General features: G+C 43.8%; 14 protein-coding genes, 4 long non-coding RNA genes, 1 other non-coding gene and 9 pseudogenes across 60 annotated transcripts; 13 read left to right on the top strand and 15 right to left on the bottom strand.

Moving 5' to 3' along the window:
* The first annotated feature begins 12,009 nt into the window (after positions 1 to 12,009).
* Positions 12,010 to 34,026, top strand: Mkrn1 (makorin ring finger protein 1). 4 transcript variants are annotated; one of them, XM_087206316.1, is made up of 8 exons: positions 12,010 to 12,327; positions 22,085 to 22,213; positions 26,794 to 27,020; positions 27,720 to 27,946; positions 31,545 to 31,759; positions 32,465 to 32,508; positions 33,127 to 33,265; positions 33,605 to 34,026. In XM_087206316.1, the coding sequence occupies exons 1-8, from the start codon at positions 12,164 to 12,166 to the stop codon at positions 33,747 to 33,749; spliced, it is 1,290 nt and encodes a 429-aa protein (XP_087062442.1). In that variant the 5' UTR covers positions 12,010 to 12,163; the 3' UTR covers positions 33,750 to 34,026. The 4 variants fall into 4 exon arrangements, with proteins under 4 accessions (XP_087062442.1, XP_004851340.2, XP_012929987.2 ...); XM_004851283.3 differs by having other exon boundaries at positions 32,465 to 32,575; XM_013074533.3 differs by lacking the exon at positions 12,010 to 12,327 and adding an exon at positions 12,356 to 12,541 and having other exon boundaries at positions 32,465 to 32,575.
* Positions 34,027 to 44,885: 10,859 nt separating this feature from the next.
* Rab19 (RAB19, member RAS oncogene family) lies at positions 44,886 to 52,446 on the bottom strand. Of its 2 annotated transcripts, none has more exons than XM_004851281.3 (4): positions 52,198 to 52,355; positions 50,810 to 51,045; positions 48,363 to 48,546; positions 44,886 to 46,293 (listed from the first exon to the last, which is right to left on the bottom strand). In XM_004851281.3, the coding sequence occupies exons 2-4, from the start codon at positions 51,008 to 51,010 to the stop codon at positions 46,025 to 46,027; spliced, it is 654 nt and encodes a 217-aa protein (XP_004851338.1). In that variant the 5' UTR covers positions 51,011 to 51,045; positions 52,198 to 52,355; the 3' UTR covers positions 44,886 to 46,024. The 2 variants fall into 2 exon arrangements, with proteins under 2 accessions (XP_004851338.1, XP_087062443.1); XM_087206317.1 differs by having other exon boundaries at positions 45,880 to 46,293; positions 52,209 to 52,446.
* Positions 52,447 to 54,956: 2,510 nt separating this feature from the next.
* Positions 54,957 to 128,553, top strand: Slc37a3 (solute carrier family 37 member 3). 3 transcript variants are annotated; one of them, XM_087206315.1, is made up of 16 exons: positions 54,957 to 55,101; positions 67,992 to 68,138; positions 70,812 to 70,920; positions 79,691 to 79,783; positions 81,711 to 81,794; positions 83,562 to 83,707; positions 89,195 to 89,291; positions 91,981 to 92,065; positions 93,140 to 93,315; positions 96,253 to 96,394; positions 97,675 to 97,776; positions 98,307 to 98,354; positions 99,819 to 99,970; positions 103,487 to 103,552; positions 120,367 to 120,460; positions 121,130 to 128,553. In XM_087206315.1, the coding sequence occupies exons 2-16, from the start codon at positions 68,050 to 68,052 to the stop codon at positions 121,276 to 121,278; spliced, it is 1,632 nt and encodes a 543-aa protein (XP_087062441.1). In that variant the 5' UTR covers positions 54,957 to 55,101; positions 67,992 to 68,049; the 3' UTR covers positions 121,279 to 128,553. The 3 variants fall into 3 exon arrangements, with proteins under 3 accessions (XP_087062441.1, XP_021119351.1, XP_004851337.1); XM_021263692.2 differs by lacking the exons at positions 120,367 to 120,460; positions 121,130 to 128,553 and adding an exon at positions 104,793 to 106,150; XM_004851280.4 differs by lacking the exons at positions 120,367 to 120,460; positions 121,130 to 128,553 and adding an exon at positions 104,752 to 106,150.
* On the top strand, positions 72,870 to 73,878 carry LOC110350519 (SRA stem-loop-interacting RNA-binding protein, mitochondrial pseudogene; annotated as a pseudogene). The gene has a single exon (XR_015449212.1). The product of XR_015449212.1 is annotated as an SRA stem-loop-interacting RNA-binding protein, mitochondrial pseudogene (transcript).
* On the top strand, positions 74,029 to 79,650 carry LOC147829412 (protein KIBRA pseudogene; annotated as a pseudogene).
* Positions 128,554 to 148,926: 20,373 nt separating the features above from the next.
* On the bottom strand, positions 148,927 to 153,847 carry LOC110350478 (uncharacterized). The gene is made up of 4 exons (XR_002397069.2): positions 153,294 to 153,847; positions 152,691 to 152,794; positions 150,752 to 150,888; positions 148,927 to 149,444 (listed from the first exon to the last, which is right to left on the bottom strand). It is a non-coding gene; the product is annotated as an uncharacterized LOC110350478 (long non-coding RNA).
* Positions 153,848 to 172,669: 18,822 nt separating this feature from the next.
* Positions 172,670 to 173,192, bottom strand: LOC101699715 (large ribosomal subunit protein mL42 pseudogene; annotated as a pseudogene).
* A 14,974-nt stretch (positions 173,193 to 188,166) lies between these two features.
* On the top strand, positions 188,167 to 262,578 carry Kdm7a (lysine demethylase 7A). Its single transcript, XM_004851279.3, has 20 exons — positions 188,167 to 188,503; positions 217,857 to 217,942; positions 223,415 to 223,532; positions 227,283 to 227,443; positions 229,970 to 230,111; positions 230,406 to 230,592; positions 231,832 to 231,994; positions 234,481 to 234,568; positions 235,793 to 235,899; positions 243,319 to 243,410; positions 246,192 to 246,281; positions 250,388 to 250,597; positions 252,110 to 252,234; positions 252,397 to 252,551; positions 254,247 to 254,344; positions 254,897 to 255,045; positions 255,174 to 255,382; positions 256,853 to 256,938; positions 259,074 to 259,347; positions 260,185 to 262,578. The coding sequence occupies exons 1-20, from the start codon at positions 188,310 to 188,312 to the stop codon at positions 260,277 to 260,279; spliced, it is 2,829 nt and encodes a 942-aa protein (XP_004851336.2). The 5' UTR covers positions 188,167 to 188,309; the 3' UTR covers positions 260,280 to 262,578.
* LOC101698992 (large ribosomal subunit protein eL37-like) lies at positions 218,348 to 218,737 on the bottom strand. Its single transcript, XM_087206314.1, has one exon. The coding sequence runs from the start codon at positions 218,703 to 218,705 to the stop codon at positions 218,412 to 218,414; it is 294 nt and encodes a 97-aa protein (XP_087062440.1). The 5' UTR covers positions 218,706 to 218,737; the 3' UTR covers positions 218,348 to 218,411.
* A 7,729-nt stretch (positions 262,579 to 270,307) lies between the features above and the next one.
* LOC101698626 (mitochondrial dynamics protein MID51 pseudogene) lies at positions 270,308 to 271,345 on the bottom strand (annotated as a pseudogene).
* A 213-nt stretch (positions 271,346 to 271,558) lies between these two features.
* Positions 271,559 to 273,895, bottom strand: LOC147829411 (uncharacterized; annotated as a pseudogene).
* Positions 273,896 to 283,247: 9,352 nt separating this feature from the next.
* LOC147829410 (U2 spliceosomal RNA) lies at positions 283,248 to 283,400 on the bottom strand (annotated as a pseudogene).
* Positions 283,401 to 287,229: 3,829 nt separating this feature from the next.
* Positions 287,230 to 319,874, top strand: Parp12 (poly(ADP-ribose) polymerase family member 12). Its single transcript, XM_004851277.3, has 12 exons — positions 287,230 to 287,638; positions 290,669 to 290,804; positions 291,348 to 291,648; positions 293,434 to 293,535; positions 300,222 to 300,345; positions 304,163 to 304,355; positions 308,129 to 308,270; positions 310,973 to 311,069; positions 315,751 to 315,826; positions 316,685 to 316,815; positions 317,627 to 317,778; positions 318,844 to 319,874. Exons 1-12 carry the CDS (start codon positions 287,298 to 287,300, stop codon positions 319,200 to 319,202), a joined length of 2,154 nt encoding a protein of 717 aa, XP_004851334.1. The 5' UTR covers positions 287,230 to 287,297; the 3' UTR covers positions 319,203 to 319,874.
* A 2,309-nt stretch (positions 319,875 to 322,183) lies between these two features.
* Positions 322,184 to 534,342, bottom strand: Tbxas1 (thromboxane A synthase 1). Of its 5 annotated transcripts, XM_087205913.1 has the most exons (15): positions 532,795 to 534,342; positions 526,145 to 526,240; positions 520,922 to 521,001; positions 462,789 to 462,882; positions 460,142 to 460,194; positions 417,750 to 417,846; positions 400,369 to 400,488; positions 381,310 to 381,398; positions 379,346 to 379,494; positions 377,544 to 377,674; positions 372,554 to 372,868; positions 331,523 to 331,614; positions 326,021 to 326,158; positions 324,605 to 324,767; positions 322,184 to 322,414 (listed from the first exon to the last, which is right to left on the bottom strand). In XM_087205913.1, exons 6-15 carry the CDS (start codon positions 417,825 to 417,827, stop codon positions 322,340 to 322,342), a joined length of 1,350 nt encoding a protein of 449 aa, XP_087062039.1. In that variant the 5' UTR covers positions 417,828 to 417,846; positions 460,142 to 460,194; positions 462,789 to 462,882; positions 520,922 to 521,001; positions 526,145 to 526,240; positions 532,795 to 534,342; the 3' UTR covers positions 322,184 to 322,339. The 5 variants fall into 5 exon arrangements, with proteins under 5 accessions (XP_087062039.1, XP_087062040.1, XP_087062041.1 ...); XM_087205914.1 differs by lacking the exon at positions 526,145 to 526,240; XM_087205915.1 differs by lacking the exons at positions 520,922 to 521,001; positions 526,145 to 526,240; positions 532,795 to 534,342 and adding exons at positions 330,412 to 330,495; positions 490,974 to 491,252 and having other exon boundaries at positions 400,369 to 400,485.
* Positions 338,724 to 372,604, top strand: LOC110350518 (uncharacterized). The gene is made up of 3 exons (XR_002397124.2): positions 338,724 to 339,028; positions 361,547 to 361,632; positions 372,428 to 372,604. It is a non-coding gene; the product is annotated as an uncharacterized LOC110350518 (long non-coding RNA).
* LOC101696632 (ras-related protein Rab-40B pseudogene) lies at positions 349,083 to 349,959 on the top strand (annotated as a pseudogene).
* Positions 422,537 to 443,921, bottom strand: LOC147829409 (regulator of chromosome condensation pseudogene; annotated as a pseudogene).
* LOC147829408 (uncharacterized) lies at positions 501,115 to 505,636 on the top strand. Its single transcript, XR_015449211.1, has 3 exons — positions 501,115 to 501,373; positions 502,590 to 503,564; positions 504,150 to 505,636. It is a non-coding gene; the product is annotated as an uncharacterized LOC147829408 (long non-coding RNA).
* Hipk2 (homeodomain interacting protein kinase 2) lies at positions 532,179 to 724,810 on the top strand. Of its 5 annotated transcripts, none has more exons than XM_013074489.3 (15): positions 532,179 to 532,563; positions 595,083 to 596,166; positions 666,472 to 666,595; positions 666,892 to 667,011; positions 668,768 to 668,854; positions 670,646 to 670,830; positions 675,448 to 675,610; positions 679,555 to 679,681; positions 680,585 to 680,706; positions 688,193 to 688,332; positions 690,956 to 691,135; positions 694,472 to 694,753; positions 707,075 to 707,307; positions 712,915 to 713,075; positions 713,664 to 724,810. In XM_013074489.3, the coding sequence occupies exons 1-15, from the start codon at positions 532,554 to 532,556 to the stop codon at positions 714,126 to 714,128; spliced, it is 3,483 nt and encodes a 1,160-aa protein (XP_012929943.1). In that variant the 5' UTR covers positions 532,179 to 532,553; the 3' UTR covers positions 714,129 to 724,810. The 5 variants fall into 5 exon arrangements, with proteins under 5 accessions (XP_012929943.1, XP_004851328.1, XP_004851327.1 ...); XM_004851271.4 differs by having other exon boundaries at positions 679,474 to 679,681; XM_004851270.4 differs by having other exon boundaries at positions 679,474 to 679,681; positions 688,190 to 688,332.
* On the bottom strand, positions 721,109 to 743,565 carry Clec2l (C-type lectin domain family 2 member L). The gene is made up of 5 exons (XM_004851356.4): positions 743,270 to 743,565; positions 739,472 to 739,546; positions 736,747 to 736,913; positions 735,668 to 735,768; positions 721,109 to 734,347 (listed from the first exon to the last, which is right to left on the bottom strand). Exons 1-5 carry the CDS (start codon positions 743,490 to 743,492, stop codon positions 734,236 to 734,238), a joined length of 678 nt encoding a protein of 225 aa, XP_004851413.1. The 5' UTR covers positions 743,493 to 743,565; the 3' UTR covers positions 721,109 to 734,235.
* A 20,554-nt stretch (positions 743,566 to 764,119) lies between these two features.
* Positions 764,120 to 785,584, top strand: Klrg2 (killer cell lectin like receptor G2). 2 transcript variants are annotated; one of them, XM_087205926.1, is made up of 7 exons: positions 764,120 to 764,362; positions 766,243 to 766,482; positions 769,026 to 769,267; positions 769,638 to 769,781; positions 774,458 to 774,503; positions 779,160 to 779,214; positions 781,294 to 785,584. In XM_087205926.1, exons 3-6 carry the CDS (start codon positions 769,174 to 769,176, stop codon positions 779,179 to 779,181), a joined length of 306 nt encoding a protein of 101 aa, XP_087062052.1. In that variant the 5' UTR covers positions 764,120 to 764,362; positions 766,243 to 766,482; positions 769,026 to 769,173; the 3' UTR covers positions 779,182 to 779,214; positions 781,294 to 785,584. The 2 variants fall into 2 exon arrangements, with proteins under 2 accessions (XP_087062052.1, XP_087062053.1); XM_087205927.1 differs by lacking the exon at positions 779,160 to 779,214.
* Positions 785,440 to 853,034, bottom strand: Luc7l2 (LUC7 like 2, pre-mRNA splicing factor). Of its 17 annotated transcripts, none has more exons than XM_087205921.1 (13): positions 852,519 to 852,950; positions 849,490 to 849,573; positions 837,998 to 838,068; positions 836,947 to 837,024; positions 836,362 to 836,456; positions 813,905 to 814,003; positions 809,566 to 809,676; positions 805,356 to 805,499; positions 799,586 to 799,762; positions 798,185 to 798,276; positions 795,348 to 795,377; positions 790,342 to 790,533; positions 785,440 to 786,441 (listed from the first exon to the last, which is right to left on the bottom strand). In XM_087205921.1, the coding sequence occupies exons 6-13, from the start codon at positions 813,998 to 814,000 to the stop codon at positions 786,264 to 786,266; spliced, it is 1,020 nt and encodes a 339-aa protein (XP_087062047.1). In that variant the 5' UTR covers positions 814,001 to 814,003; positions 836,362 to 836,456; positions 836,947 to 837,024; positions 837,998 to 838,068; positions 849,490 to 849,573; positions 852,519 to 852,950; the 3' UTR covers positions 785,440 to 786,263. The 17 variants fall into 17 exon arrangements, with proteins under 17 accessions (XP_087062047.1, XP_087062045.1, XP_021119340.1 ...); XM_087205919.1 differs by lacking the exon at positions 836,947 to 837,024 and adding an exon at positions 849,315 to 849,382 and having other exon boundaries at positions 852,519 to 852,942; XM_021263681.2 differs by lacking the exon at positions 836,947 to 837,024 and having other exon boundaries at positions 852,519 to 852,990.
* Positions 853,035 to 853,097: 63 nt separating this feature from the next.
* LOC147829407 (uncharacterized) lies at positions 853,098 to 866,055 on the top strand. Of its 2 annotated transcripts, none has more exons than XR_015449119.1 (3): positions 853,098 to 855,936; positions 864,856 to 864,938; positions 865,166 to 866,055. It is a non-coding gene; the product is annotated as an uncharacterized LOC147829407 (long non-coding RNA). The 2 variants fall into 2 exon arrangements; XR_015449118.1 differs by having other exon boundaries at positions 853,098 to 864,938; positions 865,166 to 865,404; positions 865,498 to 866,055.
* A 127-nt stretch (positions 866,056 to 866,182) lies between these two features.
* On the bottom strand, positions 866,183 to 869,446 carry Fmc1 (formation of mitochondrial complex V assembly factor 1). Of its 2 annotated transcripts, none has more exons than XM_013074494.3 (2): positions 869,102 to 869,446; positions 866,183 to 866,541 (listed from the first exon to the last, which is right to left on the bottom strand). In XM_013074494.3, exons 1-2 carry the CDS (start codon positions 869,255 to 869,257, stop codon positions 866,338 to 866,340), a joined length of 360 nt encoding a protein of 119 aa, XP_012929948.1. In that variant the 5' UTR covers positions 869,258 to 869,446; the 3' UTR covers positions 866,183 to 866,337. The 2 variants fall into 2 exon arrangements, with proteins under 2 accessions (XP_012929948.1, XP_012929949.1); XM_013074495.3 differs by having other exon boundaries at positions 869,120 to 869,405.
* A 392-nt stretch (positions 869,447 to 869,838) lies between these two features.
* Positions 869,839 to 869,911, bottom strand: Trnar-ccu (transfer RNA arginine (anticodon CCU)). Its single transcript has one exon. It is a non-coding gene; the product is annotated as a tRNA-Arg (tRNA).
* A 10,376-nt stretch (positions 869,912 to 880,287) lies between these two features.
* On the bottom strand, positions 880,288 to 1,002,843 carry Ubn2 (ubinuclein 2). Of its 7 annotated transcripts, none has more exons than XM_087206310.1 (18): positions 1,001,983 to 1,002,825; positions 995,802 to 995,894; positions 975,190 to 975,291; positions 963,517 to 963,654; positions 962,887 to 962,990; positions 955,296 to 955,785; positions 948,728 to 948,798; positions 944,740 to 944,869; positions 942,398 to 942,516; positions 941,678 to 941,791; positions 940,940 to 941,083; positions 939,934 to 939,984; positions 929,233 to 929,275; positions 926,437 to 926,487; positions 923,519 to 925,069; positions 916,050 to 916,146; positions 915,466 to 915,555; positions 900,134 to 910,421 (listed from the first exon to the last, which is right to left on the bottom strand). In XM_087206310.1, exons 1-18 carry the CDS (start codon positions 1,002,442 to 1,002,444, stop codon positions 910,372 to 910,374), a joined length of 3,900 nt encoding a protein of 1,299 aa, XP_087062436.1. In that variant the 5' UTR covers positions 1,002,445 to 1,002,825; the 3' UTR covers positions 900,134 to 910,371. The 7 variants fall into 7 exon arrangements, with proteins under 7 accessions (XP_087062437.1, XP_087062436.1, XP_087062433.1 ...); XM_087206307.1 differs by having other exon boundaries at positions 916,050 to 916,281; positions 1,001,983 to 1,002,823; XM_087206312.1 differs by lacking the exon at positions 1,001,983 to 1,002,825 and adding an exon at positions 1,001,399 to 1,001,869 and having other exon boundaries at positions 916,050 to 916,281.
* A 6,427-nt stretch (positions 1,002,844 to 1,009,270) lies between these two features.
* On the top strand, positions 1,009,271 to 1,019,112 carry LOC147829406 (SOSS complex subunit C pseudogene; annotated as a pseudogene).
* Positions 1,019,113 to 1,042,037: 22,925 nt separating this feature from the next.
* Positions 1,042,038 to 1,096,860, bottom strand: Ift56 (intraflagellar transport 56). Of its 2 annotated transcripts, XM_087206305.1 has the most exons (18): positions 1,096,682 to 1,096,860; positions 1,096,012 to 1,096,149; positions 1,093,060 to 1,093,152; positions 1,091,144 to 1,091,258; positions 1,089,250 to 1,089,299; positions 1,082,938 to 1,083,083; positions 1,081,960 to 1,082,131; positions 1,067,132 to 1,067,206; positions 1,062,006 to 1,062,108; positions 1,059,843 to 1,059,898; positions 1,059,147 to 1,059,200; positions 1,056,848 to 1,056,911; positions 1,054,819 to 1,054,907; positions 1,054,515 to 1,054,598; positions 1,053,365 to 1,053,434; positions 1,051,906 to 1,052,012; positions 1,046,015 to 1,046,148; positions 1,042,038 to 1,044,048 (listed from the first exon to the last, which is right to left on the bottom strand). In XM_087206305.1, the coding sequence occupies exons 1-18, from the start codon at positions 1,096,682 to 1,096,684 to the stop codon at positions 1,043,937 to 1,043,939; spliced, it is 1,665 nt and encodes a 554-aa protein (XP_087062431.1). In that variant the 5' UTR covers positions 1,096,685 to 1,096,860; the 3' UTR covers positions 1,042,038 to 1,043,936. The 2 variants fall into 2 exon arrangements, with proteins under 2 accessions (XP_087062431.1, XP_087062432.1); XM_087206306.1 differs by lacking the exons at positions 1,081,960 to 1,082,131; positions 1,082,938 to 1,083,083 and having other exon boundaries at positions 1,096,682 to 1,096,858.
* Positions 1,096,861 to 1,097,069: the final 209 nt, after the last annotated feature.

Below are 1,097,069 nucleotides of genomic sequence, written 5' to 3'. Positions count from 1 at the left end.
CGGGACCTGGCATCAAATAGGCACTTAGTGTTTGATGAATGGATAAATAACTCCCACTGCACTGAGCAGAAGAGTGTCTACCCCGACCATGGTTCGTAGAAATCCTGTGTGCTCTGCAGCCGGTCCGGCACCCGATCACACAGGTGGCCTCGCTCGCCTGTGACAGCTGTTACCTGCATCTGGAGACCCAGTCTGGCACACACCAGGTCAGAGCTCTCCCACTGACTACACCCAGGCCTCATCCCGGACGCTGTCGTTGGCAGCAGGCAGTGGGATGAAGTCAGCCAAAGGTGCAAGAGGGCCCAAGGGCCATAGCTCTGGAGTGGTTGTCTCAAACTGGAAGTCCTTCTGCCTCAGCCTACTGGGTGCTGGAGTACAGGCGAGCGCCGCTGCTCAGGGCTAAAACGAACCATGTGAAAGTGAATAACTCAGTACCTCCACCATGTGCAATCACACTCCCCCCCATTCAGTTCCAAAACCTTTTCCTTACCCCAAAAGGGACTCTGCACTCACAGCCCAGCAGACTGAACTGAGCGGCGTTGGCGAGCGGACAGGAGGAACCGCGGCGGGCAGAGGTGGGAAGGGCAAAGGCGGTGAGGGGGTACCATACTCGCACCCACCCTGCTCTGGGCGGGATGCCATGCCAGCTCTCTGGCTGCAATTAGCAGAGGCCCCATGCCAGCTTCCCCAACACCAGGCCAAAGAGCAAGCAGTCTCCATGGGGTCCAGTCCTGGATTCGGCGCCCACGCTCCTATTCCCACACCCACCAGCCTCACCTAAGAGCACACGCAGCTAAGTGCGCAACCCCGCCTCCCGCACGGGTCATCTGCGCCCTCTGCCACGCCATGGCAGGTATGAAAAGGCTGAGGTATAGGGGTCTAGTGGCCCCAAGCCAGGGGTGCCGCAGAGAGCAGCTCCTGGGGGACCCTCTTTCCTCTCCCTGCCTGAGGTGACAGGATGGCCACTCCCCTCGAGTCCTGTCTGAACAGCGCGGGGTCCACTGCCCGGATGTGCCCCCCGAAGCTGGTCAAGGCCCTACTTTGTGGAGAGGCCAGGCTGCCCACAGCCTCCTTACTTCAAGGGCACCCACAGCAGGTGATGGGCCTGAGGAAAGTTCAAGATGGACTCTGCCAAGTTGGCCTGTAATCCTAGCAGCCAAGAGGCTGAGGCCGGAGGACTGCCCTAGATTCAAGGCCAGCCTGAGCTATATAATAAGACCATGTCTCAAAAAAAAAAAAAAGAAAAAAAGGAAAGAAAGAAAGAAAGAGAAATATAATAGGCAGTCAAACAGGGCTCAGCCCTTGAGAGAGTCAGGAGAAAAGGTGAAAACACATTACAACTGCAGCCAGAGACACTTCAGTTGGAGACCAAGCCTCAAAATATCCACGAAAGGACCAGGCCATAAATACTCCCCCAAGGGATGAGGTGGGTGATAACACCTGGTCTGGTAAAGTCTAGACAGGCATCCGTCACCTGGGAAGGTGACTGAGACTCCAGATCCATCACCTTTCTGAGAAGTTCTTTGTTCTTTCCATATACTTTTGCCACCTGACTTGCTTCCCCATTGGATCACTATTACCTGAGCAACTGCACTTGTAACCTTATTGGTTGATCACAGCTTTAACCCACGTTGTACCCATGTGGGTTTTGCTCTATAAAACTTCCTGTAAATTAAAAAAAAAAAAATGAAAAGAAACCCAAAACTTCCTGTTAAATCAGGTCCCCTTCTGTCTCTTTCAGGAGCTATATCTTTCCTCCTTAATAAATATTTTCTTACTCTTAACCTCTGTTGTTCTTAGAATTCATTTTTCCATTTTGGAGAGCATGAACTTGGTGTATCAGACCTCTAACAGATTGGGAGATATAATGTTTGCATATTTCATCAATTGCTGCCCTTCCCGGCATGCCCTAGGGCAGCCTCAGCTCTGCCCTTCCTTGGAGTCCTGTGGTGACCCCACAGTGAGACAGTGGCTGGAGACTCCTAGCATCACCCTAGGGGGTGGAACTGTCAAAGCTGCCAGTTGGATCTCCCCAAATGTTCAGAAACCTGCCTTACTTATGCCTATCTGGGTAATCTCAGCCTTGAAAGTAAATTTAGGGCTAAGAAACCTTGTGATAGTGAAACTTCCTGTGTTTACCAAGCTTAGCAGGGATCTGTCCCAGAGTTTTATAAGGGAGACATACAGGTACAAGCCAGCCGTGGGGGCACACACCTGTCATCCTAGCACTGGAGAGGCAGAGGCAAGAGGATCATCCTGAGTTCAAGGACAGCTTGGGCTACACAGTGAGTTCAAGGCTAGCCCAAATTGTGTAACAAGACTGCGTTTCATTAAAAAAAAAAAAAAAATTACGAGAGTTTAAAGGGCACCCAGAACAGGTAAGGCACAGCAGAGGAGGCCACTTTGGCACTGGAGACAGAGCTGCTCCACGAGCAGGCAGCCCAAGGCATTAGCTTCCAAAGAAGCCCTCTGTGCCCTCCATCCCTCGGTCTCCCTCCTCTCCGGCCCTGTGTGGGAAGGGCCCAGCTGCCCTATGTCCCAAGTCTGCCCTGGGATCCAGTCCTGGACTGGGCTTTGGAGCCACTTTCCCATGTGGGTCCAAGAGTCAACTGAGGCTCCTGTGTCACAGATGGGGAACAGGGATCAGGAGAATGGGTGCTCTGTCCAGACTGCAGGGTCACTTGGGCAGAGCTGGGAGGGATGCAGCATGCCTGGCATCCCCAACCTCACCGGCCTCTGGTGCAGGGCCCACTGCAGGAGGCTGGATCCATATTGTGGGGCCAAGACCTCGGCAGTTGGCCTGAGACAACAGCTGGCTGGGGTGGGCATAGAACATGGGAGGGATGGCTTTTTCTTCCCATGTGTGCATGTGCGTGCGTGTGTGTGTCTGTGTCTGTGTGTGTGTGTGTGTGTGTGTGTGTGTGTGCACGGATTGTGGATCAGTGTCCATTTCAGGAGCAAGGCTCAGGACAGGCTCCCCCGTACCCCATATGCCACTTGGATGAGGGCTATCTTGAGAGAAAGGTGACAGGTTGGATGGACCTGGTTCCACCCTCTCCTTATCCCACTTGGCAGGTGGCAGCCCCAGAACGGGATGGGGTCAGCATTTCTGGGACCAGAGCGAGAGGCACTCTTATCGCCACAGACAGGGTTGGGACAGGATGAGTCTGCACAACTACGCTCATCAAAAGAACCTGTGTTTTCTGTTTGTCTCCCTCATCTCCCAGCCCCTTCCTCCCAATGAATCATGCCATTAAGCCCAAATCCCCTTTCTTTGGCTAAAATGGTGTGTGTGTGGGTCAAATCTAGCCTTTTTTTTTTTTCTGGTGGGACAGGCTTTTGTTATATAACCCAGGCTAGCCTCAAACTACTAGTGATCCTCTTGCCTCAGCCTCCCAAGTGCTAGGATTACAGGTGTGTGCCCTGTTGTGCCCAGATCGAGAAGTCCCCAAAGACCACCAAGGAGCCAATTCCGATGCAAACACATGAGGGTTGTTTATTCAAGCTCGAGCAGGGACTCTCAACCATCACCAGTGCAGCAGGGCAGGATTGAGAGCCCCCAACTCCAAATCAGCAGGGGTTTTTATACGGGTTACAGCAAGGTTTGGGGAGTTCCAGTTTGGAAATTACATGATTGGCTGGTACATAGCAATTTTTGAATGTTTAAACCTGATTGGCTGTGCCTCGCGGGCCAAACTGCAAACGGTTGCTCAAGCTATCGAAAAGAACATCTGAGACATTGGGGTATTGGGGTAACTACTGATTAGCTGTTGCTAGGGGACTGCTGAACATTATCACAGCTGGGTGGTCAAAGTACATCTTGTAGTTTTTCTCGGAACTGGAGTTTATGTCCAGGCCACTTTATTTTAAGATGGAGCCTAATTTTAAAATGGAGTTGCTTAGGTCTCACATTCCCCCCTTCTCATGAGCCTATAGAGGCCCAATCATGGGTCTCGGGGGGTTGATTATATTGGATCCCCTGGAAAGGGCCTATACTGGGACCTAAGTACCATCACCTGCACAGTACTGACATGTTCCCTAATGAATGAGATCAACCTGTTAAGTATGCAAGGTCCAAAAGTTAAGAGAAACAATAAAACAAGCAGGGGACCTAACAGTGTAGAGATCAGGGTAGTTAACCAAGGGGAAGAGTTAAACAAGGACTCGAACCATCCCTGGGCTTGCTCGCGTTCTCATTTGCGCTTGGCAAGGCCCTCTCTAACCTTTGTCATGGACTCTTGGACTATTCCCAAGTGGTCTATGTAGAAACAGCATTCTTCACCTAAGGCAGCACAGAGTCCTCCTTGTTGCAAGAAAATTAAATCTAAGCCTCTTTGGGGGCCTGGTTGCCCTGGTCGGGATAGGGGGGGCTAATACCGAGTTAGGGCCGATAGCTCTGAGAGGACCCTCAGTGACCAGGTTAGCCATTAACTTAATAGTGAAAAGTAACCCCTGATCATATCCAGTTTTATATAATTGTAACCCCCAACTACGGCCTGCCTCCCAGTTTGCGAACCTTTTGCCTGGGTCCGTAAAAGTGATACGGATGGGGTTACATAGAAATTGGGCACAGCGGCCGTAGAGAGGGTTGTGCACCAACCTCTGTTGGGGAATCTTGTTGACCGAAATGAAATTGGTTGTAATGGGGGGGTTCCAAGTTATGGCCCCGGCCGATTGACAACCCCAATTTTTGCAAAAGAACTGTTCAGCACCCCCACAAGTTTTGATTTGACTTCTAGACTCCTGGACAGACGTAGAAGGGGTTATCTCGCAATATTGCCCTGTGAATTACATGGCTGCAACCTGGTTCTTGCAAACCGACCGGGGGGAGTGTACATCCCCTTCCTGTCTCCCCACATTCTGGCCTTCCCCGTGATTCCAGGCTCCAGTCCCCAATATCCCAACTGCCGGCAGCCAGCCAACAAAGATCAAACTCTAGGGTAGGCTACCAGGTGTTTTTAGGTGCCATTCTGGAGGTTTCTGTTGATAATTTCCCCAGTGGAGGTGCTGATGATGAGCCAAGTCAAGTTTAGGGGTTTATGTGGTGAAGTGTGACTTATGGACCCGGGAGAGAGTATGAAGAGAATCAGGAATGTTGGTGCTGAAGTTTTAGCTTTAGGGGGTTGTTTTTGTCCTTGGACACCCGCCATGTTGAGATGAAGTCCTCTTGAACCGAGAAGGGCTCTGCTGGTCTAACGTGAGTGTAGTGTACCCAGGTAGCCACTCTGTCGACCTTAAGGGCGGTGGGCATAGTCAGGACCACCACATAGGGTCCCTTCCAACGAGGTTCGAGGTTTCCTTGGCGATGTCTCCGGACATAGACCCAATCTCCTGGATGGTAATGGTGAGGCTCAGGAGGCGGTCCAGACTCATACAAGGCTTTTAGCTTGGGCCAGATGTCCTTGTGGATCAGTTGAATACCTCTTAAAGAAAACAATAGCTCTTAATCATCAAATTCAGCAAGTACTTTAGACTAGAGGTTAGGGATAATGGGAGGGGGCACCCCAAACATAATTTCAAAGGGAGTCAGTCCCATCTTATAGGGTAAATTGCGTACCCTATAGAGGGCAAAGGGAAGGAGAGCCACCCAGTCACCGCCAGTCTCTAAGGCTAATTTAGTTAAGGTCTCTTTTAGGGTCCTGTTCATTCTCTCTACTTGTCCTGAACTCTGGGGTCTGTATGCACAATGTAATTTCCAGTCTGCCCCCAGTACCTGCGCTAAGCTTCAACTCACCTTGGAAACGAAGGCGGGTCCATTGTCTGATCCTAGCATTACTGGGAAACCATACCTCCATACCTTGGCAAGATGTCTTCTAGCAGCTTTTTGGCCACAATCTGTGCTGTCTCATGTTTGGTAGGAAAAGCTTCTGTCCATCCTGAAAAAGTATCTACAAAGACTAGCAGGTATCTGTAACCATATCTTCCAGGTCTTACCTCAGTAAAGTCTAGTTCCCAGTATACGCCAGGTCGGTCTCCTCTCAATCTGCTGCCAGGATTAGCCTTATTTGAGGTAGCACTGGTCAGTCGGCAGGCCTTGCAAGTAGCAACAATGTGTTCTATTTTGGTAGCATCTCGAATCTTGATTTCAGCATGTCTTAGGAGGTCCTGGATCTTGTGGACACCCATGTGGGTGGATCGGTGCATTTTGGAGAGAACTTGTTCTCCCAAGGCCTCAGGTAAAATGATTTTACAGTCAGATGATTTCCACCATCCTTTGAGGCATTGTTTTATCCATTTTAAGTCTGCCTCAGTGTACTGAGGTTTTTCCGGCAAAGCAGCGCCCCCTAATTTAGTGAGCAGGTCTCGGCCCAATAAGGGGTAAGGGCAATCAGGAATAACTAGGAACGAGTGGGATACCTGGCCCACGCCGAGGTCCACTGTTCTTTGGGTAGTCCATGAATATTTGTGCATGCCTGTAGCTCCTTGGACCCAAGAGGTGTCGCTCGAGAGGTGCCCTCTCGGTTCGAGGAGGACTGAATGCTGAGCTCCTGGATCTACTAAGAATTGTATGGGGGTCCCCTCCACTTTTAGGGTAACCCTGGGTTCGGGGAGGGGGTCCAAACCCCATCTCCCCTAATCACTCAGTTCTTCCATAGCCAGGATGGAGGTCTTACCCCGTTCCTTTATCTTGGGACATTCTTTGGCCCAATGTCCTTCCTCTTTACAGTAAGCACATTGATTTTTCCCCAGCCGGGGGCACTCTCTGCGTTCCTGCTTACCTTCTCTTTCCTTCGCAATCTCTCGGAGGCAACGTTCTCGTTCCTTCGGTTCCCCAGCAATGGAGGCAAGCAGGATGCAGGCCAGGTTACATGTCTGGTGATCATTAGCTCGAGTCTGCTTGTCCTCAGGGCTTTCCCTGGTGTTGTAGACTCTCTCTGCCACTGCCACTAAGTCCTGAATACTCTTTTCTCCTAATCTGTCTACTTTCTGTAACTTTCTCCTAATATCTGGCACTGCTTGGTTGACAAAATGCATTATTACAACTGCCTTTGTCTCAGTTGCTTCTGGGTCCATAGGAGTAAACCTACGGAAGGCTTCCAGAATTCCTTCTAGGAAGGCTGCAGGGCTTTCGTTCGGTCCCTGTTGAACATCCTCTACCTTGGCCAAATTGGTGGGCTTTCGAGCAGCCACTTTGAGACCTCCCAACAGAGCCTGGAGATAGACCCAGAGCCTCTCCTTACCTTCTGCTGTGTTGAAGTCCCAGTCGGGCCAGGACAAAGGAAAAGAAGTGTTGATAGTGTCAACATTAGTGGTGGGTTGACCACTGTCACCAGGAACCAATTTCCTGGCTTCATTTTGGATTCTCTCTCTCTCCTCTGTGGTAAATAGGATCTGGAGGAGCTGTTGACAATCATCCCAGGTGGGCTGGTGAGTGAACAAAACAGTTTCTAATAGGTTAATTAAATCCCTAGGGTTGTCTGAGAATTTGGCGTGTTGAGTACGCCAGTTATAAAGGTCACTGGTGGTAGAGGGCCAGTAGTGATGAGGCTGGTTACCATGCTCATCAGGGGGCCCTATCGCTCTCAGCGGGAGAACAGTAGAGTCTGCCAGCCCTGCCAGCGAGGCAGCACGCCAATGGTGAGTGTTCTGGGTGGGGCCATCCCCACTGCCAGCAACTGGAGCCGGCCCTCCCTCCCCAGCTCGGGACTTCTCCCCCTGCCTGTTGTCGCGGGGGAGTGGTGGGAAAGTGGTAAGGTGGGGGGAAGGAGATCTTCCTCGGTTCCTCCTTGGAGGACCGGGTAAAGCGGCGCGGTCGGCTCAGTTTTGGTTTGCCTTTTTCTGTCACGTTCTCTGGGAGTCTTTTCACCGGCTGCCAGTATTACCTCTGGCTGCTGTTTCTGTGGAGGCAAAAAGGGCTTGACCCATGGTGGGGGGTCACATATTAGATTTTCCCAAGTGACGATGTAAGGCACCTGGTCAGGATGTCCCGTTTGGGAGTGGAAGACTGCCTCTCGGACCTTCCTAGCCGTTCCAAAGTCAAATGTGCCCTCGGGTGGCCAGCCTACTCCGTAAGTTGGCCACTCTGAACTACAGAGAGTGTTTAGTTTTCCTTTTTTAATTTTTAACCTTAGATTACGAGCACACTCCCTAACTTTTTAAAAATGGTCCATCATGAGGGACAGGGGGGTGGTTGCGGTCTGTCCCATCATCTCAGTCCAAGTCAAGTGACAACAATAATACACGGCGACAGACAAGACAGCCAAGCACAGCAGAAAAACAAAAGGCAAGACAAAACAGTCCTCCGCTCGATCGGAGGCAAAACTGAAAGTAGGACGACGGCCTCACGCCGTGCCGCAGGAGCGACCCGCATCGTCCTTCCAGAAATCGCAGATACTCACGGGGCACTCTGTCCCCTCCAGAAGGGTCTGGAACATCTTCCAAGACCCCGGGTCGGTGGCCCGCCAGCGCGTCCGCTTAGACCATTTGCCGACCTACTCAGAAATAATTGGGCCCCCGAATTACAGACAGACAACTCCACAAACACAGAGACACTCACCGGCCGGTATCGACCCTCTGGTTCGGGGGTCCTGGGGGTTTGGGGGATCCCGGACAAGCCCCCAAATGTTGTGCCCAGATCGCGAAGTCCCCAAAGACCACCAAGGAGCCGATTCCGATGCAAACACATGAGGGTTGTTTATTCAAGCCCGAGCAGGGACTCTCAACCATCACCAGTGCAGCGGGTCAGGATTGAGAGCCCCCAACTCCAAATCAGCAGGGGTTTTTATACGGGTTACAGCAAGGTTCGGGGAGTTCCAGTTTGGAAATTACATGATTGGCTGGTACATAGCAATTTTTGAATGTTTAAACCTGATTGGCTGTGCCTCGCGGGCCAAACTGCAAACGGTTGCTCAAGCTATCGAAAAGAACATCTGGGACATTTGGGTATTGGGGTAACTACTGATTAGCTGTTGCTAGGGGACTGCTGAACATTATCACAGCCGGGTGGTCAAAGTACATCTTGTAGTTTTTCTTGGAACTGGAGTTTATGTCCAGGCCACCTTATTTTAAGATGGAGCCTAATTTTAAAATGGAGTTGCTTAGGACTCACAGCCCCACCTCCAGCTTGAAGAAATCTAATTTAAAAAGTTGTATTTGAGTGAGGCATGGTGGTGCATGCTTGTAATCTCAGCACTTGGGAGGCTGACATCACTAGGAGTTTGAGGCCAGTCTGGGCTACACAATGACTTCAAGGCCAATCTGAACTGCATAGCAAGACCTTGTCTCAAAAAAACCCAAAAAGTTAGGTCAGGAAGCACCCATTCCCAGAGCATACATCTGCTAGAAAGACAAGTTCTTGAGGATTCTAGTGTGGTTGTGTTTTAAGCAGACTGTGTGACACCTGGGGGTCCAGAGGGAATTTAAGGCTTTCACGTGAATTCCAGAAGGGGAAGCAGTCTTTCTTCTTCACTTGTAGCCTGTGAGTTGAGTACCTCTATCTCTCCTTCCTTCCTCTGTCTTCTACCCAGGGAATTTTTCCCTTATCAGCTGCTGTTACCTTAGGAGAGGTGGGGTGAGGTAGATTTAAAAGAGGAAGACAGGGCCCGGGATTTAGCTCAGTGGTTCTGCTGCCCTGAGTCGGATCCCCGGTACCAATAAATAAATATTTGAGGTACCACCACTTGGGAGGCTGAGGCAGAAGGATTGCAACTTTGAGGGCAGCCTGTGCCACACAATGAATTCTAGGCTGCCTTGAACTATATGGAGTGATACTCTGTTTCAAAAATAAATAAGGGCCAGGGATTTAGCTCAGTGGTGGCGCTGCCTGCCTTGCAAGTGCAAGGCCCTGAGTTTGATCCCCGGTACCAAATAAATAAATAGCAAGAAGAGTTCATGTGATTATTTTATTCAAAAAAAATTTTAAATGGGTGCCATGGCACATGCCTATAATCCCAGCTACCTGGATGGCTGAGGCAGCAGGATCCTGAGTTCAGGGCCTGCCTAGGCAATTTAGGGAGACTGTCTCAACAAAATAAAATAAAAAATGCTGGGGATGTAGTTCAGTCGTGGAGTGTCACCAGCTAGCTGAGGTCCTTCCTTTTAGTAATGATAGAAATTAAAAGTAAAGCACAAATTTACAAGAAAATGTTTTAGTTAGAAAGAGCTGAGCATGAGTGGTGCATGCCTATAATCCCAGCATTTGGGAGGCTGAGGTAGGAAATTGCCACAAGTTCGAGGCCAGCCTGGGCTACATAGTGAGTTCAAGGCTAGCCTGAACTCCATAGGGAGACCCTGTCTCACCCCCCTCCCCCAAAAGCAAAAAATAAAAAAGTGCAGGGCCAGAGAGTTAGCTCAGTGGTTCTGCCACCTGCCTCGCAAGCATAAGGACCCGAGTTCGATCCCCTGTACCAAAAACAAAATAAAACATAAAAAAGTGCAGGCCCTGGTGAGGTGGAGTCACTTGTGGCCTTGACCTGGTAATAATTATGGGGATGGGGGTTGGGATCTAAGAAAATTGTGAAACTGCCCTAGACAAAAGAATTCAGTCCTGGAGAGTTGATGCCTGTATGTGACACATCTTACTTCTTTTTATATCCTCGCCCCCTCCCCACCCTTCTCCTGCCCTTCATCTGTTAGTCCTCTTCCCATTTGGATTATAGATTTTCTTTTTTTTTGAGACAGGCTCTCGCTATGTAGTTCAGGGTTGGCCTTGAACTCATTGTGTAGCCCAGGCTGGCCTCAAATTCACTGTGATCCTCTTGCCTCAGCCCCCCTGAGTGCTGAGATTACAGGCGTGCACCACTACACCTGGCTGGAAAATCAAAATTTTTAAATTATAATTTTAATAGGAACTGCAGCTTTTGGACTCAAACTCCTTCAAAAATTCCTAAAGTCTTTAAATACTACACAATAAGCCTGGGCTCCTCCTTTTTATCTGTAAATGAACCTTGGCTGCTCCCTTTGACCTGTAAATGGACACCTGGTGAATATGCCATACCTTTTCATATTCACTAGGGGCCTTTCCCAGGTCATTTATGAATGGGTCATCTCCTTTACCCCGTTGAAAGGACTGTGGCCTTTCATCTGTAAATTAAATCCCCTTTCCACAGTTTCACAAGTTTCTTAGATTCCCCAAGTGGGGAAGCGAGGTACGCCACCCCAGGTTTAAGAGAAAGTTTCACTGGTGGGAGAGAATGTTGGCTGGACTCAGAGGGGGAAAGGAAAGCAGTAAGAAAAGGTTAAGTCTTTAAATAAAGTGGAACAGTAAGCAGGGATTGGGCTCACTGGGGAGCGGAACAGTGAGCTGGGCTACATGGCGAGACTCTGTCTCAAAATCCAACCCAAATAAATAGGAACAATGGAGCCGATTGAAGGCACTACATTCAGACGCTGATGCCTGTAATAACTTAGCCTTTTGAGATCTGTGCTGTTCTAGTTGTTCTAAAACGTCTTCTTTCACTAGTTTTTGTTTTCTAAACTTTTTCTCCAAACTATCTGGGTTGCAGAATAATTTGTAAGATGAATGGGGTAATGGGGCACTGGGGATTGAATCTAGGACCTTAGCACTGAGCTACATCCCCAGGCCATATTCTTTTTTCTTTTTTTGGTTTTATTTTGTTTTGGTACCAGGGATCCAACTCGGGACCTTGCCTGCAAGGCAGGCGCGGTGCCACTGAGCTAAATTCCCGGCCTATTATTTTTGTTTTTGATCGCACTATATAGTTCAGCCTGGCTCCCAGAAGTTTTTTGGGTAAAGGCATGGAAGGTTGTGGGGGCTTGACACCACCATTTTGAGCCTGATAACTAACAAGCCCTATCAGGTTATCCTCATTGGAGACTGGAGGAAACTGAGGCTCGGAGTGAGTCGGTGTCCAGCCTATTCTGGTCTCGGCACAGGGGAAAGTAGGGATTCGATTCCAAGTCTTCCAAACCGGGGCGCCGTATCCGGACTTGCTTTACCAACCAGGAGGGCGGGGTAGCGGGGACCGGCCCCTCGTGGGCGGAGACCTAGGCTCCACCAATCAGCGGTGCCGGGGGCAGGACCCGGGCGAGTACGCTGCGGACCGCCCTTCGAGTGGCCGCAGCGCTCACGGACGCGACGCGGAGTGAGCCGGCGCCTCGGTCTCCTTCCCTCCCCTCCCCTCGACGCTGTCTCTCCCGCAGCCGGACCGGAACTATGTGATCCCGGAAGTTCCGGGGCCACTGCTGTGTGGGATAAACAGTAATGGCGGAGGCTGCGGCTCCCGGAACAACAGCCACAACATCAGGAGCGGCAGCGGCCTCCCTCACCTCTCTCCCCACTGTCGCGGCCCCGTCGCCGGGGGCGGGCGGGGGGGGCGGTGGCAGCGACGGCAGCGGCGGCGGCTGGACCAAGCAGGTCACCTGCAGGTAGGACGCTGCGTGGCGGGCTAGAGGAGGGGGCGGCGGCGGCGGTGGCTCGAGGGGGGCGGCGCTGAGGCGACTGCCGGGTGCGAGGCCATTGCCGTCCCGCGGTCGCCGCCCCTTGCTGCGGCCACTGCGTCAATGCCCGCCGCGCTGCGCAGGCCTCCGCGCGCTCCGCCGGCGGGGTGTGGGGCTCTCGGCGCCCGGGTCTCCGAGAGAGGTAGGCGGCGTCGACGCCCGGCCCTGCTGTGGTCCCTGGGCGTCGGCGAGGGCGTGAGGCTGGCCGGGTCAGCGGCCTCCTCGCCGGCTGCCCACCCGTCCTTAGCGCCCCTCGCCGCGGCGCTTTGTACGTTGATCGCGGGCGGTGGCTCCGAGCTTTGTTTCGGATCCCAGAGATTCGGGGCCGGAGTCATCTCTTTGATCCCTGATTTTACGAGCTGCGTAATAGCGCTCTCCTCCCAGTCGCTGCGTGGCTTTTGAGATTCACGCGCCCTACCTCTTGATCGGGGACCCCAAGGAAAGAGGTTCGGTTTTGGGTAAGCTAGAACAGAATGTTAGGAAAATACTGTTAAGTGGTGCGGGTTTGGCAGGTGCACACATGCCACGCATGTAAAAGAATTGCCGAGCTGATCGATAGTGCCTAAGCTTTTATTTTTTATGGGTTGAAAAGAATCCAAGTGAAAGGCCGGTTTTCATCTGGCTATTTGTATGCACATATGTAGAAATATTCCCGATAATACAGAATTCAGTGTTGTAGTATTAACGGGGAGATTTAAGCATTCCCAGTCTTTCGTGTGACGCATTTGTTAACGACTGGGTTGAAGCTTTCTAGGTTCATTTAAGGAGTGAATGATAATTATTTTTCAATAATGGGGTGCACAAAGAATAGAAGCAATTTCAGATAATTTCTAAAAATGGTATCAAGTGCAGTATCCTAAGGAATGTGCATTTGGTTTTTTTGCTGTTGTTCTTAAGTTCTTGGTCATGGAACCAATTATTTGAATCTTATCACAATACTGCTGTTGTTGTTTATGGGCCAGTGATTTTTTTTTTTTTTAAAGACAGGGTCTCACTATGTGGTTATGGCCTTGAACTCAGTAATCCTCCTGCCTCAGCCTCCTGAGTGCTAGGGATTACAGGTGGACACCACCATGCCTGGCTAGTGAATTTTTAAACATGTAAAACCTAATGTAACTTTTCTATTCCTGAACCTTCCAGTCATTTCCCTTGCAGTCCCAATCCACCTCCATAGTCTGTTTTGTTTTGGTTTGGTTTTGTGTTGTGAGACAGGGTCTCTTGAACTCACAACAATCTTCCTGCCTCAGCCTATCAAGTCCTGGGATTACACGCCTGGCCACCTCCATAGTCTGAACATGTTTGTTGAATTTGAGTCTGAAGAGTTCTGTAAGGCCCCTTCATTATACCCACCCTCTGCAACCTAAGTATAGCCACATCTGAGGACCCATCATCAATCTGACCTTTTTTTATTACTAGTACATATTTGCAGTATACCCCACCCTGACATTGCTATACTTACCTCCTTATTAGTTGTTGTACATGTCCGGATCATCCCTCCTTTACATCTCTGTACAGCATTCATTGTCATTTTGAAAACCTCCATTTCCTTTCTCTTACTTTCCTTGTTCCATTCTTAGCTCCTCAAGCAGCACTCAAGTGTAGAAATGGTCACTACTGTACTGCCAGACTTTTTCTTTTTCTTTTTTTTTATTAAGTTTATTGATACATTTTAGATATAAAATACAGTTACATTCATCGTTGGGATCTTGTACCTATACATGATGTATCTTGGTTCTTTTTTTTTTTTTGGTATCAGGGATCGAACTTGAGACCTTGAACTTGCAAGGCAGTCAGTGGAACCACTGAGCTAAATCCCCCGCCCTTGGTTCTTATTTTTGTACTTCCAGACTTTAGTATTCCTCTTTGCCTCGATCCTTGTTAGTGAAATTTCCTAGGTATTTCTTGGACATTTGGGAATTCATTGTCTATGAAGGCTAGGTGTAGGTGTTTTAGAAATTTATGTAGCCCAGTAAACCTCATTTGAGAAAACATGTAAAAGATACAGGCTTAGATGTACTAGTTTTTGGCTTCTTGTAGTAACTTGTAGTAGCTTCCATTTGGGACAGTTATCTAGAAAGAGAGTAACTCTGTAGGCTGGTAACAGTGGCCTGAAGCTGTAGCCCTAGACACTCCGGAGGCTAAGGCAGGAAGATCACATGAGCTTAGGAGTCACGGGCCAGCCTACAAAAGTGTTACTGCTTCTCAAAAGAAATAGCAACAGGACAAAAACTTACAAGTTGGGCCAGAGATTTAAGCTCAGTGCCATCACACTTGCCTGGAAAGCGCAAGGTCCTGAGTTCAATCCCTGGTACCAAAAAGAAAAAAGCCCCCCTAAAATAATGATAAATTTAAAACCTGTTTGCAAATTACAACTTTTCTTTAAACATTAACTGGTTTGTTCCTTTTTTCTTCTCCCCCCCCCCCCCCCGGCCCTTTTCTTTTTTCTTTTGAGATGGTCTCACTAATAATTAAGGCTGGCCTCAAACTGAACAATCTTCCTGCCTCAGCCTCTTGAGTGCTGGGATTATAGGTATGTGCCACCGTGCTCGGTTGAAATTTTGAATTTAAACCGGCTTGTTGAATATTTTTACAGTGGTGGATGAGTGTTCTTTTGTTATAAATAGTACACAGTTCTAAGCATTTTTATTTCTTTTTAAATTTTTATTTCTTTTTGTGGTACTGGGAGTTGAACTCAGGCAGTACTGCGCCATATCTCCAGATATTACCATTGTCATCATTTTAAGACAGGGTCTTACAGTGTAGCTCAAGCCAGCCTTGAACTTGCTGTGTATCCCAGAGTGGTCTCTAACTTTAGATTCTTCGGCCTTGCCTCCTGAGTGCTGGGATTACAGGCTAAGCCACCAAGCCCAGGTCTTTGTCTTTTTAGGCCCACCCTCACACCTTTTATTTTCTGGAACTGGGAATTGAACCCAGAGCTTTTCCACTGAGCTATGTCCCCAGCTTTTTATATTTTGAGATAGGGTTTCAGGTTTAAACTGGGCTGGGCTCAGATTTGGAATCCTTTGCCTCAGCCTTCCAGGAGTGTGCCATCGTTTCTGGCCTTTGTGGGGGGAGCTCTTTTTTTGGTTTTTTCTTTTTTAAGTTGGTCTTGAACTCCTGGACTCAAGCCATTTTGCCTCAGCCTCCTGAGCAGCTGGGACTACAGCCACATTCTACCATGTCTGGTTTTTGTTTTGTTTTATGAAGACCCTTTTTTTTTGGTACCAGAGATCGAACTTGGTACATTGCCCTCGAGGCTGCACCACTGAGCTAAATCCCCGGCCCTGGAGACACAGCCTTGCAGTGTAGTTCAACTTGGTCTTGAACTTGTTATGTAGCCTAGGCTGGCCTTGAATTTAAGATTCTCTCTCCTGCTTCAGCCTCCTGCGTGCTGGGATTACAGGTTTGTTTTTTCTGTACTAGAAATCAAACTCGGGACCTTGTGCTTGCCACAAAGGCGCAATGCTGCTGAGCTACATCCCCAGCCTACAGGTTTGTTTTTTGATGGGTTATGAAGGCAAAATACACTGAGATCACACTGAAAGTTACCTGCCCTGGAAAAGAATTAACTTGCTTGTGACACTTAAGTGACTTCTACATTATGTATTAAGTGTACAGAACTGATAGAATAAAGCATGGGCTTCCCCTGTGAAGGATTTCCAGTCTAGTTTGAGAAGCAGGGTACCTACCTACACTTAGCAAAATTAATGTCACATAAGAACTATCACAGTGGGTGAAGTGATGATTCAGTGCCACATCAGGTAAGATTTCATAATCTTCTAGAAATCCCCAGGGAGGGTGTCAGGCTGCCTCCAAGCACTGTGAGGATGGTGGTTGGTTCTTTTGCATTCTTACAAGGTACTTACTGGGTGGGGTTTGTCACTCTCTCTATGACAGTGACTGCAGGGTTTCCGAGAGGTGCAGCCATAGGGGGGTTCTGGTAAATTGCCTTTACTACTGGACAGTGCTTGGGTCAGTCCTCATAGTGGAAGGGACTTTAGAAAATCACAGCAGGGAAGCTCGCCTGGGTAGTGACATCAAGGTGATTTTGGATCGTAGTTTTGTTTTTGGTTTTGGTGGTAGGATTTTAGAAATGGAAGTACTTATTTTTATGGTTTGTGTTGGGTGAAATCTTGGAAGTGGGTTGCCTTTATTCTGCTGCTTATATATTACATGTAACACTACAATCTTAGGCTTAATCGATTGTGTTGGCATGGAGGTGTTTCCCTGGAGACTGCTCATGATTTGGGTTTAGGCAGATAAAACAAACCAAAAACCTGACTGTACCACCAGGCCCATGTAAGTAATGCCCTGGGTTTGGCAGTGGCACTTGGCCTGTGCTCTAGTGTCTCTCTGGCTCTGTGGTGTCAGGTGATGATGAAGTAGCCGTGGTAGTCCTTTGGTGGTGCTCAGTCTGCTGCATCCCAGGAACAAGCAGCTTGTTTCTCAGACCTTGCACTGAGCCAGATGCAGCCGGTAGCTTCCTGCATGTAGAGTGTATTTACCCCTTTGTCACAGTAGTGCTGGCTGGACTACCTAAAATACTGCAAATGCACGTCCAGTGCCTGCCTTCTGGGCTGCCTCCTTCTTTCCCACTCATTGAAAATCAGAAATCAGAAACCAGAGTATCCAGATAGTGTGATGGGGAAGGCACAGGGTGAGCAGAGATTGAACAGGTTAGTGAGAGTCACCAGCTAGCGGACAGAATAGCTGCCACCTGTAACTGAAGAGGGAGGGGTATTGGTCCATGGTCCACCACTCCAGGCAGGCACATGGTGGGGAAGGGTATGTGGGAGGAAAGCTGCTCTCTGGCAGCTGGGAAGCAGAGCTGGGTTAGAGCTGCAGAGAGGAGGAGTCCCCTAGGTCACACCCCTGTGACCTGCCCAGACATTCCCAAAAGGGTGCTTTACTCTTCTGGGTACTTCAAGCCAGTGAGTTGACAGAAGTAGGAAGTGACAGCTGGAATTTAAGAGTCCTCTAGTTCTGAACTTTTTGTTCTTTTTATTGCTTAGATCTGAGCAATCTCGTTGTTGTGGTAGCAGCAGCGACTATGGCTCTAGAAACTTGTGACTACTTGAGTCTCCAGAGAGTCTCCAGACTTCACTGTAGTCTGTTGGCCAAGACAAGTCACCTAGAAGCTTGTTTGTTTATTGTGGTGCTGGGAATTAAACCTGCCCTTGCACATGCTAGGCAAGCAGTCTATCACTGAGCTCTATTCCCTGGCTTCTAGAATCTAGTTTAATATTTTAATAATTTGATCTGATTGTGACACTTCTGTTTTAGATTCTTCAGTGAATCCTTACTGCTTTAAGGTAACTTGGCTTACAAGACCCCCTGACAGATTTGTTCCTGGCCTCCTAGCTTCTTTACCTGTGTTATGGTTTTTGTGTTTTGTTGTTGTTGTTGTTGTTCTCTCTTTTGGAGACAGGGTCTCACTATGTAGTTCAGCCAGACCGTGAACTCGCTCTGTAGCCCAGGCTGGTCTTGAACTTGAAACGATCCTTCTGAGTGCTGGGATTACAGGCATGTGCCACCATGCCCAGTACTTTGCTCCATGTGCTTTTTGCTTTCCTTGCTAGCCCTCTTCCCTTTCAGTGTGGTGACTATCCTCCCACTGCAGGGCCTTTGCACAAACTGTCCCTCTACCTGTGTAATTGTAGCTTAAAAGTGCCTTAACCATTTAATCTTAGAGCAAGTGCAGTTTTGTTGGGGAAGCAAAAGCTTTGTCTGGTCCCTGCTTCCTGTTACAGGGTGTCAGGCAGAGACTGGTGCTCATTTTGCTGACTGCCAAGTAGGATGATTTGTATGTAAACTGGATTCATTTTTTGGAGGTTGACTCTTTGAATATAGTTTAATCTTTCTTGTTTTGAGATGGAAGCACAGTCATAGAGTGGTGTTGATGCTTTATAATCTCATTACCACCCCCCTACACAAGTGTTTTTATATAAAAATACACAAGCGGGCCGGGGATTTAGCTCAGTGGCACTGCTCCTGCCTCATAAGCCCAAGGTCCTGAGTTTGATCCCCGGTACCGCAAAAACAAACAAACAAACAAACAAACAAACAGAAAAACACAAGAGGGGCCAGGGATTTAGCTTGGTGTTTCCACCACCTGCCTCTCAAGCGCAAGGTCCTGAGTTTGATCCCCAGTACTAAGAAAAAGAAAATTACACAAGAAAAGGTAGAGCACTGTGTTCTCATGTCCTAGGAGTGAGAGTGTCTCAGTCAAGTACCTGTACCATGCTCTTGGCTAAGGTGATCTGAAGCCCTGCCACATGTCGTGGGCCAGCTGGCTGGTCCTACAGGACATTGCCCACAGTGACAGACAATGATATCAGTATGGCGTGGTGTAGGGTAGAGCCCTTTGAAGTTTGTGGTCAGGGAAACGGGAAGTTAGTGGAGGACTTAAACCAGGTACAGTGATTTAAATTTCTGAGAGCAGGCGTGTGGTGGCCACCTGTATAATTCCAGCCCTCAAGAAGCTAAGACTGGAGGCTCACCACTTGTTTGTTACAGCCCAGCCTGGGCTACATTGTTAAAAGCCAGCCTGAACTACATAGGGAGACTGTCTCAACTCCCACTTCTCCCCCCAAAAGTGAGAGCATGGGAAAGAGGATAGAATTCAAGAGCAAACCAGTGCTGCACCTGAGATTTAGGAGCTGTCTTCCCAATAGAGATCTCTAGGTGGCTCTTTTACCAAGCCTTACATCTCTATTAGTGAGTTTCTGACTGTAGGCTCCCCCCAGAGAAGCAGGCAAGGGCTGCCCCTTTGTCTGCTGTATGGAGCTGACACTGCTTCAGATGGATAAATAACCTAGCCAGGCACACACACCTGTCATCCAGGCATGCTGGGAGGTTGAGGCAGGATTGTAGCCCTAACCTTGCCTCAGCAGTTTAGCAATCTGGTGAGATCAACCTTGTCTCAAAATATAAATTTAAAAAGAGCTGGAGATGTAGCTCAGGGCAAAGGCCCTGGATTGAGTCTGGTATTGTAACAAAAGATGACCCATTAGCAATTGTGGCTATGTCTTTTTTTTTCATAAAAAATGTTTATTTTAAAGTAATTTCCAGTAAAGTTTGCATTCAGTAGTTTAACATTAAAACCAAATACTTTTTTAGATACTTTTTTAGTCTTTTTGTCCATTTATGCAGTCAAAAATGATCTATTGGCACAAGTTTGGTAAAACTTGTTCCCCAAGCCTGTCTAGCTTTATTAAAGATACTTTCATAGACAAATTCAGAATGGGGTCATAGGGAGCTCATCTCGCTGCAAAGCTTACAGCAAGTAGTAAGGCACTTGAGCTAAAGTTTAAACCTGAGTTAGAGTAAGTTAAGCTTAATAGCAGTTGAAATTAGGGATAATTTTATTTATTTACTTATTTATGGCAGTACTGGAGGTTGAACCCAGGGCCCTGGCCCTTTTGTTTGCTATGTTGCTAGGTCGCCTAGGTTGGACTCTGAACTTGTGGTTCTCCTACCTCAGTCTCCCAGAGTGTTGGGATTACAGGTGTGTGGCACTATGTCTAGCCCTTTTAAAATTTTATTAAAGTTTGAGACAGGTTCTTGCTAAGTTGCTCAGGCTAGGCTCAAACTTTTGATCCTCTGCTCAGCCTCCCAGAGTACAGGATTACAGATGTGCACCGTCTCACCAACTATTTTTGGTATGAGATAGGGTTTCTCTGTAGTCCAAGCTGCCTTCGACCTCCTAATCCTCCTGCTTCAGCCTGCTGAATGCAAGTTACAGACATGCCTCAATTTTATATCTGTAATTCAACTTTCTCCTTTTTTTGTACCAGGGATTGAACCTCGGGTCCTTGCACTTGTGAGGCAGGCGGTGGAACCATTGAGTTAAATCCCTGGCCCTGTAATTCAACTTTATTTCTTTTTTTTTTTTTTTTTTTTGGTACCGAGGATTGAACTTGAGTCCTTGTGCTTGCGCAGCAGGCAGCGAAACCACTGAGCTAAATCCCCAGGCCCGTGTAATTCAACTTTCTACTATGATGTTTTGAAGTTTTGTTTTTTCTTCTCATGTTATTTACTGCTGTTACTTAGAAGGTTCATATGCAGACAGTCCTTTTACATTTTAGTTTGGGGAAGCCCCCTCCCCACCTTTTTTTTGGTCCTGGGGTTTGATCCCAGGCCTTGGGCACACTAGGCAAGCACTCTCTACTAAGCCCTTTTTAGTTTCTATGTTGGCCAGGGTCTTGCTAAGTCCCCGGATGGGCCTCTGATGGGTTCTCTGGTATTCAGGGTGTGTGCCATCATGCCTGGCTTCTGTTTGTTTGGGTACCCTAGGTACAGGTGAGTCTGTTTCTCTGTCATTTTGTTTGGCAGACACGTGGAATGTGCTTGTCATCGCCTGCTCTCTTCCTATTGTCTCAGGGTTGCTGTGTGCCCTCCTTAGGTCCATCAGTGCTCTCTTTGAGGCCAGGGACAGTTGTACCCAGCAAGCAGTTACTGTTTCCTGCTCTGTACTAGCTTTGTGGAGATGTATGTCATGGGGGTTCTAGTTTGCCAAACTGAATCTTCATACTCTGCTCAGGAGAAAGATCTAAAGGACAAAGAATTAAAAAACTGAACCCTGACATACGTCAGTAATGGGAGAATGGGAAAGGGATTCTGTGTACTTTACCAGATCAAGGTTGCCCACAACAAGCAAGATGCCCCATTTCCCTAATCCGAACAGATCTCTGGGCCCCACACCTCTTTTCTGACCTAGTAGGTTCTAGGCAGGATCTCAGAATCTCTAGCAGATTGCCAGGTATTGCTGCTGCTGCTGAGAGAGCGGTCCAGGTCCACCTAGAAAACTACCTCATGTATTTACATGCCTGGGTTTGGAAACTGCCAGCCACTTCCTATAATCCTTAAGGCAGCTGGCCAGGTAATTTCCTTTTGTCTTTACTTCTGCAGATGGTTTTGTGTTTTCGTGTGTGGCTTTTAAAGCATTAAGATGGTCTAGGGCAGTGGTGGGAAACCTGTGGGCCCCTATGCTTCAGTGGGCACACAGAACTCTCTGTTAGGCACAGAGCCAAGTTGCCCCAGCAGCCAAACATGGGATAGATATTCAGGTTTAATTGCATTGTTGGCACTTCATGATGAATGAGTGGGTTTTGGGTTGTACTTTGGGCACTCAGTCTCAGTCTCTAAAAGGTTCATCATCATTGGTCTAGGGGGCCCATAAAAGGCCCCAGTCTTCCTTCATCCCTTCTGGCTTCCCCCCTTCCTTCCTCCCCTCCTTCCCTCTGGGGTGCTAGACAAAGACTCTGCCACTGAGCGACATCTCCCATCCCTTATAAAAATTTCTTGAAGAAGTAAAACCAAACACTAATCTGGCCCTTTCCAATCTGTTTGGTTTCTTGCTTCTTTATCTTTGATTGTTTTACAGATGGAGCCACTGTTATGGCTAAAGCTAATGGAAAATAAGCCACTTGCTAGGACTGTAAGACGAGGACAGTGGTCAGTCTTGACCTGCGGTGATAGGATGCATGTTTGAGACCTAAGTTGGTGTCTGTGCCCTGGGCAGCCTGCTGCGCTACACACATGGCTCTTTCTGGCTATGTGGTCTAGGGCTACTCACTCAGTTCATTTCCTACACTTGTATGTTTACTAGAAAAACATGTAAGTCTTAAATTCTTTAACTGGCTTTAATCTTTCTAATACAGCTTTATGGTCCTTTATCTCGCAGGTATTTCATGCATGGGGTTTGTAAGGAAGGAGATAATTGTCGCTACTCCCATGACCTCTCCGACAGTCCTTACGGTGTAGTGTGCAAGTATTTCCAGCGAGGGTACTGTGTGTATGGAGATCGCTGCAGGTAAGAATCAGTTCATAGATTCATTTCTGGTGGGCATGGTGGGAGAAAACAGTAAAATACGTAATGTTAGTAGCTTTATACATAATAGATTAAAAACATAAAAACATTTAACACTTTAGGGCTGAAGGTGTAGCTCCATGGTAGAACACTTGCCTGGCATACCCAGGGCCCTGAGCTTTATCCCCAGCAATATAAAAATCATTACTTAATGCTTTGAAAAGTGCTTCTTAGGAATGGCAGTACACGGACAGCACTGTGTCCTGCCAGGGAATGTATTACGTGTTTTGAATTAATGATGTACTTTTTATTAGTACAGGTTTGCAGTACATAGTGATTACATTTATCATGGAGAGTTTGTACATCTACATAACACATCTTAATGCTTCTTTTTCCCCTTCCCCTCCTACCCCTTCTGCTCTCTGCAACTCTTGATCCCCTGCCCATTTGGAAAAGCTTAAAATTTGAGCCCAGTGTGGTGGCTGATGTCTGTAATCCCAGCACTCAGGGAGTTAAGGCAGGATTTCGGGGAGTTTGAGGCCAGCCTGAATAACCCTGTCTCAAAAAACAACCAACGAAGAAAACCAGCTCTAAATTAGCTGAGTGTGGTGGTCATTATCTGTAATCCCCACTTTTGTTGTTGTTCTTTGAGATAGAGTCTTGCTATGTAGTGCAGGCTGGCCTTGCACTCACTATGTAGTTCAGGCTGGCGAACTCAATGGCAATCTTTCTCTGCCTCAAGCTCCCTCCTGAGTGCTGGGATTGCAGGTGTGTGTCACCATGCCTGCCTGTTATATCCCTACATTTAAGGAGGGGTAGGCCTATATCTTGGATTACTGAGGATTACAGCTTGAATTACTACATAATGAGGTCCTGTGTCTTAACCCTACCACCACCAGTCTTGAATTAGTGCCCCAGGAGTGATTTCTTCTGCATACCTTAGGGAAGGTATGTGGCGTTTCCTTTTCAGAGCAAAGTCTGAAATGCATATTTGTCTAAACTGGAATGGTTTCAGTGAACTAGGGAGACAGAATAGGGTCTCAGGAATTTGGAGTGAGTTAGGTTACTTTTTCTTGTTTTTCTGGTACTGGGATCAAACTCAGGGCCTTGGGCTTGCAACGCAGGCACAGTGCCACTGAGCTAAATCCCTGGCCCACTCAGAAGTATCAGACAAGCCAACCAACCCTCTTACTAGTAAGAAAACCAACAAAAACACTTCCGAGTATTGACAGGTTGGGAAGTGAAACAAAAGTTGAGCACCATTTACAGCCTTAGTGAAAATGCCTTTGCTGTCTGTCACAGAGTATTATAGAAGGGTTAATTGCTGAGGGATCTTTACCCTCAATTTGAATTTGTGCCATAATCCTGTTCAGGCGCAATTCATCATTAGTGGTTTCTGTTTAGAAGTTGTGTAGAGTGTTTCCTTGCTTATCTTCCCACATAGTAGAAAGTATGTGCATATCAAGGTGTTTCAGTTATCAGTTGATGTTTACTCCAGGGTTCAGCAGTTCAAAACACCGTGCATTAGCCAGGTATGGTGGTGCACATCTGTGATCCTAGCACTCAGGAGGTTGAGGCAGGGGAATCACCATGAGTTTGAGGGCAGCCTGGACTACATTGTGAGACCCTGTCTCAAAAAAACCAAAAGTATTTGTGGTCTCACATAGGTTCTAGGGGTCTGGAACCTATGAGAAGCTTAGCTGAGTGGTTTTATCTCAGATTCTCAAGATTCTTGGCCAGGGTGACAGGCATGGAAGCTTGATGGATCTGGGGACTCTTTTGCTCGCTCCTCTGGCTGGTGGCAGGAGACCCCAGTTCCTCAACAGTAGGCCTTTCCGTCGGGCAGCTGTGGTGTCTGTCTAGCTTGGCAGCAAGCCAAGAGCTAGCAGCTCAAGAGATGGGGGACATACCTTTTATGACCTCAGCTCGCAGTCACACGCCGTCACTCCACCTGAGTGCTGGGCTAAGTCACTGAGTCCAGCTCACATCAAAGGGACAGGCAGGAGTAGAGCTCTATCTTTGGAAGAGAGGCATGTGGCGAGTTTGGGATGTACTTTAAACCACTACACTAGGTAAAGCTCTGGCAGTGTCCTAGCCAGTGTTAGTGTCATATTAGAAAAACGTGTCAGCTGTTGGGATATGATGGATGGGGTGGTGATGTTAAGTCATCCTATCTAATGTTTGTTTTTGTTTATTTTTGGTACTGGGGACCGAACTCAGGTCCTTGCACTTGCAAGGCAGGCGGCGGCATCCTGTCTAATGTTAAGCCATCCATTGGATGGGGCAAAATATATTTTTCTTTTAGAAATGGACCCCAGGGGGCCTGAGATTTAGCTCAGTGCCACCGTGCCTGCCTTGAAAGTGCAAGGTCCTGAGTTAGATCCCTGGTACCAGAAAAAAAGAGAAATGGACCTCAGGGTATTTGAGTTTAGTGGTTACTTTGCAGTTAGTGTTAGACAGGGAAGGCACGTGTGGTAGTGTACATCTGTAATTCCAGCACCCTGGGAGGCTGAGGCAGGAGGATTACAAGTTTGAGCCCAGCCTGGATAACTTAGTGACTTGTCAAGACTCTGTCTCAAAATTTAAAAAAGGATCTGGAGATGCAACACAGTGAGAAGGCCCTGGGTTCAATCCTCAGTCCTGCAAAGGGTGGGTGGGTGGGGTTGGCAACATCCCATCCTGTAACAAGCAAGTCTTTGTTGTGGGCAGTTTCTGCAGGGTTTCTGGATGGGGCTGATGTGGGAAGCTGGGTTCCTGGGACTGTGTTATTGATGACTCGTAAAGGAAGTGAATATGGTCAGCGGAGAAGCTCAGTGCCCAGCAGAGAGTTGTAGACAGTTGACTGCTGTGAGGCAGGTGAACCTGCAGATGGTCCTTAGTGTCAAATAGGTACTTGTCTGACTGGTCCAGATAGAATGAATGAGAAATTCACTACTGGGAAGTCTGTGGGAGTAAAGGTCAGGGCTCTACAGCCCTGGTAGTTTTGCCAGCCCCACATGACACTGTTTTTCTCTTAGTCACTAAGTATGGAAGGTGGAAGGTGTTCTATTCTGTTCTATTCTATCCTACTCTACCCTACTCTATCTTATTTATTTGACACAGGGTCTCACTATGCAGGTCAGGCTGGCCTTGAACTCCTCACTATATAGCCCAGGCGGGCCTGGAACTCATGGTGATCCTCCTGCACTCAGCCTGCTGAGTGCTGGGATCACAGGCGCATGCTACCATGCCTGGCCTCGAAGCCTCTCTGTAGCCTGACTGTGTAGTCAGGGCTTCTTTGTAGTACAGGATCAAATCCAGGGCATCACACATGCCAGGGCAATGCGCTCCCACTGAGCTACATCTGTGCCCTCCACCTCGTTTTTGAGACAGGGCCTCACTCTCTAATTTGGGCTGGTCTTGACCTCACTACATAGTCCAGGCTGCCCTCAAACTCATCTTGAATGCTGGTATTACAGGTGTGTGCCACTGTGCTGCCTTTCAGTTCTTTTTACACTGAAATCTCCTAAAAGCTCTACAGACAAGGCTGAAGGTAGTACTGGGGATGGAACCCAGGGCCTTGTTCATGCTAAGCAAACATTCTCCCACTGAGCCATGCCCACTCCTAACAGCCAGTCCTTGGTGTTTTTTTTTTTTTTTTGGTACCGGGGATCAAACTCTGGACCTTGGGCTTGTGAGGCGGGCACCAGAACCACTGAGCTAAATCCCTGGCACACCGCCCCCCCCCCCCTTTTGGTACTGGGGATCGAACTCGGGTCCTTGCGCTTGCGCAGCAGGCGGTGAAACCACTGAGCTAAATCCCCGCCCCTGTCTTTTTTATTGTTTGTTTTTGTTTTTAATTGTAAACTAGACATACAATACAGCTGACCATGCTTGGTTCTGCTTCACTGTGCAAGTTGTATACACACCATGGTTTAGATTTATTCCACATGTAATGACTTGTGTCTGAAATCAGCTCTGTCTAAAAGGCTGGAAAAGTTGCGCATTTTGAGTCGGCAAGTGGCTTCTTGAAGGGAATAGTTTCCCTGTTGTCTTTGGCAATAGATTAAATAGTGTACTGATGTGAAAGGAAGGAGAAAGCGAAGAGAGTGAGGTAAGGAATCGGCAAGTGTGTGGATCAGGAAAAGAAGATGCAGACGGTACATTCTGTAGATCCTGTCTGCCGTTTTAGAAGGTGTTCCTTACCTTACTTTGACTCATGGTTCAGTGAGTGAAATTTGAAGTCACAGTGGTCTGCAGCCCATAGACCACATTCAAAGGCTGTTCTTGGAAGTGCAGTGTTACTGGGACAGTCACATGAGTTCATTTAAATGCCTGTGGCTTTTTGTACTACAGATGCAGGCAGAGTTGAATAGTTGTGACATTGACTATGAGCTACAAAGCCTAAAATGTGTACTTGTTTGTTTTTTTGTCCTTATTCTTAGGGGCGTGGTGGTACTGGGGACTGAATCCAGGGAGCACTGAGCTCCATCCCCAGCCCTCTGTTTCCCATGTGGCTCCTGTACACACAGAAATGTTCAAGGACTGTGTCAGGGAGTGTGTGTGATGGATAGTAACCCTTTACTTCCTCATTTTTTTTTCAGATATGAGCACAGCAAGCCATTGAAACAGGAAGAAGCAGCTGCTACAGATCTACCTGCAAAACCATCCCTTGCTGCCACCTCAAGTCTCTCCGTCGCTGGAGCTCTCGTGGAGATTAATATGGGCGATGCCGAGTCCCGAAATGCGCACTTCCCCGCCCTAGGCGCAGGGTCCGAGGACTGGGTGAACGCCATCGAGTTCGTGCCTGGGCAGCCCTACTGCGGCCGCAGTGAGTATCTGCAGAGCACAGTCCCATGAGCTGAGCACTAAAGCCTTCCTCTCCTGGCCCCCGGGTGCAGCCTGCACCTAACACTTGAAATTAGCTCACCTGAGATGAGACAGAGACACTTGTCTCCCACTGAATCCCAGTTGTAACAAATTAAGGATGTTTTTAAAACTGAAGCCTCTCTTTAACTAGTACTTTTGTTTTTGTACTGGGGATCGAACTCAGGACCTTGCACTTGCCAGGCAGGCACGGTGCGACTGAGCTAAATCCCCAGCCCTTTAACTAGTACTTTTTAAGATTAAATTTCAGTTACTCAAGAATTACGGAAGCACCGCCTCCCTCACAAGTGCAAGGTCCTTAGTTCGATCCCCAATAACAAAAAAAAGAATTACAGAAGGATTCTTTTTTTCAAACCCAATCTTGGAAACATCTGCCTTGTAGAAAAGTCATGCCTTTCAAGAGTAAGAAAGTAGGGCTGGGGATTTAGCTCAGTGGTTCTGGTGCCTGCCTCCCAACCACAAGGACCCGAGTTCAATCAATCCCTGGTACCAAAAAAAAAAAATAAAAGAGTAATAAAGTAGTTCTGTCAACTGTTGGGAGTTTAATCGCAGTTCTTCCTTGGTCTTTTCAGTTAGGCTCTAGTTCCCTTATAGTTCATGTATCTCCTCACCTTTGGCCCTCAACCCTCTCACACGTTTGCAGCTACCCCTGCCTGCTCAGAGGCCCCCGTGCAGGGCTCCCTGCCCAAGGCAGAGTCTGAGAAGGAGCCGGCTGCAGTGGAGACCAAGAAGCAGCTCTGCCCCTACGCTGCTGTGGGAGAGTGCCGCTATGGGGAGAACTGCGTGTACCTGCACGGTGACGCCTGCGACATGTGTGGGCTGCAGGTCCTGCACCCGGTGGATACAGCCCAGAGGTCCCAGCATATAAAAGTAAGTCTCTGGCAAGAGTGTGCTACTGGGGGGAATGGGGTTTGTCCTTTCTGTGTGTTGCTTCATTTCAGAGAAACATTTGAATCCTAGCACTCTTGTGCTACATTCTAAGTTGCTCAGGCTGTGCTGGTACTTGGATCTTCAGCCTCAGCCTCTGAATGCTGGGAATGCTGGCATACAACCACCACACCAACCTTTCACTGGCTTGTAGTATACTTGCAGAGTTGTCCATTCGTTACCACTACTGTAGTTTTAGGACATTTGTCATCCCCAGTGGAAACCCACACTCACAAGCAGTCCACTCCAGCCCTTCGCTCCTGGCAGCAAGGGTTCTTTGTGCTGTGGCTGAGGGTGGGCATTTCCTGTCACGGGAGCAGCACAGTGTATGGGCTGTGGGGATGGGCGGCTTTCACTGAGCCATGTCAGTGAGAGGGAGCCCAGGGGTACTGTGCCACTCAGCTCCATCCCTGGCCCTTCTTGTGTATTTTTTTTTCGGGTACCAGGAATTGAACTCAAGACTTTGTGCTTTCCAGGCAGGTGCGGTGCCATTGAGCTACATCCCCAACTGTATATTTTATTTAGGGACAGGGTTTTGTTAAATTGTCTATGCTGCCTCAGACTTGGAATCTTGCCCTGGGCAGCTGGGGTCATGAGTATTTACCACCACGCCCCGTTTTTTATTCCTTTTTATAGTTGGATAATCATTGTAGGCTCTTTTTCTGTTTACATGTTCACATGTTTTTCTGTTCATGGGCTTTTGGATTGTTTCACCTTTGGGCTTTATGAACAGTGATACTGTGGACATTTGTGTAAAAGTATTTGGACATGTCTTTATCTTAGACAAATCTTTAGGAATGGAATTGCTGAGTTAGATGGAACTCAGCTTAGCTTTTTTTTGTTCTACTGAGGATTGAACCCAGGGCCTTGACACTGAGCTACATCTCCAGCCCTTTCTATCTGTTTTTTTTTTTCTTTTCTTTTCTTTTCTTTTTTTTTTTTTTTGGTACCGGGGATCAAACTCGGGTCCTTGTGCTTGCAAGGCAGGCAACGTAACCACTGAGCTAAATCCCAGGCCCCTCTGTTTGTTTTTATTTTGAGATGATCTCACTGAGTCACCAAGTTCCCCTGGCTTGGCTGGAATTTAAGTTCTTCCTGCCTCAGCCTCCCAGAGTCCTGAGACAGCAGGTATATATATGCCTGACATTTTGCGCAGCTGCCAGACTTCGTAGTGGCTGCATCATTTTACATTCCCAACTTTAATGTACTGAGGTTTCAGATTCTTTAATTTTAAGTGCATTGTTTCATAAACTTTTCCATTTATTGGAACAAATTTTGCTTCTAATCATTTCCATTTCTCACAGCAATCTGGTTTGAAATGTGGTATAGAATAGACAATTTGAATACTACCTTCATAACCATACCGGTGATGCTATATTCTTAACTTTTTTGTTTTGGTACTGGGGATCAAACTCAGGACCTTACACTTGCAAGGCAGACGTGGTGCCACTGAGCTAAATCCCTGGCCCTTTGTTGAGGGTAATGCAGTCATGCTTTTCTCTGAAGATTGTAAAAATGATAAAAGTAGGAAAAAGACTAATTGTACAATACATTAAAATAGTAAACAGTTCTGTGGGATTATCCCCCCCACTGCACTAGGACTTGAACCCAGGGCCTTCACACTAAGCTACATCCCACTCCCCCCCTCCTTTTTGTTTTTTTTGGTACTGGGGATCGAACTCAGAACCTTGCGCTTTCGAGGCAGGCACCGGAACCACTGACCTAAATCCCCGGCCCTCCCACTCCCTTTTTTATACTTTTTATTTTGAGACAGGATCTTGCTGCTAAGTTGCTTAATTCCCAAGGCTGGGCTTGCACTTGGGATCCTACTGCCTCAGCCTCCCTCCCAGAGTGCTGGAATTAATTACATGTGTCCCACAATTGGCTTTATTTCCTTTTTCAGTCTCCATGGGTAGCCCAGGCTGGTCTTGAGCTCAGTCCTCCTGCTTCAGCCTTCTGAGTGCTGGAAATATAGGTGTATCTTTGCACCCAGCTTTTTTTTTTTTTTTTTTGTACCAGGGATTGAACTTAGTGCTTGTCAGGCAGGCACTGTGCCACTGAGCCACATCTCCAGCCCTGCACCCAGCTTTATAGGTGGCTTTTCTGTTGCTTTTCTGCATTTTATATTTCCTGTAATCATACTTAATACAGATTTAAAAGTGTATAGTACCTGCACAAACACATGTACGAGGGCCGGGAATTTAGCTCAGTGGTTTTGCCGCCTGCTGCACAAGCTCAGGGACCCGAGTTCGATCCCCGGTACCAACAAAAAACAAAAAAAAACACATGTACGAGAATGTTCATAGCAGCGTTGTTGTTTTTTTTCATAACACCCCCCCCCCTTTCCTGGTGGGAATATTCTAAGTGTATGTCATGTGATGAATGGACAAAAAGTGTGTATCCATCCAGCAGTTATAAAAGGAAACAGTATCTGTTCTACTACCCCTAGTAACCTTGAAAACTTAGTGTGTGAACAAAGCAGGTTAGAGCAGCCCTAATAGAGCTGGCAAATTCTCACATTTGTGGTTACCAAGGACTGGGGATTTTGTGGGAAGGAGCAACTGCTAGTGGGTATGCAGTTTCTTTTTGGGGGTAATGAAAACATTCTAATATTAACTGTGGTAATGGGTACACAATTTTCAATATACTAAAATTATTGCATACTCCAATGGCTAAAGTGTGTGTGTGTGTGTGTGTGTGTGTGTGTGTGTGTGTGTGTGTGTAGGCACACAGCACATGTGAATTACCACAGTTAAAGCTGCTAATTTTGTTAAAAGCATATGAGTGGTTGGGGTAGCTCAGTGGTAGGGCTTTTGTATATCAAGCGTGAGGCTCTGACTTTGATTCATAGCACTGTAAATAAATATATTAATGAAAAAATAAAGTCATGCAAATTATGTGCCCAGCCTGTAACTCATAAGTTTTCTTTACCCTATTTTCTTGGACTTTGTTGTTGTTGTTTTGGTTTGGTTTGGTTTGGTGTGTTTTTTCTTTTTTTGCTGTACTGGGGATTGAAGTCATGACCTTGCACTTGTGAGGTGGGTGCGGCGCCACTGAATCCCTGGCCTTGGTTTGGTTTTTTGAGTCAGAGTTTTGCTATGTAGTTCAGGCTGGCCTTGAACTGGTAGTAATCCTCCTGCCTTAGCCTCCCAAGTGCTGGGATTACAGATGTGTGCCACCATACCCGGCTCCTTTACCCTATTTTCTCACAGATTTTAAATTAGATCCTTCATCCTAATTACATTCTCCATCTGAAAAACGGAAAGTCGACACACTTAGTATGGAAAATTGTCTTTGACTTGGGTGATAGCAGGGTGAAGCTGCAAAATTAGATTAAAGCGGGTGATTTCTCAATCCCTGAGGTTAATCAATCCTCACGCTCTGATTGATGTTACAGTGTTGTGAAGTCCCGTACTGTCAGCAGGGTTGTGTTCCCTTTTTGAGTCAGACTGGGGACAGGCCTTTTCCAGTTGACCCATGAACTGTGGAGTCAGCATCTCCAAGATTCCAATGCCTGACCTTATGCTCTCCCCTCTTCCAGTCTTGCATCGAGGCCCACGAGAAGGACATGGAGCTGTCCTTTGCCGTGCAGCGCAGCAAGGACATGGTGTGTGGCATCTGCATGGAGGTGGTGTACGAGAAAGCCAACCCCAGCGAGCGCCGCTTCGGCATCCTCTCCAACTGCAACCACACCTACTGTCTCAAGTGTATTCGCAAGTGGAGGAGTGCTAAGCAATTTGAGAGCAAGATCATAAAGTGAGACTCCTCTCCAATCTTCGTTTGTGCTTTCTATTTTGGGGAAGAATGTAGTATCTTGTGCCAACTTTCAACCAGATGGACCGCATTTAAATGCATGCATTTTATGTTGACAGTGGGTATTCTTCTAATTGGGATTCCTTCTTTGTATCTCGCTAGCTACTAGGGTAGTCGATCTCTACTTTATTTGAACAAGGAAGCCCTGTGTATCAGTTAGTAGGATTTTCGTGCTTTTTCTGAGGAGATTGTGTTTAACGGATTAGCCAGTTTAGGCTCCATGGAGAAACTAGCTCTGAATGTATGTTTCCTGACATTTGACATTTTCCACTTTCCTATACCATCCATTAAGCTAGCCAATAACCCACCATCCTTTAAGATTGTTCTCATAACTGAACAAAGTACGTAATTTAAACAGAGCAAAGTTACAAGAAATAAATTTATTTCAACGAAAGAAAAAGGAGTCTGTGTGAAATGTCTTCTTTTGTTGATTTTTAAGCTTAAGTTACTATTTTTAAAAAGCTGGCTAGTTGTTGAGTTGAATCTGTGAAGGCGATTGTCCTGCCTCACAGGGCCAGTGTGGGACAGGGTGACCCCATCAGGCAGTGCCTGCGGCCTCGGCCCCTGGGCGCTAAGTCAGGGAGCACACCGGGTTGTGTCCTTGTCCTCTGGTGGGACGAGCACTGCAGCCTGTTCATTGTTTCCCAGGTCCTGCCCCGAATGCCGGATCACATCTAACTTTGTCATTCCAAGTGAGTACTGGGTGGAGGAGAAAGAAGAGAAGCAGAAACTCATTCAGAAATACAAGGAGGCAATGAGGTATGAGCACTGCAGCTTTTCTCAAGCCGAGAGCCCAGCAGCCTGGGTTCACTTTGGAAAGAACAGTGCTGCATTACACACTCCTACCTCCTTCCTACCCTTTCTTTAACTCCCCAGTGCGGTCCCTTGTCGTCCTGATACCACTTACCCGGTTTGCATCTTAACTATAACACAGTCCTTGGGGTGCATGCCAAGGGACTGTGTTATAATCACGTCTGAACGGTGGTCACCGAGGCCCAGGCATGGGCTCTGCCTCACCTTGAGTCTGAGTCCATGTCGTAGTTGTCCGTATTAATTCTTGTGTGTTGGCTTTCTAGAAGGTTTGTTCTCGCTGGATCTGCGATGCTAGAGCTGGTAAACAGTGTAGACTTGAACAGAGTTTGTTTCTAGCATCTTTCACGTTAGCACACATCTTGATGAGCGCATACCTCCGGGGAGGGCTGCGTGCCGGCATCTGCTTCTGTCTCTCCCTGTGTAACAAACGCCAGGTGATAGTCACTTACAGACCTGAAGTCCACTGTGAATAAGGGCTGCGATATTTTCCTTTCCAGCAACAAGGCATGCAGGTATTTTGATGAAGGCCGTGGGAGCTGCCCATTTGGAGGGAACTGTTTTTACAAGCATGCGTACCCTGATGGCCGTAGAGAGGAGCCACAGAGACAGAAAGTGGGAACATCAAGCAGATACCGGGTAACTCTCACTGTTTTCTTAAAGGAGGGGACTGCCACGCTGTCAGATGAGTCGTGCACATGTTGGGGGAGAGGCAGGAAGTTAACGCTCATGTCTGGGAGCGGGACTAGAGAGGCCCTGAGGAAGAAAGAGATTGGAACCTGGGCGGGGTAGCAGATAGCAGAACAGGAGAAATCAGTGTGCCAAGCCCTAGCCTAGCCAGCCTGCAGCAAGCCACCCAGGGGAGGCATTGGTCGGGTGGAACCGGAAATCTGAAGTCTGGACGCTTTGCCTTGTAAGTGACAGAATAGAAGACACTACCCAGCAGTGCCACCCCTATCATGGCCTTGTTTCTTACAGGCCCAACGGAGGAACCACTTCTGGGAGCTCATTGAGGAAAGAGAGAACAGCAGCCCCTTTGACAACGACGAAGAGGAGGTTGTCACCTTTGAGCTGGGCGAGATGTTGCTTATGCTTTTGGCTGCAGGTGGGGACGACGAGCTGACTGACTCTGAGGACGAGTGGGACTTGTTTCATGATGAGCTGGAAGACTTTTATGACTTGGACCTATAGCAGCTTTGCATGGCGTGGGAATGGCCTGCCAAGCCTCAGACAGTAGCTGTCCCCCGTGCCGTGTGGCAGTGGTTGCCCTCCTAGTCAGGCCTCAACTCCAGGTGCTGTCATGACCACTTACTTACCAGGGCCTGCTGTCCACCCCACTTCCCCAAGAGTGTGTCGTTTTCTCTGTTTCAAAAAGTTACAAAAATAAATCTTCAAGTTAGTTTTTTTTGTAACATCTATTTAACTGTCAGACAGTTAGAATAGGTTTGTTGCGTCATGTTTTCAGCCTGGTTGTGTTTATGGACTTTCCACACTCATTTTGAGGCTCCCAGGTTCAAATGAAAAAGCACTGGCCGTGCTTTGGGGTCCAAGAGTAGGGGTGCCAGGTGAAGGGACCTGAGCTGGCAAATAAGTAGCCTTCTGCTCCAGATGTACCAGGGGGTCCTTGGCTGCGGGGAGGCCCCCACATCTGTGTTTGTGTCTGTTCCTCCCTTGTGACCCCCACCCCGTGCATTTGTCCTGTGGTTTTGGTCTCTTGTTTCATTGCACACAGATACTACTGGGCAGCTAGAACCAGGTGTGAGTGTGAGCTTAGCGTGGTAGGAACACTTTGGAAGGACACGTGGATTGGTGGCATCCATCAGTGCCGGGTTGGTGGTGGGCACCCAGGGGCCAAACACCTGGCGTGTGAGCATGAACAGGCGTGCAAGAAGCTTCTGCTCCTGCCTAGATGCAGTGTTCTTAGGGTTAGTGGACAGACTTGGTCTTGTGGCATCAGCCCCATGTGGCCCATAGATCTGAAAGGACAAAGCAGTGTACCTGTAGTTAATATAGCTGTGGTAGCTGGCTGTCTAGTTACCAGTGGGTTAGCCAGGGAGGTTAGTGACGCGGTTATCCCCTCCATCAGCACCCACAGGGGCCTGGCTGCAGTGTTGGGTTTCGTGTTTTATGGTCTCACCTTTCTGGTCCAGGCACTTTGAAACAAGCTTTGTCTTCATTTGAGGGCTTCTGCTGTAGGGGTTGTTTGTTTTTGTGAGTGTTGCCTCACTCCACTCCAGCGCTGTGCAGGTGGGCAGATGAGATGGAACACAACACTACACTACCCCCGAAGGTGTTTATTGTAGTAGTGTAACTGATTGGCAGCAATAAGTCACACTTCCACTAATGGGAGGGTGAGGTGATTCACGAGATAAGCTAAGTTAACTTGTTAGAAGAATTCCTCCATGGGAAGTATATCTTTGCATTTTGTCACTCTGTTTCCTGAAAATAACTTGGGAGATGCTCCTGATTTGTCCATCTACTGCTCTGATTCCTTGGACCCCACCCATTCTTTCACTTTAAAAAACACCCACAAATTAATTGTTGCAGAGGTCTCTGTATTTTACAGCTGCCCTTTTGTAAGAAGCACTTTTCCCAAATAAAACAATTTTAAAAAATTGTCTTGCTGTTTAATGTAATAAGCTGTTTTGAAGCATGCACATGTCAAAGAATAATTGTGTTTCTCTCATTAACTCCTCAATCTGTTCTTTGGTTGGTGGCATTTCTGTGGTTTTCAATTATTTAGAAAAGTGACATCTTTTATAAGGCTTCCAGCCTGCAGAGAAATCGCCAAGAAACTTTGGGGGAGCCTTATCCTGGCATCACCAACTTCAGAATCTGCAAGATGACTCCAGGTCACCTTCATCGGCAAAAGGCACTGCCAGTTTCCTGGTACTGGGTGCTCCCAAGTCAGTCAGGTGTAGGTCAGAACATTTTGAAAAAGTATTTTTCTCATTTTTAAAGACCAGTCTCGACATGTAGTTTAGACTGGCCTTGAACTCACTAGGTAGCCCAGGCTAGCCTCAAACTTATGATGATCCTCCTGCCTCAGCTTCCCAAGTGGTAGGATTATAGGCATGTGCCAACATGGCCAGCCTCAATATCTGAATTTTTTTTTTTTTTCTTTTTGGGTACCGGGGATCAAACTCGGACCTTGTGCTTGTACAGCAGGCAGCAGGGAAACCACTGAGCTAAATCCCCGACCCTGAATTTTTGGCAGTACTAGGGATCAAACTCAGGACCTTGTGCTTGTGAGGCAGGTGAGGCACCACTAAATCCCTGGCCTTTGTTTTCCTTTTTTGAGACGGGGTCTCCCTATGTGGATCAGGCTGGCCTCAGACTCACTGTATAGCCCAGGCTGGCCTTGAACTCGTGGTGGTCCTCCTACCTCAGCCTCTGAAGTGCTGGGATTATAGGTGTGTACTACCATGCCTGGGACCTGAATTTTTAATGTATAAAATAACCATTCTACTACTACCATACATAGAAGACCTTCAGGTGACTTTTAGAGCACTTAAAATGCTGTTTTTTTTTTTTCAGTACTGGGATCCGACTGGACCTTTTGCTTGCGAGGAAGGCGGAGGAACCACTGGGCTAAATCCCCAGCCCTGCTTCTTGTTTTTAATACCCAGTACAAGGACTGTGCTGTTGGAACTGTCCCCGTGTAGGAATCTTGTTAGGCATGTGGTTATTGGGGTCGAGCTGGCAGCTGCAGTGCTCCTGAGTCTAAGCTGAGGCACCAGTTGTGCTGCACTGAAGAGTGGTGGCCTGAGCCTGGGGGAGTGGTGCTGATGTTGGGAGATACTGGGCTGGAGGAGGCTAGGGCTAGAGCAGTTCTTTCCTATCGTGAGAAAAGCAGTGCTAGTGTATTTACTCAGCAGTCCCAGTAACCCACAGTACACCTTGCTGCCAGGCCACAGTCTGCATTGAGAATTCCCTTTTCCCAAATGTCGTTGCCTATTGCATAGAAAGTTGGGGTACAAATCAAGGAGTGAAACCTCATTCTCTCTTTTTTTTTTTTCCTGATACAGGGACTTGAACTCAGGACCTTGCACTTGCCAGGCAGGCGCAGCACCACTGAGCTTAAATCCCCAGTCTGGTCTCATTTTCACAAAACTATAATTTGAACTCCTTTCCTGCCACTGCACCCAGTAAACAGTGTTCACTTGAGTGATTCACAGACTGACTGATTGTTTTTTTGTTACAGCTCGGGCTGAGGGGCTACCTCTGTGGTAGTGTTTGCAGAGTATGCTTGAGATGCTGAGTTTGATTGCCAGCCCTGATAACAAAACTTAAAAAGAGAATTCAGGGCAAGGTGAAGTGGACATGCCAAAGGTTTGTCAAGATGTAATTCTGGACCAATATGATGTCGAGTGCGCCTCAGAGGAGGCTGCTCCCATCTTCTTTGCCACTTGTAAAGCATCCACTAAGCTCGATTTACTTACTGTGTGTGTGTTCGGTTGGTAGCTTTTGTACATTTTTTTCTCTCCATTAATGCAAATTGAATCCTGGGCCATTGGAGGATGATCAATCCTCCGACTCCTAGAAAGGGGACTAAAGGAATTTCAAAGTATGTGGGGGGTGCTGGGAGGTCAGTGCCTCAGAGTGGGCGAAGACTGACACTCCCAGCTAATCACTTTTTATTGGGTTGCACAATAATCGTTGACTCAGAGGATAGTGGTATTATGTCAATGAGGACAGTAAGGAGAGCATTCTTAAAACAGTAAGTGGGATGGGATAGCAGGCTAATGAAGTTGTCCTCCCCCAGGTGAAACCTTTTTTATTATTACTGGGTTCTCGAAGAATGAGGATGTCTTCAGCGGATGTACTCTTGCCCTTGAGCATGACAGTGTCACGGGACTATTGAGGCCTCAACTGTGATGGGAGGCAAAACATTCCGAATGCCATAGCCAGCTTGTGGGCAAGGTAACATTGGGCTTTAGACAGCTATAGTCATACTTTAATTATGAAATGATTTTTTCCCCCAGAATTATGTAGAATGGCTCTTGCCACTGGGCCTCATTCATGTTCTCCCACTGAGCTATATCCTCCCCACCCCATTCTTTTGGCGCCAGGATCTTGCTAAATTGCCCAGGCTGGACTGACTTATGATCTTCATGCCTCAGCATCTTAAGTAGCTGGGATTACAGGTTTGTGCCATTACACCCACTAAACTTTCTTAAACTTGCCAGGTAGGCCAAAGTCTGCAAATCCCACAGGCCAAATACACGTAGTAGAAATCTTACTTAACTTTTGAAATGATTCCTATCCAAAAATGAGCTTCTAGAAGTGCAGGCTATGAAGTGAAGGGGTGTGTCAAAGATACCAGTGCCCGTTTTACCTAGTGTCTAAATAACCAATAAACTAATGACCAATAAAATATGCATGTAACTTGAAAGGCCCAATCCTTGACCTACATTAGATTTTTAAGATAGTAATAGTTGCTGTCCCAATATCTAAGCTAGCAGCTGTTCGGAATCATTGTTATATGTGCCAGGGAAGGGGTTGGGTTTCAGAGGACATGTGGTTGGCTCTCATACACTACTGTTTTTGTAGATCAAAAAGTTGGAAGGGGCTGGGGATTTAGCTCAGTGGTTTCGCAGCCTGCTGCACAAGAGCAAGGACCCGAGTTCAATACCCGGTACCAAAAAAAAAAGTTGGAAGGCTGGGGATTTAGCTCAGTGGTTCTGCCACCTGCCTCACAAGCGCAAGGTCCTGAGTTCGATCCCTGGTACCAAAAAAAAAAAAAATGTTGGCTATGAGTCTAGGTGTGGTGATGCATTGGTGGTGAACACCCATAATATCCACTGCTTGGGAAGTTGAGGCAGGAAGGTCTAGACTACATAGACCTTGTCTCGAAAAAAATTTTTTTAAAATGAGAACCAAGAGTGATTATGTAAAAGTGCAAATTTCCAATGATGAATGTCTTTATATTGTATACGTAAAATGTACCAATAAAATTAAAGAAAAAAATTTAATAGGAGTATCTTAGACTCCAGCCTAGTATCTCTATGTACACACACACACACACACACACACACACACACCCCTCTTTTTCCTTTTTTATGTCAAAGACTTCAGACTTACAAAAAGGTGCTAGGATAGTGTATTAAACACCCATTTGGTTCACTATTAATGTTTTGACACATTTACTCATGTGTATGTGTCTGCCCATCCACTCGAGAATAGTTGTGGATATGATAGTTTACTCCTAAATTCTTCAGACAAGACACTTTCTCCTGTATAACCACAATGTATCAGGGAATTTAACACTGATAATGTATGATCCAGAAATCTAACGTACAGCATGAAGACCATAGGTAGTGCCATTTTTGTGCTAGGGTTACAGGTGTGCACCACCATTCCCAGCTGGCAGTCATTCTTGAGTGTAAATTGAACAGTGTATGGTTAAGAATAAACACAGAGGAGACTGCTGTCAGACTTACTTTGGCAGCCAGCAGTGCCCTGCCTGATAGTGAATGAGGTGAGTCTTGGGAGCGCTTGTAGATGCTCAGTGTTGAGCTGGTCTCATACTGATGTGTTTGAAAATGAGAAATGAGGGCCAGGGATGTAGCTCAGCAGTACAGCGCCTGCCTGGCAAGCTGAAGGACCTGAGTTCGATTCCTGGTACCAAAACAAAAATGATGAATGAAAGTAGACAATATCTTGGGGACTTTGATGACATGAATCCCCAGACTTCTTCTTGCTCCCCTGAAGGATTACTGGTCCTCCATGGAAACACTGCCGTGTGCTGGCCTTGCTATTCTCTTCCCTGTCCTCAGCTCGCCCCTCTCACCCTGGAACTGCAAGAGTCTGTAGTAGGTAAGGAGCATGAAGCTGACTCCCCAGCCCACCGTGGCTCCTGCATGGAAGTGTCAGCACCAGACCTATTCAAGAGGAGCGGAAGCTGGGTGTGGTAGTGCATGCTTGTAATTCTAGCACTCTGGGAGGCTGAGGCAGGAGGATCTCAAATTGAAGCCCAGCCTGGGTATGTTAGCAACTTAGGGAGATGTACTACCAAAAGAAAGTAAAGCTGGAGGTGAACCTGGCACATCTAGGCCTAGCCTCCCATAATTCTCTGCAGTTAGGTAGAAGCATCTTTCCTGAGAGAGCCCTGCAGTGTGGCTTTGGAGGTGTTGAGATGTGTGAGTGTGTCTTTGATCAGGGTGTGTGTGTGTGCGTGTGTGTTCACAGATAATGATCAGGAGTTAACATGACGGAGCCTAAATTTACCAGCCAGGACCCAAGAGGGAGTTACAGTTGTTACAGTGGGTTCCGAGCCAGGCGTAGCTTCAAGACTGAAATAAAAGAGCTGGGGATGTCACTCGGTAGTGCAGCCCTGGGTTCAGTCCCCAGTACAACAGCCAAAAAGAATGGGTTCTGGCACCAGATTGCTTGGGTTTGAATATTAACTGTGCTAATTAACTAGCATATAAAATAAATATCTCTGTGCCTCATATCAGCAGTACTGGACCCTGTGCATGCTGGTTAAATGCTCTTCCACGGAGCTACATTCCCAGCCCTCATATGTTCATTTTAAAAATAGGAATTAGTGGGCTGGGAATTTAGCTCAGTGGTTCTGCCACCTGCCTCACAAGTGCAAGGTCCCGAGTTTGATCCCCAATACCAAAAAAAAAGGAATTAAGAGTATTGACCTCAAAACATCTGACAAAGATTCATTGATGTATGCTGCTGTGCTGAGTGTACAATAATTGCCACCAGTGTTTGTCTCTGTCACTATCACGGTGTTTTTACTAACAGTAGACTTAATAAGTGATAGATTGATATAGGAACTGTTTATGAACAGTGAAATATTAACTAAAGGTCTCCTTATACATAAAAATACCTCTTCCACTGGCAGACAAAAATATTGAGGGTTTTCTTTTTTTTTTGAGACAGGGTCTTACTATGTATTTCAGGCTCGCCTCAAAACCGGTGATCCTTGCAAGTGCAAGGCCTCAAGTTTGAAACCTGGTACCAAAAAAAAAAAAAAAAAACTGGTGATCCTCCTGCCTCAGCCTCCCAGAATGCTGAGATTACAGGCATGCGCCACTACAACTGCCTTGAGATGTTTTATAATCTTTTTATTCTGTCAAGCATCCCTTTTACAACTTAATTTCATATAACTTTGACTGCCAATTACACAGTTGTGGAGATGTGAGAAAAATGCCTGAATTCCCTTCCTACAATCTGCACAGTGCCGTGTCTAAAGCACAGCCTGCTCGCAGGCTTCACAGTGCACTTAGGCAACAGCTGAGCTTCAGGAAGGCTGGGCCCTCCCATAGCAGACAACCTTCGTGTGCCCCAGTCTGCAGGAGCCGCTCCAGCCTGCAAGCCTCCAGTTCCCTCCCAAGTGCACATGTGCGGGTCTGATTGCCGCTGTAATTTCACACACGCAGGCTGTTTATAACAGGTGGTGGCTGCGGGTGACTGGGGAGAGTGGCTCCACTCCAGATGACCTCAGAGCCCATCATCCTGGCAGCCATGGAGTTTCCCAGTGTTGGAGACAAACGCAGAGAAATGAGCAGGTGTGAGGGGCTGGCGTGTATTCTTTTCTCAGGTGGCTTTGTCCTTGCGAGGCCATAATTTCTGGCATACTTAGGAGTCCTGCTCAGATCAGTGAATGATCTGAAGTTTTTCATTCAAGGAAGGCTTTCAGTTTCAGCTGTGGGCCCCTGCCTCAGGCCTATCCTCTCCTGTCCCAATGTGAATCATGCCCCCGAGGCCTGGGTTACCCACCCCCAACCTCAGGGCTGCCAGCAAAGCATGTGGACTTCTGTTTGTTTTTGTTTTCATTTAATTTTAATTTTTATATGTGTTTCATTGTTTTTGCTGTTACCAGTCAGCTATTTTTGGCAGAACTGTAAGTGGGGCATGCTCACTCATGCACACAGTCACACTCCTTGCAGATTCTGTGGTAGTCCTAACAGGGCAGAGGGTCTCCCGCAGATGCTGCTGTCGTGCTCTGCCTCCCATCAGACCTGCCTCGTTCCTGGCCCTGGCACATGAGCCACAAGACCGCAGCCTCTGTGCTTTTGGAGGAGCCCTGAATGCACTGCCAAGCAGCCTTGGATTTGTCCTACCGGGATGACTTGCAGTTGTGGTCCACTTAGATTCTCAGTTGGGATCCTGGGGCCAGGAGGAAGATCCCAGGAAGCAGATGGACTGGAGCCCCAGGCTTTGCAGGGCGACCCAGAATCCTGAGCTCCACATGGAGGTGGAGCACCTGTGCTCACCTTGGGCCGCTGCGTTTGCTTATGGCAAGTAGAACGCTCACTGTTCTGAGTCTGAGATGTCACAGCAGAGTCTCTGGTGCTCAGCGGAGATGTGTGACACTTGACTAGGACAGGAGGAAGACTGTCGTTTACCACCAGAGTTTAAACTCTTTGCTTCCTCGTCACCCTGTGGCAGCCCTCCTGGGAACAGTGATGCAGTGTGGACGGTGTGCACTCGGGGACACACTGATGTGTCCTCTGTCATTGGAGTCGGTCTCCACCCAGGCTGCACAGAGTCCTTTCCAGCTCATGGCCATAGCTTTCTTGCTGGGCAGTGTCTGTCTTCCTCATTTCCGCATTCCATCCCAGTGGTTCATTTCTTCTTCCCTTCCTGTTTCCTTGGATTCCAGTCAGCTGGCTTCGAGGCATGGGATACAGACAGCCAAACACTTGGGCTTTGATCTGTAGTTGTTCCTTCATTTTTAGCCCCCAGAGATTGCCTTTATGCTCTTGTGAGTTTGGCTATGAATTAACCATTTATAAATATTTTACGTACTCAGGTATGGCAGCAAATACCTATAGTCCCAGCTACTTTTTTTTTTTTTTTTTTTTTGGTACCAGGGATTGAACTCAGGTCCTTGTGCTTGCGAGGCAGGCAGTGGAACCACTGAGCTAAATCCCCAGCCCCCAGATACTTTGTTTTACTTATTTATGTATTTTATTTATTTATTTTGAGACAGGGCCTTGCTATGTATTTCAGGTGGGCCTCGAACTCACTATGTAGCCCAGGCTGGCCTAGAACTTGGATGAACCTTCTGCCTCAGCCTCCTGCTGGGATTATAGGCATAAACTACCATGCCTGGCTTTATGTAATCATTCTGAAAATGAAAGAGCTTTGCATTTAGTAGGCATTAAAACATGAAATGCCAGTTTCTCTGGAATTACAGAGGAGTTTCAGTGAGTGTATGTAGAAGAAGTGGTAGAGTTAGGAAAGTGCCATTGTAAAACCCAGGATGAAACAATCCAGGTAGATACTGTGAGTGGATGCCAAAGCCACTATGTGAAATGATATATGTGCTGCCGAAGCGAGCTACTATGTGAAATGAAATGTCAAGGTGTTAGCCCAAAGAGTATGTCACTGCCCTGGATGAAATGGCCTTTAGGTTGGAGAGATTTTCAATCTCCAATTTATTTATTTATTTTTTTCGGTACCAGGGATCAAACTTAGGACCTTGCTCTTTCAAAGCAGGCATGGTGCCACTGAGCTAAATCTCTGGCCATATCCAATTTATTTGTATTTTTCTGGTTTTTTGAGATAGGGTCTTGCTATGTAGCCCAGGCTGGCCTCGAACCCACAGTGATCCTCTGCCTCAGCCTCCCCAGTGCTGGGATTACAAGTGTGCACAGCCACAGCGCAGTCTTAAGTGTGCACAAGGGGTGGAACTGAGCGTGGTGGTGGGGTGACGCCACGTGAGGGGATACAGCAGCAGGGTCAGAGAATCCCCAGGTTCCAGCAGAGCCCAGAACACTTAGCCCTGATCTTCAGCCTTCGCATGTGACTTCTAGCAGATGAAGTGGGCCAGTTCATTTGTGTTTCTATAATGAAATGCTTGCTGGGTAACTTTTAAAAAGAGGGTTTTTTTGTTTTTTTAAAAAAGAAGAGGTTCATTTTGCTCCCAGTTTTGGACGCTTAAGGTCCGAACAGCACAGTTCCAATCCTGGTGACTGCCCCCTGGCTACATCACCATACCAGGAGCCATTCTGAAAGAGTGGGATCAGGGGGTGACATCTGAAGCCAGAGCAAGGGGACAGGCAGCTGTGCTCTTTATAATAGCTCTCAGCAGGGCCTGTAATTCCAGGTGCTTGGGAAGCTGAGACAGGAGAATCATCTTGAGTTTGAGGCCAGCCTGGGCTACATAGTTCAAAGCCCTCAAAACCCTCTTTCCAAAACAGAAAGAAAGAGACAGACAGACAGACTAGCCTGACCTGTGAAGAGGGGAGCCAGGAAAAAGGGCTGGCGAGCCACTGTGGGGGAAGAGGAACATGAGGCCGCAGGGGCTGTGGCTGGAGGACCTCCTCTCCTGCAGACCGAGGGGTTCCACGGCCTCCGAAGCCTCTGCTCCTCAGAGGCAGCTCCACAGTGGACGCTGCAGGCATCAGACACTGCCTCCATCAGGTATTCGTCCCCAGCTCCCTGGGGGCTCTGACAGCAGGGCCCTGGAGTCCTCTAGAGTTCCAGGGCTCTTCCAGCCTCCTTTACTTTTTTTGTTTTTGTTCTGAAAATGGGTTCCTGCACTTCCTGGAGGTGCCAGCTGTTCTCTTTTTTCCTCGGGGGGAGGAGGTGTACTGGAGATTGAACTCAGGGCCTTTGCACTAAGCTACATCCCCAGCCCTTTCAAGATTAATATTTTTGGCCAGGCGTGGTGGTGCAGGCCTGTATTCCCAGCATTCCAGAGGCTGAGTCAGGAAGATAGCCACAAGTTCAAAGTCAGCCTAAACTATACAGCGATACCCTGTCTCCAAAAAAAAAAAAAATTAATACTTTTTATCTTTCAGTAGGGTCTCAGGGGTAGGGATGTAGCTTAGGGACAGAGTGCTTGCCTTCCTTGTACAGGGCCTGGGTTCAATCCCCAGTCCTGCAAAAAAAAGGGGGTCATGGGCCGGGGATTTAGCTCAGTGGTTTCGCAGCCTGCTGCACAAGCGCAAGGACCTGAGTTTGGTCCCCAGTACCAAAAAAAAAGGGGGGGGCTCTTGCTAAATTGCTATAGTGCCCTAGCTGTGCTTGAACGTGTGCCCTCCTGCCTCAGCCTCCCAGAGTCCTAGGATTACAGGCATGTACCACCACACCTGGCCTCAGGCTATTACCGGGACCTGGGGTACTTTGGGCTTCTTCTAGAGATTCTTTTTCTTTTTGGTACTGGGGATCAAACTCGGGACCTTGCGCTTGCGAGGCAGGCGCTGGAACCACTGAACTAAATCCCCCGCCCTTCTAGAGATTCTTTACAGCTTCTTGTTCTAAACAAAGAATTGGACAAGCACAAAAGGTAGCAAGTTTTAATATTTATTAAAGGTAGGAAAAGAAGTGCACTCTGCAGGGAGAGAGTGGGTGCTGAAAGAGACAGCACAGTGGCCATCAGGTTAATGGCCACAACCTTTTGTCTCCATTCCTCAGGCTGACAACAGATCTAGGCTGTCCTACCAAAAACCTGCTTGATCTGATACCAGAATTGAAGATAGTGCTTTCTGATTGGTCCCAGTTACAGGGCTTGGTGTCTTCTGTGCATGCTTCCTGGGTCTCTGTGATTGACAGCCCCCCCCCCCCCCCGCCTCGCCCAGTTTGTCTCCTACCTCCTGGGCACGTCTTCCTGAAGAGATAGTACAATCCTGGTTGGATGGTCCTCTCTGAGCCAGTTTAATTTCCATCAAAACTCACTTCTGATCTAGCAGATAATTCAATGTCTTCGAAAGAAATTGCGAGTATCTCTCCTACCAAACTGGGTGATTAAATCAGCCCACGTAGGATGCAGTGGGATCCACCCCCCTCAGGCAGTTCCTCTGACAAGAGGGTGTCCCTGGGATTTAGGTCAAAAAGTCTTGAAAAAGTGAAGTCCTGAGTGTGAATGTCAGTACCAAACTGCTGACAGCATTATGGGTTTCCCTGGAAGGTTCCCCCCACATCTGCTCATTGTCAAACTGTTCCAGAATGTTCTGAACATCCTCTCCCCTCTATAGTCCTCCTCCCTTCTTCCCTTCACTATCCTCTTCCTCAAGTGCAGAAGCAAAACCCAGTCAAAAGCAATTGGAACTGATGTGGTGGTGCATACCTGTAATCTCAGCACTCATGAGGCTGAGGTGGGAAGCTTGCCATGAGTTCAAGGCCAGCCTAAACTACACAGTGAGACCCTGTCTCAAACAAAAAGAAAAGCACTCGGAGTGTGGGAGAGACAGAAAAGGGAAAGGGGCAGGATAAACCACACCCTCTCCCCTGGGCCTGCAACCCTGGTTCACTAAGGCTTGAGGAAACTGGTGGTCTCCCTTTCCCTTGGCATCTGCGGTGGGAATCCAGGACCTCTGGCTGCCCTCTCAGGCCAGAGCCTTAGGGAGGTGAGGCAGAGCTGCTCCAGGACCCGCAGTGCCACCCCAGGGACGCCACGACTGCTGGTTCCCTACAGGCCTGGCCGATCGCTCAGCAGGTGCAGCCAGGCTTCTTGCCAGGCGCCTGGGCCAGGAGCACTGGGCTGGACTCGGGGGCGAGGCTGTGTGTGGCACCCTCGCCATACAGCTGCAGGCTGTTGCGGGCCATCAGCTCCTTGGCCATCAGCATGAAGGCCTCATCGATGTTCCTGGACTCCTTGGCGGATGTCTCCAGGACGGCGAGGAGCCCATACTTCTCAGCCAGTGTGCAGGCGTCCTCGAACAGCACGTGCCGCTTCTGCCACAGGTCTGATTTGTTTCCTAGGGGCAAGGACAAGGACACAGCCCACTCAGTGACCTAGCCCATCTGGGGTTTGAAATGAATGTGAAAAAGAACATTTTAAGCCAGGTGTGGTGGCACACACCTGTACAGAATCCTACACTCTGGGAGGCTGAGGCAGGAGGATGGCAAGTTTGTGCCCAGCCTGGGTAGTTTGGGGACTTAAGCAAGACCCTGAGAGATTGGCTTGCAGTCTGTAAGATATTTAAGAACTGGGAGGAGTCGGAAGGGAGGTGTGTATGTTACTGGCTGGGACAGAATGGCCAGTGTGTCTCCATCAGTCTTCCCTCTCATCAGATCTGGCTCCTCTGCACTCATTTTTCCCAAATGCTAGGCTATTGGATGCTGTGTGATGGGGCCGTCAGCTGAGGAGAGAGCAGGATTTGCTGGGCTGGAGGTGCATAAGGAAAAGCTTTTTCTATACCTATAATTTACATAAAAGGTGCAGACTCAGTGTACAGTTCAGTGAGCTTTGTTGAATGTATCTGCTAGCGTGCATGCATGATGCCCTGGGTTCAATCCTCAACACTTGAAAAACAATGTCTGGGTGTGGTGGTGTATACTTGTAATCCTAGCACCTGGGAGGCTGAGGCAGAAGGACTGCCTCAAATTGGAGCCCAGCCTAGGCTACATAGTAAGTTCAGTGACAGCCTGAACTACATAGCAAGACACTGTCTAAAAAATAAAAGAAAATAAAAAAGAAAACTAATGTTACCCAAATGAAATCATATAGCATGTACCTTCTGAGACTGGTTTTTTTCACCCAGCCTAATTTCCTTGAGAGTACCCAGGTTGTATCAGCAGTTCATTTTCAGTGTATCAGTGGTAGTTTTTATTGCTGCATAGTTGTAGATGTACAGTTTGTTTAACCATCCACTATTTGAAGAATACTGAGGTAGGTGGTTCTAGCTTGTTTTCTGTGGCAGTGGGGTTTGAACTCAAAGGCTTGCACATGCTAGGGGAGTCCTTTACCCCTGATCTATATCCTCAGAACTTTTTTTTATTTTGAGACAAGTCTCATTACCTTGGCCAGGCTGGCTTTGAACTCAAGATCCTCCTGCTTCAGCCTCCCAAGTATCTGGGATTATAGGTGTGTGCCACCAGACCTGGCTAAAATCCTGAGACAGGGTCTTCCTAATTTCCCCAAGCTATCCCTTTTTTTTTTTGGTACGGGGGATCAGACTTGGGTCCTTCCACTTGCAAGGCGAACCACTGAGCTAAATCCCCGGCTATTTATTTATTTATTTATTTATTTTTGGTACCAGGGATTGAACTCCGGTCCTTGAGCTGTCGAGGCAGGCAGCAGAACCACTGAGCTAAATCCCCAGCCCAGCTATCCTTGAACTATTGAGTCTCCTGTCTCAGCCTCCAGAGTAGCTGAGGTTGTAACTGGGATTACAGGCTGGGCTGCACATGCTTCTGTCAGTTTTGACCCTGGTCTGTGGTTAAGAGTGCTCAGGGTCACAAAGGCTGTGAGTCTTCACTCACTAGCCATCCACACTCAGCTGAGTAGCTGCAGGGGTGTGGGAGGATACCTGCTGTTAAATGCAGACCCTGTGTGGTCTACATAGCACCTGTGCCTGCAGTGACCTGGGGTGTCCTTCACAGAGCCATCCCCACCCATCCCAGTCCCCCCACCATGGGAAACTGGGACGGGGGTGAGAAACCTGCATTTTGTTTTGTTTTTTGAGACAGGGTCTTGCTGTACAGTCAGGCTGGCCTCAAACTCACAGTGTTCCTCCTCCCTCAGCCTCCCGAGTGCTAGGATTACAGGTGTCCACCATTACATCCTGCAGAAATCTGTGTTTTTATACCAGGTGTTTTTTTTTTTTTTTTTTTTTTTTTAGAAATCTGTGTTTTTAACAAGTTGGCATACCCACTCGCTCTCTCCTGGGATTCTCCGGGGAATTTCTGGGCATGGTGCTGTCTGAGGCCCCACCTGTGGCTTGTGTTTTTAAGATTTTTCGATCCATTGCCACAGAACCCTGGCGACAAGCTAGAGTCCCCAGAGGGACCAGAGAGAAGAAGCTAACTGCTAGGATCAGCCTACCGATCAGCATGATGACCAGGTTCGCTGCTCCGTATTTCTCTACCTCATGGATCCAATTCGGGACTGACTCGAAGGTGGACCTCTGTGTGAGGTCATAAGCAATGATGGCTGCGTGTGCACTTCGGTAGTAGCTCTGTGTGATGGTTCGGAATCGCTCCTGGCCCGCTGTGTCCCACACCTGCATCTGCAGAAAGCAGGGGAGAGTCTGCATCAGGCATGGCCAGCAAAACAGGCCTGATCACCTCAGCCACTTAACATTGTTTCCTGGAGCAGCTCGTGGTGCTCTAGGCCTGTAATCCAAGCATCCTTTGGGAGGCTGAGGCAGGAGGATTGCAAGCTCTCAGCCTAGGTAATTTAGCAACTTGGTGAGACCCTGTCTCTTCTTTTTTTTTTTTTTTTTTGAGACAGGGTCTTGCTATGTAGTCCAGGCTATCCTTGAACTTTCTATCTAGTCCAGGCTGTCTTCAAACTTGTGGCAATCCTCCTGCTTCAGCCTCCCAAGTGCTGGGATTACAAATGTGCGCTACCATACCTGCCTGACCATGTCTCAATATTTTAAAAAATACAAAAGGGCTGGCAATGTAGTTCAGCCGAAAGGCTCTGGGTTCAATCTCTAGGGTAAAAGAATTCAGTGTGAGGCAGGGTGGAAATGTGTCCTTTTTCTTGCTCTCTGGGTGCCCTAGATGAGTGTGCTGTCAGATTGAGAGCCGCCACCTCAGCTAAGGGACACGCCCAGGAGAGGAAGCCAGATCCACCCCAGGGGCTCCGCTCTGACTTTTCTCCTAACCATCCCTTGGTCCAGATTTTGGAGTTCATTTACAAGCCTGCCCATAGGTAGCAATTCTGGCAAAGGGGATGACACTGGCTGGATTGTCTGAATAAGGACCACTGAAGTGTCCATTTCTGAAGTGTCCTTGTCACCTTCCACACCCTGCAGTCCTGGGCAGCAGCGCCAACTCACACGCCTCGATAGTGTCAGAGGACACAATTTCTGCGTCCTCTCGCATCCTCAGTGTGAATGTGGCCCTTGAAAGAAAGTTGGCAAACATACACCACACCAGAGCAGAACGAAAGTCAGCACACACTCAGACTCTCTGTGTAGCCCAGGCTGGCCTCAAACTTGTGGTGATTTCCTTTCTTTGGCCTCATGAGTGCAGGGATTATAGGTGTGCACCGTCACACTCGGCGTTACATCCTAGATTTATACAGAGATGCCCATCACTCTCAAAGAAGTATAAATTAAAATGATAGTGAGGCAGGGCCGAGGATTTAGCTCAGTGGTTCCGCCACCTGCCTCGAAAGTGCAAGGACCCGAGTTTGATCCCAGTACCAAAAACAAAACAAAACAAAATGATAGTGAGACAATTATCTTTTATGCATTCAATTTGAAAAATCAGCTTGGGAGGATGAGGGCTACATAGTGAGACCCTGTTTCAAAAACAAACAAAAAGTCAATAAAAAAGATTAAAAAACTGTTGACTCCAAAAAACTAAAAAAAGAAAGAAAAAAATTATTGAAAATCATTGGGATCCTGATGAAATAAGAACAACTGGCCAAGTGTGGTGGTACAGGCCTGGAAACCCCACACTTTGGGAGGCTGAGGAGTATGAAAGTTCAAGCCTGGGTAACTTGTTTTTTGTTTTTTGGGGGTTTTTTTGGTACTGAGGATCGAACTCGGGTCCTTGCACTTGTGAGGCAGGCAGTGGCACCATTGAGCTAAATCCCAGGCCCAGGCCTGGGTAACTTTTGAGACTCTGTCTCCAAATAAAAAATAAAAAAAGTTGGGTGGCCAGGGATTTAGCTCGGTGGTTCCGCCTGCTTGCCTCGAAAGCGAAAGATCCCTGATACCAAAAAAACAAACAAACAAGAAAAAGGACATTTTGGGCCAGGGATTTAGCTCAGTGGTTCTGCCACTTGCCTTGCAAGCACAAGGACCTGAGTTCGATCCTGGTACCAAAAAAAAAAAAATGCTGGGGATGTAGCTCAGTGTGAATGTACTGTGTTCAATCCACAGTACTTAAAAAAGGAAAGAAAGGAAACTAAAATGACATTTTGGAAGCCAAGTGTGGTGGCACACGCTGGTAATCCCAGCACACTGGAGGCTGAGGCAGGAAGGTCACTGAGTTCAAGACCAGCCTGAAATAGTGAAATCCTGTTTCAAAAAAAGAAAAAAAAGCTGGGGAGCTCAGTGCTAAGGCTCAATGTTGGGCAAAAAAGTGAAAGGAAGGAAGAACGAAAAGAAGGAAGGTAGCCCTTTGTCAGTTTCGCATGACAAGTGCTCCTTTCCACTTTGTCACCCTTCTCCAGACCCCGGGGCATCTCCTGTGTGCAGCACATCTGACCTTTAGGGAGACCCTCCTGTTCTCCTTGCACCTGCATTCCTGTATGGGGAGAGGCCTTGTCCCCGATCTGGGGACACAGCGGCAGAGCCAGACCAGCACCCTCACCTTCACTCTCTTGCCGTCGATGTCAAGGGACCGCACGGTGAAGTCCACGCCAATAGTGTTGTGCTGCGTCTCAGTGTAGACCCCGGACCGGAAGTGCTGCACCACGCAGGTCTTCCCCACATTGGAGTCCCCAATGAGGATGACCTTGAACAGGTAGTCCACGTCCTCATCCGCAGCTCTGGCAGAGCTGGGGAACTGCATAGCTTGGTCACCTAAAACAGACCTGCCGTGGGCACCTGTGAGGCACCAGCAGAGGAAGAAAGAGGGCAGTCACGGCTTTCACAGTGCAGCATCCTTGGCAAGGCGTGGCGGCGCATGCTTGTCAGTCCAGTGCTCAGGAGACTGAGGGAGGAAGATCGCCACAGGTCCGAGGCCAGCCTGGGCCACATAATGAGGTCAAGGCCAGCCTGAACTACAGAGTGAGACTCTGTATAAAAAATAAATAAAGTAAAAAAGACTAACTGATGCTTAGATATTGCCAGTTGCAAAGAACCCACACCTCCTGAAAATAATCCATTTTCATGGGACAGCTCCAACTTCTGGGAGTGAAATCTGTCTCTCTGGGCTTCCCATCTGTCCAGCCCAGAGCACCCCTGGCGCCACCACATTCCTCCACATTCCTCTTCCTCATGACAGGCAGCTCATCAGATCTTTGAGGCAGCAGAACATTCCCTTCGGTGAATAGCCCTAGTCGCTTTCACCATGCTTCATATGATACTGATTTGGCCTCTTCGTCAAGGTCATGAGAACAAATCTTATCCCTTTGATAATTAGTTTTGTTTGTTGAGAGGGTCTTGATATGTGGTTCAGGCTGGCCTTGAACTCAGCAATCTTCCTGCCTCAGCCTCCTAAGGGCTGGGATCACAGGCATGCACCACCACACCCGGCTGATAATTAAATTTGATGTGCTGTAATAACTCTCGCCTTATGACACCTTTCTTCATTTCCTCCAGATTTATTTTTCAGTTTTTCTCTAACATCATAGGAAAGACCAAGTCTGTATCATCACATGAATTAAAATGTGCACAAATATTGAATCTGCATGTAAACCCTTGGGCTTTTGAGGGTTGAAGAAGGGTCCCCTACCTCTCCTGTCTGCCTGTGAAATCACAGATGGCTGAATGACCCCGCAGACAAAAGACACAATCAAAGCATTATTTTTTCCTGACATTTTAACTGAAGAAAGCCCTTCTACTTCCGGTGTTTTATTACTGCAACTTGAGCGGAAACCTTACTTCTGTGTCCCTTCTCCCCTCCCCCCAGCAAGCCCCAGGCTTTCCCCAGAGCAGATTCTGACTCAGCCTGCACACCCTTAAGGAGAAATTGAGCCCCTGCCCGCCCTGTGACCCCTACATCCCACGTCCCCCGCCTTCGCCTTCCTGGCTCACCTGTGGCTCACCTGCCTCCCCCCTCACAAGCAGGTAATGTCTGCTTTGGCGCCTGGCTTCCCGTGCAGCCCTCAGCTCCCCTTCTTCCTCCCGCCTCGCTGCGTGGTGGGAACTGTAGTCTGGTCCCAGGTGGCAGGTCGGGTGGCCTGAGAAAGTGAAAGTTGCAGGCCCTCCCAGCCGGGGCCAGGAGCTGAGGCGAATCTTGCGGCGTGAGGCGCTACCCTGCGCACCCAGCCAGCACACAAAAGCAGCCGGTGCACCGACCAGTACCTGCTCGCTGCTCTCCTTTTTTCTCCTTCACAGTACTGGGCCTTGAATTCAGGGCCTTCACACTGCGCTACAGCCCCAGCTCTTCTTCGCTTCATTCAATTTTTTTTTTTTTTTTGGTACCGAGGATCGAACTTGGGACCTTGTCCTTTCGAGGCAGGTGGCAGAACCACTGAGCTAAATCCCTGGCCCTCACTTCATTTAATTTTTAAATTTTGAGACAGGGTCTCGATAAGTTACCAAGTTGCCCAGGGTGGGCTAGAACTTGCGATCCTCCTACCTCAGCTGCCGAGAATGCTAGGATTAAGGGCATTTTCCTTGGTGACCTTTGTTTGACTGGCCTGGGATGGTAGAGGCAGAACATCCACTTAAAGAGGATACTGATCTGGGTGTTAAGTAACTTAATTGTTTAGTTGTTTGGGGATGGAACTCAGCACCTTGCACACTTGTGAAGCACATGAGGTGCCACTGAGCTAAATCCCTGCCCCCCCTTTTTTAGACAGGGTCTCGATATGTAGCCCAGGCTGGCCTCAAACTCGAGGTGATCCTCCTGCTTCAGCTTCCTGAGTTCTAGGATGACAGGCATGTGCCACCACGCTCAGAGTAAAATGTATATCTTACTGAAACAGAAGATAATTTATTCCCTGTCTGGGCCAAGGATTTAGCTCAGTGGTTTCGCCGCCTGTTGGTACCAAAAAAAAAAAAAAAGAAAAGAAAAGAATTTATTCCCTGTCCAACAACATTGTTTCTATGATTTCTTCTGATGACCTCTATTATTATTTATTTTTCTTTTTTTGGTATGGTGCTGGGGATTGAACCCAGGGCCTTTGCATTGAGCTACATCCACCCTCTTTCTTTTTTTTTTTTTGGTACTGAGGATCAAACTCAGGACCTTGCACTTATGAGGCCGGTGGGAGCACTACTGAGCTAAATCCCCAGCCCTCCACCCTTTTTCTGATTCACTAAATTGTCCAGGCTGGGCTTGAATTTGCAGTCCTCCTGCCTCAGCCTCCCAGAGTGCTGGGATTACACATGTGCACTAGCATGCCTGACTTGCCAGTAACCTTCAAAATATGATTTGCCTTCTCCATAATTCCACCTACACTTCCGGGAACCTCTCCTTCAGGTCAGATAGCCCAATGCTGGTAAGTAGAGCAAGAAAACAAAACACACTGCTAATTCTGCTGCTATGAGCTGTGGCTTTCAGAGCCACCATTGCAGGCTGAGCACTGGAAGTGGAATGTAGGTCTAGATCCACCACAAACGTGTGCAGGAAGTAACCCTGCTGGCTGTCAGTTTCTAAGAAGTCTGGTGCAAATGTTTCCTTTCTTCTGGTAATGGCTACAGTTTAAGAAAAGGCAGCTGACTCAGACTCAGCACTCAGAGAGCATCCAGTGGTGGGAATCAAATGAGCTGGATGTGGAGATGCCCGCCTGGCCTGTAATCCCAGCCCAGCACTCAGGAGACTGAGGCAGGAGGATTGCCATGAGTTTGAGGCCAGCCTGGACTCCATAGTGAGTTCAAGGTCAGCTTAGCTGGTTATGGAGGTCAAGATCAGCAACTCTGCCTCTCCCTACTCAACCCAAGTGACCAAGTGACCCTAAGGACAAAAAGCACAGCCTGGGCTTCGGGGACAAGGGCATCTTTGGGTCTGACAATGGTGGCAGAGGTGATAAACTGTACTTGTTATGTAGATGCATGTCCACACACGTATATTTACACACGTTTATACACATGTGTATATATTTCGCTATATATAGATAATTTTCACTATTTTTTTCATTTTCATCATTTTAAGCATACAATTCAATAGCATTAAATATATTGTTGTACACCCTCCACTGCCAGAACTTTTTAATCTTCCAAACTCAAACTCTATACCCATCAAACAGTAACTCTGCCTCCCCCAAGCCGCCTTGCATTCTGTTTTCTTCTTTTTGTTGTCGTCATTTTATTTATTTATTTTACTTATTTATTTTGTGGTACTGGAGTTCGAACCCAGGGGCTTCACCCTGAGCTACATCATCAGCCCTTTTTAAATTTTGAGACAGTGTCTCACCAAGTTGTCCAGACTGGACTCACCAGTCATTGATTTATTTGGGCAGAAGCGCGGGACGCAGAATGGTGACGGATGCTGACTAAAGACCTTGCCTGCTGGGGTGACTGCATGTAATTAACCATAAGCGAACATCTCTAAAGTTTAGGCAAGTAGTGCACTCCGCAAGCAGCTCGTTAGTTTCTATAACCACAAAGAACGGAATAATGATTTTCTGAAAAATATGATCCGTGCACAGTGCTCCCCAAATTGATCTTTTCCGTCCCGCACCCACCGTCTGAGGCGGATGCCCATAGCCGCAGATCGCAGGTGCGGGCGGCCGCCGGAAGCCCCACCCCCTCCCCGGCCCCCGGCCCCCGCCCCGCCCCCGGCCCCCGCCCCCCGCCCCCCTCGCGGGCTGGTGCTGGGTAGCGCCCAGGTGAGTGGGCGCCCAGGGACTACAACTCCCGGCATGCCCCGCGCGGTAATATGAGCGTCCGGAAGTGCTGGCCGCAGCTCGGGGAGTGAGGTGGCGACTGCAGAGACTAGCAGCGGAGCGCGGGACTGTCGAGGGGCTGGTGCACCTACCGCCTGGGACCACTGTAAGCGGCGCTGGGGCAGATCTGATGGGTTTCTGGGGACCCCGAGGGTGATGCGGAGAGGGGCTGTAGGCAGCTGGTGGGTGTGGCTCGTGGGCAGGGCCGGTCGCTCGCTCCCTTCGCCCCCGCCCGGGCCTGGGGCTCCTCAGTGCTGCGGCGTCCTGGGATCCGCGGGGACCGCAGCCGGAGGAAGGCAGGAGGCAGGGAAAGGGCCTCTTGGAGACCCGGCGGTCGGGTCCGCGCCCGCGCTGCGACGGGAGCTTTTGTGCCCTTCGCATGACCCATCTGCTGGGCTTGGAACCTGAAAGGTTTACGTTTAACAAGAAAAGCACTCATCATTTAGACTAGGTGAAGGGGCACATTTCGGGTGGGATGGGGAGGCTTTTTAGAAGGGCTGCAGAGGTCAAGAGGGAGGAGGGTTTTATTTAAGTAACTGGTCTTTGCTACTTGTTAACTCCCAGGATTTCAGCCCAGGAATTTGGTTGTATTACGTGTTCATCATTTTCTCATTACTCTTACTCGCAGAGTGTGGTCTGTTTAGTCTTAATGTTGACAGGCGATAATGGGAATGTGTTCATATTTTGATGTTTCTTGAAATATGAGATCTTAGGCGGTCTCTTATAATTTATGGAAGTGTTTTTATGGAGAACAGTTCCCGGGGTGAGCAAAAGCAGATTCTTAATTGCTTCTTCTTTGTCCACTGCATCTTATTCATCTTTGCACAAACTTTCATAGTTGTAAAATAGATGTTGTTATTGAAGGGAATGGTACGCTGCCTTGGAGCTTGAACTCTTTCCCATTTGTTAAATGTTTCCTGCAGAACAGGCTGTGTATCAAGAATTTTTTTTTTTGGTACCGGGCATCAAACTCAGGACCTTGTGCTTGCGAGGCAGATGCGGTGCCACTGAGCTAAATCCCCAGCCCCAGCTTGAGCTTTAATGCCTTTTGGGGGGTCTCCACCTTGCTTTGTTCTCTGAATTACACCGTTTTTCTGTTAATCATTGTTTCTGATCTCTGCCTAAGAAAACCCGAAAACAATACTTTTTATGAAAGTACTTTCAGCTCTCTATATAGCTGATAGAAGCAAGTGCATTGTTCATTGTACAAGGTTCTGTTACTGTTCATCAGTGATAATTACATATCTCTGCACTCACCAGGAACTTGGTGTTTTGTCTGGCAGAGGGAAAGATTTTTATTTTTTGTTTTTTGTTTGTGCTGGAGGTTGTACCCATGGCCTCAAGCACTCTATCCTTGAGTTACACTCCCTGCCCCAAGAATTTTATTTATTTTGAAAACGTTTTGTTTTTGAAACATGCTAAAAAAAATAAATAGGAAGAATGTGGTTTTAGGAATCCATGAATAATATGAAATAATTTTATTTTTTTTATTTTTTATTTATTTTTTTTTTTGTACCAGGGATTGAACTCGGGTCCTTGCGCTTGTGCAGCAGGCGGTGAAACCACTGAGCTAAATCCCCGGCCCTAATATGAAATAATTTTAAGATAAAATAATTTTTTTTTTTTTTGGTACCGGGGATAAGATAAAATAATTTTATAAGTAAATACTAGGTATTTAATATCTGTGATAATAAGATAATTTAAGAAGAGAAAAAATTTACAAGAAGCTGGGTGTGGTGGTGCATGGCTGTAATCCTAGCACTCCATAGGCTGAGGCATCACAAGTTCAGGGCTATCCTAGATTGCTTAGTCAGACTTGGTCTCAAAAATAAAAAGAAAATTACAAAAAGACTTGAGGGTTTTTTTTGTTTTTGGTACTGGGGATCAAACTCGGGACCTTTTACTTGTGAGGCAGGTGGCAGAACCACTGAGCTAAATCCCCAGCTCAAGACTTGTTTTTAATAAAAAGGATTTATGTGGTAGAGATATATGGCTTCAAATTAGAGAGTGTGGGATAAAAAAAGGTACTTGTATAAATTTTGAGCATTGGGATGATAAATTAACATACACAATACTGTAAAAATGATAAACTGAACACAGTCCTCTTGCCTCAGACTCCAAAGTGCTGGGATTACAGACCTGTGCCACCACACTTGTCTCCATCTATCTCATGCTTTGAATACATATAATCCTTTACTTGCAGGCATAAAAACTGAAGTCTAGGGAGTGAAGTAATTGCCAGTTCGGTGTAGTTGTCATTTGGACACTTATTAATAAAGTGGGGTTTTCCCAATCCTGGATGTATCCCTCTGGGTTCAAGGTGTGATAATTCTAATTACTTTGTTTTACTCAGTTTGGGAAATTTTCTCTTTGATCTTTTCCAGTTGCATAATATATAAGACCGAAAATCAGGCCTGGGTTTGATGGAGCAGTCCATTGCTTAAGAGTGATTACTTTCTGCTGGACATCTGCTTGTAATCTCAGCTCTCTAGGAGGCTGAGGCAGGAGGATTTCAAGTTCAATCCCAGCTTGGGGAATTTAGCAATTTAGTGAGACCCTGTCTCAAACTAAAAAACTAAAAAGAGAACTGGAGATGTAGCTCAGTGGGAAGGCCCTGGGTTTAATCCCCATGGCACACACAGACACACACAGGGGTTACTATTACTTTCTTTCTTTTTTTTTTTTTGGTACCAGGGATTGAACTCGGGTCCTTGTGCTTGCAAGGCAAGTGACGGAACCACTGAGCTAAATCCCTGGCCCCCTATTACTTTCTAATACTGTACCTGTCCCTCATCTGTAAGGTATTGGGAGGACTGAGATATATATATATATAATATAATATAATAACATGTGCCAAGTACCTGGGACATGCCTGGCAATACATTCATTGTTGAGCCATCAGTCAATAACATGATTCATTTAGAAAATTTTCATTGATCATTCTGAGTGCCTTTGAGGTCCTGCGTATAGAAGTGTGCACTTAGAACAGAAAAGCCATTACTTTTCTGGAGCTTATAGATGAACAATAAACTTGTCAACATTTAAACCTGATGATTTGTTGGAAGAAATACTGCAAAGGACCAAAGCAGAGATGAAAGAAGAAAAACTGAGGGGGGCCGTTTTCTATATTTATTTGCCATGGGCATCTCACTGTGATGCGCATGCTGGCCTCAGACTCTGTATTGAAATGATTCTCTCACCTCGCCTCCAAAGGAGCTGGGATACAGGCGTGCACTGCTGCATCTGGCGCTGAGGGGATCCTTTTAGGTAGCGTGGTCAGGGTAGGCCACTCCAAAAGGTGACATTTGAGTGATGAACCAAGAAGAGGAAAGAGCAAGCCATTGCAGAGAACCAGAAAAAAAGTATTTCTGGTAGGAGCAGCAGACATGGAGACCCTGAGCAAGAGAGGGCTTGGTGGGTCTGGGATCTGATGTGGGGAAAAACAGATGTGTTTATAGCACGGGAGACTGCTCATGTGCACAAGGTGCTGATGGGGCAGACCTGCAGCCTCTGATGAGTGAGGAAAAAAGACGAAGGATCCTTGTGTCCTGTATGTATGTGGCTCTGTGTGGGAGATATGCAGAGGTAGGGATTCTGCAGGGATGTGAAAGGAACTGGGAGAATGGGGCTGCTGGAAACAGATGAGGGAGGCTGCACCGTTACTCCCTTGTGTTTTTTGAATCTATATTCACATACTGCTTTTGGAAGTTGAACTAATCACACACGCCCCACCCTCTCCAAGTCAGGCATATCCCCTGAAGTCACTCTGTCCCCAGGGACTCCTTGTACAGTACCAGTCCCAGCTTCAGCACCGAGCTCCCTGGCCCTCCGCCATCCTCCTTCCGTGCAGAGGCAGAGGTGAGACAGGGTTTGAAGGCTGTGCAGGAGTCCGTGTTCTTACCTACCTCTTGGAAGCCTCAAAGGGTTGGAAGCAGAAGCTGACTTTTAAAATATATTTTGGGGGCTGGGGATTTAGCTCAGTGGTTCTGCCACCTGTCTCGAAAGCACAAGAACCTGAGTTCGATCCCCGGTACCAATATATATATATATATATATATATTTTGGGCCAGGTGTGGAGGCTCATGCCTGCAGTTCAGCTACTCAGGAGGCAGAGGCAGGAGGACTGCACATTCTGCAAGTTTGAGACTGGTCTGGGGAGTTTAGTGAGACCCTGTCTCAATTTTAAAAAAGGGCTGGGGATGTAGCTCAGCACTTCCTGGGCTCAGTCTCCAGAACTGAAAAGTGTAAATATGACTGTGTGTGTTTCTGGCCAGTGTGTGAAGAGTGAGTTGCAGGTGGCATAGACATACCTGATAAGCCCCTGCCAGAGGTGGTTGCCAGAGGTGGCAGGAGGTGTGGGTGGTTTATCTTGGGTTGGTGGCAGTGAGGGTGGAGAGAGGGGTGAGCTTTGGAGGTAAAAAGGACTGGACTTAGTAAAGGTTGGATGCTGAAACCACAAGAAAAGAACTAAAGGGTAAGTTCCTGTTACCTTGGCCCAGGAGGAATTTGAGGAGACCGGGGAGGGATGGAATCAGGAGGAGAAGTCCGTGGAGGGTCAGCAGTGGTCAGCTGGGACCCTGCAGGTCCAATTAGGACCAAGAACTGGGTTCCAGGGGAAGGAGGAGAGATGGGAGATGGATGTTGAAGTTGAAAAGAGAAGTGCGGGGTGGCTGTCTCACAGGTTGAGAAAGCCTGGCGTTAGGGAAGTGGAGTAGCCTCCTGTGGCAGTGTTGCATGACCTTTGAGGTTTGTGGGTTTGAATCTGCAGAGCCAACCTGCTTGTGTGATTTTTCTCTGGCAGAACTCAGCATCAGGGGTGCAGGGCAGGAGCGGACCAGGCCGGAGAGAGGAAAGGCCTGCTGAGGAGATGGCACACATCCTGAATCCCAAGGGTGAAGAGAGGTCTAGGGAAGCCTGGGGATGGCAGGAAAACACCAGGCCCCCAGGGCCAGCAGATAGGGTGTTTGAAATGCAGTTTGGGAGCTGATGACCCGGACTGGCCTTTGCCTACAGAGATTTTTGGGGCCAGAGGGAAAGGTTGGAGGTGAGAACTCAGAACTGAATACCCTTGGGAGGGAGATTATCCACCTGGCCACCAGGATGCTCCTGAAGCAGTGGAGGAGGGGACCTGAAATGGGTTCCCCATAGTGCAGGACAGCTGTGGAGGGCAGCACGCAGTAAAGCCTGGGCCCGGGCTTCCCAGGAGCAGGGCCCTCACAAGGAGGAAAAGGATTTGGAGATGGTGTGGGGAGGAGGGCATGGCCTCCGGGTCCCTGAGGCAGGAAGGCTGAGAGAGGAGAGGTTGTTCTCCTTGAGAGGCCTTGGGCCAGCCAGCTGTCTAAAGGGATCTTGCAGGGCTCCTTACCCAGCAGCACACATTTCCGCAGTGTGATGAAGGCTGGGCTCAGCTGAGCTGAGTGGCGGCGGTGCCGTGTGTGTTGTGTGTGTCTCTTCTCCCTGCCATCCCTCTCTTTCCACTTCACAGGTGACTTTCTTCAGAATCCCTGATACAGATACCTTGAAGAGCTTACTAGATTTGGGACAAGATAAACTCTAAATACCTCCGTAGAAATTTTAGGAGTCATATTTAGGAAAAGTTCTGTCCCAAAGCAGCCTTGGCTGCTGGTGTCTTTCTACCTGGGCATGTTGCAGGGTGAATTTATCTTTTTTAATTCAATTAATTAATTAATTAATTATTTTGAGAAATGGTTTTGCTATGTAGTTCAAGTTGGCCTTAAACTCATTATGTAGCCCAGGCTGGCCTTGAACTCGTGACAATCCTCCTGCTTCACCCTCCCAAAGTCTGGGATTATAGGGATGTGCTTCCATGCCCAGCTAATTTAATTTATTTCTGGGCTGGGGATGTAGCTCAGTGGTGGCGTGCCTGCCTGGCAAGCGCAAGGTCCTGAGTTTGATCCCTGGTACCAAAAAAATTTTTTTAATTGATTTCTGAAGTCATTTTTTATCCAGCATTGCTTGAGAGTATTATGTGCCACTTGGAAAGAACTTTTTTTTTTTTTTTTTTTTGATGCCAGGATCAAACTCAGGACCTTGTGCTTTCCAGGCAAGTGGCGCCACCACTGAGCTAAATCCCCAGCCCCTGGAAAGAACCATTTTTAATGTTTGGTCTTCCAGGATTGGAAAAAAGCTTCATTACAAAAGTGGATGGATTAGCAATTGTGACTTACTTGAAAATGTAGAATGGGTCTCAGTGGTTTGGGGGCCTATTGATGACAGGGATCTCATTTTTTGTGTGTGTACCAGGGATGGAACTTGGGACCTTGGGCTTGCGAGGGAGGCGACCGAACCACTGAGCTAAATTCCCCCGCCCTGGATCTCATTTTTAACAAGGCTTTTTTCTTCTTTTAAGATCATGTGAAAGATTGGGGATTTGTTGGTCAAAAGATAGAACATTTCATTTAGGAGCAATAAGTTCAAGACATTTGTTGTACAACAGATGTCTATAGTTAATAACAATGTATTGTACTGTAAAAATTGCTGAATTGGGGGCGGGGATTTAGCTCAGTGGTTTCTCCGCCTGCTGCGCAAGCGCAAGGACCCGAGTTAGATCCCCAGTACCAAAAAAAAAAAAAAATTGCTGAATAGATTTTAAGTGTTTTCATCACAGTGATCCCCATGAGGTACTATGTTAATTAGTTCGTACACAGTGTGTCTATATGTCAGAATACATGACTGTTACACACCCAGTACTGACCAGAAAATATTAAATGACGGGCTACTGTGATTCAGAATCACTGAAAAACATTTGGTTTTATTAATTGTAACAGTGTTGACTATAATTGAAAAATGTTAGATATTTGTTCAGTTTGTGTTTAGAGCACTAAAGAAAATCCTCTTGGGGCCTGGGATTTAGCTCAGTGGTTCCGGCGCTTGCCGTGCAAGCACAAGATCCCGAGTTCGATCCCTGGTACCAAAAAAAAAAAGAAAATCCTCTTTACTGAGTTCGGTCCCCAGTACCAAAAAAAAAAGAAAGAAAGAAAGAAAGAGAATCCTCTTTAGAAAGCAGAATGTGCTGACTAGATTTGGCAAAGTGTTCTGTGCCCCCAGGGTCCCTGGCTCTCAAATGGTTAGACGTCATCTCTGATGTGCAAGCTATGTGTGCAAGGTAATTGTTTGTAATTATTATAATTACTGAGGCCCAAATGTTATAATAACAGTGTTCATTTTAAATGGCATTCTGTTAAGAGCGGGACACTGTTTAAAACTGATTCCCAGCGTGTACTTATTAGGCCTTTTTTTTTTGGTTTTGTGAGACAGGGTCTCGCTATGTAGTTCAGCCTGGGCTTGAACTCACTAGGGAGCCCAGGGTGGCCTCACACTCATGGCAATCCTCAGTCCTTAGGAGCCTGTGCCTCCTAAGTGCTGGAATAACAGGTGTGGGCCACCACCCCCGGCAAGGCCTTTTTTCTCCTCCATCCTTGTAGTTTAGGAAAAGAAGGTAGTTTATTTTATTTTTATTTTTATTTTTTACAGTAGGGTAAATGGAACTCAGGGCCTCGTGCATCCTAAGCCAGTGTGCTCTTTTTTAAAATTTTATTTTGAGATGAGTTCTTGCTAAGTTGCCAAGTTGCTCAGGTTGGCCTTGAATTTTTGATTCTTGGGCCTCAGCATCCGGAGCAGCTGGGATTACAAGCAGGGTTGCCATGACCAGCTACAAAGTGTTTTACTTAAAAAGAAAAAAAAAATGTTTTATTTAGAAACTAAATTCACAGTGTCTGAAATACCTCAGTAGTTAAAGTTATTAATGTAACTGTACAGCCCTGAATGACTCAACTCTTACTGCCAAAGCAGTTTAATCCCAATCTGTTGGAGCATACTTTTTGAATTCTTGTTTTGTGTGATAAATTATTAAATTTTATACCCTATACCCTTCCTGAGGTACTCAGTACACTGTTTTGAGGTGGAATGTGTTCAGAGCTATAATTTCTACACAGTGGTTGAAGTTCTGGGTTGTTCTACTTGGGTTTCCTCTTTAATTTGGGGAATGGAGGTAAATTTAGTAGCAACACTAATAGCTCTTGTTTTTGTAACTTCCTGGAAAGACAACCAGAAAGTTTATTTATATTTTGTGAGTGGAATTTCTAGTCTTACTCTGCTTGTAAATTTAATAACATTTTTTTCAGGAGGAATGATTTTTTTGTTTGTTTTGTTTTGATAGTGGGGCTTGAACTCGGGACCTTGTGCTTACAAGGCAGGCGGCAGAACCACTGAGCTAAATCCCTGGCCTGATTTTTTTTTTTTTTTTTTTTTGAGACAGGGTTTTGTTCTGTTGATTCAGGCTGGCTTTGAACTTTTACGGTGATTCTTCTGTCTCTGCCACCTAAATGCTGGGCTTTCAAGTGTGCACCCCTGAACCCTGGCTAAAAGGAATGATTTTAAAATGAAATTGCTGTATTCTACTGATTTGGGATCAGTTCTAAGCAGATCAGTAGCTAAAATAATTTATCTTTTTTTTTTTTTTTCAATGCTGGGGATTGAACCCAAGCCATCTGCACTGAGCTCCATCCCCAACTCTTCTTGTTTTTTATTTTGTAACAAGGTTGCACTAAGTTGCTAAATTCCCCAAGCTGGGCTCAAACTTGTGATCCTCCCGCCCCAGACCCTTCGAGTGCTGGGGTAACAGGCGTGTGCCATTGTGCCCAGTTTGAAATAATTACCGTAGTACTACTCCACGTATACTGTTGTTAGCCATGAAGCTGCCACACAGGAAAGGGGCTGTTCTGCAGATGCCCGCCTGTAGGACGTCCTGTCCAGGAGACACCCTGTCCCAGGCTCACTGCTCATGGGTGAAGCAGCTGTAATGTGTAGATAATCTTCACCATCTCTGAAAACGATGCCCCAAAGTAAAGGCTTCAGAAACAGCCTCAAAAACAAAAGCAAAGCCTGTCTCTGACCTTCTCTTGTACTTCATTCTTCCCCAAGGCAAGGCATAGATTCTAGAATTTCTCTTCCCCAAAGTGGGTCCTGGAAGCTAGAACCCCGTTTCCTCGAGCAAGCTAGAAACCCTAAAACTAGCACTCCAGTCTGCTCCACCTTTCCGCATTAAGAGCTGAGCATACGTAGTTCTGTGAGCTACCTTGTTGGATTGTATGTTACAAGCCTGTCATTCCACAAAAGGTCCTGCCCCACGTGGAAGCAAAGACTGCTGCAGCCGAGGGCCAAGAGGAGTCAGCAGAGAGACCTGTTTGCTTCTCAGCCTTTTATTATACTGGTGCCTTCTGGACCTGTGGTGGGCAGGGAAAGAATCCCTTTCCTTTTTTTTTTGCTTTGTTTTTGTTTTTTGAGGCAAAGTCTCACTGTGTAATTCATACTGACCTTGAACTCACTGTGTAGCCCAGGCTAGCCTCAAGCTTGTGGTCCTCCTGCCTCAGCCTCCTGAGTGCTGGGATTATAGGCATGTGCCATTCTGCTGGATGGAATGGCCATTCTGCTGGATCTCTCAGCCTTTAAGCTTACCGATGAGTGAAAAGTAGTTTGTCACTGTGAACCTCTGTGTGAAAGCAAAGCCCTGTGAGTCTCTATTTTATCCTACTTTATACTTTATTCCTATTTGTGGTGCTGGGGATCAAACCCAGGGCCTAGTACATACCAGGCAGATGTTCTATGGCTGAGCTATACCTCTAGCTCTGCTCTGAGCTTTCTCTCTCTCTCTCTCTGTCTTTAAATATGATGCTTGGGATTGAACCCAGGTCCTTCATTTTGAGCTACATCCTTAGCCCTTTTAAATTTTTTTTTTTTTGAGACACATCTCACTAAGTCTCTAAGTTCTCCAGGCTGGGCTTGAACTTGGGATCCTCCTGCCTCAGCCTCCCAGAGTGCTGGGATAACAGGTGTACACCACGATGCTTAGTTTCTTTCTCTCTTTTAGGTACCGGCAACTCTTGGGTTTGTCTCCTACCTTGAACTTCTCTAATCTGTTAAATTAGTCATTTTAATTTTCTTTCTTAATAAGCAGATCAGCTATAGGACTTTTCTAATAATAATAATATACATGTTTACTATATAATTTTTAGGAAAATATACAGAAGAAAATTAACATTATCCATAATTTGAATACCTAGAAAGAACTAGTATATTCCCTATTTATTTGTAAAACTTATATTAGTACAGGGTTGAGTCATAGACCACTTGTGGCTTATGTCTAGATGTCCCCCCCAAAGACTCATGTGGTCATAGGGCTTGTTCAGAGGTGGCTGAATGTAGAATGTGTGATGCTAGGATTAAGGGTGTGTGATTACTAAATCAATCCACCAATTGGTTTGGTATCTCCCTAATCCCAGTAGTCCTGGTAAAATAAAGGTGGCAGAAAGGTGCGGTTAAGGTCCCTTGTTGCTTTTGCTACTTTTGGATGCCATGAACTATTTCTCCTCTGTGATTCCCCTCTGCCATGTGCCACTCTGCCAGCCGATTATGGACTGGAACCTCTACAAACTGTGAGCTAAATAAACCTTGCCTCCTTTAACTTTGGATGTCAGGTGTTTTGTTTCAGCAATGAGGGAAAAGTAACTAGACACCACTCTTTTCCTTTGCCTATTGGAGGCCAGTCAATTCTCCATCTGCCTAGAAAGGGGGATGGTGAGAGCTAAAGAAAGAGAAATAGAGACATCATTTTGAAGTACGGGGTGGAGGGTCTGGGAGGTCAGTGCTAGAGTTGGCAAAGACAAGACACCCTGAGCTGGCTGCCATTTATTGGGTACACACAATAATTGGAGGGAGTATGGGGTGATTTGGGGGGGAGGGATTCTTATGTTGATCAGGATCTTAGGTTGATGAGGCTGGTGAGATGGGAAAAGCATTCTTATAACAGTAGGTGGGATGAGATAGCAGGCTAATAAGGAATTTGTCTTTCCCCCAGGTGAAATGTTTCTTTAATAATTTAATTTTTGGGGGCCAGGGATTTAGCTCAGTGGTTCTGGTACCTGCCTCGCAAGTGCAAGGTCCCAAGTTCGATCCCTGGTACCAAAAAAAAAAAATAATAATAATAATAGTTTAATTTTTTATTACTACTTGATTCTCAAAGAACCAGGATGTCTTCAGCTAATGTACTCTTGCCCTTGAGCGTAACAGTGTCACAGGACCATCAAGGCCTCAACTTGTGACTGGAGGCAAAGTGGAGTTATGTTTCCACATACCATAGCCAGCTGGGGGCAAGGTGACATTGGGCCTTAGACAGTCCTAGTCATAATTTAATTATGAAATGATTTTTTTCCCCAAAATTATGTAGAATGGCTCTTGACGCTTGTCATTTTCAGTGTCATTAAAAAGTATTTTTCTAGCCAGGCATGGTGGTGCACACCTGTAATCTCAGCACTTGGGAGGCTGAGGCAGGAGGATCACCACAAGTTTAAGGCCAGCTTGGGCTATGATGCAGTGATTTCAAAGCCATCCTGAGCTACATAGCGAGACCCTGTCTAAAAACAAAAAACAAAAAACAGTATTTTTTGCCAGGCATGGTGGCACATGCCCATAATCCCAGCACTTGGGAGGCAGATTGCCACAAGTTTGAGGCCAACCTGAACTACATAGCGAGCCCCTGTCTCCCCGCCAAAAAAGTATTTTTCCCTGGTGCTGGGGATGAAACCTGGGACCTCACGCATGCTAGTTGAGTGCTATACCACTGAGCAATACTCCAGCCCATGAAAAGCCATTTAATTCATGGCAGATGGTTTAGCTGGTGGGAACATAGCCCTGTTGTATGGCATTGTTGCCTGTTACTGCATATGCTGCTGGAGACTCATCTCTGGAGATGGTTTGTCTGGGAGCTTGCTTTGTGCTCAGTTCTTGGATGGCAGCTGATGCAGCTTAGGACAAACCATGCAGAACTGGTGGAGGTGTGGAAAGAGGTGGCGCAGAGCGGCCCTCATTGTGCTGCTGTTCTTTTACGGCAGATGCAAGGTCCTTTAGTATAAAAAGCTGCGATGCTTTGTGAAGGCGGCCTTTGCTCATGGACTTGAATCACCTCGTGTTTCTTTAGTTCATTCCTGGTGATTGGATTTCTGTGTCAGAGGCATTGATGACCGTGGCTTATGGCCTTCCTGTAGTGTACTGATGGGCACTTTGAGCAACAGCGAGTGCACAGTCAGGATGAACTATACCTTGACCTGCTTTTGCACTATCTGGGCCCCCGATGAACCAGGGCTTCTTGCAGGTGCTCTCTCCCATGGAGCTGTACCCCGTCCCTAGCAGTCTTCTAACTCTGCAGCCAATTTCTTGGCTTAATTTGCATTTTAAATGCAAATTAAAACCCACTAGTGGGTTTGGGGCTTTTATTTATTTATTTGTTTTGTCTTGAGATAAGAGTCTCACTATGTAGTTCAGGTTGGCCTTGTGCTCACTATGTAGCCCAAGCTGACCTCGAACTCTCAGTGATCCTCCTGCCTCAGCCTCCCAAGTGCTGGGATTACAGGTGTGCACATCCAGCTGGAACTTTTGTTAAGTTTAATAATTCATTTCTTCTAAGTTGTCCTTTCATTTCTTTTGGTCACTTTTCTTTCTTTTTTTAATTAAGTTTATTGGTACATTTTAGGTATACAATACAGTTACATTCATCATTGGGATCTTGTACCTTTACATGACGTATCTTGGTTCTTATTTTTTTCCCTAGTTTGCTCACTTTTCTATTAGAATTACTGATTTCAGGCTGGGGATTTAGCTCAGTGGTTCCACTGCCTGCCTCGCAAGCACAAGGACCCGAGTTCCATCCCTGGTACCAAAAAAAAAAAAAGAATTAGTGATTTTCTTCTCAGTTTGTATGAAAATTCTGTTAGTATATAAGTAATCTTTCATCAAGGTTTTCACTTGCCCCAGAATAGCAAATAACTGTAAAACATTAATTATTGGTCCAGTTTTCTGGTGTCATCTAGCTCATGAGAGTTTTCCCTCAAAGCTGGATTATTTGCTGATTGGTCATGATAATTAATTCAGGTTTTGTATAAGCTGTGTTGGATAACTGGGAAATCCACTTTATCTTTGCAGAAAGTGGAAATGATGTGAAGCACACCCTGTGGAGACGAGTAGGAAGGTCCAGGGGGCCATGGCCTGGCCCAGCGTGTTCCAGAGAGGAGCTCTGCTCACCCGCTTCAGCCACCACCATGTCGTCGTGTTCCTGCTCACCTTCTTCAGGTAGCACTTGGCCAAAGCTGCTCACCTTTCCTCGTGTTTGGTCTGCCCTTGCTGGCATAGGCCTCTAATGAAATGCAGTTACTCTTCCTCTTGGTCTGTTTGGTTTTTGGTTTTGGTGCTGGGGATTAAACCTAGGGCTTCTGCCATGCTGAGCACATGCTGTACCACTGAGTCACACTCCCAGCTGCCCTCTGCTAGACTCTTCCCTTAAATATGTAATATAACTTTCTTAACTCAGATTTTTGTTTTTTCGAGGCAGGGTCTCACTATGTAGTTCAGGCTGGCCTTGAACTCACTCTGTAGCCTAGGCTGGCTTTGAACTCACAGGGATCCTTTTGCCCCAGCCTCCCGAGTGCTGGGAGTAGAGCCCAGCTCAAAATTTTAATTGAATTGTATTTATTTAAGTTTTTGCAGTACAGGGGATTGAACATCCCTGCCCTTTTTAAAAATTCTTATATTTCAAAAAAAAAAATTCTTATATTTCAAAGCTGAGCGTGGTGGGGCATGCCTGTAATCCTAGCACTCAGGAGGCTGAAGCGGGGAATCATTTTGAGTTAAGGGCAGCCTGGGCTACATAGTGAGACCTTGCCTCAAAAAAAATCAAAAATAAAAAATATTTTGAGGCAGGGTCTTGATAAATCGCTAAATTGCTCAGGTTGGCTTCAGCTTCCCAGAGTGTGAAGATTGTAGGTTTGTGTCACCATGCATAGCTTCATTTTGGTTTTTCTTTCTTTCTTTTTTCTTTTTTTTTTTTTTTGGTACCGGGAATTGAACTAAGGGCCTCTCGCTTGCCAGGCGGGTGCTGAGCTGCTGAGCTACATCCCCAGCCCTTCAATTTGATTTAATAATTCTCTCAATAACTGTTGTTTTTTTTTTGGTACCAGGGATCGAACTCAGACCCTTTTGCTTGCAGGGCCAGTGGCAGAACCACTGAGCTAAATCCCCAGCTCGATTTAATAATTCTCTTTTGGCAACACTGGGGATTGAATCCTGGGCTCTATATACATGCAAATCCAATTCTTTTTTTTTGGTACTGGGTATCGAACTCGGGTCCTTACGCTTGCACAGCAGGTGCCGGAACCACTGAGCTAAATCCCCGGCCGTAAATCCAATTCTTAACCACTGACTTGCATCTCCAAACCTATTGAACTGTTATTTATTTATTTATTTTATTTTTGCAGTGCTAGGGATGGAACCCAGGGCTTTCGCACTCAGCTGCATCCTCAGTCCTATTTTATTTTGAGATAGGCTCACTGAATTGCCCAGACTGGGCTTGAATTTGGGATCTTCTTGCCTGTCTGTCACAATACTGGGATTATCAGACTGCACCACCAGACGTGGCTGGCTGGCTGGCTGCCTGCCTACCAGCCTGCCTCCCTCCCTCCTTATCTCTCTCCCTTCTTACCTGTTTGTTTGTTTGTGGTACTGGGCATTTAATCCAGGGCCTTAGCCCTGAGTTACATCCTCAGGCCCTTTTGTTTTTGAGATAGGATAAAAAAAAAAAAAAAGAAAGAAAGGGGATGTATTTGGGCTGGAGATTTAGCTCAGTGGGGTTTCGCTGCCTACTGTGCAAGAGCAAGAACCTGAGTTCGATCCCCGGTACCAAAAAAAAAAAAAGAGATAGGTTCAAACTAGGTTGCTAAATTGTTCTGGCTGTGCTGGAATTGATGACCATCCTGCCTCAGCCTCTCAGAGTGCTGGGATTACAGTTGGGCTCCACCACACTTAGCTCCTGTTGAACTTTTTAACAGCTCTAATAAAGTAGTTTTCAAGCCATTTTACCCTCCGGGGGACGTGTGACAATATTTGGAGATAATGTGATTGTTGTGATGGGGGAGGGGTGCTGTTTGAGGCCTGTGTCAAAGACTGGAGCGCTGCTAAACATCCTTCTATGCCCAGGGCCCTCGACCAGGAGCATTTGGGCACAAACTCACCAGTGCGGAGGCAAGAACCCCTGGCTAGTACTGAGTCCTGCATCTGTGGAAGGGGAGCTTGGGATCAAGGGTGTGCATATTCAGGGCGGGCGTGGCCTGTGCCTACGAGCAGTCAGTGTGGTGTGTGCCATTTCGGGAGCCCTGGTAACTCCTGTGGCATGGCTGGTACGGGGCCCGGCTGGTGAAGACCCTCTGCCTCAGTGGTTCTCTCTGTAACAACACATAAACTGGGCCATGTGGTGATGGGGCAGGTTAGATGTAACCCTGTTACTGAACTACTTTGCTGGTCTCTGGGTGGATTTCATTATTAATCTTTATTGAAGGTACCCATGAAAGGTGGCTTTGTTTTTTGTTTTCAGGCTGAAACTAGGAAAATGGTTCTCTAATTTTATGTGTTCCTAGGTTATTTTGGTTGCTTGGTTTGGGGTATCCATTTTGAGGGGCCAGGTATCACACTGTGAGAAAAAGACAAGGATCCCAGGAGGAGGCTCCTGGATGGCCATGCAGCGGGCGGCCACAGTTGCTAAAGACTCTCAGCTCTTGGGCTGGGGATGTAGCTCAGTGGTACTGTCCTGAGTTCGATCCCCAGTACCAAAAAAAGCAACAACAAATAAAGACTCTCAGCTCTTTATGGGACTGGCCTATGACACACAGAGGCTCGAGGTCAGTCACATCTGGGGTTTCATTGCATGCTGTTTTCTCTGCTCCTCACCCAGCGGTACTTCTCTCTGTTTTGTAGCTATTCATTGCTCCATGCTTCAAGAAAAACATTTAGCAATGTCAAGGTCAGCATCTCCAAGCAGTGGACCCCAAGTGCCTGGAACACGTCTGCAGAACTGCCAGTGGAGGTGAGCAGGGCGGGACACCAGGTTGGGAGAAGAGCCCTTCCCACCCGGAACACTTGCTGAAGTCTTCTTTGAATCATTCGCCTGCTTAGGACTCTAGAATGTTCTATTGATTTCAAAGCCTGTGCATTTCGGCTCTAGCCAAACAGCTTACTTGTCACTGTTTTGAAACCGCACAGTTCTGGCTAGGCTGTTTTAATTGAGTTTCACACAAAACTTGTATATTTCTGCCTTTGAGATTTCTGCTTTATTATTATGATTTTTATCATATTGGAGATTGAACCCAGGGCCTTTGCACTGAGCTACATCCCTAGCTCTTTTAAAATTAAATTAATTAATTAATTAATTAGTTGAGACAGGGTCTTACTTTGTAGTTCAGTCTGGTCTTGAACTCACTATGTAGCCCAGACTGTCCTTGAACTCATGGCGATCCTCCTGCCTCAGCCTCCTGAGTGCTGGATTACAGGTGTGGCTACCATGCCCAGCTAAGTTTTTATTTATTTTTATTTTTATTTTTTTTGGTACCGGGGATCAAACTCGGTACCTTGTGCTTGCAAGGCAGGCAGCAGAATCACTGAGCTAAATCCCGGCCCTAAGTTTTTATTTTGAGACAGGGTGTTGCTAAGTCTCTAGATTGCCTAGGCTGAGCTCAAATTTGCAGTCCTCTTGCTTCAGCCTCCCAGAGTTCTGAGATTATAGGCCTGTGACACCATGCCCACTTGTTTGTCTTTTTTCTTATTTTTTTGGTACCGGGGATCGAACTTGGGTCCTTGCACTTGTGAGGCAGGTGGCAGAAGCACTGAGCTAAATCCCCGGCCCAAACTTTTCTTTTTTTTGGTACCCGGGATCGAACTTGAGACCTTGCGCTTTCGAGGCAGGCGCTGGAACCACTGAGCTAAATCCCCGGCCCTTGTTTGTCTTTTAAGAACTCTTCCATCTTTTTTTTTTTGGAATCGGGGATCAAACTCGGGACCTTGTGCTTGATTGGGAGACAGGCACTGGAACCACTGAGCTAAATCCCCGGCCTAAGAACTCTTTCATCTTTTACTGCTTATCTAAATATTGCCTTTATGGATGAAATAACATACCATTTTTTCTATCAAACTTTTTTCCCAGCTTCTGATTTTTCCCTTCTCTAAACTCTTGTACAGTGTGTATTGTATGGTCTAGAATTTCAGTATTTAAATATTTATCTAATCACTTTGTTTGTATCTTGAAGTCAAGAAATATGTGTCCTGGTTCCTTATATTCATTATTGACCACGTAAAGTCTTGATGCAGTTTGGGATAAGGATATTGTCCCTACAGTGCCTTTTCTCAATACACAGATTCATTCCATTCAATCTTTACAACATTTTTTATTTTTGTATCAGGGATCGAACTCAGGACCTCGTGCTTGTGAGGCAGGCACCGGAACCACTGAGCTAAATCCCTGGCCCTTTACCATATTTCTTGAGTTATACTTTTTTATGGAAGTGTAGACATCCTATTATTATTATTGAGATGTTTGGCACCTGGACCCACACCTTGCTGCCTTGGCGGTGGCGAGAAGAAAGGGCAGCACCAGGCCAGGGCCTCAGGACCACATAGACAGTGGTGCTACCCTGACCCACAGGTTGGAGATTACTTCATAGACCACAACACCAGAACCTCGCAGATTGAGGATCCAAGGGTGTAGTGCTGGCAGGAGCCGGAGTACACGCTCAAGCTCAACCTGGTGGTGGCCTAAGAGGCTCTGAGCATCCAGAAGGAGGTCTACAAGATGAACCAATAGTGCCTGGAGTTCGTGCAGCAGGAGTACTAACAGCTACATGCCATGTGGAAGTACAGGCTGGGCTCCCAGGTCAGCTTGGTCTCCTGCTCGTCCTCCAGCTCTAAGTATGACCCTGACGTTCTAAAAGCTGAAATTGAACTGCAAAATCCTGAGTCGATAAGCAAAGAGTGAGTCTAAAGATGGCAGCCTCCGTATCGAGGGGTGCCCTGGCACTGCGTATGAATTTTACTCGGCAGGTTCCTTTTGTCTGGAAAATTCCCTGGACTGCAACAGCCAATGAGCTGAGAAAACACTTTGCTCAATTTGGCCATATATGAAAGTGCATTCTTCCTTTTGATAAAGAGACTGACTTTCATAAAGGTATGTGTTGGATTTACTTTTCTTCAGAAGAAGCACTTCAGAATGCAGTGCAACATGAAAATCATATAATTGATGGAATAAAGGTCCACATTCAAGTTCAAAAACCAAAAATTTTGCAAGGGGATCAAACATCTGATGAAGAGAAAGATTTCTGAGATGATTAAATCCATTAAATAAACGTAAAACAGGAAAAAAAAAAAAAAAAAAGCTGAAGAGGGAGATGGTTCACTTGCAGCATGAGGTCCAGTTGAAAGAATGTGGCTTTCAGACCCTGAAGAAAATCAATAAGAAAATGTCTGATGCCCAGGGTAGCTACAAACTAGATAAAGCTCAGGCTGTCTTGAGAGAAACAGAAGCCATCAAGAAGGCCATCACTTGTGGAGAAAAAGAAAGGGCCAGGGATTTAGCTCAGTGGTTCTGCTGCCTGCCTTGCAAGCGCAAAGTCCTGAGTTTGATCCCCAGTACTAAAAGAAAAGAAAAACAGGATCTTATTAAGAGCCTTCCCTTGCTGAAGGATGGCCTCCACACCAACAGAGGGCCTCACTCTAGCCTGTAGTCCACAGCAGCTCTCCGGAGAGCTCAGGCTTCCCGCTGCCGAAGCAGTACCTGGATGTGAGCTCCCAGACAGATACCTTGGGAACTTTTGGTACCAGCAGCAACAATCGTTGACAGAGAAGATCAGATTGCACCTTCGATGCAGAGAAGCTAAAAGAAGTTTGCCAACCTGAAGATCCAGCTGACTAAGCTGGACAGTGAGGCCTGGCCTGGGGTGCTAGACTCAGGGAGGAACTGCTTGATCCTCATTAAAGAGAAGGAGGTGCAGCTGAAGGAGATGTACTTCATCAGCCCCCAAAAGTGGATACAGGGAGGTAGAGCAGATGGAGATGGCCCAGAAGCGGCTGGAGAAAAACCTTCAGGCAGCTCAGGACACCCAGAGCCAGGTGCTGACAGAGGTTAAAGTTTTTTGTTTTGTTTTTTCGATACCGGGGATCAAACTCTGGACTTTGTGCTCACCGGGCAGGCAATGGTACCACTGAGCTAAATCCCCGGCCCTTGGTTAAAGTTAAACAGTAAGATGGGCCTGGAATGTAGCTCAGTGGCACAGCGCCTGCCTGGTAAGCGTGGGGCCTTAATTCAATTCCTGATACCAAAACAAATTTTTTTAAGTTAAACACAGGAGGCACCGTGGCAGGTAGTACCACCTGTGCACTCCCAGCTAAAAAGCCTCTCCAGGAGTACGTAGTCGCTGTCCTCAGAGAGCAGCCTGGGATCCCTCGCCTCCAGCCAGTATTCTTCCATCTCAGCCAGCTTCACAGACCTCTACTATGACCCCTTCGAGCAGCTGGACTCAGAGCTGGAGAGCTGGGTAGAGCTCCTGTTCCTGGAGGGAGCCATGGGCTTCCAGCCCTCTGGCTGCATCACCACCATCCATGAGGAGGAGGTGGCCAAGACCCAGAAGGTGGAGACTGGCAGCTGCCTGTAGGCCCTGTGCTCCCTGTCTAGTACCCAAAGTCCATGACCTCCCTGTCCCCATGCTCCTCTCTGTCCTCCCATCCCCCCATGTTCCCCTCTCATCACTGACCCCCCTCCTGGCTGGAGATGCCTTCCTGAACCCCCTGGAGTTTGAAGACCCATAGCTGAGTGCCACTCTTTGTGAGCTGAGCCTATGACGGTATCCAGGACAGAGGAACTGGCTGGAGGGACCAGGGACAGAGGGCAAGCCGTTGGACCAAGCTGTGATTATGGTCAGGGATGCGGCCTGAAAGTGGCCTGTGTCTCAGCTGCAGTGTCCGATGAGTCTGTGGCTGGGGACAGTGATGTGCTGAAGCTGGGTGCTCCAGAAGCAGCTGCATTTGACAGTTACAAATCAGAAGTTGTGGGTGCCACTTGGGTTCAAGATACTCTGAAGTATGATGAGAAAAATAAGCAGCTTGCAAAATTAATTATTCAGCTGAGAAACCTTTCTGCTCTTTTACTGCCACAAGACCAGAAAGTGAATGTCCGTGTGGTTGTCCTTCCCTGATCTGAGAGCACACCTGACTGTTTTGGACCCGGGCCCTGGAAGCTCTGACAGCCTCCTATTCAGTGAGGCATTCTGGGTGCCCCTGTCCTGTCCAGCCCTTCACCAGAAGACCTTACAAGTTGATGTCTGCACCACTGACCAGAGCCATGTGGAGGAGTGCCTGGGAGGCGCCCATATCAGCCTGGCTGAGGTCTGTCGGTCTGAGGCAAGGTCGACTCACTGGTACAATCTCCTGAGCCACAAATACTTGAAGAAACAGAGCAGGGAGCCCAAGCCGGTGGAAGCCACGGGGCCCACTCCAGGGCCTGAGAGTACAGATGCTGTGTCTGCCCTGTTGGTACAGACAGTGGTGGAGCTGGAAAAGAGGCAGGAGGGAAGAAGAACTAAACTCCATTTAGTTTTTTTTTTTTGGTACCAGAGATCAAACTCAGGACCTTGCACTTACGAGGCAGGCATCGGAACCACTGAGCTAAATCCCCGGCCCTCCATTCAGTTTTATCTCCATCAATAAAGTGGCCTTTTGAAAAGAAAAAAAAAATACTGGGATGTTTTATTTCTCAAAAATTATTTCTCAAAAATTATTTGGGCTCATTTGAAGTTGACAGAGGCCTGAAGGTTGTATGACTATCCCCCAAGAGTAAATAAGTTAGTAGTTACTGGGCGACTGACTGTCTTGCATGCACACTTTCTTAAGCACTGAAGATGTGAAAAACTCAAAAGCCTAGAATGAAAAAACAGAGCCTGTCCTCATGGAGCTTCCTTCCTGGAAGAGGTGTTTCTGTACCGTTTTCCTAGAATTTAAACTAGATATGGAGAATAAGGGCCAGGTTGTACCCGGAGCCTGAATGACCATTAGCCGACTTGTCAGATGTGTTCATTGAGTCCCAAACCCTAAAGATGAAAGTGGCCCTGGAGAGGTCATGTAGCCTAAGCTTATCACCAGTATTTTGTCACTGTTAGAGATAACCACCCAGCGCCTGCTTCGGTGCTGCTAGGGAGAGGACATGTGTGAGCTGTGTGAAGGAAGCTCACCCCTCTCTGGGCTCCTCTGGCTCCTTCTGCTGTAGCTTCATGGTGCGAGCACTAAGTGTGGCATTCAGGTGCAGCCTGACCAATGCACAGAAAAGCTGGCTTTCAAAGAGAGGGAAAATAGAAGGAAAAAATGGAAACAAAGGTTTTGTACATAGGGAGAGGAGGGGGCTTAAGGGGGGGAATGGGATAAAATAAAGTAAAATTTATTACAAAAAAAAAGAAAAAGAGAAGCTGGCTTTCATTTAGGCCCCGAGTTGCTGGCCCAGTTCCTAAGGTGGCCTTGTTTCTTAGGTACCTGGGGTGGGGTGAGGACCACCCTCAGGGTTGGTGGCTTAGGAGGAAGAGCCACAGGGTCAGTATGTAGCTCACCACTGTGATTTATTACAGCAAAAGGACACAAAGACAAGCAGCAAATGGTGTGAAGCCGCAGGAAACCAGGTCTGAACTTCCACAGGCCTCTCCCAGGATGTCTTTAGTTTATCCAGTGCAAGCTGTGACAACACCCGGGAAGTGTTGGTCCCCGGGAGGCTCATTAGGGATTGTCCTGGGGCTGGTGGGATAGGTCCGTGTGCTTGTCTGTGCCAGGCGTCCAGGGTCTCACACTGTTGGGTAGGAGGATGAGCCGCTGGGACCAGGGAATGGTGGGAACCCTCCTTGGAGCCAGGGGCCCTGGGAGCAGGACTGTGCACGGGGGGCCGGCTCCAGCCGCCATGAGGCTCTTCTGCAGGAACCGTTCACATTGCTGGCCTTTGGGGCCTGACACTGATTTTTCTGCTTAAGACTTCGTTTATTTGCTTGCTCTAATTGCTGTTAAAAGAGGTTTACTGTTCTCTCTTTTCAGGACTTCAGGTTAAGTAGTTTGGGTTGTGTAAAGTCAAGTCCTGAGCTACCCTGAGGAGCTTTGTGTTTCTTTTTCTTTTTCTAAGTACTGAGGATTAAGACCTGGGTCTGCACCGAGCTACCTCCCTTTTCTTTCTTTCTTTTTTTTTCTTTCTGTACCAGGAATCAAACTATGGGCCTCCCACTTGCCAGGCAGGCGCTGTGCCACTGAGCTACATCCCTGGCCCAGCCTCCCTTTTCTTTTGAGACAGGGTCTCACTAAGTCACTCATTTGCCCAGGCTGGTCTCAAACCTTACGGTCTTCCTGCCTCAGCCTCCCAGAGTGCTGCGGTCACAGGTGGGCGCCACCATGGCTGGCTGAGTTTGATGTTTCTTTGCATAACCACCCTTGTGGAGGGCTGGGCTCACTTCATCCTTTTCTTTATACTTTACACCCCAACTCTCCCTTCCTGAGGACTGTCACTGGAAGTGGACTAGTTAGGGAGGTGTGTGCCTCCCGCCCAGCCTGGGCTTAGAATATATATATAACTGTCCCTGGTGAGCTTGCTTTTGAGGCCGATCTCATCCAAAAGTAGAAAGGGCTTTTAGAACCAGAAGTACAAATAAGGCCAATCTAAACTCTTAACAAAGACTTTTTATATGTGTGGTTCAGCATTTCTCAACAAGGACTCATTGTAGCTTTCACATCCATGCCTAACTATTAGGTGTGTTTTGGAGTTTTTGAAACAGTCTTTTTATGTAGCCCAGGCTGGCCTTGAACTCATGGAGATCCTCCTGCCTCGGCTTCCTGAATGCTGGGATTACAGACATGTGCCACACTCGGGGTGTATTGGGTGTTTTAAGTAGACACAGTCTCTATACCTTGAGAATTAATACTGGGGCTCACTGACATGGGCAAACACTGAAAATAGTAAATGAACATCACAAAATATATGTTCACAGGTAATAATAAAGAGGCAATGGTTAGGTCTAATCTTTGAGAACTTGCCTTAAAATTATAATAAAAATTTATCTAGTTTTTCCATGAGAATAGTGCAGGAGAATGTGGATTTACCTCCAGGAGAAGAAGCAGGATTCCAGGGCTCTAGCAGTTGTCTCAAACTTGTGACGGCTACCCTGCCTGCGCAAATGGTGCAGAAACCTGTAGCACCCCCAAGGCCCCAAAGAGTTGCAGGGCCATATGGTGCCGTCCTCACCCCCATGAGCTCTCGGGAAGCTCTCCGGAGTTAGCACCCCACCCCACGCAGATCCCTCTTCTGTGTTCTCTTGGGGTGGGTCAGGACTCACCTAAGTGACCCTCTCTGGACTCGGGTGCTTCCTATGCATGTACTAAAGGTCTCTGGGTGACATGGGGGTGCTTTGTTCAGTAGGAAACCACCAAGAGAACCCTCTACCCCATGCCGGCTGACCGTTCACACCGGGACAATTCATGGCCCGGACCGGGCAGACATGCAGTTAGCAGGTTGAGTGCAGTGTGCTCAGTTGTGTAATTGACTTTCATTGGATGATTCATTGTGTGTACTAGAACTTTTCTTCTTTTGTGCTTTGATTTTTGAGACAGAGTCTCACTATCAAGTCCAGGCTGGCCTTGAACTCACTGTGTACCCCAGGCTGGCCTTGAATTTGCAGGGATCCTTCTGCCTCAGCCTCCTCAGTGCTGGGATTATAGGCATGCGCCACCATACACATAGGGTTGTGTACTAGATATTTTTTTTTTTGGTACCGGGGATCAAACTCGGGACCTTGTGCTTGCGAGGCAGGTGGGTGTACTAGAATTTTTCTAAGCTGCTGGTACAGTCATCCTGACTGGGGCTATGTTATTAAAGTATACTTTCTTCTTTTCCATTATCCTATTTTCTGAATCTTTGTTAGTCCTACTTGATTGTTTTAGTTCTTTGGTTTGGTTTAGTAGACAGTGTATTTCAGCAGAATCCTGGCAGTGAAGCAGAAGAGAGCTGTTTAAAATCTGTCCATTAATGGGCTGGGGATTTAGCTCAGTGGTTTTGCTGCCTGCTGCGCAAGCACAAGGACCCGAGTCCAATCCCTGGTACCAAAAAAAAAAATCTGTCCATTAATGTGTGGGCGTGGTGGCAGATGTCTGTAATGCCAGCATTTGGGAGGCTATGGCAGGAGGATCGCCATGAGTTCAATGCCAGCCTGGGCTACATAGTGAGACCCTGTCTCAAAAAAGCCAAAAAAAAAAAAGGCCAAGGATTTAGCTCAGTGGTTTTGCTGCCTGCCTCGCAAGCTCAAGGTCCCGAGTTCTATCCCCAGTACCAAAAAAAAAAAAAAAAAAAAAACCCCCAAAAGGGCTAGGGATGTAGTAGATCATTGTGAATGCCCTGGGTTCAATCTCCTGTACTAGGGGGAAAAAGTAGTACTATGAAATACGTCTACTTCTGGATTGAGAGAGACATGATTTCTAATTTATGAATCTTTAAAATGTCCTGAATGCAGAGATTATAATCAGAATTTATTTCTTTGAAATGTGTGCTTTTGTACTTACTGCCTAGTTTTCTCATTTAGTTAACCTAGTCATTAGCATTTAAGTGTTTTGATTGATTGTTTTGTTTTGGCCGTGCTGGGAACGGAGTGTTTTGCTTGAGAAAAAATGCCTGTGCTACAGTAAAAGCCAGTCCTTACCAGTGCTGCGTGCTGGGCTTTGGGCTGTGGACTCTGCTGCCCTTGTGCCTTCACTCTTTCCCTGGGAGTGTGAGGTGACCTGCTCTTGTCCTGTTCCTGCAGATCTGGAGCAGCAACTGGTTGTTTCCCAGTACAGAGGAAGCCACACTTTTTCTTGGAACATTGGATACCATTTTTCTCTTCTCCTATGCTGTGGTAAGTTTGAGGATTCTAGAAGTTCACTTTTTTTTTTTTGGTACTGGGGATCAAACTTGGGTCTTTGCGCTTGCGGGGCAGGCGGTAGAACCACTGAGCTAAATCCCTGGCCCTAGAAGTTCATTTTTATTGCTACAAGTTTGCAGCACATAATGATTATATTTATCATGGGGAGCTGGTACCTGCACATAACCTGTCTGGATTCATTTTTACAGCCTTTTCCCCTCTTCCTCCCTCCCTCTTGCCCTCCATTGAGTTTTGCTTTGGTTTGGGTTTTAGTGGTGCCAGGGATGGAACGCAGGCCTCATGCTAGGCAAGTGCTCTACCACTGAGCTGCCCTCCCCATTAGTATTTTGTTTTGTTTTGCTTTGGTTTTTAGGGTTTTTTTGAGACAAGGTCTCACTGTGTAGTCCAGGCTGGCCTTGAACTCACTGTGTAGCTCAGGCGGGCCTCAAACTCATCCTCTTGCCTTAGCCTCCTAAGTGCTGGGATTTCAGGTGTGCATCACCACAGCCAGCTGGTCAGTTCTTTCCGTTCAGGTACATTTCCTTCTGTAACTTCCAGGCAGTTTGCTTCCTGGAGCAGTGGAGAATAACCTGATTCCCTTATCTGAAGGAATGGTGAGATTTTCTCTTTCCCATTAATTACATGTAGCAGTGGGCTGCTTGAGCAGCATCTGTAGAGGACTGAATCTACTTAAATGCCTGTGCCCACTGCTGAGAAAGTGAGGAGGAGGAGGAAGCATCTGATGAGGATGATCTCATCTTATTGTTCTCCATTACTGAGATAGTTTATCAGAAGTCTTTGGTCCTCCCAGCACTCGAGAGGCTGAGGCAAGAGGATTGCTGTGAGCTTGAAGTCAGCTTGGGCTACATAATGAGTTCAAGACCAGCCCGAGCAATGTAGGAAACCTCTGTCTCACAACAAACAAAAATTCTCTGACCAGAAGCACTTGGTCCTATCTGTATTTAGGTTTGAGTGAGGATGTTTATTTATGTATTTGCATGTTTGCTTGTTTGTCTGCCTGCTTGTCTGTCTTTTGTTTTGAGGTAAGGACATGTATTTGTTTGGTAGCTTAATAGGAGAAACCTACCGTGTGTTGCCCTTGAGGTCTGCTGTTTTGTTGGCCCCTGGGCTGCACGCGGTGGGAGATGAACAGAAGCACAGACTTTGAGTGCCTTTCTTCTCTGGTTGGTACTTCTGTCTCTGCGAGCTCCCTGCCTTGTGGTATCCTGAGACCCGAGAGTCACATCACATGGCCTGTGTGTGTGTTCCTGGCAGGTGTCTGTCCCGCTTGTCACAGCTGAAAGCACAGGCTGTGTAGGACACATCTCGACTCAGTGCAGATAGATCCCTTGGGAAGCGTGGGGCTGGTGTTGAAGAATTAATCTCCTCTCCAAGATGAGTATGTTTGGCTGCTTCTTTTTTGGACCAGGGATGGAACTCAGGACCTTGTGCTTGCCAGGCAGGCACAGTGCCACTGAGCTACATCTCTGGCCCTTGGGTACTTATTTCTATCGGAATGGTTCTTACTCATTTTCAGTTAGGGAGCTGATTAAAATCAGAGTTTGCCAGCATCACATGTAGTGACCGGAATCTGCACAGTTTCTGGACCCTGCGGGGCTGATTCAAGGAGGCCCCTGCAATCTCTTTATGTTATTTGCTTTGCAATGCATGTCACCTCTTTGGCCTGAGGTACCATTCATTTATTCATTTGGGGGGTGTTATTGTTTGTTTTGAGACAGGGTCTCATTGTGTAGTTCAGGCTGGCCTAAAACTCACTTTGTAACCAACCCAGGCTGGGCTCGAACTCATGGTGATCCTCCTGCCTCAGCCTCCTAGAGTGCTGGGATTATAGGTGTGCACCACCATGCCTGGCTGCCTGCAGTATGATTTAGAGCTATAAAGTGGAATGATTTCTTTTCAGGGCCTTTTCATCAGTGGAGTCGTTGGGGACCGGCTGAATTTGCGATGGGTGCTGTCTTTTGGCATGTGCTCGTCGGCATTAGTGGTGAGTTGGCAAGATCTTATAATTGTGATTTTAGGGACCAGGTACCCCCAATTTATCTGTGGAGCAGCACAGTGAGACCTGCCCCCTGTGTGCTGACCCTTTGTGACTTTCCCAGAGGGGTCTTTTTACAGTGAGGCTGTGTGGTGCTCACTGCTGCCTCTCACTGGGCCAGCCTGCCTGTTTCCTGGATCTGTCCTCTGCATCAACCCTCTGCTATCAAAGGATGGAGCCTCTTGCTGAGCCCCTGGAGCCCCTGACCCACCCTGCTCCTTCCTTCTTCCGGGCTGTGTTCCTGCTGCTCTTCCTTTTGTGGCCCAGTTTTCACCTCTCCATGCCCTGACTCCACCTCTCCCTCCGGTCATTGTCCCCTGCTGCCACATTCAGCTGCCAACCTGGGAGGGTCCTCTGTTCCCTGACCTGAACTCCCTGTAGTAGCCGCCTGCTGTGGGGCCTGGCCATTTCCAGTTCTGCCATGCTTTCCCTGAGAGTGGGCTGCACAGTGGTGGAGACCACAGAGTCCCTGGGGCAGGCAGCTGAGTCTCTGCCCCTCTGCCGCTTCCTGCCTGCTGATTTCCTATGCCTGGCTTCCTTGTGTGTCCCCCTCCTTCTGGGTGGCAGCATCTGTGTGAGGCTTGTGATAGGGCCTGACACAGTAGGTGCTGTGAGCGGCACCACGCATCCTTATCACCTTTTTTTTTTTTTTTATGGTACCGGGGATTGAACTCAGGACCGTGTTCTTGTGAGATGGGTGTGGCACTGCTGAGCTAAATCCCTGGCCCTTATGCCTTATTGATGGATGAGACCGTAGAGTTTAATTAGATCCTGATTTATTTTTGTTCTCAATATCTACCATTCGAGTCTGGGAAAAAAAATTTTTTTTGAAACTTTAAGGATTGGAGCACTTTGGTTATTTGTAAGCTGCTCACGTATACATATTTACACACTTTTTTTTTTTTCAAGACTTTCCTACACCTGTTTTATATGAAACACAAATAAGTATTTTTAATTTTTTAATTTTTCTCCAGTCCTTGCGCTTGCGCAGCAGGTGGCGAAACCACTGAGCTAAATCCCTGGCCCAATAAGTATTTTTAATGGCAAATGATTCACACACTTTTTAAAAAACCTATATACATACATTGTTGGCTTTTTTTAATATTAAAAAATACAGGTGTGTACATAAACTCTCCATTTGAGTATCAATTTCCTAGTTTCCACAGCCAAGTATGGTGTGTCACAACCCCTCCTGTCCCCTAGCTTGTGTCCTTAGGGCCTTGCTTGCTCCAGATGCCTGAGAACTGGAATCTGACAGAGTTGTGCATACCGCTCAGTAACCCGTGCTAGGCAGTCCCAAAATTGACTGCCCGGAGAAAGGCAGTCCCTGATGGAAACCACTAAAGCATTCAGTAGATGAGAAACTGGACAGGTTCTCCTTCACTGATAGATCCAGAAGCTGCTTCCCAATAGGAGCCTCGCCCGTGACTTCTTAGCTTGTGTCTGGTGCTGTCCTAAGTGGACTCACATCCTATGCCCTTTGGAGGTCACTGTCCCCTCTGCCACATGGGCCTGAGGGAGCAGCATGGGGTGGAAACATAGGGACCTGAGGTTGTTAGCTGTAGTGAAATGTGACAGGGTGGTCGCCTCCTCAGTGCTGCTTCTGAGCCCAGGCAGTGGAAGAAGGGTCACCCACTCTGAGGTGCTAGGTGACAGAATGTACCTGGAAAGTGTCCGTGGGTATGTCTCATGTCCCCTTTCTTTCCTCTCTGAAAGGTGTTCATCTTCGGCACACTCACAGAATGGGTGCACTTCTACAACAAGTGGTTCTACTGCATCCTGTGGATCGTGAACGGCCTGCTGCAGTCCACGGGCTGGCCCTGCGTGGTGGCCGTGATGGGCAACTGGTTTGGCAAAGCTGGGTACGCTGCTGCTGCTTCCTCCTCCCTTGTTTGGTGACAGGGACTTCAGTGTTGACTTGCTCAGTCTTGTTGGAGCCAATGGATGCTGCCCCCATCCTCCTTGTGTCTAGAAAATCTTAAGTAGTCAGGGAAGGAGGGCCACGCAGAGTGGGTTGGGAATGGTGTGGACCTCACCACTGCTCACGCTCAGTAAGACACAGCCCTCGAGGCGGGCCTCCTCAAGATGTGAGTCTGACCTCCTCAAGATGTGAGTCTGACCTAAGGCAGTAGGGACAGATGTCTGCTTGCTTTTCTTTCTGTGGTACTGGGATTGAACCCATGATCTTTGCACTGAGCTATATCCCCATCCATCCCTTTTTTTTTTTTTTTGGTACCTGGGATTGAATTCAGGACCTTGTGCTTGCAAGGTAGGCACCAGAACCACTAAGCTAAATCCCTGGTCCCCCATCCATCCCTTTTAAGTGTTTCTTCGTTTATTTTGACTCAGGGCATCACTAAGTTGCCCAGACTGGGTTTAAATTTTTGATCTTCCCGCCTCAGCCCTCCCAGAGTGCTGGGATTACGGGCCTGTTTCAACATGCCTGGCTTTCTATTTTTTTTTTTTATAAGTGTGTTATCACTTATTTACCTTTGAGTTTTGCCTTTTCTGTCCTTTTTTGATGCTCCAATTTAATTTAACCCCTGGAAGATTGTAGTCCAAAAAATTACAGTGGAGCTCACATGTATCTGGGAAATGCATTTGTTACTAGTCTGTGTTGAAAAGTTAAAAAAATTAAAACACTGCAAATTTGCATTTATTTGTATAATAAAATACATGACTTTAAAATTTCTTTTTAGTTACAATCTAGAAATTATTAAGCAAAGAAATGTAACAGTAATCACCAGAGTTTGTGGTATCTCTCATAGAGAATAAATTATTGAATATCATACCCTTTTTTGTTTGTTTGTTTTTGTTTTTTGAGACAAGAGCTCACTATTTAGTCCGGGCTGGCCTCAAACTCGTAGTGATCCTCCTGCCTCAGCCTTCCAAGTGCTGAGATTACAGGGGTGCACCACCACACCTGGCCAGACCACATTTTGTAACCACACACAACTTAAATGTTATGGTTTAACATGAGTTATCGCTTCTTGGCCTTTTGGCTAAGATCAAGTGTGGTTTAACATGAGTCATATGCAGACATGTAGCTACTCATGACCTTGAGCCTGTGTACCTAATATATGTAACAGTATGTAAGAAAAGAGTTTTTAGGGCCGGGGATTTAGCTCAGTGGTTCCATCACCTGCCTGGAAAGCACATGGTCCCGAGTTCGATCCCCAGTACCAAAAAAAAAAGAAAGAAAGAAAAGAGTTTGTTCTATCTCTCAGTTCAGCCACGACCTGCCACGGGTCAAGCTCACATTAAAGAGAATGAAACTGAGGCCAGAAGTTTCCCCGTGATTTATCTGCAGTCTTAGCAGCTCTGACAAGATTCCCCTGAATGCCACCCTTAGTGGTTAGAGTGGATGTTTCCCCCAGGCCTCACTTAGCTTGGCTTTGGACTGTTGACTTTGAGTGTGTGGTGTGGGCCACGGGACAAAGACAGGCCTGCTGATAGCATAGCCTCCTGGCCTCCTGGGAAGAAGAGCCAGGCAGAATTTGCAGCTTGGAACATAACTTGAGCTAACCAAAGACTTGCTTCCTTGGCATTGTTGGTGTTACTCCCATTTCAGAGACACTGTTCATTTGTTTTCATGAGCCAGGTATGGTGCCGCACGCCATCACTTGGGAGGCTGAAGCAGGATGGCCCTGAGTTCGAGGCCAGCCTGAACTACATAGCGAGACCCTGCCTCAAAAACAAAACAAAAGGAAAAAAATAGGATTTATACCTTTTTTCCTAGATGAATATTTACATGTTACCAGATGTATATTTATCTCCTGTGCGGCTGTGTCATTTTGCGTGTTTGTTCTGCTGTGGGAATTGGGGTGACAGACGCTGTCCACCCACCTGGTGCTCAGTGTGCATCTGCTGCTCCTCAGCTTTGCAGCTCCCCATTTCGTGGTGAGAGGTACCCAACTTGGGCAGGATGAAGCATCACCCGAGAGTGCTCTGGTTAGGTCTCAGTGTGCAGGTGACTAGAAAAGGTGCTGTTCTGTGATATTTGTGTTTTACTTTGGAGTAGATGAGACAGCCTGCTTGTGGGCTAATTTGTTTAATGAAGATTTTTAAGATAATTTTTTCACTTATGACTTAACTTACTAGTTCTAACAAGGGTCATTTTGAGGGAATTGGAGGCTGTTCTAAATCAGCTGACATGGAGTCTTCAGATCAGTGGCTCAATGGTCTGACCACTTCATTATTTTTATGGCCAAGTCTTAAAGCAAAAAGAAGCCAAGAAAGCCATCACAGGGCCCCAGGAAAGGAAGTCAGCTCATTTGTCACAAGCAAATATATCGGTCACAGCTTCCCATGAACTGCAGCAGTGACCTGCAGGTCCACTGATGAGGAGTTGGCACTGCCTCAGTTACTGGAAGCTGCACTCTTCGAGCGTCACATTGCTATTCAGGCCCTGCCCTCTGACTTGGCCTCTGGCCCCCTTGCCAGGCTTAAATGTTTTCACAGTACGGGTCTGATTTAGAACTGGAGATGAGCAGAGACCATGAAGGTTAACTCATTTGTTTTCCAGATTAAAAAAAAAAAGTTGAAGCCCCAGAGAAATGATCAGAAATGAGAGACCTTGCCCCTCCATGGCTGTTGCTTAGGCTGAATTGTGTCACTGCTCTTGGTCACTGGGGATGTGCTTTTAAAAACAAATGTAGATGAGGCAGTCCTCATGCCTGTGTCTTCATGGCATCGGGCCCTTTGCCCGGATTGCGTGGAGTTGCACCAGGCCTTTCAGGAGTGTACCTGTGACAGGAGAGACTGAGTGTCGGTGGCAGAGGTCACACTTTATCGACTTTCTCACTCTGTGGTGACATCTCCCTATTCATGACTTAACATTCTGTCTGCTTCAGTGAGGTTAGAAAAATGTGTAGAGAGCTAAAACATGTTCATCTAACACAGTGTCAGTTGGGGTGAATGAAGTACAGATTTGAACTTCAAAAAAATTAAAAGCTGGGACACACCTATAATGCCAGCATCTGAGAGTCTGAGGCAGAAGTGCCATGAGTTGAAGGGCAGCCTGAACAACATTGTGAAACAGTCTCAAAAAACCCAAAACAAAACAAATGGAATGTTCTTGAATCTTTATTCACACCCACTGCACTGCCGTTGCCTGTGTTCAGGGCCAGTCGTTTCTCTCCAGGGGTACGGGAACAGCTAGTGTTCCTTCCACTGGGCTCTTCCTCTCCCCATGCCTTCTGTTTTCTCTCGTGGCCTTACAGAGGTGCAAAGGAAGCTGCATGTGTGTGGGATTTGGCATGTGGACACCCGCAAAGCCATCGTCACAGCTAAGAAACACCCTTTGGTCATTCCTCCTGCCTGGCACTCACACTCGCCTGCCTTCTGTCACTTTAATTTGAAGTTCTGAGATTTGATAGAAATGGAGTCATGGAGGCTCCCTGAAGTCCCTCAGCAGTGTGCGCTTCTGGTGATGAACGTGTGGGTGGGTTTCAGTTTGGAGCTCAATGAAGTGGAGTAGCTGACAGCGCTTGTCTGAACGTCCTGTGTGGACACGTGTGCCTGTGTCTCTGGGGTAAATACTGTACCCGAAGGTGGAGTGACCAGGCCGTGGGCAGTGTGTTATCTTTCTGAGTGCTCTCATCTGTGTCCCCACTGCAGAGTGTAGATGGAATCACTCCACATCCTTGTTATGTAAGACCGCTGTCCTTACCAAAGGCTCCGAGGAGCTGACTATAGTGAAGCACACCCAGGGATCCCAGCGAGGAGCTGACTATAGTGAAGCACACCCAGGGATCCCAGCGGTGCCTCCAGAATGTAAGGCCAAGGGCCTTACCAAATGCTCCAAGGAGCTGAAGTGGACCACCCCTGGGGATCCCAGCGGTGCCTCCAGAATGTAAGACCAAAGGCCTTACCAAATGCTCCAAGGAGCTGACTGCAGCAAAGAACACCCTGGAAGGAACACAGGGACAAGTTGGAAAGTGAAACAGACCTTAGTCCGGCCAGACAGCACTCCCAAAGCAAAGTAGCTTAGAGAGGCGTAGACCAGAGTCTGAGGCTCTTTTTATAGGGGCTTGCAGGGGAGTTAACAGGCGAAATTTACAAAGGTTTAGTGGTCTTACATTTGTATGTTAATTAGCCTGACATGTACTGATAGTCAGCAGATGCTTTGTAGATTGTTCTATAGATAGTGGTGTCCGGAACAAAGAGTTGGATAATTATGACTGATATGGATCTTATCTAGTGTCCAAACTAAGAAGCATCTTTATCTATTTACTCACATTCAATCACGGTTGGGGCTAGGGGAGTTTTATGATTACAGAGTTATGCAGTCCTATAGTTAGTGCCTGGTCTGATCAATCTTTGATTTTAGCCATTCTGGTGGGCGTGTGGTGACATCTCATTTTGATTTACTTGGCATTTATTTCCCTGATGTCTAATGATACTGAACATGTTTTCATGTGCTTATTTGCATCATGTAATTATTTTTATCATACATTTTCTTGGGAAGTATCTATAGTCTTTTGCCCCATTTTCAAAAATTTTATTGTGTGATGATTGTAGATTTGTGCCCTTTAATGTTCTATTAAGCTGGCCATGGTGGCGCACACCTGTAGTCCCAGCATTAGGAAGGCTGAGGCAAGAGGAATGCTGCAAATTCGAGGCCTACCTGAGCTGCATAGTGAGTTCAAGGCCAGCCTGAACTACATAGCAAGACCCTGTCTCAAAAAAACAAGCATATGTTCTGTTGCATTGTCTGTTTTCTTAATTGAGTTTTGAGAGTTCTTTATATTCTGGATACAAGTCTTTTATCTGATAAGTGATATGCAAATATTCTCCCAGTTTGTGGCTCTTCCCCCTACCCCTTAGGAATCCAATTTGACCTTGCACATGCCAGGCAAGCATTGTGCTGGTACAGCTGAGCTACATCCCCAGCTGAGTTCAAAGTGGCTTGTCTTTTTTTTTTCTTTTTTTGAGACAGATTATCGCTATGTAGACAGGCTGGCCTCAAACTCATGGTGATCCTCCCACCTCAGCCTCCCAAGTGCTGGGATTATAGGTGTGTGCTACCATGCCCAGCTCCCAAATTGAATTTTTTTTTTTTTTTGGTATGGGGATCGAACTCGGGTCCTTGCGCTTGTGAGGCAGGTGGTGGAACCACTGAGGTAAATCCCTGGCCCCCAAATTGAATTTTAACATCACAAATTCTTAAGAGTTACAAGAGAGCTTTATCATTTATCAATGTTTTATCATTTTGGTGTATTTGAAATTTTAAAAAGTAGAATATTTTTTCTCTGTCATGAGAATCTTCACCGTTCTGGCACTTTTTAAAGTTTGACCTGCACACAGAATCCCCTCTGATGTGATCGCTTCTGTCTGCCCACTTGCAGCCGGGGTGTGGTCTTCGGTCTCTGGAGTGCCTGTGCCTCCGTGGGCAACATCTTGGGAGCCTGCCTTGCCTCTTCTGTCCTGCAGTATGGCTACGAGGTGAGTGCTCTTTCTCAGCTTGTGTGTATTTATGTTATGTGCACAGTTTTTTCCAAAGTAATACTGCACTCTTAAAACTACAGAGTTGTGTTTGAGTAGGGGAAGGCTGTATTAAAAGTAGAAGAACTTCTGATAAGTTCAAACACATAAAAAAACTATTCATTACAAAAACACTAACAGGAGTTGAAATATACAGAACTAATTAAGAAAAAGTAGAGTAGCACCTTGGTTCAGGAACTTAGTTTGTTTCATGATTTTGGAAAAGACAGCTACATTTAGTGTTTGTGTAGGAAAGATGGCCACAGTTGTATTTGTTCACCCTATGTCACCATTTGTAGATTGCAAACAAAAACAAAATTCTGCCAGACACTTTTGTTTGTGAACCTAAAGTGTTCGAGAACCGAGGTACTACTGAATGTGCCACTCTCATGAACGGCAGTCTCCCTGATATATTAATAATGCCCACAGATTTATAAGGAAAAGACAACAACACAGAGAGTAAAGGATTTGAGTGTATAGTTCATGGAAAGCAAAAGGAAATGGCTAAAACGAGAAGACAGACACTCACCTTCACACATAACTTCTCCATTCATTTGGGAAAGCCTCTTTCTGTGGTCCTTGGCATTGCAGAATGTAGCATTGGCTAAAAGGGATGAACATCTGTCCCTAGGAATTAGAGGTTAGTAGGTGGAGAAGCATTAATTACAACTACACTGTAAGGAAACCCGCACATATCAGATTGGTAAAATCCAACAGGTTGCTGATCGCCTGTTGTACTCATGAGGTTGCACAGAACCAGCCATCGCTGTTGGAAAATATGTTCTGCCCCTGCATGGGTTAATCAGTGATTGTCCAAGTTCCAGCTACTCTGAGCATGCAGCTCCACTCCAGGAATTAACTGCACAGGTGAATGTACTTGCCACAGGTACAGAGAGATGTGTCTGCAAGCTTGTTTCAGCGTTGCTAGTAATAGCTGAAGACTGAAAACACAGTAACCAGCAGGGAAGAGCTGAACTCAGGTTCACCCATTTGAAAGGTGCTGTGCCTCTAAAGTAAAATTCAGAAGCTCCACCGAGCAAGATCAGTGCACTGGAACAATCTGACGGCAAGCCTGTATGTTGAACAACACTGTTAGCTTGAAAAGGAAGAATGACCGAGTATATGTGTATATTCACTGTAAGTTTCTGAAACGGTCTCTGCCCAGACATGTTGGTGCACATTTATAATCCAGCACTCTGAGGCTGAGGCAGGAGGATCGAAAATTTAAGTCCAGCCTGGGCAACTTAGCAAGATCCTGTCTCAAGATCCTGTAGCTCAGCACAAAGGCCCCTGGGCTTGATTCCAGTATTAGGAAAAACAATCTCTGAATGGTAAAAATTAAATGACAACAATGGGAAAATTGAGAGAATAAAAGGATCAAGAAGGGGTGTTTCTCCTTTGTATCTTTTTGTCAAATTGTGTAAATGTATCACTTAGAAGGCTCAATCATTAAAATGAAGGAAGTTGCACTTTTAAAACTAAAAACACTGGGGCACGGGCATTTAGCTCAGTGGTTTTGCTGCCTGCTGCATAAGTGTAAGGACCTGAGTTTGATCCCCGGTACCAAAAAAAAACAACCCTAAATACATTGGGTGGGGGGGTGGGGATTTAGCACACTGGTGCTGCTCCCTGGCTCACAAGTGCAGGGTCCTGAGTTCGATCATTGGTACCAAAAAAACCCAAAAACTAGATACATTATTACCAGGCTCACCAGGGATTTGGGCCTGTGTAGGAGCCTGTCCTTTATCATAGTCACCTGTATTCTGGGCTTCCTGGCTTCGCACCTGGGTTGTCCTGTTCAGCTCAAATAGGAATTTCACTCCATCCTCTGTGCTCCTGGCAGATTTGGCTCTTGGGAACCCTGCTTTCATTTTATCATTCACTTGTTTAAAAATTCAGACTGTCCATGTCAACTAAACCAGCTGTGCAGCCAGGTAGTTGACTCTTGAATCTTGGTGTCCCCTTTCCAAATCAGTGGGTCCCCTATCAGGTCCCAGCCAGCCCCTTGCCCTCGGTGCTGCAGGAAGCCCTCCCCTCGTTCCAGCCCAAGTTGTGCCTGTAAAGACAGCATTGCTTTGATTTTTGCTCTTCCCTGAAGCATCTTCCCTAGCTGCTTCAGCTTCCTTTTAGCAGTTTCCTCTCCCTGGATTCCTTTGTTTCTCACTGGACAGAGCCTTCTCATTTCTTGGGCTGTGCACTGCCTTATAATGCTGTTTGGGGTACTGGATATATCTCTTGTGTCTTGTGCTGGAGGCCGTGTGATGTAAAGAATGAGATTTGGAAAAAAAAAAAGAATGAGATTTGGGGGGATAACCCTGACTTTACAATCCTCATATCACTACGCAGTTTCCAAGGGCCTCCCTCCGTGATCCCCTGTGAGCCCTGCAGAGCTCTTGGGCAAATGACAGAGAAATCACAGGTGGAGCACTTGGCGGGTGGGTGTGGCCCAGTGCAGAGTGCTTACGAAGTGTCCCTGGCCTTTGGTTCATTCCCAGGGACTGGAACTTGAAACCAAAAACAGGCAGCCAAAAACCACTAGCACTTGGTCCCAATGTCCTCCCCAGTCTCCCTGTCCATCCTGCATGTGCCACTTGTGACTGTACCTGTGCCGGCCACCCTGTGTAAGACCCACCTCTCCCCTCTCCTCCAGTATGCCTTTCTGGTGACAGCATCTGTGCAGTTTGCTGGTGGGATCGTCATCTTCTTCGGACTCCTGGTGTCACCAGAGGAAATTGGTGAGGAGAAGCTGTCTTTTCCTTTCAAAGTGCTTGTCGGTTTGGGGTCTGAGGTCTGGAAACGGAATCTTCTTTTCCTAGGACAGCTGAGCTTCTTGCAGTGAATTACAGGAGCGGTTTTGCATTTTGTGTGCTGTGGATGTGGTAGTCAAACCTGGGGCAGCTGCCCCTGTTTGAGAGTGATGCACACCTTTCACATGTGCAGGAAAACGTTAGCAAATGCCTTTTCTTTCTTTCTTTTTTTTTTTTTGCCATCCTGGAGATCAAACTCAGAGCCTCACTCATGCCAGGCAAGTGCTCTACCACTGAGCTGTGTTTCCAGCTTGCAAATTATTTTTATCATTGTGACACTGGCTAGGAATTAGCATGAATGTGTTTCCAATTTCACTTTTTGTTTGTTTGTTTGAGACAGGGTCTCACTATGTAGTTCAACCTGACCTTAAATTCACTATGTAGCCCAGGCTGGCCTCAAACAGCAATTCTCATGCCTCAGCCTCCTGAGACCTGGGATAACAGGCATGCACCACCATGCCCAGCTCCAGTTTCACTTCTTAAGACTGATTTTTTTTTTTTCCTTCGTAAGAATGATTCAGTTTGGGGCTGGGGATGTAAACCAATGCAGAGCACTTGCCTGGCATGCCTGAGGCCCTGGTTTCAATCCCCAGCATCACATGCCCCCCCACCCCCCACGCACACGAAGATTCAGTTTGATAATTACTTATGGTTAAACACAGAATGGGGCCTGGGGATTTAGTTCAGTGGTTTTGCCGCCTGCTGCGCAAGCACAAGGACCTGAGTTCGATCCCTGGTACCAAAAACAAAACAAAACAAAAAAATGAACACAGAATGGGTACTAGGGAAACCATAGAAGCAGAAAGGTATGCAATTCGTCCATCCCTGAGTAGTAGTATATGGGCAGTGTGATCTTAATCGACCTTAGTTGACCTTGGTTGATACTTCTACAAGATGGAAATAAAAATGGCAAGAACTCCAGAAGTGATAGACAAAGTCCTTTGCGCCACACCAGGCACTCAGTAGGTACTCAGTAAATGGTAGCTCTGGTTTTCATTTTAGGTCTCCCAGGTGTTGAAGGAAAAGAAAACCTTGAAGAAGACTCACGTAGGCCATTAATTAATGCCGAAAATGAAGATGAATATGAGGCTACTTATTCCATCCAGGAGGCCAGTGCCATCACTCAAGTGAAGGCAATAAGCTTTGGCCAGGCTTGCTGCCTGCCCGGAGTCATCCCGGTAAGGACACTCCAGCCTCCCACGGGGACCGTGCTGTGCTGCTTGCTGTGTCTGGGCTTGGGCTGCTCAGGGTCGGTGGTGTCTCCGATGCCTGGATTTCAGGAATATGTACTCAGGAATGTCCGAGGCTCCTCTAGGGCCTAATGCTGGTCAGCCCAGAAAGAGCCAGAGTCTCCCTGGGAAGAGCCAGAGAGCACCTATTTTCAGCTTTGAGGAACCATAAAATGAAGGTACAGACAGTGTGGGACAGATGCACGTGGCCGGGTTGGACCTATGAACCCTGTCTTGCTGACCCTGATGTAGAATGTGACTGTCTCTGGTCTGCCCAAGTATTATAGTATTATGTGTAGCCCAAGAAGGGCCTGCGTCCTGCCTGTTCCAGGTCAGAGAACTCGCCTGCCCTCTCTGTTAGGAGGTCCAGAGCCGAGTGCTGCAGTGTTTCTCGTACCTAGTCCCAGGTCCCCTTGGCCTCTGCAGTTGGGAAGCCTTGCAGGCATCTGCACCAACTCCCTTCCGAGTTTTTCCTGTCTGGTGCTTTGGGCTCTCTAGCACTGGCCTGCAAGTGGGGGCCCTAGGTTAAGTCTCCAGCTTCCCCCTCATTCTCTGGGAGGCCTGGTGTGAGTCACTCAACCTTCTGGTGGGGTAGAACTTACCTTGGGCTTCCTGGGGTCTGGAACATTGGGTTAGTATGTGGTGAATAAGCAGCTGGGTTTGGGTTTGTTTTTTTTCACAGTACTGGGGATTGATTCCAGAGCCTTCACCCTGAGCTGTATCTTCTGCCTTCTTTTGTTTTATTTTGAAACAGGGTCTCACTAAGCCACTGCATTGCCTGGGCAAGGCTCAAACTTGTGATCCTGCTGCCTCAGTCTCCCAGAGTGCTGGGATTAAGGGAGTGTGCCGCCATGCCCTGCTTTTTATTTCATTTTTTAGTGATGTTTGTGAACATAGCCCCCAGGTAGACTCAGAGTGTCCAAGTACTTTCATGCTTACGGTACCAACTCTCTTTTGCCCGTGCTTCCAAGCTATAAAAACAAACACTTCAAATTACTCAATGTAAGTTAAAACCAGGTAATTTTCCACAATTCTTTCCCTCAAAGATAAGGGAAATGCTGGTATCTTTAGGCCTTTTTTTTATGCTAAGGTATTATCTTTTAGCTAGTTATTAAAATACTCCACTGGTGGTAGTTAATTGTTGAGACACAACTGGAATTTGTTGTGAGTGAGCAGGAACTCTTGCAGTTCCTTTGTCCTCACAGCCATTGTTCTCGAGGTAGGCAGGCTGGTGAGGAAGGAAGTTTAGTTAACTTCAGCCTTTGTCCCTGCAACGGGCTGTCCAGATGGGTACTCTGGTGACTGGGATGTGGCTCTCTGGGGGGTGGCTCCTGCCTGGCCAGGGAAGCACTTTTAGCAGGTGACATCTAGGGACTAAGCAGCAGCTCCAGGGCCAGGAGCTTGTGCACGAGACACCCTTTGAAGTCACCAGCTCCGACCCTTCTCCTTTGATGCTAAATGTCAGGATTTCCTGGTAATAACATGTTCCGTATCTGAGGCTCAGTCCAGCGCCATCTTAAAGCAGCTGCAACTGTTTTCCCTCAAAAGAGAGCCATGAGGCTGAGGACGCCCATATTCCTTCCTTTTTGACTTCCGAAGATGCTTTTTTTCGCCATTGGCTGTGTAGTGTGGGGTTTTTGGCAGCCATGGTGTGAGAGTAGTTCCCATGGGAATGCCGTCCTAGACTTCAGGTCCATGGCAGAGCTGTATTGCAGTACTAACTGTGCAGGAAGTAGAAGAGCTGCTTGCAATGGAAGCTGTGACGTTTGCTAGATATATTTGCCTGTGGCTAATGCCAAGCAGTGGCAAGAATACCACTTGCATGCCTTCTGGGTTCCAAACACTGGTTCGTTTCTACCACAGAACTGATGGGAAGAACCCGGGAATGTTCGAGAGTGGCTGTCTGTGGCCTTTATTCTAAAAGCCTTTCTAGGGCCAGAGATTTAGCCCAGTGGTTCTGTCGCCTGCCTCGCAAGCGCAAGGACCCGAGTTTGATCTCCGGTACCAAAAGAAAAGAACATATTTTAAAAAAAAACAAAAAAAACCCTAAAAGCCTTTCTAGAAGCTGCTGGCAGTGAAGAGAAGAAGGAGACTGCGTAAAATTAGGCAAACAATTTGTAAAGATGTTAATTTTAAAACCAGGTACCATGCCAGGCGTGATGGCGCACGACTGTAACCCCAGCACTTGGGAGGTTGAGGCAGGAGGATTGCTATGAGTTCAAGCCAGCCTGGACTGCACAGCAAGACCCTGTCTCAAAACCCCCCAAAACAAAAACAAGTATTGTTGACCTCAAATGCTTATATTTTATGTTGCTTTTTAATATTAAAAGTTGTGGGAAGCTGGAAGAAAAGCTGAAAAGGAACCTAGAAAAAAAAAGATCTCAGAGATAGAATTAGATTAGTTCATCCAAGATTTGGAAAGAGAATTTAAAAAATGGGAACAAGAGAAAAAAGAAATCCAAGACAGACTAAAAACAATGAAGAAGAAAATTAAAAAGGGTTTGAATGCCAATGAAATGTCTACCCTGAAAAATGATGGAATGGATAAGGAATATGAATTACATCTGGATTAAACAAAAGAAAAAGTTGTGGCCTGGTGAGGTGACATATGTCTGTAGTTCCAGCACTCGGAAAGTTGAGACAGGATCAACACAAGTTCACAGCCAGCCTGGACTACACAAAGATTGCAAGGCCAGCCTGAGTGAGAACCTGTCTCAAAAAACAAAGCATTGGGCTGGGGATTCAGCTTAATGGCACCTGCCTCACAAGCACAAGGTCTTGAGTTTGATCCCCGGTACCAAGAAACAAACAAAGCAGAAGAAATATTAAAAGTTGTGGCCATGCCATGCTGGTTGTCCCTTCCTAATAGCTGCATATTTCTTTTAGTACTCCCTGGCCTATGCCTGCCTGAAGCTGGTAAATTACTCCTTCTTCTTTTGGCTGCCCTTCTATCTGAGTAACAACTTTGGCTGGAGGGAGGCTGAAGCTGACAAGCTGTCCATCTGGTACGATGTCGGTGGAATCGTAGGTATGCTGGGGCACATCTTCCTCGGAAAGGAAGGGATTAATCACTAGTCATCTCTTACCAGGTTAGGAAATGTGGCTTCATTGAACTTTTATTACTTACTCTGCTGCAGCCATTTTTCCTAAGTGCTCCTACCAGTAAAAGGCCCTAGAGAGGAAGTGCAGTCAGGCAGGGCTGTGGCTTCTGGGGCTCTGCTTCTTCTTCTTCCGAATTGGGAAGTGCTCCGGAATCTCTTCCCTACACTTGCAGTGATGCCTTGGTTCTAAAGCACATTGTGTGAGACAGCCAGGTTAGAGACTGAATGTGTTCTCTCCGCTACCTCCCTCCTTTCCTACCACTCCCAGCCAAGGAAGCAAAAGTAACACCTTAGTGTATAGACTGTCAGATCCAAGAGGTGGCAACAACAGAAGGGATTGATTGGGTATTTTGCAATTGCTTCATTGTACATGACAGGTTTTCATAGTGACTTAGCACTGTGGCTAGGAGTATGAACACGGAAGTAAGGAACTTGCAGATCTGGAAGAACTGAAGGCCCTTTCGTGGTTATTACTTACATGGCGGTAACGAAACCTTCTTATCCTCTAATCAGTGTTTCCACCAGGGTTGTGTAAGACTGAGCTACCCAGAGCACAGGAACCACAGTCTGTGTCCTTAGGTGAACCTGGCTGCCCTTATTCGTAGATCCAGAACCAGAGGGGAGGTTGGCACCTTTCCACCTGAGCACGCTTCTGTGTCCCTGAAAGGAAGATTGCCTTGGTACCTGAGGTCTGATGAGTGTGTTCCAGATGCCCTGTAGTCCCTGGACCTCAAACTGGCATTCTCCGAATGTGACATGTCACCCAAAGGGTTCACATCCTCTCTTCTTAGCACTCTGACCTGTTAATTATTACTGAACCATAGTGGGTGCATTTAATTTTCCACTATTAATAGCCTGTGAGGGATGATCCTTAACTAATCATGCTTTAAATTGCGCCTGCCTTGCAAGCTCAAGGTCCCAAGTTTGATCCCCAGTACCCAAAAAATAAATTAAAAAGCAGACCAATCAGGAAAGCGTCTATAGCTACTTTTTCTAGGGAAAACAATAAGGGAGAGTGGATAGTTTTAGGGGCTTTTTTCAGCCCAATGTTTGATCCACCCCAGCGATGTAGGTCAGCTCATCTTCCTGTGAGGAGAGGGTGGTGGGCCCTGGAGAGAGCTGGCATCTTTGCGGATGGGCTGCTGGTGGGAGTGCAGGATTGGGGTGGAGGAGCCAGTTTTGACCTGTTGTGCTATCCATGTTCAAGGTGGGACGCTGCAAGGCTTCATCTCGGATGTCCTGCAGAAGAGAGCACCGGTGCTGGCCCTCAGCCTGCTCCTGGCAGTCGGCTCCCTCGTGGGGTACAGCCGTGAGTATCCCCTGCCTGCATTGTATGGGAGCAAGTGTGTGCTTGGAATCGAGGTTGGCTCCAAGCCCAGCCACCTCCACAGGTCTGGGGGCGCCTGAGAATGCGGTTGTCACCCAGCATTGTTTGTGGCGGGAGGAAGCTGGCCAAGCTCCTTCTTGTGGTTTGTTTAAAGGCTTGCTCAGGAGCATATGTGCTTTGTGTGAGAGGTGGCTCCAGAGGGACTGTATTAGAGCCAATAAAACAATAAAAGGGGCAAGGTTTCAAAAGCGAGCTGAGGCTAATTAGCCGGCGTGGGACTCGTCCCTTAAGATGCTGCTGAGACAGGCCGAGCTTCCTTTGGCTTTTAGAAGTCTCGTTAGCTTGAGGCAGACATGACAAATAAAAACTGGCAGAGGCAGTAAGAGTTGCCTCTCTTTGTTGTCCTGGGAGGGATTTGTGAGGTCGCAGAGAACCAGACCTTTGTGTACACTTGGCGGAGCCACATGTCATTACTTCCCTGGTCACCATGCTGCATCTGTGTCTCCTCACAGGGTCTCCCAACAATAAGTCCATCAATGCGCTCCTGATGACGGTGACAGGTACTGTGATGGCCGTGCAACTGTTCTGTCCTGGGAAGTTCAGGGGGGTGAGGGAGATTGTCCCCCTCAGCTTAAGCAGTGCCAAAGCCTTAGTTATCCTGATTTTTGTGGTACTAGGGATTGAACCCAGGGAGAGTTGAGCTATACTCCAAGCCTTTTTGTATTTTATTTTGAGATAGAGTATCATTAATCTCACACTTACGCTTCTCCTGCCTCAGCCACATGGTGAGGACATTCACTGTGGGGAATTGATACAGGTATAAAACACATCTCAACACCCCCCCCCCCCCCCCCGCCCATAAGCTGGAATTTCAGGCATGCACCATCACAGGTCTTTTTCCAGATTGTGTTCTCTGCTCTTTGGTCACTTCCTCAGAACCTCTTGGGACAGAAGCTGTGGGTTGAAATAGAGTCTTTTTGTATAGTCCAGGCTGTCCATATGCTCATGATTGTCCTGCCTCAGCCTCCTGAGAGCCAGGATTGCAGGCCCCAAGCCCATCCCCAACTTCAGTATAACATTTTTGATCACTGCCTCAGCTTTGGTTATGGCTTCGGAAGTTGCCACATTGGAAGCCAGTTCACCAGCTTACAAAAGTTCACGCTAGCTAGTTTTCCCTTCATTGTTAGAATTAGTTAGTATTTCTTCACTTGAACACCAGATGAAATAATTGTATGCAATTAGGGGGCCGTGGTATGGAAAGATCACTAATTTTTTTTTTTTTTTTGGTACCAGGGATCAAACTCTGGTCCTTGAGCCTGCACAACAGGCGACGAAACCACTGAGCTAAATCCCCGGCCCAAGATGGCTAATTTTTTAAACCTCAGATCCTCTTGGGGGTGAGCTGCTCATGTTGTGTGAGGCACCGGTGCTGTGGCAGATTCCCAGGCACCAGGTGGTGGCAGAGAGGAGCCTTGTATTGTGGAAACAGCCCTTTCCTTTCCCCTCTCGTTTTCAGTGCGTTTGGTGACTTTGGGCTGACAAATGCCCATGTGATAGAACCGTGCTGTAATGGAACTTGACGAGCTAGTCAGTTAGTTATTGATGAATGGAAACTTCACCGGAGTGGAAAGCCTCCATGTTTTGCTGTATTTCTTACATCTTGAGGTTCTATAAATATACTAGAGCAGCCAGGCATGATGGTACATGACTGTAATCCTAGCACCCAGGAGGCTAAGCAGGAGGATCACTGCAAGTTCAAGGCCAGCCTGGGCCCAAGGCCAGCCTGAACTACATAGTAAGACCTTGTCTCAAAAAAACAATAAATAAATAAATAAAACTAGAATGACACATAATTCACAAAGGGATTTTAGAAAATGGATGCTATTTTGAAGATATTCTCTGCAGTTTCCTTTTTTCTCCAACATATTCATAAAATATTGAGATGATATTTTGCCATATTCAGTAGATTGCTTGTGGTGTTAGGAATCACATTTAATAACATCCTGCTCTGTTTGTGACTGCAGGATTTTTTATTGGTGGTCCCTCTAACATGATCAGCTCAGCCATTTCTGCGGACCTGGGTCGCCAGGAGCTGATCCAAGGCAGCAGCGAGGCTCTGTCGACCGTCACGGGCATCGTCGATGGGACTGGGAGCATCGGCGCTGCTGTGGGCCAGGTGAGGGCACCAGAGGGTGGGACCCCATCAGATGGAGGTGCACTCGAGCACTGTGGCGTTCCAGTAGCCTTAGGTTTGCCCTTTCCTCCATGGTCCTGCTGATATGGCCCAACATGGAAGGCCCTCTGCCTGATTGAGTTGCTCCTTTTGACTTTGACTTCCAGATTCTTTTTAACTTCTAAGACTGACCCTCCTGTCCAAGCTACTGCCCCCTTTGCCTAGGCTGAGTGTGGCACTCAGAGGGACACATGAGACACACATGCTTCTTATGCCCACCTGCGTGCAAACCCTGCCTGTCCTCCTCTCTCCAGGGTCCCTCTTGTCCCTCTTCCAGACACTGGTTACACACGCTCCTTACCTACATCCCCACTACGCATGCCTATGGATTCTAGCTGCCTCTGACTTGCAGTTTCCCGGATGTCCCGGAATCTCTGACTGCTTCAGAGGGTGGGACACAGAGCTCACTGCAGACTTGCTCGATGGAGCCTGAGATCTGTTTCCCAGCCCTTTCTGGGGATTCTTCTGTGGTCTGACATCAAGGGCCTCTGAGGAGCCCAGATTGCCTACCATGTGCAGCCAGTATGACTCGAACTGCCCATTCTGGCTCACATTCAGGCCTTCTCAGAGGCATCTCTTGTTTAGAACACTCGGGAGATGTGCCTCTCCTGGCTGTAGCAGTCAGGGCCGTGGGGTGCTAACTTTATAAATCTGGGAGCCACCTGCATGGATAAAATAGCCAAACCCTTGGAAGTGGATAAGGCCTTCAGTGGGAAAAAGCAGTGCCCAGGGGCCGGGTATTTAGCTCAATGGTTCCACTGCCTGCCTCGCAAGCACAAGGACCCGAGTTCAATCCCCGGTACCAAAAAAAAAAAGAGTAGTGCCCAGTGGTCAGGAGGCAGGAAGCTACCGAGGTCATGGGTAGTCAAGGGGACTGTTAGGGTCACAGTTCGTGAGGACCTTGGTAGAGAGAGGTCAGAAGTTACCGAAGTTCTTGGGTCAGAAGGACTGAAGTTCTTCATGCTGACATCCAGGAGGTCATGAATGGCTGCTCAGCTTGCTTGGAGGTGATTGGATGTGGTTAGCGAGAAAGTTGGGATGGAAGAGAAGTGAACCATCTTTATTCCTACCCCACCGAGCCCTGCAGGTTGCAGTCATTGCTGTGTCTGTGTGTCCCACATAGAGTAAACTTCGTGAGCATGGTGGTTTGGCTTGTGTGCTGCTGTGGCCCTCGTACCTGTAGCCAAACCTGCCCCACAGTAAACAGTCCAATGTTTATTGAATGATTGCGGAATGAAGGAATGATGCATTGACATGCTTACCATACTTTCTTACATGACTCAAAGGCAAAAATTTTTAAAGTGCTTAGCAGAGTTTGGAGAATTACATACCTATTCACACTCTGGTGTAGAAATATGAATACACTGATGATTACCAGGTCAGAAGTCTTCCTATTTGAAGTGAAGCTGTACTGGGCTTCCTTTTCCCACACACTGTATTTTAGCTATCTTTTCTCACTAATGTTTTCTTCCTTAACTAAATGGGCAAATTGGAATGAGCATTTTGGGGCACTTGCCTTGATTTAGAATATCTCACTGGTCACCAGCATTAGGTCCTGTGCTGTGAACACGGTCAGCATTAGCGACATCCTGTCAGAAAGTGCATCAGGGTCATCGTTGGCTGTTCGCATTCCTCCTCTGCACTGATTTCTGAGCTATTTCCTGTTGCCTGTGGGGTGAAATCACAGACCCCGCTACTTGAGATTAAAACTATCAGCCTTGCCCTCCCCCCCCATACCCCTGAGTAACTTGGGTGCCTCTACCTTTCCTGCCTCCTCAGGAAATTATTCATTGTTCTTTCCTCCCTGTTGCCATTGCAATTGATGCAAACCTCCAACACATATGTGGTCAGTTGATTTTCTTCTCTCGCCTTTTTTTTGGTACTGGGGATCGGACTCGGGTCCTTGCGCTTGCCACAGCAGGCGGTGAAACCACTGAGCTAAATCCCCGGCCCTGGTCAGTTGATTTTCAACAAGGGCGCCATGGCCATTCAATGGGGAAAGAATGTTCTCTTCAACAAAAGATGTAGGGAAAGCTGGGTATTAAATCCAATGGATATCCATAAAAGAATGGAGTTGGACTGACCCTTGCCTTATATGATACAAAAATTAACTCCAAATGGATTAAAGACCTAACTTTATAAAGTAAAAGTATAAAAGTCTTAGAACAATACAGAGATACAAATCTTCATTACAAATACTATATATACAAATAGCCAGTAGGCACTCAAAAAATTCTCAACACCCTTATTCATTAGAAAAATGCAAATTAAGAATACAGTAAGGTAGGACTTCATACCTTCTAGAGTGGTATAATTAAAAACCGTGAGATAATAAGCATTGGTGATAATGTGGAGAAATCAGACCACCACACTGCTCATGAGAATGTAGACTGGTGCTGCTGCTGTGGGAAATTCCTTGGTGGGTCCTCAGAAAAATAAAAAATTAAGCATAGAATGACCATATCATATGATCCAATAATTGCACTCCTAGATAAATACCCAAAAGACTTGAAAACAGGGACTCAAGTATTTGCGCACCAATGTTCATTGCAGTATTACTCATGGTGACTAAAAGTTGGAAACAACTCAACAAACATGATGAATGAATAAATAAGCTATGGTGTGTTCCCTACAGTGGGGTACTCTTCGGTCCTGAACAGGAACGAAATTCTAATACATGCTTACAACATGGTTGAACCTTGAAAATATTATGCTGAGTGAACTAAGCCAGACACAAAAGAACCAAATTACATGATCCCACTTACGTGAAATACCTAGAATAGGCAAATTCATAGAGCTAGAAAGCAGATTAGAGGTTGCCAGGGGCAGGGCAGGGGATGATGAAGAGTCACTGCTTACCAAGTGTAGGTTTTCTATTGGATAATGAAAAAATTTTGGAAATAGTGGCAATGGTTATACAGCATTGTGAATGTACTACCTTTAAAAATGATTAAAATGGCAAGTTTTATGTTAGATATATTTTACTATAATAAAAGAAAATGGGTTAAATGCTACTGGGCTCTTTGCAGTAACTGAAAGTAAAGCAGAAAAGGTGCTGTCAAATGGGGCAGTAGTAGTCCAGGAATCCTGTGAGCCAAAGATGACGGAAAGTGAGCAGACCCCGCAGGCAGCATCTGCTGTGGCGCCTCTGCCTGGGAGACTGGTAAAGCCGGATGGCTTGAGGGTGCTCATCCTCCTCTCTGTGGTGATGTGACCCAGGACACGCCCTCTGAGCCCACACCTTCTGCCACACGGTGTTTGGTTGAGGACTCCAGGTTGCCAGGATGAGCCGGTGCTGCTGCGGGGTCAGCTGGGACAGCTGTGGAAGGGCTTCTCGACCGCAGGGCATGGTCCAGTCCCTGACACCCTTCTTGATTGCTGAAATAGCAGTGCTTTTCAGCCACTTCATTTTATTAGTTTCCAAAGAATTACACTGTGATTTCTTTCTCTCCCTTTTAGTATTTGGTGTCTTTGATCCAGGACAACCTAGGCTGGATATGGGTTTTCTACTTTTTTATTCTCATGGTAAGTGTGCTTTTTAAGTTTTTTTAACTAGTCATATTTCTTAGTAGTTTAATTTAGAGCATTTTCCTCTGTCACTTCTAGAAACCAGCAAAATTACTGACTGCTTTTAAAGACCTTTTTGCAAAGTAATATTCCTAAGCCTAAAAGACAGTCTTTTCTCAGGGAGGGGAAGGGTTCTCAGTTTGCCCTTGACTTGAGTCCAGTGAGTATTGCCATTTATAATTCCAGAAAAATAGGACTTCCTTACAGGTCACCAAGCATTGGTCCCTGTGCTTTTCTCACACGTGGTCTCTGCTAAATATAATTATGGATTGTGAAGGGAATTCTAGTGCGTGCCAAGCCACACAGAGTTAACTGTAGCTGATGCTTCTGTGTGTGGGCTCTGAAATGATGGTGGTCTCGGAGGAGATAGTTGTCATGCTGCGCCCGTTCTCAGCTTCAAGTCTGTACTTCCTGGGAAATGGCCAATACAGAAAAAGGCCTGTGCTTTTAAAATGTTGCCTTCTGGTCAGCTTGGTGGCACATATCTGTATTTCTAGCACTCAGAAAGCTGAGGCAGGAGGATTGTGAAGTCAAGGCCGGCCTAGACTGTGGAGTGGGACCTTATCTTGAAAAACCAAAAAAAGTTCCCTTCTGTTGAATAGGTGTATGACATACTCTGCCACATTATTGTTGGGATAGTACCCACAGCAGGTCTGCCCAGTTCAGTGTGCTGTCCTTAAGTCTAGGCCATCCTGACTGGGGACAGCTCCCCTCTGAGCTGGCACAAGGAACCCTGGGTCAGTCTGACTCCAGGAAGTCCCTAGTGCAGTCTCCTCCTTGCCTGTGGCTTCCGGAGTCCATGCTGTACCCTGCTCTTCCACTCCTGATGCTCCTCCTTTGGGAGGACAGTGCCTTCTGATGATGGGGACTTTTGTAGAAAACAACCTGGTCTACTAGCAGTTACCTGCTTTCCATCCACACGCTGACAGTTTTTGTTCGGCCTGTGTCCATCATATACTTTAGTTTTTTTGAGGGGGGGGTTGGCAACTAATGTGACATTAAGTATTGTGTGGTATTAAGTATAATTTTCAAAAGTCATTTTCTAATCCACTGAAGGATAAAAGTTATCTTTTAATTGCCCAAATCCATTGTTACGTTGCAAACATGAATCCCTGACAGGAATGGTTGTGCACGTTTCTCACTCCTTCTCTTCACAGACGAGCTGTACAATTCTGTTTATCTCCCCACTGATCGCCAGGGAGGTCGCCTCTCTGGTGCAGAGGAGACAAGCTCACGTATTGAGCGAGTGACTGGTGCTCACGAGGAGAAAAGGACAGTGGGAACACACAAGGACTGTCAGGTCTTGGGCCGTCTCCGTGCCAGCTTAACCTCAGCTTGGGAGGCCTCACTGCTGCTGGCCACCCGGGACACCTGCCAGCAGGAAGGCTGTGCTGTTTTTCTACACTACAGAATGACTGTGATAGCTTCTATTGTTGTGTCCTGAATGTACTGAGTGGCGTGAGAAGCCGCCAGCATCCTCACTTGGCTTGCGGTTTGTTCCTGTAACCTTAATTGTCCCAGCCTTGGAGCTTGTTCACCAGCCTCGAGACTTGAGGAGGCAGAGCCATGCGTGGTCTGTACCCAAGATGAATAGAAGGGCCATCGAGTTTGCTTGGGTAATATGTTTGCAGAGCACGGCTCACCTTTGAAGCATTAATCATGATGCAGCCGGGGCTCCAGCTGATCGAGCTATGAGCCTGCCTCTGGTAAAGAACGCCTTACCGCCTAGGTGGGGGAGACCACTACCTGCCTGCTCTCCATCTCCAAGGCAACCGCTCTAGAAGCAGACACATCTTCGTTTACTGGCGACTTGTTCTCCTCTGACTCCTCGCAGATGACTTTGGCTCCTGACGTGTTTGGTCTTTCTCTGTAATGTTCAGTGTCGTCTTGACCATTCCATTGTGTGGCCCTCAACCCCGGATCTGTGGCCTGGGGACTGTGGGGTCCTCTGGGAGGTAATCCTCGGGTCCCTGTTTTGGGAGGATGGATCTCTGTCACAAGCAGGTTCCTGGAGTTGACCTCAGCAGAAGACTAGAATTAGAGAAGGGGAGAGACGTGTTGTCCCAGAGGTGTGAACTGTGTGTGATGGGTCACGTTGGTGGTTCCCAGGGCCCAAGAGGTGTCTCTTCTTTCAAAGGTGTTGAGTAATATGTCTCTAAGGCTGTAGATTTGATATTAATCAGTACGGGCTGGGGATTTAGCTCAGGGGTTCCGCCACCTGCCTCGAAAGCGCAAGGTCCTGAGTTTGATCCCTAGTACCAAAAAGAAAAGATATTAATCAATATGTTAAGATCACTTTATGTATATTTTAAATTATGTAAACAAATTAGAAAATGTGCAATTTTGAGGGATACATTGGGTTAGGGAATATTTTTTTCAATCTCTTACCTTATTCTCTGAAATGTGGTTTGTTGATGAACTTGTTAATGTTATTTAATCATGCAGGTTTCTGGTCACTTTATCCATCATTTATTGACATAAAGGAAAAATATGAAACACAGGAAGAGAAAACAAACTGACTTTTGTAATAAATATCTCTTCTTTTGGTTATTTAAACCTCTGCTATGAGCTTTGCAATTTATTTATTTTATTTTCATTGTGGTGCTGGGGATTGGACCCAAGGCCTGCCATGTGCTAAGCTGGCCCTGTGCTCAGCTCTGGCCCTTGAGATTCTGCTGCCTTTCTGCTTCAGGTGCCGAGTGTCACTGGGGCATAGGCGTTGATCCCACAGCCTTGCCAGGCCACGCAGCTGTCCTCACCCCTGGCCTCAGTTCCCTGGGCTCCACAAGGAGGTCTCCTTGCCCTGGGTGGAAGCCGGTGCTGTTTGGATGAGTTGCCCGCTTGTGCTTTAAGACCAGTCTAGGCCAGTGGTGGTAAATCTACAGTATGTGTGCCCCAGCAGGCTGTTTTTATCACTGATAGCTCTAAAAGGTTCGCTATCACTAGTCTAGGTGAACTCTGCCTTATTATTGACCCTCTTGATACCATATGGCTCAGTTTCCTGTCCCTGTCATCATCAACAAGGTTGAGTCTTTGTACCGTGACACCACCCAGTGTTTCTCACCCAGTGCACCCTTGGTGTGTGGGTTCCCTTGACTTCTCTGTCCTCTCAGCTGTACCTGATGTGAAATTAGAAATTAGCACTGGAGGAAACGAAATATTGCTCTGTGGATGTATTTCCTGTTCTTGTTCTGCCAGTCTATGCAGGAATTAACTTCAGCAAACACCTAAAAGTTAACCTCACCTTTTTATTTTTTCCTTTTAAGAAGAGGACATACTGAAAGCCCATTTGAAAAATGCATCCTCTGCCAAATTAAAATAATTTGGAAAAATATAAAGCACAGTGGGAAGCTTTTATACGTAAAGGATTATTGGATATGAAAAATTGCCTTTCAAGTGCCTCATGTTCTGAAAGTAAAAATAATAATTAAAAGTTCTTTAAATAACAATTAACCAGTAAAGAAAAAGAGTATCTTTGTATGTGTGAGCGTGTGGTTCAGGGCCTCCCACAAGCCAGATGCTTGATCCCTGATCACACTCCCAGCCCCAGAGTGCTGCTGTTTTTTTGTTGTTTGGTTTTTTTTTGTTTTCGTGGTACCAGGGATGGAACGCAGGACCTTGTGCTTGAGAGGCAGGTGTGGCGCCACTGAGCTGAATCCACAGCCCGTGTTGTTTGGTTTTTTGAGACAGTCTTGCTAGTTCAGGCTGGCCTTGAACTCACTGTGTAGTCCAGGCTGGCCTCAGACTTGTAGCAATCCTCCTGCCTCAGCCTCTGGAGTGCTGGAATTACAGGCATACGCTAGAGTGTTTCTTGAGGGTCACTTCCTAAGGTAGCAGAGTCCTGTAGGTGACACTCATGAAAGAGCTGTTTGAAGGCCTAGCCCACCTCTAGGTGTCAGGTGGCTGGAGAATGCAGGGGTTAAAGCCATTTCTTACCTCCACTCACTCTTTTGACTGATGTCCTGTCTCTCTTTTCACAAGCCCCTTTCGACACTGGGCGGTGTCTGCTGCCTTCCTGGCTGCTCCACTGACTTCCTCCTCAGCCAGGTGACTGTGAGTGTGTTCTCCCAGAACGGGCCTGGTTTCTGCTATCCTGTTCTGCATAGTCATCAATAGCACCCCTTCCGCTCTGAGGGGCTCCAGCTTTTTTCTTCTCTGGACTAGAGATTGAACCCAGGGCCTGTACTTGCTAGGCAAGCACTCTCCCACTGAGCTATGCCCCCAACCTTTTTTTTTCCTTTTTATTTTGAGACAGAATCTTTCTAAGTTGCCTATGCTGGGCTTTTGTTTGCCATCCTCCTGCCTCAGGCTTCTGAGTAGCTGGGATTACAGGCATGCGCTATCATGTTTGGCACCTTAGTCTCAACTTCCAGCCTTTTTCCTCAGATGCCAACATCTAAAAGTCATTGAATTTGGAGATTTCCTTTCCCCATTCATTGCCTTTTGGATAGGAAGGTTTTTTGTGTTTTTTTGTTGTTTTTTTTTGAGACAGGGTCTCCCTATGTAGCTCAGGCTGGCCTTGAACTTGCTATGAGGTCCAGGTTGCCCTTGAACTTGTGCCAGTCCTGCCTCCATCTCCCGAGTGCTGGCATTACAGGTGTGTGCCACCGCACCCAGCAGTCATTGCCTATTTTAAACTTTATTTTTTGGTACCAGGGATCAAACTTGGGACCTTTGGGTTTCAAGGCAGGTGGTGGCACCACTGAGCTAAATCTCCAGCCCATTTATTTATTTATTTATTTTGGTATGGGGGATTGAACTCGGGACCTTGTGTTTGTGAGGCAGACTGAGATAAATCCCTGACCCAAACTTTTCTTGTACTTGACACTGGAGACCACCTCATCTTTCCCAAGACTTTTTTCCTTTAGCTTCTATGACATTTTATTTTAATTTTACTTTATTTTATTTATTGAAACAGGGTCTCACTACGTAGTTCAGACGGTCCTTGAACTCACTATGTAGCCCAGACTGGCTTCAAACTCACAGTTATTCTCCTGCCTCCACCTTCTGAGTGTGGGATTACAGGCATATGCCACCGTGCCCAGCCTTCTAAGGCATTTTATTTTTTTTATTTTTTTGTACCGGGGATCGACGGGTCCTTGCGCTTGCGCAGCAGTCGGCAGAACCACTGAGCTAAATCCCTGACCCATAAGACATTTTATTACTATTTTTGGTTTTTTAAGACAGGGTCTTGTGGGCCAGGGATTTAGCTCAGTGGTTTTGCTGCGTGCTACACAAGTGCAAGGACCCGAGTTCGATCCCTGGTACCAAAAAAAAAAGGGTCTTGCTATGTAGTGCAGGCTGGTCTTCGAACTCACTTTGTATCCCATGCTGGCTCCTAACTCACAGTGATCCTTCTGCCTCAGCCTCCCAAGTGCTGGGATTATAGGTGTGCCCACCACACCTGGCTTTCTCTGCTTTCTGTGGCATTTTCATGTATTGATTCTCCTTACCTCCCCTCCCCTTTCCCGGGTTCTCTTTTGTTAACCTTTGCTGGTTTCCTTTTTATAAAGGGTGTCACTGACTTTCCTTATTGAGCTCTTTTACAGTGTACCAATCACTCTGTTAAATCCTCAGTGACTACTGGAGATTTAGCTCAGTGGTTTCGCCCGCCTGCTGCTGTGCAAGCTCAAGGACCCGAGTTTGATCCCCTGTACCAGAAATAAATAAACAAACAAGCAAACAAATAAATAAATAAATCCTCAGTGACTAAGAAGCCACCAGGGAGAGATAGGTCAGGTAGGGACAACTGTCGGGTGTCATGGGACAACTGAGCAGGTGTCATGGAGAGAAGTGGGCCTGACCCATGTAACTCAGCCCCCTCTCACCCATGATCACCCTGCCAGTTGCCTGCATGAATGGCCCTCACGTCTTTAAAGTCATGAATCCTTCTGAAGACCTGAAAGACACTAGCCCTCTCTCCAGATCTCAACACACATGTAACAGTTTCATTATGGGGTGTCCGTGGGCCAAGTGTGCAGCCTGTCCTTCCGATGCACAGTTTGGAATCTGGGCCCCTGTGGCCAGCTCTGTCCTCTCCCGGTCCTGGGCGTCTCTCTTCCTGCAATGCCATTTTTACTCTCTGATCTCTGAATCTTCGTTTTCAAGGCCTGGCCAACACCATCTGGTCTAAGAAACCTTTCCCAGCCCTCCATCATCTCTCCGTGCTTGGGTTGTCACATCAGTGTTCCTTTTCTGGTCCTGCTTGGGTGTCCGGCGGCATCCCCTGAGACTGTTGGTCTCATGTGGGTGGTGCTGGATAGAGTTGGAGGAGGTGGGGAGAGAAGGGGGAGGGAGAGGAGGGGGAGGAGGAGGAAGCGGGCAGCCCAGGTAACACCATCCTCCTGCCACAGCTGCCCGATCATCAGAGCCTGTGACTTTGCCTTTTCCTGGGGTGTCAGCAGCAGGGAGTTGGGGTGCCATTGCAGCTCTGTGCTCAGGCTGCTCTCTGTCCCCTGCTGTTTCTCCTGGCCTGTGTCTTCCTCCTGGCCACCCCCTGCCATGTCCTTGTCTTTATCACCCCGCTGGTGGGTGGTTCCCCTTCCTTCCCAGCCTTCTAGATCGCTTATCTTAGACTACACAGCGGCCAGGCCCCAATCCGTTTTACTGCCTGTGTTCTCCGGTTGTTTCTGGCTAAGTCACTTCCTCAATTAAACAGCAAGTGGCACCAGAGTCGGTGATGTTGTGACCTCATGTCCAAGGACACAGAGGCCGTTGGATCAGGACAGGCAGATTCGCCTTCCCCGCTGTGTCTTTTGTACATTCATGCTCAGGCTCAGGCTCCTCTCTTTCCCTTCGCTCCTATGCAGTACTGGTTTGTCTCAGCACGTGTCTGGAAGTCAGCTATACCAGCTGGCTTATGTAGTTATGAGAAGCTAATATGTTACAGTGTGTTTGAAGTACATGTATATAACATAGTTACACATGTACTTATGAATGATTAAATCTCACATTTGAAGAATTCTCTACCTGGACACCTGGTGGTCTTTGCATCATTAAAAAAATGCCATGCCAAGTATGGTGCACACCTCTGATCCCAGCACTCTGAGAGGCTGAGGCAGGAGGATTGCAAGTTTGAGCCCAGCCTGGGTGACTTAGACCCTGTTTCAAAGTGAAAAATAAAAAACGGGTCTAGGGATATAGTTCCATTTGAAGGCCCTGGGTTCAATCTCCAGTATCACAGAAAAACCCACAAACATCTCGTATGTGTGCACATCTTTTAACATCTCCGTCCCGTTCCCTGTCTGGCCCTACTGGCCTTCCAGGTTGATGGAGAGTGCCGAGACCCGGCAGGTGAGTGCTCTCCCGGGGTCCTGTGACCCAGCAGGTGCTGGAAGCAGAGCTAAGCAGACACTAGGCCTTCCAACCCCAGCGTGGCCATGATGCCATGCAGCACCCCTGTCCTGACTCCAGGGCTCAGCTTCTAGGGTGCACTGGTGCCGGGGGCCCAAAGGGTGGGCAGAGCTGCCAGGGAGAACGCATGTGAAGATTCCCACACCTGAAGCTGGGCTCAGGCCCCAAGCTGCAGGGTCTTAGCCTCACTCTACAGTGGCTTTCTGCTCTACATTTGCCTCTCTTGTTATTTTTGTTTGTTTATTTTATTAAGTATTTTGCTAAGTAATTAGGCTGGCCTTGAATTAATTCACTGTGTAGCCCAGGCTGGCCTTGAACTTGAGGTGATCCTCCTTGCCTCGGCCTCCTAAATGCTGGGATTACAGGTGCACGCCAGCACATCTGGCTTAAGTTTGCCTCTTTAAAAAGCACCTCTTGGGGCCAGGGATTTAGCTCAGTGGCACCTTGCCTGCCTCACAAGTGCAAGGTCATGAGTTAAATCCCTGGTACCAAAAAATAAAAAGCGCCTCTTTCATTCTGTTTCCTGGTCCTGCTGTTGGAGTTTGAGGATTCTGCCTCCCAATAAACCCTCCACTGCAGTTGCTCCCCTTTTCTGTGCCCGAGACAGTCAGGCAAGGTGTGATTGTCTCCTGTTCAAGGTTCCTGGCCGGGGCTCCTGCTCAGTTACCCTCTCCTTCTAATGAGTGTTTCATTCACTTGGAATGAGCATCTTGCTTCCAGTGTTAGTAATTAGCTTTTTACTCTTTGCACTGGCCTCTGGGTAAAGAAAGAACTTTTTTCCTTTAGGCTCTTTCAGAAATTAGACAAAAAGTAGCAAAATCATTTGGAACTCTTTTTAGTCTCCCTTATCCCTGTGGCCCAAAGAAGTTGCTATCTCAGAACGTGAGCGTGAAAGAAGAGCGGATGAAAGGCCCACCCTTCTAGATGGGATGATGGGGATTTAATGGGATAATTGTATTTAGGTAAAACCTTTCATGCAGAACTTCAAAGTCCTCTCCCCTGTTTAATAGTTATTATCATTGAGCCCTAGAGAGTGGCATCAGGCTGCCACAGCCCTCAATTTGTGTGTGTGTACATGTGTGAGCATTTATTTATTCAGCATTTTGTTTTCCTAGGTGCTCACTATAAAAGTTTCAAGAATCTGATGGCCTTGTGGTTGGTTTCTATTAGAAAGCAGTACCTAACTGTAGTGCAGTGCCTTGTCTCTGTTTCACGGAATAAAGATGTAAATGGTGATGTCAAATAAGAAAGAGCAACCTAGCTGGGCATGGTGGTGCACGCCTGTAGTCCCAGCACTCGGGAGGCTGAGGCAGAAGGATCTTTGTGAGTTCAAGTCCAGCCTGTACTCCATAGTGAGACCCTGTCTCAAAAAATCAAAACAGAAACAAAAGAGTGGATGACCCTTTGGAGCGGGAGGGCTGGTGGGAGGGGCTCAGGGGCCCTTCCCCAGTGTCCCAGGGAGATACCGTCTTTCCCCAGCTGCTGCTGCTTGTTGAGTCCCAGGAAAGGGGTGGCTCTGTAAGCAAGCTCTTGTCCCCAGTCCTGCTCAGCCCCCAGATTTGTCATTGAGTAGAATTTTTGAGGAAAGTCTGTGCCAGGATGGAATGCCAGAGCCCTAATTAAGGGCAGCAGAGCCGAAGCCCAATCTGCAATCAGTTAGCAGCTCAGAAGGAGCCTCTGGAGAAGGGTCAGGTGGGAAGGGGCCGGCAGGGGTGACTGTGTGACCAGCACTGTCCCCTCTGCTGCTGGAGAAGAGGGTTTTCCTGCCTCTTCCCAGAAAAGAAACCTCCCTGGCCCTGCAGCCCTTTCCCGTGGCGACTGCCTCTGGCCTCAGCAGGGGGAGACAGAGTCCCACGGAAGCCACCACACTTTTGGCACCCGATGCAATGCGCTGTGATCTTATTTCCTGATTCCTTTAGAGCCGTTGTTTGGAAGCCTCCTACTGTTTCTCCTGCTCCTCTCCCCAGCTCAATTCCCTCCGGCTTCCTTGTCCCTGGGAAGTGGCTCCAGACTGAGCCCTCAAGGCCAGCAGGGATTCTGGTCCTCAAGTCCCAAGTCCCAGGGGAACCCCCTGTCACTAGCTGCTGATCTCCCAGAGTGCTGGGATGACAGGTGTGCACAGCCAGTTCCAGCTTTTTGTTGTTGTTTTGGTGATTTTCACTGTGCTGCTTAGGCTGGCCCTGAGCTTGCTATGTAGCTCATGCTGGTCTTGAACTTGTGATCCTCCTGCCTCAGCCTCCTGAGTGCCAGACGTGTGCTATCGTAGCTGGCTCTGGAATCAGTTCTGCATGGGGAGTTAGAGCGGAAAGGGAGCCTGAGTCTGTTTCCTGCCTGTGTGTGAATTCCCCTGCCCTCTCTACAGCAGGTCACTGGCCCGAGCTTGGGAATCGTGCTGTTGCAACAGCAGAGCACTGGATCCATCGCTGGCAATACTCGTCTTGGGAAAGTTATCCTACTGCATGAAAATCTCTGTAGTTTCTTCCATCATTCCTAATTCTTCCTTCTAAAGCAACATAGATTTGGATTTTCTCTTGATATATTTGAAGGCTACTTCCATTTCTTTTTCAAAGACTTTTCAAGCTTCCAATCTTGAAATTTTATACCTGCTATTCCCCCAGCTGTTGCTTGCTTTCTGATTGAGTCTAACAGTCTCTTTCCTTGTTTTGAAATTATTGGCTACCTTCTCTCTCTCTCTCTTTTTTTTTTTTTTTGGTGTTTTGAGACAGGATCTCACTAGGTAGTCCGTGCTGCAGGATTGCCTTGAACTCACTGTAAACCCTACACTGGGCTCTAACTGGTAGCGATCCTCCTGAATCAGCCTTCTGAGTGCTGAGATTACAGGTGCATGCCACCACACCTGGTCCCTTCTTATCCTTTGAACTTTCCTGTCTTTCTAATTTGATTTCTCTTTGTCCTCTTTTTTTTGGTACCGACAATCGAACTCAGGACCTTGCACTTTTGAGGCAGACACGGTGCCACTGAGCTAAATCCCTGGCCCTCTTTTTCCTCTTAATTAATCCCAGCCCCAAGAAAACTGTAGACAGAATGTCTCTCTTCAGTGTTGACGCACAGCTTTCAACCTTGTCTCCACTGTTTGTAAAACTCCAGAAAGTCAGGGCTGCAGCCTAACCAGGTTGTTGCGGTGCTCGGGCTTGAACCTGGGGCCCATACATGCTAAGCACAAGCACTACCACGGGGCCACTCTCCTAGCCCTTCGGATGATCCTCAGTCCCCTCGTGTACTGCTGGGCAGACGACAGGTAGCACTGCAGTGAATGTCTAACCCAGTGAGCCCTGAACGTTTAGTAAGTGTTTTAGTTGCTCTGTTCCCGTCCTTGCTTTGCAAAGTCTCATTTTTTTTCATGTTTCTCTAAAACCCACAGGTGACTACCAAATTATTATCTCTAGCCCAATTTGTTACTCATTTCCTAGTCTCAGCTGCCTGAGGCTGGGGAAGCAGGTGAGCAGCGCAGGGCTCGGGAGAGGCCTGTGGTCACCAGGGTACTGCAGCATAACATGAGGGCTTTTCTCCTGCCAGCCTCTGGCCTGCCTGCCTATGGCTTCCCTTATCTCCTGTGCTGCAGTGTTTCTGAGTGGCCTTGGGGTCAGCTCATCAAGAATTTTGTTGGCAGCTCTTGGGACCAGCATGTTTGACAAGTGCTCTGCCACTGAACTACCATGTTTTCCAGCCCGGCCTAAGCATTCATCATCCATCCCTCCACCTCCATCTGTCTGACTGTTTGTCTATCTATCTATACTGGAGATTGAACCCAGGGCCTTTGCACTGAACTCCACTCCCAGCCCTCCCCGCCCAAATTGCTAAGCTGCCCAGTTTGGGCTCAAACTTGTAGTCCTTCTGCCTCAGCCTCCCAGAGTGCTGGAATTCCAGGCATGTGCCACCATGTCTGGCTCTAGGGATCCTTTTTGACACAACTTTTCTCTTCAGGTAGACCGCACCTACACGTCTCATTCTTCCCTCCCAGCTTTTCCTCTCAGGCTTTCATTTTGATTGCTAAGCCACCTCTCTCTACCCTTGTCACCTGCCACAGCTGTAGCTAGTGTCCTGCTCCCAGCCTGCACTGCTTGGCTCTGCACCAGGTGCGGCTGGAATCACCTGTGACCTGGTCCTTTTGTGGTGGCATCCTCTGCCCTGACACAGTGACACTCCTGCAGAATGAATGGTGAAGGCCTGCATGAATCCGCATCTGTGGTGAGAGTCTGAGAGACTCACAGTGTGAGAGTAAGCAGGTCTATACTGCTCTCCCAAGGATGTATTTTTGTAATAGTATTGAATCCCTCTCTTTGTCTTAAAAAAAAGCTTTATGGTGATAAAACTCACATATGCCATACAAGTCACCATTTAAAGTGTTCCGAGGAAGCTGTGGTGGGACATGCCTGCAAACCCAGCTACTTGGGAGGCTTGAGGCAGGAGGATTGCAAATGTGAGGCCAGCCTGAGCAATTTGGTGAGACCCTGTCTCAAGAAAACAGCTGGGGGGCCGAGGATATAGCTCAGTGGCACTGTGCCTGCCTTGCAAGTGCAAGGTCCTGAGTTTGAGCCCTGGTTCTGCAACAAAAAAAAAAGAAAGAAAAGGGGATGGGGATGTGGCTCATTGGTGCTTGCCTAGCATGCAGGAAGCCCTGGGTTGAATCTCTAGTACCACACACACACACACACACACACACACACACACACACACACACAGAGGACTGTGGACCATCACCACCATCTCAGAGCATTTTATCACCTGCAGGAGAAGCTCTGTATCCCTAACAGTCACTCTCCCCATGTCTTCAAGCCCCGCTTCTGGGCTTTTTTTTTTTTTACAACAAGGTCTATGTAGCCTAGGTTGGCTTCAAACTCCTGTGATCCCCCTGCCTCAGCCTCCCGAGTGCTAGGATTACAGGTGTGCACCACCACGCTCGGCCAGCCTCTGTCTCTATAGACAGGTAGACAGGCTAAGCAGCCATCCATTACATGGACATTTTATATGAAAGGAATTGTGTGGTTTGCCCTTTTATGACTGGTTCCCTCACTTAGCGTGTTTCTAAGGTTCGTCCACGTGGAAGTGCTCATCAGTTCCTCCTTTATTTCTGTCACGTATAACCATCCCGTCATGTGGCCACATCTTCCCTTGTCCGTTTGTCAGTCCGTGGAGACTGGCTTGTCTTCACTTTACATAATTCATACCTGCTGATCAATGGTTTTGAGTTTTACACACAGCTGGGCAGCCATGTCTACTTCGAGAACATCCTCACTACCTGGGAAGGAGCCCTGCCCCCGCCCTGCCCCCGGTGTCCTGTGGCTGTGACTTCCCATCCTCTGATGCATCACAGAACTGAACAAGGGAATGTGTCTTCCTCTGGGTCTGACTTCTTCTACCTGTGTAATTTGCAAGGCCTTGTTGTGTCTCCTCAGGTTCTGCATTTGTCTGTTTGGTGTCCGGTACTCACAGGGTGAGTGTTAGTTTAGATGTTCTCTGTCCTCTGTGCTCTTCTGCTGTGAGCCTGCAGACTGGCGAGCGACAGCAAAGGGAGTGACCCCCCCACAGCCACTCCTTCCTCACATCACGCAGCTCATCTGGCCAGGGCAGCAGAGCGTCAGTCTGCACTCCCAGGTTGTTAGCAAGTGGTGAAGCAATAGACCCTCACTCTTGGGGACAACATACTGCCTGTGCGTTAGGCGCATAGGGTTGACTCTATCATGGTTTGTGTATCTGTGCGTTTTGGGGGGAGCTGGGTTTTGAGATGGTCTTGTTATATAGTTTAGGCTGGCCTTCCACTCACCATGTAACCCAGGCTGGCTTTGAACTTGCAGGGATCCTCCTGCCTCAACCTCCAGAGATCATAGGAGTGCACCACCATGCCCAGGTTCCTGATAACTTCTTTCTTTTGTTTTATTTTGTTGTTTCTCTCACTATATAGCTCAAGCTGGCCTTGAACTCCCCATGTAACCCTAGGCTGGTCTTGAACTCATGATCCTCTTGTCTCAGCCTCCTGAATGCTGGGATTATAAGCATATTCCACCATGCCTGGCTCCCTTGATAACTTCTTATCTACTTTCTTGTCTCAATGAGTTTGCCCATTCAACATATTTCATATAACTGCAATCATGTAATCTTTATCCTGTGCTGTCTTCTGTCACTCAAAATAATGTCTTTAAAATTCATCCATGTGGTAGCACACATCAGCGTTTCTTTTAACGGGTAAATAATATTCCACTGTATGGACATACCACATTTTATCTACCCATCCATCTGTTGATAGTTACTTGAGTTGTCCCCCTTTTGGCTATGTGAATAATGCTGCATAGAACATTATCAAGCAAATACCAGCTGGTGTTCCCAGTACTTGGGAGGCTAAGGCAAGAGGATTGTAGCAAGATTGAGGCCAACCTGGGTTACCCAGTGAGCTTGAGGCCAGCCTGTATTATATAGCAAGAACTTGTCTCAAAACAAAATTAAAACCTCAAAAACACCCCTCCCATTAAAAAAAAAAAGTGAATTCCTGGTTTGTTTGTTTATTTGGTGCTAGGGATCTACCCCAGGGTCTTTGAGAGTGCTCTACCACTGGGCTCCACCCCCAGCCTGTTTTACTTCACCCAGGGACACACATAGGATTGGAATTGCTGGATCACATGATCATTCTGTCCGTAGCTTTTAAAATATGAATTAGTGGGCTGGGGATTTAGCTCAGTGGTTCTGCTGCCCACCTTGCAAGCACAAGTTCAATCCCCGGTACCCAAAAAATATATGAATTAGTTAACTTTCAAAAATGAGGGCTTATACACAAACTTAGAATTTTTTTTAAGTTTTCTTGAAAAAGAATAAGAAATCTGGCACTTTCAGGGCATCTGGGCGTTAGCTCTCCATGTCCCCATGAGGTCACTGGGGGCATTAGTGTCCTCCACCTGGACCCAGTTCTGAGCCTTCGCTCAAATCCCTGATGTTTTGTTTTGTTTTGTTTTGGGGCAGGGTTTCCCTCTGTAGTCCAGGTTGGCCTCACTTGAAGAGATCTTCCTGCCTTGGCCTCCAGAGTGCTGGGATTACAGATATTGTGTGGTCCTCCAGCCCTCTCCTCCAGTCACCGGCCTGTGTTTGTTCTCACTCCCTGTCCTGACTCCTTCCTGCCACCCCCTCCCGGTGCCGGCTGTTACTCTGCATCTCTGATTTGCCTGCGATCAGCAGACAGGCGCGTGGGGCCTGGTGTCTCCATCACACCGAAGTGTGGGATCCACAGCTGAGGGTTAGGGCAGAACTGACTTAGCACAGCTGTGACTGACTGCAGTAGAATATTAAAAGAAAACAAGAAAAAACTAACACTGGGGAAATGAGTTACAGATCATAGGCAACGAGGAAAAGCTAACCACTTCGTCATTTGAAATATTTCTTCATTTGACTTTTAATCACCCTTGACTGAAGTCTGATGAGAGTCATCTAAAAGTTGGGTTACAGAAAACAGATCCAGTCTCACAGAACAAATTAATGAGATTGAATTAAAATGTGCGGTCAGTAGCTAGAGGCAACAGGATAAATTTGGACCCCTACCTCACACCCTATAAAAAATAACTCCAAATGGGTCATACCCCTAATTAGAAGAGCTAAAACTGCAAAACCCCTAGGAAAAAAAGCCCAGAAACAAATTTTGTGATGTGCAGCGGTTTCTTAGATACCTATCTAAAGCACAACAACCAAAGAAAAAAATAGATAAATTGAATTTTAGCAGGTTTAGCTTTTATGTTTCAAAGGATGCCATGAAAACAGCTCACAGATGGGAAAATACTTGCAAATCATATATTTGAAAGAAGCTGTGTCCAGGAAGTATAAAGAGCTTAGAACCCAACAATAAAAAGACATAACCTGGTGTAAGGCAAAGGAGCTGGGGGCAGTGGCCCACACCTGTAATCCTAGCTACTTGGGAGGCTGAGACAGGAGGATCACAAGTTTGAGACCTTTTTGGTACCGGGAATCAAACTCGGGACCTTGTACTTATGAGGCAGTCAACACCACTAAGCTAAATCCCCGGCCCAAAAGAAAATTGTGTTTGTTTGTTTGTTTGTTTTGTTTTTGTTTTAGGTACCGGGGATCGAACTCAGGTCCTTGCGCTTGCGCAGCAGGTGACGAAACCACTGAGCTAAATCCCCGGCTCAAAAGAAAATTTTTTAAAAAGGGCTGAGGATGAAATTCAACATTCCCTGGGTTCAATTCTAGTAATGCAAAAAGAAAACAGTACCGAGGGACCGGGGATTTAACTCAGTGGTTCTGCCGCCTGCCTCAAAAGTGCAAGGACCCAAGTGCAATCCCCGGTACCCAAAAACAAAACAAAACAAAACAAAGAAAACAATACCGAAAAAAATAAAAAAACTTAAACCTAACAAAAAGAAAAGGCAAAGGTCTGAAGAGACATTTTTCCAAAGAAGATACATACCTGAAATGGTCAATAAGCACATGAAAAAGCTCAACATCATGAGTCATTCAGCAATAGCAGATTAGATACCACAATGCCAAATCACCTCATAGTCACCAGGAGGCTATAATAAAAAGGTGAAGACTAACAAGTGTGGGTGAAGTTGTGATGAAACCAGAATGTTTGCACATTGCTAGTGGTCTTGGTAAGTGGTGTGGCCACTTCGGATGACAGTTTGGTGATTCCTTTCCTCTCTTAGTGATATACACAAAAGAAATGAAAATGTTTGTCTACAAACAAGCTTCTATATGAGTGTTCACTGCAGCATTAGCCACAGTAGCCAAAAGGTGGCCAAATGCCCTTGAGTTGATGACTGGATAACCAAAATGTGGTACAATATATCCGTGCAATGGAATATTATTCAGCTGTGGAAAAGAATGAACTGCTGATATATACTGTAATGCAGTCACTTCTTGTTAATATTTACCAAGGGAAAAAAGCCATCTCTAAAAATGATTGTATGATCCCATTGATATGAGATGTTCAAAATAAAAACTATAGCAATATTAAACAGATTAGTGGTTGTCTGAGGTTAGGGGAGGAGAGAAAAAGGAGGTGCTGCTGATGAGTGCAGGGTTTATAGGTGTTCTGGCATGATGCATTGAGTTTGCCTTACCCCTCCATGCAGAGCAAATGTGGGCAGGGAATAGAATAAGGCAATGAAAGTTTTGATCATTGTTGAAGCTGGTGGATGGGCACATGGTGTTCACTATGTTAAAAATATTTGCCAGGCATGGTTGGGCACACCTGTAATCCCAGCACTTGGGAGGCTGAGACAGGAGGTTTGCCTCAAGTTTGAAGCCACCCTGGACTACATAGTGAGTTCAAGGACAGCCTGACCCTGTCCCTGTACATAGCAAGAGCCTGTCTCCCCCCCCAAAAAATTAAATAAAAATAAATAAATAAATAAATAAATGTTTTTCACCATAAAAGTTTTTTTTTTTTTTTGTGCCAGGGATCAAACTCAGGACCTTGCACTTGCGTGGCAGGCGCCGGAACCACTAAGCTAAATCCCCAGCCCAACCATAAAAATTTAAAAGAGAAGAAAGGTGAGTGTGGTGGTGCACACCTGTAATCCCAGCCCCCTGGGAGGCTGAGGCAGGAGAATTGCAGCAAGTTCAGGCCAGCCTGAACTACATAGTGGGTTCATGCCCAGTTGAACTATATAGCGAGACTCTGTCTCAAAAAAGCAGCCAGGCAGCAAAACCACAGAACCATGTTGTCTCCCAGTCCCGGGAACCAGAAGCTGGAAATGCAGGCAGCTTCTGGCACAACTCTTGGAAGATCTTTCCTTGCCGCTTCCAGCTTCCAGGTCTGCTACCCAGATGTGCCACCTCATCTCTGGTTCTGAGATGGCGCTGTCTTCCCTCTGTGTCTCTGCCTCCGTTTGCCGGTCTGGTAAGAGCTTTGAGTTGGATCAGGCTGGTGCTAATTGAGTCCAACCTTGGTTTAACAGATTGGACAAAAAGACCCCCGATTTCCAAATGAGGTCGCCTGTACAGGCAGTGTGGGTTGGGACAACAGTGTGTCTTTTGGCGGATGTAACAACCAACAGAAGGGCGCAGCGGGATGACAGACCCATGAGATAGGCTCTTAGCAGCATAAACCTGTGGCCAAGTGTCCAGCTGTCTGCAAGGCAGGCTTGGGGGACATAGTGCTTTGAATGCCTGGGCATGACCAGAATGCATTGCTGGGTGGTGATTTTGTCTTTTCCGAAGAGAGACGAGGGTTTTCTGGAACCTGTTCCCCATCGGCAGCCTTGACTACTGGTGACGCAGCTCCACTCTTCCACCCGTCAGCGCCTGTCACTAGGAAGTTCTTGGGCACACTTCCAACAGCATTCACTTCTGTGCTCCAGGAAAAGTAAGTTTCTTACTCTGACATGGCATGCACAAGTAGAGTTTATCTTTCCAGCTGGCTGCTGAAGTTATTTTAGACTCTAGTTAAATCGAACCAGAAATAATTCCTCTGTTGCTACTTCCTCTGACACGTTATTCACTTACTCTAACTCAAGATTACATTGTGTGGGTCTTTGCCCTTCCATCTTATTCTGGCCTTTGACCAAAAGCAATAAAATCTGATTTCTAATGTGGGGCATGGTGGCACACGCCTAGAATCGCAGCACGTAAGGGCTGAGGGGGGAGAATCACCATGAATTTGAGGCTAGCCTGGGCTACATAGTAAGTTCAAGGGCAGCCTGAACTATATACTGAGACCCTGTCTCAAAAAAAATAAAATAAAATAAAGAAAAAAAATCTGATTTCTATATTAATGGCACTCAAAAATATGTGCCTGCCTCAAAAGTGCAAGGTTCCAAGTTCAATCCCCTGTACCAAAAAAAAAAAAAATCTAAAACTATTGGGCCAGGGATTTAGCTTAGTGGCACTGCTGCACCTGCCTCGAAAGCGCAAGGTCCTGAGTTCAATCCCCAGTACAAAAAAAAATTATACACACACACACACACACACACACACACACACACACACAGATGCTACCATTATAGTAAGCCAGATGCCTCCATTGTAATGTATTTCCAGGGCAGCACTAGCAGAGTTGTGTGGCAGAAGTGCAAATCCTTTGTCACCAGCCTGGTGATCCCCAGCCTGCTCATCAGCTCCCACCCTCAAGGGGCAGCTCCAGCACTTGCTTCCTGCTCTGCTGGGGGAGGGTGGGAGGACTCCAGCAGCAGGGGCTCAGCATGTGGGGCTTCCGGGTTGGAAGGTGAAGTTGGGCCGGCCATGGGGAGTTTTGTTTTCTTGCTGTACTGAGGATTGAGCCCAGGGCCTTCGCACTGACCTACATCCCCAGCTCTTTCTCATTTTTTTTTTTTTTGGTACTGGCGATCAAACTCAGGACCTTGTACTTGCAGCGCAAGCAGCGGAACCACTGCAGCTCTTTCTGATTTTATATTTGACACAACACGAAGTTGGCTGGTCTGGGCTTCAATTTGTGATCCTCCTGCCTCAGCCTCCCAGAGCACTGGGATTACAGGTGTCCACTGCTACCCCTTGTACAGAGAAAACTTTGGGTGCTGGTCTGGAGAGCTTGGGTTTGAGCCTCTCTGGGTTCCTGGCCAGAAACTGAAGAGCTCCCTGAGCTCTGGATGAGATAGAGGTCACAGGTCACAACTGGTCCTCTCACAGGGGATAGAACAGCAGGGTCTGGACACAGTGGTGCACTGGATAAGGGTGATACCCCATGTAAAAGGTGCCAGCATGCACGGGGTGCCTGCCAGCTGCCCTGGGACTCTGCCCTAGGTAGGACAGTAATCCCTTTACCTGGTGTGGGCTCTTCCATTGTTCTAATATTTGTTTTTGAGACAGAGTCTCACTAAGTAGCACAAGCTGACCTCAAACTCACAGAGATCCTCCTGCCTCAGCCTCCAGAGTGCTGGGATGACAGGCATCCACCATCTTGGTTCTCAGGCATCTAGGGTTACACTGCGCACTCAGTTTTAAGTACGGCACATCACAGAGCTGCCTCACATTACCCATTCTCCCTCTGAGTAGGGTGCGGTCAGTACACCACAGGCAGTTTCCAGAAAGTTGTTTACCCAGAGTGTGGCAAGCGCTCCTGCTCTTTAAAGCGTGGAAGCAGCAGCAGCAGAGACGCCCCCTGGCCCAGCTAGCACTGCCCGACCCACAGTAGAGAGCCTGAGGGTTTTTAAACTGTCCAAGATTTTCTGAGGTGAGCGCGTGATTTCCCCCCTTAACTGGGTCTGGAGTCCAAGTTGTCCTCTAGTGCCTGTGGCGATGGCTCTTGTCTGGCCCTCAGTGCTGTCTGTCTCTGGGGAGCTGCCGTCCTCCCTGCACTCACTGCTGTCCAAGCCCTGGGAGCCAGACGGAGCTCACACAGTTCCATAATTGCTACCATCTCTTTCAAGGCTGCTTTCTAACCTCTGGATGATTTTCTGTTTTCCATTGGAATTTTTGGCTTCTCCGCATTTCTTTTCAAAACAGCACTTCCCGAAGTGTTCACATCATGGCATTTGGAGCTTGTTTAGCCATCCCCTTTTCCTTCTGTACACATTCCTCTGAGTAGGGCTGGGGATTTAGCTCAGTGGCACCATGCCTGCCTCACAAGCACAAGGTCCTAAGTTCGATCCCTGGTACCACAAAAAACAAAACAAATTCCTCTGAGTAGACCATCTGCTTAGCGAAGGAAAGTCAGGGTGGGAATTTGTAGATCAGAGATTTCCCAGGTACCTTCACTGCAGGCAACATCCAGAGGAGGACTTCATGCTTATTTTATTTTATTATTGTTTGGAAGGGGTGTTGAAAAAGGATCTCACTATGTAGTTCAGGCTAGCCCTGAACTCACTGCAGTCCAAACTGGCCTCCTGGAGACCCTCCTCCCTCAGCCTCCTGAGTGCTGGGATTATAGGTGTGGGCCACCGAGCCCAGCTCTCTGGTTGTTCTAGACCCTGCTCTGGGGGTCTAGAATGCTTCGCACGCAGCAGCTCCAAGAGAGGTTTGGGAAGCTGGCTGAGTGCACTGCACTGCTTGCAGCCTGCAGTGTCCACTCGCTTGGCCCTCTTGTGTGGGCCCCAAGTTCTCTCCAGTGCCCTGGGGGTGGAGCAGGCTGGGGGGAGCGGTGCTGCAGACTCTGAGCTGCGGTCCTCACTGCCAAGTGCCAACCACCCTTCGCCCTGCACCCTGGAGCATGGCTCAGAAATGAGAAGCAGAGCTCTCATCTGCTGCGTGCCAGTTCTCAGGGGAGCAGATGTCCCAGGGGTGACAGCCTAGGGAGCATCTGGAGGGCGCTAGGTGGCACCACACAGGGTGACCCAGACATGGAAGCCTAAGTCTCGCCTGGCTTCTCTTCCATGAGAAACCCAAAGCGTGAGTACAGAGCAAAACAAAGGTGGGCGACAGGAAGCTGGGCGCGAGAGGGTTCTTGATGGGAAGGGGATGGGAGCTGGGGTTAAGGTGAGTTTTGTGCATGTTCCAGCGCCATCAGGTACTACAAATGTGCACTACTCAAAACAAAAACTTAAAAATGCTCTTGGTAACCTCCACAAACAACCACAAACCTGTTTTTTGGGGGGTTTTTTTTTTTTGGTACCGGGGATCGAACTCAGGTCCTTGTGCTTACGCAGCAGGCGGTGAAACCACTGAGCTAAATCCCTGGCCCCACAAACCTGTTTTAATGTGTGTTGGGAAAAACTACAAACACATGAAACCGCAGACATCAACTTGCCCTGGAAAAGTACAGTCATGAGCTGCTGGGAAGTGTGTGCCTAGGCGATCTCGCCATCCTTCGAGCTGCACAGAGCTCCCTCTCGAAGACAGACGTGGCCAGGACATCACCGGGCATAGACTCAGGACCACTGTTGCCCACACAGCCCACTGTTGGCCAGAACATCTTCACAAAGCGTGGCTGGATCGGAGCTGATGGTGTCACGTGTCGCAAGGGTTAGGCAGATGAGGGAGGCTTCGGGGGAGGCCAGGGTGGGCTACACCTGCATCTCATCTCCCCCCACAGCCCCATGCAGACCTCCGAGGCCAGCCCTCACCCCTGTGCCCCTTCTCTTTCCTTTCCTTCTTTTTCCTTCTTCATTACCTCCAGTCTCTTTTCTTTTTGTGTTTTTCCTCTTCTGGGCATTTTTCTCCTCCTCTTCTGCTTTTCTAGAGGTCTCCTGGGTTTTGTTTTAAGTCTTTGGTTTTTTGAGACAGGGTCTCACTGTGTAGTTTAGGCAGACCTTGGACTCACTATGGAGCCTGGCCTGGCCTCGAACTTGCAGCAAACCTCTTGCCTCAGCCTCCTGATGCTGGGATTACAGGTGTGCACCACCAGGCAAGGCTTGTATTTCTTTTTAATGATGAAGGCACTTACATTTAGGAAGAGGCAGAGTTCTGGAGCCGCCTCTAGCTAGTGCAGTGGTTAAGGGTGTGTGTACCAGGCTGTGTCTCCGGAGGAGCAGTCAAGTCCTTTCTGGTGCCTGACCACTGTGTCGTAAAATCGGTTGGCTCACGCTGTTGCCGGGTGCTTTAGGGGGAACCTGGTATGGTGTGTGGATGAATGAGACCTTAGAGGGGTGGGAGACGCTGCCCTCTGAGTCAGATTTGGCAGCCTGCTGGTTTAGCCATTTGCAGCGGCCACAGCGCTGTTGCTCTGTGTAGAGGAAACTGGACCATGGAGCGCCTCAGAATGTAGTGGGATGGTAATAGCTGGGTATGGTGGCACACGCCTGTGATCCCAGAACTTGGGAGGCTGAGGCAGGATGATCACTGTGGGTTCAAGGCCAGCCTGGACACATAGTGAGACCCTGTCTCAAACCAACCAAAAACACAATGTATTTCTATATTTTCATCTATTTGGTTATGAGAAAACTGCAAGCGAGTTTGGAGGGTAAGCCAGCTACACTCAGTAAGAACTGGATTGAGGTTATGTTAAACTGGGCACTTGATCCAGGCTGTGACATTTTAAATGAAATGACCTTTGACGTTGTCTTACCTGAAGAGATGAGACAGATGCTATGAGGAGGCACTGCAAGTTTTGTTTCTTTTTTTTGAGACAAGGTCTTCCTATGTAGTCTCTACTGGCCTTGAACTCACTATATAGCTCAGGCTAGCCTCAGACTCACAGCGATCCTCCTGCCTCAGCCTCCCTAATGCTGGGATTACACACACATGTGCCACCATGTTCAGCTCCACCTCTCCTTTTGTAGATTCATCTGGAGCCACCCTTGGCAGAAATTGTGGTCTCCAGTTGAGTAGCCTTGTGACGCAGATATTAACACTGAAAAGGTCCTTGGGGTCCTGAAAGGTGAAGGGCTTTAATTTGGGGCATCATTGTACTCTGCACCCTCTTTTCCTCAAACACACACACACAATCTTCTGTGTCATTTCTGGGGTTCCCTAGCAGATCCAGGATTCTGGGTTAAAATCCCAGATGTAGCCTGTTTCCTTCTGTGCGAGGTGAGCCCTGAGGCCCAGAAAGAGGGGCACGGAGCACTGGGCTGGGTGACCTGGGCTGGGTGATGGATGAGAGAGACTTTGGGGTTGCCAACAGCCATGGGGACACCAGCAGCGAGTGACCGCATTTAACCCATTCTGGAAGCCCTGAGAACAGGGGGCCAGGCTTTTTGGGAGAGTTATCACTTTTACCTGGGAGAAACCCAATATTTAACCAAATACCATTTGAAGAGAAGTGGAAATAATTGCTCCAAAAACTTCTCGGACCCAGGCTTTATGATGTGTCCAGAGACCCAGGTGAGAAATCCTGCTGCCCCTTGGTGCCTGGACACTGAGCTGCATCTTGGGCTGTTTTTAAGGGCAAGTAAGAAATTCCTTTTGGAGACAGAGCTTACACAGCAATACGAATCTTCTGCATCCCCCAAAGTACTAGGTGAGGGAAGCACAACTCTCCATCTGGCACCACTTTTGGGCTCCCACCCCTAACCATCCTGGCACACACAGTACTCACTGAATATTTACTTGAAGCTGGGCATGGTGACACATGCCTATAGTCCCAGCAGTCTTGAGGCAGGAGGGTCACCACCAAGTTTGTGGCCAGCCTGGGCCACATAGTTCAAGGACAGCCTGAACTACATAGTGAGTCTCTGTCTCAAAAAAAAATTTTTTTTTTACACTTTAGATACATAATGATCACATTCATCATAGGCAGTTTGTACCTGTACAGGATGTATCTTGATTCTTTTTTCCCAGGTCTCCTCCCCGCCTTTCAATGCCTCTTCCCCTCTTAATTTACCAAAGCTTTGTTTCTATTTTTTTCTTCTATTCTCTTTTTTCTTGTCCCTTCTTTCCTTTCCCCCTCTCCCCTCCCTTGTTCATTTTCTCATTTGAACATTTTCTTCCCATTTCCCAATATCTATTATACATTTTGGTCCTCATTTACACTTTCAGTTTCTCACACCAGAGAAACAATATGGTACTTAAACATGTGTGTCTTATTTATTTCACTTAAGTATATGGTCTCAAAGTACGTCCATTTAGCTAGAAATGTCTTGTTTATCCTTGATGGCAGAGTAGTACTCCATTGTATAAAAAACCCACATGGGCCAGGGATTTAGCTCAGTGGTTTTGCCACCTGCTGCGCAGGCACAAGGACCCAAGTTTGATCCCCGGTACCAAAAAACCCCACAAAAAACCCACATCATCTTTATTCATTCATCGGTTGATGGACATTTGAACTGTTTTCAAGTTTTTGCAATTGCAAACTGTTGCATTATAGCACATGCATGGATGAGGATATATCGCTGTGGTATGATGCTTTTAATTCTTTGGGGAAGATACCAAGAAATGGAATATCTGGGTCAAATGGAACCCTGGATTTAGGTTTTTGAGGAATCTCCATGCTGATTTCCACAGTGGTTGCCCCAGCCTACACTCCCACTAACAGTGAAGAAGGGTTTTTTTTTCCGCCACAGCATTTGTTATTGGTTGATTTCTTGACAATAGCTATTCTTTCTGGAGTGAGATGGAATCTCAGCATTGTTTTAATTTGCATCTCTCAAATGACTAGTGATGTTGAACATTTTTTATATATTTATTTGCCATTTCTAATTCTTCATCTGAGAAGTGTCTATTCATTTTAGATGCCCATTTTTGAGTTGGGTCTTTACAATAGGGGACTCTTATTTTTTGAGTTATTTATATATTCTAGATATTAGTCCTTTGTCTGAGGAACAGCTGGCAAAAATTTTTCCTACACTGTAGGTTGTCTCTTCACTCTGTTGGTGGTTTATTTTGCTGTGCAAAAGCTTTTTAGTAAGATGAGATCCCAGTTGTTGATTCTTTGTGATATTTCCTGTGCAACTGGGGTTTTGTTCGTAAAGTCTTTGCTTACACCTATGTCTTCAAGAGTTCTACCTATTCTCTCTTCCAACAGATTTAGTATTTCTATTTTAATATTTAGATCTTTGATCAATTTCATTTTTAGTTTAGTGCATGGTAAGAGATACGGGCCTAGGTTTAATCTTCGGTGTGTGGAAAGCCAGTTTTTCCAGCACCATTTATTAAAGAAGCTATCTTTCTTCCAGTGAAGGTGTTTGGGTCCTTTGTCAAAGATAGTGTGTTTGGGGCTGGGGATTTAGCTCAGAGGTTCTGCTGCCTGCCCCACAAGCACAAGGACTGGAGTTTGATCCCCGGTACCAAAAAACAAAACAAAAACAAACAAAGATAGTGTGTTTGGAGTTGTTTGTGCATCTCTAATCTGTTTTATTGATCCTCAAGATATCCAGACCCTGTCTCACAAAAATAAAAAAACACCCAAATTGATGAATGGGCAAATCCTCTAACAGACACTTCTTAAAAGAAGTGCCCAGTGATTATATGAAAAAATGTTCACACCTTTAGCTATCAGGGAAATGCAAAGCAGAACTACACTGAGATTTCATCTGACCTCAGTAAGAGCAGCTGCCATCACCCCCTAACTATGAGAAGAGATTGAAATCCAGCCACAGCAGAGACGGCGCAGAGCCGTGTGTGCCTGGCACAGGTCACAGAACATCGACAGTGGACCTGTGGCTAAAGGCAGCACTGGCTGTGCAGGTGAGTTGGACACTAGGACGCGGTCAGGGTGTGGGCAGGAGATCAGGTGGGGCTGGAGCCATTTCGCTAAGCCAAATAAGCCAGGCTCAGAAAGACAAGGGCCATGTATTTTTGCTCACATATGTAATCTCGAAAAGAAAAAGATGAAAGTAGTAGGGAGAATATTAGAGAAGAGGAAGAGGTCAGGAGAGGGGGCTTGGAGGGCAAGGGGTGAATAAGATCAAAATGTGCCTCACACACAAAAAATAAGAATATATGATTTGCGTGTGCTGGAAGGTGCCACAGTGAATTTATATGCCCTGATAAAAAATGGAAATAGTAAGAAAACATGCCAACAGTTTGTTACATAAAAACCAAAAACATTCTGCTTTTATTTTTTCCCTCTACTAGTATGTCTGAACAATTCTCTGGTTTTTTTCTTTAAATTTTTGAAGGTTAGACTCTTAAACAGGATGTGTCAATGTCAACAATACTAAAACAGTTTTCCTGGTATACGCTGCATGTCTTAAGTTTTTACTGTGAATTTTTATTAGACATTAGAAGAGTTTCCTGCATTATATCTGACGGCTTTTAAGCTCGTTTTGTTGAGATGAGTACATGAGAAATCCCAATTATCCTAAAGTTAGTAGATCTTTGACTTTTGTATCTATCACTTCTCTTCATCCTCCTCCTCCTCCTTCCTCTGCAAAAAGGAAGGAGAAAAGGAGGAAGAAGTATTTGAGACTGAATCCATGGCCTTCACACTGAGCTGCATCCCTGGCCCCCTGTCCTATTTTTTGAGAGTTTTGCTAAGTCACCAAGTTGCCCAAGCTTGCCTGGAATTTGCGATCCTCCTGCCTCAGCCTGTCAGAGTGCTGGGATTACAGGTGTGTGCCACCCTTCTACCATATCCTTTCTAATTGCTTTAATCTCTTTATCTTTTTCCTATGCATCCACTTTTGAGTCTTTCCTTCATAATATTAATTTGATATTTAGCTCCTTTTAGTTTATTCTCTAATTTATTAGATCAGTAGTCATAGTGTTTTAGTTTTCTTTGTGTGTGTGTTGGTTTTCAATGTGTTAGTTCTGCAGTCTCCCATTTCATCTCATTCTGTTATTTTTATCTTATTTTTAAATTTTTATTTTATTGAATTATATTCATATTGCATTATTCTGAAATGCGGAGTCCCCACAGAGAGTCTCTTATTTAGGTTGTGTTACATTTGGAAGCTTTTTTCAGGTGTCTTGAATGAAGCTGTGTTTTGTCCTTCACTCACCCACTCTCTCTGTGGTGGGTTACAGGGTCACAGGCCCAGGGCCCATGCTGCTGAGCCCATGCTCTGCCACTGAGCTGCATCCTTGACCTGTCTCTTTCGCTGTTTCTCACCATTACGGCAAGCTGCTTGGGCTATTCTAGGCAGGCGGTAGCTAGTTTCCCTTGCCAGCACCCCCACCTTCCCTGGGGGACCAGGGACAGAACCAGGTGTATGAAGATGGAGAAGCGGGTGTCTGAGGCCAGCTGCTACCAAGTTCATTAAGGTACTCCCAGCTTGCAGGAATTTGGAACACACCTCTTTGGGAGCCAATATGCTGCCTACTGAGAGAGGCTAAATAATTTTCCCAAGGTCACATGTTGCTGTCACGACATGTGCGCGCGCACACACACACACACACTCATACACACTCATACATGCATGCACACACAGGCCTTCTCTGGAAAGGGTGGAAGGCCAGCTTTGCTCATCCTGCAGGGCTACCGCTGAAGTCCTCATAGATGGGGTGGGGTGGGTAGATTACGGAGCTTCTTGCAAAAGCAATTTTGCTACAGGGCCTGGGTTTCTACAGCACTGGACTTCTAAATTAGTGTCCCTGGGTGAAATTTTAGAAGGCAACACAGAGAAGTCCTTTTGCAATTCAAATAAAACTGTGATTTTCCAAATGGCAAGCATTGAAGTCACCCGATTATCACCTAAAGGGACTCCTACCATTTCACTGCATTCAAGCTTAAACAAAATAGTTTATAAATGCATTTTAAAAATGACTTTTGAGCCGGGCATGGTGACACATCCTGTAATCCCAGCACTTGGGAGGCTGAGGCAGGAGAATCGCCTTGAACTACACAAGGCAATTGTTGCCTGTCTCAAGAAAACAAAAACAGAACAAAACAAAATAAAAAATGATTTTTGTATTGTGGTGGTGGAAAATGTAGAAAGCTCAAAACATATTTACAAAAATGTCATCACAGAGACAGAACTGTTAGCATTTTGGTGCATTTCTTCCCTGTTGTTTCCAGGCATATGTAGTTTTGTAGGAAATGAGGAACATATTGAACAGGTTTATACCCTGCCAGTCGGTCCCAAGCAGTTTCTGTTACTGTGGAAGCTGGTGGTTCTTGGGGTGTGTTGGAAGCCCCTACAAGCCATGGCAGCCGGGAACCACAGATCCCAAGAAAAGCAAGAGTTTGGCCCAGTCCCATCTCTTTGGTCTGCTGTGCAGATGGGGACACAGGTCTCAGTCAGCCGCATTTGCTGATACAACAGTGTTGTGCACTGTGACACTTGGTGTGGTGCCCTACAGAGCAGGAGGCTGGCCGGGCCAGCACAGGGTACAGGGAGGGGCTGAGGGATACAGCAACCAAAAAGATGACTCTGAAAAGCCAGGAAAGGACCGTCCTCACTTGCCCTCCACCTTGGGATGCCCCTTCCCTGTCCCCACAGCGCCTGCGCTGTGGAGTGGTGGGCCGGTGGATTTGAAGGAGTCCTTATGCCAAAGCAGGAAATGCCTGCTGAGTCCTCCTGAGCCCCTGCTCGGGCCCCTGGACCCTTCCTGACTCTAGCCCCTCCTGCCCTTGCTCCTTCTGCCCACCCAAATGGCCATCTTGCCGTCACAAGGACACCCACTGTGTGCACAACACTCCTGTTCTTGCAGGACCTGGGACTCATCAGCAGCTTCTGTCTGCTCAGGGCTGTCTCTTGGTGAGGGCTCCTCTGGTGTCCTGGGCTGAACTGTGCCCCTCCGCCCAGAGGTTGAAATCCGGGTGACCTGATTAGAGTCTGGATGCTTGCTGGTGATCAAGCTAAGAGGAGCCAGGAGGATGGGCCACAGGCTCTGAGAAATCAACCCCAAAGACACCCTGATCTGAGACTTTGATCTAAAACTGGGAAATGGCATATTTCTGTTGTTGGTTTGTGTGTGTGTGTGTGTGTGTGTGTGTGTGTGTGTGTTGTTATTGTTGTTGAGACGGGGTCTTGCTATGTAGTGCAGGCTGGCCTTGAACTCGTGGCATTCCCCCTGCCTCAGCCTCCGAAGTTTTGGGATTATAGGCATGTACCACCACGCCTGGCTACAAGATGCTTGTTTCAAACCCAGACCAGCCTGGCTCTCTGTCAAGGACACATGGAGCTTCTGGGAGGGAGTTCACCCCAACAGAGGTGCTCCTGGACATTAGAGCCATCGGTGGGGATAGAGCAGCACAGGCCAGCCCTGTGTCCTAGGGCTTCCTCTCCACCTGTCTCCTTCAACACGCTGTCAGTTTAGGAAAACAGACTCCCAGACCATGCTTCCATCTGCCTTCTCAGCCACAAGGTCAGGGCAAGATGCAGTTAGTTTCCTCTGCCTGCTTCCTTGCTTTGTAGCGAAAGGCAGTGATGGCCATTCCAGGAATTCTCCATCTCTAGGTATTACTTTAGCTGAGGAAGAAAGAAAAGAAAGCAAGGAGGGAAAGTGAATACCGAGCACCTTACTGAAGTATCTTAAGCAAGTAGACGTTGGTTCTGAATGTCACATGAAAGTGCACTCAACAGGGGGCAGAGATTCGAGAAGATCACTCTCTGCTTCTCCTTCCCAGCTGCTGGGCTCTGTTTAGTGGACATTCTGGGGAAAGGATGTCTCTCCTCTGAAGTCAGGCTGCCCTGCCGCTGAAGCCAAGCTATAAAGCCTCAAGGGCTGGAGAAAGGTCAGGAAGGACCGGCTGCATGGTCCTCGCTTTTGCTCTGCAGAAGAGATGCTGGAGAAGCCCGAGCATTGGGGCAGGGGGACTGAGGGTTAGAAAAACAGCATCACCAGCTTTTTATATGGCCCAGTGGTACCACGATGCAGTGAGATTATTTTTCTGACTTTCTGTGCTTAACACAGGAAAAGGAGGGGCTTGGAGCATTCAGATGCCTAATTAACAGTGCTTTGCACAGATAAATTATAAACAGGCAGTTAAAGAATCCTTCTGCTACAGCCAAGAAACAAAGTGGCCTTTAAATACTCTGGATGTCAACATGCCCTCGTTTTGAAACTGTCAAGCTATGTATAACCCCAAAGATAATTTTTTTTTCCCTCCAAGGAATAATCAAGCAGAGTTTTTAAAGAATTGGAAAATGAAAAAGTAGCCTTAATCCCCAACCCCCCTTTCCTGGGCCTGTGACAGACATCATTAATCAATGAAGGCAGATTTTCTTTCCCCCATGGAACCTTACAGCATGCACGTGACAGTACTGTAAATGGATCAGGATCGGATGTGAGTGGAGCCCACCGGGGTATCTGGTGTAGTTTCTGGTGTCAGCTCTCAGCACAGCCACTTAAATGATCAGACAAATACCCTTCCCTGTGAAATGCAGATAATAATAGTTCCTGGCTCACAGGATTGTTGTAGGGATGAAGTAACTTACCAGCTCCCACAGAGGTTAGAGTGAGAAAATATTCAAGAAGAAAATATTCAACTGATATTTTTTTAGGTTTTTGAGTAAAGAGTTAAATAATTTTGTTTGCTGTTTAACTCTGCAGGAAGTACTGGGTTAATTTTTAGTAGTAATCTGTGAGTTGAAGATTTATTCAACAAAGATATGTTTAGCAACTATTATGTGCTGACATTGTACAAAATGCTTGGGATTCTGTGGCTGGCTAGCAAGATTAACCAAATACCAGTTTTCTCTATGTGAGACACACACACACACACACACACACCACACACTTGCTAAAAGTTGGCATCTTATAGAATGTAATGATATGCTCATGTTATTACTTTATATTCAGTTATTTTACATAAAATTAGATTTTAAAGAAAAAATAATCAGAAAACAAGTGGTGAATGCGATATAGAAAGTTACTCAAACTCATTAATAAATAGAGAAAAATTAATACAATAATGAGAATGAGGGTATGGAAGATGAGAGAAACAGATCAACTTAGGCATTCAACATGAAGATACAAGGAAGAGACAGAAGAGGCAAGAGGAGAAAATCTGAAGGGAAGTAGTACACAAACATTTCTAGACCTGAAGAGCAGGTATATCCAGATACAAGTCTACTAAAATAGTTGGAAAAATGAATGAAAAAATTCTCCCCAAGTCACATTATCATGACATTCCTGGACCATGGGGGACAAAAGAAGATCAAAAAGTGGGGCAGAGGAAAAAAATACACAAAGAAACAGGAGTAAAATGGATTTTCAATGTGTAATTTTATACCCAGCCCATCTATCCATCAAAGTATAAAGATAGAACAAAGATATTTTTAGAGAATAGTGATTTGAAAAATACATTTTTGGGGGGGAGGGGTTTGAGACAGGGTCTTGCTATGTAGTCCAGGCTTATGGGGATCAGATGGGAAAATCAGGCCTCATTGGCCTCCTCAGTGAGCACTGAGGAGGAAGAGGGCATGCAAGTGTGCTAACACACTGCAGGGAAAAGTAAAACACCTAGGTTAAGTTGTTTACCTGGAGAAGTACCATGGAGGGTGGGAGACAGATGAATCTTGTGGAACTCTAATTACTCGTGCCCGTGTCTGAGTGAATAAAGCCAAGCTGCGCCAAGTCATTTGGGGCTCTATGTTTGAAGGGAGACATGAGGCCCCTGGCCTCCAGATTTTAACCTGGTTCTGTGTCTCTTATTTTTCATCTTCATCACCCCTTGTTCAGGTTTGAGCTCATAGGCTGGTTCCTACCCAGGCTGGCCTTGAACTCACTATGTAGCCCAGGCTGGCCTCAAACTCTTGATGATCCTCCTGCCTCAACCTCTTGAGTATGGGGATTACAGGCAAAAAATACATTGCTGTTAAAGGATAATTTTTACAAAAATAAAATTATGACTCATATTAAATGGATATATGTTAAATACCTTACTTTGCTTATCATTGATGAAAAAACAAGACATTACAGCCATTGGTTTTGTTTTGTTTTGTTTTGAGACAAGGTTTCACTGTACTAGTTCAGACTAGCCTTGAACTCACAATGTAGCCCAGACTGGCCTTGAACTCCTGAGATCCTCCTGTCTCAGCCTCCCAAATTCTGGGATTAAAGGCATGTACCACCACACCTTGCTCCTTACAGCCAATTTAAAGAAGTTAAAGAGACACATTTACATATATGGAATCTAAGAATTTTGTGAATGTGCAGGTAGATATGAAACTGGATTTTTGGGGGGAGGGTTGTGGATTGTTTATCTGCATATCTGTTGATAAAATTATTTTGAATTGCTATCTCTCATCTACAGTTTAGAGTTGTAACATAGCTCTAAGGCAGTGAAAGTACAGAGCCCCCTGAGGTAGCTCAAAGGGGTGTGTTCTACAGAATGCATAGCTTTCACTGAAGCACAAAATTCCAGTTATGCTTCTAATGACTTTTTCCAAGTGTGCTTTCAGTGACTTTTGTTAGGACACACTGGAGAGCATGCTTCACCAAAAGAAGGGAGCAAATGAAGGAAGAGAGGGGCAAGAACAAGAAGGAAGAGGAGGAGGAGGGAGAGGATGAAAAAGGAGAAGAGGAGAGAGTGGAGCATGAATAGTGCCTGACTATAATCCCAGCACTCTGGGAGGCTGATTCAGGAGGATCACAATTTTGAGCCAAGCCCAGGCAACTTAGTGAATTAGCGAGATCCTCTCTCAAAATAAGAAATAAAAAGGCTGGGGATGTATCTCAGTGTGAAGGCCCTTGGTTCAGTCTCCAGTATAGGGGGAAAAATAATGGAAAGGAAGAGGAGGAGGAAGAACAGAGAAACAGAAAGAAAGCGAAAACAATCCAGAGTCTCCCAGGAGGGCACAGGGTCACCAGCACTGGCAAGTGGTGTCTTCTGGACTGGAGCCCAGCTGGCCAGGGAGGAAGGTGGGTCCTGAGGGGTCCGAGAGAGCCAGGGGGCTCATCCCCTGAAGCATGAGGAGAAGAGCAGGCAGAGGCCTTTGGCAGTGCATTAGGGCTGATCGGGCACGGCGGGTACTCAAGAGGCAGCACTGGAGGAAGATGCGCTCCTTGGTGGCCTCGGACCACGGAGGTCACCCAGAATGGGCTCTGAGCAGTCAGGGCTGTCACTCCCCTGAAGAGCAGGAGGAAGCTGAGTTGGGAGGTTAGGGATGGACCGGATATCACATCACAGCACAACGAGGTCTAGGATCTTATGGGCTTTTATTAGGATTGGGGCAACATTGTTTTCCGATGGTCTCGCTATGCAGTTCAGGCTGGCCTTGAACCTACTATGTAGCTGCGGTTGGCCTCAAACTCACAGCATCCTCCTGCCTCAGTCTCAAAGTTCTGGGATTATAGGCATGTGCCACCACGCCTGGCATCATTCTATAAAATGGTCTTTCTTCAGTCTGACCAACATCCCTCTCTTGACTCAGGCACAAGCATGGGCTCCCTTGAGTCCACACTCCGGAAAGGGAAAGCAAGCTGAGGTGTGAGCACCTGGATGCATCCCTGCTCTGCCCTTTCTCCTCAGCTGCTCTGAGCCTTGAGTTGCTCATTGTTTTTAAAATTTTTATTAGTCCATGTCTGCTGCACATAAAGATCACACTCCTCGTGGGCCTTGGTGCATGTGGATAAGACCTTTCTATTCTTTTTCATCCCCGCCCTCTCCCCTCTCTCCCTTGTCCCTTCTCTTTTTGCAAAAGATCTATCCTCCAGTTTCCTATTACCTTTTATTTATCTTTTTAATTCATTTATGTTTTGGATTTCTCATGTAAGAGAAACCATGTGATATGTAAGCTTGGGCATGTGCTTTATTTCACTGAACATTATGATCCCAAGATGCATCCATTTTCCTGCAGATGCCTCAAGTTTATCCTTTTTATGGCACAGTAATACTCCATTGCATGTAAATACCACATTTTCTTTACCTGATCATCTGTTGATGGACATATGGGTCACTTCTGTGACTCAGCACTCAGGAGTTGTACGCCAACCATTCTCACTAAATCCTTCCTACCTGGCTTTCCGGTTGTTGACCTTCCTTGGCTTCTGGAAGCCCCTCCCCCTCCTGCCTGGTATAATCTCAGCCCCTCAGGCATTGTTTGGTCTCTCCCACCCATCCAATAAACCCAGCCACAGGGCACCCCTTCTCTCTGCCAGCCAGTCCAATAAGCATTAGCTGGGAGGAAGCTCCCACCTCAAACCCTTTCTCTAGAATTCTTGGTTTTTTTTCAGAGAGGCAGGGCCTCACTATGTGATTCAGGCTGTCCTTGAAGTTTTTTTTTTTTGGTACCAGGGATGGCCTCAGGACCTTGTGCTTGCGAAGCAGGCCAGGCAGTGGCTCCACTGAGCTAACTCCCCGGCCCATGTCCTCAAACTCTTGGAGATCCTCCTGCCTCAGCCTCCCAAGTGCTGGGATTACAGGTGTGCACCACCACACTAGGCCTTAGCTCAGAGTCTCGTGTCTTCATCACCCACCAAGGGGCCTCGGATCCAGCATCTGGAAGCTGAACCCAGCCCTCAGTCTCCACAGAGCTGGGCTTGGGAACCGCACCGGAGTTGCGTTTGCTGACCCAGATGCAGTCCGCAGCTCACAGCCCTCACAGCTGAGGCAGCGGCCATGGGCAATGGAGCCAGGCCTTCCTGTTGGTTCCACAGGCGGGTGACAAGGCTGTGGCTCCCCAGGAGGAGGAAGGGCTGGGCCATGGCTGGCGGCTGTGGGCCCAATCCAGGGCGAGGGTTGGACCTGGATGGTGCCACTCCCAGGGGGATCCTTGCTCACCTGGCCAGAGCCCTGCCCTTGCTGTCCTGGGTGGAGTCCCAAGCAGGCGGGTCCTTAAGGTGAAGCCTCCCATAGACAGAGTGGAGGCCGGCTCAGGTGCCTTCGACAAACACAGGATCACAGGGAAGGGGCTGGGGGTGGGGTTCCTCCTTCCTTCCTTTTCCTCCCTCCCCCTTTCTTCCCTCTGTCTCTTTTTCCCTTCTTTTTTCTTCCTTTCCTTTATCTTCCTTTCTTCTTTCCATCGCCTTCCCTCTTCCTTTTCATTTCTTTCCTTCCTTCTCCCCCTTCACTTTTTTCTTTTCCTTTCTCTTTCTTCCCTCCCTCTTTCCCTCCCTTCTCCTTCCTTCCTTCCCTCCTTCCTTCCTTCCTCTCTTGCTCTCTTGCTGGGAATTGAACCCAGGGTCTCGAGCGTGCTAGGCAAGTGCTCCACCACCAAGCTGCACCCCAAGCCACCCCAGATTTTTGAGCTGGAGACCAGATAAGGAGATGGCTGAGCCCAGAGAGCAGAGGAGTGGGTCTCAGTGGGGAGGCCGGGAGGCTGTCTGGGAGTCGCCCACGGCCGACCGTAGTCTGCCCTGCAGAGATGGGTACCCCAGGAAGCTCCCCGGGAAGGAAACAGCCCTCAGGCCCCTGCAGTGAGTAGGTCCTTTCCCAGCCCTTGGGCACTGAGCCTCTGCAGGAGCTGAGGTGAAGCTCTGGGCTTGGTGGCTGAGGGCAGGAGATGAGTACCCTGAGGGGTTCCATGCTGGCCCCCGAGACCCTGGCAGACACTGCATAGCCCGAGTGGGACTTGGGGAACTGAGCAAACAGGCCACCAAGAGCAGCGACGTGGAGAGGCTGGTGCATGGATGCCCAGGATGCTTGGCCCCATCAAACCCTGACTTACATCTTCTCTGCCTCGGGTTGTTAGTGTGTCATTCCCAAATAGACAGAGAACACAACCAGACAGTTGGTGAAAAGTCCCTAATATGAGAGAGATCAAAACAAGCAAACGAGGAGAACCAGAGGGAACAGAAATGATCAAAATACATTATATACATTGAAACTGGTATTTTATAAAATTAATAGGCACTAGTAGTAAAAGTAGAAAAAGGAGAATCCAGAGGAAGACAGTCAAAGAAGGCAGCAGAAGAAGCCTTAGTAAAACAAAACAAGCCAAGTGCAGGCCAGCCCTGATGTTGCACACCTGCAGTCCCAGCACTCAGGAGGCTGAAGCAGGAGGATTGCCATAAATTCAAGGCCAACCTGAACTACATAGTGAGACCCTGTCTCAACAAAACAAAACAAATACATAAACAAAAACCCAAGCCAGGCTTGGTCGCTCATATCTAGAATCCCAGAAATCAGGAGTCTGAGGCAGGAGGATCACGAGTTCTAGGCCAGCCTCAGTACATAGTGAGACCCTGTCTTGAAGAAACAAACAAACTGGAAACAAAATAACCAACCCGAACAAACAACCAGTCAAACCTATCCTAAATATGCTCAAAGAGAATGTGGCTTGAACAGTGGGTCCCAGGGCCGGGAATTTAGCTCAGTGCTTCTGCAACCTGCCTCGAAAGTGCAAGGGCCTGAGTTCCATCCCCGGTACCAAAACAGAAAAAAAAAAAATCAGTGGGTTTCCATAGCCAAGGCTTTTTTCTTCTTCTGGTATTGGGGGTTAAATTCAGGGCCTCTGAACTGAGCTGCAACCCCAGCCTTTTTTATTTTAACAGGGGTCTCACTAAGTCCCTAAGTTGCCCAGGCCGGGCTCCAACTTTCAATCCTCCTGCCTCAGCCTGCAAGACTGCTGAGATTACAGGGAGGCGTCCCTATGCCCAGCTGGCTCTTGATTTTTAAGTAAATATTCAAAGAATGAAAAAGAATTCTTGGAAGATTGAGCTGTGAATAGGAGAAATTTAAATAATAATAACTTAATAACCTTAAAATTCAAGAGAATTGCTGGAAGATAAAATTCAGAAAGAAATTCCAGAAAATAGGAGAAAAAGTTCAGAAAAGAGGAGAAAGACAGAAAAATCAGAGGAGCAATTTAGGTGGGCTGACAGGTGAGCAACCAGAGTTCCGTGAAGAGAAAACGGAAAGCAGGAAATTGTGTTTGAAGGGATAACAATAATCCAAGGAAGCATTTTTAAATGGAAGGCCTTGTAGTTTTAGATTGAAAGGGGCTGTCTTACTCACAGATGATGGCAATCCCGAAAATGATGGGAAATTTCCCAAGGACACCGAGTGAGAAAAGGATCCAGAAACTTCCAGGAAGAAAAGGAAGGAGGAAAGAAGGGAGGAGGGAGAGAGAGAAGGAAGGGAGGGAAGAAGGGAGGCCAGGCAGGCCTCAGGCAAAGGAACTGGGTTGGCTTTGGGGCACAGCTGTGTCCTGAAAGGTAGCTGTCCTAACTGGGCCGCCAAACTCTCCAGTGGGTGAGTATGAAGGCCGGAAAAAGCCGACTTCAGACCTGCAAGGTTTCAGAGCTTTACTCCTAAACTGTCTTTCTCTGGAACTACTGAGTGACCGTTCCACAGAAACACAGAATGAATTAAAACCCAGGAACCAGGGAAGGAGAGCAGGGTTTGGAGAGGGAGAACAGAGTCTGCAGGGCCCCTCCAACAGAGAGAAATGCAGTGATACAGAGCCTGCCTGTGTTCACCAGAGAGGGCGGAGCTGGTTCCCAGGAGAGTTTGAGAGGATTCCCTGTGCGTACACTGATGAGCGAACTATCAGAAAATGGGAGCTGGGCATGGTAGTACACATGTGTAATCCCAGCACTTGGGAGGCTGAAGCAGGAGGATCGCTGTTATTTTGAGGCCAGCCTAGGGTACATAGTTGAATTCAAGGCGAGTCTGTAATACATATTGAGTCTCTCTCAAAAACCCAAGAGAGGGGGAACTTTTTTTAATCTACAGGAAAAACAAGAAAAAGTTCATAGCAGGTAGAAAATATAACCACAGCCCTCTACTACACAGCTGAGCTGTGAATAATAGTCAGTGTCTTGCTAAACACTGGTTACCGGGTGACCCGAAATTGCAATGTAAGCAAATCCAGGATTGCAAAGAGGAGGTTTCTTTATTTTCCAAAGAAGGAAGACAACAGATACTAAGTCAAACCAAGAAGAACAGGAGACACTAGGGAAAGCAGAAGCCACCGGGACTCAGGATGGGAGCAGTGGGGAAGGAACAGCTCGTTTTAAGGTTTTCAAAATCAGTTCACCTTTAAACTGATACATGCAGGGCTAGGGATTTAGCTCAGTGGTTCTGCCGCCTGCTGTACAAGTGCAAGGACCAGAGTTTGATCCCCAGTACCAACAACAACAACAACAAAATACTAATGAACTGATACATGCATGTTGTTGGGTAAAAACCAGTAACTGAAAAGGATCATTTTGAAAAGGATGTTTGAAGTTAAACTACTAGTGGCTATTATTTGTAGAGTTGCTTGACTAAGAAACTATGCTAGGCACTTTACTTACAGGATTTAATTTAGTTTCTAAATAGACAAAAAAATAAAAAGGTTGCCCTCCCCTGCCTGGTAGAGCATTTGCCCCTGAAGGACAATGACCGTAGGTGCTGGGAGTCCAGGGCATGGATAATTCCTCATTCTCAAACCTCCTCCTTTTTTCTCCTACTCAAAAAAGTATATCTGAATAAGTGAGTTAGAGGGACATTATTTTTAGAAAAATCTAAAATCTTCTCAAATGTGACTTTGTTGTTGTTGTTGTTGTTACTGGGGTTCGAACTCGGGTCCTTGTGCTTGGGCAGCAGGTGGCGAAACCACTGAGCTAAATCCCCGGCCCCTAATGTGACTTTTTTTAGGCAGGGTCTCACTATGTAGTCCAGGGTGGCTTCAGACTTCTGGTGATTCTCCTGCCCCAGCCTCCTGAGTGCTGGAATTACAAGCATGCACCCACATACTCAAATGTAATTTTCAAAAGTAAAGCATGACAAATCTCAAGACCTCAGCAACCAAGCCCCTGTGGCCTAATAACCTGTAGGGGGAAGGGGGCTTAGAGAAGCATAGAGACCTGTACTGGCCCTACACTGGGTTTGGGTGGCAGATCCTGAGCTCCTGCCTTCAGCAGCCCAAGTGGCTAGAAATCTGCTTCTATAAGCTGCTGCTGTGGCACAAGCTTGGCCATCTTCCTAGCTCCTTATGTGGCCCTGGATATCTCTTTCTATCCCTTTCTAGACCACTCTTTATAAATGCCCCATACAAATTGTTATTGTAAGAGGAAAATCGTTCTATTTTAATTTAGATGTGCTACAGAGTCCACTCCTTTGGGAAACATTTTATTGAACATCTATTATGAGTTAGTCAAGCCAACAACTAGACAGTTGTGGTGTAAATGAAAAAATTTTTAGAAGCCAAATCTTCCTTTTCTTTTTCTTTTTCTTTTTTCCATTTTTAAATTTTATGAAACAATAAAACAAAATTTCACAACAAAATAATAAGACTCTAGAGGACTCTTTGTGTTTTGTGTTTTATGTTTTTTTTCTTTTGGTGCCAGAGATCGAACTCGGGACCTTGTGCCTTCATGGCAGGCAGCGGAACCACTGAGCTAAATCCTTGGCCCTGTTTTTTGTTTTTAAAATAATAAGAGTCTAACAATAGTTAATACACTGTGTATCAAAAGAAACTTCAGTTCAAACTGCAAAAACCAAAAAACAAACAACCCACTATGTATCATTATCTTCAAAGTAGTTACTCAATGTACAGGACATTGACAAAAAAGATTCTTACAAGAAGAAACAGATATTAGTACAAAACTTTCTTTTCCATGGACTAAGAGAAGCTATTAGTATAAATGAAACAAATTAGCATGTATATTACAATATTTTTTAAGCAACAGAATAGGTGATTTGGTGAACCATCTGAACTTCTCTCCAGTTCCTATTCATCTCCCATTTTACTCATTTGCTTATGTGTACACTGAGGTTCTCATACAAAAGAACATGTGATATTTAAGCTTGTTTCTGATTTATTTTACTTAACATTATGATCTCAAGTTATATCCATTTACCTGCAAAACCCTCAAGTTTATCCTTCTTTATGCTGAGTAGTACTTCATTGTGTATAAATACTATACTTATCCATTCATCTGTGTGTGTGTGTGTGTATGTGTGTGTGTGTAACAGCGTCTCACTATGTAGTTCAGGCTGGCCATGAATTCACTATGTGGCCCAGGCTGGCTTCAAACTACAGATATTCTCCTGCCTCAGTCTCTCGAGTGCTAAGATTACAGGCATGCACCACCATGCCAGGCTGTTTGTATCAGCGTTTACTAGAGAAACAGATATAACACAGGATATACAAATATAGATGAATTGACAAGACTGGCTTTCAGTGGCCACCCCCAGAGATGGATGAGGAAGAGGGCAGAGGGTCTGTCTGCACACTGGAAACCGAAGGATCCAGTCCAAGGTCTGGAGCTCACTGCAGTGTCCGTGCAAGTTCAAGTCAGGAGGCTGAAGGATCTGTATCAGAGTCTGAAGAGTCTGCTGGAAGCCAGGAGATGACGTTGAGGTGAAGGCAAAGACTGGAGCTCCTCTGAAGAAACAGAAGCAGCTCCATCCTTCCTCATTTCCCCTTTATGCTTTAACCTGGTGACAAGCTGCCCTAGGGAGGGTCTTCCACATCCTAGGGTGTGGAATTGCTGAGCCAACTTAGTTGAGGTTGTTTTAATCAAGTTGACATAGTCAATCAACCATTGCACCATTCATCTGTTGATGGACATATACACTGTTTCCAAGATGTAGCTATTATAAATTGTGCTGCTGTAAACATGGGTATGCATGGATCCCTGTAATATGGTGACTTCCAGGAAGATACCTAGAAGGGGAACAGCTGGGTCAAATGGAATTTCTATTTTTAGTTGGGTTTTTTTTTTGGTACCGGGGATCAAACTCGGGACTTTTTAGTTTTTTTGAGGAATGAAAAAATGGTTCAACATACACAAATCAATGTAATTCATCAGATAAACAGAAGCAAGAACAAAAATCACGTGACCATCTCAATAGATGCAGAAAAAGCCTGTGACAAAACTTAACATCCGTTCATGACAAAACCCTGAAGAAAGTAGGTATAGAAGGACCTTCTCTCTGACGAAAGCCATTTTTTCCCTCTAAAATTAGGGACAAGACAATGATGTCTACTATCACTACTCCTGTTCAATGTAGTCTGTGAAACATTAGACAGAGCAATCAGGCATGAGAAAGAAATAAAAGGGGTACATATAGGAAAGGATGAAGTCCAAGTATAACTTTTTGCAGATGATATGATCCTCAACATACAAGACCTCACTTTTAAACATCACATCTGAGATGGACCCACACTACTGTGATAGAGTCAAGGCAGGCTGCAGCAGCCATCAGGAGAGACCTTCGTCCTGTACACTGAGCTCCATCTCAGCCCCCCTGGGTCTCCACCTCAAGCTCTTATAACACACCTGGAAAAATAGCTACAGAACTTCTACTAACAACTAGCTGAAGCCTCCTCATGTTGGGGAGAAATAAATTGGCTCTGGATCTATTTCCCTATTGTGAAACATACATCTAATAGTAAATTGTTGGGCATTGATACCCCAACCAGTGTTCACCAAAATACTTGCCTTGTTTGTGTGTATGTGGTGTTGCTTGATCTAATTTAACACAAATTTATGCTGTTCCTCAAAAGAACACACTTGAGGTGCTATCAAAAAATACAATGAATGTTGAAATAGAAAAATTGCCGGGTGTGGTGGTACATTCTGTAAGCCCAGCACTCAGAAGGCTGGGCCAGGAGAATTGTCATGAGTTCAAGGCCAGCAGGGGCTACATGGTGAGCTCAAAGCCAGTCTGAACTACATAGGGAGACCCTGTTTCAAAAAAATAAAATCAAGGGCCAACTGACTTTCTGGGCCCCTTCTGTCTCTCTCAGACAAAAGCTTTCTTTCTCTCAATAAATTTTTCCTACTCTTAAAAAATAAATTAATTAATTAAATAAAATAAAAATGACATTAACTTTTTGACATGTCCAGGTATTAAAGTTTTTTCAAGCAATAAAGAAAGCTTTGGCATAGACGTATTTCATTATGGAGAGCGATCAGGCTCAACTCCAAATACAACAAGGAAACCATGAATTTATAGCCAAAGGGCAAGATGAGAGGGTGAGTGGATAGAAAATTACCAAGAGGAGACATCAAGGATAGGCGATTCATGCTAAAACAAGCCTAAGTTTTTGTTTTGATTTTTTTTGGTACTGGGGATCGAACTCTGGGCCCTTATGCCTGAGATCCAGGCGTCGGCACCACTGAGCTAAATCCCCAGCCCCAAGCCTAAATTTTTGCTAATCAGATATCAGATATTGAGGGTGGAGAGGTAATACAGGTGGCAGGTTCTTTGCTAATACTGAGTGGAGCTGGCCAAATGGGACAGGGGCCAACTTCCAGGCCTAAATGAAAAGAGGGCTCTGAGGACTAGAGTTTGGTCAAGGAGAGCGCCTGTATCTCAGACCAGCCCTCTGATAGTGTGTTCCATGTGGTGAATTTGTCTGATTCTTCTTGGTGTTATTTAACTTTTTCCTCTTTCCTGGTGTTTCCTGCAAATTGGCCTTAAGTCACAGGCTTGCTTGTATGTGAGTTAATCCTGCTTGGCAGGTATAATTCATATTGGTGGGATTGTGTTTCAGATGGCATCATACCAGGAAGTGTGCCAGCATTGCCTGATTGGAGGGCTCAGTTTGATCACTTGGTCAAAGTGGTGACACGAGCTCTCCGTTGTAAAGCGAGATTTCCCTGTGGTAACCTATAAATCATCTGCAAATGGTGCTTTAGACCACTGTGCATATCTTGCTCTTCAGTAACCTTTCATCCAGTGTTTCATCCAAAGTAGATAATCTTTGCTTCCCTATATCATCATGGGTTGCAAAACAGTGACTTCCAATTCTGTCATTCCTTCCATTTTAATTAGCTGGTATTTCTCTCCTTGTCTTGAATATCACTGTAGACATGTGGATTTTTAATATGTTGTATTACTAGGTGTAGTGACTATTCATTTTGATGCTCAAATTTCCCTAAATTTGCCCCCCCATCCCTTCCACTGCTTCCTGCCTTTGAACACACCTTATCTTCCCATACAGTTGGATGTCCTGGGTTCACTTTCTCTGTCTGCCTCAGGTTTGGGACTAGTCATTTCTCCCTAGGGTAGAAAACATGGTAGTCCTTCTTGGTGATCTGTCACAAAGGTGTCACTCTCCTGACCCAATTAAAAGAGCTTCGGGGGCCAGGGATTCAGCTCAGTGGTTCCACCGCCTGACCCACAAGCGCAAGGACCCAAGTTAGATCCCCAGTACCAAAAATAAAATTAAAAAATTTTAAAAATAAAATGAGCTTAGGGCCAGGGATTCAGCCCAGTGGTTCCGCCACCTGCCTCACAGTGCAAGGTCCTGAGTTCTATCCCTGGTACCAAAAACAAACAAACAAATAAATAAGTAAATAAATAAATAAAATAAGCTTTGTAGTCACTAATGTGCATTAAGTGCCATGAGCCAAGCATGGTACCAAGTATTTTCATTTCCTTCACCTCTTAATTCTTACTCAGCCCATCTTACACATGAAGAAATCAGGGTGTGAAGTTAAAGTAAATTACACAGGGCCACTCAGCAAGTGGAGGAGTCAGAACTGGAACCCAGATCACTGTGATACCAAAGACCAAGCTTGGGACCACCATGCTATGTTGCCAGTTTGACTATACACAAAGAAAACTCCTTAAAAAGAACTAAACTTCATAATATCTAAAAGGAGCTTTTTAATTACAAAAGCCATTTTAAGATGATAGGAAAGCTGGCTGTAGTGCCTCATGCCTGTAATCCCAGCACTCTGGGGGGCTGAGGCAGGAGGATCACACGTTTGAGCCCAACCCAGGCAACTTAGAGACCCTGGGTCAAAAAAAGGAAAGAAATTAACAAGGGGTTGGGGATTGTCGCGAGCAGGTACCGCGGGTAAAGAGGACTCAGACTCGGATGGCAGTTCACACACTTACATTATTATAATTCACTTCTTTGCAATTATCACACGATATTAAATAAGACAATATTAAGTCTGCCAATTACCACGTCCCTGTACCTGTACTGCGCAAGTCCTTGTGGGAGCGCGACGTTTCCTCCCGCAGGGTCAGAGGGTCCGATCCGTAGACGAAGGGCGTCGAGTCGGCGCTAGGCTGTCCGTCTCTCCGCTGGCCTCGTCCTCTGGTCTCGTCAGGTCGGCGGCGATGCTCCTTCCAGCGGGATCAGGTGCAGATGTCCTGGTCGGTAGTCAGATCAGCAGACTGACTAGTAGACTGGTCCGTGGGACGGATCGTCCACTTGCTTGAGGTCTTCAGCTCCTTTTATACTATTCTAACTGGGCGTTTGTGGTATTGGTTCAGACTTATCACACTGTCCATTTTGGGCCACGCCCTGTCCAGTTCGGGCTACATCCTTATCAATTCCATACCGCTTAAGGTTCTACTTTTATATCTTATGGTTACTATGGTTACATATCACTCACAGCACTCTTAAAGTCACAGCACTCTTAAAGTCACAGCACACTTTAGGGTTACAGCACGCTTAGGGTTATACAATTCCATCTTATTTCAAATTGTTCTCCACAGGGATGTAGCTCCGGATTCCATCCCCAGTACCATTAAAAAAATGATAGTAACATTTAGAGAAGTCCTGGGATACAACCTGGAGAGTGTTATCAGTTCTAGATTGCCAATAAGAGCAGTTCAGGATGACCTTGGTCAGGCCTGAGATGTGATAAACACAGAAGGCTTATCCGGAAGGAGTGGAGCAGGACTTTGGCTCAGCAACAGCTGAAAGCCCTCGAACTGCTCTCAGCGACAGCGGTGGGTGCCTCTGCTCCCAGCGTGGGGGTTGGGGATGGGGGTGCTCAGCTCCTGAGAGCGTTGGTTAGGGGAAGAGCTGCACTGCTCACATCCCGCGCCCGGCCCCTGGAAGGGAGGCTGTGACTGCCCGGAGACAGGGCTCCCTTTTGACTGCAAGGTGGTGGGCGGTGGCCAGCAGAGGCCCCCCTGGGGCCAAGCTCTGGCGGCCACAGCCGGAAACTGGTCCAGGTTCAAGGGTGAGTGACCATTATCTCTAATGGGAAAGACTTCCTCCTCCCAACAGGAATTTCCAGTTGTGCCTATTAGCCTAGGTGTGACCCGCAATTTAAAAGTAATTACAGTGTGTTTCTCCTAACAGCTAAGGTTGCCCCCAGCAACCAGCTAGTTTTCTGCTTGCCTTCTGAGGAGAGTCTTTTGCCCTTGACCCTTTTTTCTCTTCTCCACTTGGACCTCAGGGCCAGTAGCGCCTCGGACTGCTTAGTAACTGTGCTTAGTAACTGATCGATCACACCTCCTGGGACCCAGGTCTCCCTCTGGGTATGTACCTGTGTGCAGCCTAAGGCATTCTGGGGACATGGGGGACCCATTAAGATAAGAGGAAGAATAAACAGAAGCAGATGTCCCTTGGCTGGGCCAGCCCCCTGGAAAACAGGAAGCTGAGATGCAGCTGTTAAGGGCTGTCTCCTCCGGCCGGCTGCTGGGCTGCTGCGGCAGGAGGCTTGGGGCTTGGGCTCCTGGGAGGCTGGAGCAGGGTTGACTTCCTCCATCCTCCTGCCCAGCATAGGCCCAGGACAGAGGAGCTCTGCCTGTCCCTCCTTTCCCTTTCTACCTATCAGCCATCCTAGGAACACTGTTCTCAAGCAGGTGCATAGCAGCTGCTCTCCTGTGAGCTATCAGGTGAAGATTGCTCATGTACACACACCATACCACACATGCGTACGTGCACACACAAACCATATATGTGCAAACATACACAACATATGCCTTACTCATGGACACACACCACACCCATACGTATACAAATGTGCATGTGGTGTGCACCAACATGTACGTACATACATGTGCCACATCCATATGCACTCCCTGCATACACAAGCTCTCATTTAGACTGTTTTTTTGTTTTTTGGAAACAGGATCTCACTGTGTGGTTCAGGCTGGCCTTGGACTCACTCTGTAGCCGAGTCTGGCCTCAAACTCATGGCGATTCTCCTGCCTCTGCCTCGAAAGTGCTGGGATTACAGGTATAGACTGAGATTTGAAAACTGAAAGGGGCCCCTGTTCCCAGGGAGAGATGGTCCCTTGAACTCTAGATGCACCAAAGAATGTGTTGTCCCCGTCTCCCTAAAAGGCTTCCTGGGGTCCGTTTTGCCCTGCACAGTGAGGGGGATGTCTTCTAGGCACTGGAGTCCTCTGGGCCTAAGGGCCGTCTTCAGTGTCCACCCACCCAGAACCTGTCCTGGAGGCCGAGGGTGTGGGCTGGCTGAGGAGGCTGTAGGACCCCCAGGGGGTCATCCTGCTGTACTGATTTTCTTTCACAGGACAGAATTATCATGGACCCCACATGGACTTCACATCTTTATTTTTACATTTTCTAGTTTTTTTGAAGGTCTGTAAGTAGCTCACGTTGGCCTTGAACTTCCTGTGTAGGCCAGGGTGCATTCAAAGCCCAGCCCTGAGATCTACTAGCTGTGTGACCTGACCCGAATTCCTTTCCTCGTTTGGCACAAGCTTCAATTTCCTCATCTGTACATGGGAAACAGAGAGGATCAAATGAGACCTTGTTCCTCCAGGGAACGGGAAGTGGCCCCACCCCACCTGGCTTCCCTCCCAGCTGCTGCTGGCTCGGGACCCAGGGCTCAGGGGCAGCTCCTGTGTGACAAGGGCCTTCCCCGGGCTATCCTGGCTGGCGTGCCTGGGGCTGGGGACAGCGGCAGAACCATGGAGCCTGGCTTTCTCGCCCTCCTCGTCTACCTCCTGGGCACCCTGGCAGTCAGCTTGGCAGAGCCTGGGAGCCTGGAATTCCCAGACCAAAGTAGGTGGCAGGCTCTGTGCTGTTTGCCTTTGTCCCCTCTGCATGCTGATCCCTCAGGAACCCCCCAAGAATAACTGGGCAGAAGAGCCACAGCCAACTGCCAGGGATCACTTATTAGTTGTGGGACCTTGAAAAGGTTATTTCCCTGGGCCTGAGTTTCTCCATTTGTCCAACAGGATGGTGACGTGATAGTGCCCATCTCATAGCGCTTGGTGTTAGAATTAAATGAATAAGCACGTAGTCCATAATCACAATAAAGATCTATCAAATGCCCATCATAATGACAACCGGCTGGGTCTCCTCAGGTAGAGTAGACATAGGTGTCAAATTCCCGTGAATGTCCTTTTACTGTTTTAGTGACTCCGGCATCACCTCTAGGTGCAGCCCCTAGTACCAGCTCAGGACTTGGTGGAGGTGCTCAGGGTGGCTTGAGTCACACCGCTCAGGAGGAAACAGCTGTCACTGCTTGCAGCCTGTGTCCTTCCCCACAGGACCCCCAGTGATGCACACACTCAACATGTTCTTGGCCTTAGGGGGGCCACTTCCCTCGGCAACCCTGGCTTGCCCTTTTCCTCAGTGTAGCAAGCACCCTGGACAGAATCCCCTCTCCCACCACAAGTGTCCCTTCTGCACCCCTGCAAGGCTTGGATGTCCTTTACACACAAAAGGAGACTTTTGTTTCAATCCATGCAAATGGCAGCGAATGTGGCAAGGGGAACTGGGAAGAGAGGCGATTGGGAGTTGGGGAGAAAAGAGTAAAGATTCTTTTTTTTTTTTGGTACCGGGGATCGAACTCGGGTCCTTGCGCTTGCGCAGCAGGTGGCAAAACCACTGAGCTAAATCCCTAGCCCAAAAAGAGTAAAGATATAGGCAGAGTGCCAGCAAAGAGCTTTCCACAGGGTGTGGAACAACAAAAGCAGGTGCAGTCTCAGAAGGCCACTGTGGAGCCACTGCCTGCCACGTGTCCGCCCAGGACAGCAGCCGGGGGGCAAGAGTAGGCTGAAGCCCCCCAACCTACCCAGAAGTCCTAGGTTTGGGGCTCAGAATGAGTTGACTTCCTGATTTGTGGGCCAGCAGCAGCTCTTTCTGTTCCTCTCTCCATCAGTCAGGGGCAGCTGTGTAACCTTGGGTCAGAACTGACCACTGGGTCCTGACCTGTGTGGAGCAACATTTCCATAGTCACTCACCCACTAATTATTTATTGAGCACCTACTATGTGCCCAGCAGCAGACAGTGGTGAAAAGGTAAATGTATTGGGGAAATAAATTGACAAGGAAAAGTGAGATGCCACAAGCATCATAATAATATAGCTCAGTGGGTGGCAAACCATGGACCTTAGGCCAACTAGAGCCCTTGATCTGTTTTTGAGTGGTTAAAACAAAAATGAGTCAAATGACTGTTGGGCAGCACATAGTGGTGCACACCTGTAATTCCAGCTCTTAGGAGGCTGAGGCAGGAGGATTTTGGTGAGTTAGGCCAGAGTGGGTTACATAGTAAGTTCAAGACCAGCCTGAACTATGTAGTAAGACCCTGTCTCAAAAAAAAATTAAAATAAAAAATAAAAAGCAAGGGCTGGTAAATGGGGACAAAGCAAGCAGTTCTCATGCAGAGGAATATAAGTTGTGTAAGATGTGAGCACTAATCTGATTTCTGTTTAGAGTACCAACCACTTAGTTTTATTTTAATAAAAAGAAAGTAAGCTCACACCCAATCTCAGTTCCCTGGCCCCCATATTCCCCTAAGGCGGTAGGTTGCTCAACACAGGATCTCCCTACTGCAAAGGGTTTTGGTTTCCTTTTGGGTCTGTAATGAATGAAGCTGTTGCTCCACACATTTTCAGGCAGAAGGGACATCTGAGGGACAGTGGTCTCCCACTGCAACCAGGAGCAGTCTCAGCTGTTCCTGGAAGTCAGACTGCATCTACGCGGCCTGAGCTAGCTGGCCACCTTGTCACTTCTGAGATAGTCATGTGCCACAGAAGGGTGTTTGGGTCAGTGATGGACTATGTATATGACAGTGGCCACATAAAATGATATTGCCTAAATGAAAGAGAGATCGTACGAAACAGGGAGGGAGATCTTTTTACAAATGGGAAAGGGACCATGAGATGGAGGGAGGGAGGAGGGAGAGAAGGGGATGTAAAAAAGAATTGAGATGTGTTTATGTACACATATCAACCCCCCACAAGGAATGTGATCATTATGTATTGCAAACATGGATAATTAAAAAACATTTTTAAAAAGATTATATTGTCAGGGCCAGGGATTTAGCTCAGTGGTTCTGGCGCCTGCCTAGCAAGCGCAAGGTCCCGAGTTCCATCCCCGGTAACCTCCCCCCCCAAAAGATTATATTGTCTAAGCCATGCTCAGTGGCATGTATCTATAGTCCAGCTACCCACCCAGGAGGCTGAGGCAGGAGGATCATTTGAGTACAGGAGTTCAAAACCAGCCTGGAAAAAAAGAGGGGGTCACCCATTTTCCGGTCCCCCTTTATGTCTCACTTAGGCAGAAGCTATCTTTTTCTCAATAAATTTTTTTCTTCTCTAAAAAAACCCCAAAAACCAGCTTGGACAACATAGTGACGTCCTGTCTACTAAAAGAAAAAAGAACCCCACAAAATCAAAAGACGTAAATGAAGAACCATAAATATTATATTGTCTAGCGCTGCCATAGCCATGTTGGTTTGTGTAACTATACTCTGATGTTTACACAACAAAACCTCCAAATGATGCAGTTTTTAGAATGTGTTCCTGTCATTAAGTGACATGACTGCATTTAAAATTGCACGGAACCCTCGGTGGAGCCTATTTTAGGTAGGCAGAACTCACTCATCCCCTGGGACAGGAAACAGGCCCTCTGCTTGTGGACCAAGAGGAGAGAAGAGAAGAGACCCTGGGTCTGGAGGTAGCCTGAAGGATGTGGGTAAGGAGGAAGTCACAGTTGGTAGCCCATCCTTACGCCCGAATTCTGCTGTCATTCTGGGTCTAGGTTTTCTGGCTAGGGTTAGTGAAGTCCTTCCTGAGCAGGTAAGAGCAGCTCGACCTGCGTTTCAATGAGAGGATCTAAAAAGCAATGGTGGGGGGGTGTTAACCCAGTCCTTCAGATTTCCTCTTAGTTGCTGTATGTGCCCGTGGCACCAGGACCATAAACCAAGCCTGATCTGGTTGTTTGACCGAAAGACCTTGGATTCAGGACCCCGGAGCTACAGTCCCCATCAGTACTAACCAGCTGTGGCCCTGGGGCTTGGGTGCTAAGTCACCAGTGCCTCACCTATTCAGAACTATGGTTCGGGGCACAAAGGTTGCTGGATAAATGAAACACAAGCGAAAGCAATGTAGAAACAAGGAAGCACTGCGCAACAGCAAGACTGGACGTTTTCCAGAGGGGAAAGCGCCGCAGGACAGCACAGTCAGACCCCCTGCCCCTGACACCAGCTGCCGAGAATCCTCAGCTCTGCCCTCCGCTCCTCCTCTGTGCTAGCAGAGCCTGAGGCCGGACTGCACTGCAAACCGAGGCCTGCAGTCCTCCAGCTTGCGCGGGGCTTTGCGCCTTGATTCACACCTGCCTGGGCTCCTCGAGGGCGCTCCTGGCCAGGCCCGCATGGACGCCTCAGGTGGCAGTTAGGTTCTCACAGGAGCGTCAGTGCCACCGGCCCTGTTTCCTTGGCTCACGGCTGCGGGGCCGACCCACCAGTAGCCCCACCAGGTCACCGCGAGCACCCCTGGGACTGTGGGGCCTTGTTGCCCCGGAGCCCGCCCGGTCCTCGCACCCCACTTAAGGCGCAACCCTCCTCGGGAAGCCAGGGGCCAGGCGTGCTCAGATCCCTTGTGGGCGCCCTTCTGGGCCCCTGCTGTGACCGGAGCATCGCCTTTTGTCACTTTCTCAGGTCCTTTCCCAACTGCCACAGCGTAGGTCACAGAGTGAGGAGGACCTCCCGGCTCTCCCCGAGGAGTACGCCGGAGATGAAACGCGCCGAGGTCTAGGCCACAGCCTCACGCAGCGGAGAACGCGTTTCTAACGCCCGCCCCCATCTCTCTCGTCCCCGACGGGCTGTAGTTGTTCCTGGGCCACTGCGGCTCCGGACGCCCCTTCCCCAGCCAGCCGGGAACGGGGCGGGGCCCGGGGTGGGCGGGGTGTGACGTGGCGGGCTCGCACATGAACGGAGGGGCCTTGGAGTGGGCGGGGCGGGCGCTGCCAATCACCGCACGGCGCACGTGCGGCACGTCTGCGCGTCGGGGGCGCCCGGTGCGGCTCGGTGGGGTGCGGGGCGCACCGAGGTGGGGAGGTGTGGACGCGCGGGGCCGCGGGCTGGGCAGGAACGCTCCGGGGCATGGAGAGAGTGACGGCGCGGGTCCGGGCAGGGGTGCGATCGCGCTGGGGAGACCATGAGGGTGACCCCCAGCTCCTCGGAGACCCCCCCACCCCCAGAGGCATTTGGGAGCGCTCGGGGACGCCCCTGTCTCATGTCTGCCCGCCCTCTCGCATTAAAATTGGGCCACGACGGGTGGAGACGAGCTGTGGATGCGCGGGTCTGTACTGTCAGCTCAGCCAAGGGCAGGGGAGGGGACTCACGCTGGGCCCAGAGCACCGGCTCCGTTCTAGACCCCTCCTTCATGCACTGCTTTCCAGCCTAAAGGAAGAAAAGTGCTTCATATCTGGTTTGGTTTTCACAGAGAACCCCGTCCGAGGTGTGAGGTGTAGACTAAAGGGACGAAAGCCCAGGAGTCAGGCTGCCCATGAGACCCCACCGTCCACAGAAAGGAGGCAAGGGGCCAGGCCGTCCTCTCTCGCTTACGGGTCACTTCGTGCTCGGGTGACACTAGGAAGGCAGCAGAGCCGGCCCTTTCGGGATGGAGAGTTTTCTTTCTTGAGTGGACTGTGGTCCCCAGCAGGTCCCACGTCCCAGCATGGAAGCCAGTTTGAAATGGCTATAGCTGGCTGGGCCTCCCTTGGGCTGTATTGTTTGCGCCCTGGAAGGGATGCTGGAGCAGCTTCCGCAGAGGAGGCCTTTGAAGTGTGGGCAGGATTTTTGGTTCTTCTGACTCCTTTGATGTGGTAGTGACTAGGCCCGGCAGACTAGCTACCGACCACCAGATCAAACACCACCCAAGTTCACCTCTGCCGCGATTGGACCTATTCAAGGGCAGATTGAAAGAATCTCAAATTTTTTCATTTTCTGGTTTGCTTTTTTCATTACTACAGTACATGTTTTTCAAATAAAGTACTCAATTTTCTGTCCCCCAGAAATCACAATGGAAACTTTGGGGTAAAGTGCTCTACTTACATTATTTCATTGAACTTTTTTGTTTTTGTTTTTAAAGAAAGGATCTCACTATGTACTGTATTCCAGGCTGGCTTAGAACTCTCAGTGATCCTCCTGCCTCAGCCTCCCAAGTGGTGGGATCACAGGCATGCACCCATTAAATCTTTACCATAGCTATCAGGTGGGTGTTATCCCACTTTAGGGATGAGAATTTGCAGGCTGAGATCACACCGCTGTCTGAAAGCCTTCCTTCTTGTGCCCCTCCTTTGTGAACCTTAACTGGGTTCATTAAGTGACTTAAACCACACATAACACTTACATTCAGTACCTGGCTTACAGTGAGGTGCAATGGATCCTTAGCTGTTCTTGTCACTCTTACTATAAATAAGAAACTGAAAATGTCTCTCTGTTCCTCTAGCAAATTTTACAGGGATGGTAGACAGCAGCCCTTGATGAAGTCTTATAGAAATGTGTTAAGGTTTTGTTTTTGTCTGGTTAGAGCTACGTCTGGGTGGCTTGGAGGTTGAGTTTCAGACCTATGAAGGAGCTGCTCTGCTCACACTTTACAATGCCTTCCCTCCCACAGGGATTTGTACCTGAACTTTCTCTGTTCCTAGGGCTGGGGGTTTAGCTCAGTGGTGCTGTCACCAGAGAAAGGTCCTGAGTTCGATTCCTGATACCAAAAAAAAAAAATCTCTGTTCCTTCCTTCCTTGCTGGAGAAGGCAGCTGGTGGAAGGCGAGCTGTTCCCTGCTCAGTGGGGTACTGTGATGTCCAGGAGTCTAGGGTGGAATGGAATGTGGGTTCTTGTTTTTATGACATGGATAATGTAACTTGATTTGGTCTTAAAATTTCACAAAGCAAATCAGCATTATCAAATATTAGTAAATAATTGGCATTATTTGCTACTTTTTAAAAAGTAAGCCCAGGTGCAGGTGGCACATGCCTATAATCCCAGCACTCTGGGAGGCTGAGGCAGGAAAATCACAAGTTCAAACCCAGCCTGGGCAACTTCAAGACTCTGTCTCAAAATACAGGATGAAAAAAAAAAAGGGCTGTGGGCAGTGGATGTAGCTCAGTGTAAAGGCTCTGGGTTCAACCCCCAGTAACACACATGCACGCGCACACACGTGTTTTAAAAGTGCTTCCTTTGGCCAGGTGTGCTAGTGCACACCTGTAATCCCAGCACTCAGGAGGCTGAGGCAGGAGGATCACTGGGAGTTCGAGGCCAGCCTGGGCTACAAAGGGAGACCCTGCCTCAAAAAACAAAACAAAACAAAAAAAGGTGCTTCCTTTGGAGTGGAATGTGTCATCCTGAAGCGCTGCTTTGAGACAAATAGGAACAATCTGTGTTCAGGACATTGTGACAGGGCTGAGCTGGCCATGTATGACCTAGGGGACCCAGAAGATGAGTAGGCAAGCTACCCTTCTGGGTGTTAGCAGGGCTGGCCCAGCCGGGCTTTGCTGTAAACAGACTGTGATGGGAGGAGTAGTACAGGAGCAGCGTAGGTAACAGGGTGGCAACAGAGCACTCACTTGGGACCTGTTATGTGCAACACGTCCCTGCTTTCTGTTATCCAAACCAGTGGCATAGCTCACTGTTTTGCCCCTTTATAGGAAGGGAAACAGCCATGAGGAGGTTCAGTTGGCTGGTATCACCCAGCTAGTAACCACCAGGCCACCCAGTCCCCAGGGACACAAGTGCTTTGTCCTTTATGCTGAGATTCAGTTTATGAGTTTTTTGCTTTGTTTTGTTTTGAAACTGTCTCGCTATGTAGCCTGGGCTGGCCTCCAATTCACCACACTCCTCATGTGCCACCACACCTGGCTTTAGTTTATGAGTTCTTCTGGGGAGCCAGAGACTTCCTGGTATGTATGCCTCTGAGGAGACACTTTTGTTTTATGGAGCTGGGGTGGACCTCAGGCATGTAAAGCAAGTCCTTTGCCACCAAAGCACACCCCCAGCCACCAAAGGAGCTTTTGGAAAGGAGCTGGATCATAGAACACAGGGTCACCTGGCCTAGCAGGGACTGGCAAGAAGAAATGGGGACATTTATCGCAAGGGAACAAGAGAGGAATTGTCATTTAGTGGGTATTCAGGGAGAAATGAAGAGAGACGGCTTGGCAGAGTTGCATCCAGAGCAGGCCCGTCACAGCGTCCTAGGAAGTTGGCCACACTGAGACACAGTGGGACTTCAGCACAGTGTGGCCCAGCTTCCAGGAGAGAGAAGGAGCAGGTGTCCTTTGAGGGGGCTGGCAGGATGTTTCAGTTAGCTCACCTTTGGGGCAGTTCTTTTGCTTTGCAAAGGCCCCAGGACAGGCAGGTACCTTCCTGGATCCCTGGCAAGGTAGAGAAACTCAGATCCACCCCACCCCTCATGCAGAGCTGTACAGTTCTGGATTGTGGGTGTTAATCATGCGTTCAGGCTGTGCCGGCTCTGAACCCAGGAGTCTGGAGGTACAGATGGCTTCAGAACCAGGGATTCTGGAGCCACTCCTGTGGGAATTCAGGCACAAATTGGTATTGATTGATAGGTGTGTAGTGTGTGTGTGTGTGTGTGTGTGTGTACAGGGGTGCTGGTGAAAGTTACTTACAAGAGGTACGTGTTGAGTTGGGCATGGTGGTGCACACCTGTAACCCCAGAACTCTGGGAGGCTGAGGCGGGAAGATTACACATTGATGCCACACCTCCCAGCTCCCTCAGGGACATCTCCATCTGCCCTGGAGAAAAGTGTTCTACAGTCTGCCTATATCTATCTGTCTGCCCACCCAGTTTTGTGCTCAGAATTGAACCCACAGCCTTTGCACTGAGCTGCAATTCCTGCCCTTTTAAAAAAATTTTATTTCAACACAGTCTCACTAAGTCACTAAATTGCTCAGGCTAGATCTCAACTTGTTTTGGCTTATGTTGGGTTTTTTGTTTGTTTTTTGTTTTTGGTACTGGGGATCGAACTGGGTCCTTGTCCTTACGAGGCAAGCATCAGAACCACTGAGCTAAATCCCCGGCTAGATCTGAACTTGTGCTCCTCCTGCCTCAGCCTCCTAGAGTGCTGGGATTACAGGCATCAACCACCACCGGTCCCAATGTCATCAACACCCCCTCCAAGTGACTTCTTCTTGCCTCAGTTTGATAAACAAGGGGTGCAGGACAGCCACCCTCCCATCCCAGTCAGATGCCCTGACTGCCACTGTGTTCCTTCTGCTATCAGGGACTGTCTCCCCTTGCCCATGTGTCCCCATCCCTAGGGCTGAGGACCTTGGGGAACCAGGGACTCGAGGATGGAGATTCCCTGCACTCCCTCCCTGGCAGTTCTGGATTTGTGCTCTGAGGGAGCTGCCTCAGGAGGTCTCCAGCTTCACTCTCTGGCTGTTCCTCATCACGGTCAGATTCTGACCTCTGGATTTGGAGGTTTGCTTTGCCTCCCTCAGTGCTGCTCTGGGGATTTTTTTTGTTTCTCTGGGCAGGCTAAAGAGGCTCTTTTCCTAACTTGTTTTGATTTTCCATGATCCTGGTTTAGTTCATGAATGCACAATCTTGGAGGTTATATTCGGGGGGTTGAGGGAAAACTGCAGCTTGAGTGCTGGGAGGTGACTGGGCTTTTGTTCTGGAAAAGGAGCCTAGAATGGAGACTTAGGAAAGTTGAAGGGCGGAGGGCCCATCCTCCAGGTCTGGCCAGTGCCACCAAGTGGCTCTCTTGCCTCAGGAGAGGAACATGGGGGCTTCCCTGGGCCGGGTAGTTGTGGTCACCCTGCGCAGGCCCCAGACAAGCATTGGGCCACACTCTCAGGAATCATCCTTCAGGCTGAGAGAAACTGATTAAAGTTGTTCCTGGTTTGTATGATTTTGGATTCACCTGCAAGAGTCACCGCTTAAACAATATGTGTTAAATTTTTTCTCAAGTACATCATCAAGATCTGTTATGTCAACTTTGCCACCAAGGGGACCCAGGCTCTTTCCAGTTTTCTGTCTGCCCTTTTTAAGCTTTGGAGCTCATCCTCATGGTCTAACTTGATAGCTGGAGCTCCAGCCATCACATCTGACTTCTAAGTAGTCTGACAGAGGAAAAGGTGAGGCCTATACTGGCTTTTATTGATTTGTGATGTTTTGGAGACAAGGTCTAGTTCAGGCTGGCCTTGAACTCCTGGTGATTCTCCTACTTCAGTCTCTCAAATGCTGGGATTACAGGCATGCACCACCATACCTGGCTATACTTGCTTTTTATCCGATTTTTTTTTTTTTTTTTTTGGTCCTGGGGATCGAACTCGGGTCCTTGTGCTTGCACAGCAGGCGGTGAAACCACTGAGCTAAATCCCCGGCCCTATACTTGCTTTTAAGTAGACTTCTTGGAGCTTGGTATAGTGGTGCACACCTGTGATCCCAGTACTCTGGGAGGCTGAGGTGAGAGAATTGCAAGTTCAAGCCCAGGCTAGGCAATTTAGTGATTTAGCAAGACCTTATTTCAGAATTTTAAAGGAGAGGTTGGTGGGGAGCTGGGAATGTAGCTCAGTGTCAAGATCCTGGGTTCAATCTCCAGTACTTGGGGAAAAAAAAGAATTTCCTGGGTGGGTAGCTCAGTGACATAGCATGTGTCATGTGTTTAGCATGCCTAACATGCTGGTTCAGTCCTGCACTGGGAGACAGAGACAGAGACAGAGACAGAGACAGAGACACAGATAGACAGAGAAGAATCATACTTTATTTCTGCTTACATATCATTGGCCAAAACTTAAGTTGAAGGCCAAGTAGAAGAAAGGCTGGAAAATTCAGTCCTTTAGGGGGGTACAGTGCTGCTCAGAATAAATTTGGGATCTGGAGGCTGAGCGAGAAAAGGGGCCTTGAGTTAGGGTGAGCAGGCTGCTCCTCATCTCCATGAGAACAAGCTGGGCTGAAGATCAGTGCCAGGGCAAAGCCTCATGGTGCTGGGTTTCTGGTTGGCAATAGCCAGTGGACAGGGTGTGTGGGGTCAGGTTTCTGTGGGTCCAGAGACAGAGGGACGCATGTCTATCAGTGTGAAAATCCAGAGGGCACTGGAAAAGCAGCTTGATCATTCTGCAATTCCATAATCAATCTGACATACCCCTTTGACTCAGCCACAAGCATGGGCTCCCTCAGCTCCACACTCCGGAAAGGGAAAGCAAGCTGAAGTGTGAGCGCCAGGCCGTGTCCCTGCTCTGCCCTTTCTCCTCAGCTGCTCTAGCCTCAAGTTGCTTGTCTGTGAGGTAACAGATTCTCAAGCTGTAAGCAGGCACAAACCCTTAGCAGCCTTTGGGTAGCATTAGTTTATGTCAGTGCCACCTGTTAATGACAGTGTCCACGTCACCTAGGGAGTGAAGGTAAATTAGAAAGGCCAGATCAGCTGGGTGTGGTGGTGCATGCCTGTAATTCCAGCACCAAGGAAGGCTGAGGCAGGAGGATCAACAGTTTGAGTCCTGCCTTGACAATTTTACAAGACCTTGTCTCAATATAAAAATAAGGCTAAGGACTGCAGCAAGAGGACCCCTGGGTTTGATCCTTAGTACCACCAACAAGGGAAGAAAGGAGGGAGGAAGGGAAGAAGGGAGGCTGGGCTGGTTCATTCTCAAGGCTCAAAATAAAACGGGTGATGTTGGGACCTTAGTGCCCCACCCTGAGCAAGCATCTGGGCAGAGCCCCATCTTCTGATTGCTTGGGTCTGATGTCCTTTCTAATGTGCAGGGGGAGGAACCAAATCCACACTTCCTTGCTTTCTCCCTAAACATGAAGTCTTTCCCTCTTTACTGTAGCTTTCCTCCGGTCAGTTAAGAATGCCGAAGGCTTTCCCGAAGAGGAGTCCTGCCACCAGGCACCTTGCTCTTGCACCTGTCCTTTCTCTTCTCACAGCCAAGCATGGTGACCCAGTGGTGTACACCAGAGGTCTCTCCTTTCTGTCCACCTGCATGTGCTCACTCTGAGCTGGTTGTGCCAGGTCTCTCTACTGGAACTGCTCCATATCCATGCCACAGTCACGGACAACCTCAATAATAAGTTATGGTTAGCCTGGTGTGGTGGTGCAGGTCTGTAATCCCAGTACTCCAGGAGGCTGAGGCAGGAGGATTGCCACGAGTTCCAGGTCAGCCTGAACTACCCAGCAAGACCCTGTTTTGAGGGGAAAAAAAAAAAATCAAGCAGGGCTGGGGATGTAGCTCAGTGCAAAGACCCTGGGTATCAAAAGAAAGAGGAGAGAGGGAGGGAGAGAGAGAGGGAGGAAGGAGAGAGAGAGAGAGAGACAGAGACAGAGACACACACAGAGAGACAGAGAAAGAAAAACATTTTAGCTGGGGATTTAGCTCAGTGGTGCTGTCGCCTGCCTCAAAAGCACAAGGTCCCAAGTTTGATCTTCGGTACCAAAAAAAAAAATTTTTAGTTTTTATGTGACCTGAACATCCCTAGTTCTTTGGTGCTCTAGAGCTCAGGTTCAGTGTGGAAATATAGTAACATGTGTAAGCCATATATTTCTGAGGATTTCCCTTCAGGAGGGCCATGATAGAGGTGTGTCTTTAAACTGTTTTCCCCCAAACTCCTGGTCTTGTCCCCATAGATGAATCACCTGAGGGTTACTATGTTCTCTCTCACCACCCCCCCACCCACCCCACCCCCGAGACAGGGTCTCACTATGTGGCTCAGGCTGGCCTGGAATTCTCAGCAGTCCTCCTGCCTCAGCCTTCCAAGTGCTGGGATTACAGGAGTGCCCCACCATGCCCGGTTTACCAAGCGTTCCCTGATTTCCATCATCCCACATTTAATGCACACCCTTGTTTTTATACCTGGGTTCCATTTGGTGGAAGACAGTGACGTCAAGCACAGGATAATCCTGGGAATTATAGGGTAGAAGAGAAAGCTCAGCAACCTGAACATCTGGCCTTGCTGAGCCTAGTCTCTGACCAGCAGTTCCTCCTTGGGCCACTGTCTCTTAGGGACAGAACTCAGGGCTTGTTTGTGCTAGGCAAGCGCTCTACCACTAAGCCACTCCCCCAGCCCTCTTTGGCTTTTCTATTCTCAGACAGGCTCTCATTAAACTGCCCAGGATGGGCTCAAACTTGCCATCCTCCTGCCTCAGCCTCCTGAGTAGGGGATGACAGATGTGCACCACCACCCCTGGCATTAGCTTCTTTTAGACACAAGGCCCACCCCAAAGTCCTATTTCTGATGTCACCAGGGCCCCACAAAAATAAGCCATATTCTCCGTGCTGGGAGATTTCAGTTCCACTTTGACTCAACTCTTCATCTCAGGCGACGGTTGGCCGGTGAGGCTGCGGGTACGGGCGTGTGCTCCCTGGGGAGTTAGGGCAGAGCCCCAGGACGGCAGCCCTGCGCAGCCCATGCCTCTGCGGGCCCTGGCCACCCCCAGACGTGCAGGGATTCGAAGCCTGTTTTTCTTCCACGGACTTCGCGGTTTCCAAAGAATCCCCGAGGCTTCCCTGGCTGCCAGGTGTGGCTGCCTGCTCGAGGAGCCGGAGGAGAGGGGTTCCGCGCGCCCCTCGCGTCTCTGTGGCTTTTATATGTCGCTTCAGTGACGCCTCTGCCCCTCAGACCACAGCCTCCTGCTGCCGCCTCCTCCCGACAGCTCTGCTTCCCCTCCTGCCTCCCAGCTTGGCCTTTCTGTCTCCTCCCCTCGCCTGGGCTGCGGCCTTCACGCCTTAACTTTTACTGAAAGTAACCGCGGACTAAGTCAAGAGCGGAATCAAAGGCTTCACAGGGAAGGAGAGAAGTCTGCAAGCCGGAAGGGGCCAAGCGATGGAGGGGCAGGGCCGCTGAGACGCCTCCTGCGCATGCGCCAACTCCCCGCGAGGCGTGGGGTCGTTGCGGACGCAAACGTGGACTCATGAAAATTAAATTTGAAAAACAATTTTTAAAAGGTAATGTAAGAGCCGGGGATTTAGCTCAGTGGTTCCGGTGCCTACCTCGCAAGCGCAAGGTCCCTAGTTCGATCCCCGGTACCAAAAAAACCCAAAAAACACAGCAACATACAAAAGGTAATGTAAGAATCACTCCCGAATCATACACTTAAAACTGGGTAGGACGGGCAGGCTGGAGCTCAGTTGTTCAGCTCTTGCCTAGCACGTGCAAGGACCGGGGTTCCATCCCCAAGACTGGGGAAAAAGGAATAAAATGGTAAATTTAATGTTATATCCTTTTACTTTTGAACCACAACTCTTTTTTTTGGTATCGGGGATTGAACTCAGGACCCTGGATTTGAAAGGCAGACACGGTGCCACCAAGCTAAATCCCGGGTGAGGAGAAGAGAGTTCCTGAAGGCATAGGGACATTGGGAAGGGAAGGGGAGGGGAGAGGCGAGGAGAGGAGGAGGTTGAAATTCTTTTTTTTTTTTTTTTTTTTTTCTGGTACGGGGATCAAATTGGGGACCTTGTGCTTGTGAGGTAGGCGCCAGAACCACTGAGCTAAATCCCGGGCCCTGGTTGAAATTCTTTTAGGAACAACTAACAAACTAGTTTTCAACACCATTTAATAAATAGAATTTGGTGGTGCATGCCTGTAATCCCAACACTTGGGAGGCTGAGGCAGGAGAATCTCCTCAAGTTTGAGACCAGCTTGAGCTACATAGTTCAAGGCCACACTGAACTACATAGTGAGATCTTGTCTCAAACATATAACATTTAGGGCCGGGAATTTAGCTCAGTGGTTTCGACGCCTGCCTCGCAAGCGCAAGGACCTGAGTTCAATCCCCAGTACCAACAAAACAAAACAAACAAACAAAAATATAACATTTAGTATTTGATACACACCTCAAAATAATTTCAGACTTAAAGAAAACTGAAAAGAATGCTACCAAGAATCCCGATATTCCTGTACTCAGATTTCCCACATTGGATCCCACGGGTTTCATCGTTCTCTACCTCCATCCATCCATGCAGCTTTCCCCCGACTACAGAGTAAGCTGCAGACTTCTTTCTTTTACTCCTAAATACTTCAATCTGTATTTCCTGAAAGAGGCATTCTCTCACAGTACAATGACCAAACTTAGAAAAATAACACTGATATAGTGCTATTGTACAATTATAAACTTTATTTTAGGGGCCGGGGATTTAGCTCAGTGGTTTCGGTGCTTGCTCTGCAAGCACAAGGACCTAAGTTCGATCCCTGGTACCAGAAAAAAACAAAAACACCTTTATTTTAATTTTTACTAATTGTCACAAAGCAATTATACCTGGTGGCACACATCTGTAATCCCAGCACTCAGGGGGCTGGGGCAGGAGGATCACCTGGAATTTGAGGCCAGCCTGGGCTACATATCAAGACCCTATCTCAAAAAACAAAACAAAACAATCAATTGTAGCAAAAGAAAAACAAGTTTGTTTTTTTTTGAGGGGGCCAGTTTAGAATCTACCCTTCAACCATACACTGGATTATGTTGTTGTTTTTTTCAGTCTCTGGAGTCCAGAACAGTCTTTCCATCTTGTTTTGTCTCTCATGACCCTAACTCAAGCACTGGACTTCCCAGTTCTTCTGTAGACTTTTGCTTTCTGTGGGTTTGTCGGACCTCCCATCGCGATGTTCAGCATCTGCACTCTGGGCAAGGGCAGGAGCATCACAAGGACATGCGTGTCCCTCAGGGCCTCCCTGTCCTGTTACTGTTAAGGTGTCCGCCAGGTTTCTGCATTGCTCTGTTACTGCTTTCTCCAATTAACAAGGCTTGTTGAGATTATGTCAATTTTTGCCTTTTATTTTGTTTTGGATTTTTCCAGAGCTAGGGATTGAACCAAGGGCCTTCACACTGAACTATATCCTCCAGACCTTTTAAACCTTTCTTTTTTGGTACCAGGGATCGAAGTTGGGACCTTGGAACCACTGAGCTAAATTCCCAGCCCATAAACTTTTCTTATTTTCAGACAAGCATAGTGGCATAAGCCTGTAGTCCCAGCCTCAATTCAGGAGGCTGAGGCAGGAGGACTGCTGCAAGTCTGAGGCCAGCCTGAACTACATAGCGAGACCCCGTCTCAACCAAAACACAAACAAAAAATATACCAAAAAATTTTTTGAGACAGTTTCTTTATGTCACTAAATTGTCTAGGCTGGGCTTGAATTTTGCAATCCTCCTGCCTCAGCCTCCCAGTGTGCTGGGATTACAGGGTGTGCCACCACACCCAGCTCAATTTCTGCCTTTTACTGTTGGTGTTTCCTAGGTGGGCTCCCCTATCAGCCTCCTGCCCCTATTCCACACCACATGGCTTTGAGAATCAGTCCCAGCTCTGGCCAAGACTGATCTGGAGACATGCTCCCTCTCAGGATGAGCTGTGACCACTGAAACTCAACAGGGTGGTCCCTTTATCCAGGGCCTTGGCTTCCGTCCCTTCCTTTTTTGTTCCCTGGTGATGACTCCAGGCCCAGCATGTCCCTCTGCCATCTGTCACTCACTAAGTCCCCATACTTCTTAGCACCCCTGCTCCAGCCTGGCATCATCTCCTGCTTGGGGCCCGGCCAGGGGCCCCTGCTCTTCCCACGTGGGCCTCTTCCTTCATAGTCATACTCCATCACGGTGGCAGGAGTTCTTTAGAGTATAGTTCACACACAAAGAGGAGAATGGGTGAAGGGGGCCTGTAGAACCCTCAGTGGCTCCCATGGTCCCTAGATACCCAGCTCCTTCCTGGGGAGGCCCTGCCACTTCTCTGGCTGCCCCATCCTGATCATGTTTATAGCTTCCTGGGGATTGAACCCAGGCCCTTCACACTAAGCTACACCCCCAGCCCTTTTTTATTTTTTATTTTGAGACAGGGTCTTGCTAAATCACCAAATTGCCCGGCCTGGCCTCAGATCCTCCCAGAGTGCTGGGATTATAGGCATGCACCACCACAGCTAGCCATAGCTTCCCATTTTTATTTTATTTTATTTATTTTTATTTTTTAATTTTTTTTTTTTTTGGTACTGGGGATTGAATTTGGGACATTGTGTTTGTGAGGCAGGCAGTGGCACCACTGAGCTAAATCCCTGGCCCTACCTTCCCAGTTTTAGCTAAATGGGAAGCTACTTCTTGGGTTTTCACCTGCAAAAACTGGAGTCCTTTTGCACCCATCCCCCAATGTTGGTACAGTTTTTTTTTTTTTTTTTTTTTTTTTGGTACCGGAGATCAAACTCGGGTCCTTGCGCTTGTGCAGCAGGTGGCGAAACCACTGAGCTAAATCCCTGGCCCATGGTACAGTTTTATTTATTTGTTTTAAAAATTTTTTTTAAATAAGACAATTTATTTGAAGATAGGGAAGGAGGAGGAAAAGAGAGATGACAAACATCTACTCTGGACGAGTAGGGAGAATTTGAAAGTGAATTGCTCAAGATTTCTTGTCTGCAGCTTCTTTTGTTGAGATTCTTGTCCCATGTAGGCTTCTGGAATCTGATTGGCTCCCTGGTTTGTCTTTCAGCCTAATCTTGGATTTCTTTTGTTTCTTTGCTATTTTTGTTGTCATTGTTGTTTTTGAGACAGGGTCTCATTATGTAGTTCAGTTCTTGAATTTCTTCTGGCCGGGACTTCCTTGTTCTTTGGTCTAATTTTTTTTTTTTGGTACTGAGGATCAAACATGGGTCTTTGCGCTTGCACAGTAGGCAGCGAAACCACTGAGCTAAATCCCCGGAGCTCGCCTAAAATTTTTTATTTTTGGGGTACCGGGAATTGAACTTGAGGCCTCAAGCTTGCCAGACAGGTGCTGTGCCACTGAGCTACATCCCTGGCCTGGTACAATTTTTTAATTTATTTATTTATTTTGGTTTTTTGAGACAGGGTCTCACTATGTAGTTCGAGCCCTGAACTCACTGATCCTCCTGCTTCAGCCTCCCAAGTGCTGGGATCACAGGAGTGTGCCCCCACACCTGACTCTTGATACAGTTTTGACGTCATCTCGCCTGCTGTGGAAGATACTCCCTGCACCTCTGGTTTACATGCACTTCCTGGGTGGTCCCTGGGTGTCTTGGACTTGTCCCAAGCCCCAGTGATACCTCATGCTTTGCAATCAGTTAGGTTTATTTTGACACCTTCCCCTTGGGCCATGCTGGGACCTGAGCTAACACATCCAACTCTGGAACCAGCCCTGTAAACCTTGGTGGAACAAGTGGGTGAGCAGGCGGGCCAGTGACAAAGGCAGGTCTCTAAGAGCCTCAGGCTTCTGCTGACCTCAGTTGCCAAGAGTCTGGTGACTCAGAGACTTGGGTTCTGGGCACAGGATGGGCCCAGGGCACCTGGAGCAACACCAAGAACGAGATGAATGCTTCCAAGGCAGGGCATGGGCAGATACCAAGGTGCCTTTGCCCCCGAAGGGCTGGGGCCCAAAGGAACAGGTCACCAACTCAGGTGACTCAGACAGGGCGGGGCCCCGAGGCTCAGGAAGGGGGCTGCCAGGTAATAGAGTGAGCAGCCAGGCCTGTGCCCAGGTGGCCAAGCGCATGGTTGAAATCCCCAGTTGGCTTGGCAGCCAGCAAGGCCTCAGGTTTCCTAGGGAAACCGAGGGCCACGCAAGCTGTAGCGTGACTTGGCACGGTGCCTGGGACACTTTATGAGGGCCAGATGGCTGGACTCATGTGTCCCAGAGCTGTGGGCCGGTTGGCTGAGTGTCTCAGGGCAGGACTCAGCACCCGGGTGGGAGCAGTGTGGAGTTAGGAGAGCTTAGAGCGAAGGCCAGGCGACAGGTCCAGAGCCTGAGTCATTGGTTCTTGAAGTCAAGATAAGAAAGGAATTGAGAAGACACCAGGAGGGTCCAGATGGCTGGAGCCTGGGTCCCTGAGGACCAGAATCTGGTCTGTCTGTCTCTGCTGTGTCCACACTGCCGAACACTACCTGGGTTACCTGGATCAGGGCTCACTGAGTCAGGCTGAACGCCAGGCACTGGGAACTACTTGAAGGACTGGCCTGGAGGTGAGGGGGCTCTTTCAGTCAGCCATGGAACCCTGGGAGAGATCCAGTGTGGGAACTGGAGCCATATAGTTTTTAGTTTATTTGCCAGGATTTATATGTAAGTGAAACAATGATGGTTTAAAAGAAAACTAAGGGGGCCCAGGGATTTAGCTCAGTGGTTTTGCCGCCTGCTGTGCAAGTGCAAGGACCCGAGTTCGATCCCCAGTACCAAAAAAATTAAAAAATAAAATAAACAAACAAATAAATAAATAATACCTAAGGAATAAGCGTTGAAGGCATCTTGATACTAGGCAGGTACCCTTTGCCAGCAGCTGGGTCACCAGCACCTGGGACCTCCTAAGCCAGGTGTGTGTGTGGGACACTGGCCAGCGATGCTCACTACTACATGGACCAGGAGCCAGGAGAGGGCTGCAGGAAGCTGAGTGCCCAGGAGGAGTCTCTGGATCTGACTTTCCTGAGAAAGCAGGAAGTGAGGAAAGCCCAAACTCATCAACAGATACTTTCTGTCTCAGTCTCACTCAGTGAGTTTGCAAAGAAGCTCACCACATGACCACTGGCAATGTGAATTAAACTGTTGCATAACAGGGAAGTGTTTGTCATATGTGGTTGTGGACGGGTGCAAAATGCTTCCTGTGTTGGATTTCCCCCCCACAATGACAGCAAGAGCTAGGATGGTGACACATCTGGTAGTGATGGAGGGGCCACCAGGCAAGTGGGAAACAAGTTAGAAGAGCCAAGCAGACACGGCGCCAGGTTGGAGGCTGGCATGGGAAGGCAGGAGAAGCCACCCAGAGCTTGCCCAGGGCTCCTCTTCCATACTGTCATAAATGACAGCGCCTCAGCGATTTCAAGATGGGGAGTGGTTTCTCGGTCCCCAACCCCATCCCCACCCCCACTGTTACCAGTTTTGAGGTACTGGAGTCTCCTAATGGAGGTAGTTTCTAGGTTCTTTCTGTCCTGAGGGAAGAATTGGTCAAGACAGGTGCAAACAGTAGCCAAGTTTTATGAAAGGTTGGAAAAGACAGGCTCTGCAGAGCGAGTTTGGGGCAAGTAAAAGCAGGAAATGAAGTGCATCCTACATCATGAGGGCAGACCACTATGCATGAGTAAACACAGTGGCACAGACTCAGTGGCAACTGTCCTTTTTGTGTCACCCACTCCTCAGGCTGACAACAGGTCTGGGCCATCCTATTGAAAATCTCTCCGCTGGGCGTGGTGGTACAGGACTGTAATCTCAGCACTTGGGAGGCTGAGGCTAGAGATTCCCCTCCAGTTCTAGGTCAGCCTGGGCTACATCGTGAGTTCAAGGGCAGTCTGAACTACATAGCAAGACACTCAAAAAAAGCAAAAAGAAAGAAAAACTGCTTGAGTTCTCTTGAGAAGTCCAAACAGGGCTTCGGAAACTGTTCTGCACATGTGTCCTGGGATTTTTGTGGTCCCTCATCAGACAGCTTGGGCCACTTGGCCAAAGGTGCCGTGGGGTTCTTCCAGGTGAGTTCCTGGGCTCCTCCTAACCAGGCCCTAGGACTCCAGGCCTTTGGAGCAGGGACTGGATCCCCTGCAGTGTCCTGAGCATGTGACGGTTCCTGTAGATGTCGTGTGTGTGTGCGCGTGCATGTGTGCATGTGCAAAAGCACAGCCACTGTCTTGCAGGAACTGACTCCAGGGGAGCCTTGTCCACCCTCTTGCCGGGTGTCTGCCGCTCACCCCAGGCTCTTCCCTTCCTTTCATCTTCCCAGGAGGAGCGGCCGAGCAGGGCCCCGATGTGGGCTGCAGTGACTACAATAAGGAAAGCCAGCCAGCTGGGAGCCGTGGGGAGTCCTGTGCAGCCGCACTGGCCTTGGATACTGGCCAGGTGCGACTTCCTGCTGCCACTGCGCCCACCTGTGGCCTGTGTTACTCACAGCTAGCCAATCTGGGGCGTGTTGAAGCAGGTTGGAGCAAAGATCTTGGCTCCACCCTGGGAGGCTGTGACTCAGTGGGTCTAGGAGGGGCCAGGGATTTGCATTTCTATCTTGGTCTCAGGTGAGCTGCCCAGGGGCCCCACCCCATGGTGGTTTCCTGGTCTGCAGGGGGTTGAGATTCTTAGAGGCAGCCTTGCTCTGGGCTCCAATGTCACACACTAGAAAGACAGAGAACCCCAGGTCAGGGTGACACCCCTCTGCAGCCCCATTTGTTATGCTCAGTAGAAAGGTCGTTAGATATGGTAATTACAGGCCTAGGTGGTGGCCGGACTGGGAGGGCCCAGATTTCATCCTGAACTTTGTTTGTTTGAGGCAGGGTCTCACTGTGTAGTTCAGGCTGGCCCTAAACTCACTATGTAGCCCAGGCTGGCCTTGAATTTGCAGCAATCCTCCTGCCTCAGCTTCCCAAGTGCCGGGATTACAGGTGTGTGCCACCACACCTGGCCATCTTGAGTTTTGAAGAGGCCAGGCCTCTTCACGTGGAGTGTTTCTCATCTACTACAAAACTCAGTGAGACTGTGGTGACTGACCATTTCTTGTGTAATTGTGCCCTCCATCTTGGGCAATCCCAGCTGCTGGCCCGGGCTCTCTTGTCCCATTTGGGGTGCTCTGAGCTGTCGCAGGACAGCTGGGCTCTTCCCTCTGCTCCCTCAGGCTCTCTGGCTCTCAGTGGAGACTGCTCCTGCCTGGACCTTCCCATCCTGCCAGCCAGTCTGTCTCAGAGTAGGTTTCCTCTGGGAGCTTCAGGATCTGTTTGTCCCTGAGACTAGAAGTCTGAGGAGGAGTGGGCTGAAAGCTGGCATCGAGGGTCTGTTTTCTTCTCCTACCTCTCTACATCAGCATCCTGGGTCCCCACACTGAGGGCCCAGGGCTTGGACCCAGCAGGGGCTCAGCACCTTTCCTCTTGTACCCGACTCACACCCACAGCGCATCTTGTTTTCTACCAGCTAACCTCTCACTGTGACCTTTCGGCAGCCACTTGGGTAGTTGCTATCCTCAAGAAGAGATTGCTTTAAAAAAATATATCTGGGGGCTGGGGATGTAGCTCAGTGGTTCCAACGCCTGCCTAGCAAGCGTGAGGCCCTGAGTTTGATCCCAGGTACCAAAAAGAATTAGCTCAAATGCCCCTGCTAAACCATTCCTGACTTGTCCACTACCAGGCAGAATTGGCCTCTTCTCCTGGGGGAACACTGACCCCTGGGGCCCTCCTCTCTGCACCCTTCCACTGCTCCTGTGACTTTTTGTGCCACTCACTTCTTTTTACTCTACTAGGATTGAAACAAAGGCCTTCTCACTGAGCTACATCCCTGGCCCTTTTTTATTTTTTCTTTTGTTTTGTTTGAGACAGGGTCTGGCTAATGTGTCGACATGCTCATCTAATTTTTAAAGTTTTGAGACAGAGCTTCAGGCTGGGTATGGTGGCACAAGACTGTAATCCTAGCACTCAGGAGGCTGAGGCAGGAGGATCATCACCAGTTCGAGGCCAGCCTGGGCTACATAATGAGTTCAAGGCGAGCCTGAACTACATAGCCAGACCCTGTCTCAAAAAACCAAAAAGAGGAAAAAGAGAGAGAGAGAGTGAAAGAGAGAGCGAGCAGGCTGGGCTGGGACTCCCAGTCCTCCTGTCTTAGCCTCCCAGAGTGCTGGGATCACAGGCGTGCGCTACCACTACCAGCTCCACTTGCTTCTTTTCAAGTCTCTCTGCTGTTCAGCAAGTCCTTAAGGCCAGGGACTGTGTCTGTGACCCTGAGCACTGTTCCTGCCACACTGAGTTACTTCACAAATACTTACTGAACTCGCAAATAAATGGCACACATTTGTCCCAGAGATAATGTTGCACAGAAAAGACAGCAGTTCATTTTCATTTGGACAAAACTTAATTCTCCCCAAATCCTTGAAGGTGATTAAAATGAAACAAAAAACCCCCAGAAATTGGTGTTCGGGGCAGCGCACAAAACAAGGCTGATTAGACAAGTGGGAAAAGATGTTCTCAGAGATGCTGGGTTCATTTTATTGCTGCTCCTCTCCTGGAAATCAGGGCTTCTGTATCTTCTTGGCTCAGCCCTGGACTCTCGGCACAAAGAACATAATGACTTCCTTTGTTTTACTCTGAGGTTGACTTTTCCCAGCTCTTAGGTTTTGTCTAATTCTCATAAATACACAAAAACTGTGAACTGAGAGTCCTTCAAGACCAGGGAGTTCCCTTTGCAACAAGAATCCAAACCTATATCCTAAAGTCAGTGGATAGGCTTATAGTTAATGGCTAGGTAGGCTTTCTTTTTCCATTTATTTCAGAAAACATTCTACCAGCAAGTTACATAATGCTTGTAAACATGAAAGTGATTTCAGTTGTTTAAAGGGCATTTATGTGTATTTTCCATTATTTTTGTATTTTCTTTTTTGAAACTGGATCTCACTTTGTAGTTCAGGCTGGGCTTTGACTCACTATGTAGCTCAGACTGGCATCAAACTAGAGGTGATCCTCCTGCCTCAGCCTTCTGAGTGCTGTTATTACAGGCATGTGCCATTACGCCTGGCTCATTAATTTTAAAATTGGGGAATAAAAGTGCTGTTTCATAATAATGATCATTTAGATGAACAAAGCACTCTGTAGTATTGTATAAAGAAATATTTCTATTTCTATTTCTATTTCTAGCCATATTAAAGAAGCAAGGACCAGGTCTCCTGAGCCACCTAAAATCACTTTATTTTATTTTATTTTATTTTATTTTTTCATGTATGAAAAGACATTTTATTACTTTACTATTACCACAGCATCAGAGTGTATATTCTCCAATGGCAAAGGAGGCACAAGATAACATTTCTCTGATTCTTCCAAGAACCTCAATATCATCTGTCTTTTGGAGAATTCAGTTTCATATGACGTCTGTGATATAGCCCGTGATGGTACCAACGATGCTTGGTTGTGAAGAACATTTTACTAAGTTGTTCTATCCTGGGTCCTTGCTCAAGGCATTCACTTTTTTCTTCTAATCTGGTTTTCAGCACATGATCATGTGTTTCTTCAATATTATGGACAGGGTCTGGTTGAGGGATGGGTCTTGTGTGTTCATATGGAATGTCCACAGAAGGGTGGTAGCATACTATTGTCCTGCCATCAGATGTCAAAGCAAGCTCTACTTTGCAATTATAGTCATCTGGAAGAGAAGAATACGTAGATTTACAACAAACACAAGATAAAGCTCCATTTTGGATTGGAAATAAATGCTTCAAGATAGCTCTCTTTGATACTGCCCATTTTACTGCTGCCGCTGCCATAATATATAGATAAGCTTATCAGGGGGAAACCACCTTTACAATCTGCTTCTAGGCACACCAGTTTTCATTCCTTAACAGCTACTCACGGCTGGACCAACATCTTGGCCACCCTAAAACCATTTTAAAACGAGACAAAATCTGCAGGGCATGATGGTGTGTGCTTATAAATTGCAGGTATTCAGGAAGATGTGGCAGGAGGATCACAATTTTGAGGACAGCCTGGGCAATGTATCGAGACCTTGTTTCAAAATTAAATATAAAAAGAGCTGGCATTGTAGCTCAGTGGTAGAGCACTTGACTAGCATGCAGGAGGCCCTAGGTTCCATCCCCACTACCACATAAACTTAGAAAAGAGAAAATAAAATAAGTGAAAGAACTGTTTTCAGACATTGTACAACAGGCAATGCAGAACACCAATAAGTGAAAAAATGTAAACAAAGGAAGAGGACCACGCAGCTCCCCCAGTTACTACCTGAGAGGGTTTCTACCTACAGTGCAGGGAGGAGGAAAGCACGGGGAGCCCAGTGGTGTCCTCTTGAAGGAGTGGGCTTCAGGGCTTGGGGGCTCAAGGTAGCTAGAATTTGCAGGGCACAGTAATGAAGAAGGGGAGAGCTGAGAGAGAGCTCTGAGCTCTGTGAGGATCTGTAAAGGGCCCCCCCGCCCAAGTCTGGATCTGCATTCTGATCAGTGTTTGCAAAGGAGGAAGCAACTAGAGACCGGGGAGAATCACTTGGAAAGAACAGGAGAAAAAAACACTGGAGCTCACAGAAGAAATCGTTTCTGATTTTTCCAGCCAGGCCACTGAGTAGAGTCAGAGTCCTCAGAAAAGCCTTTTTTCTTTCTTTTTTTTGGCATGGGGATCAAACTTGGGACCTTGTGCTTGCAAGGCAGGCGGCGGAACCGCTGAGCTAAATCCTCGGCCAGAAAAGCTTATATCAGAGCTCCAGACTAAAAACTGTTCTAATCCCACTAAGCAAAGTTTTTGTTTTTTTGGTAAAGGGGATCAAACTCGGGACCTTGCGCTTGTGAAGCAGTTGGCGGCGGAACCACTGAGCTAAATCCCCGGCCCAAGCAAAGCTTAAAAGCAAGTCTGGAACGGGTCAGACTAGTTGTAAGTACAGCACAGTGGCACCTCGGTTCAGAAACACAATTCATTACATGATTCTGGAAAAGATGGCCACAGTGGTATTCATTACCTGATGCAGAGTTCACAAACAAAAATAAAACTTTGCCAAATGCTTCTGTTTGCAAACCAAATTGTTTGCAAACAAAAGTGTTCGTGAACTGAGATACCACTATAATTTAACTGTACCAGAACAAAGTGCAAAAATCATTAAAGAAACACAATCACCCAATATTCAATAATGTAAAAGACACAATGTCTAGCATACAAACCAAAATTACCAGGCAGGCAAAGAAGTAGAAAGTCTGATCCATAAAGAAAAGGAAAATCAGCTGATAGACCCAGAAATAATACAGGTGATAAAATAATAGACAAAGATATTAAAACTGCTATTATAAACATACTCTGTATGTTCAACAAGATAGAGAAAAAAATAAATGTGATAGACATGGGATCTATACAAAATGACCCAAATTAAACTTTCAGAGATGAAAACACAGTGTCTGATCTGCAAAGATTATGTAGGAATAGAACAATTAATTAGAGGTCTCCATTCTTTGTGTGTGTATGTGTATGTGTGTGTGTGTGTGTGTGTGTGTGTGTGTGGTACTGGGGATGGAACTAAGGACTTTTCAATTTCGAGGCAGTTGGCAGCACCACTGAGCTAAATCCCCAGCCCGAGATCTTTATTCTTGAGGGCCAAAGACAATCCAACAGTCAGATAAACCATGACAGCAGGTACAAGAGGAGCAACATCAGCAAAGCAGCCCCCTTGCTCTTCTGCTGAAGGACACAAATAGGGCTTCATGGAGAAGGTAGTGTTTGAGTTTGGCCTTTACAGATTTGCAGCAATAGATGAGAAGACTGGTCCTATTTTATGTATGAATTCACCTGGACAGAGCAGAGAACACACTGAGGGGCTGGGCAGGTCAAATTAAGAAGTTCATGGGGCTGGGGAATTAGCTCAGTGGTTCTGCCGCCTGCCTCGCAAGCTCAAGGACCCGAGTTTGATCCCTGGTACCAAAAAAAAAAAAAGAAGTTCATGTTTGGGAACAGTAGAAGAGTGGGTTGAAAAATAATGTTACCCACCATTTATAGAGCCATTGGAATATGCCAGGTATTGCTCTTACTGCTTTGTAACATTAACTTATCTCTTCCTCAACATTGTTATTATTCGTCCCCATTCAGTAGATAGGGAAACTGAGGCCCAGAGAGGTTAATTTGCCAAAACCTCACACTACTAGAAAGTCGCAGTAGGGCTCTAGAGTCCACATCCTAGCTCACTGGCATTATATTCTGCTCCCAATGGTGATCAAGTAGGTGAGAACCAGATATTTGTTTGTTATTTGTTGTTGCTTCTGGGGGATCTTGAATACCAGGCTAAGGGAGTAGATTTTATTTGGGGAATCCTGGGACCCATTCATGTTATGAGCAAGGCAGAGCAGAGCAGACCAGCCAGGGGCTTTGAGAAGATGCCTTGAGTACCTAAGTTGTACTGGGGATTTGTTATGGTTTGTGTCTAGATGTCTCCTCAAAGCCTCATGTGGTCATAGGTAGAGCTGGATCTAGAGTGTATGATGCTGGGATCAAGGGTGTGTGATTACTAAATTAGTCCACTGATTGGTTTGCCATAGTTCTGGGTGTGAGTGTAGAGCATAGAACATAAAGGAACAGAAAAAAGCCCCTGGTTCCTTGCTGCTTTGGCTGTCTTCTGCCTGCCATGAACTGTTTCTCCTCTCTGATGCCTCTCTGCCATGCTACCCTGCCTTGGAGCCAGCCACTTATGGACTAAAACCTCTACAAACTGTGAGTTGAAATAAACCTTTCCTCCTTTGACTTTGGCTGTTGGGTATTTTCTCTCAGCAACGACCAAAGTAACAATGACAGGATTGAACCCAAGGCCTCAGGCATGCGAGGCAGGTGCTCTACCACTGAGCTCCATCCCCAGCCCTATTTCTTTCTTTCTTTTTTTTTTTCCATATTAGGGATCAAACTCGGGACCTTGTGCTTGTGAGGCAGGCGCCAGAACCACTGAGCTAAATCCCCGGCCCGGTCCAGCCCTATTTCTGGGAAAAGAAAAGAGAGAAAATCTGGAGGAGGAAGGAAACTAAGAGAGTGAGGAAATGTGGCCTCCATCTGCCCCGAGGTTCTGAGGGTCTTGAGGAAGACTTTTCCACCCTTGTCCTGGCCATCGGGGATGTCCCTAAGGACTGCTGTTGGAGACCTGCTCACTGCTCGCTGGGCTTCGGTTGTGCCCCCCTGCCTGAATGAATGGCATTGGCTCTTCAGCACAGCCAGTTGAACACGTGATACTGATTGTCCTCATAAAACAGGGCCATATCCAGCCCTAAGGTATCCCAGGGTAAAATAAAAACATATGTTTGGGGCTGGAAAAAACTACTCATTGTAAAATTTTCCTTGGGACATGGAATTTAAACTTTTGTCACTGATGAGAGTTTGCTCCTAAGTTTCTGGAATGACTCAAATATTTGCTTCATACAATGACAGAGTGTATCTTGCCTGAATCATTGAATTTTGTTATTTTTACAAGTTGTGGGTGGGCAATATGACTCAGTATTTTTCCAAGCGATGTGAAAATTATATTGCCTATTTTGGATCATTTCATGTTGAGATCTAGGACGTTTTTCTTGAATTTGAAATCTTGGAGCTTGGGGAATTTTTGTTTTTGTTTTGTCTTTCAATTATGTCAAATCTTTTCCAGATAAAATTTTAAAGGAAAATTACTTAGCAATAGCTCTAGGTTATGAAGTAGATTTTGAATGGTAATTTATTCCTACACTGTTAAAATAAAAGATATGCAGAAACTCGTGGCATATTTGCCACCCGAATTGTGCAAAAAATTGGAGAATGTGGGATTGGATGCAGACTTTAGAGTCATCTAATTAAAAACTAAAGCTCCCATGTGAATATCCACAGACTAGTTTTCCTGTTTCTGCTTGGGGACATTTCTCTGTCAGCTGAGTTCCCTTTGAAGGCATCAGGTGTTGGAGAACTCTTTCAGTATGGGAGATACCCTCCTGGACTGCACTTCCACACCAAACTAGAATTGCCTTCCTTGGAGCTTACAAACCTGGATTCTGGTCCTGATTCTTATTCTTTTTTTGTTTGTTTGTTTTTGTTTTTCCTGTTTTTTTGAGACAGGGTCTCACTTTGTAATGCAGGCTGGCCTTGAACTCACAATGTATCCCAAACTGGCCTCGAACTCACAGTGATCTTCCTGCCTCAGCTTTCCAAGTGCTAGGATTACAGGTGTGTGCCATCATGCCTGGCTCCTGATTCTTATTCTACATGAATTTCTAGAGAATAGTTTCACAATGGTATGATAGTTTTTGATATACTTACAACTACATTTTCCTTCTTGATAAATGAGAAAATTCTTTTCGAACAGGTTTTGTTATCTTATTTATTTATTTATTTATTTATTTAACTATTAATGCTAGGACAAGAGACTGAAGCATAATGTCCATGAGAAGAATAAGAACCTCTAAGAATAAGGATGATAAGCCACAGGGGCAATTTCTTTTACATAGGAAGAATGGAGAGGAAATGCAAAGTCTTTCCCGTGTATGAGTACTGAGTGCCCACCCATGTGTACAAAGAAAAGCAAGTCCTATGCAGATGTTCTCCCACCCCACTTTTCCCCCACCCCTGGAGTCAGCCCTGGGTAGGAGCCATTGAGGCACAGTGGAAAAACCAAGCAAGGTCTGAAGTAGAGGTACACTGTGAAACTAAGGAAGTTTAGATTTTGGGGTACCCCCTTTGTTGTGGAGTCTTCCAATGCCGTAGAAGGGTTCCTAGCAATGTGTTTATATTGTCTCTATCTCTTTCTCTCTTTTTTTTTTTGAGATAGGGTCTCACTATGTGTAGTTCAGGCTGGCCACAAACTTATGTAGCCCAAGCTGGTCTTGAACTCACAGCAATCCTCCTGCCTCAGCCTCCCAAGTGCTAGGATCATAGGCGTGTGCCACAATGCCCAGCTTACATTATCTCATTTTTAAAAATTGTTCAAAAGTTACTTTAACTATCATTGGGGAAAATTGTGGTTTCTGCCTTCTTGTCCATCACACATACACCCTCCTGGTGAATGATATAGAGTGACCAAAGACATTGATGGCATCTAACCAAGTTGGACTTGCAAGTTGGGATTTCACTTTGTTTGGGTTTTGTGAGAAATATTTCTCTTTTTTTTTTTTAGTACTGGGGATCAAACTTGGGTCCTTGCGCTCGCGAGGCAGGTGGTGGAACCACTGAGCTAAATCCCCAGCCCTTGTGAGAAATATAGGCTGTAGTCAGATCTGTGAATAGTTGTTATGGCTAACTGTCCCAGAGTAGTAATGGGTACCAGGTGATGGTATTCTAGTCAAAAGTTTACCAACTGGATGCCTAGTGTTGTGTTTGTCAATTTCCCTGGTGTAAACAGTCCCACAATGGCAAATTGGAAGCTATCAGTGTGACATCGCTAATATGGTATTGGGAAAGGTGGCACACCATTCTACAGTACAGTAACACCTCGGTTCCCAATGCTTCTGTTTGCAAATGATTTGGTTCCGAAACAAAAGTGTTTGGCAAAAACTTGCCTCCATTTGGGTGACAAACACCATCGTGGCCATCTTCCCCACACATACACCAAACACAGCCATCTTCCTCAAAATCATAAAACAAATTAAGTTTGTAAACCAAGCTACCACTGTATTTACACCATATTTATAATAGATATGATAACCTCAAGAACATAATAATAGTGAAATAATTGCAAAGTGATGAGTTTTGAATATTTATTATCTTTGGTTTTAGTATTATTTATTCAATTATAAGTTTATACAACTTAATTTTTTAAAATTTTAAAATTTTTAATTTTTTGATACTGGGGATCAAACTCAGGACCTTGCGCTTTCAAGGCAGGCGTGGTGCCACTGAGCTAAATCCCCAGTCCTACAACTTAATTTTTAAAATGGTCATGTTTAACAACTGCCTCCCCAAACTCCTGAAAAGCTGACCATTGGCCTCAGGAACTAGAACAAGCCAGCTCCAGACACTGTAGAACAGGAGTACTTATACTGCCTACTTTGTTGAATCACTGTTTTATGCCATGAAAGTGTAAGGCAAGAGTTAGTAATTTGAGGCTGGGCAAGGTGGGGCACACCTGTAATCTCAGCACTCTGGAGGCTGAGGCAGGAAAATTGCTTTGAGTTCAAGGCCATCCTGGGCTACATAGTGAGTTTAAGGCCAACCTGAACTACATAGGGAGACCGCATCCCCCCGCAAAAAAAGAGCAATTAAAAAAAGAGTAATTTGAAAAGAATTATGTGACTAATGGAAGAGAAACAAGGCTTTTAATAATAGAGAACCCGAAGATAATATGTGGAAAAGTCTGTTTTCACCTATGTAAATTTGTACACAGAAGGCTTGATTCTCATCAGTGTCTAGTCCAATGGAAGGTCTTTCCCTTCTCCTCCTCCTCCTCCTCCTTCATTTTGTACTGGCATTGAGCTACATCCCCATCCCTTTCTAAAAAATTTTTAATTAAAAAATTTTTTTTGCAGGTAAGAAAATAGCTTATTAGAAGAAAGCTCCTGAAATCAGGAGAGGGGTTGAAGATGGGTTGCCACAGAGACTCTGGCTAGGGGGTTTTATATAAGAAAATGACCACATCTCAGAGCACTCTGTACCAGGGTGAGGCCAACATATGGGGTTACAAACAGTTGACTAGAGGTGGGGCCTACAGAAATTCAGCCCTGGCCATTGTGTCTCCATCTTGGGGCCTGGTTCTTCTCAGCCCTCAGTCTCAGGCTTTGCCTCTTCTTGACCTCCCCTGGGCCATCCCAAAGCCATCTTGGGCCTACTTTGTCCCTAGCTGCCTGCCCTGGCTACTACAAATTCCCACCTCTGGAGTGGTGTCTCCTACCGATGTTAGGGAAAAATGGGAAATGACCACTCTAGCTTCTTCCTGCTGGACAGGGCTGGTGCAATAGTTGACAGTCAGAGAAGCTCCTCAGAGGGTCTATCTAAAGGCCCTCAATAGATATCAAGTGTCCTTCTTTCCAGTGGAGGAACAGCCTTGAGTCTGCTGATGATCTTGGAGGGCTGAAGATTAAAACATTTTTATTTTGAGACAGGGACTCACCAAGTTGCTAAATTGCCCAGGCTGGGCTTAAACTTGTGATCCTCCTGCCTTAGCCTCCTAAAGTGCTGGGATTACAGGCCTAGATCACCATACCCAGCTCCAATGGAAGATCTTGCCTGTCGAGATTATGCTTCGTAATTTAGGGTAAGTCAGTATATAAAATTACAAATGCCTACATATTAAAACATTTTTGATGGTGCATTAGTCTTCCATTGCTACAACTGCTTCATAATTTAGCAGTTTAAAACAAACCTTTAGTATGTCACACTTCCTTTGGGTCAGGAGCCTGAATGTGGCTCAGCTGGTCCTCTGGCTCAGGGGCACACACGAGGCTGCAGTCAGATGTCTGCAAAGGCTGGGGGTGGCTTGTTGCAGAAGTTGGGGAGGGGATTCTTTTCCAAGGTCACTCAAGTAGTTGTTGGCAGGATTCACTTCCTCACAGGTTGTGGGACTGAGTGCCTCAGTTCTTTGCTGGCTGTTGGCTGGAGTACTTCAGTTCTGTGTTGCAAAGTCCTCACAACATGGTGGCCCACAACACCCAGCCTCTATGAGAGTCAGGAAGTAAAAGAGGAAGGGAGGGAAAGCAAGATGAAAGCCACGTCTTTCTGTAACCTAACCTCAGAAGTGACATCTCACCATTGCTTCCATATTCTCTTAGTGAATAGTCACATAGGTAGAAGTCATTGGGTCCTCTGCACCCTTCAAGGAAAGGGATTGTACAAGAGTGTGACAACAAGGAGGCACATGTCATTAGGGGCCATTCCGGAGACAGCCTCCCACTGACGGGGATGGTGTGTGAGTGTGTGTGTGCACATGTGTTTTCTGGGGACCGAACCCAGGGCCTTTTTACTGAGCAGTAGCCCCACCCATTGCTGTATTTTTTGAAACAAGGTCTTGCTAAATTGCTACATTGCCCAAACTAGGTTTGAACTTGTGATCCTTCTGCCTCAGGCTCCCAAAGGCTGGGATTATAGTTGTGGGCCACCACACCCAGCACTTTTTTTTTTTTAAAGCAAAACATTTATTGGTACATTTTAGATATACACAATGATCACATTTATCATAGGGAATTTGTACCTGTACATATCTTGCTTTTTTTCTCCAATTCCCTGCCCGCTTTCAATACCTCCTACCCTCCTTATTTACAAAAGCTTTGTTTCCATTTTTCCCTTCTATTCTCTTTTTTTCTTGTCTCATCTTTCCTTTTCCTCTACCACTTCCATTGCTCCCCTTCTCGTTTGAACATTTTCTTACCATTTCTCATCTATTAAAGATTTTGGTCCTTATTTTTATTTTTGGTTTTTCACAACAGAGAAACAATGCAGTGTTTAAACATGTGTGTCCACTTTATCTCACTTAGGAGTGTGGTCTCAAGATGCATCCATTTAGCTAAAAATGTCTCAAGTTTATCCTTCCTTATGGCAGAGTAGTATTCCACTGTATAAAAAAACCCCCATCTTCTTTATCCATTCATCAGTGGATGGGCATTTGGACTATTTCCAAGATTTAGCTATTGCAAACTGTGCCACTATAAACATGGCACACCTTGCTTTCAAAAGATTTTTATTGATTCTTTTTTTTTTTTGGTACCGGGGATTGAACTTGGAACCTTGTGCTTTCGAGGCAGGCACCAGAACCACTGAGATAAATCCCCGGCACCCAAAAGTTAATTTATTAAGAGCTAGAAGAGTAGGTTTAAATTTGTGATAGTCCAATTAAAGAAGAGTAAATGAATTACATAAACAGTTTGGGAAAATATTTTAATGAATTTTTAAATTTTATTGATACATTGTAGGTATACCATATAATGACATTCATCATTGGAGATTTCTACCTTTACATAATATATCTTTTTTTTTTTGTACCAGGGATTGAACTCAGGTCCTTGCGCTTGCGAGGCAGGTGGTGGAACCACTGAGCTAAATCCCCAGCCCTATATAATATATCTTGGTTCTTATTTTTTCTCCATTCCGCTGCCCTTTCTTCTCTCCCTCCATCCCTCCCTCTTTACAAAGACTTTGTTTCCATTTTTTCCTTTTCTCATATTTTTTCTTTTCCCTTCTTTCCTTTCCCCTACCCCTCCCACCTTCCCTTTGCCCCTTCCTATTTCACATTGTCAATTATACATTTTGATTCTTATTTACACTTTCAGTTTCTCACACCAGAGAAGCTATTCGGTATTTACACATGTGTGTCCTATTTATTTCACTTAAGAGTATCGCCTCAGTGTGCATCCACTTAGCTATAAATGCCTCTAATTTCTCATTCTTGTGTTTGTTTTTTGAGACAGGGTCTCACTATGTAGTTTAGGCTGGCCTTAAACTATGTAGCCCAGACTGGCCTTGAACTCAAGGCAATCCTTAGTTGTCTTTCTCCTTTACAGAACCTGTTGAAGGTAGAGAACAGATCCTTTCATCTCTATGGTTAGCAAAAATGTTTGTATAAACAATGATGATAAGTGAATAGATAGATGAATAAGGTTTACTTTATTTTTAAATTTAGCTAACCTCTTTGGCTAATAACACATACACACACAAACATAATTTTCCGACTTCACTGTCATTATTAATATGTTGTTTACCCTATCAGGAATAAGCTACAGTAAAGTGCCACGGAATTCAAAATGGGAAATCATTACTAGTACCTGGCATAACTTCTTTCTTTTTAAGACAGGGTCTCCCTATGTAGTTTAGGCTGGTCCTGAGCTATGTAGCCCAGGCTGCCCTTGAACTAGTGATGATCCTTCTGCCTCAGTCTCTCTAGTGATGAGATTACAGGTGTGCATCACCATATCTGCTTCAAGAGGCTATATTTTAAAACACTTTATTATGAATAATTTAAAAAATACAGAAAAGTTGAAAAAAGTACAATAAACATCCATGTACACAACAATACCCAGATTTATCAATTGTTAATATTTGTTTCATTCATCTCTGTCACTCCTGCACCCTCTGTTTTGGGAGGGGTGCAGAACCTTTCAAAATAAGATGCCATGTCTCTGCTTAAAAACCTCAGTATAGCTGGGGATTTAGCTCAGTGTTTCTGCTGACACAAGCACAAGGACCCGAGTTTGATCCCCAGTACCAAAAAAAAAAAAAAAATAAATAAAGACATTCTTCGCGAAACTACCGTTTTAAATTTCTTGTAGCTGGGGCACAATACCCAACACCTGCAACTTAAAGAGGAAAGGTTTATTTTAGCTCACAGCTTGTAGAGAATTTAGTCCATAGTCAGTGGCATGGTAGAGGAGCATTGCAGAGCAGAAACAGCTCATGGCATGGTAGTGGGAAGAAGAGAGAGAGATCAAGGAGGAGGGAGGGGGCCAGGGATTTAGCTCAGTGGTTCCGGCACCTGCCTTGAAAGGAGGAGGGAGGAAGATTCAGCCTTCCAGGCCACATGCCCAATGACCAACCTCTTCCAACCAGGCTTCCAGCCTAATACATTAGTGGACCAATGACATCCCCATGAACCAATCACCTGTCAAAAGCCCCACCCATGTGAGCAGGAGGCTTTGGAGGTACACCTAGATGTAAACTATAGCAACCACAATACAGTACCCCATCAAATAATGCTATTTCCGTAATCTTATCTCATATCCAGGTTAAAAATTCTCAAGTATCCTCCACATTGTCTCTCTTAGAATCTGAAACAAGGGTCAGGAATTGTTTTTGGTTGTGTGTTACTCGGTATGGAACCCAGGGCCTCACACATGCTAGGCAAGCACTACACTGAACCTCTACAGAGCTACATTCCCAGCCCTTGGTTGTCTGGTTTTTTTTTTGGTACTGGGAATCAAACTCAGAGACTTGTGCTTGTCCGAAAGACACTGCACCACTGAACTACACTCCCAGCCCATGCTTGGTTGTCTCTTAAGACTCATCTCTAGGGGTTGGGGATTTAGCTCAGTGGTTCCGCCGCCTGCCTCGCAAGCATAAGGACCTGAGTATGATCCCCGGTACCACCCCCCAAAAAGAACCCTCATCTCTAAGAGTGTTCCTTCCTTTTCCTGTCCCTCTTATTATTATTATTTCTTGGGTACTGGGGAAAGAACTCAGGACCTTGCACTTTTGTAGCAGGTGGCGCGGAACCACTGAGCTAAATCCCCAGCCCCCTTATTATTTTCTTTAATGATAATTTTAAATGTGTTAACATGCGTGGAGCCCTGGGTTCAATCGGCAGCACCAGGGGTAAAAAAAAGACAACTCTTAAAAGAAACTAAGCCAGGGGCCAGGGATTTAGCTCAGTGGTTCCGCTAACTGCCTTGAAAGCGTAAGGTCCCAAGTTCGATCCCCAGTACCAAAAAAATAAAACAATAAATAAAAAGAAACTAAACCGGTTGTCCTTGCAGGAGTGTGTCACATTTTGGACGTCTTATTTCCTTGTGGTAGCATACAACTTGTTGCTTTCTCTCTTGAATTTCCTGTAAACTATATATTTAATGGCTCCTTAGGCTAAACATTTTTGGCAAGACTACTTCATAAAGTCATACTGTGTAGCTATCCCTTCAGGAGGTGTACAATGCCAGCCTACATTTTTGATTCAGTTTCCTTTCTAATATCACTTATCTGTTTTGCCTTCACTTTCACTACTCTTATTCTTATATTTGTACTTGATCGAATACATTCAGTGTGATTCAGCCTTTTTTTTTTTTGCTGTGCTGGGGATTGAACAAGGGCTCTCCCACTGAGCTACACCCCCAGCTCAACAATCTTCTTTTAATAACATCTTAACTTTGAGCTATCAGTGCAGAATTTTCCCCAGCTTTTGAAGTAAAAGTGAAAACAACTAGGCTGTCAACAAAGCTACTGAATTCTGCATTTCTGGACCTGTTTTCTCCACTGGTTTGGGCCTTTGTTCTTTTTTCCAGTCCCTTTTCGGGATCTAGTCTTCCTGGGCAATATTTTCCATTCAGACATTATTCTCTTCCCTATGGCACAGCAAAATGAAAATTTCCCAGTTTTCTCACTACAGTCACTGGCAGGCTTTTCCTGCTCCCTTCACTTAACAAGATGGACAGGTTATTGTGAAGATCAAGTAGTATAAAGTGGTGTACAAAAATAAATTATCATCATTTAAGGCATGACAATGGCTTAAAGTCAAATTCTCAAACTATGCTTGTTTTCCTGAGATTAGCAGGCACAATCATGGAGACAAGTACTGGTAGTAGTAAGAACCCTTTCTTGTCAGAGAAAGGTTTCACGGACAGGTGAAGTTCTATAGAAAAACAACAAACCCAGGTTCCATGTCATATGAAACCTGAGATCTGCTGCAGGTCCTGCCTCCACAGAGGAGCAGGATGGAGACATCTCACAGGCATTTGTTAACCAACCTTGCTATGGAGCTGTGTGTCTTTTTATTTTCTGGTACCGGGGAGCAAACTTGGGACCTTGCACTTGTGAGGCAGGCGGAAGAACCACTGAGCTAAATCCCCAGCCCTGGAGCTGTGTGTCTTTCTGCAAAGTATTTTTTTTCCTCAAATTCTGTCCACCTCTGATTCTGGGATAATACTTTCCTAGTCTTCACCCTAACTTTCTAGCTGCTCCTTACTCCTATTATTATTATTAGAAAAGTCACAAAAATAATTAATCATAATTATGGTTAACAGCTATATATGCTAAGAACTGTACTCAGCAGTTTGTTATCTCACTTAATGCACCCAGCCCTGTGAAGCAGATATTCTTATCATTTTCTTAAAAGGAGAAAACTAAAACCCGAGCATAAGTTTTCAGAGATAACAGGTTGCTGAATCCAAACACATCTGGTTAATTACTATGTATGGAATACGCCACTAAAATTTTAGCATTATCCAGAGTTCTAGACTTCACCCCTTTTTTCTTCAGGTCAAATATTTGTGTTTCTAGTTTCTTTAACCTTTCATTATGTAGTTCAGGCTGGCTTCCAACTTGAGGATCCTCCTGTCTCAGCCTCCTCAGTGCTGGGATTACAGGCGTGTGCCACCATGCCAGGGCTATTGCTCTTTTTATATACCTTGATGTTCAGGCTCTCACTATGTAGTTCAGGCTGGCCTTGAACTCACTATGGATCCCAGGCTGGCCTCAAACTCATGGCAATCCTCCAGTCTCAGCCTCCCTTGTGCTGGGACTGCAGGTGTTTACCACCACACTCAGCTATGAACCTTTAGAACTAGCTGCATTTGGGCCAGGGATTTAGCTCATTGGTTCTGGCGCCTGCTTTGCAAGAGCAAGGTCCTGAGTTTGATCCCTAGTACCAAAAAAACAACAAACAAACACCCCCCCCCCAAAAAAAACTAGCTGCATTTCTAAACAGAAGACTGAAGTAGATGTGGCAGAAGTAACAGAAGGGTTGTTAGTACTTTCACTGAATCCTACTTCATTCCATTTGTGGTCAACTATGATTTCCAGGTTTTTCTTTTCCTGTGATATATATGACAAATTGTGGTGTGGTAGGAAAAGGATTGAATCCAGAATCAAGAAACTAAACTTGCCAGGCATGGTGGAAAATGCTGTAATTTTAGACCCTGGGGGCCTGAGGCTAAGCAGGAGGACTCCAGCCTGGGCAATTCAGAGCCTTATCAAGATTCTGTTTTAAAAAATAAAAAAAAGGATGGGGACATAGCTCAGTGTGAAGGCTCTGGGTTCAATTCTCAGTACCATCAAAAATAAAAAAACCAAATAAAACCTTACAGCTCTCTCTGCGAGTCTTTAGGAAGATTACCTGCCTCCCTAAAGTATAACTAAGAGTCAAGAAAAGACCTGTGATTCGCTGCCTGTCAGTAGTGAGAGAGCCAACCCTCCTGTTCACTTTTCCTAACCAAAACGACTTAGGGAGCTGTAGGATTTCCCTACTGATATAAGTGCCTGCAGACATTCAGTTACAAACTCGATTCACTACTAATCCTTAACATTCCTTACAGTTCTCATAGGATTTCAAGGCAACCTTTCTCTATTTGCTGCCTGTTTTCATTCTTCAGTTTATCATTTTACATTGGCTCTCTGCTTCATCTTTCATTCACAACTATTTGTTGGTGGCCTGTGACACACCGAGTACTGTCCGATCCGCTTGCTGTTGCCTCTCTCTCATCCCGGGGAAAAGCCATTTCGAATTTCCTATCTTTCCAACGTGGCGATAAAATCACTAGAAATTAAGTCACGATCTTTATAAACACGTCGGTGGGTTCTCTTCCATCCCTTTCTCCACCAGCCCCACCAGTCCTCCCCGCGACAGTCATCCGTGGACTCCTCTCAGGGACAAATCCTCCGCCCACAGAGGCTCCATCCACACTGGTTTCCGAGCTGCTCGCCGGGCATCTGAAGTGACGCTTCCCGAACTTGGAGAGGACTCCGCAGGGCAGTGCTCAGCGCGTCACCCACATCGGACCCACGCGGGGCGGGGGCGGCACCTCGCGTGCTCCGTGGGCGGCTGCTGAAGGACTTCCGATTCTCCCCAGGTCGCGAGGCGACGCAGGCGGCCGAAACTTCCTCACTGCCCCGCCTCGGACCATACACGCGACGTCCGCCCCGCTCTCGCTCCGCAAGAACTTCACCGGCCTGCTCAGAGCCGGCTTCTCCGTCCGGAGCCGCGCGTGCCCGCCCGCCACCCATCAGCGGCTCGTTCCGCCCGGCCTCCGCGGAGGAAGAGGGAGCGCGCGTCGCGACAGGGAAGACGTGCGCGAGAAGCACGGCCCCGCGCCCAGCGCCGGAAGCAGCCGGGCCGGGCCTTGCGCGTCGCGCGCGCCGCCCCCATCTCACCGCCGCCGCCGCCGCCGCCGCGGCCTCGCTCACGCGCGCGCACTGAGGCGCCGCCGCCGCCGCCGCCGCCGCCGCCGCCGCTCCGCCTGCTGCTCTGCCTGCTGCTCCGACTGCTGCAGGAGGCGGCGCTGGCTGGCGACTGCGCTCGCTCCAGTCGGCGAGCGGAGCAGCGAGCGAGCGTGTGTGTGTATTTTAAAGATGGCCGGAGCGGCGGCGGCGGTGGCCGCGGGAGCAGCAGCTGGAGCGGCCGCGGCAGCCGTGTCGGTGGCGGCTCCAGGCCGGGCCTCGGCGCCTCCGCCGCCCCCGCCCGTGTACTGTGTGTGCCGGCAGCCGTACGACGTGAACCGCTTCATGATCGAGTGCGATATCTGCAAGGACTGGTTCCACGGCAGGTAAATAAACCTTCAGTCCCGCCGCCGGCCCCCGACCGACCCTCCGTCGCCGCCGCCGCCGCCGCCCCCGGGTCTCCTCAGGCCCGGCCGCCGCGCCGCGCCCCGCGACTCCGCCGCCGAGCCCCGGGCCGGGCAGAGGGGCGCGCGGGGCTCCGGGCTCACCGGGCGCTGGGCAGGCTGCCGAGGGGCGCCAGGGTTCGGCCAGCCCGGACGAAGAGTCGCCACAACAAACAGGAACAAAGGCGGCCGGCGGAGAAGTTGGCAGGGGGAGCCCGGGCGAGGGACGCGGCGGGGACAGCGGGGACAGCGGAGGCCCGCAGCCCCTTCGTCCGGGCCGCCCCGCCGCGTCGCCTAGCCGGGCTCCGGCCCGAGCCTCTCCGGCCGCCGCGCGCCTGCCCGGCTTCCGGGCGGCCGCGCGTCGCCCCCCGCGGTCCCGTCGCGCCCCCTTCCCGTCTTTCTCAAACTTCTAGGCCGGCGGGGCGGCGGGAGGGGCGCGGCAAGAGGGACCACGTCAAGCGGTGGCGGGGCTCGGCGAGTCGGCAGAGCAACAGATGAGGCGCTGCTGGGGACCATCGCTGGCCGGGCCGCGGGGCAGGTGGCCTCGGCACCGGCCACCCCGCAACACACCCCCTGCGGCCGGCGGGCGGCGGAGGGAGGAGTGGGCGAGGGGACAGCACCTCCTGACCTCCGTGTCGCCCTCGCCACGCCGAGCAAACTTTACAGAGTGCAATCGCCCGCGCCCGGGTGCTAGCGACACCGGGACGGCCCGGGGCCGGGCAACTTTGAGGCGGTGGCGGTGGCGGTGGCGGTGGCGGACGTTGTCCTCTGATTCCGCCGTCGCCGTCGCGCCTGGGGTTTGACGTTTGTGAGAACTCGGCCGTCTCAGCAGCCAGGCCGTCGACTCGTGTGTTTTGTAATCAAAGTGTGAGGCTAATAAAGGGCGGTGCCACAGCCTATTGACTCCGGCGTGGGAGGGACTCGCAGGCATTTAAACAAAGAAACTAGTTGGGGTTGGGCTCTCAAAGTCCTTATTTGGGTGTTGTGGCCAAGCCTGCGGTCACCTTTAGGTGAAAAGCGATTCCCGGGCACCGTTGGCTGTTGTGTCTTGGCGAGAGCCGCTCGGGAGTCATAGCTGATATGGTGACTGTGATTGTAGGAAGTGTCCTTTGATTGACAGCAGGACATTTAAATACATCCTCCGCTCCACTCCCCTCCCCAATTTTACAGAAACACTGCGCGACCAGGCCAGATGTCTTAGTCTCCCTCTGCTGGTCCGGGGAGAGAAAACCATTTAAATTACAGGGTTCTTTACTGTGGTGAGTGCCGGTTTAGTACTGCTTCCTTTTCACGTACGGTTGGTTTTACTTAATCAGGTTTCAGGTTAGACGATTCTGAGTACAGAAAAGGCACAACAAACTGTCAAATTAAAAGAAGGGCAGTGTCCTCATTTTGTATAAAGGTAATCTCAGTCTGATAAATGGTTGAGGAATATTGTTGCAACCTTGCCACATGTCATTAAGAATAAATTATCCAAAGTTCTTTTCTAGGGCCTGGGGATTTAGCTCAGTGTTTCCGCTCCCTGCCTCGCAAGCGCAAGGTCCCGAGTTCGATCCCCGGTACCAAAAAAAAAAAAAGATGAACAGTTCTTTTCTAGTAGGCTACTCGGATGTTTTCCTATATTTTGATTATATGTAAAAGTGAAATTTCAAGATACCAAATCTTGGCAATTTTGTTTCTACCTCCTCTATTTCCGTAACATATTCTAAGCAAGCAGAATAGAGATTATCTAAAAATCTAAGTTCTGTGTAGAATAAAAGTCAAAATCCATAGTGGTTATGTGCTCATGTTTTCAAAAGTCTTTTATGAAATGGAAGTTTTGAACTAGTAAGAAATTTGCCCCATTGTCCAACGTTGATATTTGATAGGTTAGAGTTTTTTTGTCTTAATATAGGTGACTCAATACTATTCAAGTATTTTCTGGAGAATTTGGTTATGCAAATTTCTTTCTTTTTTTTTTTTGTATCGGGGATCGAACTCAGGACCTTGCACTTGAGAGGCAGGTAGCAGAACCACTGAGCTAAATCCCTGGCCAGCCAAATTCTTTAAGTACAAATATGTAAACCGAAGTTGAAGAGAAAGAGGACTCACTTGAAAGAGGCATAGAGAGACCAAACAAGTATGTTTTTTCTGCATTGTCACATGAATTGTCCAAAGTTAGGAAACTTAGTGATGTTGCCCTGCCCTACAAAAATAGTATCTTTTTAGTGACTTTAATTTTTAATGAAGTACTGGTAATTTGGGGCCTATATGTTTTTCCTGTCATCAGTGTTGTATTTTCTCCAGTGCTTATTATACCATGAAATGAGTGATTATTTTTAACACAGCAAACTTCCCAATGTGTTAATTACTAAACAAATGTCATTTTTTTCTTTGAGAATTGGCCCCTTAAGGACTAAGGTATATCTTTAATCCCACGGTCAAGTTTCCTTTGGTTTCCAGAAATGGTCCACCTGCAGAGGAGGAGAGGATACAGTGAATTGCCTTTACCTGGATGATTGCTTGATTATTTTATTTCTTTAAGTAGATGAACTTTTTAAATTTGTGAAATCAGTGCATCTTGGTATACATTTTGGTTTACTTTGCCTGCAGTTCAAGTTGTCTGGAAATCTGAAAGGCTGTCCTCATTTCTCTTGTCAGAGAAGAAAGGTTCTTGATGCTTTTCAGTGAGACTGAGGACTGAGTGGAGCAGCTTTCTCTAAGTCTAAGGCTGTTAAACTTGAGCTGCCTCCTTTGGATTCAGGAATTCTCATCCCTCAGTTCGCCTATGCCTTTTTACAAGGGAGAGGAAGAGACCCCAGGCAGGGTACAATGTATAATTGATACTTTCAGGGCTTTGAGCTGAGGAATTAGCAGGGTTTTCCTGGGAAGGTTCTTTCCAACCTGGAGCTGGCATCCTGGGTGGAAGTAGGGCAATGAAGGTCCTTCCTGGTGATGTCCACCGTCTCATCAGGACACAGGACTTTCTGGAGTACTTTGATATCATCCCATGAAAAATCACATCATTCCCTTAATTAAATTGTCTTAGCTGGGGATTTAGCTCAGTGGTTCCACCACCTGCTTCGGAAGCGCAAGGACCCGAGTTCGATCCCTGGCACCAAAAAAAAAAAAGAGAGAGAAAAACCAGTAGATTGGTTAAATTGTGTTATATACATGAAGCAGAATTCTACTACTCAGCAATAAAAAAATTCAGTATTGGTGTAGGGAACAGCGAGGGTGAATGTCACAGATGTAAAGTTGAATTCAAGTCAGACACTAAAGAGTGTACTGTTTGGTTCCATTTATATGAAGTTCAAGGGCAGGAATAATTGGGGGACAGAGGGCAGCAGACTGTTGGGAGTATTGGCTGAGGGAGCTTCTGAGGTGTGGGACGTTTTCTTTATGTTGGTCTTCAGTGCTTGGGTGAATGTATGCACATCTACAGATTTGCTAAGTTGTGTGTGCACTGAGGATTAAAAAATGAAACTTTTAACTTTGAAGTATACTTCAGCACTAAAATAAAAAGTTTAAAAGTATAAAAATTTTGCCAGTTTGGTAGCTGATGTGTAGTATTTATTTAGCTTCTTGTTTCTAACTTGAATAACATTGCCTCTTGTGTTTTGACTTTAACCTAGTTCATAATATACCAGGAGCTGTTCTTGGTGCTAGGAATGTAGCAATGACTAGACAAAAGTCCTTGCTCCGTTAACACACTCTAGCTGGGGAAAAGAGATAAATATCTGTGACAATTGGTGAGCGCTGGGAAGAGAAACTGAGTGGGGAAGAGAGAGAATGAGGTATCAGTAATGCTACTTTCGTATGGTGTGATTATGGAGAGCCTTGAGATGTTTCAGCCCACAGATGTCTATAGAGTGTCAGGACAAGGAAGCAATAGTATAGTGTTCTAAGGTTGGGCCAGGAAGAGCAAGGGTGTGTGCAGGGAAATGGGGCAGGTCAGTGTTGGGTCTTGCAGGCCAGGGCTCATTTTTTGGAATTTACTCTAAGCAGATGCTTTGCTTTGAGGGAGGAGTAAACCCGGTGACATAACCTTTAAAAGGATTGCTCTTTGTCTTGGGGCATATCCTGGGTCCTAGGTTTGATCCCTAGCATTGAAAAAAGAAAGAAAAGGATTGCACTAATTGGTACATGGAGAATAGACTGGAGGGAAGCAGAGGCGAAAGAAAAAGTTTATCTAGAATAATATCACTGGATGGGAATTTTTCAGGTGCACGGGGCCCTGGAAACATACTTGAATGCTTCCTGGATGTTTTATCAGGTGCTAAGTACTCTTTTTTTTTTTTTGTACCGGGGCTCAAACTGGGGACCTTGTGATTGCAAGGCAGGCAGCAGAACCACTGAGCTAAATCCTCAGCCCAATACTCTTCTTTTTTTTTTGGTACTGGGGATTGAACTCCAGTCCTTGCACTTGCGCTGCAGGCTGCGAAACCACTGAGCTAAATCCTGGCCCCGGATACTCTTCTAATCACATTAATTCATCTAATTCTCACAGTTACCCTGGTGGAGAAGTGTTATTATTATTCCCATTGTACAGGTGAGGGCATGAGAGTTTAGTGGCTTCCAGGGCTGGAAAGTAGAAGGCAAGAGAGGATTGAACTTGAGCTAGCTGACTCCTGAGCTTACTAGTATTGGTCCTGCATTTCCTGAGCAGCAGCCAGCTTCAGAAAGAGGATTAGATATGAGCCGTTTGGCTTTTTCCCCCACCTTTCTTTCCTTCTTTCTTTAATTTATTTTTATTGGTCCATGTCCGCAGTACTTAATGATTGCATTCATCATGGGGTGCATGTACACAACACCTTTTAATCCTTTTTACGGCCCCTTCCTTCTTCCCCTCCCCCATCTCTTGGTTCCCTTCCCATTTGCAGATCTATCTCCTATTATCTTTTATTTCACTCTTTAATTTACTTAAACTTTGGTTTCCCATATAAGATGTATCTGTCTTGAGGGAATGCAGTTGGAACAGATTTGACAGGGTTTCAGAGTGCAGTCTGGAAACACTTTACTTCTTGGGTTCTTTATAACAATTATTTCCTTCAATAAATGCACAAAAATGTAACTGCTTTGGAGACAGAATATATATAAAATATTTACTTGAGAGTTTTCTAATTTAACTCTTTTCCCCCTGTAATGAGTGTGTTTTGATTTTTTTCAAATTAGTTAGGGATTGGAATTATTTTTAAAAATTTGTTGCAGATATTTGTCCCTAAGGATGAAGTCGTTTAGTGTTAATAATAAAAACTTAGTGAACATGTATCTCTGCATAAGACAAAATGCCATTTATTGAACTTCTTTTTTTTTTTTGGTACCAGGGATCGAACTCGGGTCCTTGAGCTTGCACAGCAGGTGGTGAAACCACTGAGCTAAATCCCCTGCCCTTTATTGAACTTCTTGACTTTGTTTCCATTTCTTTTTTGAATAGGACAGTTTATTATAGAGGACATACTGTTTTCTCATCACACTTTTTAAAAGCCATAACTTAGGGCAGATTTCTGCTTGCTATCCTCTCATATCCCTGTTCTTGCAAATGAAATTGAGTTTTCTGATCATCCAGGGGAAGGAATGCTTTTATTTTTGGAAATTTGAAGTGGAGGGTTCAGGAATAAGAATATAACAGGTGTAGAGGAGTTTGATTATAAAGCGGGCTTCGGTTGATTCGGGCAATTTAAACTCCAGGATAATTTGCACAGCTTTTGAACAGCTGGCGAGTGCTCATCTAACAGCTGCTAGCTGCCAAGCTTTTGGTTCTTTTTGGAAGTTACATTTTATTACTGTAGTGCTAATTCACATTTCTAGTAATAAAAAATTATCCTCTCCTCTTGATTATAGTGGGAATTAACAGTAACTTTTATGATTTTTATGTGTATTTGTGTGGACCTTGGTTCCTTTTTATTGGAGGATAGTGTCTAGTACTAGGTGGGTTTATTCCTTCAGGTCTTCACAGTGAACAGGGCTGGGGAGCCATCCACATGCACACACGTCTGCATTTGTTTCTGTACCTATCCATCTATATGTTTAAAAACTGTAAGTTTTCATAATGATACCTTTGACTCTAGTCCAACACCACAGGGCTCATTTTGGCCTGTGTGTTCTCTCTACTCATAACTGTTTTTAGAATTTTTTTTTTTTGGTACTGGGGATTGAACTCGGGTCCTTCCGCTTGCACGGCAGGCAGCAGAACCACTGAGCTAAATCCCCGGCCCTACTCATAACTGTTTTTGTCCAGTAGTGAGAAACAGCTCTGATTATCTACAGTATATTTATTTATTTGTTGAATCCTAGTGAATATATAAAATAGACGTAGAATTGCTAACCCATCCTCTTGTGAGAAATAAATTTGGTAGGTAGATCATAGCATTTGTGTGTCATTCTTTTTGTCTTTAGTCTCACAATATTTAGTCAAAATGCTGTCTTCTGTAGTTACTTAGATTAGTTCTCTTTTCTCTCTGCTTTAGTCTGTATGTCATTTATTTGTAATGTAGTTAGATTCATTTGTAACTGTATTGCCTCCTACATCCTGGTTGGTTTTAATTGTTGGTTTATTTTTTAAGTATGGAGAGGTAGAGCATTATTATGGTTCTAAGAAGTTAGAGTTATATGAAAGGTATATTTAGAAATGTCACCCTCCTTCAACTCTTCTACAATTTTCTCATTACCGCCTTTTCTTTCCACCCCTTTCTGATTTACTCCTTAGTAATGAAGCCTTTTAGTGTGAATAATATAAACTTAAATGAAAAAATGGAAACAAAGTCTTTGTAAATAGGGAGGGGTGCAGGGGTTGAAGGGAGGGCAGGGGAATGGGGAAAAATAAGAATCAAGATATATTATGCAAAGGTACAAATCTCCAACGATGAATGTCATTATATTGTATACTTAAAAGGTACCAATAAAATTAATAAAAAAAACTTAATCAATATCTTATTTTTTTGGTACTGGAGATCGAATTTAGAGCCTTGCACTTGTGAGGCAGGCAGTGGCACCACTGAGCTAAATCCCCAGCCTTAATCTGTATCTTTAGTTTCTGGTTTTGTGTGTGTGTGTCTGTGTGTGTTTGTGTGTGTTTACAGTGCTTGAGATGGACCCTAGAGCTTTGGATGTGGTAGGCAGGTGCTCTGTCACTGAGCTACATCCCCAGCACCCCATGTGTTTTGTATTTTTTCCTCATAAATGAGCAGATTTATGTGTATTTTCTTATATCTATTTACATGAAAGGTAGCAGACTATAAGTGCTCTTTTGCACTGTGATTTTCCTACTTGACAGTATATATTGGAAATCACTCCATGTCAGTTCATAGAGAATGTCCTTATTTTTCTTTATGTCTGTATAGTACTTTGTGTGGATGTACCGTGTCTTATTTGATCACTCTCTTATTGTGTATGGGCTTTTAAGTTGTTTACAGTATTTTGCAATTATAAGCAGTTCTGCAGTGAATAACCTTGTGCATATATGTTTTCATATCATTGTAGATGTATCTTTTATTTGTTGGGGTTTTTTTGTTTTTTGTACCAGGGACGGAACTCAGAACCATGCGCTTGCGCGGCAGGCGCCGGAACCACTGAGCTAAATCCCCGGCCAGAGATGTATCTTTTTTAATACCAAGACATTATTTGCCTTTCTTGACTCTCATTGTTTCTGTTTAAAATCATAATTATTCAGTCATATTAATTGTACAAGTTAATGGGTTTCATTGTAACATTTCTGTAAGTGTATATATCATGTTTTGATCATATCCACCCTCCCTACTCCTGCCCTGCACTTCCTTCCCCTTCCCTAAAATCCCTCAGGGCTATGTATATCTTTAGTTAGATGTGGGATTACTTGGTCAAGAAATAAATGCATACATTGTTTAGTGAGGATTACTGTATCTTCTTCCAGAGTGGCTTTGCCAGTTCGTATTCCCATCAAAAGCGGTGTATAGAGTGCCTGTTTTCCTCACACCCTGGGCATCAGGATGTATTGTCATATCTTTAATTGTAGCGAGATGAGGAATGGTATCCATGAATCTGCATTTCTCTAAGTATAAATGCCTTTGAACAGTGTTCAGGTTTTCATGCCTCTTTCTTCAGGAATCATCTGTTTGCATTGATTTCTGATTCTCTGTGGTTTTTGGGTTTTTTGTCTCTCAACTTTTAAGAGCTCTTTACATTTAGGGAGATTAGCTCTTTGTGACATGTTCTAAGTATTTTCCCCCAATTTTTAGTTCCTTTTGTTTCATTTATAGTGATTTCTTTTGCCAATAACAACAACAAAAAGTTAGGTAGTCACATTGAACAGTATGGATTTTGGATTTTGAGTTGCAATTAGCCATTGTTTCTCTGCTCTGAGGTTAAAGAAGATTTTGCCTGTTTTCTTCAGTAGTACTTGTATGATTTTTTTTAAATATTTAGATCCCTAATCAATTTGAATTTTCTTTTTGTACGTGGTATGAAATAGGAATATAATTTTTTTCTAAATGATTGACTATTCACTTGTCCAAGGAGGGTGTGTGTATCTTTACTGGTTGTTTGTTTTTGTCTTTTTTGAGACAAGGTCTTGCTATATAGTTCAGACTGCCCTTGAACTCACTATGTAGCTCAGGATGTCTCGAATTTGCAGTGATCCTCCTCCCTCAGCCTCTCAAGTGCTGGGATTGCAGGCAAGTGCTACTATGCCCAGCCAAGCACAGTATATTGAAGAGTCCCTTTTTGCCTTAGTGATTTGAAATGTCTGTGTATCGTATGCTGAACATTCCATGTATATTTTCTATTCTATTTTGCTTGTTTGTCCATTCATGTGCCAGGACTACACTGTTTTAATTACAAAGGCTTTTATGGTATGTTTTTAAGACTGGTAAGGTCAGTCTTGTCCTCGTAGTTATTTGTATTCTGTTTTTTCTTGTAGATTTATTTTTCTATATGAACTATAGTATCAGCATGTTTAATTTTATTAAAAAGCTTATATTTTTATTGGGATTACCTTACATTTATACAGTTAGAACTGACATTTTAATAAAATCAGGTCATTTTTTCCAAGGTCAAGGATTTCTGCTTACATCTACTTTTATGTTTTTCAGGTATAGTTTACATTTTCTTCCTGTAGATTTTGCTTATTTCTTCTTTTTTTTTTTGGTACCTGGGATCGAACTTGGGACCTTGCGCTTGCGAGGCAGGCGGTGAAACCACTGAGCTAAATCCCCGGCCCACATTTATATTTTATTGCAGGGAAGGAGATGAAATACTTTTAAAATGTTCTATGAAGTGCTTCTCTTCTTTAGAATTTAGAGATGTCATTTTCCTTGAGCACAAAATGGGAATTCCAAACATCTAATATTGTTTCCTATTTGCCACTTAGTAATCATAACAGTTTGCCATCATATGCAGTAAAAATCATGAAATTGCAAACACTGAGAACTAATACCATTCTATATCTTTTGGCATTTTTGTTTTCAATAGAGGGGATAAATTTAAAGCCCAGTGCCTTAAATGTGCTAGGTTAAATGTTCTAGTACTGAGTTATACCTCTAGCCCTCATCCCCCCGTTTTTGTTTGTTTGTTTGTTTTTGGTTATTTGAGACAGGGTCTCCCTATGTAGCCCAGGCTGGCTTTGAATTCTTGGCTATCCTCCTGCCTAAGCCTCCTGAGTCCTGGGATTACAGGCGTGCACCACCACACCCTGCCTCCATCCCTCATTTGATGATTTAATGTCCCATGAGTGGTTGCTGCTATACGGAGAAATAGGAGTATGGTCCAATGTGGTCCTTTTTGATTTATATAACTTCCCATGGATTCCTTCATATTATATAAAAGGAAAATAAAATAGTCCTAGAGATCTGCTTGGAGGTATTCCCAATACCCAGGAACCCTGCAGACTATGAAACAAGGTTGAAAAATAAAAATCTATAGATAGCATTCTACTAAGCCAGTGAGTGGAAAAGTCTAGGGCTCTGGGTCCCTTGAAGCAGAGGCTTTTGGCCAGTTTCCATCAGTGGCTTCAGAAACTTTCTGCCTTGACCCCTTGGGAACTTTCGTCCCCAGAGACTGAGTATGGGTTCATGGACTTTTCCTCTTCTTTCTCTGTGAGCTGCCAGAGTGCTTCACCTGTCGTGTGTGTGTGTGATAATGTACACATTGTCCTTCACCTTCTGTAGGAATCTTCCTGTATGAAATAGTGCTGTCAGATTCATCAGTGCTGGTTTTGTCACTTGTGCTGGTTTTCCTGCTGCTTTGCTCCCTCCTTTCAGTCTTCATTGCACTGCTTTCTTATCTCCTTGATCTTTGATCCCTGAGTACCCCCAGGTGTTTTGTGTTTTTTCTTCTTATCATCTTCGAAGTTGCCTTCTCTGACCACTCTAATATAAAATAAAATTTCCCCTACTGTCTGGCTTTCTTTTTTCTACATGGTGCTTACTACCGTCAGACATACTATCTGTCCATGGGTTTGTTTGGTTTTTAAGCTTTGAAACTGTAGATATTTGATTTGTTGATAATTATCATTGTTGAATTTTCATTGTCCTGCTAGTGCTTTGGACGAATAAATGGCCGAGCTATTTTGGGTTACTTCCACAGTACAAAGTTTATCTTTCCATAAAGGAAAGGAGGTGGTGTCTGTCTGACCCATGAACGATATTATGGTGAGTATCTTGGTCTTTTAGTGTTTCTCTTCCCTGATTTCACCCCTACCCCCATATATTACTTCCTTTTTTTTGGTACAGGGGATCGAACTTGGGACCTTGCACTTGCAAGGCAGGGGCAGAACCACTGAGTAATCCCCAGCCCTAATTTTTTTTTGGTACTGGGGATCGAACTCGGGACCTTATGTTTGCAAGGCAGGCGCCGGAACCACTGAGCTAAATCCCCGGCCCCTACCTTCCCTTTATGACCTAGTTTCTTGCCTAGTCCTAGCCTCTTGGTTTTCCTCATTCTCAGAACCACCTCTCTCTACTCCTTCTGTCTCTGCCCTGTATTTAATGTAATTCAGTGTAGCATTTGTCCTCTTGAGGCAAGCCTCCCTGGACGTTCCTGGTCAACGCCAGGATTTCTTCATGTTTAGATAGTTCCTAAAGTGCTCTTTGCTCTAGGGAACTTCTCTCAAGATAGCTTAGATATTTTAGTTCCTTTTGTCTGAAAGACTGTTGCCCTTTCTCTGTGTGCTCCACATTTCAGCCATGTACATAATGGTCCAGCCTCACAAGAAATTCATGGTAGCTGAGCCTTGGTAGTTCAGCTTAGAGCTGAGACTTCCTCAGTAGTGGGACAGGATTTTCTTTAAAACAGTGGTTTTATGAATGTCTCTGGAACTGACAGCAAGTTGGTGAGAAGGATTGTTTTTCCCTCTGGAGAATTCTGGATGTCAGAGATGGTTCTTTTCCTCCTACACAAATCAATTGTGGGTTTCTGGATCAAATTGAACAATTATGTCTTTAATCTTTGTTTAGGAATTAAGTATTAAATATTGCTTAAGTATTAGGCACTTGCTCCATACCCATTTACCTATAATAAATTCACTTTCTATACTTAATTTGTGTATATTATCATGCAGTGTTTATCCCAGAGAGGATGATGGGTACAGAGGAATAGGGAATAATGTAGTGGGTATTGAGAGGAATGTGTGCGTGTGTCCAAAGAATGAATGGGTTAAGTAGGTGTATGCACATGAACACAGGGCTTGACTAGATTTCACACAAGTGGCAGGCTGCGTGGGAGTCTTACCTGAATCTCTGGTCTTCTCTGTTTGTGTCTCTATCTCTGGAATATTTTTTGCTGAAAGGGCCTGAGATTTGGCAGCAGGGCTTTCTCTGGCTGTAGTTGCTCAGCAGCTCGGGCTTGAAGCAGACTGGAAAGGATGGGCCCTTAATGCCTCTGGGATAGGAGACAAATACCTAACATCCTCTTCCCTTAGGTGGCCCCTTCTGCAGAATCTGCAGAATCTCTCAGAGGTCCTGCTCTCACTAAATTGTCTCACTTTCCCAGCCTCCTTCCAGTGTTTCCAGGGCTCAGCTCCTATAGCAGTGAATGCTTACACTCCCAACAGGTCTCAATACCTGCTGCCAGGGGCCTTCAGCCTAAATCAGTAGGTACATTGATAAGAAAAAAGGTGATAAAGCAAGAGATGTTGGATTTGAAAATAGTGTTGGAAAGGAGACAGATGGGGTTATAGCTCAGAGGTAGGAAGAGCACTCGCTGGAGGCCATGAGTTCAATTCCAGAACCACTGAAAGAAAAGAAAAGTGGGGGGGGGGAGGAAGAAATAGTGTGGATTTTATAGATGTGGGATTTTTGCATGATAGTCTGGGTTGAGTATCAGTACCTATACTGTACAAGGCTGTGATTTCACGTAGGTCTGTATGCATGTGTGCTGTGAGTATGGCTCTCAAAGTAGAATATGAATGCTGCTTCTTACCTCATTGGATAGTTTTCTGGTTCTCCTACCTTGAAAAGATAACCTGCCTTGAAGCTAACGTGGGATGTGATTTTAATTTGAAACTGTTTTACTGTTTTATCTCTCCCTTCCTTTCAAATCCCATGTTTTTAAAAAGACTAGAAATGGCCCTATAGTGAAAAGTCACCAGTATAGGAACATTGCAATGAAGAGTTAACATTTCATAGATGAATTAGCATATAAGAAAACTAGCAACCTTCAGAGAATGATGTAGTCCACTTAAATAAGATTTCCTCTCGGGCCGGGGATTTAGCTCAGTGGTTTTGCCGCCTGCTGCGCAAGGGCAAGGACCCGAGTTCGATCCCCGGTATCAAGCCCCCCCCCCCCAAAAAGTTTTCCTCTCACTGAAAATTCTACTTGTGAAGTAATGTCCTCGGAAAAGTTACTCAGGAGATAAACTTCTTTATATGTCAAGTATTTTTAGAAGGGTTTTTACACATATATTATGCTTTTAATAGAATACTACACTAATTTTGGTGACTAAGTATCATGGACCTTAGTTATTTTCTGTGTCATGTGGGCTGTTGGACTTTTTAAATGTGCGCTGAATAGCTCTGGCCTAGTGGGCATTTATTGATAGTGTTTCATCTCCTTTCTTGAAGCTCTTTGTCCATGCTGCTTTTTAGTCTGCTTTGACTAGCCGTCCCGCTGCTGTTCCTACTTTTCTATACCTTTAACTAGAGCAAAACTTAAGATTTAAGATTTCTACAGGAAATCAGACAGGTCTCTCCCTCTCCCTCTCCCTCTCCCTCTCCCTCTCCCTCTCCCCCTCCCTCTCCCCCTCCCTCTCCCTCTCCCCCTCCCCCTCCCCCTCTCTTTGAGTTGTAGTCCAGGCTGACCTTGAACTTGAACCGATCTTCCTGCCTCAGCCTCCCACCAGGCGTGGCTCAGATGGAACTTCTTAATTTGTACCTTAAATTGCCCACTCTAATTCTGTTAATTGATGAGAAGATGGACCTATCCAGGTAAGGAGTCAAGTTGTGCAGAAGGGGCTTGGCAAATGTAAGTTAAATAGGTCTGCCAGGCAAGGTTGGAAATTTTGAAGAAGGTGCTAGTAGTCCTGGATAGTAGCTTTGAATTCATCCTTGGAGAGAAATTCTGCTTGGTGGGTACAGACAGTCCTGGCTCCTAGGTAATTTTAAACAGGACACAAGTGCACTTAGTGAGGTGCACTCAGCAGCTCAGTGGTATGTTTATGACTCTGGGGGTGAACCCAGCCATGCTTTACCGCTGAGCTGCATCCCCAGCCCTTTTTTTTTTTTTTTGTACCAGGGATCGAACTCAGGTCCTTGCACTTTCGCAGCATGCCGTGAAACCACTGAACTAAATCCCTGGCCTCCCCAGCCCTTCTAAAGAAGTTTTATTTTGAGACAGGCTCTCACTAAGTTGCTAAGTTCCCCAGGCTGGCCTCAAATTTAGGATGCTCCTACCTCAGCCTCTTGAGTAGCTGGGATTACAGTCTTGCATCATCATGCCCAGCAACAAGATGTTTTAAATCACAGTGTACTAAAGAAGTATTCATTTTACTATTTTTCATTTCTTTATATTATAATCCACAGTGTGAGAATTTTTAATTTTTTCTTTTTTCTTTGTGATACCAGGGATCGAACTCAGGACCTTGTGCTAATGAGGCAGGTGTGGCACCACTGAGCTAAATCCCCAGCCCAATTTGTAATGTTTTGATGAATCTTTTTAAAGGTTATGGATAGCTTCTCGGCCTTTTGGCTAAGATCAAGTGTAAAGGTTATGGAACAATTGTAATTTCTACCATTGATTATTAAGATGGCTTTGCATTATTTTTGTTTGTATGGTTATTTTTATTTGTATGGTTATTTTTATGGTTTTACATTACTATGCAAAGCATGGACTGCCTGTATTTTTGCCAGTCATTGATCATCTGATCTATACTGGAAATTATATAGTTTTTTGGGGTTTTTTTGGTACCGGGGATTGAACTTAGGTCCTTTTGCTTGCGCAGCAGGCAGCGAAACCACTGAGCTAAATCCCCAGCCCAAAATGCATATATATATAATTTTTTTTGTTTTTGCTATACTGGAAATTAAAAATTTAAAGTGGACTTTGGTGGGAACATAAGATGACAAGTTATCATTTGAATGGATCCAATATGTAAATATATAAAAAAACTTTTTACATATTCATTCTTTACATAGTGCCCTGACTTGTATGTTTTGTAATAAAATGGTCCAATGCTTGCTGTTGACCTTCTCTGGACAACTCAGTACTCATTTTGCTAATTTGTAATTGTATTGAAATTTTATGACCAGAAAGACATATATGAAATTCCATGTAGGGATATTTGTTATGGACTAGTCAAGATTTCTGTGGTCCAAACCCTACTGTAACTCATCTTTAATCAAGAATTAAGAAGCATGCTTAGGGTATTAACCCCCTGTAGAATGCTATCTTTCCTTTAGATGCAGACCCTGGAACTATTCTGAGATGAGAAAGGTTAATAGAAAGAATCTCCCTTAGTTGACTCTTGTCCTTTGTAACTGACTCATCACTAAGTGTCCTAGATATAAAAGTTTTGTTCTGCCGTATGGTTTAACTGTATGTATATTTAATTTTCTATAGGTGTCATTTGGCCTGAGAAAATATAGCTTTCCTTCCTGTACTTCTGATGGGAAATAAAATTGCAACTGGATTAAAAAGTTTCTGATGACTATTAATTCATCTGTTTCTTTTATAGCCTAGTCTTTTTACACTTGATCTTAGCCAAAAGGCCAAGAAGCGATATATCCTAGTGTTTTTGCTAGATAATATGTTTGAAAAATCAAGTTTCTGTTGGAACATTTGGGGCCCACATGAAAGGAAAACAAAGTAAATGAGCATTTTATACAAATCTGTAATGACCTTTCTGTATAATAAGATTATGCCTATAACCAAGCCTGAGAAGTTAAAATTACTGCATCGCTTTTCATTGACAAAAAGTATGAACATTGCAGAATAAGATCTTGAAAGAAAAGTTAATCAGTTTGTAGCCCCCCATATTCATTTTATCCTTCATTATAGTTGCAAAATATGTATTTAAATAGGCTGTAGGATGATAGACCAAACTAATGCCTCCCCAATGTGCTTTGTTCCTGTTTTGTGTCTACCAGTATATACTTTGTGTGGGTTCACTGTGGAGTCAGTATTAGGTAGATGTGGTGTGAGTAGGAAACTCTGATTTACATATTAGTATTGCTTGTAAGGAGCCTGAAGTCTAATTGAACTAATGGAATAGCAAGTGGCCGTGGATAAGAGACTGTGCCAGCCTCTGTGCTAGGGTTTCAGATCAGTGGTTCCCCAATGCCGTTTTCTTTTGAGCTGGTTGCAAAAGCATCACCTGGGGAACTTGTTAAGAATAAAGGTTATTGGGCCACCTATTAATTATCTTTTCCCTGTAGATTGAAGGTGGGGCTCGAGAATGTGGTTTTTTTTTTCTTAAAAAATGCACAGAGCAAACATCAAAAATAGAAGGCTGTCTTTAATAAATGGTGCTGGAAAAATTGGGCTTCAACTTGCCAAAGATTAAAACTAGACCTATATCTCTCACCATGCACTAAACTAAAATCAAAATGGATTAAGATCTAAGTATTAAAATAGAAACTCTGAACCAGTTGGAACAGAGGTTAGGTAGAACCCTTGAAGACATTGGTGGAGGAAAAGATTTTATGAACAAAACCTCAGTTGCCCGTGAACTAGCACAAACAATCAACAAATGGGATCTCTTCTTATTAAAAAGCTTCTGCACAGCAAGAGAAACCACCAGCAGTGTGAAGAGACAACCCACAGTGTGGGAAAAAATCTTCACCTGCTCTTCCTCAGACAAAGGTCTACTATCTCGAATCTATAAAGAACTTAAAAAGATCAGACCTCCCAAATTGAAAGACCCAATCCAAAAATGGGCATCTGAAATGAACAGACATTTCTCAGACAAAGAAGTAGAAATAGCAAATAAATACATGAAAAAAATGTTCAACATCACTGGTCATTCGAGAGATGCAAATGAAAACAACGCTGAGATTCCACTTCACTCCAGAAAGTATGGCTGCTATCAGGAAATCAACCAATAACAAGTGCTGGCGGGGCTGTGGGGGAAAGAGGAACCCTGCTCCACTGCTGGTGGGAGTGTAGACTGGTGCAAGCACTGTGGAAATCAGTATGGAGATACCTCAAAGAACTAGGACTGGAAGTCCCATTTGACCCCGCTATTCCACTGCTGGGGATCTTCCCCAAAGAATTAAAAGAATCATACCACAGTGATATATGTGCACCCATGTTCATAGCAGCTCAGTTTGTAATAGCTAAAACTTGGAAACAACCCAAATGCCCATCAACTGGAGACTGGATAAAGAAAATGTGTTTTTTTAATAAAATGGAGTACTACTCAGCCGTAAAAAAATGAGAAATTAGAGACATTTATAGCTAAGTGGATGCACATTGAGGCGATACTCTTAAATGAAATAAATAGGACACAGATGTGTAAATACCGAATAGTTTCTCTGGTGTGAGAAACTGAAAGTGTAAATAAGGACTAAATGTATAATAGGTAATGTGAAATAGGAAGAAAAGGGGCAAAGGGGAAGGAAGTGGGAGGGCTAGGGGAAAGGATAGAAGGGAATGGGATTAATATGAGAAAATGGAAAAATAGGAACAAAATCTTTGTAAATAGGGAGGAATGGAGGGGTTGAAGGGAGGGCTGGGCAAGGGTGAAAAATAAGAACCAAGAGAGACTATGTAAAGGTGCAAATTTCCAATGATGAATGTCATATTGTATACCTAAAATGTACCAATGATTAGAATGAATAATCGATAATGTAAAATAGGAAGACAAGGTCCAAAGGGGTAGGGGTAGTGGGAGGGGCAGGGGAAAGGAAAGAAGGGAAAGGAAAAAATGATGAGAAATGGAAAAAATGGAAATAAAGTTTTTGTAAATAGGGAAGGGTGGAGGGCGTGAAGGGAGGGCTAGGAATTGGGAAAAAATAAGAACCAAGATGCATTATATAAAGATACAATTCCCAATGAGAAATGTAATTGTGTTGTATACCTACAATGTACCAATAAAAGAATTTAATACCAAAAAAAAAAAAAAATAGAAGGCTGAAGGCTGGGGTTGAAGCTCAGTGGCACTGCGCCTGCCTGGCAAGCACAAAATCCTGAGTTCGATCCCAGGTACCGTGGGGAGGTGAGAATAGAAGGCTGAATACGAGCAATTCTCCCTCTCTCCATTCTGCATCCATACAACTCTCTTTCCCAAAGCCACGCACTGCTATCAGCTTCCTGCATATACTTGCTGACATATACCTTACATTTACAGACTTGTCTGTGCATGTGTGTGCGTTTGCAGGGGCTTACTGAAAAGTCTTCTGTGCCTGCTTTTGTTGGTTTACAGCATTATCTTGGAGATCTTCCCCTATCCCTTTGTACAGAGCTGCTTCATTGTTTCCAAGGCTGCTACTGCAACTCAGTAGCAGTTTGGAAAGTAGGGGATTCTGTAGCACAGCTAGGAATGAGAGCCACAGAGTGAGTGTAAGAAAATGTAGAAAAAGTTTTCTTGGAATGTTAATTCTTTATTTTATTTTATTTTATTTTATTTTTGGTACCAGGGATTGAACTCCGGTCCTTGTGCTTGTGAGGCAGGCAGTGGAACCACTGAGCTAAATCTCCAGCCCCCTAGAGTGTTAATTCTTTAAGTCTTGCTTCTCATGAGGAACTAGACTCAGCAGACATTTCATGTATTTGTAGATTCAAGCAAATATTTTGCATAGTATTTCTACTTGGCTATAGTTGTTAGGTAGAACCAAGGGAGTAGTGTTATTTCTTTCTTTTTTGAAGAAATACCCTGTGATGGTAGAAACAGCTGGAAATAAGGTTTGTTTTGCTTTCCTTCTTCTCCCTCCCTCCCTCCCTCTGTGTCTGTTTTATCCTTACAGTTCTGTTTCTCTGTTTCTCTCCTGGTACCAAAATCTATATCAGTTAAGGTTCAAGTTTTACCTTTTGTTGATGTTAAGGGAAGTGGGAATGGACAGGGAAGGAGGAAAGTAGGTAGCAAATTACACCAGAAAACGTGCTCAGCAAAATAGCCACTTTTTCTGAGTGTCTCTAATACCTGTGTATAAGAGATACATGTAAACACCCACATCTGTCATGGGCCCTCACATGCATACTGATCTGTATACATATCATACATTACTGGTAACATACTTTTAAAATTCTTCCTTTGACTTAGAAAACATCGCCAAGCAAACTTCTATAAAGTTGGTACTATTTATCCTTTATTATCCTGGCAAGTTTTCTCTACCTCAAAATGATTTACAAAATTCTAATTAAATTCTCATATAATATTCATTTTGGGAGGCATTTATTTGCTATATCGCTAGTTATAAATAAAAGTATAGCCTTTTTTTTTGTACCAGGGAATCAAACTCAGGACCTTGCGATAAAAGTATAGTCTTTATTTTCACAAAATAGCAGATCCACTGGGCACTCTTAGCACTCTGGCTTCACTTAGTCTTTGTAGACTGCCCATGTAGTGGGATAGGTAGCAGCTAGTGGATGGTGAGGGGGGGTGAGAGGTGTTTGAGACGTGGGATGGCCAGTAGGATGACCACAGGACAGTGAAGAGAACTCTTAGCTGTTCGGCTATCTCAGAAATGTTCAGTACCGTTTCCTTTGGAACCTTCTAGTAGAAATCAGTACTTTCATAAAGAGTGGCTTTTGCTCATTCATAATTTGCATTGCCTCTCTGTGCTCATTGTCAGACAGTGACAAACAAAACAACTAGCTAATGGACCGCTGACCAGAGATGTGTGGGCTGATTGATACCTAATAGAACCATAATAATATTATTAAAATATTCTCAAGAAACAAATAGTTTAAGTATCAGTATGTAAATCTTGGAGGGCCAAGGATTTAGCTCAGTGGTTTTGCCACCTGCTGCGCAAGCGCAAGGACCTGAGTTCAATCCCCGGTACCAAAAAAAAAAAAATCTTGGAGATTTACATGAATATATTTCACATATTCACCATGGAAGATTTCATTAGAATCTTGTTTGTCGGTGGTACTTTGGGAATTTAAGGAGTATTTCATACTGTACCATAAAGGACACCTATTGTTCCCTCTCCACCTTTCTTTTCATCTTGTGTCCTTGTTTACTTCCTTTTTGTATTGTATTATCTTATTAACATAGATATTCTTAGCTGGTCAGAAATAGCTTTCAAAGCTCTGGGACAGTTGGAAGCATGAGCCCAGCTGTTGGAAGTAGGAAAATTGTCTCATATTCTGAGATTATTGTCAACCAAAGGAATTTGATTCAGAATATGCACTTAGTTCAGATCCCTGTTAAATATAGTGTACTGTGTAGTATGTCAGTAAACAGCTCTAATGTGTAAAGTATAATCTGCACAAAAGTTGAAACATGACACTTTTAATTTATGAAGACAAGCACTTAATTTTGTGAAAATAGTTTATGTCAGTAAGAAAGTAACAAGTTGGATTTTTCTGAAAAAAATTTTCTGAAATTTTTCTTAAATTATCACATAGATTTTTCATTGATAATATTTTATTATATATATATTTTTTTCTTGTGGTACCGGGGATCAAACCTGGGTCCTTGTGCTTGCAAGGCAGGCGGTGGAACCACTGAGCTAAATCCCCACCCTTGAATGATAATATTTTATATGTACAAGTATACATTTCTGCCTTACCTGGTATCTAGTAATAAAGTGGAACATCTCAGTGTTAAACACCTTACAAAACTATTAATAGTTTACAAGTGAAAATGCCTGTTAGCATACTCGTATGGTTAATAGGAATTATGACTTATTGAGCCAATTAAAAAGCCTTATTTTTACTGGTTAGCAAAGTAAGGCTTTTAGATTTTAAAAAAATTATTGTTCTATAGTTTCCTTCTGTTGTTTTTTTTTTTGGTACTGGGGATCAAACTCGGGTCCTTGCGCTTGCGAGGCAGGTGCCGGAACCACTGAGTTTCCTTCTAAATATTTTATGTATACTGAGTTTTTTAATACCTTGAGGGAAGTACTGTTATTGTTTCCATCCTTACACTCAGATGAGGGAACAAACAAAACAAACAAAAAAATGAAAGAAAGAAAACCCAGACTGTAAAAAATAAGTTACTTAAAGTCACTCAGCTACTGGTAGGTTAGTCAGGGTTCTAAAATAAAGCAGACTCTAGACAGCCTATATTTTTCTCAATTCATGTATCAAAAATTAAAAGTTGCAAGGCTGAGCATTTAGCTCAGTGGTGCTGCCGCAGCCTGCCTTGCAAGCCCAAGGTCCCGAGTTTGATCCTCAGTACCAAAAAAAAAAATTAAAAGTTGAAAAGTTTTTTTTTTTCTATAGCATAACTGTTTGGGTACATGTTGTGTGGTCTGAAGACATATCATTGGAAAAACAAATATTAAACCTATCATAAAGCCTGGTTTCCTATTTAAGATCAAACCTCATAGCTAATGAACTGTTGACCAGGGATATGTGGACTGATTGGTACCTAATAGAACCATAATACTAGTGTTAAAAGCTTCTCTTTATTACTTAATATGTTTATTATGCCATTGCTTACTATATGCCTAGCCCCATGCTTTACATATTTATATGTATTATCCTATTTAATCTTAGGGAACTATTCGAAGAGATTAAAAAATTTGCCCAGGGCTGGGGATTTAGCTCAGTGGTTCTGTCACTTGCCTTGCAAGTACAAGGACTGGAGTTCGATCCCTGGTACCAAAATAAATAAATAAATAAATAAAATAGAATAAAAAATTTTCCCAAAGTCATTACACCTGTAATCCAGCTACTTGGGGTCCTGAGACAGGAGGATCCCAAATTCAAGGCTAGCCTGGACAACTTGGGGAGACCATGTCTCACAAGAAAATAAAAAGGCTGGAAGGGATGGGGTTGTAGCTCAGTGGCAGAGTACCCCTGGGTTTGACCCTCAGTACTATAAAAACAAACAAACACCTAAAAAAATAAGGTGAATTAGAAGTCAAACCAAGTATTTCTAATTTCAAAATCTATGCTTCCCATTGACCCCAGTTGACATTTGTTATCTGTTAGAATGAAGCTACACTGGATGGATAGTCCTTGCCTGACCTGTAGCTGTGTCAATACCTAAGCTAATCCCAGGGTTAAGATATGAACGGAAAAAAATAAAGTATAAGCTCTAAACTATCCTCCATGTTCCTGGAATTAATCTCAGAGCCTTTCCCCTTCCCGTGTGTGTGTGTGTGTGTGTGTGTGTGTGTGTGTGTGTGTGTGTGAGACAGGGTCTCACTCTGCAGCTCTGGCTAGCCTTGAGCTCACTATGTTTGAACTTACTGTGTAGTCCAGGTTGGCCTTGAACTAACAGTGATCCTCCTGTGTCAGCCTCCAGAATGCTGAGATTACAGGCCTGCACTACCACGCCTGGCTCCCCTTCCCCTGTTTTTGATAGTAGTGTGGACTTCAGGTGTTAACAATGACAGTCCTCTTGTCAAATGCCAAACTGACGATCAGGAAATTGGGTGCTTTAGATGGAAAGGTGAACTTTTGATAGGTAAAAATTTGCACCGAAGAAAAATTTAAAATGTATAAATTTCATAACCACACTCTTCTACCATCTAAAGAAAGATGAAAAATCTACTAATTTATATGTTGAAGGATCTTTCCCTTTTACCAACAGTTAGTTGCCTTTCCTGCTTGTACTAACTCCTTAAAAAATTCAAGCAGAATAGACTTTTAAAATATTTTACCACACCATACTGGTATGTTTGCAGGAAGTTAATAATCAACAGAAATTTTGTTGGAATTACAGTATACTTGGTACTGAGCACAGTCCTAGGGAGCTCAATTCCAGAAACTCAGGGTATATAAAGTAGCTCAATATTAGGCCAAAATGAGTGGGAATGTGTATCAGTAAAATGTTGAAGGACTTCCTGAAGGGTGGTTGGGGCAGTTTTACCAATGAGGAATTTGTGCTGGGCTTTGAAGACCAGGAAGGGTGGTAAGAAAGATTGCTTACTGAAGAATGGGGAAAGCATTTGAAGCAAGAGGAATTTTTAATGAAGTCCACTGATCAGAAGAATTTGACCACTCACTCCTCCAGCACTAAGAATAGAGAGTATAAACGGGAGCATTATCCTTGAGCAAAAAAAATGTTTGGCAGATCCTAGGAAATCTGGTTAGTCATTAATTCAATTAATTGTTGTCATTAGGTGTCCAGAAAAAAGCCAGCTAAGCAACAATTTCAAAAGATTAAGACAATAGAAAGTGCTAAAGTTGTCACTGCCCCTCTCACCAAATGGCAGCAAGGGTGTTGTGTAGATGGAAGCCATTCAGCAAAGGTCACATTGTCACCCCATAGGGGACCTTGCTCATACACTCACACAATGGTCTAATAAACGTGGAATGTTTTGCTGTTAGGAAGAAATGAGATGGTTTGTATTTGAAGGAAAGAAATAAATGGAGTGGAAGAGACTAAAGAAAGTTTTGTGCCAAGTTTGAAAGTGATTCTTACACATTTGGTTTCACAGTAGTGGATTTTGTGTGTCCTTCTACATTTGCTCTTTATGTGTCTGTTAAAACTATCATGATCCCAGAGCTCTCTCAGTAGGGGCCAGGAAGAGGTAGCATGAGTAGCTTGATGAAGAGGGAGAAGTTGCCTCTCTGAAAGAAACTGAAGTTTAGTAATTCTTTTAGTGCCCATCCAAGATCTGAACATTAAACTTTTATGGTAAATTTGATTTTTTAAATTATATTTTTTAATTTTTGGTACTGGGGATCGAACTTGGGTCCTTGCACTTGTGCAGCAGGTGGCAAAACCACTGAGCTAAATCCCCGGCCCAAAATTATATTTTTAGATTAATTTCAATGTACTATTTTTTTCAGACTTACTCTGTTTATTAAATTTAATTTTTTATCTGATTTACCAAATTTGCTATGTGTTGAAATTTCAAAATAAATGTAGCTGTGAATGTTCTGGCAGTTGGTGATAACTGGCCAATCCTGAAAACATCACTACCTTTTTAGTAGAACAGATTACAGAGGGTGAGGCCACAGGGCGAAGGGTAGAGCTGGACAGAGGAATTCATGGATCTTTGAGGACTGATGGCCAAGGTTTGTCCAAAGTGTCCTGGACTAATTAAAATGTCTCTTACCTCCTCTTTGTTCCTGAGGCCTGAGGGGAGCTATCCTTATTTATGTGTCTTAGGTATTCACAGGTGACTTTATGTTATGAGCTGCTTTTCGTGTTTCAGGACACATTTAACATGTTTCTCCTCTTTGGTGCCACTATTACTTACTTACTTACTTACTTTTTTTTTTTTTTTTTTTTTGAGACAGGGTCTTGCTATGTAGTCCAGGCTGGCCTCAAACTCCCTATGTAGCCCGGGCTGGCCTTGAACTCACAGCAATCCTCCTGCCTCAGCCTCCCAAGTGCTGGGATTACAGGTGTGCACCACCACGCCCAGCCCCCCATTACTTTCTAAGAGTGAGGAATGTGGGTGGTGGTCAAGGGCAGGACAAAGTCTTACAAGAAAAATCATGAGCTTCCAGAAGCTAGGTTGGTGTCTCTGGCCTTGAATTTCTATTCTGGTGGGAGTATAGTGCCGAGTACTGACTCACTTTCTAAAAGAAAGCAGTCTGGTTTTGAACTGTTTCATTGAATGCAAAGATAGCTCTCACACATCTTCTCATTTATCTGTAGTGATCTTTCTACTTGCCGCATCTTAGCCATGCACTGTTTGCACACTTGAGCTTTTGTCTGTTATAGATGAAACTACCTCAGAAAGGTCCAATTCTGCTTTGAGTATAATCTTAGCTCCTTATAGATCACGTGCTCAAGGCCTTCTCTGACTCAATGCTATGACCACAATGAGACTTTCTCACTGTGTTCTACTGTCTTCATGCCTTTTTAGTCCAGCTTAAATTTCATGGGCCATTATTACATTAACTCTCTGGTAAATATCCTCAACTCTTTTTGACTTTTACCTACAAAAACCCCAAATCTGGGTGGACCCAACCTCCCACCCTGGGCCTATACCACGTGACTGAATGTTGCTGAAATAAATCACAGTACTGTGCAGAAATGGTTTGCAATTTGTTATCACAAGCCTCAGGTGGACTCGGCAAGTGCCTAGCCATGTTACTGAGTTTCTCAGTCTTCCCTTTTCTCTTTAGATCAACTGCTTTATGCTTTCTTTCCTCACACCCCTCAGCCTCTTTCCCTGCTCAGCTGACTCCCTCACAGCAGAGTAAGCTGAGGAAACATGCCTTCAGTCCATAGTGTGAAGTCCACTTCATCTCTTTTTTCTTTTGTGCCTGTGTTTTTTTTGGTGTTGAAACCATACCTTGATTCAGGGCCATGGAGGTTTACTCCCGTGCTTTATTTTAGGAGTTGTGTTGTTTTAGCATATGATGCATCTGAATTCATTTTTGTATCTGCTGTGTTGTAGACGTCCAAATGCATTTCTTTGCAGTGTATTGTCTTGGTACCATTTGTTGAAAAGACTCTTCTTTCCCCACTGAACGATAGAAAATATATGGGCTATACATGTAAGGATTTATTTCTGGACTCTCAGTTCCATTTCATTGATCTCTTTGTCTCTTCTTTATGCCAATACTACACTGTCTTGATTACCATAGCTTTGTTAAGTAAGTTTGAAATCGGGAAATGTGAGTCTTTCATCCAGAGATTCTTAAGCTTTTCTTTGGGTCACAGAAATAAAATAACTAGGGGTGGGAGTGTGACTTAGTGTTGCAGCACTTGCCTAGCATGCCTAAGGCCTTGGGTTCATCCCCAGAACCACAACCTCAATCAGACAAACTTTAAACAGTTAGGATTAGCGTAATCACCATTTTTTTTTTTAACATTTCCAATTGGACAAATACAGTAAATTTCAGTTCTATCCAGAGGCAAATTGTAATTTCCTGATTCAATTACATGCATTCAGTATTCATATAGAAATGTCATGTTATTTATTTATTTATTTTCAGTCCTGGGGATTGAACTCAGGGCTTTGTGCTCTTGAGGAAGGCGCGGTGCCACTGAGTTAAATCCCCAGCCCCATATTACTTTCTTAGTTGGTTTTGACTTTTTAGACTTGCTTGCATTAGGCTGTCTTCAGATTCTGAGGCCTCAGTAGCAAATTTGTTAGAATTCTCAGGGAAGAGCAGGCTTGTTTGGAGTATCCAGAGGTCAGTGAAATTCATGGTGCTTTGATATGTCATTGTAGTTACTGAATTAATATGGTCCAGGAGTTTTGTTTGGTTAATTTTTTACATGGATATAGATAAAATTTTACCTTTAACATGTTTTAATTAGGAAATAACAGTAGAGAAGTGTCTAAGACATAAATGTGCAGTTAACTCAATAATTATAAAATGTAAACCCATGTAATAACAGTCTCCCAGGACCCAAGACCCCTCCATTCTTTCCAGATCACAGCTCCCAAGAGGAAACCACTGCCTTGATGTTGTGACCCATCCCTTCCTTTTCTACACAGTTTTATTAACCCTGAACAGCTTCCCCTACTTTTTTGGGGGGGGTACCGGGGATCGAACTTGGGTCCTTGCCCTTGCGCAGCAGGTGGCAAAAACCACCTAGCTAAATCCCCGGCCCTCAGCCAGTAGTACTGTATAAAAGTTTCTATTGCTTATCATCGTCAATGTTTGGTATCATCGACATTTTAATCTTTTTTTTTTCATTTTAATCTTATATGTTGTGGTTTTATTTTATATTTCTCCCAATTGTGAGGTTGCATACTTCTCATGTTTGTATAGCTGCTTGGATTTCCTGTTATGATGTACCTATTCAAGTCCTTAATCTGTTTTTCTTATGGGGTGCTGGTGCTCCCCGCCTCCCTGAATTCATTATATTCTGAGTGTAATTTCTTTGGTGATTATCTGTATTTTAATGTCTTCTACTCTGGCTTATTTCATTCTTTAGTGAGCAGAAGTTATTTTAATATGGTTGAAGTTACCAGTTTTTTCCCTTATGGTCAGTGTTTTTTGTTTTTGTTTTGTATTTTGATTAAGATAACTGCCAGAAAGTAAAGATTTTTTTTGTATTATGATATAAACCTTTCTACTTTCCTCTTTGGTTTGTGTTTAGATTTATAATCTTTATTGGAATAAATATTTATGTTGTGGGGTAGGGTGTCTAATTTTATTGTTTCCTACACAGATGTAGAAAATGTTTCTCAGAACCTTTTATTGAAAGCCTTTCCTTGCCTTGTGCTCTGTAGTGCCTCCTGTGTTACACATAAGTGTTCGAATGTTCATAAGTCTGTTTGCGGGCCTAGCCATCTATTCTGAATTACCTTGATTCTGGTGGCTTGAAAATAAGTCTTGAGGCCGGGGATTTAGCTCAGTGGTTCCGCTGCCTGCCTTGCAAGAGCAAGGACCCGAGTTCGATCCCTGGTACCAAAAAAAAAAAAAAGAAAATAAGGCTTGATACCTATTTGAGGGTTTCCCCCTCTGGGAATACCTACCTGTCTTCATATTCTTAGCCCTTTACAGTTCCACATCAACTTTAGAATTGGAACCTTGTCAGGTTCCACAGATTTTGATTGGGATTACATTGAATCTATAAATCACTTTGAGAAGAATTTATATTTTTACATTATTGAACTTTACACCCATGATTATGACATAAATCTCCCCTTTATTTAAATATTCTTTAGAGTATCCCAGTAATGTTTTATAATTTTCCAAAGAAGTCTTGCATAGGTTTTGTTAAATTTATTCTAATGTAACTTCAAATTTTTTTTTCTTTTTGAGACAGGGTCTCACCATGTAGTTCAGGCTGGCCTTGAACTCACTAAGTAGCCCAGGCTGGCCTTGAACTTGTGGCAATTGTCCTGCCTCAGCCTCCTGAATGCCAGGATCACAGGCATGCACTACCATGCTAGCAACTTGATTTTTTTGTTGTTGTTTTGGTACCAGGGATAGAACTTGGATCCTTGCGCTTGCCCAGCAGGTGGTGAAACCACTGAGCTAAATCCCTGGGCCACTTGATTTATTTTAATGCAGTTGTACATATTGTTTTATTTCATTTTAAGCTTTATATTGTTGCTATATGGAAATATGATTACTTTTTAATGTACTAAAAGTGTACTGTATATAGCAATCTTTTTATTGCTTTTTACAGTTATCAATAGATACATGTTTTTTGGTTATTTAACCACTGCCTTTGTAAATGACAGCTTTTTTTCTTTTCCCATCCCTATACCTTTTAATTCTTCTTCTTATTTTACTACACCAGCTTGATACTCTGGCATAGTGTTTATCAGAAGTGATGATAACCGATATTTTTGTTGTGGTCTTAATCTGAAAGTGACTGCTTTCATATTTGTGTAGAATTTTTTGGAAGTACCCTTTATTGGATTCTGGAAGTGTCCTCTACTCTTAATTTACTAAAGGGTTTTGTTTGTTTGCTTTTTAATTGAAGTAAATACTGACTTTTATCAAATACTTGCCCTGAATCGTTTCAAATAGCCACATGATTTTTTTTCTTGGAATCTATTATAATGTGGTTCATTTCACTGATTAGAATTTTTAGTGTTACAGGCCACCTTGTGTTCCTGATGGTGAGCCAGCTTGATATTTGCATCTTTGCTGCTAAGTGAGGGTGACTTGGACTCATCCTTTTCAAATATTGGTACCAAAGTTATACTGTCATAAAATAAGTTAGGGAATAAATTCTTTTTTCTACCCTCTGTGGAAAATTTTATATAGTATTTATATTATTTATTCTTCAAATAGTTTATACAGCTTTGCTTCTGAGGTCTTCTGGGCCTGGAGTTTTCCATTCCAGCATAAACACCCTCTTTTATACTTCATTTTGCAGAATCAGTTGTTTCATCTTGTTTGTTTTCATTCCTGATATTGAGAATTGATATTGGATAAGGTTTGCCAAGTTTGTAAGTTTTTTCAAATAATTTTTGGCATTGATGATCTGTTACATGTTTTCTATGTCATACATCTCTAATTTTCCTTGCTTCTGTTGCTAAGGGTTTTTTTTGGTCACTTTTTAAGGCATATGCTTAAACTCAGTAATTTCAGCCCTTTTTTTCCCCCTCCAGTACATTCACTTAAGGATATACATTTCTGTTTGTAGATTCTGCATCCTATAGATGTTATGTAGTATTTTCATTGTTGTTCAGCTTAAAATAATTTTCATTATGACATTTGATTCATATCTTATTCACATTAATTCCATAACAATGACAGTCACATAAGGTTGAGGATTTTTTTACTTTCTTTCTTTCTTTTTTTTGGTACTGGGGATCGAACTCGGGTCTTTCCGCTTTCGAGGCAGGCAGCAAAACCACTGAGCTAGATCCCCAGCCAAGGTTGAGGATTTTATGGGTTATAATTACATTATTTCCTGAGGTCTCCACTACTGCTGAGAGTGACTCACTTAGCATATATTTGGGTATATTCTCCCCCACAGTTATTTAGCAAGTGTGTGGAAAAGAGAATAAAGTTTATCCTTGTACATATTTCTGGGCTGTACAAAATTTGCTGGTGAGTTTCTTGTATATTCTCAGCTCAGTTTCAAGCATTGTATTATAGTTAGACGGTCAACTTCTTTATACTTGATCTCTAACATGGTGTTAAACAGTTGTTTATGTTAGTTATGATATAAAATTATAGCTTGAGAATATGACTTATTCTGCTTTTTATTTTTTATTTTGGTTTTTTGAGACAGGGTCCTGCCATATAGTCCAGCCTGGCCTTGAACGTACTATGTAAGCCCAGGCTGGCCTCGAACTCGTGACAGTCCTTCTGCCTCACCTTCCAAGTGCTGGGATCACAGGTGTGCGCCACCACGCTTGGCTGTCAACTTGTTTACATACTGACATATTTTTCTCTATTTTAGCTGTGTTGGAGTAGAAGAGCACCATGCTGTTGACATTGACCTGTATCACTGTCCCAACTGTGCACTTCTACATGGCTCCTCCTTGAGTAAGTACTGGATGCCTATATAGAAATTGACATTTTGAACTTAACACGATATAATAATACTTTAATAATACTCCAGCTGAGGGCCGGGGATTTAGCTCAGTGATTCTGCTGCCTGCCTCACAAGCACAAGGACCTGAGTTCAATCCCTGGAACCAAAAAAAAAAAAAAAACACAAAAAAACTCCAGTTGTATTAGATCCACCAAAAACTGTAAGGATGATTTCACTGAGGTTATTTAAAATGCAGTTTTTATCTGGATTAGTAAGTAACTTACTAAACAAGTCAAAAGAATAAAGGAAAAATACTAGCATTTTAAATTGCCAGTACAGAGCTCTAAATTTAAGTACATATGTTTAAAGTTTTTATCTTGAGAAGTGTGGTAAAGTAAAATTTTTCTGATTCTGAAAGCTTTTTTTTTTTTTTGTATTTTTTAAAACCAAAGCATTTATTGTAAGTAATCATTGAAATTCTCAAGATGAACTGGATGCTGCAACAGCTGCTCTCTTGGGTTTAGGTGTTGTTCCTTCATGGAATCCATGCCTGAATCTGCGATACACAATTTTTAGGTGCCTCATTCTCCCGGTTTCGGTGGTATTTCTCCTTTTAGCCTTTGCACTCCAGTTACACTTTCTCTTGCGCTTGACAGGGTAGCCACATTTGCCACAGGTCAACTTCTGAAGGTGGTAGGCCTTAGAGCCACAGCGGCGGCACAACGTGTGCGTCTTATTACGACGCTCTCTGAAAGATGACGTTCCCTTCCTCATCTCGCTTGTGCCGCCGAGACCAAAGAGACCGGAAGAGATGAAAACTTAGTTTTATTGATTTTTATCTCTTTACAAATAAAAGATCTTTCAGTAGTATTTTGGGACAGTGTACAGAGTTAAGACTTTGATGTACATATGCATTATATTTTCAGGAGAAAATTAGGGTGTTGATAAGCTATTACTCATATTTTCTAAATTTGGTTGTTATTTTGAATATGGCTTGGAGTCCTGCCTGATCCTCTCTGCTTGAAACTTCTCTGCCGAGGTTTCCAGGAAATCTAAGCTGGATGAATGTGTCAGAATATTTCCTTTAAAAAAAGAGAATATTTCCTTATAAAAGGGTGTCTGTCTTGTTAGTCACACAGTATTAACCTTAGGGTTAACCAGCTGGTAGAATTGTTACACATATAATTGACTAGTTTAATGTTATAAATGTTTTTAAATAATCTTACTCTGAGTAGCACTGAAGTATGTGGTATATAACTTGAAATTATTACTGACCAAGAATAATTCTTGGAGAAAGTAAATAATTCAGTGTTGTTATCTCAAAGGAAGCAGAACTAAGCTTATAATAGTTTTAGTTTAAAATTCAGATATTTAAATGTAAAAATAAATACTTTGAATTAAAATTTAACTTGTATGAAATATTGAGTTACTAAGAAGAAGAAAAATGTATTTTACTATATGTGATGCACTTTACTTTCTATTTCCCCTATATGATTTAATCTTTTAAAAAACTTGTCATACTAACTAAATTGATTACATAGTCCATAATGGATTGCAGTCTGCACTTTGAATGATGATGCTTCTGAGGGAAACTGGCCTTTTTTGTGGCCCTTCTGGTGCTTGTTATCCTTGAAGAGCAGAAGATCAGGCACTGGCTATCTGCTAGGCAAAGGCCGAACTCTGAGCGTGCAGAGGAAAGACGCCCAAGACTTAATAATCTGTTTTGTCCTAATTTAAGGCTCACCTCCCCACCTTCCTCCATCACCCCAATTTGTATAATCCCTTTTGATTCCTTTCTCTCTTTTAATAAGCCTCACTTGCTATCCAAGGTTTCCTGTTCCTTTCAGAGTTCCTCATGACTCACTATAGATACCATTTAGACAGTATAATACCCACTTAGTATGATGAATTTAGACTTTACCCTTTGTGGGGATTTTTGTTTTCCTTTTGGTGGCACTGGGGATTGAACTTGGGGCCTTTTTGAGTTACATCCCCAGCCCTTAGACAGGGTCTTGCTAAATTGCTCAAATGGGTCTCAAATTTGTGATCCTTCTGCTTTAGCTTTCCTCAGTGCTGGGCTGGGCTCCTTGATTGGGAATCACGAACATGATTTGAAGGCAGTTCTCAGAAAACAGCCTGACACTCAAATATATATTCTGTGTGTTCCTCAAGCACTTGCAATCTAACGTGAAATTTACTCTCCTTTCCCTGTGACCCTCACTAAAGTATTCTTTCACTAGTCTCCTTCCCTTAAGAAATTCAAGCTAGGTGTGGTCGTATATGCCTGTAATTCTGGCTCTCTGGAGGCTGAGGCAGGAGGATTGCCATGAGTTCAAGGCCAGTCTGGGCTACATACTGAGTTTAAACCACATAGCAAGACTGTGTCTCAAAAAACCAAGAAAGGCTGGGATTTAGCTCAGTGGTTCTGCCACCTGCCTCGCAAGCGCAAGGCCCCAAGTTCAATCCCTGGTACAGAACAAACCAAGAAAAAAAAATTTGGTCAGCTGTTTCAGTGACTAGTTTTTTATTTTAATCATGTTGGTCCAGTAGAACAGTTGTATCTTTCTGTTACTCTCCTACAAATCAGCACATTTAAAGGAAGTGATAGTTGGCAGCTTATTATATTCCAGGAGTTTTGGTGGGTAAATACTTGCTTGACCTAAGTATGATTTTCCTTATCTCCTTTGATATTTATAACAACCTGACATGTAATATAAGAAGAATTATCTAACCGATTCTTTTATGGAGCTTAGCAGAGCTGGATTTTGGACACATAGCTGCTGAATCCCAAAGCCAGTAGTGAAAGTGAAAATTAAAACAGTGCAGGTTTTTTTTTTTAAATGATGTTGCTTATTGTTAACACAGAGCTTGAGCTAGGTACCTGGTAGAGTGCGAGTTACTACCCCTTTCCTGGATGCAGCTTTGCAGTGTGCAGCAACTACTTAAAAATAGTAATCTTTCTTCTAGCATTTCTAGAAATTTATCCTGAGGAGTTCATTAGGGAATCAGATTAATCTATATTAATATTAATCACAGCATTGTTTGAACACAGTTTCAGGATGAACTAAGTGCTTTAAAAACCCAGTTATAAAATGGTGCATCTACATCTTAAAATTCTAGGCTGCCTTTAAATTGCTTTTGAATATTTAATGAGGATAAAATGCTCATAATAAGAAAGGTAAGCAGGATAAATATTGTGATCCCAGTTGAAAATAAAATGGAGCTATCCTATCTGTGTATAGAAAAAAACCTGGAATGAAATGCCCTTGAATTCTAGGAGTGGTTTTAAGTGAGAAAAAAGTAACATGTAAAGGGTGCTTTAATTGAATTTTCTAAAAAGGTTTCTCTGTGATTCTAAATTTTTCTCATGAGATTTTTTTTTTTCTCATGAGATTTTTTAAAAAATGGGATTTACTATCTTTTGTATTAGAAACATGGCTGCAGTAAGTTACTTGGGAATCATATTTTAGGCAGATCTGAATAAGCCTAATTTCTACTCCTAATGATTATTTAGTATGACACTCCTTATATCCATATGAAGATCCAGTATTAATTGTATTCTTATGATCTTGGCAAACTGAAGGTTTAAAATAACTTGGAAGCCAGGTGTGCTGGTGCATGCATATAATCCCTGCAGTCAGAAGGCTGAGATGGAAGGATTGCTGAAGAGATCAAGGCCAGCCTGAACTACATAGAGAGATTCTGCCTCATTCATAAATAAATAAATAATTATAACTTGAATCACAGACTTGTTTTCCTCCTAATATTTTGTTATAAAAATTTTAAAACATACCGGAAAAGCTGAAGTAATTTTACAGCGACTACCTATAAACTTTCACCATCTAGTTTCTGCTATTAACATTTTTTGTTAACTTGCTTTACCACTTATCTCTCCATGTAACTCTCACAACTTTTTATATCTTACCATATATTTTGATGCATTTGTAAGTTACAGACATCAGTACATTACCCAGAACCATGGGATTTTAGGCTTACGAGTGATTTTCAAGCTTACACAAAAATCTCACATTGATACCACACACAAGAGCTATCTGCAGTAGCACTCAGGTGGAAGTGAGAGTGAGGTCCAGCCTCTTCCCTGGCCTTTTCTGCATCTCAGTCTTTGTCAGGTACCTCACAGTTTGCGCATTGACACTGTCCCCCCAGCTCTACCTGAGGGAATCCAGACCCAGAGGTGTTATGATCAGCCCAAGGCTGCTGAGAAAGTGAATAGATGAACTAGGAGTCAACGCCAGTCTCCTGAGTTTTTTTTTTTTTTTTTACACTTGCGCAGCAGGCAGCGAAACCACTGAGCTAAATCCCTGGCCCAGGTCTCCTGAGTTTGATCATGACTACTCATGATCATAGCCTCCCGGAGCTGTGGGATCAAGGACCCCCACTTTGAATCACCCATAAAGTTTTTTTTGTTGTCTTACGTGTCTCACTTTAATTATGAGTCAGTAAGCTGTTCATCATGTCAATATAAATGTACTGTACTTATTCCGGAAGTAAATCTTCACGTAAAAGAGAAAGGAATTGTGGCGTTAAAGTAGATTTTTGATATGGAATAAAAGACCCTATCTTGAGAGAATAATTTGGATGATTTGGGTAATCATATCATGGCCTAGTATTCTCTTGACAATCATTTTTTAAAAATTTGGAAATGTGGGCCTGGGATTTAGCTCAGTGGTTCCACTGCCCACTTCACAAGCGCAGAGTCCTGAGTTCAATCCCCAGTACCAAAAAAAAAAAATTGGAAATGTTATGGTGTGGGTAAATAAGGATATTATAAGGCTGGGGATTTAGCTGAGTGGTTCTGCCACCTGCCTCACAAGCGCAAGGTCCCAAGTTTGATCCCTGGTACCAAAACAAACAAAAGGATATTATAATATACTTCATTTCTTGATTTGAATTATTTAAGTTTTAAATTATTTTGAAATAAAAAGAATAGATCCTAAAAACACACAGTTAATTGTCTATAATTGCAGTAGCAATTAAGTGAAATTTACTTCAGTGGCCTGGAAATGCATTAAAAACTTGAGTGGTTTTTTTTTTTTTTTTATTTTTTTGGTACTGGGGATCAAACTTGGGACCTTGTGCTTGCAAAGCAGGCACTGGAACCACTGAGCTAAATCCCTGGCCCTTGAGTGTTTTTATTGTACTTACAGTTGTTATTTCTGAACATGTAAACATACTGACCAGGAAGTACATTATGTCAAGAGCTGGGTGAGGTGGCATGCCAGCAGCTCCTGCTGCCCTGCAGGCTGAGCCAAGAGGATCACAAATTCCTGATCAGCCTGGGCAATTTAGTGACACCCTGTCTCAAAACAAAAAAATAAAGAGGGCTCTGGATATAGCTCAGAGATAGAATGGTTGCCTAGTATGTGTAAGGCCTGGGGTTCAATCCTCTGCACAGTTGAATGAATGACATAGTACCATCAGTTACCAAGAATGTTTCCTTTTTTTAACCTTCTAAAAAACAGTGAAAAAGAGGAGGAACTGGCACAGGCATGACTACACAGAAATTGATGATGGTTCCAAACCAGTACAAGCTGGAACCAGGACTTTCGTCAAAGAGTTACGTGCTCGAGTCTTCCCAAGGTATGGAAACTCTTCTGACTGAACAATTTAAGGATGTTGGCTGATAAAATGACATTATCCAAAGCAGTATTTTGAAGATTCAGGGTGCAACTCCTTATTATTCTCAACTGGCTTTTTACTTTTTTCTGTATTGAAATAGAGTAGAAAATATCTGTACATTTCAGGTACAAAGAATAAGCATTATTTCTTAGAATATTTGCTGTATGTATATGCATAATGGTTGCCATGTGAAAATATACTTCTTAGTTGTGGGCTACAATCTGAAAACTTCTGAGATATGCTGATGTGAAGCAGTTGTTCCCAGTGCTTGGCTCCTTCTGATAAGGAGCTGCTGCTGCTTTTTCTTTAATCTCATCCTGTCTTTGGAGCTGCTTTTTTCTCCACATTGTTTTCATTATCTGTCTGTGCCCTTGATCTGCCAGAAGCACCCACAGTGTTTCCTTAGCTATTGATGGCAGCAAGGCTGAGCTTTTTGATTTTTGAAAATAATAGAATATATTTCAGTTGTCTGTGGCTCAAAGAGAGTCAAAAGCATTATAAGGCATTTAATCATGCTAATTTAGATCATTTCCTACTTAGTGCCTGACATCTATTTAAAGTGATAAAGCTTAATGGGCTTTTACACCAGATCATATCCAGGCTTGATAAAGAGGGGAAGTACAATTTAAATTTAAACCACAGTGTCATATGTGGCCTATTATGGAGGTTTTTTTCAGATTTTGAAATGAAAAAAAAACCCTATTCTTTCTTTTTCCTCAATCTAGCTTGTCTGTCCTCCTGCCCCTTAATCCTTAAACAGAAACATATCGATAAACATCTGTATTGGCTCTCTCAAGTCTGCAGAGAAACAGAAAGAAAACTTGTACAGAATAAACATACTGTTTGCATGTGATTTTTGTTGTGTTAAAGCCCTTGTTCTCCTTTATCAATTTTGAAGTCATAGAAGAAGTGTTAGCTTGCTTTCCCTGTTATTGGACGGTGCTTGAGTGGCATGGAGCTTGTAGTCCGGGTCTGTCTGTGGACCTGGGCGGGTTCAGGACCGCCCTCAAATATTGCATACGGTGTAGTGCCCTGTGTGAGCGTGCCCTTCTCAGGGAGAGAAGCCATGGCTTTTACTTTTTTCACATAGATTTGTGAGCCCCCCAAAAAGTAGTATTAAAAACTTTGGTCTAGTAATTCATGCGACTTTTTTGCCTTAGTGAACACAGATGAGAAGAAATTATCACAGATACCTAAACTGTAATTACCATTAATTAAAGGTTTTGGTTTTATTTTGTTTAACTCCATAAGCCTTTGAATCATGTAAAGCCATGGTAGAATAACAATAACTACTAAATTGTGCATGATGATATAATTAACATAGAAGTATATAAAAATGGATAGATTTGCTTCCGTCTCCTATTTTAAGACTTAGTGTCTTTTGAGACCATTTTCTATATAAATATTTAAAACATTTATGTGTGTGGATATATGAATGTATATATGCACATAATTTTTAAAATAAAATGAAATTGGGCCAGGGATTTAGCTCAGTGATGCTGCTGCCTGCCCGTGACCACGAGGTTCTGAGTTTGATCCCCGGTACCGCAAAAAAAAAAAAAAAAAAAGAAATTATGTTAGGCATAGTGTTGTGCAGTTTGCCTTTTTTACTTTAGATATCCTTCCATACACACACACCCCTAACTTCTGAACTATTGTGTAATATGCAATACCATACTTGGTTTAATATCTCCTTATGTATATTTGTTTCTAATTTTTTTCCTCTTTCAAATAATGTAGCTATATTTTAAGGGCTTGCATCTATTTTTTGATTAACAGGGGAAGTGAAGCACTATTAACATTTGAGATTGGGGAAAAAAACATTTGAGATTGGGAGTACAGATGATAAATTTTCTCTTAGATTGAAGTTTAAGGATTAATTAATCTTAAGAGAGCAAGGGAAGGAGGGTAAACTAAAAGGTGGGACAAAACTCAAGTTCAGTAGATGAGTTAGATGAAGAAGACCTAAGCCATCTGTTTATAAGACTGTCTAAGCTGGGTGTGTGGGGGGGGTACCCATCTGTAATTGCAGCACTTCAGGAGGCTGAGGCAGGATCACCCCAAGTATGAGTCTAGCTTGGGCAACTAAGTGACTTAGTGAGACCCTGTCTCAAAATAAAAAAATAGAAAGGGCTGGTAATGTAGCTCAGTGAGAAGGCCCTGGGTTCCATCTCTAGCACTGTCCCCACTGAAAGGACTGTCTGGGAGAAGGCTGTCTCAGTTTTCTAAGACCTGTGTGTCCCTGCCTTTTTGAGACTGGGAAGATCAGAGCCCAGTAATGCAGAGGACCACCTAGTTTGTAGGTGACATCAAATAGCCAAGATCTGATATAAATAGAAACTGCTATGTTTTAACAGTTAAGGCAAGTTGTATACTTAAGTTTGAATGCGCAGAGGCTGCATACTGAATTTCTTTGGATTTATAGTGGAGGACAGTAACAAGGGACAAGTCACACCGAAGTGTAATATCTTTTTTTAAAATTTTTTTGGTACTGGGGATGGAACTCGGGTCCTTGTGCTTGCGTAGCAGGCAGTGAAACCACTGAGCTAAATCCCCGGCCCTGAAGTGTAATATCTATATCAGGGAGGGCAGCCTGAGGCCCAATAATTTTTAGTCAATTAAATATCTACCTAATATTAAAGGCTTACAAATACTAGTTGGAACAGATCACTTAAATCAGTAATCCTCACTGGGGGCATTGGGAACACTTGTCTCAGTGGGCAGGGGCCAAGGGTACTAGTCACCCTCCTGTATGCAAGACAATTCATTGTTCTGTGTTCCATTAGATTTTGAAATGCCTGATAAATATTTGAATAGAACTTTATAGTCAGTAAAATCTGGTCTTTTTTTCACTTATCCTACACTAGTTTTTTTTGTTTTTTTTTGGTACCAGGGATCGAACTCAGGACCTTGTGCTTGCGAGGCAGGCACCAGAACCACTGAGCTAAATCCCCGGCCCCTACACTAGTTTTTGTTGTAATATATACCCTGCCTATCTGCGCTTCTGATTTTCTACACAGCTTGTATTGAGTGGCTTTTGGTTTGTTCGGTTTCTTTTGGTTTTTTTTTTTACTTTTCTTAAATTTAACCCTTCATTTACAACTAATTTTAAACGTCTTGTTATTTTATTATGTCTTCGAGTGTAGTTTACCTGAACATTTACATATGGAAATACATATTTTGCTCTAAACTAGTTTGTTGCTCTTTTTTTATGCTTAGAGCATTTTATATATTTTCTAATCACAATGTATTGAATTAAAGATTATATTATCTATAAATTTTACCTTAGATGGCAAAAAGGGCTTTGCAAAATATATTTGTTATTAAGAGAATTAGATATGCCTGGTATGGTGGCACACACCTGTAATCCCAGCACTTGGGAGGCTGAGGTAGGAGGATTGCTGTGACTTCGAAGCCAGCCTGGGCTACATAGTGAGGTCAGGGCCAGCCTGAACTACAAAGGGAGACCCTACCTCAAAAAACCAAAAAAAAAAAAAAAAAAAAAAAAAAAATGAGAGAGAGAATTAGATATGATAGGTGAAAAGTGATACAGCTAAGCACTATGAATTTTTTTTTTTGGTACCAGGGATTGAACTCGGGACCTTGTGCTATTCCCGGCCCCTAAGCAGTATGAATGTTAACCACTGTCACAGTTACTGTTTTAAAACTGAACTTATCAACAAAAATAACATCTTACTTTTACATTTTTAGTGCCGATGAAATCATTGTGAAGATGCATGGCAGCCAGCTGACACAGAGATACCTGGAGAAACACGGATTTGATGCCCCTATCATGGTCCCTAAATTAGATGACCTAGGACTCAGGCTCCCTCCTCCTGCTTTTTCTGTGTTGGATGTGGAACGTTATGTAGGTACGAACTTGGCTCCTTTAAGTTCTTGGCAAAATGGTAAAAGTAGAAGTGAGAGTGTGCTAAATATTAAAACTGAGTGAAAAAATTTCAGTTTAGTCCCATTACCTGGGTCAGTGAAAGTGAGACTCAGCATCATGCTGTTGAAAGCTGCTTTTCTAGCAGACATCCTGCGTCAGAAAAACCAGTGTTTGCCCATTTCGACTTGTGTGGTCTCATCTTGCTGCTGTTGTTGGTGTCATTGAATCTGACATTATACTCACTTGAGGAAAACCCAGACCGAGGGCTGGCTGCAGAGCCAGGAGGATGTGGGGAGCTGCGCTGCCTCTAGGCACCTGTACGAGCCTGGTGCGGAGTTCCTGGAGCCCACTATAGTGACAAGCCCTTTGCACCACTTTGTGCCTGTTGCCGAGATGGGGGGCTGGAAGAAGAGGAGATTCTGTTCAACCCGTTTTTATATTAATGACTCGGTGACTGCTGGATGACATGTGGACTTAACTTGTAATATTGAGGCCCAGAAAGCAATTAAGAAACAAGGGGAAAGGGTCGGGGATTGAGTTCAGTGGTGTTGCTGCCTGCCTCATAAGGGCAGGTTTCTGAGTTTGAGCCCCGGTTTGAAAAAAAAAGAAACAAAGGGGAAAAGTTTTTTACTGATTGCCAAATTGTTGACATTTTCAGTCATTTCAGTTATTCTCATCATGATATTTATAATGTTGACTATATATAGATACGACTGTTTTGTTTTTGTTTTTGTTTTTGTTTTTTGGTACTGGGGATGGAACTTGGGACCTTGCGCTTGCAAGGCAGGCAGCGGAACCACTGAGGTAAATCCCCAGTCCTCCATTGTTCTCAACAATAGATATTATTTGAAGATTAGATTCCAACTATACATTTTCTCAGAATTGTATGTTTATTACATTGTCTCCTCAGCATGGAATATCAAGAACTTGTCCCTTTATTGAGCTATTATTGGTTGACAGTTTTCACCGATAATTATTTTACTGTGGAAATCCAATTAAATGTCCTGTCTTCACATTCAGCTAAATTTGTGATAAATCAGGGAGTGAGCCTGAGATTTAACCAAAACCTGTTTGCATAGATAAGCATTATAAAATAAATGGGTTGTGTAATATAGGTATAGAATGAAGTGTTCAAAGTGGTTGACAGCTTTTTAATACTGTAAAAGCTTCTCTAGTTAAATACTAGTAACAGAGCTATTATATCCTGAAGATCAGAAATGTATAAGATATTATTACTATTATTAACCTATGTGAAGTTACATGAGAAAATAACCTTTTATTTGTTTTCTATTTCAGATTGGTTAAGTATTGCCATACTTTGAATTCTGCCCAATTTTTGTTTGTTTGTTTTTTTGAGATAGGGTTTTGTTGTGTAGTCAAGGCTGGCCTTGAACTCACTTGTAGCCTAGTCTGGCCTCAGACTCACAGCAATCCTCCTGTCTCAGTCTCCTAAGTGCTGGGATTACAGGTGTGTGCCACCACTGCTGGCAAATTCCACCCTGTCCTGTAGTCCACTGTAAACTGATTATGCTTCCTAGAGTGGCATTGTGATGTTCATCAGCTTATGCTTTTATAGGAAAATTGAATTAATTACAACTTAGAACTTGTGCATTTAGATAGGCACTAATAGGGCGGGGGATTTAGCTCAGTGACACCCTGCCTGCCTTGCAAACACAAGGTCCTGTGTTTGATCCCTGGTACCGGCGTGGGGGGGAAGGCACTAAAGAAAAAGGCACTATTATGAGCTGATTCTTTTGCCTTTGAACCACTAATCCCCTTTCTCCATCCCTTAGTCCCTCCCCTCTTTCTCTTTCTCTTCTTGTGGTACTGAGGATTGAACCCACATCCTTCACCTGCTAGGCATATACTCTACCACTGAGCTACATCCCCAGCTTTTTTCACTGAAAGAGAATATTAAAAGAAAAGGTACTACCAGGAATGTGGTTAGCCTGGCCAACTTGCTGACTCATTCTTCAATGAGTGATTTGTTTTTCAAAATGATAGACTTAGAATCTTAGACATTATAGAAGTTAAAAGGTAAAATTAATCCTCTCATTTTATGCATGAGGAAATTGAAACCCAGAAAATGTCAGAAAATTTTCATCTCCCAATATCTATATATATATATTTTGTCATTGTGGGTTATATGCAAGAAATCATCAATAGAAGCTTTGCAACCATGTATTTTTTTTTTTTTTGGTACTGGGGATCAAACTTGGGACCTTACGCTTGCAAGGCAGGCACCGGAACCGTTGAGCTAAGTCCCCGGCCCAACCATGTACTTTTTTATACTATTCTATAGGTCTGTTTTTCCCTGGAGAACTGTTCCTTGTTTATAAAAGATCTAATTGGACTTAAAAAGTAAAAATACAAAGATTTGTCTTGGCTATATATTTTTATGGTTGATTTAATTATCATACAAGAAAAGACAGTGTTTCAAATATTTTTTGCTTAGCATACCTATTGATGAACTTGTACACCCAGTAATAAGACTAATTTTTCTCTACAGGTGGTGACAAAGTGATAGATGTCATTGATGTGGCAAGGCAGGCAGACAGCAAAATGACACTTCACAATTATGTTAAATACTTCATGAAACCTAACAGACCAAAAGTGTTAAATGTGATCAGCCTTGAATTTTCAGATACAAAGTGAGTAGTTCTGGATATTTTGTTTTAGCATTCTGAACATTAACTCAGTGTAGCTCAATGATGTATTTATTCTAGTAAGAAACATAATTGTTAACTTCTGAGTTGTCCATTGGTATCAGTGTTGTAAATTTTTCTTGGAATATTTGGAAATAAGATGTGTTTTAAATTTTAAGTGTTGTTAACCTTGAGTTCTGATTATTTACTTGGTTTAGGTTGACATGAGAGAAGCAGTTTAAAGAAGTTTTAATTTGCATTATGTGAGTGTGTATACACATGTTTGTTTTCTTTTAAAAGAATGTCTGAATTGGTGGAGGTCCCTGATATAGCCAGGAAACTTTCCTGGGTGGAAAACTATTGGCCAGATGATTCAGTCTTTCCCAAGCCATTTGTTCAAAAATACTGCTTAATGGGTGTTCAAGACAGCTACACAGATTTCCACATTGACTTCGGTGGAACATCAGTCTGGTACCATGTCCTCTGGGTAAGACTAGGGTGTTTCTTTGTACTCTTACTCACAAAAATATGTAGTTATATTTTTCAAGTGGTATTCATTTGCTATAAATGACACTTAGAGAGGGGGAAGTTTTTCTACTTTTTGGTAGGATCTATCACTTTGCCTTTAACAGTTACAACTTTCTAAAATACTAAGTAATAGAAAGGCATGAGTTCTTTCTGTTTTTAAAATGCTTTATTAGTATATATTTGTGACATATAAATACATTGATCATGAGGAATTGGTACATATACATATCACATCTTTATGAGTTATTTATATTTAAATTGCTTTTTTGCCTCCATCTTTTAAATTGGTTTCTGTTAGCCTTATGTCTTTTCTTTCCCCATCCCCCTAGTTGATTATCCATTACTCCCTGAACCAAATACCTAAGAAGGAGCAAAGTAATAGTAGTAATTGCTTCTGGCTTTAAGGATAGGGTAAGATAACTAGCTGGGTAAGTCATAAGTGCCTATAAAAATGGTAATTATTTGTGGTTTATATATGTTCATTTTGCTTTATCCAGAAACATACTGCTTAATATAGTACCCATTAGCCATGTGTGACTAAATTTAAATAATTAAAATTCAGTATAATTTGAAATATTCAGTTCCTCATTTTCATTGGTGACTTTCAAGTGCTTAGCCACACTCGGCTAGTGACTACCATGCTGAGTAGCACAGATAGAGAAATGCCCCCCCCGAAGTCCTGTTGGAGGGTGCGGATCCAGAACCACATCAGATCTACACCAAGTCCTTGACTCTCCTGCTCCTTTCCCCCTGGAAGACAAAAAGACTTGGTTCAGTAAAGGAAGTTTATTAACAGGTTTTTAGTCGTTATGAGATTTAGATCTTTGGAGAAAGAGAGTTGGAGATGACTCTGTGCTGTGACCAGGCCTGTTAACATGTGTTTACTTGGACACCTTAAGAATGAGAGGCCGTCTTGGAGGTGTTTGTGGTTTCCTACCTGGCTCTCTGGCAGTGATTTCTTCAACTTGATTACTGACTCCTTGTCAATTGGGGGTGGAGAAAAGCTTTAGCACCTGTGAAATGCTGATTAAGGGAATTAGCTATCAATTAGGAATGTGAAATAGGTCTTTTTGAACCTAAAAAATCTTGCTAATTATTTGATTTAATTTAGGTCATTGTATTGGGAAATTTTATCAATGTAGGCCATTGAAGGAATGGCTTTTGGTTTTTCAAAGATAGTATGATTACTTCCTTTTAGGGTGAGAAGATTTTTTATTTGATAAAGCCAACAAATGAAAATTTGGCACTCTATGAATCTTGGAGTTCATCTGTGACCCAGAGTGAGGTATTCTTTGGCGATAAAGTGGATAAATGCTACAAATGTGTGGTAAAGCAGGGACATACCTTATTTGTTCCTACAGGTAAGGTTTAACCCCCTCCCCACTACACATAGTTGATTCTCATTCACAAGGAGTCAGCTTGTAATTAGAATCTATGGCTTCAACATGTTTGTAAAGTAGATTTATGGCATTGCTTAAGAGATAATTCTGATCTTGACTTTTTATTTGTTTATCCCATAGAGGGCTTCTCTTAGAGTTAGGACTTCTTTTGGTATTGTTTTTTGTTGTTTGCCATCATTTTAATTTTTTAAAAATAAAATTCACATGCTATAATATTTCTCCTTTTTTTTTTTTTGTGCTGGGGATCAAACTTGGGTCCTTGCGCTTGCGCAGCAGGCAGCGAAACCACTGAGCTAAATCCCCGGCCCTATTTCTCCTTTTAAAGCATACAATTTAGTAGTTTTCAGTCAATAAATAAGATTGTGCAACCATCACAACTATCCAACTAGAACATTTTTGTCATCTTGGGAAGGAACCACATACCCTTTAGTAGTCACTCGCATTGTCCCCTGTCCTGAGCCTCTGGCAGCTCCTAATGTGCTTTCTGTCTCTATAGGCTCGGCTGTTTTAGACACTTGATATATGTGGTCTTTTGTGTCCAGCCTCTTTCACTTAGCATAATGTTTTCTAGGCCCATCCATGCTGTGGGACATACAAGTATTTCATCTTTTTATGGCCCAGCAGTAATCCCCTGTAGGTGTCATGTTTCATCCACTCATCCATCATTTGGTGAACATTTGATTTCTTCCAGCTTTCGGCTGTTCTGAACAGTGCTGCCTTGAATGTTTGTGTACATGTTTCTATGTGCAGGCCTGTTTTCATTTCTCTTAGGTGTATATCTGGTGGTAGAACTGCTTCATTGCATAGTTCAGGTATGCTTAATTTTTTGAGGAACTGTCAGTCTGTTCTGTGAATGTGCCATATACCTGAAATGTAGATAGCACTATGTCAGGTTGAGATGTGAACAATACAGAGTAGATTATCCAGACCAGTGGTTTTGAGAACTGTGTTCTTTTGGTTTGGGCCACCTCAGTGGCTGCACAGTTCGCAGGCTGTTTCCAAGGCTCTGCTTTCTTCCCTTGTCCTTGGTATGTATAATAATAAATGTGTACTTGAATAAATTCCTACAACCACTAGAATTGTCTGGAATAAATTATCAGTGTTTTCATTGAATTAATAAACTCCTTCCTTAAATCCTCTTTCTACTACTCCCTTTTATAACAAATATTTTGTTGTACCATCTTGAATTGAAATTTATAGATAATGTATCTGTAACTTCCTGCATAATTTTTTTTAAAAATTGATTTAATGGACTACAAAGAAGAAGTAAAAAGGTAATTTATAAATGAAATGCTATTTTGATATGTGACTGTGTGCACAGTAGCAGTAGAGGACAGAATGAATTGGTCAGCTGCCTGAATCAGCAAACCAGAATAGATGTGTGAAGTGGCCTCAAGTTCCAGCAGTTGCATTGGTGGGATTAGTGGTTCTCAGACTTCAGTAAACATCAGGATCATCTAGAGAGCTGATTAAACCAGACTGTTGGGCCTTATCCCCCCAGGATTCAGTAGATCTGAGATAGGCCTGAGAATTTGAATTTTAACAAGTTCTAACTGGTGCTGTCGTGTGGTCTGGGGACCACACTTTGAAAAATACTATTGTAGGCAATGTAATTTTCCCCCCAAGATAGTTGATTAAGCTTCTAAGCAAACTAAACTATAATTGTCTTCAGTTTGCAATAGTTATATTTCTGGACGTTGTGCCGAGACCATGTAGAGATACTTTGTTTAGATACATAATGGAGTTCTGGTTTCTAGGTTCAGATAGTTAATGAACAGGATTTGTACCTATGAATGCCCAGCAGATTTATATTTCTGTAATGTCCCTTTGTTAAATCCATCATTTCTTTCATAAGTTAGGCATCCTGTCTTAGAAATGATTCTCACTTTGAAAACATTTCTATGGGAAAACATCATTTTGGTTGCCAGCATTTCTATTTATAGGGCCATGCCTTTCCACAATTAAATGTTGGTCATCTGCCTTTCCCTTCTTACAGAGTTGGGTCTCAGATTGGGTTTCTGATTCTCCTTTCCCTCTTCCCTGGAGGGCACTCAGCTAGTTCAGCATGGCACTAGGGAAGCAGAGTGGGCAGCTAGCTCCCATTCTCTGAGGGAAAATGTACTTTCCTAATTCAAACCAGGTTTGACTTGTCTTAGAGTAGAATCTTTACTATAAGGTTGGATTATGTTTTTAAACTAAACACAAAAATAGTAACTACCAAAAACCTTCACTTTATTCCTCAAACTCAGTACAGACCTTGGCATATTATAGATAATTAATAAATATCTAATTGAAAGACTTAACTGGTTGTAATAGACATTAAGTACTCCAGCACTGGAGAATGAAGCAAACTAATGTTGATCTTTGAATTATCTCACAGGTAGACATCACATCTGATTGGTTTAAATACTGAAAAGTCACTGATTAATATGTTGTAACCATTTCAGGGTGGATTCATGCCGTGCTCACTTCTCAGGACTGTATGGCTTTTGGGGGTAACTTTCTGCACAACCTTAACATTGGCATGCAGCTCAGGTTTGTGTCACCAATATTGAAAGGACCTTTTGCCTCTTTTTTAAACAGATTTTTGTTTGCTTGGTTTAAAAATCACAGCATATTTTATTCGAGATTCCATGGAGATAGGCCTAGAGAAATGATTAGGAATGGGAAATATTAACAAAAGTATTAATGGAAAATTTTGTTGGTACTAGTTTGATACATTTCAAACCTAAAGCAAAGTAAGACTCATTCATTGTGATTTTATCTTTCCAAAGTTCAAAGTTTTATGAAGATGCATATGTTCTCCTTTGGCTACTTTTGCATTGGGGAAAATGTCAGTCAGATTCAATTGCAACTTCTGATCCTGAAACAGAGCAGTCCTTAGGTCAGGACTGGTGTCAAAACACTTGCTTTAATTCTGTTTGGATGAAGGATTAAGCCTTTCCGCTTCTGTAGGAAAATTTGATCTTTATGTGACTGTTCCCCAGGTAGTCTAATGAGGGAGACAGTTATTAGTCAGCCTTGTGTATGGCAAGCATGATTCGTGGCTAATAACTGCATGAGGACCAGGAGAACTAGAAAAACCTAACAGGAAGCCATGTCATTGAGCTTCCCTGATTGTGATGACTCTTGTAACTGCATGCCCAAGGGAAGCTCTGGATGCTCTGCACCCATGGAGTTACTAAAGGAGATAGCGGCTCTTATAGGCCTTAAGGCTTTAAAGTCAGGGTGGGTCCCACATCCAGCAAGTATGGATGTTGCCTATCTTGTACCTGAGCTGTCTTTGGGGGAAAGATGGCTCCTGCTACATGGACTACAGCAAGGAAGACTAACAGTTACTGGCAAACTGTGGTTCCCGTTGTCACACCTTGACTGGTGTCAAATGTGGTCTTGACCTTAAAATACTAAAGAAAACTTGACTGGCTGTTATAGTGTTGTCCACTGATTTTTTAAAGAAAAGTTTTATTTATTATAGTAGAATCCTCATAAAACCCTTTCGCTAAACTTAGTATACAAATTCCAGGGTGTGATTTTTCATGAAGCTCCATGTAATTAATAAATACGTTGTCAAATTTATTAAAGGTAGAACCTGGATAAGGTCATAATTCAGCATTGTCCAGCTGTGGTGTTTTTAAGTAGATGCAACACTTGATTGGTCTTTCTTACATGTTATGTCCTGCTTAGTTTATTTTTAAATTATCTTCATTTAACTTTGAAATGTTAATAGTAAAAATAATTCTTCCAATTGTATTCATTTAGGTGTTACGAGATGGAGAAAAGGCTAAAAACACCAGATCTTTTCAAGTTCCCTTTTTTTGAAGCCATATGTTGGTTTGTAGCCAAAAATTTGCTGGAAACCCTGAAAGGTAATTAATAATTGCACATTCTGTTATACAATGATACATAATGTTTGTAAATTTCCTTAAAGCTGCCTGACAGAAAGACTGCTAGTTGGGTGTGGATGTCACCCGTGTTATGTTTTTAAAATACAGTGTACACGATCTCCCCCTACTGGGAACCTTTTTAGTGATTAGTTTCTAGCCCATAGCCTACTAACCTGCGTTCTTAGAAATCACCTGCACCGGAAGCACATAGGTAATACTCATCTAGAGCTCCAGTGACCTGTACACATTCTTAACTATCCATAGGTACCTCACTCTCCAGAAGGTGACTTCTGTCAAGAGACTCTTACCTCGTATGTGTTCTTAAACATTTGTTTTAAAAGGCCAGGGGACTACTTCTCATGTCCTGAGAGAATCAGGTAATGGCTGTCCCTCACCATTGTGACTGTCAGCTGGCTGGCATAATTCGCCTACTAGCTCTGACGACTGAACATCAGTCAGCTTAGGATCTGTATGTTTTTTGAAACTTCTTTTGTTTAGATATAAAGCTGTTTTTTCAAAGGGGGAGTTTCAGATTTTGATGTTTTTATATTCTGACTTAATCTTTGAGCAGTGGAGATTGTATTTTCACTGCCACAAAGTGCATGAAAAACAGGAAATAAAAATAGACATGATATTCAATTTCCAGGTGCCAGGGAGAATACAGTTTGTTGGGGGTGTTGGATTGTCAGTTTGCAAATGGTACTAATATTATAAACTCCCAGGAGAACAGATATAAACAAATTAAACAGTAAAGTTTATCTAAACATTTTTTTCCATTTAAAACTTATAGAAGAACAGGTAAAGTGAAAAGAAACAACCAAAAATTAACTTTGCAGGATAGCATGTATGGAACCGAAGTGATAAAACTCACCATGCATGCTCCCCGTGCCCCAACAAAAAAAAGCAGACAGTCCCCTCTGAGTGGAAGAACAATGACACCTTGCAGTGCATGTGGTGTAGAGGGAGGTGTGTGCGGGAGGTGGGACCCAGATGAGGAGGGCTAGGTCTGCTGTGCAGGCCTGTCCTGTGCTTCAACAGTGAACCCTTATCCTGATCCCGGCCTCAATCGTGTTTTCAGGTGTTGTGCTTGGCTGCAGGAATGGGCATAGTGCGCCAGAGAATTGCCATTCCCAGCTGTCAAGGTCGCAGTGAAAATTGGGCACTGAGGTTGATCATCTCTTCTCCATGTACAAGCCTAGGAAAGCAGGAACACAGACTGTATATACTTGTAAAAAGTATTAACAAGTGTCTGTGTTTTCTGGAAATACAACCCAACTATTGAACTCTTCAATTAAGAGATTGGCAGTTCTATCTACACTTGGTTCAGAGTTCTTTCTCCCATCTTTTCTGTTAGTCTGTCATAGGATCCCAAGTTCCTGTTTTATGGTTAGTGAGGAGAAAATCCACTAACACATACCCCCTAATGCTGAAGAGGAGCTCATCAATTAACTTTTTAGAATGAATTTAATTTATTTGAAAGACAAAATCTTGTTATTTTTTAAGCCACAGCATATTTTGCATAGTCTTGGAAGTAACTATTTATGAGCTGGTCACGGTCACCATATGCCTGTAGTCCCGTACTTGGGAGGCTGAGGCAGGAGGATCTCTGTGGTTCAAGGCCAGCCTGGACTACATAGTGAATTCAAGACCACCCTAAACTACACAGTGAAATTTTGTCTCAAAAAAAAAAAAAAAAAAAGCAAAGAAAAAGGTATTTACTATTTGTCTTAGACCGTTAAAAGTTCAGAAATACTGGTTTGTTTGTAACCATGGCCATATACATTAAAAAGTTTAAAAACAAAGAAGGATTTCTATAAACGTGTATTTGTAGGTTGCTTTAAAATGTTTTATCAGCCAGATCAGTAGATACTTGGCAGTTGAATGAGGCGGACTGATTTGCTCCACTCTCACCAAGGCAAAAGCTAAATGACCATTACAGCCCTCTCCGTTGTCCTGGGCATTCATCCTGGAAACAGGACTGGTACCCTTGTTTCTCCACGTTACAGTGTCTTCCTTCATGGCTAACCTTTTTACTTTGCATTGTGAGCTATTACCTGCCAAATCTCAGACTGTTAGAAGCTTATATGAGTACTGGGCTAAATGAGGGTACATTTTATGAAGCTTGAGTTGTGTTTCATCTCAGTGATCATAAAATAGTGAACCAGTTTGGATTTATGTAAGTAAATTAGCCAATGGGCAGAACTGAAATGATTTGCTTTTGTTTCAGCTTACCTGAATTCCTTTTTTTTTTTTTTTTTTTTTGAGGCAGGATCTTCCTTTGTAGTTCAGGCTGGCCCTGAACTCACTATGTAGTCCAGGCTGGCCTTTGCAACAATCCTCCTGCCTCAGCCTCCTAAGTGCTGGGATCACAGGCATACGCCAACACACCTGGCAACTTACCTGAATTCTGAGTTGCAGCTGAAATACTTTTCTTTAGTTTCAGATAATCAGTTTATTTTCTTTTTATTTTTTCGGTACCAGAAATCAAACTCAGGACCTTGTGCTTGCCAGGCAGGCATGGTGCCACTGAGCTACATCCCTGGCCCATCAATTTATTTTAAAAACCCCAAAATGACATTTCTATGTGTGTATGCATTTACTTTTACAATACTGAAATAAATGATAGCTGACTATACAGGTCACACATATGCTGCAAACACACACACTCTCGTCCATTTTAAAGAAAGTGGCTGTTACTCAGGTAATCCCTACACAATGGGCACAGTGTGCCATAGTCTTGCCAAGTGTTTCATAACTCCTTGTTACCTACCTCCTTCCCTTCTAGAGATAACCACTTTCTCTCAGCTTTTGTGATATCCTTTTCTTCGGGTTTTATCAGCTGTATTGTGAAGTAAAATAGTTACATTTTCTCCATTTGTATACTTTGTATGATTATTGAAGCTGATACTCTCTTGCGACTTTGTCTTTTACTTGATAGTATTCTGAGGGTCATCCAGGTTTCTGTGGGTAGTTGCAGTTTCCTCTTTATTGCTGTAGTGTTCTGTTGTGTGATACCTTCATTCACATACCTCTTAATACAGAAGTTGCTGGGCACTGGGGCTCGTTTTCAGTTTGGGGCGATTATGGAAGATGCTTCTCAGAAGTCCTTAGCACTGCTACCTAGCACAGGCGTTAGCCCGAGCACAGGCTCGATGGCTAAGTCATCGAGAGAACTCAGTAGCTGATGCCATATTGTTCCCAGTTCCTGTTTCCATGGCTGGGTTTGAGGGCTTACAGTGCTGCACACTCTGCCCAAAACTTGGCGTGTTAGGTTTTAATTCTTCATATCTACTTCTTTGTATTTTTAATGTACATTATCCTGATTATTAATATAATTGAGCATTTTTTCTCATATATGTGTTGGCCTTTTGGATTTCTTCTCTACTTAATTGCCTGTTTGGATCTTTTGCCAGTATTTCAATTTAGTTACTTCTTTTTAAACTAATTTATAGAAATTCTTTATATATTGTAACTCCTGTCCTTTCAGTAAGACATGTTGCAGGATGCCATCGCATCAACTGACTTATCTGTTTACTCTCTTTATGGTGTCTTTTGAAGGGTAACATTTCTTCATTTTAAAATAGTATTTTTTTCAACTTAGAGGTTATTGCTTTTCATACTTTGTTTAAAAGGTTTTTATCCCAGTCTTGCAAATATTGTCTTCTAAAAGCTTTTATAGTTTCATGTTTTACATTTAGGCTTCTAACTTATTTGTAATTGAATTTCTTGTGGAAGTGGGTAGGAAGGGGTACATTTTCAGTTGTTTTCTTATAAATACCCATGGGCTCTAGCACTGTATTTTCCTATTCTTGGTGGCTGCTGCTCCTGACCTGTACCCTGTGTGGATGGACATGGGGCCTGTGGTACTCACTTCCCTGCTCACTCTTCTGTCCGCTGGGCCGATGGTCCATCTGTCCTTTTCGGGTTACAGTCAGACTTGGTATCTGCAAGTTCCTCTGCTTTATTCTTCAAGTGTGCCTTGCCTTTCCTTTCCATATAAGTTATTAAATTACTTTCTTAGAGGCTGACACTGCTCCCCTTCCCCCCAAAAAGGCAAGCAAGCAAGCAAATAAGAACATGGAGATTTAAATTTGAGCATATTGAATCCAGAGATCAAATTTTGATAAAATTTTATGTCATTAAATATGAAGTTTTCAAAAAATGATCACGATAGTGAAAAAAAAAAGACCAAAAAAAAAAAAAAACCATGATCATGAACATCTATTTAGATCTTCTTTGACCTTTTGACATTTCTTTTTTTGGTTTGGTTAAAAAAAAGCCTTGCACATATATCTCTTTCTTTTGGTGCTGAGGATTGAACTTGGGTCCTTGCGCTTGCGGAGCAGGCAGCGAAACCACTGAGCTAAATCCCCACCCTTTGCACATATATCCCTTAATAGATTTATTCCTAGGTACTTCATACATTTTAGTACTATTATAAATAACATATTGTTACTATATATAAAATTACTGTTTTTATATTTCAAAAATGGCCAGATACTGGCAATTTATAAGGATGGACTTAATAACCATGTGATGCTGAAATACAGAAATAATTTTTATACTGATTTTTGCATACAGAAACCTTAAAAACTATTATTTAATGTATCTGAGGACATTTTAGCTCTCTAATATATAATTATATACATTCCCTGTGAATAGTGACAGTCTTGTTCTTTCTCTAATACTTGTATCTTTTAGTTTTTATTGCTTTACTGGGTTGGCTAGGACCTCCAGGCACTGGTAAATAGGAGTAGGGAAGGTCTTATTCCCAGGCACCATTTATCATTATGTTTGCTTGGGGTTTTTGTTGATAACCTTTATCAGGTTTAGGAAGTCCTTGTTTACAAACTAAGTTAGGTGAAAGATCTTTTTTTTCTTTTTGAAAAATAATCAATGGTGATTGAATTTTATCAAAAGCTTCTCATACATGTATTAACATAGTTCTATGATTTTTCTCCTTTAATCTTTTTTTTTGGTACTGGGGATTGAACTCAGGACCTTGTGCTTGCAAGGCAGCCGCTGGAACCCCTGAGCTAAATTCCTGGCCCTCCTTTAATCTTTTAACTTAGTGGTTATATTGATTTTTCTAATGTTAGCCAACCTTGGTCTTGATGTAGTTTTTGCATACTAGTAGGTTAGAATATTGTCAATGTTATAGTCTATATATATTTATAAGTTACTTTGCATATTCTAGATATATTAATATATACTAGGATATGTAAATATATTCTATATAAAATGCAGAAAAATATGTTTGCATATTACATATATGTATTTTTTTCTGTTGGCACATGAATGGAATTGGCCCATATTTTATTTTGTAACTCTGTCCTTGTTAGTTTTTGGTATGAAAGTTATGCTCCTCTCTGGAAAAAAGTTGGGATTGTTCCTTCATTTTTTATTGTTGTTGTTCCTTCATTTTTTGATCTGTAGAGGAATTTGTGTAGGATTGTAATGATGGATAGGACTCACTGATCAGCATAGCTGGATTTGTAGTTCATGGGAAGATTTCTTACTGCTGAGTCAGTATCTTTATTATTATTATTTTTTTTTTTGGTACCGGGGATTATTATTTTTTGTATCAAACTCGGGACCTTGTGCTTGCAAGGCAGGCAGTGGAACCACTGAGCTAAATAAATCCCTGGTGAGTCAGTATCTTTATGAGCATAGGACTATTCAAATTTTCTAATTTTACTGAGTATTTTGATAAATTAATTTCTAGAAATGCTTCTTTTGAAAAAATTTGTTGACAAAATTGTTCCTGTTATTCTTTTTTTGAGACAGGGTTTCCCTATGTAGTTCAGGCTGGCCTTGAACTCACTGTGTAGCTGAGGCTGGTCTTGAACTCATGATGATCTTCCTGCCTCAGATTCTCTAGTGCTGGGATTATAGGCATGTGCCACCATGCCCAGCTTGTTCCTCTTATTCTTAACTAATATCTGTAGCATTAATAAGGATGTCTCATTTCTCATTTTTGGTACTGTATATTTGTGCCTATATTCTCTTTTGAGAAAATTTATTGTCTTTCAAAATAATCAGTTTGAGACTTTATAATCCTATTTTCTGTTTGTTAATTTTTGCTCGTAATTTTTTCTCCATTTCTGTTGTTTTGTTTTATTTTTAAACATTCTAAGTGGGTCCTGAACTCATTAATTTTCAGCATTTTTTTCCCTAAGATCAGCATTTAAGGATATAGATTTTCTCTGTGTAGTGTACTTTATATCTTTTGTTTGTTTGTTTTATTTTTGTTTTTGTTTTTCTGGTACCAGGGATCGAACTCGGGCCCTTGTAAGGCAGGCGCCATATTGTATACCTTTTATGGGGGGGTGGGTACCGGGGATCGAACTCCGGTCCTTGCGCTTGCGCAGCAGGTGGTAAAACCACTGAGCTAAATCCCCGGCCCCGTACAGTATATCTTAATACAGTGTTTTCATTATTGTTTAACCAAAATATTTTCTAATTTCCAGCACTTAAGAAAATTTAAATGATGTTTAATAGTCTGCTTATTAATGTCTGTGTTTTTTAGTTTCAAAACATACAGCCTTTCTCTAGTTATCTTTTTGTTCCGATTTCTGTTACTTATTTCTAGATTATTTGTCTTGCAGATATATAGGTGATTTAGCTCTTTGGACATTTATTGAGACTTGTTTATGGCCCTGGGAAATGGATGATTTTTGTAAATATTCTGTGTATGTTTGAGAGGACTGTGTATTTTGCAGGTGCTGGGTATAATATCCTATTCTTAACCATTAAATCAAGTTTTATATGTTCAAATTAAATATGTCTACTGATTTTTAAGTCTACTTATTTTATTGTTAACTACATGTGTTAAAATCTTCCAGTATGCTTGTGGAGTTGCTTACTCTTTTTGTAGTTTTCTTTAGTTATCGCTTTCTATGTTTTCAGATTATATTATTGAGTATACATTTTAAATGATTGTCTTTCTAGTGAATTGAATTTTTTGTCACTATAAAATGACCCTTTATTAATGACAATCTATTAATGTAGCTATAGCAACTTTCTTTTGAAAGCTTGGTGTCTTTTTTCTGTCTTTTTATTTTAAGCCCTTTTTGTATGTTTTAATGTTTGGTGCATTTTGTACAGTTACATTTAATGTAGTTTCCTTTTCTTTCTTGCCTTTTGAATTATTTCATATTAGAAGTTTTTCTTTTTTATTAACTTCGAAGTTTACATTTGTTATTTGGTGGTTACTTAAAACCTAGAGTTGGGCCAGGGATTTAGCTCAGTGGTTCTGCTGCTTGCCTCACAAGCACAAGGACCTAAATTCAATCCCTGGTACCAAAAAACCAAAAACAAAACAAAACAAAAACCTAGAGTTAATCCCTTCATCTTCAGAACATTTTTAACTTTTTTCCCCACCCAACTTTATTCCCACAGAACTGAGAGAAGATGGTTTCCAGCCTCAGACTTACCTGGTACAGGGGGTGAAAGCATTGCATACTGCTTTAAAATTATGGATGAAAAAAGAAGTAAGTCATTATTGTTCTTTTTTTACACAGCAAGGTCAAGAAAGAGCCCTTTTGCTATGTTGGCAGCATTTGTGAGTGCCAGTAATAGAGAGAATAAGAACTATGCTTTAATATAGCCCACACTTTACTATACAGTACAGATAGATGTACTTGGTTTTGGTTATATTTATGAGAATAAAGAACTTTATTCTTCAATTTGGAAAAGAAAATAATTCAAGTATTTAAAAAATTAACATGTAAGCTGGGTGTGGTGGCACACACCTATAATCCCAGTACTTGGGAGACTGAGAAGGGGACTCTGCAAGTTTGAGGCCGGCCTGGGCTACATAATGAGTTCAAGGCCAGCCTGAACTATACAGCGAGACCATGTTTTGAAAAAAAAAAAAAGAAATGAACATGTAGATAGAGAATAATAATAAACCACATTGAGCTGTTACACAGTTTGGAGCACCATGGTAGTCTGCCTGTGCATAATCTCATTGAACCCTAAAAGAATCTGTGTGAGGTCTGAGTACTATTGGTGCCCCTGTTTAAGTAACTTGCCCGAGAAAATTGGTGGCACTAGGACATGAAACTAGTCTTCGGGATTGCCAGCTGCTGCTCTTTCCCACTCTGCTAGACCTATAGAAACATGAGGGAAAGATGGGGGACGTGGTTCAAGAGTGAGCTTTCTATTTTCAGGAAGTTGCTTGCCCTTAAGCCTCTCCACCTCCAGGAGGTCATCCCAGCCTGAATTACGTAGCAAGATTTAGCTCAGTGGTTCTGCAGCCTGCCTCGAAAGTGCAAGGTCCAGAGTTCGATCCCTGGTACCCGCCCCCCCCCAAAAAGGTCATCCCAGATCTTCATATAGAGTTAGTGTTTTCTTCCCTTACACTTCCAGAACAAATTCCTGTGCTAGTGGACTTAAAACTAATCATATAGAGTTGATATCTGTGTGTTTCCTCCCGTAGGAGTATGAGCAGTGAAAAGAATAGTGACTGTCCATTTTTATTTCAACCCCACGGAGCTTTGTACATAATACTTTAGTAAATGATAATGCATTTCCGTATTTCTTGAATATCCATTTTATTTTGGGGTTTTGGGGGTTTTTTTCGTACCAGGGTTCGAACTTGGGACCTTGTGCTTGCAAGGCAGACGGTGGAACCACTGAGCTAAATCCCCAACCCTTGAATATCCATTTTAAATAAAAATTCTGCTCCTGAGGCAGGGATGTAGCTCAGTAGCACTGTGCCTGCCTGGCAAGCGTAAGGTCCTGAGTTCAATACCTTGTACCGCCGAAAAAAAAAAAAAAAATCTGCTCCTAAGAGATATTGGGAAACAATAATTAATAGCCTAAATTCCAATAATTTTATACTTTCTTATCATTGCTACATATCCACTTATCCACTAGAGCAAGACACAGTAGAAATATTCAGGAGAATGAAAATGTCTTCCTCTGTCAAAGACTTCATTATTTAAATGACAAGGAAAATCCTAAGCAAATTAACAACCATCTGACAAGATGAAAACAAAACAAAGCAGATATTACAAAAACTGTGAACTTTATTTCCTGCTAGAAGCTTTAAGCAAGTGGTTCTCAAATGCATGTTTATCACCATTGCCTGTAGAGGTTTTAAAAAATAAATCCCCTGTATCCTTCTCTAGAGATTCTACTTTAACAGACCTTGGGAAGGTCTGAATCTTATAAACCTCATGGGTGATTTTGATGCATAGTAAATTGGTTAATACTGTTAATGCATTGCATTTGAGGTGCATTTTTGAAACCATGTTTACATTTAACTGTGTTAAATTTGTTGTAAGATGAGAGGAAACTCAGCATAGTGTTAAGAACTTCTGGAATCAGATGTTTGAATTCAAATCTCAGCTTTGTCACTAATTAGCTGTGTGACTCTGGGTACATTACCTAAGCTTTGTGGCTTAGCTCTGTCAGTGGTAACATGGGAATAATTTACAGGTTGAGCATTCCTAATCAGAATATCTGAAATCTGAAGTGCTCTGAAATCCAGAATACTTCTGGTCTCAGGCATTTCAGATAAGAAGGTTCAATCTATGGTATTTATGTCATATTGTTATTGAAGAAGTTAAATGAATTAATGCTCATAAAATACGTAACAGAACAAGCACAGAATTAGCCCCATTAATATTACTGTTGTTATTAACAAAATATGCCAAAATCAAATAGAACCTCTAGTATTTTGGGTGTGTCTGGAAAACCAAAATGTTCTTAGATACAGAAATTTAATACTGGGAAATAGATGCAAAAATAATAACAGCTTGCAGTTCAGTAGATGTATAACTCACCTATTAGTTCCTCATCCCTATTAGTGTTATCTTTTTCCTGATAAGCTTTTGACTATTAAGAGAAAAAAATTTACTAAAATTATTCAAATTAGATTTCCCTTAAGAAACTAGGATTATTTAAGTGCCCATATTTTGTATAAAAAATCTTTACATGTTGTGAATTAAATGTTATCTTTATTTATTAATTAATAGTTGTAGTTGGAACACAGTATGATTTGAAGTGTAGAGTGCAAGGTTCTTACTATAAAGCAAAATTAACTGTACACAAGTGCATTTTTAACTCAGTCTGAGAGGATTTTATATGATAATGAGGATCTCCTTAGAAAGTATTATAATACCAACTCCATGAACTCTGAGACCAGGCTTTCTACCATCTAGCTATGTCTGTAAAAGCTAGAGAACTAAAAAATATGTTCATTAAATAAGTTTTTGCATATTAAAATGTAAATAATTTTGGTTTTCTTATCTTTGTTAATACAGCTTGTATCTGAACATGCCTTTGAAATTCCAGACAATGTTAGACCTGGACATCTTATTAAGGAACTTTCTAAAGTAATTCGAGCAATAGAGGTAAGAGGAGAAACTCATCTAAATGCTATGGTACTGTGTGCCTCAAGAAGCAAATGGATCTCCGATCACTATAGGCAGTGAAAGAGCTGACACACGTACAGCAACAATAAGAGTCTCAGGTTTCCAGGCTTCTCATGACTTAGAGAGAAATTTAGAATATTTTGTTGTAGTAAAGCAACAAAATAGTAAGGAAGCAGGTACCAGGATACTTCAGGTTAGCAGAAAAATAAAAAATACAGGGTAATCAGTTCAATTTTCAGATCTGATTAATTTCAGCTGATCAGAGATGAATACATGTTAAGTAATTAGAACAAGAGGAAAGACTAAGGTGAGTGGATACAGGTAGGTGAAGCTGGGTTAGAACGAAGGGTGATAGTGGGCTGAGCAAGGAGATACACTTGACTGAAAACCCTAGATCAATTGGTAAGGTGAATGCCTTTGATGAAGGCCCAGAAAGTCTGTGACTAGGTGTTTGAATTTATTAATTAAGAATTACTCTAGGTATTTAAGCAAAGGATGTTTTAATTAAAGTAAAGTTGTATGTTGTTTTGAATTCAGTGGAAGAATGGAGGACTGGTAATTTAATATCATATTAGGGCTGTGTTTAAGGAATAGCAAGAGGTACGGACATATCTAAGAAAAATTAGAGTCCCAGCTGTAGTATCCACGGATAGAATAGTACTAGTTTGTGTATTTTTCAGTGTCTTCAGGTACAGTAGAAAAAGTGTATATGTCATTACGTATAAATGGATTTCATATAAAAAACCATATATAGTCTCAAAATACAGATATAGATATAAAAATATAAATAAATCTCAGGTACAGTAACAACCAAAACTAAGTATAAACTCAACAAGAAAAGGGTGAGTCTAGGGCCAGGAATTTAGCTCAGTGGTTTTACTGCCTGCTGTGCAAGCACAAGGACCCGAGTTTGATCCCTGGTACCAAAAAAAAGAAAAAAAGAAAAGGGTGAGTCTATGTGAAAAAAATCCTCTAAATGTTCACTGAGGGAGGTAAAATAATAGTTGAATAAATGGGAATATCATTGTTGGAAGTATTTCAATTCCAATATTATAGATTTAAAGTAGTAAAACACACCTCCGAGAATAACTGGACTGGCTCAGAGAGCACCTAGGGTAGGGCGGATCAGGTGAATGAAGGGCTCCCTATTTGTTATTTACCTGAAAGTAATGTTTAAGTGGGCATCTTATATTTTACCTGGCAGTTCTATGCAGAAGGGTTGTCTTCAAAGAAAAATATAAATTTGGTGGATTACTGAATGTGTCTGAATGGTTGGTTGCCTGTTCTGAAGGTGAATTTGGGGAATAGTGATAAATAGAAAATATGGTGAATGTTTAAATTTTAAAAAGTTTATTACAGTAAAACACACATTGCCAAGAATAGTGAATATGTTTGAAGTGTGAGGGAGTATTTCAAGCATTCTGAAGGGGATTAATGGCAAAGCATCCTTTAATATAATAACTTTTGGGGCTGGGGATATAGCTCAGCAGCACAGCGCTTGCCTGGCAAGCTTGAGATCCTGAGTTTGATCCCCAGTACTGCCAAAAAAAAATTTTTTTTTAAAATTTAAACATTTACAGTATCTTTTGATCATACCTCATTAAACACATATTTATGGCAGTTTCTGTGAAATTTAAAACATTATGGTGTGTCTTCACCCACCCACCTTATTCATTGGATCTGGCACTGTGAGACTTTAGGCTCTTCCCAAAGGTCAAAATGACCAAGAAAAGTAAACGTTTTAAATTGAGTCAGGACATGAAGACAGCCATGGCAGTGCAACTAAAAATATGCAAAACAGAACTTCCAGAACTGTTTCAGAAAATGATAAGAACAAGGGGATAAGTATGTTCGAAGGCAGAAGGAATATTCCAAGGGGAAGGTAGATGGCAATGTGCCTTCTACTGTGATCAGTGTTCTAAAAATTTGAATATTCCCTGTACTTTTTGATCACACCTCATACATAGAAAACAAAAGAGATGGGAAGTTAGGCAATTTTTAACTCAAGGGAAAATTAAAGGAGAAATAAAAACTGGGTGGGGTGGCACACACCTATAATCCTAGCATTCAGGAGGCTGAGGCAGGAAGATCAGTATGAATTTGAGGCGCCCTGGGATACATAATGAGTTCAAGGCCAGCCTAAATTACTTAGAAAAATCCTATCTCAAAACAACAATAAAAAAAACCCAAACAAAAAACAACAACAAAAAAAGCAAAAACAAAAGATGTATACTGGAGGGGCAGAGATTTAGCTCAGTGGTTTTGCTGCCTGCTGTGCAAGCACAAGGACCCTGAGTTTGATCCCGGTACCAAAAAAACCCCCCCAAAACAAAAGATGTATAAAAGTGAAATGTAATAATAATAAGTTACATGGTACTGGGTATCCACAGTTTTTACTGAGTCCAATTTAAATACTGAATGTTGAAGGAAAGGGCAGTATGTGTAGATTAGAAATGTGAGGTTTGCCAGTCATGGTGGCACATGCAAGTAATCCCAGCACTCAAGAGGCTGAGGCAGGAGGATTGCAGAGTTCAAGGCTAGCCTGGGCTACATAGTGAGTTCAAGGATGGCTCAAACTGCATAGTGAGACCCTGTCTTTTTTTTTTTTTTTTTTTGGTACCGGGGATCGAACTCAGGTCCTTGAGCTTGTACAGCAGGCAGCAAAACTATTGAGCTAAATCCCCGGCCCGTGAGACCCTGTCTTAAAAAAAAAACAAAAAAAGAAGAGTGAGGGTTAAAACTTTATCTTATATATAGGAATTTAGTAATATCTAAAGCTGAGAGCAGTTAAAACATGTTATTTAGAAATTTAGAGCACTTGAGTAAACACACTTGTAAGAATTTCAAGTGCTTGCTATATACCTAGAATAATTGAAAGCAGACTCACAGATTGTGTACACCATGTTCACAGCAGCATTATTCCCAGTGGCCAAAAGGAAGGAGCAACCCAAGGGTCCATCTATGGATAAATGGATGAACAAAGTGCGGTACATGCAGTACTTATTAAAAGAATGAAATCCTGATTCATGGGTGAACTTTGTAGATATTTTGCTAAGAGGAAAAGACTGCTCACAAAAGGGCAGATGGTATATAATCCAATTTATATGAGGTCCCTTGAATTGCCAAATTCACGGAGACAGCAGAATAGTGGGCAGGCCATGGTGGTGCACCCCTGTAATTCTATCAGTCAGGAGACCGAAGCCGGAGGATCTCTGAGAGTTTGAGGCCACCCTGGGCTGCATAATGAGTTCAAGGCCAGCCTGAATTATATAGTGAGTGACACCCTGTCTCAACAAACAAACAAACAAACAAAAATAAAAGAGCAAGCAGAACAGTGGTTGTCAAAATGGGAGAACAGGAAGTTAGTGTTCAATGGAAGGGGAAGACAGTGTTACCTCAGGGTAGAGCTTCAGGTGCCAGAGCTGCAGCTGAGATCAAAGCAAAAGAAAAGAAATGGTAGAAGAGTTCATTTAAGCCATTGTGAGGAAAATTTCTTGTTTTTACATCATCAAGGTGGATTTTGAGTCATTAAAATATCTCAGCAAAAGTTTAAAATATTAACTAAATTCGAGCCCCGTTCTTTCTAGAAGGTGACGACAGCATTGCGTTATTGCTCTGGATCTGCTGTCCCTCTGCTGTCATATACCTTTAATATATTTAACACAGGAAAACAGAAGAAGAAACCTCATATGTGTATTAGGTCAATAAATTATGTAGAACTCTTTTTTTTTTTTTTTTTTGGTACCGGGAATCAAACTCCGGTCCTTGCGCTTGCGCAGCAGGCAGCAAAACCACTGAGCTAAATCCGCAGCCCAGGTCAATAAATTATGTGACATCCATACAGTGGAATACTACATAACTCTTAATCTGATACTGAAAATCAAGGAAATATGTTCACAGTGTATTATAGAGGGGAGAGAAGGGAATAAGACTCTCAGGAAAGCTGAGGCTTTGACTAGATCTTTTTCTTTCATATATTAAATGGAATGGTTCTTGTTTTCTAAAATATTTTTATGGCTGATTATTTAGTAAAGTATTATATAATAGTCTCATCAAAAAACATACTCTGAATTTAATTACTACAGGAAGAAAACAGCAAACCAGTTAAATCTCAGGGAATTCCTACTGTGTGTCCAGTTTCACGGTCCTCAATTGAAACAACTTCCTCGTACCATTCCCGACGGAAGATGAGGAAGCTCCGGGATCACAGTGTTCGAACTCCTTCCAACCTGGACATCCTGGAGCTCCACACGAGGGAAGTCCTCAAGAGACTGGAGATGTGCCCGTGGGAAGAGGCAAGTAGTGTTTCCTGATGAGAAGAGAAATTGGGCTGTCCCCTGAGGTTCTTTAAAGGGTAATAATAATAGCCCTAGCCCAGGCTTCATGTTCTTACCTGACCTTTGCTGGAAAATTGCAGGCTTAGCCAGTACTGTGTGTGTGTGTGTGTGTGTGTGTGTGTGTGTGTGTGTGTGTGTGTGTGTGTGTGTGTGTGTGTGTGTGTGTGTGTGTGTGTGTGTGTGTGTGTGTGTGTGTGTGTGTGTGTGTCGGGGGTGATCTCGCCAGGCCTCTTGCATTTGCTGACGTGTTTCCTGAGTGCTCACCAATTACCAGGTGCTCTCGTCCACTCTAGAGAAGACCAGTTGGAGCAGAACTCAAGGCCCTGCTTTGTGAGCTTTCATCGGAGTGGAGTCAGAGGGAGACAGACAGACAAACAGTATCATTTCCGGTGCTGGATGTTCCACAGGGGCCCAGAGCATCAGAGCAATGAGATGAAGTGTCAGAGTGTCAGAGAGCTTCTTGGGTGACATTTGACCTGACACAAGTAACAGGACCAAGATCTGGCTACAGAGCTGTGAGGAAGTACAGGCAGAGGAAGAGTGGACACAGAAATCCCATCCTGGGGCCAGCAGCACCAGCCACCTGTCAGTGGGCTGGGAGACTCAGAATCAATCTGTAGGAGTCCGAGGGTGGATGCAGAGGGGTGCCTGGGCATGGGGTGAAATCAGCACGCAGTGACTTGGTGAAAGAGGGCTGTGAGCTCGAGAGATCTGTGTCAGGCAGAGGATGTGCCAGACTCTAGAGTGAGTAAAGAGATAGCTCTGGATTAAAATTTTAGGTTACACAGAAATCATACCCTTCTTAAATATCTTAAATTTGATAAAATTATAGAAAAAAATGTGTTGTAGGGGCAGGGATTTAGCTCAGTGGTGCCACCACCTGCCTTGCAAGTGCAACATCCTGAGTTCCATCCCCGGTAACCAACCTCCCCCACCAAAAAAAAAGAAAAGAAAAAAAAAGTGTGGTTCTAAACATAATCTCTAGCAATTTGGGGGTGATTTAGCTCATTATGAAAGGTTTTGTTTATTAAGGAAAAGATCATCCTAAAAAGGAGATAATTTTAATACGTTAAAAAACAGCTCCTGTTATCTCTCTGTGTCACGTGGTGGCCTCTATGGCTAGTGACAGCAGTGTGGCTCTGACAGTGCCTTGTGGGAGGCCAAGGTGGAAGGAGGAGGCCAAAATGTGTGGGAACCCTGAAGAAAGAGCACGCAGATACCTAACACAGTGCTGTCCCAGTTTTCAACCTCTGCAAGAGCAATCTTCCCTTGATTCGCCTTGTGCAGGTTTTGTATTCTACTTCGCAGAAGGTATTTTATTGTTGATGACCTTCCTGAGAGTGGGAGTGATCCTTGAGCTTCTGCCTGAGGGATTCTGACTTACGCAAGGCAGGGCCGTGGGTGAGGTAGGGCACGGTCATAGGTATTCCTGAAGGTGGAGAGTAAGTCAGTCTGTTTTCTTTCTTTAAGGACACTTTGAGCTCAAAACTGAATGGAAAATTCAATAAACACCTCCAACCATCTTCCACGGTGCCTGAATGGAGAGCAAAAGATAATGATCTGCGATTACTGCTGACGAATGGAAGAATAATTAAGTATGTAATTTTCAGTGGATTCCCTTGCTCATTTAACGCCCAGTCTATGCTGTTGTAAGCTGTCACCCAGGGAAAGTTCTCAGTTCTTTACTCTTTGACTGAAGGGGTGGGAGCCCATAGCCCTGTACAGTTTCTGACTCGTCTACTTTCTCCATGCTGCAGAGACGAGAGGCAGCCCTTTGCAGATCAGAGTCTTTATACAGCAGACAGCGAGAATGAAGAAGATAAGAGAAGGACAAAAAAAGCAAACGTGAAAACAGAAGCAAGTTCAGGAACAGAGGGGATGGAAAGTGAAGAACCTCAGAAACCACTCAACAGTACGTTTGTTGTAATGGTCATTTCAAAATTCTGTTCTTTTTTTTTTTTGGTTACCGGGGATCAAACTCGGGACCTTGCGCTTGCAAGGCAGGCAACGGAACCACTGAGCTAAATCCCCAGCCCAAAAGTCTGTTCTTTATTAATGTGACAGTCAGTAAAGAAACTTGTTATAGGATTGAAAATCCATATACTGTTGAAAACTCAGAAGTCTGTCTGTGTAATTCCCCCACTAGGGAAATGCTGAATGTGAGTGCCGTGTGAGGTGTAATGGCTAGGCAAGTGTGGGGTCAGTGAGACCCAGGTTTACTCAACTTTTAAAGGGTCTCATGAATCCTCCTACATTTTATGGCCTCTGCTCCCCAAAATAAATTTCAAGTATAATGCAATTTCATGTATATTTTTTGCTACCAGGTACGTGGTTTTCAGAATTAGGAGATATATGATCTGGCCCACTAGAAGCTATTAGGAATCTACCTGCTGTGGCTGCACTTGACTGTTGACAAGAATGTCTCTACTGGGTTGTTGGTTGTCATCAAATGAAATAGTAATATCAGATGGCAGACTAATACCTCCTCCTTGAGAGCTTTCTTCTTTGAATAAAGTCTCAATTTGTGTTTCTTTTTCCTCCTTTTTTTTTTTTTTTTTTTTTTTTTGGTACCAGGGATCAAACTCTGTCCTTGCACTTGTGAGGCAGGTGGCGGAACCACTGAGCTAAATCCCCGGCCCTAAAATCTCAATTTTTAAAACATTTTTCAAGACCTCCATATACCCTTCTATTATAAAAACAGTTAAAATAAATATTTTACTAGTTGGATGAGTAAATGTTGCAGATGACAAATATTACTCAATCCATGTTGAATTCCTCATTTCTTGCTAATTCCAAGCACTGTAAATGTGGTACTAATATTGGTGATTCTGCAGCCAGGGAAGAGGCAGCTCACCAGCAGGACTTGATGAAACAGTTGCTGTGTGGCAGTGCTAGGTGGCAAGGCTCAGTTTATAAGCTTGCTGAACTCATGGTGTCTGAATGCATTTACAAGAGTTACCTTTCTGTTCTCTGTTGAGAAAACTAATACAAAAAGGAAAGTGAAAAGCATCCTCCAGCAAGGGCCTCTCATGTACTAGGCAAGTGCTTTACCACTGAGCTACACTTCCAGCCCTAATTTTAGTTTTGAAGGTTCTTTTCTGGAAGGAAATAAAGTCAGCCCACTCAAGAAACATGTAATTGCTGGGCGTGGTGGCGCACACCTGTAGTCCCAGTACTCAGGAGGCAGAGGCAGGAGGCTCGCCACAAGTTCAAGGCCAGCCTGGGCTACAGAGTGAGTTCAGGGCCAGCCTGAACACAAAGCGAGACCTTGTCTCAAAAAAAAATAAACGTATGATCATTTTTTTTTCTTTTTGGGTACCGGGGATTGAACTTGAGTCCTTGCGCTTTTGAGGCAGGCAGCGGAACCACTGAGCTAAATCCCCAGCTCCACAAAGGTTTTCAGAACATATTTAAGTCTGTAACTTTACCAATTAGAGAGAGAGACCTTGGGGGAAACAAAGGGAGAGAATAAAAACAGTGTGAAAGGAGGGTAGGGCAGAGGAGATTGAGAGCTATCATGAAGCTGGGTAGACCTGAGAGATCGCCTTGTCATCTTGTTCATAAAGTTCTAATGACTTGTTCTTTTCCTCCTTCCCTCCTTCATCAGGGCTTTTTACAAGTGTGAAGTCAGAACTCAGGAATCGATCATCAGAATATTCTGATATTTCTGATTCAGAAGACTCTGGACCTGATTGCACTGCACTGGTATGCTTGCAGCACTATGACGTGTGTGTCACTTGATGGGAAGGTGAATGCCTACAGGCTTTCACCTGGGAGGTTGGCACATGACAGCTCTCTCAGTGTTTGGCTCTGACTGTGCAACACATGGTCTTCCTGCAGTAGTGATCACATATATGCACCACACTTTGCCATTCAGCAGATTAACAAGGAGAGACGCTTCTGCTTATACTGTTGTTCTATTGCTTATATTTATTATAGGTTATGTTTTATTTTACCTTACAGAAAGCCTGTACTGTGTGTTTTTAATTCAGGTAGTATGTTACTGTAGTTACCAAAGATTTTCATATGAAACACAGAATTCCATGATAATTAAGATTCTGACTTTCCCTAGACAGATAGTCTCTTTTGATTAATTTGTATAGACTTGGCCAATTTCTATTTTTTTTTTGGTACCAGGGATCAAACTCTGGACCTTGCACTTGCAAGGCAGGTGGCAGAACCACTGAGCTAAATCCCGGCCCAACTTGGCCAGTTTCTTATATAGCTTTGTTTCCATTGAAATATTTATTATTTCAGAAAATTAATTTTACCACTGAAGAATCTGAAAGTTCAGGTGATGAAAAGAAACAAGAAGTAACATCAAACTTTAAGGAGGAATCTAATGTGATGAAGAACTTCTTTCAAAAGAGCCAGAAGCCATCTAGAAGTGAAATTCCAATTAAAAGGTAGGCTTATTAGTAGTAGCAGTTGTTTCACATTGTAGTATAGATGCTATGAAAACTATTTTAAATATTATTAAATGTATTATCAGCAAGAATAAACTGTTGCCTTTTTGGTTCACTTGCCCCCTTAGGGAGTGTCCTACCTCCACGAGCACAGAGGAGGAAGCTATTCAGGGCATGCTGTCCATGGCAAGGTTGCACTATTCCACATGTTTACAAAGGCAAATGCAAAGCACAGACTGCAGTGGTGCAAGGAACTCTCCCGAGGATCCCAGTAGCTTCCACAGCAGTAACCACGAGGTTAGGCAGTCGTATCGCTATGATAAACCAGTGGAATATGGTAAGAAACATAAATTATCAGTACCTGAAAAGTAACATGACCCCTGACTATTATTAGTCTTGTAATTCTAGTTTAAATTACAGATTATACAAATAAGGACTGTTTATTGCACGTAAGATGCAGGCATCATAACTGAAAATGTAGCTAGGGATGTAGCTCAGTGGCACCGCACCTGCCTGGCAAGTGCAAGGTCCTGCATTTGATCCCCAGTACTCCAAAACAAGGACAAGAACTGAAAATGTAAATTGTGTTCACTGGCACAGTTCCACTACTGCTCTTGCAAGGCAGTATTCTTTTCCTTTTATTAGCAACTTGACCAGGATGAAAGGATGTTCCAGTCTCTTAAATGGTGTTCTAAACCAGAACATTCAACCCTTTTTCCTTTTATGAGAGGAAAAACAAGTTTTGAATTGTTTCTTCTTGTTGAGGTATTCTTCCTCCTCGAAAAGGAAGCGTTAGGAAAAGAGCTGATTCAGTGGCATATCAGTGATGCCACCTAGTGTTTTCTTCTCAGTGCCTTTGGAGAAAAATTGTATTTCCCCAGAAGTCTGAGAATTGGAGAGAACATACTATTGTATTAAAATCAAATGCCCATGTAACATTTGTGTTCAGTCCTGTGTCATTAAGGGTCAGCTATGCACCAGAAGCTTGATACTTATTTCACCTAATTCTTGAAACATTTATGGGCTCGGTAATATCAATCCACCATTTTACAGGTAAAAGAAAGAAGACTTACTGAAATTAATTTAACTTGTCTGCATTTTACACGGCTATTACTCAAAGCTGTTGGGATTTGAACCCAGAATGGTCTGATCCCACAGTCCGTGCTTATTGTATAAGAGGAAACTGAAGTTTGGAAAGATTAAACAGCTTGCCTAAAGTTGCATTAGTAATGAAGCAAATCAAATTTAAATCTGGGTTTGCCTGTCTTTCCAATACTCCCATTTTGTCTTTCTGTAATCTTTTTGTCACTTAAAAAAGAGAAAACTTTTATGGAAATTCAGATAAGCATCTGCCTTACTCAAAGGGTGCAATTTGGGGGGGGGGGTACCAGGGATCGAACTTGGGTCCTTGCACTTGCACAGCAGGTGACGAAACCACTGAGCTAAATCCCCGGCCTGCGTCTGCCTTACTCTATATGGGAAAATGTGCCAAATTTAGAGAGAGTATATGGTGTTTGATTCCACATCGACAACACATGGCCATAGGGTTTGCCTCCCGGTCTCCCAACACCTGGCCCAAAACCTGTCTATAAAGACAGAGAACTGAAAGAAATAGCAAGTGAGCAGGCGATTTCGGAGAGGAAAAGGAGTATAGTGAAAGTAAGGTTCGAGAAGAAACATGGAAAGAGTTAATATATTTTTTAACAAAATGTCAAGATAAAATTGCTTTAAGTTTTAAGCATTAGGCTTATTTTGTTCTTTAATATCAAGTTTGTGCAAAGATAATTGAATTAATATTTCTCTTTAGGATATCATGTCAAGACTCAAGATCAAGACTTGAGGACTTCTTCTTGGATTAAACAAATTGATAGAACTTCCAGATTTAATCCTCAGGTATATTCAGAGATTGAAAACTTTTTAAAACTTTTTAATTATTTTTGTTTTTTTTGAGTCAAGGTCTTACTGTGTAGTTTGTGATCATCTTGCCTGAGCCTCCCAAGTGCTAGAATTACAGGCTTCATAGGTTGAATTATTAAAAGGAGATTAGAATTGTTATTAACTTCATTTTTACTTTCTTTTTAAATTAGAACTGGTTATCACCTTCTAGATTTAGGAAACTAAAAAGTTATAATTAAATGCACATTTGCACAGCTGTGCATTTTCAGGGTTCTGATGACTGCTGCACAGCTCAGGACAGAGTGTGAGCTGGAAAGAGTGACTTCCTCAGAGCAGCCGAAACCCCTAGCTGCGGGCAACTGTAGGTTGTACCTGGTTAGAATGAAAAATATGAGGAAAAAAAATCTCCTTTTTAATCTCTGACACTGGCTCTTGTTCATGCTAGGTACTAAATTTCTTTGAGGATTTGATGGAAGTTGCAGATTCTCTTTTAGGAAAATACTCATCACAAATACTGAGTTTTGTGTATGGTTGTTGCTGTGCCCACCCGTTGCTCTCCATTGACTCCAGATTAAGAACCTCTGCTCTACGAGAAGAAACTAGATGTCTTGGGATCCCAGCATATTCATGCTCATACCACACAAACTCAAAATGACATTTTTAAAAAAGCTAAAGCCTTACCGGCAGCACCAGCCAAGAAAAGTGATGGGACCTTTTGCTGCAAACCTTGGAAGGTGGCAGCCAAAGAATCAGAATTCTCACATGGCAGAGGGGGCCCCAGACTCCTCAACCCAAGCACATGTCAGGAAAGTAAATCAGCAGAAGCGGGAGTCCTTGGCTGCCTCTCTCTTAGAACTTGAACTTAGACTACATCTAAAGAAACACTGAGGGAGAGCAAGAGAACGGGACATGAGGAGCCACTGTAAGAAAGAGGGACTTGGGTGTGAAATTGTCACTTATCAGCATTACAGGATTCAGTATTAAAATAAGCTATATGACTGTTGTTTTTGTAATTATTTTTGAAAATGAGGAAGCAGAGGACACATGATTAGTAGGGTCATATCAGAGAAAATGAATATTTTTTTACCTGTGATCTAGAGAAGTGTTCTGTGGCATATCAAATCAGCATTTGTTTTTTTCATGCTCACGAACATTATTTGTAAGACTGATTTAAACCAGGTCTATGTTTAATACTGGTTTTGAAACTGATTAAGACAAATATATTTATGTCTCTCCTACACACAAATTAAACTAGTTTAATGGAAGATCACATCACAGTGTGCTCTTTTCATGTCTAGTCTCTGTTTTTCTTTTTCTTTTTTGGCAGTACGAGGGATTAAACCCAGGGCTTCATGATGGCAAGTGTTGTATCGCTGAGCTACATCCTCAGTCCCTTTTCCTTTCCATTTTTAATTCTGGTCATGACCCTATCAGTTAATTTCAAGACTCATCAGTCAGCAGGTTTTTTTTTCCCTGAAATTTGACTCAGTATAGTTTTCAGACACTGAAAAAGGAGTTATAGTTCAAGAAAAATCAGGCTTGGAGCAGGGTGTGATGGTGCATGCCTGTAATCCCAGCACTTACGAGGTTAAGGCAGGAAAATTGCCATGAGTTCTAGGCCAGCCTGAACTACACAGTGAGACCCTGTTTCAAAAAACAACAACAATAACAACAAAAGAAAAGAAATCAGGCTTGGGGCTCTGATCTCAGGATTTTCCTAGCAAATAAATACAGTGTAGGTGAACCTTACAGAGGTTGTAAAAAAGCTAGTATGTTACACCGTGGGAGGTGCATGGGAGCTGTGGCGCGCTAAGGAAGCACTGGGCCATCTCTTCCATCTTGGTGCTCTCCATGGAGGTGGAATGGCAGGGAGGGACCTCTGCTCATTTAAATTATTTTCTCTCCCTTTTTGTTCTTAAGTTAATGATGAAACTTCAAGATCTGAGTTCTAGACTCTTAGGTTTATTATGGACTGATAGGACCATCATAGAGGGTGGTCATCTGTAGCTAATCCCTGTTCAGAAAACCAAAATTCAAGTTTATTTCCTTTCTCTCATGACTTTGCTAGTGTAGAGAGAGCTTAAATATGCATTAAACCCTAAAAATTCAGCTTTGTTTCCTTATTTCTTCAGGATGTAAGCAGAAACCAGAAATGCAACAAAAAGGAAGGTTCATCAGAAACGAGTCAAAAGGTGAAAAGTAGAAACTGTATGGACAGCAATGTCGCAGGCCTTCTGAATGGAAAGTACACACAGAATTCCAGCATGGTTGCAGGTGTATGTCAGATAAACAGCGGCAGCCTGAGCCCAGAGATGCCAGCTGGAGAATCCTCCTTTTCAGTGCCCCTTCACCCCACAAAGAGACCTGCATCAAATCTACCACCTATCAGCAACCAGGCAACAAAAGGTAATGGTGACTCACCTGCAGATCAAGTCTGTTTCTTGATGCACGATGGCAGTGCAGTCTCTACATCCTAGTTGCTTGGCATCTTGTGCACACTGGATGGCCTTCTCACAGCAGTGTGCACCAGGGGCGTGTCTTAGTTATTCTTCTCATTGCTGAGAGAAAATACCCTACACCTAAAATTAAAGGGGGAAAGCTCACATTTGTAGAGGTTTCAGTCTATTCTAGTCTGGCTCCAAGACAGAGTGGTGCGGCATCACAGGCATCACAAAGGAGAAACAGTTCATGACAGGCAGAAAGTAGCAAAGCAACAAGGGACTTACCCTTAATCTTAGTGCCCTTGATCCTAGCATTGCACCATGAATCAGTTCCAGCATCATACACTCTAGATCCAGCCACCTCTGAAAAGGCCCCACCTATGACTGCATGAGGCTTTGGGGGGACGTCTAGACACAACCATAATAGGGTGCTAAGGAGGAAGACACCCAAGTAGGCCCCAAGGGTCCAGAATGGCTTCCCGAGGCTCAGGAGGAGGGGGAGCCCAAAACAGGATGGTAAGGAGTGAGCTGGGCTAACGTGAGGGAAGTAACAGAACAGATAGCAGTGCAGGAAGAGCAGAGCATGGAGCCCAGGCTTGGGAGATGAAACCATACTCTTTTGTGTTGGTGAAGCATTGTGTGTGAGGCTGGCTCCACTGCTGGTGTGGGTTTTCCACAGTGGCTATCCAGAAGTGTGGCATGTGTGTGCAGAACACTACAGAGGCTTCCTTCCTAAACCTTTCTGCTGTTGTCTGGAGGGTATGCTTTGCATTATTACTTACTGTGGTATTATGTTTTATAGGCAAACGTCCAAAAAAAGGAATGGCGACAGCCAAACAGCGTCTCGGGAAGATCCTTAAGTTGAACAGAAATGGCCATGCACGGTTCTTTGTGTGACAGAGCTGCTGTGGCAGCCGCGCCTCCCTTTGGAGCAGTCTGGGGGCAGAAGCCTGGAGCTTCTGCTACCCCTGCCTGGAGTAGTTGGCGTGTACACTAAGAACACTGCCCGAAGAGCAGAGTGACCCTGATGCTGCGTCTTCACTGTGCCACACCCACTCAGCAATAACCCTTTGGACCTGGTGGGGAGAGGGAGGAGGAGGGTAGAACCTTAAAAAGAGACCTTGAACTGGAAAGGGTCTCTTGTCAGGGCTTGAATTTCATTTTGTTGTTGATAGTGTCTTGATTTATTTTCAGTAGTAGGGTAAAGAATTATCAATAATTTATTTAACAGATTTTTTTTAAAGTTAACAGCTTTTAAATTCTTTCTTTTTTAAAGCTATTTATTTGGAAGATTTCTGGAGAAATATCTCACTAATTTAGATTTAAGAATGTGAAGGTTTTTAAATTATTTTTGATAGTATGTGTGTTACATGTGGGAAAGAGCCACGGTAACATTAACTAGTCTGGACTCTTAAATTTGATATTCAGGTTAAAGTCTTAAACAGGGATTTGATGCATTAATTATTTTAAATTAAGATGTATATGAAAATCATTTTATTTTATATATTTCATGTGTTTTTTATAAGCTATTAGCTTCGCTTTTGCTAACATCCAAGGTGCATACCGTTATCCAGGTTGATTCTCTTCTAACCCCCTTCCCTCTGCACCCTTCATTTTGTGATGATCCGACAAGACTCTTCTCTTTTCAGGGAAACTCTTGCATAGCCAATGTGTAAGAGCTCCATAAAAGATCCCTCACCCCTCATTTCCTTTGACATTGTGATTTTCTTCTAAATATAAGGAAGTAGGCTTCTTTGTGCATTTTCATTTCTGCTGATATCTGGGTCCCAAAGAGAACAGCTTTAATATCTTCTTCCTACTTGTGGGGAAAGTATTATAAGTTTGGTTAAATGTCATGTTTCTATTTTTTTCAAATACATTGTAGTACAGAGGGCCTTTTTCATGCCATTGGTGTTGGAGGACAGGGCCAGCACCTGCTGCAAGGGTTGTATCTTCTGATGCTTTTGTTCACTAAACCTAATCTGTTGAGAAGTATGATTTGATTTAGGATATTCAAATCTGCATAATAAGCCGTAATACAATAGGATTATACTATATTAAGTTGTATAGAAGCAAGCATGTTGGGGTAGATCTTGGGTGTGTGTGTTTACTTTTTTATTTCTTAACATTTTAAGAAATTATTTCACATAAGGATTTGGAGTAAAAAGGGTGCTTTATGCAGTTACTTCCGCCTACCTTAACTTGGCCAGTGCATAATGAGGTTAAATGTCTGGTTGAACTTAAGGTAATCAGTTCTCTCCTTTATGCACAATTTTTACTAAATGTCAGTTTTTGGTTGCTTATAAGAGTTTCTTTTTTTTTTTTTGCGGTACTGGGAATCGAACTCAGGACCTTGCTCTTGTGAGGCAGGCATGGTGCCACTGAGTTAAATCCCCAGCCTTGCTTATAAGAATTTCTGTTTTCTCTTTTCCCTCTCAGGATATAAAAGTAAATGATTGCTGGGGGTGAGGTGGAACTATTCCCAAGTCTGACAATACAGCATTTTATAAATGCCTACAAAGACAATAGGCAAATAGGATGAAATTTACTTTTATGGAGAAGAAATACGGCCATATAATGGATCTGTCTTTTTTTTTTTTAACTTGGGATTTTCCTTCTGTATTATCACTTAAATTGCTAAGAAAAAAGAATCTATACCATCATCTTTCGTGGTTGTATTCAAATGTATATTTCCAAAGAGGAATATTTCTTACTCTGTTTCCGTTCCGGTATTTCATGGGATAACAGTGAAAGAGCTAATGAAATAGCCTTTTTGGTCCAAAAGTCTGTTTGAGTGTCAGGAAGAAGAACTTTTTTTTTTTTTAAGGAAGAAGAACTTTTATGGAAATCCTCAGTATCTGTGAACAGCCTATTAAATCCTGTCTACATAATGCTGTACCTAGTAGAGAGATGGGCACATTCAGCCACGGGCTGGATATCTGCACCTTGAGATCCAGGTTTGACTGATGCCTTGACCTTCCCACCCAGTACATCACTGTGATGTCTTGGTTTTCTGTAGACCCTGTTCTAGTGTGTCTACAGTGGTCTATAGTGGGTTTAAAAAATAAGAACTTTAATTTCTTTTTCTAGTGACATCATGATCTGGATTTTCTTTCTTTACATTTTTCGCAACTCAAGTATTTTTAATTACTTTTTTCTTTAATTATAAAATTAAAACGATTTTTATGAATTAAAATTGTGGCTGGTATCCATCTTGTGTCCTTAGGCTGATGAAACACTAATTTTGAGTATCCAGTATGTGGGATTTTTAAGTGAAAGGACTGTGGATTCATTTTTGGAAGTTTTAGCTAATTAACTGGCTAAGTTACAAAACTTTCAGCAAGGTAATACAACTGCTATAAGAAAATATATGTATCTTTTTCTGAATTGGGAAAAATGCAACCATTGATCCACCGATTCCTAATCAAACCTCTTTTAAAGTTACCAGCTATGACACCTCTCTTTATCTCATGGAAATGGCTGGACTTTAGGTAACTACTGCCGGTAATGGGCTCAGCTGTAACATACAACCTTTTGTCCTTGCCTCAGTCTCACTTACAAACCGTATACCACAACTTAGGATGACAACAGTGGTAGCATTTACCTAGTCATAAACAAATACAAGTATGTAAAATCGAGAAATAATGATTTAATGTATATGACTTTAATAGTAATTTCCCTATTATTGATTCAAATAGGTAACTCAACCTGGGATCCTTTGTACTGTAATTAACAGCATCACACAATGTTATACTCCTCAGTATTGATGAATGATGTAAACCATAAAGTTGGCAGTTTATAGTAGTTCAGTATCCTAGAAATACATAAAACTAATAAGTACCAGTTCATTTTTGAAGCATAAAAAATTGAACATTCTGACTGAAACCATGTCAGAGAGGAGACAACCCCACCTTTATCAGTAATTACTTAGCTCGTATACTGTTCTATTTTTTAATAATCCTAGTGATTGCCTTTTTAATATACTCTACTGTCTTTATTCATATGAGACAGCAGGGATTTACCAGACATCTACTGTGTACCCAGCACTGTATAGTACTGTAGTTGCAGTTCTGGTCTCTGCCCTCTAGTGAAAGGCTTCTCCAGGAAGTTAGCAGTATTATTTTCACTTCTAAGTAAACTTCAGTAGAAGAGAGCCTGTTTATTAAAAAAAAAGCATAACTTTATTAGTTTCAGCTGAGATATACCACTGTAGAAGTAGAAATTCAAAAGATCTAAGTTCTTTATATTTTAAGAAACATTTCAAAAGCTAGTAACAACGTCAGTGACATGAGGATATGCGTTAGCATGGAAGGAAGCAAAAGACCCAAGTTTTGGTTCAAGTTCTACCATTTATGTGTCAGTTATGTGACCTGTATGCAACTTATGTCACTTATTTTTTCTGAATCTGAGTTTCCTTTTTTTTTTTTTGGTACTGGGGATTGAACTCGGATCCTTTCGCTTTTGAGGCAGGCGGCAGAACCACTGAGCTAAATCCCTGGCCTAGTTTCCTTATTTTTAGGTTTGGATAAAACTGCTTATTTTACTATCCAGTGAAGAACAGCATAGAAAAACATTTCTTAATCTATTAACACTTCATAGTTACACAGAATTTATCATTAAAACATAATGAATGCACCTTTATATACATTTTAAGTGAAAACTGCTATTATTCATAACACTTACTTCATATCAAATATATATGCAGGGCATGCTACCTAAAAAAATCTGAAGGATCTCTAACAAGGTGCTGAATTGAAGTCAGATTCCACACTTGAAGTCAAAGAAGTGAGCTAGTTTATAGTGAGTGCGAATGTTCATCCTCAAATACATGAAGATGATTCAGAGTAACTAAAAGATGCCTTTAGCTTTTTCTCAAAGAGGAATTAGGATGGCGCTGCTCCCAGATTTGGGATACTCTTCAGATCCTAGATACATTCATAGGGTTAGAATGATTTAACAGCCACCCATGGGACTAGGGAAGAAATAAAGTGGTCAGGAAAATGGGACTCCACGGTGACAGCTCCGGGCTGGGTGACAGAAGCTGAGGTAGAACCCACTGGAGCAGTGAGGGAGGGTGACTCAGTTGGATGTCTCCCACAGAGGCTTGTGACAGTGACAAGAACGCTCCCTGTGAATGGCCGACTGTGCGGCTGCTGGAAGTGAATGTTCTAGTGGTGAGTGTAGTTTTCACATGAGGAGACAGGGCCTTTATAATGTAAATCTAAAGATTTTTAAGTTTGCCTTTCACATTAAATATTAACTGAGTCACTCCCTATGTAATGAGAAGCTCTTGCCTAGCAAGTGGAGGCCCTGGGTTTGATGCCCAGCATGGGGCAGGGTGGAGTGGGTGGAGCATCAGTCCTTTCCCAGTGAGCTACTTCTTCACCAAAAGCAGTCTCAAGGCTGAGCATCACAACTTTTAGCCTAGGGAAAGCTGGTGAATAAAGCATAAGACAAATAGGGCAGGAATTTACCTGAGGACACAGTGGACCCGGACCTCTGATACCTTGCTTCCTAAGCCCCAGTTGCATGATGCTGCAGCCTCTGCATGTCTTGTGTCGGACATATCCATGTGCTTCCTTGAAGGTAGGTGCAAAGGGGCAGCATTCCTACACTCACTAAATTGTTGCTGAACATAATGTAATCCTAATACTATATAGCCTTACTGAAAACCCTTCCCCTAGTTTTTCAGTGATGATACCATAAATAAAATACTTGATATGCTTTACATAAATACTTTTTAATAGTTAATATCCTAAAGAAGCAAATGCCCATTTCCAAAGCAATTAGCTTATTGTGATTAACTGGTTTTATTCTCCTGTAGTCATCTCTCCCTCTTCACTGAGGGGGAGAAAATGATAGTCCCTTGAGATACCCTTAGACTCTCCCTCTCACCTTGGTGCCCCTCTAGTGTCTTAAGGTGTTGTCTAAACAAGTGCAGCCTTACAGTTTTTGTTAAAACCTTATCAAAACTATTCAGTGATTCTTCCAACAAGCTTATCTCCTCTGCACTATTCAATAATAAACCCTGGCTACCACGTAGCCCATGACCTCCAAGTAGTTTACCTATGCAATACCCATGACAGTCTGAATTCACTTTGCTTTATTTCAGAAAGCAGTCATACGTAGAACTTAATCACAGAAAACTTGTTTTCTACCAGTTTTATTTTGGTTATTTCCCTTTCAATATCTCAGCTATTTTCCCCAAGATTTTTCACCAAAACAATGATCATAAGTGCTATAATATATAATATTTTGCAGGAATAAAATAACCCAGACATACTCATATTTCTTTGATGGATTTTGGTTTGTAAAAATTACCAGCATTAAATATAAATATATACTAAGGAGTTAATTCCTTGCCTAGAGTCACTTCTTCCCTCTAAGATTCATAAGTAACCTTTTATTTTTACAAAGCATACATACAGTTTCCACATTATAGTCAGGGACCTAAGGTGTAACTTGCTAAGTGAACCCCAAGGTTATTTTATCTTGCAAAAGAAACCTAAACCAAACTAAGGGCCTTACAGTTTATGGTTAGACTGAATCAAAAGCTATAACCTCAGTTTTTCCAAAAACAGCTTCTGACTGCAAAAGCAAGTCATGAAGTTGTTAACGTATGAAATAGCACTGATCAGAAAATGCACGTGCATCTTTGCACGCTGCATTTCCCTCAGAAAAGACTTTTCTACTTTTAATATAAATTAAGCCATAACAGTTTCATGCTGTGGAAAGAGGGTGAAAAGGTTCATGTTAGAGATTATATAATATGAATTTTCACTTTACTGTGAAATGTCTAACTTTACCAGTGCTTCAGCAAGTTTTCTTTTGGGGGATGTTGGAGGGTGGTGATGGATGGGAGGGTTAGTATTGGTTTTAGGGGGTTTTAACTGTGAAATTTGCAAAGGGGACAGTTGTTGGCTATGGTATTTACTAGTTTTGTAGTAATGTTTTGCTAGCCTGACTTTCCTTACTGGTTTTTATGCCCACAGTCCCAGGTGGCTGATTGTTGCCTTCTCATTGGGGGTGTCTGCGGGGTAGTGTCTTGTCTATGTGTAGGTTGCCAGTGTGTGTGCACATGTGTGTCCTTTGAGTACAGAAGCACACATGTCACGGTGGGACGGGGTGTGGCTGGGGAGTGGGATGCAGAAGCTTTAAGAGCATTTTTTTCTAATTCATGACAGTATTTCCCATCTTTAGCCTGCAGGCAGGGAAAATGTACAGTATTTATTTTGTTTCTGTTTTACTCTCAATTTGTAAGTCTTTAAGTAGCTTACATTGATTATTATAGGGGAAGACAAGTGACTTGTTTAAAGTTGTATTTAGTATTCTTTTCAATTTCTGTACTTTAAAATATTGAAATTAAAATTGTATTATTTCTGTTTGGATTTTTTTAGCACAGTGTATTTTTTGCTTATTTTGTTTGAAAATATAAATGTTGAAAGTTGTACAAAATGTGTCTCTGAAAGAAAAAAATCTGAATTCTATATCCAATTCTGACTTTCTGTTCCCTTTTTCTGCTTGTTAAATCTTGGGAAATTATTTGAGAATGTGAAAAGCTGTGTTCAGCTCCTTACCACTTACGCTTGAAAAGTAATGTGTTCTCTTGTTTCTTGAGATGTACTGGTGGGCAGGAGTGATGGGCAGGCTGATTGGTAACGTGGGGCTGTGACATGGAGATCAGTGTGGGCTCTTGTGCAGGAGCACTCTGCTAGTGCTGGTCTGCCGGAGTGAGCACAGCCACTCCCAGGCCTCCGCGCTTGTGTGAGAAGGAAAGGGCAAAGGAGTGGGAGGCCCAGTCAGGAGGATCGTAAGTTCAAGCTCAGCACGAGCAACTTAACAAGACCTTGTCTCAAAAAATAAAGGGCTAGGGGCCAGGGATTTAGCTCACTGGCTCTGGTGCCTTCCTTGCAAGCTCAAGGTCCCGAGTTCGATCCCCGGTACATAAATAAATAAAGGGCTAGTGATGTTGCCCTGGGTTCAGTTCCCAGGTGTGTACAGTTGTGTGTGTGGGAGGGGATGGGAAGAGGAGCTGTCAAGGCAAAGAACCAGTGTAAACACTGACTGAGCAGGTGGGTTGAGTTTTGGACACAAGTCTGAGATCAGGGAGGAGATGTGTGAGGCTGAGCTCTGGTCTGGGGAGTGAGGTGGGGGATTTGGGCCATGATGGAGCACTGGGCAGGCAGCACTCCCCAGGCCCAGGGAAGCCTCTGAGGGAAATGGAAGTGGTCGGAACTCTGGAGGAGACTGTGACCTCATGGAAACCAGGCAGCAGAAGACTCAGACGCCGAAGCTCTTCCCTCCCCAGCATCCACATGAGAGTAGCAATGCCAGACGCCTGCTACTGCTCATGTGGCGGCACCAGGACAGCTGGCACCTACACTTTGTTCCCACCAGCCTGCTTGCATATGGCTGACAGAACTCCACACGCTAGGTGTGGAGATCATGATGAAACGAGGGGCATCAGCACCTACTTGCCTTACACTCAGCCTGATTTTGTGTCCCGCCAGCAGCAGGTTGCTGGTATACACTCCTGTGTTAGGTGAAGAGCCAGATGCTGTGCCGGTCAGGGTCTGGGCCAGCAGCCCCCATTAAGTGTACTTTATTCCATTTGAGTCCTCACTGAGTACAGTGTTTTTATTCTTCCTCCCAGATCCCTCTGTTTCCCCATCCCACAGGTGAAACAGGTGCAGAGAATAAATGACATGTCCAGACTTACCTGCTAATACCAAGTGGAACTGAGATTTTAATCATCTGTCCAATTCCAGTGGCCTGGCAGAATAGATGGTCCTTAGGACTGGCTTTTGTTCCAAACATTTCTTTGTAGGCACCACCCATTTGGATTGAAAATACATTTTCTTACAGAAGTTTTCTGTCCCTCACCTCACTTCTGAGTCTGCACTTCCCTGGGAGCTGGGCACACTGAGAGGAACTGGTCCTCTTGCCTTCTGGTGGAGAGCGCAGGCTGTGAACAGGTGGCAGATGGGCAGCACTGCAGCCCTACATGAACCAATCTGGCCATAGTCCTGAGGGCCAGCATAGCAGACCAGACCCTCCTCTCCTGCCCTCCTGCACTGAAACTGGTGCCTGCCACCATTCTGTGTCCCTCAGCTCTGTAAGTGGGTTAGCCCAAGGAAGGAGAAAGAAAAGCCTGCTGTCCTCTGATGTTGAGGCATCTTCTGGAGCTGGGCCATCCATGTCCTCTCTGGGTTCCCATAATCCCATCCCTTCCTTGTTTAGGCTCTTCCCAACCTCTGCCCCCAACCTCTCTGTATTATTTAGCTTTTCATCTCCAGGACACAATACCCAACACCCACAGTTTAAAGGACGACAAGTGTAACTTGGCTCATGGATTCAGGGAATTTAGTCCATCCATGATCAGTCAGCTCTAAAACAGAAGCATCATGGCAGAAGAGTGTGGCAGAGCGAAGATGATATGTTCATGGCAGCAAGAAAGCAGAGCAGGGGAACAGTGCCAGAGAGGAAGGGATCAGGGACAGATAAGAGTACCCAAGGTCACGCCTTTTTTTTTTTTTTTTTGGTACCGGGGATCGAACTCAGGTCCTTGTGCTTGCGCAGCAGGTGGCAAAACCACTGAGCTGAATCCCTGGCCCCATGCCTCCTTGACTCACCCAGACACACCTAGAAGTGTGCTTTACTACTTCCCTCGGTGCTTCTTAATCCAGTCAAGTTGATTAACAGTTACATATCATTAAACTTTATTTTATTTATTTTTAAGACACAAACACGGTATATTAAAACACTCCTCCCCACCCTCAGGATATATTTACATTGCCATAAATAGTGCAGGTTTTAGCAGCAGGCACCAAGAAGGAACGTGGGCAATACCCACCCCCTCCTCCTGGGATTATCTCTGTGCCCTCTCCCTAGGTAGCACCGATCTTCCCAGGTGCAGGGTGAGACTGGACAGGGGAAGAGGGCTGTGCATGTTCACCTGCCCTTTGGCCTCTATAGGTACCAGGAGAGCTCAGCAAACACCTTTCTCCTACTGCTGCAGCAGACACAGGGGAAGAGTAGCTGGCTGCTGGGCCTGTTCTTGCTGTAAGGCAACATCCTAGAAAGGCAAGTTCTTTCAAAGGATAAAACGTTCACTGAGCCCTAACTGGCAACTGGATTTTCCAGCTGACAGCCTGCTGTTCACCTCCTTCACCCTCTACTGCCAAGCCTGTGTTCCTTCAAGGCCTTGTCCTATTGACAATAAAAAAAGAAAGGGATGAGACCAGCATCCACATGAAGTGCTCCCTTGGAGCCACTGTCCCTCCTTTATCTAACTGGCAGCCACAGATGAGATGCAGACAGCATGCAGGCCCTCCACCGGGCCCTAGGAACCAACTCCTGGTTCCCCTGTGCACTCACTGATGACCACTAGTAAATAAAAACTCCAGATAACTGCATCCTGTCATCCTGTGTAAGTCAGTAACAGTGTCCCCAAGAGAAATATTCTTGGCATTTATGAAGAGTTGGTTGATTGGGGGGGGCCTTGTCAAAGGAACCAGCATCAAAGACCAGCTCTTCCACCAGCCTCACCCCTGGAAACCCTAAATATTGTCTCAGTGCTCACTCTGCAGAGTTGGGCTTGCAAACCAGTAATCACAGCGCTTCTGTGATATTTAACTGAAAGGGAACATCTTGATTAGGTAGTTATACTCCGGGGACAAAAGCCAAACAGAAGGCATGAAACAGGAACAGACAAACACTGAATAGGAAGGGGTAAAAGGGCAGCACAGGTCACACAAAGCAGGAAATCTGGGACAAAATGCAAAAGAAGTGGTCTCAACAGCTCGGGCCAGCACTCTACCTTCTCAATTCATTCTAGAAAAAACCAACTTGGACCAAGGAGGGAGTAGGGAGCACAGTGTTTGGTAACAAAAATAGGGCTGGCTAAGAAAATAGGGGACCAAAGAGATGTCGTTCTAATCAGCATAAAGCAACCAAGACAATGACCAGTAAGAACCAGAAGGCACCTAGGGCTCCTGTGAGGCACCAACTATGTAGCCACGTGTCTCTGATGGAGAATCCGGGGCCTGACCACCCGACAGCTGCTTTGGCCTTCACCTGTCCTTAGGTCTGCAACAGCACCCTCGGCTCAGACAAGGAGCAGTAGAGTGTGTATCCCAATTCGTCAATTTCCTCAGGGGTGAGCTCTGCAAGTAAGTTCACCTTGGGGTTCAGGGCACTGGGCAGGACTCCAGCTTCCAAGTAGCAGATCAGTCCCCTCAGGTCTGGCAGGAAATGATCGGCCAGCACATACGGAGACCAGTCAGCCTCCTCCTGGGCCAAGTGGAGGTTGACATTGGTTAGCTGGCTGGCAGTGAGGTGGCCCAGAGCTGGGGTGGACTTGCATATGGCCTTGAGAATCTTGAGGCACAGATATTGGCAGCCCAAGTCTGCCTGGTCCAAAGCCCACAGGCGTGCTGACTCGGCTGGATGAAGGCTCAGCCACCACAGGTTGTCATACTGGGCTAGCTGGTGTGGCCTGGTCACCAAGACGGTGTCATCAAGGGTCACCGATGGCAGGAAGTCAATGACAAGATGGCTGTCTGGCTCATACTGCGCTTCTAACATCAGGGCTTCTGGGGGCAGTGCTGGTCGGATCACATAGTCCAAGAGGGACCCTATGGCTGGCCAACTGATGGAGCCAGCCACGACCTTCTCAAATGTGTCTGCCACTGTCTTTGGGGAGAGGTAGCCCCCTACTACACAGCGGTCCCAGTAACTGCTGCCACAAGGAAAGTACTCTGGGTTCTCATGATGAACTAGGAAGAAGCCAGGAACATTCACAATAGTATCCTCACCAGGGATGCAAGACCACAGGTTCTACTCCAGCACAAGGGGCACGATGAGTTGGATATCAGCTGTCACCACCTGGAGGTCATCATAGAGGCTGCCTGCCAAGTACATCTCCCAAAGTGGCATGTCAGGCAGCTTGGCCCTGTGAAGCTCTGGAGCTCAGCCCATATGTCCATGGCAGCATTTTTCCAGTTGTTTTTTTTTTTGGTACAAGGGATCGAACTCGGGACCTTGCACTTTTGAGGCAGACGGTGGAACCACTGAGCTAAATCCCCAGCTTGCTTGGCCAGAGGCTGCTCTCCAGCAGGGGTGGCTGCCAGGTTCCGGCAGTAAGTAAGAAGTTTCTCCTGCAGGGACATGCGGAGTCATGACTTCTTCAGGTCTACCTGGCCCTTCCTGGCCAATGGCTTGGGCTGGGGCAGACAGAATGTATCCGTGTCAAAGGCCAAGGAGTCTGTGGGGAGGGTCTGCAGGTATCGACTCAGGCCTGTCTTCATGTCACTGCTCAGCAATTGTGGGGAGCCCATCCAGTTTGATTCTTTCCAGCTCCTTTTCCCTGAATGGCTCAGGCGAGTAGGGGCTCATAGGAGTACTGATTGCCCTATCGTACATCTGAGGCTTCTTAATGCATCGGGGAGATGGGGGTGGGAGAGAGCAGGAGTGTCCACAGAAGGCACCTTTGTCCTCTTTCCTTGCAGTAAGGGTGCAAATGTAAAGGAGAGGACCCTAAACAAGCCCCCTAATTTGCTGTGGAGGAAGACCAGGCCCTTCTCCACCTGCTTCTCCCGGGCCTCAGGACCCTCTAGCCTCTGATTTTTCCGGAACTCAGGGAGGATGAAAGCAAAGTAGAAGTCTCATCAGTGTAGGGAAGCTCTCGGCCCTGGGGCAGCAGAGCCGGGTAGAGATTCAGCACCGCCTCTCGGCTCCACGGGGGCCACGGGGGACAGGCTGGGTCTGGCGTCACACTGGCCACACACGCTACCACTCCTCTGGATTCGCCTCTCGCCCAGTGCCTCTCTTGGGGTCATCCATCAACACGCCCTCTTTACTTCCGGGACATGACCTTGTGCACAGAGCTGAGGGCAGGACTCACCATTACACTTTTGAAACTGCTAATTCTTTTTTTTTTTTTCTCTAAGTTCTTTTATTGGTACATTTTAGGTATACAATTCGTTTACATTTATAATTGGGTGCTTGTACCTGTACATGATGTATCTTGGTTCTTATTTTTTCCCCATTACCTGTGCGCCCTTCACCCCCTCCACCCTTCCCTATTTACACAGACATCATTTCCTTTTTTTTTTTTCTTTTCTCATAGTTTTTCCTTTCCCTCCTTTCCTTTCCCCTTCCCCTCCCTTCACCCCTTCGTCTTTGGACCTTTTTTCCTATTTTGAAGTATCAATTATTCATTTTAATCATTTTAACCCTTGTTTACACTATCAGATTCTCACACTAATGAAACTATTCAGTATTTACACGTGTGTCATATTTATTTCACTTAAGAGTATGCCCTCGATGTGCATCCATTTAGCTATAAATGACTCTAGTTTCTCATTCTTTATGGCTGAGTAGTACTCCATTTTATTAAAAAACCTACATCTTCTTTATCCAGTTTCCAATTGATGGGCACTTGGGCTGTTTCCAAGCTTTAGCTATTACAAACTGTACCGCTATAAATATGGGTGCACATATATTACTGTGGTATGATTCTTTTAATTCTTTGGTGAAGATAGATACCCAGCAGGGGAATAGCTGGGTCAAATGGGACCTCTAGTCCTAGTTCTTTGAATATCTTCATACTGATTTCCAGTGCACCAGTCTGCACTCCCACGAGCAGTGGAGCAGGGTTCCTTTCTCCCCACACCCCTGCCAGCATTTGTTATTGGTTGATTTCTTGATAGCAGCCATTCTTTGTGGGGTGAGGTGGAATCTCAGTGTTGTTTTCATCTGCATCTCTCGAATGACCAGTGATGTTGAACATTTTTTCATATATTTGTTTGCTGCTTTTACTTCTTTGGAAACTGCTAATTCTGACATGTTGTAAATTCATGTTCTTCCTAGGCTAGAGATTGAAAAGGGGAGGGGGGTGGGAGCAGTGGCTCTACAAATAGAAAATCAAATGTGTAAATTCCAAATTTTTTTTTTTTTAAATGGACTTTGCTCACAATTTTGTTTACTTATTTATTTATTTTTGGTACTGGGGATCGAACTCAGGACCTTGCACTTGCGAGGCAGGTGCTGGAACCACTGAGCTAAACCCCCGGCCCCCCAATTTTTTTTTTTTTTGGTACCAGGTATTGAATTCAGGACCTAGTGCTTACGAGGCACACGACAGCACCATTGAACTAAATCCCCAGCCCCAGATTTTTATTTTCTTAAGGCAAGTTTAACCTGGGACAAGAGATTGATGTAACAGTAGGAAACAGTATTTGACTCTGCCCTACTGCTGTTCCTTGTACACTTTATACCACACTACCTTCCTCTTGCCTGTCACATGGAACACACCACGGGACTCTGCTGACCCAGTCACTTAGCAAGACCTCCAGTTTCAGTTTTCCTGCCTAACTGCTGTCTTTGCAAATTTTGCTCTTACCCTTTTGGACCAGCCCAGCCTCTTCTTTGCACACCTCCCACAGCCCCAGGGGACTGACTCGACTTGTTGACAGAGACAGAGACAGCTTGTAGCTGGCCAAGTTCACCATATTCCTGTGGTGTCTGAGCCAGGAGCTGCTCCGACAGTGTGCCTGCAGTTACCCAAGCCACCTAGATTTTTCTGTGCGCAAAACACTGCCTGATTCCCTTCTCTGTCCCTGCTGTACACTGTGGGGGAAGGTGAGGGCATGAGAGACTTGTATTTGTGACTATCCCTTTGATCTTGTGAATGCTTCATTCACACTCCACATTGTACTAGGGCTAACAGCACAGACCAAAGCCAGAGTTAAATGGGTTAAATCTTGGCTCTGCTATTTAACTAACCAGTCTTGAGCAAATTACATAACTTGCTGTGCCTCGCTTTATTTTTTTTTATTTTTGGTACCAGGGATCAAACTCAAGACCTTGTGCTCTTGAGGCAGGCGGCACCACTGAGCTAAATCTCGGCCCACCTCACTTTATTTTTGTAATGTATTCCTGTACCTCACTAGGTTGTGAAGGAGATTAAATAAATGAAAAAGTCCACTCAGCACAGTGCCTGGCACAAGTACACATCAGCTGTTGACCATTAGAAAAATCTGGGCTTCCAAGGCTGTGTACAATGCCACTGGGTTTGACCAGGTGCCACCTTATATGCTTGCCTGAGTTATGGCCACGAGTGACCAAGATGAGGCAAAGCAGTTGCTCAAGGATACAGAATCCTACTGGAGTAGAAAGCTGGAGCCCAAACGTATGCCCTGGGAACGTGCAGAGATCCTAGGACACAGGCTCGGGAACTCAAAACATACTGCAATTTCTAGAATAATGCATGCCAGGTTGTTGGCAGTGGCTGGTTACCTCTGGGGGAAGGGAACACGGCTGGGGAGAGTATTGAGGTTGGAGACTTTTACATACTTTAGTGTTATGGGTTTTTAAAAATTCAAGTAACATCAGTTTTGTACTTGAAAAGACTAATGAGCTCTGTGAGGTGTGGTGTGGCTGCACCAAGACACTGATTCCACAGCACACCTGTGCACAAGCCATGAGAAGTCAGGCCCTCCTGCCCCTGCAAGGCCATGGGGTGGCTCAGTGCTGACAGTGGACACAGAGCACATCCCTGCCATCCTCACCTCAATGCCCTGCTCACTCTTATCTGCTTTTCCATGCTTCAGCTCTCTGTCCTCCCAACCTGAGTTTAGGGCCAGGACTTGGTATTATTAATCTACCAGCACCTCTCAGAGTTTAGTGCAACTGCTACTAAAAATACACAGACTAAGCTCATGAACAGAACAGATGTTCCTCATTATCCTGACCTCCTCCCCAACCTTCCCCAACATGCCTTAGCTTAGTTCACCTTCTGTTGATTGGTGCCACCAACCACAGCCTCATTTAACTGTCACTGTAGCTCTTAGGACCAAGACCAAACTCCTTAATGTGTGTCAGCTGGAGGCAGATTCAGCTGCAAGGGAGAGAACCCGGAACACACCTGGATTAGAAGCCTGGAGATGGGCACTACAGGACTGGAAGATGGCTTCATGAGGCTGTCCAAGACCCAGATCTATTTATGTGGGGTAGAGATGCCTGGCTTATATCCACTACTGAGTCATCCTTGGCAGCCACTTTCTATTGCTTCCCTGGGTCACCAAAAACTTAGGTCAGGTCCTACCTAAACCTCTGCGACACCTCTATGTTCCAAAAGTGGCTGCACCATGCCCACATGGCCTCAGCAGCGTGGTAAGGTAGGTAGGGAAGGTCACACTGTCCTTACTGCTCTTCACTTAGCTTCCCACATGCCACACACAGTGAGGCACACCAAGCGTGACCAAAGGGCATTGAAAGGAATTAGGAGAAAATGTTTAGTGTGTTCATTCAATACGATTATTCCTTGGATTGATCCAAGGGAAAAGAAACCTTTTTCAGGCACACTATTTCCCAGCTTTGCTTCTCTTTTAGGAACCTCTTTCCACTGTCTCTGAGGAGGGATGTCTCTGTTATCTGTGGGAGGGACCTTGGAAGATGCAGGTGGTCCTCTCAAACTCTGTAATTACAAGGAGGTTAATAAAGGACTAACACAGAGCAAGCAGGAGTTGGGGAAAGCAAAAAGGGATGTGTCTTAGTCACTTTTCTTGTAGCTTGGACACAATACCCAATACCTGAAACTTAAAGGAGGTGGTTTATTTTGGCTCACAGTTTGTAGAAGTTTCAGTCTATAGTCAATTGGCTCCAAAGCAGGATGGAATGACAGACAGCAAGCAGAAGCGAAAGGAGATGGGAAAGGAGATTTACCCTCCCAGGCCTCACCCCAGTGACCCTTCTCCCACCGGGCTTCCCCTCCTAATGTCACATTTAGCTATAAACCCACCAGTGGTTCATCACCGATGAACATCACACCCCCATCATCCAACACCTCCCCAAAGCCCCACCTATGATTGCATGAGGCTTTGAGGGGACATCTAGATGTAAAGCATACAGGATCATAAGACTGGCAGCAAAGAGGAAGAGCCTGTAAAGGCCACGGAAGGGAGATTTTCCAGGTTGCAGAGGAACTCTGGCCTCTGGCTCCATGGTACCACCAGCCACCTAAGGAAAGCCAGAGGAGGAAGTGCCTGGCCCTCACTGCTCTCTGAACCCCTGCAGTGCTTTGACCCCCACCATAGAGGTCACCCCGTAGGAGCACAGAACAGGATGGATGAGAACGCAAAGTGGCCCTACAGGAGCAGATGGAAGTTTGCCCGCACAAATCCTCCATTCTTCCAAATCTCCATGCCCACCTCTTGGGAAAACCAGCCCCTTCTGCAGAAAAGGAACACTGCACGTTAGGGTGCAGGCTTCAATAGTGTTCAACAGCCAACAGCAGCCATTCTCCCAAAGTCTGAGCTCTTGGGGTAGAGGGCATGAAGATAGTCCAATCTGTGAGGTACTGGAAAGACAGCTATTCCAAGGCCTGGTGCCTTCTCAGCTCTTCTTGCCAGTGGGAGACCAAGCTGTATCTGTTCTCTACTTGGGTCTTGAACTACTTGGAGTTTGTTCAGGCTGCCATAACAGTCTTACTGGGGCTTCAACAACACAAATTTAGTCTCACGGTTCTGGAGGCCAGAAGTCTGAGATGGAAATGCTGGCCAGGTTGGTTCCCTTGGATGCCCTGAAGGATGGACCTGTTCCAAGCCTCTGACCTTGGCTTGCAAACAGCAGTCATCTTGTCTCTTCATATCACCTTTCCTCTGTACATGTTTATGTCCACATTTCCTCTTCTTGTAAGGACACCTGTCATACTGGATTAGGGCCCAATCTAATCACTTCATTCTACACCTATTTAAAAACCCTATTGGGCCGGGATTTAGCTCAGTGGTTCCGGCACCTGTCTCGAAAGCGCAAGGTCCTGAGTTTGATCCCTGGTCCAAAAAAAAAAAAAGTTGTCTCTCAGTAAAAACCCTATCCCCGGTACCAAAAAAAAAAAAAAATCCTATCATCAAATACAGGCACTAGGTGTTATGACTTTGACATATGAATTTGGGGTCCACAACTCAATCTGTAACACTACCGGATCACATATAGACCTATACATTTCCCTAAAAGAAATGACTCAGTACAATTTATAAATCCATATATATATATATATATATATATATATATATATATATATATATATGTATGTATATTTACTACCACATCATCAGCATAGATTCTTCTGGCCACAATAGTGGTATCTAGTACCTGAAAGAGAGAGTTTCTTACAGAGCCACCAGCCTGCCTACAACCCTTATGCTGCTCACTTTCTCTTAGGCCAGATGAAATTTTGGGGCAGGACCTCTAGCCCACCCATGAGTAGAGCAAATCTCCAGGGATTAATATAAGTTATCCTTAAGGGGTGGGATTATGGGTAACATTTGTTATCTTCATTCCTTCCTCAAATATTTACTGAATATCAGTACTGAATTATATGGGACCTAGGGAGGTCAATAGGAACATGGCAGTGTCAGTGATGGGTATACTAGTATAAATCACTTGGTAAACTGTGGTCTTGTAGTCAAAATCAAGTGAAGTGGCTGGGGAATAGCTCAGTTGTAGAGTTCTTGCCTAACATGTGTAAGGCCCTAGTTTCAATCCCCAGAAACACAAAATCCTTTATGATACTGAAAAGATTTAAGGTGGTACTTTGTAGACCCTTTGGCTACAGGGCTTGTAAGAAACTTAAGGGCATTTTCCCACATCACCCTAACTTGCAGGCCAAAGTAGAGAAGAACTATTTCAAAGAGGATTGTGGGTATGGTTTTGTCTAGTGGAGTGGATTATAATTTGATACACAGAAAGTCTATAAAATGGCAATAGCTTGGAAAAGAAAGGATAGAGATGGTTCCAGAATGAAAAATCTCCTCAGCTTCCAATTTCCCATGGGTAGGAGGCAGGCTGAGAAGTTACTCAACTGCCAAAACAAGCCATTTCTTGTAGGAAAGCATGACTGTAAGGGCAAAGCCAAGAGCTCCTATCGGAAATGGAGAAGCTTGATAAAGGCTTGCACACTGGCCTTGTTCTCTTGATGGCCACCAGCACACTCTCAAGCAGCACAGGCTACACTGCTAACGAGGAGGCAATACAGAGAGATGCTGAAGGAGGTGGGTGTTCCAACTCCAGCTGAGCTCCCAGCTGAATGCAGGCACCAGAGTGACTTCAGCTGTACTAAGTGGAGCAGAAGAACCACCCTGCTGACCTCCATCAATTCACAGACTCATAAAAACCAAGTCACTGTTTTGGGCTACTATGTGTTTGGGTGGTTGTGCAGCAACAGGTAAAACATGTCTCTAACCTCTTTCTTTGTTTTTTTTTTTTTTTGGTACCGGTGATCAAATTCGGGTCCTTGCGCTTGCGCAGCAGGTGGTGAAACCACTGAGCTAAATCCCCTGCCCCTCTAACCTCTTTCATTCAGGATCTTAACGGCACTTGATGTAGTTGTCTCTTCTTAAAATATTTAAATATTGGGCCAGGGATTTAGCTCAGTGGTGCCGCTGCCTGCCTTGAAAGTGCAAGGTCCCAAGTTCAATCCCCAGTACCAAAAAAAAAATTTAAAAAAAATTTATGCTGGGTGTGGTTGTGTATGCCTGTAATCCTAGCATTTGGGAGGCTAAGGCAGGAGGATCAGCATGAGTTCAAGACCAGCCTGAACTACACTGTGAGAAGCTATCTCAAAAAGAAAACAAAACAGGGCTGGGGATTTAGCCCAGTGGTTCCGTTGCCTGCCTCACAAGCGTAAGGACCCGAGTTCGATTCCTGGTACCAAAAACAAAACAAAATATAAATATTTGGCTTTCATGAGTCCATATTCTCTTGGTTTTCCTCTTAGCCTCTTGGCTTCTTCTCAACCTCTGTGTGTGTTTGTGTGTGTGTGTGTGACAGAGATCTTCCTGCTTCAGCCTCTTGAGTGCTGAGACAACAAGCATGTGCAACCATTCCTGGTTTCCTTCTCAGCCTTCTTACCTCTGTCAATCTTCTCCTTTCTATCAGCTGGACAGGTCTTTGGAATCTGTCCTTTCATGGCTTTTTTTTTTTTGGTACCGGGGATTGAACTCGGGTCCTTGTGCTTGCGAGGCAAGCGGTAGAACCCGTCCCTTCATGTTTTCTATTTTCCTTGAGAGTGGTCTCATTCAGCCCTGTGGGTTCAAATACTGCCTACTGTACGTTCACAACTGTAGTAGTGACCTCTTCTATAAATGCCAAACTTACAAATTCAGATGGCTGTTGGGCATTTCCGTTTAAATATTTTATAATCATCCTCTATTCTACCTGAAAACCCTTCGTAATCTGTGTTTCAAAGTGTGCTTATGCCATGCATGGTGGCACAAACCTATAATCCCAGCACTTGGGAGGCTGAGGAAGGAGAATATCTGCAAGTTCGAAGTCAGCCTGGGCTACATACTGAGTTCAAAGACATCCTGTCTCAAAAAAAATAAATAAAATAAAAAATAAAAGAGTGCTTAGGATTCATTTTAATCAGTAAGCCAGGACACACAGACATGTGACTGTCAGGAAAGAAGTTTTAATACAAATCCCTAGAAACAGATGGCACAACATGGCATGCAGGGCCACACAGGGAGGCACGAAGGTAAGTCAGAAGGCAAAGGAAGGAGGGAGAAATGTGGGCAAGAGCCTTTAGGGTGGTTTCTGTGGTAAGGAGCACAAGGTAAGGATGCTTAGGGTAGGCTTGCTGGAATGACTTCTGCAACCTCTAGGATATATGGAGCTCTTCCTAGTGGTCTGGGGTGAAGAGGAAAGGGAATAATGGTCCAGGCTGTGAGAGCCCAAGGAAGGAGATGGTTGCAGTATGGAATCAGGATTGGCTGGTTTGCCTATGCTCAAAAATCTGTTGCTATCTCTAGGAATAAGCCAGCCCTGGAAAGGTTGTCCCTCTAATGTCAGCAAGGACCAAGATATCAGAGCATCAAAGAAAGAAACTAGAAAATGTGGTTACTAAATCTTTCAATCCTTTTCATTTCTGTAATGTCAATAATAACAACCTCTCTTGGCAACCTACTGGCCAGGTCCTCTTCTGTCTCTCTCGGGAGCTGTCTCTCGCTCTGTAAAATTTCCTACTCTTAACCTCTGTTGTTCGTCAGAATTCATTCTTTGATTTTGGGAACACGAACTGGTTGCATCGGACATCTAATAGGTTTGAGAGTTGCATCTATTCCCCCTGTATCAGGAGGAGATAAGGCACCATATCAGCTGGGGACTGGGCAGGGTCTTGCCTCTATTTACTTATGTCCCAGGATAGCCAGCACTTATTACTTCATTACAGCCACAATTTATTTGAACAGGAGATGGCAGAATGTGTACTTGACCTCAGACACCAAACACTCAAGATTCAACATTGTGATGTCAGCTTGCTTTCTTAACCTTTCTGGTGACTCCAAAGCTCAGAACAAGGCAAACCTTTCAAAGATTAGCTTTTCATGGCGGAGGCAAAAGGGTTTGAGGAGGCCTGGAGCTGCTGGTTATCTCAGGTATGTGCTGCTAGGAGCCACCCAGCCCTACCTGCCTCATACCCCCTATTTGATCAGAGTTCATCGAAGCACATTACCTGCTTTGGTTGGTTGACTTTTGCTCCTGAAGACAACAATAATCGGATGACATCCAAGTAACCTCCTTGAGTGGCTAGAAAGAGGGCAGTGGCTCCATCCTGAGAGGTAACAAATTAAGTGTTCAAAAATCATGTGTCATGTTTATTTTAAAATAAATTAAAAATGTAGATTCTATGCCGCCTGCCTCCTTGCAAGCACAAGGTCCCAAGTTCGATTCCTGATACCAAAAAATGTAGATTCTAATATAATTTTCCATTTCCACCCCCGCTTAGGTTTCTATCCTTTTGTCAATAAAGAGCTAAGTAAATGAGGGGAGAAGTGTTCCTTCTTTTTTCTGCTTTAAATGTTTGATATAATTTATCAGTTAAAATGTATATGAGCCTGCTGTTGTCATATAGGTAGGTTTTCAAGCTAGGAATATACTTTCTTTTTCTTTTTCTTTTTTTTTTAATCTTTCTAAATTTTTTAAAAATTTTATTTTATTGGTACATTTTAGGTATACAATATAATGACATTCATCATTGGAAATTTGCACCTTTACATAGTCTCTCTTGGTTCTTATTTTTTCCCCCTTCCCCTGCCCTCCCTTCAACCCCTCCATCCCTCCCTATTGTTTTTTTTTTGGTACCGGGGATCAAACTCGGGACTTTTTGCTTTCAAGGTAGGCGGCGGCACCACTGAGCTAAATCCCTGGCCCTATCCCTCCCAAAGACTTTGTTTCCATTTTTTCATTTTCTCATATTAATTCCATTCCCTTCTTTCCTTTCCCCTACCCCTTCCACTTCCCCTTCCCCTTTGGCCCTTTTCTTCCTATTTCACATTATCTATTATACCTTTAAGTCCTTATTTACACTTTCAGTTTCTCACACCAGAGAAACTATTCACTATTTACACATGTGTGTCCTATTTATTTCACTTAAGAGTATTGCCTCAATGTGCATCCATTTATCTATAAATGTCTCTAATTTCTCATTTTTGATGGCTGAGTAGTACTCCATTCTATAAAAAAACCCATATTTTCTTTCCAGTCTCCAGTTGATGAACAATTGGGCTGCTTCCAAGTTTTAGCTATTACAAACTGTGCTGCTATGAACATGGGTGCATATATATCACTGTGGTACAGTTCTTTCAGCTTTGGGGAGAAGATACCCAGCAGGGGAATAGCTGGGTCAAATGGGACTTCCAGTCCCAGTTCTTTGAGGTATCTCCACACTGGTTTCCACAGTGGTTGCACCAGTCTACACTCCCACCAGCAGGGGAGCAGGGTTCCTCTTTCCCCACAGCCCAGCCAGCATTTGTTATTGGTTGATTTCTTGATAGCAGCCATTCTTTGTGGGGTGAGGTGGAATCTCAGTGTTGTTTTCATTTGCATCTCTCGAATGACCAGTGATGTTGAACATTTTTTCATATATTTATTTGCTATTTCTACTTCTTTGTCTGAGAAATGTCTGTTCGCTTTAGATCACTGAGAAATGTCTGTTCACTTTATTCCTACCTATTTTTGGATTGGGTAGGAATATACTTTCTTTAAAAGGTGCTATTCAAATTTTATATTTCCTCCAGAGTCAGTTTCATGAATTTGTCTTCCAAGGTACTTCATAGAAGTTGTCAAATTTGTTTCAAAAAAGATTTCTGCAATATGCTTTCTATAGCCTTTTAAATTCTGTAAAATCTGTGGTAATGTCTCCTAAGTCTTGATATTTTAATTTTAAAAATGTATAATTGATATTGTGTAATAGGAAGAAAAGGTCTAAAGGAGTAGGGGAAGTGGGAGGGGTAGGGGCAAGGAAAGAAGGGAAAAGAAAAAATATGAGAAAAGGAAAAAAATGGAAACAAAGTCTTTGCAAATAGGGAAGGGTGGAGGGGGTGAAGGGAGGGCAGGGGAAGGGGGAAAAAGTAAGAACCAAGATACATCATGTACAGGTACAAGATCCCAATGATGAATGTTGCTGTATTTTATACCAAAAATGTACCAATAAACTTAATGGAAAAAAATTAAGAGCTAAGTTGTAGATAAAAGAAATTCCAAAAACCAAATGCCCCAGACCTAGTTTGTGTGTTCTTATGAATTAGGAATGATAGTGTCCTTTCACTTAACGCTTCTGTCTTTCACGCTTTCTTACCCATGTCCCTCAGTGCGCAGTGTTCCCAAGTAGTAAAAAGCACAATGGGTTGGGGATGTGGCTCAGTGGTAGAGCATTTGCCTAACATGTACAAGCCCTGCTTTGATCCCCAGCACCTCAAAACAAAACCAAAAACAACCTCTCTTTTATTCCCAGTATTAATATTAATCTTCTATATTTTTTCTTAGTTGGTCTAGGTAAAGATTTGTCAAATGGGCCGGGGATTTAGCTTAGTGACACCCGAGTTTGATCCCCGGTACCAAAAAAAAAGACTTGTCAAGAAAAAATATTTTATATTGTCAAAGAATCAACTTTTGGTTTTATTGATGCTGTGTATTCTTTTTCTACACTTGATCTTAGCCAAGAGGCCGAGAAGCAATGTGTGTATTCTTTTTCTATTCTCTCGTGTTTATTTCTAATCTTTATTAGTTATTTCTTTTTCCTCTTATTTTTCTAGTTTCCAATGTGGAATGTTAGATTATTGATTTGAAATATTTCTTTTTCATGTAGGAATTGACAGCTATAAATTTCCCTCTAAAGGCTGCTTTTACTATCATAAATGTTTTAATTTCCATTCATCTCAAAGTATTTTCTGATTTCCTTTGTGATTTCTCCTTTGATTTGCTATTTAGGAACATGTTGTATAATATCTACATGTTGTGAACTTCCTAAATTCTGTTATTGATTTCATTATGGCTATAGAACATGCTTTACATGATTTACAATTATTACCTTATGCAGTTATATTTTAAATCAGATGGGGGAAGGGGTTACAAAAATACATTAAGACTTTTTTCATATATCTATATAAGTACCTTTACAGATTTTTTTCACTTGTAGTTCTTCATGAGAATTTGTTACTCTTTGGTGTCCTTTATTCTCAACTCAAAAGAATCCCTTTAATATTTATTTAAAAAATTTTTTCCTTTAATATTGCATTTAGTGCTAGCTACTAACCCTCACAGCTTTATCAAGGAATGTCTTAACTTCAATTTTGAAAGATAGTTTTGCTGGACATAGAATTCTTAGTTGGCAGTTTTTTTCTTTTAGCACTTTTAATATGTCATCTCACTACTTTCTAGTATGCATGATTTCTGATGAGAACCAGCTGTTAACTTTCAGATTCTTTATATATGATGAGCTGCTTCTTTTATAGCATTTGAAATTTTCTTTACTTTTATCAGTTCATGATGTGTTGGTGTGGATCTTCTTGAGTTTATCCTATTTGAAGTTCACTGAGCTTCTTGATGTGGAGATTAACATTTTTCATTAAATATTAAACTTAAAAAAATAGATATTCTTTTTTCAGTTTTTCAAGACAGGGTCTTGCTATGTAGTCCAGGCTGGCCTTGAACTGGTGATTCTCCTGTGTTAGCTTCCTGAGTGCTGGGATTACAGGCATGCACCACCACACCCAGCTCATTTGTAAAGTTTTGACAGTAATTTCTTCAACTGTTCTTTCTTCATCTTTCTCTCCTTCTAGGACTTTCTTGATAGATCTGTTGGTACAATTGATGGTGACCCACAGCTCTCTGAAGTGCTGCTCATTTTTCTTCATTTTCTTTTCTTTTTGTTCCACAGGATCAGATAATTTCAATTGATGTATCTTTAAGTTTGCTGATTGTTTCTTTCACCTGCTCAAATTTTCTATTATATCCTAGTGACTTTTTCATTTCAGTTGTACTTTCTGGCTTCAGAATTTCCACCTAGTTCTTTATAATTTCTATTTATTGATATTCTCTGTTTGGTGAAACATCATTGTTGTACTTTTCTTTAATTCAAGAGATAATTTCCTTCAGCTCTTGAATATATCTAAAATAGTTGGCTTTAAATGTCTACAAGTCTAACACCTGGACTTCTTGTGGTGTTTCTATTCATTGCTCTTATTTCCTTTGTATGGGTCATATTTGTTTTTTTTACATTAACACAAATTTTGGCTAAAAATTGGACATTTCAAATAATGTGGCATTCTTAAAGTTAAATTTCCTCCAGCTTTAGCTTCTTGTAGTAGCTGCTGTTTAATGATTTTTCCAAATTTTGTAAAGTGTGTATCTACAGTGTGTGTAATTACTGAAATCTGTACTTAGTTAGCTGAGTAGTGGATGGAGATTTCCATAAATACCTGGCATCAGTATGTCTCCCAGTCTTTGCTAAGGGACTCGGCATACTTCGTATGTTTTCAATAGAAAGTTTTTGAGTACAGAACAACTTTTATTTCTTGCTTACAGAGGACCTCAATGTCAGCTAGTAGTGAGATTAAGGGTCTTTTGGGGGAGTTTCCTGAACATGTACATAAACCTATGCATGCATGTGGCTTTCTTGCTTCCTCAAAATAAGCTGGAACTTTTCAAAGCCTCTATGGACATCTCATTCTTCAGCTTTTTGTTTAGTCTGCTGTTTTCCCCAACTATTATCCACTGCCCCAGCTAATCATGATATGAAAATATCATGATCCTCCAACCCTCCCTCCTCTGCCATGGGAGGCTCCTTTAGGACTAGGTGGTTGCAGAGCGGCTAAATAAAGACAAGCTTTTTCAAGGGGTCTTCCAGGGAAACACGAGATAGGTCAAATAATGACTCTTCCGTGGGGATAAGACTTTGAAAGAGCACCAGCCCTGTCTGTCCCCTGGTACAGGTACAGGGAACGCGAGCTGTTATTTTTCAAGGTTGTCAGGAAACTAGAGGGAGGAGAGAGGAATAGGTAAGTTATAATGCTTATACAGATTGTGGTTCTTAGCAAGATTCAGCTGTTTTTCTTGACTAAATGTTAGATGAGTTGCTGCAAGCCTTTGGTTAATTTACAGAGTTCTGAAAAAGTTGACAATTTTTGCTAGTTTTTTTCCATTGCTTTTATGAAGTAACCAACTTTGAAGTCCTTAACCCACCATTTCCACTGACATCACCTTGCCTTTAAGTTATTTTACTGCAAAGCAATATCAAAACTGCAACTAAAATAAACTGTTTAAATTAAAATATTAAATTGACAATTAAAGTCCAAGAGAAAACTTGACCCTATCCCACTTCCTAACTAAATCAATCCATTTCCTTTTGTCCATATTATCTTGTCTTCTTTACACTTAATTTTTTGTCGGAGGGGAGTTGGGGGTTGAAATTAACACTCTTGTGCTTCACACCCTCTATGCTCCCCAACACCATTTAAACATTTTTTTGTACTATTTCTATAGCAGAATTTTACGTTCATTTAATGTTATACCGTTGTACCCAGTGCACCATCTTTCTGCTGCTCATCTTCCCTTTTTCACTTTCCTCCCACAACTCATTCCCTACAACCAGTGTGTCATGTCCCTCCGGTTTCCTCTGAGAGCCTTCAGAAATACACAGCTGCAGACACCATGACCAGGACTTTTCGACCTTTCTATCTAGCAATCCTTTCTGAACCCATCATGGACATTCTTCTTGTTAAAGATGCGCGCTCATCTGCATAACGGCCAGCCACGTGGTTCTCACGGCTGCGTCCTGTGTCAACACTGTACAGGGCTTCTCTAATGTTCCTTTTGCTTCTGTAAGATTCTAGAAGATCTGAGAAGCAAGACCGCTGAGGGGGGGGCGCGGGTGCTGTCCACACATCACACGCGTTTGAAATCTCAATCGCCATTCTCCGCTTTCCTCAGCAGCGTGCACAACCCTCAAAGCACACAATACACAGTCCTTTGTTCTTAAGACTTTACATATTTATTCAACCTTTTTTTTTTTTTTTTTTTGGTATGTGGGATCGAACTCGGGACTTGCGAGGCAGGGCGTGGAACAACTGAGCTAAATCCCCGGCCCTATTCAGCCTTTATTTAGCAGGTGCAGAGGTACCTACTAGCTTTTTTAAAGGCCCTTCGAGATTTTTGTTTGAGACTGAGGACCCGCAGCCCCTGCGGAAGCTACAGTCGCTATGGGCCCGGCTCAGGGTCGCTGCGTTGCCTCCGAGGTGAGGCGCGCGTCCGTCGCCGTCCACGAAGCCTGGGTTGGCTCAGACTACGGCGAGGGTCCCAGAGGGCACCACGGGCTTCTATTCGGGCCGCTCGAGCCTCCCGCCCCCGGGCGCCCCGCGCCGGCCTCGGCGGCCCCGTAGCGACCTCTCTCCAGCGCTCGTCGGGCGGGCGCGCGGCCCAGCTGGGAGCGCGGGGGCGGGCGCGGGGGCGTGGCGAGACCGCGCCCTCTGTTTTCCCGGCGGGCCCGGCTTTCGCTTTCGTTTCCCGGCGGCGTCTCCGCCCGGCGCGAGCCCGCGAGCAGCCCGGCGTCGAGCTCGAGCCTGAAGTCCGACGGCCATGGCGCAGGCCGCCGCGCCTGCCTCCGTGGTGGGCGAGGTGACCCAGGTTCTGTGCGCGGCGGGCGGCGGCCTGGAGTTGGCGGAGCTGCGGCGCCGCGTGCAGGCGAGCGTGAGCGCCGACGCGCTGGAGCGGGCGCTGCGGGAGCGCGGGCGCTTCGTGGTCGTGGCGCGGGCGGGTGCGGGCGGCGCGGCGGGGTCTGGGTGCGTGGTGCTGGCCGCGTCTTCGCTTCGCCTGTGCCGCGCACATCTGGGACCCAAGCCGGGCTGCGCGGGACTCTGCGCGCAGCTGCACCTCTGCAGGTTCATGATCTACGGCGCCTGCAAGTTCCTGCGGATCGGGTGAGGGGGCAAGGAGTGGGGTGGGAGTGGGCAGGGCACCCCCACTCATTTCAGGCTCCTCTTAAAGTTTTAAGGCGACAACTAGGTGGCCCTGCAGGGCCCACATCCCCTTCATGCTCTTCACCATTTATTGAGCACCTACTTAGTACCTGGCCCCGAGTGAGAGAGTCGTGGTCAAGTGTCATCCTTCTGGCTCCCAAGGACCCAGCGGCTTAGATTGGATACCAGGGTGGCCACCCTGGCGGTGGCAGGATGGGCTGGGGAGGGAAGCCGTGGTGGCCCAGGGCAGTTCCAAGATTCCTGGTCTGCAGTCAGCTTTGAGAACCAGATAGTGAGGGCAGGGCTCTCTGCGGTGGCTGGAAAGAATCTGGAAATCAGGAAACTTCGCTCACCTGCTCAACCTTGCTCATCTGGTGGCCCTTTTCCTGCCTGCAGTGCCCTTCCTGGTGCGCTCCATTAATGCGTCAAGCCGCAAACCAAAGATCAGGTTCTTTTGAGCGCTGTTTCTCTTACTGTTCCTCACACCTCACTGTTGTACGTTCCTCAAAGTTCCCAGCTTGCCCCTCACCCCCCAAGATGGTAAATTCCCACAGCACAGCGCTCCCTGCTGTCTCTGCTCTGCTTGGCTGGCTCCCCAGCCCCTGTGCATAGCAGGCAGAGCAGGTGGCCGGTGAGATGGGTCCAGTAGGTTGCTAAGGTTTCTGCTGAAGAATTTGGATCTCACCTTGAAGGTGATGAGGCCCATCCAATGGCAGGAGACGCAGCCATGAAGTGTGCATTTTGGGAAGAGGTCTTGGCTAGTGCTGTGGACGCTGATTAGCTAGAATGTTTCCCTCTTTTTTTTTTTGTTCCCCCTCACTTCATTTTTCTTTTGTCTTAACACAATAGGTACCATTTCTTGCTCAAGTTGGGTCTAATAGCCTGGGACAGGGGCCTTGATCCGTGCAGTCATTTAGGGATCCAGACTGACTTAAGCTCCGCCCTTCTCAGCGGTGACTCTTGAGGCCATTCTAGATGGAGAGTAGAAGATTGAATGGAAGGTTTTTGGGGTTTTTTGGTACCGGGAATTGAATTCGGGACCTTTTGCTTTCGAGGCAGGCGGTGGCACCACTGAGCTAAATCCCCAGTCCTGAATGGAAGGGTTTTATGGGCCAGGTCTAGAAGTGGTACACATCATTCCACTTACATCCTCTGACTGGAGCCCTCATGACTCAAACCCGGCTGGGAAGTGTGGTCCCTAGGAACCAGCTCCCCAGATAGCTAGGTAGACTGACTTTTCCAAGGGATGTGTTTGTGAGAAATTGGGAGAAGCTGAGTTGGAGATGGTGTGGAGAGGCTTTGGGAGACATGATGACTATCGGGTATTTGCTCCTACTGTGGACCTAAAGAGAGGGAGGGTGTTTTAATTCTCTTCAGGTCTGAAGCTTGGGGCTAAGGCTGGGCACAGGAGGTGCCCGTTGGAGAGATGTTGAGTGGTGAAGGCTGTGGGCCCAGTGGCAGGAGTGGATCAGGTTTGAGGAGGAGCCTGAGGCCTGGAGAGTGAAGGGTGGAGCTCTGGGGGAGTAACAGCTGCTCAGGAGGGAGAAGGCACACAGAGAATGGGGGCTGGATGGGGATCCCTGATGAATTCTTTAATGAACCTGTTTGGTAGAATGAAGATGGTAGCCCCATTCTTTTGATTTCCCTCTTTTGGGAATCTGCATCTGATATTTACTGGCCTAGGTGACTGGAGTTTTTTCTTCATTCTTTGCTTCTCTTTTCCCCAATTTACACAGGGACGTCCTTGACCATTCCTTTCAGTGACAGACCTAGGGGAGAGTAGGTGTGCCCACATGTCCTTGGAGAAGTGTTATCCTGGGCCCTAGACATTACATGGCCCTGGCTCTTCCTTGGGAAGTAAGCATCATGTTTTGGTTGTATAGTCACTCTGGGCTTCCTCATGCTTTTGAGCACTGTCAGGAAGTATTCCTAAAAGGCTGTCACCAAGAATGATTTCACCAGCTGTGTAAGGTTGCTAGGGCTGCCATGACAAGGTATCATTGATCAGGGGACTTAAACATCAGTCATTTATTTTCTCACAATTCTGGAGGCTGGAAGTCTGAGGTATTGGCAGGTTGCTTTCCTCTGAGCCTGTTCTTGGCTTTGCAGAAATCCGTCTTCTCATTGTGTCCTCATATGATCTTTCCTCTCTATGTCTGTCTCCTGATCTCTTCTTCTAAGGACACCAGTCATACTGGATTAGGGCAGACCCTAATGACCTCATTCTAAGTTAATTTCCTCTTTCAAGCCCTAATTCCAAATGCAGCCTCATACTGAGGTTCAGTGAGTTAAGACTCTGATGTAGGAATTTTGGGAGACCACTTTGGCCTGTAGAACTGCGGGGGACTGCAATATTGGTTATGCCCAAAGCACACTGTGAGCAGTGCAGCCTGTAAAGAGTTAACTCCACAGTTGACTTGTTTTGAGAAGCAAGTCTGGCCAAAGCCCATGTGCCGAGGTCAGAGTGACTCTTGTCCAAATTCCGTTCCCAGAGTTAAAACCTTCTTTACCAAAAAGACAAGGTTGATTATTAATCACAACCTATATTTTGTGTGTTCCGTTCCTAATTTAAGAATGCTTTGTCTCTTGCTTTACAGGCCTTGCTTGCATCAGTGATGTGTCCATAGCAACTACATGTCCTCTCATGTAGCCCTTTTATCTCAATCTAACTATGATGTCACCAATAAATATCGACAGCTCTGGGTGTTCAGGGCCTTTGCTTGTTCAGCCTTGCTTGCATGAGCATTGGTCATCCTGGCTCTCCATTTCTCTGTCTCTTTAATTTTATCTTTGAGGGTTTTTTTTTTTTTGGTACGAGGGAATCGAACTTGGGACATTGTGCTTTTGAGGCAGGCGGTGGCACCACCGAGCTAAATCCTGGGTCCTGTCTTTGAGTTTTTCTTTTAACTTTGTGTTGTAGCATTGAGCGGGAGATCAAAACCTGCCTTGCGGGTCCCTGATATATTATAATACCATCTCTCCTTCTTTCAGGAAGAACTGTAGGAACAGTCACAGCTTGATGACTGATCACAACCTGAGTGTGCTGAGGACTCATGGCATTGACCACCTCACCTATAGTGAGCTGTGCCAGCTCTTGTTTCAGAATGATCCCATGCTTTTGCCAGAAGTAAGTGTGGGGAAGGGTGGTGTTTCTCTGCATATAATAGAGAACTGGCTGCAAGGTTGGAAGATGGGGAAATATGGCTGAAGGGAAGCCAAGGACCCCAACTTGAGTAAGAACCATGGAAGGGACGCTTGGATTGAATTTCTGACTCTGGATTTCTAGGCCTGTGATCTTGGGCCAACTCTGCACCTCTCTTCCATCCCCATCAGTTGAGCTGGTACCTCCCTTGAAGGGCTCCCATGAGATTGGGGGAGCCTGTTTGGTCAGCACCTACAGCAGCAAGTGTTACAGAGTTGAGGGGAGGAGACAAGATGAGCTGCAGGCCCACCTTGCGTGGTGGTGATTAGAACCATGGTGTTGGGGATTGTGGGGCTCAGTTGGTCTGTGGAGAAGCTGTCATCTTGAGTGAGGGGTGGCTTCCTGTCCGCCCATGTGGATGATGGAGTCTTACATTGGCCATGAGGCCCCTTCTTACCAGTGACATGCTTGGTGGGAGGTGTATTATAGGGGCCTTCCTGGGCTAATGGCTTACTTTTCTGTCAACAGGTCTGCCTACATTACAACAAAGGAGATGGGGCCTTTGGTGGTTGTTCCTTTCAGAAGCAGTGCATCAAACTCCATATCTGCCAGTACTACTTACAGGGGGAGTGTAAGTTTGGTACCAGCTGTAAGAGATGCCATGATTTCTCTAGCTCTGAGAATCTGGAGAAGTTGGAGAAGTTGGGCATGAGCTCAGACCTGGTAAGCAGGCTGCCTTCCATCTATAGAAATGCACACGACATCAAGAATAAGAGCTCTGCCCCCACCAAAGCACTCCCTCCTCCTGCCAGCCTTCAGGGGACCTCTGGTAAGGCTGGTGGGAAGTGCCCCAGGCAGGCCAGGGTGGTGGTGGGTAGTGGATTTTTCTATATGGCCAATAAATAGAATGTGAGATTTGGAGCGAGTCTGGGCTTTCTTTAGTAAAATACAGTTGATAATCCTTTCTTAGCTGGATGTGTGTGTGTGTGACTATAAGTTTAACTTATAGACATGATTAAATAAGATAGTCTAGGCAATGTGAGTTGGTGTTGATGTGGACTGAATTCTAGAGGGCCCTTGTCTGTTCTGAAGTGGGGGCCTCACCTCCTTACCAGTTGTTCCCCACTTCACCTCCCAGGGAGCTTGCCTTTCAGCAAGGAACCCCACAGTCAGCTCTACAGGCTGCCTTTGCATTGGAGTCTCTTTTTTTTTTGGTATGGGGGATTGAACTTGGGACCTTGTACCTGCGAGGCAGGCGGTGGAACCACTGAGTTAAATCCCCTGCCCCTAGTCTGTTTTGATTTTACAAAGTGAGTGAAAGAGGCATATCTGGGCTTGGACATCTTCCTAAGGTGAATAAATGGCATTATTTTCCTCATTGTAAATTTGTTTTCCTAGTTTCTGCTCTTTAGTTCCTAGACAGTGCCCAGCCCATAGTAACCACTTAATATTTGTTGAATGGGTGTTTTAGAGTATGAGACACACCTGCTTCTTCGGCTTGTAGAATTAGGTCCACTTGTTTAGCTGTATAGATAGCTACAATTTTTTTTTTTTGGTACCAGGGATTGAACTCGGGTCCTTGTGCTTGCGAGGCAGGTTATGGAACAGCTGAGCTAAATCCCTGATAGCTACAATTTTAATAGGCCACTTTCTGAAATATCAGGTGATGGCCAGAATTACTTGTCACTCTAATCATATCTGATTTTTATATTTTAAAATTGTCCTTGCTGATTTTTTTTTTTTTACATTTTCTTTAATTTTTTCTTAATCTTTTTCAACTGCCTGAAGCCCAGTAGAAGACAGATTTTTCTTTAAATAGATGTTTAAAAGTGTCAGTTGGACTAGGATCTTATTAGGAAGGAAGAGGAGAACCCACTGCTGAATGGGGTCGGGTCTCAAGAGCAATCTTGCCTTTGGGAGAGGGAGGTGACCTTCAGGGTGTCTCAGGTTGGTTTTTGGGTTTTGAAGCCCACACCTTGTGGAGCATCTCAGGGGCTTGTGAAAAGAAAATGGAAGTTGGATAAAACAGTGACTTACGGTACTGTAAATAGGGAGAGGTTGCAGCTGAGTCTTGTATGCTTATTTAGGGGTCCATGGGTGGCGATAAATGCAGTAGGGAAAGATTCATTGGAGTGATATAGGAAAGGTAGGCTTTGAAGACACTTACATACCCTTTTTATGTTAAGACCTTATAGGTAACTTGAAATTAATTAAGGAGGTTTCATTTGGAGATGTAAGCTTCTCATGGCTTTCTTAGCTAAGAACTCTAAGAGTTCGTTAATAGATACTGTATTTGTTATACAGACTCAGATCTGGTTTATAAAGAATAGCCTTCCATTTGCCTTCTCCTGTGACTTGGGTAAACAGCCAGAGTTGAGAAAAGACCCCCTTCATGGCATCCTGGGTTTAGTAGGCAGTCGTGTGACCATGGCTTTCTGGCTTCTCCCTAGAAGGAGTGTCTGCCTGTGTATTTAGGGTGCTTTCATTCCTAACAGAGTGGTTCTGTCAGCTTGCCTGGGCACTTTTATGTAGCTCGATGAATGAATTCTCCTTGTACTTTGAGCTACTGCAACCCCTTATCAGAAGCTTTCATTTTTGTGGTGTTTCTTTGTAGAAAGAAGAGACAGTTCAGGCTCTGTGTCCCCAAACACTCCCAGCCAGGAGGAGACTGACCAGATCTGCTTGTACCATATCCGGAAAAGCTGCACCTTTCAAGGTAAGTGGGGGAGGGCCTGTCTCCCCCTTCTTAGGAGAGGTAACTGCTCCTCATTCCTAGAACTCTGCTACAAGGCACCCCTGGGGGGAGGCTGGCACTTTGACCAAAGCAGTTCTGAGGCTGTTTTGTTGGGGAGTTGAGGATGGTAGAATTCTCTGAATTTCTAAAAATTAAAGTATAGTTGAGTTTGGGGGGAACATGATTATTTGGATCTGTACAAATGAGTGTCATGTGTTGCCACTTGATCATCTTGGCATAGAGTCACAGACCTGTGTGAGACAGGGATACTCAGTCTAGTTGGACCCATCCTAAGAATTGCTTCTAAAGAGTGACAGTAACCCTAGGGGAGCCTAGAAACTGGGAGTGACCTCACTTGGGGAGGAGACATTCATGCTAGCTTTTGCAGGTGAAGCTGGGAGTTCCTTTTGTATTTACCCAGTGGTACTTACAGTTCCTATTTATCAGGTAGCAGCTCTCTGTGTGTCTGTATTTTCACTAAATATTTTTTTTTTTTTTTTTACTTGCTAACTTGGCCTTTGACTGAAGATTCCTCCTTAAATTTGGTGACTTCTCTTAAAAAACAACTACCACAGCTTGTTTCATTTTCAGTCTTTAAAAGTTGCCCAAGCAGTTCATGACTGTTTTCATTTTGTGAAAGAGTCAAATAATACAAAGTAAAGCAGGAGGTCCTCCTCAATCCTTCCCTAAAGGTAAACATGTGTTGTGTGGTCGTAATATTTGTTTTACTAGTTTTTAATAAACATGATAACATATCAGTTTGTACTTTTTACTTAACATTGTGTTGTGGAGATATTTTCCATGTGTAAATTCACTTCATTTTTAAAATGGCTGTCGGAGCATGCAAGTACCCTGTGTGACTCTTTCTGTAGATGTCTGGAAATGAAATGCTAGGTCAAAGAATGTGTGTCATAGAAACATATATATTTCTATTTTAAAATCAACATTAAGATATAATTTACACAATAAAATGCACCCCTCAAAATATGTAGTTTCGAGTTTTGATAAGTATATATGCCCAGTGATCAAGATAAGAAATAGTTCCGCACTGCAGAATATACCTTTATGGTTCACACTCACCCTCTCAATTCACCAGCTCCAGAAATCCTTGATCTTTTTACCACTGTAGGTTGTCTTTTCTAGGATTGCATATAAATGAAATCATATAGTATGTGTTACCTTTGTTATTTTTTTTTTAATTTTTGAGATGGGGTCTCTCTGTGTCATTTAGGTTGGCCTTGAACTCAGTATGTAGCCCAGGCTGGCCTCAAACTTGCAGAAATTTTCCTGCTTCAGCCTTCTGAGTGCTGAGACTCCAGGCATGCACCACCACGCCTGGCCTTTGTTATGGTTTCAGGCTAAAATATTCCCAAAGTCTCGTGGTGTGCAGAGGGTAGGGGCTTTTGGAAGGTGTTTGGTTCATGGGGTGCTATACTCATCAGTAGATTAATTCATTGATGAGGTCATATCTTTGCTATCTGAGCTACATCCCCAGCTCTATTTTATTTTTAATTTTTATTTTGAGACAGGGTTTTGCTGTGTTGTCCAGGCTGGGCTTGAACTTGCAGCCTTTCTACCTCACCCTCCCAGAATGCCAGGATTGTAGGTGTGTGCCATCGTGCCTGGGCCTCAGCATTCTCTTGGGATTCAGTTGATCTGGCATAGTAATAGTTTGTTCTTTTTTATCGCTGAGTAGTAATCCATTGCATGAATTGGTTGCAGTTTACCTCTTCATACATTGATGAGCATTTGGGTTGTATCCAGTTTTGGGCTTTTGTAAATAAAGCTTCTATAATATTCATGTGCAAATTATCATGTAGATATGTTTTCAGATCTGTTGGGTAAAGAACTAGAAGTGGAATTTCTAGATCATATGATGTATGCTTGAACTTTATGAAAAACTGTCAGTCTGTCGTCTAGTTCGATCCCAGTACCAAAAGAAAAAGAAATGCCGGAACAATTTAATTTGAAGATTTGGAGGCATTGTACCTTGTCCAGCACAGCATCATGCTTGGGCTGGGGATTTAGCTCAGTGTCGTTTAAAATCAGTGCAATATTCTACATTCCCCCCAGCAATGTATGAGAGTTCCAGTTGCTCTTTATCCTTGTCAGCACTTGGTATGGACGGTCCTTTAAATGTTAACAATTCTAGGCCTGGGGATTTAGCTCAGTGGTTCCACCACCTGCCTCGAAAGCTCAAAGTCCCGAGTTCGATCCCTGGTACCAAAACAACAACAACAACAACAACAATTTTAACCATTCTAGTAAGAGAATAGTAGTGTTGCATTGTGGCTTTAATTTGCATTTCTTTGATGATTAATGATGTTTAACATTTATTTTCATATGCTTATTGGACATTTATCTTCTATGAAATGTCTGTTCAAATCTTTTTTTTTTTTGGTACCAAGATCGAACTCAGAACCTTTTGCTTGTGAGGCAGGTGTGGTGTCTTTGAGCTAAATCCCTGGCCCCAAGCCTCTTTTTTTTTATTTTTTTTTTTAACTTTTTGTGGTACCAGGAATCAAACTCAGGGCCTTGCACTTGCCCTGTCTCAAAAAAAAAAAAAAATGTTAGGTGCACCCTAATGGTCATCTGCTGACTCTGTCCCACTGTCTTTGGTGTTGCTGCTGCTGTGTGAGCTGGCTTCCCTTCTTGTATTGTCCCTGTTGTGTTGGGTGATTCTCCACTGTCTGTCTTTCACATTGTACTTGAGAATCCTTGTATGTCTGTTTGCTAGTTGATTCCAGGAATCTGCCTTTGGTGCCAGGCCCCTGTCCCAGCAATGATAAGGCAGAGGTGGTATGTCCTGCCTGGTGGGGCTGCTGCTAGTATGTAGCCAGGGACTGGGGTGGAGGTTAGTGGCCGTGTCATTTGCTTTTGTTTAAGTAGTCCTTGTCTCTACTCTTGCATATTCAGCTGGGAAGCAAATAGTGAATCCCCGAGAAGTAAGCAGCATCTCTACAGTGTACTGCCCAGGCAGGGAGTCCTGTTCTCATTGTGACAGTTCTGTGTCACCTGACCCTGAGCCTGTGCAGCCCCCCCTTTCCTCCAAATGTGGCATTTTGCATGTGTTTTTCTCTTATATCAATTTAATTCTGTCTGCTCCATAGTTTAGGAATTCTGAAGTAATTCTGATCTTTTGATGGCAGTTTTTGTTGCTTTCCAGTGCTTTTGGGTTTGTTCTTTTTTCTGGTTTGTCATTTCAAGCAAGGTAGGAAAGAAGGGCGGGTGGCTGTGGGTGCTTTGCCTGTCAAACAGGTTTGATTTCTGTGACTCATCTAATACAAGGCTTAAACTTGAGTGCTCTGGTAAGGTGGGGAGCATAAAGCAGTGGAAGGAAGGAGAAAAAGGGGATAGAGGATCAGAGCAGAGGAGGACAGAGGAAAGGTCCTTGTGCACCCCTAGCACCTTCTAGTTGTGAGTGGCATGGCCTTCACACTCAGTTCTGGGCCCGCTTTTTCCCTGGGCCCTTGGGCTCTTCCCAGGAATGCCATGGGAAGATGGTCATGGTGAATGCCCCTTCTTTAAGGGGTGCTTTCTCGCAGGGAGTTTTTCTACAGTCTTCCCAGGATTCACATGTGCCAGGGTTTGTAGATGTAGCATCTTAGCTACTGTGATGCTCTGGGAAGGCCTCTCTGCCCTTACTCCAGATCATTTCTTTTAGTGAACTTCAGAGAGGGAGCATGAGCTCTTGCTTGGTCATGACCTGTGGACCACAGCTGTGAGTTTATTTGTCCTGGCTCTTCATTAGCCTCTGTACACACTCCTTGTCCAGTGTCCTAGAGAGGGCCCTTGGTCCGTGCTGTCCGTGCAGATCAGAAGTCTCCAGTGTAGCTGTGCCCCCCTGCCTTGCTGAACTTAGATTTCCTTGCTTGGTAGCCCTAGCTTGGTCCCTTAGTCCTCTTGTCCTGGTGTTCTTTTCTGCCCTATCTGCCCAGCTCTAGGCCTGGTCTTTGACAGACTTTAGCAACATCCTCAGTTTCCTCCCACTTCCCTGCTATGGTCCCCTTTTACAGAGTCTGGGAAAGAGCCAAAGTGAGGTAGGTATGCCTAGAAGAATGTATATAAGCTTGGTGTGGTGGCACACACCTGTAATTCCAGCACTGAGGGAGGCTGAGGCAGGAGGAATGCAGATTTGAGCCCAGCATGGACAATTAAGTGAGATATGTTTCAAAATACAAAATAAAAAAGGGCTAGGGATGTGTTGGATCCGCTTCTGGTCAGGAAACCAAAGATGTTGCATCTGAGGGATGAGTACTGCTGCTCTGCTGTCTGAGCAGCCCACTGGGATCTTAAACTTGGCCCCAATAAAAGTTTGGACAAAGTTTAATGAAATGCAGATATTTTATTTGTAAAGAGGAAAAGGAACGGGGCGGAAAGGGGGAGACAGATGGCTACCCCGATGAGAAGGAGTCAGGGTAGGAGGCTCCAGAAAGATGGAGGACCTGTGCACCTTTGTTCTGCTGCTTTTATAGGGGCGTCAGAACTTAGGCTTCCGGATACCTCTGCCTATTGTCATTTCTTCTGGTGGTCTGTTTACTTGTCCTCGACCTACTTTTTAAGGCCTTATCTTTGGGGTGGGCGGCTTGTTGGCAAGGGGGTGCCTTATTCGTGGTTAGCTTAGAGTTAGTAAGTGGGCGTGTGTGTATCTGTTGTACCCTGTGATGACCCTAGAGTGAATAATAGAGTGACTCTCGAGTGAATACACACGTGTATCTATGTATATGTTAGTGGAAGGTGTAAAGTCAGCCCCCCACTTTGCTTCCCCTATATTCTATTGGAGGTGGGGGTGACTTATCGTTTGTGCACCTGGCTTTCTCTCTGTCCTGCCTGTCAGCTCTTTTTCTGTTCTCTGGGTGCAAGTCCCAAGGCCATTTGGAGCCTTTCTTTATCTGTTTGTTTCTTTCTTTCTCTACCCCCTGTCCTTGACTTATTTCCCAGGGGAATCTTTCTAGTAAAGTTTGTTTTTAACTCCTTCTAGTCAGGCTTATCTAGAAGACCTAAGGAGGTCCCTGTTCTGTTTTCTCATCTACAGACCCCTGCACCTACAGATGTAGCTCAGTGGTAGAGTGCCCCTGGGTTCAATCTCCAGTACCTTTTCTTTCTTTTTTGGTACTGGGGATCGAACTCGGGACCTTCTGCTTGCAAGGCAGACAACAGAACCACTGAGCTAAATCCCTGGCCCAATCTCCAGTACCTTTAAAAAAAAAATAGTGAATGTGATTTTAGAAAATGATGATATTGACTAAATATCAAATTAGCCAAGCTTCATTGGTATTATCTTGAAGCACGGATTGAAAATGTGCAAAGGACAGTTAATAAGAAACAAGTCTTCCTCATACTTCTTTTCCCTAGCACCGAGACCCTCTTCAACAACAGCAGTGATTATTACCTAGTTCCTGAGTATTTTGTGTAGAACGAGGTTAAACATGCACATGCATATATGTGTATTTGTGTGTACTGTGTCACCACGTATGTCTGTTCACATTAGTTCTGCCACAGGTGCACTAGCATACTTATACCTTTTTCACTTAACTAACTAGATGTTTAATTTTTTGGACTATGTAATATATATTTTTTTGGTTTTTGAGACAGGGTTTTGCTGTCCAGGCTGGCTTCAAACTCACATGATCCCTCCATCTCAGCCTCCTCTGTGCTAGGATTATAGGCATGGGCCACCACACCCTACTGGAACATGAAGTATATTCTTGTGGTTCAGAATTCAAAACATGCAGAAGTTTTTCCTCATAATGTTGTCCTCCACTGGCCAATTCTCTGTAGGAAATAGTAGCTGCGTGTGTGTGTGCGCATGCGTGTGTGTGTGTGTTCAGAGTATCTCTAGTCTTTCTTGTTTCTCCCAAGAAGCATGCTGCACCTTGCTGGGTAGTTGCCTTCCTCCTCGCAACATGTCTCAGTGGTGGCTTCATGGGTAACGCAGTGCACTTTCTGACCCTCCTCTCTCCTTTCCCGTCCTCTCAGCTGTCCTGGGTAGGGATGTAGCAGAGCTCATCGAGGCTATTGTAAGGCAGAAAGAGGGTGTGGGCTGTGTTCCAGGTGGCAGGGCCAGGAGGTGCAAAGGGGGGCCAGGTTTGTGAATGACAAGTGACAGGGCAGAGAGGATGTGGCTGCTGGGAGGGGCACAGGAAGTTGGAGGGAAGGTTTCGGTGAGGGTGGGCAGGCAGTGTGTATGAAGACCTGTGGGGACGGAGGAAGGGGCGAGTCTGTTGGCCGCCAGAGATCCGAGCAGTTGCTGAGGTCTCTGGAGTTCCACTGCCAGTTTGGCTTGGGTTTTTGGGAGTGACAAATTGAGCATTACCTGTAGGGTGACCTCTGCCTATCCCCATGACATCGACTGCCCCCTGCTGGGATGGGAACCATTGACCTTCTGTGACAGTTTCTTTATAATCAAATCAAATGACATTCCTAGACAGTATAATGCCTACACGTACGTATTGTTAAAAATCAGCATAAGGTCCTATGAATAAGGCAGATAAAAAGCAAGGTGTATGTAATCAGATAAGCAGTATTTCAGGATCTAAGTGCTTAGGTGAGACTTCTCATAACCTCAGGTTACCTTGAGGTCAGTAGCTGTACCATACTCACTGACCACTGCAGGCCACGCCAGCTGTGTCTGCCAGCTGTCTTACTACTTTATGTTTCTGTTTTAGATAAATGCCACAGAGTTCATTTCCATTTGCCTTATCGATGGCAGTTCCTGGATGGAGGCAAATGGAAGGATTTGGACAAAATGGAGCTTATTGAAGAGGCCTACAGCAATCCCAAAAGAGACAGGTAGGAAATGTCCTTGTTCCTTGTTCCTGTAGGAAATGCAAACTGCAGAGATTATTTTTGGTGGCCTTGTTTTTTTTTTGGTACCGGGGATCGAACTTGGGTCCTTGCACTTGCGCAGCAGGCAGCGAAACCACTGAGCTAAATCCCCAGCCCTTGGTGGCCTTTTAACACACGTGTCCACACACATACACACATGCATTCTTGGAAACGCATGCGTATGTGCAGCCTATTCTTGAGATGGATGCTCTGGGCTGGAATCAGAAGTTCATGTTCACATTGGCAGTTTGGTGGCTCTGTTGCCCTGCTTTCATGGAGGAGCTGGGAGATGGTACTAAGACCAAGTGTCTTAATTATTTGCTACTTGGATTGATCATATTTTATTTATTCATTTATTATTACAGAAAAGCAAGAGGTGATAATTTTTGAACTTCTAACCTTTTTTGTAAAATCATACAGCTGACCTGTTTATTGTTTAACCTTTAACTTTTATTTTTCCAAGTGTGTCTCAATATTTTCACTTAGTTCAGAGTAAATAGGGAAGTAGCAGGTAACCTTATTTTCGAATACTTACCATATTTTGGGTTAAACTTGATGTAATATGTTTCCATTTAAATATATAAAGTAACTTTGAACTTGGAGTGAATTATACACAAATTGCTATTGGTTAAGTACATGAAACAAATTTATTCCCCTTAGAAGGATTAAATGGCTCACATAGCACCCAAAGTCTGTTTCTGAGATGAAATTTACACAGGCCAGTGTGCACACATGTGAAATGTATAGCTTAGTGAGCTTTGACAAATGCATACAGTCATGTAGCCCACACTTTGATAGCGATACAAGGCATTTTGTCACCCTGGACATGCTTCTTGGGTCCCCTCCCAGTCACCCCACCCCCTGGCCCTCCACAGTTCTGACTTTCCTCCCGAAGATTAGTCTTATAAGCAGGAGCTCACGGTATATGTGCTTGTGCCTGGCCCCCTGCTGTGAGACTCACCCTGTTGTGCTGGCCTACTGTGCACACACGGGGGTTTCTAGGGGTGGATGTCCAGGAGAGCAGCTGGCAGGTGCTCTCTGCCATCCTCAGCTCTGTCAGGTGAGGCCGGGCTGCTCTGCAAGGTGCCCCTTTCCCCCTCACTGGCAGTGTCTAGTGGTGTGCGCCCCTCACATGGGTGCCGTCTCACACTGATAGTTCATGGTTGGGAATGTAAACTGCTCGCTCATTTTCCTTGGGCCTGATGCCCAGTGAGGGTACTCTCCACCTGTCCATTGGCCATTTTCACTTCTGTGAAATGTCAATTTCTATTGTTTGCCCATTTTGAGGAGTGGGGAAAGCTGTGTTTTTGTCTATTTATTTTGAGAATTTCTCTACATTTCTGGATATTAAATGTGAGGTAAAATTAAACTGCCAATTAGCCTACAGTGTCTTTGAGTAAAGAGAGGTAATTTATTCATATTTTTAATGGTTTTGTACTTTTTATATCTCCCATACTCCAAGACCATAAATTCTTTTGATTTTTCTTCTAAGAGTCTTGACATTTTAAGTATATTTACTCTCTCCCTTCATGTGATGAAGTTTGAGCCCAGTTTCGTTCTTATGCAGGTGAATTCCCAGTTTTGCCAAGGACTGCCTTTTAAAAATTTATTTAATTTCTTTTATTGTGGTAAAATGTACATATGAGATTTACCGTCCTAGCCATTTTTAGTGACAGCTCAGTGACATTAAGTACAGTCCTCCTGTCAAGCAGCCATCATTGTAGCAGACACCTCTGCCCAATATTAGCAGTCTATAGTGACAAAAACTTGTTGCCCCTCCATAATTTGGGTGTGTTATATTGGAAGTAGCAGAGCTTGGCTGAGTTCACTCCCAGCCAAGGTCAACTGACTCCAACTAAATTCTTCCCCTTCTGAATTAACTGTTTGTTCCCTTCAGCAAAGATATGCTGTGCCCTCATTCTACAGTCCTGCCTGCTTGATACTTGTTATCAGCAGGTGTCCTGAGGCCTGCCCACTTTCCCTCTCTCCCACGCTTGTAGTGAATAAACACTGGATGTCCCAGGAGTCCTTTGTCTTTACTGTTCAGAGCAGCTTAGATCAGCCCAAGACTCAGTTTCTCTCAAGTCTCTGTGTGTTTCCTCTGTTTCCTACTTTTCTATCTCTTGGACGTTGTACTAGAGACCAGGACCACTGCAGGGGTCTCTGGTAATGTCCCCTTTCCCGTTCCCTAGACGTCATCACTATCCATTTCCAAAAGTTAGTTTTAAACTCATCAATAGGGAGCCAGAAATGGTAAAATGTTAAAGCATCTTAGAGCTTAGCTTCAGATCAAGTGTCAGGTGTCTCTCTTTGAAAGAGGCATCTTTCTCTGCTTGTCCTTAGTGCTCCCTGTGGTGTGCGCTGGGTTGGCAAATACACACGAGCCTGTCCTGGCTACCAGGCATAGTCTGGTCATCTGGGTAGTGCCACATTGTCTTACCTGGTAGAGCTTTGTGGGAAGTTCTGGCATCTTCAAGGCAAAGCTCCATCTTTTTTTTTTTCCTTCAGGTTGTCTTAGTTCTTTTTGACATTATGCTCTTTAGAAACACTTTATGCATATTTGCATATGAGAATGCTACTGTGTAGCCTTTCATGGTTTGATTCTGTTTTTGTCAGCTAAATTTTCTCATGGTGTCTTGCGTTCATGTGTTTTGATTTTCAGCTTATGTTCAGTGAAACTTTGTGGAAATTCTCTTGAGGCTTAAAGGTGAGTTCCTCTAGAACAGATTTGTATTTGGAAACTGCTTTAAAGCTAATTCTCACACAGAGATGAGAATCTGCCAGGTGTGGTGGTGTGTCCCTGTAATTCCAGCACTCACAAGGCTGAGGCAGGAGGATCCCTTTGAGTTTGAGGCCAGCCTGAACTACAAAAGGAGGCCCTGCCTCAAAAAACAAACAAAACCAAAGAAATGAGAATCCACCTAAAGCCTGTGTGTGGCTTGGCTAGTTCATGAATCTCAGGGAGTTTTTGCAGAAGTCTCTGTCTGTCTTTCTGTCTGTTTGTCTCTCTCTTTTGACAGACAGGGTCTCATTATGTAGTCCATGCTGGCCTTGAACTCACAGTGTAGCCCAGGCTGGCCTTAAAGTCACAGTGATTTTCCTGCCTCAGCATCCTGAGTGCTGGGATTACAGGCGTGCACCACTATGCCTATAGGTCTTGTCAGATACTAATCTCCATGGCTTTCTGGCTCCTTTTGGTCTTTGGACCTTAGACACATTTCTTAGCCTTCCCAGGCCTCTGGTTTCCCATCCGTAATGTAAAGGTCTTAAGACTCACCTCTGAGGGTTGTGAAGATATAAACTTACTGAGGGGCTGGCTCACAAAGCAGACACTCAGGATATGTTAATTATAGTAGTTTTGCCTGTAAGGATTTCTCTTGTTGCCAGCTTGGCAGGACATTTTACTATTTTTTTTCCCTTCGTGGTGCTGGGGGTTGAACCCAGGCCTCACTGATGCTAGGCAAGCATTCTGCCATGGAGCTGCACTCCCAGTCTCAATGCATTTTGAAAAAAGAATATTTTAACCAGCTTTTTTTTTTTTTTTTAATATGAGCAGTTCTCACGAAAACTTGTCTTTCTTAATCTGATTTTATTATTTTTTGCATAATAGAACTGATCTTAAAAAGCAATTATCCATTCCTCTGGAAGCATTTCTAAAGAATGGGTGTGACACATTTAATATTTGCACCTGTCATCTGTGTATTCCCTTGGGTGGAAGCTGAGGGGTGCTTCTGAGGGTCTGGCTGTTGCAGTTTTCAGTTTGCCCTGTTTTCTTGTGCAGGATCGTGTGTGCTGGACCTGGTCATGGTCAGGCTGATGCTCTGAACTTTAACTCCATGAAGTTCGGTACTGCCCAGGCTCGCCGCCTCTCCACGGCCTCCTCGGTCACCAAACCCCCCCACTTCATCCTCACAACTGACTGGGTTTGGTACTGGAACGACGAGTTTGATTCTTGGCAGGAATATGGAAAACAAGTGAGTGTGAAGGGAAGAGGGTGAGTGTGTGGTCCAAGAGGGAGCAGCTGTTCCAGACACTAGCACAAGGATTATGAGAGGTGTCCCTGATAGAGCAAGGATCCCCAGATCCCAGATCCACACTAGCTTGGGGGCATCTTGGCAGAATGGGGTGATTTGGAGTTTGTTTGCATGAGCTTCCGTCTTTGAAGATTTGGGTCTCTCTTGGCTCATGAGAACTGAATGACAAAAAATTGGAGTGAGATCAACTTTGTTTTGTTGAGTGGGATAGGAAGATACGTTTCTTCCTTGTTAACAGAACTCCAGAGCTAGTGCCTGGGCATGTTTGGGTAGCTGTGGTGTAAAGTTTTAAGTTTTCAACCTGCCTTTCTTGCCCATTTCTGCAACTTTTTCAAAAGTGGGCAGTGGGCTGGGGATTTAGCTCAGTGGTTCCATTGCCTGCCTCATAAGCTCGAGGTCCCGAGTTTGATCTCCAGTTACCCCCCCCCCCCAAGTGGGCAAGAATAGAATAGAAAGAATAGAAAATTGAATCCTGTCAGGAATTGATTTGGGGTCCCAGTCAGATAGCTGCTGCCATAAGTGGTGAGAATGTGTTCTGGATGGATGAGATTAAAGGGAGTCCCTGGTCACTTGCAGAACTGCAAGATTTGGGGCCCCTCTCTGCAGTGAAAATTGAGCCACAGAGTTTGATTCTCCTCGTACCCTCTGCATTATGGAAAGCTATATTAAAGCTCTGGGTTTCTTGTTCTTAATTGCTCTTGGAATGTCCTTTTCTCTGCCACACTTGGATGTAAGCTCCAGGAGGACAGAGAGCTTTCTCTGTTTGCCACTGCTGTGTCCCCATGCCTAGAGTGATACATATTGGCTCTTCTGGACACAGACTCTGGCCTATTGAGAAGGTAATGCCACCTGAGTCTGCAGGCCAGGAAGAGCTACTCACTCCCAGCAGTGGTCTCACTGCTTTTGGGTCTGGTCCAGAGAGACATAGCTTTCCCAGGTTCAGTCAGCAGCATGAGGGCAGAGGCTGGGCCGTGAAGGAGGAGGAGAGGACTGCTGGCTGATCAAAACTCCCATGAATTTGGCTTGCCTGATGACAAGATGTTAGGAGCAGTGGCCGGCCAGGAGCACACAGCAAAGGCCATTATCATTTATCTTTTGTTTGGTGATCCATGTAGCTTCTTGGGGGAGACAGGTTGGTGAATGGGATGACACAAGGCCCTGGAGCGACCTATGTAAACGTACGTTCCCTGAGTAGCTTGTCACGCTGAACTGTTACAACTTAGGGAGTGGGGACTCTTCCACACTCAAGGTTTTCCCTTTTCTTACTCTTCCTCCTTGACCCAGGGCATAAACCAGCTGAGGACAGTTCCAGAATCCCTGGGAATGAGCTGCTATAGGCGTCACTAATAACGTTGGTGTGCTCGTGTGCGGGGTTGTGGGAGTTTGAAGACTCAGGTGTGGCCTTGGTGGCTTTGGGTTACACATTCTCTTTTGTACCATTAGCTGGACAGCCTTTTGGGACCTTTTGTCTGTTCTTGTCCTCCTTTCCACATGTTTTTGAGCAACCCTGTTTGTTGGATTTCTTCCTTATTTTTTTGCTAATTTCCGGCTCAAGACAGTTTTCTCTTGATTTTTAGAAAAGGTAGGTTCTTGCCCCAGCTCAGGGTGTACCCTAGAATTTTATACCAGAATCAGACACCTACTGGGCCCCTCTCAGGACATGTGGGGAGTAGGGGAGTGGGGGAGTAGGGATTCTTTCTGCATTTCTCTGGTGTCTCCAGGTACTGCACGTGGGTCTTCCTCAGCTTAACTCGCAGATTCTCCTTCCAGACCCCTTGGTGGGAACAAAAACCCTTTTTGCTTTTGCTTTCTGTTCTCTCACCTGCATCTTCCCCTCGCTATGGCAAGCTGTCCTGGGAGGGTTTGACTTTGAGGACTGGAGTATGGTGTGTGTTTCTGACTGTTTGTCTTTTTCTGTTTCTTTTAATGTCTTGCTTCATTTTCTCAGGCCAAAAAGGAGGTTTTCTCTTCCTTCTCCCTTGTTGTCTGGAAGGAATTTTTGTGTCACCTTCCCTTCCTCCCCTAATCAAATCTAATGGTTTAGTTTTTTTTTTTTTTGGTACTGGGGATCGAACTCAGGACCTCAGCCTTGCCAGCATGCGCTGTGCCACTGAGATAAACCCCCAGCCCCTCTTAATGGTTTAGTTTTGGAGAGTCAGAAAGGGAAATTTAGGCACCATTACAAGACCATAAAATAGGAGAGCACTTCAGAAATTGTATACCCATGCCACCCTACCGTTTCATTATGATTGTGTCCATAAAGCCAGGGACTTGTGATCTCAGAGTAGGATGGTAGCAAAGGGAGAATAGGAAAATTTACAGGGACAGAGGGAATTACGAGTCTACTACCTTGCATTTTTAATCGCTGGTGTGTGCCAAATATGGTAATGATGATAGGTAACAATTATTGAGTGTGTTTTTCCAGGCACTGTGCTGAGTGTTCTGCATGCCAGTCCATTTTCTGCTGATGTAACAAAATAATGGAGGAGTAGGGGTCTTTGTAAAGAAAAAAGGTTTATTTAGCTCACAAGAGTCCATAATCAGGTAGCCCCAATCTGTTTGGCCTCTGGTGAGGGCTTTCGGGTGGATCAAGTGTGGTGAAGGGGCCAGGTGCATGGGTGGGCTTACTTTGTAACACCCACCTTTGAGGTAGCCCACACTGCGAGACCAGCTCTGACCCTTTCTGAAGACAGCGCCTCAGTGCCCTCACATCTCCTAGGCCCCACCTCTTTAAGGGTCTACCCCTCTTAACACAGCCACATTGGGGACTGAGCCTCCAGAGTGAATCCTTTTCCTGTTCTGCACTCAGTTACTTTGCAACATATTTCTTCTGTTATCTTTTCTATTTCATTTTCACAACATCCTAGTCTGTTAGATCCTTTAAGGCCAAACCAACTTCTTTATTTTCATCTGTAGGTGGAGGTTTCCAAAGTTGAATCCTGTCTTCCCTTAAAAACTGGGTCAGTTTTGCTTGAAGATATTTCTTTTGGGCCATCCTGTGCTACCACCACTATGTCTGTGGTGACCAGTCTAGTCAGAGCGTGGATCCTTAGTGGATCTCCCACATCCAGACCACAGTGGGGAGCCAGAATTCAGTCAGTCCAACCCCTGATATTAGCTGTCCTGTGGATAACTATAGGGAGGGTGAGGGAAGGGATAACTGAAAACAGAAGGGTTCTCCCTGGGTCCAGAAAAGAAAACCATGTAGAGGAGGACTGAAGTCTGCTGCAACGACAGTGGGAACGAGGGCAGTGGCACAGAGGTGGCTTCCTCAGCTGATGAAGAAAGCAAGTTCGGAGAACTTGCTGTTGATGTCTGGCCATCTTCAGAGTGGCTGTGTCATACATTCTGAGGAACTTCAGCTCCTCCTTTCCCATTGTTCCCATCCTGTCGCCCTGCTCAGTAGGACCCATACTTGTCTCCCACTTACAGGACAGCTTTCAGGAGAGTTGTGTCATTTTGCTTCTGTGTCTCCCCTCCTACTGCTCCCTGGTACCCTTTCCTCCTCCGGGATGGGACTGTGTGGCTATGCCTGGAGCATGGCATGGATACTACCTGTGTCTCCGCATTTTTTTTGTTTGTTTGTTTGTTTTTGGTACCGGGCATTGAACTCAGGTCCTTGCGCTTGTGAAGCAGGGGGTGAAACCACTGAGCTAAATCCCCAGCCCCTGTGTCTCCTCATCTTCACGAAATCTTTGGCTTTCCCCTTGCAGGGCACAGTGCACCCTGTGACCACCATCAACAGCAGCGACGTCGAAAAGGCCTACCTGGCTTTCTGCACCCCGGGTGCTGACGCCCAGGCAGCTATCCTGAAGTTCCAGGCTGGAAAGCACAACTACACATTAGACTTCAAAGGTACCTCCAGCCCACCTTGCAGAGCCTGGTCTGGGGTCACAGCCCTTCCATATTAGCCTGAGGGCCTGGGATGGCACAGGAAAGAAGGAGGGTGTGTCCACCTGGAAGGGACAGGCCTGTCACCAGATGATGCTGTCCCCACAGGACTGAGGAGATATGCACGCACGGAAGATAGGAAAGGGTAGGGCTGAAGCCTGGGGACAAGGGGGTCAGTGAGTGCAGTGCACCTCTCCCGAGGGCCAGGGGAGTCCTTTTGGTTCGAGGGTTAACTTCTCTCGGTGCCTGTTGTGCAGTGTCTGCCTCATCACTGCAGGTGTGGCAGTGTTGCCACTATCTTTTCTGTAGGTGCCATTGCCTTGGAGGTGTCCTGACTGGGGGCTCAAATGATTTGTCCCCATTGCCTTCACTGACAGGAGACTGAATACCCATCGGTCAGTTCCTCCAGTGGCAGAGCTGTGAGGTTTTTTCTGTTTTAGTTCTGCTATGGCTTCTCTTAAGCTGTTTCCATGGATGTATCATACCAGCTCCGTGCATGTCAGTTTTGCCTGCGTTGCCCTTTCAGACTCAGAGCCATGACTGCTGAGCATTGTAGAAGGGCACTTGTAAGAAAGGCCTTCCTCACAAGGCAGTGTTCTGCTCTTGTTGTTTCTGTGAACCTCAGTCCTGTGTGGAGGGTAGCAGTGTCTTTGGTGAACTGCCCTAAAACCGCTTCGCAAGCTTGCTGTCTTGGCCGTTGTTTGAGTGTAGCATGTGGGGTTTTGCACAAAGAGACTCCCTGCCCCTTGCCGTGCACACTGGAGTTTCTTCCACTCTTGGGGGGCGTGGCTTTGCTGGAGGACACCAGCATAGGGACATGACCAACAGACATGAGTGTGCAGAAGGGCACAGCCCTGGAAGATGGTACAAGTCAGGACTACTCTGAAGCCCAGGTCCACACACCTGACTCTACTGACCAGTTAGAGACAGTTTTTTTTTTTTTTGGTACCAGAGATCGAACTTGGGACCTTGTGATTGTGAGGCAGGGGGCGGAACCACTGAGCTAAATCCCAGGCCATGAGATAGTTATTTTAAATATCTGGAAAGTATCAAAACTTAAAAATGCAGATGCAACCACTATCATTCTCAACCTCAGCTCACCCTTGGGGTCGGAACAGACTCTCAGGACAAGGGAAGGGACGAGCACACACAGGCAGTGGGAAAAGGCATGTTCACCGCAGCCTGACCCAGTCCGTGTGAGAGGGCCTTTCTTTTCATTTTGATGGATGCTGATATCCACTAAAGTCTGAGGTGGTTGGTTTTGCCCTCTGCATCTCACCACTATGTAGAAGGAAAGCAACTCAGACCAAACTCTACCACATAACCTTACGGCATGTTTATTAGGAGCAGCAGCCCAAATGATTTGTTCTGTAGGTTTGGGATATTTGGCTCAGTCCTCAGGGACTCTTGTCAGAAGATTTCACTCAAGGCAAAAGCCACCCTCCCAGAGGCGGAATGCTAACACCCTGTTTGCTGGCTCATACAGGCAGAAGCCCCCAGTCTCAGGGCCTATTTTGAGATGTAGTCCAGTGTGTCCTCTGCAGGGGCAAAAGAGGGGAGGCCTCTCTGCTCATAGAGGGCAGAGGACACAGTAGCTAGTCCACATAGCTTGAGTAACTTCCCGGGGCAGCTCATTAAGATTAATGCCAGGTAAGCCAGCTATGGTGCATGCCCATAATCCCAGGATTTGGGAGGCTGAGGCAAGATGATTGCTTCTAGTTTGAGGCCAGCCTGAACTATATAGTGAGTTCAAGGCCAACCTGAACGAGATAGACCCTGCCTAAAAAAAAAAAATTCATCCCAGATGATAAATAAGTCAGTAAAACCCACCTAAGTGTGCTGATGAGCAGCCTCAAGTGGAAGACTCCTGGTGGCGAGCGGACGGAGTCATGGAGCACATGGGGATGTGGATGGATGCAGCTTAAGGGACACACACTCAGGTTATCATACACATCATGCTACAGGGTAGTGCGGTAAATTCCACACATTTATAATTTTTATCATTAAAGTGTTCTTAAAATGAAAATAATTTTTTTCTCCTAAGAGGAAATTAGGACTGTCAGGGTTTCCATAGTGGGTGGGGACATATGGCCTAATTTCTAAGTACTTGTCATTTGTCAACTCAAGGGGCAGGTCCTCCCCCTCCTCAGGATGAGCACATGATTCTTGAGGGTGAGACAGCCAGAATTGTGTTCATTAAAGATGATACGGGTTTTTAAAAGTTGATACATACTGCTGTAGGGTCAGTTTAACTAAAAAAAATTGTAAGAGTAAAATTATTGTATCAATCCTAAATCCCACTAACTCCAGAAGTGGTAATTTGGTCTCAGGCTGGGCTGAGCTTTTTTTATATCCAAGTTGGGAAAAAATTGCTAAGCAAAATAATAGCTTAAACAAGATTAAAAGGAACAATTTAAAAGCATTCATGTATAATTGATATGTCAATTGCTAATCATTCCTCTATTCATTAAACCAAGCTTCCAAAGGATACCTGTTTTCTTTACGAATATTTGAAATGTGTAAAACTGCCTTATTTTTAAGACTGATTATGGGCTTCACACATTTGAGTTAACTTCCAGCCCACTTAATTTTTGTTTATAAAACATTGCTGTGTGCATGTGTGTGTCTAGATATGTCTGTTTCTTCACTGGCTATATTTTTTTCAGCCTTTGTTCAGAAAAACCTGGCCTATGGGACTGTCAGAACGGTTTGCCGCAGACCCAAATATGTGTCTCCCCAGGACGTGCAGACAAAGCAGACCTGGTAGGTGGCATGGAGAGCTTGCTCGGTGTGTGTTAGCAGTGTCCTCTGCAGCAGTGACAGCATGGTGGGCACTTACTAGCCTGTGTCACCAAATGCTCTCGCACGCTGCTCTCATGAAATCTCCTGGCTGGGAGAGCCTTTGAGGCAGAGTGAGAAATAATCCCTCCCACATAATTACAGACTGCCTGTGGGATGTGCAAGCCTGGCCAGATGTAAGCCAACCAGTTGGTGTCTTTTCGAGGAGTGTGATTGAGTTATGGACCTGCCATTTCTTAACTGTTGAAATAATGATGGAATCACACGGTTGAAACCCGTGTCTCAGTCTTGAGTACCGTGGGATACAAAAATATCAAACTCAGTGTTAGAGTCACTGATGGGGCAGCTTCATCCTGGCTAGGTTCCTTTGTCAAGGAATGGCTGCCTGGGGCCTCTAGGGCCCTGACCTGGTGTACGTAGGTGGAGGCGGGGGAGAGTGTTGGGCTCTGCACCTTTGGAGCAAGAGTGTTGTTTTAGGCTTGGGCAGCTTGATGGATTGGAGCAGATTGGGAGGGTCAGCTCTTCAACCACACAGCCCCTCAGCCCCTCGCTGGGAGCAGGTGGTCTGGGTGGTGAGAGGGATGGCAGGGCCCCTAAGAGGTTGGCTTTGTCACAGCTGAAGCTGGGACTGTTGTTAACATGGCTTTTAGCCTCCAGTTGCTTGTTAGCCTGAGAAGTTGGACTCATTTAGGTTTTGTGGGAGACAGTCTTGGGACTTAGATCCAACAAAGTAGCTTCTAAGGAATGTATCTGCCTTTTTCTTTCTATTTTTGGTACCAGGGATCGAACTCAAGACCTTGCGCTTGCGAGGCAGGCGGCAGAACCACTGAGCTAAATCCCCAGCCCTTCCTTTTTAATTAAAATTTATTTTTGACTACAAGCATAACATTTATATGTTTAAAGGTCAAAAATGTGTAATAAAGAATACTCAGTCTGCATCTGTGTTAGCTCCACTCTGTCCCCGTTGTGGTAAGCATTTTCATTAGTTTCTGCTTTCTCATATTTCTCTTTGCCAAAATAAGCTGCGCTCGTGCACACACATGTGCATGTCACACACACACATTTGCCTGTTTTCCTCCTCTTCTTGCACAAAAGGTAATCTGGTATGTATGCTATTCTGTACTTTGTTTAAAATTTTAAACATAGATCCTGATACTTATTCTGTTTCAACTCATTGAAACAGTGAGATCTTAAGTCTGCCTCTGGTTTGGTGATTCTCAATCCTGTGTGTGGAGCATAGTTTTTCTTCTTTTCATAGGTGTTTGTATTGTTTTTAAAGTATAGTGTCACACAGAACCATCTGGTGTAAGTGCTGTTTCAGATTGTGGAGTAGATGGTCAGTTCTGAGTCCTAGATGGTAAATCAAGTTCCTTTTTGTGATCCTGAACCACTGTGCTCTCCCACTGGGCCACCTGAGACACTGGTTTCCCTTGGTCCCACTCACAGTCGTCAGGCTCCTAGATGTTATCATTCTCTAGGTGTGAATTGGAGTGTCAGGGTACTTAGTTGGCTTTTTCCTATGAGTGAGGGTATTTTTTCCCCTAATATGTAAGGGCCATTTTTCTCCTTTTTCCCCTCTGTGGGCTGTTCATCATCTTGTCCGTTTTTCTGTCAACTTTTTGTTGTTTTTCTTAAATATCTGGGACCTTTTTTCTGTTAGGGAGATTAGCCCTTGGTTATGTAAATTGCAAATATTTTCTCTTGGCCTGTTATTCGCCTTTTGACTTTGCTTATAAAGTGTTTTATCACAGAGATATTTACTTTTATTTTCCTTTTTTGATTAAATATGTTAATCTCTTTATTCCTTCTGGAAGTTTTGGTTGATTATAACCGTCCTCTAGCTAGAAGTTATTTTTTATTCTTTCTCTATCCAGAGCCTGCCCAAGGCCAAGTTTGGAAACTTCCCCTATTTTTGAGACTAGATCTCTTGTGTCATCATTCTAATTTAGTTTTCTGGGGGCCACAAGTAGACATCAGATGTCAGAAATAAAAGTGATGGTTTTGGTCAACACAGACTGAGGTATAGGTGACTTCCCCCTCTGTAGGCTGAGTGCTGTATGCTGCCCACGCAGGTCAAGTGCCCATTTCTTCCCTGCCGTGTGATGGCAGCCACTTATCATTAGCTCCAGTGACAAAGGCTGCATAGGCTGCATGGGCCCCAGGGCTGACAGGAACTCTGAGGTGGGCCTCTTTCTGAGAAACACTTCTCTAGTTACACAACAGAATATAATCTCCATATTCAGAAGGTGATACAGAATTGTCATCTAAAATACAATTTGAAACAGCATCTATATACATTAGGTATCTGGTTGGTTCTTTAATTTCTACCTTCCATAAAAATATTTATGTGATTGATGCTTATTTTTTCTTTTGGATTTTTAAAATTCTATTTTCACTCTGATAGCTTGGACATTGTAGTGTGTTACTATTTTTTTTAAAAAAGGGTCAACTAGAAACTACTTGTGTTCTTCACTTAGGTACAAGTAAATCAGTATCTTTGCCCTCCCATTAACTAATGTAGGGCCTTTCTATACTTTTTTTCCATTTACTTTCCTCATGACTTTTAAATTTTAGCCTCAAGAGGCACCATTATTTTATACTATTAATGCTGCATTGAAATTACATTTCTGCCTCATTCTTTGTTCTCTCAAATTTCCTTAGATGAAGGACTATTGGAAGACTGTGGTTTGTCTGAATATATCTTTTTTTCTTGCTCTTAAGAGATATTTTCACTGGGTATAAAATTTTAGCTTATAGTTATTTTGTCCTGGAATATTGAAGGTACCACTCCAGTGTCTTCTGGTTTCTTGTTGCTTTTGAGAAATTGAACTTTGGTCTAACTGGTGCTTCTTTGATGGTAATCATGGTTTTCTCTGGCTGATTTTAAGCACTCCTGTTTGTCTTGGGGCTGTACCTCCTCACTTTGGTGTGTCTAGGGGTGTGTGTGTATCTTGCTTGAGATTCTCTGGGTTTCTCAAACCTGTGCTCAGTGTGTGTCACAGTGGCACTTTCTCCTCCCCATCTGGAGCTTCTCTTAGTTCTGGATCAGATTCCAGCAAACTCTCTGTGCTTCTTCCCCATGTCTCCCATTGCCTCTTACTGTGGGCCATGTTCTGGAGAAAGTCATTTCACGGCTCTCAGCTGCTGCTTCTCTCTTCAAATGGTCTCATCTGCTATTTATCAAGGCCTTGGAGCTTTTGCTGTCAGGGATTCTACTTTTCATTTCTAAAAGTTCTGTTTAGATCTTCCAATCTTTTTATGGTTTCTTTGCATATGTTTTAAAGTTTCCTTTTCTTTAACGCAGGAAGAATAACTGTTGTTTTGTAATGTAATGATTTTGTCAGCCTAAGTCATAGTGGATCTGTTTCTGGCTGCTGCTTGCTGGGAGACCTTGCTGAATTAACTGTACACGGTGCCACTTCCCCAGGAAGATTATCTGTGAGGCCCAGCTTAGGATGAAGGTGTGTGCCCCCGGCCAGCAGAAACAGCAGGGAGAGCTGTTAGGGGGAGCACAGTGCCTTCTGAGATATAAGGGGAATTGTTCGGAAGCAGTTTCACAGTGCTGTTCCTAAACCTCGTGGGGCCTGTGCCTTTTAGAACTGCTTTTATTTTATTCTTATTTTTGGATGGCTTATGTGGTACCTGTGTTGTGTAACACCCTGTAATTTAGTGCATTAATATTTCTGCAGTAAGGCATACTTATCATCACTTTAAGAAGTATGACAGATCTTCTACAGACCTCAGTTCAAATCAGATTTTTACTACCAAATGGGCTTTGGTGTCCATTTTTTTTTTTTTTTTTTTTTTTTATGCCAGGGATTGAACTCGGGACCTTGTGCTTACACGGCAGGTGGCGGAACCACTGAGTTAAATCCCCGGGCCTCCATTTTGTTTTTTAAAACATGTTTTTATAAACTGGATGTGGTGGTGCACACTTTTAAAAAATCTCAGCTACTCAGAAGGCTGAGGCAGGAGGATTGTAAGTTTGAGTCTTGCCTGGGCAACTTAGCAAGACCTTGTCTTTTTTTTTTTTATTTTTTGGTACCGGGGATCGAACTCGGGACCTTGTGCTTGCACGGCAGGTGGCGGAACCACTGAGCTAAATCCCTGGCCCAGCAAGACCTTGTTTTAAAAAGTGAAAAAAGGGCTGGCTGGGATGTAGCTCACTGTATGTCAGTTACACAACTTTTAAAACAAGTCTTTGGAGCTCCTTGAGTTCAAGCCTGTGGCCTGCACATGTTGTTTTCCTTGTGGGCTCTGTCCCTTCTGGGTTAGTTGGGACAAGATGGGAGGGCATCCCCAGGACTGACTGCTGTGTGTTTAACCATGAAGGTAAAGATAAAAGTGTTCTTGCTGGGTCTGGTGGCACACGCCTGTGATCCCAGCACTCAGGAGGCTGAGGCAGGAGGATCGCTGAGAATTAGATGCCAGCCTGGGCTCCATAGTGAGTTCAAGGCCAGCCTGAACTACAGACAAGACCCTGTCAACCATCCCCTAAAAAAGAGTGTTCTTGTGTTGCAGATGCAGTGTTTGTGTGTTTCTTTGCCTTCCTGTACCTTTTAACGTAGCTTAGTGGAAACTGCCTAGGGTAGACTTGCTCACATCCAGGATAAATTGCCTTAGTGGTTCTGTTTCTATTTTGTAGCAGTGTCAAGTTTCAAGGCCCAAAGAGCATCCCAGACTATTGGGACCCCTCCGCCCTGCCGGATCCAGGCTTTAAGGTAAGGGACTCTGGCTGGGGCTGGACAGCAAGGGTCTGTAGGGATGGGTGCGGCAGACAGATGGTGCTGAGTGGTTGTGGCATACCAGGACAGAATTTAAGGCCAGATGACTGCCCAGGAGATGGCTGTGGCTTGAGGGGAGGATGTAGTGTGGAAGGAGGAGGATGAACTATGCAATTTGCTGGGAAGGTCAGAAATGGGCTTAGGAGCCAAGCTTAACCAATAAAAATCAGTTTTACTAAACAAGAAAAAGAAAGCAAACTGGAGGAGGATCTGAGTGTAATGAGGGACATTTAGCAGAAGAGAGCGCTAGACCGGAGAAAGATAGGAGGAGGACAGTTGAGTGGTGTGGGCAGGGCTGGCCATCCGATGGGAGCCAGGCTGAGCACCGGGAGCACGCACACTCAGGTCCTACCCACCCTGCCTGCTGGGGTGCCCTTTACGTGCCATGAGCCTTGTCCTGCTTGTCCAAGCATGTGCAAATCCAGCAGCGTGGCTGTGTGTGCGAGGGGCTGGAGGGGTACCGGTGCCCTTATTGACACTGGCTCTCTTAGGCTGCCCTATACATTATTAAAGGTCCAAGAGCAGAGTGGGGACACCCTGGAGACACCTAGGAGTGCCACGTTGGGCATCACATGCCTGTCCTTCAGGCTGACTTCACAGCGAACAAGTGGGAAATGTCTATAATTTTCGAATATCCCAAGCCAGGAGAGACTGTGTCTCGGGGGAAGGGGAGTGTGGTCGACACTGTCCAGCTTTCTTGCTTCCTGGGAGTTTCCAGCCACCATGGGAAGAGGAAACAATTCATCTGTATTCGTACATGGATGATAACATATTAAAGACACTTTCCCTTTGTAGAAAATTACTCTCAATTCTTCCTCGGAAGAATATCAGAAAGTCTGGAACCTCTTCAACCGTACACTGCCTTACTGTTTTGTTCAGAAGATAGAGCGAGTTCAGAACCTGGCCCTGTGGGAAGTCTACCAGTGGTGCGTTTGGGCTGGCTGTGGGTGGGCTGGCCACTCTGTCCCCTTACCCTGCCAGCTGCTCACCAGCATGCCCTGGGCCTCCAGGAAAGTAGAGGCTGCAGCACTGTTCAGCCAGGATCTGTGTGTCTGCTCTTTCCCTTCCTCCCCTCCACCTCTTCCCCCTCTCCCTTCCTTGTCCTCCTCAGGGCTGTGTGGTGGCATAGACCATTGTAGAGTTGAGGGGACTGAAGCTTCCGGAGCTTAGGTTGTTTCTGTCATGACTGGTAGCCAAGCCAGCCTCTACCCTTGTCCATCTTGCCCCCCTGGACAGGGTGGGACAGGGCAGGACAGACTGCCAATACCGTCAACCAAAGGAGTAAGACCGAGGCCAGGAAGTAGGGGCCTGGCTCAGTGTGTGAGGCCTGTGTGTTCTTGGGCACCAGCACTTCTTCCCTGGGGTGGAGCTCTCCAGCGGGGCTCCCTGCACAGTGACACAGCCGGTCCCAGTAGGGGGGAGTGAGCAGGTCCTCACTGAGCAGCAGCCCTGAGGCTCCCCAGGTCTGGGTTGCTCAGGAGCAGGGAGTGGGCTGGCCATTTCCCAGGGCTGGTCTGTCCAGGAAGTAGAGGGGAGGCAGCCCTTGTGCTCTTCAGCACCCTTTCCCCATTCCTGGCCCTGTGGCTACAGCCTCTGGGCCCTGGCCAGGACAGCCCAGGCCTTCACTTCCCGGCCATGTGATGCTTCTGTTCTTTTAGCAGAATGCGCTTTTGTGGGTCCAGTCATCTGGACTTGGTGGCCAGCACCCTGTCCTCCACATGTGTCCTGCAATTCCAGGCAAAAGGGGCAGATGCAGAAGCGAAATGAGGGAAAGGAGGTGGACGAGCGACAGCTGTTCCATGGCACTGCCACCAGCTTTGTGGATGCCATCTGCCAGCAGAACTTTGACTGGCGCATCTGTGGTCTTCATGGCACCTCCTATGGCAAAGGTAAGGTGACTTGGCCCCAGGCCCTGCCACACTGGCCCTCGGGAGCACCTGTTCTCTGGGGGGCTGCCCTTGGCAAGACCCTGATGTTGCTCCTCTGTGTGTAGCCGGGAGCTCAGCCCAGGCATGGTAGCCCTGGGGATTGAGGCCCAGGGAGGTGGGCCTGAGTTGGAAGAGGAGAGGGGCTTAGACCCAATGAGGTCCCCAGACTGCACCTTCACAGTCTTCTTAAAATAGAGACCTGAGCATCTTAAATGCACTCATGTAGATGTCATTCTAGCTGTTATATGAGTCATCTGTTTTCCTCTCAGTTACTTTAAGCTTTCTTTGGTAATAATTTCAAACACATAGGAGTATTGCAAAAATAATTGTATGTAAATGCATGCATTTTATCTCCTCTTGTCAGCTTACCATTGTACCGTGCTGTCGTGATCATCTCTTCTCTGTATTTTTTTGTGAGGCTTTGCCAGGTGGTGGCATACGTGGTGTCCCTTCATCTTGTAACACTTCCTCTCTAGCCAGTGTGGCCACCACAGGTAGAGACGTCATCACCTGCTGTTCGTATCGCGGTTGATGGTCCATCAGGTGGCTCCTGTCTGATGGTGACAGTTGTGGGGTCAGGAGGGACAAGAGCTGGAGGGGTTTGTGACTGCCAGCACACAGTGGCAGCTTCCAGCTCCGATCCCCTCATGAGGTTTCAGAGTTCTGCACACTGGGCTGCTGGTGCCACAGAATGGCCATGAGCAGACTCCAGTTCACTGTCCACACTGACCCTCTGAGCTTGGCCGAGTGGCTCCATGTCACATCTGAGGAAACAGACTCAGGTTAAGAAGCAGAGGTTCCTGGTGGATTCAGCACTGAGGGACCTCATTTCTGGTGGGGACTCCTCTGCTGCCACACAGAAGGGTATTGGCAATCCTGACTCTCATCTGTGGGGAGGCAGAGTGACAGAGCAGAGGCTGATGATCACCTGTTGCCATGCCCCTGCCAGCAGCAGTGTCCGCCTGGCCTGTCTGGCTGCTGGCTTGTCCTCCCGGTGCCCAGCAAAGCCTGTGTGTGTTGTTTCAGGGAGCTACTTCGCCCGTGATGCCGCATATTCCCACCACTACAGCAAGTCCGACACCCACATCCAGATGATGTTCCTGGCCCGGGTGCTGGTGGGTGACTTTGTCAGGGGTAACCCATCCTTGGTCCGCCCCCCTGCCAAGGACGGGCAGAGCAACACCTTCTACGACAGCTGCGTGAACAGTGTGTCTGACCCAAGCATCTTCGTGGTCTTCGAGAAGCACCAGGCCTACCCTGAGTACCTCATCCAGTACTCCACCTCCCCCAAGCCACCGGCTGGAGCTGTCAGCACTGCTGCCGCTGCCACTGGGAGCTCCATGCTGGTGGCGGCGCTGGGTTCCCTCTTTAGTGGCCGGCACTGAGCACAGCCAGGAACAGGAAGCTGTGTGGGATGATTTTTTTTTTTTAACAAAACTTTTAATGAACTGCTTAATGTTGGCTTCTCAGTGAAGTTACGTTCTTAATCCTTTGCTAGTAACACTTTCTGCTTTTAGGTAACTTTGGGGCTCACTTGTGGACTCGCTGTACTGATTGTTGGTGAGCCCGGCTTGGTTTTTAATGACATGTTAATGCTGTGCTTTTCACTCTGTTAGCTTTGCTGCTTGTCACACCAGCAGTTGCGAGACACTGTTTTATGGATTCTTCATTTTAATGGTTAAGAGTCTCTGTGTCTGCAGTGACTCCCATGCTCAGGGTCTTGTGCCCTTTGTCAGCGTGGCACAATGGCTGCACGGGGAGGCGAGTCCAGCTCTGTGGCTGCTCTGGGCTCTGGCATTGGCTGACTTGTGTCACATTGTCAGAGCAAGTGGCTGCTGTTTGGTGCCATGAAGTCCTTGCCAGTTTTCCCTAGTGCTGGGGGGGGGCCAGCAGTCCTGTAGAGGAAGCAAGGCCACCCTGGCAGGAGACGTGGATGAGTCCCCTGGGAACCCAGCCTCGTGTCCCTGAGCACACTGGACGCTTCTGTGTCCTCATGAGATTGAGTTTCTGTGCTGCAAATGTCACATGCGAGTAGGAAATAAAAATATTTATCCAAAGTGGGGACCACTGCAGCTATTCTTCAGTGTCTGTGGCTTGAGTGCTGCTGGTGACTGGGCACTACTCTGGGTGTCAGAGTTGACTGCTCTTGGACTGCTATACACACAGTGCCATCTGTGGAGTGGCTTGGAAACAACAAGTGTCTGCTGCTCACAGTTGTGGTGCTGGAAGCTGAGGTCGCAGTACCTGCAGACTGAATGTCTGGCGAGCGCACCTCCTCACAGGGGGCCCTATTCACTGCAGCCTCGGGTGGCACAGATCCCGTTCACGAGGCCTTGCCCTCACAACCTGGTCACCTCCTGAGGTCTCGTGTCCCGGTACTGTTGCCTCAGAGGGGAGGATCTAGCCTGAGATGCTGGAGTAGAAACACTCAGACCATAGCAGGAATGGTGTCCCTGGCTTCAGTGGGGGCTTTTTGCGGATTGCAGGTTGGGCCCCTTGCTTGTGGGTCCTTTTTTGTGGGGGGTCGGGGGCTGGACAGAGTCTTGGTATGCAATTCAGACTGGCCTTGAACTCGAGATGATCCTCCTGCCTCAGTCTCCTGAGTGTTGGGATTACTGGTATACACTACCATGGCCGACTTTGTGAATAACCCTTTTAAGGCCTTAGTAGGAGGCTTGGCAGTATTGTCATGTGGTTGTATGTTTTACTCAAGTTTGCAAGTTATATATTTGCTTTCTCTTTTCCTCAGCTCACAGTTTCAGCCCCACTGAGCTGAGTCACCTGTAAACAGTGTGTCACAGGCAGTGTCAGGCATCTCCTTCCTGGGCGCTGGCTGGTTCTGACACAGAGGAGCTGACACCCAGTAAGATGCACCCACTTGGTGCTCTGTGTCCATTGTGTCCTGTGTGTTCGGATCCAAGGCTCTCTAGTCTTCCATCTTCAGAGCAGTTGGAAACCTTGCACAGGGCAGTGTGATTGATCAGGCCAGAGTGGAGCCAGGCTAGATGAGCAAGCAGGGGCAGATACACAGAAGGCGTGGTTTTCAGTGTGCCCCACGCTCCCTCAGTCTGCCTAGCCCTCCAAGTCCATTCATTGATTTTTGGTCATCTTTGGCCTGCTGCTGTGTGTGTGTGTTTGTGTGTGTGTGTGTGTGTGTGAATGTATGGTGGCCACCTGGGCGTGGAAAGGGCAGCCAGGTGGAGATGCTGGGCTGGGGGTGGAGCAGTCACCTGAGGGCTGTGGTGGCTGTGCTCCCGGCAGGGAGTGAGGTGCTGGGCTGGGCCTTTCTTTTTTTTTTTTTTTCTGGTACCGGGTATTGAACTCATGACCTCACGCTTGTGAGGCAGGCACAGTGCCACTGAGCTAAATTCCCAGCCTGTGGGCTGGGCCTTTCTGCAGGCTGAGGTGGTGTGGAGTCTGTAGGCTGGTCAGGGGCTGGGGTCCAGGCAAGGTTCAGATGTACAGTTTCCCTGGAGAGTCTGGTTGGGGAGCACAGACTGTGGCAGTGAGGTTGTGAAGAGGGCTGTGTAATGGTGCCTGGCCCTCAGCGCAGGCAGCTGTGGCTCACAGGGCTGGGACAGCATGGGTACGAGCAGGAGCCCCTCCAGGGGAAATTTGGGGGTGCGTGGGTGCTCTGGGCTGTGGTCTCAGGAAAGACCACATGCGGAAGTCTGCAGCTCTCCTGAATTGTCTAAAGGTGTCACCTGGAGACATCTGGATGCCACATGAAGATGGATCCTGCTAGGGTTGGCAGCAGGGCACTCAGCCCTGTCTACTCTGATATCAAATAGAAGAGGATGGCATCTTTTTGCTAGGTCAGCTTCCCTGTTTTACAACTGAGGAAACTGAGGTGCAAGGAGGTGAAAAGACCAGCAGCTGCCAGGGGGAAGATGTGGGATCCAACTGGCAAATGCTTTGGTGAATATGACCTTCCCACAATATGATCATTACTTTTCCTAACTCACTTGGGTAATTTGATTACTTGATCAAAATTAAGAGACCTCTTTAGAAGAAAGACCACATGAAACTTACTAGAAGGTCATAGTGCCCAGCCTGGGAGGACCAGAGCATAAAGCTTGCAGCCACCTTCTAGGCCATGTCTGGTTAGCACCATTCTCTGAAAGCCCCACGCTGTGCCCTCAGGACAGAGTCACCTGAGGGTCCCCTGCACTGTATAATCCTTCCATCCTGAGGCCAGGGCTTCCTTTTTTATTTTAGTGCCAGGGATCGAACTTGGGACCTTGCATTTTTGAGGCAGGCGGTGGAACCACTGAGCTGAATCCCTGGCCCCAGGGCTTCCTTTTAAGAATCATGTTGATGATCATTTTGTCAAAACTGCATTTTTGCCTATTTATCCAGTCTAAGATTAATAGCAATGTCACTGCAGTGAATGTTTATTAAGCATTTAGGGATCATATCAGTGACCTTTATTCTGCATGCACTCCAGGCACCCTCTCCTCACTCGCATTGCTAGATGAGGGTACCCTGGAAGCAGACTTCTCTTCCCCAGCTGCCGTCTTCGTCATCGAGGTACAAGCTTGATGTAGACACCATTTTTGGGACCTAAAGCAGATGTGGATTCTAGCTGCAGAGGTACCTAAAATAGAGGAAACTAAAATAGTCAAAATCAACCATATCCACAGGAAGGTTTTCTCAGAGCCAGGCCTGAGGCAAGGTTTGTGAAATCTGTGGGTTGAGGAGACCCCGGGGGGACACAGCTCCTTGAGAAGCCAGCAGAGCTGCCTCTCAGGACGGGCATGGGGATGCAGCCACGCATGGTTAATAAGGTTAGCACCATTTGCCCAGGTGAATCATACCAGAGGTGAGTGCATCCGGGCTGAGTTTGTTTATTCACTTTTGCACTCAAAGCCAGGAGGCTCAGGAAAGCCACACAGCCGGAGCACAGAGAGTAAAGTTCTCTGCCACTCTGTCACCCTGCTGTCCCCGGCCTCTCACTGTCCCTCTTGGGGAGAGTGACCCCCGGCCATGCTCTGCTGACACTGTGCTCTGGCCTCCCCTGGCCAACCTCAAAGGTAGAGGCCATAATGGCCTGGGAACTTTGAAGACAAGCCAGAGAATTAAGAGTGCGTGTTAAGTGGCGATGTGGTGGCTGATGTGGAGCACCAGCTGGGGTGCAGGGCCAGGGCCTGGCCAGGCATTTTCAGAGGCCTTTGTGGGTTACGTCAGACTGGTAACAAGTTGTATGTCAAGAAACCAGAGGGCCTGCTTCTAGCCAGGGAGGGCCTGAGGCTTTGACTGGATTTGGTTATAATTAAATGTAAATAGCCACACAGGCTAGAGGCACAGCACACGTCTAGGTGAGTTGAAGCCGAAGGAGAGGGGCGTGGGGATGGTGAAATCGGGGAGGGCTTCCTGGAGGAGCTGGCCTAGGTGGGGAAGGGGATGGATGAAGCTGTGTGAGTGGGACCATTTGGAGGCTGGGGCTATGGAGGGGCAGGGGGTGCGAAAGATGACTTTGGAGCAAGAGGGAAAAACCCTGTGGGAGTGGGAGGTGAGGTGGGGAATGCACAGGCTCAGGCGCCATCTTGAGTTCAGTAGTTCTGGGGTCCAGGTGACTGGGGACTCATGGCTGGTTCTTGAGCTGGGGAGGGCCAGGTGTAAGCAGTGTTGGGGATGTTGGTCTGGATGTTTGGGTCTGACGCCCCCCGAGGAAGTACTTTCCCTGCCCATCCTTCCCCTTTCGGTCTTTCTGCTCCTCATCCCAGCCCATCACACCTGGTGGATGTCTTCCCTTCTGGTTCCTCTCACCCCCAATCCATGCTTCCTCCAGGACCAGCAGCCTGGCCCAGTTCCTCTGTTTGTCACAGGCACTGCCAGTCTCTGAATCTAGAACCATCTCTGTGTCACTGGGTCCCTTTCTGTCCCCACACATCTCCTGTGCAGGTGTGCAGCTGTGCAGGGCTCCTGATGGCAGGAGCGGATCACCCTAGGGGTGTGGGGAGAGATGGCCAGGCCTTGCAGGGAGCAGTTTCTGGGCATGAGCAGGATTGGGTTTGAACCCTGGCTTTACTTGTTGGCTCCCCATCTGTTCCTTGGCAAGTGTTGAATGAATGCATGAGCACCTGCAATGGGCCTGGTGTCAGGCTGTGTGTGGAGGACCCATCAGGGTTGTCTCCTGTGTGTCCCTGGCCTACAGTTCGACTGTGTGACCTCAGGCACATGGACTTTCCCTCTCTGAGCTCCTACCCTCTGAAGATGGGAATAATAGAACCTACCTCTGGGCCTAAGCGTGTGATGTGAGGGGGGTCAGGACCCAGAAATGGAGGTGTGTCTCAGCAGGGCCCAGATGTCTGGGTGAGGGAGGGTCTGTGGCCTCTCCGGGACCTCAGGAATGAAGGTGTGGCACAGCGTATGACAGTGACCACAGAAGAGGGGGAAGGCAAGGCTGTGGCAGCTGGGAGCACCCTCTAAGGAGCTGGAGCCCCCTCCTCTCCAGCAGGAGACCTGAGGGGACCAGGAGGAACTGAGGCGGTGTCCCCAGCTCCTGCAGGACAAGCCACGCACCTCAAACCCTGCAAAGCAGCGTGTGCTTCTGAAGACATGAGGCCGGCCCTGGAGCACAGGGAGCAGTCATCATGGCTCACCGCCCATCAGTACAGACACTCATGACCGTAGGAGGTGGAGGGTGTTACATCATCCGAATTCACAAATGGAGAAACCAAGGCCCCAGGAGGTTAAGGAGCTGGCCCCAGCCCTGGCCTCCATGCAGAGTCTGAGACCCCTCCAGAAACAGGGGTGACCCCTACCCCAAAGCCTCTGCCCTCACCTGAGTCTCGGGGCAGACGTCGAAGCGGAACTTGCTCAGGATGCGGAGCAGTGTCAGTTTGACCTCCAGCAGCCCCAGCCGCACCCCCAGGCAGCTCCGGGGCCCGGCCCCGAAGGGTAGGTAGGTGAAGGGCTGCCGCTGCCGCTGTGCATCAGCTGTGAACCTGGAGGTCCAGATGAAGGTCAGGGTTGGCCTGGAGGCCCTTCCATCCAAGGTTCCCCCATTCTGGCTGAGTCACCCTTTGCCTGAGACCTGTTGGTCCCAGTAGGGAGTAAAACCTGCTGCAGTCACAGAGCCCTGTTTCCTGCAGGGTGGCCCCCAGATCTTTGGGAGCTGGTGTCCCCAGAGCTGTGGTCACACTCTGTCTCCCGTGCTGCACAACCTGAAGGCCACTGCTCAATCTACAGGGTCCCCTGGATGTCAGCGGTGCCCTCTCACCTTAGAACTTCAGTGTCCTCAGAGCCCAAAGTCTGAGCCTTAGTGAAACCCAGGAGGCGGCCCAAACCCCTGGGCTTGAGAAGCACAGCCTAGACCTGACCCTCGGCCACACCGTCCCCATCAGCATCACCCACCGCCTTCCTCCATGGCCACCCCTCCTCGGAGCCCTCCTCCAGTGTCTGTGCCTGTCTCCACCCATGCTGGCAAAGTCCTAGATAGAAGCTTGAACTCGGGCATGCTGGAGCCCCTTCCTTGTCCTTGCAAAATCTATTGCCTGACAGCAGCTCTCACCATGCATGCTCTGTGACAGTGGCACTAGGCGACAACTTCTTAGCACCCCTGGACTTCAGTGTATTGTTGGGAGCCCTGCAGCAACTGCTTCTGGCCCTTGGGTTTTATTTCCAGGAGCTGCTGAGCAGTGGGAAATGTCTTTATCTGAGCCCCAGTGCCCATGGGAACCCAGTGAGTTGGGCTGGGTTCAGGTGCAACCATTAAAGGTGGGGACAAAGCTGCCTGGCCAGATCACAAAGGAGGGGTCAACCCTGACTAGGAGCCAGGGTGGAGACATTCTAGATCACAGAGGCTAGAAATGAATTAGTGGATCAAATCCACACCAGGTCTTCAGGGTCTCAGGAATTTAGGCTTGTGGGGAAATTTTGCTTTTAATGATCAACTAACTCTATTGAAATGCCTATTTGTTGCTTTCCAGTACACACTCAAAATACAGTCCAGCATCCTATGTTCTGGATTGAGTGAATGTCTTCTGACATTGTTTTTTGTGTGCATTGCTGCTGAAAATCTGTAGGTTCAATCCTGGGGTTAAAAAATTGGTACAGTTTCTTCTGTCAGAGCGATGCTCTGGGAACATCCATCTGAGTTGCCCCTGACCTCTGCCTGCTGGGGCTGCTTGTGCCTCCACAGCAAGGTCCGGTCCCATAGCTCACATCCTTTGGGTCCCACTGAATGGGCAGTGCTCACCTTTCAGGGTCAAAGGTCTCAGGACACGGCCAGAGCTCAGGGTCATGGTGCAGGGCGCCCACGGCCACCTCCAGCACAGCGCCGGCGGGGATGCGCTGCCCCAGCACCTCGCAGTCCCGTGCTGCCTCCCGTGTGAACCTGTGGGGACAGACAGTGGCCGGGTGTGGATAGGTGGGGGCTGCAGGGGACCGTGGACCCAAGGTGGGGCATGGAATGAGGCAGGGACAGGAGGGCCAGCTTCTTCCCAGGGCACCCCAGATGGTGACCAAGTGCTCACCCCATGAACCTCTACTGCCCTGCAGCCTCCATCCAGTCTGGGTCTCCTACATGCCTTTGTCCACCGTCTTGTGCCCGGCATCCAGGCACACACGAGCCTCCGAGTGCTGATTTCCACTGGGGTTGGGGCTTCTCCCTGCTGCTCCTTGTCTACCCACCCACCCTCTGCCCACTCTCCCCCAACTTCACTGTCCAGTCCCGCACAGCGCTTCTGTCCCCTCCCTGCCGTGGACAGTGCTCATGCCAGGCCACCAAGAACACCCGAGGGCCTATCCAATGGTCAGTCTTCAGTGTTTGTCTTGCTTGGTCCTTTTGTGCTACCTGTCTTTTTTTTGCTTTGGGCTGTTTTTTATTTAGTTTTTTCCTTTGGAAATAATTTTGAACTTTTAGATAAACTGAAGAGTAAGAATAGGATTACCTGTATATTACTTATTCAACTTTACCTACTGTTAAGGTTTTCTCTTTTGTTCTCTCCCTCTCCCTCTCTCTCTCTCTCTCTCTCTCTCTCTGGTTTGTTCCATTCTTTTGTTTGTTCTCTCTTGCCCTCTCCCTCTCTCCCTCTCTCGTACTCACACAGAGTCTTTTTCCTTGATTTTTTTTTCTGGTACCAGGAAGCAAACTCAGAGGCTCTGCACCTGCTAGGGAAACCCTCTATCTCTGAGTTATAACCCCAGCCCTTTTTATTTTTTGAGACAGGGTCTTGCCGAGTGACCCAGGCTGGTCTTGAACTTTCAATCCTCCTTCCTCAGCCTTCTGAGTAGCTGGGATTACATTTGCTCCCTACCACCCTGGGTGCTTTCCTTGATTGTTAGTGACATTATTTGCTTGGTTTTCCTCCTGTGTCTGAGGCTCCCTCCTTCCCTTCCCTGCCAGGCTCCTCTGCACCTGCCCCCATTCGCGTTCCACAGAGATGTTCCCACACTCCTGGCTTCCACTCCCACCTGATCCTACCCCAGCCCCTGGCTCCTCTTTCCAGCCACAGGTCACCTCTCCCCAGGGACTCTCCAGCAGGACCGGAAGTGCCCCTCGTCCACCCTCTTCTCCACTGTTCTCTGAACCCTGGCTCTTCCCTCTACACTTTTACCTCTGGCTTCCTCAGTGGGCCATCTCGCCAGTTTCCCTACCACCTCTTTGATTTAGATTCTCATTTCCTCTTTTCCAACCCCGTCTCCTCACATGGACCTGAGTGGTCTCTCTGGCACACCTGACTCATTAGGATGAGGCTCAGGAGTCCCACATGCCTAGGGCTATGTGGCTCTAGCAGGGACAAAGGTGGAGTTTGTGGCTGGAGAAGCCTGTCGTTGAGTCACGTGCAGTGGCTGATGTGACAAGAAGCCATACATAGGAGACAAAGTGGAGATCAGAAACCAGGCAGCCTGGGAGTGATTTGGGATCATGGTGAGAGGTAGTTCAGGACCAGTGTATGACTTGGATCTAGACGTCCCCCAAAGCCTCATGTGCTCATAGGTGGGGCTTTTTGGAGCTGGCTGGATCTAGAGCCTGTGGTACTGGGATTAAGGGTGTGTGGTACTAAATTAGTCCACCATGCAGTTAGCATGGTTCCAGGTATGGCTGAGTGGATTAACTGAGGACAGAAGCCCCACCCTGGTGTGGGTGGCACCACTCAAAAGATTTTGAGGCTGTTTAGGGTAAAAGGGAAAGACAGGCTGCTGCTGCTGCTTCTGCTCCACGCTGCTCCCTACCGGCCTTTCCCTGGACTGTGTCTTCTCTGCAGTGCCCCTGTGCCATGTTGCCTGCCTTGGAGCCAGGGGACTATGGACTGACACCTCTACAAATTGTGAGCTAAATAAACCTTTCCCCTTTTGACTTCTGGGTGTCGAGTATTTTGTCCCAGCAATGATGAAAGTGAGACAACCAGTGATGGGGTATTTTTGTTTTCAGCACTGGGGAGTGGTCCCAGGACCTTTGCACTCAGCTACATGTCTAGCCTTTTAAGATTAAATTAAATTAAATTTTATTTTGAGACAGGCTCTTGCTATATTGCCCAGGCTGGGCTTGAACTTGAAATCCTCCTGCCTCGGCCTCCCAGAGTGCTAGGATTATAGGCATGTGTCACCACATCCAGCCAGTGTTTAGATTAAGGCCGGGAGCAGGTTGGCCATGTTGGGGGCCACTCATGCATGATGCTAAGCTACATCAGTGGCTGGTGAGATCACAGCCAGCTGACGACTTCTAAGCTCCTTCCGGTTCCCAAGCCTGGGCCTCCTCTGTGGCCTGTCCGTGATGGCCCATTTGGGCTCCGTTCCTCAAGAACATGGGGGCCAACTCTGTTTCTGTAACTTGAAGGCACCACACAGTTCCCAAATCTTCCCTTGCTGGCTGCGGACCAGAGCTGGCCCTAAGGGCCAGGTGCAGTTCTATAGTTGCCCCACCCAAGTGACTTCAGGCCGTCTCCAGAAAATTTGTGCACAGGAGGCTAAGGCAATAATCCAAGAAATAATTCCATTGTTTGTTCTAGAAAATTAAAGCAAACTAATTTATCTAGGTAAACAGTTCTCTTCTCAGGACAACAGCCAGCTCTCCTGAGGTGAGATAGACGAGTTCAACCTTCATGACCACCATTGCGACCCTGGTCTACCTGATCCTGCCAGTACCTGACCTGTGTGGTGAGACTCTGCCCACTTGCATCACTTCCTTCCAGGACTCTGGGAACTGAATCCACACCTACAGTGTACTTGCCTGGCCCCCTTCTGAGTCCCTGTTCCACACACCCTTCAGACCTAGGGTCAACCTTCTAGAAACAACACTGGGAGACAAAAATGGAGGCCTTTGGATTTTTGATGCTGAGCACAAGGTCCCAAGGGTGCTGTTCATAGTCTGTTAGGAATTTTAAGGTTGAAGTGAACCCGGCTAGGATAAGGGCAGAGGAATGGCCCCAGCTTGTCTGTCACAGGCCCTCATTCCCTCACCCTCCTCCCAGCCACTTCTGGGACTGTGGTGGTCTATGGCTGCTTCTTTCCCAAGTCCACACCCGCTGCCTCAGAAAGGAAACAGCCCACCTCCTCACCCACCTCATCTTAGGAAATACTTCTTTTTTGGGGGGGGGCATGGATGGGGACTTGGGAATTAAATCCAGAGTTTTCACATTAAGCTATAGCCCCTGCCCTTTTTCATTCTGATACAGGATCACACTGAGTACTGAATTACCCAGGCTGGGCTTGACGTTGCAGTCCTCCTGCCCAGCCTCCCAGAGTGCTGGGATTACAGGCATGTGCCACCATGTCCGGCTTGTTTTATTTTTAAAAAGTAGATTACATAGGTTTGCATGTGAACATAGCATTTCCAAAAGAATACTTAGTGCTTGCCTCTACCATCTTCTCCTTCTGGCTATGAAACCAAGACAGTGAGCTGGGGGGCCTTTTCCTTTGGCTCCTTCTGTGTTATTTAGGGTTTGTTTTGGTTTTTTAAATATCGGTGTCTTGTTTTGACAATGTAAATAATTACTATAATATTTTAAATAATTGTATGTTGCCTTTTCAGTTATAGTATTAAGCCTCCCTAACTCTTACAGGAAATACAATTATTCGACTAATGACATACCTCGTTCCTGCTCAGGAGAGAGATTGTGGGGGACCTTGGGCCCCCGTCAGTCTCAGCTCTGCTCTGAGCCTCCCTATAGTGGTCAGGAGCCACAGGAGGCCAGGGTCCCTGTCAGACCTGGCTGCAAACAGCAGCTGACCTGTGGGTCATGGGTGGGGAAGGGTCCAGCGAGGCTGTGCCCTGCACCCCACCTTCTCATCTTGCTGGGGTTAGCATGGACCTGCAGGCAGGGCCCCTGCAGCTGGAAAGTAGGCCTTGTCCTTCCTCACAGCCAGGCCTCCTCTAGGCTGGACCACTTCCCATGCCTGTCCTGCAGAGTCTTTGGTTATTGAAGCAAGATTCGTTGCTTTGGAGGGGTAACAGGTTTTCCTGAGAGAAGAGAAAGAAAAGGGAGGGATGGAGAGAGGAAAGAAAGGAAAGAGAGGGAAGGAAGGAAGAAAAGAGAGGGAAAAAAAAGAGAAAGGAAGAAAGGAAGAAAGCAAGAAAGAAGGAAAGAAAGAAAAAGAGAAAGAAAGAAGAAAGAAAAAGAGAAAAAGAAAGAAAAAGAAAAAGACTTTCCTACATCCCCAAACCCTTTGGCTGGCAGATTTCTGGCCTTGCTTCTGTCCCTTCTGCAGCCTGGTGAGGGAAGCCACAGGCTGATGTGATGAAAAATGCCCTGGAGCCCGCAGTGCTCACCACCCCTCCTCCATGCTGGCCTTGGCCATGAAGCTGGGTGGCTCTTGCTCCTGGCTCAAAGCCCAGGGGCAGCTGTGCAGAGGGCAGTGTGTCCACCCTGCCAGTCCTGCACCCCCCCAAGTCCCCAGCATGCTCCGCATCCCCTGCAGGCTCAGCAGGCCAGACATCCTGGCCTCCCAGGCTGCCTTGGCGGCTCTCTCTGGATTTTCCCGGGTCTGCAAGGAGCCTGGCCCTGTGTGTGACTTTAGGAAGGAAGATGAACCCGCTCCATCCCCATGCTCCAGCTCTTGCTCTGTCCCCAAGTGAGACCAAGGGCACCCTGACCCCAGACAGTGGCTGCACCCCAGCTGCTGACAGCAGGTCCCCGGGAGGAGACTCGGCCGCAGCATGTATGTTGATATGCCTTTCCACACTGGTTTTATTTATTCCTCAGTGTGTCTCCTACGTGGGGCCTCATGAATGAATTCTGTTTTCTTCATTACTGGGGATCGAACCCAGGGTTCATGCATGCTAAGCCCATGCTCTACCACCAAGCAACTAACAACCCAAGCCCTTTTATTTCGTATTTTGAGACAGGGCCTCACTAAGTTGTCCAGGCTGGGCTCTATCTTGTGATCCTCCTGCCTCAGGCTTCCGAGTAGCTTAGCTGGGAATACAGACATGTCCTACCATGTCCAGCTTATGGGATAAATGTATGACTGAGGTGAGGTCCAGGAAGTCATGTGTCCTTAGACTGGTTTTATGTATTTTCCTTCCACTGGAGAATGACTTTTCAGCATAGCCCTTTTTGCCGGGAACTGAGCAGCCAGGCCAAGTCCTGAGCCCAGTCAGAAGCCTCCTCAGGTCCAGACATCTGGGCATTGTGCCTGGTGCCCACCCTCCAGGACCATGTGGATAATGCAGATGGCAGCAGACGTGACCACAAGGCCCCCAAACCGAGATGCTCAAAGCACCCAGGATACGGGTGGGGCGAGGCAGCAGGCATACCTGAAAGCCGGCGGGTACATCCGCAGGGTCTCTGCGATCACCATGTCCAGGTAGGGCAGGCCTTCCTGCAGGCTGCAGTAGTCAGGGGCCACCTAGGGCAGGGTTTGGGACAGAAGATGGAGGTCCTGTTAGCCAGAGTCTCATAGCACTTTCTCAGGAACTTTGGCATCTCCGTCCAACTTTAGCAAACATTTGCTTGGAAACCACAAGAAGACAGATACCACCCAGATTTTGTTGGATCAGCACCCCACGTGTTCTGAAGCGCTTCATGCTATTGAAGATGAGTAGGCACAGCCCTGGACTGGGGGTCTCTGAGTGTCACCGAGGGAAGCTTGTTTCTAAGACCACAGTGCTGGCCATGTTGGTGAGAGCTGAGGATGGGGCTAAGTACTGCACATCCAGTACCTCGCTTCATCCTTTCATGGCTTACATGAGGAAACTGAGGCTCAGCCAGGCCATCACATGGGTAGCAATCCATACCTCATAAAGTTAAAAGTCCAGCTGGGCATGGTGGCACACGCTTGTAATCCCAGCACTCTATAGGCAGAGGCAGGAGGATTGCCATGAATGAGTTCAAGGCCAGCCTGAACTACATAGTGAGATCCTGTCTCAAAAAAAAAAGACAAGCAGTGAAATAGCAAAGAAAACAAGAGAATCTGCAACATCTAAAAAGAATGAGTAGTAAAAGACCAAAGAGCTCTTTTAAATCAGTAAGGAAGCCAGGAATGGTGCTGCCCGCCTGTAATCCCAGCATTTGGGAGGCTGAGGCAGGAGGATTGCTGTTCAAGGCCAGCCTGGGCTACAAAGACAACTTATTAGGCGAATTTTTTTTCTCTGGTACCAGGGATGGAACTCAGGTCCTTTCACTTGCAAGGCAGGTGGCGGCACCACTGAGCTAAATCCCCAGCCTGACAGCTTCTTAGAGAAGCTGTCAAAGGGCATGAACAGGCAAAACACAGGAGAAGTACAAGTTGTCAAGACGAAAAATGCAAAGCAAAATGAGATTCCTTTCTTCACACAGATTGGGGAAGTTTGGCAAACACTGGTTAGATTTTAGGGGTGCAGATGATGCAGACCAGACTTGAAGTGAATTGTAACCAGGAGGTGGGTGTCTTGGGCAGGGTTACCGGAAGCTGACTCTTCACTGGCAGCTTCTACAAGGAAGCTCCTTCCCCAGCTGTTCTGCTTCCTGCAGAGGTGGCAAGAGTCATCTTCCAGTTAGGTGATAGCCATGCTCTTTTCAATTAAGTAACATCAATTGAGCACAAATCCTGTCTGGGGGATGGCATTCTTTTGTCCCCTTTGCTCCCCAGGGGACCCCCTGCATCTGAAGGGGAGCCACTCCCAACCCCAGAGGCACCATATGCTCATTGGGCTGGGGATCTAAGACGGTGGTCTCCAAGTGAGCTCCCTAGGGCAGTGGCAATACTGTCAGCTGGGAGGCTGAGGGAGGATGCAAGTTTGAGCCCAACCTGGACAATTTAGCAAGTTAGACCTTCTTTCAAAATAAAAATCAAAAGGGCCATGTGAAGGCCTAGGGTCCAATTCCCAATATTGGGAAAAGGAATAGGAAAGAAAGGAAAGGAAAGGAAAAGAAAGGAAAGGAAAGGAAAGGAAGAAAAGGAAAAGAAGAAAAGAAAAGGAATGCTGAAGAGGGCCGGAAGAGGACAGTGACAGTGGAATTTGTTTATTTATTTACTTGGGTTTTGGGGGGGATACCAGAGATCAAACTTAGGATCTTGGGCTTTCAAGGCAAGTGGCAGAACCACTGAACTAAATCCCCAGCCCTGCTTACTTGTGTTTTGAAACAAGATCTTGGTAAGATGCTAAGCTGCCCAGGCTGGACTTGAACTCACAATCCTCCTGCCTCAGCCTTCCACAGTGCTGTGATTACTGACATTTGTTGCCACGCCCAGCCAACACATGGTCTTGATGTCCAGGGTAAGTGTTTTCCTAACCTACAGTGGCACAGCCATTCAGTGGGATGCAGCCATTAATGGTTCTGTGGGTGAAGTTGCAGAGATATGTGTGATTTAACCCACATCTGCGCATGTTCACGGATTTAGAAGGCAAAGGGAGCATTTGCACTGTGCAATAAAAATAGCAATGATTGCTTGGTTTTCCCTACACCTTCCCATCTCCACTTCGGGAACTATTCTTCCTAAGGTTCTCAGCTGGCCCCACACTGCCGCCTCCATCTCAGGCTGTCAGGCCACTCAGGCACACACAGCAGGGAGCAGGGCCCTGTGCTTGAGAGTCCTAATAGTGTCCTCTTTGTGTCTCTGAGGAGAGCAGGAAATGGCACTGGGCGTGGATGGCCCCTTCCTGTCCTGCCCTGTGACCATCATGCCCTCCCCGCCACCAGGGGCCTGGACACAGGCACAGAGGTCGGACGGGGCCGAAGACTGCAGCCTCTTGGAGGGGGCACGGCTGCTGTCCCGCCCCAGGCTGGCAGAGCAGGGTGTATGTGGCAAGATCAAGCTGCTCCCCACACCTGAGTGAGTGAGTGTGGCAGCACAGAGAGGTGAAGGTCCCTGGAGGTCGCACCTGCTGTGGCGGAAGGAGGCTGTGGGAAGAGCAGGCACCTAGGTCAACTTTTTGGAGCAAAGGGACCCACATCTGCACTTGGGCCTCACAAGTGACACAGTCAGCCGCATGCACCAAGGTCGGGTGGCCAAGGCACCGGTCTGGGGATTCATATTGGGAGAAAGCAAAGGAGCTTTTCTCCAGTGCATTAACACGAGCTGTCTGTGACCGCCTTCTGCCTTGAGGAGTAATGTGCGGGAAACATCAGTTGGCTTGAGAAAGAGAAGACAAATGAGACGTGAGAAAGACAGACTTCCTGGTGTCTCCTCGAGCTCTGGCTCCTGTTGGCCATGTGTACCTGGCACGGGTACCTTCCAGTGAGTTCTCACTTGGGGCCACTGTTAGTGATATTCTGAATTCTCCAACCACACAAGTCTTTTTCAAAAAAATCTTAATAAGTGCAAGAATGTGAAAGTAGCTGCAAAGTAGCTGGGTGTGGTAGTGCACCCCTGTAACCCCAGCACTCTGGGAGGCTGAGGCAGGAAGATTGTACATTCAAGCCCAGCCTATGCAATTTAGCAATTTAGTGAAACCCTGTCTCAAAAATTTAAAAAGGGCTCAGCACAAAGGCCTTGGGCCCAACTCCAGCTCCTAAAAAAGAGAATATGAAAGAAAAGAGAACAGAAGAAAAAGAAGGACAGATGATGGAAGGAGGAGGCAGCTGCATACATGACAATAGAGAACAGAGAACTTCTCAGAAAGAAAAGAAATTGAATCTGGGAGCCTAATGGGTAAATGACATTGGTTTGCCAACTCACATGGTATGGTTGGTTGTAAGCTGCCAGGATTGGTCAAAGAAAGAAAACTAGTTAAGGTGGGCTAAGGGAATTCTGTGTTACAAAATCAGTCTGCCTTCATTCCTTCCCCATGTTTGGCTCGGCTTCTCTGGACAGGGCCGCTTCCCATCCACACGGACGCCTGGGCCCTGCTCCCCAGGGACGTGATGCTTGGCCTGAGGGACATGGGGCACTGGGCCTCTTTTGAAGCCTGGGTCCCCCAAGCGCCGTCTCACCCAGGCGAGACACAGGGGTCTCTGTGGGCTCTGCAGGGCCTCGGCCGCAGGGCTCCTGAGCGAGGCGCCAGCAGGGGGCAGCAAACGCATGGCAAATGTGGGCTCCTCAGGCCCGCGGACCTTGGAAACCCTGGTGTCCGCGTTCTTCTTGCTGAAGGTGAGAAAGCACGAGACAGGGAGGAAACTTGCAGGCCAGAGTCCCCCCTAAAGAACGTCCTCTAAGTTATTTTCTCACCAGGGAGCCAAGCACGACATCACTGGGCCTGCTGTGTAAAGTGCGAGGGAACCCGCGGGAGTGGAGCGGCTCCTGGGCCGGTCTTGCCTTTCCGGGACTTGAGCAGGTCGTGAGCACTGCCCCAAGGCACTGTGCCAGGGAGGGGACGGGCGCCCCACCTAGCAGGCTGCTAATGAGATGTGGGCGATAGGGAGGACAGAGCAGGGAACCTCATCCGGACATTCGGGAGCTGCAAGCCCGAGGAGAGACCCATGGCCACGCTGGGAGCCAGTGGTGAAAAGCGGGTGGATGCTGGTTCGAGCAAACCAGTGTAAAACAAGTATCCCGTTGGTAGGGATCTTTGAACCCGACGCCATAGTTGATGCTTTTAAGGATTTAGGACCCGTTTTGGTTTTAGGGGCATGGTAGCATTGTGGCCATGTTTTAGAAGAGTTCTCATTTTTGAGAGCAGTATACTGAAATATTTACAGACAACATGTAATGTCTGGGATTAAAAAAAGAAGAAGAAAAAGGAAGTGGAGAAAGGATGGGAAGTAGTGAAGCTGGGGCAGCCATAGGTGATTCTAATTGCAGTGGATGATAAGTATGCAGCACTCAGGATTCACTGAAGTAGCCTTCTAATTTATGTCTCTGAAGATTTTCCACGGTAAAAGAAAAACTCAATAAAAATATAAATAATGACAATGACTAGAGTAGCTTATGCAGGAACTCAGAGGTGTGTGGAAAGAAGACTGGTTCTGTCAGGCTGGCCCAGTGAGACATGACACTGTGACCTGAGCCCCAGTTTGCCAGGCCCAGGGGACCGGAAGGCATCCTTTGGGGTGGGGGACTTCTTGGGCTGCTGTTTGAGAACACTAGGAGGCCACCCAGAAGGGTGTAGTGCACAGAGGGGGCTGCCAGGAACGGGAACTGAAAAGGTAATCAGTGTGCTACATGGTTTTCTTTGGCAACTAGAAACTCTAGCAAAAACTGAGGGAGAGGGGCAGAAATTATTGTGAATGAACAGGGGAAAGGAAGGGAAGCTTAGTGAAGAAAACGCCTGTTCTCACAGGGCATGGTGGTGCATGTCTGTAATCCTAGGACTGTCAGGGAGGCTGAAGCAGGAGGATTGCAAGTTCTAGTTTGGCAACTTAGTGAGACCCTGTCTCAAAAAAATAAACACATAAAGAGCAGAGGATATAGCTTGTGGAGATCAGATGGGAAGAATGAGGCCTAACTGGCCTCCTCGGTGAGCACTGAGGAGGAAGAGGGCATGCAAGTGTGCTAACACACTGCAGGGAAAAGTAAAACACCTAGGTTAAGTTGTTTACCTGGAGAAGTACCATGGAGGGTGGGAGACAGATGAATCCTGTGGAACTAATTGCTCGTGTCCGTGTCTGAGTGACTAAAGCCAAGGCACCCCAGTCATTTGGGGCTCTATGTCAAAGGGACACACGAGCCCCCTGCTCCCCAGCTTTTAACCTGATTCTGTATCTCCAGTATGAGAGAGAGAGAGAGATCGATCCTGATCCTGATCCTGATCCTGATCCTGATCCTGTCTCTGGAAGAAAAGGGACTGGGCTAACTCTGTGTGTTTAAGTAGAAGCAGCGTTTGCAGCCAGCCAGATCCTAGAGCTCCGGGCTGTTTGCTGTCCTGTGTCTACCCCGGCACTGCTCTTGGTCCTGCCAGGGAGGCAGAGGCAGGGTTCAGTCAGGATGGATCAGCCATCATCTGGACCATGGGCCGGGTTGTCAGGACAACTGTTAATAATGGTGGCCGCTCCCCTGAAGGGTAGGGAAAAGGAGACCATGAAGGTATAGCGTCCTGACAGGCAGTGATGGTTCTTTTTGGACACATTCAGCAGCAGGAGCTCCCTTTCTCATGAGATGTTCTGTTCTTTGTCTTAAACCACTCTGCAAAGAGCTGGGTGCGGTGGTGCGTGCCTATAAACCCAGCTTGAAGGGAGGCTGAGGCAGGAGGATCACAAATTCAAGGTCTGCCTGGGCAACTAAGACCCTGTCTCAAAAAATAAAAAGACCTGGGGGTGTAGCTCTGTGCAAAGATCCTGGGTTCAATCTCTAGTGCCAGAAAAAAAATCTAATTCTACAAGGATGTGTTAGGAAGAAAGCAAGTCTAAAGTCCTATCAAATTTATTTCAGTTGGGACTTATTCTATAAAATAATAACTCTGGCAGGCTGGGGATTTAGCTCAGTGGCAATGCACCTGCCTTGCAAGTGCGAGGTCCTGAGTTGGATCCCTGGTACCCAAAAAACAAAAACAACTGTGCTTTTAGAAAGTTGGAAATAAAATATTAGGAAAAGTAAAAATAAAAAAGTGTAATCTTAGCCTTGTGGTTTACATTCTAAACCAGAGTTCCTTAGTTTTCAGAGAGACATTCATTTCTATTTGATCCTCAATGGGCAGGAACTTATACTTTATTTCTGAAGTTCTCAGTCTCCTAGTTTTGTATTATATAGCGTGAGATCTGTAAACCAGTGTTGAAATGCAATAGACAAACCTGATGGTTAGGGAACTCTATGGGAAATCTATTGATAAAGCCTTGTAAGTAGGAAAAATATCACCTTCTCCTATTAATCTTGCTTTTCTATGATTAGAATCTGTGCATCATTTTCACTAAAAGCTAGACGCACGAGTGCACACACAGTACCACACATGGGGCATGTGTGTAGATATGATCTGGAGTACAGATGAGAAAAAGTAAAAATGTCATTGCTTTCATAAACATTTTTCCTAGATAACCAAAGACTTAATAGAAAACTTAACATTTCCCTATTTTGCAAAAGGACTTAGAAATGCGGGTGGCTGCAGTATTGCTCCTCCAAAGCAGTAGCTGCAGCAGCAGCAAGTAGCATTTATAGGGGCTCCCCATCCCTGCCAGCCTTGCAGCAGGGAACTGGAAGTCTCTTCAGCAAGGGGCAGGTGGGGCAGTTCAGCCACATGCAGAAGGAAGATCATGCACTCTCACACTCCAGGGAACCGCAGCCCCTAATATTGAAACTTGGAAAACGCAGTGACCCTGGCTTTGCCCAAACAGGGCAGCAAAGCCCCTGCCCTGGCAGCGCATGACCAAGGCGAGCCCTGAGCTCTCAGGGCGAACCCTGAAGCAGGGTCTGGCCTTCTCACTGGCCCATTCCCCAGCCTGGCACCCCGAGGTCCTCTTGGCTGGGACAGTTTGCTTTTGAGATTCCTTAGCTGTGTTGTGTGAGATCCATGTGGTCCGGGGAGCTATTGCAGGCTTGGCGTGAGGAGCCAATTGAGGGCAGGGGGAGGAATCTTCTATCAACATCTCTGGCTTCCCTCGTAATGCTCAGAAAGTCCTACATGCTAGTTTAAAAATTGGGCAGATTTAGACTTAGAAAAACTTCTGTACTTTAGAAAAACAAGAGTGTACAAAGCATCTATTTATATCTACTTTAAAAGAAAAGAGAACCCACACACAAACAGGGATTATCCCAGGTGCTCCTGGCCATGGAGGGATTAGGCAGGCTATGTAAGGAAGCTCATAAAGCAACCGCCTCCACGCACATGCGAACTCCCAAGGACGTGGGTTGCGCTCCATGGATTGTGCTGGCCCTCTGCGTGGTTCCTGTGTTCAGGCTTCTGTAATCGCAATAGGACTTCACCTTGTGCATCTACTGTACCATTTGGTCCCCCAGCCACACCTCGAAGGAGGTAGGGTAACTTTTGGGGTCTCTTTTATAAGTGAAAATAAGTCTCAGATGTTCAGAGGTCAAATAGCTTGTCCATGGTCTGCAGAGTCCAAGCCTTTTCCGTGATTCCTGCTCCCCAGGCCTCCCTTCCTTCTCTCCAGCCTCTTTCTTTCTTCTTTTCTTTCCGCTTGTCTATGTTATGGAGCAGTAGCAGGTGTCCAGAAACTTACAGCACAAACAAGTGTGGGGCTCAGGAGTTTGCACAAAGAAAGCACCTGCCGTGTGCCAGTAGCCGGACAAAGACACAGAGCTCCGAGGCATCCCTGGGTCTTTTCCTATCACAGCCCGACTTGAAACAGAGATGACTTTGGCCTTCTCCCTTGTGCTTTGCATCAGTGGACTCCCTGTCCTTGTCTGCCTTCCTTCGGTCCACACTGTGTGAGAACCATCCGTGCTGTGCAGAGTTGTGGTTGTTGCAGTGTGTTCAGCTGTGGTGCGCATGTGTGACTGCTACTAGCATGGAGCGATGCAGTCATCTTTTCAAATGGCAACAGTTGCTTCTAGTTTGGGGCCTTTTCTAGGAAAGCTGATAGGAGCATTCTCTCCCTCCCTCCCGCCCTTCCTTCCTTCCTTCCCTTCTTTTCCTACTTGTTCTCTTTTCCTCCCTCCCTCCCTTCTCTGCAGTACTGGGGATTGAACCCAAGGCCCTTGCACTTAGCCACATCCCCAGCCCATTTTTATTTTTGTGACAGGGTCTTGGGAAATTACCCATGCTGGACTCCAAATTGTAATCCTCCTGCCTCAGTCTCCCGGAGTGCTGGGATTATAGGCACGTGGCATCGTGCCCTAGTTTCTCTTACTCTTTTTTTTTCTTTTTTTGCAACAGGTGTTATGATTTAAATGGGTAATGTGTCCCCCATAAGGCTCATGGGCTCAGAAGTGGAGCTTTCAGAAGGCGATTGGATCATGGGGCGCTGTACTCATCAGTGGATTCACCCACTGATGAGTTCAGTAGCTGAGTGGCTGTTAGGAGGGGCCCTGGTGGGAAAAGCTGGGTCCTCCCTTTTCTCTGCTTCCTCGGCACTGTGATATGGGCGGCTTTCCTCTACCCAGGCCCTTCCACCATGCCACTGCTGCCCTAGAGGTGGCCAACTAGACTGAAAACCCTAAAACCCACGAGCCCAAATGAACCTCCCTCTTTTAATTTGTGGGTGTTGGGTATTGTACACTAGTGATGAGAAAATGACTAGGACACAGGGTCTCCATGTGACCCAGGCTGGCTTTGAACTTTCCATCCTCCTGCCTCAGCCTCCCTAGTAGCTAGGATTATAGGCGTGTATCACTGGGTTGGGCTACTGGGAATATTCTCAACTATGGTTTTGGGGACCATAGGCACAGGTTTCTTCTGGGTATGTATCTCGGAGTGGAGTTGCTAGGTCATTAGAGATGTCTATGCTCAGCTTTAGTAGATATTCCAGTTTACAAACTGATTGTCCGTGCTGTCTAGAACTGAGTTGAGTCAATTAGAAAGCAGTGTGTTGACACCTAGTTCTATTTACTCTGCGGGCTCCCTACCCCCTCTAATATTCTGAAATCTAACCATTATCTCTGTTCCAGGAAAAGTTTGAGAGAAAGAAATGGTATTATTTTGAGAGTGGAGTTATTTATTCCTATAGTGTGGGGTAGGAACAAATAAGACACATCTAATAACCTAATTTTAAAAAATTGTCCCAGTTATCAGACGCAAGCTCTTATAAGCAAATATGCATTCAGGCATCAAATAGATTCAAGTCCTTGAATTATCTGCGGCTGTCTGCACTAGCACAGGCCATTCACAGGTGACTGTGTTTGACGCTTAGAGACATGAACCCCTCAGTAAATGACGCTTACATCTCCCACGCAATTTCTCTACACCGGGGCAGGAGTGAACTGCGCTTAATTTGCAGAGAAAATGTTTTTACTCACTGCACAGGCACAGTGCTGAGCAGCGTGTGTGGGGTGGAGGAGAGACAAGATCTGATCCTCGAGCACACAGAACTTATCGTGTGTTTGGGAAATCATCTCAGTGTTCATTCAGAGATTTATTTATATCATGGAGGCCCTGAAGGGTCCCGAGGAGCAGAGGCAATGTGGCAAAGATGGTCGTGTTTTGTGATCTGACGACGATGCGTGGAATGGTTGGAATAGCAAGTTGGGGAATGGGTCAGCAGGCTGCGAAGTTATTGCAGGAGTCCAGGTAAATGTGGTGAGCTCCAGGCAGTGAGCCTCCACGGCGATGCGGGCCCACCTTGAACACTCAGATGTGCTCGGTCTGGACTGAGCTAAGGAATGGGTATTGTTAGCAGAGGTCCCTAAGAGATTCCACATGCAGCCTGGATATTGGAGTGATTGCTGCAAAGGAAGAGGTGGCAGGGGAAGGCACTTGGGATAAGAGGTTCAAGGCATGAAGGGGGAAAAGGCAGTCCCCAGGCTTTACTCCTGGGTGGCTAAAGGAGCGGGAAGGAAGTCATTTCCCCGGGGGACAGTGACTTCTGCCTAGAAGTGGGAAGACCTCAGCCACACAGAGGTGGCCAAGTCCTTGGAGACAGGGCCAAGAAGGACAAGCACCGAGTCCAGGACTGACCCTTCAGTGGTGCCCAGAAAAAGACGGCAGGGCCGTGGGAAAGTAAGGAACCCTGGACAGTGTCTCGGGCATCTCCTGCTTGGGATCAGGGGATGCAGGATGGGGAAAGCCAGTGTGCTGTCAACTGGGGGAGAGGCCAGAGAGAGCATCAGGGGTCAGAGGTGAGCAGGCAGACAGGGTGGCTCTCATCACAGTCGCATGTCTTCAAGGCAGCAGGCAGAGGAAAGGTCTGTGCTGGGCTGGGGTTTTAGCTCAGTGGCACTGCATCTGCCTCACAAGCACAAGGTCCTGAGTTCGATACCCTGTACCAAAAGGAAAAAAGGCTGTGGAACTCCATGTCCCCACTGAGGGTGGGGTCAGGTGATGGTGGAGACCAGGAAAGACCATGACTCAATCCCAGGGAGGATTTCCAAGCAGCTACAACTTAGCCCTGCAAGGCCGAGCCCCTGCCCATCAGGGATTTTCAAAACTGGTGACAAAGCATCTGCAAAGGTCACTGAAGGATGTGAACAGACCCGCATCAGAGGAGATGTGACGCAGGTGACCCTAAGGTGCCTTCTGGCTCTGGATTGGTCTGATGTATCACAGTCACTCCCATCCACCCTGGGGCAGCCTGGTGACCTCAGGGGAGCCTGGTCACTCTACCAGACCGAGCAAATGTCATGGGAAGGTGGGCAGCGGTCAACTCGCTCTGCTAGCCTCTGGCCCGCCCCATGTCCAGCCCTCCTTCCTGCGCATATCTCCTTGATAACACAGCCTAGAGTCACAGTGCAGCTCACTCACTGTTTGGGGAAATGGTAAACAAAGATAAGAGCTTTGAGCACTGGAATTTATTTTTTATCTACTTGCCTAAAAGCCACTGCATGTTAAATTTAGAAGCTGGCTCCAGACCCCTCCCCGCCCTCTGTTTCCTGCCTCCTCTGCCACCCGTTCTAGGACCCAGCCGGGACTCCACTGACTGTGGAATATGAAATGTGTTTGCAAAGCCCTGGAGCCTTTCGTGTCTGCCTGCCTGGATGTTTATAAAAGTGGATCCTCGCAGGGCCCAGGAGGCAGGGGCCATTTCCTCTGGTCCCAGCTCTGTCACTATTGCAGTGGCAGCCAGCGCCGCCCAAATATTTACCCAAATGTCCTAGGCAGGGCCTGGGGTGCTTCTGTCTCACGCTGTCATTGGAGGATAAGCCCACAGGAGGTCACAGCCTTTCCTGGAGACCATCTTAGGTTTATCTCCCTCCTGCATCCCTGGAATCTGTCATCAAATAGCACTTAAATCCCTTTGCAATCAACTCCAAGGACCTGGGGAAATCCTTTTGTTGGCCTGGAATTCTTTTGTTTTGAATATAGCTTGAAGTAAATGAGCCATTGTCTGGGCTCAGGATATTCTGGTTGGAAAGGAATCTCCACTCTGATGCAATTTATTGTAGCAGGATTTTTTTTCCAGCTCAGCTTCGATTCCCTATTGCCGACTCAGTCCTTTCTCACAGCTCAGGAGATCAGTGGGGAGAGTTGGGCTCAAAGTGGAAAAAAGAAATAATAAAAAAGGAAGATCATGTTTGCCCAAGCATGATGTCCAGAGGCCTAAAAGGTGTCTGGTCCCAGACTGCAAAGATTGCCAAGAAGAGAGGTACATTCCTGAGGCCAGCTTAGGAGAAAGAGTTGGACCAGTGCTCCTGCTGGCACTGGTGATCAGTCATGCGACAGTAAAAAGGAAAGAGCAGAGACAGAGGCTCCAGGAGCACAGCCCCGTCAGGCTGTGCATGAGGAGCCACAGCCCAGAGAGGCTAAGTGACTGCCCAAACCACACAGCAAATCAGAGGCAGAAGCAATGCTAGACCAGGCCTCTGGACATGGGACCAGCACTGTGCTTTCTGTTCTGCTGCACTAGAGGGACCAGGAATAAGGAAAAAATATCTAAGGGACACATAGCCAGATAGTGTTTTCAGTGTTCAAATCATGAGAAATTGTGGAGCACGCTTTGCTTTTCGGGTCACTGTGTGAAATTCTAAGAAGACTTCTGGGAGCAGGAGGTGAACTTGAGCCAGGCGGCTTTGCGCTTCTTCCTACTCTGTGTCGTGGGTCAGTCCTTCAGTATGCCCCAGTCATGGGGGCTTTGCTCACAGGCTTGCCAAGTAAAACACAGGATAGCTAGTGAATGTGAATTTTGGATACAGTGTGGGACAGGCCGAGTGTCGGTGTCTCCTCCCTTAGAGCTGGGTGTTGGAGTCTCCCCTCACCCCCGTGGTGATGGTATCAGGGGGCAGGATTACAGGGGACATGAGGGTGGGTCCCAGTCGTGGGCAAGAGACAGTGTGCTTTCTTTCTTGCTCCGTTTGTCTCTTCTCTGGGACAGCACTAGGAAAGGCTAGGTGACACAGTGAGAAGGTGGCCATCAGCCGTGCAGGAAGCAAGCTTTTACCAGGACCTGAGTCTGCCTTGCCCTTCCTGGCCTCCAGAACTGAGAGACATAAGTGCCTATTGATTAAGCACCAGTCTGTGGTTATTTGGTGATAGCAGCCTCAGCTAAGGCAAACCAGAAGTTACTAGAAGTACTTTAAAAAATACTATAAATACATCCCAAAGATTGCATGGCACATTCTTATACTTCCAAAAATACTATTCATTGTTCATATGAAATCTGAATTTAATTGCATATTCTTTGTTCATGTTTGCTAAATCTGGCAGCTGTAGGGGGTGAGGTTCATGCTAAATTATTTTTGTTGTTTTTGGAGCCAGGGGGTCTCTATGTAGCCCAGGCTGGCCTCCAACTTGTGGTAATCCTCCTGCCTCAGCCTCCTGAGTACTGGGGTTGCAGGTGTATATCACAATTTTCATACTAAGGCGAAAGAGATGCAACTGGGCCAGAGCTCTCAGTGGCACAAGTCAAGGAACAGGTCCAGAGCAGAGCGGACAAACTCAGTTATATGGGTTCAGCCCTCCCAGTAGGAGTCTGGACCCACAGCCCAGCAAGGTCAGACAGCCCTCACTTTGCACACACAGAAATTCTCACTTGTTTCTTATAAAAGAATAAATCTATCAATCAGCTAAGCTTTAAAGCTTATCCAACTTCACTTACACGTAAGTTTTCAGGTAAAATATAAATCTAAGGAGTAATTAATCTTTTTTATAATGAACTCGTGGGGATTTTGAGCTGTGTGATCAGCAGGCAGAATCATAAATGAAAGAGCAGAGATGCACAATCCAGAGGGCCCAGCTGGAAGACACAGGCAGTGACTAAGCCTCCTTGGGACTCAGTTTGCTCATCTGTAAAATGGGAAGAAGTCATGCTCACAGGGTCCTGGTTAAGAGTCCTCCTTAAGTGTCCCATGGGGGTTTCTTACGAGGCACTGCTTGTGATTCTCCTTTGCGGTACACACCAATCTGTCTGTTTCTAAAGGGCTGTGTAGAGACCAGACTTTTTTTTTTGGTACTGGGGATCAAACTCGGATCCTTGCACTTGCGCAGCAGGCGGCAAAACCACTGAGCTAAATCCCCGGCCCGAGACCACATTTCTAAAGCAGATGTGGAGGCCACAGTGGGTGCTAGGGGGGCATAGGCTACTCCATGCATCCTCCCCACCCCATGACACCCCCCCCCCCACATAGCCATTGTAGGTGGGAGAGGGGCTGTGGCACAGGGAATAGGAGGAGTCCTCCCTTCCTTTCTTAGCTGGGTAATCCCAGCTAAGGCCTCCCATCTGCAGGGCAGTTGGCTCGTGCTCCTCAAGGCCTGTCACAAAAGTCGCCCGGGCACAACGGTCGCCCATTCCATAGCCAGGCCCTCCTCTGGACAGAACAGTGGGGCTCTTGGGCTTTAACCCAGTCCCCATTGGGTTGCTCTGCCTTGAGTCTCTTATCTCTGCTCTTCGGCTGTTCTAATGTGGGACAAAACGCCAAAGGGGTGGCGATGGTCACCTGAGAGTAATTCACCACCGCCCAGCCCTGGCAAGAAAGGATCCTCTCTGTTGATGGGTCCTGCGCCTGTATGCTTTTACTGACTGATTCTCTGGTGAAATCAACACTTTTTTCTAATAAGAATTTCATCTGTCCTACAAGGATCCACTCAGCAACCTGCTGGGCTCCCTTGCTGCTGCTAAGCTGCCTCCTCTCTACCCTGACAGCCCTGCTGGCTGGTGTCGCCTCATGCCTGCTGCACAGCCAGGGTGGAGACGGGCAGTGCACAGTCGCTAGGGTGGCAGATCCCAGGGGTCACTCTGGGGGCAGAGGGGACTGTGGGTACCATGGGGACCAGGACATCCAGGGTGGGTGGAGGAGTGGAAAGATTTTCCACAGAAGATGAGGCTTCTGCTGAAGCAATTTTCAGAAAAGCATTTGTGTTCTCTCACACAGAAACAATAAAAGCATTTAAACAAGGTTTTGGAACAACACAGAAACGAGTTCCCTCGCCGCCCACCGTTTATTGCTGTTTTATTGGTGCGTGTTTCTCTGCAGTTCCTGCCTCTCTCCAGCCACATCCCAGCCCAGGGACGGTGACAGTGGCACGAGCTAACCATGGCGATTTGTTTTGGCCTCAGATCTTACAGAACCTCGGGTTCTTTTGACTTGGTATCTGCCGACCCTGGTCACTGGCCCAGTGCATATGAGGCCTTGTGGCCCAAGACACCCCCAGTGCACCCCACACAGGTGTCTCAGAGGGACAGGCCGAGGGGGACAGCAGGCTGGGTTCCCTCCAGGTGTCAGGGGTGATGGTGTCCCAGGGAGGCCCTGTGGGGTGGCAGGCCAGCTGGCTGTAGGGAGGTTTGCAGGATCCTAAGTCTAGGCACCAGCAGAGGAGGTCAAGTTAGCAGCCCAGAGCCAGGCAGAGAAGGGAATGATGATGAGGGAGAGGGGGGACGTGAGGTGCGGAGGTGGCAGTGCAGAGATGTTGCCAGAGTGGCCCTGATGGTGTGGGTGCGGCTGAGGCAGGGCCCCTCAGGGTCCAGGATGGGCAGCTTGGCTCAGGATGAGAGTGTCTCAGGGGACACAGAGGTCAGACTCCCTGGGGGCTAGGAGGGCTGTGTGCCACTAGACCGGAAGCAGGTCTGGGGAGCACTGCTGCATGGCTGGGGCAGAGTAAATACCCCGCCTCTATGCTCTTGAGGAGCCACTTTCACGGGGAGACAGGCTGTGGGTGAGCTCCTGCTGGGCCACTAGAGCTTTCCATAGACCTGGATGCTGCGGAGTGCAGGTCAGGAGGGCTTTGGGCCGGGACAACCTCAGAACCTGGCCCTGGGCGAGGGGCGGGAGCAGACCAAGGGGGCCATGGTGCGAAGCAAAGCTGCAGGCCTACGGGAGCACTTGCTGACTACTGTGTCCTTTGGGGCAGGCGAGGGTGGTCCTCTTGTGGCATTTCACAGGATTTGCTTTACAGATGAGCAAACCAACTCTGAGGGTTTGTGCATGAGATCAGCAGGCAAAGACAGCAGAGTCAGGTTTAAAGAGGGGCTCATAAATGAAAACTCAAGTCTGCTGGATGCCAAAGCCCGCGACAATGACAAGAAAGAGGCACAGGAGGAATTGCTTTATCATCAACGGGGCAGGCAAGGCTGCACTTGGCACTCTGATGGCTATATGACTTCGACCTACAGATGGCTAAGGATCCAACCACCATAGATGCTTAAAATCAAAAGGCAGAAGCCGAGTGTGGTGGCCCATGTCTGTAATCTCAGCACTCTGGGAGGCTGAGGCAGGAGGATCATAAGTTCGAGCCCAGTCTGGGGCAATTCAGCAACTTAGTGAGACCTTGTCTCAAAATATAAACAAAGGAATGGCTGGGGATATAGTTCAGTGTGAAGGCCCTGGGCTCAATCCCCTATACTAAAAAAATAAAAATAAAAAATGATTTATAAGGTGGGACAGAACCCTAGGACTAACACATAAATGGACCCTCTTGGGACCACAGAGGTTGGCAATGGGAAGGCCCTGAGAGAACAGGACAGGCAGGACTGTGGGTCTCCAGTGTCCATGGACCCTGGCCTGGAGACAGGAGGGTGCTGTGGGGCTCTGCTCAGCTTGCCTGGGAGCAGCCCTTGCACCAGCCTCACGGGTCCCCCTGGACCCGGCACAGTGCACAACACAGGCTGCTCCGGCCTGCAAGGGTCACGCTCATCCCACGTGGGTGTAGGGCCGGGGCAGCTCCTTGGCGAGGGACAGGGCTGCCTGAGACTCCTGAGCCCTCGCTCAGGGTGTGATTAGTTGTGGAGCCTTTCAGCCTCATCCTCGACCTTCATCCGGGGGCCCCTGGCACTGGGCCCTGGGAGCAGTGACCACACTACTTATTGTCTCTACAACTCAGTCTGGGATGGGGACTCCCAGCCTGATTTACTTCCCCTCCTCTCTGCTTCCCCTCTTCTCTGACCCCAGCTGGCCCTGGTTTCTTCTCAAGGAACAGTCATAACCTGCCTGATAAATTTTTTTTTGTACCGGGGATCGAACTCAAGACCTTGCACTTGTGAGGCAGGTGGCGGCACCACTGAGCTAAATCCCTGCCCCTATAACCTGCCTGATAGAAAACCATTCCTTCAGGGCAGTGCACTGTTCTTTAGGGCCTGGGAGGTCCCCAAGATCCCCAAGGTCTTTTAGGCTGAGGTAAAAGTGCCTGGTCCACCTCCTCTCGTCTCCAGGACTCCCAGATTACTTACTGTCCTGACATATTTTACTAAAAAATAAAACCAGGGCAGTGATCATACCGTTTGAAGGCAAAAATGTCTGGAACTAATTTCAGAAGGCTTTTAACAGCCCTGCAAATTACCTTTCCTTCTGATGAGTGAGCTTAGTGAAAGGATTCTGTTGTAATCAAACTTGTATTTTATAATAAGGTGAATGTTTTAGGCAAAGGGGCCCTGAAAATGGGTTTATGTGAAATCAGGACACAGGGGAAGACCAGACAGGCACAGTGCCAAGAAAGTGGCCTTGGTCCTGAGCTTTCCTGTGAGAGAAATGGCCAGGCATGTGGAGGTATGTGGTAAGATCAACATACTATATACTGTGAATGTGTAAATAAAAACATTTAGTATAGTAAAAGACACATTGCCATGAACCCCCCTCAAAATACTCCCTGTCACTTCAAATACATTTATCTCATTGTCCTTGCCACTTTCTGAAGCAGTCTGGGAAGTCCTCTTTCCTGAGTGTCTTTATGAGGTATGATAAAAAAAAATACAGTGAATGCTGCTCCTGAGCACCATCCAACAGAAAAGCAGGCTTGTAAAAACAAGATGCTGTGTCTTCATCTACCTCATTCACCAGATCTGGCACCATGTGACTTCTGGCTCTTCCCCAGAGTCAAAATGACCATGAAAGGGAAACATTTTGAATTGTCTGTGTTTTAGATGGCTCTATAAAATGGGAGCAAGAATTTGGAAGATTTGCCGCGACCCGGTGGCGGACTGGGGTCCCGCGGTGCTGGGGGACTGCAGCCCTGTGCGTGTAGCCGGTGGGGCCGGCATGGGCTGGGGCGCCCGGCCGGCTCGATGAGTGCCCTGGGCAGCCCGGTGCGGGCCTTTGACTTCCTGCTCAAGTTCCTGCTGTTGGGCGACAGCGGCGTGGGCAAGGGCAAGACCCTGGCAAGCCTGCAAGACGGAGCGGCCGAGCCTCCGTACAGCCACCCGGCAGGGATCGACCACAAGACCACGACCATCCTGCTAGATGGGCGACGGGTGAAGCGGCAGCTACGGGACACATCGGGGCAGGGAAGATTCTGTACCATATTCCGCTCCTACTCCAGGGGCGCACAGGGTGTGATCCTGGTCTACGACATTGCAAACCGCTGGTCCTTTGATGGCATCAACCGATGGATTAAGGAGATTGATGAGCACGCACCTGGTGTGCCCCGGATCCTGGTGGGGAACCGCCTGCACCTGGCATTCAAGCTCAGGTGCCCACTGAGCAGGCCCGTGCCTATGCCGAGCGCCTGGGTGTGACCTTCTTCGAGATCAGCCCACTGTGCAATTTCAACGTCACAGAGTCCTTCACAGAGCTGGCCAGAATCGTGCTGCTGCGGCACGGCATGCACAGGCTCTGGCGGCCCAGCAAGGTCCTGAGCTTGCAGGACCTGTGCTGCCGTGCCGTGGTGTCCTGCACACCCGTGCACCTGGTGGACAAGCTTCCGCTGCCCCTGGCCCTACGGAGCCACCTCAAGTCCTTCTCGATGGCCAATGGCCTGAACACCAGGATGATGCATGGCCGCTCCTACTCCCTCACAGCCAGCACCCGGCACAAGAGGACCAGCCTGCGCAAGGCCAAGACTGCCCGCACGCCGCAGAGCCCGCCAGGAAACTGCGCCGGAAGCAGCTGCAAGGTCTCCTAGGGAGATGGCAGAGAGACGGAGTGCCTTTCCGGAGAAGCCTCGGACCCTGCACCGGGGTGGGCGTGGGGCGGCTCAGGACGCAGCTTTGCCTCTCCGGCCACGCTGCTGGCTGGGCGGAGTGTGGCCAGTGGGCAGCACAGACACCTGCTCGGTGTGACTGACATTTCCACACGGTGTGCGTGCAGCTCTTGTTCTCGACTTGTGTTTTTAAAGGGAAAGTTAGCGCCCTGCTCAGCTCTCGGTAACGTGAAATTCTGAATGCTACTTTTGTTACTGTTTGCAGTGCAACTTTTTCCTTAAAATAACTGTTTTTATGAGACAGACAAGGTATGTAGGGAGTACACATTCAAGGGAGTTTGAGAAGCAATGACGGTGAGATCATCCAGCATTGTTGCTCTTACAGGAGGGGCTGTTTTGTAAACCTTCTTTTTAACGTCAAAGCACCTATTTATAAAATGCTGCAGAGGGACAGAGATGATGTACAACAGATCTGTCCGGTTAGGGTAGGAAATGCATTTGATAACGTTTTTGCTATGTTGTTTACTACATTTTGGGATCAATAAGTGATTTCTATGCATATTTTTCTGTAAACCTACATCTTTTTTGTACAATGTGTTCTACAAGTTATGAAGCTACAGGAAGAAAATGCCAAAGATATCTCTTGTGATACTGAACATAGTCAACGCAGTTCCGACAGGCAAGGAGAAAGCTGTTTCAGTAAAGAATGAAGTAAAAACACTACTATTTTAGGACTGTTTCTCAACAATAAAGCATATACCTGTTCCTCTTGAAAAAAAAAAAGAATTTGGAAGATCTGACAACAATCACAAAATAAAAAATAATAGAGGTGCTGCTCTGTACTGCTTTCCACGTCATACATGACACAGCCTGGCACCTGAGAGAGCATTGTTATTGCCCTGAAGAGCAGGTAAGGCCTGGAAGCTTGGGGAGGACACATATTGTCCCCAGGGTCACACAGCGGGCTTACAGGGTCCAGCTTGGGTTTAAGTAAGGGAGTTGGATCCCCGAGTGCATGCTGAGCCCTCAGCCCACCTCAGCAAGGGGTGAATGTAAGTGAAACTGGCAGAAGGGCTGTGGGGCCTGCAAACGGCTCTTCATGAGTCTTTCTGTGCCCCCGGGGGGCTGCTGGCAGCTCCTGCTGGGGCCAAGAGGGACCAAACCGAAAGTGTCTCCTACGGCAGGGAAGGAGAGTGCTTGATCCATTTCTGTGCAAATGGACCAATGAGCTATGAAAATCTTGGAAGCACCTGAATTGAATGCTATAAGCTAAGGCAACCTGCAGATGGTAACAAGAGCAGAAAAGGTGCTATAAGGAAAGGGTTTCTTTGGAAACTGTCTTTCACAACTGAAACAGAATGCATATGAAGTGGGGAGCCATGGAGAGAATCCAGAGGGTAGAAACCACATGATGGCACAATTCTACAGTGTTGTGTGTGCAGTTTGAAAATCTGGACTGAGGATGGCAACATACACAGAGATCTCTCAGCTGGCGGTCTTTTTCCTGCCAACTTCCTTGTTTGCAGGCCACGCTGCTGGACAGCCCCTGTGTCCTGATGACGAGCACAAGAATTGGAGCAAGAAGACTGGAATTCTGGATTTGCTATGTGACCTGAAGAAAAATACTTCACCTCTCTGAGAATCTGTATTTTCTACTCTAAAAGGGAGTATTTACAATAGATGCCCACCTACTTCCTAGATTAGGGAGAACAAATGGCAACAAATATGTTACTATGTTTCCCTTATGTCACCGATGGTGCCAATCCCAGGGGGAGCGCAGGAAGATTCGCTGCTGAGATCAAGAGCCACGGAAATAGTGAACCTGCCTCTCAGCAGTAAGAGGCTAAAGGTCAAAGGGTAAGAACCCGGATGCATGAGTTTCAGTGTTGATCTAAGTTAGGTGCACGCCTCAGCAATGATGTGATCGGTTCAGGTCAGAAGTGATAACAAAGTTGGAAATTTGAGAAGAATAAGAGGTGGTAAGAAAATAGTATACAAGCAATGTAAGTATGTAGAATGCAACAGAAGTGGGTCCCAGAACAAGTATTCTAGAAAGAGCAGCAGAATGAAACTAAAGTGCAGGCTGGAAGTGGAGGGTGGTGGGGTTAGGTTTCATTAGTTTGGCCACAAATGAGCAAAAACAGACTTGGAGGGTCACGTAACTGATCTGACATGTTTCCTCATTTGTAATGTGGTTTTCAAAAACTTCTCGTCGCTTTCCTGAACTGTGATCTTCTAACCCAGTGTTTTTCAAAGTGGAGGCAGGGATCCTGCAGGGAACTGAGTTTAATGTCGGGGTTCAGACCAGCATTAAAAAAGACAGAAAAGCTGGGGCAGCGGCACACACCAGTAATCCCAGCACTCAGGAGGCTGAGACAGGAGGATAGTTGTGCGTTCAAGATCAGCCTGAACTACTGAACCTCTGCAGCAGTGGTGGGGAACCTATGACACACGTACTGCAGTGGGCATGCAGAGCCCTCTCTACTGGCATGCAAGCCAAATTGCCCAGAAACCAAGCACCAAATATTCAGGTTTAATTGCAGTGTGGGCACTTTGTGATAAATAAGTGAGTTTTGGGTTGCAGTTTGAGCACTTGGACTCTCAAAGTTTCGAGATCACTGCCCTACAGTCTGTTCCCCTTGACTCTATTAGTGCTCCTTGGTGCACTGGTCTCCCTCATAACATAGACATCCAAGGTCCCAGAGGTCAGAGCCTTCTCTGAGTGGCAGCTCCTTTCCTTCTGCCAGCAAAGAGCCAGGCTGGGTTAAGTTGCCCACAAGCCCAGCACCGAGAATAAAGCTCCCCCGCCGCCATTCCACGCTCCTAGGGCAGAGAAGGTGAGCTGTGCGGAGGCCAGAAGCACCCCCCCCCCCACCATGGAAATGAGAAGACACGTAAACAAGGCTCAAAAACAGACTTCCAGGTGCCTACAGGAACCCCAAAGGGAAATGAGATGGAACAATCTGATACTCAACCACCTGGACTCTCTGAAGTGGCAATAAAAGAGGATCTGGGAAAAAAAGAAATCAGAAATAATTACTCAGATAACAGCAAAGATTGTGCTCATAGTGCAAGACATGATTAATAAATCTAGAGAGGACGCAGATAAAAAAATAGAGGAGCTGAGGAACACGATGGAATCCCAACATAGAAAACAAATGGAATCCATAAAACAGATGCAAACAGATTTCCAGGAGATTAAAAACTCCATTGAAAGTTTGCACAGCAGAATGAACCAATGTGAGTATAGAATTTCAGATATAGAAGATAAGATTGCAATTAGTGACCAGGAAAAGAAAAATTGCTTTAAAATTGTAAGGGAACACAAGAAATCAATCCAGCAGCTGCTAGATGATGCAAAGAAGAATAACATAAGACTGATTGGAGTCAATGAAGAAACAGGAGAGAGTGCAGATGGCATAAAAAAAACTGTTCACAGAAGTGATGGCAGAAAACTTCCCAAACGGGGAAAAGATCTTGACATACAGAGAAGTGAGGCATATAGGACTCCAGCTAGCCTTAATAAAAAAAAAAATCTACACATAGGCATATAAGTGTTAAGATTCCAGAAATCCAACAGAAGAAAATTCTACAAGCAGTGAGAGAAAAGAAACAAATCATATACAAAGGAAAGGCCATCAGAATCACAGAAGACTTCTCAGTGCAAACCCTCAAGGCAAGAAGAGCTTGGAGTGATATATTTCAAGCCCCACAGGAAAACAGCCTCCAACCCAGATTGATGTACCCTGCAAAACTATCTTTCAAAATTGATGGAGAAATAAGATACTTTCATGATAAAGAGCACCTCAGGAACTTCATGAATACCAAACCAGCACTCCAAAAAATTTTAGACAGTATCCTAGGAAAAGACAATGAGGATCACAACCCCAGGGAGCCCAGCAGAATGAATCCATTGGGTGTGACAAATTAAACTCAAAGGGGGAGAATCCAACAAAAAGAAAAAGTCATGACAAGGCTTTTAAAACTTTTAACTTCATCTCCCTAATGAGTGTATAATTCAATCTTGTTATTGTATTGATTAGTATTTTTCTGATTCTAGAGTTGCACACCTTTCCTTGTGCTGTACTGGCTATTTATCATCTTCTTATGTCTACTTTTTAATTGGGTTGTCTATTAATGAGCTGTAAGAGTTCTTTATATATTCTGGTCATAGGTTATATGCATTGGAAATATGGTCTGTTTAAGGACTACTTTTCATTTTAATGATGTCATTTAAAGTTCTAAATTTTGATGGAATCTCATTTATCAATTTTTTTCTTTTATACATCATGTTTTTTGTATCCTAGGTAGTTCTTGCCTACCCTAAATTCATAAACAGTTTCCCTCATAATTTCTTCTTAAAGTTTTATACTTTTAGGCTTTCATATTTAGGTTCATAGATCCCTTCAAGTTATTTTTATGTATGGAAATAAAGGGTTGAGGTTAATTTTTTATATACAGATACCAGGTGTTCTGGTGCCATTTGCTGAAAACACTATCTTTTCCTCTGCTCTTGAATTGAATTTATATTCTATAAAATGTTAATGTTAAATAATCTTTCAAAACTCAGTGGACCATATATGTGTGGTTCTATTTCTAGACTCTCTGTTTTATTCCAATGATCTATATGTCTTTCCTTATACCAACACTGCCTTAATTACTGTAGCTTTAGAAGAAGTCTTAAAATTAGGTACTAAACATCTTCCAACATTGTTTTTTTTTCTTCTTTTTACTTTTCTAGGTCCTTTGTACTCCTACATAACTTTTAAATTTCAATATCCAATTCTTCATTTATAGCAAGTATATATAGACCTGAATTTTTATATATACCTTGTGTTTTCTAATCCTGCTGAATTCAACTACAAGTTCTAGGGGCTCCTAGAGATTTCTTAGTATTTTCTCTGTAGATGATCATTTCATCTACATATAAAGATTTTGCTTCTACCTTGCCAATCCTATCCTAATTATGTCATTTTATTGTCAGACTATTTTGGTTGGGCCTAGGTTTCAAAGTTTAATGGACAGATAAAGAGTAAGCATATCTGCCCTTGTTCCCCACCTTAAGGAGAAAGCATTGTATCTTCTCCATTTATATAAGGCATTCTCACTGGAAGTATGGAGTACATGTCTTTAATCTGTTGAGAAGTTTCTGTTCTACTTTTAGTCTCCTGATAGCTTTTACCATGAACAGCTGTGGAATTTAGTCCAATACTTTTTCTCCAACTAGTGACAGGATCATATGGCTTTTTCCTTTCCTCTGTTAAAATGATAACTTTTGGGGTTGGATCTTCCAATGCTGAACCAACACTGCCATCCCTATAACAAGACCACTTTCTACATCCTGCCAGATCTGACTTCTAATAGTTTGTTTTGTTAAACAAATTTCTATCTATGTTCATACTTTTTTCTTCTATTATCTTTATCCAATTTTAGGATTAGCACAATGTTGATTTCCTAAAATGAGGGGAGAAGTGTTCCTTTTTTTGTTCTGCTTTAATTGTTTGATATAATTTATCAGTTAAAATGTGTATGAGCCTGCTGTCGTCATATAGGTAGGCTTTCAAGCTAGGAATATACTTTCTTTAATAGCTGCTATTCAAATTTTATATTTCTTCCAGAGATAGTTTCATTAATTTGTCTTCCAAGGTACTTCTTAGAAGTTGTCAAATTTATTTCAAAACAGATTTTTGAAATGTGCTTTCTATATATATCCTTTTAAATTGGGTTAAATCTGTGGTAATGTCTCCTAGGTCTTGATATTTTAATTTTAAAAATGTATAATTGATATTGTGTAATAGAAAGTAAAGGTCTAAAGGAGCAGGCGAAGTGGGAGAGGTAGGGGAAAGGAAAGAAGGGAAAAAATACGAGAAAAGGAAAAAAATGGAAACAGAATCTTTGCAAATAGGGAAGGGTGGAGGGGGTGAAGGGAGGGCAGGGGAAGGGGAAAAAAAAAAAGAACCAAGAAACTCATGTAATGGTACAAGATCCCAAAGATGTATGTAACTGTGTTTTATACCTAAAATGTACCAATAAACTTAATGGCGGGGGCGGGGGGGGGAAGTTGCCCACCAAAGTTAGTACAGAATTGCTAGGTTTATCAAACAAACTAGCATAAGCAGCCAGTTAAATATGAATTTCAGGTGTACAGTGACTAATTTTTTAGTGCAAGTATATCCCAAATAGTGCACGAGCTATGCTAAAAAACAAGCCACTGTTTATCTGAAATTCAAATGTGACCAGATGCCTATATTTTATCTGGCAACCCTAAGTAAGTAATAAACAAACAGCAAACAGGAGGGAAAGTTTCCGAAGATTAAGGCCTTTAAATGCCTCAAACTACAAAACTTTGTGTTTTAATATGATCATAAATTAGCAGCTGTATGGTATTATGCAAATTTATGTTAAATTATTCACTCTCTGTCATCACACTCCAATAAAAATTGTATATATGACATTTAGGGGAAAAAAGACATATTCTGATAAGAGTTCTTGTCCTGTGCCTTGGAGGAGCTGATCACATTCAGCTCTCCTGAGTGTCACAGCCCCAAACCTAGGGCCGGGCCCCTTGTGAGTGACTCAGGATTCCCCAGAACAGTCCCCAGAGTGTCCAGGGGCTGCTGTCCCCACTTTAGTGCCTTTTGAAAGAAACACAGTCTGGTGTTGAAATGACAGGAGTGTGTGGCCCTGCCATGCAGCTGGACACGGGCAGCTACCTGTGACATACCATGCAGAATAAAGGCCAGGGTCGCCGCACAGCCATGTCTTGAGCTTCGAGGAGGACAGGAAGCCAGATGGCACTGGGGAACCCTTGACAAAGCCAGGCCAGCTGCTGGCAGCAGCTAGAGGAGGGAAAAAGGGAGGGAGTGCAGGTGAGAGAGACTCTTCCTGGCAGCAATGGGATGGGTGATCCTGGTCGCACCCTGTGTGCCTGTCCTACAAATGCAGGCTCTTCCTGCCCCGGAGGTGGGCAGCAGAGGACCCCACAGTCCCCTGCCCTCCTCCTTACCAGAGAGGGGACTGAGTTCTTAAGACGCTTGGAGAAGCAGGCATGGGCCTGGGAGCCGGGAAGCCACACAAACTCACAGTGTGACACTGGGCCATCTCTGAGTGCTGTCTGCCACCGTTTCCTCATCCATGGACCGAGGGCATTAGGCTGGATGATCTCCAAGTTCCTCTCATCTGTAACGTTCATTCATTCCACTAACGTCGGGCGCCTTTGATGCATTGGGACATTACAACAGGGGACCCTCTGCTCATGGTGCTGGGCATTGGGCTTGTATAGGGGTCAACTTGACTATGAGGACGGGAGGGGACACTATGACAGGAAATCTCTGTAGGGACCCACTTTCAACTTCTGGAAATGACTTAAATGCTGAGGGGAAATTTGCTGCTTTCTTGGTCACTGGTTCTCCCAGAGGAGCAATGATGGTCCAGTGCCTGGACTTGGACCATAGGAGGTGTCTAAGATGCAACACCAGTGGGATGGCTTAGACCATGGACCATGTCCCTCTGCAGCTGGTTCCCATGGGAATGAATGAATAAATCAGAAAAACCTGGCTATATCTCCGGAGGCTTTACAATTTCACATAGGAGACAAGATTTGTAGGCATGGGAGATGTTGTCATCCTTTTTTTATTTGTAGACAATAAATTCACAGAAGAGGCTAGGTGCAGTTGAACATGCCTACAATCCTAGCACTCAGGAGGCTGAGGCAGGAGGGTTACCACCAGTTCGAGGCCAAGCCTGGGTTACATAGTGAGTTCAAGGCCAGCCTGAACTACATGGCAAGACTCTGTCTCAAAAAAACCCCAAATAAAACAAAAGTCAGAGAAGGAAAGCCAGTAAGGAAAATAACCAGATACTGTAGAGATGCCAGCAATGGGCAAAATTTGTTTTGCTAATTATGCCCTAGATCACCAGAAATCTCATGAACCTGGGAAAGATACATGCAAGCCTTATTTAGTGAGTGCTAAGTAAGTTTTGTTCTTTTTTTTTTTTTTTTTTTTTGGTACCGGGGATCGAACTTGGGTCCTTACACTTGCGCTTGCGAGGCAGATGGCGGAACCACTGAGCTAATTCCCCAGCTCCCTAGTGGTAAGTAAGTTTTGAGGGACGGGGAGAAAAACTCAACTAGAGTGATAAATGACAAGTTTGACATATGAATTATTCCTGAGGGAAGACACTGTCTGTCTGAAACCCCAGGGATAGGGTGAAGAGAGGAATTCCTGATATGGTGGATTTTACACAGGAAAAAAACTCATGTTACGTGGAAATATCTATAGGATTTTACTTTAAGCACCCAAGGGCACACAAGGAGAATGTAAATTTGTCAAACGTTAGGTTAAAAAGAAACAATGTGCTTCTTGCCTTAAGGGGTTTTTTCTTTCTTTTCCTGTGTATTTTTATGTTGTTTGATCTATTTGTTATTAAAGTAAATTGATTTCTTTGTATTTTTAATGCCAAAGATGGCACATCTTGACTTACTGTCATTTCTTAGTTCCGTTTTGCTGAAGATCCATGTAGAAAGTCATTCATTTGGGTGATGTCCTTAGAGGCTTGGTAAGAGCACCAAGCAACGCTGGTGCCAATAGATCCAGGTTCCGATTCCCCATTTGCCCTACCTCAGCCTAGCCAGCTAATCTCTGAGTGCAGATTTCATTCCCATTTCTAAAATGAGGGAAAATATAGAAGTGGTTATTAGAATTGCCTGGTTCAACTTCAAGTACAGAGCATGTGTCCAATCTATGATTCTTCTCATTATTATCATTGGTACTTTATTTTTTGATAATGCTGGGACCCAACTCATGGTCTTGCCACTCTACTGTTAGAGATGGCTAAGTTAGGTAGAAATAGGCAGGCAGGCAGGGCTGGGCCCTGAGGGAGTCGGTGTAAGAGATGAAAACACATTACAACTGTGGCTGGAGGTGCATCTGTTAGAAGCCAGGCCTCAAGACAAAGACAAAATGACCAGACCTACACACTTCCCCTTGGGATGAGAAAAGTGGTAGCACCTGGTCTAATGAAGTCTAGACATACATCAGTCACCTCGGTAGGTGACCAAGATCTTCAGACTCATCACCTTCCTGAGAAGTTGTTCTTTCCATGTACTCTTGCTAAGTGACTTGCTTCCCCATTGGATCACTATTACCTAGGTGACTATCCTTGTAACCTTATTGGTTGATCATGGCTTTAACCCACATTGTACCCATGTGGTTGTGCTCTATAAAACTTCCCCTGTGAAGTAGGTTCCTCAGCCACCCATTCCTGTCCCCTCCTACCTCTCAGGAGCTATTGTCTCTGAATGAATATTTCGTACTCTTAACCTCTGTTGTTGCTAAGAATTCACTGTTCGATTTTGGGGAACACGAACTCGGCATATCTGACATCTAGCAAGCTGGGAGTTCTATTTCTCCTATATCAATTGGAAGCCTGATATCGCTCCTATATCACTATTAACAAGCTAGACCCTGAGTCCCCTCTACCATTATCGTTATGAATATTACTTAACTTTGAATATTGATCCCCAAGGGTTACCCCTTGATCAAAAAACAAGTTGGAAACAAGATGTTTCCATAGCAGGCCTTAACATAGCCAGCATGGATACCACAAGGCTACCACTGGCCCCAGACCACCCCCCCCCCCACCCAAAATTGTACAAGAGACTCAGTGAATGAAGCCCAGAATCAAAACCTCTGAAAGAAGCCAGGCATGGTGGTGCACATCTGTAATCCCAGCACTGGGGAGGCTGAAGAGGGAGGATAACTGGGGGGTTGGGGCCAGCCTGGACTATACAGCAAAACCCTGTCTCAAAACCAAAACAACAAGAACAAAGATACCTTAACCACCAAAAGGTATGTGTGCTATGGAACTGGAGAGGTTTCCACTGCACACTTCTACTTCAATTTACTCAATCTTCTTGGTTAGCGGAGCCTGCTTCTTTCAACTGAGGTCAGATTTATTTAACACATAAAAATTATGACAAATAATTATGGCACGCCATAAATGTTTACTGTTATGAGGGTGGTGATCTGTGTCATTAGCATCTTTCAGGTCTACAAATCTCTAATCTGTGCCTGGGAATTGTCAGATGAGATTCACACAGGGGAAAGAATAAGAGAGAGGAAAGGACACTGCCCAAACCACACCCACAGGCAGAAACTCCTGTCTTCTGAGCCCAGGGAGGCCTGTGCAGGACATCCTTGGGCTTTGGTTGCCTGTGGAGGATATAGAGAAGGGGCCCCTCACACATTCCCGCAGGTCAGATTGCTGGGCTGGGTGTGACTTCGGGACGCTTTCCTCTACCAGAATGCTGCTGGAGCAGCCACCCCGTGGGTCTTGCCAGGGTTGGATTGTGGCTCTCACAGCATGATCAATGAAGGCCACCACCCCCTGATAACTTCGGAAGGGACCTGGCAAGACAGCAGATAGCAGCTCCGGTCATTCTGCATAGAGCGACAAAGTCAATCCTGTGGGTAGCAGTGCCACCCAAGTTCAGCTGGCATGGGTTCCTCCAGGCACTTTCACTGTGCTCCTTCATCTTGGCTATATTTTAGGGTCCCTAGTGGCTTTGGAAAAGCCCCCACCTCATTTCAGACCAAATCACTTGGCCTGGAGCATGAATAGAAGGAAGCAGAGGACCTGGAGCAGTGACAGCGCCTCTACTGGCCAGAATTGCACTGTGCCTAGTGGGAGGCAGGCCTTTAATTTGATGCTGAATCTCCAAGCAAACCCCGCCTGTACTGCTTCAATCAGAGAATACGGGGACTTAGGGGTCTAGTTTCCTTCCCAGTGGAAAGGTGGGGGTCAGCTCCACAGTCTCAGCATACAGGATGCTCCTCTCTGCCCATCCTTTCCCAGAACTCATCTGCTCTGGGACGGAAGTGGCACTTGGTCAAGAGCAGTGGGCTGGTGATGGACACCAGCAGTGGGGAGCAGCTGCTCTGCAGGGGCAGCACCTGATGGGCAGGGCAAGCTCAGGGTGCAGGCAGTGAGGCTGCAGGCGTCTTGGGTGCAGGTGTGGTGTTCTTTAACGACCAACACAAGGGAAACAACTACTGGGAGGTGCAAGCAGGGAGTTGCTCCATGGGATGGAACCCAGCAGGAAAGCCAGGGGTGGCTGGAGAACTTTCTACTGTTAGAGAAACGTGATCAGTCACCAGTGAAAGTGAAGAAAGCCCCAAGGAGTGTGTGCAGAGGCAGAGAGCAGCCCTGGTGTACAGTGTCTGTGTTTCCAGAATGTTCTTGTCTGTGCGTGCTAAGCTTCCAGTGTCCAGGGGGCATCAGAGGAGAAGCTGCCTGGCTGTGATTCATGTTGCACTGTATCAGCCAGGAAGGAAGAGAATTCATGAAAAAGTCATGGGATGAAGGATAAAAGCTGCAACAAATCCAGGACCTGCCAGGAAGACATCCTTGGAGCAGAAAACCAGGATGGCAGGTGAAAGATGGCACCAGCCAAGGTGACTGGTGAGGGTTGTGCACCTTCATGGCAGGCAGGTGTAGGCGCCGGCATCTCCTCAGTGCCAGGCCGGAGAGTGCAGGACACCCCCACATCCCATCCCACATGTGGGCACTGGAACCCTGCTTTGTCACCCACAGGTTGGACAGAGCAGACAGCACTGAGGGCCAGACTCGGAGCACGGGACTCTGAACGTTCCAGACAGTGCTGAGAGGATCAGACTCAGGTACACTGCAGGGGACTTGGGACCAGCCCAGGTGACGCCCCTTTCTAGTGTGTTCATGTGACTCTAGATTATTTGTCCTCTCCATGCCTCTGTTGTGGCAAGTCTTTTGTGTCAGCCTGGTAAGGCTATGGCATCCAGTTATTTATCCCAACTCTCATCTCCATGTGGCCAGGAGGGCATTCTGCAGACAGACTGAACCCCAACATTCTGGTGACCTTAAGGAGAGAAGATCACCCTCAATGATGTGGGGGACACTGATCCACTTAGCTGAGAGCCTTCAGAGCAAGATCTGAGGTTTCTTGGGAAGAAGTTCTCGTGGAGGCTGCAGCTTCACTTCCTGCCTGACTCTTCCAAACTGCCAGCCTGCCCTACAGATTGCAGACTTGCCAGCCACCACAGTCCCTGAGCCAATGCCTTAAAATAAACCCCCTCTCTCCTTGCAGTTCCATTCCTTTGGAGAGCCCTTGCTCTGCCATAAAGTGGGCTTGGTGACAGCTCCTACTGCGTGGTGCACGGTGAGGAGCGAGTTGACTGTATATAAAGTACTGATCTTAGGGTCTGCCATCATTGCCCGGCATCACTGACAGCAGAGAAGGAGCTCTAGTTCAATTCCTGCCTTTTCCAGACAAGGAAACTGAGGCACAGAGCAAGGCATGACAATAGCTAACACGTGTAGTGTCGGTGCTGCCATAAACATTGAAAGTATCTAAACTCTTCGACAAGCTGATGAACCACATGTTATAGAAAAGTGAAGGAACAGAGTGATCATGTCAGTGACCCACGACACTCTGCTGCTGAATGGCAGCCCGGTGTCCCTGAGTGCTCAGTTGGCGGGGTGGGGGATCTAGCGCCAGGCCTGGGGCTCCCGCCTGCTCTCTGGTGTGTTCCTCGGGCGAGTCTGGGTCTTGTCGAGTGTGATGGGACCTGGTCTCAGCACAGGCTTCTTGGCTCGGGTACCAGCTGAGAGACCCAGAGAGATGCAGGGCCTGCCCCTGGGGGAAGGAGTGGCACCCAACATAGGTACTGGTGGGAGGCCAGGACCCTTAGTGACGCCATTTTCAAGGAAATATATGTTCCTTTTTTTTGGTGCTGGGAATAGAACCCAGCGTCTTCACACCAAGCTACATCTCCATTCCCTTCTTTATTTTGAGGCAGAGTCTTGCTAAGTCCCTAAATTGCTCAGGCTGGGCTCAATCTTGGGATCTTCTTTTCTTGGTTTCCCGGAATGCTGGGGTTACAGGTATGTGCCACCATGCACAGCTGAAAAGTCTGTTTACTGAAAAACCACCCTCCGGATGCCCCTCTTGGTCAGCCATTCAAGCAGTAACACATCGCCTTGAAATCTTTGCCTACAGCTAAGGAGGGGAGGAGCCCAGCTCTTCCTTCCTGTCCTACATGACTAGTTACAGAGTCTCAGAGATGAAGCCTGTTTAGCCTGGGTAACCCAGGGAAAGTTGCTTCTCTTTCCATCTTATGACAAGAGTCCCTTATCATGAGACAAGGTGTCTGTCCTGTGCTCCCTGCACCCCTGGTCCCTGTGTGACCCCAGCAGGGAAGGCCAGAGGGGTTTAATTACAACCCCCCTACAGGGAACATTCAAGGAATGAGGCTTTGAAAAGCAACTAGCGCTACCAAAAGGTAAAAAAAAAAAAAAAAAAAATCAAATTAAGCCAGTGAGTAACAGGCATTGCCTTTTGTGTCCCCGAGACTCAATCTAAATATTTAAATCTTACAGACAGATTCTAAATGCCTAACTTCATAACCCTTACACACAGCAGTTCCCAGGGGAGGCGAGCATCCTTCTGATCTGGAATATTCATGGGCCTGGGCTAGCAGCTTATGGAGTTGATATTTTCACACATGCCAAATTCAGTTATAAAACATCCACTAAAAAAAGTCCAAACCTTAAAACATAATGCTGTCCTCAGTCCTGGGGCAAAACAGGCATTTTGTAACTGTCCTAATACTCTTCTGATTGCCTGAGTTTCCCTCCCCTGAGCCCTGAGATGCCCCAGGCAGAAGCTAGGAATTTCCTGGCTTCTTTTTCTTTGTGGCAGGGTCTTACTCAGTTGCCCAGGCTGGCTTTGAACTTGTGATCCTCCTATCCTCAGCCTCCCAAGTGTTGGTCTTATAGGCTGAATTTGCTGACTTCTCATCAACTTTCAAATACCATGGGTGGCAGCAGGCTGATAGGCGGCAGAGACAGGGCTAGGTAGTGAGTTCCCAATCCTGAGCATTCAAGCTCAGCCACGTTACTTTTCAGATATCTGTCCTGGGCAGGCAGCCGCCAGAGATGCCCCTAAGGCTCCCCTCGGAGCTAAGGGCCCAGGCTCCCTTGTTTCCTTATCCTGACGGGCTGGGCATTAACACATGGGTCTGTGTCATGCCCCACAGGACTCCCATGGGAGCCCGGCTGTCAGATGGTGGGGACCACAGTGCTTCTGTGTTCCAGGCTTGTGCTCAGTCAGCCTCAGGTAGAAGAGTAAATGGATACAGAAATGTAGTACTTATGCATCATGGAGTACTACTCTGCCATAAAGAAGGATAAACATCTGCAGGAAAATGGATGCACCTTAAGACCATAATGCTAAGTGAAATAAATCAGACACATAAGCTTAAATATCACATGGTTTCTTTGATATGAGAAACCCAAAGTATAAATAAAGAGCAACATAGAAAACAAGATAGATCATAGGAAACAGGGAGATAGACCTTTTACAAATGAGGAGGGGACGAAGAGATGGAGGGAGGGGAGGGCAAGGAGGTGTGAAAATAATTCAGAGGTGTGTGGGCAGGTGCCAACTCCCCACATAATCACTATGTATGGCAAACATGGACTAATACAAATAAATGTTAAAAAAGAATGGACTGCATTCATTAACCTGCTCTCAATGCTTGCTTCCCAAAGCCTGCTATGCACCAGGCCCTGTTCTGGGCCTTGGGTTAGACAGGGGCCCCACAGATGGCTCCCTGCTCCTAGGGGCCTGCAGGCTGGCGGGGCTCCACTCTATCACCCCTGCCCGAGTAGTGGTGGGTTGATATTGGGCAGTGTGTCATCACATAGGAAGGCCCTCCTAGCGGTGACATTTTAAGCCTAGTGAGGGGTCGATGCAGGAGGTTTTCTAAGGACCAGGCGTCTTTAAATTCCCACCGATGATACTATTTTGAAGGCCTGTTCCCTTGGGTGAAGTGGCTTTGGTCTATAACATTAAGGGAAGTTAAAACAAAAAAAGCCTGTGTGTGTTTATTCTTCTGTCTCCAAAGCTAATTGCTGGGAATAAAACCCCTTCTTTTGATGCACTGAGAGTCCATGGTGTGTGCAGTAGTTAAATAAATGAGCCATTTCACCACAGAGCTAACTTGGATCACCCACTGCACCTGTGGAGGTAACGTGCCCCCATTTATGTTGAATTCTCAGTTTTCTAGATTACTGCAAACTGACCCTACCAGCTTATTTGCTTAGCAAAATGTGGACCTTCTGGAGGCCCAGCTACCGAATCTAAAATACCCTGATTTGCCACATGAAAGGTGTCTCATCCTTGCTGACTGGTGTGGCCTGCTCCCAGGACAACCCTTCGTGGTCACCCCTCCCTCTGCTCTGCAGGGATCCCGGCGGGGAGGGGAATGTGGAGCTTTAATGGCTAATGTTGCACTGAAGTGCCACACTCGAGCAAGCCAGGCAGCCCAGGAGAGCCACATGCAAGCCCTCATGGCCCTGTGACCTGCCCCCCCCCCCCCTTGCTGGGTGCAGTTGCAGGTTTCTGGGCTCCCAAATGGGCTTTGAGCCAAGAGGGGGAGCAAGGAAGACTTGCGGGGGGGGGGGTTCTCTCTCGATCTGGAGAATCCAGCAAGAACAAGAATAAGGAAAAGAAAGGGCAGAAGGAGGCCAGACAGTCCTGGGAAGACTGAGGGAGGAGGGAGGAAGAGGTGGGGAGTTACCCTGGACCAGACTGGCTGCCATTGAGGAGGCTGCTGGGAGCAGGTCACAACCAGGATGGGGCAGTCTCCCCAGGGTCATTGTGGGCATGGGCTGTGGAGGTCCTCAGGGAGTGTGGAGGATCTTAGGGTTCTGGGTAGTGACAGGGGAAGGGCTTGGCCCTGAGTGGTGCCCAAGTGCCCTTGAGAGGCACAGCCTTCCTTCCTGCAGGTGTCCCCATGAAGACCCTTCTGCTTGTATAGTAGTCATTGGGATTGTTGCTCAGCCACCTGATCCAGTGACTGTCACTCGGCTTCAGGGACTCTTGAGCAGTGTACTGATGGGGCACAGAAGTGCCTGCACCCTGTCTTCCTTCCAGAAGCTGGGGCTTTGGTGGCAGTGGCCACAAATCATAACTTACAAGATAGATTTCTGGGCACACACCCAGGGGGAAGACTTCTCTGTCCTGAAAAGCTTTGTTGGGAGGCTTCATCCCTGGGTCAGAGGCTTCCAGAAGGAAGGGCCATAAGTGGGTAAGTGGATGTATTTCTGAGACCCCTCCGCATGCAGCTCCTGATCCTTAGGTGAAGACAGTGCAGACTGAGAAATGGTATCAGGGCACCTGGCACAGCCTCTTACAGGGGATTGAGGCTACTGGATGCACCAAGGGCTCCTTAGAGGAGCTTAAAGGTCAGATGGCGCCACCGGCCTAAAAGGACCAGCCTGGCAGGTGCATGTTGGATGGGACAAGTCCCCAGTCTGCACAAGCCTCCCAAGGGAGGAGGCAGTGGTTGCTATCTTTACCATCATCGTCATCTGTCTTTTATTTTTTCTTTTTGTGAGGCAGGAGATTGAACCCAGGGCCTAGCACACACTAGATAAGTGCTCTACTACTGAGTTAAATTTCACTTATTTTGAGGCAGCGTTTTGCTCTCTAAGTTGCCCAGGCTGGTCTTGAACTTTTCATCCTTCTGTCTCAGCCTCCCAAGTAGCTGGCATCTTCATCTGTTTTGAAAATAGACTTTAAATCAACCCAGAAGCTTGCTTTAGCTCCTTGCCATGAAGAAAATTATTGAAGGAAGCAAGAAGATTTTAGGATTAATCTAGAAGAATTAATAAATAGACTTCTAAAGGGTGTTAGGATTGGGTGGGTAATTCCCACATCCCTTTATCTCCTACTCAGTGTGAGTGACATCGTAATTATTGGATAATCTTGAGACCTTTCGGACTTATTAGCAAAAAGTAAAGCATTGCAGAACATCAGGACCTTCACTATCATTAGGAATAAATACTTCCTGCTGGGCGTGGTGGCACACACCTGTGATCCCAGTACTTCGGGTGGCGGAGGCTGGAGGACCAAAAGTTTGAGCCCGGCCAGGGCAACTTAGCATTTTTAGAGAGGGTCTGTCTCAAAACAACAAAAAAAAGGCTGGGGTTTTAACTCAGTGCAAAGTCCCTGGGTTCAATCCCTACTATTGCAATCAATCAATCAATCAAGCAATTATCAGTGCTAGTTCCAAGCATCACAGCTAAGACAGAGGCAGTGTTAGTGCTCAGAGCCCGAAGCTGTGAGGAATGCAGACCCTCAGGCCCCACCCAGACCTGCCCTAAGGGCCCTGCAGGAACTCACAGGCGGTTCCTGTGCAGGTAGGAGTCAAGGCCCTCCAGCTGGTGGCTGGGACCACAGCCTGTGACCTGTTCCTACCCTGGTACTGCCTGGTTCCTGATTTTATAGTTGAGGCTGGAAGTTTTTCCTCCTAACTTAGTGCTCTGGGTTCTGCTGTGGTCTTATGGGATCTGTAGGGAAGGGAAGGACTGAGAAGACCCCCAAGCCAGTGTGCTGGACTGATACAGAACTCTGGAGCTCTCTCCTGGGACCCTAGAAGACCTGGGCAAAGAGGAGGAAACCCTCCCAATGGGGAGGGAGCCCCATTTCTGATTTTTTTACTCCATCAAAAGTCAGCAGTGCCCTATTTCCTGTGTGAAGGGTGACCCTGGCTGTGATCCCAACAGGCAGACACTTCTTTCCATAGTGAAGATGAATGTGTGTTGAGCTATTCACACATTTTCAAGCCCCCCCCCCCCATGACAAAGGATGTATATTTATGAAATAGCTGGTTGAGGGTAAATGGGTATATATAATTTTTTTTTGTAGCCATGAAGTATGGGTGTTTTTGCTTTGAGATTCTCTGGCTGCTTGAAGGATCAGATCCCAATCTTGCTCAGTCTAGCAGCATAAGCTAATCAGAAAAATAACCAGCATGAATGTTCTTTTACCCTTAAGAGGAAAAGGAAGAGTTAAGTTGTATTTTAATTAGATATTTATCATGGTGGCAAAGCAGCTTTTCAAGAGAAGTTTTAAGAAGCTGGCCTTCCTTCTAAGGCATAACTGTTCAAATTATCCTAAAAAGAGGCTGTATATCAGTCCAATCCAGTTTGTGATAAATTTACAACTGGGTTCTGCACAGCAGATTTATATCAACAATTAAGCAGAAGGAAAATGGGTCATAAATTTTGGCTGGTACAGTCCGGCACCAAAGAGAAGAAAACAGAATGGTTTGGCCAGATCAGAAGTCAATAATTTCAATATAAAGTGCTAAAGCTATAGGAAAAACAATTTAAGTGGAAGAAGTTGGTTTTTTTCCTTTCCCACCCTTTTTGACATTATAATTGTATGTATATATTTTAAATATAATGAAGTATCCAAACAATAGTCTTTATCAGAAAATCAGTACATGTTTTCTATTTTACAAATGGTATAAATTTTTCCTGCTTCTCCAATATTGAATTTAATGACTGCACTGCCTCTTCAGTGTGACAAAGATGACACGGGGAACAGAGACTTCTCCAGGAGCTCAAGTAACTTCACACAGGAAGTGCAGTGGTCTGAATGTGTCCCGCAGAACTCAGATGTTGGAAATTTAATCCCCCAATTTATATGTCGATGGTATTTGGAGGTGGAGCCCTTAGGAGGTGATTGGATTTAGATGGAGGAGCACTGAACTGAATCTGAGACTGAAGGTTCAGTCTGGATCAGACTGGTTTGGACTTTCTAATGCCTGTAAGAAACCTTTGAGGTCTAGCTGAAGTATCAAGGAAAGGGGAGGAGATTTTTCAGAGCACATTTAAAAGAAATAATTGGAGAAAACGCCAAAGGTTTCATGTTTGGACCTCACTTAGTTCACTCTGCTCAAAATCTCAGTTACTCAGCTGTCCTGAGATGACTAGGGAGACCTTGCCTGAGAAGGATGGGGCCTCCCAGGGAAAGTGGAGCCAAGAGAGGGGAGAGAGCAGCCAGCAACAAGGCAACAGAGCATGAGTTCCTGGTCAAGCTGCTCCCACAGGCAGTCTGACCCTCCAGAGTTGGCAGTTTGGGGAAGTCAGTACCTCCATGAACCAAGCTGGGTTTTTTTGCTACACTGTCTGAAGCTCGGATACAGTGTGCATATCCATCCTTTCTCTTGGAGAAGGATGTAGCCCTCAGCGGATGTCCAGAGGGCACTGCGGTAGGAGGAAGTGGCTCAGGGAGAAGAAGCTCTGGAGGTTGCATCAGCGATCTCATTGACAAACACAAGGACAGGCTAAGGCGCAGCGGACGTTCTCTAGGGTGTCACAGAACAGCTACATCAGGATAGCCATCGGCGTAGGGAGGATCTGGAGCCCTGAAGCTGGCATTAACTGGCACTCAAGAAATATTTGTTGAATAGAAACCAGCAGGAAAATTATAACAAGTCATACTTTACATGCAAATTTTCAGGAATATTTTCAGGAAAATATCAAATGTGTGAACATCTAATCTGCATTTCCATGTCCTGACAGATGGCCCAGATTAACAGAGCTTTGATTATAGTAAAAAAAAAAAAAAAAAAAAGAGAGAGAGAGAGAAAAAAGAAAACCTACAAATACTCACTGAATAGGTATGTGAGTGAGGCTATACAAAGCAACACTATGGTGACTATCAAATTTATGTTTCTAAAAAGACAACTTCTCTGTATTCCTATTAGTCAAAGACCACCAAAATGTTACCCAGGGAAAGAGAATGAGTGGAGCCTGCATGGCTGGGGCAGAGCATTGGATTCTCAGAGGAGGGGTCTGGGCCCTGAGCAGCTACCACCTGCTTCGGAATCATGGGAAATCTTTATTGAAATGCAGGTCCCTGAGCCCCAGCCCAGACTCATGCAATCAGAACCTCTGAAGGCAGAGCCCAGGACTCTGTATTTTAACAATTTTCCTATATGGTTTTATGTGCATTAAAGTTTGAAGCCTTTTCTTGCTGCAATCAGTTTATTTGCCCATGGAGTCCCCTCAGTGCCTTGCAACATGGGACATTGTCCTCTGGGGGAAGAAGCTGCAATCCTAGGCTGGGAGACTGAAGGAAGCCAGGCCTTGGTGAGACAGCATCGCCCTCCTTGAGGTCAGAGCCAGGTCAGTCCCACCAGAGATAAGGGGCTGTGTGCATGGAGTACATTAGCACACCCTGACATGACCACATGTGGAGCCAGGTGGCACCTCCTGGGGTCCTGCAGCTCTCTAAATGATGCTACATTTTGGACTTGATTATTTGCTGCCTCTTATTGCTCTGGAGGGTCTAATCTGGAAGGGAGATATTGTTTAATAGTTATAACTTATTGTTTCTCAGTTGGCTACTAAACACCCTTCGGGTGAAAGTCATGGCTTCTACCTCTTGGATCTTCTACCAGCTTCCACTCACCCAGCCTCCACTGTATCTGTCAGGTGCCAAGCACTTGTTAGATGTTTCAGGGACTTTCCTTTAATCTGCCTTCTGGTTTATTCATGTCTGGGGGCCTTGTGTCCCGCTGCAGCCTTCCTGGGACCCACCTTATGCTTCCTACAAGAAGTCACCCTCCCAAGTCCTTGGTCATTGGGTTTGGGTATGATCAACCCCAGGCTGGGCCCATAGGTGTCCCCAGCCCCCTGACCATGACAATTTGCTCCTGAATGAGCAATTACCTTACATTCCAGTCAAAGTGACCTTTGTGACTCTTGCTGGGAATTTGAGGCCACAGGTCCTCTTTCATTCGGGCAAGGAGCAAGGAAGTATGTGGTCATAGACATTGCTACCAGGCCTCCCAGGGCTTTCAGAGGACAGCATGATTGAGAATGGGCCATGCAGGAGATACAGACAAGGTCTGAGAGTAGAGAAACCCAGATCTGAGCACATCTTTGAGGCCTGAATAAAGATCTGCCTAAAGCCACATTTATTCTTGAGTTGTGCAATAATTTGTACTCACAGAAACAAATTTATGAATTTATTTTATTTTTGTTTCATCTTGGTTTTGCTAAAATCAATTTGAGTTGGGGGTTTTTTTACGTATGATGAAATGAACCCTCATATGCCTTCTGACTCCCCTTTCTCTCTTGTAGTAGTAATGTGCCCCAGTCATCTTGATCCTCCATCCCCTCTCCTCAATTTAAAGCAAATGTTAAATAATGACATATGAAACAGGATAAGATAGGGTATAGGATTATTGGGATTCATGCCTTGCAGAGACTCCATGCCTGAAGCGTATTGATTAATGGATCAATGTCAATCTGAGGGAAGCCCTGTCCTGCTCAACATTTTAATCAGTGACTCAGATGAGATGGGAGATGTGCCTGGCGAGTCTCGGGTGACGCAAAGCTGGAGGACCTGCTAATGTGACAGATGGGGAAATCAAGACTCAAAATTATTTTGACTGACTTGTGGTATAATAAGGATAAATATGAACTCTTGCATCTAGGCTCCGAAGATCAATCGTAGGGCAGGGGGCCAGGGAAACCCAGCTTGGCAATTGTCATAACAACACAGAACTTGGTCTCAAGTGGAGCCAAAAGTTAAGGCAATCAGTGACACAGTTATGCAGCTTTCAAATGTTTAAAAACGTATGGACAATAATGTTGAACTTGCCTCTACTTCCCCAGCAGGATAAAGAAGTGGCATTTTCTGGGAAATTGTTTTCAGCTCATTGTATTAAAGTTTTTTTTTCTAATGAAAAGGAACCCCCTTCCAAAATTGTGCATGCGATAGTAACTATGTCAGGAGGCGATGGAATCTCTGATGGGGGTTTGCCCCATAAAGCACAGGCTCCTTTCCTTTTTCTTTTTCCTCTCGCTCTCTCACTCTCTCAACACTGGGGTTTAAACTCAGGACTTCACCCCAAGCTACATCCCCAGTGCTTTTTAAATTTTGTAACAGGCTTTTGCTAGGTTATTAAACTGCTCAGTCTAGACTTGGACTTGCAATCCTCCTGCCTCAGCCTCCCAGAGTACTGGGATTGCAGGCATGATCCACCATACCCATCTTGAAGCAGAGCTTTAAAAAAAGAAGATGATCTTTTTTTTTTTTTGTACGGGAGATCGAACTCGGGTCCTTGTGCTTGAGCAGCAGGTGGCGAAACCACTGAGCTAAATCCCCGACCCAAAAGAGATGATCTTTAACAATTTATGGGTCAAAACAATTATGATACAATAAACATCCTGAAAAGGCATGCGGTGGGAAAGGAGCTCAGCTCAGTTCCCGTGGAACTCACTGTGAGCCCCCAGAGGGAAGCCCCAGAATTGCACTGGACCCGCGGCCAGTCTTACCTTCCTGCACCGTGGCCACCTCCCCGCTCTGAGTCTTCATGCTTGCTCCAGCTCAGTCTGTCCTTGTGTCACTGTCCCTTCCCTGGGGTCCTCTTTTCTGCCTCTGTCCGCGGGCAGCACCCACAGTCAGAGGCTGGGCAGCCACACCTCTTCCCAACCTCTGCCCACTCACCCGTCCTTCCTGGACGTTGTAAGTCCCTGGCCAGTCTCCTGGGCTGTCCCATGACAGTGACAGTGTGTGCACCATTTGTCTTTCCCCTTTCTGTTTTCCTGAGCACTCCATTTTCTTGGCAGCCCAGAGAGATTGAGCAGCAGGCAACAGTCCTACTTCACTGTAGAAACATCGAGTGTGATTTTGGCAAGGCGTTAAGAAGAAGTTTACCCCTAGCAACACTGAATCCCCCAGACCCCAGAACTCACCTGCCTCTCGTGGAAAAGGTCCACCTCTCTCAGAAGCCTCTCCTGGCAGTCCAGGTTGGTGGCCAGCAGGTAGGTGGCGAAGGAGAGCGTGTTGGTGACGATCTTGTGGCCGGCGATGAGGAACAGGAAGGCCTGGCCCACGATCTCATCCACAGTGAGTGGCTGGGACAAGGGCCGGGGCTGGCGCTGTGCAGAGGGGTCCGAGCTACGTGCGGCAGAGGACAGGGCTTCTCCGACAAGGTCGAAGTGGTCCACACCCACGGAGCTGGCAGAACACCGGGCATCCAGCACCATCTGTAAGAAGTCTCTCGGCCGCTGAGGACAAAAGGGGACAACACACATTTGGGTCCTGGTGTCACAGGGCAAGGCTTCTTGGGGGACAAAGGAAGAAGACGTGTGGGTGTAGCTTGTAAAGACTCCTGCTGGGCACGGCTTGTCACTGGATTATCTGGGGTGGTGAGGACCTGGAAGCCACCCAAATGGCCCTCTGTGTAGCACCAGTTTCACAGCTCTGGGGCAGTGAGGTACAGACTGCAGTGATCAGGAAAAGGAGGCGTCTAAAGGGCTGGGAGTGTGTCTCGGGGGTGAGTGTTTACCTGGTGTGTGTGATGCCCTGGCTCTTTCCAGGGTCTCTCTTAAGTTGTCCAAAGGTGGGGCTCAAACTTGCAATCTTCCTGCTTCAGCCTCCCTCAGTGCTGGGCGCTCATGTATATACCACCATACTCTTCCTTCCTTTCCTCTTCCCCCGCCCAGTACTTAAGATTGAGCTCAGGGCCTTTGCACCAAGGAATATCCCTAACCCTTTTCATTTTTTATTTTGAGACAGGGACTTGCTAAATTGCTAAATCACCTAGATTGGACTTGAACTCATGATTCTCCTGCCTCAGCCTCCCAGGAAGCTGGAATTACAGGCATGTGCCACAATGCCTGGCTGATTTTACTCTTTTTTATGGCAGAGTCATACTCCAATGAGTCATACACACTTCCTTTGTCTGTTCAGGAGGAGGCCATTCTGTCTGGGCTGATCTAGAAGGGTGTGGCATCACTTTGTTAAGTAAGAGTAGCGTGCACAAAGGGATTCCATTTCTGTGAAACCACTGAGTGTGCAACAGGTACAATTATGTGCATCCATCCACGTGAGGAAAATATTAAGCAACATCTACCCTCACCTGTTCCCAGGGAGCCGGAAGAGGAGGGAAACCAGGGGACATTCAGTTTTGACTTTGTACATGTTTGCTCTGTTGGTTGTTTTCCTACCAGCAAAACAAGAAAACACCTTATAGGTTTAAATCAGAGCACATGCTCTCTTGTTCTTGTGCATAATTAGGGGCTGTTGTGGGCAGCCTGCATTCTGTCTCATGTGGCGGTCAACAGGGCCAGGGTGAGGGAGGGCACTCGTTTGGTGAAGCTTGTCTTTGAAGTCCCCAGACTTAACATTCTCCTTCCCACTGAATTTCCTTTTCTCCCAGTAATCTCCAGCCCCATTTAAGTGGCCAGAGCTTTCTAACTATTCCCCCTACCTTTCTTATCAGTAATTGGCATATTCTTTATAGTTTTATGACTACTAATTCTAAGTATAGAGGTGTTTGTATATCGCTTTAGCATTAATAAAGTGTATTCTTGGCACATGCCTTCTTTGAAATGCCCTTTAATGTGATGAACAGCAACCAAAATGTTGCTCTTTTCTGAAGTTTATGGGATTAAAACAGCAAGAGTCTCAGAACCTCCAACATCGAAATATTATAATTTCAAAATACTATTTGCAGCATTTTTCAATTCATTGGCTTCTGAATTTCTATTGCATGAATAATTTATACCACATACATTGGCATCCAACTCCATCTTTTTAGTTTTTTTTTTTTTTCTTTGAGACAGGATCTTGCTGTACAGTCCAGGCTGGCCTTGAACTCAAAGGAATCCTCCTGCTTCAGCCTCCTGAGTATTGGGATTATAGGTGGGTGCCACCACATATGGCAAGTCCATTTTTTTTAGATTGTTCTCATCTCATGTGTGTTGCTTTTTCTGTATCATGAGATAATAAGCATCCCTCAAACAGGAGCCTAACTCTTAGCTCCCATCTATGCCTAGCACTGTGCTGAGCACATATTAGTTATGCAATCAATAACTGCACAAATCCAAATGCAGAGCTGTCGATGCACTTTGAGGAAGGCTATGTCGGGTTTGATGACAATGACATGCTGTTTAGAGTAGCAGGTTGGCTCAGGGGGCCTCTACCACACTGCTACTTCCTGGCTTTGTGGCCTTGGAAGGCATCTGCTGAGCCCCTGGCAGGGCTCAGGGCAGAGGCCGTGGGCACCACTCACCTGGAGGCCAAGGCTTTACTTCCTGCCAGCCTTCCCTAGCTGTAACAGCTGAGAAAAAGGTAAAGGGTCAGGGAGTGTTGGTGACCTTGCCCCACCTGGGCCCTGCTCATCACAGCATCCCCATGGCCTTCCAAGGGCTGCATCTCCAGCATCCTCCTCCTGCTTGGCCACTGTCTGGGTGGCTGCTGTGGTCCCAGTGCTAGCTGTGCTGCTGAGGGGCAGAGCAGGATGGCACAGGGAAGATGGGCATCCGCTGTTCCCTGGCTAGTGGATGCTGGCCCAGGATCTTAGTGCATCCCCAGAACTCTGGGTTAAGCCTTTTTTCTTTCTTTATTTGAGATGAGGGTCTCCCTATATAGTTCAGGCTGGCCTTGAACTCACTGTATAGGCCAGGCTGGCAAGCCTCCTGCCTCAGGCTCCCAAGTGTTGGGATTATAGTGGACTGGTTCATTGAAACCCCTTGGGATATAATACTCTTACTCAATTCATTCCTGAGGGCTGGTTGTAACTCAAGTTGGTTAGCAAAGGCTCAAGCTCCTCTACACAGCTTCAAAGTCTCTCTCCTGTGTACAGGCAGATCTCAGGGTCCTTCGACAGACACTGGCCCAGGATTTCTCAGCCACACACAGGAAAGGATGTTGTCATGTTCCTTCCAGAACTCTTTAAAGGTTAAATCTGTATCTGAGACCATCTGGAAGCACAAGTGGCTGGCATTTGGGTCATGACTAAAGACTTTGTTTGTAAGTTAAAACTAACATTCCGGTCATAACCCAAATTGTTCGTATGTCAGGCTAGTCATAACTCGAAGGTCCACTGTATGTGATACAGTTCTGTTCCCTAAGGCTTTGTTGTAGCTTTGCTGGGTTGTGACAGGGGCAAGGACAAGAGGGAAGGTACAGCCATGCCCACCCTATGTATTTTCTAGGGGCAGAACTGTAGCTGGCATCTTTCCTCCTACCCCAGCTTAGCCAGGCTGCCAAAGGGCCAGAGGAGTCTTAGAGAAATCCATTTCAACCTCCCACTAACAAGGCCAGAGCAAGAGGCTGCTCTCCAGGGCCATGTGCCGGGGAGGGACATTAGTGTAGACGGGGTGCTTTTATTTGAACCACATCACGAAGGCAATCCGAACACTGCCCATGCAGGATGGAAACAGTACTGGTTTATGGTTGTATCCAAGAAAAATATACGCCCTGATAGATGTAAGTGTCTAATCCACCCATCGGCTAGGGCTTAGAAAAATATTTACCTTTTAACATCTGTGCTGTATTTTCCCTGTGCAAACACACATCTGCTTGATGGAATGAATGCAGAGTTCAGATGGCTTGAAAGCAAGTTTTCTTAGTAACTGTATAGCTCTGTCTTCACACGGGCAGCCCTGAATTTGTGGTTGGGAGATTTTTCTCAGATCAACTCATTATTTGAAACAAATAGCTGTAGAGTTTATAAAAGGAAAAGCTCTAGGCAGTCCTGGTAATTGGATCTTTAATAACCTCTCACCTCTTAGTAAGTCACTCAGCGCAACAGTTTTTACATTCTCAGCTTGATTCCACAGCCAGCTAATCTCAGGGTAGGGGTGTGGTGTGTGAGCATGCGCCCTCCAGTGTGTGTGTGTGTGTGTGTGTGTGTGTGTGTGTGTGAGTGTGAGAGAGAGAGAGAGAGAGAGAGAGAGAGAGAGAGGAAGAAAGCTTTCAAAAGGCATCCCTTTATGCAAGATTGAGGTTTCAGAATGGTTCTTTCTGTCCAGGTGTGGTGGCACACACCTGTAATCCCAGAACTCAGGAGGCTGAAGCAGGAGGATCGGCACAAGGGAGGCGAGCCTGGGCTACATAATGAGTTCAAGGCCAGCCTGATATATATAGTGAGACCCTGTCTCAAATGGACGCGGATTCCTTTGCAGGCCAATGTTTTAACCACCGTACCTCATGCCTTCCTCTGAGCCATGCAGTCTTTGAGAAGACCCTAAGCCCTTCCAGCCTTGTCTTCCCTTTCAGCCACTTTCTTTCCTCCAAGGAAAGAGCAGCATGTATGCCTCCACTGGCAGAGTTGCTGCTGGAATGAGCTCCCTCACGCTGAAAGGTCCTACTTCTGCTCTTAGCAAGTTCTTAACAGATACTAGGCTGACCCCTACTATGTGCCAGGCAGAGTACAAGTGCAAGGAGGGAAGAAAACTCTGTCTCAGGTGCAGCGAGCTTCTTGGAGCAGCGCGCCCAGCCCTGCCTTGCAGTGACGTCCTCCCTAATGCAAGGCACATGGGCGTGACTGGCAGTTGTGAAACTCCTCCCTGACTTTTATGCCCCTCACACCCTGAAACTCCGTCTTGGCATTTTTCAGTAGAAATAATATGCTCATAAAAACTGCAAGGGTACTTTACCTAGAAAGTTCTGGGCTGCCCTGTGCTTGGAGTGGTGCTGAGCTGCAGCCGATCTGGGGCCGATTTCACCCTGCGCCTCGGGAGTCCTCCTCTCTACCATCCCTCCCCACTGCCCCTGCCCTCTCTCTTTCTGGTGTGACCCTCCTCTACCTTTCTCTCGATTTCTGCTGGCCCTGGAAAGCTCCAGATTGGGGAGGACAGTGTGCGGGCTTGGGAGGGAAGAGGGAGAAAAGAGGCGCCATGCCAAATTGGGTTCCATTCCATTTCAAGGCTGTGCCCTATTAAAACATGTTACCTCTTCTGCTGCTTGCTGGTCCCGCAAGGCAATCCCATTCCTAATGAGTTTGGTAAAAAAGCCATTCAGTTCCTCTCGGTTCTTATTGGGTAGAATCCGGGCCAGTGGGACCATTATGGATGGAAACGATACTTAAAAGAGAAAAACAAAAGTGCATTGCAAAGAGGGCGACAATAAACCACGGCTATTAGACTCCTGTCACCAGAAGCAAGTGTCACCTGGAGCTGAGTCAACGGGAGGGCCTGGCCTGACCCCTGGGTTCGCTCCTAGAGCTGAGGTCACGGCCTGTGGCATCTCTGCCCCTCCAACCACTACCTGCATATAGTAAGCACTCAGTAAACATCTGCGGTTAACTGAGCCCCTCCCCTAGCTGGGACTCAGTGGGCCATCTCAGGCTTTAGATGTAGGTCACAGTCCCGATTCGAGACACCAGGTCACTGTTTCATCAAGAGTGGACGCACTGCAGGTAGGGTCTCACGGCTTAGCGGGGGCCAGAAGCTCCCTTATTGCCTAACTTTCCAGCCATTTGCATTTTCTTTTATTTTTCTAACATTTTCATATTTTATTGGTACATTTTAGGTATACAATATAATGACATTCATCATTGGAAATTTGTACCTTTACATACTCTCTTGGTTCTTACATTTCCCCCCTTCCCCTGCCCTCCCTTCCACCCCTCCATCCCTCCTTATTTACAAAGACTTTGTTTCCATTTTCTCGTATTAATTCCATGCATTTTCTTTCTCTGGATAGGTGTCCCCAGAGCAGTCACCTGTGCTGTCCCTGAAAGCCACCATGATCTCCCTGCGTGCCTCGTGTAGCCTGGGCCCTGTGTCCTTGGGGGTCTGTGTGTCAGGCTCATTTAATCCCCCAGGAGAGAGGTGCTGGCCAGAGCTCCCCAGAGCGGCCCTGGGGTGGGGTGTGAGGGCTGGAGGAGAGGGTGCTTGACCCCCACAGTGACCTCTCCTCCAATTTCAGTGTGGAGCTGACAGAGGCGACAGGAGACCCCACTGAAAGTGACTCAGAAATGGGGACAAAATTGGTTGAGGAGTGAACAGAACTGAGCAGCTCAGCAGAATGGCTGGAAATCACGGCACTCATCAGTAACAATAATTGCATCACTCTGATGCTTCCATAAAAGCAAGAAGATGCTAGAATTGGCCAGAGGCAAAAACTCCCTTGTAAAATAAAAATAAAATCAATGGTCCAGTCTCCACAGCATCAGGTCACCCAGCCCATGACCTCTAGTTTATTACAGCGTGGCTTCTGGTGGAAAGAATTTTTTGCAGGGGAGAAAAATGCTCCAGAAAGTGAAAGGCTTTGGATTCTAGTCTTAGCTCTGCCTTTCCAAGCTTCAGTTTTCTCATCTGAAAATGGGGACAAGAACATTTTGTTGTTGTTTTGAGACAGGGTCTCTCTCTATAGGTCAGACTGGCCTTGAACTCACAGTTATCCTCCTGCCTCAGCCTCCCAAGTTCTGGGATTACAAGCCTGTACCACCACACCCGGCTAAGAACACTTTTGTTATGGGGTGAAGCCAGGACTAGCTGAAGTGATACATGCACAGCATGGTTTGTCACTTGTGGTTCTCATGGTGACAGAAGCAGAGGGTCCTAGTGTTGGAGATAAGAGACACCAGGCATAGGAAGAAAACCCTGGTGACTGCAGGAAGGCAGAGTCTCTGGAGGCCAACTCTCAGAGATCCCTAAGGTCCTTTCTTGGTGGAGGGAATGGAGCCAGGAAAGCTGTCCCAGTTCAGAGGTGCAGGGTCTGCAGCTAGCAGGGGCAAGTGTTGTACTTACAGATTAGGACCAGAAGGGAACTGGGGATGCTGAAGGCAAAGAAGCGCCTGCAGTGCAGCACGAAGGGGTCCTCAGGAGTTTCCTGTGAGTCCACCTGGGTGCCGAAGGCGACACTGGCCACCACGTCAGTGGTGTACGCACAGTAGCACCTACAGAGATGGGGATGCTTGAGGTTTGAAGGGCACTAGCCTTGGCTACCCACAACGCACCCTTCCTGACAAAGCCAGGCGCCCCTGGCCCCCTGAGGAGCTTCCTGCAGCTCTGCGTGAGGTGGTGAGAGAGAAGCTTCAGGCTGAGCAGCAATGGAAGACTATGGGAAGAGACAGGCACTCGGAGGCTGAGGCAGGAGGACTGCCATGAGTTCGAGGCCAGCTTGGGTTTCATAGTGAGCTCAAGAGCAGCCTGAACTACATAGTTTTGAGACCCTGTCTCAAAGGACAAAATAAAAGTATACGGGAAGGGGTGGAAGCCACAGAACAGAGACTCTTACAGGGCATCAATTCCTCAGCCCTCAGGCTTCTGGTGGCCTTAGGCTGAAAAGCAAATATCAAGAAGCACACTGTACACTGTTCTTCTGTGAGGGAGGGGAAAAAAGAGACACAAAGGCTCTGGGTATTACCCCAAAGCTGCGCATAGGAAGCCCACCTCAGGCCAGAATCTATTGATTCATTGACATCCATCACACTGGCATTGATGAATGAACCAGCTGATTATCTAGTTTTATTAGCTCCTCGTGATTTTACAGTTTTTAAAAAGAGCAACAAACAAAATAAACAAGGCTCTTCACACTCAAATAAATACCAGACAAGCTTTTCGACAGGCATCGTGATCAGATGTATATTATTACAGCAACACACACTGCACTTTAGAAACAAATACAAGGAAAAGTATTGGCAGTAGTGCCAGAACACTTAATCTCTTTGGCTATAGGAAGCCTATCCCATAAGAAGCTGTTTTAGACTACAATTATTCTTTTTGGTTTTCTTACAAAATAGTCAGATGAAGCTCTTTTAAAGAAGGCTAACAACTGGGGTGTTAATATCCTTTTATAATTACAAGGTCTATTTTTGTCCTTAATGCGGGCACACGTTTAGCTCATTTCTACACCAGTGCCACAGCCACCAGTTTATCATTAAGGAACAAATGACATTTGCAGATGACTTTTAAAGTTTGGGCTTCTTTTATTGAAAACACTTCTACAATTGGCCATACGTTTCCTTGCCATGGTAAAAACAAAAACAAGGCTGCTGAATGTGAGTTTTTCTAATGGTTGAAGACTTCAGGATTTGCAGTTATTTACTTGGCTTTTGTAGCCAACAAGGCCGCCTTCTCTTTAGCCAACCCATGCACTCTGCAATCAGAGCGCGGACGAGAAGGCTTGGTCAACAATGTGGTGCTATATAAATGCTGGCAATGATTATGCTATTACTTTATTAGCCATGGTGCTTAAGGGTCAATTTCCGGCTGATCTAACCTCCCCATCCTATTCATTCCTAAGTTGCCATGAGCCATGTTTGGCATAAAATAGCTAAGTGTTTCTAGGAGAAAAGCCAGATAATCAGTCATTCCAACTTGGTGTCCACCCTAGCTGTGGCTTGTATACAGAGGTGCCCCATGATTTTCCTAGATGTGAAAACACAGGACGTTTCCCGGGTCCCTGTCCTTTGGCCCAGGCTTGTCCTGTCCATTATGAGGCTGTGCAGGTGGGAGGTCAAGTCCACCCACAGATAACCGCTGCCTAACTCAGGCTTTCCTCAGCAGGCCACACAGCCCTGGGCTTTGGCCACATCCGTTGTCCATTTTAAGTGAATCTCCCTTCTCATTAGTCAACCCTTCCATGCTTTTATGAGATCCTAGCATTCCTACAGCTTGCTGGGCCCAAGGAAATTGTCCAGCAATTATGTGCTGTTACAAAAAGCAGCTGTTCCAAGCTGCGACTTCACATCTCTAAGGCAGGGCCTTACCTCTGGATGTTGCACGGGTCCCCTGATTCTGCACAGCGTCTTAAATGAGCCAGGAGAAGGTCGCAGGCTTGGTTGATGAGGGGCATCATCTGATAATGGATAACAAAGGAGTAATTAGAGCGCCAAGCAGGGAGGGTGTCTAATTTGGCTGTATTCAGTGATTTCTGTAAAAAAAAAAAAAAAAAAAGGACTTTTTTGAGAGCACCTTTCCCACAGCTAAGACTAAGGAGGAAGTCCTAAAACTGACAGATATTTGTGAAATATAATAGCTGTAAACATCTATTTTACCTTAATATTTTTTGAAGGGTGAGCAAAAACGAAAGGATTTCAAGTAAAAATGGTGAAATAATTATGAAAGTGATTATTAGGTACTAACACAGAACCGAGAATCCACTCAGTCTCATGATGAATGCTTAGCATTAGAATAAATAGACCACACTCCAAATGCCCTGTTTCTGGAGTTAACCCAAGTCCACGTTGTGCCAATTATACTTTGGATCTTCCACAAAAACAGAATCTTCGTATCCAAAGGAACATAAGGTCATCCATTTCAGCTTCTTAATTAACCCAGGAATTATATTTAGAGCATGCCTGATGGATGGTTATTCATTTGTGCTTAAGCTGCCTGAACCTTTGAGTACTGGATAACTCGACCTCAAGAAAGCGCCTATCCTGTGCATGACAATTGTTGGTTTCTTTTTTAACATATTAAGATATTTATATTATGGAAAATTTTGAACATAGAGAGAATGATGTAATGAATATTCATGCAACCATTACTCAGGTCAACAAATTTAGGCCTCGTTTTTGGCTACCTGTCACTTTGCTGCAGTGGGTGACCCCCATGTGACTTTTTATTCTCTTCTGAGTGTGGCCAAGCTGGAAGTGTGGAGGAGAATCATGGTAAACAATGCACAGTCTAGAACAGCCCCTTGGTTCGAGCAATGTATTGTCAGGCATTTTTCTGAGCATCTCTTACAGAAAACATTTTGAAACGTTACCATATGTTTAGATTTACTATTTTGACACCAGAATATTACTTTCCTGAGTAGAGGGGAGGTTTTTGTGCATTCATTTTTGTATCTCCAGAACCTAAAATAGTACCTGGCACATAGTAGTTACTTGTGAAATAAATGAGTGAGTTTTACTGATGACACAATACCTACTTTTTTATTTTAAAACCTTGAGGCATTGGGAAAAATGCTATAAAATATGAATCTTCTTGTCAGAATGTATGTTAATTTTATCAGAAGCAAAATCTGGTCCTTGTGCTGTTACTTGGGTTTTCAGTGTCCTCCAAGGTACATGTGGTAAAGACTGGCTGAGGGGGCACTACTGAGAGGTATGGGGCCTTCGATGGGTGTGGCTTAGTGGAAGGTCTTTAGGTCGTTGAGGTTGTAGCCTTTAAGGGATGTGGACCCAGCTCTCTTTCCCATTCTCTCTTTCAATTTAGCCACAAAAGAAGCAGACTCACTTTGTCACATGCTGCTGCCCTGATGGGCTGCTACAGGCTCCAAACAGTGGGTGCAACCAATCACTGATTGTGAGCCAAAGTAAACCTTTTTTCTTTATAGGTTGACTATTGCAGGCATTGTATGTTATAGTGACAGAAAGCTAACACCCCCTCCAACAATTTCTTGTTTCATTTCTGTCCACTTCCCTGTGACAGTGCCCCAGCAATATCCATCTCTACAAGACAACTGTCTTCCATCCCTGCAGCAGCTTCTCTGACCACATGGTTTACACAACTCTATTCTTACGGCTCCTTTATTTTTTAATCAGTCACTCTTAAAAGGCAGCCGCAAAAATAGAACACAGTACTATTTCAGGTGCAGTGCAGTAAATGGTAAATGAATCATTTCCTGTGAGCTGGACCCTGCAGGGCAGGTTTATGTTGACTTTTTCCAGAAGACACATAACACAGGTGAACATGGTTCAGGTCAGTCAATGAAAACAACAGGGTCTTTTCCCATGAATCATAACCGTGTGCAATTGATTTTTTTTTTTTTTTACCCTTTAGGGTCCATTTACTAGAAAGGCTCCACATTTACATTGCATTTACTTCTGTAAAAACAGCTGCCAGCCCTGTGTTCTGAGCAGAACGATCTCTAACCCGCCCTAGAACCTTCTGGTGATTGGAAAGCTGGGCAGAGGGGAACAGTTTGGGAGGCTGTGGGTGGGATGTGGGGGACCTGTGGCTTTGCTGGACCACTCCCTTCCACATTCCCTGTAAGCCAGCCCTGAGGGCTCTGTGGTGTAAGGAAAGACTTGTGTCCCAGGAGCCCCATTAACCGCTCTGCCTGGGGACATGTGTGGACCGCAGGGCATTGGCTGATTCCTCCTTGTCTGTCTCAAAGGTGGTAAGTGTGCCTTCCAAGTCTTCATTCAGATCATGGCTGTGTGGACAGGGTCAAATGCAGACGGCTAGCTATATTAGGTACCTGCAGGGATTTCATCATCCCTTGGTCAGCCATGCAAGAACCTAAATAAATACTCAGCCAGGCACCATCTGGCGGGGAAGACCTTGTCAGGTGAAGCAGAAATGCAGGGTACCTCTACTCCCTGTCCTGAATCCCACTCAAGAAAGAAATGAGCCAGGCATGGTGGTGCACACCTGTAATCTCTGCCCTTTGGAAGGCTGAGTCAGAGGATAGCAAGTTTGAGCCCAGGCTGGGCAACTCAATGACTTAGACCCTGTCTCAAAGTGAAAAATTAAACAGTAGGGCTGTGATGTAGCTCAGGATAAAGGCCTTGGGTTCAACCCTCAAACCAGAAAGAAAGAAAAAGAAGGGAAGAAAGAAGAGAAAAGAAGAGATGGAAAAGATAAAGGAAAAAGGAAGGAAGAAAAGAAAACAGAAAGGAGCATAACAGTTCTGATTTATTCTTAGTAACTGTGTTGACTTTTCATGACTACTGGATTCTTTTCTAAATTCTTACAAACCATCAATAATGTTCCAATAAAGATGTACATCTACATAGGTCCCTTCAAATGGCCCCTGGGCCATCATTTCCAAAAAATCTCAGGCTTCTTTAATGGTCACCAAACTCAGTCCTCAAAGTCACATTTCAATTTTTTTCTTTTTTCTTTTTTGGTACCGGGGATCAAACTCAGGACCTTGTGCTTTCAAGGCAGGCAGCAGCACCCTTGAGCTAAATCCCTAGCCCTCAAAGTCACATTTCTATGACTGGTGTCATTAGCAAAATTCCTCCAATTATTTAAATAAGCTTAATGGTGCAAGTGAACCCTGTTTTAATAAAACCTCAGATACCCAAATATCTTTCATAAGAATAGTAAGATGTTAAAAGAGCAAAACAACAAAAATACTAAAAGGAAGCTGGGTGTGGTGGCACACATGTGTAATCCCAGCACACTGGAGGCTGAAGCAGGAGGATCTCTGTGAGTTCGAGGCCACCCAGGGTTGCATAGGGAGTTTAAAGGCAGCCTGAGCTACATCTTTAAAAAAAATGAAAATACTGAAGGAAGTCTCTTAGATGTTAAGCTTGAAGCTTCCTAAGGTAACAAAAGGTGCAGTAAGAAATTTGATTTCTGTAAGACTCCCCAGAAACATGTCTTGTGTATTAAGAGATTGACTCGCTCTGAAGCCAAGTGAAGACCTGGACAACACAGAGGGAGTGGACCAGCTTCTGACCACTGGCTCCTCCATGTGCTTCTGACTAGAAAGCTTTGTTACTGCCTGATGTGATCACAATTTTCTCCTCTCCTCTGCCTGCTGTTTGTCGAACTGAATGGATAATGACATTTTTATTTGGGCTAATGTGATATGAGATGGGGCATGAAATATGAAAGATGTTTTAAGAAGCAATGTGGAGAACATATCATAAGACAGCAGAGCATGATCTGTGTGCTGGCTAGTAGCCATTATTTCAGATTTTCTTTCTTGCCTTATAGCAGATCTGGAATATGTACTCTCACATGAGTGGCATACAAACAGAAGCTCTCTGAGATGGGCTTGGATAGTCTTTACACAAACCTGGCCATTCTTTCCTGTTTTTGTACAAACGCACACGCTCTGGTTACTACACAGTGCTGCCAACACTCAGACCTTAATCGTGAGACTTTAATTTGGTTGTTACCTTTCATTTTGTAGGGTGATGAGTGATTTTTTTTTTTTTTATGGTACTGGCGATTCAACACAGGGCCTTCAAATTAAGCTGCATCTCCAGCCCTATTCTAATATTTATTTTAAGACAGGGTCTCACTAAGTTGCTAAGTTGCCCAGGCTGGGCTTGAACTTGTGTCCCCTTGCCTCTGCCTCCCTGGGTGCTGGGATTAGAGGTATGTGCCATCACATCCGCCCTGATGAGTGATTTTTCTTTTATCACAGATTTTTCATAACATTTATTGTTCTTATTACCACATAATCTAGTAATAGTAATAGACATTTCAAAATGATTTCTTGGGGGTTGATAAAGAATGTGTGTTTCTGTCCCTCCCTAAATTCATATGTTGTTGTTCTAACTCCTAGTGTAGCTGTATTTGGAGACAGGGCTTCTCAGGAAGTCATTAAAGTTAAATGAGGTCTTAAGTGTAGGGCCCTGATCTGAGAGGATTAGTGTCCTTATAAGAGGTACCAGAGTGTTCTCTCTGTCTGTCTTTTTTTCTCTCTTGTCCTCTCTCTCTTGTTCTCTCTTCTTTCCCTTCCCACACACAAATAATAGGTCACAGGAGCACACAGCAAGATGGTGGCCACCTATAACACAGGAAAGAGAGGCCTCACTAGAAACTAACCATGCTGGCACCTTATCTCCAACTTTGAGGCTCCAAATCTGGCTGTACCTCCCAATCTGTGGCATTGTGCCATGGCAGTGCGAGTTGACCAAGACTGGGGTTACAGTCCAGCAGCCAAGCCTGGGGAGACGTCTTCATTTTGTTTCTCTTGCCTCTGTCCTTAGCTGTCTCCATTGGAGGCAATGCTACATGGATGGCTGGGCAGTTATTTGGCAACTAACAGTAACTACTGAGGATAAGCACCACCTCAGCCTTGGAAGGAAATTCCCATTTAACTTGGACTTTGTTATATAATTTAAGTACCCAGTTTTAAAAAATGCCTCTATCAATTGTGGTGAGGAATTGAGAGTCCAGGTGTCAGAGAGCAAGTGACTGAATCCCAAAAGGTGGGAGGGCCTTATGAGTAGGCAAAAGAGGCAACACAGGAAGTAATGACCAGAAAGAACTGAGTACCTCCCCTGCTCAAAGGAGAGATCCCCACCCTCATAGATTTCCACATTGGGGTGTCCTTTCCTGAGGGTGAGACTTTGTCCTGTTACAGTCCACTTGCCCCAGGGAGGATACCACCTGAAGCCACTGCGAAGGCTAGGTTTCCCTCCCTTGTAGATCATGCTTGTATGACCTGAGCCATTTGCTTAACTCCTCTGTCTTTTTTCGCTCATCTATAAAATGGGAATAATAACGCCTCCCTGGAAGCATTGTGACAAAGATTAAAAACAAAATATGTAAAGTAAAATATGTAGCTCTAGGCAGCGAGTGGTCCCAACATGACATTTGTCCTCTGCAGGATCTCAGCCCCCTACCTGGTTGGTACACTTGGAGTCCCTCCCTTCTCACCCCTTGTTCCTCACGGACAACTCTCCACTGCACCCAACTGCTCTCGCCTCCTTAGGACACTGGTTTGTCCTTCCTTGTGTCTGTTCCTTCATCTTTATCTCCCTACTCACCTCCCATCCAGGCTTTGCCACTGGTCACCTGGAATAGGGATGCTTCTTGAGAACGAAGATGGTAGTATACGCATCTCGGTAGTATGGTAGTATTAGTACAGTGCCTGACACATAGCTGTACTAAACATTTTTGAGAGACTCTCCTGGCCTCCTGTCTTCTCACTTTCCATTCCACACTGTACTGAGTTACAAGATTGATCTTCTGAGTGATGCTTTGCTGAGACAGTCTGGAGGGCCCCATTGACTGAGGGGCACAGCACAAACTTCTTATCCTTCATAGCTCAGCAATATCTGATTCACCAATACCCACATGTGTCATCTTGGAAGCAGATTGTCCCCAGTCAAGCCTTCAGATGAGACCACAGGCAGGCCTGGCAACCTGACCACTACACCAGAAGACCCAAGCAGAGGCACCAGCTAAACCAGGCAGGACTCCAGGGCCTCAGAAACAATGAGCTGATAGAGCTTTGCTGGTTCAAGCTTCTAGGCTTTGGGGAAATCTTGTTAAATGGCAATAGATTGCTAAAACTGTACACATCTGATGTCACTTTCTTGTGGCAACTATTGTACGTTATCACCCACTGTTAGATTTTTTTAGTATTTGTTATATCAGGAGTGAGCATGGTGCTCCTCATTCAGTTGGGTCTCTAGAAGTGTGAGGATGGATTGGCTGCATGTTCCCTGAGCGCTGACATGGAAGGCACCAAAGACATCAGTAGATAGAGGTGCTCTTTCTGTCTTAGTGACACAGTGCAGTCTACTGAAAACTGACTGAATGAAACACCTAGGATCCCCATTGGTCCTATCTCTTACTTGAGCATGGCATTGGAATCTCTCTGAGCTTGGGCCCTCATCCCAAGCCAGGATCTAATTGCCATAAGTTGTGATGTCCCTCTCCACTGATGTTCTAGGATTCCAAGGTGGCCCCCAAGCATCAGATTGAGACTCTAGCTTGAGACCACGGAAAAAGGACCCAACTTCCGAGCCCTTAAGGAAGAAAGTTCTATCGTCCCTTTGCTGCACTGACTTCAGAGTTGCATGAAGGTCTAAGAGGCAGAACCTTATTATTTTTGTGCTCAAATAATTTTGTGAAAGAATTAGAACTCCAGACTGTATAGCTCCTGGCTTGTTGCTTTCCCAGCAAGACTAGAGCCTGCATTCCCTTTGGCTTTCAATTCATTCACTTCTAGGTTATAATTTCACTCTAGGCAGATTTGATGCTATGACCTTGAGAAAGAAAAAATTCATAACTTTATTAGGACTTATAAGATAAATAAATCTGATGCTGGCAGAAAAAGGAGGAAGGGAAGGAGTAGGAAAGAATTGTGATGTTATGTACATGTAAAAAAAAGAAAGAAGGAAAAAATTCACCAATTTTAGGCCTTTGGAAGTCCCAGAGTTTGGAGGATGGAGTCTCTGAGTGCTAGGGGAAACATTTCCTGTGCAGGGAGGAGGAAGGAGGGGATCTCTCTTGTAGCCTGAGTGAGTCACTTACCCATGGACGGAGAGGGACTCAGAAAGGAGCGACAGTACAGACTGCCACCCTGGTACCAAGCACGACCCCCAGGAGCCTGGTCTCCTTGGGGCTACTGCAGAGAGGAGACTGTGGAGGTACAATTTGCACCTCCCCTTGTCTGCCCTAGAAAGATTTGCCCCATGGGTCTGGGGACAGTCTGCCACCTTGGAAATTAAACAGCTGAAGTGGAATCCTTTTCCTGCAGGAGAGTTCTGAGCAGGTCACTCCCTGACTTTCAAGTATTTAATAGCTCCTGTCTCTCTAGTGGAGTACACACCAAACACTCCTCCAGCACAGAGTGGCTGGCTCTGCGTGCCTCAACCTACTTTTCGTTTCTCTCTCTCATTGATCCCTCATATCACACTGTGTTCCAGCCTGTTCGTTCTCCCCTGTTCCCTGAACACACCCTGTGCTGTTCTGTCCAGACGCCTTTGTTCCTGCAGCTCATCCACCTGCAGCAAACTCCCTCTCAAAAGCCAGCAACATCTTCTGGGCTCAGTGCCAGGATACTCCCTGTCCACTCCCAAAGTGGTTTCTGATCCTCAAAACAAGACATGAGCTCTGCGACCACCTTCTACTATGTGGCCATAGTGCACTAATGTATGTACCTTACTTCTCTTCAATATTATAAGCTCCTTAAAGGCAGCAAGACATAATATTTGTGAAAATATGAACTTAACATTTCTTCCTCTTTGGTGCTGCTACTTGCATCTGGAGTGTCCCTCAAAAGCCCATTTATTAAAGGCTTGGCCCCTACTCCGCGGTGCTATTGGGAGAGGGGGGAACCTTTAAGAGGAGGAGCCTAGAAGGAGGTCTTTAGGTTGTTGGGGGTGTGGCCTTGGAAGGTATTATGAGCCCCTGGCCTCCTCCTCTTTCTATCTCTCCCTTCCTGGCCCTGAAGGGAGTGATTTTGCTTTGCTCTGATTTCCCACAAAGATGTGCTGTTCCCCTCCCCCGCCACCCAAGCAGAAGCCTAAAAGCAATGTGTCCAGTGGATCTCGGGCTGAAACCTCCAAACTGTGAGCCAAAATCAGCCTTTTTCTGTTTATAAGTGGATTATCTCAGTATTTGTGGTAGTGATGGAATGTTGACAGACACAGTAGGCCTGTGGGCAACGTTGGTTTGGAGCTGATGTCAGAGATGGGATTTTCTGAATAAGGATGAGCTAATGAGGGTAGGGGAAGGTATTTAAACATAGTGTTTGTAGGGGAAAAAATGGCAAAACAAGTACCTTAAAGTGCTCCAAAATGGTGACTAACCCACGAACAATTAATTCTAGCTAATGAAACTTCTCACTTCCCTCTTCCACATTGCCAAAAGCCACCCAGACATTAAAAACATCCGAGAGTCATTTTTATGCAAAATTTCCTGCTGATAAGTATCAGCTCTGGCCATCTAGGTGAATAATCAAGTGTCATTTCTAATAAGTCAGTGACTCCTGTCAAGAGTTGTGACCAATTAGAACTCACTCAGATGAGGAGGAGGCTGGTGGTGTTGCCAAGCAACCGCGAAGCTGTGAGGCGCATTTAGATGCTCTTTTAGATTTATTTAACCAGTGGCAAGGCAGAATGACATTATGATTCTGGCAAAGGAAAGCCAAATTATAACACAGGATGGGGTACCCATGATGAAGAGTGTGTTTCCTTTTAAATGCAAGTGAAAAAGGAATGTTTTAACAAGAATTTAAACAGTCCATCATTATACCAATTTTAATTAGGAGATTAGGTGTCACTGAAATACAACTGTGTCCCAGGATAATGGTCTCTTGCTGCTAGATAAATACCTAGACATTCTGGAAAATGGGGAACTGGTCAGGCAGGGACAATGTATTTTTGGACTCTGAAGTATTTATTACCACAGCCACACTTGGTTATAATGACTTTCATTTTTATTGTTCTGAAGGATTAAGAAATAAAAGCAAATATTAAAAATAGACTGCTGGAGGCTGACTGATGCTGCCTAGAGAAAGCTGCTTGCTCTAATATTATTGGAAAACTGTGTTCTGCCTTAGAAGCCCTGGTTTGTGACTGTCTGAAGAGTTTACAGTGAAAATTTAAAGGCCAAACAAAACTGATGATGATTGTAATTCTGCAAGGACTTTTGCACTGAAATGGTTGTAGCTATGCATTTACTCATAAGCTAGCTATAGCAACTTAAATTTTTAAAAACTGTAGTCATTCTTAAGCAATATATCTTCTCTAAGGCATGAAAGGCCTACAGGGAATAATAACCACATCTGCCTCCACCTCTGAGATTCATACATTATTGACTGTGCCTCCCTGACAGGAAACATCTGGATGAAAGTGAAAAATTAGGTGGAGAGCCGGATTCTCAGAGCTGTGCAAGATGCCAGCCTCTCCTGCTTGTCTGATGTAAAAACTGGGTTCCTATGCTTGCCATGTGATTGGCTCCTTGGCTCTTGACTAACACAGACATCTGCAGGCACTCAGGTAGAAAGTTCCGGGTCTCTTCTGTCTACTCAGAGGGTCAACATCAGTCCTTGGTTATTTGGGTAAATATGGAAATGGCCACCATTTCTATTGGGTTTTAATGGATGTTGAGTGTCCTCAAAGGCCCCTTGTAAAGACTTAGTCTTCAGGCTGGGGATTTAGCTCAGTGGTGCCACCACCTGCCTCAAAAGCACAAGGTCCTGAGTTTGATTCCCGGTACCAAAAAAAAAAAAAGACTTAGTCTTCTGGGTGTTGAGCAGTGCTGTGGATCTTGAAAGGGTAGGGCCCAGTGGGAGGACCTTAGGTCATTGGGGCATGCCCTCGAAGGGATTTCTTTCTTCTTCTACTGCTTTCTTTTTTCTTCTTTCCTCCTCCTTCTCCTTCTCTTTTCTCTTCCTCCTCTTCTCCTTCTTCTTCTCTCCCACCCTCATGAACTCTACTATAATGTGCCACTATCTGCCATTCCCACTAGAGGCCAAACCAACAGTGTCATTCAAGCTTGGACTTTGAAACTACAAAATTTTGAGCTACATAAAAACTTTGAGCTACATTTCTCTTTATAAGTTAGCCAATTTAGGTATTTTGTTGCATAACACACAGCAGTAATATTGAGCTGGACCCATGGCCCAGTCAGTGTTGGGCTTGGCCTCAGATTCTGAGCTAGAGGCATCAGAAAATGTGGTGCTCTGTGGAAGTGACCTGCAAAGGCCCAATAGCCTCCTTTCTCTCAATAACCTACTATGAAGTTCACTACCCATTTTTTCACCTGTTTGAAAACTTATTTAATTGAGCCCATAATAAAGTTAAACAGATCTCTTTACAAAAGTTCTTTCTTAAGCCCTTAATACACTTTAGTACATCAATCTCTAGGTCAAACCTCTCTGTTTCTCTTTCTCTCTCTCGATTGAACCCAGGACTTCATGTATGCTAGACAATCATTCTCCTACTGAGCTATCCCCCCAGCTATGGTGAATCTCAAAGAAGATGTTTCACAGTATTTCACCAAATTATTTGACCATAGAGCCTTTCATCCTCAATTATTTCAAGTCCTTTTCCTTGGTAGCTGTCTTTGTCAGCTGTCTTTCCATCACTATAGTAAAATAGTAGCTTAGTAGCTGTCTTCCCATCACTATAGTAAAATACTAGAGATATTCAACTTCTAAAGAGAAAAGGTTTATTCTGTCTCTATTTTTGGAGGTCCCAGTCTATGATTAACTGGCCCTACTGCTTTGGGCATGGAGTCAGGCAACAATCATGGCAGGGGTGTGTATCAAAGTAAGCCACTCATTGCATGTCTGGGAAGTAAAGGAGTGGAAGAAGGGGCTGAGGTCCCACAAACCCTCTCAAGGGACCCCCAGTGACCTAAAGGCCTCCCACTGGGCCTTAGAGACTCCACCACCACCCACTATTGCCTCTGTGGAGACCAATCCTTAAACACATGGTCTTTTGGAAGACATTCAAAATCATAGCAGTAGTGATTCACAGCTCAAAGATCCTCATCATACCGACACACCACAGGTGGTTTTCTGCTCAGTAAATGCCTTGATTCTTGATTATACTGAAGGTTACCTGCCACTTTGTGTTGATTGTCACTATCTTAGGAGATTCTCTGAAAGTTATTCCTGTGGACTTAATGTTTTTCAAATTAGAAGGGTTTTACAAGAATATACAAATACATAGGGGCAGGGATGTAGCTCAGTAGCACTGCACCTGCCTCACAAGTGCAAGGTCCTGAGTTCAATCCCAGGTACCAAAAAAAAAGAAGAATACACAAATACATAGATTTTTGCTGTGTTCTCCGTCCTTCAGATGAGTTACAAAATTTAAAAATAAAATGAGCACTACCCTGGGTCCCAAGAGATCCTGTTATTTTCCCTCTGAGAAGTACTAATTTAACCTCGATTTTGCTTCATGAAAATAAATCTATTTACTTCCTGATCTATATTAAAGTTTTACACAATCCCAAGGTTACTTACTCATAGTCTGGCACACAATCTAGCAAAAGACTGTAAAAATCTAAATAAATCTCCCAGTTGCCCTTTAGAAAAAAAACAAACAAAACCAAACCAGAAAACATTAATCCTCTGGGAAGTGGAAGGGAAGCTCTGGCAGGTTTACCAGACAGAATTTTCCCTAACAACAACAATAAAAAAAGGTTGTTTACCCAGCCATGTTTAGCAGTCCTTTCATTGTAAAGTCACAATAACTTGTCTGTCACCAGACTGTGATTGTAATGGTCTCTTCCTGAACTAGGGTGCAGCAATCCAATTTTCACCTGTTCTCTATCTCTACACATTATCCTTGGCAAGACTGAGCCTGAAACCAATGAAATCCTAAATGAAAATAGGCTGCATGATACCATAATGATGTTAAAGTAACTTCAAGCATTGCTGACTGAGGGAACCTAATAGCCACATAAAAAAAGATGATGCCACTCAGAGCTTTTGGTATGGAAGGCAACTAAAGATGCAGGTAGGGAAGAATGCAGCCGCCCAGCTTCTAAAGGGAGAAGCCTCAGAACTCTGAGGTACAATGAAGTTTTATCCCAAGAATAAACTCTGAAGCTTGATGATGGAAGTCCAAGAGCTACTTACCAATTCAGAAAAGACTAGAGAAAAGACTAGGGAAACGGACTCAGATCCCCCAGTGGAGTGCCTGAGGCTCAGCATCCCGGAGCTGTCTCCTAGCTCCTTGTGATTTTGTGTCTTTTTAACCTGTTTTTTTAAAACCTATTTTATATGTATAACTTAAGACTGCTCTAGCCTCTTAGCATTTATTGATAAAATTATTTCTCTTGTTTATTTTTGATCGTAGTCTTGCCATGTTGTTGGTTAGAATAAGCAGAAATCTTGCTTCATTTCTTCATCCATTTAGCAGCCATTACTGAGTGCCTACTATGTACTTAGTCTGGGTAACTAATGGTAATAGAAAAGAAAAAAATCTTGTCCCCTGGAACCTATATCTAGCAGGGTGAGACATACAATAAACAATAAATAAGTCAACTAAATGAAAGGGTAGTGTTACAGAGAAAAATAAAGCAGAGGCAGGGGTGGGGTGTTGAGGTCCTTTGGGCTCAGGGAAGTAGCAGCTGTGAGATGGTGGCAGCGGGGACCAAGCAGAACATTTACACCCCAGGGGTGTTCCACGCTGGCTTGCAGCAGAATCATGCAGAGCGCTTGTAAAACTTACAGGTTCTCAATCACCCTTAGACATTTTGATACTGTAGGAGTTGGGGGGGCTGGGATTATGGATTTTAACAGGCTCATTCTGACCTAGCCTTAGTCCCACAGCGAGAACTAGTAACCTAGACACGGAAGGGAGCTGCAGGCTAAAGCCCTAGAAAGCATCCAGAAACCAGCCAGTCACTTCTTTTGGTGAGGGAGGCTGTAGGACACTCCTGTCAAGCAGCCTGCCCTCTCTTATGTTTCCCTCTACCATCTCCCACAGACCAGACACCACTTCCAGTCACATTCTGTATCCTGGTGCACCTTGGCTCAGAGTGACCTCCGTGCTCAGAGCCCTGAAACTTGTTCTTCCTATGCAAAGGGAAACTGCCTTTGGAATCTAGGAGGCTCCCTTCTGACCAAGCTTTCCATGACCCTGGTCTTCCTATGGCTCAGATTGAGTGATGACTCCCTTGTTTAGGAAGGTGCGTCCTGCCTGTTTAGAAGTTGTGAGTGCCATCAATGTGGCGGGTGAGAGAAACCTCCAGGTACATGATCTACGGATCACGAAGGACAATTATATTTGCTTAGCATTTCATAAACATTATCTGTGTTGTATACATTTTCATCCTCAAGTTTCTTTTTATTTAAGCAGCATCTAATATTTTTGACAGCTTCTTCCTCCTTGAAACACTTGCCCTTTCTGTATTTTCCTGTTTTCCATTTTGGGCTGCTCTTCCTAAAATTTTCTTTGTAGGTTTTGCCTCCACTTGTTCCTTAAATATGGTTCTCCCAGAATGCTTCTCTTATGCTCTGCACACACTCTGGTGGCCTCACCATGTCCTGTGGATGACCATCTTTCTGTCCTTCCAACAGCCAACTTCTTCCCCATGGATCTACTGAGTTGAGCCCCAGGAAGCTTAAACTCTCCAAATGTAAACTCTCCAGAGGTTGGGGGAAGTTGGCTACTCCTGCCCTCTGGAATAGGATCCTTTCAAATGGAAATCCAGGAACCTGAACTGAACTATTTAGGATAGAAAAATGACTTTCAGTCAAGTTTGAAGTTTACTGGTCGTGTATGTTAAATAATGAAGTAATACCTAAAGAATTCCTGTTTGAAATCTCTTAATACCTCTCTCTCCTCTTTCCTCTCTCCTCTCCCTTTCCCTCGCTCCCTCTCCATGTTATGGCTTATATCTAAATGTACCCCCACAGCCTGGTGCACTCATGGGTGGGGCTTTTGGGAGGTAGGTAGATCATTGGTGTGTGGTACTGGATTATGAGTGTGATACCTGGACTACTCCACTGATTGGTTTAGCATGTTTCTGGGTGTGAACAATGCAAGGCCCACCCTGGGTGTGGGTGGCACCACCCAATAGGCTTGTAGCCTGGGTGAAATAAAAAGGAAAAGAGAGAAAGAAGGCTGCTCCTTCCTACTTCCTGCCACACCTGAACTGTTTCTCCTCTGCTCTGCCACTCTGGCATGCTGCCATTCCGGGAAGCCAGTTGACTACAAACTGTGAGCTAAAATAAACCTTTCCTCCTTAAGCTGGGGATTTAGCTCAGTGGTTTTGCCACCTGCTGTGCAAATGCAAGGACCCAAGTTCAATCCCCGGTACAAAAATAAATAAATAAATAAACCTTTCCTTCTTTAATTTGTGGGTGTCAGATATTTTGTCTCAGCAATGAGAAAGTAATTTAGACACTCTACCTTAGTGCTGTGAACACCCTGCAGAAACTTTATTATTTTTTTTCAACCAATTCATGTACTGAAGGTCTGATTTCCAAAGCAGAAAAAGATCCTTAGGACCCAGGATCAGGAGCACTGGATTTGTTTGGGAAGTGCCATTGAGCTACTTTCTGCAGTCTGGCCTATAAGATGCTAAAGGAATCTAGACCTTAATCAGATTCCTTTTAGCAAAGAACCATAGCTCAAGACTTATACAACTTTTCTCCCTTACTCCCCTACCCCATCTTTTTTTTCTGTATCCTTCATCAGTTTCTTTCTAGTCTATAATGATGCTCTTTGGATGTCTTTAATGCAGTGTGGTCATTGCTTACTCACAAATGAAGAGCTGTGAGGCAGCGAGTTTGAGCGAGCGCTGTCAGCCCTGGGTTTACTTCCCTCCTCTCCCCTCTCCTCTTTCCTCTCTTGATTATCTAAGCATTTTATATTCTATGTAGCTTGTCTGGCTGGTTTAAATAGCGGCTTACAATTTTTTTTAAAGGAGGCCCTTCCTTCCAACAAATTCTTTCACGAACCTCAGTAGAAGAAAGATGAATATAGAGCAGGACCTACTGCCACAGTGGAAGCAGGCTATTTCCCCCCTGGGGTTTCCTCGTGGGGAAACTTCACTTGTGCTGGTTCTCAGCACTGGCTGTATATTAGAGTCACCTGGGGAGCTTTCTCAGCCCCCTCAGACCCAGGCTGCCCCTCAAACCAAGCCAAAATTTTTTTTTTAAATTTAGTACTGGGGATCAAACTTGAGACTTTGCACTTGCAAAGCAGGCAGTGGAACCACTGAGCTAAGTCCCTGGCCCAAACCAAGCCAACTTAATCTGAACTTCTAGGTGGGTGACCCAAGCAGCAAGCTTTTCCAAGCAGTGGTCTCCAGTGGGCGGGTACCTGTGGTCAAGGGCAGCCATCTGCTGTCACACTCACCCTCTTCAGATGAAGCCTGGAGGAAAGGTGCGAGCACGTCCAGGCTGAGGGGCAGCCCTGATGGGATCTCCCATCCTTTTTTGGATGCAGACTACAATTGTCTCACCCAGGACTAGCAAGCCCTCCTGATCTGATGGCAACTCCATTTCTTACACAGCTTAAGGTAAGAAAGAAAGGAGAGCATTTTATTTCTGCTACCTGAAACCTGTTTCCATACCTCAGCTGGTTCCAAACTGAGGCAGAAACAAGAGAACATAGCTTCTGAGCCTTGGGCTTTCCTCTTCTTTCATCCTGAAGAAAAATCCCAGGTACAGTTTTAGGGGGCTTCAGAGCACCATCTGAAAATCCCTTGGAAGTCAGAGAAGAGATGTGAAGAGAATTTTGGAGCTGGAGCACTCTCTTTGTGCTCTGGTTTCTTCCTCTATAAAATGGGGATGACAGGAACAACACTATTTCATAGGGATGTGGTGAGAAATGTGTATTCCTATAAATATGATGCCCTTAGAGTCTGCCAGGCACACTCAGCTGAGTGAGTGTGAGCTAGTGTAACAAACTGAAATGGTCCTCTGAAAGACCCAAAGGCTACTTGTGGAAATGCAAATCAAGGTCATTGTGGGTGTCAGATGTTGTGTCTCAGCAACAGGAAAACTGACTAATAGAGAAAATTGGCATCAAAAGTGGGGGCATTACATGTGACTATACATGACCATGTTATTTAGAAGCTTTTGGAACTAGTTTACAGGAGGTATTTGTAAAAGTTTAGAGAAAGCCAGGTGTGGTAGCCCACACCTGTAATTCTAGCACTCAAGAGTCTGAGACAGGAGGAGACATCAAAGCCAGACTGGGCTACATAATGGGTTCAATGCCATCCTGGAATACATAGCACTATCATCTCAAAAAAAAAAAAAAAAAGGCTGGCAAAGCCCTGCAATGCTATATGCTGAGCTTGGTAAATGGTTCCAGTTAGAGTTCAGAGGAACAGAATGCTGATAGGAATCATAAAATAAAGGCCAGGCTCATGGGGTTTCAGGAGGGAACAAGGACGTTCTTTGGCCGATTGGACTAGAGGTGATGTATGTTACACTTTTGCAAAAAATTTGCCCATGTTTTGCCCATGTCTGCTGGAGACTGAGATTAAGCGTGGTAGATTAACTAATCTTGTGGAGCAAATTCAAAGGCAGTCCAACATTTAGACTGTGCCACAGGAACTGTTGGCTGCGTTTAATTAGATTTATAGTGACAATTGGAGGCAAATGCAGAAAAATTTGAAACACTTAAATTTTGGCCCAGAAAGAACCATGTGTAAAGTTGGGGCCAAAGTAGGTGTGGCTGCTAAAGAGATTAGCACCATTAGAAAGAAACCAAGTACTTTGTTTAAGGATAAGAAGAAAAATACCTTGAGGACCTCTCAGAAGTTAGCAAAACCCTGCCTATTGCAGGCTTAATGGTGCAAGAGTGTAAACCTTTCATTTGAGAAGAGACTCTGTGGAAACACTGCTTAAGAAAGATCTAGGGAATTGGTGCTCCAGGACTCATTTATTGTGGTCAGCCATCCAGGCACTGAGAGGCCACCGCAGCCATGGGCCAAGGTGGTCTCGGTACTGCTCTAGCAGAGAAGAGACCATGGCATCATCCATGTGTTGCTGGTTTTACCAGTATACAAAATACAAGAGTTGTGGGATCAGGGAGGTTTTCATCCAGATTTTGAAAGAAGGTTGGGATGCCAGGCCAGGAGCCCCTGAGAGGGCAATGTGTGAACCTGTGGGAATGAAGCTAAATGTACAGTGGAGACCCCAGGAAGATGGAAGATGCCCGGATCATGGAATTTCTGCTAAGGAAAGCTGTAGGCCATGAGGGGATCCCACCCGAAGAGAGGCCATATGGGCTGTGACCAGGAAAGTCATAGGGTTGGGAATACCCAAGCCCTTTGTAACTCACATTTCACCACTTTGTACCTAGATGCTAGATACAAAGCTACAGGACTTAATGTTTTCTCTACTGGGTTTCAGTCTTGCTTTGGTCTCATTCTTTTCTATCCCACTATTCCTCCCTTTTACAATGGTAATATATACCATGTGCCATTGTACCTTGGGAATTATGTAACTTTTAAAAAATTTTTACAGAGGTTCACAGCTAAGAGTTTGCCTTGAGTCTCAGAGAGACTTTGACTTGGACTTTTGAAAAATGCTGGAATTGTTGAGACTCTGGAGGAGGGATTGTTGCATTTTTGGTTGAACACAAGACGTTAGGTGGAATTATGCTTTGTATTTATTTGGGATTAAATATGATGTAAGGTGGTGTGTTTGCGTATCAAGTTCACAATGGGTGGGATGTGATGGTTAAGCTTGATTGTGTCAACTTGATTGGCACAGTAGCCACCCAGGGGGTTGGTGGGGCATAGGTCCTGGGTATGTTTGGGTAGGTCATGGAGGCATGGCTTTGGGGTTTGGTCGCTTGCCCCTTCCTCTCTGGTATTGCTTCCCTGTTCAGTTTTCTGGGAGCCATGAACTAACATTTTTGCTCCACTATGCCTTTCTGCCATGATATTACTGCTTTGGAGTCAGCCAACCATGAACTGAATCTCCTGAATCCATGAGCTGATTTAAAGCAGACTTCTCCTCTTTTAAGTTGTGGGTGTTGAGGATTTTGTCCAAGCAATAGGAAAGCTCACAAATACACTGTTTTACCACTCCATGTCTCAAAGGCCCAAGTTCTCACTCCTGAGTTATGATGGAATTCAGAACTGTAGGTACTAAAGCCAGATCAGCCTCTGAGAGAGAGGCACCCATTAGGCTCAGGCACAAAACCTAGGCAGTTGGGATCAGGTGTTTGAGAATTTGGCTGACAGGCAGTGCAAACACCCACTTTTAGATGCACAGCTGGGAGGAAGTGGGCTGTTGGGTTAAGAAAGGAGAGAGCCCAAGCCTTAAAGAGCTGGTCATATCTGTGGAGACTTCTTATCTCTCTGACTTGGTCTCAAGGGTTATCCTGGTCATGACTGTCTGCCTCGAGCCCTCCCCAAAACATCCCATCCTACTTCCATGGCCATGACCAGCCTATCTATGTCTGGATTCAGTGTTGACCATTGTTTCAAACTATCCTCCATTTCCTTGCTATGTAAAGTGTGTGTCCCTGCTTAGAAACTACCTCATCTCCTGGGAGGTTGTTTTAAATGTGTGCCCAACCCTTCCCCAGATCTCCTGAGACAGAATCTGCATTTTAACAGGTTCTCCACAGGATCCATTATGGATGGAAGTATAAGAAGCCTGTTCCAGTTTTCTCCTAGGGCCCCGAAGTGCCCTGAGCAGTGTCTAGGGACAGAGCTGGAGTGCCATAAGTGCTATTAATTCACAATTGATTCATGGCAGCTGGGGATGGGTAGGCTGGAGACGTGGCAGGCACTCAGCATGGTATCCCATACTTTTGCATAACAGAGAAGTCCAGGGCCCCAAGAAACAGGGCATTTTGATGTATTGCTGGGCAAGTGATGATGGTGGATTGGCTGTCCATCATGGCTTGGAGACAGAAGCCTGTTCCCAGTGGGAAGAGTCTGTGTTTCCTGTGTCTTACCTCATTCAGCTTTTCAGGACTGAAAACAGAAGTCAGGACACCTCTGACTTCTTCCCATCTTTTGTCACGCAAGCAGAGAATGCTGTTGGCTACTGGCTTGGGCTCCAAACCTGATGCCTGCTGGAAAGAAACAAGCAGAGGGTCAGGACACAGGGAGCCAAAGCCACCTGGGTGGCAATACAAGTTCATGGTAAACACCCTGGTTAAAGTCCACCAAAGAGTGGAACACAGAAGATTTCTCTCGAGAGGACACAGAAGACTATGGATGGCCATGGGTATGACCTAAGATTCACAGCAGAGGCACAGGAGGAGCAGATGGTCATGCTCTGCTGGCCTGGTTCTGCCCTGTCATAGTGTGGTCATCACTATGGAAAGAATTCAGAGGCCCCTGTGTGCTGAACAGACACACCCTGGAGTGAGGGTCCTCTCAGGACAAACAAGGCAGGCTTCCTGGAGGTGGCCTCTCTTGTGGGCTGGAGGTTCCTATCTGAACTTGCATCAAGGGGTTCAGTGGACTGGCTGGGTTGGGCCCAGAGTTGGCAGACTGAAGTATCCAGGTTTTTGAGATATGGGTGATAGGAAAGGGGAGACAAGAAGGGAGAGACTTCTGGTAGCATGTCGCAGAGCATGTTTACCTATGCTTCCAGGAGCTCACCTGCCACTGTTCCTATGCTTTATCATTCATTCATTGTTCTCAATCAACAAACATTTGTTGAATGCCTAATATGTGTGCTGTAGGCTGAACTGTGTCCCCTCCAGAACTTCATATAGTAAAATTATAACCCCAGAACCTCAGAGCGTGATTATATTTAGACAGAGGGGCCTTGAAAAAGGTAACTGAAGGAAATAAAGCCATTTGGGCTGGCCCTAATTCAACATGGCCAGTGTCCCTATAAGAAGAAGATAATTAGGACACAGACATGCACAGGTGGAAGACTGAAGAGACAGAGAGAAGGTGGCCATCTGCAAGCCAAGGAAAGAGGCTACAGGCAATACCAACCCTGCCACCCCTTGCCTCAGACTTCCAGCCTCCAGAATTGTGACAAAGTGGATTTCTGTTGAGTAAGTCCCAAGTCTGTGGTACTCTGTTAGGGCAGCCTTTAGTAACCTCAGGCTAGATCCAGGAAGTTGGTTATAAAGGTCTTGAGTGAAAAGACTTTGCTTTGGCCCTCATGGGGTTAGCAGTTGAGTGGGAAAGGAGAGAGTAAGCTTATAAATTAGATGTCACCATTTCTGAGAAAGTGAACATTATGAAGAGAAAGAGGGTGTGGCGGGCACAGTGGAGGATGCCATGGTCAGAGAGCATCTCGGAGGAGGCGCCTTTGAGGCTGAGCCTGGGAACACACCAAGAAGCCAACACTGTCCTCCTGCCTTTTTCCCAGGCCATTCTACAACTTTCTACAACCAGTTCTCCCTCCAAGTGGTCACGAATGGAGCCCACACTGTGTCAGAGTGGCCCCCAGCCCCAGGGCCACTGGGTGTGTGGCGTCAGGGAGGTTACAGGACCAAGCCTTCCTCAGAACCACGTGTGATGACGGTTACACTATTTCTTTTCACTGTTTTAATTATAGTTGAAACATGAAGCCAGCCATCATAATTCAAAAGCCTTGTAAAAACTCCTATTTAGAGGAAAATTGTAATTTTCTGATAAAATATGAACACTCAAAATAAGCCATAAAATATAACTGCAAAGTATCTAGAGGATTTAATTATATATTAGAACCAAGTTGCTGGGATATTTTTCTGCAGAGGAATACCTCTCTATATTTAGAATGAAATTCTTTAGGAGTGCATGGCCACTAAATTATGGTTTCATGAAATTTTTGGAACATAATCTGTTTGTTTAGGTTCCAGAGTTAAAGGAGGAAATCATACATTATGTGTATTTATAGAGTGGCAGAGCCCCATCCTGTGCCACACTGCAAATACATTTCACTGGAGAAAAGCAGGAGGAAGGTTTATGTGGTTTTAAAGAGATAGAATAAATTAGAGATAAGAATCAAGATTGATTGGATTTGGATCCGTCCTCAACACCTGAGGACTGGATGCTATTTTAATCCTGTACCTGAAGGACAGATCTCATCCTCTTCCCTATGTCATCATGACCCGCAGATATCTCTCCACCCACCTGCCATAACACCCCTCCCCCTTACCCTAGAGGCTCTATTAGAATCTCCCATTTTTTGGTGGCAAAGTTTGAAGGCTTTGGCCATGGTCATGTCTTGTTTCTAAATGTTGTACTATAAGAAGAAGAGGAGCAATTTGGTTATTTCAAAAGAGCTATGAGTTGGTGAAAGAACATTAAATAGTGCAATATATGAAATAATCGTTAGATTTTAGAATATTTAACTGAAAAAGAGAAGCTTTGGAAGATTAGACAGTGGTACTTAGTGGTATTGTGCTCAACAAATATTTATGGAATGCATATTCTAGTATATGAAAGAAGGAGTTTAGATTGCAATTGGATTTAGCAGTAGAAGCTTAGGGGAGACTGAACTTTCTCAAGGAGAACTGTACCACTGGTCAGTGAGCTCCCAGTTACTAGGCTCTGGGCTCCACTTCGGGGATATTGTGTAGCAAGCATGGGCATCTGGAGGGGCTTGGTCTAGACCACCTTTCAGAACTCTTCCAATCCAGAGAATTCATCTCCTGAAGACTACACCAGATATTTGAAAATTTGCTTGTTTACAGTTTTTGAAAATGGTGGCAAAATACACATAAACAAATTTTATCATCTTAACCATTTTTTTTTTTTTGGTACAGGGGATCAAACTCAGGGCTCGAACTCGGGGCTTTGTGCTTGCGTAGCAGGCGGTGAAACCACTGAGCTAAATCCCCGGCCCCTATCTTAACCATTTTTTTCACATACAGTTCAGTAGAAAAAGCACATTCACTTGCTGGGAAGCCATCTCCACCATCCATCCATGGAGCTCTCGTCATCTTGCAAAACTGAAACTCTGTACCCACCAGGCACCATCCCCTCCCCTCTGCCCCAGCCCTGTCTACACATGCTCATCGATAAGGTTTACTACAGACCACTGCCAGAATGGACTGGTACACGTGAGGGGGGACTAGGAGTGCCAGGCAGGGTGGAGAGCTGGGTCTTGGGGAAGGAGGCCCAGGGACATAGAGCTTTCTGGACTCCTGCCTGGCATCCTGGCTGTGTGTTCTGACCCTCAGAGAAGGCGCTTCCGGTCTCTCTGTGGCCACGCCTTTCCGGACCAGGCCAGGCTGTATCAGGAGATCAATGTAGCAAGTGGCCACCAGCACTTAGAGAAGAAGGGAAAGAGAAACAAGGAATACTATAGAACAGAATAGAAAATGTACAGGAGCATTTCACAAAGGAGGGGCCTATATTTTGTTGCTGTTAAACACATTAGGCATACGTGTGTGTGTGTGTGTGTGTGTGTGTGTGTGTGTGTGTGTATTCTGTGTCAACATGGGAAATATATTTCTTATTTTAAGTTAGGGTCAAAAAAAGTCTGAAAAACCGATTGTAACCCAGAGCCCAAACTTGACCGTCATCTTCTCTCTCAACCAAAACCCTATCAGTCACGACTCTGAAATCTCTCTTTGATCAGCCAACTCTCTCCCTCCCCATGGCCACCAGCCTGGCAGCGGTCATCGGTCATCATCATCTCAAGCCCGGACTGGTTCCCCGGCCTTCAGCCTTGTCATACCGTCCACGCTCTGTGCAGTAGTCAGTGGGGTCTTTCTAAAGCACAGAGGTCGATCCCACAGAAATGGAGCATGGAATGAATGGTGGGTGCCAGCAGCTGGGGGGAGTGGAGAGAGAAAGGGGGAGGTTGACCAAGGTGCTGGGTTCCAGTTAGATGAGAACCAAAAGCTCTGGTGTGCTACCGCACAGTAAGGTAGTGACAGCTATGTCTCAAAAAGCTGGAAGAAAATATACTGAATAATTTCACCAAGAAAAATGATACATGAGGAGATAGCTATGTAGCCTTTTTATTGTTGTTGTTGTTTGTTGGTTTTGGTTTTTTGTTTGTTTTGAGACAGGGTCTTGCTTCGTAGTTCACGCTGTCTCTGATCTCACTATGTAGCCCAGGTTGGCCTTGAATTCATCGTGATCCTCCTGCCTCAGCCTCCCGAGTGCTGGGATTACAGGCGTGTGCCACCATGCCTGGCATAGCCTTTTAAACATTACACAGTGGGTACATGTATCAGAATACCACATAGTACCTCATTATTATATAAAATACCTTTTTATGTATTAGTTAAGAAATAAAACGTATCTAGCCCTGTCCAGCAGTTTCTCCTGTGCTCCCTGATGTGGTGTACAAGCCTGGCTCTTGCCAGTCCTCATAGCACAGAGCCTGAGGGGTTCTCTGACTTCCGGTCCTTTATAGTCATAGTCAGAAGACACAAGTGGGGCTTTCTGAAGTCCAGGCTGTCCTTTCTCCTCCAGCTTGGGTGGGGAATGTGGTCCAAGTATGGCTCCCAGAGGCCGTCCCCTGAGTTCAAGTCTTGGCTCTGGCTGACCTTTAGAAGTGATCTTTCTGGGCCTCAGCTTCCCAGTCTACAGCTGGAGATGATAATGCTACCTCCCCCCTAGAAGGGATGCGAACTTCTCACTTATCAAGGACTTACTGAGTGACCCATATGGGGCAGGCACCTGGGGTACTGCTTTGAACCAAACAAAGCCCCCTGTCCTCCCTGATTCAAGTGGAGAAGGCAGACAAAAAACATAAGTAAACTTGGGAGTGTGGTGGGATGGGGGTGTGGTTCACAGTCCGCACTGGGCCCCTGGGTGAGAGGGATGTCAACAAGTTCTTTATGGATCTGAGAGTCAAGTTCCAGGTGCAGGAGCCATTGCAGGAAGATGCTGAGTCTGAGGACCCTTAAAAGAGGGGTGTGGTGGGAGTGGATGTCTGGGAAGCCATGAGGGGCATGTGCGTGGAGGGCCCCCTGGGCCTGCTCGTGCCTTCCACCCTGAGTGACTTGGGAGGCATGGAAGAATTTCAAGTAGAGGAGTGTCCTGAGCTGACTGGTATTTTTGGTGTTGAGAATAGACTATGAAGAGCCATGATGGAGGCAGGAAGAGCCATTGGCAGAGCACAATGACCAGGAGAGGGGACAGAGGCTCAGCCTTGGGTGGTGGGCACAGAGAGGGACAAAAGCAGTTAGCTTTGGCACACCAAGGAAGGTAGAGTCGACAGGGTTTCCTGATGGATTGGGTGTGTGGTGGGAGGGAGAAAGACAGGAGTCAATGGGAACTCCAAGAGTTTTGTACTGAATAGCCAGGATGATGAGCTGGGTTAATACATGTATAGCATTTGGGCCCACTGCTGGGCATGGTGTTTGAGATTGCTTTATGTCATTGCATCAGTACCCTGATGGTGCCCTCTTCTCTCTAGGCTCCAGTCCTTCTCACAAGCTGTATCTCTTTTTACCTGGAACTCTCAGTCCTGCTTGGATCCCCTTGCTCCTTTGTCTGCCAACTCCTATTCACCTTACAGAACACAGCTGAGAAAACACCGCCTGCAGGAGCCCCTGCTGCCTGGGTCTTACTCCAGTGCCCTGTACAAATAACATCTCTCTCCTGTTCTCAAAAGACCTTTAAAAAAGTGATTATTAGGCCTCAGTGCAAGTTCACTGACAGCAAGTAATGCCAACCTAATCACATTTTTTTCTTCTCTCATAGAGGGACAGATCTATAGATTGTTCTGGGGAAGAAGGAGAAATGATGGGTGGGTAAATAATTCTGTTGAGTGGCTTCATGGCTGGTAGAGCAACCAAAGACAAAAGTCTAGCAATCTGGAACCAAATGGAAAACCAGAGCTTTCTCTACTTAGCTCAGTCTAATGAACATTTTATTTGTTATTTTAATAATAAACTACTGCTTTACAGAAATCATAGCTCAGAAGATTCATGGTTACAGGATTACAATTTATGTAACATTTGACTGGACCATCTCATGAGCCAGTCTGAGCTGATACCAAAGGCTGACAAGCTGGACGTGGTGGCCCACACCTGTAATCCAGCACTCGGGAGGCAGAGGCCGGAGGATCACTGAAAGTTTGATGTTAGCCTGAACTATGTAAGGAGACCCTGTCTCAAAAAACCAAGAAAAAAAGAAGAAGAAAAGGAAAAAAAAAAACCTGTCTGACAAAGATTTATAGGTCAAAATTTCTCATGAACATAGATGCAAAAACAATTTAAAAAATATTAGCTAACATAATCCAGTCATATGTTAAAAAGTAATTTATTAAGACCAAGTAGGATTTATTCCAGGAATGCTCTTTGGAAGCAACCAGTGTAACTTGCTGCATTCACGGATTAAAGCAGAAAAACATATAATCTCAACAGATATTTTAAAAAACCTGGTAAAATCCAACACCTATTCATGGTAACAGCTCCTGATGGACTCTGAATATAAGGGAACTTCTTCAACCAGATAAATGACATTTACAAAAAACCTTTAGCTAACATCTTGCTCAATAATGAAACACATTAACACTTCTCAAGGTTGGAAACAAGTCCATTGTCTCACTTCTCTCTGACATTATAGAGAGTGCAGAAGGTAAGAAAAAGATATGGAATATGTAAAAATTGCATGGAAGAAATAAAACTGTATTATAGATGACATGATTGTACAGCATAGAAAATCTAAGCAATATCTACAAATAAACTATTAGAATTAATATTGAGCTTAATTAGACTATTGCGTACAACTTCAGTATACAAAAACCTTCTATATAAAATTAGAAAAATTAAACAACAATTTACAATAAACTATCAAATACTTAGGAACACATTTGACAAAGGATGTACAAGATCTCTATACTGAAGCTATCCTTTGACAAATTAGAAAAGAATTAGATGAATAGACAGAGATTCCATATTCCTGGTTGGAAAATTCAATAGTGTTATGATGTCAATTCTTCAAAAAAGTGGCAAGCTGATTTACAAGTAAATGCACCAAATCAAAGAACCTGGAGTTTATGCTGTCATCTTTTGAGATTGCAAAGCTATAATATTTAAGAAAGTACAATGTTGAAGGAAGGATAAACAAATATGACCAACAACACAAAATAGAATTCAGAAATAAATTCACACACATTGCCTCTTGATTTATGACAAAGGTGCTGTTAAATTCAGTAGGAAATGGGTGGTCTTTTCAACCCATTTTTCAACCTCATACTAGGGCACTTGAATCAATACAGACCCACATCTTCGCATACAAAAGCTAATTGGAAATGGAACATAGTCTAAAGAGGAATAAAACTTATACCATAGGAGAATATCTTTGTAAGCTTGGAGATAGGCAAGATTACTTAAACAGAATAACAAAAGCAATACCAAGAGAGAAGATTTTGGTTAATTGGATTTTATTATCAAAGAATATCACTTAGTAAGTAAGCAAACTAGAGACTAAGGGAAGATATTCACAGTGCATTTATTGGATGAAAGACTTAGAACATTAGAATGACAACCAATCAGAAAAAGGCAAAGACTTAACAAGTACAAAGCAGGACATCCAAATGGCCAATGACCATATGAAGAGATACTCAACAACATCACTCATCAGATAAATCCAAATTAAAACCATGGGAGATGCCACTGCCCAGCCACCAGAACACAATGAATAGCAAGGTGAAATGTTGGGCTAAGAGGTGAAACCACTAGAACTCTTCAGCACTGGATAGAGGGCTAATTGGGAAATCTTTTCAGTTTGTACACAAGCCAGTCATATGCATGGCCCTGTAACCTAGCAAAGAACATGCTCAAAACTGCACTTTCTTAATATGTTCATAGAATCTGAATCCACAATAGTAAAAACCTGGAAACAACCTAAATGTCTATCAACAGAGGAATTACCTGGTATTTCATACTTTAGAATATGACACAGCAATAAAAGAGGTGAACTGTATTCATTTTAATACATGATATGGATGAATCTTATAGACATGTTGAGGCAAACCAACCGGGACAAAAGGACACATAGTGCATGTTTTCATTTACAGGAAATTCAAGAGCAGAAAGATAATCTATGATGCTAAATGTCAAAAGAGTAGCTACTTCCGGATGGTGGGGTGGGAAGAGCAGGAAGGGGCTAAGGGGACCCTCCGGAAGTGCTCTGGCTCTTGACTTGGGTGATGGTCACACGGGTGCCTTTTACATGTACAAAGATGCACTGAGCTTTACACTCAAAATTTATGTGTGGAAGTTATGTCAATTTGTAAAAATATTAAACCAGCATTCTGGAAGGCTGAGGCAGAAGAATTGCAAGTTGGAGCCTAGCCTGGGCAACTTAGCAACTTACTGAGACCCTGTCTGAAAGTTAAAAAAATTTTTTCTAAAAGTCTGGGGATTATAGCTCAGTTTGAAAGCCTGGATTCCATTTCTCCAGCATGATCAAATAATAATAACCATAAATCAATATAGATAAGATTAAATGCTGGATAAGAACCAAGAAGATAAAAATCAACAGATGTAACTATAAGGGTTTGTATTTAGAGTAAATATTAGTTGTTCAGTGCATAGAATGACCTAATGATTTACATTGAAAAGATCCAGGAAGCATACTTGACCACAAGCTTGGGGCTGTGTTAATCTTCTCGACTCAGGTTGACCTCCCTAGCTTCCGGGGCATCTCAAGCAACTCCCCTTGGAGACCAAGTTTCCTTTATCTAACTTGGCTTCCTACCAGGGTGTCACAGGGTGAGCTGGCGTTTCCCTTCACAGGGCAGCCTGTTCGGAGCCCATGGCCCTCGTGTTGCCCTGGAAGAGACCGGAAAGGGTAGGAGACATGAATATGGGAAAGGTCACGGGAAGGGAGAAGGAGAGGTTGGGGCTGGTGTGGCCGGAGAGGAGGGGACAGAAAGCCCAGCCGCAGAGGCCCAACTGGACCAGCCCTGCTCCAAACAGCCATGCCCTGGCTACAAGGATGAGGGCTGTCTAGAAAGATGTGGACAAGGCCCATGAGTGAGTCTGTGGAGACTCCTGTCCGTGGCCATCTTTGGTGACCACTCAGAGATGGCTGCCACTTCCAATAGGAGCTGGCCCAGGCAAAGGGAACCTGTGAGCTCACTGCTGGGCCGGGTCTGCTGTGTGTTCTGTTTGGTGGTTTGCAAGTTCAGCTTGTGTTGTCTGTCTGTTATGGGCTGTGAATGACTATGGGGCCCTACTATGAGCTAGGAGTGAGGCCAGAACTGTGGAGACAAAGAACAGAATCCAGGCCCTCGGGAAGCTTGCAGTTCCCCTTGGGCAGGCGGAGGGGTGGTTTGTAAAGGACACTTGTCACTCTTTCAGCTCACAAAGCGCTTCCCTATCCTGTCAACTCTGGCCATTTTCTCATAATTAGGAAACATTGCCTTGATCAATAGCAGTGGCCTAGTTATAGCCTCGTGTTTCAACTGCTAAGATGCCTATGGGCAAATGAACATGTTTGTCAGTTAAGATTTCTTAAGCTGGGTGTGGTAGCGCATGCCTGTTATCCCAGCACTCCCAGAGGCTGAGGTAGGAGTATTGCAAGTTTGAGCCCAACCTGGGCAATTTAGTGACTTAGCAAGACTATATCTCAAAATAAATAAAATGAAACAAAAGGGGCTGGGGATATAGTTCAGTGTTAAGGCCCTGGATTCACTCCCCAGCACTAGAAAAAAAATCTCTTAAAAAAGAGTCTTAACCTCTTAGACTTAGGTTAGCTAAGTATAAATTTAAAACTGAGAATCCCACAGTCCTGAAGAGCATGTTATTAAAGAAAAGCCACTGCTGGGCATCCTCTGCTTGGTAAAGAAAGCAACCATCTACTGAGGGCTTTTCATGGGCTAAACCTGTGACTCTCAACTGAGACTTGCCATGGCTTCCCAGAGGGCTATGTCTTTGTTTTGAAAGACTCCAGGGGGACATGTGACACTTTGGTGGTTGTGATGTGAGTATTGCCTACTGGTTTGGTGGTGAGTATGTTCAGGAGCCTGCAAAACTATCCACAGAACGTTGTGTGCCATGATCGCAGAGGGGCTGAGCCTGGGGCACTGACATTCTGATTCCCACAACCCCTTGCACGTGAAAGGACGTTCCTCTAAGGCCTCATTTTCCTCACCTGGGCATGTGGAGCCTCTGGCGCTGCCCTTCAATAGAGTCAAATCAGTTAAACCAGAGAAAACTTGCTTGAATCACCCCCAAATCTATACTTGAGGCAACATGCAGTGTACGGCCATTGTTCTCTGGCCAAGTAGGGCTTATATTTTAGTGCTTTGAAATAGTAAAGATGTTCCCTTTACTAAAAATAAACTTTAAAAATATACTACAAGTAAAGTACTGAGGGTTTCCCTTTACTATCACACTGAGTAATATTCATTCATTCATTCACTGTGCCCATAGAACATGATTGTAAAGATTACATAACCTCTGTTCGTCCCCACCCCCTTTTGACTCCAGCCCAAGAGAACAGCTGCTGAGGGAGGTTGTTAAGATGTGTCCAAAGCTCAAGGAAGCCAGTTCCAGGGTCTCAGCAGAGCACCTTGTCAGGCCAGTGTTAGAGAAGGACCAGGGTGTCCCTCATATGGCACCTGCCATACTTGGCTGGGGAGATCATTTTGCTGAGGGACCTAGAGGGAGTTTGTTCCTGGGTTTGAAGCACAAATGGCCCTGTGAGATGTTGGTGGGTCTCCATGTGCCCAGTCAGCACTGACTGCCACATGACTGGGAGCCAGACCTTAGTGATTGCGCAATCACAGGCGGAGCCTGAAGCTCAGAAAGGTTGATGGACTGGCTTAAGGTCACATGGCTTTTAATAAGTGACAAATGTGGAATTTGATTTCATTCCTTTAAATTTAAACCAAGGCCTTTTACCACATTGCTGTGCTATGGCTTAAAAGAGGCACAAATGGAAAGAAAAGAGATGCTATGAAAAAGGAGACGGGGGCCAGAGATTTGGCTCAGTGGTTCGTTCTGCTGCCTGCCTCACAAGCCCGAGGACCTGAGTTCAATCCCTTGTACCAAAAAAAAAAAAAAAGCCTGGGCCAGGAGGGAGTGAGGGTCAGGACTTCTTGGCCCAATGACTTGAATTCCATGGAACGTTCTGGAACATAACCATGGTGAGACCAGACCTTCTGTGGCTTATTTACTATTCTCACCCTCAAATTCTAGATATTAACCCCCAGGTTTACACACTTATTTCTGCCTCTACCACTACAAAAGTTAGGGCAAGGAGACATAAATATAAGAATGAAATTTTCTTTAAAAAATACAAAGATGACTTCTTGCTGAACTGAGTCTAGGAAGCCATAGAAATATAAAATCATTTAAAACAAGATTTGGAAATTTAAAAAAAGTTCTGCAAGGCAGAGAGAGAACATCTGAGCTCGGAGTCAATACCGCTTAGCACTGTTCATTCCTACCTTCCAAGGGTCCTTGAGCACTTAGTTTCTTGAAAGATGGTAAAGTTCAAATCTACCTGTCACACTGAAAACTTGGAGCTAAGTTTGTTAAAGGCAAATGCAAATCCATGCATTGACTCTTCCAGGGCTCACTGTGTCCAGACATGAGGAGGTCAGGTGAAAGCGAAGGCCCACAGGCAGGGGACAGGTGCCCCAGCATGGCTCTCTTGGTGACTGTCACCAAGACTTCCAAGGGGCCCCCCATCCTTGGACAAAAAGCTTCCAGCTCAGGCTAGAGGATTTCCTGTGGATTGGAAAGTGTTCTCCAGGAAACACAGACCCGCCTCAAAAGAGGCCAGGCCAATGAAGTTCCTCCATGTTTTGGAGTTCTCTGTTCTCTGTGGGCTGAGCTTACAGGGAGAACTGCATTGCTTGGACCTGGGCCTAAATGTGGGTTGGCCCTTCTCAAGAAATGCACTGCTAACAAAGGGTTTCTGGGGTTGACTAAAGTGACAGGAACTCCCCTAGTCACACACAACTCTTCTCAGAGTGCACATCTGACTGCACACATTTGAGGGCCTGAATATTTTCATTTCCTTACTGTTTCATTTAGGGGAAAGAAGACCAGGAACTCTAGATACACAGGGTTTCAGCAGCGTTGGTGGAGAACAGCCAGTTACAGGTGCAGGGACCAGCTAAGGGGGGAAAGCTACCAAGACTTCTGTCCTGTGTGGTGCCTGCGGGCAGGTCCCCAAGACCCCTGCACAGGTGCCAGTGATCCACCTGTAGCACTGAATGCAGCTTCTGGGCCAATTGACTCTAACAAGCCAGTGTACTCCTGTGGAAGAGGGTGTTGCTGCAGGCACAGAGGGCACTAAGGTTTCCAGTGACTACTTTGCCCTGGAACTTTAGTCGTCTTTGCCAAGGCCGAGGGGGCTGTGCTTTCACAGTGACTCATTCTTAGGATTTCAGTAGCTGTGTGGTGAGTGGATGAAGCAGCCCTTTGAGAGGCTAAACCTAGGGCAGCCAGGTCCCTGAGATTTCAGGGTTCTGGATAAAACCACTCACCAAATTCATCACATGGTTTTAGATGTGACACTTGAGTCAAGGTTGTGGCTTGACCTATGCCTAGAGAGGTGACCTCTGAGTTCCTCATCAGGACCTGAAGGCTGATAGCCCAGGCCCCCATATACAACTGCCACCCCTTCCACCTCAACTCCATGTCCAAGCATTGGAACTGGGAGCTAGCATGACTGTGGCTAAGCTCCATGGCGCCATTTTGGATCAGAACTCCTAGCTCCAAGGCAGCAGGATTCATGGTTCAATGTGTATATCTCCTCCATATCTCCACTCAAACCACATGAAGCAAAGAGATGGGGCAAGGACCAGCCTACCTCTTATCACTCTTTCCATGGCTTCCCCAACTCCAGACTTTGATGGAAAGCTAAGAATAAGAAGTTCTACCATTGGTTGTGGCCATTTCTGCTGAGTCACATGGACTCTGCTCCAATTTCCACAGATTAAAAAAAGCAAACCCTTAGGACTTTATTGAGTACCTCATAGCAAAGAGGAGACAAAACATCTAAGGAAAAATATCCAGAGACAAGCATGGTGGCACACATCTGTAATCCCCACATTCTGGAAGCCTGAAGCAGGAGAGTCACAAGTTCGAGCCCAGCCTGGCCAGTCTAGCAACTTAGGGAGACCCTGTCTCAAAATAAGAAAGGGCTGGCCATGTAGCTCAGTGTGAAGGTCCTGGTTTCAATCCCTAGTATTGCAGAATAAAAACAATCCCATTGGGACAACTGAATCTCTATAGAATGCTAAGGAACACAGACTTGTGTTCAAGGGTAAACTGTGGCAGTGCAGAGCAATTTCGGCGAGGACCTGAGGTTGTCCATAGAGACACAGAGAGTGCGGGTGGGGAAAAGGACAAGATGGAGCAGAGTCACTATGCAGGCTCCTGTGCCTCAAACAGTGTGAATGGGAAAGTGAGATATAAAAAGTGCCACCCTGGATCTGACCATAGTTTGTTCAGCCCAGTGTTCTGGAGCTGGAGAAAGAATATTTCATTCAGTGATTTTGGAATTCAAATATTTGCTCGGTTTTGACATATGTCGGGGAGTTCCCTGTGCCATCACTCTGCCTCCGGTCATTGTCCCTCATGGGACACACTCAGCTCTCATCGAATCTCGAAGCTAAACCCAGGGCATCCTCCACCAGGTTGTCCAGGGACGCCCATCATTCAAGCCTGGATCTGTGAGCAGAGATGGGCTCTTTCTGTTGGAAAATGAAACTACACATTATTTAAGTTCCTCTTCACTTGACGCATCAAACTAATCTGCCGAGGTATTTCTGTATCACAAGGGACCATTTGCTAGAAGCTTGCATGGCATAAGCATTTAATGTTTACTGAGCGAATGTATAATAAAGCTGCATCGCTGAACATTTAAGTAAACATGGCTTATTAGAGGGAAGGCAGTGAGGTGTCAGGAAGGAGAAATCATGCCTCACTAATCTCCTTGAGTTCTTTAGCAGATAAATAAGCATATGGATAAGAGGGAGCCACAGAACCCAGTTTAATTTGACTTTCAAAAACCTGTGAGAAAATCCCACTCTAATGACTATTTTTAAAAAAAATGAGTCACTAAGGGTTGTTTTATCATGAATATGGAATTGGCTTAAAGACCATAAACAAAGCTAAAGATAAGTGGATACATTCCCAGATGGAAAATTATAAACACTAGGGTTTCCTCAGATCCAATCTATGGAGTCTTTTTCTATGTTTGTGAATGACCCAGATGAATAAGTGGATATTGAATCTCTAGATTCAGGTAATACTTCATTCTTCTGGGCAGAGTTTCAAGTTAATAGTGATGCAATTCGGGTTGAAGACTAAATAGTCATGTGTTTGGGCCATAGGGTATGAAAAAGAAGTAGAAGATATAGTTCCTGGCCTTAAAGAATTAATAATCAAGTTAGAATAGAAACTACATCTTCCTTTACTGTAAGACACAACGGGACCAGTTGCAAAAACAAGGCATAAGAAAGAGTTCAGAGATGCGAAACAGTAGATGGGAAGGAAGGCAGGGAGGACTTCCTGGAAGAGGCGGAGTCTCAGAGACCTTGAAGAACATCTAGGGTTTGGATGGATGCAGGAGAGGTGGAGAGTTTTCTTGCTAAAAGGCTCTACTAGATGTTGTGCTTGTCTTCCCTGCCAAGCACTGCACAGGCGCAGTGCTTGAATGCATGATAGTTTTACAATAGTTCAGTAACGTAGGTGGTATCCCCATTTTCCTAAGGAGGAACAAAGGGCTTAAATAAAGAAGTTGGCTCAAAATGACATTGCTAATAAACGTGAGACTCACTGTTTGGCAGCCTCTCATTCTAGAGGCTGTCAGCACAAGCAAAGATACAGGGGCAGGACTGTCCAGAGGCCAGCTGAGGTGACACCTGGTATTGGGGGTCAGTGAGAGGATGGAGCATGTGGAATGGATCTAAGTTATAGGGGTCCTTACATCTTGTCTGGGAGACTTGAACTTAATGCTGAAGTCTTAATCCTGTGTTGGGTGGAAAAGGAAGGAAATTGGAGCCATGCTCTAGAATTTGGGGTCCTGGACTTAGAGACTTAGCCAAGAAATTGATAGAAGCCAATCATTTTGTTCAGAGGAGAAACTGGCCAAGGCTGAGGGCAACTTTCTTTGCTGCCCTCTGCTGGAACATGTACATTAGTCTTGTTTGTATCTAGCATGGGCATCAGAGTGTGGCCCATTTCTGGGTGATGTCCTGGGGGTCATCTGAACCATATGGAGACACACAGTTGTCACATCCCATCTCACTGTTCAGGGTCTCAGGCAAGCTCAGGAAGCACAGTAGGCTCCCGGGGCACCTTTGCCACCTGCTTGGGTAGCACATGGTGGCCTGCGCCCTTTGACTCACCGCTTCTTTAATCAACACCCCTTGCTGACAGTATGGACAATATACACTTAGTGGGAAGACTCAGTCTCTGAGATCCCAGCAGGACAGTAGGCCTTTGGGGGTGTTTGAACAGGGAAATAATGTCACAATGTTTGGGAAGAGAATCTAAAGGTCACAGGGAAGGAGTTAAATGCCTGCATTTCCTTTGGCCATTCCAAGGGAATGGAGGCATCAGGACAGGCTGTCACTGTCACCTCCTTCTGAGGCCATGTGGTGTCTGAAACTGGGCATGATGCTCTGGGTTGGAAGATGAGCACATTTTGGATGAGTAGTCAATTATTTGATTAAACTGTGACACCTAGAAATGTCACCTGAACCAGCCATTTCTAGCAGTGCAGTAGAAAGAGCACTAGATTTGATCTGAAGGCAATAACATGGCAAATGTTTGACATTCCTTGAGTTAGGTGTGTGACCAAGGTTGGTCACTGAATCTCTCTAAGCCCTAGTTTCTTTGTGAAATGTAGACACTAATGAATGGTATCAGTCTCATAAGTTCTCATGATGAAGAACAAAACCAAAACCAAATAATGAAGACAACAAAACCCTTCAGATGGCTCTACCAGTACAGAATGCAGGGAGACCCCCAGCAGTTTAAGACTCAGCCCCAGATATCTCACATCCAGCAAGTGTTCCCCATGTGTGCCCTGTATAGCCTGAGCTCCCCACTGCAGGAACCTCTCTGTGCTGTGCTGTGCTGGTCTCTGGTGAATGACTTAACAGCCTGCCCGGCTCATTACCCATGAGTTCCTTGCAGGCAAGATGGCGTCTTCTCTGTCTTTACAGTCAGCACCAAGACACTGCCTGGCTGATGGCAGATGTGCAAAAAGTTTGCCAAGTAATTGACAGAAGAATGAGTACATTATCTACTATCCCTATAAGAATGGGAAATGAGGTTTTATTTGACACTTCCCCCCAAAAATGGTTGGCACAGAATTGTCTGAATTCTTACAAGCATCTGTTCAGTAATTCACTTTAGACTTTTTCCAGGAATCTACATAAAAATTGTTGGTCTTCTCTGCTAGAATTCCTATCTCCACATTTTTGGAAAATATGAACAACACTGACCTCTGCCATTTTCTGTCATCTGTCCAATTTTTTGAGATTTTTCATCAAAGATTAAAAAGAAGTATGCTTTTAAAGTACTTTCCAAAAATGATGGAGTATGTAGGTTGGAGAACAGAACTAACAGAGGTTATCTGGGGACAAATTTCCCTACTAATGTAGTTTAGCTTGCTTTTCTGACCTTAATACTTTTGTACTTCTAATACTCTTTCGTATACTTTCATATCAAAAGATATAGGCACAAGGCCCTTGAAATTTTCCTTTCCTTCTTGTATTTACTCATAATTGCTCAGTGTCCTCAGTCACTTGACCTGTGCCCTCTGGATTCTTCTAGTTTTGAGCACAGCTTTAGAAAACTTTCCTGGTTTTAGTATTTCTGTTAGCCTCAACTTCTCTTGAGTTTTGCTTTCTTGAAGCATTTCTTAAATGTAAATGCCATCTTTCTGTAGCAGTTCTGTATACTCTCTTTCTAAAATCCAAGTTCACAGGGGAGCTAGTTTTGAGTAGAACTGACCTAGAATCAATGAAAAGCCCCATCATATCCCTAGTGGTCTGTCATAGAGTCTTTTCATTTTAGAATCCCGCCCCCCCAAGCCATTCATATGCAGAGACGTGGTATTTGTACACAGTGGAGTAGTACTCTGCTAAAGAAAGATAAACAAGTCATTTGCAGAAAAATGAATATTTAAAACCATAATGTTAAGTAAAATAAATCAAACAGCTTAAATATCCATGGTTTCTTTTATATGAGAAACTCAAAGTCTTAAATAATTTAAAGAGCAAAGTAAAGGACGGATAATAGGAATTAGGGAGATAGATCTTTTGCAAAGGGATCTAAAGGTGGAGGGAAGGGAGAGGGAGGGGAAGGGGGAAGTAAAAAGAATTAAGATGTACTACGTACATGTACCAATTCTCCATGATGAATGTAATCACTATATACTGCAAACATGTACCAGTAAAAAACTTTTTAAAACATATGCTGAGAAAACAACATACCATTCTGTTGGTAAAGTTACTGAAGTTCTCAACCAACACCTGCTTGATCATGTCTGGGTCAGAAATAACAATATGCATCCGACGACCAAGATAGTACCTGGAAGGAATAAAAAAATTACTTTAAAATGTGTTGCCTTTATCTACTCATTTCTCTTTTACAAAAAAATAGTTCACAATGGCTTTGAATGAAGGATAGAAGATACATAGGAAGTAAAGATGTAGAGGAGATGAGGAGATACTTGTTCTAATCATAATGGATAGTAGAACTACAGTGATCTGATATTAGAGTTCTTCCACCAACATTCATGGAATGCTGCCTTATACCAGTCCCTGGAGAGTCTAGTTTAGAAAAGACACATCTTGCCTCAAGGAGCTTATATTCTGCTCGGAAAGATAGATCTTGCAAATGTCAATGCAGGAAGAAGAGGTTCATAAGATCCAGCAGTAAGACAAAGGAAAAAGACAGAGGTCAGTGTTGTCTGTATTTGCCAAAAATGGGGAGAGAGGCATTTAGCAGGAGAAGACCAGTAATCTTTGCATTGCTCCTTAAAAAGTCTAAAGAAAATGAATAAACAGATGCTTGTGAGAATTAAGGAAGATTAAACTTGCCAGGGAATGGGCTGAACACCTGGTTTCCACAACTGTAGATGAAGAAGCTCGACAGATATTTATGACATTCAGGAAGAAATGGAAGAAGGGCTCACAGTCAGCTGCCAGTGGTGAGCTCTGACAAGTCAGTGCTTATGGGCAGTATGCAGTTCAGTGTCAAAAATAGATTTTAAAGGACAAAGCAGCTCAGTTTACTCTAGCATTCTTAGTCTGAATTTTTTGTAAGCCAAAGAATGATGTTAATTTTTAAACTCTTCTCCTTCTCACTAATTAGGGGAAAACGAGGAAAAAAATTGTCCAGCACAAATTAGGCACTTAGAAACTCTTCACTTAACTGATCATACTTTCCAAAGATGCCAGGGAGATCTTTGGGCCACAGGATATTAACAGCTGAGGTACAAAGAAGGAAAGGACACCCAGTAGTTTCTTACTGGTTTTAATCAAGAAGATCAAAAGTAACACAATAAGGCCATAAACCAATGCGCGTAGAAAACTTTGGCAAGTGATATGGGATCTTACAAGAATCCAATGCAGGAGACCAGCTTGAAACTGTGCTGGACAGGCTATAAAATATTATTGGATTTTTTTATAAATTGGCTTTTCATTAAATTGTGAGTCTGTCCTAGGCCCATACGACTGGCTAGCTGAGCCTTCGGCTGGCGTATGGAAACAGAATTCTGTATGTCAATGGTCACAATTGAAATCTCAGTGATCGATGACACTGTGATGCCTCTGATAGCAAGATAACACTGCAGCTGAGGATTTTATGACACTTACAGCCATTCTCCCAGAGCAAACATTAGCTAAAGAAAACACAGGTTGCTTGTTAATCACAATCTGTCTTTTGCACGAATGCATCACTCCTCCATTTTTACAAGCCTGGTTCTCTTCAGTGCCTTGGCCCCCTGCTGTTCCCTACATTGTTTTTACACCCTTTGCTATGTTATGTAATCAATAAATACTGACAAGTCCAGAGCTTCATGGTCTTAGTTTATAAGAGCTTAGGCTATTCTGGATCCCCATAAAAACAGTCCTTTCTCTTTATCTGTCTTACTCTTTTATCCTCCACCAGACCCTCAATCTGGTGGTCAGGTAGCCCCTGAAATCCAGTGAAAGCTGTCTGAACCCTCCCAGGAACAAACGAACACCTTACAGTATTTTGTATATAATTTGAGGTTTCTTGAACCCTTGAATCCTATTCTAGAACAGTGTTTCTCAAATTTAAAATGTGCTTAAAAGTTATGTTAGTTTATCCCTGGCCATTTAAGAAATGCAAATTAAAACAACACTGAGATTCCATCTCCAGAAAGAATGGCTATCATCAAGAAATCAACCAGTAACAAACACTAGAGAGAGGCTGTGGGGGAAAAAAGAGCCCTTCTTCACTGTTGGAGTATAAACTAATATGGAAATCAGTATGGAGTTTCCTCAAAAAGCTAAAATTAGAAATTCCATTTGACCTAGCTATCCACCTTCTAGATATCTTCCCAAAAGAGTTAAAGGCATTATATCACAGTAATGTCCCATGTTTATAGCAGCATCTTGGATTTATAGCTAAATCTTGGAAGCAGCCTGTATGTCCATCAACAGATGAATGGATAAAGAAAATGTATTTATACACAATGGAGAATTACTCTGCCACAAAGAAGGATAAATTTGAGTTCTCTGTAGGAAAATGGATGCACTTGAGACCATCATGCTAAGTGAAATAAATCAGACTCACAAGTTTGATATCACATAGTTTCTCTTATATGAGAAACTCAATGTATAAAGTCCAGGATAAAAGATGGAAAAGGGAACTAGAAAAAGGAAAAAATTATTCTTATCCAGCATATATCTAAAAAATGTACCTTGATTTATTATAATTGTCCTATGTGTTTTATAGGGTTTTTTGGCCTGTTCATCTGGCTGCTAATCTGTATGTATGACGGTTAACTTTATAAGGACTTACTTATAAGATCAATAAATGAATCTGATGCTGGTAAAAAAGAGGGATGGAGGGGGGAAGGGGGAAAATAAAGAAATAAGATGTGTCATGTACATGTGCCAATTCCCCACAACTAATGTACTGCAAACATGTACTAATAAAAGTTAAAAATTTTAAGTTATGTTAGTTTAAAGAAAGAACAGATGGAATTTTCCTCAGTCTGGCAAAAGACAAATTTACAGATTAAGAAAGCTAAGTGAACTTTGAATAATATGAACACAAAGAAATCTATACCATCATTATTAACCTTCCGCGAGGTAAACTAGAAAGAGAAGAAGGAAGGAAGGAAAGGAAGAAAGGAAGGAAGGAAGAAAGAAAGAAAGAAAGAGAAAGAAAAGAAAGAAAGAAAGAAAGAAAAAAGAGAAAGAAAAGAATTTTGAAAGCAGCTAGAGACAGATCAAGGACAGCCAATTTCTCATCAGAAACTATGGAGACCAGAAGGAAGTGGAACACTTTTCAGGCGCTGAAAGCAAAGAATTTTCAATCACAAATTGTATATCTGATGAACACATCTTTCAGAAAAGAAGTAGATCAGATGAAGCAAAACTAAGAATTTGTCTCTGGTAGACCCTACCCTTAAAGAAAGACTGAAAGCTCTCTGGCCAGAAGGGAGATGATAACAGAAGAAAGTTTGGGAACTTCAGAAAAAAAGGACCATGGAATAGGTAAAAATAATAGACTATCCTGTTTTCGTGAGTTTCAAAAATTATACTTGATGGATGAAGTAAAAATTACAGCACCATCTGATATCAACACCATCAGGACATTCACAAGAAATACTTTAAAGCTCAGCATGGTAGTGCATGCCTATAATTCTAGCTACTTGGGAGGCTGAGGCAGGACCACCACAATCTGGGTAATTTAGTGATCTATCACTAATTTACTATCTCAAAAGAAAAAAAATGTTTAAAGGATGAGAATGTACTTCAGTGGCAGAGTGCCCCTGCGTCTGATCCCAGTAATCCAAAAATATTTTTTAAAAAATAGTAAAAAAGAAACACTTTAGGCAATTATATTTTTTAAATATGAAGGTAAAGGGAAGTAAGATTTCTACACATCACTTGAATCATACACTGATAAATTATGCACATTTGTGCAACCACTTATACAATTATACAGGATCTAAAAATTTTAGTAAGTCAAAGTAGAATGCTAAACAATGTTCAAGTAACCCACAAGTTAATAAAAGTGAAACATAAGAGGGAACAAAAGAATATAAATATGTTACTGTATTAAATTATAAATAATATAATAATTAGATAACATGAAAACCTGGAGTTGCCACTAAAGCAGTGCCAAAGAGAAATTTATAGCACTGAATGCTACCTAGAAAAGAGGAAATATCTTAAATGAATAAGCTATGTTCCTACCCCCAAGAAACCAGGAAAAGAAGAACCTCAGCCACGCAGGAAGAAGGAAATAAAAATGATAAAAGCAGAAAGCAATGAAACAAAAACAAACCAATTTAAAAATTAATAAAACAAAAAACTGATTCTTTGAGAAAATCAATGAATTTTATAAACATCTAGCAAGACCAACAGGGATGAAGAGAGAAGATACATCCAAATCAAGAACCGAAGAGATTATCACTGTAGATATGCCAGCCATAAAAAGGATGACTACCAATAGCTTTAGACTGATGCTTTTGAAAACTACTAAGCAATGGACCAATTCCTTGAAAACTACAAATTACTGAAACACTACCAAGATGAGTGAAACAACCTAAAAAATCCTATATTCATAAAAATTTGAATTCATATTTTTAAGTTTCTTGAAAAAGACATCTCCAGGCCCAGATGGTTTCAGTGGAGAATTCTACTAATATTTACAGAAGAACTAATGATAATTTTGTACAAACTCTTCTAAAAAGTAAAAGAGGAGGGAACATTTCCTAACTAAATTTATGAGGACAGTACAATACAAGAACCAGATAAGGTGGTACAAAGAAAGAAAACTATAGATCAGTCTCAGACACAAAAACCTTCAACTGATCAAATCTATCAACGTATAAGAAGAATTACACATTGCAACCAAGTGGTATTTATAGTAGGTACACAAAGAAGTTTCAATATTTTAAAATCATCCAACATAATCCACATCTTAACAGCCTGTAAAAAGACAGGATCAGCCGGGGATTTAACTCAGTTGTTCCACTGCCTGCCCTCTGCCCTGCAAGCACAAGGACCTGAGTTTGATCCCCGGTACCAAAAAAAAAAAAAAAAAAGACAGGATCAGATCTGTTGTTCCAGAAAAATCATTTGACAAAATCCAGTATTTCTTCATGATAAAACTTTCAGAAATAGAAGGAAACTTCTTCACCCTGATAAGAGGCATCTACCAAAAGGCTCCAGGTAACATCCTACTTAGTGGTGAAAAGACTGAGTACTTTTCCCTAAGATTAGACAAGGATATCCACTCTCACTACTCTTACACATGGGGCTGGAAGTTCTTGCCAATATAATAGAAGAAAATAAATAGGAAGCATATAGATAGGAAAGGAATAAAACAGTCTATTTTCATATGCTTGTTCATGGAGAAAACAGGAATTTAAAATGGTTAAAGGATTGAAGACATAACAAAAAATCAATAGCATTTCTACACACTAACAATGAATGTGTGGAAACCAAAATTAAAACACAGTGACATTTACCATGTTTATAGAATTTAAGAGATCCTAAATAAATGGAAAAATTTATCATGTTTTTAGATTGGAAAGCACCATAAAAATGTTAATTTTCCTGGGCTGGGGATTTAGCTCAGTGGTTCCGCCTACTTTGCAAGCCCAAGGTCCTGAGTTTGATCCCCATATCAAAAAAAAGATGTTAATTTTCCCAAAACTGGCCTGCAGGTTTAATGCAATTCTAAAGTCTCAGCAGGAATTTTTATAGGTGTAGATGAGCTTATTTTAAAATATACAGTAAGTCCCTGACTATTCCAGGAGAATGTTCGTAAGTAGGATTGGTTTATAATCCAACAAAATGAGTCTTAAACAGTACACCTGTGAAAGTTTGCAACTCAGATGTTCATAAGTTGGGGACTTACTGTATCCAGAAGATAAAGGACTTAGAATAACGAAATTAATTTTGCAAAAAAGAATGAAATAGAAGCAATCAATATACCAGATCTTGAGACTTGGCCATAGTAGTTAAAACAAGAGTGTGTGGTATGAGGGGAGGGAGGAGAGGGAGACTGTACCTTTACATATGCACAAGGGCACCTGGATAACATCTGCATTAGCTCTTGCAGGAACCAACATCAATCTCCTGGTTTTCAAAATGCACTATAGTTATGAAAGAGGCTACCTCTGGGGGAAGCTGGGTAAAGGCTGCACGGAAGCCCTCTGTATGTCTTGTTTGTTTGTTTGTTGTAGCTCCTCTGACTCTATAATTATTTCAAAATAAAACGTTTTAACAAGTCATCCAGGAGCCCAATAAACTATAAAGCACAGCCCTGTTCCCCACAAAGCCTAATCTACCAGGCCTGGATGGGACCCTAGAAAGCTGCATTTGAACAGGCTCTCAGATCCTACTGAATCTAGGACAGTGGTTTGTAGCTTTGGTGGCTGATGGCTGGTCAAAATCAACCATGGAGCATTCAGAAAATAATGCCTGGCCCCAACCAGGTCTCCCAGACCAGAGTCTCACTGGGTGGGACAGTCACCTGTTACTCTAATAAGCTTCCAGAGGATCCTGATGTGATTGACAGGAAACAGATTGGGGAGCCAAGTAAAAAACCTTGATTTTTATCTAGCCAAAGTTCACATCCATTCTCATTTCCCTAAATTCTTAGATGTAAAAGTAAAGTGTTCATACTATTTGGTAAGATATTTGTATTGATCACATTCCTATCAAAATAATTTTGCACATAATCTGGATTTTAAAAACCACAAAATAAAAGTACATTTCAATGAAAGTTGTCCTTCTAAGTAGTCACCTTGGGAGTTTTTCTTGCTTTTTTCTAGTAGTATTGTTAATGCTAAAAACAATTTTGCAACAATTCCTTTGGAATTGCTTCCGAGCTGGTTTATGAACCTCAAGAGAAAACTGGCCTTATTTTATATGTAAATTGTGTAATCTTGTGAATTTATATTTATAAAAATGCTCATCTGTAGTTTGAGGAGCTTCTGGAAAGATCTTAAGTAGAGAAAAATGTATGTGAAGCCCATCTTGAGCACAGACGGACTTCACATGCATAGTGCATGGGATGAAGCCACTATGATTATCTGCCCACCACATCTTGGGGAGCCCCCATCCCCAATTCCATGTAGCTCTGGAGGAGCTGTCAATTATAGAACTCTGTCCATGTGGTCATGGGGACTTACCAGCCAGGCATCCCATCTCCTTGGCAACCATGACTGGTCCAAGGGGTGCACACGTGACCCAGTCAAGGCCAATCAAGATCCTGCATCGGGATTCCCCCATGGAGCCTGGGGTGACAAGCTCTGTCTTTCTTCTGTAGCTACTAAACTGGGAATATATGGATCTAGGGCCATTGGTGGCCATTTTCCTGCTGTATAGAGAGAAGCTGTCTGTAGCAGGAGCTGAGAGAGACCAGAAGAGATTTAAGACAGACAGAGAGAGTGGCTATGAAGTGCACATTCATGCTCAGGACTCTGCTTTCTATGGCTCTTCATTTGATCCCTCAAGCTTAAGTCACCTGGTCTGTTCTAAGGTTACTTTGACTTTGGTTTCTATCATGTGTATCAAAAGTCCTAGCTAGCATAGTGTTTTTCTCTTCTTCTCCTTATGACTACCTGATGTCATTGTGCCTCTCAAAGCTTACATCCCTATAAGGGCCTGATCTTGGTTTTTTTTTTTTCTTTTTGTAACTGGGATTGAACTCAGGACCTTGTGCTTGCGAGGCAGGCGTGGGCTCCACTGAGCTAAATCCCTGGTCCTGATCTTGGTTTTGTACAGTGGACCTTGACTTACGAACTCAATTCATTTCTTAGGGCTGGTTGTAACTCAAGTTGGTCAGTTTCCTTCAAAGTCTCTCTCTTGTATAATTTTAGGCCACACCTTCTTCCAGGTAGATCTCAGTGTCCTTAGAGAGACATCGGCCCAGGATTTCTCAATTAACCCCACACAGGAAAGGATGTTGTCATGTTCCTTTCAGAACTCTTTAAGGGTTAAATCTGTATCAGACCATCTGGAAGCACAAGCAGCTGGCATTCGGGTCTTAACTGGAGACTTTGGTCATAAGTTAAAACTAAAATTCTGGTTGTAACCCAAGTTGTTCGTAGGTCAGGCCAGTTACAACTCGAAGGTCCACTGTACTTTGGTTTGTGTGATAGTTTGAATGTTCCCACCAAGGCTCGTGTTGAAATTCAATCCTCATGTTGAAGTATTCAGAGGTGGGCCCTTTAAGAGGTTACTAGGTCAGAAGAGTTCTTTCTCATTATCAGATTAGGCCATTCATGGATTAATGGATTAACTGTTTATGTTGAGAATGGATCTGTTATAAAAGGGTGTGGTGGTAGGGCCGGGGATTTAGCTCAGTGGTTCCTTGTGAGCACAAGGTCTCAAGTTCGATCCCTGGTACCAAAAAAAAAAAAAAAAAAAAAAGGGTGTGGTCGCGTATGCTTGTAATCCTAGCACTCAGGAGGCTGAGGCAGGAGGATTGGTATGAGTTCAAGGCTAGCCTGGGCTACATAGTGAGTTCAAGGCTAGCCTGAACTACACAGCAAGACTCTTGTCTCAAAAAACAAAACATAACAAAAAAAACTAATTGGCTGTCTCTTGGAAGCAACCATGTGATGTCCTGGACCACCCCAGGACTCTGGAAGAGTGCTCACCAGCAAGTAAGCCTTCTTCAGATGCAACCCTCCACTGGAGGCCTCCCAGCCTCCAGAGCCAGGAGCTGGACAAACATTTCTTCTTTATAAATTACCCTGTGTGCAGTAGTCACTTATAGCAACAGAACAGGAACTAAGGTGGTATGAGTGCATGGCAATGTCTTCCTGCTGTCTGAGACAGCAGGAGAGCCTAGCAGGTGGGATCCGCAGCCATCGTTCCAGCCATAAACTCCGGAAACTCTGGGCTGCAGCTGAAATATGCAAGTGAAAACCACATAATCTCTGCAGTTTGCTATACCTTTAAATCCTATCATTCTTACAAATTCAAATGGAAATTAAATTATGGTTTTGAATATTAAGTCTGTTCTTTGTAGGGTACAAAGCAACTTCCTAAACCAGTGAAACCAGTGAAATATTTTGATGGGTTGCCAATCTTTCTTGGCATCTTTGAGTCAACAACAACTGTTAGCATTTATTGAGTGCCCACTGTATGCATGTCTTATATTATCTCATTTAATTCTCTTCCAAATGGATGAAGTAGTTATTACACCCACTTTTCAGAGTAGGAAACTGAGACTATGTGTTGTTAAGTAACTTGACCCCAGCCTCAGGCAGAGCTGTCCCCGCCACTGCACATGCTGCCGTCTCCTCTTCTCCCAGGCTGCCTGGCCTCTGGGATGGCTTGGTGCAAGTAGGTGTGCAAGAAAAAGCAGAGAGGCTTCCAGCCCTGCAGATTGTGACTCTAAAGGTGGAAATTTAGGGCAGATTCTTGCTTAATGGACCAGAAAGCCCCAGTCCAATTAAGGAGGTCAGGTCTTGCTCCCCTCTAATCCAAAGTTGTACGTAGACTCCTTTAGGAATAAGAAATCTGTAACTGGTTATTCGTTTATACTTATTTATGCACATAATAATTTGTTTACTCAACTCCAAAGCACCTGGCTGACGAGAAAATGTAGGCAAATCAGGGAGGCATTGTGCAGACAAAAATAACACTTGTTTGACTTGTTTAATTACTGGTTTTCTTTTCTTTCTTTTTTTTTCTTTTTTAAAGCTGACCAGTCAGTTCAACCAAAATAGCACAGCTGGTTTCTGGGGACCAAAGGAGGAGAGACTGTTGGTATTAGTCTGGGGGCTGCCTGGCCTTGTTTCAGAAGGCCTGCCTCTGCCAAAGCTGACCCAGCTAGAAAGATTGTTTGTGGGATAGGGCGGGATCACCCACAGGCACAGACACGTACATAAGTGTGTACAAGTTATACTGTTAAATAGAAAAGTGCATTTTAAAATAGTATGTATGGGGCTGGGGATTTAGCTCAGTGGTTTTGCCGCCTGCTGCGCAAGCGCAAGGACCCGAATTTGATCCCTGGTACCAAAAAAAAAAAAAAAAAGTATGTATGGTTTTGTTAGTAGATAACAGGCAATCTTAGTTGTCTCTGTTGTTGTTTTATTTTGTTTTTTTGAGACAAGGTCTTGCTATGTAGTCCAGGCTGACCTTGAACTCACTATGCAGCCCAGGCTCGCCTTGAAGTGGCAGTTATCCTCCTACCTCAGCCTCCCTAGTGCTGGGATTACAGTTATGTGAACTACACCCTGCTGTAGCCAATCTTAGTATTAATTAATGCATCCAAGAAGTGTTTATTGGGCACATGCTTTGTGCCAGGCATCATGCTGTATCCTGCTGACCAGCTCCTAAAAGTATGGAAGAAGATGTATCAGACAGCTAATAGTACCTGTGTCTGCAGTCAGAAATTGTGGGGCTATTTATTTCTCATGTTATTTATTTCCTGAACATTGCGATTTTGGAACAGGAAAAGGGGGAGGGGAATGTGCCACCGGGTTAGCCCCACTGAGGCTGAGGAGGCAGAGTGAGGCTGGCCGTGCCCCATGCCCTGGCTGGAGGAGCTGGCATCTCAGGGACTCGGCTCCAGGCCTTGTCTTGTGACATAACATCTGGGTCACCTTGAGCAAACCCCAGCCTTCTTCTGCCTGTTTCTCTGATAAAAGAGGCTGTCGAGGGTCAAAGGAGAGCTTTGTTAGCAGGGATGTTGTATGCCAATGAGGGCAGTGACGTTGTCTCCCTAAAAAGCCAGTGGCCCTGCAGCAGAGGGGCTGCCCTGCTGGTGCCCAGGCGGAGATGCGGAGGGTCCTGCTGGAGACTCCCCTCCAAGTCAGCAGGAGGATTAGGAGCCTGCGCATGATGGATGAGAGTCTTCTGATTCTTTCACTGCTGAACACAGAACAATTACGAAGTCCTCACCAGGCTCAGGGAGTTTATTTCCCAGCAGGTGGGAGATGCGCCAGGATAACTGCTGACCTGGCCTCGGTCCCACCTTTGGCCGGGACATAGACCCAAAGGTGCCAGGAAGCTGTGTGGGGTAAGGTGGGTTTATGCTACTGGCAATCACAATTGTGTGTCTAAGGCTCATGATTTCAGGTTTGGGGAAGACAGGAGAGGCCCGGTGCTGGGAGTTCCTGGGCTTACAGGCTCCTCCAGGTGCCCTTTCTGGGCAGCTGCCACAGGGCCGTGGAGAAGAAGCCATGGCCCTGTGAGCCCCAGCGCTCTGCCCTTGCTGGGCTTGTGGTGGCATGGTGCCCTTTCTGGTCCCTATCCAGTCTGTAGTAGGGCCTGAGGTGGAGCTGGCGGATTGGCAGGGCAGACTCAAGCTACCAGGGAGATTTCTTTTTCTGTTGTTGTTTTTTTGGTACCGGGGATTGAACTTGGGTCCTTGCGCTTGCGCAGCAGCCACCGAAACCACTGAGCTAAGTCCCCGGCCCCCAGGGAGACTTCTTGAGGAGCCTGTGACAGGCACAGGGCTCAGAGTCTAGAGTTGCTTTCTCTGAATTCTGTCTGTCACTCTGGACAGGGGTGTCCATCAGCTGCCGTGGAAGCCTCAGGGTGCTCACGCCTGGGGACCCTGCACAGACTGATGGAGCAAGGCAGTCTTTCCCAGACCTTTCCCTCTCAGGGGGACTGCAGCCTATGCAGCGCTTTCTCCTGCCTCTTCAAGCGGGCAGAATCCCTGTCCCCCACTTCCTGTCCCTACCCTTGTGTCAGCCACTCAGAGCTTTATGTCTCAGTCGTTCTGCTCTGTCTTTCTGGTCTGCTGCTTGTCTACCTGGGGTCTCCAACTCAGTGTCTCCACTGAGCACTTGGAGACCTGCAAATCCTAGGCCAGCCCTTGATGGAAGCCCTCCATGGCTTGCAAAGATCTGGCCCTTTGGGGTCTTGGCATGTAGCACATGACACCCTTCACAGTGTGGCCCTGCCTTGCTCTGTACCCTTGTTCCTCTCTATTTCCCAGCACCCTAAGAGCCAGTGCTAAAGATCGATCTGCATCTCCCATGCCCCCCTCAAGCTCTCATTTCTGTGCCTTGTATACACCATTTCCCCTTTCTTGCCTGGTTGACTCCTAGTGGTTCCCCAGCACTGTAAGTTTTTCTTGACTGTCTTTCCATTTGATTTCAAGTACTTTAAACACAGGGACTTCGCCTTATTTATCTTCAATGGCTAGGATTGCCTGTAGTGTCACACAGGCACTAGGAGGTTCCTGGTGTTGATGGCGGTGCTGCCTCTCATGTGGACCACAGCAGTAGCTGCTAACCCACTTCTCTGTCTCCAAACCAAGCCCCATCAAGGCCAAATCCACCTTTTCAAGACAGAAACTGACCATGGGCTCCACTTCCCATGAACACTAATGACTCTCCATTATTTGAAATGACAGGCTGCAGCTTCTTGATGTACCCAGGGGCCCTTCTTGGACCAATTTCCAGACTTTCTCAGTTCACAGCATCCTTAGTGACTCAATAATCTTTACACTATCCCTTAGCCAAAGAAGTACTCAATGGTCTCATTTTTCAATAGTTTCCTACAAACAATGAATATTCATGGTCTAACAACTTGGTGAACATTTGAAAAACACGTGCATGCAAATTTGAAGCAATTCTCATAGAGATGGACAGATGTCGCTGTATTTTTCATGAATATGTACGATGTCCCAGGAAGCCCCCTGAATTCACTGTGGCCTGCTCGGGTGCCTCACAGTTTGGAAAACACAGCCTTTCCTTCTTGCTCTTAAAGTTATCTGTGGGGTCTTTAGATTTTCCATCATTCTCCATACCCCATTCTTTTGCACAGATCTTCCCTCTAAAGTGGCAGTCTCCTGCTCTTTAGCGTGGAAAACCCTCTGGGCCATTGGGTCACCTGTCCCATCTTCTGTGGAGCTGTCTTGGATCCTTCACTCTTGGCGGTTTCCAAGGAGCTGGGTGCATTTCACTCTTGATCTGCATCACACTGTTTGTTTATCAGCAGCCTTCTCACTGCTCTGAGTTTTTTGAGGACAGACCCTTGATGTCCCTGTTCCTGCCCCTGGAGGACTTGAAGCCAAACATGAGACCTCACAACTTTTTCCTCTTTTCTCACATGTATCCTACAATCTCAAAGCCATTCTGTCCCTGGCCTCTCTCTAACTCTTGGGACCACTGTGTCTACTGCACTCCCACCTCCCTGGAGAGGTGTCACCTGTCACCTGGGTGTGTACCTTTGTGGCCCACACACAGCATGAGTCCCATGTCTAGCAGGGCGGAGTCACTCACTGGTTGCTGAACACACAAGACCCCCACATCTCCCTGACTCCAGTCCTAAGATTTCATCTGAATCAGCTCCCATGGTAGTGACATGGAGATTATCTGTCACCCAGGCCTCCCTTCAGAGAAGGACTTGCTGTCCAGCTGCTGTCCAGATCCTTTGGTATTGGTTTTGGCTGTAAGGAGCCCCATTACTTTAGGGGACCCCCTTCCTGGGGAAGGCATCCAGGACTGAGCTATGTAGGGGGTGGGAGTTGTCATTACATCCTGTGGGAGGATGATTATCAGCTTCTAAAAGCCAGCCTGCAACACATGGCTCTAACAAGTCAAAAGTTACTAGCAAAAATGATATTGATAAATGTCTTGTTATGACTTAGATCAAAAATGTCCCCCCAGAGTATCATATGTTTGGAAAATGATTGAATCATCTTCAGTGGATTCATCCATTGATGAGCTGCATGTGCTGACAGAAGGTAGGGCCTGGTTGGAGGTGGTCATGGGTGCAGCTTGGAAGGGTGGGTTCTTGTGCTGAGCTCCTCCTTTCTCTCTCTGCTTCCTGGCTGCCATGAGGTGAGCAGCTTTCCTCCGCCAGTCCCTTCTACCATGCTGATTCTGCCTTGGAGTGAGGTAACCGTGGACTAAATCTTCTGAAACATGAGCCAAAATAAACCACTTCTCCTTTAATGCCGGTGTCAGGAACTTTGTCCTAGCAGCAGGAAGTGACTAATGTATATCCTCAGCCTGACAACCATGACTTTGCAACATGTAATGGCAGTGGGCCAACCCATTTCTGTCTCTCTCCAACTGTCAGCTTCCCTCACCCTCCATACCTTAAATTGTTCTTACTGGGTGGGATGCCCTTGGCTGTCCCCTCTTCTTACACTCTTTCCCCTTATTCACCCTTCAAAACCAAGCTCAACTTCCTCCTCCTCCTCTTAGAAGCAGTCTTTGCCTTCATGGACCGTGATCCAACCCAATTCATGGCTGTGGATTACTTGTTCTGCTCAAAGAGTAGCTGACCACTTCTTACCTGGATTTCTTGTGCAACTTGGCTTATGTATGTCTTGTTCTAAATTAGACGTCAACTTTCTTTGGGAAAGGGGGCATGAGTGGTTCTTGTGGAGGGGAGCGGTGGTCTCTGCCACTGCCATCAGCTTGTTGCTATAAATGGAGCAAAGATCACAATAGCTGTTGTGTGGACCATGTCCAGAGCCAGGCAGGAAGGATGCCCCTTGACACAGGGCAACTGTGCCCTCTGTCTTTGTGCCACTGGAAGACACGGGCACAGACCTGGGAGCATGGGCACCGTCATGATGATGGGAGGAGGGAAACCATCCCAGAATAAGCAGAGAATTGATGGTAGAAAGAGCATTGCATTTGGAGTCAGGACTTGGTCGCACTGGGCCAAACCCCTGAGTGTCTGTGCCACTGCCCTACTCCTGGTAGATTTCCCAAGTGTCAGGTAAAAAAACAGCTTTCACTAGCCCCCTTGGGGACTTTCATGCCTACTGCTGGGACTGTGCATGGTTGGTCCCTAGGTTGGTTTCTGAGTGTGACACAGGGCGTTCGTGAGGACTTGGCCCCCCCCCATCACACAAGCTAGCCTGAGAGGGGCCAGAGAGCCATGGTTCTACCAGTGGGGTCCCCAGGAAAGAGGAGGCCCTGCTATGATTCCCTGCCCTGCTATGATTCCCCACCCTGCCCTGACCTCACACCATCTGTGGCACGCTTGCCTAGCCACTGCAGCCACAGCCACAGAAAACATACACAGTGCTCCCTCTGTGAAGGACAGGGGCTGCTGCCATGGCCTGGCCTGCAGATGGTACCAAGGTGTCCCCAGGATGCTGTGCAGAAAAGACCCCAGCCTGGCAGCCAGGAGACACAGGTCCAAGGATGCTGTATGTCTCCCGAGTCCTGGCCACAGGGCAGCTGCTCTCTGTGCTTTCTGGAAGGAGGCAGAAAGATGGGCTCCCCACAGCCCTCGGAGTCTTCATCTGGAAGATGGAGTGGTCCTTCTCATCCTAGTGACTTATGGCTGTATTAACCTACAGTAAAGCTTTCTTCAAAACAGAGCTCTGGCTGCAGGAGAGATTGGGCAGCAAGGGGGAAAACTATCCAAAACAAACCTATAACGATAAACCTCCCTCCTCTATTGAATATACCCGCCCATTTAATTTATTCAGTTAATAAAACTTATTCCCCAGAGGGGGACAGGCAGAGGTAAGCTGCAAACCAATCTGCCTGTGTGAGTAGGGGTATATATATATATCTCATAACAATAAAAAAGGAGTAATTAAGAGATGTATTGAAGTGTGTAGAAATCCTGAAGGACATCAAAGATTCCAATTCAACTTACTGTCCTTGGTGCAAATTTAATTCAATCGGGAATAGATAAATAAAAATAAAGAAAAAACAAATTCAGAACAGATGTTAGGCAAGCAATTTTTTTCACAGTGAGAATCATAAACATGAAGAACAGCCTATAAGGCGAAGTTGTTGATGCAAACCAGCATCAAGCTACTAAATAAATAGTTGGATGGCACCACAGGGACAAAGAGACATTAAAATAGTCATAGAGCTGTCCCTGAATATTTTCGCCTACACATTATGCCCAGGCATATATATTCTAGGGTTTGGGAGGGAAGGGTGTGAGTGTGTGTGTGTGTGTGTGTGTGTGTGTGTACCCAACTGCACAGATTACATGCAAGACATATATTTGTGTGAGAGTAAGTGACATTTGGTCACTTCTCTTCAGATGATGTTTAGATGCAGAAAATGAACAGAGGCCAGGGAGGAACCTCAGGACTGCAGAAAGAACGTGTTGTCCTGAGCTAGATATCAGAAAGCCCAAGGTGTGACACTGAAGAAAGGAATATGTAACAGCCAAAGAATTTCAGATGCAGTTGGGGAGAAACAAGAGACAGCAAGGAAATTCAAACACAGATCATAGAGACTCAGGCATAGGAGCTGATCATTCCAGCCCCTGCCCCTGTTCCATAGCTAGGAAAGTGAGGTGTGAAGAGCGCAGGTACCTAATGATACATAGTTTGCAAGGACACATGTCACTTCCTCAGAGCCACTGCTCACCCGGGAAGGGTGCCCGGGCAGGGGTTCCCAGAGACTCAGAGGAAAGCCCCCCTCCAAGCTGGTGGTGTCAGGAGCTCTGAAATCAGCAATCATCTGGGGATGCCAGCTGGCTGGTCTGAGACCCAGGCCAGAGGAGCCAAGGAATCAGTCAGAACCCCTGCGCCTGAGATGCTCTGCACCCCTTTGGGCCTTGCATCAGCTGTGGGGAGACAAGTGCTCGCATGTATTTTCAAGGGGAGGAAGATGGTGAGGAGCTTCATTCTCATTCCATAGCTAGGAAAAGCTGAGCCAAGCCCAGAAACCAGATCTGGCTTCTAATCCAGTGCACCTTCTGGTGCCCCTAAGAGTTAGGCTATGGGCAGTGGCAGCCCAAGAAGAAGCCAGTTGACAATGTGGGTGAAGAGGACCCAACTGGTGTTGGGAGAGTGTATCCTTCAGCTTGTATCCTTCTGCTTTCCTTTGGATCCCAAGATGGCCTTTCATGGTATAAATCAATTTGTGTTATCTGGACTAACTACTGATGAGGATGATTCTGGACCCTCCTCCCTCAAATCTTGATTTTTTTTTTTTTTGGTACCGGGGATTGAACTCAGGTCCTTGTGCTTGCACGGCAGATGGCGAAACCACTGAGCTAAATCCCTGGCCCCAAATTTTGATTTTTTTTTTTTGGTACCGGGGATCGAACTTGGGACCTTGCACTTTTGAGGCAGGCGCTGAAACCACTGAGCTAAATCCCCAGCCCCAAATTTTGATTTTTAAGAGATACTTTTCCCTATTCCTTTCATTTGTTTCCCAGAAAATAATAGCACTTATCAAAATTAGCAAAATAACAAGGTCTTCCTGTTTGAAGTTTCCTTAGGGACAAATTTGCCATGAAGCACATGTACTGAGAGACAGTTAATTTAGTCACTCAACAAATACTTACTGAGCACCTGATATGTGTCAGCCACTGTTCTAGACATGAGGAATACCAGCATGAACAAGAGACAAAGCTCCTGTCCTCATTGAATATGCGTTCTATCCGGAGAGCAGGACAATGAACAACTAATTGTATAATCTGTTGTCAAAGCAGATGTGCTGATAATGCATGAGTACTTAAGAGTATCTAAGGAACAACAGGAAGAGCCAGTGGAACGGGAGATCATTGGGTTAATAAAGAGGACCCAAACAACCCTGCTCACACTTCTTACTAACCATGTGCCTTCTCATTTTAAGGTTGCTCGTCTTTCTGTATAAATTGAGGGTAAGATGATCAGGCCAGCTGTACTTGAAGTGTTTTGGCAAGGTTGCATGAGATACTACAAACGGAAGGATATGCCCTACACAGAGTGTAAGAAAATGCTTGTGGATTATTAACATTTGATATGTAAATGGCCCTAAGGAATGAAGATATATATCTTTTACAGTCATAAAAGCAAAAGAGATAGCTCATAGAGTTCTCTCCCAGGCCCATAAGGGCCCCCAAAAGGATGTCCACAGCAGGGTTGTTTGCTGAAGACCACTCTTCTTTGGGTCTCTTCTTTGGGGGCACTGGACAGATAAGGAAGATATAGGTGTTAAGCAATAGTTAGAAGCAACAAATCTGATGGGCACGCAGCAACATGATCCTTAGAGCTTGATATGGAGGTTCCCCCTCAAAGCTGCATATGTTCAGGGGTGGGGCTTGTGGAAGGTAGTTGGATTATGGGAAGCTACAGCTGGCTTGGTTTTGGAGGTGGAAGAGGTGGGTCACTGGGGGTGTGACCCAGGAGGGTGGGTCTCCCCTCTGGTTCTTCCCTTGACTCCCTGGTTTCTGGGTGCCATGATGTGAGCAGCTTTTCCTCTGCCAGGCCCCTCTAGCATGCTGTTTCTTCTTTGGAGCTATTGAACCATGGACTGAAACCTCTAAAAAATGTTAGCCCAAATAAACCTGTCCTCCTTGAAACTGCAGGTATTGTGTCTCAACAATGAGAAAAGCGACTAAGACAGTGATGGATCTTGAAAGCACAGAACTAAATGAAAAACTGAAAGCACAGAAAAACTAAGGCATAATGTGCGAGCTATGATATAAGATAAAGATGGCATAAGCTAAAGATAATTCACAACATGATGATATACAGTTTGTGAGAACACAGACAAGATACACACTAACTACCATGGAATTGTTGACTGTTGGGGATGGGAAAGGGAATAAGAGAAAGCAGTAGGGTTCAAAGGGAATGAACAAACAAGCCAAGCCTACAGCAGTACTTGCCAGCCTCCCCTTTATCCCGCAAAATAAAAATATAATAAAATAAAATATAAACTATGAATAAAAGCAAAATAATTGCTGGGTAACTGGCTATAATGTTGATAATTCACACTGGAGAAGTAACTATGCTCATCAATGCTTGTTTCCTTATGTGGATGTCTTTTTTTTTTATTCTGCTCTGTTGATGGGAAAAAGGCAGGAGACGACACAGTGTTCAGGAGAGGCGGGGAGAAGCTGCTGGAATCTGGAGCTATCTCTGTTTCCCTGTTCAGAGAGGGAAGCTGGGGGCCAGGCCTTCACAGGCTTCGTCAGCTCTGTTCCTTGTCCTTGACCAGTAAGACTGTGTGCTGGCCCCCGCTGGACACAGGTAAGCCCACACAGTTCTCCAGCTGTGCCAGTCATCTCCACGGGGCTCCAGGCATCGTCGTCCTGCCCTGTGCCCAGCTGGTAGCTGGTGCCCATGCCCCAGGAAAAAACACGGCCATCCTTGGTCACAGCATACCCCACAGAGGCCCCACAGGCCCCCGAGGAGACACAGGGCAGTCTGGAGATGACGGTAGGTACGCTCCTCTCCTCTGCACCCTTGCCAAGGCCCAGCTGCCCATACTCAGCCCGGCCCAGGCTGTACGCTTTTCCTTCTGAATCCATGCAGACTGTATGGTGCTGGCCACCAGAGAAGCCTACCCAGGACTTGGTGGAATTCTTGAAGGATGTCAAGTTCTGTGGTACGAAGCATGATTCTGTGCCTGGTGTTCCAAGCTGATGGTAGTTGGAGAGGCTGAAGCCATATATGTGGCCCTCGTGGGAGATGCCAAAAGTGAAATAGGCACCACAGAAGGCATCTTGGAGCCTCACATAGCCTCGGCTTCCCCGGGATTTGAGCATCACACACCTGGGGACAAGGAGTCATTCAAGACCCTTCCGGCCACCATGGTTGGCAAATAACTCAGGCACATGCCCCAGCTGGCCCTGCTCCTCACAAGCCAAGGTGTAGAGGTCGCCATCAATTGTCAGTGTTACCAAGTGGTCATGTCCTGAGGCTACCTTCACCACGGGCACATCCAGCTCCACTGGCACGGGCAGCATACTCTTCTTCATGGGCTCCAACAGCCCAATGACACTGTTATTATCCTGAAAGGAGCCCCAAAGGAAGACATGGCCATCCTCAGGGAGGGCTGCTGTGTGGCTGCCTCCTGCTGACACCTGTACCACCTTCTCTTGCAGTTCCACTTTTCCGGGAGCCATCTCTGAGCCTTCCACTGATGTGTCCCTTCCCAGGGCACCTTCATCGCTGCAGCCAAAGGAGTAGATCTGGATACTTTTGCTGAGACACACGGTGTGCATGCCCCCAGCCTCAGCCTGAACCAGCTCCTCCACAATGGGCACCAGGGCTGGCTTCTTCTTCTCCAACACATTCTCACCCGGTCCCAGCTGGCCCACATCTCCCTGGCCCAGCGTCAGCACTACCCCTGCTTCTGTATGGTGAGACCTGTGTGAGACTTTCACTCTTTTGCTTTTGGGGGCAGCATCTTCTGGGGGTGATGTTCTCTTAGCTATGTGCTTGGGTGCCATCTTTGTGTCCTGAAAAGCCCAGCCACACACTACATGTCAGAAATTGCAAACATTTTCCCCTGCCAATACGAAATTCTTATTTAAAAAAACTCAAACTAGGGGCTGGGGATACAGCTCAGTGGCGCCTCACCTGCCTGGCAAGTGGTAAGTTCCCAAGTTCAATTTCCAGTACCAAAAAACCTTCCCAAAACAACAAAAAAAAACCCTCAAACTGAACAATGAATGCATAAAAATAAGTTCCACAAAAATTTTTTTTCCTTTTTGGTACCAGGGAGTGAACCCAGGGTCTTTTACATCCCCAGCCCTTTTTTGATTTTTGAGACAATGTTTCCATAAATTGCACAGGCTGGGCTAGAACCTGCAATCATCCTTCTGCCTCACCTTATTAGAATGCAGGAATGACAGGCATGCACCACCATGTCTAGCAACTTCTGTAAATATGCTCCATAACATTAAAAAATAAAGGAAAGAAGGTGTGGTAGTGATGCCTGTAATCCTGTCACTCTGGGAGGCTGAGGTAGGAGGGTTGCAAGTTCAAACCCAGCCTGGGCAATTTAGCAATTTATAAGACCTTACCTCAAAAATTAAAAAGGGAGGATGGAGTCTAGGGATGTGGCTCAGTGCAAAGGCCCTGAGTTCAATCTCTGAACCACCATAAATAAAGGGCTGGGGATGTAGCTCAGTGCGAAGGCCCTAAGTTCAATCCCCAGTATCATAAAAATAAATAAAATAGGCCTGGGCGTGTGGCATAGAAAACTTATGTGGAATTCTTTAGGAGTGAGTATTAGATCTGTGTGTTTTCTCAAAGCTTTTTTCCATATTTGAGTCCCAAGAGGTATTCTGGAAAACAAAAACTGTCCTGTGGTCAAATAAACACTACCTCTCACTTTCTCTCTTGGAGACTGTCCAAGCACATGAAAGGTGCTGAGACACCTACAATAAAGACACCTGTGTTCTTTGACTAACTCCATTTGACTAAGGGGACTCTCCCCTTTTATTTTTCCTGTAACTATTATTATTGGTGGTGGAGATGGTCCAAAGAACACACTGTGGGAAATACCACATTAGATTGTTGAAGAGTAAGAGGCAGAAGACTCCAGATTCCAAGCACACCCTGCAACGCACATTCCCCCTTCCCTTCCTCATGCAGCTTCCTCATGACCCTTAGGGTGCTTGGTTCCTAAGTCACCTTGCATCCAGTGTCTCACTGGCAGTTCTGCTATGGTCTGAGTATTTGTGTCCTGCCCAATTCATATGTTACCCTTGTAATCCCCAAGGTAGTGATAGTGGGAGGTGGGACCTTCTGAAAATGATTAGTTCAAGAGGGCACAACCCTTTTGAATGGAATTAGTGCCAGGGGAGCTCTTCGCCTATCCCACCACGTGAGATAGTGAGACACAGTGAGAAGGTGCCAGCTATGAAGCAGAAAGCTGGCTCTCCTCAGACACGAATCTATCAGTGGCTTGATGTTGGACTTCTTAGACTCCAGAACCATGAGAGATAAAATTCTGTGGTTCATAAGTTACCCAGTTTAGTGGATGAAGACAAGCTCCAACTGATTGTAGTGAAGGTGAAACTGCTTTTTTCCTTTGCCATGTTTGACTTCCTTGTTCTGGTGGAATCACCACTTTGCCTTCAGAACTCAAGGCAGAACTGTTTCAGAGAGTTGCAAGAATGACCGGATAAATGTGTTCAAGGAGAGGGGGAGGATTTCAGGGGGGATTAATGACAAGGTGTCTTTCATTGTAGTAATTTTTTTTAAATGTAAAGGTTCACTATATATTTTGATCATACCTCCTACAGGCCTGGGACACTTCTCCACACCCCCACCATCTCTCCTCTTCTTAGATAGATACGGACCCAGTTAACCTCTCTCACAGAGCACATGCTTGGTACAGGTACTGTGGGGGTACATAAGAGGGCCCTTTGTGTACAGTCACAAAGCTGGAACAAGTGCCAGCAAAGAGCCAAAAGACTGTGTGAAAGAAACCCAAACTAATGAAGAAGCTACCACCTACAAGGACATGATCTTGACAAATCACCTGCATTGGGAAGCCCAGAGATTGAAGGTCTGGTTCCAGGGAAAGGTGGAAAAATGGAAAGCCCATGGCCAGAAAACAGAAGTCAGACCCACTCCTGGACAGAGAGGAGGAAATTTATGTGAGATGCAAAGGCCACAGAGAGCTGGTGGGAAAGAGGAGACTTGAAGGAGTGAAGGCAGGATGGAAAAGCAGACACATAAATTGCAAAGGGTTTGGCAGAGCGGAGTGAGATAAGAGAAGGAGCTCGGGGCGGGGGGGGACTGCTGGAAATTTATTAAAACAAACTGAATTTATGGTGCAGTGCAAGCATTTGTTGCTAATGGGGCTGTTTTGGTAAAAAATGTGCTCACTGGCTCACAGCCAACAGGAAGTTGGGGGCAGGATCACTAGGGTCATATATTCCAACAAAGTGTGTGGCTCACATTGACCAGTCAGGTTCCAGAGTGTGAGGATGAGGGCAAACTTCATCTGCAGTTCACTCTCAAGATTTGAAAACAAGAAAACAGCCACCTAATCATGGTAAAAAGGGAACCATAAAGCCTTGCTATAAAATGTCTTCTAAATATGAAATGACAGGGTGACTATGTAAAACAGCAGAGTAGTTCTGCAAAAAAATAATTTAAAAAATAGAATTACTATCTGATAGAGCAGGGTCTTGAAGATTTACTTGCATATCCACAGTCATAGCTATGTGATTCACAATAGACAAAAGATAGAAACAACCCAAGTGCCCATCGACAGATGAATGGATAGGCAAAACATGGGTGCACATCCTATGGAATACTATTCAGCCATAAAAAGAGGGAAATTCTGACAATGCTCCAAGATGGATCAACCTTGAGGATATCACATTAAATGAAATAAGACAAATGCTGTTTGATTACACTTCCATGAGGTCTGTAGAACAGTCAAAGAAATGGGAAGTAGCATGGTAGTTGCCAAGGACTGAGGGTGGAGAGGGGAATTGAGAGTTACTATTTAATGGGGACAACGTTTCTGTTTTGCAAGATGAGAACACTTTGGAGATGCGTGGTGCTGATGGTTGCGCAGCATTGTGAATGTACTCAATGCCACTAAACTATGCCAAAAATTGGGTAGGGTGGTAAATTTTGTGTTGTTTTACCTCAATAAAGAAATGTCTTTCAGCCAAATGTCCTTCGTGTCATCCTCACTACCTGGATCAGACTAAGAAGCTGGGACCATCAATCCCACATCCATGGATCATATTGTCCCTCCTGCTGGCCAGCTGTGCACCCATGAAGGTCCATTCCACCGAGTCAAATGAAACCTTTATCCTGTGGTTGTCACTTGTGGTTTCTTGGGCTCTTGTGGCCTGTTAGGGACTCATTGGCAGGTAAAGACTTGGAGGAGAGCAGAATTCAGAGTGCCAAGAGCCCACATCTTAGTGGGCTCTCAGCTGTGGAGGTCAAAGAGTGGAGGCTTCTTGCTCCTGGATGGTCTGAGGATCACAACTCCTAAGACTTAAGCGAAGAGCTAAGACTGCTGGGATCTTTTGGAAGAATCCAGTAGCCAGGTTCATCATCAGGCACCAACTGTGGTCTGGTAGAGAAAGAGAGAGGACTCGAAGAGTTACAGACAGGCTCCAAAGGAAAGTGGAAGATCCATTCAGCAGCTACCTCTTTGCTGGCTAATACGTTCCCTTGGAAACGGTCCTACTGTGGGGGGCAGAAGTGTCAGTTCAGTACCTGGAAGCGCACTTCTGCTGCAGCCTGAATAGCACCCAGAGGTGCTGCAGGGTGTGGTAGCATAAAAGACCACAGTCACCATGTGATAACAGGCTACAAACCAGCCATAAGATCAGGGCAAAGGTTCCTAGGTTCCTTTTTATGAAAGGGCAAAAGTAGAATCATCTGCTAACGGTGCCTCCTTCACAGTTAACGTGGGGACCCTGGAAAACGTGTCAGAGAGTCAAACCTTTATATGCAGGCCAATAAACAGAGAGCCAGACCCAGGTGGAGAGAATCTGTGGGTTGCAAAATCTTGCAGTTTGAGGGTGATGTGGGGGAGACCTAGTTAGGAACATGGACTTGAGATGTGAAGGATAATCAAGGAACTTATTTTAGTAGCTAAGTTTCTATTATCTGCCCCAGGCGTGCAGGCTTCATAAAACTTGGTGGTGTCTTGCTAGGGAATTACTTCGTGTGCAGAGCTGTAGAAATGTTATACATAAGACTGATCAGGAATAATTGGAATGCATAGTAAACAACCCAACCTCTAAAAGATTTAAGAGTCCTTAGGAAGGAAAGAGAATGCATTCCATTAAAAAATGAATTTCGATTATTCAGAATTTAGTAGAATTTAAATGTGTGTGGTGGCATATGTCTTTTTTATTTGAGTGTTTACACTTAATATCTGCAGTTGATTTGGTTTTAGATGTCGAGGTTCCATAGTTTTCATTTTACCCTAGGTCTTAGTTATTTCCCTCACTGCTGGGATAGTACATGACACCTGCAACCTAAGGGAGGAGATGTTTATTTTGGCCCACAGTTTGTACAGGTTTCAGTTCATAGTTGGCTGGCTCTAAGGCAGGGCAACATGGCAGAGGGGCATAATGGAGGAGAGCTGCTCATGGCATGGTGGACAGGAAGCAGAGAGAATCAAGGGAGGAGCTAGAGAGGGAGATTAACCCTTCTGTCATGAACCCAGTGACCCATATATTCTAACCAGGCCCCACCTCCCCACAGCAAGCCAGCTTTAGTGCCACCATAATCCAGTCACCCTCCACCAGCCCCACCTCTGAGTGCATGGAGACTTGGGGGACATCTAGGCAGAAATCATAACATCCTATGTGAACAAAAAGATTTAGAACTGGTTCTTCAGTTAATGAAGGGTTTCAGAGAACTTGAAACTTGTCTCTGCTTATAAAATAGTGATCAAAAAGGAACTTTAAGATAGATGTGATTGGGTGTTTTTGAGTTGCTTTAAAATTATGAAATCAAAGATGGCATGTCATCCTTTTTAGATAGGGATATTGTTTGAATTCTCAATTAATTCAAGCTAAGAGCTAAAAGAATTGAGTAAATGTGTAATTTTTGAGATTGTCTGTGCAAAGGAGTTCTTGACAGAAGATATATGCATAAATCCATGTGTTATCAGAACTTACTTCCAGAAGAGAGAATCCTTGACAGATGTCCCAGTGATTCATGGCTATGTTACATAACTCTATTATGCATTTTGGGTTGAACAACTTGGATTTGTTGCAGGTACAATTCAATTAAATATGGAATTTTTGATTCAAACTTATTAGCTAGAGATAGAGCTTTTATGCAATTTTAATGTGAGACATTCTATTATTTGGGAACACATCTGTGCAGGTTGTCATTTGGGGGATAAAGAAGTAATTGATGCCATATTTGATTGTCACCGGTACTGAATGAACTCCCTCCCACCTTGAACCTGATAGACTGTTGTTCTCAGAGGTGGATTTTAAATCTAAGTATCAAGGGGTGTGAAAGTAAAAATCTGTGGCCAACTCCCCAGCCTTTGAACCTTCCATTCTTCCCTGCTAGCGCTCTGTACCCACCTACAGTATGGGCACTAGACCAGAAGCTGGAACAAGCCACAGCCCTGCACTCTGAGGCTAGCTTCCTTGGCCCAGACCTTGTCCAGCCAGAGTAGACCTTTCTGCCCACCAAGTAATGCTGGTATCTGAGTCTGGGCTTACATAGTGCTCTGGATCTTAGAACTGAATGTCTACACCTGATTTGTCCCCAGGCCTCCGAGGCCCTGCTTGTGTTCCCATTAGACTCCATTTTCTGGGCTCAGAGGCTTCCCAGGTTGCTAAGCCAGCTCCTAGTTGGGCCCTAATGTCCAAGACAGGCCTCCAACAGCTGCTCCAGTAGGATGCCTGACTATTGTCAATAAGGGCTGCTTTCTCCTGACTGTCCACATTGGCCAGTGTTTGCCAGCTTTTACCCTTTAAACATTGTGCTTTACCCAGTACCTGAAATCAGCTCTGTCCACAGCCCAGCCTGTTTTCCACACCTAGCTTGCCCCATGAATGGGGCAGTTTCTAGACCCTTCCTTCTTGTTGCCTTATCCCCAAGGAGTGCATATTCAGCTGGCCATTGCTCTCTGTGATAGGCTATTACCATGAATTCTTTAGACACAAAGGGTGATTGAAAAATATGCTATGTATATAAAATTTTAAAATGTATTATAGTAAAAAACACTGTGACATTAACCCCCCTCAGAATGCTCCCCTTGCTTTGAACATACTTATCCCATTACCTGGCTACATTTTTTTTTCTTTTTTGTGGGGCGGGGGGGGGGGGGTGTCCTTGCGCTTGTGAGGCAGGTGGTGGAACCATTGAGCTAAATCCCCAGCCCTATCTGGCCTCACTTTGAAGAAGTTCTGGAAGTCTTTTTTTTTGGTACCGGGGATCAAACTTGGGTCCTTGCACTTACGCAGCAGGCGGCGAAACCACTGAGCTAAATCCCCAGCCCCTTGGAAGTCTTTTTTTGGAAGTGTCTTAATAAGGATACTTTATAAGACATGCACAAAAATAAAATAAATGTTACGGCCAGTTGCCATATAATGGTAAAGCAGGCTCATAAAAACATGATGCTATGTCCTCATCCATCGTTTTCACCAGATCTGTCACTAAGTGACTCCTGGTTCTTCCCCAAAATAAAAAATGATCATAAAGTGTAAATATTTTGAATAGATTCAGGACATTGACCAGCCACAACTGTGCGATTAAAGACATGCAGGAAAGAAGACTTCCAGAACTGCTGTAGAAAGTGGTATGAATGATGGGATAAGTGTGTTCTTGCATATCCTGCAGCTGTCAACAATGGACTTTTACTGACTTGGTCAGAGGATTCTCAGAACTTTAAACTCTCATTGGGCAAACACAAGGCCTTAAGACAATTTTCAAGAATGGGTGTTGAATTTTATTGAATGCTTTTTCTGCATCTATTGAGATGATCACATGGTTTTTGTCCTTGGCTCTGTTAATATAATGTATTACATTTACTGATTTACAGATGTTGAACCATCCTTGCATCCCTGGCATAAATTCGACTTGGTCAGGGTGTGTGATCTTCTTGATGACCCTCTGTATTCTGTTTGCCAGTATCTTATTGAGGATTTTTGCATCTATGCTCATTAGGTAGATTGGCCTGTAGTATCTTTTTCGGTTGGGTCACTCCTTATTTTGGAATCAAAGTAACCCTTACTTCCAGGAATGAATTTGGAAGTATTGCTTTCTTTTCAGTTTCATTGAAAAGTTTAAAAAGTAGTGGCAATAGTTCTTCTCTAAATGTCTTGGAGAATTCAGCAGTGAAGCCATCAGGACCTGGGCTTTTCTTTGTTGGTAAATGTTTTTATTACATTTTCAATTTCACTGATTGTAATTGGGATGTTTAGAATTTTTGTATCTTCTTCATTCAACTTTGGTAATTCATTTGTATCTAGAAATCTGTCCATTTCTTCTGTGTTTTCCATTTTATTAGAGTACAGGTTCTTGAAGTAGGTATTGATGATCCTCTGGATTTCTCCTTGATCTGTTGTGACTTCACCTTTTTCATTCCTAATTGCATGGATTTGAGCCTTTTCTTTCCTTTTTTTGATAAGGTTGACTAAAGGTTTGTTTGTTTGTTTATTTATTTATTTATTTTTGGTACCAGGGATCGAACTCAGGTCCTCACGCTTGAGGGACAGGCAGCAGAACCACTGAGCTAAATCCCTGGCAAGCTAAGGGTTTATTGATTTTATTTATTCTTTCAAAAAACCAACTCTTCGATTCATTGATTTTTTTTTGTATTGTTCTCTTAGTCTCCATTGCACTTATTTCTGCTCTGATCTTTTTAATTTCCTCTCTTGTATGGTTTGTCTTGCTCTTCTTTTTCTAGGAGCTTAACACTCAGCGTTAGTTTGTTTATTTGAGCTCACTCTGTTTTCCTAGTGTGGTCATTCACTACTATGAATTTCCCTCACAGAACTGCTGTCATTGTGTCCCATAGATTCCTGTATGTTGTACTGGCATTATCATTTAATTGCAAAAACTGTCTGATTTCTTCTTTAATTTCCTCTGTGACCTATTGGTTGTTCAGGAGAGTGTTATTCAGTTTCCATGTGTTTGTGGAGTTCTTGTGGTTTCTTATGCTATTGATCTCCAATTTAATTGCACTATGGTCTGATAATATACATGGGATAACTTCAAATTTCTTTGCATTTATTTAAACATGTTCTATGAACTAGTATGTGGTCTATTTTAGAGAATGATCTGTGTGCAGCCGAAAAGAATGTATATTCTGATTTTGTGGGGTGGAACACTCCCATCCATTTTTTTGTATTAAATTCTTTTATTGGTACATTGTAGGTATACAACACAATTACATTTCTCATTGGGAACTTGTACCTTTACATAATGCATCTTGGTTCTTATTTTTTCCCCATTCCTAGCCCTCCCTTCACGCCCTCCACCCTTCCCTATTTACAAAGACTTTATTTCCATTTTTTCCATTTCTCATCATTTTTCCTTTCCTTTCTTTCCTTTCCCCTGCCCCTCCCACTACCCCTACCCCTTTGGACCTTTTCTTCCTATTTTACATTATCGATTATTCATTCTAATCATTGGTACATTTTAGGTATACAATATAATGACGTTCATCATTGGAAATTTGCACCTTTACGTCGTCTCTCTTGGTTCTTATTTTTCACCCTTGCCCAGCCCTCCCTTCAACACCTCCATTCCTCCCTATTTACAAAGATTTTGTTCCTATTTTTCCATTTTCTCATATTAATCCCATTCCCTTCTATCCTTTCCCCTAGCCCTCCCACTTCCTTCCCCTTTGCCCCTTTTCTTCCTATTTCACATTATCTATTATACATTTAGTCCTTATTTACACTTTCAGTTTCTCACACCAGAGAAACTATTCGGTATTTATTCATGTGTGTCCTATTTATTTCACTTAAGAGTATCGCCTCAATGTGCATCCACTTAGCTATAAATGTCTCTAATTTCTCATTTTTTATGGCTGAGTAGTACTCTATTTTATAAAAAAGCCACATTTTCTTTATCCAGTCTCCAGTTGATGGACATTTGGGCTATTTCCAAGTTTTAGCTATTACAAACTGTGCTGCTCTGAACATGGGCACACATATATCACTGTGGTATAATTATTTTAATTCTTTGGGGAAGATCCCTAGCAGTGGAATAGTGGGGTCAAATGGGACTTCCAGTCCTAGTTCTTTGAGGTATCTCCATACTGATTTCCACAGTGCTTGCACCAGTCTACACTCCCACCAGCAGTGGAACAGGGTTCCTCTTTCCCCACAGCCCCGCCAGCATTTGTTATTGGTTGACTTCATGATAGCAGCCATTCTTTCTGGAGTGAGGTGGAATCTCAGCGTTGTTTTCATTTGCATCTCTCGAATGACCAGTGATGTTGAACATTTTTTTCATGTATTTATTTGCTATTTCTACTTCTTTGTCTGAGAAATGTCTGTTCATTTCAGATGCCCATTTTTGGATTGGGTTTTTCAATTTGGGAGGTCTGATCTTTTTAAGTTCTTTATAGATTCGAGATAGTAGACCTTTGTCTGAGGAAGAGCAGGTGAAGATTTTTTCCCACATTGTGGGTTGTCTCTTCACACTGCTGGTGGTTTCTCTTGCTGTGCAGAAGCCTTTTAATAAGAAGAGATCCCACTTGTTGATTGTTTGTGCTAGTTCACGGGCAACTGAGGTTTTGTTCATAAAATCTTTTCCTACACCGATGTCTTCAAGGGTTCTACCTAACCTCTGTTCCAACTGGTTCAGAGTTTCTATTTTAATATTTAGATCTTTAATCCATTTTGATTTTAGTTTAGTGCATGGTGAGAGATACAGGTCTAGTTTTAATCTTTGGCAAGTTGAAGCCCAATTTTTGCAGCCCCATTTATTAAAGAGGCTATCTTTCCTCTAGTGAGGGTGTTTGGCTCCTTTATCAAAGACGAGATGGCTGAGTGTGTCTGGCTTTGTTTCTGCATCTTCTAATCTGTTCCACTGGTCCTCAAGTCTGTTTCTTTGCCAGTACCATGCTGTTTTATCACAGTAGTTTTCTAATATAGTTGCAGGTTGGGGATTGTGATACCCCCTGCCATGTCTCTGGTGCCTAGAATTGCTTTTGCTATTCTGGGTCTCTTCTGGTTCCAAATGAATTTTTGGATTGTTTTCTCAAGGTCCATGAAGTATGCTGCTGGGATCTCAATTGGAATTGCATTAAATCTATACAGCAGTTTTGGAAGTACGGCCATTTTCACTATATTAATCCTTCCTACCCAAGAGCAGGGGATGCCTGTCCATTTTCTGATATCATCTTCAATGTCTCTTTTCAGAGTGCCATAGTTTTCAGAGAAGAGGTCTTTGATTTCTTTCATTAGGTTGATTCCTAGGTATTTCAGTTTTTTGGATGCTATTGTGAAAGGAATTATTTGCCCTATTTCTCTCTCAGTGAGTCTGTCATTTGTATAGAGGAAAGCTATTGATTTTTGTGTGTTGAGCTTGTAACCAGCTACTTGACTGAATTTGGTTATTAAGTCTAGAAGACTTTTGGTGGAGTTCTTGGGGTCTTCTATATAGAGTATCATGTCATCTGCAAATAATGACAATTTGACTTCTTCATTTCCTATCTTTATTCCTTTTATTTCTTTCTCTTGTCTAATGGCCATGGCTAATGTTTCCAGAACTATATTGAAGAAGAGTGGTGATAGTGGACATCCTTGTCTTGTTCCTGATTTGAGTGTGAAGGATTTCACTTTTTGACCATTTAGTATGATATTGGCTGTTGGTTTTTCATAGATGGCTTCTATCAGTTTGAGGTAGAGACCATCTATTCCAACTTTTTGGAGGGTTTTTATCATAAATGCATGTTGGATTTTGTCAAATGCTTTTTCTGCATCTATGGAGATAATCATATGGTTTTTGTCCTTGGCTCTATTGATATAGTGTATTACATTGACTGATTTTCATATATTGAACCATCCCTGCATCCCTGGGATGAATCCCACTTGATCAGGGTGTATGATCTTCTTGATGATCTTCTGCATTCTGTTTGCCAGTATCTTATTAAGGATTTTTGCATTTATGTTCATTAGTGAGATCCGCCTATAGTTCTCTTTTTCAGTTGGGTCTTTCTCTGCTTTGGGGATCAAGGTGATGCTTGCTTCCAGGAATGAATTTGGGAGTATTGCTTCCCTTTCAATTTCTTTGAAGAGTTTAAACAGTAGTGGCAGCAGTTCCTCTCTACATGTCTTGTAGAATTCAGCAGTGAAGCCATCAGGGCCCGGGCTTTTCTTAGTTGATAAGTTTTTAATGACATTTTCAATTTCATTGGTTGATATTGGGTTGTTCAGAATTTTTAAGTCTTCTTCATTCAACTTTGGTAATTCATATGTATCTAGGAATCTGTCCATTTTTTCTGTGTTGTCCATCTTATTGGCGTATAGGTTCTGGAAGTAGGTATTGATGATGCTCTGGATTTCTGCTGGGTCTGTTGTAATTTCACCCTTTTCATTCCTAATTGCATGGATTTGGGCCTTTTCTTTCCTTTTTCTGACAAGGTTGCCCAAAGGTTTGTCAATTTTGTTGATTCTTTCAAAGAACCAACTCTTGACTTCATTGATTTTTTGTGTCGTTCTCTTAGTCTCCATTGCATTGATTTCTCCTCTGATCTTTATATTTTTTTCCCTTGTATGAGCTTTGGGGCTGTCCTGCTCTTCTTTTTCTTGAAGCTTGAGGTTCAGCATCAGGTTGTTTAATTGGACTCATTCTGTTTTCCTAATATACGTATTCACTGCTATGAATTTCCCTCATAAGACTGCTTTCATTGTGTCCCATAGATTCCGATATGTTGTATTGTCATTGTCTTTTAATTGAAGGAACTGTCTGATTTCTTCTTTAATTTCCTCTATGACCCATTGGTTATTCAGAAGTGTGTTGTTCAATTTCCATGTGTTTATGAAATTTTTTGAGTTTCTTTTGCTATGGATCTCCAATTTCATCGCACTGTGGTCTGATAATATACAGGGGATAACTTCAATTCCTTTGCACTTACTTAAACATGTTCTATGTGTGAGTATGTGGTCTATTTTTGAGAATGACCGATGTGCAGCTGAGAAGAATGTGTATTCTGATTTTGTGGGGTGGAAGACTCTGTAAACATCTGTTAAATTGATTTGTTCAAGTGTTCAATTGAGTTCTAGTATTTCATTACTTATTTTTAGTGTAGTTGATCTATCTATTTGTGACAGTGGGGTGTTGAGGTCCCCCACTACAATTGTATTAGTGCATATATGACTTTTCATGTCCATTAGTATTTGTTTTTTTCAGTCTATGATTTTCCTTTTGAATTAAGTGTGTTTCTTGTATGCAGCATATTGTTGGATTTTGCTTCTTGACCCATTCTGCCAGTCTATTTCTTTTGATTGGTGAATTGAGACTATTGACATTGATGGTTATAACTGAAACGGATTGACTTGTCATTGCCATGACTTTTTCTTTTTGTTGGGTTCTCCCCCTTTACATTTAATTTCTTGTCATGCCAGATAGGGTCATTCTGCTTTGCTTCCTGGGGTTGTGATCCTCAATATCTGTTCCTAGGATATTGTGTAAAATTATTTGGAGTGCTGGTTTGGTATTCATGAAGTTCCTAAGGTGCTCTTTGTCATGAAAGTATCTTATTTCTCCATCCATTTTGAAAGATAGTTTTGCAGGGTACATCAATCTGGGTTGGAGGCTGTTTTCTTTTAGGGCTTGGAATATGTCACTCCAAGCTCTTCTTGCCTTGATGGTTTGTGTTGAGAAGTCTGCTGTGATTCTGATGGGCTTTCCTTTGTATGTGATTTGTTTCTTTTCTCTGACTGCTTGGAGAACTTTGTTCTTCTGTTGTGTTTCTGGAATCTTAACAATTATATGCCTATGTGTAGATTTGTTTTGATCAAGGATATTTGGAGTCCTATATGCCTCACTTATCTGTATGTCAAGCTCTTTTCCCCTGCTTGGGAAGTTTTCTGCCATTATTTCTGTGAAGAGGTTTTTTATGTCATCTCCACTCTCTCCTGTTTCTTCATTGAGCCCAATCAGTCTTATGTTATTCTTCTTTGCATCATCTAGCAGTTGCTGGATTGATTTCTCATGTTCCCTTATAATTTTGAAGCAATTTTTCTTTTCCTGGTCACTAATTACAATCTTATCTTCTAAATCTGAAATTCTGCCCTCACATTGGCTCATTCTGCTGTGTAGACTTTCAATGGAGTTTTTTGTGTCCTGGAAATCTATTTGCATCTGTTTTATGGATTCCATTTGTTTCTTATGTTGAGATTCCATCATGTTCCTGAGCCCCTCTCTAGATTTATTAATCATGTCTTGCACTAGGGGCATAATTTCTCCTGTTATCTGAGAAATTATTTCCGAGTTCATGTTTTGCAGATCCCCTTTTGTTGCCAGTTCAGTAGGTCCAGGTGGTTGAGTATCAGAGTGTTCCATCTCATTTCCCTTTGGGGTTGCTGTAGGTGATCTGGAAGTCTGGTTTTGAGACTTATTTATGTGTTTTCTCATTTCGACTGGGGCGGGGGGCTGTTAGTGCCTGCACGGATTACCTCCTCTGAGCTGGGAGAGGTGGGACAGGGGCCGGGAGCAGCGGTAGGAATGGTGACCCAAAAGCCCTTTCCTGTGGGCTGGGAGCAGCCAGGGGGGATGGTGGCCGGGAAACCCCTTCCTCTGGGCCAGGAGCCATGGGACAATGGCTCAGAAGCCCCTACCTCTGGGCCGGGAGCAGTGGGAGGGATGGTGGCCCGGAAGCCCCTTCCTCTGGGCCAGGAGCAGTGGGACAGAAGGTAGCCCAAAAGCCCTTTCCTCTGGGCTGGGAGCAGTGGGAGGGATGGTGACCGGGAAGCCCCTTCCTCTGGACCAGGAGCAGTGGGACAGCAGCTCAGAAGCCCCTACCTCTGGGCCGGGAGCAGTGGGACTCAGTACCTTGGTCTGGTGGTCTGGTGGTCTGGTGTCCTCTGCGTCTTTGTAGTGTGGAACCAGGTGGCTGCCTGTCTGCAGTGGGGTGATTCGGCATCTTCAGGGTGACTCGGGGCCTCGGTAGGGCATGCACAGATCTGCCTGTCTGCAGCGGGCTGATTCGGCGTGTTCCGTGCCACTCAGGACCTCGGTAGGGTGTGGGCAGACCTGCCTGTCTGCAGTGGGGTGATTCAGTGTCTTCTGCATGACTGGGGACCTCGGTAGGGCATGGGCAGACCTCCCTGTCTGTAGCAGGCTGATTTGGCATGTTCCCTGCAACTCAGGACCTCGGTAGGGTGTAGGCAGACCTGTCTGTCTGCAACGGGGTGATTCAGTGTCTTCCGGGCGACTCGGGACCTAGATAGGGCGTGCACAGACCTGCCTGTCTGCAGCAGGCTGATTCGGTGTGTTCTGGGCGACCTGTAGACATCTATTAAGTCCATTTGTTCAAAAGCTTGGTTCAGTTCTAGTATTTCATTGTTCATTTTTTGTCTAGATGATCTATCTATTTGTGACAGTGGGGTATTGAGGTCCTCTACTACAATTGTATTAGTGCTTATTTGATTTTTCATGTCCCTTAATATTTGTTTTGTATAGTTGGGGGCATTAGTATTTGGTGCACATATATTTATGATTGTTATCTCTTCCTCTTGGGTTGTTCTCTTTACAAGGATGTAGTGACCTTCTTTGTCTCTCTTAATTAGTTTTGGTTTGAAATTTACTTTGTCTGTAAATAAGATAGCAGGCCCTGTTTTTTCCCAGGTTCCTGTAGCATCTTTTTACTTTCAGTCTATGAGTTTCTTTTTGAACTAGGTACATTTCTTGTATACAGCATATTGTTGGATTTTCCTTCTTAATCCATTCTGACAGTCTATTTCTTTTGATTGGTGAGTTGGGGCCATTTCCATTGATGGTTATAACTGATATGTATTGACTGATTATTGTCATGTTATTTTCCTGTTGTTGGCTCTTTTTTATTTTTTCCCCCTCTCCTTTTAATTTCTTACCTTGCCTGATGGATTTGCTCTGTTGGGCCTCATGGAGTTGTGACCTTCCTTGTCTTTTTCTAGGATATTTTTTAGAATTGTTTGGAGTGCTGGTTTGGTATTCATGAAGTTTCTCAGGTGTGTTCTTTGTCATGGGAGTATCTTATTTCCCCATCAATTTTGAAAGATAGTTTTGCAGGATACATCAGTCTAGGTTGGAGGTTGTTTTCTTTTAGGGCTTGAAATATCTCACCCCAGGCTCTCCTTGATTTGAGGGTTTGTGTTGAAAAGTTAAGACAATTTTCAAATGCAGATTGATAGGGTTTAAGTCATTGGCTTGAAGTCATCCAGTTGATGACTTCGGATATCATCTGATTCTATGCTTTTCAAATTCCTAGTCTTGACTCATTAGTGGTTATAAAGTCAATATAGGAAATTGATTGCACTTTTGAAATCAGCTTATACTTGTTTTATTTTTCATGAAGAGAATAGAGTATATCAAAATAAAGAGGGTCTGGTTTTATGAAACATTTCAGAGAGAGAGAGAGAGATTGTGTGTATGTGCGTATGTGCCCCCCCCCAAATACAATAGCAGTTTAATAAATTCCATTCATTTAAAAATGTGTGATTACAGGGCCAGGGATTTAGCTCAGTGTTTCCGCCGCCTGCTTCGCAAGCGCAAGGACCCGAGTTCGATCCCCAGTACCAAAAAAAAAGTGTGATTACAGGCTTAGAGTTAGTGGTTAATCTATTTTGATGGGTGAGAATATTGATATTGAACTCATTGAATGATTACCAATAATAATGACATATAGATCATTGGGTCTCGTGTTAATTTGGTTCCAGCCTCACAGGACTTGAAACTAGTGATTCTCAGCTTCCCTTTCAACACTTTCATGAAAACCAGGGTAAAATTAGGCAAATTGTGCCTATAGTTTGGCCTCATGACCAGAAATGTTAGGATACTTTAGGATTTTTGTGCTTAATTCTCCTATCTCAAAGACACTAGATTCTCTGAAAAGCCATCATTTATTTTTCACTGTCATCAATTCCTCTGAAGACTGAGCCACCCTTTTAGGTTAAACACTTACTGAGTGAGCTTCCTTCTGAGGCTTGCACTCTGTGTCAGCAGGAAAAACTTCAAGTTTTAACTTAGAGTTTCCTGAGCGTAGAGGCCTAATTTCCACCATCCTTCACCATCTGTGATCTACAGAGCTTGGTCCTCCTCAGAAATAAGTATAGTCTCCAGGTATCAGGTGCCCAGTTGGAGTCTGAATCCTTGTATTTTCTTGAACAAACTGGCCATGGTTTCTACTCCACCCAAAACTTGGGCGCATTTTCCACTCCAGTTCTTTTGCTTTGTGTCTTCAAAGTCAAAAAACCACCACATGATACAGGAAAAGTCCCACAGAGCCCTCCAGAGCCCTTCAATGCCCAGAGCTCTCAGTCTATGGCAGTAGCTTGAAATTTCCCCAAGTTGATGACAGAGCCATCTAAATATACTAAGTAAATAATCTCTCTGTTGCTCTTCAACCTCATTGAAAGAGTCTATAAACACAGGGGCCAGGGATTTAGCTCAGTGGCACCGTACCTGCCTTGCAAGTGCAAGGATCTGAGTTCAATCCCTGGTACCACACACACACACACACACACACAAAGAATCAAGAGTCTATAAACACAATGGTTAAAATTGCATAAAAAGTTCTCACACCTCAGTTACTTCTGGACCTCAAACTTTCCTAATGGATTGCGCCACGGAATCTGGGCTCAAAAAAGTGTTGAAACAACCTTGTTATTTTCATTGCTGATGCCACATGCTTTTCCATATGTATCCCAAAGTTCTCAACTTTCTCCCTGCCTGGTGACAAGGTGCCATTGGTTCATATATGCTAACTAATTAAATAAGCAAAAGGTGCTAAACACCCCCGGGTTGGAAGCACATCAGACACCTCCCTTCCTGCAGTGTGAACTTTGAAGCTAAGTGTCAAGTCCTTTAAACCAAAGGCTTATTTGGTTGCTAAATTAACTTTTTCAGTATTAGGACCTGAGGTTCCCCAGGAGACAGGACCACTTCAAGTTCTAATACTTGCAAAAATGTTCTGTGCTGTCTCTACATATAAGAAACAAATAATACTCAAATCAGGATACTCAGTGAGGCATATGGTTATACTTTCCAGTGGAGCAGAGAAATCAGTAGTTCATGTAGGAGTTAATAAAAGGTAAATGTGATGTTTCAAATCAACTGGAGAATGAAGAACTTCCGGATGGAATGCCACCATCTGGAAAATAAAGGCGGACCTGGTATGAGTCAGCCTTCTGACATAACAAAACACCTGACATAACTAATGTGCAAAGAGAAAAGGTTTATTTTGGCTCATGGTTTTAAAGGTTCTAGTCCAGGACCAGGTAGCCCCATTGTTCTTAGGCCACTTGTAGGGGTACCAGTGGCAATGCCAGGGAGGGACTTTGTGGCATTGCCTCCTGTGACCTAACCCCCTCCCTTTGGGCCCCACTTCCTAAAATTTCACCACCCTCAAAAGCACCACCCCGAGGACCAAGCCTTTACCACATGGGCCAACCATAGAAGATCCCTATGTCCATCATTTCCCTCAGATAAATTCTTTTTTTTTTTTTTTGGTACCAGGGATCGAACTTGGTACCTTGCGCCTGCAAGGCAGGCGGCGGAACCACTGAGCTAAATCCCCGGCCCTCAGATAAATTCTTGATACATCAAACAGCTTCACTGCTTTTTGCTGCTGGGGATTGAACCCACGGCCTTGTGCATGCTAGGCAAAATTACCACTAAGCTAGGCACTATTACCACTAAGCTACACCTGCATCTCAAACAGCCTACACTATTAACAAGACATTTTTAAAAAGCTATAAAAATGGACACTTTTTTGATACTATCCTTGATGAAGAAAGCCTTTCTGAATAAAATACAAACTATAAATATGATTAAAATTAAGTTCATTGACAAAAGAAACAACATTTTCTGGTTTAAAAAGTACATAGTAATAGAATAGACAAATAACAGGAAGAAAGTATTTGCAACATATATTAAATATAAGGACTTGCTTTCTTTAGTATGTAAAGAACTTCTACAAATAAATTAGAGCTGGGAGTGGTAGCATGCACATATTATCCCAGCACGTTGGGAGGCTGAGGCAGGAGGATCACACAAGTTTAAGCCCAGCTTGGGTAATTTAGAGACTTAGTGAGACCCTGTCTCAAAAAATAAAGGCCTGGAGATGTAGCTCAGTGCGAAGGCCCTGAGTACAATCCCCAATACTACAAAACAAATAAATAAATAAACAAATACAAATAAATTGGGAAAAGATCAATACCCCAATAGAAAAGTGGCAAAGGATTTCTCAGAAGACAAAATACAGTGGATTTTCAATGTGAAAAAAAAATGCTCAGACTTGTTCACAATCAGAAAAATGCACACTAAATCTACAGCAATAGATGATCAAATATTAAAGACTTGAAATTGTTACCACTTATTTTAATAGTAAACATGTGAAGTACTGGGTGCTCTTGTATGCTTACTTATAAGAATATAAATTGACACAGTCCCTAAAGAGAGTAATTTAGTAATATTTATTAAAATTTTAAAAATATAGATAATCTTTGGCCCAATAATTCCACTTCTCAGAATTTATCCTACAGACATGTGCTTGTAAGAGAACAGGAGTGTGCGCACCATAGTACTCACTGCAGTATCATCTGTAAAAGCAAAAATGTTCAGCTGAGAACTTATTTTAAAAATCAAGATATAACCATGCAATCAAATCCTTGAGAAATAAGATAGCATTTCAGAAGAATAAATGTATTAAAATAGAACATTTTCCCAAACACCATTAGCAAACATGATAAAGAGTGGTATGTGTCATATTTTATCCATTTGAGCATGAAGAAACTGGTGACAAAGGCTGCATCTGTGAAGAAGTGGCCTAGAGTTCAGGGTGGGGACAGGTCTGCTTTGTTTTTTTGGTACCAGGAATCGAACTCAGGACCTTGCACTTTTGAGGCAGGCGGCAGAACCACTGAGCTAAATCCCTGGCCCCAGGTCTGCTTTTTTTCCTGTATACTCATTTGCACTTTATGAACTGTGTGTGTGATGCTCACGTTTATCTACTTACAACTTAATGTTCTCATGGGGATGGACAAGTTTAGTGACAAAGCTGGCCGGACAGGGGAAGCCACTTACCAAAACAGAACAGCATGGGGCATGGCTGCAGGGATCATGAATGTCAAGTTCAACAAGAGAGAGCTAAGTTTAGACTAGACATCAAGGCTAAAGTGACACAGAGGCAAGAAGAATGGATATGAGGTTCAATAAAAGCTTAACTATGGAATAAGCACTTAAAAGACAAGATGGGATAAAGGAAAAGGAGTTTTCACTTACTGAAAGAGACCTTCAGTTGCTGCTAATGAATGTATGCATTTACAAGTTATTAATAATAACAGCGTAAGAAAGGCTTGTTATCTACTGGTTGCAAAGTTGATTGCAAATTGGAGGGGGCATAATCTCTATCCTGCTTCTGTTTAATCACCAATATATGGTGATTATATTGATATTTCTGTAGGGTTTGGGAAGGAATATAAATCCAACTTGGGGCTTATCCTCAGACTAAAAGAGGTACCAGGTAATCATCCAAAACAATAAAGTCTTACTTTCTTCATCTCATGTGGCCAGTGGGATTGCTGCACAATTCAGAAGGCCCCCAGTCAAGCACGTGAATAGAAGTTGTATAGGAACACACACCAGTCTACCTGCCTTGCATTTCAAGTTCAAAGAAGGCAGAGGCAATGATGTGGGTTAATTTACACAGAGCCTGGCAAAGCTGGCTATCTAATTAGATGCTTGGTGAAGACACTTTGTTCTTAATGATGGTGGCGGTGGGGGTAGCAATGGGGAGGGTGGTGACAATAAATGTCAGTGTTGTCCATCCGCTTGACAGAATCCTCCTCTAGCAGTCTCTTGTCCAAAGCAGTGCATGGGAAGGGAAAGGAGCAAGGAGCCAGTTTCCAGTGTGGAGCCCTGAACTCTGAGTCACCAGGCTGACCAGATAATAAGCACAGTCATCAGACTTGCTCTTAGGTCCTTGCTGCTCATGTTTCTCCCAAAGAACAGGGCAGTGCTGTCAGCCAGGGGCCCAGTGCTTCTCTGTACAGCACCAGCAGTGGGGCTTCCCTTGACAAATGAGGAGTCAATCTATTATTTCAAGTTTTCCGAGGATCAAGCTGGGATTCTATTTCCATTCTACTTCCTAATAATAAAAGTAGTCTAAAAATAGTGTAATTTAAACTTTTTCCTGAAAGGGCCTTTGTGGCTCATTACACATAGTTCTCTTGGACATTCCCAATCATTGAAGCCCTTTTGATAAAATTTAAGCAGTACAAAAATATTACATAGCATTAGAAAGGAGCTTAGGTGTAGCCTAGTCCGACTCTGCCATTGTTACCCCATCACCATGTTGCTGAAGATCTGGGGGAGGATCTGTTTAAAAAGCAGTGAGTGTCTTACGGTTTTTCTTGTTTTTCTAAAGGAGAAAATGTTGTTAGCTTTGTATGAAGAAATTATGCTATTGCCTTTCTTTCTTTCCTTTTCACCAGAGATGGAAATAAAGAGTAGAGATGATACTTCCATTTCAATCTCTACAACTTCATATGATATCATACTGTAGGATTTAAATTTCCTTGAAAAGGATAGATTGTGTGAACTTAGTTAAAGTTGGGGGGGAAATTGATTCGATATCCTGTTGTCAAGGAAACCAGTTCACATCCACCTCTGCCCTCCAACTCCTGTTAACACAGTGACCTTTCAACTCTTCATCTGACATCTTAAAATTGTTTTCAAACACCCAGATGTTCTACTCTGGAAGCCTGCATGAGGATGGGAGGGAAGTGATCATACTAGTCAAACTCAGCGAGGACTTGTTCTATATAGCACTCACAGGTAGCAAAAACAGCAAGGAACGTTAACACTGTCTTTCTATCTCTTTTGTCTTATCTAGACTACCGGGATTAGGGCAGTGCCAAACCAATCAGTGTACTGGTTTAGTAATCACACTCCCTTAATCCCAGCATCACACACTCTAGCTTCAGCCATCTATGACCACATGAGGCTGTGGGCCATAACACCAACAGAATATTGGCAGACAAGACACAGCAATGTGCGTCCTCTCCAGTTGGCTTTCTCCCTGAGAGGACCCTGTCCTGATGGGCCCACTCCTCCACAGGGACCAGAAGAGCCGAGCTGCACACCTACCCCCTGCCCGGCAGATGCACCAGGAAGTCCAGGGGTGCCTTCCAGACAAGTAGAGCTGAGACCAGCCAGCTCCAGCCATCCCTTAGACACACCAGAAACAGTAAGTTGTTATTAATGTTGTTGAATGATACAGCAATGACAAACTAATACGGAGAGCGTGTAATACAACATTTCAATTTATTAATTTTTCAGGACCATCTAAAAAACCAGAGTAGGTAGAAACACTTGGCCAAAACTGTGGATCTCCTGAGTAGGGCCATTTTCAGGAAGAGTACCAGCCAATCCTTTTCAAAAATAAGCACGAAGAGAACAGATGTCTCAAATCCTGTAGACCAAAAGACTTGCAAACCAGTGGACACCATTAGGATGTGCATTAGCCACACAACAAAATCTCAATGCACCTAGAAATGTTATCAGTGACCTGGGGGTCTAGAAAAAGCTTCTAAAACTCACTCAGTGGCTAAGAAGCTGTGTAGAAACAGACTAAAATGACTAGGACTCCAGTGTGGGAGGGAGACCCACGTTGGGAAACTATATGATTCAAGCCTGTTAACTCTTAAATAGAAAAATTGATCTGAAGTTGGGTTTAGTCACTGGATTCTGGGATTTTAGAAACAGGAGTATGTGCTGAAGAATAAAAAGAGAAAATACAGGAAAAAATAAGGGGTTGGGGAGAGACTCTATGACTTTACATGGCTGAGAACAGGGGTGACCACAGGGCCCAGTACATCTGGGACAGTCGTGGTTGACACTGTTGTCCTGGGTAATTATTCAGAGCATCCCTTTCCATTCTCAGAGGTTGCTGGATCGGATGATAAATTCTATGGCCATCTTGTTGGCAGCAGACTTTACCCATATAGGCCTAAGTAAGATTTAGATAAGTTCATGGGAAAGACCTGCCATGGACTGTCAGGCAAATAGGGCTGCTTGCTGTGAGGTGTGACAGGCCAATGGATCTCCTCACAGTTCATCCTTAAGCATAACAGTGAAGCCCAGCAAGGTTTTAAGGCCCGGGAAGTGTCTCTCACAGTGACATGGTGCCTATGGGTGACTCCACAGATCTTGTTTAGAAACCTTGTCTGTCTTGCAGGTAACTTGCTGTAAAACCCCCCAAATATAAATGCAAACAACATCCCTGTTCTGTCATTACTTCTACACCTGCTCAACATGCAGAAATCAAGGCATACAGAGGAAAATGAAGTGTCCTTCTTACCCAGATAGAGGTCCATATAGTCTTCTGAGCTCCAGTTGGCCATCCCAAAAACCCTGAAAAAACACAGTACTACAGTAAGAATAAGATTAAGTAGAATTGCATTTATTCACACTTATTAAGAAACAAAAATCTGAAATGCAAGAACACCATTACACAAATAATAAAAAAGAACTGAAGTTATACAGCTTTCAAGCACTGTGAATACTGGATAAACAAATGGCTTTAAAAATATTGCCAAGTAAAACTCTCATGCAGCTCTGCTTTAATGGACTGAAGAGATCATCAGTACTTAGACTACTTGTGTATAATTGCTGCTAAAATATTTGAAAACTGTTTGCTTTCTCAATTACCATATGCCTTCTGAGAATTTGTTCATACTATTATTATTACTTGGCCAAGTTCCTTTTCATGGTCCCTGTATGGGTAAACTTCTACCAAATCTATCCAAATGATCACAAATTCTGAATTCTCATGCTCCAAGTTAAATTTTGACTAAAACCAACATATTGTAAACATGAGAACCCTAGAGCAATTTTATATAGAAGGAAACATGAGGTACATTTTGTAGTGGAGGTACGTGGGGTGAGACAGGGCAGAGGGTTAGAAAATGCTAGACCACTGTGCTGCAGGAATAGAGCTGTGGAAAGGAAATGGGAGGGGTTGCAGGGACCCATGAGGCCATTCACATGGGGGCTGGATGGTTAGATGTGGTGGGACGGAAGTTACTGAACATATGCACGAGTTGGGATGGGCATATGGGTGCAAAATGCTAAATTTGTGTTGTGTGAATTGAGTAAAAGGGCAGATACATAGGGGTGGAGGGTGGTAGAGCTGAGGGTTAGAATAGATGTCCTGAATAGAAATATGCCTCGTTCTCATTAAATCCATTGAACTTCCAAGTCTAAGTCTGCTGTACATCAAGGAAAGCTTATATGAGTATAAAAATAGTCACTGAAATGACTATACTCTAGAAAGAACTTAGCAGAATTTATACCTACAGGGCAAGAAGCTGGAAGGGAACATATGTAGAAATTATCCAGAGGCACAAGCTCATGGTTCTCCTCAGAATGATAATACCAGATTAATTTACTCAACTGAATACAACTGATCCTCCCCACCCCACCCCTGGCAGTAATGTATGAAGTTTATTTCTTTAACTTTCCTATCTGGTTTGTTATTCTATTTTGACACTTTAAAATTTCTTCACACTCACTTCAAGGATCCACAGGAAGTCACAATGAGGTAGTTGTCTGTGGGCTCTGGGTTTCAAAATTGTGAACTGGTCACCCCCGAGAGAGATGGAAGAGGGTGTTTGAAAAGTACTGAAAAGGGGAAAAGAGCAGATAGTGAAGAAGGCCTGTGGACAGAGAGACAGAACAGAAAAGAAACTGCGAAGAGATAGGAACAGGGAAGAAATAGCTGAGGTTATTTCTGTCTAGTGCCAAGGACTGGCCTTCCTGAGGGTAGAGATGGGGGAAGCCCTGAGGAGCTGTTAAGGGGTTTATCGAAGTGAGCCCAAATTTAGTCCTTCCTGCCTTTCTGTGGCTCTTCACATGTGGGATCTGGTGGCTCCTGATGTTGGTCTGCTGGCATTGTCCCCATGGGTTAGCAGCATCTCAGGCTTCTGAGAAAACCCAATGTGAAAATAAAATAAAATGAAATAAAATAAAATAATCTTCAAAGACCTGGGGCTCTATTTACAGATGGCTACTGGCCACTTCCACTTGTACATCGCTCTGGCAAACCAAAGACAACATGGCTAAAATCAAACATGTTTCTCCATCAACCAGATACCTCTCCTAACCTTTTATTTTTGTCACCCCTTGATCATTCTTCCTGTTGCCCAATGTTTGATTCATTTCTCCATGAATTCTCACACTTTATTTGTCACCAGAATTCTTAGTTTTGTCCCAAGTATTCTTTGCTTCTGGCTTCAGGTTAGACTTCAGCACAGTTAGATTCCATGGTCCCTTGCAATCTTCCATTTTGATGCCCCTCTTCTACTAAAAAATGATGTTACAGCAATAAGTATAGGAATAACCCTTCTAGCCTGTGAGTAAGCTGGCCTGTCTCTCTCCATCATCCCATATTCCCCAGGGCTCCCTAACTTCTGGCTTCTCACTGGTCCGGGCTTCTGGTCAACCTGTGTCATTTTTCTTACGTTGCTGCATTCACACATGTTGCTCCCCATTTGGTCTGTGTGCCTTGCCTGCAGCTCCTGAGAGACCCTTCTTCAGGAGCTTCCTTAGGGTGATTTATGCAATAGATTTCTCTCTCTTCTGAAGCAAGACCCCGAAGCAAGACCCCTACAGGCATCTATACTAGCTAATTTAGCACTGGGAATATCCTATCTGGTGTTGCACACCTTTGTTTGATGGTATTTGAGAGTATAAATTACCTCTATTCCTTCTGCATTCTAGGGCCTGGAGCACTTGATGCTCAGCCATGAATGAATGAATGACAGGACTCAGTACATATTGGTGAAGGATAGGGATAACCGTTGTTATCATAGACAAGCTCATTCCAGGAGGGGAGGGCTCGACACATCACACAGTGCATTCACACACAGACTCCTCAGGCCAGCAACCTGGGCAACAGCAATGCTTCTTGGGAAGCCTGCACTGCACCCAGTAAATCAGTGCCTCACCTGGCGGAAGAAGGTCAAGTTCCCAATGAAAGGGGATGGCTTGGGGTATCTGATGCCCAGCTTTTCCAGTGTTGAGAATGCTGATGTAGAGTACCTAGAGAAAGAGGCACATTTTCAAAACCAAGAGATTGAAGTTTGCATTCATGCTTTTGGCCCTATGCCCTGAGTTCTCTGAAAATAAGGACAGAAAAGCCAGTTTCCAGGACCCAGGGGGCGGAGGCCCAGCAATGAATGAACAGAATAGAAGCTGAGAAATTGAACGCATGATGAACTGTAGATGGAGGGATCTGAAAACCTCAGAGGTGGGTGGTGCCTTGGAGTGGGGTGGTCCACTGCCTCCCACCTGAGTCCCACCAACGAACGCACTTCACCCTAATTCGGTTCTTTTGCCTCTAAATCTATCATGAGCAATTGCTCAGTTGGTAAGGCAAAAAAAAAAAAAAAAAACTCACTGTGGCATAAAATAAGCTCCCTGTGCATGTTTATTTCCTTGGTCAAGACTGGACCCCTTGTCATACATCACATTCCATGACCGAAGAGAGAAAAATGAAAAATAGGAACAGAGGCAAACCATAGAGAGGAGACCCTAACATCAACACTTATAACCTCTTTTAGTCTTTGTTTTCCCAATCTGCAACCATCTGGGAAACATATTTTTTTAACCAAAAATCAGGAAGCATGGTCGGACAGATTTCCGTACCACTTTCCAGGTGAAAGCGGCAGTCTGAGGAGTGCAGTATGGCTGTCAAAACATTGGAATTACTAGGCTATTGCAGCAGTTTATGGGAATGGAGGGACAGCACAGTTAAAGTCAGATCCCGCTAAGGAAAACCTGAGCATATGGCTTGGATCCTGAACCAGCCAGCCAATTAGGTCAAAAGTTCAGTTCCAAAAAGTTAATGAATCAAACTGGGTGTTTAGCATCCTGCAGAGATTATCCAAATCACCATTTAGGGTCAAGGAAAAACAACAGACAATAGCACTACATTCTGGCTTCCCAGGAGTGCCAGAATTCAAAACAAAAATAACAAAACAATGCTGTAAGCATCACTCACTTAATAGAAAGATGGGATATTTACTGTATTCTTAGAACTTTCCCTTTCTCATCTGCATTCCAATAAGGAGCACTTAAAATGAGAACATTTCAATAAGTGGTCAGATATCAGAGAAAAGACAACCCAACTTAAATGTATGCTTGCATTACTCTGAGCAATGGGTTTATTTTGAAACTGGCCACAGAGGAGCACCAAACAGGACAGAATGGGAAGGCAGGTGGTCCTCCCAGCTTGTCTAAGATTGCCACCATCTGGGGGCATTATTAGATTTGAATGAATTCCCAAGATATCACATTTAAGTACACGTTCAAGAGTAATCACAAACCATGCTCCAGAGCCACGTGCACATTGCATAGATTAGTCATGCCAACATTCCTCTTCATTAATGTGTATACCAGAGGTTGACAGCACAGTTGGTAAAAGTTATTCTTTCAAGGAGATGATAATATTTTAAATGACTCCCTTATACCGAAGGGGAAAGATCAAAGGGAACTTAGCAGCTCACTTAACACTTCCTCTAACAGTCTCATATCGGGAGTCTACATTCATTTTTTCATTAATTTCTGTGAATTCTTTTCTAAATGTAATCTCTAATGGGTAGAAAGAAATATGAATATCTTGGGCCACGTAATTACATCTTAATTTTGTAATTAGATGTCTTGATTGTCTAATTAAAGGACAAGAAGTCTGTGCCTAATTACACATGCTAATTATTATGCAAGCCCATGCCCTAATTATGTAACTCCACTTATGAGAACATTGCCCGTGTGTGACTGCACAAAATCCAGACATTTGCTAACATATGGCATCACCAGAGAGTGTCCTGAACATGACCACAAGCTTCACTTTGTAACCCTGTACCCAAGTAGAGAAGGTACGTGCCTTCAACTGGGGACTGGCCAGATATTGCCACCAGTCACCAAGGTTCCTGCACCCAAATGGGCAGGGGAGTCATTGCCACCGGATTTATGGGCAAAATTGCAAAGTGGTTCTATTTGCCTCACTCGCACTTCTCTCTCTGCAGCCACATTTCATTCTCTCTGGTCTTCACATATGGATAAATGGGTACATTCAAAAAGATAAGTTGAAGTCCTAACCTCCAGGACCTCAGAATGTGACCTGATTTGGAAACAGGGTTGTTGCCAATGTAATGAGTCAAAATGAAGACATACTGAAGCAGAGTGGCTCCCTAATCCAAATGTCCTAGTAAGAGGGTGGCTGGATGAGGACAGAGACACAAGTGACTCTGAAGGCAGAGACAGGGTGACACAGCTTGGAGGAGAGGCATGTCAGTGATCATCAGCAAGCCCCCCATGGCTTGGAAGAGACAGCAAAGGATTCTCCCCTACAGAGCTCCGAGGGAGCATGGCGGTGCTGATGTCTTGATTTCCTATTTCAGTTCTAGAACTGCGAGATGATAAGTTCCTGGTGTTTTAAGCCGCTCAGTTTGTGATACTTTCCAGGGAAGTCCTAGGAAAGAGTCATTTATACCAAGAATGCCCGGGAAGGAGTTTCAGAGCCAATGGAAAGATTTTTTTAAAAATTTCCTCCTGTTACTTTAAAATTTTGTAAAAGAAATTTCTCTTTTGTGTCAGATTGTGTCATTTGAGTTCTGCACCATCCAAAAAAGTCCAGGTGGCCTGTGATGCTGCTGTGGAAAGCAGGTAATATGCAGTCATCCCACGATCACCATGGGATGTGTAGAACAGCTTTCTTCTGACAGGAATTAATGCAAATGTATCCCACAATTATGATTATGGACATCTGTCATTGTTTATATTAAGGATACTTAAGTTGGAAAATGACAACATCAAGTATGTAGAGTTTCAGATAGTGTTCTTTCATTTTATTTTCACAACCAAAGCAGTCATTAAATGCTACAGGAGAAAAATCCTGCAGCGCTGGTAGTAAGACTTATACTACCCTTTCCTAAAATAAACGGAACCATATGGATCATTTTCAAAATAAGGTTCAAAGTATAAAGGCTGAAAGTTCCCCCGATGTTTCATTTTCCTTAAGCCTAATGCCCTCTCTTGACGGACTCAACAGAAGGAAGTGACCCTATTTTAGCCAAAGAAGCCACTTATGACAAATGGGGGGGGGGGCGGTGTACGTCGCTGAATCATGTACTACTGTTGAATGGACTGAGGTTTGAAGTGAAAGAAGAAACCAGTCAAACACCTTGCCAGCCATTCTGTGAAAGTTGTAGTCACATCAACAGCATTACCAGAAACAGCCTCTTAAACTGTTGTTTTGAAAAATGTGTTAAAAAATAGGAGTGGGGTATGAGGTTTGCTGGCCTTGAAGAAGACACATCTTGAAGTACTTGACAGAAATGTGGGCAGAATGGTCAGATCTATCAGGGAGGAAAACCTACTCTCATTTTACTCTAATTTTGTCTAGTTTCTTCTATCTGTATATTTTTATATGTTTAAATAATAATCTATATTTCTATTTTTATTCCTTCATATTTCTACTCCTTTCCATTTCACCTAACCAAAAACCTCTGTTATTAATCCTTTGTGAATATTATTTCATGGTTGTGTAATAGTCCTCTTGTGTACTTATTATTTATTAAATTATTCCTATTGTTAAATATTTAGGTTTTTTCCACTTTTAGTTACATTAAGTCATGCTGATACAATGGACATTTCTGTGTCCCAGAGTTTTCCTGCACCTTGTGTATGAAGACTTTCCCGATCTGAAATCCACCAATCTCTGGTTTTCAGCATTGCTACACAATGCCAAAAGCTTCCCAGAATGTTTGCTGCCCTCAGTCCCCGGGTCCCATCCCCACTTCACCAAAACTGCCATACATTTTTTCCCAATTGGACACATCAATGTATCTTGATATCTGCATTTCTTTCACTAAGTGAGAGAATATTTTTGCCATTCTTTCTCCATTTCCAAAAATACTTTCCAACTTTGAAATCATTTCCCTCCCTCCTTTCCTTCCTTCCTCCCTTTCCCCACCCGCTTTTTTCTTTTCTTTCTCCCTCGAATTCCCACCATGATTTATCTAGGTGGCAGGCAGAAATGTCCTAACCAACTTGTTAAAGAACTAGTTGGAAGATGCACAGTCGCTGACCAATGACTGAAAGCTGACTCGGCACACTTGTTGGGGCACAGAGAATTTTGAACAGCTCCATTCATTTTGAAAATAACTCAGGGCAACCTTACTGGTTGACTTGACATTCCCTCGCCTTCTCTTTCCTTGCCCCATTCCTCCCCTACCCCCAACAAGAGAAACTGTAAAAGGATAAAAATGGATTAAATCCTGCCTCTAGGCAGATATTTCCAGGAAAAGAATTGTGAAATGCAGTTTAGATGAGAGGCTTTCTTGTTTCCCTTTCTTTTCTTTTTTTTTTCTTCTCTCTCTCTCTTTCAGGCTGGCCTTGAACTCACTCTGTAGCCCAGGGTGGCTTTGAACTTGCAGCAATCCTCCTGCCTCAGCCTCTCTAGTACTGTGATTATAGTTGTATGCCTGGCAATGATAACATTCTCCTGTTGTCGTTGTTTGGTACCGGGATCAACTCAGGATCTTCTGCTTTCGAGACAGGAGCGGTGCCACTGAGCTAAATCCCCAGCTCAGTAATGCTATTCTTGATACATTAGCCACATGAGTGCTGGTTCAAAAGCTTAAATAGCTTTTGAAACTCATTCATAGAGTCCTTTGTGATTGGTTGTTTTAAATGGATAGTGGGGGTTGTATAAAAGATCATTATGGTCAATCCTATCAGAAATTGAAGGAATTTTTTTAAAGTAAACTAACGCTTCCCAACTGTATTAGTTTCTCATTGCTGCTGTAACAACTAACTATGTATTGGTTTAAAACACAGGCTTACTCTCTACAGTTCTAGAGCCCACAATTCCAGGTCAGCCTCACTGGGCCAAAGTGAGGGGTCAGCAGGGCTGCTTCTTCTGGGCCTCGACACAGAGCCATGGCAGTTCAGATTGTCTCTAGTCCTCACACCACCTTCTCCCCCTGTGTCCCTGTGCCCCTTTACGAGGACCCCTGTTCTTATATTTGGGGTACATCCAGGTAGTCCAGAAGACTTGGCAGTTCCCAGGATTCCCAACTTCATCCTGTCTTCAGGATGTCACATTGTGTCACATTGGGCAGTGTTTACCAGTTCCAGTGACCAGGACATGAGCACCTTCTGGTCCATCACTCAGCTACCCCACCAGCTTCTACTGTGTGCACATCCGGATTTTATTTTGGGGTGTGCTAAAAATGAGAAGTGTCCACAACAGGGACCACGAGTCATCTTGGGCTTCCTGTTTGGATAGATCAGGCTGTCAATGATGAGGGAAGTGGGGAGAGGTGGCCTCTGGTTGTCATGAATTCAGCCTCTGTCTCTGTGCCCTGAACTCACCCTCCCAGCCCCATTACCTAAGCAGCCAAGGAGAGAAGCATTCCAGAGAAAAGATTTCTATTTTAAAAATAAGTTGCCTAAGCTGGACATGGTGGCATACACCTATAACCTCAGCGACTCCGGAGGCTGAGGCAGGAGAATCACCATGAGTTCAAGGCCAGCCTTGAACTACGTAGCAAAACCTTGTCTCAAAAAAATAAAAATCATCCCAGTGATAATGACTAGTGTTAACTTTTCCATCTTAGCTCAAGTTTTCAGGGCAAGAAAAGAGTCATTTGTACAATAACTGTATGATTTTTGCCATATCTGTAAATTACTTGTACTATTATTTCACAATTTCCATTAAATAAACTTAAATGCATTTCTTTGAAAAGGAAAATCTATGTTATAACCATAAAGGAAAATGAGTACCACTTCTATAAATGAAAACCAGTGGTAAAAAGAAACACTTTACAAGGAAAGAGATCAGGTCTGTCCATCCCCTTGGATGACCTCACCTGCTGACCACAGGCCATGGGCCACTCACTGCCAGGGAGACCTGGCCCTCAAGGTTGGTCCAAGCAGCCAGTCTAAAGGGAGAACTGTTTATTTTAGTTGTGTGGCTTAGCTGGTAGTTTGACACTATGGCCAGAAAGTGACAAAAGAAACCCTAGTCCTTTCTCAGGGTACCCAGGGTGGATTGGACTGAATGAATCTCATTGTCCTGTCTTAGAGTCTCAGAATTACAGCAAGCTGGTCTACATTTGATATTGAATTTATTTCAATTTGATGGTAGCCTATCCTTAGGGAGGGAAGAAGTGTCAGTCCTACACCATTGAGGGGCTGATGGAGATATTCATCTTATAAATAAAGAGAATTGAGGGGCCCATGAGCATGCTGTGCGCATCTCCCATGTGCCAGTGTGGTCTTGGGTACCATCGGCTGGGTGAGGGGATCATGACAGACATCCGACAGCTAAAAGCAAACAGTTAACTAAACATTTACACGCGAATCCTTGCAGCGAGAAGTGTCACCTATCCGACCACACTCCAGTTCGAATGCCTCATTTCAATTTTTATTACCCTTGTGACTATTGGGCAGTATTATTTGAACCTGGAGAAATGGCAAATGGTCCCTATGCTAATTATCTCCCACCAAAGCTAGTTTGTGGAGAAACAGAACAGAACAGAACAAAACAAAAACAAAAACAAAACAAAAAACACAGGGCCCTCCAAGGAAAACCAAATCCCAGAAAACCATTAAACCAAGAGAGAGAGAGATCAAAGCTGGCACAGTGACCGGAAGCTACATCACAGCCTCACAAAAGTCTGCTGCCTGGGGGCGGGGGGGGGGGCGGTCACCAGGTGACCATGAGTGTTTAGGGGGGCAGCCCGCAGGACATTGCCTCAATCTTAGCCCACAGGGTGTTTACCTTTCTCAGCGTGCTTTCAAATGCTCTGCCTGGCCCAAGGTATCCAGCCCTTTAAGAAAGAACCAGCCCATGTCTCAAAATAAAAAATGCAAGGGAGCCCTGGGTTCAGTTCAATCCCCAGGACTGGAAAAAAGGAAAAGAGAAAAGGAAAGGAGAAGGGAGGGGAGGGGAGAGGAGAGGAGGGGAGGGGGAATAGGAGGAAGGAAGGGAAGGAAGAAAGAAGGAAAGAGAGAGAAAGGGGAAGGAAGAAAGGAAGAAAGAAAGGAAAGAAAGAAAGGAAAGAAAGAGAAAGAAAGAAAGAAAGAAAGAAAGAAAGAAAGAAAGAAAGAAAGAAAGAAAGAAAGAGAAAGAAAGAAGGAAGAAAGAAAAGTAGGAGTTAGTCGACACCCTCTAGGATCCAGGAGGGACAGCGACAGACACAGGGCTTGGAGTTCGTTGGGAAGGGAGGGCCTGGGAGGCCAGGCAGCCTCAGTCTCTTCTACTGCACTCAATACCTCTGGAGGATTCGGGAAGTGTCCCTCCCCCTTGAGAACAGAGTCCTCCTGAGAGTGAAGGAGAAACTGCTAGAGCAAACACTGGCGTCATGGTACAAATACACATGTAGCCTTCATTTCTATTTTAAAAATACAACAAAGCAACTGAATTCTGTCCTAAAACCAGTTCAGTGACTGCCATTTATAAAATACATCTGGGGTGGGTGGTTTTTTTCTTTTTTTAAAAAAGAAAATATTGGTTATTTGGCTGACTTTAACTAGATTGAGCTCCTCCACCTCCCAGCAGACAGACCAAGGGGAGAGATGGATGCAGCAGGGAGACTTCCCCAGAAACCTCTTTTTTAGATTGAGAGGGTGGAAAGAGATAATGGCTTAGTTACGTGCATAAATATATTTAAAATGTAAAATCTGAAAGGCTGTGTCTTGCGTCTGAGGATCTGATGTGTCAGGCACCAGAAGCTCACCTGTGTGTCCTGCAGTTTGGAGCAGCCCCTGCCAGCCCGGAGCTGGAGAACCCAGCTCTGCAGGCAGATTTGGCTTCCCTGAGCTCAGCTCTCCTGGCTCCCAGGGCTGAACTCTGCTCCCGCCCACCAGAACTCAAGCTAGAGAGCCACAGGCAGGTTCTCAGTTCCCAGGATGCTTAAGTCATGAAGCTTCATTTTGCAAAGGTAGAAAAATAACTCTGTCGACACCCCGGATCAGCAGGTTCATTGCCAGGAAAAAATCTAAAGGACTCCAGCTCCTCCAAGCAAAGGTCGGTCCGGGTGAGGCCACAGCACTAGAGTTGGAGTCTGTCTCTCCAGCTGCCAATTAGAAGGCTGGGCCTCGTGGATCCTGGCACTCTTGAGGTAGCGGCTTGTTTAAGGGCTTGATGATGTTGTCCTCGGTGGGGAATCTCAGCACATCAAAAGCTGTTGAGGAGCCAAAAATTCACCTAGAGTCTGAATTAATCACTTTGTCAAGCACAACAAAGGCTCTCCAGCTTTGCTAATAATCCCAGATGAGGTAGCAGCCCTCTGTTAAATAAGGAAACTGTGGCGCCTTTAATTAATGTTTCAAAGAGCTGAGACACTTTTTTTTTTTACGGGTTTTATTTTTATGAAAATGGTGCACAGAGAGCAGGTGTTTTTCCGACTTCTCAGGTGCAGGGTGAGTGGGCCCTGGTTTCACTGGAGTTCAGGGAAGAGGACCTGGGGCCTTAGCTGACCACAAGGTCAGTCTGTTGCTGCCAAACAGGGGAAGTCAGGCCCAGCCTGTGGCCTTAGCATGTACATCTTGGTTTTTGAGACACTGCTGAAGACTTCCTTCTTCCACTAACACTACTTTTTTGAGTGTGGTTTTTTATGTTTATTTTTTAGACGTTCTTGCTCTGTAGTTCAGGCTGGCCTTGAACTCACTATGTAGCCCAGGCTGGCCTCGAGCTTGTGGTGATCCTCCTGCCTCAGCCTCCCAAGTGCTGAGCCACCATACCAGGCCCCCTAACACTCCTGAGTCAGCCCTGCTGGCTGCAGCTCAGAACCCAGATGTCTGATAGCCTGTTCTCCTGTAGGCTCTGTCTCCAGATCATCTCTCCTAAGGGCCTGTCACCAGCAGCAGAAGCTCGCAGCCTCCTTCCAGCCTCTCAAGCCCCTTTTCCTCCACCTCCCAGAGCTCCAGCTGGCCATGTCCTTCCCTGGCATCAGGTCACACTGCAGATCCCCACCAGGATCACAGGAGCCAAGTCAGAAGCCCAGGCAGAATGGGAAGTGGACATGTGCCTCACAGCCACCCCAAAAGGGCTTGACACCCCTCAGTTCCTGTGGAAGCCAACAGGCAGGATGGGACAGAGGGGCTGAACGCCACCGATCTGGGTCAGCGGTGCTTACAGAGCGTGGGTGCCACACAGGGGACAAACAGGACACAGCCCAGCCACCAGGAAGCTTGTTCTGTGGTTCCCCTTGGACTTGGGGAAGCTGTGATAACTGTCTTTCTTGTCTAATGACTCCCCATGGCTTCTAAGCTGCTCGGCATTGAGAAACTTCAATGTCATCTTTGACTCTTTCTTTCCCTGTGTGCAGTCAATCACCAAAGACTGTCGTCCTGCCTTCATGCCTCTCTTGGATGAGTTCTTTGCACTTACTCCTAACTTACACTGCCCTACTCCAAGCCACTGCTATCTCTCCCTTGTCCACTGACTCTTCAGGAGAGTCCTCATCCAGCCTGCAGTCCCTGCTCTGCCCCCCATCAGCCCTCCACATCAGTGGCAGAACTTGCTAATGTGCGATCTCATCAGGTTGCAGCCCTGCTGAGAATTCTTTCAGATCAAGCACTAACCTCCTTTATTTAGCACAGAGGGCCTTTGATGATCTGGCCCTCACTTGGCTTCAGCCTCATTTTAAATTGCCTTTGTCTTCTCTTTAGACTCTGGCAATCATGCTCATTTCTAGGTATCCCAAGATGTTTCATGCTTCTGGGCTTTGGCCTATGCACTTTTCTGAGACCAGGTATCTAGGGCACTACCTTTAAGCAGGCTTGCATACTCAGGGATATGCATTCTTGCACAACCCTGAGACCCAGAGCCTCCTTAAATGTTGCACCCCAGCTCCCCTCACCTGGTCCCAGCCCTCTCTGCCCAGTGACACCTGGTGTCCACCTTCCTTCTCCACCTGGCTAGTCCTGATCCTCTCCAGCTTTCTCTGCAGGGTCACCTCCTCCCAGAGCCCACCCAGACTGTCCCGGACCCATGGACATGTTTCTCCTGAGCTCTCCCCGGGCTTCATAGCGTCCCTGATGGGGGCCATTGGCAGCAAGGAGTGAGAGAACGCAGCGTGTTGTTCATCAGACTGCAATCCTGCCCGAGCTCACTGTTCACTGTACCTGCCCCCGCTTCTGTTCTGTTGGATCAGTTACCCACAGTTCAACCTTTGTTTTTATGAACCCCTCAAAGAGCTTGGGGCATCATGACAGAGGAGCCTTTGCCTCAGATGAACCCCAACTGTTGAACTCGAGCCCAGGGAGGCAGCCAGGGCGTCCTGCAGGATCACAGGGAACCATGGCAAAGTCTTCTTCAGAATGGGAGCCTTCTTGGGCCTCGCATAAAGGAACTCTTTTTTTTTTTTTTTGTCCTCACACCATGTGGGATGTGCTGTCATCATCTCCAATGTTCAGATGAGAAAACTGAGGCTCAGAGAGACCAAGTAACTGACCCAAGCTCACACGCACAGCTAACAAGAAGTAGAGCCGAGAGTGGCACCCAGGCTTCTGGCTCTGGAATCTGTGCTCTTCTCTAGCATCCTCTATGATTGTCTTGTCTGTAGGAGATGGGGTGCAGAAGGCCCCCCTTTTTCCTTTCCATGGAGTCAGGGCCCTGGTAAAAGGCAGGTTCCATTTGACAGAGAAACCTATTATCTATTATCCCCGGGGATCAAATCCATGGGTCAGATTAGTAGTGGAATCAGCAATCTAGAAACAAGGACAGGTTCACTTCAAGTGAAGACATGGTCTATGCAAAGAGCAGAGGGTTTGTTTCTTTGGCCAGCTGAGTTCAGACAGCACTGAGCACCCAAGGTCAGTACAAGGGGTACTAGGGTATGGCAGGTGCATGGAGTGACTCTAAGTTTTTTGTATCCTGCCTAGCAGGCATTTTAACAAATATTTGTCAATTGGATTTGAGGTTATGTCTTCATAAACCCAGCCAACAATGCCATCTTTCCATTGCACTGTGACAGTATCCTGGAAAGGGCCTGGGGAACTCGGTTCTGACTCCCAGTTTGGCACAACAGCTTACAGCGCCTGGGTAACTCAAAGAACAAAAGAATATTGTGCATGTTTCAAAGAATGTTTATAATCCCATTGCATCTTTGTTACAGTAATCCCCAAGTCTTTGTCTAGACCCAATTCTTGGCAAGTTTACCTGATGGCCCTTGACCATCTCTTAGCTACAATGACTCATTATGAGTTCCACTGGAAATTGTATAATTCAAGGTCAAAAGGCAACAGGTTCAGTCTAAGACTGAGGGTCGGTTCCTGTTACTCATCAGTGTGGTTGGTGCTGGCTTTCATCCTCCTGGGTTCTCTGAAGTAGATCCACAGAAACTACCTGACCCTTCTCCCTGGTCAACCAGTCTGGGGTGACCTCTTACCTGCTGCCTGCACCTTGAGATCCCTTCCAGTATCACAGCTCCTTATCCTAGTCCTGGCTGCTCCTACCCATTCTTATCTCATCACCTGTATTAGTTAGCTACCGCTGTATAGCAATTATCCCCAGACCTAAATGCCTTAAAGTATTTATTATCTCAGAATTTCCAAAGATCGAGAAACTGGGAGCAGATTAGTTGGGTGGTTTGAGGTCAAGGTCTCCCAGAAAATGACCATCAGGCTGGAGAATCTGCTTCTATGCTCACTCACATAGCCACTAGGAGGCTTTACTATGCTGGCCTCCTGGCTTCCTCCTCCTGGCATGGCACCTGGCTTCCCCCAAACATACAACCTGAGAGAGACAGAGAGAGAGAGAGAGAGAGAGAGAGAGAGAGAGAGAGAGAGAGCGCCAGCCCTAGATAGAAGCATTAGTCTTTTATAACCGAGTCGTCTCAGGAATGATGTAATGTCACGTGTGCTGTATTTTCCTGATCACACTCACCAGCCCTGGTACCACAGGGGAGAGAACTATGCAAGTGTATGAGTTCCAGGGCAGGGATCATTAGAAGCTGTCTTGAAGGTGGATAACCTGTGCCCCAGAGTCAACAAAGGTAATGGAACCCAAACCCTTCTTACTTGGATATTTTCAAACCAGTTACTAAACCTCGTAACTTCTCTAAGCCATTTAGTTCTAGGAGGAGGTATAAACATGAGATGTGGGTGCTCTGCTCTCCATCCCATAATGGTGCATTTACTGCCTGCTCTCTGCCAGGCCCTGTCCCAAATGCCACTGTACATCATTGAGCCAAGAGTGAGACTGACTTTCCTTTAACTGGAGCAGTAAAATCAGGTGAACTTCAAATGGAGCAGATAAAAATGGACTTAAAAACTTTAGAAAACAGGCTGGGTAATAATAGCTAACATTTACTAAGCTCTTCTTAGAGGCCAGATGTTGTACTGATCAATAAAACAAAATTATATAAACACGTCATACACATCTTACCCTTTCATAGCTACCGACACCCTTGTTACGTACATTATGCAGACAGGGAAACTGAGGCTTAGACTCTGGCCACAGAACGAGGCCTCTGGTCAGTGGGCAGCTGCAGCCCAGGCCCAGGCTGTCTGAAAAAACCCTTTGCCTCCTTCCAGGCCTCTGCCTGGTCTGTCCTGGCTCAGCAAGGCCAATGAGGTGAGGAGACTGGGCCGCTCCTAGTGCTACTCTAAGAAATGACACACACTGGAGGGTGTAGAACCACAAACAGTCATTCTCTCCTGGTCTTTCCTGTGTGACTCTAACTTCCTGTCATTTTCTCCTGGGCATCTGTGTCCACACTCCCTCCTACAAAGATACCAGACACGGGGTCAGGGACCACCCTAAGCCGGTAGGGCCTCCTCTTCACTGGTTACTTGGGCAAAGACCCTATTTCCTAGTAAGGCTACATGCTGAGGTTCCAGTGGGCATAAACTTGGGGAGACCCTGTCCAGCTCAATGCAGAGACTATCAGAAGTGGCAGCAGGCCTAAGAAGAGTGAGCCACATAAGGCAGGGGGCTTCCTGACCACCCTGGGGACACAGAGGGAGTGACATGGAACAAAGCTGATCCTGAGGAAAGAAAAAATTAATTCCTAAACCTTTTTTCCTGGCTCCCTCTGAATGTCATACTTCGTTTTTTTGTTTCATTTGGTTTTTTGCCATGTGCTGTTAGGATACTGACTAATCTATATTTTAGTTGTCTTTGGACACCCTTTTGATAGGAAAAAAAAGGCAGGAGAGGTTTTTTTAATTATTATTATTATTATTTTTTTAGGACAGTTTTGCATTTGATTCAGATTGCAGATCTCCCTCCTCAGGTCCCAGTGGCTTCCTAGAGGAGACGACATGAACATGCATGACAAGGAGGGGCAAGGACATGTGACAAGAGTCTTTATCATTGCAAACCCAAGATAGATTCACAGTGTGCCATGGGCCTAGTGACACGGGGATACCTCCTTTCTTCTGACAGCCTCTAGCCAGTGCCCAGGGGTAGTTTCTGGAAGAACAGGAAATAAACATATTTTTTCCTTAATAACCCAGTAGGGCTCTGGCACCCATGAGAATATTTAAAACAATTCTGGAGCTATTTATGCTTTCAGCCATAGCCATTTCTTGGCATAACAGCTTCCATAAATTTACTGCCCAGAGTAGAACAATGAATTTGTCCTAAACAATACAGCTCACAATCTACAAGGGTGTCCCCTGGTTGTTGTATTTCAGGACAGAGCAAACACACTGTGCTTTCTGCATCCAGGTTTCTTCTGGTCCTCTGGACTTCAGACTTCTGCCTCCCCAAGCTGTGCTTTTCCAGATTGGAGTTGAAATTTTAGGGCCCCCCAAAGCAATTATTTGATCTCCTTAGAATATATTCCAATAATACCATCAGGCAGCCCCTGACCTCCATCACTTACTTAGCTAGAAATTCTGAGGCACATGTCTAGGCTTAGCCCAGGACCAAGCTCAGTCCCAGGCAAGTCCTGGACCCTGCTTTAGCAGCTCTTGATGCCAGTTGGTCACTCCATAGCCAAGAGCCACTGTGACCCCTGTGCCAGTCCTCAGCTGCCAAATTCCCCAACAATGTCTGCTTTTTTTTAGAGATACATTGTTTTCACTTATAATAACAATTCAAATGTCCATTAGCTTTAAATTTTTGTTTGTTTATTCTATTTATTGTTATTTTATTTTGTCTTATCATTCGTGGTCCCTTTCTGCTTTGCCAGCAATCAGAATCCAGACACATGATCTTGGAGCATTAGTAGATTAGATCATTGTTCCCAATTCTTCATGCTCCCCCTATGTGAAAGTCCTACACCAGTGCCCTTTGCTCCACGACCTTGCAGTGCTCCCAGTACATGGGTAGAGTCTTCTTCTCCACACTACTAATGCTAGGCCTGGGCATGTGGCTTGCTTAGCTAATGGACGGTGGGCAGAAGTGACTTCAATGCACTTGCTGGATGAAGTCTCAAAGACATGGCTGTTTCCACTTACATTTCTTGTATTCCTGTCATCTGTCAGAAACAGGGCTTCCTCCAAATTTCCTCTTTGCCCTGGGCCCCATCACAGACACGTGGAGCCGATCTGAATCCCACCTTCATCCTGGCACAGTGCTAGCCCAACTAACCCCAGACCACGGGGAGAGTAAATGTTATTTGCCAATGAATTTGGGGTCGTTTGTTACACAACACTAATGCAGCAATATCTGACTAATACAAGTCCATCCACTTACTTTCTCCAGACTTCCATTTCTGCATCTGTAAAATGGGGCCACTGGATTGTAATCCATGAAGGACAACCTTTTTTCTCCTGCCACACAACTAATGACTGCATCATTATAACCAACACAACAGAGACCAAACATGCCAGAGTCAAATGTTGCAAAGCACTAAAGAAAGAGAAGGATTGGGAAACATTAATTCAGGTTAAAAACTAGGGCCTTGTTGGTTCCCTAGTGGTGGTTACTTGGTTGCTTGGTTGGCTAGTTGGTTGGCTGGCAAGCTTGTTTGTTTTAAGATAGGAAAGAGCTGAACCTACAAAGAAACATTCACAGTGACACAGGTAAGGATGACAAGGGTAAGGGCTTTGACAAGAATGAGCAGAAACCAAAATATCTGGTGTACGAGAGACAGCAGTGAGTAAGGCTCGGCAGGGTTTCTTTACAGATTTGCTACACATCATTTACACTTCAAGTTCTCAAGCTCACGGGCAAGTGTCGCATAAGGAAAGGAAGATCGTATGAAAAAGAACTGTGCTTCTTCTGTCCAAATCAGGCGATAGATGTAAGTTTTGACGTGGAAAAGTTTGCAAAAATTCTGGAAAGCCAATTGTATTGAAAGGTCAATTTATAGAGCGTTTTTCAAGAAATAAATTTCCTTTAATTTTTAAACACCTACAAGCAAGAGACAATGGGACTAAGAGTTACCATCAATGACCACATGTGCGGGTGTGAGGTTGCCTCTTCATGGAGTCCTCAAACTCCCTTTCACAGCATTAGGAAGGATAGCCAGCCCTAAGTCAAGATACGGAGGCGTGGCAAGGCCCAGGGCTGCCTGTCATGCTGACCTTGGAAGCGACACCCACAGTGCCCTTCTCAACTGCCTTCCTTGCCCTGATCACTTGGAAACCTGCTACATACTGGCCTCTGTCCTTACCGCACTACTGATAACCACCTCCAGCATCCTCTAAGACTCCTGTGTTACCAAGACCAATAGGCATTTTCTAAACTTACCTTAGTCATTCAAGGCCAAATGCAACCTAATGGTAGAAGCCCAGCACCATTCTACACAAGGCCACTTGTTTTCAGCGCAGCTCTCCTTACCTTCCACACCAGTGCCTCCCTGGGGGTTGTGCAAGAAATCACAGTGTTTTAAAAATAAGTAAAAACTAAATGCTGGCCAAGATCTACGTAAGATATCTACTGTTAGGTATAAGCCTGCTATAAGCAAATAGTACTAATGGCTAATGTTTACTGTGCCTGGCAGGGCTCCAAGTCTCTCCAGGATTTACCTCATAATCCTTGCCATGTGCCATGAATTAGATACTATGATTATTCCCATTTCACAAATGGGGAAACTGAGACTTAGCCTGGTAGGGTCAGAAGGCCAGGCAGGCTTTGAACTCAGGCAATCTGATTCCAAAGCCCACGCGCTGGACCATTACAGAAGGTGGGAAAAGGCAGCCAAGAGCAAGGTGTTTTGCAGGCATTGTTGAACCGGCAAACTGCTGAAATGCTTGGAGTTAGTGGCTTCTGTTCCTAAATGGGTTCAGCTGTCACCTCTGCATAAGATTATGTTTCAGTCCTTTCTTTTCTAAACAGCACAGAGATGAACTTCAACCCATAGCCCAGCCTAGCTTGAATTATCAAGATGAAATTGCCTAGCAAGATTCAGATCTCAACTCAAGAAACTCTTATACAAAGTGTGATAAAAAATATGAATGTATTTAAAAAGTATTTTAATGTATTACAATAAAAGACACATGACCATGAATCCCCTCAGAATACTTCCCCTTGCTTTGAACATATTTATCTCATTGTTCTTGTCACTTTGAAAACATTTATCTTTCATGGTGATTTTAACTTTGGGGAAGAGCCAGAAGTCATACAGTGCCAGATCCAGTGTAAAAGGCAGATAAGAACACAGTACCTTGACAGAAATTTCTATAAATGTTATGAATCCATTCAGAACATGGAGGCAGCTACAACAGTGCAATTGAAGACACTCACAAAAGAGGACTTCCAGAACTGCCTCAGAAAGTGACAAGGCGATGGGATAAGGCTATGTGAAGAGAGGGGAGTATTTTGAGGGGGACTAATGGCAATGTGTCTTTTACTGCAATGATTTTTTAAAAATTTATAATTTATACATTCATCATATTTTTTTTTTACCACACCTCATATACTGAGCAGGAGTGGAAGCTGCTTGCAGCGGTATGCAGTCAGAACTGAATGGAAATTCTCTATGATGATATTCACAGTGACAAAGAACAACTAAGGAGCACTGGGAGTCCATATACGGTGCCACAGAGTTCTGGGTATTGTCTGTTTCGCTCAGTTTGGTTGTAAATCACTAATTCCTGTTACTTGATAGAATTGGAGTGAATGCCCAGTCACAGGGCGAGGCCCTTAGGCGGAAGCCAAGTGAGACCCAGGTCGGCCCTTGGGGAGCTCACCTTCTGCTTGGGAAGCCGGGTACCAGAGCAGGGAGAGGGAAAGGGACAGGTGCAGGGGGTAAGAGCCAGGGATGGTACAGAGGTTCCTGGAGAGGCCACTACCTGGGTGGAGGGGAAGGGCATTGAGTAGAGGGAACCGGAGGTGGATGGTGTGGCCCACAGAAGGAACTGTGTGCGGGCACTGGAGAGGCAGGAGCCGGCAGAGGAGGGCCGGGGATGCACCCACAGAGGTGTCAGGACCAGGTCAGGAAAGTCCCTGGGCCAGGGTGGGAAGACTTGATTTCCTGGGGTTTTTAACGCAGGTGACTAGTGAGTTTCCTGGTAACCAGGCCGAAGTTTCAGCAGCACAGACAGGAGGCAGGGAGATGGGGGTGGGGGGCAGTTCCGGCCAAGGGTTACTCTTGGAGACCTCAACCACAGCAGGAGGAGAGCAGAGAGGAGGGGACACTCAGGGACCCTTAGGAGAGGAGACCCACCAGGCTGTGGATTAGTTTGGCTACGGGCTAATTGTTTCTGGGCCTTTTGGCTAATATCAAGTGTAGCTGGCTATGGGCTGAGAGAAGGGAAAGGAAGGGGAGGGGAGGGGAGGGGCTGATGCCCTGCAGGACTCCCAGGCCGGCAAAGTGGGAAACTGTTCTAGTGCTGAGAATCAGACTCTATCGGTCCTGTCTCACCAAAGAGGAAACTAGCAAGGATGGATGGCTGGCCCAGGTGACTCAGCAGGAAAAGCCTGTCTGTCCCTGCCCTGCAGAGACCTGGCCACGCTCCCCCTGAAACTTCCCCTACCTCCCTCTGCAGGCCCTGCGGTGGTGGGTGGTGAAGTGGGGTTCCCCATTTTGCCTGCTCTCCGTGCAGAGGGTTAAAGGCCTGCAATGCACAGGCCGCTACCCTGGCTGTTCACTGCTTCCCAGCCTGGGGGCCTCATTGCCTATTGATTTGTGAAGGTGGGAAGGTGGTGCATGAGACATTTTCAACATCTCAGGGAGCCTAAGGTAAATTGTGCATTTATTGACAATAAGAGGGTGTGAGTTAGCTAAAATGTCAGGTCTCTGCTTTGGAGTGGAATTAGAACTTGGTCCACTACTGCTGGTTATCTCATTGATCAGTTCTTCTCATTGGCAGAGCTTCCAATCAGCTTGCCTTTGAATAATTAAGATGGGAAACTCAATCAATCATTGCTCAAATATACACTGTGATGGGGATGACAGAACCCAGGACCCAAGAGGCAAAAATAACACAGAGGCCATTGGAGAAAAGTTGCGATCCCAGTGCTTTGACTGGAGGGGATTGGTGCTCAAGTGAACCCGACCAGAAGTGCCTGTTGTTTGCTGCCTCTCTGCCGGGGTTGGGTGTCTCATCTCCTCTGTACCACTGTGTCAGGAGACCCTATTCAGACTCCAAGAGCTCTGTGCACCCCTGTGTACCGTGTGTCTGCTAAATGACTGTGTCCTGCACTCCATCCCCTCTTGCAGTCTCACTCTCCAGTGTAACAATTACCTTACCTGCCTGAATTCATAGAAATGTTATCCACAGCCCGGCAATGAAGTAGACCAGCACACAGCCTAGGAAACCTTTGGCTTTCAATGAGTGCATGAACTAAGAAGTGATTTATAGACTTTTTCAATAAGCCACGTGTATGCCACTCTGCTAGGTGCCGAACACACAGAGCCCCCAGTGTGCAAGTTCGAGGGAGATCGATCCTCCCTCCCTGTGTGTGCAAGCATGCACGAATGCACTCCCGTGCACAGACACTTTGTAATAGCAACCATTTAGAACCAGTATTACTTTCTCAGTTACTTGTGGCAAAACTATGATTGTTAATGTTTACTGAGCAGTTACTATGGGTCAAGGCACTCACTGGCTTAAGATCCAGGCCCTGCCCTCTGAGGTGTGTGGTCAGATCAGGAAGGCAGGGCCCATGTGCAAAACAAAATAATGGCAGTCAGATGCTGAGAATGTCATGGAGAGAGAAAGGCTGCAGAGGAGGCGGGGCTGGCAGAGGACTGGCCTGGTTGAGAGACCTTCAGGAAGAGTAATATGTGACACGAGGAGGAGCTTTTGAAGGATGTCAGGAGGTAGTGAAACTGACCTCAGGAGGTAGGGAAACTGACAGAGGACCCTGGTTAGGCAGGGACTGCTGCTTTCAAGCAGGAAAAGGAAGCCCCATTGTGTGTGGGGTAGGGAGGGGCAGGCGGGAGGGTTTAGGCACAGCTGCTAGTTTAGGTGTGAGGAGCCGCTCTCCTGGGGCTATTGGTCAGCAGAGCTCTGGAGACTGGGTTTTGGTGGAAGCTGAAATTTGTAGAAGTTAGCTTGTTTTGGGGAGATCGTCTCTGAGACCATTTTTCTAGATTTTTAGAGGAAAAAAAGGGGCAACCTCTGTCTGATGCCTCAGAAGCACACCATTGCAAGAACATCCGGGGGGAAAGAGGATGTCCCACAGTGTGGCCTGGAGCCAGACTCTGCACTGAGGTTAAGACACAGCAAAAGCCAAGAGCTTCCGGAGAACTCCCAGATCGGCGAGACACGCTGTCCCTACCCAGCCACCAGGAAGTTGTGCAACTTCACTTCTGTCTGACAAACCAGGAACAAGGTGGCCCAATTGACAAGTGTGAGCATCTGCCACTGCCCCTTCTCTCCCGAAGTCTCATCCTCAGGGCAGCCACTCCTTACTCCTGAAGTTGGCCACACCTTCACTGATAAAGGGCAGCCAATTAGGTCTGTTCGTAAGGCATCTGGGATGGGAGAAGGGGTCATTCATAGCTTTATTTTGGGGAGAGGCTTCTCCTCCCAAGGAAAGAAGCACCAAGCCTGTGCACAAGCAGCTATGGAAGGAAGGCACAGACATAATAAATCTGATGGTTTGCCTTGTTTGTACAACAAATGAGATTCTTTTCTTTTTTCTTTTTTGTAGTACTGAGAATTGAAACCTGAGCCTTCATATTAAGCTACAACCCCAGCCCTTTTAAAAAAATTTTTGAGACAGGATCTTGATGAATTACCAAGTTGCCCAGGCTGGGCTCAAACTTGTGATCCTCCCACCTCAGCCTCCCCAGTTCTGGCATCACAGGTGTGTGCCACCATGCTCAGCTTTGCCTTATTGTTTTATAACATTTAATTTGGGATTGCAAATAATGTCACCCAGTTTAATCACCTATTTGCCAAAATTTGGGCTTTTTAAAAAAATAATAACTTTATTGATACATTTTAGGTATACATAATGATCACATTCATCATAGGGAATATGTACTTGTACATGATGTATCTTGATTCTGGGCTGTTTTTAAAAATTAATCCATCCTGGGCTGGGAATTTAGCTCAGTGGCACCTCACCTGCCTCAAAAACGCAAGGTCCTGAGTTCGATTCCTGGTACCAAAAAAAAAAATTAATCCATCCTCAGCCAGTCATAGTGGTCCACACCTATAATCCCAGCACTAAGGAGGCTGAGGCAGGAAGATCCCTACGAGGCCAGCCTGGGCTACATAGTGAATTCAAGGCCAGTCTGAACTACATAGCAAAACCGTCTCAAAAAAAACAAACAAACAACAACAACAAAATTAATCTATCCTCAACAAAGCTTTGTCACCTTCAGGGCTTTCAGGAGACCACGTGCAGATACCCAGCAAGCCCTACAGAAAAGTCCCAAGTATGAGTGTCCTGATAGTGGTGGATCCACAGCAGGGCTCAGCCTAACAGGAAGACGCCTTTGAAGGTCATAAAATGCATTTGACTGTATGAGTTCTGATGCGTATGCAAAAATCATCAGTCACGTTACTTTACAGTCACACCTCGTACTCTCATTCTGGAAAATCAATAAAGTGAGGAGAAGGACAGGGAGATTGTGTGTAACTATTTAAAAGAGAGAAAACAACAAAAAAATAATATTCTGTGGAAGTCGTCCTGGAGGAAATACAGACCTAGTTTTCATAAGGAGGCTCGATTTTATGTGCAAGCTCATCACTGAGTTATTAAACCAAAGTACCCATGGCATCCTAGGCAAAAATACAAAAAAATAAAAATCAAAAAGGGAGAAAGAGCACACATCATTCTTCTAGGTGCTCAGAGGCACTGGAAATTATCCACAGCTTTTAAAATGTATTTTTAAACTGTCTATTATTCACACTTTTAACGTTTTGTTCCAGCAAATGTTACAAACTCTGGTGCTGCCGAGATACTGCTCCTTCCTCTCTTCTGCACAGCCCTTCTTCCCTGAGGTCCAGGACCCTTTGGCTTCGAAAAGTCACCTCAGTCTGGCTGATGACCCAAAAAGCCCAAGGGCTGGGCTGGAAATGGGGAGCAGTGAGAGCTGTGCTTGATGCTGCGTTGTGGCGCCTCGATGCCCCATCACAAGATACTTCCTGGCTCCTGGGACAGCCTGACAGCCCCAATAACTGCCACCAAGGATGATTCGGTTACCCAGGGAGGGGAGGAACCGCCATTCGTGGGCCACCTGTGCTGTATCCAACTTGTAGCCAGTGTTGACGAGGATCTGCCCGTGGGTCTCCATCAACAGACTCGGAACCCATGATGTCCTGATCTAGGTTCGGTGGTCACCAGTGACAACGGCCACATCACCCATCAAGTGCTTCTGTGGCTTTCCTGAGAGATCTGAGGATACTCACGACCTCCCAAGGAGTGTCCCTGTACCCGGCCAGACAGCTGTGCGTTCTCTTTTTCTGTGCTGTCTAACTCGGAGCCAGGTGTCTGCACTGGCCTTGCTTTTGCCTGTAACCCATACTCCCCATGTCCTGAAGAAAACAAGACATCAACCCCTGAAAACTCAGTCTAGAAAGGGATCATTTATAATGTTTTTATTCTTCTGGTTCTGTTTGTTTTGCGGTACTGGGGATTGAAACCGGCATGCACTCAGCTATACCCCATCTTTATTTTAAAATTTTGACACAGGGTCTTACTAAGTCACTAAATTGCACAGGCTGGGTTCAAACTTGAGATCCTTCTGCCTCAGTTTCTCATTATCCCTCTGTTTTTCAGCCTCCCTATTTCCATCACATCCAATGACCTCCCCCTTTTATTGTTTTGATTTATTTTGTTGAGATAGAGTCTCACTATGTAGCTCAGGCTGGCCTTGAACTCACTATGGAGCCCACACTGGCCTCGAACTCTCAGCAATTGTCCTGCCTCAGCCTCTGGAGTGGTAGGATTATAGGTGTGTGCCACCACACCTAGCTCACAAGTGTCCTTTTAAGGGAGAGCCCTAGGTGGTCTTGCCCCTCCCACCACAGCCATAGGCAGTGTCACTTTATCAAAGACGTGTGCAGGACACTGGGTTAATAAAGTAAGAAGGTTTCTTTACTTCAGATCTTCTCAGTGCCTTTGATAGGCTGTGAATCTCCAAGAAGGACCTACCTGGGACCTAATTTCCCAGACACTTGTAGGATCAGAATGTGAGAAATGAATGCCAAAGTGGTCATCGGTCTGCAAATACCCACTTTCTGAGTCTGGACACCAGTTCCTGCCACCTCTGGTTGTACCAGGGAACACAGTTGTCCCTTGGAACCTTGAGGGCATTGGCTCCTGGGCCCCCCCAAGGACACCAAAATCCAAGGATGCTCAGGTCCTTTACATAAAAAGTTTGCATATCCCTGTGAATATTGTCCTGTATATTTTAAATCATATCTCAGCTACTTATCCTACCCAACACAGTGGAAATGCTATGTAAGGAGTTGTTCCATGGTATTGTTTAGGAAATAATGACAAGGAAAAAGTCTAAGCACGCTCAATGCAGACACATGGATCACAGCCCCAAACAGAATCACCATGGGACTCGAGGCAAGCAGTGGCAGGAGGACATCCAGCAGATGTCTCACGTCACTCCTTCGGGTGGATTCAGTATAATGCTCAGCACGGGGGAAACTCTAGTTTTGCTTTTTGGAGATTTCTAGGATTTTTTTTCAAATATTTCAGTCCAAGGCTTGTTGATACCTTGGGTATGGAAACCATGCGGGTATGGAGAGCTGACTGTACCCAAATGGCTTCTCGCTCTGATGAGCTTAAGAGTTCTCATCTTGGCTCCAGTGTTCCACCTCAGTGGTTTCTTTAAATATGATCTGGGAGTAGATGTGGCTCTAGAATCGGAATCGACTTCTCCCACATGTAAATCAAGCTCTCTTCTGAGAAAAAAACTTCCAGCTACAGCGGTAGACTTTTCCATAGTCTTAAAAATCCCCAACCACACTGTTATTGTGTGCAGTACTGGGAATTGAACCCAGGAGCACTCTACCACCGAGTTTACCCCAGATCTTTTTATTATTATTTTGCGACAGAATCTTGTTAAATTTCCCAGGCAGTACTCACATTTGTGATCTTCCTGCCTCAGCCTTTCTCAATGCTAGGATTACAGACATGTACCACTGTCCCCAGTTCATATTTTAATTTAAACTAGTCCTAGGTGGAGATTGGATCACAACACTACTTCACTCTGATCCCTACTTTAATGTCAAATTGATTCCTACCTCTGGATCTTGGCACTTAAGCTTTGAGTGCAGGCTGGCATTAAAGCCCTTTCCACTTCCCAAGCACCTTAGTCAGCTTCCCAGGGCAGGGACAAAATACCCACACCTGAAACTTAAAGGAGGAGAGGTTTATATTGGCTGACAGTTTTAATCTGTGGTCCACTGGCACCAAGGCAGAAAGGATATGATGGCATGGCCTGCCACAGAAAGACTGGTCACCTGTAACCAGGGCAGGAGCAGAGGGCAAGGGAAGGAGCCAAGGACAATAACACACTCTTCCATGTCACACCCCCAGGTACCCACATCCTGCCTGTCCCCACCTCCTCACAGCACATGAAGTGATTCAATTCTTAGATGAGCACAGTGCCCCATGATCCAAACAGCTTCCAAACATCTGAGATGGTGGGGGACATTTTAGATCTAGAGCATAACACCGAGACAGCTTCTCAGCCTCTACCACATTCGTACACCTGGCTGTGTAGGCAGCAACACTGCCTTTCTCAACACCCCACCAACCAAGAAGTGCCCCATCCTTCCTGATGCCCCTGACATTCTACTCCTCTGGTAGAACTCTATACAGTCTCAAAACCCCCTTATGCAGAGCATGAAACTCCTTTCTTCTCCACCATTAGAAAGGAGCAATTTACCACCCTTTTGTGTTAAACTGTTCTTCCTTTTGCGGAGTATTCACACTAAAGAAATAGAAAAGAGGCAGAGAGACTAAAAAAAAAAAAATAACCCATAACCCCACCATTGAAAGAAACCCACTATTAATATTTGGGCTGTTTCCTAACACTCTTTCTTCAAGAATAAAGAAAAGTTTATCCTCCCAACAGGAATTCTGCTGCCAGATCTTAGGCATTGCTTGAAAGTGTAAATGTGCTAGTTCTTAAGGTCACCATAAGCAGTAGTCAACTCCTGCCACTTGCTTCTTGGAATAAGAATTTGAAACCATTTTAGACAGAAAAATTAGAGGAGGGGGTGCCTTTTTTTTTTTCCAGTGCTAAGTGTCAAACCTGGGGCCTCATGCATGCTAGGCAAGAGCTCTACCACTGAGCTATATCCCCAGCTAAAAAATGAGTTTTTGAAATGTTTTGTGTGGTGTGTTATCATTAGCCAACATGAGCTAATGCACAATCCCATCTCCAACCTCAGCGGCACAGCCCTGAGGCAACACACAGCACTGGACAACCACACATAAGTTCATTTCAATGACCATCATTGAAAACTGGCATCTAATGCAGTTTGGGGGAAATTATCAAATATACCACATCCAGTTTATAATAGTCACTTTTTAAATGAAAAGAGCTTATTTTTGTCCTTTTTCCAAATTCATGGATCCACTTAATAATTAAGAAGTAGTTATTAAACCCATACCATGGTCTCTGCTTTACAAGGTGAGTGGGGACACAAGATCAGCCCATCTATGACAACTAGAAAGGCAGACGGAAAGCTTTCAGGCAAGGGGTGAATAGGGGCAGGAGGATTAGGATTTTTAAGGAAGTGGAAGGCTAACAGAAGACCAGAGGGAGAAAGCAAGGGAGAGATCAGGGGCTGAAAGGAGCCTTCAGCTCCTTCATTAGGGGCCAACTAATGCCAGAAATTGTGAGCCAACCGGATGAGAGATCTGATAACAGCAGCAGGGAGAGGAGACTTTTAAGTGCCTTTGGGAAACAGGAAATGCTTCCCTGAAGAAAAGCCCTGGGCTCAGCATCGAGGGAAAGGGCAGAGGAAGAGGTTTCTAAGCAAGGAAACTGGCTCCGTGAATCAATGCAATCCCACAGCACTGTGCGAAGTTCCATTTGACCATTGCAATGGACATGAGTGACAGAGAGGATACAGAGCCACTGTGGGAGCTGGGCCACTGCTGGAAGGCCTGGGTCTGGGCCGATGAATGTGGACTTCTTAACCATATTCCATCACCCAAATGCTAGTTGGGCCTCTGAGCCCTGGACTTGGAGTTTCCAGGACTGTAATGAGAGAGGAGATCTGGTCCCTTCCTTAAAGAGACAACAGGCTGAGGGATCAGATGCAAACTTGAAGTCCCGATGACTCTACCTGCACAGTGTTTAGGATCCCCATGCCAACCTCAACTGGCCCCAGGCAGATATAACTCTTGAAGGAAGGGCTTGTGTGTTTGGACTTTCAGAATCCTCCCTACACAATTTCTCCCAGATATAAGGTACAAGGTGGCTATGAGCCTCTCCACCTCCAGGTTCCTTGGCTGGGAAGCCTCTAGCTGGAGCCAAAGCCCATCACCTCTTCCACGCTTAGGAGAAACAGCCCCAGGGAGGCCTGGCCACATTCAAGCTGGGAGCTACTGCTTAGCTGCTCCCTGGAGTCTGGTCTGGAACATGAGTGTGGGGAGCCAAGGACGGCAACATTTGCACTAGATATAGGGAGGGACCCAAGGACACCAAGTCACAGTACCGGCCGTGGCCATGGCCACGCTCTCCTGCAGGCCCTCCCCCTTCTCATGAGCCTCTCCAGACACCGAGCTCCTCCCAGAGGTTCTGGGTCTCCCCCTGCCTGGGCATCTGACCCTGATCTCCTGTTCCCTGACCTTGTGCCAGGGCCTCCTGCCGTGCCAGGCACACATTAACAGGTCAATAAATATCTCTGTGATAACAAATGGCGTTGGCACTCACTTCCTATTCACCACCTGTGCTTCGTGCCTCTCTCTTAATCTCTGTGTCTTTGAACCTGGTTATGAACATGGCCCCAGGAACAGATTACACACGCACAGCTGCCTCGCTGAAGGGGTGCTGTCTCTGAGTCTCTGCTGCAAGCTGATTGTAAACACCCAGTGACTGCAGCTTATCAGTCAGGACTCGGGCCCCTTTCCATAATCGGAACAGTGTTAACGTGTGCAATTCACTCATTCACTCATCAAACATTTATTGAGGCCATTCTGCATGTCAGGCATGGAGCTGGGAGTTTAGAATACAGAAATGAAAAGGATTCAATAAAAATGGAAGCAAAATTATAGGAAAGTGTACAATGCAAACAGTGATGCTGTGATATCCCAGAGGGCTCAGATGGAACATGCTTTGAAAACCATGATCAGAGGCTAAGCTATTGATGAGAAAGTAACATGAAAAAGCATATTAGTAAGAAATTAAAAATAAACCTATAAACCTAAACTACTAAAGATTTCTTCCTTCCTCTCTTCCTTCTTTCCTTCCTTCTTTTCTTCCCTTTGTGCTGGGGATGGAACCCAGGGCCTCATACATGCTAAGCACACATTCTACCACTGAGCTACACTCCAATCTCAATACCTATTTTCCTCTACTTTGGGTTACATAGGTGACAGTTAAAGGCAATGGCTGACATCTATTATGTACCCACTGCATGTCAGGCGCTATGCTTTGGGCTTCACTGAGCATAGAAAGAGGTTGAGATAGATTATTGAGGGGTTGAGGGCAAGGGGCTACCATTCGCTCTTGGTTTTGCATGTGGTTGGTTTCAGTGCCAGATAAGCTACACTGAGATAGAAAAGTTCAAAAGATAATTAAACCAGTTAAAAAAGCAAAACAGCACTGGGACTGAAGCCGGGTTTCAGAGCCAATTTCCAAGAAGTAATTTCATCATCATAGAACATCAAACGTGAATTCCACTTTCAGCTATGCAAATTCCAAAAGAATAATACTGCACATTTGCATAATGCTTGATGCTTTTCAAAGTGCTTTCCCAGTTATTAATCTACAGGAGGCTTTATTACCACTAGAAACATAAATTGAAATTCTATTCCAACTCCATTATTTTTTCCACTTTCCTCTCAAAAACCAGAGCCACCTAAATCCAGGTGCTTTTGATTGAGTGGGAAACTGCTCAGTGCAAGGAACAGGGTGGCTATGCACAAACACACACATTGTGAGGTCTTCGAACTACAGATATCACAGAGCCAGGTTTAAGAAAATCTGCTGTCGAATTAACAAAACCACAGGAAAGCAACTTGTAGTTTAAGTTTGAGATTCTTTCAGGATCTCAAACTTCATGTAAGCTTCACACTACGCTTGCTGGAATCTGTTCCCTTCTATCAGATATTAGGAAATTAGTTCAACCACTTTGTCCTTAAACCCACAGAAATCCCTGTCAATGCCTTCCCATGAATTGGCCCACATTTGCCAAGCGGCTTCCACATCTTTTCTGTTTTTAATGTAATATGAACCAAGAGATTGAATGTGCTGTAAATCCAACGTCGAGAAAAGATCTTAGAAAAATGAGGTGAGAAGATATGACGAGGTATGAGGAAATACTTCTACCCAAACCTAATGCCTTTCCAATTTTCTTCTTTTTCCATCTCTTTCAAACTTAATTATGTGTAGCATTCTCAGTCACTGAATCACCAGCGTTTCCTGACACTTCAATCTCATGCATTTTAGCAAAAGATTAACCTGACTGTTTGCTTTTAATTCTGAAGCTGTGTTAATACTCAACTCCCTCTAGATTAGAAAAGAAAAAAAAAACTCACTCCCACACACCCACCCTGGCACCAGGAAGGTTCCAGGGCTGACATGACTGCCCATGTCACAATCCTTGAGGCTGGCTCCACTTACCATTTCAGCAGGGCCACGAGAACCACAGACAAGGCCACCGTCACTGTGAGACCATTCACTTCCAGTTTGAGAAACCCCAAAACTTCCATGGTTCCTCTGAGACCCTAGAGGTATTGTCCCCCAAACAAAAGAGGGTGGCTGATGTCCCTGCCCTTACTGGAGCCCCGATCTGCAGGTGGAGGGGTAAGAAATAGGCAGCCAAGAGCACATAACCTCAAGTGGGTCCCCAAAATGTGCTCTTTCTCAGAGTGTGTCTTTATAAAGAGGAAGGAAGAGGAGGGGAAAACAAAGGGTTTCAGGGCAAGGCAATGAATCAGCAACTTTATCTTCTTGATGACTGTGCTGTCAATAAACATTTATGTTAACTTCCCTGGAAATAACAGCAGACAGACAGGCCCCATATTGGCTAAGAAACAGAAAGGCTGCAATCATAGACAGCTATGCTAATGAGTAGCTCTCAAAGAAAGAGCCTCCTCCAAAATATACATGTATATACTTTCAAAAATTTATAACTAAGCTATGGATGAGGAGATTCTTAATGTCCCAGTAAAATTTGGGGCTGGACATCAGCCTGCTGGAAAATACTGTCTGCTCTGAGGCCAGCCTCCCCATAAAGTCCCTAATTCCTAGGTATAATGACCCTCATGGCCTGGAGGTGTCCTTGGTGTCTAGCTGTAAGAGCAGCCACAGATGTGGTCTCTGGTTGATGCTGTCATAGTGAGTAGGAGGGTTTCTTCAGTGTCCTTTGTTTGAGCTCTGAGCTCTGACTAAAGCAGACTGGATCATTTTTTCCTTATTATTCAGCGCATTGCACCTTGAGTAACAGGAAGGGTGGATCCGAAAGGGGATCGTTCATACGACATTCATTCACTCATTCAACATGTAAGAAGGCCAGGATCTGTGCTGTGTTTACAAACAGTGTTGGTCCTAGATCCTGGAGAATTTTCTTTGGAGAGAGATGGACAATAAACAGGGAGACAAAGCAGTAATTGCAAGCAGAGAAAAGCACTGTGCTGGTCACGCAGACAGGCTGTGATGTCACTAAGAGGGTGTGGCACTGGAAGGCTGTCTGAAAGGACAGCTCTCAGCTGAGACTTCTCAGGGAGTAGCTCATCCTGTACGGAGCCATTAGCAAAAACCTCGGGAAGAAAAGGAGGCAGAGGTGAAGGCTCTGGCTCAGGAAAGAACTTCACATGTTGTAGCACTGCAAAGGGACTGGTACCTGCCATCCTCGAGCTCGGTGGCTACTCTGTAAGGTAGAGGAGGCAGGGGTAGGCTGATGGAGGCTGGCATTCTTGATCTGTAGTTTTCAAGGCTGATTATTTTCTGGCTAGGTCTTAGTTTTGGGGAAATTCATGGTTGTTGTTTTATGAGCTTTCATGTGTACCAATTCATTTAATCTTCATGAACAAATCTAAGAGGGAAAGCTCGTGGATTAGCACCATTTTACAGAAGAAGAAATTGAGGCAGGGTGGTGTGACACTGAAGTCCATACTCTTCATCAAAAGATTGTATTCAACCAAGAGAGACTACGTAAAGGTGCAAATTTCCAACGATGAATGTCATTATATTGTATACCTAAAATGTACCAATGATTAGAATGAATAATCGATAATGCAAAATAGGAAGAAAAGGTCCAAAGGGGTAGGGGTAGTGGGAGGGGGCAGGGGAAAGGAAAAATGCTGAGAAATGGAAAAATGGAAATAAAGTCTTTGTAAATAGGGAAGGGTGGAGGGGATGAAGGGAGGCTAGGAATGGGGAAAAAATAAGAACCAAGATGCATTATGTAAAGGTACAATTCCCAATGAGAAATGTAATTGTGTTGTATACCTACAATGTACCAATAAAAGAATTTAATAAAGTGAAAAAAAAAGATTGTATTCAAGTCTGGAAGTCATCAACATGAATGCTGCATAGAAATACAGAAGACTAGATGAGCTACATCTCTAAATAAGACAGCAACCTACACAGGAACCAAGTAGCTTCCTTGCTTTCAAACTGCTCTGGCTCTGTCCCCAACTGCAGGACCCTATCTGGACCCAGGTGTCCCCAGCTACAGCCCAGCCCTTGCGGATTTCCCCGCCCCTCTGTCCCACCAGATCAGCACAGTACTTCGGTCTTAATGGAGCTGTGTTCTTTCTCAAAGAACAGGGCTCCGTCTCCACCTCTGCAGGGCTTGATGCTCTCAGCCTTCAGCCCAAGAAACCACTGTGAGGGTGACAGCAAGTGCATCGAGCTCATCACGGCCATGGGTTCAGAGAGGGGGCAGTGACCTTGGCTGTGACTTAATTCAGTGCAAATATCCAACAGGTGCTCAGAAGAAAACGTATTTTAAAGATTCCAAGGTGAAATAAATGTGAGAAAGGCTGCTGTGAACATCAGTTTGCAGTTTATTTCCTGTACAACTTCTCAGAGACCTGAACCTGCTGATATGTGCTGGGGACATCCCAAAGTAGGACATGAGCACAGCATTCCCCAAGTGCCTTTGGCCACAGAGTCCTTTTTCAGGCATGCTTACTGACACACCCTGGAACGTGCTTTGAGAAATGTAGACCAAGGCAAACTATTTACAGAGGAGGAAACAGAAACCCAGAAAGAGAAAGTGACTGGTATGAGATCCATCATGTCTAATGCTGGAAGCCGGGTCTCTGTTACACTTCTTCAGCTCTACATCTAGATGGTCCCCTGCATTGCCCTGTGGGCTTGGCACCACCACCCTGTTAGATAGATGCCTTAAAATGCTGGTGGTCCTGCCAGAGATCCCTGACTTTGAGGGCTGCTCACTTCCCTGGGGCACTGAGTTCATGGGGTCCTTCCTCTCACATCCCTGGAGCCCTTCCTAGCTGTTGGGAGATTTGTAGAATCATAAATGCATTGGAGAGATGACCATGCCCTTTCTGTGCCACCTGCAGAGCAGAGATAATACTCTGAGACCTGTGGGCAGCACCTTAGCCAGGATGAAAGGGAAGGGTCAGAAATGAGCAATTGGAAGAATTTTCACTGGGAGAGTGACATGATTAACAACGTATTACTATTTTGCCATCCATGACACAATGCAGGGACACTGTGGCTGGGGTTTTTCCAGGATGAAGGGCAGACTGTTGCCATGATACCATAGTTAAATGTTTGGCCTTTAACTATGTTCTGGATATTTTTCTTTTAATAATACGTCTACTAAAAATAATCAACTCTACAGAGCTGAATAGTAAATATCCAACATCCCAACTCCCACAGACAGACGGTTAACACAGTAGCGTACATCTCCTCATATCTTTTTCCATGGGTATATAAGCATGTGTAGATTTTTAGTATTTATGGAAGCAAGATCATATCTGGGCCATTCTGCAACTCGCCTCTTTTACTTCCTATGTCATGAGTACCTTGCCATGCCTGTACCTAGGTTCCATGCCTAGATGGTATGCCTGCTACTCCTGATTCCACTCTATGGAATCCTCTTAGCCCATCCTCTACTGATGAGCACTCAACTTGCTTCCATGTTTTCCAACTTTAGAGAGTTCTTAGAAATGAAACAGCTGGGCCCAAAGGTTGGTGTTTCAATGATCCTAGGAGGCACTGCCCTGTAGCCAGGCGATGTGACTTCCCACCCTGAGCTCACTTGGTAGGCACCCCACAGAACTTCTCTCTCTGTCACCACACACCCCAAGCCTATCTTTTTCTCCTCCTACCTCCAGGCAGACATCTCCCCAGAGTTGAGTCAACTGTTTTGACTTAAGGCTTTGTTTCTTTTTAAAGCTTTCACTCCATAAATTCTGTGGTATTTCCTCCATATTCCTGTGTTTAAAAACTGCCTGTGCAGATGTCTAGATGGGACCTTGCTCTCGGTGGAAGATTTCCAGCTGCTCGGCAGTGAGGCTCTGGCTACAAGCGGTGTTGCTAGGCACATTTGCATCGCCACACAGGACCCTGAACAAAGGGACAACAATGCATCCTCAGCACTGCAGGAGGACAAGGACTTTTGACATTTCCACCACAGAACACCCCTGGGAGGAGGTGAGCACAGTTTTCATTCCAGGGATCCAAGTGTCTTCAAACTGGATGTCCCATGATTGTCTGAAATCAGAAATTCAATACATTCCAGAGGCCAGGCTCAAGCCCCAATATTCTGGCTTTAAACTCATGTCTTTTCCACTAAATCTAAAGTTAAATCTTGGTTGAGTGTATTCATAGTTCATGGAGCTAGTCTGCGGTTGTGATGAGGTTTGTTATCACGCTAGCCTCCCTCAGGCAGGGCAGTATGGGGACAGAAGGTCAGTGTGTGCCTGTGGTCTCCCCCACCCCCTTGCAAAAGATTCTAGGGCTCTTGGAGGACTGAAAACCTCAGCTATCCCAGTTTGGTCCAATCTCCTCAATGTTGTCCAGTATCTAAAGGATCCTTGTCCCTATTTTAAAGAATGTAAGATCAGGTTACAAGGACTTACCTTTTCTTTCATCAGTCAACAAACACTGACTAATACAGTAGGCACTGGGTGCTAGGATTAGAATCCAACCTGTAAGACCCAGGTCTTGCCAACAAGGGGCTCATCTTCCAAAATAAGGAAGTAGATTGGGAACAACTAGGTCCCATGGATGTCATAAGCTATGTGAAAAGCAGGACAGGAGGTTGGTAAAAGGGTTGAAACAAAGGATGCTAGAGCTTAGACACAGCACAGCACAGCAAAGTCTTGCTCACAGGCATGGGAAGCTGGGGTGAATGAGGAGGACAGTGAGAGACCCTCCAGTCACTTTGTGCAAGGCATTGTGGTTCAGACTGGGAGTTTACACTCTATTCAAGGCCCAGAGGGAAGCTGCAGCAAGAGATAAGACTGGGCAGCAATGTGATCAGGTTTGCTTTTAGAAATAGCCCTCAGGAAGCAGACTGGATGGTTTATAACTGAGACGATGAGACCAGGCAGGCATCTAGGAAGGAGAAAATGGCTGAATACAGCAGTGGACATGGAAATGAGCAGGGGAGGGCTGGCTTTTAGGGTCACTGGGAAGGCAGAGTCAATAACATTCTGTCATTGATGGAGCCTGGGGGTGAAAAGGGGAAGTCAGGGTTAACCTGAACTTCAGGTTTCATGGATTGAGCCCAATGTGTTGCCCTACAAGGACTCAGGAAAAGGAATGTGGAGGGGAAGGACTGTGGCTTCAGCATTCGCATGCTGAGCGCAAGGCCCCTGTTGGCCATATAGGGAAAGATGGTCAGGATCTACCAGATCTATAGAGGTCAGGAAGAAAAATCTGAAAGAGAGGAGTAGTTTTTGTCTTGAGAACCATTTGCATGTGGATGTATCAAAGCTATGAGATAACACTGGTCACAGAGAACAGTCAGAATGCTGGGAAATGGGCCATGGAAAGAACGCTCAGGAGCTCAGGAGTATGGGGGAGGATCAGAGGGGATCCCAGAGAAAGGTGGGGGAAGACAGCTAGAGAACTGGCAGAGGGGCCCACTTCAGTGCTTAAGGATGGAGCTTTGTGTTTCCAAGTGGCCCAGGTTCAAATCCTGCTGTTCTTCCAGCTTTCTAGCTCAGTTTAAGCTAGCTTAGTTAAGTTGTCTTAGAAAACAACTTAACCTTGCCAAACCTGTTGTTCACATTGCTAAGGGTTGTGGGGAAAATGAGACATCAGGTGCAGGCTGCTTGGCAGAGCTCTGACACGCAGTAGGTGCTTGCTACATGCACTCTGGGAGCATTTTCCCCAAAGCTACCAGAGGACAGGGCATTGAATGTTCCAGAAGGGCCAAGTGAGGGGCTACTGATGCATCTTTGGCTGTAGCGATCCAGTCATGATGGCCACCCCCACACTGGCCTTGGACTGCTCCATGTAGAGAGACTAAACTAGAGAAAAGGAGGCTTAGAAAAGGCTAATCAACCATGGCCCCACCTTTGGGTGCCATGGCTGAGAGGCAGGAGGAGATACAGGCTTGGGCTGCTAGAGGAATAGAATTTCCAGGTGCCGCCATCTGAAGCGAGAGCATCCCCTGCATTTGGAAACTTGAGAGAAACAGCAGCCATGTGCGTGCCTTCCCCTGCCTGTGATAAGGGCAGAGTTCTCTCTTTACTTCAGGGTTGCTATGGAGATGTAGATGGGTGCATAAACAGCTTTAAGGTCTATGTCAGATCTTGATTTTGTATTGGTTGTGAGGCAGAAACCATATTTTATGCATCACTGTACAACCACACTGCCTGTCCCATTGTGATCACTTCCATTCACTTAGCTCTCATTAACATCTTCAGGCTGAGCACTTCCTGATTCATTCTCTCCAGCCCGGTTCCCACTCCTAAGTCCCAGACCAATATCTTCAGCTGCCTACCAGGCTTCCTCTGACAATCATCCCATACTTGACATCCCTGAAACCAGATTCATCATTGCACCCCCCTACCCCCATTAATCTTTTCCCCCCTTCTCCATCTCGTAAATTCTACCTCCTTTCACTCCACCCCAAGCTAGAGACTCGGCCTCATCCTTGACCCTTCCTTCTCTTTCAGTTCCACCCACATTGCAGTCTCCTCACCCTGTTGGTTCCACCTACTATCTGGTTCTGACCACTGCTCCCTTTGCAAAGTCATCGCACTTCATCCCATTGGTTTGGCCAAAGCACTGGTGTCAACTCAATGTTAGATCCTCTTCCAGGTGCTGGATACACTGTTGCAGCAAACAAGCCAGGTGTCTGATCTCATAGCACTTGTGTCTGGAGACACAAGTCTCCACTAATCCACTACCCAGTCTAAATTCCACGTTCTCTTGCTAGATAGCAGTTAGCCTCTTAGGCTGTCATTCATTCCTTCATTCAACAATCATCCACTGAGTTTTTTGTAAGAGCTGGGACGGTGCTGGGTACACTTGAAAACTGTAGACAAGGACTGGCATGGCTGGAGCATGTAAGACAATGCAGGACTGGCTGATGCAAGAGACAGAAGTGGGGTCAGAACATCTAAGAGCCAATGGGCCATGTGAAAAATGTATGACTTCCTTCCAAAGGGAAGAAGGGAGTAGCATGATGCTATTTAGGCTACCTGTATACCATCTGGTTTCATTATTAAAGTCAATATGGAGTTCATCAGATGATAATCTAACATCTGCACATCAACATCACTCATTGCCTCTGTCACACGGCAGGGGATCCAAAGTGACACTATCTTTCAGATCCCGACTGTATGTGTCACCATAAGGCAAGAGACAATGTTAACTGCAACTGCTCTTGATGTCACTAATCAGACATGGCCTATCCCATCTCCTTCACATTTCAGCCTATCAATTTCTATCACCCATGATTTCAGCTTGTCGAATGTTGACACTTTCTAAATTGTTATCGAATCTCTCGTGGCACTCCTCATGGTTGAATGTGGCCTCATGTGGACGATGAGACGTGGTTCTGCATGTGAACCTGCAGAGCCAGCAGATGGTCTGACTGCCTGGAGGCAAATTTGGGAAGTTTCATCAAGCTACTGCCTGGGACAATCATTTTTCACCTCCTCGTCACTGCAGTGGGCTATGCACCCAGGAGACCAACACAGACTGCATGCCCAGAAAGCAGAATTCAGAATCCACAGCACCTGACAGTGAGGACACTAGTGGTATTCTGCAGGTTGTCATCACCTGGACAACCTACCACAGGGTAAACAAGACACCGTGACACAAGTACGGGGCCAAGAATGAGAAATCATAATGCAGAAGATGGGGTGTCCGTCAGAAGTTTTTACAGCAGCTGCCTCCAAAGAAGGGCATCCCTGGGTATCAAGACCCCATCTCCACCCAAGACTGGCCATGCAGGAATAAGGACTGGGTCTGTGGAGAAGAAGAACCAGTGTCACAACATGGAGCTCCCAATCTCAAGGGCTTGATGCCACAGAAATGTATTTCTCACTCACACCACAGTCCGAACACAAGGGTTCAGTGGGTATTATAATTTATATCCCCAGAAAGCCTTATGTGATCACAGGGGGTGTTTGAGGGAGATGATTGGGTTATGGAGGTTTATAGCTGACTTACTGTTAAGAGGTAGAGTCTGGTGGGAAGAGCTCCATTGGGTCACTGTGGACGGCTCACTGTGGGTCTGACTTGGAAGAGCTTATCTCCCTCCCCGGCTCCTTGCCTGACTCTCTGTTTCCTTTTCACTGTGCCATGAGCAGCTCTCCTCTGACTTCCCCTTCTGCCATGCTGTCCTGCCTTGGAGCCAGCCGACTATGGACTAAAACCTCTGCAAACTGTGAGCCAAAATAAACCTATCCTCCTTTAAGTTGCAGTTTTTAGGTATTTTGTCCCAGCAGCACCTTCCACAGGGTGATTCAGGGATTCAGGTTACTTCTATCCTGTGATCTCACCATGTACTAAAATCTCCGGTGCCCCTGCTGGACCATCCACAGTCAGCTTGTATGTGGGAAAAGAGACAAGGATGAGGTGAGAAAGAGTTTTGACACACAGTCCAGGAAGTGGTAGAAATAGCCTATCCCTCTGCCTTGGTTTGGATTCAGACTCGTGGCTACACCTAACTGCAGAGGAGGCTGGGAAATGGAGTCAGCCCAGGAGGAAGAGGAAACATGTTGGGTGAACAGATCCCATTCCAGGTCAGGGTCACAGGTAGGGGTCCATCCTGGACACATTCCCAACAAAACGACCCCTGCCCAGGACACGAGCCACCAGAGCAGGGTGGAAGGTGGCAGCTGAGGCGTCTCCCAAAGCCAAAGCCCCAGAGACAGTTCCAGGGTCAGGGAGGAAGAGGGGCCAGCCTGTCCCACTACTCTAGTTAGAAATGGGGAAGTTATGTGAGCCACCTTCCTTCTCTCTGTTCAACCCTAAACACAGCACCACCTTAAGGATTATCAATTACTGACACCAGCGAGAGAGACAGTGGGAGGCACCTAGGGTCATGGTATCTGACCTGTTAAATACTTGAACCCTGAGTTATGAAGTTCCTTTTTCTTCCTTTGCCCTCAAGTCCCTTTTTTTTCCCCCACTTTGCCCTTCTGCCTGTTTCTGCTGCTGCCGTCCTGTGATCTTTAACGAATGTGGCTATTGACACATACTTCAAGAAGTACGCTTGGCAATTTTTTGCTCATTTTACACAAGAAGTTGGACTATTTTTGGCCCACTCAACGGTTATGCCACCTCAGGCCAGTCTTTCTCCCTGTCTCTCAGGAGGCCTCCACTCTTGTCTTGCTGCCGGGAGCCACCCAGGCCTCTGGAGCCTCTGGAGGTGCCCGTGTGCTGTGCTTATCTCTGCCCACCTGCAGACTCTCTGGAATGTGGTGCCTGCTCGAACCAGGGCTCAGTTCTTCACACCCCAAAGAACAACAGGAAGCAGAATATTTGCTCTCATACCTAGAACACCTGGCCAAGCCCCTGTCCTTATTGGTCCCCACACCCTCCCATCCTGCGATGGTCTGTGTATTGAGGACAGGCCTCATGCCACCTATATCCCTATATCCCTAACAGGCCAGGCTCTTTTCTTTGCATTTTCATGACTCACAATAGATGCCACCTCAAGGAACCCTCTAGGATCTCCCAGAGATGATGGGTTATCAATCTGTGTCCTGCCACAGCACCCCAATTCTACCCATTGAGGTTGCTTCTATTTACACTATAAATATAAACCTTTTGGGAAGAGGATCTATATTTGATTCAGCAGTATATCCTCCATGGCCAGGAAAATAATTGCATATCACTCAGTAGGTATTCATAAAATGTTTGTTGAATGAATGAATGAATGAATGAATGCCAGTATGCCTGTATTTTAGGTAGCTGCCACCAGATGGCAATAATGCTCTTCAGGTTATGAAGGTAGATAGGCTGCTGTCAGGGACATCTGAAATAAACTGAGGTTTGTTCCCATAATCCAAACACCTGGTTAATTTTCTATAAAACATCAGCTTTTTGAAATAACCACAAAGTCATTTCTCAAGTTGGGTTTCCTATGAAAAATATAACTAATGAAATACCATAAGAAAAGGAAGAAATGGAGAAAGCATCATTGGGGCTTTTGTTTATTGAGACAAGGTCTCCCTATGTAGTTCAGGTTGCCCTTGAACTCACTTTGTACCCAGGCTGGACTTGAACTCCAAGCAATCCTCTTACCTCAGCCTCCCAAGTGCTGGGATTACAGGCGTGCACCACCACGCCTAGCAACCTGAATTATTTTTGTTTTGTTTTGGTTTGGTTTTTTTTGTACCGGGGATCAAACTCCGGACCTTGCACCTTGTACTTGCGAGGCAGGCGGCAGAATGACTGAGCTAAATCCTCGGTCTGCAACCTGGATTATTTGAGGTTCTGCGGGAGCTAAGAAGTCTGTCCTTTCTCTCAGTAAGGTAGTGGAAAATGAAGTAACATAAGGTGTGTGTGGGATGGGAGTAAATATGGGCCTGGAATCCCACATAATTGCACGATGGAAAGGTGTTGCCAAGGTAAATTAATAAGAAAACAGTTGGGTGATATTTACCAACAAAGTCAGTTGGGGTGTGTTAACTTACTGCCTTAGCTTTGTTGAATAAGCTGCTGATTAGAATAATACTTTTCAAAAGATGTAGCCTCTCTGTGGAATTGACCAAATTATTCTGTCTGCCTGGTCAGGCTGCCTAGAAACTAGGAAAATTGCCAAGGTGAGGACTGGGAGCCACGTGGGGGCTGCTTTACAGAGCGGAACACACATTCTCTCTCTCTCTCTCTCTGGCGCATCCCCCCCCCCGCCCCCTCTTCCCTCCCTCAATCCCTCTCTCTCTCTCTCTGCACTTCTCTTACAGCCTTGGCACAGCAAGGTGAGGACTCTCCTCAAACCCAAGGCCTAACATCCTCTCTTCCCCGGTACTGGAATTGAACCCAGGACTTTCCCTCTGAGATACATTCCCAGCTCTTTTTTAATTTTTTATTTTGAGACAGGGTCTCATTAAGTTGCTAAATTACCCAGGCTGGACTCAAACTTTCGAGCCTTCTATCCCAGCCACTCAGGGTGCTGGCATTACAGGCATGCATCACAACATCCTGCTCTAGCATGGATATTAAATTCACATTCTTTTACATCAGAATCACCAAATGGTGATCATATTCCTTGTCAGTGTCACATAGACACCTCTCCTTTTCCTGCCAAGTTTGGACACTGTCAGATGAGTTTGGGTTTGAGATGGGGCTTAGGCTCGTGGCTGGCATTAGAGGATCTGGCAGACCATCATGAAGTCAGGACACCATGTGGAGCAGACACAAGGAGAGAGGCTCAGGACAGAGGCCCAGGAGGACAGTGGATGAGATGGGCACCCTGTGCTTGGGGAACTGGTTACCCAGACCCAAGTCAAGAGCACAGGATGCGGAGGTCCTGTAGACTCCAGGTCAGTGCCAACATCATGATCTTTGGAAACATCTGGACCTCGCAGCACCCCTGGCACCAAGATGCCTGGCCTCTGCTTAAGTTCATCCAATTCTGGGGAGCTCCCTTCCTCTTCAAGCAGCCTTGGTTTTGTTGCTCAGCTTCAGGATCTGTGTCACATTTCCCCAGAGCCCTAAATCAGGGCAGCCCTAGAACTGTCATTCCTACCCTGTACTAATACTTCCATGTCCTTCTTTCTTCTGATGGTAACAACTGTCCCCTGCTTCAGGCAAGGCTGACCAGTTACACTCCTGCTTGTCCAGGTCACTGAATGGAGACAAGGACAAGGCTTGAAGTCTGGCTGCTCGTGTCCTGGCCTGTTTCCACCACAGGACTCCACTGTCACATGGAATGTGTCACCTTCCCAACAAAGCCCCTGGGGTGCTGCTTCCAGGCAAGACAGGGCCCATAGCAGGTGGGGGAGCCACATGAACCATCCTACAGAAACACCACTCAAATGGAGCAGACAGACCCAAACCAGGTGTGGCCAAGACCAATGACAGATTTGCTTCTGGAGAGTAGAAAGGGGGTAGGACTGGGAGGCTCCACCGGCCCACATCTCACCCATCCTGGTACTTCAGAGACTGGGCCCCAGTGTCACAACTCTGCCTGACACCTGCTTCTGGCAAAGTATGTACTTTATATGTCTGTCATCACAGGATCAAGTGTTTGTCAGTGTTTAACATGGTTATAAAGAAGATCTAGAAAATTTGTAGCCTCTGAGTTCTAAAATTCCCGAGTTCTACAGCCACAGGTAAGGTGGCTTCAGTGAAGTAATTATAGAAACAGTTTGTGGGATCCAGACCACAGTCCATAAGTCTCTGATGGGTGTTATCACTCCAAAGAGGCAGGATGTAAAATAAACAAATGTTTGGACCAACCTAAGGCACCTGGATGTGCTCCTCCATCTCAAATGCTTTTCAGAGCAGACCAAGAAAGTTCATCAACCCAGGACCAGAGCTGTTTTTTCTTGGCCAGTGTGCAGTCAACCAGTCCTGTGGCAGTGCAGAGTGACTTAAACGTGGCAGAGGTGTCTGCAGGGCAGTTGGTAGCAGTTTCACAGCATGTCCTGAAAGAACATCAGCAAGCCAAGGTCAAAGGTCCCTGGGACCCTGGACAGGACAGGTCCAGGTCCACCCCAGAACACTCTCCTCTGTTCTTCTTCAAACTGAATGTGCGCCTCCCCCAAAGGATTGACCCTGTACCTACGAGTTCCTTGAAGTCATCCCGCTCTGTAGGTGAGACTGTGTTACCACCCACTGTCCATGGGAGCTGACCAGGTGCTATGTTATCAGTGCAGGAACGCAGTGCTCTCTACCCTTTCCCCAAATCCGGGAATAGGAAGGTGGAGAGATGAATATATTTATCCACCTCTGCTTATTCTTCCGTGTCCCTCCGACTCATGTTATACCTGCTACTCAGTTCCCCCTCTTCTCAGTCTCTGCAAAGAGTCTTGTCACTTGAGTCTGGTCCACAAAATACAACATAGGGCAGGAGATGCTTTTGCAAGTGTTCCTGGCCAATGCAAAGGAAGTTTTCTTCTTATGTTCGCCTGAACTTTCTAAATTTCTAAATAAAAGGAATGTATATTACTTTTAGAACAGGAAAAAAGTTCTGGAATCTTTTGGCTTGGCTCAAAGCATCTGATAGGAGGGTATCTGATATGTCCACTGGGGGTGTTTGTTCCTCCACCTGTGCCTGAGTTCACCCCAACATTATGGGTCAGTACTCTCTCCCCGCACTCATGAATATTTGCTCAATAGGAATTCAGCCTTGACCACAAAGTGTGGAACATTTCAACCTAATTTTCTTTGCTTTGACAGAGATTCCACTCAGTCCTTTCTGGAGCACAGGAAGAAGAGAGCTGTTCTAACATTCCTCCACACTGCTGCTTTTCAAGGATGGTAATAAGAAAGACATGGAAGATACTAAATTCCCACCTATGGAAGACTATTCTCTGACATGAATTCCACTTGTGCCAAGGCCAGCATTTGAGGGCCTTGAATTTTGGACCTGGAAACTACTGGTCCCAGATTTATAACCATTGCTGTGTCTCAACCATCTGTTCCCACATACATCTAAAATGTATGAAAAAAACATTTGCTCTAAAAGATACTGGCCAGGAAGTGCAGCGTAGGAATATCCCACCTAGCCAGAGTCATTCATATGGACCAATTTCAGGCTTTGTCCATTTTAAAGGGGGCATTTCTCATTCATAATAGAATCTATTCCATGCCATTGGAAGTATTAGAAAGCAGTCAGGTCTGCTTTAAATGTCCAGTGGTATCTCTCATCAAAAATCCTTGGCAATTTCCATCTGTAGAGTTAACTATTCATGTGGTTCTTGTGAGAGTGAAGAGTCCTTTCAGTAGTTTTCTTCTTGCCCTTCTTTCTTCCTTTTAACAGTCTATTATTGAGTCTTTATACCATGTCTAGACTTTGATTCCAGAAGTTAGTTCCACTGTGTCCCTTTCCAAAAGACTCAGTCATGCCATGGAATCATTTCTAGTACAAAACCATCAAGTACAGATGCAGATAATTGTCCTGAGCAACATCTCAAAGACAGATGAGAAGATTTTGTACATGCTATTTTGACCTTCAATGGGGAGAATTTGGCTTTCAGATGATTGTGAAGCACAGCTCATTATTCTTACCTATGCCACACCTTTGTCCATAAATTTTAGATTCTCAGGAAACGTACACCCATCAAAAATGTAACCCATTATCAAAGTGACAAAGAGGTGTCATGTGTACAGCAAACATACAAATTTGTACTCATCATAAGCAAGAAATAATGTCTCCCCAAGAAAGGACATTTAGAGAAACCTCAACATCTTTCAAGTTGAATCCAAGCCAAAATTAAGCTCTTTCAAATTCTGCCTACTGAATCTGAATTAAATCTGAATTTGATTAATTGAATTACATCTGAGTGACCTCAGTGTCTTTGGAGTTTGCTTTTCAGACTGCTGTGTGTGTAGATAGGATCTGAAAGACCCCAAACTTTCCTTTCAGGACAGAGTAATTTGTCTCTCTCTCTCTCTGTCTCAGGTTTCAGTAACATACAATTTCTGAAATATACGGACCCAGACTAACTGGCGTAGTTTAGTGATATGTGATATTGTTGTTTTCAGTCTCTGTTATGATTTGCTTTTAAATATTTATTTGTGAAATATAAATCTTGTGAAGATTGAAATCTGCTCTAGAGAAGTGATGGCTACTTTTGCTGTTGCTTAATGGAACTGTTGAATCTTCTTGGAAAACAAAAAGATTCTATTCTATAAACAAGTCATTCCAGTGAAGTACAAAATAATTCTAGGGGGGGCCGGGGATTTAGCTCAGTGGTTCCACCGCCTGCCTTGCAAGCACAAGGTCCCAAGTTCAATCCCCGGTACCAAAAAAACAAAACAAAACAAAATAATTCTAGAGGGGCTGGGGATTTAGCTCAATGGTTCTGCCACCTGACACAAGCACAAGGTCCCAAGTTCGATCCCCAGTACCAATAATAATAATAATAATAATAATAATAATAATAATAATAATTCTGGAGCATGCACTGCCACTCTTTGTGAGATTTGAGCTAGAGTTGTATAGATGGATGACAAAATGGGTGCTCTATGAAAAGCCTGTACAGCTAAGTGGCTATAAAAATATGAGCTACTCCAAAAAAGCTTAGAAATTAAAGTCTGGGGTAATTAAAATGACATGCATCCTGCTGAAAAACACACAAAAAATGTCATGAGTACATTTTTTAAAAATTAATTTTATTGGTACATTTTAGGTATACAATATAATGACATTCATCATTGGAAATTTGCACCTTTACATAATCTCTCTTGGTTCTTATTTCTTCCCCATTCCCCTGCCCTCCCTTCAACCCCTCCATCCCTCCCTATTTACAAACACTTTGTTTCCATTTTTTCATTTTCTCATATTAATTCCATTCCCTTCTTTCCTTTCCCCCACCCCTCCCACTTCCCCTTCCCCTTTTCCCCTTTTCTTCCTATTTTTGAAATCTTTTCCATCCATCCATACCTATGGTTAATATAGCACCTGTCACATAATGGATGCCCCGTCTCTGTTTTGTTCTGGCCAACAGAAAGCTCTTCCTTGTGGGCTACTCTACCCTTGTGGGCTTCTGACAGGTCAGAATGATGACTTAGGGTATTAATTTTCATTCAGTATAAAAGACCAGGTCAGGATTTAGAGAGCTTTGGAACATCAGTGTATAACTGTCACAAATGAGCATTGTGATGGTTAATTTTAGGTGTCAACTTGACTGGATTAGGGATTCTGTCTCAGTTACTTTTTCATTGCTGGGACAAAATACCCAATACTCAAAAATTAAAGGAGGAAAGGTTTAATTTACCTCACAGTTTGTAGAGGTCTCCAACCATAGTTGGCTGGCTCCAAAGCATGGTATCATGGGAGAGGAGAAACAGTCCAAAGCAGGGGAGACAGGGAGGCAGCAGCAGTGAGTCTTCCTTTCTCTTTTATCCCATCCAGGCTATAAGCCTATTGGATGGTGCCACACATGCTCAGGGCGGGCTTTGCCATTATCTGTATCCAGAACTCTGTTAAACCAATCAGTGGCTAATCTAGTACCACACACCCTTAATCCCAGTATCATGCACCCATGATCCAGCCACCTCCCAAAAGCCCCATCTATGAATGCATGAGGCTTTGAGGGGATATCTAGATACAAGCCATAGCAGATTCCTAGAGAGCTGGTAAAGAATTGTTTTGGGGGTGTGTCTATGCAATGTTTCCTGAGGAGACTGGCATGTGAGTTAACAGACAGATGGGGAAGATCTGCCCTTGTTATGGGCGGGCACCATCCAATCAGCTGGGGGCCTGTATAGAACAAAAAGGCAGAGGGAAGGTAAATGTGCTTTCTGTCACTTCTGAAGCTAGGATGTCCTTTTTCTCCACCCTTGGGACCTTAGAACTCCAAGCTCTCTGGACTCTAGGACTTGTACTAATTCTTCCATGACCCACCCTGCCCCATTTCTCAAGCTGTTGGTCTTTGCTGAGAGTTATGCCATTGGCTTTTCTGGTTCTGAGGCCTTCAGACTTAGATTAAGCCACCCTATCAGCGTCCTTGGGACTCCAGATTGCAGGTGGCCTGTCGTGGGACATCTTAACCTTCATAATTGCATGAGTCAATTCCCCTAATAAATCCCCTCATCCATCTGTCCATCCATCTTATTGGCTCCATTTCTCAGTAGAGCCCTAACATCTTTACTTCCTCACAGGTGTGAATTGGCATTCTATAGAAGCAGCATGAGCCATGACAGCCATGGGCATGGAGACCCCATGTCTGGGGATCAGATGGGAGAACACACCCCTTCCCAACCCAAATAGATAGGAGTAAACTATTCATACTCACAGAAGCTTTGGTCAGTTCATCCAATCAACAGATATTTTGTTCTTTGTACTGAGGGCTGGTGTGCTGTTCTATCATGGAGCCAACAGCACTTCCCAAAATGATTAGGAGTAGAAATAGATGAAGAAGGGAATCTTCAGCTCTTAAAATAATAATTCACGAGCATTTCTTGTGTGTGGCAGGCACGCTATTGGGATTACAGAGATGGATGAGACACAGAAAGCCCCAAGAATTGGTGGGAGACAGGTGTAAAGCAGATCTTTGCGATGTGGTGAGAAGCACAATGGAGTGGCAGAGCAGTGCATTTCCATTGTGAGTGGAAATACACCTAGATCATAACTTGTCACTCCTCGTCATGAAATTTAACCTTACTCATTAGAGAAGAATAAGCACTGACTGATGTCCGTGGGGAAAAGGGATCTCTGGGGAGAGGGTGCGCCTGCCCTGGAGCTGCCTGGGATGGGCTCCAGAGGACTGATTGCTAAGTGTTTAGGGATCTTGCCAGCTGGTTGCTAAATATGGCCATTGTTAAAAATTAAAATCTATCTTTGCAATTAAATGAATTATACTAAAAATAAATACTAATAATGTATAAGTTCCTAATTCTTTTACTCTACTTTACCATTATCTCTGCCCTTAAAGGGCTTTTAAGATCTGTTGGCTAAGCATAATGGAATTCTGTCTAATGGCGGGTAGTGCCCATCTCTTCCAACTCCTGTTCACCAAACTCATGTTAGTACTTTGAGATTGATGGATGGGAGGATTTATGCCACAGAAGTCAGCAAATGCTCCAGAGCAGGGATGATCCCCCTGACTACAGAAACAATTTGCCATAGACCAGGGCGAATCCTACACAGATTTGTAATAAGAAGCGGAAAGACTGAATTGAGTCAAATAGGGCTTGTAAACATTAAAGAGGATTGAAGCAATCAATGGGAAAAGATTAAAAATTTAGGAGAGTCAGGACTAGGTATGGAGGTGCACACCTATAATCCCAGCCCTCAGGAGGCTAAGGGAGGAGGATCACAAGTTCAAGGACAGGCTGGGCAACTTGGTGGTACTCTTTTTTAAAAAAAAAAAAAAAAAATTTTTTTAGGACAACCAGGATGCCAGTTAGAGTAGCAAAGGAGGTGGGAGAAGATATAAGAAGATACCCTCAGGGAAAAGGAAGAATAATCTGTCTGAGAAGTCTGGAATCATTGAGAAACAATGATTAAAAAAAAAGCAATTACAACAACTATGGTAATAATGTACATTGATCACTGGGCTGGAGAAACAATGGCTAACAAGATAAACATGGTTCAGAATGGAAAGACAGACAAGACACAGGAAACCAGAAAAATAGTTGTAAATGGTGATTAAAACGTGTGACGGAACTAACGATGGTGTTAGAATGACAGTGGGAAGTGAGAATGTCAATGCCTAGGGAAGTGGAGCAGGGCTTTTCTGAAGACATTTAGGGCAAGGCCCAAGAGGTGAGAGGGGTGTGCAGGGGCCACACACATCTCTGGCCGAGTGACAGCCTGCAGAGGCAGGGACAGTGTGGCCACAGGTCAAGGTCTGGGTGGAGGAAGGCAGAGGCTAATACTGGCAGGACCTTGGAGACTAAGGCAAGGATTGGGGATTTTATCCTAAATTGCAATAAGCCATTGGCAGGATGGCTTTTTTTTTTTAATGCAGGATTTGTATTTTAAAAGATCACTGCTGGGCGGGCCACTTTGTGCAGAGTAGATTGGAGAGGACAGGGAGGAATGAGGGGAGGGGACTGCAGTCTCCAGGAGAGATGGGGTTGGTCTGAATGAGGGTGGTGACCATGCAGATGAATGGGACAGGTTAACGACTTGGGATGAATTCTGCAGGACTTGCTTGTGGATTATTCCATAGAGAAAGGGGAATAGAAGCTGATCAGCAAATATCGGGCTAGGAACCTAGAAGGGAAAGGTGCCTGTTGGAGAAGGGGATGTGGTTGGGGTGATAGGGCTTGAAAATGAGTGATGTGGGGTGGGCCAGGTTTCCTGCTATTGGGAACAAGGAGACCTTGTAGATGCTAAGATGCTGCCAAGTAGAGGCAGCATTAAGGAAACTGTTCCAGGGTGTGTGCTCTGGCTGCTGTATGCTGAGTCAAGTTGAGAGGAAGCCCAGTGAATGAGGACCTCAGTTTAATTAAGGGTAGTGAGGATGACAAGGAAGGGACTAAAATCTATTTTGAAGACAAACGTGGTAGCACATCTGAAGGTGAAGAAGACAGAATCAAAGGGGAGCACAGGGAATGAATGGGCCCGATATCTGAGAAAAGAGCAGGGCCAGGGCTGAGGGCAGTTCCAGCAAGATTTCAGCACAATGTTGATGTCGGGCTTCAGGGTGGAAATGTGCAGCAGGCAATTGTACTCACAGGGTCAGAACTAAGATCTGAGGTCCAGCCTGGCTGGGGACCTGACCACATCTGAGGTCATTGAGAGTGATTGTATTTACTTATTTGGACTCGAAATCTTCAAAGAAGAAGGGGAAGTAAAAGAAATTAAGATGTGTTATGTACCCATACCAACTTCCCATGATGAATGGGAAAAGATTATGTAATCATTATGATTGTAATCATTATGTACTAATAAAAATTTAAAAATCGATCTACAAAAAATTAGAATATAGCAACACTCACTTAACAATTAACTGCACTCTCTACTCAAACCACACTCCACATAATCTTTCTTTGAAAATTCAAACATTCAGAAGCTTCCTTCAGGTTTTTGTCAGGCTTCAGGATCACCATCACGAACATGAATTATTGTTTGTGCAAAACAACTTTATCTAAAACAGAGCTGCCAAGGTTTTGGAACAAACACCCTCTTGGAACTTTGATATAATGAAATGTACAGAGACACTGATCTCCTGCGTGGAAGGTTTCTATTTCCACACTTCTCAGAGCCTACACAGATTACGATTTTCCAATATCAGTGCCATTGACTGGCATTTTGTATGCTGCTCGCGCTTCCTTTGCACACCTCAGAAGCCATATGGTAGGCAGCTAAGAGTGTGGCTTGGGGACAAAAGACCTGGCTCTTCTGTTCTCAGCACAGCAGAAACCTTGCCCTGCCCACTCAAGGGCCCCCTCTTTCCTCCCCACTTGCTTCACCCTCCACTACCCTAGCTTCCATTTCTTCCTCCTCTTTCATGCATTCTGCTCTTCTTGCCTCACCCATTTCTCTCTCTCTCCCCTTGGCTTGCTGAATTTTCTTTCTGTTTCTCTGCTTCACCCATCTTCTCCCTTCCAGAGCTCAGAGATTCTTGAATCTCATTGTCCCAGCAATGACTGCCCTCCCTGACTTCTGTTGGTTAAAAAAAAATGGTGTCATCTGAGGATCATGACTACTCAGATTCTTGATAAACTAAGGTTTATTGTGTGTACACAATGGCGACCCCAGGCTAAGCACTTGGAATGCGTAGCATGAATGTTCTCAGGAGAGCTGGAGCAAGCAGCTTTGCATGATTTGGTAAATATTCTTTGGTAATTATTCAAGAGGGTAGAGGAGGAAATCAAATGAATGCTTCCTGTGGCCAGATCAATGGCTGGGCCTATGATGGCATGGTAAGACCAGCACAGCCCCTTTAAGGAGCTTGAACCTCATCTCCTCAACTTTGAGTGGACACTTCAGGGTGACCAGCAGTCCCTGCCACTGCAAGCCTTTGTTTATGAGCCCTGTACTTGACTCTTCTGTCTTCTCTCCTCCCCAAATCCAGGGTTTGCAGGAAGGTAAAGAGTTGGTGAGAGTTGCTTGCCAGGGATAGGGGAGGTTGGCAGAGTAGAGGCAAGAAAGCTTTCCTTTTCCCCGTCTCATAATGAACCACTCTCTTGCAACTGGGTAAGTTAATTTGTTAAGGTGGACAGAATAATGGTCTTTGGAATTCAGCCTTTTACACTTTCGTTTGTTTTATTTTATTGGCAGCAATGGGGATTGAACAACACATGACCCTCACACTGAGCTACATCCCCAGCCACCACCCCCTTTTGGAACAAGGTCTTGCTAAATCACTAAATTACTGAGGCAGGGCTTGAACTTGCAATCCCCCTGCCTCAGCCTCCCAGAATCTGTGCACCACCACACCTGGCTTAATTCAGCTATCCTAATAACCAAACAAGATGGCTCTGTGTGAGGATCAGTGAGGGTGGGGGTTGTCACAGTGGCTAATACTATGGCTAAATCCCTGCCTGACCTCAGAATCCTCATTCTTCAGTATGCTCAGGGGGTTGGTACCAGGATCCCTGGAGATTCCCAAGCCTGCAGATGCTCAAGTTCCTTGTATTAAATAGGGCAGTGTTTGCCTAGAACCCGCGCGCATCCTCTTGTATACCTTAGATCACCTGTAGATTGCTCACGATACCTAATTCAGTGTAAGTGCTGTGCAAACAGTTGGTACATGTATTGTTTAGGGGATGAGACAATGTACATGTTTAGTACAGATGCAATTTTTAAAGAATATTTTGGATCCTTGATTGGTTGAATCTGCAGATGCGAAACCTCTGGATATTGAGGCCGACTGTAATCAATTCAGGTGTAACCACAGGGGAGAAGCTTCCTGATCAGCCATCCTAATTATATTCTTTCAAAGTTGAAAACACAATGATGAACCTGGTGCCATTACTCAATAAGCTGATTTTTTTGTGGCTCCAAATGTTCATTTCATTCCAGGCAGATATGGCTTTTCCTCAAAGCTTCTGTTAAGAATATAAAAACACTGGCGCCTGCCTCGCAAGCGCAAGGACCCGAGTTCGATCCCCAGTACCAAAAACAAAAAGAATATAAAAACAGACCAAGAAGAAAGAATTGCTTTACATGGAAACATGTCTGTATAAACCTTCTTTCTACTCATGTTAAGACTCCCTAATGATATTTTAATGGATTTTTTTCATGTTGAAATTTTTGCATTAAATGTTGAATTTTTTCTTGACATTGGGATTGGGCCAAATCTATACCATGAGAACATATCTTTATGCATTCAATTGGTTTATTTTAAAATCCTGGATTGTGTTGATTTGATGCCAAGTGGTAAGTTTGACAATAGTGGATACAACTTTAGAAAGCTGAATTACACACATTGCCTTAAGACACTGCATACAGCAAGTAAATATGTGAAAAAATGTTCAACATCACTGGTCATTCGAGAGATGCAGATGAAAACAACACTGAGATTCCACCTTACCCCACAAAGAATGGCTGCTATCAAGAAATCAACCAATAACAAATGCTGGCGGGGATGTGGAGAGAAAGGAACCCTTCTCCATTGTTGGTGGGAATGTAGATTGATGCAACCACTGTGGAAATCAGAATGGCGATACCTCAAAGAACTAGGACTACAGGTCCCATTTGACCCAGCTATTCCCCTACTGGGAATCTTCCCCAAAGAATTAAAAGAATCATACCACAGCAATGTATGTGCACCTATGTTTATAGTGGCACAATTTGTAATAGCTAAAGCTTGGAAACAGCCCAAATGCCCATTGACTGGAAATTGGATAAAGAAGATGTGTTTTTTTTTTTATAAAATGGAGTACTACTCAGCCATAAAGAATGACAAGCTAGAGACATTTATAGCTAAACGGATGCATATTGAGGCCATACTCTTAAGTTAAATAAATAGGACACACATGTGTAAATACCGAATAGTTTCTCCAGTGTGAGAAATTGAAAGTGTAAATAAGGATGAAAATGATTAAAATGAATAATTGATAATTTGAAATAAGAAAAGGTCCAAGGATTTGGGGATGGTGGAAGGGAAAGGGGAAAGGGAAGAAGGGAAAGAAAAATATTATGAGAAAAAAAAAAAGGAATCAACCTCTGTATAGATAGGGAAGGGTGGAGGGGGGGAAGGGTGCACAGGTAATGGGAAAAAAAATAAAAACTAAGATGCATCATGTTCTGGTACAAACACCCAATGATAAATGTAAATGTATTTTATACCTAAAATGTACCAATAAATATATATATATATTTTTAAAAGACATTGCATATTCTCTACCCCAGTAGTCACTAGAGACTGTGGTCAAAAATCTTTACTTTTCAATTCATAGACCTTTTTTGAGACAGGGTATTGCTATGTAGTTCAGGATGGCCTTGAACTTGTAGCGATCCTCCTGCTTCAGCCTCCCAAGTGCTGGGCTTACAGGCATTCGCCACCATGCCCAGCTTTGTCATTAACATCTTGGATCAGTGTGGTGCATTTGTTATAACTGATGAACCAATGTTGAAATATTATTTTGACTAAGGTCTACAGTTTACATTAAGCTTCATCTTTGTGTTGTACATCCTATGCGTTTCGACAAATGGGTAATGATGTAGATCCATTACAATACACAGACAACAGTTTCACTGCCTCCACCTACTCATGCCCTCCCCCACCCCCATTGCTGGTGACCATAGGTCTTCGTGATATCCCCATAGTCTTGCCTCTTCTCGATGTCATAATTGGAGCCCTGCAGTGTGTCGCCTGTTCAAATTGGTTCTTTCACTTAGCAGTATGCATTAAAATTTTCTTCCTGTCTGCTTTGACCTGATATCTCATTTATTTTTATCACTAAATGATGTTCCTTTGTATGGATGTACCATCATTTGCTTATCCAGTCATTTTTTAAAATTAAATTCTCCTATGTGCTCTGCATTGTACCAAGTTCTATGAAGGTTACCAAAAGTGTCTGAAACCGATTTACCTTCATGGTTGGCCCAGTTATGAAGACTTACGTTACACAAAATAATATAAAAGTATATTTTAAAGCCTTGAAGTGTATGGTTTGTACCAAACAACTGTGATTTAGAAAAGCAATGTTTGTGGAGGAACATGAGTCCCTTGAAATTAGACACATATTTTTTGGTGTGTATATGTGTCCAGGACTCCAGGGATTTGTCACATTCTCCAAGAGATACGTTACAATCTCCCTCCAAGTATTAAGCCACACCACAGCAGTGGAGAGAGAGGCAGACAACCCTCAGGTGCCTTCCTAGCTGGAGAAGAGCTCCTGTAGGAGGGGAGCTTGGCCTGAGAATGAAAGGTGGTGGCGGGCCCATCAGGCAGACAGAGGAGGCCAGAGGGGCAGGAGAAGTGTGAAAGCAAAAGGGCCAGGAAACGGGGAACAGATTCGAATTGAGAAGGGATGAGAAGTAAGGCCGAGTTGGGAAGGGAGCCCTTCAAATCCATGAGGTATTTAATCTGGGGTCACAAACCCCAAAATGTCTCGTTCATCCCACCTAGAAAATCTCCCGTGCCAGCGGGCAGTGGACATGTGTGCATGCTTATGCACACACACACATACTCGCACACGCATGCATGCATACACACTAGCGCACATACTAGGGCATTAAGTAAGATGATTTTCTTTCAGAAATAGAGCCCCTCAAAAAAGAAAAGAAAAGAAATACAGCCCCTCAGCTCTCTTTGGCTCTTCTTTGAAGAGAAAGCCCCCATAAAAGGGCTTCAGATTAGCAAGTCAATATGAAACCATGAACTCTGATCAAGAAGAAAAGATAGGAGAGAGGGGGGAAAGGAGGGATGATTGCTTTCTACTCCGGTCAGATGGTCTCGGCACTTGGCACTTGCTTTGCCCCTCTGTATCAGGGGGCAGGAAGCTCTGCAAACTATAAAGCACCATGGAAACGTCCCTGTTACTATGCGAGCCCATCTCAGGTCAGATAGCTTCCCTTTTCTCTCTGCTTTTCTAAATCAAATCCATCCTTGAATATCTGGCTCCCAATCTTCACTTTCCTGGGCCATTTCAGCAGTGTGTGATCTAGCCCTCCCCCAAGAGTCAATAGAATTTATAGTAAGAATTTTTCATTTGGTCTCTATCACATACTGCACTTAGTTGTTTTGCTGTGTTTTGTTTCTTTCTGGGTCTCTGTCTTGCTTTTGACCACAAAATCAGGAGACAAAGGTGTTCACAGTTGTATGCCACAGAATAAACAGTAGGTGATCAATAAATACTTTAAAATTGTATGAATGACTATTAGAATTTCTGGCAGGGTGTTTTATACTACTGTTCTACTAGTTTTGTTTTAAGCCATTCACATAGTAAATAACCAGTCAATTGTATATCTAGAAACTGGTGACCTGGCATCTCACCTACTTAGCCATGAGTCAGGCAGGCTGCAGACATATAACCCACACGACCCTCTTCGTGTGAGTTAGATAATGTCCCCTGAATCTCTATCACTCTCCTTTCCCTCATCATTTTGCTTTGCTTCCTACTGATGTTTTCTTATCTGGGCCTCAAATAATGCTAAACAATGCTTACAACTTAAAAAGGGCCTTTTCCAAGAAATCTCTTTTGGAGCAGAGGGTGAAAGGGAGCTCTCCCCTCCTCCCTCATTCATCCTTCACAGCAGAATTGACCTAAAAGCCAAAGACCCGACCACAAGCAAACTCAGGCACCCATGGCTATCAAAATAGAAGAAGCATCTGATTCCTGTCACTGCCCATGTTCCAGGCCACTGAAGGGGCCTGGCTAGCCATTCACCATACTTTGCTTCACAGAATAACCACCCGGAGCTCATCACTCTGTGTGTGTGTGTGTGTGTGTGTGTGTGTGTGCGCGCGCGCGCACGTGGGTGTGCATGTGTGCATATGTGTGTGTTTGTTTTTGTTTGTTTGTTTTTTGGTACCGAGGATCAAACTCAGGACCTCGTGCTTGCCAGGGTGTGTGTGTTCATTGCCAACACTCCATACCCAGTTGCCAGGCCAAATTCTAAAGGAGATTTGACTCTAAAGGCAGGATCTTTAATCTCTGAAACTCACAGGGAGAATATAGACCAGAAAGTGGGTAGTGACATAGGCCAGAAAACAAACCGCCAAGGAGATTAAGGCTGAGGCCAATTGGCTCTTCAGCCTTGAGAGGGTGGAATCCTTTTTAACTTTTATTTTTTTGAGACAAGTTCTCGCTATGTAGTCCAGGCTGACTTTGAACTCCAAGCCGGGCTCAAACTCCCTGCACTCTTCCTGCTTCAGCCTCCCAAGTGCTGGGATTACAGGCATGTACCACCACAGTCAGCTTTAGGGTATTGGATCTTGGAAGAATCTTGTGGATCCAGGGGTCCAGGATTCAGCTTATGGTATTGGTTAAGTCTATTGATTAAGTTTACCCAAGAATCATCTGAGTGTAAGAAGTTGGCCTACTCCAACCAAAGCACACAATAGCTTTGTTTTTCTATTAAAATCAGAATATTAACGTAAAAATTAACTAAGGAGAGAGAGAGAGAGAGAGAGAGAGAGAGAGAGAGAGAGGGAGAATGAGAGAGAGAGAGGGAGAGAAGAGATACTTCTAGGGTCCAAATATTTAGGTGCAGGCACTTCTGATGTGCATGAAACTGATAATTAAATTTCTAATGAGGAGATACTAAGCTAAGTGCAGAATAAGCAGGGCACAGCACACCTTCTTTAGGGTATGGTATAGCCTCATACACACACAGGCCTTGCTCTACTTTGAAAAGTATCTTCCCAGAGAATCAAATATTACAGTGTAGATTCTTCCTCCCCACTTCTTTTTTAAATTTCATTTTATGAAGGTATCCACCCATTTACATATGTCATTAAAAATACTTTCTTTTGGTATTTTAAAATCACACTTAAGTTTTAAAACCCCAAAGTAAGTATGTAATCATTATTAGAAATGGAAACAAACTTCACCCCCAAGATGTGTAAAGAAAAAAATTAGTAATCTTCCATTTCTGCCAATATCTCCATCCCCAGCCTTTGCAGCAGTAGATACTATGAGGAGCCTGGGGTATTTCATCTTCCTGTGCCTTTCACCAGGATTATGCAAAGATAGACAGGCAGCTACAGAGTTTTGCATTTTTTAATAAATATTATGCAAATGCACCGTACTCTGAAATGTACTCAATTACTAATACATCGTGGACACTTCCTCTTGGACAATGCATATAACTCCAGTTCGTTATTTTTAGGAGCTGTATCCTATTTAATCATTCTCCAGCCCCTTCTGTGGTCAGATTAACCACATCACCCAAGCACTGGCCATAGAGTGGGGACAGAAGATAGGACGCCACTCCTGGGCCTGGCCCATGGAAATCACCTAGAGGGACCTTCCGACCCCTCCTCCCATCTGCCAGCTGGAAGGGAAGGACTCCAGGGCTCCTACTCCCAAATGCGCAAGGCCTGGGTCCCCGAATCACCTGCTACACACCAGGCTGAATTGTAGTGAGAACGAGAAGCTTCCATTATGTTAGGTCATTGTTAGCATTTATCTGTTTCTTCAGATATCTGTGTGTGTGTTTGTTTGTTTGTTTGTTTGTTTGTTGAGACAGGGTCTCACTATGTAGTTCAGGCTGTCCTTAAACTCACTATGTACCTCAGGCTGGCCTTGAACTTGTGCTTTAGCCTCATGAGTGCTGGGATTACAGGTGTGCACCACCATGCCCAGATATTTCTGCTTTTTTATGGGTAACCAGATATAAAATGCAGAATGTGTATCAATCAATTGTGCAGTTGCTTGTCAAACAACTTCTTAATATTCATTAATTCTTACAAATTTAATTTAGAGTCCAACCACCTAATTTACCCATCAGAACAAAAGCACAGGAACCAGAAAAAAATTGTCTGACATTCAAATTTTTACTTATTACTCTGTAACTTCGTTTAGTTTGATCACAGTGAAAACTTGATTTCTTTTGTCCAGGAGTTTTAAGGAACTGCTTTTGCTTTTGAGCACTGTCCTTTCATGCATTGTGCCCTACTAATCACTGAAAGTATGTAGGTTTTGTTGTTTTCACAGGAATGGAAACTTTCTAAAAAATTATTTCCTTTTTTTCCTGCTTTAAAGATAGAATAAAGGGTGAATAGAAAGTAGCTGGGAAAGAAAGGTGACTTAAAGGAAATTAGCAGAGTTTGGATTGTTCCAGTTTCAAAAATCATAATTGTTGTAATAGTAGTTGCAATGTTTCACTGAAACATGAAGCCCAAAAATCTTCATGCTCCCTACATGCATTTTTTTGTTTTGTTTTGTGGTACTGGGGATTGAACCTAGGGCTTTCACACTGAACCATAACTCCAGGTTCACACTAAATTGCTAATTGCCCAGGCTAGGCTTGAATTTGAGATCCTCCTGCCTCAGCCTCCAAGAGTATAGGTGTGGGCCTATATGTGTTTTTTTTGGGGGGGGGTTGGTACCGAGGATCAAACTCAGGACCTCGTGCCTGTCAGGTAGGCGCTATGCCACTCAGCTAAATCCCAAGCCCTCTACGTGTATTTTAAACAAAAGCTCCTTCAACTTTATAGCAGAGTCAAAAAACATAGTTAAGTTTAAGGTCTTGTTGCGGTAGTTTGGGGTAGAATAATGGTCACTCGGTCACAGGTCTGTGGGATAAAGGGACAGTCACAGAGAGCTATGCATGCTGCATGGTGAGGAGGAAATAAAGGGACACAGAACTGATCGCTTTAGCATTTTACCCAGGGGCCTAATTAGGCTCAGGCTGCACAGTCAGTTAGGGCTCAGCATGGGTTGGTAGAAAACTTGACCTAGAACTACATTGACACCCACAGCTACAAATACAGACCTAAAAATACTCTAGGAAAAAAATATGCATACAGCGATTTGAGGCCATACTAAAAAAACCATCAAGTCAGGTGTGGTGGCCCCTACCTGTAATCCCAGCACTCAGGAGATTAAAGCAGGAAAACTGCACCGTGAGGCTAGCCTGGACTATGTATGAGACCCCATCTAAAAAACTAAATAATAAATTAATTAATTAAAATTGAAATAAAAAACATCAAATTTTAGCCAGGCATTTCACTAATGAAGAAAGTACATGTACCAAAAGTATAGACACTTTCTATAATTTCTCAAATTATTATTTTTTAAAAAGACCAAAAGGAGAATATGAGCTGGGTGTGGTTGTGCATGTCTGTAATCCTACAACTCTGGAAGACTGAATCAGGAGGATTGAAAAGTAGGCTTGGCAATTTAGTGACTTAGCAAGGCACCCTGTCTCAAAAATAGGAACTTTTAAAAAGGGCTGGGTGGGGATATAGCTCAGTGCAAAGGTCTTGGGTTCTAGCCCCAGTGTATGTCTCCTGGGGCTAAGTCAGGTGGGAATGACAGCATCACACCAAGGATGCTTGTTTAGCAAACTGGTGATGTAACATTCGCAGAACTGGGGAAAGGGATCAGATTGCTTTTGATGATGATTTAGGAGGCATGTATTTACTCAGACTCAAAACTCATAGCCTCTGTCTTCCAGGGCCTTTCTTTCTAGTCTCAAGTCTCCACCAACTTGGAATCCTGCTCAAAACTATTCAGTTTCCCCCACTGCCTATGGAAATGGATTCAGATACCCCTTTGTGGCACTAAAGGCCCTCCTCAGTCCAGACTCAATCTCATTGTCTGCCAAGTTTTGTGTTCACAATTGCCCAACTTCTGCTGTGGCCAGGGCCACCTCCTGGCGCACCCATGGGACGTGCCACATTTATTCCTCCATTCCTCACCCTAAGCCTGGCCTGCTTGGTCTCCTCTCCATCATCCAGTCCTGAGGGAGCTGGGGCAGAGCTCGGCATTCCACACCCTCCTCCATGCAGCACCCTGGGTCCAAGGTGCAAAAGGATTGAGTGGCAGGGCAGCTTCCTGGGATTAGAGGCCCAGGGTTCCACATCTGGAAGGACTGTACACTTGGTTTAAAGCCTTGCTGCCTCTGCTTTGAAATTGGCCTCATGTGATTTTGGGGCAAGAAGGTCCTTGAACCCCACAGTGGGAACAAAGTCTATACCTAAGGTGGAAGAGGAGTTCCAGGTCTGCTGTGATTTGGGAACAAGTAGTTGGCAGTCCTGTAGCAAGGCAGAAAACTGGGCCAAGTTTCTGGGGCATGACACAGCTTTTGCACTGGGGACCTGGGGCTCTGGAGATACTCGGGTGGGCTCAGGTGATGTGGGAAGGTATGTACTGTCACTGTCTTTGCACGTGTGCACATGTGTGCTCACACTTAGTCAGCTTTCTGCATCTATGGGTTCCTCAACAAGGATTCAAACAACTGTCAAAAATATACATCTTTTAAAGTGCATCTGTGTGGAACATGTATAGGCTTTTTCTTGTCATTATTTCCTAAGCAATCTAACATAATGACTATTTACATAGATAGCATTGTTGTCTTAGTTACTTTCTCATCACTGAGACACAATACCTGACACACACAACTTAAAGGAGGAGAGGTTTATTTAGCTTACAGTTTGAGGAGGTTTCAGTCCACAGTTGGCTGGGTCCAAGGCAAGGCGGCATGGCAGAGGGCGGCTTCTCATGACATGGCCTTGGGAAGCAGAGAGAGATCAAAGGAAGAGGTAGGGAGATCATCCTTCCAGCCCATGCCCACAGTGACCACCTCTCTGACCAGGCTCTACCTCCCAACACCACACTTGGCTATAAACTCATCAGTGAACTGACCCACCAATAAGAATCATAGCCTCATGATCCATTCACCTCCCAAAGCCCAACTATGAGTACATGAGGCTTGGGGGTACATGTAGATATAAACCATACCAATTATTTTAGGTATCATAATTAATCTAGCCTACAGGAGGATGTGCATTGGTTATATGCAAATGCCATGCCACTGTACGTATAAGGCTTGAGAATCTCTGGGCTTTGGCATCTGTGGGGGACTGGAATGGATATCAAAATGTAACTTCTGAACAAGGGGCTCCTCATTTTCATTTTCTGTAGAGCTCCACCAACTATGTAGCCAGTCCTGCGAGTGCTAACTACTCCTCTGGGCAGCTCCAACACATGGCCTGGAATTTTATTTCATTAAAATGAAGACAAGCTGCGATACACCTAGAGAACCTAATGTACAGAACATACTCTTACACAGGTCACCTCAACCAAATCACCCAACAAGCCTGTGGCATAAGGATGGTGAATTCCAATGTCATTATTTGGTCCTGAGACATTTCTTGATCCCTTGAAAACATTTTCTGGTTTTCCCTTAAATTTTGTGTTTATTTTTCAGCTCTCTAATGATGTTAATGATGTAAGTTCTTAGTAACCTAAATATCCACCACACTGCTGATGCACACTCTTCATGGCACATTTCCTAGGATCACCATACCAAAGCACCATAAACTGGGTGTCTGGACAGAATTGTAAGTTCTCGAGGCTGGAAGCCCCAAATCTAGGTGTCAGTGGGGCCACACTTCCTCTGAACCCTGTCTGGACTCCTCCTTGCCTTCTCCTGGCTTCTGGTGCTTTGCTGGCAATCTCTGGCACTCCTCCTCCTCCTCCTCCTCCTCCGCGGCTTGTAGATGCCTCTCTCTGGTCCTCTGTCTCCACATGGTGCTCTTCTTGGAAGGACACCAACATTTCCACTTGAACACTTCAACGATCTTATTTCCTGATCAGCTTACACTCGTAAGTACTGGGTGTCAGCACTTCAATGTATCTTTTTTTAAAGGGGACATAATTCAACTCACACCCCCGCCCCCCATTAGTCATTGAGTCCCATAGCTTTCAACTCTGGACAGCCCCTTGAAGCCCGTTATTTCCACTAATTGCTGCCATCTCTTTGCCCCTGGTCTCCCTCTTTTGTTGCCTCCTAATCACTGTGCACCTCTCACCCACAGTGAGGACTTGAAGACACTCACATCTGATCTGGTTGCTCCTCCACTCCCCCACTACTCTGGGAAAAACTCAGTCCTTCACTGAAGTTTAGGAGCCCCGGCCTGGCAGGCTGCTGCTCACTTCTCTGACCCCTCTTTCTCTCTCTCTCTCTTTCTCCTGCCGGGCCCCCAGCCATCCCTTGTGCCCCACACACTGGGTTTTTGTCAGGTAAGGGCCATGATAGTAGAAGACAAGTACGATGCAAAAGAGTGGAATGGATAAGAGCAGGGATTCTTACCCTGGAGTCCCAGACCGACAAGGGGTTAGTTTGTGAATAGAATTCAGGTCATCTGTAAACTTGGATGTGGGGGCATTTTCATCTTCATTAATCTTAAACCCTCAAATCTGACTGTGAGTCCAAGTAATAGCAGTACCTGTGACTTTAAAACCAATTGAAGTCATAGATGTTTTGTATCTTAGAGACAATTTTTGCAAATATCTTGAGGTACTCATGTTTATATTCATTGGTACTTTGTAGCTATTGGACCTGTGGCTAAATCTTATTGTTTAATGCATCAATAAAGAAGCATTGTATCTGTATCTCAATATAGATTCTAGTATAGCCTTATGCATTTTATTTAATGCAATTAGAAACATTCTTCTGGGGCTAAGTAGTAGTTCAGTGGTAGCGTGCTTGCTTAGCATGGGAGAGGCCGTAGGTTTAACGCACAGCATTGAAACAAAAGCAAAACTAACTTTATCCAGAGAAGGGGTCCATAGGCATCACCAGATAGCTGAAGAGGTCCACAGACCAAAAATGATTCAGAATTCTTGGTAAGAAAAAATGGGGTTCAATCAAGGGTGGGGTGGAGGTAGAGGGACAGGTTGCAATATTAAATAGAGTGAGCAAGGAAAGTCTTGCACTTAAGTTTCTAGCAATGTTCTCCCAGGCCATCCCCAAGCCATTGCCCTGGCTTTGCCCAGTGCTTGCACTCAGAAATCCTGCAGTGCCATCTTGGGTTTTGTTTTGTTTTGAGACAGGGTCTCACTATGTAGCCCAGGCTGGCCTCAAACTCACAGTGATCCTCCTGCCTCAGCCTCCCAAGCACTGTGATTACAGGCGTGTACCACCACTCCCGGCTTAGTCCCATCTTGTTATGCACCAGACTATTTTACTCCTTGAGGCTGCTTACTACCTTCCCCTCTGAGAGATTATTTAACACAGGATTTAACATTTAAAAGTCAGGGCCAGGTATGGTAGTACATACCTGTAATCCCAGCACTCTGAGAGGCTGAGGCAGGAGGGTTGCAAATTTGACCCCAATCCAGTCAATTTAGTGACTTAGCAAGACTCTGTCTCAAAATAAAAACTAAAGGGGTAGAGGTCTGGGCATGGGGATGCACTTCATTGTGAAGGCTCTGGGTTCAATACATATGAGAGAGAGACAGAGACAGAGAGGTTGAAATCAATGAGACAATGTCAAACAGTGCAAAGACATTGAGGTGTGTGTGCATGTGTGTGGGTGATTTTTTGTTGTTGTTGTTCCACCTTCTACCTAAACATCCAACTCAACCAGACAAACTAGCTCAAATGGGCTAGGCAGCACAAATCTCCTAGAGAGAAGATAAGCAAATCAGCAGCTCCTGAAGGTGACTAAGTGCATCACTGAGGGTAAATGAAATGTGAGCTGAAGATAGTGCCATATTCTGAAAGAAGCTCTTTAAAAATTCAGATTCATCTCACACATACAGCAAAAATCCTCAGAATTCTATGACAAAAGACCCTTTGTTTCTGGGGGAAAAAAACTACACTTTGAGGCTGTAGCAATACTTTAAAAGATCTACATGTGGACTGTGATAAAATGCTATTAGGAAATCACACAATTGAATTCTTCCTTAAATTAATTAAGATACTGTTAGCTGCAAGTAATAAGCGCCCTGCAATAGATGTCTTAATAAAGATGTCGTCTCTCGGCCGTGGATTTAGTTCAGTGGTTCCTGTGCCTGCCTAGCAAGCACAGGGTCCCGAGTTCAATCCCCAGTACCTGCCCCCAAAAGATGTCTCCTCTTATGTAACAAGACTGGAGGGTACTGGTTCCAAGGTTGGTTCACCTTCTCACCTCCAAGATGTCACTGACCCCAGCTCTCCTCAAGCCAGCAATAACTCAAAGTGTCCCATCTTACTGTGACATGGCTGATGGTGCAGCAGAGGGAAGGAGCATGGACCATCTCTTCCTGTGGAATACTCTTTTATCAGAAAGGACTTTCTCAGAAGCCTCCACTCTTCCTTATATCTCATTGGCTAGAACCAGCCACCACATGGCTGCCACTGGAAATATGATTGGTTTGCCAGAGTTAATTTAGACTAATCATAATTTGCTTCCAGGGCAGGCACATTGCTGCCAAAATAAAATCCAAGTCTCAAAACTGAGGAAGAAGGGGTAATAGCTGGGGAGTACGCAACCTCATGCACCCATTACATAGAATAAAAACTTCCGAATTCTATGAAAAAAGAACCCTGATCTTAAAGTTAAACTTTGAAACTAATGGAAATAAAAGGCCTATCAATCTGCATGTGTGTGTGTGTGTGTGTGCGCGCGCGCGTGCGCGCGCACGCACGTGCGTGACTGGAGATTGGACCTAGGACCTCACACATGCAAAGCAAGTGTTCCACCCCTGAGTTACAACCTCAATCCTTTTTATTTTTTATTCTGAGACAGGATCTAGCTAAGCTGCCTAGGCTTCCCTCAATTTTGCAATTCTCCTGCCTCAGCCTCCTGAGTAGTTGTGATTATAGGCATGCGCCACTGCACCTTGTCTATCTATGAACTTTAGCTAAAATACAAACAGGTATCCCTAAAACTAAATTCTTCTTTGCATCCTATCACTTAAATTTTTTATATTCCCACAACTCTTCAAAGACTATTGGAAAAGTACTGATTCAGTACACCTTAATTAAGCACCTATAGCTCTTTCCTTCCTGAAAATGTCTTCATGTACGGCTGATTTCCACAAAGCAAGTAGTCTAAACCCAGATTCCCAGGCACTACTCCCAGAGATTCTTGAGTCCATGGATTTGAGGTTCAGCCAGAGGATTCTACATTTTTAGATAGCCCCTGTAGGGTTTCAGTGCAGGCAGTCCAAGGACCACACTTAGGGAAACATCACCATGTCACCTCTCCCGATGTTCTGTCCCCTCCTCCTGTGGATTAGCAGCTGTTATATATGGATCCCTCCAAACAATCTCTATTCCAATTAAAAACTCCTGGCTGAGCTCCAGCCTCAGACACCCACCTGGCAACAGAGCCTCCTTATCCGAATATCTCCTAAGAACCGTAAACTCAACATGTTCCAAATCGAACTCATTTTCTCCCCACACCTGCTGCATATAGAACAAAGTACAAGTTCCTCCCCCTGTGCCTCTCTCCAGCACCCTTCTCGACCACTGCCTTACTCGCTTTTCCTGTTTAGTAATACTCCGACTTCTCACAGACTTGGGACACAAACACCTTTCTATTCTGTTTGTTGCCAGAGCCCAGAGTGCTGGGCATGGACATGCCATCTTCACTCGTCGCAAACTCCTTGCCATGGTCCAGCTGTGCCACCTTCTGTCTGTGTGCATCCATTTTGTAATGGTGCGCCATAGTGTATGCCCCTCCCTAGATGTTACTTTTTTTTTTTTTTTTTTGAGACAGGGTCTTACTATGTAGTTCAGACTGGTCTTGAACTCATTATGTAGTACAGACTGGCCTCAAACTCTCAGTGATCCTCCTGCTTCAGCCTCCCGAGTGCTGGGATTATAGGGAAGTGCCACCATGCTGGGCCTTAAGACATTACACTTTGATTTCAGCACTCACCTTCCTGTGTGGTGCTCTTGAATTGCTGATTTTCCTTTGAACTTGTGCTCCTTGAAAGCTAGGGCTATGGCTTATTCCCTTTTGGACTCCCAGCTCCTAGGAAGCGATAAACAGTGTCTAACTAACGTTTGCTTAGGGATCAAGAAAGGGAGGAGCTGAGAAAGGGTGTAGATTTGGCATCTGAGGTCACTGCCAACCTCAAGCACAAGAGCCCTCTGCCATGAGAGTCAACCCCCCTCCTGGGTTGGCACACAAGGGCAAGCTCTGTCCTGTCCGAAGGACGAAGCCTTACAGGACAAACTTCATACAGCACAGCAATGCGCAGGCCCACAGATTAATCACTGCACTGGGTTCAACTTGGTTCAACAGCACTTAGCCTCCTCTCCTCCCCACCTCCACCCTCAATTTCTCTGGGCACCATTTCTTCCCAGTTTGTCCAAGATCAGCCTGGTCTGCTGGTCAGACAAACCTAGCTGCTCCCCATTTTCCCATCATCCGAGAAATTCCTTGCAGGGCTGGGTTGATTTTTCTGAACTGACTGTCACTTGCAAATCAATCCTAATCTGCCAACCTCCAACCCAAACCCCTGCCTCCTGTGCACCTACAGTAAGGCTTCTTGGGCCGGTGATTTAGTTCAGTGGTTCTGGCTCCGGCCGTGCAAGAGCAAGGTCCCAAGTTCGATCCCCGCTACCAAAAAAAAAAATACAGTAAGGCTTCTTTTTCATTCATATAGGCTGGTTGCTTTATGCCATAACTCCTTCCTGCTGAGAGCTATTAGGGCATTGCTTGCCTAACCTGTACCCCTGCCCGGTGTCTGATTGTTTTTCAAGGAGCAGAAGTAGAAAATGAGTGATGTCGCTGCACTCCCTGGATTTGTTCTGCAGTTAGATTCCCATCACCCTGCCATGTCTCATTCTACCTTTTGCCCTTAAAGCCCACTCCTATCGTGCCTCATTTGAAGGCATTTCTCCTCTTTCACACTCCCTCTGAGTGCCCTGTCCGGTCACAGGCATTTGCTTTAGGAGTCTCACCATTATTAAATGCCACTCTGTTATAAAGTGTGTCATTGGAACTGATCAAAGGTTCAAAATAGAAATACAAAATAATTTCTTAAGAATAACAAAAACACAGGCTGGGGATTTAGCTCAGTGGTTCTGCTGCCTGCCTTGAAAGTGCAAGGTCCCGAGTTAGATCTCTCATACCAAAAAAATAAAAAAATAAAAAATAAATAAACAAAACCAAAAATGGGTGTGTATTATGATTTGTTAAGATACAAAACCTTGGGCCAGGGATTTAGCTCGGTGGTGCCAGGCCTGCCTCGAAAGCACAAGGTCTTGAGTTTGATCCCCAGTACAGAAAAACAAATAAACAAACACAAAACCTTTAGAGAAAAAAGGAGAGGAAGACAAAATAAAGAATATACAGGAAAGATGGAAAGAGAAAAAAGAAAATGAGATAGGCCGACTATCAGAAAGGCAGAGAAACACAGAGACAGCAAGAGATCAAGAGAGAGGTGTGATTGTGAAAGATAGAATGCAAGTCAGTTAACTATCTCCTCTGGGCACATCTTCCTTCAAGGGGCAGACTACAGACTCAGACACAGAAACCAGGACCTGTCAAGAAAATGAGAACAACACAAATACACCAAGTCAGAATAAGACCCAGCCTGCACAACAACAGGCTGTGTGCACCCTGAGGGTACTAACAAGACACACACTCCTAAATATACACCCCCAAGAGAGGAAGAGTCCTATCCTGAAATATTGCATAAATACAGAAAAGACCTTTGCTTACTTAATGTGTGAGCTATGGTTTGCACCCTTTCATAGAAAGGCAAATTAAGAAGAAGTGACTGGCATAGATGATTACTAACTCCCTTTTGGTTTTCTTGCCTTCCTTCATTCTTGTTTCATTTTTTTTTTTTTTTTTTTTTTGGTACCGGGGATCGAACTCGGGACCTTGCGCTTGTGAGGCAGGCGCTGGAACCACTGAGCTAAATCCCCGGCCCCATTCTTGTTTCTAAAAATGCCCTGAAGTTAAATGGTATTTGAGCAAACTAGAGTTCTATGGGCTGAAAAAAACCTTATTTATTAATATTAATATTAATATTTTTAGACTTCTTAGAACACTAAGTATTGATGTGTTCATTAAATAAAAGAATGATGTAGACCATCCTATCTCTAGCCAAATGGGCCAGCTCCTGCGCCCATCGTCTTGTCTCAGCCATGACCTTGGCCATATTATTCTATTGGAATGCTCTCTAGTGCCCTCTTCTGGTGCCTGGCTGAACCTCTCCATTCCACTCCTACCTCCACCTATCCAAACACTGCTCCTGCTTTCAGTGGAATTTATGACAAACTCCACGCCCCAGCATTAGTCTCACCCAAGCTAGGGATGTAACTCTTGTTGCCAAATCCAGTGGATCCCTTTCCATTTTCATCTCAAGGGACCTCTTAGGGGCAGGCAACACTAGGATTACTGTTCCCTTTACAAAGTTCTTGCTCTGTGAGGTTGAGGTCCCACTCTGTCTGATGGTACTGTTGTTTGTCTGACCTCTTCTCCGTGCGGAGTTCTTTTTCCTCTTTCCCTCCTTGAAATACTGGTGTTCCTCCAGACTCTGTCTCTGGTCAGCTCCCTTCCTGCCCTCATGTTGTCCCCCAGTGGTATTTTGCTGTGAGGTCTGTGTCTTGCAGTCACCACAGGGAAAGGACATGTTTCACTATCCTCAGTCTGCCCATTCATGAAAGAAAAATTCAAGCTCTTTTCCTTATTTTCCATCTATATGATACCAAGGGAGCTGGCTTCCTAGAGAAGTTTTGCATTTCATGGGAACAGCTTTAGTCCTGGAGGTCTGAAGAGGAGCTGGGCCTCTCATCTGTATGGCTTCATCTTGTTCCCCTTTCAAAGGTCTCTGTCTCCTTGCTCAAGCTAGTTCCCTTCCCCTGGGAAGGAGATCATCCTCAACATGTTTCCAGTTGACACAAGTGATCATCATGTTAATGGACCTTTTGTGTAGAATTATTCAGAGCTAGACAGCAGCTGTGACAGAGTTAGAGGCTATTACTAACTACTCATCAGTGCTGAGTTGAGGGACATCCAAGCCAGCATGCCAGGGACCTTGCCCGAAGGGGCTGCCAGGCTAGTTGAAGGGACAGGATACCTACCCTGATGAGGAGCGTTAGCCAGCTAGGGTGAGGCATGGCATGGGACAACGGTGTATGTTACAGGCAGGAAATGCTTGGTAAGCCCAGGGGAAGAAGGGATAAAAATCATTGGGGCTGGTCCCAGGGGTGGTATTCAGAACAGTGACTGCCTTTTATTGAACCCCACACACTGTATGTCAGCACTCTCGGAACCCACCCCCCCCATCTGACCTCAGGAGCTGTGGTGAGGACTACATTGTAGAGCTTTTATCAAGTTCCTAGTGAACTCACAAGTGAACATGCAATAAATTGCAGCTATCACTCATTTAACAAATATTTGTGCTGGGGATTTAGCTCAATGGTTCCGCCGCCTGCCTCGCAAGCGCAAGGTCCCGAGTTTGATCCCTGGTACCAAAAAAAAACAACAACAACAAATATTTGTGTCATATCTACCATGTGTTGGACTGTATATGGTTGCTGGAAAAACAATGCCAAGCACAATGTCTGTGTTTTCTGCCTTCAGTGACTTACAGGAGAGAACTCTACACACTGCCCAATATGATAGCCAGTGGCCACTGTGGGGGGGGGGATCCTCAGTCACACTAGCTGCATTAAATGTCCCCAAAGAGCCACAGTGGATGTGGATGATGTCACTGCAAGATGTCCTATTGGCCAGCACTGGAAAAAGCAGAGAAACAATAAGCCATTGCACACCTATACTGTAGAGGCTATTAGGTGCAAAAAGAGAGTACTATTATTATTACTATGCTCACTACAATCAAGATACAAAAATTGAGGCTCAGAAATTGAAGTTAGCAATTGGGCCAAGTTCACACTCAGCAGAATTGTTTAAGGGAAGAGCTGGGATTTGAACCTAGGTGTGTCCTACTGCAGTGCTATTCTCAGGCTGTGATTAAATGAGACAAGTGCAAGTAGAAACTGGATAAAGAGAGAAGACAAAGAAGGTACCTCTTGTGGGAAACTGACAGTTTGGGCAAAGGCACAGAGGCACAGGTGGGCAAGGCTGGCAGAGGACCACAAACAAACCAGTCTGGCTGGAGAGGCAGTGGCTTGCTGAACTCCTGTCCGCTGAGAGCTAAGTTGAGACCTGCCCGCCTTGATTAAAAGCCAAGGAGCTGGCAACTCAGCCCTGTGTGTAGAAGTTGAGTCCGTAAAGACCAGAAGGTAGGGGCATGGCCTGGTGAGAACCACACATTATAAAGAGGGCAATGCTGCGCATGAACTGGCCAAGATCAAAACTAGGGAAACCGGTTAAGGACTGTAGGGTGGTTAGAAAGGTGGAGTCCAAATGAATCCTGTGAACCAAAGAACGGCAGCCTGAAAGCCTGTCTCAATACTGTGTGACATTGGGCAATAAACTTGACTTCTCTGGGTCTCAGTTGTTCAACTCTAAAAGGGTATGGCCGGCCCCAACTATTTTTGAGGCTCCTTTGTGCAATGGTTGTCTAGATTGTGCAAATGCAAATGACATTAGGCTGAGAGAAGTACTGGGAATTGTAGCGTTGAATACAGGCATAGGGAAGATGGCAGCCAAAGACCATCCTCAGATGAAGGGGGATGAGGGGTGAGTCATGCAGAAAACCAGGTAAGTGTGTGCAAGAACTTGCCTTCTGAGGTAGTGGAGTGGGCATGGGAAGTTTGGGAAAGATAAGTAGTGAGAAAATAATGGGTTTGTTTGTAAGAAAATGGTACAGTGTTAATGATCATTATTATACGCCCCAAAATAATAGCTTTTAAACTTTTTTGACCTATGACCCACAGTAGGAAATCCAATTTACATCATGGTCCTCCGTGTTTGTCTAGAACATGTAACTGAAGCAAAAGGTTTGTGAAACACTAGTTGTCCTTACTAAGGGCAACGGACTCTGACGTTTTCGATTGGATTCTATTTCAATTCTTTTAAAAAGCTGATTGTCATTCACCGAATTCATTGTATGATCTAGTCCTCTGTCACAATCCAGAATTTTAAGAACACTGCCTAAAAGGATCCAACAAGTCTTAAGCCGGAGGGTGGGAAGGTGTCCTATGCAAACACTCAGAAGAGAGGTGTAGCTGGAGCTCGAATCCCAGAGGCCTGAGCAGCAAGGCCTGGGACCCACGCAGCGGGAACTTCCCACCCAGGTGGTGGAGGCGGGGCCCTCCAGACAGTAGAAGCAAGAAGGAGACCGAGAGCAGGATGGAGTGGAATCCAAGCTCCACGGACGAGCTTCTGCACCTCTGACAGTGCACTGATTTGCAAAGGTCCGGCACCCACCGGTCCTCCTGGGAGCCCGGTGCAAGCCCACTCCCTTGCCCATTCATTCATTCCCCTGCGGTCTCTGGAAGCGCGGGAGGGTGAGACACTTTGCCAGCTGATGTCTGTAGTCCATCACCGTCCAAGTCCCGACACGCGCGATCCCCTCCCCATGCACCCCACGCGCACACAAACGCACCCCACGTGTACACAGATGCACACACACACACACACGCACATGCACCCTACGCGTGGCCTGCACACACACATACACGCACATACACGCGCACACAAAGTTCCACTTGCTCCCTGCGCAGGCTGGCTGTCCCGTGCTCGCCGGGCCCACGCACGATCGTGGCCTGGCGCGCTGGCGCCGGCCCTGACCCCGCTGCCCGCACCCGCCGTGCCCCGCGCTCGGCCCTGCCCGCCTCGCATCCGTGCCATCGGCGCTCGATTGCGCACGGGCTCCTGGTCTCTCCCGGCTCGGCTCTCCGCGCGCCCCGCGCCACCCGCGCCCGCCCCTCCGCCGCCGCCGCCGCCGCCGCCGCCGCCGCGCTCCCCGACCCCTCCCCCTCCCGCGGCCTCCTCCCTCCTCCCTCCTCCCTCCCCTCCTCCTCCTCCTCCTCCTCCTTCTCCTCCCGAGCAACTTTTGCGGAGCCCCCACACACAGCCATGCTAAGCTGAGCTCCGGCCGGGCCCTGGCCGCGCGCTGCCCGCCCCGGCTCCCGCCCTCCGCGGACCCGGCCCTCGGCCCGGCGCTCGCAGGCAGGGCCCGGTCCGCGGCGGCCACGGCGACGGCGACGGCGACGGCCACGGCGGCGCGCCTGGCCCCCTCCCCCGGCGCCGGCCGAGCGCAGCGGTGATGCGGGCGCGGGCGGCCTCGGCGGCGCCGCGAGCGGAGACGCAGGCTCAAGATGGCAGAAGCCGCCTGAGGCGGGGGGGGCCGAGCCCGCGCGCCGCGTTCCCGCGCCCGTTGCCATGAGCCGCGGACACCCCAGCCCCGACGGCCCGCATGTGCGAAGGTAAGGGGCGGCCGACCCCAGCTTTGTTCGTGCCTGGGTGGGGGCCGCGACCCTCCGGGCGGCCCGGCCCCGGCTCGGGGCTGGCATTCCGGGTGGGCGAGGCGGGGTGAGGGGGTGTGCCGGGTGCCCGCGGCCGCAGGAAGGAGCGGGAGGGGACCGGGAAGACAGACCCGCGCCTGGCTTTCGTTCTGTGTGACCAGTGAAGGTGATGCTTTTAGCCTCCCCCATTACCTTTAGGGTCACATCTCCTTTCTACTTCTCTGCCCTCCTCGCCGCTCCCCTTTCCGTTGCTCTCCACTCCCACCCCACGCTTCTTTATTCTTCTCGAGCCTCCGATGGGGGGGGGGTGGCTGTGGAATCAGATTGTATGGGGCCAGGCGGAGAGAGAGGGGCTAGAGATGAAAAGTCCATTTCAGACCCAGGCAGAACAATGAAATAGGCTAAAATCTCCCCGCATTAGCGTCTGAAGAAGGTAGTTTGGGCTTTCAAGTCAGGGGTGGCAGAGACGTTTTTTCTGGATGAGTCTGGGTAGATCGGTTTTGTGCACCTTCTTCACCTGGCTGATTTTTTTTCCGATTTGACTGTCTTCGGGAAGAAAGAAAAGAAGGTAAGGCAAAAGCACTATATTTGCCTTGCACACTCTTCCGTTTCTCTTCAGTCAGTTTCGTGGAGCTTCCTTCAGAAATCAAACCCGAATCAACTAAGTTTTTACAGTTCGATTTTTTTTTTTGTACTTGTAGTACGAGGGATTTTCAACGAAAGTATGCCTGATTTTTCCACTCGTTTTATCCTGAAAATGTTCCTGTCATAAAATCATTGAAATTGCAGCCTTTCCATACTTTCAGTGACGGTCCATCTGGCTTTCTTTCGGTTTTGTTCAGATATTCTGTGGATTAAATCCCAAATGAGAGGGGAAAGGATTTGCATGGAACCTAGAGGAGGGACAAGAAGAGATTGTAATCCTATAAATCCGGAGAATAGTTGTGGCAAGTGAGACAGGGATCACATTAATAGTTTTATCTCTGTTAGGAGAGGCTGATTTTTAAAAAAAAAACTTATCTGAAAAGAAAATCTGTTATTAGTTCCAGGGCTCCAAATGAATTAGGTTTCTAGGTGGAATAGAGTTACCAGTCAGGCCTTGGATATCGAGGCTGTAAATAACCTATCGACTGTAAATATTTTTTTTTTCAGACTCTCTTAGAAACAAAGGGGCTGTTTAGAAGGCAACAGAGAGATGTTATTCCAGGGGCTTTCCTCTTTGATTCTGAAGAACACAAGGTCCATTTAACCATTCGACAAAGCAAAACAAAATTTCTGATCAGTCCACCACGCAGAAGAGAACATGCCAGTGGATATGGGAACATGCAGGAGAGCCCACGTCGGGCGTGCATTGTTCATCTGTCTAGGGGAGGGGGCTGCAGTCAAAGCTCCCACTGTCTAGAGTGTTAAAATGAAACAGTTTTCTCTTTATTAAGTATGTACCTCCTTGAGACTCCCTCTGCTGGACACTCCGGGTGAGCATTAGAGAAGGAACTTGGCATTGAATTCAGGACTATTGACTGCTGCTTTCTCTCCCTGTTACAGTGGACTGGGTCTGTGGGTAGGGATGTATTTTGTCAACTTTGTGCAAAGCCACCTTGAGAACTGCGCTGCTCACATGTTCATTCGTTCTAAATCCATGTGGAGTGTCGGCCATCCCTTGTTCCTGAGACCCAGCACTCCCATTTTTATTACATAGCTCTTTCAGTGCATCACACCAGATAAGAACTGTAGGTGTGTAAGGTGTTATGGTTTAAGAATAATCATGATCTCAAAGGTCTCAGCTCACAGGTTTTCCTTGTCAGCCTGCCTTCCGTGTCACAGGTGACCCATCCAGTCACCCTTCTCAACCCTGGTTTTCCTCAATTTTGTGTGTGCTTTCTCAGTTGCTCCATGTTTGGTAGCCTTTTATTCTATAAGAGTTTCTCTATACGTCTTTATAATTCTTTTCCTACTCTTCCTCCCACCTCTCCTCAGTTTTAGTATATGTGCTGCCAAAGCAGGCACTTTCCCTCTCCTTAACCAGCTCAGTGTCCCTCAGCCAAAAGCTCAGCCTGATCTTTCTGAGAGACTGTTGGGCATCCTCTAAAACAGGCACAGTCTCCACAGCCAGGGATCATGCTGGGACCCATGTACATGCACTGTGGGGGCTGCTTCTGAGATTCCTCAGGCCTCCTTTCTCCCTCCTTGGTGACAACCTGGTTTTAACCATACCCTTATCAGGGCATGTGGACTCCCTCTGTGTCTCTTAAATATGCAGGGCTTTTCCTGTGGAGTTCTCCTGGAAAAGGGATTTCTTATGAGTTTTAAGCTCCTAAAAATTGAATGTGATTCTTCTAAGGAGAAGTATAATGACACATGAGGCCTTTGGCTGGAACTGCTTCAGTGGAGTTGGAGTACTGAGTGAAGGCCTGCCTACATTAGAGGAACATTCAGAACTGCCAAAGACTTAGATAAGAATGCTGTTTTTGAAACGAGGTATATTTGATAATATGATCTGACAGGTAGGAAAGTATAATCACTTCCAGCGTTTGCTTTAACAAGGTTAGGTTTATAAATAGCACATTAGTTTTCAGGGGCTTGGTACTGATCAAGTTAAACTTCTTTTAAAAAGGTTTATTTTCTTTGGAAGCTTGAACTTTTGCCTTGTGATTGTATTTATTCCATCAACTTGCTTAGCAGAGCTTTTTTAGTGTATAGTGCAAAAGCCAACCACAAAGATCTGGATTGCTGTGGGTTTGAATTAGAGAGACCTAAATTCCAAATGAATTGTGTCTCACTGTACCTGAGATGCAATATGTTGACTAGTGTTGGCTTATATCAAGGAGTACTTCATAGTCAGGCATCTAGAAACTCTCACGCTAAAATCCATTGTCAGACAGACCTGAAGACACCTTTCTACTAAGAAATGAGATTCTAAACCATCTTCCCTTAAAAGAATTGATGACACACGTCCCAAAATATCTTTTCCTGTGTTTATGTTTTATATTTTTAAAATGAGTAAGTATAAATATTGTCTTCCTGCTTGTCACATTTGAGTAGTGAATCAAAGCTCATTAATTTTACCTGTGACTCTGGACAATGTGGTATGGCACTTGAATCAGAGAAACTCGAATCTGAGTCTAGCCACATGACTTTGGGCATCCTATTTAACTTTTCAGAGCTTTTTTTTTTTAACTTTCCAACTTTATTGGATTGTGTGAGGACTCCATTAGAAACTAGTATATTTAGTAAAGTCCCAGCTGTAGCAGGCATTTTCTCGGTAATGTGTTAAATCCCTCTATCTTCTGAGCTGCTTACAGGCATGACGACCCCAGGGAAAGAATAACCCACATATAGTTTAGAAAACCAATAATAGCAACATTTCAATTATTAATCTCCTGCTATTCCTTTTCCAGTTTGGGCACCAGCAACAATAAACCCCCTATAGCCATAGAAGAAAGGACCTTTTTTTTACCCTTCTGTGACCTTTCCAGAGTCTTTATCCCCATTGAGCTTCTGCTGGTTTCAGGTAGAGAGCTTCTTTTCTGTAGTGGCACTTTCTAGCTACTTTAAACATGTGCAAATAAATGCTAGAACAAAGTTTCAGGGGCTGCAGCTGTGTCTCTGAGAAAGTATCCTCAAGTATGAAAGGTAAGCTTTGCCATTAGCCAGGGTCCATTCTGAAACAAGGCTACAGGCCAGGAACCCCCAGTGCCTCCTCAGAGGGGAGGCTTAGCACCCTGCCTCCAGCCAGAATCTGCCTCACCATGTATTAAACATAGTTTCCTACCAAGGAAAATGGGGTGCTTTATGCAAGTTACAGCTGCTCATATTCTTCATATTTTATGTTCCTTCATTTCTCTCTTCCTTCTTTCCATAGAGACCACTCTTGGGGAACCACCTTTGAGGTTTGCATGGAACAAAGTATTAATGATCAAGAGGTTAGGCTATGTGAGCATTTTTTTTTTTTGGTACCAGGGATCGAACTCGGGACCTTGCAGCAGGTGGCGGTACCACTGAGCTAAATCCCCAGCCCTATGTGAGCATTTTTTATTGTTCTCTGAACTTGTAATTTGCCAGTGCTTTCTGGTAGCCTGTGATGATGATTCAAGCACTTGGGGTTGCTATTAAAGACAGGGTTCAGAATAATGCCAGCAGACTTAAGTGTGAACTTGAAAGATCCCAACTTGTAAGTTCCATTTCATATGGCAATATCCAGTTGGAGGAAAAAACCCAGGAAATTGAAAACCTGGAGAAGCACAGGAAGATCTTTATTTTTCTTCTAAAAGAAACAGATATTTGGGTTGATGCTCTTAAGACTTAGACTGTGCATTGTGCTGGGCACTTTCCAAACCCTCTATTCACAAAAACTCACTGCTCCCCCACTCTGCAGACCAGGGCACATCTTTATGTGTTCCTTCGGCAAACATTTACATAGGATCTGTTATGTGCTGGGCCCTGTGGCAGATTCTGTGTTTGGAGAAAGGACAGAGACTTGGCCCCTGTCCTCAGGGAGTTCAGGGGTAAGGGAGGTGAAAGTCAAGGTCTTTAAACTTAGACTCACTGGGTCTGAGCCCAGAGGAAACTTTTTTCTTCTTGTTCTTTTGTTGTTGTTGTTTTAATGGCAGTTCTTAAGTGCTTATGTTTTTTAAGGTGTAAAGGAAGGCCCTACTTCCCTATTTTCTCTTGAAATATTTTCTTTATTTAGACTACAAACTAAAAGTATTTCTGAGTGTGAAAAGTACTCACAGGTTTCCTTAGAATTTCTTTGATATTACCGTCTCTTAATTTCAGAGGACTCTGTCTTCCTCTTTCATTACTTAAACTTTACATCTTTGTCATGCAAATACATTTCTCATTTGCACATGCTGCCAGGGCATTTTCTGTTTTCCTCATTTAGTTATGGACTTGTTGTGAAAGGCCTCTTGGATCCATGTGTGGCTGTTAGAGAATTGATTTTTGGCTTTGCTGCCATGCTGAGCTCTTGTATTCTGGGTAGCTATACAGTCATACTTACCAGTGGGGACATAGATCAAGTGGTCATCTAGCAGCATTCAGTGCTACTTCCCAGGAGCACGTCATTCTGGGAAGTACGAAAAGAGGAAAGCCTGGCTCTATTCTTAGGAATATAGGGTCCCAGAGAAGGAGGAGACTCCAATGGTGGTCACCCCCTGCCTTCAGGAAGGTGAATGTCCTTGATTCGAAAACCATCAGTTCATTAAAGCATTTTTCAGGAAAAGGTACAAGGGACTCCCAAATCCAGTATTCTGTTAACTTGATTTTCAAGAATTTCAGCCAGCCAGGCCTGGCTGAAATCTTGTCTGCTGTCATTCTAACTTGTTTTCTTTTACTCAGTTCCCTTCTGTAAAACCTTTCATTATATTTAGAGATAATAACTGGGTTTCTTTGGCTTTTCCTTTCAGAACCCCCTTTTTGTGTCCCTGAAAGCATCCCCTCTCCTCTGAACTGGCTCTGGATTCTCCCCACTCAAGAAAAACAATGGTGGTGATCAGATCTGAATATAGTTCTTTAATATGTTCTCATTAGTATGGCACATACAAAAAAAATGACTTCAGGGTTTTTGCATCCTTGGGAGTTCCTGGGGTGCAAGAGCCCTGTCTGATTCATCTTTGCATCCCCCATAATAGCTATGCAGTTCCTTAAACCTAGTAGGCACTTCATAATTATTTGTTGACTTATCTGTTCCCTTAATAGATCTAAGTAATAATTTACTAAATAGCACCTGTAGATTGGTGACTCAGTTAGCTTGCACTCACCTCAGCCCCAAGTCTTGATTTCTCTTGTACTCTGATATCCTCAGCCCAACCAAACCACCACCTTCTCCTTGACTCTGTTGAATACATTGAATTTCATGCCTGTAGTTCAACTCTTTAGAATCTTTCTTATCTTCTGCATGTCTGACAAACAGAATGGAGAGTACATAAATATAAGAAAAACTGTACTTGGATGAAGAAGAGAGTACACAGAAGAATCTTGATGATTCAATGTAATATTAGTTCATCCAGGTTGAGAAAGGAGTTTGTCAAATTCTCTATGGATTATGAGTCAGCAAACGCCGTACCTGTTTCACCAGGTCCCTAAGTCGGTGAGCTAGATATTTGCAGAGTGGCTATAAGACAGGCTTTCAGAGGGTGGTCCTCCTTCCCTTTGGTCTATAGCTGGTGGGAACAGTAAAGACAGAATGGAAAATCTCATTGCAACTAGTACATTTTTTGATGAATGACTCTGCCATTAGAAAACAAGGAGGAAAATTGTTGCCTAAAAAACAAATCTTTAAAACTGCAAAAATAATTCTGTGGGTTATAGTCACTTATTTCTGAAAACAGCACTGAATAGATTTGTAGTGATTTTGGTAGTGTTCTGTTTTAACAATTCTTGCTGACTACTTTTGCCCTAGCAGATTTTGATTAATTAAATGCCATGTTTAAACAGAATTAAGATTGATTGACTCTTATGCATGTTCCAGTCCTTTACTTTTTAAAACTTGGGTCACAAAAAGAATGCAGTGTAATATATGAGTGGACAAGGGCATTTCTCCTCCCCCCAAGATGGTTTTGTCCATCAACAGTGAAAGATTGAAGATTGCTCTGAAACCTTCCATAATACCTGATAGAAAAGCATTTCTGATCCACACAGTTGCAGATTGCATCCTGGGGAAAAGAATTTGTTTGTAGACATTTACCATTTTCTTCCAAACCAATATTTCCTTACTGATTAAACCTGTTAGTTGTTACTCAAACATTCAGTGGGTTTTCTAAAGACTTATCATAATAAAAGTGATCCATCATGCCAGTCCTATATAGAACTTCTAGGGCCGGGGATTTAGCTCAGTGGTTCTGGCACTTGCCTCCCAAGTGCAAGGTCCTGAGTTCAATCCTCAGTACCCCCCCTAAAAAAAAGCCATTTGTATATAGAACTTCTAGATCCAGAGCCTTAAAAAAACATTTTAATGGTGTTTGTGCCTGTGATCCTGTCAAAAGTCGCTTGATAAGGAGAGCTATAAAACTCAGGCTTGTGTCTTGTTGTGAAATTGTGTTCTTTTTTTCCCCCCCTCACTTATTCTTTTCTCCAATAAAGAGTTTATAAGGTTCTGATAAAAAGCAGAATGTAAATTCTTAAAATTGTACAAAGACAGCAAATTACACTCTCCCAAATTCTGTGTAACTACACCCACTCACCAGAACCACTCTGCTAGCCAGGACTTCAGGTGGAAAGTGAATTTCAGGGGATCTTGTGTCAAGGAGCAAGAGTGGGAGTGAGTGCATGTGTGTGTGTACGTACATGTGCATTCGGCTTTAGCCCCTGGACCACTTATATCTTCGGTGAGATTACTGTTCGTCATTAAGTATGACCTGCACCATCAGGAAAAGATTAATCGATGTTCATTATGTTCTGCTGAGACTGGGAGGCTCACTAATGTATTACAAAAATGAAAATGATTAAAATAAAGAAACTCTTTCATTTGATTATACCATGGCTTACTCCAAAAAGGAGTCACCTAAAGGGTTAAGTTTCTGGTAGGGGGAAATTAATTTATGTAGATCAACTTCATGGATCAGCTTATTTCCAAGGAAGTCCAATAAATGAGGCAGTCCTCCATAAAGAGACAACAGAAACAGTAAAAGCTCTTGTGCTGGCTTAACAAGGTGAATAAGCAGACTGTATAATAGAATTCATTTGCAAAGTAATTTTTGCTCTGGCTGGAGTGGTAAGCACAAAATAGACCAGCAGATGAGAATACTAAGTGTTTGGGATCAGTTGTTGAAAGGTTTAAAAGGGGTTCTAATTCAAGAGACATTTTGTGGTGTGGAGAAGGGGACTGATATAATCAAAATGATACTTGAACAAGGTGATTTTTACTGGCCTGGATAGAATAGTAGGAAGGAGGCTGCTGGGGATGAGCCCTTCTGGGAGGCCAGGATCTGTTGTCAGAGATACAAGCACTGTAGTGGTGGGACCACTGGCCTGGTCACGCAGGAGCACTTGCCCATGTGCCTGGCCCAGAGGTTCAATAAATATTTGTTCCTTTTTGCTTTCCTTCCCCACCTTGTGCAGAATCTAGGATCAGGAAGAGTTCCTGGTATCAGCAATACTGGGATATTTGCTCTATTTTGAGAATTAAAAAGCTCTTTTTTTTTTTTTGGTACCTGGGATCGAACTCGGGTCCTTGCACTTGCAAGGCAGGCTGCGGAACCACTGAGCTAAATCCCCAGCCCGAAAAAAGCTCTTCTTTTGTAGGCTCTTCTTGGGTCCTAGTATAACCTGGTAGGGTCTTCACACATTAGTATTTGCCCGGCAACACATGAGACACCAAGGTCCAGAGCAATGACAAGGCTGTCCAGAGTCAGTGGATAGAGTCAAGCTCTTCCTGCACCACATGCTGTGCACAGAAGCCCTGGAACACTGAGTGGCGCTTTGCTGGGCTGCACTACCAGGTGGGGTTCCAGGGTCATGGCTCCTAGGAGGCCATCAGCCACTGCCCTTTGTCTTCAGACTGTGAGGGGGCGTCTCTGAGCATGGGTCTACAAAGCCCATCCTGGAGAGTGTAGTTACCCCTTTCCCAAAGAGAACCTGACCACAGTGGCTTCAGTGCCAGCATTTCATTTTCTGTTCCCTTTTCCTGGTGGGAAGCATTTCCTGATGCTATCCTGAGGAAGTTCTTAGCTTGTCACCACAAGCTACTCATTAACAACAACAGAAAATGACAGGAGAGCAATTAGTACAATGATGATGAGTTTCATGAAACCTTAGACCACTTTTAAGACATTAAGCAGGCTTTGAAAGAAATACAGATATCCTAACGTCCAGTTTAGAGTCCTTCGTTCCTTTTGACCTGAGCACAACTTGAGCCTCGCCACTGCCCTCAGCTGTGACATCCTTCCTGAGGTGGGATGCATGGGTACGTTTTCATCCAGTGCTGCTCCATCCTGACTTGGAAGAATTTCTGTCCTGCTGCACAACCCTTGAGAGCATCTGAATACAGATTTCACACTAATGAAAGCACAAACTAGAGGTGGGCTTGCCTTGATGTTTGGGGGTTCTTAGACAAAGCTCCCAACCTGCCTCCAACCCTCTATCTCTCCTGGTTTTCCTGTCCAAGCTATCATCACACCCACCTCCTCTCGACCAGGATTTCTTTTCCAGTACCTGTCAGGCTGCTGTGTGCATCCACAGGCCCTGGCATTTTGGAGAGGAATCTGGCAGCCCTGGTGTCTTGGAGAGAGCAGATGTTCAACCCTGACCCTGGGGCTGCCTCACCTCTTGGGGAGGATGTGGCCTATGCACTTGTGCCCTGCCTAAAGGCAGTGCTGATAAGGGGACACCTTGCTTCAAACAACAAAGACAACTTGAAATGCTTCCTGTTTGTACAAGTGATGGCTGGTGATTGCTTCACCTCATGCTCTGTCCCTTTTCTAACCTTCCTCACCCTCTGTCTTCTACACTGGGTGCTTCTGGAAGCACCCTGGCTGGTTCCTGTTTCTGTTCAGGTAGCTCAGTCATCAGCCTGTTCCTCCCATGAGTGAAGCTTCACAGCCGACCTGGTACATATGACAGCTGTCCTGTGAGTTTCAGCCATCAGCATATATGGCTTCCTCCCCCATCATGCATCCTTGATGGTGTGTTTTCTCTCTGCTTCCACCCACTTACTACCTACCTGCAAGCCAGGCTCCTTCACTTACCTCCTTGTTCTTTGGACTTTGTGTGCCTTGGGGGGCAGGGGTGTGCTTTGTTAGCCTGGTGTATAGGTGAGAAGGCCTAAGTGGATTTACCTGGGAATCTGTCTTTGGGTGTATTTGTGCCTAGGGCTGTTTAGAGAAGTGGTTTTCCAACCTAGGGATCACCAATCCTCAGTCACCTAGAGGGCTTCTTTTTCCCTTTGATACAGGGTCTCTCTATGTAGTTCAGGCTGGCTTTGAACTTACTGTGTAGCCCAGCCTGGCCTTGAACTCGAAAGCAATCCTCCTGCCTCAGCCTCCCGAATGCTGGGATTATAGGAATGCACCACCAAGCTGAGAGAATCATTGTTTTGGAGGAATGTATTTCTCATGAAAAAGTAGTTCGTATTTGATATCAGAGGGCTGATATTTGGACAGAAGCTCTGCATACATATAGGAGAGTGAAAGACCTGCATTAGCATCATGAGCAGCTCTCCTGCCTTTTGTGGCTATGATTTCCAGAAGCCACAGGAATATGCCTACCCGGCCCCAACCTGCAGTCTTTCCCCTGCCTCCTCATCTCCTTTGGACCAGGCAGGAAGTACAGGAGCTGCTTTCTCTTGATCTTCCAGAGCAGGCCAGTCTGCTGATGGACAGTTTGGCCCTGGGCTGTGGAACAGAATGGGCAGGTATCATTCGCACAGTAACATATTATTATTATTAACTAACATTTAAGAGCTCTGTGATTTTCTCCATTTACAGAAGAGGAAATTGAGGCTTAGTGATATTAAATAATGTATCCAAGGTCTGCAAACCAGTAATTGGTAGAGCCAGGGCTTGAACTGGAGTCCACCTGACGCCAGAGCTTGCTCTTGTCTTGACAGGCAGGCTGCCCGGCTCCCTACAGGTGAGCTGGAGCGCTCCACATAGCATGTAGGAGGCCCACTGAGAAGGGTCAGAATCCTTCTTGGAAAAAGTGCAGCCACGCTGGAGATGCTAGGTGCTAGAGTGTTACTGTCCCAACACAGACGTCAGCCAACAGGCCCGATGAGTTAGCGAGGGCAAAGCACGTAGTGCAGTGGCTGGTGTGTAGAAGTGAGTCCTGAGCCCCCTTTGAGCAGCAAACAGATAATATATCCAAGAGTAACCTCACAGAGAGCTGGGGGAAAATACCATGAATAAAAGTAAATAACAGTGAACACTCACTGAGCACTTGGATTGCTAGTTTTGTTAGGAGACTTCGCAGTATGCATTCGTTGCTCCCTTGTAGTAATGGTTGAAGGTGGGGTCCACAGGTGCCCAGAAGGTCAGGCGGCTCATACCCACAGAGCAAGGGTGGGTCCCAGGCTGACTGCATCCAGCTAGGACCCTCCACCTCCAGGTCTTCCCAGCCCTTCTTGGAAAAGGAAGTGGAGTTTGTAAACATGCTGGTTCTTCTCCAAACATAGTAGTTTTTGTTTCGATCAAAATCTGAACGCATACTTTAAAATTTGAAGCACTGAGTGGTGAAGGGGGTTTAAATTCAGCACGGAATTTGACAGACCCATCTGTAGGGCAGAATAGGTGAGCTAGACTCAAGATTCTGCTGTGGGAGAGCATTTAACATGGTGGAGGAGGAGGAGCCACAAAGAAGTAAGAAGGAGAGCCAGTGGGACAAACAGGATGGGACAGGGTGTTAGCAGTTCGAAGTCTTGGTGGGTATCATCATCTCTCATCATTAGACTACCATAAATCCTTCACAATTAAATGTGAGATTGAACAGCAATTACTGAGTGTGTTCAGTATGCCAGGGGCTCTTCTAGGTGCTGAGTGTCAACTATGAGGATAAAACCCTGCCCTGAACCAGCTTGCATTGTAGTAGATAAAGGCAAATATCCCATTTTTCAGAAAAGCTTAAAGGAATAAAAATAGATAGGTATTAAACCTGTGACAGTGTTGTAATTTCTAAGATTAGAATCTATAGAAGAAATCACAGAGGAAAATGTCATTAGTTTTGTCAGTGTGAAGATTCCCCCAAGTTTAAAGGTCATTTCTGGTTTTACTATCATGAATTATTTCTCAGGGTAATTCTGTATCACATTATGGTTTGTCTGAATATAAGATAGGTTTCCTAGGCCAACGGGTTTGTTGGATTTTAGATACATACCATCAGCTTCATTTCCTCCCTGGAGTACTTTTATATTAAACACATCAAGCCACCTAGATAATAATTTAAATGCACCTGCTGTTTGTTCCAAAAGTAATGGAGTTCCTTGCTGTCCTGGGCCTCATTCTCTGTCACCTGCAGTGACAGGTCAGTCCCGGGCTTTCAACATCACCTTTATATTGGTTTCACAAAGTTCCATCTTTATCTATTAGACTTCCTTCTCGAGCTCCAGAGTCATAAAGCCACCAGTCTGCTTGACATCAATATTTAGATACCTCATCAGCATCTCAGCCTTACCATAGCCAAACAATCTTAGCAACCCCCCAAAATATACTCCAGTTCCAAAATTATTTCTGCAAGCAGTACCTTCTTTCACCTTCTTTTCACCTTCTTTCCACCTTCTTTCACATCAGAAACCTGGGACTCATCCTTGACTTTGTTTTATTTCACATTTAACTTACCACCAACTTTTAATGATTTTTGCCTCCTGAGCATAGCTATTCTCATTATTCTCTGTAGTTGTGCTCTACACAGCGTAGCTGCCAAGAACACCAAGTTAGTAAATACTGAGCCATTACTCCTAGGGGAGATACAGGGTTCGTTTCCTGTGAGCCTCTGGGCCTGTTCATCAACTGATCAATCCATGGCATTCATACCACTGAGGTAATGATGTTGTATGTGGCTGCATGTTGTATGTTGGTCCACCGTGACATATACCAGTATAAATAATTTTTTATGTGTATTTCTGTTTAAAGGCAGCCTTATTTTATTTTATTTTATTTTGGGGTTTTTGGGGTTTTTTTGACAGGGTCTCAACTGTGTAGTTCAGGCTGGCCTTGAACTCACTGTGTAGCCTAGGCGGGCCTCAAACTCGTACTGCCTCAGCCTCCTAAGTGCTGGGACTACAGGTATATACCACCATGCCTGGCTCCTTATTTTAATATATGTTGTTAACTCATTAACATTGAGCTCATGGTCCACAGCTTATCTAACACATGTAATTTCTCAAAAGACACATCACAGCCCCCTTGTGCTTAGGAGCTCAAAACAGCACTTCAACCCTGTGCCTGGAGACATCTGAAATAGGAAAATCACCAGACAGAAACAACAGGAATGCAAAAAACATGGTTCCCAATACACTATTTAAAGGACACTTGCTCGTAGAACTGAAACCAGAGAGAAGGCTGAGCTCTACCTTGCCAGGCTCCCACTGGGCATGTGCAACGGGCAGTGTAATTCTTGTGCTGTTGTGCGCATATGCAGGACTGACAGTGCTCTGAGTATTGATGATGGGGTGGCAAGCAAATTTTAGTGAGTAGCTGAATTCGCAGACACAAGTGGATGAATAGTGAGAATAGAGTGTGTATTATGGACCTGTTCCTTTCTCCCTCCTGCCATCCTTAGCTGAGGTTGGCAAGCTTTGCCTTTAAAAGTCTGGAGAGTGGGAATTTGACTTTGCAGGCTGTGTGGCCTCTGCTGAGGCTGCTCAACTCTGTAGTTATTCGGGTATAAGTGGGCAGGTGGGGTTGTATTATAGTAAAATTTTGTTTTCAAAGGCAGACGTAGGGCTGAATGGGGCCATCTGTAGCTGGGACCCTATTGGCCTGTCCTGATGTCTCATCTGCACTGTCTTCCTGACTTGGCTTCCCATGCCCCATTCTTGTAGCTCCCCACTGATTTCTCAGAGAGATAGTGTCAATTAGATCTCATCACTCACGCACTTCAATGTCCAACCAAGCCCCATCCATTTCCAGCCCTGAGTAACAGGTCACCATGCGGTCCTGCTGATTTCTCCAGTCTCATCTGATGCCCAAGTGGCTGCTCCCAGATGTTCCTGCTCCATGCCCCTGCCGACCCCATCTTCCTGCCTGAGTACCGGGCCACCTCCGCCTCACTCTGCAGTCGGACACAGAGCCACTTCCTCCAGGTGGCCTCCCCTGGCCCTCCAGTGCCATCATATGCCACTTTCCAGACCTCAGAGCACCCTGAGGTGCTCTTCACAGCACTTCAGATATTGAGATCCCTGTTGACTTGGTATATTTGTTCACTGCCTGCCTCCCTGTGAGATTACAAGCTCTGTCTATGGTTGTCTCTGCTTCTCTACTGTGTTGCTGTCACACACGTAGACACTTTCTAAAACTTGCTAAATCAGTGAGCCTATAACAGTTTTGTTCATGCAGATTTTTATCTGACACTACAGTAGCGGTAGTATCAGTAGTATCAGTACAGTAGTATCTGACACTTGTCACCCTGCTAGAGTGTGTAGTATGTCTTCTAAATTTGACAGTGATGATCAAAACAAAAGTCACCTTGATAAGTGACTTTGGAAATGGTGTGAAGGTATGTCTTTACTGTCAAAGGGTGATTCCCAAGCCAGACGCCCTGCCAACAGTTGTTCCTAGTGAGTGCTCTCCCCAAGACACAAGTGCTGTGCTAAGTCCTACTGGCTTCCCGTTGCTCCTGGAGCTTTTAGGAACTTTGTAGGCAACATTTTCATATGGGAGGTGGGGGTGAAGTGTTCTTGTGGAGGGATTCAGCTCTCCTTTATTTTTAGTGTTTTGTGTTTTTAAGACTGGGTCTCATTATGTAGTTCAGGCCGGCCTTAAATTCAGTGATCCTTCTGCCTTAACCTCCCCAGTGCTGATTATAGGTGTGCTGCATCACACCGGCTCTGCACTCTTTAAAATTTGACTTTCTCATTTGTTCTCTTAGACCATTTACCCCCTTCCTCTCACACCTCAGCTAATAGCAGTTGTTCTTCTATAGCATTGCCCCTATCTTGAGAAGAAATCTTTGACTTGTCAGAAAATCATTTAAGGAACCATGTTCCAAGTTGGAGTTTGTTCTAAGTCATTCCAAAAACTCTGTGTGCGATGAGCCACTGGAATATTTTAGGAAGATGAGATGACATTTCTTAGAGGGGCTTCTGTAACTTGCTGGGAATTTTAAGGCATTATTTAACTTTTTCTGAAAGTATCTGTCATAAAAACACCGTTTGTACATTGGAAAATAAAGGCAAGCACTCTCACACACACACGTACTCCCTCACGCTTTCTTTTCTCTAGATATTACCACTTTTATTCCTTTCATGCCTTTCTCTGTGCATAGACACATGCAGTTTAAAATACAAAATTATATATTACTGTTTTGTAATTTTTTTCTGTTGACAGTTTCCAACCTTGTATTTCACTGAAGTTCATCTCATTTAGTACTTTGTTCATGTTCAGATATAATGAGCCCTCAAATGTCCTTTGAAGTTGGTGTCTTGCTGAGTACCATGCCCTGTGTCTGGTTGTTAGTCTCTTAATCCAGCATGGTCTTATTGGAGAAATGGATCTGTCACAGGTGGAACCTCTCACTTGCAGGATGTGGGGGTGGCCTTATAGCAGAGTTAAGCTTATATCTCCATCCCCTAACTTCCTGTATCTAAAGACTTGCTGGATTCCAAGCTGTTGCTTTTGGCGAGAATAGACCAGAGCGGACTCTGCACTTAACACTCTGCTTGATAGACCCAAGTTGGTGATGCCGAGGTTGACCCCTAATTGGGTTGTGCCATCTCACTGTAACATTTCCCCTTTAGGGACCAGAGAGTGATCTTTCTGGAACTTGGTGTGGTGTAACTTTGGCACACAGACTATTTACTTAATAGCACTAAGTGATCATTCTTGTCGGAACTCATTTCACTAGGTTTTGTGAACTGTTTCCCTGATTCTCCTGTACAGTGTTCCACTGTCAACTGTTGCTCTCTGGTTACCCTGACATGTAGTTCTAGCTGAAAGGCAGAATCTGAAGTAAAACTTTCCTTTTAATCAATTAGTATTAATTTTCAAAGTAAGGGTTGTTTAATAAGCTTTTCAGGTAGGGACAAATGAGTTTTTTGTCATTTTCTTCTTTACCTTACACATGTATGGATTTTTATCTGTTTGACATGCTTTAATCATTAACCTTTGGTGATAGCATCAGATGGTGGGACCCCTGCAGCCAGCCCCTGGGACCTGTGGCCAGGGCTGTCATCATCTTGAAAAGCTTTCCTGCTCCATGGCACAAAGTGCCCCAGTCTCCTCTGGCCCTGTTCAGAGGTATGGACAGGTTGACAAGCTGAGAAGGTCGCTGCAGAAAGAACTTGGTTTAAGGCCTTTCAGGGGACAGAGCTAGAATATAAATAAACACTGTTGACAATTACAAGTTCAGGTAACATCTCTGTGCTTTCACTTTCCTCAGTTTTATCACTGTATCTTCTTATATGGAAAATATTTCTTCTTTAACCTATGTTTCTTCTTTAACCTATAAATGCAAAAGAATATGGTTCCAAAATACTCCTTATTATAACTATGAAATTACAGAGAAAAGTTTAACATTTCTTTGTACAATGAACCCTCAAGTTACAACCAGCCTGACATAAAACAACTTGGGTTACAACTGGTATTTTAGTTTTCTTTTTTTTTTTTTTTTTTTTTTGGTGCCGGGAATCGAACTTGGGTCCTTGCACTTTGGAGGCAAGTGACAGAACCACTGAGCTAAATCCCCGGCCCTGTATTGTCTTTGATATGAGTTGCAACTTTCTTTTTTGATTTGGTCATGTATGTTTTGGTTCACTTGTGGTGTTTAGCCCTTTGGAAATCTCTTATTTTATATAACCAGATTCATCTTTTTCTGTGGTTTTTGTTGTTGTTGTTGTTTGTTTGTTTGGTTTTTTGTTTGTTTGTTTTTGTTTCTTGATTTTTTGAGGCAAGGTCTCCCTTTGTAGCCCAGGCTGGCCTTGAACTCATGGTGATCCTCCTGCCTCAGCCTCCTCCTGAGTCCTGGAATCACAGGTGTTTGCCACCACAGCCGACTTGTTTTTTTGGTTTTTTAAGACAGGGTCTCGCTATGTAGTTCACGCTGGTCTTGAACTCACAATGTAGCTCAGGCTGGCCCTGAACTCAATGCGATCTTCCTGGCTTAGCCTCCCCAGTGCTGGGATTACAGGTGTGCACTGCCATGTCTGGCCAGAAGTTTTGGAACACAGTACTTAGTAAACTTAAGACTTCTTAAATATAGAGGAGCTGATCAATCTCATTTAAAACTTCCTGTTCCCAGCTCCAGAACAATACCTTTACCTAATTTCTTATCTTCTCTCATATATGTTACCAAGTAGTCCCAATATTAATGGAATGGAGGGCTAAAACTCATACTCCTAAAAAAATAATGAACTCTTGGACATATGTACCAGCAACTCTCAGTCATTCATTTTATTGTAAGAAGAAGTAATGTTGATGATCACCAACCACATACCATACAAAATTGCTTTTACCAGGCTATTGGAGAAAACGTGATTTTCCCCGGGAGAAGGGGGAACAGACCCCACATTCTAATTATGTTTTGCCTAGGGAAAAACAAAATTTAATTTATATGTGCTAAAATAATTTTCATTAAAAAAATAGATGTGGCCTAGAAACAAAATAAATGCCTATTTGTTCAATAGGCATTTATTGAATACCAAATATTTGCCAGGCTTATGGTAGACACTGGGGATTTAGAATTGAAAGCTCACTCTTCTGTGTGAAATCTCACTAATGTGGGTGGCAAGAAAGAGCTATGACATATAGAAACAGGCAAATAAAAGCCACACCCAGTGGGATACTACTCCACATTCAGAAGGATGGCAGCTATCCTAAAAGACAGAACCACACTATGACATGGACAAACTCTGAAAACATTATGCTATGTGAAAGAAGCCAGCTGCAAAGGGCCATGTATGATTCCATTTATAAGAAATGCCTGGAATAGAAAGTAGACTATTGACTCCTGGGCAAAGGGGGAGGATGCAATGGGAAATCACTAATGGGTACAAAGTTTCTTTTGGGGGTGATGAAAATGTAAAATTGCATAGTAGTGATAGTTGTGCAATCCTAGGCATATCCTAAAATCCACTGAACTATACACTTTAAATAAGTGAACTACGTGAATATTTCAATAAAACTATCAAAAACACATGTAAAAAGTTAACAGTCTACTTATATTCAAAAAACCAGTTAAGATAATAGCAGAAGATATTACTTATGAGAATTAACTTGAGAAGTACATAACTTGTGTACAGAAAACTTTTTGTTGATTCTTAATAAATTTTATTTTTATCCCATCCCCCCTCAATTCCCTTCTTACACAGAAAAATTTTAAAACACTGACTAAAGCAGAGAGAAAGAGAGAATAGATGGAAAGAAAAGATGATCTTAACTTCATGAAGATGCTAATTCCTCCTAAGTAATTTATAAATTTAATATCATCCATGGAAATAACAACAGGTAGTGTTTTTTTCTCTATTTTTGAATCAAGACATGTTATCTCTAGAGTTCATGTGGAGTTTCATGGAGAAGAAGCCAGACTGGGCTACATAGTGAGTTCAAGGTCATCCTGGACTGCATAGTGGCACCTTGCCTCCAAAAATATATCTAAATATAGATAGATTAGTTTCTCACCAGAGAAACTGTTCGATATTTACACGTGTGTCCTATTTATTTCACTTAAGAGTATGGGCTCAATATGCATCCATTTTAAATGTCTCTAATTTCTCATTCTTTATGGCTGAGTAGTACTCCATTTTGTAAAAAAAAAACAAAACCCCACATCTTCTTTGTCCAGTTTCCAGTTGATGGGCACTTGGGCTGTTTCCAAGCTTTAGCTATTATGAACTGTGCCACTATAAACATTGGTGCACATATATCACTGTGGTATGATTCTTTTAATTCTTTTGGGAAGATAACCAGCAGGGGAATACCTGAGTCAAATGGGACCTCTAGTTCTAGTTCTTTGAGCTATCTCCATACTGATTTCCACAGTGGTTGCACCAGTCTGCACTCCCACCAACAGTGGAGAAGGGTTCTTTTCTCCCCACAACCCTGCCAACATTTGTTATTGGTTGATTTCTTGATAGCACCCATTCTTTGTGGGGTGAGGTGGAATCTCAGTGTTGTTTTCATCTGCATCTGTCAAATGACCAGTGATGTGTTGAACATTTTTTCATATGTTTATTTGCTATTTTTACTTCTTTATCTGAGAAATGTCTGTTCATTTCAGATGTTCATTTTTGAATTGGGTCTTTAAATTTGAGGAGATCTGATTTTTTAAAGTTCTTTATATATTCTAGATAGTAGTCTTCCTTTGTCTGAGGTATAGCTGCTAAAAAATTTTCCCACATTGTAGGTTGTCTCAGCTCTGTTGGTGGTTTCTCTTACAGTGCAGAAGCTTTTTTTGTTATTTTTTTGTTATGGGGGTTTGAACTTGGCACCTTGTGCAAGACAGGCACTGGAACCACTGAGCTAAATCCCTGGCTCAGAAGCTTTTTAATAAGATGAGATCCCAGTTGTTGATTCTTTGTGCTAGTTCTCGTGCTACTGAGGTTTTGTTCATAAAGTCTTTTCCTATGCAAGTGTCTTCAAGAGTTCTACCTAACTTACCTTCCAGCAAGTTTACTGTTTCTGTTTTAAAATTTAGATCTTTAATCCACTTCGATCTTAGTTTAGTGTATGGTGATAGATATGGGTCTAGTTTTAATCTTTGGCAGAATGAAATCCAGTTTTTCCAACACCATTTATTAAATGGGCTATCTTTCCTCCAGTGAGGATGGTTGGCTCCTTTGTCAAAGATGAGGTGGCTGAGTATGTCTGGAGTTGTTTCTGCATCTTCTAATCTATTCCACTGATCCTTGGGTCTGTTTCTTTGCCAGTACTGTGCTGTTTTATCACAGTAGCTTTGTAGTATAGTTTCAAGTTGGGGATTGTGATACCCCCAGCCATGTCTCTGTTGCCTAGAATTGCTTTTGCTATTCCAGATCTCTTCTGGTTCCAAATGAATTTTTGGATTGTTTTCTGTAGTTCTGTGAAATATATTGTTGGAATTTCAATTGGCATTGCATTAAATCTATATAGCAGTTTTGGAAGTATGGCCATTTTCACTATATTGGTTCTTCCTACCCAGGCAAAAGGGATGTCTTTCCATTTTCTTCTATCCTCTTTGATCTCCTTTTTCAGAGTGCTGTAGTTTTCAGTGTAGAAGTCTTTTGTCTCCTTTGTTAGATTGATTCCTCGATATTTCATTTCTTTGGATACTATTGTAAAAGGAATTGTTTCCCTAATTTCTCTCTTAGTGAGTCTGTTATTTGTGTACAAGAAGGCTATTGAGTTTTGAGTGTTGATCTTGTATCCAGCTACTCTACTGAATCTGTCAATTAAGTCTAGAAGTCTTTTGGCAGAGTCATATTGTCAGCAAATAATGACAGTTTAACTTCTTCCTTTCCTATTTTTATTCCTTTATTTCTTTCTCTTTTCTAATTGCTGTGGCTAATGTTTCCAGAATATATTGAAGAGGAGTGGTGATAGTGGGCATCCTTGTCTTGTTCCTGATTTTAGTATGAAAGTTCAGTTTTTGACCATTTAGTATGAAGTTGGCGGTTGGTTTTTCATAGATAGCCTTAATCAGGTTGAGATAAAGACCTTCTATTCCAGTTTTCTGTAGGGTTTTTATCATGAATGGGTGTTGGATTTTGTGAAATTCTTTTTCTGCATTTACTGAGATGATCATATGGTTTTTGTCCTTGGCTGTGTTAATATAGTGTATTACATTTATTGATTTACGGATGTTGAACCATCCTTGCATCCCTGGGATAAATCCGACTTGGCCAGGGTGTATGATCTTCTTGCCGACTCTCTGTATTCTGTTTGCCAGTATCTTGTTGAGGATTTTTGCATCTATGTTCATTAGGGAGATTGGTCTGTAGTTCTCTTTTTGGGTTGGGTCTTTCCCTGGTTTTGGAATCAAAGTAACACTTGCATCCAGGAATGAATTTGAAAGTATTGCTTCCCTTTCAATTTCATTGATGAGTTTAAAGAGTAATGGCAATAGTTCTTCTCTAAATGTCTTGTAGAATTCAGCAGTGAAACCATCGGGACCTGGGCTTTCTTTATTGGTAAATTTTTAATTACATTTTCAATTTCACTCATTGTAATTGGGATGTTAGAATTTTTGTATCTTCATTCAACTTTGGTAATTCATATATATCTAGGAATATGTCCATTTCTTCTGTGTTTTCCATTTTTTTAGAGTACAGGTTCTCAAAGTAGGTATTGATGATCCTCTGGATTTCTGCTGGCTTTGTGGCTTCACCTTTTTCATTCTTAATTGCATGGATTTGAGCCTTTTCTTTACTTTTTTGATACCAGGGATTGAACTCAGGTCCTTGTGCTTTCAAGGCAGGAAGTGAACCACTAAGCTAAATCCCCGGCCCTATCTTTCCTTTTTTTTGATAAGGTTGGCTAAAGGTTTGTCAATTTTATTTATTCTTTCGAAAAACAAACTCTTTGATTCATTGATTTTTTTTTTGTATCATTCTCTTAGTCTCCATTGCATTCATTTCTGCTCTGATCTTTAAAATTTCCTCTCTTGTACAAGCTTTGGGTTTGTCATGCTCTTCTTTTTCTAGGAGCTTGAGGCTCAGCATTAGGTTGTTTGTTTGAGCTCTCTCTGTTTTCCTAATATGGGCATTCACTGCTGTGAATTTCCCTTGTAGAACTGCTTTCATTGTGTCTCACAGATTCCTGTATGTTGTACTGGCATTATCATATACTTGTAGAAACTGTCTAATTTCTTCTTTAATTTCCTCTGTGACGCATTGGTTGTTCAGGAGAGTATTATTCAATTTCCATGTGTTTGTGGGGGTTTTGCGGTTTCTTATGCTGTTGATTTCCAATTTCATTGCACTATGGTCTGATAATGTACAGGGGGTAACTTCAATTCTTTTACAGTTACTTAAACATGTCCTATTTTGGAGAATGACCCATGTGCAGCTGAAAAGAATGTATATTCTGATTTTGTGGGGTGGAACACTCTGTAAACATCTAATAAGTCCATTTGTTCAGTAGCTTGGTTCAGTTCTAGAATTTTGTTGTTGATTTTTTTTCTAGATGATGTGTCTATTTGTGATAGTGGGGTATTGAGGTCCCCACTACAATTGTATTAGTGCTTATTTGGTTTTTCATGTCCATTAATATTTGTTTTGTATAGTTGAGGGTATTCGTATTTGGTGCATATATATTTAGGATTGTCATCTCTTCCTCTTGGGTTGTTCCCTTCACAAGGATGTAGTGACCATCTTTGTCTCTCTTAATTAGTTTTGGTTTGAAATCTACTTTGTCTGCAAATCAGATAGCTACCCCTGCTTTCTTCCAGGTTCCTGTCGTGTGGAGAACTGTTTTCCATCCTTTTACTTTCAGTCTATGAATTTCTTTTTGAGTTAGGTATGTTTCTTGTATACAGCATATTGTTGGATTTTGCTTCTTAATCCATTCTGCCAGTCTATTTCTTTTCTTTTTTTTTTTGCACTTTATTAAATTCTTTTATTGGTACATTGTAGGTATACAACACAATTACATTTCTCATTGGGAATTGTACCTTTACATAATACATCTTGGTTCTTATTTTTTCCCCATTCCTAGGGAGTCTGTTTCTTTTGATTGGTGAATTGAGGACTTTAACATTGATGGTTATAATTGATAGATATTGACTCATCCTTGACATGATGTTTTCTTGATGTTTTACTGTTGTTGGCTCTTTTATTTTTTTATTTTTCCCCCTTTCCCTTTAGTTTCTTGCCTTGTCTGTTGGCTTCCCTCTGTTGGGCCTCATGGAGTTGTGACCTTCATTGTCTTTTTCTAGGATATTGTTTAGAATTGTTTGGAGTGGTGGTTTGGTGTTCATGAAATTTCTCAGGTGTTCTTTGTTGTGGAAGTATCTAATTTCCCCATCAATTTTGAAAGATAATTTTGCAGGATACAACAGTCTAGGTTGGAAGTTATTTTCTTTTAGGACTTGAACTACTTCACACCAGGCTTTCCTTGACTTGAGGGTTTGTGTTGAGAAGTCTGCTGTGATTCTGATGACCTTTCCTTTATATGTGATTTATTTCTTTTCTCTAACTGCTTGTAGGATTTTGTTCTTCTGTTAGATGTCTAGATGTAGATTTTTTTTTTTGATCGTGGCTAGTTGGAGTTCTATATCCCTCACTTATCTGTATGTCCAATTCTCTACCCCGTCTGGGACGTTTTCTACTATTACTTCTGTGAACAGTTTTTTTTATGTCATTTGTACTTTCTCCTGATGTTTTGTGGACTCCTGCCAGTCTTATGTTATTCTTCTTTGCATCATCTAGCAGCTGCTGGATTGATTTCTCATGATCCCTTACTATTTTTAAGAAATCTCTATTTTCATGGTCACTAACTGCAATCCTGTCTTCTATATCTAATATTCTATCTTCACATTCGCTCAGTCTTCTGTGAATACTTTCAGTAGAGTCTTTAATCTGCTGGATATCTGTTTGAATCTGTTTTATGGATTCCATTTCTTTCCTATGTTGGGCAATCATGGTTTCCATTTCTTTCTTATGCTGGGCATTCATGGCTTCCAGCATGGTTCTGAGCTCATCTATTTTTTTTATCTGTTTCTATTCTAGAGCCTCTAATCATGTCTTTCGCTCTGCTCACCATCTCTGCAGTTATCTGGGAAATTATTTCTGTTTTGAATTTTTCTAGACCCTTATTCATCTGTTTTGTTACTTCCTGTGCTATCAGTTCAAGGTGTCCAGGTGGTTGATTATCAGACTTTTCCACCTTGTTTCCCCCCAGAATTTGTCTTTGGTGAGGTCAAAGTCAGGGTTTGTGCCTTGCTTAAATGTCTTCTCATTTCTGTTTGTTGTTGGTACTGTCTTTGGTTTAATTCCTGGATTGATACTTCAAAATTGCTTATTGTAAATATCTTTGTTGCTTGTATTTACAATCCTTATGGAATTATTGCTTCTCAGAGGTGTCTTCCAGATATATCTGGTCTTTAGGTTTTGAGACTCTAATGACTCTGAAGCTATCTCATTTTCATTATACCAGGAAGGACAACTGATTAGATCAGTCACAACACCTTAGCCCAAGTGATACAGCCAGCAACACCATAGCATCAAGCACAGCTTAGAAAATGACAGTTTGTAGTAGTTATTAATCTATCACCTTTAACTGTGTGAATTAAATCAAAATCAAGGACCAGCCCAACATATGTTTATAGTGAATAAACTCTTCAATATAGCAACTTTACCCTTTGGGATGGGGAGTTAGAAGGAGTTGGGGAGGGAGGGATAGGTAGAAGGTTAGGGAAAGTTTAGCAGTGAGGCTAGAGGACACAGGAAGATCACGCAAACTCTAAGAACTGTTGAAGACAAGAGGAAAAGACAGAATGAAAGAACAAATACAAGAACAGAACAACCTAACAGCAATACGAAGGCTAGAAACTGTATTTACTTTCCTTTAAACTAATGACAATCAAGAGAAGGAAAAAGAGAAGAAAAGATACAGAAGAAATCCAAATTAGGGCTAGAACAGGAACAAAAAGGGAGATGAAGAGCAATGTGAGACAGCAAGAGAACAAGAGAATGAGAGAGAGAGAGAGAGAGAGAGAGAGGAAGAAAAGAGAAAAAAAAAATTTGAAAAGTAGAAAAAAATTAAAAATAAGAGCAAAAAAAATAATTTTGAAAATAACAAAAAATAAAAATGAAGGTCCTTCTTCAGGGTATGTCTCCGCTGTCACAGTAGACAACATGGGCAGCCGTGTTCAGATATAAGTCAATGAGTCTCAGCAAGCCAGTAGCAGACCCATGAGATTCAGGCAGATTTCTGACTGTTAGCTCCAAGTTGAGCTCCCTGTCCTCCTGCAGGGTTGAACTCTGCAAGGTTCTACTGCAAGTTCCAGCTGCCCTTCCCCTGAGGATAGCCTGGGTTCCGATGGGAGGTGATGATCCCTCCAACTTACCAAGTATGGTGGTCTGGTGTGCCTTTATTGCAGAGATTCTCTTCACTTTTCCAGTGGGCTTCAGTTTTCATCGAGGATCCTGAGAGAGGCCCTCTTTCTGTTGTTCACTTCTGCTCTATCTTCTGGAGCTCAGGACAATGACCTTTATTACCCTCTGTGGCTCTGTAGTGTGGAACCAGGTACCGGCACAGCCAGCCAGAGGCCAGAGGCCAGAGGCCAGAGGCCGGGGGTGGGGAGGGCGGGACACGGACACAGGACTGGTCACTGGGAGGTGGGGAGTGGGCAGGATGGATCCCCACTCCGCATGCCCGAGGTCCTCACCAACTGTTTGCTGGGGGCTATTGGTTGATTTCTTGATAGCAGCCATTCTTTCTGGGGTGAGGTGGAATCTCAGTGTTGTTTTCATCTGCATCTCTCGAATGACCAGTGATGTTGAACATTTTTTCATATGTTTATTTGCTGCTTTTACTTCTTTGTCTGAGAAATGTCTGTTCATTTTAGATGCCCATTTTTGAATTGGGTCTTTATATTTGGGGGGGGGTCTGATTTTTTTAAGTTCTTTATGTATTCTAGATAGTAGTTCTTTGTCTGAGGAATAGCTGATAAAATTTTTTTCCCACATTGTATGTTGTCTTTTAGCTCTGTTGGTGGTTTCTCTTGCAGTACAGAAGCTTTTTAATAAGATGAGTTCCCAGTTGTTGATTCTTTTTGTCAGTTCCTATGCTATTGAGGTTTTGTTCATAAATAGCATAGTTCCTATGCTATTGAGGTTTTGTTCATGCCAGTGTCTTTAAGAGTTCCACCTAACTTATCTGCTAGCAAGTTTAGTGTTTCTGTTTTAATATTTAGATCTTTAATCCACTTTGATTTTAGTTTAGTGTGTGGCGAAAGATATGGGTCTAATTTTAATGAAGAAAGATTTTAAGTAGGTCAGATCATGTGTGTGTGTGTGTGTGTGTGTGTGTGTGTGTGTGTGTGTGTAGGGTTTGCAGAGACTTTTGGACATATCCAAGGATTTTGAGATAGACAGTATTGAATTTTTAGATTCCCCGTATTTTGTTTCAGAATATGTGACTGTAAACATGATTATTAAGCATGTTTGCGTGGTGGGGGAGGGTGAAAGACTGACTGACTGACTGACTAATTGATTGATCATGCATTCATTGATTAAATGAGACAGGTGATTTTTCCCAAAGTATCTGAGCTGAGAGAATGTAGAATATGGTTCAAAAGAATAGGCACTTTCTGTAAGAAAATGTTTGTCTAATGGGAATTGAGAACTGAGCTGAATGAGATAGGAGCTGTATCTCAAGGGCAGGTGGATTAAAAGGTCAGCTCTGGGTCCAGGTTGAACCAAGGGTTTAAAAGCCACAAGAAGCTGACTAAATCAGACTGGAAGAGGGAGCATCATGCTAAAATCTCTCCACAGTGGACAACCCTGAGGAACATGATTTCTTTGGTCCTGGAGGCATTCAGGATGAGTACCATGCCAGGCCTGGTGGTACTTGCCTGTACTCTCAGCTACTCAGGAGGCTGAGGCAGGAGAAACATGAAATTAAAGCCAGGCTGGGCAACTTAGACACTTGTCTCAAAATAAAAGTAAAAAAAGGCTGGAGGTGTAGCTCAGCGGTAGATTGCTTGCCTAGCATGCACAAGGCCCTGGTTCAGTGCCACTGCAACACACATGCACACACGCGCCCATACACACACACACGCACACACATACGCAAGAGCACCTTTGGATAGTTAAGTGGCTGGTGGACCCATCTACCATTTCTTCTTGGGAGAGAGCTTTGTCGTTTGATACTGAGGGGAAGAAGAAATGAAGTAAAGAAGAGTTTGGTGGTGATTTCCCTTGTTGGCTCAGGAGAGAGTGTAAGGTGGCAAAAAACTAATTGTTTTTCTTTTATGATTGGCCGCTGTATTTTTTGGTCCCAATCAATAATTTTTTTAGCTGCAAGGGAGAAAACCAAACTCAAAGTGCTTTAACAAAAAAGAAAATTCGCCATCTCATTGACAAGAAGCTCTGAGATTGACAGCTCCCGGGTTGGTTATAAAGAACCAAGGTTCTCTCTGTATTTCTTTCCCACCATCCAACATGTGTTGGGAAGATGCCTGCAGCTCATCCAGACTCCACAATGTTCATGGGGAAAAGAGATAAGCTCTTTTTAGATGATTCTTTTTAAGAGCAAGAAAACTTTCCCTACAAGCTTCCTAAAGCCCTCCACTCACATTTCAGTGGCCAGTATGAGTCACACAGTACTGCCTAAGTCAGCTGTCGGTGAGGGGAATGGGTTCAACCCTGTCTCAGCTAAACCGATCAGAGTATGTGTCCCCTTGGCTAGGAGTAAGGTCCTCTTCCCTGAGAGCCAGATATCTGAACTTTTGAAGAGTTTAGAGATCTCTGTACCTGGGTGGTAATGTTCCTGTGCATCCTTGCCTTGATAAAGAGCTATAGATTTGTCATGGGGCCCTCAAGAAGCCAGATCCTTTCTGTTCCCTTCTTGGTACAGTGAAAATATTGTTTTGATTCTGTTTGAATTCTGTTTGAGGAGCCATCATTGTCTCTCGCACTTTGCAGTCTTCCCTCCCACCTCCCTAGAGGCTGCCAAGTTTCTTCCCAAGTCCTCTATAGTATATGTCAAGAAGAGATGATCCCCTGGCCCTTGGCACTTTGTTTTACTGGTTTCACAAACCAGTGATTATTTCGAATTTACATTTTAAAAAAATTTAGGTGCCTTTTTTTTTCCTTTGCTGGGGATGGAATCCAAGACCTCATGCATGCTAGGTAAATGCTGTACCACTAACCTACATCCTCAGCCCTTTTAAATGACTTTATTAAGAGAGGTATAATTATAGATATAGTTACCATACTGTGTCTCCCCCCGCGCGCACGCACGCGCACACCCACACACACACACACACACACACGTACATATATCTGTATTCTGACCTGGCTTCTGGTGGAACCAACTTTCTTGGCTTTATTTTATCCACAGGCCTCTTCCTCTTCCTATTGATGGTTTCAGCACTGATACGAGAAAATGCCTGAAATGTGTAGTTCTGCCTCTTCCTGAGAGCCTCTAAAAAGTACATACCATTCTGCTCTCCACTAGCGCAGGATAAAGCTTGACTTGGGTGTTTCCCTGACCCCAGAGCTAGATGACATTTATTGAACATCTACCATTTGTGTTCCTGCCACCATAAAAATCTTAGGTGAAATAATTCACATCCTTAAAATGGTTCTGAGATTAAAGGGCAAGGGTGTTTCTCAGGTGAAAGTGGACCAAGGCGACCAGGACTCTCCTGAACTGGAGCAGAGAGCAGCCAGGTGCCTCTTTCTGGCCTGGCTCCTGTGTGGTACTTGCCTCTGAGGTCCAGTGGAAGCCGCACAGGCAGGGCTGCTGCCCTCCTGCTCCTTGGTATTTCGTGCAACCTTTAATCTAGGAAAGGTGCCAGTCTTCGTTTCTAAGAATCATGTCTCCCTAAATGGGGCAATCTCCTTCAAAGGCCTTCTTTACCAGCACCTTCCCACCTCACAGTTGGTATGTTCAAGGGATATGTTCACCTTTGTAATGACTTGTACTGTGCCAGGTTGGAGTGGGTAACTGGGCGCCTGTTGGTGTGTGCACATGCCTGCGAGTCTGCACAGATATCCAGTGCTCCCCCTCAAAGCAGCTGTGTTTGGAAGTGTTCAGGGTCATTGGGTAGCATAGGCTTCATTTTTATGTTTTCCCTATGGTGGTGAACCTTTTCTTTTTAAGCAAGCAGACTACATACTATAAAGCCCGAAGCTTTTTGTATCTTGCTGGAAAAATGCACATGCTAAGCCGAGGTATTCTCCCTGTATGGTCCCAAGTTGGAATCTGCATTATCACTCATGGCCTTTGGTACTACTGTCTGCTCCCATTTCCCCCTTCTCTTCCACTCCCAGCTTTAGGTGTTGCTCTTGCACAGAGTTGGGCTGGTCTCAGTGAAGAGGATGCCATGTGGGAAATTGCCTGTGGTTGCTCATCCTCCCTGATTTCCAATTCAGCTACCAGTCAGCCCTCTCCATCAAACTCCTCTAGAACCTGGGTTTTTTGGGCCTGCTACTCAACTTTGTCCTGAGGCTTCTCCAAGGGTGTTTTGATACCTCTGCTACCCACCACTGCACTCCCAGAAGTCAAGTCTGCACAAGGTGGTTTGGCCAAGGCTCCTGAATCACACTGAGGCACAGGAGAGCCTTGGGATAGAGGCACAGGGAGACCTGCCCTTGAGTCAATTTCCTGATGGTAGGAACAACTTTCACTTGTCAGTTACCCACATCCCCTTTGTGATGAAGTCTGATGTGCAAAAGTCCAGCCCATAGCAGTGGCATTGGTCTACCTGGGAAGTTGAGGAGTTTTGAATCCAGAAAGTTTAGCAGAAGAAAGCCCCTCATCTTGTAGCAGGGCAGGTGCAGCTCATGCTTTTATTGTTTTATTTTCTTCTGCTGCAAAAAAACATTGGTGGTACTTGGAATATGGGTCATGGGCCAGGGATTTAGCTCAGTAGTTCCAGCGCCTGCCTTGCAAGGACCCAAGTTTGATCCCTGGTACCAAAAAAAAAAAAATACTGGTCAGTGAGAAGTAGGATTTTTTACAGGAACTGACTTTGGAGAATCCTCACCTCAAAAGGAGAAGGAGCCTATAGATACCAGTACAGAGGGAACAGTGGGGTGGTGGTCCTAACCCCCACAAGGGAGCTGTAGTGCTTTCAGGAAGATTTGGGCTTTCAGCAGTTTGAAAGAAGGGAGGTGAGGTTGGGCACAGTGGCACACAGTTGCCATGCCAGCACTCAGTAGGCTGAGGCAGGAGGATCATAAGTTAGAGACCACTCTGGGCTACATAGGGAGTTCAAGGCCACCATGGAATACAGAGCAAGACTCAGTACATTACATGCAGAAACCACCATCACCAAGAACAACAACAAAAACTCAAACAAAACCCAGAAGGGAGGTGGACGTAATGTGGTGCTGAAGCGAGGATGAGAAAGTCACATGCAGATACCTTGAGGAATGAGTGAGTGCAAGACAGACTTGGCACACAGATAGGGGAGGGTGTTCAGAGTCCAGCATTGAGGGCTACAGAATAGGAGAGAACATTATTTTGTCTTGCCTTGCCCTAACTAGTTTGGAGAGTAGAGAAGGGTTCTGTGATGCATTGCATTCCAGTATTTCCAGATCGTCTAGGAAGGGGGCCTCTGGACAGCAACAAGAAGGCTGATGTGGGTGGCAACACCCAGTGTTTGGGGCACATTGGCAGCCAGGTGACACCACAGCCAGCTTGGATTCCAGTTCCTGTTTCACCAGAGAGGTGCATCTCTGCAGTGTGCGTGTGTGCGTGTGTATGTGTGTGTGTGCGTGCGTGCACGTGTGTGCGTGCGTGCTGTATCTGGTGTCTCTTTAAGAGAAAAGAAGGGCACTTAGAAAAGGCAAGGTTGTTGGTAGCTAGAGAGCAGTTGCAGTTAATTATGGAAGGAATTTTTCCTAATCCCGAGCATATACAAGCAGGGCCCTTAAGCTTTTCTGGCTGGCCTGTATGCTTCCCTCCTTTCCTCCCTCCCTGCCTCCCATCCTTCCTTCCTTCCTTCTTTTTTCCCTTCCTTCTGCCTTCTTTTGTGGGAGAGCAATTGGTATTTGTTGTGTTTATCAGAGATTAACGTTTTAGGCCCCTCTTCCACAATTCAAGGAGCAGTCTGGAGAGCTGTGTCTTCTAGGCATCTTCTGAAGAGTGTTGTGGTTCAGTTCCCAAGAACACACACACACAAAAGGTGAAGAAGGCAATCTAGAGTGTCCACTTCAACATGGTACATTTTTTTGTTTTAATCTGATTGTGTAATGTTTATAGCATTCTCTAAATTTTGCTGTTTATTATGGTAATTATATTGGGTTCTATTCAATTACTTATATCTCACCTTGTCCTACAAATTTTGCTTTATTTTACAGTACAAATACATGTGATATAATAAACAGTGCAATGCAGAAATGAACTTAGGATCAGGATAAACACAAATAAAGAAGTTCAAGTCAGGAGGGAAAAGAATCACAGGTGTGAAGGTGCTGAATCCCTTATATTGCTGCTTGTCTCTGAGCTTCGTAGCACCAAAGACAAAAGGGCAGTGTGGTCACCTCAGTAGTTCTTACTGTCAGAGAAGGAAGACATCCAGATCCTCAAGAAAAGCAAAGATTCTTTTAGTTCTTTTCAGTTGAATTTTCCGTGCAGAGTTTATTGTAGAAGACACTGAGTGGTACAGTGAACAGGGTGTTTAGCATCCCCAAAGCAGATGAAACCCTAGATTCTTACAGGTCTCTCATAGAGTCCTCATTGGAAGTTCAAGGCATAACATCAAAATGCACCTCAGTGAAAGTAATAAAGAGATCTAAGTAGTTAGCCTTCTCATTGGATTTGATGCAACACTAGATCCCCACCTCACCCTGTGGAGTTGGTGGTCTACAGGTTCATCACATAGTCTTCCTGACTGTTACTCTGTTCAATTAGAGAGAGAGAAAGTGTGTGTGTGTGTGTGAGTGTGTGTACGTGCACACATGTGTGCATGTGCATTTCTGCGTGCCCATACACGTACATGAATAGGTATGTACACCTATAATATTACATATAAGTACACAGTGGTATATATGAAGAGGGGGTTGGAGATGATACTGTGTTGCCCACTACTGTATGGTAGCTCACTGAGGCTTTAGGAATTGACCTGGTGAAGCTGACATCTATAGAAATTAAGGCCTCTATTTGAAACATTCACAGAGAAGAGTTCTATTTTTGTAAATAGGATAATGGGGTAGAAAACTGTGTTAATATCTGTCTTTATTTAACCACTCTCAGGGACAAGGCTTAACTTAAAACCATGATGCCACAGTGCCATCTCTATGTGGGAATTTATAAAGCATGCAGAAGTCAAAGCCAGACTGTCAGGTCCCATACTTGCATCTCTAATGGGAAAATGGAGGGTGAGAAAGCCGGTAGACAGTGGCAGGTGGGTGAGGAGGGAGAGGGGCAGTGAGGTGGACAAAGGTCACAGACAGGGTTTCGGGGAATGCCTCATGAGACCAGGCATGTGTCCTGTCAGAGCTCTGGTTTATTCTAAATGACTTTTCATGAACTTCGGTCCTTGTGGAGATTTTGGCAGTGACTGGTACCAGCACAGCATGGGCCGTTGCACAGTGTGGACAGTTGTAGAGGAGGGCTGGGTGCGGGAGGTGTACAGGGAGCAGCATCCTTAGAGTCACTACTGTTCCCACTGCTGTTCACCTGGTGACCTCCTTTGAGAGACTCTCAGATGGCTGAGTGTGGCTTTGCCGTCAGAGAGAGCTGGCTCCAGGCTCTGAGTTTTCTTATCCAAGAAAAAGGAGGGAGGGATTGACAGTGTTGTACCCCAGACTCATCAGCATAACTAAAGGCTAATTATCCTAATGATGGTCATCAGAGGTCTTTCTTAAAACCGTGTGAAGTAGATTGCTTGCTCCCCATTTTACTGATGGTAAACTGAAGCATAGGAAAGTGAATTAACTCAGCCAACATCTTTCATCTTGTGTCAAAGCTAGAATTCAAACTAGGTTGTGTAGCGCCCAAGCCTGTTGATCCCTGTTCTCTGCCACCTCTGTTTATGGATAACTGTCTTGGACCACGTGACTCGGATATGTGGGCTGTGATCAAAGCACCATTTGAGCCCACTGTGCTGGTGGGTGACTTTCTATGCCCTGAAATCCCATCTGCTGAGTTGGGGCGGTGCTTTGTACAATAGCAGTAGGAATCCAGGCCAGAGTGGTCTTTCTCACTCATGTTTACCCTGTCTGCCATTCTGCCTTGAAAACATCCCTGTCTGTGAGGCGGTTCCACTAGACGATCACGGGGGAACTTAGCAGGCTTATGTCCTTATGCCTGTGACAGTTGTGGCAGTTTTCCTTTTACATTTCTGTCCAAATCCAAATTTTTGTTTTTGGACCTTGTTAAATCTAGTATAATAGGCTTGGGCTCACTTGATGTATAATGGAAATAGCCTGGTGTGGTATAAGCTTCTGGCTAGGGTCACCACCTGCTCCCACAAAGCCAAGTAGCCAGTAATTTCGTACAGATCTTTTCATAGTAATAGAATAATGGAAAGCAGATGGTGCACCAGGAGGACTGCTTTTTCTTTGAGGCTTTGAGGGCCTGTTTTGGGGCAAAGTGTGTCCCCCTCCCCCAGTTCACTTGTTGAAGTCCCGACTCCCCTGACTTCCCATTGTGACCTTATTTGGAAACAGGGTGGTTGCAGATGCAGCTGAGATGAGGTCACACTACAGTAGGGTGGGTCCCTGATCCAGTATGAGTGGTGTCCTCATAAAAGGGGAGATTTGGACACAGACGTGCCCATAGGGAGGATGGCAACAGAACATGAAGACAGAGATTGGGGCAATAGATCTGCAAGCCAAGGGGCATCAAAGATTGCCCAAGACCGCCCAAAACTGGTTGAGTGCTCGGAACAGCTTCTCCCTCCCAAGCCGCAAAGGAACCAACCTGCCATTCACCTTCCTTGATCGTGAACTGCTGGACTGGAGATCTGAGAGACAATAAACTTGTGTTGTTTAAGGTCCCCCATATGTGGTACTGTGTTCCTGCAGCTCTAGCAGACTGATAGCAGGCCCATGGAGAAACAGTGACTTACAGACTCCAGAGGAGAAATGGAAATCCTGACACAGGTTAAAGTTTCCACTGAGCCAGGGAGTTTGGTTTAGGGCTGAGGCTTCTGGAAGTAGAAAGAAGAGAAGCAGCCAAGACGCCAGACCAGCTTCTGAAGAATGAGGTGTTGTTGAGGTGTTGCTCCAAGGTGATCTTTTACCTCATTCTTTGGCGGGAGAGTGGGGGAGCAGTTTTGTCCATTAGAGTTAGAAATGTATTTTCTTTAAAACTTCAAGGTGACAGTTTTTTGGGGTTGGTCATCTGTAAGTTTAAATGTCACCCTCTAGAAGAGCTATACAAGAGCTTTCTGTAGTGATGTTAATGCTCTGGACCCACTAGCCATGTGAAACAGTTCAGCAGTTGAGGTGTGGCCAGGGAGCCAAGGATCTAATGTTTTATCACATTTTAATTAATATAACTGCAGATATTCATGTGTAGTTGTGGCCACAGTGCTGTCTGGTGTGGATCATACAAGAGCAGCAGTGGGAAGAGCCAGAGGAATACTGTGAGGGTCCCTGGCCCATGAGTGCTGCTCACGAGGAGGCTGGGGCTGGCAGTCGCCCTGGGATCCTTGGTGTCCTGGGTGTGATCTCATCCTGTGCTGTAGGGGCTCTGGTGGAAGGAACAGGAAGTATCACAAGCCGGGTTTTCTGAATGCTGTACTACAGATATACACAACACAGGTTTTGTTTATTGCTCCCTCTCCAAGCCTGAAGTAACTTGGACTGGTTAGTACTCCATAGAGAGGGGTAAATTAACAAGCTGAGAAGTAAGGAAACCATATGTATGCTTTGTAGACTGGGAAGCTTCTTTTCAGGTTTTGTGTGCCACCCACAAAGTACCCTGAAGGCCTCTGGTCTGAGCATTAGGGAGATGGGGATGTCTACATTCAGACCCCTTCTGAAGGGTAGGAAGGGTTCCCTGGAGTCTGTGATACGAGATTTGCTGCTTGCAGGCACCTGCTAAGAGCCCTGAGAGCTCAGCCACTTTGGTATCTCATAGCTGCCACCCACCTTGCCCCCTGGATGCCCTGCTGCTCCTTGGAGCACGTGACCAGAGGATGCTGTTCGGGGAGAGTGCATGTGGGATAATTCAGGATCTAAAATGGAACCCCAACTGGGCAACATTAGATGCAATTTCACATAGAAAAAGAATGAAGGCTTGCGACTGTTCTGGCTGGTCCTGGACAAATGAGTGTTGTCATTGTGTCACCACTCGCTTTGGCTCAGTGCCCAGTATAATTTTAAAATTGCTTCTTTTCCAACTCTACTTATCATTATGACTTCAGAGAGAAGCCAGTAGCTCATTAATTCTTATAATTTCTCTGACCTCCGAGACAAACAAGGGTATCTTGCAGAGGTGCTGAGTGTCAGAAAGGTGCCTACCTGTCCCTTGGCCTCCTCCTTCCATCACAGTGAACTCTAACAATAGAGAGGATGGTGTAGGAGGGGCACTTCGAGGTGTGATGTGTAGCCAGAATTCCTGGGTCTTGGAGGACAAAGTTTTAGTTCAAGAAGAGGTTAAGAAGAAAGAGGTTGTGGGAAAGCTGTGGTCACCTTCAGCAGATTTGGTAACTTGTACAGTGGACCCTTGACTTACGAACTCAATTCATTCCTGAGGGCTGGTTGTAACTTAAGTTGGTCAGTGAAGGCTCAGGCTCCTCTGCACACCATTCAAAGTCTCTCTCCTGTGTACAGGCAGATCTCGGTATCCTTAGAGAGCCCAGTATTTCTCAATTAAACCCACACAGGAAACGATGTTGTCATGTTCCTTCCAGAATTCTTTAAGGGTTAAATCTGTATCAGACCATCTGGAGGCAGAAACTGCTGGCATTCAGGTTGTAACTCAAGACTTTGTTCATAAGTTAAAACTAACATTCCGGTCGTAACCCAAGTTGTTCCTATGTCAGGCCAGTTGTAACTCGAGGGCCCATTGTACCAGAGGCATGATATCATGCTCAGGGACTTGGAAGACATTAATAAGCAATAACAACTGACAATACTCATATTCATCTGGTCAGTGCTTAATGTGGCAAGCACAGTTCCAAGCTTAATACTTTACATGTATTAGCCCACATAACCCAAGCTCTTTTTCTCCAAGAACTTACCTTGTTACAGACAAGATAAAACAAAGCAACAGAGGACATGATGTGATTCCAGGTAATAGGTAATGGAGCACCGTTAGGCACAGAGAGAAAGCCTGGAGGTCCCATATGAACAGGGGTGCTCTGTTTGGTCTTTGAAGGATGCCTTTGATTTGGGTAGGTGGCCATGGAGCTTGAAGCCACTCCAGTCGGGGTATGCAAGGCACAGTTGGAGAATAGTAGGTGTCCAACCTGGCATGACTGGAACAAGTTATAGGTCACAGGTTTTTTCGCTTGAATGTGGTTATTTGACTGTGGTAGCCACCAGCAGATGGAGAGTTCAGAGGGACTGCACAGAAATAATGAATAGTTTGCAGATGCAATAGGCAGCCCGGTGTCTCAGTATGTCTTTCTGTTCCAGCCGGTTACTCGCAGAGAGCGGCTCCTGGCCCCATCTACTGCACTCTCCTAGCTCAAGCTTTGCTTAAATAACCTCTGTCACCTGTTTACTCGAGGTCACCATCTCATCTTTTTCTGTGTTTAAATAGTCGTGGCTCCCACTTGGAGTGAAAGACCTGCCTGTAGTGGGTAGGACTGACCTCTCCATTCAGTGAACATTTATTGAGTCTCCAGGACTCTGCCTACAGCAGTCTTGGAAAGAAACAAGTGGGTTCCAGACATCAAGGGAAAGAAGAATCAGAGCCAGCGGGCCTCAGCCCGTGCCTGGAACCTGAGGGTGAGGAGGACCAGGCCGAAAGGTACCCCAGGGTACCTAGCTCAGGTCCCTGGGAGAAAATGAAAGCAGGTTTGTGGTATGGAGAACATTGGGACATTGAGGTTGATTTGGAAGAATTTAAGTTTGAGCCAGGACATCCCTATGGAGACATAAATCAGACAATAAGGAGATCCTACATTAGAGTACTCAAGGCCCCTAGTTGTAATGTGAATTCAGCTTTCCTTCCCCTCCTTCTCAAGTGGTTCCCCATAGAGTCACTTTCGACAAGGGAGAGTAGAGTATCTTCTGCAGTCTCCCTGGGTTTATCCTCGCACTTGAAGGCTAAATCCAGAACTCCCGTTCCTGCTAAGTAGTTCAAAGACTTTCAGGGATCCTTGGAACTGACACACCCTGCTGGGACTTGTCAGAGCACTCCTGGGGTTGGAAGAGGAATTTCAGGTAGCTACAGAATAATGTGAGCTATAACCAGCCTGAGTGATCTTGTGGCTGGGGCCTGGAGATAGGGCTGGCATGTTTGAAGGTTAGTGGATGCCTGTTGACCCATGTGTCCCACTGGGGTGAACTCCGTCTATCTTTGGTTCCCAGCTAATTGCAGTGAACAATACACCAACTCATCTTCCAGTGCCGCTGCTTCAGTTGGGCTGGTCAGTTCAGTGCCTTGAAGTTCTACCTATTCATCTGCAGAATGAAGGGATTTGGCAAGTTGTCTTTTAATGGGACTTCCAACACTAGCATTTTCTGTCAATTAGTGGTCCTTTGTCCAGGACGTGATCTTTCTTCCAGAAGAACCATTCTGCAGTTGCTGGTGGCTCATCCTCTCAGCAAGAAGCAGGATAGTGAGGTGCATGGAACATGGCCTCAGAGGCAACAAACTCTGGTTTAAATCTGCTCTCTGCCAGTCCTTCTGTCCATCCATCTGTGTGGCTTCAGTGGGACCCCTACAGTTAGCTACTTCTCACCATTCTCAAGTTACCTCACCTGTACAATGGGTGATGATAGGAATTTCATGTTCACTGGGGGTGTCGTGTCTCAGGCATCTACAGCAGTTCCCCTTATCTCCAGGGAATCCGTGCCAAGGCCTCCAGTGGACACCTGAAACTACAGACAGTACTGAGCCTTGTGTCTAACTTTTCTTTCAATACATACACATATGACGTTTAGATTATAAATTAGGACAATCGGGGATCAACACGACAGTAATAACATAAAATAAAACTTATCTTCCTGTGCTGTATTCACCCTTCTTCCTGTGGTGATGTGAAGTTGTACAGTGCCTGCAGCAAGGTGGATCCAGCAAGGCAAAGGACAGAGGCATGGTGAAACAGCATTAGAATACCATGTAAGGTTACTGCAGTGCCGTCACCATCCTGATAACCAAGATGGCCACTATGTGACAAATGAGCAGGTTGTGTAGGCCTTGTGGATATGCTGAGCAAAGGGACAGGGTAGGATGGCTCAGGATTTCATCATGCTATCAAAATGGTGTGCAATTTAAACCTGTGAATTATTTACGGGACTTTCCAGTTAATATTTTCAGATCTTGGTAGACTGCAGGTAACTGAAATGGTAGAAAACAATAATGGAGGGCCATTGTATTTTTCTGCTTTAAAAAATAGCTTTCTTGAGGTCTAATTCACATAAAGTTTATGCTTTTGACATACAATTCACCAGCTTTTATTTTATTTTATTTTATTTTATTTTTTGGTACCAGGGATTGAACTCTGGTCCTTGTGCTTGCACAGCAGGCAGCGAAACCACTGAGCTAAATCCCCGGCCCTACCAGCTTTTAGTCTACTCACTGAGTAGTTATGTATCAATCACCACTATCTAATTCCAGAACATTTTCATCACTCCCCCCAAAAATCTTGTCCCTGCTGGGGATGTAGCTCAGTGGCACCGCACCTGTCTGGCAAGCTCAAGGTCCTGAGTTCAATCCTGGTACTGGGGGAAAAAAAAATTCATCCTTGTTAGCAGGTACTTCACATCTATTCTCCTGCTAGTCCTTGGCAGCCTCTACTCTACTTCCTGTCTCTATGGACTTGCCTGTCTCGGCCATTTCGTATAGATGGAATCATAGCACACGGTCCTTTGTGTCTGGCTTCTTTTGCTTGACATAGTGTTTGCAGTTTTCATCCATGTTATAATATGTATCAGCACTCTGTTGGTTTTTATTGCTAAATAATATTTTGTTGGATGGCTGTATCACATTGGGTTTGTCCGTTAATCCCTCAATGGACACTTGAGTTGGTCCTCCCTTTTGGCTGTTATGAATGATGGTATGAACATTAGTGTGCAAGTTTTTGTGTGGATGTATAACTTCAGTTTTCTTAGGGCCTCATGTTTGATTTGCATTTTGCTAATGACTAGTGATGATGAGCAAGTGTTTATTGACACTGTGTGTCTTTGGAGAAACATATTCATATTCTTTGCTCATTTAAAACTTTGGCTCTGTGACTCTTTGTTGTTGAGTTGTAAGAGTTCTTTATAGACTTATTCTGGATACTGTACCTGGATTTTAAAATAGGCATGCTATGTTTGTTCCTCATCCCAGGTTTCTCACAGAAGTCTGCAATCTTTATTTGACCTCTAAAACTAATTTCCCAGGTTCTTTATCTTCAGTGTGTTGAGCCTTAAGCTTTTTCCCATAGGTATTGTTCAGAGCTCTTCGTTAGCCTGAGCCCTGAGCTGTTCTGTTCCTAGAGCCCAAATCTGGAATTGGAGCAGCAGGGGATAGCTAGCTAGGGTCAGGAGATGCTCTCTGGCTGAATGCATGGGGAGGGCAGGGTTAGGGTGGGTGAGGGTCATTACTATGTCTCAATTTCTTCTAGATGGAGGAGTTAGGAAGTAATTGTGTAGCTTTTTGTTTCGAGACAGGGTTTTTCCATATAGCCCAGGCTGGCCTTAAGCTCATGATCCTCCTGCCTCAGTCTCCTGAGTAGCTCAGATTATAGGTAAGCACCACCATACCTATCTTGTACAGCTTGTTTGCTGCAGCCACATCAGAGTGTCCTCCATCCTGTGCTATGGGCATTTGAATGTTGGGGATGAGGACCACAAGGAGGTACATCTGAGGATGTTGGCTTCTTTCCATAGTACCACTGCCAAGATGAGTCATGTATTTTCCAAGAGTCATCTGGCATTTGTAAGTCATATATAAAAATGTCCCAAGGAAAATCATGTGTCTATTTTAAAGAGAAAGAAGCTTAATGTGAAGCTCCTTAGGGGACCTGGACCCTCTTCTGAGAACTATACCCCATGTCCCCAAGACTTGGTGCCCCTTTGGCATTGTGCCCATTGCATTCTTTCTCTTTCCCTCCATCCTAATGTGCACAGCCCTCCCCTTTCTGCGAGTTCAGATCCAGCCATGGCTCAAGGCCCAGCTGGGTCTGCTCCCCCCGCCCCAACCTGCTCAGGATTGCTCTGCTTATGGACTCTTCATGCCAAGCAGGAAGAAGTGCCAACAAAGGAACAGAGGCCTTGGCACTCCCACCTGACCCACCCTCCAGAGAGCCATCTGCATCGGTGTGTGAGGCTGCTGAGCCACATTCCTCCCCTAAAGACAGCTTTTCCTTACACGAGGATTTGATGGGTTGTAGACAGACGTTATCAATCCCTCCTCCACAGTCAGTCAAGACAGCTAAAACCTCTTCAGTGCCAAGGTATGTGTGTTAGGGGACAGAGCCAGCACTGTTGCATTTGGGTGGTGCTTGGTTATTTTAAAAAGGATGGAAGGCACCTGGAAATGTGCATAGCCTTTCCAGGAGCAGCTGTCTCCAGTGGCACCATCTCCAGCTCGTGTGGCCTCTCAACATTCTGCCGTCCCTCTACCTGCCTGCCACTTTCTTGAAATCAAACTTTCTAACTCCTATTCTGTTGTTCCCTCCCCAAATTATAACCATATCATGTTTGAATAAGGGAATTGGAACTTTTAAAAGTTATAATTTACATTGTTAATAAAATTTTAAAACACAGGCTTTAGAGTCAGACTGACATGCATTTGGATCCTGGTGCTTTTGCCAGCTCCTACCTTTGGGCAGCTCAGCATGCTCAGCTCCTTAGGTCTCTGTGTTCTCTACAGGGATGGTGACAGTGGCTACTTTACCAAGTTGCTGTGAGGATTAGATGAGAGACTAAGGTGAAGCCCACATTCTTATCTTAGTTTCCTCCAACTTTTAAAAAATCAACACCAGGGTCTGGGCTCAGTTATCTGTGATTTTTAAAAGGCTGAGCACATTGCAGACACCAAGAAATAATGATGATGATCACAATGGGTATTTATTGAGTGGCAACTGAAAGAATAAATGTGCACAAGACAGGAATAATTACCTATGGAAATTCAGAGCTATAGTGAATTGCTAAATATTCATGGGACTGGAGGGAAACTGAAGGCAGGACAGGCTAGAGCAAGAGCAAGAGATTAGCTGGGGCCAGGTAGTCAGTTGCACAGTGAGCTATGCCTTCTCTGCCCTCCCACGTGAAAAGGTGCTGTAGCAGTTTGCCTTTGGAATACAGTTTCTTTAAAAAACAAAACAATGCCAGGTCTGCCAATAAAGTTTGTCCTGAGGGTGAAGGACAAATGGGACATTGCAGCAGAATAGGCGATGCAGGGCTCTGGAAGGCAGAGGGGCCCCGGGGCACCCCAGGGGCTGCGATGAATAGCGTTTCCCAAGGTGGGCACACAGAGAAAGCGTGTTTCAAAGGAGCCCCAAGCAGAGCCCACACCCTGGGCCTTGCTGTCTTGTCGCTGCAGAAGTCTAATTTGCCACACCAGCCCAGCAGCACCCCAGCCTCAAAGCCTGCTTGTCTAGCTTTGGAATTTGTACTTCTGCCTAGGAATTTAGTTCAGTGCCTGGACACAAAGCCTGGGCATTTGTTTACTGCCAGCTCAGAGGCGACTCATGCCCAATACTGAATCACCAGTTGCATCAATGGGGGACTCAGCCTGCAGTTTCATTCCCTCACCCTGGAATACACTGGGGCTCACAGATCACCAGGCCCTCTGGGATCATCCTCACCCCTGTGATGTCTGTTGGTTATGACCCTTACCCCCTTAAGCTCTCTCCCTGCCAGATTTTCACCAAGCACTTTTAGGAGCACAGTGTGGGCAACAGTAACTGACTCTCCCAATGTCTGACCAGTGGCCCAAGACAGCTTTGCCCTGGGGAGGGGATAGTGGAGAGGGTGCCAGTTTTCACCCTGCTGCAGCTGTGCCCAGCACAGAGCGCCTCTTCATCTGGCGGCCCTGTGTGTGTTGTGCCAGCCGTGTCTGCCATGCCAGGTGCTGGCTCACTCCCCAGGACGAGGGAGACTAAGCATGCTGCTGGCACCGAGTGCCTCACAGTTTCTCTTGCTTATTTACCTCGAACCAAACCAACCCTGACTCTTGCTCTGCATTTAGACCGTGGCATTTTACAGAGCAACCGATAGCAGCCATTTCTGTAGAATCCCTTCTGTGGGCTGTGGTTGAGACTGCCGTGTGACATGATAGCCGGGGACTTTAGGGGGCACTTTGGAGAACAGGAGGCAGCTCCTCAAAAGGTTAGCCATGGAGTCACTGTGACCCAGCAGTCCCAGCCCTAGGTTCATACCGAGGACTGAACGCATCTGTCCACACAGACTTGTACATAAGTTTGTAATGGCAGCATTGTACATGGTACCCTGAGAGTAGAATCAACCCAAACATCTCTCCCTTTAGGAGTGGGTAAATAAAATGTGCCATTTCTATTCAGTGGAATATTATTTCATTCATAAAATGAATTAAGTGCTGTTATGTGCTGTAGCATGGAGAAAAGTTGAGAATGTGATGCTAAGTGAAAGAAGGCAACTGCAGTGACATGTTGGGTGACATTGTTTACCTGAGATGACTAGAGTGGGCAAATGCACAGACAGGAAATAGGCCAGTGGCTGTTAGGGGCTGTGAGAAGGGCAGATGGGAAGTGACTACTAATGCGTATGGGATTTCTGTTTAGAGTGGTAAAAATGTTTTGGAATTAGGTAGTGATGTTAGCCACATAGCTCTGTTCAAAACCAGTGGAGTGCACATTTTAAAAGGGTGAACGTTTTGCTTTATGTGGTGGAACATACCTGTAAGATACAGCTCAATGCGAAGGCCCTGGGTTCAATCCCCATTACTGCCAAAAAAATTAAAAATAAAGTGCACTTTATGATACATGAGTTATATGTGTAGAAAGCTGCTATTTTTGAACTGATTTTGGTGGCGCATGCCTATAATGTCAGCACTCTGGGAGGCTGAGGCAGGAGGATCACAAATTTAAGCCTAGCCTGGGCAATTTATAGACTTAGAAGACCCTGTCTCAAAAAAATAAAAAGGGCTGAGGATGTTGCTTAGTGTACAGGCCCTGTGTTCACATCCCAGTACTGAAAAAAAAGAAATAAACTTTTTAAAACTGTTTTAAAAACTGCCTTGATCTTGCCATTGCAGCCGTGCCTGCCATCACAGGCAGGTCCTTCATGGACACACAGGCAGGATCAAGTGCTGTGAGGGGGCGAAAGTCCACCCTGCAGAAGACAACTCTACCCCAGCCCTACCCTGGCCTGGAGAGAGGCCTCAGGGGATGGGTGTGGAAGGGCAGTCCTTTGGGGGCACTGACTGTCCTTGCACAAAGTGCAGGCTCTCTGGAACACTGCTTGCCAGCCCTGCCTGCAGTTGGGATCCAGTGGGAGCCCATTAGAATTCAGTGGCTAATGAATAAATGTTCATCTTCATGTCTTAGAAACACCTGGATGGCCAGGTGTGGTGGTGCCCACCTGGAGCCCCAACACTTTGGAGGCAGAGGCAGAGGAGGATCGCTGTGAGTTTGAGGCCACCCTGGGCTACATAGTAAGTTCAAAGCCAGCCTGAACTACATAGCAAGACTGTTTCTAAAAAACAAACAAGCAAAAAAATCCTGGACATCATTTTAGCCTTACTGAAAAAAAGCACGTGAATGGAAACAGTATAAAGACTCCGTCTGTCCCCTCTGCCACTTGCTGTGATTTTCCTAGTTGCTTCCTCAGGCACTTGTACATGCTGTCACTCATGTTCCCCTCATTTTACTGCCATGTGTGTGCACACGAATGTTTTTCCTGAATGATTTGAGTGTGTTTCAGATATGGCCCTTTTGTTCTTCCACCATCTAACAAGGTAGCCTAACCTGTCACAACTATTTAAATTAAAATTCAGTTCCTTGGTCACACTGGCCACATTTTCAAAGGCTCAGAAGCTATGTGCAGGCTGTATAGGGCAACAGGCTATGGGACATTTCCAGTGTCACGCAGAGTTCTACTGGAGCATGGTTTTCTCCTAGGTACTTCAGCATGTGTTTACTTTTGGTTCTTTTGCGACAGGGTCTTGCAATGTAGTCTAGGTTGGTCCTGGACTCACTATGCAGCCCTGGCTGGCCTCCAATTTGTGGCATTCCTCCTGCCTCAGCTTCCCAGGTGCTGGGATTACAGGCATGCCTCACCACACCTGGCTCTAGTGTGTTTCCTGAGAAGAGGGTTCTCAGACACAGTGCAGTTGTTACCTTCAGAGCAGTGAATTCAGAGGCAGTGTTTATATCACATCCACAGTGTGTGTTCACTTTGTCAGGTGACCCAGTGCTGTTGGCATTTCTTTTGGAAGGTGGAACCTAAGGTCTTATTTGAGCCAAGACCTGCTGGGTTTACAGTTTGGAATTTGAGCTGCTGGGTCTTAACTTGGGGATGTTCCTTTTCTATGGCCTTCTTTCTGCAAGCTCGAACTCTCTGTACCTCTGTGGGTGCTGGAGCTCAAGTACCTTGACTGTGCTTCCCCCCTGCACTCATGTTCGCTCCCTGAGCAGGGGTAGCTTTGCTCTTAAATCAACAGGAAAGATTTCCTGTGAGTAAAAGGAAATTGGCCTTCTCAGCAACAAAACTGTTGTTCTCTTTTCTAATAACCCCATGTTTTAGCCTGCAGTGAGAGGGACGTGTCCTGTTTTGTGTGTGTTCTCAGTCTTATTGCTGGTTCACTTCCTGCAGCCCAGGAGCAAATGAGGACCAATGGAGCTCAGAGCTTCCTGCCCCAAACTCCTCCTGCAGAAGAGGCTGATGTGCAGACCCTTGGCTGCCTGTCTCTTGGTCTCTGTCACCTGGCCATCAGTAGAGTTTATTTCCTGGAGTTGAGGGGTGAGGTGGACTCCCTGTAATTTTCTGCCATGGTTAGGTAAAGAACTGGGAACGAAAAGCACCTAGCAAAGCGGCTCCCACTCTTGAAGTAGCTGGCATTAGCAACCTCTTGTCCGGGGTTCCTGGTGACTTAGTGGGGCACCGTGTGAATATGCAAAACAGATTCCTGGGATGCTGACCTCACTTCCTTGAAAGTTCCTCACTCCTAATAAATCTAATGGTTTGAGTTGTAAAACCTGGGAAATGAGATACCTACAGGCATATTCTTTCCTGTATTTCCATTTACCCCTCAGAGTGGATTCTCATACCTTCTCCCATCTTTTGTCTTGATTCAGCAGTTCTTAGAAAGAAAAACATTCAGCCAGGTAAGAGTCACTGAAGAACCCAGTGGGACTCCTGCGTGAGCTATATAGTTTGAGCCAAGCCGGAAAGGGAAATGGATTCATGCAGAGAGTGGGAATGGAGCCGATAGCCTCATTTTCTGCCTAACTGACAAAGAAGGAAAGGTCTTTGGCTGGCAGGGTCAGGGTGGCAGGGCTAGCATCTGAGAGCCTCTCGCAGTGTAAGACAGCAGCAAAGTTCACTTCTCAACCTTTTGAAAGCCGACAGGACTTTCATCAGTGGCTGGCTTTGCTCATTTGGAGGAATAAGTTGAGTGTATTTGATGCTGGTGAAAGCACTAGCAAGCTTTCTCTGTACCCTGCCACTGGAAAGAAAGCAGAAGTTTGGATGATCCACTGATACTTTTGGAGTACTGTGAGGCACCCTCATTGGCTGAATTGTTCTGATGGACCCTGTGATTCTACAAGCCTTGCAGTGTGTTTTTCCTCCAGGATTGTAGGCCTCCCTCCTTCCTCTCCCAGCCTAGGGATCCAGCTTTTATGTTCTCTGATTGGTACCTCCAAGCTTCAGTCAAGGGCATCGTCATTGTCACTCCTAGGGCCAGCCAAGAGCTGATTTCACCTCCCGTCAAGAATCAGGGCAGGCCAGAGGGGAGCTTGGCCAGGAGCAATGGCCTCTTATTCTGCTGTCCACATTCCCTCTGGGATGCCCCTTGGCACCTAGACACTGGCATGTTCAGGCACTTCCAGTGGCTCAGTCAAGTCCCATCATGCAAGGTGGTGGGGCCATCTCCCAGCATCCTGGCCCCTGAACACCAGGCACGCTTCCCTTCCTTCTATCTCTTGCCGTGGTACATGGGTGAGCCAGGCTCCTTCCCAGTCGGGCTTTTCCCTCATTGCTGCCCAGGCCTTTAGACTGCTCTTCGGTGTACTGCCAGGCCTTGCCTTCCTGCAGGTACCCAATACCTTTCATGTACCTCCAAAGTGGTGCTAGTCATAAGTGTCAGTTATGACACTTACCAGGCCCTTGCCAGGCCTTTGCTACACGGGTCCATTTCCATTTAGAAGTCCACTAACCCCTGTCTCCTCTCTAACACCTGCTGGGATTCCAGCTTCCAGGGTAAAATTGGAAGTAGGTGCTAAAGACCTGTCTCACTCTGGCTCCAGCCTCTCTCTAGGCCCATTTGCCACGTCCCTGCAGGAGCCCTCAGCTACACCCTATGGGTAGATCTGGTCTTCTGTTATCCTATCTCGATCCTGGGAAGTGCCTGGCTTATAAATCTTACATAAAAATAGGTCTAATCTATCCCCTCATCTTGATGTGCCCCAGCCTCATTGTTTCAGCTCCCTCTTTCTCCCCTGGGGTGCTCTCTTGTGTAAAGATGGCCCTGGAAATGCGTCTGTCCCTGAACCCTGCGACATTGATAGATGAGGGTCACGCCTGCCTGTTCTGTGTTCTTACCTTCTCTCATCTCACCCCACCTCGGATGTTGGGCTCAGAAAAGCCCACAGTGAGTTTTCTACAGTGTTGCTTGCACATGCTAGGCAGGCACCCAGCAGGTATTTCTGAATGCTCGCCTTGGCCTCTGAGTCCTCAGCTTAGCAGATTTAGAAATTTGACCTCAGAAATTCAAGGATTATTAGATTCTAGAGGACTGATTCATACTAACTAATGTTATAAAAGGCTGATTGTTCAGTCTGAATCACTTCAAGAGAGAAATATTCCTAGCATCCAGCAAGGCTGGACATCCATATAATTCATGCACATTTCTTACTTGGTCAGAAAGTCTTTTTTTTTTCCTGCTACCGGGGATCAAACTCAGGACCTTGCGCTTGCCAGGCAGGTGCGGCACCGCTGAGCTACGTCCCCGGCCAGAAAGCCTTTAAGGAACCAGAAGTTTGATTATTGAACCCCATAAGGTACCAGAAGTTTGATTATTGAACACAGAATTTAAGCAAATCTATAAATGGTGAAAATATTCTCTGCTCTGAGGATATTTCTCTGTAAAGAACTTGAAAGAGACACATAAAATCAAATACTGTCTTACCCTCTTAACAGTGAGAAATCATAGACTTTAATTTATAAACTTTACTAAGACCACGGTCAATTATTTTTGTAACATCCTCTTTTTTTTGTACCGGGGATTGAACTTGGGTCCTCGCGCTTGAGCAGCAGGCGGCGAAACCACTGAGCTAAATCCCCGGCCAGTAACATCCTCTTTTGTTTTGGTATGCTCCACATACTGTAGTTCCAAGTTCATGGATGTTCTCCTTAGTCACATTTTAGGTTGGTCATTTTGGAATTGGAAATCAGATGAAATCTTGAATCCTACTTTTGCAGTTTTTGAAGTGTCCTTCTGTTGAGATCTGCAGATCTCTGTTTATAAACTAATATAACACAGTGCCCCCTCCAGGGAAATGGAAAACTCAGTGTCTCCAGTCTAGTAATCTCAATCTAAACCCCCATGAAAGTTAGGAGTCCCAAAATAGTGTTTGTTTTGCCATTAATGAATCAGTGGTACCCTGGGTGTGTAAGTAGTGCTATTTTTAAACCCATTGCTGACTTCAGTGATAAAGAGGGTACAGAACGTGCTTGCCAGGCTTGTGAGCTACCATGAGTAACACACGCAGTTGTCGTGATGTCAGAACCTGAATATTCTTTACCAAAAGCACAGTCATTGCATCACAGAGTTGAGGAATGCTACTAGAGCTAGGTGTGAAAAGTCTGTTCCTCCCATAAAAACACCAGCACAGGGCAGAAGCTGATTTTCCCATGAGAGCACTAGGACCTGTGTTCAGCAGTGCCAAACTCCTGTGCTCGGTTTGAAGGCCATCTTCCCATTTCAGTCAACAGGAAGCAATTTGTCTCAAAGTTTCCAAACCAAGCCACTGGTTCAGGAAAATCACTAGGTGCCTATTAGTGTATGCACACTTGAAGTCACTAATAGTGAGATCAGAGCTGTCTCATTGCTTGACATATTGATCCTGTAAAACATTTGCATTTCACAGAAATGACACTAAAATATGGACAAAGGGATTGAACTATTAAGAAAATTTAAAGTTGTCCTTAAAGAACATTTGCATGCTGTGCATAACAATATGATTACATTAAACATCATTAATTCAAACTCATTAAGGATGGCAGCATTAAGGAAAATTATAGCCCTGGTTAGGGTGGACTTAGTTATACCACAGCAACAAATAAGACCTACAACTTGGGCTTAAAGCAATAAAGATCAGTTTCACATTCATGCTCTATCTTAGGTCAGTCAGAGCCTCTGCTTCTGTGCCCCTCATTTAACTCTTAGGCCAAGGAGCACTCACACTGGATCAGGGCTGGTCTCCGCAGCAAGGAAAACAAGACCAGGTTGGTGAACAGCAGACTGGCTCTAAAAGCTTGTCCCACTCGCTCTTTCTTGGCCAAGGCTTATCATGTGGCTAAGCCTAAGTTACAGGGCTAGGCTACCTGAGTTACAGCAGAGGTTTTAGAAGAGAGGGCTCAGTCACGCATAGTGACCCAAGCCTATAATTCCAGCACTCGGGAGGCTGAGGCAGGAGGATCACAGCAAGTTCAAGACTCTGTCTCAACCCCCCAAAGAAAACAGAAACCAAAACAACAAAAAAATCAAAGTATTTTCTTAGCCTATAAAATTTTCTATTTTTATGTTTTTAGTAGACATGTTAACATATAATTTATGAAAATTAAATAACATATATTAGGAGTGACTTTTTCCTGATTAACTGTCCACTTAAATTGAGCTTGTATGATAGATACAGATTCACAGTAAACATATATTGTACATAGAACCTGGATCTCAGTTATGATCTAAGGTAATGCTTTTGATTAAAATGTCCTGTGGAAAAGAAACACATGTTTTAAAGGTAAAGTAGGTAAAATATAGACTCTGGCCCTGAGGCTCCTGCAGCTCCAGAGGTTCCCCATTGTCCTTTACAGAGTCTCCAGGTGATCCTCCAGTCTTCAAGGAGGAGCCTTGGAACATACAGGAGCCAGAGCACTTGTCCCTCTGGGTGGCTTTTCTGCTTCCACCATCCGTCAATTCCTTCAGACACCACACACTGCAAGCCTCATGTGCACCAGGCACAGGGCTCAGCAATGCAAGCCCCACTCCCATTGCAGCAGTGTGTTGGCCATGTTCTATGTTAGATGGCATGGTGACCTGCTGGCCACCTTTGCTTCATTTTCATTAAACATTTATTTAGGGTTCACTGTGCCAAGCACTGTGCCCAGTTGTTTATAAATAGTGTACATGTGATGCCAGGCATGGTAATCTTAGCATGCTGGAAGGTTGAGGCAGGAGGGTCACAAGTTGGAGCCAAGCCTGGGCAACTTAGTGACTGAGATCCTGTCTCAAAATTTAAAAAGAGCTCAGGATGTAACTTAGTGTGAAGGGCCTAGGTTCAATCCCCAGAACAAGAAAAAAGGAAAAAAAAGAGAGAGTGAAAGAAAGAGTGAGCCAAGCGTGGCACACACCCGTATTTCCAGCGTTCAGGAGGCTGAGGCAGGAGCATTGCTGTGCATTTGAGGCTAGCTTGGGCTACATAGCAAGACCTTGTCTCAAAACAAAAGAAAAAGTATATGGATTTGTTTATATAAACATGTAAAATATATACACTCATTTAATTCTCACAAGGCCTCTAGGATGTACTGTTACTATCTCTAGTTCTAGATGAGAAATTGTGGCACAAACAGGCTTGGTAATTTGAAGCAGGCACCTCCACCCACCAACGTGGGCTAAGCAGCTCAGCCCTGTGGAGCAGTTGGGTAATAGTAGGACAGGTTTAGTGACTGTGACTCACAGTTTAAAAATGTCCTTGCAGCAGACCTAAGAACCCATTTGATTTGCACCGCTGAGAATGGACTGTTGGTAACACTGCCAGGGGACCCTGTATTGGCTGATTTTCATACCCACAAATACCCATTTAAATATTGTAAATAATGGCACGTTGTGTTTTTATTGAGCATTTGTATTGGTATTTTCCAAAGCAGGTGACAATTTTTCTTTATAAATCTGTATGTGTTCCCAGTACTGCTTGTCTAGCCTTCTGCTTTCTCACTTCTCTCATCTTCTGTCTTTTCCTCTCTGGTATCCCTGCCTGCCCCTCCTCACACCCCCCACCCCCACCCCGCTTGCTCCTTTTTGCATTTCTCTGCCTGCCTTCTGTGTCACAGCATGGAGGTGGCACTTCCTTTACTTTCCCAGAGCGACCCCTAATTGTCTAGTCAGATGCCAGTTAGAGGCTGCTAAGGGGAATGACTGAGCTCTCCAGGGAAGAGGAGCTGTAAGGCAGAGCTTTGTTAACTCAGTCACCACGTAAAGCAGGAAGAAGCAGAGATGATTGCACTTGCGGAGGAGGTTGACTGATTCCATGGTGGGGGGAACCTAGGGAAGCAGATTCTATGCGGTCTGCATCATGGACGTCACTGTGCCTGGGTGACCCCATTCACAAAGTTCTCTGCAGTTCAGTGACAGCCTACTAGAGATGTTCAGAGACAACGTGACAAACACAATGGCAAGTGGAGAAGCGAGTGTGGTGCTGAGAGTAGGGCCCAGGTGCTGGTCCTGTGGACGAAGCTGAATCTGGAAGTGAGGGTGCTGCCTCTGACCCTGGGCTCCTGCTGTTGCTAGTGAGGACAGAGTGGAGTTCCCTGAGCCTTCCTTGGAAATATGCTGAGGCAACACCGCAATCATGATGTACAACAGATAGATTGCTCAGCACCCTGCCCAGAAGGGAGCTGAATCAAGGGAGCAAAGCTGTGGGCACCGCTGCAGCTTTCCGACCTGGAAGCCACAGTGCCAACTGTGAGGTCAGGAGAGCAGCCTGCCATTTGGTCATATGACTTTGTGCTTTGGTACAACCATGTTTCCCAAAGAAATACACCCTGAATTGTATCACAGAGTATGCAGTATTAGTTTCTCAGGGCCCACAAACTTCTTATGACCGACTTACTCTCTCCCATTCTGGAGTCTAAAAGGCTGCAACCAAGGTATGGGCAGGCCAGTGCCCTCTGAGCCTGGGTAGAGCCCTTCCTTACTCTTCTCAAATCTGAGTCCCGGTAACCCTGGCCTCCTGGGACTGCAGCTGTACCTTTGCAGTGTCTGCCTCTGCACCCTGTGGTGGTTGCCCTGTATGTCTGTCTCTCCTCTTTGCCTGTTGGACTAGGGCCCACCTCATGACTTCATCTTAGCCCAATTACATCTACAAAGACCCTCCTCCCAAGTAAGGTCATGGTTGAAGGTACAAGGTACAGGGGTTAGGAGTTCAACATAGCTTTTGGGGGGATACATAGTGATAAAATGTACACAGAGTTAATAGAGTACTAGAATAACAAAGAGTGACAGACTTGAGGAGCATTTCTGGCACAAAGGAATTCCCAGTGCCTGAGTAGTAAGAACACCAGAATGAGAAGGACTAGACTGGCTTCCAGCTCTGAGTCTAAGTGCGTCAGACTTTTCTGGGCAGCACAAAAAGGCAATGCAGCAGTGGGGCCGGCATAGAATGAACAAAGGTCACCTAAGTAAAACGCACCATTGTACATTACCAATGTGACACCAGACTCTTAAGGTAGGAAATAGCCTACCAGATTTTGAGTCTTGTTGTGTACCTTATAAGGCATTTCTGAAGTGTAGAAAAAGTCATCCACGGCTCATCTTACATTGCCAGCCACATCCCCAGCCTCCTGCAAATCTGGTCTGTTCACTTTCTTGGGTGGTCAGTAAGGACTATGAACCAGCAGTGGGTGGGGAGGTTCAAGTGTCAAGGACAGGGAGAAGCTATAGGAGCAGGGAGTATGCTTTGTAAAGGTCTCTGATACTAGCACCTGAAAACTCATACTGCTGCAACTTTAACCATCTATATATAGAACATTTCAGGGACGAAGTGAATAGCCTTCCAGATCTTTGGGGGGAAAACGTCTGTATTTAAATAGAATTCATCTAGGTTGAAACCAGAAATGTAGGTGATTTTGTTTTTACAGTTTGTGGATGTTAACCTTTTCTCCCATCAGATTTGATTGAAAGGTTATCTTGAGATCCTTAGTTGGAAAGAAAATGCAGGGCTGAAAAATATAACAATCTCTGTAAACTTTGAACATTAAGAAAAAGGTGAGAATTAGAAGGCATCTATGAAATGGCCAGTGGAGACTTGCTAACCCCAAAGCAGAACCAAAGTGGGACCCTTCTAAGCCCTTACCTGCTCCATTCCCAGCCATGGCTAAGCTATCTTATTATATCTTATGCAGGTTACTTTAGAAGTGTTTGACATGCTGAGAATCAGAGCTGTAAACCTTAGGTTGGTGTTATCAGTATATCACTCCCAATTCTCTGACACCCAAAGGCTACAGTTGCTCCTCATATATGATACCTTCCTGTACTTCCTTGTCCATTGGAAACTCATGCAGAACTTAATTTAACACAAATACATTGCTTTTACTTGTTTCACATGTAATCTATGACTGATAGATACTCATAGATTCTTTAAAGCAAGATATAAGGAAAGCTCAAAACTGCCTTACCTCCAAGGAGGGAAAAACAAAGGGAGTTCTTTTGAAATACCATGACTTTTTAATCCTGAGAAAATTACACTTCATTAAAGTATTTTTTGGTTCCTTAAACCTGGTTATATTGTGTCCTCCCAAAATTTGTATTCTGAATTCCTGGCTCCCAATTCCTCAGAATATGACTATTTGGAGATAGGTCTCTAGAGAGGTAGTCAAGTTAAATTGAGCATACTAGGGTGGGCCCTGGCTTGTGTCCTTATTAAAAAGGAAATTTGAAGACAGATACATAAGAAAGACAGTAGGAAAGACAGGGAGAAGACGGGTATCTAGCAGCCAAGAGAGGAAGCATGACACAGATCCTTCCCTCACCACCCTCAGAAGGAACCAGCTTTGCCACCGCCTCCATCGTGAGTCGACACTGGGAGGCAACAGAATCTTGTTGAAGCCACCCAGTGTGTAGAACCTTTTTACGCAGTACTAGCAAGCTAATACATCTATGTGTAGAAGCTGCTTTAAAAAAAAAAAAAAAAAGATTGTTAATCAACGCAACTCTTGTTTTTAAAAAGGATTCTTTGAATTATTTTTATACATCTTTTTCTTCCACTGATTTCCATCTATTTCTTGGAGAAAACGGAAAAGCATGTATGTCTTACTAGTGGTCTTTTTTTACTTCCTCCACATCAGATTGGGTTGGGAATTTTCAGATTGCTTGTGAACACTTGATACCATGGGGATAATAATCAGGTATAAACTACAATGTCCTCACCTGTTGCAAGGAAAGGGTGACTCAGCCGTGGCATTATATGGCTTAGTCCAAGGCAATGGGAGAGAGTCATAGGAGACAAGGGAGAGGTTCAGAGTTGTGGGCAAGGTTGACAGCTCTCAGAAAGAGAACCAGTAGGTGGATAGATGCATGGGGAATTTGCAGATGGTAGGAAAAAGATGTTTTCTCAGACAAACACAGCTTCTGGTAGGATTTACAGATTGAAGACAGGTGACATGAAGGGCTAAAGTTTTTAAGAGAATTCTGTTTCTTGGAAAAGCAAGAGACATGAGGTGGTTTGTCTGACTCTTTCCCCTTTCTCCACTCCTGATCCCTGTGGGGAAAGAGGGCTGTTGGTTTATCCTCAGCCAGGCCTGGCCACTCCTGTATTTTGTTCTCCTGGATCAGTCCTTTAATTGTGCTTATTATTGCTTTATCCTTGACTTTTCCCCATGACTAGTGACTCATACTGGCCTCCTTGCACTGTCTGACAGAATCTGTGCCCCCAAGGATTACTTTATTTGCCATCTGCTCTACTTTCTACACCATTTCTCCTGGGAAACAGCTTTCCTCACACAAATTCCATTTTCATTGAGGTGTTGATGGCAGCCCTCAGGTCGACATCTCCAGCCACGACCTCTCACCCATTCATCTGACCCAGTTTCTTTCTTAGTACATACAGAACATTTCCTCTTTGTTGTTACTAACACCTGAAGTGAAAACTATCCTGGGCAGAGCTCTCAGGTAGACTCTGCTTCCACCTCCTAGGCTCTTTGGCACGTGAATCTTTCATCGAAACCTTTATCCCTTTGCATGCTCTCATTCTCTCCTGCTGATCTTCATTTAGCAACATTCTTTGCCATATCCCTGCATCTTTGGCCTTATCCATGAACAAGTTCAGGGTCACCTTGCCCTCCTCCCCTACTCATTAGGCCTGTTCAGGCTTAGCCCATCCTATTGATTTCCATTCCCTTCTTACAGTGATTTTTCATTCTAGTGTCAGCCCAGCACAGAGCCACTAGATGCTAATTGTCAAAAGACTAGCAGCTCCTGACTCTGTAACTTGAGTAAATCAAGCAATTTTTTGCCTCAGAGTTTTTAGTAGGAGTCCAATCCTAAACATTTCAACTTAGATATCCTCTCAGGGCTTGTCATTCTACTTGTTGAAAACTGATTCCATCCTCCCCTCCTCCCAAGGTAAATGACTCTTTGATACCACTTCTTTCTTTCCTTCCCTGTTGCCACCCAGGGAACCCCAGTCCTTTTGGGCCCCAAACATATTCAATTCCCCTCTTTGCCCTCACATCCCCTCTGTCAGTTCTTCTCTCCACAGTCCTGTATTTCTCCTGCTTCCTGTCTGTGTTCTCAGGTACCTCCTTAGTCCATGCCCTCCTGGCCTCATCTCTGGACTACTGGGACAGCCTTCCCTGGCCACGTGACTCCCAAAGGTCCCTTAGCTCGTGCCTTCTTATTCATGACCAGTGTTCTGTCCACTGTGCCACTGTACATTAATAAGTGATGGTCACCTCTCTAAAGAGGTGAATTTATTTTAATGGTTTGTAATGGTTCTGTTTCTCAGGTGTTGTCCTGACCAGAGGAGACATAAATGCTTGGTGACTTAGGATCACTGTCGTGGGCATCCACTGTCTTACAAGATGATGTACAGTCAGACATGTCCCATAGTTTAGCTCTGACTTCTCCCTGTTACCTGCTTTCATCTTCCTGTTGGCTCCTACTGTACGTACCTGCCTCATTGTTTGGTTCTTATTGTCTGAGAACTGAAGAGGGAAGAAGCTTGGTTAGCAGCATGGGTTTAGGAGTCAGGCAGATAATAGTTCAAAACCCAACCCTGCTAGTAGCAAAGTGATGTTGGACTAATTTTGTCATCTCCTCAGCATTACTTTCTCATCTGTAAAATAGAGAAAATGTACCTTATCCTAAAGTTGTGGAAAGTAAGCACCCGGAATCTGGCCTTAAAGCAAAAGTACTCATGATAGTCTTCCTGTAACTTGCTGCTAATTATACTGTGAGATGACAGTAGTACAAAGGAAAGCCAAAGGAGAAAGTGAGTGGTGTTTGTTTGTTTACTTGTTTGAGACAGGGTCTAGCTGTGTAGTTCAAGCTGATCTTGAACTTGCTGTGTAACCCATGCTGGCCTCAAACTCATGGCGATTCTCCTGCCTCAGCCTCCTGAGTGCTGGGATTGCAACCATGCACCGCCATACCCAGCAAATGAGTGGCTTTCATGGGGTGTTACACCAGCTCATCTGTTTAGAATCACTTCTAAAAGATGAGAGTTATCAAAAGGTGAAATTCTGGCTAAGTAGGCAGTAGGTGTCCAGTGTATACTAATGGTTACATATTGTCTTAACATTTTTTAATCTGTTAATACAATGCCTCAGCTCTCTCAGGCCAATGAGGAAGCTTCCCAAGGGCTGCAGCCACAGTACTGGTTGTTACCTAGTGAGACTGATGTGCTTATATTATTGCCTATTAGTAGCATTCAGATCCCAACCTTCTGCCTTTCAAAAGATCTCCCATCTTTCTTTGCTTTGCTTTTCTTTTCTTTGTTTTTTTTTTTTTTGTTTTTTGGTTTTTTTTTGCAGTACTGGGGATCAAACTCAGGACCTTGTGCTTGCAAGGCAGGCGCAGTGCCACTGAGCTAAACCCCCAGCCCACCATCTTTCTGATTGTAGCTCACATCTCAGCTCAGCTGCAGAACTATAGCTGGATCTATAGTGAGTCCTGCTTCGCAACTCTCATGTTTACTTGTTAAGTTGCTTATGTCACCTACAGTTAGCAGTTGTCCTTTTTAATTGGCATTGAACTTGTTAATATTGTGAGATTTTAGGATCCTTCCAATCAGTGGTGATGACTTACATGTCTTTGTTTCCAACACCGGGCTTTTTTATAGAGAGAACTTTCAATGCAAATTTGATGATTGATTTTATTTCAGCGTTTTTTTCCCCCTATTTTCTTCAAATGCCCAGTGCTGCATGCAATCAGTCCTATTGTTATTGTCATTATTGACAAAAGAATTCTGTAGAGCTTGTGCTTGATCCTAAACTATGCTGTGGTGGAATTATACTATATATTTAACATTACACAGCTAGTGGGTAAACACTTTGATTGAAAACTTTATAAAACTCCCATTGCTATTTAGTATACTTGTTTTGGAAATGCATAATTTATAAACATTGTAACCTGAAATTATCTTCACACTACTTGTGAAATATAAAATTGATAATAAGCAAGATAATTAATAACATTTTATGAATATTATTCATAAACAATAATATGTATGTCAATGAAGGCATTTTTTCCAGTACTTTTCAATTCTCATGTTATACAGTGTTGTCAAGGATTATAAAAATTAACCCTTTTCTAAGTATTAAAAATGTTCCACTCAAGCCTGCCACAGTGGTGCATACTTGTCATTCCAGCACTTAGGAGGCTGAGGTAGGAGGATTGATGCAAGTTTGACTACACAGTGGACATAGCCTGGACTACATAGTGAGTTCAAGGCCAGTCTGAACTACTTAGTGAGACTGTCTCAAAAAAAAAAATCCATTTAGATATATATATTTGCAACATCCATGTCTTTGACATATTATATTCTGTAATATCTTATGTGCAAAATATGATATAGAAGACAGATACAGCATTGAGAATTAATCCTTCCTTTGACTTCTTGAATAAATGAAGGTTGGGAAAAAAAGATCTGTAGCTTCCATCAAATACTCATTATTCAGCCAAAGTATGTGTCCAAAAGATTTTAAGAAGTGAAGAAGTTAGTACCTCTTAAAATAAGGTGTTCAAGATTCCATTTTCCTTAATAATGTAACTGGATTCTGAGTGGTAATCTATTTCCCATCTGCCAAACCAAATTAAACTTTAAATACTGAGAAAAATGGTGGCTATTTTTACATATAATTCCTTCTCTTGAGTTTTGCTAGTATTTGATGAAATTGAATATTCTTTTTCCTTTTTTAATCATAGTTGAACCTCATCCCTGTGGTTTTGCCAGAGTCTCATCTTCCAGTAGATAATTTGAGGGTGGTGAAATAAAAAGGAAATGTACTCAGATGTGAAGCAACTTTTCAGCTCACCTAATTGTGAAATATCAAGCAATGAAGAGACTAAGCAAATAAGGAAAAATACACTGAATATGCTAATCCTTTAGCAAATGTCATCTTTTAGAAATCATGTGAGTTAAAACTTCAAGATCATGAAGATATTTAGGTATTCTTTTTATTGGGAGGAAAAATTATCTATAATCCTGGAAAAATGAATTTCTCATTCAACCATTAAGACCTGGAGACACAAGAAGGAACGTAGAGGTCTCTAGGTTTGCACTTGAGGGTCTGCTCCCTGTCCTAGGAGCCTGTACCCCTCACTTGACCTTAGCTCTCAGCTCGGCCCCTGTGAGAACAAAAGTGCGTGAGTGCTAGTGTTAATTGGGTGGCAGAGCCTGGGAACCAGGGCTGTCCAGGCAGTCTTCTGTGTGCTCACCATCCAGGAGACACCTGTCCCCTGGGCTGGTGTGTGCTCAGTGCTCAGGAACTTCTACATGTTTTTGGAGACTGCTGAAGAGTAGAGGATGCAGTCAGGTGTTATAGCATTTTATGGACATACATGGCATCTACAAGGCAAATGTTTTGAAAATAGTATTTTAAAATGCCAACCTAAGTACATTTTTTAATGCAAAATGAGCATTTTAATAAAGTAGCCCAAAGAAAGATCAGAGCCTCATTGCCTAAATGCACAGGCTATCGTAATGTATTCTAAGCCTGGGAAACCTGGATTTATTTGGAGTGTGAGTTAGCCTTACCCTCTGTTGTCTCTGCAGCAATAAGGGAAGACTTTTTTTAGGCAAGGTCTCACTTATGTAGTTCAAACTGGCCTTCATCTTCCTAGGTAGCCTGGGCTGGCCTCCTGCCTCAGCCTCTCAAGTGCTGGGATTATAGGCATGTGCCACCAGGCCCAGCAGGAGTGACTTTTTACAAATAGAGTAACACTTTAAAAATTGTATAATTGTAGGTTATATTTTAATGTCAGTTTTATAGGTGCTACTTTTCCTTCGAAATTTCATGAGGAATTTATTATGTACAGTTGTATGACATTAGTTGTCTTAATTTGTAATAAATTTGTTTTTAAATGCTTTTTTTTTTTTTGGTACCAGGGATCGAACTCGGGTCCTTGCACTTGCACAGCAGGCAGTGAAACCACTGAGCTAAATCCCCTACCCCTTAAATGCTTTTTTTACTGGTCATTCTTTGGCATCCATATAAACTTGTCTCTGTAACATTAAAAGGCATGGCAGGCCTCTGTATCTATGTGGTATTCAGAGTTGGTGATTTGGGCCTGTTGAGGAGACAAAGTGGGATGGTAATAGGAACACTCCTTGGTAGAAGAAGGTTGGTTCTAGCTACATTAGGATGACTTGGTACACTTGTACAGTGTGTAGAAACATGGCTGTATCATCAGGTTTTTACCTTGGGAAACCACCAAGACTTATGGACATGTCTGAGTTGGGTCACCCTTCTAGGGGACAAGTATGATTGTTGTAGATTTATCTGACCCAGATTTTCTTTGTCCCTCATACCACTACCCAAGGGCTCAAAACCTGCCATCACAGCAGTGTCACAGTGGGCTCCCCAGCTTCCCACCAAGGCGGAGCTGAATCCATCTTCTCTTCTAAGAACCCAACGGGAAAGACAGAGATGAAGTAAAATGCAATTGAGCCAGGTGTGATGGCACAAGCTTGTAATCCCAGTTTTTGGGAGGCTGAGGCAGGAGGATCACAAGTTCAAGGTCATTCTGGGCAATTTAATGAGACCCAATCTCAAAATAAAAATAACAAAGGGTTAAGGGCCAGGGATTTAGCTCAGTGGTTCAGTCACCTGCCTTCCAAGCACAAAGTCCCGAGTTCGATCCCTGGTACCAAAAAAAAAAAAAAAAAGACAGTGAAAAATAACAAGGGGCTGAGGATATAGCTCAGCACTTGCCTAACAGGCTCAAGGGCCTGGGTTCAATCCCTAGGACAAAGAAAAAAAAAATTGCCATAGGATCAAACTGAAAATGTCCATTAAGCCCCTGCAATTTCTAAGAAGAAAACTGACAGGGCCAGGGATTTAGCTCAGTGGTTCCAGCGCCTGCCTCACAAGTGCAAGGTCCCAAATTCGATCCCCAGTACCAAAAAAAAAAAAAAAACCTGATAAAGAGGTGAGTGGGCCTTGAAGCATACAGCAATCAACAAAGAAATTAGAGGAAACATTTAGCTCTCCTTTACCATGGAAAACAAAAAGGTCTCATGTTCCTCCCACCCTCACCCCATCCCACCCCATCTATCACTTTAGGGATCTGAATAAATAGAGCAGCAAAGGTTGTGGGCTCTACTCACTGAGAGCTAAACTAATCAAGAAGATTTGTTCCAGAAAAATACTTTAAAGGAGACATGTTTGGAAATAAGTTTGATTGTGTAAGCTCTACAACCACTAGAGATATTTTATTCTTTACAAAGGTATATCTGGGATTCGAGACATTATTACCATTAAAGATTTTCTTTAGCTCTGTCTTGTCAGGCATTCTGCTGCCCAGAGCAAAGTGACCCTGCAGAACAAGGTAAAAGGCTGCATTGGCATCATGTCTGGTTCTTAGAATAGTGGCTGTTGACTTCTGCAGTAGCCACAGCAGTCCCAGCATGGCAAAGGGTGAAGGGCAGTCCTGGCCATGCAAGTCTGCTCTCTGATCTCGGGTGTCTGTCACCAGAGGCAGCCAGTGATGAGTTCCACAATTTTATGACCCTTGGCTGTCATCCCAATAACAACTAAGTCATAACCCTCTTCCCCTCTGTAAAATTCCACTTCTTTGCCCTGGCCTTTCCACCAGGAACTTTTTGAAACAGTGAAAATTGGGTATAGCACCTCACTGCCTTCATGTACAATCAGCAAAGTTTTCTGCTTTTGCTGCCTGTGATGCCCACCCTTCCTCCACCAAGTACTTGAGGATTGAGGCATGAAGGATAAGCAAGGGACCAAACCATGAAGGAAATGCATATTTTGCTTGACCTCTTCTGTGGATAAGTGACTGAAAAGCAAGGAGTCAATCATTTCTATAGTGTGTACAACACCTAGAGCAATTTGGATTTTTAAATGATACTGATGAATAGAGAATAACCATTTTCAGTGTTGTCATAGAATTAGGGGGAGGTTGAGCTGAACAGAAAAAGGAGTAGGAAGAAGCAGGTGAAGTATTGATGCTGTATAGATTAGCCGGACTAAAGAGTCATTGAAAGTTTAGGTAGAGGATTGAAATTTCAGAGATGTTTTAGGAGGATAAGTCTGTGGCCAAGTATAGGCATGTTAAAGGGAGGAGTGCTCAGGTAGACCAGATGTTTGTATTTGCATCATTGCTGTGATTGGAGAGTGATAAATGTTTCAGCCTGCAAAAGTGGTAGCAAGAGAAATAAAAAATTGAATGCAAGAGACATTTTGAAGGAAGGAGAAATTGAGACTTAGTACCTTCTGTGTATACCTGTGGAGGTAAAGAATCATCAAACATAAATCCAATTGGAAACTAAATAACTAGAAGGATATTTTATGACTGGAAATTCAGATGTTAGGATGGAGGATGCAATTTGGTTTGTAGGAAAAGTTTATGGAGTTCAGGTTTGGAATATCATCTTTAATGTTGTAGCGGGAAGCAGAAATTTATCACTGGAACATAGGAGGGGAGCTTGGCCTGAGATAAACATGTGGGAGTTGGCTGTAAAAAGATGACAGTTTAAACTGTTCAAATGGATGACTTGAGAGAACAGTCAGAACACTGGAAATGCCAGGACTTGAAAGAAGGGAAGAGGAAGAGGAGCCACCCAAGCATAGTGTGCTGTGGGACACTGGGAGGAGGAGGTTATAGATTCACACTTGCCAGATAAGAGCATCAAGAAGGAAGTTGTGGTCAGCAGTATCAGATGTTGCAGAGAAGCTAAGGAAAATAGGGGCTAACAAAAGGCCACTGGATTGGGCAATTAGGAAGTCATTTACCTTTAAGAATGCAGGCATAAGTATATGAATAAGGGGGAGGGGGAGATGGTTTAAGAAGTGAGCAGTGAAGAAAAGGGAGCAAACATCACTGGCTTATAGGTAAGAAGGAAAGAGTTCAGAGGGAGAAGTATGGCTGGTGCTCCTCTGCCTTCCGTGGGAGTCTGTGTGTGCATACGCGCATGAAGGCAGAAGCGAAAGATTGCGTCTGTGGTTTCTTTGGCCAACCTTTGTTCCATACCCCCCAAGGATCTGGATCCAGTTAACAGGGCAGAGTTGAATTTCAAGCCACAAGAGAACAACGGAGGAAGCAGGGGTTCAGAGAAAATGGGAGAAGAGGAATTACAAGGATGGGAGATTTTTAGGATTAGAAAGGAGAACACATCTTCCTCTGGGATTGGAGGGAAGGACCAGAGGGAGGAGGATAGATGTAGATGTAGGAATATTTTGAAGTGAAGAAGCAGAGAAAGGAGGAAATTCAGGCTGACCCTGGGCTTCTGGACAAAGCGGATGGTGTATCACTTGCTGAGAAAGGGTGGGCCAGGGTTGGATTAAAGAGGAAATGTTAAATAACCATTCTGGGTAGTGCTTGGGGCTCACAGAACTGCAGACACTTCTGTAATGTGTTTATCAACTGCACTTTAGAAGATGGGCAATATTTGTTTTTACTTTTACCTTACTTAACCTTCCTCTTTGCTGTTTTCCCTTAAGACATTTTGTATGATTTTTTTGTATTTATGATTAGCATCACCATAGTTATAAATCATACAACTATTACAGAATAATGGTCTAAAAGATTTCTATAATTACCTGAATTGTGGTCGTCATGTTGGTAGGAAATCCTAGTACTTTCTAGCAAAGGTTATTGATACATGAATTTAGTAGAAAAAGTGAGTGAATGAAATTCACGAATTATGCTACTTCCCCAAAAAAGGGCTGCTAATAGGTTTTGGGCTTTTTTAGTTGAAGACATCAGCCGACTGTTAATCTTTTCAACCTGGCAGAATCTATTTAAGACAACCAAGAGGCCAGGCCGTAATGATGACTCATTCAGAACCCAGCAGATCATGAGTGGCCCCATGATGGGACCTGCATGGGAAGGTGTTTCCACATTGCAGGGAACGTGGCTCTCAGGGTCTGTTGGCAAGGCTGAGCTGACCATGTGGAGGAGCTATGTGTATGACATCAATCTGGGCCACTTGATTTAGTCTGGGAATAGAAGAAAGATCTGTTTCTGCCACAAATAATATTCGTAAGAAATACATGTTGAACAAAGTCCTGACACCCTAATTTGATATCTGAATGGAGACTACACCTGGCTGTCCTCGCCTCCTCTTGGTGGCGATTGGAATGCCAGAACCACTTGGTTCCACAAACCCAAAGACCAGAATGTGCATCTGGTGGGATAGCTCATTTTGAATTGGGAGGAAAATATGACTCAAGCCACTGATCAGAATCCAAATGAATCTGCCAAGGTTATTCAGGTAAGACTGCATCAAATATTTTTCCTTTCTTTTTCTCATAGGTATGGCCTCACATGTGCAAGTTTTCTCCCCTCACACCCTTCAGTCAAGTGCCTTCTGTAGTGTGAAGAAACTGAAAGTTGAGCCGAGTTCCAACTGGGACATGACTGGGTACGGCTCCCACAGCAAAGTGTATAGCCAGAGCAAGAACATCCCACCTTCTCAGCCAGCCACCACAACCGTCAGCACCTCCTTGCCGATCCCAAACCCAAGCCTCCCTTACGAGCAGACCATCATCTTCCCAGGAAGCACCGGGCACATAGTTGTAACATCAGCAAGTAGCACTTCTGTCACCGGGCAAGTCCTCGGCGGACCACATAACCTAATGCGTCGAAGCACTGTGAGCCTCCTTGATACCTACCAAAAATGTGGACTCAAGCGTAAGAGTGAGGAGATTGAGAATACGAGCAGCGTGCAGATCATCGAAGAGCATCCACCCATGATTCAAAATAATGCTAGTGGGGCCACTGTAGCCACTGCCACTACATCCACTGCCACCTCCAAAAACAGTGGCTCCAACAGTGAAGGTGATTATCAACTGGTGCAGCATGAAGTACTGTGCTCCATGACCAACACCTACGAGGTTTTAGAGTTCTTGGGCAGAGGGACATTTGGGCAAGTGGTCAAGTGCTGGAAACGAGGTACCAATGAAATTGTGGCCATCAAGATCCTGAAGAACCATCCTTCATATGCCCGGCAGGGTCAGATAGAAGTGAGCATTTTGGCCCGGCTGAGCACAGAGAGCGCCGATGACTACAACTTTGTTCGGGCCTATGAGTGCTTCCAGCATAAGAACCACACATGCTTGGTCTTTGAGATGTTGGAGCAGAACCTCTATGACTTTCTCAAGCAGAACAAGTTTAGCCCCTTACCCCTCAAATACATTCGCCCGGTCCTCCAACAGGTAGCGACAGCCCTGATGAAACTCAAAAGCCTGGGTCTTATCCATGCCGACCTCAAACCAGAGAATATCATGCTGGTGGATCCATCCAGACAACCATACAGAGTAAAGGTCATCGATTTCGGCTCGGCCAGTCACGTGTCCAAGGCCGTGTGCTCCACCTACTTGCAGTCACGGTATTACAGGTAAGAGTGTTGGCCTCAGCACAGCCAGGGGCCTAGGAAGGCTCAGAGGCACTCAGAGAATTCAATGTCGTCACTGGGTGGGAGATAAAGGGTGTGCTAGTGGGTGCAATCCTCACGTGACACTAATGTACTGGCAAGTTAGGACATGTGCATATCAAAATGACAGTGAGAAACTACCAGTGGAGCCAAGTAAGGTTCTTTGTCTCAGTGTTAGAGCTAGAAAGGATTGCTGGGAGCAGGGAGAAGAACACAACAGAGGAGGTGGGTCCTCATGGATGAGGAGGATCCAGACAGCTGGAGAGAGAGGACATTGGGTGCCATTCAAAGGCACAGTGGCAGCAATGTGCAAGCCTCCTGCAAGAGGCAAGGTGGATAGCTACCTGGCCAGATCAGGATGCATGAGGAGTGGGAGAGATGGTTGAAAATTAGTTGGGACAGGTTTGGGGGTTATTAAATGTGTATCACTCCACTTGGAGCAAGCCTTGGAAATTTGAACAGCAAAGGGTAACAGGTTGAAGGCGATGTTCTGAGAAGACTGATTTTGTATCCCTATGTAAGAGCCTGGAGGAGCGGAGAGACTGCTCTGGGGCCTGGGCTCAGTTTGCATCTGGATGATGGAAAAGTTAGATACACTTTTGTTACTTAATGAAATGCCCAAGGCTGGGTAGCTTTATAAGAAATGAGGTTTATCTAGCTCACTGGTCTGAAGGTTTGAGGGCACGGTGCCAGCATAGTCTTGACTCTGGTGCAGTTCTTGTGGCAGATGGGACCACAGTGGTGGTGGAGTGTATATGGGAACAAAGTCACATGGCCAGATAGGAACCCAGAGAGTGATTCAGGCTCAGGTGTTGGCAACAACTTACTCTCAAGAGGATTAAGTGAGGGCTCCATACCTTAACGCCTTCCTTTTTGACTTGTCGATTGGTTTTCCAGTACTGGAGATTGAGCCCAGAGCTACACACATGCTACACAAGTGCCCTATCACTGAACTATACTTCCAGTCCTTTATTTTTTGAGATGAGATCTCACTAAATTGCCCAGGTTGGCCTCAAATTTGTAATCCTCCCTCAGCCTCCAAGTCCCTGGGATTACAGGCCTGCGCCACCATGCCTGGCCCTATGTTAATCCCTTTCAAGGGAAATACAGCCAGTGACCTCCCTCTAGGCCCTGCCTCTTCCAGGTCCACCACCTCCCACCATTGCCACACAGAGGACCACGCTTCCCAACACACAAACCATTGGGAAACCTTACCAGAAAAATTCATCCCTTCAGACATTCACCTCTAACTTGGTCTGGGCACAGTGCCTAGTGCAGGGATGTAAACGAGGCCCTGCCATCCTGAACTTCCCAGCACACCACATTCCACCGTGGCTGCATATTACAGTCACCTGGGGGACTTCTACTGAGGATCCAGTCCCCATAAACTGGACCCATACTTCTGGGGTGGGGCCCAGCATAGGTGTTGTTTGACCAGTTTTGTTTGGGACCCCAGTGTGCAGCCAAGGTTGAGAGCCACTGCTTTGGTGGGATGGGATAAAAGCACTAGTCTTGGAGTCAGGGCAGCCAGGAGTTGGGCCTGATCCCTCAGCCACATGACCTGGGCTGCCTGCCTACATCCTGTGCACCTTCTTCCTGACCTGTGAACTGGGTGGGACCATTGAGTTGTAATGCATGGCGGCCAGTTTGAGCAGTGGTGCAATGAGGAGCTGGTGGAGATGGAAAGTAAGGGTTGGGCTTGTGGAACAGTGATGGGCTGTGCCTGAGGTTGGGCTGCATCCTTGGAGAAGGAAGTTGGCAAGAAACAGAAGACTTTTAGGGCTGATCCACTTCTAAGAGGGGACATGGAGCAATAAAAGCAGAGTCCCATGACTCGTTGCCACCTGAAACCTTCTACCCCTGCCCCAAAGGTGGATGTGCTTTCTCTACTCCCCGTCCAAGGCCGCAGAAGGGCTGGAAGGCATGGTAGGGCCATGTTGACACTGCTGACTGGTTACCGGCTCCTGGGATCCCAACCCCGTTTCCCCGCTTGCTGTTTTGGGGCCAGCCTCACTGCCCACAGTGCTGTTGCGAGCTTCCTCCTGCCTGCCATCTCTGCCTTCTCCCAGCCTCTGTCATGTGGGTCTTGACTTGGCTGGGTCTCAAGGCTTCTCTGCCTGGCTGTCTTCTTTCTTCCTATTCTCTTCAAAGGGTCATTCCTGAATTAGAGCATCTCTTAACTAGCCTCTTCAATCTGGGCTTGGGAGTCTTTCTCCTGATTCAGAAGCTAAGAGGAGCCCCCACAGCCTCTGCATGCTCAGGAGGTAGCAATGTACTGCCAGCTGTAGCCAGCTCTCTTGCCCTCCACTGTAACCCTTGCAGTCTGTTGCCAGACCCTGGGCAAGGAGGGAAAAGGTGCACCTGGTACTCAGGTGGGGCCTGGGGAGCCAGAAACTATGGATACCTCCTTGTGCCCAGAGGAGAGAATGACGGAGAAGGATGCGTGGTGGTTCTCCCAGGAGAGTGCCCAGACCTTCCTGGAAAGCAGTTCTGTGTGGTGGCCCCTCATGGGTCACCAGCCTGCCCACGGGGTGGCAAGTGCTGGGACTAGCTCTCCACTCAACAGCAAACAGGAGGCTGCTCTTGTCACTTTATATTTAGGTTTGCAAATTCAGCACACCAAAGGTTATTTCTTCCCAGATCTTGGCCTGAATTTAGTGTGAACCATAGCCAAGTAAGGGGCTGCCTGGAATTTCACTATTTAGTTAACCTGCACTGCTAGTTCATGAACAAAAATGGCTTCATTAAAGTTTGCTAAAAATTGAGCATGGCATCTTGTAGAGAGTCTTTAAAATCTGTGTTTAACAGAAAATGCATCCTTGGAGCACAGACTGGATGAATGGAAGAAGCTGAATTGGGGACTCTGAAGCACTTTGTGTTCGCACTGTTTTCTGTTCATGTGACACATACCTCTATCCCCCACCCCTGCCGCCATGGACTTGGCTTTCAGGATCTGGTCACAGAAGTGTGAGCATAGGAGTCTGCTGTGAGGGCAGGGGGCAGGTCTGGATCTTCTTCCTGGACTGTTAATGTCACCCCCTTTGTCAGATCAAACTTTTCAAAGCACCTTCCTGGGGTGGGGGTGATGAAGCCTCATCACTCCATTACGGGCACACTCACATCTGGGTGCATACCATTCCCCTCTGAGAGGCCCACCCTTTGGATGTGACTGTATCCCCTTTCTTTGGGCTTTGACTGCTGCCTAAAATTCTGGGCAGAATGACCTCTTTCTCTTTATGTGCACCATGGCCTTTGAGTCCTCATGGCCTCACTGTGACTGGCCCTTAGGTCAAGGGCACAGGCAATGTCAAAGGCAGCCCATCTTTTCTGCCTGGAATTAGGCTTCATTTCCAAATTGGTCCCAGTGCTCCATCTGTCCCCAGGCCATGTCTGACCCCTGGGGTGTTCTGCTGCCTCACAGATGGATGGGAGCTTTTGAGGACAGTCTTTAACTCTTTGTCAAGGCTCACCCTAGCTATGTGGGACAGCTAACTCCAGGCCATATTTATCAGGCTGATCTTCCCAATTGCTATGCTCTTACTGGGGGAAGAACAGGCAAGAGGAGCTCTTTGATTGTCCACTGTTATAGCCCATGTCTGAGAAGGAGGAAGCTGTTAGGGACATTTGTTTTTTTGGTACCGGGGATCAAACTCAGGACCTTGCGCTTGCGAGGCAGGTGCCAGAACTACTGAGCTAAATCCCCAGCCCACACACAATGGGAGACATCTTGATAGACTGCATGTTTGAGCTACCTGGGACAGAGATGTCATCACATGTTAGCAGCGGCCTCCTGGCTGGGATGTCAAATTGACCTTTGCCCTGCAGGACCTGTTTCCCCCAGGGATCCTCATATCTGAGCCTGACACATTAGCCACTGGGGACATCTCACTTTCAAAAGGATGAGTACTTACATTGCCCTTTGTTATTATAATTCAGATCATATTAAATGAATCATCCACCATCATCCCCACCTGGTGGCTTGGAAACTGTGTGCTGTAGGGCTGGGGATTTAGCTCAGTAGTTTCGCCGCCTGCCTCGAAAGCTCAAGGACCTGAGTTCAATCCCTGGTACCAAAAAACAAAACAAAACAAAACAAAAAAACTATATGGAGTTGACACTACTCAACTACCAGGCTAGGAAACTGTACGCTATAGAGGCCCTGACTGTCCTCACCCTGGGGGACCTGGGAAAGGAGGTGGTGGCCTGGGAGCCACTTCTTTCCCCCAGCTGTTAGGCATTTGCTTGGCTAAGGTTGAGGCCTTGTTGATATTGATACTCCACAAGGCAAGCCTGTGTTTTCCAGGAAACAAGGGCAGTTTTTCAGTTTTTTCATGTCAGATGCAGGGCTATCTCCTTCCAATTTAACCTTCAACTTGAAGGTCAGTTACATAGTCAGCTGTCAGCTGCACTAGTTCTTAAGCTTTGTTGGACATACGCATCACTTGGAGAGCTTCTTAAGACAGATTTCTACCAGAATCCTGTCCCAGAGCTACTGCACCCTTCTCCAGGAGAGACCCCTGTGCTCCCCAAGGTCTCTACCCTCCATTGAGATTGGAGATGGGCCATACTAGTGGATTTAGAGCCACTCTGAGAAACGCTGCTGGGGGAGAGAGGGATTTCCTAAGTGGTGTCTCCTTTCCTGCTCACATGTATTACCTCACCCTAGACGCCTTGCCATTTCCTTATTTAATTCTATTCTGATGCTAGGTTTTGAGGTTTCTCTTTTCTTTGCCTTGCCTTTTTTTTTCTTTCTTTCTTAGCAAGCAAAAATGAGTGCTGGGGTATTTCCATTCTCAGCATGGCTAGCAAACTAAAAACAACAAATACTAAACACAGATAATACAAAAACTACACTATTCAGGCAAAGGACAGTCAGTGGTTAAAATGTGTAGAATTTTGTTTCTACTGTACAATTTTGAAAATATTTTTTGTACAGCTTTTTTTGGAGATACTTAAGACCATTATTAGGATCCCAAAAATGGGCATAAAATTAGATCATAAAAGAAGAGGAAAAAAAAACTAGGACATAAAAAATTATTTTCAAAATAATTTAACCACTTAACAGTTTACCCTGAGCGTTGCTGAGGCAGGGGTCATTTCAGCCAGTCAATTCTTATGTTGAATAAATTTGATAAAATTGTTTTTATATTTCTTATAAAAATTAATGAAAAGTATGCAATTTTTGGTCATCTTGTATTTAAATAATTGGACTGGTAAGTGGTTAACCTTTTTTTTCTGATTCTTTTGGGTGCAAGACTGTCTTCAAGTTGATTCTACAGTAGTTTTGGGTAAGGGTGGAAATTAATTTTAATTCAATTGAATTTTTAGATATTGGGTGAGTGTAAAGAATGATCTCTAATCTTTTTTTTTTCAAATGATCTCTAATCTTGAAGAATTTGCAGTTTCCGAGGAAATGAAAACACCAAACCATTTGCCTAGGATCTAATTCTGGAGCCTTGATATTCCAGGTATCCAGTCATTCAATGGATGTATGTATTGTGAACTTATTATTTACAGATTTTAGGGAAATGGTAGTGCACAAAAGCAGTTCAAGAAGTTCAGAGTCAGTGAGAGATTTTGCAAGATGGGTGAATAGGAACAATTTACAGAGCTAAGCTGTAGTGAGGGGAACTCAAGTGGGTCTTAAAGGAAATGGGGTACTGGGGATCATCTGGGGCCGTGGAGATTGGAGTAAGAAGGGAAGGTGAAGAAAGGAAGGAAACCCACAGGAGGACTGTCCCTTTGGAAAGCAGTGCCTAGGTGCTGAGGTCTGACAGCTGAGAGTGTCAGTCATGAGCTGAGGCCTTGGCTTTAGTCAGTGTTGGGAGCTTGAACAAAGGAGTAATCCTGTGAAGTTAATGATGGTATCATCAATCAGATGGGCAAAATAAATGAGCAAACAAAACCAGATTGAAGGGAGGTCCAGATGCTAGGAGACCATTGAAGTTATTCAGGAGTAAAGGGAATCCACCTCTGTCCCTTGAGGTCTAGATGTGGAGACTTCTAGTGCATTTAATGTGCCTGGTGCTTCAATTGCAGAATTGACTTAGTCCCTGTCTGTCTGTCTGTGTCTGTGTCTGTGACTCTCTCTGTGTCTGTCTCTTTGTGTCTTGGTTTGTCTCTCTCTCTCTGCCTGCCCCCCCTCCCCATCCGTTCCTCCCTCCCTCTCCCCTTTCATGATTTTGCTTTCTCCAAGGCAAATTCTACAGCTCTGTCTTCCAGGATTTGGTTTCAAATCTTACCACCTCTGCAAAGTAATAGGCTCTGAAAGGAGAAAAGAGACTCCTTAGCTCTTATTCTAGTGCTCCCAGTGAGCTGTTCCACCAGTCATGATCAGTAGAATGTCAGCCTGAGCTCACCACCCTATGACATATGGATCACTGTGACCAGGACCTGTGCTTCCCAGGTGATCAGCCAGATCTGGTGATCAGGCTGTGGTCAGGGAGCAGTTTTATCTCCTGTGCCTCATTAGCCACACTGGGAACCTTCCATGATTTCTTCAACATAAAGCAAAGCATATTCCAAAATGCTACTCTCAGGACTGGAAGAATGTCACTTCAGTGAGGGACATAGCTTTCTGAAGCCACAAACCATTTAAAAAATGGCAGTGCGTGTGCAGATCATAGCCTGTAAAATATGACTGATTAGAAGTATGTTTGATCAAAAATTAGAGCTCTAAGAGTTGTTACATTATGGACATTAACTTTTCTAATTAATTTGTCTTCTGTTACTCACGGAAATAACAGGAGGAGGTGCTGAGTCATACTTAAAGATAGTAAATGAAAAATATCCAACCCACTGATGATGATCTCATTTGCCCAGTTGTACTTACATGAAAGCTTTTAGGGTTGCAGCTTCTTATCTGTGGAGAAGTGATCAGTAAGTTATCAAAGCTGGTAGGTTATTTTTAAATTTCCTTTAATCATCTCTGGGATCTTCAGCTGTACAGTGAAATACTTGGAAATTAAGTTTTTCTTTTGGTAATTGTTAATTAGTATTTGTAATTACCTAATATTAAGTATGAAATATCTGAAATAGGAAGCTCTGTATGGTTTCAATAGATCTCTGCCCAGCTGCTGCAGCCCCCTCCACACACAGACACAATTTATGCCCATGCACAACATGTAGACAGGTGTGCTAGTGAGAAGCTGACACTATCCCTCCATACAGAGGTACTGACATGTGCCCCGAGTAGAGGGAGATACATAATGCACAAACACACAAGGACATGCACACACCTCCTCTGATCCCGTGAGCCTACAGGAGTGTCCCTGGAGACAGGGCCCAGTGCAGGAGTGGCATCAGCCCTGGAAACTTGGCCCAGCTTTCTGCCTTGCTGCAGAGCTGCCAGCTACATGTCTCTGAACTTGAAGATGGGAGAGCTGAAACCACTCTTAGGCTCAAAATGCAGGCCCATCATTTTCAAGGTGGTCTCCAGGGACACTCCCACCCCAAAATCACCCAAGGTGCTTTTTATACATGGAGTCTTCAGCTGTGCCAAGACAGATGAGTGAGCAGGCACTCTAGGGTACGGCAGCAGACAAGGTCCTCAGCAATATTTCCCATACTGGGGATTGAACTCAGGGCCTTCATAATGAGCTACATCCCCAGCCCTTCTCATTTTGTATTTTGGGATAGGTTCTCAGCTGCCCAGGATGGGCTTCAACTTGTGTTCCTTCTGCCTCAGCCTCCCAGAGTGCTGGGATTAGAGGTGTGTGCCACCATGCTTGGCTGCTTTTTTTTTAACCACTTGATTGAGGTATAACTGACATACAAAAACTTTTCACATTCGGGGCCAGGGATTTAGCTCAGTGGTCCTGGCGCCTGCCTCGCAAGCACAAGTTCCTGAGTTCGATCCCGGTACCAAAAACTTTTCACATTCGACATCTACAAGTTGTCAAGTTGGTAGATAAGTGTATACTTGTGAAACTGCAGCGATCCATGCTGTAAACATATCCCTCACCTCCAAAGTGCCTTCCTACCTTCTTTATCATTATATTATCATCATCATCCTTTGAGAACTGTGACTCTAGATGGCTCGGGTTCTAGAGATGCATTTCATGAGGAGTGTCCTGTATACATCATGAAGATTAGAGACCAGGACTGACCGATGACAACCAACCTCAAGCTGTGGATCTTTTCGACACGACTTAGTCAAACCTCTGAGGCCTAGTTGTGTCAGGGGAGACAAAAAAACCATAGGTGAGCCGGATAGGAGAAGTCATGTGGGTTGATAAAGTGCCCAAGAGTGGCTGATGTGGGGGAGAGAGCATCTGGAATTTGGTTGGGGATGAAAAAACAGATGCTCAGCAGAGGCGACATAGTATCACTGGCTTTTATATAATTTATAATAGATATGGCACTCGCTGCTAAGTAGCTCCTCACTCTCCCTGTAGCCACAGCTGGCTCTAGAGCTATAATCCTCATTCATGCATTGCACAAGTAATTTTTTGAATTCCAAAGATGTGTTCTCAGACATTGTGCCGAGGTTTCAAGTAGGAGTGCTCTCAGCTGTGCAGGGTCTGCCCCGGCTGCTGAAGGGAAGCACTCCACTTCCTGGTTCCCCTAATCCACCCTGGCTTTCATTTCTCATTAGACTGAGATGGCAGAACATGTGTCACCCTCCAGTCACTTTGCATATTCTCCTTGTCCTTTTGAGCCCTGCCCCTACCTTGCCAGGCTCCTGGCCCCACCTGCCAAGCAGGTGCAAGGTGAGCATGGAGCTCCCCACTGCTCTCTGCCCCCCTTGGCTACCAGTACACACAGGCTTACACAGGGTGATGGACCCCAGCAAACTCACAGCCAGAGCCAGGTGGAGGATCAAGGTTTTGGGGGGCTGTCAGGCATGTGGCCCTTGCTGCTGGGCAGAGGCTGAGATGTGATATTTCAGAGTGATTGTATTAGCTTGGATTTCCCAGAAGCAGACTCTGAGGCAAGGGCTTGAGGATAAGTAGTCAGTTGGAGGGTCCCAGGAAGCAGTAGGGAGGGATAGGAGAGTGATGCTGGTTGCCAAAGCTAGGGGCAGCTGGAGGCCCTGGGCTCTATTACCTGGGGTTGAGGTGTCCTTGAGGGTCTTACATCACCGGTACTTTCTCGGAGGCTGAGTTTGTGGAGAGACTGGGTGGGCCTGAACAGGTTCTAAGGTGGCTCTGAGGCAGAAAAGCCAGAGGGAGTGGCCCCTACATTCCAGGGGACCTGTGCCAGTGAGCCTGAGCCACTGGTCTTTGTCCTCCCCATCAGTCACATGTGGCATTTGTGAATGGAAAGGGAATTAGGGGGAAATGCCTTTATAGGCAAATTAAGAACTATAGACTAAGAATTTAGAGGTTAGCTCTACACCTTGTTTTGGGGGGAGTTGTAAATGTGAGGCTCAGAAGAATGAACCTCACCTCTACTCAACCCCCTTTTAGCTGACTGGACTGCCTGCCACAGTGGGAGTGACCGGTGCCCTGAGATGGGATCCGGAGGTGCCTGTGTGGGTGGCACGTGCCCAAGTGCCAGAGAAACAGCCGGAGCAGATGTGGCTACTCCAGGTTTTCTCCATTCATGCCTGACAGATGTAGTCACCACTCCCAAGGCTTACTTGTAGAAAGGATGAGTGACTGACTGACCAAGTGAATGGGGACAGTGGCCTCACTTGCTCTTTAGTTCAACTCACACTGTCGCTTACCAGAAACCCTCATGTGCAGTTAAGTGCTTTCACTGCTAAGTCTTGAACCCATGGCATTTAGCAGCTCCAAGCCCTGCTTCATGGTTTTCTCTTGGGAAGCGTGTACCTCACACCAAGAATGGTTTTTATTTTCTTCTTTGTTTCTTTTGCTTTTCTTTGCTTCTTTTGTTTGCTTGTTTGTAGTATTGAGGATTTAACCCAGGGTCTTTGCATTGGGCTTCATCCCCCCAAAATTTCAGCCCTTAAAAAAATTTTTTTTTAAATTTTGAAACTGTTGCCCAGGCCCGCTCAGACTTTCAATCTTCCTGCCTCAGCCTCCCAGAGTGCTAGCATCATAGATGTGTGGCAGCACTCCTCGCTTCACCAAGAGTATTTATTCCCAGCTTGTTTCCCCACCTGTGAGGCTCCAGTTTAAAACCTGAAGACAGCCGACTCAGCGTCTACCAGACCAGTTCCCTGAAGTCAGGTGGCATCTGTCTTGTCCTATTATTCCTACACAGGAAATTGGAAGTGAGTGCCCAGTGTGGGAAAGGTCCAGTGCCCTGACTGTAACCTTGGGGAGCTGAAGACAGGCCGCACTGTGAACCTATAGCCTCCTGTCTGCTGCTTTGATCCTGAGGTTTTCTGGGCATGCGACTCACGTCTCCTATAACTATGTCTTCGTGCTGAATAGCTGAATGAACAGAGATTTCGCAAGGAGCATAAAGCTCATCATAAACTGCTCAGCATGTGCCTGTATGTAGGAAACATGCAGTAGTGTTAGCTGTCATTTAAAAAAAATATTACTGCTGTTATCATCATCATTATTTTAATCATCATTATTGTATGTGGCATACAGACCTGGGTGTGAATTCCAGATCTGCTGCCTTAAGGCTGTGTGACTTTGGGCAAACTCCAGACCTTTGTGAGGCTCTTTTTTTTCTCTCCATTGAGAGGGAAAACAGTGATTCATGAGGTTGTTGTGAGTATTGAAGGAGACAGCTACACACATGTGACATACTCCTGCCGCACTGGGCACTTGCATAGCAGCTCTGTCAGCGATAGCTTCGTCTTTCCAGGCACTGTCTCTCTTTACCCTAGCATGCATGCACTTAATCTGCCATCATCAGTAGCTGCTTCCAAGCCTGAGTCCACCACAGCTAAGCTTCTTGGGACTTGAAGCCCGGTTCTGCCACCACTCAGGAGTACTCAAACAATGGGGCGAGTGTCTAGAAGCAGAAGTATTGCAGTCAGTGGGTTTCTTCTGGCATCAGGAAGGGATTAGCAAGTGGGGACAGAGTGACTGAGAAGGGAGGGGATAGAACTTGGCTCATGCAGGGAGGAAGGTGTTCACACCATTCCCAGCCATCCCATGCAGCTGCTGCTGGGGTACCCAAAGTGACCTCAGATGTCCTGCAGCCTGTGATGGGGCTCAGAGGGCAGGGGAGAGTAGCAGAATGGGGTACTGTGCAGCTTGGGGACACTAGACCACGTTTGACACTGGCCAGTACTCCTTGCCTTGAGTCCCACCACTACTGACATCCCAGGCCAGAGAGGTCCAGAGTGATGCTGGAGACCCTGTTCACAGACATGCCTGAAGGCTGTGCGTGTGTGTCTTGGTGTGAGGGGTATTGGCACACGGGGTATATGTGCATGTGTGCTGAGAGTAGTGTGGATTGTATGTCAGCATGTGAGGTATGCTGCTGTGTATGTTGGCAAGCGGGATATGTGTGGTATGGGAGATGTATTGCCACGTGTGCTTAAGTGTGTGTTGGCACATGGGGTGTGTGGGGCAAGTGTGTGTGTTGGTGTGTGAGGTGTTTATTCAGTGGTGACAGGAGGTCTGGTCCATGGCACCCTTGTGTGTGAAGCCCCCACCCCCCACCCCTGCTTTCCATCCTGGTGAAGGGTCTCCAGTCCCAGCCTTACTTCTATAGATGTTGGCCATGGAAATAAAGTTCTGTGACCAGAACATGACAAACAAACTGCTGGTGCCATTTATGTTATCCACTGGCCTCCAGTGAAGGATTTCTAGTCCTCTTTTTGTATGTGTGTGTGTGAGTCAGAACTTCTATTGGCAGTGAAAATGCACCAAGTGTGAACCCCCCCAGAATGTAAATAGGTCCAGTGGCCAGAGAGTCAGGTCATGTTCGCACTTGTGAAACCAGACGTCCACCCTGTCAGCAGCTGAGGGAATGGAGCCCTCAGCACTCTGGGCAGGGTGGGTAAATCAAGCCTATCTGTTGCCTCAAACCCTTGATTTTTAAATAATATAAAAATTAAAATGTAAAATCTATTTGCCCCTAAAAACCCCTGAGGAAGCTGTTAATTTTAAACCAGAAGTCTGGCCGTGCCTAATTTCTCTTCCTGTTTTTGTTTTGCTGTGTTCTGTTTGGGTAAAAGATATCATGTCCATCCTGTCACAGGATGGTCGGCAGAGGGTAACAGTCATTTCTGGAAACAGCTGGACGGAGGACCTATGAAAACAGCTCTGGAAATAAACAGCCACCCGTGACAGAAGTGCGAATGGCATACAGAGTCTTTTTTTGTGTGTTCATAGGTCACGGGCTTGCCCTCTCAAAGTTAGGAGGGTGACTGTAGAAGCAAAGGGTTCAGAGGGGAGAGCTTAACTACTGAAATGTCAGGACCCTGGAGTCCAGAAGGGGCATGAAGGATGTTGGAATTTGTCTGTCCAACTCTCAAGGTCTGTCATTCCCACCCTTGGTTCTTATATTGCTATGCCATGGCTGCACACCCATGTGTGTAACAGTGTGCTTTTCCTTGTGTCAACCCTCCCATCTGAGGGAATTTTCATGTTTACCACAAGATGTGGCTGGGCTTGCAGGGAAAGACTTCTGTTCCCTGGAGAGCATGTGCTGACCTCTAGGGTGTAGGGTGGTCTTGTCCATGGCCTTGAGAGTGACCCCAGCATCTCTGCCTGGGCCTGAGGCCTCATGTGGGCACAGATCAGGCTCCTTTCTTCCCTTCCCTGCTGGTGGGTCTTTCACTTTTTACTTGGAAAAAATGAGGGTCAACAGCTCCTAAGTATCATTCCACAGTGTCCGCTGCAGCGCAGTGCCGCCAATCTAAGACGTGGGTCTTCATGACACTCTGGCAAGCGAGGGCTCTGTGTTTGCCAAGCAGAGCTCTTTGGGCACCCCTCGTATGCCATGCCAGTCCTACCACCACCCCTGCTGCATGGCACCACCAAGGCAGCCCTACATTTTCTGAATAGCATCAGATAGTCCTTCCCTGCTCCCCCTTCCTTTGGTCTCCCAGAGCATTGTCCAGAGCTTGCTCCTGATTCTCTGCTCATCCTGCTGCCCAGCTTCAGCTCCCCAGCCCTGGATGCCAGGTCTTGGCAGGACAGACCTTCTTCCTGTGCCAGCCACCTTCTGGCTGCACTACTCCCCAACCTGGGACACCCTCTCAGCCCTCGCCCCCACTCAGCCCCAAATCTGCCCTGTCCCATTCCCTTCATCAACTCCAAGTGCCAATTTCACCACATGCAGAAGAGGTTTCACCCTCCCCTCGTATTTGGCATTCAGGGTTATTTGTTTCGTTAGGCATTCATCCGTTCATTCACTCCCCAGAGACATTTTGTACTTGTTGGGCCAGGATCTGGCTCTTGGACCCTGTGAGTGTTTCACAGAGAGTGTCATTGAGTTGCTATCATTGGCTTAGTCTAGGGAAGGGATTTGGAGATAGCCATCCAGGTCTCAGTGACCCATCAGCCTGTGGCTAGGGATCAGTCTCCCCACCTCTCTGACCTGACCTCTCCACATTGCACTGAGGGGTTCAGGCGATGCTCCCTGTGAGGCCTTGGGATCTGTGTGGCTTCACTGCCCTCTGTGTCTTGCATGTAGCAGAGACAGTAAACACAGTACTTCCAGCCATGACCACTCTGTTCTGCTTTTCCTTCTTCCTTTCCACTACCTGTTTGCACTCCCAAGTTTCTCCTACACCAATCTGGCAGGCTGGTTAGCAGAGGATGTACAGCCACACTAAGATACTGGGGACCCTCAAGGGAACATCTCAGCTCCCAGAGTGTTGCCAGTTAAGTGCCGGACTGTTATGTATCAGCACTGCCTCTTTATGTGTCCCCATGTGTCTCTCAATTTGGAGTTGTGCAGATCCAAACTTGGTTGCAGCTGGTGCTGACAGAAAAAGTGAGACAAAAGATACATCTTTGCTGAAAAATGTGACATTTTTTATTTGTCCCAACCTTTTCTTTTTCCATCCTGTTTTCATGGCCCTTGGTCTTCACCTCATGGCTTTGCTTTCTCACCCTTATTTGGCAGGTGATTTTGTGAACCTACTATGTGTATGGCTCTGCCCAAGGGGACAGGAAGAAGGCTGGGCTGGGCTGAGGCAGGGGCTTTAGCTTCTTTGAAGCCAGATCATGTCTTCTGAGCAAACCCAGTCAGTAAGAGCTTCAAGACTGCAGTCCCCATCCCTAATGACCTTGAGTCCTCAGCTGACCATTCTCACTATCCCTTGGAACCCAGAGAGGAGTTCTATTGAGAAATGACAGAAATGAACCAAGGAGAAGAAATGAACCAAGGTGTCAGAAATGAACCGAGGAGAAGAAAGGTCATTTCCAGGCTGGCAGGGGCGGGAGGCTTAACTGTAACAACAGATTTTAGAGAAAAAAGCACATGTGCACACCCAGGAAATTGCCATTTACCAAGCTGGGTACATAGCGCTCTGTTGGAACTAAACATAGTTTGTATTTGACCAGGCCTTTGGTTATGATGTGATTCATATTTTCTGAGTGTTTCCAGGCGTGGGGCTGTGTGTGACCATCATAATATCTCTGAGGAAAGTTTGCACAGCCTTCTTATCCCTGTCACACAGGGCACAGTGTATGTGTTAGTGACCAAGTCATGAGCATAGCCTCTGTCACATTCTGTCCCTGTGATTTCCGTCTTCTGAAGAAACCAGGGACATCAGGGAGCCCTGACCATGGGGTGCAGAGTGGGACAGTCTCTCGAGAATGGCCTGGCCTTAGTAGCCCCAAGAATGCACATAAGTAGTCTCCTCACCCTTCCCGCACCCTACATAAATAGGCATCCTGTCCTCTACAGAGTGCCATGGAGTATTTGTTTTCCTGTTATGCGCAGGAATGCGGGCTTTGGCTGCATGGACATTGTGTGGATCTGAGTGTTGTTGCTCGGTTCTGTCTGTGGCACAGTGATGTTGTGGTTGACACTGCTGGACAGAGCAGCACCCCCACCCCCTGCTGTAACCCACGAGTCCATACAAGAGACTGAAGTGAGCCAGCATGCAGCGCGGTGAGCTCATGTGTTCGTGCATTCCAGGGCATGCCTGCACCATGTCTGTCTGTGTGCTCACTCCACATGCCCCTGAGGTGCACAGACTGCTGCTCAGCACCATGATGGATTCAGACCAGGGCAACCGTGGTCCTAGGAGCTTCAGTATAAGGTGTGGAAAGAGCCGATGCAAGTGACCACCACCACAGGCAGGCAGCAGTTGTTCCATAAGGTCACTCACTGCACAGCATTATAGGGTTCTACCATGGGTTAAGGTCACCTGGTGCTTGGGGGTTGGGGGGGGCGTCCCTGCTCACCCACCCTGGCTGAAGGTCTGCTCAGGCCCACCACTTTTTGCTAGCTCTTTCTCTGGACAAAATTTCACTTCTTACTGTGTGGTAGGCTACTGGAAGAAGGCAAGTGTGGCCCAGGAATGGTTATGGTCCCCAGGTAATAAGGAGGAAGCAGGAGGACCATATATATATTCATGTTAGCTCCCTTGCCATCTAGCAAGCAAGACTCACCACACTTAAGTACTTTCAGTTTTGCCTGCACAGCATGAGGATTGCTGGGTTTGTTTTGGCTCTGAAATTGACCATTTCTAAGGAAACACGGCAACATTATCTTTCCTGGCAGGCAGGAGATGTGCTCCCTGCAACCCTTGGGAAATGAGCTGCTGCTCTGTACTTGCTGGGATACCTCAGGTCCCACTCTCTGGTGTCTCCTCCCTCTCTGGACTCTTGCTTCCAGGCTGCTGGACAGGAACAGAGCTGGCTGGGCCCCCTGGAGGTGGCGGGCTGGTGGCATGATGGTAAGGCCTGGCACGCAGCACTCAGCCATGTGTGGGTCATTGTGTTTCTTGTTTATCATACCTGCCCTTCCAGGCCTCACTCAGATTTCATTCTTCCCGCCTCCTTCAGCCATTCTGCCCTCCATGCATCACTCCCACCTGTGCTAGGAATTCTCACTCCACAGAAAATCTCTACTAGATGCCTCCTTGTATTTGGTGGAACTTGTGGATGTACTTGCTTTGACTAATCATGTCCTTGTAAGTGTTAGTTCTGGACAAGGAGCTAGTTTATGAATGTCCCGAGTGTCTCTTCTCTTCTGCTGATTGACATATTCTCTGTATCGGGGGCTGGGGGTTGGAGATTAGAGATTTCACAAAGCCTGGTAAAGAAAAGCTCTCAAATAACCCCTCCAAGCCTTTCATGAGTTGCAGAGGTCAGCATTAACAAAAATCATTTCAGGAATTTTTTAATAAGGTACATTTAAAGTAACCTTTTTAGGAACCCTCATATATTGCTGGAGGGAATGTAAAATGGCAGAGCCACTGTGAAAACAGCTTGGCAGCTCCTCAAAAAGGTTAATCAGAATTACCACGTGATCCCTGAAATTCCATTCCTAGCTATATACCCAAAGAACTAAAAACAGGTTCTCAGATAGCAGTACCTGCACGTTCATAAAAAACCATTCACAGAAGCCAAAAGGCGAACACAGCCCAAATGGCCATTCATGGAAGACTGTCTGAACACATTGGGGTGTGTCCATACAGTGGAGTATTATTTGTCCAAACACGGGAATAGTGTACCAGGAAGGCTACCACAGAGCCTCAGGATACTAAAAGACACTAAACACAAAAGGTGTGATACTCAGAATAGATCAGTGCATAGAGAGAGAATGCACGTTGGTAGTTGCCAGGGCTGGGAGGAGGGGAAGATGGGGAGAAACTGCCTAAGGGTCAGGGGTTTTACTTCCAAGTGATGAAAACATTTAGGAAGTAGATAGAGGTGATGGTTCCCACAACATTGTTAAAGGTGCTACCTGTCATGAGTTGTTCCTTTAAAATGGCCAATTTTATGGTATGTGAATTTCATTTAAATAAATTATTTTTTAAGAAGAAAAGGAAAGCATTTTTTTCAGGCTAAAAAACTGGAATGGGATTGAGACATTTCCGGGAACTGAGATTAAAGTTCTTGCAGGTTTATTTGTAGATGGGACCTAGACTTGTTAGAAATGCTAGTTAGAATGTAAGTATCTTTGGGGCCGGGGATTTAGCTCAGTGGTTCCGGTGCCTTCCTCACAAGTGCAAGGTCCCTAGTTTGATCCCCAGTACCAAAAAGAAAAGAATGGAAGTGTCTTTTAGGAGCTGATTTTTCAAATCCTTCCGGAAGCAAACTTTCAAAATGACTTATACGTGCTCTGGCACTGGAAAGTTCCAAGTTCTAAGTTCTCTGGAAGCTTAGGTAAGTATTTCAGTATTTCTTGGGCTTGGGGAGCAGAGGCACAGCTTCACCCCTGCTCTCTTCACAGCCCTGTGCACCCCATCATACAAGGCAGAGGTTGATGTTCCCCTGAGCAGCCAGGCCGCCCATCTCTGGTGTTATGCTCTGTCTGTCGTATAAGGAAGACTGAAGGTTGGGAAAAGAAAAGAGATTGTATTGATGATATTTCAGTGTCCCTAAAGTTATGTATGCATAGTTGGTTTTAGAGTTGTCAAGCCTCCAGTAAAATTCCAGCTCTGCAACTCATATAACCTTCTTGCAACTCGGCCTTGAGATCCCTGGAACAGCAGTGATCACTGGCTCTTGGAAAAGTCTGAGGATGAAATGAAACACACAGGGCCTGACGCCTGAAGTGCACACTGACTTTAGAGAGAGGCAAGTGCCCCTTTCAGTCTAGGTTGGTTTGGTTTGACTTTTTTTTTTCCAGGTACTGGAAATTGAACTCAGGACCTTGCTCGTGCCAGGCAGGCACAGCGCTGCTGAGCTACATCCCCAGCCCTCCTTTCAATCTAGGTTGAGATCCTCCTCTCTCACCCTCTTTGCTTTTGCTTCCCTTTCTTTGTGCTGCGAGTGCCAGGGCTCTCTGTTTTTAAATAAGCTATCTTCCTCAATCTGAAAAGACTCATTTTCTCTGCCTACCCCTGCCTTACCACATAGATAATTCTCACAGGCCTTACATAAGAAAGAAGTATGAAACTGGGAGTGAAGGTACACTCTGATAATCCTACATACTTAGGTTGAGGCAGGAGGATTACAGGTTCAAAACTAGCCTGGGAAGCTTTTTGAGACCCTGTTTCAAATTTTTAAAAACTTTTTTTTTTTGGTACCAGGGATAATCCCCAGCCCTACAAAACTTTTTAAAGGGTGAGGAGTAGCTCAGTGGAAGAACACTTGCCTAGCACACCTAAGACTCTGGGTTCAATCCCCACCACTGCCAAAAAAAGATGCACGTTACAGTTGTGTTTTACACACTTGCTTTCCCCCTCTCAGTGAGCTATCAAAGTGCAGAGGTTCAGTGTGGCCCATGGCTGTGCTCAGCTCCCTCTGCCTTGGTGTCGCTCCACTGGCCCCTGCTCCCCCTTCAGCCTGTTCTCCCACATCTGAAGCACTCAAGGTATGCCTGCTCCTCCCTGATCCCCCAAATATGCCCTACTCTTCTCCACTTCCTGTTACCTTATTACTTTTCTTTCCCTATCATCCAGGAAAGGGGTTTTTTTTTGGTACCAGGGATCGAACTCGGAACCTTGCACTTGAAAGGCAGGCAGCAGAACCACTGAGCTAAATCCCCAGCCCCATCCAGGAAAGATTTTTTTTTGGACATCTGTTGAGTAAGCAACGAGAACTAGGCCTTCCCTCAAGGAGAATCCATTAAGGAAAATCAGACAGAAATGACTATGATCAGAGTTGAGCTGGGTTGTGTGGAATAAAATTTCATTAAATGTTGTTGTGGCTGATTTGTTCCTTAGCCATGCCTCTTTCATAATGTTGGATAATTCATCCAAAACAGCTTTTGCAGGCTGTGGTTTGTGACTGTGAATTTCCCCACCCTGTATTTTTCTCTTGCACGTATATTCTTTCTCGTGAAAGTTTATATTGGTTTTAACTAACTTTTCTGTCCAGTAAATCATTCTGTAGAGCAGCTCTAATATGTTTTGATTTTTGGCTTTCCTCTCTGTAATATCCTTAAGCTCAATTGTGTCCATTGTGAGGACAGAAGTTTTCCCAGGGCATGTTGGTATCAGATAATTGGGTTGGCATTCTGAGCCCATTTAAGGGTGGCGACTCCCCAGGGCTGCCCAGCTAGCCATGCTGAAAGGGGACCCCAGGCCACATGACAGCCATGCAGTTCTATTTAGGCCTCCCCTCTATCCTGAGCTGCCCACTGTGATGGCCACTTTGATGATGAGGACCAGGCTCCATGAGAACCAGGCTGCAAATAGCCTCCTGGTCTAATGATGGAACACATATGGCTGCTGGCAGTGGGAGACAGTATGAATATTAAGAAACTATATTTCACTTTTATTATTTTTCCATTAGGTTTGCATGGAGAGCAAAGCCCATGCATGGAGCTATAGACAGATGTTTTGTTTTCTTGACAAAATGGCAAACCTCACATCGTGGGCAAGGGTACAGAGTATGCTGCTGACAGGAGCAGGCCAGGGAGAACAGAGGGTGGGCTTATGTTTGCACTGTTATCTGAGGCAAATATATGCCATGGTTGCAGCAGTTTTGCAGAGAATTTCTAGTGTGACAATTCCTTTTCTGTTTTAATGTCTGAGTGTGACTGTAGGCTGCACAGCTACCTGCCCTGTTCCATTAGTGGCTCCAGGTCATTGTCATCCTGAGGTTTGACATGCCAAGGCTGGTCCTACCTACTCATGCTGAGCATCCCAGCCTTCATCCTCCACCTTCCCCTGCTCATCTGACACCTTCCTCCAGACTGAAGTGGACATTACTGCTCCCATCTGCCATACAGTAGTGTCCACCTCTTTTTTTTCTGTGCCTATGGACAGCACTGGGCCACCAAGTAATGATGGGTCTGTCTAGATCACTCAGCCCTGGCAAGGACACTTGGAGACCCAGATAGACCTGCATGAGTTCCCAGGTACCAAAGAGGGTTCTGGGCAGGGGCTGGAAAGTTCCCTTCAGCATGAGGGTGTCCTGTCCTGCTTTGGGAAGGACCCCCTGTTGAAGCTCTGAGCCATGCATTGCTGGAATGTTTTCTGATGACTCCAAGTTGGGTTTGTGGGTGACAAGAGGAGTCAGTCACTGGGCTAAGTGATAGCACCCCGCCTGTCACTGCACATCTGCTGTCTTGTGGAGTGTATGAAGACGCATGCGCAGATCTGATAGATCATGCACCATACATTTGTGTGAGCATTGTGGGGGAGTGGATTGAACCTAATGCATCTATTTCATGCACCAGGAAGATCACTTAAATTCTTGCTAACTTGAAATGTGCCTATTTCAGCCAGATCAGATGAGAAACCCAAGGAACTGTATGTACTGAGTAATGCAGCCCACTCAAACATACCCATTCTTGAATAGAAAAAAAAACATTTTTCTGCTTTTTCAATTCCAGTTTTTTTCTGAGTTTAGAATTAATTACTTTAAAAAAGAATTAATTACTTAAAAGAGAGATTGCACTCTCTGTGCATGTAGAAGCAACTTCTTTTTAGAGTTGAATTATCACTCCTTCTCTGTATTCACTTTGCAGCAAGCATTTATTGAGAGCCTGTTGCATGCTGGCTACTGTCCTTTGACCATCTGGTAAATGCAAGTGTTTTTACCTGTGTTTACAAGAGTCACACCTGTTTGAAAATAAAGATATTGCATGAGGATAAGTTCTCTAAGTAATGAAACTTACCATTTCATACTGTACTTAACATGTTCTTATTTTTCTGGACCAAAAAAAATTTTTCTTTGTTGTTGGGTTTTTTTGAGATAAGGTCTCACTATGTATTCAAGACTGGCCTTAAACTCGCTATGTAACCCAGGCCGTCCTCGAACTCGTGATGATCCTCCTGCCTCAGCTTCCTAAGTGCTGGGATTAAGACATGCACCATTGCACCTGACTGTTCCTGGGCAAATTTAACAAAATGAGACCTTAGCATCCCTGGCTCTCAGCTACAGAGGAGAGGGCAAAAGGGAAATGGCACTGACTCATGGCCAGGAGCCTCATTTATTTCTCATGATAACCATATTCTCATTTAGTAGATGAGAAAAGAGCCTCAGAAAAGAGTTGCCCACTGGCATTAGGTGGCATACAGTGCCACTGGATCTGCACTGCCTATACCCAACAGTTCCTCCCATTGAGCAACATTTCCTCCAGGAGCATCTTTGCCTGGTCCTCAGGGCTGTCACAATGAATGTGAGGAGATGCTTTCAAGCAAAGAAGCACGTTATGTATTCTGTTTAGATGTCTGATTGTCTCTGCTCTGGAGCTAAAAGCTGCTGGCATCTGTGTGCCTTGGCTCCTTTAAATTCAAACTGGAATTGCCGTTTATTAACACGCCAGGAACCTCACAGACACTACTTCTGTTCCTCACGCCTCTTGTATGTAGGCAGGATCCTTGTTTTATAGATGAGGAAATAAGCTCAAACACTGTCCCATAGCTACTAGGTGATAGACCTGGGTCTCTCTGTCTCAGCAGTTTGTTTCCTCACTATGGTTTGTCTCGATCCCCACAGGGTTCAGCCATTTCTGTTCACTGTTGACAGAGTGCTGGCCCCTCAGTGACCTGACCCTTTCTAACGTCACCTTCTCATCTCTTCATGACTGCAGAACCAAGTCCCCAAACCTGGTGGAGGTAATGAAAAAAATACTGGAATATCCAGAGATCTGGATTCTAGCCTCAAGTTGGGCATTCGACCTTGAGCAAGTCCTTGGGTCCTGGAATTTAGAATAAATCCCTGGCCCCTTCTTCCTTCCCTGGTGGACTAGGCATTTACCACAAATGTGTGAGAATCTAAAATGTTTATTAAGACATGCTCAATCTACATAATGTGTATATAAATTATACTAAAAAACACTGGGTAGGTGGGGCGTGGTGTCACACACCTGTAATCCTCACACTCAGGAGGCTGAAGCAGGAGGATCACTGTAAGTTCAAGGTCAGCCTGGGCTACATAGTCAATTAAAGCCCAGCCTAAACTATGTAGTGAGACTCTGTCTCCAAAAAAAAAAAAATTATGCTAGGCCCAGGCATGGAGCTAAGTGGCACAGCACCTGCCTGGTAAGCTTGAGGTACTGAGTTCAAACCCCAGTACCAAAAAAAAAAAACTGTGCTAAATATGCACACACGTAACTTTTATACTTCCTGATGCATATAGATACTGTTTGGATTAATATGTTAGAAAGCATTACTCAGCTACTGGGGCCTTTGGGGATTTTGCATTTTCTCATTTGGAAAATAATAAAAGTACGATTACTATCATGTGAATCTATCTGCCTTCCCCCATTCTATAGATGAGGGTACAGCTCCACTTCATGTTGGAAGCCGGAGTCACTGGGTCCACATCACAGGAAAAGCACCCTTATGCAGATCACTCTGGAGTGTGGGGCTTGGGAACGCTGTGGAAGGGGTGCAGAGCCAGGTCCACAGCCTGACCTTGCACAGCGGCATCGGCACTCCTGGCACCCTTACTCTCCAGTGCCAGTGGGGTTGGCCTGTGGATTTTACAACATCCTTTTCTCTTCCTTCCTTCTTTTCTTTCTTTTTCTCTTATAATAAAGGCTTTTTTGAGTTTATGTTCCAGTTCTAGAGTTTTATCTTGGCAATCATTGTTGTAAAATAAAACTAAGCTCCCAATATTATTAAATGTATATATTTCTTTTAAAAGGGAAATACTATTCCAGATATGTCATACTTAAAAATTGCACCAAAAAAAAAAAAAGGGAAGAAATTTCACCAGGTCAATGTGTTAACTATTGTTATTCTCTAATTATTTTGTTATAGAATTTTTTTAGAAGTAAGAATGCTTTTTAATATTTTCTTTATTAATATCTTACATTACATTAAAATAAGACTTCAGGAAAAAAAAGAAATTATACTAGGTTAGTCATTTCTTTGAGCACTGGCCTGTTTGCTGTCTATATATGGATATGCATGTGGGGTTTTTTTGTTGTTTTTTTGTTTTTTTCCTTAAATTCTTTTATTGGTACATTTTAGGTATAGAATACATTTACATTTATCATTGGGTGCTTGTACCTGTAAATGATGTATCTTGGTTCTTATTTTTTCCTCATTACCTGTGCACCCTTCCCTATTTACAAAGACTTTGTTTCCATTTTTTCCTTTTCTCACAATTTTTCCTTTCCCCTTCCCCTCCCTGTTTCCCCTACACCTTTGGACCTTTTCTTCCTATTTCAAATTATCAGTTATTCGTTTCAATTCTTTTAATTCTTATTTACAATTTCAGTTTCTCACACTAGAGAAACTATTCGGTATTTACATGTGTGCATGTTTTTATATTAAAAACTTCACCTTTTGGGGCCAGGGATTTAGCTCAGCGGTTCCAGTGCCTGCCTTGCAAGCGCAAGGTCCCAAGTTCAATCCCCAGTACAAAAAAAAAAAAAAATGAAAAACTTCACCTTTCTTAAATTTTAAATATTTTTTTTTTTAAATTTTTTTTTGAGATAGGGTCTCTTTATGGAGCCCAGGCTGGCCTTGAACCTGGTGATCCTCCTTAGTCCTGGGATTAGTTGTGTGCCACCACACCAGCTTAGTGTATAAAATTTTTAAAAATCTTCTCTTTTTAAATATCTTGGTTTTGGTAGATTTAGTACCCTCCTTGAAAGGAAAAATACATGTATCATAGTATATTTTTTAGTCCCCCCAAAATTTGGATTTTTTTTTCCTTTAAGACATAACTCTTAATTCATTTGTTTTTAGAGTATAAATATGATTTTGCACTTGACAGAGCACCATCATGTACATGATTTCATTAAATAATCAGAGCAACTCTGTTTTGTCCCCACTTGCACATGTGCAAATTGAGAGCCCAGCTTGTGTCAGGACCTGGAGCCAAGAGGGAGCAAGGGAGCAGAGCTCACAGCCTTGTCCTGCTGGGTCTCTACTGTTGGGCAGAGTGTGCACACCTGTCCTGCAGAGTTTGTGGAAGTTGGTGAGGTTAGGGGTCGAGCTGTTGTTTTGGTCCAGTTTCTCATACCTGAATTGTGTTCCACGCAGTTGTGTTCCCAGTGGTGCCAGATCAGAGTTTACATGATTCCAAACAATATACTGCTACCAAGGGGGCTAGGACTCAAAAAGCAAGCCTCAGGAGCATTGCATCTCTGGTATTGTTGTCTTAGTATATCACACAAGAGCAGAAGTTTGTCACCTTCTCCACAGATACAAACCTTGAGCTTTATTAATTAGAATGGTAAAGGGCCCATCAGAGTGCTAAATACCAGCAACTGCTGTGATATTTGACACTCAGCTTTATCAGCAGCAGTGCCAGATGTTTGCACAATGGAAACTGTGGAACTACAGGGATGTATAAACCAGCTGTGCAGCTAACTGAATGGCCAGCCAACACCAGGCTGATAACAAGGAGGGGCGCTTTCCTTTTGTCTGAAGAGAAAGTTCCCACGGAATCCCAGCACTGGGGCCCCCAGAGTAAGCTTGGCAGTTGTCTAACACAGTTCCTTCATTACCGATTCCTGCTCAGCCAATTTACTTGAATCCACATTGGGCCTAAGGTGCTGCCCAGGTGCTGAAGATGCTCAGGCTTCAGCCTTCAAGATGGAGATGAGACAGGTCAGACACCTGGCTATACAACATGTGTATTGTGTGTCACTGCTCCTGGCCCTCTGCACTCTCCTCGCTCCATGTCTGGTGCTCAAGCCACAGGAGGGAGACAGGCTCTCTCAAGCAAGGGGACTGTGAAGCCTTCACAGTCGTTCTAGACTGGCTTAGGCTGGCAAACAAGTGTTCCCGGGTGCTCTGAAGCTCCTCTGGGTACAGCTTGTTTTCCAAGCACTGTCCCTGCTAGGCTTTAAACCTGTGGTGTCAGCTGCACCCGGTGACCTTGGGCCAAGGCTGTCCCAGCCCATGCCTGGGTCTCAGTGCCCTGTGCCAGCAACTGAGGACACCACCCAACTCAGGAGGTAGCCTGAAGACCTCTGTCTCCATCCTAGTCAGGGATGCTCTCCTGCTTCCTCACTCATCCCTCCACCTCTTACTGCCTCCTCTTTTTTTAACTCTGGAGCCAGAAATCTCTAGACCCCAATTAGTTCTGACTCTTCTCTAGCAAAGTGCAAGCCCTGACTTTGGAGTTCTAAGCCATGAGGTCTCATGGGCGGTTGCATGTTACCTGAGGGCCAATGGGGAGCTGTGTCTGGCAGGGACAAGCAGGCTTAGAGAGAGCCATTCTGGCCTGGGGTGAGAACAGCTCTGAGCACCTCCCCTGCAGCAGACTGAGTGCCAGTGGCCAACACAAAGAAAGGGTAACATGGACAGGAAGATTGCACCTCTGAGGAGCTTGCCATATAGCTAATAGATATAAATAATATTGTGTGAAGATAATTTTAGGCTACTTCACAATATTTATTTTCATTCCAAACTGAATTGTGAGCTATTTTTTAAATTTTTAAATTGATTGAAGCCCTCAGAATTGAACACAGGACCTTCACACTGACCTACATTCCCACTCTTTTTATTTTTTATTTTGAGACAGTGTCTCACTAAGTTGCTAAGTTGCCTAGCCTGGGCTTGAACTTGTGATCTTCCTGTCTCAGCCTTCCGGTGCTGGGATTTCAAAGTGTGTGCCACTAGGCCTGGCTAAGTTGATTGTTTCTTGTAAGCATGCAAAATAAAGAACCAAGACAACATACTTGACCTAGCTACACCTCAGTCCTAAGCATGTCAAGGTTCTCTTTGGTAGGTGGACTTCATTGTGGCAGTTGAATCAGGCAGCCCCAATAACACCAGCAGGACATGGCTACTTTTCTCTGATTGTATGTGCTTGGCATATGTAAATTTCTTCCTGCCACAGAGCAGCACCCTGCCTGAAGTCTGTTGCCCAACTCTCGGGGGTCACATACCGGGTTTCGTGGCTATGTTTATGCTGAGTCCAAATACATCAATCATTGAGCACCTCCAGGCTGTAACAAAGATGAATCTTTAGCTCTTGCTCGGGGTCTGCCAGCTGGCAATTAGGGAAGCTCCTGAACATACCCAAAAGTCTTATGAGTTGATGGTCACTTTAACTTTTTTTTTCCAGGTTCTGTCCTGGTGATAGTAAATACACATTTAAGAGAATGCTACTCATAGTGAACATTACTGTTTTTAAGTTTACTTTCTGGATATTGCTTGGGTGGGAGGTGGGAAGAAAGTGATTTTTCATGGGAATTCACCTCAGATAAAAAATAGTGGAAGCCACATGTGGTGGCACATGCTTGTAATCCCAGCACTTGGGAGGCAGAGGCAAGAGGATCCCCATGAGTTCAAGGCCAGCCTGAACTGAAGGGAAGACCCTGCCTCAAAAAACCAAAAGATAAAAAAATTTAAAAGTTGGAGATACAGGATTGATATATAAATGTTGTTTTCACAGTTTTCAGGGAGGATTTGATGCTAAAGTTCTAGGCTATGGATGAGAATGAAGAGGAGCTTTTACCTTTCATTGGGGTCATCCCCATCAACATAGCCCAGAGAAGAGACCCCAATAGCAACCACCAGCTGCTGCCCTCTGGCCTTAATTTTGATCCAAACTCTGGAGGTGAAAGAGTGAGCATCCAATCCTGCCAACTTCCGTCTGTCTTCTGGTCTCTGGCTGCCTTCCTTGGATTCTGCTATTCAGAAGTGAAGTTATTGTTTACTTGACAGTGAGCCCCAGGGAGCAGTAGCAGGACAGACCTCTTAGACTGAATGTAGGTAGGTGCAAGGACAGTGGAGCAGGAAGACAAAAGGAAGGGGCATCTCATGATGACCCGGGCCATGGTGCCAGACCCACACAGTCAAGGCCTTGTCTGGCAGCAAGAGGGACAAGGTGCATATGTGTTGGCCCAGTGGGCTGTCCCTCCGGGTCAGGAGCCATGCATGTTTTCCTACCCTGGCAGCATGTTATGGTGGGCTGGGGTGACAAGAATCCATGTTGCTTGAAAACCAGGGTGCCTTTCTCTCAGCTTTGCAGAGCCAGGCTAAGAGGAATCCTAGACTGTAGTCTTTCCAGTGATCTTTGCTTTCCTCTAGGAACTTTGTTTCATCTCACATCTGCACTCTTCCCCGTCTCACCCCCAGACTGCCTGAGAATATCATTGATCATAAAAGGAACTGTTTGTGCCCCAGTTTGGCTTAGCTTGGGCAGGAAGAGCTGCCTACCAGACCTGTCTCATACTGCTTGTGTTTGCACACTTAGGAATCCAGGCCACAATGTCTCTCCCAGGCACCTGCCATGGTGATCCTGGTGAGCGTGCATTGTGGACTTTAGACATGGGTGGGGAAGTGTAGTCGAGGTCAGGTGCAGTTTACATCCCTGCTCTGTTAAAATTAAAACCCAAATTCATAAGTAGTACTGAGTGTTCTGTATTCAGTGTGTTTTATATTATTTTCATCATTGTATCCTGTATCTCAGGCTCCTAATGCATTGATAAATATTTTACTAAATGTTGTAAATTAATTTACACAGTGTCAGGCATTTAGAGTTTTGAAAGATGTATAAAATTTCATGGCTGGGTGTGGTGGCACACTCTTGTAATCCCAGTACTCTGGGATGCTGAGGTAGGAGAATTGAAAGTTCCAGCCCAACCTAGGCAGCTTAGGGACTTAGCAAGACCCTGATTTAAAAAAAAAAAAGATTAAAAAAAAAAAAAGATTAAGAAAACCTTCATCTCCTTATTTATCACTTCTCTTTACTTATCATCCCCACAGCTTGAGTGTCCTTCTCCTGCAGCTGGCCCCAGCATGGCCACAGTTAAGCTGCAAAAGCCTGGGCTCCTAACCCTAACCCCTAACCCTAACCCTCAGTGATGGTAACTGCCACCTGATGTAGGTAAGGACCAATTCCATAGGCCTGCTGGTCACATTTGGCCCCCATACTAGAGAGAAGGAAAGAACTTTCTTCTTTATGAACTTACTGTTGGTATCACTTTGAAATTCCCACCATGTTTAGAATCATTCGCTGAATTTTGGAAGAGCCAGTGTTTGGTTATAAACATTTTCTTTGCAGTAGTTATAACTCAAGGTACATTTGTCTCCATAGGGACATTTGTTTGAATTTTGAAAGAACGTGCATGTTTTACCATAGAAGATTATTTTTGAAGGGGTTAAGCCACAAACACAGTAATATTTTAAGTGAAGTTAAACCTGCTTTTCATTGCAGCCATTGTTGATCCCCACTAAGCTGTGCTAACCCAACAGGAACCAAGCGGGCAGCCCCACCCAGGAGGGCAGTGAGAGGCTTCCACCCTGAAACTCTCCCAGCCTTGGAGTGATCTCAGCGCAGAAGTGTTGCCAACCACAGGCTTTAATGATGCTGTATCAGTGACACAGTTGTTGATAATGTTTAAAGTATATTTAATATGTCAAAATTTGATGTTGCATACTTAGCAAACACACTTAGAAATGTTTGTGCACTCATTCCCAAGGGAGCATTATCAGTACACAAAAGTAAAGCAACACAATGTCTATCTGCAGATAGATGGATAAACCACATGTATTCTGTGCATCCATGGAATACTGTGTTATTGAACCTAAGAGAAGAAGGAAATTCTGACACATGCTACAACATGGAGGAAGGAGCTAAGGAAATTATGCTAAGGGAAGTAAACTAATCATGTACTATGTTTCTGTATGAATGAGGTTTTTAGGGTAGTCAAATTCATAAAGACAGAAAGCATAATGGTGGCCGCCAAGGGCTTGGGGAGGGGACAATGAGGAGTTACTGTTCAAAAGGTACAGTTTCAGTATTATAAAAAGAGCTCTGGAGGTGGATGTTGGCATCACAGTGTGAATATTCTTAGGGACAAGGAACTATACACTTAAAAATGGTTAAAATGGTAAGTTAGGGGCCAGGGATTTAGCTCACTGCCTGCCTCGCAAGTGCAAGGACCCGAGTTCAATCCCCAGTACCAAAAAGAAAAAATGGTAAATCATATGTTATGTATATTTTCCCACAATAAAAACATTTCTGTATACATATCCCTGCCCAAATTCCAAGCCCATTAAATATTTACAGCTGTTTGGTAAAGCATCTGCAGCCCTTAAAAGCACAAGAGAAAAAGATTCTGTTGGTGTATTTGTAATGCAGAAAAATGGATCTTTCCATTTTTTGAGACAGGGCTTTGCCATGTAGCTCAGGCTGGCCTTAAACTCACTACATAGCACAGCTGCCTTGAACTTGCAGCAATCCTCGTGCCTCAGCCTTCCAAGTGCTGGAATTACAGGCATCCGTCATCATGCCTGGCTCTCCATCTTCTTGCTCTGGCCAACAGTCATGTTAGTGAGCTTGGAAACAGATCAACTTGGTTATATCCATCGAGAGGCCTTGACCCAGACCACCCAGCTACACCACCTCTAAATTTTTTTTTTTTGAGACAGGGTCAGGCTGGCCTTGAACTCATTATGTACCCCAGGCTGGCCTCAAACTCACAGCGACTCTCCTGCCTCAGTCTCCCAAGTCCTAGGATTATAGGGACCTCTAAATTCCTGGCCTATAAAGTTATGAGATAATCACTCTTAATTTTAAACCACTAATTTCCATGGTAGTTTGTTATGCAGCAGCAGATAGCTTTCACAGGCTGTTTTGTCCTCTGCCATACAGCATATGTCTATCATACAGATAAGTGTGAATTAGCAAAGTCCGGGCTCCAAGTTTGAAAGCCAGACCCTCTGGATAGTGCTGAATCCTGCCCAGGCAGTAGCAAGGTTTTGTTCGCTACTGAGTGAGTGGCCTCTTCCGGCCACAGCATGTTGGTGGGGAAAAAGCTGTGTCCAGAAGTGAAGCCACATTCTCTTTTCTCCAGCAGGAGGTCTGGCTTCTGCTGCTTTGTCACTTTTTGAAAAGATGGGGCTTCTCCTCCACTCCATGCCTTACCTGTGGCCCTGTGATGCTACAGCAGCCTCAGGAAAGGGATCTCCATGGTCCTACAGTGAGGGGACAGGTCCTGGCTGAGCCTTCCACACACTCCTGTCCCCTCTCTTGGAGGAAAAGGGGGCATAGGCTCCTCGGACAGGATTGGTGAGGGTTTGCTGTGACTCTGAGATGTACTGTGGGGGACATTTGAAACAGTAGTAACCCTGTGCAGAGCAGCGCAGTACAGTGGGGAGAGATGAGTAAAGCATGGCTCTTGCTTTGAGAATAGTCATGCACAGTCAGTACTCTCCTACCCAAATGGACCCAGAAGAAGGACCCAGAAGAAGGCTACCCCACAGCTGGGGGCAGCCAGCCAGCTGAGGGACACAGAAATGATCTCTCTGCGTTCCCCAGAGGACCTTCGTTTCTCGGGCTCGATTGCACCTGTGCGTCTATAGGCCTGCTGCTCCCATATGAGCATCATGAGATTGGACATGAGTTTTCTTCAGTTCACAGCACAGTGCTCACCTCCTTATAGGTCCTCAGTGTGTGTTTTATGAGTGAGTAAAGGAGGGAGGGAGGCAGATGATGAGACTTCAAGGTTACTTGGGACTGGACTACAAGGTCTTTGCATCCCATCAATATTGAGCTAATGAAAGAGGCTCTTCCTTCTAGAAATGAAAGGAGGAAGTGTGGTCTCAAGTCTGCACCAAGGGCAAGCGCCACATGGTGCTTGACCTTGAGCCTCAGCATTGCCTGGGACCTGTACAGATACCTTGGCATCTGCAGCATACCTTTAGTAACAGCAGTGTCAACAAAAGCAAAGGCCCCAGACCTTGAGGCCCCCACTAGATGCCTGGGCTGGAAAGCATGGAGCCAGGCCAGGCCAGGGCGCTCTGAGCAGTTCTAGGGGAGGCTGCCTGAAAGCAGGTGTTAGCGCACTGCCCAGAGACGAGGGAAGATTCTGCTCAGGGAACATAGGCTTCCCACCCCAGGAGCAGAGCCTGCTGTGTGGGCTCGGCTTGATGAGTGGACACCCAGGCTGTATCCAGGAGTTTAAAGATTTTCACTGTGAGGATTTTTGTGCTCTCTGATGGTAGACTTGGCACCCTTAGTGTTCATGTAAAGCTAGTGAGCCTGACTGCGGTTCCCAGAAAGTGAGACACTTTGCTTATGTGGTGTTTAGCATCCAGTGAGGGCCATGTTTTATAGTCACCTCTTTTTTTTCTTGGTACTGGGGAATGAACTCAGAGCCTTCATACTGAGTTACCTCCCCAGTAAACCCCTTCTTTATTTTTTTGGCAACAGGGTTTTGCTAAGTCACTGACTTGTGGTCCTCCTGCCTCAGCCTCCCAGAGTGCTGGGATTATGGGTATGTACCACCACACCAGGCTTTGTAGTCACTTCTTGATTGCATATGCTGATGGGGAAAGAGCTCTAAGCACAGCTTTCGGCCTCACTTTGTTAACAGGTAAGCCAGAAATCATTTGGTTTTGGAAGTGGATTCCTATTCCTTATTTTTTTGTACCAGGGATTGAACTCAGAACCTTTCACTTTTGAGGCAGGTGGCGGAACCACTGAGCTAAATCCCTGGCCCTCCTATTCCAGTTTAAATGTGAAGGTGCTTGGTGTTCTTAAAACTCACCACAAAATTTCTAAATCAGCTAATAAAGACTCAGAAGGGGCTAAAAAAACATGACCACTTTCTCCCTCCTCCCCATGCACCTCCACCCTGTCCCCATTGTCCACAGGCCAAGGAGGAGAAGACTTTAAAAAAAGCAAACTTTCCAAATACAGTTTTAAATACAGTTTTCAAGTGGTCAGATGATGCAGCCGTATTGACCCAGTTGAAACCAAGACTCTATCAGAGAGTTGCATTTATATCAGGAAAGATGCATTCCGAACTCCTCAAGTGTAAAGTGTACCCAGAATAGAGATGAGAGAGTGGTTGTGTCATTGAGTGACTCAGCTCGGCTTTGTCCTGCAGTTTGTCAGTGTCCCAGTAGGAAAGAGAAGCACAGCATGACCACACTCCCAGGAGCACAGCAGGCAGGGGTGCTCTGTGGCCCCTCCCTGGGTTCCTGGCATGAGATGGGCTAGTGACAGCCCTGTGGAAGTGGGCTCGAAACGACCCGTTCAGGACATCTTATAGAGCCTCACTTCCTAGTTGACCATGTTCCCAAACGGGAGGCTAACAGCCAAGAGGTGCAGTGGGCTGTGCCTTCTTGTCCTTGTTGGGGGTACAAGAAGCACGTGTAAGTGCCCACGAGCCCCAAATGTGGAAAGATTCCATCTCCTGAAGACTCTTGGCCAATCTGGAAGTTTTAAAGATGACTTGCCACATTGGAGACATTTCTTCAAGCCATTTTCCACCTACTCCCCAATTCCCCTGGCCCTGGGGCCTTTTAGTGGACATGTCTGTCAAGCTTCCTGCGAAAGCCCCCATTAGAACAGATCCCCTCAAAACCCCCAGCACCTCCCAAGGGAGGTACTCAATCAGCAGCACAAACCTACTACTCACTCTGCCCAGGATCACCCAGACCTATCCTTGTGGTTTGCTGCCCCTGGTGCCTGAGGCCCAGGGGAGTCTTTCCCTCTCAGGTCCCACCTCTGAGGGTCGGGGTCAAGGCCAGGTGGAAATAAGCATCAGTGCAGGAAGCCAAGCTGGAATCCAGCATAAACAGTCCAGGGGCAGAGGGCACATTGCCCCTGTGTGCCCCTGAGTGATGTGAAAATGCTAAACTTATGCTACATGCAGATTAATGATTTGGGGCGGAGGGAGAGGGAAAGGACATTCTTAAAGATTGTTTTCTCTTCGAAAGTTCTCCATTCACTCTCCCTTCCCAACCTTCCATCCTTTTGCTTGGAACTTTGCTCCCTGGGATTCTGGCTTTAGGGATGGAGAAAGACTGATGTCCGTGTCAAATGATTCTTGATGAATCACCCTAGATGTTAAATATTTATTTTGAGCTAACTGTTCTACTTCTCAGAGTTAAAACACAAATGTATTTTCATGCAGAACCTTTTACAAGTCGATGTTTGAGCTTTAGGCTTTTTTATTTGGCTGTGCAGCAGCCAGCTAACAAACCACATTCCTGAGATGAGCTGACAAGGGTGCAGAAATAAAGAAATAAACAAAAAGTCATGTTAATTTCAAGCTCCAGTAGGAATACAAAGAGAAATATTAACATTTGCTGAATGATAAATAATGAAATGGCCAAGAAGTTTTAATGCTTCTAGCAAGATTTTATAAGCTCCTGTGGAATTTTCTGCACATCGGGTTATAGTACACTTATAACCAGCAGTGTGCTGTGAAGGTAATTTGATAGGTTGTTTAATTTGCTGATTGGTACTTCCCAGAATATGATGTTCCTTGTACAGTTCCTTAGCCCCATTTGTACTTCCGTGTCTATTCAGAGTAGCCACATCTCCTTGGCCTAATCTGCAGAGTTGCTTGTCCACTAAATGAAAGTTGTTCCACCCACTTGGAGAATGGTCACAGGATTGTCACTGTTAAATACATGAAATATGCACATCAGCCTCTATTTCCTATTTACTTCCAGTCTCTTTTATGTTCATGGTCTTTAGAAGTCTGTCTTTGCATCTTGTAATATTGTCCTCAGTGAGAAATAGTAAAGATCTAAAATTTGTATTCATGTGTTGATTAATAAGGCACCATCCATTTAAATTTACTTCATTTTAGCTCCTGCCTTTGAGTGTGCAGTGTGTGCAAGGAACTGTCTTCCGCCTCTTCACTCTACTCTGGTGTTTGTTGAACAAGTCAGAGGAAGGAGAATTTGGTTTGGCTCTAGCATGCTGACCCACATAACAGTCCTGTGGTTGCTCCTGCTAGACCACAATGCACACACAAAGGCCTGTTGTTCACTTTGCACACCCACCTCTTAGCACGCGCTTGGCACCTCGTAGGCAGGTCCACAGGAGGGCAGCCAGGAGACCAGTGAGCAGATTCTAGCCACAGACCAGCCACATCCATCCCTTTACTTGCTGTCAGGGACAGTTTTTGTATGCAGGGTAGAGATGAGGAGTTGCAGCCTGCTAAGATGAAAGTATTTCCTGCCTGCCTCATACACAGCAAGTGTGCTGTAAAGAACACAGATGAGCACAGTTACCTTGGGGCCATGTCACAAAGTGCCAGTGTATACTCAGTTCTCTGTCAAGCAGGGGCCGCCCTGAGGGGAGGTCGTAGGAAGGTGAATTCAGGGTGACTTCTTGGGTGGAACTGTGGAGAAGGGCCCAGGTGTAGGAAAGTGGTTAGAAAGATACCACAGTTGTCTGTTGAGGCATCATAGAAGGTGGAGGGTCACTTTTTGAGTTTTATCTGAGAGTTGGCTTGGCACATGCTGTCTCCTGGCTAGAAGCCTTTTCCCTTCTCCCCGTTCATGTCACCACTATGGGAGCCACTTCATTTTTCTTTTTTTTGGTACCCACTTTAGAGGGTTTTCCAAAACCTCAGGTCAGCCCCACCAGCCAATCGGTCCTTACTTCCTCATGGCTGTGTCTGCTCTTGTATTGCTTTGTTCTTTTCTTTGGAGAGTGGTAAGACAGGGTCTCACTGTGTAGTTCAGGCTGGCCTAGAACTCACTGTGTAGGCCAGGCTGGCCTTAGATTTGCTGCCATCCTCCTGCCTCAGTCTCCCACATACTGAGATCACAGTTGTGTGCCACCACACCCGGTCTGTTTTGCTTGATTCTTGCTGACGTGAACTTTGTCCATGCATCATGTCTTGTTTTTCACAATAAACTTCAGGCTTCTCAAGATCTGAAACTGTGTGCCTGCTTATCTCTCTCCCACCTCTCCACTCCCTAGTGCTTTGTCCAGTCTCTGCCCCTTAAAGAAGCCTTGAGATGTGCTTAAATAAGACCAGAGTCCCCAGGGAGGTGAGTGATGGTGTTTAAATATGGAAGCCAGTCTGGCCCTCTAGACTCCAAGCACTGGGTGCCTAGGCCCTTGCTCCCCATTTTTTTCCAGTTGTCTGTGTCCTTTCCGACTGTCAGTGCCCTTGGAGGGCAGGGATTACACCCACACATCTCTGTGTTGTAATAGTTAGTGTAACATTTTTAACATAACTGATCCTTTCTGAACGTTTGGTAATGACACAGTCACTGAGCAGGATGTGTCGTAGGAGAAAATATTGCCTATTTTGTTTCATAAATTAGAATATATCAGACTAATAACAGTAAGAGTGAGTTTCTATCGGTCGGATGCACCACCATCTATCAGAGAAAGCAATTAAACCCATGTCAGTCATTCTGGTACAATAAAACTAAAATTAGACATAGAAAACTACAGTTAGATGAGAGCATTTACCCCAGCGTTAGCTTGAAAACTAAGAGAAGCAGATGTTGAAGCATCAGAACCCTGAGGTCTGGTCTGCAGTATGAGGTGAGAAGCAGGGCTGGAGCCAGAGCTCCCAATGCCATGTCTGCACCTCATTTTCATCCTGACCTGAAGCTCTATCAAGGGTTTGAAACGCAGACATTTCAGAAACACCAATCAGGTCTTATCTGGTAATATTCTTTAATGACCTATATCAAGAGAGAATCCCCTACTTAATGAAGCAATTAATTAGCTCTGGGAATTGAAGTTGGAAACAAAAGACTAATTGATTAATATGATCATTGTCTTTGTTTTTCTTCCTTCTGTGGAAAGGAGCCAGTATTCAGTCCACACCTCGCTGCTTGAGGGTAGACTAGAACCATTCTGCCGAGAATTGGTTCTTTATCTTTCCCACACCCTCAGAGCTTGGCTCATTCCTGCTTTTGTGTTTTTCTTTCCAACCTTGGTCTTCAGGATCATCCCACCCTTAGATGGGGTCGGCCTATCCTGGTCCTTAGGGTTCTTTCCTCTTGTTAAGTCAACACTTCACCTAATCAATATCATGCAGACAACCATTTCATTTTCTTACTGCTTATATGTGAGATAATGGGAAAGAATTAAAAGATTTTTTAAAAAATCTGCCCTTACTGTACACTTGTGTGAAATATTGAGCCAACTAGAGAACTTCTCCAACACAGCTCTGAGGACTAAATGAGGTAATGTGGAAGACCCTGTAAAGTGCCACACAAGTGCAGTCATTGGGCCACCCATTCAGAACCCATCCTGGACATCCAAGAGCTAGTCTTCTTATTTCCCACAAAAACTCTCCTAGCCTCAAAAAAAAAAAAAAAAAAATTGCAGTTATTGGTGCCATTATTATCAGCATAGCTTCTCTATGATATTTACATTTAAAATATCCAAACCAAAAGTCAACAAGTTTTTGGACATCCCTTATAAATGGACTTTTGCCTTGTGCCAGACAATTTGCTGGAAGTTTTAAAAATAAAAAGTTCCATAGGCTCCCTCCCCCTACTGGGGTTGGAAAGGTGAAGACTTCACATGAAACAGACCTCCAAGGTGACCGGCCCACCCCAGGAGCCCTCCTGCAGATGGCCTGTGCCAGGCAGCACACAGGGGCATCCCTGACCGTCCCCTCATCTTAGCCCCACTTAGTCTTAGAAAAAAGCAAAAGCTGTCAGGGCTGCTGCCCAGAGATGGGTTGGGGTGAGGGTTGCCAGAGTCATTGGTGCTGACTGACTTTTCCAGAAAGCCTAGTTTCCTCCATGAAAGAGAAAGGACTGACAGAATATGAATGACACCAAGACATCACTGTCAAGGTCTCCAGCCTGCCCCCGTGGTCCTCGTGTGCTGCTAGCCAACTGTCCCTTGACTGTTTCTCCATCTGACCATCTTTCTGTCTTTTGCATTCTCGGATGTGTTCTTTCCTGTCACGGACCCTGGGCAGTTGTGTTTCAAATGCAGTTTAGTGGCCATTTCCTCCACACTTGCCTTTTTCATAAGTAAATGCTCTAACCACTGCTTTTTTAAGTCACCAGCGTTCTTACCACTGGGACTTTCTGTTCTATACAAACATATTGCCACTAAAATATTTGTCTCAGTTGTTGCTGGTGGTAAATTTTGCTCTGTGAGCTTTGTTCCAACGTGTTTGTTTTTGCAAGGAAGATAATGACTAAGTTATAAAACATACTCGTACCGTGATGAAGAACAGTAAAAGTATAAATTCTTTATAAAAAGGAGTTAAAGATGGGTAGTTGTGTAAAAGATAAGCCACAGTGGTTAAATGCATTATGATTCTGGTTCAGTGATCTTAATTAAGCCCCAGAGTTAATAAAAATGTTACTTTAAATTATATTTTTGAAAAAAGAATTATATTTTTGAAGTCCTCATTCTAAAATCAACTTAAACTAACTTTTTTTGAGTAGTAGTTAATGATAGGTTGATACAGTATATTTAGAACTTTCCAGTTTTTATAATCTTGACCGGTCTTCCATATCAAAGATAATTTATTTCATGCCAACCAACTTAAATAAACAGCATCTGATTTCTAAAATCACTAAGGTAGTAATCAGTCCTCTTAATATCCAAGTGCCATGGAATGGGATGTAAATTCCAGAAGAACAGGGAAGTGTGCAAGGGGCCTGTCTTATTTTCTGTGTTGTCTGTGGCATTAAATCAGTGCTTGGCACACATTGTGTTCACTGTACAAATAGTGAGTGAATGAATTAATGAACTATAGACAAACTATAAGAACTTGATTTATATATATATATATATATATATATATATATATGAATATATAGGAATATTTCTGAGACAGTCTCACTATGTAGCCCAGGCTGGCCTCAAACTCGAAGAGATCTTCCTGCTGGAATTACAGGCAAGTGCCACCACGCCCAGCTCAGGACAATGTATTATAAAGCCAAACTTCAGATATATTTTTTTGAACCAGAACTATAAACAGTGAAGAAATAGGAGTAATTAAAAATTCTTTGTTCTGCCTGTCTGAACTGTAGCATTCTAACACCTAGATTTTGGTACTCCCTGTTTCTAAGAAATGCACTGAAGTCACTTCTTTAAAACTTTATTCTTGACTGAAATACTACAGAAGACTCTAATCTGTTCTGGCACACAGATCATATAAATAGTTCTTAATCTGCTCCAGTTTTCTGATCTGCGCTCAGCAGTGTTTACAGAGACTGCCATAAAGATTGGCACAGGGCAATGACAGTCAGGTTAGCAATTCTTTTTAACCAAGTCTGTACCTACAAAGTTCACCAGTGATGTTTTCTATAAACCTGTCTTTGGTATAATTACTATTTCTTTTAATTTTTCTTTTTATCTATATAATCTTCTATTATCATTTGTCATGTCTGTTTCTATTCACTGAATTCCAGCTATATTACTTTGTTTTCAAGTATCATAAAATAATCTTAATGTTCTTTCTGTAAGAAATCACACTATTAGTTCATTGTTTCAAATTGTAGGTTTTAAAAGTGTTACTTTTCAAATTGTAATAAGAACTAGAAGATATTTGAACTCATCTAGAAAAATCTGTTTTGAATATTGAGAATGCAGGGGTGGTAAGTCAAATCCTCATTTTTTGCTGCAGTCAACAGGAATGCTCAGCAATTGCACAACGTTGCTTTTGCCACATAAAGAGCTGGGCAGGGGCATCCAGGGTCTTAATTCAGAGTACAGATTTGGGGGGGCCCTTCTGACTCAGCACCCCTCTCCAAGCTATGTGAGCATCCACAATATAAAACAGCAGCACCTCTTCCAGTCATGAGCCTTCCTAGGCCTGTGAGAGCCCACCATGGGGAAAGCTGAAAATGTTGAGCTTTTCGTGTATTGGTTCTCACTTGCCAAATATCTAAAAGCAATTTGGGAGAAATTTCAACCAAATCCTTTAATGGTCCTGGTGTAAAATAAATTTAACCTATTAATTGTGCTCTGTTTTGCTGTGCCTTGGCATCGTAATAAATAAAAGGTTAAAATGATTGGTGACACAGGAAGGAAATAAAGCTCAATAATTCCAGTTTAGAATGCAGCTCTGAGTGCTTGTGTGCCTGGCTTTCTTGTTGACCTCATTGCCATCTGACGGCCATCAGTAGCTCTTTATATTTAATCAATTCCTCCAGCACATTTATATTGTATGCTTTTCCTTTCAGTATTGTTGATGTAGTTCAGCATTGTTTTAGGGTTGTTTTTGTTTTTTAGTTTTGGGGTTGGCTTTGTTTTGTCTTAGGATATAATCTATTTGATTAGGCTTTAGTACTTATTTCTTCATTCATTTTCCCTGTGACCATGTTATTGCCTGTGAAACAATTCACTGAGACCTAGGGATGTCCCATTGCATTTATGTGGTCTCATGGTCATCTATTTGCCAGATTTAGTCCATATAAGAACCACACTCAACAGATAATTTTTAGAGAACTTGTTTCAGTCTGTTTTCTCACTTACAAATGAGTCTTGAAAGGCTAAATGTATGAAGACAATTTTTTAGAGCACTTTCTCAGTCTACAAAAGAATAGGCTTATTACTGTTACCTCTGTCTTTAATTATGTGAAATCACAATATAGTTATCTCCTTTCTTGGGTGTTATCTCCCCTGCCAGATCACCTAAGGGAGAGAGATCCTGGCTTCTGTTTATTGTTCCTGCTTTGATGTAAGTCAGACAAGAGTTTTGTGCCGAGAGACCTTCCTGGCATAGAGAAAAGTGTGTTTGTCTTGGGGGGTGGGCACTCCTTTCCCAGAATGAATGCCTTTACTTTTGAGGTAGTAGTTGTTGCCTGAAAGGATTAACTCAGAGAAAGAAATTTGAAGACCACATCACTGGTTTTGCTGCTTTTGATAGTGAAAATTGAATTGGCCCTTTGGTACACCGATTGTATTACTATACCACAGGTTAAAGTGCTTCTGTCACTTGAATTCTTCCATTGTTATTTTCAAATATCTTGACATTTGAAAGGCATATAGACAAATGTCAATCATGTAAATACATTTAAGAAGGATAAAATACAGTTATCAGCCTTTTGTTTTATTTTTATTTTTCTGGTACTGAGGATCGAACTCGGGACCTTACGGCTTGCAAGGCAGGCGGTGGAACCACTGACCTAAATCCGCCGGCCCAGGCTTTTTTTAAAAACTTCACCATTTTTGGGGCCGGGGATTTAGGTCAGTGGTTCCACCGCCTGCCTTGCAAGCTGTAAGGTCCCGAGTTCGATCCTCAGTACCAGAAAAATAAAAATAAAATAAAAACTTCACCATTTTTAACCATTTGGATTTAAAACTATGTTTTGCTTCAACTAAATAGAACAGCTGATATCCAGTTTATATACAGTTTTAACTTTAACCAGTCCTATTAGTTTTAAGCAGTTGATTTGGAAAATATTTTAAAGTGAGCTTGCAAAATAATAAAAAAAAAATATTTAACCAGTCCTTTGCAGAGGTTTTGGGGCGCATTTGTAACTTTTAATCACATTTAATGGCATTAAACTCAAGCAGAATTGATTTCATTTGTTAATTTCTTCTACTCAATCAATCTCATTTAGTAGTGCTTCAGGTGCAAGATGTCTCACCAGACACCCAGTTAAATGAAAAGTAAATCATGCCTTGTTTCTATAACATTTCACATTAGTCAGACTTATTTGATTAATATAATGCTTATCTTCTTCTTCCCCCCCCACCCCGCCCTATTTTTGAGTTTTTGAGACAGGGTCTTGCTATGTAGTCCAGGCTGGCCTTGAGTTCAGTACATAACCCAGGCTCCAACTTGAAATGATCCTCTGGCCTCAGCCTCCTGGGTGCTGGCATCACAGCCATGCCCTACCACACCCAGCCTGAGATTATCTTTTATTGTGTAGGATACTATTGATTTTAATTGATGTGTGTAGTGTCCTAAACAGTGCTCTCATCACTGTTACCTAAAAGATAACTCAGAGTAAAATAGAGTATATTCACTACTACTTAGCAGATTGTTTTAATGTAGATAAAAGTTACTCATGTTTTGGGTGGGAATTTGGCTTTTTTTTTAAAGCAGCTCATTCTTTGCTATTTTCTGTTTATGAATCATGAGTTAATAATGTCATTTCTGAAACTGAAGTCACTACTTTCAGGTCCCACAGCGGCGCTAGTTTGGTGACACTCTTCAGTGATAACTAACTGTCACAAGGAGTAGATCAAAAATTACGAAGATGCTAAGAGTGATGGTGCTTGCCTGTAATCCCAGCACTCAGAAAGCTGAGGCAGGAGGATCGCCACAAGTTTGAGGCCAGCCTGGGTCACATATTGAGATCAAGGCCAGCATGGACTGCACAGCGAGAACCTGTCTCAAAAAAAAAAAAAAAAATGTATGAAGTTGAGCTGGGCATGGTGGCTCATGCCTGTAATCCCAGCACTTGGGAGGCAGACACAGAAGGATCACAAGTTTGAAACAAGCCTGGACAATTTTTTTTTTTAGAAATATATAAAGGTTTTATTAGGCAGAATTAAAGTACACATTCAGAGAAACTAGAGTATGAGCTCTAAGAGATAGGGCCTTATAGTCTGGAGCTGGGAATATTTATGTGTTCGGGGGTAAAGCCTGGACAATTTAGGAAGACCTTGCCTTAAAAAGTAAAAGGGCTGGGGATGTAGCTCATTCCTAAAGTACTTACCTAACTTCCACAAGACCGAGACCCTGGGCTTGAACCCCACTACCTAAATAAGTAAATAAATAATAAAGTTGTTTTTGAAACTATATAATCCTTCTAAGAGTCAAGCTAGCAAATCATACCAGCAGCTGTAAATATATCATTTATATCATTTTACCCAGTAATGTCACTTTTTAATATTTCAAGTAAATCGTTTTTGGGGTTTTTTTTTGATGTATGGCTTCATATGATTTTCTAGTTGTTGTTCCTAAAAATTGAATGTTAAAGGCAGGCAAAATCAACAAATGAGCAATGATCAGAAAAGTTTGGGAAAGTAGGATATTAAAAATTGATGGACTTGATTATAAGTATAAAGACCAGAAAGAATAATTACAGACTAGCCAGGTGTGGTGGTACAGTCCTATAATCCCAGTACTCAGGAGGCTGAGGCAGGAGATGATTGTTCAGGGCCTCATTAGATAGGGAGTTCAAAGCCAGCCTGAACTTCGTAGCAAGACCCTGACTCAAAAGAAACCCCAAAATAACAACAGTAAAAGAATAATTGTAGACTATTAAGTGACCAAAATAGCACAGAATTTTAATGCATTTGGATTCCAACTATGTATTTAAAGATTTAAAGGAAATACTATTCTATTAGTGTTGGAATATGGATTTTTAAAATTGTTATAAAGTTGCTTAATATATTTTCTGACATGTCTTTTGCAGTATTAGCACTTGAAGGAGGAATAAATGGGCTCAGTCAAATTAGGTCATATTACCCCAAATAAGTTATCTCACGATATCTTGGCACCCTAGAAAAATGACTGCTTTTCAGAGTCTCTTAACTATTCCCGGGAAATCACTACTCCATGGAAAAGTTTGTTCTGTAGTATCTTATCTTGGCTTCAGCCTCCAGGAAGATGGCATTTGCCAGTATATAAACTAGTATTTTGCCACCTGGCCTTGGACTTTAAGAAGAGCCAAAGGACCGGGCATGGTGGCTCATGCTTGTAATCCCAGCACTTGGGAGCCTGAGACAAGAGGATCTCATGTTTGAGTCTAACCCAGGCTACATAGGTATAGTCCAGGTTGGACTGGACTATGTAGCAAGACTATCTCAAAAATCCAAGATAAACAAACAGCTCAAGCCGGAGTAGAACTCCCAGCAATTCTCCTGCCTCAGCCTCCTGAGTGCTGGGATTATAGGTATGTGCCACCACGCCCAGCAACAAACAAGTTTTTGTTTTTCTTTTAAAAACATGTGCTCTTTTTTACCTTTTCTTGGAAGGGAAGGGGGTTGCAAAACAGGTAAAGCATTGCTCTTCATGTGTACCAATAAATTATTTTGGAAATGGCAGTCCCCAGAGACATGTTTGCTATGTCATCTCTGCCCTTTTCTCTGATGTGTTCTGAGCTGGTATGTGACCACTGGCCCTTACAGAGGCTGGCTTCTGGTTACCAGCAGTCACTGCCCATCAGTAGGGCCAATTGCACAATCCTTGTTGAAAGCACAATCTGGATAGCTCTGGGGGCCTGCCCAAGTTGGTGGGGACGTGTTACAACTGTGACTAAGGAAGGGATGGATGGATGGATGGATGGATGGATGGATGGATGGATGGATGGGTGGAAGGATGGATGAATGGCTATGAGGATGGAGGAAGAAAGGGAGGGAGGGAGGGAGGGAGGGTCAAGCCAGGAAGTTGAAGGCAGGATTCCAGGCAGGACAGTGGTTCTGTGCATGCATAGCTGGGGCATCAGCTGAGAAAATGAGGAAGACATTTTACATAAAAGGAACTTGCTGGGTTTCATTTTTTAAAGTGCCAAATGTGACATAAAGAAGAAAGGTAATTAAGGAATAGAGCTGGAAGGAATTTTAAGCCTCTGGAAACTGTTATGATTGTATTGATGACAAGCTGGGGACAGGGGGTGCCTACAGTAGGGTCAGAGGAAGAACTCTGAAATGCTAGTTTTGTTATATCCTAAACCTTTGGTATCAGTAGGATGTCTGTGCAAGCAATTAAAAGATAGAATTAAGGAGCAGTTAGAACCAGAGGTTAGATTTTTTTCAATCACTTGTGCTTTAGATAAATAAATATTCAAAAGCCAAGGAACACTTAAATTAATGATGGAGAGAAGAGAAAGGGTTCAGCAGAGAAATTTAGGACCACGACGCAGTCTCAGACCACTCATTGCTGCAGCCAGCAGAGGTGGCTCTTCAAGTCCTCTAAGGAGCGGGAAGAGTGGAAGCCATGTACGTTGTGGGAATAAGTGTTGGATCTGCAGGAAAAAGCTTACTGGAGTAGTTGAGAAAGAAGGGTGCAGGGCTGGGGATTTAGCTCAGTGGTTTCGCCACCTGCGATCGAGTTCGATCGCCAGTACCAAAAAAACAAGAAAGAAGGGTGCAGCTGACAAGGGAAAGCGAAGCAGCCTAGAGTTAAGGTGAGGGGTTTATTTCAGTTTATGAGAAATCTGGGTCTGTTCAGCTCTGTGTGAGGGTGAGCACTGAAGAAAGAGGACCCGTGTGAGGGGAAGGTCCTCGTGTACACTGGCCACCATGTGAGGCCACCATGTGTGGGTCCTTGTGGAGCCAGGCCACAGGGGGCCTTGGGTGACTGCTGTCTCCGTCTCATATCAGCTGCATGTGGGCATTGGCTTTGCAGAAAACCTAGGAAAGAATAAGCTCTGAAAGCACTGAAGGAAGCCTCTGGGGCAAGGGTTAGGAAGTGAGGGGATTTAGGAGGCCTCTGGGCCATTTCCTCCTCATCACTTAGTCTGTCTCTGGGCCTCAAAGGTTGGGAATGTAGGAAGTACAGTATAAATGTCTCAAGGTTAAGCTTTATGTAAGTTTCATTGATTTTTACTTACACCTTTGCTTGTTTCTAGTGTGTCAGGGAAGCAGTCTGACCCTGAAGCTGTTTAACGTGGTCTGTCTAACACTTTAGGTTGGCCCCTATCGCCTAAGAATAGCTTGATTAAAGGCAGCCCTGCCCAGTACCTCCCTCCACCCATTTTGGCTGGATGGTTAACACCCTTCAGTTTAGGGAGACCAGTAATAACAGAGTAGCCAATGGCTGCCTAGCCACTTTCCATCTCTTTTTCTTTTTCTTTTTTTTTGTTACCGGGGATCGAACTCAGGACCTTGCACTTACAAGGGAGACATGTGCCACTGAGCTAAATCCTGGGCTCTGCCTTTCCATTTCTAAGAGTCTTCTAGTATAGTCTCATACCTGAGCTTCCTGTCAACTGAAGAGACCCATGAAGTCACCTGGTTCCTAAGTGGCAGAGCTGTCACTGAGACCCAGGCTTGTGGCTCTCCAGAACAGTGTGCCTCCTCTGGGGTCTCAACTCTGTAGCTAGAGAGCACAATTTGGTGGTCTCCAGTCCAGTCCTCCAAGCTGTCGGGCCATTATTTCATGGTTCCATGATTGTGGACATTTAAGTGAATAGAGGGTAAAGAAGGCAAAGATCCACAGGGACCGGAAATGAGAGGTAAAGCTCCATAGAGAAGGAGACTTGGCAGAGGGACCAGGAGAGGCACTTTGGAGGCTCTGTGGGAAACTAGGCAGAATGCTGGGAGAGAGTTTATGGGCTGAGGATGGTGTACACTGGGGTTGGCATAGCTGGTAGGAGACAGAAGGGGGCTGTCTGAAACAGAGCCAGACCTAAGGTGGCCCGTGGGAAGGTAGGGTCGGTAACAGAGAGCCCTGGAAGCCAGGGACAGGACTTAGGGTGCCAGGAATGTTGGGACAGCAGGAAAGCTTCAATGACATTTCAGGAAACTGAGTCTAGTACAGCAGACAGGAGAGAAAGAGAGCTAGGGAAAAACTTGCACAGGTGAGTTAAGGGCCTGGGTGGTGATTACCACACTGATTCCCAGGAAGGTTCTAATAGGCATGGCCTGGTCTCACTGAGGTTAAGGCATACCAGAGGAATCCGGTTCATTTTCTTCACAATCTTCTTGGAGGGTTAGTTCTGGCAGGAAAATAACAGGCAAATCCTTACCTTTATGCAGTACTTTCCTGCTAAAAATACATCGTAAGTTTCAGAGAGGCACTTGGCAAGTGCTTGAAGTTCTCTGAACAAGGTGGAGGAAAGCAGACTGAAGGGTGGGTGGGACAGTGGGATGGGTTCAGCTAAGAACCGCACTCAGAGAGTACGGAGTCAAGAATTCTCAGTTCTGGAGCCAGGTGCCTTGTAGTGACCTGCAGGATCCTGTCTACATGAATGGATGAACAAAGACAGAAAAGGCTGGTTTCTCAGGTTGGAAGGACAGCTAAGTCTGGACAATAGAGTCAAGACTTGAAAAGATCTCAGTGACAGGCTGGGGATTTAGCTCAGTGGTTCTGTCTCCTGCCTCGCAAGCACAAGGTCCTGAGTTTGATCCCTGGCACCAAAAAATAAAAAAATTAAAAAAATTCTCAGTGAGACAGAGCACAAGCCATGCTAACCTGGTAACATTTGGTGAGAATAGTACAGTGTCTGCATTTTGTAAAAAGTCAGTTAATGGGAGAAACCTGAATTGTGTGTCATGTTAAGAGACTTTGGTGGGAGAAGGAAGGCTTTAAGGGAAACATTTAGTGAAGATGAAGAATGTTCAAAATGAGATGGCTGTCCAAAGAATTAGTGCAATCTCAGGACAAACTGATAAAAAAAATAGTAAGTCATGTGTCACTTAATGTTGGGGATGTTTTCTAAGAAATGTGTCCTTAGACAATTTTATCATTGTATGGAAACATAGACCAGTAATGGTGAACCTTTTAGAGCTTTCAATGATACACATAGCTTGCTGTGGCACGCGTGCTGTAGGTTCACCACCAGTGACATAGAGTCTACTTATACAAACTAAGATGGCTAACCATACCATTGGGCAAGAGACTCTTAAGGGAGCCTGGTCATAAATGGTCCCTCATTGCTGAAACATGTGGCACATGACAAGAGAGGTAATAGTCCCATTGTTACTGTGCTTGGTCTCATTACCTGTGGAGCACTTTGTGTTTACTTTGTTAGGGGACAGTCATACTTTGACGTGAAGGGTAGTTGAAGACTGTGGAAGGTGTTGTCTACTCAGAGAATAAAGGAGGAATTCATAACAACCGTCTTCAAGTATGCAGAGTGCTGCCATGTTGAAGATGCCATAGATGGGTAGTTATCCTACACTCCTTCAGTGGGCACACTGAAAGCCTTCAAGAGGAGGCAGATTTGACTCAGGGGACAACTTGTCAGTAGAGTGTGACAGATTTGAGGAACAGTTGCCAGGGACTCTCTGGCAGGGACTCGTACACTGGGTCTAGGTAATTGTCTAGGGTTTCTAGTGCAGAAGTGTTGTCCAGTGTGTACCGGAGCTGGTTTGTGACAGCTTGCAGGAGCTGCATATTAAGTAATCAGGAGTTTCAAGGTCTATTTAAATTGTTAGCCTCCTAAAATGTGCCATGGAGTGTTATTTATACCACAGAACTTGGCAAATGTTACAGACCAGTCCCGCCTGCCCCTACCCCAACCAGGCCAGCCTCTCAGCACCCTGCCAGTGTGTCCGCACTGCACAGCGTCCATGGGAGCAGGGATTCTCTGCAACGTGGGAGAGCAGACCAGGGAACAGAATGTCTGTGTTGTGTTCTTTGTACTTTTGGGATTCTGTTTCCCTTTCAGTTGAGCGTAGCTCCCCTGGTGAGTGTACATACCACTTCCTATCACCTGCTAAGATCTGGGGCCCTCGAGTTTCTGTCACTGGATCTTCCAGGCAAACTCAGCTATCTTCTGTTTCTTAGAATAATTCTTTCCTTGTCACACATCTAGATTGGCTAACTTTCTGCAGGAGGACCCTCCCAGCCTGTTCTCAGTACCAGCCTAAAACACCAAATGAATTCAGCCATTGAGATGGCATCAGGAAACATCTGGGCTGTTGAGAATAAGTGATTACAGGTGCAAGGTCCAACACACGGATGTAAGAAAGTGCTAGAGGCAATATGGCAGTAACACTTCACATCAGTCTCTGACCCCATGTTGCCAGGGCAGAAAACAAACAATGGTTCCACTTCTAAAGTCTGAATCATGAGGTACACGGAGAAAGCAAATGTTCTGTGATAGATACAATAGGAAAATTCTGCTCTAGCCATGCAAATCCTATTTGCATTTATTCTGAGCCCCTAAGTCAAACAAGCGGCTGCTTTGGCTTTTCTGAGTGAACTATTCTGTCCTATCTGTAACCCCAAAGGCTTTTGCCTTTTCTCCAGCGATGCCTTCTTCCTACTTCTTCCCTTTTTTGGTTTTCCAAAAACAACCAGATCTGAGCACCTGAAACTGTGGGAGGCCCTTGCAGTAAAGTGTATGTTGCCAGCCAGTGTACTGTTTGTATTCAATAAAACATTTTCTTAGCAAAATACCCCACCCAAGGTGATTTTTGAACTGAGGAGCAACTCTGAATCTCAATATTGAAATGCCAGATGAGGGCAATGAATACAGGTGTTGCTTTAAACATATAGTTACATATTGCAAAGATGTAAATGGGCCTGTTATAAAGGAGATTAAACCCAAGTAAAGATGAGCTATGTCCCTGTGTGATGGTGGCGTATGAGGAGGGGTCAGGGGAACATGAATGTGAATGTAAGCAAGTCAGGAAGAGGAGAGCTGGATGCAGCTGTGTCCAGCCAGAAGCTCATAAGATGGAGATGTGCTGTAGGGAAAGTCTGTGCATGGGTCAAGGACAGGGAACAAGGGGAGGTGAGATTCCTACTGCAGGAGCTCTAGCATGGCAGCAGCAGAAGTGACAGGGATGGTTTCTTTAACCAGAAGCCAGGCCTGGGACATGAGAAGCCAGGCAATAATCTCACTCTTAGACATACAGTAGCTGTGGCTACAGCCAGCAGTCAAACTGGGTTTACTGCCCAGAGCACTGACCCTGAAGAACCTACCAAAAGCATGGTTTTGAAAAAGAATCCTAAGAAAAGAAAAAGAATCCTACCTGAGCATGATGGCACACACCTATAATCCCAGCACTCAGGAGGCTGAAGCAGGTGGATTGCTATGAGTTTAGGGCCAGCCTGGACTACATAGCAAGACCCTGTCTCAAAAAAAAAAAAAAAAATCAACTGAAAAAGAAAGAATCCTTATGACTTCCAAAGGTACAGAAAGAATCAAATATTAAAATATGACTGTCATACCTTCAACTGCATGAAATGTAAGCCTGTGTGTGCTTTGAGAGTAGAAAGTGGGTCTGAATGGCCTGCTTCTGCTGCAGTGAGGAAAAGGTTAACAAAAGGTCTACTTCCAGGAAAGAAGCAGGACACAAGAAAATGTGGACCAAGGGGCATGGTAAAGCAACTGAGTTCATTAAGGTAGGGTATGCTCTTTGGTTCAGAAAATCCTCCAGGCCCCTGCGTCAGAGATAGGGCCCTATTGTCTGTTGTCAGCCAGTGCCGCTTGCTGCTGGGCTTAGTGAGAAACATGCCCATCTGTTAGAATCCAGCCCTTATCAGCCAGAATTTGGGTAGAGTTAGGCCCTACTGCCCAAGACAACCACCATCTGCCACGAACCAGCCTCTCTTGGCACCTGAATTCCTTGATCATTTTCTGTCCTCAGAAGTTGACTGGAGAACCTACCTAGTTAAGAAAGACTGGTAGTGTGAGGACTTGAAAGTGGCCCTCCAGTGTTAGGTCAGCATGCATTTCAGCGCCTCCTGAGTTTTGCCTGGAGGAGATTGTGAAAGCAGCTGTAATAATGGGTACTCAGAATTAGGAATATATAAATCAGAATTAGGGATGTATAAAACAAGACCTTAACCCCCCACTTAGCTTCTCCTGTGCCTCCTGAATACTAAAGCCTTTGTTAAGCTAGATTTATCCTTTCAAGACTCCCCTGCCAAAACTTCTAGCATTTGATCTATAAAACAGATATATTCCAGTAGTGTTGGCATTAAATTAGTTTCTTTTTGGTTTTTTGAGACACGGTCTTGCTGTGTACCTCAGGCTGGCCTTGAACTCACTGTATAGCTCAGGCTGCCCTCCTCATGGTAGTCCTTCTGCCTCAGCCTCCCAAGTGCTGAGATTATAGGAGTGTGCCACTACACCTTGCCAGATTAAATTAGTTTCTAGGAAGGAAATTTTGTTTTTGCTTTCCACATTTCAAAATTCCACGTGGAAATTTTTCCATGAAAATAATTCACTGGAATCAAAAATACTTAGTTCATTATCATTTAATAGCCTGGTCATTTTTATAACATCCATTGAATGAATGAGTGAATTAAACTTACAGTTACCAGTTTTTCACATATACTGATACTCAATTGCTCTTTGCCCCAGTACCATATGTAAGGTGATCAGGTAGGAATGGTTCTTACCATCTTACAGTGGAGGAAACTTAGGCTCATAATATCTGATGACTCAACCAAGAATGCGAAGTAGGTAAGTGCCAAAGTCCCCTGGAGACAGGACTCTGGACCCCTATGGCAGACCTCTGAAAGGGCATCTGGAACAGTGGTGGCCAGTCACCAGTGCAAGTGGTGTTTTGCTAAGCACCTGTGACATAACACTGCTCATGGGTGTGAGTGTCCAGTAGATGTAGATGCCATGGTCTTCACCAGGAATTTACAGCTGAATTAGACAGATCAAACCACCCCACCTAAAAATAGAGAGCCTGGCATGACTCTTAAGTGTAAGGCAGGTGAGAGGAGAGACGGACACTAAAGTTACCTAGGGATAGGGAGAACTCAGTCTCGACAGAGAGAGGATCGGGTGGGTCAAGCAGGGGACCCTAAGTGGAAGGCAGCGTGGGCAGGGCCCATCCACACTGGAGGTAAAGAAGCAGGGCTGGGCCTGGGGACACAAGACCACATATAGAGAATGGAACAGATGAGGTCCTAGTGGATGCATAGGCAACACAAGCCCCTTCAGCAGTGAGATTGAGGCCTGGGAGGCCAAGGCAGACCTGTTTCATGGAAGTCGCTGGGCTGGTCTACAGCCCCAGCAGTGTCAGCACCTGAGTGTGTTAGGGTTTGAAGAGGAAAAAGAGGAGGCTTTTCAGAGGAAAAAGCAACATACACAAAGGCATAGAGAGAGAAGGTGTGGACAGTGAAGTTCTGTCCTGAGAGAAGAGGGCATTCTGAGTTGAGCCCAGTGGGAAACATAAAGGAAAAAGGGAACTGCCACTGCTGTGGACCCTTGAGAGCAGTTAGAACTGGGGTTTCATGCTTTAAGTAGGTTGGTTCTCGAGGAAGGAAGTGGCAGGAGGAAAGCAGTTTTGAGGAAAACAAGTTTAGCAACAGGCTATAAATTGGATTGGAAAGGGAAAGAGTAGAGGCAGAGAAGCTAGCCAGGGTATTGTCTCAGTGTAGCAGCATTTCAAATGAAGAGGAAAGAGTGGTGATGAGGTATATTCCAAAAAGCAAGCCAGGCATGGTGGTGCACACCTGTAATCCCAGCAGGAGGATCACTGAGAGTTCGAGACCAGCCTGGGCTACATAGTAAATTCAAGGCAGCCTCAAATATAAAGTGAGAGCCTGTCTCAGAAAAACCTCCTCCAGAGCCGAGGATTTAGCTCAGTGGTTCTGGCGCCTGCCTCAAAAGCCCAAGGTCCTGAGTTCAATCCCCAGTACCAAAAAAAAAAAATCTCCCCTGGTTCCCCCATAGTCAACAGCAGTTATGTTCCCCAAGTCCAGACCTAGTCACATGGCTTCAGCTAAACTTGTGGTTCTTTGGGAAGGGAAGGAAGGCTGTTTAGGGTGTGCACTGACACACTGCGTCTGTAGTCAGGTGAGAGCCAGGACCATCCGGAAGAACCACAGAGGGAGAGAAGAAAGGAAAAGAAAGTGAGCAGGTGTGGAGAGAGCGCAGAGGCCTTAGCCAGGTGCAATAAGGTAAAGTCACTGTGCAGGAAAACTGAGCTGCTCTGCAGATTCCCATGCACCTGCCACCTACAGCCAGCAGCAGCATGGGGTGGGTAGCAGATCCTCTTTGGTAAAGTATCCTGTGAGCCTCCTCCTACCTGCTTTGTGCTGCAGCATACTTTTGATGCAAAGGGAAGTGGACATTGGGCTTACTTGCCATACATTGCTTCATTTGCTCTTTTCAGTCCTTCCCTCTGCTATTTCCCCAGTTTCCATTTATTTCAATGCTGTCCCCTTAGTATGGTCACTGCCGTGACTACACCTTGTGGGTCCTGAGAATTCAGTAACTTGTTCACCAGTACCTGAGCTCCAGGTTTAGGATCCTAATTCCTAGAGATCCTTTCTAATCCCAGTGACTTCCTATCAAGTCCTACCCAACTTCCACAGGGATTAGCTGTTTCCCATTGCTTGTTGCTGGTGTGTGTGCACGGCTACATGTGATCAGAAGGGAAGCATCAAGAAGACCCTGGAATCATGATGTTGGCAAGGACTTTAGAAATCACCCTGTTCTACCCCCACTCTCAGGAATCCCTTCCACAGCCTGTGTTTAGTGTATTCATAGCTTTTCTTTTAAGCTATTCCCCAAAATAAATATTGGGTGGCTGATGTGAGTAGTTTGAGTGTTGGTTGGTACTTGGGATATCAAGATGAATAACATGATTTAAAAATCGTAATCGTGGACTGGGGATTTAGCTCAGTGGTTTCGCCGCCTGCTGCGCAAGCGCATGGACCCGAGTTCGATCCCTGGTACCAAAAAAAAAATCATAATCCTGCCAGACCTGTTAGTATGCACGCTGCACTTTGTCCCTCCTGTCTGACTGCTGCCTCCTCCTATGAACATAGTACTAAGTGCTTTCACAAGGAGGCCCAGGGGGACCTGACGGGGGCTTGACTCCAAGCTCTAAGAAGCCTGAAGTCATAACAGAACCACTCTTAGGACTCCATCTTTAGCAGGGTAGTAGGTCCAGAGATAGTTTGTAAGTATGTTTAACTTCAAGAGCCACATTTGTGTCACCGCATCTTTTATGTGTAATTCATGTTGTGAAACCTCCAGAAACGTGGGCGTGGCGGTCTCTGTACCATCCGGACCCTAGTTGGTATCTCTAGCCATCATTCAAGAAGCTTAGGCACATTTGCACAGCACTGTTCCTACTGTAAAGAATCAGCCTTGTGGGGCCAGGGAGGGCATCCTGTGCCCCAGCAACCTTGGAAAAGGAAAAGGCTCCTTGTTTCCCTAAGCTTTGCTAATGCACAATAGAACTAGGAGATCTTCATCACACCGGCTGGGTAATCCCAGGCTGTGCTTCTGGAAGCAGTGGAGCTTATTTCTTTCCTTGGTTTACTTATCTATCACACCTGCATCTCGACAGCCATCTCTACCCAGAGACAGAGGCCTCCTCCTATGGGTTGCTGCGTCAGACCTTGACTGTGTACAGCGGCCAAGGGGAGGTTGGATTTGTCCCATACAAATCTCTGTTCTGCTGTCCATGTTACAACATTGAAGAAGCCTCAGCACTGCATTTTCTACATTTGCAAGTAGAGACAAACAGCCTTGTGCCTGTACTTCCTGAGTGTAGAAAATCAAAGAACTTACTGTCCACCTCAGGACTGTGGCACAGGAAGTAGAGAGCTAGCATCAGTGATGATGTATTTCCTCACTCTGGAGTCCTTGGTCACACTACCCCAGCCCACCATGTCCTGTCCTTGTGCCCCTGCACACTCCTGTGCTCCTGTCTCTGCACCTCTGCTCTCTCAAATCTAAGATCCCTAACCAACTTCTTCAAATCCGCCTCCTTGAATTCTCTGTTCTCCTCAGTGTGGAGTGGAGTCCACTGGAGTTTAAGATCCAGAAGGGCACAGACAGTCTTTCTTGTCGATGGCCAAATAAGTGGCCAGCACATAGTAGATGCTCAGCAAATAGTTAAGTAGTGAAGGAAAGTGATTGCTTCCTCTCACCTAGCTGGCTGCCGTATCCCTTCTGTGAGTGTGCTTAGTAGTACCTGTTGGTGACCAGGGGTGCTACAGAATCACTCAGTGTTGCGATGTTCACTGAGTTCAGGGGAGAAGGGGAAGCAGAGAGATTATCTTCCTCTTGCTCTTGTAGAACCATCCTTGAGCCAGTTTCAGCACATCCAAGGACCTCGTTCCACCAGCTCTTGCCCACTCAGGCAGGATATTCTTGAGAGCATGGTGCTGTTAACCTCACATTCTTCTTCCGGATATTTGCAAAGGACAGCAGAGAATTGTTCAAGATCATCCAGTGGTTGCTAGTTAATTCCAGGGTAAGCCATTCTGAGAACTGATTATAATCCTCTTTCCAATGCAGAATTGGGAGAAGGCCAGGAAAAGGTATATTATTGTATTGTAGGAGGGAAGAATCCAGCAGATATTCATGGTGCCAGAGCCTTCCTTTCTTTTATTATTGTAAATCACTGATACAGCAGAAAGCCAGATTGCAAAGTGAGCCTTGCCTCGCACTTCCTCTTGGTGGAGGTCTTATATAAGGGAGACCTTCATGAACAGCCGTTGCATGAATGTAATGTGAGATCTTCCTGTTAAAACGCACACCATTAATTTGAAGCGTGATTGTTGTTTTGCATGCCTTCAAAGTTCTAGGTGTCCCATGCTGCTAGGACAACTGCTGACTAAATTTTCCTTTTGTTTAGTAAAAGAAAACTAGTTTTGTAAGCTTCCAAAGTAGCCCAAATAGAGCTCAAAACAGTAACTTCATTTAGATGCTCACCTATTTCCCCACATCCCCTCCCCCGTCCCTACCAGGCACAAGCTTAGATGTCTGTGTGGTCAGTGAGTTGGCGAGGCCACATTTGAGAAAGCAGCGCCACTTGGCCCAAGTGCATTATTGCCATAATCAAATGTGCATCCTGAAGTTGCAGAGTTGCCCGAGCTTTCGATTTTCAAGAGATGGTTGAAATCCAGCCAGGCTTGGTGGTGCATGTATGTAATCCCAGCATTCTGGAGACTGAGGCAGGAAGATGGCCAAGAGTTTAAGGCCAGCCTAGAGTATATCCCGAGACCCTTTCGAAAGAAAGAAAAGAAAGGAAAGGGAAGGACAGAAAGAAAGAGGAGGGAGGGAGGGAAAAGAAAAAAGAAAGAAAAAAACCCAGACTTTTAGGAAGTGTCACCTGAGTTCTCAATAACTAATTCAAAATATATTTAAATCCTGTATAGTTCAGAGCTTGCAGCCTTCATTCTGTCCTTTGGGTCCTGCTTGCCTTTGGGTGCTGGGAAATGCACATCTGGCATCATTGTCATCATGCCACCTGCCAACTGCAGGAGGTGTTGAGTGATTCCCATCAGGGGGGGCCCTGATGGAGCTCCTGGCACAGTGCTGGGTATTGGGCAGCTGCTCAGCAGAAGATGGCCTGAAGAATAAGCCTCCTCCTTATTCCTGGAGAAACTCCTGCACATGAGCATGAGTTACTGCTGCTGACCATTGCTCTCAAAACATAGGAGTTTACATGATATGCTTGGTTTCCCACAGCTCCTCCAGGCTGGGAACGTGGGTCCAGCCTGGCTGGACCCCTCTGGCTCTGGTTCTTACATGATGTTGCAGCTAGCCCTCAGCAAGGGCCTGCCTGGGGCTGGAGACTCTCCTGTTGTGGCTCACTCTTTTTTGTTGTTATTTTGGTTTTTTGAGACTTCTCCCTACGTAGCCCAGGCTGGCCTTGAACTCACAGTGATCCTCTTGCCTCACCCTTCGAGTGCTGGGATTACAAGTGTGTGTTATCAGCCCCAGCTCATGGTGGCTCACTCTGGCTGGCTAGCAGTGCTACCTGTTGGAAGGGGTCCTTGGTCCGTTGCCCTGTAGATCTCTCCGTAGGGTTACCCAAGTATCCAAGTATGCATCCTCTCCACATGGTGGCTAGCTTTTCCCAGAGCCAGGGCCAGGGACTCAAGACAACAAGTTGTTTCAGTGTCCTTTGTTTTTTGGGATTTTTTTTTTTTTGGTACCAGAGATGGAACTCGTGACCTTGCTCTTGGGAGGGAGACGCTGGGACCACTGAGCTAAATCCCCGGCCCTCCAGTGTCCTTTGTGACCTGATCTCAGAAGTCATGCATTGTCTTTCTGAGATGTTGTTGTTGTTGTTGTTGTTGTTGTTGTTTTGGCAGTACTGGTGATTGAGCCCAGGACCTTCACACTGACCTATATCCTCAGCCCATTTTTTATTTTTTGGTTTTGTTTTGTTTTGAGACAAGGTTGAGATGGGGTCTTGCTAAGTCACTGAATTACCTGGGCAGGCCTCGAATTTGCAGTCCTCCTGCCTCAGCCTCCTAGAGTGCTGGGATTACAGGCATGTGCTACCACACCCAGCTTACAATATCTTATTAGTGACAGAGGTGTGCCCTACTGAATATGGGAGGGGACCACACAAGGATGTTGGATACCAGGAAGTGTGGATCCCTGAGGGCCATGTAAGAAGCTGGCTGCACAGTTCTGCTCACAGAACTTACTACATGCTTTATAAACACATGATCCAACTCTAAGAGTAGTTTTTCAAAGAAACCTAAGAGTAACATTTATGTCATAGTGATTTGTATCCCATTTACTATTATGTACCTGAGATCAACCTCAGAAATTAAATACCCTGTTTTTATAACCCATTTTAGAAATGTCTTTCCTGAAAGTATCTAAAATTTTTTTATGGTTTTTTGAGGCCGGGCCTTCCTTTGTAGTTCAGGCTGGGCCTGAACTCACTGTGTAGCCCAGGCTGGCCCTGAACTTCCATTGATCCTCCTGCCTCATCCTCCCCAGTGCTGGGATTACAGGCGTGTGCCACTAAAATCTCGGCTAAAATCATTTTTTAGAATAAATTTTGAGGACCTCTCCTCATGCTCACCTGCCTGCTCTGTGGATGTTTCTGGCTGGCACCTTCTCAGTGTCGGGCATGGCACTTCCTGTGACGCCCCCTATGTTATAAAGGAAAACTGAACAAAGCGCAGACCTCTGTGACGTGTTCCTAACACTTGTGAAGACAGATGCCCCAGAGCTTGCCAAGTGCCCTCTGAGTTGGTGGGAGAGGGGTACCGGTTAATTGGAGGAATGGGGTACGTGGCTCCTGCATGGTGTCCCTTTTGGACTACTACCCAACTCAAACAGTAGGCCAGGGTGGCTACTGCCACTGCTGCCAAGCACACCCCCAGGCCCCATGCTGCCTTCAGCTTGAAAGACCACCCTACCTATGCACAGTGACCAGATTTGCCTGAATTAAAATGGTGAGGGGAAGGAAAGGTGCCCTGATATGATTTCCCCTAGGAAAGCTCCTGCTAGTGGCCAGGCCTTGTTTGCTCAGTAAACAAAAGCGGAGGCTGGGAATTGAAGGTCAGAGGCTTCAGCATGCCTGAGAGCCACAGCCCTGGACCCACACATCTGTGTACCTGGTTAAGACCTGCCCAGCCTCCACAGCGCCCACAGGGCACTGCCCCAAGTCAGGGTGTTGATAAATGGAAATGAAATGTATAATTCATAAGTCTGAGATGGCATGCCATGTGGGGCAGGGGCGTGGGGGGAGTGGTAATTACAGAACTGAGAAATGAAGCTGGTTTCTAGGTTAGAGGCTGCTATGATAGATGACCTGCATTGTTCTCTTTCTGACCTTTTTCTGAACTTCCCCTTAAAGAACAGAGGAAACACAATTCTGCCTTTTCCCATATTGTTTTTGAATAATACCTTCAGATGCCAGGCCTTAGTGTTTCTGGTCTTCTTTGGGGATTTTTTTCTTTTTTCCCCTGTGCTTTGCTGCTTCCCATAGAAAAATCTAGATGCTAATGACTATCCCAGTGTTAATGGTAAACACAGAGGCTACACAAATATTTGTCCATGTTGAACACAATACATAAAGGGAAAGGAAAAAAGCCTGCAGCATCCTTTCGCTCCCTCTGTGCCGCCCTCCCCCACCACTCAGGGTGATCTGGGGGATAGTCCTCCGTCTGAGCAATGGTCCTCCACAAGGGGTCCTCGGTATGGGGGATGGTCTTCCATCCAGGGGGTGGTCCTTCATGAGGAGATGGTCCTCAACATTGGGAATGGTCCTCCATCTGGAGGATGGTCCTTAGCGATGATGCAGAGGGAACTTATGAGAACCTGATGGGGCCTCTTGCTCAGCAAGAAGGATGGAATGAAGCTCTCACAGAATACAACCATTTACACAGGTGCAAGGCACAAGCAGGATTGACACTCACTCACATAAGCTACTGATGCAGTCCTGGGGAAGAAAGGATAAGGCTGGGACTGTGCTGTGCCTGTCTCCTCCACCCACCCTGGCATGCAGCCCCAAAGCCACAATAGCGTGTCCCTGTACCTGTCTGCACACTGTTGATTTCCGGGTCTGAATGGGACGCCCCAGTGAGTCCTGTAACTTTGGGCTGTGTGGTCATCCAAAGTCTGTTGGCCTCCATATAAAGCCAGGGAACCCCAGAAGCGGAAAGAAGGAAGACTTCTGTTTGATTTTCACACAAGCAAGAATCACTAACAAGTTAGGCAGAAGCACTTCACCTAGCCTCAAAATTGGTCTTGAGTTGAATCTTTGAGGGGTATTTAGGGATTTCTAGTTTGTTTTGTTTTGTTTCGTTTTGTTTGAAAAGCTCACTTTTTCTAGACAGTTCTGTGTCAGAGCCTTTCCAACTGGGACAACTAGTTTGGTGAGCTCCATTTAGTCATTTAATGCTGATTGCACACCTGCTGTGTGCAGAGCCATCCCAGAACCGAAGTCCCCACCACCCCCTAAGACGCCAGTGTGGGTTTTTTCTCCTGGAAGAATTTGATCTTGGGGGAATCCAGGACAGACCCAAATAAGCTCATGGGAAGACCTAGTTAGATGCTACACCACGAAGGCACACATGCAAGGTGGCCACACATTGTTTCAGAGGCGATCACACAATGATTCTGTACCAAAGAAGAAACTGAACTCTTCACACCAGTGAGCACTGTCGTTCTCTCAGACGTCTTTTTAATTGCTTGTGAGGTTTTATTTTTAGATAATTTTTAAAAAATCTCTCTAGCTGCCTCCTCTCTTCATTTCCAACTGTTATTTATTTCTTCATCTCTAGATACATAGTCTCTTCTCTTTCATCCACCACTCTTCAGCTTATATAGTCATACGCACCTTGAGACCAGAATGGTGAGTGAAATAAATCAGACACACAAGTTTAAATAACACGTGGTTTCTCTTATGTGAGAAACCCAAAGTATAAATAAAGAACAAAGTAAAAGATCCACAATAGCAAGTAAGGACATAGATCTTTCTCAAATTGGAAGGAAGGGATTAAGAGATGCAAAGAGGAAAGGAAAGGGAATGAAAAAAGAAATTAAGATGTGTGATGTACATATTCCATCTCCCCACGAGGAATGTAAATATTGTGTACTGCAAACATGGACTAATAAAAATAAAAATAAGGGTTTAAGGTTTCTGCTCAGAGTTCCCCACTGAAATTCTGCTCATCAGAGAAGTAAAGAGCCTCCCTCTCCTGCCTCCCTCCCTCTCTGCCCCTCATTCCCAGCTGATGTATGGAGACTCCTGATTCCACAGCCAGTTAGCTCCCTTCGCCAGAGTAGTGCTCACTACTCACGAGGACAAAATGAACATCCTAATGTCTTGCTGAATTAATGTTGCTCCCATGCAAAGTCTGAGAGTCCCAGCTCTTGGATTGCAAAGAGGCCCCATTGTTAGGATGAAAAATTTATAGGAAGATGGGCCTTGTATTCTTGTATTCTTGTCTTGCCTTGTCTTATGTTCTGCACAGTTTGTTGTGGATTTCTGCAGTGAGGCTCAGTGGCTGTCCCCAGAGGGTACTACCCTCTGTCCTCAAAGGAGTTGACAGTTTAGATAGCTTTCAGATCCTGTGTCTGCTACACATTAGCACCCCCTAGTGGGATATGGAAAGAGCCAGCTTTGTTTTTCTTTGTGACCCAAACAAAAGGAAAGCAAACTTGGGGGGTTGGATTTGGTTTGGTTTGGTTTGGTTTGGTTTGGTTTGGTTTGGTTTGGTTTGGTTAGGTTTTCCTTCAGCTCCATCAGGACATTTTGAGTGTTGGAAGGCTAAATAATCTGTCCTTTGCTGTAGACCTCAAGTTTGTGCCCATTTTGTTTGGCAGATTCTTCTTTTAGAACAAACACCCAGCTACCATGAGAGCCTCTTGCCTTGCGCTGGCCATGGGTAGCTCCCAGTCGGTAATGCCAGGAGACACAGGCGTGGTTAAGCCCGCTCTGTGGAGGATTTACAGGCCCTTGTGCATTCTTCAGAGAGCCTTGCCCATATGCCTGGCTCCTCTGCTGCCTGGACGCCTGGCTGCATGGAGATGGCCCTGCTGTACTTATTGGGTCAGAACAACTTGTTGAATCCAGGACAACTCCTGGATTTACTTGAAATCTTCTGTAGAGAGAGTATTAGCAGGATTTGCTCCTTCTTTTTTTAGCAATTCGCTACGAAGAGCACAACACAGGGAGGCAGGCCCCTCTGGGGCCTTTTCTTATGGGAATATCCCAGGGCCTGCAATGGGAATTCACTAGCACTAACATGTGTTTGGCATCCTAACTCAGTGGGTTCATTTTCACAGCTCAGGTTTCTGGCTTCTCTCATAATTGCTCTAGCTCCATTTGGTGACACTGAATGCATCTCCCTTTCAAAGAAGGAGCAAGTTTCTGTCATCACCACCATCTCTTATCCTTAGTCATCAGCCATAAAGAATGGCTTGTGACTGAGCCCCACAAGCCACATGACCAGATGGCACTGGAAGGAAAGGAAATACCTAAAGGTGAGCCTCGTCTGAGGTTTCGAGGGCTGCTCACTTCAGCCACAGGGAACCCTGGGAAGGAAAGCATCATGATTCTTCTACCCTGTGTTCATAGACCTACCTAGCAAACATTTACTGAGTACTGGCTATGAACCAGTCCAAGTTAATGTTAAAGCAGTGAGAGCTTTGACATTTGTATCGGTAAAGCTGCATGAAGTAATATTACTTTCTTAGTATGCTTTTATCTAGGGTAGAGGGTGTGGCTTGAGTGAGAAGTTCGTGTGGAAAAGGCCAGCCCTTTCCCCAGCCTGATGTCTCTTTTACTCTGTTGGTGGACAACAGTTGACCAGGATGAATAAAGTTAGGGTGCTGTATGTGCTGCTGATCTACAGGAGCTGAAATCCCAAATTCCCAGGGCAAGGAAAGAGGAGTTGCCCCAGAAGGCTGGCAGGTGACAGTGCGATTTGGGTTGGGCCTTCCCAGAATTGGCAGACTTTGCTTGAGAAACCTCAATGTACATATCCAGCCCTCAGCTTCCATCAACTAATTAACAGCAAAGCAGAAGAAATACAAAAAGGACCATAGGAAGGGAGGCCCTTCATAGGAGTATGTGACTCTGTCTGCCTCCCCCCTACCAGCTCTGGTCTCCATATTCAGCAGGGCAGAGGCAGAGTACAATGAGGCTTGCCCCATACCCCATGCACAGCTTGTGTGTGCCAAGCCCAGGTTACCACTGCACCCTCCAGCTTCACAGCCCTGTGAGGAGAGGGGTAGGGTACAGGAGTGCAAGAGGGACCTGGGATGTCCCGGCAACATTCTGTTTCTTTGCTGGACTGGTAGTGCCCTGGTCTTTGCCTTCTGATCAGTCACTGAGATACACATTTTTGTCATGGACATCTTTGAACTTGTGCTGTCTTTTTTAATAAAATAAGATTTTTTTAAAAAACCCTTTTAACCAGAACCTGGAGCAGTCTATGTGTGAGAATCACTTTGTGTGGATGCACACAGAACCTCAGGTTCTGTTCCCTGGCTGGTAGGTGCTCCTGCTGACATTTATTAAGCAAGTGCTTTGGCAGTTTCCAGTGTAAATCCTGGCCTGCTGGCACTATCATCTTGGAGGTGTTGGGAGACTGGGCCAGGCTCTCTCCAGCAACTCTTGGCTTCCTGATAAAGGCACCAGAGACCAGATTGGGAGATTTAGGCCACACAGGCTGGGGACAGGCAAAGAAAGCACACCTGGTGCCAGGCAGGTAAAGATTCTAGGAATTCCAGGGCAATGTGATGGTCTTTAAATGACCCATTCTGGTTCTTCCTGGAAATGCCCCAGGCTGGTTCTTCCTAAGAACATTCCTCATCAAGATTTCCCATTCTTAGTGTTCTCTTGTCTCTTCATTTCCAGGCTTTTTTTTTCTTTTGGTACTGGGGATCAAACTCAGGACCTTGTACCTGCAAGGTAGGCAGCGGAACCACTGAGCTAAATCCCCAGTCCTTTCAGTCCCTTCTTGCTTTTTGTATTTCACCATACCAGATCTGTATGATTTACGGGGAGTCACACTTCTAGCTCTGCTTTCCTCACTTTGTTTCACATATACTAGCATTAGGATGTGGTCTGAACATCTGGGAACTGACTTCTAGTCTACACCAGTGTTGTCAGAAGCCTTGGGAGATTGAACCAACCTTTCCTTCTGGTATATAAGCTAGAGAGTTAGATGTTTATTTTGGTGCTGCACTTTAGCAGAGTGGAGCAGCAGTAGGAACCAAGAATCAGCATGAAAAATATGCATGTGTACATGTGTGTATTTAGTGCACACCAGGAAAATCTCATTCAGAGCCAAGATGTTCACTGCCAATACAAATCTAAAAGCTGCTACTCTGATCCTAACAGGGTACTGGAATTGGCCAGTTAAATCAAAAAAGCCAGCTTCCATCCAGGTGTTGTGGTGCATACCTGTTATCCCAGCACTCTGGAGGCTGAGGCAGGAGATTGCTTTGAGTTCAAGGCCAGCCTCGATGCTACATAGCAAGACCCTGTCTCAAAAAAGAAAAAAGTCTTCTTCAGGAGACTTAAATGTAGATATCAACATCTAGAGCAAACTATGACTATATCACCTTCCCGCATGGATCTGATGATTCACTCCAATGTTTGGAGCATTTCTGTAGGTGATCACTGCAGGTACCACTCACAGCAATGACCAGAGAGGGTCTTGGGATGATTCTCCACACAGTTTGAAGGACATCAGCAGTGGCCCTGAACATCTCTGCACACAAGTGTGCTTGCTGCATGTTGGATGGAGCTAATCCCCTCTCCACCCCAGCCCCAGAGGTGTGAGTCAGGTGTCCCTCCTGGTGATGTTCTCTGCAGCTGTTCTCCACTGCACATTATTTCAGCTCTGCACAGGACAGAGTTCTCGGCTGTAAAGAGTGGCCAGAGATCTGGGGATCCCCAGTGTTGATTGTGGCTGTTCCAAGAATTGCCCCTTGCAGATATAGTGGGGGGCTCCAGGTCATCCTCACTCTGTGTTTTGTTCTTGGGTCCCATCACTGACTTCTTTTGTCCTTTTCAACTAGCACCCTGGTCAAAGACAAAATGATTCCTTGCATCCATCCTGTTTGCCAAGAAAGCTGTCTTTTCAAAACCAATTCCAGGCTGATATGGTACTAGCTAGGCCTCTGTCACTTTTTTTTTTTTTTTTTTTTTTTTTTGGTGTTTTGAGATAGGCTCTCGCTATGTACTTCAGGCTGGTCTTGAACTCACTATGTAGCCCAGGCTAGCCTTGAACCTACAGCGATCCTCCTGCCTCAGCCTCCCAAGTGCAAGGATTGCAGGTGTACACCACTACGCCTAGTTTCTGTCACTATTCACATCTCCACTTGGATCCTGGTGTGTTGTCCCGGACATGGTGTGATCTGAGCTTGCACAGATGTTGCGTTTCTTCCCAGCAGGCTCACCTGTGGTCAGAGTGTATTCTCTGTCTGAGCGGCTAGCCTGCCTGCTCTCCGGCCCTTCCCCTTCAGGCTGTCTTCGATGCAGTTCTCTTGTGCTCTGGCCCGTTTCTCTAAAATTGCCTCCTCCCTGCTCCTCACATTTCTATGGCTGTTCCTCGGGTCCTGTGTTGCTTTGATGTAATTCCTTGCCCCCAGTCCTGGTTACCAGCTCAAACAGTGGCTCAGAGCTCATAACAGCATTGCCAAGTCTCCTTATTTTTGCAGTGGAAACGTAAGATTTAACAACCCATCTGAAATACAATTTTACATTTTGATTGCTTCTGCCCCAGCAATACCAAGGTTACTTTCAATCTACATATATTTGTGAGAACGGGTTTTTTCACAGCAGTTCAATTCAAGTACACCTTATAGTATCAGTGATTATAAAATACCATGGACTAATAGAGTGTCTTGCTTCCAAGGAGTTCAAACTGCTTTATAATTCTGCTGACCATAATTTATCTTCATAAGTTGCCTTAGAGACAAGAGAAAAAACGAGATTAATAATCACACTTTATAGATGGTAAAATAAAAACTCAGAGAAATTGAGTAACATTTTTCCAGAAATGCTTAGCTCTCCCTGAGCTCCCCGATTAGTGCTACAGATTGATTGCCCAAGTAGGGAGCACAGCGAACCTTGCCCTTGTTTTATCAGTCCTGTGGGCGTGAGTGGAACATTGGTTCTGGGCGCATTCTCAGCCAGGGAGACAAGGGCAAGCAAGGACTTGTGCTCGGGGGCCTGCATCCAGGCCATGGTTGCCTCTGATGCCATGGGCATCTCTGGGTTGACTCTACCCACAGGAATACCCTCCCAGACCTGTCCCCAGATCTGCTCCCTGAGCATCACTCTGGCTTAACACTGCCATCCTGTTAGGAGAAAGAGTCTGCACAGCCCAGGGAAGGTGCTATCTGTAGTCCTAGCTGCACAGTGCAGTACAGGTGGCCACATTAAAATGGGATCGAATAAAAGGAGGAAGTGGGTGATGAATAGAGATTTCTAAAGGTAGGGGCTAAGTATGTGGCCCTCTGTTAAACAGAGTTTTCCTAATGCTTCAGCATAAAAGAAGGAATGCTTTTAAAATGAGGGAAAAGGGCCTGGGACATGTAGCTCAGTGGTGGAGAATGTGCTTGGTATGTAGGAGGCCCAGGGTCTCTTGATTTGATTGTTGTCACAAGGATTTAGACAGATTATAGACAAGTGATTTCATATTTGTTGATTGCCTACCCCATGCCAGTCCTGTGCAAAGTGCTTCCTGTGATGCAATGTTTCATCCTCATTCTGGCACCAGGAAGCAGTGCCAGTACCTGACTGCCAGGCCTGGACCCTCGAGCCCTGGGCTCCTGTCTGGTGTCCACACCTCTGTTGGAAGCCATCCCCTGTGGAGGTCACATGATCTGGACTGATCTGTCCGTTACATACAGTCAGGAGAGCTAGTGGAACTAAATATCAAAGCTTCAATAATTGATGTGTTGAAAATGACAGTTGTTGGTTTTTTTCCTCTCCTTATAGAAAATTTTCTCCCTATGGAAAAATGGAATTTTCAGTATCTTTTTATGGAAATGTTGGAAAGGAGCAATCCCTCTCTTTCTTAGATGCAAAATTTATCTTGACACTTCATACATGTTTAAAGTATTTTTAATGCTTTTTTTTTTGGTCCTGTTCTGGAGATCAAACCTGGGTCTTTATGCTAAGGTGTTTTTGATGTCACAAAGTTGTGAGGAGAAGATTCTTCATCATGGTTGCCTGGGTGGCACCATGGTAGGGAAAGTGAGGAGCACCAGGTGACTATGGTGTCAGCAGTAGAACCTAAATGGAATGATAACCCAAAGCCATAAAACAGAAGGGCCAAGCAGTGTGCCTTTTGTGATAGGCAGGGTTACAGAGCGATGTTGCCGGCCTAAGGGAAACTGGAGAGTGCTCAGGACTGCAGTTGACAGAGTTCTCCCTTCAAGAAATGAGTACTGAGCACCTTCTATGTGTCAGTCACTGTGCTGGGCACCAGAGATGCAAGAGGAGTTAAGACAGCTCAGACTCCTCCTGGGAGGCAGCCCTGCTTCGCTGTCTTTCCCCAGCCTGCCCCTCCATGCACTGTGTTCACACACTGCACATTGCACCTTTGCGGTCTACAGCTAGAGTGGCCTCCTGCAACAGCCATGGGCTCTGCTTTATTTTTGATCATCAACACCTAGCCCAGTGCACAGCACATTGTAAACACTTAGTGAACCATGGTTGGATGTTGAATGGGTGCAGCTGGAACCAGAGTCCAGCTGGGGGTGACCGCTGTTAAGGTGAGCCTCATTAAAGAGCAGATGCCATAGCAACCATGGAGGGTACCTCGGGTGAGCAGAACAGAGAGAAGCAGGCTTTAGACATGGCTCTTGAACTGGGAGCTCAGAGCTTGTAGACTGGCAACACAGTGGATACAGCATCTGCAGGATCACAGCAGGGTGACCTTGAGACCCCCAAAAAGTCCTGGGAGACAGATAGGGAAGTCTTCTTTCCTCGAAGGCTCACAGTCCTGGTGTTCAGAAGCTACTGATGAAGCTGTAGGCCCAACTGGGCATCAGAGACAAGTATGAAACAGCCTTTAAAAGTCTGTAGGGCACCAGGTGAGGTGATGCACACCTGTAATCCTAGCATACAAGAGGCTGAGGCCAGAGGATTACTGTGAGTTCAATGACAGCCTGGATTATATAGAGAGTTTAAGATCAGCCTGAAGAACATAGCAAGACCCTGCCTCAAAAAACCAAAGAAGTCTATAGGGGACAGATATGCAGACTTATATGGATGGATTAAAATGACAGTAGCTTATTTTCTTTCTATATAAAAGCAGAACTTTCAGTGTCATGTGATAGGAAGAGTGGGAAAAACCCGCCCTTTTTATTAGGTGCAAATTTTATCTGACACTGCATGTATGCTTAAAGTGTTTTTTGCTGAGTGTGTTAATACACACCTGTGACCCCAACTATGAGCCACACACTGGCCACACCATCCCATTCTGCCTCACTCAGTCCTAGCTTTCCAGGTGCCACTGTGTGTCCTTTTACCTCTCTGCTTTGGCCACCAGTCCCTCTCCTGGCTTGGCCTCCTCCATCCAAGTCCCACATGCTGCCAAAGTCCTAGCCTCCTGCTCTTCTCTCTTTCCATCCTTGCCTTAGGTAACTGTCACAGGTTAAGTTGTGCTCCCCCAAAAGATGTGCTGAAGTGCTAATCCTGAGACATCACAATGTGACCTCATACTGGAAATGAGGCTGTTGTCGGTGCACTTAGTTGAAATGAGGCCATCCTGGAGTAGGAGGGCCCTGCTCCAATGTGACTGGGGCTGGCCCTGGCCACTCTACCTCACCTGGGGCTTCCTATCTGCACCTTCTTTCCTGCAATTGCACCTCCTCCACAGCAGCTACTTGCTCCAAGCCTTTGGAGCCTCCCTACCACACTGAATGTGTAGCCTGGGACTTGTACCATCAGGACCCTGGCCAGCTCTCCACCATCACTTCAAACTGCTCTTTCAGCTCAACAGGCCCTGGTCCCAGTGGTTTCCTTCTGACTTCTGGGGTACCCAAAGTGCCTTCTGGACCTGTTGTCTTCATGTGACATTGCTGCTTCTGCTCAGATGCACTCCCTGTGGCTCTCAAATGGCAGCATCCTTCTAATCCTTCACATCTCAGCTTAATTGTCACTGCCACAGATGGGCGGGCCTCCCCTGACACCAGTTAGTCTCCATCTACAGTGCCATAAATGTCACTTTACAGCACTTTCCCAATAACCTGCTCACTGTCTGTCTCCCCCTACCAAGTCCATGAGGGCAGCATAGTGCTTGGCATTTAGTAGCCACTTAATCAACACATATTTGTTCACCGAGTAAGCCTTGATTAGATATAAGAAAGTGCTAAAATATGTGACTCAGTCTGGTAGTTCCAAGGCAGCACAGACAACAAAACCAAGGCCTGGGCAGCGGGGTGGGATGCAGAGGAGCAGGTGCAGAGGCCTGGAGGGCTGTGTGTCCCAGCCCTTAGGCTCCTGCACAGGTACCTACTCATGGTTGGTTCACAGAATTCCAGCAAAAGAAAGTAGAAGCAGTGGGGCTGGAAGTGGCACAAGGTCACATCGGGTCAGGGCTTGGGACTGCAGAGATTCAGGGGAAGCCTTTTATTTGGTGGCCACAGTCACTACACCCTCCGGAGCCTATCTTCTAGCTCTACCCTGAAGCCGTCATACTGCTCAGCTATCTGTGCTCCTAGCTAAGCACCCCTCCACCCAGGCTTTTGCTGTAGCCCTTCTATGCTCTTGCCATTGGTTTAGCCCTTTCTCAGCCACTTTGATCCCTTTGCTGTCCCTTAAGGATGTACGCTTTTTCCCTGCATGGATGAGACATTTCTGATGCAGCCTCTTTCCTCCCTCCCTCCTTCTTTCCATTCTTTTTTTTTTCTTCCTTCCGTTCTTTACTCAAACATGCTGCCCACTTCCTCTGTGCTAGCTGCACCACATGACAAAGATGCAAACATGAGGGACATGCTCACACCAGATTGCTCTGATGAATATTAACTGAACACCTACTGGTCCCATGGAACTAGCTTAAGAATTTCATTACTATTTTGGGACATCAAAAATACTTTTTTTCTTTTTGATTTTTTGAGACAGAATCTCAATATGTAGTTCAGGCTGCCCATATTTGAGGAGATTGAGAGGACAGTGCGTGGTGAAGAGGAATAATCCCTTGGGCTGCCCACCAGAGGGGCAGCCGGAGGCAGCAGAGATGGAGGGATGGATGGGATTTTGGTTTTTGTTTTTATTTGTTCTTATATTCTGCTTTGTTTTCTAAAATGGGAGCTGCTGGAGTGTACTGTGTGCTTGTGTTAACTACTTTCTTCAGGTCTGTATGTATTGTGCACATTTTGTGTTTAATTGTAGTTGTTCCATGCTTTAGTGTCATTTCCCAGCTTTGGAGGCCCTTTGTTAACAGGATTGTTCTTCTGTTTCTTTTGCATTTGAGTATTTGCCCTTGTGGTCAGAGCAAGAAAAATACTCTGCTGTGCCTACATCCCACGGCAGCATGAATTTTATTTTACTGGTGCACTAAGAGCAGCTTTTGTGTGCAGTGTCAGTTGTTGAAACCTGTATCTGATGTTTCTTGCTGAAGAACATCACCAAAGTGCTCATGTGATAGTCTCAGTTGTTGGGTTTTTCTGTGCACAGCATCAGGGAACAGAAACTAGAAAGCGAGGTGTCCATAGGTTAGAAGCCGCCTGCTTGGCATTTGTGAGATTTGATTGGTTATCTGGATAGAAAGGCAGGTCCCAAGGAACTACAGCTGCCTGTTCCTAAGGCTGTCCTGGAAGCTCCAGTGTTACACGTCCCAACTTCAGAGCTACAGCGAAGCTTGCAGAAGCAGCCAGGCCAAGCACTCCTCTCACTCAGAGAGCAGGCTGACTCCACACTCTCTACCAGGGGAAGGTGGAAGGAAAGCAGATCCTGACACCATCGTATCCTTTGTAATGTCCTTGTCTCACATCCTTCCTTTTCTAGGGAATGTGGTTTTTTAAGTACACTGAGTCCATTCCTAGAGACCACTAGAGGCAATCTGGTGCTAATGTCATTGCTTACATGCTAAGATGAAGGAATCTGGGAGCCCTGGGATGAGAGCCACAGGGGCCCAGGTGACCCAGGCAGGTGGTGGGATGGAGGCCACAGGACCCAGAGGGTGCAGCAGGAACACCAGAGGCAAAAGCAGCTGCCATGGCTCACATGCACCTTCACTGAGGGAGATAAAGGCCCCAGAGAGGGTGTGGCCCAGGAGAGCTCTAACAGCTGTCCCCAGCAGAGAGGCAGGGATGACAGGGGCCCCTGTAAAGAGCACTGAGTTGCCTTGCTCCCCATCCCCAGCAGTGACTCCCTTCTTTATTAGGCAGCTTCCCATCACTGTAGTAAAATACCTGAAATCATAAACTGCTGACCAGAAAGGGTTATTTTGCCTGATAGTTCTGGAAGTTCTGGTCCCTGATCCATTTGCCCCATTATTTTGGCCCCATGGTAAGCACATAATGGTGGGAATGAAAGGTCATACAAAACCACTTCCATCATAAGACAGGGAGCAAAAAAGAAAGAGACAGGGGCTGGGGTCCCACAGTCATCTGCAAGGGCATGACACCAATGACACAGGACCACCCCGCCTCCCAGAAGATCCACTGCATCCTGACAGCATCCCCTGGGGACCAGGCCTTTACTGAGTGTGCCTTTGGGGACTTTCAACATCCAAACCACGTCACTGCCCCCAAAGCCCAGGTGGCCACTGTGGCCCCCCCAGAAGCACTGTGATTAGCTCCATTGTACATCTGAAAAATCAAAACTTTGGAACAAGATGTTTGGGGATTTTGTTTTTGTTTTTTTTAATACTCTTTATAGAGAAGAGATTGGCATTGAGAGCAGACAAAGTAGGGAGGTAGAGGCTGCTTTTGAGCAGAGAGAATTCATCTAGAAGATCCAGGCCATTCCGGCACCCTGCCAGCCAGGTGTAGGGTGACCCAGGTGAAGGATCCCACTGTTTCAAAAAAGAAAGTGTTCATATCCCAAACTTTGAACCTGGTTTTCTCCAAAATGTACTCACATTTAGTCATATAAGTGCTCAGAAAAGGGGATGGGCTCTGTGGTCTCCAGTGTTGTTACCAACTACATGTGCAGTTTTCTCTTTGAGTTTAGAAGGTTTTCTTTGGAATCTCCAGCATGTCACCTTGTCTGTCAAATGAACATTAGTCCTGCGATCAGGATTGGATTGTTTGTAGACTTTGTAATGGAATTCTGGTTGATTCCCAGAGGTTTTATTCATGAACAGGGTTCTCATTATAACATTAGAGGGCCTTTATAAAGATTAACTTTTTTGAAGCTAATGAAAATGGTGTTTCCTTGGGAGAGTGTGATATAAATTCTTAAGAAAAGGATCATTGGCATAAATGAATATTGAATTTGATCCCATTATTTTGGTTGGGGACAGCTTGTTTTACATATTTCTGAAAGTAGAATATTTGTGTTTCAGAATCCCTTTGTAAAAACCAGGTATTCTCAAAAGATTTCCAGATCTTCCGCTGCAAAATCTACTCTCCAGTATCCCTAATGTGGCTGTCAGCTCATCTAGCTGGAGGGTGATGCTGATAAAGTCAGTAGATGTGGTTCTCTGTAGGTCTGGTCCACAGCCACCCACCTGCCTTGCATCCCACCACCAGCTAACCACACCCTCCTCTCGTGGAAGGCCAAGCCAAAGGGTGGAAGTCATCCCCTCAGAGCACAGGCCTTTACCACATGGGCTTCTGGGGCACATGGGACATCCAGCCTACAGCACTGTGAGGCAGAGACATAATGGTACCCAAGTTGGAAAGACAGAACTCGCACAAAAGCAATTGCCTGCATTGTCACACTGCTAATGGTTCCTTCCGCTCTTCCTCTCCAGGGCCCCTGAGATCATCCTGGGTTTACCATTCTGTGAGGCGATTGATATGTGGTCCCTGGGCTGTGTCATTGCAGAGCTGTTCCTGGGCTGGCCGTTATATCCAGGAGCTTCAGAGTATGATCAGGTGGGTCCAGATGATGCACGGATTTGCAGCAAGACCTTGTTCTCTCTGGAAAATATCCTGGATTAGCATTTCATTTAGAACCCTGCCTATGCATTCAATTATGGCCTGTCATTGTTCCCTCAACCTTGCTTCCCTGAACTTTGCATTGCTCTATCTTCTTCCTTTTTCTTTTTACTTCCTTCTTTCCCCACAAAAGTGTTGTTTCCTTTTTTCTCAAAGCCACTAGAGCCATGAGAATGCCATATGTACAGTGACAGGAAAAGCCCTGACCTCCTTCTTGTCTTCTCTTCTTGCAGATCCGGTATATTTCACAAACACAGGGTTTGCCAGCTGAATATTTATTAAGCGCAGGGACAAAGACAACCAGATTTTTCAACCGTGACACAGACTCGCCATATCCTTTGTGGAGACTGAAGGTAGGCGGGCACCCTCCCTTCCTCCCTCCCTCTCCAGCAGCCCAGCACTCAGGGAAGAGGGGCACAGTCCCATTACTGGGAGTAACTTCAGCGGCTGATCCTGGGTCTCAATTTGACTAGGTCAACAAAAAAAGGGGTGTGGGGTTCAGTTAATGTGTGGCTAAATTTGAATGTTCAAAAGCACCTTTGTTCTTAGCCCACAGCTACCTGAGAAGCTCAAGTCCTAGGTTAAAACTGCCATAGTCCCTGTGTTGAAATCCCTGTGTTGAACCTGGATGGCTGATCTGTGCAGGGAAGGAAATGAACACACCTCGCCTTTGAGAAGCTCACAGTCCAGGGAGCAGACAGGACCCTGGCCCACCCTACCAAGTGCCCTCTTCCCAGGAGGAAAGGACATGGGTGCCAGTGGGTGGCGCATTCGCCATCACCTGTGGCTGGGGGCCAGGGAGGAGCATTGGTGCTGGCACCTTGGCTCTCCCAGGATAGAAGTGAGCCTTGCCCCTGTCTGACCTCCCCTCACCAGTGAAGGACACTGACAACCTGACCTTGGCATCACCCTGTCAGCTGCCAAACACCAGGTCTCCCATCAGCAGCCTAAGATGCCTGCTGAGCTCCCAAACCTCTTTTCTCAGTCTGTTAATGACTGCTGGCCACTTACTTGTCTTTAAACTTAAAGATATTAAACTCTGGCTGAGGTTTCTGTCCACACAACACCCACCCACCCTCTTGCAAAAGAAGAAACAGATGAATGAAAACATACTTAAGATTTCCATTATTTCTCTTTCTTAGAAAAATACATTAATTACTAAGCGCAGATCAAAGTGAAATCAAACCATGTTTCCCTTAAGGTAAAACCACCTGAGGGCATATGGTGGAGAGCAGTGCATTCCTCCACTTGGGGCCTGGGATGCTGCGGTGCCAAGGCAGTTTCCAGGCCTGGAGAACCAGTGTCCTTGAGTGGAGAAGGGGAGACCAGGCAGAGGCAAGGCTCACATCTTTGCTTTCCAAAGTGCCTTGTGCCATGTGTCCAGCTGTTCTCAGGAGTAAAGCTCCTCAGGTATGCTGTCCTTGAGTGATATTTTGAGGATTAATTACCGCTGATCCATGGACAAATCTAGAAACCCACTGCAATTGGAAATAGCAGTTTCACAGCCAGCAGGGACAATGGATGTCTCTGCCAGCCCAGGTGGAGGGGCAGTGTAAAACATAGGCACCACAGCCAGATAGATGCCACTTGTCAGCCAGGTAACCTTGACAAGTTTCCTAAGCTCTCTGTTTTCCCACCTAGAAAATGGATATAGCAGTCATCCTCCTTAGCATGATCATGAGGCATTAACAAGTTAGTGTGCTTCGAAACAGCATCATGCATATATATATATATATATGTATATATATATATATAACTATGTTTAGAAGGGCTCATTAAATAAAACTTTGAAACTCCTGCTTTTTTCCATAATGGACTCTTACCCTACATTTACGAAAGGCTTCAGGGTTATCAGGGACGTGACATATCTTACTCATCTTAAAACCTTCTGTGATTCCGAGCAGGGCACGAATGTAGGTGCTCATGGGAAGGGAGCAGGATGAGTTAGTGTAGATGAATAAAGAGGAGAATCAGTGTGATGTTCACTTTAAAAAGAATCAAAGTCTATAAGGTGGCAAAGAACCTCCATGAGCAACAGGGGCTCTCAGATTGGAGTCGGTGCCCTGGAGCTAAGTCACATTATCAATCAGCTTTTGCCTCTCTTGGCAGACACCAGATGACCATGAAGCAGAGACGGGGATTAAGTCAAAAGAAGCAAGAAAGTACATTTTCAACTGTTTAGATGATATGGCCCAGGTAAGCACCATGGGTGAGTGTACAGTGTAAGTTCTTCCAAACCCAAGTGCAGCAAGATTGTGCAAGCATGATGGCCAGGAGCAGGTAGAGATCTCATTACCCAACTGCGACCATCAGCATGGACCTTGCACACTTATGTGCTAGGCTCAGTAAGAATGAATTGTGAGGCATCTTAAAAACCTTACCCCAGCTCCTTAAAAATAGTTTCATTTTATTAGTTCCTGTTTGTAAAGTCGTACTGGCCAGTTTTGCTGATGTTTTCATGGGAGGAATTCTACCCCATTAGTATATTTGAGTTTAATGCTGTATTCATTTCCTAGGAATATATCAGGGTACAGCAAACTGAATGGCTTGAAACGGTAGAATTATGTTCTGGATGTTGAAAGTATACAACAAAGGCATCTCCAGGCCCTAGGAAGACTGTCCTGTCTCTGGCCCTGGCTTGTGACCCCTGGTTGTCCTCAGCATTCCTCCTGTATATGGCCTTGGTCCCTGTGTCATCTCTGTCTCAGTGTCCAGATCTCTTTTCTTAAAAAGGCACTAAGGGGGCCGGGGATTTAGCTCAGTGGTTTCGCCACCTGCTGTGCAAACGCAAGGACCTGAGTTCGATCCCCAGTACCAAAAAATAAAATAAAAAGACACTAACTACTGGATGTGGGGCCCACCCTAATCCCGTATGACCTCAATTTATTTTATCTACAAAGACCCAATTTCCAAGTAGGTCATATTCTCAGCTACCAGGAATCAGGACTTGAACATATCTTTAGGGGGAGGGGCACATTTCAACCCACTACATTCACTCTTTCTTAGCCTCTAGAGGGAACACAGACTCACCTTTGTGCCCCAGAGAAAATTCTAGAGCTTCAGCTACTTTTAGTGTAAAGAGTAGTCTAAAATCAGGGCAACCCAAGTGTGTTTTTCTTTAAAGCGATGAGAAATAAAGCTATAGCCTAATAAACACTTAGCACACCTCTTACTGTAGATGAGTGTAACCAAAAATCCTAATTCTGACTAAAGCACACTTGTCAGTTGATTAGTAGCTTAGATTGTCTGAGAAAACTGAAATTGCTTTCCAAGGCATGTCTTGGAATAAATAGCACCACAAAAAAAGCCTTTTAAAGGCCATCCTCCTATAGCCTTGCTCTTAAAAATCTTGTGTTCAGATGCCCTGCTTGCCTTGGCCAGAGGTGACTGCAGTGAACACGGGGATTGCAGTAATTCTGGCCTCACTCAGGGAACCAGGAGCAGGGTGACCGAGTGTGGGTAGAGGAGGAGAGCACTCAGGCCCCTCCGTTTCCCTCAGAGACAACACAAACCTTCTATGCATCTTTTTTCTGCCTCATTGTGATTTTTTTTTTAATTGTGGTAAAACACAAATCCCATAAAATTTTCCATCCTCACCTTTTTAACATGTACAGTAGAATTAAGTACATGCTTATTGTTATGCAGCCAGTCTCCAGAACTCCTTTCATCTTGTGGTTGTTTTTAAAGAAGTGTGAAGAGAGGTGCGTGTCAGCTTGACTGATGAAGGCAGGAGCCGTTTATAGCCTGTGCCAACCACAGCAGCCCTCTCCCCTGCCCCTTCCTGGTGCCTAGCCTCCTCTGTGCACCCTGTGGGCTCCAGCAGCATGTGGGTGGTGCCCTCCAAAGGGACAGAACACAGCCTTCCAGGGAGGTGAGGGGACTTCAGAGATCCTCAGCCCTGCTCAGGAGATGCAGGGCTGAGGATAAGGGAGCTGGGAAAGGCAAGGTATGCTGGGGCCCTTGTCACCTGTCCCTGCTTGCTTCCAGGTGAACATGACGACAGATTTGGAAGGGAGTGACATGCTGGTGGAGAAGGCAGACCGGCGAGAGTTCATCGACCTGTTGAAGAAGATGCTGACCATAGATGCTGATAAGAGAATCACTCCGATCGAAACCCTGAATCACCCTTTTGTCACCATGACACACTTGCTTGATTTTCCACACAGTACACAGTAGGTGTCCTGCTCAATCTTTCATGCCAGCGAACAGACTTTTTCTTTAAAGGCCTAGATAGTAAATGTATTAGGCTTTTTGGCTACCTGGTTTCTATTGTAGATACCCAGCTCTTAGAGCCGAAAGCAACCAGAGAGGCGATACATAAATGAATACCTGAAGCTGCATTCCAGTAACACATTTATAAAAACACATGGGGGCTGGGTTGGGGTCCTGGACTGCAATTTGCTATATACCAAAAAGGAGGGGAAGGGGAGCACGGGAGAGCATGAGGCTAGATGGACCAGACTCTGGTTTCTGTGCATGAAGAGGGGTGCCCCATGCCAGGGATTTAGCTCAGTGGTTCTGCCGCCTGCCTCGCACGCACAAGGACCCAAGTTCGATCCCTGGTACCAAAAAAAAAAAGAGGGGTGCCCCAAACACCAATGTCTTAGAGCAAAACTAGTTTCAGCACCAAAGGTTACTCTCAGAACACCCTGAGGTGGACCCAGTCTACTTCCTAGTTGGGTTTGATCATTTACTCAGTATGCTGTGTGATGTGCCAGAAACAAGCAGAAGGGCCCCTGCCCACTGACCTGATCTGTAGGAGAGCACAGGTATAACACATGGGGTACTCTGAGAGCAAATAACAAGCAGCCTCACTTGGTGAGCCAGGAAGACCCTGAGGAACTGATCCCTGAAGGGTGAAGAAGAGGATGGATATGAGTGGGCAGGGTCTGGGTGGACCTGTGTCTTGGGCAGGACCACACACCAGACCTGAGGGACATGGGCGAGAGTCCCAAGGCCACAGGAATAAGTCAAGGGCAAGCCCTGCATGGTGAGGATATGGGTCTATATCCAAAGAGCAATGGGAGATCATTAAAGGACTGGTAAGCAGGAGAAGGGCTGGCTAGCTGTGTGTTGAGCACAGATCTACCTGCTGCTGCTGCACAAGTAGTCCACAAAGGTGTTCATCAGACCTCTTGGAGGTAACTTAGTGACAGCTGTTTTGGTGCAGTGACAAAAGCAGAAACCCATTTAGCAGGTTGAAAGATCAAGTGAGAGGCACTGAAATAGAAAGCAATCTTTCAAGAAGTGAGGCTATGAAAGAGAAATAGAAGGCTGACTAGGGGAGAGACTAAGGAAATTTTTTTGAGGAACAAGGAGACTTAATTTCAGATACTGATGGGAAGAATCTATTAGCAAATGGGAGACTGAAGGAAAAGGATGCTCATGGCCGATTTCCTAAGATAGTGGGAGGGGCTGGATTAGAACACAGGTGGGCAGATAGGCAAATGTCACCAAAGATTGGCAGACCAAGAAATGAAGGTATCAGCTGGTAAGCTGGTTTAGTGGGCAAAAGTTGGAATTCCTTTCAGACAGCTTCTGTCTCTCCAAAGTAGGCAACAAGATTCTGTCGAGAAGGTGGCTCGTGGTTTAAGAAGGTAGAATATTTAGATAGCTGGGACAGAAGGTGACAGAGAAGACTGACCAGAGAAATTTGGTTGGGCTATTGAGTGCTGAGGTTGAACATGAAGAATTGATATTGTAACTGACCTCCTCAGGTGAAGGCAGAGAGAAAACAGACGGCTGGCCGCTGCCTGCCTTGTAATCGCAAGGTCCCAAGTTCGATCCCCAGTACCAAAAAAAAAAAAGTTGGGCTGGGGATTTAGCTCAGTGGTTCTGGTGCCTGCCTCGCAAGCTCAAGGTCCCGAGTTCGATCCCTGGTACCAAAATATATATAGAGAGAGAGAGACAGCTTGGTTTGTCTAGGTAGAATTTTGCCAGGCTGTTAAGAGAAAAAGACAAACAAATTAGGAAGTCAATTTTGCTGGCATTAGAGTGGGTGTAATCCAAAATGGCAGCCAGCGCCACAGAGAAAGGAAGTGAAGATGGGAGGGGTCCAAGTGAACTAAGTGCCTGGGTCAACTCCTGAGGTAGTTAGTGTAGGAACAGTTAAATGAGCCAGGTGGGTGGGAAATGTGGCTGAGCTTCTGGTTGTGGGAAGTGGAGTAGTTTGATGTCTGGGCAGTCCAGGGAACAGGTAGTGGGACTGAGGGCAAGGTCACTAGGAAGAGAGGTCAATGAGGAGCCAGCATGTTTAATGAGTCATCAGCACAGCCGCTGAAGTCTTCCTGGGTGGGCAGGGAATGGCTTAGAGAGGAAGACAGCCAGTGGCAAAGGCCTCAGTGAGTGAGAGGAGAAGTTTTTGGTGGGTAGAGATATCACTTCCACCCTCCACCTGAGGTACTGGGATATGAAAGAATGAAGAACCACATCCTTTGTGTGTGCTCAAGAGATCAACAGATTCTCTTAGATCTAGAGGCAAAGGAATACTGTGAGAAGAGCCTGGAGATCAGAGAGGTCTACAGACCACCGCTGGCCTTGCCATGGCCAGAATCAGATTGGGCCGAGTCTCCAGGCTGTACCCAAGCTTACCCAGCCTTGGAGAAGGGAATGGTAGCATCAGCCACTGGGTGTTTCCTCTGTTTCAGTTCTGTTCCTTCACAGTCGATGAAGCAAGTCAAATCACACTGCACAAGCGGGGCAGTGCCTCCTTAATTCAGAGCCACGTTTGAAACAACCAGGTTCCGATAGAGAGGCAGTCTGGAATGGACCCTTCCAAACCTGTTACGAAATCCATCCTGTTGCTAGTGTGCCACGAGCCAGTGAAGGCGCCACTGACAATTTAGAATTCAGAAAATAGGCTAAGAAGGAAAGGTGGGCCTCTAAGCAACCAGCCGCACTTACCTAAGACTCAGTCCCAGAACTTGGTGGGAAGATGATGGGCCTCCAGGCCACCCTCCTGCAGACTCGACCCTTGGAGCTGAGCCCCAACTGCTCAGGTGAAAGAGACCCACTCTTCATACCAGGATTCTAGCGCATGAATTAAGAATCAATCTCCTGGCGGGTGTGGTGGTACACATCTGTGATCCCAGCACTTGGGAGGCTGAGGCATGAGGATCACCAGGAGTTAGAGGCCAGCCTGCGCTACATAGTGAGACCCTGTCTCAAAAAATTAAAAAATTTAAAAAACAATCTAATTATAAAATGAAAGTGCTTGCCTCAGCCTGATAATCAAAGCTCAAACCATTTTAGCAGAAAGTTCTGACTCTGAAAGCTTTGCATTGAACTGTCACAAAACCGTTGACTGCTAATACACAGTGCATTGTTTTATGCCTGCACCCTCCACATGAAAGCACTTACAGTGGACTCAGTACTCAGTAGAAGCTTCAGACATATTGGCATTGGCAGCATTGTTAGCAAAACACTTCGCTGCTGTTATCACAAGTGTGTCCTCTCTTCTCTCTGGGGTCCGTAAATGTTTATTTAGCATGTATTATGTGACCAGTGCAAGAAGTCATTAATTTAGAAGTAGGATTCCCTAAATTCTAATTTTTTTGATACTTTGGAACACACTTTCCATGGAAAGAATGTTCAGGTATAACCTACAAATATCTGCTTAACCCACAATATAATGTACATAGTAGACATTTATAATCTTAATAGTATGAAAATATTACTTATAGTCAGTTACATTCTTTCTAATTAAAATACACTTATAAAATTGAAGATTACACGGGATTTTTAGCTTGAATATTAGCATTTGAGGAACAGTGACTTTACTGAAAACACAGAAGTGAATGAGGACCAATGTTTAGACTCTGAAGAACACTTTATTACGGAGCTCAGAAACTGGGTTAAGGGTGAGACGGGGTCGCACTATGTAGTTCAGGCTGGTCTTGAACTCATGGCGACCCTCCTGCCTCAGCCTCCCAAGTGCTAGGAGTATAGGCGTGTGCCACCATGCCCAGCTTCTGCACCACTTTTATAATTAATTAGGGTTTTGTTTTGAGTGGAAGAAGAAAAAGGAGAGAATTTTACTTCATGTAACTGAGCAAGAATTAGGAAAAAAAACAAGGATGAAGGGGCAGCATATATGTGCATGTGTGAAGATTGCTAATACAGTAATTACCTCAGAGCGTCCTATACTTCAGCCTTCCCCACAAAATAGGAATAATCATTCTATCTCCATTTTGTAGAGTTGTAGGGCTGAGTGAGATATTGCAAAAACCGTAAATATTAGCTCTGTTCTTAGTTATTGGTGTCATCCGTGTTTTCACTGCATGCCCAGCTCCAGGGAGGAGCAAGAGTAGCCACGGTGCTGCTGCTGAGGGGAGTTCCTTGGCCATCCCCTAAGTGGTGCTGGTGTCCCCGGGTAGCTGCAGAGTGCACACAGCTGTCTTTGGGGAAGGCCGAGGAAGACTGTCTATGCTGCTGTTTAGTGTCCCAGACAAGAGCTTGTCTGTATGTTTATGGGCCAGAAACCATACTGAGAGTTAAGATTGTGCAGCAGTGAGGCTACAGGGACACCGGCGGTGGATAGTGGGGATTGTAGTGAGAACAGTCTGGTGGCTTCACCCACAGAACCTTTGTCCACCACTGTGGGGACAATGGGAATTCATCTACAGAACACTGATGGTCACAAATGTACAGATTTTATGTGAGAAACCCAGGATATTTACACATAAAGCTAAGTCTCAATGGCTGTCATGTTTACTGGATTAATCATGTTCTCCTCTTTTTCCCACCTTACCCTCTGTGTCTCTCTCTGCCTCTTCCTTTTGCATAAACAGTGTCAAATCATGTTTTCAAAACATGGAGATATGCAAGCGGCGAGTGAATATGTACGACACGGTGAACCAGAGCAAAACCCCTTTCATCACACATGTGGCCCCCAGCACATCTACCAACCTGACCATGACCTTTAATAACCAGCTGACCACTGTCCACAACCAGGTGAGTAGAGAGCAGATGGGCAGGCAGTGGGGCTGATGGTGTGGGCAGCAGGACTTGGATTCCCCACCAAGCCCAGTCAGGAGGCAAAGTCCCTCGCTAAGGAAGCACTTGGTTCTGTGGTTATGTCCTTTGATCGACTCAGGTGCTCTTTGTATGACGCCCCACTCAGAGTCCCAGAAAGGACTCACAAAGGGCCTTCTTTCTGCAACAGTGCCACTTCCTGCTCTCCTCTGCTTGATGTGGCACTGGGAAGAGGAGATGCCATGATACTTTTGTGACTGACATCTACCCAGTATGGAATCCCAGAACTGAAAAGAACTCATGCAACTCCCCTCATCCCCACCACCCTGGGTCCATGTAATCTCTTTCCAGGACAAATAAAACCTGTCCTTTCTCCGACTAGCTCATCAGGCCATTGGCAGGAACCTAGCAGCTAGAACTAAAGGGACCAGAAAACTAAGGGTTTTTTTCCCCTGCAGGTTTTCAACCTTTTGCAGAAAATTAGAATCCACTGACTCAATATAATGCTTAAAATATGGGAAAATATTTATTGAATGATAATCTCTAAGCTCTAGCTCCGACTACTCCCCTTAACATCTATCCAGTAGACTCACCAGAGAATCTTTTCCCAAGTGGCCACTAATCTATAATTCTTTATGTCTTGAGGAAGCTGGGTCAGTGATATATAGCCCCTTCTATCTCTAGGAAGCTGACTTCCCGTACTTTCTAAAACTATTACCTAGATAGAAGCATAATGAATGAGGAATCCTCTGTTGGGTATTCTTAGTATAGTCCATGGATCAGCCACTTCCCTAACATGTTTGTGGTATTCTATTATTTGTACGTAGCTTGCTTTCTTCCTTTCTTTTTTTTTTTTTTTTTTTTTGAGACAAGGTCTCACTATGTAGTCTAGGCTGGCCTTGAGCTCATGGCAACCTTCCCAAGCCTCCCAAGTGCTGAGATTACAGGCACCCCTTACCACACCTGGCCACACCAAGTATTCTAAGAAGAATTTTAACTTGTGTTTATAGGCCAAGCTCAGACCTCTTTTTTTTTTTTTTTTTTTTGGTACCGGGGATTGAACTTGACCTTGTGCTTGCGAGGCAGGCATTGGAACCACTGAGCTAAATCCCCAGCCCTCAGACCTCTTCTTTATGGGTGTCAAACCATTTAAGCATCTATTACAACTATGATTCTCCTTGCAAGAATTACTCATCCCTTTTTTTTTGGTACTGGGGATCGAACTCGGGACCTTCCACTTTCAACGTAGGTGGCTGCACCACTGAGCTAAATCCCCGGCCCACATCCCATTTTTTTTTTAAAGGCCATGTTGCCAGTAAACTTAACTTTTTCTTATTATCTCCATTTGTTAATGACAGAGCTCTTAGTTATCCCTCTGATCCTCCTGAACAGGTGACAAACTGGTTACCTTTCCCAGCACCACAGAGGATACAGAGAGCTAGAAAACTCGAACCTTCTCATGTGCTTCTTCAGCCAAGCCTTAGATTAGAAACTGGAGGGAACTTGCCTGCATGCTAATAGTCACACTGTGGACAGGGCCCAGGTCAGGACACACCTTCATTCGTCCTTGAATCTACAAGAGCTGGAGGATTCAGCCTCTCAATGAGCTTGTGGTCTCCATGGTGAGAAGGGCCATAAGCAAACCCAGATAAATACCAGCACAGACTGGGTGCATGAATGGGGGGCAGGGGTGAAGACTGCTTCAGGCTGGAGAGCCCCTCAGTGGGAGGAGCCTGCAGGCAGACTTCAGCAGGAGCAAGCCCAGAGGCTACACTGTACTGTGTGAGATCCAGACAGAGTGACTTGCCATTGATGGGGTGGGGAGGGGCACTGTGCAGCACAGGGATGCAGGCTGAGGGCCTCAACCACAGGGCTTGCATAGAACTCTGTGGGCCAAAGGATCTGTATGAAATACAATACCTGTGCTCACAATAGGCTTTGAAAACAATGAACAGACTAATCCACCCTGTGCCAAGAGCCTGGAGAGTAGAGAAAAATAAGTTGAGAAGGGAAGGAGAACAAGGAGATCCAGGCCAAGGTGCGCAGCCCACACTCACTCACAGTCCTGGGAGGGAGGGGGTTGAGCAGGCCTGACAGAGCACTTCTGGAAAGAATGTCTGGCCACTGTGCCCAAGAAGAGCCGGAAGAGAAGAAGCAGAGGCTGGGGTATCACTATTCAGGGCCTTATGGGACCCCAGCCCCAGGAAGTAACAACTGAAAAGAACTGGGGCACCTGGAGCATCAGGAGCAGACTGACCAGAGAGAGGGACAGCTCAACATGAGCTGGGGGACCTACAGGACATTGATGCCCAGGCCCTAAGTAGAGAGACCCTCAGGGACTGGAGCTGGGCTCCAGCATGTAGTATCTGAGCAGACGGGGGTGTGTTGGGAGCCCTCCAGGAGAGAGGGCAGCCTGGGGAGACATCAGTGACAAAACACAGGCTCTGGTTCCCACCTGTGTGCACCCATGCCCGACTGTCATGCCTGGACACACATTTTTAAATACGTAGCTTCAATCCTAATCCACATGCCACAATATAGTGATTATTTTCAAAGAAACTGCTTTCCTCAAAAATTCAGCACAAAATCCTGTTTATAAAAAGCATATGTAAAATGAGACTTGGACCTTGCTATCAAACCTGACACATACATATACTCTACTCAGTGTTGTCTCGGTGTGTGTGTCCAGGATGGCCACATGGATTTTCCCCTCTGCATTCCTTAGTCTTTGTAACTTCTGGAGGCAAAACCTCTGATAGACAACGTGCAGCTTAAAGCTATTGCCAGCCTACCCCCATCTTGCTGAAGGATCAGCGTGAGGAAAGCTAAGAAGGGAAAAACTGGAGAATTCCCAGTTTAGATTGTGTTTTCCTTCTGGAGCCTTGCTTCATGTTGAAGTTCAACTTCAAATGATGTCTCTTTCTGAAGGAGAAAGGAGAGAGGATGACTTGCACTCATCAAACCCACCTCCACTGAAACCCTCTCGATCTCCAGCCCCTCTGCCTTCCAACCCTAGTAACTGAATGCCAGCTTCAGTGCCAGGAACTCAAACAAGAGAGCCCAGTCTTGCTGGGTCTGTAGCTCACATCTCTGCAGTAGCTGGCTCTGCAGCATCTAAGGGTACCATGAGCACAGGCCTGAGTAAGAGGACTCGTTGAAGGGACCTGCTCTGGCTCCTTCTGGTGCCAGGGCTTCTGTGCTGAGATCTGTGTATCTGGGACCTGGGTCTTCAGGACCTGCAGAAGCTTCTTCCTGGATTTGTTGCCCAAGTATGGACTGCACCACCAGGAGGAGAATGTGACCAAATCTTGGAAGCATGGGCTAGCACACAGTCCATGTGCACCTGAAGTCCCTTGAGTTGATGGGACCAGGCTGGGCAGGGAGAAGTGAGACAGGTGTCGGCTCCTCCTCATGGTGTTCCAGTGTAGAACCCAAGGACTCCCAAAACCCTCAACTCAGACCTGGCCTTCCAGGTTGCTAGGAAGATATAATTGGAGGGGCAGGTGTTTTATTAAATAGTTTCCTAGCCTAACTTCTAACTTTTCATCATGTAGACATAGTATACAGGTGTCCCTTTGACTCTTGTCTGGGCCCCATAAATGCAAGGAGCAGGCCTGGATGTGAGCCTCAAAAGTCCTCATGTGTCTCCTGTGTCTTCCAGTGACTACCTTTCCCTGAGACTTTCAACTGAATTTCTGCTTCTGTTTTTGCCTTTTGCTCTTGGTTTTTGTTTGTTCTTCTTTGAGTTCATTTATTTGATTTAGATTCGTGTCTCCCAACCATACCACCTCCCTCATTTTTTATTTTTGTTTATTTTTGTTTAATCCTCATCATTCCTTTAGGCTCCCACCTCCACCAGTGCCACTATTTCCTTAGCCAATCCTGAGGTCTCCATACTAAACTACCAATCTACACTCTACCAGCCCTCAGCGGCATCCATGGCTGCAGTGGCCCAGCGGAGCATGCCCCTGCAGACGGGAACAGCCCAGATTTGTGCCCGACCTGACCCCTTCCAGCAAGCACTCATCGTGTGTCCCCCTGGCTTCCAAGGTAAGTTGACAGAGCTGCTTCTTGCCTTCGTCCTGTGGGCTCATCTCCGGGGCCTAGCACCTGCCAGCTCCTGGCATGCTCGCTTCCTTGAAGGAAAGCCCTCTTCCTTTTCTTCAGTGAGAGTTGAGCCTGAGCCAGAGGCTCCTATCCCACTGTGACCAGTAGGACTTGTGCTTCGGCACCAAGTTAAATTGTCGTTCTTCTCACCACCTGCCAGGAATTGTGTCCCTGACCAGCTGCCCATAAATAAGCACATTGTCTGTGGGCCCATTGTTATGCTGATGTCTGCCCTCACTTTCCTCACATGAAATACCCTATTGCAGCATCTATAGAGTTGCCAGTCTCCCTAATAGCCAACATAGTCCCAGTTCATGTGGGGAATAGAAATCTGCCTGGAAAGTACCTCTCAGGGCCTCCTCCCCAAAATGATTTTTTGGCCATGACCCCCAGCACTCTTCTCCTGTAGACTCCAGGAAGCTAGAGGTGCTCAAGAATTTATTTTTGCAAACCACATGTGTAAGTACATGCATGGTTCCTCGGGGTTAGTTACTGTGATTCCAAAGAGACCCAACCTTCCTTGCATGGCATGTACAAATGTTATCTCAATGGTCAGAATCCATGTTTTCTTGTTGTAATTTGTCAGCATAACTGTCCCACTTTGGCCACTCTAATTTGACTTCCTAGCCTTTAAAAATATTCAAGGGGTTTTTTGCGGGGAGGGGGCCTGTTTTTTAATTAAAAAACTAAAGGGGAAACTTCCCGAAGCCCCACAGGCAAAACTAGGTTGTCAGGTAGGGACTGAGAGATGACAGATGACACAGCTGGCTGAGAGGGATCTCTTTATCCAGCTGTTTCCAGTCACTCACCCAGCTCCTCTTTCCCTCCTGTGGTTGTCTGGAATAGGCTTACAGGCCTCTCCCACCAAGCATGCTGGCTACTCAGTGCGCATGGAAAACGCCGTTCCCATCGTCACTCAAGCCCCGGGAGCTCAGCCTCTTCAGATCCAGCCAAGTCTGCTTGCTCAGGTAATCCTTTCCTGTGTTACTGCTCACGTCATGATTACCCATGTTAATGTCGTTCACCAAGAAGCTCTATCTATCTCCACTAACTCACATCCTGTTAATGAGTTAGGAACTTCCAGTCCTTGTTATCTATCTCTAATATTCTAAATGATCCCCAAGTGAATTACCCTCTTAAGTATCTGCTTACAATTTCAAGAAGAGATGTAGATACGGAGAGTCTAGGGAAATTACTATTGGATTTTTGTAATGCAAATTAATCTGGGAGACCTAGGTTTTAATCCGAAATCTGCTAGTAATTCTCAATGACCTAAGGCACGTCAGTTAACATCTCTTTGCCTCATATTTCTTCCTTGTAAAATAGAAATGATTTTCTGAAGCCAAAAGGAGCCCTGGAGATTATCCGTCTGTTTTATAGTTGGAAAACAGGCTCACGGAAGCTGTGAACTGGAATCTCCCTTCTCTCGCCATATAGGTACTTTAAATGGTAGAGTGAGACCAGAGAGATGAAAATGATTGGGATTTTATAAAGAATAATATAAACTGAAGGTAACAGTAGCAATAACAGTAATGAATCCTCAGTGATACTTGAATCCTAATAACAAATACATCATTATTACACCAGGTACTTTGCAGTTGTTAATTTAATAATCCCTGCAACAATACAGTAAGGTGTTTGTTTCCATCTGACAAACAGAAACTAAAACACAGTGACTCTCAAAGATACACAGCAGTGAGGTCACAGAACCCAAAACCAAGAGGTCTAAGGCCAGCACCTGTCTTTCACCCTCCTGCTGTCCTTCCAGCTCGTCCTTTCTGCAGCTGAGCACCAACATCAGTTGATCTGGATGTAGTTAGTTTAGAAGCTCTTTAGTAAGGCAGATTCCCAAAGTGCTCCCAAAGACACTTTATTTATGGTGGCTTGTTAAACAGAAGTGGTTGTGGTTTTAATTTTTATGTAATCACATTGAGTAGGTTTGTTCTTGGCTTTCCTGTAGTCTACCGGCTTCTCTAGTGTTCTGTCATCTTAATCATCATAACTTTAATATATGTCTTGGTATCTGGTAGGGAAAGCTCTGTTCCCATGTACTTCTTCAATATTTCCTTGTCTGTTCTTGTCTCTTCTTTTGCAAATGAATTTTTTTTTTTTAAATTTGAGATAGGGTGTTACTAAATTACCCACTCTGGGCTTGGACTTCAGATCCTCCTGCCTCAGCCTTTCAGAGTGCTAGGTTATAGGCATGCGCCACCACATCTAGCTTCCATATGAATTTTTTTTCCATATGAATTTTAACATCACTCTTCAATAAAAATGTTAGTTTCAAAACAAAAAGAATGCTGATTATTATTTATTGGACTTTATTGGATTTATATTTACTTTAGGAACAACTGACATGTTTTAATATCAAGTCATTTTATTCATGAATATAGTATAATTTATTAAATTTGATAACATTTTTCCTTATTGGAATAATTCCTATTTTACAACTTGTTGCTATTAGTTTTATTAATTACGTTTTCTAATTATTGGTATTTCACTATAAATGAGTTTGGTCTGTTGGGCTTGTTATATAACAATCTTGTTTCAATGAAGTCTTTTGGATTTGCTATGTGATCTTTTTTATTTGCAAGTGATATTGTTTGGTTTCTTGCTTTCCCATCCTTACATCTTTTTTTTTAATTGCTGATATTTCTGGGCTGACTAGGTCCTTCAAAACCATGTTAAATAACAATGTTTGTATTGGACATCTTTGCCATCTATGCAACTTTAAAGTAAATTTTTCTAGCTGTTTCCTCTTGGGTATTTTATTTACTACAAATATTTGATACAGATACTATCACGCTTAAGTTTTTAATGAATATTGAATTGTATCAAACATTCTTTCTGCATCTGTTGAAATACTTGTATTATTTGTTCCCTAATCTGTTAATATAGCAAGCTCTATAACAAGTTGTATGAACAGATTGTGTAATCTAAACTATCGTTGTATTTATGAGATAAACTTTATTGAATCATGTTTGTATTTGGTATGACAGTATTGTAGTAAGCATTTTTACATCTATGTTCATAAGTGAGAAATGGCATATAAATTTCCCTTTCTTATAGAACCCTTATCTAATTTGAATACAGGGTTACACCAGTCTTATAAAATATATTGGCTTGGACCAGGCATTTAGGTCAGTGGTTTCACCGCCTGCTGCGCAAGTGCAAGGACCTGAGTTCGATCGCTGGTACCAAAAAAAAAAAAGATATTAGCTATTAGCACCTCTTCCAGAAGAGCTAAGATTGACATGAATCTTTGTCTTTGCTCTTCCATCCAAACTGACACTGTACAAGTGACCACTAACAGCAGCAACTGGTGGCACAAAGGCTTCCTTCTTGTTGAAAGATTATCAACGGAGAACTTCTATATTTAAAGCACGTCTCTCCTTCCTGTCTCATCAGTCCTCATAACTTCCTTTTGTGGCCCAATTCAGGAGTAGGGAGTTCAGAAAAGGCCAAAATTGATCAAAGGAAAGAACTGCAGCTCAGTCTAGAGGCAAAGAAGTTTGTTCATACTTTCTCTGAGTGGCAAAGATCCAGACCAGTCTCCAGTGCTGCTCTTCTGTGAGCCAAAAATCTATAGATTTCATGTTGCTTTCAAGGGTAATTACAGGCCTTTTGTTGTGTTTGCACATTTAACCCGAGTACCAGGAACCATCTCTGAAAGAAATAACAAGCAGCATCTCTTCTTAGCTAAAATAGACCTTTATTGTGCAGTTTGGTGGAACCAGCAGGCTCAGCATTTCTGAATTTGTTTCAGTTCTATAATCATAGCAGGAGAGAGCTCTAACTTTCACTTACTTGAGAAAGAATCTCTAAAGTATGGTAAATCTCCAAGTTAATTTAACCTAAGTATGTAATTGGGAAAGTGAATAAAAATGTGTGTACAAAGATTTTAATTGCTACAGTGTTCGTAACAGAGAACTGTTGGAAGCAAGTTCAATGTTCGTCCCTAGGGCATTTGTTAAGTCAATAGATGAATTCATAAAATGGAACACCATGTAGCCATTAAAAAGGGCATGGTAGGGCCAGGGATTTAGTTCAGTGGTTTCACCACCTGCTGCTCAAGTGCAAGGACCCGAGTTCGATCCCCGGTACCAAAAAAACAAAACAAAAAAGGGCATGGTAGACCTGTGTGTCTTGACATGCAGAAACTTCTAAGATATATTGTTTTAAAAAAAAGAATTCTGACCCTATCAAGTATCATACTGTGTCTTTTTGTTTGTTGGTTGCTTTTTCTTTTTTCTCTCTGCTTTTCACTTACTTGATCCATGCCAATGTTAGCCTGTTAAGATGGCTTCTGTCCTAGAGGTTTTTAAATGATCCTTCTGAAGAACAAAAATAAGTCAAGTTACAGAACTAGTATGGTGACTATTTTATTAAAAAATAGTCATTAAACATTCAAGCTGAATCCTTCTTTTTTTTTTTTTTTTTTGTACCAGAAATCGAACTGAGGGCCTCATGCTTGCCAGGCAGGTGCTGGGCTGCTGAGCTACACCCCTGGCCCTAATCCTTCGTTTGTATATGAGTAAATTTCTAGGTTTCAGGAAGAAGCATTCTAAAAACTATTTGCCTTAAATGTATCCAAAAACTTGCCATGATTCTTTTCTTCTGAATACTTAAAATCCTTTCAAGAATTTTATTTGTGAAGGCTTGAGTCTTTGAATCAACTCTTTGTATTAATGTCGTTTCTTTGCCCCTTTCCTCTGTATCTCACAGTAATAGCACATGTCCCCTACAAGGAAACAAGCCTCATGGGCTACCCTGAAGGTGTCTGCATGACAGGGATCATACCTTCTCACGGCAGGGACACAGGCTGATTTTCCTGAATTGCCTACAAAGAGAAAAAACATTTAGGGGACCTCACTTGGCTCAGGCTGCCCTCGAACTTGTTATATTTGAGCATATTGAGTTCAGTGTCTGTATTTTTCTACCTGAAACCTTTTAAGACTTTCTCCCTGTCTACAGTGGTCTCAGATTTTTTTTTTTTTTTGGTATCGGGGATCGAACTCTGGTCCCTCTGCTTTCGAAGCAGGTGGTGGAACCACTGAGCTAAATCCCCGGCCTGGTCTCAGTTTTTATTGTGGGTCTTTTCTTCCTATATTGTCCCTGGTATCCTATTTGCATTTTTATTCTTCTTTCAGTGCTGGAGATCAAACCCAGAGCCTCAGAAATGCTAGGCAAGGGCTTACCACTGAGACGGATAACCCAGCCACCTGTTTGCCTTAGAAGTTTAAAATTTTCCTTTGATAATTTCTTCTCTGTTTTCTGTGTCTTCTTTGCAGAGTTCTTAGAATTTGGGTATTGTTACTTCTAAATTTTTCTTCCTAATCTCTAATTTTGCCTCTCTATTTTCTATGCCACACTATTCTTTTTTTTTTTGGTACGGGGATCGAACTCAGGTCCTTGCACTTGCAAGGCATGCGGTGGAACCACTGAGCTAAATCCCCAGCCCCCCTCTCTATTTTCTATATATCTTCTATCTGTGCTACTTTCTGAGAAATGTCAGCTTTTTTTTAAATTTTCTTTCTTGTTCACTGAGTAGCTATTGATAAGAGATATATTTATTTTTCCTCTATATGATGTTGTTTCATGGATATATATATATTTTTTTAACTCTGTGTGGACATTAATTACAGATCTTCAGAAATTTTCCTCTGATTTCTACATTATTTTTTGTTTCTTCTGAGTTTCTTTTTTGTTTGTTTCTTTTAGGCTCTCATGCTGGAAGCTTCCTGTATGTCTGGCTATCCCAAGCCCAGCATTCTCAGACCCCCTAATTCTCAGATGTCATCTCTGTAAATCTTTTCTCTTGTAGTTCTTTACAGTTGCCTTAGAGAGAATCATCCTGCACACCAGAATTCTGGAAATTGAAAGGTTTACTATACAAGCTTACCTTAGAATCCTTCCATCTATCAGCTAACTCACTTGATAATCATATATCTGTTGTCCCACTTCCAGAATTTTGCTAACTGTTAAAGTCTCTTCACCTTTATGAATCTGTTCCTCCATTTTAGTTGGGTTTAGGGAGAACAATAAATGTATGTATTTGATATGCCATGTTTCTGGGCAAGCTATTTAATCTGTGTCTCAGTTTTTTCATCTGAGAAATGGAAGGAAATAATAGACCCTACCTCACAGAATTGGTGTTAGGAAGTCATAAAATCCATTTATGACTTAACTCTGTGCTCGGCACATAATATGCATCAAGAAATATTAGCTCCATTCTTAGTGGTAGTAGTAAATTTAGAAATGTGTGATGAAGTATAATCTGAAATGAGTTGAGTGCATCAGTTATGGAAAAAAGTCAAAAAATAGCCTTCTACTTTATCCTTTGAGGTAAAATGTTAATATCTATTTCAGGGAAATAGAAAAAATTAAGACTTTAGCTTGCTATCAACATTTTTTAAATGTCATTAGTCAATACTCATGCTTTTCATGAGCTCTGAAATGAGTTCCAGATGACTAAGCAGTAGAAATCTTACTGCCAATGAACTTGTTAATTATTGAATATTTTTAGTTGACAGCTATTTTAATCAGTTAAATTTTTCTGCTTACTATGAATTCAGTAAACCTGAAATACAATTAACTGTTGTTAACAGACTTGGTAGAATGGCTTTCATTTAATCAATGGGTACTTATTAAACACTTAAGTATGATCTGTAGCCTCTGAGCTTTCTGCCTATATCAAAACAGGTCAGTAACCAAATAGATATATCAAAAAGTATAAGATTTCGCAGGCTTGCAATATGAGGATGATGAACAGGGAAAGTAGGGTAGATATAAAATATGCTTATACTTTTTTTTTTTTCGGTATCGGGGATCGAACCTGGGTCCTTGCACTTGCGAGGCAGGTGGCGGAACCACTGAGCTAAATCCCTGGCCCTCTTATACTATTTTTATAAACATCATTTTTTTTGTCAGTACTGGGGATTGAACCCAAGACCTTCACAATAAGCTACATTCCCAGCCCTTTTTTATTTTTATTTTGCTAAGCCATTTACTTGCCCAAGCTGAGCTCAAACTTGTGATCCTCTTACCTCAGCTTCCCACAGTGCTGGAATTACAGGCATGTGCCCCCCCCACACACACAGCTAGCATCACTTTTTTTTTTTTTTTAGTGTCACTTTTTTAAAGTCCTTGACTTATAATCCATTTCCAGATGTGCTTGTTTGTACATGTGAGTCAAAACACACATATTGAACATGTGCCCAGTGTGTGGAGCACTGCATTAGATGTGTTACCCATGATAGTCATTTCCAGTCAGATGGAAAGAGAGAACTATAACTAAGATATCCAAGCCTTACATCTTTGACTGCCTTGATCTAAGTGGTAATCCTTTTAAGTGTGCGACTCTAGGCAGTTGTATTCAATCTGAATCACTTAATGACTGAAAACATAAAGAATAATGACAGAGGATACAAACAGTTTAAAACATCACACACACACACACACCCCAGTACAGTAAGTCTATTCAAGAAGGAGTCAATCACAAGAGTTCATTTCAGATTTCTTAGAGAAATCTTGATATATAAAGATGGAAACATTGGCTTCCTACTGATCTCTCATTTTTGCTTTAAGGAGTCAAAGTAATTCTAATTAGGTTGAAAGTTGCGCTAAGAATGGTGTTTCCTGGGCTAGGGATTTAGCTCAGTTGTGCCCCGCCTCCCTCACAAGCACAAGGTCCTGTGTTCGATCCCTGATACCCAAGAAAAAAAAAAGAATGCTGCTTCCTACTGCTGGCTCTCAGCTGTCAGCCACCAGATTGTTACTGATCTCAGAATTGTGTAAACTTAGAGTTCTTTTTTTTTTTTTTTTTGTACCGGGGATTGAACTTGGGACCTTGCGCTTATGCGGCAGGTGCCAGAACCACTGAGCTAAATCCCTGGCCCCTGTGTAAACTTAGATTCAGAACGTAACACAAGATGGACTCTAGGTGGATTTGCTTTTTTGTGGTGCGTGCTAGGCAAGCTCTCTACCACCAAGGTTCATTCACAGCCCTCTCTGGATACTGATCGATAAACAAAAGGTAAAGTATCTATCGAGTGGTACTGGAGAGACAGGAAGCTTCCTGAGGGCAGGGAGTCACCTTGTCTGGCCCAACTCATTCCCTCACATGTAGCTGTGCAACAGAAGAAATCAATAAATGACATTCTAAAACCTTCAAGCATTGCTTGTGAGAGCAGATTCATAAGTCGTTCTTCAGCATAAATGAATCCCTTCCTTTCAACTCTGTGCTCCTGTACTTCCTTATCTTCTATTTAGTTTGAATATGTTAATGTTGTCTCCCTTTAGTTCAGTATCTGAGAAGGCCAGAAATCAGAGTTCCATTTTCACACCAATCACAGGCTCTAGCACAACCCAGGGCACAGATAAAGTGCTAGATTCTGCAAATCAATTTGTGATTAACAGACGTGATGACTGCAAACGTCCTCTGTCCCACAGCAGGCCTGGCCAAGTGGCACCCAGCAGATCCTGCTCCCCCCAGCTTGGCAGCAGCTAACTGGAGTGGCCACACACACATCCGTGCAGCATGCAACTGTGATTCCTGAGACCATGGCAGGCACCCAGCAGCTGGCCGACTGGAGGTGAGCAGGACACCTGGTAGGGTGAGAGGTGCCTGGGATGGGAGGCATGTGTGCTGCCACTGCGGAACACACTGTAATGAAAGGTTATTTTTAAACAATGTTCCAGGGTAGGGGAAAATCAGTTTTGCTGATTTATATAATCAGCTGTCATTGTCCACTGAAAATTCAGTTACATCGTTTAATCACCAGTGTAATTCACCAGTCTTGGCTCCAGATGATTCCTGGGTTTTCAGAGAATTAAATTCCACTCTCAGAAAACAAAAGTTTGTCACCAGTGAAAGACTGCAGAAGAGAGTCCCAAAAACCCTAAACAATTCTAGAAATTATTCTCACAATGTCTGGAGATATAGCACCTTGGAGTCTGTCTGGCCCTCCCTCCCCACCCCCCCACCCCCAAGGCTTGACAGGCTGAGGTTTGTTTGGAATGGCAGGCTCTGGCATATAAGGTGAATGCGCCTCTTCAGTTACTGGTCCCATCTTACAGATCCAGATCCACATCCACAGACCCTCCATAGACTCCAGAGGCACCCCATTTTCCACCTGCCAGCACATTGTACCCCTGCTATTTCCAGAATTCCACCCATACACCTCCCTGACTTCTATGGCCACCTGTCACTTTTCCTCAGGCCTCTCCTCAATACCACAGTGCCCTTCTCCACCAAGTAGAACCAGATGGCAGTCCCCCAAATTGTCTCCCCACAGTCTCTTCAGCTGTCTCTCCTGCAGCACTCCCCTCCACCCTCTGACAGTCACCTTATCACCTTGGGAGCCTCCCACTGCTCCTGGTCTTACCTAAAAGGATATTGTGAACGAAGAGCTCTCGGCGAAAGGTGGACAGGTAGAGACAGAAGCACCCCCAATAGAGCCTCTACTGCCGCTTCCTCCATGTAAAGCAAGCGCATGAGCTGTCCCCACAGACCCACCTGCTCCCCACACCCAGCCCAGTCATCGGAAGCATTTTCAAACCAGGTATTACTTCATTCTGGCTCTGCTTGATCTGGCACAAGTTAACCTTCATGAGCCTCAGTTTCTTCTTCACTAAAGTGGGATAATCATGCCAACCTCACAGGATTATTGGATGGTTTAAATTAAGACACAACGCACTTGGCCCATATTTAACATTCACCATAGCAGTGCCTGAACATGACAAGCAGTAAATAACCCTGTCATCTTCTCTTTGCCCATTCACAGAGACTCCTGCTTGGCAAGGTCACCTTTCTTCCTCCAGCTCATTAGGAACAGCAGCCAACTAGAAAGCTGTCTGACCAATTGTTGTTTTTCCCCTCACCCATTTTTCTCCTAAAAGACCACACATGTGCCATATTCCCCTTTTTCCTTTGTTTTTACAACATTTATAGCTCATTTAATTTCAGCAGTACTCATACATTTACTCATTCATGCACATTTTCTTATTCCTCCTCCCTCCTTTCTTCCATATCTTATGTAGTAATCATGGACATCTAAAGCCAATGCCTTCTTCCTTATCTCTTCATTTCATGTGTGGGCCAAAGAACATCCATAATCATGGCTAATAAAAGAGTTGTGCCAATGCCAGATTTGTTTCAAAAGAAAAAGAATGCCACATGTCTGTAGGGAAATAGCAGCAACAAAATAAAGAAGCCACATCAGTTTTTCTAAAGCCCATGTAAATGCCTAAAAGACTGTCAAAATCTCTATTAAAAAGTTCATCTGCTTTTTTTCTCCTATTCATCCTTTTCCCCACTTTGCAAAGATAGAATGTGATTATTATTTTTAAAACTTCAAATGAATTCTCCTTTGGCTTTTAATTTTATTATATGTTAAAATGGGCTTTTATGGGCAAATCTCTGAATTAATCACCACTTTCAACATTTCTGTGGGAAAACCGTGCAACCCAAACTGTCAGAACTTTGAAATGTAACTCATTTTCAGGATGCAGGCTGCCAGTATTTCTATCAACATGTGCTTCGCTGTTATTAATTTTTATTTAATACCAAACTCTATACATGTCTACTCAACCTTCAGTTAATCTAATTGTTCATTCAGCAAGCATGTAATTAACTGATCAGCTGCTACATGCCTGAGCATTGTGCTAGCCACTGAAGGAATTCAAAAGAACATTAACACTTCCTAACACCAGAAACATATGGCTCCCAATCTTCAAAGTTTGTTTTTCACATTAACTAGAATTCCCTCATTAATAAAATGATATTACTAAGATCCTACCTACTTCAGAGATCAGAATGAAAGAATCCATTGATGACACTTTGTAAATTCTAAAATAAAATACACATATTATTGTTCAGCAATCCCCCTTTCAAAAATTTTTAAGTTGGGGAGAATATTTACCCCCTCTCTCCAGAACTTAAACACTCTGAGCCTGCACACTGGCATTCCTCCCACTTGAAAGTCCTTCATCACCAACCAGCTGGGTTCCTCCCCCTCCTTTAAACCAGCTTCAACTTGACTGCATCAGGAAGCCCATCTGGGGAATTTACCTTGGGGAGCTGATCGCATTAGGGATCCCACAGATAGTGAGATGTCTCTCACAGTCAGCATTTACTTGAGAGAAAGCTTCATCTTATAAAAGAGCTCTGGTTGTAGAACACCACTTAAGAGCCTTGTCTTCCCATTTCCCTTTCAGAAACACGCATGCTCACGGCAGCCATTACAATCCCATCATGCAGCAGCCTGCCCTATTGACAGGTCATGTGACCCTTCCCGCTGCCCAGCCCTTAAATGTAGGTGTGGCCCATGTGATGCGACAGCAGCCAACCAGCACCACCTCCTCCCGGAAGAGTAAGCAACATCAGTCCTCTGTGAGGTAGGTGACCAAAGCACCTGGAGAACCGGGAACCCCTGAAGGTTGGAATGTTAAGGAAAGGCAGTAGCCAGCAGCACATCCTGTACCAGCCCTCGCCCTGAGTTGCTACAAGTGGAACCCTGTGTCTTGCCTGGCCCTGGTGTCTGCCCTGCATGTACCCTAAGGGTGGGGGCCTGGGATCACCACATATGTGACTCACTGAGTGCTTCGGTCCCTTTTGTTAAGAAAATGATTCAGTGATACTTGTTAAAGCACAGTGAGGAAGATTTTATGAGGTCCTGAGTTCGATCTCTGGTACCAAAAAAAAAAAGCTGGAAACGGGCAGGGATGCTGAATGAATCTTGCAGTGGGGGAAAGAGATTAGGCTCAGCTCTTCATATGGCATGGCAAGTGAGAATTTACAGCCAAGGAGCAGCGTCTGAGTAAGAAGATGGACAAGCACTAAGGAGTAAGGAGGCTTCTGGCTAAACTGACCCAATAAGATTCTTACTGAAAGCAGCCAGGGTGACCACGCAGGTCCTGGTGGCTGGGGGCCAATCAGGAACCTGATGAAATAGCCAGGCTGACCAGATATCAAGTGTGGGGTACTGGCTAAACTGATTTGAGTAGGGGCTATGCACTAAAAGTGGATTTTACAAGTGCATTCATGGGTCTAGGAAACGGCTCAGCCTGACTAAAGTCAAAGAATTTTATCTTCTTTTCTAGAAAACAGACTCATCTCTGAAATCCCTTAACAATAACTTTTGCAAAAATACTAGCGTTTAGTCCCCAGCACTGTTAAAACAAAAAAATAAAAACAAAACACCTAGAGAAATGTACTTCTTTTGAAATCTAAGGTCAAGAAATGAAACTTATTTAGTTCCTTGCTTAAATATAACCAGTACCTTTAGTTATTCCCAGACACTAACCTTTCCCATTTTCTTTAACTCTAGTCTCATCTCATTGATCCCATAATCAAGGCTACATGCTCTATGGGCCCATTTAAGTATCACTTTGGAAAGTGCAAACAGAGCTCAGAGCAGAGGTTGCCAGAGACCAGAGCCCCTTCGTAGAGGAGGGGATTGCCTGAGAAGGAGCATGGTGGAACTCCAGTAATGAGAAAGTTCCATATCTGGATTGTAGTTGGGGTTTTTGACATTTTCCAAATCTTACTAAAATTCTTCAGAAGGGGGCCAGGCATGCTAACCCACGCCTGTAATACCAGTACTCTGGGAGGTTGAGGCAAGAGGATCAGAAGTTCAAATCCAGCCTGGGCAATTTGGTGACTTAGTGAGACCTTGTCTCAAAATTAAAAATTTTTAAAAAGCTGCGATGTAGCTAAGTGCAAAATCTTGGGTTCAATCTCCAATACCACAAAAAAGAAAAGATTTCTTATTTGGGTGTATCTGACAACTCCAGAAAATTCATCTCAGATCAAAGGCAACCCTCCAGAATGCTTTTGTTGGACAGCCTTTTTGTATTGACAACACACTCATGTCATTATTAGACTGGGCAGCAAAAAAGGCCACTGTCTTGATCCTCACATGCTGTAATCCCCGGCCACTTAGGCAGTCACACAGAATGCTGATCTGACCCACAACTGAGCTTGGCAGCCTCACAGACCACCTTGACCGAGCAGGGGCCCTAAGAACCCTTGGCTTCCCCACCTGTTTGCCAAGTCCCTCCTGCCCTGTCTTAGCACCATCCAGCTGGCCTTGTGAAGTTCATTGCCCGTATAGTTCAAGAGTGTAATTATTCCACAAGTTTTGTGTTTGCCTATATCTAAGGCCAGCTTTTAAAACCAGTCTGAGCCAGAGCCGGGTGTGGTGGTGCATGCCTGTTATCCTAGCCCTCAGGAGGCTGAGGCAGGAAGGCCAGCCTGGGCTACATAGTGAGTTCAGGGCCAACCTGAACTACAAAGGTAGGCCTTGCCTTAAACAAACAAAAAACAGTTTGAGACAGAGACAGAAGGTGTTGCATCTAGCCCTGCTTTTGTCTGACAGTTCCACTTGGAACACTCATGAGGCAGTAAAAACAGTCTCAAAATCATAACACAATAGCATTAACAAACAGGTTTATGATAAGTAGAAACAGTGGAACACTCTTAACAGTAAAACTTATTACCAGCCCCCAAGAAAGGCATAAACAATGTATCTGACGCAGCTAGATAGAAAATTAAATAAGCCTACTTTTACTGAATTATTTTCATTTTACTGCCATCCCTTTTGCTAGAAGATGCTAAAATCTCTGAGAATTTTTCTGAGCCTAAGATGCATTATACATTGGCTTTGCTCTCTCACTGCATAGATACTACCAGTATCTCCAAAGGTTTGATTAGGGGGAGAAGGTATTTTTTTCCCTAAAGTTACAAGAAACTGCATTGTCTAAGTTAGTAAAGAGTTTCAGCTCAATCCAGACCAAATTAAAAGGTCCCCCTTTTTTTTTTGGTACCAGGGATCGAACTTGGGACCTTGCACTTTCGAGGCAGGTGGCACAACCACTAAGCTAAATCCCTGGCCCCAAAAGGCCCTTTTTTTTTTTTTTTTTTTTGGTACTAGGGATCAAACTCAGGTCCTTGCACATGCACAGCAGGTGGTGAAACCACTGAGCTAAATCCCCAGCCTGAAAGGCCCTTTTTTAAGCAAGCCTTTTTCTCTGTACTTTCCCCAGTTTCTCATTACAATTCAGATAGACTGGTGAGCCTCCCCTGATACCCATGGGTCAAAACCTAGAAAAATCTTTTTGGGTTTTTTCATTATATACACACATGCTTTCATGGCTGTGCCCTTTTCCTAGAGGAAGGAGGAGAGAAAGTTGAATTTTAATGTCACCAAGGTTAGGTCCACTAGATTCAGAAACCTTTTTTTTTTCAGAAACTCTTAAATAAGAATTTTCATTTAATAAATGGTAGAACAATCATTAGCAAGGAAACCAAAATGATATGGGTTTTAGTTTACTAAATGGTGAGTCAGCCATAGCAAGGAAACTAAAACTTTATGTGGCAAACACCAGTTCTCTCAGTGTCCCCAAAACGATGCATGAGGACCCTTAAGGGACAGAGCTTAGAGAATAGGACCTTCATCCTGACAATGATGGCATCCTTGTCAGGACATCTGCCCTGCAAAACCAGCGTCCTGGGAGCTGGAAACCTGGCCAGTCTGCCATCCCTACACAGGGACTAGCTGAAGCTCGCCCAGTGGCCACTTTCCTGCTGGTGGATGGGGCCCAATTGGCCAGGGCCTCAGACATTGTTCTCATGGAACTTTGGCAAAACTGCTGTTTCTCTGTAGTTGGGCTACTTGGAAGGAGTTTCCAGCCCACCTTCCTCTCTAAGCACATGTGGTTTTGTTATTTCAGAAACGTCTCCACCTGTGAAGTGTCGTCCTCGCAGGCCATCAGCTCCCCACAGCGATCCAAACGTGTAAAGGAGAACACACCCCCCCGCTGCGCCATGGTGCACAGCAGCCCGGCCTGCAGTGCCTCTGTCACCTGCGGGTGGGGTGACATGGCCTCCAGCACCACCCGGGAGCGACAGCGGCAGACGATTGTCATCCCAGACACCCCCAGCCCCACAGTCAGCGTCATCACCATCAGCAGTGACACAGATGAGGAGGAGGAGCAGAAACACGCCCCCACCAGGTGAGGCAGTATGCTGGTGACCTGTGTGTGTTGCTTTTCCTTGTCTGAGGCCATGGTCCATGGACCTGAGCCATTTACCATTGTCAAACATAGTTATCCCTCCCTGCCAACCCCTAGAGTTTGGATCCACTATTTCTTGTATCCTTAACTTATTTCAAGAGAATGTCAACAGATTTCCATATTATTTAAACCAAAATAATTTGAAATCACTTTAATCTTGAGAAATGGTTACAGCCCTTTTACATTTGGGGAATGTGGGACCATAAAAGTCAGGTATAGAAAGCCAGTGTATTTCAACTTCTTTCAGCTCAAAAATCTCTGCCTCAGCCTATTGAATTCGTTCCCAGTTGGTCAGGAGATTTCTCTAACACTGCTTTGGCTCACTCAGAATTTGAAGTAATTGTCCAATTAATCAGAAATTTCCCTGTGTCTGATAAATCCAATCTTTCATACTGCTAGTTGGCTCTTCACCCAGAGAGTATTACTGTTTATTCCTAAGTAGTAATAATTCATTTTACTCTCTGTGTGCTTCCTGGGGAGAGGGAAGAAATATTTATTATATTTGCAAGACTGTTAACCCTAGCATCAGAGCCTCTTTTTCTATGCTTTGCAGCCAGATGCCAACAAATGAGACTTTCTGCTTGGGCTGCTCAGCTTAGGTGGTGCAGCCAAACAGACCTGGGTCGTCTGCACTCCAGGGGCCTTATAGAACCCCAAGTCCCACAAGCCCACCCTGCTGGCACCAGTCCTAAGGGACCAAGGGCCAAGGAAGGAAGCCAGCCACTCCCGAGCCCGGAGCTACCAGTCACTGTGCATCCCACAACTGGTGCAAAGTTCAGCATTGACAATTAGCCCCAAATTATTAATTGCTGATTGGATACAATGTAGATCATTAGCAATCACAAGACCTTTTGATTAGATAATAAATTCTTATGCTTGAAATCTTCACCAAAGTTATAGATAGACTGATTCACACATTCTCATTAAAACTGTTATTGCACAGGGCATCCCTTCAGATCTTTATAATGAAGTTCAGGGTTTGTTTTTTTGTTTTGCTTTCTTTTGTGTTATCTTTTCGCAATAGGCCTAGTGTGTGTCTCACTCAAGTATCTTTTCCTATTGAATGAATGGTACAGCCTGATCTTCAGTGTATTTCAGAGAAAGACATAGTGAAGCTTTTCTGGTCCTGCCATTTGCTGGGTACCAGAGGGGACACTAGGTCAGTGGGACCAGGCACACATTGGCAGACCAGTATTGCTTTATTCACCATGTGCTGATTCCAGGACTGTCCTCATTTCCTTTTTGATCACAGCCCCAACCTGAGTCAGTGTTCCAGATCCCCAGTGTCTCGTCCCTACCCCCAACCACCCCAGGAAAACTATGGGCTCCAAGGCCCCTTCACAAGGAGAAAGGCCCTTCTGGCCCCCCGACTGGGCCCTGGCAGTACTGGGTGAGAATGGCTCATTAACCTTGCAATAACTGAAGGAAACAAAAAGCAAAAGTAGCTTAAAAATCTAGCAGTCAACTAGATTGGGATATGATTTTTGAAGCCTGAGATTTGAGTTGACACAGACTCTGGTGGTAAGTGTCCAGGAGAGAATCAAACAACATGTCTAAGGACAAGGGCAACAAAAGCCATCTCTTCTATGGTAAGTCAGCAGATGGGGCTGAGAGTGGATGCAAAGCTGAGCATGCCCCTGCTCTCCGGCAGCCTGAAGCCCCCAGAGGGAAGCAGAACTGAAATGCTGGCAGCTTGTGAGGACCTTGATGTAAACGACTCAGGGCGGGAGGGCAGGCTATAGCCCATGGGCGGATGACATGTGAGGGACAGCCACAAATCAGGCACTGGGCTGCTCAGTCCCATAGCATTATGCAGTTCAAAGTATATGATCAAGATGAATAAAATGTATTTAGAGACCTCTACCCAATGGTGAGCTGCAGACTGACCAGAGAGTGAAGGGAAGGGACCAGCACCGTGACGGGCAGCTCGTGGATGTGATGGCAATGTTTTCTGAAGAGATCAATGGCAGCTGCCTTAGAAAATGGTTTAGGACCCAAGAAAATAGGAAAATATTTTTATTTCTGTGAGATAACAGAAAAGCCAGTGGCTGTCTTATTTATAGAGAAATCACTTGTAATTATGACCACATTATTGTGACTCTATTTAGGAATGAGGGAAAAAAAGTAGAGGGAAATATGATTACCTGTTCTTAGAAATCAGAATTATCATAAAATTGAGCATAGTAAATATCTGTTGGCCCCACCAGTGTAAGATATTGTGCTGGGATGGCAGATGTTACATAAATAACGGAGACAGTCTCTGTCCCCACAAGGAACGAGGTAATAAGCACAGTAAAACAAATAAATCATTGTAATGCATGGAAGAGCCCCAGAGCTGCATCCCAGCCTGAGAGGGGACTTTCTAATGTGGACAAGCAGTAGAGGAGGTGGGGTTGCAAATCCAAGCCAGGGGGTTGAGGGAGCACAGCCCCAGAGGTAAGGGAACAGAAGGCGTCACCTTGTCCAGGAGAAAGCAGCTCCCATGGAGGAAAGGCTCTTGGTGCATAAAGGGGGCTGACAGGCTTCTTCCTCCATGAGGAGGGTGGGCTGAGGGACTCAGGGGAAAGCTCAGTCCTGCAAAACAAAGGTGTAACCCTAAATGTAGCCAAAGGGGTCTGTGTGACCACTGTCAATCTAAATAGCTTCCCTTGCCCTTCTGGGTTCAGCTGGATGATGAAGACCTTCCCTCTTTAACCATACCACCCTCATCCCCAGCCTGATTCCCCCTGTGCTGTGAGCATCTTGATTCTGATTTTTGTTCCCATCCCCCAACCCCCATTTCCCATTTGCTGCTTACCCAGTTCTGGCATTTCCAGCTCCCAGTACTAGTCCTGGAACTTTGCCTAAAAGGCTGGTTAATCCCCCTCCTGTGGCTCAGCCCCAGCATGGCAGCTGGAGAGTCCAGGGCCAACGGCACTCACAAGGGTGACAGTACCTCCACCACCAGTATGTCTCTTAGCACCAACTTGAGACAAATGATGGAAAATCCACTAAGTCTCCAAGACTAGAGGACATGGCCTAGAATTATTAAAAGAATATCAAGGTAAAATCATTATTCCAGACCCAGTTATGTGACCCTCATAGTTGCCAGGGCAAATGGATGGTCATGGCTCCCACTTGTAAGGAGAATTACAGAGCACATAGGAGGGAGACCAAGAGAGGGGAACTAAAGAGGGGAATCCTAGCAAACAGTCACCAAGTGAAGGCCACCATTTCCCATTTGATAGATGAAGAAACTGAGGCCAGAACAGGAAAGTGATTCATCCAAATTGATGAAGGATCTGAATAGCAGAATTAGGATTCAGGTGCCATGCCATTAAAGAAATAGCAAATGTAGCACTGGCAAAAATAACGGGTTTCTCTTCAGTTAGACCTATAGGACACCTGGAATCCTAGCACTCAAGAGGCTGAGGCAGGAGGATCACTATGAGTTCAAGGCCAGCCTGGGCTACATAGTGAATTCAAGGCTGGCCTGAACTATGTAGCAAGACCTTATCTCAAAAAGAAACAAAAAAAAATACAAAATAATAAATTCTGTCCCCTTCTGAAGCCTCCACTGTGCCCTGGTGTTACCAAACGTGTGCAGGGAACAGAGCCAGCGTTCTGAGGAGTCCAGACCATTGTGTGTGAGCCTTCCCTGGATGCCAGGCATGCAGCAGAATCAGCACTTTCAAATTTTTTTTTTGGTACGGGGGATTGAACTAAGGTCCTTGGCTTGCGCAGCAGGCACCAAAACCACTGAGCTAAATCCCTGGCCCTTCAAATCTTTTTGTTGTTGTTGTTCAGGCTGGCCTTGAACTCACTATGTATTTCCCAGGCTGGCCTGGAACTCATGGCAATCCTCCTGCCTCAGCCTCCAGAGTGCTGGGATTACAAGTATACACCACCACACCCAGATTAGCACTTTCAATTCTTAGCAGAGGTTTTAGTACATGGGCAGTTGAGGAAGAACCAGTGGGCTCCTTTCTTTCTTTCTTTCTTTTTTTGGTATCAGGGATCGAACTCGGGTCCTTGCGCTTGTGCAGCAGGCGGCGGAAACCACTAAGCTAAATCCCCGGCCCTCCTTTCTTTCAATAAGTCACTGTTGACCGTGGCTAGAGAATCAACCTAAAGACAGAAAAAACTAAGCTTTTTTTCTTTATGTCCTAAGGTGAAGTGGTAGAAACAGTCTTAAGTGTTTATAGATGGCTTTGACTCGAGAAGCATTGGACTGTCCACACATACTGACTAAGCCATCCCTTCGTCCCTGGATTCTCCCTGGACATGCTTTGCACATGTGTCTTACTTAGCAGACCCTCATGTCAGCTTGGCCTTGTGCCAAAACTGTCTTGTGGAGGCCATGGCATACAATTTCTGGGCAAGTGGAGCATTTTTAATTGTGTAACCAAAGCAGTGCATTTCAGTTGATCAGCTGGAAATTGCTGTGTCCGGCTCCATTATTCATTCACTCACACTGGGGCAGCTCTGGGAGGCAAAACTTTTTGTTCGGGGCACTGCTGCGTTTCATGCAAGCAGCCAGCCACTCAGACTTAAACCCCATGTGGCCCAAAATATCCACTCTAAGAAAATTGGTGCATTTTTGCTAAAAAAGAAAAAGGAAGGAAGAAAAAAAATTGGTGCATAAATGTCACTCCATTTTTCTAGATATAAAAAGTCACTTGTATCACTCTTAAACTGTTTATATTTTTTTTCTGTTTATATATTTTTTTAAATTGAACCCAGGCGTGGTGAGACATCCCTATAACCCCAGCTGCTGGGGAGGCTGAACCAGGAGGATCACAAGTTCAAGTCCAGCCTGGGCTACTTAGCAAGACCCAGTCTCAAAATTTAAAAAAGCTAAAAGGAGTTGGAAGATAGCTCAGTGTGAGTCCCTGAGCTTAGTCCCCAGTATAGTACTGGGTAGAAAAATTTTTGTTTTTACATACAGTGTTTCCTTCTTTGTATTAAATTGAAAACCTAGAGAAACTATTTTTGGTTTTTTGTTTTTTTTGTTTTTTTGGTACCGGGGATGGAACTCGGGTCCTTGTGCTTGCAAGGCAGGCGGCGGAACCACTAAGCTAAATCCCTAGCCCTAGAGAAATTATTATAGTTAAGGTATAGTCAGGAAATTGATAAACTGCTTCTTAAGACTGACCTGAACTGTGCATGGAGACACACATGGGAGGCTGAGGCAGGAAGATCACAAATTGAAGATCAGCCTGGGCAACTTAGCAATGTAGCGAGACCCTGTCTCAAAATGAAAAGGGGGCCAGGCATGGTAGTGCACGCCTATAATCCCAGCATTCTGGAGGCTGAAGCAAGAGGATCACCATGAGTTTGAGGCCAGCCTGGGCTACACAGCGAGACCCTGCCTGAAAAAACAACAAAAAGAAAAGTAAAAGGGCTGGGAATATAGTTCAGTGTAAATCCCTGAGTACAGAAAGAAGGAAAGGAGGGAAGAGAAGAGAAGGGAAGGAAAGGAAGGAAGGAGGGAACGAAGGGAGCAGGGGAGGAAGAAGGGAAGCAAGAAAGGAAGGGAGAGGGAGGAAGAGAGGGAAATAAGGAAAATACTGGCCTGAAAAATTAACATCCAGAGTGGTGAAACCCACACACATGCACTTATTACTGCTGGCAAAAAAGTCAATCCAAAATGGAGATGATTGCCATTTTCGCCCACCATGCTCCTAAAATGTTTTAGACACTGACTTGTTTCTAGCTCTGGAATACACTTGGTCCGGGTGGCTTCCCTGCATCCTCTATGGGGCTCCATTCACAGCATCCAGTGGGTGGAGGCTCAGGGGCTGCATTTGGAAGAACCAACACAGTGTCTCACTGTCCTTCTCCAGCTGCTGTCCAATGCCTTGGCAAATTGCAAAGCCACACTGATACTTACTGCCTTCCACAGTCCAGAGGAAGAAGAGGGTTGGAGACCCTCAGATAGAGTGCTCCCAATGGAACTGGGAGAGATGGATCAGGCTCCTGGGATGGGGGCGGAGGGAGTAAGAGAGAGGAGAGACCTTGTTTCTGATCTCTCTAGAAAGAGTCAGGAAAGAGAGACTGTGATGGCATGATGGTGATGTGTGTGAGTATATACACGGATATAAATAGGCCTATGATATGATTTGAATGGAATGTTTGCACCATACTAAAAGGAAGAGGTTTTTTTGTTTGGTTTTGTTTTGGTTTTGGTACTGGGGATCGAACTCAGGACGTTTCACTTTTGAGCCAGGCGCAGTGCCACTGAGCTAAATCCCTGGGCCAGGAAGGGGTTTTTTTCTTTTTTTCTTTGTTTTTAATCATTAATGCTTTAAATCAAGATCTCCATAGAACATCGGAAGGAGCCCAGTGGCCTGGAGATATTGACTTCTAGTCCCTCTCAAATGAAGAGCAGATTAAAAGTAATGTGCCGCATATTCCTTTTCTGGGGGACTCTGTTTGCTGGGTGCCTCACCCAGAAGGGACAGGGCAGGGTAGCATTGTGGCTAAGCATTCGAGTGCTGGACACAGTCCTGACTTTGCTCCTTACTGAACCTGTGTTTCTGGCCATGACCTAAGCTTTCCATGTCTGCAGTCTTTAAAATGAAAGTAATCTAATTTTTTATTGCACTGGCCTGCTGTAAGGACTGAAGACCATAATATATATGCAGCACTTTGAACACCTCAATAAATGTCACCCATACTTGGTAGCCAGTGTCATGGTAAGAGAAGAGTAGTAGTTTTCATAATATATGTCATTTTTCACCATGGAATCAGGAGTGAAAGAAGTCATGGAAAGTTTATTGGATGAGATGAGATTTGACCTTGGTCTTGAAGAGTGAAATTGATTGGGATTACCCATAGAATCAGAAACACATTCCAGACAGGACCCTGCAGGGATGGGGGGTATGGGTTTGTATCTGATCCTCTGGCATTGTTTTCTCCATTCGGGCTGATTTCTTTCCTTCTTAGCTCTTTGCTTCATCATCTTAAAATGCTGAAAATCATCTATTGCCATGACAACACAATGCAGTCATGAGCTCTTGCAGCTTTGCTCTGTATTCAGAAGTGATGTCTGTCAAGACCATTTGCACAAATATTTCTCATTCTACTCCTATCACTGTCTCTTGCTTCTGTTAACTAACTCATAATGGGGTTGATAAGCTATCAATAATAATTAGATACAATAGTAGACGAATCCCAGTTGCCTTGACATATGAGCTTTAAAAATTGCAGTAGCAATCTCAAATGTGTGCTCCTTTTCTAAAGTGACTCATTTAGCAGCTTTCTACTGTTCTCTAATCTACATACAGTGTTTAGGTAGAGCACAGAGATTTCTACCAGTAGAAGAGATTAGAAGCAGAGCCATCAAAAGTAATTTACCTTCCCCACACCAGTGGCATGCAAATCCAAAGAGGTGGGTAAGTCAGCATTAGGCCCTGTTGTTCATATTTGCTTGTTAGGCACAGGGTCTTCTCAGCTACAGGGGAGCTATGAAGAGTTTATGGAGGTCCTCACCGTCTTAGTGCATAACAAGACACTGATGTGAAACTGACAGGCAGGACTCTTCAGGCTCCGATGGGTAGGTGGACTCACTATCACTTGGGTTTCCATTGAGGAGCTGGCCTTAAATTCCCACAAGTCGTCTAGGCCAAATTACAGAGCTATTCTTCATTGACAGTGTACTATCTTGATTCATGAAGCAGCCCCATTGTACCTTCAGAAAGTTCCAGGGCAAGGGATTTAGCTCAGTGGCACCGAGCCTGCCTCACAAGCGCAAGGTCCTGAGTTCAATCCCTGGTACCAAAAAAAAAAAAAAGTTCCAGTTAAGCTGGTTTCTCCACAATTTCTGAGTTTGAGGCAAGAATTCCAAATGAGCCCAATTTGTATTTGAAATCAGGTTACAGTTTGATCAAAATTAGTGTTGTATGTTTTGCTTGTTTAACTTGCTCATTTTCTTAATTACTCAGAACCTAATGAAGTATGAGCTGCAGGAATAGGCTGAGTCCAGGTTTACCTGTGCAGTACACTTACTAAACACATGTGTTTTCTCTACAGATGAATTAGTGGATCAAATCCTATTTTAACTATCTTAAAATTGCTAAGGGACCCTCAATGGATCCGTTACTGCTGCGATTAATCACTCCGCTCTAATAGGTTTCAGGTGGGTTGGGGCTGGCTGGATGTTACAGGTTACCCAGCCTGCTGTCCAGGGTCACACAGTACAAGGATCGAAGAGCTAGGACTAGAACACCACCCACAGAACGTGCACCTGCAACAGGACGCATGTTCATGAGAAGGCCGAGGAGCTGATGTGCACTATGACCTGGGACCAGGAGCTGGGTGGAGTCATGACCCCCAGTGGGAAGGTTGGGAAGACTCCCCTTCAGCAGTGTCTCATCACATAGCTGTGCTCACAGCTGTCCTTTCCCTATACCTGCCCACCACCAGAAACAGCTGCAGTGGCTCTGGGCCTTGACTTTTTAGGGCAGCTCCCCTTCCTTCCCTTTCTCCTTACATTCAGCTTCCCACACGTCTTACTGGAGTCAAATCCAGGCTTAAGGACCTTGCCTGGAGCCCCACTTTCTAACTCCTATGCCCGCTCTCAGCCGCCCTCAGCCAGGTATCTACAGGCAGCTGTGCTGCAGCTGTGCAGCTCCCAGCACCTCAGACTGAATCCCATTTGCTTTTCTGTTTCTGAATGAGCCAGTGGGCTTTTCAAAATTGAGGTATCATTCACATGCTGTATAATTTCCCCATTATTCAGTGGCATTTTGTGTATTTGGGGTTTTTTTGTTTTGTTGTTTTATTTTGTTTTGGTACCGGGCATCGAACTCAGGACCTTGCACTTTCAAGGCAGGTGGTGGAACCACTGAGCTAAATCCCCAGCCCTGTATATTCGTTTCTGAGATTATGGTAAAATATATGGCATAAAGTTTGCCATTTAAACCATTTTAAGTGTACATTTCAGTTGACATTAATTATATTCATAATGTTGTATAGCCATCACTATTGATTTCTAAAACTTTTCTATCACCCCAGCCATTAAAAATTCTATATCCGGGCTGGAGATTTAGCTCAGTCGTTCCACCACCTGCCTTGCAAGCAGAAGATCCCAAGTTCGATCCCCGGTACAAAAAAAAAAATTCTACATCCATTACCAACAACCCCCCCCTTTCCCTCTGCCCCCCAGCCTATATTCTATCTGTTTGAATTCACCTATTCCAGATATTTCATACTGTATTTGTTTCTGGCTTACTTCCCTTGATAGTTTCCAGGCCCTTCTGTATGGTGCCAGGTATTAGACTGGATGGTATCCCACACACAGGGATACCACATTGTGTTCACCCATTCCTGTGTGGGTGGATGCTTAGATTGTTTCCACCTTTTGACTATTGTGGGTAATGCTGCTCTGAACATTGACGTACCATAAAGTACCTGTGAGTCCCTGATTTCATCCCTAGGAATGGAATCGCTAGGTCATATAGTAGCTCTGTGTTTCAGCTTTTGAGAAGCAAGCATGTGGGCTTTTTTGCATTTTAAGTGAGAAATGTGGGGCTTCATTAATTAACATTTATTTCATCTAAGTTAACATGAGCTGTAAATATATGCAAGCAGTTCATTCTTCACCTTCTTTTGGGTTCTTAACAATTATCTGTATGACTCATTTGACAATTAATCATGGAATGCTTTGTGACATCCATTATTCTCTTTAACTGGTTATTTTAAACCTTTCGCTGTTTAAATTGTCATGTTGTTATACAGTCTCCCACTGAGATTTTAATCTTCTCAAGAGCAGAGATGTGTATTGTATTTCTCTGTGCAGGTATTCCCTGCAGCACCTGCCAATAGCATAGATCTCTGGGATACTTGGTGATTTGTAATTATCTTTCATAGCATCTTCTGGCTTATTCACAGAGTATAAAAGAAGAGACTTTTGCAGCAAGTCCTTACCCAGATAGAATTCTCCTTGCCTAGATAGCTTTTCTGCAAACCTGTTTTCACATGTTCCATAAGGTAACAGCTGGTTATAATACAGATTGAGCATCCCTTATCCAGAATGCTTGGAACCAGAAGTGTTTTGGATTTCATGGGGTGTTTTTTGTTTTTTGTGGGGGGTTTTCAGACTTTAGAATATTTACATGTCCATAATGAGCTACCTGGAGGATGGGAGCCAAGTCTAAGTGTAAAATTTATTTATGTTTCATATACATTGTATAAACACGGTCTGAAAGAAACTATGCATCATTTTTTAGTGTGCTTACATTTTGATTGTGACCTGTTTATGAGGTCGGGTGTAGAATTTTCCATTTATGACATTATGTCAGCACTCAAAAAGTTTTGGATTTTTGAGTACTTGGAATTTTGCATTTTTGAGTTAGAGATGTTCAACCCAAAAATAATCATAGTAGCTAATATTTATAGCATTGTAGGGAACAGGGGAAAGGGACATTACCAGAACCTCTGCAGTGAGTCCTGGTCTCCTGCGACCCACGGCAGCACACAGCGAATTACAGGAAAGGTAGAAAAATGACACTGAGAAGAAGCTGAGCTTTGGGTCTGATCAGTGCTGCTCTGGGCGGCAAAGACAAAAGCCCCCACCTCACTGCACGTTTTATTCAGTACATCGGGAGAAACAAAGGTAACAAATGGCTTGCAGAGAGTTCAGTACATCCGTGTAAACAAGATGGTAAAGGTCCAAGAACAATGAGGAACTGAGTGGATGTTTTGTTCCTCCCAGGATGTTTTCAGCTCCCAGGATGTTTCTTGTCCTGGAGAATCATAGCATCACCGGATCATTGAGGTCTCAGTTGTGACCGGAGGCCAAAATGCAATTATGTCTCGGAATTCCATAGCTGGGCTGTAGGCAGGAGAACTAGGCTAACCAGATGATTTTTCCCTAAAATTATGTAGCATTGCTCCCGACATAGCATATTTATGGTACTTTGTCTCATGCACTAGTCAAAGCACTTTACTTGTATTTTCTCACTTAGTTCTCAGAACAGGCCTGTGACATAGGTCCTGTTATTACACACATGTTACTGACTGACCATGAGAGATTGAATAGCCACCTGAGACCCTGTCACCAGCACAGGCCAAAGTCAGACATCTGGCTGTGCATGTTTCATACTCAGATCCAGTGAGGAACCTTCTGCCTAAACCAGAGAATGGTGTACAGTGCTGAGGGAGCTGCCCAGCCCACATGGCAGTGGTGCTGGGCATCGGGAGTGTGGCCAGGCTTCCCATGGCCTTCATTCCACCAGCCCCTCCAGTCTCACAGCCTTGCTCTGTCCTTCCATGTATCCTCCTGCCAGGCTGCCCCAGGCCCTGAGCTTGCCCACTTCTCTGCTGCCCCTTGGGTGTTAGACATCTCTCTTGAAAAGAGCCTGACCTGGCTCTGTGACATCAGCCAGGACCCCTCACAAGGTCCTGGGGAGTCCCATCAGGCTCTATAAATGCCAGCTTCTGCCCTTAGCAAATGAGTAGAAAACTGACCAGCTTGCTTAGGCAATTGTTATTTCTTAAAAGTAATCAATATACAAAAATAGAAGGGCATCCATTTTTAAAACCTTGTACAATAAGCAGTAAAGTCCACATCCGTTATCCCAGCAGCTGGGAGGCAGACAGGATTGATTCCCCAAATAACCACACTAACATAAATATCTGAGAAGAAGGTGCAGGTCAAGAGCCACCCTGGATGAATTCCTGGTAGCAGCTGAAGGCCCTTGTGGTATTAGCATCCAGGACTTTTCCACTAGGCCCTGAAGTAGTGCTGGTCTGGGCCCAGGTACCAGGCAAGGCACAGGAGGGCCGGGATTCCCAGAGGTCCTGGGTGGCCTGCACACAAGGCAAGGAGCTGGCAGAGGGTGTCAGAGCCTCTCTTGTCACCCATCCCTCCAGCTGCATCCTGATTTGTTCACATCCCACTCTCTCCTTCCTAAGCTCTCCCTGTCCACACAGCCCCCGCCTGAGCTTATGACCACTTCCCTTCCAACATCAGTGTTCTCCTAAACCAGGTCCTCTGACCATGCACCTATGTCCCCTTCCAGTGGTCCAGGGCTGGTTGCCACATAGCTCATCAGTCTGCCACACAGGGAGAATCCAGCCTTACCCAGAAGCTCCCACCTTCCAGAAATACCGATAAGCACCAGCCCCGTCCTGCTGTCTCACATTGCCTCTGCCACTTAGGTGACATTTGCAAGCCCGCCTCCCTCACTTTCCCCAGGGCATGGCAAGGGGTTTTTCACACATGAGTTCTCTGAAGTAGCCTTCTCACCAATCTGGCTTCTCCCTCTACCTTCACAGCACTATCTCCAAGCAAAGGAAAAATGTCATCAGCTGCGTCACAGTCCACGACTCTCCGTACTCCGACTCCTCCAGCAACACCAGCCCATACTCTGTGCAGCAACGCACTGGGCACAACACCTTTGACACCAAAGGGGGGCTGGAGAACCATGGCAATCCCCGAACCATCATCGTGCCCCCCCTGAAAACCCAGGCCAGCGAAGTACTGGTGGAGTGTGACAGCCTGGGGCCAGGTAATGGAGGACCATCTCTCTCAAGACTGCATTTCTTGCTGGGGATTTAGCTCAGTGGTGCCACCGCCTGTCTTGCAAGCACAAGGTCCTGAATTCGATCCCCAGTACTAAAAAAAAAAACTGCATTTCTTGTTTTCTGCTACTAGAAATGTGAGGACCAGGAAAATAGTGCCTAATTATTGCAGATAATTCTTACATAGGACATTTTGCAAATAACCAAGGTAGAATTCTTTTTTTATATGAGACAGGGTCTCACTGTGTAGTTCAGATCAGCCTTGAACTCACTATGTATGTAGCCCAGGATCGTTTCCAACTCTTGGCAAGCCTCCTGCCTCAGCCTCCCAAGTGCTGAGCTTGCAGGTGTGCACCACGCCCCACACACCTTGGGTTTATTTAGTAGCATCTATTCAGTGTTTCTCTTGCCCATGCTCACAGTGGATGAATTTGAGACTAACCCTAAAGAAATCTGCATGTTCTGCTTTTCTGCCACATAGTGTCACAACTCCAGCTAAGCAGCCCCTTGACGATGGCACTATTTAGAGGGTAAGGCACACACTGCTGAGATTTGTCTAGATGTGAGAAGTTGTGCTCCTCAGAAGAAACCCCCCGTCTGTCACTAGAAGTTACCTCGGGAAATGGGGTCTTCCTGAGTGGTCAGCATACATTGGGACTAGGAAGGATAGGCTGTTCTGCTGCTGCCATCCAGGGTGTAGGCATCCTGAGAGTAGGACTCAGGACGGAGTCTGTGGGGACTTTTCTGGCCTAGGACACTAGGCACTCTTTTGGCACCAAGAGACTCTGCTTGAAGGAGAAACAAGCAGCTTCAGGCTTCTTTCTCCTTCAGCATCCCCACCCTAACCTAAGGTGGCCCAGGTGGCAGCCAGGTGGCCCTCCTGTCAGAGCTCTTGCCCTGACTCTGTAAATAGCCTGCTCCCTTTTCTAGAAAAAATATTCATTAACCATAGCCAGCCCAGCACCCTGCAGAAGCTGCTTCATGTGCGCAGCCTGGCCTGTCCTGACCCCCAGAGTTTGTGAAGACCGTATGGGCTCCGAGAGACCTGGACTTTGGAGTCAGTGCTCGGGGAAGGGGGGCACAGCGGGCAGGTGGTCCTGCCTAGGGCCCACGGTTCCCTGGTTGAGAAGTAAGTGTGGGCAGCCAAGCCACTCCACTCAGGAATACCACCCTCTTTCTCTCCTGGGGTCAGCCGATCCTGTAAGGAGGAGGCCTTACCTGCAGCAGAAACAGGCCCACAGCAATGCCAGGGAGTGCATCTGGCTAACAGGCTAGCTGTACTGACTGCCAGCTTCTGGTGATCTGAAGGCAGGGACCCAGGCTGGAGCCCCAGTTTGGCACCTCTGAAGAAACAGAAGTGTAGCTGGCTTCCTCAAGGCTACAGGGACATCTCTATCCAAAACCCTGCCAGGAAGCAGCATCCTGACACAGTCACCAAGGGGTCCTGTGAGGCACACCAAGTCATTCACTGCACAAGATTGTGTAGAGCAGTGGCCTAGATATACCCTAAGTTGTTTTAAACCACCACACTTTTTTAAGATGATGCATTTCCCAAGACCTGATTTCTGTTGTGTTGTATACTATATTGTGCAACTCCCCAGATACTGTGTGCAGAAAGCCTGGGGCTGCAGACAGAGCTTACTCAGGACTTGGGAACCTGGGAAACTGCTGTGCTCTGTGGGTAGGACAGTGGGCAAGATGGCTCCCAACTGGGTCTGCACCCACCCTCCCAGCCCACAACACTCCTTGGAACAGTCAGTCTAGCTTGGGAAACCAGGAGAATCCTCTCCCCAGCTTGCTGCTGCTCAGGAGCCCATCCAGGCCAGAATGCATCAGCTAAGCCACCTGCCTAGAGTCCCAGCACCCAGGAGCTCAGGGGCTCCCCAATCCCTCTGAGGTCAGTCCGTGTGGAGACCTGTCTTTGCATAGACCTGTCCCTCCTGTGGCTCCCAGGTCCTCTAGCGGGAGCTGAGGTTCTTCTGGAAGACAGAACAAATTAGACTGGCTCAAGAATTTGTTAGAAGGATGCAAGGCTGAGGGAAAGTTCAGCAGTCAAGTTTCAGGCAGGCCAGGGCTGGGCCACTGAAGGCCAGACACCTGCTCTTGGGAGCTGCCTTCACAGCCTCAGAGCTCCTGGTTCCCCGGGTGAAAAAATGCAGGTACAGAAAGGGTGGCCAGCTGACCCAGGGCCCTATGACCAGGTTCTCCTATGCTCTGAGCACTCTCCCTACCCAGCACAAGTAGGCTATGAAAGAGCAGCTCTTCCCAGGGTGGCTGGGCCAGGCGTGACCAGAGGCATCCAGGGTGCTCCTTTTTAGCCCAAGAATCTATGCAGGAGGCCGACCTCAGCAACAGCCATGTCCAGCCCTGTGGGAGGAATCACTGAATGACTCTTGGTCCCTTCAGGACCCCTCCTGCCCTACCACCTCCCTACCTCTGACCCAGTCCCAATCTCCTGGCCCGAAATGACAGTAGCTGGTGGAATGCCAGGCTCTGTCTAACCATGTCCTTTGCAGCTCCAGGCTGTCACCCCGTTGAGCTCTTTGTTCCTCCCTCACACGGAGTGGCCATAAATCCCCCAAAGGTGGAATCAGAGAGGTGATCCACAACTGGGCCTAGATAGCAAGCTCCCTTCACTGCTGCAGAGCACGACGGTGCTCAGCTCTAGCACAGCACCACGCAGCTGAGTGTGAGACAGACAGGCTCTGCTGACAGCCCAAACTCACAGCTTTCTAGTTTCAACCCCACATTGGGTCCACAAGGAGTCCTCCTCACCCCCCAGGTTTTAGGGGCCTTTGGGACTCTTACTGGGTTGCCCTGGGCACAATACTGAGTCTCAGCACCCTGATGCACAAGCAGAGATCTACTCTGCCAGTACCAGGCTGGCTCTGGGCCCCTGGGAAGCTTAACATACCAGGTCTCAGCACCCAGCAGAGGGACTTACACCGTGAGTAGGAGTTTAGGGTGCTGGCCAGTCAGATTCGGGGCCTCTGGTAACTACCTCCCTCACCAGTGGAGCAGCACTCCCTTCTGACTAGGGAGAAGGAACCCTCTGCCTTCAGCATATGCCATTACCCTGTCTCTGGGTTTCCAGTTCCCTTTGTCCTTCTCCTGGGGTCTTCGAAGGCACACTTCTGTCTTTATCAACAATTAATCAGCATCCTCTCTTGCCTGCCCCAGCCTCAGGCTTTTCATCTTTGTTTTGATTTCATTGCTTTGGGATTTTTCATAGAATTGACCCAGCCCAGTTCAGTCAAGGGCCTAATCTTGTGTACAGTTCGTTAATGTTTAGCACTTTGTACCGCATAAAATACCAGAATCAACAATTTCATGCCAGCTGCCATGGCATACCTCACTGAGAATGGTGATAGGCTTTTTTGCCCAAGCTGCAGAGGCCCCAATATAAACATCCTGAATTTTTACTGCCAAACAGCCTGAGACATAGACCTGTATTTTAGTCATATTCTAGAAACCTAATGGAGAAAAACAAATCACTGACTAGGAGCCACAACACAGGAAGTGCTCAGATAAACATGGGCCAGTGGAAGCAAGGGATCTCATTGCCTTTCTTTTAAAACGTGTCCTGTTCCTCTTCCCTTGGTCAAAGCCTTCTTGGTCTTATTCTTAGGCTAGAATCAGTTTGGCCTTTGCCTGTGCACCTTACCCAATAGGGACAGTTGTCCCCAGGAAGCCAGCTGGCCCCCAACTGAGCCCAGGGCTGGTGCTGTCCTGGCTGACCTGCCTTGCTTGTGGGGGGCCACCTGCCTGTCCTGCCTCAGAGATGTTTTCTTCTCATTTACTCTTCCTATAAGTAGTGGAAGCCATCCGTGTTGTAACGTGGTTTCTAAACCACATAGCACAAGTCTGCAGGCCTTTTCTATTCCTGCTGGCATCTGAGCCAAAGTGCAGAGGGCATCTGTAACCTTCTCCCTCCTGGGCTCCTTGCCTAGGCCCCTATGCAGCCTTTCACCTAAAGAAACCCAGTGTCTTCTCATGCATGTGTATCTGCTTGCTCTTGCTGTTGGGGTACTGTGTTTTTGATGAATGAAGGGACTCTGGCCCATGCTGCTCAGTGCATTTCTTTGCTCAGAGAGCCTTGCTTATTGAGAGCCTTGAAGTGTTAGGCCATGCCCTCCCGTGGAAGAACTAGAATATAGGAACCTCAGGGGATTGTAAGACAGTGATGGTCTTGTCTGCCTGGCTGTGCCCTGGCCCCTGCCAAAAGCTCACGTGAGCACTGACCACTCCCAGCAGGGCTCCCCCAGATCCAGGTGAGGGAAGATCACCTACACCAGCCCCCTGCACTTTGGGACTCCTGATCCTGCTTAAGCCACCCACCAGCACCTTCACCTGCTTAATCCTCCTGCCTCAGCCTCTTAACCATCTGTGAGGGTCCTCTTTTTTTTTGGTTTTGGGATCGAATTTGGGACCTTGTGCTTGTGAGGCAGGTGGCGGATGTGATGATGCTTTTTATTCCCGCTCACCTGGTCTGTCCCAGGTAGTACATACTCCCAGTGCCTGGCACACAGCAGGAGCTCAGAAAATACTTCCTGTTGGATTAAGGGTGCCAGCTTGCTGCATGTGATGGTTCACACCTGTGATCCCTGTATTCTGGGGGCTGAGGCAGGAGGATCACAAGTTCCAGTCCAGCCTGGGCAGCTTAGCAACTTAGGGAGACCCTGTCTCAAAATTAAAAATTACAAAAGGACTGAGGATGTAGCTTAGTGTGAAGGCCCTGGGTTCAGCACCCAGTACTAAAGAAAAAAAAAGCCAGCCAGCTCTTTAGAGGCTCCTTGGCTCCCACTGGCCAGGCACCTGGGTATCCAACCCGGAGTACAACCTGCCTCGCTCCTGAGGCCCCTGGCTGCCCAGGATGTGCCCCCCACCCCCCCAGCCAGCCACATCAGGACCTGGAACTTGTTAGGACAAAAATGCCCATTTGGAGCTGCTGGGCCAGAGCCTCATTTACCTTGGGGTGTGACCACCTCCTGGCCAGCAGTCACTTGAGTCTGCATGGCCTCCTTGTCAGCAGTGTAGAAGAGACAGGCATCATGTTTGGCCAAGTACATCTCCCAGAGCTGTCTCCTGGGTGAATCAGCCTCATCCTGCTCAGGGCAAGACCCGGCCTAGTGCCTCCCACAGGAGTACCTTAGCTCCTGCCGCTCATCCTGGTTGCTCAGTAGGTGCCGCTGCAGGCAGGGTTGCATTTGATCCTCATAGTCACCCATGAGGGGACCCGGCAGGAATCCCTCCACTATCTCCCAGATGTCACTAGCAGCACCACCTGGGAAGACCCATGTGAGGCCCAACTGGGCCCCTGACTTGCCTTGCCTCACCTATACCTGTTCCCTTTACCTTTGCTTCAGGCCCTGTATTTGTGTGCCCTACACCCCACCCCATCCCCAACTGAGGAAGTGAGTGGAACCCAGCTGCCAATCTAGAGTCCAGGCAAGATCCCAACTGGGCTTTTAGAGGCTGGGCTGACTTGTGCCCGGCCAGTCTCAGGCACATGTCCTTCCGGGAAGGCCACTGTTGCCTGGAGGGGAGCATAGGACTGGCCACTGATCTGTCATCTGTCCTTCCTCCCACCACAGTCAGCACCAGTCACCACTCCTCCTCCTACAAGTCCAAGTCCTCCAGCAACGTGACCTCTACCAGCGGTCACTCTTCAGGGAGCTCATCGGGAGCCATCGCCTACCGGCAACAGCGGCCAGGCCCCCATTTCCAGCAGCAGCAGCCCCTCAACCTCAGCCAGGTAAGCCTGATCCACACAGACAGCCTCAGGCCCCCGTTCTTCAGCTGTACTGACAGCCACAGTCCAGGCCCTTGCCCACCACCCGGGCTGCATCAGGAAGGTCCCCCCAAGCCAGGTGTGGTGGCACACGCCTGTAATCCCAGCACTAGGGATGCTGAGGCAAGAGGATTGCTTGTGAGTTCAAGGCCAGCCTGGACTACACAGTGAGTTCAAGGCAGCCTGAACTACATAATGAGACCCTATCTCAAAAAAACCAGTGAAGGTCCTACAGCACAGTGACTCTGGGTGGCTTCTTTCCCCCTGGATCATGTGTGGGGAGGTGGCATCATGGTCCCAGGGCTTACAAATAGGAGGGCCCAACACTGCCATCTCAGCCTTGCAAAGGGTAGATGGGTGTCCTGCCCATTGTCCCAGGCCACCACAGCCCTGCTGCAGGAAGGGAGACGGCAGACCAAGGAAAACAGTCCCCTAGCATCTGCACAGAAGGGGAAGCATCTTTGTCTCTCCTGCATCTCCTCCTCCTCCTCTCAGTACTCCCTTGAGGGCCTGGCCCCTAACACAGTGCCTCTCGCTGGTTGTCCTTCGCAGGCTCAACAGCACATGGCCACGGACCGCGCCGGGAGCCACCGACGGCAGCAGGCCTACATCACTCCCACCATGGCCCAGGCCCCATACTCCTTCCCACACAACAGCCCCAGCCATGGCACCGTCCACCCCCACCTGGCTGCTGCTGCCGCCCATCTCCCCACACAGCCGCACCTCTACACCTACACAGCACCAGCCGCCCTGGGCTCCACTGGCACCGTGGCCCACCTAGTGGCCTCCCAAGGCTCGGCGCGCCACACTGTGCAGCACACTGCCTACCCGGCCAGCATCGTCCACCAGGTCCCCGTGAGCATGGGCCCCCGGGTGCTGCCCTCACCCACCATCCACCCGAGTCAGTATCCAGCCCAGTTTGCCCACCAGACCTACATCAGCGCCTCGCCAGCCTCCACCGTCTACACTGGATACCCACTGAGCCCCGCCAAGGTCAACCAGTACCCTTACATATAAACACTGGAGGGGGCCAGGGAGGGAGGAGGGGGCGCCGGCCACCCCGGGAGCTGCCACATACTGAAGGTGCCACACACACACAATGCAAACAGGGTGGGCGGGAGGGGCAGGGACAGGACTCAGAGAAACTTGAACCAGGAAGTGAGAGGACTTAGAGCAGAGAAGAGAACATTTTGAAAGGAAGGGATTGAGGAGGGGAAAAATCTATGCTTTTTATTTTAAAAAAGAAAAAGAAAAAAAAAATATCAGTAACAGAAAAACACAGCTCATGAACCCATTCCGCACCCAACTGGAAAGGAGAAGAGAGCCGCAGGAAGATCCCAGGAGTGAGGGGCCCCAGTTTTTGAAGAATTTTATCTATGAACTTTTCAAAGATTATTTTCATATGGCAGCAAGTGACACTGAAGAATTTGCTGTCAGGGACACCTGATGGGAAGTCCAATAGATTTTTAATGAATTGAACAGAAGAATTAGGGATTTTTCCAGAACTCTAAAGGGTCAACACCATTTCAGGGTGTCAGGCCATGGCTGAAATCAGGGGCCGATGCACGGGGTTTGGTCTGGGGGAGCCCAGGTCTGGCGAATTCGTCAGGAGCAGTGGGGAACAGCCAGGCTAATGGGACCTCTTGGGAGAGGGGCTGGTTTTCTCTTTCTGAGCACTCTGGAGAAATCCCTAAGCAATGTTATTCCTCAGATGTCATTAATAATGTGTGTTGCAAACTTTAGGTTCCCCCACACACACCCTCGAAGATTTAGTTTCTCTTTGAATCAACCCCTAGTCACATAGCATAGGGCTAGCGGTCGTCAACGACACCCTAGTAGAATGTAGCACTCGCACCCTTGTTTTCTACCTTGTGTTCAACTCCAGTGATACCAATAGACTATTCCTATGTAATTGCACAAAAAAATGGGATAGCATAGGCATGTAACCAATGTGGTGGTCCAGGTGAGCAAGCGAGCAAGCGCGTGTGGGTGTGAGCGCCGGTGCCGCCTCCCCTGTGTTCCTCAGCACCGCCGTCACGGCCCTCAGTCTTGATTTTACACCATTCCCTCCTAGTGCCTTACTGAACGACAGACAGACGCGTGTGAGGGTTTACTTCCACTGGTTCACAGCAGGCTGAGCTTGTCAGCGGGCGCCTCTCTTCTGTTGCGCAGTGGTAACGTTTTACTTGAGTCTTTCCTTTTTTTGTTGGGTTTTTCTCCTTGTTTCATGCCATTGTCTTTCTTGGGCTGTCTGCAAGTAGGATGTCAGGGAAGCTGGCAGGACCATGAGAATTCAAGGATCTTGAGAGCTGTTTGGGAGCCAAAAGGTGATGAAGATCTCTGATGACAGAAATGGTTTTTGTTGTTTCCTTTGGGGCACCCTTCACCCTCACCCATCCGTGCCCAAGCTCTGCTGTGTGTGGGACCTAGGATTTAGGCATGTCAGCTTTGCCAGCGGCTTCCGGCCTCCAGGCCCAGCACAGCGTACTGGGGCCATCTGTGGAGAGGCCCGGAGGCCAGGTGTCTGTCTCCAGTGGCACCCCAGTCCCTCCCTTCCACAAGAAGCCTAGTATGCTCAGATCTGCGCCACGCTTTTCTCTCCCACCAGCACTGCAGAGAGGGGCTTCCTCTGTAGACAACCACCAACCTGTTCCTGTTGAATTCATCCCTTGAGTTGCCCAGATCTGCCCGAGAGTTTGGGCCCCACAGTTTGGGTTTTGGAATTTGAAGGGTCTGGTGGGCAGAAGGCTGGAAGAACGCTGGTGAGAGTGACCAGAGCTTCTCCACTGCACTTGGGAAAAAACTCACAGACAGTGAAATCGCCAAATTCAACCCTGTACCCTCTTCACACCTCTGACACTTCTGGAAGTGTTCTCAGGCTTAGAACACTGCAGGCAGTGGGGTGAGTGGGAAGTAGATCCTGCTGCTTAGAGTGGACCAGTCGAGCTGGGGACACTATAGAAGCTTTCTGGGCAGGGATGGGCTTCAAAGGATGGCTCTGATTGTTTGGCCCTGGCACAGAGTCCCAGCCCATCCCTCAGTCAAGTTCCCAGTGCACCGAGATCTTCCAGCCAGCAGCCTGTCCTCCCTTCCTTCATCTCTTCCCTCACAGGCCCTGAGCAATCTACTGTGAAAGGGTTTTCGTAGCGAAGTCCACCGCCTTTAGTAGCGAAGCCATGACTTAGCTCTTAGCTGTGAAAGAACTCTGGAAACTTCCCCACCCCAACCCTAAATTCTTACCTTATAAAGAAACAAGTCCCCAAACTAGAAGTGGCTTAGGGCAGGCCTTGGGGCAAAAGGAAGCACAGCATGACCTGCATAAAGCTGAGCACATGCTGGCAGCACTGTAGGGACACAGAGACAGAGTGGCGACAGCCTATAGCAGGGAGTCACTCTCCTTGCCATGATCAATACCAGCATCAGCTGGAGGTGGGGCGGTGCCCGGCCTGAGACTGGGAAGCTGGGTGGTTCAGAGAGAACGAGGGAGCCCTCCCTGAGCCACGCCAGCCTGGGAGACATGGCTGCCACAGACCTTTGGGCAGCCAGATGGCAGCAGTGTTCCATGGCATCTCATACTGAGTCACGCAGCATCAGCTCAGCAGCCTCACTTTGCTGTCCTGGGCAGCACGCTGGCCTGCGTGGCACAACACAGTTCCAGTCCTCTAGATCTGTTCTCTTAGGGGAAAGATGACCTAAAAGTTCTGCTCATTTCTTTTTGTCTCCTTAAGTGGAAGCTTCTTAACTCTTTCTCCTGAAATTTTCTTTCCTTTTCTCCTCCCAGACAGGAATGAAAATTCCATGCTGCTCATAATGTTAATATTATCATGCTGATTATTTTATTTTTGTCATTGCCATTATATTTATGATCATCATTATCCTGTTGCTATTTTAGTCAGGGTTTTAAATGCACATTTATTCCAAGTATCTTTGTGTTTCCCTTTAATATTTAAACTTATAATATTATGCCTGTGAGTATCTGAGTAGACTGGAGGGATGCACAGATGTCCAATTTTGTCAGACAAAAAGGAAAGACCCAGGATTTAGGAAAATTATTCCTGTCATCTCTATTCTACGAATAGCTATCATGAAAGACCCGCCATAGAACAAAGTTGAAAGAAGGTGTCACGACCTTTCTCTATAGTCCAGCCTGGGCTCTGGGCAACACGACCATCGTCAATGTATGTCCCTAGATTTCCAGGGACCGAGGGCCCAAGGAGGCAGCTTGTGGGTGAGGGGCTGCTGGGGCACCCCTTAGACTATTGAACCCTAGCCCTTACACAGCATCTCCCCCAGTTGTCTCCTCTCCTGTGCTTCTGATACATAAGCCACAAAAGCCCCTCTCTTCCCAGAGCTGACCCAGCCCCTTTGCACAACATTCCCCCTTTTCCCACGAGCACGCCCAGAGTGTGGTTTGTGTCCCTCTTGGAAGCCACTGGTGGGAAGCCTGGAGTAAGAGTAACGGGTGCTGGAGCCTCCCCGGGATGTTTCAGCCCCACCGTTCTCCATTCACCCTCCCCACTTTCCCTGCACACACACATCCTCCCAGCGTGCAGTTCACTGAGCCAGGAAGGAGTGTCCGAATTGGGAGGAAGCAGAGAGCCCTCAGCAAGGTCCAGCAGCCAGCCAGACGTTGCAGGCCACACCCCCTCATCTTTGCCAAATGGAAAGCCACAGCAGGGCCATGTGGCTAGCCCCTCGGGTTCTGATGCCCCCTTAGTGCCTGCACTGTAGATGATGGCTGCCCATGGGCTACCTACCAAGCCACTGTGAAGAAAGGTTTGACATGGGCAGCTCCTGTGAGCAGAAATGAGTTGTTGGACAGTGGACAGACATTCGGTAGATGTTTGTGCCCACCTGAGTCCTCACCTCACACCCTCTTCTAATCCTGAGCACAGAGGTGTTGCGTCAGAAGCCATACAAGAAGATCCCAGTGTGCTCATTAGCACCCTTGCCCAGATCCCCACTGGTGCTCAGCACTGAGTACCCTCGGCAAAGCTGCCTTCCCTGGACCAAGCTTTCAAGTGGAGGGATACCCACCTCCCTATTCAGACCCCAACTCCCCCAGCACATCCTCTAGTCTTGGATGGGCTCTATCCTTCCTCAGGGAAGAAAATGGTCCTGAGCAAGAAGTTGGCAAGGACAGGTCTGGGAGAGGCATCTGGTTGGAGCCTTATGAACCTCAAGGCAACCTGCTTCTGTGTGCCATTTCTCACTGATGTGTCTGGGCACTGGCACCCGTGTCTCTGCTCAGTTTGGGACATTTCCAAGGGAAAGGGGTGAGCAGGGTGTGGTGGGCGAGTCCAGTGTGGTTGCCAGTTACCACTGTGGGGCGCAGCAAGTGGTCGGCAAATTCAGAGGAGGAAGGAGGCTGGAGAGAACGACCATTTCCGTTTGCCTCCTGGGCTGCATGGACTTGTCGTGCCCTCCTGGTGGCTGGGTCTCTGGGGTGTGGAAGCTAGCTAGGCTGACCTCCCAGCCTGGAGCACCCAGCCTGCCCAATCGCCACTGTGTCGGACAGGTTGGGAAGGGGAGCTGGGCACACCTGATGGGATGATGTCCCTTGACTCAGTCTCAGGAGTTGCAGACACTCATTTTGGAACAAGCTCGTGGAGGAGGAATTGGGTCATGTGAGTGTGTGTGAGTGAGGAGCACAAACGTTCTTGGGAACCAGAGCACGGAGACGAGCAGGCTTCAGGAAGTGTTGCTGATATTCACGGTCGCTGGACTGACACAGGTCCCCACCGTTATCTGGACAAGGGCAGGTAAGATAGGGGACAGCTGCTCCAGCTGGCCTGCCAAGGAGCCACTAGGACAGAAAACAGAAGAAAATAGCTCAGTGCCCTCAACTAGCAGAGAGAACTCTCAACAGAGAGCCAACAGTTCATCGGCAGGCCCAGCCTGGCACTGTGCGAGGCTGGCAGGAGCTATTTGCCACAACACATTGCAGCCCTGGGACACACAGGCTCCTTTCCCCATTTGTTTCTTCTTTCTGGTGTTTGACAGATTTTCAAAGGGGAAGCCTCAAAATTGAGCAGGTCAGTGATGTCCTTACCAAATTGGAAAGGGAAGCGAAACTGTTCCTTTCTGTAGCCAAAGAATCCTCAAAGACGCCTCCAGAGATGAGAACATGACATCCCTCTTGCTCCTTTCTGAGCAATAATGACATCATCGGTGACACAATTCCATTTTTCTTTCGGCCCTGACTTTTTTTTAATTGCTTTTTTGATTGCATTTATTTTAAAACTACACTCATCTTGGAGAGGAGGAGTAGTGACCCTACATTGCTGCTGCTACATAAAGGCAGAGGCCCCACACCCATCATGCGTGACTGCAGGCACAACAAACAGGCTGGCTCCGATGACAGCGTGCCACCACTCCATGCCTCAGGACTGTTTCTCATCTCCACACTGGACTCAGTCAAATTTGTCAGGCCACTGGAGATGGAACGTGGCAAAATGGGATTTAAATGCAAAAGGCCTCCTGAAGGCTTTTTGGCACTGTGGCTCACTTAGCAGAGGTTTCTCAAAATCTTCAGGACAGCTTCCAAAAGATCAAGAGAGCTATCTCCAGGCTGGTCCTTCCCTTGAGATTCCATGAGGTTTACAAAGAAGTGGCCCTGGGAGCACCCTGTCACCGAACCCCAGCATGCAGCCTCCTGAGCCCCCAGCTTAACTCCCACAAGCCTTCGAGAGCCCCTCATCTCAGACCCATGCACTGCCTCTTTGTTCAAACTTGCAATATCCCTTAAGGACAGCACTTGCTGAATGCTTTCAGTACTGCAGGCCCCATGCCAAGCCCCTTAGAAGTTCATCTCATGGTGCCATCACAGCCACACACACACCATTGGCGATGAGCCAACTGATTGTGAGTGGCATGTATTAAAAAGTACAGTGGTGGTCCAGAATCTCCAAGTTTCTAGTCACTTTTTGTTAATCAGGACTTTACTGAGATGTGATTTTGTTCCACTTTCTTCCATAGCAATGAGTGGCCTCATCTTTCTGATGACCCATTTAGCAACACCCCCATTTCCTGTGTGCCAAACACTGCTCAGAATCACTAACTGGTTGTCTTATCTCATTTTGTCTTCACATTAACCCTGTCAGACCGGCAATATCAGTCCCTTTACAAGAGAGATGTCTGATGTGCAGGGTTTGAACCTGAGTCTGCCAGGCTACGGAACTCAGCACGCAGCCACCAGCGTCAGCTGTCTGCTGTGTATCTGTTGAAAAGAAAGGCTTTAAGGAATGTCACTCTGTGCAAAAAGAACCTGAATCAGATGCAGGCAGAGGGGCAGAATTAGTTTGACTTTTAAGAAAAATCTCTGGGGAGTTTCTTTTGATTTCTACAATTCCTTTTAGATTTCTTTCCAGCAAACCAACTAGCTTTAGTAATGCTGCTATAACAAACTCTTAGGAGAGTGAAGGGGAAAAAAGTATTCTTCTCTTCTTTTAAAAAAAATAATTTTTCTTGCTTATAGTTAACTCTAGAAAGGCAATACTAAAGGTATATATTTTTTTCAAAATGCTATTTTTTACTGCACTTGATAAATATGATGGCTCTGGTCTCTGTAACAGATCCACTCTTCAGCTCCAGGCAGAACCAGAGACAGGGTTCACACCAAATTTGTAAATACCGTGTGTAGGCCTGGTGTTCAGGAACTTTTTTCTTTTCTGAAGAAAAAAGAAGAAGAAGAAAGAAAAGATGGCTTTTAGAAAGAGGAATACAATTAAATTTTCTTTCAAGATAGATAACCTTTCTCCAAGAAAGGGAAAGCAACAATTGTATGAACAGAGAAATGAACCAGCTTTCAGAAATTAAGGAAGAGGGGTCTCTGGCCCTGATGTGCGATTAATAGTAATGCAGATGTATTTTCATTTTGGTTGAAAGGCATCAAGACTTGAGAAATGCTTTAGGACTAGATTTTTGATTTTCTAAAGAACTATCATTTGCTGTAAAATATCTACTCAGTTGTTTGGGTTGGGTTTCTTGTTTATTGCTTCTTTTTTTAAAAAAAAAAAAAAAAAAAAAAAAAAAAGCTTTGTTGAGTGGCTCCGGGCTTATTTGCCTAAATTCTTAGGTAGTTTACACAAGTTCTAGAATCTTTTAGAGCTTTGACTCCATTGGAAGCAAACCTAGCTAGTCAGAATCTGAGATCCCGGTTGGTGTCACTAGGTGTTCTGGAATTCTGACAGAACACCTAAGGATTGTTTTTAGAAGGTTTTAGATACATTATCTTACACAAACTGTGACCTAAAATGGCAATAATTACCTCAAACGTGGGCATTCATCCTGGTTTTAGCCTTTTTTGAAATCATGTAGCCAGCTTGATCTTGAGATTTAAAAGACTGAATTCTGTGTGGGCTGAAAATATTGATTAATGCACACCCTGGTTGTTGTTGCTTAAGTGAATTCTAACAAAAGTTCATCTTTAGAGAAGAAATTAAACCAAGGAAGGGATGATTCTCTGCGTATTGTAATTAAATGTGATGTTCCAGTATACCCACGCACAGCATATATATTCTTAGCTACTGTAAAATGCTGTTAGCCTTCTGAGATACCAAGAGTCTCACTTTAAACAAGTAAACTAAGTAAATGACTCTGGATACTTAAGCATATTTCTGGCTACGTTTTATAGTTAAAGTGTTTTATAGTTTACATTTAAACTGGTACTTTTTAAAGAAAATTCCTGTTTCTAACTGACATCTCCAAACCCCAGCAATTGCCTCTACAGGAGGAGGCCGTGTATCCCCAAGTCACCTTTGTTCTACCTATACTGTCCTGTGGCCCAGTGTGTGCATTTCCCTCCATAACGCTGGTTTCCAGGCGAGCTAGAGAGAATGTGAAAGGAAGTCGGGATGGGGTGGGAAGGGTCAGACCCCAGCTCTGGCCGGCTGGGGTCTCATGCCGTGTTGGATCCACGCTTGTCTGCAGGCCTCTGACACCTTGGAAGAGGCAGCAAAAACTGACCCCTGGTCCATTGATTTTTTTCTTGATTTGAATATTTCACTTGTTCATAGATCTACTCGCTTCCATTCACCAGGCAATAGAAGACACTGGGATTCAGGTGGCCCCAGAGATCCAGCTGCTATTTCCTGGGCCACCAGTGATATTCTGAGCAATGTCGAAAAGAAGAACAATACACCTCCATGCCTGTATTCATTGGCTGGGGTTTTTGTATATCTGCTGTCTTACTCATTCTCTCCTTTAAACAAAAATCAGTGCAAAAGGACGTGTCTACTTTTCACGCATGGTCAAGCTGAGATGTGAGGCCCAGTTCAGTGAGCGTGAAAAGTAGGTTCAGTTCAGAGACTGAGCTGCTGAGCCCAAGGATCTGGAGAAGGAGGAGCCCAGGCCGGTCCCCCAAGGCCTGGTGCACAGAGAGGGCTTGTGACAATGAGAGAGCTTAGGGCAGGCTGGGAAGTGCTGTTTTCCTTAAGTCTTGTTTGGTTTTTATTTTCTCTTGTGCCACCACCGGACTGTGGAGGACCTGCTGTGACCTCAGGTGCGATTCATTCCTCTAACAGATGCGACCTTGAGAACTGCAGCACACTCAGGACCAGGGAGCTCTCTGTTCACATCGTACCTTGGATTTCTCCCTGTGGGCCACAGGGACACCAGGGTCTTGTTTGGCTTTCTTTGTTAGAATTGTTGCTATGGAGTGCTCTTCCTCTCGCCCTCTTAACTGTCCTCCCACCTTTGTGTGTGCTCGTGTGTGTGTGTGCACGCGTGTGCTTTTCCTTTGCACTAATTAACCAAATGAATTTTGTGTCATTGTCTTTGGGGCTCATCTATATTTTTAAAAACTAGAGGTATAGAAATTGGCTCTTTTTATTGTTTGAAAAGTATGTTTTAAAGAGGGCTCTGGTATTGCTCTTTCTAGTTCCCTTTCAACCAAGTCTCCAAATGAATCTCTCCTGGCACCGCCCCCCAGTTTTCCTTGTGTTGGGTCACTGTCCCTGTGGCCACCTCAGCCTCCACCTGCTGTCACCACAGCCCCGTGCCCAGGCACCCAGGACTTCCGAGAAGCTTGAGAGCCAGGCCGAAAGGCCCTTTGCCTGCTGTCAGAGAGCCACCCACTGGGCTCCAGGGACACTGGGTTATTACTGTTGAGTCACCTGGCTCAGGTGGGAAGGAGGAACTTGGGAAGTGGAAAGTGATTGTGCCATCTCTGTAGCCTTTGTGGCTTCTGCATGGAACTAGAGCATCCCCACCCTGTCCCCACCCTCAGAAGGTGAAGTCCCTTTGTGCACTGCCCACCCCCCTTGTCTCTGTGTCCCTGCTTATTTAAAGCTTGCTTTTTTCCATGCTTTCCCAGGGCATAACCATTTCAGGCCCCCAAAGCATCTCTTCACCCTCTTCACGTGCGTTTTTTTAACCAAATGAAATAAAGGAGAAAGGCACACTCTGGGGCAGCAGAAGCCCTAGTTAGTAGAATCACTGTGTAGACAGAGTTGTTGATATATATGTCTGTGGATATATATCAAACCAAATTCTGGTAGGAGAAGATAGCTTTACGGCTGAGGGGAAGCGGAGCCCTGTAGAGGTCGGAGCCAGCCTTAGCATGGGCATCCCTGCTCCTTCACACATGGGCCAGGTGGCCCTTGTCCCTCTCACCACAGTGGAGCTGGGTCCTGAGGGGGCCACCGCTCTCTGGTCCCCAGCATCAAGGACATGGATGAGGAAGAGGTGGCAGCCGATCAGAATGACTGGAATTTTCCAGGCTGTTTTCCTTTGACCACACATACTGAGCTGCAGCCCGATAGTATATCACATTTCCAGAAATGATACCCATTAGGATGGAAAGAGAACAGATCTGTAGAAATGTTTACCTTCCAGCTGCCCATGAATTCAGGACACTCTGGACAGACAGGCACACTCGCCAGAAAGCCAGCGGGAAAGAGGAAGCCTGGTGACACCCGGTCCCCAGCCCTAGGTACATGGCTCCCTCCTGGTCACCTCACCCAGCTCTTTCTCTACCGGGTCATCTTAGCTCAATCTCAGTAACCCCATGAAGCCCTGGTCCGTTGTGTTTCTCACTGTACGGTTTCTGTAATAAAAAGTGTTAATCCATGTTAATCTGTGTGAAAATTATTGCGTGCAACAGTATTTTCTTGTGTACCTCTTTTCCCTCTGTGAATTGTCCCTCTTTTCTTTTTTATTTATAAATGTCTACTTTTTTAAAGACAAACCAATGTGTTGTAGACCTCTGTGTAACTATTCCTTAGTCTCATATTATAGGTATGTTATAAGAATGGATATTTTACTTGGCTTTAGAATGTTTTACAAGAAAACTAATTCTTAACTGATCAAGTCCTTGCTACTAAAATGCTTGTGTTTTTTCATCATGATGTCGTGTGCTTCTAAATTAATCATTTTCGTTGTAGAAAAATGGAGTGAATTTATATTAGTCTTGGAAACTAATAGCATTGTAAATTTATGAGATGATTTTAACAGAAAAAATTATAGAAGAATATAGTTATTTTAATTGTAATATTACTAACTGTAGGGTGAGAAACGGGGTCCTGTTGTGGTGAACTATGTTATAGCTTGTTACAGTTTCTTTTGATCATTTTTTCGGTCTCTGAGGTGAAACGAGTTATTAATTAAAATTTGTAAACTCACATATGCATATTGTATATGTGTAGAAATGTAATCACACTTCGTCTTGGAATTACATTAAACTGTTTGGAATCACTGGACACTCCGCCCAGCGTGCTTCTGTATCCCACAGCCACACGGGTCAGGAGACTGAGGAGCGCCGCGGCAAGGAACGCCTTCCGGAAGTGCTCCCACTGCGGAAGTCACTGACGCTGGGAATGCGCACAGCCCATGCCCGCATGTGGGCCTGGCAGGGAGGACTGGGTGCCGCAAGGGCGTTGAGGTCCTTATATTACTGATTGCTGTGCAGCTGGGTAAGTCTCCACCCACACCGTCCCCTCGCCCTGTCCCCATGGCCCGGCCATATGTACCTTGCTGTGCTGTGAGCTTCTAGTGTTCGCCCTGCCCTGTCCACAGTGTTGGCACCCTCAACCCCAGCACCATCACCACAGGAAGCCTAGGATTCCACATCCTACTCCATCCATGGTGCCCCTCTTCCTGGTGAGCTCTTTTTTTCCTAATTATAGTAAAATTCACCATCTTGAGTTACAGTGAGTGGCATTCATGAACACCCCCATCATCATTGTCCATTTCACAAACTTCCTCATCATCCCAGACTCCACACACATAAACAGTAACTTCCCACCTCCCTCAGCCCCAGCCTGCCACCATTCTACACTCCTCTGACTGTGCCTCTGCCAGGTATTTCATAGAGGTAGAGTGCTACAACATTTACACCTTTTCTGGCTTTATTTAACTTAGCAGGCTGTCTTAAAGGTTCATTCACGGTATAACATATCAGAATGGCCTTCAGGGCTGACCAGCATTCCATGCACAGACAGGCTGGTTTCAGAATCAACCTTGGGTCACCACCTTTTGTGGCTGTGGTGAATGGTGCCACTGTGAGCCTTGGTGGGTGAGCATCTGCAGATCCCCACTTTCCATTCCTTTGGGGATACACACTAAGGGAGTTACTGGGCCACATGTAACTGCTAACATTTGAGGATCCATCACACTGTTGTTCTCCATAGCAGCCGCGCCCTTCACATTCCCACCAGGGACACACAGGATTCCAGTTTCCGCCCCAGCACCCATGTCTCTGCTTCCATTCCCTGTACTCTCAGGCCTTGGGACCTTCAGATCCCCCACAGGGTTCTGGCCTCCCAGCCAAGCGCAAACTGCACCTGGCTCCTCACCCACAGCCTCCACTCCTGCACTACAGCCCCCACCGCACTGTAAGCAGAGTGGCCCAGAGATTGGGCTGCTGGCCAGGGCCCCTCGATGCCACCTCCTCAGCCAAGCCTGGTCCCTGGCAGCAACCTCCCCACCCCACCCCTGTCATCCTCAGATCCGCTAAACCCCCAGCCACCCTGACATCTGGGGACCTGAGCCTCCCCCTGAGCCTCCCTCCTGAGTCACCTCCCCCAGGAAGCTCACCCTGTGTAAGCTCTGGGCCTTGCTGGCCTGGATTTCCAGACCCTCATGCATGATCCTCCCTGACCCACACTGGCAACATTTCTCTCCTTATTTTCCTCTAACTCGAAGCCATAAAATCCTTGCAAGTCATAATTTGTCTTTCATCTCTGTTTCTAGGGCCTGTTTGTTACATGCCAGGCAGAACATGTGCTCAGTAAATACTTGGGGGAATAACAATCCACCTGTTCACCCTCCAAATTCTACCTCTCCCAGGGCTCTAGCAATGCCAACACAACCCAAAGCTACCGCTGAGGCTGAGGCAAGGGGGCTCCAAGTTTGAGGCCAGGCTGGGCAAGTCAGCAAGACCCTGTCTCAGAGTGAAAGAAAAGAGAAGAGAAGGAAGGAGGGGGGCTGGGGATGTAGCTCATCGGTAGATCACCCTGGGTTTATTCCCACTATGAAAAAATAAACAGCTCAGGCAGGAGTTCAAATTACAGAAAAATCCACACAAACAATTTTGACAAAACCAGAACTCCGCCATCACACATTTTACTATTTTTTTAATTAGGACAGCACCTCCAGGAATCCCATCCGTGGAAAGGGGTAGGGAAAACAGCTCATCTCAAGTGCTCCCAGGGAGTTATTTAAATCTAAAGTGAAAAAACAAAACCTTTCCTCCTTATACATTGACTGTCTTGGGTATTTTGTCACAACAACAGAAAGCTGACTAACGCATTGCTGTCAATGCACACTGGATACTGGGGTGGTAAGAAGGGTAAGGCGCTTGCTTGAGCCACCATGAACCAGAAGAAGAGCTTGAGACCCCATAACAAGCACAACTTCCCAGCTGCTAAACAGAGCTCTCCCTCCACAGCACCTTGTCCTGGGCCTGGGGGTCTCTGACTCCCGAGTCATGAAGCCCCCTTACTTTTAGGGCAAGTTGCTGGGTGGTGGAGGTCACACCCTACTCTGTTTCTAACAGCCAGCTGTGAATGTGAATTGTGTGGGAGTTTGGCTTACCTGTGTCTTCTACCCCTTTAAGCAAATATTGAATGTGTATAAAGCAGCGCACACAGGAGCCTTAGGCATAGCGCTACAGCCTGGCTGTCCTGTGAGCTCCTCCTCCAGTCTCTGCTTCCTGCTCAGTGTCAGGTAGGGATCCTCACACCCCTCCCTCGGCCTCCATGAGCACTTAACAACCAGTACAGGCCGTGCACACCTCTTCCTAGGGCTCTGTGCTATCTGACATCATCTGAAGATGAAAGCATCCTGTGCCAGGAGCAGCCCGGGCCTCATCCGTAATCAAGAAATAGCCAGCAGTAGCAGGGCCTTCCCCAGCATCTGAGATCAGGCATTCATTCATTCTTGCATGCATTCATTTATTTTTGGTATTTAGGGTCTCACTATGTAGTCCAGGCTGGCCTCAAACTCTTGAGGATCCTCCTGTCTCAGCCTCCCAGGTGCTGGGACTATAGGTGTGCGCCACCATGCCAGGCTGAGATCAGCCATTTCCTAAGTGCTTGTCTCACATGAACTAATCTGTAGAATTTACATAGCTCCTTCTATGGTGACACTTTGCATTTGATGCACTCCTGACACAACGCTAGACTCTGGGTACCCTTATGATGAAACCCCTTTTCACCCCTTCCTGTCTTTTTAATCTTCTGTCTCAGTGTTGTCTTTCAGTTTTATGGTAGTGGCTCTCAGCATCTTTATCCATAGCAGACTAACCCAGGGACGGGTCGCTGGAAAGAGAGCCAATTAGCTACTGAAACAGCAAGGAAAAGTCTGTGTTGGAGGAAGCCCTGTCACAGATCACAGGGCACAGAGAGGCAGTCTCGGGTTTGAAGCTGTCACAAGCCACTGAGGCATGAAGACAGCAGGCCAGGTGGGCAGCCGGGTGGCTCAGAGTGTGGCTGGGGCTCAGCCAGCTTTGGGTTCAGTTCCAAGCTCTGTTGTTATCCTGTGGTATCTGGAAACCACTAAGCTCTCGGCTCAGCTGTGTGAGCTGAAAGATGGGAACTGTACTGCGTGCGGTAAAGACTGGCTGGTTATTCCCCAAACCCAAGCCCATAGCCTCATCTTCCCAGCCCGCAGACCAGTTTTATTCCCTGGCTTTCTTCCCAGAGAAGCATGGCCAGACCTGAGCCCCACCCCAAATCCTCTCACACAGTGACCCACACTCGCCTCCCTCAGGTTCTGGCCAGATGTGGAAGATTGGGGGAGGATTCCGAGACCCAGAAGCTTCTGGGCCACTGGATGAACAACACTGTGTCCCCAACCCCAATAAAGCCATGTGGGGCAAAACCACAAAAGAGTGAAAAACAAGCTTTTTTATGATGAGTACACCACTGAGTCTTTAGGCTTCTTTACTGCAGTGATTAGCCTTTGTACAGAAGTTGGTTCCTCAAAGTGGAGTACTTGGGTAAAAAATCTAAAATAAAATACATGGCATTGGCTTAGAAGTTGAACAGAAAAATAAACTGATTTCAGGGGGGCTGAGAATGTAGCTCAGTGGCGCCACACCTGCCTGGCAAGCACAAGGTCCTGAGTTCAATCCCAGGGTACCGTAAAAAAACAAAATAACAAAAAAGTTGATTTCAGGGGCTGGACAGATGACACCCCATGTTGTGCTTCAATAAAAGATGGGGTGACCCACAATAACCAGGAAGCAGGCCTTGTCCCAACCAACTCCATTAGCTCCCAGAGAAGGGCTAGGAAAAAGAATACTCACATTGGCTGCCTGCTGCAGGATTTTACAAGAAAGAGAGGAGCTTCATAAGCACAATGGAAACAAAAGAAAACAGTTCAAACTGCAGAAGTCTAAGAAAGTGAAAGAGCTCCATCTATGAAAAATGAGACACAGTGGGCGTGGGTGATGTATACCTGCTATCCCAGCACTCTGGAAGGCTGAGGCAGGAGGATCACAAGATTGAGCCCAGCCTGGGCAACTTAGCGATTTAACCAGACCCTGTCTCAAAAAATAAGAAAAAGTCTGGGGATATAGCTCAGTGCAAAGGCCCTGGCTTCAAGCCCCAGTAGTACCCCACCTCACCCCCAAAAGAGACCAACCCAGTGGCTTAAACAATAAAATCTCAGTACAACTCAGTGGAACAAATTAACTGGGCCTGCGGAGGCTGGCTCTGAGGCTACCTACATACTGCATCAGATACCTGCAAGACAGCTGCCTTTGGGCTGAGAGCGAGAAACGGCATCAGAAAGAAAAGATTAGACCTTGAGAATTTAGTCTAGAAAATAACTTTGACGGGGTGCAGAGACCAGAAGAAGTATACTATGTTTCTGCATCGCCACAGACACCTCGAGCTTGCACTGCAATGGATGTAGAAACCATTTCTTCCCGTTTCCTGCCCTGAGTGCTGTCAGGCAGAGTGAGCAGCCTGGCAGCCCCGGAAGTGGCCAGGGAGAAACCTCCAGGAGGCCGCTGGACTGTAGGATGGCGAAGGAGCAAGGGATTCCTCCCCACTGAGTGAGGAGAGTCAGAGACTAACAAGGACATTCCTCACCTGCCTCTCATGTAGGCTCCAGAGCACCACACAGTAGGACTTCAGAATTACTCTACGCCAGTGGCTTCTAAATGGGAGCCACTTTTGTAATGATCCTGTACCTGATGGATTATGAACTGGGCTGGGAGATGGACAGATAATTTGTTCTTAAGGCTCAAAAGAGTGTTAGAAGGTTTCCACGCTGGATGTATCTATGCAAAGTGGCAAAAGATGTTTTGATCCTATTGTAACAGCAGGATAAATTATGTCGTATTTTTCAAAATCCATCAGAGAAATAAGGATACAAAGAAGCCTTCCTAGGCAACAAAAGACTAACAGCCACTTTTGCCTCTAGGGGCCTGGTGAGTGACGGTAAACATGAGTGACCTAACTTGGTGACCTAACTTGGTGACGGTGAAAAGAAGGCATTAAATGGAAATGACCCTTTGGCTGGCACAATGAACAAGGACTTGGAGGAGCCCAGGAAATACATCCTCACCACCCATACATTTTTCTGCACAGGATTTTCACGAAAGGCCCAGGGCCGGATATCTTTTGTCTTCTGTTGCTGTGGCAAAACTCCCGAGGCTGGGCATTTTGTGCACAGGTGTATTTGACTCGTGGTTTGGGGGATTTAAGAGCTCTGCATCAGTATCTCAGGGCTCCTGTCGGCGCCTCAGGGTAGAGAAGACACCGTGGGCAAGAGAGACAGCAACACCGAGCATCTGCTTTGTGCAGGCAAAGTCCTGCTACACAGAAGCCCGCCATCTCGGGGGCAGGAGCTCACAGGCCCAGAGCAGAAGACACAAGGCCACACCAACTCAGTGGTATCAAGTGAGGTGCTGGCAATGAGAGCAGTGGAAGTGTCCTCAGGAGCCCCAAGGAAGTGAAGGGTAGAAGTCACTCCGGATGTGATTAGGGAAAGATTGGGGCGTGGCAAAGCTGGCTGGGGAAGTAGATGTGACCTGCTAATTACAAGATCGCCGACCCCTCCGCAGAGCAGCTCCCAAAGCCCTGCCCATGGACTTCTCGCGAGAACTCCCCAGGGTCTCAATAGGAGCCTAGACCTGACGTCACCCTAAGAGGTGGGAGCCCAGCACCGCTTCTCAGGACCCGGATGTACAAGTTCTCAAAGGTTTCCTCAAGATTTAGACAGCCTAAAGGCCACATCCATGCCATGAAGGCTTTGCTATCGTACTTTTCCATGATAGTCCACGCTGTTTCCCAGAGAGTGTGTACTTTTATCTTTGCTTTCACCTTTTTCTGTTTTCTCAGCCCAAGCTCGCTCTGCAGAGCCAGTTGCTCCCCGACTCTTCACTTTTCCTTTTGTGAGTAAACTTGGCCACTGCTTTTGCTCGTCTCTTTCAATTCTTTGCTCGAGGCGAGAAGAACCTGGAATCTGTCTCCAAAAGCAGAGGCGAGCAACCCAGAACCTGGTAACATTTAGTTGGCGAGCCACTTTTTGGAAACAACCTACCCGATAACATGACTGTGTTTGGGCCACTTACATGAAAACATGAAAGGAAGATACAGACCATCCTGGCCCACCGGTGTCCCTTCCTTCCCAGCTCTCCCTCTTCAGAGCTGGCCGGCTGGGCAGAGGACACATGTGCCGCACAAGTTCCTGTGGGAGGTCTGGGACCAGATCTCGGCATCTGCGTCTCCGGCTGTGTACTGTGAGGTAAGCACCCGACCTCTGCGCCTTTTCTTCCTCTGTTAGAATGAACCCGTGGGACTGGGATCAGCAAACCACTTGACCACTAGGGTGGCGCTAAACCACCCCTGCTAGTCCCTGGGAAGCGCCCCTCATCCCGCATAGGGTTGGGGAGGCGGTGAGCTACACACTGGCCCAGAGGACACCCTCCAGAGCTGGCCTCAGTGCTGCCCTCCTCTGGCCGCCAAGGGTTCAGCGCGAGAGCTCAGCCCACAGGAAAGTGAGGCGGTGGCTGGTTTATAACTTTTTTTTTTTTTTTTTTTTTTGGTACGGGGGATCGAACTCAGGACGTTGCACTTACGAGGCAGGCGGCGGAACCACTGAGCTAAATCCCCGGCCCTGGCTGGTTTATAACCTTTGAAAGAATTCCCAACATTTTTGGAGTTGGCAGTCTCGTTTGCATCTTGCGTTTCCTCCCTCGCAGGAGAAGGTAGACCCTGTGACCCAGGTCAGGCATCTGCTTTGCCAAACTGACTTAGAACCCTTGTGTGCTCCCAGGACAGACCTAGGTTGGCAGAGTTTATTTGCCAGGGCCCTTAAGCCTCAAGTAGCAGGCTTTGGATACTTAATAAGAAATAAGGGGCAAGGGGCTCGAGTTCCCTCTCCTCTTGCAGGGTCCCCTGTCCCCTTACCACGTCCCTCCTCCTCATTGCCTGACTCCAGCCCTGCCAGAGTTGCTGTGACCTGGGGCGTTTCTGCTGTGATGGAGCAGTACTATACAATACGACAGGCCCTTGCCTTACCTCCATGTCCCTCCCACAACATGTTTTGCTGCAGAAATGTAATGGTCTGTGCAGCCAGGCAGCTCTCTTGCCCAATGTATCAAAATGTTTTGTAACAGTTTGAACTGCGCCTCTCGGGAATGTTCTGTAACTCCGCCCCTTTGCTTCAGTGAGCATGCACACCTAGCCCTGGACTCCTACGTAAGGAGGCTCCCACTTCTAGTCCTTTCCTCAGATTTCTGAGTATGAACTCCACTGAGCACTCCGGCATAGTAAAAGGCTTTTCTCCACTTCTTCAAGTGAACTTCAGATTCTCAAGTCTTTAAATTTCAGTAACTGCGACGCTGAGTTATAACACTCGGCTGTGCCTGGGATCAGTAACACTGGGCTATAGCACTGAGCCGTTCTGCTTTGCCACAACAGTTGGACTGTGGAAAACAGTGCTGAAGATCTTGAGCCCCACTTTTGTGTGCTGGGGACTGAACCTAGGGTCTCTGTGCTGAGCAACATCCCCAGCCTTTCCTTTATTTTTTATTTTGAGACGGTCTTGCTAAGTTGCCTGGGTCGGCTCAAACTTGGGGTCCTTTTGCCTCAGCCTCCCAGAGAACCAGGATTCTAGGTGTGAACCACCACCCCCATCTGACCCCCACTGTTTCAAGGTAGAACACCATTGAGACAAGGGCCTGGACATGACTGAGCCAGCAGCACTGACCACTTCCTCAACCCCAGCCACTCAGCACACTCCCCAGCACGTGCTGGGCATGGGAGAACCCCCCAAATTCCCTTAACATTTTATTGTGCACCTAGGTCTGCCACTGGCTTCCCAGAAGGAGACAAATATGAAGCCACAGACAACCCCTAATCGATGGAAAGCATGCAGAACAGCTAACCACACCAAGTTGGCAGTATTGTCTGAGAACCTAGGCTCAGGAAAGGAACTGGGTTCCCTCTGAGCTCATTTCTGAAACTGGGGGGCCAGTACCCAGTGCACAAACAGGTTCCCAGGCATCTGCATCTCGCTGGCTAAGGCCACCAGGAGGGCCAGCTACAGAGGTCCAGGCTCCATTGCCATGCACTGTGGTGGTTGCAAGGGGGCCCTCAGGGCCTCTTTGGACCAAGCAGGGGGACAGGAAGAGGCTGGAAGACCTAGTGAGCTCTTACCCATCCTCCCCAAGGTGGAATGAGCCAACTTCCACAGTGTTCTAGAACATTCTAGTGCTCTCCAAGCTGTGCGCTCCTTGAGCCATAATGCCGAGGCTCTCCTCTGCTTGGCGTGGTGTCTGACACACAGCAGCTTGGAAGAAACGTTTGTCATATTGCATTAAATAGTAATGAAGGAGCCAGAACGACACCCGCCCCTCAGGCAACCAGGAATAAGTTCATACCCTGCCAAAATTAACTAAGGCCCCAAGGCCATCACATGTGGTCTTTTTGTTTTTTCCATCCTTGGTCTCTGCACACCACTGCCTGCTACACCAAAGCAAGCACATCTCTGTGGTGACCCCACCAGCTGTGTGCCTCTGCCTCTCCCCAAGCTATGACCCCAGAACAGACGGCAGCTGTTTCTCTGATGCCAGTCATCTCTTTATTCCGTTAGTGACCAATACAACAGCACCACGGACACAGCGGGGGGCCCTGCCCAGGGACCCCGGAAAGGCAAAGAGGGTGGACTTGGGGCCTCCAGGCCCTGGGTGGGGCTGGCCAACGTAAGGGGACACCGGCCACTTGCCACCCCCAGTGCTCTGGAGAGGCGTGAGCCTGCAGAGCCCATGACGGGTGACAGTCAGATGCCCTCCCAGCCAGAAGCCTTCCCCACTGCACCAGAGCCCTAGTGAGGAGAGAAGGCTCCAGGCAGGGCTGGGGAAGGCCTTGCGGGGCGGCTGAGGGACACTGTTGGGAAGGGACTGTGCGTGTGTGTGCTTGTGCATGTGTGTGTGTGCCCCTGCGTGTTTGGAGGAAAGATGGCCACGCTACTTAGCATATGGGATTTAACTGCTGAGCCGCAGGACCTGCCTGGGGACAAAGGAGGCCAGGAACCAGGGATTCAGGAGCTCTAGAGCCTGAGGGGACAGGTGCTCCCCACCCCACCTCTTCCCCCAGGAGAGGCAGGCGGCTCCTTCTGGAGGCTGGTCTCGGAGCAGATGCCTCCCTCCACCTCTGGCCTGCCCCTGTCACGTGTAGGCCATCTTGCTGCACACCCAGGGCCGGGTCATCAGACACTCGGTCGACACTAGCCTGGTGGGCTCCACGAAGACACACTCGCCTGGGCCTGAGATGGTGAATCTGTGATGGGAAGAGACCAGGAGCTCAGGACAGGCACGGGCAGCCCAGAGGCTCCGAGGCCTGTGCCCACCCCTACGTCACCTTCCAAGACCGACAGGCAGCCCAGGGCAGCTTCCCAGCACAACTTCCCTGTCTCTCTGCCCTGTGTTCCATGGTCTCTTCCAGATGCCCCGCCTCTCCACACCCTCTAGGGTGGCCGCCACGTCCCAGGCTCTGGGGACCACACAGCACCCTGCCTGCCCTTCGGATACTGCTCATCACAGCCTTGGGGGGGCTCTGTCTGCCCCCACAGTGCTCGGGCAGCCAGCTTTGGAATGATGTCCGCCACTCATCCTGCCTCCCAACAATGCCTGGTGTCGGGGAGCACATGTGGCAGCTCAGTAGAGACACGCTGAATCGCACTGTCCACGTGGGCAAGTGATGGGCGGGAACAACCCCAATAACACTGGTCAACTGGGACTCTTGTCACCAAAACCATGCATGGACCTGGGTGTGTTGTGAAGACACCTCATTTGTTCACCCTGTCTCAGATCCCTGGCACCTGGGGTCCCACAAAACAGGGTGTTAGAAGGACCCCAGAGCTTTAGCTTTGGGAATGCTCCTGTGTCATCATCATTGGGCTAGCACCCCGGGCCCAATCCTCTGAGGTTCTGTTCCCCTACCCTGCACCCCATGTGTCCTTCAGCCTAAAGTGGCCCCCATCCCCACGCCATCATCACCTCACTGCCACAGCCGCTCCTGCTGCCTCCTCACCCTCCATGGGACAGCACCAGCACACACTCCTCTGCAGGCCCCTCCACCGGAAGGTGTTTGCACTGAGAATGCTCAGATCCCTTTTCTTCCACAGTGACGATGCTTAGGCGGCACATGGCTGCCCAAACTGGAGGCTCCATTTCCCATCTTCCTGAGGGCCAGGTGTGGTCATGTGACTGAGCTTTGGCCAGTTGGGCCAGGCCATCCAAGACACACCCTCCCTTCTTTTTCCTTTCTCTGGCCAATGGGGTGAGGCCATCCAGGACTCGCCTTTCCTTTGTCTTTCCCCCTCTGGCCTACAGGATGTGGAAGAGCCACACTGAGCTACGCAAATGGAGTCAGGATAGAGAATGCCTGTGCTTTTCCCCAAAGCTCTGAGGGCTGCTGAGGCAGAGCCACCAAACCAGCTGGACGAGTAAGGAGAGAGAACTAAAGCCGTTTTCGTGAATGGCTCCCAGCCACACCCCACAGCTAGCTAGCATCTCTAGGTGGCACAAAAGAGCATTTCTCTTGAGATCTGGGTCCCAGGGGTCAGGCATTCTTTTACAAAATGAAGCCTCAGCTCACGTGTCTGGGTCAAACGGGTCCCCATTGACCCAATGGAATTCATCCCCGACTCTGCGCAGGCCAATCCAGGGCTCCCTCCGCGTGAACTTGAACATAAATTCCTGCAAAATCAAAGAGGAACGAAAGCATCCACATCAACGGTGCTGTCCTGACTGCTGCTCATGCCACAACAAACCTGAGCTCGGAAGACGAGGTGTTAGGGTGCACAGACCAGGAGGGTGATGTGGCCCGGAGACCAGAAGTGAGGAGCCAGAGGACAGAACTCTCCGAGGTCCCTGAGCTCCCCACAGCACCCCCAAGAGCCTGCAAGGGCCCTGGCTCTGGTGTGTGTACCCACTGGCCAGGAGGCCTGCGCAACTGGACACACAAGCTTAGCAGCCCTGGCCAGTCCTGGGTGGCAGGACACAGGGACTCCCACTAGATGGATTATCTGGGACAAATCTCAGGACAGATTGGCCATCCTCCTTGCATCCTCCCGGGCCTTTCTCTGCAGAAGGAGCAGAGAAATACTATGTACCAGAGACAGAAGTGGGCTTTAGACTCTGCTATTCTGGATTCCCGCCACACTTGCTCAAACCCACACTGACCAAAATTCATTCATTCTGTTTCTTTCACATTTCTATTGATAAAACTGGTCAGGGGATTAAATGAGAGCATGTCCTGATATGGATCAGTAGAAAATGCTGATATTTTTGTTTAATTTTACAAGTTTGGTTTTTTGTTTGTTTGTTCATTTGTTTGTTTTTTGAGACAGAGTCTTGCTATGTAGTCCAGACTGGCCTTGAATTCACTATGTACAGGCTGGCCTCAAACTCATGGTGATCCTCCTGCCTCAGCCTCCCGAGTGCTGGGATTACAGGTGTGGACCACCCTGGCCATAATTGGTAATTCTTATACTTTATAATGCTGAATTAGGCTACAGTAAGTGCCCTTGACCGTTGAGATGGGCCTGCTCTGGCCCTAGGCACACCGATGGCTATGCAGCAGAAGGGTGACCCCAGAGACATGTGTCACAGGGAACACTGTGTGCCTGACGTGTGGCTCTCCTCTGAGCCCTGGGGCCCTGTGTTCACTCTCACCAGCTCCTTCTGGCTCTGGATCACAGCCAGTGCAGCCTCATGGGTGTGGCAGTACTGTCTGCCAGTGTTCCAGTCTCTCGGTTCCTCGGAAAAGAAGTAGCACTTCCTTCCATAGAGCAGCCAGTCCTCTGGGCAGGGCGCCTCACACTTGATACAGCCCTTGGAGGCTGCGGGGAGGAGACAGGGCTCAGCATCTGCCAGCATAGCTGGCCACCACCTGACCCCCATGGATCCCACCCTGCTTTCCATGGCTCCCTCCACCTGCCTCAGCCTTGGTGCCCCAAAAAGATACTTCGGAAGTCACAGACTAAATGTGTGACAAAAGGGAACTGGGAGGCTGGCAGGTGTCACCACAAGGGGATGGTCACCAAGCATGGGACTGCAGAAACTCATACTGGGCACAGACCTGGAGGCCACACTAGCCAGGCAGCCTTATCCACTGCTGAGCTGCTGGAAAGTTCTTCCTAAATACTAAGTCCCCCACCATCTTGTGACCTAGGCCTACCTCCTGGGTGACCCAGAGCAGACCCATTCTGTTCCTCCCCTAGTCACTCCACACCATCTCCGAGACTCCTCGCAGGGGATACTGTGCCAGGACAGCCCAGGACCCATCTGCTGGGCTCTGCCAACAGCACTGTGACCACAGCCAGCGCTCTCCGCCAGCCTGCAGGCTGTGGCAAGTAAGCTGGCCCAGGGCTCCTTGCCAAGAGAAGTTACGCCCTGCACTTAGGACCTGTTTCCAAACCAAGTGTCCCAGCGCCCTGGACAGGCATCACTCAGCCTTGAAATCCTCTTCTACTTATTCCTTCCACATTTTTCTTATTCACTTGGGGTCAGCATTTCCATTTTTATGTTGTTGTTGGTTTTTGGGGGGTTTTTTTGGTACTGGGGATCAAACTCAGGTCCTTGCACTTTCGAGACAGGCAGCTTAACCACTGAGCTAAATCCCCGGCCCCAGCATTTCCATTTTTAAAGGCAAATTTTAATCTTGATTCCCCCCCATTAATCTTGATGTTCTCCCCATTTGTCACATGGAATTGTGTCTGCAGATTGTGTTGGCTGCAAATATGATATGCATGCTTGCTTGTTTGTTTGTTTTCATATAAGTGATTAAAGTGGGGAGTGAGACAGAGCCAAGGGTACACCCTTGGTACTCGAGGGTCTGCAGGGTCCTCCCCAGGGATCTACAGCCATGTGGGCCATGATTAATTAGGGGACAGTCCCTGGGCAGACCTGTTCAACGCAAGGCAAGGCCCCTGGGAGTACTGACCACGAAGTGAATCTCCCAAGAGACTGGTGGTGAGTTAGTGAAATCATTAAGGGCTCCATCTACACATTGCCCTGACTGCCCAGCCTAGCCAGAGGGGAAAGGAAAAGGACTTCATTCATGGCAGATATTCTAGCTAAGGTCAAGCTGCCCCCAGAGGCCATGGCATCCAGTTCTAAACACTCTCAAACCAGTGCTTATCATGCAAGTCATACAGGGGGGGACTCAGTGGGCTTTCCCGCCATTTTAAGAAGTCTGCCCTTGGTCTTACAGTGCTTCTCAAAGAGGAAAGACAGAGGCACTGAAAGCCCTTTTGCAAATCCTACAGAAGCCACAAAACACATTGACTTGAGTCGCCCAAGAATACCCAAGTTCCCAGTTCATAACGTCACACCTGTCCCTTTTTATTTCTTTGACCCTTTTATTCCCACAATTTATCCATGAAGCCCAAACTCTTTCCTCTGTTAAAAAAAGGAATATAAAGGGCTGGGGATTTAGCTCAGTGGCACCACACCTGCCTTGCAGGTGCAAGGTCCTGAGTTCGAGCCCTGGTACCACCAAAAAAAAAAAATGGATTTTAGCTTCTACTTCTTTGTATTTTCTTTCTTTTCTGTTAATTCCCATAAATGTAAATATTAACAAAAATTCTGTCTTTTCTCCTATAATCTGTTGTTTGAGTTAATTTGCATGTCCCTGGGTGCGTAAATCTAAGAGTGTAGAGGGAGTTATTCCCCCTGCCACACACACACACCACACACACCCTCCACTTCATCTCTGGGAAATTCCTACTTCTTCACGGTTCAGTACATGTGTCTCCTATTCTGGGAAGCCACCAGCAGTATTACCTCTACCAGTGCACTTATCCCTGGATGGGGGGGACACTATCACATTCACCTTTTAATTGCTCACTTGGTCGCAGGCCTAACATGCATCAGGGCTCACTACATGTTCAATTAATGTGATTTTTTTTTTAAAGTACTTGGGATGAACCCAGAGCCTTCATAGTGAGCTACATCCCCAGTCCCTTTTTATAACATTTATTTTCTTTTTTACTGTGAGACAGGGTCTTGCTAAGTTGCCCAGGCTGGGCTCAAACTTGCAATCCTCCTGCCTCAGCCTCCTAGAGTGTAATGTGATTAAATCCCTTGCTGCCAAAACCATCTCCTGCAAGAATCACCATCTGCTTGACCTACATCAAATTTGTCCTGAGTTGGTAAATTGTTGCATCATTTATGAAATAATACCTGGGTACCCTCTAACCACACTGCTTACTAAAGGACCTATGTGTAGCCCGTGTATGAATGTATTATTTTAGGCCAAAATCTCACCAACAACCAGCCCTCTGTCTCAGACCTGCTATGGGGTACCGGGAACCTCTCTTTCCCTGCTGAGCTGGGCCTGGGACGGGCCTGGGAACCTGGGAATCAGAATCGCGCATGCGCTAATGAGTGCACTCACCCAAGATGCTCATCACCACCAGGATGGCGAACAGCAGGACCGCGATGGCCCCCAGCAGGAGCCGCGTGGTAGTATCTGCGGACAGGAGAGAGTTGCATGTACAGCTGTCCGCACACATGTCAAACGCGCATGTGTTAGAACTTGACCCCTTTCCTGGCTTCATATTATGCCATGTGTGGACGCATCAGTTTATTTATCCTGTTGATGGCCCTTGGATGGCTCCCACTTTTGGTTTCCGTGAAAAATGCACACAGATTTCTCTGAGACCCTGCTTTCCTAGGTACATGCCTAGGAGTGGAGCTGCTAGACCATACGGTGATTCTGTGCGGCTTTTGTAAGAACTGCCAAAGCGCTTTCCAGTGACAAGACCATTTCCCATTTCTACACATCCTCACCAACACTTGGTGATTTCTTTTTCTTTCATTTATTTTCCATCTAAACCTTTGTTGTGTATTGTCTTGGCCACTAGAAATTCAATTTAAGAATTTTGGACGTGAACTAGCATTCAATCCAAAACAACCTTCTTAAACAAGTGGCCCCTGGAACCCTCTGACCTGCTCCAATCTGGCTGGTTTCTTCTTAAAACCCACTACCACCTTGGGGGTTTCTGTACTAGCAGCCTGAGGAGTTCCCTATCCCTCTGCTGTGCTGTCTTCCTGCTGCTTCTCCCCCTTTTTTCCTAGTCTCAGTTTACTCCTTCATCATGCTGGAGCTCATCTTCCAACAACCATCTCAGAAAAGGTATAGCACAGCAATGCTTGCATAGCCCCAAGGAGCAGTTCTTCTCCTTGTCTCCCCAGTAACCATGCCCCTGGAGTTTTGAACTCAGAGGCATGACTGTATCTGTTGGAATGAATTCCTCAGAATTTCAGAAGTATTAACTCCCTTGTAGCACCAGTGTTGCTCTTGAAAAGTCAACACAATCCCACCTCACCGATTATTCCTCCTATGCAATAACCCATAATAGATGGAGTTGAAAGGTGCGGTTTATTTGGGTTTCTAAATGTGTGTGACTTAGACTAATATTAGAAGGAACAACTGAAAAATTCTGGCTCCTAAACCCAAAGCTCCCATCATCCTTGTGCCTATGGCCCAAAAAAGGCCCACGGCTGACGTCTCTAAACCATCAGAGGCAGAGGCTGGCCAGCAGCATCCTGACTATGAAAACCATCAGATGTGGAGCTTGGTAATTTGTAAATCTGTAAAAGGATTTGCTAAATGTGCATGTGTGGTTTTGATCAGGAAGTTGTGGGTTTCTGCCTAATCCAGAAACTTTCAACATTAAAAATTCAGAATTGATGAGCACTGAAAAATCTATAGTCTGAGGTACACAGAATCACTCTGTCCCTTCTGCCTCACCCGGGGCCCCTTCCCACCCCCAGCACCAGAAATATCTGCATCTCCATCACCTCCATGTCCTCAGAACCTAGCTAGAGCTCTGGGTCACCTTTGCAGCCTCTGGCTTCAGTGTGGGGTGAAGGAAACATTCGGTCCAGAGGAGAGGCCTGGCCATGGGAACTTCTGTCTGTCTTTCTATTTATAAGGACACTGCCTATCTAAGAAAGTCTCCAAGCCCCGGCCCAACCTCTCCTCTGTGCTACAGGAGCTCCCGACCTCGGAAGAGGCAGCAAGGTCTCCACTGGAGATGGCAGCTGTCTGGGGGGCAGGGGAGAAAGCAAAATGCTACCTGATCCCCTCCAGTGAGCCTGGTGAGCAGAAGTCCTTGTCACCCAGGAAAAGGTAAGAGCTTTCAGGTCACAGGGCCCAGAGCAAACCCCATGGGGGTTTCATGTGTTAGCACCCAAGCTGTGTCCTTGGGAGGGATGCTTAGACTTGGGGTCAGTGTCCTCACCTATAAAATAGTGCTCACCAACCCCCCTCAGGGTGAGGATTAGAGGTAACCAAGGTGAAACCCACAGGGCAGGTGCCTGATAACTGTCCTGAGCACAGTTAGAGGACCTCATGTATCCCTGGAGGCTCAGCTGGGTCAAGAAGTGTCTAAGCCAGGCATGATGATGCACGCCTGTGATCCCAGCACTCAGGATGCTGAGGCAAGAGAATCGCTGCAAGTTTCAGGCCAGCCTGGGCCACATAGTGAGTTCAAGGCCAGCCTGCACTACATAGTGAGACTCTGTCTCAAAAAAAAAAAAAAAAAAAAAGCTTCCTATCTCTCAAGACGTGCTTGGCTAAGCAGAGGTTCTGTGGCCCCTCATCCAACCAACAGTAGGTCATCACACGGATTCCAATTTGGGGAGGCAAGTGGACTCAGATCAGTATATCCCCGGGCTCCCCTGCTGGGCTGCAGGGGTCCCACATCTGGGAGAGGGGACAGAGGTCTCTACAACAGAACGCATATACCAGGCCTTGGTCCATATGGCCCCCCAGGGGTAGAAATCTGAGCAAATGAGGTCCTCCTCGATGTCAGAAGAGGGGACCGCTGGGCTAGGATGGCCCTCTCAGGTGCCACCATGTTGCCCCATTACACTGGATCCCCACACTCCCTCATCTTTCTGCACCATTCAGGCGCTGTCCTAGGCCCTGGGCACATCCCTGCTCTAACAGAGATTCCAGCCAAGGAGGATCCAGGAGACCTGGACCAGCAGAGGGTAGGTCCCAATGGCACACAGGCTACATATCCTGAAAGTCCTGTGGAGAAGTCAGCAGGCTGAGAGGCTGAGCACCAAGAACCACAGGCTCTCTGGGATGGGGTCGCTCCAGCTGTACCTGGGGGATGCAGGTGGCCTGAGTCACAACCAGGCAAGGAGCCACAGCAGGACGGGTGTGACAGGGCTGGACCACAGGTAGGTGCCATGCATGAGGTGGGCGGGACCGGTGCCCAGAGTCTCTGGTCATTTTCCCGCCCTGAGTGGCTGCTCTCCTGCTGACGGCCGGGCTGGCCAGCTAGCTGCAGTAAGCAGGTGGAACTGTGCACACAGTCTCCACACCTGGGCGCAGATGCTGCCCTGCCCTCCTCACTGCCTGGGGCTCAGTCCCACCCCAGGCCAAGGGCAAACCCGCCCTCTCGACCCTCAGCAGCCCCTAACCCTTGGCATGGCCTTCGGGGGCCTTCAGGCTCCTCCTCCCCACCGCGCCCCATCCTGGGACACTGGGGCTCAGTTCCCGACCCAGGCCAGGAAAGCTTCAGCCACCCCTCTCTGTCTCCTCCACACCCCTAAGCGGTCACCTTCTCCAGGAAGCCCTCCAGGAAGACACCCTTACCTAGTTAATCCTTTCAGGTCCCGCTCTGCCCTTGCACTGGGCGGGTCCCAGGAGCACGCTGGAAAGCCTAGAGCTCGGAGAGCCCTCTCTCTGGACCCCTCCAGCATTTCTAAAGCTAACACAACGAACAGCTGAACGGACTCACGCTCACGAACTTGAAATCCATTCCCACCGTGGGTGCTGCCCCCTGGCCAGCCGGCTGCTCCCTGAGCCAGAGCAAAGGGACAAGTGGGACCCAATCTTGCAAGGAAGAGCCCCTAGAGGACCTCCCCACCGCCCCACCTCAACCCGCAAAAGACGCCGCCACCACCTCGGGCGCTGCACTCTCGTGACAGCGCCCAAAGCGTCACCGCCGCACGTGCAGGAGCGAGACACCCCGAGCCTTTCCCGCGGGGACCCAGGGCTCGCAGCAAGAAGCTTGCTCCCAAGGTCACAGGCAGAGCTCGCGGCAGAGGTGGCCTGGGGTCCCTGGCTTCGGGCCCGCACCCGGTGGCATCCGCGGGCCCTGGATGAGTGGATCCAAGTGGTTCCCCTCTTCCTCGCGCTCCAAGGTGACCGGGCGGGACGGGCCGCGCTTACCCTCCAAGGCAGCCTTCCAGCTGGTGCTGCCCTCGTAGCCAGAGCCTGATCGCCGCAGCAGCCCCTCGGGGCCACGGGCCTCGGCCTCTCCTGGCGAGCGCGGCCTGGGCGCGGAGAGCGCGGGGCGCGCGGCGGGGGGCGGCGGGCGCGCACGCGCGGGGGGCTCGCGACTGGGGTCCCGGGGCGCGGGGGGCTCCCGGGCGGGCTCTGGGGCCGGCTCCATGCCGGGCGCTCCGCGCGCCCCGCGCGCCCCCCAGGCCGGCTCCGTGAGCGAGGCCGCGGCGCTGCACCTGGCCCAGCCCGCTCCCCGCGCCCGAGCCCGCCCGGAGCCGTCGCAGGCTGCGCGCAGAGGGAGGCGGAGCGGAGGACGCGGGGACGCGAGGCGGCGGCGAGGGAGGAGGCGCTGAACAGGGACAGACGGGTCCCCTCCCGCCCAGCGCCCGCCGATGCTGCAGAGCAGGAGGGGACGACAGCCGTCCCGCAGCCAGAGCCCTGGCTGTCCTCTAGCTCCACCTCCCGGGCCTTCGCCTGTCATCTGCTAAAGTGGGAATAAAGTTCACCGGGGCGACCCGAGGAAGCCCAAGGAAGATGAGGAGGCCTGAGGAACATGAGGGCTTTCTTCTGAGCTGCCTTGGAGGCCGAGCAGAGAGGCGGGGGCTGAGCCTTGGCCCCCAGATTCTTGATAAACGAGAGAAACGTCTAGGGGCGACACAGACAGCAAGGGTCTAAGCAGACAACCACAACAAAGGTGCAGATACAAAAGTTTATTGAATATTTATTTACTAAGCGCGGCGACTTCTGTTTGCATTCGCTGACAGCATCCCATCTCAGCAGGCTGAGAATCTAAATTAAAAGGCTCAAGGGTAGCGATCACGGCCGCGTGGAAAGCAGTGCCGTGGGGTTGGCCGCGTGTCCCGCCTGAGCCACCTGTGCCGCTCCTGTCTTTCCTTGCCGGCCTACGCTCACCTCCGGCTCCAGCCCTGACCACCTGGCCCGCCCGGTCTCAATCCCACCCTCTCTCAGGCTTCAGGGTTCCTCAGCCCCTCCTGCTTTCTCCCCACATCCCACCAGACTCCGAACCCTCAGGCAAAGATCTTTGTCTTGTAGGCAAGATTCTCTAAAGAACAGGAAACAAACGGGGAAAGGACCAATAGATGAGAGGGAGAGGGCAGGGGAAGGGGACCAAAAAAGACTTCAGGCGTGTAACGGCTGGCACCAACTCTCCACGACGTATGCAGTCATTGTGTACTGCAAATGCACTAAGAAAAATTTTCATAAAGATTCTTAAAGGGTATTTCTAAAAACCCCAATGGCTTCGGCTCACCTCCCACGGAGCCCTGGGATCCGCAGGGAAGTCTGCCACTCTGACGGGGAGAGGAGGGTGATGGTGCTCAGGACCACTGGCTCCTCTCCCCTCACCACACGGCCCCAGCCCGATGGCCAGGAATGGGAGCAGTGCCTGAGGGGAACCCCAGGTTGAGGCCTTGCACCTCCCGCAGAGGCACAAGGCCGCTTCAGAGATAGGGCAGCAGGGAAAGCCACAACCACACGTTTAGGGAAATTAACTACAGTGGACTTGAGGCTGTTTGGGAAGAGGGAGCTCAAGTGGGAGGAGCTTGCAATGAAGTGGGATTGGAAAATACTGTGAATGTTAGAATAGAATTTATTACAGTAAGAAACACATTGCCATGAATCCCCTTCAGAATACTCCCCTTGCTTTGAACACACTTATCATTTTTGCCACTTTCTGAAAGCAGTCCTGGAAATCCTTTTTTGGAGTGTTTTCAGTTGTGCTGTTGTGGCTGCCTACAGGCCCTGAACTGATTCAAATCATTTTCCTTTTATGGAAAGAGAAAGAACTTCTTCGCTAAACATGTGAGCCCTTGAGCCTGGGGTTCCCATCAGGAACCCTCTGGGAAAGAACCAAAAGTCTTGCAGTGCCCAATCCAGTGAGTAAAGTGGAAAAGGACACAGTGTAATGTTTTGATGAGCCTGCCATTCCACTGGTTGGCTCTCAACAACAGCATTCACCATACTTTTGATCACACCTCATAGGCCGCTCACAAGAGGCTATCTAGAACTCCTTCAGAAATTGGGAGAGGGCAACCCATTCGGGACCCCTCCTGTCGTCTGTTTCTGCTCCCCATTCATATTTCCCAATAAATTTTCCTACTTCTAAAAAAAAAAGTGGCAAGAACAATGGGATAAATGTGTTCAAAGTAAGTGAGGAAAAGTGTTTTGAGGGGGATTAATGGCAATGTGTCTTTTACTGTAATAATTTTTTTTTGGTACTGGAGAACAAACTCAGGTCCTTGCACTTGCGCAGCAGGTAGAGAAACCACTGAGCTAAATCCCCAGCCCCTGTAACAAGTTGTTTAAAAATTTGGGGCAGGGATTTAGCTCAGTGGTTCCCCAGCCTGCCTCACAAGCGCAAAAGCAAGGTCCCAGTTCGATCTCCAGTACCAAAAAAAAAAATTTTTACACTCACCATATATTTTGCACATCTTTTTTTTTTTTTTTTTTTTTGCGGCACCAGGAATCCAATTCAGGACCTTTTGCAAAGATGAAACATCAATGAACCCCTTTTTCAGTTCTATTCAGCACAGCTCTGTTAGAAGTTGTGCCTGGCAGAGAAAGAAGACCGCGAGGTGCATGGCATCTGTGAGCTTGGAGGTTTTCAGTGAGGGACAACTTGATGGGGGAGAGCAAGGCCCAGGGTCCCCAAACAGAGAGGCAGAGCACAGCTAAAGGCCTGTCATGCTGTGTGGTCAGCGCTAGAGGCCGGAGCGACTTCAGCGGGAAAGAGGAGCTTGGGGCCCAGTTGGGAGCGCTCAAGGCTGGGACTTCCCTCCTTTCCCAGAAACAGAAAGGGCTGGCTGTGGGTGGGCTGGATTTGGGTTCCAAGGGTCCTTGGAGGAGCAGCCCACTTAGACCCCACTTGGATACCTTGGCCCCAAAGCTGTCACAGATAGCAGATTAGGGCGTGGCAAAACTGGCTGGGGAAGTAGATGTGAACTGTTAATTACAAGATCCAGAGAGGCCAGGGATGTAGCTCAGCGGTGCTGCGCCTGCCTGACAAGCGCAAGGGTTTTTTTGTTTTTGTTTTGTTTTGTTTTGTTTTTGGTACCGGGGATCGAACTCGGGACCTTGTGCTTGCGAGGCAGGCACCGGAACCACTGAGCTAAATCCTCGGTCCAAGCGCAAGGTTTTGAGTTCCATCCCTGGTACCAAAAAACAACAACAACAACAAAAACAAAAACAGGCTCACGGACACACGCGCAGAGCACCTCCCAAATCCCTGCCCATGGACTTCTAAGGAGAACTCCCCAGGATCTCAATAGGAGCCTAAACCTGACGTCAGCCTGAGAGGTGGGAGCCCAGCACCGCCTCTCAGGACCCGGATGTACAAGTTCTCGCAGATTTCCTCAAGATTTAGACAGCCTAGGCTGGGGATTTAGCCCAGTGGTTTCGTCGCCTGCTGGGCAAGCACAAGGACCGGAGTTCAATCCCGGGTACCAAAAAAAAAAAAAAAAAAAAAAAAAAGAGTAAAGATTTAGACAGTCTAAAGGCCACATCCATGCCATGGAGGCTTTGCTATCGTACTTTTCCATGATAGTCCACGCTGTTTCCCAGAGAGTGTGTACTTTTATCTTTGCTTTCACCTTTTTCTGTTTTCTCAGCCCAAGCTCGCTCTGCAGAGCCAGTTGCTCCCCCGCCCTTCACTTTTCCTTTCGTGAGTAAACTTGGCCACTGCTTTTTGTTCATCTCTTTCAATTCTTTGGTTGAGGCGAGAAGAACCTGAAATCCAGCTCCAAAAGGAGAGGCGAGCAACCCAGGACCCAGTAACATTTAGTTGGCGAGCCACTTTTTAGAAACAAGCTACCGGATAAGAGAAGTGCTTGATACTGCTTTGACCGTGGCTTGTGTCTGGCTTATGTCTGGCTGTTGTGTTTGGGATTGCATCAAATCTGGGGATGGCATCTGCTCCTGTGGGTGAAGGTATCTTAGGGCGCGGCTCAGGTGGCAGGGCTGTCTGCCACAGCTTTACCAAAGGAGCTAAACTAGATGTCTCCCCAAAGCCTCGTGAGCTCATAAGCAGGGTTTTGGAAAGCAACTGGATTTGGGGGGTGAACAGCTGACTTGCTGTTAGGAGGTGGGGTCTGGTCCTAGAAGAGGTGCTCACCAGGGTGTGGCCTGGAAGGGTTTATCTCCCTCCCCAGCTCCTCCCTCTCCCCTCCCCCTCCCTCCTCTCTCTCTCTCTCTCTCTCTCTCTCTCTCTCTCTCTCTCTCTCTCTCTCTCTCTCTCTCTGTCTCTCTCTCCTTCCTGTCCACCCTGTGGTGAGCAGTTCTCCTCCACCAGGCCCCTCTGCCTTGCTGTTTCCTCTTTGGAGCCGCTGACCATGAACCAAAATAGGCAAAATAACCTTTCCTTCTTTAAAGTTGTAAGTGTCCTGTATTTTGTCCCAGTGACAAGAAGAGTGACGAAGACAGATTTTGTTCTTCCTTTGACAAATTCATTCAAAAATTGTTCAGCATCACCCCCCTACCAAGCCCTGTGGTTGGCTCTGGGATTCAGAAGTAAGTGGGTCCCCAGTGTGGGCCTCTGTGAGGGGGTCCTGGTGGCCTCTCCCAAGGGCCACCAAGCTTCTGTCACCACAAGGGTAGCTGCCCTGGGGACCCACTCTTCGAATGAGAGGGGACCTATATTTAGCATTTCCTGTCAGAACCAAATTCTCCAGTCAGAAAAGCCTGGTCCTCGCCAAAAGATTGACTTTTGGATGAAAGTGATGCCCTGGGTAATAATCCTGCCAAACCTGCTGCCTGTCCCATGCATTAGCATCTCCCTGGGGGGTAACAGGACACTGCAGGCGACTGTGAGCTCTGCTCACACCAGCCAAGGAAAAAACCCACATCTGACGTTATCTACAGTTTCTAAAAGAATAGAATTAAACATAGACTTTCTTATTATGAAACTAGTACCTAAGTAAGCTGATCTCGTGAACAGCGTAAGTTTTTTAAGTAACTTTTCTTTAGAATTTAGTATCTTACCATGTGCTTCAAAGCACTTTTACTTTTAATTTTTATTTTATTACTACATGTTTGCAGGACATGACGTTTCCATTCGTCGTGGGGAGTGGGTGCCTATACTTCATCCAGCTTGTTTCTTTTTTTAATCCCCTTCCCCTTCCCTCCCTCCTCCCTCCCTCAGTCTCTAAATTACCATCCCCATTTTCGTTCACGTGGTTGTTAGTATTCTTAGTGCATGCTTATGGCACAGAATGCTTACACTCACTGTGGGTGTCTGGTACCTGTACTTGGGGCATCTGAAATCTTTTTCCCCTTCCCTCCCCTCACCCTCAGTCTCCTGGACCTTGTCCCCTTGTGTCAATCCTGGGTCTCTTCCCATTTGCAACCTACCCTTCCCCTTCTCTCTTTCTGTCCATCCTTTATTTTGCTTTTTGCACTTTGCCTCACTCAAATGAGAGATACCATGCAGTATTTAAGCTTGGGTGTCTGATTTATTTCACTCAACATTATATTTTCCAGGTTCATCCATGTTCCTACAGATGTCTCTAATTTATCCTTCTTTATAACTGTGTAGTAGTCTTTTATGTAAAGATGTCACATTTTCTTTATCCATGCATCTGTTGATAAGTATACCAGCTGCTTCCAGGATTTAGCTATTGTGGATTGTGCGGTTATAAACATAGATATGCATGTATTGCTATAGTATGATATCTTTAGTTCTTTGGGGATGATAAATAGAAGGGGAATAGCTGGGTCAAATGGAATTTCTAATTTTAGTTCTTTTTTTTTTGGTACCAGAGGTCGAACTCGGGACCTTGCGCTTGCAGGCAGGCGGCAGAACCACTGAGCTAAATTCCTGGTCCCCCGATTTCAGTTCTTTGAGAAAGCTATATCCTGGATTCCATATGGTTGTGGTAGTTTACATTCCCAACAATGTAGAAAGAAGCTTCCTTTTTTACCACAACCACACCAGCATTTGTTATTCTTTGACTTTTTGATGATTGCCTTTCTTTCTGATGTGAGATGAAATTTTAGCATTGTTTTAATCTCCATTTCTCTAATGACCAGAAATGTTAAACATCTTCTGAGAAGTGTGTGCTCATTTTATTTGCCCATTTCTAGATTAGGTCTTTTATTTTGGGTGATCTAATTTTTTTTTTTGAGTTCTTTATATATTCTGGATATTAGGCCTCTGTTTCAGGAGTAGCTGGCAAGAAGTTCTTAGCTATGAACTTTTTTATTTTACAAAAATGAAATTACTTATATACTCTGCAACTTGCTTATTGTTATTTTTTATTTTTATTGATTTATTTATTTAGATACTAGGGGGTTGAACCCAAAGAGCACTAAGCTACATCCTCAGCCCATTTTTACTTTTTTTATTTTGAGATAGAGTCTCACCAAGTTGCCCCAGCTCATCTTGAACTTGTGATCCTCCTGTCTCAGCCTCCAGAGTAGTTGGGCTTACAGGCACGTACCACCATGCCCAGCTTACAACTTGCTCTTGTGTCCATTCATTTACCTCTCTCGAGTTCTTTCACAGAACTCCACAGTATGAACTAATCCAGCCAGAATGACTTCTCCTCCTCTGGGCCAGCCTGTGAAGAGCACTGCAGTGACCATCCCCGAACAACTATCCCTGTGCCCTTGAGGAAGTGTTTCTGTGGAAGCAACTTCTAGGGGTAGAATAGGTCAGAAATTCTCTGCATGGCTGGGCTTGGCTTTGAGCTGAAGAATGCTGTGTAAGTGATCATTCTGCAGGCCCCAGAGGCATGCATAATACACACAGCCAAGGATCTGTGGCAAACTGGACAGGAGACCTACTCATACTTTTTGCTGTTGGGCTGTTCTGCTCAGAAATGTTCAGTCGCCCTTTTCTCATTTGAACAGGAAATCTACAGAGAAGGGCCCTTGGCTAAGCCATCCTGGGCCCCAAGGAGAGGAACTTGTGAAGGCTTCCAGGGGCAGCATCAAGATTAGTCATGGACTGAGCCTGTAATCCCAGCACTTGGGAGGGTGAGAGAGAGGATCATCGCTAGTTCAGTGCCAGCCTGCACTGTACAGTGAGATCCTCTTTCAAAAACAAAAGAAGACCAAAAAAACAAAATAACACAGTCAAAGACTGAACACGACAGTTGAGGGCACAGGCACCCGGACACCCATGCTGAGGGAGCAGCCACAGACAAGCAGGGGCTGTTCTGGGAGATACGATGCCCCCTAGAGGCGACTGACTGTTCGCACCTGTCCGGCGCATCTTGCTGGTTTAGACCATAACCCAGGGGTCAGTTTCTCATTCTTAAACCCTTAAAAATATTTGCTGTCTAAATTTCTTTTTAAGTCATGTTAACATAGGATGACACAATGAGAGCCTGCACGGACTCTTGCTGAGCGACCATGAAGTAAGAAGCCATGAGTAGACGTGGGGAAAGTGCAGGGTGAATTAGGTGCGAAACAGCGTAGGACTGTTATTTAAGGAGTCACTCAGAGGCCCAAGACATTCTGTGTTTCAGGTTCCTCAGCTCCCACACTACTGAGGTTTTGCAGTGGACACTTCTGTGTTCATCTAAGATGTTCAGCAGCACTTCCGGTGACGGCCCACTAGGTGCCAGTGGCGACACCCCACTGCCAGTGACACCGAAAATGTCTCTAGAGCCTTTGCCATATTTGAACTTGTGGAGAGTCTAGAAGGTCTTCAGAAACAGTTTTCCAGCACTGGGCGTGCTGGCACATGCCTGTGATTCCAGCACTTGGGAAGCTGAGGCAGGAGGATCGCAGAGTTCAGGCCAGCCTGGGCTATATAATAGCTCAAGGCCAGCCTGAACTGCATAGTAGAACCTGTTTCAAAAAACCAAAACAAAATAAAGCCATGTTCCCCAGAGGACCGCGTGTTGAAGGTTTGGGCCCCAGCGTGGGGCGCCAGCTTGTGGATGGTGGTAGAATCTTTTTAAAAGCTGGGGCTTGGCTCAGTGGTGCTCGCCTAGCTGACCCTGGGCAGATCCCAAGCACAGGGTGAAATAGAGGCGGGCCTAGCTGGAGGGAGTGGGGTCCCTGGACCTTGCTCCAGGCATTTTGCACAGTGGTAGAGAGCTAACCAGGGTGAGGTCAGGTTGCTGCTTGTCAAATGTGCCCAGACATTGACTCACACGCGCTGTGGGCTTAAAAAGCAGCTCGGATTCGTTTTCACTCATAAACAATCCACAGTCTGACTAAGTGGGTTTGCCAAGTTGTAAGAATCACACTGTTTCTATTCTGACCAGGGCAAGAATACAGCCTTTGGGCCAGGGATTAACTTAATGGTGCCACTGCCTGCCTCGAAAGCTCAAGGTCCTGAGTTCGATCCCCAGTACTGCCAAAAAAAAAAAAAAAAGGAGAACACAGCCTGTCTGTCTGTCTGTGTCCCCCCGTTTTGGTTAAAGCTGATCTGAAGCCCCACGCACCCTTCATTCTCTCCTGGCTTATTAACCCACGGGGGCAGGAGACAGTTTAAGTCGAACTTCCAAACTCATGCAGTGCCGTCATCGTCACCCAATTTAATTTTAGTTTGCTTTTTGAGACAGCTGGCCTTTTTGAGACACCATGTTGCCCAGGCTGGGCTCGCCCTCACACAGATCCACCTGCCTCAGCCTCTCTAGTGCTGGAATTACAGGCGTGCACCGCCACGCCCCGCTCTCGATTTCATTATTATTCCGTCTCACAGGCTTCGAGCACTCAGGGCTCCTGCGGTTCGGATCGCGCCCCCCACGGGGTTGGAGGTGCCCTGCAAAGCGCTCCCTGAAGCCTGCCTTGGGACCCAGTCTGGGCGCGCTGCTTCCCTCCGCGCGGTCGCCCTCTAGTGGCCACGAGTGCGCATGACTGCGCTCCGAAGGCTCGGCTCGCAGCCTCGGGTCTGTGCGCCAGGTGCCGGACCTGCGTTGGCCCAGGTCAGCGGGGGTGGAGGTGGGGATCCTGGCCTGGGGCGCTGTCTCCTCACAGCCACCTGCCCCCCCTCGCCCCAGGCACACGGCAAGGAGCAGGAGTCCGGCGCCCAGTAAGCACTATTCAGGAGGGGCCCACGCTGGGGTCCTTAGAGATGCCCTGCCCCACCTCCACAAGGACCTTCCTGCAGCCACTGGCTCGGCTTCCCCCTACAGGGCCCCTCTGTCTGTAATAACCACTGCACCCCAAGCCAAGGGCTCCCTTTCCTGCCTGTGCTCTGATGCTGGTTTTCCCCTTTGCCTTCTGTCCCTCTGTCCCGGAACAGGACGTGAGCCCTGCCGCCTGTGCCTGCCTCTGTGAACTCCGCTTCCCTAATTTCCACAGGAACACGGGGCATCTGGAGCCCTTGGGAACTTCCGGGACAGGTACAAGCCCCTCTGAGGCGCTCTGGGAAATCTGGCTTTCCGTGCTTTGGTGTTGAAAAGGGACAGTGCTGTATTTGATCTCAGCCTGTGAAAGGAGCAGGTTCATCTGTTTGTTTCCTAGGGCTGCTATACTCACTACCGAAGACTGAGTGGCTCAGGCCCTGGAAATGTGTGGCCTCGGCTAGGCCGGGAAAGCCAAGTCAGAGTGGAGGCTGATTCCTTCTGACGACCTGGAGGGGGGCTCTGTCCCATGCTGCCTTTGGCTTCTGCTGCTTGCTGCCAACCTTCAGGGTCCCTTGGCTTGTACATGCATCCCCACTTTTTACAAGGGCCCAGCCATATTAGATTATTGCTACCCTAAAACCTCACTTAACTACATCTGCACAGATGTGATTTCTAAACAAGGTCACATTTGGAAGTACAGCAGTTAGGGCTTCAGTACATAAATCTGGGGTGGGAAAAACAATTTATCTCATAACAATAGGGCCCCAGATAGATGGCAAGAAAGCCCTCACCTTCTGCCCTCCACCGTGGTGACGAGAGATAGTGGAGGGACAGGCTCACCAAACCTGTAAGAAAGCTTTTCTTCCTGTTGGACCATGATCTTTTCTTATCTGACCCTTAGGAACTGAGAAAATCTCTAAGGTAAAAGAACAATTGGAGAGTCCCTCATTAATGTGTCCCCAGACCACCAGGGAGAGGGATATTGTGAGCTATTTTAGTGGCAGAGAGATATAGATCCAAAGAAGCCTGCCTGCCTGGCTAGCATAAGTGGTTGCAGCCCTGGGAAGTTTGCCCCTCACCTCTGATATGAGGACTTTTATTATAAATCACCATTGGGAAGAGTGCCTTAACATTAACAGCTGCTTACTTATCTATTTTCATCCATGCGTCCTGCTGGCAGAAATGCCACTGTGCTGGCTCAGAATCACAGTGTGTAGTTCTCAAGCCCCAGTTAGGCTCACGCTGTCTGAGCCGGGGTGTCTGGGTCCTGTGGAAGATATCACCCCACCTCAGTTTGGGGCTCTGATGAGATGGTGGAAAACAGCCCACAGAAACCTTCAAACACTTCCTGGGCAAAAATGCAGTGGACCCGGAAGCTAACTGGTTAGCGCTTCCGCCTGGGAACCAGGATCCGCACATCATCTTCATGGGTGGGTGTCGGGGAATCTGTGACGCCTAAAACAGAAGAGTCTAGGAAACACCCATGTACTGCACTAGGGAGGCCATTTCCAGTTTTCCTTTTCTTTGGAATCTCATAGGAATCTGTACACAAACAAATTGGGACTCCTACCCTAAACCCCCCACTCCCCCCAGAGGTCTTCATGGGAAAAACCAAACTCAGCTTTCCGTCTACAGGATTTACTGTGACACTGGAATTATTAGCTGAATTATTAGCTGATCTCCCAAACTGTGCCTTGAAATTAGTCTCAGACCTGTCCGCTCCATCATGGAGAAGGCTGGCTGGCTGGATTCCGTGGACCAGGTCCTGGGACTGGTAGGGATGCGAGACCCACACCTCAGATGCTTGCTCTGTCGAGGGCTTGGTTTCCTTCAGCCATAGCTGAGTGGGGCCAACAACTTCTGCTTGGCTGGAGGAATCCCAGTGCCTACAGCTAGGACAGGACTGGTGTGACATCCCTTTCTCCTCCTCTCTCTTCCCCGCTCTGTTTCTTCTCCTCGTTTGTCTGAACCTCCTCCTCCTCCACCATTCTACCATTAAAATACTTCTACTTGCTCAGAATGCAGCCAACCGAAAAAACTAAACTGTATTTTGGGCCACGTATTTATGGCGACATAAGCTGGGTGACATCATGGAGTCTCTGGTAGAAAATGTTCTGTTTGTTTGTGTGCTAGAGTAGACAGCTGGGTGCTCACTTTTGCAGAGCTAAATTTGGGAATTTGAGCTCACACCTCACACTTTCTCAATAGATTTCCTCGGCAGCAAAGATCCTCCACACCTCCTCACCACACAGCCACGCTTCCCTGACCCAGGGCTTCGGCAGCAGGTGGAGGTCCCTGGGTCTAGCCGTGCAGGCACGCTGTCCCGTTTTTCTTGGCAAGCCGGTGAGTGTTTGGGGCCCTTCCCACAGCAGGAAGCAGGTTACAGAGGGGACCAAGGCCAGGTGGCAGCAGGAAAAGGGGCCGGCACACAAGCAGTGCAGGTTTGAGATGGACCCTGGCGGCAGGGAGGGGACCCCACACCTTGCACGGACGAAGGGGAGAAGTGAGTCCTGGGAGAGCTACGTGTAAGGTGGGGGGGAAAGAGTTTCTGCTGCTTCCTAGGAGCACGGGTGGGCTTTTTGTCCTGAAAATGGAAGCAGGCCTGGCCCCAAAGGAAAATTGAGTGTTTTGTTTTTTAAAGCCTGGATTCATAAAACAATAATACTGGAGGTTTGGGATAGAGGAAGATCGCCCTTCCTAGGTGGAGGAGGCTGGGTAGAGACAGGCTTCCCGAGAGGGTTGAGGGTCAGGGAGGCAGCAGGTGGGGGAGGGTGTGAGGAGATTCCTGTGGCCTCCCAAGGGGTAGGGTCAGCCAGTACCACGAAAGAAAGAAGTGGGGGGAGCCTTCCCGTTTGCGAAAGAGCTATCTCTCTATTTCCTACCACCTATTTTTTATCTTGCTCTTTATTTATACTTTGGGTTTCTCGTATTAGAGAAACTATTAGATATTTAAGCTTGTGTGTCTCATTTATTTCACTTAACATTATGATCTCAAGGTGCAGCCTTCATTTTTTTTGCAAATGCCTCAAGTGTATCCTTCGTGGCAGAGTACTACTCCGTGGTGTGTAGCTACATTTCCTTTACCCGTTTATCTCCTAATGGACATATAGGTTGCTTCCACGACTCAGCTGTTATGCATTGCGCTGTGATTAACATGGGTGTACCTGGGTCACTGGAATGTGATGGAAAGTCTTCTACAAACTGTGAGATGAGGAGGGTGCTGCTTCCCTGTCTTGTTGCCTGTCACCTGTCCTGGACCTTCCTCCTGCCCCATCCAAGTCTTTCCAAGCCCTGAGCCTCAGACCCGGAGAGAACAGCTGGAGAGGAGGATTAACCCGGGACCTCAGGGGCTGCCCCAAAGAGCCCGAGCCTGGCTGGGCATCACGCTGCCCACGGCCCCAGAGGGCTGCATCTCTCTCAGGAAAGGAAGGAAAGGATGGGGAGGAGCCCAGGAGGGGAGGCACTTGCGATGGCTCCAGAGAGGGTGGCTGCTCTCCAGCGCAGAGAGCCTGGTCCTCTGGCTGGAGGCCTCTCAGTCCTGCCTGCCCCCAACCTGCTGGCCCCACTTGTGCTCTCCGGGGCCCAGCCCACCCAGAGTGCACCCTCTACCCCATGGGGACCGTCTGTGGCTCCCACTGGGAGCTGAGGTCCCAGAGGGCTACAGGGGATAAGGTCCTTGAGGTCTCGGAGGCGGCTGAGTTACTGGGTTGACACCTCCCCTTCTACCCCAGCCTACGGGGACGGGGATGGGTAGGCCAGACTGGGACCAAACGCGGCGGAGATCTGGGCGCCAGGGCACAAGCCTGTAATCCCAGCACTCAGGAGGCTGAGGCAGGAGGTTCACCAGGAGTTCCAGCCAGCCTGGACTGCATAGCCAGACCTTGTCTCAAGAAAATTAAATGAATTAGGGCTGAGGATTTAGCTCAGTGGCGCAGCACCTGCCTCACAAACCCAAGATCCTGAGTTCGATCCCTGTACCAAAAAAAAAAAAGAAAAGGAATTAAATAAATAAATCCAGCCACAGAGTATCACCCAGGGCAGCGCTAGTGCTTGTTACTCTGCTGTGACAATGGCCCTTTTGTAGGAGGCATGAGCACTCTTGCAAGATGCATGCAGAAGGACTGCAGGGGGAGTTCATGTGGTCTGTAGCTGGCGACCGGAAGGGTCAACCACAAGGAAAGTACTTAGTTTGGACGAAGAGACAAAGTGAACACTGTGAAATGGTAGCTGCTGAATCTAGCAGTGGGTACTTATGTGTTCGCTGCTTACTTCCACTTTTCTTAGTGTTTAAAAATGGCAACTAAAATTTTGAGCACAAAAAAATAAGTGCAACAAGGTATGATGAGCTCCCTGTACAATGCCCTGTAGGGCACTAGTTATTTAATACATATTCACTTAGCCACTGGGGGTGACAGCCCACACCCAGGACAGGCCTGTCAGACACCAGACTGGGGGACACAGCAAGGATTCCCATGGGGTCAGAGATGAGCATTAAATGACAAAATGAATGTATGAACATAGTGTTGCATTTTGTTTGCAGGACTAGGGTTGGTCCCAGGTGCCGAGCATGGCAGTGCATGCCTGTAACCCCAGCACTTGGGAGGCTGAAGCAGGAGGATCACCACGAGTTCAAGGCCAACCTGGGTTATATAGTGAGTTCAAGGCCAGCCTGAGCCACATAATGAGACCTTGTCTCAAAAAACAAAAAAAAATGGGGGGTTGTTTTAAAACAGGGTCTCATTATGTAGCTCAGGCTGGCCTTGAACTCATTGTGTAACCCAGCCTGGCCTTGCACTTGTGGCAATCCTCCTGCCTTAGCCTCCTGAGTGCTGGGATTTTATTTTTTATTTTGAGACAAGGTCTCAGTAAGTCACTAAGTTACCCAGGCTGGGCTGGAACTTGTGATCCTCCTGCCTCAGCCTGCCAGAGTGCTGGCATCACAGGTGTGTGCCACCACTCCCGGTTCAGTGCATGAATATGTTGGCACAGGCAGTGGCAGTGCTTGTAGACCTTCACAGGGACACCGAGGACCTGGGGGCAGGCGGGAGTGTCACACTGGCACGGGTGTCCCCAACCTCTGAGAGCTGGGATGTGGCTTGAGCAAGGCCGTACCAGGGAGCTGGGTACGCAGGAAGCCCCAGCTCTCCTCACCTGTGCCCCAAGGCCCCTCAGAGGGCTGGGGAGGCAACACCAGCAAAGAACCAAGAATGCACACGGTGCACACGGGCTCCTCTCCAAGGCTGTGTTGGAATTGCATCCTTATAACTCCTCAGAAGGAGCGCGCAGAGCAGACACCGACGCCAGCCTCGACCTGTGCACTTCACTGTGCAGGGGTGGGGGCTGGTTCCTGCCAGGCTATGCAGCCTCATCTATAATTTAAGAACTGCAGGCTTCGAGTCAGTATCCTCACCCATTAGACAGGAGGACCAAGAAGACTGATGACCCGAGTGCAGGTCCCTCGAGTTGTGTGCCGCCCCCTGGAGGTTGTTTGACACGACCCATCAGATTTGAAACTGGCCACGCTTTGGCTCAGCAATTTCATTTTACTGAATCTGTTCTGAAGCTATCATCAGAGATGTGCTTTTAAAAAAATGTATAGGCCAGGCATGGTGGTGCACACCTGTAATTCCAGTGCTTGGGAGGCTGAGGCAGGAAGATCGCCACAAGTTTGAGGCCAGAGCCTGGGCTACATAGTGAGTTCAAGGCCAACCTGGACTACACAGACAGACCCTGTCTCAAAATAAAATAAAATAAAATAGTTTTATTTTTAATATTTCACAGGTGAAAAACTAAAGTTCATCAAGGTTAAGTAACTTGCCCAAGCTGAAACTCAAGAGTCAGTTCTCATAAAGTTCAGTGTTTGTCCCACAGCACTGACAAAGTCAGTGGATGGAAGAACCTCATCAGAACCTTGAAAGCGCATGTGACAAAAAGACACCCCCCCTTTAAAAAAGATAAAAAGCAGGCTACACCATCAGTCCTGACTACGGGTCAGAACTGGGGGTGGCAGCAGGAACTACAAAGAGATAAATATTAAAAATGAGCAGCTCTTCGCAACAAATTAAACTTGGGAGATGAAAGATAGGAAGATGTACACCTAAACAGTGGCATTATAGCAAAACATGCAGTGGTCTCTCCCAACTTATAAAACGAAACCAAAACAGCCTAGTCTGGATGATCTTATGCTTTGTCTATTCCTTTGTGCTAATTTTGACTAGAAAGTATTAAAGGACTTTTATTGTTAGATTATTCCTTTTTCTAATATAAAATATTTCTCTGGTTCTTTTAATGATTTTTGCTTTAAGGTCTCTGTTCTCTGATATTAATATTGCTGTACATGCTTTCTTATAATTAGTATTTGGGAAACTTTTTTTTCCTGTCTCATTTCCCATCTTTCTCTTGCTTTTTGTGTCTCTTGAAAACAACATCTAATTAAATTGTATTTTGTTTTATTGTAAAATAAATGAATAAAAATAAAATAAAATGTACAAGGCTGGTCCCTGAGTTATATCTACAGCATTTCCTGCTGCGTGGTAATTATGTCACCCTCAGAGACACAGCTCAAATGTCCACCAGCAGGAGACCGGTTACCGGTACACACTGAACAGGTTGAGGTTGGGGAAATAAAGATACATGTAGATATAATAACAGTATATGAAAAATATGGTGAATGCTTACATTTTTAAAAAACCTTATTGGGCCAGGGCTTTAGCTCAGTGGTTCTGCTACTTGCCTCAAAAGTACAAGGACCCGAGTTTGATCCCCGGTATCAAGAAAAAAAGAAAATGATTTTCTGGGGATTTAGCTCAGTGGTTTTGCCGCCTGCTGCGCAAGTGCAAGGACCCGAGTTTGATCCCCGGTACCAAAAAAAATTTTTTTAATAAATAAATAAAAAACCTTATTAAAAGACACATGTCATTAATCCCCCTCAAAATCCTTCCTGTCACTTTAAACACACTTATCCCATAGTCCTTGCCACTTTCTGAAGCAGTTCTGGAAGTCCTCCTTCATGAGTGTCTTTAGTTGCACTGTCAGGGCTGCCTCAGTGTCATGAATGAATTCAAAATGTTTACCTTTCATGGTCATTTTGACTTTGAGGAAGAGCCAGAAGTCGAACACATGAAAAAGGTGGATGAGGACGTGCCATTTTTGGGGGGAGGGGGGGACCTGGGATCGAACTCAGGTCCTTGTGCTTGAGGCAAGCGACGGAACCACTGAGCTAAATCCCCAGCCCTGACATGCCATGTTTTTACAAGTCTACCTTTCAATAAAATGGTACACTGCAGCAGCATTCACCATATTTTTGATTCCACCTCATAAAGACACTCAGGAAAGACTTCCAGAACTGCTTCAGAAAGTGGCAAGAAGGGTGGGATGTGTGTTCCAAGTGAGGGGATATTTTGAGGGGGATTAATGGCAATGTGTCTTTCACTGTAATGTTTGCTGTAGATAATCACTGTACATTTCTTTTTTAAATCCAGAAGACTGCATGCTTACCAAAATATAAATGATGGAGATCTCTAGGGCATGAAACGTGAGGGCTTTGATTTTTCACATTCTGCATTCCTGTAGAATTTACATTTTATTATGTGTTGCTGATCCAAGCAGAAAACAAGATTTGTTTGTTTGTTTTGGTTTTTTCCAGATAGGGTCTCACTTTGTAGTTCAGGCTGGCCTTGAATTCACTATGTAGCCCAGGTTGGCCTTGAACTCCTGGCAATCCTCCTGCCTCAGCCTCCCAAGTGCTGGGATTACAGGAGTGCATACCCCACCTAGCTAGCAAACAGGATTTTAAAGTGAGAGAAAGTGACAAGGAGGGTGGAAGGAAGGGAGAGCAATAGATATTTGTCCTTTGTGGCTTCAGTCTGTCCCCACTCCTTGAGACAGTGGGTAAGCCACCTGTTATAGAATGTCCCATCATAGAAGTCAGAAATGCTCTTCAGGTGCCAGGGCAGCAGTGGCCTTGCCACAGCCATCACAGAGCTGGTACCAGAGCCTGGCCCGCACCCCAGAGGAGCCCTGGGGTAGGACTGGGGTTTTCTTTCCTGTGCAACTGAGTCATAAATGAGAGATGCTAGTATCTTATACCACCCACAAAACTGAATAAGCCTGAGAATGGGCTGAAACCAAACAAACTCCAGGAACCTGAACCCAGAGCTGCCCATGGAGAGATCTGACACTCCCAGCTCGCGGTCCCTGAAGTTACAGCCATGTTCTTTGTTTTGTTTTGATTTGTTTTGTTTTGTGTTTTGAGACAGGGTCTCACTATGTAGCCCAGGCTGGCCTCGAACTCACAGTGATTTGCCACCATGGCTAGCTGACCAATGTGCTTTGAAGAGGAACTTATCAACCATATTCAAAGCTCCTAAGAGACCCAGCAAATACTGAGGAACATCTGGTAGTTTTGGGGGACGGTCCTGTCATTTGCAGGGAGGATTTTGACAAGGTAGAAGGTGTAGTGGTTTTGGGTTCACGTGGGTGACGAAATGGAAACGGTGGGTGCAGACAGTTTCCTAGCAACTGTTTTTGTTTCTCAGAGTTAGGAATTGAATCCAGCTGCTTGTGCTTGCTAGGCCAGTGCTCTACCACTGAGCGGCGCTGTTGAGCTGCCAGGGCAATTCTGATTACAGGCAGGTACTGCCACTCCCACTCTGCCCACTCTTGCGGCGACACTGTGGCTCCCTGCATCGTGGTCACTTTCTGAGCTCCGTTCCCATGTCTGCAGTGACACCCCATGACCACTGCGGTCCCACGATTCACATTGAGTACAGAATTTAGGGTGCTCCTGGCCGAGCCCAGAACAGTCGGCTGTGGCTGTGGAGCCAGGCGTGGGCGTCCCCCGCAGGCTGGAGGATGCACGCCTGAGAGTGGCCCTCAGAGTGGGACACACTGTGTTTTCCACGCCAACTTTTGACGGGGCTCTTGGTTTTTGTTTGGCTTTGCGACACTGGAAGTTGAGCCTAGGGCCTCTTGTGAGCTAGGCAAATGCTCTTCCACTGAGCTACACACCCAGCCCAAAAAGTCCTTGGCTTTGTATATTATTTAATAATCGTCATCCCAGGAGACGATATTTAAGTAAGAAAGCACAACCAGGAAGTCCTTCTGTCACCTCCAGAGCACAGTGACAGTGTCCAGGCTGCCCGCTCTCACCAGTGCTGGTGGCTGCCTCAAAGGTGAAGTGGAGGAGGGAGAGTAGAGACCTTGCCTTTATGTTTCAGATACTTCATATATTTAGAATTATTCTAATTTTATTAGCTCTAAAAATAACTTGCAGTATGCAACCTGTATTAGTCAGCTTTCCTGTTGCTGGGAAAAGATATCTGACACCAACTACTTAACAGAGGAAAGGTTTAATTTGGCTCATGGTTTCAGAGGGTTCAGTCCATGGGTTGACTTCAAAACAGGAACAGGTTAGAGGAGGGGCATGTGGGAGCAAAGCTGCTCAGTTCATGCTAACCAAAAGTAAAGAGGGTTGAAAAGAGCCCTAGAGAGAAAAGGGGTAGGAACAGATGTACAGCAGTCCCCAAGGCCATGCCTCCATGACTGACCCTGACACACCCAGAAATGTCTTTAGCTAATCTGCTAGACCTCTCTCTCTTTTTTTTTTTTTTTTTGGTACCAGGATCAAACTCAGGTCCTCTAGCTTGCAAGGCAGGCAGCGGCACCACTGAGCTAAATCCCCGGCCTGCTAGGCCTCTCTTAATTCTGTCAATTTAGCAGTCACAAAGTCACAGAACTTTTTTAATTTTTTAAAGTTTACTGGTACATTGTAGATAGACATAATAACATTCATCATAGGGAATTTGTACCTGTACATGACATACCTTGATTCTTCCTTTTTTCCCATTCCCTTCCCCTCTCTTCAACTCCTCTTCCCCTCCTTATTTACAAAAGCTTTGTTTCCATTTTTTCCTTCTTTTCTCATTTATTTTCCCTTCCTTCCTTTCCCCCTCCTCCCTCCCTTGTTCCCCTTCTCATTTGAACATTTTCTTCCCATTTCTGAATATCTATTATACATTTTGGTCCTTATTTACACTTTCAGTTTCTCACACCAGAGAAACAATGTAATGTTTACACATGTGTGTCTGATTTATTTCACTTAAGAGTATGGTTTCAAGGTACATCCACTTACCTAGAAATGTCTCAAGTCTATCCTTCTTTATGGCAGAGTGGTACTCCATTGTATAAAAAAAAAACCCTCACATCTTCTTTATCCATTCATCGGTTGATGGGCATCTGGGCTGTTTCCAAGATTTAGCTATTACAAACTGTGCTGTTACAAACATCCGTGTGCATATATCGCTGTGGTAGGATGCTTTTAAATCTTTCAAGAAGATACCAAGAAAGGGAATATCGAGGTCAAATGGAACCTCTAGTTTTAGTTTTTTGAGGCATCTCCATATTGATTTCCACAGTGGTTGCACCAGTTTGCACTCCCACCAACAATGGAGGAGCTGAGCGAGCCACTCCCTTCCCTTCATTCAGCGGCGGGGCTCGGCCCTCCCGGGGGAGGGGGATTATCCGGGTTTAAACTCGGGAGGTCACGATGCCCGAGGCGGCGGACGGTGAGTTCCTAACTCAGTGAGAGACCACGGGAGGCACCTGGAGCAGAGGCGCCTGCCCCTAAACACTGGAAAACTGCGTTGTGTCAGCGCCCGCAGAGGGTTCCTGTCTCCGCCCGGAACTGGAACCGGAACCGGAACCGGATCCAGAACCGGCGCTACAGCCCCGAGCGCCCGCCCGTGCCCGTCCACATCGCCGCCAGCAGCAGCTTCGCCCCCGCGCGAGCTCCTCTTCCCCCTCTCTTTGCTTTCTCCTTTCCGCTTTCTTGCTGCTACTGACCAGTGATCTTCAGTAAAAGTAGCTACTACTACGTACCACCTTGGCAATTCTTTTTGTCATACACAGGAACCTGGACTATTTTTGCCCATTCAACTGTAACGCTACCCTTAAGTTACACCACCAGCCCAGAAAAATGATTTTTGTTTTTGTTATGTAATGGGGATGAACTCAGGGCCTTTAAAAAATGTTTTTCTAAATTTTAAAACAAAGGTTGGGCGTGGTGACGCATACCTGTAATCCTAGCATTCGGGAGGCTAAAGCAGGAGGATCGTTTGAGGCCAGCCTGGGCTACAGAGCGAAACGCTGTCTCAAAAAACAAAACCAAACCAAAAACTTAGGACAAAGTCTTGCCAAGTCGCTAAATTGTCCAGGCTGGTCTCAAACTTGTGATCCTCCTACCTCAGCCTCCCAGAACGCTAAGGTTACAGGTGTGTGTCACCACGTCTGGCCCTAACTGTAACTTTCAAACCTAACCCTGCGGCATTGGACCAGAGGGAGAAATGGGCGCGGACAGGGACAAAGAATAGGGAAGAGTCGGGCCGGAGCGAGGGCGTCCTGAGGGGCGTGAGGGGCGTGACCCAGGCCCCGGTCAACCCCGGCACGGTCTTTACGGGAGGGGCGTGGCTTGACAATTTCAGCGACGGGGCTCTGGAAGCAGCGCCAATCCCGCCTGGGCCCAGGTGCGGCCCGCTCCGCTGCTCAGGTTCTGCGCGCGCCCTGGAGCGGACCGAGGCAGCCCCGGGAGGAACAGGAGCAGGAGGCCGCCGAAGCCGCGCTCCCAACGGCGCCCGTGGGGACCGAGGTTCCGGGACCGGAACCTGACCTGCCCCGCGACACGAAGCCGCCCCCGCCGCGACCCCGCACCCCGCGGGCGGCGACGCTCGGCCCGGGTTACAGCGCCTCCCGTCGCCCAGGCTCCGCCCCGGCCCAGCCTCCGAGGGACGGCGCGGCGCCCGGCTCCGAGCTGCTGCCCCTGGCGGCCCCCGGCGAGTCGGCGCCCGGCGCGTGGGCGCCCGTGGACCTGCAGATGGACGTGCGCGTGACGCCCATGGGCGCTGTGCCGGCAGCCGCGCCCCCTCGCCTGCGCCATCCACGCGCTTCCGTCAGGTGCCGCTGCCCGAGGACGCAGAGCTGCAGCCGGGCGCAGACGCGCGAATGGGTAAGTGGCCCGGCGGTGCCCGGTCCCGCATGGCCTCTCCCACCCCGATCAGGGACGCGAGCGGTTGCCGTGGAGGAATAAAACCTTTCTCCCTTCCCCCGCGCAGCCCGCATTCCTGGTTAGTGCGCGCACACCATGGAGAAACCCGCGGAGAGGGCTTGGAGCTGTGACTCAGAGGCACGTGGCATCGGTGGCTGTGGAGGGCGCGGGTCTCCCGGGCTGTCTGGGTCACTCAGCGCCGGACTGCGGGGCCGTGTGTGTGTGTGTGTGTGTGTGTAGGGATCTAAACGGAACCCCCTCAAAAAAAGGGAAAGGAAGCCCTGGTCAGGCTGTGGGCGTGGCTGTGAACTTGGCGTGGGAAAGCCTCTGGAGCCTTGCGAGTCTGCGGTGGCGCTGAGGAGTTCGGAGGGGCCGCTGGGGTCCTCAGACCCTCGGAGGCGGCAGGGACTTGTGCGGGTCGGTGTGAGCTCGTTCCTGGCACGGTCAGGAACGAAAGTTGTAACCCATTTCCACGCTCTTGGCTTCAAAGGACACCAGTTTCTTCTCCTGGCTCTGCAGGTCAGAGTACGACGTGGCTGTCTAGTCAGAGTCAAGGTGTGAGCAGGGCCTTGGGAAGATTCTTTTCTGGAGGGCGTCTTAGCTTGTCCTCCTCTGTGTCCCTCTCCAGCTGTGTGGCTCAGTCTTCCTCCCAGGGCCACCTCTCTGTCAGTGTCCTGTCTCTCGTGATTACACCGGGCTTCCTCATAACCAGAGCGACCTCCCGTTCTCAAGATTTGCTAATTAGCAACCATAATTCCCCTTTGCCATTAGCCGTAGTCACTGGTTTTAGCGATCTAATCGCGCACATCTTTGGGGACATACTGTTCTATCTACCATCCCCGCCAATAGCTTTTTATCTGAAAAGATGTGACTAACCAGGTATAGTGGTGCACGCCTATAATACCAGCACATTGGGAGGCTGAGGCAGGAGGATCAAAAGTTCCAGCCCAGCCTGGGCAATTTAGCAAGCCTATCTCAAAAGTAAAAAGGACCAGGGATGTAGCTCAGCCTTGTGTTCAATCCCCAGTACAAGGGCAGCGAGATAAGGAAATGAGGAGCCTGTGAGGAGGTGACATGGTCAGATTCTTGTTCTAGGAAGTGATACTGAGAATTGAGATTGAGGATGGGGACCAGTTAGAGGAGAGGGGAGGCCTCCTGGGTGGCAGAGGTAGGAGCAGGTTCACGGTGCAGGTTAGAGGAAGGTCTGGGTCTGACGTTTCTGATGTGGGCTGCTAGGTGAGGACTGAGGTGGGAAGATTGTGGGAGAAATTAGTAAGGAGGTCCCTTTGGGAGCTCCAGGTACAGGCATCATTAAAAGGAAGCAGAAGGAACAAGCCACAGGCACTGGGGAAGAAAAACGTAGGTGAGGGAAGAAAACAGGGAGGCAGGGCAGGAGAGGGGCGTTTCAGAAGAAAGTGGGCACTGTGTCCAGCATGTGGTGCAGCTCCAGACAGAGGCGGACTGGGACTGGGTGACAGAATGGGCACATGAAGCAGTGGCTGGGTCCGATGTGGGTGATGGGGAGGCAGAACAGCAGGAGGCAGGCGAGATGCAGACCAAATACACTGCCAGGTGCTGCGTGGGGCGGTGGCTTTGCTCTCGGGGAACAGTGGGCTGCAGAGCCTTGGGTGGCAGGGCTGGGAGGGCAAGCCTGAGCCCGGTCTGTGGGATCCTGCCAAGTGCCTGCTGCCCCAGGATCAAGCCGGTCCCACATCAAGACAGGTGAACTAGGTAAGGCGGGGAAGGCAGCCATGTGGGAACTCACAGCCCAGCTGCTTTGTGTGCCTTTGTGGCTTGGGAGGGGGAAAGCCACTGCCTGCTCTCTCCCCTCACCTGTTTAGGCAAGTGTCCCAAAGGGCCTGTTCAGCTGGAAGTGTGGGCCGCCTTGGAGGTGCTATGATCGGCAGTCCTCGGTCTCCCCATGTCACGCAGCAGGAAAGAGCTCGGTCCTTGGATGGAGGACATCTCTCCCTCAGGTCTTGGTGTGGAGTCACCTTCTCTGATCCTGGCAGGCGTCCCTGTTACACACTCATTTGGCCCCAACACCGGGCACCTCTCAGTCTGCATTGTGGCCAAGAGAGGTAAGGGCACGGCGGCCTGTGGGACTTGAGAATGGAAACTGAGGCTTCGGGCTGTGGGGAGAGGGTTCTTCTGGAGAGGCTGGGCAGCCCCTGACCCCAAAGGTAGTCAGGGGTCGAGATGGCACTGGAAGCCAGGATGTGCTCAGCACCCAGTGTGGGGAGGAGAGAGAGATGGGGAGAGACTGATATCGCCATAGGAGAGGAGCGAAGCCTTGGGCACAAGTAGGCTTATCCTGATGGCATCTCACTACCATGAGCCCCTTTGTATTTGTTTTGTTTTGTTTTTTTGGTACTGGGGATCGAACTTGGGTCCTTGCGCTTGTGTAGCAGGCGGCAAAACCACTGAGCTAAATCCCCAGCGGCAGCCCCTTTGTATTTGGAAGTTTATATAATTTTTTTAAATGGGGCCAGGTGTGGTGGTACATGCCCATAATCCCAAGACTCAGGAAGCTGAGGCAGGAGAATTGCCTTGAGTTCAAGGCCAGTCTGAACTACATAACAAGACCCTGCTTCAAAAAACAAAACAAAACTAAACAAAAAAATTTTAGAAGATGGCTCACAAGTTGAATAAACTTTAAACCTTGAGAAACCTAGACCCTTCCCCACCCCATGTCCCACGCATTGTATCAGATGAGATGGTAGCAGGTTGTGTTTTAGCTGCAGAACAGATGTAGAAGATGCAGGTAGGAGGAACAGGGAAATGCCGAAGCGGGTCAGAGAGGCCAGTCCAGGAACAGGGACAATGGCAGGGAGGGACAGGCCCAACTCTGGTCCTGTTGCTGCTGTTCTCCCTGGGGGCCAGGCAGCCTTCAGCCCTCAGGAGGGGCTGGCTGGAGGGCGAGCAGAATTAGACGTTCAAGGGGATTTGACTTGTCTGTGTCAGCACTTCCTCCCGGGAAGGTGTGCTGTTTGTGTGGTTTGTGTACCCAAGAAGCACTCTAAAGAAGGTGCGGGGTAGATGGCCGCTTCGGCTCTGCAGAGGGCCCCTTCCAAGCTCAGCAGTGTGGAATCGGCATGGGGGAAGTCTGTCACTTCCTGGGCTTCTTTGCCTGGCTGTTTTCTACAAGTCAGAGCTAAATGTTCAGCCACAATCATTACATTTATATAGGTGATGGGTTGACTTATTTTCCTTGTCTTCTCCAGGCTTTTTAGCTCTGCATTTATCATTTTAGGATTCCCAGTTTATATGTATCTCTTATTCCAACCATTTCAAATTACTCCTTGTTTTTGGTAAGAATTTTATTGCCATATATTCATCAATTTAATGGATTTTAGTATATTCACAGAGTTGTGCAGCCACCAGCTTAATCAGCGTTAGATAAACTATACCCTTTAGGTCTCTAACCTCTTGTCCCACTATTTATTTATTTATTTTTCAGGTTTTTGGGGTTTTTTTGTATCGGGGATCGAACTCGGGTCCTTGCACTTGCGCAGTAGGTGGCAAAACCACTGAGCTAAATCCCCGGCCCTTTTTCAGTTTTTTGTTTGTTTGGTTTTTTTTGGTACCAGGAATCCAACTCTGGACCTTGCGCTTGCAAGGCAGGCGCCGGAACCACTGAGCTAAATCCCCAGCCCTGCGTGTGTTTTTCAAAAGAACTCGGTGCTGCTGCTGCTGCAGACCTCCCACCGCTTGTTTCCGGCCTTTGGAAAATAGTGATGATACCAGGACGCTGTGTGATCTGTGATCACTGCAGCTGCTCACCCCTGGGTCTGGGCGATCCCAGGGCCCCAGCCAAAGGGTACTGGGAGAGGAGTTTCTTCCTGCTGTACTTGGTTCCAGCTTCTGTGTCCTGAGAAACCCAACTCAGCTGTAACTGTGGTGCCCAGGGTTAAGGATTTGCAATCATTCCTCCTGTCTTCATTCCTCTGGCTTCCCTGGCCGCTCTATAACAGGCCAAGTCATGGCCTTTAAAGGTGCACCCTGCCAGGCATAGTGGCGCATGCCTGCAATCCCAGCACTAGGGAGGCTGAGGCAAGAGGATCACCATGTGTTAGAGGCCAGCCTGGGCTACATAGTGAGTTCAAGGCCAGGGTGAACTACATAGCAAGATCCTGTCTCAAAAATAAAAATTAAAAAAATAATAAAGGTGCGTCTTGTCTCAGCCTTTGCCAGTGCCATTCCTCCCCTAGAATGCCCGCCTGTCTCTGCTGCCCACTCCCCACCTGAAGCCCCTTCCAGTCACACGGCCACTGGGTCCTTGGGGGCAGGTGCACTGCTGCGGACACTTGGGGCTGTGGCGTGGCCAAGGTCTGCACTGTGCTCTTTCCTGCCTTGTTCACAGCAACCAAGGCCCGGAGCACAGGAAGAGGCAGAGAGGGATTTGGTGGGAAATTGTGAGTGGACTGGGGACTAGAACCCGGGCCTGCTGAGCCCCAGTCTGGCCCTTCCTGCTGTCTTTCTCGGCGCTGTTGTCCCAGAAGTGCCCTTTCTGTTAGCGCCTTGGGCACGTGGCTGTCCCCAAGTCCCTGTGGTGCCTGTGCTGGTCTCCCACAAGTGCTCAGTAAATAGTGCCAACCGATCGTGTGCTCTCTCTCCTCTGTAGACAGTTTACCTCCTCCAGAAACTGGAGAAGCAGAACACCTTGCGCCTTCCCCAGTGGAGTCAGGGCTGGGGGTGGCAGTGCTGCTGTGCCCGCCGGGGGATGTGGCTGATTCTCTCAAGTCTCCGGCTCACCACCCCCAGGCCTGCCGATGTATGTGAAGTGCCTGCACTGGGCCCTGGCCGTCATGGCCGTGTTCCTGGTGGGCTCCTCCGTGGCCACTGGGGCCTTGGCCTTTACTGCAGGTATGGCGTCCCCTCCCCCTGCTCCCCAACATGGGGCCACCTCTCACCCTGTGCACTTGGAGAACGAGAATGAGACACCCACTGGGGAGATGCCACATGAAGATGTAGGTTTCTTGGCCCCATCCTTCCACTGGACATAGCTTTCGTCCTGACTAGTAATGGACGACAGCCCTCCCCTGGGTATGGGGACTTTGTGCAGTGCACAAACTGTGCAACCTTCCTAGGACCCTGCCCACCTTCCTTCCTTCCCCGAGACTTGCCAGCTCCATGCCACTGGGTCCATCCATTCCTCAGCCAAGGTCAGGGCCAGTGCAGGCTTAGCTCTGTGCAGATGCCCCACCCTGTGACTCACCAGCCTCTCCACTTGCAGGAGGAAGGTGCCGGCGCTGCCCACAAGGCTGGGCTTGGTCCAGGGAGCACTGCTATTACCTCTGTTCACGAGCACTGGACTGGGAGGCCAGCCGGGACTCTGCTCAGGCCACCACGCGGCCCTGCCCTGCCGAGGAACACCCAGGTGAGAGGGGCCAGGAAGGGACGGGTGTGACATCCCAGATCCCAGGGCCCTGTACCGGCCCTCTAGAGCCAGGTCCTCTGCATTAGACAAGGGCCCAGAGAAGTAGAGTGATGGCCTCAGGTCTCCACGGGATGCTTCTATGCAGCCTGGCAGGGTTTTAAGATTTTTATTTATTTTGGGTTTTTGAGGTAGGGTTTCACTATGTAGTCCTCGATCCTCCTGCCTCAGCCTCCTGAGTGCTGAGATTACAGGTGTGTACCATAACACCCAGCTCCTCTGTATATAGCTTATTCTGCTTTTCATCTCTGAAAAATCTGAGTCTTCTTAATTATAACAACAATATGCCATTGAGGATGTTTTTTTTCATTTGTTTCTGTGGCCTTATTTCTAGCTTTAAGAACTCATTTTGGTACTTTAAATACTCCCTTTTTCAATCCCCAGTACCATACACGTACACACAAAAACTAGCCCCCCTCCCCTTTTTTGGTATTCTGCTCCTGTTTCATGGATACAATATCTTCATATCTTCTTGAGGAGATTAATTATAGCGGTTTTGAAATTTTACTCTTCTCCCTGCATTATGAGTTTTTCTTGAGTACCATTTATTCTGTTTATCATTTTTTGTTTTGTTTCCTGATAGAAAATTGCCCCCAAGGTGGGCATGGTGGTGCACGCATGTAATCCCAGCACTTTGGGAGGCTGAGGCAGGAGGATTGCTGTAAGTTTGAGGCCAGCCTGGACTACACAGTGAAACCCTGCCTTAAAAAAAATGAGGGGAGGGCGAGGGGTTTAGTTCAGTGGTTCTGCACCTGTCTGGCAAGCGCAAGGTCCTGAGTTCAATCCCCGGTGCCAAAAAAAAAAAAGGGCTGAGGATTTAGCTCAGTAGTTCCGATGTCTGCCTCGAAAGCACAAGGTCCTGAGTTCGATCTCCGGTACCAAAAAAAAAAAAAGCTCTGGGGACCTAGCTCAGTGGGCTCTGGATTTAATCCCCAGCACCCCCCCCCAGAAAAAAAGAAGAAAGAAAGGGAAAAAAGAGAAGGCAGGGTCATTGTGGTAGTGCTGCAAGCCTCCCAAGAGGCCACTGTTAAACACAGAGCTAAACTTTGCTGGCTGCACCCTGGGCCAGGCAGTTCTGCAGCTGCAAGGCTGTTTATTGAGTGTGTACTACGTGCTGATGGCCTTACACGTAACTGGCCTCATCACAAATGCTTCCCTGGTCTAGAGAGCCATGCTGCAGCTCTCAAAGCCCAGCTGCCTTGCTGCCCAAGCCAAGGGCTGCTGTCCTGGCCCATGCTCTCCTGCGCTTAGTGGCCTTGTCTGAGCCCTGAACAGACTTGTAGCTCCAAGGGGATGGTGTGGGCAGCAGACTCGGTCAGGACTGCAGAACTATGGTGATGATTTCCATTTTCTGGGGATTTAGCTCAGTAGTTCTGGCACCTGAGCGCAAATCCAAGGTCCTGAGTTCGATCCCTGGTACCGAAAAAAAAAAAAATCCATCTTCATGTATTTTTCTTAGCAATGATCACATTCATTGTGTGAGTTGATACATGTACAGAACACATCTTCATTTTCTTCATCCCTTTCTCCTCCCCATCTGTCCCCCTCCCTCTCTTAGTCCCCTTCCCACTAGCAAAAGATCTCTATCTCCCTGTTTCCTATCCTGTCTTTTATTTTGCTCTTTAATTTATTTATGCTTTGGGCTCCTCATATAAGAGAAACTATGCAATATGGTAACTTAAACAATGTAGTAAATAAGAACTGACCTTATTTACCCCATTCCACATGTGGCCTCCATCAGTGTGAATAAACACTGCTGCTGTTTTTGCCAGCACTGGGGATTGAACTTGGGGCCTCATTCATGTGAGGCCAGTGTTCTACCACTGAGCCACACTCTCAGCCATAGTAGCTGGTGCTTTTGTGTGTATATATGGTACTAAGGAGTGAACCCAGGGACTTTGCACCAAGCTACATCACCAGCCCTTTTTTATTTTTTGAGACAGGGTCTCTCTAAGTTGCTTGGTTAGGCTTGAACTTGTGATCCTCCTGCCTCAGCTTTTCAGACTATTGGGATTACAGATCTTCACCACTGTGTCTTGCTCCGAGTTTATGCTTCTTGACATCGTTATGAACAATGTGTATTTGCCGGCATGCTCTGTTGTTTTTGTTTTTTGTTGTGCAGTGCTAGGGATTGAACCCAGGGCCTTGGCCATGCTAGGCAAGCACTGTAACACCAAGCTACATGCTCAGCCCCTCTCCTTTTTTTAAAACTTGGCTGTCTTCATGTTGTCAATTTTAACAGCACTGTAATTTTCCACTGTGTTGACATCTCATAATTTGCCTGGTTACTTCCTAATTGCTGGTCATTTGGGTACTTTCTATTTTCTCTTTTCCTATAAATAGCACTGTGTTATCTTTGGGTTAGTCCTTTGCCTCCCTTTATATTCTTGAGCTTATTTCTCAAAGTGGAGTCACCCACCCAAGCAATAGGACTGATACTGCTGCTCTTGTTACTAAATTATGTCCCAGAAAGAAAACTGATTGGCTATATTAGTCCCCCACTTGCCACCTGCACCACCACTGGGCCCTCAAACTAGGACCTAAAATATTTAAATGTTTTTCCCAGTTTAAAAAGTCTTGAGGGGCCGGGGATTTAGCTCAGTGGTGCCACAGGCCTGCCTTGAAACTGCAAGGTCCTGAGTTCAATCCATGGTACCAATAAAGAAAGAAAGAAAGGAAGGAAGGAAGGAAAGAAAGAAAGAAAGTAAGAAAGTCTTGAGAGGGTCAGGGATTTAGCTCAGTGACATCAAGACTGCCTGGCAAGCACAATGTCCTGAGTTTGATTCCCAGTACCAAAAAATTTTTTAAAAATAAAAAATAAAATGTCTTGGGTGTTTTTTGTTCATTTGTTTAGTTTGGCTTGGTTTTTTTTTTTTTTTTTTTGGTACCAGAGATTGAACTCAGGTCCTTGCACTTGCACAGCAGGTGGCAAAACCACTGAGCTAAATCCCCGGCCCTTACTTTTGCTTTTAAAAATCTGATTCTGAGAAGGAATCCATGGCACAAAAGAGGTCACAGAGCCCCTTGATGGGTGTTGTGACAGGTGCTTGGTCTGCATGTTTTTTGTTTTTTGGGATTTTTTTGAGACAGGGTCTCTATGTAGTCCTGGCTGGCCTTGAGCTGTGGTGGTCCTCCTGCCTCAGCCTCCCTAGTGCTGGGACGACAGGTGTATGCCATCCCACCCAGCTGGTCTACATGGATCTTCTACACCTGCCTTCTCATTTCTTCCATCTCTGTATTGCCGTATAATGCATTCTAAGCATTTTCCTCTGAATATTTTTTTAGCAAAATATTTACTGGTACATCTTAGACACAAACTTTGATAACATTCATCATAGGGAATTTGTACCAGTACATGATATATCTTTTTTTAGGAGGAGGTACTGGGGATCGAACTCAGGACCTTGTGCTTATGAGACAGGTGGCAGAGACACTGAACTAAATCCCTGGCCACGTGATACATCTTGCTGCTCCCCCCCGCCCCCCGCACCATTTTTCCCCACCTTATGGACAAAAGCTTTCTTTTCATTTTTTCAACTCTGTTTCTTGTCCTCAGATTTATCTTCTAGTTCACTTCATTCTCTTTAACTGTTTCTAATTTATTTAACTTGCCTGCTTAACTTTAAATACCAACAATTTTTTATTTCTAGAAATTGGAGTTTTTTAGGGGGAGAGGGTTTCAAAAAACTCCAACCAAAGCCAGATATGGTGGCCCATGCCTATAATCCCAGCACTCAGGAGGCTGAGGCAGGAGGATCTCTTCAAATTCGAGGCCAGCCTGGGCTACAATAACAAGACTCTTGTCTCAAAACAAACAAATGAACCCCAGCCAGTCTCTTCATAGTGTTCTCTAGTTCTCAGCACTTCTCTGTCTTTGATCTTCTCTGCATCAAGCTCACCTGAGACAACAAAACTTTGAAATGAGGGCGTCCCTATGGGACTGAGCCCTGGGCTCACGGTGGCACCTGGAACTTTCATCCGCACATGGCTTGCACTGGGCTCTACTTTCCGACCAGGCTGCATTCCCTTTGCTAACAGGCCCTCGCTGCAGACACATACAGCTTCCAGAACACCGAGACCAGGCTGAGGACGAGCCTCAGCACAAAGCAACACTAAGACAAACACACTGTTCTTCCAGAGGCCACTTTTCCCAAGTCCTGCTCCCTGCAAGTTGCAGGGCAGATGAAATTGTGTGATGCCCTCTTTTTCTGTCCTCTTGGGTTAGGGAATCTGGAATATGGTCCTCGATCACTGGAAATGGTTCTTGGGTCCCATACGTTAGTCACAAGAACCACAGGCTCTGAATGTTCAAGGTCTGATTGGCTGTTTCGAAATGATAAGCTTTTTTTGTTTTATTACCGGGGAATGAACTTGGGATCTCGAGCTTGCCAGGCAGGTGCTGTGCTGCTGAGCTACATCCCCAGCCCTAACCCCCACCCCCACCCCCAGTACTGGGGATTGAACTCAGAAACCTTTTGCTTGCTAGGCAGGTGCAGCAGCACTGAGTTAAATCCCTGGCCCTCAGAAAGCTAAGTTTATGAGAGGCCACTGTCACAATGGAGTGGCCAGTGTGATCTGTGTGGCACCTATCAACTGCTCTCCTTGTTTCATGTTTCCAGTGTGCCCCATCTGCAAAGAGGACTTTCAGAACTGCTTCAGAAAGCGGTAAGGATGATGGGGTGTGTCTGAGGCAAGGGGGAGGATTCTGAGGGGATTCATAGCAATGTGTCTTTTACTTTTTAATTTTTAATCTTGGTGGTTTTTTTTTTTTCGGTGTTTTTTTTTTTTTTTTTTTGGTACCGGGGATCAAACTCAGGACCTTGCACTTTTGAGGCAGGCACAGTGCCACTGAGCTAAATCCCCAGCCCTTGGTTTTATATTTTGAGATAAGGTCTCACTATGTAGTCCATGCTGGCCTCGAACTCGCGGTGATCCTCCTGCCTGAGCCTGCTGAGTGCTGGGATATAATACATTTTTAAAAACTTAAGCATCACTGTATTTTTTAACTACACCTCGTGTATCTGCCTCATCAGGGGTGAACGCAGGGCAGGCTGGGCATGAGTATCTGTCTGCACCAAGGCTCACTGTCACTAAGTGGCTATGGGACACTGTGACTTTAGCCCTGGTGTAATCAGTCCCAAATGTCTGCCTGTATTTCTGCCATTCACATGGTCTCCTGTTACTGCTGACCCCTCGTTGCTCTCACCTGTCCACACTGCCACCCTTTCCTGACCACCCAGGAGTCAGTCACACAGGTGCTGGGCCTGGCTCCTCCATTCTGTGCCAGGTTCCGCCCATACAGGATTGGTGGCTGGTTGAGCAGCCCTAGGAGTCCATCCAGGTAGCCGACCCACTCTGTCTAGAGTAGTGTATAGGGCTGAGTCTATGAACAGGGAGGATGTAAGTGTCCTTTCTGCTGGAGACATGCATGCCACCTAAGAGGGCCCTGTCTCATACTATAGTTGACACAAGGCTGGCAAGCAGGCCCTGGCCGCCCTCTTCGTTGGGGAGCCGTTTTTACTAACACTGTGGACCTCTACCTAGAGCCTGTGGTCCCAGGAGGGCCTGCTACATTGTTAGGAGCTGTTTCTCCACAGGGCAAAGCACTGCTTGGCCCCTAAGCAGCTGTGACCAGCAGCAATGGGCAGTTGTGGTGACCTTCCTCTGCTAGCAAATCACTTCCCTTCCTCAGTCACAGTTCAAATGGCCTGTGGGGTGACCACATGGAGCACCATGCTTGTGTCACCGAGGCTTTGGCCTGAGTAAACACTATTTCTTTAGAGCCTTGTCCCAGTGAGTGCCCTTCTTTGTCAGGTGGTCCAATGGCCTAAGACGTTGGGCCAAGTCGGAAATGAAGGTCCTAGCAACTCAACAGACAGCTGTGATTCTCTGGGGGCTCAACATGCCTGCATCTTGTCGGTCACAGTGTGGGCCACACTCACCCAACCAAGACTACCTGAGGGAATTTCCCTGGACTTCCTGCGGGTTGGCAGCCCACTCTTTGGGTTGTGGGTCCACTAGAACCTTTTGGGTGATCTTCAGCAAAGACCTGTGAAAGTTAGCAACATGTCGTCTACATGGTATTCCTGGTGCATACAGATGTATCCGTCAACAACGTGGCCAGGACCAATAGCAGGGTTAGGCCAGCACCTGGGGAAGCACCAGAAAGGCCTGGTGTCGGCCCTCGCAGGGGAAGGCAAACATGTCCTGGGACTGTAGGTCTAGGGTAGATGGGCGCTACCTCCAGCATGGCACGTCACGTACCTAAACAAATAGTCTTTCCTGTATTTGAAGCACATTTGGGACAGCAGGACAGATAGCCAGAGTTCCCTTATTCACTTCTCAGAAATCACCTGTCACCCTCCAGATGCTGTCAGGCTGTCACACCTGCCACCTTGGGCTGTGGGATGGGCTCTATGCAGGACACAGTCCCTGTCCAGTCCTCAACAGTGGCCCCTCTCTCTGCGCCCTCCTGGGAGGTGATACCGTTGGGTGCCCTCTCAGGCAAGGTAATGCCACAGGCTCCCCTCTCTTCCCCAGGAGCTAGGCCTGTACCACCTTCACCCACGGTCGCTTCCAGGGTAGTTCCCAGGGCACTAGCCCCATGTTTGCTGGGACTGGGGAGCTGCAGAGTCACTGTGGGGTGGGGCCAGCTCCCCAGTGGTGCTGGCGGCTCTGAGCATCTGCGGAGGTGGGATGTCTGTGTATGAGAGTGCGTTTGGTCCCCACAGCCTCAGAGCCAGGACCTTGTTTCAGGGGGACCTGCGAGGCCCTTTCTACCCAGGACCATACACTGCAGAGGACCCTGGCCTTGCTATCCCCTAGAGGGCTGCACTGCGAACCTTCCAGAGGCAGGCAAGGGTCAGGACTAATCCTCATGGTGCTCAATCACTTTCCAAGTCCAAGGATAGCTGCAATGGGCGATTTCTTATCTGTGTGACTCTTCCACCATTTTTTTTCTGTTTCTCTCTGGGTTCCCACATTTTTGGTTTCTCATCTTAACTGCACAGGTCACAGTGGGCTTCTCTGTCAGTAAAGGCTGGGGCCATATCATGTGCAGGGGCCATTGTCAGGGACCTATGATGGGGAGCAGTGTACCCTCTCACCCACATGGGCCAGCCTGAGGAGTGCACGGTGCACCTAGGGTGAAAGGGGTGTTAGCAGGTCCCTGGAAAGCAGCAGCAGGGCTGGCCACCTACAAATGTAACCTGAGCCTCTTGCCCGTCTCTTAGGGCCTCCCCGAAGTGCCCAGTTTCATCATGTCGTTTTGAGAAAAAAGGATTGTCCTGCCTAGGTAGGGCCACAGCTTGGGGCCAAGGACAGTTTCAGCGACCTGGGTCACAGCCTGAACAGCCGTCAGAGCCTGGGGATGCTCGAGGCCCTGCCTGGGCTCAAGCCTGCAGGAGGAATGCCCTGGCCAGGTCCCCACAAAGTCACGGCACAGGAGGAAATTTGGGGGACAGGAAGACCCCCGTCGTCAGGTCTCCTGGCTTTGCCATCAGAAGCCAGTAACTCCAGAAACGGGGGATGGCAGGCTGGGCCTCGCTGGGCCTCGCAGAGCCTCGGTCTGGGCTCTCCTGCCTGTTGTCCACAGGTGCCTTCTTCCTGGTCTCACTCCTCTCTTGCCCCACAACAGGAGGCCCTGTCTGTGCACAAAGCCATCTGCCTAGAGCTCAACGTACCCCCAACTTCATGTGTGGAAAACTCAACCCCCACACTCACGCACTCAAGAGTTACTGGTGCCGGCAACTTCGGGAGGTGCTGAGAGTTACCTGAGGTTGTGGGGTGGGGCCATGAGAGCACCCCCACCCCAGTACAGGGTACTGAACCCAGAGCCTGTGCTCTGAGCTTCATCATAGCACTTCTTACATTTTTTTCACTTTGAGGCAAGGCCTCACTAAATCACTAAGTTGTCCAGCCTCGTCTCAAATTTGGAGTCCTCCTGCCTCAGCCTCCCAGAGTGTTGGGATCAGATGTGCACCACCCTGCCCTGACTGGCACTTCTTTTTTTTTTTTGGTACCAGAGATCAAACTCGGGTCCTTGTGCTTGCAGGGCAAGCAACAGAACCACTGAGCTAAATCCCCAGCCCTGGCACTTCTTTTTTTAAAGTTAACTTACTTTTTACTGATACATGTAACATGCATGCACAAGTTACAAATCGTACATGTGCAGCTCAATGAATTTTCATCTGTGTAACCAGCCACCAAATCAAGAAATAGGTCTAATCAGCACCCCGGAAGCATCCTCTTCTGCTGCCCCCCAAACACTAACTGGTTCTGAACACCTGCTCCATAGCTCTAAGTAGAAGTATGAATTCCTTTCTGTCTGGCTGCTTTTGCACAAACATGTTTTCAGGGTTCTTTCTTGTTGTGGGAATATACTTTTTGGGTTTTTTTTGTTTTTTGGTACCGGGGATCTAACTCGGGACCTTGCACTTATAAGGCAGGCACCGGAACCACTGAGCTAAATCCCTGGCCCTTTTTTGGGGGGCGGGGGGGGTATACTTTTTTTTGTTGGTGGTGAATTGTACTTCAGGGTGACTATATCACAATTTACTCACCTGTTCTTTCATTGGTGGATATGAGGGTTGTTTCTAGTTTGGTTATGAGGAACAGCACAATGAACATGTCTTGGTGAGCATATCTATGAATTTTTTTGTTGAATGTGTATATGAGTAGGATATATGTGTATTAGGCTGAATTTTGTTACTTTTTTGTTTTTGTTTTTTGAGACAGGGTCTCGCTGTGTAGTCCAGGCTGGTCTTGAACTCATAGATCCTCCTGCCTCAGCCTCCCAAGTGCTGGGATTATAGATGTGCACTACCAAACCCAGCTTTGTTTTTTGTGTTTTAGAGACAGGGTTTCACTATGTAGTTCAGGCCAGCCTTGAACTAATTCACCACACAGCCCAAGCTTGCCTCCAACTATTTGGGATCCTCCTGCCTCAGTCTCCCAATTGCTGGGATGACACACATTTGCCATCACACCCAGGTCAATTAGGTTGGATTTTATAGGTGTGAATCTATTTTCCAATGTGGTTGTACTGCCAGTCTGCGCTGCTAGGAGCAGCACATGAATGCTGTAGCCCCATGTTCCGGCTGACTCCTGGTGCTCTTTCTCGTTTTAGCCGTTCTGGTGGGTGTGGTATGGCTGCATTGTGATTTGGATTTTTATACCCTCTTTCATCAGTCAATGGTTTCAGTATGTGCTAAGACCTTATGGCCATATTTGATAAAAAATTTCCATCTCTTTCTAAGCATCATTTTACTAATGATGTAAATTTTATTTGTTATTAACTTTCTCTGTTCCTTTCCTTTTTAGTTACAGTCTGCCTAGGTCCTGACTGGCTCCTGATTATCACTCAACTTTAAATGAGGCAAGTCTAGACTACCTATATGAAAGGAGTCGATGCTTGGAAGGGCCTTGGGACTGGACATAGTAGTGTACACCTGCAATCCCAGCTACTTAAGAGGCTGAGGTGGGAGGATCACAAGGACAACACTTTGAGACCCTGTCCTAAAAAGGATTGGGGATGTAACAGCTCAGTGGTAACGCACCTGCTCAGCATGCACAGAGCCCTGGGTTTAATGCGCAGTACCTGCCCTCCAAACAGGGAGGGGCCCAGACTATGTTGCAGGCAGCAGGTCCTGTTAGGACAGAGAGGTGTGGGAGTGGAGACTTGGCCTTCCCTTGTCCACTGTCACCTGAGTCCATGCAGGTCACACTATACTGCTGCACCCTGCCCACCACCCAACCTCACCAACAGAGGCGTCCTGCAAGCAAGGCTCATCTGCATGACTTCTCCTCCAGGCCCTGCCGTTTCCACCTTCGATCCCAGCATGCCTTGCTCCCTGGCTTCCTCTGGGAACTCTAGCCATCTTCCCACACCCATGTGGTGTTCCCGTCCTTTCCTCACACTTCTGTGACAAAAGATTTCCAGTGTCTCCTGGTTTCACCCATGCTAAAGTCTGAGCTTCTCTTCCTGCTTGCCTTGCCACTGGTAGTTAGGTCTGGGGAGGGACAGCAGAGAAGGCTGAGGTCTCCTGGCATTTCTAAACTGGTCATCTTCTACTATGTGCTTCAGCCAGTCCGACCAACTGGCAGCAGTTTAAAGCACCAGTTTAAATCAGTTGGCACTAGTTTAAATCTAGAGCTGTCGCTATCCTTAGAAATAATGTGCACAGCTGTTGGTTTGAGAAGCATACAGACTGCTAGATAAGAGTCTTACAAATAAGACAGCAGCACTACAAGAGAGCCTGCTCTTAGGGGTTGAATTAGGTTCCTTCCCAAAATGCTGGAGTCCTAACTGAGCACTATTTATAATGTGACCTTATTTAGAAATAGGAACTGGATGTCAGGATGCACACCTGTAATCCCAGCTCTGTGGGACGCTGAGGCAGGAGGATCACAATTCAAATCCAATCTGGGCAACTTAGCAAGACCCTATCTCAAAAAAAAAAAAAAAATCTCTAGTGCTTGAGGAGGAGGTGAAGAAGGGTATTTACAGATGATGAGGTTAAAATGAGGTCATGTGGGGCCGGGGATTTAGCTCAGTGGTTCCACCACCTGCCTCAAAAGTGCAAGGTCCAGAGTTTGATCCCGGTACCACAAAAAAAGAAAAACCAAAAAAAAAAAAAACCAACAACAAAAAAATGAGATCATGTGAGTGGATTCTAGTCAAACATACTGTTGTCCTTATAAAAAAGCTTTAGAATATTTGCAGCAGGTCTTGCAGATGGCTGGACCAGTCAATTCTACACAGTGGCCTCCCTCTTCACACATGTCACCCATCACTTCCCAAGGTCCTACAGGTGTACTGTCCAGTACAGCTATGACCAGCAGTGGTCAAGGTGCTTCCTCGCTTGGGGATGTGTGGCATGGACTAAGGTGTATGTGTCTCTGAGGACTCAAGGATACTCCAGGGTGAGTGGGGGCATCAGATAGCAATAATGCGTGGTGTTCCAGCTGTGGGGCTTCATCCACCTGGGAACATAACAGCTACTGCTTCAGGCAGCTTTGCTGTGTTCCAATTTAACCCTTGCAATGACCTAGTAAGTTGGCAGTCAGTTTGGACTCTTGGGTTCCAGGTAACAAAGTCAATTCTAAGTAGCCTAAGCAGAAAGGGGAAATGATTTGTGACTCTACTTCTCTTCAAATGTCTGTCACTCCTTCTCCTGGTGGCTACTTTATCTGCTCTCAGTAATGTGGTAGCACACAGCCACTGGGAGCTCTTAGCTCACGCATCCTCAATTCACCACACCAGAACAACCGATCCACACTGGAAACTGCCAGTCACAGGAGGGGTGATGGCTGTTGTAAGTAGGCTCAGGTTATTAGAGTGGAAACTTCCACACTGCATTAAAATCGGACTGCAGGGTGGAGAAGCCTGGGCTTCTGGTAAAGGACAGTAGGGAGAGGTAATTGAGCTACAGGAATCTTCCTCTCTGTTCCACAGATAAGACTCAAAGATAATCAATGCACAAGGTAGAGTGGGAGTTAAGAGTGCAGACCCTGGAAAAGATCTGAAAAGACACCTTGCTAAGGAAAACATACAAGAAGCCAGTAAACATCAGCAAAAACGGTGCATGGATAATTGGAGTACCTCTTCACAATGGATTCTACCCAGGTAAAAAAAGCAAAGAACGACTCTTGATACAGCACACAGGTGAGTCTCATAAACACTATGCTCAGGAAGGAAGCCAGACACTGCTTAGGAATAACTCCACTAGCCCTTTAAGCCCAGCTGAGCTGGGTCTTTGGTTACAGTTAGCTGACAGCATCTCAGGACAGGAGGGCACTGCATTTGGGAGCTGAGGAGAGCTAGAGCAGGTTCTGGTGCTGGTGACAGCCTCTGGATTCCCCTGTCCAGCCTCATCTGGAGCCTTGCAGGACTGACAGCCCCAAATGCAAGTCTCAGTGCCTTGCTTTTAGCTAAATCCTACCATGATGAGTGCAAGCTGAGGCTAACCCCCAAGGCATGCCTGCAACTCCAGAACCTCTGATAACCTGAGCTTTCTGCTGAACCTAGAGAACACAGGTGGCCCTCACAGCTCAGAAACATCTGTTGCAGATTCCAGAGCCCCCAAAGCCCTGACCATCTGCGGCCCCAGCACTCTCCTGCCTGGTCCTGGTTGGCCTGAGCCAAAAACAAAAAACCTGTCTGCTTGGGCCTCTCCAGCCTCAAGAACCAGCAAAAGAAAGAAAAACACACTGAAAGGAGGCAATTTTATATTACCTTACTTATACCATAGGGAATATTATCAAAAGCTAAGACATAATTAAATCATGTAAACTGCTTTGCTTTTTCACACATGCAACCCAAAAGATGCTTTTCAAAATACTGATGTCAGCACTGCAGGCTGTAGCAGACCAAAGATCTCTCTCCAGAGTGGGATGGCCTGGAGTTGCCAGGAGGCACTCCAGCGGCTCAGAACAGCAGCTGAGGACCATGTGAAGGGACATGTTTCAATAGTTTATAGCTGGTTTAACCCTAGCACTCAAATGCACCGGAGATATGTTTGAAAACTATAATATTTTCTTAGAGTTCTCAAGTTTAAAAAACCTATAAACGGCATGTAGGCGCACGCCTATGGTCCCAGCCCTCAGAAGGCTGAGGCAGGAGGATCACTGTGAGTCTGATGCCAGCCTAAGCTACATATATAGATAATATATATTGAGTTCAAGGCCAGCCTAGGCTATGTAGTGAGGCCGTCTCCAAAAAAATTTTTATTCTAATTATCAGAATTTATTTGAAAGAAAAAACCCCTAACATCAACGGGCCACTACCTAAAAATTTCTTTGAAAGAAGTACTTAAATTGAATGGTAAGAGTCCATCCAACACATACTTGACTGTGGCTCAATGTGCTGATGTTGAAAGATATTAGACTCAAACCAGGAATGGTGATACACACCTATAATCCCACAGCACTCTTTGAGGCTGAGACAAGAGGATAGCCATCTTATGGCTAACCTGAACTCAGCAATTTAGTGACACTGTCTCAAAATAAAAAACTGGAGATGTAGCTCTGGGTTCAATTCCCAATACTAAAACACAAAACACATTCAGAATGGAACTTTGAGGAACAAAAGAGCTTGAAGCCAGGCATGGTAGTGTGCACCTCTAATCTCAGTCCTCAGGAGGCTGAGGCAGACTGCAAATACAAGCCTAGCCTAGGCAACTTAGTGACTTAGGAAGATCCTACCTCAAAGTAAAAAAAAAAGGGTGAGGGATGGGCTGGTGATACAGCTGAGCACAAAGGTCCTAGGCTTAAACCACCACCACCACCATCAAAAACAAGATAAATTAACCTTTGTTTTAGGCCTAGTAAGAGATTTTTAAAACTTCTTTTAAAAACAAGCTACAGGGCCGGGGATTTTAGCTCAGTGGTTCCACCACCTGCCTTGCAAGTGAAAGGACCCGAGTTCGATCTCCAGTACCAAAAAAATAAATAAATAAAAACAAGCTACTGGGCTGGGGATTTAGCTCAGTGGCACTACACCTGCCTTGCAAGTGCAAGGTCCTGAGTTAAGTCCCGGGTACAAAAAAAAAAGCTACTAATTGGGCATAGTGGTAAGCATCTTTAATCCCTGCTACTCAGGAAGCCGAGGCAGAAGGATTGGCATGTTGGAACCAAACCTGGACTGATGCCCTATCTCGGAATAAAAAAGGGTGGGGATGTGACGTGGTGCTCCCTGGGTTTGCTCCCCAGTACCACTCACACAGTCTACCTGACAATGAGACTTTCTGCTTTAGTCTCAGTTGCAGCTGCTGCTACAGCTCAGCAAAGCAGCTCTGGAAAGTGATAAGTAACAGCAAAATGAAGGGAACTCTGCTGGAGGTAAAAATAGCATGTTTTTTACTCTACAGGGTCAAAGGTTTTTGCAGATGTGACCAAACTTAGAGTTATCTTTTCTACTACAGCCACCAGCTATCACAGAAGTACAAAATATTTTTTATGAGAAAGATACTTGCTCTTAGGGTTCTTCTAAATCAAAGTAGCTGTCTCATAGACTATTTAAAATGTAGATTGCTTATCCCAAAATCTAAATACTAGAAGTACCCAAGCGAAAGAGTTGTGCAAAGAGCCAGATGAAGTGATCTGCTGCAGTGCAGAGCCCCAGGACGGTGGTGTGCACGGTGGCTATCACTCTTGTTGGGGGTAGGGCCAGTCCTGCCCCAAAGTCCCAAATGCAGTAAGAGCTGGTCACACAGACGTGTGTTACTGTAGTAAGTACTCAATTCTAACTGTACAAACAATGAGAAAACATGACTTAAAAGTGTGCTTTAGAGATGATCTAACTAGATACATCATAAACTACAGTGGGTCAGATCCCAGATGTCCTTCCTTGCGCCTTCTACCACTGCTAAACCTTTTGATCGTACAAGGTGCTAAATTCAAAATGCCTGTAAGGATTTGGGACAACAGCATAGACTACCAAGAACTAAAGAGATACAAAACAATTCCTCTGCAACCAAAAATAGACAAGAGAAGTGGGCCACTGATGCAGACAGGTCTCTCAGATGGAACTCTATAAATATGACAGTAAACCTGGTAATGAGGCCTCATTTGGTAAACTGGGAACACCAGCGTCCCTTCTGACGTAAACTGATTCACTTAGAAGGGCACTGGCTTTCTGTTCTCACATTCACAGAGGCCTATATTCCTCTGTCACATCAAATCTGTCAAAGAAATAGCTCTAGAGAGTGATCTTAATTACACTTACACTAATTTTATACTTTTGGTTCCTCAGAATTTTTAGACTTAGAAGTGATACCTACCAACTATTGTTCTATCACTAGTGCTCTTTAATACAGAAACTGCTAGTTTCCTTATGTTGGTTACATACTGTTTTTATTCAGGTTTATTGAATAAGAAAACCAAAACAAGAAGAAAGCCCTCAAATGCTTCTCCAAGTCCATTCTTTCTCTACAGAGGAGGTTACAGACAGCCCTGAAGTAGCTAGCTGGAAAGTAGTCAGCGAGGCCCAGGTGGAACAACAGTTTATGTGGACTCTTTCCAAGTCTATTTCCTTTGGTGCCTTGCATAGTAAGGGGCTGTTAAGAATGTGTAAATAGGCCGGGGATTTAGCTCAGTGGTTCCGCTGCCTGCCTCGCAAGGACCTGAGTTCAATCCCGGGTACCAAAAAAAAAAAAGTGTAAATAAGGACTAAAAGGTATAATAGATAACGTGAAATAGGAAGAAAAGGGGTGAAGGGGAAGTGGGAGGGGGAGGGGAAAGGAAAGAAGGGAATGGAATTAATATGAGAAAATGAACGAATGGAAACAAAGTCTTTGTAAACAGGGATGGAGGGGTTGAAGGGAGGGCAGGGGAATGGGGACAAAATAAGAACCAAGAGAGATTACGTAAAGGTACAAATTTCTAATGATGAATGTCATATTGTATACCTAAAATGTACCAGTAAAATAAAATTTTAAAAAAATGTTAACAGAGGGCTGGAGATTTTAGCTCAGTAGTGCCGCTGCCTGCCTCGCAAGTGCAAGGTCCTGAGTTTGATCCCCAGAACAAAAAAAAGAATGTAACAATACAGGAAATACCCACAGCAAATAGTTCTAGTGACAATTTACTAGACAAGTTACAGTTTAATGGTGGTGGTGATTGTTTTTCATTTTATTATTATTTTTTACAATAAGGATGTAGTTTTTACTCCACACACACACACAAAATAAAACAAGTGCTTATTATGAAAGAGTCCCTGCCCCCACCCCCTCAGAACATCCTGAACATAGCAATTCAATGGAACAGAAAAATCAAGACAAGTCTGATTTTAAAATTTCAATAAAAAAGCAAAAGTATGTAATGCAACAGCTGTTCAATTTCCAATTCTAAATAGGCACCATCAAACAAAAAAACCCCAGTATTTTCAATTTCTCTAGCACACATTCCAGTATAAATGTTCTGAACTGTTAACGAGCTAGTAATTAATAATGGGAATAGAACCTCAGAAGATATATTGCTTCCCTGACCCCCTTCTTAAAGTTGGAGAGTGCAGGTATTAGGGGATACAAAACTCACAGGAAGAATTAAAAAGAAAAATTCCGAAAGCTGCTGCTGTTTGGAGTAGAAAGGAAGACAGCATTTTACAAATGTTCAAAAAATCCCAAGGCATGTAACAATTCATTCACTATCACTCCTACTTGAAAGAATAGAGAGATCAGTGTCTTATTATATAAAACTGTACTTTCAGAACTGTATTACAGGTTCACCAGAAACTATGGATGTAGTTTTAGGCTTCATCAAAGAAAACAGGTTCAATTCAGATCAAGTTAGATACTGTACATCTAGCCTGGCTGAATCTTGAATCGGTGTCTAAAACTGCTCATTGTTACCCTGAACAGCTGTAAACTAAACGATAGTATGTGACTCCATAGGAAGCTTAAGGACTGAAGGGATGTACACAGCTAATTAGATCTCCCCTGCTTCGCGCTCTTCAGAGCTCCTCCTGTCTTCTGATCTGCCATTAGCACTCTCATAGGACCGCTTCTTATCTTTTCGGTCTCGGTCACGAGGTGATCTGTCTCTTGAACTCCTGTCTCTGTCACGTGATGCTAAGTCTTGGTCTCTGAATCTTTCTTTTGAGGATCTGAAAAATATTAATTTGAGGAGCAAAATATGTTGGGAAACCCAAAATCCAAATGAAAGAATAGGATAAATATTATGCTACAGATAGCTGAAGAAATATATTAGAATACAGCCAAGACAGAGCCAGTTTTCTGACAGAAAAGAACACACTGTAGTGGATAAAGGCACTAAAAAAGGAAGATGGGTGGCAACAAATAGCTAAGGGCCAAAAACAGTAAGTGCCAAGCACAGATGGTGGCAATGCCTGTATTCCCAGCTACTTGGAGGCTGAAGCAGGAGGATCACAAGTTTGAGGCCAGCCTGGGCAACTTGGCAAGACCCTGTCTCAAATTAAAAACCTTAAAAAGAGGGCGGGGGATTTAGTTCAGTGGTTCTGCTGCCTGCCTTGCAAGCGCAAAGACCCGAGTTCGATCCCCGGTACCAAAAACAAAACAAAAAACTTAAAAAGGGCTGGGGATGTATAGCTCAGTGGTAGACTGGTTGCCTAGCATGTGTTAGGCCCCAGGTTCAATCCCAAATACTGTCAAAAAGTCTAAGCTAAAATAACTTACAAGATATTTTTAGTATCTTGGAGATAACTATAAAGCTTCAATTCATAAAAAGGTATTAATATAAAAATAATATAGATAATAGCTTTAAAAAGTAAAAGGTATTACTGGATTTTTAAAAAATATATGAGAACAGATTCCAAATTGAATTGAAATCAGTAACATAATAGGTCAGCAAATCTTTTCTGTTTTTTTTCTGGCCAGGCAGTAAATATCTGAGGTGCTGCAGGTCACAGTCTCTGTGGTACTGTTCTTCCTCTTCTGTTTACCAACCTTTAAGAATGTAAAACCATCCATAGCTTGCTGGCTGTACAAAAACAGGCTACAGGCCTCATTTAGCCTGTAGGCAATAGTTTGCCAACATCTAACTTACCTAAGAGAAAACAGTCAATAATATGGCCTTATATAACCATTTGTTAATTTAAAATTTTGCTTTACTCCTCCTGAGTTAACTCATTAAAACCACAATGGAAGACAGAAAAAGTTAATCCATGCTAATAAATCTTGATTAACCATGACTTAATACTGCCATCCCTGTTCCCATATCCATCTTCAATAAGGTAAGAAACCAAGCTCATATCAGATTCAGTTAGAAGAAAAACCAAAGGATGTTATGAAATTCGAATAAATATAGAATCTCCTATATTTTCAACATGTAAAATTAATGAGTAACAAATATTACATTTATTTGGTTCTTTACAGGTGATAGAGAACTTTTACATAATTATCTCAACCCACATTTAAAATTAAGATCTGAGGCACTGCCAAGACCTGAATAACACTTTTCTTTTTGGTGCTGGAGTTTGAACCCAGGGCCTGGTATAGGCTAAGTGTGTATTCTACTGCGTAACTACATTCCCAGCCCCAAATAAGTAATACTTTCAGGAAAACATAAGGCAGCAAAATAATAATATACTCAATTTTATACAGTTCAGGAGGATTAAAAAAGACTGAAAGGTTAATATTAAGTTTGAGCATTCTGCTTAAGGTTTTAATAAGCTTAATTTAAAAAAGATGTTGGAAAAAAAACATCAAAATGCAAGTCTAGTGATTCCAAGTCTACACTAGCTCCATCTATCGCCTTTGTAGGAATGGAATATAAAGAAAGATCATAGAAATGATACCTAAGAATAAAGACTTTGAAAGCTGGTAAGTCCCAGCGATGAGAACTGAAAAATAACTGCGATGAACATCAACTAACGCTATGTGAGCAATTACAATGTGCCACGTAGTAGTCTGTATACACTTCTTACTAGCACTACCAATAATCCTAATAAAGCAAACACTATCTCTACTCAGTAGACAGGTGACATAACACCCTTACTTGGCCAGGGCCACTGGGCCCATGTGGTCTGACTCTGCAAGGCTGCACTGTCCATGTCTGAACAGAGCAAGCAGAAAGCTGCAAGTGGTCCTCACTGGCCTAGGGAACGGGGTCCAAGGAAAGGTCACAGTGACAATCTACTATACCAGAGACCAGTGCTTCCCAGTACAGGCAGGAGAACAACAAAACACAAAGACTTCTAATGGGAACTTTTGCCTTCAAAAATTAAATCCGCATTTGTTGCAAAATTTGTTACATGTAACAGGTTTTAATACCAATTACCTGCTAATTTTTGGTAAAAATTATGTTTCAAAAGAGTAATTTGAATTCAAAGATGAGAGGTGCTCTTTAGAAAAGCAAAACTTTTAATAGTTTTACAAAAATAGGCCTCTTTGTGAACATGCTGAAGTCTCAGATGTGATGGGTGTCACGTAGTACGGTGGAAAATATTCCTATACAACTTCACAATTGCAGGAAGCATCAGGGACTCAGATCACACAATCTCAGAGAATGAGACTCCTCGCCCATCCCTCCCATCTCCACCACCAATAGACATTTAAGAGTTCACAAACACCAGAAACAATGACAATTGGGCAGGTCCACACAAGAAATTGTCTAGATCTTCATCACCTAGCTGCATGATTCTCAAAATTTAATGTACAGATTAAGATTTACACAGAACTTTTAAGAAATGCTTATTTCTAGACACTGCTCTGAACGTGGCCTCCAAAATCCAGTTTCAAGAGTGTGAGACAAGCAGCCTATAATTATATGTTCTATCTGTTTAAATTACATCCAATTAATTCCAGTTTCACTGATGACCTGAAGCCATTTTGGGTCACCCTGGCATTTCCCTCATCTAGACCTGCATCACTTACCCTATCGGATCCAGGTCAGCACTTTATAATCTGGTGTCCAATGTCAGTCCTGTGTTCTAACTCATACAGCAAGCTTCTTAGAGCAACCTGAATATGGGTGCTCAACTATGTTACATTTCTTTATTTTGTTTACTAACCCTAGTGCAGTAGGAAGCATACAATTTTCACTGATTAGTCATCATAAGGACTAACAAAAAGGCTAGAAATATAAGAAATAAAATACCAATTGGGGCCCTATAAAGCATTCAGCTTGTGAGTGAATTCAGGGTATGGGCAGTTGAGAGTCCAACAAATAAAGACAGGTTTCTATGGATTCTATTACAGACTATGTAGAATAATCCATAGAAAATGTAAAACTAGTAAGTATTAAGCACTCAAAAAAAAAGTTTATCCTAAATATATTTAAGAACAGCTGTCAAGGAAAACAAAGCAAACTGCATATGATTTATGTTCCACAGAAATTACCTGGTTTAAGGGCTATAATGTGACCTGAGAAGTTTTGGGAGCTTAGTATGTACAGACTGTGAGGATTAAACTCCTCCACCATTCTTTGTCTCCTCTCACTAGATATTCAGGTCTTTGAGTATACCTTACCAATGTCTGCCTGCCTTACAACCTTGGAGTTTTTTATATCAAGAAGTCTTATAGCTTCCTTAAAATTCTGAACCTGCCCCTCCAAGCTGTACATACAACAATTACCTATCGCATATAAGTAATATACTAGAATGTGTCATCTCTAAACGTGTACCAGCTCAAATAAATTTGGAAAACAGTCAAACAAAGCTAAACAACTCTTAATGAAAAGACTTCTCAGAGCCCCTGTGTTAATACATATTGAAAAAATTCAAGAGTTACGAATACCTAAAATTATTTGCCTGTAAAATACTTTTTTTCCCAAGACATACTAAGCAGAGAAAAGCAATAATAACCTCTGCACATATCAGTTCCAATTTCTTATTTGGGCTCACATGTAAATCTTTCTGAACTACCAATATAATCTGGAAAAAAATGTATACACCCACACACAAATGTGTACATATCACCAGGTGCAAGTTCAAACCAATAATCTAAAGTCTAACCCTAAGTAACATAAGCAAACAACAGGCTAAACATAAAGGTAGCTCCACATCCTCCGATCGGCACGTCAGTACCTCCTCTTGGACCGCTCTCTGCTCCTATCTCTAGAACTGTGTCGACTTCGCTGATGGCTGCGGCTGCGGCTACGGCTGCTAGAGCGGGACCGGTGGCGATGGCGTTTCTCCCGAGACTTGGATCGCGTCCTCCTCTTGCGTTCTCGAGACATGGAGCGAGATCGGTGTCTGCGATGCTCTCTGGACCTCGATCTACAAGACGACAAGTTTTGACTTCATTTTCACTGTCAGCACTACATCTCTTTTTATAGTCCTCTCTTTAAAAATATTCTCTAGTAACCTTGTATCAATTCTATTCCGAGGCAACTAAATGTATACTAAATTTCTGGTGTGATAACAACTATACACTAAGACTTCAAAACAAAAATTAAAACACTAATTCTTAGAGGTCAATTAGTATTGTATAAATTTATACCGGGAATATAGAAGAAAAATGAAGGCAACAATCTGTACTACTACTATAGGCCAGGAATTATATTATCTAAATGCTTTATGAGTTAATTTCATTAAAATAAGATTTTTAGTATACTTTAGGAACTAAGTATATACCCAATGGATATGAACAGGAAAGGTATGATAAAATATACTATTTAGGATAAATTACTCTGTCTGAATTAGAAAGGCTGTGACAACAGAAAGTGTGGAATGCCTACAGTATGCCAAATCACAGAATAATCAAAACATAATGAGAAAAAAAAAAAAACACCAAGAAAAAAGGGGCCAGGGATTTAACTCAGTGGTTCCAGCACCTGTCTCCCAAGCGCAAGGTTCCGAGTTTGATCCCTGGTACCAAAAAAAGATTCTAGTCGCAAAATATGAGACAGTTCTCCAAGTAGCACATAATTTGGAAGGAAAAAAAAAAAACATGCAAAAATTACTTCAGAGAACTTTACCTAAATTGGTTAAAAAAAAAAAAAAGTATTGCTAACAACTACATAGTAGTTGAGAAGAAAAACTACTTCCATGGCCTTAACCAGGTCACAACTAACTTGTGTGTGGGTATGTGTGTGTGACAAAGGTAAAGATGGCATGCAGATGACAGAAACGTGAGAGAAAACAAGACGAGAATGAAGCATGCAATTTTCTTTAAAGAATGACAGAAGATAGGAAGATGAATGCAGTTGCTGGACTCTCAGCGGCAGGTGAACAATTTAGCAAGACCAGGTTTCAAAATAAAGGGCTGGGGATGTTGCTCAGTGGCAGAACATTTGCTTAGCATTAAGAGGCATGAGAGGAAAAAAGGTGAACATTTACTAAATTTTTAAAAAATAAATTAAAAAATACATTTTCCCTTAATCATTCTCAAAATACTCCCCCCCTTGTTTCAAACACAACCCATTATTCTTGCCACTTTCTGACACAGTTCTGGAAGTCTTTGGTGAGTGTCCTTAGTTGCACTGTCAGGACCTCTTCCATTTCCTGAATCAATTCAAAACGTTTATCTTTCACGGTCATTTTTAAGGAAGACCCAAGAGTCACACAGTGCCAGATCTGGTGAATAAGGTGGATGGGGACACACCATAATGATTTTATGAGCCTGCCTTTCTGCTGGATGGCACTCAGCAGCAGTATTCCCTGTATTTTTTTTTTTAAATCACACTTTGTAAAGACACCGAGGAAAGAGGACTTCCACAACTGCTTTGGAAAGTGGCAAGAATGTTGGGATAATATGTAAGCCTATTTTGAAAATCTTGTGAAAATTTCTTACGTAGAGTCCTGTAGGAATAATTAATACAGAAACCTTGAGGTCAATATTTCTCTGTAAAATTTCCAAAAATTAAATCCCAGACAGATATCCTGAAGTACATATGCTGTTTTTCAGTAAATCACTTAAATATCTGAATTATGTATCTGCAGTGTTTAATATAAAAATATTGAGTTGATATAGATATTTTTGTATATCTTTAAGCTTAAGACATAGTGTCTTAAGCATGGTGAATTAAAATGTATTATTTACTTTCAAGTATAAAAAATAAAAAGAATGTTGGGATAAGTAAAAAGCAAGGGGGGAATATTCTGAGGTGGATTAATGGCCATGTGTCTTTTTTTTCTGGTACAGGGAATCGAACTCAGGACCTTGCACTTGCCAGGCAGGAGCATAGCCACTGAGCTAAATCCCCAGTCCCCATGTGTCTTTTATTGTAATACTTTTTAAAAAAAATTTAAACATCCTTTTTAATCAAAATTTAGTAGGCAAGGTCATACAAAAAAAAGGTGATGAAAATATTCTAAGTTGGACTGCAGAACTTTAAATTTACTGAAATCACTCATACTTAAAATGAGTAAATTATATGGTATATAAATTATACCTTGATAAAATGGTTAAAATTCTTAAATCCTATTAAGCATGTAAGACTGCAATGGTTTCTCGCAATTCAATACAGTAGGCTGAAAAGGACATTATTTGGGTGATATCGTTTATACATTAAACATTTTCAAATGATTATTTTGTTACAAATGAAATTTAAAAGTATTCAGTTCATGTTAACATGAACTGAGCAAACATAAGTTAACATGAACATGGCAAAGAACAGCATATTATAGACCTAGTGTCAATCACACTTGAACAGAATATTTCTATACCTGAATAAAATACTTGCAAAAAGGAGCAGAGAAAAGAATGTCATTCAATACAGTTTTATCAAATGATATTTGCTTTAACTATTCATTTTGAGAGCTATTATGAATCTACTTATTTCAATGTATAATTTTATTTGCTATTTTAAAAATTCCAATTATTCATCCATTCAAAATATATTTTACTGGGTGCCTATAGCACTGTTTTAGCTACAAGGGAAGATTGAGCAACAAATAAAACCAAGTCCCTGGTCCCTGAGAGCTTACAGTCTAGAATGTATACAGATCTCTGCCTGGTAAAGTAAGGTAAAGCTGGATAGAAAACGGCGGTCATGTTTTATACAGAAATGGTAGAAGTTTCTCTGATAGCATGATGCTGAAATAAAGATGGAAAGAAAGGAATAAGCACTGCTGCCATCTAGGAAAGAGTATACTGATGCAAGGCCTGAGGCAGGAGAAGCCTCAGCATGCTGAGGAACAGAGGATACAGTCTGGATGAATGAAACAAGTGAAGGAGAGTAACATGAGAGGCCAGGAGGAGAATGACAAAGAAATGCAACACTCAAAACAGGGGTCTCTGAATAATAAGTTACATAAAGTGAAAACGAGCTATTAACAGATATTCTGAGAAAACAAACATAAACCAGAAGTAAGTATCCCACGGCAAGTTGGCTCATGATCATCTTATCTAAAAGCTATGGAAAGGACTCTGACTTCTCCTATGAAGAAATGAAAAACTCTTGGACAGTTTAAACACACAGAACAGGAATCTATTTCATTTTTAAAAGGGGTCATTCTGGCTAATGTGTGAAAAACAGACTGAGGTAGAGGAGAAGAGTGGACAAGGTTGGAAATGAGACCGGTCAGTGGGAGACTAGGGTGGTAGATGTTAAATTTCTGGCCAAAGAATCTAAAGACATTCTATGTAAAACTCATAATAAAAATTAGCTAACATAACTGGTCTATTTATTACTACCTTTTAGTTTTCTAGTGTCCCCTACCCCCACAGTATTGGGGATTGAACCTAGAGCCTTAGGATTGAGCTACATCCCATCCCTTTTTTGAGATAGGATCTTGCTAAATTTAAATTATCCATGCTGGCCTCAAATGTGCAATCCTCCCAGCTAAGCCTCTCAGAGTGAAGGGGTTACAGCCAGCTTTTGTTTTACTGTTTTAAGCAAAAAATACCACTTAAAAGTTTAAAAAAGTACTAAGGGGAGGCTAACAGAAATATAAGGTTTCTCTTTTGTAAGAAAGGTTCTTTATTTTTAGGGAAAAGTTCTTGGAAAATAGTTATTATTTTTGAGTACTCAGCAGAGGTTTCAAAAAAAAAAAAAGATCTAATGTGAACAAGAGGAATGGTGGGGACTTGGAAGAGAATGAAAAAGGGCATTCTAGGCGAGAATGGATTTCTGATGCAAAGCCCAAAGAGAAGAATGGCAAGTGAAGAAACAAAGAATGAAGGGGAACATATTTTTCTCCTTTTCTTAGAAAAAATTTCTCAACTAGAAAAACTACAAATAAAGGTTGAAAAAGCCCCTAAATATGAACAGTGAAAGTCAAAATAAAGAATGTATATTGGGCCAGGGATTTAGCTCAGTGGTTCCGCCGCCTGCCTTGCAAGCGGCCAAGGACCCGAGTTTGATCCCTGGTAGAAAGAAAAGAAAAGAAAAAAAAGAAAAGGAAAGAAAAGAAAAGAGAAGAAAGGAAAGTATAATCTTTTCCTCTTCCTCTTTAAGGCTAATAATGCCCCTTTGGAAGCCTTTTGTGATCACAATACAAAGAGATGAGTAATAAATTTACAAAAAGGCAAAATTGGAACACACATTATAGACCTTTTTTTTTGGCACCTGGGATCAAACTCAGGTCCTTGCGCTTGCACAGCAGGTGGCGAAACCACTGAGCTAAATCCCTGGCCCAACACATGAAACATTTTAGTTTCCATTAACCTACTGTGGAAAACATTCAAAAGCTGAACTAGCTAACCTACTTATATTTTCAATAGGTACAACTTACATCATGACTGTTGTTTCTTAAATCCTGTTACATACTTACTTTTTTTTTTTTTTTTTTTGGTACCGGGGATCGAACTCGGGTCTTTCCATTTGCAAGGCAGGTGGTGGAACCACTGAGCTAAATCCCCGTCCTTACTGACCTTCTAAAAAAGATTTAAGAAATATTTGGGAATATTTTTAGCTTTCCCCTATAATTCCAGGATAGTATATATAACTTTACTCTAATAAAAACTAAGTTGTAATTCATGAGTGCCTTCTGACTAGTTTCTCCTCGGATGACAATGGTCAAACTTGAATTACCAAAGAAACAGTAATAATTTATCCTCATAAATTTTTAAGGTATTCAATCTATAAAAACTGCCTTTGAAAAATACAACTTCACTATTTATACCTAACTTGCATAATAATACCTACCTTTTAGGATTCTTGCTATGTGATCTGGACCTAAAAAAAGAATATCTATTTTTAGAAAAGTGACTATAACAAGACAATGCAATGTGTTAAGTTATATTCTTCTTGACTTGTAATTTTTATAATAATTTTTAAAATGTAGGGCACTAGACATACAATTTTTTTCTAAAATGTACTACATACTACAGACTTCCACTTTGCCATATGGGTTCCCTTAATTGGTTATCTGGCTCTTAAAAAAGAACACGCTCCTAGAAGACCAAAACATAGTGTGTCACAATTCCTTAATTCTCTACAAACCACTTCGTGGCCTGGAAAAATTTGTTATATATAGCTCTGTCACTTTATTTGTCCCTCTTTGGAAGAGAGTAAAATATTTGTAACCTGAAATGTAGACATTTTGGAGCTACAACCTCATGCTATAATCCCTAGAACACCCAACTCAAACTTCCCACATCTGTTTCCTCACATGAAACAAGTGAGGTATACAGTGCACTCTTCACATTTCCCAGCACACTGTTAACACTCAATAAATAGTAACAGTTAATGACACGGCCAGGATAATGTAGCAGGATTTCTGGTAGACAATTTATAGCATGGATGAAAGCATGCCTTTGGATTCAGGCAGATGTGAATTTTAACTCAGTCCCTACACTTCAGCATCTGTGTCACCAAGATAAATCATGTATCTTTTCTCAGCTTAGGCTATCACTGGAAGAGATGGATAGTAAAACAAATTTCACAAGCTGGGGGATAAGGACTAAAAAAACTAGGCCAATTTGTTAGGACAGTGCCTGGCATATAGTGATGGGAGTGTTTTTCAGCTGTCTTTTTCAGTACCATAGTTGATTTTTTATTTTGGTAGTACCAGGGATCAAACTCAGGACCTTGCACTTGGCAAGGCAGGCAGTGGCACCCACCTAGCACTAAATCCCCAGCCCCACAGTTGAACTCTTATCTTGTATAATTTTCTATTAGCTTACAATTTCATCTTTCATATTTCTAAAGGTTTATGAGGGTTTTATTTTGGGGGGTGCTACTGGAACAGAACCCAGTGAGTGCTCTTAAACTGAGCTGAACACCCTCATTCTACCATCCATGTTTTTTGGGGACAGGGTCTTGCTATGTAGTACAGGTTTGTCCTTGAATTCATGATCCTTCTAACTCACCCACTGGAGCACTGAAATTATGGGAGTGTTCCACCATGCCTGGCCCCAGGGTTTAAAAAAATTTTTTTTTAATATTTCTGAAATAAGGTTATATTTTATAATCAATGTCAAAAGAAACATGTCAGCCAGCAAGCAAAGAAGATGTAATGGTAGTTTCTCATCACCTACAAGCATGAAGTATATAGTTCAGCAAAAAATTCTTGTTCTCATTTGACTATCATCTCCTTTAAATCTTTTTTTTTTTTTTTTGGTACTGGGGATCGAACTCAGGACCTTGTGCTTTTGAGGCAGGCACAGTGCCACTGAGCTACATCCCTGGCCCTCCCATAAATCCTAAGTAGAAAATTCCAATGTTAAGAAAAATGCTACTTATACTGTCCTAAATATCACAATACTGGACAATATTCCCCCAGAAGAACTTAGTATACACCAAACATCAAAGAGATAAACTTGAGGTAAAATTTATGATGAATGGAGGTAGGGGGAGACCACACACGCATGTACACACACCTCAAGACACAGAGAGAAATGGAGGACAGCAACTTTGTTCCATTTTGTCCTTATGGTGCAGAAAGATAGATTATCACTAAAAGCCACGCAACAAAATGAAATTTGTTTAAACTTGAGTATATGCTAAAAGTTTAGAAGTTAGCATGACCTATTCACATACTGCAAAGGGTTTTAATTAAGCACATCTGCCAACACTGAAAGAAAATATTTAAATTTCAGAGATGGGCACTACAATTCAGGAAACACTAGAACAGGTAAATCCTTTGTGGCATGCCTGTCCATCCTCAAGTACTTAAAGAAGGTATGATCATGAGTTGCAGACTGTTGCCACAGTGGTACTATGCAATTTTAGTTGCCAAAAGAGAAAAGTAACTCAGAAGAATGCTTAAACATTCTAAATATGAAAATTTATAAATTTTTATTAATATTAATAAACAGAATTATATACCTTTAGGTATTACTAAATGGAATCCTTACAGTTTTTAGCTCTAGAATTGAGAAAATAACAAAGCTTATCAAAAAATGATGAAACAAAATAACCTTAAACCTTTTATCAACAAACATAAATACTGAAGCTCCATACCAACAAATTATTTTGTTTTGGTACCAGGGATCGAACTTGGGCCCTTGCACTTACAAGGCAGGCGGTGGAACCAGTGAGCTAAATACCCGGCCCCAACAAATGCATTTTTTAAAAAAATAGAATATACTGCAGTGCTAAGTCAACCTAATACAAATCTGTTCAATCACCTTCAGGGTAACAGTTCATACAAGTTGAGCAATACTACTCCAAAAATCTGAAATGCAAAATCAAAATCTTTTTGAGCACAGACATGAGAGTCAAAAAGTTTAAAATTCTGAAGCGTTTCAGATTTTGGACTTTTAAAAATAGGTATTTACCCAGAAAGATTAATGCAAGTATTCCAAAATTCAAAAAATTCCAAAAATCTGAAATCCTTCTGGTTCCAAGCATTTTGGATAAACTGTACTCAACCTATATATTTATGTAAAATTTATCTTGCATGGTAGTATTTTTAAAAAGTAAACGGAAATTTCCAATGCCCCCACAGGTTAAGTAGCATTTAAAATCTATCGATTCCATTTCCTTTCAGAACTGGGGAGATTTAACTTCAAATACTTTTAGTACTTATCTCTTCATACCTCCTCAGCTTCTCCCTTTCTTCTCTCTCCCTTTCTTCTCTTCGTTTCAGGCGTTCCTGGTTTCTTTTCTCCTGCTTTTCAGCTACGACTCTCTTAAAAATAATAAACAAGGAACATATTTACTGGGTCAATTCTTAATTATCTTTACCCTAATCTATTCCATACCTAGTTACCAATAGTACAGATAACATCAAAATTTGTTAAGTAACAATTCAATTTGAAGCTCTGCCAGACATAAATGCTAGGCTTAAGTCTGCTTTCCAGAATCTTTCCCCTCTTCTGTATAAAATAGGCACAACTTCATGTTTCTATATGATTTAATGACATCATAAAATAACATTTACAAGTTTTTTCTCCTGTGTTTCTTAGGATTACTTTATATTTCTGTAAAGACCATCATTATAAATTGCAAGATCTCATTCCCTATGTTTTCTCACATGAAAATGTCCATTTCCAATCATCATTCTGATGCTGCTGCTTTAAAGACGTGAATGAAACACTGAGTTCTGTTGCTAAGTCTGTACCCATCCAGACTTCCAGGAAGGTACTGTTTTTGAGTTTTAATTTAGAGCCCAACAACCATTTGTTATAATGAAACATTTTGACTTTTTTTTAGAAACTTACTTGAGATTACGCTAGCTGTTCAAAAAACTGAGAAGGGCTCACTGTTAACTATAATATGGAGATATCCATGGGTGTTTCTGATTCCGCATTATTTAAAATATCAAGCTACGTAGGTTGGGTTAATTTCAATGGTAAAATTTCAGTGACTCAGTGTTGCCAATGCTCCAGACAGTCCTCAATCTGCAACAAAATGCTACAGTGTCACAATTCTTTAAAAAATTCACATCATTCTGCCTTACCTTTCACTTCAAAATACCACATTTGTGTGTGTGTGTGTGTGTGTGTGTGTGTGCTTGCTTAGTCCCTCAAAAGAACTGTGTTGTCTTTTTCACAACTGATTTTATTTTTTAGTGGTACTAGGGATTCAACTCATGGCTTTTGTCTTGAGTTACATCCCCAGCCCTTTCAAAATTTTTAGACAGGGTCTTGCTAAGTCTCCAAATTGCCCAGACTAGGATTGAATTTAGAATCCTCCTGCCTCAGTCTCCCAGAGTGCTGGGATTATAGGCATGTGCCATCAAGCATGGTTTAGCCTACATACTTAACTCGGCAATAGTGAGTGTCCTTTCACAAGTTTCATTCTATGTTCTTTCAGAACGAAGGAACATAAAACTAGAGGTTCATAAGATTGCTATTTAGTTAAGAAATACAAAACATTTCAAATAAATATTGGGCTCATTTTCTCAATCCTCCTTGAAAAGATAACAATGGACATATTAAGGATTAAATATTTTGGCTAAGGAAAACAAAATGGGGGGTATTAATTTACCAATGTACCTTTAATTCTTCAAGCTTCTCTCTTATTTCAATAAATCCCAGGTGCAGTTTACCCCCGAAATGATCAGCCAGTCTCCTGTCATTATCATGAAGACCTAAATAGGCAGAGCAGACTTCACAGACTCGAAGCTTCTGCTGTTGGAAACTGGAAGCTGGCATAGAATTCCGATACACTTCCTAAGCAAAAATAAGAAAAGCAACAATCATACAAACTAAAAAATGTTTTCTGGTGAATATACAAAAGCACAGCTATTTTGTCAAGAAAATTACAGGCTTTTTTTTGTCTCTATTCCGTCCTAGGGTGCTCTACTGGGGGAATCAAAAGCTATGCCCTCAAACTCCTTTTGCCAAGAAACTAAGAATTCTACAACACAAAACACAGCTTTCTGAAAAGATTTTCTCAATGTTGTTTTTCACAATATTTATTAAAAATCTGATCTATGTTGGGGCTTCTCTCCACCTCTTCTCTCAGATTCCTTTTTTTTTTAGACAGAGTCTTGCTATGTAGTCCAGTCTAGCCTTGAATTCACTATGTAGCCCAGGTTGTCCTTGAACTAGCAGCAATCCTCCTGCCTCACCCTCCCAAGTGCTGGGATTACAGATGTGTATGACCACGCCTGGCTCCTACATCAAATTTTTAACAAAGAATATAGGAAAGAACATTAAAGAAACCTGCTATTGTCAACAAATCAAATAATTTTGATCCCTGGTACCAAAGGAAAAAAAATCAAATAACAACAAATGCTGGAGAGGATATAGAGAAAAAGGAATTCATCTACATTGTTTGGAATGTAAAGTAGTACAACCTCGAGAAATCTGTGGAGATTCCTCAAAAATTAAAAGTAAAAATTCTAAGAAATAAATAAATTAATTAATTATAACTGACCCAGCTATCCCCCATCTAGGTATCTTCCCTAAAGAGTTAAAGTCCTCATGGGCCAGGGATTTAGCTCAGTGGTTCCGCCACCACCGCCCCATAAGCACAAGAACCCAAGTTTGATCCCCGGTACCAAAAAAAAGAAAGAAAGAAAAAAAAAGAGTTAAACTCATCATATTATAGGGATCCTTGCATCCCCATGTTTATAGCAGCACAACTTATAATAGCTAGATCTTGGAAACAGCATATATGTCTATCAACAGGTGAATGGATAAAGAAAATGTATTTATAAACAATGGAGTACTACTCTGACATAAAGATAAAGCACATATTTTTTTTTGGTACCAGGGATTGAACTAGGGTCCTTGCACTTGCGAGGTAGGCGGGAGAACCACTGAGCTAAATCCCTGGCCCTGTCTGAGATGTTGCATGGTTTTTCTTATATGAGCAATGAAAAAGAATATACATGTATATGTATTTTTACCAATTTGTGACAGTAATACAGTCAGTATAGTTGACTTGCTTTCATGAAGGTGTGCATGCATATTTTAATTTAAATGTTTTGAAACATTTTCAGAAAGGTTAAAGAAAAGTGTAATTCCCCTATTATCCTTCACCCAGACTTCCCAACTGTTAATATTTTACATTTGCATTATCTTTACCCCTATTTTTGTGTTTCCTAAAAAGAGATACACAATATAATTATCAAAATCAAGAATTAACATTGATACAAAGCAACTAAAGAATTTACTTAAATATCATCACTTGTCCCCATAATATTCAATTAGCTTCCCCCCCCTGCCCCGCAGTAATGAGTGTTTAACTTAGGGCCTTTACATTGTGCTACATACCAAGCCCTTTTTTATTTTTTATTTTTATTCTGAGATGAGGTCTTGCTAAGTCACTACCTTACAAAAGACAATCCAATTCAGGACATATCTCATTTCATTATGCCTCTTTAGTTTACTTTAATGTGGAACTGTTACTCTTTCTTTGTCCAATACAACATTAGGTTTTGATGAGTACTGGTCACCTATTTTGGAAACGTACTTCAGTTTGAATTTGTCTGGTTTTTCTCATGGTTAGATTTGGTGGGGAAGGGAGCTTAGGATTGAAAACAGGGGCTCAGGGCTGGGGATTTAGCTCAGTGGTTCCAGCACCTGCCTCACAAGCACCAAGGTCCTGAGTTTGATCTCCGGTACCAAAAAAAAAGAAAACAGGGGCTCAAGCATGTTGAACACATTTTCTAGGTGCTGAGTGACACACCCTCAACCCACCCACCAGGGTTAGAGTTTGACAGGAATGCCACTGTCATGATGTATCCTATCAAGAGGCAACTATTAGTGATTGGTCCCATTTCTGGTGATAACACCTAATTTTGCCACTGTGAAGAAACTTTCTCTTTTGTAACTAGTTAGTACCTTGGTATTAACACTTTTGACACTGGAAATACTGTTTCTCTTCACTTCTTGATCCACAGGCTATAGCAATTACTGCTGATTTTCATCTGAATTGCACCCCACATAGTCATAGGAATTGAACCCAGGACCTTCACCACTGAGCTATATATTCCCAGCCTTTATTTTTGATTTCAAGGCAGGGTCTCACTAAGCTGCCCAGGCTATGCTTGAATTTGTGCTCCTCCTGCTTCAGTGTCCCAGAGTGCTGGGATACAGGAGGCATCATTGTGCCTGGCTTTTATTTTTAATCCAATTTTGAGACAGGGTCTTGCTAAATTGCCTAGTTGGGCCTCAAACTCATGATCTTCCTGCCTCAGCCTCTGAGGCAGCTGGGATTATAGGTGTGGATTACCATATCTGGCTTCTGTCCTATTACTTTTAACCCATGTCTTTATATTTAAAGTGGGCTTCTTGTACCTAAGTCTTATTTTTTTTAAAAAAAGCAGCCTCACAAACTCTCTTGTAACTGCAATGTTTAGAAACATTTACATTTGATATAATTATTGTTACACTAGATTTAAATCTACCATCTTGTCATTTGTTTTCTATGTCTTTTTTTTTTAAGGTACTGAGGATCGAACTTAGGACCTTGTGCTCACAAGGCAGGCACAGTGCCACTGGGTTAAATCCCTGGCCCTGTCTTTTGTTATTTGTTTCTTTTCTGCTTTCTTTTGGAGTAAATAATCTTTTTACTGCCATTTTAACTCAGCATTTTCTTTTTTTTTGTTTCTTTCTTTTGGTACCAGGACCAAACTCAGGATTTTGAGCTTGCCAGGCAAGGGCACTAATACTAAGGGTACATCCCTGGCCCTTAACTCAGCATCTTCTCCATGGTTTCTGATATACAATCTTAACTCACAAGAAAGCTGGAGCAGCTATAATAATCAGACAAAGGAGATGTGGGAACAAAGGACATTCCTAGGGTTAAGGAGGGACATTTCAAACTAACATTTCAATTTATCAAAAGGCATAATCCTAAATGTATATTCACCTAAAAACAGCTTCAAAATTAATGAAGAAAAAAAAAGTGACCAAAAGGAAAGGAGAAGGCATGGTGGTACACACCAGTAATACTAGCACTTGGGAGGCTGAGGCAGGAGGATCACTGTCAGTGTGAGGCCAGCCTAGGCTACATAGTGAATTCAAAGGGAGCCTGAATTACACAGTGAGACCCTGTCTCAACAAACAAAAACAAAAACCCTGAAATCTATATAACCCTTAAAGAATTTAATTCTTTTTTTTGGTACTGGGGATGGAATTCAGGACCACTGACCTAAATCCCCAGCCCAAAGGATTTAATTCCTTTTTGTTTCTGAGACAGGGTCTCATTATGCAGTTTAGACTACACTAGCCTTGAACTCGTGGCAATCCTCCTGGCAATCCTCCTGCCTCGGCTTCTCAAGTGCTGGGATTACAGGCACACACCATCATGCCCAGCAAGAATGTTTTTTCTTTTTGGTACCAGGAGTCGAACTCAGGACCTCCAGCTTGCTGTGCTGTACTGCTGAGTCACATTCCTGGATCCAGGGAATTCTTCTTCTTTTTTTTTTTTGTTACCAGGATCATACTCAGAACCTTTCGCTTACAAGACACGTGGCAGCACCACTGAGCTAAATCCCCGACCCAGGGAATTTAATTCATTTTTTTTTTTGGTACCAGGGATTGAACTTGGGTCCTTGCACTTGCACAACAGGCAGCGAAGGCACTGAGCTAAATGCCCCGCCCAGGGAATTTAATTCTTAACTAAACAAAATTCCCTGTAAGGACAGCTCCAATCCTAGATGGTTTAAGGTAAATTCTATCCAACATTTAAAGAAGAAACAATACTAATCCTTTAAAAAAAAAATCACTTTCCAAGTCATTTTATAAATTGGCATTACTGTGACACAGGCCAAAGACAAAGTCTTACATGTGTAAGTTACTAAGAATGGCTGGAGAGGGCTGGGGATTTAGCTCAGTGGTTCCGGCGCCTGCCTCGAAAGCCCAAAGTCCCGAGTTCGATCCCCGGTATCAAAAAAAAAAAAGAATGGCTGGAGATCTGGGTGCAATGGCACACACCTATAATCCCGGCACTCTGGGAAGCTAAAAACAGAAGGATCACAAGTTAAGAGTTTAGCCTGGGAAACTTAGCAAGACCCTGTGTCAAAATATAAATTTTTTTTAAAAAACAGGGTTAGGGATGTAGCTCAGTGCAAAAGTCCAGGGTTAATTCTAGTCCTTAAAATAAATAAATATATAATTAAATGAATAAATGAATGGCTGGGGAATAAGATACACTGTATAAATTTCCTTCAATTCTTTCCTTTCTGTGAGAAATATCTAACATGTTTTGGGTCCTCCTCTTCGTCCAAAGAGAAGAATATACTACTGAATGTAATATGTTCTTAATATCATTCTACTGATACTGTGAGAAGCAATGAATAGTCTCTCTTTTCTCTTCCCTCCCCTCAATGCTTGCCTTCCTCCTCTGCTGAACATCAACACATAAAGCAGCATAAAAAGAAATGTTGAGGACATCCTAAAATAGCTTCTCTCTATTCCACTTCCTTCTCTACTCTGAAGAGGAGCAATAATACCAGGGAAGAGAGAAAAAAGGGCAAAAAGCAGACACTCCAAAGCACTTGGGGTGACAGGGCTTTCCATCGTGATCTTGCCACAACAGACTCTGCTGTCTTAACAACCAAAATACACTGGTAAAAGGTTTAAGAAGAAAAAAACTAGGGTAGGTTGCTGAGGGTTGAGAGGAATCATGTGAAAGTAGAAATCATATCCTCGGGTATAGCAGCCACGCAGGTGACTGTAAAGCCAGTCTGATGTGATCAGTTAGTGGCAGTGGATATAGGGAGAAAGTACAGTGCAATCCCTACTAAAAAACACTGGATTTTCTAAAAACCATTGGGTTGCACCAATCAAAACAGAACTTTTTCTGTAAGATACAGATGTTTACTTGTGCTGCAAAAGAAGTATGAGACAAAGCTCCTAGGGTATGAGCAGACTGTAATGAGGTAGCAAGAGAATCAGGAACGCTACACTGGTAGTTGCATGGGGGTCCATCTGGTTAGTGGGGGATAGAGTGTCACGGTGACTAAGAACATGCAGAATGTGTGTGTCTTCCATGTGTGTAACCACCATGTGTGGGTAGCTGGTTTAATTGCATTTACCAGTTTTTCTCAGCATTATCAATGGCTCCAAATTTCCAAAAACCACTAATTCTTTTTTTTTTTTGGTACCAGAGATCAAACTCAGGTACTTGTGCAGCAGGCAGTGAAACCATTGAGCTAAATCCCTGGCCCCAAAAACCACTAATTCTGAAACAAAATCTAGCCATATGGCATAGATCACTTAAATATTTTAAATTGATTTAAATTCCCTTTAATAACTTTCCAGTAATTTCCAAATATATGTTCTCCAATAAGTACACACAGGAATTTACCTCTGCTTCTCTTTTCTTTGCCCGTGCTTTCTCTACTTCATCCATTACTTTCTGGGATTCTTCCACATTCCCTTCAGCTCCTAGTTGTTCCACTTTGGCTAATAATTTACCAATTTCTTCATTTAACTCATGAACACGTTCTGCCTAGAAAGAAATAGAAGATCATGAATAACAAAATGAATATGAAACTTCAAAGTATTTCAGAAATGCTCAAAAAATATTTGTTATCTAAGGCAGTATGACTATAAGTAATGTTTTGCAGTATATCTTGAACTGGTGAATAAAAGATAGATAATAGGAAGAGGGAGGTATACTTTGCAAAGATGGGTAAGGGTCTGGGGATGAGAGGAGAAAGGAAGGCAAGGAGAAGGGGAAATAAAAATGATTAAGGTACGATATGTCTGTGTACCAATTCCCCATGATGAATGTAATTATTATGTATTGCAAACATATACTAATAAAAATATATGTAAATGAAAAAAAAGAAACTGGTAAAACACCAGGATGTTTTCAACCTACCTACTTTCACCTCTGTAAGATCAAGGATACTAGATCTCAATGTAACTTCTACTGTCTAGGCTAGGCTTAGGTATTACAAGTTTCTTCCATGATCTGTCCCTCTGCACCTTCCCAAAGCATTTCTTAATGTTCTTTCCAACTTTTAACACAATCTAAATTATATTGTTTCCCAGACTTGCCCTGGTGTTTTCTGCCTGGGACTTTGCACGTGCTTCCTGGGATGTCACCCATTACCACCCGCCTCCCCTGAGTGACTATTCAGTGTTCATTGATTCAGCAAGATCTAAATGAAGTCTCTTTTCAGAGGCATCCCTGAACAATCACATCCCGTCTCCACTTAAACACGCAAGTACAGATGATGACAATACCCTCCCCTTTGTATCTTTTTTGACAAGTACTTGTACACATGGCATACTTTATGACAGCCATCTGAATTTGTCATCTTTGTATCTCCAGTGCCCATCAAACAGCACAGGCTCTTATGTGCTAGAGAAATGAATTGGTGGATATTCTGTAAAGCAATGGTCGGACACTTTAGGAGTCCCATAAATGTGGATTATTGCTGAACCAATTATTAACTACGTAATTTTCGCCACTCAGTTAAACGCAAATGTATTTTCCTCATCTGAGAAGTAGAAATAATACCTATCCCACAAAGTCCTGAGAAAACACACTTTGTACATCTACTGCATAGTAATGGTTTTCAGTACATTAGCAGGGCAGCCCCTCCTACAGTCTATACCTTTCCATTGGATTAATTCTTGCCCCAGGTTTGATATAATCATTATAACCATTATCATCCTGGGAAACTAGTTCATTCTACTATGTGGCCAATTATATTAGCAAACAAAGTTTTAATTTGATATGAACACCAAATCCCAACCAACTTGTGTGCTCATGATTTTTCTCAGTTCTTTCAATCCAAGATACTCCTTTCTTCAGAGATTCCCAAGTCTTATTATCATTAAATCTCTGCCACTGAATGACCGCATTAATGCCCAGGGATCTTCACCCTTTCCTGTATCCATGTCCTTTGCATGTAACTGGGTATTGCACCCTGTACTCCACTCTGAATTTGGCCACACACAAGGTTTTGGTTACTGGAATGGTAGCAAGCATGACCCAAAGAAGTCTTGAAAAGCCTTTATTTATTTATTTTTTTGGTACTGGGGATCAAACTTGGGACCTTGCACTTACAAAGCAGGTGGTGGAACCACTGAGCTAAATCCCCGACCCTTGAAAACCCTTTAGAGAATGGGCATGATGATTCTCTGCAGCTCTGCCTTGACCATGAGAACACAGCCAGGCCAGCCTCCTGAACATAATCAGTAGCCTCCAGCTGACTGAAGACATGTAACAGGACATACCCAGTTGACACAAGAATAAGTGTCCGGTCAAGATCAGTCTAAATGGATTACAGACAAATGGACAAAATAAATAATGTTTTAAGTCACTTTAATCTTGAGGCAGTTTCATTATATAGCACTTCTGCAGTGATAATCAATAGTGTTGTACAACCAATCAGCTTCAGCCTACCACATTATTATGGATCTTTTTTAACCACAAGATACTAGCTAGAGCTTGTGGTTCAAGATGCATATTTTTATAGTCCCCATCTTCAGAGAACTTTTCAGGAAAAGGCTAGCTAAAATTAACTCTTTCCTTGAACAAAGGAACCTACTTCCCTTTGTATATGTGTATGTGAAAACCGTATCTGGGGCTGGGGATTTAGCTCAGTGGTTCCACCGCCTGCCTCGCAAGCATGGGGACCCAAGTTCAATCCCCAGTACCAAAAAAAAAAAAAAAAAAAAAGAAAAGAAAACTGTATCTGAATGCTGTCATCTGAAATTTACCTGGGAAATCCTCTCATTTTCCATTTTCCTAAATGCACCAGATTATAATGAATGGTACAGAACCATGTTATGGAGCAGAAAGTAGTAAGCCAACCAAATTCAATATATAGAGCTTTGTTTAGCTTAGGATTACAAAAATTAGCTCTATATAGGAGAATGAACATATCTGGCTATTAGCATTTAAAAATACTGTTAATTTGGGGATGTAATATTATGGTTGTTTTACTAGCAAAATATAACAGCTAGGATTTGCTTTTAAGCAAATAAAGCAATAATGAAACAATAACAGAAAACTGAAGGCTTTGAAACTTGGTGCTGGATCCACTCTACTTTTCCTATAATTATAGCATGTGGTGAGTTCACAAAACATTTTTAAAAAGTAGTGAGTCAAAACATGAAGAACAACACTCAAAACTCAACATTTAAAAAGCCAAAAAAGGCCAGGGATTTAGCTCAGTGGTTCCGCCACTTGCCTCGCAAGCACAAGGACCCGAGTTTGATCCCCAGTACTAAAAATAAATAAATAAATAAAAAGCCAAAAAATCAATTAGAGAATGGGCAAAAGATCTATGAAGACATTTCACTGAAGAGCACATACAGATAGCAAGTATACACATGACATCCAACATCATTAGTCGTGGGGGAAACGCAAACTGAAAGCCGTCCTACAGGGCTATCAGACAGATAAAAACTGAAACATGGTTGCTATGAAATGCTGGCACAGACATGGAAAAACTGTATCACTCACACATTGCTGGTAGGAATGTGAAATGGTACAGTCACTCTAGAAAAGACTGGCAGTTGCTTTCAAAACTAAAGACAGATTTATATTATGACCCAGCCATTACATTCTTGGGTATTTATCCTAAAGAAATGGAAGCATATATCAATAAAAAAATCTATACACAAATAGTTACTGCAGTTTTGTTATTAGCCATTAAGTAGACAACCACGCAAATGTCCTTCAATGTGTCAACTGTGTTATATCTAACACCATGTTACTCTACTCAGAAATAAAAAGGAATGAACTCCCAAAACATACAACTTGCATGAACTTCAAGGTACTAATGGCTAGTCAATATGCCAATCTCAAAAGGATAATGTACAGGGCCAGGGATGTAGCTCAGTGGTGTGGCACCTGCCTGGCAAGCGCAAGGTCCTGGAGTTTGATTCCCAGTACTTGGTGGTGGTGGTGGGGGGGGATAATGTACAATTATACCACACAGTATTTACAAAATAATAATGAAAGAGATGAAGAATAAATTAGTGGTTGCCAAGGGGTAGGGATTGGGGGATGGATGCTTCCATAAAAGGGGTAACTGAGGGAATCTTAGTGATGATCCTACAGATAAACATCTTAATTAAGGTGATAGGTACACAATTTTGCATATGATATAACTGCACAGAACCATATATACATGCGTGCAAGCACAAATGAATCCATGCATAATTAGTTAATGCTGAACAAAATAGAAGGATTAGCCCTATGTCAATTCTATGATATCACACTACAGTTGTCTCAGATGTTAATGCTGGGTTCGTCAAAGAAAGTATACACAGAATTCCTATGTCTTTGGAATCTCCTGCAAATCTACTCCAAAATAAAAAGTTAAACAGAAATAGCGGGCTGAAACTACACTTTGACAAAGCATGGTGGTATACGCCTGTAATCCTAGCACTTGGTAGGCTGAGGCAGAAGGATCGCCATCCTGGGATATAGATTGAGTTCAAAGCCAGCCTGAATTACACAGTGAGACCCTGTCTCAAAACACCAAAAAAAAAAAAGAAAAGAAATAGAAAAAGAAACTACATTTTGTCCTAATGATGGAGATTCTTACCTTTGCAGCCACTTCAGCACTAATCTCTTCTTGAGTTTCTGCTAATCTTTTCTTAGCCACTTCTGTTCTTCGATCACAATCTGCAATAAATGACTGCAGATGATCCATGGCCTACAAAATTGAAATTTAAAAAATTACTGCTTGAATGTCAACTTTACTCTGAGATATCTTTATTTAGGACTGGGTATGGTGGCACATGCCTGTAATCCTAGCACTCAGGGACAGAACAGAAGAATCCTAAATTTGAGCTCAGCCTAAGCAATTTAATGAGACTGTCTTGGAATTAAAAATAAAAAAAGAGCTAAGGACATAGCTCAGTGTGAAGGACTAAGTTCAGTCTCCAATAACATGAAAAAATTAATCTTGGCCTGGGATTTATCTCAGTGGTTCCACCACCTGCTTCAAAAGTGCAGGTCCCAAGTTCGATCCCTGGTACCAATAAATAAATAAATAAATAAATAAATCTTTATTCAAAAACTGTACTTTGTTTTGTTTTTTTGGTACCTGGGATCAAACTCGGGACCTTGCGCTTGCCAGGCAGGTGGCAGAGCCACTGAGCTAAATCCCTGGCCCTCAAAAACTATACTTTGGCTGGTCGTGGTGGCTCACATCTCTAGTACTAGCACTAAGAAGGGTAAGGCAGGAGGATCACCACGAGTTCAAGGCCAGTCTGAACCTCACAGTGAGACCCTGTTTCAAAACAAAACAAAACAAAACAAAACAAAACAAAAAAAACTATACTCAGGTTTTTGTTTGCTTTTTTGGGTTGTTTTTGTTTTTTAAAGGGTCTTGCTATGTAATCCAGGCTGCGTGAACTCATGGTGATCCCCTTGCTTGAGCCTCCCAAGTGCTGGGATTACAGGTATGTGCCACTACACCCCATTTATACTTTATTGTTTTAAAAATGCTACCATGGGGCCAGGGATTTGGCTCAGTGGTTTCGCTGCCTGCTGCGCAAGCACAAGGACCCGAGTTAAAACTCCAGTATCAAAAAAAAAAAAAAAAAAGCTACCATGGAAGTAAATCAATTATGCCAGGTTCAATTACGAATCTAAAATGCAATTTGACTTCTACCAAACTGGCAAAGAGTAAAAGATAATTCCAGAAAAGTAAGGCTATAAAAAATTACCACCTTCATCTTCTGCTGAAGCAAGTACAAACCAATGGAGCCTTTATAAAAAGGCAATGGGGGCCCGGGGATTTGGTTCAGTGGTCCCACCACCTGCCTCGCGAGCACAAGGTTCCAAGCTCCATCCCCAGTACCAAAAAACAAAACAACAAAACAAAACAAAAGGCAATGGGTTTTTTTTCTCATCAAAAACCCTTTAAAGGGCTGGGATTTAGCTCAGTGGTGCTGCGACCTGCCTCCCAAGCACAAGGTCCCAAGCTCAATCCCTGGTACCAAAAAAAAAAAAAAACCCTTTAAAATTTCTGACATAGTAAAATTTTACTTCCCTGAAGGCTGAGGATGTAACAGAGCTTAATGGAAAAGTGCTTGGTAAGCACTTACAGGGCCCCAGGTTCAATTCCCAGTACGCAAAACCAAACAACCAAAAACCAAACGAATGAAACGAAGAAGGGGCAGGAGGACTAAAGAAAGAAAAGAGAGGGCAGGGGATAATATTTAGAGATGTTATTCAGTGTTACTCAGTATTACAACTGTGGAAAGTAAATAACCAGCCAACACCACGAATTTCTGATCTTCAGTCATTTAAAAAGACATGCTTGAGGAATACGGCAATATTCAGGATTCACCCATAAATAAAAGGCAAGTTACAAAATGTTATATGTAATAAAATCCCCATTATATAAATTAAAGAAGCATAAAAAAAGAAAATGTTAATTATCTGAACATTTTGATAGTTTTTACTTATTTGTTTTCTGTTTTTCAAACATTCCACAGTGAAAATGTTACAACCAGGAAAACAAACTTTTTTTTCAAAGATTAAACCACTAGGAATTTTCAAAATGACTAAACTAGAAAAATCCAGCTCGGGCCTGGGATTGAGTTCAGTGGTTCCACCACCTGCCTCGCAAGTGCAAGGTTCCGACTTTGATGCCCGGTACAAAAAAAAAAAGAAAAATCCAGCTCAATATTTATGTAAAAAACATTCATAAGGCATAGTCAACATATCTATGGTTAAATGATAATTCATGTAAAATTAAACTTTAAATAACTGTTTAGTTAAAAATACAAATTTCTTCAGCCCAGACATTTAAAAAATTGTTAGCTCCCCAGTACCAAAAAAAAAAATTGTTAGGTAATCCAAGAATTTATTCGAAGAGAATATAAACCATGTGAGTATTTCTAAAAAGCAATAAAGATCATTTAAAAGCTTTTATTTAAACCACAAGGAGTGGTGCACATCTGTAATCCCAGCACTCTGGTAGGCTAAGGCAGGAGGCTCACAAACTCAAACCTAGCCGTGGCAACAATGAGTTTGTCTAAAAAATAAAAATGTTGGGGGATGTAACTCAGTATAAAGGCCCTGGTTTCAATCTCCAGTACCACCACCACCATCACCACCCCCCCAAAAAAAAAGAAAAGGCTTTTGTCTGTAATGACACAGAAGACAGCTATTTATTTTCTATTTTGTCAAATTCATCTTTTCATTAAATCACAACAGAAATCTATTTAAATTTCCTCATGTGAACATAAACATAGCCTCTCAAAAAAGAGAAACAGACTAATTAAATTGTGTTAGGTCAACTAAGCAGCTATTTAAAAGCTGAGAGGAAACTAGAATACAACCTCAATTTCTTGGAGCAGAATACAGGAATGGATAAAGAATTTAAGTATGTAAAATGAAGCCAAAGCCTGTAACCCAGCATCTTGGGAGGCTGAGGCAGCAGGATTGTGAATTTGAGGCCAGCCTGGGCTACTTAGTAAGTTTAAGCCCAATCTGGGCTACATAGTAAGACCCTATCTCAAAAAGAAGCTAAAAATAATACTGTTCTGAGACAGGGTATCCCTAAATTGCCCAGGCTGGCCTCAAATTGCCTCACCCTCCCAAGTAGCTGAGATTATAGCTCACCACACCCAACAAGCTTCCCTATTTTTATACAATCAATTCTCATATAAAATCAACAATATAAAATTATATCAGGGCCTTTTCAGATACCTAAATGGTATCTTCTATTTTATTAGTTTTACATTAAAAACATAGTTCTTAATACCCTGATATATATGTATATAAAATATATAGGTAACAAGCCAGGTATGGGGGTACATACCTGTAATCTCAACACTCTGAGTGGCGAAGGCAGGAGGACTAAAAGTTCAAACCCCACCTGGGAAACTTAAACTCTATCTCAAAATTGAAATAGGGGGCCGCGGATTTAGCTCAGTGGTTTTGATGCCTGCTGCGCAAGTACAAGGACCCAAGTTTGATCCCTGGCACCAAAAAAACAAAAAACAAAAAAAGGGCTGGGGATTTAGCTCAGTGGTTTCGCCGCCTGCTGCGCAAGCGCATGGACCCGAGTTCGACCCCCCAGTACCAAAAAAAAAAAATTTGAAATAGGGCAGGTGGCAGGGGAGAGGGGAGGAATAGGAATGTAGCTAGGTGTGAAGGCCCTGGGTTCAATCACTAGTGTTAGAAAAAAAAGGTAATATAAAAATGAATCTGAACAATCTCAGTAGACTGCAAAAGAAGGACCTTATATGCATTAGAAATTAGTTGCTTATATTTGTTGAAATTACTATTTCCTAAATCATTATCATCAGGAAGAATATGTTTACAAAACATAATAATTGCAGGGCTTCTACACATTTCTTAAAAATCCCCGACTTAGTCAGATGTGGTAACCCACTTGTAATCTTAGCTCTCTGGGAGGCTGAGGCAAAAGGATCACAAATTCAAAGCCACCCTGGGCAATTTAGTGAAATCCTGCCTCAAAATAAATAAAAGGGCTTGGAAGCCCAACATACTGGCACATGCCCGCAATTCCAGCACTCTATAGGCTGAGGCAGGAGGATCACCTTGAATTCAAGGCCAGCTTGGGCTACATATCTAGTTCAGGACTGGCCCAAACTAGACCTAGACCCTGCTAAAAGAACAAAAAACAAAAAAAGCCCAAAGGACTGGAGATAAAGCTCAGAGCAAAGGTCTCTACGTTCAATTTCCAGTACTAGGGAGAAAAAAATCTCAGTCCCATACAATTTTACAATGTGTTTTATAATGTATTGACAAAAAACCACTACTTGATTTTACTTGAGTATCATCCTTCACATAACCACAGAGAATAATTTGCTAATAAATTTCCTACTATGATACTAATATATACTACAAATATTTTACAGCAAAAAGATAATATAATCCATTAAAGCAAAAATACATACATCAAGTTCAAAGAAAAAATCCTGTTCTTTGGATGCAATTTCATAATCTGCTCTTAAAGCCAGGTCATGAACTTTCAGACATTCTCCAAGATCCATTCTCTAGGTAAGAAAAAAAGAAAGACATATTGACACAGAAAATATATTTTTAAGAATTCATTAACAGTCAGTTCTCTTCATAATACATATTAAGTCATACAGATGTTTAGTTATAGACCTTCAAATTATAAAATTTCAGACAAGTATAAAACTTGGTGTTAGAGAAAAATAGCACCATTCTATCTAACAGATGGGAACAGAATCATTTTTGTACTTAAGAGCAAATGAGTGAGCCAGGGATGTAGCTCAGTGGCGCTGTGCCTGCCTGGTGAGTGAGTACAAGGTCCTGAGTTCCATCCCTGGTACCAAAGGGGGTTAAAAAAAAAAAAAGCAAGTGAGAAAGGAAAAGGCTTTCAAAATCTGAAAAAGCTTCTAGCTTCTATATCACAACATAATACATAACATAGTTATTTATTAATAAGACCCAGTATAAATTCACAAAGAACAAGTATCTATCAGAGAAATAAAATACTCATACTAAACCCAGCATCCTTCTACTTAGAATTTCAAATTAGACATCATTTATCAAACCAGAGTCTTTTCTCATATCTGGGACAAAATCAAATCCCTAAAAATCTATCCTCTTTGCATGTGGAAACTGACAAGATCTTTCATGAAATCCTTTCAGAGGCAAAAAAAAAAAAAAAAAAGCAAAATGCACAGGTAATTAAGTATGTGAGGAATGGGTGATCAACCTAAGGAAGAGACTTTCCAACCAGAGGTATACACCTCCACCCCTGGAATGTCTGTCTCTGGAGGGTTAGTGAAAAAGGAGAACAATAAGTCAAAACAGTACAGTAAATATTCCTTTCATTTGTTACAAGCTATCTACAAAATGAAAGTACAACAAAACACTGACAGCAGTAAGGACATTCCTTCAATTAATAACTAGGTAACTACTTAAGGATACAGTGGTAAGGGACACAGTCTCTGGCTTCATGAAGCTTGCATTCTTTTGTAAAAATAAATTTTATTGGTACACTTTAGATATACACAACGATCACATTCATCATATGGAATTTGTACCTACTCACAATATAACTTGATTCTTTTCCCCCCAACCCCCTCCCATCCCTTCAACCTTTCTCCCCTTACTTACAAAAGCTTTGTTTCTATTTTGGAGCCTGCATTCTTGAAGACAGAAAAATAATAAATCTCAGCACTCAGGAGGCTGAGACAAGAGGATCACTGTGAGTTCAAGGCCAGCCAGGTCTACAGTGAGTTCAAGAGCAGCCTGAACCACATAGCAAGACCCTGTCTCAAAAAACAAAAATTCTGAACAATTAATACACCAGATAGAAATAAATCTAATCTGATTTTTTAAAAATGTATTATAAAGGCCTGGGATTTAGCTCAGTGGTTTCGCCGCCTGCTGCGCAAGCGCAAGCACCTGAGTTCGATCCCTGGTACCAAAAAAAAATGTATTATAAGCAACATGAGAAATCACTACTGAAGACAAGTTTCATTTTGTTTTTGTGAGACAGGGTTTCCCTTTGTAGTTCAGGGTGCCTTGAACTCACTATGTAGCACAGGCTGGCTTCAAACTCGTGGTGATCCTCCTGCTCAGCCTCCCAGTGCTGGGATTACAGGTGTGCACCACCACACCTGGCTTTACTGAAGGCTAATTTTAAAAGCAAACTCCTAATTGGGTATCGTGACACATGCCTTTAATCTTGAGTCTGAAGCAGGAGGATTGCTGTAACTTTGAGGGCAGCCTGGGTTACACAGTGAGCTCAGATCAGCCTGAACTACATTAACAATCAATACCCAGGCTCAAAAAACAAAAATAATAAAAATTAAACCAGGGGCCAGGGATTTAGCTCAGTGGCACCACACCTGCCTTGCAAGGGGAAGGTCCTGAGTTTGATCCCTGGTACCAAAAAACAAAAACAACAACAAAATTAAACCAAACCTCTGCCTTCCAAATAACACATTCTGTGTGCTGACACATTTCAAAGGAAATATGAATAAACTAGATGAAATGTGTCAACACCAAGCCATGCAGAAGAACCTGGTATCAGAGGTGAATAGGGAAATGCAAATCAAAATTACAAAGATTCCATCTTATCCCAGACGAAATGGCCATCATGATGTTCACTTTGGCAGCACATACATATACTGAAAGTGGAAAGAACGGCTATCGTCATGAATACAAAAAGCAAGGGGCCAGGGATGTAGCTCAGCAGCACAGCGCCTGCCTGGCAAGAATGAGGTCCTGAATTAGATCCCCGATACCAAAAAAAAAAAAAAAAAAAAGAAACCAAAGAATACAAAAAGCAAATGCTGATGAGGATATAGAGCAAAAGGGTATTGCTATGTCAAAATATGAACCTAATTAGCAATCAACTGAAAAACTTCTCATAAACAAGCAGAAATAAATTTATCATGGCTTCAATGGTCTCCAGAGAGTCGGGTTTTAACTCTTTCAAAGTTAAAAGAAAATTTCTAATAATTAGAGCCTTACAAAGAAAGATGGAACAAGGTTTCTTGTTAGTGAGTCCCCAGATAACAGGTTCAAACACAGCTTTGCCAACAATTTATTTAGGATATTGAGGGGAAAATTCAATCTGGTACCTTTTATTTTTCCTTTTAACTCTTGAGATTTTATGATTAGTGTTAAGAAGCACTATTTCTCTATAAAACTATTTTACACACAATTCTTAAATTACATATAGGAATGAACAGAAAAGTAAAACTAGTGCCCCTGAAGTTTTCCTTTAAGAAATAAGGCAGAGGGCCGGGGATTTAACTCAGTGGTTTCGCTGCCTGCTGCACAAGTGCAAGGACCCGAGTTCGATCCTCAGTACCAAAAAAAAGAAAAAAGAAATAAGGCAGATAAGCTTAGCACAGGTGGTGACCACAGGTAGTGCACACCTGTAGTCCCAGAACTCAGGAGGCTGAGGCAGGAAGAGTGTCATGGGTTTGAGGCCAGCCTGGGCTAGTGAGTTCAACACAGCCTGAGCTACATAGTGAGACCCTATCTCAAAACCAACAAACAAACAAGGCAGACACACAAGCTCAATATTGCATAGCTTCTCTTATATGAGAAACAATATGTACAAATAAAGAGTGAACTAGGAAAGAAATAAAAGTAGGGAGAAATTCAAATACTTCTCCAAATTATATATTGTTGTTTAAAAAATAATGCAATATATATGCTAATTTTTCATTTATACTGAAGTTTCTTTTTTGTAAGAATCTTTTTTATGTCTTGTACTAATCTGAAAATGTCCAGACAGTGTAATAACTATTGTTATTCTCTTATCTATGAAAATTTCTTTTTTCGTAAAAGAAAAAAGAAAAGCCATTAAAAAGTTCTCATCGCCCTAATTGTTTTAAAACACTGTGGGGCCAGGGATTTAGCCCAGTGGTTCCAGCGCGTGCCGCGCAAACTCAAGGTCCCGAGTTCAATCCCTGGTACCAAAAAAAAAAAGGGAAAAGAAAAAGTAGTAGAGGGCCAGGGATTTAGCTCAGTGGCACTGCGCCTGCCTTGCAAGCCTAAGGTCCTGAGTTCGATCCCCGGTACCAGGAAAAAAAAAGTAGTAGAAAAATACTTAAAGCCTCCCTTTTTTAAACACATTGGTGACTGAACTCTGGGCCTTCACACTGAGTTATATCCCTGGCCTATCTGCCTGCCCATCGGCCCATGTGCCCATCCATCCGCCCACCCACCTATCTATGAGACAGGTTTCCCTAACAAGCCCAGCACTCCTAAGTGTTTTTAGTGTGCAGAGTTGGGAACTACTAACCCATCTAGTTTCATTCTCATTCTCTGCACAGAAAGAGTAACTTGTTCAGGGTGTTTATTACAAAACCTGGCTAGACTGTTAGACTAACCTCGCTTTCACTTTATCATTCTAGTTCCAATGATTTCAGTGCTTAGTATTTTTCAATCATCTTCCATAATACAGTACCTAGAAAAAGCTCTCTGCACAGACATCCAAAGCTGTCTTTTTACCAGACAGTTCCCTTACCTTTATCCCATAACTCCATGTCCAATATGCTCTCAATAAAAATTTGCAATATAAACTCTGCCTCACCTGAATACCCTTGTCTCTATGACAGGAACCCCAGGATAACTCTCTCCCCTCCTTAAATTTATATCATGCAACCAAAGAAAAGGCAACTGTGTGGTTTATTTTTTATTCTATTTTTTTCCAGTACCAGGGATCGAGCTCAAGACTTTGCACTTGCCAAGCAGGCGTGGCACCGCTGAGCTATATCCCTGGCCTTACAACTGTGTGATTTAAAAACAAAGGCTAGGAAGGCTGGGGATTTAGCTCAGTGGTTTCACCGCCTGCTGCACAAGCACAAGGACCCGAGTTTGATCCCTGGTACCAAAAAAACCAAAAAATAAAAAAACAAAGGCTAGGGATGCAGCCAGGGGTACAGCACTTGCCTAGTATGCACAAGGCCCCTGGGTTTGGCCCCCAGCACTACAACAACAAAACAAACAAAAGGACACAATTATACCACTATAGTAGGGATTGAGTTTGGTGAGAGTAGAGTTGGGAGGAAGGTCTACCTTGAGATGGAATATGGGAAGGGAAGAACATGAATTTACTGGAATGTGAGCTCTACAAGGGTGAGGATTGTTCTATGCATGATATACCTATGGCTGGCACACATGACTCCTTAGTAAGTATTCTGTTAAGTGAACAAGACTGAGAAAAGAGTAGGAAACATCTGGCACAGGGGCAGAGCAAGTTGGGGCAGGGGTGCAGAAGCATTCCAGAACAAAGCCAGTCTTGGCTTCTGGAAGGGAGGCACCTACCCTCTCCTTGGATTCTCTCCTTTTGCTTGGACTCTTTTCCTTCCTATGCACTTAATCTTTTTTTGTTTTCTTCTTTTCTAAGAGGCAGAATACTTGGGTTTGTGACTATCCTGAGCTCTTGCAATTTTAGTCTGGCATGTCTTAAGTGCTCATCTCTTCTGGCACCTAGTAGGTCAGTGTGTGGCGCAAGGCCAAATTTTGGCATTCTAGATACCAGTCATCTATGTTCCTTGGCCTATGACTTCCTGACTTAGCATCCACTCTGGCAAGCAAGAGGAGTATTTAAAATTTAAGAATCCAAAAGAAACCCCCAACAACTACCTGCTATTAAAAATTAGTGCATGCGCCGGGGATTCAGCTCAATGGTTCCACTGCCTACCTTGCAAGCTCAAGGTCCCAAGTTCGATCCCCAGTACCAAAAAAAAAAAAAAAAATTTACTGCAGCGGACAATGGTAAAACAGGATAGACCCAGCCCTGCCAAAGATGTTGGATCTCATTGTCTTAAGTGTATTTTCAGTGCCTTCTCCCCACCTCTAAGCCCCCCAATAAAATGATCCCTCTCCCAAAAAAAAGTGAGTGCAAGGGAAAGCAAGACTCAGCTAACATTCTCCATGATCCTAAGTGATCTATTTAAAAAGCCACTGCATAGACAGCCACAACAGAACTATGCCATGACCCCTACAAATCAACCATCCCGGAGCCTCTGGCCTTCTTTCCACCAGATCCACTCTGACCTCCTTAGCACATTAATGGTATTTCAGTGCTTCCAACACCACATTAGGACATTTGCTTCAGCTGCTGATTCTCTTTTTAAGTAAGTGAAACTGAACAAAAGGTTTGATGATTTATTCCAATTTAAAATGATTATTTGTGATAAAAGGAAGTTTCATGTTCTAAAATTTAACAAGTAATTTACTTCATAATTACATTCTTGCCACAAGTGTATTCTTTTTTGTTGTTGTTTTTGAGACAGGGTCCTACTGTGTAGTTCAGACTGGCCTTGATCTCACTATGTACCCCACTCTGGCCTCACACTCCCAGCAATCCTCCTGCCTCAGCCACCTAAGTGCTTGGATTACAAGCATGCGTCATTACACCTAGCTTTCCACAGGGTTATTCTTGGTACTCTATTTCAATTATCAGGCATTAAGATTGTAAATGAAGAAAACAACAATTATTTTTGTTGTTTTTTTTGGTACTGGGGATCGGATCGAACTTGGGTCCTTGCGCTCGTGAAGCAGGTGGCAAAACCACTGAGCTAAATCCCTGGTCTATGCTTATTTTTAATTGAATAATTTCAGTTTCACATTTCGTCTCCTACATTTCAAATCTATTCCTTCATGAACCTGGTTTTTTTGTTGTTGTTTTTATGCTGGGGATTGAACGTGGGATCTTGCATTTGCTGGGTTGTTTTTTTTTTGAGACAGGGTCTCACTAGATAGTCCAGGCTGGGCTCAAACTCCTGAGTGCTAGGATTATAGGCGTGCACCACCATCCTGGGTCTCCACGAAATCTTAACCAATTAATTACATGTGATCCTAATACCATCTCTCAAAACCCCATAGCAGTCCATTCTATATTTTTCTGTTTAACAAAGTTGGCTCTGTTAAATGCTTTTTTGTTTTGTTTTTGAATTTCTGACAGTGAAATGTTTCTTCCTTTATAGCAAACCAGGCTTTGCAAAACACACGTTGCACAAACTGTAAATATTAGATTGATTTGACTACAAATTCTAGGAACTTAAAAAAACAATGCAGTAAGTGCACACAAGATAAACAGACAATAAAGTTTAATTATTTTTATATGGTGGAAAGAAATATTTTAAGAGGCTCCCAGCAGGAGTTTGATTCAACTACAAAATAGTCATATAGGGACAAATTATGTAGCTATTAAAGTGATATTCCTTTTGCACCTCAGAGGGCACAAAATTTTTTTTAATGTTTTTTTTTTGGTACTGGGGATCGAGCTCTGGACCTTGTGCTTTCGAGGCAGGCAGCGACACCACTGAGCTAAATCCCCAGCACTTTAAAAAAATTTTTTTAAGCGGGGGGAGCGAGTAACAGAGACCTACTGCTACAACATAGACACCTATAACTGAAAATATAGCCATGTTTACATTTTTTAAGAATTGTTACAGTAAAAGACACATTGCCATTAATCCCCTTGAAAATATCCCCCCTCACTTCGAACACACTAATCATTCTTCTACTTTGTGAAACAGTTTCTAGAAGTACTCTTGCATGTCTTAAATTATACTAGCATGCTGCTTCCATGTCCAGAATCACATGAAAATATTTACCCTTTGTGGTCATTGTGACTTTGAAGAAGACCCAGAAAATGCATGGTGCCAGATCTGGAGAAGGTGGCTGAGGACACAGCCAAATATTTTTATGAGACTGCATTTCCACTGGATGGTGATTGGCAGCAGTATTCAGTGTATTTTTATCACACCTTGTGAAGACACTGAAAGAGGACTTCCACAATTGCTTCAGAAAATGGAAACAATGATAGAGTAAGATGTTCCAAGTGAGGGGGAGCATTCTGAAATTAATGGGAATGTACCTTTTATTATGATACATATTTTAAAATTTAAACAGTCACTGTATATTTTGATCTCCCCTTGTATAACTAAATGCCACTTTTGTGGTTCAGAAATACTCACTGCTATGAGTTTTGTTTGTATTAACTATTTGGTGCTGGTTGAATTATAGGCAATGAACATGTATTATTCTTGCAATCAGAAAAAAAAATCAGTGAAACCACTTTAATTTTAGAGAAAAAAATGTATACAACAAGAACAGAGGCATATGCAAATTTTACATCAAAACCAACAAATGAAGCTACGCATGGCGGTACTTGAATATAATCCTAGCTACTGGAGAGAATGAGGCAGGAGGGTCCCAAGTTCAAAGCCAGCCTAGACAATTAAGCAAGACTGTCTCAAAAAAATTCTAGCAGAAAAAAAAAGGCTATATACAGGCAGAAGACTGAACCCAGACTTGTATCTCTCATCATATATTAAAATAAAATCAAAATGGATTAAAGATCTAAATCAGAAACAATCTCCAAAAGACAAAACTCTTGAAGAAACTGGCATAAGCAATAACTTTCTGAACAGAACCCCAAAGCACAAGAAATAGCATCAAGAATCAACAAATGGGGGCCGGGGATTTAGCTCAGTGGTTTTGCTGCCTGCTGCACAAGCACAAGGACCTGAGTTCAAGCCCCATTACCAAAAACACCAAAAAAACAACAAAAAAAGAATCAACAAATGGGATCTTATCAAATTAAGAAGCTTCTGCACAGCAAAGGAAACAACAGAGTGAAGAGATGACCTACAAAATGGAAAAGAATGTTTTTTGCCAGCTATACCACAGACAGAAGACTAATATCTAGAATATATAAAAAGCTCAAAAAAATCAGACCTCCCAAAATAAAAAATCCAATCAAAAAATGGACATCTGAAATGAACAGACACTTCTCAGAAGTACAAATGGCCAATAAATACAAGAAAAAGTGTTCAACTTCACTGGCCATTAGAGAAACACAAACTAAACAACTCTAAGACTGCAACTTATTCCAGAATGAATGGCTATGATCAAGAAGTCAAATACTAACAAATGCTAGTGAGGCTGCAGAGAAAAAGGAACCCTTCTACATTGTTGGTAGGAATGTAAACTAGTGCAACCACTACGGAATCAGTATAGAGATTCCCCAAAAAATTAGAAATTCCATTTGATCCAGGTATTATTCCCTTTCTAGATATCTTTTTTTTTTTTTTGGTACCAGGGATTGAACTCTGGTCCTTGCGCTTGTGCAGCAGGCGGCAAAACCACCAAGCTAAATCCCCGGCCCCTCTAGATATCTTTTTCTTCTTTTTTTTTTAAGATATCTTCTTGAAAGAGTTAAAGACATCATATTAGTGGCAAGCTTGGAGAGTCTTTTGTCTTTTGCCTAACATGAGGCACTGACCTCTCAGCTCCCCAGTTTAGCTGCAAAATTGTCTTTGTCTTTTATCCTTCACCATACTCCTCAAGCAGCCAGCCAGGGGCTTGGCCAGTCCCTGGTACTACATAGTGAGACCCTATCTCAAAATAACAAAATAAAACAAATGTAGACTGGTACAGAGACCTCTCTATAACACGATAAATAAAAAAGAAATTCAAACAATAAAATGTCATCTGTTAAAACACACACAAGTTGGTCCCGATAGAGCACACCTGCAATCTCAGAACTTTGGGAGGGTGAGGCAGGAGCACAAATTTGAGCTCAAACTAGCAACTTGGTAACAGCAGGACTCTGTCTCAAAATATTAAAAAGGACTGGGGATGTAATATAGGCACATGCACACAAATACAGAGGAGTACAAAAGACAACCACTCAACTGTGGGCAGGGCTCAAGTCTGAGAAGGGGGGTGATATGTAATACGAAACATTCACATTTTATGTTTTATCCTCTTGTACTTGAAGAATATTTGGTATAGTATCAAAACACAATTGACTGGGCACAATGGCAAGTCAAAAGACTTCCTTTTACCTTTTATTTATCTATGTGACTCTGAGAAATTAATTCACTTTATCTCTCAACTTTTCTCAAGTACTTCAAGAATGCTGATGGATCGAGTAAGATGTTTACGAAAGCAGGTTGTCAAAGAACTTTTTTTATACTGCCTACACTGGGATATAAGCACAATGAGGAATTCTTAAAAAAACAACAAAAAAAAGCTACCTCTATTAAGTATTAGTATGTTTGAGGGAGGTTTCCAGAAAAAGTGAAAATGGTTTACACAGAAATAAAGGCAGAAGCCAGGCCTGGTGACACACACCTCTAATCCCAGCACTCAGGAGGCTGAGGCAGGAAGATCATGATGAGTACTAGGCCAGCCTGGACTACATAGTGAGTTCATGATCAGCCTGAGCTACACAAAAAGACTCTGTCACACACAAAAAAGGAAAAAGGAGCAGGAAATAGCACAAATGTTTCAAGAGGAGAATAAATTACTTCCTATGTGGAGGATGAACAGGAACAATTAAACTAGACCCAGGTGATTTCTAGTAAGAGGACAGGGGAAAATAATGCTGAAAAACAGGATATAGGCCAGGTGCAATGGTACACACTTGTAATTCCAGTACTCAGGAGACTGAGGCAGGAGGATCAAGATTTGGGAGATCAGCCTGGACTATATAAGCAAAACCCTGTCTCAGGAAAAAAAAAAAAAAAGAACACCAAAACCAAACCAAACCAAAACAAAATAATGCCAGGATATAGAATTATTCTGGTCTAGAGGTTACTACTCTGCAATTGTTAACTATATTGTGAAAGATGATAAAAATGAGTCTTGACAGCCAGGTGTGGTAGTATAGGCCTGTAATCCTAGCACAGGAGGCTGAGGCAGGAGGATCACCTCAAGTTGGAGGCCAGCCTGGGCTACATAGTGAGCTCAAGGCCAGCTCGAACTACATAGTGAGACTCTGTCTCCAAAAAATAAATAAGTACGCCACCTGCCTCGCAAGCGCAAGGTCCCAAGTTCAATCCCCAGTACCAAAATAAATAAATAAATAAATAAATAAATAGGAGTCTTCTGCAGAATTTACTCTTCAAGCAAGGAATAAGTGTCTACAGGGACAGAAATATGACATGATGAAATCTATGTTTAGAAGCATTAATATTACTACATTGGCTTGACAATAATCAAGCAAGAGCAAGGCAGGCTATTACTACAATCCAACACCTTAGGGTTAAATTAGAAGAGGAAAGAGAAAGGAAAAGAAAGTTAAACCAGGGTGCTAAAGAAAAACTTTAAGCATGAGAAGGACCTCTGAAATGAATTCCAACACTACCTTCCTACAAGTACTCAAAACAGGCTCAGAAAGATCAAACGTTTTGCCTAAAAATAATGACAGACAACAGAACACAAATCTGAATGCAGCTCAACAATCTTTCAATAATACAATTGTCTCAATAATTAACTAAGTGGGAATGAAGTGTGAAGAGGGAAAAGTCAGGAGTCTTTTCAGGGTTTCAAGTATCTCAAAGCGTGAGAACAAAGATGCTACTAAGAGAACTTAATAAAACAAAGAAAGGTTGCTTTGTGAAAAAAAATCTCTTGATTTGTTCATGCTGAATTTGACCTAACAGCAGGAAATGCTGGTAGTAGTGTCTTGTATGATACACATATGTCTACCTGCACTATAGGCTTTCTTTTTCCAAGCCTAAAGTTTTATATATTCCTCCTTGGAATTACAGCTCAAGCATTTTCTGGGAGACTGTCATTAACAAACTATAGAAGAAAACAAATTTTAATCTCTCTAGGTCAATGTATTAACAATGGAGATACTTGGACTGGGGATTTAGCTCAGTGGCAACGCACCTGCTTCTCAAGTGCACGGTCCTGAGTTCGATCCTGGGTATCAAAAAAACCCCCACAAAAATCAATAGAGATACTGAAAAGTATTCCTAAGGAGCAGTGTCACCTGCAAAATCACAATGGATAGTAGGAGAGGACACATACTTGAGAATATAAGTTCCTAAAGAAATGTGATTTAATAATATAAATAAGAACTTTTATCATACTCAGACTTTAAAATAAACACCATAAGTAAAGGTAGTAGTGGACAGCTTGCCTAGCATATATGAAGCCCCCACCATCACAAAAAAAATAAACCATCTTTCTTCACATTAACCCCAACACTTTTCTTTTTTGGTACCGGGGATCGAACTCAGGACCTTGCGCTTGTGAGGCAGGTGCGGTGCCACTGAGCTAAAGCCCCGGCCCTCAACACTTTTCTTTTTAAAACAGCTTTGGCTATTGTGACTTTCTTCACAGTAGCCCATCCTGCTTTCTCCAGGTTGTCCTTTTACTGCTTTTTCTCCTTTCACTCAGCCCAAGCTTGCTCTGCAGAGCCAGTTTCTCCCTCATTCTTTTCTTCTTCGGCACTGGGGATCAAACTCAGGGCCTTGCGCTGGTGAGGCAGGCATGCTCCACACCACTGAACTAAATCCCTAGACCTCCCTCATTCTTTTTTTTTTTTTTGGTACCAGGGATCGAACTCAGGTCCTTGCGCTTGTGCAGCAGGCAGCGAAACCACTGAGCTAAATCCCCAGCCCTCCCTCATTCTTCATTCTTATTTTTTCAAATAAATTCTATCACTGCTTAAAAAAATAAAACCACCTTGGGCCAGGGATTTGGCTCAGTGGTTCTGTTGCCTGCCTCGCTAACACAAGGTCCTGAATTCAATCCCCGGTACCAAAAAAATAAAATAAAATAAAACTACCTTAATCAGATCAAGAGTTCTATTTTCATGTAACCTGGCTTTAATTCTTCAATTTATTTGTATTTTTTAAATTTGTTTTAAATTTATTTAATTATATTAGTTTGTTCAAAATAATCCTTTCCATTTGTCTTTTTGCGTTTTCTAACACTATTCTAAGATACTCAAATGTAAGGGTAATAATTTAGGTATAATAGGAACATAGCAAGGAATTAGTATAGCACTACAAAGTGTATAAACCAGCAAGAGAAAAGCCAGAAAAAAAACATGACAGCAGGACATGTGATTTCTTTCATCTCCCACACCAACGCTAGTTCTTTTTGGTGTTTGGAGACAAGGTAGCTATGCAGTCCAGGCTGCCCTGAACTCACTGACCCTCTTGCCTCAGCCTCCCGAGTGCTAGGATGACAGACAAGCACCACCACACCCAGCAATGCTATTCCCTAAAACACAAATCACCTACACTTTGGTCCTTGCTTCTTGCACCTTCACTCTCTGTTGTCTCCTTCTGTTTGTATAATTTCTCTTCCATCTAAATTCAGTGCTTGCTTTAAGACACAGTTTAAGAACAACAACAAAAATGCCTAATACAATAAACCAATATGGATAACAAGAAAACTTGGATGAGAGTCTCAATTATGCTACTATTATTGAAAATAAAAATTGAGGGCTGAGGATTTAGCTCATTGTTTCTGTCGCATGCCTCAAAAGCGCAAGGTCCGGAGTTCAATCCCTGGTATGAAAAAAAAAAAAAAAAATTAAGGGCTGGGGTGTAGCTCAGTGGTAGAGCACTTGCCTAAAATGCACAGCCACTGGATTGGACCCAAAAATAAATGAAATAAAAATTAAGGTTTTTCTTTGCAAATTGCAATCTTGGCTCTAAAACCTAACAAGTCTAGATGAGTATTAGGTGAAGAAGTAGTTCAGAAAGTAGTTCCAAGCTATTTTACTACTTCCCAACTCTGCCTTCCAGAGTGCTAGGATTACAGTATCTGCTACCACACCTGGTGACTACTTCCCAACTTATCTGCCTCTTCCCATCTGTACCCTCAACCTCCAAGGAAATTTTTCCAAGTCAATAAAGACAAATGTTCGTCTAACTTTTCCCAGGATCTTTTTGAAGAAATACTTCTGTACTCATTTCTGAACATAGATATGCAAAGATAATTAGAAAAAATTAAGACAGTTTACCTCAAAAAGACTACTACCCACCTGGGAAGGAGGGGGTAGAGACAAATAACAAGTACAGTACCTGCTTAGTAGTACAGAAAGTATACTAGTATACTCGACTTCAGAGATTAAATGGCTAGAAGCTAAGGCAATTATGTGCAATAAATGAGGCATGATTTAAATCTACTTTTTTTTTTTTTGGTACTGGGGATTGAACTTGGGTCCTTGCGCTTTCGAGGCAGGCGGTGGAACCACTGAGCTAAATCCCCAGCCCTAGGCATGATTGAAATCTGAAGAGAGAGAAAGGATATTCCAGGCAGAGAAAAAAGGTAAGCAAAAATGTGAAGCATGCTGGAGAAAGAAAGTAATGAAACAAGAGGACCAAACTGTTGAGGATTTTAGCTTTTTACTATAAACAATAGGAAGCTACCATAAAGTTTCTGTGTAGGAACATGCAGCAAGTTAATGTCCCCTCAGAAATGACTAGGTTCATGTGAAATTTAAGTCATTTCTCTTGGGAGAGATATTTCGGATGTACTCCTAATCCTCTCTTCCCTACATTGTAAAATGTTGGGATTGTGGATCACAGGAAGAAGTGGGGATTTTGTTGATTTTTTTTTTTTTACATTCCTCATGAAATTTATACTATTTAACTATTCTTGGTATAAAATCTTATTACATGTATAAAAATAAAAATGATCCCAATTGAAAAAAAAAAGGACTAGCTTCTTTTCAACATGCAAATGTCTTCAAATGTCCCTTCACTGAAAAGGTTTTCTTGGGCCAGGGGATTTAGCTCAGTGATTCTGGCACCTGCCACACAAGCAAAAGGTCCCGAGTTCAATCCCTGGTACCAAAAAAAAAAAGGTTTTCTCCAACTGCCTTGCCTTGGCCCCTGCCCTACCAGATTCCAGGCACTGAGTACCTAAGCATGCTGTTCTAGGTAACATTTCTCACCAACTAAAACCACATTACCTTTTCATACTGGGTGGTGTGTCTCCTGCATTATACTGTAAGTTCCTACCATCCCCACTTCAGTATTCCCATCACTTATCACAGCACACGGCACATAGTAGGTACACACCAAGTATTTAAGCAAATGAAACTGACCAGGAGCATTCTCAAATGAAAAAGTGAACGAATCTTTTATTGTTTGCAGTACTAGGGACTGAACCTAGGACCATTTTGCACTGAGCTATACCTGCAGCCAATTTTTATTTTGAGACAAGTTCTCACTAAGTAGTTAAGACAAATCATTTCTTGAAAAAGTTTTAACTTTTACATTTAAAATTACTTTCTTTTAATCACACTCATTTTATTTCAGAAACAACTTTTCTAAAAACAAACATTGTGGGCCAGGGATTTAGTTCAGTGGTTCCGCCACCTGCCTGGAAAGCGCAAGGTCCTTAGTTTGATCCCCAGTACCAAAAAGTAAATACTTACATACATACATACATACATACATACAAACATTGTAAACTCCTACCTTCTTCATTCAGCCCTCATTAACTTGATCCCTCTCACTAATCTATTTCTTCCTCTGCTTAATTCCAGTATCACTAAAATTTCATCATTCCAATACTTTTACCATTACTAACTTAAATTCTGAAGCTTAAAGTTGGTTTTTAAAACAGATTTATTTATATACTTAACATTCTACTTTTTGATGGATCAGTCATTCATTCAATAAAATGAAGAGATCCTGTTCTAGATGTTGGGCATATAACACTGGAAAAAAAGTGACCCTCTCTTTAAGAAACTTACGTTGTAGCAGCTGATTTAAAACATTTTGTGCAGATCTACTTCTTACCATTTCTTCTGCTTGTCTATAATTTCATGGCTCTTTTAAACATGTACTCTCAAAGAAAGCAGTGATTCAGGTATAGATGTAGCCAAATACCTGAGTATACACCATGCCTTATAAGAAAAAGTCAAAAAAGGAATAATAAAGGAAGTTTCAGTGAGTAAAAACTATTCTTTGATTAAAATCCAAAACCTACTGGGGCACCATAAAATCAGCTCAGAATTTTGACAATGAACATTTCCATATCAAATCACTTCTAGAGGACAGAAAAGAGCTGGGCCTGGTGGTGCAAACCCATACTCCCAGTTACTAGGGATGCTGAAGCAAGAGGATTCCAAATATAAGGCCAGTCTGGGCAACTTATTAAGACCCTATTTCAAAATAAAATTAAAAGAGTTGGGGCTACAGCTCAGTGGTGGAATCCTTACATCGTAATATGTACAAGACCCTGGGTTCAATCCCTAATATTGCAAAAGAAAAAAAAATTTCTTAAAAAATTACTCAAAGACTGTTTTCTCTGTTCTACATTTTATACCTCCCTGATAACTTATTATCTATCTTAAGAATTAATTATGGAGCCAGGGATTTAGCTCAGTGCTGCCTGCCTCGCAAGCGCAAGGGCCTGAGTTCGATCCTGGGTACCAAAAAACAAACAAACAAACAAAAGAATTATGTTTGAAGTTATGAAAGACTAAAGAGAGAAATGTAAAATGTTACAAAGGCATTTTCATGAAACTGAATTCCAAAAAATCTACAAATTTTCCGTTATGAATACAATTTTTAGAAATCACACACTATACAAGTGCTTGATATAAGGTCCAACCTCTTAATAATGAAAAAAGCCAAGAAATATATCTCTATATATTCTTTTGCTAAATAATCCAGAATATTGGTAAGCTATAATCTGCTGGAAATGACAAATCTAAGGAATAAGGTCAGGAAAACTAATGGGCATCCTTTAGTTTGTTTTGTTTTGTTTTTAGCAAAGGCCACAGCACAAAATTTACTAGAATTATTTTGCTAAATAATTTATATACATTCAACATCACTGAATGGAAATGTTAATTCAAGAAATACATCAAGACAAATTAGGGTCTTTAAAGAAACTCAAAAGCTTCTTAGTGACTGTTATGTTTAACAAATGAAATGACCAAACCAATGAAGTCAGATGTACCTCAATCGACTCTAAAGTTCAATACTGCTGACATATTTTTCTATTTAAAAGCAAATAAAAACCAAAACTTCGTAATTTAATAATTACCATGTTTCTTGGTTTCTGTTCTCAAATGCTACAGTAAGATATCTGATGAAAGGAAGCAAAACACCTAGTCTCAGAAGTCTTCAAAATTGTAAAGCTGCTCTTACAATTATCAGTATAAATATTCAGATTCCCATCTGACAGATTTCTTTATTTGTGTGAATAGGAATGCTCTCAAAACCCTTCAAGCTTGCTTCATTATAGTTGGGTGATGAAACCACCAAAAATTCCCTCTGCATTGGCTGGCCTGAAGCACAGATAAAAACTTGTTACAGGGCCTGGGATGCAGCTCAGTTGTGCTGCGCCTGTCTTGACAAGCCAAGCTCCTGAGTTCAATCCTGGTACCAAAAAACCCAAAAAAACAAAAAAACCTTGTTACAATCTCTTCAAAAAAACTATGATAATGACTGTTACAAATTCTGGTGATCAAAATGCTATAGTACTAAGGGATACTTTGTTGCCTAATAGGAAGTATGTTAAAAATATTTCTTATTAAGAAGTAAATTTCTTAACATGCATAGAAATAAATTATTCTATTACCATATAAGAATAATCATTAACTTGGGCCCGGGATTTAGCTCAGTGGTTCCACCACCTGCCTCACAAGCACAAGGTCCTGAGTTCGATCCCTGGTACCCCCCCCCCAAAAAGAATAATCATTAATTTGTCCTCACTATTCCCAATTACGTTACAGTCTTTCTTTTCTTGTGGTGAAGAACAAACCCAGGGCTTTGGGCATGCTAGGCAAACATACTACCACTGAGCTATATACACCAAGCCTTCCCCAATGACTCTGAGAGCTTGGGAGTGCAGCTACTCATACATCCTTTTACCAAGGAAATGGTCTTCCTCTATCCCACTAAGCACGTAGCAGAGAGGGAGGAAGGGACATCCAGCTAGCCAGCCAGATCAGCCAAATCAATCTGGCAATCTATGGGGTGACAGATGTTCCAGCCAGACAGCCTCACATCCCTTTCCCAGTGACTTTAAATATATGTTTTTTGGGGGTTTTTTTGGTACTGGGGAGTGAACTTGGGTCCTCGCACTTGCGCAGCAGGCGGTGAAACCACTGAGCTAAATCCCCGGCCCCCAATGACTTTAAATATAAAAATCTAGGGCCAGGGATTTAGCTCAGTGGTTCTGCTGCCTGCGTTGTGGGTGCAAGGACCCGAGTTTGATCCTTGGAACCAAAAAAAAAAAATCTATCTATCTATCTATCTATCTATCTATCTATCTATCTATTTATATAAAGACAAAAATTCCAAGTCCTATAAAACCCTGTATACCAAACAGTGTAAGTGCTGAAAATGAGAAACATTTAAGAAATCTCTATTAAGAACCTTGGATAGCTGGGGATTTAGCTCAGTGGTTCCTGCCTGCCTCCCAAGCACAAAGTCCTGAGTTCAATACATGGTACAAAAAAAATTTCCTAGCAAGCCATTTTCTGAGTTACCAAACACCTTATATGCAAGAATTGACTCCATAGGGCTGGGAATTTAGCTCAGTGGTTCCACCGCCTGCCTCACAAGCCCAAGGTCCTGAGTTTGATCCCAGGTACCAAAAAATAAAAAATAAAAATAAATTAAAAAATAAAAATTGACTCCATAAATTCACTTAACAAGTTGGAAATTTGAAACCTGCAAGAAAAGGGAGTGGGAATCCCTAATCCTAACATTTATAATTTACATTTTCTGTTTTGTTTTGAGACAGGATCTTACTATGCAGTTCAGGCTGGCCTTGAACACACTAGGTATCCCAGGTTGACCTTGAACCAATCCACCTGTCTTAGCCTCCCAAGTGCTGGGATTACAGGTGTGGCCACCACGCCCAGTCATCATGTTGGAATTACTAAAGGGATATAACATGCACACTAAAAAATTTTGAGGGCTGGGGATTTAGCTCAGTGGCACCTCACCTGCCTTGCAAGCTCAAGGTCCTGAGTTCAATCCCTGGTAGAAAAAAGAAAACATCTTGCTCACAGAAGGCACAACTGTAAAAGGGCTAGTCTTTTTAGTTCTTTGTTTCTATTAAAAAGACTATTCCTTTTACAGTTTGTGCATCCTTTAGTTATGCAACCTTCAGTTATAAAAGAAAAGGCATTATAAAACTTACAATTCAGTTCTTTCATTCTTCATCTAACACAGAAAAAGAAAAGACCTGGGTGTGGCAGTGCATGCCTGTAATATCAGCACTTGGGAGGCTGAGGCAGGAGGACCACTATGAGTTCAAGGACAGCCTGAGCTACATACTGATACCCTGTCTCAAAAAAAAGAGACACCTTCAACAAAAAGAGGTATGAACTATTCAACACTGTTCCAGAAAAGCATTTGTTCTACAGGGACCCAATGCTAAAGAAGTAATACCTCTACAATTACAAGCCATTTATACATAGGATGACCTGCTACCTTTTTAAGAATAAAGGTCATGAGCAGTCATATTATCAAGGCTTTCAGGTTAAGGATACTACTCTATGACAATTCTAAACTCTCACAAAAAAGACCCTAGTCCTCAAAACTGCATACTCTTTTTTTTTTTTTTGCAGTTCCAGAGATTGAACTCAGGACCTTGTGCTTGCCAGGCAGGCAAGGCACCACTGAGCTACATCCTCAGCCCAAAACCACATATTCTTAAAAAAAAATCCCAACTACTCCAACCCAATGTTACATATTACAATTCTACCCATCAGGCTGCCAAGAGATCTGTCTCCTAGAGTATCCTCTGCAAGTGCCTTGTAAGACCCTGCCTTACCTTTTCATCAGATAATCCAGGACACTATCAATTTTAAGCCTCATCCTTATGTTCTGCACCATAAGAAAAATGCCTATCTGACAGGATTTTTCTAGCCAGGCATGGTGGTGCACACCTGTAATCCCAGCAGTCTGGAGGCTGAGGCAGGAGGATTGCTATTTTTCTATCATAGAATTTAAGATGCATAGTTCCAATTTTTTGAGACAGGGTCTCACTATGTAGTAGTCCAGGCTAGCCATGAACTCACTCAGGTAGGCCAGGCTGGCTTCGAACTCACAGCAATCCTCCTGCCTCAGCCTCCAGAGTGCTGGGATTACAGGCATGCACCACCACACCTGCCTTAGAGATTTAAAAATCTGATAAAATGTGCATTTTATGATCCATCAGTAAGACCTTTACAAGAAGGTATGCCTAAAACCAAATATCCATCCTCTTTAGTTAACATGACAAAAGATTACGAATTCCTTACAGAAGCCAGGTGTGGTGGTGCACACACACCTGTAATCCTAGCTAGTCTGGAGAGGCTGAAGCAGGAGAATTTCAAACTGGAGGACAGTTTGGGCAACTCTGAGATGTCTCAAGATTATCTTTTTTTTTTTTTTTTTTTTTGTGGCACCTGGGATCGAACTCAGGACCTTGTGCTTGCAAGGCAGGCGGCAGAACCACTGAGCTAAATCCCTGGCCCAAGATTATCTTTTTTAAAAAAGAACTCCGCACAGGTGCAGTAGGGCACACTTGTAATCCCAGGACTTGGGGAGGCTGATGCAGGAGAATCTCCGGGTTTGAAGGCAGCCTTGGCTACAGTCAGTTCAAGGCCAGCCTGACATAAGCGAAACCCTGTTTTGAAAAAATTTCCCTACAAAATAGAAAACATGCTGGACAACAGCATAGATCAGATAATTTGAGTCTGAAGAATATCAAAATGTTACTAATTATCAAAGCTGAGTGATAAATACTAAGTCCACAAGTGCTTAGGCTGTTCTACCTCTGCTTATATTTGAGATATCTCTTTATAAAAGCATCAGAAATGTTTTTTTTCCTCTTGATCTTAGCCAAAAGGCTGAGAAGCGATAGAAATGTTTTTTTTAAATTGAGGGTTGGTTCCAATTTTACTTCATATCATCAGAGCTGAGTTGATATTGATATGAAGTTACTAAGTATCATTAAGGCTAATTTCCAATCAGCAACAGGGAATAATATACCTCCCACAATCCTTTTAAAAAATAAATGAGGGCTGGGATATAACTCAGGCATAGAGTGCTTGCCTAACATGCTCACAACTGTTGTTTCAATCCCAAGCACTGCAAGCATGAAAACAAAGGGGGCACTTAACTGCTTTATACACATTATAAAATGTGAGGCACACTGCAAAGTCGGATTTTATTATTAATGCCATACTAGAAAAATATAATAGGGGGTCAAAATCTTGCAATGGCTAATTTTAGAACATTAAAAAGTAAAAACACTAATTTCTGCCATTTTATTAATTTACTCCAAATTGATCTGAAGTGAAAATTTGGGGCTGTTATATAAAATTACTTTAACTAGAGCCTGGGATTTAGCTCAGTGGTTCTGCCGCCTGCCTCACAAGCGCAAGGTCCCTGATTCGATCCCCAGAACCCCCCCCCAAAAATTACTTTATTAAATTGTATACAACAGTAAATGTGAAAAATTTTACAGTATACAGACAATATAGATTTCAAATGCATTACAGTACAGTAAAAAATAATTATTGGAATTAAAAGAGTAGATGTAAGAGTTTGTTGTCAGATATTATCTGTGATAGTCCTCATCAGAAACAAGACTTCTTACTTTGTAGCAGAGCTTTCAAAAAAAAATTTAAGTTGTTTTTTTTTTTTTTTTGGGTACCAGGGATTGAACTCGGGTCTTTGCACTTGCGTAGCAGGCGGCGAAACCACTGAGCTAAATCCCCAGCCCAAGTTTTTTTAACATAATAGTTTCAACTATCTTTTTGGGGGGGGCGGGGGGGGCTGGGGATTGAACTCAGGTACTTGCGCTTGTGAAGCAGGCAGCGTAACCACTGAGCTAAATCCCCAGCACAGTTTCAACTAACTTTGAAAATAACAGTAGTGTTTCCTATTGTATATTCTTTGATAGTTCTGTTTGGGGTATGTCCTTAATTTAATTCTTCCTACCAAAACAAACCACTCATTTAGACATCTGTAGCTCAGAGAACTCACTGCTTCTAAAAAGGGAAGTCGGTTTTAAAAAAAAAAAAAGGCAAGCTGGAAATCTTTCTTTCTTTTTTTTTTTTTGTGAGACAGGTTCTCACTATGTAGCTCAGGCTGGCCTTGAACTCATATGTATGTATCCCAGGCTGGCTTCAAAATCATGGCAATCCTCCTGCCTCAGCCTCCCTAGTGCTGAGATTACAGGCCTGCACCACCACACCTGGAGGAAATCTTTTAATTTCAGTCAGTTTTGGCAAATGAGAAATGAAGCCAGCTCCCACTACTACCTACCAAGGGCATCTGTGAGAGGAAGTGTTACCGCTTTCATAATCGTTTCAACCTAATTCAAAAGTCAAGGAATTAAATTCTTTGTTCCATTAAGTAAGTCCATCATCATGTGTTTTACCTTCTAAATTAAAATGATACTCTAAGATCAATCACCATACCTGCAGACAGAATCTAAAGACTAATGGTATTAGGAGTTAACAAGACAAATTAATTTTATGTAACAATACTACTCTCAAATTAACTGTATATGTTTAAGTATTTACTAATATATTTTTCTCACAGATTCCACAATAGAAATGTGCATAAATCTTAACAAAAATTATGCCATTCTGGGTGAAAGTCTCCATTTAACAGTAAAATTTAAAAAATCAATTACACAGCCAGGCATGGTGGCACACACCTGTTATCCCAGCACTAGAGAAGCTGAGGCAAAAGGATCACCACGTGTTCAAGGCCAGCCTGGACTACCTAGTGATTTCAAAGCCAGCCTGAACTACCTAGTGAGATCCTGTCTCAAAGAACAAAAACAAACAAACAAAAAACAAATTATATTATTTCTGAACTAAAAGTGTAAATGTTATACAATATCCTAATTATCTCTGTATTCCAAATAAGTGCTTTTAAAAAACTGCTCTGAAGAAAAAAATATAAAACAAAGTATCAACCAATTCTGTGAGGAAACCCATTACTATAGATTTAATCATCAATCTGAATAAACAAATGTAAGGGATATAAATCTCTCCTCTGGCAACTGTTTAAAATATTCCCTAATAATCTGACAAAAAAATTAAGACTTTGTAAATAGTTCATCTTTGTAGTATACTAGTAATCAAATAGATGTGATGAATACGTACAGTTCCAGAAAGGACATCATGGGGGCAACAGTTGAGAAGGTGGCTCTTGCATACTCTGTCATCGCTGAATTTGATTCGCTGACGAGTAGTGTCTCCTGTAATATAGAAAAGTTAATAACATTCAAGGTTAGACAACTGGAAAGTATTTATTTTCTGAGACCCCTAGTATCACTAGCTTTTTATGTGTGGCTATATACACACACACATTTATAAATCAGGTCAAGAGGGATTAGCTTTTTTATATCATCCTATAGAAAAACTACTTTAGACAACATGCAGTTGCAGTACATGTACTGCACATGTAATTCAAACAAAGTGGGAAGCAATGCATTCTGTTAAATAGAATACTTCAGGAAAGCATAGGATTTTAGAGCAGGAATGGACCTTAAAAGTTTATCAAGTCCAACTCCTTCATATTGCAGATGAGGAAAACTGAGGCCCCAAGAGGTTAAGCGATTGCAGCAGACCCACTAAGAGAGTTTCTACGAATACAATGTTCCCTTCTTGACAGTAAGCATTGATTTATTTTGTAATTATTTACATTAATTGAAAAACATAAAAAGTAATCTTGCAAACATTGCATACACACTGCGAATCCCCACTGAACCCCAGACGCCATTTCTTCCACTATTTTGTTCCAGCTGAAGTGTCTCCCTTTTGCTGCTGGGAGGAGTTAGAGAGGGTAGAATAACGCGTTTAAGAGCGTACAAACCTGGAAGAAGGACTTACACACCAGTCAAACAAAGGCACATTGCCTAAATGAAATGTTAACTTTCTAATGCCTCCAAAGGCTCCACAGCTCTAAGTTTTATGTGGTCTGTGCTATATATCGCCAACTGGGTAAATTTACATTTATTCTGTCTTCATATAAAACAAAATACCTCCTAAGCAACAGAAGCATCCAACCTGCTTATCAAATATGGTAGATTCTTATAAGAAAAAGAAAGGTAATTAGCTCTAATAACAAAATATAGATGTTACAATTTTTTGTTTAGCATCTCTGGAAAGAAACAAAAGAAAAAACTCTTATGGATGTTTCCTCTTTCTATATAAAATGGTAAGCCCTAAAAAATGGTGTTTTAGCCTTAAATTGGTATCATCATTAATGGATGAAAACCTACTGGTGAATTACTGAAGCAAAAACTATTGGTACCAAGAGATTATAAATACCTCTATAGAGGACAATGCCTGGAGCACTCCAAAAACTTTCATCTAAAAAGTGATTCAATCGCCCAAATTCATATGTTTTTGTGAATAATAAAAAAGGTTAAAACTTTACCCTTCAAATATTCTTATACCGAAGAGCTTAAATTCAATGAAAACAGTATGGGATAAAATTTTGTTCAAATTGTTTTAACCTGGTTAAAAATATTTAAAGAACATTCAAATTTGCCACCAGGGTATACACATAAAAAAATAATAACAGCTAAAATGATAGCTTCAGAGCAGTTCAACAATAGGTTTTCTAGAGGCTAGTGCCTACTAGGTTATTTCTGACACAATTTGGAATAATCCATTTAGTGGTCACGCCTGCTACTATAATAAAGGTTATTTTGATGGTCCCTTTTTTCCTTTTAAACACAACTGCTTTTGTTCCACATTCATTAACACATCTGAAAAGTTAGTGATAACTCACGGCTCGGCGAATGCGGGGCCTTTCTGACACTCCCTTGCAGACTGAAGTAGGCAGGCATAGATACATTGAACCTTTACAAATAAAACAAGGGGCCAGATTGTTCAGTTTGTATAGAATAGACTCTGCCAGCAATTTCAATACAGCATCTAGAAGAACATGTTGACTGAAGATTCTCGTATATGAAAACAAAAGTGAACAAAATCAAAGTGTATTTTTTAAAATAATATTTATTTAACAAATGTAACCCTAGAGTAGATACCTAACCATAAGTAAAAGTCCAGGGCCAACTGAGGTTTAAAAGAAAAAGTCTCTTTAAAAAGTGTATTTATCAAGACTAGTGAATAAGTACCTCAACCTCATGTTAGGATGGCACTGTGATGAGCTCACACCGCAATGTCCAAGCTACACAGTAGGAGCTTTCTGTTTCCTATCATTTAAGAAAAAAATCTTTTTTGTTTTAAATCTGTACCCTAATTAAGGACTTCAAAAGTGATAAATTTTTTAAATTAGGAAAACAAAAAAACTTACATATCCAGGTGTCTACTTGCTACAAGTAGCTAAGCTCTTTGACAGCACAACAACAGTGCTTGGTTAAACTTATGACTCAAGGGTATAAGCTAGGCCTTAGAATAAAATGAAGATTCACAAAGTTTTACTAATCAAACATTTCCTCTAGTAGGGTGACTTTTTGCCTAAGAAATCACATTAAATCTAATACTAAGGTATATGTGCCCTGAAGACACTCTATTAGGTAAAATATGAACATTGCAACTAAGAATATTGCAAAGAGTAGCCCTGATAAGGTTTTTAAGAAAACCAAGTCTACAAATCAAAAAGCATTTTAAAATAACTCCTCACTGCAAGTGAATGGCTGCTCCATAAACATCTCTTAACTGTAGCAAATATAATAAAAGGGCCATTGAATATCAGCCATTACAGAAATCTTTAAAACAATGAAATAATAGGGCCGGGGATTTGGTTCAGTGGTTTCGCCACTTGCAGGCAAGCTCAAGGACCCGAGTTCGATCCTAGGTACCAAAAAAAACCCAAACACACAAAAAAACAATGAAATAATAATAAACCTAATAATTTGAGATACAGAAATACTCCACAAGGGACTTAGTGAAGATCTGTTACCTGATATGTTAATAGTGCTATTTAAAGGACTTTAAGGTTACTATTTTAATACAATTTGGCTACAATGAAGTATTTAATAAATTTACACAGGTTTATGCCTTGAAAGTATACTTTGGTTAAACTAACATAGAATTTTAAAATAAAAATACTGGTAATTTTGTTTTCTGTCAAAATATCTGGCCCAAACCATGTTTTTCAAAAGAAACTAGGTAAAACAGTGCCCTTTAAAAAAAAAAAAGAAAAAAAAAAGACTACAAACAGGGAACATATATGAAAGAAAGTTCCTTATGATACAAGGAAATATCTTAAGAACTCAATCCATTTCATTTTTTGGCTATTTTGGACATCAGTCACATAAAAATAACCTAAATTGTGTGAGTCACTCGCCTAAAAATTTCTTCTCATATAGAATCTAAAAAAATAAACTACAGGGGGAAAATTGCCCTGTCACACTGATGTTGGCTCCAAATCACAGAATCCAACCTATCAGTGATTCTATTCTCTGTACCAGGCAATGTAGTTTCCAGAGCATAAGACAAGCACTGCTCCACCCTCAAGGAGCTCATACTTCGGTAGAGAAACAGGATACATCATTAACAAGTAGGAACACGAGGTAGCATGATCCAAGTGCCAAATGGGTGTTTTGAATAGATAGTACTTAAAAGAATTTTAAGACTAGAAATACCATCAATGACTGGAGAGGTTGGGAAAAGCTTCATGGAGTAAGTAGAAGCCAAAATTAAAGACAGATAGGACTTAGAGCAAAGGAAAAGAGAAGAAAGAATATTCTACACAGAAGTAATATCTCTGACAAAGCTGACCGGCAAGAAGGTTTGGGGAACAGTAACTAAATCATATTTGCCTTTGGCAAATGGCTTCATGTAGATAAACAGAAAGTTGAGGCCAGAATAATATTTTGGGGGTAAAATTTAATGTCTTTATTTTTCAATCCACATTTTTAGTATATAGACAAAGTTTAAAAAAAAATTTAATGGAGCACAGACTCCACTGAATAACTCCAAGTTATTCAAGTCAACAACAAAAAAATTGTCCTACCTACATAAACATGCAGGACTCTGTCCTATAACCTCCACAATAATTAACTAAGTTTTGCAGATACTGCAACGTCAAGTTTTTAGAATTAGAAATTTGATTTAGAACTTTGGTAGGCGAAGAGCCTTTTATTTGAATAGAAGCACCAAAAGTTCTATTAATCTATTAATACTTCTTATCCAAGCAAGTACCCTCGAAGTCACAACTCCCTTATCTCTCTCTTTTGTTCAACCCTTCATGGATATCATGAATTATATCCTTTATCAGAGATCATCTGAGTCACAGGTATACAATAAAAGCTGGACATTCTTAAGTGTTTCACCAATGTAATAGAGCCTAAGGTGGTATTTGAGTCGGCAGCTTCACTCGGGGATATGATCAGGCCAATCTAAAAAGAGGGCTCCTGCCCAAACTATTTAATACCGCTATTCTCAAAATCCCCTTCAATCTCTAGGGAGGGAAAAATAACCCCATTATAAGTAGTAACACTGCCTTTTATGCCCCTGCCTTTTCTGAAACTGACTTAAATGTTTAGGAGTTAACACTTAAAACCTTAACCTAGGTGGTTATCTCACATTGTACATGGTGCATGTTATTTTCCAGATACCCACCCCCCTCCCTATTACCACCCACCCTCTCCCACCCATACAAACAATAAACCAAATTAACTTTCATAGATTTAGGTGCTATTTTAAAAACATCAAAATTTTACTTTACCCATTCTCTCCGATGCTCCCTGTATTTTTTTAAGCTGTGAGTGGATGACCATGCTATGTGATCAACAACTGTGAAGGCTAAGCAAAAGTGAACTGAGTTTAGTATTATAATTTCAAAAGCTTAAAGTTTGTAATATTTGACATATTTAATATATGCAGAATCCTATCTTACTGCATGTTATCAGGCATTAATGGCAAGCAATTTATAAAGGCAATCAATATTTCTTTTGTACAGAATTTACAGCTTAGCTTAGGGAAAACAAAGAGGGAGGAGAAATTCAACAGCACACAAAGCAATGGAAGCATTCCCATGTCTATAAATGAGGCCAGGGAGGGAGTGGCTCCCACATTTTCCAGTGTGACAACCAAATCATTCCCCAAAGATACACATTTTAGGGGCCACATGTCACAGCTGGCTTGAGACAGAGCAGGTTCTTTTCCTTTGAAATAAGATCCATATGCCTTCAATGATAGGAAAGCTGACCCTAAAATGAGAAGTACAGAATTGAAAGCTTAAAGCTCTGGTCTCTCTGTCCCCTTCATACCCCAAATGTACAGAAATGTTCCTCTCTACCAATTCTTCCAATATATGGGAACTACATAAAGATCCATGGCCAGTTTCTAGTCTACTCCAGGGCTCCAAGACCTTAAGAAATGCACAAGTAAACCCTTGTGTCTTCATGTGGATCCAGGGTAAAAGCACGTGATTACTGCTGCTTGGTGACTACTATACTAAGAAACCAGCCTGATCATCTTTACACTTTCCTCACACTTCTTCATCAACTGTACTAACTTTAATTACACTAATTGTACCATCTTTGTCGTTCCTTTAGCCTCCACCTATATAAACCTTTTGTAAGTAACCTTTTAAGAAAAAAATAAACTTACTACTCCTTCACTCCCTGCTGCCTTGTTAATAAATGTACACAGACTAACTCACTGCATATTTCAGCAGTTCAATATTTAGGGTTGAAAAAGGACTCTCTACTGTCTCTTAATACAGCCACAGATGCTTTGAAAACATTTATGGTTTGATACCTTATACTTCTCAGACATACTTATTATAAGAGTGATGACAGTCTGCCTTGCAACTGTAACATCAAGTCATTTTTTTCTAAATTTATAGTCATGCTGAGTAATAGCAGCTTTCCTGACCTACAGAAAATGAAAACATAAAGATACTACACAATTCAGAAAGGCTATCCCTCTTAATCCTTTGGTTCACATGGTCTTATAGGTTTACAATCATAAAGAGGTGCTAATATTACCCCTGCCATAATCCCCATGATAAGCTCAACATTTTAAAATACTCAGTGTAGAAAAACATTCCAAAAGAAGTTCATCCTTGGGTCGGGGATTTAGCTCAGTGGTTTCGGCATCTGCTGCGCAAGCACAAGGACTCGAGTTCGATCCCCGGTACCAAAAAAAAAAAAAAAAAAGAAGTAGTTCATCCTTGTTGGATCTGATCATATATTAATGTCTTAAAGTTAAAAAAAAAATCCAGCCTTCATGTCTATGAAAATCCATGTAAGAAAATTACAAAAGAATGAGACCAGGAAATAGCCTTGGTGATAAGAGAAAAGGTGTATAGGTCTTTAAGAGTTAACAGTGGGGCCTGGGATTTAGCTCAGTGGTTCCAGCGCCTGCCTCAAAAGCGCAAGGTTCGGAGTTCAATCCTTGGTACCAAAAAAAAGAGTTAACAGAGTAGTCATGATGGGGATGTGAGAACAGAAACACTCAAGTAGCTACTTTCTAAGGCTCTACTAAACCCACCACAACCCTATCTTCTCTCACTACACAAGCAGAGTCTCTGCATCTGGCAGGAATCCCCCATCATATTCTGGGGGGGACTTTCTTCTCTTAGATTTAAGAGGACCGCTAGAAAAGCTGAATATTTAAATTTAAAAGCTTATATTGAATTTAAGATGTATGTCATAAAAAATTGCAGCTTGCTAAATTTTATATTTTGATACTTGCAGAACTGCAATTCTGATAAGTTATACTCGTACTCTGGATATCTGGTATCTTCTATCATCCAGAATTTTACCACATACAAAATTATTTTTGGTTTTTTTTTTTTTTTTGGTACTGGGGATCGAACTCCAGTCCTGCGCTTGCAAGGCAGGCGGCAGAACCACTGAGCTAAATCCCCAGGCCTCCACATACAAAATTAGAGGTAATGAAAGCTATCTTTGGCTATAAAGAACTGAAAAGAATCAAAGAAAAAATGACTGGCTGACTTATCTATTAAATTATCTATTGAAAAAGACTGGTGGTATCAGCTATTGACAGTGATAAAAAAGCCAAGGAAAGTCTCCTCAAATCTAAAACCAACAAAGAAAAAAATAAAAGAAAAGAGAACAGACAACCTAATGATAAAGTTAAAATGAAAAACAGATTACCATGAAGGAGATGTTAGCCTTAAAAACTAAAACAACACAGCAGAAATATTGCAGTACACTGAATACACAGTGAATTCACCAGAAAGGTTGTCTCTAGGGAAGGACTGAGACAGTGAAGGGAAATATAAGGCACTTTATTTGTAATTCTTTACTCACTTTTTAAAATCTGTCAAAAATATGCAAAATAACATCTGTTCATTTAAAGAGTTTGATAGTCCTTCGGACACTTTTTCTTTTTCTGTGGTACTAAGGATTAAACCCACAGCCTCATACATGCTAAGCAAGTAATCTATCACTGAACTACATTCCCAGCCTTTTTTCTTTTTCTCTTCTTTCTTTTGAGGCAGGGTCTCACTAAGTTGCCCAGACTGGCCTCAAACTTGCAATCCTCTTGCCTCAGTTTCCCAAGTAGGTAGAATTGTAGGCCAGCACCATCACACCAGCCAGGCTCCTTCATAGTTTTTTTAATATTCTGTTTGGAATTCAGGTACTTATTAGCAGTATCACAGGATGTGTTTAAAAATAAACATAACTGCGTAGATCTCCATTCCCACATTTTTGGTCCCTCTAGGATTATTTTATTACAGAGTCAAAGGAGGATAGAGCATGTCTGTAATGTCTAAGAAACGGAATGACAAAAAGAACCTTATCAATCTGGGACTACTAAGGAAAGAAAAATTCTACTGCTATCAATAATTACTAGACCTTAAGACACATCAACCAATACATACACAGAACACCACTGGGGGAAGTATTTCTTCTATTGCCTTGGGCAAATTAAATTGTAACAGGAATTTTTCATACTACTAATAAATGGTTTCTAGACTGAGGTTAGGGTTAGGGTCAGCTTTCCCAGGAATCATCCCCTGCTCTGTTTCCCCGTCCATAATGCAGAATCATAGCCTCTCTCTCTCAGTTTCTTGCTTCGGTTTTTGAAACAGGGTCTCACTATGTAGTTAAGGCTGTCCTTGAACTCACTATGCAGCCCAGGCTGGCCTCGAACTCGCAGCAAGCCTCCTGCCTCAGCCTCCCAAGTGCTGGGATTACAGGCATGCACCACTATGCCCAGCTCCTCTCCCTTAGTTTCTATTCCAGAATTCTCTTCACATTCTCATGTGGAACTGGTTAGTGAAATTCCATATCACCACGGACTAAAAACACTAAAGGAAAGGTAAGAAATCAAGCTAAATAAGGTAATCTCATACTGATCTAGAAGGAGATCTCAGAGATCTCTTGAAATCTCTCTGTCTCAGTCTGTATTTCTGACTAGTCATTTCAACTTAGAGGTTTGGGTATATACAGCTCAGTAACTTTCTTCTCATACTAATACCTACTACAACAGGTTTTCCAAAGTATGGATTTACACAAAAAAGGACAAGGATTATGTGATTTTATCAACAAGACATTTTAAACACTACTATTTATCATGATTATATCACAAAAGAAGTTTCTATCTAGCAATATATTTAATATGTTTCACAAACAAATCCACAGTAAACATTTAATTGACAAGAGTCTAGCCATATCTTTATTACACCATTTTGCTTCAATTGTATTTGTTTCTGTGGTGATATAATCTTCATTTCAAAATTAACTTAAATCTTCAGAAAGTGAATTAACAAAAGATATTAAAGAAATAGAAAACAGTAAAAATAGTAAAGATAATGTGACTAACATTTGGGAAACATTCATTCTACAAGAGTTTCTCAAAATTTTAATGGGCATCAGAATCACTTAAAAGACTTATTTTTTTGAGACAGTGTCTCACTATGTAGTTCAGGCTCTCCTGAGCGCTGGGATTACAGGCATATGCCTTCAACCCCACCTGGAAGACTTTTTGAAACACTGACTGCTGGCCTCCATCTACAAAACTTTTGATTCAGTAAGTGGGCCCTAAGAATTTGCATTGCTAATTAATAGATGATACTGAGGTTGCTGGTCTGGGGACCTTAGTGACCCAGAACAGTGATTCACAAGGTCTTATTTTTGGGGGGTATTGGGGACCTTGTGGTTGCCAGGCAGGCACTGTACTGCTGAGCTACATCCCCAGCCCCACAAGCTCTTTTTTAAAAGAACAAGATAGTAAACATCTCAGGCTTCCATATATATTTTTTTTGGTACCAGGGATTGAACTCTGGTCCTTGCACTTGTGTAGCAGGCAGCAAAACCACTGAGCTAAATCCCTGGCCCCTCTTGGACAACTATTCAACTCTGCTTTGTGTAAGGTAAAGCAACCATGGCAGTAGGTATATTAGTGGGCATGATCATGTTTCAATAGAACTTTATTTACAAAAAGCAGGTAGACAGAGAACCAGCCCCTTATCTAAAATATACCCTTGGGCCGAGGACTTAGCTCAGTGGTTCTGTCCCCCTGCCTCTCAAGCACAATGACCAGAGTTCGATCCCCCGTACCAAAAAATGATAAAATAAAATATACCCTCAAGCAACTGAAACGGGTATATTATGTAACTTAACAGTAGCACAGAACATAATACAGAACTAGATACTGTATACTGTACATACTACCACTACTTCTAATGAAACTACTTCTAATGAAAAGCAAAGCTTTGGAAGTTTAACTCTGAAAGAGCTAATTGATGTTTGCAGAAATCTGAGATCTCAACAAAATAAAAACAAATCAATTTACCATGTTCAGAAGATATGACAATAGATTCAGCAAAGGCAACTGGTTAACAATTCTTTTCATGTTGAGTCAAATAGATCAAACATCAGTTGTACAAAGTTCCCAAATAAATTAGAACATATGGATCAATACTGAGTGTTTCAAAGAAAAAGAAATTTTAAAGACTTCTTTTTCTGGCCAATGTTAAATAGCAAAATATGACATTTATTCAGTTGGCTGAATTACACCATTTTAAAGTTCTGTCATAGTTTTTCAGTTAAAACAAAAACACAGGCCACTGAGCTCTCTCTTGCCAGGGCCTGCTCTCACCCTGCAAACTGTACTTCTTTTCCTATTTTTACTTGGCCCAAACTCACTCTGCAGAGCCTGTTTCTTTTCCTAACTTTGATAAAACTTTGTTACTGTTAAAGAACAAAAACATGGGGCCTGGGGATTTAGCTCCATGATGCCGCTGCCTGCCTGCCTGCCTGCCTCCCAAGTACAAGGACCTGAGTTCGATCCCCAGTACCAAAAAAAGGAAGCTATAGACTATTTCAACTTTTATAAACTACTTCTCTCTATATCTTCAATAATCTTACATTGATTAAATGATCTATTTTGACCTTGTCTTCAATTTTTACCCCAGCAGCTGCCAGTGCATGAAAATTTTAATCAAAAGGGAACAGAATTTTTATTCAAGTGCTAAAACAACAAGGTTCCGGTGAAAAACTTACCCCTACACTGCCTCATTCCTTCTCCAGCAACATATTACAACTTCCTTCATCATTTCAGTCTACAATTTCTTAGTAGACTAAGTTGGACAGAACTGGGTTATTTCCTCAAAAGCTATACTAACAGCACTGACAACAGTGAACTGTAAGAATTCAGTCTACTTCGGGCCAGGGATTTAGCTCAGTGGTTTTGCAGCCTGCTGCACAAGCACGAGGACCCGAGTTCGATCCCTGGTGCCAAAAAAAAAAAAAGAATTCAGTCTACTTCAAGCACCTTTCTCAATTCCCACTCCTAAAAGAGTATGTTTCAACTTACCTGGTCTTGCCCACACTTACCTACCTTCAGTTTCAAGCCATCTGCCTCAACTTCAAGGCTTTTATGAAACACTTGTTACTGAACAATGACTCACTAACCCTGACCTAGGATACCTACTTGCCTCTGAACTCCTTGTCTTGAACATGCAGTTCATTAAATATTCTACCTAAACTAGATCATCAAAGCATTACTTGCTGCTTATAGAGCTTCTGCAGAAATAGACAAAATAATTTTTCTTTGGTTTGGTTTTGTGATGCTGAGGATCAAACCCAGGGCCTCACACGTGCTAGGCAAGTGCTCTGCCACCAATCTTTGTATCTACAGACCTTTTCTTAATTCTTTTCTTCTTTTTTTAAATTTTAACATTGGGTCTAAGTTACTCAAGCTGGCCTTGAACTTATGATGCTATCACACCAGGCTTCAGTTTTTTGGGAGTTTTTTTTGCCTGCAATGTCTCAGAAACTTAGGCTTGCTTACTTGAGGAAAGCTAAACAATTATAGAGAATCCAAGGACAAACCAGAGTTCTATGAAATGACATCATTGTTTTCTGGGCTGCTCTATATGTAGAAATATTGAGTTCAAAATGCAAAATGAGAAGAAATTTAACTGATTCATTTAGTTAGGTAAGGTGCTGTCCACTTTCAGTGCTTTGGACATGCTTGGAAATATGATAAAGTCAGAAACTACTGTTTGATCTGAAGTTTGCTAAAATTTCTTACAGTTAAAGAATTTACAAGCTCTAGACTAAGATATATCCCATTATGTGTGTTTGTACATTAATGGCTACGCCTCCTTCACTTAGAATGAATGATCCAAGTGGAATACAAGAATGGCTTACAACTGATCAAGAAATAGTTATGTTAATGAGAGAAAATTAAGAGAAAGTGCATTTAATGTTGATGACAAGTCAAGACACAGGTTACAGTAAAGATGATTCCATAAAGAAGAAAACCCACTGAAGAAAGCATCACTTCTTGTATAAGGCCCTGAGTTCAACGCCCAGCAGCACAAAAAAGAGAGAAAAAGAGAGAGAGGACACACTACTTCAATCTTTGATCCAATAATTTTCCAGGAAGGCAGCAATGATGTACAGCTGGTATCACTAAGCTCGTATTAGGAACCGGTAAATTACTTTCTGAATTTATTTTCTTAGGAATCTCCTGAATATCCTTCAATTTTGTATTGCATAAACTATCATAAACAATGTAACTGATCAGCAGGAATATTATGTTTATATCCTGTTAATTGTGAAAGTGTAGTTTTAATAATATTACCACTAAAAACAGCTAAAATCGTCTGAAAGTTTTAATTTGCCCAAACCAGTCCCTAACCATAGACAACTGATGATACTATAAGATTTGGGGGGGGGGGGGGTTGAGACAGGGTCTCACTAGTTCAGGCTGGCCTCAGACTCACTATGTAGCCCAGGCTAGCCTCAAACTCATGGTGATCCTCCTGCCTCAGCTTCCCAAGTGCTTGGATTATAGGTGTCCATTACCATGCCCAGCTCCTTAACATTGTTTTCTAGTACATCTTAGTCTACAGGTTGTTTATTTTTTTGGTACCAGGATCGAACTCGGGACCTTGCACTTGCCAGGCAGGTGGTGGAACCACTGAGCTAAATCCCCAGCCCTAGTCTACAGGATTTGAGGGTACTGTCACTGCTTGCCTGTTTTATCCTCTCAAGAGATGATCTCTGCTACCATTCAAAGTAATTAAAAGACGTGAACCTTTAGTACAACCCTCTGTAAATTCCCTAATCTCTAAATTTAGGATATTATTTAAACCCGACTGTTTTGTTTCATTCCTAACCCCCAGAACCTTCCCAGGCCTTTCTGGGATCAAGACTAGAGGCTTCTTACAACCAAACTGTGATGCTGGCAAAAGAGCTTTCACTAAGGCCTCCGTGCAATTAATCCAACCCAATCAAAATGATCAGTCTGTTTAAGTGCTCTTTATTTTTCCTGTATGGCTCCTCCCTACTATCAAATGGAAATTTTTTTTGTTTTTGGTACGGGATCGAATTCAGACCTTGCGCGCACTAACCTTGCGCACACTAGATGCGCACTGGAACCACTGAGCTAAATCCCCTGCTAAATGGAAAATGTTTAGGGAAAAAAAATCTATTTTACTAATGCTAATAACTAAAACAAAAAGTATTTGTAAAACATAATGAACCTTAAACTCAAGATATTAGTAATTAACATCTACTTATGATTCCTTCCTTTTAAAAAAACTTTACATTTACTTTTCAACTTTTCTTTAGTGTAACAGGAAATTTAGTTTCCCATAACAAATTACAGATTTAACTTGAGGCAAAAAAGGTTAAGTGACTTACCCAAGGTTACAATTAGAGACCAGGTCCCCTGAGTCTCAGCCCAGTGCTCTTTTCTTAGCCCATGATGCCTTATTAGAAAAATCCAAATACAGTCAGAGCCCCCAGTTACATGGGTATGAGTTACACTGATTCACATATACAAACTTTATATAGTGTGACCAATGTTTCAACTCACGCGGTACCCTGCTTCCATTTATGCAGTATGCCAGGCATCGGCACGATTTTCAGTGGCACACAGGCGGTTGCCACCACCAGGGCCCTAGGCAAAATTGCAAAGAAGGCAAAGTTTGTCTTTGGCCCTCCCACCTCCCTTATGCATTCCTCTCCCACCTCCTAGTCACACCCCTGCCCAGCCTCCCGGTGCCATTATGCTGCCCTCTTAACTACCAAAGCCCCCACCGCACCAACTCACCAAATCCTGTCTCTCTGGATGTGCCCAGAAATCCCAAATCACCTCTCCCTGCTACCAAAATTCCTATTCCTGAGGATTCCAGTGAAACTTAAATAATGTAAATGATTAACTGATTTAAATAATTCAAGATAAGATACAACTAATAGATTTACATCTCCAAGGACTTTATATAAAGGTACTAATTAAAAACTGTTGGAAAGGGAAGAGAGAAGAAATCTTTTGGAAAAGGGGAGCAACATGTTCCCAGAGCCATGGGACTGATACACTACTGCAGATTTTTAAAGATAGGACACTAAATGTTGAGGGGAGTCATTGCCACATTGAGCTCCACTACCCAAAAACAGAGTAGCTGCTTTATACTTAGTCTCTCAGATTAAAAATAAATAGACAAAGCTGTCTGAAATGCCCTCCTACCTACCTTTTCCATCTCTCTCCCACCTCCTGGGTCCCCATTTCCACCTCTTATGTGCCAAAGACACCCAACAGCATTCCCCATAAGCTGTTCATGTGTCCAATACAAGGCTTCCCATTATATGGTTTCAAATAACATGATGTTATCCAGTGATGTCTCCAAGTTCCCCTATCCCTGGATAACTTGAAGTTGACTGCTAAAAAAGAATAATCCTAATTAAAGATCCTGAATTTTAAATTCAAATACATAAATTCATTAAATATCTAGTAAGAAGGAAAAGAATAGGCTGATTCTTACATCTTGAACTAATTTAGGTACCTAAAAAAAACATTCTTTTCCTTGAAAGTAGTATGTTTCTTACTTCTTGCCAATACAACAGTGAAAATTCACTCATTTCACCTAAATACAGCAGTATGCATGGTGGGCTAGTAAACGAGTTTATTCATAACTCTGGAGGTTAAAAAAAAAAATCTAGTAACAGACATAAAAAATGTAAATTTATTTGTATACAAAGCAGAATGGATCTTAAGAAATCCAGCTTTCTACTGGGAATACATATACCAAAATATACATATATGCAATGGACTGTCTAGTTTGGAAATGTATCAGGTGATGGTTCTCTTCATCCAATTACCCTCCCAGTAATAAGAGGAAATTCAATCAGAAGAATATATCAAAAATAGTATCCATCAAGGATTAAAAGGATCATGTAGAGTACGCCTTAAATGATTTCTATAATTATAAAGATGGATCATTCTGTTAAGATTCTGGATGAAGCCCGTTCCCAATAACCTCTCTCACGTTGTAAAAGAAGCAGTATTAAAACATGCTACAGTTATAAACCACTTTTTTCTAAACGTAAAAAATGATTAACAGTTAAAAAGTTTCTCCACTGACCCCCACCCCACTGGGGATTGAACCCAGGGCCTTTGCAGCAAGCTACATCCCCAGCCCTGTTTTTGTTTTGTTGTTGTTGTTGTGAGACAGGTTCTTGCTTAAATTGCCCAGGCTGGGTTCAAAGTTGCCTTCCTCCTGCTTCAGCCTCCCAGAGTGCTGGGACCACAGGCATGTACCCCAACGCTCAGATGACATTTTTAATTAACGTTAACTTTCAAAGGTTTACTAACAAAACTCATTTTCTTCCCAATCTTTTCCTTCTCTCTACACAACCAAAGACTAGCCATCTCCACCTATTTGTCTATGTACTCTCAAAAGTGGTCTTTAAAAAACTGAATCCCCCTAAAATGCCATTGTAAATATCAATACTGGAAAGCAATAGTTTTTGTAACCTCATATATTTTGCTGCAAAGCACTTATGTAAATTATAAGCTACTGTTACAAACTGTCTTTGCTAAGCCAAGCAATTTAAATAACTTGTCAAGAAAAAAAGCATTTAATCGGCTAAGAGACTATTTGCCTAAACAAGCAACATATAAAAACAAAGAGTTTGCTTAGGTACTGAACTAGACCTTTCCTCCACGTTTGAATGGATTTAAGATGAATTTGAAAGAATACATTACGAATTATCATTGTCAGAACAGGAACAGCATTTCATCATTTTAAAATTCTCTTTTTAACAAAGGATAATCCAGCACGTAGTGGCTTTCTATACAGATTCTAACTTAAGTGCCTAAAAAACTCTTTGTCTCCCTCAGTTTTACCGGGCATCAAATTTCCAAAATGGTTCTATTTAGGGCGCATGCAAAATTTGTCAATATTTACTGAACAAAGCCTCTATTAAATTGTCTAACAAAATGGAGGTCTCTGGGAAAAACAGGCCATAACATTTTTCTTTTCACAAAATGGGGCCAAACACACCCACTTCAAGAAACCATGGTTTGGGTCAGATTTTCCATAAAAATGGTTGATTCCGTGGGGCTTCATGGTGCATCTCCGGGACGGGGTTGGCAGTAAAGGTTTCCTCCAGACCCAGGAAGGGGGTGGGGGCTCTTTCTGAATACTCTGGAGGACCGCCGCAAGAGATGATCCCAAAGCTCCGGTTTAAGGAACTATATCTGGGCGGAGGCTTTAGCGGTCCGCAGGTACCTAATCGGCGACAAAACGGGCCGCCGGACTACGCACTAGAGACGTGGGCTCTCCCATCCTAGCCAAGTCAACAGTAAAAGCACAAACTCTCCTTTCGCGCCCCCCCCCCGCCTCGCCTAGCCCCATTGGCAGCAGTTCCCGCCAATCCGCACAGTCACCGCCCCCAAGCCCGCCTGCCAAGCCCTGATTGGGTGGGACGGGAGCCGGGGACCTCGTGTTACCAATCTGGGAGCCCCTTATTCAGCCACACGCGCGCGCCCAGGTGCGCCCTCGGACCCCTTCCATCGTCGGCCCTGTCCCCTCCCCCACCCCCAGGGCTCTGGCAGAGGCTTACCGTCCCGGGAGGTGCCCATCAACTGGTCCAGCATCGCGCGCATCTGGGCCTGCGCCGACATGGCGGCAGCGTAGCGGGAGGACGGGGGGGTGGGGTGGGGCGCAGACCGGGCCCTTTCGGGCGGGGGAATGAGGGGAAGGGGTGGGGAGAGGTACGCTGCTGTCTCGCTGGCTGCTGCTGCTGCTGCCGCCGCCGCCGCCGCTGCCGCCGCCGCCGCCGCCGCCTCGAGGCCTGAGGAAGGGGAGCTGGCGGGGTCGCGGGAGCGTCCGAGCTGCGCTCCTCACGAGGACGTGTACGTGGAAGACGGCAGCCCCCGAAAGCGACTCTCGTGCCCTCACTCCGTCCTGTTCTAGGGACAGAAGCGATACGGGCTAAGCAAGCTCTCGCTTCCAACACCGCCACCCTCCAGAAGCCGTCAGCCCCCCCCCCAAGACTCTGACGCCGCTCGCCACCACCGTCGCCGCGGCGGGGGCGCGCACGCTCCTTGCGCTGAGCCGTTTCCCGCGGGGGCTCCACCAACTGGCGTCCAACCGCCGTGGCTCCGCCCCCCCACTCGGGAGGGGTTCCGCCCTAACGGCTCTCGGACGCGTGCACGCGCGCCTCTCGTCCCGCCCCTTCTCGGGTGTCTCGCGAGATTCTGGTTTCTCAACAGACTCTCGGGCAGCTCTCGCCCCAGGCGCAAAAGCCCGCGCCTGCGGATGTGGGGCTATCGATGGCCCGCGGTGCGCCTCGCTGGCGACCTGGGCCCCACTTAGCGAAGTGTGCCGAGGGTTACCCAGGGGAGTAAGCAGAGATCGAGCCGCCTTGGCCTGAGGGCGGCGCGGACGTCTTCCGACTGGCGGCCGAAGTGGCACCGTCGGACCGCGATGCGTGCCCCCGGTGAGACGGTGGCCGTCAGCCCAGACAGGAGCTTCCTGAGCCCCGCGCCCAACCTCAGCCGGCGTTCCGCAGAGACGTCCGCGCGCCTGTCTGGGGAGATGGCCGTGCTGTGTTGTGAGGACACATCAGACCTTGGCCAGAGCCTTTGCTAGCGTTTAAAAAACTTGATAAAATATCAACTCTTCAAGGTGGGATGTGGAGCCGGGTATGGTGGCACTTTTGCGTAATCCTAATACTTTTAAGAGGCTGAGGCAGGAAGAGGACAAGTTCCATGCCATCCTGGGCAATTTAGCGAGACCCTGTCTCAGAATTTAAAAGGAGTAGGGTTGGGGAATGTAGTTGCCCCCCTCCTCTCCCCGCCTCTCACTCAATAAAATAATCTTAAACTGCAAAAAAAAAAAAAAATAGGGTTATAGCTCAATGTGAAAGCCTTGGGTTCAATCCCTAGTTACTGGACCCTAGTACAAAAGAAAAAAAGACATGAACACTTTCTAGATACTTTGAAGGGAAATAATAGCAGAAAGTTTTGCTACATTATAATTACATATGCATTACTTTGGGGCTTAAATTCCTAGCAAGTGCACAGCCAGAATTCAATATGAGGGCCTGGGAATGTGGTTTAATGGTCGAGTGCTTGCCTAGCATGTGTGAGGCCCTGGGTTTAATCCACCACAAAAATAATGTCTTACTATGAAGATCAGATTAAATGCATATTGGGTCAATAAAATTTTTAGTCGTCTTATTTTCAATGAACATAGTTTTCCTCTAGTTATTTAGAGGACTAAATTCTAACCAACTCCAAATACTAGGAATGTCCTGTGAAAATGACATTTTAAAATGTCAACACTTACTTAGAATAGCGCGTAAGTGTACTAATTACGGTGTTACAGCAGGGGGTGCTGTCACAGCCCTGTGGGCCTAGCTTCTCAAGAGGCTGAATGGAGAGAATGGCAAGCTTGAGGCCAGCCGGGGATTTAAATAAAAATGATGGGGTGAAACTTGGTGATAAAGCCTGGCATGTACAAGGCCGTCACTGCAAATGCACTGGAAGGATGCACTGTTACATGCAGAATATTATCCTGAGAAACAGAGTCCTTAAGAAAATACACTAAGGCATTTAGGGGTGGGGGTTGCTTTGTTTTTCATAAGGAGAGGCTGAGAATTATTGCAAAAGTGGTGGAAAGGAAGGGACTATTGCTGTAGGGGTGGGGACAGTTACAGCAGAGAGAACCCTGATGATTAAGTCTGTAAACATCTCAAAAGTTAACACATAGTTTTCCTTTTATACAGAGGAGTAAAAAAGCTAGAAAGCAATCAGTGTAAGTAAGGGATGAGATGGGTGGTGCAGTCCCAAAGTAGATGAGAAGGCTCTACCCAGGGCCAGTCTGGTCCAAGGAAGGGTGAGCTGCTGCTGGCTCCGGCTGGTCTAGTTTCTTCAGAGGCCTAGAAGAAGGAGAGAAGCCAAACCAGTTTGGCCAACAAGAATTTTGTTCCAGCTGATCACTGGGGGCAAGCAGTTAAGCCAATTATTCTTAAATATTTTTATTACTGCCTATTAATTTTAAAAAAACATTGGGTTTCAATGTGTGTAGTTTGATCGTATCCATTCTCTGTATTACCCTCCCTTACACCCACCCTATTCCCTTCCTTTTTTGGTACCGGGGATCAAACTCAGGACCTTGGGCTTTCAAGGCAGGTGCAGTGCCACTGAGCTAAATCCCCAGTGCTAGTCCCTTCTAACAAGAATCCGCCTTCTACTTTCATGTTCTCTTTTTCAGATTCCATAAATAGGGAGAAAATGTGCTGCTTGTCTTTCTAAGTATGGCTTATTTTGCTTACTATGATGATCTCCAGTTCCATTCATTTCCTGCAAAATGACATAGTTTCTTTATGGCTGAATATGCCATACTGTATAAATACCACATTTCTTCTACCCATTTATCTGCTGATGAGCATTTAGGTTGATACCATATCTTGGCTATTGTGAATAGTGCTCCAGTAAACATGGATATGTAGGTATCCCTGTTATATGATGACTTTAATTTCTTTGGATATATATACCAGGGAGTGGTATAGCTGGATCCAATTGTGGCTCAATTTTATTTTTAGAAGTTAGGTTTTTTGCTTTGGGGGCAGTTTTTTGTTGTTTTAGTTTGGTTTTTGTACTGGGGATTGAACCCTAGAGCCTTCGCACAGAGCTACAGCCTGAGCCCATTTTTACTTTTAATTTTGAGACCAGGTTTTGCTAAATTGCTCAGTCTGAACTCAAACTTGCAATCCTCCTGCCTCAGCCTCCCAGATTGTTGGGATTACAGGTATGCATCACTGTACCTGGCATCTATTTTTAGTTGTTATGAGGAACCACCATACTGATTTCCACAGGGGCTGTGCTAATTTACTTCCCACCAGTTGTGTAGAATTCCTTTTCTTCTCTGCATCCTTACTAGCATTTACTTTTTGTTTTTTTAATTTATTGTTTTTTGGTTCTCATTTCACAGAAAAGGTGTAATAAAACAAGCAGATGGTGGGTTAGAAGGGGGTAAGTATCTGGGGCTCCTTGTACTTTCTCTTTTTCTTGAAGAGAGAAATTTGGTGCGGGGGATTTAGCTCAGTGGTGCTGCCGCCTGCCTCATAAGTGCAAGGTCCTGAGTTCAATCCCCAGTACCAAAAAAAAAAAGAGAAATTTGGCAACCCACCAAATGGATGGGTGTAGCCTGCCCTGCGTTTTACAGTCATCTGTGTTAAAGTTCTCCCATTACCCAATGGATATGAGGGTCACATGCCCTTCATCATTGATAAGTCAAGGCAGGAGTGCAAATAAGAGTCCTAAGTGAGTGCCTCACAAACTTTAGAAGAGTGTTAACAGCATTTATGTTCTGTATATGTGTATTTCATATATGAGTATTGTCAGGTCTGGGAAATATATCAAATTATAGAGATTTTCTTTAGAAATGCACATAGAAAATTGACTTTGTAATTCCTACATTTCTATATTCTTTGAAGTTTGGGGGGAAATGATGAGTTCCTTAGTAATCTGCATAAATAGCAATTTCTTTAAAAAAAAATAATGTCACCTAGGTCTGGTGGCTCCTACTTGTAATCCCAGCACTCGGGAGGCAGAAGCAGGAGGATCAACAGTAGTTGACGGCCAGCCTGGGCTACACAGTGAGTTCAAGGCCACCCTGACTACATAGGGAGACTCTGTCTCAAAACAACAAAAAAAGGGCTGGGGATGTAGCTTAATGGCACCATACCTGCCTGGCAAGCACGAAGTCCTGAGTTCAATGCCCAGTACCAAAAACAAAACAAAAATCAGTGCCTCAGTTTCCCTCTTAACTAGCTCACCAAAGGACATCATTGGATGGAGAGTATGGAGTTTCCCCCAAAGAGGAAGTGGTAGTCTCAACTCAGACACCCAGTAGGTTCTTGACTATAAAAGGAAAGAATTTCAGGATGCATCAGTGAGAGGCCTAGAAAGGTTGTTTAGCTCAGTGTGGCAGTGCATGCCTGTAAACCCAGCACTGAGGAGGCTGAGGCAGGAGGATCAGGAATTTGAGGCCAGCCTGGGCTACATAGCAAGACTTTGTCTCAAAAGAGAAAAACCAGGGCTGGGGATTTAGATCAGTGGCACTGCGCCTGCCTTGGAAGTACAAGGTCCTGAGTTTGATCCCTGGTACCAAAAAAAAAAGTGGGCTGGGGATTTAGCTCAGTGGTTCCGCCGCCTGCCTCACAAGCGCAAGGACCTGAGTTCAATCCCCGGCACCCAAAAAAAGAGAAAAACCAAAAAAGAAAGATTTTTTAAAGGCAGAATTAAAGTACACACTCAAAATAGAGTACAGGCCCAAGGGGTAGGGGGAAGCAGGTCTTTTTTATTCTGAATCATAGCCATTCTGATTGGATTGAAATGAGATTTCAGTATACTTTTGATTTGTATTTCACTAATAGCTAAAGATGTTGAGCATTTATTCATATATTCATTGACTATACTAATATTGAGAAGTGTCTGTTCAGTTCCTTTACCCATTCATTAATTGGCCCATTTGATTTTTTTGGTGTTCAGTTTTTAGAGCTCTCTGTCTATTCTAGATATTAATCCTGTCAGCAGAGTACCCGGCTAAGTTTTTCCCCATTCTGTACAGTGTCTCTGCACTTGTTTCCCTTTCTGTACAGAAACATGGTTTTTGTTGTTTTTTTTTAGGCAGGGTCTCTCTGAGTAGTTCAGACTGTCCTTGTACTCACTATGGAGCCCAGGCTGGCCTCAAACTCCAGTAAATCATCTTCTTGCCTCAGCCTCCCAAGTGCTGGGATTACAGGCATGCACCATTACACCAGGCAAAACATTTTAATTTGATGTAGTCCCATTTGTTGGTTCTTGCTATTTTCTGCGATGCTGGGATCCTATTCAGTCTTTGCCTGTCCCTGTGGCTTCAATTGGTCCTGCCACGTTTTCTTCTAGCAATTTCAGTGTCAGGTCTTAGACCTAGGACTCTGATCCATTTTGAATTGGTTTTTATACAGGGTGAGAGACAGGTGCCCCGTTTCAATTTTCTACATATGAACATCCAGTTTTCCCAGCACTGTTTGTTAAAGAGGCTGTCTTCTCCCCGCTGTGTTCTTAGGCTCCTTTGTCAAGAATCAGACGATGGTAAGCTTGTGGGTTTGTTTATGTGTTCTCTTTTCTGTGTTGCTCTATGTGTCTATCTTTGTGCTAGTACCATACTGTTTTTGCTCCTAGACTAATTTGAAGTCAGGATTGTGCTGCCTCCTGCCTTGTTCTTTTGGCTTAAGATTGCTTTGGCTATTCTGGGTCTTTTGTGTTTCCATATGAATTTTACAATCTTTTTTCTAGTTTTGTAAAAAAATGTCATTGGAGGCCGAGTATGGTAGAGCCTGCCTGTAATCCCTGCACTCAGGAGGCTAAGACAGGAAGACTGCTGTGAGTTCGAGGCCAGCCTGAACTACATAGACCCTGTCACAAAAAAGTCACACACAAAAAAAGATTGTCATTGGAATTTTGATGCCTATTGCATTCTGTCTATAGGTTGATTTCAGTACCATGATCATTTTTAAAATATTTATTCTGCCAATTTATGAACATGGGAAGGCTGTAATTTTGACTGTAGAGGTCTTTCACTGCCTTCATTCCATTGATCCCTAGGGTTTGTTTTCTGTTTTTTTCTTTTCTTTTTTGAGTGTGACTCTTGTGAACAGAGGGCAGACAGTGCTTCAGGGAAGAGATAAGCAGTGTAGACTTGGATAGTGGCAATAAAGATTCAAGAAATTTTTAGGAGGTACGCCCCTGACATGGTGGTACATACTTGTAGTCCCAGCTACTCAGGAGGCAGAGGTAGGTAGGATTACAAATCAGGCAATTAAATGAGAGACCCTGTCTCAAAAGACAAAAAGGGCTGCAGATTTATTTATTCCATTGCTCCCTGGGTTCATTCCACAGTACCACCCAAAACACAAGATTTTTAGGAGGTGGGAACTGATTTAGTAATTACCTGAGAATATTAAGGAGAAAAAAAAGTCCAGAATAATTCACCCTGGTAGGCACGGTGGTGCACACCTATAATTCCAGCACTCTGGGAGGCTGAGGCTGGAGGGTTGAAAGTTTGAGCCCAGACTCAGAAACCTAGCAAATTCATGAGACTCATCTCAAAAAATAAAAGGGCTAGCCAAGATGTGATGGGGCACGCCTATAATCCCACCACTCAGGAGGCTGAGGCAGGAGTAATCACCATGAGTTCAAGGCCAGTTTGAACTACAGAAGGAGATACTGCCTCAAAAAACCAAAAACAAACAAGAAAAAATGGGGGGGGGGGTCGGGGACTGGGACATGGACTGCAGGACCAGTAATTTTTCTATACCAGGAGGGTCCTCAACGAAGGAGGCCTGAGGGTTGGCACTGTGTAGCCTTGCTGTGGCTGTTGGTGTGATATGTGCACTGGACTAGCTCAGTGCAAAGGCTCTGGGTTCAATCCCTAGTGCCAAAAATACAAAAACCTCAGGGAGGCATGGTGGCACATGCTTATAATCCTGGCACTCAGGCTGAAGCAGGAGGATGGAAAGTTTGAGTCCTGCCTAGGTAACTTAGTGAGACTCTATCAAAATAATAAAAAAAAAAGGCTGGGGATGTAGCTCAAAGGTAGAGTGTTCCTGGGCTCAATCCTTAGGACTGGAAAAAAACAAAACAAAACAGAAGAGTGGTGTCATCAAAGCCAAGAGAAAAAGGAGGAATGGTCAGTGATATCAAATGCTCCCAAGAAAACAATAAGGAGCAAACAGCAACCCCTGGGATTGGCAGCCTAGAGCCATTTGTCACTCTGTGTGGAGTCTGGTGGAATGGAGGGGTGGAAATGAGTGGGCTGAAGGTGACTGAGAGGAATAAGCAGACAGCAGACTGTATGGAGCACCGACCTCACCATCAGTGAGAGTGCACTGGGCCAGACCACCATGCAGAGGACCACAGGCTTGATGGCTACACTTGGATAAGATACGAGATTGGGACCAACTGCTCTGGTGACAGTAGCAGGTCAGTGATATTGTGGCCCTGTGTCAGGAAAGGCTGACCTGCAGAGGAGCACTGGAGAATCTTGTGAGCTGGAGAGACTATCACACAGCTCTGATGGGGCATTTATCACACAGGTACATCCACGTGTCACAGCTCTTTGATGTGAACACTTAAGATAGGTATATGTAACGTACACCTTGATGTGACTTTTGTTTTTAAAATATAGCAAATGGGGCCCCAGGGATTTAGCTCAGTGGTTTCGCTGCCTGCTGCAAGAGCAAGGACCAGAGTTCGATCCCCGGTACCAAAAAAAAAAAAAAAAAAAAAAAATATATATATATATATATATATAGCAAATGGGGCCAGGGATTTAGAATTTAGCTCAGTGGTACTGCCGCCTGCCTCAAAAACGCAAGGTCCCAAGTTCAATCCTTGGTACAAAAAAAAGACTAAAATATAGTAAATGAAGGTGAGTGCAGTGACACAAGCCTATAATCCCAGCCACTCAGGAGGCCAAGACAGGAGGATCGAAAGTTCAAGTCCATGCTGGCAACTTGGAGACTTAGCAAGACCCTTCTCAAACTATAGGGCAGGATGGAGCTTAGTGCAAAAACTCTGGTTTTAATCTCCAGTAGCACAAGAGAAAAGAAAAGAAAATGGTAAATGAACATAATTCACTCAAGTTGTTTAATACATACATTCAGTTTGTGAAAAAAGAGATGGTAGTAGCTGAAAAAGCATTTGTAACAGAGCAATTGTTTTTAGAGGGTATGTTGAGTGTATTTAATTGCTACCCAGAGAACCCAGTGAGGGAGCAACTGAAACTACAGGAAAAGGGTAAAAAAGACAGTAAAGCAAACAGTGTGATAAAGCACATGTCACAGCAACAGCCACAGCAAGGCTACACAGTACCAACCCTTAGGCCTCCTTCGTTGAGGACCCTCCTGGTATAGAAAAGTTACTGGTCCTGAAGTCCATGTCCCAGAATCAATTCTTTAGCAGAATCTTTACATGGTTCTTAAAAAAATGCAGGTTGACAACAGCCAACATCATACTAAATGGACAGAATCTGAAAGCTTTCACACTAAAATCAGGAACAAGACAAGGATGTCCAGTGTTCTTGTTCAATGTAGTTCTGGAAACACTAGCCAGAGCAGTTAGACAAGAGAAAGAAACAAAAGAAATAAGGATAGGAAAGGAAGAAGTTAAATTATTATTTGCAGATGACAGGATACTCTACATAGAAGACCCCAAAAACTCCACCAAAAGATTTTAGATTTGATAACCAAATTCAGTGGTGTACCCAGTTAGAAAGTCAACATTTAAAAGTCAACAGCCAAAAAAAAAAAGCCTTCCTGTACACGAATAACAGACTCTCTGAGAAATTATAGAACCCCTTTCACAATAGCATCCAAAAAAATAAAATACCTAGGAATCAATCTAAGAAAGGAAGTAAAAGAACTCTACACTGTAAACTACAGTATTCTGAAAAAGGAGATCGTAGAGGATATCAGAAAATGGAAAGATATCCCTTGATGTTGGATAGGAAGAACCAAGATAGTGAAAATGGCCATACTTCCAAAATTGTTATACAGATTTAATGCAATCCTGATCAAAATTCCAACAGCGCATCTCACAGAATTAGAAAAAAAATCCTAAAATTCATTTGGAACCAGAAGAGACCTAGAACAGCAAAGGCAATTCTGGGCAACAAAGGCAAGGCAGGGGGCATAACAATCCCTGACCTGAAATTATGCTACAAAGCTATGGTGATAAAAACAGCGTGGTGGGGCCACGGATTTAGCTCAGTGGTGCTGCAGCTGCTTTGCAAGTGCAATGTCCTGAGTTCGATCCCTGTTGCGGGGGTTGCTGCATGGTACTGGTAAAAGAACAGACCTGAAGATCAGTGAAACAGACTAGAAGATGCAGAAACAACTCCAGACATACTCAGCCACCTAATCTTTGACAAAGGAGCCAAACACCTTGATGGGAAGAAAGCCTCTTTTTTTTTTTTTTTTTTTTTGGTACCGGGGATTGAACTCGGGTCCTTGCGCTTGACAGCAGGCAGCGAAACCACTGAGCTAAATCCCCGGCCCCAAAAGATAGCCTCTTTAATAAATAGTGCTGGAAAAACTGGCTTTCCACATGCTGAACATTGAAACTAGACTGGTATCTTTTACCATGCACTAACCTAAAATCAAAATGGATCAAAGATCTAAATATTAAAACAGAAACACTAAATCTGCTGGAAGAGAGAATAGGTAGATGCTTGAGGACATAAGAGTAGGCAAAGACTTCATGAACAAAACCCCAGCCCACATGGGAAGTACTACAAGGAAACAACAACTGGGACCTCATCTTATTAAAAAGCTTTTGCAGGGGCCGGGGATTTAGCTCAGTGGTTTCGCTGCCTGCTGTGCAAGTGCAAGGACCCGAGTTCAATCCCCAGTACCAAAAAAAAAAAAAAAAGCTTTTGCACAGCAAGAGAACCCACCAACAGAGTGAAGAGACAAACCACAGGGTGGGAAAAATTTTTTACCAGCTATTCATCAGACAAAGGACTATTATCTAGACTATTAAACAACTCAAAAAAATCAGACCTCCCCAAAATTTAAAGACCCAATCCAAAAATGGGCATCTGAAATGAAGACACTTCTCAGATGAAGTAGAAACAACAAATAAATATATGAAAAAATGTTCAACATCACTGATCATTTGTGAAATGTAAATTAAAACAACTCAGATTCCATCTCACTCCACAAAGAATGTCCATAATCAAGAAATCAATAACAAATGTTGGTGGGGCTGTGGGGAAAAAGGAACCCTTCTCAAATAGAGGTTCTGTTTGACCCAACTATTCCTCTTGGTATCTTCCTGAAAGAATTAAAAGGATCATACCATAGTGTTATATGCACACCCATGTTTATAGCAGCACAGTTTGTAACTGCTAAATCTTGGAAACAGCCCAAATGATCATAACTGACAAGTGAGTAAAGATGTGGTTTTTTATAGTGGAGTACTACTCTGCCATAAAGAAGAATGAGCTTCAGACATTTATAGCTAAATGGATGGACCTTGAGATCATACTGTTAAGTGAAGTAAATCAGACACACATGTTTAAATACCTCATTGTTTCTCTGGTGTGAGAAACAAAGTGGAAATAAGGACTGAAATGTATAACAGATATTGGGAAATGGGAAGAAAATGTTCAAATTGGAAGGGGAACAAGGGCAGGGGAAGAAGGGACAAGAAAAACAGTGAAAATGGAAACAAAACTTTTGTACATAGGGAGGGGAGGGGGCCATGAGGAAAAAGAGGGGGCAGGATATATACCATGTACAGATGCAAATTCCGTATGATGAGTGTTATCATTATGAATGCCCAAAATGTACCAATAAATGTTGTATTTTAAAAATGCAGGTTGATTATACTGTATTTGGACAGAAATGGCCTGAGCAAATCATTTGAACCATAACACATAATTTGTGCTTCTGAAAACTGGTGGCAGTTTATGACAAAAGAATAAAAAGGTAAAAATAAGGCTTTCTTTTTGTTAGGCATTCATTATGCACTGTGGTCATTTATTACACCCACTTGGAATAAGATCAGGTCAACTAATCTGCCCAATAGCACATGGCTCCTAAATTATATTGGTGGGATTAAAACCAAAATCTGTATGATTTCAAACCCCATAGTATTTTTTACCTTTAGGAACTTTTGTTTTTTGAGACAGGGTCTTGCTTTGTAGTGCAGGCCCTCAACTCACTGTGTAGCCCAGGGTGGCCTCAAACTCCTGGTGACCTTCCTGTCTCAGCCTCCCAAGTGCTGAGACTACAGGTGTGCACCACCATGCCCAGCTGCCATTAGCAATTTCTGTCTCAGATCTCTGTAAAATTATGTTTATAACATATAAAATGTACATATAATATATAAAAATGTGTATGTAACATAAAATGATATAAAATAATGTATGTAATACAGTATTATAACAACAGGAAATCAAAACAACCTATCATAATCCATTTGTGCTCGATGTAAAATATCCTCAGAGACCAGTTACAAGCCTATGGCTGTGAAGTACAACAGGGAACAAGAAATATATGTGAAACATTTTTTTCTTTGACCCAGTCAATTGAATAAATGCTGCCCTCTTAATACTATTATTTGAATGTTAATTTCTTAGAAGAGATGGTGGTTTGAATGCTTTATGAATAGTTCTGTTGTTCAGATTGTACTCCTAGTGAATGGACCCATGCATGCAAAACTCTGATCTAATGCTCGCTACATGGTTAGGAGGTGCTTTGGGCATGATAAAGATGAATGAGATACACTCCTTAAGATAACATGCATTTTCTTCCAGAAAAACACTGACATAACCTAATGGCACAGATAAAGAAGTGCTTCACTTCAGAGAAAGAATTTTGCAAAATTAAGGACGTTCCAAGCAAAGGGAGCATTAAGGAGACTTTTAAAAATTTTTTTTAATTTCTTTTGGTTTTTTGAGACAGGGTCTCATTTTATAGATCAGGCTGGCCCTGAACTCAGTATGTAGCCCAGGCTAGGCTTGAACTCACGGAGATCCTCCTACCTCTTGTCTCCAAAGTACTGGGATCATAGGCATGCGCCACCACACCTGCCATAGGAGACTTATTTATTGGTACTGGGTATCAAACTCATGACAGAACCACTGAGCTAAATCTCCATCCCTTAGTATAATTTAACTCAGCCAGAAGAATGTCAAGGAATGAATGAGGGCAGAGGCACTGAAGGTACAGGTGACTGGAGCCCCTGCAGAAGCAGGGCTTGCTGGCTGCTTAAATGTGAGAGAGGATTCCAAAATGATGCCCAAGATCAGTTGGCTGGCTTTGCTCTACTGGTGCTGAACTCCAGGCCTTTGCAATGAACCACATCCCAGTCCTTTTGATGTTTGTTTTGTTTTTCAAGACAGGGTCTTGCTATACAACCCAGGCTGGCCCTGAACTCCAGAGATTCTCTTTGCTTCAGCCTCCCAAGTGCTGGGATTACAGGTATGTGGCAACCTGCCCAGCAATTTCTTTTTGGGCAAAAAAAAAAAAAAAAATGTTCTCCCTAAGTTGCTGAATTGCCTGGGCTGGGCTCAAAAAAAAAAATTTGCGGGGGGGGGGGGGCGCGTACCAGGGATTGAACTCGGAACCTTGTGCTTGCGAGGCAGGCGGAGGAACCACTGAGCTAAATCCCCGGTCCTGGGGTCAAACTTTTGATCTTCCTGTCTCAGCATCCCAGAGTGCACCACCATCCCTGGCTTTCCCAAGTTCTTGCCTTGGTTAGCCAACACAGTGGAACCATTCATCCAAAAACAGAGTTGGAAAGGAAGAGCAACTTAAGCAAGAGACTTTTCAGGCAGAAAATGTTAATGTGCCTACCCCATTCTATCCCTGGACTTCCCTGTGGTCTGCACCTCAGCCATAGCCATGTTCCTGGATCTAAGGGCCAGCGCTTGTCAGGCCTGGGAAGGTAACAGCTCTCCACTGTTAACAACAGCCCCTAAGAGCTTCCAGCCTGAACTTACTTCCACCCACATCTTTATTATCCCTTTCTCTCTCCTAGGTGACCCTACTGGCATGTACCATATGTTTCCTTCCAGGACCTTAACACTTCATATTTGTGTATTTTTATAATGTGTATGCATGTGTGTATACTCTTCTTTGTATATATGAGCTATAGGTATGTATATATGCATGTATAATTCTGTTGTATATGCACAGGAAATGTGTGGAAAGATGCACATCACACCACTAGTAATGGTTAACACCTGTATTGAGGATAGGAGAGGGAGGGACAGGGAAAAATAAACGGGGTTTTATGTTTACTGTATTTTAATTCCTTAAAAAAATAGGCTTTTATTACTTAGTTTTGTTGGTTTGTTTATGTATTGTACTGGGGATTGAACATCCCCGATATTTTTTTTATTCTGACAGGTTCCTACTAAATTGACCAGGCTGGGATCAAATTTGAGATCCTCCTGCGTCAGTCTCCCAGGGCGCTGGAGTTATAGGCATGGGCCACCACACCCAGTTTAGTTCTATAAGTGTATCAAAACTGGACACGATAGCACCTGGCTGTAATTCCAGCACTCTGGGAGGCAGAGGCAGGAGGATCACTAGTTCAAGATCAGCCTGGGTTACATAGAGTTCAGCTGGAATGACATAGCAAGACGCTTTCTCCAAAAAAAAAAATTAGATACAGGACATCAATAAACTCTAGGTAAGAAGTTTGGCAAACTCACTGACAGTTAAGATGAAACCTCCAGTTTATTCTCCTAATCATTCAGTCAACAAGATGACAAGACAGAATCCCTAAACTTTAAAAAAAAATTTAATGATAAATACATATTGGTAGAAATGATGAAACTCTCCTCAGGGTGGCATCCACAGCATCTCTCCACACTCATGGCTCCCAGCCCTTCCCTCCAGGCTGACTGGGCAGCTGGAGACCCACCAAGCCTGCGGACTCCTCCACTGACCGCTCACCCTTGCCATGAAACTCCTGGTGAAGGGCCAGGTGCTCTCGGACGCTGCGCAGGAGGCACAGGTAGGTGGCTGCCTGGAAATGCAGTTCATGTTGGGCTCTGCACAGCTTCTCACTGGTGACCTAGGACAGCAGCAATGACATACCCTCTGTCAACACCCTCGTCACAGACATGGGCCCACAAAGATTCCCTTATTTTTTTTTTGGTATCGGGGATCAAACTCGGGGACCTTGCACTTTTGAGGCAGGTGGTGGAACCACTGAGCTAAATCCCCAGCCCTCCCTTGTTTATTTTTAAGAGGCATAAAGGAATTTATCATCCAGAATTTTTTAAATGCACCAAGAAATAAGAGTGTGTGCTCTCAAGAGAGGTATGCTATTTCCTGGAACCTTGCACATTTGTGCTTCTCCTAAGGGGCTGGAAACCAAGGAAAAGGCTGCCCACCCCCTCCAGGAGGGTACGAGCCGAATTCACAAGTATAAGCCTAGCTTTTGTTTGTGTTTTGTTTTTAAGATGGACAATTTAAGCATTCTCTGAATTCTCTCGTAAGAGTAGGGAAAAGGTCCCTACTATTCACTTTCTCAACTAAGCCAATTTATAGCTCTGGAAGAAGAGGTGCCTAAATTAACCCAGGGAATGCTGATAGGGATCTCCTTGGGTAACTTCAACTGTAACCCAGAAATTGTAGTCTTCTTAAACATACAGTTTTGGGTTATGATGTTCCTTGTCTCCTTTCTACCTATATTTCTTTTAGCATGAGTCATTGTGACTAATCCTATGTCTTTCCATCAGCCTACCTATAGGGCTGGGGATTTATCTCATGGTTCAGCCACCTGCCCTGCAACCGCAAGGACCCAAGTTCAATCCCGCCAAAACCAAACAAACGTAAACCTACCTTTAAATGGCATATATTCTACCTTAGTAGATGCTCCAAACAGTGGTCATAGTTGTACCAATTTATATTAACAACAGTATATACAAGTTCTAGCTGTTCATATTCTTGCCCATACTGTCTTTTCCTTTCTTAACCATAAAGATGTTTTCTCTAAAAAGTAAATTGTACAGAAAATATAAAAGTGTGTGTATTTAATTCATTTATAAAGATACTCTAATAGTTTAAGAGGGAAGTTGAACTCCAGTTAATAAGAGTTTTTTTGTTTTGTTTTGTTTTTGGTACCAGGGATCGAACTCAGGCCCTTGCCCTTTTGAGGCAGGCACAGCACCACTGAGCTAAATCTCCAGCCCAAGAGTTTTGTTTTTTAATGCTAGGGATTGAACCCAAGCCCTGTGCTTGCTAAGTGCTCTATCACTGAGCTACAAGCTCAGTCTGAAAGATAACTTTTGCCTTTTTTCTGATACTGGGGATTGAACCCTAAGCCTTCACCCTAAGCTACATCTCCACCCCTTTTTCAATTTTTAAATTTTTTTTCAGTTTTATTTTTTCCATGCTTATATCAAAACATTTATTGGTTCATTTTATACATAATGATAACACTCATTATAGGGAATTTGTACCTGTACACGATACCTCCCACCTCTTTTTTCTCATTTTTAATTTTATTTTGAAACAGGGTCTCAGTAAGTTGCTAAATTGCCTAAGCTGGGCTTAAATTTACCGTCCTCCTGCCTCAGTCTCTCGGAGTGCTAGTATTACATGCAAGTATGTACCACTACACCCAGCGCCCCCCCACAGGGGTCTTGTTACTTAGGCTGGCACTGAACCCTTTGACTAATGGAATCCTACTGCATCAGGTCCAGCAGAGATTTTTTTTTTTAGACAGGGTTTCTCTTTGCCGTTCAAACTGGCTCTGAACTCGAGGTGATCCTCCTGCCTCAGCCTCCCTAGTGCTAGGATTACAGGCATGCACCACCATGCACAGCCCAATGACTAAACCCTAATTTCTTTTCATCACACTTAAATTTCAAGGTTAAGTGTAATATCTGTGCTTTACGTAGTTTTGAGTTCTGAGTTTGTGAGAGAGGGGTAAAAACAGTGAGGATATGTGTTTATGTAGGGGCAGGGGTCTGTAGATGAGACAATAGAATAAGGGCCTTCTTAGGTCTTCTAGCTAAGCCTTACTACATGAGTTAAACACAAACTTTACTACAGAGATTCCCCTGGGAAGTAAGTCAAGGACGGGGCGGGGGGGGGGGGGAGCTGACAGGCAGGACAGAGAAAGCCAGGTCCACAAACGATAAGCCGCCCCCACCTCCAATAGAATATAGGGGAAGCATAGTGGGGGGCTGACTTTCGGGCAGTGTGTGCTCACCACCTTCCACTAACGTATACATATATATGTGTATATTCACTCGGGAGTCGCTCTAACCCTGACCTTCACCCTCCGCCTTTTATAAAATGTTTATTTCGGGGCGGGGATTTAGCTCAATGGTTCTGCCGCCGGCTCTGCAAGCGCAAGGACCCGAGTTCGATTCCCGGTATCAAAAAAAAAGAAAAGAAAAGAAAAGAAAAATGTTTATTTCGAGAGGGCTAGCTAAATTGCCCAGGCTGGCCTCGAACTTGCAATCCTCCTACCTCAACCTCCCGGGTACCTGGCATTTCAAGGGTTTTTACAGTTGGGGGCCGGCTCGGTGTAGAGTGGACCTCCAAGGCAGCCCTAGAACCCTGCTCCTTGGCCCCGCCCAGCCCCTTGTTCTTACCCCCCCCCCGGAGATGCGGCGCACCCAGTGCGGCTTCCGTACCCGATGAGCACGGAAAGCCTTCATGAGGTACCGATAGGCCGCGGTGTCACGATAGGGTCGCCCGGTAGCCGCGTTCAGGTAGCGTAGCTCCCGCAGAAGGCCTCGCAAGGTGCGCCCCGGGGACCCTAAAGCCGCCATTTTCCGTTTTTCGTTCCTTCCAGAGCCTGGCGCCCTGTGGCGTCCGCGCCTCTAACGCCCTCTGTTCCCTCCGCTAGTTGCGTCCCGGCGCGGTCAGACCTGGGCTCCGGTACCCCCACTGATTGGACGGCAGCCGGAATCCACTTCCTGGATTCGCGCAGCCTCAGGAATAGAACGCTGAGCTCGCCCCGACGTATTAAGGGAAAGCAGGAGAAAGTCGAGTGTTGCCGGAGGCGGAGAGAAGCCCTTCCCCGACCGAGTCACTTAGTAAGACTGCCCAACAGCCATGTCTCAGGAGATGCAGGCCTGCGGGAATCGGTATGGATTCGGTGTAGAGCATGCCGTGAAGATATTTTTAAACGATTTCTAGAAGGGCTGTCAAAATCCAACACATTGACTTCCCAAAAGCCTGGTGGAGCCTGCGGCTGGAAGGAAACGGACTATTCTGATTCTCATAAACCGCTGCCAAACAGCTAGTAAAACTACAATGCACTCTCCGTTTAAAAAGAGGTAAAATGAAGTAGGTAACACCTCAAACGATAGTTAAGGGAGAAACACAATTCAAAGTTAAAAGATATAACCACCCCAGATGGGACTCGAACCCACAATCCCTGGCTTAGGAGGCCAATGCCTTATCCATTAGGCCACTGGGGCTTCTGTGGGTAATAAGCTTAAACTGCATGTTCAATTTTTTCTCTTTGGTGCGTCATCGTCTTTTAACCTTTTTATCCTATCCTAGAATACCACACCTAGCACCGATATAAGGGGCAAGCATGCTGGGAGTCGTAGTTTAGAGAGCGAAAGCGCGCGTTCCTGCGCCGAAGGCTTTTACCCTGCCAACGGGACCGCTATGCCAGACACTCAGCCGACGCGCGCACGCCTTTGCGTACGCCTGCGCAATAGCCTCGAGCGTGCGCTCGACGTCGCGTAGCGGAGCGCGCTGGGCGAACTTGCCGGGCCTTGGAGACTCGCCCTCTGAGCTTCTGCGCTGTCAGGTTTTTTCCCCGGAAATACCCTGGCCCCTCCAGCGTGGCGACCTTCCGGGCTTAGTTTTACTCCCAGCGGCCGTCAGGCGGCGTCCACAGCGGTCAGTTTCTGTTTCCGGTTGAAGCGCGCGGAAGCCATTTCCACATACCCCGAGGTGTTCCAAAAGCTAGCGCGTAGGTTATTAGATCAGCGGGTCAGCAATAAACATCGGACCACGAAGAATTAATTAATTAGGAATTGGAAGTAATGTGGGATCAGTTTTCTGGTTCTGTACCTTATTCCATAGCATGAACAAATCATTTCGCAGTCGCAGCGACCTGTCCCTTCGCTTAAAATCTCAGTGACTCCTTTGTGCCTAAGGGGAGGTTTAGTCTACTTGACATAGTGGATCCGCCTAAATTGACCCCCTCCTTTTTGTTTTTTGAGACAGGGTGTCACTGTAATTCAGGCTGGCCTTGAACTCAGTAGCCCAGGCTGGCCGCGAGCTTACAGCCGTCCTCCTGCCTCAGCCTCCCAAGTGCAGGGTTTACAGAGCATACGCCACCATGCCCGGCTGAAACCCGTGTTTTAAAATGCTATACTGCAATCATACATTACTAGCTGTATCCCCAGTAATTTCCCCCTCTCTTCCAGTGAGTATATGTTGCCCCTTACATCGACTGGTAGTTTCTTTCTCAGCCTTGGTAGCCTACCACCTTGAATCTGCAAAAGTGACATTCTGACAACTCCAGACACACTCAGCTGCCTCATCTTTGACAAAGGAGCCAAACACCCTCGCTGGAGGAAAGATAGTCTCTTTAATAAATGGTGCTGGAAAAATTGGGTTTCAGCTTGCCAAAGACTAAAACTAGACCTATATCTCTCACCATGCACTAAACTAAAATCGAAATGAATTAAAGATCTAAATATAAAAACAGAAACACTGAACCGGCTGGAACAGAGGTTAGGTAGAACTCTTGAAGATATTGGTGTAGGAAAAGACTTTATGAACAAAACCTCAGTTGCCCGTGAACTAGCACAATCAATCAACAAGTGGGATCTCTTTTTACTAAAAAGCTTCTGCACAGCAAGAGAAACCACCAGCAGTGTGAAGAGACAACCCACAATGTGGGAAAAAATTTTCACCAGCGGTCCCTCAGACAAAGGTCTACTAACTCAAATCTATAAAGAACTTTAAAAAATCAGACCTCCCAAATTGAGAGACCCAATCCCAAAATGGGCATCTGAAATGAACAGACATTTCTCACACAAAGAAGTAGACATGGCAAATAAGCATATGAAATGTTCAACATCACTGGTCATTCGAGAGATGCGAATGAAAACAGCAGTGAGATTCCACCTCAGCCCAGAAAGAATGGCTGCTATCATGAAATCAACCAACAACAAATGCTGGTGGGGCTGTGTGGAAAGAGGAACCCTGCTCCACTGCTGGTGGGAGTGTAGGCTGGTGCAACCACTGTGGAAATCAGTATGGAAATACCTCAAAGAACTAGGACTGGAAGTCCCATTTGACCCAGCTATTCCCCTGCTTGGTATCTTCCCCAAAGAATTAAAAGAATCATACCACAGTGGTAGATGTGCACCCATGTTCATAGCAGCACAATTTGTAATAGCTAAAACTTGGAAACAGCCCAAATGCCCATCAACTGGAGACTGGATCAAGAAAATGTGGGGTTTGTTAATGAAATTAAGTACTACTCAGCCATAAAAATGAGAAATTAGAGACATTTATAGCTAAATGGATGCATATTGGGGCGTTACTCTTAAGTGAAATAAACAGGACACACATGTAAATACCGAATAGTTTCTCTAGTGTGAGAAACTGAAAGTGTAAATAAGGACTAAAAGGTATAATAGATTATGTGAAATAGGAAGAAAAGGGGCAAAAGGGAGGGAGAAGTGGGAGGGGTAAGGGAAAGGAAAGAAGGGAATGGAATTAATATGAGAAAATGGAAACGAAGTCTTTGTAAATAGGGAAGGATGGAGGGGTTGAAGGGAGAGCAGGGGAAAGGGGAAAAAATAACCAAGAGAGTATGTAAAGGTGCACATCTCCAATGATCAATGTCATTATATTATACACCTAAAATGTACCAATAAAAAGATATACAAAAAAATAAAAGCCCAAGAAATATTATATTACCTTCTAGAACCATAAATAATGAGACCATAAGCTCCATGAATACACACTAATTTTTTTTTTTTTGGTGCCAGGAATTGAACTCAGGACCTTGCGCTTGCAAGACAGGCACCAGAACCACTGAGCTAAATCCCCAGCCCCAATACACACTAATTTTATTGTGTATATTTGAATTGTTTTGCTTTGTTTTGTTTTTCTGTCTTGTTCATCAGGTACCAGAACCTGGAATAGCTATGTTGGCATATGGTAGTACTAAATAAAACTGTCATGTAAATAAAAAATAACAAAAAAAGTGACATTCTGTGATTTCTAACCCCGGATCTTGACACCAGCAACTTTCCCTTCCTGGTTTGTCCAGGTAATTCGGAGGAAGACTGAGAGGCCCAGCTGAGCTCTGGCTGGCACCCAGCACTCAATTCCAATAGTGAAGTAAACCCTCTGGAATGTTCCTTCCCAGGGGCACAGGGAGAAGACCCCACGCCAGCCAATATCACAAGGAGCACACAGCTCAGTTAAATGAAGTCAAACCTGAGACACGTTGGTATTACCAAGGAATTGAGGATGTAACTCCATGGTAAATGCTTGTCTAGTATATCGGAAGTGGTGAATCCAATCTCTAGCAAAAAGAAACAAAAATTAACTAGAGATAGGAAATAGGAAGGCCTGCTGTCAACCACTGCGTTTTGGAATTATGTGTGCATAGCAATAGGAAAATCATTTGAGAAGTTCTTAGAGACAATTTAGCAAATGCTTTTTTAGATTTAAGAAATTATATCCCTAGAACAATACCCTAATCCTAATCCTACCCAAACACTAAGGCTAATCTTAGCTCTACCCCTGGGTTTAGCCCTAGCCTAAACCAGGGACCTAGCCCTAACCCGGCCCTAGCCCTCACCTTAATACTAGCACTAACATTAGCACCCAGCCCTAGCCCTAATCCTAGACTTAACCTACCCATATCCCTAATCCTATCCCCAAACAGGTCCTAACCCTAACACAAAACCTAAACATAACCCTAAACCAAGCCCTAGCATTGGCCCTGAACCTAGTGTGATGAACTTGAAAAATAAGCCCAGCCTTAGTCCTAGTCTGAGCCCTAAACATAACCCTAAGCCTGCCCTGGACCTAACACTAACCCTAATGCTAAACCTAGGACTAACCCTACCCATAAATCTAGCCATAACACTGGCCATAAACCTAAGCCTAACCCTAACCTGAGCCCTAACACTAGTCCTAAGCATGAACCTAAACCTAACATAACCCCCAAACCAAACCCAAACCCTAACACTGCCATTAGCACTAACCCTAACCTTAAACCTACCTGTAATCATAAGCTTAACCCTAATCCTAACTTTACCTCCAGCCTGAGTGCTAACCCTACCTCTCCCCTTAGCCCTAAACCTAACACAAGCCCTAACCATAACCTAATTCTAACTAGTCTTAATCCTAGCCTTAGCCCTAGCTTTGATCTTAACATTAACCCCAACTGAAATCCTAAGCCTAACTCTAACCCTAACCCTAGACCTGATCTGAAATCTGAGTCCAGCCTGAGCCTAAGCTCTAGGACTAACCCTTATTTCAACTAGAGCCCTAAACCTAATCCTAGGCCTGACCCTAATCCTAACCCTAGCCCTAGCTCTAGTCCCAGCTCTGGCCCTAGCACAACCCTTCATGTTAATCCTAACCCAGACTGTGATCCTAACCCTAAATCTAACCCTAACCCTAACCCCGAGCCAAAACCTAAACCTATCTGCAGTACTAGTTCTTTCCTTCACCATAAACCTAACTGTGGCCCTAAACCTAACCTTAACACAAATGTTAACTGTGACCCTAATACTTGCCCTAACCTAGCCTCTAAACCTAACCTTAATGTTAACTCTAACCCTAAACCTAGCACTGGGCCTAGAACTAGCCATAACCTTAACCTAACCCTAAATCCAGAAGTAACCCTAACACTAGCTCTAGCTCTAGTGCTAACCCTAACCTTAGCCCTAGCCCTAGCCCTACCCCTAAACCAAACCCTAACTCTGTGCACTCCCTAAACCTAAGCTTAATGCTAATCCTAATCCTCATTTAACCCTAAACTGGACCTAACCCTAGCCTGAGCCCTAGACCTAGTCCTAGCTCTGACTGTAGACCAAGCCCTTGTGGTAACCCTAACTTCAACTATGATCCCAACCCAAGCCCTCACTTTAACCCTAACACTAACCCTAACCTTAACCATAACCATAATCATAACCCTAAACCTATCCCTATCAGGAATACTTGCCATAGCCCTGAGCTTTTCCTAGACTTAAACCTAACGCCAACCCTAACACTGAACCTTAGACCCTAAACCTAAGTCTAACCCTAGACTTAGAACTAACATTAGCCCTAGCCATAGCACTCGCCCTCATCACTCCAACTCTGCTCTTAACCCTATCTCTAGCCCTGGCACTAACCCTAACCCTAACCCTAACCTAGACCTAACCCTAACTTTAGCTCTAACCTCGAACCTAGCCCCAACCCTAACCATGATCCTAGCTCTAACTTTAGACCTAACCCTAGCTGTTGTGCCTTGTACCTAGATGTCCCCCTAAAGTCTCATGTGCTCATAGGTGGGATTTTGGGGAGGAGGCTGGATCACAGGTGTGTGATACAGGGATTAAGTGTTGTTACTGGAATAGTCCACTAATTGGTTTAGCACAGTTTTGAGTGTGGCTGAGTGCATTTACTGAAAATAGAGGCCCCAGCGTGGGTGTGGGTGGCACCAACCACGAGGCTTGTAGCCTGAATGAAAGAGAAAGGGAGGCTTGCCGGCCCTGCTCTGAACTGTCCTCCTCTGCCATATTGCCCTGCCTTAGAGCCAGCCAACCATGGGCTACTGTAAACTGTGAGCCAAAACAAACTTCTCCTCCTTTATTAATTTGTGGTTATCAGGTATTTTGTCCCAGAAACAAGAAAAGTAACTAAGACTAGCCCTAAAGCTAACCCTAACCCTAACCTTAACCTAGCTGTTGATCTAACTCTAATTCTAGCACTAATTGTGACCCTAAAACTCACTCTAGCCTTAATCCTAATCCTAATCCTCAACCTAACATTAATGCTAACTGTATCTCTAGTCATAGACCTGGACTTAATCCTAAACCTAACCCTGGCCCTAACCTTAGTCCTAACTTTAGCTCAAGCCCTAAGCCCAGCCCTAACTCTAACCCTGAATTTAATTCTAACCCTACCCCTAGTCTTACCCTAACCGTAGCTCTAACCCTAAATCCTAGCCCTAACCTTAAGCCTAGTCTTAACCTTAGGCCTATCCCTAACATTAATAGTACCACTACCCCCTAACCCGAACACAAACCCTAACCCTCATCCTAAACTTATCATTAACCCTTGCCCTAACCTTAGCCCTAAACATAACACTAACCAAAACCCTAAGCCCAAGCCTAACCCTAGGCCTAGACCTAGATCTAGCCCTAGTCCTAACCCTAGGCTAGGAGAGAGTTAGGATTAGGGTTAGTGTCGGGCTTTGGGTTTGGGTCAGTATTAGGGTTCTACCATATTTAGGGCTAGGGCTAGGGCTAATGTTAGGGTTGGGTTAGGCTATAAACTCAAAACCCTACATAAAAAACCAAGCTGGGTGTAGTGGTGCACACCTACAGACCTAGCACTCAGGAGGTTGAAGCAGTAGGACCGTTGCTAATTTGAGGCCATCCTGGGCTACTTAGTGAGTTCACGGCCAGCCTGAACTGCATAGTGAAATCCTATCTCAAATAAATAAATAACCTTATTGTTGTCAGGTAGGAATGTGGTTCCAGTTTCACCAAAAGTTCAGAGATGTTTCCAGAGAAGTTGTGAATTCATATTTTTTATGAAACATTCTACATTTTAATTGCTAATAATCAGAAGGAACAACTTGGGTTTTTACTCATAAAGGTCACAACAGTTTCATGACTTAGCCAATGTTACTAACTGGTCAGTGGTGAAGCTAGTATTTGGCCCTGGGTCATATAATTCTAAAGCTCATTAACATTTAAAAAAAACTAGCCAGGTGTGGTGGCCCAAATCTCTGAACCCAGCCCTCAGGAAGCTGAGGCAGAAGAATCCCAGTGTGAATTCAAAGCTAACCTGGGCTACATAGCTAAACCCTATTTCAGAAAAACAACAGGAGGGCCAGGGATTCAGTTCAGTGGTTTTGCTACCTGCTGCACAAGCGCAAGGACCCAAGTTCAATCCCTGGTACCAAAAAAAAAAACCTTTTAATAAAATAAATTTAAATAAAATTTTTTTAAAAAGAGGGCTGGGGATTTAGCTCAGTGGTTCTGGTGCCTGCCTCGAAAGTGCAAGGTCCTGAGTTCGATCCCCGGTACCAAAAAAAAACACAACACACACACACAAAAGAAAAGCAACAAGAAAAAGTGCTTATGAGCTGGAGATTTAGCTCAGTGGCACTGCACCTGCCTCGCAAGTGCAAGGTCCTGAGTTCAATCCCTGGTACCACAAAAAAAAAAAAGAGGAAGGAAGGAGAAGGAGGAGAGGGAGGAGAAGAAGGAGAAAGAGAAGAAGGAGAAGAAGAAAAAGTGTTTATAGCAGAAAAGATATTTTATTAAAAGGATGCCGGATGCCCCACAGAATTTTCTGGAAGGGCGAGAAACCAGGCTTGGAAGCTACACAGCCATGAGCCTTACCCAGAATCCTGTGTGGATCTGGTCCAGTGAAAACATCCCCAAGTGCCGTTACCGCAGCTTGCAGGGCCAACAGTGCTACTGCCAGGGAACAAGCTGCTACCCAGATCCCTAGCTCTAGCCAGCTGCTCTGCTCCATCTGTGCTCAATTACCTGACACCCAAAGTTAAAGGAGGAAAGTTTTATTTAGCTCACAGTTTGTAGAGGTTTTGGTCCATAGTCAGCTAGCTCCAAGGCAGTGTGGCACATGGCAGAGGAGAAACAGTTCATGGTGGGCAGAAGGTAGCAAAGCAACAAGGGACAATAGGGCTGGGGATTTAGCTCAGTGGTTCCACCACCTGCCTCAAAACCAGAAGGTCCTGAGTTCGATCCCAGGTACCAAAAAAACCAAAAAACAAGGGGCAAGACAAGCCTCTTTCTGTCCCTTATATTATTGTATCCAGGCTACCAGGGATTAGGGCGGTGCCAAACTAATCAGTGAACTGATTTAGTAATCAGATGCCCTTAATCCTAGTACTGCACCATGAATCAATCACACATTCCAGATTTAGCCACCTGAGAAAGCCCCACCTATGACTGCATGAGACTTTGAGGGGATGTCTAGACACAAGGCATAACAATGGGCGGACTTAAGTTATTAGCTGTAAGTCACGATCTGGGTGGGGGCTTCTGAGTGGCCTGGCTTAGGTAACATGCCCATGGCCAGCTTCAGGGAAGCTGGAAAAGTGAATATTTATCATACTATGAATTTTATTGAACACCTGCTATGACTCAGACCCTCATCCTGGTGCTAGAGAAGCAAAAAACAGAAGAGTAGGTTAAACTACCTAAATTCATGGGCTTCCTTTCCAGAGCAGGAAGCTGGCTAACAATCAGGTAACATCAGAACACAGCCTGGTGAGCGGTGGTTTGTGCTGGGGAGAAAAAGAGCAAAGCCAGGATGGGATTGGGCCAAGCTGCTTCATAAGGTTCTTGGGGAGGGCTTTGCTGATAAGGTGACATTTGAGCAGAGAGCCAAATGCAGGATGTGACCTTTTCAGTGTTGCAATGCCCACATTTTATTGATTGATTGAGACAGAGTTTTGCTCAAAGTCGCAGTGACCTTTCAGCCTCTCGAGAGTGTTGGGATTACCAGCGTGTACCACTAGGCCCAGCAAACAATGCCTATGTTTTAAGCTAAAGAGATTCTACCTACTTCCTCCCTTACTATGAGAGGCCAGGTGTACGCTGTCCTCTGGCTCTGTGAGTGTGAAGAGAGTTCTGGGCTCGCTCCATGCTGGGAAATGGGGTACTGGATAGACTCCTCCGTCTGATCTTTGGCAGTGACTGCTGCCCAGCCATGCTTGCAGGACTCTGGGAAGGCATCAGGACTAATGGCACAGGGTGAAGCCAGAGCTTCCACCAGTGGCGTGCTGCATGTGTATCCAAAAGCAGGGATTCCTCAGCTTTCTTTTTTTTGGTACCAGGGATCTAACTCAAGACTGCGCTTGCGAGGCAGGCACAGTGCCCCTTAGCTAATTCCCGGGCTCCTCAGCTTTCTCATGGTCCATCTTCATCAATGAAAATTTTGTACCTCCCCCCTAGATCTTTGTATTTATTTTTAAATTGTATATATGGCACTGAATGAGTGTAGTATGTACAGTATAAAGCATGCATAAAATAGAAATGAAAAATATTTTTTAAATGAAACAATAAACTGGGCCTGGTGCTGCATACCTGTAATCCCAGCACTTAGGAGGATGTCTGCCAGTTTGAGGCCAGCCTGGGCTACATAGGGAGACTGTCTCCACAAGAGAAAATAAAATAAAGTGAAACAATATTTTGAAAATATTTTTCTTTTATTTATTAACAGTAAAAATGTTCTACTTTCAGTAAAGAAAGACTATTGAAAGTAACATAATTCAATGTTTCGCTATTTTGTAAAATCCTCATTTAACACGGCATTTCACAAGCAACAAAATCACATAGTGATAAACATTTCTAAACATCCATTTTCAAATTTCTGTCTTTGTAGCTTGAGTTTAAAACTGCAGTTCATATCTTGGTTATAGCTAAAAGGAAAAAAAAAATCCCTTTAAACTGGAGAGACTCGGGGCCGGTGATTTAGCTCAGTGGCGCCGCTACTGCAAGGGCAAGGTCCTGAGTTCGATCCCCAGTACTGCAAAACAAAACGAAACAACAAAGAAACTGGAGAGACCCATAGGTGTATGCACTGCTTTCAGAACTGAGCTAGGCAGCCGCGAGGACAGGGCGCGTCCAGAGGGACACGTGGAGACCCCAGGTGCCATCGCAAGATCGGAGCGCAGGGGCCAGGCTGCTGTCACCTCAGTGCGGCTAATGCGGGAACCCCAGTCGGCTGATTTACGAGGCCACTGCGAGACTCAGGGCACCCACGCCCGCCCTTGCCACGCACGGCTTTCTCCTCCCAGCCAGGAGCCACGCAACACCAGTGGGAGTATCGTCTGGAACCCCGGAGGCCAGGGCGTGGGAGATGGAGCTGCTGTGTGTAACGCAGACCGGATGAGGGAGGGGGCTGGCTGCCTCTGGGCCTCCAAAGACAGAGCAGTGGGCAAGCAATGCTGGGCTTTCTGTCAAAGAAAACACGGGGATTAATTTTACCTTTGAAAACGCTTGTACTGTATAGAACTTCATGGCTACTTCCTGCTATATGATTCTTCTGCTACTTGAAGGTCTTACTCTTTTTTTTTTTTTTGGTACCGGGGATCAAACTCAGGTCCTTGCACTTGCGCAGCAGGCGGCGAAACCACTGAGCTAAATCCCCGGCCCTGAAGGTCTTATTGTTAAATCAACTCCATCGCTAACATCCTGGAGCACAGAAATTGCACAACACTGTGATGTTCAGAAGAAAGCATAGCTACTAACAAGCTGGATTTGCTGGATGTAGAGACAAGCAAGGCCTCCTCACCGTAGCCAACCTTTCAGGGAGCTTCCTCTCCCACAGGAACTTGCAGGTGGTCCACACAGCTTTTGCAAGAAAGGGCAGGACAGTCTTCTTTGGTTTGAAAAACATCCAGTCTGATGGGGTGTGGTGGCCCTCACCTGTGATCCCAGGACTTGGGAGGCTGAGGCAGGAGTATCATAGGCAGTTCAAGGCCAGCCTGAGCTACACAGTTCAAAGCCAGCCCGAATTACAGACTGAGACTGTCTCAAAAAACCAAAATCAGGGCCGGGGATTTAGCTCAGTGGTTTCACCGCCTGCTGTGCAAGCACAAGGACCTGAGTTCGACCCCCGGTACCAAAAAAAACACCCCCAAATCAAACAAAAAGCCCAGTCTGCCTACCAGGAAAATTCCAGTCAGGTGAAACTTTTGAGCTGTGCAGCCTGGAGGACAGGAAACAGCCACTCTGATCTGCTCCTGTGCTCAGATGCAACTTTTGTTCTGTTTTGCAGCACTGGAGATGGAACCCAAGGCCTTCACACTGGGATACATCCCCAACCCTTTAAGAAGTTTTATTTTGAGACAGGTTCTTGGTAAGTCACTCAGTTGCTCAGGCTGGGCTTGAATTTGTGATCCTCCTGCCTCAGCCTCCCAAAGTACTGGGCTTACAGACGTGCGCTGCTGCCCCCAGCCACCTTTTGTTGAACAAGGTAAGGTACAAACAGAAACCACCTTTGTTTTCCCACAAGTCCTCCTATAATTCAGCAGTCACGATAAGGTTCTCTCTTGGCCTGGATGAATGTTCGCCTTTTCCAGGCTCTCTTAGGGACCACATGGTTAAGATTATCACTACTTTCAAAAGTCCCTTTTTCCAGGTATCAACAAGTCTCATCCAGTGTCATATCAAAACTTCAAGTGGCATTTCATCTAGAACTTCTCCCATCTAGCTGGAGACCTGCGGGAGAAGGGTGACTGTCACCTTTCTTGTCACCTCCCTGCACCCTCCACCGGCTGCAGACCTGGCCCAGCTCCGGGAGGCAGGCAGAGGATGTCAGATTCGACTGCACCCAGGTGTGAGTGGTGGGTCCTGAATGCAGCTGCTTCTCTGGGAGAGCTGGATTCCTCTCGGCTGGGCTCCCTCCTCCAGATGCCAGCCCTCGGCCGCCGCTGGCCTCCCCTGATTGCTCCTCATAGACTGCGCAGAGGGAGCCGGCACCGGGCCCCATCCTCCAGCTCCCAGCCTGGGCCTCTGCTCCTGTCCTTTGGGCGGGGGTGCAGGTCATCCAGGCCTCCTCCCTTGAGAAGGTGGAAGAAGTCGGCGCCTACTGTTTTGTCCTCAGCCTTTGGGGTCTCTGGTGAAACTGACATAAAAAGAGGCCCGTTTTAGTAAGTGAAATCAGCAAGCTTTGTCTCCCTTCCTTATGGAACACTCGTTCCTGCTTGAGGAGACCGGATGGCCTGTGACACACAGGACAGTTTCCTGTATAACCCTGGCTGTGTGAGCGTGGTTAAATGCGAACTAGTAGTTATTATTATTATAATCTTATGTTATTATGACTTATTTTGTGGTACGGGAACTGAATCCAGGACCTTCACAGAGCTACATCCATGGCCTTTTTTGAGACAGAGTCTCTAAGTTGCAAAATTGCCCAGGCTGTGCTCTAACTTGAAATTCTCCTGCCTCAGCCTCCTAGAGTGCTGTGATTACAAGTGTGTTCCATGAAGCCTGGCTAATATGACTAGTTTACTTTTACTTTTACTACTCACTATGTAGCCCAGGCTGGCCTCAAACTTGCAGTGATCCTCCTGCTTCAGCCTCCCAAGTGCTGGGATTACAGGCTGTACCACCATGTCCAGTCTTTACTTTTTTTTTTTTGGTACCGGGGATCGAACTCGGGACCTTGCACTTGTGAGGCAGGCGGCAGAACCACTGAGGTAAATCCCTGGCCCCTCCAGTCTTTACTTTTAAATTTACATTTTTATTGTTTTGTGATATGACTAGTTTTATATGAAATATATAGGGTGATTTTTTTTTTTGGCTTTGTTTTGTTTTTGAAATATATAGGATGTTTGTTTTTGACATTTTGGACAATTTGATGGGCAGAGAAATCTGTCAGTACAGAACAATTTAAAGCATTGGCTGGCACTTGAAGGAACGAAACGAGCATGGTCTAGAGCCTGCCTGAGCTGGCAGGAGTAGAGAGGAGGCAGAAGGGGGAGGCAGCTGGGTGAGACTGCTCTTGCATTCCTGCAAGGTTGGTGTCAGATCATAGATCCTTAAATAAGTAATGCTGGCCCCCAGCAATGACCGGTTCTCACTCTGCCAGGAAGAGACTTTTCCATACCATTTACAGGTTGGGGTGGTGGGCAGGGTGGGATCCTCCTACAGGACCCTTAATTCCCAACATTGGCCACTCCTATGCATTTGTAGCTGAAATTCCCTGTAATTACTGTGTGGCCCTGACATCCTGCCCTGGAAGTTTACTTTGAAGTGGTCTTGGGTTGGTAATGTCTCTAGGAGCTCAGAGGAAGCAGATTCTTTAAAAAGAACATACTTTAGGACCGAGGATTTAACTCAGTGGTTCTGCTGTTTGCCTCGCAAGCACAAGGACCTGAGTTTGATCACCAGTACCAAAAAACAAAAAGTCACGTTCTTCAAAAAGAACATACTTTAAACTGAAAGTTATGGCATATGCCTATAATCCCAGCACTTGGGAGGCTGAAGCAGGAGGACTGCCATGTAGCCTGGGCTACATAGTGAGGTCAAGGCCAACCTGAACTACACAGTAAAACCCTGTCTCAAAAAAACACCAAACAACAACAACAACAACCTCACACTAAATCCTTCCCTCAAAGGATGCCCACAGCTAAAGCTCCAAGGTACAGGGAGGGATTTGTAGAATAAATCACCAGCCACACATCCAGGTCTGGCCCTGAGAGCAGTCAGGAGGTAACATCAGACTCACTGTGTGACCTGAGGTCTGGTTTGGTGTCTGGGCCCCCGGCCTGGGAAGGCTGCTGCTGCTCTCAGCCCTCTTGCCTCACCCCTCATAGACATCACTAACTAGAAAAGCTGCTAACCTGGGGGCAGAGTGCATGGGCTAAAATAACCAGATGTCTCCAGAGTGCATTCACAGGAAGAAACAAACTGAACCGTACAAGACAAACCAGAAAAGAACAAACAGGCTATAAATCTAAAAGCAGCACATAAAAGATCCTCGAGGATGATTGGCAGAAACAGGCAGCTCCCAGGCAGTTACAGACCCAGGGAAAATGCTAGGTGTGAAATTGAGAGCAGCCACCAAACCCTAAGAACAGGACAAAAACCAGAAGGCCAGGGCTGAAGAGTACATCTCAATGTGGATCAGCTGAGGGGAGGTCGGCAAATCCGGCTGGAAAGCCAGGAGATGGAAACATAAAGGAACGTTAAAGAAACAAAATATGAGTCCCAGAAAGAGAGAAAATACATGTAAGAAGGAAAATAAAGTGATCATACTCAGTCTGGGCAGCTTAGCAACTTAGCAAGATTAAAAATTTTAAAAAGTGGCTGGGATGTAGCTCAGTGGCACCGCACCTGCCTGGCAAATGCAAGGTCCTGAGTTAAATCCCCAGTATCACACAAAAAAATACATTTAAAAAAAATTTAAAAAATAATAAGGGCTCATTGAGAAGGCCCTGGGTTCAATCCCCAAAATAAAAAAAGAAGAAGAAGAAAAGGAAAAAGGAGCCAGGCTTGGTGGTGTGTGCTGTGCTCTCAGCACTCCTGGCTGAGCCCGGAGGATCCCAAGTTCCAGCCCAGTCTGGGCAATTGAGCAATACCCTATTTTAAAATTAAAAAAGTCTGAGGATGTAGCTTAGTCCAAAGACCCTGGGTTCAACCCCCAGTACCAAAAAAAATCACTATAATATGTCCAAGTGTAGCGTTTTCCTCTTCTATTCCAGTGGTACCCCATGAGACTTTTGAACTTTTTATCATTTAAAAAAATTTATTTGTTGTACTGCTTGGGATTGAACGTAGGGCTTTTGGACTGAGCTACATCTCTAGACTGTTTTGTTTTTTGGTACTGGGGATCCAACTCGGGTCCTTGCACTTGCGCAGCAGGCAGCGAAACCACTGAGCTAAATCCCCGGCCCTAAACCTTTTAATTTTCAAACCAGAGTACTGTTAAATTTCCCAGGCTGAGCTGGGTTTAAATTTTGGATCCTCCCACCTCAGCCTCCCAGAGTGCTGGGATTATAGGTGTGTGCCACCACACCTGGTTTATATAGAAATATAAAAACATCAAAGAAAAAAAAAGAATTAGATTGACATTAGTCTTCCCAACAGAGACACTGGAGATTTTTGTAAAAGGCAATAATGTTACACTTGTAGGTGAGGCAGGAAAAGAACAATTATATTCAGCTAACCTCTTAAAATTAGCAACAAAAACAAGACTTTGAAGCTGGGTGTGGTGATGTACCCCTGTAATCCCAGCACTCCGGAGGCTGAGGCAGGAGGATCACTGCAAGTTTGAGGCCATCTTGGGCTACATAATGAATTCAAGACCAGCCTGAACTACATAGTGGGACCCTGTCTCAAACCAGCACCCCTCAAAAGACTTTGAGATACACGGGGCCTTGAAAAGTTTATAACACAAAAAGCCTCTCTAAAAACTCTCCTGGAGGGCTGGGGATTTAGCTCAGTGGTTCCAGCACCTGCCTTGCAAGTGCAAGGTCCCGAGTTCAATCCCCAGTACCAAAAAAAAAAAAAAAAACTCTCCTGGAGAGAAGAGGTTAAAAGCTTGAGAACATAGCAGTAGACAAAGACTCCATGAACAAAACCCAGCCCACATGGGAAATACTACAAAGAATCAACTGGGACCTCATCATATTAAAAAGCTTTTGCATAGCAAGAGAAACCACCAACAGAGTGAAAAGACAACCCATAGTATGGGAAAAAATTTTTTACCAGCTATTCATCAGATAAAGGACTATTATCTAGAATATATAAAGAACTAAAAAAAAAATCAGACCCCCTAAATTTAAAGACCCAATGCAAAAATGGGCATCTGAAATGAAAAGACACTTCTCAAATGAAGAAGTAGAAACAGCAAATAAATACATGAAAAAACATTCAACATCATCGGTCATTCATGAAATGCAAATTAAAACAATGCTGAGATTCCATCTCCAGAAAAGATGGTTGTAATCAAGAAATTAATAACAGGGCCGGGGATTTAGCTCAGTGGTTTTGCCACCTGCTGCACAAGCGCAAGGACCTGAGTTTGATCCCCTAGTACTAAAAAAAAAAAAAAAAAGAGTAAAAAGAAATTAATAACAAATGCTGGAGGGGCTGTAGGGAAAAAGGAACCCTTCTCCACTGTTGGTGGGAGTGTAGACTGGTGCAACCACTGTGGAAATCAGTGTGGAGATTTCTCAAAAACCGCTAAAACTAGAGGTTCTTTTTGATCTAGCTATTCCTCTTCTTGGTATCTTCCTGAAAGAATTAAAAGCATCATACCACAGTGATATATACACACCCATGTTTATAGCGGCACAGTTTGTAATTGCTAAATCTTGGAAACAGCCTAGATGCCCATCAACTGGTGAGTGGATAAAGATGTTTTGTTTTTTTAAAAAATATAATTCAGTACTGGGCCAGGGATTTAGCCCAGTGGTTCCGGTGCCTGCCTTGCAAGTGCAAGGTCCCGAGTTAGATCCTTGGTACCAAAAAAAAAAAAAAAAAAAAAAAAAAAATTCAGTACTACTCTGCTGTGAAGAAGAATGAGCTTCAGATACTTATAGCTAAATGAATGGACCTTGAGATCATACTGTTAAATGAAATAAATTGGACACACATGTTTAAATACTGCATTGTTTCTCTGGTGTAAGAAAGCGAAAATGGAAATAAGTACTGAAATGTATATTGGGAAATGTATACATATTGGGAAGAGGGAAGAAAGTATTCAAATGGGAAGGGGAACAGTGGAGGAGGGAGGGAGAAAGGAAGGAAGGGTTAAAAAAATGAAAATAGAAGGAAAAAATGGAAACAAAGCTTTTGTACACAGGAAGGAGAAGGGGCTTGAAGGGAAGGGGGAATGAGAAGAAAGAGGTGGCATGTATCACATACAGGTGTAAATTCCCTATGATGAATGTTCTCATTAAGTATGCCTAAAATGTACCAATAAATGTTTTGCTATTAAAAAAACTGCCCTGCAATAATTTTATACTTCCAAGTTAGAAATATTCCAATATACTTAATGTACTAAGTACTTAATAAGTACCTGAAAACCCTGTTTGGTTGGGTTTTTTTTTTTGGTGGTACCAGGGATTGAACTTGGGACCTTGCGCTTTCGAGGCAGGCGGCGGAACCACTGAGCCAAATCCCCTGCCCTGAAAACCCTGTTAATTAGAAAAATATAAATCAAAAGAATGAGATACCACTTTATATTGGTGAGAATAGGATAGATAAAATTTTTATTTTATGTTTTGGATAGATATAATTTTTTTTCCAGTATCAGGGATTGAACTCAGGACCTTGTGCTTGCCAGGCAGGCATGGCACCTCTGAGCTGCATACTGGCCCTTGGATAGATATAATTTAATTTTTAAAATAAATTTTATTTTATCCCATTCCCCCCTCAAGCCCCTCCCCTCCTTTGTACAAAAGCTTTGTTTCCTTTTATTTTCACTTTTTTTCTTGTCCCTTTTTTCCTTTCTCCCTCCCTCCTCCCTTGTTCCCCTTCCCATTTGAATACTTTCTTCCCATTTCCCAACATCCATTATACATCTCAGTCCTTATTTCCACATTCAGTTTCTCACATCAAAGAAACAATGCAGTATTTAAACATGTGTGTCCAATTTATTTCACTTAAGAGTATGGTCTCAAGGTCCATCCATGTAGCTATAAATATCTGAAGCGTATCCTTCTTTATGGTAGAGTAATACTCCATCATAAAAAAACACATCTTCTTTGGATAGATATAATTTAAAAAATGGAAAATAAGCCCCTGTGAGGTGGTGGAGAGATTGGAACTCATATAATGCTGATGAGAATGTAAAATGGCTTAGCTCCTGTGGGAAAACTGTTTGGTGGTTTCTTAAAATATTAAATATAGTGACCTAAAGGCCCAGCTATTCCTTTACCAGGAATATACACCCAAGACAACTGAAAACATTTATCTACACAAAAACTTGTACACACAAATGTCAACATCACCATCACACATAACAGCCCAAAGGTGGAAATACCTTAACTGTCTATCAAATGATGAACTGGTAATTAAATTGTGACACAGTCATATATCAGAGAATATTACTTGGGATATAGGTATCTGAGGTATCAAATTTGATCTTAAGGCAAACACACTGTAAAGAAAAATGAGGGATGTTATACTGGTAGAAAGAATATCATCATTGGGCACACCTATAATCCCAGCACTCTGGGAGACGGAGGCGGAACTGTCAGTTCAAACTCAACCCAGGCAATTCTGCAATTTAGTGAGACCCTGTCTCAGAATTTAAAACAAAAAAGAGGGCTGGAGATGTAGTTCAGTCCAAAGATTCTGTCTTGGATCTCCTGTATTGAAGGAAAAAAAGCACATTATATCAAAATGGTGAGTATAATGAACATATATGTAAAAACATATAATATATTTCCCTGCATACATACGAGGGGTTGAATTCAGGGCCTTCACACTGAGCTTAATCCCAATCCCTTTTTAAAAAAATTTTGAGACAAGGTCTCGCAAAGTTTTTTGTGTGATTCGTTTTGAGACAGTCTTGCTATCTAGTTTAGGGTGGCCTTGAACTCACTATGTGGCCCACCACGTGGCCTCGAACTTGTGGTGATATTCCTGCCTCAACTTTGACAGTGCTGGGATTACAGGTGTGCACCATCATACCTGGCATGGTCTCACTAAATTGTCCAAGTGGGATTTAAATTTGCAATTCTCTTGCCTCAAACCCTCAGAGTTCTGGGATTACAGGTATGCCCCACTGTGCCTGGCTCAATAACATTCATAGTTCTTTTAAAAAAGAAGTATGGGGCCGGGGATTTAGCTCAGTGGTTTCACTACCTGCTGTGCAAGCGCAAGGACCCAAGTTCGATCCTCAGTACCAAAAAAAATAAAAATAAAAAAAATTAAAAATTTTTAAAAAAAGGAATATGTGGGGCAGGGATTTAGCTCACTCATTCTGCCACCTGCCTCACAAGCGCAAGTCCTGAGTTCAATCCCCTGTACACACACACACACACAACCGCCCCCCCCCAAAATAGCATGTGGAATGGTAAGACTGAATAAGAGGGAGGAGATGCATATAAACAAAACAATATGAAAAGCAGGAAACAAACACTAATAAAAGAAAAAATATGAATATATTTCTAAGAAATTTTCTGCACGTGTTGATTATACATAATTATTATGGGGAAAGCACTTGATCTAATTCAACTCACACAAATGATGAACGTTTTCAGACAACAGGAAGAGAATTTTAACTTCTTGAGCAAGAGAATGGGGGGAGGGGAAGGAAAAAGAATGAAGATGTGTTATGTACATTACATCTACCAGGTCCCCACAATGAATGGAATCACTAAGGACTGCAGAATGGACTAAGAGAAATAAAAAGAACAACAAAAAAGGTATAAAACTTTAACTTCCTGAAGACTATACCAAAATATCTAGAATAAATACATTTAGTAAAAACAGAAAGTTTAGATAAATAAGGAATCACGATTTTAATGTTCCTATGAGATAAGGAACAAAGATGTCACTTTGACCATTATTGATGAGCACAATATTAAAGGACTATTCAAATACTCTAAGACAAGAGTATGAGCATGTACCACCATGCCTGGCCAATGGCATGCTTTAACACCAGTAATAACACACAAGAAAATAGAGACTAAGACACAACTATAAAGTCCCTAGAAATCAATATATGAATAAGACCTTTTCAAGGAACATTTTAAAGCTTTAAATGGAAGACATATTCAATTATTCTTCCTAAACTATTCTACAAAGTGAATTCAATCTGAATTGAGTTTTCAGGTGGATTTTAAAAATGGAACTTGGATTTAGTTCAGTGGCGCAGTGCCTGCCTTGCAAGCACAAGGTCCTGAGTTCAATCCCCAGTACCAAAAAAAAAAAAAAAAAAAACGGAACTTGAAAATTCTATTCTAAAATTGATATATGGTGGTGCACACCTGTAAACCCAGCACTCAAGATGCTGAGGCAGGAACATCACTGTTCCTGAGTTCAATACCTGCCTGAACTTCACAGTGAGACCCTGTCTCAAAAACAAAACAAAATAAAGAAGAATATATAAAAAATAAAATAAAATTTATATAGGAAGCTGGGCATGGTGGTAGCCACCTGTAATTTCATCACTCATTCTGGGAAGCTGAGGCAGGATTGCAAGTTTGAGCTCAGTCTGGGAAAGTTAGTGAAACACCATCTCAAAAAAAAATTTTTTTTTTTTGGGGGTACCGGGGATTGAACTTGGGTCTTTGTGCTTGCGCAGCAGGTGACAAAACCACTGAGCTAAATCCCCAGCCCCTTAAAATTTTTTTCTTAAAAAAGGTTGTGAATGTAGCTCAGTGCAAAAGCCCTTGATTCAATGCCAGTACTATAAAAAATTTGTATAGAATAATACTTCTAATTACCTGAGTCAATATATAAGGGCACAGAGGGAGAGATCATCGTGGCACACCATAAGCCTGCAATAAGACAAACAGTATGGTGACGGTGCTGAAATAAAGGGTGCAATGGACAGAGTATAGCTCCGAAACAGGTCCTGGAATGTAGAAGAACTGGACATATGACAAAATAGTACCACAAGTTAAGGGAAAGGACCTACTAGACGGTATTGGGGAAATTGTCTCAGTAAATAAACAAAGCTGGACCTCTCTTTGGCACAAAATCCCAAGGTGGTCAACAGATGGATTCTAGATGAAAATTTGAAAGGTTATAAAGCTAATAGAAGAAAATGTAGGAGGAAATCTGGTCTAGGTGATATATGGGGAAGAGACGTAACTCCCAAACCTGCTAGGTATCTGAAACTCGAGTTCGTGTTCTCTAAAATTGAAGAATGAATTCTAGGAACAATGGAGGTTAAGAGTAGGAAAATTTATTGAGAGAAAGATAGCTTCTGTCTAAGAGAGTCAGAAGGGGGACCGGAAAGGGTACTCATCCAACTTCAGGAAAGGGCCTGCTCATCCAACTTCTCAAAGGTGTTCTATGGGATAAAGCCAGGAGGTGAGGTGGATTCAAGGTGAGACAAAACTATAATCAACCAGTAAGACTGCAAGTAGTCGCTTAGGTAATATTGATCCAATGAGAAATCACAAGGTGGACAAAACTATGAACAACCAATAAGATTATGACAAGTATAGTTGCTTAGGTAATACTGATTAAAAGGGGATCAAATGGGGAAACAAGTCACGTAGCAAGTGAGCAACGATTTTCAGTTTAAGGGGTGGGTCAGGGATATTTCTTGCAAGATCTTGGTTCCCCACCCAGGTTACTGATACCTATTTAGAATATCGATCACTGCTATTCATCTTACGCAGGTGTGGTAGTTTTTCTCCTTTTACAATGCTGGCCTTCAGTGAATGTGTCTTGATTGTCCTCCATGTTGCCTCCTTGACTCTCCTCCACGTTGGCTCCTCGTGGGCTGGCCCTGGCTACAAGATATCTAATTAACTTACCTATCTACAATATAGGGATAGGGAAATATTTTATAAACCAACTCAAAAACACATAAAACAAAAGTAGATCAGTTTGGCTATTTAAAAAGAAAAAAAAAGTAAGGATATCTGTTTAATAAAGGATGCCACAAATGAAGTTAAAAGACAGGTAACAGACTAAAGTATCTGGCACATATGAGACTGACCAAAACCCCCTACTAAATCTAAAGGAAAGCTGCATACAATAGTGCACACCTGTAATACTTACTGGCTCAAGAGGCTGAGTCAGGATTGTGAATCTAAACCCAGTGTGGTAAGACCCTGTCTCACAAAACAAACAAAAGGACAGAAAATGCAATTGAATAATGAACAAAGGAAATGAATAAGCAATTCACAGATGACTAAGCACAGCCTTGTTTGGGACAATAAGGAATTGAAGACACGAGGTATCAGCCCCTAGGAGAATAGGAATTTAAAAAATGGTAGATTAGGCCAGGTGCGGTGATGCATGCCTGTAATCCCAGCACTGGGGAGGCTGAGGCAGAAGGATCAAGTGATTTGAAGGCCAGCCCGGGCTACATAGTGAGACCCTGTCTCAAAAAAAAAGTGACAATTAAAAAAATGAATAAAATCTGATGGCTGTATACTAGGGAATACAGTGCAGCAGGAAGCAGCAGAAATACGAATAAATCTAAGAACATGAAGAAAGCAGGAAACAGCAAAACTTACAGCACAGTATCATTTATATAAATTAAAATCATATATATATATATACACACACAAAATATTACTTTGAAGGATGCACATATTAAGAGGCATAGATCAAAAAAGGATGGACATTGGGGAGCAGCCTGACACATGACAACTCAAGGGACAGAGTTTCTGCGCCCACAGATGTTGCCCATGTGCTATGAGCTTCAGCACAGAACCATCGTATTGCTTTGCATCGGAGGTACTGTGAAGTAAAAACAAATGATACACAGCACACATTCACATGTATTTTAGAAGTGCAACAGCATTTGGGTATGCAGGAAGAACTGAGGCCATCAGGGGCTCCTTATGCACCCTCACACTGTTTCTTTATTGCTGATACATTTTTCTTTTTGTTATTTTTGTGAGACAGGGTCTCATCATTTTCCCAGGCTGGGACCACAGGCATGCAGCACAGTGCCTGGCTGACGCTGACATTGAATGGCCAGATACAGAGCTGGACCTGAGACACGGAAATCATGGAAATCACTACATTAAACTTCAACTAACCAGGGTTACCTCTAAAACCACCTGGTTACATGAATCAAGATTTTCCTTTCTAAGGATTTGACACCTGCGAAGAAAGTGTTTTAAGTGATTTTTTTTTTTTTTGGTACCGGAGATTGAACTCGGGTCCTTGTGCTTGCGCAGTGGGCAGCGAAACCACTGAGCTAAATCCCTGGCCCTTAAGTGATTTTTTGAAAAGCAGTAACTAAATCAGATTTCTGAAAGACTGTGGCTTCATTTCTGTATGGGGGGGTGGGGAACAGGAGCAGGAGGAAGCATAAATTTAAGAATCAAAAAGACAAGAGACAATTAGAGTCACCTCTATCTATTAGCTGTAGGTGCTAGGGCCTCTGCTGGGTGCTTCCTGCATTGTTCTCTAGTTCAAACACACGCCCCAGGGCAGGGGGAGTTACCTATCTCAGCATCTCATCTAAAGTGACATTTGTAGTGGTGCTGTGTGAACTCAAGTTGCATGTCAGTCTGCTCTTCACACTATGCCACCCTACTAGAATAATGATAATGGGGATATGGCGAAGGGACCACAGGGACACAGAAGAGGGAAAAGTACAGAGAAACAATAAAAAAGTAGCTACACGAAGGCACAGAGTGGTGAAACACATTCATTTCTGAGGTACCACACTCAGGACACATCAGAGCACGACAGAGCTGTCACTGTCTCAAATCACATGGTCTCACCTGCAGTGTAACCCGACTCTTGCTGCACCAGCTTTTACTCTTCTGACTTTATTTCTCATTTTCAAAATTCTTTTAAACAGCAGATTTTCCTTGAGGATTTTTCAAAGCTTTGTATTTATAGGAAACAATGATAGATTTCAGACACTGATTTTCAAATCTAGAGGGTTAGATCATTTATTGTCCATGCCAGAGTGAACTTTTGCCTGTCCATTTGCTAAACGGATGGACTGCAAGTATATCAAGGATATTGTGGTTTTCCCTGTGAGAATGACCTAAATGCCATCAGTGAAACATAACTGGAATTCTATGCAAAGACCAAGGCAGACCTCTCCAGACTGATGTGCACTAATTTGCAAGATAATCCACGAAGTGCTGCTTACAGATCGAGGGTACAGATGCCAGATTCAGATGCAACAGTGAGACTGGCACTTCTGTTTTGTTTTTTTGGTACCAGAGATCGAACTCAAGACCTTGTGCTTGTGAGGCAGGTGGCGGTACCACTGAGATAAATCCCCAGCCCGAGACTGGCACTTCTGCTCAGACCTGCTTAGACCTGGAGAAACTGGAAGCAGTGGTTGCTCTGGGGAAGGAAAATGCAGAGGGAGGCAGGAGATTTGCTTCGCACCCACCCTATATCCATCATATATCCATGCACATACTTGATACTATGTATTTTTTTCACCAAGTGCAAGGATAATTTCTTCAAAAACATCTTTCTTTTAAATTAAGCAGCTCATCTGTCTTCCCGAAAGCCAAATCCAATTTTGAGATCTAGTCAAGTCTGAGTAAAAGAAATAAACTCTTTTCTTTTCCCTTCTCCCAGTGATGAGACAGGAAGGGCCTCCTTTCCATTTCTTTCTCCCTCTCTTCAACCAACTATTTGTTTCTTAAAGAAAAACAAACAAAAAAGCAACTTATTTATGTTATTCATGTTTATTGAGAATACATTTCAGGGCCAGGGATTTAGCTCAGTGGTTCCGCCAACTGCCTCACAAGTGCAATGTCCGGAGTTCAATCCTCAGTACAAAAACAAAAACAAAAAATCCCAAGAGAATACATTCAGATTACCACAACAGTAATTGTCTTTTTTTTTTTTTTTTTTTTTGTGGAACCAGGGATCGAACGCAGGATCTTGTGCTCGGGAGGCAGGCACACTGCCACTGAGCTAAATCCCCAACTGAGGATACATTTCAATAAATGGAAAAGTGAAACCATTCATATCATCACTTTGTATTTTGGGGTAAATATTCGCTTATGTGTTTTTCTGTGCATATATTTACATTTGTAAGTGCTCTTTCATTTAATATATGGATGTGTTCATGATTTCTTATTTTAAAAATGTTTTAGTATCAATTTTATTTTTATAACCAATCCTATCACAGCTTTAGACTGCTCACAATTTTTATCATGAGCAACATCATGATGAACACTTGTGTGCATAAATGTTTGTGTGAATCCATTTTTCCTTTAGAATAAATTTGTAAGAGCAATTTGGTTTTTGGTTTTGGCATTTTTTTTTTTTTTTTGGTACCGGGGATTGAACTTGGGTCCTTGGGCCTGTGTAGCAGGTGGCAAAACCACTGACCTAAATCCCCGGCCATGTAAGAGCAATTTGTAAAAAGCAAAGTACCTTTGTCAGCCAGGCTGAACTCGTGGCAATTGTCCTGTCTAGCTTCCCAAGTGCTGGGATTACAGGCATGTACCACCACACCTGGCTGTACTCTTATCTTAACCAGCACACTTTCCTATGTACACCCAAGCTCTGGTCTGAGATGATCTCACACCCACACAGAGAAGGGTAAAACATGCTTCTTGCTTTACACAGTTCCTACACTACAAGCATAATACTGGGTTTCACAACCACATCCCCTACTTTTCTACTATAAATTTTTACTTTAGCATAACAGTAGCCAGCTGTGCATCTCAGTACCTTTCCCTGAGGGATAAAGGAAGCAATCTTTGTGTTTACCCACTTGGTATGACAAATGGTAAGGTGTATGCACATGTGCAAACTTGTCAATCTGGGATTTACACCCACACGACAAAAAACAAAACAAAACAAAACAAAAAAAACCTAACAGGTTTTGCATATGTTTACCTGAGCATCACAGAGGGTATAATACACCCACACCACCCTAGGATTTTTTTTTTTTTTTTTTTTTTAATTTTCTTTTGATTTTTCTGGTAGTACAATGGCACATGAAAACCCATATTTGTAAATTTTGGAGGGGATCAAAAGTGAATCATCAGATTATTCATGCATGGATGATGAATTTGATCCCATAGTAAAACAGATATTTTCATAACAGAAGAGTGATGTGGGTGGATGATGATGATGAGTTTGACTTCAGCCATGTAAGCCAAAGTTTCTGTGACAGTGAAATGGAACAAAAACAGGCTGACACAGACACAGGGAATGCAGACCTCCTTGATTAGGTTGATGATGAACACAGGATTGTGAGTACATGTTTGACTAGTTGCAATGTTGCAAAATGGTCACACAACCAAATGGAATGATCCAATGTTAGAACTAGGTCTGAACATATAGTGAGGGTCTTGGCAGGGGTGAAATGTATTGGATACAATGCCAGCATTCTCGTTTAATGTTTGTTGCAAACTGTAACAGATGAAATGCTAGAAGATGCTGTGAAACACACAAAAGCTGAAATATAAGTAAAACATTCTATATGTACCGATAACTATATTAAAAATGTATTTATTATGATACCGCACTAGCTGAACTGAAAGCATTCATAGGTCTGCTGTACTTAGCACGGATTATTCATGGTAACCATAGGAATGGAAAAGAGTATGGAAAAGAGATGAGTCAAAATATGGCATAAAAATTTATGCCCTTGTAGATGCGAAGATTTATTATGCTTTCAATTTAGAAATTAATCCTGGAATGCAGCCATCAGATCCTTATTCATATAGTAATAAGCCAAATGATATTGAGAATGCACTTGTTGCTCCCATCTCCCAAATTAATCAGAACGTGACATTTGACAACTGGTTTACCAGTTTCCAACCAATGTTACATTTGCTAATAGAGCACAAGTTGACCAGGGCAGGAACTGTATACAGGAACAAAGCAGAAATTCCAAATGAAATGTTGCAATTTCAAAACAGAATCATATAGTATAATCTTTGCATTTCAGATTTACATTGGCTTTGTATATGGCAAAGAAAAACAAACTGGTACCACTGATGTCAACATTGCACCATGATGGAAATATTGATAAGGAAACTTTGACAAAATGGAAGCCTGAGATGGAAACTTTCTTTAACAAAACCAAAGGTGTGGGGCTTGAGGGGGGGGAATGGGATAAAATAAAATTTATTAAATTTTTTTTTTTTTTGGTAGAGGGGATTGAACTCAGGACCTTGTGCTTTCGAGGCAGGCACTGGAACCACTGAGCTAAATCCCCAGTAAAATTTATTAAAAAAAAAAAAACCCAAAGGTGTTTGGGTGTGGTGGTGAATGCCTGTAATCCCAGCACTTTGGGAGGCTGAGGCAGGAGAATCACAGTGAGTTCAAGGCCAGCCTAGGCTACATACTGAGTTCAGGGAAAGCCTGAACTGCAAAATGAGACACTATCTCAAAAAAACAAAACCAACCAACCAACAAAACAAACAAAAAGCAAAAACAAAGGTGAAGTAGATCTTGTTGATGAGTTATGCAGCAACTATGATGTCATTCAAAACACAAAGCATTGGCCTATTGTGTTTTACTCAGTTCTAAACATGTGTGGCATAAATAGTTTGATACTTTACAAAGAAAATAACAAGTGTACAATACCACGGAGGAATTTTCTTAGAGGACTGGAGATGGAACTCATGAGAGATCATTTGTAGCAGAGGAAAAACAAAATGTTTCTGCCCAGAGAACTATGTAAAAAATTGTGGAGCACACTGGTGAGCTAACAGATGAATAGGCAGGCACAGTATCTCAAAGACCTACTGGGACAACAGGAAAACCAAAAAGATGTCAATTGTGCCCTTAAAAGGAGAGGGGCGAAAAAGTGCTATCAGTGTAAGCAATACTTGTGTACGGAACATACAATTTTCTTTTTTGGGGAGTACCGGGGATTGAACTCAGGACCTTGTGCTTTCAAGGGAGGCGGCAGAACCACTGAGCTAAATCCCAGCCCCAAGGAATGTATAATTTTCACATGTGAAGACTGCCCTGGGTGTGACAATTGAAGCAAAGATTATTTTTGCGGTTTTTTTTTTTTTTTTCTTGGAACCTGGGATCAAACTTGGGACCTTGTGCTTGCAAGGCAGGCACCTGAACCACTGAGCTAAATCCCCAGCCCAAAGCAAAGATTATTTTTGTTGTACAGTTCTATTGGTATTTTCATTGTAGTTCACATAGGTTTTTATTTCTTTTTTTTTTTTTTTTTCAGTACCGGGGATCAAAGTTGGGACCTTGCACTTTTGAGGCAGGCAGCGGCACCACTGACCTAAATCCCCAGCCCATATTTCTGATGCTCTCTTTTGGGTTTTGTAAGCAAGTGAACAGCTGATGTGAAATGTTGATGTCTATTTTAAGCACACATTATACATTTGACATTTTATTGATATCTGATTTCTCTGCTAAGTTGGTGTTGTACAACATAGTAGGAAGCTCCTGACAAAAAAGAGGTGACAAGAATAGCCTGCCACATAGGAAAGGAAAGCTATGCATATGTTGTCAGTATAGGTGGAGACGTGCATGGAACATGCCGCTGTCACATGTGAAGGCTGCCTCAGGTGTGACAACTGAAGCAAGGATTATTTTTGTTGTAGAGTTCTATTGGCATTTTTACTGTAGTTCACATAGGTCTTTATTTCTGATGTTATTTTTAGGTTTTGTAAGCAAGTGAACAGTTGATGTGAAAATGTTGGTCTATTTTAAGCACTCATTACACATTTGATATTTTATTGATACCTTATTTTCCTAAGTGCATGTTGTACAATATAGTAGGAAGCTCTTGACAAAACAGGAAGAGGGATGACAAGACTGCTACATAGAAAAGCTAAGCACATGTGCTGTCAGTGTAAGCGAGATGTGTACATGGACCATGCAGCTGTCACGTGTTCAGATTGCCTTGGATGTGACTATTGAAGATTATGGTTTGTTTTTTTTTTTGGTACCAGGGATTGAACTTGGGTCCTTGTGCTTGCACAGCAGGCGGCAAAACCACTGAGCTAAATCCCTGGCCTGAATATTATGTTTTTTTAAGTGCTATTGGTATTTTCATTGCAGTTCATGTAGAAATTTGACATTATCTTTTAGGTTTTGTAAGCAACTACACAGCTGATATGAAAGTATTGATTTCTACTCTGAGCACTCATTACATATTTGATATTTTATTTTAGTGATATTATTTAGGTGAAATAATTGAAGTAGATTTTGTTTTTGGGTTGGAGATTTAGTTCAGTGGTGCCATGGCCTGGCTTGCAAGCGCAAGGTCCTGAGTTCGATCCCTGATACCAAAAAAAAAAAAAAAAAAAAATTCCTATACAAACTACAATGAAAATACTAACAGTATTCTACAAAAGAAAATATTTTTTTTTTTGGTACCGGGGATCGAACTTGGGACCTTGAGCTTGCAAGATAGGTGGCGGAACCACTGAGGTAAATCCCCAGCCCCATATAGGAATTTATTTCTTTGTTCTTTTTTTTTTGGTACTGGGAACCGAACTCGGACCTTTATGCTTGTGAGGCAGGCGGCAGAACCACTGAGCTAAATCCCCGGATTTCTGTTGTTCTTTTTCAGACTGTGTACACCAAATACAGTGATGTTGAAAATTTTGATGCTTTTTTATAAACTCAATAAATATTAAAGTGCAATACTTTATTTTTGTGATATTTTTCCTGTTAAGCACTGTTTAATAAAACTCATAAAATTAAAATAATTCATCAATAAAGATATTTTAAATAAACATGGTTTTGACACACTCATGCTTCTGTGACTTTGTGACAAAAACTGTGCTATCCTTGCACTGAATAACCCTATCTACTGGACAACTGTGTCCTTCAGCTCAGCCCTAGAGAATTGGTTACTTCCTTCTTGGTTCTCTAAACTTCTGGCTTATTCTGAAACCTTTAAATCCTTGGGATGGAGTCATCCATCTATCAATCAATCTATCTATCTATCTATTTTATATCTCAATTTTTAATCTCCTTGCATTGGGGATAGAACCCAGGGCCCTCCTACTTGCTAAGCGAGACTCTAAGTGCCTAAGCACTAGCTACATCCTGGCCCTACACAATCTTTATTTTTTTTCAGTACCAGGATCTTGCACTTGCCAGGCAGGCACTGCACCACTGAGCTATATTCCCAGGGCCCCCACAATCTTTCTTTTAAAAACGTTTTATTTTTTCATATACATAATAAAAAAACTAGTATATATGATAGCAAATCTAATATTTATTTACAAGATATGGTGCTACTACTGGGTTTTTTGGTACTGGGGATCAAACTCAGGACCTCGCGCTTGGGAGGAAGGCGGCAGAACCACTGAGCTAAATCCCCAGCCTTACTTCTGGGTTTTTAAAAAGCCTTGGTAACAGCACCTTCCATGTTAATATACACTTTGAGATGATGAAAATATAGTTAAGTGTACTCAAATGATTTAATTTGAGATTTGTTTCTAAAGTGCTCTGAAGGACTGTGACTCACAAGAACACACTCTGAAAAAAAAACACTGGCAAAACCATCCTTAAATATTAAAGCACTTAGCAGCCCACTCTCCCCCCATGCCACTTAAAAATTCTTTTCATTTTTATGACACTACAGTGAAAATGCACTTCAAAAGAAAAATAAGGAAAAAGCACTCAAACCACCACTCTTCATATTCTGGGGTTTATTGTCCCTTTCTATAGTTTTTTGTTTGTTTTCTCCTCGACACAGCACTATGTAGCCCAGGCTGGCCTCGAACTCATTCACAGCAATCCTCCTGCCTCAGACTCCTCAGTGCTGGGATTATAGGTGTGTGCCACCACACCTGGCTCTTTCTACAGTTTCTATGCACACACATACATGTGTATTTACAAATGGCAAACTGCTCAATTTTTCTAACAAGTTGCTTTTTCTCTCATCCTCTTCCCTCTACCTAGATTTCTACAGTTGAATTCTTCCTCTAGTCTTTCCTCTTAATAACACTCTTGTAGAAATGCTCTACAAGTAAGTCTTTTAAAGATGATCACGTTTGCAGATCATTCCCCAGCCTTGACCCTGGCAGTGTCATCCAACACACACACTTTACCCAAAGGCAGGACCCCGTGACACACATTCCCAGTCTGCTTCTGGGACTTCACGCCTTCCTGTCAGTCCCTGAGGCCTCCCACCTCATCAAGCTTCCCAGTCAGCCCTAGCTCCGTCACTCTCTGTTTGGAACCGCAATGTCAGGTGGCACTGGACCACACAAGTGATCGCAAACTGAAACTGTACCGAAGACTGTGCCCTTTACTTCTTTACTCCACAGTGCCTAGCACAGTGTGATTAGAGACAACGGACACCAAGCTCTGTTGAGAATGGAATATGCCAAGCCAAGTTTGCTCAATAATACAACAGACACAGTAACAGTATGTACATTCCTCTTTATTTAATACAACAAACATGTAACACATACAAAAAGAAAAAACACTCAGGTAAAAGGCCCTGTCACAAAGGATAGACAGGAAACATCTACACTGAATTAAATAAGGCTCTTGCTTCAAAACAGGAGTTTGCTAGCTACACCTGGAATATGAGCAAGGCTGTTGCAGTAAAAAAGAATAAAATAAAAATCCCTGCACTGAAGGAGTATATCCATGGGGTTAATTTGCTAAATTCACAGGCCCATATTTAGGAATGTTTCTGCTCTCGCACATACCCAAAATTCACCAGGGTTTTAGGAAATAAGTGAATTTTCTTGGTTACTTTTTTTTTTTAACTGCCCTTATTTTTCTCTAGAAAAGAGTAACAAGAGTCCTCTAAAAACTAGAGACCATTAAGGGCGTGTGGAACTGAGAAGGCCGAAGCCAGGCAGCAGTGGGAAGATGTGATCTCCCAAGTCATCAGCCACTGGAAAGACAGCACAGAGATACACTGGCTCAGTGCAGGGTCAGTAGCAGCAGTTTGTCCATATTCCTGCTCCAAGCAGAGCCCAAAGTTAAACAAGCACCAGTTCATCTCAAAAGAGCCTTATACAAACACACGCACATACATACCCACACCCACACACATGTAATCACCACCCCCTTTTATTTAAATTTATTTTTTTTTTACTAAAATAATACAAAAAAAGGGAGACAGGTATATTTACAAAAATCCATGGCTGGTACAGTACATAATTTTTAAGACACACTAAATGCTACAATCTTTCAGGTCCTGAGATTATTACAAATATCAACTCAAAGCTTGTATTCAGGTCCAGTTTTTAAAGGAGGAAAAAAAATCCCAAAATATTAAGTCACACATTTGAAATACAGCACATCCCCTTCAAGTTAGCAAAGTGGTATATGCAGATGCAACGAGGAATTCATGCCTTTCTCCTAAAGAACTATCCACTCGCTCCTCAGGCTCCTTCCTTTGGGACTGCTTCTGCAACACGGTGCCTGTGTGTGAATGTGGAACAGACGAGGAGGAGCTGTCTAACTGGAGAGGAGCTCCTCAGCAGATGGAACATTTATGGTGTAATCAAGGGCTGCCTTTCCTCTGTTACCAAACAAAAATCTTTCCCTTATCAAAATTCACACTGTGAGATGGAAATATGTGCTTACCAAGGCTAGAAATCAGACTCATGATTACCAATTAGCTATGGCGAATAGATCTGTGGTTCCATAATAATCTTTACAACCACAAATAAATCTTCTTGCTCATAATTAAAGAGAAAACACTCATTGCTTAGCTACCTTGGCAGACATTAATGTATTATCTGGGACATGATTTTGTCATCACCCAGAGACTTATTTTCCCCCTTCTTTTAAGTTTGACAGAGTTTAGCAAGTGAAACACCCAAGAAAGCCTCAGATGTAAGGACTGTCTTCAAAGAACAACATGATATTTTTGATACTTTTAAAAATAAATTTTTTTGTTTTGTTTGGTACCGGGGATTGAACTTGGGACCTTGTGTTTGCAAGGCAGGCAGCGGAACCATTGAGCTAAATCCCCGGCCCTATAAATTTTCAATGACAGTCAACAAAGGGACAGTGAACAGCTTGGATCTTCTCTCTGGAGACCAGCTGCGAGTCAGGAAACTCTTTGTAGGCCAGGCACCTAGCTCTACTGGTGGAAGGTGCCCTGACTGTCTACAGGTGCCAGGAGGTGTATGAAATTCATTATACAGGCTCAGCCAAGACTTTAGCAAAAAGGTGATCAAAGTTGGCCAACTTTCCAAATGTGTAACACAGTAATACCTCTGTCAAGGGAGAATGTCTTCTTTTCCTTTATAATTCTACTAGCCAAAATTGGGAGACTCCTTGGTAATTTGGAACCATGGGAAAGAAACCCCAATTTTCTGACAGAGGCTACACTACCCCTGAAAACAGCAGAGATAAGCAAAAAAGGCTGTGCTGTAAAGATAGAAAATAAAGATAGCTAAGATGTGCTAGGTTAAGGGCAGGCTGCCACATAGAAAAACGTCAACTGGCTGGTCTTGGTTGCTGCTGATTCCTAAAATGTGCTTTGAGGATAGCTGGAGTTGTTAACTTCAAAACCAAGTATTTCCAAGTTACCTTGGGTAATAGTTATCTGTGTTCCAATTAGGTTCTTCATTAGTATTCTATTATTAAATATCTAAAAACCAGACTTAAGATAAAACAGCATTATATTAATAATAGTGAAATGGAAACAGATAATGTATAGTGTTTTCTAAGGACATAAAATTGGTACTAAGGATTCAAAATAGATCTGTGCTAGGGGAAACATGAAACAAGCAAGGCAGACTATTATGAGGAAGAGCCCCTAATAAAGGTCTGCATCTCTTGTGAACAACCTTGAAATATCAGGAGGAGGCCACAAAGTGCACTACTATCACATTATGTAGTAATGAAAAATCATGTTTTTTGGTGGATGGGACCCAGGGCCTTAAGCATGCTAGGCAAGTGCTCTACCTCAAGCTACACTGCTCGCCAAGAAATCTATTTATTTTTTTCTCATACAAAGGAGAAGAGAAGAAAATTCCAGTCACTAGTGAACACCGCGGATGACTGCAAATCTTGGACACAGAGACTCTTCAAAAAGTGTCCTTGACCTGTTAGGGTAACAGTTTGGAGGCATGTTCAAACTTTAAATACTAACTATGAAATGGTAATGTGTAGCAAAGGCTGAGAAGTAGAAATATTCTAACAGGAAGAATTAAATAAAGACCACAAAAAACTACTTTCCAGCAAATGGTACTCTGGGACAATATGAGAAAAATGTAATTTAATATCAAATTATTCAAAGGCATTCTCATGAAACTCCTTAGACAGCCCCACCTATGACAGGGGCAGGGATGTAAGCAGTCTCCTGCATTGGAGGCTCAGCCTTGGAGTCCAATGCAGACAAGGACAGATGCACAAAGAGGGAGTGAGAGACAGCGTAACAATACACAGCTCATCTCGTTGTGGGGCAACTGGCTGGTGACACAGTGAACTGAAGAGTTAGCTCACATCAATAGGAAGAAGAATAAAGATAAGGAAATGAAGGATGGATTCAACATTAATATTCAAAGCTGTTTCTAGAGTCTGACCACATGTTCAGCTCTATAAACCAGAACACTGTCATAAAATCTAAAACTTCTCAAATTGAACACTAGGACGGTTTCATTGTGACATCACATGACATTACTACAGTTCTGCACTTGTCAAAGGATCAATGTAGTTAAGTTTTTGAATATAAAGTTCACATTTTAGGACAGATGAACACATAAAATATGTCTATTTTATTCTTCTGTTAACTTTCTCTAGAGGAACAAACACACATTCAACAAAATCCTTATGTCTTATTTCTTTGGGTAGAAGTCCTAACATTTGTTATTTGAGAAGTGGAAGAGGAGGGAAATGTGGAAAACAGTATATTTATCTGCATAGCTGGTATTTAGAGGCTATTAACTAAGGCTTTATTTGGAAAAAAGCAACAAAAACCCAGACAATAATTTTTAAAAATCTCATCACTACAGAGTAACTGGGCCTTACTCAACTCTGGGATGGACCCAGCTGCTTGTCTGCGTAGGCCAGGTGGTTTCTATCTCCTAGCTTGCTTGAGCTGGGTAATTGTTCCTCACCCCCTTGCTTTTTCTTCCCTGACCCTGAATGTGTTACAATTTACATTCACACACACACACACCCCCACCCCGTAATTAGCTCTAGCTAAAGTTACAGCACCTATTTCTTCTTTTAAATGAGAAAAGGGAGACAAAAAAAGAAAAGAAAAAACAAAACGAAGAGAAAAAAATGAGAAAAGGGCAATTTCATGTATTACTCAGTACTCAGGGATGGAAGATGGGTGAAATGATCTTCATTCCTCACCATACCTCCTTCCACCCTGACCACTGGCTAGGTAGTGAATCCCGCCTCCTCCCTCCCATCTCCTACAGCCTGAGCAGACGAGGGGCAACTCTCAGGGGCTGGAGAAGCGGGAAGTACAAGGCAGAGTGGCTGACTGTGTGTAGGTGGTCGGGTCTTCAGGACAGAGCCAGGGAACCCTAGAGCTAGAGGACAGCGTGCCGTCTGCCTCTCATTTACAGGGCGAGGGGACTCCCACTCATTCTTACAATGTTAAAAGTTTAGCTGCCCATAACCAACAAATAATAAATATCAAGGGAATTAGACTAAGAAGATGGAAAAGTGAGGCAGATAAAACTTGCAGGATCATTTATCAATTCCAACAAGCAATCATCCAACCTTTATCTAACTTCAGCTCCACAATCTTGGCAAATATCACACAAACAATACCATAAAAAGCTAAAAAAAATCCACTTATAATTAAGAAACTTAGGGTCTCTTCATTCTCATCCCATTTTGTTAATCTGAAACTAACCATTTTATCACACCACAAACATGGTATGTTTAAATCATATGTATCTAAATTAGAACTCCAGTGATTTTTTTAAAAAAACATAAAGAGCAACATAGGTTGCTCTTTATACCCACAAGGAAAACATTTTTCAGCCTCTGAAGGAAGTTGATGATAGTAATTTTAATAACATAGGACATTTTAGAAAAACTCAATATTTTTGAAATAGTAAAGTCTCTGATATCCCTGGGAGGTAGGTGAACATTATTATACCCAACTGTCTCATGGGTAATCTGAGGCACGAAGGTTAAATGATATTCCCCCTAGATATAGTAATTTAGGAATTATTCCAGCTGTCTGACAAGTTTTGCTACCAGGGGCCTCTGTTTTCTACTTCTAGCCAAAAGTCTCCTGTTCCAAATCAAAATTTTATTTAAAAGGTGGTAATTTGAGCCGGGGATTTAGCTCAGTGGTTTTGCTGCCTGCTGCACAAGCGCAAGGCCCCGAGTTCAATCCCTGGTACCAAAAAAAAAGGGGGGGGGAGTTTATTTTAAATACATTTGTACTACTTTTGAGGATTGCTTTAACTTACTCTCCCTTAACATGTCACATCTATTTGTTTTCAACAAGAAAGAGATGAATTTTAGATACTGAAAATTACATTATTTTGCTCAAGGGAGAAATCTAAAGAATTGTAACATCAGATATAATTATTTGGCAAATAAAAATAAGACTGAAGATCTCTCAAGGATGTTATAGATTATATTAATGTTTCCCTCAGTATCTGAAGTCTTTTTACTTCAGTTTATTCATGTTTTAACAGATGTGCAGTTATATAATTCTTCAAATCATTTTCCAGAAGAAAATACCATACTTTTTACTTTTTGTTTGTTTGTTTGTTTAGGACAAGGTTTTACTATGTAGCTCAGGCAAGCCTTGAACTCACGGCGATCTTCCTGTCTCAGCCTCCCAAGTGCTGGGACTATAGGCATGTACCACCATATGTGGATGACATATATATATGTTTTTTTGGTACTGAGGTTGGCACTTGGGTCCTCGCACTTGCGCAGCGGGCGGTGAAACCACTGAGCTAAATCCCCGGCCCCTGCGGATGATATTTTTAAAATGCTGACATGGTTGCTAACTTCCTCCAAGATGCATTCTGCTACCATGCCATGGTTGTAACTCTAGCCCTCCATGTGTTTAGTCTTCCCTGCCAAAATGCATGCACCTTGCTCTGTCAACTAAACCTGAAAGCTACTCTTGTTATTCCAATGCTTTGTTTTAGACTACTTATGCCAAGTTTGAAGGGTACAGAGCAGTGGGTTATATCCAGGAATAATCAATGAACCCACTAAATTTATTTTACTTGTAATAACTGACACACACACATCGGTTAACTTCTACAAATAGATATTATTCCCAGGGGGAAGAGAGCATCTTGTGATAAGACAATGTCCCAATCTTCCCATTTTAATCAACTAAAAGCAATGGAATAAACAAGGCAGAAGTTTCCCAAACATCAAAAGGGCAGCGCTCAGAAAGGATGCAATGGTATAGCAGCTACTAGTCTTATATATATGTACATATGTGCCTTACACATATACCCACATACACACAAAGGAAAGGAAGAGTATTATAGCACGATGTTACGCTGGCAAGTCTGAGATTTTTCCTCTTGAAACCCCTGACTTACCAAATGTACTTAGTGTATCTGAGAACAGTTTCAAAAGAGGGGAAAAAGAAAGAAATAAAAGGCACTTAACAAAGACAAAGGCCTGAATTGAGCATGTTTTAGAGTAATATAAGTGTTTACCAGAGCTAAGAAATTATTTACAAAGAATTAAACTTTTCCCTTAAAACTTTATAAAATAAAATTGCATAACATGTTTGTGATCAGTCATTTATCTACTACTGCTTAATTTTTACAAAATCAAAAGCCCCCCTCAAATAAAAAAAAATTATACATGCAGAATAGAAAGTCAAAGTGCCCCTTTGAGAACACTGGTCAGCAGAAATTACAGTGCTGACATACAGGGAAAGTTCTCAAGTTTGGCCTCATTATAGAATTCTTTCATTCTTCTATTTCCAACTTGAAAAACAAAACAAAAACCAAAGAACAAAGCAAACAAATTCAAAACATAAATGATAACAATACAGGGACCAGTGTGCTTTTATGGTACACTCCTAAAATAAAAGTACTCTAATTCTATCCATGGGTCAAATTATATGACAAAAATTCCTAGAAATAACTGTAAATTAAAGTCAACCAATATGAGCAAAGTTCATTTTTCAAATGTAGCAGCAAATATGATAGATAACTGGAGTTCTAGAGATGATCCCAAAGAGTTCTCATAATCAATGGCAGTTTAAATAATAGTAGAACTTTCATTTCAGAAAATATCTTGAATCCAAGTCAAGGTGGAAAAGGATATGGGAGAGGGCAACCAGAGGAGAAAGACTAGAGCTGCCTGCCCTTTCCATTCCTGGGTGGTAAACAATTTAGATCTGCTTTGGGAAAAAGGAATATCCTGGGTTAAGAATCAGTTCCAGTAAGTTGTTTTCAAACAGGTGTCAAACCCACAGTATTCAAATATATACTTTCCCCTTACCTTGGTGATCCCATAAACCCTATTCAGTGTCTATGACACAAAATAAAGGAATTTGGGCTAACATCATCCATCAAAGGGGTGGTGGGCATTAAAGAATATACTGACACAATCCTCTTGATTTCCTCAAAGTACTGTATCAGGGTTTTGTGACTACAGATTAATCTCATTTCTTTTCCCAAAACCTTTTCTTCAGGCTGTTTTAAAAATCAGGATTTCCTACCCTCTGATCTCAGAAGCATATGAGAAAGAATTACAATTCATTTACAATGGAAATTATTGCTTGCATTTAATTTGGAGGCTCTGAATGAGCTTGACACTTTGCTCCCAAACAGTCTCCAACTGAGGCCCAGCATAGCTATCACTGAGGACAGCTCTGCTGACCATTATTGCTTATGAATACTGAGGATTAACTTGTATGTACAGTAACAGCTTATATATATCAGTGAAGGCAATTTCAAAATAAGACAGTCAGAAACAAATAACTTAATCTTCCTGAATCAAGAATCCCTCTGAATGGGATGTAATTAAATGTGCTGATTACTTTTGGATTTGGATGTTGCTAATGCTCTTTAGAAATACACATTGCTCTATAGATACCCTTTCCAACTATAATTTCTAAAAATAACATAATTTAAGTGCAAAAATACAGTATGAGTCAAGTCTCTGTGTTAAAAAATAACCAATTTGTTTGTTTTAGTAATAAAACTGTAAAGACAGACATTTTTAATGTTATGATCTAGAAAAGAAATAAGCTTGTATTTACATGTAGAAACTCTGATTATACTTTATCTATGGAGAAAGACGAGGATTTTGACCCATTTCCTGTTTGTATAACACAAGAGGTGGATCCTGACTGAGACAGATGTAAACTGATTTGTGAAGGGGCAGGTGAGTGCTGAGGCGGGGATCTGACTGCAGTCCTGGAGAAGAGAGACTCTCCATGTTATATTATCAGAAGCCAAAGGCTTTCAAGAATTGTGACTGGTTAGTAGAAGATGACATGGGGGGTAGAATTAATAAATCTGTTTTTTCTAGTGATGACAAAAGAGAGTCATCAGTGATCTTCATTTAGCATGATTCAGAACTGATGGGTTTAAGAAATTACAATATTATTTTTGACTTATACTAGCAATTAATTTATATGAATATACATGTGTGTATACACATACACACACAAACACAAATACATGTACACCCGTCAGGAGGAAGAGGTGGATATGCACTCTGACCTTGCTCTTGGCAGAAGTAGTAAAACAAAGGCTACCTTCCCAAAGGAAAACTCCCTCCACCAGCCCAGGTAGGGTTTAGCAAAGGCAAACGCAAGAGGTCTGCTACTCTGCAATAAAAGAGTTAAGGATGCTTCCCTAATTAGAAAAGAAAATGAATCTTAATCAAACATACTGAATTCAAGTCAGACCTCTGCAACATCCTAGTATCCATTCCTTTGAAGCAATCATTTTCCCTTACAGTAACAAGTTCTTAAAACTGAAGTTTTCAGTTACTTTTTTTTTTTTGCTGTGAAGCAAGCCAATGTGTCAAAATATAGGTATACAGATCTGAATGGATCTGTGGTTATTTATAGTCCTGTAGGCGATGTGGGACTTTTGCTTATAAAAGAAAAAAAGGGTCTGGTTAATACTCTTATTGGAATAAACTTAATAGTATAGGGTAATATGTAATGAAAATATGAAAGAAATTTTACTACTAGTTTAATGCTGTTTTTGGGGGGAGTTAGTCTGTTTTATATAAATGGAAAAAAGTTACACATTTAAGAGCTTACACAATTGTTGGGTAGTGTGAAAATATTTACAAGTTTAAAACTCAAAAGATACCAGAATGATGCTGAGGCAAAATAAAACGAAATGTATCCAGACAGAAATATAAATGTTCCCCTTAACTCCCTTTGTTAACTGTTATTTGCATAAGGAAGGTCTGGAACTAAGGACCTTACTATCTGCAGGGTTACTGACATTATCAATACTCCCAGTAAATATTGGTAAAGCTTTAAGATCACAAATGCTCCAAACAATTTTACTACATGGATACAGGAAGATAAAGAAAATCCTTGTATATATAATGATCCTAATGTAATTCTTCCCCTTAAAAATGCCACCAAAACCCAGAAATTTAATATATATATATATATATATATATGTTATTTGGATGACCAGTGAAAAAATATATGTAGTATACACTTCTACCTGTTTTTATTAATAACTAACAATCACCTGAAGTATCAGTAGCTAAAAGAACAGAAAGTGAAGTTGTAAAGTGAGGTGAACTGGGGGGAGTTCACAGTTTTTGTTGGGAGGCCTGCCAGGGCAAAGAGCAGGAAAACAGCAGCCCAATAACAAAGATTCCTATTTCTCAAGTGAAAAATGTGAACACAGTCACATTTTAACAACAAGACTAGAAACAAAAAGTAACCAATCAATACCAGATGCATAAATCACCTGAAGAAAAGAGTTAAATACCTGCTTCTAAATGGAAGATGAAAATTGACCCTTTTACAAAAAGGGGACATTATGTTTTGTCTGTTAATAGTAACAGGCTCGATTTCTTGACTTCTAAAAATCTAGATGATTTAGTAACATATATCACTGTGCTTGAATACATTTCCTGATGCATCTTTAGTCCACTGATTTACATGGGAGTTGCTACACACTGGGAAAGATTCAAGTTTCCTCAGGATGTTTGAGGCTAAGTATTTCTTTAGCTACTATCTGTTATCAGGCCTAAGGTTATTCACTTGATTTGTGGCAAATCTGCTATGCTGTCCACTTAGACAGACATGATCATTACTTCTGATGAACTGGCCTAATTCAAGAGCTATTGCTTTTATTATGAGGTTATGTCTACAAGTGTTCAGATCCAACTCCCAGGATGGATGGCGTTTACCCAAATCCTCTCAACTTCCTCCTCCTCCCCCAGGGAAAAATCAAATTTGTACTTCTGTGGGTTTGACAGCTGAGTCTCTTTTGAGTCAGTTAACATGGTATCTGTCTTTCTTTAGGAAAGACCAAAGGTAACTAACTTTGCACAAAAGCATTTCTTCCTCCTGCACCTGGCATTGCTCAAGTAATATTTTCTTTCCTTTTCCTCCTCACCACAGTGCTTGGGACGAGAATGTAAACATCGACAGAAACAGCAGCCCTGTGACCACGTAAGGACTTTCCCTTCAGGTAGATCCCATCAGCCAGCTAAACATTTCGTCTCTGCTCGCTGGGAAGTCATTGAGATTTCCGCGGTAACTTAGTGTCCCCTTTACTTTGGCCTCCATCTGAGAAAAAGAGATGTTAAATTGGTATGGTTTGACATGTTAGAAATATAGATGAGAAAAACAAAGCAAAAAACCCCCAGCTTTTACTTTTTTATGTGGAAGACAGCTCCAAGATCAACTTTAATATTTCACATGCTGTGTAGTATTATAGAGGCTAATTAGACAAGAAGATTCAAAACTCAACAACAATCCTATTATCTTATGTGACTATAGTTCAGTTGATTTTCAGTCCTAATTTTGTTATCATCTACCTCCCAGCTGAGTGTGTCCACTACTGAGAGGGTACCAAGGATCCAGAGACACAACTCCAACCTCCAAGGGACTCACCACACTTTTTGATTCCTTTGGGAGACAAGGTCAGTTTCATTTTCTTCTAAGTGGAATTCAATTTTTTTTTGGCTGTGATATAGCAGTTATCCATAATTCCCAAGTATCAGATAAATGACTGTAGCACACTGGAGGTGAAAAAATCCAGCTGCATCTTCATTTTGGTTCTGACCTAGTATAAGGGATAGGAAGTCTGCTACTAGGAATAATGGTTTCCATTTCTACCCTGTTGTTTTTTGTTTTTTGTTTTTTGCAGTACCAGGGATCAAACTCAGGATCTTGTGCTTGCAAGGCAGGCACAATGGTGGGCTGGGGATTTAGCACAGTGGTGCCTCTACATTCTGCTGTTTCATTTTTTTATGGGGAAAGTGTTGATTACTTCATTTAAATCTCAGTTCAATTACCTAGAAACACTGGGAGAGGAGAGGAAAAGGGAATACTCAGGCAGGCAAGAGTAGGGCCCAATGACCTAGAGAGCTAAGAGAATACAGGGAAAATTTCTGAAGGGTCAGGGTTCAAGGATGATGAAGTCCCCAAAGACGGAAGGCTCTACTTCAAGGGAAGAGACCCTGACAGTAGACCCACAGGCAAAAGGAACAAATATTGTAGCACAGTACAGTAAGAAGCTAAAGGCTGGACGAGGTCACATAAATCACATGGCCAGGGCCCAGGATTTAGCTCTGTGGTGCTGCCCCCTGACTCGAAAGTGCAGGGTCCTGAGTTTGATCCCTGGTACCAAAAAAGAAAAAAAGGTTCATAAAGCACATGGCCAGGCCCACTCATGTGATATCTAAATTTCTCTAGAAAACCATAAACAAAACAAAACCAAAACAACCCCCCCCCCAAAAACCCCACAGAAAAACTGAATAAAAGCTGTATCAATGAAATAAGATTATTTCAAAAGTTGCATAAGGGTCGGGGATTTAGCTCAGTGGTCTCACTGTCTGCCTCACAAGTGCAAGTTCCTGAGTTTGATCCCTGGTACCAAAAAAAAACCCAAAAAGTTGCATGAATAGGACACTATTAAAATAACTGGTAAAAAAATTTAAAAGAATAACTTTGGTGACAACATCTACAGCTTTTAAATTTGTAAGATAATATGTATCTACATTTACAGAGTAAAATGATTTGATCTGTGATATAATTAAATTCAAAGCCTCTTTTGTTTTGTTTTATAGACAGAGTCTCTCTATGTGATCCAGGTCAGCCTTGAATTTGCTATGTAGCCCAAGCTGGCCTTAAAATCATGATCCTTCTGCCTTAGCCTTCTGATGGCTGGGATTACAGGTGTAGTTAAGAGTTTTTATACGGGATTTTGCTCAATAAAGCTTTGGATTAGCAAAATAAAAGGCCCAATGTGGTCTACCACTTGATTGTGTAAATAAAGTTTTACTGGCACTCAGTCATACTCATTTGTTTACATATTATCTATGGCTGGTTTTTTTTCTCCAGTACTTTGTGCTTGCCAGGTGCTGTGCCACTGAGCTAAATCCCCAGCCTATCTATGGCTGTTTTTGTACTGTAATCAAAGTTGATTTGAAAAAACTTACTGACCCCCTTTGTAAGCCAGATTGAGAATTAACATTAATTGGACTCTTACTATATACCAAGTCCCTTGCTAGAAGCTCTCAGTCAGTTATTTATTTTTTTTTTTAATTTTTGGTACCAGAGATCGAACTTGGGTCCTTGTGCTTGCGCAGCAGGCAGTGAAACCACTGAGCTAAATCCCCTGCCCTCAGTCAGTTATTTTTATTAGACTCCCGTAAGAAGTCTATTAGAAACATCTTGTCTCTAGTTTACAGGCAAGAGAAATGATGAAAGAAGCTTGTTCAAATTGGCAATTCTGGAATTCAAAAACCCAAGCCTGATTCTCAAGTTCAACGTCTCATACTATAAAGTGGTTTTTTTCCCTTAAATTCTTTTATTGGTACATTTTAGGTATACATTTACATTTATCACTGGGAACTTGTACCTTTACATGATGTATCCTGATTCTTTTTTTTTTTTGGTACTGGGGATTGATCTCGGGTCCTTGTGCTTGTGCAGCAGGCGGTGAAACCACTGAGCTAAATCCCTGGCCCTGTATCTTGTTCCTTATTATAAAGTGGGGTTTTTTTGGTACCAGGAATCGAACTCGGGTCCTTGTGCTTGTGAGGCAGGCAGTGGAACCACTGAACTAAATCCCTGGCCCTGTGAAGTGTTTTTTAAACAAAAAGTTTTAAAACTTTTTTTTTTTTGGTACCAGAGATTGAACTCAGGACCTCGTGCTTTCGAGGCAGGTGGTGGAACCACTGAGCTAAATTCCCAGCAAGTTTTAAACTTTTAAACTTTAATTATTTGGAAAAGACTGGAAGTCATATTTCTTTTCTCATTATGACATAGCAGTGCTGTCAAGATAATCTACCCAAGAGCTGGAGCGGGTGTGGAGGTACCTAGCTATAATCCTAGCACTTGGGAGGCTGAGGCAGGATAGTGAGCTCAAGGCCAGCTTGAACTATACAGTGAGACCCTGTCTCAAAACCAAACAAACAAGGATCCTGCTCAGTTAGTTCCTTGCAGCGAGTCCCTTCATATCTCTGCCCATGAGCACATGGTCATCAGGTGGACTCACACCACCAGCAGTTGTCCTCACTCAGGGAGGACACTTCAGTTACAGAACAATTTCTCTTATTATTTTGTTTGAGACAGGGTCTTGCTAGGAGTTCAGGCTGGCCTTGAACTCACTACGTAGCCCCAGCTGGCCTTGAACTCCAGGCAATCCTCCTGCCTCAGCCTCTTAAATGCGGGGATTACAGGTGGGCGCGTCACCATGCCCAGCCCTCTTATTAATTATAAGCCTAATCAAGTTCAGGAAGATCAGTTACTGATGTTTGTGCCTACTTTATATGGCCTATTTTGCTCAATTGTGGTTTAAACTCATTCTCTCAAGGATGAATCTGAGGGAGCTTACCACAGCAGTTTTATCCTTCTTAAACTTTTATTTATTGCTATTTTTAATTTTTAACTGACAAAAACATAAAAGTTGTGATATTGATGGGATACCATGTAATATATGATACATGTATACACTGCATAATGTTCAAGTAAGGTTAAACATATTTATCCTCTCAAATATTCACCAATTCTTTGTGGTGAAAACGTTCAAAATCCGTTCTCCTGGCTTCTTGAGATGTACGGTATGTACCTGTTAATGTACTCGTGCTGTGTAACAGTATCCTAGAGCGTCTTGTTTCTATTGGCTTTTGGAAAATGAATGACAATTGGTGGCCTCAAGATTGCTACAGGCCCCCATCTCTGCACCATGGTCATTGGTAAACCAGATCAAAAGTTATTTTTAATGCAGTGGCCAAAAAGAATAGCAAGGCACTAGTAAACTTCCAAAGTTGAGAGGGCATCTGAGAAGTTATTTCTCCTCAGAAGACTTGGAAAATGTTTTCCAGAAGAGCACATGAGCAGTCTATTGAGACCAACTACTGTCTAAGCAGGAACCTGGAGGCTGCCATGCATGGCGCCCACTCTCCAAACATCGGTTTCAGAGTGGGCAAGCTGGGCTGCAACCACGCAATGCATAATTTGGGTCATGCTAATTTAATCACTGCTAAGGGGCAGCTAAGTTTAATGGTGAAGACTACAGACTGGTTGGGAGTGTAGCTCAATGAACTGCACGTGCTTAGAGTGTCCAAGGCCCTTGGTTCAGTCCCCAGTACTTAAAAAAAAAAAATGAATACATGCTTCTTGAGTTTGTATCTGAGAGCAAACACTAGCGTATTATCTTGGACAAGTTGCTTATTTCACTGATTCAATTTTCTGATCTGTGTAACGGGCATCCATTGTTATACCTCATTCCCGGGCTTACTGTAAAGATTAAATCATCTCCTCCATGTAAGCTGTCACAAGACCAAACTGCATTTAGTATACTTTCAATAAATGTAAACAGTTATAATTCCTGCATATAACTTTTTTTTTTTCTTCAGTTCTAGAGATTGAACCCAGGGACTTTGCATTGAGCTCCATCTCCAGCCCTTTAATTTTTTTTTTGGTACCAGGGATTGAACTCGGGACCTTGCACTTTCGAGGCAGGTACTGGAACCACTGAGCTAAATCCCTGGCCCAACTTAAATTTTCTGTGTTCTCAAGCCTAAATTTTGTTTGTTTGTTTGTTTGTACCAGGGATCGAACTCCGGTCCTTGCGCTTGCGCAGCAGGCGGCAAAACCACTGAGCTAAATCCCTAGCCCCTCCCTCCTCTTTTTTGAGACAGGGTTTAAGTTGCCCAGTCTACACTTGAAGTTGTGACACTCTTGCATCAGCCTCCCAGAGTTGCTGGAATTACAAGTGTACACCATCACATGTAGCTGTATATAACTTATATGACTCCTCTTCTTAGCCATCACTTCTATACAGTGCACACCTTCAAAAAGACCCTTTCAGGGCCGGGGATGTAGCTTAGTAGCAGCATGCCTTGCAAGTGCAAGGTCCTGAGTTTGATTCCTGGTACGGGGACGGGTAATGAAAAAAGAAAAAAGGATCCTTTCATATGTAACAAAAAGACCTCACTGACCAATTTTCTTTCTCTTACAAGCACTTCGCTGCCAATGAGAATTCAATCACATAAACATTTGTTTTTTCCAATTGTTGTCATTCTACTTTTCAGAAAAGTATAATTTATATTCATAAAGATAAACAATGAAGAGATAAAGGAAGAGGTAGCTTTCTTACCATTAAATGTTTGCTGTAAGTGTGTAGGCAGAGGTGAGTGGGAAAGTGTTGCTGTGTGCTGAGCTCCTGGCTGTAAACCCTTTAGTAAATCTGAAGGGAAAACAGATTTGTCAATGATCTTTAAGATGTGAGCCCTCATGGATCAGCTCTAAAATACTTGGTCCAATGCCACAAGCTTCACTTCAAAGGCCTTCTAAAACTATAACACACATTTTTTTTTTTTTTTTAGAACACACATATTAACAAATGTTCCACATATCAATGCGGTTATGTATAAGTAGATAACCCAACCAATTTGACTTCTCTTATAAATTTCATTTAAGATACAAGTTGGTATAGATGGTTCATTTGTTCATTTTAAAGTATAAATACGGTCCCAGAGCCCCTAATTTGTTTGGTTTTTTTTTTGGTACCGGGGATCGAACTTGGGAACTTGCACTTTCGAGGCAAGTGCCGGAACCACTGAGCTAAATCCCTGGCCCCCAGAGCCCCTAATTTGATTGTAGATGAGATAACTGTATTTCTTCAATTCCCACGTCCCTGCTCTGCCACTAGACAGCGTGCAAGTGAAGAGCCAGACTTACTCTGAGTGAGGCTGTGATGGAAGGCGGCTGAGGTAGATCCCGAGGTGGTTGTCACTCCAGCTGTGTCCGTTCCGAAGCCAAGTAGCTCCAAGGGAAACTGGAAGGGCATGGTCACTGGAACAAGGCCACCCAGCATCCCAAAAGGAGTCACATTTTGATTTGTTACAGACAAGGGTGATGTCATGAGAGTCAGAGGTGAGGCATTAGCCAATAATGATGCTCCTGCTGTGGACTGTGCAGAAACCAGGGGTCAAAATAGGAAAGAAAGTCTTTCACCTAAACTGATTTATTTAATTTAATATCCTCGTGGATGCAAGATTGTGTCCTTTTTTTTGTGGTAAGACTGTGTCTTGTACCTGTTCTAACAAATCTTGTGAAACTAAAATTAGGGAATCTTTCTAAGCTCAGCTCTTCTTCACCATCACAGATCCCTTAACTGTGTAACATGCAGTCGGCTGTTCTCTTAGCCTAATTCCTAACCTTGCAGTTCTACCTCTCCCCTTCTGCTCTAGTCACAGACCCAGCTGCTAGGAGATAACTCCATGCCATGTCACCTGGGAGAATGCTGAAAATGCTGTCATCTTCCTTTTCCTTCTTGGTCCCATCCCTGAAGGTGCCGTTTGGCTGAATGCTCCTTCAAGCCACTCCCCAGCTTCTGCCTGCACCCTAACACCAGCAGATGCTCTTCCTTACCCTTGTCCCCACTTTCTGATGCTGAGCAGAACACTTCTTATGCTGCTAGCTTGCACTGCACTTCCGCGGTTTCTCTACCTTGTCACACAGGGACCTCTTACTCTTTTTTGAGGGGGTGGTGGCACCAGGGATCAAACTCAGGGCCTGGTGCTTGCGAGGCCTCTTACTCTTTTTACAAATACATTCCTATTCTTGACATTTCCCCAACTACTAGCCACAGTCTCATTTATTTTTATTCCTATTATCAAACTCATTGACAGCTTCCATTTTCCACATTATCAAGTCTCTACTTAATCCTTGAGAGCTGGTTTCTATTCCACTACCTTTCTGAAATGACACTCCCTACAGTAAAAGGTAAATGAGTGTTTTCATACTCTTCCACCTGGGCCTGGAAACACTAGTTTGGAACAAAAAGCACTTCTTAGATCAGAAATACACTAACACTGATGAGCTTTCACTGAGAAATTACTTAAATATACTCCTTAAGCTAATTTAATTCTTTCAACAGTTTCGTATACAACAATTGAGTGATTTTTGCCTGTTTTAACTTTTTTTCTTTTGTTTTGTGTTTTGACATGGAGTCTCATTACTCATCTAGGCTGGCCTTGCCTTTCTGAGCCTCTTCCTCAGTCTCCAGAAGTATCCCCAAGTAGCCAGGATTAGAAGTGTGAGTCAACACACTCAACAACCATCTTTCTCTTTTTTTCCTTTTTCTTTCCTTCTTTTTTTTTGGTACCAAGGATCGAACTCAGGACCTTGCACTTGCAAGGCAGGTGCCAGAACCACTGAGCTAAATCCCTGACCCTCTTTCTGTTTTGTTTTTTTTAAAGGGTCTCATCATGTAGTTCAGGCTCGCCTTGAACTCACTAAATAGCCTAGGCTGGCCTCAGACTCACAGTGCTCCTCCTGCCTCATCCTCCCAAGTACTGGGATTCCAGGTGTGTGGCACCACGTCCCACCTAACAATGTTTTTCTTAAGATTTGATACCATCTGGGCCGGGAATTTAGCTCAGTGGTGCCACCGCCACCTGCCTCGAAAGTGCAAGGTCCCAAGTTTGATTCCCTGTACCAAAAAAAAAAAGATTTGATACCATCCAACTTGATATCAAATTTACCATCAAGTTTTCTGTGACAGATATTACTATGATGAGTATTCCTTTGTAATCTTATTTTCCAAACCCAAACTTTTCTAATTCTAGTCTGGTGTGGTGGTGTACACCTGTAATCCCAGTACTTGGGAGGCTGAGGCAGGGAGTTTGAGGACAGCCTAAACTACAGAGGAAGACCCTGTCTCAAAAATACAACCACCACCACCACCACCACCACCACCACCACCACCACCACCACCACCACCACCACCACCACCCAAAAAATTCCAGTTCTAAATTTGGTCAGGAAAACTTATTTCTTTACATATTTTTTTAAAAGTCAACAATAAATACTACATGGGTACTTTCAGTTTTAGTTTTGTGTGTTATTTCTATTTAAAAACCCTGTTAATAAAGGATCGATGACTTGCTTTTGGGGGGAGTTGGAGGGGTAATGGGGATCGAACTCCGGACCTTATGCTTGCAAGGCAGGTGGGGAACCACTGAGCTAAATCTCCGGCCCCAATGGCTTTCTTAATGTACAAGAAAGACGCCCGGTTTCCCCGCACATGTGGGCCACACCAAGCACATAGCTCTACACCTCAGGGTTTGTGCTGTCGCTGGGCAGAAAGCCAAGGGCGTTCTCCAGAACCTTCCATGCTGGTCCTGCCACTCTCTCTAGTGCTCGCTCCGTCTTCTTCTCTCCTGTCATCGATGGTTTTTTTAACCAGAGTCTGGCCTCACCCTCTCAGTAGAGGGCTTAGTGAGTAACCACTCAGCTCCGGGCTCTCTAAGAGCCATCCGCCCCACCCCTTGCTGCTGCCCGGCAGGCAAGCGCCTTCTTCCTGCAGGGAGCTGGCAGCCTACTTCCCACTTCCTGCCGCATGTGGAGGACGCGGAGCTCGAGTTCCACAGACTCCTATCTTTTTTTAAGCACAACTACCTCTTAGACTTAAGTACAAATTTTCATCATGTTATGCTTGGACTTGCTGGCTTTTAAAATTTGTCAGTCTTTTGTTCTACTGTACCAGCGATTGAGACAGTGGGTGCATTTAGGGAAAAATTATCAAGTTAAAAATAATGATGTTTTGGGGCCGGAAATTTAGCTCAGTGGTGCCGCCGCCTGCTTTTTAAGCTCAAGGTCCCGAGTTCGATCCCCGATACCAAAAAACCAACAACAATGTTCTGAATGAAGATAGAAAGGATACTGTATTAGCTGAAAAATTAACAAGAGTTGCTTCTTTTTTTAAAACCATAATTCTATTGTAGTCTTTGGCTAATACAGAGTCTCCAAGGCTGTGTGTTTCACTGGAAGCCCTCCTAAATATTGCTAACAATGGGAAATTTAAAATTTGTCTGGAAGGGTATAACTGAAGCACTAAATTAGATGGAAAATGTCAATTACGGCAATTCTAAAATTAAGTAACATGAGTATTAGCAATATAAATAATACCACACAGTAACCAACATTTGGCACTTTCTCCTTGACTTGTCTATGCTTTCTGCAGCGGTGGGTCTTAACCAGGACCCCACGCACGCGCACCAGGCAGTCCCCACTCGGAGGTACATCCTCGCTACACTTCCTGGTCTCTGCTGCAAGCTGGAGACCTCTCAGAAGCAGGAAGTTCCTCAGCTGAAACATCAGAGAGCATAGAGAAGCTGGCAATGTGAAATAGGGAAAGAGTTCACAATTTTGCCCTATAAGCAAAAATATTTTTCATGATGTCTATATTTAATTCTCAGGGAAAATATGGAAAGAAATCTTGTTCTTCTCAGGGAAAATATGAAGAGAAACCTTGTTCTTCCTATGAACATTAAATGTTTTAAAATCTCACGCTGTTTCCACAATACCGAAGTAATGTTCTGAAATGTCCAGCAGACCACATTGCTCCCCTCTTGGAGAGCATGCCCATTATTTCCTTGGTGCACACAGAATAAAACAGAGTCCTCTTGGGGCCGCCCAGGTCCTCAGGACAGTCCTGGTCTTTCCCATAGTGCTGCCTCAGGCCCTCCAGGTTCTTCCTTCCTCCAAGTCTCTATGCTGCAGCTCCCCAGTGGGGGCTGCTTTGTCCCTCTCATTTCCAGGTGGCTGGCTAAAAGGGTCCTCCTTAGGAGGCCTTCCCCTTCCTGTGTCTAGGTTCACAGCAATCACTCTCTATACTGCTTACTGTACTTTTTTCACAGGTCTTGCCACGGTCTACGACTTGTATTTACTTTATTTTCCTATGTAGAAAGCCTGCTCCATGGAACAGGACAACAAGTAGGCTGCTCATCCCTAGTTACAGCACCTGGAAGAGAGCCTGGCACACTGGACCTGCTCAATACACATTTACTTCATAAATTAATGAATGGGTTTTGGGATTACAAAGTAGCAAAGACAGGACTCCCAGAAAATTAGTAAATTGAAGGGCAAGAAAAGACGAGGAAACTCTTGGGTAGAAAGTTATTAAATAGTAAATAGAGCTAGTGACTGGAGCCCAGAGATTTTAACTTCTGCCTTTTGTTAAAGGACCTCTCATTTTCATTCTGCAAAGGAGTAGATAGCTGCAGATGCCTTCTAGACAGGAGGTGAAAGCTCCACAGACAGAGCTGGGAAATCTGCTTTCATCTGGGTGCTACGGACAGGAGCTAGAGGCCAGAAGGTAGCTGATAAGACTTCAAGGAGATGTTGTGCTGGTATGAAAGCAATTGTTAGGTCCATGAAGGGAAGAAATGACTTTATTCAATTTCTGGCCTTTAGTCTAACCAATGAGAAAAAAAATAGCAGGTGGAGGCAGGGATACCGGGGTCTCCAGATCATAAAGCCGCTTGGCAGAGGAGGAAAACCAAGAGGGAGGGCTTCTTTGAAACACCGATCTTGCCATGTAGCTTTCTTGTTGACAAACCAATTATTTGTTAGACAGTAGATGGATTCTTTTGAGATATATGATCAAACAGAGGTCTGTCTTTGGGAAAAATATAGGACTGACAGTGTCTGGAGATGATAAAGAATGAAGGAAGTGGGGCAGGGATTTAGCTCAGTGGTTCCGGGCCTGACTCGAAAGCGCAAGGTTCCAAGTTTGATCCTTGGTACCAAAAATAAAAAAGAATGAAGGAAGATATAACCTTAATTTCAAAGCAAAGTAAAAAAAAAAAATTTTTTAACTCCAGGTAAAAACCATAAAAAACTTATAGTAAGAAAGCAAACAGCAGTCATGGTGGCACACGCCTATAATCCTAGCACTCAGGAGGCTGAGGCAGGAGGACTGCTGTGAGTTTGAGGCAAGCCACATATAAATAGTGAGTTCAAGGCCAGTCTGAACTATATAGTGAGACCCTGTCTGAAAAAAACAAACAAAAGAAAGCAAATAAAGCCATAGTTATGACATTTAGCTCAATATGGACTTATGAAGTCACATATATTTAAATAAAAATTATAACTGTTTTTTCAGAGGTATAGCAAACTATAAGCCTTGTTTTTTCATAATGAAAAATACAGAAAAAGAGGCAAGAGAGACAGACAGACAGACAGAAAATACAGAACTAAAGCTGATAAAATTAGGACTTTTGAACCCAGGGGCTTCACACCGAGCTATATCGCCAGCCTTTTTAATTTTTTTTTTTTTTTTTAAATTTTGAGAGGGTCCTAAGTCCTTAAATTGCCTAAAATGAGCTTGAACTTCTGACCCTCCTGCCTCAGCCTCTTAAGAGTGTAGGAATTGCTGTACAGGTATGTGCCACCATGTCTGGTTCTAACTTTCTCATTTCTGATAAAAGTACAATTATACAGGTAAAATATCAGTTAATCCTAGACTTCAATAAATAAAGTATTTGTTCTACACTAGAATCAAGCCATTCCCAAGTCTATGTAAGTAGTAGAATAATGACTGGCATCAAACATGCTGAATATAAACTGCTACACTCTGCCAGAACACCAGGGCACCTCTACCAATGGCAATGGGAGGACCTTTCCACTACACGTTCCTATTCCATATAAACAGAAGGCAGCACTTCCTCAGACAATACAAGTCCATAAGTCAAAAAAATTATGTTTTTAGGAAATATTTAAGAACCTAAGAACTTATACATCATAAAATGGTACATTTTTAAAAAGCTGGTTAGCCAGGCGTGGTGGCACTCGCCTGTAATCCCAGCACTTGGGAGGCTGAGGTAGGAGGATCGCTGTGAGTTCGAGGCCAGCCTGGGCTACATAGTGAGTTCAGGGCCAGCCCGAACTACAAAGGGAGACCCTGCCTCAAACAAAACAAAACAAAACAAAAAAAGCTGGTTATAAAACAACACTAGGTAAAACACACTTTTTTGAAAATTCAGTCTAAAAAAATACCTACAGATTATAAACAGGGTTGGAATGATGAGCAATTTTTGTTTTCTTTTCACTAAATTTGCCTACAGTTAATATATGTTGCTTCCAGGAAAAAAAGAAAAGGTCAAGAAACCAAATCATTAATGTGAAGGAAAAATCTGAGTATGTCTCAATACAAACAAAGCAGAAAGCTGAGAACAGTTAAGAGAAGATGATAAACAGGACAGTGGGATGAAATATATGAATAACAAAGAATTCTCAAAAACCTAGGATAAAACCAGGCATGGTGGTGTACACACCTGTAATCCCAGCTCAAAGCCAGCCTGGGCTACATAATTGCTTCAAGGCCACCCTGAACTACAGAGCAAGACCCTGTCCCCCCAAACTAAAAATAAACAAAACAAAGCAAAACCAAAACCAAACCAAACCTAGGACATATGTTTTTAGAAATAATATTCACACCTATAATAGAAGAAAATATTCTTAAGCTGCAAAATAGCCAGGTCTGAGGCATTATAATGTTCTAGGTACAAAGTTAACAAAAATTAGATCTAGCCATAGTTTATGGACACTTAATTTTCAAAGAAAAAAGAAATAGCTTACTTGCATTTAGGTAGAAAAGTCACATTACTCATAAAAGGCAACAAAAAATCAGTATGGCCTCAGACTTTTCTAAATATCAAGCAAGAATCAGAGGAGCAATATTTACAGAAATCTGAGTAGAACAGTTAGTGATTGAGAAGTCTACCTATATATACTCAAGTGGCAGCAGAGAAAGGCTCAGGTATGTGAACACTAAGGTAAAGGAACATTCATATTACCCTTTTTACAAAGATTCCTTACGTGGGAACTCCAGCTAATAGAGAAGGAAGTTTAAATTACAAATTCATGAGTGAGGAAATTGTGGTATAAAATGAGTCCCGACACTATTTGACATAAAGAACTATATATGAATAACTACAAAATTAACACAAAATAAAAATTTTATTTGAGAAGATAAGAAAAATAACATGAATATATAAATTTAAATAAAAAATAAGAATGTTGGCAGGAGAGCAGGGAGGAAACAAGGGAATGTATGCTAAACTCATAAATTACTACTTTGGTAAGCAACAGAGTTCAAAATATGCACTTTAGCTGCATTTTCCAAAAATTGTTAAGGCAGTAAACGTGATAAAAAACCCCCCACGGCCCCCCCCAAGAAAACCTTATTCACAGGTGTGCCTATCACTGTGATGTCACATCAGGAACACTCCAAGCCCATGGCTGGACCAGCCTGTTAAAAAGTGTACATCTTCTTCCAAACACAGTAAGCTCGTTAGAGACTCACAGGAAAGATCACACCACCTTACATCCTAGCACACAAACGTCTAAAACATACATACCTGTACACTGGCTGTTACCACTGAAGACCCTGAGGCAGAGGATGGTCTGTGTGGAGTAGACAACGGTTTAGTAGCACCCTGTGTTCCACTTCCTGTTCCCCCAGATAGACTAGTCCTATTAGCTCCGCTTGAGTTAAGGTTGCAACCTCTGCTGGCAGGTACGTTCATTGCAGTTCCACTCAAGCTGTTCTTCCCAACAGTTCCAGTGGATGATGAGTTTGTTAGCTTTGAAGAGGCCTGAAGATGTTTTGTAGATGGAAGGCCTGAAGTGCGATTAGAGGGCAACAAATTCAAGGTAGGAGACTGTCTACTGATGTTGATTCCACTGGGCTGTTTATGGACTGGGTTGTTACTGGTGGAATGGCTACTCTGGGCTACTAGTGCATTTGGACTGGAGGAACTTGGGGATACAGTAGGCTTGGGAGATGGGTTGGACTTAGAGATAAGTTTAGTTGATACTGAAGGCTTAGCTGACAGAGAGGGCTTGGGCGAGGCAGAAGGTTTAGGTAAGGGCAAGGGTTTAGGAGATGTGGCAGGTTTGGGAGACGCAGCCAGTTTTGGGGATGCAGCCATTGAGAAAGGAGATTTGAAACCCTGCGTGGTTAGCTGTGACACCATAGCCTTGGCTAAATAATTAGTGGAGGTAGTGGTGTTTGGTGCTGTCCTAGAAACCAGGGAGTGGGAGCCTTGAGAACCATTTCCAGGTGAAGGGGTGGACAAGGGAAGGCGGTACATCAGTGGCTTCTCAGAAGTCTTTATTAGTGAGGATGAACAGGAAAGCTGGGGATTATTACTTAACTTCACCACTGGGTTGGTCTGTGATTTACTAATGGTGGCTTGTAATGGAGACACATAGTTCTGTTGGACAGCTGAATGCTGGTGCACCTTTGTTACTTGTGTTAACGAAGAAGCATCCTGGGCCTCTGATGTTCCCAGAGTATGAGAGGAGGCAGCAACTTGGGCTTGGGAAGAAGAGGAGACATGAGTCTGTGAGGAGGAAGAAGCATGAATCTGGCTTGACCTCTGGAGTCCTTGTTGAAGCAGCCTGGCTGGCAAAGGTTCTAAGGAGACTTTAGGGTTCTGAATTGAAGAACCAGCAATAAGGCCTGAAGAGATGCCAGTATGAGCTAAATCCTGGGGTTTCTTTGGTACTGGCCCTGTGTGACCAGCGATAAGACTTGATGAGTGTGCAGTCTGAGTAGAATCAAGCTTTTTGGGAGTAGCCAGTGGCAGCTTGCTCATGATACTTGCTAATTTTTCTTCTCTCAGTCCTGGCCGAGGTTTTGGAGTGGGCACACTTATCCTTGAGCCAATGGCTGGGCCCTTGTTCCCATTGTTGATGACAGCTAAAGCTTCAGAAACAAGATCCAGTGAAGGGGAGTGGAAAGCAAGGTCCTCATCCAGGGAGTCATCGAGGCAGATAGTTTCCTGGGCTGGGGTCGAGCTGGAGCTGGCAGAGGCAACGACGGATGTGGTGGAGCTCGTGGAAGGACCACTGGCTGAAGCCACTAAGGATACAGGAGCTTTCTGGTCCTTTTTTGGACTACACTCCTAGCATAAGCAGCATCATATTGGAGAAGAATATAAACAGTTAATAAAAAATACAAAGTTATTTTTTAAAGGACTGAGAAATTCTCATGATAATTAGAACTTTTTTCTCCTGGAAATCCTAACTGCTGAAACCAAAACAATTTTTGAGAGGACAGAGTGTTGAGCTGAGCTGTCTTCATGGAGAAAAGTACCTGACATACTGAATTGCCATCGCCTAGGAAGCCATTCTAAGACAACAGCTGACAATGGGTTGCAGGCACACCTGTGAGCCAGTGACACTGCTGATGAACTGCACCTCTGTTGCTCACCTGATCAGTTCCTCAGTTCTCTCCAAATCCACCTCCTCAGAGACTTTTCTCTCTTTCATTGTGGTACTGGGGACTGAACTCAGGGCGTCCTGCATACTAGGCAGGGGGTCTACATTCCCTGCCCTTGCTCCACCACTGAGCCTTCTCCCTCCCCTCGTTTGAGAGTGAGTCTCACTATGCAGTTTAGGTTGGCCTTGAACTCACTATGTAGCCCAGGATGGCCTCAAACTCACAGGATCCTCCTGCCTCAGCCTCCTGAGTGCTGGGATTACAGGCATGTGCCACCATGCCTGGCACGCCCCCTTTTATTTATTTTTTATTTTTTTTGGTACCAGGGATCAAATTCAGGACCTTGCCCTCTTTTTATTTCGAGACAAGGTCTTGCTTAATTGCTAGAGCTGGTCTCCAACTTACAATCTTCCTGCTTCAGCCTCCCAAGTAGCTGGAATTATAGACATATACCACTGCTTTAGAATCTTTTCTCTTTGTTCCCTTGGACCTCAAGAGAAACTCTGCCTTGCTATTAACTCTGGCCTTCTGGTTTGGTGAGGTTTGTAGAGATGCTGACCCTCGCTCTCAGCCCCTATGCACTGCTATCTCTCAGTACCCTGACCAGCAGCTATCCACAGATAGCACCTCAGGCAACCAGTGCACTGAATTGGTAGATGCATATTTAAATCTTATTTTCTACTAATTATGGTTGAAGCCATTTGGAATTTATTCAACGTCCACTGTGAGGAAAACCTTATGCTAGGAAGAATATTAGTAATTAAAACAATATACCTAAGAGTATATTGTTTTATTTCCCCAAATATCAACTTCTTTACATTCAAGGGAGAGGTAAGGCCATTATAGTTTAAAATATCCAAAAAGCAAAGGGAACAAATTGAAAAGCAATCATTTAAGAGAAATACAAACATATTTGATTAATTTCATTTTTAAGAATCATAAGAAAAAACTATTGTATGTCATTTCAAAATCTCTTCAAGTAGTTACCTGAAAATAACTTAAGCCTATAGTCTTATGCAATATGCTCATTTCCTCAACCACAGCACTTACCTTAAGCATGGTGGGGAAAGAATGGAGAGGAAGGGTCTTTATCGTCACCTCCTAAGGTATTACAGTAAGTAAGCTGTTAAGAATGCAGGTACACTCTAACTCCTTAGCATTTTTTTCCTACACTTTCCTTTTAAGACAACCTCCCCCACCCACTAAACATTTCACTGCCTATCAGAAGTATGGGGTATAATTGCACTGAGGCCACAACTGTCTGCTAAGAGGAACAGGTAAAGCAGATGAGACATGTTTGTTTGCTTTGACATACCACCCAGTTACAGGATTAATGAAAATCCATCAACATAAAGAATATGGAATTGGGCAGGGGAATGTGTCACAATAATACTGGAGGTATAATCAGTATAAAACGGCTATTTTAAATAATTTGATTAACAATTTTTTCTTTATAAAAACAACATTTAACCCACCCCCTGAAATACTGGGTGGACTTATACTGGCAGAAAAAAAATTGTTCAGAATAAATAATTGAGTCAGAAAGCAGGTTATTCCACTTATATAGAATGTTAATCCAATAAATGAAGGATTGGTTAGGTGGATGATAGAGAGAGGAAAGAGATCCAGAAGAAGGGAAAAGAGATGTGTACCAAAAAGTTGAGCTTTTCTTCCTCTAAGGAGAAATTTCCTACATAGTTTTGCTTTTTCTTCTCCTTTTCTGTATTATTTGCGCTTTCTTAGAAGAATTGAAAAGAGCACAAGGGGGCTGGGAGTAGAGATCAGTGGTACAGCATGCAACTAGCATGCACAACCCTAGGATCCATTGCTAGCAATGCAAAAAAGAAGATACAGTAGGAAAACTCCCAAGCCAGCAATACATCCTTTTCACTCTGGGAAAAGGAAAAGGTAATTACAGAGAAGCAAGCAAACAAAAAACCTGATTATTACCCCATATTACTTAATCCATCCATTATTAGAATTCTAATAAATTTCCTACCCAATTATTCTATTAATAAGGTTTCCATACATGTATCAAAACTTAATCATTTACAGACAGCATTAGATTTATTATTCTGATAGAAATAAGGTCAAAGGGGGCCGGGGGTTTAGCTCAGTGGTTCCGCTGCCTGCCTCACAAGCGCAAGGTTGCGAGTTTGATCCCGGTACCAAAAAAAAAAAAGAAAAAGAAATAAGGTCAAAGGTCTGGGCAAGTAGTTCAGTGGTAGAATACTTGCTTAGCATGTATGAGGCCCTGAGTTCAATCTCAGTATCACCAATAAATAAATGTTGAAACAGAGCCCTAATGCAAGAAGGGGTCAATATTATTTGGATTGGAAGGCAAAGTAGCTAACTAAAAGAGGACTATTTATTGTGTATTCAAATCAACAACTTTTGGTGTTCTAGCATGAAAAGTTGAAAAGGCCATAGAGTAACCTGGCCATCACCTTAAAAGAAATGTTTGAAGAGATGAAGGATGTAGGGAAAAGTCTGGAACCTTAAGGCTTTTATTAAAATTAAATTTCAAATGACTATACATAGTTTTTGATTCTAGAGGTTAGATCTGCTTCTCTTTCAAATCTATTTTGTCCAGTTTGACATTTTAAAATTTCCTATTTAAGTAAAATTGGTTTATATTTTATTTTATTTTTATTTATTTATTTTGGTACTGGGGATCGAACTCGGGACCTTGCCCTTGCGAGGCAGGCACCGGAACCACTGAGCTAAATCCCTGGCCCAGGTTTATATTTTAAACCTAATAAACGCACAACTTGCCCTTCTGTTAGGGATTTAATTCTACTGTTTGTTGTTTTTACTGATTCTCATCATAGTAACACATTCCCTTATGTGTTCTGTTTTTTTGTGTGTGTGGTACCGGGGATCGAATTCAGGACCTTGTGCTTGTGAGGCAGGCATTGCCACTGAATGCCGGGCCCATGTGTTCTATATTTTAGACTGTTAAGCTCATGCATTTTTTGGGTTTTTTTGTGTTTTGGTGGGCTGGGGATTGAATCCAGGGCTTTGTATATGCCAAGCATGTGCTCTCCTCTAAGTTCCACCCCTTAACTCACATGTGGGCTGCTCTGTAAGTGCTAAGCCTCTGAAGCCTAGGCTATAGCTGCATTATATTGAGAGAATTTGTTTTTCCATTTGCCCCAGGTAATTATTATCCCAATAATTTTAAGTTACTTCAGCTTGTGGAGGTAATTAAAACTAAGCTCCTAAACCAGGAAAATTTTTTAGGGACAACTTTCTTCTTCCAATCTAGAAATGAGGCCAAGGCAGGAAATGTCTTAATTTCTCTACTAGTGGGTAGATTTTATTTTCTAGTCCTTTCTTTTGCTAAAGATGCTATACTTTGAAGGCCCAGCTTTATGCAGGTTTTATTCCAATTTTTGATCAGTTCAAGCCCAAGAAAATCCTATCTGCTACAGTATATTCTGAGAAGAAATGTGAAAAGAAACTACAAGGTGAGGGATAGGAGTTCCAAGGGCAACCAAAGTTTCAAGAGTAGATTATCAACATGCAGCTCCTTCTTTGCTTTGGCTGTGGACTTCCTCATATATGTGCAATCTAAGCTGTGTTTTTAAATGATATTTGTTATATTTTATCCAGTATATCTAAACAGAATTAAGTTATGCTTTACAATTTAATTAATGCCTGCAAATTCCCACTGCTGCAGTCCTCTAGTCCCGCAAATACAAAGGTTCTAGGACTTTTACAAAGTTGAAAACAACCAACTTAGTACCTACGGATCTTTGCAAAATAACAAACATCCTTTTTGTTTTAAGCATGTATTTCAACATTCACCAAATATGACTGACAAAAGATTTTGTGGACACTCACCTTTACTTTCGGTTTGGGTGCAGGAATCACCTTTTTCTTTGCCCTAAGATAAAGGATTAAAATAAAGACCATTTCAGTAACAGCTACATCACTCACTGGGAAATTATAACACACAACCATAGGATTACATGGGTAAATAATTCCTTCTACTTTTTGGAAAGTCTTTTGAAAGAAGGAACTATACGTAAGTATAGTACTCGGTTTATATGGGGCTACTCAGCAATATTTGTCTCAATACAGATTAACCTGAAGAAAATGCCAAACAATTAACAAAATATGAAATGTAGATGATAGAGATTTTAAAAATGTAAATCAATAAAATATAAAGCAACTCAAAATAGGCTAACAAAGCTGCCTAAGGAAACTCACTTCAAAGAATGGTAAGACTTTACAGTTATTTGTATAAAAACAGCTTCAAGGAACATTAAGCTCAAATTAAATCATTACAAGGAGGTATGAATAACATTTTGCTTAAAAAACAAAATGAAAAACAATTTTATTTTTTAGGGGCTGGGAATTTAGCTCAGTGGTTTCACCATCTGCTGTGCAAGCACAAGGACCCGAGTTCGATCCGAGGTACCAAAAAAAAAAAAAAAAAAAAGAAAATTATTATTATTATTATTTTTTTTTGGTGCTGGGGATTGAACTCGGGTCCTTGCGCTTGCACAGCAAGCGGCGAAACCACTGAGCTAAATCCCCAGCCCAAGAAAATTATTTTTTAAATGCCATTTAGGAGGTTGAGCCAGGAGGATTACAAATTTTGAGGCCAGCCTGGGCAAATTACTATGATCCTGTCTAAAAATACAAGTTTAGAAAGGGCTGGGGATATAGTTTAGTAGTAAAATATTTGCCTACCATGTGTGAGGCCATAGGTTCAATTCCTAGTACTACATAACAAAACAATAAATAAGACAAAATAACAGAAAAAAAAAGGGCAAGAAAAATACTATGGAACCTTGGAATCTTTGGGAGCCAGTGTGAAAAAGTTTCATTAAAAAAATCATATGGGGGTGCTGAGGATTTAGCTCAGTGGTTCCACCACCTGCCTTGCAAGTGCAAGGTCCTGAGTTTGATCCTCAGTACAAAAAAAAAAAAAAATCATGTGAGTTCTATAGTAGGAAAAAGTACTCAAATGTCTCCTGAATAATTAAAGTGCTGACAGACTAAAATGCCTCACCTTGTTTGAATATTTTTACTTCACTAGGTTGAAATGTTATTTATAACAAGTATCTTGATTAAAATTGTCAACATACAACTTCATAAAGGCAATTAGTGCCATCCCCTCCCTGGATGCTCGGGAAGGAGCAGAGGAGTCCTGCCCATTGGGGTCAAACTCCAAATCCTAGCCTGTTCTGCACCTGGGTTCTCCTCAGCACAGGGTGGCAGAGGTGACAGCCAAACAACCAACCTGACTTAGTACAAGACCAACACTCCAGATGAGAATTTCACTCCAGGACTGAAATGGTATCCTACTGTAGAGACTGGGTGAGAGACAGCCACAGGAGACAGGCACAGAAAGGGTGGGGACTAGACACAGATCCCCTGAGAAGCTCCAGCCCAGGCCTGGAAGATCAAGGACATGCAATCTTCGGTGGAAGACCAGGTTTGGTGGGTGTAGCCTTCAGAGAGAACATTGAGTCCAGTGGTCTGCTGGAGCTCTCACACTGCTACTTAATCTAGGACGGGCCAGTGGTCGTATTTATTGTAGGTCAATATCTGGGTTGCCCAAGTATCTATACTAAAACCATCTCTCCTTGTTTTAGTTAGGGGTGGTTCATGAGTGGTTCTATCTGGTTTATATTTGATGCTATTGTTGTTGCAGACTTTACCAAGTAGTCAAGGTGACATAGTTGTTGCTGTCAAATGGTTATCTCTGTATGCCAATATTTGGATTGCCCAGGGGTGATAAACAATACTGTGGGCCATTCCAAAACAATGGGTATAGGGCAAAGAAGCCAAAAACTCCTCTCTCAAATGAAGGTAGGGGCTGGGCATTTAGCTCAGTGGCACTGCACCTGCCTTGCAAGTGCAAGGTCCTGAGTTCGATCCCCAGTACCAAAATAAATGAAGGAAGGAAGGAGGGAAGGAAGGAAGGAAGGAAGGAAGGTAGCTGGATCCTGGGACACAAGGAAAGCCCAACAGTTAGCCTGACCAGAGGATATCTCTGCAAAAAAGCTACCTACTATAATTAAACAGTAAACCACAGTATAGAAAACAAACAAACAAAAATCAGAAATGCGAGAAAAGGCAACAAAATGCCTCCTCAAACTCCCAATTCCCTTAAAGCCAATCAAAATCTACACAGCACAAATGTCTCAAAAAATGTCAGTGGAGGTAACAAAATAGATCAATAAGATGCTTGGCAAATTCAAAGAAGATATATTAGTGTTCCTAATGAAACAAATAATCAGTGAGTCTGGAGAAGACACTAATAAAAATCTAGTGGAGCTAAAGACAGATGTGAAACAGAATGCCCAGCATAGAAAATAATGGGAGTCTATAAAAAAGTTTCAAACAGAAATCCAGGGGAGGGCCAGGGATTTAGCTCAGTGGTTTTGCCGCCTGCTACATAAACGAAAGGACCCGAGTTCGATCCCTGGTACCAACAAACAAACAAACAAACAAAATACAGGGGATTAAAAATACAATGGAATGTACGGACAGAAGTGACCAATGTGAGAGGACAGTGTCAGATCTAGAAGACAGAGCTGTGGTTAGTGATCACTTTATTAAAGATACCTAAAAGCAAGAACAGAACAAGAAAAATGGATCAAACAGCTTCTAGATGACACAAAAAAGACTACTCTAAAAGTAACTGGAATTAGTGAAACAACAGAAGACAGCAGAAAGGGCACATAAAACCTGTTTATAAGGTCGGGGACGTAGTTCGGTGGTGCTTCGCCTGCCTGGCAAGAACAAGGTCCTGAGTTCGATCCCCAGTACAAAAACAAACAAACAACCTGTTTACAGAAGCAATAGCAGAAAACTTTCCAGTCATGAAAAAAGATTTTAACACACAGCTAAGTGAGCATATGGAACCCCAAATAGACATGATCAGAAAACAAATGAATCAACCTGGGCCAGGGATTTAGCTCAGTAGTTCTGGCGCCTGCCTCACAAGTGCAAGGTCCCGAGTTCAATCCCCAGCACCAAAAAAAATAAGTAAATAAAAGATTCAAACTGACCAACCAACCAACCAACCACTACATACCACATCATAATTAAAATACCGGAAATCCAACAAAAGAACAGAATCTTAAAAGGTGTTAGATAAAAGCAACAATTTATGTATAAAGGAAAACCCATGAGAATTATGGCAGACTTCTCCATACAAACCTTAAAGGCAAGGAGAGCCTGGAATGAAGTGTTTCAAGCCCAACTTCCAACTGACATACCCTGCAAACGTATCTTTTCAAATTGATGGATAAATAAGATAGTTCCATGATACAGAGCACCTGAAGAAGTTCATAACCACCAAACTAACACTCTGAAAAATTCTCAAGGATATCCTAGGAAGAGACAATGATGCTAATGCTAACAATGCCAAAGGTCCAATAGAATGAATGGTAGGATAAGCAATTAAGTACAAGGGAAAGAAAGGAAAAGAGCAATAGGAAAATAATACAATAACAGGAATAAGTCAGTACCTATAAATGTGAATGGTTTCAATTCATCAATCAAAAGACAAAGATTAGCAGAATGGACCAAGAAAAAAATCCAGTGGCTGTATATATAAGAAACATAATTAACCTAAAAAGAAATTCATAAGTCTAAAAATCAAAGGATAGAAAACAATATTCCATGCAGTAAGAGTCCAAAAACAAGCAAGAGTACCTATCCTATTTTCTTTATTATTATTATTTTTTTTAGTGATCCTATTTTCAAAGTAGCCTTTAAGCCAAAGCTAATCAAGAAGCAAAGGTCACTATATATAGGTTAAATAATTAATTATTTAACAGTAAGACATAAAATATATGAACCAAACTGCAGTGCACATAAAAGGTAAGATAAACATCAATATAATTATAGTGGGGGAACCTCAATATCCCACAATCACAAACAGACAGATCAACTAAATTAAAAAAATCAACAAAGAAATATCAGAGTTGCACCAAACCTTTGAACAAATGAACCTAATAGATATGTACTAAGAGTTCCACCCAACAACAGAATACAGTTCTTTTTTTGGCAGCACATGGTATTCTTTTTTTGGCAGCACATGGTACTTCCTCCAAAATAGACCTCATACTACTTAATATAGCATGCTTAAGTAATGGGAAAAAAAAATCCATATTATCAGATCATGGTACAATTTAACTAGAAATCAATGGCAAAAAAAACCAAAAAATGATACAAACATATGGAAATTAAACAACATACTCTTGAATAATCTGTGGGTCACAGAAAAAATTAAATAAGACAGTTCTTAGAATTAAATTATAACGCCAGTACAACATAGCACAACTTATGGAACACAATGAAAGCAGTCCTAAGAGTGAAGTTTATAGCTCTGAATACTCATATCAGAAAAACAAAATGAGTTCAAATAAAAAACAAAATGATATACCTTTTTTTTTTTTTTTTGGTACTGGGGTTCAAATTCAGGTCTTTGCACTTGTGAGGCAGGAGGCGGAACCAGAGCTAAATACCTGGACCAATGATATACTTTAGAAAAGCGACAATGCAAATCTAGAGCTTGTATAAGAAATGGAATTATGACTATCAGAGCAGAAATCAATGAAACGGAGACTAAAAAACCCCCCAAAAACCAAAAAATCAATGAATTGAAGAGCTAGTTCTCTGAAAGAATAAACAAAATAGAAACAACCTTAGCTAATCTTACCAAATAAAAGAAAAGACACAAATCAGTGCTATTAGAAATGAAAAAGGAGCCGGGGATGTAGCTCAGTGGCACCATGCCTGCCTGGCAAGCACAACGTCCTGAGTTTGATTCCCAGTACCGAAAAAAAAAGAGAAAGAAAAGAAAAAGGTGAATCACAACAGACACTGCAGAAATCCACAAGATTATTAGCAAATACTTCATAGAACTGTACACCAAAAAGCTGGAGAACTCAGAAGAAATGGAGAGATACTAGGTATGTATGAATTATGAAAACTAAACCAAGAAGACATAAAATCTTGAATAATCCAGTAACAGGCAATAAAACTGAAGAAGTTAAAAAAAAAAATTACCAACTAAAAAAGCCCAGGACTTGATGGATTCACTGTTGAATTATACAAAAACTTCAGGGAAGAGATGATGCCAATACTCCTTGAGAGGGAAGGAATACTCCCACAGTTATTCTTGGAAGTTAGTAGCATTAACCCAATCCTGAAACCAGACAAAGATCCAACCAAAAAGGAGAACCACATGCCAATCTCTCTGCTATAGCTTGTGTCTAGATGTTCCCCCAAAGCCTCATGCAGTTATAGGCGGGCTTTTCAGAGGTGGCTGTATCTAGAATGTGTGATGCTGGGATCAAGGGTGTGAGATTACTAAATTAGTCCACTGACTGGTGTGGCATAGTTCTGAGTGTGGATAATGGGAAGGCATGTAGCCAGGATAGAATAAAAAGGACAGAAAAAGGGCTGTTGTTGTCACTTACTGCTGCTTTTCTACTTTGCTACTTGCTTCCTTTTACCTCTGTGAACTGTTTCTTCCCTGCAGTGCCCCTCAGCCGTGCCACCTTGCCTTGGAGCCAGCCAACTATGAAGTGAAATCTCTACAAACTGTGAGCTACAATAAACCTTTTCTCCTTTAACTTTAGGTGTTGGGTATTTTGTCTATAGATGCAAAAATCCTCAACAAGCCACTGCCAAACAGAATTCATCAAAAAGATCATACATCACGTCTAAACAGGCTTCATCCCAAGTTGGCTCAACATATGCAAATCAATAAATGCACTACAGGGCTGGGGATTTAGCTCAGTGCCACAGCGCCTGCCTCACAAGCTCAAGGTCCTGAGTCTGATCCCTGTACCTAAATAAATAAATGCACTACAACACATAAATAGAATCAAGAATAAAAATCATATGATCATTTTAAATAGATGCAGAAAAAAAACCCTTTGATAAACTCTAACACCCATTTATGATTAAAAACCCTGAATAAAACAGGTATAGAAAAAGGGTATCTTGGGCCGGGGATTTACCTCAGTGGTTCCGCTGCCTGCCTCACAAGCACAAGGTCCCGAGTTTGATCCCTGGTACCAAAAAAAAAAAAAAAAAGGGCCGGGGATTTAGCTCAGTGGTTCTGTTGCCTGCCTCACAAGTACAAGGGCCCAAGTTCGATCCCTGGTACCAAAAAAAAAAAAAAAAAAAGAAAAAGGGTATCTCGATCTGATAAAAGCCATTTATGACAGAAGTACTAACAACATCATATTAAATGAGAAAAAGCTGAAAACTTTCCCTCTAAAATCGGGAACAAGACAAGAATGTCCACTATCACCAATCCTGTTCAATATAGTACTTGAAACATTAGCCAAAGCAATCAAGCAAGAGAAAGAAATACAAGGGATATGTATAGGAAAAGAAGTCAACTTATCATTATCTGCAGATAACTCGATCCTATAGAAGACCCAAAAAATTCCACTAGACAACTCTTAGAATTAATACCTTAATTTAGCGATGTAGCAGGATACAAAATCAACACAAAAAATCAATAGGGTTCTGGTACAGCAATAATGAACTCTTTGAGAAAGAAATCAGGAAAACAATACCATTCACAGTAGCATCAAGAAAATTAAACACTTAGGAATTAACCTAACCAAGGAAATAAAAGACCTCTACAACAAAAACCTCAGTACTCTGAAAAAGGAGATCAAACAGGACATCAGAAAGTGGAACGATAACCCCTGTTCCTGGACAGGCAGAACCCATATTGTCCAAATGGCCATACTTCTGAAACTGATATAGAGATTTAACACAATTCTAATCAAAATACCAATAGCATTCCTCACAGAACTGGAGAAAACAATCCTAAAATATGGAACAAGAGGCTAAGAATAGCAAAAGCAATCCTGGGCAAATCCCCAGCCTACATTCAACTTTTTGATCTTTGACAAAGGGGTCAAAAGCACAGGCTGGAGGAAAGATAGCCTCTTGAATAAATGGTGTTAGAAAAGCTGGTTATCCACATGCAGAAGATAAAGTCTAGACCCATTTCTCTCACCATGTAATAAAAGTCAAAATGGATCAAAGATCTAAATGTTAAAACAGAAACAATCTGTTGGAAGATAAAATAGGTAAAACTCTTGTAGACACAGGGGTAAGCAAAGACTTTCTGAACAGAATCACAATGGCACAAGAAATAATACCAAGTCAACAAATGGGATATCAAACTAAAAAGCTTCTGCGCTGGGGATTTAGCTCAGTGGTTCTGCCACCTGCCTCACAAGTGTAAGGTCCCAAATTTGATCGCCTGCACCAAAAAAAAAAAAAAAAAAAAAAAAAGAAATCAAGTAATGGGCCGGGGATTTAGCTCAGTGGTGCTGCACCTGCCTTGCAAGCGCAAGGTCCTGAGTTCAATCCCTGGTACTGCAAAAAAAAAAAAAAAAAAAAAAAAAAAGAAATCAAATAATAACAAATGCTGACAAAGATGTGGGAAAAAAGGAACTCTTCTACATTGTGAAAATGTAAACTAGTATAATCACTGTAGACATTCTCAAAAAACTAAAAATAGAAATTCCATTTGAATGAGATATTTCCCTTCTTGGTATCTTTCTGAAAGAGTTAAAGACATCCGATCACAAGGATACATGCATATTCATGTTTATAGCAGAACAATTTATAATGGCTAAATCTTAAAAAATGACCTATATCCTCATAAACAGATAAATGGATAAAGAAAATGTATTGAAAGGTTGAGAATTTAGCTCAGTCGCACAGTGCCTGTCTGGCAAATGCAAGATCCTGAGTTCGATCCCTGGTACAAAAAAAAAAGAAAATGTGTTATTTATACATAATGGAGTACTACTCTGCCAGAAAAAAAACATAAACTCGAGGCATTTGTAGATAAATGGATACAACTTGAGACCATAATATTAAGTGAAATAAGTCAGACACACAAGCTTAAATAGTATCACATGGTTTCTCTTATATGAGAAACACTCTCTCTCTCTCTCTCTATATATATATAGATATATCTCAGAATAGAAGACAATAAGAAGTAGGGATACCTTTCTCAAATAGATGGGGGGACAAGAGATGTAGGGGGTAGGAAAGGGAGGAAAAGAAACAGAATTGAAGGGAAAAATGATGAAAACAGAGCTTTTGCAAAGGGGAAGGGGACCAAGAGTTGGACCGATCAGAGAGGGAGGGGAAGGGTAGAGGATGGGGGAAAAAAAGAGAATTAAGATGTGTTATGTACAGGTACCAACTCTCTACAATTACTGTAGTCATTATCTACCTCAAACATGTACTGACAAAGGCAACCAGCAAACTTCAACTTTTTTTAGCAAAAGCCAGTAGAGCAAAAGACCTCCATGTGTACCTATTACAATATTCTAGCACAAAATTTTAAAAAACTGTTAGTTGTAATAATGAAGCTAGGGCTGGGGATTTAGCTTAGTGGCACTGTACCTGCCTTGCATGTGCAAGGTCCTGAGTTTGATCCCCAGTACCGGAAAAAAAAAAAATGAAGCATGGTTTTATTATTATTATTATTATTATTATTATCTGGGATTTTGTTGTTGTTTGGTTTTATTTTGTTTTTTGAGACAAGGGTCTCACTATGTAGTTCTGGCTGGCCTTAAACTCACTATATAACCCAGGTTGGCCTTGATCACATGGCAATCCTCCTGCCTCAGCTTCCTGAGTGCTGGGATTACAAGTGTGTGTGCCACCACAACTGATGAGGCTGTTTAAAAAAGCTGAGGGGAGGGTCAGGGATTTAGCTCAGTGGTTCCGGTGGCTGCCTCACAAGCCCAAGATCCCAAGTTCGATCCCCGGTACCAAAAAAAAAAAAAAAAAGGTAAGGGGAACTAGGTGTAGTGCCATGCACCTATAGTCCCAGTTGCTAAAGCGGGGGAAAAAAAACCCTGAGGGAAACATCCTATATAAACACTTTTAGGATTAAAGGCACGAATTATTTATACCTGAATTATAATGTATATGTGGCTTTAGAATTTCAGGAAAATTAAAGGTCATATATACATACACACATACAAAGTAAACTTGCAATAAACCACACCTATAATGTATGAAACCAAGCTACCCAAAAAACAAGAATAAAGAGCCAGGCACAGTGGTTCATGCCTGTAGTCCCAACTACTCTGGAGGTGGGAGGATCACTAGAGCCCAGGAAGTCAAGATCAACCTGGGCAATGTGAAATCCCATCGCAAAACTAAACACAAACCCAAGAATAATAACTGAAAGCCACAATCAATTCAACAGATATTTGATGATACAGTCTTTCTAAAAACTAAAACATTCAATCTATTATAAGTATATATGAGGGCCAGGGATTTAGCTCAGCAGCACAGCACCTGCCTGGCAAGCGCGAGGTCCTGAATTTGATTCCTGATACCAAAAAAAAAAAGTATTTATGAGAAAAGGAATTAAAAATTTTTTGTTAGTACATGTTTGCTGTACATGTTTACATTCATCTTAGGCAGTAGGTACATATTCTTTCTATTCTCCTTTTTTTCCCCATTCTCCTCTGTCCCTCTGGAAATTTTGTAATGTTACCCAAAAGATACATATCAGATACCTTAGCAGAACATTGAATTAGAGCACTCTAAATTCTCAGTAACTCAATAATTTTCTTAATACATTTTTTTCCCCAAGTACTGGTGACTGAACTCAGGACCTTGTGCTTGCCAGGCAGGTGTGGTGCCACTGAGCTGCATCCCCAGCCACAATAATTTTATGTTTTAATAATTCTTTAATACTATACTTGCAGGGGCCGGGGATGTAGCTTAGTGGTTCTGCCACATGCCTCACAAGCGCAAGGTGCTGAGTTTGCTCCCAGGTATCAAAAAAAAAAAAATACTATACTTTCAGGCTACAGAGCAGTCCTAATTTGTAGGTACAAATAAAACTGTGGAGTTGGCCAACAGTCACCAAAAAATCCAACAACAGACAAAACTGCCCTTTTCCTATACACCAAGAGGATGAGATTTTTCTTTCAGTTCACTGGGCTGGAGATGTGGCTCAGTGGTAGAGTGCTTGCCTAGTATGCGCTAGGCCCTGGATTTAAACCCCAGCACAGAAAGGAAAAAAAAATTTCACTTCACTAACAAAATATCCAGTTTTGACAGAAGGCGATACCGCAAGAATAGGTTATTTTTGTAGACTAACATGTTTCCCTACGCCAAGGCAGGTAGGTATGGAAGAGTCCTGGTGAGCTCAGGGCAGGAGATGGCTATAGGTCACCTAGGCAGATGGTCAGTAAGAGCTCAACAACACTGGAAGGATAGAGGCCCGAGAGCAAAGGGAAACCATGGAGCCTGCCTGCTTCCACAGTTCCCTACACCAGAACCCAGGTGGTTCCTTCTGGTTTGAGGTTTTGGAGAATAGCCTGAGAACTATTTCAACAGATGTACTCTGAGAGGCAAGAGTCAAATGATTTTTAAAAAGTGAATATCCCCTAAGAGTACATTCAAATCCTATTTCAACTAGCACTTGATACATGATATTTTTGTTTACTAAAGCTGTAATGTGAATATAAATGAAGAAATATGTAGTTTGCATTTACTCACGGAGCAGAAGTAAGATGATTATGTACACTTCGGCTTTCCTTAAAAAGCATTCTGGAAAATTAAAAGGACAAAATTAATTATCTTTTATAGTAGGTAAGAGCATGATAACTGCTTTACTTGGTTTTTTTGGTTTTGTTTTAAGACAAGGTCTCACTTTGTAGTTCAGGCTGGCCTTGAACTTGTAGCGATCCTCCTGCCTCAGCCACCTGAGAGCTGGGATTACAGGTTTGTGCCACCACATCTGGCTGCTTTATTTATTTTTAAAAATCACTTAATTTTCAATAGGCTATTACTTACCGAGTAAAGAGTGTAATGGTATGGTACACTCAACCTATTTTTACAGAGAGTTTTATATTCCTCTATTTAAAATTTTTAACAGACGAACAGAAAAGATACTTTCTGTTGATTTAAGATGCAGCAATTTTAAGATGATGGGTTGAGATAGCCAAGTTTATTAATTTTTACCCTTTTAAAACTTTTGAGACTTTAAACAGGACTAGTTCATTTGAGACACTGACTATTCTATATTCTATAGAACCTAAGGCTGCCTTTCTTTTTCTATGATCTAAATCCTGTATTAAGTTCCTCATCTACACATTATTCCCTAAAGTTTATAATAACCTTCTTTCCTTCTCCCTTTTTCTCTACTTACAAACTAAAAAAGAAAAGGTAGTCAGTAAAAAAATGATTTCTGAGACAGGGTCTTGCCAAATCGCAAAGTTGCCCAGGCTGGGCTCCAACTTGGATCTTCCTGCCTCGAGCTCCCTGTACTACAGATGTGCACCACCATGCCCAACTCCCTTGATGCCTCTGTCTTTACTAATTGTTTTGTCTTTAAAGTGTTTTTAGTTTGCAAAGCAGAGAACATCTGAGATACTGTATAAGATGTTGAACACATGAACTTCTTATCAAAATCAATGTCACATGTGCATTTGTGTGCATGGGTATCATTAATAACAGCAATAATAAAAGGGAAAAACAGAATCCAGGAAGTCACCTTTCTTACCTTGCCTGCATCCAGCCCTTAGGCCACAAGGGCTTCACCTCTGTCTCCATGAAGGATTTAAGATAATCCTCAGCAGATTGGCTTTTATTTGGCTCTAACTCATAGCATCCCAATTTGATCTCAACCAGGTTACATAACAAAGATCTAAAAAGTTTCAAATATAAAAATTTTATATGTACAATTTATGTAATTTTTATATAATTTGTATATAAATATGACTATAATACTGAGAAAAATTAATGTTTGAATCAATTTTTAAGTGAGCACACAAATCTGACAGCAGTAATACAGAATATTACCTGAAGAATTCAGATATTTACACAAAGGTAAATGATTTCTAACATTTATTATTCATTGCACTATAAACCTCCCAACATGAAACAATTTCCTTTGATACTTTTATTCAGTGTACCCAAGATTGAAAGGGTAATTATCTATGTGGGATATAGAAACACTGGTAAGAAAGACAGTTTATAAAAGATATGGAGTACTTTTCCTTCTGAAACCAAAATGACTTAGTCCATTATTAGATTAGTGTATAAGAAGTATTACATGAAAATAAAAGTGGTAACACTAAGGCTAGATATTAGGACCAGATTAATGTTCACTCAAATACATTTTTTCTAAACACTAATCTTTGGTCCCTCGCAATCTAGCCTTTCATTCACCGATTTTTTCCATGAAACTCTACCTCTGCACTGTGTACTTGGTTACAGGTGCAGACTGCCTAGACCTTACCTAATGGTGTCATCCCAGTGGAACTTCTTTCTTGGTCCTATGACTCGTTTCCCTGGTTTCTCATCATCATCTTCCTCTGATCCATTTTTTTCTCGCTCTTCATCTGTTTGTAACCTAAAAAAAATATATATTTTTTTTGGTACCAGGGATCAAACTCGGGACCTTGCGCTTGTGAGGCAGGCACCGGAACCGCTGAGCTAAATCCCCGGCTCTTTAAAAAATATTTTATGAAGTGAAGTTTTAACCCAACACTGCCTATAATATGCTCCATAAATACTTGGCTCACTTGCTTAGATGTTAACTCAAAAGACAAGAGTAATAGAGAAGCTCTCTCCACATAATACTTTAAACTTGGAATGAATTATAAAGTGGCTTTGTAAAAGGTCTTCAAACTATCATAAAGGGTACAGACACTCATCTTTTAGGTCAAAATATTTGTGTCTAGCTCCAGCTAGTCAAGATGGTCAGTAAGTGAAAAGTTCTACCATTGCTGGCTCTTGCTTGGATCACATCCATGCGCTAAATCAACAGATAAAGTCTTTTGCCTTGCAACCAAAGTAACTGAGTGGGAAGTAATATGTCACTTAAAAAACGTTTCATTTATCATTTGAACTGTGTGTATGGGTTTCTATTTGAGGATGAAGTCCACTTACAGCCAACGTCTAACAGCTAGGTGTATTCTCAAACGCCAAAGCCCACCCAGACAGAAGCAGCACATACTTGGCACACTTAGCTTGACTACGCGCCTGGCAGTCTTCCTGGTATTTAAACAGCTGTTCAGGCATGACATTGCTAACAGCCAGTTTCAGTTTCTGCAGAGGTTCTCTTAACCGATCATCCTGAGGAAAAAAATAATACAGGTTTTTTTCATATACCTTAACAAAATTTATTCTATAAACAGATTCTCGAAAGATATAATTTGTTTCAGATATTGAGTACAAATTTGAAATATTAGCTATCTAAATGTTTCTTCTGCAGGACTGACTGCATAATGTACACTGGATATAAAATTACGATGATCATATTTCACAGCCAAGGAGAGTCCCAGGGGTTGCCTGCTGCCCTAACACAATTATTAATAAGGTTTCTTTATATTCTTGAAGGCACATGTTTTAACCAATAATTATATGACACCTTATAATACAAATGATTAAACAGAGAATAAAATCTTCAGTGTAGACTACAGGCTAATCCCCACTATGACAGGGAAGAAATACCAACTGAGGAGGCTGCTCTGGATCCTGGGATATGTGATATGGGATGGGCAGCTACCAGCAGGATGCTGGCATCCTGTTTTCCTGGGAATTGTCACTGTGACTTATGGTGCAAGCAAATATGTAAGCTCAAGGCCAAAGTGAAAGAGGAAACTGGGAGACTCATCCATACGGGTTCAGGGTAAAAAGGTTTCTAGCTGACAGTTTTGTTTTTTTTTTAGTTTTTAGTTTTTGGTACTGGGGATTGAACTCTTGACCTTGTGCTTGTAAGGAAGGTGGGGTGACACTAAGCTAAATCCCTAGCCCTCCAGCTGACAGTTCTAATCAACTCATTCTCATTTTGCAAATAACTTAATATGTGTAACTATTTAAAATATACTTTTATCACCATCATAGGTATATAAACATTGTTAGACTTTGCTTTTCTTCACTGGAGTAAGGTTTTTGTTTTGTCTTTGCAGTGCTGGGAATTGAACCCAAGGCCTTGTGTATGCTAAGCAAGAGTTCTACTGTTAAACTATACTCCTAGCCCTAAAATGTGATTTTTGGTAAAGACAACATTTTTAGAACACAAATATTATTACTAATAAGTATTTAAACCTATTCCATGCATTTTAATTAATAAATATGAAGCACCTGTTATAATATCACCCTCCCTTCTTTTTTGGTCTTTTTTTTGGTACCAGGGATTGAACTCAGGATCTTTCGCTTGTGAGGCAGATGCCAGAACCACTGAGCTAAAACCCCGGCCCCCGTTTTTTGGTCTTTTGACACAGACTCTTGCTGTTCAAGCTGGGCTTGAACTCACTATGTACTCCAGGTTGGCCTTGAATTTGCAATGACTCTTCTGCCACAGCCTCCTGAATGTTGGGATTAAAGGGGTATGCCACCATGCTGGGCAATCCCAGACACTTGGGAGGCTGAAGCAGGAAGATTACAAATTCAAGGCTGGCTAGGTAACTCAATGAGACCTTGCCTCAAAATAAAAAATAAAAGGGATAGAGACAGAGCTCAGTGGTAGAATGCTTTCCCAGTGTAGGCAAAGTCCTGGGTTCAATCCCCTGCACTGAAAAAGAAAAAATAGCTCAAATATGCAAAACTACACAGTGTTATTTAGGGTCATAAACTATGTGATAAAACTGTGTTGAGCTGGGTGTAGTGGTTCATGTCTATGAACCTAGCACTCTGGGAGGCTGAGGCAGGAGACTCACAAGTCTGAACACAGGCCGGGCAATTTAGCAAGACCTTATCTCAAAATTTATTACTTTCCTGCCTCAGCCTCCCAAGTGCTGGGATTATAAGCATGCACCATCACACCTGGCCCTGTCATTTGAATTTATGGCAGCAAGTTCCAACTGCCAACGTCTAAAGGAGCCAAGCAAAAGCACAAAAACTAAGACATCAATAAATTTCAGTTGTTGATTAACCTGTAGTTTCTCAGTTGGGAAAAGTATTTTCTTAAAGAAGTGAATGCTTGCATAAAGAATTCTATGCTTGGGCCAGGGATTTAGCTCAGTGGTGCCCACACCTGCCTCGAAAGCACAAGGTCCTGATTTCGATCCCGGTATCAAAAATAAAAAATAAAAAATAAAAAAATAACGAATTCTATGTTTGTCAGCTCCCACTTTCTCCACTGACTTTCCAGTCCAAGAACCTATGTCTTAGGAAACACTACTTCTTGGCTAAACCTATCCATTGTTGAAGAAATTTTTTCAGGGGATGTAAAATATCTTTAATAAATTCCTATGGTTAGTAACTATATATATACATACTACTAAGCAATTCATGTGCAAAGGCACCAAAGAGAAACAACTCTCTTCCTTCTGTAGGTTATAAAACCTCAGATACCTGGACGTTGAGATGTAACTTCTTTAGACGTTTCACTAGCGTTTCTTTATTGCATGGCACAAAAGCTTCAAGATGAGAGTAAACACCGCTACGGATGACAGGGCCCAGGTCTTGTAGCTGTAATTCAATGCTGACCAAAATAAATAAATAAATAAATAAATAACCCCAAATATAAACAATACAGACTTTCTTTTAGGTGATATCACCTAAACAAAGTGGCAAAGGCAGCTGATTTTTGTTTTAAAGTTATGTTATGATTCCTAGACAGTATTTCTCAAAGAAATAAATTTCCTGACCATAAAGAGTAATGTTGTGGAAAGCTTTTTAATTTAAAAATTTTTATTAGTACGTTTGCAGTTCATGATTACATTCATCACGGGGATTTGGTGCATGTATGTAAGACATCTTAATTCTTCCTACTTCCTCTTTCCTTCCTTCCCCTCCTAATTCTACCTTAGGAGCAGAATTTATGTGACCATTAACAAGCTGACAATGCATTTCTGATGACAGATTAAAGTCTATGTTTTCAGGTAAAGCACAGGAACTCCATTTTAACCAAATGCTCATCTCTTCAAAGCGATACCATACTATTCCTCTACCTGCTGGCAAGTGAAAGCAACATGGTTTCACTGAGTTCCTACAGTATTCCTTAGAGGTGTTTGAGTTTTTTTTGGTTTTTTTGGTACCAGGGATCGAACTTGGGTCCTTGAGCTTCCGAGGCAGGCGGCGGAACCACTGAGCTAAATCCCTGGCTTTTAGAAGTGTTTGAAAAAAAGCAAAGATTCAGAGAAGGTTAAGGTCCTTTTGTATATAAAAACTATTTTATCCATCTTTGTTTCCTTTATTGTGACTGTATTACATAAGCTATATATTTAATAGTTTGTTCAATATATTGTAATTTTCTAGCTCCCATTTCCTCTTATAAATTAGGTTTCTGAGATAAAAAACAAATTGTTAAGTAGGTATTTAGCCCAACAGGAAAGCAGTTTATAACAGTTACCTAATTTTCAGCAGGACAAACCTACTAAAACATAATAGGTGTTTCTCTAGATGGGAGACATTATACCTGGTAGCTGCTATTGCAGGAAGATAAGACGAGCTGTTAATTTGAAGGCCAAGATCAAATGGGGCTCTTGGCAATGAATTATGTCCAAATCATTTTATTCTGTTATGGGACAAGATACAGACAGACTTAAATACTTCTCAAAAATATAAGATACAGTCGAAGAATAAGAGAATAAAAGAAACCGTATCATATCAAATGTATCTGTCAGTATGAATGTATATATCCATGTACGTATTTATTTAAGACAGGGACTCACTCTATATTCCAGGCTATGTGTAGCTGAAGCTAGCTTTGAACTCATAAGTGACCTGCCTAGGCTTTCCAAGTGCTAGGACGACAGACATGTGCTACCATGTCTGGCACTGGGTTACTCACTTCTAAGATAAACTGACATTTCAGAAAAAATGAAAAGTGGAAAATTATGCTCCTTAGAAACAATAACAGAAAATTCTTGGTGTTAGAGTAGCTAAAGAGAAAATTAAAAATGGCAAGAAGTCTAAGACCTCTAAGAACTAGATGGCTACATGGGAAACAATCACTATGGTCATTACTGCTCCATAGAAACAATTATTTAGGTAACATTATGTGGTTAGATCTTTACTGTAAGTCTACTCTGGGTAGAAAGTCTTCTAGGTAGGCTTCCTTGTAACTGGAAGTTAAGGCTAAAAATAAAATAGAAACTCCAAGTATTTAGAGAGCCCAGATAAGGCCAGACTGACTACGACTGCCTTATAAAAGCCAGTGGTTTCCAAAGAGGTAACTCAGATATAGGAAGAGTTGACTTCCTGAAAAGAAACTCACTGTTAAATCCCTCTATACTGAGTCAAAGTCGCTGTTCCTTCATGAGCTCTGTAAGAAGCATCTAACAGGGGTAGGGCTGGGGATTTAGCTCAGTGGTTCTGGCACCTGCCTTGCAAGCACAAGGTCCCAATTTCAATCCCTGGTACCAAAGGGAAAAAAAAAATTAGAGGTGGCAGGCAGGCCTCATTTTAAGTGTCTGGCAGAGTGGGAGGCAGGCCTAGGGCAACATGTTGAGCAGAACTGTTAGGGTGACTGGGATCATGAGTGAGGAGTCACATGCTTTCTCAGCAGTATCTATCAGCTTCAGGTAAGGAGGGGAAATCAAGTCAGTACATTGTGTATTTGTTGACTGAGGTCAATTGAATTATATAAAAAGAAAAAGGGTTTCCTATTCCAATCAAGTGATCTCTTTTTCTTCCAAACACAAGGAAAGAATGGTAAGGCAGATGCAATTTATCTCGATAATTTAATTTTCTTTTCTTTTCTTTTTTTTTTTTTGTACTGGGGATCAAACTCAGGTCCTTCCACTTGTGAGACAGGTGCCGGAACCACTGAGCTACATCCCCGGCCCGATAATTTAATTTTCTATCCCAAAGCCCTTATAAAGCAATTGGAAAAGTAAGGCATGTGTGCTCAGGAAAGTGGAAAAAGAAAATAAAGTAAAAGTGGGAAGAGAGAATAATAAAGTGACCGAGAAAAAACAACACCTCTAACCCTAAGGGCTAGAGACCTGGAGGCACATTTCTGTGAAAGAGGAAGTGGACAGCACCTCAGAACTCAAGGAAGCGTTTCACAACAGATACGGGGGGAGTGAGCAGAGGAGCCTGATGATGGGAGGCCGACAGGCTGCTTATCTGAGAGGCTGTGTCCCAAGGATGGGCTGGACTCTCTCAGGGGAGAAAGAGTGTTTTCTTTTACAGAGGAGGAAAAAAACAGAACAAAAAACCACAAAACTCCTTCGGTCGCAAGAGGAAGAGCTGATCTAGTTCATTTAGTGGTCTCAGGTGAAAAAAAAAAAAAAAGGGTTAGTCAGATCTCTGACTGCGGAATCTGGGACAGTTCTGATGAGTAACAGCTGGACTGTTTGTTGAGTCTGGGGCAGAAAGGGGGTACAGTAAAAGGCAGCGGTGCAGACAGGAAGCATGTGCATAGTTCCCAGTTAGACACACCCAGCCTGAAACTGCCTGTCTAGCGTAAAGGCAAGCAGGAATGAGAAACTCCTCTGCCGGCACACTAGAAACATACTACATTCTATGTCTTCTGAGTCCAAGAGGATTGACTACAATTAATTACAAACAGTAATCAGAATTAATGAAGCAATCTGTCATTTTTACTCGTGAGTATGTACTAGATGGGAATCACAGTCTTAGAAACACTCCTTCCCTGAGTCTAATGCAATGAACCATCCTATTAGGTGGTTTTCATCTGAGGAATAAAAGTGCTGCTTCCTCATGACCACTTTTTTGCTTGGCTTGGCCCACAGCCAATTGTATACTGAATTCTTCTTGCCAATGTTAAAACCTGCGAGTCAACAGTAACAAGTACAGCTTATTTGCCAGCTTCATGGGCATCTAAATCTGAGTGCAAAATTATTACTAAACTAGATACAAATTCTGCTAATTTAAATGGAATCTGTATCATATACCAATCTTCACCTCTCTTTCCCAATCTAATTTCTGTCTTCTTCCCAGAAGCTTTGGTTATCATTAAGTGGTCCAATATCTACAAAAGTATTACTTTGCTGAGAAGCAAGTGTTAACCATGCACGAAGCAAGGTTGAGAGGAAAGAGCTGATGCCTGAACCAGCCATGAACTCAGCATCTGGATCTCACAGGACTACTACATTTTTAACTGAGCAATTCTTAAGGTTTTTTAATAAAAGAAGAAAATTAAGGCCAGCTGTGGTAGTGAACCCCTGTAATCCCAACACTCTGGGAGGGTGAGGCAAGAAGATTCCAAGTTTGAATTCAGCCTAGAAAACAACTGACTTATCGAGACCTTGTCTCCAAAAGGGAACAGGGGACCTGGGGATGTAGCTCAGTACGAAGTTCTCGGGTTTAACTGCCAGTACTGTTCCCCTCCCACCCTGAAAAGAAAGTAACAAGAGAAAAGATCACTTACTCCAGAAGAATATTATTCATATCCTGTGTAAAGAATTTTTTCCTTCCTTCTTCATCAAAAAGTTTGGCAGCCTAGAGAAACATAAGAAAGACTATCAATAAAACTCATGAAACAATTACTCTGAATGAATTATCTAATTAAAAAAGAGAGAGAGGGAACTTCGAGTCAGCAGGATACACATAAGCTGTGACTCAGGCAGAGGCGACTGAGAGCCAAGCTCAAGCGGTGGACACTGTCAGTTTGTAGCAGCTCCTGCAAACACAGTGGCCCGGAACAGCTCTGGGGAGATCACCCTTGTCTACTGAGGTACTACAGCCCACTGACGCTCTGATTCCAGCCCCATAAACTGACTTTGGACTCTGTTGTTTTAAGCCACCAAGTTTACAGCAGGGAGCTCAGCCCATGCTCTCCCAGCTCCTGGCTGCAGCTGCAGGGCTCCCAGACATCTCCCAGCTCGGCTCAGCCTCCACAGGCCTTCTCCTCTCTACACATCACCCCCTCCCCCCATCTCTTCTAAGGACTCAGGGGACTGAATTTTGGATCCATTATAGAATCTCCTCTCAAGATTCTTAGCTTAATTACACTTACAGAGACCTCCATCTCTTTTTTGTTGTAAAGGGTAACATTTACAGGTTCTAGTGATTAGAAATATGGGCATCTTTTGGGAACCATCGTTCAGTCTATCACAGATAAAGTTATGTGATTCTAAGAATACAGGAGAATAAAAGATCAATTTCCATCAAGATTAAAGGTGTTACAGTGATATATGTGCACCCATGCTCATAGCAGCACAGTTTGTAATAGCTAAAACTTGGAAACAGCCCAAATGCCCATCAACTGGAGACTGGATAAAGAAAATGTGGCTTTTTAATAAAATGGAGTACTATTTAGCCATAAAAAATGAGAAATTAGAGACATTTATAGCTAAGTGGATGCACACTGAGGCAATACTCTTAAGTGAAATAAATAGGACACACAAGAACAAATTCCGAATAGTTTCTCTGGTGTAAGAAACTGAAAGTGTAAATAAGGACTAAATGTATAACAGGTAATGTGAAATAGGAAGAAAAGGGGCAAAGGGGAAGGAAGTGGGAGGGCTAAGGGAAAGGATAGAAGGGAATGGGATTAATATGAGAAAATGGAAAAATAGGAACAAAATCTTTATAAATAGGGAGGGCTGGAGGGGTTGAAGGGAGGGCTGGGCAAGGGTGAAAAAGAAGAACCAAGAGAGACTATGTAAAGGTGCAAATTTCCAATGATGAATGTCATTATATTGTATACCTAAAATGTACCAATGATTAGAATGAATAATCGATAATGTAAAATAGGAAGAAACGGTCCAAAGGGGTAGGGGTAGTGGGAGGGGCAGGGGAAAGGAAAGAAGGGAAAGGAAAAAATGATGAGAAATGGAAAAAATGGAAATAAAGTCTTTGTAAATAGGGAAGGGTGGAGGGTGTGAAGGGAGGGCTAGGAATGGGCAAAAAATAAGAACCAAGATGCTTTATGTAAAGGTACAATTCCCAATGAGAAATGTAATTGTGTTGTATACCTACAATGTACCAATAAAAGAATTTAATACAAAAAAAAACAAAAACAAAAGATTAAAGGTGTTGGGCCGGGGATTTAGCTCAGTGGTTCCACCGCCTGACAACAGCAAGGTCCTGAGTTGGAACCCCAGTACCAAAAAAAAAAAAAAAAGGTTAAAGGTGTTTATGTAGGTCAAATCATGCAATCAATTCAAGTTGAAGCTGGAAACTTATGTTAAGTAGGCAAACGAATTTGGTAAGCTATCTAACTTGACCTAAGATGACGATGAATCCATGACTATGATCCTAAATTACAGAGTCATTGACAAAAGTATTATACTAACAGCTATAGAATTCTGTTAGGATTGCTGACCAGAATACAGCCAACGATTCTGCTAAAATGTGTAGCTGACACATGGCTGGAAGGGGGTGGGCTGGTGAGGAGAACCTTAAATATGCTCTACAAAAAACTCAGAAGGAGTTGGAATCTCCAAGAGGAAGATAAAAACCAAACATGTAATGAGTAAGTACAAAAATATGGAACTGGTGGTACAACTGTTGAAGGCCTTTAACTGATGGTTTGGCAAAGGGAAATACAACATTTAAAAAGAAACAAAGAAGATGGGCATGGTGGCACATGCCTGTAATCCACCACTCTGGAGGCCGAGGCAGGAGGATCATGAGACCAGCCTGGTCAACTTAGTGAGATCTTGTCTCAAAATGAAAAATAAGAGTTGGGGATGTAGCTCAGTGCTCCGTGCCTGCCTGGTAAGCGCAAGGTCCTGAGTTCGATCCCTGGTACCAAAAATAAATAAATAAAATAAAATAAAAGGGATGGGGATGTAGCTCGGTAAGACCCTTGGGTTCAATCCCCACTATGGAAATGAAAAGAGAAGCAATGTGAATAACATATCAATACTGCCTAGTTCTAGATTTAATTGTCACCACAGATCATAAAAGGTATGAAACTGGAAAGTAATAGTCTTTTCATGATGCATATGGCACTTTTTGTTTTGTTTTTTGGTACCGGGGATTGAACTTGGGGCCTTGCGCTTGCATAGCAGGCGGTGAAACCACTGAGCTAAATCCCTGGCCCCTGCACATGGTACTTTTAAAAAGTCTGCAGTGTTTTTCCTTTGTGTAAAAACATATACAGTAAGAATTTTTGATGAAATTTTAACCTTATAACCTTAAAAGCTTTAATGTGATCTAGTTACAGAAAATTAGATTAAGTCATGCTATAGTCACAAATATGTACGAATAAAAATGTTATGCAACAATATATTTCTATTTTATCTCATTTGTTAAAAATGTTGGTCTTTACCTACTAAAGTGACTTCACAATCAACTGATAGTTCTCAACCCATCATTTAAAAAACAAGACTAGTAAATGGAAATTAGGTCCATGAGATTGCAGCTATGATTACCTTTGTATTCTCACATGCTATTATACATTTCATACTTACCATATATAGTACTCATAACAGCCTAAGAAGTTGGCATTAGTCTCCATCTTACAAACAAGGAATCTAAACCTTAAGAGATTAGTTGAAATGTCCTCAAATTCAACTGCTAGTAAATTGTGGATCCAGGAATCAGATCAAAGCCTCTTGGTATCCACTGTGCAATGCTGCCACCCAGCATCAAGATACTGGCTTACTGCAGCCAGTCTGGGGTCTGACTAATAACAGTGAAAAAATTAGTCAAAGGGTTTTTTTTTGGAGGGGGGCGGTTTGAGACAGGGTCTTGCTATGTAGTTCAGGCTGGCCTTGAACTCACTGTAGCCCAGGCTAGCCTCAAGCTCACGGTGATCATCCTGCCTCAGCCTCCTGAGTGCTGTAATTATAGGCATCAGCCACCACACCCGGCTAGCCAAAAGTTATTATTAAGGGGCAATCACAAATTAATTCAGTGAGTTTAAGGATAATATTTTCATCACTTTGTTTCCATTTTAACCAGCTGACAAGAAACAGAGTTTTAAAACCTGGACATTCTGCCATAATCACTTGGGGCAAAATTTACTGGGGAAATAAAAAAATAATTCATCTTAAGATCTAGGAAGTATGAAACACTGAGAGTGGTCCAGTATTTTGAGGTAACCATGTGCAGATTCTGTCAATCTACCAATTTATTTGATGACTTCATACACTTTAAGTACAAGAAGCGAATTTCTGAAACATGCTTCTTCAATAAGATGAAGACTGAGCATGTGTAGGAGACAAATATGGGAAAAAGTCAGAATGAAAACTAAACTTCAAGAAAGGCAAGCAAAAAGGGGTAAAGACGTTGAATATGGAAAGGTATCACAAAGTGAGAAAAGAACAAGAAGAAACTGCTTATCAGACAGACATGAGCATTTTAGCTGTAGATGAATTCAAGTCTAAAGAAAAAGTATTGTCTCATATTTCAAAGAAAAATGTAGAAAATGCACAGTACCCATAACTAAAATGAATATTATTATTGTCAATTTCTGACTAAGGGGTTAGAAAGAAGCTGCTGGGTTTTTTTTTTTGGTACCAGGGATCGAACTTGGGTCCCTGGGCTTGTGCAGCAGGCGGCGAAACTGCTGAGCTAAATCCCCGGCCCAGAAAGAAGCTGTTTTAACCCTGTCATGGTTACTACAGAGATAGTATTTTTGACAGCTTGTTCGGAGGTCTTAGCAGGGAAGCGCAGCTACTCATATACCCTTAACTGAGGAAATGGTCCTCCTCTATCGGGGCGGTTGCCCTCTTCCACCGAGCTCGTAGCTTCGGGAGGGACATACATGGAGCAGTGAGGGAGGGGACACCTACCCAAGCCAGTCAGATCAGCCGAATCAACCCTGGCGATCAAAGCGGTGGCAGATGTTGAAGCCAGATTGGCCTCACATTCAGAGACAGGTGTTTTTTGATATGAGATGTAACAGACACATTCGAGACTGAAACATAGTCATCACTAACCAATTAGTTTATACAACAGAATGAATGACATATGACACAGAAGACAGTATACAAGCTACAGAGTTTCCAGTCCTGACTTTAAATCCTGAGTTTGAATCTGAGCTCTGTCACTTAAAAATTATATGGGCTGGGGCAAATTACATAATCGTTTTGACATTTAGTTTCCTATTAAATGGAGAAACACTGCCTGCCCACACGATAGCTGAGGCTAGAGAGGCAAAGGAGGCCTTGTGAAGAGGGACAGAGTAGCACCACACTCTCCACACAGCACAGATGCTGGTAAATTAACAGTAGATACAGCAAGTCCCCAACTTACGAACAAATTCCATTCTGCATTCTTTTTTTGGTATCGGGGATCAAATTCAGGTCTTTGCGCTTGCGTAGCAGGCAGCAAAACCACTGAGCTAAATCCCCGGCCCACAAATTCCATTCTGGGGAAACATTTGTAAGTTGGATTTGTTCCTGATCTAACAAAGTGAGTCTTTTATAGTACACTTGTGAAAGATTACAACTCAAAATATACAGTAAGGAGCCAGGGATTTAGCTTAGGGGCGTCTTGCTTGCTTCACAAGCACAAGGTCCTGAGCTGGATCCCTGGTACAAACAAAACAAAACAAAACAGACAACAGTAAGTCAGGAACTTACTGTATTACTATTAACAGTTACATCTTGAAAAACCTGAATCACATCACCTGCATATGTTAAAACCTAGACCAAAAAAAAAAAACCTAGACAAAAACTATAGTATGGGGCAACAGGGGACAATAGAAATGGATGTATTTTGGAATCCAGTGAATCTTAATTCCACTATTTATCATTTGTGTGGCCTTGACCAACATATTTAACCTGCATCCACTTAAATGTCTCAACTTAAGTATGCCTATACTTCATATATAGAATTGTTGAGAAGATTAAAGGAAAAAAATTCAGATGAGGTCACCAGACAAATTTTTATTTTTATGTTATCTATAAGAGGAAAAGCCAAAATAAAAGAATTCATAAGTCTGAAGGCTAAAGCTATATCATGTAAAAAGAGAAAAAAAAACCCAAGAGAAAGGAATCTACAGTAAAATCATACAAAATTAGTCAAGGTGAAAAGCATTAACAAGATAAAAAGGGTCATCTTTAATGATAATCATCACAATGAAGACACTGTTCAAAAAATCTTATGAATCAAACAGCATAGAAACAACAAAAATGATAGCAAACATAGGTTATAAATAAAACACTAGCAATGAGATACCTACTTTATCAGTCCAGGATTTAGAAAAAGTATTTTAAGTATCTCATTGCTATAAAATACTTTTTCTAAATCTGGACTGATAAAGTAGATATCAAAATAAAGATAGAGGAGCTTATTAGTTCTACCTCAGAAAAAACACTAAACAACAACAGGAAGAACAGAATCAATAAATAAAATTCAAGAGCCAATTGTTGGGAAAATTAGATACATTTCTTGCTCCCCTATTTATTTATTTAATTTTAATTTTTGGTACCAGGGATCAAACTCGGGACCTTGCACTTGGGAGGCAGGCTGCGGAACCACTGAGCTAAATCCCCCGCCCTCTTGCTCCCCTATTTAGATATTTAAAGCTTAAGAGTGGAGGAGGAGGTGGTGGAAGAGGAAGGGGGTGGGGGGAAGAGAAAGGAGGAGGGGAGGGGGAGGGGGAGGGGGAGGGGAGGGGGAGGGGGAGAAGAAGGAGGACAGTTAAGAATAACAATAAGTGGGCTGGGGATTTAGCTCAGTGGTTTTGCCACCTGCTGCGCAAGTGCAAGGACCGGGAGTTCAACTGCCCGTACCAAAAACAAAACAAAACAAAATAAAGAATAACAATAAGTGGGGATTTAGCTCAGTAGTTTTGTGGCCTGCTGCGCAAACGCAAGGACCCGAGTTCGATCCCCAGTGGGGGGGGGGGGGAGAATAACAATAAGCAGGAGGGCCTGAGATTTAGTTTAGTGGTGCCACTGCCTGCCTCGCAAGCACAAGGCCCTGAGTTCAATCCCCAGTACCAAAAAAAAAAAAAAAAAAAAAAAAAAAAGAATAAGCAGCAGCATTTGTTATGTTTCGCAGCAAATAAAAACCAAGAGAACTGTCACACTTACTACACGGAGGTCCTCGATGCGTTTTTCCAGAAATACAGGCAGACCCTCTGGGAGCGTAGGTATCACCTTGGGCATGACCTGAGAGGTGAAGGTTGGCTGGGGGGTGTTTCCATTTTCTCCCCCTGACTCAGACAGGGGGCTACCATTAGAAGCAGCATCCAGTAATCTGTCAAAGTCCAAATTATCTAGCATCTCTAGGGCGTTTTCAGCTTCCTGAAACAGTTCATGTTCATTTGTGCTAACAAAAATGGGGAGGTCTGGATCAGCACTGTTCAGATTTAAGTCTGAGACGTCATTCCCCAGTGCGGTGGCAGTAGTGGGAGGCTTACTCAGAGAGGAGGTCGACAAAGTCCCTGGGACTTTGGGGTTAAACTCCTTCTTTAATGCATCCTTCTCCTTCTGAAACTTTCGTATCATGGCAGCGAGAGCACAGGAATCTTTATAACGTTTCTTCTTTTTTTCAGACTTGTGTGAATTTAGAGCCACAACTCTGTCAATAAAAAAGGGACCAGTTAGGCTATGTGTGACTTTAAAGGTTAATGTTCCAAGAAGATAAGTAGGCATGAATTAAAATAATCACTTGACAGGTGAAAGCAAAAGTTTTTCAAGTTTATATTAAATTGTATTTTTATGATAGCATCTTTTTCAACAATTGTTACCTAGAAAAGGTAAATGGCCATTATAGTGAAGACAAAGAAAGGAATAAAGCCAAGAAAAAAAAATGAATGTAGACTTATTAAAATATATTAAGTTTAATTTACTCCATTTTGTCCATTTTAGAATGTTTGCTTTTTTTTTTTTTTTTTTTTTGGTACCTGGGATTGAACTCGGGTCCTTGCGCTTGTGAGGCAGGCAGCGGAACCACTAAGCTAAATCCCTGGCCCTAGAATGTTTACATTTTTTAGTCAATCTATAAAGTAGCCACCTAAAGAATTAACCAAATAGAGAAATGCACTTTGGCTGAGAATACAGTTGCTTTACAACCAGAAGTTCATTATCATTCACCTTCAAAGTGGGAGCACAAATGGTTTGGGCTAAAAACTGCCAAAGAAATATAAATCCCCTGGTTTTGATTTGTGAGCCTTTGCCTACCAGCATAACTGCTACTGCTTTCTGATCACCTTTCACTTTCTAGTCTAGATAGGTAACCAGATTCGTGTACGTCTAAATGATAACTTTCCCCATAACATGAACCATGGGGAAAAGCCGTAGTTCACAGCTATCACTTCTCTAAGAAATCTGTTCTAAATCCTATAGCTTGGATGTTTCTATGTTTACTACAGAACCTAGAAGATTATTAGTACCTTGAAGGTAGGTCCACCCACATTTGAGTTATTATAAATCCCAAAGCTACAGAAGCATTTAAAAAATATGTGGAATGAGGGCCAGGGATTTAGCTCAGTGGTGCCACCACCTGCCTTGCAAGTGCAAGGTCCTGAATTCGATCCCTGGTACCAAACAAAACAAAACAAAACAAAACAAAACAAAACAAAACAAAACAAAACAAAACAAAATGCTGGGGATTTAGCTCAGTGGTTCTGCCACCTGCCTTGAAAGCGCAAGGTGCCAGAGTTTCAGTCCTGGTACTAAAAAACAAAACAAAACAAACGAAAAAAAGTGGAATGAGTAAGTTATAGTTCAGAAAACAATAAATTAAATAAAAGGCATTACTTGAAGTTTATGTTCCTGAAGTTTATTTGTAAATAATGAATATTTAAGAAACCCATTAGTAATGGATATTTTCTCAGTAATTTCTTTATCTCAAGGTCATGATTACGACTATAATCCCATGTTTAGGAGGGAAAAATACATCCCTACATCAACCTTTTGAATACAGAGAGCCCCAAATACAGAGGTACATTCCCTTCTAAGCAGAAAAGGAAGACCTCACAAAAGTGTCTTTCCCTTAGCATTACAAAAAAGCCAGAGAAGTTGAGGAAAACAGCAATTTTAAATTTTATTCTTTTTGTTTTGTTTTGTTTTTTTTGAGGCAGGGTTTCCCTTGGTGGTTCAGGCTGGCCCTGAACTCATTATGTGCCCCAGGATGGCCTCAAACTCATGGCGATCCTCCTACCTCAGCCTCCCAAGTGCTGGGATTATGGATGTGGCTTAAATTTTACTCTTCTGATTTAAGGTTTTGAGAAATTCTATTTTAGTTTTTATTGGCAAGATGTTACCTAAGGTTGGGCTGGGGATTTAGCTCAGTGGTTCCGGCGCCTGGCCTTGCAAGTGCAAGGTCCCGAGTTCAATCCCCAGTACCAGAAAAAAAAAAAGATGTTACCTAAGGTCAAAAGGATCAAAAATAGCTAAATAGGGGGAAATAGTGCTGCAGTGAGTGACAACAGTAGCCTCTCCAAGTTTAGGAATCCAGAGACTAAAAAAGAACAATGTAGGGAAGAAAAAAAGAGAGAAGTAATCCTGGGGAACCAGGAAGGATATGACAGGAAAATTAAAACCTACAGAGGAATTGAAGAGACAGAACACAACAGGGAGAAGGGAAGAGACAGTCTGCAGTTTCTCTCTAGCTCCTGGCTTATGATGCACAGAAAAAGGAGACTGAATCTACAAAGAAACAGTGAAAGTGGTGGACTCCAGAGGGCCTCAGGGAGACACGCAGTGGCAGAATAGACTGGAGGGTACTGTGAGCTGTAGGGAGAGTGTGGGTTTCTGTTTCCCTGTAAGCCCTTTGACAAGCAGTAGCTCACCAGCAACTCTAGTTTAAGCATCCACCATATCCCTGGAGAGAGTGCTTGGTTGGGTGCTATTCCAGGAAGAGTTTATTGTTTGAATCTGGGACTCAGTGCAGACATTGGACGGCTTCACTTCAGGGCTTTCAGTGTTATATTCTCACAGTGACTGAGTAAGAGCCACAGTCAAAGAGTGGGCTGGAAAGTGGCCCCCTGAGGGGTTTGAACTAAAGGACACAATCCCACCCTCCATGGCCAGAGGTCTGGCCCAGCCTGAGTTGCTCTAGATTTGAAAGTCATGGCAATCTGGCCTTTTACCCTACTGGTGTTATGTGCTAGTGACTGTATCTAACCCTGATCTGGGGTCTGACTGCCTTTTCTGTCTACCAGCATGAGGGGGACACATCTTGATTTAGACATTGCTCCAAACTGTAGATCCTGGAAGAAGACTACACTCTCAAAATCACAGAGAAATTTCTTTTGCATATATTGTTTTTTTTCTTCTTCCTTTTTTGTTTTTTTTCTTCTTCATCTTTACCTGTTTATTAGTGTTCCTTTATCTTTGTTTCTTCCACTTCTCTCTCCTCCTTTTATATCATATAGTTTAAGGTTTCAGATAATTCCTCTCACATTTCTCCATTCCCAATCCCTTATATCTTTAATAGTATAACTATAATTGTTGCTATAATGTCTTCTCCGTAAGCCAACACCCAGCTTATCATTGTAACATTAATGATATTACAGTATATTCCCAGAAAACTTGGTGTTGGGCCACACTCCTGAATTAACTGAGGTGGTCAGATTTGGGGGCTGAGACAAAGGACTACAGTTAGCCATGTCCAAAGTACATCACTAAAAATGACTAAAGAGATCTCTATAGTAGTAACAAAGTCTTTGCAATGTAATCCACCACAAACCTCAGCACAAAATGAAACAAATAGACAAAAAACAATAAAAACTTAACAAATGGGGAACAAAATGCCTCCCAAAACTCTCAGCTCCCCTGAAACCATCCCAATGGGCTTCAAGAGGGAGAATAGCATAGGGCACAAAGCTGAATTATTCGAAATGACCACAGAGGAGGTGAGATAAAGGGGAACTCAGTGGGATCACAGAAGATACAACTAACCAGATAATGGAGGTAATAACCAAAATGATACAGGAGCTTTCAGAAGACACTAATAAAAAGTTAGCTGAGTTACACAAAATGATACAAAACAAAGAATTAGAGTCCATGAAAGAGTTTTAATAAAAAATTCCAGAGATTAAAAATTATATTGAAAGTATGGGCAGTAGAAACAAGCAGTAAGAGAACAAAATTTCAGAACTAGAAGATAATGATGCCTTCAAAGACCAACTATTCAAAGACATCTTAAATGCAACAAAAGAACATGAAAAATGGATTCAACAGACGACGCTAAATGACACAAAGAAGATTAATCTAAGAGTAATTAGAATAAATGAAAAATCAAAAACAACACAAATGGCATAAAAAAACCTATTCACAGAAATAATGGCAGAAAACTCCCCAACTACACAGAAAGAAACAAACATACAGATAAGTGAGGCATACAGAACCCCAAATAGCCAGGACCAAAAAAGGACCTCTCTGCACCACATTATACTCAAGGTACCAGAAGTCTAAAGATAATAAAGCTTTATGGTTACACTATTAAAATACAGGGGGTTGGGAATGGGGGCATGCAAGAGGAAATATCTGAAACCTTAAGCTATTTTCGTGAAGAAAATAGATATAGAAGATCTTTATCTCAAACTCATAAAAGGCATCTATACATCATATTAAATAAGAGGAGCTGAAAGCTTTCCTTCTAAAATCAGAAACAAGACAAGGATGTTCACTGTCACCAGTCCTGTTCAATATAGTTCTAGAAACATTAGGCAGAGGAATTAGGCAAAAGAAAGAAATAAAAGGATTATGAACAGGAAAGGAAGAAGTTAAATTAACCTTATTTGCAGGTGATTTGATCCTCTACAGAGGACCCTAAAAACTCCACCAAAAGACTCTTACAATTAATAATCAAATTGAGAGGTGGGGATTTAGCTCCGTGGTACCACACCTGCCTTGTAAGCACAATGTCCTGAATTCGATCCCAGGTACCAAAAAAAAATCAAATCGGGTAGCTTAGACAAAGTCAACACTCAAAACATCAATAGTGTTTCTGCATATCAGTAAAATTTGGAGAGAGAAATTAGAAAAACAATACCTTTTAAAATATCATCAAGAAAAATGAAATACTTAGGAATTAACCTAACCAAGGAGTGAGAGACCTCCACAATCAAAACTATAATACTCTGAAAAAGGAGATTGAAGAAGATATCAGAAAATACAAAGAAATCCCCTGTTCAAATGTATACATGGGTTAATTGAATATTTTCCTCATTAACATGTTTTACCCAACAAGAACCAGTTTAAAAATTGGTATTACTGAACAAACTGTTTAATATTTTGGTACTAAAACTAAGCTTAGGTGCCCAGAGACTTAGGGTTAGCAGTAGCCTATATGTAAACAATGCATGGTTGGTTTAATATAAAAATATTCCACGGGCTAGGAATCTGACTCAGTGGTAGAATGCTTACCTAGCTTGTGTGAGGTCCTGGGTTAAAAAAACAAAACAAGGGCCAGGATTTAGCTCAGTGGTTCTGCCACCTGCCTTGCAAGCACAAGGTCCCGAGTTCGATACCCAGTACCAAAAAAACCCCCTATTGATTTATTTAGCTTTTTTTTTTGCTAGCATCAGATATATTTGCTTTTAAGTATTTATCGAGTTAATTATCATAAACACAGATTAACATTTGCCAGACAGGCCAAAAAACATATAAAACACATAAAACAATTATACTAAATCAAGGTACATTTTGAGATACATTGATCACACTGGATTACAATAACTACTTTTTCCTATTGCCTTTTATTTTCCACTGTATTTATATGTTTTTCTCATATAAGAGAAACCATACAATATTCAAGCCTTTGTGTCCGAGTTCACTTAACCTTATGATCTCAAGGTGCACCCATTTTCCTACAAATGACATACCCTTCTTTATGGCACAGTACTACTCTACTGTGTATAAATAGATTTTCTTTTTTTGGTCCAAAGGATCAAACTCAGGACCTCACACTTGCCAGGCAGGCGCTGTGCTGCTGAGCTAAATCCATGGCTCTAAATAGATTTTTTTCTTTTTTTTTTGGTACCAGGGATCGAACACGGGTCCTTGCGCTTGCGAGGCAGGCGGCGAAACCACTGAGCTAAATCCCTGGCTAAATAGATTTTCTTAATCCAATCATCTATTGAAGGACATATAGGCTTCTTCTAAGATTTAGCTATTATGAATTATGCTGTTGTAAACATAAGTATGCAAGTATCACTGTAATATGATATTTAATTCTTTTCAGACGATACCCAGAAGAGGAATAGCTGGTCAAATGGAATTTCTAGTTTCAGTTTTTTTTTTTTGTACCGGGGATCGAACTCCGGTCCTTGCGCTTGTGCAGCAGGCGGCAAAACCACTGAGCTAAATCTCCGGCCCTATTTTCAGGTTTTGGGGACTCGCCCTACTGATTTCTTTTTCTTTCTTTCTTTTTTTCTTTTTAGTACCAGGGATTGAACTCGGGACCCTTCAAGAGGCAGGCACCTGAACCACTGAGTTAAACCCCCAGCCCTCCCTACTGATTTCCATACTGGTTGCACCACTTTATACTCCCACCAATGAAGAAGCATTCTTCCTTTACCCGCAAGGCTCTCTAGCATTTGTTGTGATTTCTTTCTTTGCTTTTTTTAGACAGGGTCTTGCTATGTACTTCAGACTGGCCTTTGTAGGGAGCCATTCTACATATTTTTGGGGAAAAGTCATTTCACAATTAAATTATGATTAGGGTTGTCAGACCCAGTCTTCTTGCCTGTGGGTCAGCTATGGCATGCGGAAACATAATTCTGTTTTGCCTCCAGTCACAGCTCACAGCTGAGGTGTCAATGGTCCCTGATGCTGTGACACTCAAGGGCAAGATTACATCAGCTGAGTGGGCCAGGGATTTAGCTCAGTGGCACCGTGCCTGCCTTGCAAGTGCAAGGTCCTGAGTTCAATCCCTGGTACCACAAAAAAAAAAAAAAAAGATTTCGTCAACTGAAGACCTCCTAATACAAAAGGTTTCACCTGGGGAGGGACAAATTCCTTAACAGCTTAACTCATCCCACCTACTGTTGTAAGAATATTTTGCTCATCTCACTGTCCTAATGAAAATAAGCTCCTCACTGACCTAAGTCATAGTACTGCTACCACCCGTCATCTGATACTTCCTCCAATTGCAAGATCCTCGTCAATTTAGGATTATCGCTGCCCTGTGAGTCATCTTATACGCCCTATGAAGCCAATAAATAGTGGCAAGCTCGGAATGTCTTTGTCTTTTCCCACTCTGAGGGACACCTGGGACCTCCTGGCCCCCCATATATTTTGAAATTATGCAAGTCTCTATTGTCTTTTTTTCTTTAGCCCTCGCTGTCCCCCTTTCTAAGCAGTCGGGAGTACTGATCACCCTCCAACAGGCCTTGAACTCACTATGGAGCCCAGTTTGGTCTGGGTCTCATGGTGATCCTCCTGCCTCAGCCTCCTGAGTGCTGGGATCACAGGCGTGCACAACCACGCCTAGTGTGTGTTATGATTTCTTGAAGAAAGCCATCCTTTTTGGAGTGAGATGACAGAGCCTTCTTATTAATATATACCATATTATTAAACATAAGTTAACAGACTGTTAATATTTATAAACATTATATTAAGTTAGACCCAGCTAAATTGAATTAATTAGTGGTGAATATATGTATCTTTCTGAAAGGAGAAACAGTGATACTATGACACTAGTTCCCTTACTAGGTTAAATGTAACATACCCCAGCTGTTTGGATACTTTTTTCCTTGGCTTCTTCTCCTTTTCCCCTTCCTCCTTCCGTTTCCGCTTCTTCATCTCAGTATCATCTTCTTTTATTTTGGGAACCTGCCAATAATTTTTTTAAATGCATCATTTATGTGAGTATCAATGCCTGTTTGATGCTCCCAACCCACGGCAATGGTTTTTATCAAATGTCCAGATACATTAGAATTACTTGCTAAAAGTCTAGTCCAGGTTCCTGGTGTCCCTGAGCACTCTCACCTAGAGTGAGATTCACTTATCTGGGTTAAGGCCCTCAAATCTGAATTTTTAATACACATTTTAGGGATTCTGGTACAAGGAAATCTTTGCCTAAAGATACTATTCATTTCTTAACCTTACTCCAGACAGACTAGTAGCAGACTATTAGACCATATCTGAAGAGAGAAATACTAAAAAATATAATTCTACAATTATATAAATGCCAATTTTCCCACATCTGCATTTTATTTTAAAGCATGTAATTACAGATTAAACAATGGTTAGTATTTTACTTTTCCTTTCATTCACAATTGTAGCACAAGTAATATTCAAAAAGTACATCTTATTAATTCAATGCTCTCTTTACTATTGTAAAGTCAGATAAACCCACCTTGGGTGGCTTGTGCTTTTGATTGTCTGTCATATCTTCCTCTTCAGTGTCTGAAGCTTGACGAAACTGCAGAGTGCCAGTGTTGATATAAAAGCCTCCATATTTTGTTGTTAGAGAAGCAGGAACTAATTCATCGTACTAGATTTAAAAAGAAGTTTCAGATATATCCTACTATCTGTAATTCTATAAATATGTCAAAGAAATTCTACCACAAGAGCACCATCTTTAAATACCAACTAGAAAACTGCAAATCCAGCAATCCCACTCATGGTACAGACTCACAGGAATGTAAAACAGTATGCACTACACTCCTGTGTTCACTGCAACCTTATTCACAACAGCCAAGATACAGACACAACCTGAGTACCCATTGATAAGTGGGTATATTTGTAAAACGTGGTATGTCTACACAATGCAATGCTATCAAGCCTCCAAAACCAGGAAATTTTGTCATTTGCAATGACACAGCTGAACCTAGAAGACAGTGTTACATGAAATAAGCCAGGCAGAGAGGCAAATACCATATGACCTCTTTTATGGTGGAATCTAAAAACGTTGAAGTACAGGAAAGTAGACACCAGAAGCTTGGGAGGAGAAGGAAGATGCTCATCAGTGGGTTCAAAAAATAAGTTCTGATGCATAGTAGGGGACTAGAGTTAATAATAAGGTATATTTCAAAACAGCTAAAAAGAGAATTTTAAATGTTCTCACCAAAAAAAAGAAAGAAAGAAAACTAGGTTTGAGGTGACAGATATACTAATTATTCTAATTACTGTAAAATGTATATACACATATCAAAGCATTACATTTTGTCTCATAAATATGTACAATTTTTTAAAATTAAAAATAAAACTAAAAATAAGAAAACTGCAATGAGGATGTTCATAGAATAAATTTAGAAAAAGTTAATATCTGGAATAAAATTTAGTTCTAATTATTTGGTATATATGAGAAAGGAATTTCTAAAACAAGGGCCGGGGATGTAGCTCAGCACTAGAGCACTTGCCTAGCATGAACAAGGCTCAGGGTTCAATCCTTAGTATTGAAAGAAATAAATTAGTGTATAATTTTAAAATATTAAAAGAAAAATAACCTGGGAGATGTGGTGGCACATACTTGTAATCCCAGAACTCTGGGAAACCGAGGTTGGAAAATCACAAGTTTGAGCCCAGCCCAGGTAACATAGCTAGCAACTTTGTGAGACTCTGTTTCAAAATAATTTTTGTTTGTTTTTTGTTTTGGGGGATTTTTTTTTTTTGGTACCGGGGATCGAACTTGGGACCTTGCGCTTGCGAGACAGGCGCTGGAACCACTGAGCTAAATATCCCCGGCCCTCAAAATAATTTTTTTAACCACTTACCAGTTCAATTATTTAAATACAAGATGACCAAAAATTGTGTATTTTTTTGTTAATTTTTATAATAGAACAGGAAATATGAAAACAAATTTTATCCAATTTACTCAGTAATTTTTCTGTGTCTAACTTATCTTAAAACATTCAATACACAATGCAATGTTACAATCTGGAAAATAGTATCTAGTCTCTTTCCAAATTCTTTTCGCATTACTGTCTTTCAATGAACATCACACTTTACACTGTTGTGCTGACCTTTCTTTTTTTTCTGTGGGTGGTATAATTTCAATAAAATGTCTATCCACTAAGTGCAAGACACGGATAACAGACATCCTGGTTGGCATTTCCTATTCCATATTTTTCAGTTATTTGGTCTATTAGACCTAATCTTAATTGTAAATGATCTTTTGAAGCCCTTGTTTTAAATAAATAACAAACAAGTTCCATACTGTTTGGTCCAGAAGGTGCACACATATTTTATAACAATATTTTTTCCTTGCTTTTTTGATTACAGGATAGCTTGTTAGATGTTGGTCAACTCTGTCAACACCACTCATAGAATTATTATAATCTTTACTCACTACTGGAATATCTTTAATTTTTTTGTATTAGAGATTCGTTTTATGAAATTATAAAAAACTTCATAAAAAATAGAATAACAATAGTTAATGTACTGTGTACCATTATCTTCAAAGTAGTTATTGTGAGCACAAGACATAAACTAAAAAGATTATAAAAACATCAGTTAATCCTCAAAGCTTCTTTCAATGTGGTAATTACTTCATAAATGATATTTTTGTGACTATTTGCCGTTCAAGATTTAGCATGAGAAATATCCAAGAGTACTAAAAAATATGTACATAAAATGGCATGAAGACTTCCATTTAAAATAATTTTTAAAAAAAAATAAAGTAATTTTTAAAACCAAGTTTATTGAAAGTTAACTAGATTGCTTTGAGTAGTAAAGTAGGAATAAGATGAAGTCTACCAGATGCTCCATACTGTGTTACTGCTTCTCTGTCACACATTGCATTGATCCAGAGTTGTATATCTGATAATAAAATTGGTGAAGTTGAGAGAAAAAGACTAGATAATGGAATTAAGGAATAGATTTAAAAATAACTGACCACTTTATTCTTGTGTCCTATAGAAAATTAGGTACCAATAATAGCAGTCACTTTGTCTTTTTAATAATAAGCTGCTAATCTGAGTAATTCTTTTAAAACAATAACATCTTCCTTTCCTATCTTTATTCCTTTTATTTCTTTCTCTTATCTAATTACTCTGGCTATTGTTTCCAGAACTATATTGAACAGGAGCGGTGATAGTGAGCATCTTTGTCTTGTCCCCGATTTTATTTTAGTGCTTAAATTCTTTTATTGGTACATTTAAGTATCCAATACATTTACATTTATCATTGGGTGCTTTTACCTGTACATGAAGTATCTTTGTTCTTATTTTTTTCCCCATTCCCTGTGCGCCCTTCCCTATTTACAAAGACTTTGTTTCCATTTTTTCCTTTTCTCATAATTTTTCCTTTCCCTTCTTTCCTTTCCCCTTCCCCTCCCCTCCCACTTCCCCTACCCCTCTGGACCTTTTCTTCCTATTCCAAATTATCAATTATTCATTTTAATCATTTTAATCCTTATTTACACTTTCACTTTCTAGCACTAGAGAAACTATTCTGTATTTACACATGTCCTATTTATTTCACTTAAGTGTTTGGCCTCAATATGCATCCATTTAGCTATAAAGGTCTCTAGTTTCTCATTCTTTATGGCTGAGTAGTACTCCATTTTATTCAAAAACCACATCTTCTTTATCCAGTTTCCAGTTGATGGGCACTTGGGCTGTGTCCAAGCTTTAGCTATTACAAACTGTGCCTCTATGAACATGGGTGCACATATATCACTGTGGGATGATTCTTTTAATTCTTTTGGGAGATCCCCAGCAGGGGAATAGCTGGGTCAAATGGGACCCCCAGCCCTAGTTCTCTGAGCTATCTCCAGACTGACTTCCACAGTGGTTGCACCAGTCTGCACTCCTCTTTTCAATTTCTATTATTTCTGTATTATGAATAGTTGACAATAAGGAGACATCTTTTTTGTCTTTCCATTTCAATAAAGCAGGCTTTTCCTCTCTGATATGCTAACATGTTCCTCTTTTTCAGTTTTTTCTTTTGTAGATCTTCTGGCATTTCCTTTCTATTCAGCCCCAGTGTCCCCAAATGTGTTTGTTTTGTATAAAAGGAATATCACTGAGTTCTGGAGAAGTGTAAAAGTTATATCTAATGGGGCTGGGGATTTAGCTCAGTGGCACCACACCTGCCTCGCAAGCACAAGGTCCTGAATTCGATCCCCGGTTCCAAAAAAAACCCCTATATATATGTATATACATATATATATACACACACATATATATACATATATATACACATACATATATACACATACATATATATAAATATATATATAAAATGTATTTACAAAAAGTTTTTATAGATTGTAGCACAAAATTATAGGTTATTTTTCACAAATAAACATGAATTAGTAAAAGAAAATAACCAGAACTTATTAGATTTCACTAGAAACAAACATCCAAGGCGAATACAACGTTCTAAATAAAAAAGTACAAAAAGAGTTGATATAAAATAATACACAGCTGGGCACGGCAGCACACGGCTGTAATCCCAGCACTTGGGAGGCTGAAGGGAGGAGGACTGCCATGAGACCCAGGCCAGTCTGGGCTCCACAGTGAGTTCAAGGCCAACCTGAACTACATAGCAAGACCTTGTCTCAAAATAAAAAAAAAAAAATAAATAAAATAAATAAATAAATAAATAAATAAATGGAGCACATCTTGTGCAAACAAGAATCAACTTGTTGAAATGACACCTTCCCGAGGAACACTCAGGTTAAAATGTTAAATGATTAAAGGGCTGGAGACATAGCTCAGTGCACAGGCTCTAGGTTTAATCTCTAGTATCACCCTCCCCCAAAAGAAAGTAATTTCTGTAATAATGAAGTAAATTCTAAATATATCATCTGCTGAGAAAAAGTTAAGGATCACCACCATTATTACTCTTCTCATTGCTATTTATTTTTCCCCATTCTCTGTTTGGTGAGACAGGATCTCACTAGATAGATAGTGCTGGCTAGGTTGGAACTCACTACTTAGCCCAGGATGGTCTTGAACTTGTGATTTTCCAGCCTCAATCTCCCATGTGGTTGGATTATAGGTGTGCACCAACAAGCCCAGCCTAGGGCTATTATTCTAAATGACAAACAGTCCCGATGCCAAGTGGAAACAAGTTAAAACAGATGACAGATTTCATTTCCTACCATATCAGTATGCACTTTTAATCATGAGATTATGAAGAATAAAATTATTTTCTCTCTTAATTCTATCCTTTAAATGGGGATAAATTATTAAACATTTAAAAGATAAAAAACATAATGTCTTTTAAGGGGAAATAGAAAAATATGTGCTTGGTTCAGTAAGCATACACTTGAGGATCTAGAATGAGCCAGGCACCCTGTAGGGAGGAAAAGACTCAAACTGTCTAAATCAAACTATGTCTCAAAGTCTGGATTTTAAAGTTTATCATGATCTCACCTGGAAGATGGACAAAAAAATCAACATGAAATGAAGGCCAAACTTAACTACATGAAGGTGTTCACATGGGAATGAAAAAAAGGGACATCTAACACTGCAAAGATACCTGAGACCTGGGTCCCCAACCCTCTCCCTTCTGAAGTTCTTCGTATTATACAATCTAGATAGAGGTTAGAGAGGTTTATGTTTATCTTTTTTTTTCTTTTTTATGTTTTTCATTTTTTAAAGAAAATATTCTTTGCCATGGCAAGGAGTATACCTACCCTACTACTTACTATAAGAATACTAAGGCTAAGTATAAAAGTTGTGATATTAACTGGAATCCCTTCATACTGTATGGAGAATAGAAGAGAACCCAATTTAATCTTTTTGAATTAAAAAGAAATGAAATGAGTGAAGAAAAAAGAGGAAGAAACTTACTTCCTTGTGGTTCCTTCTGGTAAATTACTGTAAAGATCTCTGAAGATCTTACAGAAAAGGGCCAATACTACCCTTAAGTAAAGGAGTGATGTCAGAAGGATTAAAAAGGAAAACACTGCAGTATTATTTTGAAAATGTGTAAATGAGATAAGATAAATATATCTGTACTCTTTGTTTACATTTAGTAGTACAGTGCTTTCTAGTTTTCAATGATTTTCATATAAATGGCTCATTTGATCCTCACGATTCCCTTGTGAGACAGGAGGAAACATTAGTCCCATTTTATAAGTAACCTACCAAAGCAATTTTATATGTTTATGGCAAAGTCACAGGATGTCTTACGACCCATTCACTACACCAAGTAGCTTCTTCATGAAACACATTCATTACCAAGAACTCGGGGTGGTTCTGATGTGCTCAAAGTCTGTCATCTTACACAGCACTCTGCTGGGCTTTCTCTATCATAACACTCTTTAGGAGAATAAACTTCTTAGGAATATCTCATTTAGCCACTTAAACGGAATGTGTTAAGTGGCAATGAACTTAAAAATCAGAGGGCTTCAATTGAACGACCCCCTTCCTAACAACTAGCTGTGGCAGTCCCAGCCAAATCACTTAACAGCAGTTAAGGTTATAAAACAGGGACAATATTATTTCACAAAGTGCAAGTGAAATTTAAAAGGGACAACTTAGTATTCATCCCTGGTATTTATTACTAATAAAAAAAAATTTCCAGGCCAGGGATGTAGCTCAGCGGCACAGCGCCTGCCTGGCAAGCATGAGGTGCTGAGTTCAAGTCCCAGTACAAAAAAAAAATTTCCAACCATTTATAACTTGACAGCATAAATGTAAAATATAAAATAATCTTCAAAGCATTTTCAGATATTTTAAGTAATCGGTAGCAAATGATTCTGAAAATTGGGATCAGATAATTTTCTCTCTGAAATAATTATGAACATAGCTAACAATACAATCAATAAGAATAAGGAACCATTTGACTGGATTATAATTGCTTGTTTGGTTTATCACATAAAAAGAATACGAGTTTTGATTTTCATTTCCCAGATGGCTAAATGTTTAACATTTTTGCACACAATCACTGGCCATTTGTATTTCTTCTCCTTCATATATACCCTATGGAATTAAAAGTTAGCATACCACAGAAACATCTGCATATCATGTTTTCTGTGGCACAATTTATAATAGCCAAGATAGGGCCTCAGCCCAGGTGCCTGTCAACAGTGAACACATAAAGAAAGGGGAAGTGTGTGGGTATGCTTGTGTATAAACTGAGCACTATCCAGCCATGAAGAAAAGTGAAATCATGCCATTTGCAATTGGAGACCATCATGTTAAGCAAAATAAGCAATACTCAGTGTCATATGTTTCCCCTAATGTATGAAATCCAGAAAAAAAAAAGATGAAATAGAAGGGAGCATATTATACAAGAGGAAAGGTGTCAGGAGGGTGACAGGAGCAACACACACAATCATTATGTTATACACATGTATGAAAGTGCCACCATGAAACCTAGGATTTTGTAAAATATCCATTAATAAAATGTGTATGTTAGAAAAATGATTACAATAATTTGTTAAGGGCAACAATTCTAAATTACTTGTAAAGGCAAACAACCTGCATTTTAGTTCAGTTTTCTCTTATGAAACATGAACCTTCACTGTCTTAAAAATGTAAGAGCATTTTTTGTTTTTGTTTTGTTTTGTTTTGAGACAGGGTCTCATTTTGTGGTTCAGGCTGGCCTTGAATTCACTATGTAGTCCAGGCTATCCTTGAACTTGGGGTGATTCTCTTGCTTCATTCAGCCTTTCAGTGCTGGGATTGCAGGTGTGTGCCACTATTTCCAGCTACAAATGTTAGTAACTGTTAACAACGTGTATCTACAAAGTTTATCCTTACTACAGTTGTAGCTTTCAAATTTTCTTCATTACAACGTAAGTGTAGAATACATTATACATCAAAACTCAGCACACATACAAGCCATAAAAATGGTATAATCTAGGGCCAGGGATTTAGCTTAGTGGTTCCGCTGCCTGCCTCGCAAGTGCAAGGACCCGAGTTCGATCCCCGGTACCAAAAAAAAAAAAAAAAAAGCAATAGAAAATCATAGATTGTATCTTTTATTTATTTATTTATTTTTGGTACCGGGGATCGAACTCGGGTCCTTGCACTTGCGAGGCAGGCAGCGGAACCACTAAGCTAAATCCCCGGCCCTGATCTCATTTTCTTTAAAAATACTGGCCATCCCTTCTAAATTGATACAAAATCCAATTATGGGGTTATAAAAGTAGGATAAAACACACTTTGTTCAAATATTCTAAATACTAAAAACAGGTATTTAAAATGATACTTATGAAGGCCACATACTATATGATTTCAAATATAAGACATTGTGGAAAAGGCAAAACTATGAAGATAGTTAAGATCAGTGGTTGCCAGGGCAGGGATGAGGTGGGAGGAATAAGTAGGCAGAGTACAGAGGATTTTTAGAGAAGAGAAACTATGCTGTATGCTTCTCGGTAGATAGGTTAGATTAATGCACTTGTACAAAATTGCAGAATGCACACCATCAAGTGGGAGTCCTAATGCAAGCTATGGACTCTAGGTACAAGGCTGTCTCAATGCAGTTCATCAGCTGCAGCAAAGGTGCCACTGTGGTAGCCGATGTCCATGGTAAATGAGGCTGTGTGGCAGAGGCTGGGAGTATATGCAAGCCCTCTGTACTTTCCGCTCAATTTTGCTGTGATTCTAAAATTGCTCTAAAACAAAGCAGGGTTTGTTTTGTTTTGGGTTCATCCTGAGTTAAATCCCTAGGACTTTTATTTTCTGAGACAGGGTCTTACTAAGTCACTAAGTTGCCCTAGCTAGACTTGATCTTGTGATCCTCCTGCCCCAAGGTGCTGGGGTTACAGGCATGTACCACCTGGCCAAAGTTTATTTAAAAACCTATTTTTGTAAGTATGAGTACATACAATGCCCATGACTTAGTTCTGCTTTTAGCTGCTCAAAATTCAAAATTTACATATAATATTAATACTACTTTCAGTTCTTTATAGCTTGCTTTATGGTCCTCAGAGCATGTTTACATTCCTTACCTTATCTGAGGCTCAGAACAGCTCTGGGAGATAAGGCACAGCTGAGAAAACTGAATGATGCTAAAAGACTTGGTCCTGGTCACATGGTGAATTAGAAACCAATGTAGAACTAGAATCTAGCAGTGGTGGAAAACCTATCGCATGCATGCTGCAGCCGGCTGTTTGTTATCACTGAAAAAGCTCTAAAGGGTTTGCCATCACTGATCTAGGACTTCTGCAGAGTTCCAAATCACAGTCAAGATTCTTTGAAACATTCCCTAACCCAAATCATGGCTAGCAACCTTTTTTGGGAACAAGAAGGTTTCTTTACTCCATGGGGAACTGCCAACGTGCTATATCTAGTCAGGACACCAGAAATAATTTAGGAGTATGGCAGAGTAGCCAGTATGCATCAAGCTGAAAGACTTTCCTACTACTCTTTCTGGCATGCTTTCTCAGCATTTTTACATACTAATTTGTGGGCAGTGTAATAGTTAACATGTCCCTTTCTGTACATACTAAATAATCACTGCACATTGCAGGATACCATAATCCCAGAGATTAGATTATTACTCTAATACAGGGACTAGAATGGAAGAACACACCTTATCTACCACAAAATACGACATGCCCTCATTCATTTGCTATGTGATCAATGTGCAACTATAATCCTTATAAGCTGTTCTAAATTCCTCTTCTTTTTTTTTTTTTAAAGAGAAAGAAGATTCCAAGGGAAGAGCTATAGGATTTGATCAAATCCGAATGATTTTGTTTTGTTTTGTTTTTTTGTTTTTGTTAAATCCGAATGATGATAAAGGGTACTTAATAAACCACTATTGTATTAAGGCATGCTACAATTTAAAAATTAATCATATTTTTATTATTTATAAATTATCTACTCTAAGGTGTCTTGCTATAGTAGTCCAAAAAAGATGAGACAAAGAGTTAGCCACTGCAGGCAGTATGTGTAGTGATGTTCCTTTCACTGCACGTGCGTCTACTGCATATCGTGAGGCTGAGGATGATTACTTAAAGGTGCTGAATGGTAATTATAATTATTTTGGAACTATTTCATTTAACTTTAAAACATAAACATTTCTCATGTTTTTATACACTCTTCATAATCATCTGTTTTTTCAGAAGTTAAATTTTACTTTGGTGCTTTTTTTGCAACTTCTAAATCTTTTGTAAAATTATTTTTAACTAAATGACCTTTATGTTTGTAAATATATACATAGGTCCCTGACTTTTTAAATGAAACTTGTTTTGTGTGTGTGTGTGTGTGTGTGTGTGTGTGTGTGTGTGTGTGTGTGTCTGTGTGTGTTTTGAGATAAGGTTTCACTATGTGGTCCAGGCCAGCCTTGAACTTTCGGCTGAGGCTGCCTCAGTCTCCTGAGTGCTGTGATTACAGGGATGTGCCATCATGCTCAGCTAAAATGAAACTTTTGAATGCAAAAATAAAAGTATTATCCTCTCTCTCTCTCAAAAAAAAACATTAACCATATTTTATAGATATTTGCCAGATTCACCTCAACCCAGTAGCTCCAATGTTCAGGACTCTCTGGTTCTCATCTTAGAAGTCATTTTAAAATACATCTGCCCAACTTTGGAAATATAAATAAAAATCCAATTTGTAAATGTTTTTTGACCAATAAATTTCACTCCTAGAAATATATCCTACCCATGTTTGTCTTCTATAAATATCCTGTATACACATTTACTTAAACAGATAAATGCATACAAAATACTCACCTACTTATTGTAAACACATAACATAGGAAACAATTTAGATATACATCGCTCCCTAATAACCATATAAAAGGAATATATCTATGTGCTAATATGTATATATCCATAAAGTTTTTTTTTTTTTCTTTTGGTACCGGAGATCAAACTCGGGACCTTGTGTTTGTAAGGCAGGCGCTGGAACCACTGAGCTAAATCCCCCGCCCCCGTAAAGTATGTTGTACTTTAATAAAAAAGCAATATTTAAAATATGGTACATATAATCTCATTTCATAATTTCAAAAAAGAAAATGAAGGTTATATGTTTACATGGAAATTTCTAGACAACTACACAAGAAGCTTAATAGAGTTTATCTCTTGGGAGGAAAAGTATTTGAGGTACTTTACTCTCTTCACAATCATGTTATTTTATCATAAGTATGTATTAATTTTACCAAAAAAAAAATAAAACCATAGTAACCCCATCACTAAAAATCTCTTATGTAAGCTTCACCTCCAGAAATTCTTACTCAATAGGTCTGAGTTAAAACAAACTTTCCAATATTTTTCAACCCTGCAGAACCAGTAGTAATGCAATGGTTTTTAACATTTGGTTAGAAATTCTTCTCTTTTCCCTTCTTTTTAAAATTTACTTTTGTTCTCAGTTTGGGCAAGGGATGATGATGGAATTACTAACTACTACACATGTCTGAAAATGAGCAAACTACTAATCAACCTCCAGGTTCTCTCAGGACCTGGAAGGGCGCACAGCATACCCTAAAGAATGGCTCAGTACAGGGCCCATAAACGAAGCTTGACAGCCAAGTCCAGTTGCTAGGTTGTTTAAGTCCAGCCAGCTAGGAATGGATTCTACATTTCATAAATCGTCAGGGAAGAAACTCCAAAGACGACTATTTCACAACATATGAATTTTCGGGTTGTGAGCTGTGGCTCAGGGTAGAGTTCTTGCCCTGGGTTTAATCCCCAGCACACAAAAAACCAAAAACAAGGGCCAGGGATTTAGCTCAGTTGTTCTGCTGCCTGCCTCAAAAGTGCAAGGTTCTGAGTTCTATCCCCAGTACCAAAAAAACAAAACAAAACATGAATTTAAATTTCAGAGTCCATCAGCAAAGTTTCACTATAACACTGGCACAGCCATTTATGTATCATCTATGGCTGCTCTCATCCTACAACAGAATAGCCATGACGGGGACTATATGGCCCACAAAGCCTGTAATATTTACCATGCAGCCCTGTATAGACAAAAAAGTGTTAAAACCTAGTCTAGTATAGTAGTATCATACTGACTCACCATAAACCAACCCCATATAAGAATATTTTCTTTTTAAGCAGAAAATATTTTAAAAGCTCATATAAAAACATTTATTGAACTACATGTTACTTTGCCATTGATTTTTACTATTCCAAAGAGATAATTTTCTGCTATATTAAAGGTATATTACTCACAGCCTCTGAGTTATCAATAAATGGATCTGTCTCATCATAGCCAAAGCCTATATCAATTAAATCTTGTAGCCGATCCTTCCGGTGTTTACGGGGTTTCCCACCCTGCAAAGAACAGATACATTAGGCTGATTCAGTATTCATGATGTTTCCATAAAATTTAAAAATACCTGTAGAAGAATTCACATCATTTCTGTAGGTACACTGCCTGCAGGAGGTTAAATCTCCCCACACTTTGAATGTAAGCTGCCTGGTAACTTGCTTCGAAGAAGAAAAAAGGGGGACAAGGAACTTTTCATTGGAAAATCCGCCCGCACTGACAGCCAACTCAACAGTGGGGGTCATGTTGATGGCACAGACCCTTATTTCACCTCTGTGGCCTTCCTTTCAAAGCCTATAACCCCAGCCCAGCCACGAGGAAAGTATCAAAGGCAAACTGATGGATAGTCTTCAAAATAAGTGACCAGTGTTCTTCAGAGTCAAGATTATCAAAATGAAGGAAATTTTGAAAAACTGCCATAGCCTAGATGAAACACAATGATTAAATTAGCTGTGGCACTCAGGATGGGAACCAAAAGCTGAAAAAGGACATTAGGAGAAAACTAATAAAATCCAAATAAATTATGGATCTAATTAATTGTAATGTATCAATGTTGGTTTCTTGGTGACAACAAATGTACTACGGGAATGTAAGATTAACAAGGGGAAGAGGGTAAGGACTATATGAGATCTCTCCATATTATCTTTCTAACTTTTCTGTAAATCTAAAATTATTCTTAAATATTTTTTTGAGGTACTGGGAATTAAGCCCAGGGCTTTTACACTGAGCTACATCCCCAGCCCTTTTTTTTTTTTTTTTTTTGGTACCGGGGATTGGATTCGGGTCCTTGCGCTTGCGCAACAGGCAGCGAAACCACTGAGCTAAATCCCCAGCCCATTTTTTATTTATTTATTTATTTATTTTTGGTACCAGGGATTGAACTCAGGACCTTCCACTTGCGAGGCAGGCAGCGGAACCACTGAGCTACATCCCCAGCGCCCCAGCCCTTTTAATTTATTCTTTATTTGTTTGAGATGGTCTCACTAAATTGTCAAATTGTCCAGGGTGGCCTCAAACTTGGAATACTCCTGCCTCAACCTCCAAAAATGCTTGGAATATAGGCATGTACCACCAAACCCAGCTAAGATTATTTTTAAATATTGTATAATGACACGTACAGACATACATATAATGTATGAAAATGAGTACTTGCAAAAACTGCTGAAATCCAAGTAAGGACTGTTGTTTAGTTGGTTGTGTTGTGCCAATATCAATTCCCTAGTTTTGGTGACCACAGTTACATAAGATGTTACTACTAGGAGCTAGGTGATGGACACAGGGTCTGCCATATTTGCAACTTCTTCTGCGTCTATCATTCATTTAAACCTGTGAAACATTTAAAACTAGTAAAAGAGTGTCAAAATAAAAGAAAACACTGGTGTGGATCCATTATTCAGGTCACACCTTACAGAGAGCCTTTTGGCTCTGGCTGATGACCATATAACTCCATATGTCAGAGATGTACAATGTTACATGTATCATGGAGATTCGGGAAAAGTTTGGCATAAGTAGTTTAAACAGTACTGTGGCACTACTGTACTAACACATATGTTAGCTCAGTCTTTCTAGGTCTCATTTTGAGTATTTGGACTGACTCAAAAGTCAACTAAATTTTATCTAAGCTTCCTTCTAACATGTCCCCACCCAGATCCTTTTGGTGGGGCAGCCATAGGAGGGTGGCAGAGAGGGTGGGGGCAGGGAGAAGGAGGAAGGGGAGGAGAAAGGCGAGGAGAGAGAAAATGGCACTAAGGATGCTGCCTCCCAACATGCTACCCTTGAGAGCCAGAGTGAGCTCCAGAGAAGGCTTGGGATGCAGTGAGAATCTCTGCCCTCATTTGGCTACATTCTCACAGCACACTCTTCCCAACGGAATTGAATTCTGATGGTTAAATGCACTTTATGAAACATGGCTCTTAAATAAAGGCTGACTGCTTCATCTCGTTTTCATGCAAAGAAACAGTGATTTGCTCCATCCAGTCAATGTGAGAGGGCAGGAAATAGTGAAGATGGACTTTCAGCACTGTGCCAGCCCTTTCTGAGTAACGTGCAAAAGTAATTCTATCTAAATGCTGTGTTTACATGACATATCAATGTTGAAAACCTAACCCCACATAAAGCTATGACTCTACTGTATGCTTTTCAGAAAACAACACTATTGCTAAACCATCACAAGAGAAACAGTATCATGTGACAAAGTAGTGGGTCCCACATTTTACTTATTTTTAAAAAATGAGTTGGAGGCCGGGGATTTAGCTCAGTGGTGCCGCCGCCTGCCTCACAAACACAAGGTCCTGAGTTCAATCCCCAGTACCAAAACAAACAAACAAACAAAAAAACTATAGGTTACTGTTAATGAAAAAAAAAAATGAGTTGGGGGGGGGGTCTCACTAAATTTCCCAGAAAGAGCCTTGAACTCTGGCCTCAGCCTCCCAAGTAGGTGGGACAACAGGTGCATCCCACATAGCTGGCTTGGTTTGTTTTCATTTCTTTCTCTCTTTTTTCTCATATTTTAGAGTTTACAAGTTAGGTAAGTTTCAGATGCTGGGGACCAACACAAGGTGGCAATGCTTTTATTTTGTTATATTAGGCCACTGAGAGCAAAGCCTCAGAACAACAATCCTCATATGAAATACCAGTTGGCAAGCTTAAACATACACACATGCATATGCATATACATAGTATATACATACATATGTACAACATGGATGCGCACTTACTAAATGCACACACATGCTAAGTGTCTCTATTTTACAGCTTTGCAAACTGGGACCTGTAGACTAGTTTATAGAATTACAGTGAGAATCAGAAGTCCAGGGAATCAAAGGGGTATTTCTAGGATGGGAATTATTCTACTGAGAAAAAGTTACACACAAGCAGGAAAATATATAAGGGATAGTTTCACCCTGAGAGAGGAATGTGGGAGATGAAGTGAGGAATGTATAAAAACTCACAGATAAAACTAATTAAGAAACTGGAGGGGCCAGGGATTGGTTCCACCGCCTGCCTCACAAGCGCAAGGTCCTGAGTTCGATCCCCGGTACCAAAAAAAAAAAAAAAAAAGGAAATGAGGGATGTCACATATGTTTATGTAATGAAAATTAGCATAGCTATGGCATGAATATAGGAGTACACATTATCCCGAGTTTGAACCCTGGTACCAAAAAAACCCTCCAAAAACAAAAAAACAAAAACCAAGAACAACAATAAAAAAAAAGTAAACATTAGTAAACAGTATTGTTTTGAAATGATAAAAAAAGCAATGTTAAAAATCAAGAAGAGGGCCGGGGATTTAGCTCAGTGGATTTGCCGCCTGCTGTGCAAGCACAAGGACCCAAGTTCGATCCCTGGTACCAAAAAAAAAAAAAAAATCAAGAGGAAATGATAAATCAAATAAACGGAATTAAAGTATGATATTAATTTCACCTATCAAATTATAAATTTGCAAATTCTGGAGGGATGGAGAATAGGATAGCTTAAATACTGCTGATAAGAATATATCAAGGGCTGGGATTTAGCTCAGTGGCACCGCACCCGCCTCACAAGCCCAAGGTCCTGAGTTTGATCCCTGGTACCAAAAAAAAAAGTATCAATTAAATTCTTTTAGAAAGCAATCTGAAAGCCTTTACCAAAAGATTCTGTAATACTTTTATATTCTAAAAATTTTTATTAGTACGTTTGAAGTATATGATTACAGTCATCATGGAGAACAGGGACATGTACATAACACATCTTGGTTATTTTCACATGTCCTTCTGCTCTCCTCCTTCCCCCTCCTTTCAGCTCTTGGTCCCCTTCCCATCTACAAAGAGCTATCTCCCTGTTTCCTATTATTTATTTTTTATTTTGCTCTGTAAGTTATTTATGCTTTGGAGCTGAGGTGGTGGTGCTCACCTCTAATCCCAGCACTCAGGAGGCTCAGACAGAATTGCTGCAAGTTCGAAACCAGCCCGGGCTACATAGTAGGACCCTGTTTCCAAAAATAAAATTATGCTCTGGGTTTCTCATATAACAGAAACCATGTGATATTCAAGTTTGTGCATCTGATTTACTTCACTTAACATTATGGTCTGAAGGTACACCCATTTTACCTACAAATGACTCAAATTTAACCTTCTTTATGGGAGAGAAGTACTCCACTGTGTATAAACACCACATTTTCTTTAACTGTTCATCTGCTGAGGGACATATAGGCTGCTTCAAAGATTTAGCTATTTGTTGTGCTGCTATAAACATGGCTTTTTCTCTGCCTGGGTGGGTCTTCTCTACAAATGTTGGCAGCTCTGTCCATTTTTTCAGGATTTCCTTTATTTCAGAAGAAATTGGCTAAACTGATTGCTGATACTCCCCCTCCTCTTCAGAAAGTTCCTCAGCTGCCATTCTCTGTTGCTTAGCCAGAAGTTGCTGAAGTTCCTCTGTAGATAATTCCTCTGAATGTTCCTCCACCAGTTCCTCAACATCACCACTGTTCACCTGCAAGCCTATGGACTCTGCTATAGAGACAATGTCATCAACTACAGAGACAACTGAAGGCTCAGGCTCCTCTACACAGCCCTCAAAGTGTCTCTCCTATATAATTTTAGGCCACACTTTCTTCCAGGCAGATCTCAGTGTCCTTAGAGAGACACTGGCCTAGGATTTCTCAATTAACCCCACACAGGAAAGACCAGCATTCAGGCTGTAACTCAAGACTTTGGTCATAAGTTAAAATTATAACTCCAGACCTAATCAAAGTTGTTCACAGGAGAGTCCACTGTACTTAGGAATTAACCTACCCAGGCAAGTGAAAGACCTCTACAATGAAAACTACAGTACTCTAAAATAAAGAGATCAAAGAGGACATCAGAAAATAGAAAGACATCCCCTGTTCCTAGATAGGCAGAATGTATATTGTGAAAATGGCCATACTTCCAACACTGTTACATAAATTTAAAGCAATCCCAATCAAAATACCAACAGCATTCCTTACAGAACTAGAGAAAACAATCCTAAAGCTCATTTGGAACCAGAAGACACCTAGAATAGCAAAAGCAATCTTGGTTAACAAGAGCAAAGCAGGAGGCATCACAATCCCAGATTTCAAGTTATACTACAAAGCTACAATGATAAAAACAACATAGTACTGGCACAAAAACAGAAATGTGGATTAGTGGAACAGAACAGAAGATACAGAAGCCCAGACACTCAGCTATCTGCTCTTTGACAAAGTGTCCAAAAACATACACTGAAAGAAAGATAGCTTTTTAAGTAAATGGTGCTGGGAAAGCTGGCTATCCATATGCAGAAGATTGAATCTAGACCCATCTCTCTCACCATGTACTAAACTAAAAATGGATCAAAGATCTAAATATTAAAACAAACATTTAATCTAGAAGATAAAATAGGTAAAACTCTTGAAGTCATAGGCAGAGGCAAGGACTTTGAACAGAATCCCAATTGCATAAGAAATAACACCAAGAATTGACAATGGGACCCTATCAAATTAAAAAGCTTCTGTACAGGACCAGGGATTTAGCTCAGTGGTTCCGGCACCTGCCTTGCAAATGCAAGGTCACGAGTTTGATCCCCAGTACCAAAAACAAAGCTTCTGTACAGCAGAGGGAACAGCCAACAGAGTGAAGAGATAGTCTACAGAATAGGAAAATAATTTTGCCAGCTACTCCTTGGACAGAGGACTAATAACACTGAGATTCCATCTTACCCCAGAAACAACAGCATCAAGAAATCAAGTAATAACAAATGTTGGCAAGGCTGTGGGAGAAAATGAGCCCTCCTATGTGGTTCATGAGAGTGTAAACTAGTACAATTACTGTGAAGATCAGCATGGAGACTCCTCAAAACACTAAAAATAGAAATTCCATTCCACCCAACTGCTCTCCTTGTAGGTATCTTCCTGAAAGAGTTAAAGACATATTACTGTGATAAATGCATATTCGTTGCATTCACTTGCTTAATGACAATGTTATGTCATACTATAGAGCCGTGTTAAAGAAAAGAAGAAACAGACAACCTTAGACCAGTTTTTTGGGGTTTTTTTTGGTACCAGGGATCGAACTCGGGTCCTTGTGCTTGTGAGGCAAGTGACGGAACCACTGAGCTAAATCCCCGGCCCCTTAGACCAGTTTTTAGTTCTGAAAAGGCTAAGACCTAGTGAGCCAGAAGAAAGTCCTAGTGGGCTACAGACTTTCCCAAGGAGAGAAAGGACACCAGAGAGCCAGATTCCTGATGTTCTTATGGAAGGGGATTCTACTTCCTAACAATAATCACCTTCCATTTCATTCTCCCCACAAGCCATTCAACTTGAATGGTGAGTACAGTATGAAGTTGTTATTTCTGGTAAACTAGGACCATTTTATAACTTTTTGGTGACCACACTAAGGAAAATTATTGGTGTTTTTGGTAAATTATGCACATTATACAACCCTTTTTTATTATGAAAAGGTCAGTTAATGGGTGCTTTGGGAGGTTCAGAAAGCATTATGGGTATTTCCATTATTTCTTATGGGAAAAAGTCTTGACTTACAACCAACTTGAGTTACAACCAGTCCTTGCGAACGAATTGAGTTTTTAAGTCAAGGGTCCACTATATTTATTTTTTTCCTGATGGTACTGTTTTCCTAATTTCTTTCTCGGTGAGTTCATTATTGATATACATGGTTAGCATATGTGTGGCCTTGGGGTCAATCTCAGTACCAAAAACATACGCTAGCTAGGCATGGGGGGACATGCCCATAATCCCAGCACTTGTGAGGCTGAGGTAGGAGGATCATGAGTTAGAGGGCAGCCTAAGCTACAGAGTGAGTTCAAGGGCAGCCTGGACTACATAGCAAGACACTATGTCAACAACTGAAAATCAACTAAACAAAAAATCTGCTATAAAAGCAATATGCTAAAATATCAGAAGTAATTTAAGTAAGAAAAGTCCTTGTTCAAAAGAAATTTAAAGCAGGATAATCTAGTCAATGAATTTACTGAGCACCTACCATATGCCAGCCTTTATGGATCCTATAATACTGTTGTCAGAAGAAAGATTAAATAAATAACTACAGCTGGGATGTAGCTCAGTGGTAGAGCGCTTGTCTCATCCAAAGTGCTCTGGCTTCAATTCCCAGCACCACAAAAACACAAACAAGTAAGTACAATAGTTAAAAACAGCAGACAGGAAAAATGCAGGTTGTAAGGAGAACTTTTAACTTTTAACTTTTCCTGAGACATACAGGCACAGGCAAGGCAAGTGGAGCTAAGCCCTTGTGGAAACCACCAAGGAGATGAGAACGAGAAGTAAACCCCTGTCCCTGTTAGTGTTTAACAAAATCACTCTAGTTACCGGATGGAGAATGAACACAGATCAGTCAGGAAAAATGCAGATCTGAAAGTCAAAAGTTACTGGGGGGATAAGTATATACAGTATTTATGTGCCATAGAGATGATGATATGACAGCTACCATTTTTCAAGCGGTAACTCCGCATTAGAGCCTATGCTATCATCTTTTATTTCACATTTAACAAATAGGAAATACTAAAGCTTAGAAAGGGTAAGTAACTTGTTTATGGTCAGAATGGAAATAGAAGGACCAATCTTCAAATTCACATCTGTCTAGAAAAATTCTGAAAGAGAAGTTAGAGCCTACAGGGTCCTTTTCTTAGCTGGAGATTTCTTAAACCAAATCCACTAAAAGTAAAATCTGTGTCACTACTGTCAACAGTCTCCAAATCAGCCTCACCCATGTGACATTCCTATTTTGTTCATTCTATTTTTCTGCCATAAAACTCCATTAATGGCTACAATTGAAAGAGCAAGTAATACCAAACGTAAATAAGGATGTGGAGCAACTAGTTATCTCATAGCTCTCTGGTGAGAACCAAAGTGATGCAGTTACTCTCGGAAACAGCTGGGTAGTATCCTATAAAGTCAAGCATGCAGTCGCTATATGTCTTGACAACATACATACATTCAAGAAAAATGAAATTATATGTTCACACAAAAACATACTGCAAAGTTTAGAGCTACTTTATTCATAACTGGAAACCAGACACAACCCAGTGCCTATTATCTGGGGAATGCTAACAATTGTGGTACCTAATCTGTTAGCACTCAACAATGGAGGGAACTACTAACACACGCAACACACGGACAGATTTCAAAAGCACTCTGCTAAGTGAAAGAAGCCAGACACAGAAGGCAGAAGATTCATTTATAGGAAACTCTACAAAAATAAACAGAAAGCAAAGTAACAAGAAATAAATCAGAGGTTGTCAGGCTAGGGGTCGATGCAGAAACTGTCCATGAAGATGTGCAAGGGAACTCCTTGGGATGATGAAATGGTTCTGTATCATAACTGTAGTAGGGTTACAAGATTATAGGCATGTAATGTCACTGTTAGAATCCATTAAACTCAACACTGAAAATTAATTATACTTCAGTAATGCTGATCTGAATTCATGCATTCGATTGAATTTTTCACAGGCTAGGGATCAATCCAGGACTATTATTTCCACTTCAAGTCTTTCCTGTAAGCCTTTGTCTATATGCTTATTTACATCTACAGTTTCCTTTCCATTCTAATTGTCAATGTTAGAAAACCGACCATTGTTTTTCACCTAAATAGAATGAATGATTTAATTGGCCTCTCTTTCTTCTATTTTATCCCATATATTATCACCTAGTCATTATTTCTAAAAGGCAATTTCATATCATTCCCCCTAGTCAAAGTGCTTCTGACATATCCTGCTTACAAGATAAATTTAAAAGCTTTAGGGCCAGTGATTTAGCTTAGTGGCACTGCACCTGCCTTGCAAATGCAAGGTCCTGAGTTCAATCCCTGGTACCAAAAAAAAATCCTTAGTATGACACCAGTTAAATACCTTCTACGTGTAGACTCAAACTATCCAGCTTTTTTCTTACAGTTTTCTAACAACAACACTATGATTCATTCATACTCCCTCCCCAGTCTCCCTAAACACACTCGCTGGCCTTTCCTCAGGCTTTGCCCATTTGGAACAGAGTTACTCCTTACCAAGTCCTCCCACCCTTTCCAGCTCAGCCTCAGTTTTTTTGTTTGTTTTTTTTGGTTTTTTTGGTACCAGGGATCGAACTCAGGTCCTTGTGCTTGCGCAGCAAGGGGCAAAACCACTGAGCTAAATCCCCGACCCAAGCCTCAGTTTTTTATCTTCTTTCCAGGATGCTCTCTAGTTAAACCTCAATGATCCTTTTTCTGTTCTCCTAATACTTCTGCTTGTGCACTCATGTGTGTGTGTGTGTGTGTGTGTGTGTCTGGGCATGACTGTATGACTAGCTGACTATAAGATGTACCTGGGGATAACTAAAAGAAAAAACTGGCAATAAGCACAACAATACATGTGAAGAAGAGCGAAGAGTTTACAGGTGATCAGATTTAGGGACATCTATGTCTAGTCAAGGTAACCCATTTGCTGCTACTAGAAACAGTGACTGTTGCTGACAGTTCATAATCAGATACTTGCTATCAATAAGTGTCTTACCAATGAAAGTATACAAAAGAGTTAAGCTTTACTTGATCCTAACAGTATTAACTGACCAAGATGCATCCCAAAATATGTTCCTATACAAGTGTAAGATCTTCACCAGGACCACATCCGTGTCATGACTATGACAGAAGCCTAAGTTATATAAATTAGGACATATCCATTCAGTATTAACAATCATTTAAAAGCAATGTGTCAGAAGAATGTTTTTAATACAGTTCAGTGGTGGCAAACCTACAGCATGTGTGTCACAGTGGGCTGTTTGTTATCACCGAAAGCTCTGATACAGGAAATAAAAGCAGTTATCAAGTATTATTTATAGTTCGTTATTCACAAAAAGGACAGGATTGGTGTTAATTAAGGATTTGAAAAGGTCATCAGCCTAGGTGGTAATCATGGACAGAACATTTAAATGATATATTGCTACTTATTATATGATAGGATGATCTTATTTATGAAAAACACAACACTATATACCCATCAATCAGTATAAAATGCTCAAAGAATACAATAATAAACAGATAACCATGACTGATTCTAAGGAGAAGGGTTATAGCTAGAAACAGTGGTGATGAAGACTTTGGCTTAGTAGGTATCACCTGACTTTGTTTTTAATGACAGTAACATATTCATGTACTCAGACAACTAAAATCTTTTTTTTTGTACCAAGGAACTCCAGACCTTGTGCTTGCAAGATAGGCATGGCAATACTGAGCTAAATCCCCAGCTCACAATTAAAATTTTTTAAAAATGCAAGCTGGGCCTGGGGCACAAGTTTGTAATCCTACCAACATGGGAGGCTGAGGCAGGAAGATTGCAAGTTTGAGGGGCGCCTGCACAAATTATCATGAATTAATGAGACTCTGTCTCAAAATAAAATTTTTAAAAGGGCTGAGGCTATAGCTCAGGTGGAAGAGTGCTTGCTCAGACATGTGACAACCTGCATTCAACACCCAGTACTGCAAAGCAAAACAAAAAACAGTGCTAGAGAGCACATACATAATCACATATGCATTTTTAAAGTCCTGAAAGGATCCACATCAAACCATCCAACTAATATTTGTAAGCCTGGCATTGGGTTACAGATGATCAGTTGATTTTTTAAATCTACTTATTCTTACACAACACCCACACAAAAAAATCTTTAAAATATGTAAATGCCTACATATACACACCTCCAAGTCGTGGCTGAGGAAGCAGCTCGTTAGGTGGTAATCAGAGGAAAGACAGAGGTTCACTTATCATGAATTATATCACCTTTCATTAAGTACATGTACATGTACTGTGCATTCAAGAAATTTTTTTTTTTGAAACGTGGTCTCACTGTGTAGTTCAGGCTGCCTCAGCCTCCTGAGTGCTGGGATTATAGGTGCATGTCACCACACCCGGGAAGAAATTTTATTTTTTTAGGTTTGGTCCACCAAATGTTCAGCCCCAAAGTTTTAAGACTCCCCTAACAGGGTTCTACTCTGTATCCCAGCACAGGGACAGAGCTGTGGAGAACCTGCATTTGACACACTACACCTAAGCAGCTCTTTCTCAAGTCTTGCCCTATTAGCCAAAGTGCTACACACTTGGGTCTACCTATCAATAGCTTTTTTGCCAAAATTTTTTTTTTTTTTTGACACCGGGGATCGAACTCGGGACTTCACGCTTGCAAGGCAGGCAGTGGAACCACTGAGCTAAATCCCCAGCCCCAGAGTATTCTTTTTCCCCTCTTCCTTTCAGTACTGGGTTCTGTTTTTTGTTCGTTTATTTGTTTTAGAGACAGAGTCTCGCTCTGTAGTTTGGGCTGGCCTTGAACTCACTATGTAGTCCAAGCTGCCCTCGAACTCACAACAATCCTTCAGGCATGTACCACCACACCTGGCTAGTACTGGGTTTTGAAGTCAGGGCCTTTCCATTGAGCTATATCCTCAGCACTTATTTATTTATTTTTAAATTTACTTTGAGACCTGGTCTTGGTAAGTCACTAAATTGCCCAAGATGGGCTAGAATTTGCAATCTTCCTGTCTCAACTTCCCACCGTGCTGGGATTACAGATATGTGGCACCACACCTGACTCAAAATATTTTCTATTCAGTTCCTTTCTTCCCCATCAAGGCCATTAGAGTACAAGTTTTCTAGCCTCAGTCTATTTTTCTCTACCTTCTGGCCTCTGGAAAAACCATCCTTGTTATACCTCTTCTTTACCCACCTGCTCCACTAGGGATTAAACTCGGAATCTTGTGCTTACCAGGCAGGCACAACAACACAGAGCTAAATCCCCTGCCCACACACCTCTCCTTTCTAACCTCCAATTCTTAGTTCTCTAATTAAACTGAAACTCAATTGTGCAAATTGTGTAAGCTGGAATCAAACTTTTGACAGCTGACAAAAAGCAACGTACATAGTAACATTATAATTCCATCTAAAGAAGCTCAAGACAGATCCGCAAAGGTTTCTATTAGGTCTTCCCTCCTGGATAGATCCATTTTGAATCACTTTCTTTTCTCAGTATCATTAGCAAAAATACTCCCTGTAGTAGAATCAGTGTTGCCTGACAAATTTCTGGACCTTTGCAGTTGTTATTACACAGTTTACATATTAAACAGATCATATAAATATCAAAATTTATTTCCAAGAAACCCCCTGAATTTTGCTACATTTAAAATAAAGAACCCCCTTTTAATTCATTTATCTAGATAGTAGTTCACTATGACTCAGAAAATACTATAGTATTTACTTACTGAGTCATCAGTACCTGCCTAACCTGACAGTCAGTGTCTCAAGCCAGTGCAGTGCAATTAATTAATTACACTGTAACATGAAACTGAAAACAAACAAGACACTGCTTAGCACAGGACCCTCCACAGCCTCTAACAGTGAAGGGAACCAAAACCAACAATTGGCGTGTCACCCGTGGTGAACAAAAAGCATGGCACTAACTGCTGAGAAAGACTCCAGCCTTACCACTGAGCAAACATCCCCTACTCAAAAGTTTCCCCATTTTGGCTACCTTGTCACAACCTCATCTCTTTACATCTATGCCCATTTCAACCTACCAACAGAAAAGGTAAAGTGTGAATCAGTAGAAAGATAGGCCCAAGCTGACCTCAGCACAAAAGTACTACACAGGTTTCTATAATCACCTCTTATGGGTGTGAGACCTCAAATCCCTCATACTGATTCTCAATAGTTCCAAAGGGACTGAAGGAGGGTAAAGAAAATGTATTTAGGTCAAAGAAGCTGTGAAATTAAAAGGGCATGTTGGGCCGGGGATTTAGCTCGGTGGTTTTGTCACCTGCTGCACAAGCACAAGGACCCGAGTTCAATCCCCAGTACCAAAAAAAAAAAAGGGCAGGTTATGATAAGTGGTTAAAACTGGTATCCACAATAAACTACTGCTTGAGCTATGAATTCTTCCTTGCCCTTTAAGAGGCCCCCTCCCTCTTCCACTTTGTTTTAAAAGATTATTTTATCTTTTTACTTCACATTCATTCCTCAGTGTCTTGAATGGTTCTAGGTTCCCTCAAACACCCAACCCACATATGCTCAAGTCGCTTATACAAGATATCATAGCATTTGCATGTAACCTATTCACTTTCTCCTGTATACTTTTTTTTTTTTTTGGTACCAGGGATTGAACTCTGGACCTTGTGCTTTCGAGGCAGGCAGTGGAACCACTGAGCTAAATCCCCAGCTATCTAATACAATGTGAATGCTACGTAAATAATGGTTATACTATATATTGTTTAGAGAATGATAGCAAGAAAAAAATATTTACATGTTCAGTACAGGTGGCTGAATCCATGGATGCAGTTATGATAGGTTGGCTGTATAGTAATATTATACTGTGGGTCTACAGAACCCCAAATACACTGGTATTCATATTTTACAAGGAGCATTTATTTTATGGTGATGTTTCCAAGTTTGCCCGAACAAGTCCCTTCATGCAAAGCCATACCAAGTTCACCCAAAGAACCAGACCTAACATACAGGCAAAAGAGGAAAAGCAGACCCTAGGAATTTCCCAAGGAAGCTCTAACCTCTCAGCAGGTATGATCAACTAATAATGAATAGCTGATGTAATTCTAAAAATACTCAGGGAAAGAATATAAATACTCTCATAACATCCACTTGTACCAGTACAGTATTTGAAGACACTTTAAAAAATCCATAATTATTTTAAGTACAAAATTATATTTCTTTTTACTCAACACAGTAGTATTTATTGCGAAAAAGTTACTCATCAGAAATCATAGTTCTTCAAAATATTGGAATTGTTGCTGGGGATTTAGCTCAGTGGTTCCGTTGCCTGCCCTGCAAGAGCAAGGACCCAAGTTCAATCCCTGGTACCAAAAAAAAAAAGATTCAATAAAATATTGGAATTTGTTAAAACAATACTGGACAATGCTGAACCAACACTGCCATCCCTATAGTAAAACCCCTTTCTACATACTGCCAGATCTGACTTCTAAGAGTTTGTTTTGTTAAACAAATTTCTATCTATGTTCATACTTTTTTCTTCTATTATCTTTATCCAGTTTTAGGATTAGCACAATGTTGAGTTCCTAAAATGAGGAAAGAAGTGTTTCTTCTTTTTTCTGCTTTAAATGTTTGATATAATTTATCAGTTAAAATGTTTATGAGCCTGTTGTTGTCACTTAGGTAGGTTTTCAAACTAGGAATATACTTTCTTTAATAGGTGCTATTCAAATTTTATATTTTGTCCAGAGTCAGTTTCATTAATTTGTCTTCCAACGCACTTCTTAGAAGTTGTCAAATTTATTTCAAAAAAGATTTTTGTAATATGCTTTCTATATCCTTTTAAATTCTGCAAAATCTGTGGTAATGTCTTCTAGATCTTGATATTGTAATTTTAAAAATGTATAATTGATAGTGTAATAGGAAGAAAAGGTCTAAAGGAATAGGGGAAGTGGAAAGGGTAGGGGAAAGGAAAGAAGGGAAAAGAAAAACTATGAGAAAACGAAAAAAAATGGAAACAAAGTCTTTGCAAATAGGGAAGGGTGGAGGGGGTGAAGGGAGGGCAAAGGAAGGGGAAAAAAATAAGAACCAAGATACGTCATGTAAAGGTACAAGATCCCAATGATGAATGTAGTTGTATTTTATATCTAAAATGTACCAATAAACTTAATGGAAAAAAAAAATAAAAAAAATAAAACAATAATGGACAAAAATCAGTTTTATAATCCATACCAAAAGAAAATCAAGATAATTTTAAAATATAATTTGTCTTTGAATGAGTATTACTTTATTAAGTGTTTTATTTATAAGACTGTTCAGAATTACTTTTATATCATCAAATCTACCCCCATCCCTTTTTTTACTTTTTGGTACTGGAGATCGAACTCGGGTCCTTGCGCTTGTATAGCAGGCGACAAACCACTGGGCTAAATCCCCGGCCCCCTTCCCCCGTCCTTTTTTTAAGGATAAGTATGGAGCTACAAGGACTCTGAGAGCTCCAAATCACACAGAAAAGCATGCAAGGTGGTATTCAAAGCCTTTATGGTGTGGTAAGTAGATATTTAAGTTCTAATGATTCATGAATGTTAATGAATGCCTGGCAGAATACTGTCTTTCTATCCTGGAGTCCCTCAGAATCAAAGTCTTAATTTGAGACCCTGCTAGCCACCAAGTATTGTGCTTTCATTCATTTGTGTCCAATTCTAGGCACATAATATTTCAAGATGGCTGGGTAAAAGATTTCAGCAAGAGAAATTTTCTATCCTACATCCTAGAAGGCTAAATGAACAAATCTATATCTATTAAACTCAACTTCATTCCCTGATATAGAAGACAGATAGCCTTTAAAAAGACATACATCCACCTGCCGTGCAAGCGCAAGCGCAAGGTCCCAAGTTCAATCCCCGGTACCAAAAAAAAAAAAAAGACATACATCATCTAGAAGCCACCTAGAAACTGAGTTGGAACCTGGGACATTTATCCTAAATGTTTAGAGCCTTAACTAGGAATGGGGAAGGCATGGGAGCCTCTTTAAAGTTAATCTTGCTTCTTTCCATAATTTTTTTTTTTCGGTACTGGGGATTGAACTCAGGACCTTGTGCTTGCAAGGCAGATTTGGCACCACTGAGCTAAATCCCCAGCCCTAATCCTGCTTCTTTCTAACAGTTACAAACAAGACAATTTTTTTTTTTTAATTTCAGTTTTCTAAGCAACATACATCATTTAATTATGTCTTCAGATGGCCCAAATGAATAGTTTATAGGAACAAAATAATTTTAATCTGAGAAGCAAAATTACATGGATTTTTGAATCATCTGAAGATTAACTCCATCTTAAAGATAAGGTAAAAAGCAACTTTCTTAACTTAGCTAGCTCTCTGTGATGGTAAGAGATACTAGCACACACAAAAAATCTTCTAGAATTGAGGAAAATTAAAATGAGGACAAAATGTTCTGTCTTATTTTTAATAACATTTGAATGAATTAAAACACATATGCAGAAAAGTGAACACACTTGTGCAACACCCATCAAGATTAGTAAACAAGTCATTACTAGCACAAAGGTCCCTCCATAACCACTCCTACTAACTAACCACCATCTCTTATGTGAGGATAAGCACTGTGCTGACACTGAAAATCTTAAATTAATCTTGCCTGGTTTTGAACTTTATCTGTATAAAACACAGAGTATGTACTGTCACCAACAAGACAAATTTAAAACTTACAGAGTAGTAGAAATTTCAAAATTATTCAGTAATAAGATTTATGTAGGGCTGGGGATTTAGCTCAGTGGTTCTGCCGCCTGCCTTGCAAGCACAAAGACCCGAGTTCGATCCCTGGTACCAAAAAAACCCCCAAAAAACAAAAAAACCCAAACAACTCAGAAGTGATAGAAAAAATGTGCATATTTTTTAATAAAAGAATTTAATAAAGTGCAAAAAAATAAAAAATAAAAAAGATTTATGTACAGCAAAAAAAGACAATTATGTACAGCAACCAATTTAGTATAATCTAGTACAAATAAGTATTTCAGTTACATTAGCTCCTCAAAAAGACCATTTAGTAACTGCTGCTGAATATCTGAGCATAAGAGCAGCATAACAGGAAACAGGACATAGACCATAAAAATGGGACAGAATGGAAGGGGGAAACCTCCTAAATTCAATATGCTATATAGTGTTTTCTTATAATTTTCTACTTCCTCTCAATTCTGGTATCACTAATTTTCAACTACTAGAACATCTGAATCTGCTACCCCTAATACTTCTATCTGAGAGAGATCTTTTGTGATGGCTCAAAGTCAGACAAATTATCTTTCTTCAGCTCACTTTGGCTAATAATTTTTTTAGATGGTTCCAAATAGCTTGAATACTTATAGTATGCTTTTAGGTTGATGTACATAAAATCTCCATGATGTAGGGCATTTTAAATCTCTAGGATGGAAATAAGACTAAGCAAAACAAAATTGTAGAAAAGAAACACAGCTTATTAATTTGGATTATAACAAAAATAGCATTTTATCCCTGAACAATGCAAACCCTGGATATATCCAAATAGTATGGAACCCAATTTTACGTATTAGTTTCAGAACATAGAATTTACTATTCCAGGGACCATCCTAGAACTCCCCAGTAAGAACCAACGCTAATTCCCAGGTAGTATGTCATATATACTGACTCATTACTTATAGGATGGTATGCTAGGAATTTTCCCGTATCCAAAGGACAATTCTAATCCATGATTTTTTTTTTGGTATGGGGTACTGAACTTGGGACCGTGCGCTTGCAAGGCAGGCGATGGCACCACTGTAGCTAAATCCCCACCCCTAATCCATGCTTTTATAACTTACGGCAAATAAGGTACACCAATATGCTAGAGTGAGTGGAAAATGGATTTGTTAATATATAGGAAAATTATAGCAGGATGTGCTGATGGATGCCAGTAATCCCAGCACTTGGGAGGCTAGGACAGGAGGATTACTGTGAGTTCCAGGCCAGCCTTTGAGACCCTGTCTCAAAAAAGGAAAATTATAAACACATAATCCTTTTTTTTTTAGTACCAGGGATCAAACTCAGGTCCTTGCACTTGCGAGGCAGGCAGTGGAATCACTGAGCTAAATCCCCGGCCCAACACATAATCCTTTGACCTGAATTTTCCACTTTCAGGAATCTGTCCTGAAGATAAACTTTAAAATTTATGAAATTTTACAAAGTGATTTATTGCAGTACTATTTATAAAAGCAAATTTTAAAAATCAACTTGAACCATTCAGGGACTGGTTAAATAAACTGTGGTATCTCCATCAACGAAATGGCAAACAGCTCTAAAAAGGGAGAGGAGAGGAGGGGAGAGCTTGCATTCTAAGTAGGGGAATAAAATAGAACACCTCCAAGATACAGTAAATCCAAAAGCAAAAAGTACAATGTGTATAGGATTTTGTAATATGTATAAAAAAGGGTGGGGTGAAATATGAATATATATGTATATAAAATGTGAGAATAATAATATAGTATCTCTAAAAGGAAAAAATAAATAAAATAAAAGGACACACCCCAAATGTTACATGCCTAGGAAGTGAGATTAGGTAGGCACACAAGAGGGAAAAGTGTGACTGCATTTTAAAAATTTTGTAAATGTAACATCTGGTTAAAATATTAAACTAATGGCTTATATTAAAAAATACACACAGCCAGGAATTTAGCTCAGTGGCACTGTGCCTGCCTTGAAAGCGCAAGGTCCTGAGTTCAATCCCGAGTACCATTAAAAAAAAAAAAATATATATATATATATAAAAATATACACACACACACACACACGTATATAATACAGTATTTTAGGGTTTATACATTGAGACACACCATATAATCTCAGAAGATTATACTGTAATTAAAAGCTACAGCTGCCGGGTGTGGTGGCACACCTCTGTAATCACAGCACCCAGGAGGCTGAGGCAGGATAGCCATGAGTAGCCTGGGCTACATACTAAGTTCAGGGCCAGCCTGAACTACAAAGGGAGACCCTGCCTCAAAAAACAAAATAAAATTAAAAGCTATAGCTGGGCACAGTGGTGCACACCTATAATCTTAGCACTCGGGGACCGGGGATTTTAGCTCAGTGGTTCTACCGCCTGCCCTGCAAGCACAAGATCCCAAGTTTGATCCTGGGTACCAAAAAAAAAAACCCCAAAAAAACAAAGCAATAAGGTTAGGGCCGGGGATTTAGCTCAGTGGTTCCACAGCCTGCCTTGCAAGTGGAAAGACCCCAGTTCGATGCCCAGTTCCAAAAAAAAAAAAAAAACCAGAAACAATCTTAGCACTCGGGAGGCTGAGGCAGGACGATTGCTGAGTTCAAGATCAGCCTGGGCTACATAGTGAGTTCAAGGCCAATCTGAACTACAAGTGAGACGCTGTCTCAACCTGCTCCCCCACCAAAAAAATAAAAGCTACAAATTAGTGCAACACCTTTTGCTATTCTTCCTATTAAAACCTACACAGGTTCATCCCTAAATTTATTATGTAGTCACAGAATATACAACCAGAAGGGTCTTTGAAAAATCTTTAACCTCTCAATTCACAGGTAAGAAAACTATGGCCCAAGGAAGCTAAATAAGTTCACCCAAAGGACACAATTAGTAGGTGGCAAGGTAAACCTAAAACCTGACTTAAATTCCAATCTATTCTCATATATTTATTTCTCTTACTCTCAAATGGCGTCGCAATTACCACAAGGGGCCAGCAAGTGTCAACTACAATCCTGCTTGCATTTTGGGGACAATATGAATGGCAGGGCTAGTGTGACCTGATATCTTACTTCTATAAGACACTTCTCAAAGCTCACAAAGGAACCAAAAGGGATTCGTGTATTTATATGTGGTCTTGCTTCTCAACTGGGTTATGTTTTAGCAAAGTGCTAAGAGAAGTTAAAACCATCAGATAAATAGGATGGGGAGTAGGACTTCCTACAACATCAATATTTTTTTTTCTTTTTATTTATTTGTTTATTTATTTTTATCCCATTCCCCCTTTCAAGCCCTTTCCCCTATGTACAAAAGTTTTGTTTCCATTTTTCCTTCTATTTTCAGTTTTTTCTTGTCCCTTTTTTCCTTTCTCCCTCACTCCTCCCTTGTTCCCCTTCCCATTTGAACATTTTCTTCCCATTTCCCAACATCCATTATACATCTCAGTTCTTATTTCCACATTCAGTTTCTCACATCAGAGAAACAATGTGGTAAACATGTGTGTCCAATTTAACATCAACATATTTTTTAAAGTTTGAAAAAAAGTTAACTTAATACCAAATAATTAAAATTATTTTTTTTTCTTTTTGTTGGTGCTGGGGATCAAACTTGGGTCCTTGCGCTTGCAAGGCAGGTGGCGGAACCACTGAGCTAAATCTCCAGCCCTAAAATTATTTTTATATTAAAACAAAAAATAATATATCGTAGGACAGAATATAGACTGCATATGAACCTAAGCTTCAGGCTGAGTTTGACCAAGTCTGATCTGGAGGGCCTGGAAAAATAGTACACACATTCTTTCTCCAACTCCTAAGAGGCAGGAAAGTCTTTGAACTACTACAGCAGGGGAATTAAGATAAAGGCCTTTTTGAGTTAGAGACAGAAACACCTGGATATGGTGCCTACTCTTGGCACTGCATGATCACAGATCATTTAGTTGGGCCCAGAGCCTCAGTTTCCTCATATGTAAAATGTGGTCAGTATTACGTCACCTGTAATTTTTGTTACAAGAATTGGAGATCACTGGGGCCGGGGATTTAGCTCAGTGGTTCTACTACCTGCCTTGCAAGTTCAAGGTCCTGAGTTTGATCCCCGGTACCAAAAAAAAAAAAAAAAAAAGAAAAGAAAAGAATTGGAGATGATTATATTAAACTTCCTGGACATGAAGGACTGTAATGAACTACAGCCATCACAAACCTATCAGATGCATCTGACTGCCTAACTTCTCATTTGGCTTCAATTTGTGAGAAGACAAGGCACAGAAAATGCAGAGGGACAAAATTACCTAGGTGAACACTGTTCATTATACTCACATATTTCATTTCAAACTTCTTAGCCAACATTTCCACTTCTTGCCTCTCCTGATGCTCATCATTAAATGGGTCTTCTGTACGAAAGAACCTTTTCTGATTTAGAGTGAATGGGGAAAGAAACAAAAGTATTAGTATTGCTTTAACTGTTATTACTGCTATATGCTAATGTCTTCAAATTATACAGCAATAATTGAATATATAATTATATATAGTATTATATCAAATGTGTATTCAATAATACATTAAACTATATAATTACTTCAATTATATTTTTATTCAGAGTTGAAGTACCCTAAATTTAATCAATAATGAGAGTCAATTTTTCCTGCCAGACATGGTGGCACATGCCTGTAATCCCAGCTCTTGGGAGGCTGAAGCAGAAGGATCATTGTGAGTTCAAGGCCAGCCTGGGCTACATAGTGAGCTCAAGGCCAGCCTGAACTGCATAGAAAGAGTCTGTCTCAAAAAACAAACAAAACAAAACAAAAACTTCCCCAATACTAACAAGCCACAAGAATTAAAAGTAACTAAAAGCAATGCTGGTTCACAACAAGAAAATATTTGCATTTAACAGCCTTATACATGTTCCACAGTTGTTTTCCAGCCAAGAACTCAACAATCCAAATTAACCCCACCTGCAAAATGATCACACAATCACCTCATCTAAAATAACAAGGAAAAAATACCATGAATATTAGGTAAAAACAAACATGCACATGACTTTTGTTGGACATCTTCCCTAACAAAGATTAACTGCTTTAGCTAGGAAAAGGATCTTCAGATTATTAATTAGAGTCAACCTTTAATCATCTTCCTATGAGTTATCACTGAGTATTTTCAGCTGCCCTGATTCTGCTGAGACCAGAATCAACATCTCTATCACCAGACTCCTGTCAATGGAGATCATTTCAGGGAGTGCAGTGTATACTATTTTTAATTAAACAAAGGTTACGGAGTGAAGAGCTGCAAAAAAGATTACATTACCATGGCTTCCTTCTAGCAGAGGAGAGCAAAAGTTTATTGTAAAACACATATTTTAAAACACACACACACAGAATGAACTAGGATCCTACTTTTATGACCTATTTGCCAAAACAAACAGAAAAATCACATCCTCAAGTCTACTATTTTACAGACACATTTCAATAAACAAAGCCAAAAACAAGGAGCTACATTTTTTTTTTCTGGAGATGAGGTCTTGCTATGTGGTTTAGGCTGGCCTTGAACACACTATGTAACCCACACTGGCCTTGAATTGTAGGCAATTCTCCTGCCTCAGCCTCCTGAGTGCGAGGATTACAGGCGTGTACCATCATGCCTGGGTTGGAGCCACTTTTAAAAAACTATTTTTATCCAATTTCAAAAACCTGACTTGAAAGGAAAAATTTTAAAAGAAGGCTAGCATCTTCATATAATTAAAAATGGAAGTATCTTACAGTTGAAATACTGGATAATTTGGCTGACGGCTGAAGGGTAAGAAAAACATGCTAAAGAGGCAAAGATGAGACAGTTCATCCTAGATTTAGGCTGAGATATGATCAGTCTAAAACATATGCCAGGAAAATACGGTAAGAATGAATACAAAACATTAGAACAAAGGGGTATTTCTGTAGGCTTAAAGGAGTTAATTTTAGAATCAATTTTTCAAATTGCAGTAAATAATAAACTTACAGATTTCCTTATCTCAAATGGAGTTACCAATAGAAAACATTAATATGATCCAAAAAGAAAGAAACTAGCTGGAATAGATTGGTAAGGACCTAAGGAATACTGGGCATGTTCAGGGTGCCACCCAGGGTAAACCTGCAGCTAAATGTTAAGAACAGAGAGCGATCACCATGTTTTGTTCTTATTAACTGTTTCCTCTGCCACTGTGAAGTTTGACTACTAGGTCTGACTATCAGCCTGACCCACTTTACTTGGACAATACAAAAACATGGACCTGTACTTTTACTGAAAATCAGCTTTAATGCCGTTTTAAAATATTTTATATGCTTTATATAAGCATCAAAAGTTCATCTTTATTTATTTATTTATTTAGGTACCGGGGATCGAACTGGGGACCTTGCACTTGTGAGGCAGGAAGCCAGAACCACTAAGCTAAATCCCCAGCCCTCTTATTTACTTTCAATGGTCATAATAAATTTAAAGAAACAGATTCACTTTTCTTTTAGTTAAGAACAACTTCCCCCTCCTCAAAACCAAACAGGCTTGGGCCGGGGATTTAGCTCAGTGGTTCCACTACCTACCTCGCAAGTGCAAGGTCCCCAGTTCGATCCCCGGTACCAAAAACAAAAAACAAATAGGCTTATGTTTTTTTCAACAGAAAAAAATAATCTGAAAATTACTAGCTACCCATATGCAAAATTGATGCAATAATTTTGTTCTCTGATCTTAACTCATTAATACCAATTTTAGATTTTTCATATGGCTTATCCAAAATATGTGCTATGGAAGCCAGACATGGTGGTGCACACCTCTCATCAAACATTTGAGCCCAGTGTGGCCATCTTGGTAACTCAGAGAGACCTTTTCCCAAAATAAAACAAAATTAAAAAGTGTTGCAGCTGTAGCTCAGTGCAAAGGTCCTGGGTTCATTCCCCAGTACCCATCAAAAAAGAAAAAGCAATATGATAAGCAATGAAGACCACAAGATTCTAAAATTGGATAGTTATATTAACATTTCAGTCACTTATTTTTCTCAGAATTTCCAGTAAGTTTTCAATTAACCATGCTCACAAATAGGTATTCTGGTAAACTGATTTTCTGGTTTACTAAGAGTTAAAAGAGTGGTTTTTTTTTTTTTCTTTTTTTCTCATGTATAAATAACTAGCAAAAGTTATTTCTGAAATGCACTGACACCTTCTTCCAAGAAATAGTGAGCACATGAACCTTTCAGGGCAGGATGATTCCAATGGCTGCATCCCCACCCTGAGCCACCTCCATCACAGCACAGTGCTGGAGAGTACAAGGTCAGGGCCTAGCTCATCTATGTCCTGACAGCTTAGAAGGTGGCTGCACTCTTCATATCTGTCAAAACGTGCTTATTTCATTATGCTTTTCCTCATTAATAAAATCAAGATAGAAAAATTCTAATTGCATTTCAGTTAATTAGGGTTTTACTGTTCATTTAGCTCTTTGAAGGGGCCTGATTTAATACAACCTAATACAGATGGCATCCACATATAATGCATTTTTACAGCCCTGCACCTACCAACGTTGGGATACTGGAACTACAATCTTATTCAGGGACAGATGCTATTTCAAAATTTAAAGTTATTTTTTCTCTTTTCTATTCAGCCTGCTACAAGAGTCACTGCTCAATTGCAATAATTCAAAATTAAACTATTTTGAAAATATTACCTCTCTAAAAATAAACGGACTCTTCCCAGAGTGAGCAGAAGATAAACCAATTAAGGAATCACCACCTTCCAGACTAATTCTCATGCTCACATTTTGCTTTCTGATCTCTCTTCTAGAATTTCCTCTCATGGAACTAAGAAAATTTTATTTAAATAGGTGTTTTATATACTTTCTTATGTCCAAATGTATTAACTGGCATTAATCATAAGAAATAAAGCAAATCTTTGTTGCAAAGGTATAGTGTATAAACAATGGAACAAAAATTTTTGTAGAATATGACAAAAGATATATGGCTCAGCTGCTGTGGTAGTACATGCTTATAATCCCAGCACTCAGGAGGCTGAAGCAGGAGAATTTCAAGGCCAGCTTGGGCTATACAGTGAGACCTTGTTTTTCGCTTTTTTTTTTTTAAGATACATGGCTGAATAGAAAATGAAAAACACTGGACCAATAAATCCCTAAATTGATAGTGTGTATAAACACAAAAATTAAACAATTAATTTTTCTGCTAGAACATATCATGCTCCACACAATGTTTTGGTCAACAGACCACATATACAACAGCATTGGGCCAGGGATTTAGCTCAGTGGTTCCACTGCCTGCCTCACAAGCACAAAGACCCAAGTTCGATCCCTGGTACCAAAAGAAAAACAAAAACAAAAAAATACAACAGCATCTACCACATAGCCTAAGTGTGTAGTAGGCTCTACCACCTAAGTCAGTGTAGGAAACATACTCGCCTAACACATTTCTCACAAAGCATTCTGTCATTAAGCACCACATGACTTTAGTAGTTCTGATAACAAGTTAACAAAGTTAGGGCGTCCAAATAAACATTCAACCTGAATTTTTCTCATAATTAAGAGACACGTATCTATTATTAACTTATCATGCCATGAACATTACAGCATAAAGGTTATAACATGATCTTTGTATTTCTACTGCCTCTAATTTCATTTTGGCAGGATCCTCTACATTTAAACTGTACCAGTTAATTGTAAAACATTTTGCTTTACTAAGCACTGTTACTACAATGGAAAGCAGTACTAATAAAATTAAATATAAGCACCAAATTTGTGTGCTAGCCTCATTTGTAAAACAGAGATAACAGTTTTTACCTTACAAGTTCTGCTGGACTAGATAAACCATGTACACTGCTTAGAATTGTGTCTAATATAAAGTAAGAACTCAGTAGTAATATATTAGACACTGCTTAGAATTGTGTCTAATATATAGTAAGAACTCAGTAGTTAGTATTCTTTACTTTTATGCAAAGATAATGCTTTTCATCTGTAATTTATGAAAATTACAAAAATTGCACACCTACTTAGATTAGCAAATCAAATACAATTTATTTGAAAAATGCTCCAGGGCCAGGGATTTAGCTCAGTGGTTCTGCCCCCTGCCTGGCAAGTGCAAGGTCCGGAGTCCGATCCCTGGTACCCGCCCCCCCCCCCCAAATGCTCCAATCCAGTATTTTCAATATTGTTTTGGGGAAAAAAATTACACAGCATTGATAAAGAAGTGAATCTACAGAACAAAATGTTACGTGACAATGACAAAAAACAGTCTCTACCCTTACCAATTCATTTTGGTTGAAATCATTCTGTAACGATTTGACCACACACAGTATTTGTAACTAATGATCAAAACGATTAGCTGGCTACAAAATAAACGAAATTCAGCGACACTGTTAACACGACACTTTTTATTTTTTTTACTACAGAGTCATTCATGTCAACTACAAACTAGTTGAGGATGAAAACAAAACAAGCGACTTCTGGAATCTCGGATATGCTAAAGCAAAGCCTAATAAAGGGCATACTGGCTAAAAATAACAATGTTCCCTTATTTTCCACGGTTACTCTATCATCTCTCTAACTCATTTCCAAATATTATCAACCCACAACAACAAAAATTACAATTACAAAAAAAAAAAGGACAAAACTCCTGCCCTAATCCCCATTGTTCACGAGTGTCAGCCAACGCATACCTATGTATTTTCAATAAAGTTTTAAAAAGTCAAAGCCAAGGGGTTTTTTTTTCCATCATTCTCCAAAAATTACAATAACCAAGTACAATATCCTCCAACTCGGACTTATAAAACTAACGATCTACATTCAAGCATATAATGGGTAGGCGCCTAATAAAACAGTAGAGACACCTTCCCATTCAATGACAATACGAAGAAACTCCTCACATACACACAAAAACAACGCTGAAAAAGGCTTACCAATTCCACCAACACGAGAGCAAAAAATAACGAGATAACAAATTCACTTGTTTCTAAACTGAAACCCTTAATCTCTGCAAATGTTTAATTACTCTTAAATCCTCTTCAATTAAGGGAAAAAAAAATCCGGCACGCAAGCCCATCCCAGCAGCCCAGGCACCCTGCACAGCAGTGACGAGGAGGAGCAGGAACAGGAGGGGTGCCGCGATCTCGCTCCAGTCCGGGGGGCGTGTCCCCAAGGTTTTCGCTTCCTTTCTACTGCAAAGACAGCTGCAGCGCCACAAGGAGCACTAAGCCACACGGCCCCGGGGCCCCAAGACATTGTGTGCGGGACAGAAAGGAAAGGAGGATCTGAGGTTTCCAAAGGTGCAGAGGGAAAGGATCGGCGCGGGGCCGGACGGGAATCGACCACCCCAGAGCGCCGAGCCGCGCCGCGCTCTAGCCTGGCACCCCCACCCAACCCCACCCCACCAGCCTGCGGGGTGACCGGGACGCGCCCGGGGCGCCCATGCTGCTAACCAGCCAGGGAGGCGGCGGGTCCGGAGGCGCCCTGGCGAGGGGAGGCGGGGAGGGCCCCTGTGTACCCGTTGTTCTCCGCACAGCAGCAGCTCCGGGTAGCTGAACTCCACGCAGCTCTCGTCCGTGGGGTCCTTGAGCACCAGCTCCAGGCGCACCGTCTCCCTGGGCGCCCGCGGCGGCCGCTCGACCCGGGCGGCCGGGTCCCGCGGCGGCGGCGGCGGCGGCGGTAGGGGCAGCGGCGGAAGCGGCGGCGGCGGCGGCTCGGGCCGCGGGGGCTCGCGCTGCAGCGCCATGGGCGGCTCGGTGCGGCCGGCCTCGCGCGGGGGCAGGAGCTTCTCCCGCGGCGGGGGCTGCGCGTCTGGCCGAGGGGCCGGCGGCTCCGCCCGGGCCGGCTCGCGGTACGGCTGCGGCTCCAGCCGGGGGGGATCGCAGGAGTACTCCGGCTCGCGCTCGGCGCCCGGGAAGTCGGCCTCGCGCCGTCTCACCGGTGACAGGCTAATGAACGCTACTCGGCGCGGCTCCGCCATCCCCACTGTTCTGGCCCTCCGCTAGCGCTCGAGCCGGCGCTCTCTTCTACGCCGCGCCGCGTGCCTGCCCACTCTTCCTTTTGCACTCCGTCGCTTTTCTGCCCTCCAGCGTCCTCAACCGTCTCTGCCGACGCCACCGTGAGTGCCGACCGTGCCCCCTTCCCCGCTACTATGTTCTGATGGTCTCCACCGCCATCGTCAGGGTCGCTCCGGCAGCCATGTTGGATCCCCCACATAAATAGAAGCAGGCCGCTGAGCGGGCGCATGCGCACAGAGGAAACGCTCGCGTCCAGTGTCGTGTCAGTTTTCTTCTCTTCCCAACAGTCTGGAGTCCAGACAAGCCGGCGGAAGTGACGCCACGCCACCGGCCTGTTTCCTTGGAAACAGAGACGCTGTCTGCGCCTTTGCTCCGAGGGAGGGGTCTGGGGTTTCCCGAGGAGCTTCCTATTCGCACCCGGAAACTGAGGCGCGCTGGATTCTCCCTGGGCCAGCGCTGGGTGTGCCTGGGCCCGACCTAGCCATGGCGCCGGTCCCGTACGACACCGTCCTGCCGCCCTCCTTGCGGACACCCGGAAAAAGGAGAGGGACGCCCCCTTCGGCCCCCCTTTCCGGCCGCTGTGCCTCCGCCCTGTGCCCTACACCCCGAAGTATCTGGGAAGAAGGGAGGAGGCCAGCTCCCACCAGCCTCGCCCCCGAGGCTTCCCCCTAGACAGCTTCACAAGGCTCCCAGGCGCCTCGCGTCCCAGACCCACTCCTGACTGCCGCGCCTGGCCACGGCAGACATGGGGGTGAAAAGCTCAATAGCGCCGTACCATCGGAAGACAGAATGTGCACGCGAACTGCTGAAATCCACAGAATTCAAATTTGTGAGGAGGGCGTGGTGGTATTTTAATGGAGGTAGTTGGGGATAGAATGCTAAGTGACCTATTTAAGGGTGGGGAGGAGTGTCGCTCTACCACGCTTGTGGTAAAGTCGTTGGAATTCAGATTTTAAAGGTTGTGAATTCCTGGCCGTTTTAATTCATTCAATAGAAAGTAGATTTGAGGGCGGTCTCTCCACTTCTTCAAGGAAACCTAAACCTTCTGTTAATTGCATTAACTAGACAATCAAGGACACTTAGTGTAACGTCCTAGATATTCTGAGCAGGTTCAATATTTTGCTTTTTGTTAACTTTCCAACTTGCACCAAGATAGTAATGGCGTCGGTTATTCCAAAGGTCCCTCCTAGCTCTAAAATGCCATCATTTTTTTTTTTTGGCATCATGTTTTACCTTCATCATCTCCTGTAGGCTCTCACTTTGGACCGTTTTAGTAGCACTTAAGTGACAGAAGAAAATGCTCTCAGGTTCTACTCCTGCCAGTCTTGCAATGGAGCTAAATTAATGTTTCTAAAACACATTTTATTATGTCATTCTCTAGCTTCACTACAGCTTACCTACAAAATAAACTTTATATCTATATTCATATTCAGTATCCTCTACAATTTAGCCTAAAGACTGCACTCTAGCGTCCTTGTGTCAAACTGTTTTGCAGGTGTGTGTTAACCAGCATTGTCTTTGGCTGACTTCTAACTACTGAGTATTTTCTGACTTTTGGAACTGCAAGTTGCGTAACAAATAGATTTTACATTGTAATCCATTGTATACACACATATATATACAGGTTTCTGAAATACAAGTTTCACAATACTTACCTTTACTGTGTAAGAGAGTAATACAATATGAAAACATTTTATGCTACAATGTAGAATGTAATCTTACTGTAAATGATACAGAAGCAAGTTAGGAAAGATTTTAGTTAATGCCATACTCATAGGTTTCTTCCACAACAGAATACCTTAGGACCTGCCACATAAACATCTGGCCTAGTTTCAAGCCTGATCTTTTATTTTATTTTTCAATGCATCAAAATTCAAAATCCTAGTTCACATGCTTAGGTAGTTATGAATCATAGTAATGTGTGTCCATGTTTTCTTAGCAATAAGGTCGTCTTTAATCTTCATCTGACCTGATAGCTAAGCTTGTATGGCACTCTTTTTTTTCTGTGTAAATAAAGTATTAGGCTCCAATAATTTGTTTTCTTCACAAAACACTAAATTTAATGGAATCACATATGCTTTTTAAATTAGTCTTTCTTTTTTCTTTTTTCCTTGAGACAGGGTCTTGCTATGTAGTTCAGCCTGAGCTTGAACTCACTATGTAGTCCAAGCTGGCCTCTCAAATGAATCTTATATACATTTGTTTTGAATTTAGTGTTTTAAGTTATTTTTTTGTTTTTAGTGGTTTCTTACAATATTTTGCACTGCTACCATGTTTGTTGACCAATTTGCTGTTCCATTGCATGAAATTCCATAATTAATTGTACAATTTTCACTGACCTAGAAATTTTCCTCAAGAAGATTGTCTTGCTGTATATATCGAGCATAAATGTCTTACACAACTTGCAGAGGCAGGCTTTAGTTCGGTGGTAATGAGTTGATATCCCATCATCAAGAAGTATAGTTTTTTGTTACTAGCTGATTTGTTAACAAAAGCATAAGCACCTTCTCCATTCATACTTGTTGAAATAATTTTTTAAAACTTTATTTATTTATTTATCTGGTACTGGGAATCAAACTCAGGACCTTGGGCTTGCAAGACAGGCACTGGAACCACTGAGCTAAATCCCCGGCAAAAATTTATTTTTAATACAAAAACATTTATTGGTACATTTTAGGCATACATAATGATAACACTCATTATAGGGAATTTGCCCCTGTACATGATACATCCCACCTCTTTATTCACATTCCTCCCCTTTCCTCAACACCCCCGTGTGCAAAAGCTTTGTTTCCATTTTCTCCTTCTATTTTTACTTTTTTTCTTGTCCCTTCTTTCCTTTCTCCCTCCCTCCTCCATTGTTTCCCTTCCCATTTTAACATTTTCTTCCCATTTCCCAATATCTATTATACATTTTTGTCCTTATTTCCACTTTTGGTTTCTCACACCAGAGAAACAATGTGGTATTTAAACATGTCTAATTTATTTCACTTAAGAGTATGGTCTCACGGTGCATCCATTTAGCTATAAATATCTGGAGCTCTGGAGGAAGTAGTTTTTGAACACAATATGAGCCATATTTCTTTTATCATATTTCTTTTATCAGTATTGAATTTAATGGGAAAGTTGTCTTTAAGATTTGTGGAACTGCAGCCGGGGATTTAGCTCAGTGGTGTTGCCACTGCCTCACAAGTGCAAGATCCTGAGTTTGATCCTCGGTCCAAAAAAAAAAAAAAAGGCTTGTGCAACTGTTACTGGGGCTGTGGGGTACTATGGTCTTCTTTCAGATTTTAAATTCTTGGCGTGAACAAAGAATTAGTCAAGATGCGCACAAAAAGTACAGAGGTCTTATTAAAGGTAGGATTTTGATATAAATGAAACCATAAAATATGCTCTGCAGAGTGAGTGCAGGGCAATTAAAGTAGGAAAACAAATACACTCTGAACAGGCCTCTGAGAGAACAGTGGCAACTGAGATTAATGGCTGCAACTTTTGTATCCCCACCTCCTCAGGCTGAGGTCAGAGCTAAACCATCCTATCGAACCTGCTTGATCTAAGTGAAGATAGAATGCTCTGATTGGTCCCAGCTTCAGGGCTTGCAAACTGCTTTCTGTACACGCTTCCTGGGTCTCCATGATTGACTGGTCACACCCACTTTCCAGCCAGCCAGCGAAGCCCTGATCTCCTTCCTTGGAGGAACAAAAAAATTATGTCTATAACTACCTCTTAACATAATTGAAGGACTTGCTGACAATTTCATCCTGCTGTATTTTCAGATGGTTTTGTTTTTTTGTTTTGTTTTGTTTTGCTTTTGGTACTGGGGATTGAATTTAGGACCTTGCCCTTGCGAGGCAGGCATAATGCCACTGAGCTAAATCCCTGGCCCTCAGATGCTGTTTTAATTTTGAAGCTATTAAGCTTTTATTTGCAAGAAATGTTCTTTTCCTTTTTAAAATGAGCCATATAGTCAATGTTCATTGATTATGGACATTTTCTCAATATTTTCATTGTTTGCAATTCCAGGTCAGCAGCTAAATTTGAATATGTTTGTGTATTTTTCACCTTCTTATTCCTTTTTTTTTTTTTTTGTACTGGGGATCGAACTCGGGTCCTTGAGCTTGCAGGGCAGGCAGCAGAACCACTGAGCTAAGTCTGTGGCCCCTTATTCCTTTTTTTAAAAAAATAATGAAACAATCTCTTTGAGAGCAATTTATACTACTTTGAGTAATATATTATAGTTGACATATATACCATGTTAGTGACATCCTTTCTCCAAAACAAACTTAAAGTTCCTCACTCAAGTCAATTGAAAATTCTGGATTTTTTTATCAGGATATAAAAATTCTCATGTACTTCATTCCATAAGTCACAGGGAGTTATAACAATATAAAATTAGGCTATACAATGTCTGTCTGATAAATATAGGAATTCTCTGACCTGATCTCTGCTCTTTGCCAACAGTTGAACTGTCAGCTGTCCTAGATAAGGATTAGTGTGGTGCATTCTGATACTTTCTATTAAATTTAGTTGGTTTATTTCAGTTTTTTAAAATGCTGCTTGTGATACTTAAAATTGATATCACAATCCTCTGATTGCCGTCACTCATTTGAAGTAAATGTGCAACTTAGGAGATACTGAATAGGCAAGGAAAAAATAGGACTAGGAGTACAGCCCATCCACTTTGCATTTCTTGTGTGTGTGTGTGTGTGTGTGTGTGTGTGTGTGTGTGTGTTTTGGAGACAGAGTCTATGTAACCCAGACTGGCCTTGGATATGCAGCAATCTTCCTGCTTCAGCTTCCTGAGTGCTGAAGTATATGCCACTATGCCTGGCTCTACCTGTACATTTCTGTGAGAATTTGGAAAATCCAATTGATTTTGTTGAATGAAGGAGACCCCCAAAGTCAAGTCTTCGTGAGTGTGAAGTATAGGTGTTTTTCATGTTATTAAACTTTATGCTATAAGATCAGATCAGGCATTTTTGTTGTGTGTGTGTACATATAAAAATTATATAGCCAGGTGTGGTGGTGCATGCCTGTAATCCTAGCACTTGAGAAGCTGAGGCAGGAGGATCACCATGAGTTCAAGACCAGCCTGGGCTACATAGTGAGTTCAAGTCAGTCTGAACTACATGGTGAGACCCTGTCTCAAAAAACAGAAAAAATTATATAAAATATCCTGTGGAGGGAAAAATATCCTGTGAGAGTGAGCTCCTAAGTGACTCAGATCTTCATGATATTTGCACAAAGACCAGAATGTCTTGTGAAGATCCGAAGGAAGAGAATCACAGAGACAGAAAATCAAGGGCAGCTGGGTAGGGTGTGAGCTAGGAGCACAGGAAGGAAGGTGAGCGAGGCTGGAGAGCAATGAACGAGGTGGGTGGAGATGTAGGAGATGAAATGAGATGGGAGTCAGGGCCCAGGTCATGGAATGGGATAAGGAGTTTGGATTTTGTTACAAATGAAACCAGAAGCCAGTGGAAAATTTTAAATAGAGAAGTGACATACTTTCACAAGGAAAGCATTTCAACGAAGTAGGAGTAGTTGCATTATTGTGGCTTGTATGTAGATGTCCTCCCAAAGACTCATGCATTCATAAGTGGGGATTTTTGGAGGTGACTGGATCTAGGGTGTGTGATACTGGGATTAAGGATGTGTGGTACTAAATTTGTCCACTGATTGGTTTAGTATAGTTGTGGGTGTGGATAAGGGAAGCCCCACCCTGGGTGCGGATGGCACTAACCAATATGCTTGTAGCCTGTATGGACTATAAAGGGATGAAAAGGCAGACTTGCTGTTGCTTGCCTCTTGCTGCCTTCTGCCTACCCTGCCATGGACTGTTTCTCCTCTGTCATGGAGCCAGCCAATATAGACTGAAATCTGTATGAACTGTGAGCTAAAATAAACCTTTCTTCCTTTAACTTATGGTTGTCTGGTATTTGTCCCACCAATGAGAAGAGTAACTAAGATACCTGCTCTTTTCTTTTAATTTTCATTTTAGGCAAAAAAAGATTGATTAATCATATTCAACCGTGACCCATTATCATCACTGTCTATTTCTGGCCCTTTTTATTCTTTCTTTCTGTCTGTATGTGTGAGAGAAATTCTCCATTTCATTTTTTTACTCTAAAATAAAAACTCTAAGGTTTAATTTTTTTCTTTGTATGTGACCTTATATATTATTTAATGTATAAATATATTTACTTTGTAAATTTGTTATAAATCTAATTCTATTTTTTTTTTTTTTTTTTGGTACCGGGGATCGAACTCCAGTCCTTGCGCTTGAGCAGCAGGCAGCGAAACCACTGAGCTAAATCCCCAGCCCTAATTCTATTTCTTTTTAAAATCATTATTTTTAAGATCCACCCATATTGTTGTGTATAATACATTCAGTTTATAACATTTTCATTTTTTTTTATGATTCAAGTCTTTATTATTCTCCAGTCCTTCTTTTATTTTTATTTATTTATTTTTTTACCTGGGATCAAACTTGGGACCTTACACTTGCAAGGCAGGTGGTGGAACCACTGAGCCAAATCCCTGATTTCATCTTTATTTTTCTCTTTTGACACTGCTGGAAACTGAACTCAGGGTCTCATGTATGCTAAGCAAGCACTGTATCACTGGGCTGTGCCTGCAGTAGTTTATAACCTATAAGTAATAATCTGCAATAGCACATTTTGCCTCTCTGTGTGTATATATAATTTACACATGAACTCAATTCTCTCCACAATTCTGGTGGCAAACCGAGTTGGATGGGAACCAAATCAAATTCAATGGTTAGGTTCAATGTTGACCTTATAAGGAAATTTGATTTGGTTCTCATCCAGTTTAGTTTGCAACCAGAATTGTGGAGAGAATTGAGTTCATGAACTGAGGTACCACTGTATATATATGTGAATTATATTCACAATACTAAGAACTGATCTGGGGAGTGGCCATACAGGCCTCTTTCAGAAATAAATGGAAGGCACATAGGTTTAACTATAAAGATAGCTCAACTGTGCTTGTTCTGCCTTGGACCCTACTAGCTGAATTATTGCATTCTTACTATATATTTGGTTCTGGGGATTGAACCCAGTGGCTTCACACTGAGTTACATTCCCACCCCTTTTTAAATTTTTTTGAAACAGTCTTGCTAAATCACCAAGTTGCCCAGGCTGGGCTTGAACTTGGCAATCCTTCCGCCTCAGCCTCCCAGAGTGCTAGGATACAGAAGCGCACCACCAACCATTGCTTAAATATTTAAATTAGAAATTGTTAACATACAAGAAAATTGGACTGGGGATTTAGCTCAGTGGTTCCACCGCCTCCTTCGCAAGCATAAGAACCTGAGTTCAATCCCCAGTACCAAAAAAAAAAAAAACAAGAAAATGCACATTGATTAATTTTTCCTTTTGAATATACCCCTTGCCAGGCCAGGGATTTAGCTCAGTGGTTTCACTGCCTGCCTTGCAAGCACAAGGACCTGGGTTCGATCCCTGGTACCAAAAAAAAAATATATATATATATATATACCCCTGAAGTTTTAGTCACTTTCCTTGTTGCCGGGACAAAATACCTAACCCCACAATTTAAGGAGGGAAAGGTTTATGTTGGTTCACATTTGAGTCCATAGTTGGCTGGCTCCAAGATAGGACAGCATAGCACAGGGGGCCTGGCTGAGGAAAGCTGCTCATGGCATGGCAGACAGGAAGCAGAGTGAAGGAAAGAGCTAGGGAGGAAGATACACCCTTCCAGGCCACACCCCCAGTGTCTTGGCCCTTCAGACCAGACCCCACCTCCTAACAGCAAGTCATCTGTAAAGCCTCATAATCCACTCACCTTCCAAAGGTGCCACCAGTGAGCACACGAGGCCCTTGGGGGACAGCTAGCTATAAACCGTAACAGCTCTTCAGCCACTACCCATTTCAATGTATATAAGATTTCCATCACCCCAGCAAGCTTCACCTTCCCCCTTCTAACTAGTATCCCCTTGAGGAAACCCCCAGCCTGAAATTATGTCACCACAGTTAGTTTCACCTGTTTATGAACTTTATGCACATGGAGTCATGCAATATGAGCTCACATATATTACTCCTGGCTTTCTTCCAACATGACAGTTTTTAAAATCATCCATCCTCTTGTGTATTATCAGTAGCTCATTCTTTTTTCTTACTGTGTAGTGTTCCATTTATAAATATACCACAATTTATATATACTATAAATTATTAATGGGCCTTTTATGTGCTACCTAGTTTTTAATGCTTATAAAGTACAATTTTCTGTTTTCCAGTTTTCTGTGTTCAATCAACTGTTTTCCAATTGCATGAGGGAACTGTCACACAATGTTGAATAGTCACCTGGAGCAGAATCTATTGTTGCAAATTGTGCTATAAATAGCAAAATACTAAATAATAGATTTCTTCTTCAATTGGGTCACAGGGTCATAACCATGGGGCAAAGCTGTAGGGATTTCAATGCAGAAGTAGGAGGATGAAGAGCTTCTGTGTGAACTTCACTCATGCTTGGGATGGAAAAACTTTTGAGTATTCTTTGGCATAGGCAGGCAAACGTTTTTTCACCTCTTCCCCTAAATATATAAATGTAACATTGGAAACTCAGAGAAGTCAGAGATTTGGAATAGGCAATGGAAGACTTGATGAAGGAAACAGGGATTTAGGATGATGAGCTGAATATGTTAGAGCTTTAGCTTGCAAATATTATGAAAGGAATCAATTTAAGCTAGTTTGAAAAAAAGAGAGTTCTAAATCAGATGTTAGGTTATCTTCCAGAGCCCAAGGGAAGAAAAGCACTGAAGTCCCAAGAAACAGAACCAGAATTAAGAATTTAAAAAGCCACATGGGATTCAGGACACACTGTCTTGGTCTCACCTCTGCTTCTCTTTTAGCTGTGCTTCATTCTGTCCTTTCTGTGGATTAGCTTTCTCTGCTCCTCAAGTTATATGGTTAAAAACATGGCCTCATTTCAATTCCCACTTTTCTTTACTTCTTTATTAAAGAGACCAGCCCAGATTAACATTGAGACCCTTATACCTAGTTCCAAAATCTATTAGAAGATGCCACACATGGTGGCACACACCTGTAATCCCAGCACTCAGGAGGCTGAGACAGGAAGATTGCTGCAAGTTCAAGGCCAGCCTGAACTACGTAGTGAGATTCTATCTCAAAAAGTTAAAAATGAAACAAAAAAACAAAATCCAAGAGAAGGATGCAGGATTGAATTTATTTGGATCAGAGTTCATTCCTAGATCAAGGAACTGTGAGATAAGGTCTGGTTATCAGGATTTCTGATAAGGTGGATGGGCTTGGAAGCAGGACTCTGTTCCCAGAAAGGGCAAGCGGCCTGGCTGACAATTCAACTGAGGTCTACAGCGTGAGGTAGCAGAATAAAATTATAAGTGATACTTTCCGGGGAAAATGTGAATCATAGTTATGACCTATGGTGTGTGTGTGTTGGGGGGGCGACAGGTATAACAAAAAACAGCTCCAGAAAGAACAGAAAATCAGGAAATCCAGAACAATTACTATAGAAGAAATCTACAATGTTGCCAAAGGAGTAAGGGCTCCCCCCGGCCAAAAAAGGACAAAGAACAGGCAGTTTCATAGGGAAATTCAACCAAGCATCTATAGATTTAATATTATTTAAGTGGTGAATCATATAATAGGAGAAATCTTCCAACTTCTTTTCATGTCCCAAAAAACCCCCACTGATTTTAGTTCCAACAAAGAATAAAACTTTTTATTTTTATTCTTAATTTGTTATAAAACAAAAAGCTATAAACATTTAAAAAAAACTATCCTGGGATACTATTTTTCATATATCAGGCTGACAAATACTTTTATTTCTTTTTTTTTAATTTTTTCCCCCTTTCCCTTTAGTGTCTTACCTTGCCCGGTGGCTTCCCTCTGTTGGGCCTCATGGAGTTATGACCTTCATCGCTTTTTTCTAGGATATTGTTTAGAATTGCTTGTAGTGCTGGTTTGGTGTTCATGAAATTTCTCATGTGTTCTTTGTCGTGGAAGTATCTAATTTCCCCATCAATTTTGAAAGATAATTTTGCAGGATACAACAGTCTAGTTTGGAAGTTATTTTCTTTTAGGGCTTGAAATACTTCACTCCAGGCTCTCCTTGATTTGAGGGTTTGTGTTGAGAAGTCTGCTGTGATTCTGATGGGCTTTCCTTTGTAGGTGATTTGTTTCTTTTCTCTAACTGCTTGTAGGATTTTGTTCTTCTGTTGGGTTTCTGGGATCTTGACTATTATATGTCTAGATGTAGATTTTTTTTGATCATGGCTAGTTGGAGTTCTATATGCCTCACTTATCTGTATGTCCAATTCTTTACCTCTGTCTGGGAAGTTTTCCACTATGACTTCTGTGAACAGTTTTTTTTATGTCAATTGTGCTTTCTCTTGTTTTTTCATGCACTCCTATCAGTCTTATATTATTCTTCTTTACATCATCTTGCAGTTGCTGGATTGATTTCTCGTGGTCCCTTACTATTTTTAAGAAATCTCTATTTTCATGGTCTCTAACCACGATCCTGTCTTCTATATCTGATATTCTATTTTCAGATTCCCTTAATCTGCTGTGCATACTTCCAATGGAGTTTTTAATCTCCTGAATATCTGTTTGAATCTGTTTCATGGATTCCATTTCTTTCTTATGCTGGGCGATCATGGTTTCCATTTCTTTCTTATGCTGGGTATTCATGGCTTCCAGCATGTTTCTGAGCTCATCTATTTTTTTATCTGTTTCTGTTCTAGATCCTCTAATCATGTCTTTCACTCTGCTCACCATCTCTGTGGATATCTGGGAGATTATTTCTGCTTTGAATTTTTCTAGAGCCTCATTCATCTGTTTTGTTACTTCCTGTGCTATCAGTTCAGGGTATCCAGGTGGTTGGTTATGGGACTTTTCCATCTCATTTCCCCCAGGATTTACCCTTGGTCGGGTGGAAGTCTGAGTTTGTGCCTTACTTAAATGTCTTCTCATTTTTGATTTGGTACTGTCCTTGGTTTAACTCCTGAGTTGATAGTTTGAAATTGCTTATTGTAGGTATCTTTGTTGCTTGTAATTAGAACCCTTATGGAATGATTGCCTCTCAGAAGTGTCTTCCAGATATAGCTGGTCTTTAAGTTTTGAGTCTCTTATGACTCTAAGGCTATCTCATTTTCCTTATACTAGGAAGGTTCATTGACTAGATCAATACCAACACCCTAGCCCAAGTGATGCAATCAGCAACACCATTGCATCAAGTACATCTTTGAAAATGACATTTTGTGGTAGTTATTGATCTTTCACCTTTAGCTGTGTGACAAATCAAGATCGAGGACCAACCCAACATATAATGAATAAACTCTTCAATATAACAACTTTACCCTTTGTGATGGGGAGTTAGAAGTGGTTGGGGAGGGAGGGGCAGATGGGAAGAAGGATAGGAGAAGGTTAGCAGTGTGGTCAGAGGACACAGGTGAGAAGGAAAAAGAAAATAATAGGAAAATAAAGAAGAACTCCGAATGAGGACCAAAACAGGGACAAAAAGAGAAGATGAACAATGTGGGAGAGCAAGAGAGTGAGGGTAAGAGAGAGAGAAAGGAAAGAGAAAAGAAAAGAAAAAAAGGAGAGAAAAACAAATATTTGCAAAGAGTAGGGAAAAAAATTAAAGATAAGAGGAGCAAAAGAAAAGAGAAAAAACCCAAAATAATAGAACTAATTTTGGAAATAAAAAATAACCATGAAGATGAAGGGCCTCTTTCAGGGTATGTCTCTGCTGTCACAATAGAAAACGTGGGTTGCAGTGTGCAGATGTAAGTCAATGAGTCTCAGCAAGCTAGTCGCAGACCCATGAGATCCAGACAGATTTCTGGCTGCAAGTCCCAAGTTGAGCTCCCTGTCCTCCTGTAGGGTTGAACTCTGCAGAGTTGTACTGCAGGTTTCAGCTGCCCTTCCCCTGAAGATAGTCCCGGTCCTGGTGGGAGGTGAAGATGACTCCAATTTACCTAGTACAGTGGTCTGGTGGTCCGGTGACCTCTGCGTCTTTGTAGTGTGGAACCGGGTGGCTGTGGGGCGGGGGGAGGTGTCCACTGGATTGCTGCCGGGGCGCAGGCTGATTCGGTGTGTTCGGCGCGGCTCGTGACGTTGCTACAGCGTCCACAGACCTGCCTGTCTACAGCGGGCTGACAAATATTTTTAAAAGTTGATGTATTTCTGAGGATATGGGGAAACAATCATTTTCATTCATTGATGGTGGAGACATAAACTGGAATAACCTCCATATACAGCAACTCTCCAATATGTGTCAAAAGTACCAATGTACATAGTCTTTAATCAGTATTTCCACTGCTAAGAATTTACCCAAGAGCTGTATAATTTTGAATTTTTATGCTTTTTTGGGTTTTTTTGTATTTTGTTTTGTTTTATTTTTTGAGACAAGATTTCACTACATAGCTCAGGCTGGCCTTGAACTCACTATGCAGCCCAGGCTGGCCTTGAACTCATAGCAATCCTTCTGCTTCAGCTTCCTAAGTGCTGGGATTACAGGCATGCACCACCATGCTCAGTTTAACTTTTGTATATTTTTAGACAGGGTCTCACTATGTGACCAGGCTGGCCTTGAACTCATGGCAATCTTTTTGACTCAGACTCCAGAGTGCTGGGATTACAGGTGCGCACCACCATGCCCAGCTGAACTTCTATGTTTTAACACATGTGCACATACATGGTTGGTTATGTTCTAGGGAGGTTCCTTTAGAAATGGCTCTCTAATCAAGCATTCCAGGTTCTTCTTGCCTCAAACAAAGAATTAGATGAGACAAGCCAAAACCAGTGACATTTATTTGAAAAGTGCAGGGTAAATGGGTATGGAAGAAACCATCTCTGCAGAGCAAACTTGGGCTGAAAAAGGGGATAAAAGCCAAAGTAAAAAAGTACACTGCTAGGGGCTGGGGATTTAACTCAGTGGTCCTGGTGCCTGCTGCACAAGTGCAAGGTCCTGAGTTCGATCCCCAGTAACAGAAAAAAAAAAGTACACTGCTATTGTGGAAACCCATGATAGTGGCTTTCCATGATGGTCGCTCTTCTTTTATGCTGTCCACATCTGGGAACTCAGTTCTACGTACGGGTCCTTGTGTTGCCCTGGGATCTTGTGAATGACAGGTCTATCTCACTTCCCCAGCCAGCTTTACCACGTTCTATCTCCTATATCAGTTAGATAAGGCTCATCTTTTTTTTGGTACCAGAGATCGAACTCGGGACCTTGTGCTTGCCAGGCAGGCAGTGGGACCACGGAGCTAAATCCCTGGCCTGTCATCTATTTTATTTGTTTGAAACAACCATTTATACTACATACTTATCAGTAATATTTTTCTATTCTAAAATTCATTAATTTCAGGATATATTAGTTTTTATTTATGGAGTCCTTATGTTCATTTCAATGCTGTTTTTACTTGTTTATAAGACCTGTAAGTCAGTCTTTTTCTTGTTTATGTATTTATTTATTTGATTTTTTTTTTTTTGGTATGGGTATTGAACTCAGGACCTTGCGCTTGTGAGGCAGGTGCAGCACCAGTGAGCTAAATCCTCAACCCTTATTTAATGTTTTGAGACAAGGTCTTGCTATGTAGTTCAGGCTGGCCTTGAACTCACTGTGATCTGCCTGCTTCAATCTCCTGAGTTCTGAGTTTAGGGGCATGTACCGCTATGTCTGGTGTTCTTGTTTATTAGAGGAATTCAAACAATTTGTCTTCTGGGCTTTAATCTATTTTGGATTTTTCTATTTTACCCAAAAATTTAAAATTTTTTTGTCTGGGTTTGTTGTTTGTTTGGTTAGTTGGCAACTTGATTTTCTTTTCTTTTCTTTTTTAAAAAATTCACTTAGGGGCTGTGGATGTAGTTCAGTGATAGGCCTAGCATGTGCAAGGCTCTGAGTTCCACTCAAAGTATTGAAAATCAAATTGTGTTGGATGGCAGGGTACTTAATTTTCTGGTTTTACTATTAATCTCTAATTTTATGGCACTATGATTAGGAGATACCCACAAAGATTCTATTGCCAAGACTTTATTGAAGAGTGTCTCTGGCCTTGCAGTTAAGAGCACAGCTTGGAAGCTGGGTGAGGTGTGACACACCTGTGATCCCACCACTCAGGAGGCTGAGGCAGGAGGATCACTGTGAGTTCAAGGCCAGCCTGAGCTGTATAGCAAGACCCTTCCTCAAAAAGAAAAAAAAAGGACCACAGGGCAGGAACTAGGTCATCTGAGTCAAACTCCATTTCCACTGTTTACTAGCACTGTGCAACCTTGGCACAAATGATTTAAGCATTCTGTGGTTTCCTTTTTCAATGTGCCAAAATGGAGGTAATAGTACACATACTTTGAAAAATTATTGAGATTGAGTTAATGATGTGAAATGCTTAGACAAGAGGCTGATGTACAGTATATAAGCATCTGATATTATTTTCTTTGTGGTCCGATGTATAGTTTTAGTGAATGGTCTGTGGGACCTTGGAAGGGAAGTCTATTTTTTGTTTTCAAGGCATAGTCAGATTAACAATCTATTCCTCACTATTTGTGATATTTAAATTACCCTCAAGGTTTATTTATACTTTTTAAAAGATGTCACCTGTCAGGTACTGCAATGTTCTTTTTCTTTTTTTTCTTTTTTGGTGCTTTGGATCGAACTTACGATCTTGCACTTGCAAGGCAGGTGCAGTGCCACTGAGCTAAATTCCTGGCCCATGGACTGCAATCTTCTGCTACTACTGTCCTTGTAACTCTTATCACTTTTTTTATTTGAATACTAAAGCTATTTTTTTCTAAAGATTTTTTTTTGCATACTTATGACTGTTATATCTTCATTGTGAAATGGACACTTTATCATTCAAAGTATGTTTCTTTGACATGCTTAATGGTTTTTGTTTGTTTGTTTGGTACCGGGGATTGAACTTGCGCAGTCCTTGAGCTTGCGCAGCAGGCAGCAAAACCACTGAGCTAAATCCCCGGCCCTTGGACGTGCTTAATGATTTTGACTTGGATTCACCTTGCTTGATTATGACACCTTCTCTCTTTTTATTTGCACTTCCACTATTGCTCCATTGCCCATCATTTTATTGTTAATATTTATGCATCGTTTTGTTCTGAGAGCAAACAGCCCAGAGTTCGATTTTGCTTTGTGATCCAATCTGCCAATCTATTTAATAGGTGAGTTAAGTCCATTTACATTTTTGACATGAGAGGTGTATTTAAGCATAGATCTCTCACATTACATCATTTTTTCTTCTTTAAATCTTTAAAAACTCCCCCACGAAATTATTTACTTGCTTTGTTTTGCGTATAGTACTTCTCATCATTTGACCGGTTTAGATATTTGTTGTAATGAGATCGTTTTAAACTGTGGGATATTGTCTATAATGCCCAATGATGAAATTATTTTCTGTTTTCTTTTTTTTTTTTTTTTTTTTGGTACCGGGGATTGAACTCGGGACCTTGCGCTTGCGAGGCAGGCGCCGGAATCACTGAGCTAAATCCCTGGCCCTATTTTCTGTTTTCTATACTTCGAGTTTAACTTGGTGTTGTAAAATACACTTAGCTGGCCGTCTGGACCGCCGCGATCTGACAGTGCGGACCCCAGAGCGCCCTCCTGTCCTAGGTAATGATAAAGGGCTGATCATTTGCAACTGAGCACGATTGAAACAAAATAGGAAGATGGCAGCAAATTCTTCAGGACAAGGTTTTCAAAACAAAAATAGAGTTGCAATTTTGGCAGAACTGGACAAAGGAAAAAGAAAATTACTTATGCAGAACCAATCTTCAACAAATCATCCTGGAGCTAGCATTGCGCTCTCAAGGCCCTCTCTTAATAAGGACTTCCGGGATCATGCTGAGCAGCAGCGTATTGCAGCCCAACAGAAGGCACCCTTGCAGCATGCTCACGCACATTCATCTGGATACTTCATAACTCAAGACTCTGCATTTGGGAATCTTATTCTTCCTGTTTTACCTCGCCTTGACCCAGAATGAAGAAAATATCTGTGATGACAGGGACTGTAATTTCAAAGGCCAAAGCTACTCTTTTTTTTTTTTTTTTTTTTTCCAAAGCTACTCTTCATTCACTGCTGTACAAACTGACTTTCAGAATTTTGGTGAACTTATGTATTTTTTTGCTTCTTTAAGAGAAAGGACTATGTAAATGAAAGTGAAAAGAAGGGGAACCAGAATGATGGGAGCTTGGAAGCTTTATCATTTAAGGAATTGATTATCCTGCACATGACTTTAATTTTTTCGTAACGCCATTTAACTCTAAATTGGATAGTCACATAAAAATGAGCCTCCAGACCCCAACAAGTTGGACTGAGTATACCATGTCTACAATTGGCTTTCAAGAACCATTTATAGTACTTATTAAAGAAATGAGGATTTTTAAAAAATGTTAACCAATACCTTAAATAAGGAATTCATAATATAGTTTATAGGATTGATGTGGTATTGTCTTTTGAATTTAGAGTCAACATATCATGCAGAAATATTCTTTGTGAACTCCTAACTAGTTCCCCTATTCTCCATTTTAAAAGAAACCCCAAGACTAAATTACTAACCAGTCTTTTAATATGTTTTATAAACAAATGCTATTACAAACAATAAAAATAAAAATAAAATAAATAAAATAAAATACACTTAGCTGAGATGTATCACCTTCAAATGATATCCTAAATATAATTAATGTACTAATACTACTTTCTACCTTTCTATCAGTGTAAAATATTTGGTTACATCTTTCACTCTTTTTTCCTTCTTTTTAAAAATTTTTTTCTTTCCTTTTTTCCAGCTTTCACTTTTGTACTCCAATTCTCCAGTCATCAATTTCTAGCGATATGTATATATATATATGTCGCTAGAAAAAATATATAAAACATATAAACTTATATATATATATATAACTTGATTTTCTTGTGCCTTTTCTTTGTTCCCTGTATGGATTTTCCATAGACTCTAAGCTGTGTTGTGTGTTTGGTCTGCTCTTCCTGCTCCTAGAGCAGCTGTTCTGATGAATATGCATGCAGGGGCCCCTTGGCCAGGTGCCTACCTAGCAAACATTCACCTCTTGACTCAGAGTCACCCATGTGCTCCTCTCTCTGTCTTGTTGGATAAGCAGCTGGGAGCTGTTCACAGTGATGCCTTCTCTGCCCCAGAACAAAGTGTTTTCCACAAATTACAGCTCATCTCTGTGATGTTTTATTTTGCTCATGCTCCCATTTCCCAGAACTAAATTTAGATATTTATGTCTAAATTATTGCATTTATTATATTGCAAAAATATATGAGGATTTAGCACACACACCCCACATACACATGGACACTTCCCATCTTCCTAATGCAGTTGGATCAATTTTTGGTTGAAAGATGGGCATGGTGGGGCTTGCCTGTAATCCCAGCACTCAGGAGGCTGAGGCAGGAGGATTGCTATGAATTCAAGGCCAGCCTTGGCTACATAGTAAGTTTAAGACCAGCCTGCACCACAAAGCAAGATGTTGTCTTAATAAGGGGCATTATAGTGGGTAAAAAAAACCCTGACCATATTTTTCTAATAAAAATATGTACCTTAGTATAACAGTAGCTGGCTATGCATCTCAGTAGCTGTGCTGGGGGAATACAGGAAGTAATCTTTGTGTTCACCCACTTGGTAAGACAAACAGTAAGGTGTGTGCATGTGTCAAAGTGTAAATAGGTTTTACCCACATTAAGTGCTATGTACGTTTTTGTGTATTTATAATTTTTATCACATTTAAAAATTTTTTTCTTATAGAATTAGCACAATTCAGTACAATATCACATGAAAATCCACTTTTACAACTTTAGGAGGAGGTTGAAAGTGAGTCATCAGATGATTCAGCTATGGATGATGACTTGGATCATGTAAGCCAAAGAAGTTGTGACAGTGAGATGGAGCAAGATATGACAGAGAAGTACAGAATGAAGACCTTGATTCAGATGAGGAAGAAAACAATAATGTAAATAAATATTTGACTAGTCAAAATGCTACAAAATAGTCATGTATACATGAATGATCCAACATGAGAACTAGGTCAGAATACGTTATCAGATTCTTGCCAAGACTGAAACCTATTGGATGGAATGCCAACACTGTAATTCAAAGTTGGAAATTGTTTGTAATATAGGATGTAAAACAAGATGTTTTGAAATACACTAATAACGAAATATAGTTGAAACACTAGGCATCTATAGTAATACTCAAAGATATATTTACCTTGACTTCACTATCTGAACTAAAAGCCTTCACAGCAGGACTTTATTATTCTAATTGTCAGAATCTATGGTGAATGACAGATGTGGCACTGAGATTTTTAGAATAGTAATCACATGCAAGAGATTTGATTTCCTTCAAAATTGCCTATGTTTTGACAACAAAAAGACTTGGCAAAAAAAAAAAAATTCAACAATTTGGCTCCTATTCACTCACTTTTTGAAAGTTTTTTTTTGAACCGTCAAGTGATTTATACACCATCTGAATACATGACAATTGACAACTTGCATTATTTTGTGGTTGTTGAAGCTTTTGATAATGTATGCCAAATAAACCTTCTAAATATGGCATAAAAACATTTGCATTGGTAGATGTGAAGACATTTTACACCTTGAATTTAGAAATTTATCCTGGAACTTAGTCATCAGGTCTTTATTTGTACAGTAATAAACCGTATGATGTTGTGAACAGATTTGTGGCACCTATTTTAAAAAGTAACCCAAATGTCACATTCAACAGTTGGTTCATGAGTTACCCACTGATGTTAAATTTGCTAAAAAGACACCAGTTGACCAGCACAGGAACTATTTCAAAGAACAAAGCCGAAATTCCTGAAAAAATGTTGCAAGTTTCACAATAGAGAAATGTATAACACAATCTCTGGATTTCAAAAAGACATAACATAAGGCTCCTATATGAAGAAAAACAAAGTAATAGTGATAGCATGATAAATTTTTTTATTTTTGAGACAGGTTCTCACTATGTAGTTCAGGCTGAACTCAAAGTCAATATGTAGCCCTGGGTGGCCTTGAACTCACTGCAGTCCTCCTGCCTCAGCTTCCCAAGTGCTGTGATTACAGGCATGCACCACCACACCTGGCAATGATAAGATTGATAGTGAAAAAAATTGATATCGAGACATGGCTGGGGGTATCACAATCCTGAAATTGAAACTATGCTACAAAGTTGCTCTGATAAAAACAGCATGGTACTGGCAAAGAAACAGACCTGAGGATCAGTGGAATAGATTAGAAAATGCAGAAACAACTTCAGACATACTCAGCCACCTCATCTTTGACAAAGGAGTCAACCACCCTTGTTGGAGGAAAGATAGCCTATTTAATAAATGGTGTTGAAAAAACTGAATTTCAACCTGCCACAGATTAAAAGTAGACTCATACCTATCACCATGCACTAAACTAAGATCAAAGTGGATTAAAGATTTAAATATTAAGACAGAAACACTAAACTTGCTGGAAGATAAGTTAGGTAGAACTCTTGAAGACATTGGCATAGGAAAAGACTTTATGAACAAAACCTCAGTAGCACAGGAACTAGCACAAAGAATCAACAACTGGGATCCGCCCCCAGCCCAGAGGAGGGGACTTCTGGGCCGCCATTCTGCCGCTCCCAGCCCAGAGGAGGTGAGCTGCATGGCTGTGAGCAGCACCCACCCCCAGTCGAAATAAGAAGACACGTAAACAAGTCTCAAAACCAGACTTCCAGTTCACCTACAGCAACCCCAAAGGGAAATGAGATGGAACACTCTGATACTCAACCACATGGACTCCCTGAACTAGCAACAAAAGAGGATCTGGAAAAAATGAAATCAGAAATAATTGCTCTTGAAATGAGAAGATGCATAAACAAATCTCAAAAACAGACTTCCGGTTCACCTACAGCAACCCCAAAGGGAAATGAGATGGAACAATCTGATACTCAACCACCTAGACTCCCTGAACTAGCAACCAAAGAGGATCTGGAAAAAATGAAATCAGATATAAATGCTCTGATAACAGCAGAGTTTGTGCCCATAGTACAAGACATGATTAATAAATCTAGAGAGGACACAGATAAAAAAAATAGAGGAGCTGAGGAACACAATGGAATCCCAACATAGGAAACGAATGCAATCCATAAAACAAATACAAACAGATTTCCAGGAGATTAAAAATGCCATTGAAAGTCTACACAGCAGAATGAGCCAATGTGAGGACAGAATTTCAGATATAGAAGATAAGATTGCAGTTAGTGATCAGGAAAAGAAAAATTGCTTCAAAATTGTAAGGGACCACGAGAAATCAATCCAGCAGCTGCTAGACGATGCAAAGAAGAATAACATAAGACTGACTGGAGTCAATAAAGAAACAGGAGAGCATCCAGATGACATAAAAAAACTGTTAACATTGGGCCGGGGATTTAGCTCAGTGGTTCTGTCACCTGCCTTGCAAGCGCAAGGACCCGAGTTCGATCCCTGGTACCAAACAAACAAACAAACAAACAAACAAAAAAACCTGTTCACAGAAGTAATGGCAAAAAACTTCCCAAGCAAGGGAAAAGAACTTGACATACAGATAAGTGAGGCATATAGGACTCCAAACAGCCTTGATCAAAAAAAATCTACACATAGGCATATAATAGTTAGGATTCCAGAAACACAACACAAGGAGAAAGTTCTACAAGCAGTTAGAGAAAAGAAACAAATCACATACAAAGGAAAGCCCATCAGAATCACAGCTGACTTCTCCACACAAACCATCAAGGCAAGAAGAGCTTGGAGTGACACATTCCAAGCCCTAAAGGAAAACAGCCTCCAACCCAGATTGATGTAACCTGCAAAACTATCTTTCAAAATGGATGGAGAAATAAGATATTTTCATGACAAAGAGCACCTTAGGAACTTCATGAATAGCAAACCAGCACTCCAAAAAATTTTAGATAATATCCTAGGAGCAGACATTGAGGATCACAACCCCAGGAAGCACAGCAGAATGAATCCATTGGGTGCTAGGGGCCAGGGATTTAGCTCAGTGGTTTCGCTGCCTGCTGCGCAAGTGCAAGGACCCGAGTTCAATCCCTGGTACCAAAAAAAAAGAAAAGAAGAATCCATCAGGTGTGACAAAAATTAACTGTAAAGGGGGAGAATCCAATAAAAACAAAAAGTCATGAACTTCATCTTCCTAATGGGTGTATAATTCAATCTTGTTATTGTACTGATTAGTATTTTTCTGATTCTAGTGTTGCACACCTTTCCTTGTGCAGTACTGGCCTTTTATCATCTTCTTGTGTCTACTTTTTAATTGGATTGTCTATTAATGAGCTGTAAGAGTTCTTTATATATTCTGATCATAGGTTATATGCATTATAAATATGGCCTGTTTAAGGACTACTTTTCATTTTCTTAATGATGTCATTTAAAGTTCTAAATTTTGATGGAATCTCATTTATCAATTTTTTTCTTTTATACATCATGTTTTTTATATCCTAGGAAATTCTTGCCTACCCTAAATTCATAAACATTTTCCCTTATAATTTCTTCTTAAAGTTTTATAGTTTTAGTCTTTTATATTTAGGTTCATAGATCCTTTCAAGTTATTTTTATGTATGGAAATAAAGGGTTGAGGTTAATTTTTTATGTACAGATATCAGGTGTTCTAGTGCCATTTGCTGAAAGCACTATCTTTTCCTCTGCTCTTGAATTGAGTTTATGTTCTATAAAATGTTAATTTTTTTAACAATATAAGTACTTTATTTTTTTCTCTTATTTGTTCCATTTATTCTTTATTCTTTTTTTTGTATTAAATTCTTTTATTGGTACATTGTAGGTATACAACACAATTACATTTCTCATTGGGAATTGTACCTTTACATAATGCATCTTGGTTCTTACTTTTTCCCCATTCCTAGCCCTCCCTTCATGCCCTCCACCCTTCCCTATTTACAAAGACTTTATTTCCATTTTTTCCATTTCTCATCATTTTTCCTTTCCCTTCTTTCCTTTCCCCTGCCCCTCCCACTACCCCTACACCTTTGGACCTTTTCTTCCTATTTTACATTATCAATTATTCATTCTAATCATTGGTACATTTTAGGTATACAATATAATGACATTCATTGTTGGAAATTTGCACCTTTACATATTCTCTCTTGGTTCTTATTTTTTCACCCTTGCCCAGCCCTCCCTTCAACCCCTCCAGTCCTCCCTATTTACAAAGATTTTGTTCCTATTTTTCCATTTTCTCATATTAATCCCATTCCTTTCTATCCTTTCCCCTAGCCCTCCCACTTCCTTCCCCTTTGCCCCTTTTCTTCCTATTTCACATTACCTATTATACATTTAGTCCTTATTTACACTTTCAGTTTCTCACACCAGAGAAACTATTCGGTATTTACATGTGTGTCCTATTTATTTCACTTAAGAGTATTGCCTCAGTGTGCATCCACTTAGCTATAAATGTCTCTAATTTCTCATTTTTTATGGCTGAGTAGTACTCCATTTTATAAAAAAACCCACATTTTCTTGATCCAGTCTCCAGTTGATGGGCATTTGGGCTGTTTCCAAGTTTTAGCTATTACAAACTACGCTGCTATGAACATGGGTGCACATATATCACTGTGGTATGATTCTTTTAATTCTTCGGGGAAGATCCCCAGCAGTGGAATAGCGGGGTCAAATGGGACTTCCAGTCCTAGTTCTTTGAGCTATCTCCATACTGATTTCCACAGTGGTTGCACCAGTCTACACTCCCACCAGCAGTGGAGCAGGGTTCCTCTTTCCCCACAGCCCTGCCAGCATTGGTTATTGGTTGATTTCATGATAGCAGCCATTCTTTCTGGAGTGAAGTGGAATCTCAGTGTTGTTTTCATTTGCATCTCTCAAATGACCAGTGATGTTGAACATTTTTTCATGTATTTATTTGCTATTTCTACTTCTTTGTCTGAGAAATGTCTGTTCATTTCAGATGCCCATTTTTGGATTGGGTCTTTCAATTTGGGAGGTCTGATCTTTTTAAGTTCTTTATAGATTCGAGATAGTAGACGTTTGTCTGAGGAAGAGCAGGTGAAGATTTTTTCCCACATTGTGGGTTGTCTCTTCACACTGCTGGTGGTTTCTCTTGCTGTGCAGAAGCTTTTTAATAAGAAGAGATCCCATTTGTTGATTGTTTGTGCTAGTTCATGGGCAACTGAGGTTTTGTTCATAAAATCTTTTCCTACACTGATGTCTTCAAGGGTTCTACCTAACCTCTGTTCCAACTGGTTCAGAGTTTCTATTTTAATATTTAGATCTTTAATCCATTTTGATTTTAGTTTAGTGCATGGTGAGAGATATAGGTCTAGTTTTAATCTTTGGCAAGTTGAAGCCCAATTTTTCCAGCACCATTTATTAAAGAGGCTATCTTTCCTCCAGTGAGGGTGTTTGGCTCCTTTGTTGGAGATGAGATGGCTGAGTGTGTCTGGCGTTGTTTCTGCATCTTCTAATCTGTTCCACTGGTCCTCAAGTCTGTTTCTTTGCCAGTACCATGCTGTTTTTATCACAGTAGCTTTGTAGTATAGTTGCAGGTTGGGGATTGTGATACCCCCTGCCATGTCTCTGTTACCTAGAATTGCTTTTGCTATTCTGGGTCTCTTCTTGCTCCAAATGAATTGTTGAATTTTTTTCTTGAGGTCTGCTATGAAGTATGCTGCTGGGATCTCAATTGGAATTGCATTAAATCAATATAGCAGTTTTGGAAGTATGGCCATTTTCACTATATTAATCCTTCCTACCCAGGAGCAGGGGATGTCTGTCCATTTTCTGATATCATCTTCAATCTCTCTTTTCAGAATGCCATAGTTTTCAGAGAAGAGGTCTTTGATTTCTTTTGTTAGGATGATTCCTAGGTATTTCAGTTTTTTGGATGCTATTGTGAAAGGAATTATTTGCCCTATTTCTCTCTCAGTGAGTCTGTCATTGGTGTAGAGGAATGCTATTGATTTTTGTGTGTTAACCTTGTAACCAGCTACTTGACTGAATTTGGTTATTAAGTCTAGAAGACTTTTGGTGGAGTTCTTGGGATCTTCTATATAGAGTATCATGTCATCTGCAAATAATGACAATTTGACTTCTTCATTTCCTATCTTCATTCCTTTTATTTCTTTCTCTTGTCTAATTGCTGTGGCTGATGTTTCCAGAACTATATTGAACAAGAGTGGTGATGGTGGACATCCTTGTCTTGTTCCTGATTTTAGTGTGAAGGATTTCAGTTTTTGACCATTTAGTATGATATTGGCTGTTGGTTTTTCATAGATGGCTTCTATCAGTTTGAGGTAGAGACCATCTATTCCAATTTTTTGGAGGGTTTTTATCATAAATGCATGTTGGATTTTGTCAAATGCTTTTTCTGCGTCTATGGAGATAATCATATGGTTTTTGTCCTTGGCTCTATTGATATAGTGTATTACATTAATTGATTTTCGTATATTGAAGCATCCCTGCATCCCTGGGATGAATCCCACTTTATCAGGGTGTATGATCTGCTTGATGATCTTCTGCATTCTGTTTGCCAGTATCTTATTAAGGATTTTTGCATCTATGTTCATTAGTGAGATTGGCCTATAGTTCTCTTTTTCAGTTGAGTCTTTCTCTGCTTTGGGGATCAAGGTGATGCTTGCTTCCAGGAATGAATTTGGGAGTATTGCTTCCCTTTCAATTTCATTGAAGAGTTTAAACAGTAGTGGCAGCAGTTCCTCTCTAAATGTCTTTTAGAATTCAGCAGTGAAGCCATCAGGGCCTGGGCTTTTCTTAATTGATAAGTTTTAAATTACATTTTCAATTTCATTGGTTGATATTGGGTTGTTCAGAATTTTTAGGTTTTCTTCGTTCAACTTTGGTAATTCATATGTATCTAGGAATCTGTCCATTTCTTCTGTGTTGTCCATCTTATTGGCATATAGGTTATGGAAGTAGGTATTGATGATCCTCTGGATTTCTGCTGGGTCTGTTGTCATTTCACCCTTTTCATTCCTAATTGCATGGATTTGGGCCTTTTCTTTCCTTTTTCTGACAAGGTTGGATAAAGGTTTGTCAATTTTGTTGATTCTTTTGAAGAACCAACTCTTGGCCTCATTGATTTTTTGTATCATTCTTTTAGTCTCCATTGCATTGATTTCTCCTCTGATCTTTATAATTTCTTCCCTTGTATGAGGTTTTGGGTTGTCCTGGTCTTCTTTTTCTAGAAGCTTGAGGTTCAGCATCAGGTTGTTTAATTGGGCTCGTTCTGTTTTCCTAATATGCCTATTCACTGCTATGAATTTCCCTCGTAGGACAGCTTTCATTGTGTCCCATAGATTCCGATATGTTGTATTGTCATTGTCATTTAATTGAAGGAACTGTTTGATTTCTTCTTTAATTTCCTCTGTGGCCCATTGGTTATTCAGAAGTGTGTTGTTCAATTTCCACATGTTTATGAATTTTTTTGAGTTTCTTTTGCTATGGATCTCCAATTTCATCCCACTATGGTCTGATAATGTACAGGGGATAACTTCAATTCCTTTGCACTTACTTAAACATGTTCTATGTGTGAGTATCTGGTCTATCTTTGAGAATGACCGATGTGCAGCTGAGAAGAATGTGTATTCTGATTTTGTGGGGTGGAAGACTCTGTAAACATCTGTTAAGTTCATTTGTTCAAGAGTTTGATTGAGTTCTAGTATTTCATTACTTATTTTTAGTCTAGTTGATCTATCTATTTGTGACAGTGGGGTGTTGAGGTCCCCCACTACAATTGTATTAGTGCATATATGACTTTTCATGTCTGTTAGTATTTGTTTTATATAGTTGGGTGCACTAGTGTTTGGTGCATAGATATTTATGATTGTCATCTCTTCCTCTTGGATTCTTCCCTTTACAAGGATGTAATGTCCTTCTTTGTCTCTCTTAGTCAGTGTTGGTTTGAAATCTACTTGATCTGCCAAGAGGATAGCTACTCCTGCTTTTTTTCGGGTTCCTGTTGCATGGAGTATTGTTTTCCACCCTTTAACTTTCAGTCTATGAGTTTCCTTTTGAATTAAGTGTGTTTCTTGTATGCAGCATATTGTTGGATTTTGCTTCTTGACCCATTCTGCCAGTCTATTTCTTTTGATTGGTGAATTGAGACCATTAACGTTGATGGTTATAACTGAAACGTATTGCCTTGTCATTGCCATGACTTTTTCTCTTTGTTGGGTTCTCCCCCTTTCCATTTAATTTCTTGTTATGCCAGATGGGTTCATTCTGCTTTGCTTCCTGGGGTTGGGATCCTCAATGTCTGTTCCTAGGCTATTGTGTAAAATTCTTTGGAGTGCTGGTTTGGTATTCATGAAGTTCCTAAGATGCTCTTTGTCATGAAAGTATCTTATTTCTCCATCAATTTTGAAAGATAGTTTTGCAGGGTACATCAATCTGGGTTGGAGGCTGTTTTCCTTTAGGGCTTGGAATGTGTCACTCCAAGCTCTTCTTGCCTTGATGGTTTGTGTGGAGAAGTCAGCTGTGATTCTGATGGGCTTTCCTTTGTATGTGATTTGTTTCTTTTCTCTGACTGCTTGGAGAACTTTGTTCTTCTGTTGTGTTTCTGGAATCCTAACTATTATATGCCTATGTGTAGATTTTTTTTGATCAAGGCTGTTTGGAGTCCTATATGCCTCACTTATCTGTATGTCCAGATCTTTTCCCCTGCTTGGGAAGTTTTCTGCCATTATTTCTGTGAAGAGGTTTTTTATGTCATCTCCACTCTCTCCTGTTTCTTCATTGAGCCCAATCAGTCTTATGTTATTCTTTTTTTGCATCATCTAGAAGCTGCTGGATTGATTTCTCATGTTCCCTTATAATTTTGAAGCAATTTTTCTTTTCCTGGTCACTAATTGCAATCTTATCTTCTATATCTGAAATTCTGTCCTCACATTGGCTCATTCTGCTGTGTAGACTTTCAATGGAGTTTTTCATGTCCTGGAAATCTATTTGCATCTATTTTATGGATTCCATTTGTTTCTTATGTTGGGATTCCATCATGTTCCTGAGCTCCTCTCTAGATTTATTAATCATATCTTGCACTAGGGGCACAATTTCTCCTGTTATCTGAGAAATTATTTCTGATTTCATTTTTTCCAGATCCCCTTTTGTTGCCAGTTCAGTGGGTCCAGGTGGTTGAGTATCAGAGTGTTCCATCTCATTTCCCTTTGGGGTTGCTGTAGGTGATCTGGAAGTCTGGTTTTGAGACTTATTTACGTGTTTTCTCATTTTGACTGGGGTGGAGGGCTGCTAGCGCCTGCACGGATTACCTCCTCTGAGCTGGGTGAGGTGGGACAGGGGCCGGGAGCAGCGGTAGGGATGGTGACCCAAAAGCCCTTTCCTGTGGACTGGGAGCAGCCAGAGGGATGGTGGCTGGGAAACCCCTTCCTCTGGACCAGGAGCAGTGGGATGGTGGCTCAGAAGCCCCTTCCTCTGGGCCAGGAGCAGCGGGACAGAAGGTGGCCCAAAAGCCCTTTCCTCTGGGCTGGCAGCAGTGGGAGGGATGATGACCGGGAAGCCCCTTCCTCTGGACCAGGAGCAGTGGGACTCAGTACCTTGGTCTGGTGGTCTGGTGTCCTCTGCGTCTTTGTATTGTGGAATCAGGTGGATGCCTGTCTGCCGCGGGGTGATTAGGTGTCTTCTGTGCGACTCAGGACCTTGGTAGGGCGTGCACAGACCTGCCTGTCTGTAGCGGGCTGATTCGGCGTGTTCCGCGGGACTGGGGACCTCGGTAGGGTATGGGCAGACCTGCCTGTCTGCAGTGGGGTGATTCGGCGTCTTCCGCGTGACTCAGGACCTCGGTAGGGCGTGCACAGACCTGCCTTTCTGCAGCGGGCTGATTCAATGTCAATGTTAAATAATCTTTCAAAACTCACTGGACCGGGGCCTGGGATTTAGTTCAGTGGTTCCGCCGCCTGCTCTGCAAGCACAAGGACCGAAGTTCGATCCCTGGTACCAAAAAAAACAACAAAAAAATAATCTCACTGGGCCATATATGTGTGGTTCTATTTCTAGATTCTCCATTTTATTCCAACGATCTATATGTCTTTCCTTATACCAACACTGCCTTGATTACTGTAGCTTTAGAGGAACTCTTAATATTAGGTACTAAATGTCTTCCAACACTGCTTTATTTTTCTTTTTACTTTTCTAGGTTCTTTGTACTCCTACATAACTTTTAAATTTCAATATCCAATTCTTATTTATAGCAAGTATACATAAACCTGAATTTTTATATATACCTTGTGTTTTCTAATCCTGCTAAATTCAAATACAAGTTCTAGGGGCTCCTTGAGATTTCTTAGTATTTTCTCTGTAGATGATCATTTCATCTACATATAAAGATTTTATTTCAGAGAAGGTGAGCCAGTCCCAGCACCCGGAAGGAAGCTCTCCTGCCACCATCCTAGGCTCCTAGGGCAGAGAAGATGAGTTGGTCCCAGCACTCGGAAAGAAGCTCCCCCACCACCATCCCAAGCTCCTAGGGCAGAGAAGGTGAGCTGCGTGGGCGCCAGAAGCAACCCCCCCCCCCGGAAATGAGAAGACACGTAAACAAGCCTCAAAAACAGACTTCTGGATCACCTACAGCAACCCCAAAGGGAAACGAGATGGAACACTCTGATACTTAACCACCTGGACTCTCTGAACTGGCAACAAAAGAGGATCTGGGAAAAATGAAATCAGAAATAATTACTCAGATAACAGCAAAGATTTTGCTCATGGTGCAAGATTTTCTACCTTGCCAATCCTATCCTAATTGTGTCACTTTATTGCCAGACTATTTTGGTTTGGGCCTATGTTTCAAAGTTTAATGGACAGATGAAGAGTAGGCATATCTGCCCTTGTTCCCCACTATAGGGAGAAAGCATTGTATCTTCTCCATTCATATAAGGCATTTTCCCTGGAAGTATGGAGTACATGTCTTTTATCTGTTGAGAAGTTTCTGTTCTGCTTCTAGTCTCCTGATAGCTTTTACCATGAACAGCTGTAGAATTTAGTCCAATACTTTTTCTCCAACTACTGACAGGATCATATGGCTTTTTCTTTCTGCTTTAAATTTTGATATAATTTATCAGTTAAAATGTTTATGAGCCTGTTGTTGTCATATAGGTAGGTTTTCAAGCTAGAAATATACTTTCTTTAATAGGTGCTATTCAAATTTTATATTTCATCCAGAGTCAGTTTCATTAATTTGTCTCCCAAACCTCTTAGAAGTTGTTCAATTTATTTCAAAAAATATTTTTGTAATATGGTTTCTATATCCTTTTAAATTCTGTAAAATCTGTGGTAATGTCTTCTAGATCTTGATATTGTAATTTAAAAAATGTATAATTGATATTGTGTAAGAGGAAGAAAAGTATAAAGGAGTAAAGGAAGTAGGTGGGGTAGGGGAAAGGAAAGAAGGGAAAAGAAAAAATATGAGAAAAGGAAAAATAGTCTTTTCAAATAGGGAAGGGTGGAGGGGGTGAAGGGAGGGCAGGAGAAGGGGAAAAGAATAAGAACCAAGATACTCATGTAATGGTACAAGATCCCAATGATGAATGTAGCTGTATTTTATACCTAAAATGTACCAATAAACTTAATGGGGAAAAAAAAAATCCCAGGTGTAGTGGCACATGCCTATAATCCCAGCACTCCTTAGGCCAAGGCAGGAGAGCACTGTGAGTTCAAGGCTAGCCTAAACTACATAGCAAGACCCTGTGTCAAAAAAACAAAATAAGGGCCGGGATTTCGCTCAGTGGTGCTGTGCCTATCTCTCAAGCGCAAAATCCTGAGTTCAATTCCTCTTACCAGAAAAGATAAAAAAAAAAAATTTCTTTATTTTTTTAATTTTTTTGGTACTGGAGATTGAACTCAGGACCTTGCACTTTCGAGGCAGGCAGCGGCACCACTGAGCTAAATCCCCAGCCCAGAAAACATTTTTTTGATTGAATCAGTATTCAATTCTTACAATTTTATACCCATACTTTTTACAGCTGAGTCTTGAAGTATGAGTATTTTTCCTTTCCTGGACCTTGTCCCTTCTGCTTAGGTTAACATCTCCAAACTCTCACCTAACGCTGCTCTTGATATATTAATAAATGAGGCATTCTACGTTTTTGTTTTTTTTTTTTTTTTGGTACTGGGGATTGAACTTGGGACCTTGCGCTTGTGAGGCAGGCAGCGGCACCACTGAGCTAAATCCCCGGCCCATCATTCTGTGTATTCAATCTTTTTTTTTTCTTTTTTTTTTTTGAGATAGGGTCTCACTATGTAGCCCAGGCTGGCCTCAATCTCATTGTGATCCTCTTGCCTCAGCCTCCCACCTGCTGGGATTACAGGCGTGCACCACCACACCCAGCTATATATTTCATCTTTTTGTTGTTGTTGTTTTTTATATTTAATCTTGAAGAGGTCCATCTTGGAGCCTGGTGTTGTGTCTGGAAGTGTCTCACTGGTGTTGAAGTGTATCCCTACCATGCTGCAGGCCGTTTCCGTCCCCTCTTGCTGAAGTTGAAGCCTCTTTCTTATGTAACAGGTCTTCTTCTTTCCTTGGTTTGTTCTCTTATTTTTGATGGAATATATTATTCAGGAAATATGTTTATGTTATATACGTGTCTGAAAAGATATTTGTTCTGCTATATAACCAAACCACAGTGTCTAGTCGGAAACGTTTCCCCTCAGAATTCTTACCCGCATCACGGTTTATGTTATCCTGTCCAGAGCTGCAGTTGCGAAGTCTCATGTCCTCTCAAACTGGCCTCAAAGGCGAAGCGATCCTCCTGCTTCAGCCTCCTGAGTGCTGGGGTTACAGGCGTGCACCACCATGCCTCTAATAGTACTTGTGATCATACACAGTGAGTATGAAATTAAAGCTGAGGTTTATTTTTTTAATTGTTATTTTTAAAGAGTCATCTATCTTCAGTGGACAGTCCCATGAGTTTTGGCAAGTGAATAGCCTATTAAATATGACTATTATAGTCTGTAGGCAAGTGAATAGTCAAATAAAATGACCATTCTATGCATATGTGTGTATATATATATATATACATATATATATATATTTTTTTTTTTCATACCAGGGATCGAACTAGGGACCTTGCACTTTTGAGGCAGGTGGCAGCACCACTGAGCTAAATCCCCAGCCCATATGCATGTATTTTAATATTTCCCCAGTCATTGCTGAAAGACCGGGCCATTCCCGAAGGTGACACACTGGGGATTCCTCAGCTATTTTGAGAACTGTGAGACACAGCGGGGGGTCTCGACACAGAGACAAGGAAGGGCATTAGCCCTGCTCTGGAGCAGGGGGCCAGGAGGTGAACTCGGTTCTGGCCCAAGTCTGCCCTGCTGTGGGTTCAGGGGACCTGCACACCCATGTCCTGCCCATTTCCCCTTTCCACTGAGCCCGGACCAGTAACCACCTACTTCTAGTCTTGGATTAGTAAGAAAGAAAGCAAAGCCTTATTTTTCAGGCACTATTAGATAAATGCATGATCATTAATTAGAGGCTAAGTGTAACTTCTATGCATCTTTCTCAGCACGATGAACACACACACACAGGAGGCGGAATCACACCTCCGTCTTTTTGGTGCAACCACAGGAAACCTCACACTGGGTAATTTACAACAGAAGCCCAACTCCTCTCAGTCCTACAGGCTGGGAGTCCAAGTCAGCATCTGGTGAGGACTTAAAGGGAAGACAGAGCGAAGCCACTCCCCACAGCACTTTCAATGGTGGCATTAACCCATCCCTGAGGCTCTGCCCTGGGCACTTCCCACATAAACCCCTCAAAGCTCCACTGCCAACACTGTTGAGGTGGGGGGAGGTTTCCAACACTGATTTAGGGTGATAGATTTAAATCACAGCAACACCATAATGTTACCTTGCAACCTACTTTTTAAACTCATCCCTGTGTTTTTTGTCGTTATTGTTTTTGGGTTTTTTGACAGGGTCTCACTATGTAGTTCTGACTGGCCTTGAACTCACTATGTAGCCCAGGCTGGCCTCAAATTTCCAGCAATCCTCCTGCCTCAACTTCCTGAGTGTTGGGATTACAGGCGTGTGCCAACACACCCAGCCGACCACCAATTTAATGAATCGTGGCAACACAAATTTGTCACAGTCTGTAAATCACAAGTTTGAAAATGGGTCCAACCCGGTCACAGTCAAGGTGGCTGGGCCACCTCCCTTTCTGGGAGCTGTGGGAGGATGCATACCCTTCCCCTGCCCAGTTTTAGGGGGAGCCCAATTGCTTGGTGTGTGGTCCCCTCCCCTCATTTTAAAACCTGGAGCCTGGTGGATGTGGTGGCAAATACCTGTAATCCCAGCACTCAGAAGGCTAAGGAAGGAAGATTCCTGTGGGTTCGAGGCCAGCCTGGGCTACATAGTGAGACTCTGTTAAAAAAAAGAAGAAGGCAGTAGCCCTGGCTGGGTTGGTCTTTCTTTCACTTTTAAGGATCTTTGATTACTCTGGACCCACTGGGATAATCCAGGCTCAGCTCCCTATTTTAAGGCCAGCTGATTAGCAACTTTAGTTCTATCTGCAACCTTAATTCTCCTTTGTATGTAGCTAGCTGCACATACTCATAGATTCTGGGGTTTCTTTAGGGGATCATTATTCTGGCCACCAGTCATCACATAATAAATCTACTGTAGCACTTTTTCGTGATTGCAAAGTATTATATTGCAAAGTTGTACCTGCATTGGGGCTGGGGATTTAGCTCAGTGGTTCTACCACCTGCCATGCAAACGTAAGGTCCCAAGTTCAATCCCTGGTACCCCCCCCCCCCCAAAAAAAAGTTGTACCCGTGTTGATTTAATGAACATCTTGTTCCTGGAGATTCATAGGTTAGTTTGCTTAATGAATATTCATAGAGCACCTACTATGTCCATGTGAGGTAGGGCTATGTTGGTGAGCAGCCACTCTCTGGTTGTTTCTCTCTTTTTTTTTTTCCTTTAGTATCAGGGATCAAACTCAGGACCTTGCGCTTTCAAGGCAGCACTGAGCTAAATCCCCAGCCCTGGCTGTTTCTCTTGTACATTATGATAAACAGTATTTCAGTCTTCAACATTGGGCCTACATATAGCTTTAAGCAAGTTTCCTATGATTTCCTCAGAATAAATTGCTAGATCTGGAAATGATGGGTCAAAGATTATTCAACACTTTGACATATTTACCAAACTGCTTGCCAAGCAAACCTAGTACCTATTTATTTTCATATGATTGGTGCATGAGAGGTTTGCTTCCTATCTCTTTCCTCCTTTCAGTTGGTTATTTTCAAATTTTTAATATTTACAAACTAGAGTTGCATATCTTTGACTTCTAATGAGGCTGACTATCTTATCACATAACATTTTTAAAGTTCCTCACTTGGGGCTTGGATTGCTAGGCTCAAGTAAGTGCCAGAGTGAGAGACGAATGGAAAGACACAGGTAAGAAAGACTAGATTAAAAATCAATATGAACCCTTATCTTTCCTCAGAAGCATGAAGGATTCTAGTCCAAGGTAGAAAAGGAATGAGATAAGCCCGCCATAAAGTGGTTCAGAGAGAGAGCAAGGAAGTGATTGACGGAGTCATGTGGGTTCACAGCAATGAGTGTACAGATTGTTCTGGCCATTGCTTGCACAACAGTGTGAATCTATCAAAACAACAATGAGATAGCATCTCACCCCTGTTAGGATGGTCCTTATTTAAAGAAATAACAAAAAGAGATAAGTGTTGGGAAGGACATGGGAGAGAGGGAGCATTTGTAGACTGTTGGTAGGAGTATAACTTGGTACAGCCATTATGGGAAACATTATGATGGTCCCTCAAAAAATTAAAAATAGAACTACTACATGATCTACCAACCCTACTCCTGAGTGTGTCTAAAAGAAATGAAATAAGTAGGTTGAAGAGATATCTGCACTAATGTTCTCTGCAGCATTCATTATTCACAATAACTAAGACATGGAAATAACTGAAGCATCCATCAATAGATGAGTAAATAAACTGAGATTTTGAAAACAAACAAACAAACAAACAAACTGTGATGTCTGTGTGTAGCATATGCATGCACACAATGGTATAATAGTCATCAATAAAAAGAGAAATCCTGCCATGTGCAACAACATGGCTGAGTCTGAAGGGAACTATCCTAAGTGAAATAAACCAGATAAAGACAATTACTATATCATCTCACTTGTATATGGAATCCAAAAAAGTTGAGTTAATAGGAACGGAGTCGAACGATGGTTGCCAAGTGCGGGGAGGAGGGGCAAATGGAGAGATATTGGTCAAAGAGTATAAACTTTCAGTTGTATGAGGATTAAGTTCTGGAGACCTAATATATAGTATAGTTAATAATTATGTATACTTGAAATTTGTTAAGAGACTGAGTCTCAAGTGTTTTCACTGCATACACACACACACCTGGTAACTAGGTGAAGTGATAGTGTTAACTAACTTGATTGTGCTCATCATTTATATTTGTATCACATCATTGCTTTGTACACTTTAATTTTATATTATTGTACTTGTCAATTATACCTCAGTAAAGTTAGAAAAAGAAAAGATTGATAACTATTTAAAAAGTCTTCATTAAAAGCTTTTCATATTATAAGTTTTAGTTACTTGATAACCTCATGGAGTTCTAAAACATGCACTAAATATAGATGAAGAATAAATAAAAATAAATATACATAAAAATTGCAATGTGAATGTGCTTAATACCACTGAATATACTTAAAATGGTTAAGATGGCAAATTTTAGGTTTTGTGTATTTTTTCACAATTTAAAACAATTTTTAAAGTTCACAGGAGCCAATTTTTTTGGGGGGGGGTACCAGAGATCAAACTCAGGTCCTTGTGCTTGCACAGCAGGTGGCGAAACCACTGAGCTAAATCCCCGGCCCGAACAGGAGCCAATTTAAAAGAATTCCTGTTGGCCTAACATTGGACAACTTGCCAGGCATGGTGGTGTGCACCTATAACCCCAGTACTTGGGAGGCTGAGGCAGGAGGATCACTGTGAGTTCCAGGCCATCCTGGGCTACATAGTGAGTTCAAGGCCAGCCTGAAGTACATAGTTGGACCCTGCCTCAAAAAAAACCAACCAAACAAACAAACAGAAAGATTGGACAACTCAAGTATGAAAATACATAGTGTTTGCAATTAATTGATATACATAACAACCCATGGTTTCATTATGATACCGAAAAGCAAAAGCATGTCTCAGGGGTGGGGGTGCGGGTCAGTGGTAGCACACTTGCCCAGCCTGTGTATGGAAGCAAGCCTCACCATTACTTTTGGAGGATGATCGGGTGCCCATTCACTTCTTTGAAAATTATTATAAGAGTTTTCTCTTTCCCCACCTTTCCAGAATAAACTGGTTTGTAATCTAATAATTAAATGTTCTAGAATTGTTGAATTTTAGTCAGTAGGGTAGAAAGTCACCATTTTGCACCCCTGAAGGAAACGCTGGGTGTCAGTATGAGCCTCTTGGCTTTCAAAGCCATCAGATGAAATCCTGAAGGCAAGCACTGCAGCAGAGGGGTGGGAGGGATCAGACAGACTCTGTGCCAGCTCTGACCACTTAGCCTCACTACGGTGGGCCTGTAAATCCCTGACCCTGCACAGTAGGCAGGGTACATACAGTAACAGAACTTGGATCCACTTAACCCTTTAGACCTAACTACAAGTTCAAAGGCATTGTGAGTGATACAGGAACAAGTTCTACAATTTTCTGAGGCTGCATTTAACCAAATTCAGAATGTGGGGCATTCCACAAGAGATGACCCAGTTTCCCCACCAAACCAGTGGCTTGGGAAAAAGTGGGAAAGGGATGTCCTTTTTAAAAAACCGGTGTAAGGGACACAAGAGCTAAATGCAATAGTTTGGATCCTAATTCTAGGAAGCTGTCTGAAGACGATGGGGGAAATTCGAATTAAAGACCAGAAGTTAGAGGAGGTGAAGGAATTATTTTGTAGGTGTAAAGTGAAAGTTTCTTCTATTTAAAAATAGTTTGTAAAAATTTCATGGCATTTTCCTGATAAGTATCAATATTTATTGTACAAGGGCCAGGGATTTAGCTCAGTGGTTCCACTGCCTGCCTTGCAAGTGCAAGGACCCGAGTTCGATCCCTGGTACCAAAAAAAAAAATTATTGTACAAAATATGAAAATACACAGCTACCCAATTCTACTAGTAGAAGATAATCACATTTCCATTTAGAAGTATTTCTTTTTTTTTTTTTGGTACTGGGGATCGAACTCGGGTCCTTGCGCTTGCGAGGCAGGCGGCAGAACCACTGAGCTAAATCCCTAGCCCTAGAAGTATTTCTAATACGTATTTTGTAATGCTGTTTAGCCTCAAGTGCACAGGATTAGTTTGGTCCTAATCTTTTGTTTGAGACTCAGTCATCCTTTTTTATTTTTTATTTTTTTGACTCAGTCATCCTTAGTCCTCTCGTATTGACTGTTTACAGTTTAATTGTATAGTTATTCCTAGTTTATTCAGGAATATACCCTATAACTCACCATCCACATGAAAATTAGAATTTACTGATAATCTGTACCTATTTTTGTGGCCTTGTTTTCCTGCTGCTCTCGGCTCCCCCATCCTACCTATGGTCATTGTTCCCCGGCTGTCCTTTGAAATGTATGTTCATATTTCAGTTGTCTTCAATATAGGCATAACCAATATATCACTAAGATCCATTCATGTTGTCACTGCAATTTATTTTGGGTAATGTTCCATTCTGACTTTTCCTGAGTTTGTTTATCCACTCGCCTATCTGTGGGTATGTGAGTTGTTCTCCCATGTTTTTCCTCGGAATGGTTCTGAGAGGATCATTCTTGTATACATTTCCTGATGAACAAGAATGTCTCATGGGTATATGGCAAGAGTGTATTGGAATTGCCAAGTTGTAGTGTGAAAGAAGTTGACAAGTTAAAGCCATGCTGTTTTTCAAAGAACAAATTAATCTCTATATGCAAATAAAGGCTAGAACAGTAAAGTTATGATTAAACACCTAAATTTCACTCATAGCTTTATGTTATTACCTTCTGATATAATTTATTCTTTCCTTAGTTAAATTCTATATTGTACTTCAAGTTTTTGGTTTTTGTTTGTTTGTTTGTTTGTTTTTTGTTTTTGTTGAGACAGAGTCCCATTATGTTGTTCAGGATGGCCCTGAACTCACTGTGTAGCCCATGCTGGCCTCAAACTCATGCCAATCCTGCCTCAGCCTCCCAAGAGCTGGGATTGCAGCCATGTGCCACCACACCCAGCCCTGTACTTTCAGTTTTGCTATAAGATTCTCTTCTCCCATGCAGCTTTTTATTATTTAACTTGCTCCACAGCATTTCCCCTTTTTAATTTCTCAGTAAATATATAAGCCATCCCATTATCTCAATACTTTTAAAGTACCTTGCAATTTATTCTTCAGGCCATTGTTAACTGTATTTTCATCCTAACGTGATGTTAATTTTTAAAACTTGAATGGCTACTTTGCTCTACCATATTAATTACTCCTCAGTTAAACAGTGGCAGAATATAACTAATTATATGTTTATAGAGAAAATTAAAAACATGGGGCCGGGGATTTAGCTCAGTGGTTCCGGCGCCTGCCTCGCAAGCTCAGGGTCCCAAGTTCGATCCCCGGTACCAAAACAAAACAAAACAAACAAAAAGCAACAGAAGGACAAGTATGATTATTTAACTGTCCAACTATCAGTAGGAAAGACCTGTACATGTTTAGAAACAAAAAATTCCCTTGAAATTTTTTGATAGTTGTGACCAAGTTTAGTGCAGAAAACCAGTTCAGAAACCCATGAGCAATCAGAGCTCACTGAAACCCTAAGTTTTTTCTTCCTCTCGGTAGTTCATTCACGTGGATGGATTATGAACTTTGTATCTGGTTGTTTTTCACCTTTGCTGTGGTTTACACGAAGCTTGAAGATGAACCTCAAGTCCATCTTTAATAATTCTGGCATAGGGCCGGGGATTTAGCTCAGTGGTTTCGCCATCTGCTGCGCAAGCGCAAGGACCAGAGTTCAATCCCCAGTACCCCCCAAAAAACAAAAACAAAAAAATAATTCTGGTATAATACCTTTGTGTATTAACTTCCCTCGTGCCCTTAAAGGCCTTCTGTCTATTGATGTTGTTAGATATATTTTGATAACATACCTCAAATCCTTTCTGGAACACAGCAGGATATGTCAGCCACCAAGTATATATGAATGTGCCCAAAATATGATAAATTAGAAAGAATGTACCCAGTTAATGCCCTCTCACCTGAGCTTCACCTAGCAGAGTACTTACTTCCTACATCCAAGGTCTGTAAATTGGGTTACCCTATCAGGTGCCTAAGGGTGTCTCCTTCTCTCCTCCTGTGCCTCAATCATCAGAGCAGCCCCCAGGTGTATACTGGACATTCAGATTTTGTTCAGAGAAAGTTTTGCTGCTAATAGATGTGCGAACTTGTCTATGCACACTCAATGCAGATCAGCCGATGCCATTCATTGAGCATTTGTTGTGTCCTCTCTTACATTTGCATATTCTAGAATTAAGGTAGGCTCCAGGTGCACCACTAGGCCCCTAGCTCTGCTGCTCTGGGACCATCAGTGAATAGGGAGGACTACTGTTTGAGCATTATTATACTGCACATATATAAACCTCAGTGTAGAAATATGTTAGAGAATGAAGATGAAAAGAAAGATGATTTCTTGTCTAAGTCACATTGAGAGTCCTGCATATAGGAACTAGGAAGTAGTAAATTACTAGTTCATTTTTCCCTTAGAAAAGCAGATCTAAATCACTATGATATAAGCCGCTTGCCTGCAGCCTTTCAAGCATACTCAGCCCTGGAGGACGGCAGTCTCTTGGCTTCTGTGCACTTGGCTGTCTGTAGTGTGGCAGAGCTTGTGCGTCTTGCCCGCCACTGAGCTATGGGATGTATTCTGACGCCTTCTGCAAAACGAGGCAGGAGCTGTTCCAGTCACACAGGTACAAACATCCAGCTGCCTTATTTTCTCTCTCAGCACTTTGCTCTGGTTGATGATACCAATCCCACCTGTGTTGAATGGCCTATGTGCTTCTGTTAGACTGACTTCCTTAGGGGCCAGGGCTGTGTTTTACTTTATCTCAGCACCCCTGGCAACCTGCTTATGCTTAGCCCACAACAAAACAATAATTAGATGGGCACCAGAACACACGAGGTCAGATTTCACAAGTCCCTTGTTCTACCATAATTATATATTTATTCAGTCAAGTATTTGAGAGGTTTCTATCGTGTATTGTGCACTGAACATATAGCTTCTGAGTGGAGTATAACTCAGCAATGTGCCAAGCCTACTATGATTCAGCAGGACCACCAGCCTCTTAGGGGAAAGGGTTTGCTAGGGAATATCTACTCTCCTCTATTGTAAACAGTAACATGTGAGGCTGACACCCTTCATGGAGGGTCAGGAAAGAAAAGAGATGGCACAAGACATGCCCAAGGCCCCCACTCATCACATCCAACAGAATACCATGATAAGAACCAAATAATAAACTTTAATTTGAATATAATACAGTGGTATATACTAATTCTTTGGAGGTACAAAAATAATTGTAAAAGATTTTTTCCCATTTGTAAGTAATATATGTTATGGCCTATAAATAGTACATTGGTGCTCTAAACTGTACACATTACACTACATTCCTAAGCCTGGACCTTCCTCTCTCCTACATCACATATGACGAAAGCAGCCGTGTATCGTGAGGCGCTGTCAAGATGCTCCACAAGTAGTTACCTTAACACAATTGGGTGCTACTTCCGTTTACACTGGTCTTTATGCTTCTGGCTCAATCCTAACACTGCTGTGTTTGGAACATGCGGGCATTTCCCCAAGACAGAGGAAAATATCTGGTAGAATCCTGAGCATTAAATTCAGTGAAAGCTTATTTAGAAGTAAATCACCATCAATGGGAAAGCTTTTCAAGTTCAGGAAGCTTGAAATTAACAGCAATTCCCTGGAAGACAAATTTAATTGCCAAAAGCTACTGAGAAGTTTCAATCTGTTGTTTCCACTACTGTGTTTCCAAATATTTTAGGCCAGAATGATTCAAAAAAATGATAGCAAGTTCTGCCCAGATCTGACCCACCTAGTACCTTTGATGCTTACAACCAGTTATTATTGAAAATTTAGCCTCGGCATAATGAAACAGAGAAGCTTTGGCATATGAAAAATGACGTAGCTCTGTTTCTTAGGATTCAGTTATTTGGGCCAGTTTCATTTGATTTGTGCTCTAGCCTGATTAGATCTGAGTCTAACAAGAGATAGGAAAACCAGTCGTCCTGAGCCAAGCTGAGAGAGCCTCTCACAACCATCCAGAGGTAAAGGCTACTTGCAATCTCTGGTCTCCTCTCCTAGGCTGCTGTAACGCTTGCTGTGTTCCCATCTCCTTTCTATGCAACTCTCCCAGCCACAGTGAGATGTTGGAGAAAAGGGGCAAACAAATGTAGTGCTTATGAGAATTCTTCCAACTTCAGTGCCTCCAATTATTTCTGGCACTGTTTGTTCTCTTCCCTTGATAGCCTGGTTTCAAAATGATGTTTATTCAGTAGATACATTAAGAAAAACCATAACCTGCTTTGTTATCTAAAATATAATGGAGAAGTGGCTAATGAGATTTATATACTTTTTTGCTTGAATATGTACCAAGGCACAACACAAACATTTTTTCCATAATACTCACTTTCTTTTTCCTGTACTGGGGATTGAACCCAGGTCCTTGTGCATGCTAGGCAAATGTTCTACCACTGAGCTACATCCACAGCCCTCACTTTAAAAAAATTTCCCGTGCTCATCTTGCTACACTGCCACACGTTGTTATGCCAAGAGTTTAAGCACTGAATCAGTAATCCTACAAGCCTGTTATCTATTAATGACTGGATAGTCTGACACAGGAGCTCCTTCTGTTCTCAGAGTCCCACAGCTGGTTAAAATCTTTGTTCTCCCAGGACTCAGAGATATTTCATAAAACCTTTTATGGAATCCCCACTAGAAGGGGAAAATGTGCAGAGATGGTTAAAAGTAAGACAGCAGGATGAAAGTGCTTCTTGAGCATCAAAGACATTGTTATTGCAGCTGGGAGAAAATGTCATGAAATGTTATCATGAAAAGAAAAAAAAGGCTACATTGTTCTCCATAAAGTCAGTAAATTACGTAAGAATACTCGAGTATTTCTGGAAGGCACCGGATAAGTCCAAAGTCTTATTGCTAGTGTGATCATCCAGGGCCACAGCACAGACCCGGTGCTTTGTTGAGGCAGGGTTAGGTCTAAGCAAGTCAGTCACTGTCTCGAGGCCTTCTTTCAACTTGAGGAAAGTGATTTCCAATTTTACATCAACACGGAAGCTAGTTCTTAGCACTGGGTCTCTCGAGCTATTTTAGACAGGTACTCTGTTTTCTTTGGCCCATTTCTTCATGATTCGGATGATATACTCTACTTGGGTGTTACCCGTGCTTCTCAGTAAATGGAGCACTTCTCGGAGGGTCTCTCTGAGGAAAAGATATGAAAGGACAAAGTGTTTCAATAAAGAAATGAAAATAAACAAAATAAACTCCTAACTTCATACTGTGCTACTTACTAGGGGATTTGTTATAATAGATGCCTCCTGGGCTGGGATTTAGTTCAGTGGTTCCGCTGCTTGCCTCGAAAGCGGAAGATCCCAAGTTTGATCCCCGTTACCAAAAAAAAAAAGACTCCCCCACTGTGTATTCATAAACCAATGACAAACTTCCTAGCTTCTACCCCATTAGCACAGTAAAATGGAAATTCTGTTAAATCCTCCTTATCTACCCAAATTTTCCTTGCTTATCTATATTACCTCTATGCATACTATTAATCTTTGTGTTCTCCTGAGATGATCTAAATATTCCCATTTCTACACTTATTTTGCATGACAGGGTAGAAAGCATATATCCAGGATTTAAATTCAGGGAGTTCAATTCAAATTCTAGTTCCACTGTTAACAAGTCACTTAATTTGTCAGAGGCTTGGATTTCCCCTTTATTTAAGGTGGTAATCACTTTAATTTAGGTATTAGTACTATGTCTGTAAAATTTTACAAACCCAGAGGAATGGATGATTTCTTCAAGAAATTTGGTTAAAAAAGGCCCAAACGCATTAATAAATACAGAAGAGAAGAGAATGATGGACTAAGATTAGGCAGATACACAGCATTATGTTTTAACTAACTCAAACATAAACTTCTATTTTAAGTGATGCATGGTGAAAGTCCCTAATCCTTTACCAAATCAAAAGGTGACTGCCTATGAATCTACACCCTACAGTCTTCTTGTTTTTCTACTTCTTTTAAACCCATAACCAACATCTTTCACTTGACCAAATGCTTTCAAACCTTTTTTTTAGGACTGGAAATAGATTTAAGGCAGGAAGTAATTTTTCATAGATTATTTGCTTATAAAATCATCACATTTCCTATTCATTTTTTAAAATTTTATTTTATTTTTTTGGTACCGGGGATCGAACTCGGGACCTTGCACCTGTGGGTCAGGTGGCAGAACCACTGAGCTAAATCCCTGGGCCCTATATTTCCTATTCATATTAGTAACAAAAACAGCCCATCAAGTTATTTTTAGAACACCAAATTTAGTTTTAAGTGTTTTAATTTCTATTGAGATGGAGTTATAAACCAATGATTTCACGTACTCTAATATCTGAGCATTCCCTAGAATATAAGAAGCAGAAGAAAAACAATTATTAACCACATTCCTCCATTCCTATTGTTTGAGGCCTAATGTAAAAGAGCCAATGGGCAAGATGTTTGTCAAAATGGCCATTCATCTGGGAACAAATCTATATCTTGCCCTTAGAGTTGAGAGTCGTGGCTTACACATGCATACACAAGGTATGGATGATTTAGAATGATTTGACTCTATAAAAATAAGATACTTTTTATGAAATAAATACTTTTTATGAATAAATAAATACATGTGTAAATACCAAATAGTTTCTCCGGTGTGAGAAACTGAAAGTGTAAATAAGGATCAAAATGTAGAAGACATATTGTGAAATAGGAATATAAGGGCGAAAGGGGAAGGGGAAGTGGAAGGGGGAGGGAAAAGGAAAGGAGTAAATATGTAAAAGGAAAAAATGGAAACAAAGTCTTTGTAAATAAGGAGGGCTGGAGGGGTGGAAGGGAAGGCAGGGGAAGGGGGAAAAAAATAAGAACCAAGATGTATCATGTAAAGGTACAAATTCCCAATGATGAATGTCATCATATTGTATATCTAAAATGTACCAATAAACTTAATGAATTTTTTAAAAATAAGATACTTTTTGTAGGAAAATGGCCCAATAGAAAAACTTAACACCTTCACATTTTTTTCATCATTATAAAACAGCATTATAATTTTGAGCTTTCAGAAGATATTATCCAAGCAACCAATTATTTTTCCCTCACACACCAACAAATGAATCATCTCCCTTATGTTTGCTTACTTGGGTTCTCTCCCAGCTAGGATCATCTGGAAAATGCCCACACACGCACCCCTTTTGCCTTCCCAGTATTCAGGGTTGGGGTCCAGCCTCTCCAGGACATCAAAAGCTTTGGCTGAATAGTAAAACTGGCCCATCTGCATAAAAGATAGTGTTGTCATAGTACTGGTTGTCAGAATATTGGACAGAATAAAATTAAACAGATAACATGAAACAGAACTGGAAGAAGTAAGTAGATGGGCAATGACAACTCTTGAGTTAGCAAGTCAGATAAATTTCAATTCCTAAAACAAGAAAATCATGGTCTGAGAACACAGGTTCAATTTAAACCAGATAACCTTCACTCAGTTTTCACAGTATAACATTTTTCCTACACGTAGTCAAGTTACGGCGTTGGCAACACATTTGTTGTTTCTTCTAATTATATTCTAATTTTGAGGACAATTTGAACTAGGAAGTTTTCAAATCTCTTCAATATATTCTTTTTTTTTGGGTACCGGGGATCGAACTCGGGACCTTGCACTTGCGAGGCAGGCAGCAGAACCACTGAGTTACATCCCTGGCCCCATTCGATATATTCTTTTTAGATGACTGCTATCATTCATTCATCTTATGACAATCTGGTCATGTTCACCTCAACAGTGCATACACTTCCTGATCTTGTTCCTAAATTCTCAGAATGCCTAGATGTATACTAGACTAAATCTCTTAGATTCATTTTAACATATCTTTCCCAAATATACTACTACAGTAATTTCCTTGGCTTCAGAGAACATGCTGAAGACCAGTACATTCTGCCTAGATGAGCTTTTCCTGACTGCCAATCAGAAATGCACACTGCTACCAATTTCACTTACATCTCCAACTTGATGGGTGGGTAACACTCTTCGCTCAGTATGGTTTAGTTACTTCTCTATTCCTGTTAACTGTTTTTCGAAATATTTGGCAATTTCCTTAAGACTTCTCATATTCTTAGCTTAGCTTTATTCTATACCTCACAGGGAAAACACAACTTTCTTTCTTTCAGTTCAAATAATACCTCATCTGTCCTCTTCTTCCTGTGTATCTCACAAGAAAAAGTGTATTTATTCTTTTAGGTCAATCCTTCTACCTATGTACTAAATTTTTTTTTATCATAAAAGAACACACGTATAAAATGGTGCATGAAACATACACACATGATGTGTGACTAAATATAATGTGAATACAAGTGTATCTACCACCCAGATCAAGACACTGGGCAAAACAAGTTCTCCATGTACCACTTATAGAACGTAATCCCCTCCTGCTCCACGCAGAGGTAACTTCTGCTCTCATTTTTATGGTCATTAATTCTTTGATTTCTTTGTAGTTTTATACAGCTATACATCTTTAAAAGTATAATTGAATTTTGCCTCTCAGATTTTTATCTATATGAAATAATTCTGCAAATATTCTTTTGCCATGTTGTTTGTTAGACTCAGCCTTGGACAAGGGCTGTAGGTGGATGCTTAGATATAAGAGGCTGGAGGTGCCGGGGACTGAACCTGGAACCTCATGTATGCAAGGCATGTGCTCTACCACTGATCTACACCCCAGCCCCGTCTTTTGGCATTTGTCTGAACCAACATTACATCTGTAAGATGCGTCTATATTGCTCTAATTGGTCGGTTGATTGAATTACAAGCTATATCAAAATCAAAACTGGGAGACTGACATTGTTACTGTGTTGACATCCTGTCCATTTCATCACATCATTCATTTAAGCACAGCCACTACCAAGACACAGAACTATTTCATCACTACAGCGATTTTTCTTGTTACCCTCATGGTCACATGTACACCCTTCCCTGCTTACCAGCCCTCTTCTCTATCAACCACTAATTTGCTATCTCTATAATTTTGTCAAGAATGTCATATATAGGAAATCAAACAGCCTGGGGCCCTTTGAGACTGACTTTTGGGGGTGGTACTGGGGATTAAACCCAGGGATGCTCTAAACTGACCCACATCCCAGCCCCCACCTATTTTATTTTGAGACAGGATCTCTCCAAGGTGCCCGGGTTGGCCTTGAACTTGGGGACCTTCTGGTTTAGCTTCCTGAGTTGCTGGGATTCCAGGCCTGTGCCACCATGCCTGTCGAGACAGGCTTCTTTCACTCAGCATGAAGTCCTTGTTAACCCAAGTTACTGTATCCACAGTTTCCCCCGTTACAGTCACCCTGCAAAAGCAGCAGGGACCCCCCTCCCCCGCCCTTGCCAGTTTGCTTTGGATGTTGAGACTGACGATCCCACCTACACCCCAAGGGGAAGAGGTTTCCTTAGCTCCATAACGGAAGTACCTAGAGAGCAGAGCAGGCTTCCCAAGTGTGTCCAGCATGGTGTGAGAATGCAGGGACAGGGCCTGGCATCCTTCGCCCTGGCTAGCGCTAGGGCAGGGCTTGTGTGCTTTGATCACCAAACAGCACTAAAGACAGCAGCCCTTGGGCTTTCTTATCATTTTGTCCAGATGTGGGGCCCCCGGGAAGGGGCAGGGGGAGGCTTAAAAGTTAATCAGCATCACACGTCAGGAAATGGTGCCAGACTGCTCACCACGGTTTCTTTTTATCACTGAGTAGTATTTCATACCCAACAAGTTTGTTTAACCACTCACATACCGGAATAATTTTTTTTTCCAATTTGAGGCTATTATAAATAAAGCCGCTGTTAACATTTGGGAGTTTGTGTGGATATAGGTTTCCATTTCCCTGAATAAAAGCATAGTGTGTATTTGAAGAAACTACCAATCCCTTTTATGGCATATTTTTTCCATCCTTTTATTTTTGACTGATCTACATCCTTACATTTGTTTTGTAAATTTTTTATTAGTATAGTATATATTTGCCATATCCAATATTTACATTCATCTTGGGGAACTGGTACATATACATATTACATGTTGATCATATCTCATATATAAAGTGAATTTCTTACAGAAAGCACATAGTTTAGTCTTTTTTTAATCTATTGTGTCTTTTTTTTTTTTTTTGGTGGTGGTGGTACTCAGCATCTTGCACTTGCAAGGCAGGGTGATGCCACTGAGCTATATCCCCAGCCACATTTTTTATTTTTTATTTTGAGACAGGGTCTTGCTAAGTCATTAAGTTTCCCAGGCTGGGCTCAAACTTGTGATCCTCCTCCCTCAGCCTCCTAGAGTGCCAGGATTATAGGCATGTATCACCAGGCCCAACCTCAGTATCTCTTTTTATTGGGAATTTAGACCATTTATATTTAATGCAGGGATTTACATGTTAAGGCTTAATTCTCCCTTTCCCTCCTATTGTCTCTGTTTTTCCTGGATGAGTACATCTCACACAGAACTCTACAATTTGCAGCTGGAGAAAGATGTGGGTGCACACCCCCTGCAAAAGGAGGACAAGAATGCTGGGCTTTGACCTCTCTAACCATCTATACATAACTTTTCTCTGCTATTTCTTTCCCATAATCAATCTTATCCGTGAATATAACTTTACACTGAAAGACTTTGATTGCTTCCAGTTTTAGGCTGTTACAAATAGAGCTGCTAGTAACATTTGTGTATTAAAATTTATGCTATTAGCATTTGTATATTTGCATAGATACAAGTTTCCATTTCCCTGAGATAAATTTGTAGCAGTGCAGTCGCTGAGTTGTATGTAAGCATGAATCACCAAACCAGCAGGTGCTTGTAGGAACACTGAGACTCCTGATAGTGCCAAGCTGTCTTTCAAAGAGGTTATCTTCCTTTAATTTTAACCCTACCCCCTCATCAGCTCCCCTGGTGCTTTCCTCCATCAAAAATGCCCTCCTGCCAGGGATTTAGCTCAGTGGTTCTGGGGCCTGCCTTGTAGGCAAAAGGTCCTGAGTTCGATGCCCGGTACCAAAAAAAAAAATACCCTGCTTTGTTGTGTGAAACTTTTTTGTCCCTGTTCAATGGCTCCTTTTCCTCAACCTACAAATACTTTTACTCATGGTTCTAAAAGGTAATGAACTTTCCATCTACCCTCACTCTAAATGCTGGTTTTTCTTTTAGGTTAGCAATACATTTTTTTTTGTCCTGAAACAAAATTTTTTGATTCTTTTTTTTTTGGTACTGGGGATTGAACTTAGGACTTTGCACTTGCAAGGCAGGTGGCAGAACCATTGAGCTAAATCCCCGGCCTGTGAAACACAAAATTTTTAAGGCTGTGGTCTGTTTCATGGGCTATGTCTGCTTTCTGATCAGACTCCTCTCTACCTGCTACTGTCTTCCAGTCCTTGTGCACCTCTATCTAGCAGTAGAATTTGACTTTTCCTTTCCTTGGCTTTTGATAAATAGGGACAAGAAGAAGATAAATGAATTTTTTCCTTTCCTGATTTTTTGGATACTTTTTTTGTTTTTTGAGACAAGGTCTCACTATGTTTCCTGGGCTGGTTTCCAACTCCCTGGCTCAAGCAGTCCTCCTGCCTCAGTCTTCCAAGTGCTGGGACTATAGGTATTCCTGATTCTTTTCTTTCATCTCAGTTCTTCTTTCTCTTTCATTTATTCTTTTATTTCTATCCCTTAAATACTGCTATTTCACATGGTTCCTCATCCCACTTAAGAGCGAATCTTTCTCTCTGGCACCATCACTGCAATAACTATTATCATCACTACTACTGACTTCTACAACTGCATCTTCAATTCTGATTCCTCACATGAAACGCTCAGCTCTGGGCTCACCCCAGGGTCTCACTTGGATCATCTCTGCCGGGCACCCCCAAAGACACTTCAGATTTAATACATCTAAAATTGAAACCATTTCCTGTCTTTTCATGTTTTCTCTCCCTCTGCCTCCCCAACCTTACTTAATAGCACTGCCAGCCACCAACTTATGTTAAATTGTCATTGTCACGTTTTTATTGATGGCGATTCACTTTTCTTTCTGGTAGTAATTCACTTTAAAATGAGCTGCTGCTGACAACTTAACACTAGCCTCTCTTTACTCAACATTTTCCTGTCTTTTTGACAAGATGAAATATCCCAAAATAGGAATTTCCAGAATTTGAGGCTTTTAAGAAAAGCTTTTAATTTATATGATGAGCTCCAACACTATTCCTGTCTTTTTGACTCTACCTGATCCCCACATTGTTCTCCCATCCCATACACACACACACACACACACACACACACACACACACACACACACACACACACGCTAGTCCTTTGATAAACATGACTGTTTATTATTTTTATCTGGTTCCTTTGTCTTTTTGGTCTGGCATTTATACCTTAGTATTCCTCAAGGTTTGGCTGACAATTCTTCTCACTATACTTCTTAACTTGGTAAATCTCACTTTTTTTTTTTTTGGTACCAGGGATTGAACTCAGTACCTTGCAGCTTGCCAGGCAGGTGTGGTACCACTGAGCTACATCCCCCGCCCCAAATCTCACTGTTTTTGAGAGCTTCAATTATTACTTAAATGTTGGCAATGATTTCCAATTATGTCTCTAGATGCCAAGAGATACCTTTCTTGAGTTTCAGATCCAAATTTCCAACCACCAAATGAATACCTGTACCTGGATAGTACCTAAAAATTCAGAACCTTTAAGAAATCTGAAACTTTTTTTTATATCATTATTTCATATACATGTAAAACTCTGAAATACCGCTCATTTCTGAGTTCACTTAATTCATAAAATGGACGACATTTCTTTTTTTTTTTTTTTTCTTTTTTTGGTACCGGGGATCAAACTCAGATCCTTCCACTTGCAAGGCAGGCGGCGCAACCACTGAGCTAAATCCCCGGCCCAACATTTCTGATATCACTATAGAAATTTCATCAACAGTCTCTAGGACACTTTTCTATAACATGATATTTAGCCAATGAATGCATCAATATGCTGCTGATCTCCAATCTTCCTTTTACCACACTCACCTTGTAACAGTCATTAGCAATGAGCTGTAAGAGACTAAAGGACTCGCCAGAGGTTTCCATCTTGAGATAAAGTTCCCAGGCTAGTCTTGGTTTCTTATTCATGATATCTAGAAAAAGAAACAATGTTTTAAGGTGTCTTTTAGGAAATCACTTCTGCACCTCGTCCTTCTTTGAATGAATCTATAGCCCAAATATATAAAGTAATGGCAGAATACCTCTTTTGTGGAAAGCTGGCAGTGCTGGCATTCAGCTAGCTCCCTACCAGAATTCTACCCTCCCTAAAATTGTTAAGATTCACTTAATTATGTCTTTTAGATTGGGATGGTTTCTAGCAGTTTTCCACTTTGCCAATCTGCTTAAAAGAGACAACTATCATCATTTAATTTTACTCATAATTTCAGCCTCATATAGAATACCTAACTGTTAAAATTTTCCTGTGGCTACAAAAACTTAGTGAAAAGCTGGATGTGGTGGCACATGCCTGTAACCCCAGCACTCAGGAGGCTGAGGCAGGAGGATTGCCAGGAGTTTGAGGCCAGCCTGGGCTACATAGTGAGTTCAATGCCAGCCTGGACTACATAGAGAGACCCTGTCTCAAACCCCCCTGCCAAAAAAAGTGAAAAATGTAAATCTGAGTGAAAACAAGGAGCAAGACAACACAATGATAGAGAAAGACAGAAAAGATTATTGGCTATAATATACAAAAAAAGGACATTTTTCCATGTTTCAGGTGTGAAAGGTGAAAAAGCAAAATCAACACAACAGTATCATTTCAGAAACAACAGTGTACACTGCAAGCCTAGAAAGTTGAACAAAGCCAAAAGAACTTGACATCTTTCAGGCCTGTACCAGGAAGGTCAATGCTGAATGGTGAAACCAATCACAGAGTAAACTCACACAACACACTGACATGACAACTGCTATGGTTTGGATCTAAATGTCCCCCAGAGCCTCAGGTCTCAGAGGTGGCTTTTGGAAGGTGACTGTTCGTGGGGCACTGTACTCCTCAGTGGACTGATCGATCCACTGGTCAAACCATAGCTGGAGGTGCAGTTAGGAGGTGGGGCCTGCTCAGAAGAGGTAAGTGACTGGGGGGTGACCTGGGAAAGCATCTCCCTCTCCCCTCTCTCTCCTTCCTGGCCATCATGGGCTGAGCAGCTGTCCTCTGCCCAGGCCCGTTACCACCCTTTCTGCCTTTGAGCCAGCTGATCAGGCGCTGAAAATGTGTACTAAAATCAGCCTCGGTTGCTTTAAGTTGTGGGTGTTGGGTATTGTGTCCTAGGGATTAGAAAGTAACTAAGACAGCAACACTTAGCAATAGCATTAACAAGTCTCACCTCAGTGCTTACTCATTGTGTAGAAAAAAATACAAAGATTAAAAAACAGTGTAATTTTCAAACAGGTCATGCAACAAGAAAGAAAAGAGGATTTCTGTTGTAACGTTTAAAAGAAGACTCACAGCAGCGAGCTAACCAACTGAGGTAAATGTAATCATTTTTCAACTTCTCATTTTGGATCAAGAGGAACACCTGTGACAAGAGGCAAGAAAGGGAATAAACGTGAGGATGGTTTTGTAATAATTACCAGCTTGCCTGATGATCACTGTAGCCTTAGAGATTAACAACAAAACTGAATTGTAGAGTTAAGTTGAATTATTTTTAAAAATTCAAACAAATCGATCTATAAAGTTTGAAGTCAGGATAGGGGTTATCCAGGGGAGTGAGACTGACTTAAAAAGGAGATATGGGGTTTTTACTATTGTTTCATCATCTGGGTACTGATTATATGAGTATGATTTATATTCAAGGCATAAGCAAAAAATACAGTGGATGCTTAAATTTTAAAAAGTTGATTACAGTAAAAGCATAGTGCTGTCAATTCCCCTCAAAATCTTCCTGCTCATTTCAAACGCATTAATGCCAGCATCTCACCACTTTCTGGAGCAGTTCTAGAGTTCTCTTTTGGTGAATGTCTTTAGTTGTGCTGTCATGGCTGCCTCGATGTCCTGAATCAATTCAAAATGTTTACCTTTCATGGTCATTTTGACTTTGGGGAAGAGCCAGAAGTCACATGGTGCCAGACGCAGTCAGTAAGGTAGATGATCTTCTGTTGGATAGCACTTAGCAACTGGCTTCACCATATTTTTGATCATACCCTTGTAAAGACACTCATAAAGATGAGTTCCAGAACTGCTTCAAGAATGATGAGGTAGAAGTGTGTTTGAAGCAACAGGGACTGTTTTGAGGGGGGTTAATGCTAATGTGTCTTTCACTACAATACATTTTTAAATTTAAATATTCACTGTATTTTTTTTTGTACCGGGGATCAAACTTTCACTGTATACTTTGATCACCCCTTGTATAATCCATAAAAGTTATCAAAAAAGGGTAAACATTTAGTTATAAAATCCACATGTGTATTTTTATTATAGTTTTTAATGTAACCTAAGAACAAAGAAATCTCTAATAATCCTTTACCCTTTACCATTTTATTTAAGTGAGAAAAAGATAAGGATGCTTTTAGATAGAAACATTCAAATGCCTTCAAAAGTAGGTACCCTAGTATAATCCTTTAAGTAAAAGATGAATAAAATAAAAGTAGGTGCTCACCTCTTCACCCTCACTGGTATTGCCCGTTGCAGCTTTGGCTTGGGCATAATTAAAATTAAAGATGTCATCATTATAGAAGTAACTCTGAAAAACATCCCAAGGCCAGGTCCCATTGAGGATTAACAAATAAAATATAAAACCATTAGTTTTACTGAATAAACATAAAAATAATCATAAGAAAGCAGATTAATTCCTTGATGCCACTAATGGCAACAGAGAAAAAAGTGTTATCTGTAAAAGTTTAACTTCTCACACATTATATACATTATTTCATGCACAAACTCATAGACAATTCTAAGCTAACCTTAAATGAGTTGAGATAAATCAAGACATCATCAAATTGCTTAAGCAGGAAGAAACAGGAAGCCATACACTGCCTCCCTGGTATTGTATCTGAAATGGAGGAGGAAAAGAAACCATGATCATTCATGAAACTAAAATTCTCTTAAATTGAGATTTAAATTATTTTATAATTCAGTGATAGTAATGTATGCCAAGATTTACTTATTTGTTTATTTATTTTTATTTATTTTTGGTATCGGGATCGAACTTGGGTCCTTGCGCTTGTGAAGCAGGTGGCAAAACCACTGAGCTAAATCCCCGGCCCTATTTATTTTTTGAGATAAAGTCTCCTTTGTTGTCCAGCCTGGCCTTGAACTCAAAGCGATCCTCCTGCCTCAGCCTCCCAAGTGCCAGGATTACAGGCGTTGTAAGATACTATTTTATTTACTTATTTATTTATTTTTTGTACCGGGGATTGAACTCAGGACCTTGCAGTTGCAAGGTAGGCACAGTGCCACTGAACTAAATCCCCAGCCCTCCAAGGTAGTATTTTAGATTCCAAAATTGCAGATTCCATTTAGGGGATTAATGCCCAGCATAATGGAGGTTACTGTACTCCACAGTGGCTGATAATCTCTCCAGCGAACATACACCCCACTGTACACTCACAACAGCATGCCCGTATCTCTCTGCAAGGTTTCAATGCTTTCATCCGACTCCAATATCCACACACTCCTTCATGTGACTTGATTTCTCCCCTCACTTGTCTAAGACAACCTAGCAGCACTCTCAAATGGGAAATAATATTCCATAGAACCAGCTGGTTCTGATCCAGATCCACCTTTCTGCCTGAGGTCAGCCTCCTGTTTGAAGTTACAGGGGACCAGTACCTCAACCCCTGACACAGGCCTTCCCCGTTCAGATAACAGTCTGTTATGCTACAGAGTAATACACTCCATTCCCAGTCTGTCTGTCCTACTAAATGGAACCTCTACAAGGGAAGGGATTTTTCTTATTTACTGCTATATACCGGCATACATTTTTTTGCTTGTTGTTTGTTTTTGTTTTGTTTTTTTGGTACCAGGATCGGGTCCTTGCGCTTGCACAGCAGGCAGCGAAACCACTGAGCTAAATCCCTGGCCCCATACTGGAATACATTTTTGTTGTATGATCCAATGAAATACGGAAAGAAAACAATATCCAAGCTAGGTGTGGTGGTGCACACCTGTAATCCCTGAGCTTGGGAGTGTGAGGCAGTAGGATTGCTACAAGTTCAAGGCCAGTCTGGGCTACATAGTGAGTTCAAGGCCAATCTGAACTACAAAGTGGGACCCTGTCTAAAAAAAAAAGAAAATACTATTCAATAAATGGTGTTGGTAAAACATTTGTGAATATCTGGGGGTGATAAAAATATTAAACAATCAGTTCAACATAAATACTTAATCAGAAGAGCTGCTAACCACAGACAACTAGTAGAGGCAGCCATATCAGCTCACATTGGCCTTTTATAGCTTTCACAAATTTTACACTGAGTCTTGACTGATGAAATCAATACTTTAACAATTAAAACAATGAAGTCACAAAGTCACTACTGGGAAATATGTGTGAATATTATATAACCGGCAGTTTCTAAGCTTGGTATCCATAAGTACAAAATAATTATGGAAAAGGTAAACTTAAATACGACTTTTTAACTTTTATGTAGGAAAAAAAAATACCGTGGGCAAAGATTAAAGGCAAATGACCCTCTGGAAAAAAACACCTGCAATGTGAAAAAAGCTTAATGCACAAGCTGTTGAAAATTCAATAAAAACTAATATTTCATGTCTAAAACTGATTCAAATTTTTAAAATTCTCATGAATTGAAGAGTAAATTTATTCTCCTGTTCCATTTTAGCAGAGATGTTCAGAAGACCTAATCCAAGACCTAAGGCCTTCTCTGACTTTTCACTCCCACTTCATAATGTGGAGCTAACATATGGACATGCCTAGATGGGAATCAAGCTTCACTGGTCAGGACGGTCGGCCGTGAGTACTGATCTCAGACATACCGCATTCACTTGCAGATCCGCCCACCAACTGGAAGAACTGCTGGGCAATTTTCATATGATCCCTCTGAAAAAGAGAACAGAGCTGACATAGAGGAATAAGGCAAAACTATCATGGTTCTCCATGTCAGAATTTAACATGCTTTTTGTTTTAAATCATGCCCCAAACAATGCTAATTGTTATTAGCATAAGCGATTAGACAATGGTAACCTGAAACAGAATGAAAAGTTATGCAGGGTCAGGCGGAAGGGAACAAAATCAAATCCACAAATTGTATCCTAAAAGTATCTACATTAAATAAATTAATACATTTACTCATTCATTCAATAAATATTTAATGCTTTTTACAATATATTAGAACTGGTACAGGAGCTAGGGGTACAAGAAGTATTTATTAAACTCATGTATTTATTTTTGTTTGAATTTTTTTTTTTTTTTTGTATCAGGGCTCAAACTCGGGACCTTGCGTTTACCAGGCAGGCGCCGGAACCACTGAGCTAAATCCCTGGCCCAAAGTCATGTATTTATGCAATAAGTATTTACTGCCTATCTGCTATAAGGCATTATAGAGTGAACCAGAGATAAAAAGATTTATTCCCAGCCTGGGCAACTTAGCAACTTAGCTAGACAGTGTCTCAAAATAAAAAATAAAAAAGGGCTTGGGCCAGGGATTTAGCTCAGTGGTTTCGCTGCCTGCTGCACAAGCGCAAGGACTCGAGTTCGATCGCCGGTACCAAAAAATAAAAAAAGGCTGGAGTTGTAGCTCACTATGAAGGGTGTAGGTTCAATAGATAAAGAACTTACTATGTCATATTAACATGGATAAGAGCCTAATGTTAGACAGTGTTTCATTTATAAAAAGCTGTCTTAGAGGAGATGGGGGTATAGCTCAGTGGTAGAGTTACATACATAGCATGCGCAAGGCCTTGGGTTCAATCCCCAGTATCTAAAGAAAAAGAAAAGGTACCGAGAGCAACAATTTCTTCCATTTTATACATGCAAAAATTAAAGCTCACAGATGAGCAAGGTTTTAAATATCACTGCAGGGCTGGGGATTTAGCTCAGTGGTTCTGCCACCTGCCTCACAAGTGCAAGGACCCGAGTTCGATCCCCAGCACCAAAAAAAAAAAAAAAAAATCACTGGAAATTAGAATAAAGTTGCACAATGATCCTTTTGTTTATTAAATATAAGCACTATATAAAAACAGGTTATCTTTTAAAACAAAGCAGTAATTTTTAGGGTTAAAGGTTTGAGGGGGTTTTTTTTCTTGCTTTTAAACAACAGAATTCTTTTTTTAAAGAGGGACCTGGATTGGAGGACTTGGAGAAATAAAAGGAACTACAGAAAAGCCTATTTGTACTTTTAAATACATTTTGGTCTTTTCCACACATCTATAACTTTGTATGCTACCATATTTCCCTGAAAATAAGACCTAACTAGAAAGTAAACCCTAGCATGATTTTTCAGGATGCTCATAACATAAGCACTACTCCCAAAATAAGAATTAAGATCATCAGCTGGATGGACCCATTTTGTACACCTGTTGAAACATATGACAAACGTATTGAATTATAAAATAATATTAATATATAATTAAATATAAATATTATTGACATTAATACTTAAATGATAATATAAATTATAATTAAGTATTTGTAAATATTTAAGTGGGTACCTTTGGATAAGAGGTAAACGCTTTTGTAAATAGATGAACTTAAGACTTTCTGCCGAATGACCAATCAGAGAGTGTAGACACAAGGCACGAATAATGTGCGCACTTGATAATGAATGGACGTGGTTGTGTCTAATACGAATCTTTGTAATTCAGTACATCGTGTGTTGTACCAATGCACTTCGAGCAGGCTACATGGACGAGAAGCACTCATTTAAGGAGAGCCCTGTTGCTGGACATGCGAGATTGATGCCAATGGTTCTATGGGAAATGGAGTCACAAGAAATTCAGGCCAGAATTCAGGGTTGGGAGAAGTATGATGATGTTCCAGATGATATGACTGTATTTGAATAAAGGCAGTTTTATACATAAATAAAGATTGATTTTATTTATTTATTTATTTTTTGTACCAGGGATCGAACCCGGGTCTTTGCGCTTGCGAGGGCAGGCGGCAGAACCACTGAGCTAAATCCCTGGCCCAAATATTGCTTTTATATAAAAATGAATAAATGTAGCTTATTATACACGAAAAAATAAGATATCCCCTGAAAATAAGCCCTATTTTGTCTTTTATAGCAAAAATTACTTTTGGAAACATGGTATAGAATAGCAGTGGTTCCATACTCACCGAACCCATTTCCTGGCCAAGGGCTGCGTTGACCACTCCTTTGAGGATGTACTCCTGGAAAACACAACACCACTGATGGGTTAAGGGGAATGGGAGCTGTAAGCTAACTTCCTAGTTCATCCCGTGTATCAACCCAGTACTTCATCTGTTGAGTTACTTTTCTTTGTTCCCTGTGTGGCTTGAATGAATTAGGAGACTTTTGTTTCCAGCAGGCAAACGGCCGAAGAACAGAATTCACCATATTTGTAAATTCTCAAAAGATGCTGAAGGTTTTAACACACTTGAGAAATATATTTGCTGAGACTCCATCGGGTCTGGAAACATCTTCCTCCAGTCTGTCACTGAATAAAGGGAATGCCTGATGTGTACTTAGAGACCACAGTGTCAGAGATACCATACAGGCCTAGTCCCTGCCTGCAAGGGTAGACAATGGGGAAGAAGACAAGTTCTAGGCAAGTATACTAGTAAGATAAGATATCCGCCTGGGCATTTTCACCTGAATTCTAGATTTTCATATTTTCCATCTTTGGTCTTTTGGAGGAACCAACTGTGCATGAGGGAGTCTCACCACATCAGAGCCTGAGCAGTCACACAGAACATGCCTGTGTCAATACATATGGCCTTCCCTGAGGTCCCACAAGCAGGACCTTCTCTAACATGCACTTCCCACTATACTTGTTCAACATTCTCAATTACCTGGGGGGTAGTAGGTTCCAGATCCTTAATTAAGTTATAAGCTTCCTGTACATCATCTGAAACAAGAACTAAGAGTTACAGTAGTCGGTATTTCAGCAAAGCTTTCTAAAGCAGTCCCCAAAATGATCCTTCAATATTCAAATATTCACAGAAGGGCCGGGGATTTAGCTCAGTGGTTCAGCCGCCTGCTCTGCAAGCGCAAGGACCAGAGTTCAATCCCCGGTACCAAACAAACAAACAAACAAATATTCACAGAAAATAGAGTTGGGGATGTAGCTTGTGGTAAAAAGCTTTGTCCAGTATGTGCAATGCCATGGGTTTGATTCCCAGTACTGCTACACACACACCCCACAGAAACATGATCTGTTTTATCTGTCCTCTAATTCTCCATCAAGTTCAGTGTTGCATAGTTATCCTAAAGATCATGAAATACCTTTAGAAAATTCAGATAAGCTGTGAAGATAGCTAAACAAACTAAGAATATGGGCTAGATAAGTCACTGGCATTGTATTTAGACAAGAAAATGAATAACTTTTTTTTTTTTTTTTGGTACTGGGGATCGAACTCGGGTCCTTGTGCTTGTGCAACAGGCAGCGAAACCATTGAGCTAAATCCCTGGCCCAGAAAATGAATAACTTAAAAAAAAAAAGATATCAAGTATATAGGAGTAAAATGACATAAAGTCAGGATTTGAATAAAAAAAGTGATGGTGAATTAAACAATTAGCAGTACCTTGAATTATTGAATGTGTGGTTCATATTTAGGTGTTTATTATATGTTTTTGGGCTGGGGATTTAGCTCAGTGGTTTTGCTGCCTGCTGTGCAAGTGCAAGGACCCGAGTTCAATCCCCAGTACCAAAAAAACCAAAAAACAAATAATACATGTTTTTGTCTGTTAAAAAATTTTTCATAATAAAATTAACTTATAAAATATACAGACTCTTAAATTCTTTTCCAAAAGCACAGTTCTTTTTGTTTATCTATCAATAGGACTGTTTGCAAATTCATGTTTTCATTTTAATAAATGCATTTTCTTTTTTCTTTCTTTTTTTTGTTTTTTTGGTACTGGGGATCGAACTCGGGTCCTTGCGCTTGTGCAGCAGTCGGCGAAACCACTGAGCTAAATCCCCGGCCCAATAAATGCATTTTCTGCAATGAGGAGCATGTTGTCTTGCAGCCCACACTGTCAGTCTGACAGCTACTGCCCTGAACGGCTCACTGTTAGAAAAGCTGCTTTCGGCATGTGGCTAACGACTTTAATCTCTCTCAAGGGCAATAAATATCACATTCTCTTTGAATCATAGCACTTCTTATAAGATGTCTGGGATACAAAGAAATAAAAAGCCAGACAACTGTAGCCAATAGAAGAAGGTGATGATTAAAAATAAAAGACAGGCCGGGGATTTAGCTCAGTGGTTCTGCTGCCTGCCTCCCAAGCGCAAGGTCCCGAGTTCAATCCCCAGTACCAAAAAAATAAAATAAAATAAAAGACAAGAGGGCCAGGGATTTAGCTTAGCAAGCATGAGGTCCTGAATTTGATCCCCAGTACCAAAAATTTATTTATTTATTTATTTTTGGTACCACGGATTGAACTCGGGACCTTGCACTTGTGAGGCAGGCAGAGGAACCACTGAGGCAAATCCCCAGTTCCAAAAATTTTTTAAAAATTTAAAAAATTCTTTTAAAAGACAAGAAAATGATCCGGTTATGGTGCCTGGAATCCCAGCACACAGGATACTAAGACATGAGGATCACCATGAGTTCAAGGCCAGCCTGGGCTACATAGGGAGTTCAAGTCAGCCTAAATTACATAGAGAGACCTTGTCTCAAAAAACCACACAAACACACATAATGTGGGTGTACATTACCTATAAGGGGAAACTAGAAAAAGAACTACAAAGGGAAGAAAACAATGGAAAAATCAAAAGGAAAAGGGCAGAAAAATAGAGAGGGGGAGAAGAGGTAGGTAGCAACATAAGAGGAAAGAAGATAAAGAGAAAAGTCACAACATGTAATCACCAAGAAGTTTGTTCTATCCTATGAACTTGTTGAAAATACATCTTTGTAAATATTATAGATTTTAAAAGTTAAGCAAGTTGTTCAATCAGAGATTAAACATCCCCAAATATGCCATAATCATAAGACCATGACATTTCTTCTTACCCTGACGTAGGTAATAAATCACCAAGTTCAGCCTCGCTTCAGGAATGACATCTACCAGGGGAGGTAAAACCTGCAAAGCCCCTTCACCCCCTCGGAAAACAACCTAGAGACAGAGAGACTGTGTTACTGCCACAATAAGTGTGTATATTTTATTAGTGGAAAGGTTTAAAGGGCTGCCACAGATAACTGGATTCACGATATCCAACTAAAATAGCTCTGGGAAACATTTGGCTCCATTTCTAGACTTTTTTTTTATTATGACAGTTGCTCAGACAGGTCTTGAACTTGTGGTCCTCCTGCCTCCGCCTCACAAGTAGCTGGAATTACAGACCTGTGCCACTATATCTAGCACATTGCTTCATTTTGCTCCGGATTTCCTCACTCCCCTGTTCATATTACATCCACCAAAATATAAACTCCACATAGCAAAGAATTTTGCCTTTGTTGTATACTACAAGCTCCAGAATCCTGACTAATATGGTCATTACCCAGTTATTTTTGAAAGGATGAAAATATATATATATATATATATATATATATATATATATATTTTTTTTTTTTGGTACCGGGGATTGAACTCGGGTCCTTGCACTTTCAAGGCAGGCGACGGAATATATTTTTTATAACCCCACATATACTTGATCTCATTGAAAGAAAACTTATCTAAATTATGGTAAGTATAAGAAACAGAATAAAAGCTGGGCATGGTGGCACACACCTATAATCCCAGCACTTGAGAGGCTGAGGCAGGAGGATTGCTGTGAGTTTGAGGCCAGCCTGGGCTACATAGCAAGACCCTATCTCAAAACAGCCAAAAAGCAGGCCAGGGATTTAGCTCAGCGGTGCCGTGCCTGCTTCAAAAGTGCAAGGTCCTGAGGTCCTGAGTTCAATCCCTAGTACCACACACACACACACACACAAACACTAGAAAGAAACAAACAGAATAAAGACATAATTCTTATTGTACACATTCCTTTTCTCTTCATAAGAACGGCAGAAAATTTTATTACTATCATTATTATTATTTTGCTAAGGTTTGAAACTGTCCTATGAACTTGTTAAAAATACATCTTTCGGGCTGGGGATTTAGCTCAGTGGTTTCACTGCCTGCTGTGCAAGCACAAGGACCAGAGTTCAATCCCTGGTACCAAAAAAAAAAAAAAAAATCCAAAAAAAAATCCCAAAAACCAAAAAACATCTTTGTAAGTATTACAGATTTAAAAATTTAAGCAAGCTGTTCAGAGATTAAACATCCCCAAATATGCCACTGTACATGCTAGGCAACTGCTGTACCTTTTAGCCATATTCCTAGCCCAGAAAACTCTTAAAGTATCCAATAATTAATGAAATTCTTTTCTATATGGACAAGAAAAGCTCCATGATGATTTCGTTCTCAGCACTACAAAACAAACCAAAAACCCTCCATGACAGGATGCACACAGCCTTTCTGGGCCTACCTGTTCATTTCTCCGTGGCATCCGTCATGTCTACTTCCAAGGATGAAATGAGTTACAGTGGGCTCAATATGTACCACACACCGGGTAATATTTGGCTTCATTAATTTGGTGAGCATTCATGAACACCTACTCTATGCCTGCTGCTCTACTGAGCATTAGGCTTCTCTGCCACCACACAAGTGATATGTGGTCAGGTGATAATACATGCTATAATGGAAAACTAAAAATCCATGAAAGGACGATTGGGTTTTGTTTTGTTTTGTTTTTTCTCTTTTTTTTGTTTTTTTGACACAAGGTCTCACTATATAGTTCAGGCTGGCCTTGAATTCACTATGTAGCCCAAGCTGGCCTTGAACTTGAAGTGATTCTCCTGCCTCAGCCTCCCGAGTTCTGGGATTACAGGTGTGCACCACCATGACTGGCTAGGACAATTAGTTTTGCATGCTGTTGTATTTCTAGAGCCCAGGATGGTATCTGGCACCTAGTAGCTGTTTCACAAATAAATACATAGAAATCAAGGCCATCAGGCATGAACTACACAATTTCTTCTTTCTACCTCAAAATATCTATTTGATCATATTTTTTAGTTCCTCTTTGCAGTATCCCCTTCTTTTGCCAGTTAATTCCTTCACCTATCTTCTTGATCCCATGACTTCTAATTCTATCTAGACCTTGTTTCATTCATTACTGTATCTTTAATCTTCTGAAGCACTGATCCTACTTTTCATCTTAGACTACACACAAGCATTTGTGTTCTCCTGAAAAATCTTCTACTTGGCCCCTGTTCCCTCTGGATAGTGCACTATTTTTCTCCTTTCTTTCAATGCTACACTTCAAAAGTACGTGGCTTACTGCTTCTAATTTCTTCCCACCCTTCAACCTCCCAAGAAACTGCCTGTGGCTGTCAGTTTACTAATCAATTTACTGTCACAAACCACAGATTAGCCCCTGTAACCAAATTCAAAGGACTTTTCTATCTTCTTGCAGTTCTGAGACTGTTGTCTACAAGATGACAACAACAGCATCACTTACTAAATGCATCTCTAATCTGAAAATCCAAAATCCTCCAAAATCTGAAACGTTTTCAGGGCTGAAAAGTCCACACATGATTTCATGTGACAGGTTGCAGTCAAAATTCAGGCTCACTAAAAATAGGTAAATTACTTGCAGGCCATATGTATGTAGTACATAAGAAACACAAGTAGAATTGCTTCTCGGCCTTTTGGCTAAGATCAAGTGTAGAAACACAAGTGGATTTCATATTTAGACTTGGGTCTTTTCCCAGGATATCTCATTAGGCAAATACAAACATTCAAAACCTGAAAATATCTCTGGTCCCAAGCATTTCAGATAAAGGTTACTCAACCTGTATTTGCTAGACACCTTATACAAATTGAATTCTCACAAAAACGTCAGAGGCTGGGAGTTGTGCACACTTGTAATCTCAGCACTCTGGAAAACTGAAGATCACTAGTTCGATCCTAGCCTGGGTAACGGAGACCATGCCTAAAAAAAAAAGAATTTTAAAAGGGTTGAAGTATGAAAGTCCTGGGTTCAATCTTGACTATAAAAACAAACAAAAAAACAAAAAAGAAAGGGACTTTATTTTCCTTATTCTACAATATGGGAATGCTGAAACTCAGCAGTATTAGTGATTTACCTGAAGTTACAAATACTAACTTGATAGTTACATGATAGTTCAAATTTGTCAACTCTGACTTCAAAAATTGATTTGTGTGTGTGTGTGCGCGTGCACGCGTGTGCTATTGGGAATTGAACCTAGGGCCTTGTGAGCCATATCTCCAGTCTTTTTAATTTTTTTTTTTTTTGAGACAGGATATTGCCAAGGTGCTAAATTGGTCAGGAAGGGCTTGAACTTGTGATCCTCCTGCCTCAGCCTCCCAGAGTGCTGAGATTACAGGCATGTGCCATCACTCTTGACTCAAAATTTTATATTCTTAACAACTACTTTTATTGTCTCAATATTTTTCAGGGTTTTGACATATATATACATATTTTTTCCCCCACTGGGAGAAAAGTTTAAATAATAGCATTACAGAAGCAAAAAGAGAAATGTCCACATTCTCACTTTTCTTTTTAATCCCCTTCTCCAAGGATAATCCCTATTTACTATCTGATGTGTTCCTTCCAGTCATATACACATACACTTACAGTGCTTCTTTACCTTGTGCTGTACATTGTATCCACCTGGGAAGCTTTTAAGACAAATACTGGGCCCCAGCTCAACCATTAAATAAGAATCCCTGGAAGACCAGGTGTGGTTGTGTGGACCTGTAGTCCCAGCTAGGCAGGAAGCTGAGGAAGGGGGATCACCTGAGCCCAGGAATTCAAGGACAACTTGGGAAACACAGGAAGACCCTGCTGGTCCCCCCTATTAAAAAAAAAAAATATATATATATATTTAGGAATCCACGGGGGTGGCGCCCATCGTCAGTTTCAAAAGGTGATTAAAATGTGCAGCTATAAATAGCATCACGTTATCTAGGTGCCTCTACTTGTCTGCCCTTTCTTGTGTCTTCTGTTTATTTTCCTTCTTCCAGCGACCTGAATATAAATCCTTTTTTGGAATCATATTTTTCCCTGTTTTAATTCTTTCTTCAATATCTGTCAGAAATTCAGAAGTTTCAATCTTTCACATTTAAGTGCTGCAACTCTTAGGACGACTCCTCTACCTAAGCTGAAGTTGACTTCTGTCCAAGCTTAAATTCCTAACACATCATTCTCCATAAAACAATCTGGCCTCACTTTGGAAACCAGATTAGAAATAAAAAGGTTAGAGGCCAGAGCCCATCAGAGAAGCTATGCAAATAAAACTCCCTCAGTGGTGGAGGCTTGATGTGGAGAAGGAATGGGATAAACACAAGACAAGGCCAAGAAAGAACTGCTGCAATTTAGTGACCACAAAGATACTAAGATACCACAGAAGAGGCAAGGGAAGGGGAGAGTCTAACAGTCATGGTTTTCACTTTGGGTACTTGGAGGAGTGGTGCTAAAGAAATTGGAAGAAGAAGGTACAGTTATTGTCACCATGTGAAATGAAGAAGCAATATTAAAGAATTTGCCCAATATTCCCAGATTCCTGCCTTGAAAGCAGCTTCTCTGCATCTCACTGCATTGCTCGGTCATCAGTCACAATTCATCTGGGCTTCGATTCAGCAGTCACCATCATTACTATCTCTATACCTAACCCCTGCTCTAACTCTGCTCTCCCCTCCTTCTCAATGCAAACCTACTGTTCCAGTAAAATCAATCTGCTCGCAAGTTTTCATGTGTTATTCTTATTCTAACTCTATGCCCTAGACTAAAATGAAGCCTCTAAATCTTGGCCATCCTTCAAAGGCCAGAAACTCTCCCCCATTTATTCTAAATCACAGGATATGTTCCTTTGTCTTTGCTAAAAACCCAGACACTTGGATATCCACTATCTTGTGCTTCTGCCCAAATGGGATATCTATTCTTCCCAATAAGGAATTTCCTAAGGAAAGGGAATGATCCATTAAACCCATTTTCTGTCTTTCACAATAAGGAGGCATTCCCTTGAATGGGAAACATTTGCTGGGACATCTCCTCTGCATCTTCCCAATCTCGGTGCTGTTTACCAAAGTAGGGTAGGATTGAAGTCAGGCAAGACAGGAAACCGTTATTTACCAGATTGTGCTTGATGAGTTCTTTAGCAAATTCAAAGGAGGAGGGAGCGCTGTCCATCAAGCTTTTGAGTTCTGTCTGAAATGTAGAGAGACTCATGAAAATAACAAGTGTATAGTTCTTATAACACATATTTGTACAATGATTTATAGTTTACAAAGAATTTAATGTGCTGTTTCATTTGATCCTCATGACTACCACACTTCACAGATGAAAATGAAACTTATGAATGCTAAGCATCTTGAGACAGGGTCTTGCTATATAGTTGAGGCTGGCCTCAAACTCACCATGATCCCTCTATCTCAGCCTCCTGAATGCTAGGCTTACAAGTGGGTGCTGCCAAAGCTAAGCATCTTGAGCCTATATGGTATTAAGCAGTAAGTCTGAAAACTACCGGACTTAAGTCTGAAGATTCCTAGAATTAGTCTTTCAGTGAAAAGGTGATAACGGAGTGAAACTATGGGTGTCCAACCTTCCAGCTTATGTGGGTTATGCTGAGGAAAGAGGAACTGACTTGGGCCATACATAAAATATATAATTAATGTATATAAGAAAAAAACCTTCATTAAAAATTTTTGTTTGTTTGTTTTGTTTTTTTGGTACCAGGGATCGAACTCGGGTCCTTGTGCTTGCACAGCAGGCAGCAGAACCACTGAGCTAAATCCCCGGCCCCTTAAAATATTTTTATTGTAACATTAAAAAGAGGTCAAAATAAACTATGGGATATTTATATGATTTTTGTGAAATTAATGTATCAATGCCTGGATCAATGTGAGTAGCTGCAATTCTAGTGAGTTCTCAAGGAGCTCAGTTTTTTTAAATCTAATTTTACTCTTTGTGTGGTTCATCCATGAAAAGAGTTGCTCACAAATGTACATTCTTCCAAAAATCAATGACAGGAATAAGGTGTGAATGTGGATAGGTGAGCAAAGGATATTTTTTTCTGGAAAGACAGGTCTTATAAAGGTCTAGTAAAGAGACTTGATTCAGTTTTTCTTTGAGTTAATGTCTGATTGCAACTCCATACATTCTAAAAACTAATCAATAAGCAACCATTTATTTTTCTAGTATTAGCAATCTTGTGTAAATAATTTTAACAACAACAAGCAAAACTATGATACATTTTGTACTTCTATACTGCAGCTGCTAAAAACTATTTTAGCTTATTAAATTATTTTACAAAATAAAATAAGCCCAAATTTAATAATTACATAAGAAAATTTACATTTCTGCTTAACAACAATAAACACTTGTCCTCGTACACACAGATAGGTTGAAATACCATTCCGGGTCATTGCTGCATTTTACCCTCCCAGCCCCACAAAAAACCAAAAACAAACAAAAAAAATTTAAGAATATTCTTGATAGAAATAATGAAATGAACACAGCTAAAAACACAGAGGAAACTAGAGGGGTTAATGGATAAACAGCAACAAAAAATATCAGGAAAAGAAAAACAAGAGTCACCAACAGATAAAGAAGAAAATGACAGTAAATAACCAATACATCTCAGTAATATTTCTCAATGGCCTCAACTCCCCAGTTAAAAGACATGGATTGGCAGACTGGATCAAAACACAGAATCCAATAATCTGTTGCATTCAATTCATCTAGTCCAAAAAGATACACTAAAAATTAAAGGACAGAAAACAACATTTCATGCACCAGGACCCTGAAAACAAGCAGGGGCAGCAATTCTAATATTAGACACGGTAAACTTCAAGCTAAAACTGATCAGAAGAGACAAAGGTCACTACATACTAGTTAAGGGAACAATCCAACAAGAACAGATAACATTTATAAACATTACACACCAAATACTGGAACACCTATCTTCATTAAAAAAAAACAAAACTGCTGAGGGCCATAGCCCAGTGGTTCCACTGCCTGCCTCACAAGTGCAAGGTCTTAAGTTTGATTCCCAGTACCAACCACTGAGCTAAATCCCCAGCCCTTGTTTTTGTTTTTTGGTTTTCTTTTGGTACCAGGGATCAAACTCGGGACCTTGCGCTTGCAAGGCAGGTGCTGGAACCACGGAGCTAAATCCCCAGCCCCTTTGTTTTTGTTTTTTAAGACAAGGTCTCACTATGTAGCCTAGGCTGGCCTCGAACTCATGGTGATCCTTCTGGTGTTTGGTGCACATATATTTATAATTTTTATCTCGTTTTATAGAATTGTGACCCTAACCAATACACACTGACCTTTTTTGCCTCTTTCAATCAATTTTGTCTTGAAGCCCTCTTTGTCTGAAAATATGATAGCTGGATAGCTATTCTTGCTTGTTTTCATACTCCCTCATTTGCAGGGTTGTTGCGGCCCCTCCGCCCCCTGCGGGAATCAAACTCAGGACCTTGCGAGGCAGGCATGGCACAAATGAGCTAAATCCCTGTTTTGGTTTTTTTTAAATATTATTTTATTGGGACATTTTAGGGATACAATATAATGACATTCATCATTGGAAATCTCCACCTTTACATAATCTCTCTTGGTTCTTACTTTTCCCCCTTCCCCTGGCCTCCCTTCAACTCCTCCATCCCTCCCTATTTACAAAGACTTTGTTCCTGTTTTTTCATTTTCTCATATTAATTCCATTGCCTTCTTTCCTTTCCCCTACCCTTCCCCCTTCCTCTTCCCCTTTACCCCTCTTCTTCCTATTTTACATTATCTATTATACCTTTTAGTCCTTATTTACACTTTCAGTTTCTCACACTAGAGAAACAATTCGGTATTTACACGTGTGTCCTGTTTATTTCACTTGAGAGTATCGCCACAAAGTGCATCCATTTAGCTATAAATGTCTCTAATTTCTCATTTTTATGGCTGAGTAGTACTCCATTTTATTTAAAAAACCCACATTTTCTTTATCCAGTCTCCAGTTGGTGGGCATTTGGGTTGCTTACAAGTTTTAGCTATTACAAATTGTGCTGATATGAACATGGGTGCACATATATCACTGTGGTATGATTCTTTTAATTCTTTGGGGAAGATACCCAGCAGGGGAATAGCGGGGTCAAATGGGACTTCCAGTCCTAGTTCTTTGAGGTATCTCCATACTGATTTCTACAGTGGTTGCACCAGTCTACATGCCCATCAGGAGTGGAGCAGTGTTCCTCTTTCCCCACAGCCCCGCCAGCATTTGTTATTGGTTGATTTCATGATAGCGGCCATTCTTTCTGGGGTAAGGTGGAATCTCAGTGTTGTTTTCATTTGCATCTCTTGAATGACCAGTGATGTTGAACATTTTTTCATATGCTTATTTGCTATTTGTACTTCTTTGTCTGAGAAATGTCTGTTCATTTCAGATGCCCATTTTTGGATTGGGTCTTTAAATTTGGGAGGTCTGATTTTTCTAAGTTCTTTATAGATTTGAGATAGTAGACCTTTGTCTGAGGAAGAGCAGGTGATGATTTTTTCCCACATTGTGGGTTGTCTCTTCACACTGCTGGTGGTTACTCTTGCTGTACAGAAGCTTTTTAATAAGAAGAGATCCCACCTGTTGATTGTTTGTGCTAGTTCATGGGCAACTGAGGTTTTGTTCATAAAATTTTTTCCTACACCAATGTCTTCAAGAGTTCTACATAACCTCTGGTCCAGCCAGTTCAGCGTTTCTATTTTAATATTTAGATCTTTAATCCATTTTGATTTTAGTTTAGTGCATGGTGAGAGATAAAGGTCTAGTTTTAATCTTTGGCAAGTTGAAACCCAATTATTCCAGCACCATTTATTAAAGAGGCTATCTTTCCTCCAGTGAGGGTGTTTGGCTCCTTTATCGAAGAAGAGATGGCTGAGTGTGTCTGGAGTTGTTTCTGCAACTTCTAATCTGTTCCACTGGTCCTCAGGTCTGTTTCTTTGCCAGTACCATGCTGTTTGTATCACAGTAGCTTTGTAGTATAGTTTCAACTTGGGGATTGTGATACTCCCTGCCATGACTCTGTTACCTAGAATTGCTTTTGCTTTTCTGGGTCTCTTTTTGTTCCAAACAAATTTTTGGATTGTTTTCTCAAGGTCTGTGAAGTATGCTGCTGGGATTTCAACTGGGATTGCATTGAATCTATATAGCAGTTTTGGAAGTATGGCCATTTTCACTATACTGATTCTTCCTACCCAGGACCAGGGGATGTCTTTCCATTTTCTGATATCATCTTCAATCTCTCTTTTCAGAGTGCTATAGTTTTCAGAGAAGAGGTCTTTTATTTCTTTCTTTAGGTTGATTCCTAGGTATTTCAGTTTTTTGGATGCTATTGTGAAAGGAATTGTTTGCCCTAGTTCTGTTTCAGTGAGTCTGTCATTCGTGTAGAGGAAAGCTATTGATTTTTGTGTTGACCTTGGATCCAGCTACACTACTGAATTTGGTTATTAAGTCTAGAAGACTTTTGGTGGCGTTCTAGGGGTCTTCTATTAGAGTATCATGTCATCTGCAAATAATGACAATTTGACTTCTTCATTTCCTCTCTTTATTCCTTTTATCTTTCTCTTGTCTAACTGCCATGGCTAATGTTTCCAAAACTATATTGAACAAGAGTAGTGATAGTGGAGATCCTTGTCTTGTTCCTGATTTTAATGTGAAGGATTTCAGTTTTTGACCACTTAGTATGATATTGGCTGTTGGTTTTTCATAGATGGCTTTTATCAGATTGAGGTAGAGACCATCTATTCCAATTTTTTGTAGGGTTTTTTATCATAAATGTGTGTTGGATTTTGTCAAATACTTTTTCTGCATCTATGGAGATAATGATATGGTTTTTGTCCTTGGCTCTATTGATATAGTGTATGCAGGCCAGGGATTTAGCTCAGTGGTTCCACTGCCTGCCTCGCAAGCTCAAGGTCCCGAGTTCGATCCTTAGTTTAAAAAAAAAGAATATTGATACAGTGTATTACATTGATTGATTTGCATATGTTGAACCATCCCTGCATCCCTGGGATGAATACCACTTGGTCAGGGTGTATGATCTTCTTGACGATCTTCTACATCCTATTTGCCAGTATCTTATTAAAGATTTTTGCATCTATGTTCATTAGTGAGATTGGCCTATAGTTCTCTTTTTCGGTTGGGTCTTTCTCTGCTTTGGGGATCAAGGTGGTGCTTGCTTCCAGGAATGAATTCGGGAGTATAGCTTCCCTTTCAATTTCATTGAAGAGTTTAAACAGTAGTGGCAGTGGTTCCACTCTAAATGTCTTGTAGAATTCAGCGGTGAAGCCATCAGGACCCAGGCTTTTCTCAGTTGGTAAATTTTTAATTATGTTTTCAATTTCATAAATTGATTGATATTGGGTCGTTTAGAATTTTTAGGTCTTCTCTGTTCAACTTTGGTAATTCATATGTATCTAGGAATCTGTCCATTTCTTCTGTGTTTTCCATCTTATTGGCATATAGGTTCTTGAAGTTGGTATTGATGATCCTTTGGATTTCTGCTGAGTCTGTTGTAATTTTATCCTTTTCATTCCTTTCTTTTTTTTTTTTTTTTGGTACCAGGGATTGAACTCAGGTCCTTGAGCTTTTGAGACAGGCAGCAGAACCACTGAGCTAAATCATCGGCCACCTTTTTTTTTTTTTTTTTTTTTGGTACCGGGGATTGAACTCGGGACCTTGCTCTTCTGAAGCAGGCACTGGAACCACTGAGCTAAATCCCTAGCCCTTGCATGGATTTGGCCCTTTTCTTTCCTTTTTCTGATAAGGTTGGCTAAGGGTTTGTCAATTTTGTTTATTCTTTCAAAGAACCAATGCTTGGCTTCATTGATTTTTTTGTATCATTCTCTTAGTCTCCATTGAATTGACTTCTGCTCTGATCTTTATAATTTCTTCCCTTGTATGAGCTTTGGGTTTGTTCTGCTCTTCTTTTTCTAGAAGCTTGAGGTTCAGCATCAGGTTGTTTAATTGGGCTCACTCTGTTTTCCTAATATGTGTATTCACTGCTATGAATTTCCCTTATAAGACTGCCTTCATTGTGTCCCATAGATTACGATATATTTATTGTCATTGTCATTTAATTGAAGGAACTGTCTGATTTCTTCTTTAATTTCCTCTGTGACCCATTGGTTATTCAGAAGTATGTTGTTCAATTTCCATGTGTTTATGAAATTTTTGTGGTTTCTTTTGCTATTGATCTCCAATTTCATCGCACTATGGTCTTATACAGGGGATAACTTCAATTCCTTTGCACTTACTTAAACATGTTCTATGAGCGAGTATGTGGTCTATTTTGGAGAACGACCTGTGTGCAGCTGAAAGGAATGTGTATTCTGATTTTGTGGGGTGGAACACTCTGTAAACATCTGTTAAGTTCATTTGTTCAAGAGTTTGATTGAGTTCTAGTATTTCATTACTTATTTTTTGTCTTGTTGATCTATTTGTGACAGTAGGGTATTGAGGTCCCCCACTACTACTATATTAGTGCATATACGACTTTTCATGTCCGTTAGCATTTGTTTTATATAGTTGTGTGCACTAGTGTTTGATGTATATGTATTTATGATTGTCATCTCTTCCTGTTGTACTGTTCCCTTTACATGGATGTAGTGTCCTTCTTTGTCTCTCTTAATCAGTGTTCATTTCAAATCCACTTGATCTGCAAAGAGAATAGCTACTCCTGCTTTTTTTCAGGTTCCTGTCACATGGAGTAACTTTCAGTCTATGAGTTTCTTTTTTAAGTGTGTTTCCTGTATGCAGAATATTGTTGGATCTTGCTCCTTGACCCATTCTGCCAGTCTTTTTCTTTTGATTGGTGAATTGAGACCATTAACATTGATGGTTATAACTGATACATATTGACTTATCCTTGTCATGACTTTTTCTTTTTATTGGATTCTCCCCCTTTGCCTTTAATTCTTGTCGTGCCTCATGCATTCATTCTGGTGGGCTTCCTGGGGTTGTGATCCTCATTGCCTTTTCCTAGGATATTGTCTACATTTTTTTTGAGTGCTGGTTTGGTATTCATGAAGTTCCTAATGTGCTGTTTGTCATAAAGTATCTTAATTCTCCATCAATTTTGAAAGATAGTTTTGCAGGGTACATCAATCTAGGTTGGAGGCTGTTTTCCTTTGGGGCTTGGAATATGTCACTCCAAGCTCTCCTTGCCTTGAGGGTTTGTGTTGAGAAGTCTGCTGTGATTCTGATGGGCTTTCCTTTGTATGTGATTTGTTTCTTTTCTCTAACTTCTTTTAGAATTTTGTTCTTCTGTTGGGTTTCTGGAATCCTATTATATGCCTATGTGTACATGTTTTTTGATCAAGGCTAGCTGTAGTCCTATATGCCTCACTTATCTGTATGTCAAGTTCTTTTCCCCTCCTTGGGAAGTTTCCTGCCATCACTTCTGTGAACAGTTTTTTTATGTCATCTGCACTCTCTCCTGTTTCTTCATTGACTCCAATCAGTCTTATGTTATTCTTCTTTGCATCGTCTAGCAGCTGCTGGATTGATTTCTCATGGTCCCTTACAATTTTGAAGCAATTTTTCTTTTCCTGGTCACTAATTGCAATCTTATCTTCTATATCTGAAATTCTGTCCTCACATTGGCTCATTCTGCTGTGTAGAGTTTCAATGGCATTTTTAATCTCCAGGAAATCTGTTCGCATCTGTTTTATGGATTCCATTTGTTTCCTATGTTGGGATTCCATCATGTTCCTCAGCTCCTCTATTTTTTTTTATCTGTGTCCTCTCTAGATTTATTAATCATGTCTTGCACTATGGGCACAAACTCTGCTGTTATCAGAGCATTTATTTCTGATTTCATTTTTTCCAGATCCTCTTTGGTTGCCAGTTCAGGGAGTCCAGGTGGTTGAGTATCAGAGTGTTCCATCTCATTTCCCTTTGGGGTTGCTGTAGGTGATCTGGAAGTCTGGTTTTGAGACTTGTTAATGTGTCTTCTCATTTGGCCGGAGTGGGGGGGGTGCTGTTGGTGCCCACATTGCTCACCTCCTCTGGGCTGGGAGCAGTGGAACAGCAGCTGCAACTCACAGTTTCTTAATGTTCTGACAGCCTCCACTGTAATCCCAAGTGTGATTGTTGTTTGATTGTGTTAACTTGAGAAGTTTGGTTGAGAGAAGCTTAACTAAACTGGCTCAGCAATTTCGTGGTCTAGGGTGAGGGAGATCCACTGTTTTGTTTTTTTAAGACAGGGTCTTGCTTTGTAGTTCAGGCTGGCCTTGAACTCACTGGGTAGCCCAGTCTGGCCTCAAATTTGTGGCAATCTTTCTTCCTCAGCCTCCTAAGTGCTGAGATTACAGGCATGTACCACCATGTGTGGCCTCCTTCATTTTTTAAATAGTACCATCATTGTTATTAACAGGACTTAATGGATATAAACAGAGTATTCTACCCCTCTATGACAGAGTATACATTCTTTTCAGCAGCACATAGTACTTTTTCAAAAATAGATCACATGGGCTGGGGATTTAGCTCAGTGGTTCCGGTGCCTGCCTCGCAAGCATAAGGTCCCGAGTTTGATCCCCGGTACCAAAAAAAAAAAAAGATCACATAATAGTCCATCAAGCCTGCTTAAGTAAATACAAAATAACTGAAATTACCTCATGCATACTATCAGACCACTGTGCAAGTAAAATAGAAATCAACAACAGAAGACAGTTTAGAAGGCAAAAGCTCCTGGAAAATCAACAACATGTGCCTATACAACCAATGGGGCATAGAAGAAATCAAAGAAATTAAAAAATTTCTGGAAGTTAATGACAATGATGGTACAACTTACTGAATCCTCTGGGTCACTATAATGCCAGTTCTAAGAGGAAAATTCATCACAATCAATACTGACATTAGGAAAACAGAGCAAGCTCAAATAAATAACTTTATGAAAAAAATCTTAAGATATCTGAGAAACAACAACGAACCAACCCCAAACCAAAATTAAGGAGGGAGATTACAAAGATGAGAGTAGAAATCAACGAAATTGAGACTAAAAATACAGTTAAAACATCAATGAATTGGGCCTGGGATTTAGCTCAGTGGTTCTGGCACCTGCCTTGCAAGCCCAAGGTTCCAAGTTCAATCCCCACTACCAAAAACAAAACAAAACAAAACAAATCAATAGATTGAAGAGCTGTTTCTTAGAATAAATAAAATAGATAAGCCCTTAGCTAGACTCATGAAGAAAAAGAGAGAAGACTTACATCAATGCAATTAGAAATGAAAAAGGTATGGCCTCAATGTGGATCCATTTAACTATGAATGACTCTAGTTTCTCATTCTTTATGCCTAAGTAGTACTTAAGAAACTAGAGTCATTTATAGTTAAATGGATGCACATTGAGGCCATACTCTTAAGTGATATAAATAGGACAGACATGTGTAAGTACCAAGTAGTTTCTCTGGTGTGAGAAACTAAAAATGTAAATAAGAATCAAAATGTATAACAAATAATGTGAATCAGGAAGAAAAGGTGCAAAGGGGAAGGGGAAGTGGGAGGGGTAGGGGAAAGGAAAGGAAAAAAATACTAGAAAAGGAAAAAATGGAAACAAAGTCTTTCTTTGTAAATAGGGAGGGGTGGAAGGGTTGAAGGGAGGGCAGGGGAATGGGCAAAAAATAAGAACCAAGATACATCATGTAAAGATACAAATTCCGAATGATGAATGTCATCACATTGTACACCTAAAATGTACTAATAAACTTAATGAAAAAAAATAAAAAAGGTGAAATCACAACAGACACTGTCGAAATCCAGAAGATAGTAACTACTTCACAAAAATTATATTCCAGGGCCGGAGATTTAGCTCAGTGGGTTCACCACCTGCTGTGCAAGTGCAAGGAACTGAGTTCGATCCCGGGTACCAAAAAAAAAAAAAAAAATTTATATTCCAACAAATTAGCAAATTTTGAAGAAATGGTCAGATTTCCTGACACACAGTACTGAAACTAACCCAAGAAGATGTAAATATGCTTAACAACCCAATAACAAGCAATGAAATTGTCACAGTAATAAAGAATCTACCAACTAAAAAAAGCCTAGGACCTGATGGATTCAGGCTGAATTCTACAAAACCTTTAAGGATGCTATATCACCAATACTCCTCAAGATTTTCAAAGAAATTGAAAGAGATGGAACACTCCCAAATTCCTTCATAGAAACCAGTACTATCCTGATCCCAAAACTAGATAAAGATCCAACTGAAAAAGAAAACTATAAGCCCATCTCCTTAATGAATATAGATACAAAAATCCTCAACAAGGTATTAGCAAATAGAATACAGCACATTATCACAAAGATCATTTTTTTTCGCAGGGGAATTAGCTCAGTGGCACCATGTCTGCCTTGCAAGCGCAAGGTCCTGAGTTTGATTCCTAGTACCAAAGAAAAAAAATCATACATCATGATCAAGTAGGTTTCATCCCAGAGATCCAAGGATGGTTCAACATCCTTAAGTAAATAAATGCAATACATCACATTAAGAGAAGCAAGGTGAAAACCACATGATCGTGTCAATAGATGCAAAAAAGGCTTTCAACAAAATCCAATGCCAGGTTATGATTAAAAACCCTGAAGAAAACAGGTATAGAAAGATCATACTTGAATATGATAAAACCTATTTGTGACAAATCAATAGCCAGCATCATACTAAATGGAGAAAAACTAAAGGCATTCCCCCTAAAATTAGAAATGAGAAAGATGTCCACTATCACCTCTTCTATTCAAAATAGTACCTAAAACATTAGCCAGAGCAATTAAGCAAGAGAAAGAAATAAAAGGGATATGTATAGGAAAGGAAGAAGTCAACTTATCATCATTTGCAGATAACATGATCTTTTACAAAGAAGGCCCAAAATATTCTACCAAGAGACTCCTAGAATTAATAACCTAATTCAGGGCCGGGGATTTAGCTCAGTGGTTTTGCTGCCTGCTGCACAAGCACAAGGACCCGAGTTCGATCCCTGGTACCAAAAAACAAAACAAAACAAACAAATAACCTAATTCAGCAATGTAGCAGGATACAAAATCAACAGAAAAAATCAATAGTGTTCTGGTACACCAATAATGAACTCACTGAGAAAGAAATAAAGAAAACAATACCATTTACAACAGCATTAAGAAAATTAAATACCTATGAATTAGCCTAACCAAGGAAGTAAAACGACAAAAACTAAAGTACTCCTAAAAAGGAGATCAAACAGGACATCAGAAAATGGAAAGATATCCTCTGTTCCTGGATAGGCAGAACCAATACTGCCCAAATAGCCATACCTTCTAAACTAATATACTGATTGAACACAATGCTGGCAAGGTTGCAGGAAAAAGAAACACTTCTACATTGTTGATGTAAATGTAAGGTAGTACAACCAGTATGGAAATCAGTATGGAGATTCCTCAAAAAACTAAAACTAGAAATTCCATTTGACCCAGCTGTTTCCTTCTACGAATCTTCCCAAAAGAGTTAAAGATATCATATTCAGTGACACATGGATGTCCACATTTATAGCAGCACAACTCATAATAACTAAATATTCAAAGTGGCCTATATGCCCATCATTGAATGAATGGATAAAGAAAATGTGGTATTTATATATAACAGAGTACTACTCTGCCATAATGAAGGATTAATTTGAGTTATTTGCAGGAAAATGGATGCGCCTTGAGACCATAATGTTATGTGAAATAAATTAGACACACAAGCTAAAATAGCTCAGGATTTTTCTCACATGAGAAACTCAAAGTATAAATAAATTAATAAGAAAAATAAAAAAATAGATAATAGGAAACAGAGAGATAGAATTTTTTCGGGGGGTACAGGGGGAATCAAACACTGGACTTTGTGCTTGCGAGGCAGGTGGCGGAACCACTGAGCTAAATCCCCAGCCCGAGAGATAGAACTTTTGCAAGAGGGAGGGGGGCCAAGAGATGGAGGAAGGAGCAAGTGAGGGCAGGGATACCAATATCAAAATACCCAGCTCTGGGCTGGAGACTTAGCTCAGTGACTCTATACTTATCTTATAAGCGCAAGGTCCTGAGTTCGATCCCTAGTACCGGGGAAAAAAAATACCCAGTCCTTATGCCCAGTGAACTTATGTAAATTGAAGACAATTGAAAACTACTAAATAATAAGTGTGATGACACAGTCATGCACTGTATCCATATACATGTGTGTATGTGTATATATGTGAGTATTAAGGTCAAAGAAGCATATACCTAAATGTGCAGTGGTTAAGTCTACAGCTCAGTTAGACATTGGTTTGAGACCTGAATTTGCCATTTGTTATGTTAGTTGTATAATCTTGGGCAAATTATTCAAACTATTTTAAGAGTCAATCACGGGCCAGGAATTTAGCTCAGTGGTGCTGTTGCCTGCCTCACAAGCACAAGGTCTTGAGTTTGATCCCTGGTACAGTCAATCACTGTACATTATTTCATGCTTACTACAGAAGAACAGAATACTACTAATGTTTATTGGAGACTGAGTCACATAATACAGACTCTATTTTACTGGTTACTAAAAGAATGCTTGGTTAAATGCTTTAATAAGATTATCATAATTAGGGCCAGGGATTTAGCTCAGTGGTTCCACTGCCTGCCTCGATAGTGCAAGGTGCCAAATTCGATCCTACACCTGGAGTACATTATAAAATCAATATGTAAACTGCACTGACACTATTTTAAGGGAAAAACATGCCTTCAGGGGTTGGAAAGTGCAGTTTGATATCCTAACTTAGTTGGCTGCAGATCCACAGAATATTGATTAGCCGTACTGCCCCAAACAGACTACAGACAGCTAGGAGATGAGCAAATAAAAGGTAAACATTTAAGACTGGACCTTTCACAAAATTAGCAAGTCTCCATCAACTCAAGGTTGAAAGATGAGAATATATTTATTTTATTTGCTGTTATCCAAAATGTGAAACACCAAAGAGATCAAAGTGCACATCAAGTCTACTATTAACTGTTGATGTTGGAAATACTAGCCAGTTAGGTAGACTCAGGGGACTCAAGTTGAAATGACTATTATCTCAAGAGTGTATTTTTACAAAACCTATCAATGGACTACTCAGTTTCAATCAAATAATTGAACTAATGGGTATTTTTTTGCCATATCTGACCACAATTATCTCTTTGAGCCATAAAATATGAATCTGAGCAGAGGCTAAGAATGTGTTCTCTACCCCACACTCTCCCTCTGCTACTACTAAACACTGCTGTCCTCAGCAGTTGAATCTCCAGTCATAGGAAAGTTTGTTCACAGTGCTCCTTGCTGCTATATTTTCTCAATAAATTTTGCTTCAATATAGTTAATTTCCCAGCTTAAAAGGTTTCTTTTCTCCTGCCCCTACCCAAGGGTAGCATGATACTAATTAGAAATATTTTTTGGATAAGGGTAGGATTTTAAATTTTGACATATGTAAAAATTTTTTTTTTTTTGGTACCGGAGATCGAACTCGGGTCCTTGCACTTGCGTAGCAGACGGAGAAACCACTGAGCTAAATCCTCAGCCCATATGTAAAAATTTTACATTTAAATTTTGGTAGGTTCTGATATCAACTAAAGTAACAGCCATAAAAGTAATTTTGAAACATTGCCCCCCTCATAGGGATAATGTAAAAAAATTTATTTATATCTATACATTCATATATAAAGAACATGCTCTCTATTATTTATCTACCAATATTTATATATGTATATATGTGTACATATGTAGAGTATATATATGTTAAGTAACATGTTATTAAAATTATATTTTATTTAAAACATATTAAAGATAACAGCCTTTATATCAATTGTTCCTATTTTTTCCAGTACCAGGGATCAAACTCAGGACCTTGCACTTGCAAGGCAGGTATGGTGTCACTGAGCTAAATCCCTGGCCTCTGTGATAACAGCCTTTACAAACAGGATTGTCAAGAGAATTAAATAATGGATATAAAGTGTTCTTCACAGTGCCTGTAAGTTAGGCAGTTTCTAAGTATTTGTAAGACATCTCCCATGTTTACCTCTTGGTGTAAACTTAAAGCCAGAGTGTTCTGAGCAGAGAAGAAAGGATGTCAGAGAGCGACGAATGTGAAGCTATGGCACTGAGAGAGTGTGGCCTGTACATCAAATTCAATGGGTGGACTGGAGAGGACAAGATTGAGCGGAGCCAGGAAAACTATTAAAGGGACCAAAATAAGAGTTAAGGAATTCCTGGACTACAGCAATAGCAAAGGAGAGGTGGGGTTGCTAAGAGAGGTGTCTAGGATGTATAAATGATAGGAACTAGGGGCAGTTACATGGAGATGGAGAAGACATGACAGATATCCCAGGTGTGATGTGTTTACTGGGTGTATGTTAGTGGCGTTCAGCCACAGAGCCACCAACATGCTTTACAGGAAGGAGCTAAGGAATTTGGGTTCAAATATATTTAAGTTAACAGAGGATCTGGTTAATCCTTTTATGCCTAGTGTTCCTTTTTTTTTTTTTTTTGATACCAGGGACCGAACTCAGGACCTTGTGCTTATGGGCAGGCGGTGGAACCACTAAGCTAAATCCCCGGGCCCTAGTGTTCCATTTTTGGAATGTCATGAAACAACTTTCATAAAAATTCTTATCTTCAAATTCTCATTCTTTGAATTTTTCTAGGTAACACGCATGAATTTCATGCAAAAATTCAAAAAAATGCAAATTTTGGCACAAATGGGTTGAAAAATCACCTACATTATATAAGGTATGAGACAGAGAATTAAGAAGTCAAATTATTTTTAGAACACCTGATAAAAATATTAATGCAGTTAGGCTCTTATAGAATCACACTGACAATGACCAAGGGATATTACTTGAGAGCTACAGGTAATAGAACTTAGTAAATAACTTGGAAAAGGAATTCATATTGGAATTAAGTCAACTAGAAACATGTTTCCATCATTACCTCAGCTGCTTTCCCATTGTAAAGGCGAAAATGATTACAGGCCTTCAGATTGAGTGCAATGGTACTGTCAGGAATTTGCTGTAGATAAACAGCCAGAACTTCTTGAGACACATCATAGTAATCCAGCTTGTAGTAGCAGAGGGCCACATAGACATTGAGGGCAAGGTATTCCCTATTAGGGGAAAGAATTAAGGGTTAAAAGTTTAACACAGCTTCATAGAAATGTCCAGCTCAGGGCCAGGGATTTAGCTCAGTGGTTCCGCTGCCTGCCTCGCAAGTGCAAGGTTCCAAGTTCAATCCCTGGTATCAAAAAAAAAAAAAAAGAAAGAAAGAAAGAAATGTCCAGCTCAAATGGACAAGGCAAAGAAGAAAGGTTAAGAATTTATCTTGTGAGCCAGGTGTGGTGGCGCACGCCTGTAATCCCAGCACTTGGGAAACTGGAGCAGAAAGACACTGTGAGTTTGAGGCCAGCCTGGACTGCATAGCAATGTAACTATATCACTGAGGTTGATATACCTAGACCACACATTTTCTACAGGGGCAACAGTACCCTTGCAGGGCCAAAACCTGATTTCTATGGGATGGTAAGAAAATCACATTCATTTTATGTGTAAATCACAGATATACATATAGTGCACAAACATATAGACAATATATTATATATTTATAGATAGATATGCAGGCAACTGAGAGACAAAAATACTAAATAGGCTCATTAGAGTGATAATAAAAAAGGTAAAAAGGCCTTAGCTAAATAATATCTAGGAATTCTTAACCCCATTAGATTATCTACTAAGTAGATCTGTTTGGTTTTTTGTGGTTTTTTTTGGTACCAGGGATCGAACTCGGGTCCTTTCTACTAAGTAGATCTGAATGCATGGTACTAGACCCAAAGGAAATTAGGTCCTCAGTCAAACTAGTTACAAAAGAAACTAACAATATGAAAAAGATTTTGATAGGCATAAAAAAAAAACAGACCTGTTATCCAGCAGTATTCGCTTATATATATCAATTGCCTCTTGGTAATGAGACCGCATATAGTGGATTGAAGCCAAACTGAGCTGGTCTTCAGTGATATCCTGAAGATTTTGATGAAAGTTCATCAATTTCTTCTCATCATTAAACTAAACATGTGAGACAAGAAATGTAAAGATTCACTTTGGTGTAGAGTTAGAAAAATCAACATCAATGACATATAGATTTTAGCTTCTCCTACTAAGAATTTGTGTGAAGGCATTAGAGAGCTACCAAGGTAGACAAGACTTGAGGTACCAAGATTCCAAAGAGAACTAAAAGGAACATTGAGAGGTCCAGTGATTAATATTAGCTATTAACTAATGTGGTAGACAAATTAGATGCAAATGGATATATTGCAGTTCAAAGTATAGCTTGGAAAGGTTTTTATTGAGGCTAGCCTTTTTTTTTATCCGCCTGCACTCTGGTTAACTTATAATAAACATCAGGAAAATAGGATTGGGCGTGGTGGCACATGCCTGTAATCCCTGCACTCTGGGAGGCTGGGGGTAGGATGATTGCAAATTCAAGCCCAGCCAGGGCAACTCTGTAACTTAGTGATATCCTGTCTCAAAACAAAAACTTTTTAAAAGACTGGGGATATGTATCAGTGGGAAGGCCCTAGGTTCAACTGCAGCACTGCAAAAAAAAAAAGGGCAGGGGGAGAGAAAGTTTCAAATGTTACTATTTCTCTAGGAATAAAATTTGAAACCAATCCAAATGACCAACAATAGGAAAATGACTAGGTGAATTATGGAACATTTATTAGATAAAACACTGTGAAGGCATTAAATTGCAAGGCAGAGAAGTGAGGTCTGAAATTCAAATTTTTTTTTCTTTGTTTTTTTTTTAGGGGGGGTTTTCTTGGTACTGGGGCTCGAACTCGGGTCCTTCTGCTTGCAAGGCAAGCAGTGTAACCACTGAGCTAAATCCCTGGCCCCTGAAATTCAAATGTTATACATAGCACAGGACTAGGATAAAAATGGAGAAAATCTGTGCCATCTAAAGATGGCATCTGTTACTTAGCTTCAGTCAATTCACTGCATGTAGGAATATGAATTCGGAGTTTTCAAATCTTGTAGTTTTTAAGAAAAGACAAACAGCCGGAGATTTAGCTCAGTGGTTCTGTTGCCTGCCTCGCAACCAGAAGGACCTGAGTTCGATCCCGGTACCAAAAAAAAACAAGAAAAGACAAACATCAGGCTGGGAATTTAGCTCAGTGGTACTGCACCTGCCTCTCAAGCGCAAGGTTCTGAGTTCGATCCCCAGTATGGGGGAAAAAAAAGACAAACATCAAAGTCTTTGACATACTCTATTTTTAATTATAAGAAATATTCAAACACTATTTAAAAAACTTACCTGTGTCCATTTTCAGCCCATGAACTATAACGTTTGATATGCTCTCTCTCTCTTTTTTTTTTTGTGGTACCGGAGATTGAACTCAGGACCTTGGACTTGCAAGGCAGGCACAGTGCCACTGAGCTAAATCCCCAGCCCTGTTTGATATGCCATTAAGTGAAAAACCTGGCTATAAAACAGCATATATATCATGATGCATATTTGCTAATACAAGGATTCAAACAATTTTTTTTTCCAGTACTGGGGATTGAACTCAGGACCTTGTGCTTGCTAGGCAGGTATGGTGCCACTGAGCTATATCTTTGGCCCCATTTTTTTTTTCATATTTTTAAAAGATAAAAATTTTTTAAAGATTGGAAGAAAAGGCTGGAGATTTAGCTCAGTGGTGCTGCTGCCTGCCTAGCAAGCACAAGGTCCTGAGTTCAATCCCTGATACAAAACAAAAAAAAGATTAGAAGAAAAGAGAAAAAATATGAACTGGGGATTTAGCTCAGTGGTGCCGCCACCTGCCTCACAAGCACAAGGTTCTGAGTTCAATCTCCACTACCAAAAAAAGAAAAAAGTGAAAAAATATTACAGTGCTGTCTCTTAAGTGGCAGACTTATAGGAAATCTTACTTATGTGTGTGATTTTTTTACTATATTCTAAAAGCACTATAATAAACATACAGTATTTTCATAATCAGAAGAAAATCACAATAAAATATATTTCTTAAAATTGAATCAAAGACTTCCACTTCTAATAATAGTAGGGGTAATTTCACATACAATGCTCTCACACAGAACAACTAGAATATCTTGGAAACTATTACAAATTTGTGTAAAGGCATCAGAGAGCTACTGAGGCAGTGAAGACTTGAAGTAGTAAGATTCCAAAAAGAACTAAAAGGAGGATTGAGGAGGCTGATGCTCAGCTCCATTTTTTCTCAATGCATCTGTCAACTCTTAACTGGTGACTAAGATGGTGAAAGCTAAGTACAGATTGAGAAGTCATAAGAGCTGAATGGCAAAAATTTGAAGCCAGAGCCCACCAAGTTTATCAGTAAGGACCCCTGGAAAGCTACCATAGCAACAGAAGTAAAAGTGGAAATACAACATCCCTTGGGATAACTGAAAATCACCTTTAAATAAGTCAAATCTTTGAAAGAAACTGATTGATTTGCCCCACCCTTTGTGCCAGAGAGAAGCAAAAATCAGTCCTCTCTGGAAGAGGATAGAATTATCTAGAGCTTCAAATTATCTCTATATGCAATAGCTAGCTTTCAATGCAATATTACTAAGCATACCAGAATTAAGACCATTTGTCCAAAAAACAAAAATCAGCTGTCAGGAGTTAAGAGTTGTTAGAATTATTAAATATGAACTTTAAAAAAAAATTTTTTTAAATGAACTTTAAAATAACATCACTATGTTTAAACAATTAAATTAAAAATCAGAGAACTTAAGGAATTAGAAATGTTAAATATAAAATATAAATCCTAGAAATGAAGAATACAATAACTGAAATTGAAAGCTAAGTAAACAGATTTAATAGATAAATAGACATGGCCGAGGAAAGATTAGTAAAGTGAAAGACATTTTTGCAGGAAATATACAGAAAATGTGGAAAAGTATTCATATATTATAACACAATGAAAAGGTCTACAAATTTATATATATTATGAGGGCCCTAGAGGGAAAGAAAAGAGAATATGATGAAGGAAAATTTGGAGAGATAATTACCAAAGATTTTTCCAAATCAGAAGAGGAGGAGGAAAAAAGAGAAGCGGCGAGGAGGGGGAGAAAGACCTCAACCAAGCACTGTGAAACTGATGTGGTATAAATAAAAAGAACATCTAGAAACATCCTACTAAAAGTGTAAAACCCCAAAACAATGCATATCAGAAAACTACCATCTTCAATGGAGCAACAATCAGACTGAGAGCTGACTTCTCAGTAGAGACAATGGGACCTAGGAAGCAATAAAGCAACATCTTCCAAATACTAAAGGAAAATGACCACCTACATAGAATGCTATGCTATACACAGAAAAAATTATTTTTAAAAGATGGTGAAATTAAAACATATTTACACAAAAACTGAGATAATTCATCACCATTAAGGGAAATAATGTAAGAAGTTCTTCAAACAGAAGGAGAATGAGTCCAAATCAGATGCAGTGGCACACACCTGTAATCTCTGCTACTCAGGAAGACAAGGTAGGAGGATCACAAATTTGAGGCCAGGCCAGGCAACTTGGAAATATTCAATCTCAAAATAAAATTTAGAAAAGGCTGTGGATGTAGCTCTATGGTACAGCAGTTGCCTAGCATGCATGAGGCCCATGAGGAAGGAGGGAGAGAAAGAGGGGAAGGGAGGAAAGGAGAAGGAGGGAGGGAGAGAGGGAAAATGAATATGATTCTCGATAGGTACAAAAGTATGCAGAAAGAAATGAAAAGCAATAGAGAGGATAAATATGGTTAAGTATAAATGAAATCTGATGGCAAAAAACAACAATAACAGTATTTTGTGAGATCAGAAATATGTAAGGCCGGGGATTTAGCCCAGTGGTTCCAGGGCCTGCCTTGCAAGCACAAGGTCCTGAGTTCAATTCCTGGTATAAAAAAAAAAGAAATAAAGAGAGACAAAGGATATTTCAGATTTATACAAAATATGAGTGTGAACAAATGAGTTAAAAACATCTGTGGCCTTAAATTGTCTGGAAACTGGCAAAAATACAGGGCTGGGGATTTAGCTCAGTGGTGCCACGCCTGCCTCACAAGTCCAAGGTCCTGAGTTCAATCCCTGGTACCAAACAAAACAAATATATAAAAGATACATGCTGCAGCAATTGCTAAAATAATATTAGTAGTTTGCACAACTAGCAAAACAGTGATGGGGAAATACGGAATTTTAAAAAATCAATCTAAGAAGAAAACAAGAAAGGAGAGAAAAGGGAATGTGAATTAGTTGGGGCAAGTAGAAAATAAATAGTAACCTGGCAGTTACTCAGCTGACCATATGAGTAAATACACTAAGTAAATTAATTAAATACAAACACTAGAATTTTTTTAAATAAAGATTTTAACAGGACTAAAAAACCTATAGAACTCATTTTTATACTGTTGTTAGGGGATATACTTTTAATGCAAGGACATAGAAAAGGAGAAATAAAAATATAAAAAGATATATACAAACACTATCCAAACAAGAGTTGGTATAGTACAGATAAGACAAAGAGGAATGTTTCTGGAGATAAATGAAGACATTTCATGATAATACATATTTTGATCTACTAGGAAGACCTAAAAATTCTAAATTAGTGTGTGCTTAATGATGGAACCTGAAAAATATGTAAAGTAAAAATTGAAAGAATTATAAAGACAGACAAAGGTATAATTACGGTGTAAAAATTTAAAATGTACTAAAAATAATTATTTTCTTTTTTTTTGGTACCAGGGATCGAACTTGGGTCCTTGTGCTTTTGAGGCAGGCAGCAGAACCAATGAGCTAAATCCCTGGCCCAAAAATAATTATTTTCAAATACTGCCTGTGGGTGATTTGATAAACTTTCTGCGATACAACCTAGAAATAGTAATTAAAAGATTTAAAGTTATTCATACTCAATAACTCAGTAAGTCCATTTCCAGGGTGTTCAAAATGACATTTTTATAATTAAAATTAGAAATAATTTAACTAGTACATGCTAAATAAATTATGACACATATGATGCTTAAAATAGAATGCTATTAAGCCATATAAAAATCATGGTGTGGGGCCCGGGGATTTAGCTTAGCGGTTCCGCCACCTGCCTCGCAAGTGCAAGGTCACGAGTTTGATCCCTGGTACCAAAAAAAAAAAATCATGGTGTGAAACCTATTTAAGGACTCAGGAATGTGCTTATAGTATAAAGGCACACACAAAAAAAGCAGAGCACTGGGCCAGGGATTTAGCTCAGTGGTTCTGCCGCCTGCCTCATAAGCGCAAGGTCCCAAGTTTGATCCCTGGGACCAAAAAAAAAAAAAACAGCACAAAAAACACATCCAACATGAATCTCTTTCTGCAGAACAGAGAAACAAATAGATTCATATAAAAGTACCTTAAAAGAAGTTACACCAAAAGATTAAAGGGGTCATTTTTCCAATGTAGTTCATATAATTTCCTTTGCTTTTTCTTCTTTTGCTTAGTTATACAGGTTCTTTTTTTTTTTGGTACTGGGGATCGAACTCAGGACCTTGTGCTTGCAAGGCAGGCAGTGGAACCACTGAGCTAAATCCCCAGCCCAGCTTACTTATACTTTCTTTGTTTGACAAAATAAATGTGTATTACTCATAATTTGAAAACATATTATTTAAAAATCATTTGATGGTGACTACAATTATCTGGAAACTGTGTGTTTACTTCCGCCATTCAGAACAAGATGTCTCTGAGTCTGTTTCCAAAGAGGTAATAGGAAAGTTTACATACGCTAACCTTTTAAATGACTGCTACTCAACTAAGAACTAAAACTTAACATTTCTGAATAAATGAAGAGGGCAAAAAATATTGAAGGCAAGAGAATCCTATACTATAAAATTTGTCCATATTCTACTTGTCCTAGAAGTACCACTAACAGGAATTTCTACTTAATTATCTTTCACTGTTGTTGGTAACAAGAAGAAAAAACACCATACATATATATATATGGTTTTTTTTCTCCTTGAGACAGATTCTCACTATGTAGCCCAGGCTGGACTCAAACTCCCAGTGATCCTCCTGCCTCAGCCTCCTGAGTGCTGGGATTACAGGTGTATGCCACCACATCCAGCAAGAAAGATATTTTTAAAACAAAAGGGCTGGGGATTTAGCTCAGTGGCCTGCCTCTCAAGAACAAGGTCCTGAGTTCGATCCCCAGTGCCAACAAAACAAAACAAAAAATATGAAATGAAAACATAAATACCTTATGGGCCAAATGGAAGAGCAGGCGATTTTGGAGTCGACTTTTTGGAGCTGAAAAAAAGATCCAAACTGCTTATTAAAGAACTCAATAGTTCATGGCATTTAGTCCCTTGAAAGAATAAAATGAAATGCATATGAATCTCCCCAAATCCTTATCTACCTGACCCTGATGTGTGTCTGTTATAGTAAATACTGTTTGACTCTGGTCTCCACCTATAGTAACATCAAGAACTGAGGGCGGAGGATTTAGCTCAGTGGCACTGCACCTGCCTTGCAAGTGCAAGGTCCTGAGTTCGATCCTCAGTACCAAAACAAAAACAAAAACAAAAGAACCAAAAGGGAAATGTCCTAAGATTCTGCTCCTCCCCACTACTTGTTTTACCTGATTCTATTATGTCCTGCAGCACAACCTTCCACACAGGGAGCTACAATAACAGCCCCCTCTGAGCTGTTCTATACTGAAGCAAACACTACCGAAGACAACTACAGTCATCCCAGTAGGCACAGGAATCCACTCTCTTTCAGCTGTTCATCCTAGCACTCTTTCTCAATTTCTCTAAAATCTCCTTTTCCACAATTATGGTGCCATATTTTCCTAAATACTACCCCAGGCTTTACTCCATTGATCTTCGAGCCTAGCAATGTACCATACTTACACAGGCAGCCAAGCAAAAAGGTTAGCACTTTTCAAGTTCCAAATTTCCTTTGCACTCTTGGAAATTTTTCTGATAATGAACACCCAATTCTATACTGTATATGTTTTACAGAAAAAATTTATACTTCAATGCATAAAAAAAGAAAATGTATACATATGGGAATGGAGATAGCCACCTGATCGTTTTTAGGAATCTAACACTTTCAGGCATAGATAAGGTCTAGAAACATGAGACAAAGTAAAAACTCTAAAGGACCTTATGACCAAAATAAGAAAGACTACATTCGTATTCATGAAACAATTTCGGTACAAATCAAGAAAGGCTTCAAGTTCTATCTTTTCCAGAAGAGACACAGTACATATATTACATTATTAGGGAATGCATTTTTCCCTAATAAATTTCCTCACAAATATTCATTCCCTTGCCCACTTTCTCTGTAGTTCCTTGAATTTAATTTGATTCATATTCTAATTATCCTTAACCTTTTCTCTCATGTTTCCCCTTTTCCTTATTCTTATTTGTAAATTTGAGTATAATCCCCTGAAATGACTATCATAACAAATAAGAAAGCAGATGGGAAGGCATCTGGATTCTTTAGGCTGACATTACTAGGTTCCTATCTTGGAAACTGGAAAAGTAGCTATAAATCCACAGCCATGAGAGCTTGAACAGCTACACCTAACTACTGACAGCATGCACTTCCTACTATGATGAGGTCTAAGGAGGACATCTGCCCTTTTCTTTTTTCTCATCCTTCTGCTTTTAGGCTGTACCTTCTTGGGCAGGAGCACACTGAAAAGAGGATGGTGGGAGATGAACACTCCTTTAAACATAAAGTTGACAAAGTTCAATAGTTTTTGAAGAGTAAAGCTACTGGTTTTTTTAGCTTTTTAAGGTCAATTGGCTTTTTTCCTCAACAACAATAAAAAGGAATAAAAGGAGTTTTTAAATCTCCAAAATGACTTACTATAGTAAATGAAGATTATTAGATATAAAAAGAATGCATTTTAGCCAGGCATGATTATATATGTCTGTAGTTCCAGCAGTTTGGGAGGCTGAGACAAGGGAATCCCAAGTTCTAGCCCAGCCTGGGCAACTTAGTGACTTAGTAAGACTCTGTCTCAAAATTTTTTAAAAAGGAGCTGGGGATGTAGCTTAGTGTGAAGGTCCTGGGTTCAGTCCCCAGTACCTGAAAAGAAAACTACGACATCAACAACAAGAACAAGGAGTCCATTTTACCTTTAAATCCCGCTGCTTCCGCCTGTTGATACATCCCAAGAAAAAAGTAGGTGCAGGCTAGGTTCACCCAGACTTCAGGATTGCAATTTTCCTCTTTCGTTGCATTTTCATATTCCTGAAATAGATAAACAGTAATCTCGTTTTACCAGTAAAGTAATTCTATAATTTTAGCATAAATGCTGCTGAAATAAGCACTAATTGTTCTATAATCCAAGAGGATTTCTTACTGAGAGAGGGGAACATCACATTTAGGAAATCCTACACATTCCTCAATCATTTTTTACCTGAAAAGGTTAAATACTGAAGCTAAAGCTCACTCCTAACCATGACAGGGTGCTGTCCATAAAATCTCACACAGCTTTTCCCCCATTTTAATCACTGATACAGACTAGAAAACTGTAGAAATGAAAAACAAAGGAAATATTTTATTTTTGCTAACTTAAAAAGGCATACACAAGATAAGAAATACATTAGTTACTTAAAGTCTGATAACTTTAATACACTCTACATTTCATCTCATTCTGATTGTTTCTTGGCCTTGGTGATTTGATTTACATTTTAAAAGCTATTTTTTTCCCTGCCAAGGAAAAAATGCCAAGGACATTTCTTAACCATACACTTTCTATCAGTCTTTCTCAGAAGCCCGTTTCTTTTCCTTACTACATGTGGGTTACTTTTTCTTTTTCTTTCTTTCTTTTTTTTTTTTTTTTTGGTACCAGGGATTGAACTTGGGTCCTTGCCCTTGTGAACCAGGTGGAAGAACCACTGACCTAAATCCCTGGCCATGGGTTACGTTTTCTTCTGTCCTATACCTTTCACAAATACTCCCAGGCTTTATTCCTTCTTTTTCACATATTCCCTTTTTCTTCAACAATTCTGTTCTTTTTGTTCTTCATCTCATCTTTTCATTACCTGGCCTTGAACATTTTGTTTTTATCATGTGTGTTCTTTAAACTTCCTTAGATTATACATATCTTAAGAGTAAGAATCTGTGCGAAGGGTTTAAGCAATTTCATTTATAAATCGAAAATTGCTTGATGTAAGGCATATATCATTTTATTTAGATCAATAATCCTATGGATTAATCATTGCAGATGAGTAAGGTATACAATGACCAAGAAAATAATTTCCAAAGCTTCTACACTTACAAAAATAAGGATTATATAAAAATAAGGGCCAGGGATGTAGTTCAGTGGCACTATGCCTGTCTCGCAAGCGCAAGATCCTGAGTTCAATCTCCAGTACCAATAAATAAATAAATAAACAAACAAAGATAATATAATCTTTCCTGTATGTGAAAATAATCAAGTAAAATTCTTTTGAGAAGACTCTTGAATTTTTTTTTTTTTTTGGTACTGGGGAGTGAACTCAGGACCTTGCACTTACAAAGCAGGTGCTGGCACCATTGGGCTAAATCCCTGGCCCGAAAGGTTTTGTTTTTTTTTTTTTAAATCAAAATAGCTTATTCTTCCTCTCCTGAAGATTTCTTAAGCAATATTAATGTAGCTGGGGTAGAGCTAAGTGGTAGAACATTCATCTGGTGTGCACAGAGCCCTGGGTGCACAGAGCCCTGGGTGCAGTCCCATACTAATCCCATGCCACTGTGCTAATATAATTCAGGATTTATGTAAAAGTAAAAAAGTAAATAAGATACTTATGTTCATACACTGGAACATAAATATAGATACAGATATAGGTATAGAGGCATATATGGAAAATTTCTGAACCAATACATTAAAAAAAAACCCAGCAGGTTCCTCCATTAACAAAGAAATAGGCCCAGGGAAAGCAGATAGAGTGATTTTTTTTCTTTATTGTTTCTCCTGCATTGTTTGAATTTTACCATAAGTATCATTACAACACAAAGTTTAACAACATTTTAAGCACACTCCTGTTAGATTTTTTTAAAAACTAACCTCCAGAGCTCTCTTGTAGTCACCCAGGTGAAAAGCACAGTATCCAATCCATAAATTCGTATCCTCTTCTTGTTCCCCAACATGACGCTTGAACTTCAGGTTAAAAATTCATGAAAAAGAATCATGCAAAACTTTGAATAGCTTCTGTTTAAAAAAAATGCTATGTTAAATTACTGACGAATGATCACCAAGCTAAGTAATAGGACAACACAGTTTTATAATTAAGCCTACATAGAGAGATATGTATCTTCCAACTGTCTCAGAAATCTCTTCTGTCACAGAAATTTATATGTTTAAATATTTCACATTTGGTTTTTCATTTACTGACACTTACTCCAGGAAGTATTTGCATTATCTAACAATTCTTCTAGAGCAAAAAGAATTATGTGAAAATTTAAAGCCAAATAACTGAAAGTAAGAGAGTTTGAGCAATGAACTGGCTACACAGCCAGGATGTGTGGTGACAGAGACTAAAGTAACTCCTGCTTCCAAAGCCCATGTTTCATGCTTACTGATTCAACCCCACACTTCCACTCTTTCTTATGAGCACTCACACATACATTAATAGGCTGTAACCCTTCACTGAGAACAAACCATGAAATCATTCTCTCACCCTTGATCAGGCTAACTGGCCAGGCCTGCAAGAGCTAAGGATGTACAGAAGACTGGCTTCATTTATCCTTCATGAACAAAGAGTTATGAATTCATCAGCTAACAAAAGAAACGTCCTGTTTTAGAGAAAAAGACTGAAACTTTGAAAGAGAATTCTGAGTCACCATGGTAAGGTGACTTTTTTTACTCTCCAAAGTGATTAAGCCCCATTGATACTTTTATTGTCTGGGACTAGAATTTATTCTCCTCACCAAATACTATGAATTTGAGTATAAAGCCTGGAGTCTGAGGAAATTCTTGAAGTCTCCCTGAATTTACCCCATGAATTTCCTGGAGATACAAGAGAGCTCATCCTCACCACAAACCACAGTAGCTCTCCTTCCCAAGTAGCACAGAATTCCAACAAGCTGCCTAAGAATGCAGGCATAGAGCCGAGCCTCCCTGCCAACTCAGAGGCTATCTGTGATTACATTGTAAGAAAAATGTGGTCATTGCCTTAAAGAAAAGAGAGAAAAAGTAGACTGACAAAAAATAAGCATATTAAACAGCACTCAATCCTTCCAAGTCAACTCCCCTGCTGTGAAGATAAAATAGTTGACATCAACAGAGGTGGACAGTGTGCCCAATACGAGTGCCCTAGTAAGACACAGGGCAAAACATGAAACACAGAAATTTATGTAAAGCTAACTAAACTATTATTACTGATAAGATTCACAGTAATATGGCTGGCTGGAGTAGTGTTTTGGAGACATAACGCCAGCACAACACAACCAGACCATGCAGTCTAAACTCTTCAACCTTTGGGACACCCCTAACATGTGCTTCCCACAGAGCAGTTTCTCAAAGTACAGTCTCCCTGGACCAGTACATCAGAAGCACTTAGACCAGTGGTGGAGAAACTAAGACACATGTGTTGCAGTAAGGTATTTGTTATCACTGAAAGCTCTAAAAGGTTCACCATCACTGACTTAGATGACCTAAACTGCACATTCTTGAGGATCACCGCAGACCAAAAGAATCAGAATTCTAAGGCGGAAGCCCATGAATAAATATATCTCAGTAACTACCCTCGATATACTTCCAATACTTTTCAAAAGGTTAGAACTAGGGGTGTAGCTCAGTGCAGAGGGCTTGCCTAGCATGCACAAAGCACAGGGCTGGAGGATGGAGAGCTAATGCCATAGAGACTTGAAATATTTTTTGGTGATACAATATTTTAAAAATAAATATGATAGGGCCAGGGATTTAGCTCAGTGGTTCCACCACCTGCCTCCCAAGCGCAAGAGCCTGAGTTTGATCCCCCGTACCAAAACAAACAAACAAAAACCATGATAGACTTACTTAAATTTGTCCAAAATGTTATAACATAAGAATACATCATAAATTGGCCAAGAGGTAGGATAAGCAATATGTGAACTGATGCCATATTAAGTGTTGGTCCATATATTTAGGTTAGAGCCACCAAACCAGCTAGACATAATCAAATGTGGCCCTCCCCCGGACCACAAAAGTGTCCCTCAGGCAAAGGGGAAGGAAGTGGGAGGGCTAGGGGAAAGGATAGAAGGGAATGGGATTAATATGAGAAAATGGAAAAATAGGAACAAAATCTTTGTAAATAGGGAGGACTGGAGGGGTTGAAGGGAGGGCTGGGCAAGGGTGAAAAATAAGAACCAAGAGAGACTATGTAAAGGTGCAAATTTCCAATGATGAATGTCATTATATTGTATACTTAAAATGTACCAATGATTAGAATGAATAATTGATAAGGTCCAAAGGGGTAGGGGTAGTGGGAGGGGCAGGGGAAAGGAAAGAAGGGAAAAGAAAAACACTGAGAAATGGAAAAAATGGAAATAAAGTCTTTGTAAATAGGGAAGGGTGGAGGGGGTGAAGGGAGGGCTAGGAATGGGGAAAAAATAAGAACCAAGATGCATTATGTAAAGGTACAATTCCCAATGAGAAATGTAATTGTGTTGTATACCTAAAATGTACCAATAAAAGAATTTAATTTAAAAAAATAATAATAATCTTTCAAAACTCAAAAAAACCACAAAGTGTCCCTCACCTGAAAAAGATACATTTTTTTGTCCTTATTTTGTTGTTGGTACATTTTGTTTTTAGTTCAGCTTTAATAAGGTTTACACACACACACACACACACACAAATAAGGTTTACAGTTAACTTGGATCTAGAATCTGCAACTAACTAGATTTACTAGAGGCTTCTTATGATGCCCTAGAATGCACCCACCTATTCCAACAGTATAGCAACCAGCATTCACCCAAGCATTCATCTATGGTCTGGTATTCACCAGACTAAGAAGCAACCTTCTTTGGACATTACCTCCAAAAGAGTAAGAGCTCCAGTGAAATCTCTTTGTGAGAGTAGCTCCTCTAGTTTTGGAATCTTCCTACCTTTCTTCTTCCTTTTGTTAGTCTGTGGTGGTTCCCCACCTACAGCAGGTTTGGCCCTTGAAAGCATCTGTTAAAGAAACAACAAAGACAACTGTATGTTCCAATTCTGATGGTCAGTTTTTAGTCGAGATCAGGCACGTTCAGGGTGGTATGGCCGTAGATTGATGGTCAGTTTTTAAATGACATTGACAGCCCCACGATTTACAAGCCAAATCCTTAACAACCCCAGGGAAGTCGAGTCAAACTCTCTTTATTTAGTAACAGGTATTTTACTAAAAAGGCATCAATACTTGAGCTGAGCCAAAATAGCTACTTCCAACTTCTTTATCTATAGGAGATGCTCTGCTGTAACTTCTGTCGCCTCTTGGTATGCTCTCCATCTCACGTGCAGCTCAGGTGTGAGCAAATGAGAAGCAGGAGGGACGAAAGCATCAAGGTATTCATCTTTGCATCCCTCCCTGTCTCCCGTGGGAACACTGGAAGGAGAGGGAGATAACCCTGTTGATAAACCTAGACTTTACCCCAAAGCATGCTGGGAATCTCTAAACCCCAGTCCCGGGACCTACTCAAAGTTCTCCCTTACTACCAGAGCCACTAACCATCTTGGCGACGGTCCTGTGAGCCCCCTCTGCAGACAGCAAAGGCCGCTCCTGGGAGATTAGCTGTGCTCACGGAGCGCTCTGTTTCCAAGGCAACCCCGGCGGGAGGCTGGTCCGTCTAGGAGAGGAGCTCGCCCGAGAACCAGTGCACCGCGCTTCTTGGTTCCAAAACACTGCTGCCTTTGGGAAACTAGGCGTTCCTCTCTCAGGAGATCATTGTTCATTGTGCTGAGTGCGAAAGTTTGGTTGTGTTCCTGTTTATGAGTTTACTTTAGGAAACGATGAGTTGGAAGGGCGTTGTTTTTCATGAGCAAGTATCCTGGGAAAGTAATTTTCAAGGACCACTTCCGTTCTGCACTCCATAGCAACCCAGGGTGTGTCTGGCACC

The sequence above is a fragment of the Heterocephalus glaber genome, unplaced genomic scaffold (genome assembly GCF_053883595.1).
Source record: "Heterocephalus glaber isolate CG9 unplaced genomic scaffold, H.glaber_assembly_v1.0 deba00000621, whole genome shotgun sequence".
In the NCBI taxonomy this organism is placed as follows: Eukaryota; Metazoa; Chordata; class Mammalia; order Rodentia; family Bathyergidae; genus Heterocephalus; species Heterocephalus glaber.
The sequence above is the reverse complement of the archived record's forward strand: the minus strand, read 5'-3'. Positions and strand labels throughout refer to the sequence as shown.

Bases quoted from the DNA above. Each gene is read 5' to 3' on its own strand.
- Parp12 (XM_004851277.3), top strand. From the start codon at position 287,298: ATGGCGCAGGCCGCCGCGCCTGCCTCCGTGGTGGGCGAGGTGACCCAG. The intron at 300,346-304,162 runs GTAGGAAATGTC...TTTCTTGTGCAG, and splicing joins AGCAATCCCAAAAGAGACAG to GATCGTGTGTGCTGGACCTG. The intron at 316,816-317,626 runs GTGCGTTTGGGC...CTGCAATTCCAG, and splicing joins CTGTGGGAAGTCTACCAGTG to GCAAAAGGGGCAGATGCAGA.
- Klrg2 (XM_087205926.1), top strand. From the start codon at position 769,174: ATGTATGTGAAGTGCCTGCACTGGGCCCTGGCCGTCATGGCCGTGTTC. The intron at 769,782-774,457 runs GTGAGAGGGGCC...TCATGTTTCCAG, and splicing joins CCCTGCCGAGGAACACCCAG to TGTGCCCCATCTGCAAAGAG. The intron at 774,504-779,159 runs GTAAGGATGATG...TTTCCTTTTTAG, and splicing joins CAGAACTGCTTCAGAAAGCG to TTACAGTCTGCCTAGGTCCT.
- Ubn2 (XM_087206307.1), bottom strand. From the start codon at position 1,002,444: ATGGCGGAGCCGCGCCGAGTAGCGTTCATTAGCCTGTCACCGGTGAGA. The intron at 948,799-955,295 runs GTAAGTGTGACA...ATGTTTCTCTAG, and splicing joins GCATCGAGGACCTCCGTGTA to GCTGCCAAACTTTTTGATGA. The intron at 939,985-940,939 runs GTAAGAAAGGTG...TTAATTTTCCAG, and splicing joins AAGGGCTGGATGCAGGCAAG to AATGCTTTTTAAGGAAAGCC.
- Mkrn1 (XM_004851283.3), top strand. From the start codon at position 12,164: ATGGCGGAGGCTGCGGCTCCCGGAACAACAGCCACAACATCAGGAGCG. The intron at 31,760-32,464 runs GTGAGACTCCTC...ATTGTTTCCCAG, and splicing joins TTTGAGAGCAAGATCATAAA to GTCCTGCCCCGAATGCCGGA. The intron at 32,576-33,126 runs GTATGAGCACTG...TTTCCTTTCCAG, and splicing joins AAATACAAGGAGGCAATGAG to CAACAAGGCATGCAGGTATT.
- Fmc1 (XM_013074494.3), bottom strand. From the start codon at position 869,257: ATGGCGGCTTTAGGGTCCCCGGGGCGCACCTTGCGAGGCCTTCTGCGG. The intron at 866,542-869,101 runs GTGCGCCGCATC...CTGCTGTCCTAG, and splicing joins GGGTACGGAAGCCGCACTGG to GTCACCAGTGAGAAGCTGTG.
- LOC101698992 (XM_087206314.1), bottom strand. From the start codon at position 218,705: ATGAGGAAGGGAACGTCATCTTTCAGAGAGCGTCGTAATAAGACGCAC.
- Rab19 (XM_087206317.1), bottom strand. From the start codon at position 51,010: ATGCAGTTCCCCAGCTCTGCCAGAGCTGCGGATGAGGACGTGGACTAC. The intron at 48,547-50,809 runs GTGAGGGTGCTG...TGCTTTCTGCAG, and splicing joins TCGACGGCAAGAGAGTGAAG to ATGCAGGTGTGGGACACAGC. The intron at 46,294-48,362 runs GTAGGCTGATCC...CCTTGCCCCTAG, and splicing joins CCTGGTCATCATGCTGATCG to GAAACAAATCAGACCTGTGG.
- Tbxas1 (XM_087205915.1), bottom strand. From the start codon at position 491,062: ATGGAAGTTTTGGGGTTTCTCAAACTGGAAGTGAATGGTCTCACAGTG. The intron at 372,869-377,543 runs GTAACATGTTTT...TTTTGTCCTCAG, and splicing joins ACCAGCAAGCAGCAGAAGAG to CGGCCGAGAGACTTCTTACA. The intron at 322,415-324,604 runs GTGAGGGCAGAG...CCTCTATTTTAG, and splicing joins ACGTCTGCCCCGAGACTCAG to GTACCTCTGCAGCTAGAATC.
- Ift56 (XM_087206305.1), bottom strand. The intron at 1,083,084-1,089,249 runs GTATTTATGTTT...TCACATGTTTAG, and splicing joins TCTTCCATTTGGCCCATAAG to TTTAATGATGAGAAGAAATT. The intron at 1,046,149-1,051,905 runs GTGAGTGTGGTA...TCTTTTATGCAG, and splicing joins TTGCTAATGACTGTTACAAG to ATGGGCCAGTTTTACTATTC.
- Clec2l (XM_004851356.4), bottom strand. From the start codon at position 743,492: ATGGAGCCGGCCCCAGAGCCCGCCCGGGAGCCCCCCGCGCCCCGGGAC. The intron at 736,914-739,471 runs GTGAGTGCACTC...TCCTCCCCGCAG, and splicing joins GGTGGTGATGAGCATCTTGG to CCTCCAAGGGCTGTATCAAG. The intron at 735,769-736,746 runs GTGAGAGTGAAC...TTGATTTTGCAG, and splicing joins TCCAGAGCCAGAAGGAGCTG to GAATTTATGTTCAAGTTCAC.
- Luc7l2 (XM_021263681.2), bottom strand. From the start codon at position 849,527: ATGCCTGGCATACTGCATAAATGGAAGCAGGGTACCGC. The intron at 809,677-813,904 runs GTATGTATTTTT...TCAATTTTGTAG, and splicing joins ATTTTTTCTTTGAACTTGAT to GCCATGGATCATCTGCAGTC. The intron at 795,378-798,184 runs GTATGAAGAGAT...TTCTTTTTTTAG, and splicing joins GAAAGGGAGAAGCTGAGGAG to GTCCAGATCACATAGCAAGA.
- Kdm7a (XM_004851279.3), top strand. From the start codon at position 188,310: ATGGCCGGAGCGGCGGCGGCGGTGGCCGCGGGAGCAGCAGCTGGAGCG. The intron at 188,504-217,856 runs GTAAATAAACCT...TCTCTATTTTAG, and splicing joins AAGGACTGGTTCCACGGCAG to CTGTGTTGGAGTAGAAGAGC. The intron at 223,533-227,282 runs GTATGGAAACTC...TTACATTTTTAG, and splicing joins CGTGCTCGAGTCTTCCCAAG to TGCCGATGAAATCATTGTGA.
- Slc37a3 (XM_021263692.2), top strand. From the start codon at position 68,050: ATGGCCTGGCCCAGCGTGTTCCAGAGAGGAGCTCTGCTCACCCGCTTC. The intron at 81,795-83,561 runs GTGAGTTGGCAA...CCTCTCTGAAAG, and splicing joins TGTGCTCGTCGGCATTAGTG to GTGTTCATCTTCGGCACACT. The intron at 89,292-91,980 runs GTGAGTGCTCTT...CCTCTCCTCCAG, and splicing joins TCCTGCAGTATGGCTACGAG to TATGCCTTTCTGGTGACAGC.
- Hipk2 (XM_004851270.4), top strand. The intron at 666,596-666,891 runs GTGGGTCCAGAT...CTCTTCTTGCAG, and splicing joins GAGCTTCAGAGTATGATCAG to ATCCGGTATATTTCACAAAC. The intron at 670,831-675,447 runs GTAGGTGTCCTG...TTGCATAAACAG, and splicing joins GATTTTCCACACAGTACACA to TGTCAAATCATGTTTTCAAA.